This window comes from Lissotriton helveticus, chromosome 10, assembly GCF_964261635.1.
Source record: "Lissotriton helveticus chromosome 10, aLisHel1.1, whole genome shotgun sequence".
Classification (NCBI taxonomy): Eukaryota; Metazoa; Chordata; class Amphibia; order Caudata; family Salamandridae; genus Lissotriton; species Lissotriton helveticus.
This window is the reverse complement of record NC_136071.1, coordinates 1,158,390,646-1,159,544,078: the sequence shown is the minus strand read 5'-3', so window position 1 is coordinate 1,159,544,078 and position 1,153,433 is coordinate 1,158,390,646. Positions and strand designations below refer to the sequence as shown.

The 1,153,433-nt window shown below is 46.0% G+C and overlaps 2 protein-coding genes across 2 annotated transcripts; both read left to right on the top strand.

Moving 5' to 3' along the window:
- The first annotated feature begins 268,195 nt into the window (after positions 1 to 268,195).
- LOC144784891 (ubiquitin-conjugating enzyme E2 E2) lies at positions 268,196 to 1,006,626 on the top strand. The gene is made up of 6 exons (XM_078663985.1): positions 268,196 to 268,572; positions 403,850 to 404,063; positions 492,544 to 492,594; positions 848,989 to 849,121; positions 911,412 to 911,559; positions 1,005,839 to 1,006,626. The coding sequence occupies exons 2-6, from the start codon at positions 403,864 to 403,866 to the stop codon at positions 1,005,934 to 1,005,936; spliced, it is 630 nt and encodes a 209-aa protein (XP_078520111.1). The 5' UTR covers positions 268,196 to 268,572; positions 403,850 to 403,863; the 3' UTR covers positions 1,005,937 to 1,006,626.
- Positions 1,006,627 to 1,064,358: 57,732 nt separating this feature from the next.
- Positions 1,064,359 to 1,068,132, top strand: LOC144785655 (zinc finger BED domain-containing protein 4-like). The gene is made up of 2 exons (XM_078664453.1): positions 1,064,359 to 1,065,678; positions 1,067,941 to 1,068,132. Exon 1 carries the CDS (start codon positions 1,064,378 to 1,064,380, stop codon positions 1,065,671 to 1,065,673), a length of 1,296 nt encoding a protein of 431 aa, XP_078520579.1. The 5' UTR covers positions 1,064,359 to 1,064,377; the 3' UTR covers positions 1,065,674 to 1,065,678; positions 1,067,941 to 1,068,132.
- Positions 1,068,133 to 1,153,433: the final 85,301 nt, after the last annotated feature.

Below are 1,153,433 nucleotides of genomic sequence, written 5' to 3'. Positions count from 1 at the left end.
AATTGTGGGAGCTCTCCCAATCACCAATAGCTCAGTTTTATCGCCATTAAGGCGTAAACAGTTGTCATTCATCCATTCGGATACATCCTTGAGACAGGATGAGAAGTTTGCTGCTGCCTCATTCTGGCCTTGAGCTAAGGTGATCATCAATTGCGTGTCATCTGCGTATGTTACAATGTCCACTCCATAAGTGGATTGTTACCAATCAACAGTGTACTGGACTCTGTATGATGATAGGGGTACCTCTAAAGAGAAGTAATGATCAACCCTCTTCCTCAAGAAAAACAAACTACTTTTGGGCTGAGAGTGCATCTGGCTTACCCTGAAGGGTTTCTCTGATAGTCAAGGAGCTGCTGCAGGCCCACCATTGCCACAGTTTGGCTGGGGAGGCTAAATCATGTTTCACCTCAGTGGGGTTGTTGTTCTTTCTGGAAGCCTCATTGCTCTCTTTATGAAGCTTCAGTCCTCCATGACCCTATCAGAGGACAGGCCCTTGCTTGAGGGTTAGGTCTATCATGAACATGTCAAGCTGATTATGAAACTCAATATCACACCATGAAAACACCAGGGTCTGTGGTGCCAGCTCGGTTTTATTCTGAAGAAGCCCCTCAGCACGGGAGGTCATGTGGTCTGGTTACTTATGATCTAATTTAGGTCGGGGTAAATGTATAAAAAAAAATAAAACCATATATGTAAAGCACAAACTACTCACCCTTACGGGTCTCAAGGCGCTGGGGGCCATTGTGGAAATTAAGCGAGCTATTGCCCAGAGTCACATGGTGCTGAGCTGAGGTGCAGCCAGAGCCGGGGATCAAACCATGAACCCTGTGCTCTGAAGTCAGCTGCCCTGGCCGCTGCACCACACCACTCCACCAGACTTAGGGCTCGATTAGGATCGCGGTTTTCCCGCATCCTCCGGGCCGGCGGAAGCCACCGCCGGCCCGGAGGATGCGGGAAAACTGCTGCAGAGGCACAAATGACCCACCGCCAAATTAGGATGGCGATGGGTCTCAAAATCCGTCCGCAGCTTTTCCGCCGCGGTCGCCTTCTGACCACGGCGCAAAAGCTCTAACATGGCTGGCGGTGTCTATCAGACACCGCCAGCCATATTAGGATTGCGGAAATCATATGCTTTTCCACGGCGGCTTTTCCGCCGTGGAAAACATACGGACATTGACTTGCGGGCCCCCTTGGTGAAGGGAGGGTCGGGGGTGCACATGGGGGTACCTATGGTACCCCCTGCATTTGTATGCAGAAATCGGCAGGCACCGCACGGTGCCTGCCGCGTTCTGCATACAAATGCAATGTATGCATTTTTTACCATTGCGGCGGGTGCAGCTTGAAGCCGCACCCGCCGCAATGGTAAAAATAGAGGATGTGACCGCCAGGGTGGCGGTCACATCCTAATTGCACAGGAGGGAACTCCGCAGGCAATGCGGAGGTTCCCTCCTACTCTATGGTGGCGGACGGACTCAGGTCCGTCCGTCATCATAATCGGCCCCTTAATCTCCATCACTGCCTGCCTGGCTCTCAATCATAAACTGCGGCAAATCAACTGTGACGGTCTCAAGGCACTGGAAATGCTGGCTGCTTCATGGTGATCTGTTCATTCAAACAGCCAGGTCTTGAGTCCTTTCCTTAATTGCCTCTCACCACCACCCCCGCCGTTATCACCATGGATACATGTCCCATGGTGGGAGAATGGTGGGTCTGTCATGGACATCACGTTGCAGTGCAAGCGCTGCTGTGTGGATGTCCCTGTGCCGTGTGGCTGCACCGCAGGGGAATGGGCTGAACTTATAGCTACAGGTCGACCCGGGTCTTGGAGTGATATCTCGGGCACCGCTGTGCATAAATAATGCGCATTGTGCAGAGCCAATCGGCCCCTGGTCGGCTTTGGCATTGCCAATATTGCAGATGCACAAAGACACCCTTTTATGATGGCAATCCTGGGAATTCTCTTGCACACAATGCAATGGAACGCCTGCATTTGCATTTTGTTGGGCCGTGGTGTTGCTGCACCCCAAGTAAGGCAATGCTAAGGGTTTCAGGGAGATGAGAGCCCGCTTCGACTCCCCAAAGTTCAGGAAGTCCTAGGAGGTCCTCCAAGGCTTGTCATGGATGTGACGCGAGCCAGAATCCACTGGGGACTCCCAGAACCTAGGTGCATGAGAAATGAGGGCCCTCTGACAGCTTTGAGGGGAGACACATGCTAGCTTGAATACAATGGCACAGTGAGCACAGGACCCGCGTCTGGGCATACTCTTCCCCAAGTTCGGTCTGGACTGTTCCCATGGGGAGCAGGGTCAAGACTGATTTGCATATGGCTGGGTCCAAACTGGGGTGGCGTGGTGGGCAGCAAAGCGATGGATAAAACCCAGATCTGTGATTGGGGGTGAATGTTTGATTTCTTCAGCATTCCTTCCATCAGCTGTTCTTTTTGCTTTTGACCGCTCTGAAGGGGGCGATCATCACAATCTGCACGTTTCACCATCAATATGCCAAGATAGAATCCGTACGCGTCTTTAGTTCCATCTGTTTCTCTGTGTTTCTTTGTGGTAGATTCACTGTGTGATTCACAGTGTTTCAACCCCATGGTCCTCCATATGCCACGTGGATGGTTTGTAGCTGCTGTTCGTGATAATTGAAATACTCAGGGTATTTATTGACGAGGCTTGTTACAGGCATCTCATTTTACATAAATATCCTCATTCACAACCAATAGTATGTGGTGAAGGGATTTAAAATCATGTATTTGACCTTTTGGGTAAAGTATCTGACTTCAGGACAGAAGGCTAAAGATTCATCTCCCTTCATGGTCATTTGCTGCTTGCACATGTAAAGGCTTGTTTATTATAGAACTTACCACAATGGGCTACTTGAATCACAGGGGTCTCCAACCTTTTCTGTAATAAGAGCTACTTATGTTCAATGGAACTAATCGAGCGCTACTCATATTATTATTAGAACATTGGAATGTTGGGAGCTCCATCGAAAACAATGGAGTGCTCCGGGCTTATAATGGCTGGTAGAAGCCTGGAGCTCCAACATTCCAATGCTTCTTTGTTCACAGCTCTGGCAGTGAACAAAGGCTTCAGGGAACCTGAGGGGATTCCAATCCCCTCACGCTTCCAAAAGGCTTTGTTGTTTTTGTTAGAACATTCTGCCCTCTAGTGACAGAATGTTCTAATAGCCTTATAGCCCTTATAGCCCTTCGTAGGCTATTAAAGTCCCTCTCCCTTGTTAAAGGCCTTCGCCTTCGGCTCGGGGCCTTTAACGCTGGAGAGGGCCTTTAATAGCCGGTATAGCCCTCTACGGCGGGCTATAAGGCTATATTAGTGTTGTAATAGTGACTACATCAGACAAGATTTCATTAGTGGCCACCATATGCAAGATTACTAGCAGCGATCACCTCAGTGCCTTAGGCAAAGTCAGCAGTAATGTATAAAAGCCTTTATCAACATGGTTTGCTTCTACATGGGTAACACACAATAGCTGCAATGCCCCGGGAGCCAAGGTAATAACAGTTGTAAAAAGTCTTCCAATGCGGCATTATTTATCACTCAAATATCAGCTCTAATTTTATTTGGGAAATTCTGCCATTTTTATCCAAATATCGGATTATGAGTTCGGAAAATAAAACAAAAATTGTCTCTACTATACATTCTAAAGTTTGGTATATGTATATTAATTTAATCAAGTGAAAGCTTAAAGTTAGTAGTCCGGGCTGCACACAGGAGAGACACCGATACCTGGAGAGCTACTAGTACCTCATGAGCTACTCATTGGAGAAGGCTAGTCTATCATATTCAAATTAAATACTTTCTGTAGAAAGTATTTCAATATAAAGACTCAATCCATGAATACATAGACTGTAATTTACTCACTCATGTGAGTTAGAAGTAAGACACTCATCACTGACAGAGCATGCAGGTGTCGGGTTCAGATGGCCATTCATCCTTCTGGGGTGAAAACATAATGTATCGTTGAGCTGGAAGGAATATGATTGGCCTCCACCAGAGTGCTGTAAGTACCTAACATAGCTGGAGTTGGCAGACATGCACATAGGCTCGATGAGGCAGTCTCAGACCCCATTCAGACGCATACATAGCAGATAGAGGCAACTAGACGCTAACTGTGGTGGTTGAGGTTGTTTGCTACTTGGGTGGTCGTGGGGGATAGTGCTGCTATGAATCTGAAAACTGGGCCATGTATAACCCTTTCCATGCTTGACTTTCAAGGTAATGAGAGCGAGCAGTCACAGGCTTTTCATGAAGGTAGTGTGGGAGAAAAGTGGTCATAACTCAACAGTTAATCGACAAAATAACCTATAGTTCACTCCGTGGTCATCTTTTATGCAAAATAACATACTTTAATCACACAGTTAAGTAAGTACTACATAATTGAGTAGGAGGATAATACAGGGTTATACTCTAAGTCGCATTTCTCAGTGGAGTGATAAACCTCTCTTTCCCGAAATTCCTCTCTCCACTCTACGGGGCCCATTCACAGAACTAACTTAAGAAAAAATCCTAAACTTACTACTTTTGGAATTCACAGAAGTTAGGATTTTGTCTTAAGTTTGTCTTAAGACAAACTTAAGACAGGCTTAAGACAAACTTAAGACAAAATCCTAACTTAAGTCTGTCTTAAGTCTGTTTTAAGACAAACTTAAGACAAAATCCTAACTTCTGTGAATACCAAAAGTAGTAAGTTTAGGATTTTGTCTTAAGTTAGTTCTGTGAATCAGGCCCATTGGTCGGGACCAGACAACTAAAGTCCCCACCAAGCCAAGGGCATAGGCATCGATTAGGCAAATGGCATCAAATATTCTCACCAGTCAATTGAGCAACTCAGTTCAATGTTTTTAACATCTTGTTCTTGGTTTGGCAAAGGTCTAAAGTTTGGGTGGTAGACTCGTCTGAGTGAGCAAGTATCTGTTGCCAAGTTGTCAACCCCATGGTTACCTGCTAGTTATTGTTGCAGGCCTAGTGTGCCAACGCATGTAGTTCATACTTTAGCCAGCATGGTAGTGGCTCCTCTCCTGCTGGGGCTGTAGCAACATCCTTGCATTGGAGCAAAATCTGCAGGATGAAGTTGGAGACGCCGACCTGTGCAGCAACACTCGTCATCTGCAGCAGCGGCCTTCCCCGCCAGTTGCTGACGTGCTCAGATTCACCAGGTTTCCATCCAAGTCATCTGTGGTGGTGTGTCCTTGGCAGTTGTGGCCTCCAGGCCAATCAGGGCTTCCAGCTTTGGCAGCAACATGGCCAAGCAAACTGCAAGGTGACACAGTGGTACTTCATCTGGAGGAAGTCTTCATGCAGCTGGGTGTCATTAGTATAAAAATGCTGAATTTTTGTAATACATGTGCCAATGGGCAAAGATAAAGATTAAACTAGAAGGGGGAAGTGTTGATCCCTGTGGACGTTTTTGGCAAGTGAACTGTTGAACAATAACAGATTGAGAACTTCCACATAGGAGTTGTGTAAACTATTTAGGAGGATAGAGTAATCAATGTTATTGAAGGCGGCCGAGAGGTCTAAAAGAATCAATATGCTTCTTGCCTTGAGCATCCAATTTGAGATCTTCAACAGCAGAAACCACTACGAACTCCTTGGCTTGGCCAGTCCAAAGCTTGTATGGGGATCAGAATGCCTTGTGCCTCTGTAATGTTTTGGAGCGCGTAGTTTACCTTCTTCACCAGCAGTCTGGTTAAAAATGGCAGGAGGGAGGAGGGCCTAAATGTAGCTGATCACTATAATCCGGATAAGGCTTCTTCAGGACTAGGTGTTCCAAGGGATTTTAAAAACTATCCATGTGCTGTTCCACTCATTATGGAGTATCTTCGACAAAGGGGGCTGATAGCGCCTTTATCAATTTCCAACAAGGTCTGGGTAAGGGATCATTCGGTGCTCTAGAGGGATAAGCACTAGATAGCAAATTTTCACAGTTTTTGATAGAGTGGAGCTTGAAATCAGTGAACTGAGAATGAAAATAATATGATTGAGGTACTAAGGTGGCGGAGATTTGTTAAGTAGATAAGTCATCTTGAATGATCTTAATTTTGTCTGAGAAAAAAATTGCTAAGTTGTCCAATAAACTTTGTGAGAGGATAATTTAATTCCAGCAGAATGGAGGATTTTCTGGGAGTAATATTCTTTTCTACCTTTCCTTTTCAGGTGATTGTATTTACAAAGTTGCTTAATAAAAACATTGTGATCTTTGATAGGGTGTGACTTACACCAGATAGATTTTTTCCAGCTTCCTCAGTATATTTTTTTTCTGCTTATAGAGTTTGTGAGAGCCAATTGGCACTTGAGCTGGCACGTTGTTGCTTAGTTTTTTCTCATGTGGGGCCATACGAATCTAAAACATGATTAAGTATCTCTTTGAACGAGTTCACCAGATTGTTTGGGTTGGGTCGGAAGTTGGCTTTAGGGAAGGGAGTCCATGTTCAAGAATTTGGTTAGAAACATCATTTGGGGAAACTCTATTCCACAGGCATGAAATTATTATAGTTGCTCTTCCAGTTAGCTAATACGTTTTGAGAATGTTAAAGTCGGTAGGTTGGACCCGCTAATTTTTGTAGAATTCAGGTTCCAAATTATATTTGGGATTGAGAAGATTAGATCTAGTCATGCCTCGTGAGATGGTTGATTAACTAGTTGTGCTCAATTAAAAAGATACATGATATTAAAAACTGAGGGGCATATTATCAAGGCAGCCGAAATGAAATTATCGCTGCTTTTGCGGCCGTTTTTGGGCCGCAAAGCAGCGATAATTTCATTGCCCTATTAGCAAGCTGTCGCTAACATCAGTTAGCAACAGCTTTAAGGTGATAGCGAGCGGTTTGGGGCCGGCTGTGCATGTCAGCGATATTTATCACTAATGACATGCAAAGTTGGCCTACCCAAGCAGTCGCTAACGTCGCTATCGTCTATTATCAAGGCAGGCATAGCGATAAAAAAAATTGCGCTGAGCGCGAACATCGCTGAAAACTAACGCCTGCTCAGATCAGTTCTTACCTGTATATCCAATGGGAGGTGGGTATTCAGGTTAAGACCCTATTAGCGATAATGCCTGAATAGCGATGGATTCCCAGCGATATTCACGCATTTTGCCGCTATCGCTGGATATTTTATCACATTGAAGATAAACGTTGCTATTAGCACGTTATCACTGCGATAAAATCCGGCGATGCTTGGCGATAAAAAAAATGTCGCTAAGCTTCTTTAGCGATAAATATCGCTAGTTGTTGATAATATGCCCCTGGGTTCAAAAACAGTTTGCGGCTTGCTCTGGAAAACTACCTATATTTTGAAATCGCCAAGTACCATTAGCTTGTCGAACCGTATCTGGGCGAAAAAGATTTGCTCTTCTAACCAATTAAAGAAAATGCATGGATTGAGACAGACTTGCATTATTGAAAAGTAGCCTATGGCTTTATTTAGGCTAAATAAAAGAATATCTGCACTGTTGAGTTGGAGGCTGGATTAGAGCGCAACATCTGGATTGGCTTTGCATATTACAGTGGCCCCTCCTCCTTTTTTATGCGAAACCTATTGGCTTTGCCAGTGCTTGTTTTTTATCCTGGTGGTCAGCCCTAAGGGTTTTGTATCCGGATGGTTTTAGATCTTTCAATATAGAATTTCAATGAGAGGAGAACTAGGTCTCTGTAAGAAAAACAATTGGATATTATCATTCGTTACAGCAAGGTTAATGTTGTGTAGGCTTTTCACTGCAGACCTAACATTGCAAACGCATGCGCGCCGGTACAACATCTTATATCCCCGAGACATAAACACGTGAAGGCGTTTTACCCATAGCCTTGAAGAAGACTAAATGCTCCAATATCCAGTACAATTCTTACCAGGGTCTAGAAGCAGATCCATAATGCCTGCAACCACTCACTCCAAGTCAAAACGGACACTATTTCCATTCCAATGCTTCATTTGGCGACGAAATGTGTTCTGGGTTTTGTAGTGTAGGTTTGATTCCATTGATCTAATTACACTAACACCTAACAGCATAAACTGGCAGGATAGAAGGCCAGGGATGCAAACATTCACAACAGGCAGAACATGGCTCCCATCCTGCCACAGAAAACCCTGAACTGGAGTTGCAGAGCTCAGAAAGCAGAAAAAGTGACATGTCATGGTGGGGCAGGAAACCATATTACATCAACAATGTGTACTCACAGTCTGTAGAGTGTTGTACTAAAGTGGACATGGGCCTCCTGCAAACCACAGGGAACTAACCATCAAATTCCATAAAAATGAAATGATTGAAATAAACCACAAAGCATAGCCTCACTTTAACACCAATAAAACATCAATATGATGACATCACTCCTAATGTGTGGAACGGCCTCCCACTCCACACCAGTGCCTCCTCCTCTCTCCTTAAATTCCACAAGAAGCTGAAGACCTAGCTTTTCAATTAACCAACCAACTCTAGGCTGGCCTAGGCACACACACCTGCTCAGCGCCAGGATACCGTTGTGGGTGTGCTTTACACATAACATATGTGCCCATATTCTATACACAAATGTGTGTATGTTTTCTAATTTTCCTTTAGAGTTCCTGCCTTTTTGGGAGGAAGACGTATCACCTGCTTTTTCAGCAGGGCATCTTCCTATTGCACAGTGAAGCATGCCCATTCCAGCCTTTGAGTGGTAATACACATTTTGCACATATTTCAGCATGTCATATTCATAATACACAGATAATGTGCATGGTTCAACAGAGCATCTCTATGAGACAATAGCTATGCGTAGTGTCACATGCAGTGGTCAACCCAGCTGAAAGCATCCATGTACAACCCTGAGATACATCGGTGACTCCTCCGCTAAGGCAGAGGAGCGTCGTCCCACTGCCCGCGGAGCAGTGTAAACGAAAAAATAAAATGATAACATAAGTTATTATCATTTTATTTTTAGTATCGCCAGGTTAGGACGGGGCAGGGTGGGGCTTGGCTCCCATGAACATCCGGGAGGAGGAGTGGTTGCTGCACTCTAAAGGGCGTATTATGGTTTAGCTGGCCGCTTTGGCCTGGCCAACTGCCACGCACACTTTGCATGTTCTCATTACAACCTAGGTGGAGAACATGCCCAGGCTCCCATTCCCCGTCTGAGCGCCGAACCGTGGCACTCAGACCAATCACAATGTTGCATTGCAGCGTTGTGATTGGCTTAGGGTAGCCTTGGTGCTTCCTGGTTGAGGAGCGGAGGAGAGACGATGTGGGAAAGACGGAGAGACGCGGGGATCAGGTGAGTGAATTTTTTTTTGTTCCCTTCCCACCACCCCGTACTGTATCGGCCGCCACTGCTGGCATATAACAACAGTCCCATGAGCCTTATTACAACATATTTACAGGACAATTATTCAAACAGTGCAGCATCACGTCTACATTCTAAATTATTTGCACAGTTCAGGGTTTAACAGCGCATATTGTGTAGTGGAGTGGTGTGGCTCACTGGTTAGAGGGTGGAGTGGTGTGGCCCACTGGTTAGAGGCGGCAAACCCGGAAGCAGAGGACGGCCCGGGACCAGGGTTCAATTCCCGACGCGGAAGGGTCGATGACCAGGGTCAGCGGACTCGATAATTCTCGCCTCGGTGCCTACTCTAACCAGGGATCACACTCGGCAACTCTGGGCATTAGCTTGCCTCAACTCCACAACGGCACCCCACATACGCCGGGGATGCCTGGTTTCACCTTGGAGATACCCAGTAGGGGCCATCTCACAGGGAAAGCCAGGACGGGTTCCCCAGCGGTCTACAGCGCAGAGATACTCCTTCGGGAGTCGATTCTAGCGCTTTAGAAACCCACAATTAATTAATTAATTAATGTGATATAGGTGACTTGAAAAAAGCCTGGTCTACGATTGTTTTGGCTTCACTTGATCTGGGGTTGTGGGGTCTTCCTCAAAACAAATTTTGTAAGAGCAAAAAATGTCAGTCACCAAAAAAAAACAAATTCCATACATGGATAGATAACAATAAAATGCCCTCATAATGGGTATTTCCTTGTCCTTGGTGCATCATGAATTGTTTTTTGTGAACCTGCAGTGGGACCAGAAATTTAACCCCTTCTACGCGGGGCTAATTCCCCCGCGGTGCTAGAGGGAGGAAGGCCGCGCACGGCGCCGCGGTGCTCGCGACGAGCCCAGCTCGTCATGCTGCACAGTGGAGCTGTGCTCATGACGAGCTGAGCTTGTCACAACTCCACACACTCCCATGGAACGCCCGCACAGTAGCCCTGCGTGGGCATTCCGCGGCAGTTATGACGAGCTCAGCTGACATCTAGTGATTGTGACGGACATGAGCATTTAAACACAGCTGCCTGCTGTGAGAGTCAGAGACCTGGGACCAGTGGGGCCAGTGGGATTCACTCTGGGTGCCCCTGGTTTAGCAGGATGGCTGACCCCCGACAGTGGAAGGGTATTGCTTCCATACCTATGGCTTGAGGGTGGAGACCCAAACACTGAAGGGAAGGAGAACAGAGACAGGACTTCCTTTAGAAATGCAAAGAGGACTTGTTAGCAAAGAGAGGCTGATTACTTCTGCCCCAGCACTGGTGGGGGTGCAGAGTGTGATTGCAGTTCCTGTTGTTGAAGATGCAGACATTTCTAGGGATGGCTTGCCCTTTTGTCTATCTCTGATTACTACAGTAGGGTTCATGACAATAAGGTGCGGCGATCACACACTTCATTGTACCCATGTTGTAAATACTCCTGCTTGGAGCCGGCACATTTCTACTTCCTGTGAGAACCATCACATGGCACAAAGGATGAGTATAACAAGCAGCCTGAAAATGACACTTGAAAGGGACCTAAACCAATCCAGCTCTAAAATCTTAGAACATGGTTCCACACCATCTATCTGGAAAATGTGTATAAATGTGGGATCCAAACCAAACCACTGTGTTCCTGTCCCAGGTTCTTCTTGACAAAGGAAGTGATTGCTGCATTGTACTCAAAGAGCTGCTGTACACCCACAGAAAGCCAAATGTGACCCGTGTGATGAAGAGGTCTCCCCAGTTTCTCTGAGGGTTCTCTGTGTGAGCTGCATCAATTAAATCACTAATCTGTCAACTGAGCAGACCAAGAAAATTATCTGAGTTTAGTTCTCACTAATAGAAAAGATTGGTGACAAAAACTTTCTTAAAATAAATCCTTCTCAGACAGAGATTCTCCCACTCTTTAAGAAAACCTGTAAGCGGGACAACTCTTTATGGCCATTGTCCATGGGTAAATGTCCTGGCCCTGTTACAACTTTCTGCACCCTGGGCATCATTTAGCCATCACCAGAAAGCTTTTCAATTTAAAGAAAATAGATCATGTATTAGCTTTCAGACAACAAGTACAGTGGCTCCTAGACTCAAAGCACATCCAAATCAAAGGACCATGCATTATTCACAAAATCTACTCTGGTTCCTCACCACTTTCATCTCCCAGAAATTGTGAAACTAAAAACCCACATGTTCCCTTAGATTCACAAAGAAAGCTCAGCTTTATATCCCTATGGTCACATTTAAACAGAGGCTTCTGCACTCCAGGGCCAAGCTTCTGCAACTGCAAACAACATCTAATCTATCAATATAGTAGAGCCAACCCTGCCTCTTGCCCAGTAATAAACTAGGTCAGTTGTATGGAGCAATTTCATAAATGGTGCTTAGAAACCCTATTGATAGGTGATGGTGCGCTTTACAAATGTCTAAAAAATAAAATAGAAATTTATGTTCCTGCCAGATTAACCGCAGTTGTTTTGATTCTCTTATCTACCAAGAAAATGATGTCTTTGCCACTATCATATCTGTTCTGTTTTGGGGTGCTTTAGCTGTTCACCATCACTTCTGGTGCAGCAATAGCCTCTTAGTCTGCAGATTCAAGACCACAGCGTTCCTCTAGAGGGCAGTAGTCATCCTGTCAAATGGTGGCTCCTGGCCACACAGAATGATGGAGGCATTTGTCATGTGAAGTGGTGGATAAGTAACTTGGCTTTCACTTTTTCAATTCAGGTTAATTTAGAGGTGTGGCTTTTATGCTCTCTGTGCTATCCGTTTGGAGACCGCATATGGCTCTGCTTTTCAAGATTAATTGCCTTGCAGAGTTGCTGATTTTACAGTGCTGTACGTCATCATTTGCAATTAGTTGCTTAATTTTTTGAGTAATCGGCATAATATATCGATATAATTTTTTTTTCACTGAAAAAACTAAAGGTTAAAGGGAAGTTTGGTGGACTTTGCGATAATACCCAAACACATGTTAAAAAAAGACACAGAAATTTGCCTAAAAACACAGTTAAATTGCTGTTATGCTTATGAATTAAAACCGAAAAATACTGAAATTAGTTATGGTTAGGATCAAACTCTATAAGTCGGAAAACAGCTGACTAACACTCAAAAACAATATTTTTGGTTTTGAAAATATGGTCACCCTGTTCAAAATAATTGGTCTGGATAGCTCCCACCTGTCTCCACTCCATTGTCCGCTACACAGTGCTTAATTTGTGTGGGCACAGGCACCTAGGGCCAGATGTGTAAAGCTTATTTTAAATGTGCAAGTGGCCCGATTCACAGAATCAGGCTGTTTGCAAATGAAAAAAAGGTATTGTTCAATGTACAAAGGCCCAATTTGCGATTTGACAACCTATGAGGGACGTGTGTTTCGGGGGTACCTTCCAAATACCGAATCGCAGTGGTATGTGTGAATATTTTGCAACTGAAATGCGGTCGCAAAACATTTGTTTTTTACCACCTACTTCAAGTTTGCAAAAATATTTTTTTAAAGCAGGCAGTGGTTTCATGGGCCACTGCCTACTCTGAAAAAATAAAAATATTTTTTTTTCTATTTCTTTTTGAAACGCCTCCCATTTTTATTTAAGGAAAACAGGCCACATTTCCTAATGGGTCGCAAACAGAGACCAACCTCATGAATATTAATGAGGTAGGTCTATTTGTGACCCACTGGGAATCTCAAAGACACATTTGTACATTGCTGTTGGTGATTATCAAATAGCGAATCGCAAACATTTGCTCTTGGGGACATATGTATCAAAAAAACGTTTTGTGAGTCCTTAATAGTGAATTTTAGCGAATCGGTATTAAGGACTCGCAAAATGAAATGTATGTAGGGTTCGCAATATTAATTGCGATTCCTACATATTCCTTAATTGCGCATCGCAAATTGCGATTCGCAATTAAGGAATACCTTCCGATTCATTCCTATGGGCCTGTAGGGCCTATAGGAATGAATGGGAAGACATTCGCAATTTGCGAGTACCCAGTAGTTACTTGCAAATTGCGAATGCAATTTCAAGGGTGTCAAAAGAACACCCTGTTGCACCCCTGAAATATGCAAAAATGTGCATTTATCTAGGAAATCGCAAATTACCACCAACTTCAAGTTGGTGGTAATTTGCGATTTCGTAAGACATATTCGCACAACTTTGGTGCTTCCAGAATTGCATTTAAGGAATAGTAATTTGCGATTCCTTACATGCATTCGCAAAAAAGGGAATGACAAATTGCGATTCCCTATTTTGCGATGGCCTGTTGGGATGAAAAATCCCAAAAGGTTTTTTCCCATTCGCAAACAGGTCTATTCTGCGCCTTAATTCTTAGCATAGGCCCTTATTTATGACAGTCGCCCACATGGTGGCGCTGTCTGTCTAGTTTTAATCCAAGCACATCAATTAAAAAAATTGATTTTCAAAAAAATAAAATATAAACCAACAGTTCCAGCCATTCCTACAGCTGTGGGTGGCCTGGAATAGTCAAAATTGTCACACTTGTAGGTGCGTGGTTTTCACTGAATAGCTTTGGTGCTAGCATGTGGCAGCACTGGCAGGAGCAAAATGTCTGGTGGAGACTGCAGTGACCTCCTGAGAAAAACCTTGAACTCTGGCATTTATTGTTTCACAAATTAGGCAGGGTCTGTGCAGTGGTCTGTTACAAACTCAACATAAAGTAACATGAATTCGCCCTTGCAGACTGTCAGCCCTGATTTCCTGTGCTTGAAACTGTCAGAAGGTTGCGCCAGCGCTATAGACATACTCCACGCCAGTCTGTGTTTCGGTGGCCGTCTCCGCACACTGCTCCATGCAGCACTCTGTCTCAGCCCCGATGCCGGGTCTTTCCGCTCTAATCCATCTGCTTTACAAATGTAAACAGCGCGGGCTGCTAATGCTCTCCAGAAGCCCGGCCTCCCGGCTCATCGTGCCAGGCGGCGAGGGCTCCTGTTTCCTGCCCTTGGCAGTCGGTGCACACAGAGCTCATTGTCCTGGGAGGCGGAATGCGGAAGCAGAGGCAGCGGCCGCCTTCACGGAGAGCTCTGTCTGTGACAGGCCTGTCAGGATGTGCCGCAGATCACAGCTGCGTGCGCGGGCAGCGCCGCACATCACAGCTGCTTGCGCCGGCAGCGCGACTCTCCCTGAGCACGAGGGAGGCTCTCTCCTTGGCTAACAATGGGGCATATTATCAAGGGCCATTTAGCTGCTTTTTTGGCTTTAAAAGCCAAAAAAGCGGCGAAAATGACATCGCCCTATCTACAAGGGGATGCTAACATGCATTAGCGCATGTTAGCACACCTCGCTTTGCATCTCTAATTAGATGCAAAGTGGGCGTCACCGGGCAGTACAACCTTGTAAATTATCGCTGATGTGCACATCGCGATATTTACAAGGAGGCCCACGCATTTTTGCAGATGTTAGTTTTTGGCGAAAACTGCGTTTTTTGCTAAAAACTACCATCTGCAAAAATGCTGACTTAGCTATACTTACCATTGGGATTGGATTATGCTGATACGACCACAGGCTCATATCAGCAAGGTTTTCGCCGTTTTCCATGGAACATCGTTGAAAAAACAGCGATGTTCCATGGAAAACACCACTATCACTGGAAAAATATCGCCATTGCACTATGCACTGTTTATACAGCGATAGAATGGCGATAATTGCCAGCGATAGCCGGCGATGAATAATTTATCGCTAAGAGTGGCCAGCCATAATTATCGCTGACACTTGATAATATGCCCCAACCTCCTTGACGGCAAATGCGTTCTATGGAATGCAAGAGAGCTCTGTCTGTGACAGGCCTGTCAGGATGTGCCGCAGATCACAGCCGCGTTCGCGGGCAGCGCGAGTCTCCCTGAACACGAGGGAGGCTCCCTCCTTGGCTAACAACGTCCTCGACGCTAAACGCGTTCTCCACCTCTCTCAGATGCTGCTAGTTCTCCTTGACGGAGACACAATGGTCAGCAATGTGTGCAGAGTCCGTGCTTAGTTTACTGATGCGCGTGCCACCAGCACGGGCTCCTTTTGGGACTGTCTCCTGTTCAAACCTGTCTTTCCCTGCTCGGTTGAATGTTTTGTTGAGACACACCAACCTGGCTACAATGACATACTTACCAATTGAGATGGAGGAATGGAATTATTTTGCATATATATCCTCTGGGCTTCTGCTTCTGCTTCTTTCCTTGTTGGAGGGAGGTTCCTGTTCATATATATATATATATATATATATATATATATATGTATGTTCCCCTTTCCTCCAAGAAGACCAGGACGCTTCGGCGGCGGTGCGACTCGGGCTGGAGGCTCCCGATCCTTATGCAAATCCACATACTATACCAGTACCACGCACTCCACACAGGAAATTATGATTAGTACTCCGTCTGTATGGTCATATTAGGTTTTATTCATAAACCTTAAGCCAAAAAGAAACCCTTCTTTTTGGCTTAAGGTTTATGAATAAAACCTAATATGACCATACAGACGGAGTACTAATCATAATTTCCTGTGTGGAGTGCGTGGTACTGGTATAGTACGTGGATTTGCATATATATATATGTATATTACCTACTGGCGGTCGCCAGTAGGTATATATAGTTAGGATTTTTTCTCTATGGGATTTTTGAAAATTCTATGTCTAATAACTTTGGCGTTTGTGGACGGAATTGGCTGAAATTTTCAGGAAAATGGCACATTTTGTTTCTGAGCAGCCCCTGAAAATTGGGGGGGGGGGGTTCGTCCAGGGGGGGTCGAGAAAAAAGGTGGGTCCCAAAACGTGTTTTTAACATTGAGTTTTCCATAGGGCGGTTGGCCTCACTTTTAGCCCGAACGGCTGAATGGATTTGCACGAAACTTGGCAAAATTGTAGGGACTGGTAGCCCGATGTGCCTTTTGTAGGTCTCAATATATGTGCTACAGTGGATTTTGAGAAATTAACGTTTAAAAAAAGATATATATCTGTAACAGCGGACCGGGCAGCGCTCCAGTTCGCGTACTTTTCGCGCAACGGAGCTTTGTGAAGCGAAGCTGATTGGTTCTCCGGCGTCTGTAAACATTCCAAACAGTCCGTAGCGGCCGCCATCTTGTCTCTCGGTAGGATCGAGAGACAAGAGGAGGCCAAAGCAAAGGGGCAAATGACCATAAGGGGGCATAGTAGATCCTCCCTGACCTCTTAGGTTTGATGTACCATTTTGCCAAGTTTGGTGTAATTCCGTTCAGCCATTCAGGCTGTAGACGTATCTAAATGTCAATAATCGAACGGCTGAATGGATTTGCACAAAACTTGGCAAAATTTTAGGGACTGGTAGCCCGATGTGCCTTTGCTAGGTCTCAATATATGTGCTCCAGTGGATTTTGAGAAATTAACGTTCAAAAAAAGATATATATCTGTAACAGCGCTCCGCTTCGCGTACTTTTCGCGTTACGGAGCTTTGCGAAGCTGATTGGTTCTCCGGCGTCTGTCAACATTACAAACAGTCCGTAGCGGCCGCCATCTTGTCTCTCGGTAGGATCGAGAGACAAGAGGAGGCCAAAGCAAAGGGGCAAATGACCATAAGGGGGCATAGTAGATCCTTCCTGACCTCTTAGGTTTGATGTACCATTTTGCCAAGTTTGGTGTAATTCCGTTCAGCCATTCAGGCTGTAGACGTATGTAAATGTCCTATGGAAAATTGCATGGGGAAAACACATTTGAAAGTGTTGAAATTTAGAACCAATTAAAATGTTACTTTGGTTTTGTATTTGTGTGTGATGAAAGTTAATTGGTTATGTATATATCTCAAATGAGAGGAAACCACAGCCATTTTGTGATACTACTGTCTGAGGTACATTTGTGAGGAATTTTTGGTGCTCAATTTCTGGTGTTTGATTTACACAGTACTAACACTTCTCCTACTTTTAAAAAGGTGAGTTGTTAATTTGTAAGGGGAACTATGTTGTACACTTGAAGATAATTTGAAAAATGTTTTCTGTTATTTATTTGCAGTCCTTCTGTTATACTAAATACTTGATAAAGTTAGTTTTATATTATGTATTACTAAAAACGATAAATGAAAGTGATTAGTTTTTTCTGCAATTTACAGCAAGCAATTTCAAAATAAAATGGCTCACAATGAAGAGACCGTGGCAATTTCTTTTGCATTGTCCACTACATTGATTGAAATTGAGAGCACCAATAATGAAATATTGTCACAAGGAGGAGATGACTTGTATGATTTCATTAGATTGATTGAAATTGACAGCACCAATAATGAAATATTGTCACAAGGAGGAGATGACTTGAATGATTCCACTACATTGATTGAAATTGAGAGCACCAATAATGAAATATTGTCACGAGGAGATGACTTGAATGATTCCACTACATTGATTGAAATTGACAGCACCAATAATGAAATATTGTCACAAGGAGATGACTTGAATGATTCCACTACATTGATTGAAATTGACAGCACCAATAATGAAATATTGTCACAAGGAGGAGATGACTTGAATGATTTTTTTGATCAATCTGTTGATGGCGAATTTATCGAATGTTTGGAGACCATAGAGTTACAAGAATCATCATTGCAGACTTTTAATGAGGAGATTCCAGATGAGATGATTGAAGAGGAAATTGCTGATGAGGACATGTTACTAGTTCTTTCAAATTTAGAAAATTCAGAAGAATAAATTTATATTTAGAAATCAAAAATTGTTTGAGACATTATTCATTTTTATTTTTAATTTATGAGGTTGTAGCGAAGTGATTGTAGTATAAAATGAGACTTATAGTATAGAGTGCAACATTTTTATGTTACATGGTAAGTTTACTCATATTTACTTCCCTTCTCCCACTATATTATCTCCAATGTGTATTTGACATCTCTTCTTCATCTCCGGCCTCCTTTCTCTCACTGTGTGTCTCTGATGCATCTTATCGCTGCTATTTTGTGTAATTACAGAAGAGAGTAAAATAAAATAGTTCGGAACGTGAAAAGGGGGCAAAGTAGAGTACCCCTCACCCCCTAGGCCTTCTCAGGCGGTCCCAAAAGGATCAGTTTCTGCTTTCCTGAGAGATCATGGTATGAGTTCCATATACCACAATAATTTGCATTACAACATGCAAGATATATATCTCCTATTACCAACTTTTGGAGATATTCGCGCTAAGCGCGAATATCTCCAAAAAGTAACACCTGCCCTGAGCAGTTCTTAGCCATGTTATCCAATGGGAGGTGGATAACATGGCTAAGAGCATTAGCTCGGTAATGCATGAATATCGCGGACTTTTTAGCGATATTCATGCATTGCGGCCGTTTTTTATCGCATTTGCGATAAACCTTGATTATAGCAAGGTTTATCTTCGATAATTTCTGACGATGCTTAGCGGTAAAAAATTCGTTGGTAAGCATCGTTAGCGATAAATATCGCTTAACTTTGGTAATATGCACCAACGTCTGTTAACGTTCGATTCGAAGGAAATGAGGAAGTGTTGAAAAACATTGTTTGCGCCATCTTGCCTTTTTTGAAATGCCACACTTTTGTCGTGCACGGCAGCCATTTTAGATGCCTTGACCAGACCCACTCTCTGCACGCTGTCGATTTGTAGCATGGCTCCCCACCCTCGCAAGCATCTTCCCCAGGCACTGGTCACCCCCGCTCTCTGTCTTATGCATGGGCAATAAACCTCCCCCCATCTGCGCTGCTCTTCCCTGAGAATCACACTCTGTGCCCGCCCGACACCTCCCTTTCGCCCTATTCACTACCGCACCCTCTGACACTCCTCTTCCTCTGTGTCCGATTGTCCAGGCTATCAGCTAGCCCTGCAGATGTAGTTTATGGCTCCAGCTGTAAAGAATCACCCCTCTTCAAAGGAGTTATAGTAGATCAAGGCCCACACCCGATGAGATCCGTCACACCACACGTGTTCCTACTATCTGAAAACCATCCTGTATTGTGATTGGGGAGGGGACCGAGCCTGAAGCGGAAGATTCTAGGAATGACTCTTTGTACATCAAAGTTTTTACAATTATGTGTCACATTAAAAATATATAGCACTCCAACAAAGTAGTAGGAATATAAAACTTTAATAACATATAAATATATACAACAAAACAAAAACAGTAAAAACATTTAAACAACGAAGAGACCGTGGCAATTTCTTTTGAATTCCTGATGAGGACATGTTACTAGTTCTTTCAAATTATGAAAATTCAGAAGATGTTGCCTGGGGGTGGGTCGTCAGTAGCAGTCTGTTGTACGAATAGTTCCAAGGCAGCAGAACGCGCTGAAATCTAGATGGCACGAAAGTGATGTCTAGTAAGTTGCCGCCCAGCAAATAACGGCGTGGGGCGCCGCGGGGGTGAGTGAGTCCAGTAGGCACCACAGCTATTCTTACCGGCATTGCAGAATTACTGCTGGGGACAATGCCTGTGCTGTAGCAGGGTCACAGCAGAAACAAAAAGGATTCTGTTGAAGATGTTGTTGGTTTTCAATTTGAAAACAGTTCTGGTGTCAACTGCTATGGTAATGTAGTGGTTAATGTTTTGTTTTCTCTAGAAAATGTAAAAGAGGGGGAGGCAGTCCAAAGTTCCGTTAAAAGGGCAAAGGAAAGGATTGGTGGTTTGAACTATCACTTCAAAAGGGGAGGGGGTGCAACAATTTTTCCTACCGGGTCACACTGTGCTTTCACCGGAACTGAGGTCTGCAGGATTCTAGTAATTCAAAGTGAGGCTGGCGCCAGCATGGGAGCGCCGACGTCCCACGGATACAGTTTCGTCACTCCACGGGCGATCATGGCAGTCATTCCCCATCGGGGGTCGGAGACTCCCGCGGCTCCTGTAGAATCTTCAAGGTCGTGGAGGACTACGGTGGTGGAGTCAACCAGTGACCGGGCCATTTCTTCATGCTGGGCCCGCTCTTGCCAGGTCGATCGCCATTTTGAGAGTTCGGCAGCTACCGGCGATCGCGGGGTCACATGAGCGGACGGGCTCCACCCTGCCGGGCGAGACGTTGCAGCATCGCCACAGTGGACGAACCCTTTTCGGGGCGCCTGGAGCGCTGAGGGTGCAGCTGGGAAGCCTTCACCTGAGGAGGCGGGAGAGGCCTGTTCGCACCGTCTCTCCCTCCCAGTGCACCCCACGGTGCCCCGCTTGACATTTGTTATGGCCGGTGGCGATGAGGACGGGGGGGGGGGGTCGGAGGCATGTGCAAGACATCCCCCCCAGTGTTGTCAAAGCCATTTTTGAAAAAAGAAGTGGTGCCTGGCGTGTTGCCGCTGCTATTACGAAGGAGAAAAGAAAAAATGTCCCGTCCGTCTTTGGGCCGGGCTTCCGGTGGATGTCGGCCGGACGCCCCTGGCTCTGGCCCCATGAACGGGTTCCTTGGTTTATCGGCTGCAGCCGGATCCCGTCGGCCTCGGCCCCCCGACCGTTGGTGGCCGGACCGGAAGAGCATGTGGCGGGACTACCTGAAACTCTCAAGGGCCACCACGGCCGGACTGGGAGAGAGAGGGGAGGGTCGAGGAGACATTCCCCCCCTGCAACTCTTCAGCGTTGTAAAGGCAATCCCCTGGCCGGGTCCCGCTGGCCTCGGCCTCTCCTCCGGCTACACCCTACGTTAGGATCTCCTGGCCGAGGCGTGGCAGCAGGACCCGCCTTATATGGGCTGCTCCCGGCTGGGCGTAGCCGCAACCCTGCCCCACCTTGGAAGTTTCCAGAGTGGGGGCGGATGTTCTACTGACTTGCATTTTCCCTAGTCTATCGATTTTTTTGGCGTGGCAGGCGGTGGGACAGCGAGGGGTGATTTGGTTTCTCTTACTGTTTTTCTGGTCTCTCACCACTGGCATATTTCTAACGTTTTCTTGTTTCTAGGACATTAATAGGTTTTATCATTATGTTATGTTATCGTTTCTTTGTTCGTTGTTTAATAAAAGTTCATGTTCATCAGTGGCCTACTGATTTTCGTTTTCCTATTCTTTTCTTTCCAGGTTGTTTCATGCTAAAGTTTCTGTTAACAGGATACAGTGATCACTTCGTTATTATTGCATATGTCCTTTTCACTAGGGGTGCTCTCTGGTCGGGCCAGATGACGTATCTCTAGTAAATGGTCCGGGTGAAACAGGTGCATCAATCAGTGGGGAGTAGATAGGCATGACAGATTACAACTGGGGAGAAAGGTCCGCATTACGTACCCTTTCACTATTTGCAAAGATTTTCCTACGTATATTTGCAAACAGGGGATACCTCCAAAAAGAACCAATTCCCAAACAGTCAATGTTTGGGGAAACAATCAATCAATGAGGAACGAAATAGGCACGACGTGTTAAAGGTTTGCGTTACCTACCCTTCACTATCTGCAAAGGGAGAGAGAATATTTCTATTCTTCCTCGTTTGCAGGCAGAGAAGATTCTTAAGAAAACCAACTTCGAACAATTCAATGGTCGATTCAAACAATCAACAAGGGGTACTGTGAACACAAATGAACGCCGCTTATGTACATACACATTGGTATTATCAACAGGTTGTTCCTAATGTTTCTATTTTAGGGAGGTCAAAAAGAGATCCCATTAGTGGCCTACTGATTTTGCTCGATTCCTTTTGTTTTTTTACACGATTTTTCGCTATCTGCAAAGACTAAACAGAGTATTGCGACTCTGTGCTTGTTTGTAAATAGAGAATGAACCAAAGAGAACAATCAATCAAATGGAGAGAGAAGCAGGCACGACGGATTACAACGGGGGCAAAGGCCTGCGTTAACTACCCTTCACTATCTGCAAAGAGAGAGTACTCCTAATAGAAATGAGGGGTGGGGGGCAGCATTCAAAGCAGATCAGTGTGCATAAACACGAAAATGTTTTTACTTACCACGTACTTGACATTCGTCAGCTTATGATATTTGCTATTAAAAAACCATTGAAATTCACTGAAAAAACCATAGGTTATAGACCATATATAGTTAGGAATTAGCATTTACAAAACCTTGAAAATTCACTGAAAAAACCATAGGTTATAGAACATATATAGTTAGGAATTAGCATTTAAAAAACCTTATTTTACTCACACAAAACCATTGAAATTCCATATATACTGCTGATCATGTCACATATTACATCATTCATGACATGGTCAGTGACATCACTGATGACATCACTGATGACATCTCAAATGACATCACTGATGACATCACTGATGACGTCTCATTTGACATCATTCTTGTGCTAATACGATAAACCTCTTCAGACTCTAATATAACCTTAGATACACTCAGTGTATACAGACACTCACACACTGCCACTCATCCATGGAGTTACTCACACACCCAGTCAGTCATGCAAAGAAACAATCTCACCTCCATTTCTTCAACTATACAGTTATACACACCTTACTTATTGAAACATATACTAACACATATTTACTCTCTTGTACAATCCCTGATACAAGTTCACAATGATCGATACAACCACTCACTCATTCAGTGGCTCTCATGCACAGTTATTTATATATGCCAACTCTCACATGTACTGTGTTTTACATATGTACTTACTATGACATGTAGCATTGAGATAACCATTCACTCATCAATACACTCATGCACACAGTGCATGCACACAGTCAACTGCCCATGTAGCTGTTTCCACATGCACTCTTGAACTCATACACCTAGTGAATAAACTGCTCACACATCTATGCACAGAGTCACACACCTTCCAGCCACCCCCACACAAACTCAATCTCCCATAGAAATACTTGGGCAACCAATTAATAACACATATAGCCTCTCGTATAGCTAATGATCAACACATGCAGCAGTTTACATCACAACAGACATAATGATGCACAAATTAAGACAGTTTAGTCACTAACCCATGCATTCAGTGAGACACATTTAATCACTCACTCATACAGTCAGTCACGCACCTACTAAATCCCTCATCCAGACACTTATACATCCACTCATTCTTCAATATGTAAGACATATTTTAACTTTACAGAAACATACAGTCACTGGATGTTGTCATCAGTGATGTCATCAGTGATGTCATTTGAGATGTCATCAGTGATGTCATCAGTGATGTCACTGACCATGTCATGAATGATGTAATATGTGACATGATCAGCAGTGGATTGCGGGTGCGCGATATATAGTTAGTGCAACTAACTATATATGGAATTTCAATGGTTTTGTGTGAGTAAAATAAGGTTTTTTAAATGCTAATTCCTAACTATATATGTTCTATAACCTATGGTTTTTTCAGTGAATATATATATACATATGTATGCATGTATGTGTGTATGTATATATATATATATATATATACATACATATATAGGGCTTCATTTACTTTATGTTGACGCCCAGCAATGCAGCAAACCTTCCTGCTGCGCTGCTGTGTGCTAAAATAAAAGGCAGGAATGCACTGTATCTACAAGCTACGGCACATTCCTGTCCTCCCCTGCGCCACTGCACAAACAGCAGCTGTGCACCAGCGCAGACACCCTTGCGTCACCGTTGCAAGGGTGCTTCCGTTGCAGGCAGGATTGTTTTTGTGCAGGAAGGGACGCACCTTCCTGCACACAAACAATCATTAATGGTGTTTTGTTCTTTCTGTGTGCGCTTCAGAATGCAGCACACATAGAAAGAGCAAAAAACGAGAAGAAATAAAGGTATTTCCCCTTGTTGCGCCACTCCTATCCCTGCCCTGGATTCCGACGCATTTCCAGGTTAACGATTTCTCGTAAAACTGGGAATGTCAGGTTCCATGGATGTTGCGTGGGAACACCCACAGCAGCACCCATGGAGCGCCCCTTTCACGCAGCGTATTATTGTGTGAAAGGGGCCATATTTACAAGACCATGAAAAGTCATGCAGGGTGGCTTTACGTGACCTTGTAAATAACGGCAGGCGCCCTGCGCCACTGGAGTGTACAAAAAAGTGACGCTCTGGCGGCGCAAGAGGCCTCTTAAATAAGCCGCGTACTTTTACACAACACTGCACCCCACTGAGGCCACTTCACTTCAGAGCGCTGGAACCAGAAGAGAAAGTAATTTGAAAAGAGAAGTTCTGAGCACAAGAAGCGTTGGCGTTCAGACATATGCGTAGGCTAAACATATTTCTGTTAGTGGGTGGCTCCCATCTTGGTGCTGGGATCAGATGAATTAGTTCATCTCTGGCTGGAAGGCTGCCTAGACCTCGCCCTGGAGAGTCAACATTCACCCCGAGGATGTTTCTCTCGGGTGCCGACAGTACATACTGAGTGAACCTACGGCCGTACTCCCTGCTACCCTGCCAATACCTGGATTGCTGCTCCCAGCACTTAACTAGCTATTTCAAGCCGAGGAAAATGAAGCAGGTGAGGTTAATAGCGCAAAGGATACCTCTCTTCCCACCTGCCTCGGGTGGGTGATACCCCCCAGGGCCGGCTTTAGGGCAGTGCGACAGGTGGGGCCGTACTGGGCGCTGTCCTGTGTAGGGGGCGCTGTGACCTCAGGGGGGCACTGTGCTTAGCAATATCTTATGATTGGAGAGATGAGGGACACTTTTGTCCGGTGGTAGTGAGAGAATCCGAGGAGGCGTTCAAGGGACGTGGGGGCGCCAATAGTGATTGTCGCACCGGGTGCCACCAGCGCTAAAGCCGGCCCTGATACCCCCCGGGAGAAGCTTCCACCCTTCATCGGCCAGCCTCCCCTTCTTCTCCAGCCTTGCTGTTGAGAAGAACCGGCTCCAATAACTTGTACTCTACCTCAGCTCGGAGCTCCGTCACGCCTACACTCCTGCTCCAGCGCCTGGATACCCTCGCGAGTGATAAGTTGCGCCATACAAATCGACATAACATAATGAGAAGTTACTGTCCTTGACAGATTTGGACTGGCCTTTCTGGCACTCGGGCATTTCCCCAGTAATCGGCAGGTTGGGGATTACTTTCACAGGTGAATGGGTTGCCATAACCCAACCATGCGCCTACGGCACCCTTGCAGTCACAGCCTCCAACAATTGGAGACTGGTTTGAACTTTTTTGCCAAGGGTCATTTTGGTTTCATTACCTCCTTATCCATCTTCCTCATTCCATTGTACACAGGAGTAGGGTCGCTTCTCATGAGAGAATTACCCACTGTGACGTAGTTCAGAAGAAAGACTTTTACCTATCACTGAGGGACTCTGTCTTCCCTCTTGTTGCTGGCTGAGGACCTCACCCTTTCTTATTACCTGGGCAATGGTATCTCAGGAACACTAGACCGCTAACCAAGGCAGGGGTGGGAATGTTTTGGGTCAGAGTTTCACATCTGGGCTAAATTTCAGTAACTATTGTGCATACATGCTTCCTTGCCTGGCAACATATTGTGCTTGTATTTGCCTTCTACTTTCTCTCAGATCATACAATCAAGCTCACAGCCTATCACCTTCATTATTTTTCACCCTCCCAGTTCTCCTTGTGTTAACCTATCCCTTTCTCTTCCGTGTGCTGCCTTGTCGTGTTAGGTCACGTCTGGGCAGCGCATGCGCTGCTCTGCGAGGCATGCTGTATTCAGGTAGAGACTTAAAGCTCCGCCCACTCCCGCCTACATTTTTCATTGGCTTATGTCATTGTCCACTGTAAACTGTGGCTGTTCATTGGTCAAAAGGCGTAGTAGTCCCTCCTTTATACCGCCTTGTCACATTTTGTAACATCTCATGGCGACACCCCATTATGTGTGTTGTTGCTTGGTAGGCTTCAATTACAGCCTCCGAGCACTATTTCCTCAAATAGCTTTCACCTGCCTGCTCTTGCAGGCAAGACACGCTCTCTCCTAAAGCTTTTTAAAATTTTATAACATGTATTTGAAATGCAATAGATCTCGCATTTGCAAGAGTTTAAGCTATTGACATTGTAAATGATAATGCCTTTTATTTATCTGTTTTAAAAACACCACATAAATAAAAGGCATTGTCATTTACAATGCCAATGGCACAAACTTTCAAAAATGCATTGCAAATGCTTGTTTTTATGTTGTTTGTCCTCCTGCTCAGCTGCTGCTGTGCCGGGGGTTTCTGCTCCATGCTGTCCTGGGGATAGGAAGGGAACAGGGCCTACTAATGTCCCCTCACAGTTGTTTTTACCGATTTCCTTTCTGAGGGATGGACAAATGTAACCAAAATGTGCAACTTGGATTCAAGTTATTGTTTGTCAAACTCATGTTTGCACTGTAAGCCTCGTTTTCTGAAATCCGTAAAAGGTCGTGGAGGTTAATAAGTGATGGTGGACGTAAATTAGCAGCATGCTTATACATTCCTTTAGAGAGGAGTGAGGCACTTGACTCCGTACTCCTTAGCTTGGGGCAGAAAGGGAGCCACGGTCGCCCTGTCTGTGCAGTGGGGTTGGCTTGTGCTGCAGAGTCATGGCTGTAAGCCTGGGCCATCATGTTAAGTTATGTTATTTTATAGTTATGTTATCAGTAGCTGACCTTGTTTGGAACAAGTGGTGGGTGAGATGGTGAGGGGGGGAATAGTGGTCGCGAAGGGAGGGGGGAAAAATAAAAAAGAATAAAAAAATGAAAACTTTACCTTCAGCCGGCCGCATCCCTCGTCTTGGTCCTCTGCTTCAGGCTCAGGCTCCCAGAATGCCCTGCGGCCAATCCTGAAGCTGCTCTCATATGAGAGCAGCTTCAGGATTGGCCTGAGCGTCTTCTATAAGCGCTCCAGGACAGACTGGGAGTCTGTGCCTGCTTTCTCCAACCCCATCAGTGCAGCCGGGGCTGGAGAGAGGTTCACTGCGCATGATGGTTTGGCCAGCCTGAGACGGCCGGCCAAACCATCATGCGCAGTGAAGGGAGTGCATTCCCCTCAGTGCCATCACCCCCCCCTCCAGGCCCACCTCCAATACTCACCAGGAAAGGAGAAAAAGAAAAGTGTATTTTTTTTACCTTTCCTGACATTTTTTTGGGGGGGCGGGACGCTCCTCCGCCATAACATGCAAGGGGTTAAATTAAAGCTCAAACAGATAGAAATGTTTCTCAAATAAGTCGGCGCATGTACGTTTATGATGACCCTAAGTTGTTACTGGATGTTTAGTTTTTACATTCATGTGCATTGCAGAATGTCCACTTGGAAGGAAGTCTACCTAGCTCCATGGAGAAAAAAGTCTGGCATTCGCATTTCACTCTGTTAATATCCTGAGTCCGGGTATCAGTAAGAAACATAAACAGAACATACCTTAGGGCTTCTTAAGGCCTCTATACAAGCCTGTAATTGTCACCTGATTGATGTATCACCCTGCCAGAGCCATCTTCTGCTGAGCTCGTTTAGTACATTTGTGGTCCCTCCCCTTACACAATTCTAGACCTGGGTGTGTTGCTTCCCCCAAAATGTTAAGTCCTGACCTAGTTATAAGTGTCTGCAGGCGCTAGGCTCATGGCGGCCCTGGGCAGGGAGCATAGGTAAGGGGCCCCGGAAGAGGGGGTCCGGGCGGGGCGGGCGGAGCGCGGAGGCCAGTGAAGAGGGGGCGGTCTGGGTGTTTGGAAGTGGAACAGAGCCGGAGGCTGCCAAATCCCTGCCAGGGTCCGCCACGCAAAGATGTATCCATCCTCAGAGGATTATTATATTAAGGATATATATTGGCGTGGTGGCCCCTGAAGTTTGGTGGCCCTGTGCAGGTGCACAGCTTGCACATGCCTAAGGCCGCCCCTGGTATCTGGATGGTCTGTCCCAAAATGACTACTTTTTGTTCTGGGAGACAGGAAATCACCCTCACCATCCCTTCAAGCCGTAACTCTGCTCAGCAGCTAGAGGAACATTTGAACCAGAGGCAGGAAACCCTGCAGCCCTCTGACACTATCTGGTCCAAACTCCATGGACTGAGCGCCTTGCTGTTGCTAACTTGCTGTTACTGTGACCTGAAGGAGAATGAGGTAGGCTAAACAGTATGCTGAGATCCTGGCTAGAATCAGCCAATAAATAAGCTGTGATGTCCAGCTGCTGGTAATGCTGCCACATGGACAATTTCATTGGAGAAGAGTCTACTGGGGCATTACCACCGCTGCCCATTACAACCATCTGCAGAGTCTGAATCTCAGGAGTGGGCTATATTTCTTCCTGAAAGAGAAGTTGTTGCTGTTACCCTAAGCCACCAGGTACAAATGGGAACAGCTGAAAAGGTTTTCAGGTGCAATGAGGATTACCAGAGGTGCACATCCTTCCCTGCTTCCTCTTATTGTCTTGGGCATGGCTGTTGGGCTTTGCCCTCTCTGCACAGCCATCCCCAAACTTTCTGCCTTCAACTTTCTTTTTTCTGAAACCGTTTTTGTTGGTTTTAGGACTCTGCACACTTTACCACTGCTTACCAGTGTTAAATTGCTTGTGCTCTTTCCTCTAAACATGGTATAAGTGGTTTACACCCAACAGGCACAATTATTTGCTTGTAAGTCCCCAGTAAAGTGGTACTACATGTGCCCAGGGTCTGTAAATGAAATGCTACTAGTGGACCTGCAGGACTAATTGTGCCACCCACTTAACTTTAAACATGTCTCAGGCCTGCCATTGCGGCCTGTGCGTGCAGTTTAAACTGCTATTTCGACCTGGCATAATAGGCCTTTTGTCAGGCTCAACCCATCCTTTTTAATACATATAAGACCCTTGAGATAACCCCTAAACAGACCACAGGGCAGGGTGCAGTGTATTTAAAAAGTTGGATGTGTACTTTTAACTTTTACATGTCCTAGTAGACAAAAACTGTTAATTTGTTTTTCACTACTGCAAGGTCTGCCTCTCCCTTAGGATAGCATTGGGTTAACTTATAAAATTTAATCAGTGATAACTTTCAATTGGGAGCAGGTAGACATGTGTACTTTGGTCTCTAAAGAATTGTAATTTCGAACCCATGTTAATGGTAAATTTGAATTTTAAGTCACAGTTCTGAAAATGCCACTCGCAGCTACACTTTTAGAAAGTTTGCATTTTCTTGGACCAAACATTTGATGCCTGGTGCCTGTATCTCGGTCACATAACTAGGTGTAGCGGGCAGTTGGTCTTTGTGTATTGCTTCCAGACAGTGAGACAAGAGGAGATTAATTTTATGAATTTCTTGAGGGGGTGGTACTGTCACCTACCGTACTTGCTCACTCACAAAGGGTTTTACCTAATCCTTTGACAAGCTAAGCCCTGGGCAGGGAGGAAGGAAATTCGAAACGCCTCTAGGGCTGGAACCCTTTAGAATCTTCTCCTACTTCTCCTGCTACCAAAAATAAATATTGGACCCTCAGACCCAACTCCTCAGTACACCTCCGGCCTTTTGGAAGACTCAGAAGGAATGCTATGCTGCAAGAAGGGCTGCCACTCTGCTTCCCTGCCGTCCTGCTGCATAAATAAGAAGGACTAGGCCTGCATCCTGAACCCAAGACCCCCAAAGTGACATCAAGGGCTAGTTCTCTGGCCTTCGGGTCAGAGCCCAAGGGACAGAAAAGGCTCCAACACCTTGAACCCAGCACCTGGATTCTCTCTGCTTTGAGTCTTGTCCCCCAGGTGTTGCCACTTCAGTCCTGGACCCTTGGAAGTGGCCCTAAAGGTGATCTGCCTGCCCAGCTGTGATCTTTTGGGCAGAACCTACTGGAACCACCACTGCAAGATGTATGTCCAGGGCTAGACCTCTCATCGTAGCCTGTAGCTCATTGGAACCATCGATGAGAGATGCATCTCTGACACAGGACTTTGCAGTGCAAGCCTCCATCGACAGGCTCCCCTGATGCGAGGCTCCGTACCTCGCAAAGCAAGTCCTGTCAACAACTTGATCGGAACTGCCACTTGGCCACACATCTCTGATGCAGGACTTCAATAAGCAGGCCTTCATTGAAGACAACACAGGACTGTACATTGCAGCCTGCAGCTTCTTTGAAACCACTGCTGCATGATGCATCCTTTTGTGCCACGCTACCAGAGATTCAAGCACAGGTTGATTTAGGGTTTACGTGTGTTTCACCCTGACAGGAATTGTGGTTGTTGCTGTAGTAGGGTTTCACCACCCACGACCAGTAAACCAATTTCCTACAGTGGCTTAAGGGTTTAAACATTGCACTCCCCCCTGTAGTACCATTCAGATTCCCTACATCAGCAAGTTTTCAAAGCACCTTACATATTACATTCCCCTCCACTTGAACCCCGACATCCGCAGAGACCCCCCTAAGCCTTAGTAGCCACAAGTGTTTCTGATGCAGGGAGACTCAAGGAAGCCAGCTGCATCCCCTGTTCATGCAGCCTTCATCTGCCATCCAGCTGGCCCCAACCACAAGCGGCCGGAAGAGCGTCATCGCAGCCGAGCCAGAGTAAGCTTGAAGGCACTCAAAGTCTGAGATAACTTCCTGCACTTGCTTGACCAGACATGGCACTGCTTCTTAACCTCTCGCTGTTCTCTGTCACCGGTGTGTGACCCTGTCCAATGGCAACCCCTGATGAGTGGAGAAACTAACACTGCATGGATATACCAATTCAGAGAGGAATTAAACATTAATGTTAACACACTGGACATTTTATTTACTGAACAGAATTCACAAGCTGTGTGCATTTGAGTCACTAAACCCACACTCCCTCCAGGAGAAAGCCTTGACTGTTCACCCTAACCTTACAGTCACTGCCTTAAGAGGAGGCTCTTGGCATTCAGTGAGCTTGCAGTAGGTTCTGGTTTCTGAGTGTCCAGGGAAAACAGGCAGCACTTGTTACAAAGTCTGAGAAGCTGACCTTGGGCTCCTAGGGTCCACGAGAACTGGCTGGACCCCAACGACCAAGCAGGGCAAGAATGCCCCTGTTAATGATCGGGCTCACAGCCTTCCACTTTTGCGAAGAGGGTTTAAAAACGCTGTTATTCACTGCAGTGACATCACAGCGGTGAGAAACAGAGCTTGCTTTCCACTCTGTGGAAGTAGAGCAAGGCTCCTTCAGTCCATGGCTGTTTCTTTGTTTGAAATACCACAAGTTGAGAAGGCTCTTCCCAACAGAGGAGTTTGGAACCCCTATCTATATAAATAAAAATGTAAATGTTTGTTTGTTCAAAATCATAAATCTCCGAAAGTTCTTCACCGATTGCTTTGAAATTTTGACACAACGCTTGATTCAAATACGTGAGTGTTTTTATACACACAACGTTGTTTTCGAATACGTGCGTGATGAATACACGCATGTTTTCAATCGAAAGCCCCGACAGACACATAAAATTTTTAATATTAATTTGTTCAAAATCTTAAATCTCCGAAAGTTCTTCACCGATTGCTTTGAAATTTTGACACAACGTTGAATTTGATTAAGCGCGTGTTTATATATACATAATATTGGATTCGAATACGCTCGTGTCCAATACGTGCGTGTTTTTAATCAAAAGGCCGAACAGACCGTATCGATTTGGTTGCTGCGCAACAAATACAAGGGACGCATAGAGACAATAGTCTACATATATTAGGATGGACAGTTGGTGTCAGGATGGCAGACCGGGAAGTGGGTGGAGGCAGGGGGGAGGAGTTGGTTCACTTTGCAACATTAGCGCGTGTTTATATATACACAACGTTGGATTTGAATACACGCGTGTCCAATACGCGCGTGTTTTTAATCAAAAGGCGGAACAGACCCTATCGATTTGGTGGCTGCCCAACAAATACCAGGGATGCATAGAGACAATAGTCTACATATATTAGGATGGACAGTTAGTGTCAGGATGGCAGACCGGGAAGTGGGTGGAGGGAGGGGGGAGGAGTTGGTTCACTTTGCAACATTAAGAAAGGACGCATAGAGACAATAGTTTACATAGATTAGGATGGACAGTTGGTGTCAGTATGGCAGACCGGGAAGTGGGTGGAGGGAGGGGGGAGGAGTTGGGTCACTTTGCAACATTAGCGCGTGTTTATATATACACAACGTTGGATTCGAATATGCGCGTGTACAATACGCACGTATTTTTAATCGAAAGGTCGAACAGACCCTATCGATTTGCTTGCTGCGCAACAACTACAAGGGAAGCATACAGACAATAGTCACAAAAACATATTGTATACCCACAAGCATTGTGAAATTAAACATATTAGAAATGTGCGCTTACTCTTTTCTTTCTCTTCCATTTAACCAGACTGAGGCACAGCAACGCGTGGCCGGGTACAGCTAGTACAAAATAAAATTGTAAACATCTGTCTGTGAATAAAGGGTACGTTTGTCACCATGATGGTCTCAGTGACAATACAGCCAACTCGAGGTCTGCTCTCATCTCAGTCATGTCACTCAGAACCCTTCAGTGAAAAATATCACTATTGTTGAAGGTTAGCTATCAATAATTCTAATTTGTTTAATGGTGGCTAGTCAGGGTTTAGAATGTCCTTTTGATGGTGGCTCTCTCTGCCTAGTTCTGCATCACTGTCACTACCAACCATCACCTGGAATCAGTATTCGAGACTGTCCCTCTGATGATGGTTAGTTCTCTTCACCAAGTCCTGCATCACTAACCATCACCCAGAGGCCCCGGTGCTCCGGTTGGAAGAGACTGTTAGACGGGGACCTGGAGGGTCGGCCGAGCACAGTGATCGCACAGACAGGTAACTTCCCCCCCACAGATGGACACCACACAAAGCTTATGGTAACACCTTTTATAGGCACTTCGGGTAGTAGAGTGGTACGATACAGGGCGATCAGGACACGATGATCCTCTCAATTCTAGTCTCTAGTAAGGGAAGGGGGTAGCGGGACAGTCTTGGTACCCACGGGTACGGGTGTGTAACGGTGATAGCTCACAATCCTCGAGCTCGGTGTTCGGATGGGTCAGACCGCGGCAGCGCCGGCAGGTCCCGAAGAGGTCGTAGGGGGCACGGGCCGCGGCAGCGCCAGCAGGTCCCAACGAGGATGAAGGTTACAACGGGCCGCGGCAGCGCCAGCAGGTCCCACGAGAATGCAGGTTGCAACGGGCCGCGGCAGCGCCAGCAGGTCCCACGAGGATGAAGGTTACAACGGGCCGCGGCAGCGCCAGCAGGTCCCACGAGAATGCAGGTTGCAGAGGGCCGCGGCAGCGCCAGCAGGTCCCACGAGGATGAAGGTTGCAGAGGGCCGCGGCAGCGCCAGCAGGCAGGACAATAGTTCACAAGGCAGGGCTGTGGCAGCGCCAACAGTCCGTCAAGGATGAGTTCGTCGCGGTGTCTCTCGACTCCAGGATACAACTGCCTTCCTGTCCTGGGGCTGCCTCAGTTATAGGTCTGGCGCCCTTTGCTGTCCGGACCCTCGCTCTTGGAGGTCGGGAGGTCTGGGATGAGGGAGTCCAGACACCCAGCAGGGGGGTGGAGCCAGCGCCCGAGGAGGCTGGGGGTGCTCGGCACCTGGCGGGGGAGAGCCGTCGACATTTCGTACTCCCATTGACCTGCCAAGTGGGCCGTTCACCTCCTGGGTGGAGGGTGGTGCCGGGATGTCGGGGCCTGGCCAGGCCCAGGGTTGGGGTCGGGCTGAGGCCGCGCGGCCGCGTGGTGCCGTGTCCAAGATGGCGACTGGGCTGGGCAATGGTGCTGACGGTGGCCCGGGCCCTGTCCTGCGGGGAGGGAGCGAGCCCTTCATGTGGCCTGTCCAACATGCGTCCCCCCCAGCTGAAGGCGGGGAGAGTCACCCATCTTCTTGGGGACTTTCCTCGTCGAGGCGGAAAAAGCGGGACAGGCCATCCGCGTTGGCGTGGTCTTGGCCGGGTCGATGTTCCACAGTGAAGTCCATCCCCTGCAGGGAGATGGACCAACGTAGTAGTTTCGGGTTTTCCCCCCGCATCTGCATGAGCCACTGCAGGGGTCGATGATCGGTCTGGACCCGGAAGTGGGTGCCGAAGAGATAAGGCCGGAGCTTTTTGAGGGCCCACACCACGGCGAAGGCCTCCCTCTCGATGGTGCTCCAGCGTCGTTCTCGGGCCAGGAGCCGTCTGCTGATGAAAGCCACTGGCTGGTCAAGTCCTTCGGGGTTCAGCTGGGAAAGGACTGCCCCAACGCCATGGTCGGAGGCATCTGTTTGGACGATAAATTCCCGACTGTAGTCGGGGGCCTGGAGCACCGGGGCGGAGCACATGGCGGCCTTCAGCTTCTCGAAGGCCGCTTGACAGTCTGGGGTCCAGTTGACCTTCTTTGGTTGGTTTTTGGAGGTGAGTTCCGTGAGGGGCCCTACGATGCTGCCATAGTCCCTCACGAACCGTCGGTAGTAGCCCGTGAGTCCCAAGAAGGCGCGGACCTCGGTCTGGGTGATGGGGGACTGCCACGACTGGATGGCCGCGATCTTGAGTTGCAGAGGGGCCACCAGACCGCTTCCCACCTGGTGCCCGAGATAGGTCACGGACCCCTGGCCAATTTGGCATTTGCTGGCCTTGATCGTGAGGCCAGCTCGTTGGAGGGCCTGTAGCACCTCTCGGAGGTGGTGGAGGTGGTCGGACCAGTGGTGGCTGTACACAGCGATATCGTCCAGGTAGGCGGCGCTGAATCCTTCAAGTCCTGCCAGGACCTGGTTTACTAGCCGCTGAAAGGTTGCTGGGGCATTCTTCATGCCGAATGGCATGACCTTGAAGTGATAGTGGCCATCCGGGGTAGAGAATGCAGATCGTTCTTGGGCCCGGGGTGTGAGACCGATCTGCCAGTAGCCCGCTGTTAGGTCGAAGATGCTGAGGTAGCGGGCAGCTCCCATGCGGTCGATTAGTTCATCTGCTCGGGGGATGGGATGTGCGTCTGTTCTGGTGACCGCATTCAAGCCCCGGTAGTCGACGCAGAACCGGAGCTCCGGCGTGGCGCCGGGGGCGGCCGCTTTGGGGACCAGTACCACTGGGCTGGCCCAGGGGCTGTCTGAGGGCTCGATGATCCCGAGGGTGAGCATCTTGGCCACCTCCTCTTGGATGCAGGCCCGTACCCGATCTGGTACGCGGTAGGCCCGATGGCGGATAGGGGGACTGTCTCCCGTGTCCACGTCGTGTAAGCACCAGGGGGTGACCCCTGGGGTGAGGGAGAACAGGGTGGAGAACTGTAGCAGGAGGACTCGGCAGCCTTGGCGCTGTTCCAGGGTGAGGGCCTCCGAGAGTCGGACCCCGTCCACGGAGCCGTCCCTCTCCCGTGACCGTAGGAGGTCAGGGAGGGGTTCGGAGTCCTCCTCGGTTCCATTGTCGGTTGCCATCAGGAGGCTGAGTTCGGAGCGTACAAAGTGGGGTTTCAGTCTATTAGCGTGGAGGACCCGGAGAGGGTTTCGGGAAGATTCCATATCGATGAGATAGGTGACAGGGCTCTTGCGCTCGATTACTTTGAAGGGCCCCGTCCATTTGTCTTGCAGGGCGCATGGTTCGGTGGGAGACATTACCCACACTTGTTGACCGGGTTCAAATTCGATGGAGGATGCATTTCTATCGTACCACCTTTTCATGTCCTCCTGACTGGCCTCCAGGTTTGCTTTTGCCATCTCTCTGAACCTTCTGGTCTGGTTGCGGAGGGTTAGGAGGTACTTGAAAACATCTGGAGGGTTCTTTAGAGGGGGCATTTCCCAGCCTTCTTTGACTAGGCTGAGCGGGCCTCGCACCGGGTGTCCATACAAGAGTTCGAAAGGGCTGAAGCCGAGGGACTTCTGGGGGACTTCTCGGTAGGCAAAGAGAAGGCACGGTAGTAGCACATCCCACTGGCGACGGAGGGGCTCTTCCAACCCCCCAATCATCCCTTTGAGCGTGCGGTTGAACCGCTCAACCAGTCCGTTCCCTTGAGGGTGATAGGGGGTCGTGAATCGGTAGGTGACCCCACACTGTTGCCAGAGGGACTTCATGTATTTTGAGATAAAGTTCGTACCCCTGTCGCTGACGACTTCTCGGGGGAAGCCCACTCGAGAGAAGATCCCCATCAAGGCTCGACCCACTACTGGGGCTGTTATCGTACGAAGGGGGACCGCCTCAGGATAGCGGGTAGCGTGATCCACCAGGACCAGGATGAAGCGATGTCCCTGTGCTGTTCGGGGGTCCAGGGGCCCCACAATGTCTATTCCCACCCTTTCGAACGGGGTGGTCACCACGGGGAATGGTTGTAGGGGTGCCTTGAGTTTGCGGCCGCTCTTCCCACTGGCCTGGCAGGTCGGGCAGGACCGGCAATGGTTGGATACGTCGTTCCTCATTTTGGGCCAAAAAAAGTGAGTCACCAGGCGGTGGTAGGTCTTGTCTTGGCCCAGGTGCCCGGCCAGGGGGACATCGTGGGCTAGGTTCAACAGGAAGTCTCTGAAGTGGAGGGGCACCACCAGCACTCGCCCGGCCCCCAGTTCTGCGATTTTCTGTTCGCTGTACAAGAGATCATTGTCCCAATAAACCCAGTGGGCCCCGGTGGTGTCTCCTTGGCTCTGGGCGAGCGCTTGCTGTCGCAATCCCTCGAGGGAGGGGCAGGTCTTTTGCTCCTGCCGGAATTGTTCCTGGGTGGGCCCCCCTTCTTGACGCCACTGAGCCAGGTCGGGAAGCTCGGGGGGCTGTGTGGACCCCTCTGGGGTGGGGTCCGGGTGGTCGGTCTGGAGGAAGTCTTCTTCTGGAGTGATCGAGGGCGGAGGCGCTGCCCATTCTGGTTCTTCTGGTCTAGGGATGGTGCGGGTGGCCATGGACCGGGTGGTTACGCATGCCCAGTCCGGGAGACCCAACATCCCCAGATGCTCTCTTCTTTCCACAGCGGCCCACGGGGAGCTCTCGAGATCGTTCCCCAGGAGGCAGTCTACGGGGGCATCGTCACGGACAGTTACTTTCAGCATGCCGGACACTCCTCCCCATTCGAAGGGGACGCAGGCCATCCGACACAGGCTCTCCGAGTTGTCTGCCGATCGGACGGGGAAAAGTACGTTTGGTAGGATTTGTTCTGGGGTCACCAGGTGACAGCGGACGGCCGTCACACTGGCCCCGGTGTCACGCAGGGCCTCGGCCTTGCGCCCATTGATGCTCACCCATTGGCTGTACTTCCGAGTGTTGGCGGGCAGGGGAGTCCGCGGGACCATGTCTCTTCCTCCCAGGCATGCCAGGGTCATGGCGGCGGGTTCCCACTCGAACTGCTCCGACTCATAGGTCTCCGTGTCTTCGGAGATTTGTTCTTCTCCCAGGGCGGCGGCCGCCATCTGGCGGGGCCCGGGGACCTGGTTCTTCGGGCAGGTCGGGTCACTGGCATAGTGGCCGACTCGCTGGCATCGATGACACGTCACGTTAGCTCGGAACCCCGGGCGCATCGGGGGGTTTCCCCGGCCTGCTGGAGCCGGGGTGGCGTTAGTGGGTGCGGCCGGGGCGGCGTCTCTGCCCCGGCCCGGGCCTCCTCCTCCTCCTCGGGGACGATGGTGACCTTGGTTGGTTCTGTTCTGCTCATTCGGCCCACTCCGGGCCACTCGGGTGCTCTCCCACCGGTCAGCCTCGGTGGCGAGCTGCCGGGGTTCAGTCAATTTACTGTCGAGGAGGTGCTGCCTGAGCTCGACAAAGCAGTTGTTGGAGAGGTGCTCCCATACAATGAGATTGAAGAGTTGTTCGTAAGTGGTTACGTTGTTACCCTTGATCCACCCCTCGAAGGCTCGGCTGAAATAGTTTACGTATTCCAACCACGTCGTACCTGGGATCCGGGTGCAGTTGCGGAACCTCTGGCGGTACATTTCGGGTGTAAGTCCATATCGACTGAGGAGGGCGGCCTTCATATGGTCATAGGACGTCATTTGATGGTCCGGAAGCTGCAGCAGGGCATCACGACCCTCGTTGACGAATCTCCCCCATAGACCGGCTCCCCAGTCACTTCGAGCGACCCGGTGGGCGGTCATGGCAATCTCATAGGCTTTGAACCACTGCTGTATGTCGTCGTTCCGGTGATATTCTCGGACCACATCCTTGGGGATGTGGACCTTCTGCTCGGTAGGACCCGGGGAGTGCGGTTGCTCGGGCACCCCTAGGTTTTTGTTCAGTTTGCGTATTTCTATCTCCGCTAGTTTGCACTCGTGCTCGTATGCCAGTCTTTTTTCTTCGAGGTCTCTCTGTCTCTGTTTTTCCTCTCGCTCTTCTCTGAGCCGTAAGTGTTCTAAGTTTATTTTTTGTTCCGCCAGTTTCAATTCTCCGTCTAATCTGAGTCGTGCCAAGTCTAACTCGTGTAATCTATTTTTTTCCCGCTCCTGGATCTCTTCATGGGAGGGGCCTGGTCTCCGTTCCTTCGTCCGGGTGGTGTTGACTTCCGGGGCTGCGGGGTCCCGGGGGGTTGCGGTATTTGTCTCTGTCCAGGCCTCTAGGGCGTTTTTGAAGTCTTCTTTTGTGCTTAGCCCGGTGGTAGCAATGCCTAAGTCCATGCAAAATTGTTTGAGCTCTCGGTGGTTGTATTCTTCCAGCTTTTCCATCTGGAACTTCTCCGCCGATCCGCTCTCTTTGGTCGTCATTGTGGTTTTAGTCGTAGGGTGAGTTACTGTCTGTACGGTACGCGTTGGTTCGGATCGCGCCGCTAGCCACCAATGTTAGACGGGGACCTGGAGGGTCGGCCGAGCACAGTGATCGCACAGACAGGTAACTTCCCCCCCACAGATGGACACCACACAAAGCTTATGGTAACACCTTTTATAGGCACTTCGGGTAGTAGAGTGGTACGATACAGGGCGATCAGGACACGATGATCCTCTCAATTCTAGTCTCTAGTAAGGGAAGGGGGTAGCGGGACAGTCTTGGTACCCACGGGTACGGGTGTGTAACGGTGATAGCTCACAATCCTCGAGCTCGGTGTTCGGATGGGTCAGACCGCGGCAGCGCCGGCAGGTCCCGAAGAGGTCGTAGGGGGCACGGGCCGCGGCAGCGCCAGCAGGTCCCAACGAGGATGAAGGTTACAACGGGCCGCGGCAGCGCCAGCAGGTCCCACGAGAATGCAGGTTGCAACGGGCCGCGGCAGCGCCAGCAGGTCCCACGAGGATGAAGGTTACAACGGGCCGCGGCAGCGCCAGCAGGTCCCACGAGAATGCAGGTTGCAGAGGGCCGCGGCAGCGCCAGCAGGTCCCACGAGGATGAAGGTTGCAGAGGGCCGCGGCAGCGCCAGCAGGCAGGACAATAGTTCACAAGGCAGGGCTGTGGCAGCGCCAACAGTCCGTCAAGGATGAGTTCGTCGCGGTGTCTCTCGACTCCAGGATACAACTGCCTTCCTGTCCTGGGGCTGCCTCAGTTATAGGTCTGGCGCCCTTTGATGTCCGGACCCTCGCTCTTGGAGGTCGGGAGGTCTGGGATGAGGGAGTCCAGACACCCAGCAGGGGGGTGGAGCCAGCGCCCGAGGAGGCTGGGGGTGCTCGGCACCTGGCGGGGGAGAGCCGTCGACACTTCGTACTCCCATTGACCTGCCAAGTGGGCCGTTCACCTCCTGGGTGGAGGGTGGTGCCGGGATGTCGGGGCCTGGCCAGGCCCAGGGTTGGGGTCGGGCTGAGGCCGCGCGGCCGCGTGGTGCCGTGTCCAAGATGGCGGCTGGGCTGGGCAATGGTGCTGACGGTGGCCCGGGCCCTGTCCTGCGGGGAGGGAGCGAGCCCTTCATGTGGCCTGTCCAACAGAGACCATGTCCTACCGTGAGTGGCGTTGTGGCGGATGTGAGACCCTAGCGGACCTCTACCCGGATAACTCCTTCGTGTCCTTTGAACGTGCCATGGAGTCCTTTGAGCTCAGTGGGGGACAGTACCTCCACTACGCAAGCCTCTGGGACATAGCCAGAACAACCTGGCCCCAATACCCGGAAGCACCTTCACTCACCTATACTCTCGACATTATTTTATCCTGTGGGAGGGGAAAACGTCTGATCTCCCTGCTTTATTCGGCCATGCGTCGGGACTCGACCCCCCGATCGCACCGGCTTGGGCGGCCTGGGAGGCTGACTTAGGAACGGAGTTGGAACCTGAAAAACGAAAAAGGATCGGACTCTTGACCCGTAAGGTCTCCTGCAACGCCCGTTTTAAACTTATACATTTCAACTTTGTCCACCGCACCTATATGACCCCTGTATCCCTGAATCGCATATCAGCAGATAAACGACACAATTGTCCCAGGTGTGGGGAGCAAAGAGCGGTCTTTCTCCATCTCGCGTGGGAATGTCCCCTGGTCCATGACTTCTGGAGGGCAGTGGTGGCCCGCATTGCTCGAGCCGCTAACATCAGAATTCTCCTAGACCCGCTTCATTGTCTCCTAGCACTAGTGCCCAGGCCCAGAAAGAATAAGCTGTCTTATAAGTTCTTACAGCTGCTGCTAGTTTTGGCGAGGAGGCGCGTGGCTATCACCTGGATGGGTCAAAGGGCGCCCGAGATTTCCCTCTGGCTGAGGGATGCTAGAGAATGGGCACTGGCTGAGGAGACGCACATGCAGCACGCTCGTAAAGATGAGAAGCTACATGATGATCTGATTGCTTGGAGGATGTTGTGCATAGAGGGGTTGGCGGATGATGACTCGGATGCAACCAGCGCTGAATTATTCACTCCGGCGGACTCGGAGTCTGAGTGTACTGAGGTGGGAGTTGACTCGGGGACCTAGTGTGAGGGCCCTATGCAGCCGTGTACGTATTCCTTGATACACATAATTGTACTTAGCTGTGATCCCCATGGGTCTTTACTGTATCAAAATGACTGTGCCTCAGCTGGCCCTCACATAATTGACCTGTCTCGTTAAAATCTGTACTAATGATGCCATAGTTGGGGTAATTGGTTCTTGTTACACGTTAAATAGCATAATTGAACAGAAAAAGAAAATCTAGCGAATACAAGGATAGTTCCATATCCTTAGGGCACGGTTGAACTTTTTTCTCTTTACATGCTTTGTTCCTACGCCGCCCAGCCTCCGGGATGTGGGATGAATATGGCTGTGTATTGTTGTAGACACTGTATGTTATCGACCTTTGCATGGAAGTGGGTTGGATGACCGTGTACCCTGTGCTTTTTTCCAATTTCGCAATAAACATATTTTCAACAAAAAAACCATCACCCAGAGACAGTAGTCAAGACTGTCCCTCTGAGGATGGGTAGTTCTGTTCACCCAGTCTTGCATCACTAACCATCACCTGGAATCGGCATTAGAGACTGTCCCTCTGATGATGGTTAGTTCTCTTCACCAAGTCCCGAATCACTAACCATCACCCAGAGACAGTAGTCAAGACTGTCCCTCTGAGGATGGTTAGTTGTGTTCACCCAGTCTTGCATCACTAACCATCACCTGGAATCAGTATTAGAGACTGTCCTAGCGATGATGGCTAGTTCTCTTCACCAAGTCCTGAATCACTAACCATCACCCAGAGACAGTAGTCAAGACTGTCCCTCTGAGGATGGTTAGTTCTTTCACTAAGTCCTGAATCACTAACCATCACCCAGAGACAGTAGTCAAGACTGTCCCTCTGAGGATGGTTAGTTCTGTTCACCCAGTCTTGCATCACTAACCATCACCTGGAATCGGCATTAGAGACTGTACCTCTGATGATGGTTAGTTCTCTTCACCAAGTCCTGAATCACTAACCATCACCCAGAGACAGTAGTCAAGACTGTCCCTCTGAGGATGGTTAGTTCTGTTCACATAGTCCTGCATCACTAACCATCACCTTGAATCAATATTAGAGACTGTCCCTCTGATGATGGTAAGTTCTTTCACCAAGTCCTGAATCACTAACCATCACCCAGACAATGTAGTCAAGACTGTCCCTCTGAGGATGGTTAGTTCTGTTCACCCAGTCTTGCATCACTAACCATCACCTGGAATCGGCATTAGAGACTGTCCCTCTGATGATGGTTAGTTCTCTTCACCAAGTCCTGAATCACTAACCATCACCCAGAGACAGTCATCAAGACTGTCCCTCTGAGGATGGTTAGTTCTGTTCACCCAGTCTTGCATCACTAACCATCACCTGGAATCGGCATTAGAGACTGTCCCTCTGATGATGGTTTGTTCTCTTCACCAAGTCCTGAATCACTAACCATCACCCAGAGACAGTAGTCAAGACTGTCCCTCTGAGGATGGTTAGTTGTGTTCACCCAGTCTTGCATCACTAACCATCACCTGGAATCAGTATTAGAGACTGTCCTAGCGATGATGGTTAGTTCTCTTCACCAAGTCCAGAATCACTAACCATCACCCAGAGACAGTAGTCAAGACTGTCCCTCTGAGGATGGTTAGTTCTGTTTACCCAGTCTTGCATCACTAACCATCACCTGGAATCGGCATTAGAGACTGTCCCTCTGATGATGGTTAGTTCTCTTCACCAAGTCCTGAATCTCTAACCATCACCCAGAGACAGTAGTCAAGACTGTCCCTCTGAGGATGGTTAGTTGTGTTCACCCAGTCTTGCATCACTAACCATCACCTGGAATCAGTATTAGAGACTGTCCTAGCGATGATGGCTAGTTCTCTTCACCAAGTCCTGAATCACTAACCATCACCCAGAGACAGTAGTCAAGACTGTCCCTCTGAGGATGGTTAGTTCTTTCACTAAGTCCTGAATCACTAACCATCACCCAGAGACAGTAGTCAAGACTGTCCCTCTGAGGATGGTTAGTTCTGTTCACCCAGTCTTGCATCACTAACCATCACCTGGAATCGGCATTAGAGACTGTACCTCTGATGATGGTTAGGTCTCTTCACCAAGTCCTGAATCACTAACCATCACCCAGAGACAGTAGTCAAGACTGTCCCTCTGAGGATGGTTAGTTCTGTTCACATAGTCCTGCATCACTAACCATCACCTTGAATCAATATTAGAGACTGTCCCTCTGATGATGGTTAGTTCTTTCACCAAGTCCTGAATCACTAACCATCACCCAGACAATGTAGTCAAGACTGTCCCTCTGAGGATGGTTAGTTCTGTTCACCCAGTCTTGCATCACTAACCATCACCTGGAATCGGCATTAGAGACTGTCCCTCTGATGATGGTTAGTTCTCTTCACCAAGTCCTGAATCACTAACAATCACCCAGAGACAGTCGTCAAGACTGTCCCTCTGAGGATGGTTAGTTCTGTTCACCCAGTCTTGGATCACTAACCATCACCTGGAATCGGCATTAGAGACTGTCCCTCTGATGATGGTTAGTTCTCTTCACCAAGTCCTGAATCACTAACCATCACCCAGAGACAGTAGTCAAGACTGTCCCTCTGAGGATGGTTAGTTGTGTTCACCCAGTCTTGCATCACTAACCATCACCTGGAATCAGTATTAGAGACTGTCCTAGCGATGATGGTTAGTTCTCTTCACCAAGTCCAGAATCACTAACCATCACCCAGAGACAGTAGTCAAGACTGTCCCTCTGAGGATGGTTAGTTCTGTTCACCTAGTCTTGCATCACTAACCATCACCTTGAATCAATATTAGAGACTGTCCCTCTGATGATGGTTAGTTCTTTCACCAAGTCTTGCATCACTAACCATCACCCAGACACAGTAGTCAAGACTGTCCCTCTGAGGATAGTTAGTTCTGTTCACTAAGTCCTACATCACCAACCATCCCTCGGAATCAGCATCAGAAACTGTCCTAGCGATGATAGTTAGTTGTCTACGCCCAGTCATGCAGCATTAACCATCACCACTTGCCATCACCTGGAATCAGTATACGAGACTGTCCCTCCGATAGTGGTTAGTTCTCTTCGCCTAGTCCTCCATCAGTAACCATCACCACTTACCATCACCTGAAGTCAGTATTCAAGCCCGTCCCTCTGATGGCGGTCAGTTCTCTCTGCCCAGTCCTGCATCACTAATCATCACCATTAGCTCCTCGTTAGTCTTCCTCACCACATGACTTACAAAGTGAGCTTCAGCTCCACACCAGAACCCTCCAAAGCAAAAGAAAAGAGTCAGCCTCCCATGCCTCCCATCCCTTCCCAATATGGCCGACCCATCACACCCACGACCCCTATAAGAGGCGGGCCGGCCCAACCCATCAGCCTGTTTTTTTAGTTCTGTGCATCATTACTCTCCAGATGGTCTTCAGGTTTGTGAGTTTCCATGAAGCCGCTTCGCTTTGGCATGTGCTCACTTTGTAAGTCATATGGCGAGGAAGACTAACGAGGAGGTAATGCCCCGGTTACTTACCGGTAATCTTCATTACTCCGAGTATAGTCTTCCTCGGCACATGAGTTCCCATCCCTCCCTCCCTGTCTGGCTATCGGTTTCATGTTTATGCTTGGTAGTTTCAGGCTGATGGGTTGGGCCGGCCCACCTCTTATAGGGGTCGTGGGTGTGATGGGTCAGCCATATTGGGAAGGGATGGGAGGCATGGGAGGCTGACTCTTTTCTTTTGCTTTGGAGGGTTCTAGTGTGGAGCTGAAGCTCACTTTGTAAGTCATGTGGCGAGGAAGACTATACTCGGAGTAATGAAGATTACCGGTAAGTAACCGGGGCATTAACCAACACCTGGGATCAGTATTGGGGACTGCCCCTCCGATGGTGATCAGTTCTCTTGCATCACTAATAATCACCCACTTCTGGATGCCAGAACGTCCCTTTCCTTTAAAATGTTTGGTTCTGCTTTGAGCCCGGGTGTGACGTCACTCCCCAGGTGCCTTCTTTGATGCATAGAAGGGGGCGGGGCTGAGAAGGGCTGCCTGTGCTGGGAGCAAGCACTGCTGCCTGCGCCTCTGTCACACTGTGACACCGCCTGCCCCTCCCCGAGACCAGCGGCTGCCAGAAAGAAACCACTCAAGGACAGAACATTCCTAATTTACAACATTAAAAGCTTTATTGTCAGATTAAACACATTAGGTGCTGCCAGCTGTTCCGAACACTTCCTCCGAGCAGCAGCTCCCGTGTAATTGATGCTCGAGCTGAATGCGATACATCCTGTCGGTGTAATGAACCGTCGTGCACACATTGATAGTGACAGCAGTGCAAATGTTTACTCAGCCACAGAGCCCCGGCTGCCAAGCCATCACTCCAGAGCTGATACATCAAGAGAGCACAGCCTCACTTCTCAGTGAAGTCTCAGGTCATGGCGGCTCTCACTATCATATTATGTTGTACTGTAATGTATTGTATTGTAATTGCATTTATATAGCGTTACTACCCCTAACGAGGCGTCGAAGCGCTTTTTCGGCGAGTAGCACGCTACTCCGGGACCCATAGAGGATTAGTGTTGAATTAGTTTAGTGAAACACGCAAGTACATTTTAAGTGGTGGATAGGTTAGTCAGTTATTTGGATTTGGAAGGATAGCAGAAGGATAGAGGAGGAAAAAAGCTTTGTAATTATATAGCGCTTGTTACCCTATATGGGGTGTTGAAGCACGCTACTCCGGAAACCCATACAGGATTAGTGGTGAATTATTATGGTGAAATATGAAGTAATTTCAGTGGTGGCTATTAGTCAGTTACTTGGAGTGAGAAGTATAGCGGAGGGATAAAAGGGGAAGAAAGGTTTGCATTCATATAGCGCTTGTTACCCCTGATGGGCGTTAAAGAGCTTTTCTGGCGTGTAGCACGCCACTCCGGAACCCATAAAGGAATAGTGGTGAATTAGTATAGTTGAATATGGAATTTGAAAAGTGAACATGTTAGTCTGTTAATTTTGATTGGAAAGGATAGTGGAGGGATAAAAGAGTGAAATAAAAAATTTTTTTGCATTAGGAGGATGCTTTTGGATGAGTAGAAAGGAGTTTTGGAGGGGAGGATTCAGAGGGAAGAGTTTAGAAAGGTTTGTTTTGTTGTGTTGTGTGTTCTTATAGCTCCATTTGTATGGCCTCCTGGCGCTGTAGTGTGTCTGTGTATAATGGAATTTCCAATAGCAGCAGAACCGTCATCCAGGTGGTTCCTGAGAATGCATCTGAACTTTACTGTCGCGCTCTGTCAAAAATGACCGAGCCGTAGTGCAAAGTTTTCAAAGCTTTATTTTTTATTTTTAAAGACAAAACCCTAAAGTTTGTTTTCATTTTTGATAATAAAAGAAGAAATGTCCTCCTCGTTATGGGAGTTATCTTCAATGGCAAGGGGGTGATTTTTTGTTTTATACTGTTTCTTACCAGCAGGGTTTTCCTGTCGGTGACAGGTAGTAAAAAAACAGCTATATGTCCACCCATCCAAATTGCACGGGTGGACATATAGCCAATCACTGACGATCCTTACTACGTTAGGCCGTCAGAGAAGTTTGGTCACAGCGGCGATGGAGTAGACTCCGCCAAGGCTAAACAATGGTTTGGTCACTTCTAAATTCGGCAGACTGGGCCATTATGTTGACGGTAAGCATATTCTGTCACTCTTACGATGGAGTATGCTTACCACCAGCATATGAATCAAAATAAAAAAAGGGGTAACCCAGGGACCTGGGCTGGACAATCATTAAATAATAAATTGGTACCTAGGGGGGTAGTGTAGCCCTTGTAGCAATAGTGTTGCTTTAGGAAAAGAAGGAAATTCTCTCAAATAAGTACATTTCAGTTAAGCATTTAGTGCATTTATTTATACATATCTTATTAACTAATATATTAATTAATTCACACAGTATGATATAATACTGTGGTGCTCCTAAAGAGTGATAGCACAGTGAAAGTGAGATAAGGTGAACGAAAAGTGCATTTGTGCTATGTTCAACCTATATACATGGGGCTGATAGGGACAAAAGAATGTTTTGAATTCCACACCTGTGAAATGGGTGTTGACATCCACCATCAAAATTCTTAAAAACATAGAGGCATGTTTGCAAGAACCTCATTAAAATGATTGCCGTTTTAGCGGTAGGAAACTGCCGCTAAAATGGCGATATTGGGCTTGCTAATATGCATGATAGAACTCCAATAGAAGCCCAGGTTAGATGTGCAGGACATATAACCTGGGCTTCTATTGGAATGCTATAACGCATATTAGCAAGCCATTATCGCCGTTTTAGCGGCGGTTTCCTACCACTAAAACTGCAATCATTTTAACGAGGTTTTTGCTAATATGCCCCACAGTCCACATATGGTATTTGTAGACGTTTCGACCCCTTAACATAGGCATCTAGTGCAGGGTCATCATCAGGATGAAAATTAACTATAACTGAGACCCCAAAGGGTAGGGGCAGAATTTCTTCTGTCAAATAAATGTCAGTTTGTCCTCGACCAACTTCAAAGTAGGTTTTGGCTTACCCAGAATTTATGGCATTGAAAGTCCCTTAACTTCAAAAGTGGGTTTACGCACACAGAGTAATTAAACCCCTAAAACTAGGTGAGTCAGTACATCATGGTTGCACCTTCGATCGGGATGCATTTAGAAAAGCTCCAAATTGCTTCAAGAAAACCAGAACTGGATGGTGTAAGGACTGAATTTTTCAAAATAACATAAACCACGGCTGTATTAATCACCAAAAGTAAAGTCAGAGGCCTCCTTTCAAGGCAGGCGTTGCAGGTGCCCAGGGGTTGGGAATACAGGAGGCCGAGTTCAGGCAACATCTTGCCTTAGTGACCTTGAGTACTTCTTAGACAGATTGTTTTAAATACTGTTTTACTTTAAAAGATTTTTAATGTGGGTGATGTGTGAGACTCTATTACAGATATTTTGCAGAGAAATGTGTTTATGTTACATGCAACATCCATAAGAGAGGTTTTTTTTGATCAAAAGAATACATCAAATATGAAAAATGAGAGGGTGTCACAGAGGTTATTTACAGTAATGTTAGCGAGCTGCTGCTGTGTTACAATATTGTAACAAGCATTTACAATGCAATGGTTTCGCCTTTGGAAAAGTTAGAGCTATTGGCATTGTAAATGACAAAATTTGTATTTATGTTTTGGTTTTGAAAACAGATAAATAAATGGCATTGTCATTTACATTGCCATTAGCTTAATCTCTCGCAAATGTGAGACCTATTGTACCCTATGGACGAGCTCAGCAGACAGCAATTACTACCACACACACACACCCAGAGCCACACACACACACCCAGAGCGACACACACACACCCAGAGCCAGCCACACACACACACCCAGAGCCACACACACACCCAGAGCCACACACACACAAACACACACACCCAGAGCCACACACACACACACACCCAGAGCCACACACACACACCCAGAGCCACACACACACACACCCAGAGCCACACACACACTCAGGAGAGCAAGCACTGTGAGGGGGCAGGGAAGCAAGCACAGCGAGGGGGCAGGGAAGCAAGCACAGCGAGGGGGCAGGGAAGCAAGCACAGCGAGGGGGCAGGGAAGCAAGCACAGCGAGGGGGCAGGGAAGGAAGCACAGCGAGGGGGCAGGGAAGCAAGCACAGCGAGGGGGCAGGGAAGCAAGCACAGCCAGGTGGCAGGTAAGCAAGCACAGCCAGGTTGCAGGGGAGCAAGCACAGCCAGGGGAAGGGGAACCAGGGGGCGGGGGAGCAAGCACAGCCAGGGGGCGGGGGAGCAAGCACAGCCAGGGGCGGGGAAGCAAGCACAGCCAGGGGGCAGGGAAGCAAGCACGGGCAGGGAAGCAAGCACAGCCAGGGGGCAGGGAAGCAAGCACAGCCAGGGGTCAGGGAAGCAAGCACAGCCAGGGGGCAGGGAAGCAAGCACAGCCATGTTTCCAGTGCTTGGCTATTCTGAAAAAACGATTGGTATCCGGCCTGCCACTCAAGCGAAAACAACTCCCAGAATACCTTAAATAGCTAAATGAAACCTCAGAAGTAGAAACATTATGTCCTGACTACACGAGAGAGGCTGCAATTGTAACTGCGAGGGACAAATACCACTGAACTGGGAAGAAGATGGCGTACAACTATAGTGGAGGAATAACAACCTCGTACACTACTGCATACCACTGTGCTTTGGATCCAGGAACACCAATGGCCCAGGTTTGGACGCTACTTCAGAAATGCCACAGCACAGAAAGAATAACATTACCTAATGTACTTGTGTAATGTAGTTGGTGCTCATGTAAAGCACTCCAATACCTACTTTCGCGTTATTTAAAACTGCCCAAAAATAGAAGCGGGGTTGAAGTCCTGGCAACGTGTTACAAATGCAGTTCATTAAAAAGGTTTTTACTTGTTATTGAGGCTGCAGAAAAAGCCAGCCTCGAGGAGCAGCTTCAAGCATGGAGAGTAACTGTGATGGTGAGTAAGCTGTTTTCTGGGCTAGTTCTTTAGATGCTTACCGTGCCGCGAGAGCGGGGACGGGCATCGTGATAGGAGAATAAAGACTCTGCAATGGACAGAGGCTGGTAATCTATAAGAGCGGCATACGTGGCATTGTGTGAGGAGTTGGGCACGAGGTGACTGACTCGGTGAAGTCCGTGAAGGGAGCAGGACTTTGTGGCCATTTGAGGATTGGAAAAGCGAACGCCATAAGTGGACTGACTGGGTTGTAATAGAAGGCTTTCGGCACTACAAAGGGGAACCTACTCAACGGGGCATTGGGTTAAGGAGAAGTGGACTGTTCTATGAAGAAAGCGGGGTTGGGGAGTAGGTGAGACGAGGTTTTCAGGCTGTGGGCTCCCTGGGGCAATTGTTTGACGTTATCGTTAGCGAGAGTGGGACGGAGAAGAGCTGCGGGGAGGAGAGCTGCGGGCAGAGGGAAGGGGGGCCACGCACGACAACAAACCGAGACCACAGGACACCAAGATGACAAAAACAAAGACAACAGACACGAAGAACAGTACACAGAGACGACAGGACATGGACAAGACCTACAAAGTAAACAACCAGAAAACAAAGACAAGCCACGGACGTACAAAATGCCACTTACCTTCTAGCAAATCAAGGAAACTGAAATCGCGCAACCCACCCCTGCAAAACGCACGGCCAAAATGGCCAAAACATGCCGAGAAAAAAACCAAAAAGCATCCACCCACCGCCGCATGACGTTCTAAAAGGGGCGGAATGAGAACAAATCTACGGAACGCCCACGAATCTGCTCGGAGAATAACGGACAGATCTCTCTTCCAATGGCTAACCTCCATTTATGGAGCTAGCCAATGGAAGAGACAGGCGGGACAAAGCCCCGTACTGCTAAACAAAAGATTTCGCCTGCGCGAACACTGCTGCGCAGTGGATGCCAGGCGAAACCTAAACACCAGTGGCGTAGCAAGGGGGGTAGCACAAGGTTTCGGGGCGGCGGCCTCCCCCTCGCTCTTGCAGGAGACCGCCACGGGGTGGAAAACGCAGGGACCGCTACGGACAGCAAAAGGTCTAGCTATGCCACTGTTGAAAACACACCTCACTATCCCTTAATATTAGATGCAAACACATTTAGAATTTGCACTAGTGTGCCCATGCACTATTAGTGACCTGGCCAAAGGGGGCATGGAAGAGCTTAAACTGGATCATAAAATCAATGCTGTTCCAAACAAACAGAGGACCCCAAAATACTTTTGGCCCAGGGCCCCCAAAATCCGTAAAATGTCCCTGCTGCACTGAGAAGAGCCGCCCAGTCCCTGCCTCAAGGCAATGTGAGGGTTAAGAGTCTGACGTTTCTGCAGGTCTCTCCCTTCACCTCGCTTTTCTCTGGAACAATGAAATAGAAATTCAGAAGGGGTGACGTGACGTCATTCTTTTGTGAACATGTCAGATCTTGCACCCACAACGACCACGTTCTCTGATCTGCAGTAGGAACCTGTGAATTTTCATGTGACCGCCTGTGGTGAGCGTCATTTGCAATAAGCCTAGCATTTGACTGACTCTGCCCAGACCTGCTGGCGATTCAGAAGAAGCAGCCCCCTGGAATTATCCCAAAGTTGCACTAGCCCAGCCCATGGTTACATAACCCAGGACATGTGAAATGTAAGATGGGGGGGTGGTGAGGTGGGTGTCACAACAAACATACTGCTGACCTTCAAACCCAAGGTCCCTGTGCTTTCAAGCAATACTTTTAAAACCGCATCTGGCCCAGCTGTTTTCCATAAACAATGACGGTCATTGATTGGGCCAGCCAAAAACCTAAAGATGGGAGCCAGGTCCTTCAGTAATGTCTAGACGTGACGTCACATAATGAGGTAAGGTACCAGGGGAGCGCCTGGGACCAGCTCAACAGAGAACTAAAGCGCTCTGATACCTCCGGGTCTAGCCAGCGCTATTTAAAAATTCTTAAATAAATTAATAAACTACTTCATACATAAAAGTAAGCGAGACTGACACTGGTGTGTTCCGTTTTTAAATTTGTAAAGTTACATCACACTCAGGAAGCAAGAGGAGAGCTGGCATTAGACCTCAGGCGTCTTCCTCCACAGCCCACAACCTCAACACCAAACCACATTTACCACTGAGACCACAGCTCTGATGTTCATGTAACGGTTTGGCTTGAGAAAGATTAGTTAAAATCCTGGCTCTCCCCTCGACCACTCTGTGTCATCCTCGCCAAAAGAGGGGGATGACTGATCAATCCAGGGGAAATGAACCAGCAAGTGGCTGGATGACTGAGCACGTGGCTGAAGGGATGGAAACATGAGCAACTTAATGCACCAGGAAATGACTAAATCAATAATTCTGTAATAATATTGAACATATGCGCAGTAATGTGTAGATGAATGTATATGGAGTGAATGCTGACAGTGTTCGGAAGTGGTGACTCAGCATTTCTGCCTGTGTAAGTCTCCGGCTAAGACAGCATTCACGCCTTCCCCACCACCCACTACAGAGGCTGCCGAAAGTTACTCATTTCAGAGAAAAACCTTCCTAATGTACCCCATTGAAACGTTTATGGCATGATTAAATCATAGATGTTGCCAGCTGTTCAGAATACCTCATCTGGCGCAGTCACTCCCAAGTAATGAGTGCATGAAGTGTGTGCTCTGTCACTGTGTAAAGAACACTTTTACATGGTGACAGCAAAGCAAATGTTTACACTGCCAGGAGCATCCAGGCTGACAACCCCTCCCTGGAATGCTGAGCTAATGCTTGCATAAAGAAATTATACTTAAGCAAAATTAACAGCCACTGAAGCGTTCCAACTATCCGCTACAGGCCCTTCAAGGAAACCCAGCAGCAACCAAGCCTCCTCCACTATCCGCTAAAGGCCCTTCAAGGAAACCCGGCAGCAGCCAAGCATCCTCCACTATCCGCTAAAGGCCCTTTGAGGAAACCCAGCAGCAACCAAACCTCCTCCACTATCCGCTGAAGGCCCTTTGAGGAAACCCAGCAGCAACCAAGCCTCCTCCACTATCCGCTGAAGGCCCTTCAAGTAAACCCAGCAGCAACCAAGCCTGCTCCACTATCCGCTAAAGGCCCTTCAAGGAAACCCAGCAGCAACCAAACCTCCTCCACTATCCGCTGAAGGCCCTTCAAGTAAACCCAGCAGCAACCAAGCCTCCTCCACTATCTGCTGAATGCCCTTCAAGGAAACCCAGCAGCAACCAAGCCTCCTCCACTATCCGCTGAATGCCCTTCGAGGAAACCCAGCAGCAACCAAGCCTCCTCCACTATCCGCCAAAGGCCCTTCAAGTAAACCCAGCAGCAACCAAGCCTCCTCCACTATCCGCTGAATGTCCTTCAAGGAAACCCAGCAGCAACCAAGCCTCCTCCACTATCCGCTGAATGCCCTTCGAGGAAACCCAGCAGCAACCAAGCCTCCTCCACTATCCACTAAAGGCCCTTCAAGGAAACCCAGCAGCAACCAAACCTCCTCCACTATCCGCTGAAGGCCCTTCAAGTAAACCCAGCAGCAACCAAGCCTCCTCCACTATCCGCTGAATGCCCTTCAAGGAAACCCAGCAGCAACCAAGCCTCCTCCACTATCCGCTGAATGCCCTTCGAGGAAACCCAGCAGCAACCAAGCCTCCTCCACTATCCGCCAAAGGCCCTTCAAGGAAACCCAGCAGCTACCAAGCATCCTCCACTATCGGCTAAAGGCCCTTTTAAGAAACCTAGCAGCAACCAAGCATCCTTTCACTATCCGCTAAAGGCCCTTCAAGGAAACCCAGCAGCTACCAAGCATCCTCCACTATCAGCTAAAGGCCCTTTAAAGAAACCTAGCAGCAACCAAGCATCCTCCACTATCCGCTAAAGGCCCTTCAAGGAAACCCAGCAGCAACCAAGCCTCCTCCACTATCGGCTAAAGGCCCTTTAAAGAAACCTAGCAGCAACCAAGCATCCTCCAATATTCGCTGAAGGCCCTTCGAGGAAACCCAGCAGCAACCAAGCCTCCTCCAATATCCGCTGAAGGCCCTTCGAGGAAACCCAGCAGCAACCAAGCATCCTCCACTATCTGCTGAAGGCCCTTCAAGGAAACCCAGCAGCAACCAAGCATCCTCCACTATCCGCTAAAGGCCCTTCGAGGAAACCCAGCAGCAACCAAGCCTCCTCCACTATCCGCTAAAGGCCCTTCAGGGAAACCAAGCAGCAACCAAGCATCCTCCGCTATCAGCTAAAGGCCCTTCAAGGAAACCAAGCAGCAACCAAGTATCCTCCACTATCCACTAAAGGCCCTTCAAGCAAAACCAGCAGCAGCAAAGCACCCATCACTATCTGCCAAAGGTCCTTCAAGGAAACCAAGCAGCAACAAAGCATCCTCCGCTATCTGTGAAAGGTCCTTCATGGAAACCAAGCAGCAACCAAGCATCCTCCACTATCCGCTAAAGGCCCTTCACGGAAACCCAGCAAAAACAAAGCCTCCTCCACTATCTCCTGAAAGCCCACAACCAGCAGAAACCAAGCATCCATCACTATCTGCCAACGGTCCTTCAATCGAAACCCATCAGCAACAAAGCATCCTCCGCTATCTGCTAAAAGCCCTTCAAGCACAACCAGCAGGAACAAAGCATCCATCACTAGCCGCCAAAGGTCCTTCAAGAAAACCAAGCAGCAACAAAGCATCCTCCGCTATCTGCTAAAAGCCCTCCAAGCACAACCAGCAGAAACAATGCATCATCACTATCCGCTAAAGGTCCTTCAAGGAAACCCAGCAGCAACAAAGCATCCTCCGGTATATGCTAAAAGCCATTCAAGCTAAACCAGGAGCAACAAAGCATCCTTCTCTAACCTCTAAAGGCCCTTCAAGAAAACCCAGCAGAAACAAAGCATCCTCCACTATCTGCTAAAGGCCCTTCAAGCAAAAGAAGCAGCAAAAAAGCATCCTTCACTATTCGCTAAATGCCCTTCGAGGAAACCCAGCAGAAACAAAACATCCTCCACTATCCACTAAAGGCCTTTCAAGCAATAGCAGCAGAAACAAAGCATCCTCCGTTATCCATCAAAGGCCCTTCGAGGACACTCAGTAGCAACAAAGCATCCTCCACTATCCGCTAAATGCCCTTCAAGGAAGGAGATGATGGACAGAGCACTGAAACTTTTCAGACACTCACCCCAGTCACAGATCTGGGTTTATTCCATCATCATTCTTTAGCTCACAACGCCACCCCAGTTCAGACATGGCCATATGCAAATCAGGCTGACCCTGTGCCTCATGGGAACAGTCCAGCCCGAACTGCCAAGCCATGTCTTCCCTGGACCGGAAACAAGCAACCTGGGACCGGTTTCTGGCTAACAGCCGTCATCAGCTAGGCTAGCTTGAATCCAGTGGCAAAGTGAGCAAGGGACCCACGTCTGGGTATACCCTGCCAACTTAGGGTGAACAAAGCAAACACAAGGATATGATGGACGGAGCGATGAAACTTTTCAGACACTCACCCCCAGTCACCGAGGGAATCCTTCCAGCGCCTGCCTGACTCTAAGATGACGGCCGGAGGCGACTTTTGAATGGCGATCGCCACTTCCACTGGCTTGCCCCAACTTCTCCCCGGCCTCCTGCTAATCCGGCCCTCTCTTGGATTTTTGGCCTGCCTCCCGACCTGCTGCCAGTGTGGGGCCACTGCCAGTGCCGGAATGCCCTGGGGCCCTGCAACACGGGCCGGATCTCCAGACCACTGACCCTCCCCCTACCCCCCACAGGGCACCAGTGTTCTGAATGGACTCCACACTGCTTGCGGGTGAATCCACACACAACCCACCGGCAGCCGTGCAGCGCCCCATGGCCAACGCGTGACTGTACCAACAGCGTCAACATGGCCTTCACCACCTGGCGCACTCTCTCCCCCACCGAGACGGCTGACTGCAAGCTCTCCAAGATGGTGTCGCGCCTGCGGCTGGCCTCCAGCTTCATCTCCCACCTTCACTCCTGGACTTCTTGACTTTTTGCTTTGTCCTGACCATCACTTTGCTGCTGTTTTCGGACAGTTTCGATGGACTCTAGCCCTCCTCCCATTCCCTCGTCCATCAACCCTTTTCCCCGTGGATGATCCTCAACTGTTCCCTCCCTTTTCCGCTTCCCCTTCTCTCCATACCCTTGCATCCCTCCCACCCTCCCTTTGTTCTGTGACTGCATCCACACTTATGGAACTCTGCTCTTTGACTTATTGTAATAACTCTAATCAATGGTATTTGCTTTAGACCTTGCACCATATACCTTGCCTATGTGACTCTTTAGTATATCCAGTCTTATCCCCTCCCTATGTATATAGAGATAACTCTAATCACTAGTGTATGCAGTAGACCTTTGTACTCTCTACCATTCCTATGTGACCATTAGAGTATATCCGGTCTTATCCCTTCCTATGTATATAGAGATAACTCTAATGACTAGTCTCCTATGTGACTTTTAGAGTATATCCATGTGTATCCCTTCCCTATGTATATAGAGATAACTCTAATCACTGGAACATGCAGTAGTCCGCTTTGCTCTCTTCCATTCCTATGTGACTTTTAGAGTATATCCAGTCTTACCCCTTCCCTATGTATATAGAGATAACTCTAATCACTAGTTTATGCAGGAGTCCGCTGTGCTCTCTACCATTCCTATGTGACTCTTAGAGTATATCCATGTGTATCCCCTCCCTAAGTAGATAGAGATATCTCTAGTATATGCCTAGAGTTTATCCATTTGTATCTCCTCCTTGTGTGACTCTATCTCTTGTACATTTGCAATTTTTTCTGTTTGTACCTTTTTTTGTAACGCATGTAATCCTAAGTCCGTATGTTTTCAACTGGTTCTTATGTAAGTCAAAAATTTGCAAATCTGTTTTTCCGAATGTAACCATCAGTCCTTATGGTTGAAACTGGGTCCTATGTAAAGCGCTCTGACACCTTCGGGTAAAGTTCGCGCTATATAAAATCGCATAAATAAATAAATAAATAAATAAAATAAAGTCACAGATCTGGGTTTAATCCATCATCATGCTTTAGCTCACAACGCCACCCCAGTTCAGACATGGCCATATGCAAATCAGTCTGACCCAGTGCCTCATGGGAACAGTGCAGCCCGAACAGCCAAGCCATGTCTTCCCTGGACCGGAAACAAGCATCCTGGGACCGGTTTCTGGCTAACAGCAATCATTAACCAGTCTAGCTTGAATCCAGTGGCAAAGTGAGCAAGGGACCCACGTCTTGGCATACCCTGCCAATTTAGGGCGAACAAAGCAAACACAAGGAGATGATGGACTGAGCGCTGAAACTTTTCAGACACGCACCCCCAGTCACAGTTCTGGGTTTAATCCATCATCATTCTTTAGCTCACTCCTGCCACCCCAGTTCAGACATGGCCATATGCTAATCAGTCTGACCCTGTGTCTTATGGGAACAGTCCATCCCGAACTGCCAAGCCATGTCTTCCCTGGACCGGAAACAAGCATCCTAGGACCGGTTTCTGGCTAACAGCCGTCATCAGCCAGGCTAGCTTGAATCCAGTGGCAAAGTGAGCAAGGGACCCACATCTGGGCATATCCTGCCAACTTAGGGCGAAGAAAGCAAACACAAGGAGATGATGGACGGAGCGCTGAAACTTTTCAGACACTCACTCCCAGTCACAGATCTGGGTTTAATCCATCATCATTCTTTAGCTCACTCCGCCACCCCAGTTCAGACATGGCCATATGCAAATCAGTCTGACCCTGTGCCTCATGTGAACAGTCCAGCCCGAACTGCCAAGTCATGTCTTCCCTGGACTGGAAACAAGCATCCTGGGACCGGTTTCTGGCTAACAGCCGTCATCAGCCAGGCTAGCTTGAATCCAGTGGCAGGGTTTAAATTGGAATGGCATGGTGAGCAAAAAAACGATGGATTTAGGCCCAGTTCTCTGTACTGGGGCGAATGTATGACATTGTTCTGCATTCTGTCCATCAACTGTTGTTTTAGTATTTGTCACCCCGAGTGGGACGGGTATGCTCAGACGTGAGTCCCGTGCTCTCCATGTCACTGGAATCAAGCTATCCTGGCTAAGGAGGGGTGAAACCCCGAAACCGGTCCTAGAATGCTTGTTTCCAGTCCAGGGAGAACCTGGCTTGACAGTTTGGGCTGGACTGTTCCCATGAGGGACAGGGTCAAGACTAATTTGCATATGGCTGGGTTCAAACTGGAATGGCATGGTGAGCAAAAAAACGATGGATTTAGGCCCAGATTTAGGCCCAGGTCTCTGTACTGGGGTGAATGTATGACATTGTTCTGCATTCTGTTGTTTTTGCATCAAGGAAACCCAGCAGCAACAAAGCATCCTCCGCTATCTGCTAAAGACCCTTCATGGAAACCCAGCAGGAACAAAGCATCCTCCGCTATGCGCTAAAGAACCTTCAAAGAACCCCAGCAGCAACAAAACATTCTCCACTATTCACTAAAGGTCGTTCAAGGAGGTGCATAGACAGAATATCGAGGTTTAATATTGATATACAAAAATATTGAGTTGCGAACATCGTGATACAGGAATATCGACAGCAAGAATATCGTGGTCCAGAATATCAAATTTAAGGCAAGAAATATTGTTCTTTTAAATATCGGTCAGTAATATCGTTTGCAAAAATATAGTTGTTTATAATATCGTTTTTTAAATAATATATTTTAGTATGTATTTTAAAAGTATGTGATCTAATTTTTAAAAATAAGTATTGCTTTTGTTTTTAAATATATGTGTTAAATATTTAGCAGTGATTAATTTCATGTTAATTACATTTTGTGTTTTTTATTTCTGTAGTGGGTTGTGGGTTTATAGGGGAATAGGGTGGGAAGCAATTTAATTATAATAAATTAACTCATAATTTTTATTTATTAGTATTTCTTTAATTTAGATTTTATAGTGTTAATTGTGGTAATTAATTTAGTATTAATTCATTAATAATTGGTTTTTAATTTTTATTAAGTAATTAATTGACAATTATGTTAATTGTGTTCTTTTTTTAGGAGCGCGTTGTGGGTTTATAGGAGAATAGGGTGGGAAGTAATTTAATTATAATAAATTATTTAATATTTTTTATTAATCAGTCTTTAATTAATTTAGATTTTGTAGTGTTAATTGTGGGAATTCATTATTATTAATTAATTATTGTTTGTTAATTATTAATTATTTGGTAATTATGTTAATTGTGTCAATTTTGTAGGAGTTGGTTGTGTGTTTATAGGGAAATAGGGTGTGCAGTAATGTATTTAAAAATAATTAATAATTAATTGTTGATTAATGGTAATTAAATCATTAAAAAATAATTATGAAAATTGTGTAGTTAATTTGAGATGTGGGTTGTGGGGTTTATAGTACTAAATGGTGGAAAGCACATTATTTCACTTAATTTAACAGTTGTTGTTAATTGATAATAATTTAATAATGTAAAATTAGTTATGGAAATTGTGTAATTAATATTATGTGTGTGTTGTGGAGTTTGTTGGGGTAGAGGGTGGAAAGTATTTTACGTTTTAATAATTAATAATTATTTGATAATTATTATTAATTTATCAATTGATACATTTTTATGGTAATTGTTTATTTTAAATTGTGTGTGGATTTTGTTTTTTTAGGGGTAATGTTTGGTGAGTAAATTAATTTTTATATGTTTTAATTTAATTTTTAGTCAATAACATTTGTTTATTCAAACATTAATTATATTAGTTATGGAGGTACGGTTTTTTAGAAATGTAGATGTGTGTAGTGAAATGTGTGGTGTTATAGGGAAAATAATTAATTAATGTTTTTGATTAAAATTAATTTATATTGAATATAGTTATTTGTTTGTAAAATCTTTTTAAAATGTTTATAAAAGAATGTTTTAGGTAATTTTTAGTTTCTATTTTTTGTAATTTTTAATATTTTTATTTTTGTGTTATTAACAGTTTTTGTATTGTAGTTGATATTTTGTTTCTTTTTTATTTCAAATTGACTTTATTGGGAATTTTAATTTTAACCATCTGCTATCCAACATTTTCCCTGCTGTTGCACTCACTGGAGTGGAAATAGTAATTTTTACCCCTCCGCTATCCAACACTTTCCCCACTGTTGCACTCACTGGAGTGGGAATAGTCATTTTTTCTCCTCCGCTATCCAACACTTTCCCTACTTTTGAACTCACTGGAGCGGGAATAGTAAATTTTTCCCTACCGCTATCCAACACTTTATTTATTTATTTATCCATTTATGGAGCGCATGGTTACACCACTGGTGTTTCCATGCGCTAAAACAGACACTCTGAAGGGAGGTGGAGGGCATTCTTGCATCTCACACCTGGTCCGTAACATTGGCCAAGTGTGTTCTAATGTGCAGTTAGAAATACCCATCTCTTCAATTGTTTGCGAAATCTGGTTTCGCATGGTTTTGTTCTTAGGTCCATTGGTAAAGTGTTCCACGTTTTAGCCGCAAGGTCTCTGAAGGAGCGTGCCCCCGTTCTTGCTTTAAATATTCCTGGCACAGTCACCAATGCCCTACCCTTAGATCTTAGGTTCCAGCATGGTGTGTATTGTGTTAACAATTGTTGTAGGTACCGTGGGCCTTTTTTAGATAGAATTCGGTGACAATGGTTGAATATTTCGTTTCTTTTTTATTTCGAATTGACCTTGTTGGGAATAATAATTTTAAACCTTTGCTATCCAACACTTTCCCTACTGTTGCATTCACTGGAGTGGGAATAGTAATTTTTACCTCAATGTGGAAAAAGGGTCAGGCAGATCAGGTTGATTACCCCTTTTCAAGTTTTGCCCGGCGCTAGCCGCCTCTCACCCAACTCACGGTTACCAAATAAAGAGGCAGGCGCTGGAGACTGGAAGGCAGGAAACAGGAGTTTATTCCGACGGAGCAGAACACGTCAAATCAGACAACAGGGTATCTTTTCGAGGTGCTCTCCCAGCCTCTCTGAGGCCTGGCCTCTTATACACTGGTTTATGACATGTGAACATTCTTTATTGCAATAAAGACAGTTTGAAGTATGAAAAGACATCCCCGGAATCCCCGCTTCAGGCCCATTCCCACACATATCTACAGTAGAGGTCCCCACCCCACATACAATAGGAGATGGCTATCACACAGCTGGACATTCCGCCGATTCTTAGAATGTGTGCGCCTGATCGGATCTCAAGGGGGGGGGGGGGCCATGATCAATCGTAGCTCCTTTGAAGAGGGGCGATTCCATACAGTAAGGGGCAATAAACTGTATCCTCAGGCTAAGTGATGGCCTGGGATCCGTGCAGACAATTGGGCTCAGAGGTAGGGGTCATCAAAGGAGAGGTATTCATGAAAGGAAGGGAGGTGTTGGTCAGGCGCGGGGTGTGATTCCCAGGGGCAGAGTCGCGCAGAAGGAGAGGTCTTATGACCCGTGCATGAGGGAGCGGGGGCAGTCAGAGTGCGCGGGGGGAGGGGGGGTGCTTGCAGCGCCAGGGGAACGTGCTGGCGATCGATCGTGAGCAGGGAGACCATGGTGCCTAAAATGGCTGCCGTGCATATTTGTGCGTGAGTCTGAGGAAATGGACAAGATGGCGCAGATGATGTTCAGTTCACAAACTAGATTTCATCAGTCCTCCCTTTTAACATGTCTCGCCAACTTGTCAATTCGGATCTATCCCCATAAGGCCACGTATTTCTACCTCATAGAGGGGACTCATGTGCTCAGTTCCGAAGTCCAAAGTCTTAGGGCACATGCAGTTAGCAATGAGTGAACACAAAGGTGGCAAGCATTGAATACCTAGGCAACACCCACACAGTACCACGACCGGTATCAATATAAATGTAAACAACCTCCATCCCCAGTCCTTCAAAGTACCCCAAAACCAGCTCCCAAGCGACCATCCTTCCTGCTCCTGGTGAACCTCTGAGGAAAGTCTGTGGAGGTGCTCGATTGCTTTGTAGACTGAGGGCGAGTTATCTGGCACGTAGGTACAACAGCTGGATCCGATGATGCGGCATGCTCCTCCACGGTCAGCTAGAACCACATCTAGAACAAGGCGGTTCTGAAGAGCCACCAAGTGGACTGCCTGAAGCTCGGCCGTATTGTTAGTGAGGATGCCAGCCATGATGTTCATGGTCATTTCTACTGCCTGGGTCAGGTGTCGGATGGCGCGGCTGTTTGCCATTGGGCCCCACAGAGGAACAAGTCCCTTCACTGCATCCAGGAACTGTGCTCCGGTGGAGTCGGCTTGTTCAATGTCTCTTGCGCGCTTCTGCCGGTGATGGTTTGCTGGGGCCACGTACGTTGGCGGAGAATGAAGGCGATGTAGCAAGTACCCCCCCAACCTTTTGGAAGCCAAGTGTAAGCTTTGGTGCCACAAACAAAGTACATATTCGGAGAAGCAACAAAGAAGGGGGGATCAATTGAGTCCAATGTTCTGGTGATGTGGCAGGAACTGTGACCCACCAGCTGTGTTCCCAGGCCTTCGAGGCACACGAGGCCTGTGACATTGATAACAGACAGAGCCACAGTCAGAGTGGCAGCAGTTCGTTTCCGTAGGTAGGAGAAGGTGGGTCTGGCTGGATTATGGAACACCTGCATTTCAACTCGTTCCTTGGCAGGGATGTCCATATGGAAGGAGGAACCAGAGGTCAAAGGACAAAAGGGAGCAGATGTCCTTCCGGTTTTGTTCAGCCAGAACCCATGGTAGAAGTGTGACACTGTTTGATCAGAAGTGGCGTTGTCCTTGTAGCTCTCTTGCAAGAGGATCAACCAGGCAAGGCAGGAGCCGTGAACTGAGAAAGGGGAAGGGATGAAAGGGATGGAGTGTTCGGTGGCATGCGGGAGCAACCCGCAGATCCAGCAGTTTGTGGCGTTGGCGGGAAGGTTGAGTTGGTGCAACAGTTGTACGAAGGAATTGTTCCAGAACTCCTTACGCCTTTCTCGGAGCTGAGGCGAAAGGGAGATCAGGTGATGCTCTTTCATAGTGGTTGGCTGTGCAGTGGTCAGCAATATCTGATGTGCGGGTGCGCTCTCTTCCACGATCCAGAAGGAAGTCATGAGGAGGAGGCAAAAGAGGAGGACAATGAAAAGGGCAATTGTCTTCAATTTGTGCATACTGTCAGTCTTTGGGTTCCGGTAGTGGGTATTTCCGGTTGCTTCCATCATCTTCTTATCTGGCGCTTCCATCATCTTCGAGGTGCTCGGTAGTGGGCAGAACCGCAGACTTCGTTTAGCTTCTCTCCGGGTAACCCTTGGTTGTGTTTAGGCTACCGTTCTGAGATTCAGCTTAGTCCGTGGTCTACTTAGCCGAAGCTCCCTCCTTTCGACGCAGGAAATACCCTTCCCTGGATGGCACAGTGAGATCAGAGAATTTTGCAAGTTCGAGTGCCTCGGTATCAGGATAACAGTTCAGTGATGGCCGGTCTTTGTTCAGGAGCTCTTCTTGGGTGCTGACGTTTTCTGTCGTGGCCAGGGTCGAGGAGACCTTCTTACAGTGGTGTGCATGCAGCCAGTGCCGTTTCCCCTCCACTCGAAGAGCCGTCCGGGTGGTGATCAGTACTTGCCAGGGGCCCGTCCACCGAGGTTCCAGACTCTTCGCCCGTTGAAAATTTTCGGATCAGTACATAATCCCCCGGTTGGATATCATGACCCGGACCCCTGGAAGCATCGGGGATGGCCTGCTGCACCTGCTGATGAATGACTGACAACGTTTTAGTCAATTTGTAATCAGACAGTAGGACGTCCGGGACGTCGTGAATGGAGGTCGGTTTAGGGGCAGTCCAGAGGTTCATCGGTCGCCCAAATACAACCTCGTAGGGGGTCAAATGGTGCTTAGTGGGAGTGGAGCGCATCGATAGCAATGCCAGTGGGAGGGCATCTGGCCATTTAAGTCCTGGGGTGGCCACTATCTTCGACAGTTTTAGTTTCAGTGTGGCGTTGTGTCGCTCAACTAAGCCAGCAGATTGGGGGTGAAAGACTGCATGAAACCTCTGTTTTACACCCAACCCTTTCAAGATTAGTTGGATAACTTCAGCTATGAAGTGGGGGCCGCTGTCGCTCCGTAGAATTCGACAAAGACCGTAGCGAGGGAAAAACTCTTTCAGTAGTACCTTGGCAGTGGTCATGGCAGTGTTATCACGGGTTGGATAGGCTTCTACCCATTTGCTGAAGGCACACACAATGACTAATACATACTTCAGGCTTTGGCATCTTTCTAGTTGGATGTAGTCCATCTGGAGGACCTCAAAGGGATGGTCGGGGACCCCAAACCCTCCCCGGGGTACCACAGTTCCTTTCCCAGGGTTGGCTTGCAGGCAGATAAGGCATTGCTGGACCAGGCGTCTGGCTGAGTCGGGGATTTTGTCGTTGTGCCAGACCTTGGAGATGAGTTCGATCATGGGGGCAGATCCTATGTGTGCGGGGGAGTGTGCCATAGTCAGTATGGGAATCAGGTACGAGTCAGGCAGCAACCATTTGTTTGTGTCTTTTGTCCGCCAGCAGCCTTCATCGTCTTTTAAACCCACCCGTGCCCACTCAGTCAGTTCGTGAGGTGTGCTGGCCGACTGGATGTCCCTAATCGTTTCCCTAGCGTCAGTCCATTTTTCTGCTTGTGACTTGGTCACATACATGCGTGTCGTCGTCCTATTCTCAGCTGTGGTTCGGGCAGTGATGTCGGCCAGTGCGTTTCCCTGTCCGACTAAGTCTGTCACCTTCTTGTGTGCCTGGCATTTGATTACTGCTAATCGTTTGGGGAGGAGAACTGCTTCAATCAGGGCGGAGACTAGATCTCCGTGGACAATGGGCGTGCCGTGGGACGTCAGGAATACCCTTTCTCTCCACAAGAGTCCAAAATGGTGAACCCCTCCGAAAGCGTACTGGCTGTCCGTTTAAATGTTTGCCGTGGTCCCTGTCGCTATAATACATGCTCGTGTGAGGGCAATCAGTTCTGCCACCTGTGCGGATCGTTGTGTGATGCGGGCTGTCTCAATTACTGTTCGGGCTATCGTTACTGCATAGGCAGCTGAGGTGGTGCCGTCGGAGAGTTTGATGCAAGAGCCGTCTACCCATAGCTCTCCGTCAGGGTCTGTGAAAGCAGTGTCTCGGAGGTCAACTCTACTCCTAGTCTGTTCGTCCGTGCGGGTCACACAGTCGTGTATAGGGGACACATCGGGGTCGTTTTCAGGCAAGGGCAACAGTGTGGCGGGATTCAAAGTCGTACATCTTTCCAGAGTGATGTGGGGTGCAAGTAGTGTCAATTCGTACCCAGTCAGTCGTGCACTAGTCAGGTGTTGAGTCTTGGTCTGGTTCAAAAGGGTGTCGACCGCATGGGGTACTAACACAGTGAGGGAGTTCGATAGTGCGATTCCCTCGCTCTGACGGATAGAGACAGCAGCGGCAGCTACTGCTCGAAGGCAGGCAGGCAAAGCTCTGGCTACGGGGTCAAGAGTGGCAGAGAAGTAGGCACAAGGGCGTTGCTTAGGGCCGATAGGCTGAGTTAGAACAGACAACGCGCATCCCTTCCTTTCGTGAGTGAAGAGGGAGAAGGGCTTGGAGTAATCTGGTGTTCCTAGGACAGGTGCTGAACAAAGGGCATCTCGCAACTCTTTAAAGGACGCCTGGCATTCGGGGGTCCAAGGGAGCGGGAAGGGGACATCTTTAGCCAACAGGGAAAGTAGAGGTTTTACAATGAGACTGAAATTTGGCAACCACTACCGGCAGAAGGAGGTGAGGCCTACCAGGGAGCGGACTTGTTTCTGGGTCTTTGGGACAGGGGTTTCTAGAATGGCCTGAATTCGATCGGGTGTAAGCTTTCTCCCGTCTTTGGACAAGAGGTGGCCTAGGTAGGTGACCTGGGGTTGGCAGAATTGCAACTTCTTCTTGGAGACTTTGTGGCCATTTTCCGCAAGGAAGTGCAAGAGTTGGATGGTGGCTGTGACTGCAAGTGGAGTGGTGTCGGCCGCCAAAAGGATGTCATCGACATACTGTATCAACACCACTCCATCCGGTAGCTGAACGGCGTCCAGTTGTCGCTTGAGGGCCTGGCTATAGATGCTGGGACTTTCTGTGTAACCTTGGGGAGCTCTACAAAATCTATATGAGCGGGATTTTAACGTGAAGCTAAAAAGGTAGCGGCTGTCTGGGTGGATGGGGATGGAGAAGAAAGCGTTCTTGAGGTCTATTACAGTGAAGGTGGTGGCTGTGGAAGGAATCAGGGTCAGAATGGTGGTGATATCTGAGACTACGGGGTACTGAGGTATAACTACCTTGTTGACCTCTCGAAGGTCGATGATGAAGCGGGACGCTTTCTCATCTCCCTCACCCTGCTTCTTTACAATGGGTAGGATAGGGCTGTTGCAAATATTGCTGACTACTTCCTCTACCACTCCTGCCTCTACCAAGGACTGAATTATCTTTACCAATGCCTTCTCACTTTCGGGCGATATCCGATACTGTGGGAGTTTTGGGAGTATCGCATCTTGGCGAACAGTTATGTGCACAGGGTCAATCATTATGCGTCCTACGTCAGCGTCTGTTTTGGCCCACAGATACAGAGGTAGAGAGTCGAGTAAGGATGAGTCAGCGTCAGAGATGGAGAACATGTGTCGTAAGGGATAAGGTCTGAGCAGAGTCAGGTTATCGTACAGAATGACTCGAACTCCGTCCTGTGAACACCTAATAGTAGCTCGGAAATGCTTCAGTAAGTCAAGTCCCATAATGGCATCGGGGGTGTTGGTGGAAAGCAGAAACGTCGTGTCAGTGGGGTTACTGTCCAAGTCGAAGGAGATCGGCGCGGACAAGGGATTAGTGGAGGGCGTTCCATCAAAACCTATTGAAGTTATGTGTGAGCCAGACAAGGATGCCCTTGGAATCAGTCGTTTAGATAACGCATTACATGTCGCGCCAGTGTCTACCAGAAATGGAGACTTCGTACCTAGGACCTTAGCGGTGACATAAGGACCTTGCTGGTCAACATAGAGCTCGACTGGATCCCTCCCTTGCCCTTGGCAGTCCTATGCGAAGTCAGGGGCGTTCTCACAGTCAGATAGTTGATACTGGTTCTGTCGGGGACGGTCAAATGTGTTCGATCTACCTGGTCTGTCGTTGTTGGTGTCGTTTGTGTACCCTCGTCCCTGCCCTCTAGTCCTGGGGCCATTCGTCATGTCCCTCGTCTCTTTATTTTTAATCATTTCCAGAAGAACCGGACATTGAGACTTCCAATGGCCAAATCCTTTGCAAAACGCACACTGGTTCTCATCGAGGTCTGTTCGTGGAGCGCCGGGCGCGGGTGTGCGGTCTCTAGGGGGTGGATTCCTAGGAGCATTCGACTGGTAGTTTCCTCTATACTGTTCCCTTCCTATAGTCACCCCTTGCAACTGAGCGATCATCACCCTCTCTTTCAAGTCCTTTTTCTTTTTTTCAGTCGCTTGATCGTTCTCGTTCTTTTGTCGCTCATAGTATTGAGCCATCTGAAGGATAGCCGCGGGTTTGGAGGTAGCCCAACTACTTTCACTAGTCTGCAGTTTTTGCGAGACTTCTGGTGTCAGGCCTTTTACAAAGTTCTGGACGAACAAGTGATGTCCGGTCGCAGAGGTCATGTCCTGGCCACTGTAATCGGAGAACACCGGTTCGAACCGGGAGAAATATTCTGAGGCGTCTTCCTGTGGTTTCTGGCAGCAGGCCGTTACTATCGACCAGTCCACCTTCTTTTCTGGTACTATGGTTTTCAGTTTTAGTACTATTTTGTCTGGCAGGTCTAGAACGATTTCAAAGGTTTCTGTCCGGGCTCTCGCTGTTTGTCTATGCCATCGAGTTGTGACCAGGTATGTCCGAACAGCTCAAGGTGGTCGACTTTCTGGATTTGCTTCCACACATCAGCTGGCAGACAAGCCCGAAAAACAAGTCGATGTCCGCTAGGGTCATAATCGTCGAACCCAAGGCGGTACCTAATTCTGTGTAGAAGGCAGTGGGGTTCTTTCGTAGATCGGGCAAGGACTTTCGGAAAGTCAGGATGTCTTGCCGATCCCAGGGTTGGTAGACCCAGTTGTACACTACCCTCCCTCTCGCATCTTGGTGGTTAATATCGTCGTGTGTTCCCTGTCCTCGTGAGGGGACCCAATAAGGTGCCGCTTCTCTTATTGGCATCATGGTGTCAGTTCTCTCGGTTTGAGGTTCAGTCGCTACAGGGGTCGTGGTGTCGGCTTCTAATCTTTGTTCAGTGAGGTGGCGTAAGGCTTCAAGCGTGCGCATGAAGAGGTCCGTCACATCACCCTCGCCCTCGTCTCCAATGTCGACTTTTCTAAACAGAGTCGTTAGGCTTTCAGGACCTTTGTTCCGATACCGGTCTTCATAGGCGTTAAGGGTGTGGTAACAGAAACGTGCAACAAAGTGTCGTTTGTGGTTATCAGCATATGTATTGCATATATCTGTCACGTAATCTTCATTTTCTTTCCGTTCTACTAGCGTCTTTACGATCTTATCAATCCCTGCTCGTTCATTCTTACTCAATCGATTTAATCTAGCGGAGTCTTTCTTCTCAGTGTCGGGGTCATCTACTGTTGCTGCTTGCGCTGCGCAGAGTACAAGGGGCTCGGCCGGCGCGGAGGCCGTGAGGACCGAGGCTCTGGTACCGCTCTCATCTGTGCTTGGGGGTTGCGTGCGTTGCACTAGGGGTTGGGAAGGGGCGTATGGAGGGGGCATGTAGATGATCGGATGACCTAGCAGTAGATCATCGTTCGCTCGCTGCTTCGAAGGTAGCTCAGGGTAAAGCGTAGAGGGTGTTCTAACGGGACATTGGCTCAATGTCTCGGATTCTTGCTTCAGTCTAGCTCCCTCTCTTTCCTTTATCTCTTCTTTCAACTTGCTCGCGGCTAAATGAGCTGCTTTTCGCAATTCTTTCTCTAGTCTGACTTCGTTTCTTTTCTTTCGTTGTTCCGTCTCCTTGCGCCACATGCCGAAACTATCAAGCATAGTGGGCGTTGTTTTATTGTTACAAAGGGCTGTTTCCAGCACGCTTATTTTTGCTTCATCGAAGGATCCTATCAGTGGCCACTGACTTTCCCGATCCTTTTTGGTATATTTATGCCACAACTTACTATAAGCTACGGCGACTAGTCCATACTTCAAAAACATATCCTTATTAGGGGTGCCCTCCAGAGGAGCCGGATGATCCACCTCTAATAAGCGGTCCGGGCTGAACCAACTACTGAACAATGGGGAGAAGATAGGCATGACGGGTTACAATGGGGACAAAAGTCTGCACTACCTATCCTTCACTACTTTGCGAAGACTAGATAGAATATTTCTATTCTACAGTATTCGCAAATAGGGAATACCCAAAGAGAGAACCAATTCCAAACAGTCAATGTTCGGACAAACAATCAATCAATCAAATGAGGAATAAAATAGGCGCGACGGGTTACAACGGGGGCAAAAGCCTGCGCTACCTACCCTTCACTATCTGCAAAGAGAGAGGGAAATTCCTGTTCCTCCCTGTTTGTAGGCAGAGAAGATCCTTTCAGAGAACCAATTTCGAACAGTAAATGCTCCAACAAACAACCAATCAATGGAGAGGGAAGTAGGCGTGACGGGTTACAACGGGGGCAAAAGCCTGCGCTACCCACCCTTCACTATCTGCAAAGGGAGAATACTCCTATCCTTCCCCGTTTGTAGACAGAGAATCTCTCAGAACCAAACAATCAAATGCGTAATACTAGTATTTTCCAATGACAATCAAACAATCAATTAGCAATTCGTCGTGTTACACGACCTTACCCGGACCGCATGGACAGTTTCTCGTCTTCTGCTTCCAGCGCCCGATCGTCCTCTACTCTCTGTCGTTACTGCGGCACTCCTGATGGTTCCCAGTCAGGACCGTAGATCACTCGAGAGAGGTCTGCTCGGAACCAGTGAAGTTCGGATGATCGGCTGCCAGACGAGGGTCTATCGGGCAGGTGCACTTCCGATCGTTGCAGTCGTTCACTCTGTCGTCGGGACCTCTCCCACTGGATCCACGTGTCGCTGATGGGCCCCACGCTTGGGACGCCAATTGTGGAAAAAGGGTCAGGCAGATCAGGTCGATTACCCCTTTTCAAGGTTTGCCCGGCGCTAGCCGCCTCTCACCCAACTCACGGTTACCAAATAAAGAGGCAGGCGCTGGAGACTGGAAGGCAGGAAACAGGAGTTTATTCCGACGGAGCAGAACACGTCAAATCAGACAACAGGGTATCTTCTCGAGGTGCTCTCCCAGCCTCTCTGAGGCCTAGCCTCTTATACACTGGTTTATGACATGTGAACATTCTTTATTGCAATAAAGACACTTTGAAGTATGAAAAGACATCCCCGGAATCCCCGCTTCAGGCCCATTCCCACACATATCTACAGTAGAGGTCCCCACCCCACATACAATAGGAGATGGCTATTACACAGCTGGACATTCTGCCGATTCTTAGAATGTGTGCGCCTGATCGGATCTCAAGGGGGGGGGGGGCCATGATCAATCGTAGCTCCCTTGAAGAGGGGCGATTCCATACAGTAAGGGGCAATAAACTGTATCCTCAGGCTAAGTGATGGCCTGGGATCCGTGCAGACAATCGGGCTCAGAGGAAGGGGTCATCAAAGGAGAGGTATTCATGAAAGGAAGGGAGGTGTTGGTCAGGCGCGGGGTGTGATTCCCAGGGGCAGAGTCGCGCAGAAGGAGAGGTCTTATGACCCATGCATGAGGGAGCGGGGGCAGCCAGAGTGCGCGGGGGGAGGGGGGGTGCTTGCAGCGCCAGGGGAACGTGCTGGAGATCGATCGTGAGCAGGGAGACCATGGTGCCTAAAATGGCTGCCTGTGCATATTTGTGCGTGAGTCTGAGGAAATGGACAAGATGGCGCAGATGATGTTCAGTTCACAAACTAGATTTCAACAGTCCTCCCTTTTAACATGTCTCGCCAACTTGTCAATTCGGATCTATCCCCATAAGGCCACGTATTTCTACCTCATAGAGGGGACTCATGTGCTCAGTTCCGAAGTCCAAAGTCTTAGGGCACATGCAGTTAGCAATGAGTGAACAAAAAGGTGGCAAGCATTGAATACCTAGGCAACACCCACACAGTACCACGACCGGTATCAATATAAATGTAAACAACCTCCATCCCCAGTCCTTCAAAGTACCCCAAAACCAGCTCCCAAGCGACCATCTTTCCTGCTCCTGGTGAACCTCTGAGGAAAGTCTGTGGAGGTGCTCGATTGCTTTGTAGACTGAGGGCGAGTTATCTGGCACGTAGGTACAACAGCTGGATCCGATGATGCGGCATGCTCCTCCACGGTCAGCTAGAACCACATCTAGAACAAGGCGGTTCTGAAGAGCCACCAAGCGGACTGCCTGAAGCTCGGCCGTATTGTTAGTGAGGATGCCAGCCATGATGTTCATGGTCATTTCTACTGCCTGGGTCAGGTGTCGGATGGCGCGGCTGTTTGCCATTGGGCCCCACAGAGGAACAAGTCCCTTCACTGCATCCAGGAACTGTGCTCCGGTGGAGTCGGCTTGTTCAATGTCTCTTGCGCGCTTCTGCCGGTGATGGTTTGCTGGGGCCACGTACGTTGGAGGGAGAATGAAGGCGATGTAGCAAGTACCCCCCCAACCTTTTGGAAGCCAAGTGTAAGCTTTGGTGCCACAAACAAAGTACATATTCGGAGAAGCAACAAAGGAGGGGGGATCAATTGAGTCCAATGTTCTGGTGATGTGGCAGGAACTGTGACCCACCAGCTGTGTTCCCAGGCCTTCGAGGCACACGAGGCCCGTGACATTGATAACAGACAGAGCCACAGTCAGAGTGGCAGCAGTTCGTTTCCGTAGGTAGGAGAAGGTGGGTCTGGCTGGATTATGGAACACCTGCATTTCAACTCGTTCCTTGGCAGGGATGTCCATATGGAAGGAGGAACCAGAGGTCAAAGGACAAAAGGGAGCAGATGTCCTTCCGGTTTTGTTCAGCCAGAACCCATGGTAGAAGTGTGACACTGTTTGATCAGAAGTGGCGTTGTCCTTGTAGCTCTCTTGCAAGAGGATCAACCAGGCAAGGCAGGAGCCGTGAACTGAGAAAGGGGAAGGGATGAAAGGGATGGAGTGTCCGGTGGCATGCGGGAGCAACCCGCAGATACAGCAGTTTGTGGCGTTGGCGGCAAGGTTGTGTTGGTGCAACAGTTGTACGAAGGAATTGTTCCAGAACTCCTTACGCCTTTCTCGGAGCTGAGGCGAAAGGGAGATCAGGTGATGCTCTTTCATAGTGGTTGGCTGTGCAGTGGTCAGCAATATCTGATGTGCGGGTGCGCTCTCTTCCACGATCCAGAAGGAAGTCATGAGGAGGAGGCAAAAGAGGTGGACAATGAAAAGGGCAATTGTCTTCGATTTGTGCATACTGTCAGTCTTTGGGTTCCGGTAGTGGGTATTTCCGGTTGATTCCATCATCTTCTTATCTGGCGCTTCCATCATCTTCGAGGTGCTCGGTAGTGGGCAGAACCGCAGACTTCGTTTAGCTTCTCTCCGGGTAACCCTTGGTTGTGTTTAGGCTACCGTTCTGAGATTCAACTTAGTCCGTGGTCTACTTAGCCGATGTTCAGTTCACAAACTAGATTTCAACATCAACGCTATCCAACACTTTTCCTACTGTTGAAGTCAATGGAGTGCAAAATGTAAGTTTAAAAATTATTTAAAAAGTTAATAATGTAATTTATAATATAATGTTTTTTTTAAAGATTTTATGTTATCGGTGTATATATATATATATATATCAAAGTTAGCAAATGCGCTCCTGCGCTTCCAACAGGCACACTCAACGCCCCTCGTCATCCGACTATTTTCGCCTCTCATGCCTCTGAGAACCTCGTTTCCTCTCAATGTTAATCCATGTGCCCGACGCGTTTCGAGGCTCACCACCTCTTCTTCATGGGGCTTTCATAAAAAATTAGGCATTACACTCACCCTTCAGTTTCAAACTTTATTTCATTTGAAGGAACCGCCCTCAGTGGGTGTGGCTTGCTCATCCTCACCACCAGGAATGATGGTCATAGTAGTCCAGGGGAAAAGTGTCAATTTCACCTTAAGTAGGTTGCCTTATTATTTACAAATTCACCATATGTGTACTACCCATGAGTAGGGGGAGAATTTGAAGAGCCCAGGGCTAATATTACATCTTAGGAACGTTGAACCAACCAGCAAAGCAAGGTGCAACGCCGTGGCCTCTCTGCGCTGCGTATCGCTTCACTGCAGCCGGAGATGGTGCTCTGCCGCACAGCCAGGGGCAGTCGTGCATATTATCAGTTAGCATATGCGCGCCTGCGCTTCCAACAGGCACACTCAACGCCCCTCGTCATCCGACTATTTTCGCCTCTCATGACAGAGCTCATCATTCCTGGTGGTGAAGATGAGCAAGCCACGCCCACCAAGGGCGGTTCCTTCAAATGAAATAAAGTTTGAAACTGAAGGGTGAGTGTAATGCCTAATTTTTGATGAAAGCCCCACGAAGAAGAGGCGGTGAGCCTCGAAACGCGTCGGGCACATGGATTAACATTGAGAGGAAACGAGGTTCTCAGAGGCATGAGAGGCCAAAATAGTAGTTGAGTGTGCCTGTTGGAAGCGCAGGAGCGCATTTGCTAACTGATAATATACACGGCTGCCCCTGGCCTCAGTGGGCGTGGCTTGCTCATCTTCACCACCTGGAATGATGAGCTCTGTCATGAGAGGCGAAAATAGTCGGATGATGAGGGGCGTTGAGTGTGCCTGTTGGAAGCGCAGGAGCGCATTTGCTATATATATATATATATATATATATATAAAAACAAAACCCTTTCAGGCATAGAGTGACGCATAAATTATGCAAAAAAGAAGGAGAGAACTCTGGGTAGGTCTCAGTTTAGGTGGAAAGCAGCTCCTGTTAGAGCACTCTCAACACCAGCGACACTCTAGATCTGCTCACCTCAAATGTCTGTTTTTCTATCAAAGTTTTTAAGCATAGGATTAGACAGTGCTATCCATGCCGAGATAGAAAATGACAAAGTCTTTCGCCATTTAAACAGCAAAGTCTTTAAGCATAGGACTAGTACAGTGCAGTCCTTGCCGAGCTGTCAAATAACAAAAGCCATTTATCACTCCAGGCACAATATTACAGCTTTGAATTGGTAAAATACCAACTCAAGCCAACCTGAAATGAATAAAAGCAACCCCTGACACAGTGTTTCGCTCTAATTAGAGCTCTTCAGAGAGGTATAGCTTTGTCCAGACACAAGGGAGCACCCAGTATTAAGTCAAAACAAAACCCTTTCAGGCATAGAGTGACGCATAAATTATGCAAAAAAGAAGGAGAGAACTCTGGGTAGGTCTCAGTTTAGGTGGAAAGCAGCTCCTGTTAGAGCACTCTCAACACCAATTAATTAGAGCGAAACACTGTGTCAGGGGTTGCTTTTATTCATTTCAGATTGGCTTGAGTTGGTATTTTACCAATTCAAAGCTGTAATATTGTGCCTGGAGTGATAAATGGCTTTTGTTATTTGACAGCTCGGCAAGGACTGCACTGTACTAGTCCTATGCTTAAAGACTTTGCTGTTTAAATGGCGAAAGACTTTGTCATTTTCTATCTCGGCATGGATAGCACTGTCTAATCCTATGCTTAAAAACTTTGATAGAAAAACAGACATTTGAGGTGAGCAGATCTAGAGTGTCGCTGGTGTTGAGAGTGCTCTAACAGGAGCTGCTTTCCACCTAAACTGAGACCTACCCAGAGTTCTCTCCTTCTTTTTTGCATAATTTATGCGTCACTCTATGCCTGAAAGGGTTTTGTTTTGACTTAATACTGGGTGCTCCCTTGTGTCTGGACAAAGCTATACCTCTCTGAAGAGCTCTAATTAGAGCGAAACACTGTGTCAGGGGTTGCTTTTATTCATTTCAGGTTGGCTTGAGTTGGTATTTTACCAATTCAAAGCTGTAATATTGTGCCTGGAGTGATAAATGGCTTTTGTTATTTGACAGCTCGGCAAGGACTGCACTGTACTAGTCCTATGCTTAAAGACTTTGCTGTTTAAATGGCGAAAGACTTTGTCATTTTCTATCTCGGCATGGATAGCACTGTCTAATCCTATGCTTAAAAACTTTGATAGAAAAACAGACATTTGAGGTGAGCAGATCTAGAGTGTCGCTGGTGTTGAGAGTGCTCTAACAGGAGCTGCTTTCCACCTAAACTGAGACCTACCCAGAGTTCTCTCCTTCTTTTTTGCATAATTTATGCGTCACTCTATGCCTGAAAGGGTTTTGTTTTGACTTAATACTGGGTGCTCCCTTGTGTCTGGACAAAGCTATACCTCTCTGAAGAGCTCCAATTAGAGCGAAACACTGTGTCAGGGGTTGCTTTTATTCATTTCAGGTTGGCTTGAGTTGGTACTTTACCAATTCAAAGCTGTAATATTGTGCCTGGAGTGATAAATGGCTTTTGTTATTTGACAGCTCGGCAAGGACTGCACTGTACTAGTCCTATGCTTAAAGACTTTGCTGTTTAAATGGCGAAAGACTTTGTCATTTTCTATCTCGGCATGGATAGCACTGTCTAATCCTATGCTTAAAAACTTTGATAGAAAAACAGACATTTGAGGTGAGCAGATCTAGAGTGTCGCTGGTGTTGAGAGTGCTCTAACAGGAGCTGCTTTCCACCTAAACTGAGACCTACCCAGAGTTCTCTCCTTCTTTTTTGCATAATTTATGCGTCACTCTATGCCTGAAAGGGTTTTGTTTTGACTTAATACTGGGTGCTCCCTTGTGTCTGGACAAAGCTATACCTCTCTGAAGAGCTCTAATTAGAGCGAAACACTGTGTCAGGGGTTGCTTTTATTCATTTCAGGTTGGCTTGAGTTGGTATTTTACCAATTCAAAGCTGTAATATTGTGCCTGGAGTGATAAATGGCTTTTGTTATTTGACAGCTCGGCAAGGACTGCACTGTACTTGTCCTGTGCTTAAAGACTTTGCTGTTTAAATGGCGAAAGACTTTGTCATTTTCTATCTCGGCATGGATAGCACTGTCTAATCCTATGCTTAAAAACTTTGATAGAAAAACAGACATTTGAGGTGAGCAGATCTAGAGTGTCGCTGGTGTTGAGAGTGCTCTAACAGGAGCTGCTTTCCACCTAAACTGAGACCTACCCAGAGTTCTCTCCTTCTTTTTTGCATATATATATATATATATATATATATATATATATATATATATATATATTCACTGAAAAAAACCTAGGTTTTACAGACATTATAGTTATGAATTAGCATTTAGAAAACCATAGAATTTCATATAGGTTTCAGGGACATTATAGTTAGTTGGACATTTGACTCATATAAAACCAGAGAAATGTGCCCGTTATAGTTAGTTGAGCTAACTATAACTCGCGTGCCCGCAATGCACTGCTGATGACGTCACATATTACATCACTCATGACATGGTTAGTGATATCACTGATGACATCGCTGATGACATCTCAAATGAGATCACTCGGGTGACGGGAGACTCAGACACACTGGTGACGGGAGGTAAGCAGTGAGGGCTGGGTGCAGTAGGCTGATGCTCTATCTCCTCCTCCCTCTGTTCTTTTGACTCTCCCTCCCCTTCTCCGTTCCACCCACTCGCTCTCTGTCCCATTCTCACTTTCTTCCTTTCATTCTGACTACCTTTCTTTTTCTCTTTGACATGGCACACATACTTATGTTTCTTTTTTGTCTTGCAGGTTTTGTACGCTGCTTCCAGAGGAGTCCCACCCAGTTATTTCATGTTACACTGTTGTTTGTTCGAATAAAGTTGCGTTTCCATTTATTTTTTGTTTTAATAAGGGTTATTTTTTTACCAATAAATAAGTGAGTGTATGGGTTTTCTTTTTCTGATAAACACTTGTCTGTAGTTTAATGTGAAAATCGGCGGTTGATAGGAGGTTATGAGGGAAAACATTTGTAATTTTGCGGTGCACCTACCAAATATAAACCAACAGACTATTGCATAAATGAAGCCTGGGTAATTCTACAACTGCAAGGCTTCTATGAGTGTATCACTTTATAACACCATGAGTACTGCCTGTGTGATTACAGAACCAATACCGCACTGCATAGGGCCACCGAGGCTTCAGGGATTGGCGAGGCCCACCCTGTATATTTAAGTAAAGCCCCGGATGGTGGGGATCCCCGGACTTGAATTGGCCTTGAAGCCCCCGAACAATTCGTAAGCAATACCCGGGGATGTGGCAATCCCCTAGACTGTGAAACATCTCTGTGCCCTCCCGCGCCTAAATTACATGGGAGATTAAGGTCCCCAGTGCTGCAGAAACACCGCAATATAATAATAGGATTGGCCCGGAACATTTCCCATCAAGGGGCTCATTTAAATGAACGGGTGAGGCCCTGCTTCATTTTTTTTTCACAATTTTTACCATCCGGATCCACCCTATTGAAGCGATATGAGGTTTTCCTCCTCTCGCTTCAACTAGGCAAACAAGGATTTGCTATCATAGGGTGTAAGCCATGCACCCGCCCTGTAATTGCAAACATAAATGTCCTGCAGATGCACACCCCGGGACACTGTATGTGCTGCGCCTGAGAGGTGGCGCTCCCTAGGGCCATGATGCATTGGTTACTGCATAACTACAGAATTAGTATAAACGCAGACTAACACTACTTGCACACGTGTAGTACAGCGACCAGAGTGTAGTGAAGAGGCAGAGGAAGCCCAAAATCAAAAAATATAAATCCTACCAGAGGTCGGAAGACATAGTTCAATTGGCCGACCACCCTGGGATGAGTAGCAACAGTATCACGAAGAAAACGGGTCTTCAGCAGAATGCAAGGAAGCTCGAAATATTAGTGAGTGCTGCCTTCTTTTTACATTCTCCCGCTTGTCGCCAAATTTATGTAGTGAAGAGGTAGACAGCAGTGGATCCGATAAGTAGATTTATTGCAGGAAAACAAGACAGCTTAAACAGCCACCAACAGGAGCAGACAGCAAGGCAACCGTCTTCTCCAGCACCGTGTACAAACTCCCCAAGATTCCCCTCATGACAGCCTTACATTCTAGAAGCATTACATACTAACATTCTATCATGACTTACATTGCAATACTACACAGAGCAGATGACTTTACAGCAATGAGCTCAAGGCTTAATCCACAAATCTTGAGACCGGTAGGGGTGAGTAGTTCGCTTCCCACTCCCTGTATAGTATAAACGCATACTAACACTACTTACACAGTTATACTACAGTAGCCAGTATACTACAGCGCTCAGAGCCCATCATTTCACAGCAATCAGGTTGGTTTAATCCCCGAGTCTTCACACCGGTAGGCGTGAGTACTTCTCTTCCCACTTCCGGTATAGTATAAACGCACGGTAGGGGTCAGTAGTTCGCTTCCCACTCCCTCTATGGTATAAATGCCTACTAACACTACTTGCACATGTATGCTATAAAGACCAGAGCACATCACGTTACAGCAATGAGCTCACGGTTTAGGCTCTCAGTTTCATACCGAGTGTAGCAGCATCTCATCTCAGCACCATGTCACTCTGACCAACATCGCACTTTCAGACCGGTAGGAGTGACTACTTCGCTTCGCACTCCTCCAAAGAGGTTACAGTGCCACTACCCTCCTGTTTCCTACTCTTTTCGCCCTTTTTTCCCCTTCCTCATTTCAACGGAATCACAAAATGGCTGTCAACACTTCCTAGGTGCAACCGCTTGCACCGCTCGCAGCCAATAAGCAGCAAGCTCGTGCTCGTAACGCCTCAGCCAATCAGATGGCAGAATTCCCATATATCGATATCTGTACATTTCGATATTTCTCCAAAACTACTGAACGGATTTACACCAAATAAACAAAAGCGTGCTTTCTAGACCAAGACCCTTATCCCTGCTAAATTTGGGGTAATTTGGTTCACCCGTTCAACCTGCAGCCTTGTCTAAAGTTTCCTATGGAAATTAACATGGAGAAAACATGTTTTGGGACCCCCATTTTTTCTTGCCCCCCCCCCTTGACAAATCACTCCCAAACTTTCATCATAGGAGCTGACATGAACAAAGAATTAATTTGGAAACTTTCATGAAGATTCATCAAACGACGCCAAAGTTATAAGCAAAATAAAAAATGTTCTTCCTATGGAAACTTGGTCCTAACTATAACTACCTACTGTCGACCGCCAGTAATATATATATATATATGTGTGTATATATATAAATATATGTATATATATATATATATATATATATATATATATATATTCACTGAAAAAAACATAGGTTTCACACCAGTTATAGTTAGCTGAACATTTTACTCATAAAAAAACATTGAAATTCCCACGTTATAGTTAGTTGGACTCACTATAACTCGCGCGCCCGCAATCCACTGCTGATGATGTCACATATTACATCATTCATGACATGGTCAGTGACATCACTGATGACATCTCAAATGACATCACTGATGACATCACTGATGACATCTCAAATGACATCACTGATGACATCATCCAGTGAATGTGTGTTTCTGAAAATTAAAAATATGTTTTATATATTAAAAAATGAGTGGATGTATGAGTGTCTGGATGAAGGATTTAGTAGGTGTGTGACTGACTGTATGAGTGAGTGATTAAATGTGTCTTACTGAATGCATTGGTTAGTGACTAATCTGTTTGAATGTGTGCATCAGTATGTCTGTTGTTGTGTAAGCTGCTACATGTGTTGATCAGTAGCTATATGAGTGGCGATATGAGTTATTGATTGGTTGCTCAAGTATTTGTATGTGAGGGTGAGTGTGTGTGTGGGTGGCTGGGAGGTGTGTGACTCTGTGCATAGATGTGTGAGCAGTTGATTCACTTGGTATATGGGCTCAAGAGTGCATGTGAAAACAACTGTATAGGCGGTTGACTGTGTGCATGTGTGTGTTGGTGAGTGAATGGATATCTCAGTGCTACATGTGCAAGTAAGTACATATGTAAAATACAGTGCATGTGAGAGTTGGCATATATAAATGACTATACATGAGAGCCTGTGATTGCGTAAGTGACTGTATGGATCAATGTGTACTTGTATCAGTGATTGTAAAAGAGAGTAAGTATGTGTTAGTCTATGTTTGAATAAGTAAGGTTTTGTGTGTTTAACTGTATAGATGAGGAAATGGGAGTGTGATTGATTCTTTGCATGACTGACTAGGTGTGTGAATAACTCGATGAATGAGTGGCAGTGTGTGAGTGTCTGTATAGGTGTATGAGTGCATATAATAGTGTTGTATTGATGAGTGACTGTATGTATGAGTGATTCTATGGGTGAATGAGTGGATGTGTGGGTAGACTTAGGAATCAGTGAGTGAGTATGTAGTAACTGGTATTGGTGTGTCAATGGTTTCTAGAATGGTAGTCTGTATTTAACACTGGGTGTATCAAAGGTTACATTAGAGTGTGAGGAGGTGCATCGTATTATCACATCAATGATGTCATCAGTGATGTCATCAGTGATGTCATTTGAGATGTCATCAGTGATGTCATCAGTGATGTCATTTGAGATGTCATCAGTGATGTCACTGACCATGTCATGAATGATGTAATATGTGACATCATCAGCAGTGGATTGCGGGCGCGCGAGTTATAGTGAGTCCAACTAACTATAACGTGGGAATTTCAATGGTTTTGTATGAGTAAAATGTTCAGCTAACTATAACTGGTGTGAAACCTATGGTTTTTTCAGTGAATTTCAAAGGTTTTTTAAATGCTAATTCCTAACTATAACAAATGTGAAACCTATGGTTTTTTCAGTGAATTTCAAAGGTTTTTTAAATGATAATTCCTAACTATAATGATTGTGAAACCTCTGTTTTTTTCAGTGAATTTCAAAGGTTTTTTAAAAGCAAACTACTTTGTATATCGAGTTTGTAACCTACGATTTTTAGTGGTTTTTTTTATTAGCTGTTTTTTATAACTATTAATTTTTTTTTAAAATAAATTATTTGTTAAATGTATTTTTCTTTTTTTTTAATAATTTTTTCCTGGGGCGCTCAGGGTGCACGCACTGGTTAGCTTACCCGTATTATTTTGTCTTGGAGCGCTCAGGGAGCGCGCACCGGTAAGCTCTCCCGAGATCGCAGCGAGAGCGCTATTTCTGCGTTCGTAAAAAAAAATATGTATGAAAACTAAATAATAATGCAAGACATTCAGTACCATACTTATAAAAGTAGTATTTTTGATTTTCAGAATGGAAATGATTTTGCATTTCCGTAAAGCTAGCAAAACGTCATTTAGCCGCGCCGCGTAAGCACCCACGTAAGCGCCCACGTTCGTGCTGCGTAAGTGCCCTCGGAAGCGCTCCGGTGCACGCAGCGTAAGCGCGTCAAGTCAAGTGACCTTAAAATAACAATTTTCATTGGTTGCTAACAGTTTTTTTTACAAAGAATGAAAACCCCACCCATTTCCTTCACTTCTTCTTTCACTTTTGTGACTGCAAGACCTGTTTTTTTCTGCTGAACCTTATAGGGATTAAAATGGCTTCTAGACCCACCAGTAGCAGTGAGGACTCGGATGGGTTCATAGAGGAAGAGGCTCCTCAGCCCAGGGTAAAGGAGCACTTCATTTGGAAGTTTTTTTCCATACCAGCAGACAAAAAAAAAGGTGAATGCTCCAAAGGTGGAGTGCAGAATTTGCCATACTGTCCTTTCAAGGGGTGACCCTACAAGGAAATACGGTTTTGGCAATTCGACCATGATTCGGCACGTTCAGAGAAGGCACCCCCAGAACTATGCCCGGGAGAATGTCAGGGCTCTGGCACGAGATGCTCCAAGGGATGATGGTTCAACTTCGACTGGAGGACCAACTTCATCATCGGTGAGGGGGAGACCTGAACAGCTGATTCCTAATATTCAACCTGTTTTTGATGGCATCACCATCAAATGTAAAGACTGTGACGAACTACTTTGTTACGGTGAACAAAGTATTATGAACATTGTCCGAACAAGAGAAAACCACCGCTGCCGTCCCCACCCCTAATTTTTACTCTTTTTTTTTTGCTCCTGTTGAGCAGTTTGACATTCCCTGTTTTTGTTTTTGTTCACTAAGAAAACATGAAAAGAAGAAAAAAAACAGTTCTTTTAGAACTACCTCCAATTCTCCAAAAAGAGCTGTATTCTAAACAAATACAAATGGAGTGAGTGAAGTGGAGTGCAGTGAGAAAGGAAAGGAAAATGAGTGAGGGAGGAAAAAAAGGGACGAGAGGGGAAGGGAAGTGAAGTAGGGGTATTGAAAGACGGTGAGTGTGGGAGTATGGCTGATTTATAGGGTGTGAGCGTGACAGAAGAGAAGTGAGAGATTAAGGGGACGGAGCGAATGAGACTAACAGAGAGAGAATGAGGGAAGGGGAGTGTAGAACTAAGAGGACAGAGGGAGAAAGAGAAGGAGTTAGTGAAGTGGAGTAAAGAGAGTAAGGGAAGGGAAAAGTGTGAAGGAGCGAAAGAAATGAAGAGACAGGAAGGAAAGTAAAGGAGAAGGTTTGAAAGAAGGTGAGTGTGGGAGTGTAGCTGAGTTATAGGGAGAGAGTGTGACAGAAGAGGAGTGAGAGACTAAGGGGACGGAGAGAATGAGGCTAACAGAAAGAGAATGATGGAAGGGGAGTGTAGAACTAAGAGGACAGAGGGAGAAAGAGAAGGAGTTAGTGAAATGGAGTTAGGAGAGTAAGGAAAGGGAAAAGAGTGAAGGAGTGAAAGAAGGGAAGAGAGAGGAAGAAAAGTAAAGGAGAAGGTCTGAAAGAAGGTGAGTGTGGGAGTATGGCTGAGTTATAGGCAGTGAGCGTGATAGAAGAGGAGTGAGAGACTAAGAGGACAGAGACAATCAGGCTAACAGAGATAGAATGAGGGAAAGGGAGTGTACAACTAAGAGGACAGAGGCAGTAAGAGAAAGAGTTACTGTAGTGGAGTAAGGACAGTTAGAGAAGGGAAAAGAGTGAAGGAGTGAAAGAAGGGAAGAGAGAGAAAGGAAAGTGAAGGAGAAGGTCTGAAAGAAGTTGAGTGTGGGAGTATGTCTGAGTTATACGGAGTGAGTGTGACAGAAGAGGACTGAGAGACTAAGGGGACGGAAAGAATGAGGCTAACAGAGAGGGAATGAGGGAAGGGGAGTGTAGAACTAAAAGGACAGAGGGAGTAAGAGAAGGAGTTAGTGAAGTGGAGTAAGGAAAGTAAGGAAAGTAAGGAAAGGGAAAAGAGTGAAGGAGCGAAGGAAGGGAAGAGAGAGGAAGGGAAGTAAAGGAGAAGGTTTGAAAGAAGGTGACTGTGGGAGTATGGCTGAGTTATAGGGAGTGAGCGTGACAGAAGAGGAGTGAGAGACTAAAGGGACGGAGAGAATGAGGCTAACAGAGAGAGAATGACGGAAGGGCAGTGTAGAACTAAGAGGACAGTGGGAGAAAGAGAAGGAGTTAGTGAAATGGAGTTAGGAGAGTAAGGAAAGGGAAAAGAGTGAAGGAGCAAAAGAAGGGAAGAGACAGGATGGATAGTAAAGGAGAAGGTTTGAAAGAAGGTGCGTGGGAGTATGGCTGAATTATAGAGTGTGAGCGTGACAGAAGAGCAGTGAGAGACTAAGGGGATGGAGAGAATAAGGCTAACAGAGAGAGAATGAGGGAAGGGGAGTGTAGAACTTAGAGGACAGAGGGAGTAAAACAAGGAGTTAGTGAAGTGAAGTAAGGAGAGTAAGGGAAGGGAAAAGAGTGAAGGAGTGAAGGAAGGGAAGAGAGAGGAAGGAAAGTAAAGGAGAAGGTCTGAAAGAAGGTGAGTGTGGGAGTATGGCTCAGTTATAGGGAGTGAGTGTGATAGAAGAGGAGTGAGAGACTAAAGGGACGGAGAGAATGGAGGTAACAGAGAGAGAAGAGGGAAGGGGACTGTAGAAGTAAGAGGACAGAGGGAGTAAGAGAAGGAATTAGTGAAGTGGAGTAAGGGGAGTAAGGGAAGGGAAAAGAGTGAAGGAGCGAAGGATGGGAAGAGAGAGGAAGGAAAGTAAAGGAGAAGGTCTGAAAGAACGTGAGTGTGGGAGTATGGCTGAGTTATAGGGAGTGTGCGTGACAGAAGAGGAGTGAGAGACTAAGGGGACGGAGAGAATGAGGGTAACAGAGAGAGAATGAGAGAAGGGGAGTGTAGAACTAAGAGGACAGAGGGAGTAAGAGAAGGAGTTAGTAAAGTGGAGTAAGGAAAGTAAGGGAAGGGAAAAGAGTGAAGGAGTGAAAGAAGGGAAGAGAGGAAGAAAAGTAAAGGAGAAAGTCTGAAAGAAGGTGAGTGTGGGAGTATGGCTGAGTTCTAGGCAGTGAGCGTGATAGAAGAGGAGTGAGAGACTAAGAGGACAGAGACAATGAGACTAACAGAGAGAGAATGAGGGAAGGGGAGTGTAGAACTAAGAGGACAGAGGGAGTAAGAGAAGGAGTTACTGAAGTGGAGTAAGGAAAGTAACGAAAGGGAAAAGAGTGAAGGAGCGAAGGAAGGGAAGAGAGAGGAAGGGAAGTAAAGGAGAAGGTTTGAAAGAAGGTGACTGTGGGAGAATGGCTGAGTTATAGGGAGTGAGCGTGACAGAAGAGGAGTGAGAGACTAAAGGGACGGAGAGAATGAGGCTAACAGAGAGAGAATGAGGGAAGGGGAGTGTAGAAGTAAGAGGACAGAGGGAGTAAGAGAAGGAATTAGTGAAGTGGAGTAAGGAGAGTAAGGGAAGGGAAAACAGTGAAGGAGTGAAGGAAGGAAAGAGAGAGGAAAGAAAGTAAAGGAGAAGGTCTGAAAGAAGGTGAGTGTGGGAGTATGGCTCAGTTATAGGGAGTGAGTGTGATAGAAGAGGAGTGAGAGACTAAGAGGACGGAGAGAATGGGGGTAACAGAGAGAGAGTGAGAGAAGGGGAGTAAGTAAGTTAGAGGACAGAGGGATTGAGAGAAGGAGTTACTGAAGTGGAGTAAGGGGAGTAAGGGAAGGGAAAAGAGTGAAGGAGTGAAGGATGGGAAGAGAGACGAAGGAAAGTAAAGGAAAAGGTCAGAAAGAAGGTGAGTGTAGGAGTATGGCTGAGTTATAGGCAGTGAGCGTGACAGAAGAGGAGTGAGAGAATAAGGGGACGGAGAGAATGAGACTAACAGAGAGAGATTGAGGGAAGGGGAGTGTAGAACAAAGAGGACAGAGGAAGAAAGAGAAGGAGTTAATGAAGTGAAGTAAGAAACTGCATATTTTAATTGGTTGTACTTTTGAACACTTTGAAAGTCACATAACATTCACCCATCCCCCCAGTGCTCATTCCCCTGTTACCATGGTAACTCCCTCCTCACCCAGCACACAGTTCAGAAGTTCATCACACTATGTTGCAAAAAAATGCAGCAAGGGTGTTTGACCTCTCAATGTACCAGCTAATCATATGCATGCACCCTAATTTTCAGTGCTGAATTTTTAGAAAGCACCAATCATTTTTTGTTTTTCAAGTGCACTGAATCTCAACCACTTTTTTTACATAACTCCTACTTTCAAACTGCCATTTCATTTCCACATCTCATCTGAATACAAGCACATCTACCTTCAAGATGCCAAAAGTCTGGTTTGTGGGTCATAGCTTTGTCCACTGGAGTCAAAAATACGCAGATAACAGAGGTATTTACAGCCTTGATTTACCAAATGTGGACATTGTATGGATTAGACAGAGAGGATTAAGAAGTCACCAATTGATACCATTGGTAAAATCCTTTATGCATCTACCACACCCTGACCTCATAATTGTGCACTGTGGTGGCAATGACCTGGGCACTTTGACTGGGGTGGGTCTGGAAATGCTTTTAAAGGACATCTTTGGGCAATTGATGTCACTTTTTCCAAAAACTGCCTTGGTATTTTCTAATATATACCAAAGGCAAAAATGGAACTGGTCCAACCAATTTTGTCCACAGATTGAGAAAGCAAGGAAACATGTGAATAAATCTGTTTCTGCTTTCCTCAGAGACTATGGTATGGGTTCCATTTACCACAACAACTTGCGTTACAACATGCAAGACATCTATAGGAGAGATTGTGTGCATTTTACAGATGAGGGGAATAGAGTTTTCCTCTTGAATATAAGACTCTGCATTGGTACCTACTTGTAGGTACAAAAAACACCCACATAACACAACAGCTCTTTTCAGAGCTACCCTACCTCTAAGCACTCTAAATTATTTTTTTACTATCATTTTTTATACTGTTTTTCCCCGTGGTGCGCTTAGGGTGCGTGTACCGGAGAGCGCACCTGGGAACGCACCCAGCGCTTACCCCGCGAAAATTTCAACAACAAAAAAAAGTTTCTTTGCCCTTCAGGGTCCTTCCAGACCCCCCTCAGAAAACCTAGGGGGTCAGGGGGTGTCTACTCTGCCCCTTTTAATTATTTCCCCCTTTCTTTTTCACCTCTTGTGTCTCGATTCTACCGAGACACAAGATGGCGGACTCTCAGGACTGTTTAGAATATTGACAGACACCCGACAGCCAATCAGCTTTCCGCTCGTGCACTCCCATAGCGCGCCGGGTGCGCTCCCTGGTACGCGTACCGGTGAGCGCTCGGAGCGCGCCTATAGATATATATGTGTTTTTGAAGTTAATTTTCAAAAAAACGACTTAAGCAATTTTCACCAAATATAGCAAAGGCACATCTGCGTACCAGTCCCTACAATTTTGCCAAGTTTGGCGTAATTCCGTTCAGCGGTTCGGGCTGTAAACTTCTCAGACCGTCCTATGGAAATTAACATGGGGAAAACACGTTTTGGGACCCCCCTTTTTTCTCAGCCCCCACTTCACGAATCCCCCCGACACTTTCAGGGAAGGAGCAGAGCGGAGCTGGCCAAACTTTTGGTACATTATACGCAGATTCCTCAACCGGCGCCAGAGTTATTCCCAATAGAATGTTGCGGATTTCCTATGGTAGCTAGGTCCTAACTATAACTACCTACTGGCGACCGCCAGTAGGTAATATATATATATATATATATATATATATATATATATATATAGAGTACAGACGCTGAGTGACTGCCTACGTGAAACTCGGAGTACCGAGTTCCGAGATGCTCCCTTGTGCCTACCAGATGACTACAACCAATCGCAGTAAGCCAAACTGGTTTTAAGTGGACATTGGTCAGCATTCGTAATTTTAGGCATTTGAAAAAGTCTTCCGACGAAACGCGTCATGCCCTGAAAGCTGAATAAAACCGAGTTGGTCCTGTGTACCTGTGTGGCTCTTTCTTCCTGTGAGAGAGGAGGTTTTGGATTTGATGTTTAAGTGCGTGGCCACAGCGCACTTGGAGCCCCCTCCCCACAAGTTGTTCAGCGGTAAACAGTGGCAAGTGCTCATTTTGGATTATTCTCATGAACTGGGGAACCGCTGAACCACCGCTCGCTGCAACGGGTACTTACCAACAAGCTGGTCCGTGACTTCACGAGGGGACACCATGCACTGATGTGATGTTCCGATGACCAAGCTGCAGTGGGCGGGGGGTTGTAAGGTCAGGCCAGCAGGTTTTGCCACAAGTAACATCCAGGTACGAAGGGAACAGGAGGCAGACACCGCCCACTTGGGAGAGTACAGACGCTGAGTGACTGCCTACGTGAAACTCGGAGTACCGAGTTCCGAGATGCTCCCTTGTGCCTACCAGATGACTACAACCAATCGCAGTAAGCCAAATTGGTTTTAAGTGGACATTGGTCAGCATTCGTAATTTTAGGCATTTGAAAAAGTCTTCCGACGAAACGCGTCATGCCCTGAAAGCTGAATAAAACCGAGTTGGTCCTGTGTACCTGTGTGGCTCTTTCTTCCTGTGAGAGAGAAGGTTTTGGATTTGATGTTTAAGTGCGTGGCCACAGCGCACTTGGAGCCCCCTTCCCACAAGTTGTTCAGCGGTAAACAGTGGCAAGTGCTTGTTTTGGATTATTCTCATGAACTGGGGAACCGCTGAACCACCGCTCGCTGCAACCGGTACTTACCAACAAGCTGGTCCGTGACTTCACGAGGGGACACCATGCACTGATGTGATGTTCCGACGACCAAGCTGCAGTGGGCGGGGGGGTTGTAAGGTCAGGCCAGCAGGTTTTGCCACAAGTAACATCCAGGTACGAAGGGAACAGGAGGCAGACACCGCCCACTTGGGAGAGTACAGACGCTGAGTGACTGCCTACGTGAAACTCGGAGTACCGAGTTCCGAGATGCTCCCTTGTGCCTACCAGATGACTACAACCAATCGCAGTAAGCCAAACTGGTTCTAAGTGGATTTTAGGCATTTGAAAAAGTCTTCCGACGAAACGTATCATGCCCTGAAGGCTGAATAAAACCGAGTTGGTCCTGTGTACCTGTGTGGCTCTTTCTTCCTGTGAGAGAGGAGGTTTTGGATTTGATGTTTAAGTGCGTGGCCACAGCGCACTTGGAACCCCCTCCCCACAAGTTGTTCAGCGGTAAACAGTGGCAAGTGCTCGTTTTGGATTATTCTCATGAACTGGGGAACCGCTGAACCACCGCTCGGTGCAACCGGTACTCACCAACAAGCTGGTCCGTGACTTCATGAGGGGACACCATGCACTGATGTGATGTTCCGACGACCAAGCTGCAGTGGGCGGGGGGGTTGTAAGGTCAGGCCAGCAGGTTTTGCCACAAGTAACATCCAGGTACGAAGGGAACAGGAGGCAGACACCGCCCACTTGGGAGAGTACAGACGCTGAGTGACTGCCTACGTGAAACTCGGAGTACCGAGTTCCGAGATGCTCCCTTGTGCCTACCAGATGACTACAACCAATCGCAGTAAGCCAAACTGGTTTTAAGTGGACATTGGTCAGCATTCGTAATTTTAGGCATTTGAAAAAGTCTTCAGACGAAACGCGTCATGCCCTGAAAGCTGAATAAAACCGAGTTGGTCCTGTGTACCTGTGTGGCTCTTTCTTCCTGTGAGAGAGGAGGTTTTGGATTTGATATATATATATATATATATATATATATATATTACCTACTGGCGGTTGCCAGTAGGTAGTTATAGTTAGGACCTAGTTTCCATAGGAAATCCGCAACATTCTATTGGGAATAACTTTGGCGCCAGTGGACGACTTTTCGCGAATTTCTCAAATTAGATGGCCCGCTCCGCTCCTTCCCTGAAAGTTTGGGGGGGATTCGTTAAGCGGGGGCCGAGATAAAAGGGGGTCCCAAAACGTGTTTTCCCCATGTTAATTTCCATAGGGAGGTTGGACTCACTTGTAGCCTGAACTGCTGAATGGATTCCCACGAAACTTGGCCAAATTGTAGGGACTGGTAGCCCGATGTGCCTTTGCTATGTCTCAAGATATGTGCTCCAGAGGATTTTGAGTAATTTAGGTTCAAAAAAATATATATATCTATAAGCGCGCCCTGGTACGAGCACCGGGGAGCGCACCCGGCGCGTAACGCGAGTTCGCGCGCGGAAAGCTGATTGGCTCTCGGGTGTCTGTCAACATTCCAAACAGTCCGGAGCGGCCGCCATCTTGTGTCTCGGTAGGATCGAGACACAAGAGGTGGCAAAAACAAAGGCGGAAATGACCATAAGGGGGCAGGGTAGACCCCCCTGACCCCCTAGGTTTGATGTGGGGGCCATAAAAGGGCCCCGTGGGGCAAAAAAAAAAGAAGAGCGCCCGGTACGCGCACCGGGGAGCGTACCTGGGAGCGTACCAAGGGGAAAACCCAGTGCAACAGTAAAATAATAATTTAAGGTGCTTAGAGGTAGGGTAGCTTTGCATAGAGTTGTTGTGTTGTGTGGGTGATTTAAGTACCAGCATGTAGGTACCAATACAGAGTCTTAAATTGAATGTACACCGTCTCCTCTGTAGATATCTTGCATGTTGTTACAGAAGTTATTGTGGTATATGGAATCCATACCATAGTGTGTCAGGAAAGCAGAAACAGATCCTTTAAGCACTCCTTGAGAAAGCCTATAGGATCATGGGTAGTCTACCCTGCTCCCATATGATGTTTTCAAGTATTAAATTTTACTCTCTTCTGAATCTACACAAAATTGGCGGTGATATGGTGCATTAGAGACAGACAGTGAGAGAAAGGAGGCTGTAGATCAAAAAGAGATGTCAAATACACATTCAAGATAATATAGTAGGAGAAAGGAAGTAACTATGAGCAAACTTACTATGTAACACAAAAAAGTTGCACAGTATACTGTAAGTCTCACTTTATATTATAATCATTTTGGTACTACTTCATGAATTACATATAAAAATGAATCATGTCTCAAACAATTTTTAATTATTAAATATTAATTTATTATTCTGAATTTTCATAATTTAATAACACTTGCAACATTTCATTACCTGAAATCTCCTCCAAATTTGTACTGCATGATTCCATATTATCTAAACAGTCTATGAATTGTTGGTCAAGAGACTCATCCAGGAGGTCAAATAAATCTTCTTGAAGAATCTCTTCATCAGTTATTTCGAAATGAATCTGCTCATCAGTTATTTCGAAAGAAATATTGTTGGTCTGTGGTGTATCTTCCATTTTCTTGTTGTAAATTGCATAAAAAATAACTATATCAGTAGAGTTAGGGCACTGTTGGGTTTGAGTTCAGAGAGGTACTTCTGAGTTTTTAACAGTGAAGTTATCTTTGGGCAGTGTATGGTATGAGGCAGGAAGTAGAAATATAAAAAAGTGTATGTGAAGAAGCCTAAGTAAATTCATAATTATACCAGAGAAGCCTAACTGAATCTATAACTATAACAGAGAAGCCTATCTCAATCTATAACTATAACAGAGGGACAGTAAATAACTATCAGAAAACGTTTTTACAAATTAACTTAAAGTGCCCCTTACAAATTAACAACTTACCTTATAGAAAGGTGATGAAGATAAATGAGATAAGCCTTTAAAGATGTACCTCAGGTAGTTGTAGCCAAAATGGCTGTGTTTCCCTCTCATTTTTCATTTATATTCATGTACATAACCAATCAAATGTCAGAAAAAAAAGTAGAAAATGAAAGTAACATTTTAATTGGTTGTAAATTCTAACACTTCATATGTGTTTTTGTCATGTAATTTACCTCAGGATATTTAGACAGGGCTACAGCCCAAATGGCTCAATGGAATTCCATCAAATTTGGGAAAATGGTAGGGATTGGTATGTAGTAGGGCCTATTCTCTATTTGGTGAAAGTGTCTCCAGTGGTTTTTATGTAAATTAACTTTTACAAATTTTTGGGAGCGCTTACCGGTGCGCGCCCCGGTACACGTACCGGCAGCGCTACGGGAGTCCTCCATCTTGTGTTTTGGTAGATTTGAGACACAAGATGGAGGACAAACAACGTTGGGAATGGGTAAAAGGGGACACGGTAGACACCCCTTGACCCCCTAGGTTTTCTGAGGGGGGCTTAGGAGGCCCATATAGGCCAAAAAAAATCTATTTTTTTTTAATTTTTCGCGGGGGGAGCACCCGGTACGCGTACCGGGGAGCGTACCGGGGAGCGTACTTTGGTGAAAAACAGTGAAAAAAGTTAGAGTAAAATAATCATTTTGAGTGATCAGAGGTAGGGTAGCCCTGAAAAGAGCTTTTGGGTTCTGTGGCTGATTTAGGTACCTACAAGTAGGTTCCAATGCACAGTCTTAAATTCAGGAGGAATATTCTATTCCCCTCATCTGAGAAGTGCACACCATCTCCTCTGTAGATATCTTGCATGTTGTAACGCAAGTTATTGTTGTATATTGAACCCATTCCATAGTCTCTCATGTAAGCAGAAACAGATTTATTCACATGTTTCCGTGCTTTCTCTAATTGTGGACAAAATTGGTTGGACCACTTCCATTTCTGTCTTTGGTATATATTGGAAAATACCAAGGCAGTTTGAGGAAAAAGTGCCATCAATTGCTCAAAGGTGTCATTTAAAAGCATTTCCCGACCTACCCCGGTCAAAGTGACTAAGTCATTTCCACCACAGTGCAGAATTATGAGGTGAGGGTGTGGCAGATGCAAAAAGGTTTTCACCAATGGTATCAATTGATGACATCTCAATCCTCTCTGGCCAATCCACTTGATGTCCACATTTGGTAAATCAATGTTGTGAAAATTTCTGGTAGCTGCATATCTTTGAGCCCAGTGGATGTAGCTATGTCCAATAATCCAGACAGAATACATGGTAAGAGGAGGTTCTGGTGCAGTCAGATGAAGTGTGGGAATGAAATGGCAGTTGTAACAGTAGGAGTTTGCAAAAAAAAACTGTGGAGTTTCACTGCTCTTGAATCAGAAGCAATGATTGGTGGATTCAGATAGTTGAAAACAGAAAGTTAGGGTGCATGGTTCTGTTTTGTGAAAGAAGTAATTTGAATGGTTAAGAAAAAGTCATTTGAAGAAACATTGAACCGGATAAGCTGGTGTATTGAGAGGTCAAACATCCTTGCTAAGTTCATTTGCAACATTGTAGAATAAACTTTTAAACCTGAGAGCTCAGTGAGGAGGGAGTTGCTATGGTAACAGGTAGAAAGTGCTGAGGGGGGAAGGGTGTTGGTTTGAAAATAGAGAGGGAAGAGTTTTGATTGGTTACCATGAGGAATATGTGTGTAGAATTAGAGGTTTTCTGAGCCATTCATGGTTGCAGTGCTTGGAGTACATACCTTTTGCTCTGCTAAAGAAATATTGGTTTGTGTGTCTGACACTGTTTTCAATCTCCCAAAGCATTTGTAAAGGTGAGTAATGATTCATTTAATATAGATAGAGACTTGTATACTCTATGGAGAAGATTTGGAAGCAAATTGTGTTTTTTTAATGTTGCTTTGTGTCATGTTTTTTGATAATGCTTGGTAAAAGGTTTTTACTGCATAGAGGAATTGTATTTTGTAAAATTGTGAAGTTTCAGTAGTGACATGGAATGCTTGTACATAGGACCCGTGCTTTGTTTCTTAAATGTGATGTGAAAAACGATTTTGGGGGAAATGAATGGCTTTTACATTTTTGAGAAGGAATAAATAGTGTCTGCATGCTTAAAGAAATAAATTTGACCCTTTCACAATGATGTTACCTGTGTTAACTCAGAGTAGGAAGCAGATTGAGCTTCTTTCAACTTGGTTTGTGTCATGTTTTTTGATAATGCTTGGTATTAACATTTACAAGATAGAGGAATAGTATTTTGTGAAATAGTGACGTTTCAGTAGTGAAATTGAATGCCTGTACATAGGACCAGCGCTCTGTTTCTAAAATGTTATTTAAAAAACGATTTTGGGGCAAATGAATGAATTTTACATTTTTGAGAAGGAATAAATGGTGTCTGCATGATTAAATAAATATATTTCAACTTTTCACAATGATGTCACCTGTGTTACCTCCGATTAGGAAGCACATTGAGCTTCTTTGCTGTTGGTTTCTGTCATGTTTTTTGATAATGCTTGGTATCAACATTTGCACAGTAGAGGATTTGTATTCTGTGAAATAGTGAGGTTTCAGTAGTGAAATCGAATGCTTGTACATAGGACCTGCGCTATGTTTCTAAAATGTTATATATAAAACGATTTTGGGGCAAATCAATGGCTTTTACATTTTTGAGAAGGAATAAATAGTGTCTGCATGATTAAATAAATATATTTGAACCTTTCACAATGATGTCACCTGTGTTACCTCAGATTAGGAAGCACATTGAGCTTCTTTACTGTTGGTTTGTGTCATGTTTTTTGATAATGCTTGGTATTAACATTTGCAAAATAGAGAATTTGTATTTTGTGAAATAGTGAGGTTTCAGTAGTAAAATTGAATGCTTGTACATAGGACCTGCGCTCTGTTTCTAAAATGTTTTTAAAAAACGATTTGGGGGCAAATCAATGGCTTTTAGATTTTTGAGAAGGAATAAATAGTGTCTGCATGATTAAATAAATATATTTGAACCTTTCACAATGATGTCACCTGTGTTACCTCAGATTAGGAAGCACATTGAGCTTCTTTGCTGTTGGTTTTTTTTGGTTTTTTTTCAGAGTTTTATATAGCGCGAACTAGACCCGAACCGAATCAGGTATCAGAGCGCTTTACATAGCACCAGTTACGTTACATGAGGACGGACACACATTCATTTTAGGCACGGGGAGATTAAGTGATTTGCCCAGAATCACAGGAGGTTTTTGGCATCGTTACCGAGACTCGAACCCAGATCCCCAGGTTCGAGGTCGAGCGCCCTAGCCGTTAGGCCAACTCCTCTTTGTGTCATGTTTTTTGATAATGCTTGGTATCAACATTTGCAAGATAGAGGATTTGTATTTTGTGAAATAGTGAGGTTTCAGTAGTGAAATTGAATGCTTGTATATAGGACTTGCGCTCTGTTTCTAAAATGTTATTTGAAAAACGATTTTGGGGCAAATCAATGGCTTTTACATTTTTGAGAAGGAATAAATAGTGTCTGCATGATTAAAAAAAAATATTTGAACCTTTCACAATGATGTCACCTGTGTTACCTCAGATTAGGAAGCAGATTGAGCTTCTTTGCTGTTGGTTTGTGTCATGTTTTTGATAATGCTTGGTATCAACATTTGCAAGATAGAGGATTGTATTTTGTGAAATTGTGAAGTTTCAGTAGTAACATGGAATGCTTGTACATAGGACCTGTGCTGTGTTTCTTAAATGTGATGTGAAAAAACGATTTTGGGGGAAATGAATGGCTTTTACATTTTTGAGAAGGAATAAATAGTGTCTGCATGATTAAAGAAATACATTTGAACCTTTCACAATGATGTCACCTGTGTTACCTCATACTAGGAAGCACATTGAGCTTCTTTGCTGTTGGTTTGTGTCATGTTTTTTCATAATGCTTGGTATCAACATTTGCAAGATAGAGGATTTGTATTTTGTGAAATAGTGAGCTTTCAGTAGTGAAATTGAATGCTTGTAGATAGGACCTGTGCTCTGTTTCTAAAATGTTATTTGAAAATCGATTTTGGGGCAAATCAATGGCTTTTACATATTTGAGAAGGAATAAATAGTGTCTGCATGATTAAATAAATATATTTGAACCTTTCACAATGATGTCACCTGTGTTACCTCAGATTAGGAAGTAGATTGTGCAGATGAGGTGAGGCATGTCCAGAGGTACAGAGGAGGTGAGGCCTGTGTTCAAGACTGTAGTGGGAGAGAGGCATTTCCTGGGAAGCATAGGTGGTGACGCCTGTGTCTAAGAGTGCAGTGGACTAGACTTCATGAAGCCTATCCCCCACTGCACTCTTAGACACAGGCCTCACCTCCTTTGTACCCCTAGACAGACCTCTCTTCCACTACACTCTTCAATATAGGCCTCACCTCCTCTGCACCCCTGGACAATCCTCACCTCATATGCAACCCTGAACAGACCGCAACTCATCTGCACCCCTAGACAGGCCTCAGCTTATCTAAACCCTGGACATGCGTCACCTCATCTGCACCCAGTTACCATCAATTATACCTAATACATTGAGGCCTGTCCAGAGGACACAGATGAGGTAAGGCTTGTCCAAGGGTCAGAGGAGGTCAGTCCTCTCCAGTGCACTCATGGACACTGAATGCTTGTACATAGGACCTGCGCTCTGTGTCTAAAATGTTATTTAAAAAACGATTTTGGGGCAAATCAATGGCTTTTACATTTTTGAGAAGGAATAAATAGTGTCTGCATTATTAAATAAATATATTTGAACCTTTCACAATGATGTCACCTGTGTTACCTCAGATTAGGAAGCACATTGAGCTTCTTTACTGTTGGTTTGTGTCATGTTTTTTGATAATGCTTGGTATTAACATTTGCAAAATAGAGAATTTGTATTTTGTGAAATTGTGAGGTTTCAGTAGTAAAATTGAATGCTTGTACATAGGACCTGCGCTCTGTTTCTAAAATGTTTTTAAAAAACGATTTGGGGGCAAATCAATGGCTTTTAGATTTTTGAGAAGGAATAAATAGTGTCTGCATGATTAAATAAATATATTTGAACCTTTCACAATGATGTCACCTGTGTTACCTCAGATTAGGACGCACATTGAGCTTCTTTGCTGTTGTTTTTTTTTCAGAGTTTTATATAGCGCGAACTAGACCCGAACCAAATCAGGTATCAGAGCGCTTTACATAGCACCAGTTACGTTACATGAGGACGGACACACATTCATTTTAGGCACGGGGAGATTAAGTGATTTGCCCAGAATCACAGGAGGTTTTGGCGTCGTTACCGAGACTCGAACCCAGATCCCCAGGTTCGAGGTCGAGCGCCCTAGCCATTAGGCCAACTCCTCTTTGTGTCATGTTTTTTGATAATGCTTGGTATCAACATTTGCAAGATAGAGGATTTGTATTTTGTGAAATAGTGAGGTTTCAGTAGTGAAATTGAATGCTTGTATATAGGACTTGCGCTCTGTTTCTAAAATGTTATTTGAAAAACGATTTTGGGGCAAATCAATGGCTTTTACATTTTTGAGAAGGAATAAATAGTGTCTGCATGATTAAAAAAATATATTTGAACCTTTCACAATGATGTCACCTGTGTTACCTCAGATTAGGAAGCAGATTGAGCTTCTTTGCTGTTGGTTTGTGTCATGTTTTTGATAATGCTTGGTATCAACATTTGCAAGATAGAGGATTTGTATTTTGTGAAATAGTGAGGTTTCAGTAGTGAAATTGAATGCTTGTATATAGGACTTGCGCTCTGTTTCTAAAATGTTATTTGAAAAACGATTTTGGGGCAAATCAATGGCTTTTACATTTTTGAGAAGGAATAAATAGTGTCTGCATGATTAAAAAAATATATTTGAACCTTTCACAATGATGTCACCTGTGTTACCTCAGATTAGGAAGTAGATTGTGCAGATGAGGTGAGGCATGTCCAGAGGTACAGAGGAGGTGAGGCCTGTGTTCAAGACTGTAGTGGGAGAGAGGCCTTTCCTGGGGAGGTGGTGAGGCCTGTGTCTAAGAGTGCAGCGGACTAGACTTCATGAAGCCTATCCCCCACTGCACTCTTAGACACAGGCCTCACCTCCTTTGTACCCCTAGACAGACCTCTCTTCCACTACACTCTTCAATATAGGCCTCACCTCCTCTGCACCCCTGGACAATCCTCACCTCATATGCAACCCTGAACAGACCGCAACTCATCTGCAACCCTAGACAGGCCTCAGCTTATCTACACCCCTGAACATGCGTCAACTCATCTGCACCCAGTTACCATCAATTATACCTAATACATTGAGGCCTGTCCAGAGGACACAGATGAGGTAAGGCTTGTCCAAGGGTCAGAGGAGGTCAGTCCTCTCCAATGCACTCATGGACACTGAATGCTTGTACATAGGACCTGCGCTCTGTGTCTAAAATGTTATTTAAAAAACGATTTTGGGGCAAATCAATGGCTTTTACATTTTTGAGAAGGAATAAATAGTGTCTGCATGATTAAATAAATATATTTGAACCTTTCACAATGATGTCACCTGTGTTACCTCATACTAGGAAGCACATTGAGCTTCTTTGCTGTTGGTTTGTGTCATGTTTTTTGATAATGCTTGGTATGTACATTTGCAAGATAGAGGATTTGTATTTTGTGAAATAGTGAGGTTTCAGTAGTGAAATTGAATGCTTGTAGATAGGACCTGTGCTCTGTTTCTAAAATGTTATTTGAAAAACGATTTCGGGGCAAATCAATGGCTTTTACATATTTGAGAAGGAATAAATAGTGTCTGCATGATTAAATAAATATATTTGAACCTTTCACAATGATGTCACCTGTGTTACCTCAGATTAGGAAGTAGATTGTGCAGATGAGGTGACACATGTCCAGAGGTACAGAGGAGGTGAGGCCTGTGTTCAAGACTGTAGTGGGAGAGAGGCCTTTCCTGGGGAGGTGGTGAGGCCTGTGTCTAAGAGTGCAGCGGACTAGACTTCATGAAGCCTATCCCCCACTGCACTCTTAGACACAGGCCTCACCTCTTTTGTACCCCTGGACAGACCTCTCTTCCACTACACTCTTCAACACAGACCTCACCTCCTCTGCACCCCTGGACAATCCTCACCTCATCTGCAACCCTGAATAGACCTCAACTCATCTGCATCCATAGACAGGCCTCAGCTTATCTACACCCCTGGACATGCGTCACCTCATCTGCACCCAGTTACCATCAATTATACCCAATACATTGAGGCCTGTCCAGAGGACACAGATGAAGTAAGGCTTGTCCAAGGGTCACAGGAGGTCAGTACTTTCCACAGCACTCATGGACACAGGCCTCACCTCATCTGCACAATCTGCTTACTAATCTGAGGAAACACAGGTAACATGATTGTGAAATGTGTTAATATATTTTTTTAATCATGCAGATACTATCTAATCCTTGTAAATAATGTAAAACCAATTCATGTGCCTGAAATCTTTTTTTAAATAACATTTACAAGACAGAGCATAGGTCATATGTATAAGCATTTGATTACACTACTGAAACCTCACTCATTTAGACAATACAATTCCTTTATGCCCTAACATTTCTTTACCAAGGATTATTAACAATGTATTAGTCTCTATTATATTCTCTTCCTGACTTACTCTATTTTTCCACCTGTCCCCTTCTAACACCCTCTCTCTGACTTATTCCTTTTTACATCCTGACTCTGTGTTACACTCTGTTACACTCTTTCTTTGACTTACATTCTCTTACACCGTGTCTCTAATTTATTCCCTCTCTCTTTTTTACAGCAATTTGTAAGTCATACTTTCTCTTACATCCTCTTCCTGATTTACTCCGTCTTACAACCTTTTCTCTTTGTAACATTCTCTCCCAGAGTTACTCATTATTACATCATTTGTCTGTTTTATACCCTCTCTCCCTCTTTCTGACTTTTTTATTCTCTTCCTCTGTTTGTGTTACACCCTCTGTCTGACATACTCCTTGTTACATCCTCTCTCTGATTTACTCCCTCTTACACCCTCTCTCAAACTTACGCTCTCTCTCTCCCTTTTACAGCCTCTCTCTCTTTTACTCTCTTTTACATCCTCTCACCTTCTAACACCCTCTCTCTGTCTTACATTCTCTTACACCCTCTCTCTGTCTTCCACCCTGTTACACCGTTTTTCTGACTTACTCCCTTTATCCCTTTCTTTTACTTACTCCCTCTCCCTATTACATTCTTTCTCTGTCTTACAACATATTATACACTCTCTCTGTCTTACTCCTTCTCTATGTTTTACTCCCTCAACCTGTTTCTTTGTCTGAGTCTCTCTGTCTTTTTGTGTTAGTTCCTCTAGCTCTTTTTCTCTGTCTTACTCCTAGTTACATAGTTGCTGTGATATAAACTTAGATATGTTGTAAACTAGCGTTTATATCGTTTGCTTATTGTCATTGCTTTGTTGTTTGGTAATAGTAGTCTATAATGTGTTATTTTTTTCTTTACCACAGATTGAAATCAAGATTTCAATAGTAAGAAAATATGCCCTCAAGGCAGAGGAGAAGAAAAGATGCCAAGCGGAAAAAATCAAAAACAGCAACGGAATTACAGCACTCCTCTACAACAAATACTTCAAAAAACAGGAAAAAAGCTCCTAGTAAGACAACTAAGTCTTTCTTACGGAACATATGTAGATCAAAAAAAATGTTGGGCAGAATGTGGATAAAGAGAAGAAGAGAGCAAATTTGAAAAGGAAGAAGAGGCCCCCCAAAAATGTTACTACTGGAGCAGGAGAGAATAATATGTATAGGAATAGAAGGCAGAATCAATTTAGGGACATTCATAAACGAATGTTTCGCAATAGGGTGGTTTTAAATTTGTTAAAAAACATTAGGAAAGGTAAACAGAGAGCTGCTTTTTATAAGAAAAAGAAAAGTGTAGAGAAGATTGTTGATCAGGCTTTTGAAGTTAAGAAAAAATTATTAATTTTAATAATCAATAGAATTAGGACACTTAACAAGACAATTGATGTTTTCAAATCAAACAGTAGATGCAAAAGAGTAATTAATCGGACTAATTTTTGTAAAGTTTTTTCTGGAGAATGGATGCATAGTTCAAGTTGTGAGCCATTTTGTAATGAGGAGAGTTACTTCCAGGAGAATGATTTAGTGCATGCAGTTGACACCAGTGGTCGAGCATATGAGGTGAAAGACGGTTGTCCGATTGAAAAAGAGAAACTTGTGCCTAGAGAACCAGAAGAGGTGTTAACTGATGAAGTTTTAGGGAGACGTACTAAGGGTCCAGTGTACACTTGGAAGTGTAGTAGTATTTGTAGTGTGCGACAGGATTCAATCGATTTGTTTCGTAATTTCTTACGTACATATAGTAAGAAAAGTCTAAAACAGAAAATGAAGATGTTGCAAGACTTAGATCCTTGCAGAGTGAGAGAAAACACTGGTTTGCATTCACTGGCTTGTCTTTTTAGAAAAGTCTGTCAGAGTGTTTTTCATCATTTTAGGATGTTAGCAGTGCATCATAACAAAATGAGGAAATTAGTGAGAAGGTTGTATTATGCAAAAAGTCCAGCACTTAAGCTTAAACAATTAAACAGTGCTCTTTTGCATGGAACTGAATTAGATGTGAAGAAGATTTGTGAAGAAATTGAGATTTGTTATTTTGGGGAAAAAGAGGACAGTGTAGAAATTGACACAGAAATTCAAGGTAATGTGGAAGACAATGTACAGATTTCAAGTACAGAAAAGTTTGACCAGGAAATTACCAGGTTTAAGGTGAAATCAAGTGAAAGGCCTAATTTTACTTGTGTGTGTTGTCGACAAACTCATTATAAGCATCAAACTAGATTAGTTGATTTATACGTAAAAAGTGAAAAGATAAATAATTATGAGTGGAAGGATTTTGCAACTTATTTGTGGGTGGAGAATTCTTTTGATTTGAGTTCTGATCAGCGTATTTGTAAATATTGTTATAATAAATTAAATCAAAACAGAATGCCTGCTAGAGCTGTTCATAATAATCTTGATTGGGAAAACATTCCTCCTGAATTGATGGATTTAAATACATATGAGTCTATTTTGATTCAATGTGTCCATCCTTTTCAGGCAATTGTTCGCATGGAGCCTAAGATAGGGAAATTGCCTCCTTCAGATTTACAGAGAGGATTAAAGGGAAGAGTTGTTTATTTGCCTCTAGATTTCAAGAAAAATATTGATACAATTGGTGTAGAGAAAGTGGAAGAGGAACCTCTGGTTATTCTAGTTAATGGGGTTCCGACAAAGAGTAAGAAAATCTGGCAAGATTTAGTGGATGTTAGGAAAGTCAAAAAGGCAACGTTGTATTTGGTCAAAAACAATGAGTACTACAACCATGTATGTGTTGGAGCAGAGGAAACAGCTGCAGATGAAGACAGTGATTGTTCAGCTGGCCAAATTGAAAAAGTTGATGTGTCTAGAAGTGAAGAAATATATGAACATTATACTGTTCATCCTTTGCATTCCAAAGAAGTAATGGGGAGTGCAATTGACTTGTTTCAAATGAAAGCAGCAAAAGGAAGTCCCATTAGTGTATGGGAAGAAAGTTTGGAAGCTCGTTGTTTTCCACATTTATTTCCAACAGGTCGAGGTGGACGATATGACGATCGACCACTTCAAATTCCTGCATCTGAATATCGAACTTTAAGATTATATGCTGAAGATTCAAGGTTTCGTCAATGCATTGCATATTTGTTTAATCTACTGTATGAAAGTGACTTGTCTGGGCTTTCTTATGCAGTAAACCATATACTGAAAAGTGGAGCACATCTGCAAAATGTTTCGGCGAGGGACTTTATGGAGAAAGTCAATCTGCTAGATAATATTTTGGAATCTCATCTAATCAATCTCATGGCATGTCAGCGTGGTACAAATGAGTATTGGTACCGTCGTCATGGGGAATTGAAATGTATGCTAAGAAACTTAGGAACTCCTACATGGTTCCTCACTCTTAGCTGTGCTGAGTATGCATGGGACGACTTACTTCAATTTCTATGAGAGGCAAATGCAAATATACAAAATATAGAATTCAAAACTCCTGGAGAACTGTGTTCTTTGGATCCAGTGAATGTATGCAGATATTTCAATCATAGATTTGAAGCTATGATGTCTTTTATTACCAACAAAAAAAAATCCTCCCCTTGGAGAGGTTTTGGATTTCTTTTGGAGAAAGGAGTATCAAGCGAGAGGTGCTCCTCACATACATATGTTGTTGTGGATTAAAGATGCACCCAAATTTGGAACAGATTCGGATGAGACAGTGATGAGCTTCATTGGAGAGTATTCAACATGTGCAGTTCCGAAAACTACCGAAGAAAACAGTTTAAGGCAACAAGTTTTACGCTTTCAATCCCATCGTTGTGGAAAGTACTGTCGTAGAAAATTTAGAAACAAGGACAAGTTCTACACAAAATGTCGTTTCGGGTTTCCACGACCAGTGATTTCTAAAGGAAGAGTAAATAATTTGATGTCTTCTCTGCGACATACTGTGACGAGGAAATCACCCAAAAATACATACAATTTAAAAAGAAACGAAGAGTCCAAGTACATCAACGACTACAACCCAGTGATTTTGTCCATGTGGAATGCTAATATGGATATTCAGTTCGTTGCTGACAACTCTATTGCTGTGGCTCGATATGTGACGTCTTACATCACAAAAAAAGAAAAGACAGAACTGGAGGAAATGTGGGAGGACATTTCACATGAAAAGAGTATAAGTAAAAAAGTATACAGTTTCAGTCTGAAGATGTTGTCGCATCGAGAAATTGGAGCATATGAATGTTCTGATCGGTTATCATCAGCAAGTCTCTACGCCAAGTCTAGAACAATTATTTGGGCAAGTCTAGGTCTTGCTACAACACGAAACCGAGTTTTGAAATCTGTACAAGAAATTGAGTATTTGGCGGAGAAAGAACCAAACAGTACAGATATTTTGAAGACAAACATGTTGGATACATACTATCCAAATAGAAGTAGTCATCTTGAGAACAGTTGTTTGTATGAAGTTCTGCAAAACTATATTTATAAGAGGAACATCAGAGAAGATATCAATAATGGAATATATGCTGTCATTGGGTGTGAAGGATGTCTAGTGAAGCAGAGAAAAGGCCATTTGATTAATCATCAAAAATTGAGTTGCGAAAATCCAGAGAAAAGGGAATTTTACTATTTAGCTCTTTTGCAACTCTTTAAGCCATGGCGTACAGAAGAGGAACTACTTGGAGATTTTCTCTGTTGTGAAGATTCTTTTAATGCAACCAAGGATACCATAGAATGTCCTGTTTTTCCAAATTATCTGCAAATGTTGAATGAAGAAATAGAGCAAGAAGCCACAATTGTTGTAGAGATTGCTAGAGACAGTTCTCAAGACAGTCGGAGTTCTACTTCATTGAGTCAGGATCCACTAGGAGGACCAATTATCCAAAATGAAGCTGCCACTGCCATGGATGAGGTGGAAAGAGCTATGGAACAAGTTCAAGATGATGTAGTTAACTTAGAATATTTGGTGAAACAACTAAACCTTGAGCAGAAACAGATATATGACGAAGTCACAGAACAGATTGAACATGGATTCAGTCATGAGAAAAAAGAGTGCTCATGTACATCATTTAAGCCTGTCCAACTGTACGTGAGCGGAGAAGCGGGAACTGGAAAAAGTTTTCTGATTAAAGCAATTGCAACTTATCTGCAGAAAAGGACTGAATCACCGCTATCTTGTGTTGTTACCGCTCCAACTGGGCTGGCAGCATATAATATTAAAGAGATTACTTTACATCGTTTACTGATGCTACCAGTTGAGCATGATAACAAATTGCAATACCACAAACTATCTGGAGATGCGTGTTCCGAAGTTTCCAGAGTCCTGAAGAAAATGAAACTTCTTATCATTGATGAAGTAAGCATGGTCTCAAATCTAATGCTTGCTTTTGTGCATTTGAGAATGCAAGACATTTTTAGAACAGAGTATGATGTGTTATTTGGAGGGAAACACATTATTGTTTTTGGAGATCTACTGCAGTTGCCTTCAGTGAAAGGACAACCAGTGTTTAAAATGGTCACGCATGAAGATACCAGGAAGTGCCTAGGAAGCATTGGAAAAGTTAATATATGGTTAAATTTCAAATATGCAGAACTACTCCAAAATATGCGACAGGCAAAGGATGAAGATTATAAAAATATTCTACAAGATGTAAGAATCGGAAAAGTAAGTCAGCATGGGAAAGAAGCTTTACATGCACGATTAATTTCAAATTTGTACCCAAATGAAAACATTCTTCCAGAGAATATTTTTAAGAAAATTAATGAGAAGAAATCTGGGATATGTTTGATGCCAACTCTGCAAGAATGTTCCATCTTCAACAACAAAATGTTAAAGTTAGAAAATGAAGAGAGTGAAACTGGAAGCTAGAGATAAAATAGAGCATATGGGAGCAACAATTATTTTGTCTGAAAATTTGAAATCAAAATTGGATTCATTAGAGAAGACTATATCTAAAACTGCTGGTTTTGAAAAGACTCTGAATATGTGTTTAAATTGTCGTATCATTTTGAGAAGGAATTTAAATGTTGAAAGAGGTCTGGTAAATGGAGCAATGGGTCATGTTGTTGATTTTGTGAATTACAAAAATAGAGATGGAATTGAAATTTAAAAAATTAAATTTGATGGCATTGACGAAATAGAACAAATTTATCGTTGTTCAGCTAGATTTTTGCTTGTGAAAGACTTATATGTTCGCCGAAAACAGTTTCCTGTTTGTTTGGCATATGCGGTGACAATCCATAAATCTCAAGGTTTAAGTGTAGATAGCGCTTTGGTGAACATTGGAAGTTCTGTGTTTAAAGAGGGTATGGCATATGTGGCATTATCACGAGTCAGAACTTTATCAGGATTGTACTTGATTGAGTGTGATGAAACAAAGATTTGTGCAGATCTAGATTGTGTTAAAGAATACAATAGGTTAAGAAGAGAGTATGCTCAACATTTGCCTCAATATCCTCTGTTTGAAAAACGTGTGGTAGGCTGAAAAAGAAGAAATGAGAATAATTGCAGTGAGGTAGTAGCAAAAAGACAAAAAGTAGATGAAACTGTAATTGTAAGCAGAAAGAAAAAGGATTCTGTTGAAGATGTTGTTGGATTTCAGTTTGAAAACAGTTCTGGTGTCAACTGCTATGCTAATGTAGTGGTAATGTTTTTTTTTTTCTTCAAACTTTACAAGAACAGATTGCTGAAAATCGGGATCAAAGATTCTGTTGTTTGTTGAATTCTGTGTTTGAGAAATGTAGCAGTGATAGAGCAAAAATAGAAAGTGTTTCAGAAATTCAAAATCTTTTAGACATATGTTCTGGTCAAAAACAATTTTCACAGAATATTCAGCAAGATTGTCAGGAATTTTTAATGTATATGTTTGATGTATTGGAAGATGAAGGTGTAGATATAAGAAATCTTTTTAGCCTTTCTTATCAATGGTAGCATGACTGCGACAACTGTAGTTTATCAAGTACTACTACAATAGACACCAAAAGATTTATATATTTGACTTTACCAGACTGCAAATCAGTGCCTTTTAATAATCTAGTTAAAGCAGCTGATCACAATATGGTGTGTACCCAATGTAAGTCTGCAATGCTGTCCACATTATTTATACAAAATTATGGTCAGTATGTAATTTTAATGTTCCAACGATGTAGACCTGATGGAACTAAATTGACAACTTCTATTAAAAATTCCGTGGCTTCTCAGTTATCAATTTCAGGAAGAACTTTTGCAACTGTAGCTATTATTTATCATGACGGTCCTTCAACAACATCAGGGCATTATACAATTTATTTAAAATGTCGAAAAGGTTGGACTACTTGTAATGATATCATTTGACTTTCAAACAACGTTTGCCTTTTGACTTAAAAAATTCATACCTAGTGTTTTTAGAACCAACATTTAAGTAAAGGTAATTGGCCTATGAAGACGCTAGCAGTTAATAAAAGTTAGTCTGCTGTTTAAAATTATATTGTGAGTAAAAGTGTTCAAGATAATATAAAAATTCTAGTTGTCATATAGGTACTGTAAATGGATCTCATAGTATGTGATATCAGTATTATAGGAAATGTTGAATAACAGTGAGCCAGAGATGGAAATATGCATATTTAAACATTGTGAAAATGTTGAAGGAGCTTTTCTTTCAGAACGTTGGGAAAACGGTAATTTCCGACTTTGTTTTGAGTTATTTGAAAACATACTGATACATCTGACTATTTGGCCTTATGGAAAAGTGAAGGAATAAGCAAAGAGTCATGACTGAACACAAGAAGGAAATGAAAACATTGAAAAATATTTCACATGTTCTTGGAGCTTTTCTTATAGAAAGTCGATGAAATGGAAGTTTTACAGAACAGTAGAGTATTTTCCAACGAAAAGGACCTTCATGATGTACTATTTGGCTTAAAAGAAAAATAAGTGAATCAAAGATTAGTGTACATATGTGATTTGTAAGTTTAAATGTTTTTTTTTTAAACACAATCTTTCAGATTGTGTTTTTTTTTTGTCCCCGCTGTCATATGATGAGTAGTTTGAAGTCACAATTTTTAGTGAAATTCAATATATTCTGACAACAGCAAAAATAAACTATGTAACATGTTGTACAAGTTATTCTATAGTTTGTATTATGTAATTTAAATTCTCATTCTCTCTGTTCCGCTGCTTTAGTCCTCTTCCCCTCTCTTTCCTTCTTTTGCTCCCTTACTCATTTTCCTTTCCTCACTCATTGTACTCCACTTCACTCAGTCCTTCCCTTAGTCCCTCTGTCTACTAACTTTCTCACTCCTTTTCCCTCAATCCTTCTATATTATCCTCTCTCCCTTCATCCCTTCACTCTGTGACTCCCCTTCACTCACTCTCAGTCATCTTCCATTCCTCATTCTTGTAAATGCATCCTCAATCAGACTCCTTTCCCTCTCAGTCATTCCCTTTTTACTTACTCCTGTTTTCTGATTTAGTTTTGCTAACTCACATTCTTTTAGTATCTTTCTTACCTTCAGTTCATTTCTCTCTTCTTCTTTTCCTCTCTGCCACTAAATGTATCTGCCTTACTCTTAGTAATTTGCTCTCCTTCTATTTCTTTTTCCCTCTTTTTGTCCTTCTACATTACTTTATTTCCCTTTCTGTGTCCTTCACTCTTACTTTATTTCTTAGAACACATTTATGATTTTTAACCTCTTGACTTGTCTCTTCTATTTTAAAATATATATTTTACTAATTACAACTTATTTTTTTCTCTCTTTCACAGATACAAAGTGTAGTAAAAACATGTAATTAAATTTACATTAATTATATGGTAAGTGTGACTAAAAAAATATAGTTTGTCATCACCCTTTGCTTTAACCTCACTACTATTCTCTCACCCTACCTCACTCCTGTTTCCTTACTCTGCTTCCCTCACTTATTCTTATCCTCCATGTTTACTCCTCTTTCCCTTACTCTCCTACCGCATTAAACTTCTTTCAGTCCCCCTGCTTTACTTCCCTTACCCTCTGTTCCCTTCCCTCGCTCCCTCACTCATTCCCTTACTCATTTACTTCACTCCTCTCACTCCTTCTCTCAGTCTCTCTGTCCTCACAGTTCCTCACTTCCGTTCCCTCACTCTGTCTCTCTTACCGTCGCTGTCTCTGTCCCCTCACTCTGTCACTTCTCTTTCGTCATGCTCACTCCCTACAACTCACCCACACTTCTTTACTTACCTTTCTTTGCTGCTTCACTCAGACCCTTTCAGTCACTCCTTCCTTTACTCTCTCTGTCTTTTCTCTCTGTCACTCCCCATGTCTTACCCTTATTCACTTTTATCCACCCTCTTTCACCCCTCTTTACTTACACTCACTGTTCTTTTCTCACCCTACCTCACCGTTGTTCCTTTACTCCGGTTCCGTCACTACCCCTCTTTCCCTATCCTTTACTGTCCTTCCTTTTACTTTCAACACCCACTCACATTCTCCCAGTACTTCTGCTTTAGTCTTCTTCCTCTCTCTTCCCTTCTTTCGCTCCCTTATTCATTTTCCTTTTTTCTCTTACATCCTATAAAACCTTCTCTCTGTCTTACTATGTAATAAACAGTCCCTCTGTGTTGCTCACTCTAGCTCTCTTTCTCTTAACATCACTCTCTCTGAGTCTTTCTCTCATGCTCACTCCTTTATTTTTTTTTGTTTTAAATTTGGGTGCGCGCCCCGGTACGCGTACTGGTGCGCGTACCCTGGAAAAAAAAAGAATGACAGAGTTTTTTAAAAATGTAGTTTTTTTTTTATAAATTGGAAGTAGTTCTAAAAAGAACTGGTTTTTTTCATTCTTTTTGTTGTTTTATATTTTTTTATTGTTTTTCTGAACTTTTTTAACTTTTTTTGGCTTTTCTGAACACTTTTATATTTTTTTTGTATTTTTTATGGGGAGAAACAAAAAACAAGGAATTGTAAAGGGCTCAACTGGAGCAAAAACAAATCAGGAAAAAATGAAGGGTGCTTTGGGCACTTGTGGTTATCACCAGCAACGTTGATGAGATTTATACTTTGCTCACCGTAGCTAATTGTTCTACCACAATATTTACAAACAATTTAATATCTACAAAACTTGGTTTGAATGTTTGGTATCATCTCCCTTACCTCTGGACCTGATGGAGTGGGTTCTGTGCTTGTTGAGGCTCTAGAAGATGTTTGGGGAAGGTTGCTGCACAATTCCCTCACCTCTGCTGCAGAATAGTTATTGGGTTGCAATCGTTGCATGTGGCGAATCATTGTGTGATTGCCAAATTAATATTTTTTTGCAGGGTTCCCCCTGGATAGTACAGCGCCACAGATGAGACAGGTCACCTTTGCAGCGTTTACCTTCTTTGCACCCCTTGGTATTTTAAAAAACTCCCATATAAAGTGCTCCTTTGGTTAATATGGGGGATTGTCTTCCGGCAGGAACTGCCTTCTCTCATCCTCCTCCTCCTCCTCGTCCTCCTCTTCTTGTTCACCACCAATGTGATGTTGTGGTGGCCCTTGTGGTGGTGGTGGTGCAGATGCTCCAGCTGCTGCTGCTAATGTAGCCCTTTCTCTATGAATAGAAGCAGGTCTTCCTCACTCAAAGAACAAAGTGAGAATGAAGAAAAAAGGTGGGGGCTTTCATCATTTGGAAAACAAAACTGTTCTGAACCAATGAAAAGTGTTATTTTCAGGTCACATGACCCGGGCTTTCATCATTTGGAAACCAAAAGTGTTCTGAACCAATGAAAAGTGTTATTTTGAGGTCACATGATCAGACGCGCTTACGCTACGCACCCCGGTGCGCGCCCGGCGGCGCTTACGTTGTGCGATCGTATGCGCTCGGGCGCTTCCGGGTGCGCTGACGCCGTGCGTCATAAGACGCATCACGCGCCTACGCGATACGTCACGATGATGTTTCCGTTCGCGGCAATGGCGCTAACGGGACGCTCACTGGTACGTGCACCGGGGCGCGCCATAAAACTGCGCTTACCCGTGCGTTCACCGGTACGCGCACCGGGAGCGCACCAAGGCATAAAAATAAAAAATAAAAAAAATATTCATAAAAAAATAATATTACATAAATATACAATATAGGATTTATTATAAAAAATATTATATTTCATAGCTATAGAAATTAGCTATTAAAAAACCTATGAAATTGACTGAAAAAAACATAGGTTTGAGGCCCTATATATAGTTAGGAATTAGCATTTACAAAACCTATGAAATTCACTGAAAAAACCATAGGTTTCACACCAGTTATAGTTAAGAATTAGCATTTAAAAAACCTATCAAATTCACTGAAAAAACCATAGGTTTCACACCAGTTATAGTTAGCTGGAAATTTTACTCGCATAAAACCATTGAAATTCCCACGTTATAGTTAGTTGGACTCACTATAACTTGCGCGTGCAATGCACTGCTGATGACGTCACATATTACATCACTCATGACATGGTCAGTGACATCACTCATGACATCACTGATGACACCATCCTTGTGACAGACTGACAGACCTCCTTTCACTGTAATGTAACCTTCAAACACATATTCAAAAATAGAAACTAAAATTTTCAAAAAAATGGAGAAACCCATACCAGTTACAACAACCAATTCAATAATTCCACCATCTATATACACATCCACTCATTCACCAACAGTTCCATATAGTCACTCATACATATACTCACTCGTCATATGTAGTGATACACCTATACATCCTCTTGCACACCGAAAGTCATCCAAAAGATACTCTCACACATACTCACACATGCAAATAAACTATTGAACATCCATTTATTTGCATATACAGCTATACACACACTACCACTTTACTTCTAAGGAAACTTACACATACTTACTCTCTTAAACAATCACTTATAGAAACACATACTAATTTAAACAGGAACTCCTACAATCCCTCACTCTCACATATACTCACTTATATACATCAATATTCATATATACAAGATTAAAACATATGTAGTTACTGATAAAGACACTAGTGAGACAGTCATTCACTCACTAACACACACATATACACACTCATCCACCCATACAGTCCTGCACATATGCTGTCTTCAAAACACATACAAACAGAGAGTCAGTCATTCATGCATCTATGTGCTAAGTAATACCCCCACCAAACCATACACACACTCATACTGATACTAAAAAAAAACATCTAATAACCCATATATATACACATGTAGCTACTCACCAACCCATGCAGCCACTTATACACAAAGTGAAACACTAATACATATATTTAAATATTTAAACATTACTCACTAATATATGTATTCACTAAGATACACTTAATAAGCCAGTTAACCAATCAATTTTTTATAAAAAAAACATCCATGTAAACACTTATTTTAACATTTATTCTTCCATCAGATTTTACATATACATATGTAACACATATTTATTTTTCAGAAAGACACACATTCACTGGATGGTGTCATCAGTGATGTCATGAGTGATGTCACTGACCATGTCATGAGTGATGTATTATGTGAGGTCATCAGCAGTGCATTGCACGCGCAAGTTATAGTGAGTCCAACTAACTATAACGTGGGAATTTCAATGGTTTTATGCGAGTAAAATTTCCAGCTAACTATAACTGGTGTGAAACCTATGGTTTTTTCAGTGAATTTGATAGGTTTTTTAAATGCTAATTCCTAACTATAACTGGTGTGAAAACTATGGTTTTTTCAGTGAATATATATATATATGTATATATATATATATATATATATATCCATTCACCTCGCAACACCACCCGTTCCGTTCGGGTAAGAAACGAGTGCAGACCTTCAAATCATGCAGCAATTTCTTTATTTAGCCTCTGCCATAACGCGTTTCAGCCATACAAGTGGCCTTGATCACGTGACCTATGTATATATATATAAAGAAAGCCATACCGGACATCTTCGAGTACGTGCCTTCTTCTTTGTTGGAGTAGGATGGAGTATTAATATATATATGTATATACATATTTATACATATATATATATATATATGTACATTTTTATATATTTATAATATTTTAAAATAAAATAAATGTATTAGTTTATTAATTGTTTTACAGTAAATATACATTTATATATTACATTTTATATATTACATTTTATATATGTACTTTTACATTTTTTAAATTAAATGTATTTATTATATTTGTTCAAATGTACATTACATCTAAATAATTTTTGGGGAGTTAATTTTATTATTTAATTATTTAACATTATTTATTATATTATTTAATATATATAAAAAATGATATTTCACATCGATATTATTTTTTTATATTTTTGCATTTTACATATTTAAGATAGGATGTCGATATTTTGGATATCGATTTTTTTGTATCGATATTTGTGTATGGGGATATTCATGTACTCAATATTATGTCAGTAATCCGTTCAAGGAAACCCAGCAGTAACCAAGCATCCTCCACTATCTTCTAAAGGCCCTTCAAGGAAATCCATCAACAACAAAGCATCCTCCACTATCTGCAAAGGCCCTTCAAGGAAACCCAGCAGCAACAACGCATCCTCCGCTATCCACTAAAGGCACTTTGAGGACATCCACCAGCAACAAAGCATCCTCCCCTATTACCTAAATGCCCTTCAAGGAAATCCAGCAGAAACAAAGAAATATCTGCTATCTGCTAAAGGCCCTTAGAGGAAATCCAGCAGCAACAAAGCATTGTCCGCTATCCACTAAAGGCCATCCAATGAAACCTAGCAGCAACAAAACATCCATCCCCCACTATCTGCTAAAGGTCCTTCGAGGAAATCCAACAGCAAGAAAGTATCCTCCACTATCTGCTAAAGGCCATCCAAGCAAAAACAGCAGCACAAAGCATCCACCACTATATGCTAAAGTCCTTGAAGTAAAACCAGCACCAACATAGCATCCTCCTCTATCCACTAAAAGCTGTTTAAGCAAAACCAAAAGCAGTAACACATTCACTACTACCAGCGAAAGGACCCTTAAGCAAAACCAGCAGCAACAAAGCATCCACGACTATCCATTAATGGCTCTTCAAAGAAACCCAGCAGTAACAAAGCATCCTCCAAATCTGCTAAAGGTCCTACGAGGAAACCCAGCAGCAACAAAGCATCCTCCACTATCTTCTATAGCCACTTCGAGGAAATCAATAAGCAACTAAGCATCCTCCACAATCCATTAAAGGCCCATCAAGGAAACCCAGCAGCAACAAAGCATTCTCCACTATTGATTTATTTATTTATTTATTTAATTTCTTGTATAGCGCAGGAATCGACCCCGAACGGGGTATCTCCGCGCTTTGCTCGCCATGATGGTAAGGATGGACTTTACAGAAAGAACTAGGGTAACAGTGTCTAAACTAGGGCCTATTATTCCTCCAGGAACGAGTTGGTTTTAAGCATTTTCCTAAAGGATAGGTGGTTGGGGATTTGTCTGAGACTGAAAGGCAAGTTGTTCCACAGGGTCGGTCCCACCAGGGAGAGCGCACGCCCGCCTTGTCTGGTTTTTTTAATGAATGGGGGTTTTAATAGCAGTTGGTTGCTAGAGCGCAGAGATTGATCTGGCTTATAGAGTTGTAGCTTTTGGGTCAGATAATTGGGACCATTTCCAAACAGGCATTTGTGCACCGTGCAACAGATTTTAAATTTAACACGTTGCCGTATTGGGAGCCAGTGAAGTTCTCTCAGTAGGGGCCTTGAGGGAGTTCTTGTGGGAGCATTCAGAATCAGTCTTGTCGCTGTATTTTGGACTACCTGTAGCCGGTTTATGGCGTCTTCATTAGCTAATATCAGGAGCCCATTGCAGTAGTCTAATCGACTGATCACCAGGGCCTGTACCAGGGTCTTTCTGTGAGTGTCCGGCAGAAAAGGAAAGACTCTTCTCAGCAGACCAATAGTGCGGAAACACGCTCCAGCAGTCACATTTGCGTGTTCCCTTAAAGTTAGATTTTGGTCTAGCTTCACACCCAGATTTTTTACAGTTGATTTTGGGGAGGGCACCGGTCCTAAATCTAGAGGCCACCAGTCGGGAGACCATAGTATGGTGGCTTTTCCAAAGAGCATGACCTCCGTCTTCCCGACATTGCATTGGAGGCAGTTGGAAGCCATCCAATTTGAAACAGCCCTCATGCCTCCAGAAACATTTTCCCTGACATTAGAGTTAAGGGAATGGAAAGGGTAGAGAAGTTGGGTATCATCGGCGTAGGACACCGGTGTGAATCCATACTTCCTCACAATTTCAGCAAGGGGGGCCACATATACATTAAACAATGTGGGGCTTAGGCATGAGCCCTGTGGCACCCCCTTCGTGAGCGCCCTTGAAATGGAACGATAGGGGCCCAAGCTGACAGATTGTGAGCGCCCGAAGAGGAAACTCTCCAACCAAGATAGGGCCTGTCCTCCAATGCCCACTCCCTGCAAACGGCTCAGAAGAATTTTGTGGGACACAGTATCAAAAGCGGCCGACAGGTCTAACAGCACCAAAATCATCGAGCCTCCTCTATCCTGTGACATCTTGATGTTATCGGTCACGGAGAGGAGTGCTGATTCGGTGCTGTAGTTGGGCCTGAACCCAGATTGTGAGTGGTCCAGGCCCCCTGTCGCCTCTATGAAACTGGAAACCTGGGTGTTGACATGTTTCTCAGCCAGTTTACTTAGGAGGGGCAGAAGAGAGATAGGACGAAGATTGGAGAGTTCCGTCCAAGGGGAGGTGGAGTTTTTACGTATAGGGTTCACTACTGCCTCTTTCCATTGCTGAGGGAGTTTTCCTTCTTTAAATGAAAGATTCAAGATCTTACAGATGGTTGAGCACAGTGTCGGGCTCAGAGTATTCATCAATCTGGCAGGAAGAAGGTCAAGGGGGGAGCCAGTCTTCATATTATTTAATAGTGATATTATATCCCTTTCCGTGACTTCTAAGATATCAGAAAAGGTGTCTGTATGAGTCTTTATATTAGGGACACTAGAGTCCTCAGTATTATTGGAGTATTTAGCCATTTTTTTTTTTATAAATAGTGTCGATCTTATCCTCAAAGAATTGAGAAATGTTGTTACATAACTCTTGCGAGAATGTATCGGGGCTTTCACATACCAAAGGGTTGGTAAAAGATTGGAGGATTTTATATTATTCCCTGGTCGAGTTGCCAGCTTCATCTAGCTGAGATAATAGGCAGGTTTTTCTTGCCTTTTTTATGTTTTTATAGTAAGTAGATGTTGCCTGTTGGTAAAGTTCCTTACTAGCACTAGAGTGATTCTTCCTCCATAGTTTTTCCAACTTTCTGCACTTTTGTTTCTCTAATTTCAATGTTTCAGTGTACCATGTTTCTTTTTTTGTGGTCGAAGGTTGTTTAACTGTTTTTTGCGGGGCTAAAAGATTTATGGCCTCTAGCAGTGTATTGTTAAGTTTAGCTAACGCCGACTCAGTATTATCAGAGTCGGAGACAATTGGTTCTCTTCAGACTTGTTCGAACGTTTCCGGGGTAATTTTGTGCCATGGTCTCCGTTTAATGCTCAGAGTAGTAGGAGGATCAGGAGGTTTAGCTAGCTGTAGAAAAGAGAATTCCAGCATGCTGTGATCAGACCAGTTTATGGATTTGGGAGGGTGACAGTGTATTGAGGGGTTATTAGTGAAGATTAAATCCAAAGTGAGGCCTCCCCTATGGGTGGGGCCCTGGTTACACAGATGAAAGCCTAAGAGAGCAAGGTCAGCTAAGAGGAGCTTTGTGTCCGAGTCTTCTGATACATCAGCATGAAAATTAAAATCCCCAAGTAAAATAAAATTTTCTTTGGCTTTCATATGTAAGGCTAGTATTTCAGTTAGGGGTAGTGAAAATCCAGCATTAGGGCCAGGAGGCCGGTACACTAGAGCACCTTTCCAGTGATCCTTAGTTCCTGTATTAATTTTAAAGATCATTATTTCCATAGATGGTAGTATAGTTTGTTCAATCACTGTAATATGAAGGCTGTCTTTATATATGATGGCGATTCCGCCACCTGGTTTTATCGGGCGGTCCTGTCTCAAAATTTTAAATCCTAGGGGAATTCCCAGAGTTATAGCTGGGACAGTATGTGGCTTTAGCCAAGTTTCCGTAAGGAAACATACTTCCGGTTTAAGGCTCTGGATAGTGTCCCATATCTCGACGCAATGTCGCGGAAGGGATCTAACATTTAAAAGAAAGCTTCTCCAGCCTTTCATTTCTGGTTTTTGTGCCTTGGTGGTCCCAGTAATAATAGCATTGGGAGTCGCTTGAAATCTGCATAGTAGACAAGAAAAGGGACCCTCTGGACATGGCCAGATATTGCAGGGACACCTCAGCACTTCCTGAGGTCGAAGGGCTAATAGAGAGTGAGAGGTGTACCTGAGACGTGTGCCTTCTAGCGAAGCCATGATGATAAGGAGGAAGAGCAGAGTAAGTGGCACCTGGCCCCGTCCTGTCACGGACGGGCGCAGACGGGCCACTCTTTGGCTACTCTTCGGCGTAGCTTCGGCTCTCACTGCGCGCGATCGCTGAGCACTCACCAAGGGGCGAGGGCTAAATAGCCCCGAGAGACCCAGCTGCTAGAGCGCTAACCGCCAAGCAGTTCTAAACAGAAAGTGGTGTCCTCCCCCTTGCTAATCAGTGGGAAAACGAACAAGCAACCCGAGATGCGGTTACTGCACACCAGTCAGATGAGTGTGGCAAATTGGATCAGTGAGTGCAAGAAATGCGAAATGCAAATTTTAAAAACACAAATTATTCCGTTTCAATCACAGATTAAAAATTATGGCAAATCACAAAGCACATTTAGGTATGAGTGCAGGCTCAATACTGTAGCCTCTGGCGAGCTAGCGGGTCAGGAGGAACTGCCACTACCCCTTACCGCAGCGCGTAGATGTCAGGCTCAGCCTAAATAGCCCCGAGAGACCCAGCTGCTAGAGCGCTAACCGCCAAGCAGTTCTAAACAGGAAGTGGTGTCCTCCCCCTTGCTAATCAGAGGGAAAACGAACAAGCAACCCGAGATGCGGTTACTGCACACCAGTCAGATGAGTGTGGCAAATTGGATCAGTGAGTGCAAGAAATGCGAAATGCAAATTTTAAAAACACAAATTATTCCGTTTCAATCACAGATTAAAAATTATGGCAAATCACAAAGCACATTTAGGTATGAGTGCAGGCTCAATACTGTAGCCTCTGGTGAGCTAGCGGGTCAGGAGGAACTGCCACTACCCCTTACCGCAGCGCGTAGATGTCAGGCTCAGCCTAAATAGCCCCGAGAGACCCAGCTGCTAGAGCGCTAACTGCCAAGCAGTTCTAAACAGGAAGTGGTGTCCTCCCCCTTGCTAATCAGAGGGAAAACGAACAAGCAACCCGAGATGCGGTTACTGCACACCAGTCAGATGAGTGTGGCAAATTGGATCAGTGAGTGCAAGAAATGCGAAATGCAAATTTTAAAAACACAAATTATTCCGTTTCAATCACAGATTAAAAATTATGGCAAATCACAAATCACTATCTGCTAAAGGCCCTTCAAGCAAAACCAGCAGCACACAGCATCCACCACTATCTTCTAAAAGCCCTCCAAATAAAACCAGCAGCAGCAAAACAACCACTTCTATCAACTAAAGGACCTTTATGCCAAACCAGTAGCAACAAAGCATCCACCACTATCCGCTAATGGCTCTTCAAGCAAAACCAGCAGCAACCAAGCATCTGCCACTTTCCGCTAAAGGCCTTGCAAGCAAAACCAGCAGCAACAAAGCATCCGCTACTAACCACTAAACACACTTCAAGCGAAAACAGCAGTAACAAAGCATCCACCACTATCCACTAGATACCATATTAGATAAAGCAACAGCCAATGAAACACACACTTCTATCCACTAAAGACACTGCAAGTGAAATCAGCAGGAACAAAGCATAAGCTGAAGATCCTTTAATAAATAACAGCAGCCAATGAAACATCCACAACTATCCACTGAAGGCCCTTTAAGTAAAGTTAGCTACAACCAAGCATTTTTTCCTATCCGCTAAAGGCCCGTCAAGCAAAACCATCAGCAACAAAGCATCTGTCACTATCCGCTAAAGGGCCTTTTAGCAAAACCAGGAACAAACCATCCTCCACTATCCGCTAATGGCCCTTTAAGCAAAACTAGCAGCAACAAAGCATCCGCCACTATACGCTAGAGTCTCTTCAAGCAAAAAACCAGCAGCAACAAAGCATCTGTCACTATCCACTAAAGACACTTCAAGTGACAACATAAGTAACAAATGATCCACCACTTTCAGCTATAGGCCATTCATGGAAAACTATGAACAAGAAAGCCTCCTCACTATCCACTAAAGCTCCTTAAAAAAACAGCTGTAACAAAACATCCACTATTATTGCTAGAGGACCTTTAAACAAAACCAGCAGCAACAAAGCATCCACTAATATCCGCTAAAGGCTCTTCAAGCTAAACCAGCAGCAAAAAGCATCCGCCACTATCCATTAAAGACACTTCAAGCGAAAATAGCAGTAAAAAGCATCTCCCACTATCCGACCTGGTAAAAAAAAAAGCAGCAGCCACTGAAAAATCTACACCTATTCACTAAAAGCACTTCAAGCGAATACAGCAGTAAAAAAGACCCTTTCAGAAAAAGCAGAAGCCAATGAAACATCCACAACTATCCAATGAAGGCTATTTTTGCTTAAGGCCCTTGAAGCAAAACCAGCAGCACAAAGTATCTAGCACTATCGGCTAAAGGCCTTCAAGCAAAACTAGCAGCATTGAAGCTTCCATCACTATCCGCTAAAGGCCCATCAAGCAAAACTATCAGAATTGAAGCATCCGTCACTATCCGCTAAAGGCCCTTAAAGAAAAAGTCAGCAGCAACAAAGCACCCTCCACTATCTGCCAAAGGCTGTTTAAGATAAAACTAGCAGCAATAAAGCATTGTCCACTATCCGCTAAAGGACCTTTAAGATAAAACAAGCAGCAACCAAGCATCGGCCACTATCCGCTAAAGGAACTTTAAGATAAAATCAGCAGCAACAAAGCATCGTCCACTATCTGCCAAAGGCTGTTTAAGATAAAACCAGCAGCAACAAAGCATCGTCCACCATCCGCTAATGGACCTTTAGGATAAAACAAGCAGCAACCAAGCATCGGCCACTATCCGCTAAAGGAACTTTAAGATAAAACCAGCAGCAACAAAGCATCAGCCACTATCCGCTAAAGGAACTTTAAGATAAAACCAGCAGCAACAAAGCATCAGCCACTATCCGCTAAAGGACCTTTAAGATAAAACCAGCAGCAACCAAACATCGGCCACTATCCGCTAAAGGAACTTTAAGGTAAAACAAGCAGCAACCAAGCATCGTCCACTATCCGCTAAAGGACCTTTAAGATAAAACCAGCAGCAACCAAGCATTGGCCACTATCCGCTAAAGGACCGTTAAGATAAAACCAGCAGCAACCAATCATTAGCCAATATCCACTAAAGGAAGTTTAAGATAAAACCAGCAGCAGCAAAGCATCAGCCATGATCCACTAAAGGACCTTTAAGATAAAACCTGCAGCCACAGATAACTCCGCACTATCTGCTGAAGGCCAGACTCCACTTAGGCAGGTCTCTGGCACAGACAGAGGCTGCTGGTGGACTATGAGACCAGGCATACCCCTATAGGTGCTGGCAAGAGGCCTTTAAGAATGCCTTTTTATAGCCTCATTTTCTAAAAAATATGAAGTAATTTGAGTAATAGATATGTTATTCAGTTATTTGGGTAGTTTATTAGTATAGTTTAATATGGAATTTGAGAAATCAGTCCATCAGAAAACCGTGTGCTCGACAGAGACACATGGGCACAGCAAATACATATAGGGCCACTTCACTGAAGAAGTGTCTGTGATAGTCCTTCACTTCCACAATGGACATCATACTTCTTGTACAAACCAATCACATCTTAGTGAAGTCAGGTGGAGGTGTGGCCTAGTGGCTGGAGAAGTCGACTGTACAACCAGGGTACCAGGTCTGGATTCCCGGCGCTGTCTCAGCATCCCGTGACTCTGGGCAAGCGGTGTAATGACACTAAACAGAAAAAAATGTCTAAGGCGCTCTGATGCCCTTGGGATGGGTTCATGCTATAAAAAACTGACAAAATAAAAATACACCACTTGTAAATATTGTGTTTGTTAACACAGTGTGCTCATCACACCTGTGTCAGTCACAGCTTATCAAGCAATGAAACATAGTCCTAATGTCATGATATGCCAAGATCTGCCACGGTGTGCCAGACACTTCGGGATCTTGGCGGCCCCGGATGCTGCCAATAATATGATGCTCAAGGCGGCAGGTACCCAGGGATGCGGCTCCGATAAACCTGTTGGGAGGTGGTCCTTGGCAGGTGGGGGAGGGAGGGCGGTCCTGCAGGGATTGTGAAGCTGTACAACTCTACTGCTCCATAGCACACCAGACTCCAGACCTCTACTGCTCCAGATTACTGCTCCAGAGCACACCAGGCTCCAGACCTCTACTGCTCCAGAGCACACCAGGCTCCAGAACTCTACTGCCACAGAGCACACCAGGCTCCAGACCTCTACTGCTCTAGAGTACACCAGGCTCCAGAACTCTACTGCTCCTGAGCACACTGGGCTCCAGAACTCTACTGCTCCAGAGCACACCAGGCTCCAGAACTCTACTGTGAAAGAGCAAATCAGGCTCCAGAACTCTACTGTTCCAGAGCACACCAGGCTACAGAACTCTACTGCTCCAGAGCACACCAGGCTCCAAACCGCTCCTGCTCCAGTGCACACCAGGCTCCAGAACTCTACGTCACCATAGCACACCAGGCTCCAGACCTCTACTGCTCCAGAGCCCACCACGCTCCGACCTGTACTGCTCCAGAGCAAACCAGGCTCCAGACCTCTACTGCTCCACAGCACACCAGGCTCCAGAACTCTACTGCTCCAGAGCCCACGAGGCTCCAGAACTCTACTTCACCAGAGCATACGAGGCACCAGAACTCTACTGCTCCAGAGCACAATAGGCTCCAGACCTCTATTGCTCCAGAGCACACCAGGCTCCAGAACTCTACTGCTCCAGAGCACATCAGCCTCCAAAATGCTACTGCTTCAGAGCACACCACGCTCGAGAACTCTACTGCTCCAGAGCACACCAGGCTCTAGAACTCTACTGCTCCAGAGCACACCAGGCTCCAGATCTCTACTGCTCCAGAGCAAACCAGGCTCCAGAACTCTACTGCTCGAGAGCATACCAGGCTCCCGAATTCTACTGCTCCAGAGCACACCAGGCTCCAAAACTCTACTGCTCCAGAGCCCACAAGGCTCCAGAACTCTACTGTTCAAGAGCATACAAGGATCCAGAACTCTACTGCTCCAGAGCACACGAGGCTCTGGAACTCTACTGCTCCAGAGCACACTAGGCTCCAGAACTCTACTGCTCCAGAGCACACCAGAATCCAGACCTCTGCTGCTCCAGAGCACACCAGTCTCCAGAACTCCACTGCTCCAGAGCCCACTGGGCTCCAGAACTCTACTGCTCCAGAGCACATGAGGCTCCAGACCTCAACTGCTCCAGAGCACATGTGGCTCCAGACCTCTACTCCTTCTGATCACTCCACGCTCCAGAACGTTACTGCTCCAGAGCACACCAGGCTCCAGAATTCTACTGCTCCAGATCACACCAGGCTCCCGAATTCTACTGCTCCAGAGCACAACAGGCTCCAGACCTCTACTGCTCCAGAGCACACCAGGCTCCAGACCTGTACTGCTCCAGAGCACACCAGGCTCCAAACCTCTACTGATCGGGAGCACACCAGGCTCCAACTCTGCTGCTCCAGAGCACACCTGGTTCTAGAACTCTACTGACCAAGAGCACACCAGGCTCCATACCTCTACTGCTCCAGAGCACACCATGCTCCTGAACTCTACTTCTCCAGAGCACACCTGGATACAGAACTCTACAGCTCCAGAGCACACCAGGCTCCAGAACTGTACTGCTCCAGAGGACACCAGGCTCTACTGCTCCAGAGCACACCAGGCTCCAGAGCGCTACTGCTCCAGAGCACACCAGGCTCCAGACCTCTACTGCTCAAGGCCAATCCAGGCTCCAGAACTGTACCGCTCCAGAGCACACATGCTCCAGCCCTTAGCTGCTCCAGATGACACTACACTCTAGAACTGTACTGATCCAGAGCACACCAAGCTCCAGAACTCCACTGCTTCAGAGCACACCAAGCTCCAGAACTCCACTGCTCCAGAGCACACCAGGCTCCAGAACTCTACTGCGCCAGAGCTCCCCATGCTCCAGAACTCTACTGCTCCAAAGCACACCAGGCTCCAGACCTCTACTGCTTCAAAGCACACCAGGCTTCAGAGCTCTACTGCTCCAGAACACACCAGGCTCCAGAACTCTACTGCTCCAGAGCACACCACCAGGCTCCAGAACTCCACTGCTCCAAAGCACACCAGGCGCCAGAACTCTACTGCTCCAGAGCACACCAGGCTCCAGAACCCTTCTGCTCCAGAGCACACCAGGCTCCAGAACTCTACTGCTCAAGGGCACACCAGGCTCCAGACCTCTACTGCTCCAGAGCACACCAGTCTGTAGTACTCCACTGCTCCAGAGAACACCGGGCTCCAGAACTCTACTGCTCCAGAGCACACTGGCCTCCAGACCTCTACTGCTCCAGAGCACACTGGCCTCCAGACCTCTACTGCTCCAGAGCACACCAGTCTGTAGTACTCCACTGCTCCAGAGAACACCGGGCTCCAGAACTCTACTGCTCCAGAGCACACTGGCCTCCAGACCTCTACTGCTCCAGAGCACACCGGGCTCCAGAACTCTACTGCTCCAGACCACACCAGGCTCCAGAACACAACCTTCAAGCAGATGGGGCTGTCGCAGGGTAAAGGTCATGCAAATAAGACACCTATGGAAAGGCTGGGAGGGGGACACAGTGCCCCGGTGCTGCAGTAATATGATCACAGTCGGGGAACAGTCCAGTTCCATCTTTAAAGTGCTCCCTGTTGTTCCCCGTGAAACACAAATGATCCCTTGATCACGTGCAGCTCCCGAAAGAGACAGGGCCTCTTGGCCCCTGAATATATATTTGCTTAGTGTATCCATAGGTACTTAGGCCGCGCTTCCCGCCTCAGGACCCTCTTGCAGCTGGTGATGACGTTTTGTGCAGTGCTCACACACTGGGCGTTTGGTGACCTGCACCCACTTCATGTGGGTTCCAAAGGGCCTTTCTTTATCCAGGTGTGTGCCAGTGCACCTACAATTACCACATGAGCTGCGGCTGCCCTGTGCATGCATCACCATGGCTGCTCACGATATATTTGTTCCCCCTGTAGGTGACCCTGGCGTGAGCAAGTGGGTGCCTAGGTCCACTTTGTAGCCCCCCTTTCCTTGCCAGCTTTTCTCACAGCAGCTGGAGAAGGGAGCTGTGTGTCAGAGGACTCCAGTCCGGTCCTTGGCTTCTGAGAGTAATCTCACAGCTTTGTACTGCCTAATGTATAGGGGACCAGGGCTTTACGAGGGAAGTTCTAAAAAGTAGGTGCCGCCTGAAACGGGTCACTTTTGGTTCATTTTAAATGTCCTCACCCTCAGAGTGAAAAAAAAATCTTCATTTCTCAGCAGTACCACCCTTCACTGCCTTTCGTGTATCTTTAAAGAGACTCCTTACAATTCTTTCCCAGTCTCCTCAGTTCAGAACTGAAGCATTTTAACTATTTTATACAAAGATGCCATTTTTGTTGCTTAATTATCATATGCAACTAACAACCATTGACAAAGTCAATAATCCTGGCTTGCTGTAGTTGTAATGTTGCTTTTTATATTTATTATATATTTGGGTGCAAAGCCAGAAAGAAGCATTAAAGTATCAGCTGGGCGGCACATAATTCTAATCAGAGAGTTCTAATTTAGGGCATCATTAGGATGGTGGACGGACTTTGTCCGCCCGCCATCCTGACGGTAAAAGGGACCGCCCGCAATATGTGCGGGGGCCCCGTGGGTGACATTAGGATGTGCCCGCCACACTGGCGGGCGCATCCTGCATTTTTAACATTGCCGTGGGCGGTGCTCTCAGCAGCACCCGCTGCAATGCCAAAAATGCATGTCGTGCATGTGCATGCACAATATGGCAGGCACCGGGCATGCCTGCCATGTTGTGCATTCACATGTAGGGGGGGACCGTAAGTACCCCCCATGCCCCCCCAAACCCGACATCCTGGGGGCCCGCAACCGGCCCACAACCTCAAAAACTGCATGCCTTTCCGTGGCCACCATGGAAAGGCTCCCTCCCACCTGCATCTTGTGGAGAAGTGTGGCTCAAGGGTTAGAGGCGGCAGACCCGGAATCTGAGATCGGTCCTGGACCAGGGTTCAATTCCCCGCCCCGGCGGGTCTTGGGCTAAAAATTCCACGGACTCGACAATTCTCGCCCCGGTGCCTCCTCGACTCACGGGTTCACACTCTGCGACTCTGGGCAACAGCTTGCTTAATCTCCACAACGGCCCCTCGCGGAGGGATGCCTGACTTTCACCTTGTGGATACCCTGCTATCTCACAGGGGAATATCAGGAAGGGTTCCCTGAGCAAGCGCCGGGAAACCCACTGCGGGTAGCTGTGCGCTATATAAGCTCAACTACATTTACATTTACATCCTGATATGGATGGCAGTGTCTAGCAGACACCGCCACCATATGAAACCCTTGTCCCCCCGGTCCACTTGTTGACCAGGCGGAAAAGCAGCGGACGGTCTTCCAGTCCGCCGCGGTCCCCCGCCATACTAATATAGCAGGGGGAAATGGGTGGTGGGCAGGCTAGGATATAGGGCAGATCACCACCGCCATGCGGGCGGTGGCAATCCGCCCTACATCCTAGTGTTTTAAGCCACGCCCTTAATGATATCGGCCACGCCCCTCTGAGAGACCCCGCAGTTTTTTCATCCCACTTAAGGGGACTCTAACAGTGTCAGACTTCTGGTAAATGTGCTGTCCTCTCAAATTGCACAGTTTCACGTTGCCCATGTGAAGCAGACACTGCAATGCCAGTTCCTACGCCACACCCAGTTTAACTTCAGTGTGAGATAGCACATCTCCGTTTCCTCTTCTCGTCACGCTTGAGAGGACCACGCGCGGCACGTGACGCCCGCCCAAATAAACACCAATGACTTAAATAAACGCGGTACTATTACTCATGTCATTAACAGTTTCCGCTCTTTTTGTACACTGGTTTATTATTTGATAATGCCCGCTCTTCCATGCGTGAAAGTGAGCTCTTGTTTTCCACTTCTTAATCTCCGTCGTGCATCTAATTTCTTTGTGTTTTTTCTTATGTAAATAGACATCGTATTAGCGTACTTTCAGCCAAGTAACCAATGGTAACTCAAGCTCGTGCGCATGCGCGAATATGGCCTACAATGCTGTACTTACATATCAGAATCAACCAAAGGCACCTGGTTGGATCCCCTTCTACAGTGACATCCAGTTCCGACCTCCTGTGTATACATGGGTGGGGAAGTGAATGAGTGAGTGAGTGAGTGAGTGAGCAGACTATGTGAGTGTGTAAACAAGTGAGTGTGTTAGTGAGTTTGTGAACACATGAGTGAGTATGAGTGCATGAGTGAGTGAATGAGAGTGGATAAGTGGATGAGTGAATGAGCAGTGGGTGAGTGACTGACTGAGTTAGTTTATTGATTAATGGGTGAATGCTTGCAGGAGAGGATAGGTGAGCGTGAGTTAACAAATAGAAGAATGAGTGAATGAATTAGTCAACGAACACTTTGAGGAAGAGAGTAAATGCATGGCTGGTTGGCTGAATGGATGTGTGAATGAGTGATTGGATACCAGAATGTGCAGATGAATGAGTGATGAATAATTGAGTGGACGAGTGATGGTGTGAGAGAGTGATTATAAAAATAAAGGAATGAGCAAGTGGGTGCATGAGTGTGTGCGTTCGTGTACGAGAGAGACAATGAGTGAGTTACTGAAAAAGAGAGTAGATTCACAAATGGAGAAGTGAGTCAGTCAGTTTATTGATGAGTCATCAAGTGACTGTGTAGGTCTGTGTATATTTGAGTCACTCATTGAATGTGTACACGAGACAAAGGTCTTCAAATTGTGGCCGGCTCCCTGGGGGGTCTGTGGCTGTATTCCTAGGTGGTCCAAATACCTTTGCAAGTACTTGCAAAGGACGATGGCCTGCAAGCGTAACCTTGTTTATTTGTCTCGTTTCCAGCTGTCTTCCTTTACATGGTTGAAGACGTGCATAAAAAAGAATGAGAATTGTGCCATGAGGCGGGGGTCAGTGAGTGTGGTGGGAGGCCCAAGACATGGCTATATAGAACACAATACTGTGTACATATTTTGTAGTTTTTTCACCTTAAGGTCACTGGATGTAAAATAACAGACAGCACAAATGAAAATGATATGCTAGTTAAACTAATTGGCAGGTTTTACATTATGAAACCTCAGTTGGTTAATGGATCTGAACATGATCTTCTGATGGACCGTTTAAGGACCTGTGGGATCCAGAACAGAGCGTAGAAAGTTTTTCATTTGTTTCTTTCTGACCGAGTTCAAGCTGTGTCTCTGGGCAATTACCACTCTAAACCATTTGTGCTGCCTTGCAGAGTCCCACAGGGGTCTTTGCTTAGTCCAACGTTGTTCAATGTATACGTATCCTCACTAGCCCCAGTCATTAGTGCTTTTGGGTTTGATCTTACCTCGTACGCAGACGACACCCAAATTGTGGTGGATCTGCTTCCCGGTCAGGAGGTTGTGATGGAGAAATGTTTTCAGGATTGCATTGAAGCAGTAAGCAGCTGGATGGGGAAAATTGTCTAAAACGTAACTCTGGCAAAACAGAGGTAATTTTATTCGGTAATGACCCTAACTTCTGGACCCCCAACTGGTGGCCGTCGCCCATGGGTTCCCTTCCTTTACCTGCGAAGAAGGCGAAGAACCTAGGTGTAATTGTTGGTGACAAACTTAACTTTGGAGACCAAATAAATGCAGTTTTATCTAAAACCACATATGTTCTTAAAACAATAAAAAAAATTCTACCTTTTCTACCTTTGAGCAGTCGGCAGATGGTGGTTACCGCTTTGGTCCTATCAAAGTTTGAATATTGTAGCAGCTTGTACCTAAATATCCAGGAACGCTTCATGAATAAGCTGCAAATGCTGTAAAATGCTGCAGCTAGGCTTCTTACCGGCATACTGAAGTTTGCCTCAGTTTCTAGAGGAATAAAAAAACTGCATTGGCTCTCAGTAAGAAACAGAGTTCGCTTTAAGGCGCTGCGTACGGTGTAAAAAACCTTACATGGAACTGGACCTGCCTATTTGATTAAACAGTTCACATGGTATACACCAAAAAGGAATCTTCGCTCTTCTGGAGCCAAGTTGATTACAGTGCCAGCCATAAAAAAGCAACCTGGGGAGGCCGAAGCTTCATACTGCGGCAGCGAAAGCCTGGAACAACCTCCCTGAATAGCTCAGACATTCCACTGATTTAATATCTTTTAGGAAAAGTCTGAAAACATGGCTTTTGACAAATAGGGCTGTTAAGTAATGGCACTTTTGTCTCCCAGCACTTCCGCTGTCTGTTCAATGGAAAGGTAACTAGCGCCAGGACAACCCCGGGTAATCGTGCGCTATATAAGCTGCCATAACATAACATCACCACAGATGTCTGTGAGTGGCTGACCTGAGAGTCACAGAACTGGATCCTGGTTGGTGCAGTGGGGAACAGTGAATTCTGTATTTATAGCGCTATAAGCCGTGGATAATGTGCATAATGTGCAAAAGAATAAGCGCCGGTGCCCAACACTCTGCACCGGTGGTGCTATGAAAAATCGGCATGCTTACTACCAAGTTGCAAAGTGTTGAATGCACCTCATGCCCCTTCCACCACCACCAGACACTCCCTGTCCCACAACCTCATTCCAGCACGTACTTTTCTGTCCCTGATTTCTCCCTTTGTGCTCGTTTTCCCGCATTTTACTTCGTCCTTTGCTGTTTGTGTATTTTTCTCTCTCTTGTTCAAGAGCCATATCTGATGAGGAAAAATAAGTGCTGGTCTCCAAAAATGAGTGCCGGTGGCCCCACCATGAACCACCATCTCTAACTACTGGCGACGAGGTATCAGCCTGTGACAGACATCACTGTGAATATGTAGGTCACAATTTCATTTTTTTTTAATTTTTTTATTTTTTTTGTGTTCAAAGATTTTTATTAGGAGCTGTAAAGAGATACATCATAATTTTATAATAATAATAATTTTTTTAATTTAAAAAATAATTTTGCACACAGTAAAAAGATGGCTGCCGCAAAAGGATTTAGTGTTTAAGATTAAAAAAAGTGTGTTCAAAATGTAAATTTCTGTAATAGCAGCCTGTACCTAGTGCAAAATGTTAGGAGTGGTCATTAAAAAGATGTATTGCACATCTTAGTTGATAACCCCCTTGCATTACTTCTAAGAAAAAAAAACCTTTGTCACCATGAAGCTTCAAATGACTTAATCAATTAAAGTCCATATTGGCTCCCAAGCTGCATTTACATAACTGATTAACCAATTGCACACATTTACATTTCTTTCAGGTAGCAGGCACCCTGAGAAGGCCTGTTTCTTCAGCTCCATGTCCCTCTCCCTGCTTCACAGCAGAGGAGACCCCACATCCCCTTCACTTTCAGCCAAATGTACCTCAAAGTCCACATTATCTGTCCAGGGACGGCAGGTTTTTAACAGAAAATATAACAACTGTTTTTGTAAAATTAAAAAGGCATAGGCACACCTGTCACCATAGATTCCACCCATTTCAAATTCTATTTTCACACAGGTTTCCTTTCAGGCGCGTCGGGGGTGTAGCAGGAAGGAGGCCAGCATGGTCGCATTCAAATGCAGAGCTCTGATAGTCCTGACTCATGGGACCTCAAAGTAACGGCCAGGAGAAAGTGGAAAGGAGCAAGATCCAGGGATACCACCTAAAAGATGTCTCAGAGCTGGGGGTACTATAGAAATATAATTGATCTCGCCTAACACAGCACATGAGCTGTTTCTTGCGGTAGGGGGACAGTGGCAGTGTTTCCCGGACCCACTGGCTCGCCTGGGATTATCAGCCTGCATAACCAGCCTTGTGCGTGTTGCGACAAAAGCGATTTTAAATATAGGAAATTGTGGAAACTGTTTTTAAAAGTGACATCTGTGACATTAGAAATTTAAACGTGCACACACTCGCACATACACGCCGATATCACCTGTGGCATTAGCTTTCTAAGCGCTCGCTTCCCCGTGATTTTGCTACGGGGAGGGAGGACACCACTTCCGGCTTCGCTGAGCGGTTAGCGCTCTAGCGGCCAGGGCTGACGGGGCTATTTAGGCTGAGCATTTCTTTTCCGCGCTGCGGTAGGGGGACAGTGGCAGTGTTTCCCGGACCCGCTGGCTCGCCTGGGATTATCAGCCTGCATAACCAGCCTTGTGCGTGTTGCGACAAAAGCGATTTTAAATATAGGAAATTGTGGAAACTGTTTTTAAATGTGACATCTGTGACATTAGAAATTTAAACGTGCACACACTCGCACATACACGCCGAGATCACCTGTGGCATTAGCTTTCTAAGCGCTCGCTTCCCCGTGATTTTGCTACGGGGAGGGAGGACACCACTTCCGGCTTCGCTGAGCGGTTAGCGCTCTAGCGGCCAGGGCTGACGGGGCTATTTAGGCTGAGCATTTCTTTTCCGCGCTGCGGTAGGGGGACAGTGGCAGTGTTTCCCGGACCCGCTGGGTCGCCTGGGATTATCAGCCTGCATAACCAGCCTTGTGCGTGTTGCGACAAAACCGATTTTAAATATAGGAAATTGTGGAAACTGTTTTTAAATGTGACATCTGTGACATTAGAAATTTAAATGTGTACACACTCGCACATACACGCCGATATCACCTGTGGCATTAGCTTTCTAAGCGCTCGCTTCCCCGTGATTTTGCTACGGGGAGGGAGGACACCACTTCCGGCTTCACTGAGCGGTTAGCGCTCTAGCGGCCAGGGCTGACGGGGCTATTTAGCCTTCGCCCCCTCCTGAGCGCGCAGCGATCGCGCGCAGGAGAGCCGAAGACAACGCCGAAGACTAGCCAAAGAGTGGCCCGTCTGCGCCCGTCCGCGACTGGACGGGACCAGGGGCTAGCCACTCTGCCCCTACGCATCATGGACGGCCCTGTGACTGCTCCTAGTATCAGGTATTCACCTCATACCCTTCTTGCCCTACAACCCCAGGGCAAATATAGATGCACTAATAGAACACCAATATGTCCTGATGGCCCCTTCTCTTGCATCATATGCGGATTTCAAGCCACTCATTCCAACATCACTGCTGGATACCTCAGTGACAATATAGATACCCAGGGAGGCTGGAAAAGCTTTTTGTTAAATGTAAGAACCCTCCCAAAGCATTATATGCAACTTTGGGACTCTATACATAGCATTCAGCCTGAGATCTGTTTCTTAACTGAAACCTGGCTTAAACCCCATACTATCCCCACTATCATCTTAGGGATACCTATGGGGTATAAAATCCTTCGTCAAGATCGCCCTGAGAAAGTAGGAGGCGGGATCGCCATAATATATAAAGACACCCTGAATATTAGGGCCATAGAACAAGTAATGCGACCCACCATGGAAGTAGTGATCTTTCATTTAAAAATTAGCCCTAAGGTACACTGGAAAGGGGCATTAGTCTATCGCCCGCCTGGACCCAATACGGGGTTCTCCCTCGCTCTAACCGAACTTTTAGCCCCCTATATGAAAGCAAATGAAAACTTTATTTTACTTGGAGATTTAAATTTTCATATTGATATTGCTGATCACCCCGATACGAAAGCATTTTTGACAGATCTTGCTCTACTGGGCCTACATCTTCGAAATAGTGGACCCACCCACTCAGGGGGTCACACTCTGGATTTGATTTTCACTACCCATCCTAATGTTTATTGTCATCCCCCTAAACATATCTATTGGTCCGATCATAAAATGTTGGATTTTTCCCTGCTCCACTTACCCAAATCAACAAATTACGCTGCTACGCAGCCCATTAAGCGTAGACCATGGCATAAAGTCACTCCTGCCAGGTTTACACAGATCTGGAAAGAGCCAGCACTGTTAAACTCAGATAACATCAATTAACTCCACTCTGAGGACAGCCATTGACACTCTGGCTCCTCAGAAAATTGTCAAAAAAACTACCATAGCCAAAAGGGAAACATGGTATACTGAGGCCCTCAAAGTAGAAAAGCAGGGGTGTAGGAAGTTGGAGAAACTTTGGAGACGTACACGTAATGGGGAAGATAAAGACCGATATCTGGTGGCTATGACCGCCTATTATAAAAACATAAAAAAAGCGAGGAAAATAAGCCTTACCTCTCAAATTGCAGAGGCTGGCAATTCTACTAGAGAACTATTTAAAATCATACAGGCCTTCACCAATCCTGTGATATCTGAGAGTCCAGATATCTTCACTCAAGATCTCTGTAATGAAATATCTCAGTTTTTCGAGGATAAAATAGAAGGGATATATAAGAAAATCATCTCAGTCTCAGGTCCCTTGGATGTTGAGGTCTTTGAAATCTCCCCTATGGTGACTCCTGGGAAAACCCTTCATGCAATCCCTGAAATAACTATCAAAGATCTGACTGCACTTATCAACAAAATGAAGACCGGCTCCCCCACTGACCTGATTCCCGCTAAATTGGTTTCCCCCTTGAATGAGATATTAGGCCCCTCAATTCAAAAACTGTTGAATCTCTCCTTTGCCGAGGGACAACTCCCACAATCCTGGAAAGAAGCGGTAGTGAACCCTATACGCAAAAACTCCACCTTGCCCTGGTCAGAGCTCTCCAACCTTCGCCCTATCTCTCTCCTCCCTTTCATTAGCAAACTGGCAGAGAAACACGTTAACACCATCATCTCCAGCTTTATCGAGGCGACAGGGGGCCTGGACCAATCTCAATCTGGGTTCAGGCCCAACCACAGCACTGAGTCGGCCCTTCTCTCTGTGACTGATAAGATCAAAATGTCACAGGATAGGGGAGGCACCATGATTTTAGTGCTGTTGGACCTGTCCACGGCCTTTGATACCGTGTCTCATAACATCCTTCTCAGCCGTTTGCAGGGAGTAGGAATTGGAGGCTTAGCACTATCATGGTTGGAGAGCTTTCTCTCCGGGAGGTCACAATCCATCAGCTTGGGCCCCTATCGTTCCACCTCGAGGGCGCTCACGAAGGGGGTGCCACAAGGCTCATGCCTTAGCCCTACATTGTTCAATGTATATGTGGCCCCCCTTGCTGAGATTGTGCGGAAGTATGGGTTCACTCCCGTTTCCTATGCTGATGACACCCAGCTCCTCTACCCTTTCAGCTCCCTTGGCCCTAAAGTCAAGGAGAATTTTGCTGAGGGTATGAGGGCAGTGTCACATTGGATGGCTGTAAACTGCCTCCAATGTAATGTGGGAAAAACAGAGGTTATGCTCTTTGGCAAGGCGAGTCTCCTCTGGTCCCCAGACTGGTGGCCATTAGATCTGGGCCCAGCACCTTCCTTAAAACCTCATGTTAAAAATCTAGGGGTGAAGTTGGACCAAAAACTGACCTTAAAGGAACACACCAACTACATTGCAGGGCTGTGCTTCTACACTATCGGCCTTCTCAGACGTGTCTTCCCGTATCTTCCTGCCACCTATAGGAAGACACTTGTACAGGCCCTGGTTACTAGCCCTCTGGACTACTGCAACGGCCTGCTGACTCTAGCGAATGCAGACGCAGTGGGTCGTTTGCAGGTAGTCCAGAACACAGCGGCGAGATTGGTCATGAGTGTACCGGCCAGGACTCCCTCTAAGCCCTTGTTAGAAGAGCTGCATTGGCTCCCGATGCGGCAGCGTATCAATTTTAAGATATGCTGTACGGTCAACAAGTGCTTGTATGGGGTTAGCCCTAAATATCTATCACAATCTCTTGAGCTGTAACAACCTGGCCGATCACTCCGCTCAAGTAACCAAGCCCTCTTAAAACCACCTGTAACAAAAAAATCTAGACAAGGAGACCGTGCATTCTCCTCGGTTGGTCCTGCCTTATGGAATAAACTCCCTACTGATGTCAGAATGACCACCAACCACCTGTCTTTTAGAAAGGCACTAAAAACCCTTCTCTTCCAAGAAGCCTTTCGGTCCCTTTAATATCTTGTCTCGCATAACCTGATGATTCTATGGCTGGCAAAGCGCGGAGATACCCTTACGGGATTGATTCCAGCGCGATATAAGAAATTAAATAAAACATTTGATACCTTACTGTGGACTTAGAGGTTGCCTTTTGCATACCATTGATTGACTTCTTTGTCACTCTCATTTGCTTGGTTCCTTAGAATTCCCATCCTCTTCTTGTGTTTGTCCCTCCCCTGGAGCATGGACACATTACTTTGCTAAGGACTTTGCTCGCTTTTTCAGGCGTCACTTTTTAGGTCTCGCTGAGTTAGCGCGCATGCGCTGCTCGGAGAGACATTTAGTAGCGCCTTTTGGAAGTGCTCCCAAAGTGGCCACCAGCTTGCGCTCACGCGCACAAGCACGCGCGCTGCTGCACGCGCAACCCTTGCGTGCTTTAGCACGTCATCACGATCACTTTCGCTTTCACATCGATCGTGATCACAATCACTTTCTCTTTCACGGCCACGCAGCGTTACTATTACTGCCGCACGGCCAATGCTTGTTGCTACTTTTTATTTATTTAGATTCAAGTATGTGATGAATTGTACTTTTGAATGCACAGGCTAAGTCTTGAGGACGATTGTCAAATCGAAACTTGCAAACTTAGAGCTTGGCAAGGGGGCCACCTTGTGGATTACAAGTGACTGGCACAGAGTATGTATTTGAGAAGGCCAATCTGGTCACGGAATACAATTCTCATTCCGGATTTATAAAAAGTTTAGCATTTGGACGTACAAGCGAACTAAAGAGCACCCTTGGCTATCACCATTCGGCCACGGTGTTCCGGAATGACGTAGCCGAGCTGGCTTCACGCATGTCGCGGAAGCACCTCTTTGTACATGTCTGCCTTTGTGCGCCATGTTGTGTGTTGGCTTCAGTGCTAAGTGCTAAATAAAGATGCGCCCGGGGGAATGGGAATGGCGACGGCCCCATGGATTTTTTTCTGCAAGCAAATCTATTCTCTGTGTTCAAATGACTGCGATCTGTAGTTGAGCTGAAGTTATTTAGAGAGACGGTTATAAACAAGCACATTAAATTCTGACAAAACATTTATTTTTGCAATTTGGGGTATTTTTCACTGTCGATGAGCTTTTGTTCATTCTAGTAAATATTCAGAGTGGCAGTGATGCTGGTATCCTGGTGGTCCGCAGGACAACCCCCGAGGGGGAGCATGTCAGTTAGATTTTAGGCACATGTTAAATACATCGCGATAAATATGCGAACAATAGAGCGAGCAGACAGCTGCATGTCCACGGATTAACCCCCAAATCTGACTTGCTTACAACCTCATTCTACATTCTGTATTCTCAGATGAGGGTTTGACTCTTGTGGATTTTTAGATCACTTTTTGAAAATGTGTAAAATAAGTGATATACACAGAGAGATAAAATAAACACAGCTAACATGTGAGATACTACTTTAGCATGTGACGAACTGCCTGTCATCCCCGCCCCCTTGAATCAATCAATCAATCAATCATGCCATTTGTATAGCGCACTACTCACCCGGGAGGGTCTCAAGGCGCTTGGGGGGAGGGGTATGCTACTGCTCGAACAGCCAGGTCTTGAGTTGTTTCCTGAAGGCGAGATGGTCCTGGGTCAGCCGAAGGTGGATGGGGAGGGAGTTCCAAGTCTTGGCAGCCAGGTAAGAGAAGGATCTTCCTCCGGCGGTGGCTCTTCGGATGCGTGGTACGGCTGCGAGGGCGAGGCTGGTGGACCGTAGCTGGCGGGTGGGCGTGTAGAAGGTCAGGCGGTCGTTGAGGTACTTGGGGCCCAGGTCGTGGAGAGACTTGTGTGCATGGGGAGGAGCCGGAACGTGATCCTCTTGTCGACGGGGAGCCAGTGCAGGTTCCTCAGGTGGCTGGAGATGTGGCTGCGTCGGGGGACATCCAGGATGAGTCGGGCGGAGGCGTTCTGGATGCGCTGGAGTCTTTTCTGTAGCTTGGCTGTGGTTCCGGCGTAGAGGGCGTTTCCGTAGTCCAGTCGGCTGGTGACGAGTGCCTGGGTGACAGTCTTCCTGGTCTCGGTCGGGATCCAGCGGAAGATCTTGCGAAGCATACGCAGGGTGTTGAAGCACGATGAGGAGACGGCGTTGACTTGTCTGGTCATCGAGAGGGAGGGGTCCAGGATGAAGCCCAGGTTGCGTGCGTGGTCGGTTGGCTTGGGTGCGGTGCCCAGGGCTGGGGGCCACCAGGAGTCATCCCAGGCGGAGGGCGAAGATCCCAGGATGAGGACTTCCGTCTTGTCCGAGTTCAGTTTCAGGCGGCTGTCCTTCATCCACTCGGCGACGTCTTTCATCCCTTCGTGTAGGCAGGTTCTGGCGGTGTCGGGGTCTCTGGTGAGGGAGAGGATCAGCTGGGTGTCGTCGGCGTAAGAGATGATGTTGAGGTTGTGCTGGCGTGCGATGGCTGCGAGAGGTTTCATGTAGATGTGGAAGAGGGTGGGGCTGAGTGAAGATCCTTGCGGGACGCCGCAGATGACTTCGGTGGCCTCGGAGCGAAACGGGGGAGGCGGACTCTTTGTGTTCTTCCGGCGAGGAACAAGATGATCCACTCCAGTGCCTTCTCTTGGATACCGATGTTGCAGAGGCGCTGGACTAGGGTGCGGTGGCAGACCGTGTCGAACGCAGCGGAGTCATAGGAGGCGTGCGAGGTACGGCCCATTCTTTTCTGTCTCGTCTCTTTCCTTATCACCATGGCGCTCACTTGTGAAGTCTAAGGAAGTAAAGAGACAACAGGGTGACAGATTTACATCTCCTGGCTGGCGGGCCAGCTTCCGGTGTGACTTGCTGTCCACAGGGTACATTTACTGACGGCCAGCCTCTCACTGCCTCTGTGAGGGACTGCCTTGCAGGACCACATGCCCATTTATGCCATCATCGGTTGGCCATTATTGTATCGTGATTATTGTACCAGCAATTTTCTGTGACCTCTTTCAAGGACGGTGCATGTGTATTTTTCACCACTAGCTAGGGTGACCAGATTCCCAAAACAAACAAGCATTGGCATAGCCAATAGGTCTCGCTTTTGGGACCTTATAAGTATTTAGTTTTGCAGCACAATATCCTTGGTGCAACAACATTAAGTGTTGCATGGCTAAACACTTATAAGGTCCCAAAGGCGAGACCTATTGGCTATGCCAATGCTTGTTTCTTTTGTTAAAGCACTCAGTGGCAGTACATGTTTTCCAGCTGTCCCCATCATGTATTTCTTCACTACTCCGTATTCCTCATCCAGTTGCCTGCCAACCACCCTCCACTGCCCATGTTCTGACACAGCCCCTCCAGCCCAGCCTCCGGTATCCAAATAGCTTCCCTCAGTGTCTCCGCCTACCCCTGTCATGCAGATTTTATACCGACTACCCTCTGTTGTCTGTGTACTTCCTCCAGTCCCTCATGCCCACCTCCATTGTCTGTGTGCTTCCCCTCGCCCTGCCCACATACCCTCAGTTTCCCGTGGGTCTGCCTAGCCCCTCCCACACACTCTCTGTTGCCCATATGTTTGCCCTTGCACATCCTGCTCACCCTTCATTGTCCGTGTGCTTGCCCTAGCCTCTTCCTCCCATCCACTATTGTCTGTGTGCTCCTCCATCCAATCTCACCTGTCATCTCCCTTCACCCACGTCTTTCTCTCCTCCCTCCCTCCATCTGTATTGCCTCAACCCCAACTCACTCCCTCATTTGTTTGGGAAAGTGGGTTAGAGTATGTGGCAATACAGAAGGAGGGAGGGCGCGAGAGGAGACGTGGGTGGGAGTGTAGAATGGGTACAAATCATTGCCAATGCCAATAGCTCTCCAAGCAAGACCATTGACTTTGCCAATGCTTGTTTTTGATCTCATTAGACTGCCCATCCTGGGAAACATTTAGCAACTGTGAATAAAATACTATAAAACATATAGTTTTGAATTGGGGCAATATAGACAAGTAAAATTTGTAACTGGTATATAAGACAGACGTTTTTTTTTAAAACAAGAGTGCCAATGATACAGACGGCTGTTTTCAATAATGGCATACACACATCATCATGTTGCAGTGATTTGAAAGGCAGTTGTACTCAAGTCCTGACACATCTTTCCATTCTTTATGTTTGTCAAGGCCCTTATTGATAGAGTTCAGTCGCTTGATCCAACAACACTCACCTATTTAGAGATAGCCTACCACGCTCCCCCATGCCTCATTCTCACAAGGTATTCTGAAAGTTGTTCCATAATTCCGTCCTTAATTTTATTTGTGTGTAGTTTACTTCCAAAGGGCTAGTTGGAGGCATGAGGCGTTTGCGAGGTGTGCCACCAAACCAAGATGTAGAAAAGCGCCCAAACTAGTCCTCCAGCCGTAGCACACAGGCCTTCTGTAACAGCATACGTCAACATATCTCTAGAAGTATGGCTAGAGACTACCATTCTTTTAAATTTTTACTGTAATACAACTTTAAAGTTTTTAGTAAAGTGTTAATTCCCGATTCAAACCGCTTCCTTGAGCTAGGCCTACACTGCTCGACCACGCTACCCAGGAGACTGGAGAATTATGGGAAACATCGTTTACAATGCGGGAATAACATTGCGATGCTATTACATCGCGGTTTTCACAAAGCAAGTCGTTACAATGACTTGCGCTGGATGGCGCTCTAGGACAAGGAAAAGTATAATTTACTATCCAAAACCTTCCGTACTGTATGTAGACTGGAGTTGGAATAGTAAATTATACTACTCCTAAGTCCAGCGCCCTCCAACACAAGTCGTTGTAACGACTTGCGTTGTAAAAACCGCAATGTAATGTACCGCGATGTAAATGTATGCGTCATACATCCGAGAAGTATGGACGGGCCTACCAAAACCAGGTAGCTAGTCTCACAGTATTACAACAACACTCGGATGTAAATATTCCAAACTGTCTATCTTAATGGAGACAAGGGTTTGTTCAAACCCCACCACCTGCTGTAAAACCATAAGCATACACACACAGCATGTGAATGCCCACATTGGGGTTTTCAGCTGTCCAAGTGATATAAAAAGAATGCAAATTTGATGTCCCATTAGTATCTCTTTTGCATCCCAATTATGTTTTTTTACTACTAAAGCAGGAGAAGGGTGGCAACATTTTCGGATCACTGACATAATATCGACGTCAAAAATATCGAGATACCAAAATATCGAGGTTAAAATATCGAGGGACAAAATATCGACTGCCTATCTTCAAACAGGTAAGTACTAAAATATCGACTCCAAAATATCGACTTACAAAAATATAGACTGTCAAAATATCGATTTTTTTAAATGTCTTAAAAGTAAGTTAAAATTAATATATATAAATATATTTAATATAAACTTAGAAATAATTATTAAATAAATGTAATATTAATAAATAATTAATATAAATTTTAAAATTATATCACCAAAAATAATACATATATATATATATATAAACATATTATTAAATAAACATATTAATATAATATAATTTAATTTAATTTAATTTCATTAAATTATTTTAATTTAAATTTAATTTTACTTTATTTTTACACTGTACCCCTGTACCCAAAAAACCCAAAACTGACCCTGAACCCTAAAAATGCCCCTTTATCCAAAAACTAAAAACTGACCCTGAACCCTAAAAATACCCCTTTACCCAAAAACTAAAAACCTACCCTGAACCCTAAAAATACCCCTTTACCCAAAAACTGAAAACTGACCCTGAACCCTAAAAATACCCCTTTACCCAAAAACTAAAAACTGACCCTGAACCCTAAAAATACCCCTTTACCCAAAAACTAAAAACTGACCCTGAACCCTAAAAATACCCCTTTACCCAAAAACTAAAAACTGACCCTGAACCCTAAAAATACCCCTTTACCCAAAAACTGAAAACTGGCCCTGAACCCTAAAAATACCCCTTTACCCAAAAACTGAAAACTGACCCTGAACCCTAAAAATACCCCTTTACCCCAAAACTAAATACGGACCCTGAACCCTAAAAATACCCCTTTACCCAAAAACTAAAAACTGACCCTGAACCCTAAAAATACCCCTCTACCCAAAAACCCAAAACTGACCCTGAACCCTAAAAATACCCCTTTACCCAAAAACCCAAAACTTAAATTTAATTTCCAAAACCAATTACTTTTATTTACGAAGTAAATTTTATTTAATGGTCAATTATTAATTAATTAACAAATTTAATTAATTAACCTATTTAATTAGTTATTATTAAATTACTCCCCACCCTATCCCCCTATAAGCTCACAAACCACTACAGAAATTAATTTACTACTTATTATTTATGTATTCTTTAAATATTTATAATTACCAATTATATTGTAATTATTTACCAAATAATAATTAATTAACAATTATTATTAATTTACATATTTAATTAATTCAATTTAAATTACTTCCCACCCTATTCCCCTATAAACCCACCACCCGCTACAGAAAATAATTTAATCAAATTAACATATTTATCAATTAATCAATTATAATTAATTACCAATTATATTTTAATTAATTACCAATTAATAATTATTTAACAATTAATTCTAAAGAAATATCAATACATAAATTAACATATTTAATTAATTATAATTAAATTACTTCCCACCCTATTCCCCTATAAACCCACCACCCGCTACAGAAAATAATTTAATAAAATTAACATATTTATCAATTAATCAATTATAATTAATTACCAATTATATTTTAATTAATTACCAATTAATAATTATTTAACAATTAATTCTAAAGAAATATGAATACATAAATTAACATATTTAATTAATTATAATTAAATTACTTCCCACCCTATTCCCCTATAAACCCACCACCCGCTACAGAAAATAATTTAATAAAATTAACATATTTATCAATTAATCAATTATAATTAATTACCAATTATATTTTAATTAATTACCAATTAATAATTATTTAACAATTAAGTCTAAAGAAATATCAATACATAAATTAACATATTTAATTAATTATAATTAAATTACTTCCCACCCTATTCCCCTATAAACCCACAACCCGCTACAGAATAATATTACACAAAAAATTAAAAATATTATTAACTTACCTTAAATTCGATATTTTTGTTGTCTATATTATGTCTAGTCGATATTATGTCCATTCTATATTTTTGATTCGATATTATGTCCATTCTATTCGATGTAAAAAAATGTTAGTCGATATTTTTGTTGTCTATATTATGTCTAGTCGATATTATGTCCATTCTATATTTTTTACTCGATATTCTGTCCAGTCGAAATAAATGACTCGATATTATGACTGCACACCAACATTTTCATTGCTGGCATTAGGGCCCATGGCAGCCTTGTTACACCATTGTTGCAGCCACCCAGTTTGGTGGTTTATAGCTAAAATAAGCATTGGCAAAGTCTTCTTTTTTCTCACATTTTGCATGTGTACCCACTGAGTAGCTCCTTTTTTTGACTTGATGCAATGCAGTATCAAGGCGGGTCAAAAGCATTTTTAAGAGTGTCTTGAGCAGAGGCCCTCAGCTAAACAAGATCATTAGGTCAGCTCTGTCTTCCCTCGCCTTTTCTCAATCATGGCTTTAGTGAGTCACAGATGAACCTAAACTATACTTGTAATAAAAGATAGGTGAATAGTCTGTCAGAGCCAGGACCCTTGTGGGAATTTATGGCTCAGTCCACCAATCCAACTGATGTGTTGTAGGGTGCCAATTTTTAGAGTCAATGATAAACCAATGAAGAGGCTAAAAAAAGAGAGTTTGTCAGCAGTCCCAATCTGGTCAGGGTCACCAGTGGTTAGGAGAGTCTGGCTAATGTAAACCCTTATAACTTCATGAGTACTTTTCATCCACCCACCTTTCCACAACTTTAGGCCTGTCTTCTTTTCCATTGAAGTTTTAGTTCCGAACTCACAAGTCTATGGTTCTCTTCATTCTCAGCTACTTCCTATCATTTCAAGGTCATGCATTTGCTTTCCACCATACCTGCCTGGTCCGCCTGTGTCCGTTTTGATTCGGCTCTCCTTTTGTGGTGCTAGCTCCACAAAACTTAACACACCAAGGATTGGGGCATCTTTTTTTTTATAACATTCAATGGGCGTGGGGCTATCCCAGGCCTCTTAGTGATCTGTGAAAAACCAGGACTTTTCTCCATCAAACAGCTTTAATTTAGGTTGAAACGTCAGCATGCATTTTCAGGACAATCACATTATATTTGAGTTTTTCAAAGGTTTTAATTGTTTTTTGTAACATTGGGTATGTTCTGCCAATATTAATATGTCAGCATTTTTATATTTGGGGACTGACAGCTTGTGGAATGCTGTTGCGATCATTGTAGTTTAGTAGTCTGGAAGTTGCCATGGGACACCAGGTGGTTCGGCTGCTAATGCCCTGTTGGTCCTTTCAGTGGAGAAGCAGTGGGGGAGGCCTTTGGAAGCTTTTTTGTTTTTCAGCCAAACTGCAAGGTACTGTTCCAGTGATGGTACTCACACATTGTTAGGGAGTACTACCATCCAAATATTGTTCCTACAATAAAGGCCCCCTGCATTCTCAAATCTTATTTCTCTGTTTTGTGGGGGTTTTATGCTTGAAATATGTGTAGCAACCATTCCTGCATCTTTTCTTCCCAGTTCATTAACCTTTTATTTCGTGGTTTTCTGTGACATTTCAGAGGGTATAGCAAATAAGCTGATTTCAATACCCATTTTCACAATTTTGTTTTTCGCTGAGGTGAGCAAATATTTAGAGATTACAGTCATGTCTGGATTAATGGAGTTACCCTTCCACAGAGGAGCTAATAGCTGTGTAGTGTCAGAGGAGGTATCCAGAGTGTAAAAAGGGTAGGAAGGATGGGTGGGTGGCGCACAAAGAAAAATAACTGGTGCACACTGCAGGTGGATAAAATCAAAAGTTAGCAAAGGAGTCCCCAGGAAGTCAGTGTAGATCGATAGAAAAAAAAATTACGTTTCTGACTCGTATATCGCGCTTATGGCCAACATATAATGATGTCACATGCCATAATGATTTGACTTGCTTCAATTGTATTACTTCTATAGTGCAAAATATACCAAATGATTTCTTGGTACTAGATAACATTTAAAAATGCAGGATAACTCTTTAGAGATCAAATTCTTCAAACAGATATGGTTGTAAGAGCCCTTCTGCAGGTGTTGTATTGCTCAATCTCTCGCATACGAAGTGGTAACTGATTCCATAGTTTGGAACCAAGAAGCCTGAAAGAGAGTCCGCCAACTCTTGCTACTCAGGACAAAGGAAGGACACAGGAGGCAGGCTAACAGGGCTCTTCTGGTACTACACCAAGCAACATCACTTGAAATTAACTTTTTCGTCCACAGTCAAACAGTGGAGCTTAATGAGGACCTTGAAAAAGTTAACATATTTTTCAGATGACTGATCAGACATACCACGGGCTTCTGGAGTTTTGGAAGCTTCAGCAAGGCAGAAACTGGCAGTCCTAAGATTAAACTACTACAATAATCTCAAATTTCTTTCTTATACTCAAATGTATATGTCATATGTTTTTGCATTGCAGCTGGCATGGTTATATTAATTGCTCCTGCCTTTTTGTATGCTATTTATATGTAAATGTAAATGCAAATATCGACACTACAATATTAAAGACCACAATATAAAAAATACATTGATCGTAAGCAAAATACAATAATATCGAAAATAACAATATTGAATATAAAACATAGTAAGTTAAAAATATTAAGGCCACAAATATAGAAATATACAATATCAACACACATATCATTATAATGATACTCCATAAAAATATTGACATAACACAATATAGAAACATAAATAATTACCCACATAAAAAAGAAAATTACCTGCTCTATTACAACTAAAATAATTCTAAACAAATTAAAATTTTGGATACAGAGCAAAATATCCAAACATTAACACAATAATCCATATGATGCATGGATGGGACATATAAAACATTCCCATCACCTTTCTACCAACTTTATACTGCCCATCGGACAAATGCAAGAAAATAACATACCATTGTCATTTGTATTACTTCCTAATAAAAAAAACACCTGCTTAGCATTGTTCAATACAATAAACACAAAAATAATAATTAGGCACCCAATAAATTAATATCAGATATTGAATTTGCTATGATACGCACAATATGAAAAGTGTTCCCTGAACCCAGATACAAGGTTGCTATGTGCACTACAATAAAGCCATATCCCACCCCAAAAATAAATCACCTTAAGTATTGAATATTCTGCAAACAGTGCATTCCAATTTCAACTTAAAAAGTTATGTGCACTGGCATTGTACCACCTGAACACATAAGATATTATGACTTACTAATAGACTCAAAATGTTCAAAGACAACAAAGATAAATTAACTACAGTCCTAGACTGCATCAGGCACCTGGGGTGGCTGCCAATTAGGAAACTGATGTTAAGCCAAGTTCTACATTTACTGGTGGAATGCATATGAAAGCACCCTAAATAAAGAATCCAAAACTAACAATGGAGCGGAACAGTGGCACAATTCGATCCAAGCCACCCAAGGCAGACATCATTAACTCCTATAACAAGTTATTGAAATACTTAAAAAAGAAGACAGTTAAAATCCCTAAGAATTCAACAGTCCATAGACAAATTAGCCAAACAACTCCTACACATTCATGAAATCCTATGTCAGAAGGTAAAGCTATATACAGACTTAACACCCCTACAGTATCTAGACTCCATTGCTTACACACTACTATAAATTCTTAAACTACACCTAAAACACATACAAAAAATGCATAAACATAAAAATATTTCTGTTCAGTAAATAAAACAAATACTAATCAATAAAAATAGAAAAATAACAATTTAAATAGCATGTAAAAAATAAATTACAGAAATACTTCACACATTTCAATACAAATTAATTTAAACACAGCATTACAAAGTAAAAATACATACTGTTAAACAGTGTAGCCCACATATAAATACAATTACAAATATGACTTACAATTCTGTAACAGTGAAGTGCCTTACCTATTCAAATAAAGTGATAAATATCCACAAACAAAAGCACCAAAAAAATTCAAAAATTGTAAAGAAGAATAATAAAAAATATATATGCCACAGAAAATATGGCTTCATTCAGTAAATAAATCCAATAAAAGGGGACAAAAGAGTACAAAAACACAGACAACAATTTCAACCATCAATAAATGACCTTAAAAATTGAGCGATATTACAAAATATCTCTTACAATTATCTTAAAAAACACAGATCTAAAAATAAACTGCCTTGAAAGAAGTCTTCTGTGCTGCAAGGAAAGCACATACAACATCACAAACCACTATAACCCTAAACAACATGAAATGCAACCATAAAACAATGTACATATTCAAAACCTTATATAAACCATATAATATAAACATAAAGCCATAAAAAACATACCAGTTCTCAAACTATACAACTGTAAGCACATACACCTATATTCAAAATAACGCACTACTAACCTAAAACATACTATTTTTACACGCCTTTACATACTATTACACCTTTACTGCCTTTACACAAAACTAACCTAACATATCAGCATTCTAAATATACATTTTACACAAAACACATTGACACTATGGGCCCGATTACTATGTCAGGAGGAAAGTCTCCGACCAGCTGTAGGAGGCTTCAGGAATCATAGCTTTTAGTCTGACGGCCGTATTAGGATGACGGTAGTAGGAGTGAAACTTGCGGGGGATTTCCGATGCGCTTCAAACAGGCTCAAGAAGACAGTTGGAGTGTTGGAAGCCACCATAATCTCCTAATGACGGCGCAGGGATATTTGAAAACATCCATTTCCCAATGGCAGCTTGTGCTGCGGACCTTTTCCGCCCGCCACACAAGTGCCATTGCGGAATGGAGGTTTCTGACCACCCATAGAGCAGTCACATCCAAATCTGGCGGTCGTAACCAGCGACCTATGGTCGTTTGGTTCCAGATCGTAATGGTGTCGGGTGGACGCAAGCCCGAGCAACAACGTAATTAGGCCCTACATTGTTCTCAGAAACCAGCAACAAAATTTCCAGAAGTGAACAATGGGCCTGATTATGATTTGGTAGGACCGCCACCGACAAGCCGTCGGTGGTGGTCCCACTGATATCCAGCCTATCGGCCCAACCGCCGCATTAGCATGCATGCAGTAGGAGCTTGGCTGTCGGAAGGAAAGACGGCTGCCTCCGACAGGATCAAGGATTCTGTCGGGGCAGCAGTTGGATTCCTATCTCTACAATGAGGGCGGTGTCCCTTTCCGACAGCCTGCTCATGGCGGTCTGACCTCGCACAATTATGCTCCCTGTGCCAGGCACTCCATGGTGCATTATACACAGTGCATTAATGTGCACAGTGTGACTTTTTAAACAGCGGCTTGTACTGCGGCCCTTTTTCTGGGCCACAGCGCAAGCCGCTGTTGAAAAGGGCATTTGAGGACCGCCTGCACGCCAGCTCTTTTGTAATTGGGCATGTGGGACTGCTGAGACATTGTCGGGCAGTCACCTGCCCAAAACGATGGCGGTTGAAACGCTCGTCCGATCTCCATCATAATCAGGCCTTTTATAACAGTTTAAATATCAAAACTACAACTACACTATACTACCCACTAAACACTATCACTAAATATAATGTAGAAAAATAACATTTAAAAAGTCTTACTGTAACAAATAACATGCTAGGTTTAATGTTAAAAATATATTATATGTGGAATATGTAACCAAAAATATATGTATATTTTGTGAAATCATAAATGCAATATTATACAATGAAGAAAATGTTATGAAAAAATATATAATTTAAAAAATGTACTATTATGCAACAAATTGTTAAACATGTGAAAATATGTGGCGGAGAGGGCAACTTATCTTCATAGAGGCTGCCCCAAGAAATGGGAGCGGATATGGGGAAAATGGAATACGTTTCAAGGGAATATCTGTGAGATGCAATCTGACGAACCTGTATCAGATAGTAGTTAGGACTGAGCTGTAACAATGTTAATGCTCACCCAATAGTACTGTGTTTTGACTATATGCATACATGTTATGAATACTATGTGAATATATGCAAATATATAAGTACCCTGATTAATGTGATATTGTTATATATTATGTACCCAATAAAAAGATTTTTTTAAAAGAGAAAATATATTTTTAACAAAATGAAAAATATATGAATGATATAATAATGATTACAAATGTTTACATGAAAAGAAAATTCAAATGTTTTACAAATGTATACTTATATATTATGTAAAGCTTTAAAATACAATAAATGCATGTAAAAAACAATAAAAATGGAAATTAAAAAATGTGCTTTAAAAAATAAAAACATTTAAAAGAATGGATGCATATTGTTTGTAGTAAAAAAATAGATATATATTATATTTATATATATTAATAGCACTCATCCTCCTGGATCTATCAGCTGCCTTCAACACTGTCTGCCAACACACCCTACGCACACGCCTCCACAACGCAGGGTTCCGAGACAAGGCTCTGGATTGGAACCACCTCCTTCCTCTCCGGCAGAACCCAGAGCGTCCGCCTTCCCCCCTTCCGCTACGAAGCCTCCGAGATCATCTGCGGCGTACCCCAAGGATCATCCCTCAGCCCGACATTGTTCAACATCTACATGCCTCACTTACCCACGTCGCCAGACTGCGTAACCTCAACATCATCTCCTACACCAACGACACACAGCTGATCCTCTCCCTCACCAAGGACGCCCTCACCGCCAAAACCAACCTCCACGAAGGGATGAAAGCCCTTGCCGAATGAATGAAGAACAGCCGTCCTCAGCCTGGGACGACTCCTGGTGGCCGACCGCCCTGGGAGCTGCACCGACACCCATCGACCACACACGCAACCTGGGGTTCATCCTCGACTCAACGCTCTCCATGACAAAGCAAGTCAACGCCGTCTCCTCTTCCTGCTTCAACACCCTCCGCATGCTCCGCAAGATCTACAGGTGGATCCCCACCAACACAAGAAGAACGGTCTCCCAGGCCCTCGTCAGCAGCAGGCTGGACTAGGGAAACACACTCTATACGGGAACCCCGGCCAAGCTGCTGAAACGACTGCAACGCATACAGAACGCCTCCGCCCGCCTGATTCTTGACATCCCTTGACACAGCCACATCACACCCCACCTGAGAGACCTGCACTGGCTCTCGGTCAACAAGACGGTCACCTTCAGGCTCCTCACCCACGCACACAAAGCACTCCACGACACGGGACCAGCATACCTCAACAGTCGACTCACCTTCTACACCCCGGACCGACAGCTCCACTCCGCCGACCTTGCTCTCGCAACCGTACCCCGCAATCGAAGAACTCTTAGTGACGTGGGTAAGTGAGGCATGTAGATGTTGAACAATGTGGGGCTGAGGGATGATCCTTGGGGTACGCCGCAGATGTTGAGAAGTCCTGTGAGACTCTTCTGACGTTTCCTCTCAAGCTGCAAACTCCCAACTCCCTCAAGGATTAACCAACCCAATCAGGAATTCAACACTGACTGAGTCGACTTTCCCCCAAGGGGAAGGGGAAGTGGACAGAGAGACTAACAACAAGTAAACAAAACAAGATCTTCAGTTGTATCTCTCTCAAGAAAGTGTTCCAGGCCGTAGACCTTTTCTTTTACGATGCTCAGCGCTGGTTTCACGCTACTCTGTAGTACAATATTAATGGATAATTACCCAGCTGTTAACTTCTTTAACACAGGTTAATAATAAAACATTGCGCTTACTGACCATAAGTTTGGTTGGCCCTTGTTCACACTTTAACAGAAGTTTTTGCACAGACTCTGTCTCTTGACACCTTCAAATAAATATAACATGTCAAAAACGCTTGACCTTTAGCTGAATTAACAGGTTAATTAAGTTAATGGGGTTAATAAGAACTAAACTTGAATACTTCATGCAAGAGCATACCTGTGACTTCTATTATTATTCTGTTCTGAAAATTCTGCAGTTGGAAGACAAGAAATAGCAGCCTATATCTAAAGAACATTGCTATTTGTAAATATTCATTCCAAACTGACTTCCATGAAGAATAAACCTTCCTTACATAACTCTATTCGAGTTCCTTAATAACACAGAGAAAATATACATTGTAAGGTTTTCACCCCAAAGCCTCTTGCCTTTACCAAGGCTTGTTTTATCTCTTCAGTCAACTCAATGAGCGTTAAAACCTTTAACTTCGTAGGCCCTTAAATATCCTAGTGAGAATTTTCAGCTAAAAGTCATTTGCCTCTTCCAAGGCTTGTTTAACCAGTCTCAGTTTTGTCAAGCGCTTAATCCTTTTACTTGGTAACCTCTAAATTCAATTTCAAAGTCGTTTTCTCCTTGAAACACTAATGCCAAATAGTTCAATTGCTGCAGAAATAAGTTACGTCTTCCAGTCCTTGACAAGACGCGCTGCGCCGAACAGGAGACTCGAACAGCCGCAGAGAGGTGTTAAACAAACAAACCTCCCGGCTGTCACGAAGAAAGAAAGGGAGACCCGGTCCTTCGTCTTCGGCGAAGCTCGTTGATCAGCAGACGCTGTCAGCTGAGAATTTTGGGGCTCAACTAGGGTTTAGGAAATAGTTAGGTTTTTGAAAGGAAATATACTTATTGGGCAGGGAAACGGAAGATCCAATGGACCGAGGAAAACCTCCAGCGCGGATCAGAAGCTCTCGTCAGGCTCAACGAGAGACGAAGCGTCGAGCCGTTGACAGAAGCATCTATTTATAGCTTCTGCCACGAAAGCCAGCGCGAGCCCCTTACTAGTGATGACACAAGACACGAGGGCTGGCGCGAGCCTGTCTCTTAAAGAGCTCACAGTCTAATCAGTTAACCCACACATCAGATTGTCAATAAACAAGCATTGCCAAAAGCAATGTTCTATAGTCCATAACTAAATGGATTTAACTTATAATTTTACACTTCAAACACAATTCCAAAATGTACCTACTAACATTAATTGACTTTTCAGATTCTCAAGATGTAAACAGAATCTGTTTTAAGTCTGAATTTAAACAAGATGACCGGTAGCACCCCTAACAGTTCCTCCCCCCAAAGGTCGTCTTACTGGTCGAGGTTTGTCAGGATGCAAAGCATGAAAGGACCTAACAAGTCTAGGGGCATGAACATTTCTTTCAGGTTCCCAAGATCGCTCAGAAGGATCATAACCCTTCCAATCAACCAAATAGAACAAGGTACCCCGAACTCTTTTTGAATCTAAAATGGATTTAACCTCATATTCAATATGATCCCCAATAACCACAGGCGGTGGAGGATTATCAGGTCGAGTGGTAGGTTCAAAAGGTTTCAAAAGGGATACATGAAAAACAGGATGAATGTTATACTCATCAGGCAAGACTAATTTTACAGAAACAGGATTCAAAATTTTCTCAATTTGAAAAGGACCCAAATACCTAGGTTTCAACTTTCTTTGATCCTCTAATTGAATGTTTCTAGTAGACAACCAAACAAATTGACCTTCCTTGTACAGAGGGGAAGATTTACGATGGGAATCAGCAGTACGTTTCATAGTTAACTTACTTTTAATCCACTGCTTCCTAGCCCGCTCCTGAATATCCATCAAAGATGTCAACCTATCAGAAACTGCAGGCATGGACTGTTGTTCCTCAGGTAAAAGAACGGGAAGTGATCTAGGATGTTGACCAGTGAGGAAGTAAAAAGGAGAACAACCTAAGGCTGAATGCGTGGTGTTATTGTAAGAAAACTCCGCCCAGGGTAAAACTTCATCCCAATGACCCAAAGAAGTAGTTAACAAACATCGTAAACCTTGTTCAACATGTTGATTAACCCTTTCAGTTTGCCCATCAGTCTATGGATGAAAAGAAGAAGCCAAGGCTAACTCAATTCCAAGTTGTTTACTAAGCTGTGACCAGAATTTAGATATAAACTGAGGACCTCTATCCGAAATAATCTTAGATGGAAGCCCATGAAGTTTGACAATATTTGATAAAAACACAGTACTAAATTCTGCAGCAGTTGGAATTTCGTGTAAAGGAATAAAATGTCCCATCTTAGAAAGTAAATCAACCACCACAAGAACCGTAGTGTAACCATTAGAATTAGGAAGATCGGTTATGAAATCTAGAAAATTGTGTGCCAAGGTTGAGGAGGAATTGTCATTGGATGAAGTAAACCCATTGGAACTGCATGTAAAGCCTTTTATTGTGAACAAACTGGACAAGCCTTCACAAATTGCTCAATAGCAGAAATCATTTTTTCCCACCAAAAATGACGTTGACATAAATCCATAGTTTTATTAATGCCAGGATGAGCAGCAATAGCCAAATCATGGTTCCAAAGCATTACTTTATCCTGTAAACTTTTAGTGGGAATAAACAACTTACTATTGTGATAAAATAGACCTTCTCTGACTGAATTCCCTTTCTTGGATAACCACTCATGAATATTAATTTTTTTTAAATTCATGCTTAATTGAATCCAAGAAAATTTCAGAATGAATCTCTGCAGCTATTTTCTCCTTAGGCAAAACACTAGGTGGCTCTTTTACCGAAATAAATCTTTTTCACAAACTAATCGTGACAGTGTATCAGATATCAATTGCTTATTTCCGGGCCGATACGTAATTAAGAAATCAAATTCGCTAAAAAACTGTAACCATCTCATCTGTCTGGGAGTAAAAGCCTTTACCGTGGAATAAAATTGTAAATTTTTATTATCAGAAAATACTGTGATAGTATGTTTAGCCCCCAAAAGATGATGTCGCCATTCCTGAAAAACATCCTTAATAGCTAAAAGTTCCCGTTCAGCAATGGTGTAATTCTGCTCTGCCAACAAAAGCTTCCTAGAAAAAAAGCAACTGGATGTAAATGACCAGTATTTGAATCCTTTTGAAGCAACACACCACCAATAGCAGTCTGAGAAGCATCTGCCTCAACAAAAAATGGCCTGTCAGGATCTGGATGAACTAAAATTGGAGCAGAAGTAAAAGCTTTCTTTAATAAAGAAAAAGCTTGATCCGCTTCTTCAGTCCAAGAAAAAAAATTCCCCTTTTTCAACAACTGAGTAATGGGAGTAACAATTTCAGAAAATTTGGAAATGAAACGCCTATAAAAATTGGCAAATCCTAAAATTCTCTGAGTGTCCTTAATAGAAGCAGGAATTGGCCAAGTTAGAATTGCTTCAACCTTTTTAGGATCCATGTGAATTCCCTCAGGTGATAAACAATAGCCAAGAAATTCTACCTTAGAGGCATTAAATACACATTTTTCCAATTTTGCAAATAATGAGTGATCCCTTAACCTCTGCAAAACCGCTTGAACAAGTTGTATATGCTCCTCAGAATTTTTAGAATAAATCAAGATGTCATCAATATAAACTATACAACATACATCTAACAAATCATGCAAGACCTCGTTGATAAAATATTGAAAAGCTGCCGGAGCATTACAAAGACCAAATGGCATAACAGTATATTCAAAAAGACCAAATTTCGTACGAAAAGCGGTCTTCCAATCATCACCTTCCTTAACTCGAATTAAATGATATGCTCCTCTAAAATCCAGTTTGGTATAAATACTGGAGCCCTTAATTTGATTAAGACGTACAGGAATTAATGGTAGCGGATATCTGTTTTTAATTGTTGCTTTGTTTACAGCTCTATAATCAATACAAGCCCTCAAATCTCCAGACTTCTTCGCAACAAAGAAAAGTGGAGACGAAACTGGAGAAGTGGAGTGACGGATGAATCCAAGTTCCAAAAGTTCATCCAAATATTTCCTCAAATAATCATTTTCAGGTTCCGTTAAGGCATAAATTCTGCTGCAAGGCAGAACAGCTCCAGGAACCAAATCAATTCTACAATCATAAACTCTATGAGGTGGTAGTTTAGTTGCTTCAACTGGATCAAAAACTTTCGAAAAATTCTGATACTCAACAGGAAGTCTATTTACCTCAGAGTTCAAAGTAGCGCAAAAAAGAGGCATTACAGGATCTCTAGTTTCCTGATAACAATGCAATTTACAAAAAGAAGATTCTAAAGTAACCGTTCTCTTAATCCAATCTATTCTAGGATTGTGTAACGCCAACCAGGGAATACCCAAGATTACTCCAAAAGTTGGAGCATCAATCAGATCAAAAATCACCTTTTCAGTATGCCCATTGTCAGCCACTAAGTTCAAGGGCTCCGTGTTAAAACAAATCATTCCGGAAGACAAAACTGAACCATCCACAGCTCTCACAGGCTCAGGTTCCTTCTTGGCCACAAACTTCAAATTTAATTTATGAGCAAACTCAATATTGAAAAAATTCCCAGTGGCCCCTGAATCCAAAAGTACTGGAATACTATGTCTTTGTAGTGTGGTTAAAATAAAAACCATCCGAATTGTGAAATGTTTGGGAATAAGTGTTGTTACATTAGTGACAAACTGAGAGATCTTAGAAGAAGATTTACTCGAAGAAACGATCTCAACTTTCTTCGAGATTCCTAGTTTTCCGACTCGGTTGATAAAGGAGTCTCAACCACCAAGACTTTCTTTTCAGTAGGCTTAACTGTACAATCCTTAGCAAAATGCCCTGGCTTGCCACAATATAAACACATGTTACCCTTACGTCTTCGTTCCTTTTCCTCGGGAGTCAAGGGTCCCTTAAACCCTCCCAACTGGACTGGCTCAACCAAAGAATTCTTAACATCAGACTCCTTTTTCTCAACCTTAAATTGCGAACTTCTAAGGTCACTCCTTGTTCTCTCATTTCTACGTTCACTTAACCTATGTTCAAGTTTAACTACTAGATCCTGAAATTCCTTAAAATCCTCAGGCAGATTAACAATGTGTGCAAGAGAATCTTTTAAGTCATCTTTAAGACCTCTATAAAACAAAGAAATTCTTTTCTCTTCAGGCCAATGTGTCTCGGTCAAAAGTCTGTTAAAAGTTGTCATATATGAAATAAGATCCTTAGATCCCTGACGAAGGTTCAATAACTCATTATCCGAAGCCTGAACTAAAGTTTGTTTTGCAAATAATTTTGACATGGCCAATTTAACATTTTGTAGATTATGAAGCAATGGGTCATTATTATCAACTAAAGGCATTGCCCAGTTAGCAGCCACCCCTCCAAGATAAGAAGTTATAAAAGCTACTTTAGCAGTATCAGAAGAAAAAATTTGAGGTTTGCACATGAAATGTAGCTGGCATTGACTCAGAAAAGTGGCATATCTACCACTTTCACCTGTAAATCTTTCAGGATTAGCGAAAGGGACAGGAGCTGGAGTAACTACCGTGACTTGGACTGGTTGAGCTGTTGGCTGTTCTACAGAAGAATGTGTTAAATGAACATCAGAACCAAATCTAGTTTGCGCTAAAACTGGTTTTCGTTCTTTAGTAGGATCTCTCCAAACTGAAAACCCGGCCCTAGTTTCGTCTAACTCCTGACGGAGGGATTGATTCTCCAATCGCAAATTCTCCATCTCCACATTCATTTTCTGAACCAACTGTGTCAACTGAGAAACATCCATGAGGGTGAGTTTACCAACTCAAGAGGAAACGATTTTATTAAACTGGCTACGTCTACTGTTGAGAAGTCCTGTGAGACTCTTCTGACGTTTCCTCTCAAGCTGCAAACTCCCAACTCCCTCAAGGATTAACCAACCCAATCAGGAATTCAACACTGATTGAGTCGACTTTCCCCCAAGGGAAAGGGGAAGTGGACAGAGAGACTAACAACAAGTAAACAAAACAAGATCTTCAGTTGTATCTCTCTCAAGAAAGTGTTCCAGGCCGTAGACCTTTTCTTTTACGATGCTCAGCGCTGGTTTCACGCTACTCTGTAGTACAATATTAATGGATAATTACCCAGCTGTTAACTTCTTTAACACAGGTTAATAATAAAACATTGCGCTTACTGACCATAAGTTTGGTTGGCCCTTGTTCACACTTTAACAGAAGTTTTTGCACAGACTCTGTCTCTTGACACCTTCAAATAAATATAACATGTCAAAAACGCTTGACCTTTAGCTGAATTAACAGGTTAATTAAGTTAATGGGGTTAATAAGAACTAAACTTGAATACTTCATGCAAGAGCATACCTGTGACTTCTATTATTCTTCTGTTCTGGAAATTCTGCAGTTGGAAGACAAGAAATAGCAGCCTATATCTAAAGAACATTGCTATTTGTAAATATTCATTCCAAACTGACTTCCATGAAGAATAAACCTTCCTTACATAACTCTATTCGAGTTCCTTAATAACACAGAGAAAATATACATTGTAAGGTTTTCACCCCAAAGCCTCTTGCCTTTACCAAGGCTTGTTTATCTCTTCAGTCAACTCAATGAGCGTTAAAACCTTTAACTTCGTAGGCCCTTAAAATTCCTAGTGAGAATTTTCAGCTAAAAGTCATTTGCCTCTTCCAAGGCTTGTTTAACCACTCTCAGTTTTGTCAAGCTCTTAATCCTTTTACTTGGTAAGCTCTAAATTCAATTTCAAAGTCGTTTTCTCCTTGAAACACTAATGCCAAATAGTTCAATTGCTGCAGAAATAAATTACGTCTTACTGTCCTTGACAAGACGCGCTGCGCCGAACAGGAGACTCGAACAGCCGCAGAGAGGTGTTAAACAAACAAACCTCCCGGCTGTCACGAAGAAAGAAAGGGAGACCCGGTCCTTCGTCTTCGGCGAAGCTCGTTGATCAGCAGACGCTGTCAGCTGAGAATTTTGGGGCTCAACTAGGGTTTAGGAAATAGTTAGGTTTTTGAAAGGAAATATACTTATTGGGCAGGGAAACGGAAGATCCAATGGACCGAGGAAAACCTCCAGCGCGGATCAGAAGCTCTCGTCAGGCTCAACGAGAGACGAAGCGTCGAGCCGTTGACAGAAGCATCTATTTATAGCTTCTGCCACGAAAGCCAGCGCGAGCCCCTTACTAGTGATGACACAAGACACGAGGGCTGGCGCGAGCCTGTCTCTTAAAGAGCTCACACTCTAATCAGTTAACCCACACATCAGATTGTCAATATATAAGCATTGCCAAAAGCAATTTTCTATAGTCCATAACTAAATGGATTTAACTTATAATTTTACACTTCAAACACAATTCCAAAATGTACCTACTAACCTTAATTGACTTTTCAGATTCTCAAGATGTAAACAGAATCTGTTTTAAGTCTGAATTTAAACAAGACGACCGGTAGCACCCCTAACACTCCAGGGGCAGATCATTCTCTCACCTCGCCGCCAGGACCTGGAACATCCTCCTTCGGCAGACCCAGGACCTACTAACCTTCAGGAGGCTACTCAAGACCTGGCTATTCGAGCAATAGCAGCACCCTCTCCCCCCAGCGCCTTGAGACCCTCACGGGTGAGTAGTTCACTTTACAAATGCCATGATTGATTGATTGATTGATGATGTGTACATCATATTTTATTTCAAATATAATAAGATATACAAATGTATTAAAAATGCACATACCTACTGTACTAATCGTAGATAATGCACCATAATAGAAACTGTAAAAAAAGTACTATTATTATATACTAAATATGCAAAAAAAATATACAATATTACACTTTGTGTGGGTCAAAATACACTCTTACCACTTCAACCTAAGCCACATTGGAGCAAGTGTTGGACTTTGGAGGATACAAACATACTATTAATTCTCCAACCTAACACACTCTAGGGAAAGTGTTGAACTTTGAGAAGGGGAAATTACTATTCCCACACCAGTCTAAACCAGATTGGAGAAAGTTGTGGAATTTGAGGGGCACTAATATACTATTCCCAATCCAACCTAAAGGATATGAGGGAAACTGTTGGGATTTGTAGGGCGCAGATTTAATATTCCCACTTCAATCTCAGCTACACTGGGGAGAGTGATGGACTTGAGGGGTAGACATTTACTATTCCCACTCCATTCTAAGCCACAAAAGTGTTGGACTTTGCAGGGCATTGATTTACTAATCCAGCTCCAACCTAACGCATATTGGTTAAAGTGTGGGTCTTTCAGAGGTACAGAATTACTATTTGCGAAAATAATGTAAAACAATTGTAAACATAAACTTCAAAGGTGTCACATTTATTATTCCCACTCAAAATATAGCAAGATTTAACAAATACTTTCCAGAACAACTTTGAAAACAAAAAATACTACAAACAACATTATGAAATAATCTTCAGAAAGAGCTCAATTGTTCCAAAACAAATTAATGAAATAAATACATCATACAGAATGTAAATGTTTTGGTAATAAACAAATATTGTTTTTTTTAAACTATATACAATAAATATTCCATAATATTACTTAACATTAAATACAACATAATTTGAAATATTTTTAATGAAACTAATAATATTTACAATAACCACATTTGCATATTTAACTAAATTAATAGTAACATAAATTACTTTAAAATCAAAAATATATTTTATTACTGTCATGAAACATGAATTAAAAAAATTACAAATAGGAATTGTCTAAAATGTACAACCTTACAACATTTTTATGAGAAAATTAATCAAACAATTATCATAATTATGAATTTATTTTAAAAATAAGAACTTTATATTAAAAATATATAATTTTTTACCTCAAAAACATCACAAAATGAAATTGTAATTGCATTTATAATAATGTAATACATTTAAATAAGTTTCTGGCCATTCATAAATCATCAAATAGTATGTAAGCTAAAACAAATTAGTAATATATTACTTTTAAAATTAAAATATCTACACTAAATTCATACACATTATTTTAAAACGTTACCCACCCTAAACCCCTATAATTCCCAACAACCCACCAATAAACCAACACAATTATAAGATGTCTAAAAAAAGTAGTTTATAAAATGTTAATGTTTAATGTATTCAAATAAAAAGATTACAACAGAAACAAATTACATTTTTTTTAAACTGTATTCAAAATACTACCCATCCTAAACTCATTAATATACCACAAAACTGAAAAATAAAATCACACAAATACTATATTATTCTTTTTTTAATTGATCAAAAATGCAAATATTTCAATTGTTAAAAAAATTAAAATAAAACGAGCACAGAAATTATCACAATTCCATAAAAATGTTTCATTCAAATACTACCAACCCGAATATTCCAGTATACCAAACACATCAAAAGTTTTTTTTTAATTAACAATAAAACAATTGCAAAAATACATTATTAATAAGATGGTTACAGCTGGGGGGTGTCACACTTTCCTCCATTGCAAGTGATAGGGAGTCTTGCACTACGGAGATACAGACAGCACTGCAATATACAGCAAAAACAGGGGCGTAGATTCAGGGGTTTGTTTGGGTTGTGACACACCCCACATAAATGCATTCCTGGCTTGGTAATAGGGTCTGGGAGCCCTGAGTCGGGTCAGCTGTTTCTGATCATTTTTTCTGAAACCAGTGACCTTTGATGTAAAAAAAGAGGGAGAGGCAGAGATATACACCAAGTGGCTGAAATTCAAAATGTAAAACTAGTTAACCAGGAATCAATACTGGCTTCCCTGATTGTCCAAGCTGTGTGATTCTACGCAAAGATGTTATTTCACTTAGCCTCCTTTTTCTGGAAGGGTAGGCAGAGCCCTTTCCCCTCACTGCGCGGTGGGCCAGTATAAGTGCTTTGAATTCTGCCCTTTTTTGTATGGGCAGCCAGTGTAGTCTACGGCGATGTGGCGAGATGTGCTCACGCAGGGGAATGCCACCCACCAACCATACTGCAGCATTCTGAACTGTATGGAGTCGGTGGCAAAGACCAGAAGTCAGTCCAATGTACAGGCCATTGGCGTAGTCCAGATGGGAGGTAATCAGTGCCTGGACTATAGTCTTCCTGGTCTTATTAGGTAGGAAGTTTATGAATTGTTTCACCATCCTGATTTTAGAAAAACAGGCAGCAGATACGGTATGGACTTGGTGGAATGAGAGGTTAGAATCCCATCTAACCCCTAGATTTTTTACTGATTCTTTTGGCTGGGGGGGGGCACTCAATTCACGGGGCCACCAGATGTTGGGGTCCAGTGGGGATGGCTGATAGAAGAATAATACCTCAGTTTTCCCGGCATTAAGCCGGAGAAAATTGTTATCCATCCATTGGGCAATGATGCGGAGGCAATTTTTTAGTGAGTCGAAAGTAGATTGAGTGGGGCTGTCAAAAGTGAACAAGAGTTGGATATCATCTGCATAGGATGTTGCCTTTATTCCTGTTTGAGCGATGATTTCAGCTAGGGGCGAAAAATAAACATTGAACAGGAGAGGGCTCAGTGAGGAGCCCTGAGGGACTTCCCACCGAAGAGGTCGACTGTCCGAGGTATAGGGAGGAGCGAACACTGCTTGCGTCCAATTGGATAGGAAGGATGCAATCCATTTAAGGGCCTTACCCTGGATGCCTTTTGATCGGAGGCGGTCGAGGAGGAGGGGGTGGGAGACGGTGTTGAATGCTGCCGACAAGTCGAGCAGCACCAACACCGCTCTTGATCCCTCGTCCATCTTCCAACGTACGGCGTCGGCCATATTAATCGGTGCTGACTCAGTACTGTATCCCGGTCTAAAACCGTGTTGTGAGTCATGAAAAGCACCATGTGCTTCTAAAAAACCTGCTAGTTGTTGCTGTACAAGTTTCTCGAGCACTTTAGCAGGGGCTGGTATTAGGGAGATTGGCCTGTAGTTGGCAGGTTCACTAGGGTCGGCATTAGGTTTCTTCAGTATGGGGACTAATCTAGCATGCTTCCAGGAGTCTGGAAAGATACCTGTACGCAGGGAATCATTCCATATCCCATTTAAAATGGGGTTGAGAAGAGGTGCAAGAGATTTATATTGTTTAGCTGGCCAGGGATCCATAGGTGAGCCAGATCTGCATTTTGAGAGTTCTGTTAGAGATTGATCTATGGTAATCTCCTTGAAATTAGAGAAGGTACAGTCAGATTCCGTAGAGACTGTGCTAGTTACATGGCTATCTGGGTTGGTATTACAGGGGAAGGAGTCATATATAGTGGCGATTTTGTCTTCAAAGAAATCTGAGAGGCGATTGCAAAGTGTCTGAGACACCAGAGGGGGTCGTTTGAGAGCTAGTGGGTCTGTGAAAGTTCTGACTGTGTTAAATATTTCCCTGGACGATCCCTGTGCACGGTTTATTTTCTCTTCCAGATAGTTTCTTTTGTGCTCAGTTATCCTTTTCCTATACTCTTTGAGGGCAGATTTATACTTGATTTTACAGTCGGGGGAGTATAATAGTCTCCAACGTCTCTCAAGAAGCTTGCATGCCGACTTGCATTTACGGAGCACATCGGAGTACCAGGGGGCAGAAGGGCAGCACGGAAGGTTTTAATAGGCCTGATTGGAGCAAGATGGTCAATGGCGGAAGAAATCCAGCCGTTGAAGTTGGTCAATCTGGCATCCAAATCAGAAGCTATATCTGAGGGATTGATAGGAGTGAGGTGGGCAGCTAAGCTGTCAGGAGAGATCTTACTCCAATTTCTACCTAGTGTTTTGGACGGGAGTCTGGGTCGGTCTTGATGGTGCAGGGAAAAGGAAAACGGAATAAAAAAGTGATCGGACCAGATCACCGGAAGGGGTTCATTTGTGGAGATTCCATCCAGATTGGTACAAATCAGGTCCAGGGTATGTCCGGCCTTATGTGTTGGACTAGTAATAAGTTGGTTTAGCCCTCCGTCTGAAAATGTTGAGAGGAAGTTGAGAGTGATGGGATCCGAGGGATTATCAACATGAGGTTAAAATCCCCAAGGAGGGTAAAGTTTGCATAACGCGATGTTGCCTGCAAAACATAATCTAAAAAGGCCGGTCAATGGGATGTTTTAGAATTGGGGGGGGCGGTAGACCACAAGACCAGAGTAGGTGAGATTAGCAGCCATTTTGACGCAGAATGGAAGTGCTTCGATGCGTTCTAATTGTGTGTAGGGGAAGGAGGAGATAGTCCACTGAGATCTATATATAATGGCTACTCCTCCTCCTGAGCGTGAGCTCTGTCTATTAGCACACAATATGCTATAGCCAGGTGGTATGGCTAGGCATATGGCAGGGTTGGTTTCATCCCCTAACCAGGTCTCGGTTAGAAAGAGGAGATCCCACTTATTATCTTCCAGAGTTTGGGCAATATCAAGAGAGTGTTTCGCTAGTGAGCGACAGTTAATCAGGCCTGCCTTTATAGATAAGGTTTTACTAGCGGGAGGAGTAAGGACGGGGGTCCGTGGTATGGGACATTTATTCCTTGTGTTGTCTTCGATCTGTCCCAGACTGCAAGATGTAAATGGCAGATGAGAGGTGAGATCACGGGGGGAAACTAGCATCGAAGTACAGTGATTGGGTTTAAGGTTCATAAGCATATCCCGATCATAGGAAATGAGGCATGGTGAATTGCGACAGGTGACAGTACTTACGACCGCGGCCGCTTCCTGGTCATGGACGGGCGCAGACGGGCAGGACTCTGGCACGACATCGGTGCAGATCCGGCGCATCCCCTGATCGCGTCCGCTGCGCGGAGGCATGCCCTTCCCTTGTTATGCTGGTCAATCGAGTGCGTGCGAACACTGCCCCAAACTAAGATGGCCACTAAGGTTGTTCTGCCCGCCCGGGACTCAGCTATCTCAGCGCCAAAGTCGGCTGATGATGATCCAAGTGGCGAGGAAGTGCGGGGGAGAGTCAGTGAAATCGGAGGTAACGCTTATTAAATCAAGCGGGGGCAAGGGGAAAATAACCACCACTTTTAAATCAAGCGGGGGAAATCACACAAAATATTCATACAATTTTCAAAGCTTCGTGGTCAAGCTAAAAATGCAGGCAATGTTAAAAGCTGAAAGTACAGCAGGTTTTAAAATGTGCAAGAAATGAAATTGACTCTAACAAAATAAAACAGCTACCTCCCGGCTTCCGCCTCAGGAGGGGATTGAGCACACAGCGAATTAGAGAGCCTGGCCTGGGGTGCCCTTTTTATACTGGCCAATCGAGTGCATGCGAACGCTGCCCCAAACTAAGATGGCCGCTAAGGTTGTTCTGCCCGCCCGGGACTCAGCTATCTCAGCGCCAAAGTCGGCTGATGATGGTCCAAGTGGCGAGGAAGTGCGGGGGAAAGTCAGTGAAATCGGAGGTAACGCTTATTAAATCAAGCGGGGGGCAAGGGGAAAATAACCACCACTTTTAAATCAAGCGGGGGAAATCACACAAAATATTCGTACAATTTTCAAAGCTTCGTGGTCAAGCTAAAAATGCAGGCAATGTTAAAAGCTGAAAGTACAGCAGGTTTTAAAACGTGCAAGAAATTAAATTGACTCTAACAAAATAAAACAGCTACCTCACGGCTTCCGCCTCAGGAGGGGATTGAGCACACAGCGAATTAGAGAGCCTGGCCTGGGGTGCCCTTTTAATACTGGCCAATCGAGTGCATGCGAACGCTGCCCCAAACTAAGATGGCCGCTAAGGTTGTTCTGCCCGCCCTGGGCTCAGCTATCTCAGCGCCAAAGTCGGCTGATGATGGTCCAAGTGGCGAGGAAGTGCGGGGGAGAGTCAGTGAAATCGGAGGTAACGCTTATTAAATCAAGCGGGGGGCAAGGGGAAAATAACCACCACTTTTAAATCAAGCGGGGAAATCACACAAAATATTCGTACAATTTTCAAAGCTTCGTGGTCAAGCTAAAAATGCAGGCAATGTTAAAAGCTGAAAGTACAGCAGGTTTTAAAACGTGCAAGAAATTAAATTGACTCTAACAAAATAAAACAGCTACCTCCCGGCTTCCGCCTCAGGAGGGGATTGAGCACACAGTGAAAACTCTAGGCTTCTTGTAGCTTAGAGGAAGGAAAGTGCGTGCAGTGAAAATACATTTAAAATAAGGTACACAGAGGTGCTCCTACTCCGGATTTAATCAGGAGTGCTTGGGCCAGAGTACTGTGCTGAGGGGGCCCCCTGCAGCTCAGGCCCCCTTCCGCACCACTGGGCCTGTGTTATGCCACTGCAAATAAGTAATCCAAGGGCAGGGACTCAGTTGTGTTGTACTTGACCGTAGTCATGAGTTCCCAACAAGAACGTAACTCGCAGGTTGGATGTTCAAACACTGTTTAAAATTAAACGCCGATAAGTCAGAGGTCCTACTTTTCGGAGGAGCCCATACAATCTGGGACGACAGCTGGTGGCCTCAGGCCTTGGGCACCGCCCCTGTACCTAAGCAGTTTGCAAGAAACCTGGGAATCATCTTCGATGATGCCTTACCTATGCAAAGACAAGTCCACACGTTCTGTGGAAAGGTCTTCGCCACCCTAAAACTTCTCAGAAGACTTTTTCCTTGGATTCCCCTAAAATGTAGAAAGTTGGTGACTCAAGCTCTGTTTCTGAGCAGGGTGGATTCCGGAAATGCCCTTTATGTGGGCACGGCCGATTATCTGTTCTCCCGCCTTCAGGTGGTCCAGAACGCTGCTGCCGAGCTAATTTGCAAATAAAAGAAATTTAGCTCGGCTTCCAGCTGCCTAAAAGAGCTTCACTGGCTTCCAGTAAGACAAAGAGCTAGTTTCAAACTCCTGTGTTTTTGCACACAGAACACTGCATAAAAAAGGCCCTTACATCCTGCGTGATAGGATAGAATTCCATGTTCCTTCACGGAACCTAAGATCACGATATCAGGCCTTAGCCTCAGTCAAACGCACAAATAAGGTCAGAATGGGTGACAGATCTTTCTCTAAGCCAGCAGTGGCCCTATGGAACAACCTCCCACTCGATCTACGCCTTATGGACGATTATGCACTCTTCAGGAAAAAACTGGAAACCACTTTCTTTCCTAGATACTGAAACTACCTACAATTTAGACCAAGAGTAATCGTTTAGCATTGACAATTTTTTCCTAGCCCCGTGATGTCCCTTGGGATGATTGATGCTCTTTATAAGTACCAAAAATACAAATACAACTAGCAGGCCCAAGTGGGATGGGCAGGAGCGTCGCTTCAAGGGGGTGCTTGGGGTTTGACAACACCCAAAGGCATTCTTGGCTTGCTAGTCTAAGACGGGTTTTCTATGTCTGTGTCGGTTTTTCTCATTCTCATTTAGCTGAGAACATTCAACTTGTCCAGTGAGCAGAAAATTAAATATATATAGTGATTGGTCTACCAAAAAAATTGTAAATGTGCCCCTGCGGAGGTACTCCTAGAATTGGGGCAAATGTACTGCTTTTTGGACTTCACAAACATTTGTAGTAGTGGGCTTTTAAAGATGTGCAATGCTCAAATTTCCAGGCCTACTGCTGGCAATCAAACACCCAAAAGTAAAGGGATGAATGTTTGCAAATAGCACAAAATTAGAGTCAATACTTTCTTCCTCCATTCGTAGGCACCCTCAGCCTGCCATAATCCATATATAAGCGATTTCCCCTGCCTCGCTCCCTCCCCAGCACATTTTCTCTTCCCTCTCTCTGTAGCAGCACCTCCCTTGCTGACATCAAAGCACCTTCCCATTCTGCAGAGGCTATATTAGGTGCCAATGCAACCTCAGGGGTAGGGGGCCCAGGAGATGGGACTCTCCCTGGCAATCAGGAAGGGGTGACCAAGCACAAACTCACTGCTGTGGTCGTACCGATGGGGGCAGCTAAAAGTTGTGTGTTCCCCACACCGTCAGGCCTAGTGCACCACAAGCCAGAGAAGTTGTGTCGGAACGGGTTGTTGTGCATAAATGAGTGAGTCCCTTAGTGTGTGTGATGGGGCAAGGCCAGGTGACCCGGCGAGGCCACTTTTTCAGAACAAGTTTAAAGCAAAATTTGTTAAATCTCATAATGCACATGGTCGTACTTCTGTTATGCTTAATTGGTTGCAAACATTTTATGGTGTTAAGGCATCTGCAGAGGTGCCCAGCAAATATCAGGGAGGTCAAATGCTGGGTATGGTGGCTCAGTGGACTAATGCATCCACTGCAGGGGCCTGTGTTCGACCTCATGGTCACAGGTTTAAATCTCGGCAGGTTCACTCAGCCATTCATCCTTTTGAGGTCGATAAAGTGAGTACCATTGAGTTGGGTAACAATAAACATCTGTTATTCAGCGCCAAGATGCCCCGTTGCTGGGGTGAACGTGCGCTTTACAAATACACATGTTATGTTATGGTATAATAATTGGTGAGAACTCTGGAGATTAAAGTATTTGTTGGAGAGATCTCGGTTTTGTGTAGTCCCAGATCTGAATGAAAGCAGTTTTGAAGGTTAATGTGTCTCCTGCTAAGCACTTCATGTAATATGCAGATGACAGATTTATTTTTTAATGATAGCTAGGTTAGTGAGGTACTGCTTTGAACACAGATCCTTTTGTTACTTGCAATTCATAATTTGTAAGCCTTTTAATATTGCACAGTGAGCTATGTAGGATATGTGGCTGCTACATCTTTCCACCCTCACTGTGTTATGCAACACATCTTGTACAATGAATTACAAACTTGCATGATTTTTTGTCAATGTGTATGGTATGTAAAGCACTCTGACACCCTGCATTACGTTGAGTAGTGCTATAACAGAAATAAAAATTGACGGGCATATTACCAACAAGTAGCGATAATTATCGCTAAATAGGCTTATCGCTGGATATGTTAGCGGAGAAAACATTGTGCTAAAATATCCAGCGATAGCGGCGAAATGCGTGAATATCGCTGAGACTACAGCCATATTCACGCATTAGCGACAAAATGCTCTTATCCATGTTATCCACCTCCCATTGGATAACATGGTTAAGAACTGGTCTGAGCAGGCATTGGTTTTTGGCGATAGCGGGAATATTTCCATCGCTACGCCTGCCTTGCTAATAGGCGATAGCGACGTTAGCGACTGCTTTCAGTCGCTAACAGTTTGGGTATGCCCACTTTGCATGTCATTAGCGATAAATATCGCTGACATGCAAAGCGGGCCCCAAACCGCTCGCTATCGCCTAAAAGCTGTCGCTAACATCAGTTAGCGACAGCTTGCTAATAGAGCGATAGAATTATTGCCGCGGCCGCTAAACCGGTGATAATTGCCTATCGCCACCCTTGGTAATATGCCCCCAGGTTATTTAAATTCAGTGTAAATATTATATTTAAATTTTGTGTAAATACTTAGACAGACCAACACATCTGACATTCTTACCTTTCTCCCACTATTTGTATATTGAATAGAATGTATATTTGTCCTTAAAATTGTTTCTGATGACTATTTCTGCATAATTTGAGACTGCTACCTTCGGCTGGTTTTTGGGCTGAAACTGGTTGCGTTGGGTTTAATTTGGGTTTATACTTGAGCGGATTTGGGCTTGGGGTGGGTCTCAAAAGTGGCAACCTGTTTTCAGTATCCCTTCTATGTGCAGCTTTTGTCAAATAACAGCGTCCTTCTCAGTGCAGCTGTGTGCGCCCAGCTGCAGCGCGGGGCCCGGTGTCTGGCTTCGTGTGTGGGGTGCACTGCAATGTAATACCGCCTTTATTGCCCCCACAGCGGCTCGGTGACCTCCAGGTGAGATGTGCTTACATCTCTACACGGCCCCGTGCACAGTGAGGGCCGCCGGCCGCTTTATGCAGAGATGAGATTACACATTGAAGGTTCGCGCAGTCCAGATGTTGGAGAGATCCGCGAGCTGAAGCTCCCACTGGGGATATCCAAGTGACACATCTGTGTGCATTTCTCCTTCAAGGGGCTGCGCCGACCCACAGAGGACACAGTAATCTGGATAGCGCTGCGAGGCCTACAAAGGGGGTTATTTTTTTTAATGAGCCTGACCATGGAGGTCTAAATGTGCTGTTTTAGCGTCACTATTGGGGACATACAGCTAGATTCATCAAGCTCAATTGCGCTCGCAAAGGGCCAGATTCTGAGAATCTGGCCCTTTGCGAGTGCAATTTTTGCATTTGGGATTCATCATCCCAAATGCAAAATTCGCTAATAAAGAATTCGCACATTTGCGAGGAAATGCATTTAAGGAATCTCTATTTGAGATTCCTTAAATGCAATTCATTAACCATTTCTACATTGCGAATTCGCTATTTTTGGTCGCTATTTACCACGAAGTCTGACTTCGTGGTAAATAGCGAAAAAATAGAAAAAAGCACTTTAGTGCATTTTTCTCAATTGCATGTTACACACACACATGTCCTTTGGACATGTGTGTGCGCAACACCTGTGTAAATTTACATTTCAGGGGTGCTACAGGGTGTCCTTTGGACACCCATGGCACCCTTGAAATCGCAATCTTATTTGTGATTACTAATTGCTAATCGCAAATAAGGAATAACTCCCCATGCATTCCTATGGGCCTTTAGGCCCATAGGCATGCATGGGGAGGTATTCCTTATTCCTTATTCCTTATTCCTTATTCCTTATTTGCGATTAGCAATTAGCTAATCGCAAATAAGGAATCAGTGGGAATCGCAATAAATATTGCGATTCCTACATGAATCCCGTTTTGCGAGTCTGTAATAGCGGTTCCTTATGAATCGCTATTATAGACTCGCAAAACGGGTCTTTCATGAATCTAGCTGATATTTTCATATTTGTTGTGTTTTGGGCAGATACCAGTGTCTGTGAATGAACACCAGTCAGGGTTTTAGGGGAACTGTAATAAGGGGTGACAAGAAGACCCCGATGGTTGTCTGGGCCTGCACAGGGTGCAGAGGGCTGCACACAACACCCAGAATACGCGGTGAAATGCGTGAATGCACCCATGGCTGGTGAGTGAGTATATGAGAGTGAATTACAGGTTCTCAAAACATAAACATTGCTGCTTATGAATAATTCACTATTGATAAAACTCAATGGAGCATATTATCAAGAGAAATATCGCCGCTTTTTCGGCACATAGCGCCGAAAATGCGGCGATTTTTTGAATTCACTATTTACAAGGACTCGCTAACAAGCTTTAGTTGCCTTGAGTTAGCTGCCTTTTTCTTTCTACTTTGCATGTCAGCGATATTTATCGCTAATTACATGCAAAGTAGGCGTTCCTCACCTAATCCTCATGGAATCCGTCACCAACACAACATCGCCCTATTATCAATGCGGGTCAAGCGATACAAAAAGCTGCACTAACCTTGGTTATCGCCGGAATTTAACACCTGCTTCAACCTTGATTAAGCTATATTCACAATGGGAGGTGGATTGACATGTTAAGTCCACACTCCCCTATCAGCAAGGTTTTCCATAGCGCACTAACATTATCGCTGCTTTTCTCACGCAAATGCCGAATATCGCTGTCTATCATTGGGGTGCACATCGCCATTGTGCAAAGCGTTGCTAATACGCCGCTAACACAGCGATGTACTCCAGCGATAGACGGTCATAATGAAAATCGCGCTAAGCTCGATTTGCGATAATTATCGCATGTCTTTGATAATATGCCCCAATATCTTGCGGTCTGTATATTCGGCAAAAACAGTTGCAATGACGTTGTGGTTATGCAACAAAACCTAGAAACCACTGAAATTATCCATTGTTAGCTGAGCAAACCACAGCTCACCCCAATACACTCTTATGCTCTCATACTGACATCACAGATGACCTCATGACTGACATCATCAGTGAAACTATTGAAGGAGCTCAACCTTTGGCTGTACTCAGCAGGCCCAGGGGCGTATGGAGTACATACATGTATATGTACGCGTACACAGACACAGACATACAGTCTACAGACCAACAGGGATGCACGCTGGTGACCCACAGCTCTCAGTAATGGGCCTGTATTCTCACCACAGTCACATTCTCGACCAAGTCCACTGTCCTTAATGTAAGGAAAAGGCTTCCCTCATCTGTGTTAAGTATAGGCATATATGGTGAATGTATGTACAGCGAGGAATACAAGAAACTGGGCAGACTTCCTAAAAGCTCACACCCCTATAGCCAAGGACACTCGAATTATGCAGCAGGAGAAGGTCAAATTACGTGACAGGGTTGAATAAATTGTGTAATAAGAAAAGGCAAATTATGTGGCATTATGTAGCACATGTTGTGATAGAATTACTTCATTAGTTTGTTATTTTTAAGGTTTTTAATACTGTCTGGGCATTGGATGCAACTCTTTAGTACCAGTTTAACACCTGAATATAGCAATAAGCGGTAAACAGCGTTTACAACGCAACTTTTACAACGCAGTACCTTTACCACGCAAATTTTACAACGAAAGTCGTTACAATGACTTGCGCTGGGGGGCGCTCTAGGATAGGGAATAGTTAATTTACTATCTAAAGCCTTCCCTACTATCCACGGGGACTGGAGTTGGAATAGTAAATTAAACTATTCACTATCCAGCACCCCCAACGCAAGTCGTTGTAACGACTTGCGTTGTAAAAGTTGCGTGGTAAAGGTATGCGTTGTAAAAGCATGCGTGGTAATGACATACATTCGCAATAAGCTACAGAAAGGTGACCAGTCAAAGTGTGGAAAGGGCCTTCCTCTGCGCAGCAACATGTGGTGCAGAGTTTTTAGTAACTTTTGAACCGTTTAAGCTAGAAACAAAAATATTTTTGTTAAAATCTGCAGATTATGGATTATGTGGCAAATGCGGCAAATCTATAACTGTGCGAAAATTGCTGCGGACGCACAATTGCGTAATTCCAATGGCCCTGCCTATAGCACCTGTCAGGGACTGATACATTGGAATGTAATCAGCCGCGGGCCGTTGAGGGAGTTACGGTGGGGCAGGGAGGCGGGGAGGGGGAGGGGCGGGGTGGAGGGTGCTAAAAACAGGCATATGGATCAATGCAGGTAAGTACACAATTTAATTAATAAAACGAAATTCGTAGCGCGCACTGCATGGCAAAAAGCAATGCTGTGCGCGCTACGAATTTCGTTTTATTAATTAAATTGTGTACTTACCTGCAATGATCCATATGCCTGTTTTTAGCACCCTCCATCCCGCCCCTCCCCCTCCCCGCCTCCCTGCCCCACCGTAACTCCCTCCACGGCCCGCGGCTGAATGTAATTCAGAACTCTACACATTTCCCAGGATGTTTATCACTGTTATGTGATGGGATACCTCATCCCAGAGAGAGACAGGGAGCACAAAGCATGGATATTATTCTTAACCTGGTGTGCGTGGGCCCCTGGGGGTCTGCAACACTTGCTCAAGGGTTCTGCAAATGTATAGCCAAATACACTACAATAGCAGATTACAGAAGGGTGTATGCAAGTAAAAATGAACAACTGTAAGCTCTGTACATGTGAAAGAATTTGAAACTGAGGGCGAAAAATGTAATTTGTGTCCATAGCGTAATACATGGGAGCAACATGCGTTCATCAAACAGAATCAAGGATGGACGATTGGTGGCCTCAATTGAACCATTTGGTGTGTTATGACAAAAAGAAAACTTGAATAAGGGGCAAAAGAGACAAAGAGACATACTGTAGTCTAGAATATCTAATTATATTTTTGAAACAAATCCAAATTTTGAAACCCTCTAACATTTTCATTAAAATTTACATTTGTGTATATTTTCACTTTGTGAATTAAATAAAACATTTCATAAATTGTGTATTTGTTTTATGTATAGTTGTTTCTGTATTTTTCTATATATTAATTTGAGGGTCGAAATGTAGAAACTCCTCATGCCAGGGTTCCTGGCTACCAGTAGGGATTCAGTAGGGGTCGACACCGGTGGAAAGGTTAAGAACCGCCCACCTAGGCTAAGGTAAAATATATCAGGGTATGGTTGAGATCCCGATGAAAACACCAGGCCCACGCAGGCCATATAAGTGCCGAAACATGTTGATCTGATTGAAGGGTCTAGAATGATCCGCTGTAACAATCCATTTAGGTCATTCAAGGGGTTAATAAATTAGACTGTACTCCTGTACGCACTATTTGTATCATGGGAATCCTGGTAGTATTGTGTTTCCATCACAGTGATGAGGCTATGTAACATCAGAGCTCATCGGAAAATGTACAGCAGTAATAAAGGGAACATGGTATTCCAGATAGAATAGTAACATGTACTCAGCAGAGAACACTGATTGGGCTGTGGTAAAGCACTTACTGAGAGTTTTCCGGATGGTCAGCTATCTTTTTTTTGCCTAACTCAGAAGGTATGTCTGTGCGCATTCCTTTACCCCTGGTTCCTCTTTCTAGTCAGCTTCACCTGACCTCTTTATCAACCATGTCCGGAATTTGGGATTAACCCAAACTCCACAATTCGGCTACAGATAGATATCCGCTCCTTCTGTTTATGCCTTCATTCAAAAAAGAGCAGGGACGAAGAGGTGCACGTGTTCTATACTACGGAGTTGCAACAGAAGACCTGTAGTAAAGTTCATCATTCATTCATTCATCCATACATGAGACACATATCCCTAATTCCCTCCACGCAGGGGAGAGAGTCCTGCCTTCTTAACTTCTCTCCTGAAGCAGTGCTTTAAATGGAAAAAAATAAGTGCAGGTACTCATTAAATTGAGTTGGGGCGTGGCTAGTGGGCGGGGTGAGACATGATGATAGAAACACTTCTATTGAGTATTCATTTTGCCCTTGCATTGCCCTTGACAACTGTCTCAAACTTTCCAAATGTGCAGATTAACAGGTACATATGCTAATCAAGGGTGGTGTGAAGTACTTCTGGGAGCAATGCAAGGAGCTTCTAAACCCTGAATGCAGCCAAGCCATTAACAGTACTATTAGCTCTTCCAGGCTAAGAATCAATGTGCACTAGGACGAGAGACTGGCCTAGCATCATTAATAAGAAGCATTAGACGCATTTCTTTTCAAATAACTCATGGGTGTTCCGATTCTCTTCCTCTCTGATTTAGTTTCTCTCTCACACACAAACATACACACAACCAGGCAAACACACACAAACAAGCAAATACTCTCTATCAATTTTCACATCTCTAATCTCTCGATCCCTCTCCCACTCACTTCTCTCCCATTTTTATCCATTTATCTTGCTGTCCCACTCTCACTACCCCTAAGGCAGAGGTCTTCAAACGTTTGGATGCCGAGACCCCCCTGTCAACATTTTCAAGCGTAAGGACCCCCTCCTCTAGGTTATGAGGAAGGTGAGGACCAAATTATGTGACAGGCTTGACTAAATTGTGTGAGTAGAAAATGTAAATAATGTTCTGTGATGCTGCGTATTTTGGGGTAGCATTGCTTTATTATTTAGAATTTTTTTAAACACAGTAATACTGAGGAAAGATTTCACCCCATCAGTACCAGTTTATAACCAAAATCCAGCAATTAACATCAGAAAGATGTCTAGTCAACCTCTGTGAAGGGCCTCCCAATCCGCAGGAATATGCGCTGCCACATTAGAAGCTCACCTGACCATGGCCGGGAGCAGCAAGGGTGCATTCAAACCGTGGCGGTCTTGTGCAGAGTTAAGCAGGTTACCCATGCCCCTTTCCTCTCACCCCCTTCCTTCCATCCCTCTCTTCTCTCCTCTCCCAACCCCGGATCTCTCTCTCACATTGCAGGCAGATGGTTATTAGCCCCAGGACACCTTTTGGTAACAGTAGCGCACTACAAATGTAAATAATAGGCAGAAGCAGGGGATCCACTAGACCCGAACTTCGGGGGGCGGGGGGGTTAACACTCCCAGCCAGGGCTTGTCCAAGCACTGGTCGCACACGGTGCAACACTCTTTCCAACTTCTCCATGAATTCCCTCACTACCACTCACCAACAATACACCTCATCTCTCTATAGCACCTTTTTGACAAACATTTCATTTTTTTATAGCGCTACTCATAGTTTACTCACACTCAGTTCTGTGATCTGCATGGTACATCTTCTTTGTACCAGGCACTTTAACCTTCTGCACTGTGTGGGTGACAAGAGTGCCCATGTGACTGCACGGTGAGCGATGCAACAGTGTGAGAGTACGTTAAGAGGAGTGACTGCAGGGTGAGTGAGGTGACCATATGAATTTGGGTTCGGCTGTAAGTGCAGAGTGGGACGAATTAGTGCATGGTTAGTGATGACCCTGTTTGAGTGAGCTACAGATTGAGCAGTAAGGGGGGGACAGGTGAGTGAAGTGTCACATGAGTGCAGGGTGAGAAGTGTGCTCGTGTGACTGCAGGGTGAGGTACAGAGTGAACAATGCAAGCAAATTTTTAGTGCAGAGTCATCACTGTGAGAGCAGGGTGAGCGGGTGAATGATGTGAGTGCATTGTGATCAGTGTGAGTGCATTGTGATCACTGTGAGTGCAGGGTGAGCGGGTAAATGTTGTGAGTTCATGGCGATCAGTGTCAGTGCACTGTGATCAGTGTGAGTGCATTGTGATCACTGTGAGTGCAGGGTGAGCGGGTGAATGGTGTGAGTGCATGGTGATTGATGTGAGTGCATGGTGATCAGTGTGAGTGCATTGTGATCGCTATGAGTGCATGGTGATCAGTGTGAGTGCATGGTGATCAGTGTGAGTGCAGGGTGAGCGGGAGAATACTGTGAGTGCATGGTGAGCAGTGTGAGTGCATTGTGATCGCTATGAGTGCATGGTGATCGCTATGAGTGCATGGTGATCAGTGTGAGTGCATTGTGATCGCTATGAGTGCATGGTGATCAGTGTGAGTGCATGGTGATCAGTGTGAGTGCATGTGATCGCTGGGAGTGCAGGGTGAACGTGAAAGTGAAGGCGAGAATGAGAAGTGAGTAGTCTGAAAGCAGGGTGCATTCCCAGAAACTTGAAGCGTAGGGTTTCAGATATAAGTTAAACTATTGCTATAATGGCATTAATCAGGGTTCCAGGGTGGAGGAAATAAATAATGTGCTGATCCTGCTACACACTTCCAGTCTAATGATTAGGGTTACAAGCTCATTATTTTGATGGCCCAGAAATAAGCAGTCACGTACAGTTGTATTTTTTGCACTTATCTGTGAATACTTAGAACAGCAAATATAAATACAAAGCACTTTTAATTGTGTTCTAGGGATGCCTCACTGATCCATGACTAATAATTAAAGAGAATAAAGACAGAAAAGTCACATAACTAATTAATACATACTTTTTTATTTATAACTCAATTTAGTGTCAAGAGCAGGTCTCTGCAGGATCTTTAAACAACACATAGCAGGCATGTTTCTTTTGGCAACCCAACTTTATATTTCTTTTCATTAAATGCATTCTCACACTACAGCAGTAAGTGTAAAAATACAAATGTAAGGAATAGGCAGAGTGGGGGCCCAGGGGGTACTGGAACCATAAAAAAACTAAGCTTTGGTAATCAGTTAACAAAGGCATGTAAATATGCTAATGGTCTTTAAAGACCTCTGCCCAGCCGAGGCCCCAGGAGCGCGAGACACAGGATGGGGGAGGAGTGGGGCTGAAGCCCTGGAGGCCAGGCAAGAAGTGACACTGTGAAGGCGCGACCCCCTTTGCATCGCTCCACAGCCCCCCTGGGGGTCGCGCCCCACAGTTTGAAGACCCCTGGCCTAAGGTATCCTATAATCAGTGCTTTAAATGGAAAAAAATAAGTGCAGTTACTCTCCAAATTGAGATGTGGACTTGGGGGCGGGGCTTGGGGTGGGGATAGGGGCGGAGCTATGGGCAGCGCAAAGGGATCCGGCCAGGGGCCCATTTAAGCATAGATCCACGCGGACAGGGCATTCAGTACATGTATTGTAGAAACGCTTACATTCGCTGCTGCCCACATTAATAAAACTTGATTCCCACCTGCTGAGCTACAGCATTACTATTGCCACCTTCCTCCTCTGTCTAGTTGCAAACAAGTGCTGCTGTACTCTGCTATGCCAGCAGGAAGCCTTCTCTTCCATTTCACAAGAGTAACAAAATATGTCTGTTAGCAGGCCCTGCTCACACACGTACAGTTCTATGCACTCCACAGAGCCTAAGTGGACACTGTGCAGGCGCACAACGCCCATTGAGCTCAAAGGGCTTCAGCCGCCCCTCCCACCTCCACCCCCTTGTGTGAGGCAGCCCGTCCTAAGACAGCTTCCCGGGCACAGCCTCACGAAGAATGAATTAAAAACTGTAGATCTGTCATTCACCGGCTAGACAGAGCATGCCATGTATCTCCAGTGCTTAATTTGTGTTGGTGGTTTCCAGTGCTCGGCACTTAACTGTCAGTACCAGGACTTATGGGAGTCTGCCAATTGGTGGCACTGTTTTTCTGATTTAGAGATGAGCACAACTACAGTTGTTTATGAATTCAAAATACATAGAAATTACTCATGCCTGCCACCAAAGCCATTCTCGTAGTTTTCAGGATCTGGAGTAGTCTGAAATGTCACATTTGTAGGCGTGTGATGGTTAGTACTTGTGTTAGTACTGTCCTTGGCAGCACATGTGAGGGCAATGGGTAGGGCATGCTGCAGTAGCCTCCTGACCAGGGCCCTGGCACGTATTGTTTTACAAATTAAGCACTGTCCCTGATGAATCAAAGCCTGGCGGCTCCACCTCGCGCACACCCGTCTCCCCCTCTCTCCCCACCTGCTAATCCCTGCCCTCTCCCTCAATCCGCTCACCACTTCCGTCTGACGGAGGACTGGCTCACTGTGACCGCAGCTCAACGGGTTAGGCGCCCGCTGCTCGCGTGTGCACAGCCTTCAGTCCCTGGCGACTTGTCCTGTTATTTACAGCGCAATGAAACAAGTCAGCGGCGGTAGGTGCTAAGATATTCATTGCCATCCTTCCCCAGGCTTCCTCCCTTTACTTCATTCACCAAAGAAAGGCAGGCTCAGGAAGTTCGAGTTTTCGAGCCCGGGCTGAGACAGCTCCTGGGCGCACACACAGCCGCACCGCACCCGAGTACTTCACAGGTCTTTCGATAGGGTGACCAGGTGTCCCCGTTTTGCCAGGACGGTCCCTGTTTTTAACCAGCTGTCCCAGCAAATTTCAAGAAATTTAGCTCATGTCCCCGTTTTTGGAGAGGCTCGACTGAAAACGGTGGGAGGTGTTTTTTATGTTTTACAAAGCAGGGATAGTTAGCAGTTGTTTCAAGAAAGCAATTTAATTAACAGGCAAGCTACTGGGCTTAAAAATTGCATCTTATGTTTGTTCTAGCTGCCTGTTCTGTAATTCTCTGCTGAGGAAGGCTCTCATCGCTTGAAGTAAAATTGTAGTCCTTCTTCTATTTGTGTGAAATGTCCCGGTTTTTGGCTTTAAAATTCTGGTCACCCTATCTTTCGAAGACCATTTGCTTGCTACCGAGGCTTTGTTCTTTTTCTTCCCCTTTCTTAGAGCCCCTGCATCTCCACTCCCACTCTATTGCTGGGAGAATTAGCCAACACTCGCCCCCTCCACCTCCAGATCTGGCTGTAGTTGCGCCGCTGTCACTAATCACAGTGTGAGTTGGCCCCCTCCCAAACTTCCTGCCAGCACTGAATGAATGCCTTCTGAAGGCATCGACATTAGCACTTTGTAAAGCGAGATTAGCACTCGATCAGAGTGTCTCATGTAACCGGATCCACACTCCTTGTCAGTGTTGCACTTCTCTTTGAAAATGCTGATTTCACGGAGCTTGGCACATATCCCCATGAGTACCGGTACTCTCTTAAGACAAAGAGAAGTTCCAGTACTTAAGCGCCGAAAATTTAGAAGTGCTGGTACTCAGTACCGGTGAGTACCGGCCCATTTAAAGCACTGCCTATAATCCTCTACTATCACTCTTTCTATTTCTAATCTGCCATCTCCGTGCCTCTATTACACTTTCCTTAGCTGTCTCAATCTCTTCCCCATCTCTGTTTGCACTTACCCCTTCTGTTTGTATTTTTTCCCCCTTTAAACTTGCCTCTGCTCCTTCTATCTCTGCCCCCTCACTTTTTACCTTCTTTAACCCCATTCTCCTTCCTCTTCCCTCAACAGAAGGCCACAGGGCAGGAGAGCTTGAAGTGGTAGGCAGTGAGCACTGCAGGGCCGTGAGCATGTGCAGAGTCCAGTAGGGCAGAGGTCCGGGGAAGAACAATACTGGCCTCTGAGGGGCAGGTCAGTAGACCTCCTCCCTCCTCACCTGGGCTCCAGGCAGGCCACTTAGGCCATCTCCACCACCTCATCCCTGCCTATGTCCCAGCAGGTGGACAGGGATGGTGGTGGATTTGCAGGAGCAAGTGAGTCAGGCCTCAGCGGGAGGCCAAGCGTTTAATGGCACGGTCATTTATGCAGGCTCTCTTACCTCTGACCCAATCAGGCTGCACACATCGCTGTACCCCTGGCAGCCAATGTCCAATACACTAACAAGACGACCCAGCATGGCGGCCCAGCAAGGAGCGGCTGAGGAGGACAATCAGAGCTTCGGGAGCAGAGGCCCACTTACCCCTGCGGCAGGCGTCCAGCAGGTGCCAAAACGGCAAAGATGCTGCTAAATTAACGAGGCACAGCTGGCCCTCAGGCATCGGGCCAGTGCCCATCTGATCAATCTGAGTACCGGTACGCTCCTTGGCACTGGATAAGAGCCGGTACTCAGCTTGATAAAAACAAGAAGTGCCGGTACTCAGTACCTGTGAGTACCGGCCCATTTAAAGCACTGTCCTGAAGTGAAAAAGGGACTGTAAATAGGAGAGTGAGTAAGTAGGCACCGGCCAGAAGCTTGTGAGCAGTAACTCTACCTCACCGCCTCAGCACAAGTTGGATGAGGAGGCCTCTTGTTTGCATCCTGCTCCTGGGAATGGTGGTCTCTATGATCAAGAGACATACCATCTCAATAACTGGTTGACCAAATGATAATACTGATCACAAAGATAAGGTGATGGCTATCCAGACAACCTGGGCTGGATTTTACCACATATCACCATAACATTCTTTTCCAGTTGTAAGTTATTTTCTTCTTGGCTGTTTTGTAACTTAGGTACCACTTTACTCTTGCGAAAGTGCAGCTTACTTGCCTGAGTTCTGGCTTCTAGACCCCCGGTTTGTTGTGTTGTTTATAATTCAAATGGTGACATATATAGACCATGTGGGCCATGGATTCCTCATACTGGTGACACAATCTTCAAGTAGTAGCAACCTCTAATGTTTTCCAACGGTAGTACCATCAATCTCACTGACAGAATTGGCTATAAAATTAACGTATTCAGGGCAGAGTCAAGGTATGGCTAGCTCAGTTTATCGTGGAAGGAACTGGCTAATAGCCTGATGTTGCTGCTGGAGGACTCCAGTTCCTTCAGGTCCTCTTCCTTGGATAGCAATCTAACTTGTTTCTTTAGAATGTTTTTTAAGGTTCCAGGTTGATAAATAAAATCCTGCCAGTTGGACTAGTCTAGGTGCAATTCAGTGCAAGCAGTTAGAAGGCCGTTGCCCCTCGAGTTGTTACTTTTCACAAAGATTTCCTTCAAGATTGCCTTCATTGTGTTTTGGGGGCAGCACAAACCCCTCGGTAGTACCGAACAAATGATACCCAATGTTCATAGCGCTGTTTGTTTAGCCCAAATTCAAGGCGTACCAAGGTCTCTCTGTTACCAACCAGTGATCATTGTAGCAAAAACAAAAAGCCCTGTCCCCCAAAAAATTACATGGTACGATGAAGAATGTATGATGCTAAGCAAATGACAACTGCTTCAATGCAATGACAGGGTCAAAACTACACCGCTCACAAGCTGTCATCAGTGGCTTACTCGAGGAGGCTGCTATAGCGACAAAAATGCAAATGAAAAGCGGCAGCAAGTCCTAAACCATGCTAACAGTTATGGCTTAAACGCCTCATTTTGTAAATTCAGTTTTTGATCAATACTGGTATTGTCTGGCTGCAGCTCTAATACCTACAAAACCCTCATTAAAAAGAACAAGAGAGTGAGAATGGGAAAGGCAGAAAGGAGAAGGAATATTCTGATGATGCACACGGAGGGTGTGACAGCAGATGAGAATCTCGTGCATTTTGAGGACGGTCACCGCAAGATGTAAGATGCAAGAGGTAATGCTCTGTTGGTTAAGCTGCCTGCCATGACACACAGCAGACAGAGGATTCTTTATTCAATTAGACGCGATCTCACGTGTTTTTCGAACAGCTGCCGCACTGAACAGACATCAGTCCGAGGCTGTAAAGGCCTATTTATCGATCCACAGTCACCGAGTGCAGAGAATTTGTATAATTAACAGCTGTCACCAGAAGTTTGTACCCACCTTTCCGTGGACACCCCACTACAGGAGGCCGCAGTCCCTGCTGCATAACGCATTCTTAAAAAACCCCACCCCTCTCGCCCCTTCCATTCCTCATTTGTAAGCCACAGGCCAGCCCCTCACCAGGACCGTCACCGTCCAATCTCAGTGACATCGATGAAGTACAACATGTCCTCAAACACACACAAAGCTTTTGTTGCAGTTTTATGTAGAGCGGACTCGACCCACAGCCGGTCTTGGAGCGCTTTTTGTAGGCACTGAAGGGAGCAGGACAGCCAGGGGTTAAACTGGAAAAAACAATGTATGGGTGGACAGGCTTGGGGTCTCATGGTATTAAAGCCTTCCCTTGCATCACTATGCTGCAAGCACAAGCTTAATAATAATAACTCCACGACGGTCATGTACTGCATCGTCTCGTACTTTTGACACAGCTTTGAAGCGCTGCAAGTTAATAGCACTTGGTGTACCGACCTGGTAAGGATGAAAAGCCGAGCAGACCCCACAGCGATTGAAGTTCATGCTGGCCTGCAGTCACAGACAAACCTCGGCATTCAACCAAGCGATGCTCAGAAACTGAAATTAAGTGCCAGTATGCAAGACGACAAAAATAAGGCACATTTTACACGCAATCAAAAACAAACAGAGAAGAGAAAAAGCAGGCATTTTCAGAGGCCGTGGGTTGGTTATCTCAGCGTTCCGGTATACAAATGGTTCGTCCATTGAAAAAAGAAGAACAATAGGAGAGGAGGCTTTAACAAGCACGGCCGCGCGAAAGCTAACGAAAAAGCGCGGCATCGGGAAAGCTAAACGAAAAACAACCTTTGAAATCTGACCAGACACAGATGGCACACTGCCCGCTGCTGCTTGTAACCGCAAGCCGTAGGTCATGGGCGGATACATTTCCTGGGAAAGGTGGGAAATGCACCTGCCTTTGGCCAATTGCGTGCTGTCTTCGCATGCAAAACCCAATAGGAAAAATGCTAAAAAAAAACACACGCATGAGCGATTCCAAGAGGTCGTTTTCCTAGGGTAGCGCATGCGCGCTGCGCTAGGCTCGACCTAAAAAGTCAATTAAGGAGAAGGAATAAATGTTTCAATGGAAAACGACAGCGGCGGCTCGCAGGTTGGGGTAGTAGAGTCCGACATACGACGGACAGGAGTAAGGTAATTAAATAAATAAAACAATTTACTTTGCGCGCTCTGTATCAACAACTCGGCCCTGCAGCGTGCGCAGCATAAATTGTTGTATTTATTTAATTACTTACCTTACTCCTGTCTGTCGTATGTTGGACTCTACTACCCCCCAATCCTGCCACTCCCCTGCCCCGCCATGCCTCCCCACCCCGCAGCACTCACGCCACGAGCCGCCACTGGAAAACGACACCCACCCCTCCCTCCTCGCCCCATCTCACCAGATGACCACTATGTAAAGTTGATAAATATATAATAAAAGAAAGGAATCAATTTGAAGATAAATAGGAGGTGGGTGTATTAAAACCTCATCCTGTAACAGCCAACAGCAACTGCTCCAGGCAGAATATTTAATGCTTAACATTCTGGGTTCTAAGAACACCAGTGCAGACTCACGAGTCTTAAAGGAGAAGAGTAGAAAACATCACACATCTCCCTTCTATACATTTGAATAAAAAGAACACAATGAGAAAATAATTAAGTAGGCATACAAGACTTGAAACTAAGCCAACAAAGAACATTTAAGCAGAAAGGATCATGAAAACAATGAAACATGTTTAAACATAATCTTTTAAATAAATGGGAGCTCTACGGGTTCTTTGACTCCTTCTGAATGAAGACGAGGACCTGTCAAAGGAAGGGTTAGACAGAACATGAAAATTATCACGTGAATCACTAAAATGAGTAGAGTCCTTTTGAGAAGATAAATATGGATCAACAACAACTACACGACTTTTATTCCAGATTCTCCCATCATCAGTTTTAACAGCATTTTTGAAAATCTTGATAACGGCTCTAATGTCTGAGTATTTAGACCAAGGTCTGCGCCCCACAGGAGTCTTTATCTTTACAAAATCCCCCACTTTGACCTCATGAAAGCAGACATTTTTCTTTTTATCAAAGTAAGACTTGCGAGCATCAAGTTTGAGTAATTCATTAGCTCTCCAAGAACCAATACCATTGTCTACCAGCCCTTTATTCATACACATCCATCCAGGGCACAACAACGTGTTGGGAACTCTACCTTTGAAAAGCTCAAACGGAGACTTGCCAGTAGAAGAATGAGGGGCAAAGCGATAGGTGTTTATCCTGTCCTGAAGGGTGGACTTCCAATTCAGACTAGAAGAGCGAGCCAGCTGAATTGATTCTTTCAAAGTCTTATTAACCCTCTCAATGGCACCATTGATTTCGGGATGGTACAAAGAACACCTTTTATGAACTATCCCACATTTTTTTTTAAAATTAACAAAGACTGAGGAACAGAATTGGGGGCCATTGTCAGACAATAAGCTGTTAGGAAAGCTTTCCTTATTAAACAAGGGTTCTAAAAATTGTATGACAGCGTCAGAAGTGATATCTCTGACAGCAGAAACTTCAATCCATCTGGAGTAGAGATCGATTAGCACAAAAGGATAAGGAGTATCAGCGACACCAGATAGCGGACCTACAATGTAAATGGCAACTTCATCCCAAGGATGACTTGGTAAAACCCTTTTTACCATAGGCATATGTCTTGTTTTCAAGATCTTATCACTAGAACAACACTCGGGACATTCTCTGACCATTCTCTCAATTTCCAGGTCCATTCCAGGCCACCAAAATTGCATGCGAAGAATCTCTTTGGTTTTTACAATGCCCAAATGACCGCAATGGGCATGTACTAACAATTTTTTTCTTAAAGTGCTAGGAGGAACAAGTTTGGTCCCTCTAGTCAAAAGACCATTACTAACAGAAAGTTCATCTGAAACTAGTAACCAAGGCTTGATCAAACAAGTGTTATTCTTCAAGGACAGAATGACCTTAGAAATTTCTTCATCCTTCTCCAATTCTACCCTCCATTCAGATTCGTCAATGGCACCATCAGTCACCTCACACACATTTGTAAACTCTTCCCAGTCACCCGAATCATCAAGTTCAGAATTGTCAGAGTCAACTAACCTTGACAAGCAATCAGCTGATTTATTAGCTATACCAGGAATATACTCCACTTCGAACTCAAATTCTTGTAACGAAACAATCCATTTCCTGATCCTGGAAGATATGGCATCTAGTCCTTTTTTTGAAAACACTTCTTTCAAGGGTTTATGATCAGACAAAACACAAACTTTCGTGCCCCAGATCAAATTTTTAAATTTCCTCAAAGCCCAAAAGATTGCTAACGATTCCTTCTCTATTACTGAATAATTATACTCCGATCCTCTGAGACAACGAGAAGAACAGCAAATTATAGCATCTTTTCCATTCTTTTTTTGAACTAAAACTGCTCCTAGTCCCTTGTCACTTGCATCAGTAAACATGACAGTAGGTAAACCAGGAACAAAAGCATGAAGACAAGGTGCTTTTCTTAACTCATTCTTAATACACAAGAATTCTGCCTTACATTCACTCGTCCAGTCAAAGACAGCATTTTTCACAGTTAACCTCCTCAAATTGCATGTCTTGTTGGCAAAATTAAAGATAAATTTACCATAAAATTCTACCATGCCTAAAAATGAGAGAAGTTCATCTCTGCAAGTTGGTTCTTTTACTTTATCAATGGCTTCAACTAGCTCCTTCTTAGGAAAGACACCATTGCCAGTGATGCGATGACCTAAATAATTAACCTCTTGTACCCTGAATTTGCACTTAGACCTCTTCAAAGTCATGCCTGCACCATCCAATCGTTCTAGTACCAAGGAGACTCTAGTATCATGCTCGCCAACACTACTGCCATAGATCAACAAATCATCTTGGTAGCACTTAACGCCAATCAAACCCTTTAACATTTTTGCCATAATCCGTTGGAAAACAGAGGCCGCAGATACGAGGCCAAAAGGCATCCTCTTAAACTTGAAAGTCCCCATGGGTGTTACAAACGCAGTCAAATCTTGAGAAGAGTCATCTAGCTCTACCTGATGGTAAGCGGAAGCAAGATCAAGAGTGGAAAAATACTTGGCTCCCTCTAAAGTACAAATCATCTCATCTATGTTGGGAAGGGGAAATCTATCAACTACGACCTCCTTATTTAAAGATCTTAAATCGATACAAAGACGAATCTCGCCAGTGGGTTTTCTTGCTATCACTACTGGAGCAAGCCATTCAGTAGCTTCAACCGGTACAATAATGTTATTCTTAACAAGCTTATGTAACTCTTCCTGAACTTTAGGCTGCTCCATAAGGGGGGTCCTTCTAACTTTTGCTACAACGGGGAGAGCATTACTTTTCAATTTAATGTGATGCTTGTAACCACGCAAGCAACCTAAATCTTCTCTAAAGACATTAGGAAACTTCTTAGCTAAACTCAAAGACAGCTTTTCATCACTCAAGTTACATGGAGTACTAGATATCTCATGGATTTGAACTTGCGGAGACGCATTGGGATCAAGTGTAACACCCAACTGGCGTTGATGAAGCCAACCCAAGAGTGCGTCTCCTTTTCTTGATACATAAACTTTGCCCACAATAGTGTGTGAACCAAGTTCAATTTCAGCCATGAAATATCCCAACATAGAAATAGGCTTTTCACTATAACCTAATGGCAGAATATCACATTTAAACATTTTCACATTTCCTTTAAACAATTCATCAAACAGTTTTTCATCAATTAACGTTATCTTTGAACACGAATCAAATTTAAAATTCACCATTGACTTTTCTACCTTGACCATGAATGATGGATGATCTTGATTACCATCTTTTACCTCAAAACAAATAGATCTCACTTGTGGTTGAGACCATCTCCTCCTAGAGTTATCACCACTTTGTGTCTTTGTCCTGCAATATTTAGCATAATGTCCTTTTTTATTACATAAATTACAGATTACTTTCAAAGCAGGACAAGCAGGTGAATTAGCCAGATGCGTGAATTGACCACATCTAAACATGAAAACCTATTATTCGGTGGATTTGAAGATCTAATCAGCTTTTCTTCCGAATATACACCCTCAGTTCTTTTAACTTGACAGACAGTCTCATCCACCTTTACTTCATCCTTCGATTCAGATATAACAGGTTTATCTTTTTCCTTTCTAAGCTCTCTAACGCATTTTGTCATGTGTTCAACTTGTTTAGCAATTTCTAAGACTTCTTCAAGAGGCGGTTCGTCCTCCAACCAAAGTTCCTTTCTAATTTCATCATGAGCACATCTTAACACAAATTGATCACGAATCCTTTCATCAAGGGATTGACCAAAACGACAGGACGAAGCAAGTTTTCTTAAAGAAGATACATATTCCTCCACCGACTCATCTTTTTTTTGTTCTCTTAGGCCAAAATGGTATCTCTCCATTATAGTACTAAGTCGAGGTAAGTAATGCCTATCAAGTTGTACAATATCATCTCATACTCATTTAGATTTCTTTGTTCAGCAGCCGACAGGTCAGGTAAATGTTCAAGTACGTCTTGTCCTTCCCCTCCTAGACAATGTAATAAGAGGGAATGCTTTCTTTCAGCACTCAAGTTCGTTCCACAAACTCTTGCATAATTTGCAAAAATGTTCTTCCACTTCTTCCATTTTACGTTCGGCTCACCAGGACTCGTAAGAAAAAATGCCGGTTGAGTTACATTTTGCATTTTCTCCTGTTTTTTTTTTTTTTTTTTATTACCACTAAAAACTTTTTTTATGAGTCAGGTATTTAAGTTGTTTCACACTTCCCTATTTTTAAGAGAAAATGACAATGTCCCTTTAATGACACTGTTCCTTTTATGTAGGTAGACTCACATTTAAGCTATCTCTCACTTTTAAAATTTATTTCTTAAAGACTTTAGTTGTAAATTCCTTTTTTTTTTTTTACTCTGAAAGCAAATGAACAATATGTGTTCCTTTTCCTTTTTTTAGCGTTTAGAAGGCTTTAATAATGCAACAATCCAGGCCTGGAGACAAACAAAGCTGTATTACACGTGAAAACGTTCTGATTAGAACGAGAAATGTGAGAACTCTGAAGTGGCGCTGAACGACTGTGGAAGTATCCTGGAACGCAGCGCTCAGATTCCTTGAAACGCAGGGAAATCAAACGTCTGCGCACTGTGACGTACCTGTCGGCACAGGCTTGTCAGCGCGAGCAGATAGACTGCGCGAGACCGGTGATGTTGTTGCTCGCGAGCAGTCTAGCGAGGTGCAGAGCGCGAGAACAATGATGCGCTCGTTTTTCACAGAAATCGAGATTTCCCTTGATTCCTTGACTCCCTTTAAACTATTTTCCACATTAAACTATATTTCATTTTAAGCGCCACCCGCTCTCCTCACCAGACAATTACAGCCGCTGAGAAGACTTCGCTTCATTTCTTTACGAGCAGCCGCTGGAGGAGAGATCAGGTTAGTTCCCTTGCTGAGTTGTTCAGTTGAGGGGACTCCCGATCGTCGCCAATGTAAAGTTGATAAATATATAATAAAAGAAAGGAATCAATTTGAAGATAAATAGGAGGTGGGTTTATTAAAACCTCATCCTGTAACAGCCAACAGCAACTGCTCCAGGCAGAATATTTAATGCTTAACATTCTGGGTTCTAAGAACACCAGTGCAGACTCACGAGTCTTAAAGGAGAAGAGTAGAAAACATCACACACTAGCCCGTCCGACGGAAAACGGACGGGTGACTGAACGTCGTTTAAAATACTTAATAAACGCAAGCACTCATTAGAGAGGCGGGCGTGTTTCATTATGGTGACTGTTGTCCTTATGTGAGTGAAGAGTGAAGGCTGTCACTCACTGCTGTCAGATAAAGCGCCGCCCACAGACTGAGCCCGTAAGTTAGGCAGCTGCGGCTGATGAGGTAACCCAGTGGATTCATGCGCCTTCTGCAGAGGTCGGTGTGCAGCGCTGCTTGCCTTCCTTATTTATCTGTTTTTATTTTTGAAAGCACGCGGCTATCCAGAGTGTCCCGCGCTGAACAAGGCCCAAACCAAGGTACCAAGATCGGAAAAGACTAGAGGGAAACAAACAGATGGGTTATAAGGGGTTTCTGAGTTAGTGCTCACCTACGACTGTCCGAAGAGGAAAGGGAAGATGGTTCCATTCCGTTCCCTATGTGTTAAGACCAGTGGTTAATTTGTAAAACAGTAAGTGCCAGGGCCCTCGTCAGGAGGAAACTGCAGCTTGCACCATCCATTGCCCTTGACCAGCTGCCAATTACAGTCCTAACACGAGGACTAACTATCACACTCCTACAAGTGTGACATTTAATACTTTTCAAGGCCCCAAAGCTATAAGAATGTTCTGTGTAGCAGGTATTGGTGATTGTTAATGTATATTAAATTAAAAAACAACTGTTGTGGCACTCAAACCCAAATTTGGCAGACAGCATCACCTTGTGGCAGACTCACACAAGTGCTGGCGGTAAGAACTAAGAACCAGTCCCGAGCACCGGAAACCTCCAGCTCAAGTTAAGCACTGGTTAAGACAGAGACACAACTCCCTCCCGTATCACACGATGGAACATAGGTGTCACAGCTAAAAGAGAGGAAGCCGATCGTAGGCCACTACTTCAACGGTAATAGAACCACCCTGTTGAAAAGACAGGCATGCCAACATTTACAGAAACATGATGTATGAAGGGGTTGCACTCCTGTTTGCTCTTGTTCTCCAAGTTTACTCCAATTATGTTTTTTACTGCTCAACTTTCGCGTGCTCACCGGAAACGTGCTCAGCCCAACTGTCACGTATGAATCTAAGACACATCCAAAATGGGACACCACTGGGTCCCAAACCGATGTCACAGCCATATACTGCTATCTGCAGTCTGTAGTTTCTTGACTTTTTAACATTTCTTCATTTTGTCTCTCTTTTTTATAATCCCTTAGTTCTCCACTTTTTTTGAAACTCAATTACACTGTTCCAATCCACACACAAGGAAAAAGGCTATTTTCCAGGTTTCTTATGTTTAAGATGGGCTTTTCGTACCTTCTTCAAAAACACGTAATAAAGCCAAGTTCATAAAAGGCAGTTTATTCACACCCAATGCATTTCAAGCCAACCAGGCTCTTCGTCAGGGGTAACTGTAAATTACAATATACATCTGTATTAGTGTGACATCCATTTTATCATGCACATATTATTTCTGCATTTGTTTCTGTCGTTCTTATTTTTAAATTAATCAGGGACTATGTATGTATACATCTCCCTCGTTTGTCCTCCAAATACATTCATTGCATATTGCTCACCCACATCTATTTACTTTCCAATACCGGCATTTCTAGCACCCCTCTGATCTTCCCCGTTTATTCCACTCAAATGAATGTTACAACTTTCCTATGGTGCTTGTGATAATCGCCCTTAATATGACCGCATATTCGTTCAACTTTGTTATTTTCGAAACTCTCACATCAATCTCCTTCCTTCTCTTAATGCTGGCTGTTCTTACAGAAACCCTCCCGTTTTAATTCACCTCCACTGTGTTAGCACTCCCCTATTTATTTCTAGGATTCTCGCGTACCTGCTAGCAATCCTTCATTATGTTAAAACCGTCCGTTCTCCTTCTTGCTCGAAATCTAAACAATCCTACATAGCGCGGTTCACCTGATATTTAGATACTGGCTACGCCCCTCTTCACCCTTTACCTCCCACTCATTACCACATAATGGTCACCTGATCTTACGGTGCACCCTCTATCTGTTCGTGTACTCAAAAACCCATGATGCAACATTCCCTTCTCTTCTCTACCCGGTGCTTTAGTCCTTTGCATGATTTTCACAGTCTCAATGGCTTTGTGATAAAATCTGCTCCGATCATCTTAATCTTCACATTTGAATGAAAGTAAACATGCCCGATTCTGTGCAGTTCTGACTTTCTCCAAAACAAACTTGCTTTTCTGAACGTGGATTTTCCGCCCTGCATGTGGACTCCAATAATGACCTCATCATCATTTCTCTTGTGGCTCGTTTTTGGGTGCAATACCCCGGGGGGGGGGGGGGGGGGGGGGGTAGGGCTGATTATTTTGTGAAACATGATGTATGAAGGGGTTGCACTCCTGTTTGCTCTTGTTCTCCAAGTTTACTCCAATTATGTTTTTTACTGCTCAACTTTCGCGTGCTCACCGGAAACGTGCTCAGCCCAACTGTCACGTATGAATCTAAGACACATCCAAAATGGGACACCACTGGGTCCCAAACCGATGTCACAGCCATATACTGCTATCTGCAGTCTGTAGTTTCTTGACTTTTTAACATTTACATTTACAGAAAGCCTTGTGCAATAGCGACAGCACTTTGAAAAGAATCCTTATTTTGACCAGAAGCCAGTGGAGATCTTTCAGATGGAACTTCCCTGAATCACGCCTAGGAGTATCTAAAATGACGTGAGCCGCCAAGTTTTAAACAACTGGTAATCTGTAAGTCAAATTAAGAGGTCCATTAGGATGTTCGCCATCCTGTCGGGGGCCGGTCCCGTCCGCCACAAGGGCAAAGGAACCGTGCCCCCAATTAGGATGCATCCGCCACAGTGGCGGGTGCATCCCGCATTTTTTACAGTGCGGCGGACGGTGCTTGAAGCACCGGCCGCCGCAATGCAAAAAATGCACGTTGTACATTTCAATGCACAACATGACAGGCACTGCGCGGTGCCTGTCATGGTGTATATTGAAATGCTGGGGGGTACCATAGGTACCCCCCATGTGCACACCCCATCCCCCCCTTCACCCTGAGGTCCCGCAAAGGGCCCCCAAAGCAAAGACCGTATGGCTTTCCGTGGCGGTGGCTGGCGGTGTCTGATAGACACCACCACCAGATCAGGCCTTTTCCGCCGCAGTCCCAAGCCGACCGCGGCAGAAAAGCGGCGGACGGTCTTCCCCTCCGCCACGGTCCCCCCCGCCATCGTAATATGGCGGGGGGAAGAAAAGTGGCGGACGGGCAGGGATGGCGGACGGATCGCCACCGCCCACATGGCGGTGGCGATCCGTCCGCCATCCTAATGGACCCCTAAGTTGGGTAGCCGCAATCGAGTGCCTGACTCAGAGGTGTCCCTGACCTCGGCCTGCATGGGCTCACAATGGACCAGAGAGCCAGGGACCTCAGAGTGAGGACCAGGGGTCCCGAGGTCATGATGGGGTATGCACCTGCTGATGATGGACCCTTCAGATCAGCTTTTTTAATTCACATTTATATATTTCACAGACATTATTCTGCAACCTGTGAGCAGTGCTCTGTGGTCTTTCAGGGTTTAACGTAATCGACTGAAGACTGAACAATTGTACAACTGTGATAGTTACTGCAACGTGTCCTCTCTTGATGTGTGGCCCTTGTGCTGTAACAGATCAGGGCTTTGACTTCGGATCACAACATTGTGAGTTCAAATACCGTTGTCGTCCTGTGTTGTTTTTCCATTTATAGGTCTAGACCATTCCATGGGGAGGAGATCTGCCACCTCGCCTGACTGGCTAGCCCCTTTCAATCTGGAGGATCGACTAGGTCTGAGGTGATCACCCACCTATTTGAGCTTGGATATGTGATCAGGAGGATCCCTTATAGATCTTCTACTGCAGCTGGTGTTGGTACTTCCAGGACGTGAAGCTGATGCAGCCCGACTCCCCTTGGTTATCAATGCGGTATACTTTACTCAGTGTTCGGAATCTAGGGATCAATCGGGATCTAGGGATCGTTCAGGATCTAGGGATTGTTTGGGCTCTAGGGACTGTTTGAGATCTAGGGGCCATTTGGAATCTAGGGATCATTCGGGATCCAGGGATCATTCAGAATCTCGGAATCATTCGGGTTCTAGGCATTGTTTGGGATCTAGGGACTGTTTGGGATCTAGTGGCCATTTGGGATCTCAGGGCCGTTCGGGATCTAGCGTCTGTTCAGGATCTAGGGATCATTTGGGATCTAGGGATCATTCGGAATCTGAGATCATTCAGGATCTAGGGATTGTTTGGGATCTAGGGACCATTTGGGATCTAGGGACTGTTGGGGATCTAGGGATCGTATCGGATCTAGGGATCATTTGCGATCTAGGGATTGAGGGCATAGCCACCTTTGCTTTCTGTACATTAGGATATCATTCTCCCTCAGGTGTGAACGTTCATTACATATAATCACTCACTGGGTTGTGCAGCTTAGGTGATAATAACATGATACCCTGCCCTCCCGACTTCCCTTTCCACATAATTACTAAGTTCCTTCATTGTTTGAGAGTGTGGCCTCTTTATTTACAGCTGTCTCACTGTCACGGATAGAACACCTTTGATCTTTGTAGTGCAACATTTCCTGGTGTGCCAGAATACACCTCCTACCAATACCACTCCACTTCTTAGAATTGTACTCATGCGTTAAACCTCTGCATACCTGTCTGTCCTTTAGTTTTCATCCATTGCTGGATCCTATGTCACACTGGTTAACCCGGCAGGATGGGGCAACTAGCATCCCTTTGCTGGATAGGGAGTGATTTTATTCAATGGACTGCTTCTTGCACTGGTCTGAATATTGGGTCTACTAATACTACTTGTGTCTCGTTCTGCTTTTAGGTGCATTTATGGGACAACGTCTGTGTGCCTTTGTCCTCCAGTCCTGAAGAAATTGCCACAAATTCTTAGGCAATGAAACATGTCCACCTTGCCCTTACAAAGGTCTTTGCATGTGTATTAGATTTTCATCGGTACAGGGATGACACACGTATGAACTTTCCAACTTCGGTCTGATACATGGTTGTCCTACACTAGTAGGCTACACTGTACTACATTGAGGACATACATCGTTTGTCTATGACATAACTCCTTAACTTCTCTGGTGCTTAACTTGTAAAAATCATAAGTCCAGGGGCCCAAGGTGTTTCTCAGGAGTCCACTGCAGCTGGTACAACACACAGCCCCTGTCACTGCTGCAAAGACCAGGGCCAGCATCACCTTTATGACCATCACTCACACACAAGTTTGATATGTTTGATTTTTACAGGTCACCTCAAGCTGCAAGGGTGGCCTGGGAGTCCTAGTTGTATCAAATTCTTAAAGTATATTGATTATAATGTAACACTCTACTGATTGATGTGCTCTGCTCAAAAAGGGCAGACAGCGCCACCAGGGGGCGTTGATGAGTATGCACGAACGTTTAGAAATAACTGCAGAGAATCTGCAAACCCCAGCACAAGTTAAGCACTGATCTTCACGTTATGTACCCAGACTTATTTGAGTCGTTTATAGGCAGACCTACTCTGCTTACTTTCCAGTCTGATCCGATGGTAGAGGATGAAACCTGCACCCTCTTGCCCCAGTCCTCCCACTGTCCTTGGAGTAAGCAGCCATGATGAAGCCCAGGACACAATAAGTTTTGCATCTGTGGCCCTTGATGCTGCTGCATGCGGTGTCTCCTCTCATACATGTGCGGACACAGTTAGGTCCGCTAGTGACACACGCGAATTGCATCATTACACAGTTCGTTTGCCTGCGAAGAAGTCTCACTTCTAAAAGTTATAAAGTAGACTTCCACAGTAATGAGTATTTGTGCCTAAGGTTCTCAGATCTTAGGGGCTATTTCAGAAGCATTTTTTTTTAGATTGGGGTTTGGGGAGTATTGAGATCCTCATGGATGGAGACAATCCTGACGGCCCTGCTGCTGCTGACCCCCCAGCATTGAAGCCCCCACTCTGCCAAAGGAGTGCAGAGGCCTGGAACCACAGCCTTGAATCCGTCTCTATCTTTTATTAGGACATTGGAATGTTGGGAGCTCTATTGAAAACAATAATGGCTGGTATAAGCCCAGAGCTCTGGCTGTGAACAAAGGCTTCAGGGAGCCTGAGGGGATTCCAATCCGCTCACGCTCCCATAAGGCTTGTTCTTTTTTGTTAGAACATTCTGCCCTCTAATAGCCTTATAGCCCTTCGTAGCTGGGCTATACCGGCTATTAAAGTCCCCCTCCTTTGTTAAAGAGCCGAATGTGCAAGAGAGCTGAGAGATAACACCCTAGTGAGCATACTCCTTCCTGCAACAACCTCTACACTTATGTTCTCTTGACCCTGCAAGAATTCCCAGGCTACCTCTGCAAACAAGTAAGGTAATGGTCACCTGTGTGTCGGCCATGATTGATTCGAAAATGTCTGAATACATTGGGCTAAACAAAGCTTGTGTCTCCAAAGTATGTTTTCTTTTGGGATTTTATTTTTGATTTTTCAATCTTTATACATCTAGATGATGGTGCTTTGCAGTAGGCTTCTATTTTAGATAAATGAACTACACTCCTGTGCCTCATTTCTTTTTAAGGTTCTTCGTATAAAGACCACAGATGTAGCCAGCAGATATTTTTCACTAGATTTTGCCCGCCCTGTAGCTCTGCAAGAATTAAAACACCCACTTCTTTAACTATCTATCTTGTCTTTAATCTAAATATATTTGTGGTACTGTGCGTCTATCTAAAGATGCAATAATGCAGCTCTCAGGCATCCTTCAAAGCAGCTATTGTTCATTTAAAAAGCAAAGAAACATATCTCCTGTGCAGCCTTAACTTTGACAAGGGGTGTGTTGGGATATACAACAAAGTGGTATTGATATGACAACTTTTGGGACAACTGTTGCCAGGGAGGCCATGGCCTCGGACACTGTAACCAGGGGGACCCACTGCCTCAGCGACGGAGGTCCCGTGTAACCCCTTTTGGGGACTTACCCCGTGACCCCCCCTCTTTTCTCCACAGCAGCCTGAATGGAGACAGACCGTCGAACGGTGGTGTATTCCTGACGAGGAAGAGGAGTATGGCCCCTTTAACTGGTCCGAGCTGGGAGAATGGGCGGAGCAAGACGTGCCGTCAAAAGCCGACGACCACAAGGAACAGGGGTGCTTGTACACCGGAGGCGATTGGAGGCGAGGAGGAGAGAAGGCGTTTGTAGAACTGCAAGAGGAGGACGGTCCCTGACCCCCTAGGTATTCTCAGGGGGTCCAGTAAGGACCCCCAAGGCCCAAAAAAACCTTTATTTTTTTTCTAAAAAGTTGCGAGGTTCGCGCACCCCGTCTCAAAATGGCGTTTTACTCGATTTAAATAAAAGTTTTAAAACGTGAGAAGGAGGCTTGGTAGACAGTCCCTGACCCCCTAGGTATTCTCAGGGGGTCCATTAAGGACCCCCAAGGCCCAAAAAAATCTTTATTTTTTTTCTAAAAAGTTGCGAGGTGCGCGCACCCGGTCGCACACCTCGATTTACAAGACTGGTAAAAACTATAGCGGAGATCGTGGAAAGGGGGAAGGGTGGAGACTCCCTGACCCCCTAGGTTTTCTCAGGGGGTCCATTAAGGACCTCCAAAGCCAAAAAGAAAATTTTTTTTGTTTTCTCCTCGCAAAAAAGTTGCGAGGTGCGCGCACGGCGACAAAAAAAGTTTTAAAAAATGGAGTTAAATTACAAGTTTGAGTGTTTAGATGTTAGATGGCTCTAAAAAGAGCCGTTGTGTTTATTGGGTGTTTTTGGTACTTACAAGTAAGTACCGATGCAGAGTCTTATGTTACAGAGGAAGACTCTATTCCCCTCATCGGTGAAATGTACACCATCTCTCCTATAGATGCCTTGCATGTTGTAACGCAAGTTGTTGTGGTATATACTACCCTTTCCATAGTCTCTCATGTAAGCAGAAACAGATTTATTTACATGTTTCCTTGCTTTCTCAATCTGTGGACAAAATCGGTTGGACCAGTTCCATTTTTGCCTTTGGCATATATTAGAATATACCAAGGCAGTTTTGGGAAAAAGTGACATCAATTGCCCAAAGATGTCCTTTAAAAGCATTTCCAGACCTACACCAGTCAATGTGCATAAATCATTTCCACCACAGTGCACAATTATAAGGTCAGGGTGTGGAAGATGCATAAAGGATTTTACCAATGGTATCAATTGGTGACATCTCAATCCTCTCTGTCCATTCCATACAATGTCCACATTTGGTAAATCAAGGTTGTAATTACCTCTGTTAGCTGCGTATTTTTGACTCCAGTGGACAAAGCTATGACCCACAAACCAGACTTTTGGCATCTTGAAGGTAGATGTGGTTGTATTCAGATGAGTTGTGGAAATGAAATGGCAGTTTGAAAGTAGGAGTTATGAAACAAAACTGGTTGAGATTCAGTGCACTTGAAAAACAAGAAATGATTGGTGCTTTGTTAAAATTCAGCACTGAACATTAGGGTGCATGCTTTTGTTTTTAAAAGAAGTCATTTCAATGGTTGAGAAAAAGTCATTTCAAGAAACATTGCACATGATTAGCTGGTACATGGAGATGGCCAAACACCCATGATGGATTCTTTTGCAACATTGTATGATGAACTTCTGCACTGTGTGCTGGGTTAGGAGGGAGTTACCATGGTTACAGGGGAATGAGCACTGGGGGGATGGGTGAATGTTATGTGACTTTCAAAGTGTTCAAATGTACAACCAATTAAAATTTGCAGTTTGATTTTGAATTTTTGTGGGAAGAATTTTTATTGGCTATGTACAAGAATATGGGTCTGAAATGAAAAATAATCTGTGCCATTATTATCAGGCTCCAGTGTCAGAAGCATAATTCAGAGATTCTGCTTAAGAACATCTGTTGACTGTGATTGACACTGTTCTACATCTTCCAAAGCATTTTTAAAGGTGAGTAATTATTATTTTAATAAAGATAGACTGCTGTATGGACTATGGGGAAGATTAAGAAGCTTATTGTGCTTCTTTATTCTTGTATTTTGTGTCATGTTTTTTTGTAATGCTGTTTAAAAATAGAATGGTGCATATTGGAAATGTATTTTGAAAATGAGTTAGATTTCTGCTTTGTTTCTGTAGTGGTCATTTAAATGAGCTGTGCTTTGTGTGAAAAACAATTTAGTATGCAAAATGTTTTCTGGTACAAAGTCTGGTGTTTAAATTTTGGTCAAGGATTACTCTGAGTGTCTGTTTAAAGGCAGAAATTATATTTTTATAATTTTCAATAATGTCACATGTGCCTTGTAACAGTTTGCCTCTTTTAGCTTAAAGGGTATTCTGTGCCTGTGTCTCCTCTTACTCTGTGCCTGTGTGGTATCTGAAATATGATTCATTTAATGATGATACACTGCTGTATGCAGTATGGGGAAGATTAAGAAGCATATTGTGTTTTTTAATTTTAGCATTGTGTGTCATGTTGTTTTGTAATGCTGTTTAAAAATTGTATGGTGTATATTGGAAATGAATTTTGGAAATGAGTTAGGTTTCTGCTTTGCTTTGTAGAGGTCATTTAAATGGGCTGTCCTCTGTGTTAAAAACGATTTATTATGGAAAATGTTTTCTGGTAAACAGTCTGGTATATATATATGCTTATATATTGGTGGGCTGTTTTTGGCCAGTAGAGACAGTGAAATATTATGAGCAGAGACACACATACTGCTTGCAGAGACAGAGATGGTAAATTACTTGTAACATGCTGGTCATGTGTTTAAGATGACACTGTGAGTCAAGCTTGATTTTAAATGGATCTGGGTGAATAATATGCTTACTTGATGTCTTTAAAAATATGGAAGTACATGTTTTTTAAAGACATGGTAGATTACTTGTAACATTCTGGTCATCTGCCTAAGATCACACTGATGGGTGAATCAAGCTTCAGTCGCAGTGTGATCTTAGGCACATGAGCAGGATGTTACATGTAATGAGAAATTAATGTTATGTGTTGCTTATATATAGGTGGGCTGTTTTTGGCCAGTAGAGACAGTGATATATTATGAGCAGAGACACACATACTGCTTGCAGAGACAGAGATGGTAAATTACATGTAACATGCTGCTCATGTGTTTAAGATGACACTGTGAGTCAAGCTTGATTTTAAATGGACCTGGGTGAATAATAGGCTTACTTGATGTCTTTAAAAATATAGAAGTACATGTTTTTTAAAGACATGGTAGATTACATGTAACATTCTGGTCATCTGCCTAAGATCACACTAATGGGTGAATCAATCTTCAGTCACAGTGTGATCTTAGGCACATGAGCAGGATGTTACATGTAATGAGAAATTAATGTTATGTGTTGCTTATATATAGGTGGCCTTCCATATTTTTAAAGACATCAAGTAAGCATATTATTCACCCAGATCCATTTAAAATCAAGCTTGACTCACAGTGTCATCTTAAACACATGGCCAGCATGTTACATGTAATTTACCATCTCTGTCTCTGCAAGCAGTATGTGTGTCTCTGCTCATAATATTTCACTGTCTCTACTTGGCCAAAAACAGCCCACCTATATATAAGAAACACATAACATTAATTTCTCATTACATGTAACATCCTGCTCATGTGCCTAAGATCACACTGTGACTGAAGCTTGATTCACCCATCAGTGTGATCTTAGGCAGATGACCAGAATGTTACATGTAATCTACCATGTCTTTAAAAAACATGTACTTACATATTTTTAAAGACATCAAGTAAGCATATTATTCACTCAGATCCATTTAAAATCAAGGTTGACTCACAGTGTCATCTTAAACACATGACCAGCATGTTACATGTAATTTAAATGGATGTGGGTGAATAACATGCTTAGTTGATGTCTTTAAAAATATGGAAGTACATATTTTTAAAAGACATGGTAGATTATATGTAACATCCTGGTCATATGCCGAAGATCACACTGATGGGTGAATCAAGCTTCAGTCACAGTGAGATCTTAGGCACATGACCAGCATGTTACATGTAATGAGAAATGAATGTTATGTGTTGCTTATATATAGGTGGCCTGTTTTGACATGCTGCCTAAGATTCTGTAGCAGTATATATCATAAAGATTGTATGTAACATCCTGGTCATGTGTCTAAGATCACACTGTGAGTCAAGTTTGATTTTAAATGAATCTGAGTGAATAGTTTGCTTACTTGATGTGTTTAAAAATTATTTATTGAAGTCAGTTAGGCTTTATGATATGTACTGCTAGAGAATCTTAGGTAGTATGTCTGTTAGGCCTCTTACTTGCCAAAAAGGCTCTATGCTGTGTAATAAAGATGTGTTTAACATGGTAATAAAATTAATGTTTTTTTAATTTTTTTTAGTGTTTGCTGCTCAAATCCAAGAATCTAGAGTGTAATTGAGAGTGTTCTGAACCTTCAAAACCATTTTTAAAGGTGAGTTGCTAATTTGTAAAGGGGATCTATTTTTGTGTAGTTTAAAATAATAAGAAAAAATTCTCTCAATGTTTCCATCATTGGGTCTGTGTTGTACCATTTTATCTTTTATGTGTACCTTGTCTGTATCTGCTTGCACTATTTATGTATGTTCTCATACTATTTTACTGTCTCTCGGCACCATGTTTCTATGGGACTAATGCATGTGTTGTATTCTTTGCAGTCCTGCTTTATCTATCCTCTGCTTGTAACAGTTTACTGTATGCGTGCATTATTTCTAACTAAATCTGCATTATCTCTCTAACTCTGGCTGTACCATCTGTCTGCACTGGTTCTTGTGTATTTGCAGAGGCCTATTATGATATGACTGTTGGTGTGTGTTATGCAGGCCTACCAAGATAACTATTTTCCCTCTCTGTCTGTAGTTTTGCACTCTCTGGTTGTACTGTTTTCTCTATGTCTTCTGTATCTGCTCCTCTGTGTGCTTCTTGTAGCCTCTGGATGTAACATTTCAGTGTCTGTTTCTAGTATTTTTTTATTTATTATACTATTTTATCATCTGTGTCTACCATGTCTGAGTCTGGTTGCACTATCTGTGTCTGTTTTCATGCCATTTCACCGTCTCTACTGGCAAAAAACAGTCCATATACATGTAAGCTAGAAATAACATTCCTTTTTCATTTCAACAACACACCCTGGATCTTTATTGCACAACATAGAGCATTTTTAGCAAATAAGAGGCCTAACAGATATGCTACTTAAGATTCTCTAACAGTACATATCCTGAAGCCTAATTGTCTTCCAAACATGATTTTGAAACACATCAACTAAGCAAATTATTCACCCAGATTAATTTAAAATCAAATTTGACTCACAGTGTGATCTTAGACACATGACCAGCATGTTACATGCAATCTACTATGTCTGTCTCTGCCTGCACTATGTGTGTTTGTGCTCCTACCGTCTCACTGTGTCTCTACACCTTATTGTTTTGTAACTGCTGCATCTGTTCTTTTACTTGCAGCAGTGCACCATCTATTCTCTGACTGTAACAGTTTACTGTCTGCCTGCGTTATTTCATTTTTCGTCAGCACCATCTCTCTATATCTGTGCCTGTACCATCTCTCTACACCCTTTTATATGCATTTGCAGAGGTCTATTATGATATGATTGCTCATGCTTAGCATCAAATTTTGTACATGCTGTGCAATTTAGATGCTGAGTGTGCTGTTCAAAGGCAAAAGCAACTGTCTCTGTGGCAAGTAGTAATCTTTTTAGTGAATTTACATTTCTGCACTGTGAGTTCTTCCTTCAGTCTGTACACAGTTTAAACACCAGTTTATTGTGCTAAACTCAGAAAATCCACCCCTAGAAATAAATTATAAAGTATTTCAACAGTTCTACAGTCCAGAAAACCTTTAAACAAAATTCACAGTAAGACCCCCTTTCACTGCAGTAATTAAATTAAATAAATTGCAAGGGATAGTGTTATGTGTCTAGGATCACAGTATGAGTCAGTTTTCAAAAAAGAGGAAGGTGGCAGATTAATTTGTATAGTTAATGTGTTTAAAAGTATGGTAATGTATGTACTTATTAAATTGGTAAAGGTAGTTTTTAATTATCTATTTGTGAAAAAGATATAATTAAGTCTTTATATTTTTTTGGAAGGACCAGTAACATAATATTATTGATACAATGGAAGAACATCAAGAAAACGTTGCTTTGAATTTTAACATCTCAAGTGATTTATTAGAGGAAGTGAAAGATGGACTTTTTCCAGAGGAAAATGATACTGGAAAGGAAGATTTTTTGGATGAGAGTTTGGACAGTGCTTTTGTTGAAGTGGTAGAAGATTTTGAATTGGAAAATGAAAATTGTGTTTATGATGAAAATGAAATACCGGATGAAGTCTTGTTGCAAGTTTTATTGGACTATGAAATGTTTGACATTGACGAATACATTTTTAATTTATAATAAAACATTTTTCGAGTCAGTCTTCTTGCAGTATTGATCGTTCATGTTTTTAAATAATATGAGAATAAATGTTTTAATGAAGTGTGTTAGAGATTAGGGTCAAAAACATTAATTCCACTATGACCCCCTACACTGCCTGAAAACTACTGTACTAGTCTTAACCCTGAAATATTATTTTCAGCAAATACGTCTATAATGTTGAGACACCAATGCACTGCCATCAAGTCACAAACAGCACTCACTACATGATTTCCTACTCTGTTCAGAGACTGTTGCTATGCCTTAATTTTACTTATAAACTGAACCAGTGTTTACATTATTTAGTGGTTATAATTTCTATGTTATATGTTAGTAGAGGTCTATATTATTTTTTTTCTTTATTCATAACAGATTATAATTTTGAACAGAAAGAAAAATCAACATGCCGAACAAAAATGAAAAAAGAAAAAAACAAAAACAGACATACTATTCGAAGAGAAAACAATTAGAAGAATTACGTAATCAACAAAGGACGAACAAAAAAAAGAGTGCTGCTGGTAAGACAACCAAGGATTTTATAAACAAATTATGTCAAAGGAAAAAAAATTTGGATAAGAGGGAAAGGAAAAACATTTGGTAGTATCTACAAGGAGAAATCAGAGAAAAAAGAAAAATGTTTCCCAACTCTGCGGTGAACAAATTATTAGACGTACTAATCAGTTTGCGGAAATCAGGAAGCGTATGTTTTATAATAGAGTAGTTTCGAATTTATTAAAAAATGTAAAAATTTCTAAAAGGAAATCTGCTTTTTATAAGAAAAAAAAGTATATTGAGAATACTATTGAGACAAAAATAAAGTTATTTGTTTTAGTAATTAATAGAATAAACACACTGAATAAGGGAATCAAAGTTTTAAAAGCTAAGAGTAAATGGAAAAGAGTAATTAATCGGACTAATTTTTGTGATGTTTTTTCTGGAAAATGGATGCATAGTTCAAGTTGTGAGCCATTTTTTAATGAAGAGAGTTACTTTCAAACTAATGATTTGTTGCATGCAGTTGACACCAGTGGTCAAGCATATGAGGTGAAGGACGGTTGTCCTATTGAAAAAGAGAAAATTGTGCCTAGAAATACAGAGGATGTGATAGCTGATGAAGTTTTAGGGAGACGTCCTAAGGCTCCTGTCTACACTTGGAATTGTAGTAGTATTTGCAGTGTATGACAGGATTCAATTGATTTCTTTCGCAATTTCTTACGTAAGTATGCTAAGAAAAGTCAAACAAAAAGTTAAAATGTTGCAAGAATTAGACCCTTGCAGAGTGAGAGAAAAAACAGGTCTGCAAGGGCATTCTCTGGCTTGTCTTTCTAAAAAAGTATGCCAGAGTGTTTTTCACCATTTCAGGATGTTAGCAGTGCATCATACCGAAGTAAGGAAATTAGTGAGAAGGTTGTATTATGCAAAAAGTCCTGCACTTAAGCTCAAACTGTTAAATAGTGCTCTTTTGCATGGGTCTGAATTAGATGTTAAGAAGATATGTGAAGAAATTGAGGTTAGTTACTTTGGTCCAGAAGAAGACAGTGCAGAAACTGATACAGTAATAGAAGGAAATGTGGTAGAAAATGTTCGGAATTTTAATACTGAAAATTTTTAACAGGAAATAACAAAGTTTAAGGTTATTGCAGGTGAAAAACCAAATTTTCCTTGTGTGTGTTGTCGACACACTCATTACAAAAATCAACCCAGGTTAGTTAGTTGATTTATATTTAAAAAGTGAAGAGGAAAATAATAATGAGTGGAAAAATTTTGCAACTTATTTGTTGGTAGAAAATTGTTTTGATTTGGGTTCTGATAAACGTATTTGTAAATATTGTTATAATAAATTAAGTGATAAAAGAATGACTGCTAGAGCTGTACAAAATAATCTTGAGTTGGTGAGTATTCCATCTGAACTGAATTGTAATTCTGAAGCTTATAAAGCGCATGGTTACACTTACCAGTGTGTCCCCGCGCTGAATAAACCGCTGAGGAACCCGTCCTGGCCTGTTCCTGTGAGGCGCCCAACTCCTGGGCACCCCCCTGGTGAAGCCAGGCATCCTTAGCGATTAGGGCCGGTGTGGAGACTAAGCAAGCTATTGCCCAGAGTTGCAGCGTTGGACCCCATGATTAGAGTAGGCACCATGCTGAGAATTATCGGGTCCGCGGACATTTGAGCTCAAGACCCTGCCGCAACGGGAATTGACCCTGGTCCCGGGCCAGACCTCTGCATCAGGGTCTGCCGCTCTAATCAGTGAGACACACTCCTCCACTGAAGCATTTAAATACCCATGAGACTATTCTGATTCAATGTGAGCATCCATTTCAGGCTATTGTTCGTATGGAGCCTAAGACAGGGAAATTAAATCCTTCAGATTTACAAAGAGGATTAAAGGGAAGAGTTGTATATTTGCCTCTTGATTTGAAGAAAAACATTGAGACAATTGGTGTTGAAAATGTAGAAGAGGAAACTTTAGTTATTCTAGCTAATGGTGTGTGTTGGAATTAGGTAGCCTGGCCTAGGGCAAGACTAACATCTAGAGGCACAGTGTAAAGGTTGCAGACCACCCAAAAGTAACTTCACGCAATAGCACTCAAAAAGAAAAACACTACACCAAAATTATATGGAAATACGTGCTGCTTTATGTAAAAATAATATTCTCTTTGTTGTCAATTATTAGTAGCTCACATATAAATAGTTCAAAGCAGTTTAGATCACTTTCAGGGTCAACAATTACACTTTGTACGTTACTAGCAGATTGTCACTTTTTCAATTACTAACAGTCACTGTATTTCTGAAATCTTATCACACTTTTGCATTTGGAGAACCTGTACCTTAGAATCAATAATTACTTTAGAAGCTACTAAACAATTTATCAATAGAGTTTCTAAGGTGCATTACACTTTCCAATTAATCAATAATGACCCTTTCAATTATAACAAATCCACATTCAGCAGGATTAACAGTTTACCTCATCAAACACTGTGCTTATTTAATCTGTTAAATTATAGCTTCCTATGACTCCTCAACGAGATAATACCAGCACTTTACTTTAGAACAGGCTCTAGTATTCCAGATTTGTAGGTACAATCCCCTCTGCCACAGTTGAACCTCAACTCACTAAGAGGACATGCACCCTTTCCCTCTCCAGCAGGCACTTTCAGAGATATTAGGTTAATTTAACATTGATAGTGCAGTTAACTAATCTCCAGAGTCAAGGAGGGTTTCCTCAGGCTTCCCACCACTTTATAAATTGCAGTAGCTGAGAGGAGCAACAACCATTAACGGATTACCAGATGATCACAGGCTCTAGCGCCACCTTCCCCCTCCAGATGACCTCCTTACTGTCAGTTACGGCTCCTTCGAGGTCCCACCGGCCTCACTTCAAACCCTCCTGCCGAGCCAGCTGCCTTTTTAATGCTGGGGCAGAGAATCAGTGAAGCGCACACAGGAAGGCCCCCTTTCCGCTCGCGCTGGCTCCTTTCTGAAGCGCCTGAGCGAAGGGGGAAAACGAAGCCTCAAACTCCCTCGTCGGAGACGCGCTGATCACGGGGGGCATGCGCAATGCTTCTCGCTCCTCCGCAGTTGCTCCCGCCTTCCTCGATCCGGCTCCACCTCACGGAGCCCGGCGGCGCCACAGAGCATGCGCGAGAGATCAGCGTCTTGCCGCTGGAGGCCGCGCTGCACTTCCGATGCTGTTCTCTCCTCCCGGCTCACTCCTCACGCCGCCGAAGACTTCCCTGGCTCCGCTCCTCACCTCAGCCCTTGACACAGCTCCACAAGCGCGTCGCTCACTCGCACAGATGAAAGGACAGCACGGCCAACTGAACAACCGGTCCGGCTCCCTCAGCGTTTCCACACCGACCCAGGTGTAGAGCGACTCGTGGTCCTGCGGTCCCCGCTTCTCCAGCCCTGGTGGTCGCAGGTAGGGGTTTGGCACCAGGGGGGGCGCGATCTCAGCAGATAGGCAGCACTGGGGTACAAGCAGAACAAGGGGAGGGCACCAGGATCAGCCCTTCTCCGTAGGAGAGTCCTTCTTTTCAATCTTCTCCAGGGGTTTACAAAGTAGGGGTCAGTCTAGAACCATTTACCAGTCTCTGGACTCCCTATGCTGGGCAGAGGACTGCACACCGCAGCGCTGCAGTCTCCTTCTCCTGAAGCTGTCCCTGTATAATTTTAGACAAGGGGCTAGCTAGGCGCCCAGGGTCTCCAGTAACTTCCCACAGCGGGGCCAGGACAAGTAACCAACAGGGGAGTTGTGGGCTGGGCCAAATAGACAGCTTCCAAGTCCAGGAGGTCAATCCAAAGTCCAACCTTCTCCCACCCTTAGCCACCACCTGTCCTCCAGCTGACTTCCACAGGTAGACAAAATGGCTGCCCCGCATTCCGCCTTATATAGGCTGCCCTTCAGTGGTCCAGAATGGACCAGAAGGTTCTGGAATGCCCTATGTTGGTCTATAGCCAGGTTCTGTTGGTGACAGTTGGGGCAGTTGGTGGCCACCATTTTAGGTGGTGCCAACTTTCCTGTCAGAACAGGCCTCTGGACCTGAGGTAAAAAACTATGAGGGGGAGAGGGAACACCTATCCCCCTGGCCAACACCTATAAAAATCCAGTAGACACAAAAATTAATAAGGGTATGAGGGGCAAAAAGGGGACAAAATAAATAAAAATTAGGAGGGACTTCGCCAAAAAGTCAGACAGGTCTAACAGTGTGCCTACAAAGAGTAAGAAAATCTGGCAAGATTTAGTGGATGTTAGAAAAGTCAAAAAGGCAACGTTGTATTTGGTCAAAAACAGTAAATACTATAAAAATGTATGCGTAAGAGATGAAGAAATAAATGAAGAAGAGGATAATGATTTGTCTGCTGGACAAATTGAAAAAGTGGATGTGTCCAGAAGTGAAGAAATTTATGAACATTACAGTGTTCATCCACTGCATTCCAAAGAAGCAATTGGGAATGCTATTGAATTATTTCAGATGAAAAAAGCAGACGGAACTCCCATTAGTGTATGGGAAGAAAGCTTGGAAGCTCGTTGTTTTCCTCAGTTATTTCCAACAGGTCAAGGTGCACGATATGATGACCGACCTATGCAGATTCCTGCTTCTGAATACCGGACAACAAGATTATATGCAGAAGATCCGAGATTTCTTCAATGTATTCCATATTTGTTTCATCTTCTGTTAGAGAGTGATTTATCTGGACTTTCTTATGCAGTAAACCATATACTAAAAAGTGGAGTACATCTGCAAAATGTTTCAGCAAGGGAGTTTATGGATAAAGCCAACAGAAAGACACTGTTTTGGATTCTCACCTAATTAATCTAATGGCATGTCAGAGTGGTACTAATGAGTATTGGTACCGTCGTCATGGGGATTTGAAATGTATGCTAAGAAACTTAGGAGCACCTACATGGTTTCTAACTCTAAGCTGTGCTGAGTATGCTTGGGAAGATGTACTTGAATTTCTTCAAGAGGCAAATGCAAACATCAAAAATATAGAGTACAAGACACCTGGAGAACTGTGCTCTTTGGATCCAGTTAATGTTTGCAGATATTTTAATCATAGATTTGAAGCTATGATGTCTTTTATTACAAACAAAAAAAAACCTCCTTTTGGCGAAGTTCTGGATTTCTTTTGGAGAAAAGAGTATCAAGCGAGAGGTGCTCCTCATATTCATATGCTATTATGGATCAAAGATGCTCCCAAATTTGGAAAAGACTCAGATGACACTGTACTGTCTTTCATTGAAGAATATGCAACATGTTATATACCCAAAAGTACAATTGATAAGGACTTAAGAGGGAAAGTGTTACGATTTCAAAGCAATCGTTGTGGCAAATATTGTCGACGAAAATTCAAATCAAAAGATAAATCCTATACCAAATGTCGTTTTGGATTTCCACGACCAGTAATTTCAAAAGGAAGAGTGAACAATTTTATGTCATCTTTGCGACATACTGTCACAAGAAGATCACCAAAAAATACGTACAATTTAAGAAGAAATGAAGAGTCAAAATACATAAATGACTATAACCCAGTCATTTTGTCCATGTGGAATGCTAACATGGATATTCAATATGTTTCAGACAACTCTATTGCTGTGGCTCGATATGTAACGTCTTACATCACCAAATCTGAAAATACGGAACTAAAGGATATGTGGGAAGACATTTCTCATGAAAAGAGCCTAAGTAAGAAATTGTATACCGACAGTTTGAAGATGTTATCTCATCGAGAAATTGGAGCATATGAATGTTGTGATCGATTATCATCAGCAAGTCTTTATGCAAAATCTCGAACAATCATTTGGGTGAGTTTAGGTCTTGCAAGAACACGAAACCGAGTTTTGAAACCTGTTCAAGAAATTGAATATTTAGCAGAGAAAGAACCAAACAGTACAGACATTCTGAAGACAAACATGTTGGATACATACTATCCAAATAGAAGTAATCTGCTTGAAAACATTTGTCTGTATGAAATACTACAAAACTACACTTTTAAAAGGAATATTACAGAGGATATTGATAAAGGTGTATATGCTGTGATTGGATGTGAAGGATGTCTGGTGAAACAAAGAAAAGGATATATGATTACTCACCAAAAACTGAGTGGTGAAACTCCTGACAAAAGAGAATTTTACTATTTAGCTCTTTTGCAACTCTTTAAACCATGGCGTAAAGAAGAGGAACTACTTGGTGACTTTGACAGTTATGAAGATTCATTCAACGCATCTAAAAATAGTATAGAATGTCCTGTTTTGAGTAATTATCTGCAAATGTTGAAGGACGAAATAGAGCAAGAAGCAACAATAGCAGCGGAGATTGCTAGAGACAGTTCTCAAGATAGTCTGCTTCGTTGAGTCAAGATCCACTAGGACAACCAATTATCCAAAATGAATCAGCCACTGCTATGGATGAGGTGGAAAGAGCAATGGAACAAGTTCAAGAGGATGTAATAAACTTAGAAGAATTGGAAACGCAACTTAATCTTGAGCAAAAACAAATATATGATGAAGTGACAGAGCAGATTGAGCATGGTTTTTGTCATGAGAAAAAAGAATGCTCATGTATGTCATTTCAACCTGTCCGACTATATGTGAGTGGAGAAGCTGGAACTGGAAAAAGTTTTCTAATTAAAGGAATTGCCTCATATCTACAGCAAAGAACTGAGTCATCACTCTCTTGTGTTGTTACTGCTCCAACTGGGTTGGCAGCACACAACATTAAAGGGATTACTTTACATCGTTTATTGATGCTGCCAGTTGAACATGAAAATAAATTACAATATCACAAGCTATCTGGAGAAGCTTGTTGTGAAGTTTCTAGAGTCCTTAAAAAATGAAACTTCTCATTATTGATGAGGTAAGCATGGTATCAAATTTAATGCTTGCCTTTGTGCATTTAAGAATGCAACAGATTCTTAAAACAGAGTATGATGTGTTATTTGGAGGCAAACACGTCATAGTTTTTGGAGATCTACTGCAGCTAACTCCTGTAAAAGGACAACCTGTATTTAAAACTGTTACACATGAAGACAACAGAAAGTGCCTGGGAAGTATTGGAAATGTTAATATATGGTCACATTTCAAATATACTGAACTCATTCAAAATATGCGACAGGCAAAGGATACTAAATATGGAAATATTCTTCAAGATATAAGAATTGGAAAACTAAGTGAACATGCCAAAGAAACTTTACAAACACGATTACTTTCCAATTTGTTTCCAAATGAAAATAATGTGGCAGAGAAAATATATAGTAAAGAGGCAGAAGATAAGTCAGTTATATGCTTGATGCCAACTCTACAAGAATGTTCAATGTTCAATGAAAAAATGTTGAAGTTAGAAAATGAAGAAATTAAGAAACTGGAAGCTAAAGATAGAATAGAGCATGAAGGAAGTACTATTATTTTGTCAGAAAGGTTAAAGTTAAAATTGGATTCTTTAGAGAAATCAATATCTAAAACTGCTGGTTTAGAAAGGAATCTATATGTATGTTTAAAATGTCGGATTATTTTACAAAGAAATTTACATGTGGAAAGAGGTTTGGTGATTGGAGCAATGGGTAATGTTGTTGGTTTTGTGAATTATCCAAATAGAGATGAGATTGACTTTTTAAAAATAAAATTTGATGGAATTGAAGAGGTACAACAAGTCAGTCGTTGTTCAAATCGATTTTTGCTTGTAAAAGATTTATATGTCCGCCGAAAATAGTTTCCTGTTTGTTTGGCATATGCGGTGACTATTCATAAATCTCAAGGTTTAAGTGTAGATAGTGCTTTGATAAATATTGGAAGTACTGTGTTCAAAGAGGGTATGGCCTATGTTGCTTTATCTCGTGTTAGAACTTTATCTGGATTGTATCTGATTGATTTTGATGAGACAAAGATTAGTGCAGATCTAAATTGTGTGAAGGAGTATAACAGGTTAAGAAGAGAATATGCTCCAAGTTTACCTCAATATCCTTTAATTGAAAAGTGTGTGGTAGGTCGAAAAAGGACATATGAGGAAAAATGTACTGAAGTAGTAGAGAAACGAAAAAAATAGATGAACCTGTGATTGGTAGCAAAAAGCAAAAAGTTACTACTGAAGAGATTGTTGGATTTTAATTTGAAAACAGTTCTGGTGTCAAATGCTATGCAAATGTAGTGGTTAATGTTGTTTTTTTTCTTAAAAATTTACAGCAACAGATTGTTGAAAATCGGGACCAAACATTTTGTTGTTCATTAAATTCTGTGTTTCAGAAATGTAACAGGGATAATAGTCAAATAGCAAATGTTTCTCAACTTCGAAATGTTTTAGACATATGTGCTGGACTAAATCAATTTTCTCAGAATATTCAGCAAGATTGTCAAGAATGTATTATGTATATGCTTACAGTTTTACAAGATGAAGGCGTAGATATTGATAGTCTTTTTGGCCTTTCTTATAAATGGCAACATAACTGCGACAATTGTTCATTTTTAAGTTTTACTGACATACACACTGAAAGATTTATATATTTAACATTACCAGACTGTAAAGCAGTGTCTTTCAATAATCTAGTTAGAGATGCGCATCAAAACATGGTCTGTTCTCAATGTAACTCAGAAATGTTATCAACATTATTTATTCGAAGATATGGACAGTTTTTAATTTTAATGTTCCAACGGTGCAGGCCTGATGGAACAAAATTGACAACTTCAATTAAAAATGTTGTGGCTTCTCAACTATCTATTTCTGGAAGAACTTTTGTAACTGTAGCAATTATCTTCCATGATGGTCCTTCAACAACATCAGGACATTACACAGCTTATTTGAAATCTCCAACAGGCTGGACTCACTGTAATGATAGTCAATTGACTTTTAAAAAACGTTTGCCTTTTGACTTACCAAATTCTTATCTGGTGTTTTTGCAACCCAAATTTCAGTAAAATTACTTGGCGTAGAAAGATTACTACTGTTAAGAAAAGATACTCTGTTGTTCAAAAGTATCGTGCGAGTGAGGGTGATGAAATTTAAAAACTGAAACTTGTATTTGGCATAGTGAGAGTATCAGGTACAGGTTTAAGTAATGTTTCATGGTACAGAACACATTGGAACATTTTATTCTAAAGGTCGGGGAAAAGAATGGTTAAGAGTACAATTAAGTAATTTGCAAAATAAGGACTTTACTCATACTATTGGGCCGTGAGGAATAGTATCTGAGAACAAAATGACTACTTCAGATAAATGTTGGTAAAACATGCTTGTACGGAAGTTTATTGAGAGGTATTTAAAAATAAGTCATAATATTTTATTACTTTGTGATTGTTGAAGATGAAGCAAACTTATACAAGAAATTGCGATTTAGAGAAAAACATTTAAGACATGTTTTTTTCTCATATTTACATTATGTAATCAAATGTTGTCTGGGTTTTTTAAACACAATCATTTTGATAGGGTTTTTTTTCCCCGCTGTTATATGATGAGTAGTATTGAGCTCACTGTTTATAGTGAAAATCAATATATTCTGAGAACAGCAAAAATAAATCATATAACATATTGTACAAGTTATTTTGTATTTTGTATTCACAAATATTTATTATAACTGATTTGTTTATTCTCTTCCACAGATATTACATTTATAAGGTAAGTACGACTAATAAAAAATACTTTTTCATTCGTTTTTTATTTCTGTTTCTCCCTATACTTCCCTCACTCCCTCTCTCTTACCCTAACTCCCTTCATCTCCTCACTTTTTTCAGTCCCCTTCTCTCACGGTCACTCCCTTTAACTCATCTACATTTCGTCATTTACCTTTCTTTGCTCCTTCCCTGAGTCCCCTTCTGTCACTGTTTCATTCACTCCCTCTGTCTCTTTCCTTTCTCACTCCCCTTGTCTCATGCTCACTCGCCTTTATCCACCGTCTATCACCCCTGTTTCCTCAATCTCAATGCCCTTCTCTTACCCAACCTCACCCCTGTTCCCTTACTCTGCTTCCTTCACTTCTCCTCATTCACCATACTTCAATCCATACTTCAGTCCCCTTAGCCTACTCTATTTCCGTTTGTCCATCCCTTACACTCCTTCCCTGTCTCTACCCCATTCCCCTTCTCTCACTCACTCTTAACTCTATTTCTCTTAGTGCCCTAACACTCTTCTTAACTCACTCCTCTACCCTTAGTCCTTTTGTTTTACACATTGTTTCTCTCATCTTCCATTACTCATCACACTCTCCTTTCCTCCCTCACCATACTTTCCTTTCCACAGTCATTCCCTCAGTCCCTTCCTCTCTTTCACTCAGTCATCTTAGTCATTGATTTATACACTACCCATTCTGTCCCTCTCTCTCTCTCCCTTTCTCTTCCTTTGTTTCACTTTCTGTTTCCTGCACTCCTACTTTTTTTTGTTTTATGAAATGTATATTATAACTCTATTTTTTCATTTCTTCTACAGATAGTATATTTTTAAAAGAAATGTACTATTAGTTTGTTACTATTTCTAAGGTAAGTATGAGAAACAGAAATACTTTTTAATCACTCTCTTACTTCTCTATGTGTCTTGGTCATTGTTAAATCTATCTCTTATTCGCCTTCCTTAACTCTTTTTACTTTCCTTTTGTTTCTTTTACTTATTCCCATTATTTCCCTTCTTTCTTCTTTACAGTCTTTCTGTCATTATTAATACTGTTTTTTCAGCCTCACTCACCTTGTCTAACTACCTTTTTCTCTCTCTGTCCTTTACTTGTCTTTCCTATCTTCTACTATCACTACGTTTATCTTGCTTTTTTTCCATTACTCTTTTCCCCTCACTCTTATATCCCTTCCCTCACTATCACTGACCTTTACTGAATCTCACTCCTCTTCTCCCACTTCATGTTCTCTTCTCCAATTTCTTCAGTACCCCTCATTTATTTTCCTCACTTCATCTGTCAATCTTGCTCCCTAATTTCTTTTTCTCATTCCCTTGTGCTACCTCTTTTTCATTTACTCTCTCACTCATATTTTGAATATTTTTTCTCCCTCTTTTATTGTGTGTAACTCAGTCTAACTTCTCTTCCTGTCTGTATCTCACCCCTTTTCTCTTTTCCTCTCTCTTTCCATTACTCTCCCTCACACTCTTTCACTCATTAAATTCCTCAGGGGCAAATTTAGAAGCCCATTGCGCCTCTTTTATACCGCCTGTGCGTCACTTTTCTTACGCAGTGGCAGTGCAAAAGAAGTCAAGTCCGCTGGAATCTCCCTCTAGCAACAATGGACTTGAGAAACGGAAAGAAGATCCCCCAGGAACAGGCAGGGACATCAGCCTCGTGATAAACCTCAGTAAACATGTCCTTACTGATACTGAGGAATCAGTCCTTAATAAGGGACTTGGGTTTGTGAAAACCAACAGGGGTGACCCGTTTCTTGTACAAACTGAGATGGGGAAATTCTTTCGTAAAATCAGGCTTCATTACCTGTTTGCCAATAAACCAGGCGATACACAGAGGGAAGATACATTGAACACTGGACTCAAGAGACCTTCCACCTTCAACCCCACTACTATTGGGTTACCAGCCAAAGTCCTGACCTTCGAGGAGGCGGTAGACCATGATTTGAGACAGTTGTACCATCAACCAAATAAACATTTTGTTAACTTGTCTAAACAAGAACAGGAGGCGTTGAATACCTTGGCTAGCCTGGAGTCGGTGATAATCAAAACAGCCGACAAAGGCGGGGCAACTGTTTTGATGGATTCAGAAGCATACCGCGATGAATGTCTGCGCCAATTAAATAATACTAGGGCGTACTGTAAATTGGACAATGATCCTACAGAAAGACTTATTACGGTCATTGGCCATATTGTAGAGGAAGCTTTGGCCGAAGGGTGGATTACCCAGAAGGAATCCCAATATCTTTGTACAGCCAATCCCAAAATGCCGTACTTTTATATACTTCCAAAGGTACACAAGACACAACGCCCCCCACCTGGTAGACCGATTATATCGGGGATTGGTTCATTGTTTGAACCTTTGTCTACTTTCGTGGACTATTTTCTGCAGCCTATAGTGAGGGAGATGCCTACCTTCCTTAAGGACACTAAAGATGTCTTAAGGATCCTCCCTGACATTGAGTTCAATGTAGACCTTGATCTACTGGTGTCATTTGATGTGGAAAGTCTCTACACTTCAATCCCACAGACAGAGACTTTGGAGGCCATTGAAGAACTACTGACTAATAGAGACCTCAATTCCATCACACCGGTTAGATTCATTATGACCCTGGCCACGATGGCCATGACTGAGAACTATTTTCAGTATGAGGAGTCGATCTATCTACAGGTTAGCGGGACCAGTATGGGCAGTGTTTTTGCCCCGAGTCTCGCTAACCTGTATGTTCATAAATTTGAACAGACACACATACTCGTAGACACTAACCCTTATCTTCAGTGTCTGCGAGTGTGGAAAAGATACATAGACGACATCCTGGTAGTGTGGCGTGGCACGGCTGAAGAACTTCGTCAGTTCCACGGGTGGCTGAATGAAAGAAATCGTTTTCTTAAATTTACGATTGAATTTGACAAATACCAACTATCTTTTTTGGATCTTTTGATCTCGGCATCGCAAGGGGGGCTACAATCCGAATTATATCGGAAACCAATGGCCAGGAATTCCCTGCTTAACTACGAGAGTTTCCACCCTAAAGCACTTAGGGACAATTTGCCCTTTGGGCAATTCCTCCGTATTCAGTGGAATTGTTCCACTAAATCTGCTTTTCAAGAACATTCACAGGCCCTTGAAATAAATCTATTGGCCAAGAAATATCCTAAACATCTAGTTAGAAATGCAAAGAAGAGGGCTTCCAATAACAACAGGGAGGGTCTTCTTGAATTAATACCTCCTAAACTTCAACAGGAGAGAATCACCTGTGTTAATACATACTGCACATTTTCCAATCAGATCCAAAAAATTGTCAAGAAACATTGGAAGATCCTGAATACAGGCAGTGATATGATACCCCCCCCCCTCTGTTTGCATTTAAGAGAGGGCGGAACGTGAAGGATCAATTGGTACATACCAGACCTAAAACAGTGATTCCCTGAGCAGTCGGTACCCTGTGGGACTTGCCCGCAGTCACCGGACACCATCCCTGTGGTAACTGCGCGGCCTGTCCACAAACAACTAAAACACTCACTATTGATATAGGCACTGGCAAATCTTGGCAACTCAGACGATTCACAAATTGTAACAGTTCCAACTTAATTTACTTGATTACATGCCCTTGTAAACTGAACTATGTAGGGATGACTATAAGAAAAATAAAGTTGAGAATCTCTGAGCACAAAAGCTCGATTCGTTGTGGCAAACAAGCGACAAAGTTGACAAATCACTTCCTGCAAGTAGGCCATCAGCCCTCTGATATATTTTGGACGGTACTTGATCAACCATGGATCCCTTCAGGCATTACTGACGTCTCGAAATTTCTGTTTAAGTGTGAACAGAAATGGGTCTTTAGACTTAAAACGGACAAAACAGGGTTAAATGAAGAAATTCCCTGGATGTCGCTCTGAAGATTCAATATTTTGTCCTAGACGCCAGTATGGTTGTTAAATTTACTCTGAAGACTCAACACTTTGTCCTAGATGTCAGTATGGTTGTCAAATTTACCTCATAGGACAATGTATTAGGACTAACACCTTGACAATCATATCAATAATTGAGATTATTTTTTTCCAATATTCTTTCCAACATGATATCAACATGTACAGCGTGTATGTGCTTAGAGCGTTGTGGATATTATTTGCCGCGATTTAAGATTTGGGTATTCACAACAGCAGATATCAGCTTCAGGGTCTGCTATGCGTAATACTTAATTGCTGTGCCGAATATATTATTTGCCGCGACTTAAGAGTTGGATATTCATAAAAAGAAGATATTAATTTCAGGCTCTGCTATGCGTAATACTTTATTGCTGTGCCTAGTGAAATACTCGACGGGGATTCGAACCGCGGTACAAATGTGGCAAAAACGGGAACTACATTACCCAACAGCCATAATGCGTCATGACGTGATTACGCACTGGAGCATAGCACACGCCCAGCGCGGAAACGGGAGACGCTTTTATCCCCCGCCGGTACACCGAGTCGGTTCCTCCCCACGAAAGAGCTTCAGAGGGAAGACCGGTGTACCGACGGAGAGGTAGGCATTAGACCGAATGGCTGAGTGAGTGAGACTGAGCTGTGCGGGTTGTCCTGGCATTTCGAGTGTAAAAAGAGCTGAGTGACTAAACTTCAAAGCTTGATACAACAAACTGCAAACTCTCGACATTTGGAGCATGTGATCAGGCTGTGTTTTCTGAAACAAGAGGTTTTTGGATGTGATTAGTAAGAAAATACGGCGCCTATGAGGTGTGTGATAGACTAGACGGATGAGGAATGTGATTATTTGTACATATTTATGTACAAATACTGTCTCTCTTATATTTCAAATAATTTTTTCTGTAGTGCGTGCACCCACTACCTGAGCTGGTGCCGGGTGAGGTGGGGCTTTTCCTTCCCAACAAGTGGGTGAGTGAAATTAAAAATTGTGAATTGTGATAAACTACAATTGTCTAAACATTGGCCAATACTCTTCAATGGCCTTTGGAGTATTAATCATATAGTTCTACAACGTAGGCACAAGCGTGCTTGTTACTTATTGTATGATTTTTACACTGTTCTTGTACCCTTATATATTTTCTCTTTTTTCGGTCCAGGACGGGAAGACGAGTACACATACACTTATCAGGTGATATGGTCTTAATTTTTACATAGCAGTAGCACTAATGGTCCTGATGAAGCAGCAGGAGATCTAGAGGCTCCAGTGACTGCAGAAACATGTCGACCTTACATTCTTTCTTTAGCAGTTATTTGTTACACTGCTAATTGCACTGTTTTTATTGATTTAGGAGTGTGAGGGTGCATATTAAAGTTGTTCTTTTTCCTGATCACGACCTAATTTTAGAACCTTTTTCTCTATTTTTTGTCACTTACACCTTTTTTTCAAAGCACTGCTCTTCAGTTCCCCACTAGATACACCATTTTCACTTCTGTGGTACAGTATTCAGGACTCCCACTGACTTGGTTATATTATCTGCCAGATCAGCAGTGGTTTCCTTAATATCTTGATCTGTACAAGAGATCCCAGATGATGAAGGGCGGTCTCGATGGTGGACTGATGGGAACTCGTTTCAATTGTTAACTTTTCCCTTTTCTGTTGTTTATTTGGGTACATATTTAGAGTGGCTTTTATCCATACTCACTGCTAATTGTTGTTGGTGTCATTGATAGTCAGGGGGTTTAGCAGTTAGGGTCTTGAAACATTCCCCTGGGACCTTCTTCTGTGTTTAGTAGTGCAAAAGAAGTGCCATAGTGCAGGGAGATGCATCACGTTGTAAAACCCTGCACCACATGAAACCAGTCTCAGGTTTCATGTGGGCATTTCCACGCAGGGGTAGGCGTTCCATCACAAGAACCCCTTTGAAAAGCGATTCAGTGAAATCTACAAGATTTCACTGAGTCACTTCACCAACACTGATGTGTCAAAACATTGCATCTGTTGAAGCAGGTGTAAAGGTTGACATAGCACGTTACAGATAGAGGAAGTTGGAAAAGTGCTGGAATTGCGTCCTGCATGGAACAGAATTTCAATACTGTGCAAACTTTCAGCCCTAGATGTGATGTGCATCATGAGTGGTGCAAGGATTAATTTGTGTATCGCATCTTTCCTGGTGCATCTATTTTGCAGAGATGTGTTGGGTAACATAAATCTGTCCCTCTGTTCCATTCCCTTTCTATGCTTTCCTAAGTCCCTTCCTTCTCTTATTCAATTTTTTAATCACTAATTTCCCAATTCTCACTTTCACTTACCTCCCTTTTATCATCCTCAAATCCCCTTCCTTCATCATCTTTCCATTTCTTTTACCTTCACTCCCCTAACCCTACTCTATGTATCTCTCTTTGTCCCTTACTGTCCGTCCATATATTCATCCTCACTCCCCTTCTGTGAGTCCTGCACCTTTACTTTCTTTTCCATACTGTTCTTCCCATAATTTTTAATTTCCCTTAACTCACTACCCTACCTTTAAACATCTTGGGGCAGATTTACAAGCCCTTTACGCCTCTTTTGCGCCGCTGTTGCGTCACTTTTGTGACACAGCGGCGGTGCAAAAGATGCGCCATGGTGCGTGTTATTTACAACGTGACGCATCTGGGAGATGCGTCACGTTGTAAAGCCCTGTGCTTTTTGCTACTTTGCTTCTTCTCTTCTCCCTTCTGGTTTACCTTTTTTCCTTACTGACTATGTGATTTTTCGCTTTCCTGGCTTCGAATTATGATTCTGTTTGGCATAGTTAAAATGTATATGGCTTTAGCGGTTTTTACTTTCATTCCCTTAGTATATTTTTTAATTTAATTGATGGATGATTCATATACTTTAGGTACTATATTGATTACTCATTCTAACATATGACATGCCTTTACGATGTATTCCATGCATACCTAATTTATCTGCACTGTTTATTTCAAGTAACTTATGTTGATTGTCTGAATTTGCCAATGAAAAAAAAAAAAATTTAAATAAGTAAAGCCCTGTGCCTTAAGGAGGCGTTATGGTGCAGGGGGGGGACGTTCCTGCGCAGGAACGCCTGCTAAAAGTGGCTAAGTGAAATCTACAAGATTTCACTCAATCACTTTTAGGCCAATGCAATGTCAAAACCCTGCGCCTGATTGAAGCAGGCGTAAGGCTTGACGCAGCATTAGTTGAATGGGCCCCCCAGGAGCATTGCTGGAGCTGCATCGCGCATGCGACGCAACTCTAGCATTGCGACACCTTTACGGCACAGATGCGTCACGCATCTGTGCCGTTTTTGCCCCATGGTGTGCCATATTATAAATGTGGAACATCAGTGGTGGCGCACGGGTGGTTTTGCTTGTCGTAGGTTACTTGGCGCATCGCTGCTGATTGGCAGAGATGCACCATGTAACGTACATCTGCCTCCTTGTTTCAGTCACTCTTTTACTTCACTTTCTTCAGTCACTATACTTCCTTTACCTCACTCATTTGCTCAGTCCCTTACTCCATTTTTGTCATTCATTTCAGCTGGTCATTTATACACTACACATTCATTCAAAAGAAAGATGACACAGTGCATAAGAAATAGAGCTCATTTTGGAAAAATTAGTTAGTTCTGAAAAGAACTTTTTTTTGGTTTTGTAATTTTGTATTTTTTTTTTAACAAAGTTTTATATTTTTTGGGTTTTTTTTGAAACGCAAACTGAAATCCTGAACTTCAAAAGTGTTCAACAGGAACAACAAACAACTGAAATGAAAAAAATTATCGCCTTTTCGTGCACACATGCTCCATGATGCGCTTTTCAACAAGCACAAGGCTTTGTTCTGAGTACACAAGAATTTCGAAGCAGTTGTTGCACCTCATGTGCACCTTCTTTAAATATGGCCTCAGGTCCAGTTCAGCAGTTGAAGGAGATGGAGGTGTTGCCGAAGAAGTGCTGGCCACAGCTGGTGGCAGTTGTGTGGCCAGGTTTCTGGTGGATGCCTTCGCAAACTGTGTAGGATGAACTTGCCTCACATGCCTAATCATAGTATGGATGGAGAAGGAATATTTTTTGGAAGGGTTTCCCCTTGAAAGAACTGTGTCACAAAGGTTGCATGTGACCTTCGGCGTATTCACCTTTTTTGGTCCTCTGGATAGCGAAAAAATTGCCAAATGAAGGATTCTTTGACTCGCCGATGAGGAACACGATGTTGGTCATCAGATTCTGATGAAGATGAATCTTGTCTGGCAGCCATTTCAAGTTCTTGTCAGTGAAGCTGGAGAGGGTCCTTCTTCCACAAGACTGAAACAGATAGTGAGGGAAATGGGTGGGGTTCCTGAAGATTCTAGAGCTGAAACTACTATAAACCAATGAAAAGTGTTGTTTTCGTGTCACATGACTTAACGTGCGCGCTCGGGTGCGCGCACCCGGTCGCGCACGTCGCTTCAAAATGGCGTTTTACCCGATTTTCATAAAAGTTTCAAAACGTAAAAAGGAGGCAAGGTAGAGACACCCAGACCTCCTAGACCTTCTCAAGAGGTCCCAGAATGAATCTCGACGGGCCAAAAAAATGTTTTTTTTTGTTGAAAAATAGCGGGGTGCGCGCATGTCAGGTTAAAATGGCGTTTTACCCGATTTACATAAAAGTTTCAAAATGTGAAAAGGAGGAAAGATAGACAGTCCCTGACCCCCTAGAGCTTCTCAGGGGGTCCCTCAACAACTCCGACAGGCAAAAAACCCTTTTTTTTTTCTTAAAAATTTGCGGGGTGCGCGCACCTCACAATTCAATAAAAAAAAAAAGGTCAAGTCATGTGATTCGAAAACAACATTTTTCATTGGTTCATAGTAGTTTCAGATCTATAATCTTCAAAACCCCACCCATTTCTCTCACTATTTGCTTTATGCTCCTGGAAGAAGGACCCTTTTTGGAGCTGGAAGCAGAAAAAACAACAGGATGGCAGAAAGACAAGAAACAACATCTTCTTCTTCTGACTCCCACATGGAATATCGCCAGCAAGCCAAGAAGGGGAAATCTTCTTTTATTTGGAAGTTTTTACTTTTCCTGACGGACAAAAAAAGGTAAATGCCCCTAAAGTAACGTGTACCCTTTGTGGTACTGTTCTTTCATGGGGAAACCCTCTTAAAAAATACTCTTTTTCAATCCATACTATGATCAGACATGTAAAAAATGTCCACCCTGTGCAATATGCCCAAGCAGCCACAAGAGCTCTGGCCCAGCAGATTCCACCAGCTGTGGCCAGCACATCTACAGCTCCACCTCCATCGCCAGCAACAGCAGAAATGGACCTTAGGCCATATTTGGCACATGTGCATATGCGGTGCAACAAATGTTTTGATATTATTGTTTTTGGAGAACAGAGCCTGAATCTAATTGAATGCAGGATTCAGAATCATAAATGCTCTGAAAGAAGATCATTTTTTTTCTATTTTTCATTTATTTTGTTCGGGTTGAACAGTTTCCTTGTTGCAGTTCCTGAATTTTCTTAAAAAACAAAAAAAAATCTCAAACTTTAAAAAAAGGGAAAAAAATATATAAAACAACAAAAGAAAAAAAAACTGTTCTTTTCAGAACTCATTCAATTCTCTAAAAAGAGTTATATTCTTAATACACTGTGTCGTTCATTTTTTTGAATGAAAGTGTAGTGCATAAATGAGTGATTGAAATGACAGGGAAGGAAGGGACTGAGGGAAAGAGTGAGAAAAGGGGAGTATGGTGAGTGAAAAGAGGAGTCGAAGAGTAACTGAAAGAAGGGGACTAAGGGTAGGGGAGTGAGTTAAGGGGACTGAAAAACTAAGGGAAGGGCAATAAAGAAAGGAGAAAAAAACGAGTTTCAGTGTTTTGATGTTGTATTTAAATTCATAATAAAAAACAAAGAATTTTACACATTTTATTTAGGGGTTAGCATTTAAAAAACCTTGCAAATTCACTAAAAAAACATAGGTTTTACACACGTTATAGTTAGGAATTAGCATTTAAAAAACCTTGCAAATTCACTGAAAAAGCCATAGGTTTTACACACGTTATAGTTAGGAATTAGCATTTAAAAAACCTAGCAAATTCATTGGAAAAACCATAGGTTTTATATCAGTTATAGTTAGCTGGACAATTTACTCATACAAAACCATTGAAATTCCCACGTTATAGTTAGTTGTACTCACTATAACTGGCGCGCCCGCAAAGCACTGCTAATGACATCACATATTACATCACTCATGACATAGTCAGTGACATCACTCATGACATCACTGATGACATCTCAAAAGACATCACTGATGACATCACTGATGACATCATCCAGTGAATGTGTGTCTTTCTGGAGAAAAAAAAAACTGAGGAAGCCGTTTTACGGCGAAACGCGTTTGTCTTCTTATGGGGTAGGGGGTCTGCCAATAAATCCACCGAAATATCACCAGTTTGGAGTGCCGTCTGCTTTCTTTTGTAAAAGCGAGCGTGTATCGATATATATATATATATATATATATATATATATATATATTCGTTTACACTTCCTCCAATTTAACCGGGACGCCAAAACAGCGGTGCACCACAGGGTCAGAGGTTTCCCTGTCAAATATATCCAATTTCACCAAGCACAAAACGATTGCGCCAATGCACTCCAATCCAAGCGTAAATCACCACTTCAGTAAACTTCTTTGTAGTTCAAGGATTATTTATTTCAATTAATTTTCAGCATGTTAAATCATAGCAATGGAAAAAACAACCCAACACGTTTCAGCGATGAGCTCGCCTTGCTCACGGGTGATTTGTGCCTGGAGTAAGAATCCATAAATAAAGTTTTACAAACAACGTCTCGTGAAGTTCCCAGCGTATAAACACCAACATAGGACTAAACCCAAACAAACCTCTTTGGCGGCCATGTTGGAATAGTGTATTAGTTTGGAGCATGAATCTAATATTTGTTCCAATTAAACAATACACTTGGTATCGTAGCTTACATGTATCATATACCGTAATTTAGTATTACAATTCAATAGTTCTATCAATTTGGAACGATAATATCATCGATCTTCAAATCTAATCATGTAGCAGCATATCATAACGTTCCAATCGAATTACTTATAATAACTCAAGTTTTCACCGTGCCCATTGTTTAATGTAATATAACAATAACAGACTTAAACATATTCACTCTTATCAAACTACATTTGTACGCTTGATATACATGTGACTCTCGTCCTCTCACCCACGTGGGTGACTGATATTCAGTTATAAGCTGTCTGCTGTCTAAGTCTGCAATGATCCCAAGTGGGCATACGTTTCTTATGGCACAGGAAGAGTTCAAAATCATGTTCCATTTCCATCCCAAGTGGGAAGATAATCATACGTTTTCTTGTGCGCTGCTCCTTCATAACAATAAATACCTAAGTAGAAAGAGGAAAGTAGAGTCAGTCAGACTCCTACCACATTTAACACTTTAAGGCCAGGGTTTGTTTACACCATCCGTGCATCATAATACCAAACAAAGACAAAAAAACTTAAAAACAAATAGTTAAAAACATATGGAATTCATTGCAGGAGACTCAGATTATATATACCTCAAACTCAGTGGTTAGTGTCAGTTATAAAACAGTTGTCACTACTCATAAACCTTGAGAATATTTACTCCCCCAGATGCCATACTAATTCCTCTACAGAATTTAAACCCCCTGGGATACGGGTGTCCAAATCAATAATGTATCTACTCTCAAGTTGCCGCAACTTGCGAATTCTATCCCCGCCTCTCTTCATTGGTAGAATTCTGTCAATAACAAATTTTTAAAAAAGATTACGATTACTCTTGTGTAATTCTTCGAAATGCCGGGCAACCGGTGAAAGTTGATCTTTATTCTCAATTGCCCGCATGTGTTCAAGAATACGCTTTTTGGCGGGGAACATCGTACTTCCAACGTATTTCTTTGAACACGGACAAACAAGAACATATACACAATGATCAGATAGACATGTGAGATGTTTACCAATGCTTTTTTCTTTCTCTTCTATAGGATAATATACCTTCTTGACATAAGGGATAAATTTGCATGCCTTGCATGCCATGCAAGTAAAAAAGCCTTGTATATCATTGCTTCTAGGCTTGTTGGTACTTACTTCATTTTTGCTCAATTTGTCCCTTAATGAGTCTGTCTTTCGGTACGTGACACTTGGAGTGCAACCCAAACCGTCAACTAAAGTGGGTTCCGTTCTGAAAACATTCCAATGTCTTTTTAAGCTGTTCTGAACTTGCCACGATTTGGAATGGTAAGTAGAGATGAACCTTACCACTTCATTGTCTTTAACCTCGTGTTTATCTTTAGGGACCAGCAATGTCGCATGGCTTATCTTGCTGGCCTTCAGAAAAGCTTCCTGAATGACTTTTGGATGGTAACCTCTTTCTGTAAAACGTTATTTCATGCATTCACCCTCAACGTTGAAGTCAAAATCTGTACTACAGTTCCTCCGAGCCCGGAGGAACTCACCAAAAGGTATGCTGCGAATCAGGGATTTGGGGTGACCACTCTCTGCATGGAGCAGTGTGTTACCCGCGGTGGCTTTATGGTATAGTTTCATCACCAGTTTGTTGTTGGATACTACAATTAAGAGGTCCAGGAATTCCATAGTCTGGTTGCTAATTTTCCCTTCCAGACATAGATTCAGATCATTTTTGTTAAGATCTTTGATGAAAAGCTCAGCCAATTCTTGTGGACCGTCCCAGATGATAAATAGATCATCAATATACCGCAGCCACAATTTCACATGGCTTTGGTATAAGTCATGTGTCCTCGCCACCTGCTGCTCTCAGCCTGCCATAAACAAATTGGCGAAGCTGGGAGCAAAACAAGTTCCCATCGCGGTCCCTTGCTTTTGCTTGTAGTAAACATTATTGAAGACAAAAAAAATATTCTCAAGGCAAAAAGCCATCATCTTTAAGATCATCTCAGTATGATTCAAGTAAGAAATAGACCGGGTCTTTAAAAACTCACGACAAGCGTCAATTCCATCCACGTGTCTAATAGATGTGTAGAGACTACACACATCTAGGGTAATGAGTAAATAATTGTCATGCCATGTAAAGTCTTTCAGTTTGTTAATGAAATCCCTACTGTCCTTTAGGTAAGATGGTACTTTTTCTACAAGAGGACGTAGGAAAAAGTCGGTGTATTTAGATGTGTTCTCTAAAAGAGAACCCATCGAGGAGACAATCGGTCTTCCCGGAGGTTTAGTAGAGTTCTTATGGAGCTTAGGCAACAGATATAATATTGCTACTTTGGGATTCCTATTGATTAAAAAAGAATATTCATTCCACTCTATGATACCTCTAGCTTGCCACTCTTTTAACATGTCATAATACGTACAGCTAGTTTTCTCAATGACTTGCAGAGTGGTTACCTCATAACAGTCTAAACAGTTCAGCTGGCGCATGCCCTCCTGTATATAATCCTGTACATCCAATACAACCACATTTCCCCCTTTGTCCGACTGCCGGATAACTATCGAGGGAACACATTCCAGTGCCTTGATAGCAAGACGTTCTGATTTAGTTAGATTATCATTGGACCAGCATTTCTTTTTGGCCAAATTCCTAAAGTCATTAATAACAAGAGTCTCAAAAGTGTCAATCCTACAGGTGTGTAATGTAGGATTAAAAGTCGATGTGGGCTTGAAGGAATTAGGACAGTTCAAGTTAGTATTAAAGCCCAAAGATTCCGCATTGATTGAACTGTCTTCTGGAGAACCCAATTCCAATTCTTTTAGGGCAATAAGGGCCTGCACTTCACCAATAGACTCACAAGCGGGTTTGGTAATGATTATTTCCTTACCAATGTTTTTAACTTTCAGTTTATTCCACTTGTGCGGGTGCAATTTTCTTGTAAATTTAAAAAGATCAATGCGTTCTTGGGAATAGGAAAAGTTCGAAGTTGGACAAAAAGAAAGGCCAAATTGCAAGACATCATGTTCAATTTTAGAAAGTGAGCGAGAGGATAGATTTACCACATTTCTTTGATTTATTTTCCTCTTTTCTTTTGCCCCCGTGTTTCCACTCCCATTGGGGTTGCGTTCCCTTTTCCGCTTTTCACCCCTCCTGGTTTGTTGCTGGATTTGGTGGCCTCTTCTCCAGTTTTTCCTCTTCCTCTGCCTCTTCCTAGAAATCCCCTTCCTTTCCCCCGGCCTCGGTCTATCTGCCAGTGTTTACATTCATACATGCGCTCATACAAGCGCGAGTACAAGCGCGTGCTCTCGCGCTTGACTCGTGCTCACCTTCATTCCAGATACACAATGACTGTACGCTACTCGCGCTAATGTTTATCTATGAATACTCCTCGTGACATGTTATTACTTAAATGTATTGGTCTCGCTATGTTGTACAGTTGTAACATGTATTTTATAGTAATAACTGTTACTGTAGACAGTTACCGTTTACCATATGGAGCTTGCAGTTGTGCTCAGGGAATGCTCCTTACTTTACCAATAAACTTGGTGTTTTAAGCGTGATCCTTGTGGAGTATTACTCAACAATTTGGCGACGAGGACGGAGCATCCAGAACCTAATTAGGAGCATTTCCTGGTTGATTTATCAAAAAAAAAAAATCAAAAAAAAAAAAAAAAAATTTTCTTCTTATTCAGAAAATACCACGACGGCATATTTTACTATTGCTACAAATTGATTTGACCATTGAAACGAACGGAGTCTAAACGGACGGAGTCTAAAGATTCAAGCATTCGGAGCCGTTACCTTACGGAGTGCGTCTTGGCAGCTGTCTTCCTCTACGCCTGTGAGTAATCTGTTTGCGCAGCCGCGCATGAACGATTTTAGGCGGAAACAGTTATTCCGTTTCCTCTCAGACGCTACTCTCCGCCTCATGTGAAAATAAAGGAGGTGACTTCGAATTCCTTCATCTACTTCCTACAAATGGCAAAATAAACAGCAATACTTAGCTTGTCGAAGACGGTTTGGGGCATTGCAAAAGGTACTGTGAATAATATAGAGAAACGCTCGTTTTTCTTTTGAACTCGTTTGACAGCCCATTCATAAACCATACACTGTAATTTTAACTTTGATATAATTTTTTGAATATTTACCATCACTCTACCTATCTCATTACACCACTATGTGTGCCCAAGGTTATACCCTCTCACCACCACAAAGTTATTGGTCAGCTGGTGGCTCTCCATGTATGCCCTGGATTGAGTGGAAAGCTTACTTCTTAAACTATATTGAAACATTGGATGCAAATGGAAAAATGAAAGCCCCAGAGAAGAAAGGTATTTTTCTACACTGCCTGGGACCAGAAGGATTAAAAGCCTTCAATCAACTACCTGCATCACAAGCAAGTGGGGACATGAATGTTTTTGATAAAGCCATATATGATTTTGATAAATATTGCTCTCCCAAAGTATGCATAGGAATTTCTAGGTATAAATTCTTTCAAAGGAAACAGTTAAGTGAGGAATCTGTTGATAATTTCATTTCCTCTTTAAAAACTTTAGCGTTAGATTGTAAATTTGGTAATTTACAAGAGGATTTCATTAGAGATCAAGTTGTTATGCATTCCAGTAATGACACCATACAAGAAAGACTGTGGATAAATGGTGATGAAAACCTAGATTTTGTGGTATCCATAGTTAGGAAAGCGGAACTTTCCTGTAGGAGTGCGCAACAAGTTAAAGAAAAAAGCACTTCAATTAGTAGAGAAGTGGTTTCAAAAATTAATCACAAATATGATAATAAGAATAAAGATTTCCCTAAGAAGAAACAAACACTTTTCTCAAAAGGAAACTCTGAAGATCTCAAAGGTAATCTAAAATGTTTTAGGTGCAATAGTAAATCTCACCTTGCCAATAACAAAATGTGTCCAGGATTGAAACAGAAATGTGCAAATTGTGGCTTGGTGGGACATTTCACTTCTGCCTGCAGAAAAGGTCAAATTAATCAAAAAGTGAAGTGTATTGAAGTAAGTGACAACAGTGATGATGATGATTACACTGATGACTCTAACAAGTGTTCTTATATTTTGAACATAAAAGATTCCACAATTCTAAATGTAAATGACCCTATAAAGAAAAAACCTTTATGTGACATGGTTATTGGGGGTGTAAAAATCAACATGTATGCTGATTCCGGATCTCCTTATTCTATTGTATGTGAGTCAGTCTGGAATAAATTATTTGTACCTAGACTAAGCAGTCACTTAGAGAAGAGTGACATCAATCCTGAAGGGTATTCTGGTGGAAGAATAGATATACTAGGATTCAGAACCTTAGTGTTCAGATTTAAAAACAGGAAGTGTATCACCAAATTATATGTTTCAAAGAAAGGCCCTTCAGTGCTTAGTTGGTTTGACTGTGGTAAGCTTGACATCGTGCTGGATCCTAATAGTCCTAATCCAGTGATGTTAATTGATGAACAAAATGGAATATCTTCTCTAATGTTAAATACATTTTCCAATGTTTTTTCCAAGGGCATCGGGAAGTTAAACAATTTTAAGCATGAAATTCGTTTAAAAGAAAATGCTTGTCCGAAAATACACAAAGCTAGAAACATCCCTTTTGCTGTTAGGGATGAAGTTAAAAAAGAGCTAGATACTTTAGTAGAGCAAGGAATTATAGATAGAATTGAATCATCTGAATGGGTTTCGCCCATAGTAGTCGCTAGACGGGCCAATGGCAAAGTTAGGCTATGTATTGATCTTCGCCATCTCAACAATAATATTATAGTTGATCAATTCCCTCTTCCCCGCATCTCAGAAATGTTATCTGTTGTTGGTGGTTCAAAGTTCTTTTCTACTATTGACTTGTCTGCAGCGTATCATCAGATAGAACTGATTGATAAAAGTAAAGATTTGACTGCATTTATTACGCCTTTTGGGTGCTTCAGGTTCAATAGGATGCCATTCGGTTTAGCATCAGCGGCGGCAATCTTTCAAAGAGTTATGCAAGACATTTTAAAGAATTGCAAAAATGTCATATGTTTCCAGGATGACATTTTAATATTCAATGAGGACAAAGACAAACATATTGCTACTCTAGAGGAAGTTTTAGGTGCACTTAATTTACATGGTCTTACCATTAAGCACGAGAAATGTAAATTTGGTGTTCATTCAGTGAATTACCTAGGACATGAACTCTGTGAAGAAGGTATCAAGCCTAAACCATCGCTTTTGGAAGCCATTGAGTCAGCTCCTCACCCTCAGTCTAAAGATGATGTGAGGTCCTTTTTAGGTTTAGTCGAGTTTTACGCCAGATATGTACCAAATTTTTCATGTAGGACATATAATATCAGACAGTTGATTAAAAACAGAGTTACCTTTGAATGGACGGATGAGTGTGAAAAAGAATTTTGTGATGTGAAGAATGCTATCTGTTCTGCAAATGCACTCACTTGTTTTGATCCTTCCTTGCAAAACATCATAACCACTGATGCTAGCTCAAAAGGTTTGGGTGCTGTGTTTACTCAAAAGAACAATAAAGGAAAAGAAGTAATCGTTGCACACGCTTCCAGGGCACTTACAACTGCTGAAGAAAAATATTCCACTATAGAGAGAGAAACTTTAGCATGCGTTTGGGCTTTGGAACATTTCAGGGTGTTTGTGTGGGGTAAGGAATGTACTCTGAGAAGCGATCACAAACCTTTAGTACGACTTCTCACTACAGAAGGTATGCTACGAGCTTCAGCACGCATTGCACGCATGTCTATGCGTTTACAAGACTTTATTTATATTATACAATATCTACCTGGTAGAGACAATGTTTCTGCTGATTTTTTAACTAGAATGCCCTTACCCATTCAGGAAGATTTACATAATGAATGGGATGATTTTCAAATTGCCATGATTCATGATGAGGGTCCTATTTCTATTGATCAAGCTTTGTGGAAAGAGAAATTTGAAAATGATGAAACTTTAAAGAGTGTTGCAGATTATGTCTCTAGTACTTGGCCTGGAAAAAATTGTTTAAATTCAGAATTGAAAAGTTTCTGGGAAGTAAGATCAGAACTTTCATGTTATGAGAACATAGTTAAGAGAGGAGAACGCATTATTCCACCAGTTGAAGTGAGGAAAATTATAGTTTTACAGAGTCATGAAGGCCACAATGGTATGGTCAGAACCAAACAACAAGTCAAGCAATTATTTTGGTGGCCAGGTATGGACAAGTTCATTGAACGTATAGTTAGAAATTGCATTGTATGTGCGAATTCTGATAAATCGTTAGTTACACTTAAACCTAATATGGGTGCACATACCATTCCTAACAATCCTTGGGAAACCATCGCTATTGACATCATGGGTCCCATTGGTTGTGAATCTAAGTTTATCATTGCAGCTATTGATATTTTTTCCAAATGGCCAGTTATCAAAATTGTTCAGAAAATAGATACAGATTCAGTACTATGTTTTCTTGACAGAGTTTTCATTGAAGAAGGTTTACCGGTAAGAATCATCTCTGACAATGGTGTACAATTCAATTCAAAAAAGGCAAATGACTATTTTACAAGGCTTGGGATTACTCATTCCACTACTTCTTTATACAACCCTGGTGGGAATGGAGTGATAGAGAGATTCAATAGGGTTCTTAAAAGTGCTATACAACTTACTGATAATGACGACAAGAAGTGGGAAATTGAAATATTTAAGAAGGTTTGGATGTATAGAACAAACATGAATTCCATGACTGGGTATTCTCCTTTTGAAATCATGAGGGAAAGAGTTCCTAGAACTAAAGTGAACCCGTCATGGTTGGTCAATTCTACTTCTTCAAATGTTGACTTGAACAAAGTTAAGGAAAATCTTATTCACACTCATTGCATAAATAAAAAATATTTTGATGAGAAATTTGGTTCAAAAAAGGATCCAATAGTTAAAGTTGGTATGATGGTAAAAGTAAAGAAACCATGGAAAGTTAAGAAAGGAGAAAGTGTATTTATGGGTCCTTATAAAGTTTCAGAAGTATTAAAAAATTCTGTGAGATTATCAAATAACAAAGTGTGGAATCTCAGTAGAATTGCAATTCTAAAGGCTGATAAAAATGTGTACTATAAAGATTCTATACCTGAACTTCCTGATTCGTCATATTTGGATGAAGATTTAGATATAGGTATAACTAGTGATAATACAACTGTGGTTCCGTGTTGTTCAAATACTTGTAACACTGATCCTAACACTGACATTATACCTTGTTGCTCAAGCGATAACATTATCAGTCAAAGTACTGGTGTCCAACAAGATGTTTCTTTACCCAAGAGAATTACAAGAAAACCCAAATGGTTATCAGATTTTGTTGCTTATATAGTGAGCAAAGTTTAATTTTTTTTTTGTTTTTTTTTGTCTGTTTTTTTTTGTTGTTTTCAATCTATAAGGAGGGAAGGTGTGTAGTGTTTACATTTATACATGCGCTCATACAAGCGCGAGTACAAGCGCGTGCTCTCGCGCTTGACTCGTGCTCACCTTCATTCCAGATACACAATGACTGTACGCTACTCGCGCTAATGTTTATCTATGAATACTCCTCGTGACATGTTATTACTTAAATGTATTGGTCTCGCTATGTTGTACAGTTGTAACATGTATTTTATAGTAATAACTGTTACTGTAGACAGTTACCGTTTACCATATGGAGCTTGCAGTTGTGCTCAGGGAATGCTCCTTACTTTACCAATAAACTTGGTGTTTTAAGCGTGATCCTTGTGGAGTATTACTCAACACTCCACTTCACCAATAGACTCACAAGCGGGTTTGGTAATGATTATTTCCTTACCAATGTTTTTAACTTTCAGTTTATTCCACTTGTGCAGGCGCAATTTTCTTGTAAATTTAAAAAGATCAATGCGTTCTTGGGAATAGGAAAAGTTCGAAGTTGGACAAAAAGAAAGGCCAAATTGCAAGACATCATGTTCAATTTTAGAAAGTGAGCGAGAGGATAGATTTACCACATTTCTTTGATTTATTTTCCTCTTTTCTTCTGCCCCCGTGTTTCCACTCCCATTGGGGTTGCGTTCCCTTTTCCGCTTTTCACCCCTCCTGGTTTGTTGCTGGATTTGGTGGCCTCTTCTCCAGTTTTTCCTCTTCCTCTGCCTCTTCCTAGAAATCCCCTTCCTTTCCCCCGGCCTCGGTCTATCTGCCAGTTTTGGTGTTGTGCTGACTGATTCATCATTCGAAATTCCTCCCAAAAATTTGGAGGTTTGCACGGGTTTTTCATCACAGGCGTAGTACTATCTTCTGACACATCACTTTCATTGACTTCATCCTCAGACACGCCTCCAGTTTGGACTTTATCCAAGTTTGCTTGGACCCCTTTTCTTTTCATGTTATCATATTTGCGACTGAATGTAAATATCCGCCCAGATTGGTAATCAATTTTGTCCCTCAGGAATTTCCTCTCTTTTTTGGCCACAATTTCATCCTCATGTTTTGAAATTCTCTTTGTTATTTCTTCAATTTTCTTACTGAAATTCTCAGATGATTCATCTTTCGCTATCTCCTCTTTTAATTCAGCGATTTCTTTGAGTAATGCCAACCTGTCTTTCCATGCATGTTTGATCAATATTGACAACATTCTATTGGAACAGACCATTAGATTTTCTGCCCATTCTTCAGCCAATTCCATGTCAGGTTCCTCATAGGAGGGAGCTATCAGAATCCTCAAACCTCTTGGATCTCTTTTTTCTTCCTGGTATTTCTCGAGTGTTGTGGCTTCCCACCATTTTGATACCTCTTTACGGATTAGTTTTTCTACTTTTTGGTATTTTTGTTGTATAGATGTGGGTATAGTAGATATCTCCATACTGACTGGCTGATTCGTTGATTGTACAAACATTGATTGCGCTCTGAGTCTCCTGCGTGACTCCGTATCTTCATCCATTGCTAGGATTAAAGAGGGTTTAATACCTCTTTTGCATGCTTTCTGAGATAGATCTGATTACTTATTGCTTGAACATACACATTCAACGGTATTATTTAGTGGTGTGGGTTTGGAAGCCCTCGCTCACAGACCCCAGTCTTATTGTTGTACGCTGGTGGCCGTGCAAGAGAAAGTCGCGTTACTGCTTATGACGATATATCAGCTCATATGATACTTTGCGGCATGCTTTGCAAGTTAGAACAGTTCTCCAAATTCAATCACTGCTCTCTTTATCACTGGTACGTAAATGCACGAGCAAGTTTTGTTGATTAAAGGGACTTACCCTCGAGAAGCGGCTGCGTCATGCGAACGCTGATGGATCAGCACTCGTCCTTCCACCTCCGCTCACAGACGTAACGGTGACCCTTTCCCTGCTGTGCTGTGAAACGTCTGCGTCATAAATTAAGAATGTCCACAACGGTCGCCATGTAACGCGGTCAGGCCGGTTTTCCTTCAATAATCGTTTCCACTTCCTCCAATTTAACCGGGATGCCAAAACAGCGGTGCACCACAGGGTCAGAGGTTTCCCTGTCAAATATATACAATTTCACCAAGCACAAAACGATTGCGCCAATGCACTCCAATCCAAGCGTAAATCACCACTGCAGTAAACTTCTTTGTAGTTCAAGGATTATTTATTTCAATTCATTTCCAGCATGTTAAATCATAGCGATGGAAAAAACAACCCAACGCGTTTCAGCGATCAGCTCGCCTTGCTCACGGGTGATTTGTGCCTGGAGTAAGAATCCATAAATAAAGTTTTACAAACAACGTGGGCGGACATTTCCCAAAATGCAATGCAGACATTAAATCAATTATGCAGGCGCACCGGAAGCCTCTGAAGCACATAAATGCATGGATTGGGGGTGTGGTCAATCGTAAATTAACTATCTGGATGCACGGCCTCTGAAGAGAAGCGCTAATGCTTTGAAACGCGTCAGGCCAGGGACAAGATACGGGGGAGAGAAGCCAAATGCTGTTTTCTAATAAAGGCTGTTACCTACCTGCTTTGGAGTGCGGTCTCAAGTCTGGGGAAACTCGTGGAATGATATATATATATATATATATATATATATATATATAAATCACACAAACAAGGCGCTCCTCAGGAGGATCCCTCGTCTTTGTAGGGGTGGCTCGTTGCCGGTGGATCAACTGGTATTACATATCACAAGTTACACAGAGTTCCATCGAGCACTCAGGTCAAAATGTCACACAGGAACCCATCCTTTAAGTCAAAATATCCTGGTTTAGTAAAGTCATGAACCAAACGTGACCCGTTTCGCGCTTCCCAGAGCGCTTGTTCACAGAGTTTGGACAAATAAAGTTATTCCTTTTAACAACACTCGTATTGTTGCAAAACAATGGGAATAGAGAGCGGACTGATGTTTTTACAATGGGCGCCATCTTAGCCTGTACAGACTCAATGTGGTATAGGTGAATAATTCAATAATCACATATCAACCAGGTTATATACTAAGACATTCTGTACATGTGCAAACCTATAAAGGTTGTACATTGTCTGTATTAGAACTATTATCAATAGTAAAATTACAGCGGCAGGTGAGTGTGTATCAGCCGCAATGCATTTCGGTATAGGTAGTTCAAAGTCCATTATATCACAAGAAGAATCCGTTTCTACTTAATCATGACAGATCAAATTACATCCAAGAGAAGCGAGTATTATATACGTGCAGATACAATATATATGTGTCTAATTCATATTGCTCGGCTCATGACAAGAGAGATAATATAATACTCGGATCGAGTCAAATCATATTGGCTTGTTAGTGCCCTATCTCTGTGATGGCAGTCCACATCTTGTCATGCTACCGAAGGTAAAACAATATTAAACTGCACCTTACGGAGAACTAGATTGATACCCAAGAATTATGAAATTACACAGTGCACAACAAGTTGTGAATAATTAATCAAAGAAAAACAAGAAAGATAAAAATGGAGACGACGGTGAAAGGATTAGGGTGTCAGTGCCGCAGTCCTGAGGCATTGTCCCTCCCTTTGCACCTGTGATAGGAAAAAGAGAGAGAAAAAGAGAAGCGAGAGAACTATATTAATAATAGCATTACATGTAATTTACACTTTACAATTTTTTACAATTATTTACAATTTTTTACAATTATTATGCAATATAGTTCACAGTTCTATTGGATACGAATGGCGATAACACCTCATGTGACATCCTGTAGGTGTATGGCCATCTCCTCATCCATATTGTGCCCTTTCGGGTATCTCGTGCACATGCTAATTATGTGTCTAGATTCTTTTTGCCTGAGTTTCAGAGTGCGGTTCCCCCCACTTTGTTGCAAGGGCACCTGTTCTATGACGAAGTACTTCAGTTTACTGGAATCAGAGAAATGACATGCATCAAAGTGTCTGGCCACCCGATATTGTTGGTCTTTTTAGCTGATAGCTCTAATATGTTCTAAAATCCGTTTTTTGGCCATATGGGTAGTGTTGCCTACATACATGAGATTGCACGGGCAGACTAAGACATAAATCACAAATGTGGTGGTGCATGTGAGAAATTGTTTTATGGGTTTCATGCTGTTAGTTCTAGCGTTCCAGTATTCTTTAATCATTTGGCTATGGTTACAGGCTTTACAGTGGCCACATGGATAGAAACCCTGAAGATCAACCCCTCTGTTGTCACTTTCTTTGCCTATGTTGTTATGTACAAGGAGATCTCTAAGGTTGGGGCCCCGTCTGTATGTTATACTAGGTCGATCTGGTAATTCAGGACCAATTATGGGGTCTCCTTTCAATACATGCCAGTTTCTATTGATACATCAGCGTATCTGGTTGCTATTGCCAGTATAGTTGAGAATGATACGACTGCCTGGCCCCTCCGTTTTGGATTCATTTGTGTTTTCAGTGTTACTGAGCAAAGTTTTGCAATCAACCAATCTCACTTTCTCAACTGCCTTCTTAATTACCCAACTAGGGTAACCTCTTTGTGTGAATCTCTCAGTCATCATCTTTTGTTCTTTTAAAAAATCATCTTCTTGGCTACAATTACGTTTGGCCCTGAACAGCTCACCGTATGGAATGCTCCATTTGAGATTTTCCGGATGGCTGCTCAGGCCATGTAGCAGAGAATTGCCCGCTGTGCTCTTACGAAAAAGAACAGTCTGTAAGGCATTGTTCTTAATCTGCACTTTGGTGTCAAGGTATTCTACCTCTGTGTTACTGATGTTACTGCTTAAGACAATGTTCAGTTTGTTATTATTTAGTCTGGATATGAAGTCAAGAGCTTCATCTTTGGTTCCTTCCCAGACAATAAAAACATCGTCAATATAGCGGAGCCACGTTACGACTCTCGTAAAATCAGCTTTGAAAGCGTCACTGCCCCTGATGTCATTTTCCCAGGCACCCATAAATAGATTTGCGAAACTGGGCGCAAAACATGTTCCCATCGCTGTACCATGTCTTTGAACATAAATTTCATCATCGAAAAGAAAGAAATTATTCGTGAGACTAAACAAAATCATATCCAATATCATGCTAGTATGTTCTAAATAGCATACATTTCTTTGTCTCAAGTATCTGGCACATGCTTCTGTTCCTTTTTCGTGTTCAATTATTGTATAGAGGGAATTGACATCCATAGTTATAAGTAAAAAGTCATTCTTCCACTGAATGTCATCCATTTTTTCTAAGAAGTCTTTCGTGTCACGGACATACGAAGGTAATATTACAACAAATTCTCTTAGAAAATGGTCGACATAATAGATGTTTTCCAGGACACTTCTTTTGGATGAAATTATGGGTCTGCATGGAGGATCAATTTTGCATTTGTGGATTTTGGGTAGTAGATAGAGCAGGGGTAAAATTGGATGGTCATTTTTTAGGAAACAATACTCCTCCCATTCAGTAAGAGCCCTGTCTTTCCACTCCGAAAGTTTTTTCCATATTTTATGGATGCTGTCATTGTATTCCCTACGATTGGATATGTTATAGGTTTTCGTGTCATTGAGCTGTCGTTCAGCTTCTTTGATATACATCTCCCTTGGCATGATGATGATATTGCCTCCCTTGTCGGCAGGTCTAACCAAAATACTTTTATCTGCCGCAAGGTCTTGAAGAGCTTTTTTCTGGGATAGGGTGAGATTATGTTGGAATTTTTTCATCTGTTTCGACCAATGTTTACTCTGTAGGTTGAGCAAATCTTTACCCACTATCTCTTGAAAGGTGTCGATACTGTCATGGTTCATCTTGGGTACAAAGGTCGATTTCATTTTGAACTTAGTACAAGCAGCTAAGTCATGTTTAATTTCCATGGCATCTAAGGTGCGTAAGGTGTCAATACTTCAATTCATATCAGAATTTTCTTTACTTAATTCGTCAAATGCCACCAGTGCATCTATATCACCAATAATCATTTCATGTTCATGTTGGGCATTATCATCTGTATTTGTTATCCTATTTTTGTCAGGTTTCATTTTGTGCCACTTTTTTAGTTTTAGTTTCCTACAAAATTTAAAAATGTCAATTTTCTCATCAACGTAATTCATGGGTGTAGAGGGACAGAAAGTTAGACCAAGGCATAGAGTGTGTTTATCATTATTACTGATGTCTTTAGAGGAGAGATTAACTATTGTTAGGTTTACCTGTTCATCATCCATAATTATTTCTTCTTGTATTGAGCCTGTTTGTTTCCCACTTGCTCCTGCGCGTTGTTTGGCTTGTTTCCTCCTCTGTTTATGTTTCTTCTGCCTCTTGTTCTGGTACCCCTTGGTCTTCCTCTTGGATTCGATCCCGTGGAGTCTTTCATTTCCCTGATTCTGGAGGATGATCTGGTTGCTTGCCGGCTCTGTTTCATGAGCCGGTATTCGTCTAAAAAATTCCGAAGTCGCAATGCTCTTTCTCCTTCTGAATCAGATTTTTCTGATATGCTGGTTATTTCTGAATTTTCTGTATTGGTGTCACTGGTACTTCCAGTCTCCTCCTCCTGTTGTCTAGTTGGGCAATTTTTGCTTGTTCCAGTTGCCTCAGCTTCATAAAGATGATCATATTTGCGACTATGTGTTAGGATACGACCTGCCTCGTAGTCGCCACAGTCTCTATGTAATTTATATTGTTTCCTTTGTTTAATCTCTTCTTCCATTGTTTTAAGTCTTTTTCTCATATCTTCAATGAATTTGGTAATTGTTATATACGTTCAGATACAATATATATGTGTATATTTTTGTCTAATTCATATTGTTCGGCTCATGACAAGAGAGATAATATAATACTCGGATTGAGTCAAATCGAATCGAATCAAATACTTGAGACAAAGAAATGTATGCTATTTAGAACATACTAGCATGATATTGAATATGATTTTGTTTAGTCTCACGAATAATTTCTTTCTTTTCGATGATGAAATTTATGTTCAAAGACATGGTACAGCGATGGGAACATGTTTTGCGCCCAGTTTCGCAAATCTATTTATGGGTGCCTGGGAAAATGACATCAGGGGCAGTGACGCTTTCAAAGCTGATTTTACGAGAGTCGTAACGTGGCTCCGCTATATTGACGATGTTTTTATTGTCTGGGAAGGAACCAAAGATGAAGCTCTTGACTTCATATCCAGACTAAATAATAACAAACTGAACATTGTCTTAAGCAGTAACATCAGTAACACAGAGGTAGAATACCTTGACACCAAAGTGCAGATTAAGAACAATGCCTTACAGACTGTTCTTTTTCGTAAGAGCACAGCGGGCAATTCTCTGCTACATGGCCTGAGCAGCCATCCGGAAAATCTTAAATGGAGCATTCAATACGGTGAGCTACTCAGGGCCAAACGTAATTGTAGCCAAGAAGATGATTTTTTAAAAGAACAAAAGATGATGACTGAGAGATTCACACAAAGAGGTTACCCTAGTTGGGTAATTAAGAAGGCAGTTGAGAAAGTGAGATTGGTTGATCGCAAAACTTTGCTCAGTAACACTGAAAACACAAATGAATCCAAAACGGAGGGGCCAGGCAGTCGTATCATTCTCAACTATACTGGCAATAGCAACCAGATACGCTGATGTATCAATAGAAACTGGCATGTATTGAAAGGAGACCCCATAATTGGTCCTGAATTACCAGATCGACCTAGTATAACATACAGACGGGGCCGCAACCTTAGAGATCTCCTTGTACATAACAACATAGGCAAAGAAAGTGACAACAGAGGGGTTGATCTTCAGGGTTTCTATCCATGTGGCCACTGTAAAGCCTGTAACCATAGCCACATGATTAAAGAATACTGGAATGCTAGAACTAACAGCATGAAACCCATAAAATAATTTCTCACATGCACCACCACATTTGTGATTTATGTCTTAGTCTGCCCGTGCAATCTCATGTATGAAGGCAGCACTACCCATACGGCCAAAAAACGGATTTTAGAACACACTAGAGCTATCAGCTATAAAGACCAACAATATCTGGTGGCCAGACACTTTGAGGCATGTAATTTCTCTGATTCCAGTAAACTGAAGTACTTCGTCATAGAACAGGTGCCCTTGCAACAAAGAGGAGGGAACCGCACTCTGAAACTCAGGCAAAAAGAATCTAGACACATAATTAGCATGTGCACGAGATACCCGAAAGGGCACAATATGGATGAGGAGATGGCCATACACCTACAGGATGTCACATGAGGTGTTATCGCCATTCGTATCCAATAGAACTGTGAACTATATTGCATAATATTTGGAAAAAATTGTAAATAATTGTCAAAAATTGTAAAGTGTAAATTACATGTAATGCTATTATTAATATAGTTCTCTCGCTTCTCTTTTTCTCTCTCTTTTATCTATCACAGGATGCAAAGGGAGGGACAATGCCTCAGGACTGTGGCACTGACACCCTAATCCTTTCACCGTCGTCTCCATTTTTATCTTTCTTGTTTTTCTTTGATTAATTATTCACGACTTGTTGTGCACTGTGTCATTTCATAATTCTTGGGTATCAATCTAGGTCTCCGTAAGGTGCAGTTTAATATTGTTTTACCTTCGGTAGCATGACAAGATGTGGACTGCCATCACAGAGATAGGACACTAACAAGCCAATATGATTTGACTCGATCCGAGTATTATATTATCTCTCTTGTCATGAGCCGAGCAATATGAATTAGACACATATATATTGTATCTGCACGTATATAACACTCGCATCTCTTGGATGTAATTTGATCTGTCATGATTGAGTAGAAACGGACTCTTCTTGTGATATAATGGACTTTGAACTACCTATACCGAAATGCATTGCGGCTGATACACACTCACCTGCAGTTGTAATTTTACTATTGATAATAGTTCTAATACAGACAATGTACAACCTTTATAGATTTGCATATGTACAGAATGTCTTAGGTTGATATGTGATTATTGAATTATTCACCTATACCACATTGAGTCTGTACAGGCTAAGATGGCGCCCATTGTAAAAACACCAGTCCGCTCTCTATTCCCATTGTTTTGCAACAATACGAGTGTTGTTAAAAGGAGTAACTTTATTTGTCCAAACTGTGTGAACAAGCGCTCTGGGAAGCGCGAAACGCGTCACGTTTGGTTTATGACTTAAATAAACCAGGATATTTTGACTTAAAGGATGGGCTCCTGTGTGACATTTTGACCTGAGTGCTCGATGGAACTCCGTGTAACTTGTGATTCACATATATATATATATATATATATACTTCAAATCCTGCACTGCAGCCACGTATTCATTCACGCAAAGCCGTCAAAGCAGGACACGGACCCAAATTTCGTGCTCGTTGTTATTTTATTTGCCCAAGAGTCTGAGACGCGTTTCGCAGCGCGAACGCCGCTTGTTCACTCGACTATATATATATATATTTATATATACTCACTGAAAAAACAAAGGTTACAGGGACGTTATAGTTAGGGTCAGGTTTCACTTGTACAAAACCAGTGAAATTCAGCTACAGTTAGCTGACCTAATTATAACTTACGCCCCTGCAATGCACTGCTTATGACTTCACATATTACATCACTCATGACATAGTCAGTAACATCACTGATGGCATCTCAAATGCCATCACTGTTGACATCACTGATGACATCATTCAGTAAATGTGAGTGTATTCTTAAAGGTTATGAGTGTTATACATATATACCAAGGTGCTACATGAGTAAAAATGTTATTCTTTCTGTGCTACTAATGAGTGATGCATATATTATGTTAGTGGATGTGTGACAGTGTGTGTCTGTGTGTGAGTGAGTGTCTGAGTGCCTGTATGGGTGTGTGAGTGGATGTGTGTATCGTTGTATGGGTTATACGTAGGGGTGTGAGTAGCTGTGTGGGTGAGTGAGTAGCTGTATGTGTGACTGTATTGGTGAGTCAGTGGATGTGTCAGTAGCTGTATGGGTGAGTGGGTGGCTATGTGAGTCACTGTATGGGTGGGTGAGTGGATGTGTAAGGGACTGGGTGTGTGAGTGGGTGTCTGAATAGCTGTATGAGTGAGTGAATGGCTGTGTAAGTGGATGTATGAATGAGTGAGTGGCTGTTTGGTTAAGTGAGTTGGTGTGTGAGTGGTTGTATTTAAGGGTGTCAGTGTGAATGGATGTATGGGTGAGTGAGCGGATGTATGTGTGCTTGTATGGATCTGTGAATGGGTATGTAAGTGGTTGTGTGAGTGCTTGCATGCGTGAATGAGTGGCTGTGTTAGGAGGCTGCATGGGTGAGTGAGTGGGTGTGTGAGTAGCTGTATGGGTGAGTCTGTTGCTGTGTGAGTGGATGTAGGGGTAAGTGACTGGTTGTGTGAGTAGCTCTATGGATGAGTGAGTGGTTGTGTGAGTACTTGTATGGATCTATGAATGAGTATGTAAGTGGATGTGTGGGCATGTGAGTGGGTATATGAGAAGTTGTATAGGGGTGTGAGTGGGTGTGTGAGTGCTTCTGAGGATGGTGTCATCAGTGATGTAATTTGAGATGTCTTTGACCATGTGATGACTGGTGTAATATGTGAGGTCATAAGCAGTGCATTGTGCGGGCGTAACTATAACTGCTGATTTTCACTTTTTCTGTACAAAAGAAATCTGAGCCTAACTATAACGTCCATTGAAAATTTTGTTTTTCAGTGAAATTCTAAGGTTTTTTTAATGTTGTTTCCTAACTTTAATGTCCCTGTAACCTTTGTTTTTTTTTTAATGATTTTTTAAAGGTTTTTTTAAACTTTATTTCCTACATGTACTCAATACCCTTTGACATTGAGTGTGTGAGTGAGTGCATGAGTGTCTCAGTAATTCTGTGAGTGGGGGTGTGAATCTCTGAGTGGGTCTGTGAGTGGGAATGTGAGTGTCTGAGTGCTCTCTGTTTTGCCCCTTCTGCTCTGTTTTGCTTTTTCTGAGTGTTTTTCTGCTCACTGATTTGCTTTTCCTGCTTGCTTTTCAGCCTCTGTTTTGCCTTTCCTGCTAATTTTTTTGCCTTCTGTTTTGCCACTTTCTGCTGTTTGCTGGCCTTTATTTTGCCTCTTTCTGCTCGATTCTCACCTTTATTTTAACTCTTTCTGCTTGTTGCTGAGCTTTATTTTGCTTCTTTCTGCTCGTTGCTGACTTTTATTCTGTCTCATTCTGCTCACTTCTGACGTGTATTTAGCCTTTTTCTGCTTGTTTCTCACCTTTAATCTGTCCAGAATTGAGCGTGTTAGCACTCCTTAACGGACGCACAGCCCTTGAACAAACGATGACTCTGTTTAATCCAGTTTTATTTTGTGTTTATTTCCACGTTCCTCCAATGTTTAGAGCAATTTAGATGGGAATCGGCAATCACATGTGCGACACTCAAATGTCTTTCCAAATTTTCAAATGCTGCAGTTTGCCTATACAGGCCTTTTCTTCCTGCAACACGCCGGGTACATTTAAAAACATCCTCAATCCAATGCATTTTGAGCACTTTCTCTGCCCTTCGTCAGGGATTCACTGCAAATGTTTAAAACAACAACATTACCTCGTGAAACCCAATGTCACAGTTCATTGTACATTTAAATCATTTCAATCATTTCCTGTGCCTGGTTAACACCGGTCCCTATTAAACGTTCTCCCTCTACTCACGCAGCACTCTATTTAACGTTTTAACAAAAAGGCTTCTCACCCCTACCAAACCGTTAATCCATCTGTGACTCAGTACTAGTTAGTTCCGCTCATTCTATGTTATAACACAGCCCCTTAATCAACTCCTTTCTCCATACTTACATTTCTACATTCTCAAAATATCCCGCCATTATCCTTACTTCCTTACTCCGCTGCATATACCTTCTGACTTCATCCTCTCACGCTTTACGCTGTGCCGATGTACTCTCGCCCCCTAATTCTTCCAATCATTTAACTCCCTCGCATTACAAAACTACACATCCCAGAATGCCTCCCCACACTTCAATAATGCATTGATATTGACACGCTAAATCATACTGCTAATGCTTGAAAGTTAACAAGTCTAATTCTCCCCCCTCCCTTGGATGTATAATACACGTTCAATGTGACCCTCAGCAAGTTGCTTGATTACACAGCATAATGTTAAAACAACATCAATCAATGTACAATTCTGTAACATTAATCCAAGGATAATATACAAGAGTCTGTGTCCCTTTAAGACTCCCTTGCCTCCTGTGGGAGCCAGCATTGCTGCACAGAGGGAACTGCTGGAAAGATGCTCCCTCTGTGCGGGAGCAATATTTTCATCTCTTTCCCTGCCCGCATGTCTGTGGGCAGGGATAGAGATGAACTCTCTGGTTCCAGCAGGCGGAAGCACTTTGACAGCTCCTGCTGCGTTGTGAAGAGGAGTAAAAAGGGGTGTGGCCTCATTACACCTCTCTGCAAGGGAGCCCCCTGGCCCATACTGGAGGCTCCTGGTGGGCTAGTTGGCCCCCAGGGACCCCCAGTATGCAAGTGGAATTAGTTCCACCTCTGCAAACGCGCCAGGGGCGCATTTGCAGAGAGGTGCAGGGAGGGCGACGTGGCCTCCTCCCAATCCTGTTTTTTTACAAATACTTTTAAGAAGGGGGGCTGTGTAGCCCCCTTCTTTTTTTTGGGCCCTGGGCCCCCAGGGCCTGCCCCCAATTTTTATTTTTTATTTAAATCGGGAAGGGGGCCATACTCCGCACTGTGGACCCCATCCCCCGGGGCATGGGCCTTTCTTTCTTTTTTTAAATTAGGAGGGGGCTGCTTGGCCCCCCTCCTGTGGCCACCTTTGGCCCCGGGGACCCCAACCCCCGGGGCCGGCCTTCTAAAAAAAAAATGTTAAGATTTTGGGGAGGGTGGCCGCGTAGCCCCCATCCCGGGCCACTTCTGGCCCCGGGGACCCAATCCCCCGGGGCCAGGCCCTCCTCGTTGGTGGCCGTGGGGTGGTCCCCAAGCCCCCTACGGTCCCTGCCGGCTCCCCGCATCCTGCGGGAGCCGGCATTGCTTTTCTGCATGGGGAGCAGCTAACATGCTGCTCCCCATGCAGAAAAGCAATAGTCTTTGGTTTTTGGAAGAGAGAGCAGAACCAAAGACGTTTGCTATGGTAGGGCGGGATCCGCGAGGCTCCCGCCCTACCATACCAAACAGCAGTGTCCCGGGGGTAGGCACCCCGGGACACTGCAGGAGCCGGCCCTGGGGGGGTGGCAGTCCCCAGGGCCATCAAGGGCTCCAGGAGGGGGGCCGTGCGGTCCCCCTCCCAACAATTGTAAAGCCCCGGGGGGTGGTGGTCCCCGGGGCTGGGGGGGTCCATCACGGACCCTCCTATTTTAAATATTAGTGCCCCGGAGAGGTGGCGGTCCCCGGGGCGTGTGGGGGGAGCTTGAGCCCCCCACACAGGTTTAAAAAAAAAAATGTATTCGAAGCCCCAGGGTGTGGCGGTCCCCGGGGCTGCGGGGGGGGTCATGAGCCCCCCCGCATACTTAGTAATAAAGCCCCGGGGGTGGCTGTCCCCGGGGCTCGGGAGGCCTTAGAGGCCCCCATCATTAATTTGTAATTTGTAATTTGTAATTTGTAACTGAGTTTTGTATCGCGCCAACTCACCGACAGGTCTCAAAGCGCTTCTGACAAGTACAGCAACAAGAGAACAAAGTGGAGATAAAGATGTTAACTAGACTACGGGGATGTAAATGCATCCTTGAAGAGCAGAGTTTTCAGGGTTTTTCTAAACCTGAGAAGGTTAGCCTCTCTACGGAGCACCTCCGGTAGCTTATTCCAGATGGTGGGAGCTTGAACTGAAAAAGCTCTGCCTCCTTTTGTTGCCAATTTGAAGCGTGGGCAGGATAGCAGGAGGGAATCGGAGGATCTGAGGGCGCGCTTAGGTTCATAGATTCTGAGCCTATCTTTTATGTAGGCTGGCGCCTGACCGTGGATTGCTTTATGGCAGATGCACATGCTCTTGAATTCAACTCTTTGTTTCATAGGGAGCCAGTGCAGCCTATAAAGCAAAGGAGAGGCATGGGTCCGCCTAGGTACTCTGAATATCAGACGGGCTGCGTCGTTCAGGATGACCTGTAGACGATTGATGGAATTTTTAGGGAGGCCTAGGTATAGTGCGTTGCCGTAATCAATTCTCGACACAATAGTAGCTGAGACGATGGTTTGGAGCATGCTCCTTGAGAGTAGAGGGGCAAGCTTACGTAGCTGCCTGATCAGATTAGTGCATGAGCCAACGACAGCGGACACTTGGTTAGTCATTGATAATTCCTGGTCGATTTTCATCCCGAGGCTCTTTACATCAGAGCACGGTTTTGGGGTAGGTCCAAGTTCTTGTGGCCAAAATAAGTCATTGCAGGGGGAGGTAGAAGTAGAAACTACAAGAACCTCCGTTTTATCTGGATTTATTTTCAATAGGTTGGACGACATCCAGTTCACTGTGAACCGTAATATATCTTGGGCTAAGGACTGAGCCGATATGGTATTGTCGATACTCAGCAGTAGCTGAGTATCATCGGCATAATTAAAAACTTTACAGCCCATGTGTGCCAGGGATTCTATCAGTGGTTGTAGGTATAGGTTGAATAAGAGTGGAGAAAGCGCAGACCCTTGCGGGACTCCACAAACTAAAGTACCTACTTCGGAGACCTGATCTGCTAACTGGATCCTCTGTGTCCTCCCTGATTAATATCAAAGCCCCGGGGGTGGTGGTCCCCGGGGCTGCGGGGGGTCCGTGCACCCCCCGCTATCATAATTACTTTGCCCTGGGGGATGGCGGTCCCCGGAGCAGTGTGGGGGGATTGGGCCCCCCCCACACTTTTTTGCATTATGCCCCAGGATTTGGTCCCCCGGGGGCTAATTTGAAAAAAAGCAGACAGTTTTTTTTTTCTTTTCTTGGGGTACGTGTACCTACGCGTACCCCGTGATTTAAAAAAAATATATAATTTTGGAGGGCCTTGGGGGTCCAATCGTTTGGACTTACCCCCGAGAGTGCTTTTCTTTGTGCCTGTGGATTTGCGTGGAAGGTCGAGCAATTATAGATGCGGGTGCACCACCCGCGCAAAGCACCCACACGAGAGTGCACGGACGAGGTGGAACAAGGAGCAGTGAGATATATATTTGTATATAAAAACGAATGTATGTCTGTCTGTCTGTCTGAATGTCCTTCATGCATTACTACACCATTCATCCGATCGCCATGAAACTTTGAGAAGTTGTTGAGTACACTCCCGCAAAGGTTTCTGGCATAAATTTATTTTAAATATCGGCCCTCCAGGGCCCTCATAATCTTTTCAATGCTGATGTACGCACCAGACGGAAAAACAACAAATCGTGTATCCACAAGCACTCGAATAAATAAATAGAATTAAAACACCATTCATCCAATTGCCATGAAACTTTGGGAAATTGTTGAGTACACTCCCGCGAAGGTTTATGGCATAAAATTTATTTAAATATCGGCCCCCCAGGATCCTCATAATCTTTCGAATACTGATGTACGCACCAGACGGAAAAACAAAAAATCGTGTATCCACAAGCACTCGAATAAATAAATAGAATTAAAACGACACTTTGAAATGTTTTCCATACTAAAATGAATAAGTTTCAATAAAAATGACACAATGTAAATTGAATGTTATCATAAGGAGTTTCCTTGAATTTCCTTTCTTCGGAGATCGCAGCTACGCGTGACGGGTAAGCTAGTATATATATATATATATATATATACATATATATATATATATATACATATATATATATATATATATATATATATATATATATATATATATATATATATATATATATATATATATATTTGAATGTATTGGGGAGAGAGGAGAGCAGTATTACACTGCACAACCACAACTGCCACACCGCCCGCGCATTAAAGTCAGGCCCCGGTCACTTGAGAAGCACGTATGCATGATTGCCGTACTTGCTGGCCACTGTCGCAACATTATTATGTGTCTACACGGAGGTGACTGCTCCTCTCGTGTAAACTGCGTGCAAGAGGACATCATGCTATTAGGAACCACCCACACTCATGAGGGACATATTGGTGGAGGTATTTTACCAAGATTTTCGAGAGGGAGGACTGTAGTAAATGATGTCACAACTTACGGTGCAAATCGCTGTCCACAAGGGATGAGGACCACCTGGTGATGTCGTGTCCGGAATCAGGCACAGGCCATGGTGAATTGTCAGGACATGTCACAGGACGTAGTTGTGGCCGCAAGAGATGCCATCGAGCGGAAATTCAGTCCTCTGTCTATGACTGTTCCGCCTCACCAATGAGAAGACACTGTTCTGGTTTTTAAACCGGTGTGTGAGTTCCTGGTTATGAGCACCCACATTGAGGAAGGTTTACAAGACGAAATGTGTCTGTGAGGTCCATTTAACAAATGAGAGTGGAACTAATTTTCGCTTGAGTCTGGTGGTGTGACGAAGTGATTAGGCGGTGAGCCCGAGCTATGTCGGAGCCCGTCGCACAACAAGCGGGCTGTGTGGAGGATATATATATCACTTCAGCCAGCCCTCTTCATTCATTGGTCTGCTGTTGTGTCATTCACATTTTCTTTCAACCCACTACAACATAACGCAAAAGTGGCTTCTTTCCAGCCCACTTCAGTCATTGGCTAGCTTCACTGTGAGTAAGGCATTCAACTCATTCACTAGAGCACATCTGCAAACAAGGTAGATCCCTTAATGCCAGACAGAGGCTACTATAGCAATCTGTGCTTTTTGAGATTAAAAAAACCCTAATTTTGCTTTTAGGCAATTACCTTTTTAACATCGGCATGGGCCGGGCCGCTTCCTTGATAGCAACGTTTTATAAAAACAGTGACAAAACAAATCAAGTATTAGCAAAGCCAAAAGGATGGAAGACAACACCAGATCTATCAACTTTGCCAATGCTCGCTCTAAATAGGCTTCTTGACATTACAGATTTAAGTCTTGAAAGATAGCTATGCAAAAACCTGGCTTTAGTGTTTAACGAATGGCAGGAGGAGATAACCCCTGTGGTTATACTGCAAATGGTAAGAATGGTAAACCTGGGATCAAATCCTGGCTTCCATACTAGTCAAACTGTGTGATCCTGTACAAACCCGTTTGTAACCTCATTATGCCTTATACTGCTTAAGTGCAAAGTTTGGGTGCAATGTGAAACTATGAGTGAGCACTATGGAACCAAACTAATTCATGCATAGTTTAATAGACCATAAAAACTCTCCATATTCAATAATGTTATTAGTCATTTGTGTAGTGAAAGAAAAATGTAACCTTCTCATGGCTGACTCGTGGCAACATCGTCAAGGGAATTCTTTCTCTAGTCGTTCTAAGCATGCATAGAGATTATGAATTGCATGAAAGTCACTTAATGCAGCAAAGTACTGTATTGTGCTAAAGTGAAATGAAATGTCAAAAAAACAAAGAAGGATTTTTAGGTTTTAAAAGAATGACTGGGCGCACTTCAGGGATGATATCTTGATAATTTCTCACGTGCCTTGATTATTGCTTCAATCTAGTGAGTGCGCCATGAAGGATACTTCGAAGCACCGGCCAACACCTTGCAAAACTCAAATCTATGTGACACTGCGCCCCTTCATAAAACCTGGGTATGTAGAGATCCCCTATAGCAGGGTAACCTCCTCAAGCAGTAACTGCATTACTACAACCTTGAGCAGTTAGGTAGGGCTACGTCTTCCCAAGCAGTTTACAATGGTAAAAAGAGGTGGATGCCGCCACAAGCACGAGTATGAGCTTCGAAAAAGAGCAGAACGATGGCTAACGGTCTCCTATGCAGCTAATACGTGCTGCGTAGGCGAGACCTAAAAAAGGTGGATGACATCAGACCGACAGAGACAGCAGGGAAATGACTTGGAATCCATGCATCAACTGCACTGGTTCAGGGCAGAGATCTGCGGACAAGATTCTTGTGACCCCTTTTGCCATTTTCTCAGTTTTGTTCATTGCCTGACTTCGGGAAATGGTTTCCTATCCCAATGACCAAGCATCTATTGACGCAGAGACAGTACCAGTAAAACCAATATCTTAAGGCGTGGCACTCAGTATCACATGGTCAAAGGTGGCAAAGCCTACAGAAGATCTTATAAAGCCAGGGCAGTAGGACCATTGGCATCAAGAGAATAATAAATAATAAACATAATTGGCAGTGCTGGAACCTGGAAGGACAACGCGCCCATCCAAACTCAGAGGCACCTAGGGCAAGGCTGTTCTAAGGGAAGAACTGTGGAACAGTTTTTAGAAGCCAATGGTTTCTGTCCCAGCAAGGTAAATAGGCTGGAAAGTCAACTGACTGGACAGAAAACTACAGCCATTGGACCTCTAAAATAACTGGCACCCGGTGCAACTGCGCCCGGTGCACTACTGATTGCTACGCCCCTGTATGGAGTACAAGTCCAATGTGGTGTAAGGTGTGAAAATCTCATGTTCAAAAAGGAAATAGACAGGTTTTTACTAAAAGAAAATAAATATCTCTTTAGAGCACCGCTATCTTCTGATTATGTTAGAAATGTTAGCTAAAAAGCATCCCCATAAATGTTTTTTAAAAAACAGTGCACTCACAACAGTTGAGGGCAATTTTTGTTGTATTTAGTACAAACCTCGAAGTTGTTGCTATTTTTAAAACAACGACATAGCAAGTTTTAGTGATTTATAACTTTAGAAACACAATTCTAAAATGGATTTCTAAACTTGAATAAGACTATTCTGTTGACTTTTTATTATCTTGCTTTTGGGTAAAGTTTTGTGAATGAATGAATGAATCAATCAATCAATCAAGGAATTTGTAGAGCACGCTACTCACCCGTTAGGGTCTCAAGGGGGTGGGGGTGGTTGCTACTGCTCAAACAGCCAGGTCTTGAGTTGTTTCCTGAAGGCGAGGTGGTGCTGTGTCAGCCGGAGGTGGGTGGGGAGGGAGTTCCAGGTCTTGGCTGCCAGGTAGGAGAAGGATCTTCCTCCGGCGATGGCTTTGCGGATGCGTGGGACGGTGGCTAGGGCGAGGCTGGCGGAGCGGAGCTGGCGGGTTGGTGTGTGGAAGGCGAGGCGGTTGTTGAGGTACATGGGGCCCGCGTCGTGGAGAGCCTTGTGTGCGTGGGTGAGGAGACGGAATGTGATTCTCTTGCTGACGGGGAGCCAGTGCAGATTCTTCAGATGGGCGGAGATGTGGCTGTGGCGGGGGATGTCCAGGATGAGTCTTGCCGAGGCATTCTGTATGCGCTGTAGTCGTTTCTGGAGCTTGACTGTGGTTCCGGCATACAGGGTGTTTCCGTAGTCTAGGCGGCTGGTGACGAGGGCCTGGGTGACGGTCTTCTTGGTTGCAGTGGGGATCCAGCGGAAGATTTTTCGGAGCATGCGCAGGGTGTTGAAGCAGGACGAAGAGACAGCGTTGACTTGCTTGGTCATCGTGAGGGAGGAGTCCAGGATGAATCCCAGGTTGCGAGCGTGGTCTGTGGGTTTGGGGGCGGTGCCCAGGGCAGGAGGCCACCAGGAGTCGTTCCAGGTCGAGGGGGACGGTCCCAGGATGAGGACTTCCGTCTTGTCTGAGTTCAGTTTCAGGCGGCTGAGCTTCATCCATTCCCTGACGTCCTTCATTCCTTCCTGGAGGCTGGCTCTGGCGGTGTCCGGGTCGTTGGTGAGGGAGAGGATCGGTTGTGTGTCGTCGACGTAGGAGATGATGTTGAGGTTGTGTTTGCGTGCGATGGCCGCGAGGGGGCTCATGTAGACGTTGAAGAGGGTGGGGCTGAGCAAGGATCCTTGTGGGACGCCGCAGATGACTTCGGTAGCCGTGGACCGGAACCGGGGGAGGCGGACTCTCTGGGTTCTGCCGGCGAGGAACGAGATGATCCAATCCAAGGCCGCGCTTTGGATACCGGTGTCGCTGAGGCGTCGTATCAGGGTGTGGTGGTATACCGTGTCGAAGGCTGCTGAGAGATCCAGGAGGATGAGTGAGGTGGTTTCCCCGTTGTCAAGCATCGACCTGATGTCGTCGGTAGCTGCGATGAGGGCGGTCTCGGTGCTGTGGTTTGCTCGGAAACCGGACTGTGACGGGTCGAGGGATCCGTTAGTCTCGAGGAAGGCGGAGAGTTGTTGGTTGACGGTCTTCTCGATGACTTTGGCGGGAAACGGGAGGAGCGAGATGGGTCGGAAGTTCTTGAGGTCCGTGGGGTCCGCGGTGGGTTTTTTCAGGAGGGCGCTGAGTTCGGCATGCTTCCAGCTTTCCGGGAAGGTGGCTGATGCGAAGGAGCTGTTGATGATGTCGCGGAGTTGGGGTGCGATGATGGAGTCGGCTTTGTTGAAGATGTGGTGTGGGCAAGGGTCGGTGGGGGAGCCGGAGTGGATGGTGTTCGTCGTGCGGGCGGTGTCATCGGTGCTGACTGGGTTCCAGGTGCAGAGGGTGGCGGTTGGGTGCGCTGTTCGGTGGTTGGGTAGTTGGTCTGTGCGCCGAAGCTGTCGTGTATGACGGCGATCTTGCGGTGAAAGAATGAGGCGAGTGAGTCGCAGAGGTCTTGCGAGGGTGTGATGTCGTTGTTGCAGGCGCTGGGGTTGGAGAGCTCTTTAACGATGCTGAAGAGTTCCTTGCTGTTGTGGGTGTTGTTGTCCAGGCGCTGTTTGTAGGCAGTTCTCTTGGTGGTACGGATCATTTGGTGGTGCTTGCGGGTGGCGTTCTTGAGGGCTGTCATGTTCTCTGTTGTCTGGTTCTGGCGCCAGGTTTTCTCCAGGGAGCAGCAGGTTTTCTTTGAGTTTCTGAGGTTGTCCGTGAACCAAGGGGCTTTCTTGCTGTGGGGTCCGCTGGGTGGTTTCTTCAGTGGTGCGAGTTCATCTGCGCAGTCTGCGAGCCATTGTGCGAGGTTGTGGGCTGCTTTGTTGGGGTCCGTTGTGGTGGTGGGGGGGTTCTGGCTGAGAGAGGTGGTGAGCTGGTCGGTGGTGATCTTGCTCCAGCTTCTGCGGGGGGCCTGTTGTGGGTGGTGGTGGGTCGTGGTTTTCTTGAAGGAGAAGTGGACGCAGCTGTGGTCAGTCCAGTGGAGTCCGGTGGAGTGGCTGAAGAAGATGTGCTTGCATGAGGAGAAGACGGGGTCAAGCGTGTGGCCGGCGTAGTGGGTGGGGGTGTTCACCAGTTGCTTGAGTCCGAGGTTGGCAAGGTTGTCCAGCAGGGTGGTGGTGTTGCTGTCGTTGTTGTTCTCCAGGTGGAATTTGAGGTCTCCTAGGAGGATGTAGTCTGGGGAGGCGAGGGCGTGCGGGCTTACAAAGTCTGCGATGGTTTCGCTGAATTGAGTGTGTGGTCCCGGGGGTCTGTAGATGAGGGTGCCTCTGAGGGTGGTCCTGGGGTCGGTGTGTATCTGGAAGTGCAGGTGTTCGGCGGCTGTGAGGGTGTCTTCCGAGTTGGTCGTGATGCGGATGGTGTTTTTGTGGACGATGGCGATGCCTCCTCCGGTTTGGTTGGTGCTGTCACGATTCGCTCCCTGTGCTATCGTGCCCACCACCAGGGTGCTGAATTGTGGGGATTTCCAGTGTTCTAATATGCCTCCAGACACTCCCCTGTATGCATATCCTGACTTCCAGGCATTTGGACATCATTTAGGAATTGACATCCATTCCCAATCCATGCCAGGTTTTGTGAAAGCCAGCCTGCTTATACTTGAAGCCAGCCTACTCATGCCTGAAACTCCATTACCCAGAATTCCCTGCTCACTGCTTTGTCTCCACCCCTGCAGGCCAAGGATGGGTGGAGGAATTCAGCTCACCTGTGGCTTGCTGCTGCTAGCCTGCTCACACCTGATGCATATGATTACTGTGAGCTCTTTCAAGCCCCAGCTCCCTTCAGGCAAAGGTTGGTCATTGTAGCTGTTTACCAGTGAGACCGATCCTTGTTTCCAGTGTTTCCTGAGCTTTAATTATGCCTTGTTCCTGACCTGCTGCTGTTTTCCTTGTTCCTGAATTAGCACTGCCTGCAGTGCTACCCTGACCCCTGAGCCTTAGTATTCCTTGTTCCTGAACTGCAGCAGTTTCCCTTTTTCCTGAATTAGCACTGCTTTCAGTGCTACCTTGTTTCCTGAGTTCCTGAGCTATAGCTATTCCTTGTACCTGAATTAGCACTGCCTGCAGTGCTCTTGTTTCCTGAGTTCCTGAGCTCCTGAGCTATAGTTATTCTTTGTTCCTGGGCTTCAGCTAGTTCTTGTTCCTGATTTGCACTGCTTGCAGTGCTCTCTTGACTCCTTGTTTCCTGAGCTGTAGCTATTCCCTGTTTCCTTGAACTAGCACTGCCTGCAGTGCTACCTTGACTCCTGAACCTTTAGTAATTCCCTGATACTAATCCAGCACTGCCTGCAGTGCTACCTTGACTCCTGAACCTTTAGTAATTCCCTGATACTAATCCAGCACTGCCTGCAGTGCTACCTTGACTCCTGAACCTTTAGTAATTCCCTGATACTAATCCAGCACTGCCTGCAGTGCTACCTTGACTCCTGAACCTTTAGTAATTCCCTGATACTAATCCAGCACTGCCTGCAGTGCTACCTTGACTCCTGAACCTTAGCTCAATTCTTGTTCCTGCCCCAACTCTGCCTTCTATGCTACTTTGTTTTCTTGATTCTGTAACCTGCACTATTCTAGTATACCCTTGTAGTCTCCCCTTCTGTATATCTCTTTCCAGTCCCTGCCTTTCTTCCCAATTCCTTGGTTCCAGTTCCTAGTTTGCTGTCTTTCTATTCTGCTGTCTTGCTTCTGTTGCCTTGTATGTTTGTTACCTGCTTTCTGCCAAGTGTGACCTGTGATTTCCCTCCTTTCCTGTTAAGCACTCCTCCTTGCTAGCTCCGTCTCTATTGGGCTTGTGTTTAGTTCTACCCCTTGCTGTTACTGCCTTGCGAGTTCCTGTTTGATCACCAGGATCCGTGGGCTCAGCTGACTACCTAGGTGGTGTTTCTTGTTCACTGTGAGTTTTGTCTTCGAGTTACATTTATAACATCACCATAGGTATAAGCTCCACAGACCCTGCCTTTACATGCATAGCCTATATGTGGGTATTTGCAGTCAGTATCTGTAACAGCAATTGGGGGTAAGAAACTTACTGAGCTTCAGTCTTACCGTGTGGAGCTTCTGAGTGCTTTACCCCACACCCCCCTTTATTATTAATGTTGTTTCATATATATGGCTTGCACATTCGTCCTGGGTGTCGTCATTCTGAATGCTAAATTGCCTTGTGAGTGCCCTTCCTTTCTGAGTCTTACCCATCTTGTTCACTTGTGCAGGCTTCCCCTCTGGATCCCTTTTTCTCCTCTGACTCCCTGTGTGATCCTGGGCAGTGTTGTACTCCCCTTCCTGCGTACGTTTTCTACCCAGCTCTCAGTCCTTGCCCAAGTCCCTGACTGTGTTCCCCACATAGTCCCGGACAGTCCCTGACAGGTGCGGTCCTTCCGGGTGATCTTGTAGCCGTCCGGGATGGCTATGGCGATGTCGGGGGCTGAGGAGGTGTTCATCCAGGTTTCTCTGAGGAAGGCGACGTCCGGTGCTGTTGTGTCTAGGAGGTTCCAGAGTTCGACTGCGTGTCGGTGGACGGAGCGGGTGTTGAGCAGGATGCACTTGAGGTGGTTCTTGCTGGTGGTAGGCTTGGTGGGTGTTGGCCCGGGATGGATGCAGGTGAATTTGCAATCTTGGCAGGTGAAGGGTCCGTGGGTGCGGTTCGGGGTGGCCAGGTGGCAGGTTGGGCTCCGGCCGGTGTTGAGTGCGCGGAGGGTGGCGGCGTCGTAGGTTCGTCGGGTACGTTGGCATCGTCCGGATCCAGGGTTCCTGGCACTGGGCGCGGTCCAGGCGTGGACGGGCGTAGAAGGACTTGCCTTTGGTGCGCCTTTGGCGCGCAATCGGCGTGCCCGCTGCGCGTATGCGTGGACTCCGCCATATGTGGCGTAGTGGGAGGGAGGAGCAGCTGGGAGGCGGTAGCGGGGTGGCGAATAGGAGGGGGAGAGGGTACAGAAGGAAAAAAGGGGGGGTCGCGGGGAGCAGCGGCAGGGAGCGGGGGAACAACAGCGGGAACAGGCGGCAGAGAAGCACAAAAGTCGGAAAAATAAAGGGGCACAACGGTCAGACAAATAAGCAAAAATTAGGCACAGAAGCAGGAAATAAACACAACCAAGAGGTACCTACGCCCTGGGGGCAGCGGCGAACAGGCGACAGCAGCAGGGGGAACCGGCGCACTCGGGAGGAGCCATGCGGCGGGTGGAGCGACCGGCTCTGACAAGGTCAGGTCAGTTATAAATGTAAATACCTGAGATATGGAATAAAGTACCATCTGTCATCCATTATAAGGATATTTCAAGTCACAGGGAGTTCCTTTTCAGGTTAAGGAACTCTGCATTGATTTGCAGTATCCTTATCATGTGTGGCAGGGAGTACTTTATCCCTCATAGTACATGGTCACAACTTCACTTTTCCCCACAAACCACTTAAATCCTTGATGTGTAGTTCTTTCATATGAAAGAAAGTTCATGTTAGCAAGCATGAAGAATAAATATAGACTCTCTAGTGAAAAATCAAACACATAAAGAAACTGTTAGATATTTGTTGCAAAATATCAGACTGAGGTTAATTCAAGTCACTTTTATAAATAAAAAGGCACAGTAGAAACATGCAAAAATATTCGTACTTTTCTAATATTACCTAAGGAGTGTAAAAAATAAACATGTTGCCATAAATATCTACTTTCTGCTTGGCACTGTACAGCTGGAAAAACAGAGCAGCAGAAAGAAAAGCAACTTTTCGAAACAGCTGCTTTAATTATGCTCCACGACCTAGCCTGCCTTTACCCTTGCCTGACAAGTCGCCTATTATGAAGAAATTACATGCATGTTTTAATAAAGGGACTTCAGAAACCCACGTATTACAAAATCTTGAACATATTTGCAATACTTCGTTATTGATCATCATAGCTTGGTCAATTACTAAACCAAGTAAGATATGAAAAAACCCACGTGAAGATAAAAGGCACAGCTAACCAAGGCCCTGATGCATCAAAGGAAAATCTGATCGTAAAGGGGCAGATTCTCAAAATCTGCCCCTTTGCGACCGGAATTTTTGCATTTGGGATGCATCATCCCAAATGCAAAAATCGCAATTTAAGGAATCTCTAAATTGAGATTCCTTAAATGCAATGCAACAAAGTCTAAAAATGTGAGATTTTGCTAATAGGGGGAGCAAATTACCATGAAGTTGAACTTCATGGTAATTTGCAAAAACTTTGAAAAATGCACTTTTGTGCATTTTTCAAAGTTTCATGTTGCGCACACACATGCCCTTAGGGCATGTGTGTGCGCAACAAATGTGCACAGATTACTTTCAGGGGTGCAACAGGGTGTCCTTTGGACACCCCTGCACCCTTGAAATTGCATTCTCAATTTGCGATTCGCTAATTGCTAATCGCAAATTGAGAATGTCTTCCCATTCATTCCTATGGGCCTTTAGGCCCATAGGAATGAATGGGGAGGTATTCCTTAATTGCGACTCGCAATTTGCGAGTCGCAATTAAGGAATATTAAGAAATCGCAATTTTTTTAGCGATTTCTTCATGCATAGCATTTTGCTGTTCCTTATTAGCGAATCCTTATTTTTCGCTAATAAGGAATCGAAAAATGGATGCTTGATGAATCTATATGGGCATGTTTCGAGAAGTTGCATGAAGGCCCTGAAACCTCCTGGGTTTGTAGATTTACACAGCAATACTTCACTGTATTATTGAGAGGAATATGGGTTATAGGTTAGATAGACTTGTGGATTCAAATTAGAGACAAAAATTATTCTACTTAATTTAAATACTTGCGTATAATATAGGACTAGGGTGTTTTAAAAAGGGAGTGACTTTTTAAATGGATGTAGGGGGGGGAGGGGGTGTCCCTGGCAAGGAGAGAAACAGTACACATGCGAACATGCATTGATTAAAGCAAGGCCGCCATCCATCTTCAGGGCAGCTCTGCCAAAGATTGCCCGCATTGACAATGTTCTTGTGTTTATGTGTCATTTACATGTGATGTAATTAGAGGGCTGGGAGGGTGTAATGGAAGATAAACAAGGCTGTTTCAAAGGAGTGAGTGGGTTTCACATAAGTGAATTACTGAGCATAGAACATACATTGCTTCTGTTTAATAGAAAGCGCGTTGTTTCCTTGAAAGGGACACCCTGTTACCCGGGGATGCAAGTACTTAAAAGAGAAAGGCTGCGCAGCCCTCTGTGGCAGGCTGGAGAGGGGAAGGAAGAGATTGCTGCCTCCATTTCTTTGGTGACAGAACTCTTCATCTTTGCTAGTTTTTTTCAGCTCACGAGCTAGTAACAGATATAGCCAGTACTGGCTTACAGGCATAGTAACAATCACGAAAGGAGAAAAATGCTTTATCAAAAACAAAACTGGGAAACGGTTTTAAAATTGTCCAAATTACATATTTGCAAGATTGGGAAAAATAAGACTCCCATTTGCTGAAAATGTATTTTTTTTCTATAAGTACTTATAAATATCTAATTAAAAAGTAATAAAATGAGATGAGCAGAAAAAAATTAATTGACAAGCAAGATTATGAATGAATGAGTGATCGATTTTTAGGGCAACAGCTACTTCAAGAAGAAGTATACTATGGATAGCAAAGTCAATGTTTAAATGACAACAAATGGAAATGTATCATTAAGCTAAGGAACATATCGCGTAACGTGTATTTGTAAAGCTCATGTCCACCTGTGGGTACCTAGGGCCTGAATGACAGATGCGTATTGTGATCGAACTCATTTCTACCCATTTTATTGAACCTGGAAGGATGAAAGGCTAAGTGGGCCCAACAGTTCACACCTAATCCCTGCAGTGCACACATTAGTGCACTGAGCCATTACACCAGGTATATGTGATGGGAAATGTTCTACAAATAGCAGTTTTGATGATCAATCAACACACAAACAGATCCTCTCCTGGCACGCCCGACTCCTGTAATAGAACCTACCCTGGTCTTCCCAATAAACAAAGTGCCACGCGCTAAAGACTTCCGAACCAGGCAGCCAGGAGGTATCTCAACCTCCGTATGCGGGACCATGACAAGCTTGCTATTTCTTTCTGAAGAAACGAACTCCTCGCCATACCACAAACAAAGCACTCTGTTCATCTCATCAACCAATGACTGCACAAAAGGACACACGCCAGATCTCTGGGGACACAAATACCTATTTATTTATTTATTTATAAAGTTTTATATAGCGCGAACTTGATCCTGAAGGATATCAGAGCGCTTTACAATTTAACTCTGGTCAGGTCAGAACCCTACACAAGAGGTTCAGAACCTTTTGAAAACACATCTTTTCAGACTTGTCTATAACTGATCACAAAAAGGTGCCCCAGCGGAAGAATATAGGACACACCATCTCATCCTGTCCAACTGGGCTTGTTTCTCTCCTACTGCCCACCATCAGAATCCTTCTGTCAAGCACTCTGAGTTGACCAAAAGATGTCATGCAATGCTCTTGAAACTCCTAAAATAATAATTATAGTTCTTTTGCAATACTGAAAGATAAGAACGACAAAAAGACATCCTATTTGACAGATACCTGTAAAGGTTGATCTTCTAGACGTCATCTGAAGAACGTAAGAGCAGGCTTGGTCAGCAGGGAGAGAGCTCCAAAAACGAACAACTCGCTGCAGCTCCTGATGGTGTTGGGTTTGAGTAGTTCTGGATCTTAGTCCCATCTAGGTAGCAGGAGTTTCAGCTTCTTCCCTACTCTCTGCCCGAGAGGTTGAGGAGATTGGACGAATGTAAAGGCCTTTGCATGTGTAGGGCTCTGTAGACTAGGCACCCCACTCAAATTCTGACTCTTGATTCAATCTGCAACCAGTGCAGGCCGAAAAGGATTGGGACAGGATGGTTGAATTTTTCTTGCGGAAGATAAAAAGTCGTGCTGTGGAGTGACCTTGGATTAGGTGAGCAAGGATTGATGTACCATAGCCAAAATGGTCTTGCAAATGTCCAACAACCAAAGACCACAGAGATATGTAAACCTGTCCGCCCTGCTTCCTCACCCCTCCGATAGCAGTTGGTGTGGGGTCAGAGTGGTGGGGCGGGGAGGGACGACGGAGAGGTAGGGAGGAAGGGGTTAAAACAGACAACACACATAAAAAAAATAGAAAGAACTTATCTGCCGCCCGACGCTCATTTCCGGCTCCTCGCTGCTGCAGGCTCTGGATGCAGTCTCCTTGCTCCTGGCTCCCTCGGCTGACTCGGGCGGAAAGGGAGTTGGCGATGAAGCGAGCGCAAGGTAAATAGTTTGTCCGAGTCCACTATACCCCTCCCCCGCCCCACCGCCCGCAGCACTCTCTCGGCAAGCCACCACTGTATGCTTCATGATGTATGAGAAGGATCTCAACCTGACCACGAGAACCAGGAGAAAGGTCCAGCTAACTGAAGCGAGTGCGGTGGTCCTCTCCAGGATGTGAGTCTCCCTGGAACTATCAGAACCCCTCTGTACGGAAATGACAGAATCACATCTTGTACTGCAAGGACAGTGAGCCTGCGTCGTCTCCAACTCACCATGAGCCATATGTCACGTGCTAAGAGCCTTTCCTTCCTGACCACGGCCTAAGAGACAAAGAGGTCTTTCTCTTCAATCTAGGTCATAGTTTAATGTCCCAATGGACCTTCTAAATCCAGAATCATCTAAATGATATATTTAGCTCACATGGTTCCAAACATGTAATAAATTGACGATGGGTTTGGACCCTAGCCTTAGAACCCAGTTCAGGTGTGCCTGTGTATGTCTGTCTATCTTTTGAAATCTGCACGCTTGTTTGCGGCCATATTCTTTAAATGCTGAAGTTTTGTTCATAGAAGTTTGGTTTAGAGTTTTTGCCTCAGAAAACCAGGCAGGATGGACCTTCAAAAGCACACACACACAAAACACATACACACAACTACACAACTCCCCACCCCGTTTAAGAGCTTTATACTAAAAAATCACCAACTATGAGGCAGTGCTCCTAAAAACTTTAACAAAATTGCCATGTACTAGAAAAAACACAGTCCCAGTGAACCATTCCACTAAGGCAAGACACACAAGACCAGGGGCTCACTTTGTGGCAGACGCAATGAGAACAGTTCCCAAGGCCTTGTGTCTGTCCTTGCCTGAGCAAAGGTAATCCCCCATCATGGATTTCCTTGTGTTATCTGGATGACATAAAGATGGATTTAATTTTATAATCCTACTGTGTTCTGAGCTGTTTTTGAATTCCTCTAAGGAGCAGCTTGGGATCTATTATTATTGTGTCTGCTTCTAGGAGGAATCACATGGAAGGTGGAGGGCCAATGGTGCCTTGTGCAGAATGTACTCAACAAGGGTCTTCGAAGTGCTGGATTGGAGGGTGGTAAGATTGTTAGCAAGGTCTGTATGAAAGAAGATCCCGATAGAGGCACAAGTCATTGTGTTGCGTGAAGAGATGGGAAAATAGTGGTGGTTTGCTTTGTCCTGTGGATTTTCTGCTGGCTGAATGCCTGTTGGATGGCATTCAATTTCCCACTAGGGTGGTATCATGGAGTCTGGACTCAAACTGAGACAAAGCCTGGTGACTTCCAAGAGGAAGGCCAATAGTTGACTTGGTTTAGATGCCTTTGGCTGTGGTAATGAGGTTTCTGAGTGATGGGCAGAGAGATTTGGAGGTGGATTTTGTGCTGTGTCTTGCCTCGCGTGGCATGGTGCAGACAGCTTTGGTTTAATACGGAACCCGAGATTTTAGTCAGTTGTGGTTGCTCTGATATAGAGTTTCAAGAAGTCCATGACAAAGCAGCAACACTTGTCAATGTGACGTATGGAATATTGCTCTGTCTGGTACGTGTCTCACTCTCGTAAGTTGTCCTGTGTTGAATCAAGCTTTGTTGTTACCCATTTTCCTAGATGATTCACCAGATAAATGTCTGACAGTTGCTGTGAGAAACACCACTAACGTATCGTTTTACTGTGTTCTCTGTTGATGGCTCCTGCTTCAAAATGTTTTGGGATGGGAAGCTTGTGGTAGGTTATGCTGTGAGGTTTGTCCCCAGGTGTTCTCTGCTCTGGTGGCTGACCTAACTACCCTTAATAGAGTTTAATCCTAGGTTCCCTCCCATTTACTGGTGCAATGATCAAAACTTTTATAAACATACACACACACACAAAGACACACACACATATTCAGAGTCTTCTAGACGTTTTTCAGCCTTCGAAAGAAGTCGCTGAAGTAAAATGTGCTGCTCATCAGTCAATGCAAAATTAAGTGTTTCCTGCAAAACCCTTGCTGATTCAGCAGCTAAAAATGCAGCCTTGTCCTGTTTCTAGGATCACTATGTGCATCCCTTTCACCACTCGTCCCCTTCTTCCCACCCGGCTGGATCTTGTCATTCTACAGAACTAAGCACCAGAGACCAAGAAGAAGGTTTGTAGGGGGTATTTGTGCCTTCTGCAGGAGGATACACGGTGGAAATCAAGGGACTGTGGCGCGGTGCTTCCTGGAATGCTTTAGCCTAATGCTGGTAGTTTATGTCATGGGATCATACATGCAAGGAAGGTTGGGAGGAATCTTACTGCTAATGTTCATTGGCCTGCTCCTCGTTGCTCGTTTTCCTACTATAAACCAACAACTCTGTCCTTCATGTGCTCCCGCTCAGGTGTATAATGTTGGTAAGGTTGCAAAACTACCATCTGGCTCCATGATGCCCAAATTCTACAGGTTTAAATTAATTTCATTCAGGAGAACCAATGTTGTTTTTACCAATATATTTGGTTATTATTTGCATATTTTCTGGGTGGACTGGGACTTTTCCTTGTTTGAAGGCAGATGTTACTATTGATTAAGAGACTAGTCCAGGATCTTCAGAGATTCAGAATTCCTACAAATTGGAAGTGACAAGGGCAACAGCATTGTATTATCAGTGGTCCAGCAACTAGGCAAAGCCATCCGGCTACAACAACTCTTTTTTCTTACCACTCTGAATCCAGTGGTTGTGTTGAATGTCTCAACAGAACTCCGATAAATAAAATATCAAAATTGGGTCCTACAACTCAATTGAAATGGCCTAATGTCATACAGTTAGCCCAAATGTCAATGGCAGCCATCCCCAACCAAAGAAAAAAGTTGAGTGCTCATGAAATATTGATAAAAATGCTCAGGATTCTTCCTTCTGTACCTCAAGTGTCCCCTGATTTGCTAAATGTACACCTGTCTGATAATGTGTTGTACTACTGTAAGCAACTTATTCATGTCTCAACAGTTTTCCTTTTTAGCTCCAAAATGCTTTGTCAACAAACCTGACAAAAACATGCAACAATCTACAGCCTGGAGATTGGATACACATTAAAGCTTATCAGTGCACGCCATCACTTCATCCAGGGTGGTGTGGTTTGTTTTAGGTGATACATAGCACCAATACAAATGTAAAGCACGGAGAGCTGCCTTCCTGGATCAATACTTTAAAACAACCACAAAACCTGAAGATCTGAAGAAGGAGGCCCCTTCAAGAAGAAGCCATAATCCCAGCAGATGAATTGCAAGGAATTCAGAAAGTATGTATGTATGTATGTATACTTGTTAAGCGCAACTGCCACCCAAAGGGTATCCTGGCGCTGTCAGCCCTCTTTTCTGCAAACACAACAATGATGGACAGAATGTGGATCAATGTCACACATTCACCCCAGTCCAAAGATCTGGGCCCAAATCCATCGTTTTTCCACTCCACACCACCCTGGGTTAGACAATGGCGATATGCAAATCAGCGCTGACCCTGTGCCCCATGGGAACAGTCCAGTCCGAACTACAAAAGCCATGTCCTTCCCAGAACGGAAACAAGCATCCGAGGACCGGCCCGGTTTCGAGGTAACACCTCTCATCCGCCCGGCTATGTAGTTCGGACTGGACTGTTCCCATGGGGCACAGGGTCAGCGCTGATTTGCATATCGCCATTGTCTAACCCAGGGTGGTGTGGAGTGGAAAAACGATGGATTTGGGCCCAGATCTTTGGACTGGGGTGAATGTGTGACATTGATCCACATTCTGTCCATCATTGTTGTGTTTGCAGGTACCGCTCTAAGTGTACTGGGGATGCTCAGACGTGAGTCCCAGGCACTCCACACCACTGGAATCAAGCTAGCCGGGCTGATGAGAGGTGTTACCTCGAAACCGGGCCGGTCCTCGGATGCTTGTTTCCGTTCTGGGAAGGACATGGCTTTTGTAGTTCGGACTGGACTGTTCCCATGGGGCACAGGGTCAGCGCTGATTTGCATATCGCCATTGTCTAACCCAGGGTGGTGTGGAGTGGAAAAACGATGGATTTGGGCCCAGATCTTTGGACTGGGGTGAATGTGTGACATTGATCCACATTCTGTCCATCATTGTTGTGTTTGCAGGTACCGCTCTAAGTGTACTGGGGATGCTCAGACGTGAGTCCCAGGCACTCCACACCACTGGAATCAAGCTAGCCGGGCTGATGAGAGGTGTTACCTCGAAACCGGCCCGGTCCTCGGATGCTTGTTTCCGTTCTGGGAAGGACATGGCTTTTGTAGTTCGGACTGGACTGTTCCCATGGGGCACAGGGTCAGCGCTGATTTGCATATCACCATTGTCCAACCCAGGGTGGTGTGGAGTGGAAAAACGATGGATTTGGGCCCAGATCTTTGGACTGGGGTGAATGTGTGACATTGATCCACATTCTGTCCATCATTGTTGTGTTTGCAGGTACCGCTCTAAGTGTACTGGGGATGCTCAGACGTGAGTCCCAGGCACTCCACACCACTGGAATCAAGCTAGCCGGGCTGATGAGAGGTGTTACCTCGAAACCGGGCCGGTCCTCGGATGCTTGTTTCCGTTCTGGGAAGGACATGGCTTTTGTAGTTCGGACTGGACTGTTCCCATGGGGCACAGGGTCAGCGCTGATTTGCATATCGCCATTGTCTAACCCAGGGTGGTGTGGAGTGGAAAAACGATGGATTTGGGCCCAGATCTTTGGACTGGGGTGAATGTGTGACATTGATCCACATTCTGTCCATCATTGTTGTGTTTGCAGGTACCGCTCTAAGTGTACTGGGGATGCTCAGACGTGAGTCCCAGGCACTCCACACCACTGGAATCAAGCTAGCCGGGCTGATGAGAGGTGTTACCTCGAAACCGGGCCGGTCCTCGGATGCTTGTTTCCGTTCTGGGAAGGACATGGCTTTTGTAGTTCGGACTGGACTGTTCCCATGGGGCACAGGGTCAGCGCTGATTTGCATATCGCCATTGTCTAACCCAGGGTGGTGTGGAGTGGAAAAACGATGGATTTGGGCCCAGATCTTTGGACTGGGGTGAATGTGTGACATTGATCCACATTCTGTCCATCATTGTTGTGTTTGCAGGTACCGCTCTAAGTGTACTGGGGATGCTCAGACGTGAGTCCCAGGCACTCCACACCACTGGAATCAAGCTAGCCGGGCTGATGAGAGGTGTTACCTCGAAACCGGGCCGGTCCTCGGATGCTTGTTTCCGTTCTGGGAAGGACATGGCTTTTGTAGTTCGGACTGGACTGTTCCCATGGGGCACAGGGTCAGCGCTGATTTGCATATCGCCATTGTCTAACCCAGGGTGGTGTGGAGTGGAAAAACGATGGATTTGGGCCCAGATCTTTGGACTGGGGTGAATGTGTGACATTGATCCACATTCTGTCCATCATTGTTGTGTTTGCAGCCCTCTTTTCTGCCCACAACCACAATCCATAACCTGGATAGCAGGCGTTGCCCTGCCTACTTTGTTACTCAATGGGATTGTATTTCAAGAGGGACAGTAAACCAGGACGCTCTTCACTCACTCATTTCTAAGTTTTGTTGGTTTCCGACCTGTTTTGATTGGTTTCATATACTAAAATGACACATATGGGGGGTGTATGCCTAGATAGCAAAGCCTATCCCCCCCGAGAAAGAAATGGTGCGACTTTTCCTTACATTTCAAACTTGTATGTGTAATAGGTAACCAGGCCTTTGTATATTGACCCCAATTGGTCTGGCCAGCGCCCTTCACAGAAGGACAAATTTGTGGCCTCATCGTGTGGCTGTGCACTCAGGCGAGGGTATTTGGTGAACCAGAGGAGCACGTGAGACGCTGTCCGCCACCATCACGAGAAGTAGGAAGTTGACTTTTCAAGAAATCGCTTCCAACAGGTTCTTGATCAACACAAAAAGGACCTGAATGTGTCATCTTGTTGGCTTTGCTGTCACGTGCACATGGACTGACAAGGGAGGTGCCGATAGTTTCAATTCCATCCAACTGGAAGCATCAATGTGTCAACCTCCACCTCCATGGAAATTGTATTCCAGATTGTGGGGAAACTGTGACTCAGGTCACGTTGGATGACCTGAAATTGGCAATCCCTAATCAAAACATGCTGCCCCTACCATCCATCTAGCTGCTACTGTCAAGCGGCTGGTTTTCAAAGAAGAAAATTGCAGTATTTATATGGCCATTAGTGAATTTAATTTGTCTGTGGGTCAGTGAAGGAACCCATTCTTTCTCCCCATCTTTTCTCAAATAAATTTTACATACACCATCTTCCATTCACAAGTCCTTTTCACCTGAAGAAGTCAAGTGTTCACGTTGAGTGTTACTCTATATGTAGAAATAAGGTTTTGTATATTTGACTGCCTTATGCCTGGTATGGCTTTTAGTATCCTAGTATCCAACGTGTTACTCTATATGTAGAAATAAGGTTTTGTATATTTGACTGCCTTATGCCTGGTATGGCTCTTAGTATCCTAGGGACAAAGTGCCTGCCTCTAGGCACTCTATGTCCCTCTCACTGTCCTGCAGAAAGAAACAGAAAGACAATTTTCAGGCATTGTAAGATTTTTCACAATCCTATTCCCAAGTTATGAGCTTGGCCTCTCAGTAAAAGAGATCAGAAGGGAGGCTATCATCTTGGAGGAGATCGGTAACTCCACTGGTGATGCAGGTGAAACTATCAATAATGAACTGATAAGTCACAGAACACTCACTCAGCAGAATAATATGACTGTAGAGACTATGCGCGTGAAGCTAAATGAGTTGTTTGTACTAATATCTGAATAGCATGCTGTTTGTATGACATTAACAATTCTCAAGTTACGCACCAGCAAGTTGCTAATATTGATATTCAAATCAAAGAAATGCACGCTGGTGATGGCAATCAAGAATGACAAAATAACCAGTTATTGGCTGGCTTTCCCCCCCTGCTGGTGGAAATGGTCACTTCGACGACAATCTTACCTCGGACTTTGTTTCTGTGTTGTTTTGTTTAAAATATAAAATGTGAAACCTTTCTATTGTCCCCTTACAGCCGCCAGCCCTGATTATTGACGTGTAAACATTGCGATTGATTCTGGGCGTTGATGGGCCTTGTACTGTTTTCGATTGTGTTGCAGATTATTACTGACCGGCCCTGGGGGGTTGTAGGTCTGTATTTGTATGTCTTTTCTGACAATAAAGGTTTTAAAAAAAAAAAAAAAAAAAAAAGAATGACAAAATATTTAGTCAAGTCTACAAGTCTGGTTGGTAATTGGGAAATGTAGTTGTTGGGTCTTGGTCTTATGTTTAATGCTATGCTGAAAGTCAAGAGTAAGCTAGTTGTCGGACAACTCCCCTTTTGCCCTGGAGGTTTATCTGGGCTTGTCATGGCCAATACCCAAGCCCTGACATCTCAACTTATCCCGATAAAACCACCAGGTAGGCAAAGCCCAGCTTAAAGCCCATATTCACACTTACCAGGCGAATAATAATGGCTCAGTTAACTTTGCCCTGACATTGTGGGTGGTGACGAAGGCGACCATCAGGGGGAAGCTGATGAGGGATGCTGCTCTGCCCAACAAGCAGAGGGAGGCGTGTCAAAAGGCACTAGGGGAGGATGGAACCTTACTCATGCGTGCTTACATGGCCCACCCTTCGCTATTACCAGGAGCAGCCTTGGGAAGGCACGCATGGACCCCCAATACCCTCTTTACCTCCAAATCTGAGTGTACACTACAGAAGTTGAAGTACCAGCACTATGAACAGGGAGAGAAGGTGGGATGGCTACTGGTGAAGCAGCTCAAGCAGTGGGAGGTGGGAATGGCCATTCCTGCTATCATCACTGATTCTGGGGCGCTTGTCACTAAACCACAGGAAATTGCAGATGCATTTGCATTCTACTATCGGACCCTCTATTCCACAGAAATTGTCCAGGTAACACAGCAGATAAATGTCTTCTTGGATGGTATTCGCTTACTTTCTCAGAGGACAGCAGGCAGATGTTTCACGGTGAGATCACTGAGGAGGAGACAGAGCATGCCATCACGGATCCATCCTATCACAAAGCCTAAGGTGAGGATGGCTTCCCAGCAGAATTCTAAAAATGGACCAAATCTGAGGTGGTGGGTCCTCTCTATGAGGCCTTCACTGAGGCTGATTGCTTGGTCTCCTTGGGTTTATTGTCCAACAGGGCACTGATTGCGGTCCTCCCCAAACCAGGGAAGGGTCCTCTCCCTTGTGGCAACTATTTCTCCATATCCCTGCTCAATGGGAATGTCAAGATACTGGCAAACATTATCGCAGCCCTCCTTAAGTGAGTCCTCACCTCTCTTACTCATCATTCACAAGTGGGGCCTGTCCCAGGCCGCTCATCATGCAATCATCTCTGCACGTTAGCTCACGTGGTCTGGCTAGGAGCAGACCTTCTGGGTGAGGCCTTGGCACTGTCATTGGACACAGAGAAGGCCTTTGAGAGGATAGAATAGGACTATCTGCTTGCCACGCTGCAGACATTTGGGCCTGGTGAGGACTTCATCTTCAGAATGAGATGGCTATATGAGTCCCCCTTGACGCAGGTCAACTGTGGGGGCTCCCTCTCTGACCCCTTACTGGTCAGTAGGGGTATCCGTCGAGGTTGCCCGCTCTCCCCCGTGCTATTTCATCTTGAGATGGAGGCTTTAGCAGATTCCATGTGTGAATTATATCGGAGTATAATTATTCCTACACCCTGAAGTCCCTTGTAAATGTATTTGTATTTTATATAGCGCACTTCTACCCAGAGGTCTCGTAGTGCTGTATTCATACCGCTGTGGAACCCATCCTGGCTTTCCTGTGAAATGTCCACTCCTGGGCACCCCCAAGGTGAAGCCAGGCATCCAAGCCCTGCTGGGGCCATTGTGGAGATTAAGCAAGCTATTACCAAGAGTCACAGAGTGGGACCCATGATTAGGCACCGAGGCGAGAATTATCAGGTCAGGGGAAATTGAGTCCAAGAGCTGCTGAGGCGGGAATGGAACCCTGGTCCCAGGCCAGACCTCTGCATCAGGGTCTGCCGCTCTAACCATTGAGCCACGCTTCTCCACTTGACACTATATCTATACGCAGATGACATTTTACTTACCTTGTTGGCCTTGCCCTCTTCCAACCCTGTGGTGTTGGAGACTTTTGATGCATTTGAAGAAATATTCGGCTACATTGTGAATTGGTGAAAGAGCAAGACCTTGCCATTGTTGTGGTTCACCACCTGCACAATTGCCTATTACCCATTCCAGTGGAACAATTCCCACCTCAGGTATCTGAACATTCTCGTAAACAGGGGCCTGGAGCACATGGTGGTGGATAACTTGGATCCATTAATGGAGCAAATGAGATTGGACTTCACTAAGTGGTCCCACCTGAAACTCTCTCTCTGGGAAGGGACTCAATTGGTGAAATGGTTGCCCTGGCCTGAATTATGTACGTGTTAGGCATGCTTTCCCAATTAATACCCCTCTTGATCCTCCGTCAGATAGATAAGACCATTAAGGCCTTCTTCTGGGTTCAGCAAGACCTCGTCTGGCAATTCGGAAAGTTATTGCCCACAAATCAGCAGGGAGATTGAGCCTACCCCCTCTGAAACATTACTGCTTAGCCGTACATTTGGCACAAATGACGTACATGCATCCCCGGGTTCAATACTCTCTGTTGTGGGTCATGATCAAACATAGCCTCCAGAAGGCCTCGTTGGGATTACAGGGCCTCTATTTCCCTTGCCCCACTGCTGCTGAGTCCCTCAATCTCATGCTGAAAGCCATGTCCACTGCCTGGATGCGGTCTCACAGTCTTTTTTCTGTGGATGCGCATCTTCACGACAAAGCTCCCATCTAAACCAATACTGGCATTGGCATAGAGGGGACCGTCATACTTGATTGAGCCTTTGGAGCAGAGCTGGGATCCTGACTCACCTGCAACTGATCTCTGGCAGTGGACTCAAGTCCTTTGAGGTGCTATGGGATGAATTTGGCTTGTTGTGTACTCAACAATGGTGAAATACACAATTAGATCATTGTCTGCGGAGCAAATTGGGTCCCTAACCCTGGACCATTCCCTGTTCCCCAGTGCTCTCTTACCTCAATACTTGAGATCAGTTTAAAGGTGTGATGTCCGTATTTTCATCTTCTTATTCAGCATCTTTATTTCCAGCCACAATTACAGCCTTAGGATGACCTGGCAGACTCATCTGCAGGTGGAATATGATGAGGAAGAATGAAAGGAACTTTTGGAAGCCTAGAACAAGGAGTTTGTGAGGCACGGATGAAGCTCAGTCTTTTTAAGATACTTCAGGGCTGGCACTAGACCCCGGCACTTCTTCAAGTTGCAGGGTTGCTCCATCTCTCTGCCTGTTGGCAATGTGATCATGTGCCCTGTGAAATTGTTCATATCTTATTGGACTGTCCTGCCATTCGCCCCTTCTGGAAGGCAGTATGGTCTATGATCTGGCAATCTATGGATTTGCCATTGCCACTTTCAAACCCCTTAATTCAACTCCATGATTTATCAGATATTCCAGAGTTGAACAGCATGCTTATTGCTTGCTCCTCACTGCCCTTGTAGCTGCCAAAATCTGTATTTTTCAACATTGGCATTCTCCATAATTACCATTGTGTGGGTAATAGTTTTCAGAGATGTACAAGACTGCATCCTACGAAAAGTTCATTTACAATTTAATTAACAAAGCAGACATTTTTCTTCCAATATGGTCCCACTTTGTAAAGGGTGCCCCCCAATAAGTTGTTTGGACTCTTGATTCTTCCTCATCGTCAGCATTGTACCCCTTGCCCCTCCCTCCCCCTTCCCCATTTTCTTTCACCGGTATTACTGTACTTGGACATTATCTGACCATCCTCTCTTCCCTGCTTTGTAGTTCTGTCTTCCCTCCCTTCTTTTTTCTCTCTGTCCTTCGTCCCTTCCTCCGTTTACTTTCTTCCTTCTTTAGATTATTCTCTCACCCCTCTCTTCCTTTTGTCAACCTCTCTTCAATATTATATTAGTGTTATATAGTATTGCTTGTTATTGGTGCGTATATCACAACCAACATTTGTATCTCAATATGGGTGTAGGCTGGGCTTGCATGTCATTGTATGTGCTGTTATTTCTGAATTCTTAATTGTAACCAATAAAATAACTGATACACAAAAAAGAGTTAGCTAGAGTATTTTAAGTTATCTTCTGGAATTCATTAGTAAGGCAGGAGTACTACTACAAGAGTAAGTAACACCCATTTGTAGCTATTTTGCTGTGAGTGGTAGGGTGACCAATGTTTCCAGATTTCTCAGGACAGTCCAGGTTTTTCGAGGACTGTACCGCCTTCCTGACACACTTCAATAAATTAAAAACGCGGTTTTGATAGACAATTGTGTGCTCCACTCCTCTTAATTACTGTTGTGCTGTATAATGAGAGGATTCGGCACATCAGCAGAGTTAACTTCTGACTATTGTGATTCAGCAAGCGGGGCTGGTGGAAATGTGTGTGTGTACATTTTAACCAATGAACATGCTCAAAGTACCACCGATCCTACCTTGCACAATCATACTATAGACAGAAATTTACTCTGCTGGTCCACTGAGTCACCTCAATATGCAGCACAGCAGTATTAAAGAGGGGTGGGGAGCATAGATGGGGACCCATGGTCGAAACCCATGCTCAGGAGCCTTTCTCTGCACTTTATCGCAGCGTGGGTAATGGGGAAATAAGAGTGAGAGGTGTTATTTAATCATATTTTTTTGTAGCCTAAACATGCCTTGCACAATCATACTGGCTATATTAATACTGAAAAAGGGGTCCATGAATCTGTTTTGTTTAGTGAATTAAAGTAATTTCTAATGTATGTGTGCCTCAACACCACTGACACCACACAGAAATGCATGTTTGTTTAACCAGCCCAGTTTTAACATTTCTCTCTGGCACTTGTGGCTTTGTTGTTAATTAGTATAAATGAAAGGGTACAAGTTCCAGCATCCAAAACAAACCAATGTGCTCCCTACTGCTGTGAAGTAGAACAACTTCCATTATCCTTTCTATCTTCCATGAGCTAGACAAAAGTTTGAGAAATGGAACAAACTTCACAGACTATGATTATTGTCCGTGTAGTTCTCTGTCACTGAATCTTGTGAGTGAAGTCCCTTTGTTACCATGAATGACAACATACAGTCCTACTTCTATGACTGCTGCATGTCCCAGTTTTTGGTATTAAAAATCTGGTCACTCTAATGAATGAGGATCTTAGTATTCTAAACCTCAAGTAGGGTTGCCACTTTTCCACGAAAAAAAATACCATCCATTTGTTGCTCTTTTAATAATCTGCAAAGGCCAGACATGAAAGTAAATGGGTCTTTAAACAAAATAGTGTGTATTAATTCGTAACATTATTTTCTGCCTTTCTTTACTTTAATTATTAGGGATTATTAATGCAGCACTAGAATACATTTAAAGTGAATTATGTATATAGATCTATTGTTTGAAGTATGTACAGGGCTAAAAATACTGGCTTTAGGTGAATCTACTTATTTTTGCACCGGTGGGTCATTAAAATACAGGTTGTGCAAGTAGAACACCTGTTCAGGGGAAACCCTAACCTCACGCCATAGAATCACTTGACTTGTTGCTTTAGAGTAATGAAATCGATAATATTGCATATATGGGGAAGGAGATGCGGTCTAAGGGCTAGAGCTGCAGGATTTGGAACACCTCGGATTAGCAGATTGTGATTCTGGGCAAACCAAATCATTTAACTTCCCGGTGACTAAAAAATAGAAATGCAAGAAGTACTTGTCGAGTAAAACATCTGGTTCTCGTGTACAACACTATAAATGCACTTGGATCAAGTTCGAGCTATATAAAACTGCAAAAACAAATAAAGATCTCAGGCCCAATCACGTTTCCTAACTCCTCGCTGCGCACGTGCTACCAAACAAACGACGTACCCATCGCATTCTTTTAGGCCACGCCCCTCCCTATTGCTAAACCTGTCAGTCTGCGCACCACAGCGAGGCCCCGAGCGGTAGCAGAGAAATAAAGGCAGTGGGGCTCAGAGGAACGAAATAGGTTTAGAAAGTAAAACCGCGAGAGAATCCTGTTAACAGTCGTATCACATTTAGAGTAAAATTCATAATCATTTGTAAGTGAAAAAAAGAAAGTAAACAAAACGACATGATTTCAAATTTTCTAATTAGGTCAACTATTTTAGTTACTTTTTGTTAAGTACTCAATAAATAAATATATCAATTTGTAAAAATAGATCGTAATCTGAGAGTTACGCCTTTATCTTCAACCTTAAACATGAAGCGCTGGGCTTTTCAAAGATGGGCGTCTTGATCGTAGTACTAGTCAGTGGCCTTCGACGCTCAATACCCGAGAGTGTCCTTCTTTTGTGTCTAAGATTTCAGTTGGCTTGGGCTCGCGCTCGTGTGTCCTACCTCGGCGCTGGGCACCGTGTGTTGTGCGCGCGCTCTACTCCCCCTGGCTTCAGGTTCTTGTTCTGTGCGCGCGCCGCTGAGGCTGCTGCTGCTGCTGCTGTCCACGCGCCGGGGGCTGCCTCCGGGTGCGCGCGCCGCTGCTCTCTCTTGCTCAGTGTCTCGCGGCGGCGGGGGCGGTGCGCGCGCAGAGAGGCACTAGTGGCAAAGCAGGCGCCCTTCTTCGCACCCCGACCCGCAGGAGGAAGGCAAGGAAGGAACCTCAGCAGGGGGCGCTGCAGGAGCTTCCGCCCACAGCAGGGTCCCAAGCCCATGCACAGCCAGTGAAGGGAGCCTGAGCTGCAGCACCTCGAGGAGGGAACAGCACCGCCAGGTGAGCCTCTGGGCTGGACCCACTGGGAGTGCTGCTGGAGGGGTGCTGGGCTGGCAGCCCCCACAATGTACATCAGGAGTGTGTGTGACCCCTGGTGGGGTGTTTGCAGTGACCCCAGATCCGTCCAGGCTCCCCTTCATGCCATCTGCCCCCACTCCCTGCCTCTGTCCCATTCATGTCGTCTCAGGACCTCAAGTTTGATTCTTCTTTCATCTCACATTTCTTTCTCTGATAGTCCACTGCTTCCCATGACCCTACGTCCATCATATCTTATGCTCTTTCTACTCCTTTTCACTCCCTCTTCTCTCAATCCGATCACCTCATTATTTCCCTGCCCTCCAATATTTCCTCCCATTTATATATAGTCTGTCCCCTCTCCCTGCGTTCTGTCATTCCCTCCTCTGATTCCCTCCGGCATTATCTCCCCTACCACAGCCCCAGTAGGGGACTGTCCCACTTTAACTCTGGTACTAAGTTTGACACCTCCAGTTTTCAGTACACAGACTGCCATTGACAATCCCCAGTGTCCCATTCCGTTCACCTGGCAAGCGATATACGATCATTAGATTTCACACTATATTCTGACTTCCTACTGCCCCCTACTAGCAATAGTCCAAAGTCCCAATTCAGCAGTAAGAAATGATGTTTTATTCCTTCCACACAACACCCAATATAGAAAAAGTCCATCTGTGCGACTGTCAATTTATAGTCATCCCTTCCAAGCGACACTCAAAACATAACCATTCTTACAACGCAACACTCAAGACATGGCCATTCTTACCATGCAGTACTCGAGATGTGGTCATTCTTCCATGTGACACTCAAGACGTGGTCATTCTTCCATGCAACACTCAAGACATACCCATTCCTTCAATGCAACATCATGACATGGCCATTTCTCCCATGGGATACTCAACACATGGCCATTCCTTCCATGCAACGCTCACGACATGGCCATTCCTTCCATGGGCTACTGAAGACATGGCCATTCCTTCCATGCAACGCTCACGACATGGTCATTCCTTCCATGCAACACTCACAACATGGCCATTCCTTCCATGTGATACTGAAGACATGGCCATTTCTTCCATGTGACACTTGACATGACCATTCCCTCCATGTGATACTGAAGACATGACCATTCTTTTCATGTAACACTTGACATGGCCAATTCTTCCATGGAACACTCGAGACGTGCCCACTCCTTCAATGTAACATCATGACGTGGCCACTCCTTTCATGCAACACTCAAGACATGGACATTCCTTCCATGCGACACAGAAGACGTACCATTCCTTCTCAGGTGGCACTTGACATGGCCATTCCTTCCATGCAACACTCAAAACGTGGTCATTCCTTTCATGCAACACTTGAGACATGGCCACTCCTTCCATGCGACACTCAAAACTTGGTCATTCCTTTCATGCAACACTTGAGACATGGCCACTCCTTCCATGCGACACTCAAAACGTGGTCATTCCTTTCATGCAACACTTGAGACATGGCCACTCCTTCCATGCGACACTCAAGACGTGGTCATTCCTTCCATGTGACACTCAAGATGTAGCCATTCCTTCCATGCGACACTCAAGACGTAGCCATTCCTACCATGCGACAGTCAAGACGTGGTCATTCTTCCATGTGACACTCAAGACGTAGCCATTCCTTCCATGCGACACTCAAGACGTGGCAATTCCTTCCATGGACACTCATAACATACTCATTCTTTTCATGCAACACTTGAGACATGGCCACTCCTTCCATGCGACACTCAAGACGTGGTCATTCCTTCCATGTGACACTCAAGATGTAGCCATTCCTTCCATGCGACACTCAAGACGTAGCCATTCCTACCATGCGACAGTCAAGACGTGGTCATTCTTCCATGTGACACTCAAGACGTAGCCATTCCTTCCATGCGACACTCAAGACGTGGCAATTCCTTCCATGGACACTCATAACATACTCATTCTTTTCATGCAACACTTGAGACATGGCCACTCCTTCCATGCGACACTCAAGACGTGGTCATTCCTTCCATGTGACACTCAAGATGTAGCCATTCCTTCCATGCGACACTCAAGACGTAGCCATTCCTACCATGCGACAGTCAAGACGTGGTCATTCTTCCATGTGACACTCAAGACGTAGCCATTCCTTCCATGCGACACTCAAGACGTGGCAATTCCTTCCATGGACACTCATAACATACTCATTCCTTTCATGCAACACTTGAGACATGGCAACTCCTTCCATGCGAAACTCAAGATGTGGTCATTCCTTCCATGTGACACTCAAGATGTAGCCATTCCTTCCATGCGACACTCAAGACGTAGCCATTCCTACCATGCGACAGTCAAGACGTGGTCATTCTTCCATGTGACACTCAAGACGTAGCCATTCCTTCCATGCGACACTCAAGACGTGGCAATTCCTTCCATGGACACTCAAGACGTGTCAATTCCTTCCATGGACACTCATAACACACTCATTCTTTTCATGCAACATTTGAGACATGGCCACTCCTTCCATGCGAAACTCAAGATGTGGTCATTCCTTCCATGGGACACTCAAGACGTGGTCATTCCTTCCATGCGACATTCAAGACGTGGTCATTCCTTCCATGCAACATTTGAGACATGGCCACTCCTTCCATTCGACACTCAAGACATGGACATTCCTTTAATGCAACACACAACATGGCCTTTCCTTCCATGTGACACTTGACATAGCCAATCCTACCATGCAACACTCAAGACATGCCCATTCCTTCCATGCAACACTCAAGACATGCCCATTCCTTCCATGTGACACTGAAGAAATGGCCAATCCGTTCATGTGACACTGAAGACATGGCCATTCCGTTCAAGTGACACTCTACATGGCCATTCCTTCCATGTGACACTGAAAAGTAGCCATTCCATCAATGCGACACTATATACGTAGTCGTTCTGGCCTTAGTACAAGATTACATAGCCATTCCTTCGATAAAACACTCAATAAATAGCACTTCATTCATGCAACACTCCATACATAGCCATTTATGCCAACCAAAGAGCATCCATTTTATATTTCTAGCCTATTCTGTCCATGCAGTCGCTCCTGTCCGCAGTGGTGCAGGAAGGGTCCAATCCGAACCAGAAAAATGAGACCTCCTAACCCCTTATTGGGTTGCGAAACACAGACCTAACTCGGGTGCACTGGATCCATCAAACCACTGAGCCCTGGTGCAACTGCACCAGCTGTATTAATCATAGTTGCACCACTGGTTGAGAGACCTACACTAAGTGTACCTTGGGCATTCACTCCCAGACTAGTACTAAAAGTTGTGAAGTGGGTCAACTTTTTTTCCTTGTACAGCAGGGAGTCTCCTGTAAAAAAAAATCACAACCAAACCACCCTCTTATATCTGGCATATTTTCAAAGGCTCATGTTTGTTACTTAGGTGCACACCTGATCACTAACAGACCCTGAAGTGTGATGAATCAATGATCTGAATTGTACGCCAGTGGTGTAGAGACAGTCTCTGTCGTGTGTGAGTCGATGCTCCCTTTTCTTGAGATATAGCCATTTGCAGCTCTCTGGCCTAGTTAAGTCTTTTAATTTAGTATTCTAATGAAATGTTCTGACAAGGGTGTATTGATCACATTCAAAATGTCACAACTTATTTTTATTTAAAAAAGGTATTTATCACTAGGGACATTGGAATTGTGGTTGAGTGGTGGACTAAACTTCTGCACTATGGAAGAATACCGCAAGCACTAGTGAATTCTCGAGGTGTGCACCTCCTTCTCCTCTGAAGATGGTTCTCTTGGTTTCTTTGTTTGTACTGGGTACCCTAGACATGGTACTATGCCGTACGTGGAATGGCTCCATCCGGTCATGAGATAATTGGTATATTGCCTTGGAAATACTTGGGGGTGGCTTGGAGGGATTAGTCACTGGAAGCTTTTTTTCACTGAGAAATTGCTAATGAATCCAAGCCGATCATTTGCAAATTTTTCCCAAGTTGTGCTGTTTCTCCCATTCATTTCCTGAAGAGTAAACCTGTGCCCTACCTCACAATTGTACCTATGCGGCAGCACAAACCTGCTTCGTGTGGTCCGGGGCGTCTCCATCCGCCTGCAGTTTGTGGGAACCCGTGCATCTGATACTGGATAAGTTGTCCTTAATGACTTCCATCCCTGGACTAGAGGGACACCTGCGTGGTTTCATAAAATGCCCAGCCCATTGTGGTATATAAATAAATAATACCGGATCTATTTTTGGATGAATGAATGAATAACAGATAGCTCAATAAAATAAGAGTCAAGATTCGAGGTAGTAGGAGTTTCTGCAGGTTTATTACAGCATAAGGACAGGATCAGGACAACCTGCATAGAATGACCCAGCAGCTGCTGGGGCCGGGTCTGGGATGAGCGCGCTAACTTTTAATAACAATACATTGACTTATATACATAGCGCAAACACATAGCATTACATTGCAGTAGGCGTAGCAGTGGGTGGAGCAGAAGGCGTGACGCGTAGCAGTCGCGAAAGATAACAGTAAAAAGAGGTGTAACTGGGAGTATACATAGACATGTGATGCAAACGTAACAGAATATGTCATGAATGGGCGGAAACATAGGAGGGGGCTACCTAAGGAGCCGGGACCTTTAATCTAATGGTGCGCGAAAACTGGCAATGACGTATTACTAGGAGAAGCTGGGGGCTACGAACTCTGTGCTAGGAGCAGAGACTAGAGTCTGGAGGGTCGGAGCGACATGTACCTAAACCCTATCTGGTATCTAATGTTTAGGGAACATGTTGATATAAACTAGGAGTCATGAGGGGAAAAGCTAACTTGATTCTAAGACTGGACCATGCATTATTCTACATGTAGTGCGTGATGAAGAATATTAAATGACCATTAAATACAGTATTTCTCTAACGTGGAGACGAGAAGGCTAGACAATGACGGAAACTATTGATGCAGTTCAGTAGCTTAGGAATGCAGAGAAGAAGGACTGAACTGATAGCTGGAACTATAACATACTCTTGGCAGACTCAGAGGCAGAGCCGGGCTGCACCGGGCACTGCGAGGCAGGAAGTAAGTGAAAGGTCGAGGATACAGGTGGGGGCTGTATCGCTCCTCAGCGAGCTGAATCTGTGGTCCGGGCCCTTTTGAGGCCTGGAAACGGGGACTTTATAATGGAATAACGTGCACACTGGGAAACGTGGCAACATAACTTTACATAGGCCTAATATTCGTAGTATTCACGAGGACTGGAAACTGGCATACTAGAGGTGGACACAACTGTAATTGCGTCAGTAATCAGACATGGTGAATAACATATGCATATTGGTCATGCACACATAACATATGATGGATGAGGCGTAGGGACACAGAACATGGCAAAATTTACTTTTCCACATTCCCTCCTTGTCACTACGTTTCCATCAGGAAACATCAATTTTCATGATACCATCTATCATTTCATACAGTACCATTTGCTCGTCTCGAATTGTCTTGGAACGGGATTTAGAACGGGGCTTGGGACTAGGAATACAAGAGGTAGCACACATGCTGCAAATCGCAGGGCCACATTGTACACAGAGGCAGCAGCTAAATATGATCGCTACTGCAATACCTAGAAAGGACAGGACTTTCCATCCCCAGGCGGAAATTATATTCCAGAACCAACCTGACCATGTCCAGGTGCCTGGATCTTGGTGTAACAGATGGGCAATTGTATGGAGTCTGGTTATAGCTGAATAAACAGACGGCGCGTTATTTGGAATGAAAATGCAGCAACTAGATCCGATGACTCTACAGGCCCCGCCCCTATCGGCCAGTATGACGTCAAGGACGAGACGATTTTGCAAAACGACAAATCTCATAGCAGATTGTTCTTCGGTTAGGTTACCTAGAGCAGAGGCAGTCTCATTTACTACAGCTTCAAGGGTTCTTGTTAACCTACGGATCAGTTTACTATTCTGGACAGGTCCTACAAAGAAGAAGAAACCTTTATTGAAATCTGTATACTGTTCTAGAGTAGTTTCAGTATAATCGACAATTGGGGACTCCCTTCTATGTCTAATGTGTACTAGATGTGTGTTTCTGTGATAATCAGATGGGGCTAGGAAAACAGGTGGCAGTAGGAAGGCAATGTAACAGGTTCCCTCCCAATCGAGGGGCAGACGGACATATGCGGTCTGACCACAAATAAAATAAGAGTGACGTGAAGCTTTGAAAACAGATTTCCCACTGTCACTATACTGGATAACAGTAGTACATTCACTATGACCTACGTGTACAGAACCATAATTACGGACACATAATTCGCCTTTGACAGGTAGTACTGAAATAGCAGGTAAGTCTGGAGTAGTATCAGACTGAACATTCAGGACCATGAAATTCGACGAATAATTACCTAAATTATATACTTCATTTTCTAGATCTAAACCTATTCTATGGGGAAGACCTTGCTTGTCTGGGAAACATGTGCTGTTAAGAAAAGACATATCTGTTGAGGATGACGTTAACGTGGACCATGCTCCACACGAACCATTGTGTGAGAATGGATAAGGAAACAGTGGCAGAACTCCCTTCGGTGTCTGGAAAGGGGGGAGTCGACCACACACCCAACAATTAGTGGCATTGCTGGTCTGGTGTGAGTAATGTAACATACGGATAAATGAGTTGTTACGCATAGCGAGACGGTAAGAATATTCGTGAGGAGGCAGATCACTAAACGTGTGTTCTACTGTAGCATTAGCAGACATATTTACATGAGGAACTGGAAAATACAGATAGAACGCATAGCTGGTGCAGGAAATCATTATGCTGATGAATAATATGAAACTCAGAAAAACGATACATCTGATTGAACTTTGACTGACTCTCTCACTATGGGGGTCTATTTTATACATGTCAGAAACAGTCTAACCGTTTCACCTAGGGGAGGACTTATACAATCAAACTGACTGACTTATTTTACTAGACCTGAGCTTTAACTTATACTCCTGCTGCGGAGTTTTCTCTACCAAGGGAGGGGTTGTAATAATGTCTTGTGCGGGACAGTCCTTAAAAATAATGTCTTGACAGTTTTTCGAATCTTGGGAATCCTTGGAAATGTTTTTAGAAACTGGTTTCAATCCTTTAAAAAGTTTAACATGAGACAGGTGGATCCATCCTTTTCTGCCTTCTAACTTGACGGCAGTACGGGTGGTCAAGAGGACCTGACGTGGCTCCTTCCAACGTGGTTCCAGCGGACTTGATCTGTCGAAATTTCTGATCATCACCAAGGAGCCTGGAACGATCTCGTGCGGTGCCACCTCGGTATTGTCTGGAAATGCGGCAGCAACCTGTGAACGACATGAGTTGAGGGCAGACATCAAGGAAGCTAGGTAATCTGTCAGTATATTACATGAAACATCGGTAATACTTCGGGGTCTAGGAGTACCCCACATGTTAGGGGGGCGGCCGAATACGACCTCATACGGGGACAGACCTGATCTGGAATGTGCGACCATGCGCATATAAAACAAGGCGACTGGCAGAGCTACTAGCCAGTCCACACCTTTTTCTTTACAAATTTTGGCAATACGGATTTTCAGGGTCTGATTATGTCTCTCTACGAGACCGGCTGCTTCAGGATGGCGTACACAATGGAACTTCCACTGGTACCCTAACAAAAGGGAAACGTGCTTCATGAGTTCGGATGAGAATGGCTGACCGTTATCAGAATATACGACTCTAGGGAGTCCGTATCTAGGGAAGAATTCACGAACCAACTGCTTGGCAGTGGTCGCGGCTGTGTAATCGGGAACTTGATATGCTTCTGTCCACCTGGACAAAGCGCATACAACTACAAGGACATACTTGAAACCTCGACATCGCTCCATTTGAATATAATCCATCTGGAGGACCTCAAAAGGGTGGTCAGGGGGCTGGAAACCACCTTGTTCCACCGGGACACTTTTACCTGGATTAAACTGACAACATATCATACAGGTGCGGACTTTCTGCTTGGCTGCAGCTCGTAAATGCTTGTTGAACCAAATGTTCTGAATACTGTCTAACATAGCTTTTTCTCCTAAATGGGCTGGACTATGTGCGGTATTGATAATGACTTGAACCATAGAATCGGGGAGAAACCATGTGGCTCTACCCTTCGTTAACCATCCTTGATCTGTCTGGACCCCTCCTTGTTCAGACCATTTCTTGATTTCATCGGGAGTAGCATGTAACTGGATATCTATGACATCTTGAGTAGGGTCCTTAACTGTCATGCATATAGTCGGATCTGGAGTATGTGTCAGGTTAACTGGAATGTCTGGAGTCTGTGCTGTAAGCTTAGCTGTGCGGTCTGCTAGATCGTTACCTTGAGAAATAATGTCAGTAACTTTCGTATGTGCTTTGCATTTCATGATAGCAATGGATGTCGGTAAATGTATGGCATCTAACAGGGCTTGAATAAGGAGACCATGCTGAATCTTGGTTCCATGAGAAGTCATGAAACCTCTCTCCTGCCAGAGCACTCCGAAGTCGTGTACAACTCCGAATGCATAACGTGAATCTGTGTAAACATTAACTTTCAGGTTCTTGGCATGTATACAGGCTTGTGTCAGAGCGACTAGCTCTGCTGCTTGAGCGGACAGGGTATCAATACGGTGTGTTTCAATAACTTCAGTGTCAGTAGTCACTGCATACGCGGCGACTAGTTCTCCTGTACTAGTTCTCATACATGAACCATCCACATAAAGTGTCAAGTCGGGATCTGGTAACGGAATGTCTGTCAGGTCTTGTCTTGGCTTTGTCGTAATGTTGACTACTTCCACACAGTCATGTGGGTCAGGATTTGAATTAACTGATGGTAACAGTGTAGCAGGATTCAGGACGTTGCAGCGTCTAATTTCTATGTGTGGCTGGAACAGTGTCAATTCATAACCTGTTAAACGTGCAATTGTCAAGTGCTGTGTTTGTGTTCGATTTAAAAGAACTTCTACTGAATGTGGAACTTGTACTGTCAGGGAATGCCCTAAAACTATGGAATCACTTTGTCTGATAGCTAGTGCTGTGGCTGCAACTGACTTGAGGCACGCAGGCAACGCCTGGGCGACTGGATCTAATGTGCTCGAAAAATAAGCACAGGGCTTGTATTGTCCTGCTTGATCTTGTGTGAGAACAGATAATGCTGTACCTTCGCGTTCAGTAACGAAAAGTGTAAAAGGCTTACTGTAGTTCGGTGTAGCTAGAACTGGAGCTTGACATAGGGCTTTCTTTAACTCGTTGAAACTAAGTGTATGGTCAGATGTCCAAGGGAGGACAGTCGATACGGCTGCCTCCTGCGTCGTTAACTGTATCAGTGGCTTGGCTAGAAATGCATACTGAGGAATCCATTGTCTACAATAAGAAGTAAGGCCGATAAGGGCACGTACCTCCTTCTAGGTTCTGGGCTGGGGAAGATTCGCTATTAACTGGATACGGTCGGGTGTCAACTGCCTACCCCTCTTGGACAGCAAGTGTCCTAAGTATACCACTTGCTGGACACAGAATTGAAGCTTCGAAGGTGACACCTTGTGCCCCATCTCGGCTAGAAAATACAGGACTGTAAGGGATGCTCGCTCGCAGGCACGTTCAGAACGGGCTGTGATCAGTAGATCATCGACATACTGGAGCAGGGCAGTGTCAGTTGGCATGTGAATGTTGTCTAGTTGTCTCTTGAGTGCCTGACTGTAAATACTAGGACTTTCTGTGAAACCTTGAGGAGCGCGTGTAAACATATAGCTCCTTCCATTTAAACAAAATCCGAAAAGAAACTGGCTGTCTGGATGAATCGGAACACTAAAAAATGCATTCTTGAGGTCTATGACAGTGAAGAACATGGCTTCGGAATCAATGGCTGTTAACAGGGAAGAAATGTCTGGGACAACTGGGTACTGCGGAATAATACATTTATTAAGTTCTCGTAAATCAATCACTAATCGATATACTGGGGGTGCATTCGGATCAGTACGTTTCATGACTGGAATGATCGGAGAATTGCATACATTGGAGTCAGTTTCCACAACTACTCCTTGAGCCATGAGCTCGTCAATAATTTTGGATAAGGCTGCTACAGCCTCGGGTGGCAATCTGTACTGTCTGATTCGGGGTAACACTACACCTGGTTTGAGAGTCACACGATGGGGTGTGATTTGCATGTAACCTACATCAGTTGGACCTTGCGCCCATAAGTGCTGTGGAACATTAGACAATCTTGAATCAAAATCTCGTAATACATAGTGACCCTTAAAGTCACGTAGGAACAGACGTATTCCCTCTGGGGAACAGCAAATAACTGCACCTAATTCTTTCAGTGTCTTAATGCCTAATAGATTTTCTGGACATGACTTAGTAAGTAACAGATCAGTAGTGCGGGACAATGGACCTACTTCTAGAGTAACTGGCTTTGATATCTCATTAACTATTGGCTTTCCTGAAAATCCAAGGGAAACATTTCTTGAGCCTGAGAGCGGAGCCCCTGGAACTTCGGCATGATTAATTGTGGTCCTACTTGCCCCTGTATCGATCAAAAACTTTCTGTCTTTCCCTAATACTTGACTGTGAACATAGGGACCTTCTTGATCTACAGGTATCTCGATGAGAGGCAAGCCTACCTCCCTCTCTAGGCTGTTTCATGAATATGACTGGTACTCTGGATACTCAGACTGCGCATACTGGTACATCTGCGATGTAACGTGCTGTGTTGCAGCGATAGGCTGCGGTACTGTAACTGTCTGTTGTGCATTCTGTGACTGAGGAATCTGTGAAACTTGTTCTTGTCTAGGCGGACGTGGTCTTTCTTTAGTCTTACCAGTAGCTATGTTATGTTTCAGAACTGCACACTCGTTTATAAAATGACCTGGCTGTTTACAATAATTGCAGTTCCCTTTAACGGGAGCTGCAGGATGACTGGCTTGATTCGGACCCCTCTTCTGACTGTCTTGAGGAACAGATTGTGCAACTAGCACTTTCATTTTCGTGTCTTTCATACGTTTTCTTTCGTGTTCTTGCTCTTCTCTGATTCTATTCTGGTGGTACTGGAGCATCTGGAGCATCTGGGACGGGGTATTTGCTTGCCAGGTGCTTTCGACTTTCAAAACTCGATTTTTAATTTGTGGGCTTGAATTCTCGACTAATTTGGTAACGAAAAGATGAGGGTATGACTCACTACTTGTCTTGAGACCACTATTAATACTGAAACATTTCTCGAATCTAGAATAAAAATCACTAATATCTTCATCTTGTTTCTGTTTACAGGCTGAGATTGCATCCCAGTCTTCCTTCCTCGTTGTCAATAATCTGGGTAAAACTTGAATCAATAATTCTGGTAATTCTTTACATTTATCTCCAAGACCGGTACCTGGTACTCGTGCCTTGTCTTCAGCTTCTAGAGCTGTCCAATCGATCTTTTTCTCTCCCACCTCCCATTCTTTTTCTTTTAACTTTTCATATACCCCTGCGGGTAACAGGACCTTTAACATTTTAATGATATCTGGGTAAGTGTATTCTCCCATACGGAGCATATCTTTTAATTCTCTATGGAACCCTGCTGGATCTTTGTCATGACAAGGAATTAATTTCTTCATTTCAAGAAGTTCCATCTTTGATATTGGAGTGTATACAAACACTCGTTGCATTACGCCACCCGCCCCTTGGACTGGGTGGACTTCTCGTAACGGATTCTGTCTGTCTATGTAGAATGATTTACTTTCTGGGGGTGAGACATGAACAAAATGCGGGTTCAGAAACGTTCTATATTTGTGGCGCTGTTCTAGAATGACACTAATTAAATCGGTACCTAGACCTCTCCATCTATACTGGAGTAACTCGTTCAGGATATCGTGTAACGGACCTGGATCAGAATGTTGACCCTCATACAGAGTAATGAGGTGCTGGATCATATACATACCCACCAGTCGTTGCTCGGCTGGGGGCAGTTTCAGAAACATTTGTGCCACTATTTCGTCTGGAAAAGTGGTAGAATCAGTAATCCATCGGACTGCTGATCGGGCTAGTTCTTGTTCATGCATAGTACTTAATTCACTGTAACCGACTCGTGGTTTCAGAATGTGATCGGTAGCTTGAAATACTTGTTCTAGGGAACCTTGTTCTGGTGCTGGATGATGAAAAATAGACTTGTGTTCTAGGCGTAAATGGCGATCTGGAAATCTGGATTTTCCTACATACGCTATTCTGGCGGGATTCTCGTTCTCTTCCTCTTCCGGATCAGAGATACTTTCTTTCTCGCTTACTTGTGCTGCTTTACGCTGGTCGTGTAACCTTATTATTTCTTTACGAATTTTCTTGTACATACTCTCCATGGCACCGACGGTCTTGTGCTTACCCTCGGCTATATTATCACTCCACCTTGTCAGGATTCTCATTTCGGCGGAATCTTTAGACGGGTAATCTTGTTCTCTTATTAGACAATTGATCAGGAACTTTAATATCATGAGCTGGATCTCGGCTTTCCTTTGAGACATAGTCTCGCTAATACTTTCTGGATCATCCCCTGTACGGATGAAACGATATATTCTGTCTAGATCTTCTTTCATATTCGGCAAGGTGACCAGATACTCGGCCACCTTTCTTACGCGGAATGAATATAAAACCATATTATCCTCGCCTGGGACTGGATCATAGACACATTCGGCAAGGGATTTTCTTATTTCTGCAACAGACTGATATCTAGGCGTACGCTGTGACGCTTGTGCATGTAATTCGGCTAACGTTAAACGCTTGTGTGGCGGCGGGGTTTGAGGAAGACCTCCTCCCGCGGCCCCTAGACTGGAGTCGTCTACTGACATTCTTCGTCCTGGCAGGGTCGGTAATTGTAACGTGGGCTGGACTTGTATGGCGGGCTGGACCGGGGGAGCTGTTAAGGGCACCCCGGTGTCTGGAGGAGCATGAAGTGCCTGATTTACAGGGACTGGCGGAGCGCGAACAGGATTTGCATATTCGGGGACTGTGTCGTCCAGATAGGACGAAATAAAAATATCAGCTGCGGTCGGTTTGTGACGTAGCTTGGTCGGAACTAATGGTGGCGGGAAATTACTGGATGCCTCTGGGGTCGCTTTTGGCAAACCTTCGGCAAAAAGAGGATACATACCCTTGATGAGGGCATGCCTCTGTCTGTCTGACTGTTCGGCTTTGACTTGTTCACCTATCTCGATTAATTCTCTTTCTTGGGCTCGTTCTTGGGATTCTCTACTTAACTCTGACTTTCTGACTTCCTTTTCAGTTCTTCTATGCGCTTCTTTACGCCATAACTCGATGGCATCTTTCTGTGACTGTCTGGCTTTCTTTTTCCATAATGCTTCTTCTACTCGCATGATACATTCGGCATCCCATGTACCCGATACGGGCCAGCTATAGCTCAGCGGTTCCTTCTGCAGTTCACAGTTACCAAGTGGTCCAACCCTTCGGGGTTCGTGTCCCGCGGGCGCTCTCTAACCTTTTCTTCTAACTGTTTGGTATACTCTACCCATAAATCTAGATACAATATGGCGCTTATGCCATGTTTCTGATACATAAAGTGACCTGGACTGTCCCTAGGCGGAACAGGAACCGCTTCCTCTAACAGACCCTTTCTAGTTTTTAACTGTCGTAACTTGGAAAATATAGGCATGACTGAACTGTAATCTGGACACAATACAATACACAATAAAAACACGAAGTCACGTCGCACTCATACCACAACAGTAAAATACATGAAGAACATTATAAATAACAGTTCGAACAGAATATTACCTGAAATACTGAGAACAGAAACAGAACAGATTTTCTCGAGAACGGAACAGACTAGAGTTACTGGATGCACTGCTGTAACAGTACGGAACATACCGGTCCCATAAAGGGACGCATCAAGACCCGTATCCACCTAGGTGAACACTTCGTTTGTGAGTCTGGGCACCACCAACCCACGGACCAGGAGTCAATTTAGATTGGTCCTGTCTAGATACTACCCCAGCAATGGTACTCACCGGGCAGCACGGAACGGAAGGCCTCGGACGGGACTGGACTGCTACGACGACGAACTTCGGACTTCAGTTACAGGTGGGCCTCCGGATACCTCGGACCTTGGACTCTCGGCTTGGGCTCTGGTCGGGACTCGCCGCGTTCCTCCACCGTCTCGTTTGGATGCTGGACCGCCTCCTCCGTCTCCTCCGTGGGCCTGAGGGATACTTGAACAGAAATATCTGCCACTGCGCAGAAGAGTTCCGTCACGACTGCAGAGGGTCAGGGGGTCGGCGTGGCTTCACCGACGCGTGGGGAAAGGGCAAGTCCCTATTCGGGCGCCATTATGTGGTATATAAATAAATAATACCGGATCTATTTTTGGATGAATGAATGAATAACAGATAGCTCAATAAAATAAGAGTCAAGATTCGAGGTAGTAGGAGTTTCTGCAGGTTTATTACAGCATAAGGACAGGATCAGGACAACCTGCATAGAATGACCCAGCAGCTGCTGGGGCCGGGTCTGGGATGAGCGCGCTAACTTTTAATAACAATACATTGACTTATATACATAGCGCAAACACATAGCATTACATTGCAGTAGGCGTAGCAGTGGGTGGAGCAGAAGGCGTGACGCGTAGCAGTCGCGAAAGATAACAGTAAAAAGAGGTGTAACTGGGAGTATACATAGACATGTGATGCAAACGTAACAGAATATGTCATGAATGGGCGGAAACATAGGAGGGGGCTACCTAAGGAGCCGGGACCTTTAATCTAATGGTGCGCGAAAACTGGCAATGACGTATTACTAGGAGAAGCTGGGGGCTACGAACTCTGTGCTAGGAGCAGAGACTAGAGTCTGGAGGGTCGGAGCGACATGTACCTAAACCCTATCTGGTATCTAATGTTTAGGGAACATGTTGATATAAACTAGGAGTCATGAGGGGAAAAGCTAACTTGATTCTAAGACTGGACCATGCATTATTCTACATGTAGTGCGTGATGAAGAATATTAAATGACCATTAAATACAGTATTTCTCTAACGTGGAGACGAGAAGGCTAGACAATGACGGAAACTATTGATGCAGTTCAGTAGCTTAGGAATGCAGAGAAGAAGGACTGAACTGATAGCTGGAACTATAACATACTCTTGGCAGACTCAGAGGCAGAGCCGGGCTGCACCGGGCACTGCGAGGCAGGAAGTAAGTGAAAGGTCGAGGATACAGGTGGGGGCTGTATCGCTCCTCAGCGAGCTGAATCTGTGGTCCGGGCCCTTTTGAGGCCTGGAAACGGGGACTTTATAATGGAATAACGTGCACACTGGGAAACGTGGCAACATAACTTTACATAGGCCTAATATTCGTAGTATTCACGAGGACTGGAAACTGGCATACTAGAGGTGGACACAACTGTAATTGCGTCAGTAATCAGACATGGTGAATAACATATGCATATTGGTCATGCACACATAACATATGATGGATGAGGCGTAGGGACACAGAACATGGCAAAATTTACTTTTCCACACCATTAAATGTAGTTTATTGCTAGCCTGGAGAACATTGCACTGTAAGTGCCTGCATTGGCTTGGACAATCTATCTGTACCTCATGTTGAGTTCAGTGAACCCGAGGGAGAAGAGGTTGGAGAGATATCCTGTCCTCGCTTAATGGTGAGGGATGCAGTGTTCTATCTCTAAAAGTCCTTCACTAATAGTTTTCCTCCGTTTTGAGGCCCTTACATCAGGGCTATGGAGACATTTCTGTTTCTTTCCATTCCTTTTCGAGGCTGGCCAAGAACGCGGTTAGACAATCTTCCTGTGTGATACATCAGAGCCAGAAGCGAAAGTTCCCTGAAAAAGTTCCATTGGAACTAGGCCTGGGTGGTAAATTCCATAACACTCAAGGAATTTGGGTAATTTTGCATTCCGCGGAGAACGCGGAATTGCCGAAAATTCCGCGATTCGCGGCTTCACGGAATTTTTTGCTTGTTTGCGCTTTCAAAATGCGTGTTCGCAAGATATTTCTCACCGAGCACGCAAAACAGCGTTCACGGAAAGGAAAAAAGCATTGCGAACGGGCAGAACAAGCAATTCCACGTGTTCGCAGAACTTTTGCGTGCTCTCGGAATTTTTTTACAGTTTCGCGGGCATTTGCATAGCGCGACTACGCAAATTCCGCCCACCCCTAATTGGAACCCTATGGATGGTCTCCATTGCTCACAAGCGCCTTCCCGTCTAAAATGTGACACTTACACCACCGGGGTAGGTCCACCAATTGGGTCAGAATCAGAAGAAGAATGTGATAAATCCATGCTATATGTCAGGTTAAATAGTACAAAATGATTACACTTGCAGTCAGCGGGCACGCGGTGGCCTGTTTGGACGAGTGAGATCAAACTTGGGATAAAAAGGGGCATTTGATTTACGCTGTAGTCCTTTCACGACGACATGTGTCATTAATTCAGCGGTGAGTAACTTCTTACTCAACATTTAATGCCGCCTCGAGGGGGCTGGCGGTGATGAATAGGCCTGACTGAGCATTAGGCGGAAATGGGGGGAACAATCTCCTTCAGCTGTTCTCATTACCTCGCGCCTGGGCGGTGGGGGGTGGGAGGGATGCTGGAATCATGTGGGGGCCCTTTGTTGCTGTGCTTGTCTTGTCTAACAATTTGACATCTGCGCTGAAAACAAGCTACACGTTTATCACCGACAGGGAAAATAAAACGCATTATTTTTTTTTCTTCTTCCCTGCCTGTGAATAATATGCTTTTTTGAGCCTAAGTCCCTTTTATTATATCCGCGATAGAGTGTGGATTACTGAACGTTTAACCAGGCTCTTAAAACAGTCACCGGCAGAGCAAGGTAAATAAACACACGTTGATATTGTACTGAAAGGCTGAGAGGAAATCTGATTATTCAATGACAATGCGGGATGATGCGAGCACTTGTCATTGGATAGGCTCGTCTGGGATGGGGTCGTACATTCAGTGTAAATGTGAGATGATACTTTGTCTGGGGAGGGGGGAGGCGGGGGCGTTTGTGCCACTGGCAGGATTATGATGGAAGTGGTACCCTCGCATCACTTGATACCCACCGAGATGCTCTCGTATCCGCACGGATAACCGTGTTTTGAAACGGGAGAGGCTGCCCGACGCGGGGATGCGAGAGGGTGGATGCTGTTTCCATCTGTGCTGTAACACTTTTTTTTTATTATTTTAAGGCTGATCTGCGATTGTGGCCTTGGTGACTCCTGCGTTTCCATAGTTAAAGCACGCCTGCCTCTAGGCGCCAGCTGCTTGGCTGTCGCCAAAAATGTCACAGAGTGGGCGTCATAATGTTGCAGTGTATATCTCTTGACAATATACACTACATACATGTGTTGTGTAAATATGGAAGGACATGCCTGCAGACCTGTGTCCCATCAGAGGCTTTCACTTTCTCTTCTCGTTCTTCTCTGTGTTACCCTACAGTTTTTCCTTCTCTACTCCCTCGACCCCCCACTTCACGGGCCAATTGGCTCTTTGTCCTTTTCAGCCTTTCCAATGAAGCCTGTTGCTCAAACATAGCCGCATGGATGTGGCTCGCTAGAGCATCCTTGGGGAGAGCCCTTCTACTGGCGGCCTCTTCCTTCAATAATGTGTGTTTCACGCTCAGTGTTGCGTGTTGTGCTCTTCTCCGTTTGCAGGCTGTGTTGACCCAATTGTGTTTTCCTTGTTTGTGGAAGTTGAGGTCTGACCGAAAAACAAGACTCCATCACCTTGTGAGTTTTTGGGAGATCTTTGATGGTTCCCAAGGCCCTTTGAATGACGACCAACAGTGTTGACATAGCTTACTTTTGTGACAATTCCAAGAACACACATGGTGGCCTGTAAAGCGCTGAGAAGTGAAGGCTGCCTTAGCCTCGACACTCCTGATCAGGACCTTAGGATGGAAAGGAGACAGGAAAAAATGACCTGTCTCATTATTAGTAGTAGACTTAGGCGCTCATCTGTTTTAACACACAGATGTTGCATGCTGCTCTTGTGTGCTTAACTCTCGTCCCATCCTTAGAAATCCTTAAATCCTTTTGATCGACTCAACATCCTCTTTCACCATCCCAGGCTGGACTGATTCTTTCTCTGCAGGTGAACTTTCCAAGCTCTGTTCAGGACATGTCCTGGAATGTTTGCCAGCTATCGAGCTTCTGTCCCAATATTGCAGCAAGACCGGGCGTCTTCATGGACCCCTCAATATTTGTAATCTTGGATGAGCAAAAAATGAGGACACTAGAGACATTCCAGCTTGACTCGTCTAGCTCTAGAAGGTGTATTTTTTGTGGTTTCTCCAGCTCTGTTCAAGCAGGTCAGATCTATTTACTCTAAGATACACAGCTGTCTAGCTAGAGTAAGAGATGTCTACTGACTTCTGATGCAGAAGCAATCATCGCCCACCTGTGTTCCAAAACTGCAACTGCACCAGTGCAAAACTACAAGAAGTGGTGGTGATGCCACAGAGATGCACTACAGCAAGTGCATTGATGATATAAAAACAGACTCCTACACCACTGAAAATGGAAGAAGACCCGCCAGCACAATCCCTATGCACGCTGAGGAAAGTTACTGCAAATTTTGTTCTCTCCTGACTGCAAGAGGACCATCCTCTTATCTTTGGTGATTAGGAGTGTAGAAGGAGATCCAATGTGACCTGAAATCTGTCTTGTATCTGTTGCCTGAACTTCTTGGTCCCCTACACTCTTTCTTGATCCTTCTCTTAGCCCCATATGCGTACAATAGCCGGACCGGGTGGTATTGAGGAAGATTGGAACCTCAACTTGGGTCAATAGTTGGATTGGGACTTCTCGCTCCAGGATGTGTTTTGATTCTTTGACAGATTGTGCTTGTTTATTGCTTATTTCTGTTGTGGCAGTCTAACCATACCTTCTTGAGAGGCGAAGCCACTGCTTCTACAAAGGGGTAGTCAATAAAAATGTGCAATGGTGTTGCCACGGTTTTGAAAGTCTTTGAGACATAAAGAACATGGGACCCCAAACAAATGATCAGGTTCTCCTCTACCAAGAACTGAATGACGTCCTGGATAGAATTGTATCTGAAATTGCTTCAGGTCACACAACATGTGACTTGAAATTGACCGTGGGTTTAAATAAATTTACTGTTTGTTTGTGGGTGTGAGAAATCCTGTTCTCAAAGAACCAGTTCCATTCACCACTTCTCTTCCTTGAGTAACTAAAGCCGATCGAGGAGCGGCCGTGATGGAGGCTGTCCATTGTCTATAAGAGATCAACTGGTCGATTCTGTCACACTGTGATTCTCATGGTTACGAGCCGCACGCTTCATAGTGTCAATGCGCACTCAACGTGGACTTTTTATCCCTTACGCTACAGTCGTTCTGACCTCACATTGGGGTCTCATGGTAATCCGTCGACTGTCTCAAAAGTAAGTGACATTGGCATCTCCTGCAGGATTGTTTTCTCCTTGGGGTGCATTGAGGTTCAGGGTGTGTAATGTTTAGTAAAGATGCTTTCAGTGATATTCAGAACTAGACTGGCACTTTCTGCTAATGCTTGGTAAAGTCACACACCTTGGGATGGGTATTGTTTTACTCCATCGGGGCTGTGTGGACAACCAACGGAATGTATGTGGAGTGGTGTGGAACAGTGGTTCTTAACGTGTAGTAGGAGGGTCTCTGGGGGTCCGCAATGCCTATGCACGGGGTCCGCGACTGTTTATAAAAAATTAAATATTATTATTAGATTAACAAGGTGTATGTATATACATAAACATTTTGAGACAATGTAAATTTTGAAGGAATTTAAAATTGAGGCTAAAAATTAGGTTGGTGTCATCAGGTTGATTTGTGGGAGCAGTGCACAGAATATAGTATTGACTATGGGTGACCTCAATTGAATTTAGAAAAACTCCAACCTTTGCATTCAAATTTATATTTTCTTTATTTGTTTGCGAATTGAATAAAATATTTCATCCTTTTGTAATTTAAATCCGTGTTGCCGTATCTGTGTGTATTGTTCTGAGGTTCAAATCGTTAAAATTGCTCATGCCAGGGCCCCTGGGTTCCAATGTCTCAGTGGGGATGCCTGGATTCCAATAATAATTCATTGGGGGTCCCTGAATTCCAATAATGTTGCATTGGGGGTCCACAGAAGTCAAAAGGTTAAGACTAGCTGGTATGGACGGTAATGAAGAAATAGCTATTAAACATGTCCATGACTTTATAGTTTGTAGAGAAAGGGACAGTTTGACACAGAAAGTTTTGGGGTTTTGACAGCTGTTTGTTATAGTTGAGTCTTTCGCTCCCAATAGTCCTTGAAGAATGCAATCTTTTTGGTTTGAGAGATCATTTGTCACATCTGTGTTCTACACCACTTCTTTCTGCAATCATCCTATAGGCTGTTTATTCACACGCGTGTGAAGAAGCAGCAAGCTAAATGCATTCAGTCACAGCTTACACATCTGTTGCATGGGTGGTGACACGCCTGGGTTTTGTAGGCCCTGTTTGACCTCTTCTACAAACTGTTGTCCAATCAGGACGATTCGTCACATTAGGTGGATTACACCATACTGTTTCCTTGCACCAGAATATCTCAGGAAGTATCCATACTTGTGTCCTATGAAGTGTCAAAAATATGTAAAAGTTGTGACCGAGCGCACAGTTTACAAAAATAGAGCATTGGCAAAACCAATAAGTCTGACTTTAATATGCCAGCACAACTAGACATTTACAAATGCTGTGTGCATCCTTGCATGTACAAATGCAGTTTTCCAACCGTATTGGCTTTCAGTGCAGGGAAAATATGGCAAAAATGGATTGCCTACTGTATAACATGCATATAGTAGATACATTATTGAATGTGACAGACATTCTGATATGTGTACTTTTCAGCAGAGTTGGAGTGGGTTCAAAAATAGGCCCTGGCACCCTAAAATAAAAGTGGTCCACTTTTGCAGATTTTGCCTTTTCACAAAACACTGCTTCAGTGTTTTAAGTATAATGAAAAGAAGGAGGGGGTTCTCTAAAAGAGGCATTTCTTAACTTCACCAGGATAAAAATAAAATGCAAATGTTGCCAGGTCCTTTGTGCGCGGATTAGTTCACAGTGGTGAACCACACCTAAATATAAGTGAGAACACTTCTGCTGAGCCCCCCCCCCCCACTCACATTAATCGACTGGCCTAACGAGAGACTGGAAATGACACCTCCGCCCATTTGTAAAAAGGAGGTAATAGAGGCTTATCTGCCTCTGGAAAGGCCACTGGCGACATCTGAACAACACAGACACAGCCCAAATCGTCCACAACGCTGACCAGGATAGCGGCCTAAAGCTGCAACTCAGATACCGGCCCATCGCCCGCCTTACCAATCCGACTCTGCTTTTCATATGTAAAATAGTTCCTCAAGTGTCCCAATGGAAGCACTTCTTGGAATGTGGAATGATACACCAAACAGCTGTAGCATGTGGTGAGATAGGGCAATGCTCTCTGGGTGGAAGCAAAGCCCACTCTGGGCTTGTTTTATTTAATTGGTATCGCCAATCCTTGCTGTGCTGTCAAGTGAGACCTACATGTGAAAAGTTTCATGATTTTAGAAGAGCGAGACTTTCTAAATCTTAGAGCATTTGCACTCATACATTTTTAGAGTAGTTGATGGGGTTGGAGGTTAAACATAAGTATGTTTCTTTCCTAAAGGCCAGGTGCCACACCCTCCGTGGGGGAACCTTAAGGGGAACATTGTCACTGCGTTGCGTACAGTGCTCATTTGAGATTACTGCAAGAACAAAGTGATGGATGGAATGCTTACATTAATTTTAGCCTCTGGTGATTGCTCAGGCTGCATCCCAATACAAAAGGTAAACCAAAATCAAAGATTAGGGAGTGTAGAGGTAGTGCTCCTAAGAGTACTGTGGTGGATACATCCTCCAAACAAAATTTACTGAAACAAAAGGAACCACCTCAAAGGGGATAATTGTCTGCCTAGATATGTAAGGCATACACAATGTTTGTTAAAATACCCCTCACACACCAAAAGGGCCCTTGGTGTCATGCTTCATCATAGGGGACTTCCCGCCCCGCTGCGGGACGGGCGTGCTGCGACTTGGCGACTACGCTGGAGCACTGATATTTGTGAGTGCTATGTGAGGTGTATTTGTTGTGAGTGAAAAAAGGGTGGATGAAAAAGTAATGTTAAAAAATACCTGGCCTTATGGATTCAAAAAAACTTTAATTGGTCACAGGCTGGTATTGTTAAAATGTGTGGTCGGAGAGATCACGCTAGTAATGTGCGTATTCTCCTTTAGGTGTCAACATGTTTCGAAGCCAGGGAAGCTTCTTCGTCAGGACAAAGTACGATCCCTCAGTCACTCACTATGTTGCTATCAATATGTGAAGAAAATATATACAAGTGATGTTTAAAAATACGATACCCAATTGGTACAGGTATGACTTTTCTAGAGGTCTATCAGTATTTCTGAGTATAAGCTAGGAAAGTGGGGAGTCATTGCCCCATGAACCTCTGGGTCGAGAGATGAAATGAAAGTCTCATATATTGTCGTGAAGTCACTGCTTGCTCTCTTGCCAACCCTAAGTTTCCAATACATCCTTTTCAACCTGTATGCCACAATAGACCGAGAACTGACATATGCAAATCAGTTGTGGCCCTGCTCCAATAAGAGCAGTTCAGCCTGAACTGCCCTATCAGGTACCCTCCGTACGGGAGCTCAACAACACCAGACCAGTTTCCAGCTACTTAAATCTCGTCAGTGAGGTATAGCTTGATTCCTGTGGCACGGTGAGCAGGGGACCCAAGGCTGGGCAGTTCCCTTGCATGCGCTTTATTGCAACAAGAACAAAGTGATGGATGGAATGGTTGAATTAATCTCCGCTACTTGCAGTCGCTGGGGGCCTTGTTCCGTTCCATCATTTTTCGCCCTCTCTGCCGCTCAACGCTGAGATCGCTCATATACCATCAGTCATGGCCCTGCTGTTAAGGCATAACTTGCTTTCTCAGTGCAGTGTGTGAACGTTCATATTATTGAACTAAAATAAATTGGTCTTGAAGGATCAGTTGTCTGCTGCAGCCATATGTCTAGAATTTAAGGGAAGCAGACCCGTTTCCTATTTTAGAGTATTATTTTAATTTTTTTTATTTTTACGAATACAGTCTAATTTTTTTTTTACGAATACAATCTAACATTTTTTGGTCCATAAGAACGAATATAAGTAGCGGGCCCAAAAAAGGCCCCAGTGACACCGCTGCCTTACAGATAAGGGTTCTGCTAGTCGTTCGTCGGTGTAGAAAGGTCTGGAAGGTCCTTTGTAGTTGTTAAGCACAACATTCATCCCAAGGAGCATCGCAGCGCTAGAAAAGCGTTATTCTAATTTGAAAAGTGCTTGGTCCCAGGATGGTCAGAAAGTGGGGTCCACACATCTAGACAAACCTGAAACCTCCATTGCTGATACGTTTCAGCGTCATCCTAGCCATGTGCTGGTTTTATCCAGAATTTACAGCGTGCATGGGTAGTTCTTTTGTTCAGTCTTTTCTACAGCATTCCAGACTAGGGCCTAACAAGGGATGGGCAGTCCCAGTGTTCTTCTTTTGTAGAATTTACCTGCCCAGCCCACTGTGTTTTGCTACTTGTGGGTTTCTCAACACTTCTTTGGAAAAAAACGTGTACAACTAGCACTGACTTCTTTTTATGCTGAGCCGCTCTTTCTACCCCTGAACAAACTTCTGTGTCGCATCAGGACTGAATTTCTCACGTTCTTCTTAGTACTGGTTAAAGAGCTGAAGTTTTTGACGTGTTTAATTAGCCATGTTTTAGCTTTATATTTGAAATTCAATAACGCATTTTTGTGACACTAATTAAATTACACAGACGTGTTCAGTGGCCACATAAGGAGGTGTCTGCGTTGAACAAAAACATGTTTACAATCTGAGTCGAAAGAAATTGCAGTAAAACGAGGAATGCTGTTCCCACCCTGACTTAAATGCGGCCCCTACCTTACCTGCTACAGTAAGCAGAAAAGTAGTGAACCTGCCTTATGTACCCTAGCCTTGACTGGCATGCACGTGACTCGTACACTCCCGCACTACTGTTCTGCAATAATAGCGCCTTGTTACATAGTGCTTGCTGCCACGGGGCTTTGGTATGAGTCAAGTCGGTGACACTTGTGTTTTCGACCTCGGTAGGATGAAGGGCAATGCCAGGATTTGCTCTTTACAAGCAGATCTGTGCAGGTGGTGCTTGTTACTCCTGCTGACCTGTCGTATTCGAAGTAAATCACTCTGTGTTCCAGGTACGGACATTTTTTCAGCTGTTGAGTATATGTCCAGAGCAGTGCTTTAAATGGGCCGGTACTGTCAGGTACGGAGTACCGGCACTATTTTATTTTAAGAGCGAGAGTACCGGCACTTCGCAAGACAGGCGTAAAACTTTTAATTGGAGAGTATTGGCACTTCTCAAAAACAAGCAAGTACCTGCACTTCTATTTTCCCATTTCAAGCACTGGTCCTGAGGTCGGCTTCTCTGTGCTTTTCATTCTGTGTGGAAAGTAAGTAGCCATTTACGGGCTAGACACGAGCATATGCACCCGTCTTTATCATTTTTGACTCTTGTAAATTTTGCGTCTGTTTTTTTTAGTTCACACTTTTTGTTGAAGGGCAAATGTGTCATTTTTCTGAGCCTAATTAGTGTTATTACGTGCTGACTCTGGCATGAAACGCCACCCCAATTATTTCTATGTTAAGAGTTTACAGGCATGAAAAGAAACCATAAAATCACAATTTAACTGGGGTTTTACAGCGTTTCTGGTTTTTCTTTGAAGGTACTAGTTATTCTTTACGGCTCAATTTTTATTTTGCTGCAATTTTTTTACTTATCGCCAACCTTTTTACTGCAAATCGCGTTGCCTTTGGCGATTATTTAAGTATGTATGACTTTGTAAACATAATAGATTCAGTGAGTTAATTTTAGTAACTTTATTTTATGCAGGTGACTTGTGCAAGCAAAGACTTTTCTCCCCAAGCGTCTGAATGCGGAAACACGTGTGTTTTTTTTCTGTGCAGAATGTTTAGTAAGGCCGAGGAAGGCTGACATGTTTGAAAGTCGTTATTCGCACGCTCTTGCTGCCCGTCAGGCTTTCTTTGCTTGGAATAAATGATTTCCTGGCAGCTTTCCCGCTCCTCCTGCAGCAGGGATCTGTTGTGAGCAGTTAATTGATTTGTTTCCGGTGACAGCTTCAAATCATCACGGCTGATCTTCCCGATAACTGGAAATCAGTGGTAACGATGAACCATGTTGTGTCGGCATAGCGCTAGCCTGCTGTAGGCGCTATATTTCTTAGCCTAATCAATCACAAGTGTTTTAGTAGAAAGCTGGCGGCACTCATTTTACCCATCTCAGAAGAATGAAAGGCAGCGTCGGCCCTGCAAGTATCTTGACCCTGAGACCTGCACCATGCACACGTCTCCTCATCATGTGCTGATCCCAGCGAGCTATCCTGGGGAAATTAACCACGCGCAACTGATAATGTATGTTATTGCAACAAATGCATATCTTTTCCTCCCTTAACCCCTTGCGTGCGCATGACGGAACCACGCCGTCATGAGCCACGGGCAGCGTGTGCTCATGACTGCGTGGTTCCGCCATGCTGCCGCCGCTCCGCCCAGGTGGCATTAATTCCCCCCCTGTGCGGGCAAATTAATGAGTGGGCGGGCCATGACGGAACCACGCCGCCATGAGCACCAGCCGCTTGTGACTCATGACGGCGTATTTCCGTCATGAGCAAGGCGGCGCCGCAGCGAAATTCGCGATGCGGCCAAGGGGTTAAAGCAGATTTGGTTAACTTTAGAGGTTATCTAGTCAGGGATCAGAGATATAAGCATGTAAATAAATACTTAAATTACTTACCGGTAAGCTTCATTACTCCGAGTCGCGGCTTCCCTGTCGCAGCCTTACTCACTGAGCGAGAGTCTCCTTCTCTAGTTGTTCCTCATATAAGTAAAAACATGAATCACCCCTACCCAATATGGCCGACATGATTGCTTCCTGTGTCAGGCACATTCAGGGCAGAGTGAACCATTATGTTTCCTAAAAATACCAACACCTACTCACTTATCCAGAGTAGGCCATTTTATGCCTACACAACCCCGTAAGCAAGATGGTGACAGGGAAGACGATGGCTCAGAGTAATGAAGTTTATAGGTAGCAATCCGAGCGATACGCCCCACATCTGCAGTCCGTAATGGGATCTACAGGTATTAGGCGAAGGCCAAGCTGCTGCTGTGCAAATGTCTTCAACGAGGAATGTACCTCTGTAGATCCATGGTGGATCTGCCCTTTACAGAGGAAGGCAAATAAATGCTTGGTTAAGAACAGGTAGGCAGTTTTGTAGATTTAAGCCTCCTGCTGAAGCAAGAGGTACAAGGTTTGTGATTCTTGCTGGAAAGACCCAATATCACAAACAAGGAATCTGACTGTCTGAAGGATAAGGTTCTGTCAGATAAATGGAAAGAGCTCTGAGGATCAAGAAGACGCCATGTATCTTTCTGTGACGATGGAGAGGGACGAAATACTGGATGGACGAAATCCTGAGACGCATAAAAAGAGGATGCAATGCCTGGAAGAAATGAGGGGTCCCAGCTAAGAAGCGCTATATCCTCAAAAAATCTTATGAAGTGCCGCTCTTGGGATGGTAGGCCCCAATATCTCCCAACCTCAAGCCATAGGTGCTAGCTACCAAGGAGAAACCTTTGTATGTGAGGAAATTCAGAGGGATTGACTTTAGAGGTTTAAAATGACTTTTCCTTAAAAAATTAAGATCCAGTGGGAGATCTTGGATCAGAACCGGGCGTGAACATCTGACCTTCTCAAGGAAAACATTCTCAGTAGAATGTTTGCCGACAATGCTGAGGCATCAAAGGCACCTAAGTTGAAACCGCTAATGACTCTTGGTAGCAGGCCATTGGCTATGAATAGTAGAGATGGCAAGACCCATTAGAAAACCATCTCTAAAAAACTCCACAGCAGAGTTTCCATGACAATTAGCAGCAGACAGATTTCTCAAAATGCACCAGGAATTAAAATTCTGCCAGTGCCTCTAATAAACACTGAGCCTACTCCATTTAGTTAAATCCATTTTGGATGAATTTAAATAAATCTGGGAAGCAGCCTAATTCTATCAACCTCAGCCATCCAAATTCCAGGCCCTCAGACTGGGTACTGACTAACCCCCACTGACAGAATGAGAGATCGCAGAGGGGAGGAAGTCTGGAAAGACTAGAGGATTGAAGACTGCCAACTGCAAAAGTAGAGGAAACCAAGGTTGACCAGAGCACCCTAGGGCTCCAAGAATCGCCTCCACTTGTTCTGATATGATCTTTTGAAGTACTCTGCTGAGCATCACAAACTGAGGGAAAGCATATAAAAGTCCTCTGAGCCAGCTATGCACCTGGCATCCACCGCCTCCGAAGCTGGAAGAAAGGAGCACCGTTCTGGAAGTAGTGCATTCTCTGAAGAGGCAAAAAGGTCTAACCATATCATCTCAAACCTGTCCTGAAGGGCTTGGAAACTCCTGTGAGATAGACTCGGGTCTGCAAGCCCATTCTTCGTCCCCGAAAGATAGACTACTGACAGAGGGGCTAGCCTCATCTCTGCCCGCGTTCCTAGCTCTTTCACCAGATGAGCTGAATATGCATGGATGGGTCGTTTGAGCCTTCTAGATGGTTAATACAACATCGGGCAGCCAAATTATCTGCTGGGACCAGGTCTGATTGGCTCTGCAAATGAACAGCTAAGGCAACAAGAGCTTTGCGGACTTCCACTAACTTCTTCCAGATGGGGGGAAGCTAGCGCCTCCTGACCGAGCCACACTCTCTGAATGGAAAGTTTGTTCAATGCAGCACCCCAGCCCAGACTGCTGCCGTCTGTGGTCAAAATGTGCTGAGCAGACTGACATACGGATATTCCCTTGCACAGGTTGGCTGGGTTCAACCACCACTGCAGCGTTTGGGTTATGACCGGACTCACTGGAATCTGAGCCTCCAAGGATGGGTCCCAATAGGACAGGGATCAAGGGATACAGATGTAGACATGCCCTAGTGACCAGCTGCCATGCCCCCTTGAAGGTCAACCATAGTCATGCTGATGCTGACTGAAGCTGAAGAAGGGAGTGGAGACCTGACATCAGCTATTGCTCCCAGATCTGTCTGGAATAGACCCCTATGAGCCCCAGGGACTGGGCTGGATGGAGGTGGGGTTTTGTTTCCTGATCAGTAGAAAGCCTTGGTCCTCCAGGTATCTGCGTACCTGAGTGACTGTTTCCATCCCTTGGAAAAAGAAGAAGCACAAATTAGCCAGTCTTCCAGGTATGGGAAAAGCAAAATAACCAAAATACGTAAATTACCTACCAAAGGTGTTAAGGCCTTTGTGAAAATTCTGAGAGCTGAAGGTTGCCTGATAGAATGATCTTAGAACTGGTAGTGCTGATCTGCAACGAAAGACGCTAGAAGCATTAAGAGCCTGAATGCGTTGGGATCTGCAAGTGTGCATCCAGAAAGGTGAAAGAGGCCAGGAACCACCCTGGATGGGCTAGAGGAATGATGGGGTGAATGGTCACCATTTTAAATGCCCGGTAAGTCACAAAAGCATTTACTCTTTTTAAGTGCAGCATTAAACGAAGTCCCCTGAAGGCTTCTGGACCAGAAACATTATAGAGCAGCGACTCTGGCCCCTCTGTCCCTCTGTCCCTCTGCAATCATCTGATTGCTCACTTTGCAAGGAGACCTTGCACTCCCTGGGATAGAGGGTGATGCCGACAAGGGCACAAAGACTTCCCATAGTTGTCAACTCTCCAATCAACCAGAGATGACTTCTTTCTGAAATCACAGGTGAAGACGTGTCCGAGAGGAGCCTGATTTCTTTCTCTATCATGGAAAGTCTAGAGGTACAATCTTGTCCTAGCTGGATCTCCTCTGCAAGAGCCTGACCGTCATGGAGTAAGGTCTGCATCACGTAAGTGGCATAAGCTCCATCTCGCAGAGTGAAGTTGGATGCAGACTGTGCTCTCTGAGCTGCTGATCTCGCATTGGTACCGGTTGCATCAGATGGAGACGTGTCCTCCTCGGATATCATTGTACCCCTGATCCCAGACCTGCGATTAAGGAATCAACCTTGACTTGCCAAGGAAATTGTTTATGAAATCCCTCAAGAATGTACCTTCTTGATAGGGATTTTGGGAATGGCGTCTTATCCACATCTTCCCAATCTCTGGCCTGGTGGGCAGGTAGGGTATCCGAAACTTTGCGTCTATATTGTTCAAACAAATCTTCTTCACTGGCCTTGGCTGCAAACTCTGACAAGGATAGATTGGCACGAATATGCTGGATTAGGAAAGGAAGCTCAGTGCCCTGGACATATCTGCCCCTCTGGTCTGCCTCTTCCTCTGAGCCTTTAGTGTCTGGTGCTTGAGTGTAAAGCCTCTCTTTTGGAGAGGTGGATCCTCTCTCACCAAAGGTTGTCTCCGCAGCCGTATTTATCATTTCCTGTAGCAAGGACATCTCTTGCAGGTCAGCATTCACATTGATAGTAGAGGCTTTGCACTGCTGGTCAGTTCCAGAGGTATCCTCCTCGCCATGTGTCCTTAAACCCTCCATAGCTAAGGGTGTCCATTCAGGGAGTCAACACCCCTGAACCCACGCACATGTAGGAGCAGCAGCACCCTGGCACGGATATGGACGGCTTGGAGCCCACGGCGTACGCGCACCTGTGCATGAAAACCTCTTGCGAGGGGGCAGCATGGAGTGTCTCGTGCTCATCCTGGCACAGACATGGATAAAACAAATCCCAATGGGACATCTGCACTGGCGCACAAGAACCTCCACTCAACTGCCATTGGTAAAGAGTCAGCGTGGTGTCTCTCGAGGACACCCTGACCCAGATACAGCAAGCACAGGACCCACTGTGATACCTGCACCGGTGCACAAGAACCTCCCCCCGGTGTGTCTCATGTATACCCTTGGCACAGACACTGACAGTATGGACCCCTCTGTGAGGCCTAGACTTGTGCGCGAGACCCTCCACCCATCTACCTCTGTCGAGGGAAGCGGCTGGTGTGTCTCGTGAGTACCCTGGGACAGACACAGACAGTATGGACTCTAATTTGATACCTGCACCAGTGCACAAGAACCCTCCGTGCAGCTTTTATGGCAATGGTGTTGCGTGGGTGGCTCACAAGCACCCCTGCACAGATACAGAGAGCACAAAGGCCTCTGTGATACTTGCACCAGTGCACAAGCCCCTCCATCCAGCTGCCTACGGTGAGAGGGCGACATGGTGTGTCTGGTGGACACCTTAGCACAGACATTACCGGGATGGACCCCTTTTATCTTAAGTGTTTTTGTGTAGTGCACGGCTACCCGTTCGGGCCTCAAGCATTGAGTAAGGCACACCTGCTGGATCCGAGATAATTTCTAGGAAGTGAACATGGCACAGATCAGAAGAGATGAATCTTTGAGAATTTCCTGAAGGTGGATTCTTTAAGATCCATACTAATGTTGGTAGGGAGATCATTCCATAAGTTGTCAGTCAAGTGTGCAAAGGATTGTCCACCACATCTCGCCTTCCTGACCTTGCGTACTGTCAACAGCTTTAAGTTCTCCGATCGTAATGACCTTATAGGGGTATAAGGGCTGAGAAGTTGCTGAATGAGGGGATGACCCGTCCCGTGCATTGCATGATGGTCCATGCAGAGCACTTTGAAATAGATCCTTTTCTGCACCGGTAACCAGTGCAAGGCTGGGGCACTGAGTGATGGTTTGGGAGTCTGTGAAGGGTTCGTGCAGCTGTGTTCTCGATAACCTGTAGTCGTCTGATAAGAGACTTGGGACTTCCCAAGAAGAGGGAGTGTCCATAGTCGAGACAAGAGTTGACCAATCCATGTATGACCTCTCTTCTCGATGTTGATGGAACCATTGAATGACTTTCCTTAGAGCTCTCAAGAGTCAACATGTTGCTGACAACTTCTTGGCTTGGGTTTCCATTGATTATTTGCTGCACAGCCAGAAACCTAAACTTTTCACTGCATTGGAGGGTTCTAGACACTCTCCAAGGCATTCATGCCACACTAGTTCATTCCATCTTGACAGGTTATTGCCAGCAACCTGCACCTCCGGTTTCCCACCATTAAGCTTGAGGCTGCTGTCTGACATCCAGTCCATAACCTGCTTTAGGCGCGGGTTCAATTGACAGGATTTGTGCTCTGTTTGTGGAGTAAGAGCTGTGGTAAGCTGTGTGTCGCCAGCATCAGATACGAGTGGTAGGCCGTGTGCCTGCATTATCTCTGCCAGGGAGAGCACCTGTAAATAAAACAAGCATTTACAATGCAACGGTTTCGCCTTTGGAAAAGTTTGAGTTATTGGCATTGTAAATGACAACATTTGTATTTATGTGTTGGTTTTGAAAACAGATAAATAATTGCCATTGTCATTTACATTGCAAATACCTTTAACATTTCCAAAGGCGAAACCGTTGCATTGTAAATGCTTGTTTGGTAGGGAAGCTCACGTTGAATTCTTCTTTACATAGAGGCTGACTGGGCGCTGCTGTGCACTCTAGGCACTACTGAGCCATGTAAAAAAATAGACTGGGCACTGCTGTCCTGAGGGGGCGGAGGGCGCAGCGGCTCTGCTGCCTCTGCCATAACAAGCGACGCACACTGCCCCTTGCTCCGTACCTTGGCTGCTTTTTGTTACAACAGGACAATGGGCACTCCTGAACGGGATGTTACTCGCTGCTAACTTTGTCGTACCGGGGCGAGGTGGGGGCAGGGGGGTTGAGGGGTGCACAGTGTGCACTGCATTATTAGGAAGCAGACTCTGGCTTCTCCTTTTGGGAGGGATGCACGAGGGTAATTACTAAAATGGGGGCGGATACTGTAATGTGTACACGGAGTGCGCATAGTGTACTAACTTAACAGTGGCGCATATATGTGCAGCGGCACCGTGGACCACTTGTATACCAGGGATGTCTAAGCTCGTCATTTGCATACCGGTGGCAAACATAGGGAACTGCCATCCGCTGAAGAGCTCAGAGCTGTTTCGGAGATGGGTACCGGGCAGTGCTGTTTCACATAGTGCACACGGATTACTGCTAGAGGGCACACCTGGCGCTAATGAGGCACATTGCGTACCACATTAACAGGACGCATGTGCACAGTTAACAGTCCTAGCAAAACCCGTCTATTACTTGCCATGCTTCTTCTGGGAAGCTCACGTTGAATTCTTCTTTACATAGAGGCTGACTGGGCGCTGCTGTGCACTCTAGGCACTACTGACCCATGTAAAAAAATAGACTGGGCACTGCTGTCCTGAGGGGGCGGAGGGCGCAGCGGCTCTGCTGCCTCTGCCATAACAAGCGACGCACACTGCCCCTTGCAAAACCCGTCTATTACTTGCCATGCTTCTTCTTTCTTCCCCCCGGGCTGCGGGGGCGGGCACTTCCGGCCGGCCGCGCTGGGATTGGCCGGCCGGCCAACCACTTCCGGGTCGCTGCGGGCATCGCAGCGGCCCTTCTCCTTAGGTAGGCAGGCGGGGGCTGATTTTTACGGGCAAATGCCGGGTGGGCACCGGCTCTAGATAACATCAATCGGGGCGGGAGTGGACACGGACGGCGGGAGGGGGCGGGAGTGGACACGGACGGCGGGAGGGGGCGGGAGAGGACACGGACGGCGGGAGGGGGCGGGAGAGGACACGGACGGCGGGAGGGGGCGGGAGAGGACACGGACGGTGGGAAACGTGACAGCGCATCAGTGAAAGGGGAGGGAACGGGAGAAAACGTAACTCCGCCCTGGGAAAAAATCTCGGGAACGCCCCCGAATCTGGTCCGGCCTTGACGGACAGATCTCTGTTCCAATGGCTAGCCTCCATTTATGGAGCTAGCCAAAGGGACAGGGGGGCGTATTCCATTCTCCTTACTGGAAATCAAGAGATTTCTCTGGAGGCGGAGCTAAGAGCTCCGCCCTCCAGCGAAACCTAAAAAATGGGCTTAGGAAAGAGCCCTGTGGGACGCCTCAGCCAATGTAGTAAGTGGCAGAAAAGTAGGGTTCTTCCCAGACCTGGAAGCTTCTCTGTCCTAGAAAGGCTGCAAGCCAATAATAATGGGCGGCACCTGTGATACGGGCTTCACTCATCCTCTATGGTAGGCGGGCAACTAGAGCCAAATTTCAGTGGCCGAGGGGGGAGGGGGCGTGAAAGGGGCTAATTCTTCCAGCCATAGGCAGAGTGGCTCTAAGAAGGGGTGAAAATACAACAAAAGCCTCATTAACAAGCAAATGGTCTTTTAAAGATGTGAAGTACTCGGGTGCCGCTGCAATTAGAGGGTCGCCAGCCCGCGAAGCTGTCTCAGCCCGGGCTGACACACCCGACGGGGGGAGGGGCTGATGCCCAGTGAGCCCAATGGGTGTTGTGCTCCTGCTCTATGGTTATTTGTTCTGGTTCCCAAGACCCTTCACTCGGCTTCCTATGGCGAGGGTGTTGGCATGCTGTGTCTCGTTGACACTGCACAGCACACCCTGTGCGTGGGCACTGCCCTCGGAGAAAAGGCCAAGTAGCCACACTACAGGGTATCCACTGTCAAACATGGAATACTGCGTGGCCATGTGCATATGAGCTGAGCCAATCAGGTAATCCCAAGTTTGATTTAGGAACGCCCCTAAGCGAATCAAGACACGCCCCTTCATCACTGGTCCATGGCAACGGGTGTCACTTGTCACTCTTCCCTTCTGGTGCACCCGTAAGATGACCGCCTGTCTGTAATTTTCGGAAACCGTGCGTAATTTAGCCCTAAAGCCCATTGTCCATGACTGATGGTTTAATGAATGGCATTTGTCTGTAATTTTGGACTTTGATCTAAAGCAGAAGAGTTAATTCCAGCAATTTAAATTCCCCAGCTGAAGGGTAAGGGAGGAGTCTCCTGTGCTGTGATCTCAAGGGAGGGGCAGAGACATAAACAAGAAACCAGCCTTCTTGCCAGGGTGCCTGCTTCCCAAAAGACATGCAAATGTCACACAACTGGTAAATCTGCAAATGTAAAGGCTGCCTAGGGGCCAGTTTAGGCATTAATGGATGGATTCACTTGAAGCTTCCTGATGGCAAAGATATTTTCTTTTTGAGAGGTACTGTAATGATCTTAGCTGAGCAGTGAAGTGTGTGCTTTTAATGGACACTTAAAAGATGTTTGCAGGAGGTATAATCTGCATTTTATTGAAATGTACACTTTAGAAAGCCTTTTACCTTTAACCAAAATGTATGAGTATTTTTGTGACAGCCTAGACTGTGCTGTGCGTAATGCAGGTTTAAAATAATGACTAACACGTTCAGATTGCTTTCAGGGACATCATAACACTAAACATACAAAAGTCACTCTTCCTTTCTACAACAAACAGGGTTCAATTCGGTGAGACTCTGGTTGCACACACAGACTTTTTTAGTGATCGCATTAACCAATAGAGTATTCATAACATAAAATAGTGCATTTTCCAGTGATAAGTTAATTTTTTTTTTTCATTTAAGATGTGCGTTATTTTACATGTAGTTATTTGATGCTAATAGATCAACAAAATAGTTACAGGATATTTTATTCTTTTTAGATACGCCTTTGATTCCGCCACCTCGCTCACTGACCCTGTTCCCATTGAAGTGTCCATATGTTTTTAAATGCACTCCGTCCACTGCATTGAATACTTATGTAATGCCTGAAAAATCGAGTGATATTAGCATGTTGTCCTGCCTTTCCTTACCTTCATTATGTACCTTTTTCTTTTTTAGATTTTGTTGCAGATTAACTCGTAATCTGTATTTATTCAGCACACTATACTATTTATCTTATAGAATTTTACAAAAACACGGTCTTCTGGTTTTAAAAGGGATTGAGAAAAAGAAATTAACCTAGTCAGTGGCTTAAGTGCTCTATGTGTGACCCAGAAGCTTTGTTTAAAATCCCAGATTTCCTGCATGACTAAATTGTATGATATAATTCAAATCAATTTACTTTATGTCTAATTTACTTGATAGTGTAATTTTAAAGTACTGTTAAATAATTCAGGCCTAGATGTATCAAGCCTTTTGCGAATCGCAAAGGCCGAAATCGCAAACAGTCTTTTTGCATGTTTTGGCATGCATCAAAATTTCGCAAAATAAGGAATCGCAAAAATTTGCGATTCCTTATTTTGCCATAGCATTTAAGGAATCGCAATTTTTGCGATTCCTTAAATGCTATGTATGTAGCATTTTTAAATTGCGAATTATGGTTAAGAAATCGCAAATTAACACCAACTTGTAGTTGATGTTAATTTGCGAATTCTTTTAACAATGCACAATTTGGCATTTTTTAAGGTGGCATGTGACGCACACACATGCCCATAGGGCATGTATGTGTGCCATATGCACACACATGTACATTTCAGGGGTGCAGCAGGGTGTCTTTGAGACACCCCTGCACCCTTGAAATAATTCTCAATTTGCGATTAGCAAATTGCAAATTCGCAATTTGAGAATTATTTCACAATCATTCCTGTGGGCCTCCTGGCCCATAGGAATGCATGGGAAATTATTCCTTATTTGCGAATTCGCAAAATGCGAATTCGCAAATAAGGAAGATTAAGGAATCGCTAAAAATTAGCGATTTTCTACATACATTTCATTTTGCGAATTCTAAATAGCGATTCCTTAAAAATCGCTATTTAGGAATCGCAAAATGGAATCTTGATACATCTGCCCCTCAGTTTATTGGTTCACTTTGTTAACTTTAAATATTGTCAAGAGGAAGGATTTAACGTTCATGTTTAGAAACATTTACTTCAAATAAATGTCAATGCTATGTTGTGATCTAATGTACTATATTGAAACACTACTATGGGTTTCTTTATTTTATTGTTGTATGCCAAAAGAGGTTACATAGCATAATAGTTGCCAGGTATGTCGCAACCGATTCCATCATGCATTCACAGAAGGGCTACATACATATATAAAAAGTTAGCAAACAATTTTTAAATGTGTCTGTATAATAAGCTGACCCATAATAACCTGTCCCTCCCCGTCGCCCTGCACAGTTGATGATGCTGTAATTATCAGCAGAGGGAAGCAGAGCAATGGATGTTATGGTGTTCTAGTGGGTAAACCATGACAGTGTGTCAGAGATAGGTGCCCTTAGACCACTGCCTTGTGTAGATGCCTATATGTGTAAAGAACACGTCTTACATAGAAATTGAGAGTGTATGTGTCAGGGGGATTTACAAGGGGGAGATATCCTTGATACTGTCTTTAACCCCTTCCATGTGGCCGCGATTCTGCGCCTGTGCGGCAAAATCGCAAGTGGGCGGGTTTATAACGGCCCCCAGCCGTCATCAGCACACGAGCGCCGTAGTGCATGACGGCTGGGGGCCGTCATCAGCATGCAAGGGGTTAAAGCCTGCCACCAAAATAACTCACGTCTGTGCAATAAAATATTTTCTCCGACCGACTCACTTCTCCTCGTGAACCAGGCTGCTCTAAGATCGAAGCCAAGAGAGCAAGACTTTGGTCCAGTTTATGATAGTCGAAGGAAGTGAATCCTACCAGTGTAGTGTAATATTGTGTTTTGGTAGGAGAGGAGTTAATTTGAAGAATTTGGTGAAGGCTTTCTTGAGGGCGGGAATATGAGCATTTAGGACCACTTCTCTGGAATTTGTTAGTACACGGTCCATCGTGGCCGACACCACAGGGGTGTGGAATTCAATAAAATATCTACTTGTTTATGGGACAAGTTGCTTCATAAATCTTCTTGTCCTGAAACAAAATCCACAAGTACCTTTGGTGCCATGTAATACGCCGACAAATTATTGCAGCTATCTCATTATATAAGAGCTCTGATAATAGCCTTGCTGATTATGCCAGGGCTCATACTATGGTAGGATTTGAATACTAGCATTCCCTTATTTTGCCACCTTTCTGCAAATATACATACTGGGGCTGAAGGTAGCGGTAAGCAACAGTTCCAGAGTTGGAATGCCCTTTTGAGTCTGTGGTTTTGAACAGCTTTTCTCTAATCTTTTCCCATACTGCGTAAGCTTGGCAATTTCTTACTCACAAGGCAGAAGTACAATTTCTTCCTGGTATGGGAAAAAGTAGGTAGAGAGAAATTGAAATTGTAAATACGCAACAGATTTTCACAGGAGAAAATCTACACATAGACATTTGCTCGCGTTAAAATGCAGTTCACAAATATTTTTTAGGATTGCCATTTCCTGGTCTAATTCTGTAAATTCTTTGCATGGTAATTCATGAAAGCCGTAAATCTGTAGAAATGCAATGACATATACTGTGGGTGCACTTTTGTGACTTTCTTTAAGAATTTGGGCCCTAATTAGTCCTGGTGTTAACCAAGACCTTTTGTTTTCATTAAAATCCTGTCTCTGTCTCTCACTATCTTTCTATTGGCTGGCTTCACTTTGTGTATTGATTTATTAATTAAATCCATTACAACAGGCATTGGTACACTTAAAGAGCAATTAAAAAGACTGCTGTGTCTATTCAAAAGTACACACATTAAATACGTAGTCAGTGTTATAATAAAGCCTTATTGGAAGGAAAGGAATTATGGGATGTAACAGACAGTTAGGGCAAAAAGTGGTTGGTGCATTGGTGAAACTATGCCATAACGGGCTCAAGCTAAGGAGCTTGGTTGTAACAGTGGCAGCGTTAGCTAGGTGTTGGGCTAAAGCCGGACTTCATTACTGCCGTTTGCTGTTGTGATGTATTCCTATAGGTTCTGTATCGATCCCCCTATTCCTGACCCTGTTCTGGTTAACAATTAACTAGCAGCCATCCCATGATGCAAAAACCGTTATCTGATTAAGCCACACCACGGCACAGGAACGCGTTATCTGATTAGGTCATAACGCTTGCCATCTAATTAGGCAAGCAATATTCCTTCAGCCCCTGATAAGGCATACGGAGTTCTCAAAACAAATCAAACCTATGACAACCTGGGAAAATCCCTGCGGCCATTGTTTTGATTTCACCAAGAACTTCAGTAAAGAATGTGCTAACGACCAGTTCGTATGACCTCCTTATTGACGTATCTATGTCCATCCTTACGTCAATCTCGGCACCATACAGGTATAAATATTACCGATATTGCCTTAAGCAAACACACGCGGTGGTGACGAGATCGGAGCAGCGAGACTTGCCGAAGAGGCCAGCACAGAGCGGACCCCGCTGGCGCTGCCCCGCCTTCCTGACGCGCTGAGAACGAGACGCTGCTTTCTCCTGCCGAGAAATCCAGCTCCGGCGCTTCCAAGCAGCCCTTGCAGGCAGCCTGGAATATCGAGACCAAAGACGAGAGATACCAGCCCTCAACCATTCTAGATCTCAGGTACAGAACTGAATAACCCCTTACAGAGAATTCTTGAGTCAGTCACTTGGCAAAACAAACTTAACTTAAACTGCTACTTATCTACTCCCGCCCACGTATTAGGCTTAGGTCAGGTACACTGGGGTAGGCGTAGTTAGAAGCACCAGTTGAGTACGATTAGTCAAATGTATATATGTATGTATCTATTTTATCCATTTTAAACCACCATATGGCTTAGAAACCATATCAATGTTTTTACAGTATTATTTTATACTTCTGCTTTTATTGTATGCACTTTACTTAACCATAAGTATTGCAATAATATCGATTCATTTCTCTTGTACGAGAAAAGAGACTGATCAATAAATAACATCTTTTATTGAACACGCCAGTCTCTTCCTTTTCTCTACAATCTGGTGAAACTAAGAATGCACTGAACTGACTGAGTAAAATAAGTTGTCTTTTGTTTTCACACGACTCTAGAGATACACTCTTGATTAGGGGAGAGCAAAGTTGTCATGTTCTATGGTTGTCAGAAACTAAATCCCTTCTTGTCTATCCAGGGAGGTTCAACTCCTCCTTGTCTATTCGAGAAAGTTTCTAGTGAACTCTGAGCTAGCTGGCAAACCCAAAACTTTAAGTCTAATATCGTCAGTAGAAGACCTAGTTAACCTCCGTCCTAGGTCTATACTATTGAAGGTATTATTCCAATGCGCAGAGCCTATTGGGATAATAGGAACTACACTACATGGCGCCCAACGTTTGGAAAGGCGATAAAACTAACGCAAGACATTAGAGTAACTCAGTCGTGCTTTTTCACACAGAACCCTTTTTTCCCATAATACTCCAAAGACGTCTGGAGTGGGTGAAAGGTCATATCCGCCAAACCTCGCAGGAGGAGACTCCTATGTATGGTTCTTGGTTTAGTCAACGTTGAAGGATACACTGTTCCAAAATATTGTGCATCTAATCTTTGTTTCCATAAGAAACCTGATCTGCAAATAAACGGAATAACCTTCCTGTCGGTAAAATGGTAGACAGTGAAGAAGAAAGAGAGACAGCTAGAATAGCAGCTGAACTCGTAGCAGCTGATAATACTATGCAAGAAGCGGACCCGGATATAATACTCATCCCGGTCAACAAAAGGAGATCTGTAACTCTAAAACTTATAGAAAATGGACTGACACCGAGAGGTGGCACAGTCATATTCGTAATTGAGGCACACGAATATCGGCAGACAGAGGTATTCTATTCATGGATAAACTTTCCAGCAGCAAACGCTGTAACAAAGGACTTCCACTATTACAAAACAGAGGAACCTCCTAATGAGTACACTCCTTTCGAGGAGGTGGAAGTACCACTCAAATTCCAAGAGCACCTGCTCTTGTTTAATGGCGCCCTAAAACATAATAATCACATCACCAGGCTCGGTCCACTAGGTAGACCAGGAGCAACGTGGCCGGTCCTAGCCGGATACACACCACATCCAGACATCGACGGGATGTCTGCAGCAGCTCTTTTAGTACAACTAAAACAATTAATAAAATTACATAGACAATTAGTCCAATATGTAATGCGGACTTCAACAATCCAACCGGCAATCAAAATTCCACAGCTGACCCCTCATCAGGGGAACACAAATAAAATTACTCCACAGAACATACAGTCCTGTCTAGGTAAAGTACCCGCAAAACGGGAACAAATACCTTTCTGGCTAGCACAAAAAATCACTCAAATAGAGGCAGTGTTTCCGGACACCACTCCTCTTGAGAAACACAGGATTCTGACTATCTGTCTTCCAATGGGAGTCGCACCACACATAGAGGACTGTGACACTTGGGGTACAGTCTTTGCTTCCATCTACACAAAAACACATGGTGTACCATCCATGTCAGTAATACCAGATGTGCTAAAACAAATTCAAGATGAATATGGTCCAGAACCCGCTTTAACTCTTGGTATGAAATTACTGAAAGACTTCAAGCAGGTCTCGGCTATATTACTAGCCAACATAAAGGGAGAAGCAGCAAACGTGGCGATCCGCCAAAGGTTAAAAGAAACAGATATAGCAGACCAACCAGCTGAAATTGCCAGAATCATAGAAAAATCCTATGAAGAACTAGGAAGAGATAGTCTGGGTGGAATACCGGTGAAACCACAACTGATTGAAAGTCCTGAAAAAATATTTATTAAAAATAATTTAACAACACAAAAAAAGAGCTCGGAAGGAAATAAACAATCCTATCCTAAAGAAAAAAGATTCCAGACCAGAGGAAGGTCTCCTCGGCGGAGAGAAAGATCTCCTGACCAAGGACGCAAGTCTCCCCAAAGGGAGCCCTCTGTGAAAAAATACAACCTTAGAAATAGGGATAATATAAAGAAACCTGATCGATATCAAGATAATGATACACATCCTTCTCAATCTTTTCAGACTTCCTCGCAGAAATCGGAAAGAAGAGGATGATCAGAACACAGGGAAGAGCACGTCAAGTCCAAAGACAAGGAACCTGGTCATCCAAATAAAAAATTACAATTTCCAAAAAAGAAGGTAGCCAGCATTAAAGTAATCAATAATGCCGAGAATACTGAGGACACAACTGAAAAACGGAGAATGGGCTCAGACCATGCTAGACAGCGCAGCAGAAGTGAGCATAGCTCGCAAAGTCCTTATGAATCATCTGGAGACAGTGGACACGAATGAATATATTCAAGTGAAAACTGCAGACACCAGAGTTAGCAAACCTCACAAAATATATGAAATAACATTACGTATAGAGGGGGATAAGACTAGAAAAATAAGGGGACTATTTTGGGATAATCTCTCCCAGGGCTATGACATCCTTCTAGCTGAACGAGACTGGCCACCCGAGTTTGTCAGGGAGTGCCCTCATGGCGAAGAAATAATTATGCCTGCCTTCTCAAATCATATTCAAATTCATAAAAAATATACACTTGCAAGAAAGTGGGCAGTAGCTCTAGCTCCTGCTTCATATAAAAATCATGTAGGATGGGATAAGGACTCTCCTCCTCATAAAATCCAATTAAAATCACAACCTACTGCACAAAGGCAGTACCCAATTAAGCAAGAAGCTAAAAAACAGGTAAAAGAGATCCTAGATCATCTTGAATACCAGGGGGTGATTGAAACTTGCACCTCACAAATGAACAACCCTTTGTTTCCTGTCTCCAAACCAGACAACTCATATCGTCTAGTATTCCTATAGGTTCTGTATCGATCCCCCTATTCCTGACCCTGTTCTGGTTAACAATTAACTAGCAGCCATCCCATGATGCAAAAACCGTTATCTGATTAAGCCACACCACGGCACAGGAACGCGTTATCTGATTAGGTCATAATGCTTGCCATCTAATTAGGCAAGCAATATTCCTTCAGCCCCTGATAAGGCATACGGAGTTCTCAAAACAAATCAAACCTATGACAACCTGGGAAAATCCCTGCGGCCATTGTTTTGATTTCACCAAGAACTTCAGTAAAGAATGTGCTAACGACCAGTTCGTATGACATCCTTATTGACGTATCTATGTCCATCCTTACGTCAATCTCGGCACCTTACAGGTATAAATATTACCGATATTGCCTTAAGCAAACACACGCGGTGGTGACGAGATCGGAGCAGCGAGACTTGCCGAAGAGGCCAGCACAGAGCGGACCCCGCTGGCGCTGCCCCGCCTTCCTGACGCGCTGAGAACGAGACGCTGCTTTCTCCTGCCGAGAAATCCAGCTCCGGCGCTTCCAAGCAGCCCTTGCAGGCAGCCTGGAATATCGAGACCAAAGACGAGAGATACCAGCCCTCAACCATTCTAGATCTCAGGTACAGAACTGAATAACCCCTTACAGAGAATTCTTGAGTCAGTCACTTGGCAAAACAAACTTAACTTAAACTGCTACTTATCTACTTCCGCCCACGTATTAGGCTTAGGTCAGGTACACTGGGGTAGGCGTAGTTAGAAGCACCAGTTGAGTACGATTAGTCAAATGTATATATGTATGTATCTATTTTATCCATTTTAAACCACCATATGGCTTAGAAACCATATCAATGTTTTTACAGTATTATTTTATACTTCTGCTTTTATTGTATGCACTTTACTTAACCATAAATATTGCAATAATATCGATTCATTTCTCTTGTACGAGAAAAGAGACTGATCAATAAATAACATCTTTTATTGAACACGCCCGTCTCTTCCTTTTCTCTACAATCTGGTGAGACTAAGAATGCACTGAACTGACTGAGTAAAATAAGTTGTCTTTTGTTTTCACACGACTCTAGAGATACACTCTTGATTAGGGGAGAGCAAAGTTGTCATGTTCTATGGTTGTCAGAAACTAAATCCCTTCTTGTCTATCCAGGGAGGTTAAACTCCTCCTTGTCTATTCGAGAAAGTTTCTAGTGAACTCTGAGCTAGCTGGCAAACCCAAAACTTTAAGTCTAATATCGTCAGTAGAAGACCTAGTTAACCTCCGTCCTAGGTCTATACTATTGAAGGTATTATTCCAATGCGCAGAGCCTATTGGGATAATAGGAACTACACTACACTGTGAACGACCCTCGGTGTAGCAATTAGGAGTTCAAAATTAGAGCGGCACAGAGGATTGGTTGTTGTGCCCTTCCAGCATCTTGGAGGCGAGGGTGAGGAACCTCACAGCCTTACATGATGATTGCGCTGGGTTCCCTCTTATCAGGGCTATTACTGCTGGCCGACGAGATTGGACTTGTAGTGATCTTAACCCCTACACTGCGGGGGTTATTCCCCCGCTGTGCTGGGGGAGAGGGGGGTGCGCACAGCGCCCGCATGCTCATGACGAGCTCAGCTCGTCATGAGCTACGGCGCTCTGGTGCTCATGACGAGTTGAGCTCGTCACAGGTGCATTGGCTCCCGTGGAACGCTCAGCACAGCGGGGGAATGCTCCCCGCACCTGAGCGTTCCACGTCTCATGACGAGCTGAGCTCGTCATGAGCACCGGAGCGCTGTGGCTCATTACGAGCTCAGCTCGTCATGAGCACCAAAGGTGTTAAGGTTGGCCATGGAATATTGTGTCTATGCTGTAGCATGGCCAGACACACACATAGTAGATGGGGCAGGGTATACCCGCAGAGGTCGCACTGGTTTATGGTCCAGGACTGCTTCAAGGAAGGGACTAACTCCTTGGATAAATGTAAATCCAGTATTTGTAAAGCGTGAACAGTTACCCGGAGGCATCATGGCGCTGGGGGCCGTCCCCACAGCGCCAGATTAAGCAAGCTGTTGCCCAGAGTCACATGGTGCTGGGCTGACCTGCCGCCGGTGCCGGGGATCGAACTGTGGTCCCTAGATTCCAGCGTCAGTCGCCCTGGCCGCGTCGCCACACCTTTTCCCCTATGGAAAGACGCCAAGGCTGACAAGCCTTGGCGTCTTGTTTCTTGGCCGCAGTGAGCGGGCAAGTAGTGCCGACGGCCCCAAGCCACGTACTATGGCATGACTGTCCATGCATGCCGTTTGCATGAAAAGAGGCCTTATCGGAGGTGTTTGATGACCGCTTGACTGCTCTGTTGGTTGTTCGTTTGAAAGCGGTGTGTTCCATAGGGTATGCCAAGCGTCCTCTAATTGCAGCGTATTGATTACAAGCCAGATTTCCTAGTACCACAATTTCTGTTTTTTGCTCCCGCTTTTCAGTTTCCAACCAGCACTGTTGTGAGAGCGAGTTGACTTTGGCCATTCTCAGCCTCCAGTACAATTTGAATAAGGCCCCATTTCTTGCGAGGCTGAACTCGAGCCTAATTTGAGCTTGCGAGACGTGCTGTGGTATCGCAAAAAGTCTTCTGAAGAGGCTCATTTTAAGAGTGTTTAGAATTGCTGCATCCTCCCCTATCAGTAGTTCTGAGCCTTATGTTAATGAATGCATACATTTGCCACCCATGAACTGAAGGAGGTAGTGTGTCCATGTCTTTAGCAACAGGGTTTTGAAAGCAAACAAAAGTTTGTTTGCTATGGCTTGTCTGGATGCTAAATGCGTTTTAAAGGTAAAGTGAGAATCTAAGTGGACACTGAGATACTTAAAATAATTTCCCAGTTCTAGAATGTCGCCCTTGGCCCGCCATGCGAATTTGGGCTGCGATTTGTTTTGCCACAGAAAGTAGTTTTCCTTCAGTGCCAGGAACATCTGGGCTTTATTAGACCGAATATATGTTTGCTTACTGTCATTGTTTGTTATAGAAGTGAGGGCCCAGCAGCTCCCACAAAAATAACGTTATTCCAAACCCATGACAAAATAAGACACTCACTGACAAAACCAAAAGGGTGACGACCGATGTCGAACCCACTGGCTTTGCCAATGCTTGTTTATGTGCATGTTTCCCATAATCTTGTTGAAATTGGTTACCCTGATTTTCCCATTATGAATATTTTTGGGAAAGGCTAGCATGCATCATCATATTACTAAATGATAATTCAAAGAAATGGTATCTAAAATTTCAGAGCGGTGTAGCAAAACACTTTCTTTTTCTAGTTGCATTTTTTAGCTGAACTTTTTTTATTTTGAAAGCAAAGAATCCTCTATCTTGCTTTCACGCTTCTGCATATACTTGCATCTAATCATAGAGCATTCTGGGAGCATTATACATAGCCTCATATAGTTAAACTTTAAAAGTGTGTACACAAGTTTTCATACTGTAACTACTATCAGTAGAGCAGTCTGAGCTTACAACATTTCCTTAGAGCGGTCACACTAATAATAAAGACTTTGCATCAATAAATCATAAATATGAGTTCGATCAGCATTAACATATGGACACAAATATTACCTTAACTGCAGACAATGCCGTTACCTGATCCATCAGGTTGCACTGGAAACTGGCAGCCAAAGGGTCTGTGCTGTAGGAGGTTGGGCCTACTTGTCCCAAGGACAAAATAAATATAAAAACTTGCTGTCCTTGACCACAAACGATATGTCCTGGGCATTGGGCTAATGGAATTCCACACCCGTACACCACCTCAAGAACTTTTTGCTAGTATGAAAGGAGTGTGGGGCAAGACCAAAGCATATGAAGCAAATTAGCATCTAATTTTATACAGCGAGAACGTGCAGCTGCGGCTCCTGGGTATGTTTTTGTATTGGTGAAGGTGTGTATAGGATCAGTTCAGAATATTAAATTGAATATACTTAAAACAGCAGCCGTGGGATACTTTGTGGGGATAGCCCAATATTTTAGCCCAGTCCACATCGTACAGAGTCTGGCCATGACAGTCTCTCAGTTAGTCCAGAGAGAGGCCCGGGTGTGGTCCCCATGTTGCAGGAAAGTTCTGTACACCCATTTTAGTTTGTTGCCAGTCCCTGTGGTGCAGATCGTCTGGCACACCTCATGTGGGGTTGGTGCTAGGTGGTGGGCATGAAATAAGGCTTTTAATGATTGTTTAAGGAGTTTGTAAATAAGGAATTGACCCAGGTGAAGATTGTAGTCCACCGTAAGGGTTTGGAAATCTAGTATCTCACTGTCAACAAATAAGTTCCCCAATTTTGAGCGGCCTGCAGCACGCCACTGACTGAGTTGTCCTGAGTGAAGCTGTCCTGAAGAAGTTGGGAGGCCTAGCAAAAGGTAGTCCAGGAGAGTAAGGTTTCTTTTTGTTAGTGAGTTAAAGGGTTCTAATAAGGCAAGAAAAAGCTGTGCGGACTAACGCCGGGTGGTGATGGGTAACTTGGCCAGTAGGTATCAAGGAGTAGTGCAGTAAGTTCTCCTTAAAGTCTTTACGTGTAAACCCTGTGTCATACAGGGGGGTGGCCAGACAGCCAGTGAGGCACCCATTGGAACTGTGCAGCTGAATAATAGCGTTCTAAGTCCAGAAGGGTTGATTCTCCTAGTCACGGGTAGCTTTAGAGTGGACAGAGCTACCCAGCTGCGCCCCAGCCCTCAAGTCAGATGTGGGACATGTCTGAAGAAGGAACAAGCAATGAGCAGGGGAAGGCTTCCAAATAATACAATAACTGGGGTAGCACCACCATCTTCACTGGTCCCACGCGGCACATTACTGAAAGCAGAAGAGAAGACTAAAAAGCAAACTGGGCTCTGAGGGATTGTATCGCTCTGCCCAGATTTTCATCCTGCAAATCAGTGGGGGAATGGTAGATATTAATTCCTGGGTACCGAAAGGTAACTGGTTCCCAGTTCACTTTGGGATCTAACTGTGCATAAAGGAGAAACACTACCATATGTTAAAGAAACACTTCCTATATTTTAAAATATTTTTATTTTGTTTTAGTAATTTACATCCCAAATATTTTGAAGATTCTGCATGTACTTTGGCACTAAGGGATAAGGAAGATAGGGATGAGCCAGATCACTGATTCCGCCTTGGCTCAACTGCAGAACCATTTTAAGACATGGACGGTTGCCCAAAGCACAATTTTCCAAGGGGTCTGGGCTCTATTCTCCCTTCAGAAGCACGACCAGTAGACCACTGCACCAGAAAGTTTGCGAGGGTGGGTGGGTGCTGCTTGTTCAACCATTTGGCAGTGTCTCTTCTGCTTCTCTCCTGGCTGCTGAGACACCTCCCCACATACGCAATACTTTCTGATGCTCATGGCGGGCCAATCTTGTCCTATTTTAGGAATGTTGCCACCTTTTTCTTCTCTTCCTTATTTGTCAAGTTCTTAGAAATAACCTTTTGAATCAGTTGCTGTGGATCTGCCATCTGATATCGATTCCATCCTGCTCTTTAATTCTCTTTGATTGATAGTTCAGGCTCCCAGTTCTGAGATAAATGTAGAGTCCTGGACACACACTATAGTGCTCTGAGTCTACAGACAAGTTGTGGCTATCTTACATCCTGACATTAAGTGTGAGACTGTCGCTGATACCATCTGCTCAGTCTCATTAATGTTTTTTTTAGGTTTTAAGTCCACTGAAGGTTGAGGTGAGCCAGATGTTTTTGTTCAACTTGTTTAAACTAGCTGAGGGTGAAAAAGTCACGTACCTTAATGTTTCCACAGCTGTTTGCCATGAGTGTTAAAATGTTTAAATAGATAATCAAAATGTTGCAGTTGCTTTCTCCCCAGAAAGATTGAGTTAATTTGGATAGGGGTGATGACATTGACAAGTGCTCAAAGACGTTAATTTACTATTGAACAAGGACATAATCTGCCAGCTGAATGTGGCAAACCTAGAAGCTGTTGTAAAAAGACCATAGTGAATAAATAGTACTGTGCAGAAAACAGTAAATAAGAGCTCCGTAATGGGGTAATGCCTCTCTTTGGCTGTGTCCATAAAATTGACTTTTTTCCCGGAATGTTTATCCTGGTTTTTAACCCTTTGCTCTAAATTTTTGTCCTGAATTTTGACCCTTTGTCCTGAATTTTTACAGTCCTGTCCAGAATTTGCCTCCATGCCAGGTGGTCACCTTATGTACCAGACTGCCCTAGGCGTGGAAAAATCAGAGCAAACAGCCTACCCTGTTCTCCCTGACAAGCACAGCTGATGCACTATACCCCTAGTATGAGTAGCTCAATCCAGAGCACCATTACCCTTTCTAACTAAATGGAGAAATAAACCGACCCTGCCAAGCCTCAGAACCCACTCGTCACAGCAACAGGGACAAAAGATTCTACAGAAAAATAACAGCGCAGAACTTTACCAAAGATTATAGCTCAAAACAGAGTGGACACTGCTGACAAAGGAATCCATTTGAGTACCACTGTTGCACACACAATTGTTTGAAAACAAAAAAAAGACTAAGTAGATGGGAGTACTTGTTATGTTAAGGCCGTACTTTTAGAGCGCACGGCTACCCAAAAGGGCGTCCCGGCGCTTTGGCAAAGAGACCTGAAACCTAAAAACACAAAAGGCAGCAACACCACAGTCACAATGATTACGCGGAAAAGAGCATGGTCTTCAGCTCTTTCCTAAAAGCCAGGAGACTCGTGGCTTTGCGTAGGGAAAGAGGGAGCTCATTCCAGCAGCGAGCTGCCACAAACTGAAAGGACCGTTCTCCCATCCGGACACGTTTGGCCGTGGGCACCTCCAGTTTAGCCAAATCGGCAGATCGCAACACCCTCCGCGGCACATAGAAAGCAATCCGCTTTCTAATATAATTAGGACCGATAAAATGAAGGGCTTTGAAGGCCAGCGTGAGAATTTTAAATCTGATTCTTTTAGAAATAGGCAACCAATGCAACCTATTCAGAAGCAGTTGAGCGCTGGCTCTCCTAGGCAGGCCGAAGATGGCTCTGGCCGCCGAATTTTGGACAATTTGCAGTCTGGCCAGGAGATACCTGGGCAGACCCACAAAAAGCGCATTAGCGTAATCTAACCTAGATCCCACTAACGCCTGGACTACTGTCTTCCGATATTGTAGGGAAAGCAAAGGAAGAAACTTCCTCAACATCTTGAGGATGCCAAAACATTTCCCGGATATCCCCATGATATGGGGGCGGAAGGAGAGATCATCATCAAGCACCACTCCCAGATTTTTCACTTGGGAAGATGATTTCTCAGGGGGGAACATATCCTGGGGCCACCAGGACTTCCAGCCCGGGTCAGGGGCACAGCCAAAGAAAAGCAGCTCAGACTTATCCGAGTTGCATTTCAGGCTGTGCCGCTGAAACCACGCAAAGACTGCGCTCAAACAGCCCTTAATCCTGTCGCCGTCAAAAGCCTCACCTTTGCTGCATGTGAACAGAAGCTGGGTGTCATCAGCGTATGAGATGACCCGGGCCCCATAAGCCTCCGCTACAACCGCCAGAGGGGCCATATAGATATTAAATATGGTGGGGCTCAGAATGGACCCTTGAGGAACCCCAACCTCTAGAGGTTGTGATAGCTTACTCTTGGGAGGTGGTCCCTTGTTCAGGGTGCTTAGGCACACTTGACGCTGTGCTTAAATCTGGACCGGGCACTTGTAAGGGGGGAGATTTCTCCCAGGGCTTCTAAAGAACAGGCTTGTTTGGTACAGGGGGTTATGGCTCGGCAAGCCAAGCGAGGCTCAGCTGAAATATGTTTTTAGGTACTTTGGCGGACCTTACAGTAAAAAGTGTAAGGCAGTCCTATTCAACCATGTCCACTTGCTTAATGAGGGTGGCTTTAGCCTCTGTAGTGCTGCTGAGTGAAGGCCGTATGAAAATAACAGATATTGAATTGTGGCCAGAAAATAACCATGGGACAATCTATTTGTGTAGGGGGCCCTGTTCAGTGGACTTACCAATTTGCAGGCAATATTTCCAATCTTAATTGAAGATATATTGAATAGTTGTCTGTGCTGCTAATCTCCTCCTTTAAGAGAGAGTCAGCCTTTGGTCCAGGTAGCAGTGGGTGCATAGACATAGAGGGCCTGCCCGTGGTCCTGGTAGCGTGGGTGCTTGGATGTGGAGAGAGTGCGCTTTGGTCCTGGTAACGCTGGGTACATGGATGTGCAGGGTCCATGTCTTTGCTTCTGGTAGCGGTTGAGGCAGGGACGTGGAGAGAGTCTATGTTTGGTCTTGGTAGTGGTTGGTGCATGGGCGTTGAGAGGGTCTATCTTTGGTCCTGGTAGCGGTTGGTGCATGGATGTGGAGAGAGTCTATCTCTGGTCCTGGGAGTTGTTGGTGCATGGATGTGGAGAGAGTCTATCTCTGGTCCTGGGAGTGGTTGGTGCATGGGCGTGGAGAGGGTCTATCTTTGGTCCTGGTAGCTGTTGGTGCATGGATGTGGAGAGAGTCTATCTTTGGTCCTGGTAGAGGTTGATGTATGGACATGGAGAGGGTCTATCTTATGGTCCTGGTAGAGGTTGATGCATGGATGTGGAGAGAGTCTATCTTTGGTCCTGGTAGAGGTTGGTGCATGGATATGGAGAGGGTCTATCTTTGGCCCTGGTAGCGGTTGGTGCATGGACGTAGAGAGAGTCTATCTCTGGTTGTGGTAGTGGTTGGAGCATGGACAGGGTCTATCCTTGGTCCTGGTAGCGGTTGGTGCATGGATGTGGAGAGAGTCTATCTCTGGTCCTGGGAGTTGTTGGTGCATGGATGTGGAGAGAGTCTATCTCTGGTCCTGGGAGTGGTTGGTGCATGGGCGTGGAGAGGGTCTATCTTTGGTCCTGGTAGCTGTTGGTGCATGGATGTGGAGAGAGTCTATCTTTGGTCCTGGTAGCGTTTGGTGCATGGACGTGGAGAGAGTCTATCTTTGGTCCTGGTAGAGGTTGGTGCATGGACATGGAGAGGGTCTATCTTTGGTCCTGGTAGTGGTTGGTGCATGGACATGGAGAGAGTCTATCTTTGGTCCTGGTAGCTGTTGGTGCATGGACATGGAGAGAGTCTATCTTTGGTTCTGGTAGTGGTTGGAGCATGGACATGGAGAGGGTCTATCTTTGGTCCTGGTAGCTGTTGGTGCATGGACATGGAGAGAGTCTATCCTTGGTCCTGATAGCGGTTGGTGCATGGATGTGGAGAGGGTCTATCCTTGGTCCTGGTAGCGGTTGGTGCATGGATGTGGAGAGAGTCTATCTTTGGTCCTGGTAGCTGTTGATGCATGGACATGGAGAGGGTCTATCCTTGGTCCCGGTAGCGGTTGGTGCATGGATGTGGGGAGGGTCTATCCTTGGTCCTTGTCTCCGTTGGTGCATGGGCGTGGAGAGGGTCTATCTTTGGTCCTGGTAGCTGTTGGTGCATGGACATGGAGAGGGTCTATCTTTGGTTCTGGTAGTAGTTGGAGCATGGACATGGAGAGGGTCTATCCTTGGTCCTGATAGCGGTTGGTGCATGGATGTGGAGAGGGTCTATCCTTGGTCCTGGTAGCGGTTGGTGCATGGATGTGGAGAGAGTCTATCTTTGGTCCTGGTAGCTGTTGATGCATGGACATGGAGAGGGTCTATCCTTGGTCCCGGTAGCGGTTGGTGCATGGATGTGGAGAGGGTCTATCCTTGGTCCTTGTCTCCGTTGGTGCATGGGCGTGGAGAGGGTCTATCTTTGGTCCTGGTAGCTGTTGGTGCATGGACATGGAGAGAGTCTATCTTTGGTTCTGGTAGTGGTTGGAGCATGGACATGGAGAGGGTCTATCCTTGGTCCTGGTAGCGGTTGGTGCATGGATGTGGAGAGAGTCTATCTTTGGTCCTGGTAGAGGTTGGTGCATGGATATGGAGAGGGTCTATCTTTGGCCCTGGTAGCGGTTGGTGCATGGACGTAGAGAGAGTCTATCTCTGGTTGTGGTAGTGGTTGGAGCATGGACAGGGTCTATCCTTGGTCCTGGTAGCGGTTGGTGCATGGATGTGGAGAGAGTCTATCTCTGGTCCTGGTAGCTGTTGGTGCATGGATGTGGAGAGAGTCTATCTTTGGTCCTGGTAGCGTTTGGTGCATGGACGTGGAGAGAGTCTATCTTTGGTCCTGGTAGAGGTTGGTGCATGGACATGGAGAGGGTCTATCCTTGGTCCTGGTAGCGGTTGGTGCATGGATGTGGAGAGAGTCTATCTTTGGTCCTGGTAGAGGTTGGTGCATGGATATGGAGAGGGTCTATCTTTGGCCCTGGTAGCGGTTGGTGCATGGACGTAGAGAGAGTCTATCTCTGGTTGTGGTAGTGGTTGGAGCATGGACAGGGTCTATCCTTGGTCCTGGTAGCGGTTGGTGCATGGATGTGGAGAGAGTCTATCTTTGGTTCTGGTAGTGGTTGGAGCATGGACATGGAGAGGGTCTATCTTTGGTCCTGGTAGCTGTTGGTGCATGGACATGGAGAGAGTCTATCTTTGGTTCTGGTAGTGGTTGGAGCATGGACATGGAGAGGGTCTATCCTTGGTCCTGGTAGCGGTTGGTGCATGGATGTGGAGAGAGTCTATCTTTGGTCCTGGTAGAGGTTGGTGCATGGATATGGAGAGGGTCTATCTTTGGCCCTGGTAGCGGTTGGTGCATGGACGTAGAGAGAGTCTATCTCTGGTTGTGGTAGTGGTTGGAGCATGGACAGGGTCTATCCTTGGTCCTGGTAGCGGTTGGTGCATGGATGTGGAGAGAGTCTATCTCTGGTCCTGGTAGCGTTTGGTGCATGGACGTGGAGAGAGTCTATCTTTGGTCCTGGTAGAGGTTGGTGCATGGACATGGAGAGGGTCTATCTTTGGTCCTGGTAGTGGTTGGTGCATGGACATGGAGAGAGTCTATCTTTGGTCCTGGTAGCTGTTGGTGCATGGACATGGAGAGAGTCTATCTTTGGTTCTGGTAGTGGTTGGAGCATGGACATGGAGAGGGTCTATCTTTGGTCCTGGTAGCTGTTGGTGCATGGACATGGAGAGAGTCTATCCTTGGTCCTGATAGCGGTTGGTGCATGGATGTGGAGAGGGTCTATCCTTGGTCCTGGTAGCGGTTGGTGCATGGATGTGGAGAGAGTCTATCTTTGGTCCTGGTAGCTGTTGATGCATGGACATGGAGAGGGTCTATCCTTGGTCCCGGTAGCGGTTGGTGCATGGATGTGGAGAGGGTCTATCCTTGGTCCTTGTCTCCGTTGGTGCATGGGCGTGGAGAGGGTCTATCTTTGGTCCTGGTAGCTGTTGGTGCATGGACATGGAGAGAGTCTATCTTTGGTTCTGGTAGTAGTTGGAGCATGGACATGGAGAGGGTCTATCCTTGGTCCTGATAGCGGTTGGTGCATGGATGTGGAGAGGGTCTATCCTTGGTCCTGGTAGCGGTTGGTGCATGGATGTGGAGAGAGTCTATCTTTGGTCCTGGTAGCTGTTGATGCATGGACATGGAGAGGGTCTATCCTTGGTCCCGGTAGCGGTTGGTGCATGGATGTGGAGTGGGTCTATCCTTGGTCCTTGTCTCCGTTGGTGCATGGGCGTGGAGAGGGTCTATCTTTGGTCCTGGTAGCTGTTGGTGCATGGACATGGAGAGAGTCTATCTTTGGTTCTGGTAGTGGTTGGAGCATGGACATGGAGAGGGTCTATCCTTGGTCCTGGTAGCGGTTGGTGCATGGATGTGGAGAGGGTCTATCCTTGGTCCTGGTAGTGGTTGGTGATGGACATGGAGAGGGTCTATCTTTGGTCCTGGTAGAGGTTGATGCATGGATGTGGAGAGAGTCTATCTTTGGTCCTGGTAGCGGTTGGTGCATGGACGTAGAGAGAGTCTATCTCTGGTCGTGGTAGTGGTTGGTGCATGGACATGGAGAGGGTCTATCTTTGGTCCTGGTAGCTGTTGGTGCATGGACATGGAGAGGGTCTATCCTTGGTCCTGGTAGCGGTTGGTGCATGGATGTGGAGAGGGTCTATCCTTGGTCCTGGTAGCGGTTGGTGCATGGCTGTGGAGAGAGTCTATCTCTGGTCCTGGGAGTGGTTGGTGCATGGACATAGAGAGAGTCTATCTTTGGTTCTGGTAGTGGTTGGTGCATGGGCGTGGAGAGGGTCTATCTTTGGTCCTGGTAGAGGTTGGAGCATGCACATGGAGAGGGTCTATCCTTGGTCCTAGTAGCGGTTGTTGCATGGATGTGGAGAGGGTCTATCTCTGGTCGTGGTAGTGGTTGGTGCATGGACATGGAGAGGGTCTATCTTTGGTCCTGGTAGCTGTTGGAGCATGGACATGGAGAGAGTCTATCTTTGGTCCTGGTAGCTGTTGGTGCATGGATGTGGAGAGGGTCCATATTTGGTTCTGGTAGTGGTTGGAGCATGGACATGGAGAGGGTCTATCCTTGGTCCTGGTAGCGGTTGGTGCATGGATGTGGAGAGGGTCTATCCTTGGTCCTGGTAGCGGTTGATGCATGGGCGTGGATAGGGTATATTTTTGGTCCTGGTAGCGGTTGGTGCATGGACGTGGAGAGGGTCTATCTCTGGTCCTGGTAGCTGTGAGCTTTGTAGGATGCAGGAGATAGGTTTATTTCTTTTCCCAGGATCATTGTGAGGATGCAGGGGTAAATTATGTTTTTTCCTAGAGACTTCCTAGTGATACAGAAGGATAGGCAATTTTTCCATGATCACTGAAAGGATGCAAGTGAGACGATATGTCCTTTTCCAGGGATCTTTGTAAGGATGCCCGGGGAGGGTGGGTTATTCCTGGGTCCATTGTAAGGATGCCCGGGGAGGGTGGGTTATTCCTGGGTCCATTGTAAGGATGCCCGGGGAGGGTGGATTATTTCTGGGTCAATTGTAAGGATGCCCGGGAGGTAGGTTATTCCTGGGTCCATTGTAAGGATGCCCGGGAGGTAGGTTATTCCTGGGTCCATTGTAAGGATGCGCGGGGAGGTAGGTTATTCCTGGGTCCATTGTAAGGATGCCCGGGGAGGTAGGTTAGTCCTGGGTCCATTTTAAGGATGCCCGGGAGGTAGGTTATTCCTGGGTACATTGTAAGGATGCCTAGGGTGGTAGGTTATCCTGTTCCCAGGCCATTGTAGGGAGCCCTGGGCAGGTGGGATATTCCTGGGTTCATTGTAAGGATGCCCGGGGAGGCGGGGAGGGGGGGGGGAGTGGTTATTCCTGGGTCCATTGTAAGGATGCCCGGGGAGGTAGGTTGTCCTGTTCTCAGGCCATTGTAAGGATGCCCAGGGAGGTAGGTTATTCCTTTTCACAGGACTATTGTAAGGATACCAGGGGAGGTAGGTTATTACTTTCCTAAGAACATTTATGGGAAGGCCTGTTTACTAGTAAAATATATTAACGTTTTTTTAATAGAAGACTGCCCACCGCAGAGCCAGGAGTTACACTTTACTTGCCGGGTTTTTGTTCTTCTCCAGTCCTGTTTATTTCAGTGGACAACCTGAAAACCACAGCAAGCTTTAACCTGGATTTGATCTCAGAGCTGGAGTTGCAGTACTTGCTTTAGAGCAGGGGTCTTCCATCTTTTCTGTAACCAGAGCTGCTTATGTTCATTGAAAATGATCCTGAGCTGCTAGTGGTGACCATATCAGACAAGATTACATTAGTCGCTAGATTATCAGCCGTGACCGCCTCACTGCATCACGCAGGGTTGCCAGCAGCAACGAAAACAAGGCGTTGTCGATTTGGAATGTCTTTACATTCGTAATACACAAGTCATTTCTGAAATGCTCGAGGCACCAAGCTAATAATAACATTAGTAATAAGTTTCCTCTGCTCCATGTGATTTATCATTCAAATAGAAGCTTTAAAAATATTTTATAAACTCAACCATTTTATCTCCAAACATCATCTTATGAGTTCTGAAAATACACACATTTTGGTCTTGAATACACCATTTTAAATTTTGGTATAAAAATGTTAATCCGCAAGCGAAAGCTTCTAATTTAGCCTCTAAGATGCGTCGGACTTCCCCCGGCCGTCTGACGTTAAAGTGGGCATTTGCGGAGGACGACCGGGGGCCGTCCGAGCCTGCATGCGTGAGGTTAGTAGGCCAGATTGTACCCAGAGAGATACTCGCAGGTAGCTGAAGAGCTTGTTGGAGAAGCCTGTTTTAGGGTTAGGGTGATGTGGTCATCACCTGGCTTTTTAACACTGGTTAATTCCATAGACATCTGTATTTCTTCGTATCTCTAACCAGGGCCAAGAAACCTGTGGGTATTTGCGCGCTTTACAAGACTCATTAACATAACATAACATAACATACCTCCCTGGTTGGTAAACATGAGAATCAGTGGCATGCTGGTAAGGAGCAGCGTCCTGGTGGCTCAGCTGCTCTTCTAACCTGGAACACCCTCTCCCTCCACCTCCGGCAATCCACGTTGTTGACCCAATTCAGGAAGGATTTCAAGACCCGGCTCTTCGACTGAAACAACCACACCGAGACGGATCAGCACCTTCCCCCCCCCCACCCCCCCAACCCCCCTCTGCATGCACGTGTGTTCGTATAGTTCAAACCTAGCATCAAGGCAGCACCGCGCTGTGCAGAGGTAGGGTTGCAGGAGGGATTGTGAGATGCAGAAGTGGGTAGCGAAGAGGGACTTTTTTTGCTTCGATCCATAATCCACAGGGTTGCAGGTGAAGGCAGGGTTAGATGCAGAGGATCTTCAATCCCTAAGCAAATACCAAAGGGGATGATGGACGGAGTGTTGAACAATGCAAGCACTCACCCCCAGTCAACTGATCTGGGTTTAATCCATCACAAATCTTTAGCCCACTCTGCCACCCCAGTTCCGACATGGCCATATGCAAATCAGTCTGACCCTGTGCCTCATGGGAACAGTCCAGCCCGAACGGCCAAGCCATGTCTTCCCTGGACCGGAAACAAGCTTCCGGTTTCTGGCATTACAGCCGTCTTCAGCCAGGATAGCTTGACTCCAGTGGCGTAATGAGCACGGGACCCACATCTGGGCAGGCCCCTCCCACTTAGGGCGAACAAAGTAAATACCAAAGGGGATCTTCAGCTCCTCCTGGAGTGAAGAATGATGGAGCATGCTGGAGCTGAGTAGGAATTCCAGATATTTGGACCTTCCTGCATTTTGTTGTATCAAGCCTGATCACGTGGCTGCTCTGGGTATTCTCGTTCCCAATTGAGAGCTTTATCTCGCTTGCCAGTTTTTGTAGAGTGCTTGATTGCTTGGATTTGCAGGTGGTTAAGCAGGCAAGGTGCCCAGATAAAATCTTGGAAGTGAATAAAATGCATGAAAACAGTATGTTAACCGTGATCTGAGTGCAACAGATGTGAGGTCCATGAGGGCGGGGCCAGAGACATAGTTAAAAAAAAAAAGTTCTGCAATCATTTTGTTCATCTCACACTTTCAAGTAAATATATGTTGCACACACCTTATATTAAAAATAAATGCAAGTTCAAGTAATTGATGGGTAATTAACTCTTTTGCATTATAACAACTAAGTTGGTTGTGATCACAGTAGATGTCTGTGGGTGTATAACCAGACTTTTGCAGAACTGAATGCTGGTGGGCGCGGTGGGGAACAGTGAAATGTGTATTTTTAGTGCTGCACAGGCCCAGCTTGTGACTGAACGCACTGTGAATAAATATGCAAGTCATTATTTTAAAATTGGATTACAGACAGTATAAGATAGGGTACCTGGGGGCGAGTTGGAAGACGAAGCGGTCGGCGTTTCCCAGTAACACCGGGACTGGTGCGTTGATGGATCTATGATGATGCCCCCTGGGCGGATTAGGATACCTGAATCTCTTCGTACTTGCAGCGGTACCCGAGCAACCTTGGCCGATGCCCGGTGGAGCTGTCCCATGCAGCTATAGAGGAGTTGGGCTCTGGTTCGCCCCCGCGACCGGCACCTATCCAGCCAGACATCTGACATGGTTTTACTCGTCTCCCTGCTGTGTTTCCCCCCTCCCCCCTCCGTTTCCCAGTGTCTTGACTGTACTATACATCAATTTCCCTTATAATTGTGTAATCTCATGTTTTTATACTGGGCTCCTCTAAGTGATGTAATTTTGTAACTTGTAAACCGCGGATCCTCATGTAAAGCGCTCTGATACCTCCGGGTCTAGCCAGCGCTATATAAAACTTCTGAAATAAAAATAAATAAACCTCCAAAGGCAAAATGAGATTTACTGTTCAAGATAAAACAAGTGCGTGCGAAATATATATATGTAATAATATGTAATCGACTATACCTAGTGCAAAGATTTTTGTAGGCTTTCATTGGAAGGACACACTCCAGAACTCAGTTGGTAACACCCTCACAGTGCCTCTAAAAAAATATATATATATTTGTCACTGTGAAACCTCAAATGACTCCATCAGTTAAAGGCGTATACTGGCTCTCAAGCAGGCTGTAGATTGGCTGATCAACTAGTTGCACACCTTTGCATTTCTTTTAGGCGGCAGGCATCCTGGCAAGAGGGCACACTTCTTTTGCTGTCTGCCTCTCCCTTCTGGCTTCATGGTACAAGAAACTCCATCCTTTCACTTTCCTTCAGAGTCACCTCAAGGGCGGAAGGTTTATTTTTAACATAAGTAGGGGGAACTGTTTTTCAAAAAATGTAAACAGATTGGGGACATGCAGCCTGATTCATGTACATGCCGTTTTGCGTGTCCCTAATAGCGAATCATAGCGATTCGCTATTGAGGACACGCAAAACGGCATTCATGTAGGAATTGCTACTTAAATAGCGATTCCTACATGTTCTTTATTTGCGAGTAGCAAATACTACCCATTCATTCCTATGGGCCAAGAGGCCCATAGGAATGAATGGGGAATTGCGAGTAGCAATTTGCTACTCGCAACTAAGATAGCGATTTTAAGGGTGGCAGGGGTGTCCAAAGGACGCCCTGTAGCACCCCTAAAATGCACTTTTGGACAGGTGTTGCGCACACACATGTCCAAAGGACATGTGTGTGTGCTACATGCAACTTTGAAAAATGCTTTTAAAAGCATTTTTCTGAGTTTTTGCTATTTACCGACAGGTCTGACCTGTCGGTAAATAGCGGCCCCAAAAGTCCAAAATCGCTATTTTGTTTTGTGTCATGAATAGCATTTGAGGAATCTCTATTAGAGATTCCTTAAATGCCATTCCACGCAAATATGCGACTTCTTAAATAGCGATTTTTGCATTTGGTATCATGAATACCAAATGCAAAAATCGCACTCGCAATGGGCCAGATTCTCAGAATCTGGCCCTTTGCGAGTGCAATTTACCTACATGAATCAGGCTGTATGTTCCTAAGGGATCCTGGCCACTTTGACCACTGGGCACCAGGAGGCAGACATCTCGCAGACATCTCTCAGTCATCATCTCTCAGTTGGCTTGGTAGGACTGAAGTGATGGTCAGCCCTGCATTATTCATTTCCATGACTAATATGAAAACCTGATTCGGTTTGGACCAAAAAAAGAGCCAAAATGTAAAAGCCAAATTATCACATTATGCTCAGTTGGTTGTAACCCAGCCTCCAGTGATTCCCTTCTAGAACATACATGTTCTTGGTAATCAAATGGTATGTAAATTATTTCCATATAGATTCATCTCATGAGAACGTACCTTATTTTGTTTTTATAAAAATCTGGCACCCATTAAAGGCGCAAGTCGGACACTTTTTGTAGATGGATGGTGTAACCGAATAGAAGTTATGTTTATAAGTGTGTGTGTGTGTTTGTGTGTGTATATATGTATATATATATATATGTCTGTATATGTGTGTATGTATGTATGTATATATATATATATATATATATATATATATATATATATATATATACACAGAATGAATACAACTTTAAGATGTTCTAAACATACTGAGCGTTTCTTGTGCAGAACAAACATGTCAGGCAGCAATAAAGGTACGCGATTGCTTACGTCCTAGGCCAGTTCATCTATAAATAAGATTTACTTGTTCTGAGCCAGGCTGGTGTTCGGTTTACGGCAAGCCGGTCAAACATTTAGACCATTGGGTCAATGGTATAAAGTCTAATACGTTCCAGGCTTTGGTGTGTTTACATTTCTTGTAACATCTTTCAGGGCAAGAAGTCTCGTTAATATAGCAGACATGATATCCTGATAAGATGGATGGTTACCTACAGGGCTTATTGCTAGAAACTGACCTGTTCTAACTCTGCATCTCAGATCAGTTTAAGAATATTGTGGTGACACTGCCTTTTATAGCAACTTTGCAAGATATTCGTCGTGTTCATAAGAGGAACCACAGTCAACAAACTTTTGGTAACTAAAACACACGACACCAGAGTGTGCATGTTCACAGAAGCTATTTTAAAAGTTTTTGTGTGCTGGAAGTGTATGTTTGCGTTAGCTTTTGATTTGCATCTGGTGATAAAACAAGGCTGGAGTGGTGATAACGTGCAATGGGCCATGGCTAATCTCCTGACGTTAGATATTTTAAATGGTGGCCTCTTATCGGCTGCTGTCATTGGGACTTTAGAGCCTCCATTCGTTTGCATTTCTTGGGTTCGTACATTGAAACCAGTCGCTAGACTTCCGTCTCTCCAGCATCGAGAAGTTGGCAGATTTAGAAGAGTTTGGAGTTTCAGACACCTACGTTACTCAGCCAATACCTACACATGCCTTTTATTATAGCCTTATAGCCCGCCGTAGAGGGCTATACCGGCTATTAAAGGCCATCTCCAGCGTTTAACAAAGGAGAGGGACTTTAATAGCCCATCTACGAAGGGCTATAAGGCTATTAGAACCTTCTACCACTAGAGGGCAGAATGTTCTAACAAAAAAGAACAAAGTCTTATGGGAGCGCGAGGGGATTGGAATCCCCTCAGGCTCCCTGAAGCCTTTGTTCACAGCCAGAGCTGTGAACAAAGAAGCATTGGAATGTTGGAGCTCCAGGCTTCTACCAGCCATTATAAGCCCGGAGCACTCCATGGTTTTCAATGGAGCTCCCAACATTCCAATGTTCTAATAATGGTTGCAGTGCTGTAAGCCATATAACTTCTCCAATTGAGGTTGGGGAGGGCACTTGCTACTTAAAGCATCACATCTTGCCCTGTGCTATGTGAAATTACCAATCTTTGTTACCACGTGTCCTCGATATGCCAGCAGTGTCCCTTGCTGGCAGTGATTCAGCGCCTTGATGGCACCCCACTGGGTTGAGGTGTGAGGTGCAGAAAACTGGCGAGTGATCATGTGGAGAATATCACACTTAGGAAACTGGAAAACAAGGTGTGCTCTTACCACTTGTAGGTACTACCTAGCACACATATTGTATGCTTGGTGTGCAGGAGATTGTAGGGATTGAAGTGAGCTAGTTGGGATTCAAGTTCTCTGATCTGGTTCTAAGTTGGCACCGTGGTGCATCAAGAGGCCACGAGCTGCATGCTGGTAATTTCAGTTGGTAAGCAGTCGTGGGTCTGCGGAGAGATGCCAGCTTTCACCTCTTGGAGTCCTCCACTGCAGCTCTTGCTCTGGTGAGCACTACTATTTTTTTTCTCTATCACTCTTTTGTTAGGGTTCCCTTGAGCTATATTATGGTTATTCTTATTGTTTCTGCAAGATCAGCAAAGGAGTCTGTGCGGGGTAAATGTTCAGCTGAGGAAGATCCGTCTAGTCCGCAGCGTGTGCGCCTCCAGGGACTTCTGGGTAATAACCCTCAACACCACCTGGGTGCATAGAGATGTTATGTAGAGAAGAGGTGTGGCGCCGCGGCCAGGGCGACTGACGCTGGAATCTGGGGACCACGGTTCGATCCCCGGCACCGGTGGCAGATCAGCCCAGCACCATGTGACTCTGGGCAATAGCTGACTTAATCTTCCAGACGGCCCCCAGCGCCGGGATGCCTTCGGGTAGCTGTTTGCGCTTTACAAATACTGGATTTACATTTACATGTAATTACTCCGGAGGCTCATCTTGACACTCCATTTCACCTCTCTTGCGACAGTAAGATATATTTACCATGTTATTTTTGTATGGAGTCTTCATATTCCACATACCAATGGCTGCCAAGACACTGAAACCACAACGATTTCATACTGAAAGGCAGTCCTTTAGTAGATAGGTGCGGGAGGTAGAGCTAGAATTTCTTTTTTTGAAATTTGTATTTTTTAGTGTTCAACTTTTCTGTTTTCAGTCTCAACTAGTGATGTTAATAGTAATACAAAATTAATCTTTACTGGTAACGGTACAGAAACAACTGGTCTTAGTTTTTGTTTGATTGCAATTGTAACGCTGCCCAGAGGTTCCTGTAAGAGCAGATGATGAGGAGGAGTCTAAAAAAAGACGCTGGGAAGGAATTTAATAGAAGACCCTGGGGAGGAGCCTTGTAGACAAAGCTGAGGAGGAGCTTAATAGAAGACGCTAAGGAGGAGTCTAACAGAAGACGCTGGGGAAGAGCCTTATAGACAAAGCGGAGGAGGAGCTTAATAGAAGACGCTAAGGAGGAGTCTAACAGAAGACACTGGGGAGGAGCCTTATAGACAAAGTTGAGGAGGAGCTTAGTAGAAGAAGCTAAGGAGGAGTATAACAGAAGACGCTGGGGAGGAGCCTAATAGACAAAGTTGAGGAGGAGCTTAATAGAAGACGCAAAGGGGGAGTCTTAACAGAAGACGCTGGGGAGGAGCCTAATAGACAAACCGGAGGAGGAGCTTAGTAGAAGAAGCTAAGGAGGAGTCTAACAAAAGACTTGCGACGAATCTAATAGAAGACACTGAGGAGGAGTCGAACAGAAGACGCTGAGGTTGGTGGTGTTTCTACTTAAGAGTTAAAGAAAGTGTAGGGTCTTCTTTGTTTCCTTTTTAGAATCTACCACAACGTATATTTTTACCTTTTTTACGTCAATGTAAAAAAATGAATTGATGATTTTTGACTATATCGGCTGTGACCAGAATATCCTGGTTCATTTGAAGCCATTTAATTTTCCAGTCTCGCTATTATAAAGACCAATGTCTTAATGCTTGGTACTAAAACAGGGTGTGAAAGGAAGATCACTGTGGGACATTGCACAAATCTTTGCAAAGCAACATTTCACATGTGGTATTTTTTCCTTCATTAAGCACATGTTGTGAATATTGCAGATTATAGTCTGTGTTTCTCTTTACAAAGCAAGCAGTCTAAAAATCTGTGTGCATTGGCTTAGAGTGGCTTCGAATTGATTAGAGTGCAATGGCATGGGATGGTGTAGAGTTTAGTGACTTAGAGTGCAGTGGTGTAGAGTGGTGTAGAGAGCAAAGGCATAGAGTACGGTGGTGCAGAGTAGAATAGAGGGGCGTAGAGTGCAGTGACTTAATGTAATGATGTTTAGTGGCATAGCATGCAGTGGTGTAATGTTGTAGAGTGCAGTGGTGCAGAGTAGTTAGCGTAAAGTGCATTGGTTTTGAGTAAAGTGGTGTAGAGGGCAATGGTTTAGAGTAGAGTGAAGTAGAGCGCAGTGGTGTAGAGTGGAATGGCACAAAGTAGAGTAGAGTCGTGCAGCGTAGAGTGCAGTTGCGTGGAGTGGCGCAAATTACCAGGCCGTAGAGTAGATTGTTTCAGAGTAGAGTGAAGTGGTTTTGCATGGACTGGTTCAGGGTTGAGTGCAAAGGCATAGAGTAGTGGTGTAGAGTGCACTGGCATGGAGTGCTACAAAGTAAAGTGCGCTGGTGTAGAGTGCAGTGGCATAGAGTGGAGTGCTGTAAAGTGGAGTGGTATAGAGTAGAGGGGAGCGGCCTAGACTGGAGCAGTGTAAAGTGAAGTGGTGAAGAGTACAGTTATGCATGGTAGAGTATAGTGGCGTAGAGTGCATAGTGGCATAGAGTGCATAGTGGCATAGAATTCATATTGGCATAGAGTGTATTGGCATCGGGGGCAGTGTTGAGGAGTAAGGTTGCATAGAGTGGAGTGGTGTGAAGTGGTGAAGAGTGCCGGGGTGCAAAATAGAGTAGAGGAGTAGAGTGCATTTTCATAGATTAGACTGGTGTAGAGTAGGGGAGAGAGGCGTTGGGTGAAATGACATAGTGTGGAGTGGTGCAGAGTGGAGTATGCATGGTGTGGTAGTGCACTGCCAATACAGACAACACATCTTCAAATGAAATGACAATTACATTTTACAGACATCCAGTTTTACGGCACACAAATGGTAATGTGTCGATTGATCGTATGAAAATATTTGTTTCCACCACATTTCAGGATTACCAAAAAATATGCTTCATTTGTGCTTCCCTAATTCTGACATTTTCTTAAATATCTGCACAGTTCATTTACAGACATTACAATTTTGTTGTGTTCTAGAAACAAATAACATCCTCCAATCTTTTGTCCAGCACACCCCCCAGTAAACATCATCATTATCACATAAATCCCCTCACTTTGAAGTCAGAGAAGGAAAAGTAAACGCCAAGCTCCCTTGGAAGACAACGTGACAATTGACCTCTGTGTCTGACCGCACAGCAAATGTGAAAAGATAACAACCAGATTTAAAGGCTTGTTTACAGAAATCGAGCACTGGTGGAAGGATACCCCGAATAGGGTATGGGACACGGAAGGGACAAGCTTAAACTAGACAGCCTAAAACAAATAGAGCCAGAAAATAGAAAGCAAGCAAATGTGTGTTACAAACCACAGACCCAATGGTAAGCAATAAGCAGAATGCATTCCCAGGGAAGCTTTCCTAATGTCTCCAAGACGTCGTTAGCAAACCAGGCAGCATAAGCTTCAACCTACAAAAGACCAGCTCATGTTTTTTTATTTTATTCTTTTTATTGAAAACAAATTAACGCATAAAATAACACATTACAGACAATGTCCGGAATCATGCTGAAATCGACAATCATTAATTGTAAGGCCATACTCCCCGTCAGGGTGGACAGTGTCCCCGGAGATCGGTCGGGCAGCCATTACTCAATGTCCATAAGAGGCGGGCCATTCGGAGGTTCACAGATATCCCCCCTGTTGGGGTTCCATTTCTGCCATATTTGCGACCACTTTCCAGGGCAGCCTCGCGACATATATACAGTCTTTTCTGTGAACATACAATGGTCCATGTCATTTTCCCAAAGCCGCAGGGACTGTTTTTCTTGTGCTCCCCACAATTGTGCAATATTGCGTTTGGCGACCATCATACCCAGTGACACCCATACCTTATCCTTAACGTGCAAGTCTGTTGGGCCCCAGATATTTACAGCTCGTGGTTTTGTTGGTCTTGATTTAGTTGTCCTCTTGTGAATTTTGTACGAGGAGCCAGGGTTGTGCGACTTGTTCTGCATCCTTATTGTCCCCCGTCTATCGAGTGTGTGATTGGCTGGGGAAGTGAAGTCGCTGCTCAGCTAGCAGTCGTATGGTGACGAGAACTTAATATTGTATAAAACAGGCCTCCTGATTCTTGCTCAAGGCACGTCGACTTGTCAATGCTCACGTTGTAAAATTTTGAGTCAACTGGAGTGCAGCCAATTACTCCTCCCCTCAAAAGGTGTCTGTTCTTGCCAAGCCCGTCTAACCTGGGGGTGCCAGAAGCTGGTCAAGGCATGTGGAGCTGGAGTGAGTGTTTTGCTTCATAATGCCTGACTTTGTCTGAGCCAAAAGGAGTCCAACTCTAGTATAAAGTTTCCTGAGCAATACAGAGAGCCTTAATTATCATAATTCAATATTTATTTTATCACAGTATATCCTGCTAAATGTAATGCTACTGTAAAGTAATCTCTCTCTCTCTCTCTCTATATATATATATATATATATATATATATATATATATGTAATATGTGTGTATATATATATGTATATGTGTGTACATATATGTGTGTGTGTATGTGTGTGTATATATATATATATATATATATATATATATATATACATACATAGAAATAGCAATGTATTAGGCAGCATTCATGCAGCAATAAATACGTTTTTCCATTCAATATTTAATATTTAAAGGTGTAATTATGTACTATTTCATGCATTGTAAATACTTAAAACAGTCAGTACATTTGAATGGTATATTTATTCATTTTTTTTTATTTCTAAATGCATTCTCTTATCTAACTCATTGAACTATGACATTGTGCAATAAGATTGAATCCGTAATGATGTAATCTTCAAACTGCCTCTGCCTGCAAAGACAATATATTTAATAATACAGCATTTGGAGCAATACCAATGCCTGAATAGAAGAACTAGCGGATCAGAAAACAGACTATGTGAAAGTGTATAACATAGTATGCTGTTTATAGTCCATACTCACGAGACACGGGGGAACTGACACAATGGAGTATAAAAACTGTAGACGGATTGCGTTTCCGCATGTAATCAAGGGTACTCTGTTGCCTGAAATGCGTCATACGGCTTCGTTGAATAAAGATTTGTTTCTACCACGCATTTTTGGTGTCCGTGATGCTCCCTTCGCCTGCTGGAAGTGGGGCGGGCCAATACGTTGTTCGATATATACAAATATATATATATATATATATATATATGTGTGTGTGTGTGTATATATTTGTGTGTTTAACCAAGGAAAAAAGATGTTGCACTCCTGGGAATGTTGTGTCTCACAGCGATTTTATTCAAACAAACAATCGCATCTCAGCCACACGCCAACACGTTTCGGCTACAAGTCTTGCTCACTGTAAGCAAGCCCTTTTTCGAATACAACTTTTATACAGAAGCCCAGACCATTCTGCAGAGCTTAACTATTGCCAGTGCTACAATGATTCCACAGTATGGGGGACCAAAATTATGAAACACGATTATGTACATTATGCAACAAAAACTGCTAATTGATCTGGGATTTTTTCAGACAGTATTATTTTCATATATTAGATCAACATACAATAATCTTTAATTTTGAAATCTACAAATGATGTGGCAAATGTTGTCCTTCCATAATTATGTGGTAGACACAGAAGCCACAGATTTGCACAGATCCACTGGTCCTTCCAGGACCTTTTGTTTTATAAATTTGTTGTTCAAGAAAAACAGACCCTAAACATTCTGATTCCTGTACGTTAAACTAAAACACTTTTTCAAACTGTCCAACCCAAAGTAAATATATCATATTAAAAAGCTAATGGGTAGTATATGTAATATGGTCGTATATCTCGGCCTCGGTATCAATCGAGGTCCGTGTCTTGTACAAAGCACTTGACCTTCGACACTGTGGTTTATGATGTCACCATAATTCCCACGTGACATGATTAGACCATACTACACTGTTCCCCGTTATGTGTGTGCGGATATGTAGACCCATGTAATGTTTCCTTTGTTTGACACAGGTAGCTAATCTATAATCTACCTCTGTAGCCCATCCCACATTTTTTTAGATTCCTTTTTCTTTACTCCTTTTTCAGCTTATAATATAGCCTTTCTTATAATTCATAGATTTCCCGTTTAGAGGTTACCCCTGTCCTGAGGAAGGCCCCTGCTGAAAGTCTGTCAGTATGATTAAAATGTGTTTTGTGTGCAAAAAGCGGCACACTCGTGGATTTTTGGATATAATATTGGATGCATTTGCAATATATAAAGGGCACAAGACTGTTTCCAAAAGTACAAATCCTTCTCTTTTTGTTTTTCCTCTGAGATTTCAGTAATGCTTCTAAAACTTCACTGTTGATCATTACTACATCACGCTTTCTGAATTAAATATGTAACAGGATAGTAAATTAAATAACTGTGTGTGATAGTTGGACTGCATTGCGTCTGTAACACATCTCTGCTTTATATTTTAAAAAGTAATGGGATTTTAGAAGATTTAAACTTGTGTGCACTTTCTATTTTCACCTGTGTCTCACTTATGCAACTACCCTTTATTAAATTAATTGCCTCGGAGCCAATGCAGAGATTGAGGGCAGTGGTGACTTCGCATTTATTCTCTGAGCACATTAGTGTACAATTTTGTGAGGTGTGCAAGGAAGGTGTTATGCAGTTTTATACAGTACAAACCCGAAGTTATTAGAGCCCTTTACATGAACACCAGTTACATCACCCAAGGACACGTTTATTTTTGGTAGGCACGGTGAGATTAAGTAATTTGCCCAGAATCACAGGATGTTCAGCCGACGCCGAGACTCGAACCTGGTTCCACAGTTCCAAAATCGGCAGTTCTGGCTGTAATGCCACATCCTCTCCCCAGAAGCTCCCTGATAGGCCCAGCTGTTATCCGGTAGTGTGATCTAGCCATGGAAACAGTAATTCCATCATGCCAGAAGCCCTTTGAGACAAGACAGAAATGGGTAGCTTTTCGTTTATCAATTTAGAGGGTTGATAAAGTGCTGCTTGTTGCCTTGGGGGTACTTCGCAGCACTACCGTGTGAAGCAAGCCGGCTGTGTGACACAGATCATTCGGGTGTGGGGTGGACCCACATTCTTCATCCGTGACCTCTTCGGTGCTTGAGCATCAGTAGAAAACCATTGTGAATAGTTTGATTCTCAGGCGCTTACTGAAGTGTGTCTAGTGCTGCGTTGCCCTTGGAGTTGGGTTCAAGGCGATCTACAGGCATGGACCCTGCTTAGGAATCACAGATCATGAAGACAGGTATTTTCCACCACTAATTTTGGGCGGGCGAGTAGGGAAAACTCCTGGCCCGTTCTATCTTCCCAGATTCAAGGGTTGAACCCCGGAAGCTAAAAGCGGCCTCCTTCCAGGACTCACAAGTGAAACCAGCTTGTACATTTCTGATTTCTCTTTTTATAATGTGTACTCTCGGGTCAATAGATATTTTACTCTGAATCCCTGCTGGTTGGCCTGATTATTGTGCATAAGAGGGTGATACAAAGCAGTGCTTTCAAAAGGAAAATACTGTGGTACTCTATGCCAGAGTACCGGTTTGCTTCTGAGAAGTACTGGTGCTCTCTCTCCATTATAAGTATGGGGAAAGAATGTGGCCTAACGGCTAGGGCGGTCGACCTCGGAGCTGGGGAACAGGGTTGAGTCTCGGCAGGGACGCTCAACATCCTGTGATTCTGGGCAAATAACTTCATCTCCCTGTGCCTAACAACAATGAATGTGTCCGTCTATAACGCAACTGGTGCTCGTGTAAAGCGCTCTGAAACCTTGGGGTCAAGTTCGCGCTATATAAAACTCCAATAATAATAAGTATTGAATTAAAGTTGACAATTTAACAAGTTCAGGTCCTCAGCAACTGAGTGTTTTCTGGTGCCTCATTCCAGGTGCTGCGGGCTGAAGATATGCACCCCCTTCACTCACAGTGGAGTCGTGTGGCTCACTGGTTAGAGGCGGCAGACCCGAGAGCAGAAGTCAGTCCGGGACCAGGGTTCAATTCCCGACGCGGCAGGGTTGTGGACCTTGGCCAGCGGACTCGATAATTCTCGCTTCGGTGCTTACTCTAATCAGGGATCACACTCGGCAACTCTGGGCATTAGCTTGCCTAATCTCCACAACGACCCCACCAATTCCGGGGATGCCTGGCTCCACCTTGGGGACTCCCAGCAAGGGACCATCCCACAGGGAAAGCCAGGACGGGTTCCCCAGAGTTATACAGCGCCGGGACGCCCGGTTGCTGGGGCAGCTGTGCGCTTTACAAGTATACTACATTTACATTTACATTTACTAATATACAGGGCCCCAGGTCACTTACAAGGCTGGTGTTCTCTGCGGGCCCCTCTCCAGGAGCCTCTCGTAGGACATGTCCCTTGGGTAATCTCTGTGACTCCTTCCATTGGGCGTTTTTTGTCGGTGAAAATTATTGACCTTTTTCATGTAGCGCCTAACGGGTGAGTTGAACCTGCTGGCATCCGCAGGTTACACCTGTGTCTGCAGTGAGGATGCTAAACCCATATGGGTTGGACTAAGTTCAAGGTCTAAACGTTTCTGGTGACTGGCGAATAAAGAGTCGTGTTTACTCTATCCGTTCGGATTTCTAATAAATTGTGTTTGCTGTAAAAAATACAAATTTGGACATTTCTAGCTGTGCACTCTAACTGGTTGCATATGTTGCTGTTATGTTATTACTGTTGTTTCACAGCTGAGGTAGCTGGCTATCTAAACTGTGTTTACAAAGTGTTCTGCAAATGAGGTCTTAGGAATTTCTGACACCACATCACAGCCCTCTTAGCAGCCAAACCTCGTTAGAGTACATCAGCTGTTTCATCCAGATACGTGCCCCAGCGTAGCCAATTTATTTTGTAACAAGGATTATTAGGCCATGGCGCTAGCCAAGCACTTTAGATTTTACTGAAATTATGTGTACAGTATGTTTATTGAATAGAGGTGTTAAACTATCTGTCTTCATCCATTGGTCTTTTGGTGTGTCTTTCACATGTCATCTGCCCCCCACAGCATACAGCTTGGGGCAGTGGGTCAGCCTACTTCACCAATTGGCTAACTTCGCTGTGAGTGACAGCATACTGTGCGTTCACAAGGAGCCCATCTACAAATGAAGGAGTTACCTCACGTGCCAGGAACTACTATGGCAGTGTGTGCTTTTTGACACACAAACAATGTTTTTACTTTTAGTCTGTGTTTTCTTTTTGTGTAAATTGACACAACAACCCGTAAGTGTACCCAGCAATAAAGTTTTACAACGACAAACATTGGCAAAGCCAAAAAGCTGGCAGCAAACTTCAGACCTTTTGAGTTTGCAGTGCTGGTTCATGTGGCTTTTATCAGAGACAGACTTGTTTCTTGCTTGTTTTGCACATACCTGTAATATGGACTGGCACATTTTCTCTTGCTCCATATCTATGTACTGCTGGACTTTTGTTCAAAAACCCTGCACACAACATGCTTTGGAGGAAGTGACTTGGCACAGTGATGTAGTTTCAAGCATTGAAAGGACAATCATTTTGCACTTTTTGCAGAAGAATCTGTGCTTAAAAAAAATCGTTTTGGGGAGTTTCAATTCTTATCCGAATTAGAAACCTGCTTAAATTGTATACGGGCCTTAGTGCACAATTAAACTAAGTTGAGGAAGCACACCTGTAGGAAGAAGATTCAAAGATTAGATGGCAGATTAATTTCGGCCTGAATTCCCCTAAATTGCATCTAACTATTAGGGAAAAGGTTTGCCATCTCACTCTGTCTCTCTTTGTAAGTGCTCATAAAGTGCTCTGATTCCGCTGACAAGGTGCTGGGGACGAATACAAATATTCAAATACTAAAATTATGTGTTGCTTTACTGATCTTAAAGCCAGTTCCCCTGTTGCCTCTTTAGCTGCCATTCCCCAGACCTCACCACTTCCTTCTATGTTACTTGTAATTTACAAAAGCCATATGGAGGTACAGAGATGTAAATCTTGTACTGCTAGTCTGCTTATTCTCGTTAATACATTATGCATAAATGGGTGTTAAGTTAGCTTTGTTGCTTTAGCTGCAACTGGAAGGGAGACACTAGTCTCCTCCTTTTATCCTTCCTAGCTCAGTTAAATGAGTAATGTTTGGTTGAATCATTTCACCTGTTCTTTAAGTGCCTGGAAGCAGCCGTTTTTTAGGTCTCGCCTGTCGATGCGCATGCGCATCGAGCTTGCGAGACTATGGGGGCTTATCCACTCTTTATCCAACTTGCAAGGAATCGTGGCGATTCCTTGCAGTGCCCGTGACTTTTAAGCTCAATGCGCATGTGCATTGAGCTTAAAAGCGCGTGCACAGCCGCCCGCATTCCTCCGACACCTTTGAAGTGAAGCTTAGCTTCACTTCAAAGGCCCGGCTTCTTCACACCCACATGCCGCTCTGCCCCGCTCCGCCCCCTCCCCTGAGTCATCCTGCCTGCCCAGACTTCTCCTCCCCCCTACTTACATCCCGCTTTCACTTGTTAACTTTACCGCTGTCCGTGTGGTTCCATGTTATTTCTTTAACTACCTGCTCGTGACTGCCCGTCCTCGTGCTGGCACTGTGCTTTCCTCTGTGAACTTTAGGACTTCTCCATATAACTGTGGCATTCCAGAAATTCGTCATTGGAACGCAACGTGCAACGCATTGACCCGACGTTGCTCTTTGATTGCGCACCTAGAAACCTTGACGCGCAAACCAGCTTCATTCTCCTTGGCTGACACACCCAGCAGCCTTTACAGACGGACAACAGCGTGTACAACAGCTTTGTGCCAATACTAACGTGCACACCAGCTTTGTGTCCATTTTATGTACACAGCAGCTCCATGCTCTATCGCTCACGCGCACAGCGACGCTGTGTGCACTTTAATGCTCATTCGCTGGCACGCACAGCACATTTGTGCAAGTATTTGCATGTCTACCCTGCAATCCTTTCGCTGATACGCACAGCTTGATTTTAAAATTGTGTGTATAAGTTACAGTTCACTCGCTGATGCACACAGCAACTCCGCGGCGCTGACGCGCACAGTTGGATTTTAAATTGCGTGCCTACTTTACAGTTTACTCACTGATGCGCACAGCAGCTCCATGCTTTCTTGCAGACTCGCACAGCAGTGCCCAGTGCAGACTTTTACGTTCTTTCGCTGACACGCAGAGCACTTTTGTACAAGTATTTGGTCGTCTACCCTGCAATCTTTTCGCTGATACGCACATCTTGATTTTAAAACTGCGTGTCTAGTTTACAGTTCACTCGCTGATGCGCACAGCAACTCTGCTGACGCGTTTAGCTGGATTTTAAATTGCGTGCCTACAGTACAATCGCACAACACTTTAGTACAAGTATTGCGTGTCTACTCTGCAATCTTTTCGCTGATGCGCACAGCAACTCTGAGTGCAGTCTCTTTCAATCGCTGACACACACAGCACGTTCCCATCTAATTGTGTGTATACAGTACAACATATTATATCCTATGTCTTCATTAACAATATAGTGTATCTGTACTGAATATATATCCAGCATTTCAGACTGCATTTCAGAGCTTTTAGAAATGTTTATGGCTTTTTTTTTGTTGAAATTCTTTAGCATTGGCTACAGGAAACAAAAATGCTAAAGATTTACAAAAAAAACCCATAAACAATTCTAAAAGCACTAACTCTAATGCTGCGAGACCTATTGCATTTCCAATGCTTGTCTGAGCTATCTTGTTTTTATGCATGTATGTTAAGCCTTCTTTTTGCCCAGTTGCTTATGCTTGAATTCCTTTCACTGTCAAAATGCTGCTGACAATGGTGTTTTACTTTTAATGTGTACACAAACACATTTAAAAATTAGAATTTTATAAGGAGAAGTACAAAGTTAAATGCAAACATCAATCGAAAATGACATACAGATAGTTTCATAAAGAACTTTAAAGGGAATTCCCGCTCAGAGCCTGATTTTGTTTAAATCTTAAAAGTAATTTGTGGCACACTTATTAGAAGATACCTTAGATTCTATAGTTTAATATTTCAGAATACTGACGTGAATTGTGCACTTACTGTATCTGCAGTCTAAACCTTGTGTAGATGAAAACAACAGAATGATTGTATGTATGTGGGTGTTGAGCCTAGAAACAGCGTGCTCACATCTAGGCACTACGTATTGCTGCTTCCACCTCATGTTGTTCCAGAGGCGGCAGCTTTCTGACTGCCTGGATTTTCCCGGCTGCTTGCTGACCGTAGGTGCCTTGACCAAAGCGCCAAAGGCACGGGGAGGTGTTATTGTGTTTCTAGGCACTAAGCGCCGGATGACTCATGGATGGAGACGGGTCTGTCACGCGTGGACTGGTCCTTTATGGATTCGGTGATAAGGATTCGGCGGGCTTTGCTCAATGAAGAAATGCTTTCTCATACCACACGGTGCCACCGTGTGACACACGATACCGGCTCCCATCACACGGTTTCTCGGTGAGGAGCCGATATTACTCCGTGGCAGGAAAACGAGTGGAAAACCTCTGTAAATAATGGTTTTCCAGCTCGTTTTCCGATGCTTTGAACTGCTGACGTCCATTAGGGGGTGTGAAAACACCCCACGACATCGGCACCAGCAAGCTTTTTTTGGGGGGGCTGGTAGGCGGGGTGGGGCTCAAAAGTGCCTAGAAGGTACTTCCAGGTACAAGGCCACGCCCCCTCCTCACACATTGAGATTGTTCTTCAAGTTGGCAGTGTGCTTCCTTCAACATGGATAATTTAACCTCTTCTATGCTCATGATGAGCTGAGCTCGTCATGAGCCACGGCGCTCCGGTGCTCATGACGAGCTGAGCGCGTCATGAGTCACGGCGCTCCGGTGCTCATGATGAGCTCAGCTCGTCATGAGCCGTGGAACGCTCGCATGCGGGGATAATTCCCCCGCTGTGCTGAGCGTTCCACAGCAGGTAATGCACCTGTGACGAGCTGAACTCGTCATGAGCATGCGGGCGCCGTGCCAGCTCGTCATGAGCATGCGGGCGCCATGCGCGCCCCCCTCCCCCCAGTACAGCGGGAAATTAACCCCCGCAGCGAAGGGGTTAAGCTCTTGAGCACTGGCCGACCCCAGGTACTCTAGCAAGGAGCTCTGTCGTTGTGTTAGTTGTGTGTATAGTGCTTATTCTGCAATGATGGTGGCCTCGCAGCACTTATCGATTCTGGTTATCTTCCAAGTTTGCTCTGGTGGATTCCCTCGCAGACTGGAGTTTGTCTTGTGACGCCTGGTCATCAGTAGAGACTTGTCAGCCTTTGGCTGTTTGGAGTAATTGTGTCAGTCTGTCCAGACAGTTTACCGACTCGATTATCTGGTGTGCACGTTTTCCTTGTTACTGCTGTTTCTGTTTGTATGTCAAGTTCTAAAACTGATAAAAACTCGGGAAAATGGCCCGGCATGGTTCAGCTAGCACAAATCTGAGAGCCCTGAACTTTGCCAGTTATGAAGTGGAATGCACAATGCACCATAATCGAGCCCCTGCCATGCTTAGTATTCCCCCTAAGCTCATGACACTTACAACAAGCTTTTACAAAGCCAAAAGGTCTTGGCTATGCAGCAAGTGCTATTGGCTTTTTACCCATGTTGTCCACCAGCGTGGCTGCTATTCAGCATGACTAAAAGTTAGTGGCATAGAGCAGCATGGAGTGGAGTGATGTAGAGTGGAGTGGCATAGTGTGTCGTAGGGTGGAGAATCGTGGCATAGAGTGTAGTAGGGTGTCATGGAGTAGACCGGCATAGAGTACAGTAGAGGGGCGTAGAGTGAAGTGACATGGTGTGGTAGTGCACTGCCATTACATTTGCACGGATATACAGTTTTACTGATAAAACTATACAGCCCACAAACGATAATGTGTGGAAATGGCATCACCTAGTTATTGATTTGTTTTGATCGTGATCAAATATTTGTTTTAGCACACTTCAGAATTACAATAAAGTATGCATCATTTGTGCTTTCCTAATACTGATACATTCAGAAATATTTTCAGTTAATTTAAATACATTTAAAAGTTGTTGTGTGCTAGAAAAAAAAGCCTTTTCTTTCACAACCCCAGATTGACAGCTAAATCTTCTCACTTTGAAGTCCGAGAACGGAAAGTAAACACCAATCTCCCTGGAAGACAGAACCTGATGTGACCAACTTCTTTGAATACATAGCAAATGTGACTAGATAAATCAAAATGTAAAGCCCTGTTTATAGAAAGCGAGCACTCCTGGAAGAATACTGCAAACAGGCAATGCTTCACGGGAGGGACAAAGAAATGCTTAACAGCCCAAAACAAATAAAACCAGCAAATAGAAAGCAAGCAAATGTGAGTTACAAACCACAAAGCCACTAGTAAACAATAGGCGGAAAGCATTCTTAGGTCCATTTTTAGAACGTCCCCAAGAAGTCTTTAGCAACAAGACAGCTGTGCTTCTGTTAGGCTTCGATCTAAAAAGAAAAGGCTGTCACCAGAGAGCAAAGCATTGCAGCGGCATCAGTTGTGGTGTGCATTGTGAGTTGCACTTCACGAGGGCGAACTTCAAGGTATTCTGGTTTTGTGTTCTTTGAACCAGACCTGACCTGTAAATAAGGTTTTTCAGTTTATATTTTCGGGGCTACACTAAAGAATAACATAACATAACATGGGTATTTGTAAAGCGCACGTTCAACACTACGGGCATCTTGGCGCTGAAATAACAGATGTTTATTGTTACCCAACTCAATGGTACTCATTTTATCGACCCCAAATGGATGAAAGGCTGAGTGGACCCGCCGGGATTTGAACCTGTGACCATGAGGTCGAACACAGGCCCCTGCAGTAGACGCATTAGTCCACTGAGCCACCAGACCCGGCAGAATACAAACTAGTTTATTACTTATGTGTGCCCTCAGAATAAAGTTGAGCATATAGTATTTTGTTCTTCAAATTGAAATGGAACTAACACTTCTGTATTTATTTTGAGCTGGAATGCCGGTGCCTGGATTAACCCCTTCCATGCTTATGACAGCCCCCATCCGTCATGCATCACGGTGGGCGTGTGCTGATGACGGCTGGGGGCCATCATCAACCCGCCCACTCATTAAAACGGCCGCACAGGCGCAGAATCGCGGCCGCGCCCAAGGGGTTAAAGACACTTGCCTAGGTGTAACACTTGGCGCTATATTGGCCTGCCTCACAAGGCCTGCCTAGCTCTCCCGGCTGCTCCTACCCTGCCTGCTGTGATTCCTTCGACCATGGTCTCCAACTTTGTCTTTGTTTTCACTCTACGATTACTTCCCTCTGACCTTGCGTCTGCACAGGCCTCTTTGCTAATGCACTGCTCTACGCCTTCTAAAGTGCCTATCCTTTCTGCAAAGAGGTGCTAGGCTGCAGAGGTGAGTCTAAACTGCTTTATTAACATTACAGCCAGACAGACAGCGTTAAAGTCTAGGGAACAATACCTGTTGATGACCCCAGTCCTGGTCACTGGTCAGTCGGCTCAGGGCTGCATGCTATTGCGGTAGCATTTATAAGTGCTTCATACCTCTGCAGGGCCACAAGGCGCTTCTTGGTGGATGAGGAAGAGACTGTTTTCTTCCTAGGACTTGGTTGGCACAGTGTGGGTTTAGACTGTTGCCTGTGTGCCAAGAAGTTTTGGTGTGAGTGTGGGGTCGAGAGGAGGGTGTAGTTTGTTAACATATTGCCCTAAAAAAGAATGTCCTGCACCAAAGTCCAACCTGGATTCCAATGTTGATTTGTCAACATGACAGGCAACGGAGGCCGACCCAGGCTGGGTCCCAGAGATGGTTCGAAAACCTGAACTCAGTGTAATGGACTCTGGGCCAAATAGTTCCTCAGAATCTGATGCCCAGATATAATTACAAAACCAAAGGGGATGATGGACGGAGTGTTGAACATTGCAAGCACTCACCCCCAGTCAACTGATTTGGGTTTAATCCATCATCATTCTTTAGCTCACTGCGCCACCCCAGTTCAGACATGGCCATATGCAAATCAGTCAGACCCTGTGCCTCATGGGAGCAGTCCAGCCCGAACTGCCAAGCCATTTCTCCCCTGGACCGGAAACAAGCATCCTGGGACCGGTTTCTGGCTAATCAGTCGTCATCAGCCAGGCTAGCTTCAATCCAGTGGCAAAGTGAGCAAGGGACCCATGTCTGGGCATACTCTGCCAACTTAGGGCGAACAAAGCAAAACCAAAGGGGATGATGGATGGAGTGTTGAACATTGTAAGCGCTCACCCCATGTCAACTGATCTGGATTTAATCCATCATCATTCTTTAGCTTACTCCGTCACCTCAGTTCAGACTTGGCCATATGCAAATCAGTCAGACCCTGTGCCTCATGGGAGCAGTCCAGCCCGAACTGCCAAGCCATATCTTCCATGGACCGGAAACAAGCATCCTGGGACCGGTTTCTGGCTAATCAGCCGTCATCAGCCAGGCTAGCTTCAATCCAGTCGCAAAGTGAGCAAGGGACCATGTCTGGGCATACCCTGCCAACTGATTTGCATATGGCCATGTCTGAACTGGGGTGGTGGAGTGAGCTAAAGAATGGTGATGGATTAAACCCAGATCCGTTGACTGGGGGGCGAGTGTTTGATTTGCTCAAATGCTCCGTCCATCATCCCCTTTGGTATCAGATATAATTATAGGCCTTGAAAATAATAAAAATGTTACTAGACCTGCAAGTCCAGTGACTTAAATAATCTACCTGGCCTATTTGTAATGGTCTTAACCCATAAACTGGTTTCAAATAATGTGATTGTGGGCAAATAATTGAATTCATTGAGCCACCATTTTCTACAGTATCAAATATGAGAGCACCTTCAAATGTGCGAGTTCAGCATGTCTGCGGTACAAAAAAAACTATTTTGTTTGATTTAAGACATTGAAATGGCCACAAACATTGCCACTGACATGGCTTTACTGATACAATTATATAGTGATAAACAGTAATGTTTGGAAATGGAGTTTCTGCAAATGTGTCACTTGCACATCACCAAATAAAGTGTTTTGGTTTGTTTTGCTCCTATTTAATTCTTTGTTTGCATCACACTTTTTTAATGACAACAAAATATGCTTTCGTAATTCCTGATATATTTTGAAATATTAGTGATATTAATTTACAGGCTGTTTATTTAAATATTATGTATTCGAGAAAAATAACTGACATCTTCAGACAGCTCACTTGACAAAACAAGCATTTGCAATGCAATAGGTCTTGCGTTTTATTTATGTTTTGGGGTTTAAAACATAAATAAAAGGCATTGTAATTTCCAATAGTATAACACAAGGTTGGTCGCACGCCGTACATACTATAACAAGAAATGTCACGACATAACACTTCGTAGGAAGTATCATAACAAAGCATAATATAACAGAAGTCCAATATAACGAAGCATAGACTACAATGTCAGTAAACCCAGTGACACAATGCACATCACTCAGATACGTGTGTATCCTCCAGATTCCGATCTCCATGATGAAGCTCAGTGGGCTAATGCACCTAATAGAAGAGTTTGTTATGCTGGTCACAGGTTTCAGTCATAAAAAGATGATTCAGTTGGCTAATATACCTACTGCACAGACCCATGCATAACTTCTACGTCAGATCCTGTGTTTAAATTAAATATCCCAGTAGAACAGCTCCCTACCAGCAACACACTGACAGTGATTCTGTGGCCGGTGATTAAAAATTGCTGATGCGTTTCAACGACGGCTCCTCATGCGTTGCAAACAATTAAAACATGTTTGACTACCAGCTAAGTGTTTCGTTGCGGCAGGCGATTACCATGCAGTTAACTGCTGGTGAACGCACTCACTGACCCAGTCCCGGCTCCCTGTAGCCTCCATTGCACTCGGGATCACAGTTCCTGTGCTTTGCGTTATACACTACTAGTTCTACCACCGGGACGTAGTGGTAGAGTGTGAGGGAGGCAGGGGCGGGGCATGCGAACCGCCTTCTCAGGATGAAGGTAGCGCTGTTCTTATCAGCGCTAGACTCCAGGGACACCTGAACCCTGCACAGCAGAGTAGGGTCGGATTGGTAATGCGGGCACTCGGGAAATGGCCGTAGGGCCTGTAGCCGAGTTCCAGCTGTGGGCTGCTTTTTTGGGCAGCCTGGGGGCTGTCCATGCTGTTAGGATGCCGCCAGCGGCCCAATGGGTGCCTGAGGGGCCTTTCAAGAGGCAGATGGGCGGAGGTGTCACTCCCTTTCTCTCGCTGGGCCGGCCCATTAATGTATGCGGATTGAGCGGGGGCAGGGGGCCTGAGCAGACGTGGTCTCACTTGCATTCATGTGTGGCTCAGCAGCGTGAACAAATCTGTGCATTTAAAAAAAAATCTAACTGAAGTTAAAAAAAACACGCCCTTTCTTTTCATAAAACTTCGCTGAAGCAGTGTTTTGCAGAAAGGCAATACGCAAATGTGGGCCACTTTTTTTTGGTGTGCCAGAGCCGATTTTTTTTAAACCCAATCCAACCCTGCGGCAGAGCATGCTACAGGCGAGCCCTTCAGCACCCCAACCATAATACAAATAATACAATACAATGTGTGTGATGAGCGGTGGCCAGGCAGGAAAAGATGTCACTACCAACCTTATGTCTTTGAAAGGCCTGTAGAACTGGGACGGGAACAGTCGTGTCAGGCAAAGCTCATTTGTGGCTGCCTCGAGCTCATCCGTCCGGTTTATTCAGAGGCACATGACTGACTCCCCCTAACCCCACCGCCCGCTCATACTTGCCTGATTTCCCTGTAGGCAGCCTGCCCGCCGCAACAGTACAAGCATTTTAAATGCAATGAGTCTCGCTTTTGCGAGCATTTAAGTGATTGGCATTTTAAATGACAATGCCTTTTATTGATGTGTTTTAAACCAAACACATATATAAAAGGCATTGTTATTTTTAATGTCAATAGCTCAACCTCTCACAAATGCGAGATCACTTTAATGTTGGCCACGGCCATTTATTTAGACGCTGCTCACGGTATTTAGGTTACAGCGAGCAGCGTCTAAACAAAGAGGCACAGACAATATTAAAGTGAAAGCGCATATGGTGCGCTTTCACACAAAGTGAAAATATAATAATTAAGAAATTGTTGTAAGCGGCAGCTGAAGTGAAAGTGTCCTGCGCTATTAATGAATTAAATAAATAGGCACAGCTGCTAATATGAAAGCGGCCGCATGTAAAATAAATAATTAAATAAGCGAAGCTGCTAAACTAAAAGCGGACCGCGCCGTAAATTGAATAAGTGCGCCGTCTTTAGTTAAAGCGGACCGCGTAGTAATTTAAATAAATACAGTAGTAGGCGGGCTGCTATGTATTGTGTAGTATAGGGGAAGGGCATTAAGGAAAATAGGGCTCACTAACTTATAAAGCAGAACATCTAACACCACAACTAAAAGTTCAAGTCCTGATGGGCGGTAAGTAAAGGAGACAAGGTGGTACTAAGACGGGCTTAACAAGGCTCATAATGAATCAGAAGCAAGCATTCACGAAGGACAATGGACAATTCAATTGAAAATATGGGCGGAGAGTGGGCGGGGCTTCTATGCATGCCTCGCAGGGTGAGCAGTGCATGCGCGCTGCCGCTAGGCTTGACCTAAAAACTCTAACTCTAGTAAAAGAGAGAAAAATAAACCTCATTTTCTAAGCAGCTATTATTTAAAGGACAAACTGACATTTTACCTCTTTCCTTGTTGAGATAAAAACAAGATTTAATGGCATCTTTATTGCTCATTCACTTTCTGAATGAACAGAAGACCTGTTCCTTTCCAGCCTAAGTTTACTTACCCGATGGGACTAGTAGATGCTAAAAATAGCTCGACCTGATAAAATTGTACTGGGGCGAGTAGATTTTTCGAGGCCTGAATTAAGGACAAACGTAATGACCAGGAATTTTGGTGGGCCGGGTCCCTCTGGGTCTCAGACCTGGTAGTAATTAAAAACGGACTTTGTCGGGTCTTTCTAGGCCCTATATGTATGTCCTTAACTTTACTGCTAAATATTTATGTCCTTAACTTTACTGTCAAAATGCATTGATCGAGTTCCGAACAATGAATGTAAAAAAAATTATGGTGATCCATAGAGTTTTGTTTTATAGTTTTATAAAGCGCAAACTTGACCCAAAGGCATCGGAGCGCTGTACAAACTGAAAGAAACGCAAATTGGCTTTAGTACAGAGATCGATCAGTCAGTCCTTTGCTTGCCATATGGGCATTTTTACATCATAGAAAAAGCGCAGGAAAAACAAAATGTTCATGGACTTGAAACAGCGCCCCTTTTGACGGCGAGGCCGCGAAACCTATGAGCTAGTCTGAATAGTCAAGGGTGTCTTCAACTCAAGTGAGCCCCTGTAAAGTTAGTTTAAGAGTCTGGTTATCAGTATCTTCTTGACCCCAGTTTTTAACCCCTCCCATGCTCATGACGAGCTCAGCTTGTCATGAGCCACGGTGGACGTGTGCTATGACCCTTGCACCGCACCCACGTGGGGATAATTCCCCTGCTATGCTGGGCGTTCCATTGGAACAGGCATGGTCGTGACGAGCTCAGCTGGTCATGAGCACACGGCCTCCGGGGCGCTGCGTGCGCACCCCCTCCCCCAGCACAGTGGGGGAATTAGTCGCGCAGGCAAGGGGGTTAAAGGTGTTTGTCGTTGTTTTGACAGACTCTTCGATGGAAGCGAGTTCCATGTCAGTTGTTTAGTTTGTTTATATTTTACATGTTTAACATTCTTGCGAAGGCAAGATGAAGTAAGCTGTTTCCAGGATGATGTATTTTTTTGTATATTTTTCTGTGTTCCATTTTACTTCTGTAGAGTGCATTCTTTGAAGGGAATTACCAGTGTTGGGTCCAAACAGTTCACACTGGCTGTCAGTGAATCAGAAAGGTGTTTAGAACACATGTTCATCCAATCCTTGGCCTCTCTGCCGAGCGCACGGAGCAGGTTGACGGATTCCAGTTGCAATTGTGATTCTGTGCAAATGTGTGTGCACGAGGTACACAGTTGTCCAAATATTGAGGTAAAAGAAAATGCGGTGCTTACTGGTGAGTGGGTGCGTTGTGTTTTTGGGGGAGGTGAACTGAAGGAGATGCGAGGAGTGTATTCAGGGGAGAGTGAAAAGAGAGTGCTGAAGAGGAAAGGAATGAAGAGTAAGAAATGGAGATAGGCGAGCCATGGAGAGAAAAGGTGTGTAGATGTCTAACACAAAGTGAACATCACAGGAGTGATTGGGACACTCTGAAGACACTGCCCTTTCCACAGCCTCAGGAAAGGTTAATTCAGTCTCAGAAGTTCAGATTTCAAACATTTTAAATATTATCTACAACAAAGCCATTGTTGTTACTCATTTATTTTACACAGCTAACAACCATTGGCAAAGCCAATAGCCCTGGCTGGTTTCGTTGTATGTCAGTGAGTTGTTCTTTACATCTGGATGTAATAACAGACAGTGAGAAAGCAAAATACGAGTTGGGTGGCGCAGGAGAGAGAGAGAGAGAGAGAGAGAGAGAAAAATACTGCCTGGCGTTGAAGGGGGAGGGGGTATGCTGCCTTGTCAAAGGACTGGATGGATACCTCGTACATGTATTTGTGCGGTTTTTATTTATTTTAATTTTATTTATTTTTAAAGTTTTATATAGCGCTAGCTTAACCCGTAAGTATCAGAGCGCTTTACCTACACACAGTAAACAGCAGAATGGCATTACATTACATAGTAGGCCGGCAGTAAGGAAGCAAACCATAGATACAAAAAAGTACAGCATGTGTAAAAAATATGCACTGCAGTGGAGGAGAGAGCAATAAGATAAAAGGCGAGAGTTTACTATAGCGCAAACGTTACCACTTTACATGTGGGTGTGAGCTGGTTGTAGCGCTTAGACGCGATCTAGCGCTGCCCTGGGTTCTTAACGCTGCCTCTGTGTTTTGTGTTCGTCGTGGTTTCCACACTGGTCAGTCATCCGCACAGGGCCCCAGATGCCTCTCGTTCTCCAGAGAAACTCTCCTCACGCGAGATGGTTTTTTCTCTCAAATGTATGCGGAGGTCAAGGGTCATTCATAACCCCGGGCCCCGCTACAACCCGGGGGCTTATGTGCCTTATTACCGACAATAATTATACATCTTTTTGTGGTCCAGCCTCGGGGAGGTGCGGTTTGAAGCCCCCCCCCCAGCCTCGGGGAGGTGCGGTTTGAAGCCCCCCACCCAGCCTCGGGGAGGTGTGGTTTGAACCACATCCTTATTTCCCTGGTGCTTCCAGATGTGCAGTGTGCCACCTCTGACAGCTGTGGGTCTCGTTCAGCTCGCTTACTTACTTTCCTTTGTTTGGCTTCTGCGGAAATGCACAATGGGGCCTCTTCCGGTTGACCCCAGGCTGTGCACAGATTCGATGGCTGCCCCGAGGCGGTGCTGAATTAGAGGCGTCCCTCAGAAAGGCCTAATCGGTGACAGCCCCCTGCAGGAAAAGCCGAAGGGGTTCAGTGAAAGGGCGGTTTTTATTTTTTAGTTAAACAATTTTTAAATATTTAGAATGGTACTTATTCTATTCCTCCTGTCCCTACATTTTACTCTCCTTTTCCTCACTTCATTTCAATCAACTATTCTTTTTGTTCTTAGGAGTATATACTTTTCTTAAATATTTTTTAATCTTTTTTCTTTTTTTCTTACATGGCGGTTTTTATTTTTGTGCACGGATTTCTTTATTCATGTTCTTAAAAGTGTAGCAACTGATTCTTTTTGCTTTTCTGCTTGGGGACTGACAATCAAAGATGCCTTTCACGCCATTTATTTCCAAACGCTCTTCCTTTTTTTATTATTTTAAATCTGGGCTATAGAATGTGTTTGCATGAGTGGTTTTTCAGAGCATAATTGGTGTTTAGAAGGAGAGAGATGACGCACTGGGCACGCAGTAGTCATGCCTCCTACCTATGTCTCCCCACTCCAGCCTCATAATTGTGCCCTATTACTGCCAGACATTCACAGCAGGGTTCCGTGCCGGCGTGAGTGCATTTGTATTTGCGGGGGTCTCCGTCACCAGCTCAGGGTTCTCTTCACCCTTAAGCCCCACTCCAAGGGTGGGGAAAATGGATTTCTAAGGCGTATTTAACCTTTAAAGTTGGTGAGTGCCCACAAACATGGATATTTGTCAGCATTTAATCATTCAGTCAGGATTTATAAAGCGCTGCTAATCACCCAATAGGGTGTCCAGGCGCCTGCAGGTCCCGGAGGCTTATTCGAAGAGCCAGGTCTTAAGGGCCTTTCGGAATTCCGGGAGTGAGGTGATGGTCCGGAGGTGTGTGGGGAGGCTGTCCCACATGTTTGCTGCAATGTCGCAGAAGGTGTGTCCTCCACACCTGCTTTAGTGGATGTGGGGCGTGTGGGCAAGTGAAAGGGAGGCGGGACATAGTCTTCTCGACAGCTAGTAGAAGCTCAGGCGGTGGTTAATGTAGGCGGCTCCTTGGTTGTGTAGAGCCTTGTGTGCGTGGGTCAGCAGCTTGAACTGCCTTCTCTTCTGTACGGGAGCCAGTGGAGTTGGTGTGATGTGGGTTCGTCAAGGATGAGTCTGGCTGAGGCGTTCTGTATGGTCTTAAATCTCTGTAGGAGGTGCGCAGGGTTTCCTACGCAGAGAGCGTTGCCATAGTCCACTCAGCTGACGATGAGGGCCCGTGTCAGGGTGCGTCTCGTGTGCAGCGGTAGCCAAATGGAAGATCTTACGTAGCATGTGTAGAGTGAGGAAGCAGGCGGAGGAGACTGCATTGATTTGTGATTTCATGGTGAACTTGTCAGTGTTGATTCCGAGGTTTCTGGTGTGGTCGGAGGGAGTGAGTGCGGGTCTTCGGTCTGATGGCCACCAAGAGTTGTTCCATGTGTTGCTTCTGTTGTCGAAGACCAGTACTTCAGTCTTGTCTGTGTTCAGCTGCAGGCAGTTGTTCTTCATCCAGTCAGCAATGCGTGTCCTGATCTGTGGAAGTTGGCTCTGGTGGTGGTTGGATCATCGTTGGGTAAGAGGATGGGTTGGGTGTCGTCTGCGTAGGAAATTATGTTGAGACCGTGGTATCTGACAATGTTGGCTAGCGGGGTCATATATGTGTTGATGAGTGGGGGGCTGAGTGATGAGCCTTGGGGGACACCGCAGGCGTTCTCCTTGGGTTCGGAGGTGAACGGTGGGAGGTGGATCTTCTGGGTTCTTCCGATGAGGAAGAAGGTGATCCACCTGAGCGTGTCCCATTGGATGCCGATGTGCTGGAGTCTTTCGATCAGTGTGTGGTGGGCTACAGTGTTGAAGGCTGCAGAGAGGTCGAGGAGGATCAGAGCTGCTGTTTCTCCTCGATCGAGGAGAGTTCGGATGTCGTCGGTGGCTGCGATTAGGGCGGTCTCAGTGCTGTGATTGCTGCAGAAATTTGAATTGGAAGGCAGTGAGTAGCTAGTTCTGCTCCAGGTATATTATCAGTTGCTTGTTTATGATCCTTTCCAGTACATTTGCAGAGATTGGGTGCAGGGAGATTGGCTAGTAGTTTTTGAGTTTGCTCATTTCTTTTGAGTAATGGTCTAATTTTGGCATGCTTCCAGGTGCCGGCAAATGTTGCGGTGGTGACGGAGGTGTTGAGCAGGGTGGCGAGTTCCTGGCCGATCCTTTAATTTCCGAGATTGAAGATGGTGTGGCCAAGGTTCTATGGGAGCTCCCAAGTGGATTGATTTCATGGTGGAGGTGGTGTCCTGGTTGGAGAGGAGGTTCCAGGTGGTCAGTCTGTGGTTGGTGTTGATTGAGGTGGTGGTGCATCTGTTGAGGAAGTCTGTAGGTGTGGTTTGGGGTTCGTAGTTTCAATATATGGATGAGATTTTGTTTTGGAAAAAGTAGATAAAATTGTCGTTGTCACACAGCTCCTGTGAGGGTGTGATGTTGTTTTCGCTGGCAGCCGGGTTGTCAAATTCCTTAACGTTTTTGAAAAGTTCCTTGGTGGTGTTGGCACTGATTTTGATGCTTGCGGCTGGGGCTGTCTTTGTTGCCTTCAGCAGGCGGTGGAAAAGGTTGAAGGAGGTCTTGAAGGCTGCCCTGTCGGAGGTGTCCTTGTTGGCACACCAGCTTCTCTCCAGCTGTTTGCTCTCATGTTATGTTCTTCTGAGTTCTTTGCTGTACCAGCTAGCCTTTTTGGAGGATTTTTTCTGGATGCTGCTCTTGATGGAGATGATGCTGTTGTTGCAATTGGTGAGTTCTTAACTCCCTGTTTAAGGTTGGCGGCGGTAGTGGGTTTGGAAGTGTTGATGGCGTCCGTCCAGCTGGTCTCTGAAATTTTGTTCCACCTCCGGTGGGGGGGATGCTGGTCGTTCATGGGGATGGCAGTGCGGGGGCTGGAGATGCTGAATTGGATGATGGACTGATCGGTCCATGTGAGCGCTGGGATGTGACTAGATGTGACCCGGTTATTGGAGGTGAAGAGGGGGTACAGCATGTGCCCTGCGGTGTGTGTAGGGTCGTGGACAATCTGAGTCAATCCGAGGCCGCTCATACTGTCGAGGAGGTAAGCGGTGGACTCCTCTGCTCCTTATTCCATCCTCGAAAGAGTCAGATCTTTATTCTAGCCAAGTGGTGGTGGGGAATGGATCACCTCACATGTGGTGTCTGGGTAGAGGATTGGTCTCTCCAACGAAAAACACATCTTCGTTTCGATTAATAAAATAAACAAAAAATGTGCGTTGTTCAGTGGATCTCTCCTCCTCCCTAATACCCCACCACTGCCAACAGTTTGTGGAGTTTACAGCTATGTAAAAGGATCCTGCAGGGAATGTCACATGACCTTTCCAGGAGTATTCATGCAACCATGTGCCGGATTCATCTACACTGTCACTCAAGGGCTAATTTACTACTTTCTTTGTGAATCCGGGCCCCATAGGTTATGGACTGGATGGTAACTCCAGCTGAACGGGATGCATGGTCACCGTGCTTCCTGCCAGTACCGCCACACTCCCGCCTCATCACAAAGACCAAGTTTTTACTCTGCGCATTGATTTGTTGCTTAACATGGACAGGAAATGCAGGACACGGTGCATTCCTGCTTCCTGTCTGTCTCCCTACACTAGCCTCATCGCATAGTCCCTCGTGTTTGTAACGAGTACCTGTGCTCCGCCGCGGCTCCGTCTCACAGGAAAGGAGGCAGGAGCCTGCCACAGATTTTAGGTCATATCCGCTCCAAAGAGAGCCGTTTCCTACTAGAGGCGCCCCTGCTTCCTAGAGGTGCCCCAGCTTTCTAGAGGCGCCCCAGCTTTCAAGAGGCGCCGCAGCTTTCTAGAGGCGCCCCAGCTTTCTAGAGGCGCCCCAGCTTTCAAGAGGCACCCCAGCTTTATAGAGGTGCCCCAGCTTTCTAGAGGCACCCCAGCTTTCTAGAGGTGGCCTACCTTTCTAGAGGTGCCCCAGCTTTCTAGAGGCGCCCCAGCTTTCTAGAGGCGCCCCAGCTTTCTAGAGGCGCCCCAGCTTTCTAGAGGTGCCCCAGCTTTCTAGAGATGCCCCAGCTTTCTAGAGGCGCCCCAGCTTTCTAGAGACGCCCCATCTTTCAAGAGGCGCGAAGAGGTGCTCTAGCTTTCAAGAGGTGCCCCAGCTTTCAAGAGGTGCCCCAGCTTTCAAGGAGTGCCCCAGCTTTCTAGAGCACCCCAGCTTTCTAGAGGCGCCGCAGCTTTCAAGAGGCGCCGCAGCTTTCTAGAGGCGCCCCAGCTTTCTAGAGGCGCCCCAGCTTTCAAGAGGCACCCCAGCTTTATAGAGGTGCCCCAGCTTTCTAGAGGCACCCCAGCTTTCTAGAGACGCCCCATCTTTCAAGAGGCGCAAAGAGGTGCTCTAGCTTTCAAGAGGCGCCCCAGCTTTCAAGAGGTGCCCCAGCTTTCAAGGAGTGCCCCAGCTTTCTAGAGCACCCCAGCTTTCAAGAGGCACCCCAGCTTTCAAGAGGCGCCCCAGCTTTCAAGAGGTGCTCCAGCTTTCAAGAGGCGCCCCACCGTTCAAGTCGCCCCAGCTTTCAAGAGGCGCCCCAGCTTTCAAGAGGTGCTCCAGCTTTCTAGAGGCGCTCCAGCTTTCTAGAGGCGCTCCAGCTTTCTAGAGGCGCTCCAGCTTTCTAGAGGAGCCCTAGCTTTCTAGAGGCGCCCTAGCTTTCTAGAGGTGCCCCGGGTTTCTAGAGGCGCCCCAGCTTTCTGGTGGTGCTCCAATTTTCTAGAGGAGCCCCAGGTTTCTAGAGGCGCCCTAGCTTTCTAGAGGCGCCCCAGTTTTCTAGAGGCGCCCCAGCCTTCTAGAGGCCCCCCAGCCTTCTAGAGGCCCCCCAGCTTTCTAGAGGCACCCCATCTTTCTGGAGTCGCCCCAGCTTTCTACAGGCTCCCCAGCTTTCTAGAGACGCCCCAGCTTTCTAGAGGCGCTCCAGCTTTCTAGAGGCGCTCCAGCTTTCTAGAGGCGCTCCAGCTTTCTAGAGGCGCCCCAGCTTTCTAGAGGCACCCCAGCTTTCTAGAGGCACCCCAGCATTCTACAGGTGCCCCAGCATTCTACAGGTGCCCCAGCTTTCTACAGGGGCCTCAGCTTTCTACAGGGCCCCAGCTTTCTACAGGCACCCCAGCTTTCAAGAGGTGCTCCAGCTTTCAAGAGGTGCTCCAGCTGTCAAGAGGCGCCCCAGCTTTCAAGTCGCCCCAGCTTTCAAGAGGCACCCCAGCTTTCAAGAGGCACCCCAGCTTTCAAGAGGCGCCCCAGCTTTCTAGAGGCGCTCCAGCTTTCTAGAGGCGCCCCAGCTTTCTAGAGGCGCCCCAGCTTTCTAGAGGCGCCCCAGCTTTCTAGAGGCGCCCCAGCTTTCTAGAGGCGCCCCAGCTTTCTAGAGGTGCCCCAGCTTTCTAGAGGTGCCCCAGCTTTCTAGAGGCTCCCCAGCTTTCTAGAGGCGCGCCAGCTTTCTAGGGATGCCCCAGCTTTCAAGAGGCACCCCAGCTTTCTACAGGCCCCCCAGCTTTCTACAGGCTCCCCAGCTTTCTAGAGATGCCCCAGCTTTCTAGAGACACCCAGCTTTCTAGAGACGCCCCAGCTTTCTAGAGACGCCCCAGCTTTCTAGAGACGCCCCAGCTTTCTAGAGACGCCCCAGCTTTCTAGAGACGCCCCAGCTTTCTAGAGACGCCCCACCTTTCTAGAGGCGCCCCAGCTTTCTAGAGTCGCCCCAGCTTTCTACAGTCTCCCCAGCTTTCTAGAGGCGCCCCAGCTTTCTACAGTCTCCCCAGCTTTCTACAGGCTCCCCAGCTTTCTACAGGCTCCCCAGCTTTCTAGAGATGCCCCAGCTTTCTAGAGATGCCCCAGCTTTTTAGAGACGCCCCAGCTTTCTAGAGACGCCCCAGCTTTCTAGAGACGCCCCAGCTTTCTAGAGACGCCCCAGCTTTCTAGAGACGCCCCAGCTTTCTAGAGGTGCCCCAGCTTTCTAGAGGCGCCCTAGCTTTCAAGAGTCGCCCCAGCTTTCTACAGGTGCCCCAGCTTTCTAGATTCGCCCTAGCTTTCTAGAGGTGCCCCAGCTTTCTAGAGGTGCCCCAGCTTTCTAGAGGTGCCCCAGCTTTCTTGAGGTGCCCCAGCTTTCTTGAGGTGCCCCAGCTTACAAGAGGCGCTCCAGCTTACAAGAGGCGCCCCAGCTTTCAAGAGGCGCCCCAGCTTTCAAGAGGCGCCCCAGCTTTCAAGAGGCGCCCCAGCTTTCAAGAGGCGCCCCAGCTTTCAAGAGGCGCCCCAGCTTTCAAGAGGCGCCCCAGCTTTCAAGAGGTGCCCCAGCTTTCTAGAGGCGCCCCAGCTTTCTAGAGGCGCCCCAGCTTTCTAGAGGCGCCCCAGCTTTCTAGAGGCGCCCCAGCTTTCTAGAGACGCCCCAGCTTTCTAGAGGTGCCCCAGCTTTCTAGAGGTGCCCCAGCTTTCTAGAGGCGCCCCAGCTTTCTAGAGACGCCCCAGCTTTCTAGAGGCGCCCCAGCTTTCCAGAGGCGCCCCAGCTTTCCAGAGGCGCCCCAGCTTTCCAGAGGCGCCCCAGCTTTCTAGAGGTTCCCCAGCTTTCTAGAGGCGACCCAGCTTTCTAGAGGCGCCCCAGCTTTCAAGAGGCGCCCCAGCTTTCAAGAGGCGCCCCAGCTTTCTAGAGGCGTCCCAGCTTTCTAGAGGTTCCCCAGCTTTCTAGAGGTTCCCCAGCTTTCAAGAGGCGCCCCAGCTTTCAAGAGGCGCCCCAGCTTTCAAGAGGCGCCCCAGCTTTCTAGAGGCGCCCCAGCTTTCTAGAGGCGCCCCAGCTTCCTAGAGGCGCCCCAGCTTTCTAGAGGGGCCCCAGCTTTCTAGAGGCGCCCCAGCTTTCTAGAGACGCCCCAGCTTTCTAGAGGCGCCCCAGCTTTCTAGAGGCGCCCCAGCTTTCCAGAGGCGCCCCAGCTTTCCAGAGGCGCCCCAGCTTTCTAGAGGCGCCCCAGCTTTCTAGAGGCGCCCCAGCTTTCCAGAGGCGCCCCAGCTTTCCAGAGGCGCCCCAGCTTTCTAGAGGCGCCCCAGCTTTCTAGAGGCGCCCCAGCTTTCTAGAGGCGCCCCAGCTTTCCAGAGGCGCCCCAGCTTTCCAGAGGCGCCCCAGCTTTCCAGAGGCGCCCCAGCTTTCCAGAGGCGCCCCAGCTTTCCAGAGGCGCCCCAGCTTTCAAGAGGCGCCCCAGCTTTCAAGAGGCGTCCCAGCTTTCAAGAGGTGTCCCAGCTTTCTAGAGGTGTCCCAGCTTTCTAGAGGTTCCCCAGCTTTATAGAGGTGTCCCAGCTTTATAGAGGTGTCCCAGCTTTCAAGAGGTGTCCCAGCTTTGTAGAGGTTCCCCAGCTTTCTAGAGGCGCCCCAGCTTTCAAGTGCCGCCCTCCCTTCCTTCCCCAGAGCCCTGTCACCCTCTGAAGGTGCAGAGCATGAATGACGTCGTCAGTCGTTGAACCTGGAGTACAAAGTTCAAATGTCAGTGTGAGACACACAGACACACAATTGTGGGGTTCCAGGCAGATAGATCTCTTTGGCACCCTGTGCCTCAGATTATAAATATGTTTAATGTAAAGCAGTAAAAGCCAGAGGAACAGTATGCTTTTACAGACCACTGCCCTTCGCACTGTGGTTTCTGCTAGCTGGTCTCAGCAGCAACACACACAGTACTGTTGTACATACAGTACCGATGTTCAGGTGACCTTATCTAGCACTGAACTCCCGGCCTTAAAAGGCGCTGCTTCGAGTAAGAACTGTGTGGGTAGAATACAGGCGGCCGGCGCTCTGTGGCCTGAGGGCAGCAAAGAAACTGCCCATTAAAGAACAGGTTACCTCATAACATTTATTTTCTAACTTTCATATCCTAGTACGGCTCAACCCTGACTGTCGCCAATTTACCGCTCTGTTGCACCCCGGGTTCTCAGAAGTTCGAGTGCGATTCTATCTGTGCCCCGAGATTAAAACTCACCTCTTAGGAAGCACGCGGCAGTCCTAATATGGAAGTCTCCCAGGCCGCATTCCGTCCTAGTCTAACCTGAATCCCTTTAAAGGGGCATCGAGAGAAGGCCTACTCAGCCCTGCATCTGTAACAACCACCAATAGGCGTGCAGGAATCTTGCTTTACTTCATGACATTGGTTTAGGTTTTGACGTGTATTGTGACGTCATGCACTCTATGGCCTCTTTTAGCAAGTGTTCAGACCACACTTTTCCTAAATCTAGTTTTTCACAAACACCTGGTATTCCATACTATACAAGTGTGCTTACTCGGGCATTACACGCCACAAACATTTTTCACCCGGATTAGTTTGTTGCTGCTCGAACAGGTGCAGAGCAACGTCCAAGGCATCATGGCCGGTGGGTGGTGGGCGAGACCTGTCTGCATGCCATGGGACATGCTTGGAAGGCTTTGGCACATGGTGATTTTATTTATAAAGTTTTATATAGCGCGAACTTGATCCCGAAGGATATCAGAGCGCTTTACAATTTGAGGCAACGGTAATGTTGATCAAATATATGAAGATAATACTGTCTGAAAAAATCCCAGATCAATTAGCATTTTTTGTTGCATAACGTACATAATCATGTTTCATAATTTTGGTCCACCATACTGTGGAATCATTGTAGCACCGGCAATAGTTAAGCTCTGCAGAATGGTCTGGGCGTCTACAGTTGTGTATTAAATACAATAATACCTCCACCACACCCCTTTTAACAATACCAGCATGGAGGCCGAATAAAACTTTTTTAGACCTTACGTGCCAGGTATTTTTTAACACTCACACATTTATTCACTCCGGACCCCACTACTCACATAAATACCTCACACCATCACACACCACACATAGAGTTTACATCGGTGCTCCCGCGTAGTCGCTGGTTAGTAGCACGCCGCATTCCGTAGAGGAATGCAAAGACCACTATGATGAAGCATGACACCAAGGGTCCTTTTGGTGTGTGAGAGGTATTTAAAGAACACAGTGTGCTCCCCACCATTGTAGGGAACATACTTAAAAACCTCTCTGTGGATTCTCTTTGTTTATGTATATTGAGGTTAGGGAGACCAAATCCACTTTCTCTCCACTCCCTTTTTAGGGCTCGCAGAGCGAAAGCGATGCGAAAAGCTCTTTTACAGGTGTTTTAAAAATGGACCTGTAAATTCCACAAATTCCACACGCTCGTTGTTATTGTTTATGAGTGGTCAGAATTACCAGTTCAAAGTGCTGCTCTTCGGGGTCACCACCGCACCCCTAGTTTTTACCAAATGGTTTGCAGTTGTAGCCACACACCTGCGAAGACTGGGAATCCATATATTCCCCTCTCTGGGCCATTGGCTGATAAAGAGCGCAGTGCAACAGCAGTGCCGTGCATACACCCAAGTCACAATAGACCTCCTGCACAAACTGGGCTTCACCATCAACGCTGTAAAGTCCCATTTCCAACCCGTTCAAATCCAACCCTTTCTGGGACCCATCTTCAGTGCAGAGGTCAGCAATGCCTATCCCAGTCCGGCAAGAGTCCAGTCCTTCCAAGAGTTGCTGCCTCTTTTTCAGATAAATCAACTGGTCACAGTACGGACAGTCATGTGCCTCCTAGGCATGATGGCATCCTCCATTGCCATTGCACCCCACACAAGACTGCACGTGCTCCTGCTGCAGGAATGCTCATCGCATCAGTGGTCTTAGAAAGAGGGTTATTGGGAAGATTTAGTGCTGATCGGCCGATGCACTCATCACTTTCTGTAGTGGTGGAACATCAACAACTTGTTGCAGTGGTAGCCCTTTCTCAACCCAGTTCCGCAGATCACCGTCACAATGGCTGCATCCCTCAGTGAGGGTGGGGGGTGCGCCTACAAAACCTGACTGTCCAGGTCAGTGGGGTCCAAACAACAGGGAACTCCACTGCAACTATCTGGAGCTGCTAGCGGTCCTTCTGGCCCGTATGACCACATTCCCCTCATACAGGGCAAGGTAGTCCTCACGCAGACAGACAGCATGACTGCCATGGATTACATTCAGAAGCAGGGGGGCACTCGCTCCCCTCTGCATTCTCTGTTAGCTCTGTCCATCTGGCGGTAGGCCCCTCCACCACAGGGTCCACCTGTTGGCGGAATACCTCACGGGAGTGGATAACGACTTTGCTGACCCTCTTAGCAGGATGTGTCAACATGGCCAGTAGTGGGAACTCCACCTGGTGGTCCTCTTCGCTACCCACAGCAATGGGGCTTTCCAGACCTGCACCTCTTCTCCACACCAGAAAACACAAGATGCCCAAACTTCACCTCCAGATTCCCACAGTCCATGGGCAATGCACTATGGGTGAACTGGCCAGGGGTATTTGCTTACGCTTTTCCACCTCTCCCTCTCATTCAATTTGTGGTTCGAAATTTATCCTACTGGACCCCACGTGGGCCAGACAACCCTGTTTCACCCCTCTCCTTGAACTTTCTGTGGTTCTGCCTGGAGACTCCCCAAAAGGCTAAACCTTCTCTCACAGAACCATGGAGAAATTAGGCACCCAGACCCCATGTTTTAACCTTTCGATCTGCTTCCTGAAGTCTTCGACTTTGGTTATCTCAATCTACCTCCAGAATGCATCAATATTCTTAAGGACGTATGCATGCCAACTCCTCGGGCGCGCTATGCTGCCATATGAAAAGGTTTGTTTGTTCCTGCCTCTCAAACCACATTGACCCCTGGCAGCCACAGTTCAGAACATCGCTTGGTTCCTACTGCAACTTCAAACGTGTGGTTTAGCCTTCACTTCCATTCGGCTACACCTGGCGGCTGTGGCTGCTAATATATTCAAAATAGGCAACACATGTCACTCTTCAGGATTACAGTCATGAAAGCTTTCATGGAGGGGTTCAAAAAAGTAATTCCTCCCTGCATGCCGCCGGCCCAGGTGTGGAATCTTAATATTGTCCTCACAAGACTTATGGGTCCCCTGTTTGAGCTCCTCCAGTCAAATCCCTTACAATTTCTCTCTTGCAAAGTAACTTTCCCAGTCGCTATCACATCACTAAGGCGTGTTAGTGAGCTTTAGGAATTAACCTTGAAAGAACTTTTCTTTCAGATTCATAGAGATAGAGTGGTCCTTCGCGCCAATCCTAAATTTCTTCCTAAGGTGGTCTCCCCTGTCCACCTTAACCAGTCTATAGAACTTCAAGTTTATTTCCACAACCTGACTTAGGTGCAGGATGGGCATGTCAAACGAGCCTTAATGTACTACATACACAGAACATGGTGATTACTTAAAAGACAGCAATTGTTTGCTTTTTCTGAATCGCATATCAAGGCCATATCAAAAGAAGGCATAGCCAAATGGATAGTTACATCCATCCAAACCATTACTTTAGATGCTTGTTTGCATTGTTGTTAAGAGGGCTGTCAGTTCATGAAGCATTGACAAAGCTGTAGGAAGCTGGCTCTTTATACGATATATCAAAATGAGATATATCATGTAAATAGTCCAGGGGTTCCCTTATGAGTGGACAGGGGTCTCGCTCCAGCAGTCCCAAGGTGCTCTGTTAGGGGGTGGTACGGTCGAGCAGCCTTTGGCTTATCAGAGAGGAGTACAAGACATCTGAAAATGCACACAATGGTCAATAAATGAGACGCACAACTCAAGAAGGAGATCCACACCAATTTATAAAAATAGCAAATATATTTATATATGTTTAGGCATCTGAAGAAAATTGTTCAGGTAAATACTTTTTACAAATGAATTCTTGTTAGTTCAAAAAGTCGACACAATACAATTTCTGCAATGTTCTCCTATGGGAGGAATAGTCAATGTGGCAAGCAGCGACTTACGGGACCAACCTCCAGGAGTTAAGGTGAGTGGTGGGCAAGGTCCAAGACAGCACCAGCAGAACACCACCACCCGCAGCACTAGAGCAGCCTGATGCAGAGTTGCAAAACAGCATCGGGTGTCCAATGTTATTCTACGAAAGTGGTTGAGGTACAAATAGTCTGCAGGCTTTTACTGGGGGACCAGTCTGGCTGAACAAACCAGGGGCGTCAGGTCTCCCGCTGCTCTAGGACGTAGGGACACCTTGGTGTAATTCTCCACGGCCGAGAGAGACCGGTGTAGAGGTGGCTTTAGGCGTTTGGTTTACTTACCGGGAGCAGTCTCGGTGGCCTGCGTGTTGAGGCTGCAGGCGATGTTGGAAGGTCCACAAGGGTTGAAACCACAAAAGACTCGGGCTCTTGGGGGCCAGTGGGACCTCGATGGCACCATTGGCCCACTGCAACTTGGGCTTGTAGCGACGGGTGCAGGAGTGGCTTCAGGTGTTGTGTTTTGGCTGTTCTGGGAGTCCTCAGAGACCTTTTTTTGGAGATTGTGCAGAATGGAGGTGATATTTCCTCTGCTCACAAGAGGTCTTGGTTCTTTATTGAAGGCAGGTAGACCTCCCTGACTTTGGAGGCCCAACAGCCACAGAAAAAGACGTATTTGTGTTGTATGTTACTGCCTGGTCACAGGTAGCTATATGCTTGCACTGTACTATTCCTTTTAATGCTCGAGTTCTGGCCTTCTGCTACCGACTTAAGTACGTAATGTATCCTGCTTATACTACTGTATATTGGTGTTTTAATGCCCTAAAGATATGGCTAGTCAGACCCCTGCACTAACCAGGCTACCTTGCCAACTATGTATTAGATGTTAGCATCTGCTACTCTGCGACACATATTCATCAAATATGGTATGCCACTACTAGGCCATATGTTGTCATATGTCTGTACTGTAACACTACCTCTATTGTACTTGTATATGCCCTCGCTCTGAGTTCCTGCCTTGAGTATATAATGTGTCCGGCCTGTACTGCGACACACTGTGTGTTCTTATGTTCTGATTTAAAATCATTAAATAAAAAATAAAAGATGTCTCTGGTGAAGTTTTAATGGGGAACAGCAGTCAGGCTGTCAGGGCTGGTGCCAAGTCAGTTTGATCTCTTCAAGTCTTCAGCTTTTGCGGCTCTTCAATGTCCTTCTTCTTTGTAGGTTGTCAGGATTTGTTGTTCTGGTGCCAGGGGCTCCCCTAAATACTGAATTTAGGGGCGTTGGGGGAGTGAAGGGTAGTAGCCAATGGACCCTTGGGGTTACTATGCCCCCTATAATTTCCACTTTCTGTGGGAAGTGGGCAGAACCCTGTCCCAGAATTCCTAAGTATGCCATCACAAAAATGGCTACTTCTGAAAAGTCGTGTCCACCTCAGTTCAGCAGTTTAGCCCAACTATGGGTGGTACAAGCCTGGGGGTGGTATGCTTACCTGACCAGCTGATTTTCCCACCTGTCCAGGTGCTGAAACAGCTGACCTTTCAGAGGCAGCCTTCACTGATTTTGGAAATGAAAGGAAAGCATGCAATAATTATAGAACAAATTGGTGTAACCAAACTACTATATTTTATGCAAAAACCCAGCAGGAAAAAATGCACCCTGCTCGAGAGCTGGCTCTATGATGGAAACAGAAGGGTGTGTAGAGAAAGCATCATCCTTACAAACTCATTGTGGAAAGATGTTGAAAGGACCACCCTTTTGGACTGTTGTGGTTTTATGTTGTTTGACCCCCTCGCACTGGAAGTGAAAGCCCCGCAGCTTTAAATAAAGGTTTGCCATGGTGTGTTATGCTCATTCTGGTTTCTTTTAAGACTACGTTTCTGACATTCGCAAGAAAATTGCCCGAGGACACAATCTAATAAGTGGAGTAAACAGCAGCATTTGCTGCTACGACAAATGCTGTTAGGAGGCCATGTCGCATAGAGGACAGGAGAGCATTTACTCTTGGGGGTTAAGTTATGGACGTTCCTTGCTAAGAAGATCATTTTATTTCAGTGTGGCCCAAAATTGATATATGCAGTGTAAATATTTGTGAATATGCATGATGTAAACAAAAATCACTCTGCCTTGTTGTGCTGTTCCAATTACATCTTTTTATCCTGTCTCCTCATCACATTGTTGCCTCTGGATTCATCTAAAAAATTATCTTTTTCTCCCTCTCTGTTTCTCTCTCCTCCCCCTCTCCTCTGCCAACCCCCTCTTCTCTTGAATCTCTCTTTTCCCCATCCCTTTGCCTCTCAATCTCTCTCTCGTTCTTTTTCTGTCTCTCTTCTTCGCCTCCTCCCCTATCTTCATTCTCTGTTCTTTTATGTATTTCATCTTGTGTCTGAGATATCTCTTGTAAAAAGAGTGTTCTCTGTGTAACCATGTAGTGCTTTGGCGAGATCGCATTTTGCTACATCAAGTACCTAGAATAAAAATTAACTGCTGTGCCCACTTTGTCACTTAGGGCGCCCACACCTTTGTATATTTTTTTTAACCATTTTTTATTTAGATTTTCAACAACAAATGTAGAAAAGAATGTATACAGAATAGAGAGCTGATAATGGGCAAATGATGAATTCAAGGTCAGCACAATTACAAAAGTGACCCCAAGTCTCAGAACCAGGAGATCCTCAACTGGGACAAGACTGTCCAGAAATGCACCCGTGGATTTTTCACCGGCACCAAAACCCCTAGTTAGCTTTGCTGGGCTTTGCGTTGCTTCACGTCGGACTTGGCAGAAACTGAGCTGCAGAACCCGCTTCTGAGGCTCAGAACTTGGAGCGGGCCCTCAGGCAAGGGTAGGACTCACAGAAGGCAGAGTCTGGCAGTGTCAACAGAACTGCAGAAAGTCTTTTGTATCCCTGGGACTTAAGAAACAGGATGCCAGCTAACAAGCCCTTGGAGATCACTTTGGAGGGAAGGCAGAGTCCAACTCTCCGCTCCTTCCAGCAGAGTCAGAGAGCACCAGGCCGCAGGACTGCAGTCCTTCCAGAAAAACAGCCCAGTTGAATACTGTGAGCAGCATCACAGTTCTTCTGACAGAGATTCAGTGCAGGTCCAGAAGTGTTTGATTTGATGGGGCCAGAGACACAGTACTTATACCCAAATGAGCCATTGATGTGAGGGAAACTTCAAAGACTGGTTTTGAAGTGCACCATTATCCCTTTCAATCTCAGCCCTCACTCTAGACTACCAGTGTGGGGGTTAGCAGCCCTTTGTATGGGGGCAGGTTGCTACCCTTTGAAGGGTAAGAGTGAGCCCTTTCCTCCCATCTGCCCAGGAAGACCCTTCGGAATGCAGATGAATGCAGATGAGTGATAATTCACACTCACCCCTTTCCTGCTTCTGTCTAGAAGGAACGAACAAAGCCCAGACATGTATTAGAGACAGGCTGTGAGGCAGACCGAGCATTACGAGCAGGGAAATGTCTACTTTCTAAAAGTGGCATTTCTAAAATAGTAATGTTAAGTCTGTCTGGCTTTACGAGGAAATGGTATCATTCATTACCATTCCAAAGATAGGAAACATAATAAAGCTACTCCTTTCTGATCAGGAATTACAGCTTAAAGGTATTTTAAGGAATTCCCAATTCAAGCCGATGGGAGGAGTAGGCAATACAGCAGTGAAAAACGAATGTAGCTGTTTGTCCCTATCAGGACTTGCAAAACATAGAAGTACACGTCCTGCCTTTTACTTGCATGGCTCCCTGCCCTTTGGGTTACCAAGGGACTTCCTTAGGGGTGACTTATTCATAATAAAAAGGGAGTTTATGGCTTGGTAAGTTGCTTTAAATGCCAGGTCGAAGTGGCAGTAAACTGCACACACAGGCACTGCAGTGGCAGGCCTGGGACATGGCTAGAGGGCTACTTATGTGGGCGGCACAGGCAGTGCTGCAGACCCAATAGTGGCATTTAATTTATAGTCCCTGGTCACATGTAGTTCACTTTACTAGGGATCTTTCAGTACATTAAATATGGCAATTGGGTATGAGCCAAGGAAGAGAGCAGATGCTCTTTAGCTCTGGTTAGTAGTGGTAAAGTGTGCAGAGTCCTACAGCCAGCAAAAAAGAAGACTGAAAAAGATGAAGAGGAAGGCAAAGAGGAGGAGGACGGCAAAAAGTTTGGGGTGACCTTTCAGAGAGGTCCATTTTACAACAACCATCTTTTGGTTTCACCCCTGGCTTCCAATGGGAAAAGAACCATTGGGGAGGTTGATCTAAATGAACATCTGGAGCATTGATCACCAAAGAATTGAGCTACCTGCCCAAATTGCTCCACCAGCTCCTGATCCCTGCAATGCCCGGCCCCACAGCAGCTCCGGTCGCTTCTTCACCTCCAGTGGTTTGAACTCTGGGAGATCCATCGGGTCCTTCATTCCTTCCAAGATATCACCCACTGTGGAGATCCCAAGTCCCAAGCATTGGACCCAGTGCAAAGTCATTCGCATGAGCCTTCCTTCCCAACCTGTCCATTTCAGGGCCAGTGTTAACTACAGTGACCGTAGTGACGCCTACAATCATGGTCCCGTAGAGAAGGCCCAGAACCATGAACCTTCCTGTGCCTAGAGCTCCAGTCTATGCGCTAGATCTTCTGTACCCCCTAGAGCACACATCTGTTTTTTTCTGTTTTGGATTTCTTCACTCTCCCCAAAACGGCAGCATTATTTTCTCCATTTGTAGTTGTGCTTCTTAAATCGCTCCAGGGGTTCGCCCACTGTGCAAAGTCAAGGCAGCTTTGCATCCGGACCGGTGCACCATCACTCTTTGAAGGAGCCTGTGGGACTCCAGCGGCCATTGGGTTGCACAGTTGTTGCCCTTCTTCAGTCCAATAAAAGATATCAAAGTCTGCTGTATTTGATTGCTGAACGCAGGCAGCTCTTTCACGTGTGTTGTATAATGTGGGGAAGTGTGGCTCAGGGGTTAGAGGCAGCAGACCCGGAAGCTGAGATCGGTCCTGGACCAGGGTTCAATTCCCCGCCTCGGCAGGGTCTTGGGCTAAAAATTCCACGGACTCGATAATTCTCGCCCCGGTGCCTCCTCGACTCACGGGTTCACACTCTGCGACTCTGGGCAATAGCTTGCTTAATCTCCACAACGGCCCCTCGCGGCGGGATGCCTGACTTTCACCTTGTGGATACCCTGCTATCTCACAGGGGAATACCAGGAAGGGTTCCCTAAGCAAGCGCCGGGAAACCCACTGCGGGTAGCTGTGCGCTATATAAGCTCAACTACATTTACATTTACATTTACATAAGTTTACCTTTGCAAACGGTTTACCTGTTCTACTTTTTATGTTTGTGTGAATGTCCAGTTTACACCTTTGTTTCTTTTTTTGAAAGGTGTTTTATGCCGCAAGAAGTCTAGTTTTTAACTCCGGCCTACTAGACGGCACAAACCGTGGTTGCAAAAGACCTGTTGTGGGCTTACAAAGAACCTGCAGTAGATGACACACTGCCCAGTGCTTACCATTGGTTGGCGTTATTGTCACTTTGCTTGCTTCTCAATGAATTACTCTCTTTGGCCCATCATTTCCATCTTGTGTTTGTTCTTTACCTGGAGCAGAACCTCTTTACCATCTCTCTGATTGGCTGGCTTCTTTCCGTCTGCAGCTCTCCTTTTAGGGAAGAACTTTTTTCTTTTTGCCTAAGCACTCTATGAGAGTGCATGTGTTTTCCAGCTCCTTCCTTCATGTTATACTCCCCTACTAAATACCCACCCCTCTCTCTATATTGCTGTCTAGCTTGTGTTGCAAGCTCTCTTTTGTGGTTCTCCGCTGCTCTTTGTTGACTTCTCCCTTGTGTGCTTTTTCCCGCTCCCTATGTTGATCTCCATCTTTTACTGCATTTTTCCACCTCCCTCTGACTCCCTGTTGGTTCCCCTTAACATTGGTTCCACACCCACCGTATTTTCTTTTTTTTTGTGTTTACCTGATTTGCCTGACCAAAGAGAAAATTGCTTCAAGCTCTTAAACAAACCACATTGATTGATTGATTGATTGTGGGTTTCTAAAGCGCTAGAATCGACTCCCGAAGGAGTATCTCTGCGCTGTAGACCGCTGGGGAACCCGTCCTGGCTTTCCCTGTGAGATGGTCCCTACTGGGAATCTCCAAGGTGAAACCAGGCATCCCCGGCGTATGTGGGGGGCCGTTGTGGAGATGAGGCAAGCTTAATGCCCAGAGTTGCTGAGTGTGATCCCTAGTTAGAGTAGGCACCGAGGCGAGAATTATCGAGTCCGTTGACCCTGGTCCAAGACCCTGCCGCGTTGGGAATTGAACCCTGGTCCCGGGCCGTCCTCTGCTCCCGGGTCTGCCGTCTCTAACCAGTGAGCCACACCACTCCACTCTATTTTTTTTGCTTTCTTCATTTAATCTTGGCCATGCTGCACAACATCTTGACAATGCTATACCACATGCCAAAAGGCATTGGCAAAACCAGTAGACCCAAAAGGTGAGACCTATTACCTTTGCCAGTGTTTGTTTCCATTCCTTGCTGAGCACCGATTTGTACAGAGCAGGATCATTATGCCATGTTTGCAGCCATGTATGTTGAAGCTTAACATTCACTACTTGCATGAAGTCACTCTGTGTCAAATTTAATGCGACAACTGCACTAGCCCTACCTAGTTTATCCCTCTTTCGCAAACAGCTGACAACTTGGCTTCTCTCCCAGAACATCTGAATAGTCTGATTTGTTCTAGTTGCTCGTCTCCTTGTGCGACTAGTGCTAGGATGCTTTGTTGGGTCACAGTGCGCTTTATAACAGTATAATTAACCGTAGTATTCTTCAGTTTGGAGCTAATTGTAGTGTTTGTCTGTTCATTTATTTTGGGTGTTTTGACAGAGCTCCTTTCAACCACAGCCGTCCCAAACTGGGGCATCACCAGCAGGGGAGAGCGGTGAGGAGAGGACATCTTGGCAAGCAGGCTTGTTTTCAGATCTCTTCTGCACACAGCTTGAATCTCACTGTTGTGCACAATGCCCACCCTTGGAGAGGGCTTGGCCAGCCCATTGCTTACAATTGGTTGGAATTCTTGTCAATCTCATTTGTTTACTTCTTACTCAGTGTCTTCCCTTCCACTTCTTGTGTTTGTCCCTCCATGAAGCGTCGCATCTTTATCATTATTTTGATTGGATGACTCTTACCTTTCCACAGCTCCACATCAGGGAACCACTTTTTTTCTTCTACATCGCTACATAGAGGGGGTGCATATGTTTTTATGACACATTTTGAGTTTAAATTAAAAGGTTTTGGCATAACAGAAGAACAATATAACATCAGCAAAAGACATTACGCTTTGCTCCAAATACCCTACCACCACCACTGGCCTTGAATACCCTAGCATCCCCACCCCCCAAAGGGCCAGTAAGTGGCAACAGTGTGCCCTTCTCAGGGTTATATGCATTTAATGTACTTCAGCCTCCAGTGTCGCGGGATGGGAGCCTCCCTGATCAATGGTAATTCCCCGACAATCTGCCCATCGCTTACACATTTTTGTGTATTTTTTAGGGCATCATATACTGACTTTTCCATACTCCTACAGAGGTCTAGTCCCCTCTGCCACTCCTCAGTGGAGGGAGAGTTCACATCCCTCCATCAATGAGCAACATCCCTTTTAGCCTCCGTCAGACCCAACCAAAGCAATGTCAGTTTGTATCGGTCATCATCAAGCTCCATGTTAACATGCGGGAGGACCAGCGTGCAGACCAGCAGTACGGCCGACCCCAGCACCGGCCCCAAACAGGAGAGCTCCCATCTCCAGTAAGGCCCTAACTGGCCACAACTCCATATTCTATGCAAAAGGTCCCCATCCTGCGTCTAGCCGTGGAGGCTCTTGGTGGTCGCCCTGGGATCACCAACAGAACACGCACGCAACCTTGGCATCATACTGGACTCATCACTTACAGTGAACTGCCAAATCCACGAAGTCTCCTCATCCTGATTCCACACGCTCCCCCTGTTTCGAAAGGCATTCAGATGGATCCCCACAGAATCCAGAAAGACAGTTACCCATGCACTCATCACCAGCTGACTCGACTACGGCAACGCACTCTACACCGGCATCACCCAGAAACAGCTAAAGAAACTACAGGACGTCCAAAATGCTGCAGCCACACTGGTCCTCGACATCCCCTGCCGCAGCCACATCACGCAACACCTCCGACAACTCCAGTGGCTCCTAGTCAACAAGAGAATCACCTACAAGCTCCTCACACATGCCTGCAATGCTTTCTACGTGGAAGGACCAGCGTACCTGGACCACCGCTTCGCATTCCACGTGCCCTCCAGACAACTCCGATCTGCCCAGCTCACCCGTGCCTCCATCCCCCGGATCCACAAGACCAGAACCAGAGGAAGATCCTTCTTCTACCTCACCGTCAAGACCTGGAACATCCTGCCTCTCCACCTCAGGCAATCCACGTCGCTGACCCAATTCAAGAAGGACCTCAAGACCGGGCTTTTTGAATGATCCTACCCCAGAGGGATTAGCAGCCCACTCCCCCCAGTGCCTTGAGGCCCCCACGGGTGAGTAGTCGCGCATTATAAGCCTCTGATTGATTGATTGCTCTGTGCCTTTTTGTGGTGGGGGGGGGGGCAATGATGTTCTTAATAGGCAATAACCATTTAGCTTTTTCTAGCTCTTGAAGGTATACTGCATCGGTCAAAAGCATTGAAAAAGCCAAAAGGCAAAACCTATTTGCTTTACTGCTGCCTCTTTTACTAGTCTGTGGCAGGATGGCAGGAGCAAAGTATCGCTATGCTATAGCAGAAAAAATCCTTGGACCAGTCCTTACTTCCATCGCTCTGGACAACTGTGGCCGAGTGGAACAGAGGGTCCAGGGGAGCGGGTGCAGAAGAGATTGGAGACGCCTGGCCAAGGAAAGGAACTATTGGGATAGCAGGCAAGGGGGGGTCTCAGTGGAGGGAGGAAACTGAGATAGGACATCCTCCTTGCTCTCACTACAGTGAGGTCTCATGGCATGTGTCTTAAATGATGTTCCCTAAAAGAGTTAGATGTACGACCATTTTTTGTTGTCGCAAACGGGAAATTGGATGTTTACGACTGCAAAAAACAATGGTGGTATGTACAAATACTATTTTGAGAGTCGGTGACTCGCAAAATAGCGTTTGCGAGTTGCTATTAGGAAGGGGCGTGCCAAGGATTTCCCTTTTTAATAGCGAGTCCAAGTGGTACGTACCATTGTTTCGCGACCGCATTTGCGGTTGCAAAACACTTGCAGTGAGTGAAAAGCCACTCTCAAATGGGAAGGGTCCCCAGAAGACCCCGCCCGCCTTTTAAATGTATGCGAAAATATTTTTGATGAGCAAGCAGTGGTTCCATGGACCAGTGCTGTATTTATAAAAAAACTACTTTATTTAAAAAGCAGTCACAGACATGGTGGTCAGCTGACCCTAGCAGGCCACCATCCCTGTGAGTGCCAGCCATTCCCAATGGGGTCGCAAATTGCACCGGCCTCATGAATATTAATGAGGTAGCCAATTTGCGACCCCATTAGGAAACACTAACCGTGTCTGAAGCACTGTTGTACATTCCATTCTGCGGGTCGCAAATTGTGAGTCACAAAACTACGCAATTTGCGACTCGCAAATTGGAAGGGTCGTACATCTGGCCCTTAAACTTTTAGTGATCGCCGTGGCCCACTACCTGATATGAGATATAGTCATTTCTGATGTTGCCAGCCTAGAAAGGGCCTTCCCACTTCTTGGGTTCAACTGACAGCCTGGAATGTTTGCAGCATCCGAACTTGGCTCCTGGGGTCATGAACCGGGGTGCATAGGGGAATCCTATTGTACAGATAGCCATGTGGTGAGTGCATGAAACCATCAGGACCCCAGTTGGATGCAAATATGATCATTGCCTTGGAGCCAGTGAAGGGGTCTCCTAAACAGAGACACGTCGGATGTCTTCAAGGTGTGTATTAGTTGGACTGCTGCATTCAGTGCTCGTTGCAGGTGCAGAGTCTGACTGAAGGACCTGCATAAAGGCTGTTCAGTGAGTCTCTAGAACTGAATGGCCTCAGTTTGGGGAGCAGGAGAAGGAACTGTCTCTGTGAACAAACGGGGGGGGGGGGGTCTCAGGGCTCTAAACTATGTGCAGCATGCCTTCTGTAACTTGCATATGCCAAACACCACAGGAATAGGCCAGAAGCAAGGACTAACCTCTAGGGGGGTAGGGAAGGGAGTGTGTGAACTCTGCCTTCCTGTGAGTAGCCTTGTATGACAAGACCGTCTTTGTGTAGAAGCACGCCAGGTCTCACCCTCACTAGGAGGAAGCAGGGGCGGCCTTAGGCATGTGCAAGCTGTGCACCTGCACAGGGCCACCAAACCCCAGGGGCCTCCACGCCAATATTTATCCTTAGTATAATAATCCTCTGAGGATGGATACATATTTGCGTGGCGACCCCTGGCAGGGATTTGGCGGCCTCCGGCTCTGTTCCACTTCCTAGCACCCTGACCCCCCCCCCTGAGCTCCGGGGGGCTCTGCCCCACCTGGACCCCCTCTTCCGGGGCCGCCTACCTACGCTACCTGCCCAGGGCCACCATGAGCCTAGAGCCGCCCCTGGAGGAAGCGTCCTCATTGGCTGCCCCTCACCCCAAGATACCCGCATTCATCGGGGTGGGTTCCAGTATGCTGGTGGGGTCTTTTATTGGGTTATTGGGGAGGGCATGTGTGCACCTTTTTCAAGCCCTGTAGTTCTCTCATAGGATAAGCTACTGAAGTTTCATTAATGTACATCTCAAATACAACAAAAATATGTTGTGGAGAGACTCTAAGGGTGAAAATATGTAAGTTCGAATAAAGTTGTGTTTTATGATAGTCTCCCTGAGGCAATTTTAAAAACAGTGATCCTTTGTGTCTGTCAACATGTTTCATGCCCGTCTTAGTCCTAACTGGGTCTGCAGCAGGTCATTGTGCCTGGGGATCTCTTTCCCAACAGTTAACAGGTATACTGTGCCAATTTGTGTGTAGAATAAACGTGTGTGTCTGGGACTAAATTTAGGCCGTGTGTACTCATGTTCATTGGTTCCAGCCCCCCCCCCCCCCCGAATTTTGACTCTAGTTGCGCCTCTGGGTGTAGTTATGTTTCCCTTTTCCGGATACTCACAGATTACACCAGTCCCTCTTAGGCCTCACTAGAGGTATGAAAAGTGCAATATAAGGGCATTACTAGACCTGCTCCCCAGAGCACTGCTCGATAAGTGTAAACTTTACCGCGATGCGTGTTCGAGTGGTAATATTTTGCTGCTGGTGTTGTATCAGTGTCACGTGCACACGTCCCTTCCTTGTGCTGTGGGCGGGTTCAGCAGCACCGGGCGTCCCCCCTGAATGAGTAATGTCGAAGGCTCCCACGGAATGCAATAAACTGTTCCCTTCTGGGTCACAGCGCCTCCTGCTCAGAGGGCGGCTTCGATCCGCCGAAGGACCGCGCTCGCTCTCCAGCAGGTAATGTCCGAGGTGTAATAGGAAAGCTTGCTCAGGCTCGCATTACACAAACCCCTGCGCGCGAGGCCCAGCCTGGGGAGTAATAGAAGCGTGAAGGATCTCACTGCATCCGTCCCCGTCACGCCTTAATTAAACCTCGGATTAGAAGCGCAGAGAATAAACCCGGATTTTTCTCTCTGTTTGAAGATAGGATTGTATCACATTTTTGTCACAGCCGTCCTTTGCAGTGTGTCCAGCCATCAGCGCCGCCGCAGCCAGGAATGCCCCGGGGCCCTCTCACGCCGGGGCACCGTGACCTAAAAACCACTCAGCGTAAAATCAAATGGCGCATTCCTTGGAAGAAGGAAGGCTTTTCTATTTTTATTTCCAGTTTTATTGCGCGACCTGCACCCGAAGGTGTTGGAACGCTTTCCAGCAGCACCAGTTACATCATATAAGCTCACATTATGCTTTTAGGCACGGGGAGATTAAGTGATTTGCCTAGAATCACATTATGTTGAGCTGACACCGAGATGGGCCATGGTTCCCCAGTACAGACGCTGTCAGCTCTGGCCGTAACGCCACATCTGTCAGTTTGCAAATGTCCCAGGAGAGACTCGTGTTCTGGAGAGATGGCTCAGTGGACTGTAGGCCACGGTTCAATTTAAGGCAGGCTGATGCAGCATGTCATCCTTGGGCGGTCGATACAATGAGTGCGTTTTAGTTCGATCAACGAGACATCCGTTATGCAGTGGCCTACTTAGTATTCAGACCTTGACGTTTGATACATAAACAGTTCTTATTTCTTTGGGAAGCTTCACATTCTGAACTTTATTTCACACCGTTTGCAAGCGCGAGTGATCCGTTTGAAAAGTGCTACTTTTGTGTATCGATTAGAAAATCGAGGCAAATGGGAATTATTTGTTTGGGTGAACTTTGTGGATGCTTTATTCCAAGAGAAAGAGTTACCGAAAGTCATAGTAAGTGACAGTGGAGGACAGTTTATTGCTGAAACATTCCAGCAGTACAGGAGCAGGAGTGGGAAATCTGTCTACCACCCTGAAGAAAATGGGAGTGTCAAACGGTTTAACAGCGAAGATAAAGGGGGTTATTGAGTTGGCAAAAACAAATAAGTTGATATTGGGAGAAAGAAGTAAAACAAGCATTGGCAAAGCCAATAGGTCTCATAACGGGACAGTTAAATAGAAGATTTATGAAGCAGCCAGAGCGTTTCTTTTTACTTCTGTTAGTGGGAGGGGGAGAAAAATAGGGAAGGGAGGGCGGTGGGAGGGGATAGAAGAAACAGGATGGGGAGAGGTGGAGGGGAGAAGAAACAAGATGAGGGAAGGCGGAGGAAGGTTCAAATAGGCACACTGACATAGCCAGCGTTCATGGCGTCACGGTTAAAAAAAAATAAAAAATAGCACCTGAATCAGCGGATGGCCAGCGGAGGGACACTATTTAAAGTTAATCTGCGTTTGGTCCATCTGCTACTGAAAGAAAAGGAAGTGACGTGTGGCAATTATAAGGCGCTAGAGTCTCGCAAGCAAGAGTGCGAGCGCGTGCTCGTGCAAACGAAACGTACAAAGGATTATGACCTATTGGATCACACTGCATGAAAGTACAGAGTGGACCCATTAAACTTGAAGAGAAGCAATACGCCTCTTCCTAAAGACAATTTAGGATGGATGTCCAAGGCTGAGTGGTTGAGTGGTTACCAGAAACGATGAGGAATAACAATTAATCCAGCTAAAGTACTGTACACAAAGAGATTTGATGACATTAATAGAGTGAAATAAGTGGCCCTCAAGGTGTGAGACAAGGTCAGAGTAAAGAAGGGAGTGATAATAAGGAAGAGTTAGAGTACATTTTCGTCTTCACTTTTAGTGAGGGAAATCTTATGTAATGCTGCCATGTTGAGTGATGGTAGGAACTGCCATGCCTGTTGTTTACCCAAGTAAAGAGGCAAGAGAGAGAGCGAGTCCCTGTCCAACGTGAACAATTAGGACTGGTTGAATGGCAGAAGTAATGTTGCAGCTCAGGAGAGTAAAAAGAAACGCTTTTAAATGTAAGTCAGGTAGTAATATTCTGCAGAGTGCAACAGTGGAGAAAACAGAGGAAGATTTGGAAGGGCTCTTGCTAAACCAGAGAGATTCATAGGTTATATATGTAGTTGAATAATCATGTTATTATACTACCTGTTGTACTGATACACAGTGATATCTTCTCTATTGAATGTGACTTTAATTAATTTTGTATCCTTATTTGTTACCAAGTTTAAACTTGTGTTGTATTTTTATTTGTTACCAAGTTTAAACTTGTGTTGTATTTTTATTTGTTATTAAGGAGGGGAGACGTGTGGAGTGTTTAGTGGTGAGGACATGAGCTGGCTTGAGCATAGAAGGATGTCTCATAACCATCCCTGATCACAGCTCATCTAAAATGCTGGAATGTAATGTGAGGGAGGCAGTTGAGGAAGGGATGAAGTGGTGATTAATATATGTCTTTTAAACTAAGCAGAACATTTTTTTGGAAATCAGAATTTGTTGTACACAGAATTGAGATGTTAGATTTGCTGTTCTTAACTTGGGGTCCCTGGGCACCTTAGGCTTGAAAACACCTACCCAGGGGGTCTGTGAATGTTTAGAAAATGGATATATTAATTAAAAAAGCAGAACGTGAAATTAAAAAATATAAAACACTCTGTTAACATGAAGACATTTGAAACTGGAGGGTAGGAATGAAGTTGGTATCCTTAGCTTGGTTTGTGGGAGCAGCGTACAGTACAGCAAACAGACTCTAATATGGACAATTGGTGGCCTCAAACAAAGCATTGATTCTGTGCCCTCAAAAAGAGAGCATGATTTAAGAGAAGAAAAAGACAAAGCAATACGCTAGAATTAGGCAAATCGTTTCAGCTATTAGAAATAATAATTTATTTTGAAAAACTTCATCCTTCCCATTAAAATATCAATTTTTGTATTTTTCTGTTTGTGAATTAAATATGTTGTAATTTGTGTATTTATTTGTTGTATACCTGTTCCTGTATTTTTGTGTTCTGTTTTGAAGTGTCAATCATGGAAATTGCTCAGGCGGGGGTCTGCTGCCCCCAGTTGTGATTCATCTGGGTCCATAGAAGTCCAAAGTTTAAGAATCCCTGTGTTACATCATAACCGTGGCTGAATGTGACAATAAATGACACTACACGTCATTTACATTGCACATATTGACACTTTTTTTGTTTTTTACGTTACATATATTTACAATTTTAGGAACGGGGAAGTTTAATTGATCCACACTTGACCGAACATGTTGTGCAAACGTATTTGTGGGGAACAAAGACCAGACGCCAACTTATCTCCGGTCTTATGTCAGAATGGACTCTAGTTCCTGCATAATGACTAGCCCACCTGGGCCTGGAATAGCCACACCCGGGCCAGGACTAGTCACACTCGGGCCAGGACTAGCCCCACCCGAGCTAGGACTAGCCACACCCGAGCCATGACTAGCCACACCCGAGCCATGACTAGCCACACCCGAGCCATGACTAGCCACACCCGGGCCAGGACTAGCCACAACTGGGCCAGGACTAGCCACACCCGGCCAGGACTAGTCACACTCGGGCCAGCCACACCTGAGCCAGGACTAGCCACACCTGAGCCAGGACTAGCCACACCTGAGCCAGGACTAGCCATAACCGGGCCAGGACTAGCCACACCTGGGCTAGGATTAGCCATAACCGGGCCAGTACTAGCCACACCTGAGCCAGGACTAGCCATAACCGGGCCAGTACTAGCCACACCTGAGCCAGGACTAGCCATAACCGGGCCAGGACTAGCCACACCTGGGCTAGGATTAGCCACACCTGGTCCAGGACTAGCCACAACTGGGCCAGGACTAGCCACACCCGGGCCATAGCGCTGCCCTCTTCATGCACTTAGAGAAGGGGAAACACATAGGTCTGTGAAATGAATGCCATACAATATGCGCATGTATGGAATTTGAAATGTGTTTTCGCTTTCCACTGAAATTGTAATTTATAATAATGGGAGAACAATAAAGTGAAAACCTGTCCAAGAGGCTGGAGCAGTCTGACCTTCAGAATAGTCAATACAATTCATGAACTAATTTGAGAAAGTTGTATTATTTTCCCAAAATATTCTAAGACCGGTGTTAGAATAGTACATTTGCCTTCCCAGTGTACACAAAACCCTCTTCTGCCATGGCGGTACAATGGAAGGCGAGGAGCTCAAACATCTTGTTTATAACCATGGGGTTAGGGCGGTTCTACCTGTATTTTAACCTGTGGATACCTCTTGTTTTGATGGCCTCTATTCATACCTCTCAACCTTTCAGGGCAGCTTGAAGGCTGAAAGTCAGGCCACCAGAACTTTGACCCCCTCAACATCTCAATAAATTATATCACATGATTTTTGACACAGTGACATCACAGGAAGTGATATCACATTAAGCAAAATCACTTGTTTTTTTTTAACGTGTTAAGTTGCAGTCATTTTTTTCGACCCCAGAAGGATGATAGGCTGACAAGACCCGCTGGGATTTCACACCTGTGAGCGTGTGGTCACACGCAAATCTTCTGCCAAAACATTTCTGAGATCAACAATGGGGGCTGGCAAATCAGTGAGGAAAAAAAACCTAGAAGTGTACTTTACTCACGTGACTGTGCATTAGGACAGGACAGCTTTTCACTGATAGTTCTGAAAAGAAATGATCTTTGCTAATTAACAACAGGAAATTCAAAGGTGGCAGGCAGGACACAAGTCCTAAGAAGTGGGGGGACTGACCTAGTTTGGCAGAATGCAAGAGACATCAAGGCGCGCGACATCACGGCGCGCGACATCACGGCGCGCAACATCACAGATGGCATCACTGGAATTGACATCATAGAAAGTGGCATCACAAGCCACAACTTTACAGGAAGTGGCATCACAAGAAGTGAAATCAAATCGAAAGCCCTCACATATATGTTTAGCAGGTCTATCGTGTGTACTTTTGAGGGCATTGCATGGATAATAGCACAGTGAGCTATGGAAGATGATATGTGACTTCTACACCATGCAATGCCCCAGTTTTATGTAACGCATCCTGTACATTCTTTACAAACGTATATAATTTATTGTACATGTAATATGCACGTGTTGATGTAAAGCGCTCTGACACCCTGCATTGGAATGAGTAGGGCTATACAAGAAAAAATAGCGGTACTTAAATTATTTCAACGCCACCTCAGGGGAAGTAAGCTCTATATACATGCAATTTGCTTTGTGTAAATTCAGGGAAAGACCAACACGTGATATTCTTACAGTGCATGCATATCTCCTAAACGGGAGCTGAACAAAGTGAAAAACTGCCTCTCTTAAGAATGTGTGAAGTGCTAACAAGGTGTGAGCCTTTGTTTCCCCTCTGCTTGATTTGCATCAGCTGTGAGGCTCCTGACTGCACCCAGTCAAGAGACTGGAACAATAGGTGGCCTTTTGACCCCTTAAACATGACCCTTGTTATGGGCCCAGCAGGAGTCTTAAATAAGAAAGCCCCGTTCCGCCTGCACATTGTTGCTTTTTACAGATGGAAAGCAGACCACGTGTCCCAGTGTTTGGAAATTACACCAGGACGAGTTCAGCACATTATTCATAGTGGCCCAAATTCTTGGCAGGGTGGACGGCGTTCACCCTCTGAAAAAAGTGGGAGGATGCCATCCACCCGCGTGTATCCCCCGACTCGGGCCCTGGTGGCAGGTAATGCATTAGGCTCTTCAGTAGGCTAACAAAACCCGGATGGACAGTGGAACCTTCTTAACGTCCGCACCTAACCTACAATTACTCCAATAATAAAACCACTTCCGTCTCTATAGGGGTACGTGTGCACACCGAATAGCACCCACTGTCACAGTGCTTGTTCCTGCAGGAACTCAACAATTCAAACAAAAGCACGGGTGCACCACACCACAAAGCACAATTCAAAATAGAACAAATACAAGTCCAAATCCAAAAGATAACGAAAGCAAGGCTCCTCAATTTTGATCTCTTTTATTCCATTACCTGGTAGGGAAAACAGTACAGCCGACGCGTTTCGTCCCAGTGTGGGACTTCTTCAGGGCAATATTGAACTCATTCCTGATGTCTCCATGAGTAACGGAAGCTATACAACACGTGCAACTCGAAAAGTTATGAGATCGTCCATAAAGATATGTCAACGGTGATTAGGTGTCCTCTAATATGGAATCACAGATAATGGCACTAGGTCTAGTTTTCAGACCTCAAAGAAATTGTCACAACTTAAGTCCATGTAAGAGCTGCATAAATAATGCTCCCAATAATTTAGAGCGAAAATATATAGGCGTCCAACTTGGACTACCAGATGGTTCCACACAAAATATCACCGGAACCCCGAGAATGTGCTTCAAGAATGAAGACTGCGTAAAGTGAATGATGCAAGTTTCAATCTAAGTAGTATTACACATCTATCACAATATTCCTAGAAGAAAGGGCCCCATCAGGCACGATCAACAGAATCACAATGTAGTAGTCCTGATCGAAAACGCAGTATCCAGGGACGTCACAGCCACGGAAATTCTTCCAGCAACAAGTCAGTAGCTTCATCTACTTGGTGCTGATTTGTATGTGGAGATTTCTGTGTCTCTGTTGTCAAAGTGAAGGGGCACAATTATGGAGCTCCCTGGAAAGAACAGCAGACACATGTACCAAGAGGCTTTAGAGTTTAAACACACATTTCTTTGGACCCAGGTCAGCGGGAGACTGCTGCAGGGAGCTCCTACGCCCCTCTGGAGGTCGGCGCCCTGGGCTTAGGCCCAGCTAGCCCATGCTAAAGACGGCCCTGAGGGGAGGGGTTTAGAGGTGACCGGGCTGTAGGAAGCATAAAAGGGGTCAGTTAAAGATTGCCTCCCAGACCATCTGCAGGTCTCTGCACGCTGCAGAGTCTCTTTTCTTTCCCCTCCAGCCAGTTGCTTCATTTAGAGTTTTGTTGTGCAGTGCTTTATTAGGGCTTTGAATTGTGCTAGTTAAGCAAGTGTTGTACCTGGCTTTTAACCGCTTCAGTGCGGCGCGAATTTTCGCGCTGCGCTGAACGTTCCATTGAGCTTATGGAACCATGACGGAACGGTTCCGTCATGAGCACAGCTCAACCGACGCTCATGACGGAACCGTTCCGTCATGAGCATGGAAGGGGTTAACTCAAGTAATTTTGGGGGTTAAGTCGTCCGGATTTCTACATGTTGTTTTTTTTTTTTCCAGAACAAAATTTTATTGTTTTCTTGAGAGAGATTGCAAGTAAACCACAGTACTCTTAACACCGGAGGGGCTGTGAGCATATAATCAAAATGCACAGAGTTGCAATCAATACATTCGTTCAAAGAAGCATAATCACTACAACTCTCCCATCCCCCTGCCCCTTGTTATCTACCCCCACCCGGATCCCACCCTAGTCCCTTGCACGATGTCCTCATAGGTCCAAGAAAGAAAATAGTTATGTAACAGGTAATGCATACTCTCCTCCACCCAGGTTCTCCCAGCACCAGTCCTGCATCTACATCACGCTGTGCTGGCGGCTCCAGCCACAGTCCCCTGTACCCCGCCCATCTCTTCCATATTTTGTAGTGTTTCCTGGGGCAACCCCGGGCTTCAAACACTGGACGCTCCAGCCCCATACAGTAATCTAAACCCTTTTTCCACACTCCCACCGGGGGGGCCCTAGGGTCCTTCCAGGCGCGGTCAACATCCCTCTTGGCCACGGTAAGGCCAAGGAGCAGTAAGTGTCGTTTATAAAGGTTGCCACCGACTTGTTCCATGATGTGAAGAAGGCCCAGCTGCGGTGTACGGGGGAGCTCCCAACCCAATACTTCAGCCAAACAGTCCCAAACACCTGTCCAGAATCTCTCCAGTGCTCCACAGGACCATACCGTATGTAGGAAGGTGCCCACCTCCCGACCACATCTCAGACATTCAGGGGATGCAATCAAACCCGCTCGCCACAGCCTCTCTCTAGTACAGTAAGCTCTATGTAGATATTTAAATTGGATGAATCGTAATCGTAAGGCTACGGCCGCGCCCCTGGGGGCAGCAAGGGCCTCCCTCCAATCCTCTTCTTCTAATTCCCCCACATCACCCTCCCATGTAGTCCGCAGCTTATCAAGGGAGGAGGAACAATGTGTAACCAGTGATTGGTAGATGCGGGATATATTCTTATTCTCCAATTCACCCACGAATACCTTAACTTCCAGAGGGCTGAATTCAGGTAAAGAGTCTAGTCCCTCCAGTGCGGGGGAGATGGCATGTCGGAACTGCAAGTATTTAAAGAACTGGGTCTGGGCATACTATATTCGTCCCTGAGCTCTTGGAATGATTTTAGGGTCGTGCCTTTCATTACATGGCCCAACGCCGAAATCCCTATTGCGTCCCAGCCGCGGAACCCCCTGTAAGGACGCCAGAGCCGGTAAACGACCGTTCTGCCACAATGGAGTCTCCGCGGTCAGTCTGTTCCACCATCCCATACGGTGAAGCGCCCATCGCCAGATCTGGAAGACCACCTGTGTGACCACCGGGAGCCTCTTTCTTTCTCCCGCCGAGTACAATAAGGTATATAGGGTGTCTGGCTCCATCAGATATCTCTCCAGATCGTAGGCTGGTTCTCCCCGATCCCCATACCTCCACTCATTCAATACCAACAAGTGGGACGCCTGATAATAGGACAGGACATCCGAAGATGCCAAGCAGCCGCAATATGTGGAGAGTAAACAAGTACGGAGCGCCACTCTCACCGCACCCCCGGCCCAGAGGTACTGGCCTAGTGCCGAATTGACCTGGCGAAACCACTGCGGTGATATAGGGTAGGGGTAATTCTGTAATTGATAGAGTAAGCGTGGGAGGGCCACCATCTTGAAAATGGCCGAGCGGCCATAGAGGTTCAGGGGCATACGGGACCACGTTTTCATGTCACTGTTTTCGGTCCCAGACAGGAATGACATTGCGCTCCCACGAGACTCCAGGTATATTCGTCAGGAACACCCCAAGGTATTTAAGACCCCCCGTGGCCCCCTGCAAGGCCGACGCCCAGGCACCCGGCTCCGCATTGCCCCTCCCCCCCCACCACAGTGTGGACTTCCGCACATTCAGATTGAGCCTCGATACCTCCCCAAATACCCGCATAATTTCCAGGACCCTCGGTCCTGACCTATTCAGGTCCGTGAGGAAGAAAAGCACGTCATCGGTGTAGAGCGCGATCCTGTCCGATGGCCCGGCCTCCCATTCAAAGCCCCTCATCTGCGCGTCTATGCGCACCCACGCTGCCAATGGCTCCATGGCAAGGGCGAACAGGTACGGCGAGAGGGGACACCCCTGTCGGGTGCCCCGTCTGATGGGAAAGGCGCCAGACACGGCCCCAGCCACTCTCACCGAGGCTGTCAAGTCGGTGTATAGCAGCTGTATGTACGATAAAAACTGGGGTCCAAGATTTAGGTGAGGCAGGATTGCATGTAGGTAAACCCAACTCAACGAATCAAAGGCTCTATCAATGTCAGCCAGTAGAAGTGCCGCCTGGGTTCCTGTGGCCCGCATCATCTCCATTGCCACCTGAGCACACCTGATGTTGCGCCTCGTCGCTCTATGCGGCATAAATCCTGCCTGGTCTGGATGGACCAATTTAGTGATGTACGGAAGGAGGCGATTGGCAAGGGCCTTAGCCAATATCTTCGCCTCAACGTTGAGAAGCGATATGGGTCTATATGATTCGTGGCGTTCGGGGTGCCTCTCTGGTTTACAAAAGACCACTATTTCGGCATGCCTCCAATCCGCCGGTAAGCGGCCACACTCCCTGGCCGCATCCAGCGCCTTCTTATAATGCGCCCCCAGCTGGAGTTGGTATTTCCTAAAGAACACGCACAGGAACCCATTGGGTCCGGGGGCCTTCCCTGCATTCAATTCCCCAAGGGCCTTTCCTAATTCTTCTGCTGACAATGGAAGCTCGAGGCGATCTCGCTCCTCCTCCGATATTGCCCGTGGCGGGAGGTCTGCGAGAAATTTATCGATAGTGTCTTCCGGGAGAGATTCCCTGGGGACATACTGTGCTGCATAGTAGCGCGCAAAGCTGTTTGTAATCTCCCCAGGAGCTAACAAAGGATCTCTGGCCTCGTTTCTAAGAGCCCGCAGTGTCTGCGCCTGGAAGGTGCCTTGGCAGAGCCTATACAGCATCGTGCTGGACTTACCCCCCCATTGATAAATCCTGCTCTGCGTAGCAAGCCACATCTGGCGTGACTCCTCAAGATGTAGAGACGCAGAGTCCTGCTGCGCCTGTAGCAGACGTCTCACGTCTTCGTCATCCCCAGTCGCCGTGCACCGCTCTTCTAAGTCGCGGACCCGATCCGCCGCCTTCTCTAGTCCCTCCCTACGCGTCCTGCGGGCTGCCGCACACCAGGCTATATCCACTCCTCGGAGTGTGGGCTTCAGAGCCTCCCAGAGGGTAACGTCATCTGCCCCCGATCCCTCATTATCCTCCCAATAGTGGGCTATGGCCTCCCTCATGTGAGACTGGTAGTCGTCGTGTTGCAGGTGCCAAGTGGAGAGGCGCCATCGAAACGGCAGCCGCCTCTTGTCCAGGAGGATGTTATTAGTAATAGGGGAGTGGTCAGAGAGACCACGTGGCAGTATAGCCGTCGAGTCCACCCTGCCTACATGTTTATTTTTGTCTCCTCTTGTTACCATTATTTTTCGGTCTACACTCACAATAAAAGGACACTGCGCGTTGATGCCTGTAGGATTTTAGTGCCAAAGGCTGAGCTGTAGTAAAATGCACAAATCTAAAAACTTTAGCACTCGCACATATGCAGCTGTTTAAGCTTTGGTAGGAAATTATAACTTTTTTTTATCTCTGTGGTCGCTGGGAACACATGATGGAGTGTGGAGCGACACTCAAATGAATAAAGTCCTTTTTGTAAATAAATCGAGAAATGTAGGCACAGTTTGTTTTGTGCCTCAATTTATGTATGAAAATAAATAAATGGGAGGCTTTATTTGTGGGGCCCATTATAGAACTAGAAACGCTCACATGCCAGCTTACAAGTTGTCAAGAGATCACGTGGGATCTTAGTGTTTTTTTTATTTTTTATTTAGACTTTCCTGAGCTACTTATGTAGGTCTCTGTATTCATCTGTGATAATGTTCTATATCGATCTATGTGTTAGTGCACTCGTAATAGCCATTTATACAACCTACAAATCAACACTTAATAGGCATTTCGTACTACCCAACGGAAACCATAACCATTCATCAGCCTCTGTTATAGGGATTGTATTTAGTCTCCATTTTAGTTTTCCTATTTAACTTAGCATCTTCATAAGATGGTGTTTTTTAACATATTTTTCACTAACAAGAGAAAATGTTGCGAACACTTTTATTTTTAGTAGACTTTCTGTAGTCTGCACTGTCAGTTCAGGAGATAGATATATTAGAACATGATGTCCTTGCTTTATTATGTCATCGTAGGAGAGGACTCTTTCCCTCCAGACTAGGTAAAGTTGTTATTCTCTGTCTCTGAGAGAATGTGATAAGACTGGTGTTTTATTATTTAAACTGTGCCTGTGTTGTAGTTGGTGAGAGGCACTTTGCACTGGAGTTATCATCAATCAATCAGACATTTATAAAGCACAGCAACTCACCCATGAGGGTCGTGGAAGCTGCATAGAGCTGTGAATGAGATTCAGCCCCGCAGGCCCGGACGTTCATCCTAAGAAGGAAGATAGCGGCGCAAGCAGAGATCTGTGCATGCTTGCGCACTCAGACGGCGTGCATTCATTAATGCACTGAAGCCAGCTTACTAAGACATGTATGGGGTTAGATCATTCCAACCGGTTGTGGCAGATTGATAATTCCATCATGCTTTTGTTAGAGTAGGAGTATAATTAGTAGATAGGAGCAGCATTAGGAACAATTAAAATGGTTGAATTGGTTGTGTTTTTCATCATTCTAATAATGCTTATAACAATGATGCATTTCATCTGTCTAACAATCGCAGTTCATGTTTTACTTACAAGGATAAGATCTTTTCAATCAGCATTTGAAAATATATTAGTGTTTCTTTTCTTTTTTTTGGTTTAGATGTCTTTATTGATTTAATCCACAAAGAGAATAAATGAGCCACTGTGCTCTGCAATCATCGGGTTGCAACCCGGCACATCACTATTACATGCTCCAGGCCTGAACAACAACATAAGGGAAAACAAACCCACCCATTGCTTCTTTTTTTTTAATAAAACCCTGGGCATGCAAAAGTAATGAACGAAAGGGTTAGATATGTTTCCACGAATTCCTTGTGAATCAAAGTGGTCATGTTCAAGGTTACCAACAGCATCTACATCTCTGGAGGTTTAGGGGTTCAGATGCGATACTGTGAGCTAGCTGAACCAACATTTACTGATGACATGAATAGAGTTAGTTTCTATATTGTAAAATTGTGTTGACCTAATACACAGTCTTACTAAATTCGTAGGAACCTTATAACACCTCAGAAAAATACAAGTTTGAGCAAAAAGATGTATTGGTTCAAACCTGCAAGTTACCAAGGAGATGTTTGTAGAGGCTACATTACACACATCGCTATATTACCAGGATCGTAATGTGTGATCTGCTTGTATTACAATTTTGTCTGCAACATGGTCATTAATCCTTTAAGTTATCCTACACAAAAAGACATTTGCAACCCACACATGCTAAGCAGGCATATTAACTCTCCATACTAACTTTTGAGTCTGCAAACCTGTGATCAGAGATGGCACACATATCCAGGGCCGGACTGGCCGTTGCGGGCACCGGGCAATCCCCCAGTGCACCGCATGGGTGGGGGGCTGATTTGAGGCCCCTGGGGGCCGTGTTTGTTACAGGGCCGTTTTTGCAGCGCAAAATCGGCCCTGTAACAAAATCGGCCGAAAACCGGCCCGGTAAAGAGCTCGGCATCACCCACAACCCCCCGGGGGGGGGGGGGGGGGGGGGGGGGGTGGCAGCCGAGCACTTTGCCGGGGCCGGTTTTGGTTCCCAGTCCGGCCCTGCACATATCTCTGCAGCAAATGCATAAACCACCAGAGTTAACATATCACTAATATGCCCTAAAATTTGTTTTAATGCACAGAGCTCTGTGCAGCAGGTGTCTTGGCCCAGGTGTTTCGTTGTCCAGTTTCTGTCCACCATAAATAACTGAAAAAAACAAAACCCAGAATGAATGGCTTGGAGGTGGTACCTGGGTGACGGCGCCTGTAGAACCTGGACCAACAGGATGACTAGGACGAAGAGGGCAAGGACAAGGAGCATCAAAACCAAGAAGAACAAGATGCCAAGAAGATAAGAACTAGTGTGCCAAGGCCTGGAGGACCAAGAGGAGAAGGAACAGGGAACCAGGACAAGTAAGGCTGGGAGGGCAAGGGCCAGGCGGACCAGTGCCAGCAGGAACTGTACCAGGAGGACAGGGGTCATGGGGACCAGCACTGGGAGGTCTGGCATCCGGAGTAGGACCAGGAGAGACCGGAACATGACCAGGTCTGCTAGGTCCAGGGGTAGGACACTGGCCAGCAGGACCAAGAAACAGGCAGAGATCCAGAGGAGTGACATGGACTCGTGGAGTCAGACCTTGAAAACCAGGACCAGAGGAATTAAAGGGATTGTGAGGACAAGGACCAGGGGAGTACAGCCAGCAGGACCAAGATCTGGCAAACTAGGTCCAGAGGGAACAAGAAGACTAGATGGATAAGGGCCCAGCAAGACAAAAAACAGAGGAAGAAGACCAGTCATACCAGGGCCAGAACATCAGCAGAAGCGGAGGAATCGGGAATAGGGGGATCAGCCCAAGACAGATAACTAAAACCAAGATCAAAGGGCTGGGGGACCAGGTCCTGGGGGCTGGGAGGAGCAAGAACAGGAAGACCACCAACAGGAGAGGACCCTGGAGGATGAAAATGTCTCAAGGTCTAGAGCTGAGATCCCTAAAAGGAGCTGGACCAAGAAGGCCTGAAAGGCTAGGACCCAGGGGACCACGAGGCGAGCCAGCTCAACACCACACGTAGGCCAGGACGTGAGGCAGGAAGACTAGAAGGAGCAGGGCCGGCTCTAGGGCGGTGCGATCGGTGCCACCGCACCGGGGCTGACTTGAGGTGGGGGCACCTGTTGCCGCGTTCCTGGCCTCCTGCAATTTTTTTCAGGCATCAGTTAAAATGTCAAGATAACTCCTGTGATTAATCGTCTTCCTGGAAAGAGACCGGATGTTTGTCTTATGGAAGTTGTGATTCATCCTAAGGTAGCACAAGGGTTAAAATGCCTGCCCTAAGAACGTGTACCATGCAGACAACAAAGTGCATATAATGTAAATATGTAATCGGATTACTGCTTCTGTAAGAGAGCTCCTTTTGTTACTTGTTTTTTATAAGTCAAAATCCTAATATAGAACATTGAGCTATTCGTTGTCATCAAAGAGCTACATGCAAACGGCAAGGTATATGTAAGAGATATATGTTTTTTGCGCAATCTTTCATTATCCTAATCTTGCCAAAATGGTTCATTTGGGTAGGAAACAATTCTTATTATTAAAGAGAGCCCCTAAAAAATTATGTTATGTTTTAAATTCTGAATTTGTCCTTTTCCAAAATGAGGTCTCTTAAACTATATTGCCTACCAGTATCGCTAACATGTCACTCCTACACTACAACTTGGAGTCCTGTCCGATGTAACATTTCCTATACACCAATTACACACATATGATTGTCTCTGTGCAATGTGTGTGTGATGCAAAGCGCTCTGACACCTCACATTGGTATGAGTGGTGCTATAAAACTAAATCGATGTGAGAGACAGTGGTTGTGGAGACTTGAGGGGAACTGTTGAAGGGTGGTGGTGGTGAGGGAATCCGCGGTAGAGGTGGTCATTGGAGGGGGGGGGGGAGGGGTTAAACATTGTTGCACAGGGCGCCACCCGTGTTAAAGCCACCCTGAGGAGGAGGGCTACAAGGCATACTAGGAGGATGAAGAGCAGGCCCTGGGCCAGTAGGAGGAGGCCTGTGGGTTCTAAATCCATGTGTAGAAATATGTCCTGAGTTACAGGAGCCTCCCCGCTTATAAATGATCTTCAGCTTCTTCTGTGCCGCAGCCCCTTTAAAGAGTTCTGCTCCCCTGTTTTTTCAGCCCTTTTACAGGCTGGTTAACCCTCATTGAGATATTTAGAAGAAGCCTATTTGTGTCAGAATAAATAAACCGTAACAACTGCAGTGGCGGCTGCCTCGGGAACAGGGGTGGTGAGGCGGGGGAGGGGGGGTGGATAAAAAAAATTTACAAACGTACCTTCCCTATGCCGCAGCTGCCGCACGCTTCTCCTCCGTCCTCTTTGTCTACACTGGCAGCACCGGAAGCAGACTTTTCCCAGCCAATCACAACATTGCATGAGCAGCGTTGTGATTGGTCTGAGCGGCCTGTTGGGCCTCTCAGGCAGTGCCTGGGAGCCTGGGCATGTTCTCCATCGGGCTGTGCAACACAACCAGGTGGAGAGCATGCTAAGTGCGCATGCCTGTTTGGCCGGCCTGCAAGATCCGGTCAAAGAGTCATGCGCACTTAGGGAGTGCAAACCACTCATCACTCTGCTCTGGTGAGCTCAGCCTCGATAACGTCTAGTTTTTACCATTTTCTTGTACTTTTTGTGCTGCTCAAATAGTGGGACGATGCTCCTTCACCTTAGCAGAGGATCCGCCACTGAAAAACTGTACCATCACATTTTTTATGTATATAATTTTCCGGGGTGTGTACTTTTTTTGAAAAATTTACTTGTCCAAGGGACAAAATGCTCCAGAAATCTACATGTCCTGTTAAGAAACCCACTCGTCACGTGTACTCTTTATATATGCATTTGATGGACCACCATAGACGCATAATAACATGCATGTGCTCTAATAGTCATTTTTCATATATTTGTTCCTTTCTTTTTTTTTTTTTTTATATTTTTATTGGTATTCCCAGGTTGCAAATTTATTTTTACCCTGGCAATTGTGCTGCAATAGAATCCGTAAGCTCTACAGCTTCTTTGCCCAGGCACCCACACTCTCTGCAGACAGGCGGGAAGCCAGCAAATAAACAGAGTCTGCAGATTCAATGGCCTGGCTTGGGTCCAAGTGCAAGTGCCTGAGTTAATAGCAAACAAAATATTTGGCATGTAAAGCATACATCAAATGCCATGTGCACATATGATAAACTCTTCCATTTTTAAAAAAAAAATTCTATTCTTTTGACGCGTGGAAGTATTTCAATCTAGTATATTCGATGATATCACTGGATTGAGTGTCAGCTAGTAAAAATGATAGTTTCTAACCCTGAACGTGGAAACCTTCATGAAATGCTTCCCTCATACCATGACAAAGATAGCATTAGTGCAGTAAGGGGCAGCTCAGTTTTTATATGCCCTCCATATATGGCCTATGTTGTTGTTTATAGAGAGAACAACATTATAAAGAGAGCAACATTATAGTCTTTAGGGCATATACAAAAAGAGACGGTGACGGTGGGACAGTGAAGTAAAGTAATTGCCAAGAATCACACAGTTTGGTGAAATGGTGAAGCCGGGATTCAGCTCCAGTTTCCTGATTACATACTGTGGGATTCAGCCACTGAATGGATATCTCTCTCCTCTTTTACCATCAAAGCACAGTGCTTTGTGTCTAGTTTCTGGGAAGGCAAGTCAACATTCTGGTTAAATGTGTGCACAGTTTGCACGTTAAATAAAGCTGACACAAGAAGTCTTTCTAAAAACAGAGAACGTTTTGCAAGAGCGGCTTAACACGTCAGTGAAGGCAGTTGCACGAACTAGCAAATCAAAGCAACCTCAGCAAGTCTGTCGAAGTGCTCTTCCCTCTCTGAGCACTTCCACAGTTGCTGTATAATTTTCTTGTATAAACCCACCTCATACCCTGTCACACTACCCCCTTTTCAAGTCAGAGCGCCAAGCAGAAGCCACAATAAGGCTCGGCTCGTTTTCAGCTGCACTGGCCCAACCACTCTCTCTAATCGTGAGGGTGGAGAAATCTAAGGCCCTGTCCTGTCTGAGCGGAAACCATGACCGTGCTTAATTTGTAAAAAAAAAAAAAAAAAAGTGCCAGGGCTCTCGCCAGGAGGCCACTGCAGCTTGCACCACACATCGCCCCTGCCAGCGCTGCCAATGGTAGTAACAACACAACTACTAACCATCACACTCCTACAAGGGTGACAATTCAAACTATTCCAGCCCGCCAGAGCTATAAGAATGGCTTGGGCTTTAGGTAATAGTAATTTTTAATGTACATTGAATTAATAATTAGTGGTCATTGTTGTCATCTCTAAATTAGCCTGACAGCGCCACCTTGTGGCAGACTGTCACAACTGCCGGTGCTGACAATTAAGTGCTGGTGGCGAGCACCGGAAACCATCTGCTCAAATTAAGCACTGCCATGGAAGAAGCGGTTTCTCACTAATGAATCCCTGAAGGCAATAAAGCTGATTGTCCCCATCCGTGTAAATGAATGTATAGTGAGTAAATTGCACGTAACGAGACCAGTAGCATTACCTCCTTCCAGGGGTGTAACGCAGGCCCCTGCTTGGTAGGGGGGGGTCTAACCTTTAGGGGTGTTCATTTACGCCCAAGGCCAGTTAATAATAGTGAGTTTTGTGAGAATCAGGGGCCCCTCATCACATTCTGCGTCAGGCCCCTGGTGCCAGCGCTCTATACCTCATGTTAATTTCACCAAAGTCTGACCACCAAAAACCAGAGCTGACGTTTTAAAAACAGATGAGCTAGACGGCAGATTTGCAGAAAGTCCGGAATACATATTATTTACTTGTCAGCACGGATCAACACTAAGGAAACACATGGCAACGCGTCACTAAGGGAGCTGCGACTAAAGGCAACCTTTCATCACATTATCACCTGAGTTAAGTTATTTTTTGCGCATAAAAACGTGCCCCCTCAGTTAGTCGTCACTCTCTGAAAACCGAGACAATTTAATGACATTTTTAAGACAGGTTATTGGGAAAGCGAGACTTTCTGTGCTGTTAAGTCTGGGAGGTCTGGATTCCCTGCTCATAACACCAGATTATCCACATATCATGTGATGGGCAAGGGAGAAGCCCCCCCCCCCCCCCCCGCCCCCCTCTAAGCAATGTGCAGCCAAACGACAAAGGAAAGTGAGCGATCCCGACCCCTCCCTCTGAGCCAAAATCTAGCATTTTACAAAATGAATCTAAAGCCATGTAGCCACAAATTGCACATTTAACCGTATTGGCTTCTTCCACCTAGTTTATCCTTTTTTGCATCTTTTCTTTCCCTTTTTGCATCTTTTTTTTACTTTTATTCTGGTTTCCTTCTTTTTTTTTTTGGGACAATTTAAATGTCCTACTTTTCTTTATTCATACTTTACTGCTTTCCATTCTCATTTCATTCCTTCTTTCATTCTATAAATTCTTCTTTCCATCTTCAGTTTCATGTTTTTTCATTTTTTTATTGTTCCTCCCTTACTTCTTAACTTCCTCCTGTCCTTCCTCATCCCCCTTTTCCCACCAATTCTTCTTTTTATATTCCTGTCTGCAAATTCTTCCTTCCATTGTTTCATTTTATTTCCTGGCTTTGTTTCCTTCCTTTTTTTCTTTTCATCCCTTTGTTCTTTTGTTAGTGCTTACTTGAATATTAGTAGTCTTTCACCAAAGTTGATGCAGGTACTGCTGTTCATCTGTAGACACATTGGCTGTGAGGCAGTGTGCTCCCATCCCCCTTCTGTTTAAAAAGGCTCCCTTGAGCCAGAGAGCTGACAAGCTTTTGGAGATGTGCCTGTGAGAGCTACTGAAATCTGAGAGGACCGTGACAGCATTCTCAGAAATCCCTGATAGAACTTGTTTTTGATCTCTACTGATGAAGCATAAAATCCAGAAACACCTGTCTTGATATCAACAACACTACCTGCACCAAATTTGGTGATATATTCAAATAAGCGCTAATTGTGAACTGCATTTACCATAATGCAAATGGGTGAACTCTAATGGGATATGAGGTAGTGTGCTCCCACCCCCTTGAGATTTATAAATTGTTTAAGATTAACTGAATTCCTACATTTTGTTACGTGATAGATATGTTCGCTTTAAGTACATAACAAGCATAGGCAAGCTAGTAGGTGTGGCTACCTTCAACCCAGGCATGCCTCAAAGTCCATTTGTTCATGTTGCTTCAAAACATTTCACTTGGTTCCTCAAGTTTTGTGAGTTATAAAGGGACCTGACACAGTATGCACGGAGACGAGGCTCAAAATAGCCTTTGCATATTTGTGCACGTCTCTGTTGGCATTTGTTTGCTCAGTAAATAAAGCCAGACCTAATGGTTTTGCCAGTGCTTGCTAGTTTCAGCTGTGTAAGGTGCTATAAGGGTAAAAAGTATTTTCAGACATGGGGTTCCTGCTTGCTATGTTGTAAGACTAAATCTGTACCTCTGGTCTGCGGTTGTACATGTTCCTCTCTAGGAGTTTGGGCTTGGTTCCAATGGTTGCTGCCTGCACAGTAAAGAAAAAACACACTGCAGCCCAGAGGTTACGCATGATTAAAGCTTTTCCATATGTTGCCTTTTTCTTTTTCCTTGTGATTTCATCTGTAGTCGCTGGCTGATGTTATCTCGGTGGTGGTTGCTGTGTTTACAGGCGTTATTGCTGGTCTTCTGTATAAGCTGTGGTTGTTGCTATTGCAGCTGCTGTGGTTGCAGCTCTTGGCGATGATGTAGTCCGAGCGGTGTTGTTCAGTGTTCTGGTCTCTGCAGAGGTGACAGCTATGCCTCAAGCTTTCATTACAGCTGTGTCTCTGCTGTGCTTGCGGCTGTTGTTGCTGCTGTGATTGTGTCTGTTCTACCAGCTATCATGGTTGCTGCGCCCCCTGCAGTTGTCTGCACTGTGTTTCCTGCTTTTGTGGCTCATGTCCCTGATGTGATTGCAACTGTGGCCACTGCTGCCTTCCTTGCTTTGGTGGCCGCCGCTCTAGCTACGGTCTCTCCACCATGGCGTCCGCTGTTGCCACTGCTGCCATCCCTGCTTTGGTGGCCGCTGCTCTAGCTACGGTCTCTCCATCATGGCGTTCGCTGTGGCCACTGCTGCCGTCCCTGCTTTGGTGGCCGCCGCTCTAGCTACGGTCTCTCCATCATGGCGGACGCTGTGGCCACTGCTGCCGCCCCTGCTTTGGTGGCCGCAGCTCTAGCTACGGTCTCTCCACCGTGGCGGACGCTGTGGCCACTGCTGCCGTCCCTGCTTTGGTGGCCGCCGCTCTAGCTACGGTCTCTCCACCATGGCGTCCGCTGTGGCCACTGCTGCCGTCCCTGCTTTGGTGGCCGCAGCTCTAGCTACGGTCTCTCCATAATGGCGACCGCTGTGGCCACTGCTGCCGTCCCTGCTTTGGTGGCCGCCGCTCTAGCTACGGTCTCTCCACCCTGGCGTCCGCTGTGACCACTGCTGCTGTCCCTGCTTTGGTGGCCGCCGCTCTAGCTACGGTCTCTCCACCGTGGCAAACGCTGTGGCCACTGCTGCTGTCCCTGCTTTGGTGGCCGCCGCTCTAGCTACGGTCTCTCCACCGTGGCGTCCGCTGTGGCCACTGCTGCTGTCCCTGCTTTGGTGGCCGCAGCTCTAGCTACGGTCTCTCCATAATGGCGACCGCTGTGGCCACTGCTGCCGTCCCTGCTTTGGTGGCCGCCGCTCTAGCTACGGTCTCTCCACCGTGGCGTCCGCTGTGGCCACTGCTGCTGTCCCTGCTTTGGTGGCCGCAGCTCTTGCTACGGTCTCTCCATCATGGCGTCCGCTGTGGCCACTGCTGCTGTCCCTGCTTTGGTGGCCGCCGCTCTAGCTACGGTCTCTCCACCGTGGCGTCCGCTGTGGCCACTGCTGCTGTCCCTGCTTTGGTGGCCGCAGCTCTAGCTACGGTCTCTCCATAATGGCGACCGCTGTGGCCACTGCTGCCGTCCCTGCTTTGGTGGCCGCCGCTCTAGCTGCGGTCTCTCCACCATGGCGTCCGCTGTGGCCACTGCTGCCGTCCCTGCTTTGGTGGCCGCAGCTCTAGCTACGGTCTCTCCATCATGGCGTCCGCTGTGGCCACTGCTTTGGTGGCCGCAGCTCTAGCTACGGTCTCTCCATAATGGCGACCGCTGTGGCCACTGCTGCCGTCCCTGCTTTGGTGGCCGCCGCTCTAGCTACGGTCTCTCCACCGTGGCGTCCGCTGTGGCCACTGCTGCCGTCCCTGCTTTGGTGGCCGCCGCTCTAGCTACGGTCTCTCCACCGTGGCGTCCACTGTGGCCACTGCTGCCGTCCCTGCTTTGGTGGCCGCAGCTCTAGCTACGGTCTCTCCATCATGGCGTCCGCTGTGGCCACTGCTGCTGTCCCTGCTTTGGTGGCCGCAGCTCTAGCTACGGTCTCTCCATCATGGCATCCGCTGTGGCCACTGCTGCTGTCCCTGCTTTGGTGGCCGCAGCTCTAGCCACGGTCTCTCCACCGTGGCGAACGCTGTGGCCACTGCTGCCGTCCCTGCTTTGGTGACTGCTGCTGTAGCTATGGTCTCTCCATCATGGCGTCCACTGTGGCCACTGCTGCTGTCCCTGCTTTGGTGGCCGCCGCTCTAGCTACGGTCTCTCCACCGTGGCGAACGCTGTGGCCACTGCTGCCGTCCCTGCTTTGGTGGCCGCCGCTCTAGCTACGGTCTCTCCACCGTGGCGGACGCTGTGGCCACTGCTGCTGTCCCTGCTTTGGTGGCCGCCGCTCTAGCTACGGTCTCTCCACCGTGGCGTCCGCTGTGGCCACTGCTGCCGTCCCTGCTTTGGTGGCCGCCGCTCTAGCTACGGTCTCTCCACCGTGGCGGACGCTGTGGCCACTGCTGCCGTCCCTGCTTTGGTGGCCGCCGCTCTAGCTACGGTCTCTCCACCGTGGCGGACGCTGTGGCCACTGCTGCTGTCCCTGCTTTGGTGGCCGCCGCTCTAGCTATGGTCTCTCCACCATGGCGTCCGCTGTGGCCACTGCTGCCGTCCCTGCTTTGGTGGCCGCCGCTCTAGCTACGGTCTCTCCACCGTGGCGGACGCTGTGGCCACTGCTGCCGTCCCTGCTTTTGTGGCCGCCGCTCTAGCTACGGTCTCTCCACCGTGGCGGACGCTGTGGCCACTGCTGCCATCCCTGCTTTGGTGGCTGCCGCTCTAGCTACGGTCTCTCCATCATGGTGTCCGCTGTGGCCACTGCTGCCATCCCTGCTTTGGTGGCTGCCGCTCTAGCTACGGTCTCTCCATCATGGTGTCCGCTGTGGCCACTGCTGCTGTCCCTGCTTTGGTGGCCGCCGCTCTAGCTATGGTCTCTCCACCATGGCGTCCGCTGTGGCCACTGCTGCCGTCCCTGCTTTGGTGGCCACCGCTCTAGCTACGGTCTCTCCATCATGGCATCCGCTGTGGCCACTGCTGCCATCCCTGCTTTGGTGGCTGCCGCTCTAGCTACGGTCTCTCCATCATGGTGTCCGCTGTGGCCACTGCTGCTGTCCCTGCTTTGGTGGCCGCCGCTCTAGCTATGGTCTCTCCACCATGGCGTCCGCTGTGGCCACTGCTGCCGTCCCTGCTTTGGTGGCCACCGCTCTAGCTACGGTCTCTCCATCATGGCATCCGCTGTGGCCACTGCTGCCATCCCTGCTTTGGTGGCTGCCGCTCTAGCTACGGTCTCTCCATCATGGTGTCCGCTGTGGCCACTGCTGCTGTCCCTGCTTTGGTGGCCGCCGCTCTAGCTATGGTCTCTCCACCATGGCGTCCGCTGTGGCCACTGCTGCCGTCCCTGCTTTGGTGGCCGCCGCTCTAACTACGGTCTCTCCACCGTGGCGGACGCTGTGGCCAGTGCTGTGGCTGGTGTTGAGGTCACGGCAATGGTTGGAGCTGTTTCCCTGCTCCGCTGACCGTTGTTGTTTTTTCCCTGCCATGGTGGTAGGTGTGGTCGCATTCTTTGCTACACCCGTGGGTGCTCCTGTTATGACAGCTGCTGTTACTGCTGTGGTCTCTGGTCTAGATGTAGATGTGGTTGCTGCTGTAGTGATTGCACACCAACACCTTCGGGCAGCATGTGTGTCAGGAAGGCTGAGTTGTGTTGATAGCAGCATTTTTAGCTAAAACTCAACGCAAAGTGTATATTTGCCCAAATCAACATTGAAAGCCCCATTCTGTATTCTGGTATAACATTAGCACTGGCGTAGACTAAAGCTAACTCTTGCCAGACCCACAGATGAAATGGTGCATTCGCTGATGAATTAATAGAAGCCTAGGGTCAGAAAGAAGCACATTAGAAGCTGCCACTCAGCTCACTGAAACTCTGAACTGTAAGCTCCCCTTTTCGTCCCATTGCTGCGAAAGGTTCAATTCTTCGAGCACCTCTTTTTTAAGGTAAACATTCGGTGACACCTGTGCTCTGATTTCATTTTCTTATGGCCTTCCTTTTAAATTTTTTCTTCTGTCCTTTCTTTCCTGTTTCCAGAGAGTGCTCTCTGATGCTCTCCAGCTGCTATTCCAAGTCCAAACACCTGTACTTGTTGGGCATATTTTTCGTCAGTTGTTTCACCAGCAGTGTCTTTTAATATTTTCATGCATTCCCAGTGGTTTTGCATTTCTGCTTATTTACGTACTTTGTTTGCTTTTGTATTTCCCCGTCCTGTAAAACGTTCCTTCCCCGTAAAACGTTCCTTCCCCCTACGGGCCTTTTGTGCTGAACAAACCCGAATTTCTTCATTTCTTTAATTGGTGCGCCGGTGAGCTCCGAGGGCTGCAGTGGGTCCCTGCTGGAGAGGCTTTCCAAGCACTAAATCTTATAGCTCGGCGCTAGCGTTCCCTTAACTCGGTCCAAAGTTAAGTTACCCCTCCCCCTGCCAGCTTTATCTCATAATTACATGGTGGTGCTGGATGGAAGAAAGCAAACAAGTGCCCACTGAGCCCACTCCCTCCCAGTTACCCTTTGTGGGTGGGGGTGTGGTTAGTTATGATGTTGATGGGGCTTCCAACCAATGGGGTTGCTGACTGCGGCCACATGCTGCAGCTTGTATTCTTCTGGCCCAACAGGGCTCGAGCTCTGGAAATATACGAGAAAAGTGCACAGCACCCATGAGTTGGGGGGGGGGGGGGGGGGGGGTCATTTTTCCCCCCAATGTTTATGGAAATATATATTTTTTAAAACAACTTGTCTATCTATCTTACACGCAGCTTACAATTTTTCTGTGGCATTGATGTAAAATGCTGTTATTTTGGGGTTATATATATCCCTTCTTTCCTGCTTTGGGTTAGGTTTGGCACGGTTAACCAATGCCATGCCAGGCTGTTGTTCCTTCCCACCCATGCATGAGTAGATTGAGCTTACTAGTGAGAGCTTGCGCTGTCTCTTGGGAAGGCATATTGTGGCTTACCAATAACACAGAGGGGCTTAAAGCCTTACCATTGGTTGGTTTTCCTGTCACTCTCAATTGCATTCTTCTTACTTGTCCCAGCCTGCCAATCGTGTGTTGTCTCTCCCACGGAGCATTGCCTCTTTACCATCTCTTTGATTGGCTGACATTGCAGATTCCTCTGCTTGCTTTTCAAGCACTGCTTTTTAGGTTTCGACCTGGGCGTTGCAACTGCGTAGCAGTTGCTCCGCCCACGGCGAAACCTCATGATCCTACATATCGACTTTGGTTCAGCCTCTGTCTCTCATTGGCTAGCTCCATAAATGGAGGCTAGCCATTGGGAGACAGAGGCTGTCAATCACGCTTTCTGGTGAAAACGCGATTCGGGGCGTTTCTGGGACTTTTTTAAGTCCCGCCCCTTTGTCCCGGGCCGCGCTGTCATTGGCTGCCGGCCCGGGACACCCCCGTGATGTCATTCCCCAGGCCGCGCTGTGATTGGCTGGCCGGCCCGGGACCTGACTTGTTTTGATGTGTATGCAAATCAACGAAGCCATTATTACCACCATTTATACATTTTTCAAAGTTTAAAGCAGAAATCCATTAATGAACTCAATCCGGCCAGCCCTCTTTCGAAGACAGAATGAGCCCCGCGTGGTTTCTGCTGCTGCAGTGGGTGAGTGCCGACGTCGACTGTTGGGGGAACAGAAAGTGCTGGCCGCGGTTGTAGGTCGGGCTCAGTAAGATGTAGCACCCTGGCATGTGCTGACGAGCACTGACGAGCAGTCGAAAATTATTCGTTTAGATCTCACAGGCAGTGCGTTGTAGGGAAATGTTGGAAGTGTGCCGAAGTGCTGCATTGCTGTCTTCTGACAAAAAAAAACGATTGCAATACAACAATGTCTCTCCTTGCGCTGGGAATGCCAGCTCAGATGTGCTAGGTCTGTTGAATGTTGTTTATCGGCAAATCCAGCTTTACCACATAATCTAGGCTGGGATTGGGGGGTGGGGTATCAGCAAATAATGTCATTTCCGTCCTCGTGCCCCCGGATCGGAGGGTGACCTCTGCCACGGCCGGCACTTAGAGGTAATGCCGCCATTCGCAGCTCATGACCATAAAAGCGCACTTCCACCCTAGTCTGTTGCACATTAATATGACACTGATTCATGGCCAGAAAGCATCGGACACAAAAATAAACACTTTTCCCCCTTCATTATGATGGCGGGGGAGAATGAATTATGGCTCGTGAAAAACGAGGCTGAGAAGCGCTCAGCGCCTTTGAGTTACGGCCTGTAATAGCCGAGCAGCTTCCCTGCGTTTCCTTGCGCTCTTTATTTCATTTTACAAATACAGCACAGTGATTGCCAGGAAGAACTTTAGTTGCAGTACTTCTCACTTTTTCATCTCACCCCCACCCGAGTGGGTGAATGAAGATGCTACCGATCCAAGGTAAAAACTGCGGTGGCTCTCGGGTGGGGTGGGGGGGGGTTCGTTGAGATGGGGGTCGCCATAACTGGTGGTCTCATTACTCATGGCTCAATTCACACAAAATTACAGAGGGGAAAAAATACTTTTCGTCCTGTGGGTTCACACCTCTCTGGCTTGTTCCAGCGAGCCTGTATACGTCTCAGATTCACATGTGGAACAAGTTCTGCATAACAAATATAAAATACAAAACTTACACGTGCATATTATTTCTGTTTCTTAATGAAGAAAATATTTCTCATAGAAATCCCCTTACCGACCACCTCCATCAATTTTCGGGGTAGTGGCACCTCACTATTTCCACTCTAAATTACATCTTGCTGACAGGATTACATTCGGGAGAGATTTCTAGGTTGGATTTACCTGTTACCTCTATCTCAGTGGCACTCTCTTGGTCTCTTTTTTTTCTGTACCTCTGTTGCTGCACTTTCTTTGTCTCTCTCAGTTCTTCCCACTCTCTTTCACCTCACGGATGTATGGTGCTCTATCTCGGTGGTGCTTTCTTTTTCTCCTCCATTCTACTTTCTCTGTGTGTCTTTCTTTATCCCCCTTGCTTCTTCTTTACCTCTTGACTATCTATCTCTTTCTCACTCCACGTGACTGCGAGAATCTCCTTTCTCTACATCTATCCCGTTGCCTCTCTTTCTGTTTGGCTGACTGTCGCACTTGCTCTCTCACTGTCCCGTACCTGCCTTTCTGTGTCCCCCCCCCCCCCCTCACCGTCTCTTCTCTGACCTGCTCTCCCTTCTCCGACCTGCTCTCCCTTCTCCGTCGGTTGATCTCTTTTGCTCCTCTAGGAATGTGGCCATTCTTGTTTATTATAACTTTTCAACATGCTGCACAGCAACCACGCTGCTCTACTACATATCTTAAAAACAAATGCCAAGCCAAAACCTATGCAACGGTTTCACATTTGACAAAGTTGGAGCTATTGACATTGTAAATGGCAAAGCCATTTATTTATCTGTTTTAAAAACCAACACATAAATAAACAATTTGTCATTTACAATGCCAATAGCTCTAACTTTGTCAAAGGCGAAACCGTTGCATTGTAAATGCTTGTTTCTTTTGTTTAAGCACTCCATGAGAGTGCATGCCTTTTCGAGCTTCTCTCTTGTGTACGTCTGTCGTCCTGCCCAGGTGTTGCTGTCTGTCGCCCAAGTTTCTTTACGCAACCCCCTCCATGTGCTTCACACCATTGCCTCTCTGCTCCATCTGTGTTGCTTCCCCAATGACGCCCTCCTTCTTTTTCCCCATTGTGCCTTCCCTCCATCCTCTCCCTTCGTGTTGGTTTCCCCCACCCCTAGCGTTGCTCCCCGTCCCACACACCCGCTCCGTGTTGCCCGTGTTCGCCCTATCCTCCCCTGTGTTCCTTTGGTCCCCCAGTACTTCCTTTATCCTGCTTGCTTTAAGAGAAATAAAAAACTTTTGCACATTTTCTTTTCTATTCACTTACGGATCCAACACAGATTGGTAACGAAAAAACAAAGCTCCTTTGTCATTTTGGAGCTGTGCGCTTGGATGGTGCGTGCCTACTAAATGACGTGCGTGGCTGCGTCACTTTAAAAAAAAACAGCATTTTTTTTAAGGGCAGCCACGCTGCACTGCATTAAGGATGCTGTGCATCGTGGCTAAAACACATTGCCAAAACCGATAGGTTACAAAGGCGAGACCTATTGCCTTTGCCAATGCTTGTTTTTATAATTCCCTTGGCATTTCTGTATTCGTTTAGCAATAGTAACGCAGCAGAAAGGTTCTTTCAAAAAGTGCAGTGCAATGCAATGGTGTTGAGGGGGGGGGGGTGCCTGATAACCATTTCTTCCGGCAGTCACTTTATCTTATTGCTAGTTGTCCAGCAGTGGTGGGCTGACGTCAGTTCACGAGTCATGATGCGCTAACTCACCAGCAACAGTTTTGCTCAACATTTGTCTATTTTGGTGCAAACGAGTAAAACCCCTGTTATGGCACATACATTTTTGGTGGAAATGTAATGCACTGTGATGGTCTGTGAAAGCAGCGGGACTTTCACTCCATTTCAACCTCCCTAGTTTGTCATTATACATAATTCCAACTTTAGCAGATGCTAAACAGTGTGCATATTTAAGATTGTTTGGATGGACAGTCTAATTTAGCCTCCTGCCTCATCTTGTGAAGGCCCTACCAATTCATTTGGTATTTTTCTCTATTTTTACCCAAAGCTACATATTTTAGTGGTTTGAATGACATATTTACCCTAAAGCTGGCTCCCTGAACACAAGTAATGCAGGCGGGAGATGTTGAACATGCAAATGGTTGCCTTGATCGTGGGTCAGAATTTATCACTAAAGTACTGAAAGGGCTGAGTTTAATGTCACTTATCCCACGGGCTGCCAATTTTCTAGTGCATACAGTGGTGCGATTGTTAACCCCATGTTCACACCTCTATTGTATGGTGTTGCCTTCTTCATATTGAGTTGTACTGAAACGTTGCAATTTACACTGAGTGGCCACAAACAGGTAGAAACGTGTCTGTGGTTCTTTGAAATTATTGAGACATGTCTGTTTTGGTTGCCTTGTTTAAATTGAGGGACTTAATATTACATTATTAAACATTTTAGCCTGGATTGCTTGGTCGTATGCAGCATGTACCCTGATTCTAGGGTGAGAACCCTCAATATTAGGCTTAAGAATTATATCTAGTCCGCTACACTGTAAGATAAAGTCGTTTTTTGCATCCTGATTACAGTAATTGCTTCTATCCTAATAACACCCGGCTCTCTTCTTCCCTCCACCGTGCAGCCACTCAGCCCAGGATGTCCACTGAAGGGCAGCGAGTGGACGACAGCCCCAGCACCAGCGGCGGTAGCTCAGATGGTGACCAGCGGGACGGCGTCCAGCCGGAGCCGGAACGCGAGCAGGAACGGGAGGTGGAGCGGGAACAGGTGCAACCCAAGAAAAAGGAAGCAAAAATCTCCAGCAAGACGGCGGCCAAGCTGTCGACGAGCGCCAAGAGGTAAGCCCGCTCGACGAGTTCCGTATTCCCGCTCGACGAGTTCCGTATTCCCGCTCGTGCCCCTCTAGTAACGAACAACTGAGGAATCGTCGCTCAGTACAAGTGAAATTTAATTTTGTGTGCACAAGAGACGTCTGCTTTTGAGCAATTTACATATTTTTAGGGCTCGCCTGGCGTTGGAGCGCGAAGCGCTCCCGCCAGCGAGTTCTATAGTCACCTTCCTCCCTGTCAAGGGAGTAGCAGCTGTGAACGAGCCCGACACAGAGCTGGGAACGAGCCGACTCAGGTCCGTGAACGCGCGGGAACGTCAACGTGCACGTTCACGCGCGTCACGCTCCTGTCCTCCCGCTTCTCTGCCGAGGCGGCTCCAGGCCGGGTTGCGGTTGCGGTGTGCGTCACAGGGTGTTCCAGCGGCTGGAGGTAGGTAAGTGAGGGACGGGGGGCGGCGGGATTTGTTTGCTTTGTTGCTAGCTTGTTTAAATTGGCAGCATGAGCTCGACTATTTAGTGGTACACGTGTGTGGCGTGTTTATTAGTGGAGACTGATGATTGCATTCTCTGCTTTTAGAAAATGTCTTAAACTTGGTTATTGCAACAGTTGTGAAGTGTAAAATGTTTCCTATATGTAGCTTCAGCGCCAGGACACCCCGATCAGGGGTAGCAGTTCTCTGCAACTATGATTCATTTATTCATTCATTATCCAAAGCCTGGTGTCAGTAATTGTTCTATATGTTTACATATTTCTTTAGTCACATAATTGGCTCTAAGAATCGGTTATGGGTATATCAAGATTCCTTTTTAAAGTGAATATAATGTATTATTTTGCTTTGGATAACCTTCCTATTAAAACACAAGGTGAGGCTCCGATTTGTACGAGAAGACAGTTAAATGTTGAGATAAAGCAATACATTTGTGTTCATGGCGCCAGGTCTTTTTGTTGCGGTTGTTGTGTGTGTGTGTTTTTTTCCCCCAAGATCACAAGGCCTTGTTACATTTGCAGGTTGCGCCGCAGGCTGACTGCTAAGAGTGCTGCGGGGTGAAATTCTTGTTTGTAAAAGGGTGTGATGAGTGATAGTATTTCAATAGTGGATTGGAGCTTGGTCAGAAAGCATTTTATTTTCAAAGCACAGTGCGGTTGGATTGATAGTATGGGACGCACAGTCGTGTGCATGCACCAACGTTTCTTACACGTAAACAATGCAGTGTTAGGTAGTTCTCCTATTGTAAGCATTATGGAAATTATTACTTCGAGGTCTTATAGTTAGCAAAAATAACTGAAACATTTCGAATCTTTTGACAACCAGTAAGTCTGCTTTCATTACAGTAGTTGTCATTGTCGTTTTCTTTTGTGCTGACCGGATCACTTTATTTTCTTATTGGAGCTTTTCACCAAACCTTGGATATTGGTTAGTGTAAAGCCTTCATTAAACAGCCTGTACTATTATACTATTTTCAGAGATGGTTTATTAAAAAACAAAATCTTTAAAAAAAAATGCAACCCCTATTTATATTAAGTGAGCAAGCATACCTCAAGTTCACACTCTAAATGAGAAAAAAAACTACCAAGGACACATAATGGTGCAGTTTTCCAGCTGATAAAAACGAGCATTGGCAAAGCCAATAGGTTTCACCTTTCAGACCTATTGGTTTTGTCAATAGTTTTTTAACCATGCGGTGCTGCATGGGTAAATAAAAAAAAGGCCATCACTCGGCAGGCTGCGTTATTTTCTGATTGTCCACACTACACGTTTGTGCACCTTCAAATGAGATGCCCACTATTCTTTATCATTTTACTTGCCAATACCAGTTCAGCCAATAGGGAAAAAGTGTTGTAAAAAAAAAAAGTAAGGTCATGGAGGGAGCATTTTAGGTGGGGGGGGGGTTGGGAGGAAAAGGAACAGGCGGCAGAGAAGGAAGCCATGGGTGGGGGTGAAGAAACAGAGGGCGGGGTGACAGAAGCAACACAGTGGTGGTGGTAGGGATGTGAAGCAACAACCAAGAGAGCAACGAGGAGTGGGCAGTAAACAAGAGAAAGCACCACTTGGAAGAGGACAGGCTGAAGCTTAAGGGCAACACACAGATTGGAAGGGAATAGAAGTACACAATGGAGACAGCTGGAAAACGCATGCACTCTTGTGGAGTGCTTAACCAAAAAAAAGAAAGTAGTGCTGGGATTGCAAGCAGATATGGGGAGATGGGAGTTTCAAAAACAAGATTGATTAGCTGTGCCACAAGTAACCAGCATTAAAAATGCAATAGGTCTCTCCTTTCATTAAGTTAAAGCCATTTGCTTTGCTATAGAATACCATTAGCAAAGCAAATGCCTTTAACTTAATCAAAGGCGAGACCTGTTGCATTTTCAATGCTTGTTTTTGTTTGTTTACAGTTAAGTAAAATAAGCTTGATCCAGGCAGAGATATTTTATTCCCAGCAGACTCACATAGGGTGTCAATGTGGAGGAAGTTAAATCAAATTCAGAATAACTGAAGGAATTGTATATTTCATGCTGGAACATTCCACTTTCAAATTTATAATCCATAAAACCAGTTCTCCCACTCCAGTATTCAATCTATATCAAATCTTCCCCGTTAGGTTTGGCTTGACAAGTTCACTGTCTGCCAGCCCAATTCTTTGAAAAAGAGCAGTATTTGGCTACTACCAAAGGAGAATTATCTGTCACCTCATGCTATTGGCTGTTTGATGTATCAGTCCGTCCTCTAAGAAGTGCTTCCATTCGAATGCATGAGGGACTATTTTTCATCTGGAATATATCAGTTGTTGCGCAGTTAGTCACGTTCAAATCTTTATCACCTCTAGCCATTTACACTATAAACAATCTGTTTTGGTATTTTTTCTCCTAGCATTAGCAGAACCAATAGACCTGGCTCTGACATACTGAACAGCATTTGTGCATGCGACGCATGGAAACAGCATTCATGAATGCCTCTGTTTGCATGCTTAACGGCATTAAAGCTGAACGTCTTGGCTTTGCCAATGCTTGATTATCCTAGCTGGTGGGGGTTGGGATACCTCACCCGCTATTACTTTTCCTGGATGAGGGTGTAATATTTTGGTCTGCAGCCTCATGTAAATGTAATGTAAATGTTGTTGTACTTGTATAGCGCGTAGCTACCCGGACCGGGTCTCCCGGCGCTTGTACTCATACCGCTAAGGAACCCTTCCTGGTTTTCCTTGTGAAGTGTCCACTCCTGGGCACCCCCATGGTGAAACCAAACATCCTCGCACTGTTGGGGCCGTTGTGGAGATTAAGCAAGCTATTGCCCAGAGTTGCAGCGTGGGACCCATGATTAGAATAGGCACTGAGGCGAGAATATCCGATCAGAGGAATTTGAGCCCGAGACCCGCCGAGGCGGGGAATCGAACCCTGGTCCCGGGCCAGAGCTCTGCATCAAGGTCTGCCGCTCTAACCATTGAGCCACACTTCTCCTCATTAGCATGGCCTAGGGTGACAGACGCTGTTCTAGTCGGTTGCTTTCTTTATAGGTGGCTTTATGCTGTTGAGACACCTGCCCAGGTGAGAGTTAATATTTAATCATGCTGTAAGATCAAGTGAGGAGCACCTGCAGTGATCTGAGCATTTTAAATTCTCAGCATGAAAATAAGAACTCTGGTCAATACTGGGAACTGAGATGGATAACTATCCAGGATCAGATAGATGTCTATGTGCTAAATAATAAATCACATGGCACCACCGGAGGGTTGTGCCCCGCGTGCGTAGAGCACTTCGCATCCCTGCGCACTGCAGCGAGCGATGCAATCTGAATCGAATGTACAGCTGGTTTGATTAAGTGATGGGGCAGTGCATGTAGGAAAAAGGTCTGGGGACCAAGAAAGGGAATATGTTTACAGAGGAGAGGAAAGGAACAAAAACAAGCATTGGCAAAGCCAAGAGATCGCACCCATGCAAGAGCTATTGGCTTTGCCACTGGGGTTTAGCCATGTTGTACACCAGAGCTGCAGTTCAGCCTGGCTAAAAGTTTCTGGAAGAGAGTGGTGTAGAGTGGAGTGGAGTGGCGTAGAGTGGCATACAGTGTTGTTGAGTGGTGTACACTAGAGAGAAGTTTTGTGGATTAAAGTGGAGTGGTGTAGAGCAGAGGGGAGGGGCATAGAGTGAAGTAGAGGGGCATAAAGTGTAGTAAAGTGTCGTAGAGTAAAGGGGTGTAGAGTGGAGTGGCATAGAGCAGAGTGGAGTGGCGTATTCTGTTGTAGAGTGGCATAGAGGAGCATAGAGTGTTGTGGCATAGGTGTCGTGGAGTGGCATAGAGTGGAGTAGAGTGTTGTAGAGTGAAGTGTAGAGTGGCATTGAGTGGAGTGACATAGAGTTGCTTGGAGGGTCATAGGGCGGAGGGTCATAAGGTAGTGAGTCATGGAGTAGAATTGAGTGGAGTAGAACGTCTAGAGTGAAGTGTGGAGTGGCACTGAGTGGTGTGGCATAGTGACTTGCAGGGTCATTGAGTGGAGAGTCATGGAGTAAAGTCGAGTGGCATAGAATGTGCTAGAGTGTTGTGGAGTGTCATAGAGTGGAGTGACGTAGAGTGGCGTAGCATATAGTGTTGCAACGTGAAGTGGCGTAGCATAGAGTGGCGTAGCATAGAGTGGAGTGAAGTGGAGTAAAGTAGACGGTCTTAGAGTGGAGTGTTGGGAAGGGTCATAGAGTGGTTTAGAGTGAAGTGGCATAGAGTGGCGTAAAGTGGGGTGATAAAGAGTGGAGTGGAGTAGAGTGCAATAGAGTGGAGTATCATAGAATGGAGTGGGGTAGAGTGGAGATGTACGAGGGGCATGGAGAGGAGAGGAGAGGAGAGCGGAGCCGTAGATTAGAGTGAAGTGAAGTTCGATACAGTGGAGGACCTGGAGAGTGGTGTAGATAGAGAGGAGTACAGTGGAGTAGAGTACAGTGGAGTAGAGTACAGTGGAGTAGAGTACATTGGTGTGGAGTGTCATAGCGTGGAGTGGCGTAGAGTGTTGTAAAGTGTAGCGGAGCGTCGTGGTGTGGAGTAGAGAAGGTTTGCGTAGAGTGTAATGGAGTATGGTGTTAGAGTAGAGTGGAGTTTCATAGAGTAGCATAGTGTGGAGTATAGTTGCGTACAGTAGAGTGAATGAGAGTTAAGTGACTTAGAGTGGTGTTGAGTGCAGTGGCGTAGATTGGTGTGGAGTAGAGTGTGGTAGAGTGAAGTGGCGTGGGGTGTTGAGCAACGGAGGGGTGTAGAGTGGAGTAGAGCTTCATAGAAAGGAATGATGTATAGTGGAGGAAAGTGGCGTAGCATAGAGTGGAGTAGCTTAGAGTGGAGTGCCATAGAATGGAGTGTCCTAGACTGAAGTGGCCGGGAGTGACGTAGAGTGGATGGGCGTATGATGATATAAAACTGAGTAGAGTGGAGTAGAGTTTCGTAAAATGGAGCTGCGTAGAGTGGAGTACCAATGGTGTGGTAGCGCGCTGCCATTACAGACAACACATTTTAAATTGAAACAATATTGTGCGGAAATGGTGGATTGATTTGCTTTGATCATATGAACATGTTTGTACCGACCACACTTTAGAATTACAAAGAATGTGTTTCATATATGCTTTCCTAATTCTGATATATGCACAGTTCAATTACAGACGTTTACATTTTGTTGTGTACTAGAGAAAAATAACATCCTATAGTCTCTCCATTCACACTGGGGCCCAGCAGGATTGTCCCCTAAATTCTCTCTCTTTTAATTCAGAGAAATAAAAGTAAACACTAAGCTCCCTTTGGTGACAGAGCCTGCTTCTTGACCTCTGTCTTTGAATGTACAGCAAATGTGATGGGATAAGTAGATTTAAAGGCCTTTTTACAGAAAGCGAACAGTGGAAGACTACAGTAAACGGGCTATGCTCCATGGGAGGGACAAACTCAAGCTGGACAGCCTAAAACACATAAATCCAGCAAACAGAGAGCAAGCAAATGTGAGTTACAAAATACAAAGCCAATGGTAAGCAGGGAGCAAAATACTTCTCCAGGAGAGCTTTCAGAATGTCCCCAAGATGCCATTAGGAAACCAGACAGCTGCCCTAGCTGCCATGCTTTGACCTAAAAAGGTATCCTATCGAGTGTTAATGAAGATGCTTCAGTGGTAGGAGGCCAACCAAAAATGGTCCTGCTTGTTATATATGGACCATATTGTGGTATTCAACATGACTCCTAAAGTATGTTGAAAGACATTTTTTGAACATTAACACACTCAAAAGCAACATTCGAGTATTTAAGGGAAAACATCAGACAATAATGTAATACTTATGGCACTTGTGGAAGGAAGTACTCGAAGTTGTTAAATGTATATATACTTGGAAAAATGTTTTTGCCCGAGTCTAAATTAAAAGATATCCCTTTTGGTACGAAAAATGTTGACTTATACAATGGTTTAATATTTTTTTGTAATGCTCTTGGTAGTAGACCCTGTTTTTTGTTGTTATTGTTATATTGGTTAAAAAAAGTCTTTTGTATGCGCTAGAGACAATTGCTGTAAAAAAAAAAATTGGTCCTTTATGAACATTACTGATTGAAAAAATGAACGTAAATGATGTAACTTGAACACGTTAGCGGCAACATATGTGATACGCTTAGACCTTCTGGTCTGCCCGCTTTGACAGCAGTTCTTCGTTAGTGGTTGCGGCTAATCAACTCTGAAAAGAACTCCTCAGGAAAATATTGTTTTCTCTTTTCTTTGTCCAGAAGAGAGCAGACAGCATTTTCCACAGGAACTTCTTAGTTACCTTAGATTTATTTAAGTTACAAGAGGAAGAATTTGCTTCCATGTCAGATTTACAGCTAAAAATCTTTTTCTCAAGCTTGTTCAAAATTCATTATGGGGTCAGATACGGCTTTATGCCTTAATAAGGGCAAATATGATATTGGTACCTCTTACGGCAGGGTAAAAAGTCCTGAACCATGTTTGGAATAGAACCTGGATCATGGGGTTCCGCGATTGATTCTGCTACTAGAATGAACATATTACCTTGAAAGATTGTTACCAAGGCGTGGAAAACAATTTAAATCGAAGACAGATGATATGAGCTTTGTTATGAGGGCGTCGAAGGTTTTATCCAAGGCTTAGATCACGCTGCCTTTGTTTGTTCATCATTGTATTTTGTTGAATGTTTCCATCTGAAACTGCTTTTTAGTAGGTGTGATATATTCTCTGTAGAGTAGGCTTGTTTATTGTTAAATTCTTCAGGAGTGAACTATGTTAAGTTTTGAATTTTTAAAAAGTTTTTTTATATGTGTACTAATGAATGGATGTTTATATGATTGTAGTGTGGAATTGTGATATAAGAAAATGTGAACCTATTTGAAGGTTCAAATCTTTCTCAATTAAAAACTGAAACTGGAGCTAATAAAACAAAGAGCTTCAAAAGAAAGTATAAACATGTATTTGCACATTTTAGGAAGGATTTAATGGGTCCTCCGATGAATGATGTCAGAATAGTCCTCAAACCCAAGATGATGTCATCAAACAAGCAACATTCTAGAAGATCTATTGTTGCTGATTGTAAGTGATGCAGTAGTGGGCTAAGAAATGGCTCCTTTGACACTGCCCTGCAATTTGCTAATATTTTTGAGGGCTTCAGCAGAAATCCTAAAAAATATTTTTAAAGGTTTCAAATGGTCTTGACGCTGTGTCGTAGTGTTCTATTTGTAGTAAAATATATTTCCTCTGTCTATGGTGCCACATTTGTGTGCTTTAGAAGCTGCCTCTTGTATGTTCTTGCTTGGTGTTGTGTGCCTGAGTGTGCATTCACAAAGGTGTTGTAGTGCTTTGACAGACTGCTATGCTAGCGCCCAGAAGCAGGCTTCAACTCCTTCTGCCACGTGCTAATATTTTAGGAAATTAAAACCAAAACCTTTCATTACATTTTAAAAAATGAAATAAGAATCGATTTTGCAGTTTGCTACTTACCTTTTCGCTACCTTCTGTTATTAAAATTATTTTAGTTTTTGGTATTTCTATTATATTGTTTTTTTGTGTTCTGTTGGGAATATTTGTATAAGCTTTACTGTTTTCGTTTTTTCAGTAAGTACTATGAATATTCCTTTAGAGGGTATTATACTCTGGGTGAAGATTCAGAATGCATGAATTCTGGTACCCCAACAAGGGTGTTGGTCGAAGAGAGTTCTGGCTTGAAAGCTCTTGTGTAATAAATGTGCATCCAGAAGGCCTCGGGCACCAAGATCAATAGAACCCTGTTGTTATTCCATTCCCCCGTTTTTTATTTAATATAGCTCACTTGTCCGGAGCACATGGAAGGCAGTCGTATGGGTAACTGGGGGCTTCAACTCTCCCGCTCATGGATGCTAAGTTGATTACATTTACCTTTTTTTTAGACTTGTTTTTATTATCATTTCCCACATAAAATACAAAAACAGCAAATACAAATGGACAATGCAGCATTATCAGATATAAAGGCATATTCAATACCACATTGCATATGAGATGTCTCAAGAAGTCCTCACCAAAAAAAAAAAAAAAAGAGAAGTCCTCAGCAGGCGGCAAGGTTCACCCTAAGTTTAACATCATTACCTCACTGATTAATTTTCAGAAGGTCCAGCCCCGGACTTCCAGGCCCAACTCACGTATAACATAATAAGATGGGTATGCAGGTCCTATGCCAAACCGTGATGATATATGATGAGCAGGTCATTTAAGTTGTAGATAGTCAGCAGGGAGCGCAACTCCTTAGGAGCAAGAGCCTTCACACACCACAGTCCCCCGCATCCGAAGAGCGACCTCCGGCGGCAGATCGTTCTCCCACCTCGCCGCCAAGACATGGAACGCCCCTCCCCGTCCACCTGCATCAGACCCAAGACCTGCTGACCTTCAGAAGACTCCTTAAGACCTGGCTTTTCGAGCAATAGCAGCACCCCCGCCCCCCGCGCCTCGATACCCTCACGGGTTAGTAGTGCGCTTTACAAATATCTGATTGATTGATTAATTGATCGATAGGTGCCTTGCTTCATCATTGGGTCTGCTCCACGTTGGGCCGGCACTGCATGCCCGACGGGCACCCACAGGGGGGGCTCTTTAACGGAGATCTTCCCATTATGCAGTTTGTGGTGTTGAAGCCTGGTGTGGGGCTAGTTAGTGTAGATTGGGGTAAAGGATTTATCAGCTATGAATGAAAAGAAAGTGCTAATGCTGTTTCATTTATCACCGTCCCGACATGGAGTCATGCTTCGTGGTAACTACCTTGGACTTACCTGACCTGCTCATCATATTCTATCACTGTTTGGTATAGGAACTGCATACCCGTCTTATTATGTTAAAGTTCTATTCAGAGCACGTATGCTGTCAGTTCCCCCACCCCACAGGGGTAGGCACCCAAACTCGGTGACCGCATTCACCCATATCTAATGCATTTTCTGTGTCAAAGCAGTGGGAGGCCGTGGGGGTCCCTCATTCACAACATCCACCTCACCCAATCTCTCCACCATCCCTCCCCAAAGTTCCAGGTCCCATTTCGCATTGTTGTCTGTCTGCACTCGCCTCAAGCTATATTCCCTTTCCACAGACCACTCGTACCTTTACCTTTATGTACTAATATCAGTCCTACCAACTCGCACAATGCCACCGTGTGTCACACGATATCGGCTCTCTTCACATGGTAAAAAGCTTGCGGGTGTGCACAGCTGACCTTACAACTCGCACAGTGCCACTGTGAATCACACAATATTGGCACCCATCACACGGTCACCAGGTGAGGAGCCAATCTCACGCGGTGTGTATACAATGAAGTGGAAACCCCTGCAGTGGGCAGGTTTCTAGCTAATTCTTTCGAGGTTCTGATCGGCCAGGGTCCAATACGAGGTGTGAAACCTCCCAAGGACATGTCCGGCAGCCTCAAAAGCTGGAATGAGGGGGTGGGCGGAGGGCAATTTAAAAGTGCCTGTTGCTGTGATCGGCAACAAGCCCCACCCCCTTCAAGGCCCTGCCTCCCCCTAAAACCCTCCTTCCTCACACAGTGAAGAAGTTCCACAAATTGACAGGTCTGCCACCGTGTAAATCTATTACCGATTCTGCTTGCTGCCTCCACATAGGTCCATTGCACTTCTGTGCACCATAGCAGTGGCTGCGCTCGAGCCGCTCAAAGCTCCACCCCTTCAGGCCCGCCCCAAGTGTCTCTGTGGTGCTCAGGCTGTAATGGCCTGAAAGCTCCTCCTCTTTATAACCAGGCCCTCCCTCTCGCAGATGGAGTGCAGTTTTTCAAAGCTGGCAGGTGTACCTTATTATTTCAACTTGTATGTGTCTGCTGCACTCAAATGTTTGAGCCGCCAATGCAAGCATTATTTATATGTATTTCTAATGTCCTGCATGTGCAATTTAAAGCTGGCTTAATTGCTTTATGGGACAGATGAACAGAGCTACAAATGACTCCAATGCTAATTATTTGCTTTGTTGCCTGCATGATAATTACAATACAATGGCTGAGTATGTGCTCGGTACCCATGTGTATTTCCAAGAGGCAATGCTACAGTACATAACTATAGAGGAAAACGTAGGTTTAAAGCAAAAATAAGGCGACTAAAGATGTGGAAACTGCTGTACGTTCAGAGCTTCAGTTTGTTTCCGTAGATGAGGATTGGTTCAGCCCTTCATGCTGTGATTCTAAGATAATCATTACAAATTAATGGGGTAACCCGATAATCGCCACAGAACCTGGGTACAATGTAATATGAAAGAATTGGCCCTTGACTGGCCTTAGAAAAAACAATGAGGGAAACTTTATCATATGGGGGTTGCCATAACGGTCAACCACTGGTAATCAATACTACTTGATTGTAAATGCACACCCTAAAAAGAAAAGAGTTTCTCAAAATACACAATGTGTATATACAAACTGTGCCCACACTTCAGTTGAGTAAATTGATTTTTTATATATGTTTCAGACAATTGAATGCAAACATAAATTAGACGGTAAAGACATTACCACACATATGCAATGAAAGGTTGCTTGAAAAAAAGGGGAGAAGGTGCTTGTACTAGGGGAAAAAGGAGTGAGAATCACTTGATTCAGAGTTGCAGACTGTTCCTTATTCAAAGAAAAAACTGGTTTGTGAAGGAAAACAGTACAGTATAGCCTGTCCACGACATTTATTTACAAAACATTTTGCATTATTCTGTTAGTGCATGAATGTGGCATCCGACGATGGGGAAAGGGCATGGTACAGTCCCTTTGCTGGGGGGAATGCGTAGACGTTTCGGCCCGACTTGTGCGTAGAGGGCGGCTTGTAACCTCCGCTTGCAGGTCTTCTTCAGGACAGAAGGGTGGGCAACCTAGGGATTAAATTAATTTGTATTAATGGTGCAAACTCCAACCATGGAGGAGTATGTGAGAATATGTCTACCTACTGACCTAGTCCTGGTGCCAATGAAGGGCGTCCCAGGTTCTGGGTTGAATCCATCATCGTTCTTTAGCTCTCTTCGCCACCCCAGTTCAGACCCAGCCATATGCAAATCAGGCTTGACCCTGTACCTCATGGGAACAGTCCAGCCCAAAATGCCAAGGCAGGTCTTGCATCCTGAGACCAGTTTCGGGGTAACACCCCTCATCAGCCAGGCTAGCTTGCATCCAGTGCCAAAGTGAGCAAGGGACCCACGTCTGGACATACCCTGCCAACTTAGGACAAACAAATCAAACACAAGAAGTTGATGGCTGGAGCGCCGACATTTTCAGACACTCACCCCCAGTCACAGATCTGGGTTGAATCCATCATCGTTCTTTAGCCCACTTCCACACCCCAGTTCAGACCCAGCCATATGCAAATCAATCATGACCCTGTGTCTCATGGGAACAGTCCAGCCTTAACTACCAGGTCAGGTCTTCCCTGGACCGGAAACAAGCATCCTTGGACTGGTTTCGGGGTAACACCCTTCATCAGCCGGGCTAGCTTGACTTCAGTGCCAAAGTGAGCAAGGGACCCACGTCTGGGCATACCCTGCCAACTTAGGGCGAACAAAGCAAACACAAGGAGTTGATAAATGGAGCGCTGAATCTTTTCAGACACTCATCCCCAGTCTCTCTCCCATACACTGGTAGTTCGCTCTCTCTCTCTCTCTCTCTCCTTCTCCCTCTCTCTCCTTCTCCCTCTCTCTCCTCTCCTTCTCTCCTTCTCTTTCTCTCTTTCTCTCTTTCTCTCCTTCTCTCTCCTTCTCTCTCTCTCTCCTTCTCTCTCTCTCTCCTTCTCTCTCTCTCTCCTTCTCTCTCTCTCTCCTTCTCTCCTTCTCTCCTTCTCGCCTTCTCTTTCTCTCTTTCTCTCTTTCTCTCTTTCTCTCTTTCTCTCCTCTCCTTCTCTCTTTCTCTCCTCTTTCTCTCTTTCTCTCCTTCTCTTTCTCTTTCTCGCCTTCTCTTTCTCTCTTTCTCTCCTTCTCTCTTTCTCGCCTTCTCTTTCTCTCTCTTTCTCCCCTCTCTTTCTCTCTCTTTCTCCCCTCTCTCTCTTTCTCCCCCTCTCTTCTCCCCTCTCTTTCTCTTCTACCCTGGCAGTCTGCCCCCTCCCCACCCCCATCCTCCCTGCCCCGGCAGCTTCCTCTGCCCCACGGGTGACCGTGGGCGCCTGTTTGCCCGTGAAGCAGCGGCTGTCTCTTTCAGTTCAGCATTTGTTTTCCAAAGCCCCGCTGTATTTATTATTCTCTCCGGCTCCTGGGTGATCTTATCTAAGCTTGTTGTTTCGCGGACGGTAATCCCCAGGCTGGGTCTGTATTTAGGCTGAAGATGTCTGAGCGCGGCTCTGCGTCCTAAGCAGAATGACCTTTATGCGCCAATAAAGTGAATTGATTTTCATCCTGACGCGTTTTATTCCAGAGGAATCAAGAGGGTACGGAAAGCCGTTTCCGATATTACTTCTATAAATGTCGAAACTTCATTTTTAATGTTATCTACTTGCAGTGTTTATGCAGTCAAGGAAAAGGCCTGAGTGTGTCGGCATTCTGCGTTTTGGCTCCGGTCAGAAGCCGGTTGCCAAAGTCCACACGAGGCGTCTATATTTAGCAGAGATTGTGTTTCCGCTTGTGTTAGATACTAAAACATGTTTCCTGCCACAGAATCTTTACCGCACAGGCCTATCTGATGAAGCCTGTGAATTATCTCAGTTGGATAATGCACCTGCTAAGTGCGTGAGGGTAGCCTGCAGGTCAAGGGTTCAAGGCTTGGCGGGCCGCTCAGACGTTCATCCTTCCATCACAGATCTAAATATGTGCCATTGAGCTATTGTTTGGAAAATGTTACCGAAATCCTTAGCAGCAGTGGTCTTTTGGCGCCTAAAGTACAGCTGTGTCTTCCGCTAAGCCCTTTTTCGGTGATAAGAGCAAGTAACTGGTTGAAGAAAAGGTTTCCTGAGTCAAATGAAAGCCAGCCTGCTCCCTCCGGGGAATGACAGATGGGCACGTCACCCGCCTTGTATTGGTTTTTATCTGACGAGAAAGGATGAAAACACACGCTTAACATAAAAGGACACAGCTGAAATATAACACTACTGCCATCCGAGCATCTTTCGCATCAGTTGGGGCAGTCTTCTGAGAAGAAGCATTATCTGGCCACCCCGGAAGCATCCGAAGAGCCTTGAGCATACCTCAAAGATGGAAGTATCTTGGTACCAGTGACAATATCTGCTTCATCCCACGGCCCAGCCCATACATGTGGACTCCTCCCCTTCCGTGGGCTTGTCATCACCTCATGCCTCAACAACATTGCACAAATATGTGTACTGCCAACATAACACCATTTATAAAACATATATAACAAGCAGATCTTAACCTGCCCTGAGGAAGCCTGCATCGGGCGAAACGCGTTGGCTGTTTCTTGGCTGCTTTTGTGATCATCCTATGTTAAGAGTACTGACTGTCTAATGTTATCATCGTGTCAAGAAGACATATTAAAACTGGACTTTTTTTATATCGAAGGACATGTGTTGCGTTGTGATGTATTGATACATTATCATATCACTGTCATTGCTGCCTCTCTATCTGCTTTTTATTTATCTATTTTTGTACGGTCCCTGCTAGTGGACCTAAGAGGTGGGCAGCATTTATAAGAGACAACTACTCAAATTACTGTGTATAGTTAGGTGGTGTGGCAACAAATCCCTTACTGCCATCCTCTTGCTGTTTTGTTATAAAACATATATGTCTGTCTCTCACACTTCCTCGTCCATTACACCGACAAGTGCCGCGTTGTAACACGATGACTGCTCCGCGGTGGCCCTCACTCATGACATGGAAACACTTTCCACATAAGCCTAAATCAAACACAGCACACTTACAACCGCATAACCCACACGGTGTAGTGTGCTACTGTGCTACCTGCATGGATAAGCGCATCACCACACACAATACTGCAGCGGTCTAACCCTGATAGGCTAAAACAAAAAGTCTGCCTCCGTTTTTAGATATTGCTCGTGCCTGGTGACCAAAGCCTCCTGGTGAAAATGCAGCTTCTCGTGAATACCCCACGGTTCACTGGTGGCCCTTGAAGGTATCCCACCCACCGATCTCAGAGCCACCCTCTGCTAAAGGGGGCTCAGAAGGCCCTGGGGAGGGTTGATCACAGAAACCCTAGTAGATTACAGAAAAGCTTTAAACCAGGGATGCTCAAAGTACAGCCTAAGGGCCTTTTGGGATCCCCAGGTGTAAAGCAGCACTAGGATGCTGGTAAGAGAGTGTGCTGTAAAATTCAGAAAGATGTTAAACAAATGGGAAAGTATTTATTTATACCTTAACTAAAGTAACTGAAAAGAAGCCGAAAAGGTGTCCTGCCACTCTTATATTTAGGAAGATATTGTGCAACAAACATGTAAAAAATAGGATAAGTTCTATTCGAAAGTGATAGTATTCAAACATGAACTTAGAAACACCCCCTCCCCCCACTCCACTGTGACAACAATGCCATTAGTGAACAGAGGGAAGTCATTTGTCATATTTGTCAAGTGCAGGCCCTGGGTGACCTAACTTGCTATGATACATAGAACAACAATATTGTTTATTAAATCAAACACAAGAGAAGGTTTTGTACAGCGCACATATTGAACTCATGAATTTCAAGGTGCTCTCACGTGTGCTAAGGAGAAAGGTAAAAGAGGTAAAGTGAAATAAAACATTTGCAAAGGATCACACAGTTTGTTCAAGTGTGGAAGCCGGGATAAATCCCAAGTTTCACATTGTGCAATTCAGCCGCTAGAGGGGCATCCTTTCCCCCCCTCTCATTTTACATTAAAGGTGAAGGCTCTTTAATTCTTGTTGCTCGAGATTAGACTGTGGGTGGTGGACAGAAGCCACATGAAGGCTCGGCTCGAGGATTTTTAAGAGACCCTTAAGACGAGCCAGAGGGAGGAATCTTGAGCTCGAGCCTTGAGTGGCTCGCCCACCTCTACCACAGAATGGCAACAAGGGGACAAAGGCATAGGAAGGATATGATTTGACTATCCTTAATTCGGTGAAGCAGGAGTACCAACACCATAGGACAGGACTCCTTGTTTCAAGATTCATAACTTTCTCACTAAACCGTATTTCAGTAAGTGGACTGCCAGACTGGGTGTTCTCTTTCCCATGTGTAACAGGGGTGTTAGCTGTTGGATTACACTCCTGTTTTCTTATTGCATGCTTACTATCGGTGTTCAGTTTGTGTTTGCTATCTCTAATAAAAAAAGGAGCAGAGAAATATGTTCAGAAAGGGATTACCCAAGAGCGCACAATTTGTCAGAAATAGGCGCCAAGATTAATTTTTAAAAAACATGCCTTTAAGTTCCATAGTTTCCATCTTGCTGGTTACAAAGCAACTGGGGTGTGAGTGGTTCCAATGGTGAATCTATGGGACTACTCTCACCAAAGAAATGCCACTGTGCTGCGAAACCTGCCCAGACTTTAAATACAGAGTTCACAACCAGCATATTTTAGCAAAGTGTTAAAGCCTAGATTAAACATCCAGTCTTAATGCCATGGCAAAAACATTCCCACTGTCTCATTTCGGTGAAAGAGCTTAGGTGTTTGCGTCTGCCCACGTCAGTGAATTGCACGCCTTGTTGGGGGTCTTTGTGAAGGATTTTTATAGCACTTAGTACCTTAACTGAGCCCTTTTCTAACCATTCCCAAGGTTTACAGATAAGAGACTAGAGGAATACGAGGTTGGGAGGCCTCCGATTCTATTTATTTCAATGTATTAATCAAGTTACCTCCTTTGCACACTTGAGGCTTATCCCAGGGTGTGGTAGAAGGACATCGACACAGATACAGCATAGCACAGTATTGTCAAATCTGCAACTTTTCTAGAGACTAGGGGCATAATTTAGGGGATAGAATGGAATAAATCCCTTAAATAACTCCATGAGTCACTTTCCACACCACGTACATGCTCCGCTTACCTTATGCCCACCTTACAACCCCACACTGCTGATATCAGTGCAGCCATCTGTCATTCCACTGGCCATGTTACTTTTTGGCACCTTGGAAGATATTTGCGAGTGCCTATGCTTGAAGCCATGCCTGCACTGTGTAAAGGGGCGGAGTCACAGTCCGCTTCACCAGTGCTCTCCACACGCGCCAGCACCCACTGAAGCCTGACCACCGTAGAGACTGATCATCCGTGCTCAGTATTGAACAGATTTTTCTCGTCCATCTGTAATTTTCCCTATAACTAGGGCCACTGGAATTATGCGACATGGGAAAGATGAATTTTGTGGCAGGGATGAGTAAATTATGTGGCAAGAGCGGCAAATTATGCAGCACAATGCGACACATTTTATGGTAGTAATACTGCAGTAATTTGACATTTCTACACTTGTTAAAGATGTTTGGGCATTAGTTGCATCTCATTAGTACCAGTTTAACCCCTTCGACGCTCATGACGAGTTGAGCTCGTCATGAGCTACGCCTCTCATACGCTCATGACGAGCTGAGCTCGTCATGAACCGCGGGTTTTTAAAAAAGTCAGCGCACAGCGGGAAAATGCGCCACACGCATGGGGTTAACACCCAAATATAAGAATAAGCAACAGAAAGGTGAACAGTTAATATTGGCAAAAAGCCTTCCACTGCACAACAACACGCGGAGCTGCGTTCTTAGTAACTTTTGATCCGTTTCAGCTAGAAATCAAATTTATTTTTTGTTAAAACTTGCAGATTATGCAGTAGATGATGGATTATGTGCCAAATCTATAAATATGCATAATTCCGGTGGCCCTGCCTATAACTAAAAAGCTGAGCGACCGCTATATATTTATAAGTAAAGCTCCCAGTTTTCCATTTTTACTGATTTTTACAGGTAAATACACACAGAAAACAATGTGTTTCATGTCTGTTTTATTTTTAAAAGCTGAAAAATACGGAAAAGTATACTTCTTGTGGGTGGCTCTCCACGCCATCTTTTGTGCTTGCCAGGACCACAGCTGAGCAGATGCACAGAATGGGAAGTTAAAAAGCAGGTTCTGATTCCTCTGAATACAGGCATATGTTAACACATATCAACATTATAATGTGGATATTTACCTGTGGGTGTAATGTTTTACTATACTTGGCTGCTTAATTTGCCAAAACGCGAAAAGTAGCAAAGTATGAGTGCATGTTGATCAGTTAAATACATTTGGAAATATACAGTTTTACGACTATTTACTCTCGAAACACAAAATAAATATGGATAAATATCAATAAGATGGTCAAAAAATAAATATGGATAAATACAGATGCAAATGTTAAAAAAATAAATACCATAAAACCAGGACCCCTATTTATAAGAGACCCACGACAGGTCTATGGTGCCCAGGGGCCGGCTTATCCGGCAAGGACTCAAACACAGTCTCCCATCTCTGTACTCCACCTGGTGTCGAGAGCTCAGACTTGGAAGATACAAGTACTCTCAAACAATCCATTTGTGTTCTCAAGGATGCAGAGAACTGTACATTAAAATGATCTGTCACAGTGTGACCAAGGTGAATGCACACTGAAGGCAAAGTGGTGCTGACAGCCCATTGTGCAAGTTTGTGGGAGTGGGTGTCTGCAGTGTAGAGTGAAAAAACCCTGGCTGAATCCACTGAATGGAGCATCTGGGAGAGAAAACATTCACTGCTCAATTGGCTTCTAAAGATGAGAAAAACTTAGAAAGGGTTCAGTGTGTGGAATGATTCTTGTGTAAGATGCATCATAAAAGTACAATGAACGAGGAGGGTGCGTACTGAAGTCAGCTAGCGCCTCGAAGGAGGCGCCTCGTGTAAAATCCTGACTGCGAAACCCTCTCCAGTCCCTGTCACCGCCAGGTGCAGTATCTGCACTCCTCACTGCGCCTGCATTGGGAATTCCAGCCACCAGAAGGTCAGGACTGCTCCAAGGTGACCCGCCTCATCTGCATTCTTTCTGTTAACTCTGCGGAAGGCGGTAAACCTGCTGATTCCAGCAAGATTGTCAGCTGTCAGCAGTGACCCTCAGCTCTTCTATCATCGTCTTGGCGGGCTTTCATTTTTCAGGTCGAGCCTAGGCAGCACGCATGCGCTGTCTGCAAGACCTGTTGTTATCTCCTCTATCGGCTTTTGGCATGCCCATGAATTGCCATTTGTTCGTTGAGCATGCCCTGCCGGGTTCAAACATGTGACCGGCGGGTCACACACGCAGGCAGCCACAGTAAACTCGATTACCAGTCTCCTTCGAGCTGGCTCTGCTCCCTCCCCCCTGTCTTCAAGCTTGCAGCAGCCTGACTGAGGTTTTCTAGGCTCCTTGGCAATACAACATACATTTAAGAATTACAGTGGAGTTCTCCCCTTTTGCATGCACCGTTTGCTATCATTGGTGCATGGAAAGGTTAATGTCTTGCGTCACCCCTGCATCATCATTGACCTGAAAGCACTTTCCTGGCCAGAACAGTAAATATTTTTTTCCCTCTCAGCATGCACGCAAGCACCTTTATGTGGTGACTTTTGTGCTGGGCCACTGGAATTATGCGGCAGAGGAGGGCCAAATTATGCAGTAGGGTTAAGTAAATTATGCTGCAAGAGACAAATTATATGGCGTAATGCGGCACATTTTGCGATAGTATCACTTTGTTATTTTGTCATTTGTAAACTGTCTGGATCTCATTAATACCAATTTAACACAAATATAGCAATGAGCAAAAGACAGGTACCAGCCAACCTTTGCAAGAGGACTTCAACTGCGCAGCAACACGTGTCACTGCATTTTTTGTAACTTTTTGAACCGTTGGAACTAGAAACCATTTTTTTGTTAAAATCTGCTGATTATGCAGCAAATGATGGATTATGTGGCAAATACTTAAAATCTATAGTTATGTGAAAAAACGCCACGGCCGCAGCATTACATAATTCCAGCCAACTCTTGTTCTTTTCAGGTATTACCACTGTCCACTCTGGCACCTCGCCGTATGCTTCCTTGAGCCAGCTGTGTAGTTTGTTGGCGCGAGGGGGAGGTTGAAGCCTTGTTTCCCAGGGGCTCGGCTGAGTTCAGGCCCCTTCACGCTGTGAGAGTCCAGGGCACCCCCCCCCCCTTCCGCCCGGCATTTGAATACTTCCTGGCTGAGCAGGGAGCGGGCTCTGCCGGTAAGTCACATTTATTCTTCGACTCAGGCACCTCTGTACAGCTCTTCCTGGAACTGTGGGGGTTTCATCTGTTAGGAGCTGTTAGTAATCTTTCACCTGTACCTACATAGGCCATAATCCATCCTTCGTCTAGGCATTGTTTTCAGTACAATGTGGTCTTTGTGATGCTCCCAGGGGGTTTCTAACGCTTGTTTGAGCACTAGTCTGCCCCCAGCACCATTTTTGGCAGATGAAAGATCATTCCTCGTTGACTAATACTTGAGTGAGGAGAAAGGTTTGATTCATCTTTCTGCCCTGTAATGCCCCTTCATCCTCAGGCCTCTGAAGCTGAGGACATCAGGTGATAAGTGTATCAGACCTTTCCACGCATCCTTGCCTGAACCACAGAAGGTGCATGGAGCCCTCACGGTGAGTTGTACTGATCCAGTTTCCATTTGTCCACCTGCAGAAGTGCGTTTGGTCAGTTTCCCTCATCCACACCCCAGAAACCGCCCAGTGATCCCTGTGGTACCCACAGGGTCAGCCGTCTCCCCGTGGTGCTTTACCATACACAACAAAGGAGCTCTAGAGGGATAGAGATCAGGTCGCCCTTCTTTCATAAAATTCAATCCCCAAAAAAATGATCTAATATGGAACACACCTTATGAGCAAACCCCAAGATATATCTTGGCTAAAATATATAACTGCAGCTACTCACAATGCTGTCCATTTCTGGATGCTCTTGTCCATGTAGTATTTATAAAAAAAAGTTGTTCAGTGTCATTCCCCATTATAAACCACTAACGTGCATTTCAGGTGAAGATATGAAAAAAGGTGCATGGGTTAGGAGGCGCCTCACGGAAAACACCACCAAGGGAGCTACTGATTGGTTCTCACCAGTGTGCTCTGGTTCTCATCATTGGCAACTCCAAACCATAAATGAATATTGTGAAAAAAAGTGTCAAAATTAATTAGGTGTGTGAAAAAGGTAAAAACCCGCACATGGAGAAATCTCCGCATGCAGTCCTCTTCTGAACCCTTATTTAGAGAAGCAAAATTACCACTGACTTTCGCTACTCCAAACTAAAACGTAACTAAACGACTACTGGCAAACCAATACTTAAATCACTGCCGTGCGTCTGCTCAATTTAAAAACAAGACCACTGTTGCAAACCATCAAGTTTCAAGGAAGGCCAACATGTTTCATTCCGACAATTTCTTCAGGGCTAGGGGTTGGTCCTCGCCGCACTGTTAATTCAATTATTTACCAGGAAGTTGCCCCCTCCGGGCATACCGGCAACCCCTTCTCAATGGGGATGTGTACGCGTCCACACCACCCACATTTATTTTCACAGTTGTTGTATGTGCATGCTGCATCGCATTTGGCAATGCAGCGCGTGCAACGAAATTTGTTTTATTTATTTATTTGTATACTTACCACTGTTTGGCCATAATCCGGAGTTTACGACCCCACACCCTGCGCGTCATGCCCAGCAGCACTCCCCCCCAGGAGCCGCTACTGCAAATCCTGTATCGATATTAAAATCACGCTCATTGTACGCTGATTTTTTGATGGCCGTGTGCACATGGGTATGAGTTCTCCGTTCATGATGCGCCTCCCTGATAAGCCCCAAAAGGCAGAAACCAGTCTGGTTTCGCTTGTGTTCTCGTTACAGGGGGTGTGGCTGTGCAGTTTAGGTGTGACTCTTCCTCTTGTATAAGGAGCAACACTGATTTGTATCTGGTTACTTTCAGGCCAGAGTTCTACAGTGACCAAAAAACAGTGGACTGGAATGCAGCTCAGAGTAACTAATGGGATTCCGGCGGAGGGGAGATCAGTTACCGCTGTGACAGAGTAACCTGTCCTCCAAGATCTCAATCAGGTCCTCTGTGCCTACATTTTCCCCGAGAACAGCCATCAAGGTCTACTTGCTCATTACATTTTTTTTTTTTAAAGAACATTTCTGAAAGGAGAACACTGTTGGTCCTTTGTGGTTCCTACATCGTGGAACTCTGGTCTTGTTCCTCAGACAACGGGTCTCATCACCTGCAATTTTCTCACTCTCTTAAACCTCCCTTTTTAGGTTGAGCCTAGGCAGCGCGCATGCGCTGTCTGCAAAACCTGTTGTTATCTCCTGTATCTGCCTTTTGCGCATGCCCATGAATTGCCACTTGTTCGTTGTTGTGCCATTTAGAAATTATGGGGTTTTATTGGTGTATTGGGTCTGATTCTCCCGCCTTTGTGTGCTTGGGTCACGCCCAGGTGATTTCACTCATTGTTTGCTTGCAGTGGCCATCCCAGTACGTCCGCGGTTCCTCCCGGTCATCCTGACCTGCATTTTTATATTGTAGGTTAACAACATCGTTTTAGGCTTTCAGGTCGTTTCACGGAGCAATGCTCTCTTCGGCACCTGCAAAGTGGCAATTTCTGTCCGGTAGCTGTTGAGCAATGCCAATAGCTCTATCTCCAAAAAATGTGAGACCTATTGCATTTCTAATGCTTGTTTCTAAATATGCTTAATTTGTACTTATTGAGCAGGTGTGTTTTCATCTTTACACGACCAGTGCCAATACACCTTGACTCTGAGTGCTCAATAAGGGACTTATAACATCATCTGCAGCATCACGTGCAAAGCTTTAAAGACCACAGTACCACTGCAGTGATTGGAAAACGTTGAGCCTGATTTAGCATTTGGCGGACAGATACTCCAGCGCAAGCGTGATGGATGTTCCATCTGCAGAACTACAAGTTCCTTAGGGTATGATTCACTTGTAATGAGGTGGGCTGGATATTTGATGTGTTTGTGTCTCTAAAGCCGGCCCGTAGTATGTGGAGAGGTTTGTCTTGGTGTCTTATGTTGCAAAGTACATTGTCAAGCAGCACACCCAGGGTGTGGGTCTACATCTCACTGAACATCACTGTTGCTCCATCACCCCAAAAAATAAAAATCCACCCCATTGCTCGCACATCAATACCTCAAACCCACAGCATGAATTGGAGGGACACCTGTCGGGCTCACCTAGCCATCCGTACTCTAATCATTTTGTGCACATTTCAAAATTGGTCCTGCTCAGTGTTAAATTGCTTTCAGATAGGTTTGTGTTGTTTAAATACCTACACAAAGGTAGACCCAAAAAGTGTTTTAAAAATAAAATACTGTGGTCACCTCCTTGTGTCGTACCAGAGCGAAGCTAACTCCAGTTATGTGTTGTCCCTAATGTCTGTCTGTATGATTAGATGTCGGCTTAGACAGAATATCCTTTAATTCCTGCTATGTCTTGTTTCCCATATTTTGTAATTTATTATATTTAGTTTTTTTATGTTTTCTTTCTATAGTGTAGCTGATGTGGTGTTGGTTGTTGAAGTTGCACATTGTTTTGTGTGGTTTGTAGGGTTACCAGATTTGCAAACTCACACAGTGCCACTGTGTGCCACACGATATTGGCGCCTTTTGTATGGTCTTCTGGTGAGGAGCTGTTATCACATGGTGGCAGGGAAAATTAGTTGGAAACCACTGCAAAGAGGCGATTTCCAGCTCGTGCTTTGAGGCTTTTAACAGCCAGTGTCCCTTAAGAAGTATGAAAACACACTGGGACTTTGGCCCCAGCCTCAGCAAGCTTTTTGGGTAGGTCTTGCCTGATAGTGTGCGTGCACAGTTGCTGCGAGGGGTATTATATAAAGTTAAGGGCTTGGAGCCCGCCCATTACTTATCCTTTGTTGGTTTCATTGTCACTCTTCTTGGCTGCCTGATAATTAGCCAGCATATGCCGCAGAACCCCTTTATTTTATGTCTTTGGAGCATGGACCAAGTACTAATTGATTTAGTTTGATTAGTGTCCTTACTCTGCCCTTCCACTGCTTGCACTGTGAATCTGGTTACTTTATTTTTTTAATTTTTCTTTCCATCATTACCACCTCCATGCTACACTTTTGTGTTGCTTTTAACTCCCGTCATGTTCCTTGTATGAAGGCATTCCTTTTAAGACTTAGCTACAACCACACAAAAAGACAAAATATTGATTGTTGTTGCCTTCATTTGTTTTTTAATTTGGCACTTCTTTTTACAGCAGCAAATAAATGGCACGGGATATTAAAGCAGTCCCTGTGGCTGCATGTGCTTGCAGGCTGTGCCTCTCCTCTGCACATACAAAGTATGTGTCTGTTTAAAGCGCTTCGATTTTGTGCAGCGCAGCATCACCCAGATGTGGGTCTCTGAAAGCTGAGTGTCCACATCTGGAGGGCAGTGTGAGGCTGAGATAATTCAGCAATCTCAGACTGAAGATGTGCATACTCATGTCCTCTCTCCGGTGGTATTCTTGTTGCTAAAAATGCGAGGAAGAATGTCCGACATCCACCTCGCCACCACTGTGGCTTGTCAGTGGTGCACATGACCCCCCTCGCCCGCTGGAGCTCCTCAGCCCACTGAGCTGTCCTGCTCTGGTACATAACTCCTGCACGTCGAAGCCTGCACTCGCATGGCCATCCAACCGCTTTGATAGGTGCATTGCTCCAAACCTGAAATGCTAACTTTAATTCACTGGATGAGCTGGTTGAGGATGGTGCCTTTTGCAGAGAAGATAGGCCCCAGGGCTACTGATTAATGAAGGCAAAAACAAAATAATGCCACTCACATGGTGGAACGAAAGCTCAAATCCCCCGTATCATATTGTTTCACCCTCAATGGGTGGGAAATAAACTACACCCGCCTCAGGGAAATTAAGGAACTTTTTGCATTTTTGCGAAATTATCCAAATTCTGTTTATGTAGACTTGATAAAAAATGTGCCCTCCACTAACTGCAAACTTAAACACAGATAATGCTCCTTTCATGTTTCCTGTCAAGAATGACAGAACACTTTCTTTGACAAGCATTGGGAAAGCCAATAGGTGTCGCTAGTAATCGTTATTGGCTTTGGCACTGTTTTGCAGCCATGCTGTACACAGCAACGCAGATGCTTTGCACTTTGGCTAAGAATAATTTAAAAGTGCATTAGCATTAGATGCATCAAAATTATTTTTTTTATTAATATTTTTAGCCACAGTGCTATGTCTTACTACACAGCGTGAACAAAAAGGCCATGGTACAGACACTAGTATCAAAGGCAAGACCTGTTGGCTTTGCCAAGGCTTGTTTTTTTGTAGAAGGGGATTTGGTGGGGGCAGAAGTGCCTCTTACGTGCTTCTCGGCACGACTCCCCGCCCCTCTCACATGTTAAAGTTTTTATTTTGTTGGCAGGTCTAGGTCATTAACGTTTTTTAGGTCTAGCCTTTTCCATTCCGCAGGAATGGAAAATGGAGAGAATTCTAGTGGTCAAAATACTCGTCAAACCAAGGGTGTTTTGATGCGGTTTTCTTCGAGTTCATGTGGCCACAGGCACGAGCTTTTGGGCCATAAACTTTCACGGCCATCTGTTCCCCAGCTCCAGCACCTCCCCTCTCTCTCCCCGCACACAACCTTACTTGGATTTCTCCTCCCCCTCCCCAGCCAGCTTCCCCCAGGCCGTGTTCCCTCCCACCTTTCCTCCTCTCTGTCCCTTCTTTCATTCACAACTTGTTTTAGTTAGGGTCATTCTTTTCTTGTTTTCATTCGGTAATTTGATCACCTTTCTTACTTGCATACTCTATGTAATCACTAATGCACTTTAAACCCTTTTCTTACACTGTGCCCGCCATCGAGATTTTGCATGTATTCCTCATGATTCACTTTTTAAACTTGTGTCAATATTATTACCCCCGCCCCCTTTCCTATATTTCTTTTAATGACATGGATGGCCCCTCTTCCCGACAAGGCATACGTCACAGGAGAGTGCTGATATTCCTGCTCCTCTTCTGTTTAATTTGTCAATAATATGGAAGTCGATGTCTTCTTACAGTGGATATTTCAAAGTCTTGTATGCACTAATAAGTGTGAGAAATGCATAAAAGCCACGAAGTTATAACTGTGTGTGAGCTCAGTTTCACTCTTATGACATTGCCCTTTGAACTTTTACTGGGCACTTGTATAATATGTACATGCAATCATACCCATGGCACGAACTCACCTGATGTCACCTACCAGTAAAGTTCTACTAATTTTGCATGACTTAACCATACAGCATTTAGACATTTTTTTCACTTTGTGTATCTCTGCTACCTCACACGCGCCTTACACACATGTGCATTAGTGCAATGTTTTACGAATGGGGCTTAAAATGCATCTGAAGCTTCCCCCAGCGTGCGCTCTGCCTCAGGCTGGCATTTTTCCTCCCCTAATTATTCACTGCCCACGGCCGGCCGGCACATCAAAGGCTGCTGCTCCCCATGCGTCTCGTCACCCTTACTCTCCCCTATTCTTCCCTGATTGTACCTCCCAAACCTCTCCTTCACCTACCCTTAGCTCTTCTGCCGCTTCTCCTCCTCTCACCCTTCATTTTATTCATTTAGTCTTTCTCAATCCCTTTCACGCCTTTAATCGGTGTCCCTCTTTTTTCCTCCCCCCATCCGCATCATTTTCCGTATTCCGGTCATTCTCGTCTAGTTATCCTTCCCTTGGCCCTTTTTTCCTTCCCTCTGTCTCCGTCAGTTTTCTTCCTCGGTCCTTCTCTCTCCTTTCCTCCCATTAGCCTTCTGCCTTCTTTTCCTCTTCTCAGCCATTCACACTTCACTTCTTCCTATCAAGCTTTATTTCTGTCTTTCCCCCTTTCTTCCCTCTCAGTCCTATTTGCTAGTAACAGATCAACTGCCCACTCTGTTGTACTCAACACCACGCTGTGTTCATGTTTTCGTCTCTCCAGCTAGACACTACAGCCAGTGCCTCGCAGTTTGCACCTAGGGGTATATTTACTAAAGCACCCGCCAGCACCCACGCAATCCTTAGTAAATATATACCTCTTGAAGGCCCGGATTTTGCTCAGCATGACGAGGAACCTCCTTCCTGAGACACACAGAAGAAACATGGGACCGATGCTGTACCCCACTCACGCTGCCATGCAAGAGTCAGAAGGCGCAGCAGACACCCAGGACCAACGCTCACATAAATGTCTCCGATGTACTTTAATCCTGAGGAACATTAGGCAAAGCTGCGCTGATGCACCACACTCACATCGGCACTCGGTACACACAACGTGCTGCTATTGTGCACAACGTGCATTTATAAAGCACATATACATTGGAGCTGAATTACAGATGTTTATTGTTGTCAATGGCACTCATTTCATCGACCTCGGAACGATGAAAGGCTGTGTGGCACCACCATGACTTGAACCTGCGATCACGAGGGCGAGCACAGATTACTGCCATGGAGGGATTAATCCACAGGCCCCAGGTCCTGCACTTCACTCCTAACACAGCACTGATCTTTGCATCTGCCACTAGCCCCCCTCCCACCCCCCCCTCTCCCCTCCCTACACACACACACACACACACACACACACAGTTATTATAAAATCATGGGTGCCTCTTAAAACTTGTGCTGCTTCCTCGTGGCTGCTTGCAGGAATTTTATCGATGTTCATCAAACCATCCCACCCACAGGCTTCCCCAGCGTGCTCTCGGCCGGCCTCCCTTCTCCGCCCCCCTAATCACCACCCCCTCCCTCTCCATCACGGCCGCAGGCCGTGACTCGCATCTGCTTCTCCTGCCCACCCCCGTTGCGCTCTCCCCAGGCCCCCCTTGCCTACATAACATTTGGTCTTGTGCTGGAGTATCTGTCATCTCTTGCGGTATTCTTTAACCCTCTTCTCCTCCTTTATCTCAGCTCCCGTCTTTCTCGCTGATCTCCTTGTACTTTCTCACATGCCATCCCCTGTCTCACGTTTCTCACCGGTTCTGTCCCTTTTCACATGCTTTGCCCTGCTACTCCATAACCTGGTTTTCGACCCTGCTATGCCGAGTCTTGTGGTTCAGTGGACGAATGCAACCACTGTAGCGGCCTGTGTTCACCTCATGGTCACAGGTTCAAATATTGGTGGGTCCACTCAGCCTTTCATCCTTCTGAGGACTCCCTCTCCAATCCCTCTCTCTCTCCTCACTCACCCCTCTCCTCACTCTCTCCAGGCCTGACTCTCTCCTCCCCTCTCACCAAGGTATTTAGGAAAGTTTACAATATTGCCATTATACATTATAAATAACTTTTATTTCAATATTAATTAATTAACAAAAAAAAGACATTTATATTAGTAAGATATATACATCTAAGTCACGTAAATACAAAACATGTGGCCTTACAAATGCTATAAGTGTCACATTTGCTGAAGTTAAAAGTATTGGCATTGTAAATCACAAAACATAAATATAAAATTTTATTTACAAAACCAATAGCTCCAACTTTCCTACTGCGAGACCTATTGGCAACGCCAGTGCTTGTATTGTGTTGGTAGGTCTGGGTTACATATGACTCCATGTCACCGGGACTCACCAGTTGCAGTCCGGGTTTTCTTTTAACCACACGGTGGTTCCGGGGCGTCGTCTTCATGGTTCTTTCGAGCCAGTGATGTGTGTTCAGCAGCTGCGCGTCTTCCCAGGGTTTAATCCCCAATATTGATGCCGGTTCACAGGTCGAGGCGTCCCCCAGAGCTGCCCCTCTCTCTGCAGGGGGCCAAAACATGCTGCTCCCAACTCACACTCGCCCAGAGACCTCCAGAAGTAGGGCGAGGAGGAGCAGCTGTCAGTGGCCCCCGCCTGGGAAAGTTCAAATCTGCCCTGGATGATACAGTACCTAAATAGCCATTTTGATCAAGTACATTACACCATCAAAGTGCAATTGACATTTTTAAAGTTATTACATTGCAGTTTTATTTTAAAGATGGCCTCGAATGAATGACATATGTTTGGATTTAGAACTGATTTTGACATAAACCCATAAGCAGGATATTATGGACACTAATCGTATGTACTGTAGGGGCGGGTAACGAAAATCTATTTGTATAGCGCTTAATATAGCACCTGTGCCCTTTCTAGGTGCTGTAATTAAATTCTCCTGTTATATAATTTATTGGTTCTAAATTAACCATCTCGAAAGGATGGATGTCGCGTGCTGGAGCTCTGATCTCAGATAACCACACGTTACAGCGGCGCGCGTGTAAATCCCAGATATTCTGCCTGATTAAAGAGTGTTGCGTGTTTTCATTCCCACCCAGTGACCCCTCTTAAAGTGATTAAACAAATAATGTGACGCTGCCATTCCTAATGTTTCCAAATAAAAAGTTATAATAATCAAAATGTCTTTGTGGTGCTAGTAAATATGTAGCCTTTTGTGTTGTTAAAATGGGCTTTATGAGATCTCATAACTTTAAGATCGTCTGCATTCGTGGTCGGCATAATATCTGCCAATAATGTGTAGACCTGTTGGATTGTAAGCCATTCATGGTTCTCCAATGTAATGTAATTTAATTTGTTAAAGGGATGCGTGAGCCACTCTGTTTTATTTTATTTTTTAACAATAACCAGAGCAAGAATGTGTGATATCTTGGGTTCTAAATTATAGGACAAAACACTCTGTAGGTTGAGAGAGATAAAAATATATGTTGTGATTTGAGTGAGCTGTCACACTTATTTGGTTTGTGGTGTGTGTTTTAATAGAAAGACACACAAGTTCCACTGCCCCCTTTTGGTGCTACAGGTCACTGCTTGGACCGGTCTGCCCAACTAGCCGCAGAAGTTAGGTAGACTGCTGAATCTGCAAATTAGCCCAGTTGGGCCCTGAGTGGGTTCTTGTAGTTGTGTTGGGAGGTCGTCTTAAGGAGAAAGCGGTCTTAAAGTGCCTGGGATGTCAAACCTTTCGGGTACCATCTCATGCCAGGGTTGAAACCATCTCCGGATGTTAGTCTGGAGCCAGAGTTTTGAGTGTGACCCCCTTGGGCTGGAGCACACTCACTGAAGGAGGTGGGGTTTGGGGGGATTGGGGTGGAGCGCTAGATGCTTTGTAGATATTTGAAGTTAATCCCTTTGAATTGTGTCAGATCTCGTCCTGAAAGAATCTAGGCTGGGCTATTGCCTCTCTATGAGAAGGTCTGGTAGAAGCTAGTATGGGCTGTTCAATAGGTGAGGGATGGCTGAGTGATAGTTGCGCTGGGTTGTGACAAAATCTAGGATATCAATACAGAAAGCTCCAAGGATAAGGTGATTGCCTTCCACTATCAACCAAATGGGTAGTGAGAATACAATACCACATATAATTCAAATGCAAGAGATATGCTGAGCTAAGCAAGAGTCAATAAAGTTCTTCAATTAAATCACAAAGAAGATCAACTTCGTATCTTCGTTTATTATGATGATGTTCTTCTCCAAACAATCCAGCCGCCAACACGTGTTTCGTCTTTGGTGGTATAGACTACAGACTTCTTCAGGGCTATTGCTAGACTAATGAATTATGGTCGATTGGAAAGTAATACCGGTGTGTAAAAGGCGTAATATCAGGATTAAAAAGTTCTGGAGACTCCTCACTCAATCACTCGCGATTCAGAAGTAAAAATCCCAAACATTAAAATTTCAAAGTCACAGTGGAGCCCCAAGTGACCTCGGATGTAGTGTGATCCGACTCGGGAACCAGGAATGGGCTGTTGACTCCTGAAGAGAAGGTCTGATAGAAGCCAGGATGGACTCTTGTCGATAAGTAGGAGACAGGTCCCTGAGATTAGGAACATAGAGCTGGCTCTGTGTGATCTGCCAACAATCCAGCAAAGCTTTGAGTTTTGCTGACCTTTGGGGATTGTAGACTGTAGGCGGGTACCAGGTTGACACCAAACTCATCCCCTCCCCTAGAGTTTAGGCCCCCTTTGGCAGACCATGGCTTCCCTCGAGGTATGAATTGAGGTTCAGAGCCAGGAACACTCACATTGTGTTTAAAGTTAATGCCCCCAGGGCCACTATGGCGCTGGTTTCTACCTGCGTGGTAGGTACTGAGGAGTGGGTGGCATACGTCAGCCGCAGGTGATTGCTGCCAGGAGTGGGACTGTCCTGGTTCCGTCCAAAGGTATTCATAAATCATAAGGTGGGGAGAAGGAAAAAAGAGTTGGATCCAACCACTTTCCTTGGAACGTAATATTATAAATCAATTGTGGGGGGGGTTGGATCACTTGTCCTGCTAACCTGGGTTTTCAGGTTGCTGGGATGTCCCTTGGTAAAAAACCCTCATACACGTGAGTGGGTATTTTGGTAGAGGTATATCTTGGTTCTCCGCTATTGCACTCTCGTGTTTGCATAATCACGGGGTTAGTTGGTATGCATCCTCCGCCAGGAGGTAGTAACCCGAGGTTAAAAGCAGTAGTGTCCAGTGATAAGTGGTGAATGTGAAATTAAAATAACTCGGACAGCCAGGGTGAATATTTATTATTCCGGATTCGAGTTAGTGGTGAAAATATAGACAGATATGCGTAGGGAGAATTGTTAGGGTTCTCACGCTATCAATTTTAGTAAAGTTAAAAGGTCACCTAGTTTCAGGCCTAGTTGCCTGGGAGGTCGGTGGGCTTTCTTCAGGACCGGGTGATATATGTGTGGCAAAGCGACATATTAGTCCTTTGCTGGTTGAAGGTCAATGTTGTGCCTCTGCGGCAGAGTCAGCACAAGTTGTGCGGGAAGCGTGGAGCTACAGAAAGAGCCCTTTTCCCCCTGACTCCTGTTACCCGTGGAAGCTCAGAACGGAGTGAAATGTTTGTCATTTTAATACGGCCTATAAGGTTTGAGAAAGGCTGTAAAAAGGCTATCAATTTTGTATTTTCTCCGTGATGCTAGCTGGGGTTAGTTTAAATACCAAATTAGTGGAATTTTTCTTTTTTTTAGGAATCTGCTGTGGCTGGCGTCCCCGTCGCGCGATGCTTTATTTATGATACTTTACAGTGAGCGCGCGGCACGCGCAGCAGCGAGCTGTCTCTCTGGAGATTAAAACACACGACTGCACTGAATATTTCTGACGTTAAATAGCTGTTTATACGGTTATTTCCTTGAAGCATAATTGCCGTCGCAAATACAGCTCTGTGCCACAATATGTTTTGTTTCATTTTTCATGTAACTTACGAAAACAAAGCCAGTGTGTACTAACATGTCGACCGATACCTAACATAACATAACATGTGTATTTCTAAAGCACACGTTCACCCAGAAGGGTGTCTTGGCACTGAATAACATAGGTTTATTGTTACCCGAGTCATGATACTCATATCATCGGCCTCAGAAGGATGAAAGGCTGAGTGCACCCGCCGGGATTGGAAGCAGTGACCATGAGGCAGGACACAGGCCCCTACAGTGGACACATCAGTTCACTGAGCCACCAGACCGTTTACAGAGCCCCTCTGAAAGGGCTTCAGGTTCAAGGCTGGGGGCAAGGGGGTTTCACCAGTGACAGGTGGCGCAGAGAGGACAGGGTTCGGGGCAACAGCTTCCTGAACAGACTTGAACTGGCCCTCTGTTCCACCCGAGATTGAAGTTGTGACTTCATGTTCACCTATAGAAGGACAAAGATTGCCCTTCAGGAGAAACCGCAAAAGTGCTACCCAGGGCCGGACTGACCGTAGCGGGCATGGGCATTTCCCTGGTGGGCCACCAGGGTGGGGGCCGGTTTTGGGCTGCTGAGGGGCTGTTTTTGTTTTAAGGAAGTTTTTGCAGCATAGCTGCAAAATCGGCCCCTGTAACAAACTAGGGCAAATAGCTCGGCCGCACCCTCACCCCACCGCAGGGCAGGCCGAGCACTTTGCCAGGGTCGGTTTTGGTTCCCAGTCCAGCCCTGGCGCTACTGACCCTCGACCAGGCACTACATTTTCGGAACGTGGACCCGAGAGCTTGTCGTAATTCCACGATGCTCATTGCAGGGTAGTTTAACACCGGTTTTGAACTGCACGAAGATTTCTGTAATGTGACTGAAGATCGTAGTCGAAGTGCATTGAAAATAAAGTGCAGGATCCTGAGACCAATAGGGGCAGTGCGTGGGGCAGGATCAAAGAAAGGCATGGCTAAAAAGAACAAAATATTCTGTAACTCTTTTGTTGATCTTTCACATTCAAGTAACTGCCTTAAAGTCACCTTAAATGAAAAATGAATGTACATTAAACTAATCGGTGAGAGATGCACTTTTTTATGTTCGGAAACCTCTATTGGTTAATGCGATCACTGCTGAAATCTGTGTGTGTAGCCAGAAAGTCACAGAATTAAATTCTGGTTGGTGCAGTGTGCAGTAGTGACTTGTGTTTTTTTTTTTAAGCTTTACGAGCTCCCAGCTTGTGACAGAAAGCGCTGTGAATATGTACGGCTTTTACACACTAAAAGAAAAGAGCGGGCACAAATTGAAGAAAAAGATATAGGTTTAAGATAAAAAGTGTTTCCAAAATATAGATCTCAGTAATATGCAGACTGAACCTAGTGCAGGTTTTTTTTCTAACTGCCCATTAAAAGCATACACTCCACAGCTCACCAGGTCACCGTTCAATAACTCTCAAAAAGAATACTCTTCAAGTGACTCCATCAATTAAAGCCAATACTGACTTCCAAGCAGCCTTTATATGTGCAGGTTTACCAGCTGCACACAAATACATTTATTTTCAGCAACAGACACCCTGGCAAGAAGGCGTGTTTCTTATTCACCTATTTGCCCCTCCCTCAGCTTCTTAGCGTGCTTAATTTGATCTGCTGTTTCCAATGCTTGGCACCGTCACTTGTCAACATTTGCACTTATGACAGTCTGCCACATGGTGGCGCTGATTGTCTAATTTAGAGATGTGCGCAACAATAGTAGATTATTAATTCAGTATACAAGGAAAATGACTTACACCTTCCGGTTCAGCCATTCTTATAGCTTTGGGTGCCTAGAATAGTCTGAATTGTCACACTTGTAGGAGTGTGATGGTTAGTAGTTGTGTTTGTACTGTCATTGTCAGCACTGGCAGCGGCGATGTGTGGTGCAAGCTGCAGTGGTTAAGTGTTGAGGGCTTGGCACCTATTTTTTTATTTTACAAATTAAGCACTGGCTACACAGCACAGGATAATCTCTCTTCCATTTTAGCTGATGTTGCTATGTTAACATAAAGTAGGGAACTGTTTATTTTTCAAAAGGTAAAAGTGTGTATACGTTGTGCCCATCAGATCCCGCCCACTTTGACCTATTCTGTAGATAAGGCATAAGGAAAGCAACAGGGAATCATCTAAAGGTAATAGATCCAAGCCCTATATGCCCATGGGACCAACCTTCAACTGCGACTCTTTTAAATCTGTAATACATGATGTCCTTTCACACATACACCACTGGGAAAGAAGGTGTGACATGCGCATTGAAGCGTGACCAGAAAGCGACCATGATGCTTTCTCTCATCTCGAAATGCAATCACACCCACCTTCACCGCCATCGATTGCAATGTCCGTCAGGCTCACGCCTTCGTTGGAGGTTGGAGTGGCGTGAAGTTCTATCTCCAGCGCCTTACCATCGATATCCGCCGCTCGACAAGATGTTCTAGCCCAATAAGGAATCTCCCCTTCTAGCCCACAGCACATCCTGAATCGATAGCACATCATTGTAGCCGTCATAGGGCCACTACTATCTAGGCTAGCTTTGGGCAAGAAAAAACCCTTCCATTAATCGGAGCATTGGTTCGACAAAGATTGCAAACTGGCAACGACATCTCTAATACAGTCCACCAAGAAGGGTCACGTGGAGTGGTCATAGGAAAATATATCATTGCAAATCGTTGCTTATCATATCGAGATATCTTACATATATTTGCGACATGTGTCGCACTGGGTACAATACGCAGGGAAATATCCTCCTTTCTATCTAAAATCTTTAAATTACAATTTGAAATAACGACGGCAGAATTAATACTAGGTCTAGATGGAGATACCAGGCCAAAGGAAATTCAAGGGCTTATCTTTATTTCCGCGGCTGTACTTAGATTATGTTTGGCTTTGGCATGGCTAGACGATAACCCTCCGGATTTTGAACAATGGCGGGCTAGACTCCTGGCCACATATAATTTAGAAACGGCTATATACCGAAAGAAAGGTAGAAAGAAACAAAAGACGGGTTTGAAAATCTGGGACCCACTAACATATTGGATACAGAATCTGGGTTGATAAACTTTTTTTTTTTAATATAATTTAGTTTGTTTTAAACTATATATCCAGAAAATGCATATTATGGTTACTATAATTTGGACGCCAAAACAGTCAGGTTTTCAGTACCGTGTTCCTATTTTTGTTTTGTTTATGTATAAACTCAAACTTTGGGGGCGGGGTGGGGGGGGGGGTAGCGGGTATTAACAATAATTCTTTTTTGTTGTAAAATTATGGAGGGGATAAAATTATGAAAATGCTTCGATAAAGATTTTATTTAAAAAAAAAAAAGCAAATCGTTGCTTAGAGTCCAGAAATCTGAATGGGAAAACGTCAAGTGGAATAAACTGCTTGCCGCTGTAAGGAGCAAGAATCAGCAAACGTTCTAGAAAATCATGCCTCAGAACACAAAATGAAACTACTTTCCCAGAGTTATCTATAAGTGAGCACCAGTGGTACCCACATTTTTCTGAGCTATACTTTCCGGACTTCCGAATAATCGAACCGCCCGTCTCAAGGCGCAATTATGATGTGTCATGACCTAAGTCCTGTTTCACTGAAAGAGGTGACCGATCTTAAAACTAGCAAACGTCTAGAAAGGCCCCTCCTCGATAGGATCCCAGCCGACCTCTATAAATTGTTTTCCATTTGATCGGAGCGTTTCGTCACCCTCATTAGTAATGCCATTCCACATGGAGCTTCCATGGCCACCTCATTGGCTGGAGCTGAGACTAGGCCCATATTCAAGACAGGTGATAGGCTGGTTCCTGCCAACTATGGCCCCATCCGCCTGCTTGACAACATAGAAAGTATTCTCAAGCGTACCGCTTTCGAGCATTAAGGAACCAGATCCTGTCCAACTGCCAGGCCAACTTTAGGAAGAAAATGGGCCCAATAGATCAAGCCTTCAGGGTCCATCTCCTAATGTGTAAGTCTATGGTACTGAAAGAGCAGCCACGATGCGTGGTATTCGTAGATCTATCTTGTGCATTTGACAATGTTCCCCATCATTTACTGTGGACCACTCTATAGGACCCTGGCACGCCTCCTGGAATTATATCTTTACTAGTTTGTCTTCATGAAGGAAACTTTGCAAGTATCTGCTGGGGCACAGCCGGTGAATCCACAAGGCCATTCCCGGTGCTAACAGTGGTCCGACAGGTTTGCTCTTTCGCTCCCATACTGTTTTCACTTTACATCAGTGGAGCTGATGATGACGTTAAGTCCTGTATATGCGATGCACCAGGTCTTGATGGGACCACGTTGGAAGTGTTCTTGCTTGCTGACGATGCTCTCCTGGTCTCCAAAACCCCTGTTGATCTCCAGAATAGATTGTACTATTTTGCTGAATTCTTTTTTTTAAAGTTTCTTTCAATCAACAATACGTACACTAAATTAATCAGTAGCGGCCCCTCCCCCCCCCCCCCAGCGCCTTGAGACCCTCACGGGTATGTAGCGCGCTTTATAAATGCAGTGATTGATTGATTGATTAATGATGTGTCACTCAAATAACGTTAATAGGAGCAACTTTACCACTACCTCTTCTCCTCTTGATCAGGTGTCTTGCTTACCCTAATTGGGTATAAACCTTTCACATGATGTGAGGGTGAGGAAGCACCTGAGCCATTCCTGAAATCTTATGGCCCAGCGAACGGGATGTGCTCTCTATTTTACTCCTGAGGAAGGCGGCCATATGATCGAAGAGGCCGTAGAGGTGTACAGAACACAGAAAAAGCGCAGCCCTGGCACCATGCGGATTCTCCAACCTCTTTGACCTCAAGTGGTGTGAACTGTGATTTCTAAGACACCTATTAAAATAATACCAAAGCTCCTTGACCAAATGGCCATTGGATCAGTTGCCAAGATGAGACCTTTCAGTGCTTAATTTGAGCCGGTACTTTCCAGTGCTCAGCACTGGCACTTAATTGTTTTCTGGTGCTTGGCAGAAGCACTTAATTGTCAACGCCGCACTTAGGACAGTCTGCCACTTGGTGGTGCTGCTCATCTAATTTAGAGATGAGCAGAAAACGTTCTTTATGTATACACTATATATAAAAATACTACTACCTGCCTCCCGAGCTATTCCTTTTACTTCGGGGACCTGGAATAATCTGAACTGTCGCACTTGCAGGCGAGAGAGATGGCTAGTAGTTGTTTTGGCAGTGATGACGGGGCGATGGATGACGCAAGCTGCAGTGGCCTCCTGTTCAGGGCCCTGGCACTTCTTATTTTACAAATTAAGCACTGACTACTGTATTGGGCGAAAATGTGGTACACCACAGAGATAAAGAAGTTCAGGGTGTCCCTGGTTGATCTTTTTTACTTGGTTGATTTTTGGTCGGTGGGTTGGTTCAGACACATCCAGACGGAGGTGTCCTCTCTGGGTCTGTCTGAAGTGTTGAGCCCCCCTCATTCTTTCACTGCTGAACCTACAAACAGCATTAAACACAGTTAGAAGAAGTATTACACAACATTCCCCCGCGTGCACCGCCACTCTCTCTTCTTCTGTCCTTACTTCTCCTGTCCTTACCTCTCCTGCCCTAGGTCTAATTGGCTTAAATCTCTTCTAAAGCCTGTGGATGTGCAGGCAGCAGGGTCGGCTTTATCACTACTAAAATTCAATACCTCCCTTTCAGTAGTGCTTGTGTTAACACAATTGTTGCTTGCCCCTTGGAGGAATAGTTCTTATTCAGTTTCTGAAAGTAATGGGCTGAGTCCATGAGTGCCCTTGCTTGGAATGTTTTTATATTTTCCTGCTTTTATTGTCTAAACTATTGTCTTTATTATTTACATTTTTGAATACTTCAATTTTAAGGTTGATTTTTAAACTTACCTTGGCACTAAGGTTTTTACATGCCTGTGTTTTTATGGGGTTTGCTCTGAAAGAAACAGTTTTTGTTTATTGTGTGTTTAATTAAAGATTGTCCATTAGAGGCTTCCATACCTGTGTAATTGATCCAGTCTGATGTCTGCACACAAGAATGAGAGGTTGTAGAGCTGCTTTGCCCAGCAGTGTATTAATGGCACAGGGATGCTCTCTGAGCGAGGTTATTGCCCCGGTTCTCTATTGGAGCAGAACTTAGATTCCAGGAGTACGAATAGGGCTGGACTGGGAACAGGAACCAGCCTGGCAGATTCTCGCCCGGTCCTGGGAGAGACTGGGTGGGCGGGACAGAGGGGGAAGGGTTGGGCTGTGCTGGTGAGAAGCACCGCTCCCGCTTTTGTTACAGGGGGCCGATATTGCAACACTGCTGAAAAACACAGCAACAAAACCAGCCTCCACTGGTACAAAACTGGCCTCCACCCCTCCGGCCTACCGGGGAAACACCCGGTGCCCGCTGTGGCCAGACCGGCCCTGAGTACGAACAGCAAGGAAAGGGCCTGCAGAGTTCATCAGATGCAGGTGGTTTAAATTGCCTAGTGCAGGGGTCTCCAACCTTTTCTGTAGTGAGAGCCACTTTTGATCAGTGAAAATCATTGTGTGTTACTGAAGGCTGAGCAGCTAGCGCACTGTTACCAGACAACCCCCTGACCGGCTTCATTTACTTAATGCCTAATGTCCATAGATCGAGAAACTGTGGTTTGAACAAAATACTTTGACTAAGGGCACTATGATCGGGCTGCCATGTGTGTCAATGGAGTATGTGTGAACATGTGTGCATACGAGTGAGATACCTGTGTTTGGGTGGATGGGAACCTGAGTCATATGTACTTGTGGCACAGGAGATACTTTTTGCCATGCGTGGCACTGTTAAATGTATAACACAGACATACAACCGTTGTTAAATGGAGAGATTTAAAGTGCAGGAAAATATTCAGCAAAAATGTTCATAAAATGGAAACATTTTCTGCACTTTACATTTTTTTCACTTAAAATAATGGCTGGATTTTTCTGTTAAAAATATGGCACCGTGTCTACCCGCCACTAGGCTCAAGATGCCTGCTGTGTTTAAAGGTGACACTTTGAAATGGAAGAAAATGTAACTGAAGAGTTAACTTTGTTTATATGGGTTCCATAATACTCGTTATTTACATTTTCCTCCATTTCTAAGTGTCACATTTGCAAAACAGCCGGCATCTCACTCCTGGTGGCGTGTAGACACAGTGACATATTAATAACAGGAAGATAGAGCCATTTGTTTAAATGGTAGGCATCTAAAGTGAAGAAACATTTGTCATAACACATTAAGGCATAATTGTCTGAATTGAAAGTAGAGAAAAATATTAGACTTAATGTTCCATAGAAATATGTATCTTCACTGTAAATTTCTCTCATCGAAAAAAAAGAAAAGACTATTTTTCACTTATAAATATGGCGCAGTGTCTACTGGTCACTGGAAGCAAGAGGCGTGCTGTTTGTAAACTCAACACTTTGACATCAGAGAAAATTGAAATGAAAAGTTAACTTAATCATCAAGGTAACTTTTCATTTTAATTTTCTTCCCTGTGAAAGCACTCAGAAGCATCATTTTGTTCTCACACTTCAGTAAAAGTTGACAAGGACTTTTAATAGTGAAGTACCTCAGTGCTTCATTTCTTAGCCACTGTGCCCTACCCATCCTGGGGCATACTTTGACTGAGCACTGCTCATTATCAGGCCCTGCTATCTGGAGCCTGAGGATAATATCAAATAAACACTGTAAAAGGAAAATGTTACCCTGTGCTTATTTAAAAATGTGTTCAAGGCTGCGAGCTACTCTGAAGGTCTGTGAGCTACTGGTAGCTCGCGATCGGCTGGTTGGAGACGCCTGGACTAGTGCTTGCTGGTATTCCTGGCTCAATTAGTCACATGCAAGGGATGCGGGTTATGTGAGCGTGGAGCATGGGTCCGTAGCGCTGCGTCAGAGTCTTAAGAGTCAGTGTGGTGAGGGCTCAGCTCCCCTGGGGCTTCATAGGGTGCCCTGTGTCACATAGACCACATACGAAACAATGACAATGTATGAAGAGGAGTTGGCCTAACGGCTAGGGCGCTCGACCTTGGACCTGGGGATCTGGGTTCGAGTCTCGGTAACAACGCCAAAACCTCCTGTGATTCTGGGCAAATTACTTAATCTCCCCGTGCCTAAAATGAATGCGTGTCCTCATGCAATGTAACTGGTGCTATGTAAAGCGCTCTGATACCCGATTCGGTTCGGGTCTAGTTCGCGCTATATAAAACTGCAAAAAAAATGAATACACCAGCCAATTACTGCATTGAGCAAAGCAGCTCTGAGCCTGCTATTAGCGTGACGTAGGCCTGGGACAGGCTCAGCGGCATGAATTATTATGACTTGCACTGCTACAGCCCCCACTCTCTCTCACCAGCACCCTGCTGAGTCTGCTCTACATGTAACCCCATAGCGGAGCTAGAAGATAAGGTGGCTGAGGTGGGAAGAAATTAAATCTTGTCTGAAAATTGAATAGCTTCTCTTCTGGTTTTATTCTTTCCATTCTGGTACTTGCAGTAGTGTTACATTTACCATGGAAAATGCAGGGCGGCAATTCCCAGAATGCAAAAGTAAATAGTCGTGGAAGAGCGGCTCACCCCTGACAGTAATAGCAACGTATACTCTGCCTCATGAATTTTGATGGGCTTTGAACTCGAGGAGAGAAAGTGATATACATCATTTGCGATGGATACTTCTAACCGCAGATTTCTCACCTTTAGAATATCCCCAGGCGCCAGACTGGAGCCGGAAAATTCCGTGCCCCAAGGAAAATTCTATTTTCTTAAACACTGCCCATTATATAACCATTTACATATTTCTGTGTAATATTCTGATCTCAAAAAATGAAACAGCCATTGGACTGAGAATGGCATTTTTAGGTCTCGCCTAGACGAAAGCAAAAGCAAAAGCTTTTGCTGTCTAGGGCGAGACAACTTATGTAATCACTTTTGGGGGAATGTGGACAGCAGACTGTCACGAGCTTCTCCTGCCGGAGATTTGACCTCGTGAGCGCGCACGCCCAGCCCGGCGCCGTGCACGTCCCCTTCCACAGACACACACATAGGCAGGAAGGCCCACACACACACACACAGACACGCGCGCGCCCCCCCCCCCGCCGCATACATAGAAGCGCCCCCGGCCGCCGCATACATGAGGCCTCACGCCCCTCCTCTCTATTCGGGACTCACCGGGTCGGCTGGCGCTCGGCGGCAGGCCGGTCTCTCCTTCTCCAGCGGGGGCTCCCTCTTCTGCGCGGGGGCTCCCTCTTCTGCACGGGGCCCCCCCGCCATGGCTGGCACGGCATCTCCGGTCTCCCTCACGACTCGGGAGACCGGAGGACAACAGGCAAAGCTTCCGCAAGGCAGTCGAAGCGGACCCACCTCTTCCCGGCCCCGCCCACAACCAGGCGGCGGGCCGGACATCTGCTTCCGGTGTTTTCCTCCGGGCTGCGGCGGTGATTGTTCTTTCCTCTTCTAGGATATATCATTTTTCATTTAGGCATCACTTTCTGTTGTTTCGGAGTGGTCACAGTCTTTCCCTGCTTTTGCCCAATTTAGGTCTATATGTATCGGTGGATGCAGAAAGGAGGGTGTTTGCACACATCTGTGCATGGAGTGTCCTCCTGTCTGAAGGAGCAGAAACTGCCTCATAACCCGAATCTTTGACATTCTGCCTATCATTAATATGTCTCTTTCTTTTTATTTACATCCTAATACTCCTATTCAAATTTATATTTCTATACCTTCATTTTTAGGTCTCGCCTGTCGATGCGCATGCGCATCGAGCTTGCGAGCCTATTGCGGCCTAACCACGCTTTAACTAACAAGCAAGGAATCGTGGCGATTCCTTGCAGTGCCCGTGACTTTTAAGCTCAATGCGCATGTGCATTGAGCTTAAAAGCGCGTGCACAGCCGCCCGCATTCCTCCGACACCTTTGAAGTGAAGCTTAGCTTCACTTCAAAGGCCCGGCTTCTTCACACCCACATGCCGCTCTCGCTCTCCCCGCTCCGCCCCCTCCCCTGCCCGCCGTGTGACCTCGGCTTACACTCACCCCTCCTTTCTCCCCTTTAGGCTGCTTTCGGATGCTTTGTTCGCAGCTTGTTTTCTATCAGGGGGGCATACTTACACGATTAACTTCCGTTCTTGCTGCCCCTGGTACGCATGAAACCGGCCCCCACACCAAAGGACACATCTGCAACTCGGCTGGGCTTACTTTGTAAAAGCAAACCATAACTGCACGGGCCTAAAGCTTTAGAGGCCTGCCACATGCGCTGATGATTGTCAGGGTTGCTAAATTCAAAGGCTGCCTACCTAGTCTTGTTTCTATCTCTTCTACCTCACATCCACCACCGGCACAAAGGAAGCTGCCAGTTGAATGTAAGCATTTTGGGTGCAATCTCTCCACCCGTTCACGAGGCTATGCCCAAGATCCATCGTTCCTCTCTGACACTTTTTCTGCCTGTCCCTTCCCAAAATGAGCGCTTTGAGGCCCGGCTTCTTCACACCCACATGCCGCTCTCGCTCTCCCCGCTCCGCCCCCTCCCCTGCCCGCCGTGTGACCTCGGCTTACACTCACCCCTCCTTTCTCCCCTTTAGGCTGCTTTCGGATGCTTTGTTCGCAGCTTGTTCTCTATCAGGGGGCATACTTACACGATTAACTTCCGTTCTTGCTGCCCCTGGTACGCATGAAACCGGCCCCCACACCAAAGGACACATCTGCAACTCGGCTGGGCTTACTTTGTAAAAGCAAACCATAACTGCACGGGCCTAAAGCTTTAGAGGCCTGCCACATGCGCTGATGATTGTCAGGGTTGCTAAATTCAAAGGCTGCCTACCTAGTCTTGTTTCTATCTCTTCTACCTCACATCCACCACCGGCACAAAGGAAGCTGCCAGTTGAATGTAAGCATTTTGGGTGCGATCTCTCCACCCGTTCACGAGGCTATGCCCAAGATCCATCGTTCCTCTCTGACACTTTTTCTGCCTGTCCCTTCCCAAAATGAGCGCTTTGAGGCGACCTTAGCATTGCATTAACTTCTAGACTAAAAAAAGTCACAACACACTGTTTATTGAGGCGAGATTTAAAACAAGCACTGGCGTTGCCAATAGGTCTCGCAGTAGGAACGTTGTAGCTATTACAATTGCAAATAACAATGCCTTTTATTTTTGTTTTCATTTTAAAAACATAAAGGGCTTTGTCATTTACAAAACCAATAGCTCCAACTTTCCTACTGTGAGACCTATTGGCAACGCCAGTGCTTGTTCAGATTGCAGCTCCTTGTTTTATTTGTAAATTATTCATGGGTTTCACTCGTATAGCATGGCCTTCTTTGCGTGCATGAAACTTCCAAGGGTAAAAAGGCTAAAAATGAAACAACATGAAATGCGTCCAGCGCTATCTGTCCTTACTTCAGCTACCCTCCTGATGGATTCGTTAAATTAACTTAATTTAGCGATAGGCATATATCCCTATCTCCCAAAGACAGAGTTTTTCTGCAGCGCTCTTTTATCTCTCCATGGGTTTCAAAGCACTTGCTACACAAAAACCCCACCTAATGTGGCGCGTCTTATCAGAAGGGCCCATTCGCAATTACATACTCGTAACCGAGAAGTTGTTTCTGGTGAGTAACTGAATATTAGATATCAGTTTCCTTTTTGCAATCAGTTACAGCTCACGTGGTCCACACATACCTGCTGGAATGTGGGTGACAGGACGTAAACAAGCATTTGCAATGCAATAGGTCTCGTTTTTTCAAAAATGTTATTGTACTTTTTTTTTTTTTTTACAGCGAACACCAGGGCGAAGGACGGACCTGGGGAACCCGGTTCGAGTCTCGGTAATGTCGTAAACCTCCTGTGAATCTGGGCAACTCACTTTATCTTCCCGTGCCTAACAAAATGAATGTGTCCTGTGTAACGTAACTGGTGCTATGTACAGCGCTCTGATACCCGGTTCGGGTCAAGTTCGCGCTATATAAAAATGCACAAAAAAAAATTATATATATATATTAGGTGTAGTGCAAAATAGCTTACAAAATAGGAAAGAGCTGCAGATTTAAGGAACTATGGAACGAGGCTTCTGTCACAGTATCAACAAAGGAATGAGTGTGGGATTTCCGTAGTTTCGGGAGAGATCCCCCCCCCCCTTTCCCCCCAGGAATTCCTGTTTCAAAGTTTTGTATCTAAGAGCGTTGTAACTTCTAGTCATGGCTGAAATATCCCAGGAGGCAAAGCGCAGTCGCTTGAAAATGAGAACGAGTTCAAGGTGTCGTGTCACGCGTATATAGTAGTGACGCCATAGCTGCACCAGAGAGGCCCTGGGTGGGAGGATGTGGCGCTGCGCTGTCTACCTTGGAACTGTGGTCGCAGGTTCTAGTCCCGGGGTCCTGATCTGAGAAAATCGTGTCGAGTTCGCTCAAAATAAAAATGCAAATAAATAAATCAATAATGTAAGGACCTAGAGAGACCTGTATATGGTGAAACTGGCAGACACGGGAGGAAGCTGGAGAGCAGGGACAGTGGGAGCAACAGCAACTCACTGCAGCTTTGTGTACAGCACTAGTAGACTGTAAACAAAGCGATCGGTGCGCTATACTAGCACAAAGTGTGACTCGACCGCATCTAGTCACCCCTATACTAATCTCGCCCTCCTCCTTGAGCTGTAAGAGGACACCAATGGCGACGTCCAGCTGTGAGTTTAGGCAGTTTCGGGATCGTAAATGGTGGTTTCTATCGCCGGTGTTTGCATCACATTGTAAATTGGGGGTGGGTGAGGCAAGGAGGGGCCTGGGGAGATGCAGAGGCATGTGAAAGTCCACGGAGATTCACAGCCCCCCCCCACCGGGTTATTCGCGCAGGAGGGACAGGGGCGTGACATCGGTCTCTGCAGTGTGGGAGAGCCCGCCCCTCCGGCACTGTGCACGGGCCCCTTGACTGAGAGCTCTTGTGGGGGTCTCCCTTCATGTACTTTGCAGGCTCGCCCACAATACATTAGAAAACAATAATGGCGACATATTCATCATAGTGCCCCATGGAGAGGAAAGAAAGAGTAGCGTGAAAAAGGGAAAGGGAATGTGCAAAAAAATAATAATTAATGTGACCACAAGTTATTTCAAAATTGACATACAAAATAAATTGGCTTCAGAGCCCTGAGCCAAGAATTGGGATAACTAATTTCCAAAACGTCATCAGAAATCATGTATGTGACGCTGGTAATTAATATCCAACATAGGGGTGGCTTCAACTGATGTATGAGAAGGTAGCCGTAGCAATAGGTCACGCATTTGCGAGAGATTAAGCTATTGGCATTGTAAATGACAATGCCATTTATTTATCTGTTTTCAAAACTAATACATAAATAAAAAAATGTGTCATTTACAATGCCAATAGCTCTAACTTTTGCAAAGGCGAGACCGTTGCATTGTAAATGCTTGTTTGTAAAGCAGGCAAGAGAAAGTTTTCTGTCAAAATATAAATGGCAGGAAAAAGCTATTGTTCCAGTATTTAAACTCATACATTTCATGATGAGTGCGGATGCCAAGGCTCTGCAGAACCTTGCTGTGGTAGCAGGGCCGGACTGTCCATAGCAGGCTCCGGGCAATCCCCCGGTGCGCCACAAGGGTGGTGGCAGGTTTTGGGCCCCTGGGGGCCGTTTTTTTTACAGGGCCGTTTTGGCCCTGTACCAAAATCGGCCGAAAACCGGCCCCGGCAAAGAGCTCGGCAGCACAATAGTTAGTGGGGAGAGGGCGGGGGGGGGGGGCGAGCACTTTTCCCGGGGCCGGTTGTTGTTCCCAGTCCGGCTCTGTGTGGTAGATACAGAAGTCTACCTGGGTGAACAAAAATAACACATTTCCCAGAATGCTGTTCTAAGAAATTGGGTTATTCGTTGTGCAGGATGTGAGGCCTGCGCAAGTGAAAGGTTCAATATGTCTCCTTATGGGTAACCAAGTACCCCATTGTAGCACTCGACTCCCTCCGGGTAGCAAAGCAGAGCAGTCCAAGGCCTACTCAGGGAGGTGGTGTTGGCTATCGCTATTCGCTGGCACACAATAACACTCACTACATGATTTCCCAGTCAATACAATTTCTTTGAAAAAGTACATTTTACTACACACACACTACTTAATACTACACATTAATTTACAAATACATACAGTAGGCATCATCACTATCAAATATTGCTATTCGATCCTTGGAAAAAAAATCATAAAAGACCAAAATACAATTTAGAACATTAATATAATTAGAATTAAAATCATAGTTTCAGTGCAAAATGAACGACTGTAATAAAGTGTGTTAGCTTAGCAATATGCTACCTCCACTCCCGATTACAAAGATGCAATTCATCACGGATTCACAAGAACAGATCATAAAAAAGAACTGTAAAACATCAATACAAAATCATTCAGGTGCAGGAACTGCTGAATAAAGTGCATTCACTGAGTAATAAGCTACCTCTACTGCTGTTACCTCTCCATTGATTTCCTACCTCGTCTAGACATTTTAACAACAAACACTGAACCAGATATCGGGGCTGCCTAAAATCTAGATATAGAGTCAGTGCCTCCCTACATTTCTTAAAAGCGAATGATTTCAGTTTGTGGTTAACCCGTTTGCTGCTTCGAACGTTCAGCGCCAGTGGTGAACGTTCGAAGAAACGGGTGCGGCCGCGTCGACTGTTGGACGGGCACAGCACCAGGGACGTAGCTTGCGCGACGTCCAACGGCCGACGGCAGCAGCGAACGGGTTAAGACCGACATTAGGCAGATAGAAGTATCTTTGGTGACGTGAAATAACATTTGACCCCCAAAATCATAGTACCCCCACCCATGACAGGTAATATAGGCGGGAGTCATTTAAAATAAAAAGAGGCCTATAGGCTTTGTCAGGGGGTAACCACATCAATATATAAGGCAAGCCTTTTGGCTTTGTGAAGGGAGTCCCCGCAATATAATATCAAATAATAAAATGCAAATCACTGGTATCACTAAAAACAATCCGCAGAATAATTATTAACAATAAAAGCATAGCAATGTTGAACAAATATCCTTGTATCAGTATACTTTAAATACAGCATTAAACTGAAAATAACATGTGTTTGAGTCTTTCTTTTATGCACTCAGACCACATAATATGCAGCCATTGGACCAACCAGTAGGGGTCCCTGCGCTCCACAGCTGTAGAGCAACGGCTACAACCCAGGGAGTGCTTTAAAATTGTGACAATAGTTTCTGAATGTCATATTTCCTGGAGCCCAGGAGACATTAGGTGAATTTATCAAAACTACTCAAGAGGGGGCTGCTCTGCTTCTGCAGTCCCCAAGCACTTCCTCACAAATGTTGGTGCACCACAAGGCAGAATAGATTTACAACGTAATCCCCACCGAGCATTATGGGGCACTTCGAACTGGGAGCAATGAATATTGTATTAGCAAGTAGCGCATAATATTTTTAAAATCTTTTTGTCTTTTTTTAGAGAGATGCACTGGTTGCACCAGGTGCATCCACATCAGTACGTATAGTTGGGGAAGTTCAGGGAGCCCACCTCCACGCTGCCCCGCCAGCTCCACACCCGCCCGACACTCCCCATTTCCGCTAGCTGTCCCACGTCCTCGCGGGCAGGCTGCTTTGTGTACTGGCCTCCCTGCTCCCCCCAGTCATGGGCGTGGGAAGCAGAAGGCAATACCACACCATGGGAGAGTCCCGATGGCCCTACCCCCCGCCCCCCTCCTCAACACGCCTGGGATTGGGGTCTCACACATGCCACTCCCCCAAATATTTACCACGGGGTAAGAGCGGACCCCCGGGAATAATTCAGGAAAGTACAGCGATGCCCCACACTCTCCGTTTCTCAGAAAAGGTAAAAAGGTCAAAATTAAACTGCATAACCCTAGCCCTGGTGGTCCCAACTTATTTTGCTCCTGTGGTGAACCCTTGCCACCTGGAGCAGTTTCAGCTGGCCTTCTGACTTCCAAGAGGCCACACTCTGTGGGTAGCTAGTTTCACTGGCTCCCCGCATCAGCTTTTTTCCTTTGCCCGACTCCTGGTTCTCCTTTCTACATGCTGGGGCACTGAAGTCCAGATCATCTTCAAACTGCTCCCCAAGGGCTTTCAGGGGCAGCACAACTGGCCCTAGAGAGACCCATGTAATCCTGGAGGCCAGCTTGATTCCAAGGTCCTTAGTCCATCATGTAGGGCAGTCGGTGGCTTCTTCTTCCAGTTGTCCATGGTGTTGCTGCCGTTGCCCAGTCCAAGGTCTTGCTCTCCTTCAGGTTCTGGGGATTCCACTTTTATGCCTAGTGCCAGTCTATGGGTGGGGGGGGGGGGAACACCCCTTTGTCCAACCCTAGAGTGATTCTGGTTAGTTCCCCCCCCCATTCCCGTGGGTTTAGCTCCCGCCTGACTAGTGAAACAAAGGGAGGGGCAGGCCTGGTATCTGGTTCCTTTGTGTGTTCTTGAAGTGTACGGTGGTCAGGGACAGCCCCCCTGCCATCCTGCCATGAAGATCCACTCCCTCCACACCCAATCCTTCTTAGTCCACTGTCTGGGCCCAATACACATTTCCCAATGGTGGAGCCATTAACAGTCCAGGCAGCTGGCCACTCACAGAAAGGCCTCAGAAACTTGAGGCAGGGCAATGCCAACTTTCTAAAAGTGGCGTTTCGAAAATAATAATCTAAAATCTGACTTTGCCATTAAAGAGGGGTTTAAATTACAATTCACATGAGTGGAAGAAGAAGTATTTCTTTAGCTGCTGCCAATTCAAATTTAGCATTTAATAATGTAACAAAATAGCCCAATGATTCCCTTTTAAGCAGCCAGACTTGCTACATTGAAAATTGTTTTGAGAAATATGTCACTGTAATTACATGTTCAACATCAATTACTACATGTCGTACCTTTAAATAACGTACCCTGCTTTTATAGGCAATATGGCCAACATATGGGTGACATTAATATTTAAAGGAAAGCTTTAGGCCTGTCATAAGGAGTCATTTGGCAGGTCGAATTTGTAGTTAAAGCTGCCACTGGCAAGTTACTTGTGTACAGCTACCAGGCTGTGCACGATGTAGTCTCTCACCTGGAGCCTGCAACCGCGCGCAAGCCAGGGGCGGCTGGTGACATTTGAAAGTGGTGAGGCGTAAACTAATTTGCATATTGCACCGCAGCGAGCGAGCGTAGCGAGCGAGCCCGAACCACCTTGCATCCATCCATACATCATTCATGCTTCCACCCATCCATCCATCCACCCACCCACCCATCCTACATCCATACATCATTCATTCATGCATCCACCCATCCATCCATCATTCATTCATGCATCCACCCACCCATCCATCCTGCATCCATCATTCATTCATGCACCCACCCACCCACCAATTCTGCATCCATCCTGCATCCATCATTCATTCATGCATCCATCCACCCATCCATCCATCATCTATCATCCATCATTCATTCATGCATCCACCCATCCATCCATCCTGCATCCATCATTCATTCATGCATCCACCCATCCATCCTGCATCCATCATTCATTCATGCATCCACCCATCCTTCCATCCACCCATCCATCCACCCATCATCCATCCTGCATCCATTCATTCATCCACCCATCCATCCATCCATCCTGCATCCATCCTGCACCCATCCTGCATCCATCATTCATTCATGCATCCACCCATCCATCCACCCATCCTGCATCCATCATTCATTCATGCATCCACCCATCCACTGCACAAATACAAATGGACACTTCTGCAGGTGCCACACCGCCCACGGGGTCCCCCACTTCTTGCCACTGCACTTGCCAAGCAGAGAAAGAAGCTCGGCCACGCAGGGTAGACCAGACATCAATAAATTTTCTGGGCACCACATCCACAGGTGCACCGTCGCCCAGGGGACGCCACAATCTTGCTCTGCAACCTGCCGTGCCGCACACAGAAACAGAAAGGCACTGCAGTTCAACATCTCCAGGCCCCTCGGCGAGGAGCTGACAGGCAGTGCTCAGTCCGGAAGCATCCCCCTGGTGCCAACCTACGTGATAAGGGGTAGTGTCGCATGCGCAATGAAGAGAGGGAGAACCAGCATCAGCAGCGCAAAAGCACACCACTGGGGGAAAGACTCTCCAAACTTGTGTAACCTGCAACAATCATACACCTAGGGTCCACCACTCATGGGCCACAATAACAAAGCACCAAGCAAGAGTCGTACAGAAACGAAGAAATGTAATACCAAAGAACACTGCTGCAAAACACAATACAAAGCAGCAGAACATTAGATGGTTTTACTTAGCCACAAAGAAAAGGTTAAAGTGTGAAATAAAGCATATGCGTGACGGTCTGTGCACTTCCAAAAGTGTGCACACGCAACATCTTGTTATTTTGATAACAGGAGTCTGCACATAGGCGGGTGACGGGTGAGTCTGGTTTGTGACAAAGATTGTTGGAATTCTTACTTACACAGTATTTGGTGGTTTGCTCAAGAGTGACCCCAATGCTGGTGCTGTTGTATCATAACAATTTTCACCAGTCTTCCTAGATATTTATACTCTGGTCAACTACGCTGTCAGAATGGTGTCAAATGTGTCATTTTATTTGTCCAAAAGACCACCTTTCATTCTAAATCGGTGTCCTCTGCAATCCCCTTGGGAACCGCAAAAATGCGGTCTCCGTTGCTTATCAGCGCAGGATTGGCTGTGGAGCAGCGTAACTCCCTGCCCCATTCGGAGGCTGGAGGCTGCGGCATGAGGCAACCCTCGGTCTCCCAAGGGGGAGGCTACTGCGCATGTTCGGGCTGGTCAGAAAAATGACCAGCCCAAAGCAAACATGCGCGCCAGCGCCAGTAGCACTGCTGAGCAGCGTGAGCACGCACGCTCACAACAACCCGATCAAGTACAGCCCCATCCCCTTTCTCCCCTATAAGCTACATCTGGTGCGGCCGGTGACGTTTTAGATGGCGGTGCGCATTGGTTGGCGGGGCAACGCCCGAACGCCCCAATGGACGCACCGCCGCTGGCGCAAGCGTATGTGCACACGTGTAACCAGCCCAGTGCCCTTTACCCGAGCTGTGCCTCAGTGGTCTTATCTTATAACGCGGATGCTGGTAAACACGTGCAGTCCAATTGCCATGAGTGAGACCTGGGCAAGGAGACTCACACACAGTAAAGGCCCAAAAAACGGGTGATCAAAAAGCAAAAAATCCCAGCGTACTCAATGGACAAAACCCATCTGCAACAACAGGCATCTGAATTTGAGTCAGCAAAATACCAGCTGGAGGGTGTGCAAGGAGCTAGCAAGATATTGCCTCCCCCTTAGACATGGTGTTAGAGTGCCTGAGGAGTTTACAGTCCTGTAGTGGCGTACTCCTGCGTTGGGTGTCCTGTGGGCGCTAGTCATTGTACCCAGGCCTGGGGTGTCCCGGGCATGTGCCACATCCCTGTCAGCTCTTCCCAGCTCTAGGTCATGCATTTGATGACTAGGCCTGGGTGAAATGTTGTTTACGCCGCCATAATCTAATTACATTTCTGGAGTTTTGTGTTATGATTGTTATGTGACATGCGCAAAATTTCACCATACGACTCGTTGAGTACTTGAGAGTTCACTGTGATAAATATGCTATAAAAGAGAGAATGGGAAAATCGCAAATAAACAAACACAAGCAACGAGCTTCAGGGCACCTGGTATTGGCTCACCTGTGCACTGCTGTGAAAATGTTTTCTGATCCAGTCTGGCCCCTGGGGATTTTCTAAAGGTGAGGAATTCGCGGTAAGATAGAGAATCCACCAGAAAGAGAGTTACCGAAGGTATGTCATTCGATGCCTTGAGTCGATGACTGTGGAGGATCACAAGAAATATTTGATCGTAAAACTGTGATAGTGATAATACAGTTATTTAATAATTTTGGAAACTCCATTTTATCTTGTCAAAAATGTAGATTCCTGAGATTTGATGGGTTGTCTTAATGTTTAAAAAATCTGTTTTTATATATACGCAGGGTCTAAAACTCGCTTGCTGGCTAAGAGGCTTAAGTTCTTGCTGATGACATTTGCACATGTCTTGTAGATGTTGAGGTTGAAACTCAGCTGGGCAGTCTCAGCCTACCATTCCTCCAAAGTCAATAACTTGAGTATCATTAAAGTGATTTTACACCTGTTAGTAACCAATGCTTAATAATGGTCCAACAGTAAATTAAAGTCCTTCTTCTTATTTACAAAGCTTTTCTTTCCTCATTGAATTAGAAGTGGCCCAAGAGATACCATTTTTATAAGGTCACTTCCCCTTGGACAGCTGACCAGTGCATGATATTTGTGTAGCAACTGTGCTTGACAGGACAGCAGTTTGTGAGTTGATCCCACAGTTTTCTGTCCCCAGAGACAGGTGAACCAATAAACTGCAGTAGAAGGTCAGGCCTGTTTGTGATGAGGCTCTTAAGCGAGTAGATATTGACTGGCTGGAACCTAATCAAAAGAGGCAATATTTCTAGCCTATGATTTCCAATAGTTTTACTTACCTGATTTTGCCCTTAATCAATATATTGACTGCCAAAAGACTGTAAATCTGAGTCAGCTATGCTGGCATTCTGACCTGTGATATGCATATTGGATATTAATCCATGCTGCAGGTGCATTAACCTGCAGAGCTACCTTTAATGTGTTAAACTGAGGACAGGCAGGCCCATGTTTACATGTAGTGCAGTTCTGCTCTTCCTTACTGGTGCCTATCTTTTCTTGCCTGTCCACCCACACTCAAAAGCTTCATACTAATGTTTTGTAGGACTGGCCTTTGAGACGGCTTTAGCTGTCTCGCCACACTTATGGATTACCCCCACCCCCCCAAAAAAAATTTACATATATATTCACTGAAAAAAGCCAAAGGTTAAAGTGATGAAGGTGAAAATGTCACAGACAAGGTAATTTTTTTTAACTAAATTCACCTGTAATAGTTATGGCAAGTACCTATGATGTGCTCCCCCGCCATGCACAGTGTAGGTATCAGTTGTATCATTTTTAGATCTCATTAGATATGTTATCAATTCAGTCACTGAGCATGTCATGAGTGTTGTAATACGTGAGGGTATAAGCGATGAATGTTGAGGGCGCGAGTTGTAGTTACTTTAAGCAAGGTGTTCTAGTTACTTGAAATACCTATAACTGATGAATTTAAGTTCCGCAGCTGAAGCCGTGAATGTGAATTAGCGGCTACTCCACTGATTTCACTTTTCTGCTTTATAATGTTTGTTTTTATTTTGGACGGGGCATAGCCCTCCCTCCCGAGTCACTTAACAATGTATATGGCTGTGGTTTGTTGAGTTGATATTAAAAACACTTACTGCATGAAATTGTGGTCCGGGCTCCTGTCTTTCGAAGTCAACCGGAATGCGAGAGGATTTGCTGATATATGTATGTATGTATGTTTGTATGTATATATATCTTTTTTTTAATTTTATTTTATTATTAGCAGGAGGAGTGTGGGCAGGGATTAGGAATCCATCTCCCTGCTTGCACTCTCCCAGGCAGGAAACATGAATTTGCTCTTACCCTGCGGGAGCAGAAAGAAAATGTGTCCTGCTGAGCGGAAGCAAACCAATGCAGCCGACTCCCACCGCACCAGGGATGGTTGCCGGGTTGAGAGCCGGCAGCTGCCCTGGGGCTCCCCCCATGGCTCCAAGGCCTAGAATTACTGTGGGTGCCTCAGGTGGCACCCAAGGCTACTTTTTTTATTTATTGAGGTCCTGGGGGATGGGGTGTCAGGGGCCATGTAATGGCTCAAGAAATGGGCTGCTAGCACCCCTTTTCCTTAAATAAAAATGTGGTAACATCATTGACTCTGGCTCATCTCTAGAGGGGGTTTTTAAAATTGAATAGGGCAGCCTATTTTCTTCCAATTTTGCCAAAGATCCGTGGAATCTCCATCCTCACATATCCGCGATCCAGTTAAAAAAAGATCTGTTTTTGTCTCCAAGAGGGGGTCCATCTTGAACTCCTCATTTCCCCCTCCCCCCCCACGTGGCCACAGGGATCAGGGAATCCCTACCCTGCCTCCCCATATGCTATTTTTGTTGTTTTTTTTCAGGACAGGGGACTGAGTCTTCTAATCCTAAAATTGCTGCGAATCAGATTGTATCCAGGACCGGACTGGCCGTAGCCGACACCGGGCAATCCACCGGTGCGCTGCACGGGTGGGGGCGGTTTTGGGCCCCTGGGGGCCGTTTTTGTTACAGGGCCATTTTTGGAACATAGCTGCAAAATCGGCTCTGTACCAAAATCGGCCGAAAACCGGCCCGGCAAAGAGCTCGGCGGCACCTCCAACTGCCCGAGTGGGGAGGGGGGGCCGGGGGCAGGCCGAGCACTTTGCCAGGGCCGGATGAGGTTACCAGTCCGGCCCTGATTGTATCCTTTGATCTATTGGGTCTGAGGACCCTCTGTGGTGCGACATATACAGAGAACCATAAATTCTCAAAATATTGCTAAGTCTGGATCAAGACCTAGCTTTCTATCAAATTTGATGTAATTCCATTCAGCAGTTTTTATGGTATCATGTTCAATATTACTATTGGGGGAAAAAAGATGTGATGAAGGCATTCAGAGTCAATCCGATATGTTTTCAACTGACACACCAGATTTTAGTGCCAGGGGACTGAGATTAAGTTTATCCCTGCCTGGCTTTTCCAACCTGGCTTTTCCAGCAATAGCAAATGAACCGAGTGTTTCAGTTATATATAGTCAGTTGTCTGTCTCGAGGTCCTTCAGCGCCGGGAAACTCTTTTGAGTAGCTGCGCGCTCTATAAGTACCAATTGACATCACATTACATGCCAGTTCTTCCGTGCATGGAGACTGGGCCTGGGGGTGTCTGCTACCAAGTCACTGTGCATACAAGAAGTGTCTCAGATCAGCTTGTGTTTGTAAGGCGATATCAGTGCTGATGCTGCAGCACAGATAATGAGCTGTTAAATGCTGCTTTTAGGACAGTTTTATTTTTTATTTTTCTCGAGACCATTGAGAGGAATGTGAACACATGCAGTGGAGCTCGGCCCTTAATCAGCAGGGGAGTGCGAGCGGCTCCAATGCCTTGATGGGAGGCGGGCCAGTTTAATTTTCATTCCTTGATGAGTCTGTCTCCTTTTTTTGCATTTTTATATATAGTGAACCCGACCAAAGGTATTGGAGCTCTTTACATGAGCACCACTTACAATATACAGAGTCATGTTAATTTTTAGGTCTCGGCTAGCGTAGGCTGCGCACATGCGCTGTCTCGCTGGCGAGATTTTATATTTCTTAGTAGCGAGGGTTAACCCCGCCCCTCTTCTCCATTGGCTGGCTTCCTAAACAGCGGCCAGCCATTGGAGAATAGTTTTTTTTTCTATTTAAGCCCCGTCTTTTTCGGATTGAGGGGCATGTTTTTTAACGTTCTTTCTTCTCCATTGGCTGGAATGTAAAAACAACAGTCAAAAACACGCCTGTTGTTTACATTCCAGCCAATGGAGAAGAGGGGAGAAAGAAAAACACGCCCCCCCCAATCTGCAAAGGACGGGGCTTAGTGAAGAATGGCGAGCACGTGGAGCGCTAAGCAACTCTGAGAAAAGTTTCAGCCGTAACGATTTTCTGTCGTTTTTTATTCCCCTTCATCCATGTAACTGTAGAAGTTGTATTGGGAAGTTAGATGTTGCCCCACTTTCTGATGCAAAAGTTTATTTGTTTCAAATTTGGTCGGGCAGCCCTCGCCGGTACAACTGTGAAACACTTCTACACATGTGAGGGGTGTCAAGGGGCTTGACTGCGGGGATCGGGTTACAAGGAGCAGATGCCGGGCGGCTCAGAGGGGAAGTACGCAGAGGACCGCATCCCAGAGCAGGGGAAGAAGAACCCAAACCAAGCGACCTGGTCCTGGAGAGCCCAGGTACGGCTGCAGGTAAGGCCCGGTGCCGGGCTCCGGGGGCGCAACGCAGACCTCTTCTTTGTGTGTGGGACTCCCGTCCCTGGTGTCAGGGCCCGGCCTGAGCTGCCTAGTTGCCCCCGGGGCGCTGACGCGGTTCCTGCAGTGTTTGTTTTTCGTTGCTCGCAGTTGGGACAGGGCTGGGCTGCTCCCGCAGAGAGATTATTTCCACGGCTGTCTCTTGTCGGCTCTTTGCCCTACTCGAAGCACATCTGGAGAGGGCCGGTGAGATTACTTTGCATTGCGCGTGAGTCTCCGACTTGTACAGCGGACCTCAATGTGTGACCTGACGCGCAGCACTTTGCAGGGGGTGTCCCCTTTGTAGCATTTGATTTGTTACACTATACATCAGGACCAGGGAGAAGTGCTGCAAGGGGTGATGCTCAGCGAGGGTAACCTGGCTGTTGCATCATTCTGGTCTCCCCTGATTCTGCAAATTGTAATAAAGTAACTTTTGATTTTGGTGTGGTGTGGCCCTCACAGCAGGAGAAGGGCACTTGGGTTTACTATAAACACCACAGATTACGTCCTGGACGTGCCCCTTCCGTCTGTTTGGTGGGAGCGTCGGCTGCTGCCCGGGGCGTTACTTTCACCGGCTGCAGGGGGTCATCGGCAAGGGAGAGCACTGCGTGGGCTTACTATGCGGAGCAGATGCGGCGTCAATGACGTTTCACGTTCCAAGAGTGATGGATTCATTCCAGACGCGGTCCTTCGCCTCCCCGAGGCAGCCATACCTCAAAGGAGAGGGAGGGGGGTGTTTGTGTGGTGAGCGAGGGGGTAACATGCCCAGTCATGCGGTCATGTCCTTTAGCCACACTATCATCCTGCAGGCCCACAGTCTTCGAACTTTGCCAACGTATACCAGACTTGACTAACAGCATTTTTGGAGGGACATGGGAAAGTTTGATGGCCCTTGCAGATACCGCACTTTCCCCAAATGCCACGAAAATGCTCACATGCCTATGCTCTGACATGCATGCGTCTTTTTAAAAACAACTTTGAAAGCAGCATAATTCGTGGCAGGAGCGGGGTGCAGCAGGAGTGGGCGATGTTGTTTCTGCTCGGCCCGCTCATGTGTGTGCTTTTAATCCAGTCCTCCGGGTGCGAGTGTGTGTGTGTGACTCTGTGTGGCTCTGTCTGTGTGTGTGTGGCTCTGTCTGTGTGTGTGTGTGGCACTGTCTGTGTGTGTGTGTGGCTCTGTCTGTGTGTGTGGGTCTCTGTGTGTGTGTGGGTCTGTGTGTGTGTGTGTGGGTCTCTGTGTGTGTGTGTGTGTGTGTGGGTCTGTGTGTGTGTGTGTGTGGCTCTGTGTGTGTGTGTGGCTCTGTCTGTGTGTGTGGTTCTGTCTGTGTGTGTGTGTGTGTGTGTGGCTCTGTCTGTGTGGCTCTGTGTGTGTGTGTGGCTCTGTCTGCATTTGTGTGTGTGGCTCTGTTTGTGGCTCTGTCTGTGTGTGGCTCGGTCTGTGTGTGTGCGTGGCTCTGTGTGTGTGCGTGGCTCTGTGTGTGTGTGTGGCTCTGTCTGTGTGTCTGTGTGGCTCTGTCTGTGTGTGTGGGTCTCTGTGTGTGTGTGGGTCTGTGTGTGTGTGTGTGGGTCTCTGTGTGTGTGTGGGTCTGTGTGTGTGTGTGTGGGTCTGTGTGTGTGTGTGTGTGTGGCTCTGTGTGTGTGTGTGGCTCTGTCTGCGTGTGTGGCTCTGTCTGCGTGTGTGGCTCTGTCTGCATGTGTGGCTCTGTCTGCATGTGTGGCTCTGTCTGCATGTGTTGCTCTGTGTGTGTGTGGCTCTGTGTGTGGCTCTGTGTGTGTGTGTATGGTTCTGTCTGTGTGTGTGGTTCTGTCTGTGTGTGTGGTTCTGTCTGTGTGTGTGTGTGTGTGTGGCTCTGTGTGTGTGTGTGGCTCTGTCTGCATTTGTGTGTGTGGCTCTGTTTGTGGCTCTGTCTGTGTGTCTGTGTGTGTGTGTGTGTGTGGTTCTGTCTGTGTGGGTGTGTGGCTCTGTCTGTGTGTGTGTGTGTGGCTCTGTCTGTGTGTGTTTGGCTCTGTCTGTGTGTGTGTGTGGCTCTGTGTGTGTGTGGCTCTGTGTGTGTGTGGCTCTGTCTGTGTGTGCATGTGTGTTTGTGTGTGGCTGTGTGTGTGTGTGGCTGTGTGTGTGTGGCTGTGTGAGTAGCTCTGTGTGTGTGTGGCTCTGTGTGTGTGTGTGGCTCTGTGTGTGGTGTAGCTCTGTGTGTGTGTATGTGTAGCTCTGTGTGTGTGTGTGGCTCTGTGTGTGGGTGCAAATGCAAAAGGTCTCGCATTTGCGAGAGATTAAGCTATTGGCATTGTAAATGACAATGCCATTTATTTATATGTTTTAAAAACAAAAATAATGTCATGAGCAATGCCAATAGCTCTAACTTTAACAAAGACGAGACCATTGCATTGTAAATACTTGTTTTCTATGCACGGGGTGATGACGTTTTCTGCCCAGAATCACAGGATGTTGAACCAACGCGGAGACTCAAGCCTGGTTCCCTAGTTCTGGGCGCTGACCTATGGAGCGGGCGCCAACCTCAGGGGGGGGGAGGGGCGCTGAGTTCAGCAATAGCTTATGATTGGAGAGATGAGGGGCACTTTTGCGTGGTGGTAGTAAGAGAATCTGAGGAGGTGGTCATGGGGTGTAGGGGTGCTGAAAATGATTGTCGCACCGAGCGCCACCAGCAGTAAAACCGGCCCAGCCACAGCCCCATCCCCTGCCCCCCCACCCCCCCCCACCCCCCACACACACACACACATCTCTCCTTACAAAGCAAAAAGGCGGGTTGAGAGCACTGCAGGAATGGGATTTGTAAACTGCAGCACACAACAAAGAGCCTGGGCAGCTGTTCATCATGTAAAGGCTGCTGTATGTGCAGGAGCAGGGCTGGCACTGCTGCTTCTGCCCTGGGTCAGTCTTTCTGTGTAGATTGGATCTTGCTTTATTTAATTTTGCTCTGCTTGAACATGAGAAGGAGGAAACATCAAACACCTGATTTTTCCCACTTCTGAAATCTAGATGCATCCTGAATCTCTGAACTTTGTCATGCCTCCGGGAAATTATAATTAATCCAGGATCCAGGGCATGTTTTCTCTCTCTCTCTGATTTGAAGTGATTGTTCCAAGCTACGAAAAACAGGCGCAAACGTTAATAGTGTGTCTGTGTGCCAGTCAACAAGTAGGAGTAAAAGATGGAACTGAAGAAAATAAACTGTGGAGTGTGAGAGAAATAGAAATAGTGAACGCATAAGAAAACAAGCAAATATGAGTGTTACAAAGAGGAAAAGTGTATGAGAAGAGTGAGAACTAAGGAGAGCAAAGAGGGGAAATGCAGTGAGCAGGAGTGACCATGGATGTGTTTTTGTGGCTAGTAGCATGTTCTGGCATGTTACACCCAGTAATGTGCAGGCCTTCCATGGCACATATTATGTGGGCCAATAGCAGATAAACAGTGTGTTATGTTCGGAGTGATCTACGGTCACTTATTCTGTGGCAGTGACTATTAGACAAGCAAAGGTATGACTACACCGTTCTTTCTTGTACTGTTGATTACCTTATTTTGTTTCACAAGTATTTGAGATACATATTTTGATAATAAGTCTAGTTCCTGTCCCTGTTACCAAGATGCTAAGTTTTTTGGCTGGCATATAAATTCGGATGATCGATATTTTTGCTGTGGCACATTTTTACATGGGCATAGTTCCTCTAGTTGCACATTTTTTGTGTGCCTAGAAGTGATGTGTAGTTTCTTCACATATGAAAAACGAAGAATGCTCCAGACTTTCATATGGTTGTTTTTTGTTCCAGAAGAGTGATATGTACAGTTTCTATGACTGAAGTACTGGTCACTTTTTTGAGCTATCAGTCTCAACAGTATCTAAACCTAACATGTTTAAGTCAATATCACTGGGAAAATGTGCCAAAAAATGCGCACTTTAGAAAAGTGAAAAATAGTTTGAATGGGAAAAGGAGGTTTCGAAAAGAGGGGTTCCCTTCCTCTATACCTCCTTTTAATCAGTTCTTGGTTCACTTGCATAGTTGCACATCATATCAATCGGTTGTGCTCACAGCCAAGAAAAGTGTGCACACAAACATTCCGCTGCTGCACACGAGGAAGAATTATTAGAGGGACCATTAGTTAGGACCACCCTTTTTCTTGGCGCCCGCTTGAAAGATCACCCCGCTCGTGAAGATTCATGAAATCGCACCAAAATTAAATTGTCTTTCATGGTTAGTTTCTGTCCACCATAGGATCAGACAGTGATCGCTCCCACTTCAGCCATTGCTGCATCTGCACTGTGAGTGGCTGTACAAAGCCTATGCACCCTGTTCACATTCGCCATAAAGTAGTTCCTTTCTTTTCAGTAAAAAATCTAGCTCAAAGTCGGCTTTGTTTTGTATATTTTTCTATATAAACTGTAACTATCAGCTGTTTATTCTGCCTGCACCCTGAGGACCCAGTAAGATTTTGATGTATTTACTATCTCCTTTTTAAAGTGTGTTATAAAGTGTTTCAGTGGTATTGTAACATTGTATAAGCCCTCGAGGGCTTAGTTATGTGATGATTGTCTTCATGCACTAACACCTGTTAATTCCCCTTCCTTCATCGTGCAACCCAATAATTATCAGGCAATTAATCGTCATTTACTTTCTTTTGAAATGTTTGATAACCACTGTTAATGCCCTGAGATGACATCAGTAATTATGCTGTTTGCGCCTGTGAGAAATTGGGTTACTGGTTGAATGGGGTGAGAGGCCTGGTCAAGCGCAACCACAATTCTTGTCAGGGTGAGACATAAGCCAACCCTAAATGAGCCTGTGCTCAACTCTTTGGTAGCTTGACAAGGAGCAGTCAGGCTTAACTTGGAGGCAATGTGTAAAGTATGTCTGCAACACGTCAAACAGTGACAGTTTAGGCCTGCTGAAGTTTACCTTCTCAAAGTCCATGCCAAGAGTCTTGTTTGCATTGTAAGGGGCTGCAAGGAGCAGGGAGAGCATCGCAGGAGGCTGCCAACGTAGTGGGAAGAGCATGTCGGGCTTTGTTGGTGTTGCTGGAGCTTTGTTATAGTGGTCCTTGCGGTGGTGGATGCTGTAGTGCAAAGGGTCGGGTTGACAGAGCTTTGTGCTGAATCGCGGTGCGAGCAGCGAGGTCTTGGTGCAAATGGACCCGTTCGCAAAGAGCCCAAAAGCTTTATTTCAGCACACTGAGCCACAACAAGTGTCCACCACTTGGGGGACAGGAACTCACCGTTGCAGGCTACAGGGGCTGGTACAGGATGTTGAGGAGTCATTTATGTCCCTGAGGCTCAGATCAGGATGCCAGCAGACTAGCCCTTGGAGTCTCTTTGGTTTTTTGGGTTCGAGATGATGTTGCAGGTCCAGTTCTTCCTCCGGCAAAAGGGCAGCAGGCAGCTGGTCAACACAGCAGAGCAGCAGTTCCTCCAAAGTAGCAATCCTGCAGGGAGACAGTCCTTTCACCAGCACAGCAATCTTTCTTCCTGGCCGAGTATCCAGACGTACACTGAAAAGTTGGTGTCTGAGGAGCAGTATTTTTACACAGCTGTGACTTTGAAGTGGGGAGGAGGAAGTGTCTCGTGGCAGGCCTTTGAAGTGCACAAATGACCTGCCTCTCTGCCCTGTATCCAGGCTAACTATTGGGGGTATACAGCTCTTTCTGTGGAGACAGGACACACCCGATTCAGGTGTAAGTGGGACTGACTTCAGCTCCTCCCTTCTATCCTGCCAGTGATGGCCCATCCAGTCACACATGTGTGGCTGTCTAGGAGGAATACACATAGCCCAACTGTCAACTACATCCAGTCATGTAACCCAGAGACAGGCTACAGGTATTAAATGGCTGAGGTATGAAAATGCCAGCTTTCTAAAAGTGCCATTTTCAACGTTGAGCGAAAAATCTGATGTTGCCATTAAATCATTGCAATTCATAGACACCAAACATGATATATTCACCTAGTCCCAATTGGAAATTACAGTTTATTAAAGGTAGTAAGGAATCCCCAATGCTGTTCTATGGGAATGGCAGGCCTTGCTTTTGTGAAAAATGAATTTAAGAGTTCTTCACTACCGGGACATGTAAAACTTAAAAGTACATGTCCAACTTTTTAAATAGACTGCAACCTGCACTCTGGGTTATCCAGGGCCTACCCTAGGGATGATTAACGTGTATTAAAAAGGAAGGTTGGGCCTGGAAAAATTATTACTTTCCTAGTTCGAAGTGGCAGTGCAAAACTGCACACAAGCAAGCTGCAATGGTAGGCTTGAGACATGTTTAAAGATCTACTTAAGTGGGTGGCACAATCAGTGCTGCAGGCCCACTAGTTGCATTAAATGTATAGGCCCTGGGTACATTTAGTACCACTTTAGTAGGGACTTGTAAGTAAATTAAATATGCCAATTGGGTATAAGCAAATGTAACATCGTTTAAGCAGAGAGCACAAGCACTTTAGCACTGGTCAGCAGCGGTAAAGTGCACAGAGTCCTTATGTCAGCAAAATCGAATTCAGCAAAAAAAAAAGAGGGGGAAGGCAAAAAGACTGTGGGTGACCCTACAGAAAGGGCCAAGTCCAACAGCGCCAAAAGTCAATTCATATTGATAAATGTGCTGTATAAATGTTCTACTGCAGTTAAAAGTCAACATAGGTTTATTTCAGGTGTGTTAAACAAGGACAGTTGTATTCTCATTTGTAAATTTACACTGTGTAGACCGGAAGCCCGATGAGCAACACATCTAATTGCCTGTTGTAGGAAAGGAAAATATGAGGCAGTTTATGTAGGACCCAAATGAATTAAGTATTCTATTTATGTAGCCCCCTGAGGAAGGGTTGAGAGTGCTGCGGGGTTTATAGTCACAGAGAGGGAGAGTTCGGGATGTTGGCGGGGCTGACTGTTTCCACAGGCTAAAAATTACTCTTAGTTTCTTTGCCTCTATTGTCTTTCTTCCAAGAGTGGAGTTTTAATGCCTCCCTTGTGGGCACCCCTTAGGAAATTATGATACTCTACAAAACGAGTTGAAATGTTAACTGTTTCCCTCCTTTCTGCTCCTTGCTTTCCAAATTCGGGTTTACACCCAGTTGTAAAGTCTTTGAAAGCAGGTTAGGTGCAATTTACTGTAAACATTTGGCTGGTGAGCTGACTAGCTCCTTGACGACGCACCTGCGTGCCGGTTCGGGCATCGGGGCCTTTGACGGTTGCTTGGCGGCCTTCTCTTCCACCCCTAACTATTTTCTCTACTGATGAGGGAAGTTATCCCGAAACCCGAGCCATGTCTCGGGCGATATCCAAAAACCCGGGACATGTATCGGGTCTAGAGATCATCAGTTCAACAAGTACCTACTTGCACCCACTGGGGTGAACCACTCAAGAACTCCATGTACCAGAGTCCCTAGGGGCGATCAGGAGGAGGGGCTAGCGGTGTGCGATCCATTGCGATTGTTTCCACAATTTTGCTGGTGTGAGCTGGGGGTTCCTGTTCCTCTGATTGTTTTGGGGTCTGTTCTAGATATATTCAGGTTCTCTCACCTTCCCAGTGGGAGCAGAAGGAATAAAAAGTGAGTTAGGAAATCAAGGCCCCAAGTGGGCGAAATGCCAGACCACTAGCCTTTGTGCAGCTCTTGCACACAGCTACACCTTGACAAACACATTTGAAAAGTGGACGCCTGGGGCGTTCCAGCTGCTTCTGCAGGTAGGAACAAGGATGTCCTGTATACTCAGCAGAAAATGCTTCATAAGGGTGTTAACAAAGCGAGCCCAGTGAGAGGCTGCTTTACACACCCCTGTGTCAGTCACTGAGAGCACTCTTTCAGCTGTGTTCTGGGAGGGGAAACCAACAAGTGATTGGTGAAAAATAGTGTGTTCAAAACCAGGACCCTACTGAGGCATGGACCTATGTGTATGCTGGTCTTAAAGGATGGAAGGGCTCAGGTGGGGGGGAATAAGTGTGTGACAGTAAAGGGAACCACCAGAGTACCCTTAAAAACATCTTATTTATTTATTAAGTTTTATATAGCGCGAACTCGATCCCGAAGGATATCAGAGCGCTTTACAATTTGAGGCAAAGGTAACAAATCAGAACATTAGTCTAACATGGGGAATCTAATGCGCATTGAATCAACAAGTACAAACACGACACTTATAAGGTCCCAATGCTTGTTTGTGTTTATTTTTTAACTGGGGAAAGAAAATGCTGTGCAAAACTGTTTTCCACTCAAAAGGCAATCAACAAAAGGTTTTGTTGTGCTAAGATCACAATATATCCAGCTTTCAGGAACAAATAGTTTTTTTAATTGAAATTTTCCAGCTATAAAACCCTCCTCACCTCCCCACCCCCACCCTCCTCAGACCAGTACATTAGCAGGAAGAAAAAATGGTAAAAGGGGAAACAATAACATACAACGCCAAATAAAAATTATTGATATCAGATAAGACTTAGACTAGTGAATTAAATACGCAGGTGGCAGAAATGTTGACACCATTAGCAGGATCTTTTGATGGCACAGATGTAGGGGTCCTCGGCACAGCGCCTTGATCTGTCGCTTGGCGCAGGCCTGACGGAAGCACGCATTAGTGCATGAATTCTGAGTTCAGATCTCATTCCTTGTCCCTTGTTTGTTGGAAGTAGGCCTCTAGGCGCTCTGAAGCCATATACTGCGTCCAAGGTTCAGAACACCATCCCGGAAGACGCTTGGCGTGGAACCACTTTGCCCCCTTACACAAGGCGCTAGAAACACAGCTTTTGCCCCATGGTTTACATATCACGGTCCCAGATACCCCAAAACATTACATCTTATTAAAACATTTGACCTGGACCTTTCCGCTGCGTTCGACACGGTCTGCCACCGCACCCTAGTCCAGCGCCTCAGCAACATCGGTATCCAAGAGAAGGCACTGGAGTGGATCATCTCGTTCCTCGCCGGAAGAACACAAAGAGTCTGCCTCCCCCCGTTTCGCTCCGAGGCCACCGAAGTCATCTGCGGCGTCCCGCAAGGATCTTCACTCAGCCCCACCCTCTTCAACATCTACATGAAACCTCTCGCAGCCATCGCACGCCAGCACAACCTCAACATCATCTCTTACGCCGACGACACCCAGCTGATCCTCTCCCTCACCAGAGACCCCGACACCGCCAGAACCTGCCTACACGAAGGGATGAAAGACGTCGCTGAGTGGATGAAGGACAATCGCCTGAAACTGAACTCGGACAAGACGGAAGTCCTCATCCTGGGATCTTCGCCCTCCGCCTGGGACGACTCCTGGTGGCCCCCAGCCCTGGGCAACGCACCCAAGCCAACCGACCACGCACGCAACCTGGGCTTCATCCTGGACCCCTCCCTCTCGATGACCAGACAAGTCAACGCCGTCTCCTCATCGTGCTTCAACACCCTGTGTATGCTTCGCAAGATCTTCCGCTGGATCCCGACCAAGACCAGGAAGACTGTCACCCAGGCACTCGTCACCAGCCGACTGGACTACGGAAACGCCCTCTACGCCGGAACCACAGCCAAGCTACAGAAAAGACTCCAGCGCATCCAGAACGCCTCCGCCCGACTCATCCTGGATGTCCCCCGACGCAGCCACATCTCCAGCCACCCGAGGAACCTGCACTGGCTCCCCGTCGACAAGAGGATCACGTTCCGGCTCCTCACCCACGCTCACAAGTCTCTCCACGACCTGGGCCCTGTTGGACAGGCCACATGAAGGGCTCGCTCCCTCCCCGCAGGACAGGGCCCGGGCCACCGTCAGCACCATTGCCCGGCCCAGCCGCCATCTTGGACACGGCACCACGCGGCCGCGCGGCCTCAGCCCGACCCCAACCCTGGGCCTGGCCAGGCCCCGACATCCCGGCACCACCCTCCACCCAGGAGGTGAACGGACCACTTGGCAGGTCAATGGGAGTAAGAAGTGTCGATGGCTCTCCCCCGCCAGGTGCCGAGCACCCCCAGCCTCCTCGGGCGCTGGCTCCACCCCCCTGCTGGGTGTCTGGACTCCCTCATCCCAGACCTCCCGACCTCCAAGAGCGAGGGTCCGGACATCAAAGGGCGCCAGACCTATAACTGAGGCCGCCCCAGGACAGGAAGGCAGTTGTATCCTGGAGTCGAGAGACACCGCGACGAACTCATCCTTGACGGACTGCTGGCGCTGCCACAGCCCTGCCTTGTGAACTATTGTCCTGCCTGCTGGCGCTGCCGCGGCCCTCTGCAACCTTCATCCTCGTGGGACCTGCTGGCGCTGCCGCGGCCCTCTGCAACCTTCATCCTCGTGGGACCTGCTGGCGCTGCCGCGGCCCGTTGTAACCTTCATCCTCGTGGGACCTGCTGGCGCTGCCGCGGCCCGTTGCAACCTGCATTCTCGTGGGACCTGCTGGCGCTGCCGCGGCCCGTTGTAACCTTCATCCTCGTTGGGACCTGCTGGCGCTGCCGCGGCCCGTTGCCACCTACGACCTCTTCGGGACCTGCCGGCGCTGCCGCGGTCTGACCCATCCGAACACCGAGCTCGAGGATTGTGAGCTATCACCGTTACACCTCCGTACCCGTGGGTACCAAGACTGTCCCGCTACCCCCTTCCCTTACTAGAGACTAGAATTGAGAGGATCATCGTGTCCTGATCGCCTTGTATCGTACCACTCTACTACCAGAAGTGCCTATAAAAGGTGTTACCCTGATCTTTGTGTGGTGCCCATCTGTGGGGGGGAAGTTACCTGTCTGTGCGATCACTGTGCTCGGCCGACCCTCCAGGTCCCCGTCTAACAGGCCCCAAGTACCTCAACGACCGCCTGACCTTCTACACGCCCACCCGCCAGCTACGGTCCACCAGCCTCGCCCTCGCAGCCGTACCACGCATCCGAAGAGCCACCGCCGGAGGAAGATCCTTCTCTTACCTGGCTGCCAAGACTTGGAACTCCCTCCCCATCCACCTTCGGCTGACCCAGGACCATCTCGCCTTCAGGAAACAACTCAAGACCTGGCTGTTCGAGCAGTAGCATACCCCTCCCCCCAAGCGCCTTGAGACCCTCCCGGGTGAGTAGTGCGCTATACAAATGGCATGATTGATTGATTGATTGAGGGACTCACGTCTGAGCATGCCCTGCCAACTTATGGCGAACAAAGAAAAACCAAAGGAAATGATGGACGGAGCGTTGACAATACAAGCACTCACCCCCAGTCAACTGATCTGGGTTTAATCCATCACCATTCTTTAGCCCACTCTGCCACCCCAGTTCAGACATGGCCATATGCAAATCAGTCTGACCCTGTGCCTCATGGGAACAGTCCAGCCCGAACTGCCAAGCCATGCCTTCCCTGGACCGGAAACAAGCAACCATGGCTGAAGAAGGCCAAAATGCCAGAAACCGGTCCTCGGTAGCTTGTTTCCGGTCCAAAGAAGGCATGGCTTGGCAGTTCGGGCTGGACTGTTCCCTTGAGGCACAGGGTCAGACTGATTTGCATATGGCCATGTCTGAACTGGGGTGGCAGGGTGGGCTAAAGAACGGTGATGGATTAAACCCAGATCAGTTGACAGGGGGTGAGTGCTTGTATTGTCAACGCTCCGTCCATCATTTCCTTTGGTTTTTCTTTATTTTTAGGATCACCTGATTTTGTGAATAAGTTCCAAGTAAGTTCACTCTATAGAATTTTTTTTCACATGGATATTCTGAAAATGTGTCTGTAGTTTACTTTCGGGGAACCACCTTCTTCACATCTTGTTTAAGGACTTCAGATATGAACCCAGGCTCAGATCTGTGGTCCCCAACCTATCAGTACAGTGCAGCTGTCCTTGAACTAACATCTAACCACCACCTGTCCATTGTTTTTATTTTACAAGGATTGCCTCTCAAGCATCGGATCTAAGAAATCAGTGTTGGAGGTTGAGGCAGTACCCCGGTGGCTCAGAACTAACACCTTGAACAAGTCGACTATCTATTTAGGTATTTGTTGCGGGCGTGCACTAATACCCTGGAACCCGCGGGCCCTCCTGGGTCATAGACAGCGAAGGTGTAGAGAACCGTCCTAAAGTTGAGAGAGGTTCTCAGTACACTCCTCTATTTTGCTTGGCGATGTTCACTTGGTGGAAGCTGCAAGGTAGAGAGTTCCAGATATCAGGAGCTTGCACCAAGAGTTTGTTGTGAAAGTGTAAAGCCTTTGATTAAACTCTGGATTACATAAGCTTGGTTTATTTTTCAGAAACCTGGGGTGCAGGAGAGACTTCAGAGGCAGTTTTGTGTGCATGTATTCCTTCTGCGTTCTCTGCTCTGCAAACACGTCCTGACTTTGGGGTGGCCACCCCTTATCAAGGAGTTGTCTTTTTACATCATTCTTAGTGACTTTTCTCGTTTTACACGCTGTGGAGGATTGCTATTTGACTGCACGTTCAAACGATTGTTGATTAATAATTTCTAGACATCTGTGAATGTATTCAATAGATGTACACTCGACGAGCTAAACCATGACACAACTACATAATTTGTAGTTTTCTGTGATATACATCAGTAGCCCTGAGGAAGTCCTAGTCAAAGCCGAAACACGTGTTGGCTGTCCTGGCTGTGCTTGCACCTAACCATATTTTGTGGCTACATTCAGATTTTTTGGTATTGTGTTAAGGCCACGTTAGTTTACACTGTATATTGTCTGTTGGGCTCATTTTCTTTATGTGACATAATATTCCATAGTGCAGACTATATATGTACCATTTTTCTTTTCTATTTTGTTCAATAAAATGTTATTGCGAACAAAACTTTTTTGGACTACATAAAGTTGTGAGACTCTTAATGCAAATTGTATAGTGCTCCTGACATAGTCTGGATGTTATGTACGTCACTGCCTTTGGTAATATACTTGAGTGCACTTTCTTGCAGCAGGAGCGCTGTCTGTTGTAGCACATAAAACAATATTTACTTGCTGACCACGCTTTGAGGGAGGTCTAGTGCAGGTTGCATTATCCCACTGCTGGTTCTGTCTTGTGACATATATTGTGTGCATGTTTGGCATAAACACTGTTCTTTCATGGGAAGGGAGACTGTGCAGCTATCTAGGATACTAGGAGGTCAGACGCTGCCTTCTTGCATCCTCATCAGTCGGGTGTGTACACCAGACTGATGAGGACGAGGAGCACACCTGGGTGTAGTTCGCAGAGTTCTGCGTAGCAAAACTCTGCAGTTACAAAAAAACTCTGTGAAGTTCCACGAGTGGCGGAGTCCAGTGTGAACTGCAGTTTGTGCTGGTATTCCTGCTGCTCGGGTAGAAATTCTACCCAAACGGCAGCTCGTGCTCGTGAACCTACCGTTCGCGGTCGCGAGCGGGGAAAAAAGACTCCGCTGCACATCGCGAAGCAGAGTTTTCTGTACTCTGCGCGCTTTGCGGAGTGCAGAAAAAACTACAAACTCCACGAACGGAGCGAAGTTCACCGCCAAGGCCTAACGAGGAGCAGGCGTAGTCTGCATTGCAATCGTTGAAAAGACGGACAAGTTATGCTGCCCGGAGGTTCTCATGGAAGAAAGAAACCGGAGTCTGACCTGGAGACATTGACTCAACATCAGTAGGATGTTTCTGCCTCAGGCAGGAGGCCCTGGTGTATTTAATAAACACAAGGAGAAGTTTGTGTGTTAAGCCCTGTTTATGAGGGCGCCCTCCTCCTCCCCCACCCCCATCACAGCTCTAATATGAGGCTGAATGGTTCAAGCACGTGTCTCTGGAAACACTACCTTTTGGACGTTCTTGCTAATATCCCAGGGCCTTTGGCAGACTTGCCTCTGGAGAGTACTTTTATTTAATTTATAGATTGGGCTGGGGTCGGGTTTTTATTCTACAGTGCTTTGTAGACTTGTTTTTTCAGACACTTTCTTGGAAGTCTGCGGTCTTCTGCAGCTGTGGCTGCTCTGCTGCCTGCACACCGTGAGAGTGTTATGGATACAGGGCCAGATGTACGTAGACTTTCGGTTGCGATTTCCTAATAGTGAATTTTTACGATTCCCTATTAGGAAATCGCAAACAGCTACGTACAACTGTGTGTCTTACATTGTTTGCGATTCCCTGTGAGTCACAATTAACCTACATAATTAGTATTCATGACCTAGGTCTCGGTTTGTGACCCATTGGGAATCGCTAAAAGCACAGGGATGGTGGCCTGCTTGGGACAGCAGACCACCATGTCAGTGTTTTCTGTTAAATAAAGCAATTTTTTTTTTAAGCAACCTGTTCTCCTTAAAGCAAAAAGGAATGTGTTACAAAAACAAAAGTTTACTCCATCGCACCACTGCTCACTCTTAAAAAACGTTTTTGCATACGTTCACAAAGGCAAAGGGGTCCCCTAGGGGCCACTTCTGATTTGCGAATGGGTTGCCACATACTTGAAGTGGGTGGTAAAATGCGAATGTTTTGCAACCACGTAGCCAGAAAACACGCACCACTGCGAGTCGCTATTAGGAAGGGATGCCCATAACACGCCCCTTCTTAATACTGATTCGCTAACCTATTTTGTGATTTGGTGCTAGGTTACTGAATTGCAAAATTGGTTTGGTACATGTAAAAAGGCTTTTTGGCAGTTAGAATCGGAACGTTTGCGACATTAAAAAACCGATGCACATCTGGCCCGAAATGTGTACATATGTCCAGCTGTGAGGATTCCTTCGTAAGCCTTGTGGTCACTTTAGTTAAACATTTTTGTTATCATCTTTGGCAGTTCTTCATCTGCATCAGCCATTGACTCTCCTTCAAGGTGTCTCCTCCTGACGAGGTCTTCTCTTTCTAATCCTCTGTGTGGTCTACCTTCAGACTCCACGCGGACCCGCACTTCAGCATCTCCCAGCACACGTCACAACACAGACAGGCAGAGGCTTCACTAGTGCAAACCGGAGTTCATGATTTACTGAGTGTATTCATCTTGAATGGCCGGCCGTGCCTAGGAAGCAAAACAAATATTGCGTAAAGGAAGTGCACAGTGAGCCAAGTGCTCTGGAAAAGTTGTACAAAAGTGTACAACTTTTCCAAGAAGTGAAATTGAATAAACCACAGCCAATAAAGAAAAATTGTAGCTGTGCACAAATATGCTAGAGAACCGGAATAAATGAGGGCCCATTTCACTTATTCAGATCCATTGTGATCAAGTGAAGGGTTCACAAGTACAATAGCGATAGGCTGTGACGGGGATACTTATTGCGCCTGTGAGCCAGTCATTCACATAACATTCACAAATCATTCACATGACATGCACCAGTCATTCACACGACTTGCACAGTCATTCACACAGCAGTCATTCACACAACTTGCACAGTCATTCACACGACATGCACCAGTCATTCCCACGACTTGCACAGTCATTCACACGACATTCACCAGTCATTCACGCAACAATAACTAATCATTCACATGACATGCACCAGTCATTCACACGACTTGCACAGTCATTCACACGACTTGCATAGTCATTCACACGACTTGCATAGTCATTCACACGACTTGCATAGTCATTCACACGACATGCACCAGTAATTCACGCAACAATAACTAATCATTCACTCGACATGCACCAGTCGTTCACGCGACATGCACCAGTCATTCACGCGACATGCAATAGTCATTCACTCAACAATAACTAATCGTTCACGCGACATGCACCAGTCATTCACGCGACATGCACCAGTCATTCACACGACATGCACCAGTCATTCACACGACTTGCACAGTCATTCACACGAATTGCATAGTCATTCACACGACTTGCATAGTCATTCACACGACATGCACCAGTAATTCACGCAACAATAACTAATCATTCACTCGACATGCACCAGTCGTTCACGCGACATGCACCAGTCATTCACGCGACATGCAATAGTCATTCACTCAACAATAACTAATCGTTCACGCGACATGCACCAGTCATTCACGCGACATGCACCAGTCATTCACACGACATGCACCAGTCATTCACACGACTTGCACAGTCATTCACACGAATTGCATAGTCATTCACACGACTTGCATAGTCATTCACACGACATGCACCAGTAATTCACGCAACAATAACTAATCATTCACTCGACATGCACCAGTCGTTCACGCGACATGCACCAGTCATTCACGCGACATGCAATAGTCATTCACTCAACAATAACTAATCGTTCACGCGACATGCACCAGTCATTCACACGACTTGCACAGTCATTCACACGACATGCACCAGTCATTCACGCAACAATAACTAATCATTCACTCGACAAGAACCAGTCATTCACGCGACATGCACCAGTCGTTCACGCGACATGCACCAGTCATTCACGCGACATGCACCAGTCATTCACGCGACATGCACCAGTCATTCACGCGACATGCACCAGTCATTCACGCGACATGCACCAGTCATTCACGCGACATGCACCAGTCATACATGCGACATGCACTAGTCATTCACGCGACAAGAACCAGTCATTCAACAACATGCACCAATCCTTCACCATCATGCACCAGTCATTCACGCGCCATGCGCCAGTCATTCACGCGCCATGCGCTAGTCATTCACGCGCCATGCGCCAGTCATTCACCCGACATGCACCAGTCATTCACACGACATGCACCAGTCATTCACCCGACATGCACCAGTCATTCACCCGACATGCACCAGTCATTCACCCAATATGTACCAGTCATTCACACGACATGCACCAGTCATTCACACGACATGCACCAGTCATTCACAAGGCATGCACAAGTCGTTCACGCGACATGCACCAGTCATTCACCCAATATGTACCAGTCATTCACACGACATGCACCAGTCATTCACACGACATGCACCAGTCATTCACACGACATGCACCAGTCATTCACACGACATGCACCAGTCATTCACACGACATGCACCAGTCATTCACCCGACATGCTCTCTGGTTGACAAGTGCACCTATTGAATGACAACTCTATGTGAGAAAAACAGAATGAAACACCGACGAAATTATAGTATTTGCAAAGCATGAGCCACAAATGGAAATGCAAAAAGTGTATTGATTTTGGACATAAATCAATGCCAGTACTGTACCGAAAACAATGATAAAACGTATGTGGAAGACTAGAAGTCACAAGAAGTGTGGTGCTCTTAGGACAGAGGTGTTTATTTGAAGAGAATGAAATGAGCATAAAATTACAAGAATCTGTTTGTTTTAGAGACAAGACAAATCTTAAAACAAAAACATTGCTGGTTGTTCAAAGCTTAATGTGTGCAGAAGAAGGCGTGTGTTCTTGTGCATTCATAGTGCGAAATAAAGGCTTTCAGCCTTGGTGAGTAAAGCACAGTGAATCCCTCCTAGATTGTTGATCAGTTTAATCCCTACAGAAAATCTACAACCTGCTGGAGTGCTGGGGACAGAAAGTAAACTAGACCCCCTCATAAGTATGTACCATCTCCATAAAGATCTAAGAAGTGAATGGAAATGGCTAAACCAAGTGAAATGTTTGCGTGTTAGGTGCTGGGCTCTGTGGTGTTCACCAAATTCAGTTATGTAGCAAATAGTTTTCTCTTTGCGCCGGCGGAACCCTCGGTACTACTGAAAGTAACCCAGCAGGGTGCAGGGCTTTCTGTTGAGCCGGCCTCTGCAGAGGGTTCAAAACTTGCATCTTCTGTCTCCGGAGCCAGGATTCTAGGTGAAGAAACTTGTGAGTCTGGTGAAAAAATATGTGAAACTGCCCTGTTCACTGTCCTTTCGCTCTTTCCATATTACGCTAATCTTAGTTAATGTATGCGGGTGTACTCCACGTGCCAATGGACTTCAGCTACACTTTCCAGCCCTTGGGTACATGCCAGTTCTGGACTGACAAACCCTTTTCTAAAATGGACAGTAATCAGTGAGGCCATGATTGCACAGTGGAAGTTCACCTCTGAATTTTAACTTAAAAAACTGCACCTGCCTAAACCGATCATTTGCTGCGCTTCAAAGACAGAGGTCAAATGTCAGGCAACGTTTTTTTGACAAATTGCTGCTTCTGTTTTAAACATGGGGATTGGTTTTTACTCACTCTTCTCACTTTACAGTCAGAGAAAGAAAAGTTAATGGTGTGACAATCTTGCTGGGGTCCATGAAGTGTGAAAGGAAAGGCTTTTTTAGGTGTCATATTATGCAACACACAATAACATGTAATAAATACCTGCACAGGACCTGTACACAATCGGTAGATAGGAAAGCAAAAATTAGGCATTTTTTGTGTAATTCTGTAGTGTGATGGAAACAAAGATTTTGACAAGATCAAAATAAAACAAGACATTTTAGTTTGTGATGCACAAAAATAAATATTCACTGAAACCCGATTTTCACACATTATTCTTTGTATCTAATGTAGTTCTATCAGGAAACCTGTAAGTTCGAACAAATTTAGTGGCCATTTAATAGAAAATGTGCTGTCTGTTAATGACTGCGCTATCACACGATGCCTAGTTGTATTAAAAAATGCCCGCCTCCTGTCCATTAGCGGTGGTCAGACTGGAATGCTTTTCACAGCTTTTCTGTGTTCTGTTTTTAAGCTTTTACTTCCAGCCCTTTTATTGCCTTTGATTGCCCATTCCATCTCCTTGGGGCGTAGGAAAGCCATTCAGAGAGGCAGCGGGCAGCGGCTTAAACCACAATGGCCGCGCTACATGAGCTCATAAAGCGCACTGTGAACTGAATCGCCTCCAGGCGCTGTGCTAGCAGCTCGCTGGTGTATGAAGCCGCTCACAGCATGATACATTCTGCTTTACAACCCCATTCGTTGCAGTTCTGATTGCACCTTTGTAGATTATTTGTGTCTTTAGCCAGTGCTTTTGTGCAATAAGAAGCATTTCGCCTGCTGGACATGATCGCCTTTTATTTTCTTACATGTAGTAGTGTTATATAGTGCAGACATTCTCAAGAGGGCGTCAAGGCGCTTTACGTGTCCCATATTTGTCCGCGTTCTCAATCAAATGAACCTAGGCTGCCTGAATCTTTGTGTTAAGTGCAGGAGCAGTGAATGCAGCGTGTTTTTTACACACCCTGGATCGCTGGATCAGGAACACTAAGAACCTTGACCTTATGAAACTGGAGGCTTGCTGCAAATCTGCCCCCCCCTCGCATATACCTACGGTCAGTGACCTCAATGAACATTACTCGGCGTCTATATCGAACATTTTGGACGACCTTGCCCCTCTAAAACTAAAAAGAACACAAATTAAAGACAAAAACCCCTGGTTCACTGGTTCCCTCCACTTGGAGAGGAGATCCCTACGGCAATCTAAGAATCTGGAGACAACACCCCTCTGCAACGCATCTAAAACTTCTCCACCAGGCGAGAAACGCCTACAACAAGCACATCCTCAATTTAAAAAAATAATATTTCAGATCGGAATTGGGGAACGCCAAGAATAGACCCAGCAAACTCTTTGAACTGGTCAAACTCCAATCTAATAAACTAGCTAAAACACTGAAAGAATCCCCCAAATCTCTACTATCATCAGAGGATTTCTCCTCTTAATTCACTGATAAAATCACGGCATTAAGAATTGAACTCAGTACCGCCACTTACTCTCAACCCCTTCCGGACCTGCCATCCCCTTTCCGCACTACCCCCACTGGCCAAACTTAACAAGCATTGGAAATGCAATAGGTCTCGCATTAGAAAAGTGTGAGTTATTGGTCTTGTAAATGTAATAATTTTTAAATTTTTGTTTGTTTTTATAATTTCAAATGCATTAATTTTGTTATTATAAATGGGACTTTTTTTAGAAATTGCAAATGTGACACCTATAGCATTATTAAATATACATGATTAGTATTTACCTAACGTACATGTATTGATATGACAAATTGTAATGGGTTTTATTTTTTATAAATAATTAATAATTACATAATAATTTCACTAATTTATAATGGCACTAGCTTATTTTTTTTGTGATAATGTGTAGCGTATTATAATATTTGTAAAAATGAAGATTAAAAGTGTAATAAAAATTTTTTTGTTTCTACTTTTTGTAATAAATCTTTAAACATTGATACATTTAATTTTTGCTGAGAACTGGGACTTAAAAAAGGAAGTGCTGGAATAGATTTTCAGATTATGACGGGTGAAGAGAGGCAAGCATGTAATTATAGAAGGTGTTAGAGTGAGTGAGTGTCATCACATGCCCACACTTTGCCACGTACTTCACCAAATACACAAGTCACAGTCATGAGCCACATACTCTATCATATTCCAATAAACGCACACTTTAAAATGCACATGCGACCAAGATGTACATCATTACATGCACAAGTCCGTCAGAACATAGCATAACACACACAAAATACTGCCACAGATGTCATTTCGAATATGTCACACTGCCATGTAACAACTACATGCACGAGTTACCACAATAACAATATCACATGCACACATCACACCATAAGGAAAAAAAAATATGTTGCACTGCTGTAACCCAGGCAAAGTAAGCTGTGGCATTTTATGGGTTCTTAAGGGGGAATCGGGGAGGAGATAGTGGAAGGGAAAGAGAGGAAGAATGAAGTGGGTGGGCGGGGAGACAGTATAGGGGAAGGTAGACGGGAAAGAGAGGTAAGAGTAGCAAGAGAGAACAAGGGAGAGTGAGGGTGAAAGAGGAAGTGGAGGAGCAAGAACGAGCGGCCGAAACTAATTGAAAACGTGCTGGGAGGAGAGATGGGGGGTCTGGAGGCCTCGGAGCATGAGTGTGCGGGTTGGGGGAGGGGGAGCACAGAGAGGGGGGAGGAAACATGCTGTGGGAGCCTAATCATTACCGTGGTCGGTTGTTTAACAAGAATAAAGAAAGAAGGAAAAAACAATGACTCGTCTTTTACCAAGAGCCGGGCGGCCTTACCACGCAGCTTCATGGTTTGTTCGCCCTAACCAAAAACACACGTTCAGGAGCTTCGGATTAGACACAGAGCTGGTAACGCTAGCTAAGCTGCTGGCTCTACTCAACGGAGTGTGTGGAGAGCTGTGACGTGTCTGCAAGTTATAGAAACCGGCCGCGCAATTTGTTTCTTTCCATTGACTTCAAAAGTCACATTTGTTCGACGGAGATGTTATTTTTGGACGTCTGGGGGTGATAGGAAACAAGCAGTGCTTTAGCTAAGTAACTCCTCGCTGAGTAACATCTGATTGGAACATTGACCAAATAACCTGGGCCTATGATTTCTTTTTTCGAAAAATACACAAAAGAAAAAATGTTTAAGTGCCTGCAAGTAGTTTGCTGAGGAGTGGGTGGGAGGAGGCAACGCAACATGGGAAAGGAGCAGAGGGGAAAAGCATCACACACACACACACACACACACGAGAGAACAAGGGAGTGCGAGCAAACGAGCAAGAGTCACAGCAATCTTAAAACAAGCATTGGCAATATGAAATAATAACAAGCCTTTCACCGTAACACGGCGGGCATGCAAATGCTGGTGGAAAGCCAAAGCGGGAGGGAGAAGTTCACTGAAGAGCAAAGCCGCCATTGCTAATCAAAAAAAGCTCTCGGCATTGCGTGGCGGGAGGGGGCGGGGGGAACGTCGAGGGCAGGCAGGATGACTCAGGGGAGGGGGCGGAGCGGGGCAGAGCGGCATGTAGGTGTGAAGAAGCCGGGCCTTTGAAGTGAAGCTAAGCTTCACTTCAAAGGTGTCGGAGGAATGCGGGCGGCTGTGCACGCGCTTTTAAGCTCAATGCACATGCGCATTGAGCTTAAAAGTCACGGGCACTGCAAGGAATCGCCACGATTCCTTGCAAGTTAGATAAAGTGTGGATGAGCCCCTATAGTCTCGCTTGCTCGATGCGCATGCGCATCGACAGGCGAGACCTAAAAACCAAGCCCGCTGGAACTGACTTTGAATACTATGACGAAGACTCCATCTCCAAAATCCTCTCTACCTTAAACCCAAATAACCACTTTAATGACCCGCTACCATCCAACTGCCTCGCTGCTGCCTCCCAATCCATTGTTCCTTGCTGGACAGCAATAATCAACGCCTCTCTCCAGCAGGGATCGATTCCGGACCCCTTGAAAGCCGGCCAAGTCCTCCCTATTTAAAAAAAAACATCGCTGGATCCAGCCTCCCCTGACAATTTCAGACCTATCTCCAATATCCCTCTGTGAGCCAAAGTATTAGAGAAGTGTGTTCAACAGCAACTAACTCAGCACATCAACAATTTACACCTACTTGATGACTTCCAATCTGGATTCAGACTGGGGCACAGCACTGAAACTACTATGCTCCACATCTTGGACAACACCCTCCAAGCCCTAGACCAAGGCAAAACCTGCCTTCTAATCCTCTTAGATTTATCCTCCGCCTTCGATACGATACGGTCAACTATGAAAAACTACTCGAACGCCTCAAACTCAGGATGGATTTGGATGGCGTTGTCCTAGAATGGTTCAGGTCCTTCCTCCACAACGATCTCAGAGATTCCTCATTAATGGCAACCTATCAGCTCCCACCCCGGTCACGGTTGGTGTACCCCAAGGTTCAACACTGTCCCCCACCCTCTTTAATCTTTACTTGGAGTCACTCACCGAAGTTCTTTGTACCGCCAACATCTCCTACCATATGTACGCGGACGACACCCAAATATACATCAATATTGCATCTCTCGAGGAGATCCTCTCCCTGAACGAGACCCTGAAACTAACTGTCGATGGCTAGCCGCTAACCAACTCAAACTAAACGCAAAGAAAACTGAGTTTCTCCTAATCACTCCTTCAAAAAGCCAACCCGGTGATTCAGATGTGGATCAAGGCCATCACAGCCTTAAACTGCCCGCCGACCATTGTGGACTCTGCCAAATCTCTGGGCATAATCCTCGACTGCAACCTTAACATGCGGGACCACATCAACTTGATGGCTAAATCAGTCAGATTCCACCTGAGCTACCTGTGGAAGCTGAAACCTTTCATCGACGCGCCTGACTTAAAAATGGCAGTCCAAGAACTAGTCATCTCTAGACTGGAATATGGAGGTTCCCCCCTCACGGGATTACCCAAGATCTCCTTGACACCTCTAAAAGCCTCCCTCAACGCGGCCGCCAGACTACTCACCAGCACTAGGAAATTCGACCACATCTCTCCACATATGAAAGCGCTGAACTGTTTCCCTCTAGAGGTCAGAAAACAGCTGAAACTGGCATGCATTACACACAAGGCTCTATACGCAAACTCCCCTGCTTATCTGGCACAGAAACTAATGGTATCTGGAGGAAGCAGGAACTCCCGGTCCGCTAGAAACCTCTTGCTCCAACCTGCCCGTTTTCAGAAAAAAAGAACCTACAATAGGGCGTTTTCCGGGGCAGCACCAAGCATTTGGAACTCTTTCCCACCCACCATCAGAAGAATCCCTTCTCTAGCATGTTTCAAGAAGGAGGCCAAAACTTTCCTCATGGGTAAATTCCTCGTCTAAGGCCTGCCCTCAACAACCAAGGTGTCCCTGACGAATTTAAGACTATCGCTTCACCTTAGATCACCAATTCACCCCGCCGAGAAAATGTGGGGCTTTTGTTTTTACTGATTCTAATTATAACTGTAACCATACACTTGTGTCCCCTTTTTAGGTCAAAGCCTAGCGTAACACTGCGCACATGCGCAGTCTCGCTGGCGAGATTTAGTGATATTGGGTAGCTTGCACTAGCGGGCTTTAAGCCCCGCCCCTCTTTCCCATTGGCCATTTATTTATTTATGCTAAACGGTGGCCGGCCATTGGGAAAGAGCTTGCGGTGATGTACAGTTTTCTCTCTTTCTGCCGTACCACTTGGATGGACTGCCCTGACTTCCTGCTGGCATAAAAGGTTTGTTATCTACTTTATGGGTCCAAACAGATGGCCCCATAAAGAAGATAATAAACCTTTTACGCCAGCAGGAAGTCCGGCCGAGCCCGTCCAAGTGGGACGGCAGAAATAGAGAGAAAAGTCTACGTCGCAGTGGCTTGGTATTGGGTGATTAGTCTCGGGCATAAGCAAATACATCAAGACGTTTCTATTACATCGAAAAACATGCCCTATTTGTTCTGATCTTAATCAGCCCACAAATTGTCCATCTCTGAGTGAGATAACCCCTACCCTCCTGTTACTCGCAGTTTCCATCGTACGTCCACTCTCTCGACCAAGACAGGAACTTATTATTACAGGCACAAGCCGCTTCCCCCGTCTCACCGGGCGCCTGGATACAACCTCCTGGGCACAGACAGCTCGCGCAGGGCACGTCCTTCCGCAGATAGTGTTGCCGCACAATCCTCACTCTCCGGCCCCGTGGGGCCCGTACCAGCAACACTCGCTCAGTTCACAGCAACATTTTGGGACCGGAGAGTTCTCACGTGCCGCAACTACAAGACCAAAGCAAACGTACTTCCGGCTGCCGCCTCTCTCCCAGCCAATGACAGCACACTTCTGCGCTCGTCATTCTCTTGACCCAGAAGTGGTTGAACACCAGGCGTGTTTGTATACATAGCGTTGTTCATCGATTTCGTAGCGTTCTCGTTTTGAACGATTATGAGAAGGTACTAACAGGTTTTGTTTTTTGTTTTGCAGTGGCGTATCATAACGATTGTTTCGCTTGACAAGTATGTTTTTGTTACTGCCAAAGACAAGCATTTCATTTGTCACAGAGGAGTCGCAAATCATTGTTTCAGGTGTGTTTAGTTAATTGGATGTATTGAACTGAATGAGGACCGCAACTCGGAGAATGCATTTTGTAAAGTTTGTTAATACACCGATTAGGAGGTGTAATTCTTGGGCATGGTACTGGCAGGGAGCTGCTAGCGAACAATAACGGCAAGGGGAATGTGCGTGAGAACGTAAGCCAGCGAGCCGCACAGCAATAAAGGAGATATTTGAAAGGTGCGTAAGGAGGTTTTTGTAAAATAAGGATCCACAAGTAAAAGGTGATAAGTTCTGGTTTATTCAGAATAAAGATCCCATCCACAGGTGAACATCCAGCCAGCATCAAAGTATGGTTGTAACTGTCTGCTGAACAAAGCATAACATTCTAGGAGATGACATCAGCGCAGCGATGTCATGAAGCACAGACACACAGAACCAGGATGCCACACATCTCCCTTCTGACAAAAAGAACAAAATTACAAAAAAGAATGAGTTAAAATTACAGCATAAATTACACAGTCACGTAGTCCTTTAAATACTCAGGAGAATGAGAAACCCTTGCAGACTTGCGAGGAAGTGAGGTAGGTTTATCAACAGAAGTTTGAGAATGACGACTACAAGAAGCTTCTACAATATCATTTCTAACCACCACCACCCTGTTCAAATTCCAAACTCGATGGTCTGCAGTTTTGACGGCGTTCTTAAAAACTTTGATAACATGGATAGGCTTCTTAAAGGTAGCAGAAAGGGCCTTATTGTTTTTACAGGGGTTTTTAATAAGTACCCAATCGCCCACTTTGACATGAGTGACCTTCACAGAATTCCTTGCATCAAAAATTCTTTTTCTATTCTCAATCCTAGAAGATTCACGCACCATCCAATCATCACTGACATCATGAGGACATGGTTGTAAATCATTAACCCATGCGGGTACCACAAGTGTATTAGGAGTACGTGATCTAAAAAGTTCAAAGGGGGTCTTCCCAGTAACAGCATGGGGAGATATCCTGTAAACCTTAACTTTCTTAAAAACATCCGTCCTCCAATCTGTGCCAGCAGACTTAGCCATTCTGATGGTTTCTTTAAGAACACGGTTGAATCTCTCAACAGTACCGTTGGTTTCTGGGTGGTAAAGGGATGATTTTTTGTGTTTGATACCTTGTTCTAAGAGAAATTGTTCCATGTCTTTAGATACTAACTGAGGACCATTATCAGTGAGAATGGTGTTAGGAATGCCTTCCCTTGCAAAAAGTTTGGCCAAGAAGGCCACCACATTTTTTGTCTCAATGCCACGAGTAATGGCGATTTCTGGCCATCTGGAAAAGAAATCAACCAGAACAAGAACATACCACTCACAACCACCTGAGACAATGGGCCCCAAAATATCTAAACCAACCTCTTTCCAGGGTGCATTCGGTCTGTCCCTAATCACCATAGGCTGGACCTTAGGTTTCGCCACTCTCTCACTAAGAGCACAGTCAATGCAATCCCTAACTTTACGCTCCACTTCCAAATCCATATTTGGCCACCAATATGACCTCCTCAAAATCTCCTTGGTTTTTGAGATACCTAAATGTCCAATATGTGCTAAAGACATAAGCTCATCCCGAAGAGCTAGGGGTGGAACTAATCTAGTGCCCCTAAAAAGTAAGCCATCTTGTTCTGAGAGCTGATCTTTGACATGCCAAAATTTCTCAACCCCTTCATTAGACTTTGGTTTAACCTTCCACCCTGTCATTAAGAGTTTAAGTACTTCCACAAGAATCAAATCTTCTTGAACCATCCTCAACCACCTCTCTTTATCAATGACAGCCTCCTCAACAACACAAACCATTTCATCATCTTCATCAAAATCTTCCTTATTACTAGCTTCGGAAACAGGAACAAGGCGAGATAAAGCATCCGCCACCTTGTTTTCCACTCCAGGTAGGTATTTCACATCAAAATCATAATCTTGCAAACCTACAACCCATTTCGTGATCCTACCTGACACTGCATCAATACCCTTTTTCTTCAAAATTTCACAAAGTGGTTTGTGATCTGTCCTAACCTCAAAGGTGGTTCCCCATAATAAGTTTTTAAGCTTCTTGACTGACCAATAAACGGCGAGAGCTTCACGCTCAATCACAGAGTATCGAGTTTCAGCTCCTTTTAAACTCCTTGACAAAAAGAGGATGACCCTCTCAGTCCCCACACTTTTCTGTACAAGTACCGCACCCAAACCTTTCAAACTTGCATCAGTAATCAAAATGGATTTTTCAGAAGGATCAAAACTGCTTAATTTCGGGGCAGAGGCTAGCTTCTCCTTGATGACCTCAAATTCTTGCTGACATTTTTCTTCCCAAACGAATTCCACTCCTTTCTTCAACAAATACCTCATGTTGGAACACAAAGAGGCAAAATCCTTCACAAACTTGCTATAATATTCAGCAAGCCCCAAAAAACTCATCAATTCCTCCTTGTTCTGTGGGGGAGACATCTTAGAGATGGTGGAGATCAAATTCTCTTTGGGTAAAATTCCTCCTTCAGTGATTGTGTGACCTAGATAGTCAATGGAAGTTTTCCTAAACTTGCATTTCTCAATCTTGACAGTTAAACCTGCATCACACAGTCTTTCTAAGACACAAAAAAGCCTAAAATCATGTTGTGAATTATCTATGCCAAACACTAGAATATCGTCTTGATAGACTCTGACACCTTGTAAACCTTTTAAGACTTTTTCTAATGCCCTCTGAAAACCCGATGCGGCTGACACTAAGCCAAATGGTAGTCTGATGAACCTAAAAGTGCCATAAGGCGTCACAAAAGAGGTCAAATCCTTTGAATCTTCTTCCAATCTAATCTGATGGTATGCGGACCTTAGATCAATGGTGCTGCAAATTTTAGCACCCTTAAGTAGCATAAGCATGTCCGCAATCTTGGGTAAAGGATAATGATCTGTAACTACACACTTGTTGAGCTCTCTTAAATCAACACAGAGACGGAGAGAGTTGTCCGATTTCTTGGCTGCGACAATCGGGGCAACCCACTCCGTTCCCTCTACAGTTTCTATAATGCCTCCCTTGACAAGCTTGTCTAGTTCATCTTTAACTTGTTCTCTGACTGCTACAGGTACATTTCGTACCTTGCAGCAAACAGGTACAGCGTCCTTTTTCAAAATGATACGATGACAATAATCATTAAGACACCCTAAGTCTTCCGAAAAAACTTTAGGAAATTTCATTTTCAGTTCACTAGTGAAATCATGAGAAACCAGTGAAACAGTTTGAGACGTGCAGGGAAAAGGCTCTTTCAGAACAATAGGAGGTGTCGAGTTTGGATCAAGCATAACGCCTAAATTCTTGAGAGCGAACCAACTTATTATGCTATCTCCTTTTTGAGAAACATAAATTTTTGCTTTGGTCAACCTATTCTTATAATTAATGACTCCTTCAAAAACCCCAAGTAGTTTAATGGGTTGTCCAGCATAACCAAAAGGCCTTATATCAGGGCGAGACAGCTCAAGTTTTTGTCCCAACTTACTCAAGAAAAATTCTTTCGCTACAATAGTGATTTTTGCTCCAGAATCAAACAAAACTTTTGTGGGAAAACCTTCTACCAGAATTTCGTCACAAGGAGAATTCTTTGCTTCTTCAGCACTTACAGTCTGTATACAGATTTGACCACAATCTAGGTGCTCATCTAAATTACTTTCATTTTCAAAATCATAAAATATCTCATTCACTCTACCTTTGTAGTTTCCCCCTTTACAACATGAAGTAAAGTGTCCTTTTCTTTTGCACTTAGCACAATAGACCTTCCAACCTGGACATTGTCTATCCGTAGCAAAATGCCCCATTTTACCACACCTGTAACATTTTACTTGGGAGAAATCAAAACTGTTCTCCTTCTTTTTATAGGGTAATTTGCTTGGAACATTTTCATTTCCAGACTCTTTCTGGTGATTTTCCCCTACTCTAGGAGTAGATTTTACAACATTCACTGTTTCTTTAGAAGTTTTGTTCTCACCATTTTTTTTTATAACTTCCACACACTTGATAGAATGTTCTATCCTCTTTGCAATAGTAAGAACTTCCTCTAAAGAAGGTTCGTCCTTTTGCCACAATTCCTCCCTTACCTTTTCAATATAACATCCAAGCATGAACTGATCTCTTATATGTTCATCAAGACTTGCACCAAACTTACATGAGGAAGCAAGCTTCCTTAAAGCAGTAATATAGTTCTCAATTGTCTCTTCTTCTATTTGTGTTCTCCGACCAAAATGATATCTTTCTAAAATTGTACTGACTCTAGGAAGATAATGTTCATCCAGTTTTGCAATACATATTTCATACTCATTTAAATTACTATCATCAAGGTCAGGCAAATGATCGAATACCTCTTGTCCTTCTGCTCCCAAACAGTGTAAAAGTAAAGCTGTCTTTCTTTCAGCACTCAAGTTACATCCACATACCCTTGCATACCTTTCAAACACTTTACGCCATTTTTTCCACCTGATGGGTGGATCTCCAGGTGAGGACAAGAAGAAAGGGGGAGCAGTTACATTTTGCATGTTGTCAAAAAACAGGAGAACACGAGAAATAAAATACAAGGGAAATAGTAATAAAAATAACAATAATGAGAGTCAAATATGTGAGTGTGTCACAGTAGGTGTACACAAAGGAATGTGTGTGTGTCACAGTAGGTGCACACAAGGGAACTTCCAGCAAGAATGGAGGAAAAGTGTGTGTGTCACAGTAGCAGGACACACAAAAAAAACAGCTCAGTGGCGAATAATTGTTTGAATTCTTGACGAGTAAAATAAGGGTTAAAATAGTACTTTGTATGTCAGTTTAATATGTGATAATCCTTGAAGACTTCTGTTCAATAAAAATGTTAGTGGTGATCAGCGTGAAAAACGCAAAAACAAGCGTTTAGTCTTTGCCCTGAAGAGAAAAGCGGTAAGAGTGACCAATCCAAGATGGCGCTTACGTAAGCACGACTCCCAGAGTGCCTTGCGGCACGCTTACGTCCTTCCCAGCAAGCTTTGCAAACAGAGGTAGTCGAAGTAGTCGGTTTGTTTGTTTAGCGAGGCTTCGAAGTTCTGCTTGGTAATGGCGTTCTTCTTTGAGAAGGCAGCTCGCGAGAACGTTGAGCAGGTAGGAGCTTTTTAAAAGATGCAGATTGAGGGCGTCGTGTTGAACGAGCCCGAAAAATGTAAAGTTTGACGATCTTAAAGGTGCAAAAACAATGGTCAGCCGGTAAAGGTGTAAAAATAATGGTTACCCGGCTAAAAAGGGTCACACTGCTAAAATGAGCCAAAAGACTCTGTTTTTCCTTATTTTCTCTTACATTGAGAAAGATGAAATTGAAGTCTTTTCTTTTAATAGAATATCACCAAAATATGAGTAATGTTCTTGAGTTGAATGTCACTGCAGTACCTCATGAAAAATATTCCAAGTAAAGTCCATGGTTTTGTCCAAGTGAGGTTCCCTTATTTTTTAAAAAATATTTAGAGGTAGGTGTTGAGATCTTTTCTTCAGGTAAATCCCATCCTCGTCGCCAAATGTAAAATAAGGATCCACAAGTAAAAGGTGATAAGTTCTGGTTTATTCAGAATAAAGATCCCATCCACAGGTGAACATCCAGCCAGCATCAAAGTATGGTTGTAACTGTCTGCTGAACAAAGCATAACATTCTAGGAGATGACATCAGCGCAGCGATGTCATGAAGCACAGACACACAGAACCAGGATGCCACAGTTTTGAAAGGCCACACCCGACCACAGCGGGGTGGCAGAGCCGGCTACATACCTTTAGATGCCTCACTGCAGGGTAATAAATGCAAATAGAACAATTGATGGGCAGAATGCAGAACAATGTCGTACATTCACCCCAGTACAGAGATCTAGGCTTAAATCCCATCTTTTTTTTGCTCCGCCATGCCATTCCAGTTTGAATCTAGCCGTATGCAAATGAGTTTTGTCTCATTTCAGGATGACCACAAATGTTTTTTTGACAGTTGATACCAGTCTTACTGACCTTGGAGCTGTTTTGGGGCAGTGGGTAGCAGGTATGGGACACACCGTTGCTTTTACCTCCAGGACTCTCCAACCAGCAGAAACACGCTACAGTACCATAGAGCTTGAAGCTCTTGCGTGTGTGTGGGCCATACAGAATTTTAAGTAATACATTTGGGGTTGTGAGTTTGAGTTGCACAGTGATCACAAACCATTCATGCACATGAGGGGTGCGAACAAAGCTTCTGCCAGATTGATTTGTTTGTTATCCAAACTTCAAGAGTATCATTTTAGTATTAAGCAGGTACCTGACGGAAAGAATGTCAGGGCAGATTGTCTGTCAAGAATGGCACTGAATGAAAAACAGAATGAAACTGAAGATGATGATTTTGTGGTGGCAGCTGTGGATGCTGTGCTAGAATGTGCCCCTATTATGGAAAATGAATGGAATACTGCCAATGCTATTGATGTGACACTCTCAGGTCAAGTAATTTATTACAAGCAGCTGGCCTGAATGCAGAACTCTTTCTGCAGGGTTAAAGAACTTTGAAAACGTTGCTGATGAGGTGTCTGTCGTGCAGGATATGGTCATGCATCAAGACCTCTTTGTTGCTCCAGAGACCTTACGCAGCGCATTCATTCAGGCAGCTCAATCAATCAATCAATCATGGCAACTTGTATAGCGCGCTACTCACCCGGAGGGGTCTCAAGGCGCTTGGGGGAGGGGGGGCCGCTACTCCTCGAACAGCCAAGTCTTGAGTTGTCTCCTGAAGGCGAGGTGGTCCTGGGTCAGCCGAAGGTGGATGGGGAGGGAGTTCCATGTCTTGGCCGCCAGGTAGGAGAAGGATCTGCCTCCGGCGGTGGCTCTTCGGATGCGTGGTACGGCGGCGAGGGCGAGGCTAGCGGATCGTAGCTAGCGGGTGGGCGTGTGGAAGGTCAGGCGGTCGTTGAGGTACTTGGGGCCCAGGTTGTGGAGAGACTTGTGTGCGTGGGTGAGGAGTCTGAACGTGATCCTCTTGTTGACGGGGAGCCAGTGCAGGTTCCTCAGATGGACATTTAGGGGTTCCCAAAACTTGTCAACGTTTAAAGCAGTATTGTAGGTGGCCTTCCCTAGAATCTCAAGTTCGGTCTGTGATTGAAAAATTTCCAGAATGCTTGCTGTCAGATAAGCATTGGAGAACATTATCTACTTAACTTCATCCTGTTCCATTTCCTCAGAGTCCATGGGACAAAGTGGATTTTGATTGTTCTGGTCCATATGAAATCTTGCCATCTGATAACAAGTATTTGATCTTGCTTGTTGATTATTATACTAAACGGGTGTACTGTTGTTCTGGTGAGGGGGCGACTACTGATAATGTTATTAAATTCTTGAGCAAAGTGTTTGTCGTGGAAGGTTCTCCCAAGATCATCGTCACCGATAATGATACACATTTTGCATCAAAACCTATGTGTTCACACAACATGATATCCGTCATTTTAAGGTGGCATTATATTTACCCTCTTCCAATGGTTTGGTAGAGAAGGGAAACAGAATTGTGAAGGAGGGTATATAGACTGCAATCTCGTCTGGAACAAGACCCTTTAGAATTTATACGTATTGAAGTTTAGTCTTACAACACAACTCCGCATTTTAAAACAGGTGTTGAACCTTTTGCCCTTCTTAAAGGCAGGAAGGCACACACTTGTCCATTCCCTAACTGGTTGAGGGAGAAAGGTTAGCAAAATGTGGGCTGTTTGGACATACCTAGATCCCACGTACAGCAGAAGCAAGCAGGTATGAAAGCACATTTCGATACAGGAAAGGCAATGCTTGTTTGCAAAGGCCAGAAAAAATAGGGAATGTACCAGCCTTTGCAAACAAGCATTGAAAATGCAATAGGTCTCGCCTTTGATTAAGTTAAAGCCATTTGCTTTGCTAATGGTATTGTATAGCAAAGCAAATGGCTTTAATGTAATAAAAGGCGAGACCTATTGCATTTGTAATGCTTTTGTAATGCTTGTTTCCCTTATGTTCCCAGCACCCCTGCACCTCGCCAAACTTTTTGTATATTTCTGTACTTCAGACTTTTTGTTTGTTCACCTCTGTAAACCATGTAAAGCGCTCTGATACCCTCTCGGGTCACGTTTGCGTTCTATAAAACACTAAAATAAATAAATAAATAGTAGTCATGGCGTCGTCTCGTGAAAGATGAAAGGCGGAGCGGAGCGGTCCATTCTTGGATCCACCCTGTAACCTGCAGGTAGCACAGATCTCCGCAGCTGGCGCATTGACCCACCGAGTCATCTGGCTGGTTGTTAGAAGGTTTTGATCCCTGTGCCTGCCCACAGTTTGTGTAGTGTAATCATGCAGTGGGTCTCTGTGACACAACACTCTGTTCGTGCTCATGCGCGGCTGTAATGCAATGTTTGATCTCTGGCGGAAGCACTGTAGCGTCTAACATGTGTGCACTGTTCTGTATTTTAGGATTCAGAAAGAACTGGCTGAAATCACCCTGGACCCCCCACCGAACTGCAGGTAAGTCAAAGTCCGACTGCTGTGTGCTCCTCGGTGCCCCCTCTGTAAGGTGTGCCAGGGTCTCTCTGGTTTGTGTTCTTTGGTGATTGGCGAGGGCTCCCTGGTTGTGATAACTAATAATACTGGCAATTGATATATCCATCCGTAATGTGTTCACTATTCGTTTTAGCTCTATTCTTTCCAGATGTAGTTTTTTTTTAATAACTGTTATTGCTACGGATATTCTATTTAATGTCTGTTATCTGTCTTTTCATGTATTTGTGACATGTTGGCATTAATATTACTGCTGCCCGAGGCTGGCATTCTGCTATTTCGAGATTTCCTTCAATCTAAGCGCCAAGAAGCTTACCAGGTGGAATTATTTTTGAAGTCTTTATGAAAAGGTGGTTGAAATGCTGAGAGATCTGTGAACGTTGCGGCCTTCACTGTGAGACGAACAATAACTTCACCTGTCTCTTGCTGGGTTAAAAAAAGTGTTGAATTTCCTTCCTTTATTGGAGAGATTTATGTTTTCTATGTTTTTGGCCCGAGTGCCAGCATTGAGAAGGGTAATATCGCATGTAATTACCTTGTGCTTTTATATATTGTATAGGACTGCGTAATCGATGCCTGATCACTTTTTTTAATCTTTTAATGTCCCCCCGATTAACTAGACAAAGTACATACTAAGATAATGTGATCCTCTTGTGGCATTTGTCTGGTGTCACTTGTCTTTGTGGTGTTATACTGCCGGTTCTATTTATTTCTGCTTTTTATTTTGATCTTGGTGTTTATTTCTTGGAATCGCTCTTTGTTTTTTACAGTTCTCCTTTATCTCTAAGGACAGCCACTGTGGGCTTCCCTGACTCTCTGTCTCCCTCTGCTTTAAGCTCTGGTTTTAATGTTTGACCTTACTTTGTATTCCTCTTTTGAGTCCAGAGCCGTGCACCCAAAGGGCTGTAGGGGGCTGTGAGTTTATGAGCATTACATATTTTCCAGGACACACTGCCACCAGGGAGGCTTTTAACTCGTGTGTTTTCAAGTGCTCTGTGGTTGAGGTCCAAAGGCAGAAGGCAGTAAATGGAAGGTTTCTGTGCTTTGTTCATCTTTGATGCTGGTGGGTAGTAAAGTTGGGGGTCTGCGACGCCTCGCACAGCCCCGCAGTAGTACTTACTCTTTCTAGTATTTGATACTTTGGGGGGTTAGTGTGTCTTTTGTGAAGAAAAAACGTCCAATTTGTGATTTGCAGTGAAACTTAAAAACTATGAATTGGTTGTGTTTAGTGGCCACATTTTTGTTGAAATTTGGGACTCGAGGCTACCTTTTTTTCAAGGGGGGAGGGGATATGTGCGAGCGGGCAAGTGGAGAACCGAGCAGCACAAACAAGGTCTTTGAATTGCCCTGTGCCCCTTCCTTTCCCGAAGATTAGGTGCAGAGGGGAGACGAGATGTCCTCTGAGCTAGGTGCCACTGCGGGGAAGAGTCCTCCAGGCTCATGGAACATGTCCCTGGGTACAGGTGGAGCTGTGCTGGGGTACAGAACCCCCCGTGGAGCGCAGTACCCAGCCGTGGTCGGCAGTAGGAGATCCTACAGGGCGGTGACGTGGGGAGAGGCAGGGTGGGGGTAGTAATGTATGGATTACGGAGTTTAACAGGTAAGTAAACATATAAATAAATAAAACGAATTTCGTTTTGTGCACTGTATTCCCAAATGCGATGCAGTGTGCCCAACGAAATTCGTTTTACTCCTACTGCCCACCGCGGCTGGCAGTACCAACCCTGGCCCAGTGGAGTACAGTAAGGAGGACTGAAGTGAGATGTAAAAAGCAGTGTCTCTGGATGTTGAACAACTTGTCCCAGGAGCGCTCTTTGAGAGTGATGCTGGGAGGGCCGTGTGTCTGGCAGAGCCCGGGCAGAAGGAGGGTGCATTCTGAGCTGGTAAATGATGGGCACTCGGTCCTGGCTGTCGGTGGAGGGCTGGCATTAGGGTGACCAACCGTCCGTAAATTTCACGGACAGTCCGTAATTTTGGCCGTCTGTCCGTTGTCCGTGAAGGATTCTTTAACGGACGCCATTTGTCCGTAATTTTAACCAGGCACAGCTTCCATCCACCTCCCTTCTTGACACGGATGCTATTCCAAAGGTCAGATACCCCGCAGCATTGGAGCGGCACAGCGGGATGGCAACCCTCTCACCTTCAGCCCTTGATGAGCTGTTAAGAGGTGCTTGAAGGTGACTGAGAGGGAGGGGCTGCAGCTTCAGGGGCATCTATTCAGATGCAAACAGCCCTGAATGCCTCACGTCTCTGCTATTTAGAGGGGGGCTCACACATTCCATTTCTACCCAGGGCCCCAAACATCCTAGACTCGGCCAGATTACACAGAGGCAGCACGTGGTTCTCTCTCGTCACAGAGCTTAATTACTGCCACTAAATTGTAAGCAAATCTCGGTTCTTCAAACATGCAGTCTAATAAAATTAAGAAATGGCACAATCGCACCCACACTGATTAACAAAGGACAATCAGTTAAACCAGTTCTCTTAGAGTATCTCCTGTAAGTACTGTACATCACAGTGGGGGATGGCATTTTGGACAGAGAGCCTGTCATCTCGTTGTCTTGTGCAGGAGTGGGCGAGGAGCCCAAGATGATACTAGAATACTGCATGCCCACCCCTGTGCCCACCCTGGTGGATCCTGTTCCCTCTCCTGTGATGGCTCCTGCCCTCCCCTCAGTGATGGGTACTGTCCCCCCATGTTGTGGCTCCAGTCCACCCCCTCCTGTGATGGCTCCTGTCCACCCTCCCCTCTGCCTGTGATGGCTCCTGTCCCCCCCCCCGTGAATGCTTCTGTCCCCCCACTGTGGTGGATCCTGTCTCCGCCCTGGGTGGCTTCTGTCCCAGTCCTGGAACGGCTCCTGCAGCGAGGGTGAAGTTCTTGATGGGCCTCTTCTCAAAAGGGCTCAGCTCAAATTAATATGGAAAAGTGGGCGAGTAAGTAAGTGAAGGGATGGGTGGATGGCTGGATGAATTAGTGAAAGGGTGAATGGATAAATGAAAGATTGAATAAATGGATAATGAGGATTGATGGATTGATGAGTGAGGGGAAGGATGGATGAGAGAAAATGTAAATAGCTGGATGTATGGGTCGAAGGGTAGCTGGATGATGGATGAGGAGAACGATGGATGAGGGGAAGGAAGGATGGATGGATGAGGGGAAGGATGGAAGGATGAGGGGATGGATGGATGGAGGGGAAGGATGGATGGATAGATGGGTGAGGGGAAGGATGGATGAAAGGATGGATGGATAAGGGGAAGGATGGATGGGCGAGGGGAAGGATGGATGGATGAGTGGAAGGAAGGATGGATGGATGAGGGGAAGGATGAATGAGGGGAAGGATGGATGGATGAGGGGATGGATGGAGGGGAAGGATGGATGGGTGGGTGGGTGAAAGGATGGATGGATGGATGATGAGGGGAAGGATGGATGGATGGATGATGAGGGGGAGGATGGATGGATGATGAGGGGAAGGATGGATGGATGATGAGGGGATGGATGGATGATGAGGGAGTGGGTGAAAGGATGGATGGATGATGAGGGGGTGGGTGAAAGGATGGATGGATGGATGGATGGATGATGAGGGGAAGGATGGATGGATGGATGGATGATGAGGGGAAGGATGGATGGATGATGAGTGGGAGGGTGAAAGGATGGATGGATGGAGAGTGGGTGAAAGGATGGATGAGGAGGGGAAGGATTGATGGATGAGGAGGGGAAGGATTGATGGATGATGAGGGGGTGGGTGAAAGGATGGATGGATGATGAGGGGGTGGGTGAAAGGATGGATGGATGATGAGGGGGTGGGTGAAAGGATGGATGATGAGGGGAAGGATGGATGGATGATGAGGGGGTGGGTGAAAGGATGGATGGATGATGAGGGGGAGGATGGATGGATGATGAGGGGGTGGGTGAAAGGATGGATGGATGATGAGGGGAAGGATGGATGGATGAATGATGAGGGGAAGGATGGATAGATGGATGATGAGGGGGTGGGTGGATGGATGATGAGGGGATGGATGGATGGATGATGAGGGGATGGATGGATGGATGATGAGGGGATGGATGGATGGATGATGAGGGGGTGGGTGAAAGGATGGATGGATGATGAGGGGGTGGGTGAAAGGATGGATGGATGATGAGGGGGAGGATGGATGATGAGGGGGTGGGTGAAAGGATGGATGATGAGGGGAAGGATGGATGGATGATGAGGGGATGGATGGATGATGAGGGGATGGATGGATGAGGGGAAGGATGGATGATGAGGGGATGGATGGATGATGAGGGGATGGATGGATGATGAGGGGATGGATGGATGAGGGGATGGATGGATGATGAGGGGATGGATGGATGATGAGGGGATGGATGGATGATGAGGGGATGGATGGATGGATGATGAGGGGATGGATGGATGATGAGGGGGTGGGTGAAAGGATGGATGATGAGGGGAAGGATGGATGGATGATGAGGGGATGGATGGATGATGAGGGGATGGATGGATGATGAGGGGATGGATGGATGATGAGGGGGTGGGTGAAAGGATGGAGGAATGGGTGGGTGGATGGTGGGTGGGTGAAAGGATGGATGAGTGCATTGGATGTTGGGTGGGTGGATGGTTGGGTGGATGATGGGTGGGTGGGTGAAAGGATGGAGGGATGGATGAGTGGATGGATGGGTGGATGGTGGGTGGTTGAAAGGATGGGTGGGTGGATGGTGGGTGGGTGGATGGTTGGGTGGATGATGGGTGGGTTGGTGGATGAGTGAAATGATTGATGGATTGATAAGTGCAAGAGTGAATGAATGTACGTATGAGTGAAAGGGTGGATGTAAGGATGGATGAGTGAGTGAAAGGGAGGGTAGATGGACAAAAGGATGAATAGATGTGTGAAGGAGTGAAATGATAGATGGATGAGTGATAGGGTCAATGGATGGATTCATGAGTGGATGAGTAGATGGATGGGTGGGTGGGTGGATGGATGGAAGGAAGGAAGGAAGGATGGCTAAGTGAAAGGGTCGATGGAGAGAGAAAGGGAGGATGGATGGATGACTAAAAGAGTGGATGGGTGGAAGAATTAGCAAGTGAAAGGATGGCTGGATTGGTGAAAGGGTAAATGGCTGGATGGATGAGTGAATGGATGGATGGGATGAAGAGTGGATGGATAAGTGTACAGATGGATAGGGTGAAAGGGTGGATGGATGGATAATGGATGGATGAGTGAAAGGATGGATGAAGGGATGGATGAAGGGATGGATGAGTGAAATGATAGATGGAAGGATACATGATGGATAGGTTTGCAAATGGTTGAATATGTTTGGAAATGGCTAGGCTTAATTATATACTATTACGCGACCTCTGATGTGTCTGTAAAACTTACCTATTGTCCTGAAGTTTTGTCCTGAATTTTGACCTCCTGTCCTGAATTTGTGTCCTGAATTTTGACCCTTTGTCCTGAATTTTTACACTCACAGTCCTGAATTTGCACCAATGCCAGTTGGTCACCCTAGCTGGCATGAGAGAGAAGCTGTGCTCAGCAGCCCTCCTGTGCAGTCACAGTGGGGGGTACATGGCAAGACCAAGGCCATGGCTTCTGGTTGAGTGTGATGCTTACACCCCCTGTGCCTCTCCACCAGAGTTGGACAAGCCAAGCACTGCACAGGCCTGGCTCGGCCTAGATGTCTGGCCAGCGCGGCTCAGCTCTGGTGCCCAGGGGGTGGCAAGCCGACATGGAGCCCGGCCCAACCCCCCAGACACTGCCCCGTCTGTCCCAACGGAGCTGTGTTTAGAAACCATCCCTTCCAACGAGCATCACACGAGGCAGTCAGTCCAAAGTACTAAATTACACACGCTCTCAATTAATCAACTTTTTTCATCATTACAGCATTTTAAAGATGCTTATCCTCTGAATGCCAAGAGGGGGGGAGTGGGGGGGGGGGGACGGAATCTTCTGCCAGCATTTGCTGCCCGAGCTGAGCTCTGCCGCAATGATTGTTCAAGTGCCCCCAGGGGCTCGTCCGGCCTGTGATCTGCACTGCCAGACCCCTCTTCCGGGAAGGCCCCTTTCAAACTCCTTTGTACGGCCCGGAGGGCGCGCGGGCCTGGCTGCGCCGCACGCTGAGCTGTTTACACTGCAGTCGAGCCGATGCGGGGAAATGCACAAGGGGCCTCGCTTCCAGGGACTGCCCCCGCCCCCTCCTTCACTGCAGGCTGTGTGCACCGGAAATGTGAAAAATGCGCCTCTTCATCTATTTTTATTCAGATTTGCATGTGTCCCTCCTCCTACAGAGGGGCAGGGTTCGCATCAGAATTTCACGAGTTGTGCTCGGTCAGACGCCTGCTGCTCGGGGTGAAACTGGGCAGAAAAGATCAGACTAGTCCAGGGATAGACAGGATGGCATCTGCCACAGGAGAAAGGCTGCCTGGTGGCTCTGTGATCAGGCACTCAGTCAGGCCCGGACTGGCCGTTGTGCAGGGGCGTAGCTAGAGCTTGTGGCGCCCGGGGCTACCCCTCAGATTTCCGCCCCCTCCTTTGCTGGGGAAAAAGGACGGTGAGCACTTGAAAGATGTCCGAGTCTCCGAGAGACGCGTAGTATTGCTGCTAACAGTTACCTCGATCATGCAAGTTACATGCGCATACATGACACGGTCATTGGCAAAGCCAATAGCTCTGGCAAAATACATGACCTATTGGCTATGCCAATGGTTGTTTAGTTTTTTATAGGCACTGTGAGATCAAATGATTTGCCCAGAATCACAGGATGTTAATTGCAACCACTGGCAAGCTGCTAATATATCAAAGTGGTGGGGTTTCTATAGAATTCCAGGAGTGAAAATACCAGGAGAATGCAGCTCAGCAATTCAACTGCATCACGGAAAAACAGCAGCAGTGTAATTTACTAAAGGGAATGTTTTCTATCATCTACTATTTCCATCCATTTCCAATCAGTATGGCAATGGGTAACAGGGTTTACAGAACGAAGAGTGGGTCTAAGTGAGACTAGAGTAGCTGTAAGTGGAGAATATTCCCTAAATACTATTATCTGTACAACTAGGTGTTTTAAATGAAACTCCCAGACAGGAGGTAAGTTTCAAAATGTATTCCATAAGTACTTGCCAACGACAGGCAGCAGCCAGCCGGCTTGGATCCCAAGATGAATGGAATTGTTCAGTGGAATCATCGCCAGCCGCTCCATTTGCCTGCTTGGGCCTAAGTTGAGCAATAACATTATCACAAGCATTAGAGATGTAGCTCTAGCATGGTGGAGCACCAGCTGCACCATGCACAATTCACGGTCACCAGCTCATCTTCACTTGAATTATTTTATAGTTGCGAGCGTGCCGCTCACCACACAGACAAAAGAAAGCAGCAGGCTGGCTGGGCAAGAAGAATGGTGGTGGTCTCCATGCACTCCGACTCCAGTTCAGCTCGACACGACGAGGGGCGAGCGTAGGGGGCTGTGAGCGCGTAACGCGTCACACTGCTACGGTGCTGCGCCGGCGGCGAGGGCTGGCCAAAAATGTCCTTACAGGGCCGTCATTGGTTGCGCTCGCGCGCGCTACCACTGGATTGACGGCCCTGTAGGACTAGTGTGAGCGAGGCTGAGGGAGGGGCCCAACAACGGTCGTCACACAGACAGATTGGTGATGAGTTGACACTGATTTTCAAGCGAACGCCAAACCGATCTCAGTTACACTATTTATAACTTTATTGATATGCCATGCAAATTGCAATGCAAATGCAATCCCTAGAAATAAGAAATTGTCTGTGCTAGCTGCCAAGGTTTCAGATTGCTAGGTGTGACATTTTTATAATTTCAGTATAATTATGAGTGACATTATAGCCACTATGAGTGACAATTTCTCACGAGCAATAATCAAGCAATGAAGCATATAGGGAAACATATAAATATCAGAAATTACACCTATTTGAACAACAAGAAACTCTAAGAATTAATTGAACTAAAGTTCGCTAACAGGGGCCTGCGAACATCGCCGGCGAGCTGCTCTGCCAATCAATGGGCCTGTGCTGGGTGTGTGGAAAATTAGTACGGTCTGGTAAACACTATCTGCGCCATCTTGCCTTTTTCCCCTGATGCCACACTTTTTGTCGTGCGCACCCGCCATTTTAGGTGCCTCGATCAGAACAACCCCTTTGCATGCCACTGGCCCCCAGCATAGCCCTTCGCCCTCACAAAAGCCTGCACGCTGACAACCCCCGCTCGCACATGCCTTGGGTCATAAAACCCCCTTCAGCGCAGCTCTGCTTCAGAACCCCATCCTGTTCCCAGCGCGACACCTCCTTTCATTCCTTTCATGACCCCAGGCCCTTTTGATACAAACCCCCTTTTTCCTGTGTGCCCGTCTGTCTCCCCCGTTCCCAGGCCGACACCTAGCTCTGCCGATACTGTTTATTGCCCCTCCCCGTACAGTAGAAAGCTTCCCTCATCAAAGGACCCTCGAGTTGATCAAAGCCCCCACCCTATGAGAGCCGATCAAACCCCCCACATTCCATGAATCGGCGGAATGTCCAGCTGCGCGATAATCATCACCTGTTGTGATCGGGGTGGGGACTTCTGCTGTATATGTGTGTGGGAACGGGCTTGGAGCGGGGACTCCGAGAATCTCTTTCCGTGCATCAAAGCATTGCCAAGAATGTGTTGTATGTAATAAAGCAATAAACCTGTGTATAAGAGGCCAGGCCTCAGAGATGCAGTTAGAGCACCTCATGACGATACCTGCTGTCTGAACTGATGTGTTCTCCTCCGGAGAGAATAAACCTTGTTTCCTGCCTTCCCGTCCCCAGCGCCTGCCTCTTCATTGATAATAATTCGTGGGTTAAAGAGGCGATACCGCCGGGCAAATATCGATTGTCCCTTGACCTTAGATTTAACAATTGGCGTCCCAAGCGTGGGGCCCATCAGCGACTCGTGGATCCAGTGGGAGAGGTCCTGACGACAGAGTGAACGACTGCAACGATCGGGAGAGCTCTTGCCCAATAGACCCTCGTCTGGCAGCCGATCATCCGAACTTCACTGGTTCCGAACAGACCTCTCCCGAGTGATCTACGGTCCTGACTGGGAACCATCAGGAGTGCTGCGAGGAATACAAAGAAAAGAGGACGATCGGGCGCTGGATTCGGAAGACAAGAAACTGTCCACACGGTCCGGGTAAGGTCGTGTAAACACGACGAACTGCGAAATAATTGTTTAATTGTTCAGAAAATACTAGTATTACTCTTTGTTGACCTATTTGGAGATTCACTGTCTGCAAACGGAGAAACAGTAGGCTCTTTCTCCTTGCAAACAGTGAAGGATAGGTAACGCGGCCAGCGTGCCTATCTTTCTCCCCCACTGAATTGTTCATTTGTTCACGAATTGTTTTCGGGAGATTTCCCTCTCCCACACTGATTAACGTTTTTTTTTCACCCCGAACTACTGTTCGCGGATTGTTTTCTGGAGATTCTCTGTCTACAAACAGGAAAGAACAGGTTCCCCTTTGTAGATAGTGAAAGGGTAGAGGACGCAGACCTTTGCGGATCTACTTATTTTCCCCACTGGTCGTTATTTATTGTTTTGTTATTGGTTCATGAGGTATTCACTGCGTGCAAACAACGTAGAATAGAAATATTCTGTCTAGTCTTTGCACGCAGTGATAAGATAGGCAGTGCTGACTTTTTGTCCCTCGTTGTGAGCTGTCATGTCTGTCTTCTCCCCACTGGTCGATAGCTGGTTCAGCCCAGACCGTTTATTAGAGGTGGATCATCTAGCTCCGCTGGAAGGCACCCCTAATAAAGACATGTTCATAAATTATGGATTAGTTACCATAGCCTATAGTAAACTGTGGCACAGGTATACCAAAGAAAGTCAAGAGAAACAGTGGCCACTGATAGGATCCTTCGATCTTGATAAAATAGAAACGTTAGAAATAGCCCTTCGTGATAATAAGACAACGCCGATTATGCTCGACTGTCTCGGTATGTGGCGCAAAGAAGCAATGCAACGAAAGAATAGAGACGAGGACAGAGCAGGTAAAGGAACATATCGACAGGACGACCCCAGGACACAACGTCCCGAAAGTAATCCCCCGACACTACGCACAGGACGGCCAGACTTAGGGCAAAACCAATGTGCTTTTTGTAGATATGCCGGGCACTGGAAAGCCCAATGCCCGACTCTACTGAACGTGAGTAGGAGCAGAGGACCGACAGGAATAACAGGCCGACAGAAAGGGAAAAGGCGCGAGACAAAGATGAATCAGACTGACTTGGACAGGCCAGATAGAACCACCACGTTCGATTATGCCAGATGGCACAGATTTCGCCAAGCCGATTTCAGCGACATGTTCGAGTCCTCATAGATCAAACAACGATAAGACGGGAAAACCCAGTGTAGCTCTAAATTGACAGACGACAAACCCCGAAGAAACCAGAAAGAATAATGTACACACATGATCAAGCATCCTTAACGTTTAGCCAAGTAGGGAAAAGTTTAGGGTATTTCGAGGTAAGGGTTACACAAGTATCCTTCGCCGAGAGGACTAGGGATATTGCCAATGTCTGAAAACCTACTACCTCCTTCCGAACGCATCCTTATAGGCATATAACTAAAGCCTGCCCCATTGCTCTAACAAAAAGTATGCGCAGCATATAGAAATAAGATAATTATGGCCAATAACTGTTTTATGTTTGTCTTGGGTCTTTTTATATAATATTTGTACTGTCTCCCCGTCTGAGTTTGTGTGTACGTGATGCATGAATCTGCGTCATCCCTCTGCCTGTGTTACCGTGGTACTTAAACTTCTGTTAACAGAAGCTTTAGCATGGAACAACCTGGAAAGAAAGGAATGGGAAAAACAGTACGTAATGATAACACCTATTAATGCCCTAACAACAGAAAACGTTTGAAACAAGAATGGTAAACTAGAAAACGAAAGTCAGCAGAACATTCCCCCCCCATTCTGGAACCTTCCAAGGTAGGGCAGGGTTACGGCTACGCCCAACCGGCAGCAACCCATATAAGGCGGGTCCTGCTGCCAACAGTCGGCCAGGAAATCGTAACATAGGGTGGAGCCGGAGGAGAGACAAGGGCCAGCGGGACCCAGCCAGGGGATCACCTTGACCACACCGGAGAGTTGTAGGGAGGGGGAATGTCTATGTCCTCGACCCCCCCTCTCTCTCTCCCCCAGTCCGGCCACGGTGGCGCGTGGGAGTTTCAGGTAGTCCCGCCACATGTCTTCCCGGTCCGGCCACCAATGGCCAGGGACTGGGGCCAACTGGATCCGGCTGCAGCCGATGAGCCAAGAAACCCGTTCATGGGGCCAGAGCAAGGGGCGTCCGGCCGACATCCACCGGAAGCCCGGCCCAGAGAAGGACGGGACACTTCTTTCTTTTCCCCTCCGTAATGGCCGCAGCAGCACGCCAGGCGCCACTTGAATAATGGCTGCGACAACTCTGGGGGGGGAGGAATGTCTTGTACATACCTCCGCGAAAATTAGTCCAGGTCGGGCTGGGAGGGAGAGGCGACGCGGACGAGCCTCTCCCACCTCCACGGATAGGAGGTTTCCCAGCCCCCGGCCCAGCGCCGAACTCCTCCAGCCAGGCGGTGGTGCCAATACCTGCGTAGCACCGAACATACCATGGTGGCGCCCCAGTACTTGCGCAGCACCGAACATGCGCCGCAGGTAGCCATACTTCCGCAGCACTGGGCATGGGACTTGTGGAGCACGGGGTGTGGAGAGGCCATCGTGCATGCCCATGAAAGAGAGCGGCATGGAGTGCACCGGGAGAAGGAGACGGCGCAAACGAGTCTCCCTCGCCCCCCAGGTGGGGGCACCACAGCTGCACCCTAGCCGAACGTCCTGCTTCCACAACACGGAGTTCCATTCCCTATTTTTCCCCAGAAAGGTCTCTTCCACTCTTGCAGACTCGACGAGGGGGGCTGCTGCAGGGCCTCAAAATGGCGTCTGGGTCCGCTGGAAGGCAGGTCTCGGCCGCCAGAGTAACTTTGAACAGCAATGTAACTCGGGCGCTTGCCCACCGGGGCACGAGCCCCCACCTCCGACAGCACCCCCGCAGCCTTGAAGATTCTACAAAAGTCCCAGGAGCCCTCGGCCCCTGCAGGTTTCCGGTGAGGGACAACTGCCTTGATCACTAACGAAATAAGCTTGACATAGCCACTCCTTCTGTTAGCATGAATTCTCGAACTGCCGAAAAGGACTCTGGTCCAACCGCCGGTTGTATGAAACATTTTTTCCTTGATACTACTTCCGGACTAACCCGGCCCCGCCCAGAATGGCGCCGGTAACAATAGGAACTTACGAACGCCTCGTGGTGTTTTCTTTTGCTAAAAAGACTCGATGTTCTGAGATATGTTATGATCCTTTGTACACTTGACGGAAAAGAGGGAGGATTCACTCGACGAACATGTAAAAGGACCCCGTGAAAAATGTTTTTCAATGTACGATTCATTATGATATTATCATGTAACCTCGCTTATAACACACACCCATGGTATACCTATAGGAATTTGATTACAACTAGTCCAACTGTGTTTCCAAATATGAAATGAATGCCCCTTGGTCCCTCAACTATTCGATAGACGTTTTTAGTTCCCTGCAAATGAATGAATGAACCTTTTTAACATGTTTTTAATCCTACAAAATAGCCCCCCCCCCTACTGTACGCACTTTAGCCATTGCCGTATCCGGCCAACCCCGATCACACTGTCCTATCAACATGCTGAACGAGTGTGAAAATAAAGGTTTTCGAAACTATGAACGGGTATTGCATGCTTTATTTAAAATGTGGGATCGGCGGGAGAGTTTTTTTCTGTGCACCCTACTCTGCTCTCTCTTTAAGGTTAATAGAAGTGGTTGCCCAGCCCCGGACGGAGGATCGAATCTAAGACACGACACTCTGCCGTCAAATATGCGACTGACTCAGGGACTCGCGCATGGAGAAAGACCTCGATTTCTGGGGTTGGGTAAGGCGAAACGGTGTAAAAGATGGAATATAAAGGATGGGTAAAGTGAAACGATGTAAATGATAGAATATTATGAAAATACGACACTCAAAGGTACTAGGGAACAGAGTTGACCGAAGAGCTGATAAACCTTAGAACATCACAGCGTTGGAAGAGATTTAAGGACCCCGATAGCTAAATACACCTACCAACTAGAAACCTTGCGCTAAGTGCTTCTGATTCTCTAACGTTTTCCTACTCACAGCCTATAAGGACACACTGCCCCCCCCCCTGGCTCCAGAAACCACAACCCCAGGGATTTTATCCCGAGGAGATAAGACGAGTATGAGGTAAGTAAAAGACCTTCGTACCCGTGCTTTTGATATGCTCGAATGTTGTCCCCCTCCCCTCCCCTCTTTTTTCCCCCCCCCTGCAGGCCACATCGGAATCACGACCAAGGTATGGTGAAGATCTGAAGCCTCGCCATGTCTGATACACGAAGCGGACTAACACTGCCTGGTGGCACCTAAACACACCCACAAACTACTCTTGTACCAAAAGAGCCAATAAATTGTATGACATGATGAAAGCGATCACCCTTAATCCGTGTTGCTTGAATGGACACCTGTCACGTATGTCTGAAACTATGAGATGATGTTTGTGTATGACTGACGCGTTGACTTAACTGGTTAAAGGACCGAGAATGCAAGAAATGCGACACAATGGTGCCCTTTTTTACTCGATGCATGTCCCCTGTACCCGGCCTAATGCTCGTCCATCCCAAACTGCATGCTTTCAACATTCTAACACAGACCCGTAATGTCTTATGTTGTATAATGCGCTGAATAGCCTATCTTAATGCACGGCCACTCCCCATGTCGCACGTGTACTATTTAGCCTGTTGTGGCACATCTCTCTCTCTCTCTCTCTCTCTCTCTCTCTCTCTCTCTCTCTCTCTCTCTCTCTCTCTCTCTCTCTCTCTCTCTCTCTCTCTCTCTCACTCTCACTCTCACTCTCACTCTCACTCTCACTCTCGCTCTTCCGAACGACTAGCGCCTATATTGGCAAACCGCCACCCCTAGTGCACCATCAATTGGCTCCAAATACCACAAGTATTTGCTCAAAATTTATCCTAAATAAAAATCACCCTGACGCCGTGTCACTACCTCTCCTTTCTGCTAAAATTGATGAAACCGAGATTTGGCCATTAGGGAAAGGACAGGTAAGACGACTGAAGTTCCCTAATCTGACCCGAAATAAGGGAACTACATGTCAGCGGCTCCTGTGTTATAAAAAGATACCTCAGATAACGCGACCTTCCCCGTCCCGAATTGTCGCAATACCCAAACAGTAAAGGTGATCAAAACATCCTCATGTTCCCGGAACGCCCCCTGTTTCGTATCAGCTGCCCCAGACGAGAGTTATAAAACTGTCCCTCACCCCCGGTGGTAAGAGATGGGTCGATTTACGCCCTTACCACAGTTTTCTATGTCCCTAGTTGTTTCCCATAAGACCCCTGTCTTTTCTAATTAAGTAGTCAGGCCGTAAGAGGCTACGTAGGAACCAGAATGATGTTTTACAAAGTTAAAGATTAGACCGAAGCGAAGAAATCATTGCAATGAACCCTGTTGAAAGCGAAAATGTTTAGTTGAAAGGCAGGATGCATTGATAGAATGAAAAATGTTTAGCCTATGTTCGTCCCTCAGCAAGATACCTGTCAGACCATGGTGATAGCACACAGCACCCTTTTTAAATATAAAGCCCTGGAGAACGGTATAGCTTCGTAAGGCTCGTATTAAGAAGGTGGGTCTCCGTCAGAAGAACTGACGTAACTGTAATGCAATAAAAGGTGCCAGATCTCGTCCCACGACCAACAAACACCAAAGAAATAGCTGTGAAGGAAAGTTATAGTAAATCCAGCAGGCCCATCATCAATCATTTATATGTTAGTTGCGAACCCTAATATAACGGACGTTTCCACGACCAACAAACACCAAAGAAATAGCTGTGAAGGAAAGTTATAGTAAATCCAGCAGGCCCATCATCAATCATTTATATGTTAGTTGCGAACCCTAATATAACGGACGTTTCCATTTTTTGCCTGGAGCTGGGAGAGAAATAGACTTATGTGATTACCTTCCTCTGCCAATTCTCTAAAGACTGTCTTTTCAAACTCATTTAAGGGTACGACTGTCGGAGGAAAGAAGGACCGGATGTGGGAGCACGTGGCCTGACTACAGATCGTGGAACATCTGCGACATTGGCCAAGGCGAGACCGCGACAGAAAGGAGTTGCAGGACGAGGCACTGTTTCCGTCAAAGTGAGAGGAAAGGGCTGACCTGATGCCCCTGCTCAATGTACAACGTGTGCCGAAAAGTCCCCGCTCTCTGAATTCGGTCATGAGCCCGCCTACCTGAAATTTCCGCCCCCCTGATCTGTTCCCGATTTGGCCCAGCTCCATCCCCCCTTTTTTCTCCGACCTACCCTATGGACTACACACTCTTCTTCCATCTGAACCTTTTTTTGACAATCAACTCGAAGGACACAGGGCGAAAAGGGCCTTTTTGACCAGAAACGCGAGGAAAAGGTCGTGCCCTGCAACGCGGGACCTAGAATAGAGCTGGACCCGTAGCTCCACCGCCGGTGCTCCACAGCGCCAACAAAAGACGACAAAGAATGCTGAGAACTCATTAACTTCGAACATTGACACCCTCAATTATCGTTTCTACTACGTCTCATTTCTCCTCCAGCCACCATTGTATTAATTATGCTCCAACCAAACATGAACAGAACTCACAAATGTAATGACCTATCAATTTACATTCCGAACGACTATAAGTAGCTATGAAATGTACCCAATGCTCTCACTACAGAATCATCTTTGTCTGTTATTGCATTACTATGGCTTTCCTGCAAACGAGTTTTTTTATCGATAGACCCGCCTCCTAAGATGAAAGATTTTAAAATGTAATGTTCATAACTCCTTCACCTGGGTACTTACTTCTTTTCCTATGACCATCACAGTCGACATGAATTGGAAATAGGCCAGCAAGATGTCTGGATATGTTAAAGGGAGGACTGTGGAAAATTAGTACGGTCTGGTAAACACTATCTGCGCCATCTTGCCTTTTTCCCCTGATGCCACACTTTTTGTCGTGCGCACCCGCCATTTTAGGTGCCTCGATCAGAACAACCCCTTTGCATGCCACTGGCCCCCAGCATAGCCCTTCGCCCTCACAAAAGCCTGCACGCTGACAACCCCCGCTCGCACATGCCTTGGGTCATAAAACCCCCTTCAGCGCAGCTCTGCTTCAGAACCCCATCCTGTTCCCAGCGCGACACCTCCTTTCATTCCTTTCATGACCCCAGGCCCTTTTGATACAAACCCCCTTTTTCCTGTGTGCCCGTCTGTCTCCCCCGTTCCCAGGCTGACACCTAGCTCTGCCGATACTGTTTATTGCCCCTCCCCGTACAGTAGAAAGCTTCCCTCATCAAAGGACCCTCGAGTTGATCAAAGCCCCCACCCTATGAGATCCGATCAAACCCCCCACATTCCGTGAATCGGCGGAATGTCCAGCTGCGCGATAATCATCACCTGTTGTGATCGGGGTGGGGACTTCTGCTGTATATGTGTGTGGGAACGGGCTTGGAGCGGGGACTCCGAGAATGTCTTTCCGTGCATCAAAGCATTGCCAAGAATGTGTTGTATGTAATAAAGCAATAAACCTGTGTATAAGAGGCCAGGCCTCAGAGATGCAGTTAGAGCACCTCATGACGATACCTGCTGTCTGAACTGATGTGTTCTCCTCCGGAGAGAATAAACCTTGTTTCCTGCCTTCCCCTCGCCAGCGCCTGCCTCTTCATTGATAATAATTCGTGGGTTAAAGAGGCGATACCGCCGGGCAAATATCGATTGTCCCTTGACCTTAGATTTAACAAGTGGTGGCCTGAGTAAAAGCAACCATGACAACCAAAATTAAACCAAACATAAGCAAACGCTCGAATTACCATATGTTTAGAGATAAGATCCAATGTGGAAACCAGCATATTCACACCATGTGCCAATGTTGGCAGCTTAGCCATCCCTAAAACAAAGTTATCCACCAAGCAAACTGATAGCAAACTTGTGGTAACACAGGTGGAAACAATCCTTTTAAACACATGGCGTAGTTCATCTACAAACACGTAAACGAAAGTTGTGCCTAGAAATATAAGAAATACGTGACATTCTGCAGTGAATCATACTGTGCTCACTAACCATGCCTACTACGTGAAAATGATACCAAGCACTTCTCAGTCAATGCAAATGAATAGTGATAATCACAACAATTGTAAAAAGCACAAAATGCAGTGATTGCTGCCTAAATTAACAATAAACTAGACCTTAAACCCGATGATGCAGTTCAAGACGCCAAAGTTTCCATATAACAAAATAAAAGAGAAAAATGAATCAATGCTCCATGATTCTCCATTTGCTGTTGTATAAAGAAAATTCCTGCTGGTGCACAGTTAGAACTCAATTTTTCCAGGAGCCCCCCAATGTAATGTAATAAATATGTAAAAGCTATTTGAAACTCTCAAGGTGCAACATAACCAGGCCAGACAAAATAAGAATATCTGAATGAATTAATGATGGTCCAATGCATTCCATTATTTTCAAAAACTTTTTTTAGATCCTCGAAGGCAAGAATTTCACTGGATACGTGTGCCCCTGCCCCCTGGCCCCCGCCTGCGAGCCTCCAACAAATGAACAGATTATGTTAATGAACCGACAGGGGCGGACAAGTGCTCCCATCTTAACCAACATGATAATGTGTTGTCAAGTGAATGTTGCGAGTGTGGGTGGGCCACACGACTCCAAATTAAAACAAACCCGATTCCTACCTCATTGTCTTGTCCAGCAAAAGTCTGAGTGCGAGTCAACTCCAGCTCGGAAGTGAAGTATAAGCACTGCTCTGCCAACGGGCGCGCTCGGAAAAAAAAACTGCCGCCTGCCCCCTGAATGGCAGTGCCTTGCAGCCTAGGAGGCCACCGAATAATGTCCTTTATACTTCCAGGAATTGACTCCTTGCCCTCGACACGATGAGAGCGTAGCGGTGAGCGCGTAACGCGTCACTGCTACGTTCTGATCGCGAGGGGGGCAACAACGGTCGGAGCTAGGAGTACGTCTGACATCACTAACGCCGCGGGAGTGGGACTTGGGCCGCGCTGCACTGCAGCCTGCATTCCTGACCTGCGGTAACTGCAGCAGGCTGCAGGCAGGCACAGTGCAAACGCGGGACGCAATTAAATTGGCAAAAGTAAGTCCCGTGTCGGTGTGCACTGTGGGCAGCCTGCAGTTACCGAAGCAGGTCACGACGGTCAGACTCAGAACTTCTAAAGGCCGCCGCGGCCGCAACGGGCCTCCAGACAGTGCCATGCGGCGGCCGCCTCAAAAATCGTGCCGCCTGGGGCGGACCGCCCCCTCCCCCCCCCCCTGCACTCCTTTTGCTACGCCGGTGCCGTTGCGGGCACCGGGCAATCCCCCGGTGCGCCTCAAGGGTGGGGGCCGGTTTTGGGCCCTGGGGGCCGTTTTTGTTACAGGTCCGTTTTTGCAGAATCGGCCCTGTAACAAAATCGGCCGAAAACCGGCCCCGGCAAAGAGCTCGGTCGCACCCTCAGGGGGCCGGCCGAGCACTTTGCCAGGGCTGGTTTGGGTTCTCAGTCCGGCCCTGCACTCAATGTCCCCGTTCCTGACACTCACAACAGTCCAGTGAATTCTGGGAGCTGTAGTCCAGGTTCATCTCACTGCAACCATTTGGACTGAGTGAGGCTCAAGGTCCTACCAATTGGCATAAGGGAAAAGGCATATGGAAACTTATTTTTTTAAATTATGTATACATTTATAAAAACACTTCTCGTCTAGCTCACTGTAGAGGACTTGAGCAAAAAGGGCAAAACAGCAAAAAGTCATGCGCGTGCCAGAGTTATGGTCCAGCTGAATGCACACAGTGGACCTCTGTTTTTTTTGTTGCTTGGTTGACGTCCAGTTATTTGGTGAACTTAAATGGTGACATTGTCATTCACGCCATACATAAAAAATAGATTTGTGTTACTTTCAGTGCTGGGAATGGAAACAAGCATTGGCAGAGCCAATTGGTCTCGCATTTGGGAACTTCAACAGAAATACTTTATCTGCAGTCCAGGACACCTGTATTTTTACTGTGTGTGTGGAAATTAAATGCTTTGCCCAAAATCACACTCTATTGAGCAACATTTAAGAATGGAACGTGGATTCCGAGCTCGTACAGATAGAAGTTTTGTCCTTGAAACCACAATCACTTCCCATTAACACAAGTTGTGTGCTGCCTGTTAGGCAGGCTAAATAAAGAAGTATGTTGTCTGAAGTATTTGCCTAATAAAAGCCCCGGCAGTTGTAAGGTTACAAATTAGGCATTGGGAGTGCAACTGAAGACAGAAGTTTTGTCCTTTAAAGCACATCCCCATCATTTTTACACGGGTTGTGCGCAGTGTTTCAACAGTGAAACCAATATTGAATGTAGGTTACTGTGCTTTATATTATGTAGTGGTGTTTTAAACATAGGGAAAGTGTAGTACTAAATATGAGCTGGTGGTTTCTGATGCTCAACAGCAGCACCTAAAAATCAACAGAAATACTTTATCTGAAGTCCAGGACACCTGTATTTTTACTGTGTGTAGGGTAATTAAAAGCTTTGCCAAAAATCACACCCTATTGAGCAACATTTCAGAATGGAACCTGGTTTCCAAGCTCATACAGTTGGAAGTTGTCCTTCAAAACACACTCACTTCTCATTACCACATGTTCTGTGCTACCTACTAGGCAGGCTAAAAAAGAGAAGTATGTTGTCTGAAGCTGCTGCGTAATAAACTCCCCGGCAGTTACAAGATTACAAATTAAGCATTGGGAATGCAATGTGCGCTGCCTATTGGCAGGCAAAAAAAAGAAGTATGTTGTCTGAAGCTACTGCCTACTAAAAGCCCCGGCAGTTTTAAGGTTACAAATTAAGCATTGGGAGTGCGACTGAAACCAGAAGTTTTCTCCTTTAAAGCGCATTCCCTTCATATTTACACGAGTTGTGCGCTGCCTGTTAGGCAGGCTAAAGCACAGTAGCGAAAGTGAAAGCGACCGTGCTGGGTTAATGAGTAACCTAATCCAGGAATGCAGCTGGCACCCGGCGTGATGCTGCTCGCTCCCGAGACCCAAAGGCCATGGGAGTGAACGTTTAGAGAAAAGGCGGGACATGTATCTGCCTTTGGCCATTTGCGTACTTTCATTTTTGAAAGCCACACGCAAAGGCCAATAGAATGTGACAACCACACACACGAGCTTTAAGAAAGTCTGGCGTGTATCCAAGAGGCCCTCTCCTAGAGCAGCACATGCACGATACGGTAGGCTCGACCTAGAAAATAGTCCAGAAACCCAGTAATCAGGGGTCAGGGTGTGCCTGTGGATAGGGGATGGAGTTATTACACGCAGATGCAACTATCTATGTATGTATATTGCACTTCTATAACGCAAATTTAGCCAAAAGGCAACAAGGTGGAGTCTGAAGTAGATGATGGTCTGTCAACATCGGCCGACGAGACCGGCATACAGAAGCACACCCGGCATTACGCCCTGACTAGAGAATCCATAAGAACCACATAATTAATACGACGTTGACAGACCATAATCTACTTCAAACGTCCTGTGAAAGCCCCGGGCCTGATGGCCATGTAAGGGGTGAAACACGTGTTGGCTGTTTTTTCTTCTCACCCACTCTGGTGAACAGAATATACCTTCAAATACTCCGCATGCACAACTGGAATTTTTTCCAGGATAAATCATAAGTGAAAAGTATCCTGCCCTGACAAACCTGTTGCTACATTTATATATGTGTTGGGCTCTGAATAGCTCCCATTCTTTTGGCCTGAACTAAAGTAGGGCTGATGACCCTTAAAATCCGGCTTTTGTTTTTGGGCCAACGGGAAACGGAAATAAGAATCTCCCTCACACCTAAAGTGTGCTGCTCCCAGGCGCGCAACACCCATTGGACTCAAAGGGCTTCATGCTCGACTGTGGGACCCATGCTTTCCTCTGGCCCCAGTAATCTTGTCCTTTAGAACCTGTTGAAACCACAGGTCAAGCACCGTGGGGCGCCTGTCTCAGCGCAGCCCCAATTAACCCATACCTTAGAACACGACTTTGGGATGCTTGGTTCTTTTAAAACATACACAGACATTTTTTGGCGCACAGTAATAATTTATTGAGAATTGAATTTCGTTCCCTTTAAACCTCAGGAGGCTGGGGGGCGATGGAGCGTTTTTATTCCCTGGTACCCAGGTGAGCTGAGGCCCGTGGTTCGAGTGGTTTATTCCTGCTCTCAGCAAGCCCCAGGAGGGTCGGCTAGTTGTCGCCTGAACATTTTTTAAGACCTAGTATTCCTGAGGAATGAGGGTTAAATGATCGATCCTGGTTTCTTTCAAGCTTTATGAAACTCCTGCTGTAGATGACACTAAAGTTGCAGAACACAAAGACATTTTGCAGTGGAAAAATACATCATTTGTATATGGCTGTTTCATCTAGCTCTGTGCCGTTTCTTTCAGTTCTGCATTGTGCCAGGTGAATGGGCTTGTCTTTCGCCTTTTCTTTCAGCTCTCTTACCCTAAACCAAGTGTAAAAGCCAGGCTTTTGTAGTGTCCCACTCTGTCAGAAATCTGAGAGGGCTCTGAGTATTCTCAAGGGTCATCGTGTTAGTCACACTCGATAACTAACTAATTAACTTAACTCCTCCATTTATAGCCTGGCTCAGATCGAGGGTATCAGAGCACTTCACAGAGTTAGCAGCACATAAAACGCAATACATAAAATAAATACATAACATAAGGCCTTTTGCTTCAATGTCACATGTTTGATGTATTTGACTCAAGGGCTCTCTGCTTCTCTCTGGTGTCATGGATACGCCTGTTGTCTCTCTCTGGCACAGGCCTCCCCCGGGCCCCTGTGGAGCGGTGATGGTGAACGTGGCACTAGTGAGTTGTGCAACATTGTGCAGGCACAGGCAGGGCCACTGTAATTATGCGGCAAGGTAGGACCACATTAGGCGTCACGGTTAGCTACATTTTGCTGCAAGAAAAGGTCATTTATTCTGCATAATTCAGCACATTTTCTGACAGTATTAATGCCTTGTTTTATCTTATTTTTACACGTTCACACTGAATAGGCAAATGAGGTGCCTCGTTGGTTACAGCAAGGTGGGCAGTCAACTTTCAACCTTTGCGAAGGGCCTGCCACTGCGAAGCTACACGTCTTTGCTATTTTTTTTTAACTAACCTTTGATCCGTTTGAGCTAGAAGTATTTTTATAAAATCTGCAAATTATGCAGCAGAATATGTGGCAAATTCAACACATCCATAATTATAAGGGCTCCCTGTTGTCCGTTTTTACAGATTTTTACAGGTAAATACAGACAGAAAACATTTATTTTCTTGCCTGTATTTGTTTTTAAATGTGGATAAAAACGGACATTGGGTGCTTTTTGAGTAGTTCTAAATGCTGTCTGCCATGACTGCAAGGCCAATAGCTGTGTGAATTGATAGGTAAGGGGGTTAAAACAGAAAGGAATTTTAGTGAAGAGGCTTTAACACTAGTAGAAATGCACAAGGCTGATACTGAAATGTGCATATTTTCAAATAAGTGCATTGATTTATCTTCTGCGGGTGTTCACCTGGCAGGGATTTAAGCATGAGTGCATATTTAGGGGTTAAATGAATGTGGAACTTTACTAATTTCAGCTTAATTTTTCCACAAAACGCAAAATAAATATGGATAAATACAGATAAAATGAACAAAATATAAATATGGACAAATACAGACGGAAATGTCAAAAAAATAAATACCATAAAACCGGGAGCCCTAATAATTATGCAGCACATGCTGCGGCTGCAGAATTGCATAATTCCGGGTACCATGGGCTTAGTTAACCGCATAGTAAGTTTATAGGCAGCATAGAGCTAGTCAGCTCCGATGGTGTTTTTCTAAAGCTCACAGTGAACAGAGTTGCCAGTTCTCGAGCGCTGCTTCTGCAGTTTTGCAGTATTTTCCATTCTCAGGCTGCTGTGGGGTTTGCTTTGCTTGGGGCAGGCATTCACCATTTCCAAATAATTCTGCCATGGACAAAATTGTACTTCTTAAAAGAATTTCTGCGAATTAAAACATTTCTGTGCATCACTACAGATCACAAGCGTGTTGGAGAGATATTGTGTGGTATGGAGGTGAAAATAAAAGGACACAATAATTTCAAAATGAAAATGTGAGATCAGGTAGCAAAAAATAATTAAATTAGTCACTAGCAGATCCAGTGGTACCAGGTGTGGAAATAGTTTTGAGGCTAGTAGGGGTGGTTCCCTTGCAGAAGAGTCGAATAAGATGTGAACGAAGTTTGGGGCATACTACCAAGCAGGGCGATAGGCAATTATCGCCGCTTTAGCAGCCGTTTTCAGCTGCTAAGCAGCGATAATTCTATCGCTCTATTAGCAAGCTGTCGCTAACAGCAGTTAGCGACAGCTCTAGGCGATAGCGAGCGGTTTGGGTCCCGCTTTGCATGTCAGCCAAATTTATCGCTAATGACATGCAAAGTGGGCGTACCCAACATGTTAGTGACTGAAAGCAGTCGCTAACGTCGCTATCGCCTATTAGCAAGGCAGACGTAGCGATGGAAATATTCCCGCTATTGCCAAAAACTAACGCCTGCTCTGACCAGTTCTTAGCCATGTTATCCAATGGGAGGTGGATAACATGGCTATGAGCATTTTGTAGCTAATGCTTGAATATCGCGGTATTCTCAGCGATATTCACGCTATCGCCGGAAAAAGTATCGCTTTGGAGATAAACGTTGCTAATAGCACGTTAGCCCAGCCATAATTTCCGCCGATGCTTAGCGATAAAACATTTGTTGCTAAGCCTAGTTAGCGATAAATATAGCTAATCGTTGGTAATATGCCCCTTAATCTTTTGTCACACTCGTTGTGGTAGAATTGTGTACTAGAACACTTTCTCGAGAATAAACAGGACAAAACCCGATTCTCCAGGAGAAAAGAGGTGGTTGTACTGTAGACCAGAGCCTAGTTCAGAAAAGGATAAATGTTTAAGAATATTACATTGAAAGGGAGGAATGAAATGGAGTGGAGATTGGAAAGGTCCGTGGAATCAAATGAAAGGTTTCTTTTTTTTTGGAAGAGGGAGAACTGCATATTTACAGGAAGCATGAAATAAAATAGATAAAAGTGAATCATTCAAATCAAACTTTATTCAGATTTAACTAGTAATTCATAAAAGTACAGCAAACCAAAATGCATACAGTAAACACTCTCGCCCGTAGCCAGCGTAAAATATTACGATATCATAAAACACAATATAAAACAAAATTGACAAAAAAAATGCATATATATCATTCAATAATATGAAGACGTAAAGAACATGAAGGTAATACGTTTTTACAAGTTCCCTTATATTCACGGCCCGGTATATTCTCCTTGGCACTCGTTCAAGCACAGGTTTGTACCAATTTACCAGCTTGAGCAGCAGAAACAGGCAGGCTGTGGCCAACTTAACTCAACTTAACTCCCACAACTTACCTTAAGAGAACGCATATTGGGCAGCTATCAAATCATGCCAGAGACTGTCAGGAACACATTTTATTTTAGTGGCTCACTGGAACACTTTTACCCCGAAGTGTCCACACAGAAGAAATCCACACTATTATTTAAAATGGCTTTATTAAGATGTTAGAAACCTCTTTTACTGCAAAGCCAGGTGTAATAACAGATATTGTATTGTATTGTTATTGCATTTATATAGCGCTTACTACCTCTGACGAGGCGTGGAAGCGCTTTTTCAGCGAGTAGCATTATGGTGAGCAATATGAAGGCAATTGATGTAAATAATATAAAAATTGGGTACATAATTATTGACCTTCTTTTATGGGTTCTGTGATGGAGTCCCTATTCCCTGGTCCTAGCTAATGTCTAGATAATCACCAGATTTTTGCCAAACCATAGGAGCTTTCTAAACGGCGCACAAAAGGGCCTACTCCACACGAAAGCGCCTACTCCACACGAAGGGCCTACTCCACACGAAGGGCCTACTCCACACGAGAGGGCCTACTCCACAAGAAAGCGCCTACTCCACACGAAAGGGCCTACTCCACAAGAAAGGGCCTACTCCACAAGAAAGGGCCTACTCCACACGAAAGGGCCTACTCCACACGAAAGGGCCTATTCCACACGAAAGGGCCTACTCCACACGAAAGGGCCTACTCCACACGAAAGGGCCTATTCCACACGAAAGGGCCTATTCCACACGAAAGGGCCTACTCCACACGAAAGGGCCTACTCCACACGAAAGCGCCTACTCCACACGAAAGCGCCTACTCCACACAAAAGCGCCTACTCCACACGAAAGCGCCTACTCCACACGAAAGCGCCTACTCCACACGAAAGGGCCTACTCCACAAGAAAGGGCCTACTCCACAAGAAAGGGCCTACTCCACACGAAGGGCCTACTCCACACGAAAGGGCCTACTCCACACGAAAGGGCCTACTCCACACGAAAGGGCCTACTCCACACGAAAGGGCCTACTCCACACGAAAGGGCCTACTCCACACGAAAGGGCCTACTCCACACGAAAGGGCCTACTCCACACGAAAGGGCCTACTCCACACGAAAGGGCCTACTCCACACGAAAGGGCTACTCCACACGAAAGCACCTACTCCACACGAAAGCGCCTACTCCACACAAAAGGGCCTACTCCACACAAAAGGGCCTACTCCACACAAAAGGGCCTACTCCACAAGAAAGGGCCTACTCCACACGAAGGGCCTACTCCACACGAAGGGCCTACTCCACACGAAAGGGCCTACTCCACACGAAAGGGCCTACTCCACACGAAAGGGCCTACTCCACACGAAAGGGCCTACTCCACAAGAAAGGCCTACTCCACACGAAGGGCCTACTCCACACGAAGGGCCTACTCCACACGAAAGGGCCTACTCCACACGAAAGGGCCTACTCCACACGAAAGGGCCTACTCCACACGAAAGGGCCTACTCCACACGAAGGGCCTACTCTACACGAAAGGGCCTACTCCACACGAAAGGGCCTACTCCACACGAAAGGGCCTACTCCACACGAAAGGGCCTACTCCACACGAAAGGGCCTACTCCACACGAAAGGGCCTACTCCACACGAAAGGGCCTACTCCACACGAAAGCGCCTACTCCACACGAAAAGGCCTACTCCACACGAAAGCGCCTACTCCACACGAAAGCGCCTACTCCACACGAAAGCACCTACTCCACACGAAAGGGCCTACTCCGCACGAAAGGGCCTACTCCGCACGAAAGGGCCTACTCCGCACGAAAGGGCCTACTCCGCACGAAAGGGCCTACTCAACACGAAAGAGCCTACTCCACACGAAAGCGCCTACTCCACACGAAACGGCCTACTCCGCACGAAAGTGCCTACTCCGCACGAAAGGGCCTACTCCGCACGAAAGGGCCTACTCCGCACGAAAGGGCCTACTCCGCACGAAAGGGCCTACTCCGCACGAAAGGGCCTACTCCGCACGAAAGGGCCTACTCCGCACGAAAGGTCCTACTCCGCACGAAAGGTCCTACTCCGCACGGAAGGGCCTACTCCGCACGGAAGGGCCTACTCCGCACGAAAGGGCCTACTCCGCACGAAAGGGCCTGCTCCGCACGAAAGGGCCTGCTCCGCACGAAAGCGCCTACTCCACACGACAGGGCTTAGTCCACACGAAAGTGCCTACTCCACACGAAAGGGCCTACTCGTTGCTAGCAAATGTCCAGTCTCGCGCCCTCCCCATGTGCACGACAGTCTTCATCTTCTGTTTTGTTGATCCTCTCACAGCGTAGAGGCGCTGCCTTGGCACAGAATGTTTTTTTCCAGATGCTCTTCCTGTCTGAAACTCCCCTCTCCCTGGGAGACCCTCTCAAGAGCTTTATATAATATTCCTCAAAATTATTTTGTGAAATTTCTGTGATGTGTGGTGAGAACAATAATGTGTGAAAACATTTGTTCAGTGTGACTGGGCTTTTCTGTAAATGTCACAATTAATTACTATATATCTTATCTTACGAGCTAGAAATACACTATCCAAGAACAGCAAACATTGTTATGCCGTAAAAGCAAATGTGCATAAATTAAACCAGCCTAGCAGTTATTCATGTTAAAATAGATTTGCTGCCTGCGGCAACCATGAGCCTACAAAGCAAAAATGTGGTATGAGGGGGGCTTAAAGGCAGAAATAAGGCAAGGCAGACACTAAGGAAATGTGGAATACACCACAATATTTTAATATTACAATGCTCTTTAGTTGTTGGCTTTGCCAGTGCTTAATTTCTAAAATATCAAGTGCCAGGGCTCTGACCAGGAGGCCACTGCATCTTACACCACCCATCGCCCTTGTAATTGCTGCCAAAACCACTACTAACAATCTCTCTTGCATGTAAATGCGACAGTTCAGATTATTTCAGGTCCCCAAAGCTAAAAGAATGGCTGGGGAGCCAGGCATTAGCAATGTTTTAATGTATATTGTTTTCCTAAACAATTGTTACACTGCTCATCTCGACATTACATGAGCAGCGCCACCTTGTGGCAGACTGCCCTAAGTCTGGTGTTGACAATAGGTGCCGGTGCCGAGCACCGGAAACCTATTAAGTGCTGGTGCTCTGCACCGGGTCAAATTAAGCACTGGTTTCGATCCGGGCGAGTTAGAATCTCTTTTTCAGAAACTGAGTGAAAATAATCAAAGCAAGATGAAATCAGAGTTCTGGGAATTGGAAGTGGACTGTGGCATTCGCATCCAGAGCCCTTACAGAAATTGAAAGACGTTACTCAGTTACCAAAAAGGAGTTAATTGCATGTGTTTGAACTGTTGAGCATTTCTGTTATTTTATATGGGGCACGAGGTTTACTATTCAGACTGATCATAAACTGTTAGTAACCATTCTATCTCCAAAGGGTGGCGGAGCACCCTCAGCCTGTATTGCTAGATTAAGCTCACGTTTGCAAATGTATAACTTTGATGTGGTACACATTCCCGGGAAATGTAACCAACTCCCTGATTGCTTATCCAGATTGCCTTGTAAACTAGATGCATGTGGAAGTGTTACGAATGGAGAGGTGGGTGTGTAACCATGCATTGTAAATGTGTGTAATGTGAATGAGTGAAGAGTTTTGGTCCTCAGATGTAAGTAAATATTGAAAAGGGTTGGCCTGAGCTTAAATCCTTAGGGTGAAGTCTTCCTTTTTGCCATCAAGTATCCTCAGAGTTGTTCGTCGATAATGGGTTGGTGTTCCGTGGAGGCAAATGCATTCCACCTTGGGGAATGCGTAAAATTTTGATTAATCAAGCCCACCGTAGCCACTCAGGTATGCCTTGTCAGAAAAATGTATTAAGACAAATTTTCTGTTGGCCCTCATGGATGCTGAAATAGAACAGTGGGTGAGAGCGTGAGATCTGTTTCAACTCTGATAGCAGTTGCAAAGCAACACATGCTTTTATGTAGGTTGTAGCCTGACCTTCTCGTGCTTCGCAGAAGGACAACTAGACCTTGCTGGACCTTCAAATGCCTACCCAGCACCATGCGGTATGCTGTTGTTTTAATTGACTATCACTCTAAATGGCCTGAGGTTTTGATGACTGGGAATGTTACTACATTGGTGGTTTTACAATTTTTAATGGAAATGTTTAGTCTGAAGGGTTTCCCAGACGTAATTGTCACCGATAATCGAGGACAGTTTACATCCTTGGAACTATCCGAGTTTCCTGACACTCACACTATCACGCACATTTGGAAAGCACTCTATGATCCTCAGTGTAATGGACAGCTAGAGAGATTAAGTAAGTATCTGAAAGATATTCATTTGTCAACTGTCAGTATGATTTCTCCCGCCTTGGCCATTAGGAAGCGTTTATGGACCACCCACATTACACTACATTCTGTCACTGGCCTGACCCCATTTTTATTATGCCATTTGCCCATGGTGGCTCAAAAACAAATTCCCATTTTTCTAGTACTGGGGGGCGCCACAAATCACACAAACTGCTCGCTTGCGGGTAGAAAGATACCAGTGTAGATCCAAAGCCTATTAAGATGTTTCCCATAAGGTCAAAAGTCCAAACACAAAAAAGGAGACTTTGTCAGAACTAGTAAATTCAGGAGAGTGGATAAAGGTAGAAGCAGATTCCTTAGCCCTGTTAGAATGATAAAGATCAATAAAGGGAGTGTTATCATGTAAGACGAAAATTGTTGGAATCTTAAGGGGGTATTTAAATGTGTATATTCTGGTAACCTATTACAAGACTATAGTTTTTCTGATAATTGCAAAGAGGGTGTTGATGATTATGACCAGATGTTTCATTTAGGTAACTCTACTTCTCATGGGAAGGACATTGGTCCAGTTCTTGATGGAAAGGATAATACCACTAACCCAAGGGAAGAAGATCACAACACCATAAATGTTCCACAAGAGAACTCTGGGTCCTTTGCAGAAAGGGTTAGGAGTCCTCCTCGCACAAGGGTGCCCTATTGGAAATTCATGCAAGGATTTTAAAGTCTTGCTTTATTGAAGAAGAGAGAGGTGACATGTTTTGAACAGTGGAATTTAATAAGAAATGTTTATTTCTATACTTTTTTCCTTTCTCTTCCTTCTCATTCCGCTGTTTCCCCTCCCGCATGCAACTCTGGTGTGTTCCTAAAATGTTGTAGGGGCGGGGATTCGCGAGGAGGCCATTAATAGCATTCATGTTGGAATTGAGATTGGCGGCTGACAAACATAATAAAGGCTGCTTACTTTATATTAATTCAATTGAAAATGATAGATTACCTTGTGTACTTTCTAGCTCTCCTCTGGAGTATACACATGGCAGAAGTGTGCAAAAGCACAATAAATTAAAAAATATTCCATAAGGAAAATGTTTCCCCAGGGAAGAAACCTTTCTCTACTCTTGGGCAAGTACTCACCTTGCCCCATCCTTTGACTCTTACTCCAGCTTTCTCAGGAGTAAATGTATGTGCATTTCCAGTGTAGGAAAAGAGTTGCAAAATGTTTGTAAATATATGAGTTTGTGGTAGTTCGCCATATTTAGCATGCCCGCTGCACTTCCTGGTAATGCACACATTCCAGCACCTCCTGTGCTTATGGCTGTGGATACCTCGGTGTGAGAGGGACAGGGGCAGCAGGCCCCCCACACCGTGCCGCAAGAAATGCAACTAGATCACCGCCCGTGAGTGCAACAGCACCCTGAAGGGCGGGCTGAAAGCTAGAACCCCAGCTAAAGTGAGAAGATAATACTGTGCTTTTGTCCAACCCTAACCCGTCAACTTTTCTTAACACCTTGCGCGCTAGCGGTTTTCCCGCTGTGCGCTGACTTTTGCGGAAACCCGCGTTACATGACGAGCTCAGCTCGTCATGAGCGTACGAGAGGCGTAACTCATGACGAGCTAAGGGGTTAAAAAGCGACCTTGAGTGAATTTGTAACTTGTATATATGGCAGCTCTAGCCACTAGTATCTGTAGTAGACGCATGTTCTTACTACCATTCTTATGTGAGTCTGAGTCTAGAGTTTATCTGTTTGTATCTTTTATGTAATTCGTGTGCTCTGAAGTCCTTATGTAATGTAACTGGTTCTATCGTAAAGCGCTCTGACACCTTTGGGTAAAGTTTGCGCTATATGACACATAAATAAATAAATAATGGCCAGATTGTCTTCAGAAGTAAATTTCACATGTGCTTAAAGTCAAATTTCCGTATTCATTTTTTGTACAATGTAAGTTTCACAAGTGCCGAACTCTTAAATTGAATCTGTGGTGACGTCATGCACCGTCTGCCTCTCTTGTCTGCAAGTGAGCTAATACTAAACAGGAAGCATCCCTCGGGGACGTGGCTTTTTCTGTTGCTGCGGCGAAAACCTATGTTATGTTACAGATCTTTAAATAGCGCAAAAAACAGCTTACTCAGTACGGAGCCTCCCAGCGCTAGCAGGAGGCGGAGCTGTTCCTGGCACAGACCTTAGAACGCGTTGCAATATTTCTTGAGACAGGAGTCGTCCTTGATAGGTTTTTAGGAAGCTGCCAAAAACTCATTTATTTAACCACTAAACAACAATATTATGATGGTGTACCAGATGTATATACTTGTTTAATTACATAGGTACGTTCTACAGATCGAAATATTTGATTGATTATAGTACATCAACAAGAAAGACAGACATAAAAAGTACCGTAACTGTAAGAGTAAATGGACGTTCATTAATATAAGAAAAACAATATAAACTTACATAAAATTGTAAAAATTACTTAGGAGAAAAGAATAAACAAGACAAGGGCTACAAAGTTACATTGAGAAGAATTCAAAACCTTCTATATATTGATGTGTGGAGATTATTAATATAGTCGTCCAGAGCATGCCATATGTTATTGGTAAGCACGGGAGAGGTGGAAGCCGAGGATAATAAAGAGAAGTAGCCACGTCTAAGAAAAAGAATTCAGTCCCACCAAGCACGAGCAGAAAGTAAATTAGCATTCTCCAACTCGATGGAATTGATTTTACAGCTGAAGAGATTAGGAAATCAAACACTTTACAATTGTTAGCGGAAAATGCATAAGACTTACATACCCGGGTACTTTATAATGTCATGTTCATGAAATAAAACTTTGCTACACATACCCTATAACAACTGATCCTGGTTATGCGACAGCTATTAAAAAACACAATAAAACATTAAATACACCATTTCTTTTACATTACTAAATTCAATTGTAATCGTTCAATGAAAAAAAAATACATTGAAAGGAAACTTCAGCTCTGGTTTGGTTTTACATAAATTGTTTGGTTGCAGACAGACACAGCAGGGCTCGCACCAACCCAGCTAACCTTACTTGGTTGTAGAGCAGCCATTGTAGGATGGGAGTAGGAAGATCTCGTGTCCTGGTGTATACTTTCAGAATTCATCTCTTTAAAATTAAAGGGCCATCCAGTGAGTGACGTCACAGTAGGTCTCAAAGCCGCAGCTGAGGTCATCGGATACATGCTGCTTGTTAGTGACGCGGAACTGGGTAAATAGAACAGTTTCCCCACTGCCTGGCTTTTTATACAGTTCCCTCCTGTTTCAATTGGTTGCTAAAAAGCGCCAGCCTGGCGTTTTGCCGAAATTAAACCCCGAGGCGCTGTGATGTTCTCGCCTTTATAGTGCCAGCTGCAGTTGACTCGGGGTCACTGGTATTAAACGGAGCGGATTTACAAGAGGCCTTTGCGCGTCTTTACAGCTCGGTTTCCCTCTGAGCCTGAGCCGTGCTCCTAAACGCATTCTTAGTTTGAAGAGCTGGTTTTGTTCCTCTGCAGCCTATTTCAGTAACTGCAGGGGTGCGCGTGCTGGGGCCCAATTAAAACAGCTGGCTTCTTTGATTCCAATTAAACAGGTTGTAGTGCTCTCTGTCGTCTTGAGCGCATTGTGTGACCCTGGGCACATTCCTCCATTTCTCTATGCCTTGGTTCATTTTCGTGCCAAAAGAAGTTATGATGTCCGTGATTGGTTGTATAAACTAGGACTCAAGCATTTTTGGGAGGAACGTTCGGGACTGCCTATGGGCTCACAACGAAAACTGTTGAAATTAACCTTCTGGGCTTTTAACCAAGACACACAGTCCCATTGCTCAAAATTAGGCACATTTTCCACGCGGTTCCTCCTAATGAAATCTAACTGGAATTTTAGGTCTTTTTTAGACGAAAAACAACCACAGCTGGCTAAATCTCTCTATTTGAAATTTCGCTACGGTGTTTTGCAGATAAATGCAAAAACAGTCAAATGGGCCCGTAGCGATGGGGATATAAACGGGGGGTGTTGTGTTATATGCCATACAGGTGCAAGAGAAAATGAACTACATTTATTATTCTTCTGCCCAGCTTACACACACTGTAGGAGGAAATGGATCAAACCCATCTGTCAGCTTCTGGGCACTAGACCCTACCATGAGGCAGAAAGAATATTGTGATCAGATACTACACAAGCAGTGGTCTTTAGTGTCAGTTCATACCTCTTTGGAGTAAACGTTATAAGAAAGAGAGTGGGGCTGAAATTGTAGAAATTTTAGAAGCTTTGTGTGTGCTCTTTTTTCTTTTAAGTACATATGGAATCTATATTTAGGTCTTTGCCTTGTTGGTTTTGCATTATAGGGATCATGCTCTATTATGTATCATAATAGGTGCATGTTATGAAATGTGTATATTTTTAATAGATTTATTAATAGACTAGAATTGTTCATTCATAAAAGATGTACTAGTTTTATGAATATTCGAAATTAAATGCTGCTCAATGCCATTTTATCACCAAATGTATTTAATGATGGGATTTTATCTATATTTATTTGCCTTTTTAATGCCTAAGAAAGGTCTTGCATTGGGACATTGATTCCCAATAATTGCGTATTTGTCTGGCGAAGTGCCCTTCGAAATGCTTTAATATGATGTTTTACTGTGAAGTATGTGAATTGAATGTAATCTTTTATAGTTTTTTAAATCGAAATAAAGATCATTGGCTTGACTTGCCTTGACTCGCAGGTCACCTGATCTGAATTATTCTGGCCCAGTCAAGTCAACCTTTCATCAGTGAACGATCAGTCAAATAAGTAGACTGAGGAAGATGAATTGTAGGCGAGCGTCAAATCGTAAAGTATATGACACATTAATATCCCTCCAACATATGAATATGCGACATGTGTGTATATGTATGTGTGGGACACTTAGAAACTGACCTAGTTCAGTCTCAAACGTGCAAAAACACTGAAATTCATCATTAATGATACGCAGTTCGCACAACAATGCCATGTTGTTTTATGTGCCACTTTAAAAATGGGTATTTTTTGGTTTTCTGCTTGGTTGGCAACGTAAGTTATGGCGTGCATTGTTTATATTGCATAACATAACCAGTGAATTTCAGTGGTTTAGTGCTTTTGAGCCAGAACCATAACTCAGTTTCTACTTGTAGTTTTTTCAGTTAATTTCATGTTTTTAAATTTTTTTTTAAGGATGCATTTAAATTTAAATGTGGCCATTCGGTGTGCGCAGCGGGGGCTGGCTGCAGGCCTGCCCTGCAGTTATTCACTGACCCAAACCTCTGCTGACGGCCAACCCCTGCCGCGCACAGCCAGAGTCTCCTGATGTACTGTGGTTGGCTTACCCCAACTATACATGGCCTTTGGACATGTACCGCAGTGAATCGCTGCAAGATCTGGCCTGGAGCCAGGCCTTGAGACCAACCCACCGCGGACTGCCAACCCCTGCCCTGTCAACCCACCGCGGACTGCCAACCCCTTCTGGGCATGGCCTTCCATTGTCAATCTACACACTGCCCCTCCCCCCCCAGATACAGTGTTGTTACCAGTGCGTGAAATGCAAATATATTAAAGTGCTGGTACTCGCTATCCCAGAGTGCCTCTTTGCTGTTAAGAAGTGCCGGTGCTAGCCCATTAAAAGCACTGCACCCCTGTTGGAAGTGTTGGTACTCTCCCTTTAAATTTAAAAAACAAGTACAGGGACTGAGTACTTGTGAGCAGTGGCACAGCGTGGGGGGGGGACACAGGGGCGGTTGCCCTTGTGCAAAATTCTAACGGGGTGCAAAATGTAAAAGGAAAAAAGAATTGTACTACAATTTTTTTTTTCTTTTAAAATTTTGCACCAGGAAATGCTAACAGTCCATGGGTTTGTGGGCAGTACTTGCCTGGCCCCGGGTGCTGGCAACCCACGCTACGCCACTGCTTGCGAGTACCTGCCAATATAAAGGGCCTTTGGAATACTTGCAGCCTCACATTCTATGTTTGATAATATGCTATAATTCACTATTATACATGTATTTGTGTATAATTGTGTTCCTCTTTGCTAAATGACAGAATGATTTCCCAGGCGACAAGTGCTGATTTAGGGACTGGATGAAAACATGTCTGAAAACAGAAAGTCCTTGTTCCCCTCTTGAATCGTAGCCGAGCCGTCTATGCCGCAGATGTGGCGAGCCTTTAGGACGCATTTGTGTTGCAGTTATGCTGATTCAGTAACCCACACTTAAATGCCCCCTTGACACTGGTTCTATTTACAGGGCTTGGAAACAACTTGGTTATCCAGCAGAAAATAATCCTTCTTGTGTTCTTGCACCTGGTGAATGCTCCACAGACTTTTTGTTCTTCAGGTTTTAGCCTGTGATCCTGCAGAACTTGGAGTGTTTTGTTATTGTTTCAAATCATCTGCGTTGATTCAAATCATGTCTAAGTGATTCCATACTGTCTTGGCGCGCCGCCATTTTGGATCATCTCAATGGGAAACGATTTGGCATTGAGTCACAATTCTTTCATGGTCTGTTTATGCATGTTGTGTTTGTAAGCAGTGGCAGCCGACAGAGATAAAGACCGGTGGGGCAGGTGGAGGGAGGGAGAGAGGGGGCCATTGGGAAGCGAGCTGTGGGAGAGAGGGGCGGGTGGGGTTAATAATACATTTTTAAAAAACAAGACTTATCTGGTGTTACCGACCGCCCGCGCTCCTCTGTTCCTGGTCTCAGCTTTCCCTGGGACCGCCTTAGACTCCCTATCCAATCCACACTCCGCTCTCAAGGAAGAGAGCTGCGTAGGGATTGGCCTGAGCAGGCTGGATCAATGCTCACTCAGGCACAGGGAGTATGTTATGTGCTGTTTCTCCAACCCGGCTGTACAATACAGCCGGGTTGGAGACACCTAAGTGCACGTCAGTTTGGCCAGCCTGAAACGGCCGGCCAAACCGACATGCGCACTTAAAGATGCACACTTACCTCTCCTCTTCCCTCTCCCGTGGAACCGCCACCACAGGCTGGCCCAGAGCCAGCAGCTGAAAAATAAAGCAATAGTAAAATATTGTTTTATTTTTCAGCTTTATTTTTCGACCATCATGCTCCGGGGTCACACGCTGATGGGACGAGCAGTGTGTGACCTCATTTGGAAATACTATTTATACAGGCTCCCTTGAGCCGATGGAGGTGACGACCTCGAGATTCCGCACCTGCGCGCCAGAAGAGGTACCTGGACCTATGAATATTTTCGGCAGCCCGTGCAGCAACCCCGTGCACACGCCTAATCCCTGCTGACGAGCGTTAATGAACGCAAAACACGTGTCCAGGGATGGCAAGCACATCAGTGAACACCCTCAAGATTCAAGACTCGGGTAAAAGCGCACCCGCTGATACCTACTACATCGACCATCATGCTCCGGGGTCACACGCTGATGGGACGAGCAGTGTGCGACCTCATTTGGAAATACTATTTTTCAGCTGCTGGCTCGGAGCCAGGGGGCGACACTCCTCCACCCATTGCGGGGGAGCTGCCGCTGTTTGTAAGTAGGAAGAGCCCAGGGGATTTTTTGGAAAATGAGAACTGGGGAGTTGGGGAATGCCGAGTCGTAGCTGGGAAGGCAAAGAGGCCAGGGCAGGAGCTCTCTGCTGGTGGTTACCTCTCCAGATTCAGACTCAAATTAGTGTCTACTGTTATACAATCCAATTTAGTGGAATTTCAGCTTCCTGCAAAAAGTGCAACATTTTTCATTTTGAAATATTCTGCAAGGGTTATAGAAATGCTGCAAAAAAATGTAAAACGAACAAGGTGATGGATGGAATGCTTGAATAAATCTCAGCCACTGGCAATCGATCTGGGTCACATCCCAGTCCATCGTTTTTCGCCTACTATGCCACCTCAGTTTGGGTGCAGCCATTTATTCTAATCAATCTCGACCTTGCTCCACATGGGGGCAGTGCAGCCTGAATTGTCAAGCCAGGTCCTCCCTCATCCGGAAGTCAGCCAACCGAGGACAGGTTTTGCCCTAGTTGGGGATCTTCGGCCAGGTATAGCTTGGTTCCAATGGCCCTAAGTGGGACGGGTATGCCCAAGCGTGGTCCCGTGCACACTGTGTCACTAGAGCCAAGCTGTACCCGGCTGATGAGCCCATAACTGGGTCGAAACCGGTTTTGAATTGCTTGTGATCTGGTTCAGGGAAGACCTGGCTTGGCAGACCTAGGCTGGACTGTTCCTAATGGAGCAGGGTCAAGACTGATTTGCATATATCTGGGTTCAAACTGAGATGGCATGGTGTGCAAAATAACGATGGATTGGGACGCGGCCCTGAGTAATTACCGGTGGCTGAGATTAATTCAAACATTCCATCCATCACTGTTTTGCATGTACTTACGTAGTGAAAACAAGTGCACGCACCTACATTTTACCCTTTTGCTACACTTCATTAGTCTAAATCATAAACCAGTTGCATTTTTTGTTATCAGAAACCTTCTCATGCACCAGGTCTCACCCTTGCGCACCGGTCATTCTTATGAGCAACTTACTATGCAACAACTAGTGAAGAGGAATTATGCACCTTTGTCAGCAATATGTGCTCCTCAATTTCCTCTTTAACACCACAGCTTTTATATTTCAGTTGTCTGCAGGGCTGCAGTTCACAATCACACAGTAGATGTGATGGTCAGGCGGCCAGGGCTGGGGTTTACAGCAGAGTTTTGAGGACCCCTTGTCCCTAAAATCATTTTTTCCACAAGTGGGGCAAGTTCTTGTTGGCAACTCTTTATGGGTAGGGTGGGTTATGAGGACCACGACTGAATGTTTTAGTGTAAAATGTAAAAATGTCAGCAGAACTCACCTAGGAATTTGAAATGATATAAACTATGACCATTCAGCATTACTTTTGTGAAGTTTTGGGATGTGGCTTGTGTGCCAATGCTTGTTGTGTACCCCGCTTATGTGCTAACAGTGTGTTCAATGTTGAATTCAGGCCTTGTTTTCATGTGATGAGACAGGTTCCTTTTATCTGGAATGTATGACGTTAAAACGCCATCTATTACCCCGCGGTAGGTTACAACGCGGACGTTACATCGTCCGCGTTGTTACCACACATGGCTTTAAATCGCAAGTTGTTTCTACGACTTGCGCTAGATTGCGCGCTGGATTTGGAATAGTATAAATTACTATTCCTACTCCAGTTAGCGCAACAGCAGGGAATGTAATGGATTTCAAAACCAACACATTTCCTGGTGTGCGCGCCATCTAGCGCAAGTCGTTGAAACAACTTGCGATGTAATGCCACGCGTGGTAACGATGCGAACGATGTAACGTCCGTGTTATCTAACAGCGTGCTATTACCAGCGTTGTAAACACTGTTTCCCTTTTATCTGTTGTCATCCAGGGTTAGTGTGTACAATTCCAGGCCTTCGCTAGGGTGAGGAGTACTTACTCTTCATCCTTGTGCATTTTGTTCCTGTTTGTGATTCCAAATCTTCCAAGTGAAGTAATAACTTTCATAGTGAAGCCAGAAGTCTGTGCCCAGAAAAAGTGCTGTTGGACTAATTGAACATTGCGAATTTAGAATATTTCGCTTTTAGGTGCCTTCTCTGCCCAGGATGCGGCATAACAGCCAGAGCTGCCGAATATGGAACTGGGCAACCAGGTTTGAGTCTCGGCGCTAGCTCTGCATCCTGTGATTCTGAGCAAATCACCTAATATCCCAGTGCCTTTAAAAAACAAATGTGACCTTGTGTAATGTAACTAGTGTTCACATAAAGCGCTCCAGTATCTTCCAGTAGAGTTTCCGCTATATAAAAACTGCAGAAAAATGCACAAAAAGGTAAAAATAAAGTCTTTGCGTAAAAAACGAAAGACAAATAGATACACATATAGTGAGTGATTTATACAAAGTGAAACTTGAGATCTTTAAATGTGTGATCTTCGGCAAATATTTTATTTCCCCAAAACGCACTTTATCTTCATTATCGCCTTAGAAAGCACTTTCAAATATGTGAGTTCAGAGAACCAGTTGTACAAGACCATTCATGTTTGATTTAATAGACCATAATGTTGCTCTATAATAATCTGGGCCGCCTTTAGGGTTTACACGGCAACTGTCTTGCCTCGTAATTCACTAATGATTCATGTTTAAAAGCTCACTTTTACATAAGTACTTCTCAGTGCAGTGCTACAGTGTGATGTATTAATGTCAAAGCTTCATGAGTCAATACACTTTTTATGGTTTTGAAGAGGCTTTGCTATTTTTGCTTGGTTTACCTAGGAATCATTTTCAGGGCTCGGCTCGTGCACGGGCTCTGAGGGCCGAACCAGGCCCTTGGCTACGCTCCGGCTCGGCTCTCTCCCTTGGCTTGTTGGCTCGCTCATCTCTATCAAATCCTCAAACTTAGTTACCCCAAAAGCAAGTGAAACACACAACTAGGGGTGGGCGGAATTTGCGTAATTGCGTTATGCAAATCTCCGCAAAACGGGAAAAAAATCTCTGCGAACACGCAGAAAAAACACGCAGAATTGCTTGTTCGCGATGCTATTTTCCTGTTCACAATCGCTGTTTGCGTGCTCGGGGGGAAATATCTTGCAAACAAGCATTTTGAGAACGCGAACAAGCAAATAATTTCGCGGAATGCTAAATTTTGGGCAATCGCGAAATTACCTAAATTCTGCAAATTCGTCAAGCGGAACGGAATTTACAGCCCAGGCCTACACACAACACAGATGAGTGCGCACGCTTCATTGTGCCAAACTGCTTTGTTACTGCTGCACCACCCCCCATCACCAGCAGGGGGCCTTGTGCTGGGCCGAACAGAGGGTGGGGGTTATTTAAGAACAGCCATCTTTGAAAGGCCTCCTTCCAGATTGTGCGCTTGACCCTGGCTTTGACCCAGCTGCCCTGGCCCTTCCTGCTCTGAAGCGGAGTACCAGCTGACAGCTGGCGGGGTCGTTCAGCCAGCCCTAATGTGTCTGTTCACGCCCATGGCCGCGCACATGTCTAGAAGGCCAGGCTTCACAGGGTGATAAACTCAACCACATACGGGCGCGTGCATGGAGGCGCCATGAGGCGGCCATCTTGCGGCGCTGTGGTGACTCCGCCCTTTGTGACTTGTCTCTCCTGCAGGCTAGAGGTGTGCCATTCCATGTTTTATGTTGCATGTCTTGGCGCTAGCCTCCATACCCTGCAGGAGTTGTGCAGGCAGGGCTTTAAGTGGGCCGGGTCTCGCCGGTGCTGAGCACCAGCAGTTTTTTAAAGGGGAATTTGAAACTGTTCTGTATCAGGCTTTGTTTAGTGCCCTTTCACAGGCGGTCCGCATTTTTCCAGACTGCAGTGACCACAGGCAAATCGATGTGCGCTGCTCACACAGCTCACTTCTCACTAGTGGAGAAGTTACGGCATGACGTCATGCCAGGGGAACGTTGTGGGGGAAGGGAAATCCTTTGAAGAGTCATTTTCTCCCTGGATTTCCCTTTTCTTTTTAAAATTCAGGAGCAGCAACATTGTTGTGGTGTCACCAGGGCTGTACCTGGAAGTTTTTTCAGTATTATTTACAAGCCGTAGTTGCTGCTTATTTATCTTATGCAACTAACAACCATTGACAAAGCCAATAGTCCTGACTTGTTGTAGGTATGATGTTACTTGTTGTATCATATGTCTGGATGCAATGATAGAAATAGCAAAAAACAAGTCTGGCGGCACACTATGCTAAGCACAGATTTTTAGTTTAGTGTTTCTAAGCCACGCCCTTAATTACATTGACCACGCCCCCTTGAGAGACCCTCCAGTTTTTTCATCCCACTTAAAGCTGTGTGTGCAGGCGACCCGTTTTCTTGCAGTATTATTCTGGTGTTGGATGTTTCTATTCCCCCTTTCCTAATGCACACAGCGTTTGTTATCCACAACTCCTGCACCCACTCTCTACGCCTAAATGTTTTCCACGTTGGGCGTTAACATGAAAGTGCACGGGGTTAGACACTGTTTTGTGTGACACGTGTGTCAGCGTGTGTTTGCCACGACCACGAGTGCACTTTTACTAACCTGGGAAGTGGTAGATCCTTCTGTGATCACTATAATGTTTATTTTTATACACAAGGCTGTTTATTTGTCCTCACATTATTTTGCATATTGAGAAAACAGGTCGGTGAAGATTTGGCCAAGATCACACAGTTTCGTGAAGACGAATGGCCAGGATTGGAAGTGGGGTGCTTGTGCCCACAGTTCAGACACAGACCCACGTTGCAGCCCACTAGACTAATAAAGAAAGGAGGGCTGTGTAGAAGTAAGAGAGAGAGAAGTCGAAAAGCCAGCGCAGAGTTCACGTGTTCTGCCAGGGTGTTTTAAAATGATTATATCATTTGGTGTTAATTAATTGGGGTTAAAATGCCAGACCTCCTGCTTCCTGTGGAGTCGGCCTCGGTCCTGAAAGCGTGGTATATAATACTTCATTTGTTTATCAGATGTTATCGCCAGATGAAACCGTGTATGAGTGATGGCTTGTTCCGCAGCGCCTAGATTAGCGCCATCTGGCAGCGCTTAAGAGGGTACAGTAATCACTTGTTTTATGAGCCCGGGTCTGCACACGGCGGCTCTGTTTGCAGCCCGTGTGACCCGAGCAGCGGCCGTGTGATGGCAGCAAACAGGAGACGTCTGTGGGTAATCGATCGACACAGAACCTGGGCAGCCCCATTCAGCGGCTTTCGGCCTCTTGTTGCAGCCGGGTTTAATTTTAGCAAGAAGCAGTGCGCTGCTGACCGCATCGCGGCTTCGAGGCGCTGCACTCTTACACACAGGTTCACTAAACGCCCCATGATGGAGGGTGGACTCAAGTCCGTGGCTTCGGCTAAGGTCAGTCCCAAGGAAGACCCGAAACACCTTGACTTCCGCCAAGGACTGCCACGTCCTGGCATTGGATAACTGTGGCCGACCCTCTGCTTATCCACGTCCAGGCATTGGATAACTGTGGCTGAGCCTCTGCTTATCCACGTCCAGGCATTGAATAACTGTGGCCGACCCTCTGCTTATCCACGTCCAGGAATTGGATAACTGTGGCTGAGCCTCTGCTTATCCACGTCCAGGCATTGGATAACTGTGGCTGAGCCTCTGCTTATCCACGTCCAGGCATTGAATAACTGTGGCCGACCCTCTGCTTATCCACGTCCAGGAATTGGATAACTGTGGCTGAGCCTCTGCTTATCCACGTCCAGGCATTGAATAACTGTGGCTGAGCATCTGCTTATCCACGTCCAGGCATTGAATAACTGTGGCCGACCCTCTGCTTATCCACGTCCAGGAATTGGATAACTGTGGCTGAGCCTCTGCTTATCCACGTCCAGGCATTGAATAACTGTGGCTGAGCATCTGCTTATCCACGTCCAGGCGTTGGATAACTGTGGCCGACCCTCTGCTTATCCACGTCCAGGAATTGGATAACTGTGGCTGAGCCTCTGCTTATCCACGTCCAGGCATTGAATAACTGTGGCTGAGCATCTGCTTATCCACGTCCAGGCGTTGGATAACTGTGGCCGACCCTCTGCTTATCCACGTCCAGCCATTGGGTAACTATAGCTGCACATCTGCTTATCCACATCCTGGCATTGGATAACCGTGGCTGAGCATCTGCTTATCCACGTCCAGGCATTGGATAATTGTGGCTGAGCCTCTGCTTATCCACGTCCTAGCATTGGTTAATTGTGGCTGAGCATCTGCATTACCATGTCCAGGCGTTGGATAACTGTAGCTAAGCAACTGCTTATCCACGTCCAGGCATTGGATAACTGTGGCTAAGCCTCTGCTTATCCACGTCCAGGCATTGGATAACTGTGGCTAAGCCTCTGCTTATCCACGTCCAGGCATTGGATAACTGTGGCTAAGCATCTGCTTATCCACGTCCTGGCATTGGATAACCGTGGCTGAGCATCTGCTTATCCACGTCCAGGAATTGGATAACTGTGGCTGAGCATCTGCTTATCCAAGTCCAGGCATTGGATAACTGTAGCTGAGCATCTGCTTATCCACGTCCAGGAATTGGATAACTGTGGCTGAGCATCTGCTTATCCATGTCCAGTCATTGGATAACTGTGGCTGAGCATCTGCTTATCCACGTCCAGGCATTGGATAACTGTAGCTGAGCATCGGCTTATCCACGTCCAGGCATTGGATACCTTTGGCTAAGCACCTGCTTATCCACGTCCAGGCATTGGATAATTGTGGCTAAGCATCTGCTTATCCACGTCCAGGCATTGGATAATTGTGGCTAAGCATCTGCTTATCCACGTCCTGGCATTGGATAATTGTAGCCGAGCCTCTGCTTATCCACGTCAAGGCATTGGATAACTGTGGCCAAGCATCTGCTTATCCATGTCCAGGCATTGGATAACTGTAGCTGAGCAGCTGCTTATCCACGTCCTGGCATTGGATAATTGTGGCCGAGCCTCTGCTTATCCACGTCCTGGCATTGGATGACTGTGGCTGAGCACCTGCTTATCCACGTTCAGGTTTTGGATAACTGTGGCTGAGCATCTGCTTATCCACGTCCTGGCATATCCACGTCCTGGCATTGGATAACTGTATCCGAGCATCTGCTTATCCACTTCCAGGCATTGGATGACTGTGGCTGAGCATCTGCTTATCCACGTATAGGTTTTGGATAACTGTAGCTGAGCATCTGCTTATCCATGTCCAGGAATTGGATAACTGTGGCTAAGCATCTGCTTATCCACGTCCTGACATTGAATAACTGTGGCTGGGCATCTGCTTATCCACATCCTGGTATTGAATAACTGTGGCTGAGCATCTGCTTATCCACGTCCTGGCATTGAATAACTGTGGCGGGGCATCTGCTTATCCACGTCCTGGCATTGGATAATTGTGGCTAAGCATCTGCTTATCCACGTCCAGGCATTGGATAATTGTGGCTAAGCATCTGTTTATCCACGTCCAGGCATTGGATAATTGTGGCTAAGCATCTGCTTATCCACGTCCAGGCATTGGATAACTGTGGCCAAACCTCTGCTTATCCAGGTCCTGGCATTGGATAATTGTGGCCGAGCCTCTGCTTATCCACGCCAAGGCATTGGATAACTGTGGCCAAGCATCTGCTTATCCACGTCCAGGCATTGGATAGCTGTAGCTGAGCATCTGCTTATCCACGTCCTGGCATTGGATAACTGTATCTGAGCATCTGCTTATTCACTTCCAGGCATTGGATGACTGTGGCTGAGCATCTTCTTATCCACGTTCAGGTTTTGGATAACTGTGGCTGAGCATCTGCTTATCCACGTCCAGGCGTTGAATAACTGTAGCTGAGCATCTGCTTATCCATGTCCAGGAATTGGATAACTGTGGCTAAGCATCTGCTTATCCACGTCCTGACATTGAATAACTGTGGCTGGGCATCTGCTTATCCACGTCCTGGCATTGAATAACTGTGGCTGAGCATCTGCTTATCCACGTCCTGGCATTGAATAACTGTGGATGAGCATCTGCTTAACCACGTCCTGGCATTGAATAACTGTGGCTGAGTATCTGCTTATTAACATCCTGGCATTAGATAACTGTAGCTGAGCATCTGCTTATCCACGACCTGGCATATCCACGTCCTGGCATTGGATAACTGAAGTTGAGCATCTGCTTATCCATGTCCAGGAATTGGATAACTGTGGCTAAGCATCTGCTTATCCACGTCCTGGCATTGAATAACTGTGGCTGAATATCTGCTTATCCACGTCCTGGCATTGGATAACTGTGGCTGAGCATCTGCTTAGCCACGTCCTGGCATTGAATAACTGTGGCTGAACATCTGCTTATCCACGTCCAGGCATTGGATAACTGTAGTTGAGCATCAGCTTTTCCACGTCCTGGCATTGGATAACTGGCTGAGCATCTGCGTATCCACATCCTGGCATTGGATAACTGTAGCTGAGCATATGCATATCCGCATCCAGGCATTGGATAATTGTAGCTGAGCATCTGCTTATCCACGCCCTGGCATTAGATAACTGTGGCTGAGCATCTGCTTATCCACGTCCTGGCATTGAATAACTGTGGCTGAGTATCTGCTTATCCACGTCCTACCATTGTATAACTGTATCTAAGCATCTGCTTGTCCACGTCCAAGCATTGGATACCCGTAGCTAAGCAACCGCCTATCCACGTCCAGGCATTGGATAACTGTAGCTGAGCATCTGCTTATCCACATCCTGGCATTGGATAACTGTAGCTAAGCAACCGCCTATCTATGTCCAGGCATTGAATAACTGTAACTGAGCATCTGCTTATTCACGTCCTGGCATTAGATAACTGTAGCTGAACATCTGCTTATCCACGTCCTGGCATATCCACGTCCTGGCATTGGATAACTGTAGTTGAGCATCTGCTTATCCACGTCCTGGCATTGGATTACTGGCTGAGCCTCTACTTAGCCACATCCTGGCATTGGATAACTGTATCTGAGCATTTGCATATCCGCGTCCAGGCATTGGATAATTGTAGCTAAGCAACTGCCTATCCACGTCCAGGCATTGGATAACTGTAGCTGAGCATCTGCTTATCCACGTCCAGGAATTGGATAACTGTGGCTAAGCATCTGCTTATCCACGTCCTAGCACTGTATAACTGTATCTAAGCGGCCAGGCGTCTTCCTAGAGCAGCCAGGCGTCTTCCTAGGGCAGCCAGGCGTCTTCCTAGGGCAGCCAGGCGTCTTCCTAGGGCAGCCAGGCGTCTTCCTAGTGCAGCCAGGCGTCTTCCTAGGGCAGCCAGGCGTCTTCCTAGGGCAGCCAGGCGTCTTCCTAGTGCAGCCAGGTGTCTTCCTAGCGCAGCCAGGAGTCTTCCTAGCGCGGCCAGGCTTCTTACTAGCGCGGCCAGGCGTCTTCCTAGCGCGGCCAGGCGTCTTCTTATCATGGTCAGGAATCTCCCTATCATAACCAGGTATCTTCCTATCGCAGCCAGGTATCTTTCTGTCGCGACCAGGAATCTTTCTGTCGCGACCAGGAATCTTTCTGTCGCGACCGGGTATCTTCCTGTCGCGACCGGGTATCTTCCTGTCGCGACCAGGTATCTTCCTATCGCGACCAGGTATCTTCCTGTCGCGACCAGATATCTTCCTGTCGTGACCAGATATCTTCCTGTCCCGACCAGGTATCTTCCTGTCCCGACCAGGTATCTTCCTGTCCCGACCAGGTATCTTTCTGTCGCGACCAGGTATCTTTCTGTCATGACCAGGTATCTTTCTGTCATAACCAGGTAGCTCCCTATCGTGGCCAGTTGTGTTCCTATCGCGACCAGGTATCTACCTATCGCGGCCAGGTGCCTTCCTATCTTGGCCAGACGCCTTCCTTTCACGGCCAGGTGTGTTCCTATTGCGGCCAGGCATCTTCCAATCGTGGCAAGGTGTCTTACTATCGCAACCAGGTATCTTCCTTTCATGGCCAAGTATCTTTCTATCATGGTCAGGAATCTCCATATCATAACCAGGTATCTCCCTATCGCAGCCAGGTGTCTCCCTATCGCAGCCAGGTGTCTCCCTATCGCAGCCAGGTGTCTTCCTAGAGCGTCCAGGCATCTTCCTAGAGCGTCCAGGCATCTTCCTAAAGCACCCAGGCGTCTTCCTAGAGCGGCCAGGTGTCTTCCTAGCGCGACCAGGTGTCTTCCTAGCGCGACCAGGTGTCTTCCTAGCGCGGCCAGGTGTCTTCCTAGCGCGGCCAGGTGTCTTACAGTCGCTACCAGGTGTCTTACTGTCGCTGCCAGGTGTCTTACTGTCGCTGCCAGGTATCTCCCTATCACAGCCAGGTGTCTCCCTAGAGCGTCCAGGCGTCTTCCTAGAGCGTCCAGGCGTCTTCCTAGAGCGGCCAGGGAGCTTCCTAGAGCGGCCAGGCATCTTACTAGAGCGGCCAGGCGTCTTCCTAGCGCGGCCAGGCGTCTTCCTAGCGCGGCCAGGTGTCTTCCTAGCGCGACCAGGTGTCTTCCTAATGCGGCCAGGTATCTTCCTAGCGCGGCCAGGTGTCTTCCTAGCGCGGCCAGGTGTCTTCCTAGCGCGGCCAGGTGTCTTCCTAGCGCGTCCAGGTGTCTTACTCTCGCTGCCAGGTGTCTTACTGTCGCTGCCAGGTGTCTTCCTAGAGCGGGTAAATGTAAAATTCTATGGATGTAGGATCGTGCACAAAGACAACCTTGCAGACCGATAGTGTCAACCAAACAAAGTATTCATGAGCCAGTGGGAAAATATCTGGACAGATATCTTCAACCGCTAGTATTAAAAACCAGATCATATCTGAAAGATACCACAGACTTTCTTCTTAAACTATCAACCATCAACCCAGAAGAAGACATGATCATGGCAACGATCGATGTAAAAGCACTTTATACTTCGATACCGCATCAACAAGGATTGGAAGCTATCGAAAGGGCCCTTTTAGATAGCGACTATTCGCACGAACAACAACTACTCATATTAGAACTGATGCAATTCACGTTGCTACACAGCTATTTTGAGCAGGACAAAAAATGGCACATGCAACAAAGCGGAACGTCCATGGGAAATTGTGCCGCACCGGCATATGCTAATCTATTCATGGCATCATTCGAGGAAGAACATGTGTACCAAGACCCCACTTGGATGAACAATATCGTCATGTATGCACGGTTTATAGATGACATCTTCACCATATGGAAAGGCCCCAAAGCCTTATTAGAACAGCAACTACGAATTTTGGATTCAAGACTAGATCAAATAGGTTTCACATGGAACATCAATGAATTGAAAATTCAATACCTAGATGTTGAGATCACAAAACAGACCAATGTATTTTCCACGAACCTATATCGAAAAGATACAGACAGAAATAATCTGTTACAATTCAAAAGTCATCAGCCTCCGGCCCTTAAGAAACACCTGCCATACTCTCAGATGTTACGGGTGAAGAGAGTGGTTTCAGAGGCCTCACAATGCAGAGAACAAATGAGCGAAATGACTAAAAGATTCAAAGACAGGGGATATCCCTCAGATATCACCCAACAAGCTCTAACAAGAGCTCAACAAAAAACGAGACAAGAACTTCTGAGCAGGAAAGTAACCACATCCAGTAACCGCATCACGTGCGTGAGCAAGTTTTCCACTGTTAGCACACACTTTAAGCAGATAATTAACAAACATTGGCCAATGTTAAAAATGGAACCAGATTTCAAAGGTATTTTTTCTCAGGAACCAATTTTTGCACATACACGTGCCAAGAATATAGCAGATTTCTTAAAACCCACCAATGAAGTAACCATTAAAACGCCTTTTCGAGGAACAGTACCTTGTTACAACTGCAATACTTGCAACAACATTATCAAAGGCTCTACCATAACACACCCGCAAAAGGGGTACCCCATACAGTTGAAAGTGAATGCAACGTGCGATACAAGTAATTTAATCTACATGATCAAATGCCCTTGTGGGGACGTTTATGTGGGACATACTGAAAGAAAATTGAAAATACGAATAAATGAACACAAGAGTACCATAAGATTAAAAACTGAGAAAACCTCCATAGCTGAACACTTTACTAAAATGCAACACAATGTCAGCCAATTGAGAGTGTGTGTTTTAGAAACATTACCTAAAACAGAAGGTTCCTTGAACAAAACAAGGTTACTAAAGCAGGAAAACTACTGGATTTATAATCTGGGAAGCCTGAAGCCAGGCGGACTGAATGAACGTACAGAATTTCTTTGTTATTTGTAAAAATGTTATCTGCATTTATCACTAATGGTACTTAGATCTACAGCAAAAAGCGTATATTTTATCAGAATTGACCTAAGATGTGGTAGCGGTATTTATACAAGTGGCAGCGAGCACTGGGGCAGATCTATTTTACATTGTGATCGCAATAAAGTTAGAGACACCAAAAAAAAGGCAGTGAAAGCGTAAATAGAGCGCATGCGTGTATTCCGGTACACCGGAAGAGAGCAGCAGCAGAGAGCGGAGTAGTGAAGCGGCATGTAAGAAACGCCGAGGTGAGCAGCTAAACGATTTTAGTTTAGATCTATAAGCGCGTAAGAATAATCAGTCTCTTTGTAGAAAAAACGAAGCTTTATAGAATTCAGTCAGCGCTTCAGGCGTATTTCTTTAATTAAGCTAAGCCGTTAGTTAAACGGAAGACGCCGTAAATAACTACCGCTTTTGAGATTCATGCCGAGCCCCACCCTAGAGCAGAAACCGTTACGAGCAATCCTAACAAAGTTGGTGAATACTTGAGAGCAATGTTACGAAGTGTAAGATAACGATGCTAGGAAGTAATATTAACACATGTGATATGAATTTATTGATAAAACGAAGGTTAATGGGATGCATGTTTTCTTTGATTATTTGCAGATTAATTATTTCCCTGATGAAGGCAGCAAGCACTGCCGAAATGCATTGGAATTCATGGAGAATAAATGAAACACAATGAAATAACGGAGTAATCAATTTATTTGGAAAAAAAAGCATCATGTTTTAATCACTCAAAGTTGAAATTTGAATGAAATTCAGAGCTGGTAGACAGCACAAATCGGTGCCCAGGGGGACAGCTACACCCATTTAGGTATAGAGGCAACAGTTTGGTCTTCCTAGAGCGGCCAGGTGTCTTCCTAGATCGGCCAGGCTTCTTCCTAGAGCAGCCAGGCATCTTCCTAGCGCGGCGTCTTCCTAGCGCGGCCAGGCGTCTTCCTAGCGCGGCCAGGCGTCTTCCTAGCGCGGCCAGGCGTCTTCCTAGCGCGGCCAGGCGTCTTCCTAGCGCGGCCAGGTGTCTTCCTAGAGCAGCCAGGTGTCTTCCTAGAGCAGCCAGGCGTCGTCTTAGAGTGGCGCCTTCCTAGTGTGGCGTCTTCCTAGCGCGGCCAGGCGTCTTCCTAGCGCGGCCAGGCGTCTTCCTAGCGCGGCCAGGCTTCTTCCTAGAGCAGCCAGGCGTCTTCCTAGAGCGGCCAGGTGTCTTCCTAGAGCAGCCAGGTGTCTTCCTAGAGCGGCCAGGTGTCTTCCTAGAGCAGCCAGGTGTCTTCCTAGAGCAGCCAGGCGTCGTCTTAGAGTGGCGCCTTCCTAGTGTGGCGTCTACCTAGCACGGCCAGGTGTCTACCTAGCGCGGCCAGGCGTCTTCCTAGCGCGGCCAGGTGTCTTCCTAGAGCAGCCAGGCGTCTTCCTAGAGCGGCCAGGTGTCTTCCTAGAGCAGCCAGGTGTCTTCCTAGAGCGGCCAGGTGTCTTCCTAGAGCAGCCAGGTGTCTTCCTTGAGCAGCCAGGCGTCGTCTTAGAGTGGCGCCTTCCTAGTGTGGCGTCTTCCTAGCACGGCCAGGTGTCTACCTAGCGTGGCCAGGCGTCTTTCTAGAGAGGCCAGGCGTCTTCTTCGAGCGGCGTCTTCCTAGTGTGGCGTCTTCCTAGCGCGGCCAGGCGTCTTCCTAGAGCGCCAGGCGTCTTCCTAGAGCGGCCAGGCGTCTTCCTAGCGCGGCCAGGCGTCTTCCTAGCGCGGCCAGGCGTCTTCCTAGCGCGGCCAGGCGTCTTCCTAGCGCGGCCAGGCGTCGTCTTATTGTGGTCGGGTAGCTGCCTGTCGCAACCAGGTATCTCCAGGCCCCGCCGTGCGTCTACTTGTTCTTCTGCTCATTGACAACAAATAGTGCCTCGTGCACGTCAATAGAGTGGATGCTAGCCTGCTGCTGTGTGTTTCTTTTTTTTTTATAGGAAGTGGTACATAATGCAACAATAAATTAGGAATCTGTCCAGTCTTTCGGTCGAGGGGGAACAGTACCTGGCAACCTGTAACATAATAAGCATTGGTGCTGTCAGCACAGCTCTTAAGAGAACACCCAGCAATCAGAGAGGGGCTGCCCCCCGCCTCCCTCGGTGTTTATGTACATTAGCAGGAACGCAGGCCTCCCCGCAGGCACGACCCGTGCAATTAGTGTCTAATTTAAGGGCTATAATTACCCGTTCTTTCTATGGCGGCCTCCTCTTAACGCGTCAGGAGCTTTTAGACTTGTCCTGCTTCAAGATGTATGGCACTGCTGGACTGCACGCGGCCGGCGACCTCTGACCTCGATAGGCAAACGATGCAATCAATATCACATCTCTCCGAGGAGGCAGGACCCAAGAAAACTCATTAATATATGTTAGTGACACTTATCATGCTTAGTGCTGGGTGACTGAGCACCAGAGAGTGATGGTTGGGATGCAAACACCAAAATAAACAAGCTTTGGCAAAGCCACTAAACCTGCCAGGCTCTGTCAATAATTTTGTCTTTGTTTTGCCGTATGTTTTTTTATAAAACTTTATTCTTGGGGAATCTGCTGCCGACCCCCAAAAAATTGTCTGAAAGCTAAATGTATATTTTAGGTCTCAAAAAGCGCACGTTATCACAGTAGTTCCTGGCACTGAAGGGAACTACTTTTCGTCTGGATGCGCACTGTGAGTAAAAGCAGCATGCTGTCAATCACAATGAAGCTAGCCAATGGCAGACGTGGGCTGACCCACTACCCCATGCTGTGTGTTGTATTGGGCGGAATGAATATTTTGATGACACAACAGACCAATCGAAGGAAGGCTATATTTATGAACATGTTATGAAACGGCCCAAAAGTGACTAGAAACGCTGACACGTGTTGCTGCGCAGTGGCAGACCCTTTGCAAAGGTTAACTACTCACATTTGAGTTGCTAATTGCTGAAATTAGCTGTTAAACTAATAAGAATGAGGAGAAACATTTGCACATACATTGTTAACGTGTAAAAAAATATTGAGGTAACATTTCCCCAAAATGTGCTACATTATAGTGCATCATTTGCCCTTTCATGCTGCATAATGTTGTCAAACCTACCATATAATTTGGTCCTCCCCTGTTGCATAAGGCCTGGAACCCAGTAATATTAAGGGCCTCATCTGATTTACACTGCTGGGTTAACATTCATGCAAGTTTGCCTTATGTTGTTCAGAAGCAATAGAAATCCTTGTTTATTCTCCAAACTGATATTTTATTACACTTTCCAACCCTCCAAGGTCATCTTCTTCCCTCCACATTGTCTCTCTCCAGTTGTCTGTATCACCACTCTGCTCTTTCTCATCTCTTCCGCTAGCCCCTTTCCCTCTCTCCATCATATTTCCTCTACCCTTTAAATACACTTGTCTCTTCTACCTCTTTCCCTTTGATCAGCTTCTCTTCTCTCTCACCAGTTCAGTTCTATACTACTTTCTTGACATGGCGTCTTGGTTTACAGGCTCTTAGGTGCTACCATTTGAAATCGGAGGCTAAAGTTAGTGTCCTCACATTGATTTGTGGGAGAAGAGCAAATGCATCAAATAGAGCCCAGTATGGAGGGTGGGAGGCTACAGTTGAATTTAGAAACCCCCAACTTTCCCATTAAAATTAAATTTTGATTTTATATTTGTTTGTGAATTAAACATATTATTTCAGCATGTGTGTATTTGGTGAATGCTTGCTTCTGTATTTTGTGTATTGTTAAGAAGTTCAAATCTCGCAATTGCTTAATCCTGGATCCGCAGCTTTCTGTAATGACTCCGTGGGGGTCCCCAGATTCCAGTAATGATTAAGCGGGGGTCCACAGAAGATTAAGCCCCACTGCTGTAGAGTCTTGTGCTCTCAAGCCCTGTGTAGGGCATGCTTTTGAACCTCACACGAGTAAAAAACAATGTTTGGCTCTCTGTGTTTGGTGTCTTCATGGTGCATAGGTATTCAGCAGCTGTGTGGTGTTTGGTTGGTAGTTTGTACCGGTTCTCTTTGTTCAGTGCCTGTGTGTTGGCTTTTCTAGTGGATTGCATGTGTTGATTGCCTTCCTTTGATGACAGAGTTAGGTTCGGTGCTTCTGTTTTCTGCTGTTTGTTAGAGTGGTGTGCCTCTCCTCTTGTCTGTGAGGTTCCTCCTCCTCTACCAGGAGATGTTTCCTCCCTTAGTAGAGAGTATAGACCTCTGTCTGCAAGCATCTTCTTATATTTTTGGGATGTAGACAGAATGTTTTTGCTTGTGTTTATCAAGCAGTTGTGTGTTCTTTTGGTGGGAGCATTCCTGTGCACCTTCAGTACATTTTTCTCAGAAAGGCAGGGCCACTTTTATTGTTTTGTTAGATCCCCACTTGGTCTTCTCGTTGGACTTTGCAGTGCTCAGGCTTTCCCTCTGCTCTGGGGCATTGGTGGTGACTCCATCAAGTGTTGTTTTCTATAGTTTAACTGTGGGTTCCTTCTCTGGAGGTTTGCCTTCCTAGCTTAGATGCTTGCTTGGCCTTCTGGTGAAGGATTCCCACTTCTTGGGTGAAGATCCCAGAGCTCCTGATTGTTAAGCCCAGAGAGGGGTTGTGGCTATGGGTGAGATTTCCTCATGTCGCCGTGCGCTGGCATTGGTTGCTCTCACTTTCAGCTTCTTCCGCTAGGTGCAGGCTTTTGTTTTGTTTGTTTTTAGTTACAGTGTTTTTTGGTATGCTCAGGCTTTGTTGTAGTGTTTGTTTTATAGGAACGGGGGGGGGGGAGATGATACTCTGCATGCAGTAGGTATCTAATCTCGGTGTCTTCTGTAGTACTTCCAAGCATCAGTGGTTCTTCTTAAGTGATTGCTGTTCGGTATTTGTACCATTTAAACACCGCCGGGCTGGAGCTGCCTTCCTCTCTCGCCCTTTGTTTCTGTTTGACTTGTTCTTTTTACACTGCATGTGTTTTTTTGTGAGTACATTGCATACTTTCCCCTACCACTTCCTCGAAGCTTCAGAAATAGTCCTGTGTGCTGGTTGCCTCGAGTGTCTCTGTGGGTGTGCAGGAGCCCTGCCTTCTGTGCCCTGTGGACCTGTGTGTTCACCTGTCTGCTGTGCCCTCTGGACCTGTGTGTTCACCTGTCTTCTGTGCCCTCTGTAGCTGTTGGTTCACCTGTCTTCTGTGCCCTCTGGAGCTGTGGGTTCACTTGTCTTCTGTGCCCTCTGGAGCTGTGGGTTCACTTGCCTTCTGTGCCCTGTGGACCTGTGTGTTCACCTGTCTTCTGTGCCCTCTGGAGCTGTGGGTTCACTGGCCTTCTGTGCCCTGTGGGTTAATTGGTGCTTGAATATGTCTCTGATTGGTGAGGACATCAGCTTTGCAGGGTGTATGAGTCTGTAATGTTGGCCTGTGATCCAGGCAGTAGGGTGGGAGAGGACACGTTTGCCAGGTGGCTGCTGGGACAAATGCATGTATATTTATTATTGTGCAGGTGAAAACCCTCTTTCGATCAGAGGGATTTGTCCTGAGCAGAGTAGGCAGTGGGGGTTTCTCATGGCCGATTATAGTTTGGGCTGAAAGTGTACTGTATTTGAACATTTGTTAATTATTGTCTCTGGTCCGGGTTCTTAATTTGCCCAGTTGCAGAGTTACTTCCCATTCTGAACCTTTTCTTTCTTTCTTTCTTTCTTTCTTTCTTTCTTTCTTCTTTCCCTTTCTTTCATTATTTCTTTCTTTCTTTCTTCTTTCCCCCTCTTTCTTTCTTCTTTCCCTTTCTTTCTTTCTTTCTTTCTTTCTTTCTTTCTTTCTTCTTTCCCTTTCTTTCATTATTTCTTTTTCTTTCTTTCATCATTTCTTTTTCTTTCTTTCATCATTTTTTTCTTTCTTTCTTTCTTCTTTCCCTTTCTTTCTTTCTTCTTTCCCTTTCTTTCTTTCTTTCATCATTTCTTTTTCTTTCTTTCTTTCTTTCTTTCTTTCTTTCTTTCTTTCTTTCTTTCTTTCTTTCTTTCTTCCTTTCTTTCTTGTTTTGAATATTTCTTGTGCTTGCCTGGTATTCAGCCCTTAGGGTCTGTTTACTTGGTTCTGTTGTTAGTTCCACAGCTTCCTTGGTGCAGTCTGGAGAGCTCTGGGGCCAGCCCAGCTATTCCCCTGATTTATTGTCACAGTGGCAGTCTGGCAGCTCTCTTTAGGACGCTGTGACATTCAGAGGCGCGTTGTGCATTTGTATATATTTAAAGCTGGGAAAACTGCCTATTTTTTCGATGTGTTCGACATTCACACCTTGTTCCCATCTGCGCATGCTCTGTTTTACCATTTTTATTTATTTATTTGTTTGTGTTGTTATTTACTTGATTGATTTGTAAAACTAAAACTCTTTACCCCCTAACAGCTGCAATCTCCTACTCCCCCCTACCGGCGTTACTGACGTTCAATACTTAACTGACCACTATCTCAACGCCATGACCTCAATAATCAATGAGGCTGCACCGATGCAATTGAAAAGAGTCTCCACCAAGATCTCCAACCCTTGGTACGACGGGAGTCTCAATGACGATAGACGCGCCATGCGAATGGCAGAGCGCACCTGGAGATCTGCTCCCTCGGCACTGCACCTAAAAATACTGAAGAAAAAGAGAAACACATACTTCAGGAAAATAAAACGCTCAAAATCAGATTTCTTCAGCCTCCAGCTCGACCAAGCAAAAAACCGTCCAAGAAAACTGTTCGAGCTAATCCGAACACAATCCAAGGAACAACCCCAATCAGTCGACACTATGGGCAATGCACCTTCCTGTGAAGATTTCTCTGCTTTCTTTATCCAAAAAACTGACAACATAAGGAACGATCTCCTCATTGACGCAAGCCTTTACTCCAAACCCCACTGCATAACACCCACTGAACCAAAAAACAATGCTACATGGTCATCCTTTGGCACTTACTCTGAAGAGGAAATTGACAGACTACTCAGCACCTTGAAACCATCCAATCACCTCACTGACCCCCTTCCTGCTAACGCTGTAAAAGACTTCACCCCTTTGCTCCTCCCACTCTGGACTAAAATTATCAACAGCTCACTTCAACAAGGAACCATCCCTGACTCCCTCAAAGTTGGGCAAGTCACACCTTTACTAAAGAAACCAACAGCCGACCCCACTGATCTAAACAATTACCGTCCCATTACCAACATTCCCACTCTCGCCAAACTGTTGGAAAAATGCGTTCAACTGCAATTGACAAAGCACATAGAACAGCTTGATCTCCTCAACCCTCATTAATCAGGCTTCCGAGCAGGGCACAGTACCGAAACTGCTATGACTCACATAATTGACGACGCCCTCCAAATTTTAGATCAAAACGATACCTGCCTCCTCTCCTTCTTGATCTCTCTTCAGCATTCGACACAGTGAAACATGAGAACTTACTCGAACTCTTAAACACAAGAATGGGTCTTTCTGGGACTGTTCTCCAGTGGTTCACTTCCTTTCTACACAACCGGTCTCAGAAATTCAAGAGCAACAACTTGATGTCCTCTCCAGTACCTGTATCGTTAGGTGTCCCCCAAGGATCCTGCCTATCCCCAACTTTGTTTAACCTTGTTATGGAGCCTCTCACCACCTTGCTACAAGCATCCAATGTACACTTTCACATGTACGCCGATGACACCCAACTATATCTCAAACTACAATCCCCCAAAGACATTATGCTTCTGAACTCAACGATCAGAAGCACCCAATCCTGGCTTGCCGATAACCACCTCAAACTCAATGCTATGAAAACTGAGTTCCTTCTGATCTCACCTCCCGCGAAAATCTCTACCACTCAAACTTGGCTTAAGCACCTAACTGCACTCAATGTCCAACCGACCATCGTGGATTCAGCAAAATCTTTAGGCATAACACTTGACGCCAATCTCAACATGCAGCAGCATATCAGCAAGGCAACTAAGGGAGCGAACTACCAAATCAATACCCTGAGGAAACTTAAACCCTTCCTCCCAGCCAAAGACTTCCAAACTGCAGTACAAGCACTAGTCATCCCTCGCATAGACTACGACAGCATCGCCCTCTGCGGTCTCCCCCTAACTACAACTGCACCCCTAAGAGCTTCGCTAAACGCGTCAGCGAGACTCATCACTGGATCTAAAAAACACTCACATATCTCCCCTGACTTTAAATCCTTGAACTGGCTGCCTTTTGAAGCCAGAATACATCTGAAAATTGCCTGCATGACGCACAAGGCTATACACCTGAACTCACCCGGCTACCTCACTCAGAAGCTGACAATTTCCGGCGGCTCCAGAACCACCAGAAGCACAAACAATCTTCTGCTGAAGCCTCGAAGATTCCGGAAGGAAAAAACTTACAAACGCTCCTTCTCAGGAATGGCGCCTAGGATCTGGAACTCACTCCCTCCTGAAACCAGGCTCATCTCCTCCACTCTTCTTTTTAAGAAAGAAGTAAAAGCTATCCTCATGGCTAAATACACTTGAACTACTACTTTAGATCTTTTAAGACTCTGCGTCGATCTGTACTACTTGTTTGATCTCTTTGCACATTTGTATTGTATTATCGACTTACCTGATTGTCCATACTCCCTCTTATTTGTACTATTTGCATTGATGACCTACCTACCTAACCATGCTCCCTCGGGTACCTACCCTACCACTCACTTACCCCTTGCCTTTGTAAAGCGCTCTGTTATCTGCAAAGATCTTGTTCGCGCTATATAAAACTTTCAAAATAAAAATAAATAAATAAAAGCGCTTCTGGCAGCTGGTGGCCACTTCAGAGCACCTTGAGTGGAAGGACACAGAGACTGTGATCCGAAGAAGGGTGCTGTGGGTTTGATGGTAAAGTCTTGTGTGTGAGCCACCTTATGTAGGATCTGGCCTAAGGCTTCTGACCTCAGTAGGGTGCCAAGGGCAGTCTGGAAGGGTGCAGGGCTCAGGGAAAGGTCTCATCAAAGGCTCAGTGGTAGAAGCGTGCCTTGCTCCATTTCTGAACTTTAGAAAGTCTTTTACAGGTCTCCAGCGTGTTTAGCCACAGTCGGGGCCACTGGTGTTACGTGATTGTGCGGCTGCTTCGTTTTTCACGTTATTATAGATTTGCGACGTTTCCACTTAATCCATCATCTGCTACAGAATCTTCAAATGTTAACAAAAAAAATGTTTCTAGTTCAAAAGTTATTAAGAATGCAGCAACATGTGTTGCCTGCCAACCTAGGGCTAACAAAGCAAACACAAGGAGATGATGGACGGAGATCTCCTGACTGGGGGGGAATGTTTGATTTTTCTGCATTCCGTCCATCATTTCTGTGTCTTGTGCTTTCTCGCCAGAAGTTCATCGGGTATGCCCAGATGTGGGTCCCGGGCTCACTGTGTCACTGGATTCAAGCTATCCTGGCTGATGAGGGGTGATGTCCCGAAACCGGTCCTTGGATGCTTGTTTCTGGTCCAGGGAGGACCTGGCCTGGCCGTTCAAGCTGGACTGTTCCCATGAGGCACAGGGTGAAGACTGATTTGCATATGACTGAGTCTAAACTGGGGTGGCGGAGTGAACAAAAGAACGATAGATTTAACCCAGATCGCTTCACTGGGGGTGAATGTTTGATTTGATGAAAGGATGGGTGGGTGTAAAGATGGGTGGGTGTACGGATGGGTGGGTGAATGGATGGGTGGGTGTAAAGATGGGTGGATGAAAGGATGGGTGGGTGTAAGGATGGGTGGATGAAAGGATGCGTGAGTATAAGGATGAGTGGATGAAAGGACGGTGGGGTGTAATGGTGGGTGGATGGATGGGTGGGTGGAAGGATGGGTGGGTGGAAGGGTAGATGGGTGTATGTATGGGTGGGTGTAAGATGGGTGGATGAAAGTTTGGGTGGGTGTAAGGATGGGTGGGTGGAAGGATGGGTTGGTGTAAATATGGGTGGGTGTAAGAATGGGTAGATGAAATGGTTGGTGGGTGAAAGGATGCGTGGGTGTAAGGATGGGTGGGTATAGGGATGGGTGGGTGTAGGGATGGGTGGGTATAGGGATGGGTGGGTATAGGGATGGGTGGGTGTAGGGATGGGTGGGTGAAAGGATGGGTAGTGAAACAGCGGCAGAGTACATGGAAATCTAAGACAATGGATGGATCAGTTGATGGATGAAAGGCTTTAAAGATGTGATGGACGGTCTGACCAAGGATGGATTGAAGGATGGATATATGCATAAATGAAGGGGAACGGAATTGTGAATGAATGAATGATGGGAGAATTAATTTATGACCGAATATAAAGATGAAATGCTAGAGAATATCGGGAGGCTGGAAGGGGGAGGCATAAACGGATAGATGTTTGGGTGGAAGAGACAAGGTGTTTCTTCCAAGGATAGTCGGGCTCACTCTCTTCGGGGCCATCCGAGCATTGCTACAAAGTCCGGGGTATTTTTATTTTCTGGTTACACCCTGTCCACAAAACACCCATCACAATTCCTAGTACAAAATAAAACTTTTGGGCAGGTTAGCTGTAGTTCAAGGGCTGCTGTGTCGCCTGTACAAAACTAAGCCAAATCCACAAATATTGTGGGATTTCCCGAAACGGAAGGCTGGACCCATTCTGCCCAAATGTCTCCACGGTCATGTTTCGCACTTGTGTATCTCCCGCTGATGGGGAAATACTGGCACCCTCACAGGAGCATATGAATGAAACTCACCAGACATAGCAGGTTTGCTCAGAAACAGAGTGAAATGTATTTGATGGTACCAAAAGCATGCATCATTGCTAATTAGCAAGGAAGAAGTCAGGTCTCCTGCCTTAGGGGCTCTCAGACCGCTTCTTCCCAGAGTGACAGATTTCTAGGTGTTATATACCTTGAGTAATGCCATGTCAGTGGAACTAGAATAAGGCACTAAGCCAAATATGTCTGACATGGATGTGCAATGTCTGCACCATGCAAAACAGCCAGATATGGGCAGACCAGAAAGGCAGGCTCTGCACTGTGTAACACTTGCATATCATGTAGTCAAAGACAAGCAAAGTGACCTCTCAGGGGGTACAGAATAGCTTGTTGAAGCTTGTCCAGTCAGGGTCAGATAGGAAGCCCTTTTGAGCTCCAGGCCTCATGCTAATGTGATCTTATATAAGCAAGAAATCTTTGAAAGTACATACAAATGAATTTATATGGATATTAATATATATTTTGTAACACCCGCCACTGCCTGCAGTACGTACATTACCCCGCTCAGCTTGCTTGGTAGCCACAGACAGCCCCTGGACAGTGTGCGTCTCGGTGTCCACATGCTGAGAGCCCGGCCCGGCCCTGCTTGTGTCCAGCTCGCAGCAGAGCGCCCAGCGGGCCCAGGCTCTCCTAGGAGGCGGTGAAGGGAGATCTGAGCCGGTCCTTCCCGGAGCTGCCACATTTCACGGTCGCTGATGGGGTTTTACTGCGAACTGTGCTTTGGGTAATGCGCATAACCACGGTTTGATGAAGAGGGCCCCCCCGACTATATATTTAATCTTGTCATATTAAACATATTAGTGAGGCACTAGAATAACTCACGGCTACAGACTAACAGCATCGATGCATACCCAGAATGCACCGCGCATGGTTAGCAGCAGGCTGTGTGCTGGGGGAAGGGGGAGGAATCCATGTTCCTGCTGGTGTCCAATGAAGCCAGGGGTGGGCTATTCTATATCCGATTTTTAGAATAACTTGAATATAATAATTGAAACAATACCAAACTTGAGTGCATCTCCAAATACACATATCTAGGCATATGGCCGAATGATCGGGGAGGCCACAAAAATCAACTCCTACTCAGGAAAACAACTGCAAGAGCACTGAACACATCTTTCACTTTGTACAAGTTTCCGTAGTAAAGTTACACCCACCCTTACCTCTGGCCAAATAATATTTTATGCGAAGTGTGCAAAATGTCTAGAGTCTGCTGTGTCAGACATACAGGCGGCTTCTAAGATTACCAGACATCTCACTTCGAGCACACACAGAATTTAAATTTTTTAGGCAAGATTATATCTTGAAACCTTTCTAGATATCCTATTGTGTGAAACTCAGAGCAGCTCCAGAAGGGCCACTAAAATATTTACCTTATCAGTCATATCACCCTCGAACCCATGGAGCACTCATTCGAAAGATTCACTCTCTTGACTGCACTTTAGCGGAGTCTGGGATGTGATGTCACCACCCATTGAAAGAAAGAAACTGGTGACCAAAGAACTAAATTAGTCTCAACAACAGAGGGTTATTGCTAGTATGGAAAAAAGAAAAACAGCTGGATGATAATAAACAGTTATTAAAGTGAGGCTTGTCAAAGCTTCTGGGATAGCCTGTAAGTCCTAAGACAAGAGGTTGTTAGCCAGGATAAGGTTCTGCTCCAACACCTCAGGAGCCCATTTCAGACATTACAACCAGACGTGCGCCACACTAAGAATATTTATAATAGTTTTAAAGATTGACAATTGGCCAAGAAAAGTTGCATAAATCCATAAGTAATCCTCATTTATTGATGCCTCTTAGATACATTGCAAAAGCCAGCCAACACGTTGCGTCCAAAAGAAAGTGGACTTCTTCAGGGCTTCCATCACTACAATCATCTGGGTGACAGTAAAGACGCCACGTGCCGCCTGTGTAAAACAAACAGCCCATCACTACTTTGCATTATTTGTAAAAATGTTTTGGCTCAGAGGAGGCCCTCATGTTGTATCCTCTAGTCTTGGGCACTGCAAGCTTGCTTGAGAGTTGCAGTCCCTCAATTGAGTTGTAGATTAAAAAAAAAATTGGATAACATTATAATCAAGCTCACATGAAAATAACTGCCTAAATTAAATACTGTTGGTTTGCAGCATTAAGAAGGTCTTTTATTGTGTTACTTGTAGTGTTCAATTATACCTGCTAGCTGTCGTATATTTCAATGGGTTTACGTCATTGTGCAATACATTTTCAGTCACTCGCTGACATTGCAAATGAGTTCAGTTTCGATTCATTATATGTATATTCGTTATGCGGATTTCATGAAAATCTGCCATGGATCTAGGCCTCATAGACTGTGAAGCCCCTCTGCAGACCTCCCGCAAGAGGTTTCAATCCAGAATCAGTGCACCTGTACGCGATATCTCTGCACGTCATCACGCACTCACTACCTGTCACCGGTGATTCAGGTAAAACCGCACATTGTAATTGAGAACACCTACATAGCGCTCAGTGGTGCAGCGTAGTGCCTCGAGGCACTGTTGTTATCTAAGGGAAGTGTCCCATTTGTTTATTTATTTATTTATTTTTAGAGTTTTATATAGCGCGAACTTGAACCGATTAGGTTATCAGAGCGCTTTACATAGCACCAGTTCCGTTACATGTTATCAGAGCACTTTACATAGAATCAGTTACGTTACATAAGGAACACATTTCTTTTTGTTCTAGTGAATAGGGTTATCTCTTCACACGAGGGAAGGGATACACCTGGCTATACTCCAACAGTCACACAGGCGACTAGTCGTTAAAGCTATATCTCTAAACACAGGGAGGGGATACACATGAATACAATCTAAAAGTCACATAGGATACTAGTCATAGAGTTATCTTCTATCTACACAGGAGGGATATGACTGGAAGTACTCTAAGGGTCACATAGGAGTGGTAGAGAGTATAAAGGTCCACTGCAAACACTAGTGATAAGAGTCAACTACATACACATAGGAAGGGATATGACTGGTTAAACTCTAAGAGACGCATAGGGGTGGTATATGGTGTAAGGACTTCAGCGAATACCAAAGCTTAGCATTATTGCAATAGGTCCAAGATGCAGTCACAGTATAGAGGAATGGTGGGTGGGATGCAAGGTATGGAGGGAAGGGCTAGAGTCCAGCGAAAACTGTCCGAAAAACAGCAGCAAAGTGTCAATCAGGATAGCACGCAAGTCGAGAAGTCCCGGAGAGAAGGTGGGAACCCAGGGGGGAGATGGAGGCCAGCTGCAGTCGCATCGCCATCTTGGAGAGCTTGCGATCATCAGAGTTCACCAGAGGCACTGTCCTCACAGCGTACCGGACACAGCCACAGGCAGCAGAAGGTGGTGGATCGGCTCGGGAGACCTGTGCCCAGCAGAAGTAGTCGCTGGCGCTGCGGGGCGCGAGGGCCAGGGTCCCCTCGAGCAGGGCCCCCCCTCGGAAGTTGCTTTACCGCAACGCTGTTCGGGGCTGGAGGCAAGTATTGCTGGGTCCAGTCGGCAGAGTTGATGGAGCAAGGACCCACCCTGGGGGACAGCCTGGAATCAGGCGGAGAAATCGGGGCTAGACCAGAGGCCGGGGAGAGGCAGGGGTGAGCCAGAGGAAGCGGCGATCGACATTCTAAAGTCGCCGCCAGCCGCCATCTTGGAGTCAGGCAGGCGCTGGGATGATTCCCCCGGTGAGTGTCGCCGTCCCGGTAGGGCTAGATGGTGCCATCTCCCATCAGCAGCCGCCGCTACAGTCAGCGAGAGTCTGGCCAGGCCGGGGGAGCGCAGGTCTCAATCCTACCTCCCAACGGCGGCCGCAGTCGGCGGAGTCGAAGGCGAGGTGCCGGCCGCCATCTTGAGCGCCACCGTCCTCTCCTCATACTCATCCGGAGATCGGACCTGTCCGCTTATCTAGGGGCAATCGCCGATGCTCTGCAGAAGCCCCACTCGCTCCGCTTCACGTGTGGAGAAAAGGTGCGCACAGCAGAAGGGCCGTAGCAGCCCAGAGCCGGGGTTGAGCAGCTCGTGACCCGGGAGCCGAGACAATCCACGTCCGCTCGGCTCCCAGCTCCGCCCCTTCACTCATTTGACATCATATAATGAATATATACTCCATAACTGATTCATTCGCACAGGTCTTTAGTGTGTTTGAAAAAAACGTCTGAGCAGCATTTTCTCAGTTAATCTTTCGTTCTGTTGGGGTTTAACTTTTATCAACAATGCCACACTTTAGCTTAGTCTTGAGAGAGAGAGAATGCAGTGCAGATATCTTTGTGTATTGTTTATTATTTTGCTTCTGGGGGCCGGGGGGGGGGGAGGGGGTCAGGGGGCGGATTGATATAGCAGGTGAGGGGCCTACTGAACCCCGATTATTGTCATAATTATTAATGCAACCAGCAGCCAGGGGTTTCCTTCCTTGCACTAGGACCCAGTGACACACTGGCTGCCTCCTGCTGGTGACCTGTATTATTTGTTTTCTAGCAGATTGCACGGTTTTAAAAGAGAACTGATTGTTCACTATCACTCTCGTGAACAGAAGGGACACAGTCACGAGTTGATGCTTGTGAAAAATGCTCACTAATATTCTTTGCTTCTGATTGGTTTGGGGTTGCAGCCCCATGCTTTGCTCTCAAAAGGGACACACAGCATCCCTGGTCAGTCTGTTCTCGGGGTTCCCATAACATAGGAAACCCCAAAACTGTTGCTACAAAAGTAATGAGGATTCTCCTAAGAATAAAAAATCTGAAAGAGACACGTTAGTGATAGATTCCTTACCTTAGAATATCCCCAGGCGTCAGACTGGATCCGGAATTTTTTTGCGTAGCAGTACCCTTGCGCGTCGGTAGGCGTCGTCTGCGGCTCCGCGTCCGTCGTCGGCGTCGTGGGTGCCGTGATGACGTCGTCAGAGTACTTAGATGCAGCCTCCGCGTGCTGACGTCAGTTCTTCTTTTTTCCGCGCCAGCAGCGCAGATCCGGAAAAAGTGGTACCGTAGTCACTTTTTGACTAAACTTTTTTGATCTTTTGATCATCTTTTTTCGGAGTCTTTGACTCCGAACGGTGCCGGTAGGGATGCCAGGTTTTAAGCCCTGTGAGGATTGCGACCGGCTGATGTCGGTCACCGACCCTCACCGTCGGTGTCTCCACTGCCGCGGCGTCGATCACGACGACAAGACCTGTTCTGACTGTCGGGCCCTGACTTCGAAGGCTAGGCGGGAGCGGTCCCGTAAGCGGCTCGAACACCGGCAGTCGGCCCCGCGCCGAGAAAGGTCCCGGTCCGGACGGAGGTCGAGGGACAGGTCGCGGGAGAGGAGCCATCGGAGCTCCGGGAGTCGACATCACACCTCAGGGTTGAAGTCGTCAGGTAAGCACAAGAAGTCGAAGAGACGTCCTTGCTCTTCCGACTCCCCCCACGCAGCCGGGGGTTCAGGTGACACCGCCCACGCGGCTCCGTCGGAGTCGCAGGCGCCGCGTCCGGCCCCATACCCTCCGGTCCCTGGGCCTAACGTGGCGCCGGAGGAGATCGAGCGGTTCCTCGTGGCCATGTGGGCCCTCTCTCCTCCGACGGGCTCCGCGACGCCTTCGGGCCCAGTGGACCCGTCTGGGGGTCCTAGCGGGTCGGGAGCTTCGGCTCCGATGCCGTCGGGTGCTTAGGCTCTGACGCCGCCAGTGCCTTCGGACCTGGCGCCGCAGGGTCCCTCTGGATCCGGTTCCGGGTCGTCGCCGGTGGACTTAACGAGCTCCCCGGCGCCGACCCCTCAGGTGTCACCCCCGGTGCCGTCCTCAGGCGGCGCCGTCCCCGATGCCTCCCTCGACCCGGTTCCGGCGTCGTAGCGGCGCCACTTCAGACGCCGTTCGGAGAGTTCACTTTCCATGAACCGGCCCCATCATTTGCTAACCCTGAGTACCAGGAGATGGGTGATGAGGAGGATTGGGAGGGGTCTGAGGACCCTCTGGCACATGAATGCCAGTCTCTGGAGGATTGGGCAGGTGAACTTGGGGAGGCCAGTGGTATAGACACTTCGCCTAACACTGGCTTTGTCTCACCTCCTACCGTGGCTTCGGAGGAGGGGGCAACCTATAGTGTGGTGTTGATGAGGGCGGCCATGGCCTTGGGCCTTGAGCTCCCCGTCGCGGCCGTGAGGACTAACCTCCTCACTGAGGTCCTTAAGCCGCAGTCATGCTCAGCCGAGCCTCTGCTGCCGTTTAACGAGGCCTTAACTGACGTTCTTTTGGACACTTGGTCCAGGCCCGCTACAGGTTCGCCTGTAGATAGGAACGTTGCCAGACGCCACAGCCCGGCCCCGGGCGACCCTTGTTTCCTGTCCACCCACCCCACCCCTGAGAGCCTGGTCATCCAGGCCTCAAATTCCCAGACCGCATTCCCATCGGCGGCGCCTGACAGGGAATCCAAGAGGTACGAGCAATACGACAAGAAGATATTCTCCTCCCTGAGTCTGGGACTGCGGTCTTCCAACACCGTGTGCCTCTTGGGCCGTTACACCCACTCTCTGTGGGATACGGTCGCGGACGTGCTGCCAGAATGCCCGTTGGAGGTACGGGCTAAACTCGGCCAAGCCCTTGTGGAAGGCCGAGATGTGGCACGTTATTCGATCCGGTGTGGACTGGATACCACCGACTCTCTGGGCAGAGCGATGGCAACGACGGTGGCGATTCGTCGCCACGCCTGGTTGAGGTCCGCCAACTTCTCGGCTGATGTCCAGAATACACTCATGGACATGCCGTTTGATGGCCGTCGCCTTTTTGGCGACAAGGCAGACCATGCGCTTGAGCGCTTTAAGGACTCCAGGGCTACGGCCAAGTCCTTGGGCCTCTCGGCCCCGTGCCAGCAATCGGCTGCCTTTCACTCCTTTCGTGGCCACGGAAGGGGTGTACCCACACGTGCTGCCAGCCACGCGCCGCAGAGTAATACCCAACGCGGTGGTGGCCGTGGAAACCGCCATGGTGGCGGTCGGGGACAACGGCGAGGTCAGTCCACACCTTCCTCCGCAGCATCTGCCTCAAAACCCTCCTAGTCCGTGCTTTCAGGCCCATGTGATGCCAGTGGGGGGCAGGGTTCGCCATCACCTCCTCCACTGGCGCACTGTCACGTCGGACAGGTGGGTGCTGCAAATCGTCCAAAGGGGTTACTCCCTCCCCTTCGAGGCGACCCCTCCAGCCATGCCACCGCAGTACCACTGCGTATCGGGGGATAATTTGCGGCTTCTGCAGGAGGAAGTTACGGCTCTCTTCGCCAAGGGGGCCATCAAGCGCGTTCCTGGGCCAGAAGTAGGGTGAGGCCTCCGGGTAGCTACGCGCTATATAAGTGCAATTTTCATTTCATTTCATTTCACTCCCACTACTTTCTGGTACCCAAGAAGGGCAAAGGGGTCCTACGCCCTATCTTGGACCTGAGGAATGTCAACGGCTTCCTCCGGAAGGAGAAGTTCAAAATGCTGACACTGGCTCAGGTCTTAGCTGCCCAGGACCCAGGAGACTGGATGGTAGCGTTGGACTTGCAGGACGCTTATTTCCACATCCCCGTCCTGCCGGCCCACCGGCGCTACCTGCGGTTCACGGTTGGCCACGAGCACTTTCAGTATACCGTGCTCCCCTTCGGCCTTACCAGCGCCCCACGGGTGTTCACAAAGGTGATGGCGGTGGTCGCAGCTCATCTGCGCAGGTTAGGGGTTTCAGTCTTCCCCTACCTCGACGACTGGTTGTTGAAGGCGGGCTCGCCCCAGACAGTCGTCAGCCACCTTCAGACGACGGCAGACCTCCTGCACCAGCTGGGGTTCTCCCTCAATGTGCTGAAGTCACACCTGTGCCCTTCTCAGAAGCTCCTCTTCATCGGAGCGGTCTGGACTCAGCGCAGTTTCGGGTTTATCCTCCCGAACAGCGGGTTTGGGATATTCAGGCTCTGATTCCACTCTTTCAGCCTTTATCCCGGGTCTCGGTCAGGTTGACGCTACGGCTTCTGGGGCTGATGGCCTCCTGCATCCTTCTGGTGCATCACGCCAGGTGGCGGATGCGGGCTCTGCAGTGGGACCTGAAGTTTCAGTGGGCCCAGCATCAGGGCAACCTGTCCGACCACGTCCTGATCTCAGAGGGCACTGCAAGACAACTGCAGTGGTGGCTCACGGACCGCGATTGGGTCAGCGGCAGATCCCTCTCCCTTCCCCAACCGGAGCACGTAGTTGTGACGGATGCGTCCCTCCAGGGCTGGGGAGGCCACATGGGAGAGGCGGAGATCAGAGGCCTCTGGTCTCCGGCGGAGGCCCGGCTCCACATCAACCTTTTGGAGTTGCGGGCGATTCGTCTAGCACTGAAAGCATTCCTCCCCTCTGTCCGGGGGAGTGTAGTGCAGGTGTTCACGGACAACACCACCGCCATGTGGTACTGCAACAAACCGGGCGGGGTGGGGTCGTGGACCCTTTACCAGGTGGCTCTGCGCCTCTGGCAGTGGCTGGAACGCCAGGGCGTGACCCTGGTGGCTCAACACCTGGCAGGTTCTCTGAACGCCACGGCGGACGAGCTCAGCCGTCGGTGCATGATGGATCACGAATGGCGTCGGAACTCGGACGTGGCGCAAGGCCTCTTTCAGCGATGGGGAGAGCCTTGGTTTGATCTATTCGCCACCGAAGAGCGCAATGTCATCAGTTCTGCGCGTTGGAATTTCCAAGGCGGCACTCGCTCGGAGACGCCTTTCGTCGCGAGTGGAGTTGCGGTCTGTTGTACGCCTTTCCGCCTATACCACTTCTACCCAGAGTGCTGAAGAAGATCAAGCGCGACCGGGCACAAGTCATCCTTGTGGCTCCGGACTGGGTATGAAGGTACTGGTATCCAGAGCTACTCAGTATGTCAGTCGATCCCCCGGTTCGTCTGCCTCTTCAGGAGGACCTTCTGTCGCAGCATCAGGGGACGGTCCACCACCCGAACCTGTCCAGTCTCCACCTCCATGCTTGGAGATTGAGCGGCGACAGTTGAGGCCATTTGACTTGCCTCCTGAAGTCTGTAACGTCATTCTGGCAGCCAGGCGTCCCTCCACAAAGTCGGTATACGCCTGCAGGTGGAACAGATTTGTAGCATGGTGCACAGCAAAGGCTGTGGATGCTCTTGCTGCTCCTCTCTCTGAGGTTCTTCTCTTCCTTCTTTCTCTTGCCCAGCAGGGCTCTGCTCTGGACACTGTCAAGGGCTACCTTTCTGCCCTTTCAGCCTTTCTGAGGCTGCCTGATCAACCTTCTTTGTTCAAGTCCCCTATTGTAAATTGTTTTCTAAAGGGCATCACACACACGTTTCCTCCTGTTCCGTTTGTGATGCCTCAGTGGGACTTGAACCTTGTTCTTACATTTCTAATGTGCGCTCCCTTTGAGCCACTTCACAACTGTCACTCCGACTTCTTACATTGAAGACTGCTTTCCTGGTTGCCATCACCTCTGCCAGGAGAGTGATGAGCTCCAGGCCCTTTCTTGTACTCCTCCTTCCCTTTCTGCCCATCCGGACAAGGTTGTGTTGCGTACTAAGCCATATTTCCTGCCCAAGGTTGTCACAGCCTTCCATATCGGGCAGTCTATCACCTTGCCAACCTTCTTTCCGCCACCGCACCCCTCTAAAGAGGAAGAGTGGCTCCACCGTCTGGACCCAAAACGTGCGCTCTCATTCTACTTGGATCGCACACGCCAGTTCCGGGTGGATGACCAACTCTTTGTTGGTTACGTGGGCGCAAAGAAGGGGAATGCGGTGCACAAGCGGACCATCTGTCGGTGGATCATCTTGTGTATCCAGGCATGTTACTCCTTGGCTAGAAAGCAGCCCCCTGTTGGATTGCGGGCTCATTCTACCCGAGCCACGGCAACTACAACTGCCTTGGGCCGGGGAGTGCCCTTGCAGGACATTTGCCAGGCAGCTACGTGGGCACCGCTGCACACGTTTGCAAGACACTACTGTCTGGACAGTCAAGTCCGGAGGGATGGCTTCTTTGGCCGCTCTGTCCTCCAGAACTTTCTGGTGTGATTATTGGTTCGCAGACCCGCCACCGGGGTTGGTATTGCTGGGGTATCTATTCTAAGGTAAGGAATCTATCACTAACGTGTCTCTTTCAGATGCACAAGTTACTACTTGTGTAACGATATATCTGTAAGAGACATTAGTTAGTGATAGATTCCTTACCGGCCCACCCATCCTCCCCGTTCTGCGAACCGATATCTAAGGTTAGGGTGAACCCCTTTCAGGGCCCTAGTTTCAATGGCACCAGTGTTGATTTTTAACCTGGCTCAGCGCTTCTGGAGCGGAAAAGCTGTGTCTAAGAACTGACGTCAGCACGCGGAGGCGGCGTCTAAGTACTCAGACGACGTCATCACGGCGCCCACGATGCCGACGACTGACGCGGAGCCGCAGACGACGCCTACCGACGCGCAAGGGTACTGCTATGCAAAAATTTCCGGATCCAGTCTGACGCCTGGGGATATTCTAAGGTAAGGAATCTATCACTAACTAATGTCTCTTACAGATATATCGTTACACAAGTAGTAACTTGTGCGTCTGTGTGGTATTTTAAAAAAGCATGTTGAATTGGAGGCGTAAACAACAATGTAAATTCCTTATGCGCGTGTAGTTTACATGAATTGACATTATCCTATGGATGATGCTTAATTTACATATGTGGAGTCTGTAGATGTGTATGTATTGCATACTAATTTTTTTTTTTACACTTACAAATATATCATGTATGCAAATTCTAAAGGGCACGTGCAGCATTAGGACTTCTAGTTGCTGCCTGTGGTATTTTTTCTGTTGCAAAAGTAATGTACATACATCTCACAGCTTCCTACACAATCATTTTCTGCAAAAAAAGACTTCCCCGCCATTCTTCACTCGAATTTAACTTGGGTGTTTTGAAAAATATGTGAAATACCAGCGAGATGTTTGTTAATATGCACAATTTTTTCATTTCCTGGGTTTAAAACACATTTTGATATAATTTCCCTGGCGTGCCTACTGTTCAGATCCAGTCAAAACGTGCATTAGTATAATGTATACCCATTTTATTTGTTCTAACTATCCATAAATATCTCCCTCGCACATACATTCGATCACAGCATAATGTAAGTTTGATTGTTGTGTTATGTGCATTTGTAAGGCGTCAGTTTGCCATTAGTGTGGTCTGCTAGCGCTGCGAGCTCTTAATTTACCCATGTGAGAGATATTTTACAATTCTATGGCTGTTTGGAGCCGCAGCTTCTCTGCTAAGGCAGAGGAGCGTCGCCCTACAGGAAAAATAAAATGATAAAACACCATATTATTAACATTCTATTTTTCACTGCTTGCTCTGTAGGGTCGGGGCAGGGCTGGGCTGCCCACAGAGCAGGGGGAGTAGTGTTGGGCACTTTCTAAAGGAGCAGGACGGTTCGGCCTACGGTCTTGGGCCGGCCAAACAGTAATGCGAACTTATAATTTCTCCACCTGTCTGGATTGCACAGCCTGGGTGGAGAACATGCACAGCCTCCCACTTCCTGTCCGAGCGCCGAACCACGGCTCTCAGATCAATCCCAACGCTGCTGTCATACTGGTGAGAGCAACATCATGATTGGTTAGGGAAGTCTGGGTGTCACGATCGGCCTCCACAGGATCAGGGCGATGCTCAAAGGGGTCCACCTCCTGATTTCCCGAAACTCTGACTGAATAACCATATACAGAGCCTCTAGGTAATCAAGCAAGGGAAAGGTAAGGGAAGGGACTGGAACGGAAGGGACCACTGAAACGAGAAAAAACAAGGCACAAGGTTATAGCAATTATTTCTGACTACTCTCATTAATTTCTCACTGGTAGAACACCTACCCCAGTCAACTTTCTGGATGTCAACCCTTCTCTGGATTGTATGTAGATACGTCTCTAACCATACACCTATCAATCAGTCCCTTTTTCCCCAGAAAAACAATATATAAATATCTCTCTCCAGCAACCGGCAATGTTGAAGAATAAAGGAGGAATCACCACAGTCCTCAATGAAAATGCAAACCAAGGAAAATAAAGAAGACCGGCCAAAACAGATGAGGTCCAAAGAACTCCACACGGAAAGTCAATAATGGGTTACCATTATACACAATAGTTCAGCAACAGCATTTATAGGTTTGCACTAATTTTACCAGCAAGGAATAAAACAAAGGAAAAACCAAGTCACTTATCTGGCTACCGAACCAGCAACTCAGTTCAATGTCACCTCCTTGGATCGGTAGTGTAGTCCTAAGGTTAGCGTTGGATCCAGATAGCAGAAAACGCCAAAAGGTCGGACAGTGCTGCAGCCGCAGCAACGGAAAACTCCAGCTGTGACAGGGACCAACTCCGCCACAGAAGAACAGTAACGGAAACCGCCACAGCCGCAGACGGTGAAGAAACGAGCACCTTACCGAGTGAGACAGCCGTCCCCCTTCAGTGGCCGTTTCCGCGTCTCAGCCGAGAACGCTGCCAAGATCTTCCAGACTCGACCGCCGCAGCCGCAAACGGTACCTTGACGAATATGGGAATGCACCCAAGAAGGCAGCCGCCTCCTCCACCGTCTCCGCGTCTCAGCCGAGAACGCCGACAGGAAGATCAGAATATGACCGCCGCAGCCGCTGACGGTCACGATCAGGAAATGTACTAGTTCACAGAAGGCAGCCACCTACTCCGAGGAAACAGATTCAGCGTCTCAGCCGAGAACGCTAACCAGGAAGCTCAGGAACACTGAACACAGGAGTAAACACAGTTCCAGAGTAACAAATCACGTACAACGCGCGCCAGCACTGCAGAAGCCTTTAAGCCATAGGCTCCTCCCTTCTACAGGGCCTCCTGGGAGATGTAGTCCGTAGGCGCAACTTTGCAAACCGTGACACTGGGAGCCAGTGGGCTTCCTGTTTCCTGGCTTAACCAAAGAGGACGGTGGCTGTCAGTTACGTGAATTGTTCTTATAATATTTCAACCCCCTTCTCACACTGCTGCCCCGTTGCAGCCGCTAATGACTTTTTGCTTTGAATTTCTCTCTAGTTTATATCCCGAAAATGTGTTGTGAGTTGGTCCTAGTGCGATTAATTCCGAGCATGATTGGTCTGTGGTCCCCAGGCTTACCACGGCCACTGTGATAAGCCATGGCTCGAGATGCTTAGACACTCAGAACCGGCTTGTCCTGTGCTGAACTGGCAGTGGTGCAAGCGGATGGAATGTCCATTCTCGATATCGAATCCCATGGAGTGACTGGAGCGGCCATAGATACTTTGTGGTACAGGTCCAGTCCCATGCCTGGTGCGCTGGGCAGAGGCAGGGCTGGGTTCTTCTTTTCCTGAAACAACTAAAGAAGGATTTCCCGGGCGAGTGATAATTTCTATATAACAAATGGACGCGTAAGATGAGAACAAATGGAGAATTGGCCAATGGGCTTCTGTAGGAGTTTGCAAAGTTATGTTTACCTAGGGAAAGCTATGAATGTAGTTTGTTTATTGACCCACACATATTTTGTGGCGTTTCCCTCTTTTCTTCTTCTTACGCTCAGGTGTGTTTTTTTACACGGACTGGCGGCGGGTCGAGAGACGCGGCGTCTTACCGGGGCCATTAAAGAAGCGACTTTTCGATACATGAAGTGTCACATATCAAAGTGAACACCAGTGATTTGAGGACGTCACACAGTTCGAGGATTTTAAGTATTGAAAGCAACAGTGGACGTTCCGCCCAAAGTGTGTGTCGTTTTTGGTATTACTTGGGATAATTACTACTGGTACGGAGGCGAGGCCATTTTTCTAAACAAAGTTTATAATACAGTGACCTGTCATATTAGAGATCACCATAACATTGGTTGACTCAGTTCGATGCCCTGAGGAAGCCCCATTGGGGCGAAACATGTTGGCTGTATTGTTGCTGTTGTATTTGACCATCTTACATTGTGAATGTCACAAGGATTCATTAAAGAGATCCTATTTCACATCATTGAAGAAATTGGATACTGGTACCTATTTTGCATTTAAGCATTTTTGTAAAAAATGTATGTTGCATCTCTATGTGCTCTTTTGTATATTATATGTGTTTTTTTACGCGGACTAGCAGTGTTTCCGTTCGGCTGCAGTTTGGTGCTGGAAACGGATGTGCCTTTTTCGCTGAAGTTAACTTTCAAACCACTTTCTTTGGTACTTTGAAACAGGGTGGAGGTTGGAAATATTGTTTTGCCCGCTCAATACAACTTCAAAGGTACCTGAAACTCAAGATTATTAATTTCAAACCCACATGCTGAAACCTTTGCGAGCTACAGGTGGTACTCAGTGTTAGCTGTGTAAGTATGTGGTATTTCTACAGTATGAAGCTAGCCAGAAGGCAGCGAAGCACTGTACATGTCCAAAGACAAGCATAACGTCAACAAGTAATATACGAGGAAGCTGCGTTGAGCATGGTTAGTGCATTGTGATTCTTGTTGAATTATGGGAAGTTTGTGAGAATAAAACTTTACTGCTTCACAAATTCTTAGTTCAAGTGTGGATCCTGGCAAGGCTGTGGACGAGGGTTAGGACTCCGGTCTGGCGGCTACGAGGTGTTGCTTTTTTTTGGTTTTAGAGTTTTATATAGCACTAACTCAACCCGAAGATATCCGGTATCAGAGCGCTTTACATGAGCACCAGTTTTGTTACAGATGTACACAATCATTTTCTTAGGCACGGGGAGATTAAGGAACTTGCCCAGAACAACAGGATGTTGAGCGTCCCTGCCACGACTTGAACCCGGTTCCCGAGCTTCGAGATCGACCGCTCTAACCGTAAGGCTATATCCTCTCCCCTATAAAAAAAAATATATTGAATAAAAAAATAAGACAAGAGGCGTTTGGCAAAACAGAACAGCTGGTTTAATTAAACGCAGCGGCCGGGTGAGCAATCAACAGAGTCTGGGTCTGAAGACTGTCTCAAAGCACATTGGTTTCGGTTGTCTATATATATATTACATGAAGTGTCCTAAAGTAACTTGTATATTCCTTCAAAGACAGAAATCTGGGCCTAGTCACGGGCCATAAATCTGGTTGTTTGATAGGAAGCGCTGGTGGGTCTCGACCTGGCGTGGACCCAGTGTGGGGCCGGTGGATACGTGTCCAGATGTCCGGCATGGGGAGCCCGTGATCGCTGCGTGTAGTGTGCATCCTGTGTTCTTGTGGAAACAGTCTTTTCCTGACCGTCTTTACTCTGCTATTATTTCAATTCAGCTTCTACATTCTGATTGGCTGAGTGTTCCTAACTTAGAGTGGCATCTAACCTCATGGTGTTTTGGGACTGCATGCCCCTCTGGCTGAGCTATTTTTATTGGGGCCAATCTCCTAATACAATTGTGGTGTCACTGCCTATCTGTGGGACCGATCTGGAGTTTTCCTGTTTGCGCGTTTGTCACTCCACCTGTGATTGGTCCATCAGTTGCTTCAGGCAATGCTTGCCTGACCACGTAATTCTGACTCGGGCTTGAGGAGGAGGTCATATCCAGTGATTTCAACAAAGGTGATGCAAGCTCATTATTATATGTACATATATCATGACGTGCATCAATATCATATTTTTCAATATTAACACAGGCACTTGCCACCATGAAAAAAATATTTACCTGAAATCAAGGCTAGTGCAATAGAAACTCCCTAGTTTGAAGTAGAATATCACGCACGCTATTATTTATATTTCTGTGGTTAATTCAGCACTTGCTATAGGGACTTCTGGGAGCGCAGAAGTTGAACGTGTTTATATGCGAATATCTACTGCTTGTTGTCACCGCCTCCTCGTTTTTAGAAGGTATGCACTATTTTTTAACAGTGTGTCTTTCTGACCTCACTGTTTAATTCTTCGCACATCCAGGGAGTATAGTTCAGTTTAATGCGTGATAATGTTAGATACCTGGCCTAAGCTCTATCTTGCTTTGATCGTGCTGTTCCTTTCTTTTTACTTCTATTTTTCTTGGCTGTCACACTTGGCTGGGTCATTTTCCCTTTTCGTACATCCTGTGACAACACTGTTTAGCATGTTGAGTTGGGCACTGTTGGACTACCTATGTGTTTAAAAGGGTCCCACTGGTACATGGTAAATATGTGACTATTGGTCTGCGTATATGTACATGACACAGTAATGCATTGTTAATTTCTGTTTTTTGCAGTGATACCCCTGAGGAAGGGACAATAGTCCCAAAATGCATTGTGCTATGCTATTTGAATCTGTTATGTTTTGGATGTCATGGTACTGATTTAGTTTTGTTAATTGAGGAACTTTTATAATAACAGGACTATATTTGTATGTATATGTTTGTTGACATGTGATTTACGGGACTGATTCCCGAAGCTTGAAACTTTATGGTTCTAAGTTGTTTATGTCGAAATATTAAATTCTATTTCCGGAAATGATTATTGCATGGTTTCATAAGTGAAGGATTGTATAACATTTTGTTGTGCGCACCTGAGTCCAGCAGACAGGTTGGCTGCTGCCCCCCCCCCCACCCCCCCTGCTTAGTTTCAAAGCAGTGTGTCAGGTACACACTGTCAGATGCAGCACACTGATCATCATATTGAGAAATCTCAGGATTAATTTGATGTAATGGGAGTGCATAGTCCACACCACTAAATTAGTTTCCTCGTCTAGATTATGTCATAAAGATTTGATATTTCTGCTTGGTGAGCCTATACAACTTCAAGATGGCCAACTGTAATCTAAACCCTTTTCAAAAGTATAAATTCTGTATTTTAAATTAAGATTCGGGGCCAGATGTAGGTAATCCCAATTTACCTATTCTTAAATACCGAATTTTACCGATTCGGTATTTAAGAATAGGTAAATGGGATGTAGATAAATTTTCAGAAAAAATTATCGAATCGGTAAGATTTGGTATTTACCGAATCGGTATTTACCGATTCGGTAATTGCCATTCATTCGTATGGGCCTGGAGGCCCATAGGAATGAATGTCAATTACCGAATCGGTAAATACCGATTCGGTAAAATGGGGGAAACATTCAAGGGTGCCAGGGTGTCACTTTGACACCCTGTTGCACCCCTCAATTGTGCATGGGGGCAGATGTGGCACACATACAATGCCCTGAGGGCAAGTATGTCTGCCACATAGCACAGTTGAAAATGCACAGATTTGCATTTTCAAAGGTATTCCTTATTTACCACCAACTTATAGTTGGTGGTAAATAACGAATCCTAAAATGGGAAAAGCACTCATTTGAGTGCTCCCTACATTGCAAATTCGGTAATTTACCGAATTTGTAATTTAGGCCACCTACATGATCCAAATGCCCAATACCGGTCGTTAACGGCCGAAATTCGATAATTTCGTCCGTTACAGACCGGTATTGGGCCACCTACATCTGGCCCTCAATTTCTGCAAAGGACCTAGCCAGTTGTCTTAGATCTTCTATGGTAAAGACCAATCCCCCCAAAATACATTTACCATTTTATTTTATCCAGTCAGTTTGCCAAATTGACTTTCAGGGAGCCATGGATAACTTGTTTCAGTTTTCTATCTTGTTGAAGTGGTGCATGGCTCTTGTGCCTAGGGTACTAGTAGGCGTGGCTTGGTCTTAGATGTGTGCTAGTTAAGAGCACCATGATATCCACAGGTGCTGACTAGTCCTTTTCGCTCAGTAGTCAGTCAGGTGGGTCAGTCATTGCAGGATGCAACCATCGAGTGCCCAGTGTAATTACGTATGCAGCCTGGTATTCTAGGCACCTTATGCCCTATGTGAACATTACATACACTATATTAGGCAATGCTGTCATCGAGGCGCTATGGCCATAATGACGAGTACCCTCATAGACTGGATTTATAAACATGCTTCAGCTTGGCCTTTGTTTGTTTGGAGTCCTAATAAGTAAGAGATATACTTAACCCACCTCAATGGTATTTTTTTTCTCAACATCAGTAGGATGAAAGGCTGTCTCTGCCACACCAGAATTCAATCCAGTTCCCCATCATGCTCACAGGTCTCAGCGATTCAGTTTTGCAGAGCAGCTTTTCTCAGGAGCGTTTACTCTTAATTGATGAATATATGTAATGATGAGGGGGTTTATTGATTTATTTGCCTTTTAGTTTCGGGTCCGAAGGCTTCTTGAAAGATGGGGGTTGTTGAGACGCAGGGAGAGCAGGCCGAGATCTGCCCAAGATCACGCTGTTGTTTGCTTGTTTGAAGTCCGCACCCGCGAGGCTTCAAGGGAGTGCCTTGTCATGCATTTGTGGTCGTTATGCGTCAGATCTTGGCGCGCCAGAGTGCCCGGGCCCTGTTCAGGGTAAGACGTAACTAGCATTACATGGCACCGCAAACACAGCTGTCAGGGCTAATGGGGCCGCGGGATTTATGGGGTCTTTAAAAACATCAGTCCTGTGGTGAGGCGCACGGCGGCGGCTCATTGTGTTTACGGGAGATTTAAATCATGGTGGAGGGGTGCGGGGGCGGCCATAATGGGTTAGTACCAACACAATGCGGAGTGCTGGCACCGCGCTACCACAAATCATGGGCACGAAGGGGCAATCGCAGTGGGTTCAATCAAATCCGTCAAAAAGGGAAGTTGATGAAAAATGGTGATCATTTGCAAATGTTTTAAGTAAGTAAAATGTTTGACAGCTATATAAAAACCAAGCATTTACAATGCAAGAGGTCTCGGGATAATTACATTTGAGCTATTGGCATTGCTAAATATTGCAACACCAACTACAACAAAAGTCTATAAATTGTAGGCCAAAAAAATGTGTATTTATTTTTGTAGCAATGGTGGCATGCTGCGCTTTAGATGAATATGTTTAAGAGTAAAGTGCGCCATACTGCGATTGCTACAATAGTTAATTGTGGATGCGTTAACAATTGATGCGTGCACTGATGGCTGGTGGTGTGTGTGTCTGTAGAAATTGTGCACTGATGGCTGGTAGTGTGTGTGCCTGGTGGAAGTGTGCACTGATGGCTGGTGGTGTGTGTGGCTGTAGAAATCGTGCACTGATGGCTGGTAGTGTGTGTGCCTGTAGAAATTGTGCACTGATGGCTGGTGGTGTGTGTGCCTGGTGGAAGTGTGCACTGCCGGCTGGTGGTGTGTGTGCGCCTGGTGGAAGCGTGCACTGACGGCTGGTGGTGTGTGTGCCTGGTGAAAGCGTGCACTGACGGCTGGTGGTGTGCGTGCCTGGTGAAAGCGTGCACTGACGTCTGGTGGTGTTTGTGCCCGGTGAAATCGTGCACTGACGACTGGTGGAGTTTGTGCCCGGTGAAAGCATGCACTGACAACTGGTGGTGTGTATGTCTGGTGAAAGCGTGCAGTGACGGATAGTGGTGTGTGCCTGGTAAAAGTGTGCACTGAAAGCTGGAGGGGTGTGCCTGCTGAAAACGTGCACCGCCTACAGCACTACTCAACCCCCAACGCCTACATCACCACTCAATCCCCACCGCGTACAGCATCGCTCAACTCCCAACGCCTACAGCACCGCTCAACCTCCAACGCCTACATCACCACTCAAACCCACCGCGTACAGCACCACTCAATCCCCACCGCATACTGCACCACTCAACCTGCAACGCCTACATCACCACTCAACCCGCAACGCCTACAGCACCACTCAACCCGCAACGCCTACAGCACCACTCAACCCGCAACGCCTACAGCACCACTCACTCCCCACCGCGTAGAGCACCACCCAACCCGCAACGCATACATCACCACTCAACCTGCAACACCTACAGCACCACTCAATCCCCACCGCGTACAGCACCACTCAACCTGCAACGCCTACATCACCACTCAACCGGCAACACCTACAGCACCACTCAATCCCCACCGCGTACAGCACCACTCAACCTGCAACGCCTACAGCACCACTCAATCCCCACCGCGTACAGCACCACTCAACCCGCAACGCCTACATCACCACTCAACCTGCAACGCCTACAGCACCTCTCAATCCGCAATGCCTACAGCACCACTCAATCTGCACTGCGTACAGCACCACTCAACCCGCAATGGCTACATCACCACTCAACCTGCACCGCCTACATCACCACTCAACCCACAACGCCTACATCACAACGCCTACAGCATCACTCAATCCCCACCGCGTACAGCACCACTCAACCCGCAACGCCTACATCCGCATATGTCAGGAAATGTGTGTAACAAACACCAATAGGCCAGGGGCGGAGCTATGCGCCCGCCTCTGACCTATGGTATGCTCGCTTTAAAACACAAACACACGCAAAGGCCAATAGCAAACCGGAAAGGAAAAAACACACGCACAAGCGTGTGGAATTTACAGGTCCATTTTCAAAACGCGTACAATAGGACTCTGGCTGCGCGAACACTGCTGAACAGTGTACCGCTAGGCCGAGACCTAAAAACTGTAAAAAAGAGGATAAATGAAAGGGAGAGGTGTTAGTGTCTGTGAGCGCTGGGAAGAGACAATGAGTTAACTGATAGTGAACCTGATAGTGAACCTACAGGAAAGATACAGCTCTTAGGCGGGATACAGGAATGAGAGAGTCTTCAGTGTGTGGCAGCCACAATTAGAGACGGCTATCAGTGAGGACAGAAAAAGCCGTTAGAGTACACAGTACTGGAAAAGGAGAGCTCTAAACGAGGACGCAGAGAAGTGGGGGTGGGGGCGAAGGGCTTCCTGCAGGACGCAGAAAAGACAAAGCTGTCAATGTGGGCATGGCGGAAGAGACAGCTCTCTGTGAGGACACGAGAAAGAGACCGCTGATAGTGAAAGCATAAGAACACACATGCCGCTGTCAGTGAGGGAAGCTGTCATTGACAGCTTAGGAAGGGCAGCTCTCGCGGAGAAAGAAAAGAGAAAAGAAACGGAAAGAGTTTAGTGACAAAAAGTGCAGAGTGAGGGAATGAGACAACCGACCGGATGGCTACCTCGGGCGCAGCGCATTAACCGGGCTTAACATGGTTCTCCACTGCACCTGCCTCTTTGAAGTAGACCAGTAAAGTAGAAATTGGGAGACGTAAGCTGACATGGAAAGCTGTCCCCATCCTTAGGAGGGAGGTGCTGGTCACGTGAAACTTGGGGCTGTTTACCATTCAGGGTGTTTCTTTAACTAGCACTACAAATTTTAAAATAACGATGAGCATACTGTGCGAAATTTAATTTTCAGCAACTGTTTCTGGCGTAATCCTTTTTACATGACTATTAGTCCACACGACCCCCGTGAGCTCCTCAGAGTGTGAGTGTGAGTGTGTGTGTGTGTGTGTGTGTGTGTGGGAGGGGGGGGCAGGAGTACAGAGCTAGGGCATCTGAGCCTGTGACAGCTCCTCTGACTGGGGCCGCCTGGGCACGGGCCGCTCCATACACTGCTTCTCTGCTCCGCTCCTCGCCCCCCTCGGCCTGGTGCAGGCTCCGGTGGGCGGAAGCAGGCGGGGAAGTGTCAGAGGCTGCTGACTCAGGAGGGAGGGAGGGCAGGGACAACTCTGCACCTTTCCTGACATATGCTTTGAATTATCGCGCCCGTGTCTGGCCGCATAATTGAAAGCATATGTCAGGAAATGCGCGTAACAGACACCAATAGGCCAGGGGCGGAGCTATGCGCCCGCCTCTGACCTATGGTATGCTCGCTTTAAAACACAAACACACGCAAAGTCCAATAGCAGAACTGAAAGGAAAAAATACACGCACAAGCATGTGGAATGTACAGGTCCATTTCAAAATGCGTACAATAGGACTCTGGCTGCTGCGCAGTGTATCGCTAGGCCGAGACCTAATTACAGTGAGATTTCGGATACATTTACCGCTAAACTTTTTCCAACCAAAACTGACATCGTCGGGCTTTTAAATGGCAAACATGTGCATGTAATTTGACATCGTGGCGGTTGTGACCTTCTTGCAACATTATGTAAAAGTCACGTTTATAGGCATCGGGCGGGCGTTATTGACTCTCGTCGGGCCTTAACGGGGTCGTTCATGCTGCGAACCCCCGGGTGCGTGAGCAACACCGCACCTGTGTGAATCCCAGGCACACGCAGAGACTGTGGGGCAGAGAGACTGAAGCCACATTCCAGCTGACCTCTGACCGTGACCCCTTGTCTGCAGGTGGTGCCATGTGACCAAAGGTTTCAGATTGCCATGTGGGACATTTTCATAATTTCAGTGTACTTATGAGTGACATTCAATGGCTATAAGTGACACTTTCTCGCAAACAAAATCAAGCAATGAAGATGAGGGGAACCTGGAATAATCAGAAATTACACCCATTTGAGCTACGAGAAACTCTGAGAAGATCTGAAAACTGCTGCAAAACACCAGGAATGGAAGGGCACGAACTTCGCAGGAGTGAGGATTAAAAATGTAACGCAGTGATTGTGGTTGTCTGTACTAACAATATTGTGTTACCACCCAAAGGAGCCCTTCTTTGCAAACTTAGAAACACCATAAGGAACTAAACCTTTGACTTACAGGTTGCAGGCAGGTCCTTGGTGCCGGTAAATAGATCACAGCGCTATATTAGAAGGATTGAAACTTATGAACTGGAAGTAACAAAAAAATCGGTGTCCAAAGCTGTAGCCCACTTACCTATCAACATAAAATGCAAATCTGTGATATGTGTGTTACACAAGGTATTTTGCAGCAGGCACATCAACCCCCTGATGCTACTTTGAGTCAAAACCGAGGCTAAGCAAACCCAGACCACTTCTGGAAGTGCATTAACCACCAGAGTTATCTTACCATTATTATTATCCAATGAAATTTGCTGGCCACGCAAAGATTTGTACAGCGGATGCTTTCAGCCATAAGATATTTTAAAATGCTGCCTCTGTAATCAGTAAATTAAGCAGAACACATGTACTGGCACATTTGTCCTTCTTGACGATTTCTTTGCCAGAGAACTCTGTTAGCCCACGTGAAACGGAAGGCTCGAAGGCAGAATCCTCTGGGCGATCCCGTGCCAAAATATGGATCCTTGCTGAGTGGCTACATTGCTTGTCATTTTTTTTTTGTTGGTTATGATCTTTACATATCTTGTTGCTTTTTGAGTGATTCTTTATACATTTGTAAGGCACGGAATTCTAGTTCACTTGTTTTAGCTTCAGCCCTTATTTATATAGACAATGTTTCTGGTACCACAAAAACAAGAACCCTATCTCTGCTTCTTTGGCAGCACCTATTTTACAGTTTTTACAACCGCCCCCGCCCTCCCCTCCAAAAAACCCTTTTCATCCCATTTAACGCCCTGGAAAAGATCATGAAATGTGCTTAAGGAGACTTTTCTACATAGAAATTAACACTGACGTAAGGCGACAAAATGCCGGTTTCACTGTGACCAACTTGCAAACACAAAAGATTGAAGTGACGTGAAAGACTACAAGTCCCAGAATGCAATGTGTTCTCACTGTGCACTAAAATTTAAATAGTAGTAACGCCGAAGTGCCCTTGCTCGGCACAACCACACCTTCACTTAAATAACTGCTGGCTTTTATTTATTTATTTATTGTATTTTTATAAAGCACAGACTTTACCCGAAGGTGTCCGAACACTGTACAATAGAACCAGTTACGGTACATGAGAGAACCGTTGCAGGAATAAAACAAACAAAAATGGCAGGCTATAGAATCGGAGCCACGCAGGCAAAAGGCACACAATCTCAAGCACAGCATGAACAGATTGTACAAGCAAAAATAAGAATAAATATGACAAATTATACAATGACTAAAGAACTTCCTGGCGAACAATAGCAGGCCATAGAATCAAAACAACGCAGGCAAAAGGAACACAATATCAAACGCAGAAGCACAGGATGTAAAAATATTTATGACAAATTTACAATGACTAAAGATCTTCCTGGTGGGGTCTGAGAAGGAGGGAATTAGTTCTGAAAGTGTCTTTGGAATAAATGAGATTTGAGGTCCGCTTTGAAGATCTGGGTGGAGGTGATGGCACGGAGCGAAGGAGGAAGCGAGTTCCAGATTCTCACCGCATTACCTGAGAACGATTGTGCCAACAATTTTTCCCTTTTGAAGGAGGGGGTTCAAGAAGGAACTTTTCCGCATTCCGAGAAGGTCTTGAGCCTCCAGACCCAGCCCCAGCCCCTGTCCCTTCCTCCCTCTCACACCCATCTGTGCGCCCCCCTTGTGAGATACACCCACCCCCCTCCTTGTGCACTAATTGTCTCTCCTGCTCCACCCTCAGACGCCCTCAGCAGGCCGCAGCTGCAGCCTCAGGGGTTTCTCTGCTCCCTGGAGAACAGACTCTTGTATCCGTCTTAATGTGTCCCGGGAACCGGGCCAGGCCTGGCCCTCACCGGCGACAACTGCAAGCCAAAGTGCTGGTTTTACGGCTGTACAAGTGCAGCCTTCTGCCACTAGCAAGGGCGAAAAGAAAGCTCCTCGAAGCCAACGGGCTCTGTTGTGAGGCGCTTATAGGCGTTTTATGCAATTGGTGTTGTGTAAGTCTAGACAAATGTATTACATGGGGCAGAAAAAATAAAATAGTTGTATTGTAAAATAAATTTATAAAGCGCTTACTACCGCTGATGAGCGGTTAAAGTGCTTTGCGGTGAGTAGCTCAAGGCTAGAGGTGAACAGGTGCTAGATTAGTTAAATGTGCTTCCTTTTCATTGTAGGATTAGTTGTGTTAAGTTTGTGCTCTGGACATCTCCTCCATTTACTCCAGTGCTTTAAATAGACAGACATTAATTGAGGTGGATTAATAAAGGGCAGATGTGCAGTATTGTTGGGAGTGGTGGGTATCTGTGCCTTTTAGGGGGATGAACCGGATAGAACAGGGAAGAGTTTGGAAAGCATGTTAGGGAGTCCATGGTACAGAGAGAGGTTTGGGACGAGTCGGAGATTGGAGGAAAAAGGGAGAGGGGGAGAATTTTTTTTAAACTAAAAAATGATATATACATGCAAACAGATATAAGCACACACACAACTAAATACTTTTATGTAACCATACATGAAGACACACGTATTCACCCTACCTTGTTGTGTTTTGTAAATATACACATACATCCACATGTTCATCCATGTAATAATATTTACATGGCCAAGATCACACATGTATGGTGTGCATAAATACTCACACATTGTAGATAGTTTTTTCTTTTTCAATATATACACACGCCTATATATCCTTATAAACCGAAGCATGAAGCCATATACATTCACACGTGTTGCTCGGATATCAATTTGCCGTGAAAAAATGGAAAGACAAGTGGTGTTTGGCAAATTCGGAACAAGTTGGTTTAATTAAACGTAGTGGCAGGGAGAGAATCAACAGAGTAGTGTTTGAAGACCGTCTGAATGTACAGAGGTTTTGGCCGGCATTTTATACAGTTTTTTGAGGTACAATAAATCAAACATTTTTATAGAGCATATGGGTTCGGGGCTAGTCATAAATTATAAGTACAATCAACTGATAACAGGGACACACGTGGCTCTCGGCCTGGAGGAGAGTGAGTGTGGTCCAGTGTGCACGCTTCCAGATGACCGGCATGAGGAGTGCGTGATCACTACGTGTGGTGTCCATGCTGTGTCCTGATTAGCTGAGTGTTCCTACCTACATGTGGCATCTAACTTTGTGATATTTTGGGAATGTGAGCTTTTGGCTAAACGTGTTTTATTGAGGCCATTTCTCGGACCTGTTTGTGGTGTAGCTGCCTATCCATGGCATCGATCAAGGTTTTTCCTGGTTGCGTTTGTCTTCAGGCTGAATGTAACCCCACCTGTGACCTTTTAATCGGTAGGTTTAGGTTTGGGTCGCAGGGCCTGTCTGACCATGTATCTCTGACTCAGGGTTGATTGGGCGGTCATCTTGGGTGAATTCAGCAGCAACGATATTAACTCGTTGCTGCGTGTGGATAAAGCACGGCGGTCATTGAGATCCTATTTACCGACATTCTCAATATTGTGCGTACAGTTGTCATGGCGTACATAGACATTGCTTTTACTATTTTTGCCATTGTTATGCGTGCATAGTTTATGGCGTACATCGACATTGCATTAATGGGTATTGCAGCTGTTCGGCCTGCACATTTCATGGTGTACATTGACATCGTATATGAACCGATAGTAACACATGTATGTAAACAACCTCATCTACATAACCAGACAAATATGTTGTCATGTTTGAATTTACATCCAGTGATTTTTTTTTAAAGCTAAATATATTGTTATACCCTTATACAAAGAATGAAAACCGGTATATATAGGTGGAGATAGGTGCCTTATCATATTTACTTATATGTATTATCATACAAAGAAGATTAGAAACCCATTATACAGAGACTCATGGATATATATATATATATATATATATATATATATATGAAGCATAAATGTACATGTATTGTCATATATGACATATGATTATTTAACATTTTTATTTGTATATTTATCTGCCAAATGAGCCAAGTCCAGCTTTTTTCGCTCTGGGTACTGGGGCCGAGCAGTCAAATGGTTCTCATGAAGGTAGTGTGGGGGCAAGAACTCAGAAATCAACAGTCAAACAACAGACACAATAATATAATGTGCAGCTCAGTGCTTCTCTTTTACTTAAAAGGAAGTACGTCAATCATACAACAGAGCTGAATATTACGCACTCCAAAGGTGGTTCAGATATTTGGCTGCAAACTCCCTGCAAGGTGTAGTGAAATGCATAAACCCCCTATGGTACTCGCTTCTCCCCCTCCCCACCTCGCTCCGAAGTTCCCTCCGTGTCACGGCAACTTGCTCAAAGATGCGTGCATAAGCGTAGATCAGGCAGATGTGCAGAACACTATCAGTTACTCTAAATATTAGCCCGTAGGTCAGTTCAATAGCATTTTAGGTCAAAGAAGTTCGTATCGCCAAAGGTTAGCTTTATGGCATCAAACATCCACTTTGCGTGTATAATAATAATAATAATAATAATAATAATAATAATAATAATACAGCCATTTGTAGAGCGCGAACAGCTACCTCCAAAGAGGTGTCCCGGCACCGTCTCTCAGTTCGTGCATATGCAGCTCCGCGATCCCTGCTCAAACTTCATGGTGAATAACGGGCGAGTGCCAGTGCAGTCAGCGACTTAATACGCCAGGGCCTCAGCATCAGTGACCGCGGAGTTCACCAGCGTGCTTGGCCGGCGTGTTGTCAGTCGCGGCTGCTGGGCCTAGATAGGCAGTTACAGCCTCCAGGTCCATGTAGTGGCTCTTCACGGACGGGCGACGCTCACGGCAGCGGCAGCACCAAGCCTTCAGGGTCGGCAGCATAAATACTGGGCAGCACAATGAGGATCGGGTGCACAAATTCTTACATAGCTCAGGGCAGACACTGCACCAGGAGACTCAGTCCGGAACACACTGGGCTTCTACCCCGGCAGGGCCAGGCACTCTCCTTCACTCTCTGGGCAAGCAGACGGGATTCTGTGTGTTTAGGCAAACCCTCCGCTCAGGGCTTTAAGTGGGATGAAAAAACTGGCGGGTCTCTCAAAGGGGCGTGTCCAATGTAATTAAGGGCGTGGCTTAAAAACACTTAAGCTAAAAATCTGTGTTTAGCATAGTGTGCAACCCGACTTGTATTTTTGCTGTTTCTGTGATTCCATCCAGATATATGATACAAGAAACATCATACCTACAACAAGTAGTGGTTGTCAGTGGTTGTTAGTTGCATAAGATAAATAAGCAGCAACTATGGCTTGTATATAATATTGAAAAAGCTTCCACTTAAAGCTGTGGTGACACCAGACAATGTTGCTGCTTCTGAGTTTCAAAAAGAGAACGAAAATCCCGAGAGAAAATGACTCTCTTTAAAGGATTTCCCTTCCCCTACAACGCTTACCTGGCATGACGTCATGCCGTAACTTCTCCATTAGTGAGAAGTGAGCAGTGTGAACAGCACACATCCTGATGTTGAGGCCAGACTAGAGGGGGGCTGGTGCAGATGGTATCATATCTTAATAAGCCAGGGACCTAGGGGACGTCCGTCCAAAGCATTTGTAGCAGATGCAGGCGTGCGACTGGACTGCAGGGACCCCTCAGAAGGAGCCGGCTGCCGATGCGAACATTTTATTTTGAAGGTTTTATATAGCGCAAACAAGACCCTTGCGGGTATCAGAGCGCTTTACAAGGTAAGTATCGCAGATACATAGGCATATGGTAAATAACATATAGTTCCATAAAAATCACGGACAATAGAATCAACATATCGAAGATACATAAGCATATGGTAAATGATATGTAGTTCATACAAATCAAGCATAGTTTAATCACAGTAATGAAGATACATAGAGAAGTAGTAAATAATATATAGTTGGTGTAATAAACTAGTTTTTTTTAAAGCGATAGCACCAAGCTGGACTATCCTTCTTGAGTGCTATTATGGTATAATTGCGGTATGAGTCTCTACTCCACACACTACGGGCCCGATTCACAGAACTAACTTAAGACAAAATCCTAAACTTACTACCATTTTGGTATTCACAGAAGGCACTTACTCATTTTGGTATTTACAGAAGGCACTTACTCATTTTGGTATTCACAGAAGGCACCCACTCATTTCGGTATTCACAGAAGTTAGAAGTCCCAACATTAGGACTCCTAAATGCCTTCTGTGAATACTGAAAGATCTTAAAGTTAGGATTTTGTCTCAGTTTAGGAGTAGTAAAGTTAGGACTCCTAACTTTAGGACTCCTAAATGCCTTCTGTGAATACCGAAAGTCTTAAAGTTAGGATTTTTCTCAGTTTAGGAGCAGTAAAGTTAGAAGTCCTAACTTTAGGACTCCTAAATGCCTTCTGTGAATACCGAAAGCCCTAAAGTTAGGATTTTGTCTCAGTTTAGGAGTAGTAAAGTTAGGACTCCTAACTTTAGGACTCCTAAATGCCTTCTTGTGAATACCGAAAGTCTTAAAGTTAGGATTTTTCTCAGTGAGAAAAATCCTAACTTTACGACTTTCGGTATTCACAGAAGACATTTAGGAGTCCTAAAGTTAGGACTCCTAACTTCTGTGAATACCAAAATGAGTAAGTGCCTTCTGTGAATACCCAAATGGTAGTAAGTTTAGGATTTTGTCTTAAGTTAGTTCTGTGAATCGGGCCCTGTCTCCATGAGTAGCCTTGCGCTGCTCACCTCACTATTTTGAGAGTCAAGTGCTGAAAGGGTCCCTTGGTGTCCACTTTTCAGTCCCCAGAATATGCCAGGTCCAGGGGCATCACTGGGTAAAGGCTTCAACCACCTCACTTGTGGCACACTAACTCCTGCGTGCTCTGGTACCCCCAAAACAGTTCTGAGTGATCGCATTGGCAGTAATGGTTGCCATCCAACCACAATATTCATACAACACCAACCAGTGGGATTCAGTGACACAAAAACATGAAACCCTCCTGCAGGCTTGTTAAAAAAAGTTGGTCTTTTTTGGTAAGAGCTATTTCAGAAAAAATGTAGGTTTGTTGGCTTGGCACAGGTTCGAACCGAATAAACACTGATTATTTAGAGTGAAACCGAGCTGCTAATTCATTTTACTCCAGTAAACTTTGTCGTGGCAGGTAAATGGAAGTCAGTAAATATGTCACTTACTTTTATAATATAGTCTATTGCAATACTTTCTGTCGTGTGTAAATACACAAGCATCACCTTTAATATCTGGCACGCGCCCGCCGCTATGAAACCGGTCCAAGAGGCATGAAAGGTTTTCTTGACTTGAGTCCTTGGTGGCAGCGGAGTCAACAATTGTAAAACATTTCTATATGTTCCATGAAATTGAAGGCGACCCGGAAATGCATTTTAAAGGTGGTGAAGCTATATTGATGCTAGCATGGAAAACTGGACACTTCAAAAGCCCCTCTAAAGCACAGAATGACAAATCATAGACCTTGCCTCACTATCTTCCTGCAAAAAGTTTGACCTGTTGCTGGTGCCATGTCAGGCCCTAACCTATGAAGAGACTTGGACTGGAGACAGAATAGTAAATTTAGCCATTCTAAAAATTAATTGTAGATAGACTGTTTTGAAGGTGTTTTTTTAATGTAATGTGTTTGCGGGTTTATTTTTTAGTCTATTTTTGATATCTGTGGGTATAAGTCCGCAACAGAACCAAACTGCAGACATGTGAGGCTGTGTGTCGATAACGGCGAGCCACTAAAGCATACTCAGGGTGACGGATGGAACACCCGAATTAATCTCAGCCACTGGGAGTAGCTTGGGCCGCATCCCAGTCCATCATTATTTTGCGCACCAGGTCACCTCAGTTTAGACCCAGCCATATGCAAATCAGTCTTGACCCTGCTCCAATAGGAACAGTCCAGCCCGAACTGCCAGGCCAGGTCCTCCCTGAACCGGAAACAAACATCCAGGGACCGGTTTGCCCTAGTTAGATCTCATCCACCAGGAATAGCGTGGTTCCAGTCACAGCGTGCATGAGACCCACGTCTGGGCACACCCGCCCCACGGTGACCCAGCAGAAAAGCGGGTGTTTTCTTGCTCTTCCCTGCATTTGGGATCCTTCCATTTGGGAGCCTCATGGACTGCAGCCCGTGTGAGGTGGCACAGGCCTGCAGCAGAAGCATGGCACAGAGATGCAAGAGCTGCCTGGCATCTCTCCAGACTGGAGAGAGATGGATGCCAGCCTGGGGCACGTGTCCCTGCAGCTGGTGACTCAGCATTATTGCAGAGTGGCCAAGAGTAAACATGATCCTGGAGAGGTGTAAATGTACACCCAGGGTGATAAACGCAGAGATGCCTGGTCCTAGGGTGCCACTCTGCTCCCCCACCTTCCTGGAAGTTCGTCAGAGAATGGCCGATGGAGGCATGGGGCCAAAGATTCCAGCAGGACACGTGGGAGCAAAATCGAGTGTGGGGCGGGGGTGCAGAATCGGTCTTCAGAAGCCCTGGATCTGCTCCAGCCTTGTGCAGCTTGTGCTTGATGTAGGCCAGATAAGGCTTGCTTCGGCGATAGTCACAACAAAGCGCCTAGAAATACCTTTGTGCTTTGCAGGGGAGTTTTGGTTAGGGCGGGCAATCCAGCTCAACGCTGACAGGTTGTCTAGGCTGTGGATTCTCATACCTGCCCTGTGATCGCGTGTGCAGTGAACGGATCTGTTAGAGAGGCCATGACAACCTCTTTGCATTAACTAACGCAATTCATTGAAAAAAGACGCCAGTCAGAAGTGCGTCTGGTACACACCGCTCCAGCGCGCATGCGTGGGCTATGAGCAGCGCCATTGTAATAATGTGTGAGCGGGGTCCGAATTATGCAGGGGGGAGGGGGGGGTGACTTCATTGTGCGTCAGGGAAAGTCTGATTATGCTGCAAGGGGAGTTACATTACGGGGCTCATTATATGACTCAAAGCAAAACTGTGTCACATTTTTTGCATCATTATATTCTAGCCACACTCACAATTTGACACCCTAACACAAAAGGGATAAAAGTACTATATTTAATACAAAGGTTTATTAAGAAAAAAAATAGACATGGTCTGCAGTTTATACGGAAACATATTTTTCATTAATAATTTGGTTTGTCTGGAAGGAAAGGATTGTTGCCATCACAACACTTTCTTCTTTCAGGATCATAACTTAGACGCAAACATGGAATGCGCGCTTTTCATGAGAACATGTGTGCTGCATGCACAAGCATGCACGTATGCGCATTTCATGATGAAATGTGTGCTTCCTGCACAGGTTTGCGCTCTTCATGTTGAAATGTGTGCTTCTTGCACAAGCATGCAGTACACGCTTTTCATGATGAAATGTGTGCTTCCTGCACAAGCATGCAAGTACGCTCTTTTGATGATAAAATGTGTGCTACCTGCACAAGCATGCAAGTAAGCGCTTTTGATGATAAAATGTGCACTTCCTGCACAAACATGCAAGTACATGCTTTTCATGATGAAATGTGAACATACAAACCAGTCAGTGAATCAATCCGGGAATTGTAAGCGCGCTACTCACCTGTGAGGGTCTCAAGGCAAGGGGTGGGGGTCCACAGATCTGTTTAGCCAAAGAGCCAGGTCTTGAGGGTCTTCCTGAAGGTGTTCAGGGAGGTGGCGCGTCTGATGTCTGCCGGGAGCTCGTTCCAGGTCTTGGCCGCAATGTGAGAGAAGGATCTTCCGCCCATTCTGGCGGAAGATGCTGCACGCCACCCTCCAGCAACAACCAATCATATGCAGTGGCAAGACCACCTAGCGGCCATAGAGCTGAAGGTACAAATGTAATCTGTGTTCATTTGTAAAATGACCTTTCAGTTTTTGTTAACTTGTCAGTCAGGGATGATTAGCCAATAGGCGTTCTTGCCCACACTGGTGCACTCCCGGCATGCTGCAAGCAGAGCAATACATAACTATATCAGTCACGGAGATCCCCCCCCCCCCCCCCCTCTTGTGTACCCCCTGGCACACATCAACACACGAGCACAAAGACAGTGACCTGACGGGTCCCTCAATATAGGCACACATGATACATATACGGATAACAAAGGACAGCTTTTTATCTTTTTGTTCCTTGTTAATAAAGTTGGAGATAATATATACACGGCACAGAATACCAATATTGATGTACATTCAACGTAACTATGATTGCATCATGCTCTATCAATACTGCAGTCGCTTTTTATATGTCTCCCCTAATGTATGTGGTCACACATAACCTTGTCAAAATGTTGCAGTACGGGGGTATATGGAAAATTTATAAAGACAATCCAACAAAAAATAGCTGTATGTAGCTGCTCTTTTCCAGTCATGGGTGCCCAAGTTTTCGTTCTAGAGCTACTGGTTGGAGACCCCGTATATAGACAGTTCATGGTACGCTGTTAGAATGGACAAGCTCGTGTTAGCGCATGTAGGGTCACGTTTTGGTTTGCCGTCTGTATTTTTAGGTCTTACCTAAGACAGTGCCTGGTGACTGTCTCTTGCAATGCATATTTTTTTCTGATATTGAACTTAGAGGTTGCCCATTACTTTCCATTGGTTGGCTTCTCTGTCACTCTTGTTTACTTGCTCCTTATTGGTCAACTGCCACATGCTTCCTTCCTCTGTGCGAGTGTGTGTGTGTTCCTCTTCTGAAGCATGGACACATTACTTGTGTTCTGCCACTGGTCATTATTTTAGGTGCTACTTTTTTCTTTGTGTTTAAACGCTCTACCAGGGTGTGTCTTTTTCATTGTGCCCCTTATGTAGTTCTCCCCTCTCCCTATTCCTCCACTGGCCAGTCTTCCACTGTCCATCTTGTTAATCCTGCATGTTGACACAACAGCCGTTGTCCCTCAATTGCCCGTGTTGCCCCTCCCCGCTTCCTTTCCCCATTGATCGTATTTCCCCTGCCACCCGCCCTCTCTCTCGGTTGTCTGTGTTGCCCCAACCCTGCCTTTCTTCTCTTTGTTGTACCCCCATCCTCCAAAACAAAAGCTTTGAGGCTTGGACCACCTGCCCTCCCTCCGTTGTCCGTGTTGCCCCTCGCACCCGCTTTGCCCCCAGCAGCACTGCCCGCCCCATTGTTTGTGTTTTCCCTGCCACAGGCACTCCTGTTGTTGTGTATGCTGCCCCTACCACCCTACCTCCCTCCGTTGAAAGTCTTGCCCTTCCACTCTCCTGCTGCTGTCTGATTGCTCACTTTCCACAAGCCCTTGGGTACCACTAAATAATGCACTGCTGTATGCATACATGTCCATGCCAATAGACCCAATTCAGGCTGTCTCCCTCTTGAAATTGCCTTTGCTTCAAAAGGCGTTTCAAAAGAAATTTAAATTGTACAAATTGCTTGGGGGTCCCCGGCTTCCAGTAGTGATTCAGTGGGGGTCCTCAGGAGTCAAAAGTTTGGGAACCACTGTTATAGACTATTCCCCGCTGCCAAGATCTAAATTAGGCCCTAGGTTTTTGCTGGCCTTTGGGCTAGTGGAGGCTGATTACTATCAAAAGCACTATTCGACGAGGGTGTTAATATTGTAAAAAAGCATGATTGAGATCAATTACTGATGGACATTAGTAATAGCCTGGCAATTACCTGGAGTAATCACAGGTTCAGACCCCCAGTACTGTTCTCAGGAGGCATGTCGGTACAACCAAGGTTGCCCTACGCCCTTGCTAATAAACTGCAATAATGACCAGGGAATTCTCATAGGGTACCTCACAGTGTGTATTGTTGAAAGAAGCTGACACCGAGTTTTAATTATATTATCGATCTTGGAAGAATGAAGGGCTTTGTGGGCCCACTGGGATCCAAACCTCTGACCTTTTGAGGTCCCTGGTGCTTTTCAGCTTCAATGCGAGAACCTTCTGAGGTTCTTTGAGGGAAAAAGCTGAAACCCCTGAAGGGACCATACATGACACTTGATAACATTAGCAAACACCTTGTTAACTCCCCATAGACAAGGATGAAAAGTAAGTCCAGTCCTGCTTGTTCTCTCAGCAGCTCTCAAAACCATAGCACACCAGCATCTTCTGAGAAATTCAACAATGGGCTGGAGCATCTGGCACAGCCTTACCATGGGTCTTTGAACCAACAAGTGTGCATTGAACAACAGAATTATTGGCACAAAGAGTGCCATTCGGTGTCCCCTAAGGGATCCTCCGTCTCGCGACTACTGTTCCTTGTTTATATGCTCCCACTAACACACAACCAGCGCATCCTCACGTGCGCTTCCAAGTGATCGCCCGTAATATGCGTCAACTTTCTGATCATTCACTGATCTCTACAACTGATGCATTAGTTAGCGAGCTACCTCACCGGCTGTCACACTGCTGCTCTGATCATGCTGGATACTTGGGGTTTATGCTATTTTATAGCAAAAACATTTCTTAGAATAACAATTCTGAGGATCCATTTCATCAATATTTTTAGTGGAAATTTTTAAGATCGGTAGACTTTACTGTTCGGGAGAAACCAACTCATAGAGAAACATTTTTTCGATATTACTTTTCCAATGTTTGTTTTTAAATTTCTTTATTTTGAAAATCGATTCCCTGTTCGACTTTAAACTTTTCCAAAGGCCCTCTTTCCCTTCATCCATTGTCTTTCTTGCATCCTGTTTTTGAGTGGTGGTTTACTTTTTAAAAAATAACTCTTCTAAACTTTATCCCTCAACCTTCTTTCCTGCTTTTATTCCACACCTTTTTTCCTGCCTCCTGCATCTTCGTTGTCCTTCCTCAGTTCCCTCTTAGTTCCTTGGGGCAGCGGGGCATAATCCATCAGTCCCCCTCTTAAGATTATTTTATATTACCTTTCCCATGGTCCTTCTTTTTCCCCATTTATTTGAATGTCCTCTTCCATAGCAGCCTCTCTGTTCTGATTTTTTTCCCTACCCCGCATCACTCTACCTTTATATGCATCCCTCTTTTTCTCTTTAATATTTAATATCAAATCTATTTCCTGAAAAGATATTCCCATGGTGTTCAATTTTTTTCTTTTTTGTTGAATTTTAATACATTAATATGTTTGAACTATTTATGTACAAGTCACACTGGTTTTTGGTTAAATGGTTTCTTGGTAATGTGTTCCTGTTATTTTGTTTGCTCAACCCCAGGGCCTCTCCTCAACAATGCTTTGAAATAAAACAAAACATTTCAGGGTCACCGAGTGTGTGGTATCTTAAGTGAGGAGGATGCAAAAACCACATAAATCCATAGCTAAGTAGTATGTTTCCTCTGAAAACACCACAAATGCTCAGTTTTCTCATCCTCCTTCTGCACTAAAGACTGAAACGTGTGATCTTGTGGTTCCTGCCTTTTCCTTTCCAAGCAGCAGGCGAACCACACTTACCAATTTCAATAAAAAGTCCCTTTCCCCGTACACATTCTTTGTTACCTCAGACAACCTCATCATTATCACCACATGTGGCATGAGGAGGGACATACTTGGTGCAGCCCCCCCCCCCCTCTAATTACAGTTTTATCAGATGTTGAGCAAGTTTGTTCAACTCTTGAAGTTGTTTTCAATATTTTGCTGCTGTAGATTTCCTTTAAGTTAAAATTAACTTTTCTGATGGCTAACAATGCTGTATGTCAGACCAGAAGTCAACGCCATCACTAATCTAGATAACGGGAAAGGCGTCGGATACGCAAGAATCTTACAGTTTCAAGAGATTTGGGGGAAAAGAGGAATTTATTGAGACTGTTATTGATACAAAAGTGGAGACAAGGATGGTGCACAAGAGATAGAAGTCCAGAAATTTGTAGTTTGATGAAACATAGATCCTTTATTTATTCAGTCTTTAAAAGTCTGAGGCCTTTTAAAGATTGAATAAATAAAGGATCCATGTTTCATCAAACTACAAATTTCTGGACTTCTCTCTCTTGTGCACCATCCTTGTCTGCAAGATTTGGTATCTGTCGCTACAGTGGAGCTGTTGTGTGGCAAGCTCCGAATGTTTTGTGCACAAATTCAGTACTGACAAGCCTATTTTGAAACTGACGTGCTTGACCGTGGTCAGCCACATATTTCGTTTCTTACTATTGATACAACAGTGGGCATGCGGGGTTCTAGGATAATTTTAAGGATATGTCAGATCAGTGTCTGCTGTTTATATAACAGAATATACATTTTTAGGAAATACTTGGGCTGAAGTAATCTACCCTACTTCTTAAATTGTTCTACAGAGGCCCTTAGATTCCATTAAAGATATCTACATTTATATACGTAAAACATAAAAAATCAAAATTTTATTTTATTTTGGATAGTTGTAAAGAGCTACGCTAAACCTTTAGATCAAGCCCGTATATTTCTGACTCCATTGTTTGGTCCTGGGTGCTCTTTACTCCCATTGTGGATACTGACAAAAATGTTCAAGGCCCAATTGCAAGATGATGAGTTAAGTTAGGAGTGCAGCCAAGAGAAAGGTTCTCTTTCATAAATACTCTGGACTTGTAAAGTTGATAAATGTTTGCACAATGTTTTTTAGTTTTTACGGAGTTTTTTATAGTACAAACTTGACCCGGTATCGGGTATCAGAGCGCTTTACATAGCACCAGTTACGTTACATGAGGATTAAAAAAAATTTTTGTTAGGCACAAGGAGATTAAGTGATTTGCCCAAAATCACAGGATGTTCAGCAGCATTGGCGAGACTCTAACCCGGTTCCCCAGATTCAAGATCGACCGCCCTAGCCGTTAGGACAACTCCTCTCAAAGGATTACCTTTGTACTGAGGCTTAGAAAAATGCACTGGTACTGTGAGTTGTCGGAAGATACCTAAACCTCGGTGAATTTGTAAATTCTTAAACATGCCCGTGGTGAACTTTAACTTGCCGTTGATAAAGTGATTGCAAATCTTGGCCTAAGTAAGGGTGTTATAGATTGTAATGTAGGTTTTGCAGCAGTTCCTTTGTTGTGGCACGTTCTTTATCCTGTCTCATGTGCCCTTCTGAGTATCTTTCGGTTGCCTTATCGATGATTCACTGTATACCCAGTGTAGTATTGTAAATGTATGATTATTTAATTTCAACTGTTATCTGTCAAGTTTCTCGTTGCTTCATCTGTTAATCCGGTATATAAGGGTGTTTCGTAGAAAAACATAGATGGTGAAGAAGAAACTAAAAAGAAAAATGCAAGTTTTCCAAAGAAAATAATAATGGGATTAGATAAGGGATTAAAATTGATTTGTGTATTGGATCCTGTCCAGGGACTTATACCTGGTGTCGGGTCAACATCAAGACCTTTCCAGGTTCACTGCTTTAGCTACACTGAGGGAGAGCGTTAACTGGGTGGTGTCTGAGCAAAACATCTGGAGCTAGTTGCGCCTGCTCACTTCAGTTCCCCAGTACTCTTGCTGCTTTGTTACCCTGCCTACCGGGGTCTCCTTAAAGGGCCAGGAACTGCCACAATGCATCAGGGACATGTCGGCAAGCAAAGCGTGTCGCCGAATGTGCTGAAAGGTCAGCGGACGAGAGGGAGAGAAATGTCTAGCTTAACTGAACTCTCTTTAAACGTCCTTCAGTACAACAGATTATGTGACATATAAACTTTTAAATCTGTGTCTTCTAAGTATTGCCCGTACCGTCAAATACCAAGCATTTGCAATGCAGTAGGACTCACATTTTGTGAGAGTTTGAGCTATTGGCATTGTAAATGAGAATGTCTTTTACTTATGTGTTGTTTTTAGAACAGATGAATATAAAGCATTGTCATTTACAATGCCAATAGCTAAAACCCTCGCAAATATGAGATCTATTGCATTGCAAATGCGCTCGGCGGCGTGCTATTCAGGCAGGACAAAGCTATTTGAGAAAATAGTGCTCGGAGGCTGTAATTAAAGTCTACCGAGTAACAACACACGTAACCAGGGATGCTGCCATGGGAGGTTACAAAATTAGACTAGGAAAAACTAATGGGGGACTACTCAGACTATTGACCAATAAACAGCCTCAGTTTACAGTGCACAATGACAGAAGCCCCAAAAAATATGGGCCGAGCTTCAAGTCACTTCCTGAATACAGCAAGCCTTGCAGTTCAGCGCACGCGCTGCCCAGGCTCGACCTGAAAAGCTTGGCACTATCTTCTACAGATAATTGACCACCCTAAGACCGAACACTGACCGCTGGACAAGGACGTTTTATCAAGACAGTTTGTGCCTCCTGTGTAATGATGGGGTTCAGAACATAGAAGATGAACATTTTTAAAAGGATGTTAATCGATAAGAAACTGACCGCAGCAAAATAATCCTTGAGTTTTGTCAAGGTAACACTGACACACTGCTGTAGAGGTTTTTAAATGTTTTAATGTTTTACAGACTTTTTTTTAATACATGTTAATCCATTTGTAAAATGTTTTATGGGTCTTTCTTAAAATAGATGGTTAAAGAATGTGTATCTGCCGCATTGATTTTATTGTTTTTACTTTAATTGAAGGCCATTTCCAAAACTAATAAACATTGCACTATATTGTGTTGGTTGGGAATTCCTGAATCTACCACAACAATGGACAGTTTCACCGGGTACAATTAATTTCTGTTGATTTTAACACTATATATATATATATATATATATATATATATATATATATATATATATATATATATATATATATATATTACAAATTAAGCGCTGCGGGTGGTAATATGGTACTAAAGAGTAAACTCACCCAGTATGTCCAAGTGGGTGACCTTCTGGGTGCAGAGCAGGGTCTTGTTGACGAGTCGCTCTAGCGCCTCGATGGACTCGTCCCTCTCGCCCGCACCGTGGCTCCCACATCTTGTTGGGGAGCCCTCCCGGGTGCGCACAGGTGAGGCCAGGATGGGTCCCTGACGAGCCCAGGATGGGTGTCGGTGATGCAGGGTTTGCCGGGAGCAGCCCGACGTGTCCGTGATTGGCTAAGTGGTTCCACAGTGGACCCAGTGGGGGCCCCAGCATGTGCCTCAAGGATTGAGGGTGAGATGAATGAATCCAGGATGAGCAGCGCAGGTCCAGGAGGGACCACCGGGTCCTGGACAGAGCTGTAAGCTCCAGGAGGGCTCGGCAGATCCAGGTGGGAAAAGGCGGATCCCACACACCTCGGCTGGTTCCAATAACAGTCCAGTGGATTTGGAAGGAGCCTGAATGGGCCTGGTGGTTCCCCGATGGATTGGTCCAGGGTTCTCCAAACCGGTCCTGGAGGGCCGGATCCATGCCAGATTTTTTGCATATCCCCATTTAGATAAATGTAGTTATTTTAAAAATCTGGCGTGGATCCGGACCTCCAGGACCGGTTTGGGGAACCTTGGCTCTAGACGGTGGATGCGGCTCTGTCACGCAGGGCAGCTGGAGCACAGACATGCAGGCGCAGCCAGGGGCCCGGGCGTCGGGTGGGCAGAGTTGCCAGGCAATGGGCGGCTTTGTGTTTACCACAAACTCTAACACAGGCCCTGGGGGCGGGCAGCGCTGTCCTGGTACCAAAACATAGCACTGAGCGCTTTACCTGATCGAAGTCATGAGAGGCAGGTAGAGACGGAATATGCACCAAAACAAAGCCCTAGGTAGGAACCCCGGGCTCCTGCGTGAGGACGACTACTTAGCGCACATGCTGCAAAATGAATCGCCACTAGGCGCTTGGTCGAGTGTGTCTTTGTATCTGTGGGCGCTCGTTTCCAATTCCCTTAACCTCACGATTTTGTAAACATACCTGTGTGCCGTCACGTTTGTATTCTGTACACAAACAAATGTGTTCCAAGGGCCAGAGTTAAAAAGAAAAACAAGTATTTTCTGGGCCTGAGGAGGCTGCGGGCTGCGGCCGCCACTGTATCACTTTCAATTAAAACTAGCTGCTCTGCCAGCACGCCTTGATGTTTCGCCGCGGCGCCATGTCTCACATTTAAACTGAAATCGCAATGCAGAATGGAAAAAAATGTTCGTGCTTACAGACTAGTTAAAGGAAATCCTGCCAGTCCGGATGGGCGGAGCCAAAAGGAGACAGGGCGGTCACCAAAAAGCCTCACTTTCAATCAGAGGCTAGCGTTTACCATAAAGGATGACGCCGGCCAATAGAAAGTATGGGCGGAGCTTCCACTCCACTTCCGAAATCAACTCGACGACAATAAATCTTGCAGAGCGAGCAACACATGCACTGCGACGCTAGGCGAAAGCTAAAAAGGGAAGCTACAACTCTGGCTACACTGCATTTTGAAATCACGCTCTCATGCTGCATGACACTCTCAAGAACACACATTTAACAAAGAAAGACATTCACTCTTTTCCATGTCTTTTTTCTGTGCCTACTTGATCAACCACGCCTACTACGACAGCATGGAATATTGCATACACATGAATATTGATTAAAGATGTTTGCCAAATTCCAAACTCATAACAAGCTTTGGCAATGCCAGTAAGTCTAGTATTAGCTGGCAGTCTTTTGGCCTTGTAAATACTTGTTTTTATTTTTCATGTCATGTATGTTCTCTTATAATATGTTTGCAGCAGTTGTAGACACTGCAGTCAACGACACCGCCTCGCGTGCTGGTGTTATGTGTATTTGTAAAGCGCAATATTGCCCGTGGCGGTATCCTGGCGCTGACACCACTGTTAACACTACTCCGGATCATGCACGCTTCTCTAATAATGACTGACTTTATCAGGCTGATAAGACTGGTCAGATTTCGGGCAGCTGGCAGCCATGCTGGACGGGGAGTAGTAATGCAACAGGGAATTAAATCAGACGCCTTTAATAAGAGCATTAGACGCGGAGCTCAGAGCTAGGCCTTGAAAGGTACTTGGCAGCCGTGGAGCCATGAGACCTGGCTTCTAATCCTGACTTCACCACATTATGGTTCCCTGGAGTGTACGACTCCCTCCCCAGATTCGAGGGTCTAGAAACATTTCATATGGTTAAGAGTGATGTACTTTCCCCTTCAGGTGCTGTGGTTCCCTGGGAGGGTGGAAGGTACAGTCTAGGCATCTGTATATTGCCTCATTGCAGGTGAGTTTCCTGTGCACAGTTTGTTAATATGCCCAGGACTTTCAGACCTGAGGAGAAGACGGTGCTTAATTTGTGGCGGTGCTTGCAGATGGAGGCTACCAGCAGCTATCAATGGGACTAGGGCTATTTATTCGGGGACAACACTCACTTGCCATCATCACACCTTAACCAAGAGCTACAGAAAGAATGTGGGAGGGAAAAGGGCTAGAAAGGGACAGGAAGTGTTGGCAGTGGAAGAAAGAGGCACGAGGCAGAATCAGGACCAGCAGCATTGGTATTTGGCAACCACTGACGCCCTGCATCTGCACTTATTCATTTTATTATTTATTTATTATAAATTAACCAGTAGGAGAAAGCTACTTGTTGTCTGACATGTCAGATTGGTTAAGTGGGATTTGAAATTCGTCTGTGCACCTGATGTAAACATCTGTAACATCTGTCCTTGTATATTTTATTCTGTATTGGTTTATATGTGAAGCCGAGCTGTCTTGGCTTCATGCTGGCCAAACCCAGGTGCCCAATGGACCAAGCCCTTCCACCGCTCCTGGAAAAATCGAGGACTCTGGCACAAAGCATCACTCAATGGGGTGCATCAGTATACCTCACCCCAAGACGCACCCTAGAAAAGCCATCAGCACATTGCCAGCAGCCAGTAACCTCCCAGAAAGTGGGTGAAAGCAGAACGCCTACTAAAAAGCAGTTTACAAAAGGAACTTTTTGGGGTTCACCGCCCAGCTGCAGCCTATAGCACGGTTGGGGAGCACTGGCGTCAGCCAGCATCTTGGCATTCGGGGTCACATTATGAGTCAGCTGCTCAAACAGATGTGCACTGTCATTCCTACGTTGGGGAACCAGACTGTGGTGTATATTGGAAAATAGGGTGGGAAAATCAGCGAGACCCACATATTGACCTACTCCATACCTTTTTTTAAATCTTCAAAAGGGAGAGGGGTGCCGCTCGCATTGCTCACCTTCACTCACTGCTCTCTACAGAGGAATTGTGCTCCGTACACTGACGGTGAGGACTGCTCCGCTCTAAGGCGCTCTCTCTGGACTTGGGAGCCCGTGTGCTCCATCTCGGATCTTGTGTGACTGCTGAGGGAGAGAGGCGCTTAACTCAACCAGCGGGAGCGGGACTGCGAGGCCCAGAGGTGCTAGCGCTTGGTCATCGTGCGCACCTGGCGCCTCTTCCCGCCCCCTCCCTGAAGGCTTCTTCACATCTTCACATAAGGGAGAGGTGTGGCGCCGCGGCCAGGGCGACTGACGCTGGAATCTGGGGACCACGGTTCGATCCCCGGCTCCGGCGGCAGGTTAGCCCAGCACCATGTGACTCAGGGCAATAGCTCGCTTAATCTTCCCGACGGCCCCCAGCGCCTAGAGACCCTTACGGGTGATTGTGCGCTTTACAAATGTGGACTTTACTTTTACTTTACATCTCGCGGCCCCCGCTTCGCGGGTGCCGCTCGCATTGCTCACCTTCACTCACTGCTCTCTACAGAGGAATTGTGCTCCGTACACTGACGGTGAGGACTGCTCCGCTCTGAGGCGCTCTCTCTGGACTTGGGAGCCCGTGTGCTCCATTTCGGATCTTGTGTGACTGCTGAGGGAGAGAGGCGCTTAACTCAACCAGCGGGAGCGGGACTGCGAGGCCCAGAGGTGCTAGCGCTTGGTCATCGCGCGCACCTGGTGCCTCTTCCCGCCCCTCCTCCTCCTACTTAGCTCTGCTATCTAACGCGAACGCGGGACGCGCGCGGACAGAAGCGCAGACGAAGACCGGACAAAGAGCGGGCCCTCTGTGGCCCTCAGTGGCTGAAGTAGGCTGGGCTGGGCACACTTATTAACATTTGATTATTAGAATGTATTTTAATATGTAACCCATTCATCCTGTATAGACTTTGGCAATAGCTGCATTATTTGTGACTCAACATACGCGCACCATTGGCATTGTGATTTGATATTATTTGTCGAGCATATTTTTAACTTGATCACTGGCATTGTATATAGTTTTACGTCTCACAACTTGATATCGCCCGCAATATGACCGCAAAAAAGCTTAGATCTGGGAGACTGTTGGGGGGAAAATCGACGGCTAAGACCAGATCCAACCCCCTTCGAAACAAGAATGTCTCAACAATCCAATTGAAGGGCCAAAATCAGATATTTCAGCTTTGGGAGAAATCGGTGGATAAGGTGCCCCCGGAAAATACTGACTCCAATAAGGGTGCCTCCTTAATTCCATCGCATAACCCATCGCTCAATCAATTTTCGAAGGAGGTGGAATTGGGAAATTTTAATTTGAGTTCATATTCTACTTTGGGTGTTTTATCTTCTCCCTCTATATTTTCTGAGAATGACAATTGTTTAGCTTCTAATCCAGATAAGTCCCAAAAAACCAAGACTCCTTTAACATCTGTAAATGTCTCGCATAATGGCACATTATACCTCTCCAAGTTGAGGGAGGTTACTAACGAAGACCTACAGTCCCTGGATATTGACCCAGAGTTATGTGAACGTTATCTGGTAGATGAACCTAGGATATTGCTAGATGCTGTAAAGACCCCAATTGGCGCTACCCCTTCTGGTCTCCATCTCTATAGTAGTACCCCTTCCCCTAATTCCCAAGATCTTTCCTTCCAGACAAACATGTCGAAAAGTCCAATGCTCAATATAACGGGGATTGAGGTTATTAATGATCCTAGCGTAAAATCATCAGAGAAACCTATATCAGAATTCTTGCTTTCCTTGGAACATCTGTTATCCTCAATTCTAACGTTACTGAGTAAATTTGTGGGTAGTTCAGATTGTGTATTGGAATCTGTTACCCAAATTTTAAAGGCTTTAATATCAAAAACTTCAGAAAAGAGCTGCGGTTTAGATCCTCCTACTACAACACTTCCTCAAACAATTCCAGTTAATGCACCTTGTCTGTCAACTGAGAATATACTAGTTGTACCTGTGTTGAAGGAATTATGTCCTATTCTCAAAACTTCTGCCTATAATTGTATAAGTATAAGGTATTGTTTTAGAGGAAAATAGTGTTGTATTGCCAGATGCCAAAGCCGAAAAGGTATTATATCCTATTTTTGATCCAGATTTTAAGGGGCTGGAACTAGAGGAAAAAGTGGGAAAACAAGGAAAGCATAAAGGAAAAAAAAAGAGGAAGCCTCTCCGTAGATTTAAAAAGAGGAGGCAGAGACAAATACTCTTTGAGAATTCCCAAGTTTCTTATAATTCTTCCCCCGTTAAGGTTGAGATTGATAATGGATCTTCGAGGCATGACTCAATTATGTTGTCATCTGAATCTTTGGGGCCTTCTGCTATTACTGATGTAATTATTACTAGTTGTTCTAACCTAAATTCGAGAGAACAGGGCGTAGAAAAAGAAAGGCCCATGGTCCTCTTTCCAGCAGTGGAAGTAAGAAGTACTGTTCCTGTGGTATCTACCTCTCTTAACCCTACTGCCCCTTCTTTCCATACACTGGCAGAAAGGGTAGTCTCTGGTCAAAATTCTGTCTATAAGATGATGGAAACCCGTACTGATTCATTGATTTTGGATTTTGTCCCACTATTTGACCTTGATTTGGTACTGAATAGATCTTTCCTGCTGAAATGTTGTAAAGACATCGAGGGCCTAAAATTAATCAAATCAAGTGATATCGATCTTGTAACAATATTAGGAACAGGGTCCATGTCATTTATCAGGGTAAGGTTCTACTCAAACCTGATAGCGAATCTTATATTAAATAAAGCAGAAACCTTCCAGAGTCAGGGGATTGACGTGGTGCCTTCTACAGCCACATGTGCTGATAACCACAATGAGAATGGCTATTATAGGGGCCCGGGTCAAGTTGGTTCTTCTCAGCCTTTTGATGACTTAAAGATTTGTGTCTCAAAAACGAAAAGGATAGTTACACATGTTATCCCCCCCCCCAATAACAATAAACAGGGGTATAACTGAGAATGATCAGCAATGGAACTGGTTACCTGGTGCCTTGTCGTCCAAGGTGACAGACAACCCAAGATTGTTTTCTCACCTTTAGCAGTTTCTTTTCTGTTATTTCCTGGAATGCCGCGGGCATTAATAACAACCCTGAAAAATTACTGTATCTTTTTTCCTTGAATGCCAGCGTAATCTGCATCCATGAAACATGGTGTATTGACAAACTGAATGTAGGGAAAGATTATTTTGTATTGGAGGTGGCGGCAACCCCCTCTAGCAGAGGTCATGCAAAAGGGGGAATCGCTTGCTTATTGTCCAATAGAATAAAGTGGAGCTTCTCCCACTATGTAGACTCCAGTAACCTCTTCCAGGCAGTGACTCTCTCCAATTTAGATAAAACGGGAGAGAGACACCCCTTTGTGATAATAAATACCTATATACCGCCAGGCGATCCTTTTAATACCTTGTTGAAACAAGTTTTTATTTTTATTAGACAAATTAAAGAGACAGCTCCTTTCTCTAATTTCCTGTTAGTTAGTGACTTAAATTGCAAAGTCTCCAATTACAGTTTGGAGCTCTTCAGGAATAAAGTAAAAGAGGAGGTTATGTTGATTCCCAAAGCCCTTTTCCCAGACAATATAAAAACAAATAAACGGGGTAAAATGCTGCTGGAGGAATTGTACAGTACGGAGGGGCTTATAGTCAATGGTAGGCTTCCATCCGATGTTCCCGCAAACTATACACATAGTTCCCCCAACAGTAAATCAATTTTGGATTATATAATTGTTGACCACTGTACTTTTTCTCTTTTAAGGGATTTGGTTGTTGTAGAAACTACCCTCAGTGACCATAATGTTATTATGCTAACTCTTCTAGTAGATCCTCCCAACTCTGACACTTGGGTGCTTGACAGGGACGTGGTCACTTTTAAAAAAACAGGAAGATGTTTCTGGGATTATAAAGCTATGAAGGGTTTGGAACCTATCCTTGAAAAAACTTTATCCAACCTAAACAATTGGCAGGGGTTCGAACAGTCCTCTTTTGAGGCTTTTATGAAGGAGATCATTTCTGCTGTAAAAAAATCCAATTTAATTAGGAAAAAAAATGCCCTCCCTAAAGCAATTGTTTCCCTTAATAAGGAAATAAACAAATTGGTGAGGGAACAATATATATGTGGAGCAGCAGAAAGATCTCAGAAAATATCTCTCCTTAAAAGAAGGAGAAGTAGGATAAAGAAAAAAATGAAAAAAGAAAACGAGGACTTGTTATGGATTGGTTTGCGGGAAGCCGCTGCTCAAGGGAACTCCAGACAATTTTGGACTCTCATTGGGGAGGGATGCGGCTCAAGAGTGCGTCCCCTTCCAATTCCTATTCCAGAACAAACCTGGGTCAACCACATCCTAAGTCTTTATGCTAAGAATGACCTGCAAGTGGAACTTAGGGGAATTGGGGAAGATAGTAATTCCACAATTGAATGCCCCTCAGAATTATCCATAGAATCGGCTATTAGGGATATGCACCCATCAGGTGCTATGGGACCTGACGAACTCTCGATATCAGTCCTGAAACAAGATCCAGCATCCTGGAGTAAAATCTTATTCCCTCTTTTCAGGACTTGTTTTATTAAAAAATCTATTCCATCATCTTGGAAGGGGAGTATTCTGGTCCCTATGTTTAAAAAGGGGGATAGAAACTTACCTATTAACTATCGTCAAATAGCCCTCTTAGACGCAATCGGGAAGGTTTTTTCTAAATGTCTATTATCCCTAATTAACGATTGGGTGGTACTAAAACAAATTTTACCACTAGAACAAGTAGGCTTTCGTAAAGGCCATGGAACCCTGGATAATCTCTCCGCTCTTCAGACTATTACAGACAAATACATAAGGGTACGTGGCGGAAGAGTGTACGTGGCCTTTATAGATTTTTCCACAGCATTCGATAAGGTTGACCGCCCGTTGCTGTGGAGAAAGCTTTCCGCTTTGGGAATGCCGCCTCAATTGTTAGATATGATCCAGGCGCTACATACAGACACTTGATGTCAGGTCCTGCAAGGAGACAGGGGCCTTTCTAAGATTATCCCTTCACGTAATGGCCTTAAGCAAGGCTGTCTCCTTGCCCCGTTACTTTTTTCATTATATATTGCAGATTTACCTGCCTCACTTTCCTCCTGTGATGGCATAGCTCCAATTTTGGGCGGAAGGCACATTTCATGTATGTTATATGCGGATGATATCATAATAATGGATCTTATGCCTAAAGGTCTCGCTAAACGCCTCCATGCTCTACATCAGTATGCAGAATCTCATTATTTAAAAATTAATGCATCTAAGAGTAAAATTATGTGCATCTCAGGCCAGAAAAAACATAAATTTGCGAACTTTACCTGGTCTGTGGGAGATGACAAACTTGAGGTAGTAAAGAGTTATGTTTTCCTAGGAAAATTAATCTCTGATAATTTAAGTGCTAAACCCCATACCGATAACAGTGCCCGGAAGGCTTTATCCCAAGGGAGAAGCTTAAGTGCATTGTATTCGGCAATGGGAAGAAGGCATTTTTCTTTTTTATTGGAGGTCTTTAGGGCAAAAGTCCCTTCCACCCTTTTATATGGAATAGAATTAATTGATATTAAGCCTTGGGATTTTCTAAATACGGTGGAGGGAAAACTGTTAAGAAGCGTAACCTCTATTAGTTCTGCCTGCTCAGTGGCCGCTTGCAGACTTGAGTTTGGTTTGCGCAGCAGTTGGGTGCAGGGCCTGGCAGCTGTAGTACGTTGGGTCGCAAGCATAGCCAGAGGAGAAGAGGGGACTATGAGATTCCTCTTAAAGACGGAACTATTAGGAAGTTTAAGAGAACATTCCTTAATTGTCAATAACTTCAGAAAGGCTGTATCGCTCTTGCAGTTGGAAGAGAGTACTCTCTTTTCTCTACCCGCATCCCAGCTAAAGTCTGTCTTGAAAGAGGCTACTTGGGACCTTAGCTATAGACTAGACAGTACTTCAATCCTTGTTAAGAAGGGTGTTAATCCCCTCACTGATTCATTCGCAAGAAAATTTGTGCAACCTTACGCCACTTGGAATTTACCTCATGGTATCCGGAGATTCTGGTTTCTATTGAGGCAGGACTTATTACCTCTAAATAATCTTTTATTTAAATGGTACGGAGTTCCTGCAATTTGCAATTTTTGTCATCAGTCTATTCAAGACCGAACGCATGTACTCTTTATATGCCCAATGTTGCGCTCTTATCGCTGCAAATGGTTAAGACAAATATGTTTGCAAATGGGTATTGTAAATGCTAATTCTTTTATGTTCGCTTTATACAACCCCCCTAATGAGAGATTTTGCTTCAACATTTTTAATTTTTTTTAATGTTTTTTAGATATTTTCTGAAGAATGGCATGCGTATTAATGAGCTACTTTGTGTTGCAGTAATTGCTATAATTTGTCTTTTTTCATTATGATTGGTATCTTGTATCTGTGTTTTTCTCTTATGTGGACCTCTAAGGAGTTCCAAAACATAATAAAGATTGAACTTGAGAGATTAAGTATTTTAACTATGATTTGATTTCAAAGAAGACAGCTTCTAAAGTTCGGGACGAGCTCAAAGTTTATATTTAAAAAATGTTTTAAATGGCACCGATTCATTGAAGCTAGTAGAGCATGGAGTGCTACCTCAGCTTCACTTCCTATAGTACATCATGCCTGCTAACTATGTCCCGTGGGACAATTGACAGAGGCAAACGTCAGGTAGCTTACTTTTTTCTGCTCGGTTTCTTATTTGCGTCTTATATTTATTTTTTCTTAGCTTTTTGCTTTATTTGTCACATTGCTTAAGTTTTTCTCTTGAAGTATTTTTATTTTATTTCTTGTTGCAATTAATTTATTGTAACCTGCCTAGCGCATACTTCTTGTAATAAATTGCTTGCCTCTTCTATTAACCTGGCTAGCGCATACTTCTTGTAATAAATTGCTCGCCTCTTCTATTAACCTGGCTAGCGCATACTTCTTGTAATAAAATGCTCGCCTGTTCTATTAACCTGGCTAGCGCATACTTCTTGTAATAAAATGCTCGCCTCTTCTATTAACCTGGCTAGCGCATACTTCTTGTAATAAAATGCTCGCCTCTTCTATTAACCTAGCTAGCACATACTTCTTGTAATAAAATGCTCGCCTCTTCTATTAACCTGGCTAGCACATACTTCTTGTAATAAATTGCTCGCCTCTTCTATTAACCTGGCTAGCGCATACTTCTTGTAATAAAATGCTCGCCTGTTCTATTAACCTAGCTAGCACATACTTCTTGTAATAAGATGCTCGCTTCTTCTATTAACCTGGCTAGCGCATACTTCTTGTAATAAAATGCTCGCCTCTTCTATTAACCTAGCTAGCACATACTTCTTGTAATAAAATGCTCGCCTGTTCTATTAACCTAGCTAGCACATACTTCTTGTAATAAGATGCTCGCTTCTTCTAATGACCTGGCTAGCGCATACTTCTTGTAATAAAATGCTCGCCTGTTCTATTAACCTGGCTAGCGCATACTACTTGTAATAAAATGCTCGCCTGTTCTATTAACCAAGCTAGCGCATACTTCTTGTAATAAAATGCTCGCCTCTTCTATTAACCTAGCTAGCACATACTTCTTGTAATAAAATGCTCGCCTGTTCTATTAACCTAGCTAGCACATACTTCTTGTAATAAGATGCTCGCTTCTTCTATTAACCTGGCTAGCGCATACTTCTTGTAATAAAATGCTCGCCTGTTCTATTAACCTGGCTAGCGCATACTTCTTGTAATAAAATGCTCGCCTGTTCTATTAACCTGGATAGCGCATACTTCTTGCAATAAGATGCTCGCCTCTTCTATTAACCTGGCTAGCAAATGCTTCTTGTAATTAAATGTTCGCTTCTTCTGTTAACCTGGCTAGCGCATACTTCTTGCAAATAAGATGCTCGCCTCTTCTATTAACCTGGCTAGCGCATGCTTCTTCTAATAAATTGCTCGCCTCTTCTATTAACCTGGCTAGCACATACTTCTTGTAATAAAATGCTCGCCTCTTCTATTAACCTGGCTAGCGCGTACTTCTTGTAATAAAATGCTCGCCTCTTCTATTAACCTGGCTAGCGCGTACCCCTTGTAATAAAATGCTCGCCTCTTTTACAGCCAAGCAGAGGTTGAAATCCTGTCTCCTGCAGCTGAACGTCGTATTTATTCTATATGTACATTACTGGGCTTCCCAAGACTCGTGACATTAGACTTTAAGAGGAATACATACATTTGTGATATAAACAGGAATTAACAAAACTGAAAAATCCTTATGAGGACAGAGTAAATTATTCTTTTCATCATATTAGAAGTCGATTTTAAAATATTAGCTTTCTATTTTCTGCTGTAGACAAAACCAGCTCTTCCCTATTTATCCAATGGAGCTAGAAACACCATAGGGCAAATTTCTCTCCTTTTTAGTGCCCGAATAAAGTAATCAACCGGTGAAATGTTACCAGTTAATACCGCTATTTCATTGGCTCTTTATATTATACATTTTTACAAAAGGGTTTGTATAAATGTATGTATGCATAATATTACATACATTTTTTGGAACTAAAGTCTTCTGTGCCATCTCGTGCGCAGCATTTTTATTTTATTCTGTTAAAAGAAAATGCAATCTCTGCCAGCCGGTCCGACAGGCGGATTGGAATATTTCCCCAAAGGCCAGTGCTTCTGTAATTGTGAGAGTGAGCTCTGGAAGGCTTGTGTTGTATTGCACTCACTTGTAAAGTTCCAGCTTTGTATTACGTGAGATCAGGGTCAGGCGGAAGTGACAGTACACAAGAGCAGGATCAGGCGGAAGTGACAGTACACGATAGAAGGATCTGGCGTAAGTGACAATACATGATAGAAGGATCAGGCGGAAGTGACACTACATGATAGAAGGATCAGGCGGAAGTGTCAGTACATGATAGAAAGATCAGGCAGAAGTGACAATACATGATAGAAGGATCAGGCGTAAGTGACAATACATGATAGAAGGATCAGGCGGAAGTGACACTACATGATAGAAGGATCAGGCGGAAGTGACACTACATGATAGAAGGATCAGGCGGAAGTGTCAGTACATGATAGAAAGATCAGGCAGAAGTGACAGTACATTATAGAAGGATCTGGCGTAAGTGACAATACATGATAGAAGGATCAGGCGGAAGTGACAGTACATGATAGAAGGATCAGGCGGAAGTGACAATACATGATAGAAGGATAAGGTGGAAGGGACAGTACATGATAGAAGGATCAGGCGGAAGTGACAGTACATGATAGAAGGATCAGGTGGAAGTGACAATACATGATAGAAGGATAAGGTGGAAGGGACAGTACATGTTAGAAGGATCAGGCGGAAGTGACAGTACATGATAGAAGGATCAGGTGGAAGGGACAGTACATGATAGAAGGATCAGGTGGAAGTGACAGTAGATGATAGAAGGATCAGACGGAAGTGACAGTACATGATAGAAGGATCAGGCGGAAGTGACAATACATGATAGAAGGATCAGGCGGAAGTGACAGTACATGATAGAAGGATCAAGCGGAAGTGACAATACATGATAGAAGGATAAGGTGGAAGGGACAGTACATGATAGAAGGATCAGGCGGAAGTGACAGTACATGATAGAAGGATCTGGTGGAAGTGACAGTACATGATAGAAGGATCAGGTGGAAGTGACAGTACATGATAGAAGGATCAGGTGGAAGGGACAGTACATGATAGAAGGATCAGGTGGAAGTGACAGTAGATGATAGAAGGATCAGACGGAAGTGACAGTACATGATAGAAGGATCAGGTGGAAGTGACAGTACATGATAGAAGGATCTGGTGGAAGTGACAGTACATGATAGAAGGATCAGGTGGAAGGGACAGTACATGATAGAAGGATCAGGTGGAAGTGACAGTACATGATAGAAGGATCAGGTGGAAGTGACAGTACATAATAGAAGGATCTGGTGGAAGTGACAATACATGATAGAAGGATCAGGTGGAAGGGACAGTACATGATAGAAGGATTGGAAGGATCAGGCGGAAGTGACAGTACATGATAGAAGGATCAGGCGGAAGTGACAGCAGATGATAGAAGGATCTGGTGGAAGTGACAGTACAAGAGAGCAGGATCAGGCGGAAGTGAAAATAGATGAGAGCAGGGACAGGCGGAAGTGAAAATAGATGAGAGCAGGGACAGGCGGAAGTGAAAATAGATGAGAGCAGGGACAGGCGGAACGGAGATTACATTAGAGCAGATTCAGGTCAGCATTGCCCCATATATAAATGACCTTGTATAAGAGCAGGAGAAGGAAGAGCTGGCATCGTATGAGAACAGTCAGGCGGAAGTGACATCACTAGCGAGCATGATCACGTGGACATCACTCAAAATGAAAGTGAAAATACCTTGGTATGATGTAAAAGGGTCACATGGGAGCAGGGTCAAGTGGGCGTGACCCCCTGTCAGAGGTGGATCAGATTGCTGTAATATCTCATGGGCATGAAGGCATTCAGATACTAGGCCTTGCCTCCACTTGAGGGTGACCCACGAAACTGCTGAGTAAAAGTCAATCTCAAACAAAAAGACACTAATACCAACAAATTAAGCACAACTTTAAAATGGACTAGGTCAGAAAGAAATTAGAAAAGTTTTTTGTAAGTGTTTCAAACCGCAGAGCGTTTCTGTTGTATTCAAAGTGCACATTGCATCTTTGTAGGTCCTGCAACTGAGGTGAGTGGAGATTTATTTTATTTTATTTAATGCGCTTTTATATAGCGCGAACATTATCCAAAGGTGTCCGAGCGTTTTACAAAAGAACCAGTTGCGATACATTAGGACTTAGGATTACATGAGTTACATAAAAGATATAAACGGGGAAAAAAATGCAAATGTACAAGTTGTAAAGTCACACAGGGAAGAGATATAAATAGAAAAAATTGCAAATGAACAAGTTGTAAAGTCACTCAAGGAAGAGATACAAATGGATAAACTCTAAGAATAACATAGGAATGGTCGTGAGTACAAAGGTATACTACATATACTAGTGGTTAGAGTTATCTCTATATACATATATATACAAATAGTAGATTTTCTCAGGATTCCATTTTACCAGCGATTCGGCTTGGACAAGTATATATCACATATTTACAGAGTGAAAAGAGAAATAAATAAATAAATAATAATAATAATAAAAAGGAGTAGATAGCGGTATGTGGGGGAGAAGAGTTGGAGGCTGAGATTGGTGAGAGGAGAGAGAGGGACCTGATGGGGAGAAATAGATAAGGCAGTCCAGCGTAAGAGAAATGTCAGAAGGTCAGCAGGATGGAATCCAAGGGACCAAAGGAAAGGACAAGAATCAACAAAATGGCGGACCCGGGTCGTGGGCATCGATGGAAACCATCTCAACATGGCAAGATGCAACCAGGGCAAGAGCGACAACAGGAGAGGGTCCCAAAATGGCGGGTCGCACACGAGTTCCAGTCCAAAAGTTATGAGGCCAAGTCCAAAGAAAACCAGGGAGCCGACCCAACGGAGGAAGAACAAGAGGGGAAAAGGAGCTAGACAGTCAAAAGGAGGAGCATCTTCAGTATTTCCACCTCCTTTCACCACTGCTGCATACACATTATCCTTGGTCTAAATGCTCCCACGCTCCTGAGTGAGCTCGTGAGTTTTCCAAGATCACACATGGGAAGAATACGACCAGAGTCTCCTGGTTCGGTTCCACAAACAGACTGTTAGCCCCACCCCTTCCCTGTGGTGCGCCGCCTACCTATGAATGCACCCCTGTAAATGCAATGTAGACTCTGCCTCCGGCCACCTCCGGGGTCCCCACGCGTGACATGCTGTCTGCTTTGATCAGGGCGCATTGAGGGAACTGACAGTCACGCCGCCTCGAGGGCACGGGGTGGGGGCACCGTAGCAACCAGAGCTGTCCTTGTGCAGTCGAGGTGGGGTGCGGGGGGTGCAGAGGAGGAATCTGCACACTTGGAAATGAGAACAGAAATAACAAAGCTGCATGTTTAGGTAAGGGATTTGTTAGAGGGAAGTGAGCTTCAGGGGAGATTGCAGCAGACAGCCTTCTTCCCTTTAATCTTACAACACCCCCTGCAGAAAGGATTCCAGAATTCCCTTCCATTTCAGCATGTCTGGTTCAATTTTGAACGCCAGAATGGCCCTATCTTTATTTGGTTGTGTTTTTTCACCCAGAGTGTCACCTTGTTTGGTTGGGTTTTTGAATTCCAGAATGCCCCTTCCTATATTTGGTTGGGGTCTGATTACAGTGTCCCCTGGTTTGGTGGGGTTTTTGAATTCCAGAATGCACCTTTTTATATTTCATTGTGCCCTCTTGTTTGGTTACTTTTTAGACTCCAGAATGGCCCTTTCTATATTCGGTGGGTTTTTTCCACCCAGTCCCCTTGTTTCGTTCGGTTTTTGAATTCCAGAATGCCCCTTCCTATATCTGGTTGGGGTCTGATTCCAGAGTGTCCCCTGGTTTGGTGGGGTTTTTGAATTCCAGAATGCCCCTTCCTATATTTGGCTGGGGTCTGATTCCAGAGTGCCCCCTGGTTTGGTGGGGTTTTTGAATTCCAGAATGCCCCTATATTTGGTTTTGCCCTCTTGTTTGTTTGTTTTTTGGACTTCAGGTTTACGGCTGGGTTTGGGTTCCAGGTTGCTGCTCTCTTGGTTGTCTGAATCGTTTTTTCATTTTAGAATAATACACTATGTATTTTAGTCTTGTTTATCTTGCAGACCACCTTGTGCCATACACCCACCTGGCTTTAATTCTCTCTATAAGACTAAACCGCTACATTCTATAAAGTTTTTGCCAGTGCAGAAAACTTCTGCTGACACGATCAAAAATCCCTAAAGGTTTTGAGTTTTTTGATAACACAGGAAAAAATATTCACAGGCCGCAGCCGGTGAGAGATCAGAAGAGAATTTAAGGCCCGGCTGCATTTGAAGTCTGGAATACTAAACAGATTAAAAGGCTCTTAGGCCGAGATCCTGTGTGCCTGCGGTATGCGCCTCTGTATCGATCCCAGACAGGAATAGCTCCTCCGCCCTCCCTAGGAGGTGTTTCAGGCCCTGAAAGCACTTGAAAAGGCGAGATTGGTTGAACCTGCTGTGCTGGCACTTTGCCTTTCATGTCTGCTTTGTCTGATTCCCATTGAATGTCACTGTTTTAAAAGCTTGGCCACCTGGGTTGGGGAGCATTACACAAATGGTGTGCTTAAAGGAAATTAGAAAAAGGTGAATGTTTTTTGGTTTGGGGGGCGTTTTTATTATGTGTATAAAGGGAGTAGTTTGGTTGTGCAGTAAAAAGCTGTGCTAGATAGTTGGACAATCTGGCTCAAACCAACAAAAATAGAAACTTAGTTTTAACATATTTCTAAGAAATGACTCAATTTTTGTTATGAACCTCTAATTTTTTGCATTTCTAGATTTGCTTGTTTTAGAAATCCAGGCACTTTACCACCTCTAATCAACGGGAAAGTGCCTGTGCTTCCCCCTATAAAAGGTGCTGGAAATTGGAACTCCTCATGTGGTCTAATTATCTTTCCTAACGGGCCTTTGCAATTGGTTTCTAAAGTGCACTTATGGAATGGAAAGTTAAATCTCATATGTGGACTGCAGTGTGTATTTTACCCGCTAAATATATCCCAAATATATATTTCTGCCCGGAGCACCACTGTTCTGGCTACGCTTCAGTTTAAACCAATCACAGATCTGTCCAGCAGGATTAATACAGCTGGCTCACTAAGAGCCCATTAGGATATATTTGGCAAAATTGAGCTCACCATATTCTAGGACCAAAACACAGAATCAGCCGTGCGGCAGTCATAAACACAACATATTTTTATTTTCATTTTATTTATTTTTTTGTATTTAAATTTTGAATCACTGTTATAATTTTTTTGCTTTAGAAAAATACAATTAAAAAGTAATATCTAATACACAATAGAATTTCATAAAATCTCTAAACTAGCCCCTGGTACCAAGCTCCTCAAACATTCAAAGTCGATCATTCAATCAACGAACACATACACTCAAATAACAAGCTAAACATTCATCCAACATCCTCTATGTAGTTCCAGAGTGACAAGTGGAACCGGTCCTGTAGGGTCTTCTCAGCACAACACTGGAGAACCCAGTTAGTAGAGGCAGGACAGGAGATAATAACGCCAACGCGCGTTTCGGTGCCCGGCCAGATCTACTGCGCACCTTCATCAGGGCATTCACACGAGGACAATGGGGAGGGGCAAAAGATAATACGCAACGGCCAATCTCATTCGAGAACACACAGCAGTGTGGCCTTCTCAATGATAGAGAGTTTCTTTAAAGCTTCCAAGATCGATCACCACATCACAAAAGGGGGAGGGGGGGGGGGGGTTTAAAACGTTGTTTCTTTAGCTTCTCTCAGTCCATAAAGGCAAGATGCTTAGATCCACAAGTCCGTATTTAGAGAGATGGACGACAGAGTCAGCTTTTACACGAAAGGAATTCGGGTGGAAGAGGGCCTCATATACGGCGGTCTCTCCAGTAATCAAAAAAATTAAATGTGCACGAAGTCCACCTTTTTGATGCTTAATTATGTCCTTCGATACGCCTTCATCATACGGTCGGGGGACTGGATTCAAAAGCCTGCAGATTCCACAATTCCCTCTGCGTAAAAAACGCTGATATCTACGGGTGCGGCTGGATGCAGGCTCACGTCTCGGCAAGTATTTCCAAAGCTTCAGTTTAAATAGACTTGAGTGATACACGGCAGAGAGAACAATGATTCTGCCTTGTAAGAAAAGGCTAATTTATATATTTGTAAGTATAGTGTGCCTGACATGCCCACAGTGCAGAGTGCTAATATATAAAACTAGGGCACACTACATAATCAATAGATTTTGTAGAGCGCTTCTTGTCACCCATGAGGGTATCCAGGCGCTTGCGGTTAGTGTACCCTCGCAGTGATATAAGAGACAAAAGCTGAGCTCTCTGTGTATGCTAGGCTATACATTTCCTTAACAGGCATGGGAGGGATTAAAATCTTAATTTTACACCCCTTTTATGAAAGGGCTAGATAAATGCTTCAAAGTTATTTCCTTCCTTAATGGTGCAATGAGATTTCTCATAACTTCAAAAAAGCAACTTTGTGAAAATTGTTATTTGGACTGTCTGGCCCAGAACTGGCTTAAAACTAATTCTGACAACAATCACACCTTCAGAGCTGGAATGCACAGCCTTGGCTGGGAGAGTTAATGAGACTGGCTAAGAGGACAATGGCCTGCCTTTGTTACCTGGGTGTGGCCAATGGGTGTTAACGGATGGCCACTTAGTTGGGGATAGCTGTCTGGGAGAGGACAAGAAGAAGGTCAGCTTTAGCAACACCTCTTTTGACTTGGTGATGCTAAGTAAGACTTCTCTTATTCTTCCCCAGGACCGTCCTAGACACTGAGGCTCCAGCCGCAGTTGGAGGGAAATCCAGCTTTGACACTGACGATAGGTGAGTGGACAAGAAGCTTGAGACAGGCCTGCCTGGTGGCATCTGGGACCTAATATCGATGGATTGCGATGCAGCCCTGAGTAATTACCAGTGGCTGAGATTAATTCAAGCATTCCATCCATCAAATTTTTTTATACTTTACTGTGTCGCCCGAAGTGGGACAGGTATGCCCAGACATGGGTCCCGTGCACACTGTTTCAGTGGAGCCAAGCTGTACCCGGCTGATGAGTCCATAACTAGGGCGAAACCGGTCCTGGGTTGCTTGTGTTCCAGTTCAGGGAGGACCTGGCTTGGGAGTTTGGGCTGGACTTTTCTGATTGGAGCAGGGTCAAGTCTGATTTGCAAACAGCTGGGTCCAAACTGAGGTGACATGGTTTGCAAAATAATGATGGCTTGGGATGCAGCCCGAGTAATTACCTTTAGTTGAAATTAATTCAAGCATTTCATCCATCACTTTTGTGTATACTTTAGTGTGTCGCCCTATTTGGGACAAGTATGCCCAGACGTGGGTCCTGTGCACCCTGTCACTGGAACCAAGTTGTACCCGTCATTAGGGATAAACTGGTCCTGGGTTGTTCGTGTTCAGGTTCAGGAAGAATCTGGCCTGAAAGTGCGGGCTGGATGGTTCCGATTGAAACAGGGTCAAGACTGATTTGCATATAGCTGGGTTCAAACTAAGGTGGCATATTGTGGATAACAATGGATCGGGATGCTGCCCAAGTAATTAATTACTAGTGGCTGAGATTAATTCAGGCATTCCACCCATCACAGTTTTGTATACGTTAGTGCATCTGGGTCCTGTCATCTTAAAATGGGGGATTCTGAGTAATTTTACATTAAGGCAACGAGGAGGAGCTGCAAATGGAGGTTGAGGACTGAGAGAAAATTGTTATGATTGGCAGTACAATATCTCCCATCACTGGCTAGTGCATAGGATACTTCTGGCAGCTCCACCAGCTCGTCCTCAGAACATTCCTGAACCTGGAAAAACTCATCTGAAGAAGGCCTTTCCTGAAGAAGAATCCTGACTCCCGCTGGAAGAAGAGGACTCGCACAAGAACTCCTGAATCCTACTGGCACCCAGGGACAGGAGCTGCTCTCCAAGGGTCAAGTGGTTGACCTCCTGTTTACCTACTTCAGGGACACAAAAAGCAGGTTACTCCTGACTCTAATAGGGTCCAGCTGACTGAAGAGGAGTAGACCCCGCAGGAGACCTGGCTAGAGCGAGACGTACAGCCGTCCCGATCCCTCCCCTGCGGAGCAAGGGGCTCTAGGACTCCAGTAGTTGGAAACTAAGGGGCCCATTAGGATGGTGGGCGGATTGCCACTGCCAGCCTGGCGGGGCAATCCGCCCGCCATCCGCACCTGAATTCCCCCCTCCCATATTAGGATGGCGGGAGGACCGCGGCGGACGGAAAGACAGGCCGCCGCTTTTCCACCCCGGTCGCCTTGCGACCGGGCGGAAAAGGTTTAATATGGTGGCGGTGTCTAATAGACACCGCCAGCCATATTATGGTGGGCTTGTGTAGATGCCTTTCCGCAGCGGCGATGCTGCCACGGAAAGGCATGCGGTCTTCACTCTGGGGGCCCGCTGCGGGCCCCCTGAGTGAAGGAGAGGTGGGGGGGTGCACACAGCATTTGCATAAACAAAGCGGCAGGCACCGCGCCGCCACAATGCTAAAAAGCACCGCCCGCCACAATGCTAAAAATGCAGGATGTGCCCGCCACTGTGGCGGGCACATCCTAATACCCCCCATGGGACCTCCGCCCTTATGGCGGGCGGTCCCAAACCCCCACCCGTAATCCTAATAGGCCCCTAAGTCTGAAGGTAAAACCTGTGACATGGACAACCCACTGCTGCAATGCAGTTAGCCTGAAATTGATCCTAGATCGAGGTGTCAGACAAACTGTTGCTTTTCCACACCGCTTGACTTCTTCTAGTCACTGTTTATCTTGAAAAAAAAAGAAGTCATATCTCCCATCCCTGTTGCCCTTGTTTGAAGATTTTGGTTTCTTTTTGCTCACTACATTTGCCTTTTTTCCAGAGTGGTTTGGGAATTGTATTATGTTTCATACTTTAAAATGATTGTTACTGCTTGAACTGAGCACACGCTTCTCTGGGGATATCCTGCTGCTTGTGCCAGCTTCCAGGGTTTGAGTAGAGGGTTTATGTCAAGCCACTAACTAACTAAGACCAACATTATAAATAACCTCTTCATTGCCCCTGCTCACTGCAGCACCTTTAATAAATTTAGAACACTTCCACATTCTACAATACAATTAAAAGCATCAACAAGCAGCCATCTTTCTTCTTGTTTTGCTGCTGCTCACTAACAGATAAGTGGTGTGGTTGAAGAGTGGCACTTTTTAGGCAATCCATGTGAACTTGAGGTTTATGGATGTGAATTTTAGAACATTGCGATTACATCTTGGTTTTTATCAAGGATCTTCTTAAGAGTGTCTTTGGAGGTTATTTGGTTAGGTTTGAAAGTTTATGTTTCTGTGTTAGAGTACTGTTAGGCCAGATTGAGGTTTTTTGTTTGCAGTGCCTGTGTTTAACCTTTGATATAGTTTTTATAGGTAAATTAAACTGGCTTACTAACTCTGGCTGCAAAGATTGACTGAGTTGGTGACGCGTGTTTCGATTGCTGTGCGCCACTTGGTTTGATGTTTAGCATTTGCCCAAATGCCTGCAACGCGCGCTTGCAATACTGAAGTAGTTTTCAGGGTGGCTGACATTTTGTCAGTTTGGGAAGTGTTGTTGGAGTGTCAAGTCGTGGAATGGTATGACACGTGCTGTAGAAGTATTTTAGGATTTCTGGAATCTCAGGCTTGCTGTTTGCACTACGTTATGACGCGCATACCATGGCTATTTTTAATGGCTGGGATGGTGTTCATTTTAAATTATTAGAGGCACGTGGTTGTGGCCAAGCGGTTGATGCCGTTTAATGGCCATGTCTGTCAGTCGCCTCAAACTTTTATTATTGTTTTGGGAAAAACTGGTTGCCTAGTGGAAGTTGATTTTTGGGAATATTTAATAGTGCCTTAAATGCAATCGTTTTAATGCCAATATTGTTTGGTAGATATGGTGAATTTGGCAGATAAGGGCATAGAAGAAAAGACTGAGGACAGCATAAACAAGGTGGAAGAGAAAATATCTGCATAGATTGGAAGAAGAATAGTAAAAAAAATTGGAGAAATCATATGTTGTCAACCTGTGGGTATTGGTTTGGAGGCGGACCATTTGTGGTCAACGGGTGAGGCTGATATGAGTTAGAAGATTGGTGTAGGTGAGGCCACACAGAAGCGAAAGCACATTCAGGATCATTATGATACGGGTGAGGGAAAGGAAAAGGTTAGTACCTTGATGAGATGATAATGGATTGTATTGCGGGTGCACAAAACAGGGCAGCGAAGAAGCTCAAATAAAGAGCGACTCAACAGTGAAAATGTAATAAGAAGCACATGCTGATGCTTTGCAGGAAGAGCCTCAAGACCTGGCTCTTTGGCTGATCCAGAGCTGCGCGCCATTCTTCCCCCATCCCTCGCCTTGAGACCCTCACGGGCGAGTAGCACGCTTCACAAATGCTTGATTGATTAATTAATTGATTGCAGTGATGCTTCAGAGATGGCTGAAGTTGTGTTGAGTAGTTTCTGATTTTGATTCAGACTTTCGGGAAGATGTGGATCAGAAAATAGAGAGGACACATTTATCTAATATTAAGAAAAGGAATAGTGATATTTTGGTTTGATTATGTTTACAACTTCATTGATTAAACATCCATTGTTACCTGAATAGTTTCCTATATAATCAGTGGTCTGCTCTGTGAAATTTTGTCTTCGTAGACGGACACCTAAAGAAGTCAGGATTCGCTGGAGATCAGAGTGTCCCGGACCCACACTCGCAAGCAAAGTAGCATGTACCCCTGAACTGGATGTCAAGATTGTGGCTTACAAAGCTAAAAGTTTTGGATATGGGTTTATGAACCTGTCAGGAAGGCTTCTAGATGTCATTGGTCCTTTAACTAAGATGTTTCATATGATAGATTAAGCATATATCAATGGTGGTGAAATCGATCTGGAAGAGATGATGCAATGAATTCAGCATACTGTTTTTCTGCAAGAAAGGCTAATGCAACATTGGCTGTGGAGAGAAGGGAGAAGATTTGTTTGGGAATCATTCCAGAGCTGATGGGTTTCACTTCCAGCGAGGTCCTTCTTCCCAAGGAATGCTGTTTGGTGATTTCTTTATTAAGGAGCTGTCCAAAAACGTAGGATATTTAGTTCAATGCAGAAGTCACAAAGAGAGATTAAAAAACGTTTTAACAAGTATGTTATTGAATGGGCTGGGAGAATGAAGGTGGGTGTCTGGGCTGAAGAACATTTTCCAGAGTGGAAATTAAGGAGAGGCTTCTTTCTGCAAAGTCACAGGGGTCTAGGAAGATGAATATGTGGGGTGCGACGTACAAGAGGTACAGCAGATCTAGGCCTTTCAGTTATCCAGTCTGGATTGGGCAGCAGATTTGGTCTCTTTATTATCAAAAGTGGTTACGAGTAAATCAGGATCCTTCGGTGCTGGAGACAGTTCAGGATACAGGATAGAGTTGTTGGCAGATCCGATGCAGGAGAGTGTTTGTTGTGAGTTGAATTTTTCTTTGTAAGAAAGAAAGCTAGTGAATCCGGAGATTCAGGATTTGATATTAACGGGGCCTTTGTGGAAGCTTGGTTAGCAAGCACAGAATTTGAAATCATTTTATTTCTCTAAAAGAAGGACAAGGGCATCCTGTAATTAATTTGAGTTTTGAACAATTGGTTGTTTTTCCACCATTTCAAAATGGATTGTATACCTCCCCATACAGATGCGCCAGTGCACAAATTTATTAACCTTCAGAAAAGTTCTGAAAACTGAATTGTTCTAATCCTCCTCGGTATGGCCACAAGCAGTCTCAGCGCATAGATACCCCTTACGGGGTGATTCAGGCGCTATATAAGTCACAAAATACATTTAAAATAAAAAAAGGTATTATCTGTAAAAGACAGGTTGTAAAAAAAATTACCTGGCTAAAGAGTCTGGATTTGAAGGACTATTATTAGTCATTTCTCATTTGGGAACGAAACCAAAAGTTCCTCCAGTTTCTGTGGGTTGTTGAGGATGATTCGAAGGGAAATTCTAAAGATTTTAAGTCCAGACCAAAGTTCTTTGAGAAGGTTGGCGAAGATTTTAGGTTTTCTGTCACCTGAAATTCCAGCTTTTTTTTCCTGGATCTTTACATTATCGGTCGTTGCAAAGTTTTAAGGCAAGTCATTCAAGAATGGGTATCAGGTATTCAGAAGCGATCTATCCCACAGCCGAAGGAGGAGTTACAGTGGTGCTAAGCAGAAAAGCTTCGGCTGATATTTCAGACAAAGGTTGAAAATCCCCAAAAATAAAAAGAAGCAAAAACAAAAGATAAAATAACGAGAGGCTGAAAAGTAGAAATTGTGTGCATGTTTGCTAAGTGGTCTAACTACCACCTTTTCACACCAGGTTTCTAAAAAAAGTGATCAATAGAAAGCAGGCCAAACCTTTATAAACCAGTCCGGCTTTTGAGTTTACTGGAGTAGTGAACAGCGTTGTTCGATGTTTGATGAACAAGGGGGGACTAGTATTTGAGGGCATTTCTGATGTTGCTCGACCTCTTACTCTTCTTTGATATTAACTTCCAAGTAGTTCATGAGCCCAGTTGTAGTGTGTCATCGGGGCTTTCTGGCCGTGCCTGGAATTGTTTGTTCTTTCTCTCTGCCAGAACCTCCCAGGTGGTAAAGGATGTTTAATCACATCCTATGGTGGCATCTACATGTGGACTTCATTGGGGTTCTCCACAATACCAATTTCCCTTTTATTCTTCCCATGAGCCCCTTTTACAACTGGTTGGAAGCCCAGGAGCTAAGGGTAAGGGTTTTACATCTGTGCCAGTGGCACACAGCAAGTGATCCCCCATGGGTTGAAAGAGATTTCCCAGCATTTATTCAGCTGGTAGAAGAGATCCACAGGTGGATGAATGATAGGTGGTTTACACTCAGTACAAGTAACACCAAATTAGTGTTGACAGGCCCACCATCATTGGTCCCATAATTACGGAGCCCCCTAATCGCTGGTCTGTGGGCAACTATGCCTGCAAACTTTACAAAGATTGCATTGGTTATCAGCAGCCAGTTCTAGCAGATTTCCAATTCTTATAGTGCTTACTTCATTCGCCCATTCACTGTTATGAAAAAAGTGAAAAAAAAGCACACTTCCTTATCTTGGGGGTTTTATAAATTAAAGTGTAGCAAGAAGAGGAAAACTATCTTTACTTCATCTAGTACCGGGTGACTCACATATCAGATGTAAACAAGTGCACCGCATCGATGCAACTTCTGCAGAAGGGTTGTAAATTCTGAAAAAAGTGACCTTACCACTGCTCCCACCTATGTTAGGTGGAGAGGTCATTCATGACGTCTGAGGGGAGGAGAGTGGCTTGCTGTCAGAAAGACATCAAGTCGGAATTTTTTGACCTGCTCATTGGTGCAGTTACCTATCACAAATTCTGTTGCAACAAACGTGAATGTTGTATTACTTACACTAGGGTCTAGTAAACATATTAGAGGTTTCTTAAATAAACTGGAGAAAATGAACACTAAGAAAGGGGTCATGATAAATAGGGCCACACAATTTGGCAGTACGGACAAAATCCTGGCACAGTAGAACCTTGTGAGCCTCATTCAGCCCGCGGTGAACCCAGACACAAACCCAGCCTTCCATCGCTGAGCCCGGCCAGTGCTAAAGGCTCGCGGTCGGGTGCAGCTTGCCTTGGTTGAGTGGTGGCGATGAAGAAACGTTGAGATTGGAAACAAGCCTTCGCAAAGCCACTACGTCCTGACACTTGGATTGGTAGATAACAAAGTAAAGTTTTTTTGTGTAAATGTATATATTTTTTTTTTTTTAAAGAAGTAACGGAGGAGCACGTGGGGAGAAGAAAGGGGAAAAGCAGCCTTTGCAAGGTGGGGGGAGGGAGGGGCACACTGAGATGACACCATGGGAAACCTACTATCGAGGGCAACACAGAGGGCAGGGTCGGGTACGCACATGCGAGCGAGAGCAGCGCAGGATGGAAGAGAAGAAAACGGACGACAGAGAGCAACAGTGGAGGGGAGAGAGGCAGACAACGGAGATAGGTGCAATAATACATGCACTTATGGAGAGCTTGCTTAAAAAGAAATGAGAGAGAGCAGCACGAGGTGGAGGAAAGAAAACAGAGGAGACATAGCAATGTGGCGTGGAGAGAGTGAATCAGATGAGGGAGACAGCTGGAAAACACATGCACTCTGCTGGAGTGCTTGAGCAAAAAGAAATAAGTAGTTCCCTAAAAGTGAGCAGTAGGACACAAGTAAAGTCTATTCTCCAGGAAAGGAGCTGACATAAGATGTACAAGGCAAGACATTGAATAAGAAGCAAGCAAATTAAAGTGACAGTAATGCCAACCAGTGTAAGCAGTGGGCGGGGTTTAAGCCCACTGGAACATCTGGTAAGCTGACGGTAGATCTTTTGCAACCAGACAGATTGCGCTGCCCGAGAGGCTCGACCTACAAATGCGTGGAAGACGTGCCGCATTATACTCAGTTAAGTGGAAGAGAAGGCCTCTCACGTCCATATCACTGGTGCCCCCCGACTTAAACTATTTTAGGGGTGACCCAGGATGGCAGTTGACGGCGAATAATAAAACTAGCAGTGCTCAGAGGCCAGATATCCCTTAGATTCGGTTTCGGGGTTACAGGCTTTCAATGGGGCGCCCGCAAAACATAGCTGAGCTGCAGACTTTGACGGACTTGTTTCGTATTTAAACTGCAGTTTCAAGGGGAAGAGGTCATGATTTCAGATTTTATTTATACCCACATACAGTGTGATGGCACAGCATGTAACCGGTAGCTGCATTTTCTGTCTTTTAGAAACTGCATTTAGAAGGAAGGGCCAATCCCGGGGATGCTAACCCCCAGATTAATCAAAGTCCCGATTTGCGAGCCCTTAATAGCGATTATTAAGGAATCGCTATTAAAGACTCGCAAAATGGGATTCATGTAGAAATCGCAATAATTATAGCGATTTCTACTGCCTCTTTATTTGCGATTCGCTAATTGCTAATCGCAAATAAGGAATGGCTTTCCCATTCATTCCTATGGGCCTAAAGGCCCATAGGAATGAATGGGGAGTCATTCTTTAATAAGGAAGCGATTTCAAGGGTGCCAGGGTGTCCAAAGGACACCCTGTAGCACCCCTGAAATGCTCATGTACACTGGTGTTACGCACACACATGTCCAAAGGACATGTGTGTGTGTGTAACATACAACTTAGAAAAATGCGCGAAAGGGCATTTTTCTAAGTTTTCGCTATTTACCACGAAGTCAGACTTCGCGGTAAATAGCGGCCCCAGATTGCGAATTCGCAATTTTTAAATGGTTCATGAATTGCATTTAAGGAATCTCTAATTGAGATTCCTTAAATGCAATTCTTCGCAAATTTGCTATTTCTACAAATGCGATTTTTGCATTTGGGATGATGAATCCCAAATGCAAAAATAGCGCTCGCGAAGGGGCAGATTCGCAGAATCTGGCCCTTTGCGAGACGATTTTCCTTTGATGAATCTGGCTGTTAGATCCTTGGGACAAGGCGGACGGCAAATACCTCCACTTGTGCCTTCCAGGCTGCAGCTATGCTCTGCTCACCTACCTATGGCTGGTACGCTGTGTTGCATAGGAGAGGGGTGCACGCGCGCCAGGGGCAGCCTGTTGCATGGATACATGTTGGATGGCTGCCGTGGCATTTGGAGAGCCGCGTGCTTACGCAAGTCCTCAAATGCTGAACAGATGCGTCTTTGGTCGCAATCAGCTATTTGTAGCCCAATACTCACTCCCGCACAAGAACTGTTCCTTGAGCCCCCGGGGGCAGTGTCTGCATGAATCAGGCCGGCGTGTGTGTGTTTTGAGTCACAGGATGCCGGACGGACATTCATACCTACTGGTGCGTAAATTGAAGACACGTGGATGTGCACAGTGGGGAAATGTGTGCTTCTTTGTGCATGTTTGGATTTCACGGTAAGTTACAAACCGTCTGTGTGTGTTTTAACCTCATGATGCGATGTACAAGGCACTTTCTATTGAAGGAACTTTGCCCGAATTTGACGTAGGTTGTCCTGGGCATGACATTATTGTAGATAAATCCAGTCCTTGTTTACTTTTTTTCTCAAGCTCGCGGCTCGCTTTTAACCGTGTTTGAAGCGGCCCTTGTTCTCAGTGGCTCCTCTGTGCAGGTCACAGGGGATGAAATGTGATACTGTTATGAGCTGTTTCACTTGTGTTGTTTTGTGGACTTTTTTTTAGGTGCCCGGACCACCCACTGAGAAAAAAAGTTCCAGACAGTGAAATAACCAGGTCTGTCCAGTCTTTGTAGCTCTTAGGATAAAAAATAATATTGTGAGGCCCACTGGTCCTGGCTTATGTTTTTAGCGAGGTGTCAAAACCACCTGATCCAAAATGTAGTTGTAACTGTGTTTACATAGCGCTTACCACTCCTGATAAGGCTTTGAAGCGCTGTACCCCAAGTGATGCAGAATGAACCTTGTTTTTCAGGGATAGAGAGAATAGGCAGCGAGGGCGTCTCTTGTCGTCTAGTTGTATGAGACTGTACGCGCCCATCATTCACAAAGACAGGCCAGCTTGCTAAAAATAAATAAAATAACCTTTCAATTCATTCTGTGACTGGAATTCTGAGCCTGGGTCATGATGCCCCCGCTTTTTCCCTTTGAGACTCGCCTGGAAATAGTTTACTAATGTGAACCACAGATTTTTATGTTCAAGCACGTGTGAGCTCCAGGAAACTGTCTGACTTTTGGCACACTCAGTTAAAATATTGTCACAGTTGGTGGCCAAAGATAACTAGTACTTTGGCTTCCCTGTGGAGAGTGCAAAGAGTTAGTAATGCTGGCGTGAGCTTCGTGCATCTGTACGTTATACGCTGTATACATTTCCTTGTAAAAGTGAAAACGCATTAGAAAGCCCATGCATCTACAAGTACAAACATGCGTATGCTACTGTATGCTTGGATTCCATGTATTTATTTTTATAGCACAACGTTCACCAATTACTTGGCCTCTTGGCGCTTTGTGCAGACTTGGGTTGCAGCTGTGATTTTTAAGCACACATTTTCCCACTGGGTCCTTTTGTTTCCGAACCACAAAAAATGTGTGGAGCTTCAAAGATTTAGGACATCCTCACAGGGTGTTCAGCCTTTTTTGGGGGGTGGGGGGGTCTTTCTTTCTTCCATATATGACTGTATATAGAATGTGTGACTGACCCTTCCCCCCGCCCTTCTGCCCTTTCAGAAGCGCAGGCGTGTGGCGAGTCTCCCATTTCCGACCCGCCCCCTCTGCCAGGGGCGGCTCTAGGCTCATGGCGGCCCTGGGCAGGAAGCGTAGGTAGGGGGCCCCGGAAGAGGAGGAACACAGGCGCGGAGGCCAGTGAGGAGGGGGGGACCGGGGTCAGGGTGTTTGGAAGTGGAACAGAGCCGGAGGCCGCCAAATCCCTGCCAGGGGCCGCCACACAAATATGCATCCATCCTCAGAGGATTATTATATTAAGGATATATATTGGCCCCTGGGGGTTGGCAGCCCTGTGCAGGTGCACAGCTTGCACATGCCTAAGGCTGCCCCTGCCTCTGCCCCCAGGGGTGCTGCTGCCTTTATTCAGCACGGCCCGCGTCGTGCTGCCGCAGCCGGTGTATTCCCACCGGAAAGGGCTGAGCAGCACAGCAGCCGCACAGGCAGGGCCCGGCCCCAGGCATCACCCCCCTGCTTAAACCATCTGTCACTTTTTAGGCCTTAATTATGAACTCTGGCCCCTCCCTCCACCGCCCTTAAATTAATGCCTCCCCACTTCCCTCAAATGTCAGATTGAAGGATGGCCAAAAGCGAGAATTGTAAAGTCTGGCTAGGATGGGGGTTTCCTACCAATACCTCAGTGTGCTGCTAGTTCTGAGCAGACATGTGAAGGGGTTTTGGTAGCCATGACATCCACCCTATGAGCAGCAAGGCCTGCGTCATTGTGCACTTAAAATAGATGTTAAACATTTTTCTCTGCCTGGCTTTCACTTCCTAAAAAATACAGCAACATGCGTAGAACTATTACATGTTTGTGTCTCATCATGGTTCTGTATTCCTCATATTTCTGCCTCATGTACCTTTTCAGTGCAGTTCCTAGCTTGTGATATCCAAAGAGTTGCATGGCCAGAGGGGTGCATAAGCACTCTGAGGTGACCACATGGTGGTGCATAGCGCTTTATGAAATAAATAGTCTTCAGTGTCTGCCATTAGCCTGTGGTTTTTCAAACCAGTCACTGCCAGTTTTGTGGGTCAGATTTCAGAGGTGATATTTTGTTCCTAGGCGTCCTCCAGTGATTGGTCAAGTGAGGCCCTACGTGTCCCACAGTACTCCCCAGGTATGATCGTTTGCATGCCTACATTCTGTAAGGAGATGGCATTAAGAAGCCACGGAGACGTGGCCATGTGTGAGTCCATCCACATCTGAAGTGTGAGTAAAGTGTTTTAGTCAAGATCACACAGCGTATCAAGGGTCAGAGCTGGGATCAAATGGCATCTTGTGAACCAATATTCGTGCTACATGGTGCTAAAGAAAGAGAGTTTCTCGAGTATCGGAGGGGGTTTGCAGAATATGCAGAGAGGAGTTTAAGTAATCACTGGACAAAAAGGGGTTACTTGTGAAGAAGTGTATTCAACCCAGAGCACACCTGAAAGCACGTGCTCGTTGCACAGCCAATGCCCACGTCTGTCATGGTGCCCACTCACCATTCCAAACTGGGATTCAGAGTTCGCCAGGACTAATACAAAAGTAAATACTACACATCCGTCCTCCTTTAAAATGTTTAAAATGAAAGAAAAAAAGCAATAATACAACATAAATAGTTATGAATAACTGCATAAAATGCCTGGAAGCATGCACTCATTAACTCAAGAATTACAAGCTACACACAGAAAGATATCTCAAAACACAGCATACAATTAATCAAACAGTACCCTAAAAAATGGAGAATAATGGAAGTAAAGCATTGCAACACCAAGTTAACGCGAAGCGTTGCCATCCCTTCAAAAACATAATCAGACTTCCATGCAGGCTTGCTCCGAATCCTTTTGTCGTCTGGATTCTCCTCTTCCCTGTTATCCTCTACATTCCCTTCCTCAGAGTTACCTTTACTTTCTACAGAATCTCTTATTTCACTTCCCTGAACTCCTTCCTCACACTGAGAATCCTTGTCAATTTCGAAACCACTGTACTTGTTAGATCTTTCTTTGTTACTTACTTGTTGCTTCCATTTAAGAATGGCTCTTCTTTTCTGCTACACTTTCCCATCGCTTAATTTCACAGCATTTTAAAAACCTTTGTCACTTCAAAAGGTCCAGTAATTTGGCTCTCACCTTTTCTCACCCTCCAAGGTTTCTTGACCTTAACCCACATTCCGACAATAATGCTAGAAGCACTGAGTGATCCTTTTCTACAATCATACTTTGATTTGTAACTTCAATGGGTGACCTCAGTTTTCTTCCTTATCTCGTTCATATCCACATTCGTAGAGGTCGAGGGATACGTCCTGTCAGAACACTTCGGTTGCATGACGTTACAATGCATACTTTTACAACGCATGCCTTTACAACACATTTTTCACATCGCAAAATCCTTTACAACGCATTCCATTACAACTAATTTTCTAAAACTACCTTTACAACACATTCCATTACAACGCATACTACCTTTACAATGCATACCATTACAACGCATACCATTACATTGCGTGTATTGTAAGTATTGGATAATATAGGGGTAAAAATTACTATTCTAACTCCAGGGGGTGCAACAGTAGGGTAAGTGTTGGATAGTGTAGGGGTAAAAATCACTATTCTAACTCCAGGGGGTGTAACAGTAGGGAAAGTTTTGGATAGTGTAAGGGTACTATGCGTTGTAATGGTATGCATTGTAATGGTATGTGTTGTAATGACGCGTTGTATTGGTATGCGTTGTGTCATGTGATGTAATGGTTGCATTGTAATGGCATGCAATGTAAGAGATGTTGCAATGTAAGGACTGCGTTGTAATGGTAGTGCGTTGTAAAAGTTGCGTTGTAAAGGTTGTTTCCCGAACACTTCTATATGGTTACGCTCCAGTATGTTATTCTGCTTCTCCAGCTGGGCGTCTATGACCGTCTATGACTGCCCGATACCTGAAGGACGCTTATTTTCATATAAATAAATAAATACCAGTACAGCCGCCTTATCGCCGCTATCTCAGGTTTGTGGTGAGCCGCAAGCACTACCAATTCAAAGTAATTGCCTTTGTGGTTACTACAGCACCTCAGGTGTTCACCAGCTGCCTTGTGGTGGTAGCCTCACACCTGTGTCGACAGATGGTTCAGATCTTCCCTTATCTGGATGACTGGCTAATCGAAGGTTCCACCCGCCAGATTAGTTCTGAACACACGAATCAAGGTAGACCTGATCCACAGGTGAGGGTTTACCGTCACGCTTCGCCTAGAGCCTCCAATATGGGTTCGCCAGCCTTGTTTCACTAATCTGCTCGAACACTCTCTGGTTTCTCACGAGAGGCTTCCCAACAGGCCAGACCTTCTCACACAGAACCATGGAGAAATCAGGCACCCACATCCTGGGTCACTCAACCCTGCGATCTGGCTCCTGAAGTCATAGAATTTGGATACCTCAATTTTCCTTCGGAATACATGAGCATTTTTAAAGAGGCACGTAGACCTACCACCCTGGCCTGCTATGCAGCAAAGTGGAAAGGATTTGTTTTGAAGCCACAGTGCAAGACATTCCTTGTTACAGTCTACATCCGTAGGTTTCTGGTCTAGCTTTCACCTTCATACGTTTACACGTGTCTGCTGTGGCTGCCTACCTTCCAAATAGACCACTTCGCTCCAGTCGTTAAAGCTTTCATGGAGGGTTTTGTGTTTTTGTAAAATATTTTTCTCCCAGGCATTTCCACATTGGTCAGGATCCTTTGGATGCCGTGTTTGAAAGCCCAGGGCTTCTCCAATTACATTTGTCACTTTCCTCAGCTCCCTGGAGGCTTCAAGACAGAGAAAAAGTGAAGAAGGGAAGAGGACAGTAGAGAGAAAGCAATCCGAGTGTGAGAGGGGAGAGAAGGCGGCAGAAAGAATGGGTGGATGGAAAGAGGGAGCACGAGGAGACGAAGGGAGCGGGGAAGGTTGGAGCATTTTTCCCAAGGCTGCTTTTGGTTCCCCAGTTCAGAGCTGTCTGTAATCTGCATGTTGCTCACACTTCCTTGCAGGAAACACAGTATTATCCTGAGTCACTGCAGATAAGCTGACCTCATTCTTTTGGCAGGCCTGGCTACTGCACAGATTCTAAGGTTTGAGGAAGGTAAGCACCGCTTACATATTTAGAACACCAATCTTGTAATGTTAACTGCACCGTGCAGCAGTCAAGCAGTGTGTGCCAGTAGCGGACAGTAAATGTATATATTGAAACTTAGAGGGCGATAGCTTCTGAGATGACTGCAACATCCACCGCCTCCTGGTGGGCCAGTGGAGCTGCATCAATCAATCAATCGGGGAATTGTAAGCGGGCTACTCACCCGTGAGGGTCTCGCGGCGCTGATGGGGGTGGGGTGGGGTTGGGGGGGCCCGCAGATCTGTTTAGCCGAAGAGCCAGGTCTTACGGGTCTTCCTGATGGGGTTCAGGAAGGGGGCGCGTCTGATGTCTGCCGGGAGCTGTTCCAGGTCTTGGCTGCAATGTGGGAGAATGATCTTCCGCCTGCTCTGGCTCTGTGGATGCGCAGGGTTTCGGCCAGTGCGAGATTGGAAGATCGGAGGTTTCTTTTGGGTACGTGGAAGTTGATTCTGTCGTTGAGGTATTTGGGTCCGTTGTTGCATTTGTAGGCGTGAGTGAGGATTTTGAAAGTGACTCTCTTCTCCACGGGGAGCCAGTGGACACTTCGTAGGTGTTGGCTGATGTGTTTGTGTCGGGGGAGGCCGAGGACGCGTCTGGCGGCGGTGTTCTGTATTGTCTGGAGTTTGCCGAGTACGAACTTGTTGATGCCGGCTTAGAGTGCGTTTCCATAGTCCAGTCTGCTGGTGATGAATGCGTGGGTGACTGTCTTCCTTGGCTCAGGGGGGATCCACTTGAAGTTCTTGCGGAGGATGCTGAGGGTGTTGAAGCAGCAGAAGGTGACGACATTAACCTGTCGGTTCATGGTGAGTGATGAGTCGAGTACGATACCAAGGTTCATGGCGTGTTCTGAGGGTCGTGATGTGTGTGGCCGTCCTTCAATGAATGAATGAAAAATATTTAGAAAATACTGGTCTTGAGATTTTCCTAAACATGGAGTGCAAATAGGCAAGTTGCCCTGAGGCCATTCAGAAGCCTTTCAGGTGTGTCCTGAATATGTTGAAACAATAGTAAAAGTAGTTTGGGTAGCCCTTGGCAAAGAGAATTACAGCAGTCCAGTCTAGACACGAAGATTGTCTTGACTACAGTTTACCAACAGTCCTTTGAAAGATAGGGCCCGATCTTACGAAATTGTTTGAGGTGGCACTAACAGGACTAGAACACTTGTTGAGTTGCTTCACAAAGGAGAGGAACTGATCAAAGATCGGTCCTAAGTTCGAATCTGGTATAAGTGTGATGCGAAACTCCCGCTGCCACCAACCTGGAGACAAAATGGATGTCGGTCCACTAAACCATAAGGACCGCCATTTTGTCTCCACTCACAATGTTGTCCTCAATGGTTTTTATCCAGATGTCATAAGTGATGTCAGAGAAAATGTTATAAGTAAAGTAATATGTGAGGTTATAAGCAGTGCTTGGCGAGGGCGGGAGTTATATACTGTACTATATATACTATACAGTCCAAACCATAACTGCACGGTGGCTACCGCCACTTTGTAATGTATATATAGATACACTGAATGACTGAGATGCTTCTTGACTATATAGAATTGTTGTAATGAAAGGTATTGCTTCTATTATTTTTTTTTCAGTAATTAAATATATATGGTGTATGTGTATGTGTGCATTTGAGTGTGTGTGTGTGTGTGTATATATATTTTTCATACACACACATGTGTATATATATATATATATATATATATATATATATATATATATATATCCCAAACATCCTTCCAACTCCAGAGAGTAAGTGGCACGCACTCATGATCGGTATGAATAGGGCTAATTTATTTGTTCACGTCTCCCACGACCCCGCAAAGACAGAGAGACGCGTTTCGCCTGCGCAGCAGGCTTTATCAATCTCATGATATATATATACACACACACACACACATATATGTTGTATGACTGAGAGATACATCGTATTTAGGATGAAGAAATGTCACACAGAAGTATTAGTTTTACTGAAATATTTACATCTCTAATCGCTTCCTGCCACTAGTTACATGAAATATACAGCCTAAGGTGTCTTACAATATGTAAACATTTACCCCGTGGAGAGAGGTGTGTCTGATTGCCTATGCAAACATAGACATTAATTACTGATTCTCTTTCGCACTACATGAATGTATGAACTGAGATTAAAAGGCATGTACCCCGAGGAGACGGTGTGCCTCTTCCTGACGTTTAACATGCACAACATATGATGGTTTGCATACCACTTACTTAAAGTATATACCTGTGCAACACTTTTATTAGAAAACCTGTTTTCGCAGGTCTTTAATGTAACCGAGTTGTTTTGACTGCTGCCTTCCGAGGAGGTGGTGATGGAGCTTAAACATAGGGTGCTCTGAACCCAGACTTCCTACATTGAGAGGCTGCACAGCCGAGGAGCGTCACTCAAGAGAGTTTAATGAGCCCCAGCCTTCAAATACATCTTCTGCAACAGGGATTTAAAATAATCTCTCATGGGTTTTGTCCTTATCGCCCACTTGCATGTGTCCAGGGTGCGTCCATGAGAACCGGGCAACCCGATCAGACATCCTGGCAGTCGCTGCCATGTGTGGAGTGTGATGGGTGAGGAAACCTCCCTTCCCGATGCTCGACAGTCCACTGTGGAGCAGACCTTGAGTGGCCTTCCTTCATCATCTGACTCAATTTCCATCCTTGAGTAGCCTTCTTTCTGCATCTGGCTTAATCTCCACCACTATGCTCTTGTCCTTGAGTGCCCTTCCTTCGGCATCTGACTCAATCCCCATCACTGCGCTCTCGTCCTTGAGTGGCCTTCCTTCATCATGTGACTCAATCTTCATCTCTGTGCTCTCGTCCTTGAGTGGCCTTCCTTCATCATTTGACTCAATCTCCATCTCTGTGCTCTCTTCCTTGAGTGCCCTTCCTTCATCATCTTACTCCATCTCCATCACTGCGCTCTCATCCTTAAGTGGCCTTCCTTCAGCATCTGACTCAATCTCCATCTCTATGCTCTCATCCTTGAGTGGTCTTCCTTCAGCATCTGACTCAATCTCCATCTCTGTGCTCTCATCCTTGAGTGGCCTTCCTTCGGCATCTGATTCAAACTCCATCTCTGTGCTCTCATCCTTGAGTGGCCTTCCTTCATCATCTGACTCAATCTCCATCTCTGTGCTCTCATCCTTGAGTGCCCTTCCTTCATCATCTGACTCAATCTCCATCTCTGTGCTCTCATCCTTTAGTGGCCTTCCTTCATCATCTGACTCAAACTCCATCTCTGTGCTCTCGTCCTTGAGTAGCCTTCCTTCATCATCTGACTCAATCTCCATCTCTGTGCTCTCATCCTTGAGTGCCCTTCCTTCATCATCTGACTCAATCTCCTTCACTGTGCTCTCATCCTTGAGTGCCCTTCCTTCATCATCTGACTCAATCTCCATCTCTGTGCTCTCATCCTTGAGTGCTTTTCCTCCATCATCTGACTCAATCTCCATCTCTGTGCTCTCGTCCTTGAGTTGCCTTCCTTCATCATCTGACTCAATCTCCATCTCTGTGTTCTCATCCTTGAGTGCCCTTCCTTCATCATCTGACTCAATCTCCATCTCTGTGCTCTCATCCATGAGTGGCCTTCCTTCATCATCTGACTCTGTATCCATCTCTGTGCTCTCTCGTCCTTGAGTGCCCTTCCTCCATCATCTGACTCAATCTCCATCTCTGTGCTCTCGTCCTTGAGTTGCCTTCCTTCATCATCTGACTCAATCTCCATCTCTGCGCTCTCATCCTTGAGTGGCCTTCCTTCAGCATCTGACTCAATCTCCATCTCTGTGCTCTCGTCCTTGAGTAGCCTTCCTTCATCATCTGACTCAATCTCCATCTCTGTGCACTCGTCCTTGAGTGCCCTTCCTTCATCATCTGACTCAATCTCCATCTCTGCGCTCTCGTCCTTGAGTGCCCTTCCTTCATCATCTGACTCAATCTCCATCTCTGTGCTCTCTCGTCCTTGAGTGCCCTTCCTCCATCATCTGACTCAATCTCCATCTCTGTGCTCTCATCCTTGAGTGGCCTTCCTTCTGCATCTGACTCAATCTCCATCTCTGTGCTCTCATCCTTGAGTGCCCTTCCTTCATCATCTGACTCAATCTCCATCTCTGTGCTCTCGTCCTGGAGTGCCCTTCCTTCAGCATCTGACTCAATCTCCATCTCTGTGCTCTCGTCCTTGAGTAGCCTTCCTTCGGCATCTGACTCAATCTCCATCTCTGTGCTCTCACCCTTGAGTAGCCTTCCTTCAGCATCTGACTCAATCTCCATCTCTGTGCTCTCCTCCTTGAGTAGCCTTCCTTCGGCATCTGACTGAATCTCCATCTCTGTACTCTCGTCCTTGAGTGGCCTTGAATCTGACTCAATCTCCATCTCTGTGCTCTCTTCTTTGAGTGGCCTTCCTTTAGCATCTGACTCAATCTCCATCTCTGTACTCTCATCCTTGAGTGCCCTTCCTTTATCATCTGACTCAATCTCCATCTCTGTGCTCTCATCCTTGAGTGGCCTTCCTTCATCATCTGACTCAATCTTCATCACTGCGCTCTCATCCTTGAGTGGCCTTCCTTCGGCATCTGACTCAATCTCCATCTCTGTGCTCTCATCCTTGAGTGGCCTTCCTTCATCATCTGACTCAATCTTCATCACTGCGCTCTCATCCTTGAGTGGCCTTCCTTCAGCATCTGTCTCAATCTCCATCTCTGTGCTCTCATCCTTGAGTGGCCTTCCTTCATCATCTGACTCAATCTCCATCTCTGTGCTCTCATCCTTGAGTGGCCTTCCTTCAGCATCTGACTCAATCTCCATCTCTGTGCTCTCATCCTTGAGTGGCCTTCCTTCATCATCTGACTCTGTATCCATCTCTGTGCTCTCATCCTTGAGTGGCCTTCCTTCATCATCTGACTCAATCTCCATCTCTGTGCTCTCATCCTTGAGTGGCCTTCCTTCATCATCTGACTCTGTATCCATCTCTGTGCTCTCATCCTTGAGTGCCCTTCCTTCATCATCTGACTCAATCTTCATCTCTGTGCTCTCATCCTTAAGTGGCCTTCCTTCATCATCTGACTCAATCTCCATCTCTGTGCTCTCGGCCTTGAGTGGCCTTCCTTCATCATCTGACTCAATTTCCAACTCTGTGCTCTCATCCTTGAGTGGCCTTCCTTCATCATCTGACTCAATCTCCATCTCTGTGCTCTCATCCTTGAGTGGCCTTCCTTCATCATCTGACTCTGTATCCATCTCTGTGCTCTCATCCTTGAGTGCCCTTCCTTCATCATCTGACTCAATCTTCATCTCTGTGCTCTCATCCTTAAGTGGCCTTCCTTCATCATCTGACTCAATCTCCATCTCTGTGCTCTCGGCCTTGAGTGGCCTTCCTTCATCATCTGACTCAATTTCCAACTCTGTGCTCTCATCCTTGAGTGGCCTTCCTTCATCATCTGACTCAATCTCCATCTCTGTGCTCTCGTCCTTGAGTGGCCTTCCTTCAGCACCTGACTCAATCTCCATCTCTGTGCTCTCATCCTTGAGTGGCCTTCCTTCATCATCTGACTCAATCTCCATCTCTCTGCTCTCATCCTTGAGTGGCCTTCCTTCAGCATCTGACTCAATCTCCATCTCTGCGCTCTCATCCTTGAGTGCCCTTCCTTCATCATCTGACTCAATCTTCATCTCTGTGCTCTCATCCTTAAGTGGCCTTCCTTCATCATCTGACTCAATCTCCATCTCTGTGCTCTCGGCCTTGAGTGGCCTTCCTTCATCATCTGACTCAATTTCCATCTCTGTGCTCTCATCCTTGAGTGGCCTTCCTTCAGCACCTGACTCAATCTCCATCTCTGCGCTCTCATCCTTGAGTGGCCTTCCTTCATCATCTGACTCAATCTCCATCTCTGTGCTCTCGTCCTTGAGTGGCCTTGAATCTGACTCAATCTCCATCTCTGTGCTCTCGTCCTTGAGTGGCCTTGAATCTGACTCAATCTTCATCTCTGTGCTCTCGTCCTTGAGTGGCCTTGAATCTGACTCAATCTTCATCTCTGTGCTCTCATCCTTGAGTGGCCTTCCTTCAGCATCTGACTCAATCTCCATCACTGTGCTCTCATCCTTGAATGGCCTTGAATCTGACTCAATCTCCATCTCTGTGCTCTCTTCTTTGAGTGGCCTTCCTTCAGCATCTGACTCAATCTCCATCTCTGTGCTCTCATCCTTGAATGGCCTTCCTTCAGCATCTGACTCAAACTCCATCACTGTACTCTCATCCTTGAGTGGCCTTCCTTCATCATCTGACTCAATCTCCATCACTGTGCTCTCATCCTTGAGTGGCCTTCCTTCATCATCTGACTCCATATCCACCCCTGTGTTCGCATCTTGAGTGGCATTCCTTCGGCTTCTTGACTCGATCTCCATCACTCTGCTCCCGTCTGGAGGGACACATCCCTACGGAATCAGTCAGCGAAAGGAGCATTTACCAGTGTGAAGGTACAATTTCTGTCTTACTGTTATTTTTGTAAGCATCTCCATCTACAGGAGTGATGGAGTTCGGCTGAGGTGTGTAATCCTCTTCAACTCTTCTGCGGTGCCCGTGGAGACTGAGGCACATAAACTTGTGTGGACCTCTCTCGCCTCTCGAAGCGTTTTCTATCCTCTCGAAGCGCTCTCTCTTACGCAGTCACTCTTCCGCTGTGTCTGTCTCACTAGCTCTCTCACCTCTCTCTCTTTGTGCCACTTGGCTGCTGTTATTCCTGCAGTTTAAGGGAATTCTATAATTACTTAATATTGCTTATTGCAACCGTAGAGAAGCATATTTTTATAACGTAGCAAGAATTGGAACAGAGTCGATCTCCCCTCTTTGTTTTCTCTACTTCGAAACTCCACTCCCATCCTCTCTGACCTCTCATCCGACTCCCAAGCCAATGCCATTAATACCTGGCTGACTGGAGGTTGTGACTCAGTGGCTCCCCTGCGTCGCATCTCCATCCGGCGACCTAAGGATTCCAACAGGTGGTTTAACGACCACCTAAAAAAGTTAAAACTAGCCACCCGACAGGCAGAGAGGCAGTGGAGAAGAAGTTATCACCCCTCATTAAAAGCTCCTTACCTCACTGCTCTGGCCAAATATAAAACCGCAATTCTCTCCGCAAAAATTTCTCACTTCTCCACCAAAATAATGTCAGCCGAGAACAAACCTAAGGAAATATTCGGCATAGTCAATGACCTGGCTTATTCCGACAGAGCTTCACCCCAGAACCCTCCATCTCAGTCACTATGTGATCAACTCAATGCTTACTTCTTAGAGAAGATCGATACCATCAAAGCCAACATCCCCCCTCCTTCGCCCGCATTTGTGGATCCCTCCTCTCCTATTGTCCAATGTCTTCTCACCTCTATTCCCCCCCTCACTGAGGCAGGATTCCGGGAGAGGCTCCCTAAAGTAAAGTCGGGCTCTCCCGCAGACATCTGTCCGGCACGAATCCTGCAACAAATTTATTCTTCTTGCCCTGAGCCCCCTATTACTTTTCTCAACCACTCCCTTGCGCAGGGAGTAGTGACCCCTGCGCTCAAATCAGCCACCATAGTGCCCATCTTAAAAAGCCTGGCGCTGACCCGTCCATCTCAGCCAATTATCGCCCCATTTCCCTGCTGCCCTATTTGGGCAAGGTGCTGGAACGCCATGTCACCGCAGTTTTCAGCCCCCACGTAGAGGCTAATGGGGGATTGGCTCCCCGCCAGGCTGGCTTTCGCCCCAGGCACTCGACAGAATCAGTTGTGGTTGCGGTCCTGGACAACCTCAGGAAGGGTATGGATAATAACAAACATCAGGTGCTGGTACTCCTCGATCTCTCTGCCGCCTTTGACACGGTTGACCACACCATCCTATTGTCCCGTGTCAAGGCGGCTGGTATTGAGGGTTCAGCCCTGATCTGGCTGTCCTCCTTCCTGAGGGACCGCACCCAGGCGGTTCGGCTAGGAGACCTCACGACCACTTCACTCCCTGTCACCTGTGGTGTTCCCCAGGGTTCCTCTCTTTCCCCTCTACTCTTCAATCTGTACATCTCTCCTCTTATTTTTGCTCTTCAGCAGCTGGAGGTCACCGTGTACAATTACGCCGATGACCTCCAGCTCATCTTTGATCTGTCCTCTTCTTCCCTCTCTGTTTCTAACTTCCAGTCTTCTATGACATTTATCAGGGATTGGATGAACCACAACCATCTCAAATTGAACCCGGATAAAACCGAGTTGGTTCTCACCGGTGGTTCTTCCAGTCCCTGGAATTCTCTCTTTTGGCCCCCCACTCTTGGTCCCCCCCCCCATCCCCTCAACTTCGGTCAAAACACTGGGTGTTAAAGTGAACAACCAGCTCACCCTTCATTCACAAATCAGCTCTGTAGTTTCCTCCTGCTTCCTCACTCTCCGCACCATCCGCACTGTCTCCCGTTTTTTTTCCCCTCAGGCACTCAAGCAGATCATGGCCGCACTAGTGATATCGCGGCTGGATTATGCCAATGCCCTTTACAACGGCATTCCGGCATACAGCATGCCTTTATTTCCTCGCTAATAAAAGAATATGTTCCCACCAGAGAGCTCCGCTCTTCCTCCAAATCTCTCCTCCAAATCCCACGTTTCAAACGGAAAAAATGGGGCGGAACCAACTTTTCTACCTTAGCCCCTACATTTTGGAACTCCCTTCCTGATCACCTTCGCTTTGCCACCCACTATCTCTCTTTTCGGAAAGATCTTAAAACGTTTCTTTTTAAACAGGCCTTCCCCGTGTAATCTTCCTTTTTTTTTTTTTTTTCTTGACAGGTTGACTTTGCCTCTGTTGCCGACTCCCATACTAGCGCCAAGAAACCGTACGGTGCACGCTGCGCTTTATAAATGTTTTAAATTAGAAATTAGAAGATAAACATAAGTATATATTGCAATGTGGACTGCGGTCCAACAATGCCATTTCAGGGTTCTGGAGACATGTACAAGCCAATCCATTCCACAATTTCCAAGGGATGTTTGCAGAATCCACTTGATGGAGTTTTATAATCCTACATATTAGCAGGTTGGCTCTCTCGGCTCTAATGCTGAGCGTGAAACTGCACTGTCATAACAAATGCCTTCTGAGGGAAGCTCATCATTTTGACCTCGAACAACCAATTTTTTTATAGATAAGGATTTCCAGGAGGAGGTTCGGGATCTGAAGTGAGCGAGTTCCCCATGGGATGGTTAGAGTGTTGACCCGGTACTTACCTGAAGAGGACTGAAGGAGTTTGTGCACTACGCCCACAGCCTCAAATATCCTCCGGGCTTCAGTTCACAGCCGTTTGGGGTAGGTTGGCATCAGAGGGATATGGTCAGATACCTTGGTTCCTAATATTAATGAGATGGAGGGCCGTTTTGAGAAGTCCTGTATGGAGTTTGAGAATGTGGCTTGTTGGAAGCTGGAGTTCCAGTCCCGCACCGCTGTCACCAAATGCGAGACCCAGGACTCCTCACTCAACGTTAGGCCAAGTAAGGACACCATTTGAGACAGCCCTGCTCTCCCCCTTAGGGGCTTGGCATGAGCAGCCAGGCCTATTTCCAAGGCACGAGTGTTCAGTATGTGCAACCACACTCACAGCAACCCACCGGTGATACCACAAACACGAGTTTGATAAATCTTGGCAATGGAGAAATAATACAATGCATAACGATACACCCCAGTACCTTGCAATGGGAGAAATAATGTGATGCGTACGGCTACAATCATGTTCTGCGCAATGAAGGAATAATGCAATGCGTCACACCCCAATCACATACTTTGCAATGAAGAAATAATGCAATGCACACCGCTACAATTATGTACTTTGCAATTAAGGAATAATGCAATGCGTAGCTACAATCATGGACTTGGCAATGAAGGAATAATGCAATTCGTAGCGCTACGATCGTGTACTTTGTTATGCAGAAATAATGTCAGGCGTCATAAGACAGTCCGGCAGTTAGTTAGCAGCAATATTGGCAATGTGTATTACGACAATCAGCCTCTTCGATAACAGTTGCCCCCCCACACGTATCAATGATGACAAAGTACAGCTTCTCACTCGGGCCTCAGTACTGCCACTCCTTCGGTCAGTACGGGCCTCAATCTGAGCCGAAGCAAAGGCTCACATCGCCAGAGGAATGAGAGGCCTAGAGAGTGTCCCTCCGAGCCCGCACCCCGCCCCGTTAGTGATCCACGTTACCTGGGGGGCGCGACCCCACTCTCCTCTCCCTCCTTTAGCAAACTGGGTCTTCCTTGCAGAACATTCTCAATCGTGCTCAACTGCTCGGCTTGGCCGCTCAGCCCCTTCGGGACTGCAGGTCCGGGCTGCGACTGTTAGGAAGGTCTCAGGCGGCCGTAGGGCACACATACCCCATGCCTCTGAGATTACGATACTCCGGGTGCACATTCACCACTGCAACCTCCGGGTCTTTTCTGGCACGAAGCCACACACACAACGCTGATGGGACTTCACGTCGACTCCGAGTGCACTTTGACCTGGTACTCCTTCATGCGGTCTCAGTTGTCACCAAGGCACACACACACCGCTGCAGAGACTCACTTTCTTCCGGTGCACGCGATGATCAGTCGATCACCTCCACAGTCCCAGGTTGCACCAAAGCACGCACACTGCTTCACTGAGACTTACTCCAACTCCGGTACCTCGATATCCAGGCGCTCTTCACCAACGCCTTCGGCTGCACCACGATACGCTCACCGTGTCCGAGCCTCACTTCTCCTCCGGAGCACTCGATGACCAGGCGCTCTTCACCAACGCCTCTGGTGCACCCCGACACTCACTCCACTTCCGATGCACACGTTGGCCAGGCGCTCCTCACCAATGCCTCCTACGCACCACGACACGCACCCTGCGCGTCCGAGTCTCACTTCACCTCCGATGCACACACTGACCAGGCGCTCTTCACAAACGCCTACAGTGCACCACGACACGCACCCAGCGCGTCCGAGACTCACTTCACCTTCGTGTGTCCAAGATCACAGGGACAACTTCCGAGGGTCTGAAGCTGCCACAACACGCACCCACCGCGTCGCTTGAAACTTATCCAGAAACATTTATATTCCTGTGTTTCCAAACATGGAGCCATCTCACCTCGGGCCCTTGGGGTAACAAGACACAGCACAAAGCAGTCTTCGTCAAGCAGGGGGACCCAACACACAAAGCACAGTCCCAACAGCCTCTTCCTTGGTTAAAACAGCAAACTTCAGACCAGCCCCTGATCACGATGCAAGGGTCGGTCCTTCCCAGCAGTCTCTTCAATTGTTCCTTCCTTAGCAGAGGTTCCTCTTGACCCCGAAATGGGTCCAAGCCTTTTCAGTCTCAAACCATTTCCATTCCAAAGTTCAGGGGTCTCAGCTCTCATAGTTATACCCTTAAATGTCTTTGAAGTTTGTTGTGCTCAGGGGTCCCAAACCCCTCTCTAAATTAGTTATGGGTGTCTCCCTCCCAGTGTCACCTTTCTCCCTTTGATACTGGGGGTTTAGATCCTTAATCACTCAGCAGGAGATGGGTCAATTGTTTTATAGCAGCAACCCTGGCCTTTTCACCTCCCGGGCTTCTCCTCCCCATAATCTCCAGATGCAGGTTTGCCTGGTGCCATCTCAACCCCTCGCTGGGCCAAGACCTCCCCCAGCTCCTCTCACCTCTCACATCCAGACAGTCAATCCACATTCAGCAGAGACACACAGAAATGCTTAAAGCACAAAACTCAGCCACTTTCTAAAAGAGTGGTTTCTGAACACACAGTGACAAAACCACTGTCATAGAAAGATGTGTTATGGCACTGTAAGTTTATACATACTAAACTTCCTCTCCATTTTAAACCTATGGAAAACTAGGCTAACAAACACAATACCCGGCCTCCCCCATTCTGTCCTATGGGCAGGATGGCCTTTCACCAGTGAAAAGCTAAATGGAGTGTTTTCCTCTGTCAGGACATAGCACACACCTCAGTATATGTCCTGCCTTTTACTTACACTGCACCCTGCCCAGGGGTTACCCGGGACCTACCACATGGGTGCCCACTGTGTACGCAAAAGGGAAAGTAAGGTCTGACAAGTGGTTGCACTTGTCAGGACAACATGCTAACTTAGCAAACTGCGCACAGGCCCTACACTGCAGGCCTGAGTTCCCTTCTCTGCGCACCTTTGCATTGTTTAGCCCTGGCACACACAGTGCACATCACTAGGGACTTTACTAGTAAGGCAAACATACCAATCATGGCCAACCAATTACCATTGTACTTTACACAGGGAACCCTTGTACTATGACACTGATCAGCAGTGGCAAAGTACCCAAAGCATCTAAAATCAAAGGAGGTAGAGGCAAAAAGTCTGGGGTAATCACGCCAAGAAATGCCAGGTCTAACACCGATCAGTAGAGCGTTCACATATTCAGTCGCATAGAGGATTAGGGATTGGACCTCGGCTTTCAAGTCGTCTTCGAGGGGGAGGGGGGAAGGGGGGGGGGGGGAAATCAAGAATCTGATATGATGCTGAGAATTTCTTGCCAGACCAGTAATGCTCTTGAAAGCTGATCTTTATCCACATGTAATCCCCCCGCAGTTTGACAAAGCTGATAATGGTGGACTTGCAGGCTAAGATGTTACGTCTGTCAAGCCATGCGTGAAAGGGGTACATACAATACATGGTGGAGATAAGGTTGATTCTGTTGTCACAGAATTCCTTTTTAGGTGCTGTGCTGTCATCTCTGCTTCGAGAGCGGCAAGTTTCCTCTGCGCCAATGATACGGTCAGGGGAGGACACCCTAATGTCGTGAAGTCAAATCGAGCTATGTTCCCAAAGCTCACACCCAACCCGACTCGACCTGTTGCTGCAGTTGATTGATTATTTCAGCCGTCTACTATGTCTTTTACGCCATTACTTATGCTGTTCTGATGTCTGCATATTGTAACTTCCTCGACTGCCTAACGATTTTCTTTGTCTGTTTATATATATGTACTTCACTCAAACAATCTTGCATTATATGTAAAGTGCTCTGATACCTTCTGGTCTAGCTAGCGCTATATGAAACGTATACATAAATAAATCAGTTGATACAAGACACACAAAACCGAGAGCTGACCATCAGGAATCCACAGCAGGCGCTGCTTTCTGAGGAGAAGCGGCCCAGCTCTGGAACTCACTGCCAGCATTATGAAACATCCAGCAGCATACCTGAAAACATGGACGTTTCCAAGATAACTACACCATCCCATGTCCCTGGGGTCGAACCCAGAAAGGCCGTAGTTTCTTCAAGTTCAATCTTCAATCTTCCATCTTACGGCCTACAGGTAGAGAATAGCCCAACCAGCCCGCTACGCTCTGCGTGCTGTGGATTTGGGAGTCTTTTGGCAGACCACCAAAGGTGTCAGGGTCACCCTATAGTCCATGGGGGTCCGGAATACAAACTGAGACCAACGCTGGAGCCAGAGAGAAAGGATATTTATTACAATCTCATGAGATGGAGAGGCATCGACAACAGACACCCATAGCTGTCTGAGGAGGCAGTCTGCAGAATGGTCTTACTTTACAGCTTATATACACTATATTCTGCCCCAGGCATGTAAGGGAGTTGTACCAATAATACTTTATTGCATTCCTAAACAAATAGTCAATATGGGGAATCAGCAGGTGAGTAGCCTTTGGGGGTTATCGCAGGCTATGGGCAAAATATTATAATTACATAGTACATAGAGGTCACTCTGATTAATTGGTACTGCAGGGCATAGCATGATTACATGCAGGGCCGTTTCTACCATTAGGCAGGACTAGGCACTCGCCTAGGGCGGCAAAAAGGGGAGGGCGGCAAAAAACATGAGTTTGTGCTGACCCTATCCAACATTTCACAAGGCTGTACAGTGTCTGTCAATAAGGTGTTTATCTATATAAACAAACTGAGATGCCTTTCGAACCGTTGAATACGAATATATCTAAAGGACAAACCTTATTTAGCTATAGGCAAAAAATGAAGTTTTCTCTTTTATATGCAAAGAATAAGAACGGTACTAAAAGTTACTGATTTTCTGAGTATTGTGGTTATGTGCATATACTTGTTGCTGTTTTGTTGTGTACAATGGCAAGTTTTGTCATGCTTTACGAACATTTTGAACAGCGCTTACAGGTGGCGAGGTTTCGTATTCCAAGATACGCCCTTTCTTTCAGAGCATGTAGGTCCATCGGTCGCACCTGGGAGTCCTATGGGCTAGTTTTCAGACTAGGTCACACCGACGGAAGCATTTTCTTCAAATTCAGGAGCAAAGATAAGTTTTACATTAACCAACAGGCTACTTTGTCTGATGCTACAGCGGGAAACATTGTAAGTAGAACAAACATGCAGAAGTGGAAGATTAAGAGAGGTTAGTGCACACTAGAAATGTAATGCGTAACACATCAGAAAAATAGGCTTTTTTTATCTGTTTAGAGTCTTTGGCGAGGCCCAGCCAGTAAACTATGGCATTGTGCATGCTGACTGCGCAGGAGAGATTTATGTATAGGAAACAGGTTTAAGTGAAATATAAACAGAACTATGTGAGATGACAATAAGAAATACTAACCCCATAGATAAGATCTGGGGTGGTGTCATGAAGCCGTGTGTTACCGCAGGGCACTGATGTCTTCCTGTTTATGCGAGGCACTTTCTAAAGCGCATACAATAAACTCGGGTTGTTTTCAGGGTTAGAACATGTGCTGCAGAGTGCACCACTTGATAACAGTGGGAGGTACTGCCTGTCATTCTAGTCATGCTGCTTGCTGCACATCCTCTGAGAAATTCCAAGTTAAGTGTTTGTAATTTTTGCTGTTGTTGCAGTTTATATACCGCAAACTCGACCAGAAGGTATCAGTGCCCTTTACAGGAGCACCAGTTGCATTACAGATTTACATGAGGGCACATTCATTTTTGTTCTTTTCTAGACACAGGGAAATTAAGTGATTTGGCCAGAATCACAGGATGATGGAGCCTCCCGCCAAACTCCAACCTGGTCCCCAGCTTAAAAGTCACAATAAATTCACCTAAAAACAAACACACATCTGTGCCCTGCACGAACACGCACCCACATCAGAAGGGCCCTGTATTTGTAGTTCAATGAATGCCCATTCAATAGCAAAGTGCATTCCAGTTATTGTGGGTGAATTTGGTACACTATATCTGGGCTGCGTCACCTGCTTATCAGCATGCATAGAACCGGGGTGATGTACCTTTGCACCCATGAGCCTCACCTGTCAATGAATTCTGAAAGCCTGGATGATAGGGGGAGAGAGTAATGGCAGTAAAAGGGAGGGGGCGGCATTTTTCTATTCTCGCCCAGGGTGGCAAAGCACCTAGAAACGGCCCTGATTACATGCTAAACAAAGGTTAATCTGATAAGCACAGGTAACGGTGAGGCCCCTGCAAGGTGAAGGCGAAAAGCATGTTTATACAAATAGTCCATAAATATTTGTCGTTTGGACTACTGCAGGGCACAGGTGAGAGGTATGATTACACAGCAAGCAGAGATAAGTCTGATATGCCTGTTGAAGGACGCCTGCAGGGCGTAGTGTGCAGGGTGAGGACGATAAACATCTGGGAAACTCCCTGTCCGACTGGTTGAGCGTGGGCTGGTCAGTTTGTGGCAGGCCAAAGCATGAACAGAGTGTCCGTGCAGGAATGTAACAGGTCAAAAGTGGAGCTCCAGAGTGTTGGTGATACAGAGAGAAAGTCAGTCACAAGAGCACAGCACAAAATAGTGGAGTGAATCACAAAATGGCAGAGTGAATGCCAAGACAGTAGCCCCACTTTTCCACAGTGCAGGTGAGCTAAGAAGGGCTGACACCATGCTTCGCCTGGGTAACATATAGTTATGTCAATTTATATATAACATTTCTGGCCCATATAATGCTCAATGGTCACAGCCAGCTACAACTTTTCCCTGCCATGGGGCATATCTGCTGTGCCTTGTTTCGTGATGTACAGGTCCGCGGTTGCACCCTTGAGAGGTGGGATTCAGGACAGGACATGGAGACGTCCGGATCATTTGGAAGTGGCTGGGGAATTTTGCTCAAGGGATTCACTGAATGAGTTGACGTGGAGGTGGCTATAAGGCGGGTGTCAGTGTATTTGAACTTCAGGTGAATTCTGATTGGTCAGCATTAATCTGATGTGCCAAATCAAAATCAGATGCCTCTGTAGGAGGCGCGTGTCTGTCTGTCTCTCTGTTTGTCTTGGATTCAGTTTTTTAAGCAGGGCCGGCTCCAGGGCGGTGCGATTGGTGGCACCGCACCGGGTGCTGACTTGGGGTGGGGTCGTCAGTTTGAGAGTATTTCTTGTTTTTAAAAGCACCTGCTGCTGCGCTCCTGGCTTCCAGCAATATTCAGGTATCAATTAAAATGGCAAGATAACTCTGGTGAGTAATCCTCTTCCTGGAGAGAGACTAGAGTTTTGTGTAGGGGAAGTTTTGACTGCTTATAAGGTAATACAGGGGGTTAATGTGCCTGCTGCAAAGAACGTTTACCATGCAGATCAAAAAGTGCATATAATGTAAAATAGGTCAGTGGGTTACTGCTTCTGTCAGAGAGATCCTTTTGTTACTTGCAGTTTGTAAGTTAAATTCCTAGTATAGAACACTGAGCTATTAACTGTCACCAAAGAGCTGCATACAAACTGCAAGTTATATATTAGAGCTATCCGTTTTTTTGCCCAGTCTTTTATTATCCTAATCTTGCAAAAAGGGTTCATTTGGGTAGAAATCTATTCTTATTGGAGAGAACCCCTAACAATGGTGTTATGTTTTAAATTCTGAATTTGTACTTTTCCAGACTGAGGACTCTTAAACTACACTGCCTGCCATTATGGATGTCATGTGACTCCTCCTACACCTTGTAGTCCTGTCTGATGTAAAATTTCCTATACACTGATTTATACGCGTATGATTGTAATGTGTGTATGATGTAAAGCTCTCTGACGCCTCACACTGGTGTGAGTGGTGCTATAAAATTAAATCCTTCTGAGAAACAGTGGTTATGGAGGCTTGAGGGGCACTGTAAAAGGGTGGTAGCGAGGGACTCCGTGGCAGGGGTGGTCATTGGGGGGCGCCAACAAACAATGTTGCACCGACCGCCACCAGTGTTAAAGCCGGCCCTGCCTCAGCTACCAGGAGGAGTCATATTCCAGCTAAGTGTACTGCATTTTTTTATTACACTAATAATTAATATTATTATTCACTATTATTGTAAAAGCGATAGAAAACAAGGAAAGTGGAGCCCCAAGCAGCGTCCAGAAGGACGAGTCGCCCCTGTGTTCCTGCCACTGATTTTGCCACCTCTAGGCCAGGGGTCCCAATGAGCAAGTCGGGTTGCAGCTGCGACCCCTAAATGACGCTGATGGTTTTCATTTCGACTTTAGCTCTTGGTCCGACGGAGCGATCTTTAGAAGGTCACTTTACAGTCTTGTAGTGGTGCCGCAGTACCGATCTGGACAGCAGCCTCCTGAGTACTGGACGCTACAGAATAAAGGAACTGCTAGAGTCAGTTTTATGACATTACCCTGTAGCTTTTACCCCGCAAAATCTTTTACAACGTAGAGCTTTACAATATACAACGCATTCCCCATTACAACGCAATTACTATTCTAACTCCAGGGGGCGTTACTTTGTGGAATGTGTTGTAACAGTTTGCGGTGTAAAGCCCTGCGTTGTAAAAGTTTCTGCGGTGTAAAAAATGCGGGGTAAAGGCATGCAGAATAATGTATGCGTTGTAAAGGCTGTTTCCCGCAAGGGTCTTTGGTTGTTCAGGACGTGAGAGCCTCTGATCTGAGTGCCTTGCATGTGTGCACCGCAGACTTTGCATCCAGTTTTCTCGCTGCTCCATATTCAGGCTTCTGACAGCAAACCTTTATTTATTTATTTATTTATTTATTTTAACGACTTGTAGAGCGCCTGGTGACCCGAAGGCATCCCCGCGCTGTAATGATTTTGATATCCAGATGAGATGGAGGAGAAAAGGAAGAAAAAAGGGGGGGGACGTTATTTCGGAAATAGAAGAGTTTTCAATTTTTTTCTAAAAATAAGATAGCTGGGTTCCAGTCTGAGGGAACGGGGGAGTGAGTTCCATCTGGTGGAAGCTTTCACAGAGAAGCGTCGGCCACCAGTGCGTGTCTTTTTAAATTTGGGGATGATGGCTAGATGTTCATTCTCGGACCGCAGGGATCTGGGAGCTATATAAGGCGTTACCAGGTCGCTGAGAATCGGGGGGCCAGCTCCATTAATCAGTTTGTAAGCCGTGCACATGGCTTTGAATTCCACTCTTTGACGCACCGGGAGCCAGTGCAGGGCTTTGAGGGCAGGTTTAGCTGACACTCTGGAGGGAAGGTTCATGAGTAGTCGGGCTGCAGCGTTCTGTGTTCGTTGTATTTTAGCCAAGGTGACCTCAGGGGCACCCAGGTAAACCATGTTACTGTAGTCCAGCCGTGACAATATTAGCCCTTGGACTAGGAGTTTTCTGGAGGTGGGCGGGAGTAGGGGAAGAATCTTGCGGGTGGTGCGCATAAGCCCAAAACAGGTTCCTGCAGTTTTGGCCGCTTGTGTTTTCATTGATAGCTCGGGTTCTAGCCAGACTCCTAGGGTCTTAATTTCTTTTTTCGGGGTGGGAATTTCCCCGAACACGTCTGGCCAGGCTGATGGGGGGATGGTCACCCATTGCTTTCCCATGAGCATCACTTCGGTCTTCGACCCGTTTAATTTGAGTGAAGATTCACACATCCAGCTATAGATTTTCGTAAGGCAATTTGCCAAATTGTCTGGGTGATCGTCTAGTTGGGATAGGGAGACGACCAGCTGTGTGTCATCCGCGTAACTCACAATTTTGATGCCGAAGGGTGTCACCACGTCTTCAAGGGGGGCCATATAAGCATTAAAAAGCGTAGGGCTTAGAGATGATCCCTGGGGGACTCCGCTCGTGAGGGGGAGGGTGGACGAGTGGTGATTGCTGTCCCATACCTGGAACGTGCGCCCGTCAAGGAAGGACTCTATCCACCTGAGCGCCATCCCGGTGAGCCCTGCTGCCGCCAGCCGTTGGATGAGGACACGATGGTTGACTGTGTCGAAGGCTGCACTAAGATCCAGGAGGATCAGTGCCACTGACCCTCCTGAATCCAAAATGCGCCTTGCCTCCTCGATAACGGTCAGAAGGGCGGTGTCCGTGCCATGACCCGGGCGAAACCCAGTTTGGGATTGCCGTAAGATGTTATTTGCCTCGAGAAACTGAGACAATTGTCCGTTGACCAATTTCTCAGCTACCTTGCTGATGCCAGGGAGGAGTGAGATTGGCCGGTAGTTTGCCATGTCTGCTGGGTCTAGCTGGGGTTTTTTAAGGAGTGCTTTCACGACTGCGCTCTTCCAGCTATCGGGGACAGATCCTTGGGCAAGCGAGCTGTTAATAAGCTCTGTGATCGTGGGAATTATGACAGGGGCTACGGTTTTGAGGAATCTAATTGGTGCTGGATCCAGAGGTGATCCGCTTTTCATTTTGGCCAAGGTTGCATCTACCTCGTTGCAGGTTACTGCCCTAAATGTAGCTAGTTGGGGGCGCATGCTGCTTCCTGGTTGGCTGGAGGGTGATTCATTGTCCGTGTGACTAGAGGGACAGGGGGGGGGAAGGGATGTTGAGATTCGGGCAATTTTGTCATTAAAATAGGTGGCTAATTCGTTGCTTCGGTCAACAGGGGGGGCGTTGGAGGAAGGAGTGGTTGGTACTTTCAGTAGCTCTTTTACGATTAGGAAGGATTCCCTAGCTAAGTTGGTAGATTCTCTTATCCGAGTGTCGTAGTGGGAGGCTTTAGAGTGCTTAATGGAGGTTTTGTAAAATCTAACAGAGTTCTGGTAGGCTTCCTTGCTGGCGTGCTGCCAGTCTTTCCTCCATAGCCGTTCGGCTATCTTGCATTTTTTACGTAGTAATCGAAGTTCCGGGGTATACCACGGGGCGGAACCTGGTTTCCCGTTTTTGTCCTCCCGGGTTCTAAATGGGAGTACGGAATCACGTGTTAAAGCGCCTCGCGTGGCCCCGGAACAAGCAGCGCTCGGGCCTGGAGAGCGTCGAGCCTGTGTTGTTTGCATTACACGCGCATCAGACACCGGCAACCCGAGGCCTCCGAGGAGCTGGAAGGCAGCCAGGAGCAGGGCCTGGGCGCAGCTGGAGCAGGAAGCACTAATGCACCCGTGTGATCCTCGGCAGAGGTGACCGGCACGCCACAGAAATAGTCTGCTGAGATGATCCACAGAGGCAGAGCTGCTGGGAGAGGGGTGTACACCTTATATATCCGCACCAGGAGAGCCCCAGAGGAGAGGAAAGGAAAAGAAGCTTTCTTAGTAGACACTAGAACAAAACCGTGAGCGCGGGGAGGTTTCTAAATACATATTATGAGTAAAAAAAACGTAAAAAACATTAGTGGGTGGTGTTTTTATAGCCAGGGGGGGTGGTAGCACTGATTTTGCATGTTCCAACCAGTGCCAAATCTTCATCATCATATATACAGACACACGTGAGCTCGAGCCGTGAAGGGTGCACACATTTCTAACTGGAACGCTCTTAAAGTCTGGGGCTGTTGAATTGTCAATAATGTTTTTGCGTCTTCTTATTTTTGTCTTGTCCGCTCAATTCCGTGATATGCAACTTGTGGGGAGATATTTTGGTTGCAAATCTGGTAGGTGGCACGCACTTGTTTCGGCGGGGAAAGGGCATGAAGTTTAAAAAGGGCAGATTGTTTTGGCTTGGGAAGAACGTGGACAGGGCAGTTAATTTAGTAGGATGGGGCAGATTGTTTTGTCTTGGAAAGAAGGCGGGCAGGGCAGTGTAGGTAGTTTAGCGGGGCCGTGCAAAGAGAATACATGTCACTGTGCGGTAAGTCTGGCAGCTTGGTGGGGATTCCTGGAATTTAGCGCCTCGTGTTCTGAGTTCTTGCTGCCTTGTATTTTAGTGTCTCATCTGCCCAGAAGTGTAACTGCCTGCTTTTCCCGAAGGGTTCAGAGAACTGGTTTAATAAAGGCATTTTACAAGGACGGTGACAGGCTGGGGCCATCAGCAACCCTGCGCTCTATTCTCACTTCCACAGATTTAAAATAGCCCCTTAAGAATGATTTGAATCATTAAATCTCCGCTTCGACTCAGTGGCCTCCCTCCACAGCCAGTTCAGCAGTCAGTCAGGGCCCGCCATCTTCAGGGGCCCAAGAAACAGGCAAAGACCCCGGGACCCTTTCTGTTCCTTGTTGTGGGCTGGCAGCAAAACTGATGTTAGTGGTTTACGGGGTGCGCCCGAAGCAGGTGTGCCTAAGGCTTTTGAAATTCAAAATAACTCTTCTGTTAGTCAGGTATTTAAAAACAAGTCTAGCACTAGAATTGTTTTCATCAATGGGGTTAGTAGCATTTTTGGGTACACGACCGCTCTTACGGTGATTATCTGCGCTTTCAACTTTTCTGTTAAGATCTTTTTTTCCCCAGCAAAATATATTTTTTATACATTGAAGACGAACGTAGCTTTTCAGCAGTCATTGCAACTTTTACCTTTTCTTCATTTAGTTACTCAAGGCTTACACAAACGTGTGAGAGTGGAATTAAACCACAGGAGTGAGAGGGCTAACAATTGTCACCGCTTTTTGGTCTTTAAATGTTGTTGCATTTTGTGGGTCTGTTGAGCTACATTAGTCGACAACGGTCCATTACAGAGTTTGTGGTTTGCCTTTTGTACTAGAGAGTTACTATTATTTGAAAATAATAGTTTCCATCATTGGGGCACGTGTACACCCTCAGGGACCTGTTGTTCTAACTGACAAGATTCTATGATTGTGTTTTTAAAAAAAATATCATGTATTTGTAAGATGCATGGAGTTTGTGTGGACTGGAGGATATCACGTATGTTTCGGTTTGAGAATGTATTTTTTGCGTGACGTTACTAATCCAGGGAGCTACTGCATTGTTAGTCGCCAATGGAACATCGCATTGACAAGTGAACGCTGTATTAGCACTGTAACTTGCATTTCTCAGCATTTCACAATATGATTTTTTTTATTTTTAAGTTGCATGGCTGGGTGGTCCCACAGTGTACTCTGTCTGTGACAAAGAGAAGCCCCACCCACCTCCCCTGGCAATATGATGGTTGGTCTCAGATGTATCAATAGTTCGGGGGTAGAGGTTTCTTTACTACAACCCCCTATTCAGGATAAAACCTACCTCCCTCCCCCTCAGGTAAAACCCACTAAGTCCACTGTAAGTGTCTCACGTGTGTATGTCTGTCTGTCTGCCCCCCTAGCTCCAGTCTCTGTCCTTGGCCTCTTTCATCAGTTGTTTGCCGTTTGTTGAAAATTCTTGCATAAAATGCGGGCAGGATGTACCTATCTAATCTGTAAATTTATAATTCACCCCCCCTCCTACCGCCCCTCCCCCTCGTTTATTCTTAGGCCATTTTCATGCATTTAGATTTTTAAATCTCTCCCTTGTAAATGCATGCTGCAGGGTGGGGGGTTGGGGGGGGGGGGGTCACCCAGATGTGATGTGCTGGGGGAACCCGACTTAATTGTGACAGATGGGTATTTATTGGGTAAAAGCTTGATTGAATTATTTCATGATCAATACAGTAGGGAGTGAGTGTGATGCAGAAATGAGACGCAGAGTTCTGAATGGTGCCTATGGAGGAGGGGTTGGGAGGAACAGGTGCAGCTCTAATCCAGTTATCTAGAGACAAGTAAGTTTATGGTGTGCACTATAAGAATAAATGGTCCATGTTGTATGTATTAAGATTGACGAAGATGAAACGCTCGAATCCTCTAACCCGCTGCTTTCCATGGCATCTCTGTAACCTAATGCCCAAATGAGGAATATTACTGATGCATTACTACTCTCCCGGGATTCTTAAGTCAGTGAATTGTAGGTACCTTGTCCAGTCCCGTACCCCATCCCATAGCCCCCGCCCCGGCGCTCTGAGCGGAGGATAGCCAGCTCGCGGTCACCCCGGGTAGGTTTTCTGTGGTGTCAGCCTCACTCACCATGTGGGATACATAGGCACTTCAGGTCAATCAGTCAATCAGGGTTTTATAAAGCGCAGCTACTCACCCGTGAGGGTCTCAAGGCGCTGCGGGTGGCAGGTGGCAAACCATCCATAACTGTGGCTGGTCAGACACCCTTCTTGTAAAAGGCATCCGAGGAAGTGGGCAGGTGACCCTTGGAAGGCTCCTGAGAACCTGGCAGAAGTCTACACACTGAGAAGCCAGATTCACCAAAATGTCGAACAGAGCAGACGCCTCACCAGACACTTAGTTACCACCACTGGCTTGAGAGCATGTTCTGGTGGTCCGCTCTTAGACCCCCTGCTGCCTCCTCCTCACCTCTGAGGGCCCTGAGGAAGGACAAGGAGTAGACACTCCCGAGCCCTGCTGTCTTTGTACCTTTGTGACCCCCTGGCACCAGCGGTAGGCAGGAGTAACACCTGCTGCCCCTCAGTAACATCCATGATATTGCACCAAGAACCAGGCCTTTCAGTTTAGCTCTGTCTCGCATCCGTTTACTGTATCCTGTGTTGTATGGCTGAAGGGTTTTGTTGCTCAGTAGCACCAGACCCATGATTATTTATAAATTGCTCGAAAATAAATCCCAAAGCAGTAATGTTTAACATATCATTGAAGCAGATCTGCTATAAAAAAAACACTGTGAAACTACAACGTCCCACACTGTTCCCGAAGCAGGCTTTATTACAGTGACATTAATCAACATGTTTTAAATAGTAAAAGCTCCTTATTCCCGGTTCCTGCACCCAACAGGCAGCCCTTTGATAAAGCGAACAGGAGGCGGTGGAGCAAAGACACTCAGGCTATGGGTTTTAGATTATCTTTGTGTATTTTGTATGAACAGTTCACCATTATTAATCTTTGCACTAAATCCGGAGGGACTGTCTGAAAATGTCTGTGCGCATGCGCAAACAATGTTCGCTCAGATTTTGCTTGTGTCGTCAGTCCGTGATGGTGATAGCGAGATGCACTCGTACGGTTTTATCCACTTCGCATGCCTTGCTGATGACGGGTGACTGTTTAATTTAGGCAACAGTTTCTGGGAGGAAGGCAGTTTATGTGTAGTCTTATATCAAGGTGTTTGAGTTCCATGGTAATCCATTGTTTTGAACATTCTCCTTTGTTGCAAAGGTTCTCCATTGTTGTGAAGGTTCTCCATTGTTGTGAAGGTTCTCCATTGTTGTGAAGGTTCTCCATTGTTGTGAAGGTTCTCCATTGTTGTGAAGGTTCTAGATTGTTGTGAAGGTTCTACATTGTTGGGAAGGTTCTCCATTGTTGAGAAGGTTCTCCATTGTTGTGAAGGTTCTCCATTGTTGTGAAGGTTCTCCATTGTTGTGAAGGTTCTCCATTGTTGGGAAGGTTCTCCATTGTTGGGAAGGTTCTCCATTATTGTGAAGGTTCTAGATTGTTGTGAAGGTTCTCCATTGTTGGGAAGGTTCTCCATTGTTGGGAAGGTTCTCCATTGTTGTGAAGGTTCTACATTATTGTGAAGGTTCTACATTGTTGTGAAGGTTCTCAACTTTGCTGTGAAGGTTCTCCATTGTCATGAAGTTTCCCCATTATTTTGAAGATTCTCCACTGTTGTGAAGGTTCTTCACTGTTGTGAAGGTTCTCCATTGTTGTGAAGCTTCTTCATTGTTGTGAAGGTTCTCCATTGTTGTGAAGGTTCTCCATTGTTGTGAAGGTTCTCTTCATTGTTGTGAAGATTCTCCATTGTTGTGAAGTTTCTCTCCATTGTTGTGAACGTTCTCCATTGTTGTGAACATTCTCCATTGTTGTGAAGGTTCTCCATTGTTGTGAAGGTTGTTCATTGTTGTGAAGATACTCAACATTGTTGTGAAGGTTGTTCATTTTTGTGACGATACTCAACATTGTTGTGAAAATTCTCCATTGTAGTGAATGTTCTTGACACTGTTGGGAACGTTCTCCGTTGTTGTGAAGGTTCTCCATTATTGTGGTACGGTAAGGTAATTTTATTATGCATAGTTAATTAAAACCAGTGCAAACATTTTACAAAGAAGATTAAAATATCATAAGAAAATTGATTCATTAAAACATCATTAAAAAGAGCATACAATAAAAGTCCGATCTAATGTCCAGGTGTGTTACTTTTGAGGCAGAAAACATATATCATTGAGTTCTGGTTAGCGTCTATATGTTTCCTATGTCAGTGATCGGAGTGTTTTTTGACAGTTTTTGCTCAATTATCGCAAGGAACTTTACATACCTGCAGTTCAGTTTCGTATTTGCAGGGTTTAGGCAAGCCAGCACCGCTTGCCTTCTAGTGCGAGATCCTATCTGCTTGAGCTGGTCCTTTAAGAGCTGTTGGCGTGCTGGCCGTAGCTCTTGGCAGAGGCAAGTCATATGAAGTATATCGCCCTTCTCTGTGTTGCAAAAGATGCAGGCATCGTGGCCATTGCTCCTGAGCCATGGTGGAAAATGCTCTCTGATGGGCAAGACCCCATGTCTGTATTTCAAAAACTTCAGTTTTATTGTCTTGGAATAACCCTGACTGAAATATGGTTGTGGTGTCAGGGATTTATATGAGTTTATAATCATCCATGCATGATTTCTTTTAGCAAATGACTCCTTGTCCTCTGTTAGTGAAAGAATGTTTACGGTTTTCCAAACCAGTTTTTTGAACGCATTGTGGCCGAGTTGCATGTCCCAGATCGCTGATAGTTTAGTAGCCCCCAAGGCTGTCTTCAGGTAAGATCTTGCCTGAGATCCGTCCCTGCTTTGAATATCTTGCCATAGCAGAACATTTAAAGTGTTAGTAGTAGCAGAACGAAGTTTGTGGCAGCAGATAATATAAGCACCCTGTCTTGCAAGAGCTTGTTTTTGTAGTCCAAATTCCAGCCTAAGTTGGGCGGGCGATGTATAGGACGGGAGCGAAAACATTGTTCGGTAAGCTTTTATCTGGATTGTGTCCAGATTCTTGGAATCTCTCCCACGTAGAGCCTCACTGCCGTAGCAGATGGAAGGTAGTAGCTTAGCCTGGATGATTTTCAAATAGGGAGTCAAAATTGGTCCCGTTAGTTGGTTAGCTATGCTTTTTAGTGTGGCGGCAATGCAAGACCCTCTCCTTTTTGCTTCCAGCTTTTGCTGTGAGAATGAACCGTCTCGGTCAAAGATGACTCCCAGGTATTTATAGTCCGAGGCTGGCTCAATGTTTTGGCCACCCAGTGTCCAAGTCTTCCGAAGCTTTTTATGTATGTTTATCGACATAGTGCGAGTTTTGCTCCAATTTATTTTTAGTTTATTTTCCGTGGCGTACCTATGCATTTGATTTAGTAGTAGCTTGAGGACGATGTAGGTATGGCTCAGTAGCACGACATCATCTGCGTACAGAAGATTACTCAGAGATTTCCCTCCCAGCCTCGGGGAATGGGAATTGCATGTGTCGTATATGCCTGGTAGATCCGCCATGTACAAATTGAGCAGTATTGGGGCAAGCACGCACCCTTGCTTTAGTCCTTTGGTGGTACGGACTTTGGATGACAGATGTGTGCCGCCTCCTAGCTTCACCTGCACCCAGGTATCAGAATGGAGAAGCTTCAGCATACTTAAGGTAGAATGCGTTATACCCCATTGTCCCAGTTTCCCCCAGAGTCTGTCTCTCTCAATGTTATCAAACGCCGCACTGAAATCAATGTAGCACATGTGCAGCGGCAGTTTTCTTGTTTTTGCTGCATCAATCATTAGAGAGATAGCCAGAATGTTTGTAGCTGTTCCAGTATTTTTCCAGAAGCCGGTCTGGTTTAGTGGTATAATCCCATTTGAGTCTGCCCATGATACAATCTCCTCTAAGATAGTACCCGCAAAGTATTTTGCCTCATTATCGAGGAGGGCTACTAGACGTTAGTTGTTGGGATCCATTTTCTCGCCTTTTTTTTATAAGGGGACAATCGTCGACCCTCTCCAGGATTCTGGGATTTTGTTTAGGAGTCTGACTTCCCAGAATAACGGTTGCATAATAGTGGCCCATTCTATCCTCTTTTCCTTGAAAAGAGCTGGCGGTATGCCATTAGGACCTGGTGCGCCTTCTTTCCTGCCCTTGTGGATCTGTTTTGTTATTAGTGTTATTTGCTGAGTGGCTGATGCAACATTATGTTTTCGGGTAGGCCTTGCTCCCTCTTAATCAGGGACTCCGATGAGGGCGTTGTAGAGTCGGGCTATATGTTGTTGGATTCTTGAGCTCCTGGCTGTTCCAGGTGGTTGTTGAAGTGGCTGGAGAGATAGTTAATCCATGACTGTTCCATGATGTGCGAGCCTGGTTCTTTGTATTGTGGACGCAGAATCCTGTTCACCGATTGCCAAAAACGTGCGCTATTACTGCTTTTGGTATCATATAGCAGTTTTGCCCATGTTTCGTTTTCAGCCTCTTGTTTTATGTTCCATTTTATGCGTTTAAGTTCCGATCTTTGTTCCCTCAGCTCTATCCGAAGATTTGCATTCTCGGCGGATGATCTTAACTTCCGTAAGGTCGAGTTAATTACTTTTTTGTGTAGCCTTAGTTGTACTCTCTGTCCTCTTTTTAAGTTGGTTTTCATGCTCTCATTGTGAAGGTTGCTTTTTGGGCCCGGCTTGGTTGCCAGATCTCGTAGCAGAGATTCAGTGTATAGTTCCCAATGTTTGATATGCCCGGCCGCATTTGATTGTATTGTGTTATGCAATTGAAGGGCAGTTTCGGCCAAAGTTGTTAAATTGGTTGCCGTGCATTTGAGCCTTTTTTAATTAATCGAATGAATCACCCCTATCGTTTTGTCTGGCCTAAGTTCAGTGGGCTTCTTTGCTGTTAAGTGGCATTCCTGGGGGCGATGATCGCTTTCGCCCTTATCCCCCATTCTGAATCCCAGGATGTGGGGGAAATAGGGCCAAACTGGCAAATGTATAATCCAGGATGGAGCTCGCTGTTTGTGAGTAGAATGTTTCTACAGGCGGGGAGTCAGTGGGGAATCTTCCATTTAGTGCCCGAAGGTTGTGATGTTCTAGATCTTTGAGTAGCGCATTGTTTGGGTATTTTTCCTGCGTAGCGGGGAGCTTTGTGGAGGTATGGTGTAAATTTTATTTAAAGCCAGAGCCTCTTCTTCTGCTGATGAGCCAAGCATGTTTTGGTTAAAATCCCCAGTCAAGAGGAGGAGTGGTTTTTCCATTTGAGATACATACTCCGCTAGTTGGTTTGAAATTAAGTTGGAGTCCTTGACTCTATGTTTGGGGTGGACGTATGCGTTAACCAGGCATATCTCTTCTTCTTTGTTGCCGAGCTGTAATTTTATCTTTACTGATAAGGTTGTTGATGTAGACGATTTCATAAGAGCTGCCGATGAGATTGTTGTATTAGATATATATGTAGCCAACCCTCCATTATTGTGAAAGTTCTCCATTGTTGTGAAGGTTCTCAACATTGTTGTTAAATTTGTCCATTGTTGTGAAGTTTGTCCATTGTTGTGAAGTTTGTCCATTGTTGTGAAGTTTGTCCATTGTTGTGGTTTGTCCATTGTTGTGAAGGTTGTCCATTAATGTGCAGGTTCTTTACATTGTTGTGGAAGTTCTCCATTGTTGTGAAAGTTCTCCACTGTTGTGAAGGTTCTCCACTGTTGTGAAGGTTCTCCATTGTGTGAAGGTTCTCCATTGTTGTGAAGGTTCTCCATTGTTGTGAAGGTTCTCCATTGTTGGGAAGGTTCTTCATTGTTGTGAAGGTTCTCCATTGTTGTGAAGGTTCTCCATTGTTGTGGAGGTTCTCTATTGTTGTGAAGGTTCTTCATTGTTGTGAAGGTTTTTCATTGTTGTGAAGGTTCTTGCCATTGTTGTGAAGATTCTACATTGTTGTGAAGGTTCTCGACACTGTTGTGAAGGTTCTTGCCATTGTTGTGAATGTTCTGAAGGGCTCATCTGATCACAGAGAGCTTTTGTTATTTCACATATGTCTTTTCTGGAGACCACTAACAAGTGTATATCTTACAACCTTAATAACCACTAGAGAGGAGTTGTTGATTTGGGGGTCTTGTTAGTCCATGAGGTAGCAACGCTGACTCTCCATAGGAGAGCACCCAACAATGTGTTGTCTACAGTGTGGATTGGGAAATCAAAGAGATAGTTTTCTGGCAACGCTCCCAGGATGTGAAACGCTCTCCCTAGAGTCCTCAGATGCAACCCCTCCTACTCCTGTTTCAAAAGGGACCTGAAACTCCATCTCCTTAACAAATACTTTGCTGACCAACGTCAAGTAACCTAGACTTCAATATCTGAGTTGACTCCTCTTTCTTTTGACATTCAAGGATAGTTGGTGACCGGACTGTGTTAGCCACCTTCGTTTGTTTTCTCTCCCTCCCCTGCACTGTTTACCTATTTTTCATGTTGTATTTTTAGGTCGAGCAGACTACTCTCAATGCGTGAGCATTGAGAGTCTGCTACAGACCTAATGTGGCCCGTATTCAGGAGAGTGGACACGACTCAGACGCGCGCTTTTGCAGTCTCAGTTTTGACCGCGGGAGCGCGCGTCTGAGCCGCGCCTGCGCAGATGAACTCCCAGCCCCTACTTTCGCGTCGCTCTGCTCTCATGCATTAATGGCACAGACACAGCCAGCCCCCACCCCTCTGCATGCACACACATACAGGGGCGCGCACACATAGACAGACAGACACACGCAGACAGACACACACACGCAGACACACGCACACACACATACGCGCGCGCACCCCCTCCCCCCACACTTACCGGGGTCTTTTCGTGTGTCCCTGTCTCCCTCGGCAGCCTGCGGGTCAGTCTTGACAACAGGCGGGGCTCTCCACGACCACGGGAGCTCCGCTAGTTCACAGGCAAATCTTCCGGCTGACTACAGAAGCGCGGGGCTCCCGTCCGCTTCCTGTTTGCGGCCCCGCCCCCGTCCCAAAACAAGTTGCCTGGCTTCCGTTCTAATCCGGACTGCAGACATAAGCCCACAGGTAGGTCCCCGGGTTTCCTTTCACGGGTAATACCTTGTTAACATTTGCCAATGTGTGTTCCTTCTATAAAGTGCAACATGAAATAATACAACTTACATTTGTGCATAGTTCGCGAAAGAGCCTGGCAGTGACGAATGCTCAATTAAGTACCGGAAACGTATTTAAAAAGAAAAAAAAAAGCCCTGAGGCGGACGTTCCTACATGACGAATTTTCTATCTGAAGCAACGGGCAGAGAAAGTACCGAGTGCGTTTGTGTTAATGATGGTTGTTGCTCAGAAATTGGCTGACATAAATGCAAATCCACAACCGTTGCTGTCTGGGAGAATCAGCCCACGCGCCAAATCATCGTGGAAGTGACTCATCTGTCAGCGGATGTGTTTGCGTCATTAATTACACTGGCCAAGTGGCCCGGAAGTCTTCCTATCGGATGATTCAAATGCATAGAAAAGGTACAGTTAAGTAACAGATCTGGTCAGACGGCGTCCACATATTTGTATCTAATGTAGATGGTGGGCTGGTTGTTATAGAAGTCAACATGGAGACTCATGGGAGAATAGTAAAGCATGGCAATTAAACTCATTGTTTTGACAAATGAGATATCTTTATGTCGGCTTATAGGTTGACTGGCGAGTATCAAATGTGCACCGCTAGCAGCTAATAGTAGAGCTTATACACTTTTTTGTAATGATGTGTTGCTCTGTTTTATTATCTTTTATTGTGAAATGTATATATGACCTTGGCACCTTGTAACTAGGGCCACTGGAATTACACAGCGCAATGCAGCACATTTCTGAAAGTATTACTTCATTACTTTGTTATTTTTACTCATGTTATCACCGAACGGGCCCAGTGTTCACCTCATTATTACTGGTTTAACAGCAAACACAGCAATAAGCAACTGAAAGGGAACCAGTCAACCTTGGCGAAGGGCCTTCCACTGTTCAACAACAGTTGCTGTGCGTTTTAAGTAGCTTTTAAACTATTCAAACTACAAAAATTTTTTTCATCAAATCTACAGATTGGTCACACGATAATGGATTATGTTGCAAATGCGGCCAATCCATAATTATGTGTAAAACACTGCAAGCCACAGACTCACATAATTACAGTGGACCTGCTTATATAACCTACAACATGCTTTTTTTTTTTTTTTTTTTTTTTTTTTTTTTTTTCAAAAACCTTTATTGTGCATTTAAGAAGACAATATACGGGCCCACAACCAACCGGCTGGCCAAAAAAACGTGAAGGCACTTGCGCAGACAATATGGCGACACAGTAATATATCATAACTCCAAGCGAGCATCAAAGACCACAGCTTAGTTCAACATGATACCGTGACGAAGGAGCAATGAAGGTAGATTTTAAACATTTTTCGCAGCAACAATAAAGGTCAGCATTGCACTTGCAGATCAATAATATAAAATATAGAAGCAGAACGCTGAGTCCGTGTAGGCGTAACGGCAATAGATTGACAAATCAGTCTGACAGTCCTAGCCCAAAAGTCAAGCTTCCCCCGGCGGTACGGCGGCCAAGGTACGTGTAACTAAAGTAACAGCAGGAGCAATCGAATCATCGCATGCCGCCACCCGCCCGCATTAGTCCCACACACGGACCCAAAGAAAAGAAAAGAAAGACAAAAGGAAAAGGAAACAAAGGCACCATAGAAACTAAAACCCATAAACTAAGGACCCCACTCCCACCCCCCACCCTACACGCATGCGGAGGCTACGGCCTACCCCCCCCCCAGCAGTGTGTCTGTCGCCCAGCAATCCCGAAATGTAGAATAGGAAGAGAAGAAAGAAAAAGGAGAGGGTTAGGAAAGAACCTAAATTATGAGAGCAAGAAAGGAACATCCCGATCTAAAACTCCCATAGAGCACCGAAACCCGAAGGAGGGCCAGAACCAATTATTCCCAGACTCCACAGCCCGCACGAAAACTATACCCCACCCAAAAGGATCAACAACAGGACAAATTAATACAACCTGAGGTGGGGAAAAGAAACATTCAAAACAGCGCATTCAAACATAATAGAAAGCGTCCCAGTCCGAATCATCGCCCGTAGAACAAACAAAGACAATGAGAAGAAAACCTTCAGCCCTGGCCCGAACGTCGAAAGCCCATCAAACATGGCCACCGCTGGGAGCCCACCGAAGGCAGAACAAAAGGACAAGATGGCCGCCCCCAACGAAGAAGACGCAGGAGAAGATGAAGTGAAAGTCTCCATTTTACAATATGTCCAGTGTCCAAGAATACCATCGTCCCCTTATGCACAGGATAAAAAACAGTCCACCACCTTAGAGAAATGCCTTTAGAGGGAAAGGCGGCCAGGAGGGTCAGCAGCCGAGAAGGCGGTGATGAAGGCAATGGGGACAAAAGCAACGGCAGAGTCACAAGTCTCGAAGTGGGGGGAGACAATGTAACAGCAGCTCCATCAACCGACTGATACAATTCGTTGTTGCCAGGAATCATCCACTGTACCGGACAGGCATGTAGAAACATATTATCCATTTCAGGAGAGATCGGAAATAATAGGGAGCCGGATCGCGTCAGGCGCCCCGGGGCAGAAATGGCGTCGTTAATCTTCCAACCCAGCTGCTGGGTGCATCGAAGCCATGTGTCCCATAAGCCGGCGAGCGCTGCCAGGATATCGCCATGAGTCAAATCCCGCTGCGGCTCCAAGCGGTCCATGGCGTAGGTTGTTGCCGTCGGGCCGTCACCACTCTCAAGACCAGGCAGGATAGCACCCCCGGGAGATAAGGGGGCATTCATCAGCCCATCCCAAAAAACCAGCATCAGTACCTTATCGCCGATGAAACCCCAGTGAGAGGGGGAGGGCGACACAAACCCCGGGGGAAAGGTCGGGGTGCAGGTAGAGACACTGCTCGTAGCACGGAGTGGTGCTTCAGGCGAGGAGGGCGACCCTAGGCAGGAAGGATGTTCAAAAATGGAGGCAGCTCAGCTCGTCAGCAGAGGGACAATGGGAGGCATTACGAGAGGGGAATCCCACCTCGTCAGTGTACAATACAGCCCAGAGGGAATCCGCCACTTCCGCGAAGGATACACATCATCTCTTACTGCAGCCGGCAGCAGCACCGCAAACAACAGGGCATCCCCATATCGTCTCTCCGACGTCGGTGAGACAGCGTCCAGCGGCGGCGGCAGACAGAGGGTCCAGGGACAACCATGGAAGAAATGCGGCGTGTCCAGATCTCCGCAATAACAGCAGGCAGGGACTTCGGAGGAACGCGAGCGTTGTCAGCGCGTTTCAATCTCCGTTTTACCGCATCACAGGCATAGGAAAAGAGGCAGGATATCGATGCAGGAGTGAAAGGCTCGCGGAGCCGGGCGCTTACACGACCGTCCCGACGGCCATCTTGGCTCCTCCCACCAACCTACAACATGCTTGAATAACAAACAGGGTGCTGCATTTTGTTTTTAGGGCAGTAAACTGTGGAGTGGTGTAACAAAACTTGAGCCCCCCCCTCGCAAAGAATATGCAAGCCCCCCCATGCTCTAGACCCAGTCTGGAGATCTCAGGCCAGGGACCTGCCAGTGGCACAGGAGCCCCTGGAGCCCCAGAGCTTGATACGCCACTGAAATTGTGCGAGGGGTCTGTTTTTCTTCTTTTTAGGTCGAGCCTAGAGTCAGCGTGCATGCACTGCTCTGCAAGACTTATTGTAGTGGAGTAGGGAATAGAAGCCCCGCCCACTCTCTGCCCATATTTACCATTGGCTTGTGTCATTGTCCTTCCTAAATGCTGGCTTCTGATTCATAAATAGGGTTGTTAGTCCTTCCTTAGTACAGCCTTGTCTTCATTTGTAATCTCCCATGGTGACTTGCCCTTTTACTTCAGTTGTTACACGGTACGTGTTATTAGTCTGTAACCACTATTTTCTTTATCGAGTTTCTCTTACTGCAGGCACGATGTGCTTTGCATACATTCAGTCTGTGGTGTCATTGTCTGTGCCTTCTTTACCGCTCACCCTCCCTCCCTCCCATTGCCCGTGCCTTCTTTACCCCCCTCTGCCCTCTCTCCTCCCGTTGACCATGGTGCCTTCTTCAGCCCCCCATCCTTCCGTTGTCCGTTTTCCCTGTTGCCTAGTTATTGGCTATGACAATGCTTTTTAAAATTTGTATTGATATGGTAAATAAGGGGGTCGCGCATCTCGCTGCACGCAACTCACCCAACTTTAGTTTCTCTTTTTTTTTTATTTACATGCTAATGCATGAGGTTGCCCTTTGCATGATGTCCGCAGCAGCTTCAACCGTTTACCTAAATTGTGCAATACTCCCGATACAAACAACAGTCCATTTCAATGTTGATGCCCCCTTCTCTGTTTGCCAAAAGCTCTTTGATAATCCCCGCTCGAAGGTGGTCCCTATATTTACATGCTCCCAGGCATAGTGAGGATAGTCCTACTTTTGTTTTGTTAACCAGGAAGTACAAATGGTTTCGTAAGCTCCTCCCAGCTGTCGCCAGTGGGGAGGATTCCACAGTGTGGGCTGCGTCTTTTCAGTCTAAGTTTATTTGGGGACAATTTCCTTATATGCCCTCTGATATATGGGATAAGGGGCGCAAGGTGCTGCCAGCTAAGTCTGTCGCTCCCTTTGAACTGACCTGGACCATGTCATTTCCACCATCTACCCTGAGGCACAGATGGGGAGGCTGAAGTGAGACTCGCAGGACTGCAGTGATCCAGGAAGCCCCCTGGTGCACTGAAGGAGTCTGACCGGAGGCTCCCAGATCTCCAGCACAGTAAGGAGCCTGCATCAGGAACTTTCTAACAGCTAGCGAACCGTTAGCCAGATCGAGCATGACTCCCCACACCTTCTGCTGGTCAGGATCCGCTTCCTCCAGGACTGCTCACCTGCTTCTGAGGGGGGCAGCCCCTGCCCAAGGCTCTGTGCTATGTGCCCTCCGAGGTCCACTACAAGATCTGCAAGGATTCCTCCTCGCCCTCTTCTTCCTCGGCGAGCAGGGGCATCTTACTGCCGGTCTTTGCGACTCCATCCGACTGCAAGCAAAACCAGAAGAAACTGTCCCGGGGCAGCATTGAGTTGAAGGAAGGCGGGTGCATCCGTGCCACTGGGGATGCATACTGCAACAGCTATAGGCTCTGGGTCAAGCTGAATAAGGTACCCCATCAATTACTCCATGTTCTTAACAGCAAGTGCTCAGCATACCTGTCAACTTTTAATGTGAGAAAGGAGATACTTTGCAAACACTGTGTTGTTGCCTGTGTATCAGAAAGAGCTTGCGTGGAGCACATTTAAAACAAGTGGTGCACTTTACAGCCGTTGTCAGGATAGCGTGTAATTTCAAGTGTATCATTTCAAGAACACTCTTTACTAAAACTACTGGATGTTTTTACCATGCATAATTTTTAGAATTGGATCAATTGATGGGAGTCAGAAGTACAACTCACTACTCGTTGGAGACACCTCCTCTAGTGGAACTCGTAGAATAAGTTATGCATTCAAAATCCCGGACAAGAGGATGGGTTTTGGGCCTGCCAGTTTAATTTTAGAATTTTGTGAAGTGGTGCATTTCATAGTATTTCAGTTTATTTATTAACTGTTTAATTAATTAAAATCATTACAATAAAAGATATACAACTATTCCCCCCCCCCACCATCTCATGGATAGTAAGGATGTGGTGCCCAACCTCAGGCAAACCCATAAGGCAGCATGAGTTGCACTTGAAGTTGTTAAACTCAATGAGTGTGGATGCCAACTCTTCCATGTTATGGGCATAGTCTCATATGTAACTAACTATATGACCTAAAAGTAAATATATCACATCCTAAATCCAATAAATAAGCGAAGACTTAGAAGTCCATAATATTTTTTTCAAACAGAATATCAATTAAGGCCCTTGTCCCTTGTTTTTCTGCCCTTCTGCACACTGTTAGACTCGTTTTTTGTGCCTTTCTGCCCTCTGCATCACCACATCATCACTCTGCGCTACCCCAGCATCATTCAGCACCACCACATTATCTCTCAGCACCACCACAGCACCACTCAGCACCACCACATTATCACTCAGCACCACCACATTATCACTCAGCACCACCACATTATCACCACCACAGCACCACCACTCAGCACCACCACAACATCACTCAGCAGCACCACTCAGCACCACCACATTATCACTCAGCACCACCACATTTTCACTCAGCACCACCACAGCATCATTCAGCAGCACCACTCAGCACCACCACATTATCATTCAGCAGCACCACATTATCACTCAGCACCACCACAGCACCACTCAGCACCACCACAGCACCACTCAGCACCACCACAGCACCACTCAGCACCACCACAGCACCACTCAGCGCAACCACAGCATCACTCAGCACAACCACAGCATCACTCAGTGCAACCACAGCATCACTCAGTGCAACTACAGCATCACTCAGTGCAACCACAGCATCACTCAGTGCAACCACAGCATCACTCAGCGCAACCACAGCATCACTCAGCACCACCACAGCATCACTGGTTCAAATATGTTCTCTCAATGTTTCAAGCTTTATTACAAATGTCACAAAAAGATGTTAATATTTCACTTCTGTTCTTGGATTTTCGTCACAATAAAATACACTGATCATAATCTTCACAAAAGTTATTTACAAAAGTTTAAGCTATTGCCATTATAAATTACAATCACTTTTATTTAAGTATTAATTATTTAAAAAAATTAAAAGCCATTGTCATTTTGTAATATCAATACATCTACGTCACGTAAATACAAAACATGTTGCATTACAAATGCTATAGGTGTCACATTTGCGAAAGTTATAACTATTGGCATTGTAAATGACAAAGCTATTAATGTAGCTATTTTCAAAAACAACACATAAATAAAAAAAATTGTCATTTACAAGACCAATAGCTCAAACTTTCCTAATGCGAGACCTATTGCATTGTAAATGCTTGTTTTTATCTCTGTTTTGCTTCCTACTATGTCATGCAATTTCCTTCTGTTTTTACAGTGTGTATGTAAAGCGCTCTGATACCTACGGGTCAAGCTAGCGCTATATAAAACTTTTAAAATAAAAAATAGAGGAGGTAGGGTGCTGTGGAGTATGTTGCGGTCAAAAACACATCAACACTCTACCTTAGAAAACCAGGTGCGGTCTCCTCAGTGGCAGGACACATGGCAAAGACCCTAGAACTGGATGTTTTTGATTACTTCCTGAAGTCCAGGAAATGTGGTTAAAAGCACAAAAAAGTAAAAGGTGACCCATGAAGAAACGCTACGATAATGTTTATTCACCCTCCCCTTGTACATAGTGATTTTTAGGCCTCTAGGAAACGAGTCTTTGGTGAATACAATCCCCGGATTGGGCAGTAGTGCCTGACTGTGTTGACGGTACGTCTCTCGGCTCTGCCATAAGCACACACATGTCCCAAGACCTCGAGGCTGCCTGACCCTGAGCAGAAAACTCAAGGTTACCTCTGAGGTTGAGGGGGGCCACTCCCCGCTTCCTTACGATGACCATTGAGGGTGAAGCTTATGGTCAATAGGGAGGTCTGAGAATTGGTATCACCCAAGTGAAGGGAGTTTACGTAACATCCGACCAGAGTTGTCAATAGTGGTCAACTGATCGACCTTTAATGGAGACAAAGATGAAAGGCAAATGTTGGAGGCTTGAACCTGCCACCACATCTTTTTTTGAGTTCAAGCCAAGCCCTGGACTTTATACAATTGCACAAGTATGGATTAGAAATATGATGCAACATTGAACGCGCTCTTAGACCGTGGTACACAAGCCTCTGCCACTGGCCCGGGTGATGACCCGCTGGCTTTGATAACGTTTGGAGCCCTCCCGGACTCTGAGGTGATGGGGGGCTGTAGGAAGGACATGCGCCGGCCTCTCCTGGACACAAACGCATCCTCGGGTACTCCCCGGAGCAGCATCTTCCGTGCTCGGGTCACCTGGCTCCGGGAGAGCGTATTTTAGCAATACCACACGAGTCCGTGCAAAACATACCAGCTTGACAAGATCCCTGGATCTGGCGACCAGCAGCATTTCCCGTTGGTGTGTAAAGTAACCCTGGGCAGAGACCTCCGCTCTGCCCGTGGAGTCTCTGCGTTCCGAGAAGGCCAAGCTCTGCAGCGGAGCGGAGTTGCCCAGCCCCCGCCTCCTCTTCTTGCATGCGCAGGTCTCACAAGGATTAGCGAGACGGCGAAGAGGTTGGCAGCTCGAGGACGCCGCATGCCAGGTAAGTGGCCGTAAAATAATTTTTTTATAATATTTATTTCCTTTTATTAATGGAGGGGTGGAGGCGGGGGGCCAGGTGGAGTTCCACGGAGTTGGTTTTCAACTCCGTGGACCTCCACGTAGCCCTGCTTCGCACACCATGCCCGAGGTTAAAAGGTGACGTTACATCCTCGTAGGGTGTGACTGTCCGTAGAGTGGTGGGTGCCATGGTAGAAGAGGCACTCCTACCACGCGCTCACTGGGAACATTTTTTGTTCTGGCTGGTCTCAGCAGACACGTCCTCTGTGTTGTTCTAGGGGTGGGTGGAATTTGCGTAATCGGGTTATGCAAATCTCCACGAAATGGAAGGAATTCCGCGAGCATGTGGAATTGGTTGTTCGCAATGCTTTTTTCTGTTCGCAATCGCTGTTTGCGTGCTCGGGGGAAATATCTCGCGAACACGCATTTTGAGAACGCGAACAAGCAAAAAAAATTGCGAAGTCGCGGAACGCAGAATTTTGGGCAATTTCGCGTTCTCCGCGAAACGCGAAATGACCCAAATTCCGCGAGCGGAACGGAATTTACCGCCCAGGCCAAGTTGTTAGCAGGTTTAAGCTTCGCCCTGCTGCTGGCAGGCAGCGCCCCCTGGCTGGCACCATCGTCTCATCTCAGCTTCAGATGTCGGGCGTCGGGTTTCCCTCTCCTCAGCATTTCTGCTCCCGGATGGAGGTGACACAAAGGTCAGACTTGTTGCTCGGGCTGCGGAGAGGAATGCGGCCTGCGAAGCATCAGTTCGAATCCATTAGAAAGTGTTGGAGAGCCCGGAGCTGACAGCGGGGCCGGGGTGGGGTCACACTGCGGACAGCCCGGGCGAAACCAGGACACCCTTAGGTAACTGCAAACACAGCACTGAGTGTCACCCCTGTGACCTATGGGAGGAAGCACTACAGGTCATGTGCGTAACCTGTAAACACAGCACTGAATGTACCCTCTCTGCCCTATAGGAGGACAAGACCACAGGTCATGTGTATAACCTGTAAATACAGCACTAAAGCCACCCCTGTGACTTATGGAAGGAAGCACTACAGGTCATGTGCATAACCTGTAAACACAGCACTAAACGTACCCTCTCTGCCCTATAGGAGGACAAGACCACAGGTCATGTGTATAACCTGTAAATACAGCACTAAAGCCACCCCTGTGACTTATGGAAGGAAGCACTACAGGTCATGTGCATAACCTGTAAACACAGCACTAAACGTACCCTCTCTGCCCTATAGGAGGACAAGACCACAGGTCATGTGTATAACCTGCAAACACAGCACTGAGTGTCCCCCCTGTGACTTATGGAAGGAAGCACTACAGGTCATGTGCATAACTTGTAAACACAGCACTAAACGTACCCTCTCTGCCCTATAGGAGGACAAGACCACAGGTCATGTGTATAACCTGTATATACAGCACTAAAGTCACCCCTGTGACTTATGGGAGTAAGCACTACAGGTCATGTACATTACCTTTAAACACAGCACTACATGCCCCCACTCTGCCCTACAGGATGGAGCAGTACACAGTACATGTCATGTGCATAACCTGTAAACACAGCGCTACATGTCACCCCTATGACCTATGGGAGGAAGCGCTACAGGCCATGTGCTTAACCTGTAAACACAGCACTAAATGTCACCTCTGTGACCTATGGGAGGTCATGTGTCTAACCTCTAAACACTACACAGCACCTTATCACTATAAACACGGCACTACAGACCGGTTGTATAACCTGTAAACACTACAAAGCACGTTATCCCTACAGGAGGAAGCACTACAGGTTATGTGTATGACCTGTAAACACAGCAATAATTGTCTCCCCTTTGCCCTACAGGAGGAAACACCACAGGCCATGTGTACAACCTGTGAACACTACACTGCACCTTATCACTATACATACAGCACTACTCACAGCCTGTAACAGGCTGTGAGTATTACGTGTAAATATGACACAGCACGCTATCACTATAAACACAGCACTACAGGCCATGTGCATAATCTGTAAACACAGCACAAATTGTTACCCTTTGCCCTACAAGAGGAAGCACTAGAGGCCAAGTGTTGAAAGTGTAAACACTACTCAGCACTTTATCACTATAAACACAGCACTACAGGCCATGTGTTTGAATGTTTTTTTTCTGTACATTTTGTGTATTGTCTTGCAGTTCAGATCATCGATTATACTTAGGAGGGGGCCCTCGCTAGCAGTCATAACTCAGTGGGGGCTCCTCGGATTCCAATAATGATTGGGGGTGGGAGTCTCTGGGTTCCAGTAATGATTAATTGTAGGGGTGGGCGGAATTTGTGTAATCGCGTTACGCAAATCTCCACGAAACGGTAAAAAATCTCCGCGAACACGCGATTTGCTTGTTCGCGATGCATTTTTACTGTTTGCAATCGCTGTTTGCGTACTCGGGGAGAGATATCTTGCGAACACGCATTTGAGAACGCAAACATGCAAAAAATTTCGTGAAGTCGCGCAACGCGAAATTACCCAAATTCCGCGAGCGGGGCGGAATTTTACCGCTCAGGCCTAATTAATTGGGGGTCCCCAGAAGTCTAAACGTTGAGGACCGCTGCAGTATTCAAACTGCTGTAGTGAGTGATGGGTCTGGCTGCCTCTGTGCCTCACCTGCTGTTAATCTCCTCTGAGGCGTCAGCCTCCATGTTTGGGCTTTTAAATAGTGCTTCAGGAAAGCAGTTTACAAATCTGCTTTCAAGGTAATCAGCAAATGGATCTGCGCGCCTCTGAGAACCCGTTTTATGGCCAAATTTCAAGGAAGTGATGAATATGCGTTTCTGCTGCAGGCTGCGGAGCTGAAACTTGTCATTAACTAGATCAGGACGCCGAAGGATTGTCGGTAAAAGCAGCTTTAATTTTAAATGTCTTGTCTTTTTGTTGATCAGTTATTCATTATTCCTGGCCATCAAAGCTTCTGTGCACACTGTGCATACCTGGGATGAATCAGGAACTTTGAATGCAAGAAGCCTCGAGGTGAAATCTTGGCTCAGTCGCTTGGCGCTGTGTGATCTTTGGCAGCTATCTCTCCCCCTCTCCTTTGGGGATATGCTAATAGTCTGTAGATTGTAAAGGTCGCGCAGCGGGTTGCCACAGGGAAATTGTTTTAATTTGACGATCCAGCACTGGTGTAGGTATTTGGGGGTTGGAGGGGTCTGGCGCAGAGCTGCATTTGGTAGATTTTTCTTCTCCTGTAGAATTCCAAAACACAGCATCATATCTCTCCAGGAGTTAAGTCAATGGATGGCGAGAAGATCATGCTGTGTAAATATGTATTTTATATTTGTCCCACCCCAGCTTTAACTTTATCTAAAACTAGCAGCCCGTCCCGACCTTGTCCGGGTGCAACAGGCTTCCCCGACCCCTGCCTGCCCCGACATTGTGCAGCAGCCCGGGCCCCCGCCTGGGCCCGTCCCCCGCCTGCCCCGTCCCCCGCCTGCCCCGACCCCCGCCTGCCCCAACCCCCGCCTGCCCCGACATGGGTCCCCTTACCTGAGCCGCCGCTCCTCCCGCCTGTCCACTGCTCGCACCACCGCTGGCCTGTCCGCTGTGTCCGCTGCTCGCACCGCCGCTGGCCTGTCCGCTGCTCCTCACATTACCGCTCCTCCCCCGTGCCATGTCCGCCGCTCCTCGTCGCGCTCCTGGACGCCGCTCCTCCCCGCGCTCCTGACGTGAGCACGCACGTCGCGGCCGGCGCTACTTCGGAGGGACTACTTTTTAGGTTTCGTGACCTATCAATGCGCATGCGCATTGAGAGAAGCGAGACTATAGGGCTTTAAACAAAGCTTACCTAACTGTGGCGATTTGGTGCTGTGCCCGTGGCTTTTAGGTCAATGCGCAAGCGCATTGACCTAAAATGCGCGTGCACAGCACCAAATCGCCAGCCATCTGTTCCCCAGCTTGGATCTCCTGGCTGCTCCTCCCCTAATTATCCGCACATCAAAGGCTGCTCCCGCCCCCTGCTTCACACTTCAAACGAATGCTACCGAGAGCATTTCCCGGCCGGCCGCTTTTAATTTCATTTCGCAAGCAGTTCCCCCCTCCTCCCTCTCCTGACTTTCTCCTGCCTGCCACACCAATCCAAACTGAGGCGCTGCTGCTCCAGTCCCTGTATTACTCCCACTCATCTATGATTAGGAATAAAAGACTGTCGGTTAAAAACAGTTTCAAGATAAAAATGGTTTCCCATTACTTTTGCAGAATGTTCTGCATTTCTTTAACCGCCTCCAACTCTCCGACTTTCACATGCACATACCACTTTGCTGATACTGACCGAGACATGCGCTTTATAAGCAGGAAATAGAATTCTACAGGAAACAATACTACCGAAGACCATTCGAGGGTGTGAGCTCAATGCCACCGAAGAGTACGTACAATTATTATACTTAAAGTTCAGTCAACTACCCTTGATGCACGGACAACCTTTGAAGAAAGTGAAAAGCATGTACCCTCACCCTCACCCACCCTCAACCCCTCACCCTCACTCACCCTCAACCCCTCACCCTCAACCCCTCACCCTCACTCTCACCCTCACTCACCCTCAACCCCTCACCCTCACTCACCCTCAACCCCTCACCCACCCTCACCCTCACTCACCCTCAACCCCTCACCCTCACTCACCCTCACCCACCCTCACCCTCACCCTCCCTCACCCTCACTCACCCTCACTCACCCTCACCCTCACTCACCCTCACTCACCCTCACTCACCCTCACTCACCCTCACCCTCACTCACCCTCACCCTCACTCACCCCCAACCCCTCACCCTCACTCACCCTCACCCACCCTCAACCCCTCACCCTCACTCACCCTCAACCCCTCACTCACCCTCAACCCCTCATTCACCCTCACTCACCCTCAACCCCTCACCCTCACCCACCCTCACCCTCACTCACCCTCACTCACCCTCAACCCCTCACCCTCACCCACCCTCAACCCCTCACCCTCACCCTCACTCACCTCAACCCCTCACCCTCACTCACCCTCAACCCCTCACCCCCTCACCCTCACTCACCCTGACCCTCACCCTCACTCACCCTCACTCACCCTCACCCTCACTCACCCTCAACCCCTCACCCTCACTCACCCTCACTCACCCTCAACCCCTCACCCTCACTCACCCTCAACCCCTCACCCTCACTCACCCTCAACCCCTCACCCTCACTCACCCTCAACCCCTCACCCTCACTCACCCTCTACCCCTCACCCTCACCCTCACTCACCCTCTACCCCTCACCCTCAACCCCTCACTCACCCTCACTCTCACTCACCCTCACTTACCCTCAACCCCTCACCCTCACCCACCCTCACTCACCCTCACCCTCACTCACCCTCAACCCCTCACCCTCACTCACCCTCACCCTCACTCACCCTCAACCCCTCACCCTCACTCACCCTCACCCTCACTCACCCTCACCCTCACTCACCCTCAACCCCTCACCCTCACTCACCCTCAACCCCTCACCCTCACTCACCCTCAACCCCTCACCCTCACTCACCCTCAACCCCTCACCCTCACTCACCCTCACTCACCCTCACTCACCCTCACTCACCCTCACTCACCCTCACTCACCCTCACTCACCCTCACTCACCCTCACCCTCACTCACCCTCAACCCCTCACCCTCACTCACCCTCACTCACCCTCAACCCCTCACCCTCACTCACCCTCACCCACCCTCACCCTCACTCACCCTCAACCCCTCACCCTCACTCACCCTCAACCCCTCACCCTCACCCCCTCACCCTCACTCTCCCTCAACCCCTCACCCTCACTCACCCTCAACGCCTCACCCTCAACCCCTCACCCTCACCCACCCTCAACCCCTCACCCTCACTCACCCTCAACCCCTCACCCTCACTCTCAACCCTCACCCTCTCACCCTCACTCACCCTCACTCACCCCTCATCTCACCCCACTCACCCTCACCCTCACTCACCCTCACCCTCACTCACCCTCCACTCACCCTCACCCTCACTCACCCCCTCACCCTCACTCACCCTCACCCTCACTCACCCTCAACCCCTCACCCTCAACCCCTCACCCTCACCCACCCTCAACCCCTCACCCTCAACCCCTCACCCTCACCCACCCTCAACCCCTCACCCTCAACCCCTCACTCACCCTCACTCTCACTCATCCTCACTCACCCTCAACCCCTCACCCTCACTCACCCTCACCCTCACTCACCCACCCTCAACCCCTCACCCTAACTCACCCTCACTCACCCTCAACCCCTCACCCTCACTCACCCTCACCCACCCTCAACCCCTCACCCTCACTCACCCTCAACCCCTCACCCTCACTCACCCTCACCCTCACTCACCCTCACTCACCCTCACTCACCCTCACCCTCACCCACCCTCAACCCCTCACCCTCACTCACCCTCACCCTCACTCACCCTCAACCCCTCACCCTCACCCTCACTCACCCTCAACCCCTCACCCTCAACCCCTCACCCTCACTCACCCTCACTCACCCTCAACCCCTCACCCTCAACCCCTCACCCTCACTCTCCCTCACTCACCCTCAACCCCTCACCCCCTCACTCACCCTCACTCTCACACACCCTCACTCACCCTCACTCACCCTCACTCACCCTCACCCTCACCACCCTCACTCACCCTCAACCCCTCACCCTCACTCACCCTCAACCCCTCACCCTCAACCCCTCACCCCACTCTCCCTCAACCCCTCACCCTCACTCACCATCAACGCCTCACCCTCAACCCCTCACCCTCACCCACCCTCAACCCCTCACCCTCACTCACCCTCAACCCCTCACCCTCACTCACCCTCAACCCCTCACCCTCACTCACCCTCACTCACCCTCACTCACCCCCTCATCCTCACCCTCACTCACCCTCACCCTCACTCACCCTCACCCTCACTCACCCTCACTCACCCTCACCCTCACTCACCCCCTCACCCTCACTCACCCTCACCCTCACTCACCCTCACTCACCCTCAACCCCTCACCCTCAACCCCTCACCCTCACCCACCCTCAACCCCTCACCCTCAACCCCTCACCCTCACCCACCCTCAACCCCTCACCCTCAACCCCTCACTCACCCTCACTCTCACTCATCCTCACTCACCCTCAACCCCTCACCCTCACTCACCCTCACCCTCACTCACCCACCCTCAACCCCTCACCCTAACTCACCCTCACTCACCCTCAACCCCTCACCCACCCTCACCCACCCTCAACCCCTCACCCTCACTCACCCTCAACCCCTCACCCTCACTCACCCTCACCCTCACTCACCCTCACTCACCCTCACTCACCCTCACCCTCACCCACCCTCAACCCCTCACCCACCCTCACCCTCACTCACCCTCAACCCCTCACCCTCACTCACCCTCAACCCCTCACCCTCACCCTCAACCCCTCACCCTCACTCACCCTCACTCACCCTCAACCCCTCACCCTCAACCCCTCACCCTCACTCTCCCTCACTCACCCTCAACCCCTCACTTTCACTCACCCTCAACCCCTCACCCTCACTCACCCTCACCCACCCTCACCCTCACTCACCCTCAACCCCTCACCCTCACTCACACTCACTCACCCTCACTCACCCTCACTCACCCTCACTCACCCTCACCCTCACTCACCCTCACCCTCACTCACCCTCACCCTCACTCACCCTCACTCACCCTCACTCACCCTCACTCACCCTCACTCACCCTCACTCACCCTCACTCACCCTCACTCACCCTCACCCTCACTCACCCTCACCCTCACTCACCCTCAACCCCTCACCCTCAACCCCTCACCCTCACTCACCCTCAACCCCTCACTCACTCTCACTCACCCTCACTCACCCTCACTCACCCTCACCCTCACTCACCCTCAACCCCTCACCCTCACTCACCCTCAACCCCTCACCCTCACTCACCCTCAACCCCTCACCCTCACTCACCCTCACCCTCACTCACCCTCACTCACCCTCACCCTCACTCACCCTCACCCTCACCCTCACTCACCCTCAACCCCTCACCCTCACTCACCCTCAACCCCTCACCCTCACTCACCCTCAACCCCTCACCCCCTCACCCTCACTCACCCTCACCCTCACTCACCCTCACCCTCACTCACCCTCAACCCCTCACCCTCAACCCCTCACCCTCAACCCCTCACCCTCACTCACCCTCACAACACATATTGTGTTACAATAGGTGTCACATTTGCGAAAGATAAAACTATTGGCATTGTAAATAACAAAGCTATTAATTCGCTATTTTCAAAACAAGCACATAAATAAAAAATGTGTCCTTTACAATACCAATAGCTCAAACTTTCCTAATGCGAGACCTATTGCATTGCTGTGCTTCTCTCCCCTGCTGCACTCTCCTGCTCTCTAGAGATGTGGCCTAACGACCAGAGCTGCCATCTAAGTCACGTAAACACAAAACATGTTGCATTCCAAATGCTATAGGTGTCACATTCGCGAAAGTTATAACTATTGGCATTGTAAATGACAAAGCCATCAATTTAGCAATTTTAAAAACCAACAAATAAATAAAATATGTCATTTACAAGACCAATAACTCCAACTTTTCTAATGCGAGACCTATTGCATTTCCAATGCTTGTTTTTTTACTGTAAAGTTTTTGAATAACGTTTTTTTTTTTTAATTTATATAGCCTATAACCATCTACACACCCTGACGATTCCATCGGTGTATCGGGTGTGTGGATTGGCGCTGTGGTTCCCGGGTTTACCCGCCTCAAAGGCTGAAAGTTCTTCCTTTATTATAGTAGTATAGATGTAACCTTGAGTGAATTTTTAATTTGTATATATGTAACTCTAACCACTAGTATCTGTAGTAGACTTTTTGTACTTAATCTCATTCTTATGTAAATTTAGAGTTTTTCTGTTTGTATCTTTTATGTAATTTATGTACTCTGAAGTCCTTGAGTAATGTAACTGGTCCTTTTGCAAAGTGCTCTGACACCTTTGGGTAGAGTTTGCGCTATATAAAATCACATTAAATTAATAAATAAGGGCATCTAATATTTAAAAGCTCTCAAGTTTCTCAGTTCCATGGGAGTCGCTAATTGAGTTAAACTTTCCAAAGTGGCTCCCACCACGCACAGACTTTGACGGCCATCTTGGAATGGTCTAAGAACCATTTCAAGATGGCCTAGATGACCAATTTTGGAACAGGTGGTGCTTGAAGTTTGAAGGGTCTGTGGAGACAAGAGGGCGCTTGGTAGCCTCATATTTTAAAAAAGAGATTGGAAAGGACACAGGGGAACAGGAACATACATAGGGAGATAAAATAGTCGGCTATGTGCTGGGATGCGGGTCTGACGCAAGCAGTGGGATGATTCAACTCATCCAATCAAAACATGCTGAGATTGTAACGCTGTCCTGGACCAGGCCCTCTAGGATTTCACTATTTAGCGATATGCAAAAACAAAAAATGAAAATACTAAATTTGCAGTATCACAAAACGCATGCGGTTTTTACATAAAATGTCCTCGAAATCCATAGATGGCGACGCCCTCCTTTTATTTGCCCAGCACTGACTGCTGGGCTGAATATAATTAGGAACAGCAGAAAGGAGAGGGTTAGTTTATTTACTTCTCCCTTCCTGCCTGGACCAGTCGCGGATGCTGAGGAACATTGAGGAGAGGAGAATTGGACGGCACCGCCTCCGGTGCCTAAAGCACCATCGTATGTCCACTGGCCCTGCTCACCACCATTCTTGGGCACCTGCAAAATATGGAGTCTGTCTGGGTGGGCGAAGGTAAAAGTAGTAATCAGGTCCCCACGGTGTGCCCGACTCGGCTGCTGGAGTGAGTAATGGATCTGGCTGCCTCTGTGCCTCACCTGGAGTTTATCTCCTCTGAGGCATCAGGCTCCCTGTTTGGGCTTTTAAATAGTGCTTCAGGAAAGCAGTTTACAAATCTGCTTTCACGGTAATCAGCAAATGGATCTGCGCGCCTCTGAGAACCCGTTTTATGGCCACATTACAAGGAAGTGGTGTGGGCATGCAGCAGGCAGGGGACAAAAATAATAATCATAATTTAAAAAAAAAAGAAATGTGCAGAGGAGCGTGTGGGCGGGCCATGGGACCCATATCTTCTGAAAAGTAAATTAAGCCCGTGGAGGCAATTACAAAAAATAGAAAAGGCCCCATGATCAAAAAGAATAGATGACAGACGGAGTACTAACCAATGCAAACATTCACCCCCAGTCAAGAGATCTGGGTTAAATCCATTGTTCTATTGCCTACCACGCCACCCCAGTTTGGACCCAGCCATATGCAAATCAGACTCGACCCTGCTCCTCATAGGAACAGTCCAGACCGAACTGCTAGGCCAGGTCCTCCCTGGACTGGAAACAAGCATCCTGGGACTGGTTTGGGGTTAACACCCCTCATCAGCCAGGCCAGCTTGAATCCATTGGCCCACGTCTGGACATACCCTGTCTCTGCCCCATGTCCTGAAATTTCTCGTCCACTCCATTTATTTGAAAGTTTTATGTAGTGCTAACTTGACCCGTAGGTATCAGAGCGCTTTACATACACACTGTAAAAAATAGAAGGAAATTGCATTACATAGTAGGAAGGCAGTAAGGAAGCAAAATGGAGATTAAAAAAAAATACAGCATGAATTAAAAGTAAACAGTACAGCGGAGGGAGAGAAAAACAAACAAAGGTGGTTAACACAGTTCGATCACCAACAATCCTTGAATGTCAAGAGAGAGAGGAGTCAACTCGGATATTGAAGTCTAGGTTAGTTGACGTTGGTCAGGAAAGTATTTGTTGAGGAGATGGAGTTTGAGGTCCCTTTTGAAACGGGAGAAGGAGGGGTTGCATCTGAGGACTCTAGGGAGAGCGAACCATATCCTGGGAGCGTTGCCAGAAAACGATCGGTACTGAGTGGTTTTCTTTTTCAGTTTCGGAGGAATCAGAAGGAGTGAGTTGGAGCTTCTCCGTGTTCTGGATTGCCCTGCTCTTACCAGTTTGTTGTTTCGGTAGTTGGGGGCCGGGAGAGTGAAGGGTTTTGTGTGTGATGCAGGCCCTCTGTGCTACTGCCATTTTGCAGCGCCCCAGCGATGAAGGTTGGGACACCCCAACCCTCGGCTGAGATGGCAGATCTCTGGCCCTCATCTGCTAAGTGGGCTAGTAGTGTCATGTCAACGCTGCATTATTCTGCCGCATTTACCATATAATTGAGTCTTGCCATCCCTCATTGTTTCATTTACGCTGTCCATATAACATTACTAACTTAGTCGGCTTTGCATTTTATTTTATATCAATTGTCCATATTTGTGTTTTTTGTTAGTAGTACAGTGAATCTAGGCCAGCGCCTGTGAGCTGGACTCTGTTTGACTTTGAAGTCGCCCTTGGCTAATGAGTTTGGCCCCCTGCTCGTTCTCCGTGTCTTATTGCCTCCGCCCCCTTGTGTGATGTCTAATGGGTCCCTGCTTCTGTCTCACTTCACCGGCTTTGCCCCCAGCTGTCAGCCCCCCCTTTTAAGATTGACTTGACACGCATTCAGAGCGGGGCGGGAGGGCGCGTGAAGCGCATTGATAGATTATTGCTCGTGATTGGCAGTGGGTGATCGAGCATGGACCGCCCCGCCCCCTCTGTCCTGGCGAGCCCTGGCCCCAGGCCTGGTCTGTCAAACTTCCATCACTCTACCCTGCGGTGACGTCTTGTCAGCTAGCTGCTACCCCTAGGACTGACTGCCCCAGAGAGCTAGCCCCCTGCAGGGCTTTCATTATCATTGTTGGCGCTATCTTTTCTGCAGCGCCGAGAGACTTTTCTTCTAGGCTCCAGTGCGCACTCTGGGTGAGTTTTGAAAGATTTTTGATACAGTCCTTTCTTGAAGCAGTTGTCAGGGTTAACTTTGAGTTGGCGGGGGACTTTGGTTCAAGAATGGCTGGGTCACCATCTCTTTCCAGACTCAAGGCTTCAACCGCTTTCTGCCGCTAGGAGGCCATAGTGTTCCTTGGAGAGTAGTGAATATTTTACGGAAACGCCGTCCAGCGACGGGGTAAGGTATGAATTTGAATCCTGGTTCCCACCCAGGTAATGCCACACACGAGCAGTGGGCATGCGCCAGCAGCTCATCTGTGGACAGGTGCGCCTTGGTTCGCACTCTAAGCGCTACTGCCTCCCTGTGGTGTGACGTGTGAAAGCTCGAGAAGGTGCCACGTGAATCTGTGTGCCTGGAAAGCGGTGCTGACGAAGCCACCGAAACTTCTCTTTGGGAAGGTTCCCGCCAACTATTTCAAACTCTTTTCACTGTGCACTAATGTACATAGCTGCACCTAGTCAGAAGTGCACCAGTGTGTGAAAAGCAGGACACAAACTAACAGGCGTTACCAAGTGCATGCTAGCCATGCTCTGGGTAGTATAGCTCCTAGTCAGGAAATACTGAAAGTCGAGGAGCTTGTAAACAGACTCTAACAACAGAGTGTGGTGACATCTTTATGCAACAAACAATACTTTCGTCTCTATAGGTTGTTGAAGTGTCACCACTCACCTGTGTTGAAGTGCGGGAGGACACGGGCATTTAACGTTTTTCTCTGGGGAAACACCTTGTTTTTCCCAAGCTCCTGTATTCAGCTTTTCCAAGTGCTGTGGGAAGGAAAAATTATCAGGTGTAAGTCAGATGTCTCCAATCTCAAACAGTCCGGAACTCAGAAGCTTTGGGGCTGAAAGTGATAACAGCTCTCTGCGGAGGTGCCCAGGAGCACACTGTGTGCTGGTGCGTGTTTGAAGGGACCCAGCCTGGTGTTTCACTTGGTGGGGTGCCCTGTCCTAGCATACAGTGCAGTGCCCCAGTCCACGCATGCCCCAAATCAAAGCCACGCCCTCGTCATTGACCTTGCAGCTGAAGGAGTCACGTGTTCAGACACGTGACATTCCGATATAAGGCCCATTGAATGCCTTGCCTGCCCTGTGGGCACTCCCTCGAGGAACCCGGGCTCCTGGAGACGGTGGCATCGTTTGTGGAGTGGCTTTGGACGCCGCACGTTTAAAGATGTGTGCGACACTTAGGAGCATTGTTGTAAAGGAAATGAAGATCTCACGAACAGGTACTTGGAGAAACAGCTTTATTTGCAGCACAGATACAGGTAGGTCCATCCCTCATCTGACCAGAGCTCCAACTGCCAACAGGGCGAGGGAGAGCTCCAGAACTAGGAACACCCACAGTGATCTAGAGTGCTGGCCCAAGAACAGAGCTAAGCACTGTACAACATATCTTCCCCCCTTGCAAGAAGAGAAAACAAAAATAAAAGAAAAACAGAAAAATCAATGTACATAGTCATTCAAATAGATGGGTGGACGACGAGAGCGAGGGCTCCTCAACCTGGCTTCTAACGAGGAGGAAGAAGAAATGGTGGGAACAGAAGTAGTAGGGACAGAATCAACTACAGAACTACCATGCACACACAAAGAGGTAGAAGCATCCCCACTACCCACCTCCCCCCGTACAGTTGGTAGAAAGGTGGATGGAGGACTGCCACCAGAAGTCAACAAGTAGCCATCGCACCCCCCTGAACCATTATCAACTAAGCCATCAGAAGAAGAATCTTTTCTCTTTTGGTACAGTGCTACCCTCCTATAATTCCAACTTTCCCCATTGGCCAGAACAACAAAATGTGGAAAGACTTTCTTAACTCTATAGGGACCTCTAAATTTGCTAAGGCCCTTAGTGCACCTACCCGGCTTTACTTTAACGAAATCACCCACAGAGATAGGTAAGGAAACACTGGTTTGGGATGGGAGAACCTCATCATCTAAACACCTTAACCAACCAGGAGTCAATCTTGAGACAGGTGCACGCCCGCGCATCAACTCAAAAGGGGATTTTCCACCATTCTTATGAGGCGTTGACCGGTAAGCCCACACAAGCTCCTGTACCCGTTCATGCGAAAAACAACCACCCTCCACAAACATTTGGATCACCCCTTTCACAAGACGGTTTACCCTTTCGCAAAGACCATTTCCTTGGGGGTTGTAAAGGCTTGTCTTCTGATGCCTGATACCACAATCACGTATAAACGAAGCCATCTTTGAAGATGTCAATTGAGTGCCATTATCTGAGATAAGGACAGAAGGATATCCCTCATTCAAGAAAACACCCTTCAAAAAGTTAATGGTGGTATCAGTGTTTATCTCTTTAACAAACTGTACACACAGCCATTTCGAGTAACAATCAATTATAACAATAGCATAACGTTGGCCTAAGGGTAACTCACTCATGGGACCTATGAAATCCATACAGACACTGTGCCAAGGTATGTTTTCAAAGCTAATTTTCTGCGGTGACTGAGATCCCAGACTTTTCAGACGCTTCTCCCCTTCTTTGCAAAAACTACACCTCAGCACACAATCCACTGCATCACTATCCACAGAGGGCCACCAAAAGTTTTCCTTAACACGACGTTGGGTGAGACTTTGACCCAAATGGCCCTCATGGGCCAAGTCAAGAATCCTACTTCTTAATGAACTAGGAGGAACAAAGCGATCGCCCCGCATAAGAACATCGTTCCCTTCCAAAGAAAGTTCATCCAAGACTTTCAAAAACGGTCTAACTTGAGGGTCAACAGTGCTCTCCCTTCTTGCTCCTTTCGAGACAAGATTTATTACTGCTTTTAAACACTGATCCTCCTCCATACCTTTTGACCACTCATCATGGGAAAAGGAACCACCCCCCACAAACAAAACATCTTCAGCTATAGCAACTGCAAGGTCATCCAAGATATCCTTAGAGGGACTATCACAGCCAGTGGATCTCACGGGAAGGCGTGACAAGCAATCTGCTTGGATGTTTTTCCAGCCATGAACAAACTCAATTACACATTGGTAGTCCTGAAGACGAGAGGCCAATCTCGCCAACCTTGGAGACCCTTTCCCAGCGCCACCTGGAGCTAAAACATTTACAAGGGGTTTATGGTCTGTACGGAGAATAAATTTGTATCCCCACAAGTAGGTTCTAAAGTGACTCGTGCCCCATACAGCAGCAAGAGCCTCGCGCTCTATGACTGAATAATTTGACTCTGAGGCAGACAAAGGCCTGGAGGCAAATGCGATAGTCTTCTCTACTCCCCCATGCTTTTGCAGTAGAACCGCACCAAGACCTATAGCACTGGCGTCAACCATCAAGATAGAGGACCGAGCAGTATCAAAAGGGGTAAGGACATTAGCAGATTTAAGCTCCCCTTTGATCATATTGAAGCAAGATTCATGCTCAACGGTCCAATTAAATTTTACACCCTTTTTCAACAAGTATCTCAAAGAAGCAGTCTTTGAAGAGAAATCCCTCACGAATTTCGAGTAAAACTCGATCAGACCCATGAAGGACCGAAGTTGATCTTTATCAACGGGGGAGGGAGCTAGTTCAATGGCCTCTAATAAGTTCTTTTTAGGTTTAATGCCATTCTCAGACAGACAAAAACCTAAGTATTCTATTTCCTTTAACAGAAACGCACATTTCTCCCTTCTTAACGTCAGGCCAGCATCATTCACTCTTCGTAACACATTCTGCAAAATCCCATTGTGTTCTTCCAAAGAATCTCCATAGATCAAGATATCATCTTGAAAATACAATACCTTGTCAAGACCCTTAAAAACTTCAGAAAAAAGTGTCTGAAATACACTAGCGGCAGAGACAAGTCCGAAGGGTAATCTCGTGAATTGGAAGGTCCCTTCGCTGGTGATAAACGCAGTCATATGTTTGGATTTGTCATCTAAGCAAATTTGATGGTATGCATGCTTTAGGTCCAATTTACTAAAAAACTTGGCCCCTTTGAGTGTCGAGACTAACTCACCAATGTTAGGCAATGGGAAGATATCGGCAACTACACATTTATTCAATGACCGCAGGTCCACACAGAACCTAATTTTATTATCAGGTTTCCGTGAAATCACTACTGGTGAAACCCACGGGGATGCCTCAATAGGTTCGATGATGCCACCTTGAAGCATTTCCTCCAAAGTAGCCTTAACTTCATTCCGCAAAACAAAAGGGACTCTCCTCACTTTATGTTGGACCGGACAACTACCCTCCTTGAGAATTATGTGATGGGAATAGCCTATGAGTTCCCCCAATTGATCTCTAAAGACGTTTTTGAATTTATCTAGTATCTCATCCACAGATGAATTATCAACAATAGAAACTGGATTATCAGACCTAGGATCAACTACAATGTGCAGATCATACTGATGGTGACGACCTAAAATAGCTGGTCCATCAGTTGAAATGTATACTTTACCAGGTGCCGATTTATTTTTAAACTCAATCTTTGCTTAGAAATAGCCTAACATGTCAATTTTCTCGCCTTGATATCCAGACGGAAAAATATCACACTCCTTCAAAACTCTCTCACCCCACACACTCTTCATCAGGGAAAGTGGGATGATGGTCCACTTGGAACCTGTGTCAACCATGAGAGAGACAATCTTTCCATCAATCTTAAATTCAGCTTTAAAGGCATTTCCCCTTCGGTCCCTGCAAGAGCATACTGTATCAGACAGAACTAAAATTTTGTTCATATCACGTCTCAAATCGCCACACTCATTGACCACAGTCACTCTTGAGTTATTTCTATTTTTGCACATTTTTGCAAAGTGCCCCATCTTCCCACAACGTAGACACTCCTTGTTATTTGCAAAACAGAATTTCCCATCTGAGGTATGTGAAAAACTCCCACATTTTGAACACATTTTTTGATTATTCTTATTGCTTGATGATTGTTGCATATTCTTTTTTTGTAGAATATATCCCTTTTTCCTAACAATGGCAATAGCCATTGCTTCATCATCACTATTATCACTACCCACAGACTTATTGGAAACCTCCGCCACCTTTGTTTCCAAACCACCCTTCTGTAACTCTCTCATACATTTTTCACTCTCTTCTACAACTTTAGCTAACTCTATAGCAACTTTCAAAGTTGGATTCTTCGCTGCCCATAGTCGTTCTTGGACTTTTCTGTTGTTGGCTTGAACTATTAGTTGGTCCCTAATCAGTTCATCCGCCATCTGACCAAAATTACATTTTATTGACAGTTCACGTAATCTTGCGACAAATTCATCAATGCTCTCATCTGCTAACTGTTTGTTTTTATAGAATTTATATCTTTGTAGCACAAGGTTTTCCTCTTTACCAAATCTGGTTTCCAGTCTTGTTACCGCCTCTTTAAATTCGTCCATATCGGCTTGTGACCCAGAAGGTAATACCTGCGGTAAATATTTGAAGAGACGCTGTCCTTCTTTGCCTAATGTAGTCATTAATAGAGCTTTCTTTCGTTTAGGCGAAAAGTCTTCTCCATCTAGAGCCTCTATGTAATTATTAAACATGACTATCCAGTCCTCCCACGTTATAGACGGATTCCCTGGGTCAGTTAAAAATTGCGGTGGAAGGGCAACATTGATAGCTTGAGCCATGAGGTAGGTATAACACAGTCACGAATACAAGATGAGAATTATGATGTAAGAAGTACTTGTCACACGACAAAGTAAGGCAGAGCAAAATTTAAAGCAGAGGTAAAACTGTCCGCCTATTAATATGATTGTAACATCAAATAAATAAGCGCTTACTCCAAACAGGATAATGCAGATCCGCTGACTCTCCACACCGTTTCTGTCAACAACGGCGAAGTTCTTGGTGAATTGCGTCTCCTAGGCAACCACCGAGACACAGTGAAGAGAAAAGTTCAAAATGGCCGACCGCGTTGTGCGTGAGCTCCGTCACACGTCAGACGTTTGAGCTACAGCGTAGACAGGCGCGTACAAAGAGGTATGCGCTTCAGTGATGCAGTTTGCGTACAACGTGGTTGCTACGCGACTCACCAGATGACGTTGGATTCGCGCTCCGCTTCTATGAAGAGACGTTGGGAGGCGACGTCACTCACCCTGACGATACAGAGACCGGGAGGCGAAATTCTCTGGAAATCCTTAAGAGACTGCAATCACTTCTGTCACGGAATGGCTGTCAGACGCTGTACAACACACGGGGTTCGCGAGGGAGTAGGAACGCTACCGCACTGTAATATCTTCATGGGCTGCAGGTATCAACGAGGAAGCCGTGGCCAGATGCATCACCAGTCCAAGTCGCCAAATGTTGTAAATGAAATGAAGATCTCACGAACAGGTACTTGGAGAAACAGCTTTATTTGCAGCACAGATACAGGTAGGTCCATCCCTCATCTGACCAGAGCTCCAACTGCCAACAGGGCGAGGGAGAGCTCCAGAACTAGGAACACCCACAGTGATCTAGAGTGCTGGCCCAAGAACAGAGCTAAGCACTGTACAACAAGCATACATGCCAATAGACCCGATTCAGGCGGGAGAATACCGATTGTTCCAGCCAAAAATGGCTTTATTTTAGCTGTCTCCCGCCTGAAAGTGCACTTTCTACAATAAAAGTCCATGGGGAATTTTCATTCTCCCTATTTTTTATTTTAAATCTCCCACGTACGTCCCTGTCCTAAAATGATGGCATGTATGCTTAGGAGATGTTTTTGAAACGTCCTTCTGAGCTCATTTTTGCGTAGTTTGGGCCCCTCTGTTTGTGGGTGACCTCAATGTACATCATCAGTACAGTACCGGCCGGCTGTCAGTCAGTCCCAGCCACTCCCTGCCTCTCGGTGCTTCATTTGTAAATGATGAATACACGAGCCCAGAGCTCTGCTAGAGGCAAGCCTGCGGCCGACGCGAGTCGATGTCCGCCGCCCAGTCTTAGGGCCGTGCAGGCTACAATTCACCCAAGTACTTCCCTTTAATCCACTTTCAGACACTCTGCCCTTTTATCTCACAATTGCAGAAACATTTGTGTCTTTCTTTTCCTCCTGTGTGTGGTTTTCCTCTTTTTGCTGTCAGTAAATGTTTGATGAGAAAATATAGGCGTCGGTGCCCCCCACCGGCTGAAATTAAGCACTGCTGTTTCTATCTTAACCTACGCGTGTCTCTTGATCTGATGCTTGTTCCCACATCGTTGCATGTTCATCCTCCGGAGCAGAGTGATTCACCCTATTTGGGAGCTAAAACTCCCCCTCCTCCTTTCATCCGGCCTAGGAAGACACTTACTGATTCACATCCCTTTAGGAGCAGGGAGCCAGGCTGCGGCATGCACAGGGTCGGTAGGAACCCTTTCTGCCTTGAAAACCAGCATGGATTACTTGATGAATGAAGGATACGCTGCAGCCTACGCCCAACCGCCAGGCTGAGGTCTTCTCTTTTTAGGTCTGGCTGCAGATCGCTTCAACTGTGCTACCTCGCTCCAGCACACAGCACAAAGCAAACACATACAGAAAGAGGATTTGTGTTTCCCACATTTCCATTGGCTTTTCAGCCCTTGTCTTTCTAAAGTGAACGGATTTTACATGTCTTACCTCATAGGGTAACCAGAATTTTAAATCCAAAAACCGGGACATTTCACGAAAATAGAAGAAGGACTACAGTTTTATTTCAAGCGAGCGCACAGAATGCCAGCGCTCCTTAGCAGAGAATTACCGAACAGGCAGCTAGAACATACATAAAATGCTATTTTTAAACCCAGAAGCTTGCCTGTTAATTAGATTGCTTTCTTGAAACAACTGCTAACTATCCCTGCTTTGTAAAACATAAAAAACTCCTCCCACAGTTTTCAGTCGCCCCTCTCTAAAAACCCGGACAGGAGCTAAATTAGTAGAAACATGTATTTTTTAAGTTGAATTTGAACGGTCCTGTCATTTATTCATTCATACATGTACATGTCATTTGCTTCCTCTCAATGGCTCGCTCTATAGGTTTGAAAGCTTTTGCATCGCCAGCAAATATTTCCACCTTTGCATTGTGAAACTAGTCGAAGAAAGGCTGTCGCGGCTCTTCCCCCATACTCATACTTGATTTGATGACTCTTTGTTGTCTAAATGTTTGTAAAAATGCCACGATGCACAACTTCTGTTTCTGCGCACGTTGTCCCCCGTTTGCTCCCTTCTTGCATGGAATTCTTCTTGCACCCAATTAAATATTAGTGACTATTGTGGTTTTTGTGACCGTCCATTTTTTGGGTTTCGCCTGCCGAAGGCTGCGCTCTGCGCAGCTTTTCGGCGCAGGTGAAATCCTATGTTGACCATAAGGATTTCGGGAACGTCCCCCGGCTCTCATTGGCTAGCTCCATAAATGGAGGCTAGCCATTGAGTGCCGGATCTGTCCGTCAAGGCCGGACCAGATTCGGGGGCGTTCCCGAGATTTTTTCCCAGGGCGGAGTTACGTTTTTTCCCGTTCCCTCCCCTTTCCCGCCGTCCGTGTCCTCTCCCGCCCCCCTCCCGCCGTCCGTGTTCTCTCCCGCCCCCCTCCCGTCGTCCGTGTCCTCTCCCGCCCCCCTCCCGCCGTCCGTGTTCTCTCCCGCCCCCCTCCCGTCGTCCGTGTTCTCTCCCGCCCCCCTCCCGCCGTCCGTGTTCTCTCCCGCCCCCGAATCTGGTCCGGCATTGAGCCGGCACCCGCCTTCCTGCTCCGGCCGTCTTCTGCGTCTCTCCTCCCCCTTTCCCGCCCCCTCCCGCTTGTTTTCCTGATGCTGGCCTCGCAATGGCGCTGCGTCTCTCCTCCCCCTCCCGCTTGTTTCTTGTTTGTACTACAGGCTTACAGGGGAGTAACGGTTGAAAGAACGGGCTCTTCTGTGACGTTCATCAGTGTTTTCCCATTGTGTCATCGGGTAGGCCGGCAAGCACTATAGCGCACAATGAGACGCTGGAAAGGTGAGACTGTTTCACAGCATCGTGACACTGGATAATAGTAGCTGGTCTCTGTTTAAGAGCAGACAAAGCTGCAGTGCTGCTCCCAATGCAGAGAAGCACTTTGACTGGCACGCAGCCTTCTAATCCGTGCTTAATCTCACCTGGCACTTATTTTCCTCACAGATACTTTCTGTGTGCAAGAGAATCGGGGTTTGTATTCGGCGCGCTAACGTTTAATTGAATTGGCTGCAGGCATCTGAGCAGAACTTTAGACACCTCACAAATTAAGCACTACTTCTAACCATTGTCTCCGTCTCTGTGTGGAAAAGTAAATTTTGCCATGTTCTGTGTCCCTACGCGTCCTCCATCATATGTTATGTGTGCATGATTAATATGCATATGTATTCCCCATGTTTGATTAAAGACGCAATTACAGTTGTGTCCATCTCTAATATGCCAGTTACCAGTTCTCGTGAATACAACGAATGTTAGGCCTATGTAAAGTTATGTTGCCACGTTTCACAGTGTGCACGTTAATGCATCGTAAAGCCCCCGTTTCTAGGCCTCAAAAGGGCCCGGACACCAGATTCAGCTCCTGTCTCCTGAAGCCCTCGTTAAGGAGCGATACAGCCCCCACCTGTATCCTCGACCCTTCACTTACTTCCTGCCTCACAGTGCCCGGTTCAGCCTGGCTCTGCCTCTGAGTCTGCCAAGAGTTCTAGTTATCAGTCCAGCCCTCCTTCTCTGCATTCCTAAAGCTGCTGAATCGCATCAATAGTTTCCGTCATTGTCTAGCCTTTACGTCTCCATGTAAGAGAAATACTGTATTAATGGTCATTTAATATTCTTCATCACGCACTACATGTAGAATAATGCATGCTCCAGTCTTAGTGTCTGTTAGCCTTTCCCCTCTTGACTTCTAGTTTATATCAACATGTTCCCTAAACATCAGATACTAGATAGGGTTTAGGTACATGTCGCTCCGACCCTCCAGACTTCAGTCTCTGCTCCTAGCACCGAGTTCATAGCCCCCAGCTTCTCCTAGTAACACGTCATTGCCAGTTTGCGCGCACCATTAGGTTAGAGGTCCCGGCTCCTTAGGTAGCCCCCTCCATGGTTTCCGCCCCATCCATGACATATTCTGTTACGTTTGCATCACATGTCTATGTATACGCCCTGTCACACCCACTTTCACCCTTATCTTTCGCGACTGCTACGCGTCACACCCTTTACTCCACCCACTGCTCCGCCTATCATATGTACTGTAATGCAACTGTTTTACTATATATGCTTGTGTATTGTTATTAAATGTTACGCCAGTCCTTTCCCGACAGCGCGCTCATCCCAGATCCTGCCCCGGCAGCTGCCGGGCCCTGCCATCCTATTCCTATGCAGGTTGTCCTGTTCCTGTCCTTTATGCTGTATTAAAACCTGCAAAACTCCTACTACCTCGAATCTTGACTCTTATTTATTGAGCTATCTGTTATTGCTATATCCAGACAAACCTAGATCAGGTATTATTTATTTATATACCACATAATGGCGCCCGAATAGGGACTTGCCCTTTCCCCACGCGCCGGTGAAGCCACGCCGGCCCCCTGACCCTCTGCAGCCGTGACGGAACCATACCGTGCACGTGCAGATATTTCTGCTTCAAGTATCCCTCAGGCCCACGGAGGAGACGGAGGAGGCGGTCCAGCATCCAGACGAGGCGGTGGAGGAACGCGGCGAGTCCCGACCAGAGCCCAAGCCGAGAGTCCAAGGTCCGAGGTATCCGGAGGCCCACCTGTAACTGAAGTCCGAAGTTCGTCGTCCGTCGTCGTAGCAGTCCAGTCCAGTCAGAGGCCTTCCGTTCTTGCTGCCCGGTGAGTACCGTTGCTGGGGTGGTATCTAGACAGGGTCAATCTAATTGACTCTGGTCCGTAGGTTGGTGGTACACAGACCCACAAACGAAGTGTCCACTTCGGTGGATGCGGGTCCTGACGTGTCTCTTTACGAGACCGGTGAGTTTCGTACTGTTTCAGCAGTGCATCTAGTTTCTGTTCTAGTCAGTTCTGTTCTCGAGAAAATTCATGTATTCTGTGTTCCGTATTCCAGGTAGCATTCTGTTCGAACTGTTATTCTAAATGTTCTTCATGTATTTTAATGTCGTGGTATGAGTGTGAAGTAATTATCGTGTTTATTGTGCAATTACGTATTGTGTCTCAGTTACAGCTCAGTCATGCCCTTGTTTTCTAAGTTACGTCAGTTAAGAACTAGAAAGGGTCTGCTGGAAGCAGCAGTTCCAGTCCCGCCTAGGGACAGTCCAGGTCATTTTATGTATCAAAAGCATGGCATAAGTGCCATATTATATCTAGATTTATGGGTAGAGTATACCAAAGAGTTGGAAGAAAAGTATAGATGGCCCGTATCAGGTACGTGGGATGCCGAGTGCATCATGAGAGTAGAAGAGGCATTATGGAAAAAGAAAGCCAGACAGTCACAGAAAGATGCCATCGAGTTATGGCGCAAAGAATCTCATAAAAGAACCGAAAAAGAAATCAGAAAGTCAGAACTAAGTAGAGAATCCTTAGAGCGAGCCCAAGAAAAAGAATTAATCGAGATAGGTGAACGAGTCAAAACCGAACAGTCAGACAGACGGAGGAACGCCCTCATTAAGGGTATGTATCCTCTTCTTGCCGAGGGCTTGCCAAAAGCGACCCCGGAGGCATCCAGTAATTTTCCGCCACCGTTAGTTCCGACCAAGCTACGTCACAAACCGACAGCAGCTGATATTTTTATCTCGTCCTATTTGGACGACACAGTCCCAGAATATGCAAATCCCGCTCCGGCAGTCCCTGTAAATCAGGCAATTCCTGCTCCTCCAGACACCGGGGCACCCCTTGCAGTACCTGCTACGGTACCCCAGGTTCAGTCCGCATTTCAAATTCCCACTCCGCCAGCACGAAGAGTATCAGTCGACGATTCTAGTTTAGGAGCCGCGGGGGGAGGTCCTCCAGGAACCCCGCCGCCACATAAGCGTTTAACGTCAGTCGAATTACATGCTCAAGCGTCACAGCGTACGCCTAAATATCAGTCTGTTGCAGAAATAAGGAAAGCCCTTACCGAATGCGGCTATGATCCAGTCCCAGGCGAGGATAATATGGTTTTATATTCATTACGCGTAAGAAAGGTGACCGAGTATCTAGTCACCCTACCGAATATGAAGGAAGATCTAGACAGAATATATCGTTTCATCCGTACAGGGGATGATCCAGAAAGTATTGGCGAAGCCATGACTCAAAGGAAAGCTGAGATCCAGCTCATGATATTGAAGTTTCTGATCAATTGTTTAATAAGAGAACAAGATTACCCGTCCAAAGATCCGGCCGAAATGAGAATCTTGACATGGTGGAGTGATAATATAGCCGAGGGTAAGCACAAGACCATCAGTGGTATGGAGAGTATGTACAAGAAAATCCGTAAAGAAATAATAAGGTTACACGAACAACGTAAAGCAGCACAAGTAAGCGAGAAAGAAAGTAACTCTGATACTGAAGAGGTAGACGACGAGAATCCCGCCAGAATAGCGTATGTAGGAAAATCTAGATTTCCAGATCGCCATTTACGCCTAGAACACAAGTCAGTTCTTCATCATCCAGCACTAGAACAAGGTTCTCTAGAACAAGTATTTCAAGCTACCGATCACATTCTGAAATCACGAATCGGTTACAGTGAGTTAAGTACTATGCATGAACAAGAACTAGCCCGATCAGCAGTCCGATGGATTACTGATTCTACCACTTTTCCAGACGAAATAGTGGCACAAATGTTTCTGAAACTGCCCCCAGCCGAGCAGCGACTGGTGGGTATGTATATGATCCAGCACCTCATTACTCTGTATGAGGGTCAGCACTCTGATCCAGGTCCGTTACATGATATCCTGAACGAGTTACTCCAGTATAGATGGAAAGGTCTAGGTACCGATTTAATCAGTGTCATTCTAGAACAGCGCCACAAATATAGAACGTTTCTGAACCCGCATTTTGTTCATGTCTCACCCCCAGAAAGTAAACCCTTTTACATAGACAGACAGAATCCGTTACGAGAAGTCCAACCAGTTAGAGGAACGGGTGGCGAACTAGAACGAGTGTTTGTTTACACCCCGATTACAAAGATGGAACTCTTAGAGATGAAAAAATTAATTCCCTGTCATGATAAAGATCCAGCAGGGTTCCATAGAGAATTAAAAGACATGCTCCGTATGGGAGAATACACGTATCCAGATATAATTAAAATGCTAAAAGTCCTGTTGCCCGCAGGGGTGTATGAAAAGCTCAAGGAAAAAGAATGGGAGGTGGGAGAGAAAAAGATAGATTGGGCAGTTCTAGAAGCTGAAGATAAGGCACGAGTACCAGGTACCGGTCTTGGAGCGAAATGTAAAGAATTACCAGAATTATTGATTCAAGTTTTACCCAGATTGTTAACAACGAAAAAGGAAGACTGGGATGCAATCTCAGCCTGTAAACAGAAACAAGACGAAGACATTAGTGATTTTTATTCTAGATTTGAGAAATGCTTTAGCATCAATAGTGGCCTCAAGACAAGTAGCGAGTCATACCCTCATCTCTTTGTTACTAAATTAGTCGAGAATTCAAGTCCTCAAGTTAAAAATCGAGTTTTGAAAGTCGAAAGTACCTGGCAAGCCAATACCCCGTCCCAGATGCTACAGATGCTCCAGTACCACCAGAATAGAATCAGAGAAGAACAAGATCACGAAAGAAAACGTATGAAAGACACGAAAATGAAAGTACTAGTTGCACAATCTATTCCACAAGACAGCCAGAAGAGGGGTCTGAATCAAGCCAGTCATCCTGCAGCTCCTGTTAAAGGGAACTGCAATTATTGTAAACAGCCAGGTCATTTTATAAACGAGTGTGCAGTTCTGAAACACAACATAGCTACCGGTAAAACTAAGGAAAGACCACGTCCACCGAGACAAGAACAAGTTTCGCAGACTCCTCAGCCACAGAATGCACCACAGACAGTTACAGTACCGCAGCCTATTGCTGCAACACAGCATGTTACACAGCAGATGTACCAGTATGCACAGTCAGAATATCCAGAGTATCAGCCATATTCATGAAACAGCCTAGAGAGGGAGGTAGGCTTGCCTCTCATCGAGATACCTGTAGATCAAGAAGGTCCCTATGTTCACAGTCAGGTATTAGGGAAAGACAGAAAGTTTTTGATTGATACAGGGGCAAGTAGGACCACAATTAGTCACGCCGAAGTTCCAGGGGCTCCGCTCTCAGGCTCAAGAAATGTTTCCCTTGGATTTTCAGGAAAACCCATAGTAAATGAAATATCAAAGCCAGTTACTCTAGAGGTAGGTCCATTGTCCCGTACTACTGATCTGTTACTTACGAAGTCATGTCCAGAAAATCTATTAGGCATTAAAACACTGAAAGAGTTAGGTGCAGTCATATGCTGTTCCCCAGAGGGAATACGTCTGTTCCTACGTGACTTTAAGGGTCACTATGTATTACGAGATTTTGATCCAAGATTGTCTAATGTTCCGCAGCATTTATGGGCGCAAGGTCCAACTGATGTAGGTTACATGCAAATCACACCCCATCGTGTGACTCTCAAGCCAGGTGTAGTGTTACCACGAATCAGACAGTACAGATTGCCACCTGAGGCTGTAGCAGCCTTATCCAAAATTATTGACGAGCTCATCGCTCAAGGAGTAGTTGTAGAAACTGACTCCAATGTATGCAATTCTCCGATCATTCCAGTCATGAAACGTACAGATCCAAATGCACCTCCAGTATATCGATTAGTGATTGACCTACGAGAACTTAATAAATGTATTATTCCTCAGTACCCAGTTGTTCCGGACATCTCTTCCCTATTGACAGCCATTGATTCCGAAGCCACGTTCTTTACTGTAATCGACCTCAAAAATGCATTTTTCAGTGTTCCAATTCATCCAGACAGCCAGTTTCTTTTCGGATTTTGTTTAAATGGAAGGAGCTATATGTTCACACGAGCTCCTCAAGGTTTCACAGAAAGTCCTAGTATTTACAGTCAAGCACTTAAGAGACAACTTGATAATGTTCACATGCCAACTGACACTGCCCTGCTCCAGTATGTCGATGATCTACTGATCACAGCCCGTTCTGAACGTGACTGCGAGCGAGCATCACTGACAGTTTTGTATTTCCTAGCCGAGATGGGGCACAAGGTGTCCCCTTCGAAGCTTCAATTCTGTGTCCAGCAAGTGGTCTACTTAGGACACTTACTGTCCAAGAGGGGTAGGCAGTTGACACCAGACCGTATCCAGTTGATAGCGAGTCTTCCTCAGCCCAAGACCCAGAAGGAGGTACGTGCTTTTATCGGCCTTACTTCTTATTGTAGACAATGGATTCCTCAGTATGCATTTCTAGCCAAGCCACTGATACAGTTAACGACACAGGAGGCAGCCGTATCGACTGTTCTCCCTTGGACATCTGAACATACACTTAGCTTCAATGAGTTGAAGAAAGCTTTATGCCAAGCTCCAGTTCTAGCTACACCGAACTACAGTAAGCCTTTTACACTTTTCGTTACTGAACGTGAAGGTACAGCATTATCTGTTCTCACACAAGATCAAGCAGGACAATACAAGCCTTGTGCTTATTTTTCAAGCACATTAGATCCTGTAGCCCAGGCTCTGCCTGCGTGCCTCAAGTCAGTTGCAGCCACAGCACTAGCTATCAGACAAAGTGATTCCATAGTATTAGGACACTCCCTGACAGTAAAAGTTCCACACTCCGTGGAAGTTCTTTTAAACCGAACACAGACTCAGCACTTGACAATTGCACGTTTGACAGGTTACGAATTGACACTGTTCCAGCCACACACAGAAATCAGACGCTGCAACGTTCTCAATCCTGCTACACTGTTACCATCAGTTATTTCAAATCCTGCCACACACGACTGTGTGGAAGTAGTTAACATCATGACGAAACCAAGACAAGATCTGACCGATATTCCATTACCAGACCCTGACCTGACACTTTATGTGGATGGTTCATGCATAAGAACAAGTACAGGAGAGCTAGTAGCCGCGTATGCAGTGACTACTGACACTGAAGTTATAGAGACACACCGTATTGATACTCTGTCCGCTCAAGCAGCAGAGCTAGTTGCTCTGACACAAGCCTGCATACACGCTAAGAACCAGAAAGTTAATGTTTACACAGATTCACGCTACGCATTTGGAGTCGTACACGACTTTGGAGTGCTCTGGCAGGAGAGAGGTTTCATGACTTCTCATGGAACCAAGATTCAGCATGGTCTCCTTATTCAAGCTCTGTTAGATGCAATACATTTACCGACATCCATTGCCATCATGAAATGCAAAGCACATACGAAAGTTACTGACATTATTTCCCAGGGTAACGATCTAGCAGATCGCACAGCCAAGCTCACAGCTCAGACTCCAGACATTCCAGTTAACATGACACACACTCCAGATCCGACTACCTGTATGACAGTTAAGGACCCTACACAAGATGTCATAGACATACAGTTACATGCTACTCCCGATGAAATCAAGAAATGGTCCGAACAAGGAGGGGTCCAGACAGATCAAGGATGGTTAACGAAGGGTAGAGCCACATGGTTTCTCCCCGACTCTATGGTTCAAGTCATTATCAATACCGCACACAGTCCAGCACATTTAGGGGAAAAAGCTATGTTAGATAGTATCCAGAACATTTGGTTCAACAAGCATTTACGAGCTGCAGCCAAGCAGAAAGTCCGTACCTGTATGATATGTTGTCAGTTTAATCCAGGTAAAAGTGTCCCGGTGGAACAAGGGGGATTCCAGCCTCCTGACCACCCCTTTGAAGTCCTCCAGATGGATTATATTCAGATGGAGCGATGTCGAGGTTTCAAGTATGTCCTTGTAGTTGTATGCGCTTTGTCCAGGTGGACGGAGGCATATCCAGTTCCAGATTACACAGCCACGACCACTGCCAAGCAGTTGGTTCGTGAGTTCTTCCCCCGTTACGGACTCCCTAGGGTCGTATATTCTGATAACGGCCAGCCATTCTCATCTGAGTTGATGAAACACGTTTCCCTATTGTTAGGGTACCAGTGGAAGTTCCATTGTGTACGCCATCCTGAAGCAGCCGGTCTCGTAGAGAGACATAATCAGACCCTGAAAATTCGCATCGCCAAAGTATGTAAAGAGAAAGGTGTGGACTGGCTAGTAGCTCTGCCAGTCGCTTTGTTCTATATGCGCATGGTCGCACATTCCAGATCAGGTCTGTCCCCGTATGAGGTCGTTTTCGGCCGCCCCCCTAACATGTGGGGTACACCTAGACCCCGAAGTATTACCGATGTTTCAAGTAATATGCTGACAGATTACCTAGCTTCCTTGATGTCTGCCCTCAACTCTTGTCGTTCACAGGTTGCCGCCGCATTTCCAGACAATACCGAGGTGGCACCGCATGAAATCGTTCCCGGATCCATGGTCTTAGTGCGTAATTTTGATCGTTCAAGTCCGCTGGAGCCTCGCTGGAAGGAGCCCCGACAGGTCCTCCTGGCCACCCGTACAGCCGTGAAGTTGGAGGGACGCAAAGGCTGGGTGCATCTTTCGCACATCAAGAAATTTTATGGATTGAAGCCCGTTTCAAAGAACATTTCCCAGGATTTGAAAGACTGCCAAAGTACTATTCTTAAGGACTGTCCCGCAAAAGACACTGTTACTGCACCCTCCCTGTTAGAGAAAACTCCGCAGCAGGAGTATAAATTGAAACTCCGGTCTAGTAAAATAAGTCAGCCAGTTTGATTGTCTAAGTCCTCCCCTAGGTGAAACGGTTAGACTGTTTCTGACATGTATAAAATAGACCCCCATAGTGAGAGAGTTAGTCAAAACTCAATCCGATGTATCGTTTTTCTAAGTTTCGTTTTGTTTCTCAGCATTATGATTTCCTGCACCAGTTATGCATTTTACCTGTATTTTCCAGTTTCTCATGAAAATAAGTCTTCTAATGTTACGGTAGAGCACACGTTTAGTGATCTGCCTCCTCATGAACTCTCTTACCGCCTCGCTATGCGTAATAATTCTTTTATCCGCATGTTACATTATTCACACCAGACCAGCAATGCCACTAATTGTTGGGTGTGTGGTCGACTCCCCCCTTTCCAGACACCGAAGGGAGTTCTGCCACTCTTTCCTTATCCTTTTTCACATAATGGTTCGTGTGGAGCATGGTCCACGTTAACGTCATCCTCAACAGATATGTCTTTTCTTAACAGTACATGTTTCCCAGACAAGCAAGGTCTTCCCCACAGAACCGGATTAGATCTAGAGAATGAAGTTTACAATTTAGGTAATTATTCTTCGAATTTCATGGTCCTGAATGTTCAGTCTGATACTACTCCAGACTTACCTGCAATTTCAGTACTACCAGTCAAAGGCGAATTATGTGTCCGAAATAATGGTTCCGTACATGTAGGACACAGTGATTGTACTACTATTGTCAAGTATAGTGACAGTGGGAAATCTATTTTCAAAGCTTCACGTCATTCATATTTTATTTGTGGTCAGACCGCATATGTTCGTCTGCCCCTCGATTGGGAGGGTACATGTTACATTGCCTTCCTACTGCCACCAGTTTTTCTAGCCCCATCTGATTATCATAGAAACACACATCTAGTACACATTAGACATAGAAGGGAGATCGAGTCCCCAATTGTCGATTATACTGAAACTGCTTTAGAACAGTATACAGATTTCAATAGAGGTTTCTTCTTCTTTATAGGACCTATCCAGAATAGTAAACTAATCCGTAGGTTAACCAGAACCCTTGAAGCAGTAGTGAATGAGACTGCCTCTGCCCTAGGTAACTTAACCGAAGAGCAATCTGCTATGAGATTTGTAGTTTTGCAAAATCGTCTCGTCCTTGACGTCATACTGGCCGATAGGGGCGGGGCTTGTAGAGTCATCGGATCTAGTTGCTGCATTTTCATTCCAAATAACGCGCCGTCTGTTTATTCAGCTATAACCAGACTTCATAAAATTGCCCATATGTTACACCAGAATCCAGGCACCTGGACATGGTCCGGTTGGTTCTGGAGTATAATTTCCGCCTGGGGATGGAAAGTATTGTCATTTCTAGGTATAGCAGTAGCGATCATATTCGGTTGCTGCCTCTGTTTACAATGTGGCCCTGCGATTTGCGGCATTTGTGCTACATCTTGTATTCCTAGTCCCAAGTCCCGTTCTAAATCCCGTTCCAAGACAATTCGAGACGAGCAAATGATACTGTATGAAATGATAGATGGTATCATGAATATTGATGTTTCTTGATGGAAACGTAGTGACAAGGAGGGAATGTGGAAAAGTAAATTTTGCCATGTTCTGTGTCCCTACGCGTCCTCCATCATATGTTATGTGTGCATGATTAATATGCATATGTATTCCCCATGTTTGATTAAAGACGCAATTACAGTTGTGTCCATCTCTAATATGCCAGTTACCAGTTCTCGTGAATACAACGAATGTTAGGCCTATGTAAAGTTATGTTGCCACGTTTCACAGTGTGCACGTTAATGCATCGTAAAGCCCCCGTTTCTAGGCCTCAAAAGGGCCCGGACACCAGATTCAGCTCCTGTCTCCTGAAGCCCTCGTTAAGGAGCGATACAGCCCCCACCTGTATCCTCGACCCTTCACTTACTTCCTGCCTCACAGTGCCCGGTTCAGCCTGGCTCTGCCTCTGAGTCTGCCAAGAGTTCTAGTTATCAGTCCAGCCCTCCTTCTCTGCATTCCTAAAGCTGCTGAATCGCATCAATAGTTTCCGTCATTGTCTAGCCTTTACGTCTCCATGTAAGAGAAATACTGTATTAATGGTCATTTAATATTCTTCATCACGCACTACATGTAGAATAATGCATGCTCCAGTCTTAGTGTCTGTTAGCCTTTCCCCTCTTGACTTCTAGTTTATATCAACATGTTCCCTAAACATCAGATACTAGATAGGGTTTAGGTACATGTCGCTCCGACCCTCCAGACTTCAGTCTCTGCTCCTAGCACCGAGTTCATAGCCCCCAGCTTCTCCTAGTAACACGTCATTGCCAGTTTGCGCGCACCATTAGGTTAGAGGTCCCGGCTCCTTAGGTAGCCCCCTCCATGGTTTCCGCCCCATCCATGACATATTCTGTTACGTTTGCATCACATGTCTATGTATACGCCCTGTCACACCCACTTTCACCCTTATCTTTCGCGACTGCTACGCGTCACACCCTTTACTCCACCCACTGCTCCGCCTATCATATGTACTGTAATGCAACTGTTTTACTATATATGCTTGTGTATTGTTATTAAATGTTACGCCAGTCCTTTCCCGACAGCGCGCTCATCCCAGATCCTGCCCCGGCAGCTGCCGGGCCCTGCCATCCTATTCCTATGCAGGTTGTCCTGTTCCTGTCCTTTATGCTGTATTAAAACCTGCAAAACTCCTACTACCTCGAATCTTGACTCTTATTTATTGAGCTATCTGTTATTGCTATATCCAGACAAACCTAGATCAGGTATTATTTATTTATATACCACATCTGCACTCAAAGATGGTGCCAAGAGTTTTTGGTAACTTCTTCCTGTTTGTTTATGCAAACGATATGGAACACATACATCACAGTGGCCTCATCCTGCAGTGCTCCAGCCGTGGCGCTAGCTCTTGTATGCGCCTTGATTCGGGAGTGAAGCGCAGCTGCCGAGGGCTTTCATGTTAAGTGAGCCGCCTTCCGTCCGTGCTGGTGTTTTACCCAACATCAGCTTGCATTCTGGGACTTGGAGTTTGTATTTTAATATTGCAATCCGATGACCAACAATGTCAGCCATACAAAGTGCTGCTGAACGAAAGACCAGAAGTGCCTGAAGTTAAAAGAACATGTCGAGGTAGAGAGAAGCTCTCAGAGGTCGGTGAGGGAACATGGAAGCCGAGTTCACAAATGTTTTGGTGGGGTCTGCGTCACGTGACTCAAATCTGAATATAAATCGGGAGAAATTGCCGGTAGCGCCTAAATGTGTGGCGAGCTCATCCTCTTGTAAACTGTAAGGAATTGAATGATTAATATCTGCACACTGAGCCCAAATACACTGCCCTTTGTGTCACTTCCTTTAATCAGTGGTGGAGGGATCCTGATCCGCTCAGTCGCTCTGTCAGGATATGGTATAGGCTCTGAGGTGGGTGGAAGGCAGAGACAGGTGGTCCTTCTGAGCCTAAAGCGCCCACGTGAGCGCTGCTGACCCCACACTCTCTGCTTTCTAGCAGCAGCAACAGTGTTGTTCAGTCCCCCTCGTAGGCCGCGCACCTGCACTACAGGCCTGAAGTATTCAAGAACCCGAAACCACACCCTGAACTCGGCGCTCTGTCCCCACTTGTCCTCTCACTCACTGTTGCTCCTTGAAGGAATGCTCTGGCTTCTTTAGCCACTGGAGCTGTTGCTGTGAACAGCGAGGAAGGGTTTGTAAGTTTGTAAGGAATACATGTTATTCTCCTCAGGAGCCACGTGTCGCCAGACCTTTCTGGGGGACAGGAAAGGAAGTTAGGGTAAGAAGAAACAGGCTATGCCTGGGAGTGAATGAAAACCACCACAGGTGCCAACATTTTGGTGAATGTGTGAATTCCTGAGTGAAGACCAAACTGTAGGACTCCGTGTTGATGATGCCCCTCTAGAAGAACCAAGACGAGAAATCTCTGATGTTGGGCTGTCACCAGGATGCGCAAGAATGCATAAAGAAGCTCTACCATGCCAACAAAGTAGTCTGCTCTTACCAGTGGAGTAGCGTGCTTTAAAACATTCATTGTGAGCTAGAATGCATGATGTGATTCCTTGCCCCTCTCTCATTTCTCCCCCCTCCCTCCAAGCCTCTCCTCTGCTGCTCTCCTCTTCCTCCAGGCCTCTCCTCCCTCCTCTCCATCCAAGACTCTCCTCCCTCCTCTGCTGCTCTCTTCTCCCTCCAGGCCTCTCGTCCCTCCTCTCCCTCCAGGCCTCTCGTCCCTCCCCTCCCTCCAGGCCTCTCGTCCCTCCCCTCCCTCCAGGCCTCTCGTCCCTCCTCTCCCTCCAGGCCTCTCGTCCCTCCTCTCCCTCCAGGCCTCTCGTCCCTCCTCTCCCTCCAGGCCTCTCGTCCCTCCTCTCCCTCCAGGCCTCTCGTCCCTCCTCTCCCTCCAGGCCTCTCGTCCCTCCTCTCCCTCCAGGCCTCTTGTCCCTTCCCTCTCTCTCCAGGCCTCTCGTCCCTCCCCTCCCTCTCCAGGCCTCTCGTTCCTCCCCTCCCTCCAGGCCTCTCGTCCCTCCTCTCCCTCCAGGCCTCTCGTCCCTCCTCTCCCTCCAGGCCCTCTCGTCCCTCCTCTCCCTCCAGGCCTCTTATCCCTTCCCTCTCTCTCCAGGCCTCTCGTCCCTCCTCTCCCTCCAGGCCTCTCGTCCCTCCTCTCCCTCCAGGCCTCTCGTCCCTCCTCTCCCTCCAGGCCTCTCGTCCCTCCTCTCCCTCCAGGCCTCTCGTCCCTCCTCTCCCTCCAGGCCTCTCGTCCCTCCTCTCCCTCCAGGCCTCTTATCCCTTCCCTCTCTCTCCATGCTTCGAATCCCTTTCTCGTTGCTCCCCTCTCCCTCCAGGCTTCTCGCTCCTTCCTCGTTGCTCCCCTCTCCCTTCAGGATTCTCGCCCCTTCCTCGTTGCTCCCATCTCCCTCTGCTTAATTTGAGCCGGTGGTTGCAGCACTCAGAATAATGTGCTGCATGGATAAGTACTTATAAGGTCCCAAAGGCGAAACCGATTGCATTGCAAATGCTTGTTTCTTTTTGACATTTTGGTGATCCTTGTAATCAATCCCCTGTTGACGAGAAGACTGAGTTGTTTAATAAAGAACTGGCTTTTCCAATATGCAGAGTCTATTTATCACCAGCTGTTCTGTCCAATAATCATCAATCAGTCAATCGATTTGTAGAGCGCAGCTTGTCATCCGTGAGGGTATCCAAGCGCTAGATCATCACACGTTTTCCTATGTCCTCAGGTTTCCGAAGCTACATATGTTTTACCATCTCTTGAGAGAAGTGGGAATTATTTTGGGTTATAGTTAAGCGCTCAGTGCTTAATTTGTAAAACAATAGGTGCCGGGCTCTCGTTAGTAGGCCACTGCAGCTTGCACCACACATTGCCCCTGCCATGCTGCCAATGATAGTAGCAACACAATTACTAACCCTCACACTCCTACAAGTGTGACAATTTGGATTATTTCAGGCCCTCAAAGCTATAAGAATGGCTTTGGAGGCAGGTAATAGTCATTTTGAATGTACATTGAATTAATAATTGACTGTTGTTGAGGTCATATCTAAATTAGCCTGACAGCGCCACCTTGTGGCAGACTGTCACAAGCACCGGTGTTGGCAATTAAGTGCCGGTGTTGAGCACCGGAAACCACCGGATCAAATTAAACACTGGGTTTCAAAGATATTTGGTAAGACATCTGCTGCGTCACCTAAAAACAATTGACTTTTGGCTTCATCAAAGTCTTCCGAGATATGTCATCCTTGCAGGAAGATTATAAGTAGGGGGGTAGACCCAGTTAACGTTACGGGGACCTGGGTTGGCTATGCAGTGAAGAGAGAGGGGTCCCAGTCACAGTGAAAATGTAAACACAACCATGTAAAATAATCAAAGAAACATAACTTAAATCCACACTGTTTTACTTCACAATGGGAATACGCATTTGAATATGCAATTAGTATATACAATAACAAATCGGTAATTTACATGGTGCCCCAAGAGCGGGAGGGGAGGGAAGTGGTAGTGGTTGTGAGGAAGTGGTGAAGGACGAAGTGAGATTTCAAAATAGACAGTAAAATCAACAATTGTCAATCATTTAGTAATGTTACAGACACTGTACATTGAAATGAGACAAAAAAGTTCATGGGTTATTCAAAAAGAGCCATCCTCCAAAAAGTTCAATTAATGAAAGTAGTGGGGAGTGGAGTTGGCGATGAAAGGTAGACGTATGTCGACGTTTCGACCCTGTTCGAGGGTGCAGACATCAATGTTTGTCTTGCCGGAGGGTCTTCATCAGGACAGGAGGGGCACACACCCTATTTAGTATATAAATATATTTGGTAAGTACGGGACAATAGCCCCTGTAGGTGAATTAGTAAGCAAAAAGCAAAAAGGCACATCACCCCAAATAAGAAGGGGTATAGATCAAGGCACTCATTCAAGTCCTATGGAATATATCGGGACTATGAATACACTGAATTACAAGCATAGCAGTTGAATTGAAGATTGGTTAGTAATTAGCGTGAGGAGACAAGCCGTAGCGAACACGGTGGGCGGGTACGCACCACCTCTTGACAGTGATACCGCGTGGGTTGCGGGTGCAACGTGGTCTGAATGACCAAACAGGTAGGTAGTTGGTATTAAAATGACCTACTGGGTTCAGTGGAATAAAAGTGATTGTTAAAAAATAAAATAAAAATAATAATAAATAAAGAATGAACGAAAGAATCACTAAATGGCTGATATTGCGTATGTGGATGGTAATACTGATAAATGCAAAACTCACCGTGTGAGCAACAATAGATGTCAGGGCGTTAATGGTAGGGGTCCAGGTGAACCGTAGACCAGTAAGATAAAATCTACAAAAATATACAAAAATAGAATGCAGAGTTGTTTACGTAGGTAGAGGGGAAGGCGGGTCTGATGAGCAAACCGGAGGAATAAAGACTCACCAGATTGCCGTAATGAAAGAGCGTCCGGCTGGGGAACAGTCCGTGACGGTTTAGGATGTATCCACAGTAATTGAATCTAAACAAATAGAAGTGGCACATGTTGGGACAAACTCAAGCGGCTGAGGAGTAAAGACACGGGCACATAAGTAGGCAGCGAAGCCACTTACCCGAAAGAAGCCGTGCGGGTGCGTCCGGCTTAAAGACGAGTCCGTCGGGATCAGGCAGGGTCGTGCTCGGGCGGGGATCTAAGGAAGGTGAATCATACACATTTAAATAAATTGAAAGGACCAGTGGGGTGGTTACACGATAAGGATTCGCGGGAGCAAACCGCAGATCGGCTTACCGTTCACGGAGTGAATCCGAATGAGAACGCGGCCGGCTGTCAACGAGGGAGAGCCTAGTTCCGGGTATCGTGATGTAACCCTGGAAACCAGGACACGTGACAGATAGGGCGGAGATTGGGAGAAGCGAATGGTTGCATAGCGATATGGACGCCATCGACATAGTAAAATTACTGCCAAGGTGGTCGGAGTCCACGCAATCACACGCGTGAGCATGTCCAGATGTTAGACCCTTCAAGTAGCAGTAAAGTCTAACGTAGAGTGAATTAGCGCAAGGGGAGACACGAGGGGCGGACAACATCCTGCATGTCAAATAAATTGGCTAGGAGTAAAAAGAAACTCGCATAGCATATTAAAGGTGAAGTGCGGTAGATAGCAGAGGGAACACCAATCGGTACCTTTTCTGGGTAACCAGTGAACTAGCTAAGGGCATGTGCAGAATCAAATAGATCATTGGATGGAATTGAATAGCATATACATTTGGAAGCCAACAGAATGCGGAGTAAATAGCAGCAATAATTCAGATGCAGAGGTTCCTCTTACACAACCAGTCTATTACAGCATATTTACAAGAGTACAACAAAGTGAGATCACATACATAGTTGAAGGAGACCAGTGTACTTAGTTGCAAATAGCATATAAATGAAATGATGTACAATTTGACCATACGGGGCACAGACATGGTAACCTAATGGCCGAGGGCAGCCCACATATGATCAAGGCCGTTACGGGCGTACCTCACACATGCGGGTATAGGCCCTTGGCAATGGCAGTAAGATATCTAGGAGTGTTCGGGGCGTACCTCACGCATGTGGGTAAAGGCCACTGAACAATAGATATACTGCTCTGGTCAGGGTAGTTAATTGTGAGAAAGACTATGATACTGCTCAAGTCAAGGTAGCTAATTGTGAGAAGGAACTGTCCTGCTCGTTGAGCCCTGAATCAATGGAGTCAAAAGTGAACATCCACTTGAGTTCACGAATGTTGAGGATGCTAGAGATGTTGCCACCCCGTGGTCCCAAAGATGCTTTCTCAATGACAACCCATTTTAAACTCTCTGGTGAGTGACTTGCGGTGGAAAAATGGGCAACCAATGGTGCGGTTAGTACTTGGCAGCGAATTCTGCTCATGTGCTGAAGTATCCTTGTTTTCGCTTTCTGCTGCGTCTGTCCTATGTAGATCAAGTTGCATGGACAGACAATGGCATAAATTACGTTGGCCGTATTGCAATTGGTTTGACTCTTTAGCTGAATTTTGTGGTGGCGATAAGTGAACTGCTTAGTCTGTATTGTGCTGTCACAGGCTTTACAACCGCCACATCGGGAGTGTCCCAGAATAGGAGGGAGGTTCCACATGGTTCTGATGGTGGGTTCCTCTGGTGTCTTAAAGAGGGAGCGGACAACATGGTCTTTAATACTCCTCGCTTTCTTGAAAGCATGTAATGGCGGGTCTTTATGTTGGATGTCATCAGATATCAATTCCCAATGTTTGTTTATGATCCGTTTAATTTCATTGCTTCTAGTATTGAAGGTTGTGACACATACTATTCTGTGCTCTGTTTCATCTTTGTTGTTTTTGGGAGTGAGCAACTCCTCACGTGGATAAAACCAGGCCCTCTTCCTTGCTCGTTTGACCAATTGTTTGGGATAACCACGGCTCAGGAGTCTCTGCTTAAGTTCTTCAGATTCAATGAAGTATTGGTCCTTCATCGAGCAATTGCGGCGTAGGCGTAAAAATTGCCCGAAGGGCAGATTATCCCGCAATGCTCGAGGGTGGTGACTCCCGTAGTGTAGCAAAGAATTCCTTTCGGCTGGTTTGCGGTATAATTTGGTCAACAGATGGCCAGCGCTTTCAAAAATGGTAAGGTCCAAGAAGTTGATTTGATGTTTATCAGACTGGATTGTAAATTTTAGGAACTGGGATTGTACATTCAACCAGTCAAAAAACAAACTCAATTCTACAGAATTCCCATGCCATACCAATAGGATGTCATCTATATATCTCATCCAGAGACCAAGATGGTCTCTGAATGGATTGATGTGGTTTAATACCGTGTCCTGTTCGAAAGCCGCCATGTATAAGATGGCTACATCCGGGGCGAAGGGAGCTCCCATGGCAACTCCAGAAGTTTGCATATAGAATTTGTCCTTGAACATAAAGAAATTCTTAGTCATTGCAATGCGGAGTAGATCCACTATAAATTCAGTTGGTACTTGAAATGGAGTAGGTCGTTGGTTCAAACAGCGAGTGATAACCGTTAATGCTTCCTGTTGAGGAATGCATGTGTATAATGACACGACGTCGCATGTGGCCAAAAGTTGGTTATTAGTATCAAACGGTAACTCTTCAACAATATTTATAGTGTGCATCGTGTCACGCAAATAGGCAGGAGATGCCTCTGCAATGGGCTTTAGGAAGAAATCAATGTATTTGCCCAGGGGTTCTAACATAGAGCCACATCCAGAGACTATTGGTCGGCCGGGGGGGTCAACCATTGATTTGTGTATCTTAGGTATTGTATAGATAGTGGCTAAACGTGGGTGTGGTTTATTCAGAAAGTTAAACTCCAAATCTGATAGAAAACCTTGCTCCAGTCCAGCTTGTGTTGTTTCTAGAATTTCCAATGCAATCGCTTGGGAGGGGTCTGATCTTAATAGACGGTAGCTAGATTCATCATTCAATTGGCGTAGGATTTCTGACTCATATGAGCATGCCTCCTGAATCACAATAGCGCCACCCTTGTCAGCCGGCTTGATGACAAGTGTGTTGTTCTTAGACAAAGATTGCAGGGCCAATTTTTGATTTTTGCTGGTATTAAATCTGGTGTAGTTATTGGTTCCCAGAAGTTGTAATACATCACGTAGTACCACCGATTCGTAGGCCAAAATCTTATGCGACATCGCACTACTAAAAGGAACGAAGGTTGAGGGGGGTCGTAGACCGGTTACCGATGTTGGTGCACTGGGTGTTGAATTACGGAAGAAGTACTTTAACCTGATTTTCCGGAAGAGTTTGAACAATTCAGTGCGAATGATGAACGTATCCGGACGACTGGTAGGAACAAACGATAGTCCCTTTTCTAATATTCCGATTTCATCGTCATTTAGAGGTTGTTTTGATATATTCACAACCGGGCCTGATGTGCTTGGGGGAGCACCTCCAAGAAGTCTTAAACGAGGATTAGATGTTGCCTCCAGGTGAGTATCAAGTGCTACCATCTGTATGTTTTGTTGCGGGTGACACGTTCCCCATGTGGAGGTTCCGACTGGAAGTGGACTTGTTTTTGTTGTTGCTGGCCACGACCGCCATTCCAAGTGTTGGTGTTGTGCTGAGATCCACGTTGTTGGCCGCGGGGCCCAAAGTTGCCTCTGCCACGTGGTGGGCGCCATGGGCCCTGGCGTTGCCCTAAAAAAGGTTGGTGCTGGTATTGTTGCTGATATCCGGGATCTGGATAATTCTGTTGGTAGCTAGGACCGGGTTGCTCAGGCTCACCCTCCGAGCTATAGGAAGAGTCAGAGAATGTGTAATAGTTACGTCTGCCTCTCGGTGTTCCTCGGCCTCTATTGAGGAATCTACCTTGATGATCTTGTTTATAATAGTCCTCCTGAAGGTACGGGTAAGTTTTCTTCTTATCGTAGAGTCTAATGTCGCGTGCCAATTTCTCTAATTTGCGATTTTGGGTTGTGAGATCAAAATCTGAGAGTGTAGTATGGAGGTTGGTGATGGTTTCCTTGGCGCTTTCAAAGTTGGCGTCAGCCGTAATTTCAGCCTTTAAGGTGTTGATTTCAGCCGTGATTAGTTTAATTTGATCGGCAGCGGTTTCAATGCCCAGGACCATCCAATGGCGACTACAATTGTTGGAAACGTGGCTGAACCCCTCCCTAAACTTGGGTACCTCCACAAAGATAGCTGGTTCGATCTTTATTTGCAATCCAATCGGGATAGGTCATTTTAATACCAACTACCTACCTGTTTGGTCATTCAGACCACGTTGCACCCGCAACCCACGCGGTATCACTGTCACAACCCAAAATCGCAAATTAGAGAAATTGGCACGCGACATTAGACTCTACGATAAGAAGAAAACTTACCCGTACCTTCAGGAGGACTATTATAAACAAGATCATCAAGGTAGATTCCTCAATAGAGGCCGAGGAACACCGAGAGGCAGACGTAACTATTACACATTCTCTGACTCTTCCTATAGCTCGGAGGGTGAGCCTGAGCAACCCGGTCCTAGCTACCAACAGAATTATCCAGATCCCGGATATCAGCAACAATACCAGCACCAACCTTTTTTAGGGCAACGCCAGGGCCCATGGCGCCCACCACGTGGCAGAGGCAACTTTGGGCCCCGCGGCCAACAACGTGGATCTCAGCACAACACCAACACTTGGAATGGCGGTCGTGGCCAGCAACAACAAAAACAAGTCCACTTCCAGTCGGAACCTCCACATGGGGAACGTGTCACCCGCAACAAAACATACAGATGGTAGCACTTGATACTCACCTGGAGGCAACATCTAATCCTCGTTTAAGACTTCTTGGAGGTGCTCCCCCAAGCACATCAGGCCCGGTTGTGAATATATCAAAACAACCTCTAAATGACGATGAAATCGGAATATTAGAAAAGGGACTATCGTTTGTTCCTACCAGTCGTCCGGATACGTTCATCATTCGCACTGAATTGTTCAAACTCTTCCGGAAAATCAGGTTAAAGTACTTCTTCCGTAATTCAACACCCAGTGCACCAACATCGGTAACCGGTCTACGACCCCCCTCAACCTTCGTTCCTTTTAGTAGTGCGATGTCGCATAAGATTTTGGCCTACGAATCGGTGGTACTACGTGATGTATTACAACTTCTGGGAACCAATAACTACACCAGATTTAATACCAGCAAAAATCAAAAATTGGCCCTGCAATCTTTGTCTAAGAACAACACACTTGTCATCAAGCCGGCTGACAAGGGTGGCGCTATTGTGATTCAGGAGGCATGCTCATATGAGTCAGAAATCCTACGCCAATTGAATGATGAATCTAGCTACCGTCTATTAAGATCAGACCCCTCCCAAGCGATTGCATTGGAAATTCTAGAAACAACACAAGCTGGACTGGAGCAAGGTTTTCTATCAGATTTGGAGTTTAACTTTCTGAATAAACCACACCCACGTTTAGCCACTATCTATACAATACCTAAGATACACAAATCAATGGTTGACCCCCCCGGCCGACCAATAGTCTCTGGATGTGGCTCTATGTTAGAACCCCTGGGCAAATACATTGATTTCTTCCTAAAGCCCATTGCAGAGGCATCTCCTGCCTATTTGCGTGACACGATGCACACTATAAATATTGTTGAAGAGTTACCGTTTGATACTAATAACCAACTTTTGGCCACATGCGACGTCGTGCCATTATACACATGCATTCCTCAACAGGAAGCATTAACGGTTATCACTCGCTGTTTGAACCAACGACCTACTCCATTTCAAGTACCAACTGAATTTATAGTGGATCTACTCCGCATTGCAATGACTAAGAATTTCTTTATGTTCAAGGACAAATTCTATATGCAAACTTCTGGAGTTGCCATGGGAGCTCCCTTCGCCCCGGATGTAGCCATCTTATACATGGCGGCTTTCGAACAGGACACGGTATTAAACCACATCAATCCATTCAGAGACCATCTTGGTCTCTGGATGAGATATATAGATGACATCCTATTGGTATGGCATGGGAATTCTGTAGAATTGAGTTTGTTTTTTGACTGGTTGAATGTACAATCCCAGTTCCTAAAATTTACAATCCAGTCTGATAAACATCAAATCAACTTCTTGGACCTTACCATTTTTGAAAGCGCTGGCCATCTGTTGACCAAATTATACCGCAAACCAGCCGAAAGGAATTCTTTGCTACACTACGGGAGTCACCACCCTCGAGCATTGCGGGATAATCTGCCCTTCGGGCAATTTTTACGCCTACGCCGCAATTGCTCGATGAAGGACCAATACTTCATTGAATCTGAAGAACTTAAGCAGAGACTCCTGAGCCGTGGTTATCCCAAACAATTGGTCAAACGAGCAAGGAAGAGGGCCTGGTTTTATCCACGTGAGGAGTTGCTCACTCCCAAAAACAACAAAGATGAAACAGAGCACAGAATAGTATGTGTCACAACCTTCAATACTAGAAGCAATGAAATTAAACGGATCATAAACAAACATTGGGAATTGATATCTGATGACATCCAACATAAAGACCCGCCATTACATGCTTTCAAGAAAGCGAGGAGTATTAAAGACCATGTTGTCCGCTCCCTCTTTAAGACACCAGAGGAACCCACCATCAGAACCATGTGGAACCTCCCTCCTATTCTGGGACACTCCCGATGTGGCGGTTGTAAAGCCTGTGACAGCACAATACAGACTAAGCAGTTCACTTATCGCCACCACAAAATTCAGCTAAAGAGTCAAACCAATTGCAATACGGCCAACGTAATTTATGCCATTGTCTGTCCATGCAACTTGATCTACATAGGACAGACGCAGCAGAAAGCGAAAACAAGGATACTTCAGCACATGAGCAGAATTCGCTGCCAAGTACTAACCGCACCATTGGTTGCCCATTTTTCCACCGCAAGTCACTCACCAGAGAGTTTAAAATGGGTTGTCATTGAGAAAGCATCTTTGGGACCACGGGGTGGCAACATCTCTAGCATCCTCAACATTCGTGAACTCAAGTGGATGTTCACTTTTGACTCCATTGATTCAGGGCTCAACGAGCAGGACAGTTCCTTCTCACAATTAGCTACCTTGACTTGAGCAGTATCATAGTCTTTCTCACAATTAACTACCCTGACCAGAGCAGTATATCTATTGTTCAGTGGCCTTTACCCACATGCGTGAGGTACGCCCCGAACACTCCTAGATATCTTACTGCCATTGCCAAGGGCCTATACCCGCATGTGTGAGGTACGCCCGTAACGGCCTTGATCATATGTGGGCTGCCCTCGGCCATTAGGTTACCATGTCTGTGCCCCGTATGGTCAAATTGTACATCATTTCATTTATATGCTATTTGCAACTAAGTACACTGGTCTCCTTCAACTATGTATGTGATCTCACTTTGTTGTACTCTTGTAAATATGCTGTAATAGACTGGTTGTGTAAGAGGAACCTCTGCATCTGAATTATTGCTGCTATTTACTCCGCATTCTGTTGGCTTCCAAATGTATATGCTATTCAATTCCATCCAATGATCTATTTGATTCTGCACATGCCCTTAGCTAGTTCACTGGTTACCCAGAAAAGGTACCGATTGGTGTTCCCTCTGCTATCTACCGCACTTCACCTTTAATATGCTATGCGAGTTTCTTTTTACTCCTAGCCAATTTATTTGACATGCAGGATGTTGTCCGCCCCTCGTGTCTCCCCTTGCGCTAATTCACTCTACGTTAGACTTTACTGCTACTTGAAGGGTCTAACATCTGGACATGCTCACGCGTGTGATTGCGTGGACTCCGACCACCTTGGCAGTAATTTTACTATGTCGATGGCGTCCATATCGCTATGCAACCATTCGCTTCTCCCAATCTCCGCCCTATCTGTCACGTGTCCTGGTTTCCAGGGTTACATCACGATACCCGGAACTAGGCTCTCCCTCGTTGACAGCCGGCCGCGTTCTCATTCGGATTCACTCCGTGAACGGTAAGCCGATCTGCGGTTTGCTCCCGCGAATCCTTATCGTGTAACCACCCCACTGGTCCTTTCAATTTATTTAAATGTGTATGATTCACCTTCCTTAGATCCCCGCCCGAGCACGACCCTGCCTGATCCCGACGGACTCGTCTTTAAGCCGGACGCACCCGCACGGCTTCTTTCGGGTAAGTGGCTTCGCTGCCTACTTATGTGCCCGTGTCTTTACTCCTCAGCCGCTTGAGTTTGTCCCAACATGTGCCACTTCTATTTGTTTAGATTCAATTACTGTGGATACATCCTAAACCGTCACGGACTGTTCCCCAGCCGGACGCTCTTTCATTACGGCAATCTGGTGAGTCTTTATTCCTCCGGTTTGCTCATCAGACCCGCCTTCCCCTCTACCTACGTAAACAACTCTGCATTCTATTTTTGTATATTTTTGTAGATTTTATCTTACTGGTCTACGGTTCACCTGGACCCCTACCATTAACGCCCTGACATCTATTGTTGCTCACACGGTGAGTTTTGCATTTATCAGTATTACCATCCACATACGCAATATCAGCCATTTAGTGATTCTTTCGTTCATTCTTTATTTATTATTATTTTTATTTTATTTTTTAACAATCACTTTTATTCCACTGAACCCAGTAGGTCATTTTAATACCAACTACCTACCTGTTTGGTCATTCAGACCACGTTGCACCCGCAACCCACGCGGTATCACTGTCAAGAGGTGGTGCGTACCCGCCCACCGTGTTCGCTACGGCTTGTCTCCTCACGCTAATTACTAACCAATCTTCAATTCAACTGCTATGCTTGTAATTCAGTGTATTCATAGTCCCGATATATTCCATAGGACTTGAATGAGTGCCTTGATCTATACCCCTTCTTATTTGGGGTGATGTGCCTTTTTGCTTTTTGCTTACTAATTCACCTACAGGGGCTATTGTCCCGTACTTACCAAATATATTTATATACTAAATAGGGTGTGTGCCCCTCCTGTCCTGATGAAGACCCTCCGGCAAGACAAACATTGATGTCTGCACCCTCGAACAGGGTCGAAACGTCGACATACGTCTACCTTTCATCGCCAACTCCACTCCCCACTACTTTCATTAATTGAACTTTTTGGAGGATGGCTCTTTTTGAATAACCCATGAACTTTTTTGTCTCATTTCAATGTACAGTGTCTGTAACATTACTAAATGATTGACAATTGTTGATTTTACTGTCTATTTTGAAATCTCACTTCGTCCTTCACCACTTCCTCACAACCACTACCACTTCCCTCCCCTCCCGCTCTTGGGGCACCATGTAAATTACCGATTTGTTATTGTATATACTAATTGCATATTCAAATGCGTATTCCCATTGTGAAGTAAAACAGTGTGGATTTAAGTTATGTTTCTTTGATTATTTTACATGGTTGTGTTTACATTTTCACTGTGACTGGGACCCCTCTCTCTTCATCCTTGCAGGAAGTCCCTCCTCCGTGCCCGAGGCTTTGTTGACAAATATTGGTACCTGTTTCCAAATTCAAAACTTGCTACATTTCCAACTTACCCCATAACAATGACTAACTTTGTTATGTCAATTGAAGGTGTCAAATCCTGGAGTTCCTAAAAGGGTGTTGTTTTGCCAGGTGCCCTCAGAGTCCAGTTTCCCTCTCCGCTGTAAGATTTCTCAACCCAGGCATTGCAGTTAAGCTGGTCTTACAGATGCTGTAAAGTGCGCCGGTGGTTGTAGGCCAGGATGCATTTCTGGACTCATTACCTGTCCAGCCTCTTTGTTGCTGTGGTTCCCAGGGGCACCGGTTTCATTACTTCCAATCTACACCGCATGGATCTTCGATTTGTGGGGACACCTTCTAAGTAATCGTTTCTCTCCGCCTAGGACAGCGAGGGGGACATTGATGGAGCATCAGATAAATCAGCTCCGTTTTGTATCTAAGCTGTCCCTGTGCTCGGGGAGTTCCTGTATGCCGTAAAGATGGTAGTAGATTTGGTGTGACACAGGTTCGTCTTCTTGCTGCACTGAAGTCCATAAAATACCTGCTGTGGCTGTATGTCAGAACCACACTCAGGCATTTTTTACGAATGCCTATACAATGTGGTCCGAACCACGAACGTGTCTTTACAATTCGTTCCTTTACTTCGTAAGTCATTACACGACTTCCTTAGGGGAAGCATTGGAGTTGGAATAGTATAATTTATTAATTCTACTCCAGTTGTAGAAGCCATCTTTCTTGTATGATACCAAATGCTGTAAGCTTTTAGGCCCTGCTAAGTTGACAGAAAAAGCAGTGCACAAATGTTTGTACTTTTCCATTTGCTTCAGAGACACAGCTTTTGTAACACAAGGTTTGATCAAGAATAATACGTGACAGGGAAGATGCTCACGTAGACACAGACATTTCAGCATAGCACATTTTGCAAAATGTCTGGTCCTTTCTATTATGTTGCATTTATTAACTGGAAAAGCACCAGACTTATATGCAGCAATAGGAAAAGTTTTGGATTAAAGTCCAACATCAGTCCAACAACGCGTTCCTCAAGGTAAGTCGTTGTAACGGACTTGCGAGGTAAAGGAATGCGTTGTAAAGACGCATCCGTGGTTCAGACCACGTTGTTCAGGCGCAGCGTGGTTCGAGCCGCAGTATGAAGGCTGTTTCCCACCTGCTGCAGTTCTACTCGCTTCTGGAGTGGTGTAGTATGTTTTCGGCCTTTTCCCTTTGGTTTCTTCTCCTTTTGTTGTGTTTGTGGTAATACAGTCAGCACAAAAATTGTCAGTGGCACTAACTTTGACTTTTGTTTACTAAGGAACAAAGATACAGCTAATGCAGCAGTGCTAGCTTCAGTCGCCTGGAAGGGGCATGGCAGTAGTGCAGGCTTCTCCCACACAGTAGGAACATATCTTCATGCTTCCACACACACAAGTACCACAGGTACAACACACAACCCTTCCACACAGTGCATGCACAGTACAGGTCCTAGTAAAGGAGACCTCTCAGAGGGTAAACATCCTGTACAACGCATGCGTTACAACGCATGACATTACCCCGCATGTTTTACTCAGCAAAATCTTTTACAACGCAGGGCTTTACACCGCAAACCATTACAACGCAATCCCCAAAGTAACGCCCGGTGGAGTAAGAATAGTAAAGTGCGTTGTAATGTGGAATGCATTGTAATGGATTGCGTTGTAAAGCCCTGCATTGTAAATATTTTGCGGAGTAAATAATGCGGGCGAATGGCACGGCACGCGTTGTAAAGGCGTGCATGGTAAAGTGTCCTATTCTTCTCGGAGGACTGCACTTAGCAGAATGCTAGGAGTGATTATTGCATTTATTTAATCATGTATTACGTTAATGAAGATGATGGACACTCTCTTACCCTACATCCATGCCACCCTCCATACAGCTCCTCTACATAACTTCACAGAAGCAGATTGCTCTGGTTAAATTACTACACGTTAGTTTAAGGCAGATCACTCATGTTTTAACCAGTATCCGGTTGTAGAAGGAGATTAGAATGACTCCTTTATCCGGCATCAGATTACAGATTACTTTGACTACTTCATTACTTCACAGAAGCAGCTTGCTTTGATTAATTCCACACAATAGTTTAAAGAGGATTACTCGGATTACTTCAACCTAGGTTGGATTATAGAAAAGGATTACATAGGTAAATGTATCCTGCACCAGATTACATATGTTTATTTTCTTTCGTACCTTGCATTACTTCAGAGATCCCTGTTGCTGTTAGTAATTGCCCATGCATTTGTTAAATGAAGGAGGTTATGCTGATAACCCTACTTTGGATTACAGATGGAGATTACTATACTGCACTGAGTAATAATACTCCCTCACGTACACAACATTGGTTTACCATTGGCAGTACAAGCACAGCATATGCACGCTTGCAAACGTGCAGATATACACACACTAACAATCCCACCCACCCTGCTTTGGATTACAGAAGGAGATTACTATAATGCAGTTAGTAACACTACTCCCTCACATACACAACATTGGTTTACCATTGGCAGTACAAGCACAAAGCACAGCATATGCACGCTTGCAAACGTGCAGGTGTGTATATATATATATATATATATATATATATTCTCTCTCTCTCTCCCACCCACCCTGTTTTGGATTACAGAAGGAGATTACTATAATGCAGTTAGTAACAATACTCGCTCACTTACACAACATTGGTAGTACCAGCACAGCACATGCACGCTTGCATACGTGCCGCATTCTACATGCACACACACCTGAATAACCTGTGTGCGGATGTGGTGTAAGAGGTGTTAGAAACTAGTTATCTGGAAAATCAAAGAAAGTTCTGTCAATAAATGTACTTTTTGCCCATTATGTGTGAATCTCCATCTGGAGTGTGTGCACTTTTGTCAAGAATACGATAAGGTGAGCATCTTTTATGAAACACCGTTCTGAAGGTATCAGAACCGTAATTTCTACTATTTAACGCCTGCCACTCTGGGTGCAAGAATGCTGCAATCCTTGCATGTAATTTGCAGACACTGCCAATTTAAAGGAATGTTGCCCTTTTAAGATTGCTGCTGAGCTGACAGTAATTCCCCGCCCGGTGATGAGAGGGAACTCTGTCAATCAGCAAACACGAGCACCAGAGTCCGTCCTCTGTTTACAGCCATGGGCTCTGCAGCTTGTTGGACAACAAACCGAGCCTAGGGCAACATGTAAACACACTGTCTCCACGTGCCTTTAACATGACTCTGCAGTAGGTCTGAAGCGCCGATAGACCCTTGCCGTCAGTAGGTTTGAGAGTTCATCTAAGGCTCCACAGCAGCAAGTGGTATTTTAAACAGTTTATTCTGTTGAAGTCTTCTAACCCCTTCGCTGCGGGGGTAATTCCCCCGCTGTGCTGGGGGGGAGGGGGGCGCGCACATCGCTCACATGCTCATGATGAGCTGAGCTCGTCATGAGGCACGGCGCTCCTGTGCTCATATCGAGCTCAGCTCGTCACGGCCACACCTGTTCCCGTAGAACGCTCAGCACAGCAGGGGAATTATCCCCGCACCTGAGCGTTCCACGTCTCATGACAAGCTGAGCTCGTTATGAGCACCGGAGCGCCATGGCTCATGACGAGCTCAGCTCGTCATGAGCATTCAAGGGGTTAAATACAGGCTTCTGTTTTTAGGTCTCGCTAGCGTTGCAGTGCGAATGCGCTGCCATCGCTTTGTGAAGCATGCAGTATACACTATATTGTCGAAGTTTCGTGGAAGCTCCGCCCACTCTCTGGTCCATCTTCTTCATTGGCTTAGGTTATAAATGCTGCCTTCCGATTGTTCTTAAGGGTGTTAGTCCATCCCCATGACAGCCATGTCACTCGTTTGTATCCTTCCATGGCTACTGGTCCCTTCACTGCACAGATTACTTTTTTCCTGTCCCTCCCTACCCCTCCACCGCAGTCCGTGACTTCTTAGGACCCCACGCCCCCCTCCATTGTGCTCGTGCCTTCTCGCGTCCGCCTTTACTCCCGTTTTCAATGCAATAGGTCTTGTGTAAATGTGAGTCCTATTGCATTGCCAATGCTTGTTTTCTGTAGGTTTTGTGTTTAGTCACAGGGTTAAAAACACCCACCAAGACGAGGCTATGTTATGCTGATTTGTATGGAGCACCTTATCACTCTCGAGTGCGTCCAGGCGCTGGAGCGGAAGGTAGGCTGGGCGGAGCTCCTAGCTGAGCAGGCAGCTCTTCAGTTTCTCACGGAAATTGAAGAGAGAAGTAGATGTCCTGAAAAGGACACTACTTATAATAAGTAGTATTGGGTAATTAGATTATAATGGGCGCAATGTTTAATGGGCAGTGTTTGATGGGCGCAGTGTTTGATGGATGGTCTACTGGGAACTAATGGCCACACTGTTTTTTAGGGGAACAGTATTAAATGTAGTGTGCTCTTCTGACATGCACAGCATGCACTCCGCATTAATTCCCACGGGCACACTGTCTAATGGTCCATCACGGAGTCAGCCGCTCCGGCCTTCATCCTGGGTCCTCATGCTCCAAAGTCAGCCGCTCTGGCCTTCATCCTGGGTCTCTGTGCTCCAAAGTCAGCCGCTCTGGCCTTAATCCTGGGTCTCTCTGCTCCAAAGTCAGCCGCTCTGGCCTTCATCCTGGGTCTCCGTGCTCCAAAGTCAGCCGCTCTGGCCTTCATCCTGGGTCTCCATGCTCCAAAGTCAGCCGCTCTGGCCTTCATCCTGGGTCTCCGTGCTCCAGGGTCAGCCGCTCCGGCCTTCATCCTGGGTCCTCATGCTCCAAAGTCAGCCTCTCTGGCCTTCATCCTGGGTCTCTGTGCTCCAAAGTCAGCCGCTCTGGCCTTCATCCTGGGTCTCCATGCTCCAAAGTCAGCCGCTCTGGCCTTCATCCTGGGTCTCCATGCTCCAAAGTCAGCCGCTCTGGCCTTCATCCTGGGTCTCCGTGCTCCAAAGTCAGCCACTCTGGCCTTCATCCTGCGTCTCTGTGCTCCAAAGTCAGCCGCTCTGGCCTTCATCCTGGGTCTCCGTGCTCCAAAGTCAGCCGCCCTGGCCTTCATCCTGGGTCTCCGTGCTCCAAAGTCAGCCGCTCTGGCCTTCATTCTGGGTCTCCGTGCTCCATAGTCAGCCGCCCTGGCCTTCATCCTGGGTCTCCGTGCTCCAAAGTTAGCCGCTCTGGCCTTCATCCTGGGTCTCCATGCTCCAAAGTCAGCCGCTCTGGCCTTCATCCTGGGTCTCCATGCTCCAAAGTCAGCTGCTCTGGCCTTCATCCTGGGTCCTCATGCTCCAAAGTCAGCCGCTCTGGCCTTCATCCTGGGTCTCCATGCTCCAAAGTCAGCCGCTCTGGCCTTCATCCTGGGTCTCCGTGCTCCAAAGTCAGCCGCTCTGGCCTTCATCCTGGGTCTCTATGCTCCAAAGTCAGCCGCTCTGGCATTCATCCTGGGTCCCCGTGCTCCAAAGTCAGCTGCTCTGGCCTTTATCTTGGGTCTCCGCGCTCCAAAGTCAGCCGCCCTGGCCTTCATCCTTGGTCTCCGTGCTCCAAAGTCAGCCGCTCTGGCCTTCATCCTGGGTCTCCACGCTCCAAAGTCAGCCGCTCTTGCCTTCATCCTGGGTCTCCGTGCTCCAAAGTCAGCCACTCTGACCTTCATCCTGGGTCTCCATGCTCCAAAGTCAGCCGCTCTGGCCTTCATCCTGGGTCCTCAGGCTCCAAAGTCAGCCGCTCTGGCCTTTATCCTGGGTCTCCGTGCTCCAAAGTTAGCCGCTCTGGCCTTCATCCTGGGTCCTCATGCTCCAAAGTCAGCCGCTCTGGCCTTCATCCTGGGTCTCCGTGCTCCAAAGTCAGCCGCTCTTGCCTTCATCCTGGGTCTCCGTGCTCCAAAGTCAGCCACTCTGGCCTTCATCCTGGGTCTCCATGCTCCAAAGTCAGCCGCTCTGGCCTTCATCCTGGGTCCTCAGGTTCCAAAGTCAGCCGCTCTGGCCTTTATCCTGGGTCTCCGTGCTCCAAAGTTAGCCGCTCTGGCCTTCATCCTGGGTCCTCATGCTCCAAAGTCAGCCGCTCTGGCCTTCATCCTGGGTCTCCGTGCTCCAAAGTCACCCGCTCCGGCCTTCATCCTGGGTCTCCGTGCTCCAAAGTCAGCCGCTCTGGCCTTCATCATGGGTCTCCATGCTCCAAAGTCACCCGCTCTGGCCTTCATCCTGGGTCTCCATGCTCCAAAGTCAGCCGCTCTGGCCTTCATCCTGGGTCTCCATGCTCCAAAGTCAGCTGCTCTGGCCTTCATCCTGGGTCCTCATGCTCCAAAGTCAGCCGCTCTGGCCTTCATCCTGGGTCTCCATGCTCCAAAGTCAGCCGCTCTGGCCTTCATCCTGGGTCTCCGTGCTCCAAAGTCAGCCGCTCTGGCCTTCATCCTGGGTCTCTATGCTCCAAAGTCAGCCGCTCTGGCATTCATCCTGGGTCCCCGTGCTCCAAAGTCAGCCGCTCTTGCCTTCATCCTGGGTCTCCGTGCTCCAAAGTCAGCCGCTCAGGCCTTCATCCTGGGTCTCCGTGCTCCAAAGTCAGCCGCTCAGGCCTTCATCCTGGGTCCCCATGCTCCAAAGTCAGCCGCTCTGGCCTTCATCCTGGGTCTCCGTGCTCCAAAGTCAGCCGCTCAGGCCTTCATCCTGGGTCCCCGTGCTCCAAAGTCAGCCGCTCTGGCCTTCATCCTGGGTCTCTATGCTCCAAAGTCAGCCGCTCTGGCATTCATCCTGGGTCCCCGTGCTCCAAAGTCAGCCGCTCTTGCCTTCATCCTGGGTCTCCGTGCTCCAAAGTCAGCCGCTCAGGCCTTCATCCTGGGTCTCCGTGCTCCAAAGTCAGCCGCTCAGGCCTTCATCCTGGGTCCCCATGCTCCTAAGTCAGCCGCCCCGGACTCTAGGCACATCTCCTTTTACTGGACCTTCTCTGATGATCCCCTTTTTAGGGTGCTCATGCACACCGCACTGCTCTGCCCCTCTAGCTAGGTTTGTGCTGTGTAGACATGAGCAGCGGCGTAGTCGCCTCCTCCCGCCTCCACTCCCCCGCCGCAACTGCACAGCCTATAATACAGGCTACCCAGGCAGATCCCCGCCTCTCCCACTGCCTGTAAAATAATGGAAGCCATTAAATGCATCACAGGGCCTGTAGAATGAATTCAGTGGCATCGTTAGAAGTGATGTTTAATGAGGGCACCTGATGAGTGACAGATAAATCTGGTAGGGGCACAAACAACATGCAAGCAGAAGAAAGTGTGCACAAGAATAATATGTATAGGCCGGGTCTGGTGGCTCATTTGACTAATGCATCCACTGTAGGGACCTGTGTTTGACCTCAAAGTAAAGTAAAGTAAAGTCCACATTTGTAAAGCGCACAATCACCCGTAAGGGTCTCTAGGCGCTGGGGGCCGTCGGGAAGATTAAGTGAGCTATTGCCCAGAGTCACATGGTGCTGGGCTAACCTGCCGAGGGATCCGGGGAACGAACCGTGGTCCCCAGATTCCAGCGTCAGTCACCCTGGCCGCGGCGCCACACCTCTTCCTCAAGTCACAGGTTCAAATCCCAGCGGGTCCACTCAGCCTTTCATCCATCTGATGTCGATAAAAAGAGTACCATTGAGTTGGGTAACAATAAATATCTGTTGTTCAGCGCCAAGATGCCTACGGGTATACGTGCACCTTTACAAATGCACATGTCATGATATATGTACACACACACCCAATCCAAATAAATGATTCAAACTTCACTGACATCCAGATTTTGGGTGTCATTTTACTGCAGCGAGGTGGAACACACACACACACACACACACACACACACTCACACTCACAATCTCACACTCTCACACTCTCCTTTCACATAGAATCATAATTAAAATCAGAACACCTGACCATTGCTCGGTGCGCTCTGCAGAGAGGCCAAGGATGGGCTGGGCATGTAATCTGAACCTCTTGAAGGCCCACTGGCGGGCACTGTAAAAACATTCTCCGTGCCTTCAGTCTGAGCTGCACAGCACTCAACTGTGGCCCGTTATAAACACCCACCCACACCCTGAACTCGTACAGATACAGAGGTGACTCCTTTCACAATACACACTAAATGCAAGTTATATGTTGCAATGAGAAAATCAATCAATCAATCAATCAGGGGATTTGTAAAGCGCGCTACTTACCCGTGAGGCGAAGCTACTGTTCGAAGAGCCAGGTCTTGATGAGTTTTCTGAAGGCGAGTAGGTCTTCGGTCTGACGTAGGTGGGTCAGAAGAGTGTTCCCGGTCTTGGCGGCGAGGTAGGAGAAGGATCTGCCGCCGGAGGTAGTTCGTTGGATGCGGGGGACGGTGGCGAGGGCGAGGCTGGCGGAGCGGAGCTGGCGGGTGGGGGTGTGGAAGTTGAGTCGGCAATTCAGGTAGGCTGGTCCGGCGTTGTGGAGTGCTTTGTGTGCGTGGGTGAGGAGTTTGAAGGTGATCCTCTTGTCGACGTGGAGCCAGTGTAGGTTCCTCAGGTGGGGGGTGATGTGGCAGCGGCGGGGTGCGTTGACGATCAGTCGGCGGAGGCATTTTGGATGCGCTGGAGTCGTCGTAGGTGTTTGGCTGGGATTCCGGCGTAGAGTACGTTGCCGTAGTCCAGCCTGCTGCTGACGAGGGCCTGTGTCACCGTTCTTCTTGTTTCGGCCAGGATCCATTTGTAGATCCTGCGAAGGGTGCGGAGGGTGTTGTAGCAGGAGGAGGAGATGGCGTTAACCTGTTTGGACATGGAGAGTGTGGAGTCGAGGATGAATCCCAGGTTGCGTGCGTGGTCGGTGGGTGTCGGTGCTGTCCCCAGAGTGGTAGGCCACCAGGAGTCGTCCCAGGCCGAGGATGAGGACCACCGTCTTGTCCGAGTTCAGTTTCAGACGGCTGCTCCTCATCCAGTCGGCGATGGCCTTCATTCCGTTGTGGATGTTGGTTTTGGCGGTGCGTGGGTCCTTGGTGAGGGAGAGGATGAGCTGAGTATCGTTGGCGTAGGAGATGATGTTGAGGTTGTGGTGGCGGGCCACTTGTGCGAGGGGGCCCATGTAGATGTTGAACAGCGTCGGGCTGAGGGAGGAGCCCTGGGGGACGCCGCAGATGATGTCGGTGGCTTCGGATCGGAAAGGCGGGAGGCGGACGCTCTGGGATCTGCAGGAGAGGAAGGATGTGGTCCAGTCGGGGGCCTTCTCTTGGATACCGGCTTCATGGAGGCGAGTCTTTAGTGTGCGATGGCAGACCGTGTCGAAGGCGGCAGATAGGTCCAGGAGGATGAGGGCTGATGTTTCGGCGTTGTCTAATAGGCGCCTGATGTCGTCTGTGGCGGCGATGAGGGCTGTCTCAGTGCTGTGGTTTCGTCTGAATCCGGATTGGGATGGGTCCAGGATGTTGTTGTCTTCTAGGTGGCGGGTCAGTTGCATGTTGACGATTTTCTCAATGACCTTCGCCGGGAACGGGAGCAGGGAGATGGGCCGGAAGTTTTTGAGGTCCTTGGGGTCCGCCTTGGGCTTCTTGAGGAGGGCGGTGATTTCGGCGTGCTTCCAGCTTTCCGGGAAAGTCGCGGTTTCGAAGGAGATGTTGATGACCTTCCGTAGTTGGGGTGCGATGGCTGCGCCTGCCTTGTTGAATATGTGGTGCGGGCACGGGTCCGTCGGAGATCCTGAGTGGATGGAGTTCATGGCCTTGCGTGTCTCGTCATCGCAGACGTTGGACCAGGAGGTCAGGAGGTTGATGCTAATGGTGTTCTCAGGAGGGGTGGGGTCTGGTGCAGTCGGGTCGGTCGTGGCGTTGAAGCTGTTGTGGATGTCAGCGATCTTTCGGTGGAAGAAGTTGGCGAGGGAGTCGCACAGTTCCTGTGAGGGCAGGATTTCGTTGGCGTTGGCGCTGGGGTTGGAGAGTTCTTTTACGATGCGGAAGAGCTCTTTGCTGTTGTGTGCGTTGTTGTCCAGTCGGTCTTTGAAGGAGGACCTCTTGGCTGATCTGATGAGGTGGTGGTGTCTGCGGGTGGCGTCCTTGTGGGCTGCGTGGTTGTCTGGTGTGCGGGTGTGGAGCCATCTCTTCTCCAGTTTCCGGCATGCGCGCTTGGAGGCCAGGAGCTTGTCGGTGAACCAGGAGGCTCTCTTGCTGGCATGGTTGTTGGGGGGTTTTCTTGAGTGGGGCGAGGGTGTTGGCACAGTCTTCGATCCACTGTCGGAGGTTGCGGGCTGCGGCGTCCGGGTTGGTGGGCTCGGTGGGTTGGTTCAGGGAGAGGGTGGTGGTCATCTGGTCTTCGGTGATTTTGCTCCAGCAGCGGTGAGGCAGCTGTTGGGCGCGGTGGTGCGTGGCAGGTTTTTTGAAGGTGAAGTGAATGCAGCGGTGGTCTGTCCAGTGGGGTTCGGTGGTGTGGTTGAAGGAGACGTGGGTGCTTGTCGTGAAGACGGCGTCCAGCGTGTGGCCGGCGGTGTGGGTGGGTGTGGTGACGAGTTGTCTGAGGCCTAGGTTGGCGAGGTTGGCGATCAGTGTGGCGGAGTTGACGTCGTTGTTGTTCTCGAGGTGGAAGTTCAGATCCCCGAGGAGGATGTAGTCCGTGGAGGCGAGAGCGTGGGTGCTGGCAAGGTCGGCGATGGAGTCGCTGAACTGGGTCCAGGGTCGGGGGGGGGGGGGTCTGTAAACACCAGTAACACAACATCCTGAAAAAAGCAAACACTCTTGGGAGGCCCTGGACAAATACCTTGACACACATGACCCACCTTAAGCTATACCCACACAAATTAACCATGCTGCGCGCAACATACCCCCCACCCCAGGACCAAGTCAGTATCGAGAGATAGAAAACTTCTTGTATTCTTCATTTCCTTTTCTCTTGTTCTCTTTTTCTCTCCTCCCAAATTCTCACCCCTTCCCCTTCCCCACCTCCCCCTTTCTTCACGGGGGCAAATGGATAGGGGGACAGCCTAGCACGAATAATGTGTAATGTGGCGCCACTAAACTAGCGAGTTTTGGCTGAAAACCCTGTAACGAGAAAACCACGATGACTGTATGTTTTATGTTGTATGTAATGCTGTTTAAAAAAAAAAGACAATAAAAATGTGTTGAAATTAAAAAAGGAAGTGCAACTGTAAATAAAATGTGAACTGTAAACTGGAGCGACATCCCTGTACCCAGGCTCAGAGGGCAGTGTTTGTGTTTTTGCTGCTTGCATCCCGTGTCGCCAGTGGTGGGGGCACCTGGCCCCTCCCCCCTCTCCCTCAGCGAAAACAAATGTGCGCCTCCACACACTTCACAGCGAGAACAGCCCTCTGCACCCGCCCCTTTAGCAGCAGCAGTGAGGAAATGACAGCCATCCGCCATCAGAGGGCACGTCGCGCCTCCCTCCCCCGGGACCTCGGCGGCTGCTCGTTGGTATGCACTGAGCACGCTCCAGGGACAGGATGAGTGATTAGATCTGTGTCCTCTCTGTTTACCAACCATGCGCTAAGATCTGAAGCCACGTGATCACAGCAGGAATAACCTTTGAACACAGCCTTTGGTTCTTAATGCGCTCCTTCAAGGCTCAAGGCGCTAGGCATGTTTTAGTCCCGTCTCTCTCCCTCGCCTTGCTTTATTTGCGCGGGATTTAAAACTAGAGCATTGCTTCCGTCCGGCTCGATTTACAGCGCTCGGTGGCGGCCGCGGTGCTGGCCCGGTTCTGAGCACTGGCACTTTTCCAAACTTTCTTGCTGCTAGCTAACGCCTAACGGGTCCTGTATGCTGATTTTCTATGTAGGTTTCTGAGCACTGGCACTTTTCCATACTTTCTTGCTGCTAGGTAACGAGTACTGTATGCTGATCTCCAATGTATGTATCTGAGCACTTTCACTTTTCCAACATTTTTTGCTGCTAGCTATCGTGTACTGTAAGCTGAAAAGAAGTTTTTTTAACGTATCTGAGCATTTGCCCATTTCAAACCTTTTTTGCTGCTAGCTATTGAGTACCGTAAGCTGGAGAAAAACAATCTCTGAAGTTTTAAATATTTTTGCACCGTTATTAGGCTGCAGGTCATCTTGTACTTTATTGTGAATTGACAAATTCCCGCTCTCCACCACATGGTTACGCTGCTGGTTATCTTGTATTTTAATGCCAATTAACAAATCCCCACTTTTTATTCCATGGTTTTAATTTCGAAAGTTGTTATGATAGTTTAGATTATAAACTTCGTAAAAGTCCCCTAAGTACCCATCAATGGTAATCTGATTGATTATGGATCAATCCTCTTTGCACCTGAAAGTTTGACTGTTTCCCATATTCACGTTTTTCCTTGTTCTTGTATGATATACTATGATGAATTTAGTACTTTACTTTCTCTCTTTTTATGAAGTGCAATGTTGGTTTTTATATGCATCTTTTTCTTTTATGTGGAACTATTTGGAGTCCCAAATCATAATAAATAAACTGAGCTGTATAGCAGTGGAGGGTGGGCTATGTGGGCAAGGCTCACCCAGGGCCCTCCAGTACTGAGTTTTTTCATCCCACTTAAAGTCCTGACCATAGATATCTTGAAAACTGAATTATGATTCTGGGCTTGATGCATCATATTTTTTAATTTCAATGCTTTGCAAAGTAAAAAGCTGCCAACGTTTTTAAAAACAGAGGCCCTGTAGAGCAACATATGTTTTTTTGCTGCTGCACCTAACCAGTAGCATGTTGCATGTTTAAAGTTATGCATCTTAAAGTTATGACAAGCAGCGTCCCTCCCCCTGACTAGACCCAGAAGCACCTCAGAGAAAGCGAAGTATGTAACTCCTTGGGTGCTGTTTATTGTGCTAAAAATTTCAAACGCGGACAGATGCCGATATCTAAAATATCAGATCGATTAAATGCTTTGTTTCTTTTTGGCCTGCATTCAATCTTCTTCATGCCCCCCATGCTTCTCTACTGCCTTCCCAAAGAAAAAATCCTAGAGCCGGGTCTGCGGTTCTGTTTGACACTTGCGATGCTGTCAGACTTCAGATTTAAGAAACCGGTCCTAGGATGCTTGTTTCCCGTTCAGAGAAGACCTGGCTTGACAGTTCGGGCTGGACTGTTCCCATGAGGCACAGAGTCAAGACTGATTTGCATATGGCTGGGTTTGAAATGAGGTGGCGAAGTGAGCTTAAGAACGATGATGGATTCAACCCAGATCTGTGAGTGGGGGTGAGTGTCTGAAAAGTTTCAGTGATCCGTCCATCATCTCCTTGTTTTTAGGTCTAGCCTAGGGACTCAGTGCATGCGCTGCTCGACTTGATGAGACCTGTTGTCGTTGGTTCATTGCCGAAGGAGGACAGGAGATGTGCACGCGTACGGAGAGGAGATGTGCACTCCGTACGTGTGCACACCTCCTGTCCCCACGTAGGGCTGGCGTTTGAACCACAGCGCACATGGCGTGCTTTCACTTTCACTCCCCCCCCCCCCGTCCTCCTATTTAGTTTCACTGTTACGCGATTTCAGCTGGTACTTGTTACCTTCTACCGTTGGAGCGCAGTAACTTTTCATCTGGCGTACTGTCTCCCGCTCTGGGTCACGCTGGTTGTGCCTTTCATGCGGCGTTTGGTGCTATAGGGCCCGAGTCTTGTGCAATGGAGCGGGGGATTGCTGTACAATAAGACCAGCAGGGAAGGTGCTATGTTTAGAGCTAAGGGATCATTGTTGGGGCGACTGGAGGAAGAGAGGGGGGTAGTTTCAGAGAAAAATACAACACACAAGAAAGGAGGCCCTTTAACCCAGTGTCTTTTAATGAATGTCCATCTTTCCTCGCGCCGTCATCTACTACTCACTACTTGTCCCATCAACTCGCTATCCTCTCACTGGCAAACAACTGTTTGTCTTTGTCTGTCACCTGTGTGCACGTTTTTCCCACTCGCCTTCTCATCTTTGAAAGAGTATGCGATTGTGAAGAAACCACACACACAGGTCCACACACCCGGCCCCCCGTCACCAGTTCAATTAACTCATCAGCTGCCAGTGTCTGAAAGTGGTAAGCACATGACTAAAAAGTGTTACGGTGTGGTGTTGAACATCTTTGGCAGGCCCAATCCTTTATGACCTGGTTCTAAGTAGAAGCCGAAGGCATGTTTAAAGATAATTAATGACAAAAATGTTACTCACCTGCTATGGCGAATGTAACTCCGTGTCATCCGGTTGCCCAGGGAACAGAATAAAATGTTACGGTCCCACTTCCTCAGGACTTCTAAATACCCTAAAAGAAATAATGGGTTCTCTCTCAACATTAGTGATGCCGTCGTATTTCGGGAAATAGGGGCACAAAGGCTTCATTTTGTCTATCTATAGCAGCCCATCAGTTAATAATGGCTATTAATATCTGGTCCTAGCCAGAGACATCAAAAACATTTTTTTTCTTTCTTTGCCTTTCTCTGCCTACACAACATTGCACAAGATGAAACACTGACTACTGAGGCTACAGATTTGAAAGCACAGATCATGTTTTATGATTCTGCCTAATCTTTGTCAGTGATCTTTAAATGTTTATATTGCCGCCCTTTCGTCATCTAGGCCTTCATAAATATCAGGATGCAGCCGGCTATTATTTTGGCTGCTCAGGTCATCATCAATGTAGATTCCATCAGTTATTTGCTAATTGTTCCATAGATACTCCTTTTTAGCAATCTGATACCCTAAGAAATACTGGTTTATATTCTAAACAAGCATTTGTAATGCAGTATGTCTCACATTTGCCAGTTTGAGCGATTGGCATTCTAAATGACAATGCCTTTTATTTATTTGTTTTGAAAACCTGCAAACGGTGCTTAAAGAAGCAGTTTATAGTCAGTCCTCAATTACGAAAAAAAGGCAGACCGTTAGAGAGGCACAGTTACTGCAAGCCTTGGTTCTCGTAAGCAAGGACTAGAAGTACAAAGTGCGTATTTACACACCATTTGCAGGTTTTCAAAACACATAAATAAAAGGCATTGACATTCACAATACCAATAGATCAAGCTCTTGCAAATGCGAGACCTATTGCATTGCAAATGCTTGTTGCTAATGTGGATTGGGTGTCACCTGCCAGTGCAGCTCTGGGTGCCCAGGACTGACCCGGCAGATGTGCAGGTTTGAGTACTGCGGGCTGGGTGCCACTTGCCGGTGTAGCTCCAGGTGTTCATGATTGAACCAGGAGGTGTGCAGGGTGGGGTACTGTGGGTGGGTGCCACCTGCTAGTGCAGCTCTGGGTTTCTGGGGTTGACCCATGTGGTGTGCAGGTTTGTGCACTGAGGTTGGGTGCCACCTGTTCGTATAGCTCTGGGTGTCCGGCATTGACCCAGGAGGTGTGCAAGGTTGAGTACTGCAGGTTGGGTGCCACCTGCCGGTGCTGCTCCGGGTGTCCAGGATTCACCCAAGAGGGGTGCAGGGTTGAGTGCTGAGAATTTTCTGCCACTTGTAATATAGGTCTCACACTCCAGAATTTCACCAGGTTTGAGATTTGAGGATTGGCTCTTGTCCCTTCGCATAGGTTTGATTACCCTCGATTGATTGACGAAGTTTGCTGGTTTGAGTATTGAGGACTGTCCGCCGTGTGTTGGTATAGGTCTCACTCTCCGATACTTCTACAGGAGGGTTGTGCACGCTTGAGTATCGAGGATTGGCTGTCATCAGTTTGTGTAGGACTGAGTATCCAGGATCCATCCCTGAGGTTTACAGGTTTGAGTATTGAGGCATAAAACCCCATCTGCGGGTAAAGGTTGAGTAGTCTTGATTGATCCTGGAGATTTTCAGTTTTGAGAATTGAGTACAGGCCCCATCTGTTGGACAGGTCTCAGAGTCGAGGATTATCTTTGTCTATGGTGCTAAATTATCCCTAACTTGTTACATAAATGCCTGGGCCCAGCGCTGCTCATCGGCTTTTGTAGAGTTTTCAGCAGCGATGATTGTGGAGTGGTGTGGCTCACTGGTTAGAGGCGGCAGACCCGGAAGCAGAGAACGGCCCGGGACCAGGGTTCAATTCCCGACGCGGCAGGGTCGTGGACCAGGGTCAGTGGACTCGATAATTCTCGCCTCGGTGCCTACTCTAACCAGGGATCACACTCTGCAACTCTGGGCATTAGGTTGACTCATCTCTACAACGGCCCCCCACATTCGCCGGGGATGTGTGGTTTCACCTTGGAGATACCCAGTAGGGACCATCTCACAGGGATAGCCAGGACGGGTTCCTCAGCGGTCTACAGCGCCACGACGCCTCAGGGCAGCAGTGCGCTTTACAAGACACATACATTTACATTTACGAAGAGGTAAGTCGTAGCAGTGAGGATTATTTGTATGGGTGTGTGACTACTAGCTTTATTCACAACTCACAGGTTTATTCTCCCTTACCAACAATTGGTCAATTAACATAAACCTACTCAACCATATAGTACAGAAAATAGGCGTAAATCAGCAAGTTATCTGAAGACTGTGAGGTGTGTTGGAACCTGCACTCAATGTGTAATTGCCTGGGCACAATGTCTATGTGCTCAAAAGTTCCAAACAATGCACATTCATGTGTGTAAGCACTTCCTTTTTTTTCATGTCTGATTTAGTACCTTGGTATTTTTTCTGCTTTTGTATCTTTGGATCCTGAATTGGGTGCTTGCTAAAAAAGTATGACAAAGCCAGTTGTTTTGACTTTTTGCATAGTAAGAATTGTTTGGTTTTGCTCAAGCAAAACCTTGGGTTGCATCTGCTCTCAGCCTTTGTGAGGTCCCTTGTTGATGACGTATATGCCCAGTTTGAAAGTTACATTAAAATGCTGTGGCCTGCCCGAAGATTTAGTAAGCAAGTGTTCCCTTGATTCATAAAAAATGTTTATGAATTGAGGTTGTACCCTAAAGTGGCACAATATAGGAGCAGTGGTTCTGCCCCCTGAAAAAACGTAAACTTTTTTTATCCCCCTTTCCAGATTGGATTTACAACAAGTATTTACTAGAAGACAAAACATCAACATGAAACATGCTGAGGGTTGCATAACTAGTACCCTAAATTGGGGCTGTTTGAGTCCTCTGAATGGGGTTTTAGTACTGACTTAAGGCCCTGTTGGCTGTGCCAGCCCTCAGTAGTGGCCTCGCCTGGCACCTCAATATGCCATGGGGATGGTGGAAGGCTTGGGATGGGCAGAGGAGGGCTCAGGATGGGGGTTGGGGGCTAATGTCAGGAGTGGAGGAAGAGATGGAAGAGCAGGAGAGACGGGGAAGGGAAAGAGACAGGAGAGCGAAGCCAGAAGGAGGGTGTGAGATGAGAGAGAAGGGGGGAGATGCAAAAGGAATGATGGGACAAGAAGCAGAAGGTCTGGTGATGGAAGGAGGGGTGGGGAATAAATGGGTGAAGGCGGTGGTAGGAGAGCGGTAGTGAGTGAAAAGGAATAACTACCTGAACCTGTATTTTGTAGAGGGAACATGGCCCTGGTCTGCTCCACTGCGCCCCTTTCAACTGGGTGTGCCAGGTACAGACGCGGTCAGGGCCGGACTGGGAAACAAAACCGGCCCCGGCAAAGTGCTCGGCCGGCCCGCCCTCCCCACTCGGGGGGGAGGGAGGGTTGGGGGGGGGTGGGAGTGCCGCCGAGCTCTTTGACGGGGCCGGTTTTCGGCCGATTTTACAAAAACGGCCCCAGGGACCCAAAACCGACCCCACCCGTGCGGCGCACTGGGGGATTGCCCAGTGCCCGCTATGGCCAGTCCGGGCCTGGACGCGGTCATTGTGCCCTACTACAGTTAATGCACTGCTCCCAGGGCAGCAGCAAACGTGCGCTTGATCTGGCGATGAAGCAAATTAGTGAAAGGCCGACTAGCTGTTTGAAGCAGCCGACCGGTTGAGCGGCAGTGCGGCTTGCGATTCAAAACAGAGCAGAGACCCCCTACAGGTGGATGCGCTGCCATTGAGTGACAGAACCCGCTGCAAGAGGACGTATGAGGGGTCTGTGGGACCCCCACCCCGCTTTCAGGGGGCGGATTCAGTGTGCACCACCTCATATGTGGTGTCCAATCAGTGCATCCCCTGACAGCTCCTTCGCCTCAGACCCACATCTGTAATACGGCACACATGCAAAGGCAGCGTTCCCTCATTTGCATGAGGCCACACCCTGTTGGATCACACCCCGCTTCTAGTGGCACGCACACAAAGGCAGCGCTCCCTCATTTGCATGGGGCCACACCCCTTTGGATCACACCCGCGCTTCTAGTGGCACACGCACAAAGACAGCGCTCCCTCATTTGCATGAGGCCACACCCCGTTGGATCACGCCTGCGCTTCTAGTGGCACACGCACAAAGACAGCGCTCCCTCATTTGCATGAGGCCACACCCCGTTGGATCACGCCTGCGCTTCTAGTGGCACGCACACAAAGGCAGCGTTCCCTCATTTGCATGAGGCCACACCCCGTTGGATCACGCCTGCGCTTCTAGTGGCTCGCACACAAAGGCAGCGTTCCCTCATTTGCATGGGACCACACCCCGTTGCATCACGCTTGCGCTTCTAGTGGCACGCACACAAAGGCAGCGTTCCCTCATTTGCATGGGACCACACCCCGTTGCATCACGCTTGCGCTTCTAGTGGCACGCACACAAAGGCAGCGTTCCCTCATTTGCATGGGACCACACCCCGTTGCATCACGCTTGCGCTTCTAGTGGCACGCACACAAAGGCAGCGTTCCCTCATTTGCATGGGGCCACACCCCGTTGGATCACGCCTGCGCTTCTAGTGGCACGCACACAAAGGCAACGTTCCCTCATTTGCATGGGACCACACCCCGTTGCATCACGCTTGCGCTTCTAGTGGCACGCACACAAAGGCAGCGCTCCCTCATTTGCATGGGGCCACACCCCGTTGGATCACGCCTGCGCTTCTAGTGGCACGCACACAAAGGCAGCGTTCCCTCATTTGCATGGGGCCACACCCCTTTGCATCACGCCCGCGCTTCTAGTGGCACACACACAAAGGCAACGCTCCCTCATTTGCATGAGGCCACACCCTGTTGGATCACGCCTGCGCTTCTAGTGGCACGCACACAAAGGCAGCGTTCCCTCATTTGCATTGGGCCACACCCCGTTGGATCACGCCTGCGCTTCTAGTGGCACGCACACAAAGGCAGCGTTCCCTCATTTGCATGGGGCCACACCCCTTTGCATCACGCCCGCGCTTCTAGTGCACTGGTGCAACCTTTATTACAGAACGGGCTGTGCCAGCATCTGCGGCCCCTTCCGTGATACCAAAGGACCTTGGGGGCCACAGAAGTTGGGCCCACATATCATTAGAAGGGGGGACTTTCCAAAATATGACCTCAAAATGGGAGACAAATGAAGAGCGAGAATAGGTGTGATTTACAAAAAAAATAATCAACAGTTCAAGATCTGGTGTGAGGCAGGGCAGGAGTAAATGAAGGGAGCAAAACGAGGAAGCAGGAGAGACATTAGAAAATAGGAGGTGGAGAGAGAGCTGGCAAAAAGAGAAGACTGAAATAGAAACCGAAGTTGAGAAAAGTACACAGTATGAGAGCATTTAGAGATAGACCCGAGAAGGCGGCGAGGACCAGTAGACTGAATGGACCGACCCAAAATACGTGCACCAGTGGCAAGCGTAATATCACGTTCGTAATTACTGTGGGGAGTGGGGGTGTATTTCACCCGAGGCCATTCCCCATTTAAGTGGACTCATTACTTTGATATTATACGGCCCACTGGTGCACACGTGGCTAATGGCTGTAAAGATTGCAGCATCAGGGGCTGAGCTCTGCAAAAATTATGAATGACTCACTTCCCTCTTCCCACAGCAGCAGGGGGTGACTTTGTCAGAATGTTGTAGGTTCCTGTATTTAGGCGTTTAGATGACAGATTGTTTTCAGTTCCTAGATTTTCAGTTCAACATTAGGTGGAGGTTTTATTCCACGTAACCCCTTTAGTGCTGCCGTTGGCCAACGGTCGCCGCGAGCACTACTTTGCCAGTGCTGCGCACGTCCGTTGGCCAACGCGGCCGCACCCGTTTCTTCGAACGTTCAGCACTGGCGCAGAACGCTCGAAGCAACAAACGGGATAAAGTTGAAAAAAGAAAAATGATAATTTTTAGCATAAAGATTATTTATGTAATTTTCTACTTCTGCTGGTAAAGCAAAAATTAACCCTCTGGGGTTTCTTGTTTTTATCTCGATTACTCTTCTATGAAAACATACATATATATACATATCATAGCAAGCAAATAAATCCTGCATGTAGATCAGAAAATTGAAACAACGCGTGTCTTGGAGGGTAATCAGAGGTTGTTAGTTGGATGATGTTGGACCAGAACATTCATCCTGGGGACAACGGCCCAAAATGCTGCAAGGAAGATGCATAAACGGACACTATGTCCAGACCAATATCAGTTATGGAAGGACCTCAAAGTTTTTTTCTGTACACGTGTTGGGCCAGGAATATCCCCTGCTTGATAAACGGGCTTGGTCTCCTGCTCCGAGTGCCCGGCTGCATGTCAAACTGGTATTGTAACTTTTTGCTTCGCCCTTCATCCACACATGTCAAGTGTGGCCAGAGAGACTTAGACCTGTCCATGTTGGTAGGACAACCAGATCTTGTTCTGTAACCTATAACTGAGTAGGTATAGCTCGGACCACATTTCCATAGAAATGGTATTTTTTGGTTCGCTTATAACCTTGTCCACATCCGCTCCTTCCTGGAAAGTTTGCGGTGATCCGTCAAGCATGGGCAGTGAAAGAAAGGGTTTGTCGTCTAAGGTTATTCTCTGGTTTTTGGTGTGGGTGGTGGATGCGGGTTGTAGGTCTGCTGACCACCAGGAGGAGTCACATGGAAAGGTCTTCTTTCTGAAAAATCACAGGAGTAGATCCAGTTGGGGGCGGGTCATCGGATGCCAGTCTTGTGAAGTCTTACGATCAGGTGAAGTGGGAGACTGTGTCGAAGGCTGCTGAGAGGTCGAGCAGGATGAGGGACGCTGTTTTCCCCTCAGTCGAGGATCATCCTGATGTTGGCGGTTGCTGCGATGAGGGCTGTGTTTAGGTCTAAAACACTTGTGGCGGCTCCTCCGTTAAGGTGGAGGAGCATCGCCCCACTGCTTTATGCAGTGTAAAATAAGAAAAGATAAAATGATAATAAATTGAGGTTATTATCATTTCATTTTTTCCCGTTGCGGCGTCTTTGTGGGGCAAGGCTGCTCTCATACCAGGGGGGAGTGGTTTGCACTCCCTATTTGAGCATGAGTGATTGTCCGGCCCTCGGTGGCCGGCCAAACAGTCATGCGCACTTCCCCTGTTCTCCATGCAGGCTGAAATACAACCTGCTTGGAGAACATGCCCACCCCTCTAGCCCCTGGGTGAGTGCTGTCTCACGGCACTCAGACCATTCACAACGCTGCATTACAGTGTTGTGATTGGCTGCGGGGCGCGTATGAGCCCTGGTATTTCCTGTTTCCCCCAAGTAGTCAGGAAGAGGACGCAGGAGAGGCGGCGGCGAGTCAGCTGGCCAGGAGGTAAGCATTTTTTTTTTAACCCGACCCCTTCTCACCCACCAAGCCGCACAGCTGCTTCCAGGTAGCAGCCACCACTGCTAAAACCTCATTGAGAGGTGTCCAGTTAATTTTGTAAGAGAAAGGGGCCTCGCTGTTTTTCAGTTTCTCAGCTTGTAGGACATGAATGAATGAATGAATGAATGAAAATTGATTTGTATTGCTCGAACTTAGCCTAATGACATTGTCACCTTGGCCCTGTGTCCTTCCCAAGAATAATATCCTCCCACTTACATTCCTTGTGTGTTTCATGAAAGGGCATGCCCTTGAATGTGGGCCATGCCCCATGAATATGGGCCACACCCCGCGAATATGGGCCAAGCCGCACAAATGTGGGCCACGCCCTGCGAATGTGGGCCACTTTTTTCGTCAGTGCCTGGGCCTAATTGTGAGCCCAATCCGACCCTGATCCCCACCCCCTGTTCAACTCGGTATTGGCTGTTCCAGAATAAGAAGGGCTGCCCCCTTGCATGTCTCTAGGCTGCATGTGTGAGGGCCATGGGGGCTCGTGAGTTTGCAGAACTCTTGTGTTTATTTGTTGTGGTTTCAGATTTAGCTCTGTCTAGCGTTGCAGCACTGCAGAGCTGTACTGCAGGCTTCTAGACTGCCCTGGAGAGGTTTATAATTAATAATAAATGCATTCAGGAAGCAGAGAGCACAGCTGGGCCTGTGTGTGCCAGGATGACGTGTGTGGACTGCACCAGCCTGCTCTTCCAGCCGCTCTGTGTTTTTTGGAACAGGGAGGGCTGGTTTGGGAGTTTAGGGGAGTTTTTGCTAGTTCCCCTGGGGCACAGTCGGTCGAGTCATGCGGCAACGCCTCCGTAGAATATTCTAGTGGGTGTGGCGTTGCCTCTGCATGCGGCCAGGCTGACTGCTTGAAAAGTGAGTCTAGTAAGAAAGGCAGAGTGAGAAAGAAGGCGCTAATGTTGAATAAATGACCTGTGTTTTCCTTGTAAGTAGGCTTAGCGTCAATATTTTTATCGCCGCGATAACTTACTATCAGCAAGGTTTATCTCAAAAGCGATAAAAATCAGGCGAAATGCGTGAATATCGCTGAGAATACAGCGATATTCACGCATTAGCGACGAAATGCACTTAGCCATGTTATCCACCTCCGATTGGATAACATGGCTAAGAACTGGTCTGAGCAGGCGTTGGTTTTTGGCGATAGCGGGAATATTTCCATCGCTACGCCTGCCTTGCTAATAGGCGATAGCGACGTTAGCGTCTGCTTTCAGTCGCTAACAGGTTGGGTACGCCCACTTTGCATGTCATTAGCAATAAATATCGCTGACATGCAAAGCAGGCCCCTATCCGCTCGCTATCGCCTAAAAGCTATCGCTAACATCAGTTAGCGACAGCTGGCTAATAGAGCGATATAATTATCGCCGCTTAGCGATATTTGCCTATCGCCACCCTTGGTATTATGCCCCCAAATTATATGGCCGTGTTGACTAGATTATGCGGCAAGGAAAGGAAAATTAAGTGGCATAATGCAGCACTTTTTGTGATAGTATGTCATCATTATTTTATTTTTACTCGTGTGAACACTTTATAGGTAAAGGTTTAACCTCATTAATATCAGTTTAACCCCAACGCTCGTCTGTACGCAGATGAAACGTGACTGGTGTGTTGACGGGCAGTCAGTGTTGTCTTCCATGGAGCCGCAACACGTGCTGTGTTTTTAGTACGTTTTGATTCGTTTGAGCTAGAAACAATATTTTTTTGATAACATCTCCCTATTATGCAGCAAATTATAGGTTATGTGGCAAATGTTGTAAATCCATAATTATGCGAAAAATGCTACCTCTTCATAATCACATAATTCCAATGCCCTGCTAATAAGCAATTTCTAAGTAATGGTCTTTTTGACTGAAAAGGCAAAAGTGATGTTCAAAGATATTATATGCCCAGGATTGCACATTTATCTAAAGTGGCCACGACAAGGCAAGACTCCGCGTCTCCTCGTAATAAAGTGGCCATTTGTGCCTCAGACTATATTTCTGCATTGAGAAGTATTTATGAAAAGTGAGAGCTTTCAAACATGGACTGAGAAACATTCCTTATGACAGTGCTATCAGTGAACTAAGAGGGAAGTCAGTTGTAAAATATGTTGCATATGTGTCCTGAATTCTTCTTATAGCTGGAGCACCTGCATAGTCTATAAATCAAACAAGAGAGCTGCTTGCACGGTGCATATCAAGAACACACATTTGTAAAAATGCTCCCATATGTTTTAATAAATAAAGGTGGCTCAGAGAAGCAAAGTATTTGCCTAGGATCACACAATTTGGTCAGGCAGGAAAGCCAAGATTGATCTTGGGTTCTCTGGTTTCACACTGTGGAATCCAGACACTACACGTGCATCTGTTGCTCACTTCGAAGGTTAGTGATTTGTCTTTAATTCCAGGAGAATGAATTCTAGCCTGAGTGACAGATTAAATCCACATTGGATTTTAGGCAGGTTTACATAAGGTGAACCTTGCCCAAGGAGATAAAAGTGCTCACAACAGATAGAGATTATGTTAGACTTTTTTCCCAGGCCCAGGTGGATTTGCCAGGAATCCCAGGATGCTGAGACGAGGCCAGATTCAAACCTGCTTTCGCATGTTGTAGGGCCGGCAGCAGTAGGCGCTGGGCCACATCGCCTGCTGTGAAAACTCTGCTCGGGCTCGGCTTGAGGTTCCAGGGGGACCTCAAGCTGAGCCAGAGACACTTCTGAGTGGCTCCCCCACCTTGTTCTGGTATTTATGGAGCATTTTCCTACCCTAATGTAGCACTAGGGAGGTTTTCAAATCCTGGGCAAGGTTTTTGAAGTGTCCATTGGCACCAATAGAATTTAACTCTCAAAAATGCCTGCCGTTTCCACTTTCATATTTTTTTTTTTACAACACATTTTATTGAATTTTCCCCCCCAAAGGGGGGAGCCCCCCAACAAGTCATTTTCATACGTAGCAATGATCATAAGTACACTAGTTGTTGCCGAGGGTATCCTTCGAGAAGCTATAAAACACCCAACTGCCCCTGCCACCCACATCCCACCTCCCTGCACCGCCCAACCCGCATGAAAGACTAAACAGGCATAAATACATATGATCACATTTCCGCGCCGGCTAATCCACAAGTAGGAGTGGAGAGTCATGTGATCGTGAGTCCGTCTATGAGATCTTGATTCGTGGACGTGTTAAATATGGAAAGATCAATACCCCGATATTTGGCCCATGCAGCCCAGATTTTCCTGTGCTTCTGCGGGCAACCCCTGGCCTGAAACACCGCCACCTCGGCAGACATGCATTTTCTAATGCGAATTTCCAGGCCGCCACCCCAGGGGGAGAAGAAGACTTCCATTGCTGGGCTATGTCGCGCTTACCCAGTGTGAGCCCCAGGAAAAGGAGGTGTCTCTTCTAGATGTTTCCTCCAATATCATCAGTACTGTGAAGGAGGGTCAGGCGTGGATCTTCTGGGAGGTCCCACCCAAGTACCCGCCCCAGGCAGGACATTACCCCGAACAAAAATGGCGTAACACTGCGCGATCCCAGACTGTATGCAAAAAGGATCCGTCATCTGACTGGCACTTTCATTTTTAAAATTAGAGCAACCTCAGTGCTTCATTTGAGCTGGTGGTTGCTGATAGCACTCCTTTTTGGCGACCAGAACTTATTTTTAATCATCAGAGTGTGATTCTGAACGATAAGAGAGAAAGACAGAAAAGGGTGAAGGGAGGAGAAAGAGAAACACGGAAGACGACAAAGGGAGAAACAAGGAGAAATAAAAGACTGCAAAACAGAGTGAAAGGAGAACACGAGGCTGAGACACTGCAAGAGTCGGAGAAAGGTGCAGGGAGTCTCTGGTGGTGGATGCAAAAGGCATGAGGTGGAAGCAAGACTATGGAGTGATTGTATCCGGCGCCCCAGCTGCGAAGCTGTGGGATGTGGAGAAATCCTTTGGGTCCAGGCACTTATTCGTTTACAAAGAAATCGCTTTCCAAAACGTGTACCTTTTAACCCCTCCGCTGCGCCGAACATTCCGCGCTGGTGTGGAACGTTCTATTGCACGGGCGGGGCCGGAACGTTCAGCAGACGTGCGCAGCACTACCGGGGTAGTGCACGCGACGTCCGCTGAACGTGCGGCGCACTGAAGGGGTTAACACTCATTCTCCTTCCTAGTATCACAAAAAGAGTCTTTATGTCTTGCCATTCACCATAAGAACATATACGGGTTGACTTGTGAAAAAATTCACTTTTTAGGGTTTCTGCTAGGGAATGCAAACTGTATGTTTCTGCTGCATAGTTTATATCTTACGCCCCTCAGGAGGCATGCTAGAACCTCTCTTGGGGGGGGTCAAATTAATTCAGTGTAACCAGGGGCCCCTGGAATTAATCAATTCTGCAGGCTTTTCTGCGTAATTATGAATTTGCCACACTTGCCATCATCTACATAGTTTGTAGATTTTAAGAAAAAAAGTTTGCATCTCGGTCGGTTTCAAAGTGACTAAAAACGCTACCCCCATGTTGCCGAGCAGTGACAGACCATACATTGCGCAAAGGAAGGTCGCCTTTTATTTGCTGATTACTTTATTAAGGTGTTAAACTGATATTAATGCCCATAAACTGATATTTATGTGGTAAAACTTTCGCCCATACAGTTCTAGCATGTATTTTTAAAAAAAAAATTCAATGCAATAGGTCTTGAATTTTCAGGAGTTACAGCTATTAGCATTGTAAATGACAATGCCTATTTTTTTTACATTAAATAAAAGACATTATCATTTACAAATGCCAATCCCTTAAACTCGCGTAAATGCGAGACCTATTGCATTGCAAATACTTGTTTAAGTGTAAACTGAGCACGGCGCTGCTTTGAGGACAGCACGCTTAGTTTCTTTTTTTTTTTTTTTACTTTAACACTGAGCGCGGTGTCCTTGAAGCAGGCGCGCGCTCAGTTTTACAGTTAAAAAGAATACAAACGAAACAGAACGCGGTGTCCCAGAAGTGGACGCCGCGCTCAGTATTAAATTAAAATAAATAAATAAACTGAGCGCGTTGTCCCCAAAGCGGGCGCCAAGCTCAGGATACTCATACAAAAAAAAAAAGCAGCTGCCATTGTTCCTATAAGTGGCCATAAACAAAATAGTGCTCACCCCTAGATAATGCCTACCGTGTACGGAGCCTAGTAAAATATCCAGCTGTCATGGGCGGTCACAAATGGAGACAGTGCGGTTACAAGGAGGAACTAACAACCCTCATAATAAATCGGACGCAAGCATTTACCAAGGACAATGACACCAGCCAATCAAAAATATGGGCAGCGAGAAGGCGAGGCCGACACAGCATACTCGACTACTGTGTGCCTTGCAGAGCGAGCGGTACAAAAGGGGGTGGTGATGGACGGAGCATCTGAACCAATCAAACACTCACACCCAGTCAACAAATCTGGGTTTAATCCATCACCGTTCTTTAGACCACTCTGCCACCCCAGTTCAGACATGGCCATATGCAAATCAGTCTGGCCCTGAGCCTCATGGGAACAGTCCAGCCCGAACTGCCGAGCGAGCAGCGCATGTGCGCTGCCTCTATGCTCGACCTAAAAAATGGAATAGTTAACTAATCCCTGCTTCCAAATGTGCTGCATTACATTGCATAATTTGCCTCTTATTGATGCATAATTTGGCAACCCTGCTGGGCCATTTGTTTTCCACTGTTGCATAATTCCACTGGCCCGTATTTAACCTCAGCTGTAGTCAAGGGTAACTGCATAACATCATTCTTTATTGCCATTAAGAGCCCTTGGTGGCATCATAAACCATAAAAACGAAGGCCCAGTGACTTGTAAATATTACTAGATCCCCAAGGGTCATATTGCCTGTTACTTATTATCATGGCCCCTGGAAATATGCGGTGGGGGGGCACCAAATTATGCAAGATGTTTAAATAAATTATGTGGCATAATGCAGCACTTTTTTACTTCATTATTTTGTCATTTTAAAACATGGTAATACTGTCTGGGCAATAGATTTCACCTCATTAGGACCAGTTTAAGAATGAATACATAAATAAGCAACTGAAAGGTGACCAGCCAATCTCTGCAAAGAGCTTTTCCCTGCGTACAAACACACATCACCATGTTTTAGTAACTTTTGCTCAGTTTGAGCTAGAAACATGTTTTCAGTTAAAATCTATTGATTATGATTATGAAGCAGATGATGGACTGTGTGACAAATGCGGAAAATCCTTAATCATGCGGAAACATCTGCAGCCACAAAAGCGCAGAATTCCAGTGACCCTGCTTATTATGTATTTTTTTAGTGCATGTTTATTTTGGGACAATTAGATTCAAAAGAATGTTGTGTTTTCAAACGGGAATATTTATTGAAATCACTAAGGGAAATATTCAGCTATATTGTTTAGCTATCTGAAATAAATAGAAGGGGAACAAACGTATTTAAGAACCTAGCGTGGAACATTTGACGCTGGCCAGCCAATCAGAATGCTCCGTTTGGTGCTCTTTCTAATGTTCCAAGCCCCAAAAGGAGCATTCTCTGCTTGGCGGCTTCCAGTGTCCTTCCTCTGTGTGCTGTGGGCAAGTGCTGGTCCAATCAGGGAAAGCCTCTCACCTGAATGAATGGGTGAATAAGATGCTTCCTTTCTTGCAGCGCCCCCTCAGCCTGTCCCCAAACAGCCGGTTTCCATACGGCTGTCCAGACTTCTCACCTTTCTTTGCTGAGAGTGAGCAGTCAGCCAAAAAAAAAAAAGTTTGTTTACATTTTTCTCCTTTTCTTTGGCTATTTGACTTCCCATCTCCCCAGCTGTTTTCTGCAGGGAGCAGCGAATAGGACCCGGATCCCCCAGCATGCTCCCCGCTCCCACCCGATACCTGAGACCCCCATTAAATCATCAACAGAGATTTGCCTGGGTGTAAAACGGCCATGTTTATTCTTTGACACTTCATAAACATGACGATGCATTTCAAATTCATTATTCACAGTTATATCAACATAATTTTATTATTTATCAACATAATTTTATTCTTGACTTTTTCTCTCTTCTTCAGCAAGATTCTCATCCTCCAGCACTAAGGGGCCATCCAGCTCGCATCTTCCCTGCCGAGCATCCACGCAGGTGCATCCACGCACCTGCGCCCATGAGGATTGGGCCCCAAACCTCTGATCCTTGTCCGTTCTCACCAGGGGCCCGCCCTCCGACCACCAGGCTGCCCAGGGACCCAGGAGGCTCGTAACCTGTCGCCCTAGCCTCCCCAGCCGGGGTCATATTTTCCACCGGGGAGCTTACCGTCTCCCCCCCTCAGTGCTGACCTAGGGAGTACGCAAGGCGGACTTCCGTCCATTCCGTCGGTCAATTTTACTGTTACAAGGTCTTTCTACCGTAACACGCCCTCTAACTACTGAGCTGAAGGGACGGGTGGGTGGGAGTTAAATTAGAAAAGGCGGGAAGTGGGAGAGGACGCTTCCGCGACCAGCAACCGGTCCGGTGGAACAGAGGGCTAAGAGACAGAGGTCACTGCCCCCGGGCCCTAAATAGGTCCCCTGTCCCCGCCCTCTGTCCCACCGGAAACGCGTCACAGGATGCACCGGAAGGGCTTACGCGGCCGGCCACCCCATTGGGTGGACCAGCCGCCAGGAACTCTAGCCGAGGTAGGAGCGGGGGCCGGGGGGCCGGGTCCTAAGTGCGCGCTCGTTTAGGCTTGCGCTTGTCATAGGACCCGGATCCCCCAGCATGCTCCCCGCTCCCACCCGATACCTGAGACCCCCATTAAATCATCAACAGAGATTTGCCTGGGTGTAAAACGGCCATGTTTATTCTTTGACACTTCATAAACATGACGATGCATTTCAAATTCATTATTCACAGTTATATCAACATAATTTTATTATTTATCAACATAATTTTATTCTTGACTTTTTCTCTCTTCTTCAGCAAGATTCTCATCCTCCAGCACTAAGGGGCCATCCAGCTCGCATCTTCCCTGCCGAGCATCCACGCAGGTGCATCCACGCACCTGCGCCCATGAGGATTGGGCCCCAAACCTCTGATCCTTGTCCGTTCTCACCAGGGGCCCGCCCTCCGACCACCAGGCTGCCCAGGGACCCAGGAGGCTCGTAACCTGTCGCCCTAGCCTCCCCAGCCGGGGTCATATTTTCCACCGGGGAGCTTACCGTCTCCCCCCCTCAGTGCTGACCTAGGGAGTACGCAAGGCGGACTTCCGTCCATTCCGTCGGTCAATTTTACTGTTACAAGGTCTTTCTACCGCCACAAAGGTGACCAGGGCCCACAGGTCCGTCACCTTCCCCACCAGCGCTCCATGAAAGACCTACAGTCTCTAATCCCAGTATCCGTAGCAGTGTGTGCTAACTGTACTCCCTCTTTATGATACATCACCTCACCGTAAACCATTAGGTGTGGAATGTGCCGCGGGCGGCCCTTCACTGAGCACAACCCGGCCCATTCCCCCATTGAGCCGCCTCCCTCGAGACATTCCAGGCTCTTGGCCGCGCTCCGTGCCTTTCCTTGAGATCTCTCAACTCACCAAATTTCATCAATGTGACGCAAGTGGCCCTTCACTGAGCTCGACTTGGCCCATTGCAAGTGGGTCGGTTCACCGAAACCCTCCCGGCTCCTGGCTGCACCTGGGGCCCTCTGCCCTGCGTGGTGTCGCCCGACAGGCATACTCATTCAGCAGCGCCTCATTGGCCGCCAGGCTCTCCAGTGACTCTCCCCTCTCGACAGGGCACACTAATGCACAGGAGAAAAACAGCAAATTCAGACATAGTCATGACGAAATCGTAACCCTTGTGCACCCGTCACTCATGCTCGATATGTGGCAAAACAAACTGACCACCCGCATGCCTAGTAACAACATTGGGGCACCGTATTATCATCCAGCCTCAGGATCCCGCCAGGTACGGTGTGAGAAATACCACCCCCGCGTTCAGCCGGACACAGTATTGTGTTGGACTTATTACCATTATGAGTCATGACCCCCCCATGTCCCAACTAAAATTACAGCGGGATCCGTCAGGTAGTAATGAGATACATGTCTTTAACATGGTAACTATGACCTCACGGGTTCGGGCTGGCCCCGCCCAATCGTCACTACCTGCCAGTAGCATACAAAATGCGACCAGATAGTTCCGGTCAACCCACCAACATTGCACAGGGGCCTACCGACATACGAAATGGCATGCAGTCCTGCGTACATCTTGCTTGCATGGAGCACTGCCGAGCAAAGCCACGCGGTGCACGCACATCTCAGGGGATCTATTTGTAACGCTTTTATTGTGAGACAGGGGCTGTATTATTAAACACGACTCTCCTAACACTGGAATTCCCGGCCGTGCCATTTGTCGTCCCTAGAACCGCGAGTTTTGTTCCCCTATTCAGTTACTAAATACGAATAAGTATTATATTATGTTTGCGCGAAAAAATTCCTCGCGCATACCCAGGAGCTCAGAGAGCTGCTGCCCACTGTATTTAACACCAGTTCGATTTATAATGCCAACCCGGCGCTCTTCGAAGACTGAACACGATTTTATTTTCGAAGTTGTGTTTGTACTAAGGGTATACATGGGCCTATCACGCTACGGGAGTCTTGTTAAGGACTGTACACTGCGGCATTTATCCGTTATTAGTTTTAGGCCTAAAGTGGTGTTCGCACTAAGGATAACGCAAGGGCCTATGACGCTACGGGAGTCTTGTTAAGGACTATTCACTGGGTATTTATCCGGTTATCAATCTGGGAGGTGGACGACCATGTCCATGTTACACTTACCCCCCTGAATGTCACTCCCCTAGTTATAATTCTGTCTGAAGATTAAACCGGCCTTTTTCGGTCTGATAAGGATGGGGACTAGGGCCAGTATTGTTCGATTAAGTGGTCTCTGGTATGCCCTTTTGTTTACCATTAAACTTGCACCGGGCACTTTCTAACCGGCAAAAGGCTGTGTAATGGTGTCGTACCCTACCCCTTTTCATTTATCAAAACAGCTAAGCCTCGCGCCACAGTTCCGGCCTGTTGGCAGAGGCATAAGTTGCCAGCTTTCAAACCTTGCAAGTTCGCAAGTAAGTGAGTAGGGTAAGAGTGCCGAGCCGCCTTCGCCATTGTGCCTGAGTGTAACAGGCACTTCATTATCATTGCATACCAATATCTCATAACATTGGTGCATCGCATCACCAACACTACCTGTATGTACCACGGCCCCCCAACCCCCGAGTAGGCCACCAGTCCATGCTGGTTTAAGGTGCGCCATCAGCAACATCGATTCTGCATCAGCCTCGTGACTGTGCGCTGATGAGAGATTACATTTATTTAAGCCCCCAGAGCTTCAAGGGGCATAAAATGTGTGTATATTTAACTGTGGTTTTTAACACGTTTTAACTGTCTCAGATCACTCGGTTCATATCATAGTGGTGAGAAACGACCTCCTGAACTACATCACTAAATGTAAACGCAAAGCCCTTGAGGACGGTCGTGATGTATTAGCTTTCAGGTCCACTGTGTGTACGTTTTTCTTCAAACAAGACCGCTGCTTTGAAGGCTGTTGCCTAAGGGGTCCATCATATTCATTCGCATCTACCTAGCTAATGCCTTAAAGTCATTTAGTGAGCTAGGAGCAAGAACAAGTCGTTTGTGATTTGTGGAAGGTACTGCAACCCTACCGGGCTGGGCCCCCAATTAGAAATGTGAGGCTCGTTGTTGTCAGAGATATCTGTCTGAAAAAGGAAAACACTACTGAAGCATGTTTCCTTTAGCACAAGTTTTGTACAACGGGACAAAATCATAAATGCAGACACTTTTCTCTTATCACAAAACAAATACAGCACCCTTAAAATTGTGTAGTTTGCTCTCCATGCAGGTAAGAGCCTCAGTCTCCCCCAGGGGTAGTTAGCGCTATTGAAATATCTTCATAAAATACAAAAAACAACCACAGTACCATACTCTGTAATGAAAGTGCTTAAAACCAATTATTATGAGTGGCAACCAAAGTACGTGTCCCCCTTATTACCAGGTTTGTGCTGTGCTCATCCAACCTTGAAAATACAACCAGTGCCTGACCAGGTGATGCCGAGAAACGTGATTGATTAGGGAATTTCTCCTTAGCATGGATCTAGAAAGTCTATGAACCAATGGTGCCAGGCAGTGACTAGACCGCATCAAGTTGCACTATTGCAGTGTACTTCCCCTTGTGCGCCTCATTTAGACATGTTCTCCGCACCTCCCTCTTCAGATAAAGGAATTCATCCCCGCCCTACTTCTCCTTGTTTGGTAAGAGCCGCCACAGAATGTACACTCAACACACAGGCAGACACGGGGGAAATCGGGACACACAGAGCTTTAACACATTTGTTTTAAAACGCTACAATGGCTTTTTATTCCTGCTCAATGTTAGACTAGCCGACCCTAAAGGTCAACTGACAGCTGGTACCAGGCCCCTACAGATAACGTAAGCATGCGTATACCCCAGCGTACCTTCGGGCTGAACAACAGATGTCTAATCAAATGTAATGTTAAACGGTAAAGGCATGGGACGAAGAGGTAATAATTTTCCAGTGTACACAAGTAGCATTTGCACCGCCTAAATCTCGTCAACAGGCAATGCAAAGCTGTGCAGGGTTAAAAGGTTATCTTTCCCTCCATGCATGAAGATAGAGGGAAGTGGCTCAACCAATATCCGGACTAAAAATTACGTACTCATTATTCCATATGAAATAGGACGCATTTTCCGTGTCATAAATTCTAGAGCAGAGGTTAGGTAGCCGCTTTCGGTCGCCTATGACCAACAGTTCACCAAGTGTACCCTCGTCACCCAGATGGGCATGTGGGTGTCTTGCCTGTAACACCAGTCTTAATGTATGTGCCCCAAGACACCCTGCGTACACACCACTAACCAGCAACATTCCTCACACATTAAATCAATGTTTAAAAACGTCACACATAGCAATCTGAAACCCTGGCAGCTATGGTTTTAAATAGCGTGAAGCATGAATCCGAGCGCCTTACCTAGCATAAATTACATTACATAGGGACACCATCATTTGTTGGGAGATTAAATGTTTTGCCCAGACTCACAGGATGGTTAGCGTGGATTCCGAGGCTCGAACCCACATCCCCAGTTCGTATAGCGTGAACATGAATAATGAATCAGAGCGCCTTACATAGCACCAGTTACATTATATAGTAAACGGACCGGATTATCGAAAGTCTGGCTGATATTGACTTTCTTTACTCTGGCCTCAATTAAAAATTTTATACAAACAAAGGGAAGGGGATCCCCGCACCCGGTCCCCACCCCCGACCGTCCACGTCGCCCAGAAAGGAGCCCGTGAGCCCAGGGCCCTGCCGGCAGCCGCAGACCACCGAAGCAACCTAGTCCCCGCACTACCTACAGAAACTCCGCGGCTGCACCCAGGCCCCCGAGCACACCCGACTCCTCACCTGGCGAGATGAACGGCCTCCGACCTCGACGCTCTTTCCCTCATCGTCCCCCGCCATGGAACTGTTGTGCTGACTCGCTGCCACCCGAGGATCTGCCGACCTCCGCCTCGATTCGAATGGGGATTTAAATTAAGTTAAATTAGAAAAGGCGGGAAGTGGGAGAGGACGCTTCCGCGACCAGCAACCGGTCCGGTGGAACAGAGGGCTAAGAGACAGAGGTCACTGCCCCCGGGCCCTAAATAGGTCCCCTGTCCCCGCCCTCTGTCCCACCGGAAACGCGTCACAGGATGCACCGGAAGGGCTTACGCGGCCGGCCACCCCATTGGGTGGACCAGCCGCCAGGAACTCTAGCCGAGGTAGGAGCGGGGGCCGGGGGGCCGGGTCCTAAGTGCGCGCTCGTTTAGGCTTGCGCTTGTCATAGACTCTGATCTGAATTGGAATCTTCAGGTTTAGTTCACTTTTTTTTAAAATAATGTTGATTAAACAATAAAGCACCGCTGAGGTTTATGGGTCTCCTTACGACAATGAATCCTATATTTCACAGTAACCCATGAAATATTAAATATTTTCCAATTTCACGTGGACACACAATATGTTTTCTATATTCCAGGGGCGTATGTAAAACATGGGTGTTTATACCATTGCATTTTGCACAGTAGTCCTAACCAAACACACACGTAAGTAGTGTGTATGTGTGGAACAAAATAGGTTATACAAAAAAATCCTACATTTCTGGAAGTAATTCACTAGCATGTCCTCATTCCTATAAATTCGTTTTTTAATCCGTTTTTTCATACTGAAAATACCCAAACCTTTGTATGCGTAGAATATGCAGTCACAATGGACAATTCAGAAGCAATGCAAACATAAATAGAACTAGTATTGGCAAAGACAGTAGGTCGCACTGGATAACTGACTCTTCACATTGTCAATGCTTGTTGTTTTTGTTGGGAGTCTGACAGCCATCACCAATTAAAAAAAAAATTCTTTAGTTAAAATTAGGAGATAATGTTGGTCTCAATAAGCAAACATTTCCAGAGTGGTTCCTGGCACAGAAAGGAACATTATGGGCAGATGGGCTTTTTATGAAAAAGCAGAATTCTGTCACTCACAGTGACGCTGCTGACCTGGGCGATGACAACTTCGACTAGCATTGCTTCTGGCAATTAAAATCACAAGAAGTCTGTGTGTTCGCCCCTACCTTGGTTAAAAAGAGGAGGGGTGTTGAAAGAGGCGCGTCACTTTCCTGTAGGCAGAGGTTAACTTCGTGTTGTGCTTATAGCCACAAGGTGGCTTCGTAGCGCTATACAAAACTGCTATATTTATCCCTTGAGATGGACCGAGACAAGTGTGTAACTATCCAGAAATCCAGTCATCCTGCAGGCGTCTGCCCTCTAGCGGCTGCAGGTGGATGCGCAGCTGCCGCCCCTGCTCAGAGCGGTATCAGGGCTCGGTGTTCAGGGACGTCATCACTTGGAAGCAGCCAGATGTTCATCGGACAGCTGTGGTGTAAACACCCCGCTTTACGCCCCAGAATGCACGGACTCAAGACGAGGTGAGAAGCTCAGCGAAGGGAGAGCGCAAGTCACGTCTCTGGACCCAGGAATGACTCTGCCGTTCATCCTTCTCAAGTCGACGCCTCCGATTTGAATAAAAGTAGGCGAATGGTCTGATAGGATTCTTTTGAAGGTTTTCGGCTCATTGAAAGCGCATTTTTTTTTACTTTACGTAATTCGATCGAAATTACTGTGTGTACTAAATGTTTTTACTTCGAGCCTGGTGCTCTTATATTTTCTAGACGTGAAATGCAATTCATGCTTTACTTTTTCCCCGTTACAGTTGTCTTGTCGTATGTCACTCAGAGCTTCTATTTATGTTTTTTTGTTTATGCATTTTAATGAATTTTGAGAAAGTGAAGTGAATCCAATTGATGATACAGCCCATATCATATACATGGAATAGGACGGTATGTGTAAGTCAACACTTCCGGGGAAGTCAAAGGTTCCATAACATAAATATACCCGCCCCCTTGTGGACGTTTCTTGTGCATTGCGCCCCGCCTTCTCCACCCCAGGTCACTCCAGGGCCTTGTGCCTTAAATCTGCGGCTTCTTCTGAGGCACGTGAAAGTGGACGTTCACTGGATTCGTTTAGTGAATCAGCACTTTCACCTTGTAAACTCACTTGTTTCCTCTCCCTTTGCTCATACTGTCAGGCGGCGCTAACGCAACCCTGGGTGGAGCCAATCAGCTTGAGTTTAAAATCGTCCAAGATCACGCTGTGCAAGTAATCTTTCCACTGTATTGTTCTAGCTTGTATAGTTTAATATATATTCATATATATATATATATATATATATATATATATATATATATATATATATATATATATATATATATATATATATATATATATATATATATATATATACACGCACTGGGGTGGGCGGAATTTGCGTAGTTGCGTAACACAAAGCTCTGTGAAACTGTAAGTAATCTCCGTGAGCACGCAAAAGTTCTGCGAACACGCGGAATTGCTTGTTCCGCCTGTTCGCAATGCTTTTTTCCTTGTTTGCGAACGCTGTTTGCGTGCTCGGGAGAAATATCTTGGGAACACACATTTTGAAAGTGCGGACAAGCAAAAAATTCCTCGAAGCCGCATATTACGGAATTTTTGGCAATTCTGTGTTCTCCGCGGAATGCGAAATTCCACAAATTCCGCGAGCAGAACGGAATTTATCGCCCAGGCCTAAATAGATACATACACATATTCCAAAGATACCTCTCAAAACTCCAATATGAGAGAGAGCAGGCACTCGAAGTCAGGGGATTGGAGGAATGTGCCCCCCTCCCCCTCCCCAGGGGGTTAATCAGTGTCAAGAATGTGTAATAGTCAACATTGCGTTAAATCACCGCACATTTCCCTGTTGCCCTCCCAAGCCTGTGCGCGGTGCGCTTTTAATAACCGGGTAAGGCAGTATTATATACCAGCGAGGCCTTTGAAGGCTGCTGTTAGATTTAACTGCTTCCTGTTCACGGCAGACCCCCTGCCTGCTTTCACTGTACCTTTCATCACCGTATAATTCCCCAGCAGCGCGCGAGTCGTAATCTTTACGGCGCTGCATAAACCTTTATTGAAAACTGTCATTTAAATACTCCGGGCTCAAAGGGAGCCGGTGCCGCGTGCGTGTATCAAGTGGGCGTGAAATCTGCGTACATTAGGGGAGCGACAAAGTATTCAAGGCGGCTGCAAGCACAGCGCGTGACACTTGACCCTGAGTGGGTTCGGCCCCTGCTGCAGAGATAAAAGGTGCTCAGGTTTATGGGTTTGGAATCCGTGCTGGAATAACTCCACCTTTCATCCTTCGAGTTGAGTTGTAGTAATGGCTCTTATTTAACGAGTCAAGAGACAGTTTGCACTATTCACCATTGCCTTTATTATCACAAGAAAGCAGTGATATCACCTTTATGTAGCGGTTGAAGCGCATAAAAAGGATTGGAACTGTGCGCCAGAGTACAGTGAGGGCGGGGACTATATAAAGAACAAAATATTCTGCTAGTATTTTGTTCACCACTCACCAAATGGTGATTGCATCTTAAATGAAAAAAAGGGGCAATTCATATAATCTTGGGAGAATGCGTTGTTCTAGTAGGAAAGCTGAGTTGGTTTATGCACTCACTGCCATTTCAGATGTCTGTGTGTCTAACCGGAGGGTCACCGATTTGAATCCTAGGTGTTACACTGGTGAATAGTGACCTGTGTTTGTAGTGCCAGGAGGCGCCAGCCTGTGACAGAAAGCACTGTGAATATGGTATTCATCTGATTCAATACGTATCACACGTAGTAGAAGACAAGGCTGACACGTTTGCTAAAAAATGCAGCTCAGTATAGGATAGGTTACTGCAAAATCTGCAAAACTCACCAGTGTTTAAGTTCAAACCGTGCTTTCAAAAGTCATACATTTATCAATACGCAAAAAGACTGTATGTGATGCACACCTTTTTTTAAATCGATTTTTATAAAAAAAATACCTCCAGAGCTGGAGACATCCTTCCTCTAAAAAAATAAAATAACTCAGTCACCGTAATACTTCAGATAATTATATCAGTCAAAACCTATACTGCAGTGCTCAATTTGTAAAACAATAAAATAAAAAATAAGTGCCATGGCCCTCGTCAGAAGGCCACTGCAGCTTGAACCTCGCATTGCCACTGCCATGCTGCCACTACAAGTGTGACAGTTCGGACTATTCCAAACCCCCAAAATCAATAGAATGACTTAGAGGCAGGTCATTTTATAGCCTTATAGCCCGCCGTAGAGGGCTATACCGGCTATTAAAGGCCCTCTCCAGCGTTAAAGGCCCTGAGCCGAAGGCTAGGGCCTTTAACAAGGGAGAGGGACTTTAATAGCGGTATAGCCCAGCTACGAAGGGCTATAAGGCTATTGGAACATTCCGCCACTAGAGGGCAGAATGTTCTAACAAAAAAAACAAAGCCTTCAGGGAGCGTGAGGGGTTTGGAATCCTCTCAGGTTCCCTGAAGCCTTTGTTCACAGCCAGGGCTGTGAACAAAGAAGCATTGGAATGTTGGAGCTCCGGGCTTATACCAGCCATTGTAAGCCCGGAGCACTCCATTGTTTTCAATGGAGCTCCCAACATTCCAATGTTCTAATATAGCCTTATAGCCCGCCGTAGAGGGCTATACCGGCTATTAAAGGCCCTCTCTCGGCTCGAGCCTTTAACAAGGGAGAGAGACTTTAATAGCCGGTATAGTCCAGCTACGAAGGGCAATAAGGCTATTGGAACATTCTGCCACTAACAAAAAAAAACAAAGCCTATGGGAGCGCGAGGGGATTGGAATCCCCTCAGGCTCCCTGAAGCCTTTGTTTACAGCCAGAGCTGTGAACAAAGAAACATTGGAATGTTGGAGCTCCAGGCTTATACCAGCCATTATCAGCCCGGAGCACTCCATTGTTTTCAATGGAGCTCCCAACATTCCAATGTTCTAATTATCTTTAATGTGTACTTAAATATTAATTAATTAATTGTTGTGGTTTTCTCAGACAGTGCCACCTTGTGGTGTATTTCCACAAGCACTGGCTCAAATTAAGCACTGCTATACTGCCCCCCAAGAAGAGCCTTTTGTTTCCTGATTAACTAGTTGCACATATTTATTTACCTTTCGCACAGGTAGCAAGCACCCCAGAGAGGTGCTTTCTTTTTGTTTCTTTAGCTGTCTGTTCCTTCTCTTCCTACTCCCTATGGGAGACAGGACTTTAAGTGGGTCGGGTTCCCTCCGGATGCATACCCGATAGTAATTTAAGACAGACTTTGAAACTGGTCCCTTTCAGGCCCTGTATTCACGTCTTTAACTTTTCATGCAAAAACATTGATCGATTTCTGAACAATGAGTGTAAAAAACATTTCGGTAATCCATGGCCTTCCTGCTTATTTTTCACATGCTGTACTTAATCTTGCATTCCCAAAACAGATATTTAAAGTATACCTGGGATATAATAATCTTCTTATTCCAGAGTTATAGAGTATAGTTATAGGCGCTTTATTCTCCGCAAGACATATGATGATTCAATGATTACACAATCTTTGTTAGACAAAGGCAGCCGACACGTGTTTCGTCCAAAGTCTTCCTCAAGGCTGTGCCGATAAAGATGTTCCTGAGCCCATTACATTTTTGTTCATAAAGTTAAGCCATCTCTGTGAAAATACCACTCATCGTTGTGCCCTGGAAACAAGGTCATGGAAGAATTCCTGCGGGAGAGTAATGTTGCAGCGCGGTACCCTTATAAGTCTTGCAAACTGACGCATCCTCGTGAGGTCTGTGCCGGATAAGGGCTTCCATATATGTGTGTGGTTGTATCGCATTGCCACTGGTCCTTCATTTGATAATCGTGCATTCCCTATGAGTGTTTGCTTTTTCCAGGAGGAGGTGTTATGATTTTTTCAGGAGGTTGTGTTACGTTTCTTTTCAGGCACCATATTACTCCTGTCTAGTCAGAGGTGTGGAATTTAATAAAATATCTACTTGTCCATGGGGCGGGTTGCTTCATAAATTTACTTGTTATGTAACAAAATCCAGTTGTCCCTTTGGTGCCACATAGTGCAGTGATAAATTATGGCAGCACTCTCATTAGATAAGAGCCCTTATACAGCCTCTCTGATTATGCCAGGGCTCATACCATAGTAGTGTTTGAATACATGCAATCCCCTTATGTTGCCACGTTTCTGCCGATTTACATACTGGGGCTAAAGGTAGTGGGAACCAATAGTTCCACGGTTAGTATGCCCTTATGAGTCTGTGCAAACCTACTAACTTGCATTATTTAAGGTTTTGTAGCAGCTCTTCTCTAATCTTTTCACATACTGAGAAATGTTGGAAATTTACTCTTGACAATAGCAGACGTAAACCTTCTTCCAGAGGTGGAAAAAAGTGGTTGGAGGGAAAGTGATCTTGCAAACAGTCAGATTTTCGCATAAGCAAATCTACACATGCATATTAGTTCATGCTAAAATGCAGTTCACAGATATTTTCTAGGAGTACTATTTCTTGTCCTACGTCTGTAAATTCTTGGGAATTCACAAACGCTTTATATCTGCACTTAATGCAAGGACATATACCATGGGTGCACTTTTGAGACTTTCTTTAATAATGGGGCGTTTACCATGACCTTTTGTGTTTATTTAAATTCTGTCACTCTTTCTCTCTCTGTATCAGCTGGCTTCACTGTGAGTGACAGCATACTGCTCTTTCACAAGGAGCATATCGCCACACAAGGTAGTTTTGTTCAGTGCCAGTAACTTCTGTGGCAGTGTGCTTTCTGAGACCAAAAACTATTTTTGCTTTTGCCAATGTTTGTTATAATGGTGAGGGCCAGGCAGTTCCCACACCAATAAGATTTTACAAAAAACATGCCAAAACAGTTCACACATTGACAATACTAAAAAGCTGACCATCAATTTCAGACCTACTGGCTTTGCCAATGATTGTTTCCCATAAGCTTATTGAAACTGGTTACACTGATTTTCCATTATGAATATATTTGGGAAATACTAGCATGCATCAACAGATGTTACTAAATGATGCTGCAAAGAAATGGTATCTGACATTTTACAGTAGTTTAGCTAAAGGTTATTTTTCCTGCTTTCATTTTTTTATGAACATTTTATTTTGAAAGCAAAGAATCATCAATCTTGCTTTCAAGCTTTTGCAAATATTTGCATCCAATCAGAGAGCATTCTGGGAGCATTATACACAGCCTCGTATTGCTAAACTTTGAAAATGTGTGTTCAGATTTTATTCTAGAACCACTGTCAGTCAGAGCATACAACATTAATTAGAGCTCTCACCCTAATAATTTATTTTATTTATTTATTTAATACATTTGTCGAGCGCAGCTGTCACCTGGCAGGTATCCTGGCGCTGAGAGTTTTACACCTGAGTTGGAAGCAATGGGGGACTGTTAGGGAGATGAAAAGTGGCGGGAAAACTAGGGGAAGAGCCACGTTTTGATTCGCTTTCTGAAAGGTAGGAGCTGTGAAGTTTGACGAATGTCTGCGGGCAGACTGTTCCAAAGTTCAGCAGCAGCCCCTCTGAAGGATCTTCCCCCGGTCCTTACCTTGTTGAATCTAGGTACCGTCACAAGGCAGGCTGTAGCGGATCGTAAAGTTCTGGTGGGGGTGTACCAGAAAAACATTTGTTGTAGGGATCTGGGGCCTGATCCGTGTAAAGCCTTGAAGACCAGGCAGAGAGCCTTAAAAGCTATCCGTTGTTTCAGAGGAAGCCAGTGTAGCTCGGCTAAGGCTGCTGTGGCCGAAGATCTCCTAGTCCAGCCAAGGGCCAGTTTGGCTGCTGCCGATTGGACTCGTTGGAGTCTGTCCAATAGTACAGCTGGGGACTCGAGCAGGAGAGCATTACAGTAGTCAAGGCGACTAAGAATAGTACACCTGACTATCAGCGCTCTGGCCTGGGCGAGGAGTAGTGGCAGGATTTTGCGTAAAGAACGCATAAGGGCCGAGCAGGTGGAGACTGTTTTGGTTACCTGTGTTTCCATGCTTAGGTTATTGTTGAGCATAACGCCCAGATTGCGGACACTGGTAACCGGCTGTGGTTTATCAGAGTTTTCCGGGGGCCAGAATTCCACTGGAAAAGGGCGAGGGATTCGGCTCCTGGGACAGAACAAGACCTCGGTTTTCGAGGAATTGAATTGCAGGGAATTCAAATGCAGCCAGCCGGCTGTGTCTCTTAGGCAGTCATGGAATGCTTCCATGGGGATAGAGTCTTCTCCCTCCCAAGAAAGAATAAGCTGGGTATCGTCCGCGTAATTTACTGTTTTCATTCTGTGGCTTCTGATTAAAGTGACCAATGGTTTTAAATAAATATTAAAAAGGATCGGACTGATAGACGAACCCTGGGGTACACCGTGAGGGACTGGGGAGAAGGCGGATTGAAAAGGGGGAGGGATACAGCTTGTTTCCTATCTCTGAGATATGAATGGAACCAGAGCAGGACTGTGTCACCGACCCCTGCCTCTCGCAGCCTCTTTAGCAGAATCACGTGGTTAACCGTATCGAATGCGGCAGACAGGTCCAATAGGATTAAGGCCACTGCGTGGCCCCTGTCTGCACGCATACGAAGTTCTTCCATGGCTGTGAGCACTGCTGTTTCGGTGCCATGTGCTGGTCGAAATCCGAATTGGAAGTCGTCCAGAACGTGACTCTGCTCGAGATGTGTTGATAGGCAGGCGCTAACCCAGCGTTCCACCACTTTCGCTGGGAAGGGTAGAAGCGAAATAGGTCGAAAGTTGGAAAGACACTCTGGGTTCAAGGATGGTTTTTTCAGCAACGGGGTGATGAGTGCTCGCTTCCAGGGGGTGGGTTAATAATAAAGGCTTTCAATTAATGAAACATTAATACAAGTTTGAACAGCATTAACATATGGACAAAAATATTACCTCAACTGCAGACAGTGCACTTCCCTGATCCATAATGTGGTACTGCAAACTGGAAGCCAAAGGGTTTGCGCTGCAGGAGGTCGGGCCTACTTGTCCCAAGGACAAAATACACATGAAAACTTGTTGCCCTTGACTCCTCACAATATGTCCTGGGCGTCCGGCTATAGGAATTCCACATCCCTGCTAGTGCATGATTTGGATTGAGTGTCATTAAGGTGTTTGTATCGGGGCACAATTGAGTTGTGGCTGAAGGCAGTGCGAGTTTCTCTCCGTGCCTGTCAGTGGGGCAAAAAGGTTTTCAGAATACATGGCCATCCAATCATTGGCCTCTATGCAAAGTGCACAGAGCAATGGCCACGTACACCAGTCGCAGTTGTTGTTAAGTGCAAATGTGTGGGTACGATGGTACTCTACGCAAATTTGAGTGTATATGTTTGAGCCATGCCCTTATATAGGCCCGTCCTTGTCAAGGACCCCCCTCATCACACCTAAGTCCTGACTGGAGACCCCGCGTTCCTTTTCTGCCCGGAGCAACCACGGGTATTTCAATTTTGGGAATGTCATTCCTAGTAGGTCCCGCCCACTTCGATCTCTGATTTTATAATATTGTTTTGAAAGCTACGCCAATTAAAATTAAATGTAGAAGTCGCACCACTGTCTGAACACACTGGTATACTGTGAGCAGTTCGCCAGCCGCTGCCTCCGGCTCTGGGCCTAGTGCTCCAGAAGCAGCCACTGGCCGCAAGTCCCCATGTGCCCAAAGCAACTTTCAGCTTTGTCCGTTGCCCCAAAAGTGACCTCCGGATCTGGGCCCGGTGTCCAGGAGCGGTCTCCAGATCTGAGCCCAGTGCTCCAAAAGTGACCTCCGGATCTGGGCCCCTTGTACCAGGAGCATTCTCCAGATCTGGGCCCAGTGCTCCAGAAGCGACCTCCGGATCTGGGCCTGGTGCGCCAGAGCAGTCTCCAGATCAGGGCCTAGTGCTCCAGAAGTGACCTCCGGATCTGGGCCTGGTGCGCCAGGAGCGGTCTCCAGATCAGGGCCTAGTGCTCCAGAAGTGACCTCCGGATCTGGGCCTGGTGCGCCAGGAGCGGTCTCCAGATCAGGGCCTAGTGCTCCAGAAGTGACCTCCGGCTCTGGGCCTGGTGCACCAGGAGCCGTCTTCAGATCTGGGCCTGGTAGTGCGCAAATAGATCCTCCACCTTTTGGCCCAGTGCTCTAGGTGCGGCTTTTGGGAGTATTCCACCCATAATATTATGTCAAAAATATTGTGACGTCAGAGATATCCTGAGATAGAATATTTAAGGTAAGAATATATATATATATATGTGTATATATATATATATATATATATATATATATTTTTTTTTTTTTTATTATTATTTTTTTACTTTTGCCAGATTTTTTTAAAAATATAGTTGTGCATAATATCATATTTTTCGTGGTCTAGGAGTGGCCTCCAGGCAAGTGGCGGGGCGTTCCAGAAAAACGATCCCAGCATGGATGAGGTGATAGAAATCCAGAAGGGGAATCACAGTAGAGGCGAAACCTCAGGAATCGGAGAGTATTAGAGAAGAAACGTGGAATTAAAATATGCAAAAAATCTAAGAAGGAAAAATGCAAAAATATAGGACTTAAAATATGCAAAATTAATAAGAATTAAAATATGTCAAGATATAGGAATTAAAATATGCAAATAATATAGGAATTAAAATATGCAAAAAATATAAGAATTAAAATATACAAAAAATATAGGAATTAAAATATGCAAAATATATACGGTTTCAGCATGCAGAGAAGGCCTCGTCAACATTTTGCCGCTTTGTAATCCTTCTCACAGGAGGTTAATGTTCCATTCTACGGTACTTATTTTACTGATGTCTGGCTGATAAAAGGCGGAGCCTGCATTGCGTGGTTTAAAATCTGCAGGATTCGCGCAGGTCTTCGTAGCTAAAACTCACCCCTGTTGGCTACTTTACCAGATTCTAAATGGTACTCTTCTACCTGCCCCACCTACGTTTAAAAAAAATATTTTTTAAAGTGCTTAGTGTGTGTACCTTTTGTAAGCGGAGGAAAGACCGGCTCTTAACAGCGCTTCGAAGAATCATCCCTGTGTTACTAAGTGCTATGGAAATACTGCATCGATGCAGTTGAACGTTATTACTATCTATGCTCACTTACAATAATTGTTTCAAGTTTATTTATTTTTATTTGCTTTGGTACTCAACTGAGGACCACAAATATTTTAAGCATAAAATTCAGTTTTACACCATTTACAATAATTGTGATAACAGCAATATTTATTAATAAGGGTGAAGTAGTAAAATGTAAATATCGCTTCCAGGACTCGAGGCGCTGTCAGTCACAGGATGAAATGTGTTTGCGCTCCTTGCCTGAACCCCGATGGGACGAGGCTGCTCTTTATTCCGTATTGAACCTGCACTTTCATTCCCCTCTCTCTCTGACATGCTGTTATTTAACCAACACATCGGAGCCGTGAAACAATTTGCGGTGGCTTCGCCCCTCCCTCCCGCCCCAGCACAAACACACACGAGGCTTTTAGCGCTGTCACTGGGGATTGTGATCCCAGCGGCGCCGGCGCCGAGCCGTGTTCTCTGTGACAAATGACAGCCCGCTGTGATAATACCAGGGCGCTCGTGTGTGGGGGGTTGTGGCACCCCTCCTGCGGCTGGAGACAGGTACACTGCAGGGTGGGGGGAGGGGGGGGGGAGGTTGACAGGCTTGCAGACTCATTTGAAAGGGGGATGGGGAGGGGTGTTTCATCATTAGAGGGGGGCGGGCCCAGTTTGTGAAAGGATGGCAGAGAGGGGCTGTTTATGTGACACTGAGACATCTCTGACACACCAATCACAGCATCGGCTGTCCTTGGGGTGAGAGGTGTGGGGGTTCTACCGTACTATTTGGGGCACGTTGCAGACATCAGGCGGGTGGTTGGTGTGTTTTAGATTCGGTTTCCGTATTTCGGACGTGAACCCGCACATTCATTGGCTGCTGAGCCCAGGTGAGAGGTGGCAAGGGAAGGCCCGGCCATGTTGGGGTGTCCGAACCTAAACACACCTCTGCAGATGACATTTGGGCTGAAGCAACTATCTGAATGAAAACCAGAGGGTGACAGTCTGTCACCCCCTGTCGCCCCCTCTCAATATTCAGGACAATATTCAATATATTAATTAAAGATTTGAAACTCCCAGGAGGTCCACATAAAATGCATGCATATTATTACAAATAAAAGAAAAACACGTAACAAGCACAATCCACTAACCATGATAAAATTATCAAAAGCCTGCCTTAGATGAGCAAAATGTCTTTCTTTCTTTCTCTCCTGGCAGACGAGCCATCACTGGAGGGGAGCAACCCGGGCTGGTTACCCCAAGACCCCGCTCTTTCCAGCTCTCTCAACGCCCCCCCCCCACACCCTACCCCAAGACCCCGCTCTTTCCAGCTCTCTCAACCCCCCCACACCCTACCCCGCTACTGATAAATGTTAGTATTTTTCACACGAGTAGGCTTAGCATGGTTTGCTTCTGATATATATATATTATTCTCCCCAGAGTTTTATATGTAGCGCAAACGTCACCTGAAGGCATCAGAGCGCTTTACATGACCACCAGTTGCGTTACACAAGGACACATTCATTTTTATGGGACCTTGGGAGATTACGTGATTTGCCCAGAATCACAGGATTTTGAGAGGCCCTGCAAAGACTCGAACCTGGTTCCCCAGCTTTCCGCTCGATAAGGCAGATAACCTTAGCTTGAATTCAATGAGAATGAGATGCACACCATTTTATCCACTTTCTTCAACAATTTCAACAGAGCTAATCTTTCAAACAATTCTGGCGTGCAATGCTTTCTACACGCTTCGTCCCGTTGCACTGCAACCATAACTCCACCACGAAGGGAACCTGCATTGGTTCCACAAAGCTGCACAGACATTTAGTAGCTTTAATCCAATGAATTAAGTTAATTTGCTTTTTAATCTTTTCACAATTTTATCTGTTCATTTTTTGCTTCTTTTTTGTTCAATTCATTTTGTTCAATCCATTAATCCTCCATGTTCAATCAAAACTCATAAGCAGAGGGTGAATTTCATGCCATGATTTATTTTCATAAGCCCTGCCAACAAAGGTGGAAATTGATAAAGCCTGAGAGTCCTATTATCGGTGCAAATCAAAGTAAAGCACGGCAACCCATGTATCCAGTAAGTGTATATCTGGTCCTACAGTCTCATTATTAAAATAAAATGATAGACCTTATGACTAAAATTGAACAATATTTTTATACAGTACTTCGGATGACATAGACAATTGAAACTGAAGTTCTACGTCTAATGTGACCCCAGGGATACTCATCTGGTACCCAAAAAATCAAACTTATTAAGAAGTAAGATCTGTTTATGACCTTCAATTCTATCAGCCCACTAGATTGTTGATAATGACCAAAAATTGTGTAATGATATTAATTGTATGTATCTTTATTTAGAAAGAAGATTCTTTGTTTTTAAATGATTCGGTCCTGAGGAAGGTGCAGCTTAATAAACGAAGCACCGAAACGCGTCGACACACAGACTATTTTTATGTACAAAATTAGAAGGCAAAATGTTTCCATAGTTGTATATTGTGGAATAGGTAATTGTATGCAATGTTATTGTAAATAATGGATGTAATCGAAAATTTATTTTATTGTCTGACAAACAAATATGTATTGATTTTAAGTCTGTTTTAATATAAAATAAATGATTACTAAGATACACACATGCTTATGGTATGATCATATCTTTACATAGGGCTCCTTATTATTATGAAACAGGTCTAAACAAATGGTTTTTTGTAGTTAATTCACATATAAGAGTCTAAAAACACACAGAAAGGAATTCTTCCTTTTTTGCTGCAACCATAACTCCACCACGAAGGGAACCTGCATTGGTTCCACAAAGCTGCACAGACATTTAGTAGCTTGAATCCAATGAATTAAGTTCATATGCTTTTTAATCTTTTCACAATTTTATCCATTCGTTTTTTGCTTCTTTTTTGTTCAATTCATTTTATTCAATCCATTAATCCCCCAGGTTCAATCAAAACTCAAAAGCAGAGGGTGAATTTCATGCCATGATTTATTTTCATAAGCCCAATGCATTTCGGAAATAACATTCCTTTCGTCAGGGGGCATCTAGAAATACAAACAGAATATTTCATTTAATTACAATGTACCAAAATGCCCAAAAAGGTTTCTCGTGGTCACTTTGTCGAGCGCATGGTTATAAAAACCGTGTCTCTATATGAAACTCTCATGGTTAGTAACTATTACATTCCCGAATTTCATGTTCTGGCCTTATCTATTTATAAAAAGTAGCTCCGTGCTGCAAAAACAAGGTACGCCCCTTAACTCTGTGACTGATTGTACTAATCGTAGCCAAAAATAAACAACCGTCTGTAAAATTTCATGTGCTTTTTGGTACATTGTAATTAAATGAAATATTCTGTATTTTCTAGATGCCCCTGACGAAGGGAATGTTATTTCCGAAATGCATTGGGCTTATGAAAATAAATCATAGCATGAAATTCACCCTCTGCTTTTGAGTTTTGATTGAACATGGAGGATTAATGGATTGAATAAAATGAATTGAACAAAAAAGAAGCAAAAAATGAACGGATAAAATTGCCCTCGTCTCACATGTTGGGTCGTGTGTGCCGGGTACCACATTTCTAACACTGACCTCACATCCGCTTCTCCTGTTGGTTTCTGGTTCCTCAGGTCTTCTTGCCCAGCTTCGAGTTCTTGGACTCCACTGTAGGGTTCTCGCGCTAAGTCTCCCAGAATACGTCACGCTTACCGTGCCCTGTTCTACAGCAGCATAAGACAGTCACAGTATAAACCTTGATGAAAATATTAGAATTACAACGCTCTATGGTCAAATACAAATACCAAAGTTGTCAAAGGCCCGAGTTCTTTCATTTGAATCTGCCTTCGGCCACTTTCTCAAAAATATAATGCAAATTTAAGTTCATGCTTCGGTGGTGAAAGAGGTACAACACCAGCTCTTAGAAGCTATTGACACGGGCTTCTAACAGTGAACACAGCCTTTTTTACTACTTTTTGGCAGGGTTTAAAAAAAAATCATAGTTGTATTGAGCGCAAACTCGACCCGAAGGTATTGGAGCGCTTTACATGAGCACCAGTCGCATTACACTAGGACACATTAATTTTTGGTAGGCACGGGGAGATTAAGTGATTTGCCCAGAATCACAGGAATTTGAGCCATGACTCGAACCTAGTTCCCCAGTTCCAAAGTCTGCAGCTCTGGCTGTTACCCCACAACCTCTAAGCCCCGCCTGACCGCGGTGATTGGAGCTTCGTCTAATGAATCTCATGCTAGGAATGAAGCGGCGAGCAGAAGCCATGGCGGGCAAGCCCGGCGTCTCTAATGGCTATAAACCGCCTTGTTTATCAAGTCCTGATTCAGCATATGCTTTGCTAGTGCATAGATGAAGGCTTAATGGCGGCTTAATCGCTGTAAGAAATGCGCAACCATCTAAGGCAGTTCTGGGCATCTTGTGGCTTCCTCGTGAACCCCCACAGTGGCCACCATGCTGCTTTTCCCTCTTTTTGTAGGTCTGGCTTTTGGCACACCTCAAAATACTTTTTATTAAACTATTGTTTTTCCCCAAAAAATCCTGCATAAAGTTCACACAAAAAAGAGCTTTTGGTCAGTGGGCAGCACCCGTTGGTCTGTTAAATTGTCACCCACCCCTTGCTTCAGCCTACGTACAGCGTGAGGCCAGAGGAGCCGACTTTCAAATTTCTCTAGGGAGGCTAAGCTGAAAGACACAACCTCAAAACCTATGACATTTGCGAAGGTGACAACCACAGAAAATTGCTTTTATACGTATCGCGGAAGAAGCCACTGCAGAAACCGAAAACAGGTGGTTGAAGACCACAAGCGTTACACCAGAAGTTCCCTCAACACCTACTTAGCTACTCATAGACAAAATTGACACAAAAGGGCAAATTTGAAAGAGCATCTTTGAGTATGTAAGGTGGTACTATAGTAGTACTACTTTACGTACTCCTAAATGATATTCACTCACTTTGGGGCGGCGATTTCTGCCTGGAATTGGTAAACACCATCTGGGAAGAGATTTAATCACAGGTGTTGGCGGGAATATAGGTGAGTGAAAATCGCTGCTGTAGATTTCCAAATCGAGCCCGGTGTCTTTCAGCTGAGATGCGATAAGTTCAGTGTTTTAACTCATAAGAAGTGGTCAGGACGGATGAAAAGAAGCAGAGGTGAATACCTACCAACGACCTATCCCTGCCTGCTCGCTCTCAAAACATCTCCCTGCTCCACACCTCTCCCCTTTCTTCCGTGTTTGGTTCCTCTTTTCTTCCTTCACTCTCTCCATGACCCAATTTCTTTGTCAAAGTTCCTTGCTGATTTGCCAGTCATCTCCCCTATGCCCTGTCTAACTCTTCTTCATTTCTCCTTTTGCTTCTTTTCATCACAATGCTCTTTTCTTGTTCTCATCCTCTTTTACACTCTTTCTGGCGTGTCTCTATTTTCGTCATTGCCCTTCTCTCGTCATAAATGTGAGCTCCAAAGTAAGTGCAGACAGCCTTCATCAAAGACACCAAGATAGCTCAGTGAGTTGACACTCACCACTCACATCTCCTGTGGTCTGCAGATAAAAAGCCTACATCTCAGGATCGCCAACTTCCACCCATCCAAGGTCAGTTAAGTGAGTATGACTAACACTGGTATTCTCAACATATCTTTTAGAGATGTCAGCAGTGCGCCATGAACGACTATAGAAAAACAGGTTATTAATAGTTTTGGATAGAAATATGTAGGTGGTGCAGTGGGGACAGAGCTGGTGACAGTGTGGTAATCCGCTTCGCCAGAGAACGGGTGGTCAACCTTCACTACCTTCAAATATGATAAGCAAGAACAAATTGGGAAAGCAATTCCTTTCTTCTAGCTCTTCAAAGCCTTCCCATCTTAAAACCGGTGATTACATTTACATTACATTAGCCTAAAAATAGTTCTGTACTCTCCAGTGACCAAGCTTTTTCCGACGTATGCTTTATTTCATTTATTTTTTATATTACCTTAAAAAACAGGCTATCTATTTTGCCTGCACTTTGGGTGCCTATTTAATGGTGATCTATTTTCCTTCTCCTTTTTAAGGTTGCTGTAATTCAAACTTTTATTACATGTATATGGCAATGACAATTAGGTGGCTGCATGTTTTTTTCAATTTTATTTTGTGCCTTATGTCTTTATTAAAAAAAAAACATTGCTATATTTGACGATCGTCCAGAAACACCATTGAGTTTAATTCATGATTCATTTACCTAAGATGGGTACCTGAGCTAGGTAGAAAGGTTTTGTCCCAGGATTTAACAATCTGACACCCTATCAAGGTATTGCGAACATACATGTCCATCTTTGGCAGCTGTGGACTTGTGTTTGTGTTGTCATTTGTAAAGAGAAGACATCAGAATCATAATCCCAGCCCCATCACTTAAACAGTGTGACACTGCTCAAATCACTTTACGTCCTCTGCCACTTCCTCAGTTTAATTAGGTTCCTAATTTAAGAAGTGTGAACAACTTTGTCACTGGTCACTTAGAAGCTGCTCAGAATTGCTGGCCTAATTGCTGGCCTAACAAATATTAAACTCACACATATTTATCTTGACTGCAATATTCAAATGTAAAATGTGTTTCAATGTGTGTAGTTATAAAACATACATAGTAACAGTAACTGGTGTTTAGCAAATGAGGGATTTAAGATTTTGCCCAGATCACACCATGTGGTGCAGTGGTGATGCTGAGATTGTAACCCAGACCTCCCGAAAACAAAGCGGGCACACATTTCTGCTATGCAGGAGGTTGGTTTCCTCGGTTCTCAGCCAGTTAAAATGCTGTATTTTATTTCTTATTCCCGGAGTGCACTTTTCTTATGTGCACGGGGCTCTTTAAAGATATGCATGAAGTGGAAAATGATTACACTTTAATGGAAAATCCAATTAACTGTGGGCTGTTGTACGAGTGTGCAGTGGCCTCAGTGTCATTATCGGGCACTTGTCCTGTTGTTAAAGACGCTGTTATCAGAAGAGTCTTGAGTTAAGAGAGAAAGGCCCCTTTAAATGAGGCGGAACGCTTGTGGAGATTGTCTGAAGAGGGTATTACAGTGGCGACCTAGCTACCGGGTGAAAGGGCTAATGTGCTGCAAAGTCCTTATTTCTGCAGTTTAACATGCTTTATGGGCAGGGGTGTTCATTGCATAGCAGCTGTGCACGAGAATATATTTTTTGTAAACCTTTTTCCATTGGAGTAGATCAGTCGGCCATTAGTTTCATGAACGTTCCAAACGAGTGATTTGAAATATTTTTAAAAACAATAAAGTAACCTTGGTTGTGCTTTGTTGTTTTTTTTTTTTTTAGGTCGAAAGATCTCTTATATATATATATATATATTTGAATAAGCTCAATGATAATAGCTATTTCGGGATTTAACCTGTTATATTTTTCTAAATCATGAAAAGTTGTTTTAATCATGATTTTATACAAACACAATTATATTTCTATGTAAATGTATTTAATATTGATTCCGGGAACTGATATACTTAGGAATCAATGTGAGTCTTTCTTCATTGTTTATGCAAATGGTGACCCAATCAGGGATTAGCACTGTGCACTTTAAATATTCACCAGAAACGTTGATGCGCTGTCATGTGATCAAGGCTTTGTGCCGAAACGTTATGGCGACAGCTGAATAAAAAATAACAGCATCCGAATTACCTGGTCCGTGTCTGTTTCTGAAAAGCGGTGTCGTGGGAGGACGATCGCGCAAAGGAGACGGAGGACGTGCAGGAGCCCACTCACTTTCTGTGGCTTGGAGCATCTGGACCCAGTCTCGGCTGTTCCTGTTTCTTCATGGTAGTGAAAACCTCCAAGCTCGCCGGACGTCCAAGCGATTTGATGCGGCTTAATGAGACAATTTGCCTCCGCCGGGCGGGTTGCACTGTTCTCCCGCCCTTGCAACTTTGCTTCTTGGACTCCGGTTTGTGGGGTGGGGACGTGAGGCAGCACCTTCAACTTCTTGTGCATGTTTCATCCTGCTTTGACCCCAACCTTTGCTATTTTGAACATTTGCACCATCGTCCCTCAGCCACTCTTACCTGGGTACAACCAGTGCATCCTGGGTCACGTAGTCCGCGGACTTTCCCGGACCGGCTGAAAACTTTACCTGTGAGGGGCGGAGCTAATAACTTGCACCTATCAGAGTGCGGTTGGGTGTATTTCCTCTGCAGGACACTTGGGACTTCCTACTACACTCACTGCAGGCGCTGACGAAGGCCAATCCGGCCGAAATGCATTCGCCATCCTTCAAGAATAAAGGGTGTTGCCTTGTTAATCCCCTCTGAGGCTCTTGCTTCTTTCTTCGAGAGGAGATTTTTCTATATATATATATATATAGATATATATATATCTATATTCACTGAAAAAACCATAGGTTATAGACCATATATAGTTAGGAATTAGCATTTAAAAAACCTTATTTTACTCACACAAAACCATTGAAATTCCATATATAGTTAGTTGCACTAACTATATATTGCGCACCCGCAATCCACTGCTGATGATGTCACATATTACATCATTCATGACATGGTCAGTGACATCACTGATGACATCACTGATGACATCTCAAATGACATCACTGATGACATCACTGATGACAACATCCAGTGACTATGTTTCTGTAAAGTTAAAATATGTCTTACATATTGAAGAATGAGTGGATGTATAAGTGTCTGGACGAAGGATTTAGTAGGTGCATGACTGAATGTATGAGTGAGTGATTAAATGTGTCTCACTGAGTGCATGGGTTAGTGACTAAACTGTCTTAATTTGTGCATCATTATGTCTGTTGTTCTGTAAACTGCTGCATGTGTTGATCAGTAGCTATATGAGTAACTATATGGGTTATTGATTGATTGCCCAAGTATTTGCATGGGAGACTGAGTGTGTGTGTGGCTGGATGGGAGGTGTGTGACTCTGTACAGATCAATGTGTACTTGTATCAATGATTGTATAAGAGAGTAAGTATGTGTTAGTATATGGTTGAAAACGTAAGGTGCTCTATGTTTAACTGTATAGAGTAGAAAATGGAAGTGTGATTGATTCTTTACAGGACTGACTAGGTGTGTGAGTAACTCCATGGATGAGTGGCAGAGTGTGAGTGTCTGTATAGGTGTATGAGTGCATATGATTGTGTTGTAAACATGAGTGATTGTATGTATGAATGATTGTATGGGTGAATGAGTGAATGTGTGTGTAGACGTAGGAATCAGTGAGTACGTATGTAGTAACTAGTATTGGTGTGTCAATGGTTTCAAAAATTATACTCTGTTTTTAACACTGGGTGAAACAGAGGTTATATTAAAATGTGAGGAGATGCATTGTATTGTCACATGAATGATATCATCAGTGATGTGATCATTGATGTCAAGTGAGATGTCATCAGTGATGTCATTTGAGATGTCATCAGTGATGTCATCAGTGATGTCACTGACCATGTCATGAATGATGTAATATGTGACATCATCAGCAGTGGATTGCGGGTGCGCAATATATAGTTAGTGCAACTAACTATATATGGAATTTCAATGGTTTTGTGTGAGTAAAATAAGGTTTTTTAAATGCTAATTCCTAACTATATATGGTCTATAACCTATGGTTTTTTCAGTGAATTTTCAAGGTTTTGTAAATGCTAATTCCTAACTATATATGGTCTATAACCTATGGTTTTTTCAGTGAATTTCAATGGTTTTTTAATAGCAAATATCATAAGCTGTCGAATGTCAAGTACGTGGTAAGAATTTTTTTTTTCGTGTTTATGCACACTGATCTGCTTTGATTGCTGCCCCCCACCCCTCATTTCTATTAGGAGTACTCTCTCTTTGCAGATAGTGAAGGGTAGTTAACGCAGCCCTTTCCCCCTTTGTAATCCGTCGTGCCTGCTTCTCTCTCCATTTGATTGATTGTTCTCTTTGGTTCATTCTCTATTTACAAACAAGCACAGAGTCGCAATACTCTGTTTAGTCTTTGCAGATAGCGAAAAATCGTGTAAAAAAACAAAAGGAATCGAGCAAAATCAGTAGGCCACTAATGGGATCTCTTTTGACCTCGCTAAAATAGAAACATTAGGAACAACCTGTTGAAAATAGCAATGCGTATGTATATAAGCGGCGTTCATTTGTGTTCACAGTACCCCTTGTTGATTGTTTCAATCGAGCATTGAATTGTTCGAAGTTAATTCTCTTAACGATCTTCTCTACCTGCAAACGAGGAAGAATAGGAATATTCTATCTCCCTTTGCAGATAGTGAAGGGTAGGTAACGCAAGCCTTTAACACGTCGTACCTATTTCATTCCTCATTGATTGATTGATTGTCCGAACATTGACTGTTTGGGAATTAGTTCTTTTTGGAGGTATTCCCTGTTTGCAAATAAACGTAGGAAAATCTTTGCAAGTAGTGAAAGGGTACGTAATGCGGACCGTTCTCCCCCGTTGTAATCTGTCATGCCTATCTACTCCCCACTGATTAATGCACCTTTTTCACCCGGACCATTTACTAGAGATACGTCATCTGGCCCGACCAGAGAGCACCCCTAGTGAAAAGGACATATGCAATAATAACGAAGTGATCACTGTATCCTGTTAACAGAAACTTTACCATGAAACAACCTGGAAAGAAAAAAATAGGAAAACGAAAATCAGTAGGCCACTGATGAACATGAACTTTTATTAAACAACGAACAAAGAAACGATAACATAACGTAATGATAAAACCTATTAATGTCCTAGAAACAAGAAAACGTTAAAATATGCCAGTGGTGAGAGACCAGAAAAACAGTAAGAGAAACCAAATCACCCCTCGCTGTCCCACCGCCTGCCACGCCAAAAAAATCGATAGACTAGGGAAAATGCAAGTCAGTAGAACATCCACCCCCACTCTGGAAACTTCCAAGGTGGGGCAGGGTTCCGGCTACGCCCAGCCGGGAGCAGCCCATATAAGGCAGGTCCTGCTGCCACGCCTCGGCCAGGAGATCCTAACGTAGGGTGTAGCCGGAGGAGAGGCCGAGACCAGCGGGACCCGGCCAGGGGATTGCCTTTACAACGCTGAACAGTTGCAGGGGGGGGAATGTCTCCTCGACCCTCCCCTCTCTCTCCCAGTCCGGCCGCGGTGGCCCTTGAGAGTTGCAGGTAGTCCCGCCACATGCTCTTCCGGTCCGACCACCAACGGTCGGGGGGCCGAGGCCGACGGGATCCGGCTGCAGCCGATAAACCAAGAAACCCGTTCATGGGGCCAGAGCCAGGGGCGTCCGGCCGACATCCACCGGAAGCCCGGCCCGAAGACGGACGGGACACTTCTTTCTTTTATAATGGCTGCGACAACACTGGAGGGGGATGTCTTGCACATGCCTCCGACCCCCCCCTCGTCCTCATCGCCTGGTCCGGCCATAACAAATCTCAAGCGAGACGCCGTGGGGTGCACTGGGAGGGAGAGACGGTGCGAACAGGCCTCTCCCGCCTCCCCAGGTGGAGGCTTCCCAGCTGCACCCTCAGCGCTCCAGGCGGTGGCATCCTAACAACTACAGTGCTGCACAGTTTCGGAACGACCTAGATAACGGTTCTTCCACTGTGGCCATGCTGCAACGTCTCGCCCGGCAGGGTGGAGCCCGTCCGCTCATGTGACCCCGCGATCGCCGGTAGCTGCCGAACTCTCAAAATGGCGGTCGACCTGGCAAGAGCGGGCCCAACATAAAGAAATGGCCCGGTCACTGGTTGACTCCACCACCGTAGTCCTCCACGACCTTGAAGATTCTAGAGGAGCCGCGGGAGTCTCCGACCCCCGATGGGGAATGACTGCCATGATCGCCCGTGGAGTGACGAAACTGTATCCGCGGGACGTCGGCGCTCCCATGCTGGCGCCAGCCTCACTTTGAATTACTACAATCCTGCAGACCTTACTTCCGGTGAAAGCACAGTGTGACCCGGTAGGAAAAATTATTGCACCCCCTCCCCTTTTTGACTGATAGTTCAAACCACCGATCCTTTCCTTTGCCCTTTTAACGGAACTTTGGACTGCCTCCCCCTCTTTTACATTTTCTAGAGAAAACAAAACATTAACCACTACATTAGCATAGCAGTTGACACCAGAACTGTTTTCAAATTGAAAACCAACAACATCTTCAACAGAATCCTTTTTGTTTCTGCTGTGACCCTGCTACAGCACAGGCATTGTCCCCAGCAGTAATTCTGCAATGCCGGTAAGAATAGCTGTGGTGCCTACTGGACTCACTCACCCCCGCGGCGCCCCACGCCGTTTTTTGCTGGGCGGCAACTTACTAGACATCACTTTCGTGCCATCTAGATTTCAGCGCGTTCTGCTGCCTTGGAACTATTCGCACAACAGACCGCTACTGACAAGAATATTTCATTATTGGTGCTGTCAATTTCAATAAATCTATTGGATAATTAAAAAGAAATTGCCACGGTCTCTTCGTTGTTTAAATGTTTTTACTGTTTTTGTTTTGTTGTATATATTTATATGTTATTAAAGTTTTATATTCCTACTACTTTGTTGGAGTGCTATATATTTTTAATGTGACACATAATTGTAAAAACTTTGATGTACAAAGAGTCATTCCTGGAATCTTCCGCTTCAGGCTCGGTCCCCTCCCCAATCACAATACAGGATGGTTTTCAGATAGTAGGAACGCGTGTGCTGTGACGGATCACATCGGGTGTGGGCCTTGATCTACTATAACTCCTTTGAAGAGGGGTGATTCTTTACAGCTGGGGCCATAAACTACATCTGCAGGGCTAGCTGATAGCCTAGGACCGGCCTGGACATTCGGACACAGAGGAAGAGGAGTGTCAGAGGGTGCGGTAGTGAATAGGGCGAAAGGGAGGTGTCGGGCGGGCACAGAGTGTGATTCTCAGGGAAGAGCAGCGCAGATGGGGGAAGGTTTATTGCCCATGCATAAGACAGAGAGCGGTGGTGACCAGTGCCTGGGGGAGATGCTTACGAGGGTGAGGAGCCATGCTACGAATCGACAGCGTGCAGAGAGTGGGTCTGGTCAAGACATCTAAAATGGCTGCCGTGCACGACAAAAGTGTGGCATTTCAAAAAAGGCAAGATGGCGCAGACAATGTTTTTCAACACTTCCTCATTTCCTTCGAATCGAACGTTAACAGACGTTGGGGCATATTACCAAAGTTAAGCGATATTTATCGCTAACGATGCTTACCAACCAATTTTTTACCACTAAGCATCGTCAGAAATTATCGAAGATAAACCTTACTATTATCAAGGTTTATCGCAAATGCGATAATAAACGGCCGCAATGCATGAATATCGCTAAAAACTCAGCGATATTCATGCATTACCGAGCTAATACTCTTAGCCATGTTATCCACCTCCCATTGGATAACATGGCTAAGAACTGCTCAGGGCAGGTGTTACTTTTTGGAGATATTCGCGCTTAGCGCGAATATCTCCAAAAGTTGGTAATAGGAGATAGATATCTTGCATGTTGTAATGCAAGTTATTGTGGTATATGGAACTCATACCATAATCTCTCAGGAAAGCAGAAACTGATCCTTTTGGGACCGCCTAAAAAGGCCTAGGGGGTGAGGAGTACTCTACTTTGCCCCCTTTTCACGTTCCGAACTATTTTATTTTACTCTCTTCTGTAATTACACAAAATACCAGCGATAAGATGCATCGGAGACACACAGTGAGAGAAAGGAGGCCGGAGATGAAGAAGACATGTCAAATACACATTGGAGATAATATAGTGGCAGAAGGGAAGTAAATATGAGTAAACTTACCATGTAAAATAAAAATGTTGCACTCTATACTATAAGTCTCATTTTATACTACAATCACTTCGCTACAACCTCATAAATTAAAAATAAAAATAAATAATGTCTCAAACAATTTTTGATTTCTAAATATAAATTTATTCTTCAGAATTTTCTAAATTTGAAACAACTAGTAACATGTCCTCATCAGTAATTTCCTCTTCAATCATCTCATCTGGAATCTCCTCATTAAAAGTCTGCAATGATGATTCTTGTAACTCTATGGTCTCCAAACACTCGATAAATTCGCCATCAAGAGATTGATCAAAAAAATCATTCAAGTCATCTCCTCCTTCTGACAATATTTCATTATTGGTGCTGTCCATTTCAATCAATGTAGTGGAATCATTCAAGTCATCTCCTCGTGACAATATTTCATTATTGGTGCTCTCAATTTCAATCAATGTAGTGGAATCATTCAAGTCATCTCCTCCTTGTGACAATATTTCATTATTGGTGCTGTCCATTTCAATCAATCTAATGGAATCATACAAGCCATCTCCTCCTTGTGACAATATTTCATTATTGGTGCTCTCAATTTCAATCAATGTAGTGGAATCATTCAAGTCATCTCCTTGTGACAATATTTCATTCTTGGTGCTGTCCATTTCAATCAATCTAATGGAATCATACAAGTCATGTCCTCCTTGTGACAATATTTCATTATTGGTGCTCTCAATTTCAATCAATGTAGTGGACAATTCAAAAGAAATTGCCACGGTCTCTTCATTGTGAGCCATTTTATTTTGAAATTGCTTGCTGTAAATTGCAGAAAAAAATAATCACTTTCATTTATCGTTTTTAGTAATACATAATATAAAACTAACTTCATCAAGTATTTAGTATAACAGAAGGACTGCAAATAAATAACAGAAAACATTTTTCAAATTATCTTCAAGTGTACAACATAGTTCCCCTTACAAATTAACAACTCACCTTTTTAAAAGTAGCAGAAGTGTTAGTACTGTGTAAATCAAACACCAGAAATTCACCACCAAAAATTCCTCACAAATGTACCTCAGACAGTAGTATCACAAAATGGCTGTGGTTTCCTCTCATTTGACATATATACATAACCAATTAACTTTCATCACACACAAATACAAAACCAAAGTAACATTTTAATTGGTTCTAAATTTCAACACTTTCAAATGTGTTTTCCCCATGCAATTTTCCATAGGACATTTACATACGTCTACAGCCTGAATGGCTGAACGGAATTACACCAAACTTGGCAAAATGGTACATCAAACCTAAGAGGTCAGGAAGGATCTACTATGCCCCCTTATGGTCATTTCCCCCTTCGCTTTGGCCTCCTCTTGTCTCTCAATCCTACCGAGGGACAAGATGGCGGCCGCTACGGACTGTTTGGAATGTTGACAGACGCCGGAGAACCAATCAGCTTCGCAAAGCTCCGTAACGCGAAAAGTACGCGAAGCGGAGCGCTGTTACAGATATATATCTTTTTTTCAACGTTAATTTCTCAAAATCCACTGGAGCACATATATTGAGACCTAGCAAAGGCACATCGGGCTACCAGTCCCTAATATTTTGCCAAGTTTCGTGCAAATCCATTCAGCCGTTCGATTATTATTATTTTGTTTTTTTTTTGCCCCGCGGGGCCCTTTTAAAACCTCCACATCAAACCTAGGGGGTCAGCGAGGATCTACTATGCCCCCTTATAGTTATTTCCCCCTTTGTTTTGACCTCCTCTTGTCTCTCGATCCTACCGAGAGACAAGATGGCGGCCGCTACGGACTGTTTGGAATGTTGACAGACGCCGGAGAACCAATCAGCTTCGCTTCACAAAGCTCCGTTGCGCGAAAAGTCCGCGAACCAGAGCGCTAACCGGTCCGCTGTTACAGATATATATCTTTTTTTAAACGTTAATTTCTCAAAATCCACTGGAGCACATATATTGAGACCTACAAAAGGCACATCGGGCTACCAGTCCCTACAATTTTGCCAAGTTTCGTGCAAATCCATTCAGCCGTTCGGGCTAAAAGTGAGGCCAACCGCCCTATGGAAAACTCAATGTTAAAAACACGTTTTGGGACCCCCCTTTTTTCTCGGCCCCCACTGGACGAACCCCCCCCAAATTTTCAAGGGCTGCTCAGAAACAAAATGTGCCATTTTCCTGAAAATTTCAGCCGATTCCGTCCACAAACGCCAAAGTTATTAGACATAGAATTTTCAAAAAACCCATAGAGAAAAAATCCTAACTATATATACCTACTGGCGACCGCCAGTAGGTAATATATATATATATATATCTATATATATATATATATCTATATAATATATATATCTATATCTATATATATATATATCATATATATACTTACATATAGCTCGCACCTGCTTTAATTTCATTATCATTTGCTTGTTTCTTATTCAGTGGCTGTGCTTTCTCTTCTCATGTTTAATCCTCCCCTGGAGCACTGCTTTTTTTACCGTTGTTTGCATGATTTTTCCTTCCACTGCTCATAGTCAGGGAACTTTCTCTTTTCTTGGTTTGCTTTCGGCACTCTAAGAGTGCATGTGCTTTCTTGTGCGCTCCCTTGTGTGCTGTTATTCCCGCAAAGTCCTGTTCCATGTTTGCTTGCTCCCTCGTCTTCCCTTCCCAGCTCTTGAAATGCTTTTCCTAACTCTCTTTTTTTTTTATTTTTTATTTCCTTCTCCTCGATTTCTTTCCAGTTTACTTCCTGGTGCTCCTCTACCCACAGTTACTTTTCACTCATCTGTGTCTCCTTTCTTTAACATACAAAGTGGCGTCAACTATCTTGGAACTGGTGAATAAAAAAAAAAAAGGCGCCAAGCATCAAGCCATGTTTATGTGGGTGAAACCGCCAACGTGTCATGACATGTAAGCGTGCATTTGCATAGAGACGTCTTTGCTGGGCAGCACTGGTGAAAAGCATTTCATGCCTTTGCAAAAAGGCTTTGGTAAAGTTGATAGGTGAAATGGGCAAAATATTTTGGCTTTGCCAGTGCTTGTTGCATTTTCCATCTGAAAGCTTTTGGGCAATTGGGTCTTTTGACTCTTGTATTTTTTTGAACTCTTCTCTTTCCCCGCTCACAATGTTAGTCCCTCGGCAGGGCCACATTAAAGTAAATGAACCATGTAACTGATTTCTTGTGCTGGTCTAATAACTCGTTGATGGATTCAGGTTGTTTCCAATTGAAGACACCATCAAAACCATTCTCTCTGCCATCTCCACGCCATGTTCAGTATTTGCACAGTGTCACTTAGTGAGTTTTGCATCACACCAGAAATCGGTAAACGTATCTCATAGTTGTGTTGAGAAAGTTGTTCATCTACTCAACTACTTGTATGAATTTAAATCCAGATGTTGTCACATGCTGTAAAACTCAGTCCGCTGACCACAGAATGTCCTTATCGCTCCTCTTGTCCACACTTCCAGGCCTAGACGGCATTAGGACGGTCTTGACGGAATCTTAAGATGGTTGTCCTTCATCCTGGACAGCTGTAGACCGTTCACCGCCAGCAGCCAAAGCCACAGGTTACTCATCAACCTGGGCCTCCTTTTTTTTCCTTTTGAGTTCTTCGATCATCGCTTAGAAGTCTGAAAGCCTACAAGCCCAGCCTTTCCTAAATACAGCCCAAATAAATAGAGCTGTTCCTACTGGTGCAAACCCCCCCTCACCTTTGTCCTGATGAAGACCCCGTCCACAATGCGTGAAATTGGCTGTTCCGTTTAGGGGTCGAAACATTGACACTACTGTTTTTTTGACAAACATATACGACAGAGAATGTTGATCTGTAATTGTGTTATGACTTGACATGTAATGAATAGACAATAACACTGTCAGGATAGTTTGTAATTATCGTATTGTATATACTGTATTTTCTGGCATATAAGACAACTTTTTAACCCTTGAAAATCTTTTCAAAAGTTGGGGGTCGTCTTATACGCCGGTGTCATTTAATAAGCAAGCGCATATAGCCCAAACCCTATATTTTAAAAGGAAAACTAGGGGGTCGTCTTATACGCCCAGTCGTCTTATACGCCAGAAAATACGGTACGCACGCACTGTCCTTTTTCCACAATTCTTCCCATACACCTATCAATTCACTCCTCCGTGCTCCTGTTCTTTAAATAATATATCCATTTATGATTTGTTTTCGTATTTTATAAATGGATTAATACAAAATCAATGATGCATTTAAAGCATATCCATTGTTGGAAAGAATATATGGTGGTGTCTGACTTCGATTAGATACTATTGACTAATATGTTTCACTGATTTATCTGTTTTATTTGATCTCCACTGGGACATAATCCTATTGTACCTTCACCCTGGACGGCGAGCTATTTCTTGACCTAAATATTTAAAGCTATGTGAAAGAAACATCTCCTGGTTTGAGACTCCTGAGAAACATAAGGAAGTGCGATTCCCTACAGGGCCGTCACAGCGCGGTGCACCTTGGGTCGTATAGAGATTGAGATAAGGTAGCGCTATCACCGTGATCTTCTCAAAAAAACACTCAAGCGCTAAAGCAAACTGATCTAAGGCCTGTGAAGCTTCAAGCACAATTCCCCGCAACCCTACAGAAATCCCTAGTATTCTTAAAACAACATGCATTGCCCAGAGAGCTGTCTACCTCAGTGTGTCCAGGTAGTTTGCAGAGAAACGTTGTGCATTAGGAGCTTCTCAGGCGCAGCGAAGCAAGAAGGATATATGCTTGGAAAAGGCTTTTCAAGGCGCTTCAAGTCCAGGCCAATACCATCAGATCACAGAGGCGCTGCTCTGTGCTCCATCCCTTACCTCCTTTTGTGAAGAAGCGTGCACCTCTTTTCAGGTACTCCCCCAGATCTGAGGCTGCTGTTATCCTCAGGGCCAAGCTATCTACCCAGATGAGGTGATGAGTGTCATGTGATCCAATGAGCCGTCCGCAAAGGTGGCTTCTTCACCTACCTTCTTCAGAGTTCACTCCGCTTGCTCCTTCACGGGTCCACCCGCACGAGCCCCATGACAGACCCTGACCTGTTCTCAACATCTCCTGCGGTTGCTTTTGTAGAAATATTGTCTTGTCCATGTTTACCTGCCCGCTTTAATTTAACTGGCTGAATATACACCTTCCTGATGCTCACTTAGCTGCGGATCACGCATGGACCCCACGTCACCACTCTACAACATAACGTGTATTTGTAAAGCGCACGTTCACCCCTACTGGGGTATCATGGCGCTGAATAACAGATGTTTATTGTTACCCAACTCAATGGTACTCATTTTATCGACTTCAGATGGATGAAAGGCTGAGTGGACCCACCGGGATTTGAACCTGTGACCATGAGGTCGAACACAGACCCCTGCACTGGATGCATTAGTCCACTGAGCCACCAGACCCGGATTACAAGTACAGTATTATTTCCCCTCTCTGTCCTATGCAGCTCACTCCAGGGAGGCTGAGGACAGCATCCCCCGACACAGAACGTCTCTTTCGAGATGACCGGACACAGCCACTCCTAGAAACTAAGAAGTTTATTAGGCAGCGTACAATGACCCCTGTCACACCCCAGCTCCTCAGCAGCTGCCAGCTTCCCAAGCCTCCTGGATTCAAACACCCCAGAATCCAGCAGTGGAGGCAGCCAGTTGCCAGGATACAACACATCCCCCTTCCTTAATACAATAACACAACTATTAATAGCTGCTACAGTATCATTATTATATTCATACATCTAACTCAATAATAGAGCCTCTAAGCACTTCATAACTAACATAAAAAGTGTTGCAAATACAGTGAGTACTTGTTCAACATTCGGTGCACACTTCAAGTGCATACATTGACTTTAAACAGCAGCGGACTTCACCCACACGCCGGTGTCTCATTCTTCCTTACAGGTCTTTGCCTTACCCTCCACTCAACAGGGTCATTACTTAACTCCACAACTCTCCTCGGTTCAGACAACTTGGCACCACCTTTCATCACCCTGTTACCCGGACACACCCTCTCATGCGCACCGTCCTCCAATTTCTTTTGTTTCTTTTTATTCCTTTCATTATGTTTCCAAACATATAGACCTTGACACTTCCTCATCTACTTATTCAATTTCCCATAATGCAACTCTCGATCCCTGGACTTGACCCTTCTTGCTGGCCCACCACAGCGCAAAGCACTCTCCCTTTAAGTAAGCGTAGCGGAGACCAACCTGTCGTAGAGCGCGGAGTGGTCCTATAGATCTACAACACATCTTTAACCTGACCCCTCCAACAAAGCTCTATCGTCACCACCAACCTTAGGCTTTCTCTCAACATGCAGTTAAAGCACCCCATTACACTTTTACCCCCGGAATAGTATAACACGGTCCTACAATGCTTCATTCCTCTGATGTCCAAGAAAACTGTTTTGAAATTAATTGGGGACCGGTTTCGGTCTGGCCATTGCGAGAAACAAAACGATACCAAAGGGGATGATGGACGGAGCGTTTGGGCAAATCAAGCACTCACCCCCAGTCAACTGATCTGAGTTTAATCCATCACCATTCTTTAGCTCACTCCGCCACCCCAGTTCAGACATGGCCATATGCAAATCAGTCTTGACCCTGTGTCTCATGGGAACAGTCCAGCCCGAACTGCCAAGCTAGGTCTTCCCTGGACTGGAAACAAGGATCCTGGGACCGGTTTCGGGTTCATAACCCTCATTTGCGAGAAACAATCCATCATCACCACTACATACCTTTCACTCATACCCAAACAGTCAAAGCGTCTACATATTTCCAACACCACATTTTCCCAGGCTCGCTCAGGTAAGGCTGCAGTTGATATGGTCTTTATATCCACTTGTTTCGGGTGATTAGGGTTCAAAATCATGCCCAAAGCTCATTGTTCCTTCCACCCCAACAAAGATCTTCCCTTCTCAACCACATACATCTTTCGCATCGCATTCCCATCCCTAAACTCCACTACTACATGGAAATATCCTAAAACTGGCAATTTGTCCCCGCAATATTCTTTGGGTTCAACAACCGAGAAACACAATTCACACACATCCAATCCTTTCCATGTCAGTTTATGAATGATGGTAAACGGTGAGCATGAATCAGCCCAAACATATACCTCTTTGCCCATCACCTTTAATTTCACATTCAGGCGGGCAATACTCCTCACTTGTTGTCTGACCCGTAAGTTGTGGTTCCTTTTCACTCACCACTATCACGTCTGTCTCTCCCTCATCGCTCGATTCCAAATAATTTAATCGCAGAAATCTCAGAATTTACATGAAACGGTCAACCCTCTCAAAACTGCTACAAATTGCTCAATGGTTTCCCCCTGAAATTGCGCAGAGGAAAATAACTTGTGTCTTTCCACCGCAATGCTAGTTTTCCTGACAAAATTCTCTCCCGAAGCACTCATTGCAGTTTCGTACTCTTTATCCACCCCTCGTCTGCCTTTCTCCCTTCCAATACTGGTCTAGGGGCAGAGTCTTCAGAAACATTTTCTGTTTTCCAGCCTCTAACTATGGGGCCTATTAGGATGGCGGACAGACCTGCGTCCGTCCGCCACCCCCGAGGTGGAGGGACCGTCCGCAGGGGCAGCGGTGGTCTCTCCAGTGCAATTAGGATGTGATCGCCACCCTGTATCTTTAACCTTGCGGCGGGTGCTGCTTAAAGCAGCACCCACCGCAAGGTTAAAAATGCATGTTTAACATTTACATGCACAAAGCGGCAGGCACCGCGCGGTGCCTGCCGCTTTGTGCATGTAAATGCTGGGGGGGTACCTTAGGTACCCCCCATGTGCACCCCCAACCCCAACACGCTGGGGGCCTGCAACGGGCCCCCAAACGCCAAAGACCACATGCTTTTCCACGGCGGAAAACCCGCCGTGGAAAAGCATGTTTCCCCATGCATCGTAATATGGCTGGTGGTGTCTGATAGACACCACCACCATATTAGAGCATTTCCGCCGCGGGACTGCGACGGAAAAGCGGTGGACGGTCTCCCCGTCCGCAGATGACACCCCCTGCCATCCTAATCTGGCGGGGGGTCTTTTCTCTCACCGCAGTGGTGAATCCGCATCCTCCGGGCCGGCGGTGGCTTCCGCCGGCCCGGAGGATGCGGATTCACCGCAATCCTAATCGGGCCCTATTTTTCAAAATGGGCAATTTTCTTTTGGCAACTAAAACATCCTCCCCCTATAGCCACCATATAGGTTTCAAACGTTTCCTTCCAGTCGTCCCATCCCATACATGGACGCCCCGGATCTTGTAAAAAGACTGGGGGGGGGGGCAGGTATTGATCGAGTTGCCATGACTGAACACCCTTGTTAGTATTTTCCTTAGGCGAGAGATTCCACTCCCAGCTGAATACAACTTATACGTTTAAGGAAACAGTACGTAGAAGTTTGCAAAGAAAATGATGACGTATTAGCAAGTAGCCCAGCTGGGACCCCTATGATGAAGCATGCCCCCAACTAGGTTGGTGGGTGGAGGTTCTTTTAAAAAACCAAATGGTTTCCTAATATTCCTGTGAAATTTCACTGGGTCATTCTTCTACTTTGGATCCTTTACTGGGTTCGTCTACGTTGTTGTATATCAAGTATTTTTCAGGGAGACTGCATTCCTTCAGGGCCGGCGCTAGGCATGGGCAGCGTGGGCAGCTGCCCAGGGCCTCGCACTCAGCCCACCAGCATGGGGCCACGCACTGGTGATGTGTCCTGTCGGTTCCCTGGCGATCCATTTCAAAGAAAGGTGTCACCTTTCTTTGAAATGGAGGGGCCCCCCTCCCCGGGTCTCTCAGGGATGGTATCTGGATACATAAGGGAAGGAGACGCTCCCTTCAATTGAAAGGAGACCCATTCACAGACACTGTGGGAGGCCCATTGTCCATCATTTTGGCGCCCCCATAGTTTTAACTTTTAGCCCACAAGCAATTCTCACACCTGTCGGACTGAAGGTGTGAGAAATGCTTGTGGGCTCAAAGTTAAAACTATGGGGGGCGACAAAATGCTGGACAATAGGCATCCCACAATGTCTGTGAATGGTCTCCTTGCAAGGGGCCACTTATCTACAGTAGAGGGGCCTCGCACATTCCCTTTTAGCCCAGGGCCTCGCAAATCCTAGAACCGGCCCTGCACTCCTTACTCGCTTTTTGTTGCCATTTGTATTAGCAAGTACACACCAGCTCCTATGACGCATCGGTAAGCACACGCCAGCTTCCCCACCCGATATCTCCTCACCCCTGATTTCACAGGCATTTGCAAGTATTGAAGGTACTGTAAGTATTGTATTGTTGAGAAGACAACGGTTAACAAAGTTACACAAATGTACACAAGTATAATAATGTGGTGTGTATGCTACAATACAAGTATGACTGTATACTGCAATGAAGTATGCGGGACACAGGTATAATAATGCCCACTAAATCATGTTCATATTGCAATTTCTAATATGTTTCCACTTTGTTCAATACGATGGGGAAAGTTAATTTTTCTAACAAGTGCAAGCAATGCCTAGTCACGCGGCAAGCAATACTAATTAAAACTGCGCGCATCAGCGGCTTTTCTCCTTCAGCTGCGCGCATAAGCAACTTTTGCTTCCCACCTACCACAGCTGTGCGCATCAGCAACCGCCCAGCTTCACCTAGTGGCAGACGTTGGTAGTGTGTACAACAACTGGTCATATTGGTTAAAGGCTTATGCCAATACTCTTTCATAACCTTTCTAGCCCAAATTTGCAACACGTCCCACAGTCACCTGGGCCCACCGCATTCCTTTCCAATATCCTGCCCAATGCTCCTCGCGCAGCTCTCATGTGCAAACATTACAACCAGCCTTTCCTCATCGCCCACTTTCCTCACGCTGAATCACGTCTCACATAAACTCACCAGTCTGTCCCAATTTCTCCACGCCTGCCGCCTTCCTTTTGAAGGCCATTCCACAGTCTGACTGGATGTAGAATTCCTAAAAATATTTTTTGAGAGCAGCATGTTCTTCATAGCAAGACTCAGCCGTTCAACAGGTACCTCCTCCACTGTGTCCTCTCCTTAGCATCCCATCCTGGTCGCCACTTTTGAGATAACAGGACACAGCCACTTGTAGAAATTAGGAAATGTATACGGCAGCATACAATGACCCTCTGCCCCATCCCAGCTCCTCAGCATCTGCCAGCTTCCCAAGCCTCCTGGACTCAGACACTCCAGAATCCAGCAGTGGAGGGCAGGCGTCCAGTTGCTGGAATATAACAGTCTACCCCAAATCTATGGCGACGAGGAAGGAGCTCGGAGTTCAGATCACCATGAACAGTTGCCCCATGGTCTCCTGAGGCCCTTCCTCTCTCAGTGGCATCAAACGGAAGATGCGATCAGAGCAGAGTGGCAGCCTCCGGTGGCTGGGGGGCTTCGTGCTCCCGGAATAAACAGCACCTCGTGCCCTAGAACGCTGCTTTGCTGTGCTCGACTGTTCTATCCCAGATTAGTCTTGTCACAGAGGTTGTGTTGTCACTTTGTGCCTGATGTACAACCCCTTCATATCCCTTCACAATCTCCCCCCCCCCCCCCACACCCCCACATCACCCAATGCCCCACCCGGTTCGGCCTGGGAGGCTTGTTTCATTAGTTATTGGTCGATAATATTGCTATGATTCTACTTTTCGCCCCAGTCCCTCTCACCGCCCCTGGACGCCCCCCAGCGCCTGGTTCATGCTCTGAGGACTTCTACAGATTGGTTTTATGGCCGCCAGAGGGATTTCAAAATCAAGGAGAGTATAGGGTGGCTGAGATTTCGAAAGCACGAGTAGAAAGATTGTACTTAATGCTGCCAGTTTTCCAATTCAAGTGGTTTTTTTTTTTAAAGATAAAACAACAAATGTTTTGCTGCCTGCATTTATTTTTAAAAATGAAAAAAAACCATTAGGGCTTCATTTGTGAGGCTTAATGCTGCCTGTCATAACTGTAAGGACAAATAGGTGTGGAAAGTGACAGCTGGAACAAGCTAAAGAGAGACCTGTGCTTTCCTAGTGAAGCTTAGATACTGTAAATGTGCGTTTCTCCTATAAGGCTTCTTATAGCATATATAGGGGGTTGTATACGAAATCCTACAGGCATTCTCGGTTTGATGAATATTTGTCGCTTAAGAGATGTGCAATATACCAGACACAACTTTAGTTTTTACAAAACACAAAACAATTGTGTATGAACACAAATAAGTTACGAAAAAATATATATAAACGAAGAAATGCAGATAGAAGTGCAAAAAAAATCTAGTAAAGCTGGGAGCACAGGTTCAATAATAGTAATATTGATAGCTAGTATAGTGCAGTCCACAAACAGATTTGGAATGAATTCCCAACAGCCAACTCACTGACTCTCAGTAAGAGATGTACAATAAACCAATTTCATTTCTTTACAAAAAAAGTAATTTGCTCCAAAGCTATCAGGCAGAGTTGGAATAACTTACAAAACAAATACATATTATCATTGGATAGGAACGCTTGCGTTCCCTTTACATTGCCCAAGGGCCCTACTGTAAGCAGACTGTAATAGTAAAATGTGGCGTAACAATATTACCCTGCGTAAAACCAGGCTCGTAGCACATTCAGCTGCCTCAAATCACCTTTCCTTACAAATTAAAACCTAGTAAATCTCAAAAAAACATAATATAGTTGAGTACTGAGCTTCAGTTTCACAATTCTCAAGCATGGGTATTTTAAATGTTTGTTTTCTCAAATGTTTGTTATAAACAACCTATTCTACTGCACAACTGACATATTAAAGTCCATACAGAGCCACTGAGCAGCGCCAAGGAATACTAATAAGGCGCTAGCCTCGTCACGGTATAGACGTAGGGTGGTAGGGGTCTTAAAATCGCCAGAGCGAGGATTTGTTGATAGTTTGTTTATATTCTTACTGACTGTGGTATATTGACAAAAGGTGGCTTCAGGACGCATTTAGGATCACCACAAATGTGCTAGACTCAAATTTTATCATAAACAGTAATTAACTAAGCATATATACGCCACGTATCACAAAATAAATATATTGTACACACTTTGATTAGCTACATTAATGGCGATCAATTGAATTTCATTTCAAAGGCCACTAAGTAAAAAACTGCATTTTTTTTCTACACCAGGCACATTTTCAGAATTTCAGTAAATTGCAGAACTTTCTAAGACATTTACTGCTTGCTTAATTGATGATACTGTCTCCATCCCACTAATTTCACAGCAAAAACTCCAGCAAAAATGGAATATCTTGGAATATTTTTCACCGAATGGACGTATTCCAAACATTAGGAAACAACCGCTATTTTTTTTTTTTTAGGTTTTGTTTTTGTACATATGTGCACCATTTAGTTAGAAAGTTTAAAAGAGAATTTACTCTTATATTTGTGAAATGTTCACATGAAGTAAAACTATCTGATTAATTTAGGATTCAGCTTGATGTTATGTGAAAGAAAACCCGTAGTTCTATTTTCCCATAGAACCAGCACACTGGTAAAGTTTTTTCCCCTCAGATAGTTGGGTCTAAAAGTCCCTTAATAAGTCAACGTTGGTCACTGCATAGGCTTTAGATTTGTCACATCTCGAATAAACCCTCCCATTGATAGGAAATCCATCGGGGATTTTTTGGTATTGGGACTGGATTTTAGACTTGCCATAGGTTCGCTCCTTGTCGTTTGGGCCACCCTAAATTATTACGCAAGCATACCTCTAAAGTGTATAGTTACACCATGCGTATTTCTATGTTTGTAAGAGCTTTCCAGATTTGAAAGTACTGCTACAATTTTAGACAAGAGCCTTGCTGGTGTCACCAACTTAAGTTTTTCCACTACTTGCATGTCTTCCAGTCCAGGATTCGTCAAATGTTATTGGATGCAGACCGTATTACATCACAAGCTTGCCTCCCCCCATTGGGCAAGAATCTCCTTGAAATGGACAGAGAAAACCAATTGGTGAAACATTTTAAACTGAATACTTTTTTTTCATCGAATGCTTTTCTTTTTCTTTCTTTTTTTTTAATTTCAAAGTATTTTATTATTTTTTTATAAACAGTTACATTAGCATATCTGACACGGGGTTAGCCAAACGTAGTATGTATTGCAGTGATTACAGGTACTTGCGATATAAGTTTAGCTAATCCCCTCCACATTGACTTGCTGGGAAATTAGGCACAGGATGATACTTACCCTTTTGAGGAGTAAAAAAATATTTTCTATAAAAAATAAAGGCTGAGATGCAACTGAAGACTACAGACAGGATTGGTTCTGCAGCTCTTTTGCTTACTTCCACCCAACCGAGAGGAGTTTCAGGGCTGCTGCCTCACCCCATATTTAGGTCTAGTGTTAGGATAGCTTTAACTTTTTTGCCACAGCTCATGCAAAGATGAAAAAAATATATGCAATCGTGGCTTTGGGTCAGCCCCGTTCAGCCATTGCTTTGTTGGAAATTATATTCACATTTTGGATCAGCCCACCGGTCTGCCATTCGGTGTTAGGAATGTCAATCATCATGAGTGATGGCATTCTGGCTTTTTATGTCTGAGTGTGCATCCACAGTGGTGGGTTGCTTGACAGACACCAACATGCATTTTTGCAGAGTCTTTACCTCTGCCTGAGCTCTGTCACTTTCCAGTCTTTGAGGTGGGGAATATTTCCCTGTTTTGTAGACGCGCGGCTCATGCGGCCTCCCGCCAATAGTGCGTAAGGTTACATGGTCCCGCTTTGTGAGGCGGCCCACTGTGAATATGTAGTGAGTAAAAGGTTCGCTCAGCATCTGAATCCTAAAGTAAACTTCCTAAACATGCACCTTACTGCGTCACCCTACACTACAAACGCACAAAAGTAGCACCGAGTTTTAAACAAAACTACGCATGCAACGTGTGAAGAACAGAATGATACAACTGCAGCGAGAAGAAGAAAATAAAGAAACTGTCCAAGCTTCACCGGTGTCGGCTTCAGCTGGCGGTTGCATAGTTAAATGTTGTGAACTGAAGCTGAAAGGTATGGCTTACCAGTGTCTATGGTTTGTGAAGCGTCATTTCATCGGGCTCTATAGGGATAGTAGAAACAAAAAAGGACTAAAATGAACATCTCCAACCCCCCCAACATTAAAAACAAAAAAAAAACATCTTCCACCTTGTTGGGCCGCAGTCATGTTCAAACAGAAAGTCCCCTTGATGTTTTTTAAGCCATCAACACAAAGTGCCTGCAAGCATTCAAAATAAAAGACTGAAAAAAACAAAGGTTAAAGTACTGTTATAGTTGGGTGACAATGTCACCTAAAACAAAATGTTTTAAATAACTAAAAAACAAAAAATTGCCAGTTATAGTTGACTGAAGTAACTATAATTCATGCCCTTGCCATGCACTGCTTATGACCTCACATAGTACCTCTCTTGTGGTATATTCTATGACCCTCTGGGCCGATCTCCTTGTTCCCTAGGACGGGCCCCGTGTAGAGCTCATTAACGGAGTCAGAGATGCTCTTCATTAATGGATAGACGAGTGGTAGACCATCGGTCAACCATATCCCAAGTGACCTTCCAGATTCCTTCAACACCTTCGGTGCTCCTGACGAGCTGAGCTCGTCATGAGCGCAGCGGCGCTCCCACGCAGGGATAATTCCCCTGCTGTGCTGAGCGTTCTAAGAAACAGGCGTGGTCATGACGAGCTCAGCTCGTCATGAGCACAGTGCCACCATGCAGCGTGATGAGCCGAGCTCATCACGAGCACTGCGGCGGCGCGCGCGGCCCCCCTACCCCCGCACCGCGGGGAATTAGCCCCGCAGCAAAGGGGTTAATCTCTAGAGTGCAAGGGAAGGGGCCCACATTCAACTGCACTTGGTGGGCGCGCTCTGAATGAATGATGGAGTGAGTGATCCCCTTCCTAGTGACTGGGGCAGCTCATCCTCTGTTGCAATGACTTATATGGCCTCCCACCAGACCTGAGATCCCCTCCCCCACTCCTAGATAGGGTCCAATGACCCTGCACATGACTTTCACAGATGGAAGATGCCTGTTGTAGCCTGAGTCCTCCCCTGAGGGTTTGAAGCCGCTTCGGTTCAGAAGAAGTCTTGCATTAGTGTCGTCCTTCCACACCTTATATGGGGTTTACGCATCCTCGGCCTTTAAGTGTGCTTGCATCAACCATGTTGGTACGAAGGGTCTCCCAGACTCTCGTGCCGGATCCATGTTGTCCTGATCGTTCGACTGTTCACTTGACAATGATCCCTTCAGTGGGTTCCAACTAAGACGTGATCAGGAAATGACGGGCTCCCCAAACGCCTTGTGCATCCCACCCTCACGCCCCATTTTGAGAGCCCCTCTGGTTACCCCTAAAAGTGTAATGCAAGGATAATGCGTACGGGACTCCTGAACGCATAGTAGATGGTGACACAGCTCGCGTCACGAGGTAATGTTGTTCCCTTGACTGCCTTACTCAGGCGCGTTGCATGGATCGCGTGCATGGATCCCCCTCAGGTCATGCAGGTAGTCGCGGTGCATGCTTTCACAGCAGGGAGTGGGTCATTCGTGCCCAGGTCCGGTGCTGTGCCAGTGACTCACAAATTAAGTGTGTCTGTGCCGCAACCTTTTACTCTTCATAAAATAAAATAAATTCTGGACCCTCAGAGACATAGACCGAGGTAAGGGAGAAAACCGAGAAAGAAGGAAGAGGAGAAGCTAGGAAAACCGTGAAAAGGGAGGGGTGCAGAGATAGAAATAACCTACAATAGTGAGATAAGGAAGCAGAAGAGAAAGAGTTATGGATGGAATCAAGACTAGGTGGCCTTCGCTTTCTGCAAGAAAGGTTTTGGGTCAGCCAACAAGACTTCCCAAAATACTGAGGTCCAGGCAAAATTGACACAACCTTTCAATACACTTTAAGACCATAGACCTTGTTTTTGGAGGGGCGCCCTGGAGGAAGCGCCTGAGGGGACCCAGATGTGCAACAAACTCTCACTGATGTTTAGGATTCACAGAGATAATGCTGTTCCAAAAAAAACATGAACTTGTTCAAGATGACACAGTTGATTGGATTGGTGGAGCCGGGATCCGGCATCCTGCTTCCGTTGCCGGCACCTTAACCCCCGGCCTGTGATTGGAGGAGTTCATTGTAACGGGCATTCGGTGCCAATTGAGCCCCCCCTGGTTAAGACACGCACAGGGGGCTCACGGCCTAGTAACTCTCAAATGACGCACTGGTGTGCAGCGCTTCGAAGACCCCGTCGGTGCGCCTAGACTATTTTTAGAGAAGTGTCTGTCACTGGAGTTTACAGTTAATAGGAAACTTATAGATACTTTCCCGGAAAGTGATACTACACTCGGGGCATAGCAAGTGAGAGTGAAATGGAGGAAGGTTAAAAATAAACTGCTGGGCTGGCATCGTGCCCGGTTTGTTTCCGACCTGGCAAGGTTTAGCAATGGAATCTACACTCTGCACAGTGTAATTCTACTATGTTAGACCAGTGGGAGATTTCTTAAAAAAAATATATGAGCCATTCGAAAACAATTAAAAGACAAACATGTAAAATAAGTAAGAAAAATGTTTTATTGATGGATAATTAAAACTATGACAGTACACACAGTTGTAATCAAACAATACTTCTCATTTAAAAAAAAAAACGACCAAAATAAATCCTCATTTGGGAATCTTTGTGAGCATGAAAGGGGGGTTGTGGTGTATCCCCCCTTCTCAAGATGTCCGCTTCCCTCAGTTTAGCAGGAGTAGGTCAATTCTGGGTCTTTAAATATTGAGTAGTTTCTCCTTAAGTTGCCAACACCGACTGCTTCGCCTCTTGGTCACTTCCGGGTGTTTGTTCAGCCCTTGGCCCTGTGCCTGGCTTTAAAAAGCTGCCTGACCCCCTGCTCTCGACACAGACTTCCACGTGGCATCAGTTCACTCATTAGACTTTTGTTTTGAGCATTATTTTTCTCTGGTCTTCACTGATTTCAAACTTATTTTTGGTTTCCTTGCCCGCAGCACCCCAAATGCCTCTTTGTAGCTGCCTGTATGTTTTAGTCTCCTCAGAGCCCCTTCCACATTAGACTTCCTATATGTAGGAAACTGGGCTTTATTTGCAGTTGTCCCCCCACTTTTTACCCCCTTCTTAGCTACTGGATGCTGATTTTCGACTCTGACAGTGCACTCGGGCCTGCTAACCAGACCTCAGTGCCAGCGCTCCTTCCTTACATCAAAGTGATGCCTGATTGGCTCACAGCTGGCGAAGGACTTTAGCACCTCTGTAAGTCCCTATGATGGTACCCCAGGTACCTAGGGCAGGGGTACTAAAGAGGCTACAGCATTTCTTATGCCACCCTAAGGGACCCGCACACAAATTCCACCCACACTGTCACTGATGACAAGGTGGTTCCCCCTCTGTTCCTCCCTCCACCCGACACGCAAACCTATACAAGATGGAGATCCTTCCACCTGCAGCCCACACGGGATGTGAACTGGAAGCAGAAGAGGAACCATGAAACAGCATGGCACCTGCAGACTTCATTATAATTAAGGCTCCCTGTTTTCCGTTTTTACTGATTTTTACAGATAAATACAGACGGGAAACATTTATTTTCTTGTCTGTATTTATTTTAAAATGTGGATAAAAACGGAAATTTGGTTACTTTTTGAGTAATTCTAAATACTGTCTGCCATGACTGCCAGGCCAATAAACGTGTGGATTGATAGGTAAGGGGGCTAAAAAAGAAAGGAATTTTAGTAAAGAGGCTTTAAGAGCAGTAGATATGCACGCACAAGGTTGATACTGAAATTTGCATTTTTTCTTAAAAGAGCATTAATTTATCTACTGCAGGTGTTTACTGCATTGAAACCTAGTAGGCATTCAAGCATGACTGCATATTTGAGGGTTGAATAAATGTGATAATATACTAATTTCAGCTTCATTTTTCCACAAAATCCAAAATAAATATGGACAAATACAGATAAAATTAGCAAAAAATAAATATGAATAAATACAGACGGAAATGTCAGAAAAATAAATACCATAAAACCGGGAGTCCTAATTATAATGCCAGCTAATTACAATTCTAATTTCCTATCTCGTCTACCTTATATATCTCGCTGCCAGATGCTGTGCCCAACGATGAGGTAAGAGCATCTCTCTGGTCACTCATGCACAGCATCTAAACACTTCTCACATAGGTTAACAACAAATGCAACACCAGCCAACCACACACTCTTCCACTGTGTGGCGTGCTACCTGTTCAATAATGCGCTTTGGCAACTCACAACAAGGTTAGAAGCGCTATAAAATCCTTCAATACAGTACTATCTTGCTCTGTTTCTTATAGGTGAAGAACAAGCCCTTGTGGTCTCAAATTCATGTGCTAGGCCTTGTACTGAGCCTGTCAGGTGGTTTAAAGCTATCACAGCAGGAGAGGAGTAAAGTACAGGTGTAAGTTGGTGTTACTTAAGCTGCTGCCGTGGTCGTCTTCAGAGGGGGCTCGAATGGATGTCAAGGGACACGAGTCTCAGGGCAAATGGATGGTATTTCGCAAGGTAATATTGATTTTAAAGTTATATTTACACTTTAATGTTTTGGGGGTCAGAGGACTTTACAAAACACAGAACAGTGTTTAGCATTACCCGTTTGATGATTCCGAATCTAAATTAATAATTTTCCACTTTATATAATAGGAAAATGGTGTAATAAATTATGAAGTTATCCCGATTTTAAAAAATTTCCAGCTTGTTGAAATCATTTCCACTCAAAAATTGAGTTACAGAATTTTTTTCCTGCTGTTTTCAAAAAACAAATTTGCAAAAGTCATACATTTTGCAAAAAGTTCCCCAGAATGTAATCAAATCTGCAAGAGTAAAGTCCTAATGTTTGACTCCCTCCCAGTTTCAGGCTGATGCTTGTTCGTTCCTGCGCATGTTCCCAAAGCTTTTGAGGCGCGGGTGAGGCCTGTTAGTGACAGTGGATGTAGAGAAGTGGGCATCTGTCAGTCACAAAACTTACGTGAACCCACTTGCGATACAATGATAAACATGACCGACAATGTTTTTTTTAGATCGAGCCTTGGGCAGCGCATGCGTTGCTCTGCGGCATGCTGTATTGGAGTATGGAATAGAAGCCCTGCCCATATTTCTCATTGGCTTGTGTCATTGTCCTTCGTAAATGCTGGCTTCTGATTCGTTAATAGGCTTGTTAGTGCCCCCTTAGTACCACCTTGTCTTCATTTGTAACCTTCCATGCTAACAGGCTCTTTTACTTCGGTTGTTACACAGTATGTCTTTTTAGTCTGTAGGCACTATTTTCTTTAATGAGTTTCTCCTACTGCCGGCAAGACATGCTTTCCTGCAACATTCAGCGCACCATGCATGCTTTCTCTTTCCGAGCCGCTTGGGACAATTGCAGCCCCTCTTGGAATAGACCTCACATTTACAAGAGTTTGAGCTATTAGCATTGTATATGACAATGCCTTTTATTTATGTGTTAATTAGCAAACCAGATAAATAAAAGCATTGTCATTTACAATGCCAATTGCTTAAACTCTCGCAAATGCGAGACCTATTGCATTGCAAATGCTTGTTAAATTAGCATGTATATTTTTAGTTACCATTTTTAATCGGTTGTCATCTATTCTGTGTAGTAAATACTTAAAGGAGGAGGAGAAGAATTAATATATTTTAAATTCGAGTTCTCTGTTCTCCCAAGCAGTGCTTAGTAGCTGCTCCTAAACATCACTTATCTTTAAAGTTTCCATATTTTCTGGAGCTTGTCTTCCCTTCAGCTCATGTTTATAGTAACTCTGTCCAGTGTGACTGTGGTTCCCACCTCTTTATCCTGTCCTTTGTTTTACAGCTCCGTGCCAATTTCCAGATTCCTGTAATCAAAAGGGAAGGGGGCTTTTTAACCCACTGTATTGTAGGTAGGAGAATCGATCACAAATCCTAGAGTTGGGTTCCTGACATCTCTATCCCAAAATGTGAATCTTTCCTTTAACTGATAAAAGACAGATCGCTGTGGTGCAGCAATCTACTGAAGGTTAATTATTACATTTTTTGTGCCGTCCTCTGTGGTCATGGGAAGGTGGTAGTTGTAACCTTGGGGTACAGGTGGCCAAGAATTTGGACTTGGAGGAGGAATGTGTAATGTTCTCTTCACTACTGGAGGAAGAAACGCGTGCTGCGGACCTATCATTGGGCGTCCAGTGCTATGTTCATCGTGGGCCAGTGCTCCCTGCTCATCCACATCGCGGATGTCATTTTTGAGTCTGGCTACAGGCAGCTTTAGCTTTTTCGTGTGAGTGCTAATGTGATTAATACAGAACATGCAATATCATAGCTGGTTACTCTGTGACATTGACTTTACACATGACTTTGGGACTGTGACAAAGTACTTCCTTATTGCATGCTCTGCTAGTGCAGATATGAGTGGGGTGGAAGAAGTTCTCCAGTCTTGGCAGGTGGAGATCTGCATCAAGCAGTGAAGCCCCCGCTAGCTGCACTCACGTTTCCTAGGTAAAGACGCAAAGAACTTTTCCAGTCAAGGTTTTTCCATTGAAGGATTGGACCTGGGAAGTGTGAGCGCACCGGCAAACGCGTCATGTCACCAACACTTGAAAATATTTTTTTCCCTAGCAGGGAGAGAAGCAGCCTTTCAGCTCTTTTCTGTGTCTCCACCAGCCATGGAGACCAAAATATCATCTCCTGTCAAAATCATGTATATAAGAGCTACAGAGGCTATCAGTTACAGACACTTGAAATTCCACAAATGTGTCATAGATGAGTGGATGTGGGGGGGGTGGATGTAGGGGGGGGTGATACGTACATCCACCCCGTCCCCCCTGCTCTAGAGTGGACCCTGTGAGAGCGCGCCGCCTGCCGTGTTCGGGTACAGGATCTTGGCAGCGGTGAGTCGGTGAAGCATGCGCACTCTTGCATGGATGACGCGTAAGGTTTCCGCTCCACCTGCCCTGTGCTTGTCTCCATTATCGTGGGAGATTGAGCACCTGAGCCCCGACCAGTGACAAGCCAGCCATCTGAAACAACACCTGCGCGACGCGGTGATCGACAGCGCGCTCGCTTTCCCGCTCATGCAGTAAATCTGATAATGTATAGAATTATAGATGGGTGGTTATAGATAATGCATCATTGTGCAGAACAAGGGCGAAGCTGGAGTTGTCTGTGATGTCACTTGGAGCCTGAGGTCGGAAACAAATAATTGTTGATGAGACAGAGAGAGAGAGATGACTTAAGACAACATGTAGCCCTCCCTCCGAAACATCTAGCTTCCTGATACAATTCTCAGCCCCCAACCCCTCCCCAGGCACAATATTAGGGGCTGTGCCTGAGAAGTGGTTTGGGTCTGGGTTTTAAAAGCACAGCTGTCAAATTGATATATTACTTAAATATATGCAGTGGGCATGCAGTCATTGCCTTTCTTTGACCAGCCGCCTTCAGCCATTAGATTAGGACTTTGTCAGTCATGTCCTGGTTCAGTCCAGTGCTGTATTTGTTTCTCACCTGATGCTACTGTCTGTTTGGGCGCCCTCTTTCGCCTTCCCATCAGTTCTCGCCTCGAGGCACACGAGGAACTACTTTACAACCATAGCCCTCACTGTCTGATTCCTGCTGGCTCTAGACTCTGTGTTTTGCTCCAATATGCTAAAGGTAAGGGTGTTAGCCCATTAAACTCAGACCTGTTGTATTTGCCTTTGCTTGTTTGGTCTTTCTGAAATCCAGGCAAACCTGTGAATGAAAAGATGTTTAACTAATGGCTGCTGTCTGTTTGCACAAAGCTCTAGAACTCTACAACACAAAGAACACTGCACCCGTGCACACCCAGCACTGCACCTGTGCACACCCAGCACTGCACCCTTGCACACCCAACACTGCACCCTTGCACACCCACCACTGCACCCTTGCACACCCATCACTGCACCATTACACACCCAACACTGCACCATTGCACACCCATCACTGCACCATTGCACACCCATCACTGCACCATTGCACACCCATCACTGCACCATTACACACCCAACACTGCACCATTGCACACCCAACACTGCACCCTTGCACACCCATCACTGCACCATTACACACCCAACACTGCACCCATGGTCACCTGCACTGCACCCTTGCACACCCAACACTGCACCCTTGCACACCCAACACTGCACCCTTGCACACCCATCACTGCACCATTACACACCCAACACTGCACCATTGCACACCCAACACTGCACCCTTGCACACCCATCACTGCACCATTACACACCCAACACTGCACCCATGGTCACCTGCACTGCACCCTTGCACACCCAACACTGCACCCTTGCACACCCTGCACTGCACCCTTGCACACCCTGCACTGCACCCTTGCACACCCTGCACTGCACCCTTGCACACCCAACACTGCACCCTTGCACACCCAACACTGCACCCTTGCACACCCAACACTGCACCCTTGCACACCCAACACTGCACCCTTGCACACCCAACACTGCACCCTTGCACACCCATCACTGCACCATTGCACACCCAACACTGCACCCATGGTCACCTGCACTGCACCCTTGCACACCCAACACTGCACCCTTGCACACCCAACACTGCACCCTTGCACACCCAACACTGCACCATTGCACACCCAGCACTGCACCCTTGCACACCCAGCACTGCACCCTTGCACACCCAATACTGCACCCTTGCACACCCGGCACTGCACCCTTGCACACCCAGCACTGCACCCTTGCACACCCAACACTGCACCATTGCACACCCAACATTGCACCATTGCACACCCAACACTGCACCCATGGTCACCTGCACTGCACCCTTGCACACCCAACACTGCACCCTTGCACACCCAACACTGCACCACTGCACACCCAACACTGCACCCATGGCCACCTGCACTGCACCCTTGGTCACCTGCACTGCACCCTTGGTCACCTGCACTGCTCCCTTGCTCACACCAACACTGCACCCTTGCTCACACCAACACTGCACCCTTGCTCACACCAACACTGCACCCTTGCTCACACCGGGACTGCACCCTTGCTCACACCAACACTGCACCCTTGCTCACACCAACACTGCACCCTTGCTCACACCAACACTGCACCCTTGCTCACACCAACACTGCACCCTTGCTCACACCAGCACTGCACCCTTGCTCACACCGGGACTGCACCCTTGCTCACACCAACACTGCACCCTTGCTCACACCAACACTGCACCCTTGCTCACACCAACACTGCACCCTTGCTCACACCAACACTGCACCCTTGCTCACACCAACACTGCACCCTTGCTCACACCAGCACTGCACCCTTGCTCACACCGGGACTGCACCCCTGCTCACACCAACACTGCTCCCTTGCTCACACCAACACTGCACCCTTGCTCACACCAACACTGCACCCTTGCTCACACCAACACTGCACCCTTGCTCACACCAGCACTGCACCCTTGCTCACACCGGCACTGCACCCTTGCTCACACCGGGACTGCACCCTTGCTCACACCAACACTGCACCCTTGCTCACACCAACACTGCACCCTTGCTCACACCAACACTGCACCCTTGCTCACACCAACACTGCACCCTTGCCCACACCAACACTGCACCCTTGCTCACACCAACACTGCACCCTTGCTCACACCAACACTGCACCCTTGCCCACACCAACACTGCACCCTTGCTCACGCCAACACTGCACCCTTGCTCACGCCAACACTGCACCCTTGCTCACGCCAACACTGCACCCTTGCTCACGCCAACACTGCACCCTTGCTCACACCCACACTGCTCCCTTGCCCACACCAACACTGCACCCTTGCCCACACCAACACTGCACCCTTGCTGACCCAACACTACACCCTTGCCCGCACTAACACTGCACCCTTGCCCACACCAACACTGCACCCTTTCCCACATCAACACTGCACCCTTGCTGACCCAACACTACACCCTTGCCCACACCAACACTGCACCCTTGCTCACACCAACACTGCACCCTTGCCCACACCAACACTGCACCCTTGCCCACACCAACACTGCACCCTTGCCCACACCAACACTGCACCCTTGCTGACCCAACACTGCACCCTTGCTCACACCAACACTGCACCCTTGCTCACACCAACACTACACCCTTGCCCACACCAACACTGCACCCTTGCTGACCCAACACTGTTTCTAGCTCAAAAGGGTCAAAAGATAATAAAATGTGGAAAAGTGCTTCTGCGCAGAGGAAAACCCTTCACAAAGGTTGGCTGGTCACCCTTCAATTGTTTACTGCTGTCCTTTGGTCATTAAACAGGTGCAAATAGGATGAAATCATTGCACAGAAAGCCTTACTATGTGAACAAATGACAAAATAATGTACTAATACTATCCCAAATTGTGCCGCATGATGCCACATTATTTGTGTTTTATTGCCACATAATTTGCTTTTTCTTGCTACATAATTTGGTCCTTCCTGCTGCATAATTCCAGTAGCCCTTGTCTAACTGCGCGAGTCGGCCTCATCTGTACACTCCACGAGCTCTCCTAAATAGGACACCCTCCCTTTCGTATTGTTATTGACATGACTTCTGAGCACTGCTCTCATATTTAGGGGTGGGTGGAATTTAACTAATCGTGTTACGCAAATCTCCACGAAACAGTAAAAAATCTCCACGAACACGCGGAACTTCTTGTTCGCAATGCTTTTTTACTGTTCGCGAACGCTGTTGCGTGCTCGGGTAGAAATATCTCATGAACACGCATTTTGTGAACGCGAACAAGCAAAAAATTCCGCGAAGCCGCGGAACGCAGACTTTTGGGCAATTTCGCATTTTCCGCGGACCGCAAAATTACCCAAATTCCGCGAGCGGAGCGGAATTTGCCACCCAGGCCTACTCATATGAAATCTCTTTGCGGAATGCACTAATTATTTGAACATTGCATGTTGCATTTTTTCCATTGGGGTACAAAGGCAGAGATCACGTGCTTGTCGCCTTGCAATTGTGTTTTTTAACAATCGGTTTATAGTTTTACGTCACTCTCCGCACCTTAGATTGCCCAAGCCTCTGCCCAATTAAATCCCCCCCTTTTGTCCCCGGTCTGGCTTTTTCTCAAAGCTGGGGAAGGGGGTTTACATTATTCATGCGCCCGGATCCCGCCTCGCGGAGGCCTCAGCTGTGTTGTTATTTAAAGGTTAATGCAAACTGAAGAGGGGGTGCAGGAAACCTCTGTGGCAGGCGCTGTCTCCGTGCATTAAAGGCTTTTGTTTGAGGGGGTCATGTCAAGTGCCCCCCCCCCGCCCCCTTATTGGTTCATTTCATCTTCTGATAATCAGCTGTGAAAGATGCTGTTAATATGCAAATGGGCCAGGCCAGTGTGGTATGTAGACTTTATTCCTGGCATTTTCTAGAGTCTGAGACTTGTGCCACATAAAGGAATTAAAGATGTACGTCATATAGCCACGATCACACAATTTGGTGAAGTGCGAAAGCCGGGAGTGGAAAAAAGTCTGCTTCCCTGATTCATCAATTTGGACTGTACATCACGTCACTTCCGTAAACAGAAAAAAAAATATTTGTGCACCTTGTGTCGCTGGGTGACCACCCTGGAAAGATTTGTTTTACCCTCTGCAAACATCACGCAGTAAGGGCAGGTCACTCTCCCGCCACCGCTGCATTAAACAGTTTCTTTTTCCTGGAGCCCACGGGGTGTATTTCAATTTAATGCCTTTTGCTGGCGGAACAGCCTGGAAACATAATCGTAAAACACGCGCTTGCAAAAACCGTAACGCTTGCTGGCAAAGGTCGTATTACCGTTTTCCTTTTTTCTGCTAATCCTTTTATTGAATTGTGGAAATGTGATGTTACAGCTCAGCAGACCCCTGGCTTTAATTAAATAAATTGGAGCAGCTAACTGCCGAGCGAGGCCTTCATTCACAAGAAGGCTGCGATTTCACTTAATCTGTACCTGTCCAGAGCCGAACGTTTACTGCCTCGTTAATAGTTTAACTACTTTTATGGGGAAATTGCTTATGCCTTGCATACAGTTTGTGGGAAAAAAATGCCCCGACCCCCGGGATTGGCTTGTCTTCCGTCCAGATGTTTTCTTAAACTGTTTGCCTATTTATCTACAGTGTTATGAGGCGTTTATTCTGTCAAACATAAGCGGGTCAATAATTAATACCAATGGCAGTAATTAATGAACAAATAACATCTATTGATTGATTAAATAGACATAGGAGGCAGCGCATTCTTCCTGAATGATTGTCCTATGTTTAGGTCTCGCCTAAGGCAGCGTTTGCGCTGTCTCATTGAGATATGCTGTATACACTATAGTGTATATAAACTCCGCCCACTCCCAACCCATCATTTTCATTGGCTGGTGTCTTAAATGGTGCCTTCCGATTGGTTGTAGGCTTGTTAGTCCCTCCTTATGATGGACATGTCTTCATTTGTGTCCTTCCACTGCTATTGGCCCCTTTACTAAACAGACTACTTTCTTCAGATGCCTTCTCATACCCCCCTACTTTTGCATTGCCAATGCTTGTTATCTGTGTGTTGTGACTCCAGGGTTGAAGAACATTCTCTTCTGAACCAGGTTGGATCTTAATAACAGAATATGGGGCACCTCTGTATTTCATCCCATGGCGGTGGGGTGATGTTCAGCCCAAGACCAGAGTTGTGTAAATGTCTTTACTAAGGGCCAGCCGGCTGTCCAATAAAAAGACGGCACAGGTGCAAAATGCAGCTGTGGGATTGGTTTTCGACTAGTTTATAGAAGTGGCCCATGCCAGAATCCTCCAATGTTTGTTTAACAGATGTTAAACTAGGCCGTGGCGGAGGGTGTAGTAACCCTTAGATGTAGAGGGTTCACTATTTATTGCTATAGGCGACGCTGTCTGAATATTAACAAGTCACATGTATACTTACATCAATATATGCAATTCCATGGCACCTTGGTTTTTACTTGGTCAGCTCTTTCAGGTTTATGTTACTATGATCAGCAGCCCTGAGGAAGTCTTTTTTAGCCAAAACGTGTTGGCTGCACGGCTGTATTATCCATCAGATGTCACATAAGATATAATCAAGCATTGCCTAATGTGTATTTTCTTGTTTGAACCATCTTTGAAATTGCCCAGGACCTTGTATTTTTGCATTCATCTGCCAGGATTATGGGCTTATTTGACATGTTTGTAGGATTATTTTGTTCTGTTCTGCATTATTGAATGTGATCATTGTTTTCTAACATTTTTTAATAAGGATAACACTTTCATGCACTAAATGAAGGGAGTACATTTTGATATTTATCAAAGTTATTAAACTTTGGCTACTCCTAAACTATTGTTGTTGGTGGATTTGTTTTTGGTGGTGCACCCCAGTATAATATAGCATACTACACTTGTCAATTACATTGTGATTTCCATGTTTCACACTTTGATGCAGCAGGAATGTCATCTGTGTCACACCCACCTAATATTATCATTTGGTAATTAATACACGTAGAGGGTGGGTTGGGGCAGTTTGTCTTTTGCCGCTTCTGCAATCTGTAACACTTGGGTGCCGGGTTCATGTGCAATGTTTTCCTTTTCTTCTTGTTAGTTTTGGCTTGACAGTGCAGCTGTCTGCAAGATTAATTATTACCAATTCTGTAAAAATGACTTAAGATAGTCGTGGGCTGCACTCAAATGAGTATTACCTTCTCACCTCATGGTATTGGCTGCTTGGTGTACCACTCTGCCTCATTGCATGTCATTCCTTTGGGATGCTTGAGTGCCTGACAAGTAGGCCCAATCATCACACTCTTCATTGCATTCAATTCTTTATCTCCTATATGCATACAACACAGAATTCAGCACCTGGATACCCTCCCAGGTGACAAGCGGCGCTGTACAAATCCACGGCACATTGCATTAAAAGAGAACCCTTTTTTTCTACTCTTTCCTCCATATTGGCAAAGCAAATATGGAAGATGCTAATACTTCAAACATATGTGTAACATGTAAACAGCATTTGAGAGTTTCTTTTTTCTTTTTATTTTTTTTACAATCTTTGTTAAATTAAACCCAGACCTATTGGCTTTGCCAGTGCTTTTTATGTTTGTAGCAAATGATTTCAGGCAAAAGCAATTACAAATGGAAATGTTTGTTTCACTTAAATTCTTATGCATGGCAGCAGCCATCTTTAATTGTTCTTGTCTGCACTCGAGTGAAAGTGTCAGACCTCTTTGCTTTGCCAATGGTTATTTTAGAAAAGTGTGGGTGAGTGTGCACACACTCATTGGTGAAGGCCTGTGCCCCAGCAGGATGTACACTTGCAGGCTTGAATGGACAAAGCTTAGATCAGCAGTTATAGAATCAGTTTCTAGTTCCACCAGTAGGTGGCGAAGGTGCCCCGCTGGTTGATAATGGAAAAGAGAGAATACAGTAAAAGTTACAGTCATCGGGAAGTTGATTTATCATTATCCGTTTTCGCTGCTTCCTGAGCAGCTAAGAAGGCGGTAAAGGAAGGATGCAGGAAGTAAGTGAGAGGTGGCATGGGGTGTCAGTCTTGGGTGAATATATATATACATATAAAAGAAAACACCTCCTCCGTCATATATATATATATATGTGTGTATATATATATATATATGTATGTATGTATATATGTATGTATATATATATATATGTATGTGTGTATATATAAATATATTTATGGATATGTATGGATGTGTGTGTATATATATATATATATATATATATTTATATATATATATATATATCAATTCCAAACTCTGTATAGATCAATCAGCAATTGTCTTGTGTAATCAGAGACAACAATAAAGTGTATTTGTGCAACAGGAAGAGAGTATTTTATAACCGGAAGATCCTAGGGCAGAGCCTGGCAGTCATATTTTAAAAACTGGAAATCCCCTTTCTCTCTTCTGAAAAAGAGAGAGCCAAGCTTGGCTGAACTTGATGCCCTGCCTGGGAGGGAATGGGCCAAGGACTGGGTTTGAAGTGAACCCATAGTCAGAGGGGAGATAGGGGTCCCCCTCCACACAGGTGTAGGTTTCTGCCAAGGGCTGGCAGTGGGTCCACTGGAAGACTGCCTGCCCTGGGCATGAAGGCTCTGGGCACCTGGAAAGCATCACACAGCATTCGAGGCCATCTGTGTGAAGCACAAACATATCCAAGAAAGTATTCATGTAGTTCAGATAATCTTTTTGGTTTCTGTGAAGATAACTCAGGAGAGATGAGGGCCCTGTGGTGCAGCTACACATAATTACACCAAACAAGGCCTCAAGCTGGAGGCTCCTGTAACTCGCCCCAAGGACATGGCCGGGTTCCCTGCCTGGCACTCACTCACCTGGGCACAGAGCCTGACCGTTCCCACCTGGCCCAAGGGGCAGAGTTACAAGTACATCACAGGCAGGCGTCAAAGTAGATTATCTCAGAATCCCCCCAACATTACTGACAAAATGATTTTCAAAGGGAAACATATTTTTTTCAAGATCACTAACAAGCTGACATTAATAAAAATGTAGGTTACAGGGACAAAATGATTATGATCTAAAACCCACAGAGGTTTGCTCATTTTGGTGAGCAGTGCCCCCAGAACCGCGCAGTCCATTGTTCATTGGTTCAGGCATGATGTCACCATCCACGTCACTACTTTAAACGATGTGATCAAGGTAGAGAACTACTCAGGAGTGAGCTGCCCTTGCAAAGAATATTTAGAGATGACAGACTCATGGATTTAAACTCTTTAGAGGTAGGGTGACCTCCTGGCATGAAGGCAAACTCAGGTCAGGCCTGTAAAAAGTCAGGACAGAGGGTCAAAATTTAGGACAAAAATTCATAGCGAAAGGTCATTTTTACAGACACATCTAAGGAGCGGCCATATCCCTCTACTTTATTAATGCATTTATTTGTTTTATTTTCCTCTATGTATTCAGTGTACTCTGTATGAGATTGCCTCTAGGCATTCTGCATTCATATAGGGCATTATGTCTTGGTTCAATAGTAAATTGATGCCCTTGAGCACGGTGTCATATGCATCACCCCAACTCAATTCTACCTATTTTTTATTGGAGAGGAAGCAACAGTGCAGTTTGGGAAACATTAAGGTAAGTGACTTTTTCACCTTCTGCTAATTTAGACAAGTTGAACAAAAACATCAGGCTCACCTCACCCTCCCTTAGACATCAAACTTAAAAGAATAATGAGGCATGGCAGATGTTGTGGGCGACAGTCTCACACCTAATGCCAGGATGTGGGGTGCCCACCACTTGTCTTCAGTCGCACAGCACAAGAAAGGCCTGACCGCTGCATTAGAGTGCACATCAGGGAATCTACATTTATCTCAGAACTGGGACCCTGGACCACCAGACAGAGAGAATCAAAGAGCAGGATTACGTCTATCTTGGATGGGAGATCCGCATCAACTGATATAAAGAGTCATTGCTAAGAACCGGATAAAGAGTCATTGCTAAGAACCGGACGAATAAGAAAGAGAAGAACAAGGCGGGACAATTCCTAATATCAGACAAAGCATCCCGTACCTGGGGAGTAGTCTCAGCACAGAGGCCAGAAACAGAGGAGGCATTGGCAAGTGGTTTAATAAGCAGCACCTACCTACCCAGGCAAACTCTGCTGGTGCAATGGTCTGCTGGTTGTGCTTGTGGAGAGCAGGCAGGAACCTTGGAATGTTAGACCCTGAGCAATTGCCCACTCTGTCCAAGTCTTAAAATGTCTCTACAGCCGGGCCAAGATTGAACGAGCCGTTGTTTACATAAAGCTTTATTCGGAACATAAGGAACATGTCCATAAAAGCACACAAAATTACAAATACAGAACATTTCATCAATTTAGAAAAGGACACACATAATACATAATATGATTATCCAGAAGGGGATGGAATAAATAGTTTAAAAATCATTAAAAACACATACTTTTCCGGGCACCGATTGCTTTAAGTAAAAAGGTAGCTGTAAAGAAGCAGATGTCCGGATGATGCAAGTTAAAAAGCAGTTTCATAGAGTCAGTGATTGTTCTTACTCCAAATCTTCTCAACATTGGCTTTAAAAAGATTTTCCGTAACTCACTGTACAATTGGCATGACAAAAGAAAATGCGTAGTGCTCTGTTCTGTGTTATTGTCGCAAGCACAGGGTCCAGTAGGGCGCATTTTTATATTGGGACATGCGACCAGATGATGTACTGTTCCCATCCTCATCCTTGTCAGCACAAACTGGTGCGAAACTCTGGTCACCTGTGTCAAATATGGATGGAATCCAGTAAAATCATTCAAGCTATTATACAGCACACAAGTAGAAAGATTTGATTCCTCCAGAGCACGCCTCTCTGCACAATAGTTCAGAAAAATTGTTTTCATACTAGACTTGGAGATATTAGAGGCACAATATCGATCAATGGTCATATTTAACCCAAAAACTTTTTGAAAACAGTCAATAGTATATTTGATCCAAGGGATTTTTAAATGCTGGTCCATAGTGAGGCAATCCTCGATAATGGCTCTATTCAAAGAGGTACCATCGTTCAGCCATACCGAGCGCCACAATAATAGGGGTCTTAGCATAATCATGTCATTCAGGAAGTGAGTCCCTGTTTCCTTATGAACCAAGCTGTTGGAGGTAGTTTTGGGTAAGCACAGGAGCCTTTTCAGAAAGTTATTCTCCTCTACCTGTAGACTCCCGGCTGATGCCACACCCCAAACTCCAGCCCCATAAAGGGCCGCAGAAAGGCATCTAGATTGAAAGATTTTTAACATGTCTTTAATGCTTCTATTCCCCAACTTTTTGGCAAATACAAAAACCCCATTAGCACTCCTAGTCATCTTTGTTTTGACAGCTTTATGTTCAGTGTCCCAGCTACCATTTTTAGAAAATGTGATCCCCAGATAACAAAAATTATCAACTTTTTGGACTGTTTCGCCTTCTATGGAATAATGGAAATTAACTTTCGATTTAGCTCGTCCAGGCCTGCATTCCATCACATAAGTTTTTGACCTATTAATCACCAGTTTCCTACTTTTGATGAACATTACAAATTTGTCCATCAAACGTTGGAAACCCAGAGGGGTCCTTGACAGCAGCACAGCATCGTCCGCATAGAGCAACACAGGGATGTTAAGGTTGTTGACTCTTGGGGCGTCAGCCGGAACTGTCTGCAGGACAGAATCCACCTCATTAATGAAGAGTGTAAAGAGCAGGGGTGCTAAAACACACCCCTGCCTAATTCCCCTTCTGATCCTGAACTTATTAGTACACTCCCCATTAGGTCCATACCCGACACTGGTGCAAAGTTTTTCATACAGGCGTGCCAAAAAATAGACTATACCTTTGGGAGCTCCCATTTCAATTAGTTTAGTCCATAGTATTGCGTGGTCTACCATATCGAAAGCGCTGCTTAGGTCAGCAAAGCATAGATACATTGACCCTTTTTTGGCCTGGGTATATTTCCCTACCAAAAGTTCTAAATTCAAGCACTGTTCAATGGTACCCCGACCTTTTCTGAACCCAAACTGACTGTTAGTTAAAATCTCATTAGTCTCAGCCCATTCCTCTAGTCTGACTAAAAGGACCCGGCTCATAACTTTTACAGATGAGTCCAGTAAGGATATCGGCCGATAATTTTTAGCATTGCCCCGGTCACCTTTTTTATAGATCGGGACAATTATTGAATCTGCCCATGTTGACGGTATCTTGCAACTAACTGCTGCATTAAAGATCTTAACCAACAATGGGCCCCAGATCTCCGGGGCAGTCTTGTACACATCTATGGGTACCCCGTCAGGTCCCTGGGCCTTCCCTCCCTTACTGGCTTTTATACTATGCATGACCTCAGCTGTAGTAATATTTAAAAAAGCAATAGGCCAGCCATCTTCAGAGGAGACCAGTCTATTACCAGAATCAAAAATACTGGAAAAATGTTGAATCCATGATTCCATGCTTACATTAGATGTAAGCTCTGGCACCTTATCGTCCTTAAGGAATGGACTGTTCACGGTAGACCAAAACAGTGTACGGTTCTTCAGTTCAGCTGCTTTGCTAAGATTGTCCCACGCTTCCTGCTGGAGTTCGGCCTTTCTGCGTTTAAGGGTTAAATTATAATCCTGCCTAAGTTGAATCACCAGACTCTTGTCTCTAGGTTTAACTGCTAAGGCCTCTTTAAGGTCTCTCCGAGCAATAAAACAAGCATGGTCAAACCATCCCCTTTTTTGTCTACTCTTATGCCCAGCTGTTCTAGAAAACTTCCTGTTGATGATTGTGTTAATTCTATCAAAGTGATCAATACTGGCAGCCACGGTTTCATCCTGTTCAAGGATCGCCGTAATTTCCATCAAACAGTTATTAATGATGGAATCAGATGTTAATTCGGCTTTATCTTCTTTCCACCTCAACCTAGACCCATTTGGTCTATAAGGTTCGATATTACCTATAGTACCCAGATCTAGAGTGGAGACTTGTTTCCAAATCGTGGCTTCAGTAGTTAGGCAGTTATGGTCACTTAGCATGACATCAACCACCTTGGGCTCTCTGAGCACAAAGGGATTAGGTTAGAGGACATGCACATAAAATCAATAATAGTATTTTCCCCCGTCCCTTTAAACGTAGGTAAACTTTCTCCTAGATCATTCTTTTCATTTTCCATAATTTCCATATCATACTCTATTAGGAAATTGTTCAAAGTTTCACCATACAAATTATGAGGAAAATGAGCATCAGCATCCCCTGAACGGTTATAAACACCGCATAACTTTTGAAATGATAAGGGGCAAACTGAAATATTAAAATCCCCAACAAAAATAAATTCATAAACACCATTAAAATTATTCACAATGTTACTTAGTACATTTTCTAAGTCATTAATAACTGTGTGCCTAGTGTCATCAAATATATTATTATAGAAATTAATCAAAAGTATATTTCTACCCGCTTCTTGTGCTAGCCATAAAATCTGGGAGTGAGCCCCCACTGTTACATGCTTTTTCACAAGGATTGGCAGCTTGACCGAAATCAGGACCAACAGCCCTCCTTTTGCTCTGCCAGAGGGTGATGCCAAGGCAGGAAGTTCATAGGATGCAAAGCCATCACTGCCCTTAAAATTTTTGCACCAGGTTTCCTGTAGGCAGATGTCAAATAAGCTGATAAAATCTTTCCATCCTAACATTTCCTCCTTGGCCGTCAGGCCTGCAATATTCCAGCTAGCTATATAACAAGTTTCCTCTTTCCTAAGATGGCTAACAATAAGCGGTCCATCACTAAATACGGACACGTTCTCATCTGAATTCAAAAGCTCTATATTGTACATAAAATTCTCATCTTCTCCTCCGACAAGCATGCAATCTCCATTCACATTATTAACCAATTCATTTTCAGTCGTAGTAAACTCTCCAATATTATTTCTGTTTACATCCTTCCCGTTTTCCAGGACCATCTGACGTCAATCATTTTGGTCCAGGAAACTCAATGTCTGGTACCTATTCTGGATTGGGCCTTGATAGACCATCCCATTAGCAGGTGTGAAAAAACTATCGCAAGTTGGTGCTAGATTGGGGGTGTGTGGTATAAATATATTCCCGCCAGAGGCAGGGTTCAACATGTGCATCGGAAGAATGGATCTGCCGTCCTGAAAACCAGGGCAAAAGGTGGGTAACACAGGTCTATTTCCAGTAGATGGAAAATTGGAACTGTTTTTTGCCCCCTCCCTACAATTAGCAGAAAGCAACCTGTTAAGATGGTTATAAAAATAGCCCAATGGTCTTGCGACGACGTCTGTCTCAGACTGCGTAATTGCAGCAGCTCTGAGCAGAACCGTCGCAACGTGTTGCGGATGTTTAAAATTTATGATCACACAATCACCCCCACAGGTCTTCCTTGTATTACCAATCCAATTGACTCTCCTGATAGAGATAATTTGATCAGAGAAGCCAACCGGATAACCACAATGGCGGTTTAACCAAGAAATAGTTTTATTTTTTAGGGAATCCGCCGACTCCTGGGTATAAGGGGCCTGAGTTAGAGTCGGAACATTAGTTAGGACCACAGCATAGGGGACACATTCAGGGGGAAGATCTACTGGGCGCCTAGATGTCTTTACAGGTACCCCATCAATTCCCCTTATGGCATCAGACGTCGTTGACACGGCTGGTACCAAAATGGTGTTATCTCTGTTTGGTACAGCTTGTGTTCTTACATCAGAACGTGAACCACCCGTCACTACGCTTATTGACCCAACTGCCGGAACCTGCAACGGTCGGCCCGTATCCTGGACTACAGGGCGTGCCAATACAGGTAACTTTTTTGGCAGTTGTTTCCCTACACCAGCAGTGGGGGTGGCGCTGTCTGTATGACATACTTGTGCCCTATCCTGTTTAGGTGCTGCATGGGGGCACGCATTATTTTTAATATTTGATATGGATTTATCCAAATTAACTGCATGCTGATCCACCACCGCCCTCAGTCTCAATACTTCTGCCGACAGATCATCAATTTTACCTAACAAAGGCTCTACCGCCATTTTCAGTTTATTATCGATAGCACTCAATAACAAGTCAAATTGGGTGGTATTAAAGTAGGCACAACTGTCTTTAGATGATGCCCCTTTTTCCTCTATGTTCTCTTTGGGTATGGTGTCTTTTTTATGTGGTCTTGCAGAGTGGCTTCCCCGTTTAAGAGCTGTTTTTCTGCATGCTCTCATGAATTTTGTAGCCCTAGCGGACTGCTGGGGGGTACCTTCAATGGTCTCAGAAGTGCTTGATGTATCTTCCACCACAGTCAAGACATCCAGGGCCTCAGTAGAATCAACAATAATACCAATGTTATCAGTCTCAACTGCAATACCAGTCTCATTAGTGATGTTTATACCAGCATTATCGGGGACCAAGGATGAAGACAGAGGGAGGTCTGGTAAATTACATTTACCTAGCGATTTCCTTCTATCGCAATTAATTCTATTAACTACTTTCATTAGATAATTGTCTGGTAAGGTAGATTGGATAGACATTTTGGAGGTAGTTCAGAGATCACAATCAAAGTCTTGAATACAGTTTTCCGCTAACACAGCCAATCTGTATACGTACTCACAAATGAGGCCAAGGGGGGTGGCCCGTCCCGTCCCTGGTCGTCCCCGGACGGCCACAGACGGCCCGCCCTCTGCCCGGGCTCAGCCCGGCGCTGACCGCGCGCGTCCCGCGACGCGGAGGGAGCGTCCTGATTTTATAGCGCCTCCGGGCGCGCAGCGGCAGGAAGTGGCCGGAAGTGGACGCTAGGCTCTCTGGGAGCTGTAGTCTCCAGCCGCCGCCAGCCACGAGATGGAGTAGAGCGGCAGCGGCGAGACCACAGCGTCGGGGCCCCAGGAGCTGTGTGGCGCCCAGCAGGTAAGACTCCCAGTCCGGCGTGGCAAATGTGTCTGAGAAAATCGCCCCCCGCTCCACCGAGGGAGCGTCCTGATTTTATAGTGCCTCCGGGCGCGCTGCGGCAGGAAGTGGCCGGAAGTGGACGCTAGGCTCTCTGGGAGCTGTAGTCTCCAGCCGCCGCCAGCCACGAGATGGAGTAGAGCGGCAGCGGCGAGACCACAGCGTCGGGGCCCCAGGAGCTGTGTGGCGCCCAGCAGGTAAGACTCCCAGTCCGGCGTGGCAAATGTGTCTGAGAAAATCGCCCCCTGCTCCACCGAGGGAGCGTCCTGATTTTATAGCGCCTCCGGGTGCGCAGCGGCAGGAAGTGGCCGGAAGTGGACGCTAGGCTCTCTGGGAGCTGTAGTCTCCAGCCACCGCCAGCCACGAGATGGAGTAGAGCGGCAGCGGCGAGACCACATTGTCGGGGCCCCAGGAGCTGTGTGGCGCCCAGCAGGTAAGACTCCCAGTCCGGCGTGGCAAATGTGTCTGAGAAAATCGCCCCCCGCTCCACCGAGGGAGCGTCCTGATTTTATAGCGCCTCCGGGCGCGCAGCGGCAGGAAGTGGCCGGAAGTGGACGCTAGGCTCTCTGGGAGCTGTAGTCTCCAGCCGCTGCCAGCCACGAGATGGAGTAGAGGGGCAGCGGCGAGACCACAGCGTCGGGGCCCCAGGAGCTGTGTGGCGCCCAGCAGGTAAGACTCCCAGTCCGGCGTGGCAAATGTGTCTGAGAAAATCGCCCCCGATTGAACGAGCCAAAAAACATGCAGAACCGCCAAAATGTTTCGGATGCAAATTACACAACAAACAAAATGTAAGAACATGATAAAGACTTTAAAATGAAGAAACTGTTTCTTCAACATGGAGGGGTTTCCATTCAGTACATTAGATCGCAACATTGCGTTGACATATATTTGAAGGTAACGTTTCTAATCATGAAACTTAAAATACTAACTAACCCTCCCTTCTGACAGAGCCATGAGGAAACCAAGGGAACCAATTCTCTAGAGTCTCTTACTTCACTGCTAAAATTATTGTCATGGACGGTAGAACATTACAGCCCATTAAAGCCCATAGAAGTGCGGTGTTTCTACAGGATCCATCTTGAACTGAATAACTTGAAAGTGCTCTCAAATGTCACAATCAAGCAAATTAGACACATAAAGTAACTTGGTTTTACTTAGAACACCCAATGTGGTCATGCTGGAAGCTGGGATTTGAACCCAGGTTTCCTGGTCACGCAGAGTGCAATGAAGCTACTGATTAGATTAATGTATTTTTCTCAATTCCCTTTAACCGCATGCGTGCGGCATGATTCCCCCCGTACGCTGAGAATTTGTAAATCCCTTTATTCATGACGAGCTGGGCTCGTCATGAGCGTGCGAGGAGGCTACCTCATGACGAGCCCAGCTCGTCATGAGCGTCGAAGGGGTTAACACCGGGCTGTGTTTTGTATAATTCTTTCAGCTGGATAGTTTTCTGTGTCAAGTAAATATAGATCACAGGTTAATTTGAGAATATTGAAAATAAAGATACATAGGGAAGGTGAGGAACTCCAGAAAACCATATGCCAATATCACTGGCTTTCTCAGACTTTACAACGCTATTCAACGCAGCGTTTGCAGTGCAGTAAACAAAATATGGATACTGTTTATCCTGAGTCCAGTGGGGACGGGGTCAGTGAGCGAGGAAGCGGAATCAAAGATATGTAAATCCAGTATTTGTAAAGCGCGAACAGCTACCCGAAGGCATCCAGGCGCCGGGGGCCGTCGGGAAGATTAAGCGAGCTATTGCCCAGAGTCACATGGTGCTGGGCTGACCTGCCGCCGGTGCCGGGGATCGAACCGTGCGCCCCAGATTCCAGCGTCAGTCGCCCTGGCCGCGGCACCACACCTCTTCCAGATGTGACTAAATAGAACAACATATTCTGAAACTATTTTTTTATCTTTCACTATCACATAAGTGCATATAAAATAATGCACACCTTAAATGAACAATAAATAAAAGTTAAACTATCAGTGGGAAATGACCGATTTTGTGTTTAAAACCTCTGTTTGTTAATGTGATCACTGCAACTAGACGCACAAAGAATTGAATCTTGTTTTGTGCAGCAGGAAAAAGGGACTTGTGTATCTTTAGCACAAGGTGCTCCCTGCCTGTCACAGAAAGCACTGTGAATGTGTAAGTCATTGATTTAAACTTGCGTTACACACAGTATAAGGTAGGCTGCCACATAATGCGAAAATAAAAAGACAAAAATGTGTTTCCAAAGTGTAGATTTTAGTAATATGCAGGTTGTACCTAGTGCAAACAGTTTTTGTGCTCGTGACGAGCTCAGCTCCTCATGAGCCACGGTGGTCGTGTGCTCATGACGAGCTGAGCTCGTCACGGCCACACCCGTTTCTGTAGAACGCTCGCACAGCAGGGGAATTAGCCCCGCGTGTGACCGTTCTAACTGTCATGACAAGCTCGGCTCGTCATGAGCACACGAGAACTGTGGCTCATGACGAGCTGAGCTCGTCATGAGCATGGGAGGGGTTAAAATGATGCACTCTACAGCTTTGCTTGGTGCACTAATACAACACCTCTCAAAAAGAATACATCTGTGTCATCAGGAATCTTAAAGTGATTGCATCAATTGATGCCTATATGGAATCCAAGCAGATTTTACATTTGCAGATTAACCAGTTGCTCACATTTACATTTCATTGAGGCACCGGGCACCCTGGCAAGAAGACACGTCAGTTGTTTATCTGTCTGCCCCTCCCTCGGGATCCCAGGATTCCCTCCCTTCCACTGCAGCTGAGCCATCTCAACTGTCGGAATTAGCATTTTCTTTTAGCGCAAATCTAAAATGATGGACATATGCTGTCCGTGGAAAGTTAATTTTGGACAACGGACAAGAGACAAGTTGTCAGCCTATTCAGAGATAAATATCGCCTTATGCATTGATGGCATTTCAAGGGCTGCACTACCACTTTCAACATACAGATGGCGTCACAATGAATATCTATGGAAGCAAAGGTGTGGGTCCACTGTCTGCAAAGAGAGATGGAATATATATAGGCTTCCTTGTCAAATAACAGATGTGATGTCAATGTCAGTACTGAAGTGATATCACAGGTAATGTCCTCAATGCCATTTCTGATGTCATCACTGTGTATATCGAATTAAAGCTGCATGAACTACACGCACACACAAGTGACACATATGCTACAGGCGTTATTGGTAGGTGGCCAGCTGGAGCACCGCTGTTAACGAACCAGTGGGCACCCAGTAGACGTGGTCTGTACCAGTGATCTTCCACCAGACGCAGTGTGTACAAGCTGCCCCATTGCCCATTATGGCTCAACACCAGTCCAGCTGAGCACGCCCTGTAACAGAGATATATTGATAAAGTTCTACTCAGCTGATATTCTTTGAAGCTCAATTTGTGAACTATTTTTGAAATCAGGGTGTGGCTTGCAAATAAAATGAGAAGTGTGGAAACTGCCAGTGAGTGTCTTTACACGGGGACCTTTGATAAAGAGGCAGACAGCCTTGAAACGCGTCAGGTCAGTGGATTGTAACTGGGAGCAGCAACGAGTGATTTCCCATGTGAGAAAGCCTGATGGTTAATTAACTGCGAGTGCGCCCCTAAAAGCTCTTGGGCCTTTGGTGAACAATCTAAAATCACGGCAGCCCTGCCGTGGGGGGCAGCAACATCCTTTCAACTATGGAGGAGGCCGTGGGTCAGAACTGCATCGCGACCCGTATACGGCGCAGTTAATTGGGCTAATGTGAATCAACGCGCAGCTCTGGGGCCCACCTAGGGTATAAGAATGTGGATTAATGTGTCAGCTTCACAGGATCTACTAAAGGAAATGTATATTTGTTTTCCACAGGGACTACTAATCCCAGAAAGCAAGACGTGCACCAGCCCGGCCCACTGAGGGCGTGGCTTGCAAATAAAATGAGAAGTGTGGAAACTGTCTGTGGGTGTCTTTACACAGGGACCTTTGATAAAGAGGCAGACAGCCTTGAAACGCGTCAGGTCAGTGGATTGTAACCGGGAGCAGCAACAAGTGATTTCCCATGTGAGAAAGCCGGATGGTTAATTAACTACGAGTGCGCCCCTAAAATCTCTTGGGCCTTTGATGAAATATATATATATATATATTACCTACTGGCGGTCGCCAGTAGGTATATATAGTTAGGATTTTTTCTCTATGGGATTTTTGAAAATTCTATGTCAAATAACTTTGGCGTTTGTGGACGGAATTGGCTGAAATTTTCAGGAAAATGGCACATTTTGTTTCTGAGCAGCCCCTGAAAATTGGGGGGGGGGGTTCGTCCAGGGGGGGTCGAGAAAAAAGGGGGGTCCCAAAACGTGTTTTTAACATTGAGTTTTCCATAGGGCGGTTGGCCTCACTTTTAGCCCGAACGGCTGAATGGATTTGCACGAAACTTGGCAAAATTGTAGGGACTGGTAGCCCGATGTGCCTTTTGTAGGTCTCAATATATGTGCTACAGTGGATTTTGAGAAATTAACGTTTAAAAAAAGATATATATCTGTAACAGCGGACCGGGCGTCGCTCCAGTACGCGTACTTTTCGCGCAACGGAGCTTTGTGAAGCGAAGCTGATTGGTTCTCCGGCGTCTGTAAACATTCCAAACAGTCCGTAGCGGCCGCCATCTTGTCTCTCGGTAGGATCGAGAGACAAGAGGAGGCCAAAGCGAAGGGGCAAATGACCATAAGGGGGCATAGTAGATCCTCCTTGACCTCTTAGGTTTGATGTGGAGGTTTTAAAAGGGCCCCGCGAGGCAAAAAAAAAAATAATAATAATAATCGAACGGCTGAATGGATTTGCACGAAACTTGGCAAAATTGTAGGGACTGGTAGTCCGATGTGCCTTTGCTAGGTCTCAATATATGTGCTCCAGTGGATTTTGAGAAATTAACGTTCAAAAAAAGATATATATCTGTAACAGCGCTCCGCTTCGCGGAGATAAAATTATATCTGTATTACCTAGCTGTTGCTAACACCAGTTAGCGACGGCTAGTAGGAGATAGCGACCATCTTGGGCCCCACTTTGCATGTGAGTGATATTTATCACTAATGACATGCAAAGTGGGCATGCCAAGATGTTAGCGACTGGAAACAGTCGCTAACATCGCTATCTCCTATTATCAACTTTTGGAAATATTCGCGATAAGCGCGAATATCTCCAAAAGCTAGCACCTGCCCTGAGCAGTTCTAAGGCATGTTATCCAATGGGAGGTGGATAACATGGCTAAGAGCATTAGCTCGGTAATGCATGAATATCGCTGAGTTTTCAGCGATATTAATGCATTGCGGTCGTTTTTTATCGTATTTGCGATAAACCTTGATAATAGCAAGGTTTATCTGCGATAATTTCTGACGATGCTTAGCGGTAAAAAAATCGTTGCTAAGCATCGTTAGGGATAAATATCGCTTAACTTTGGTAATATGCCCCAACGTCTGTTAACGTTCGATTCGAAGGAAATCAGGAAGTGTTGAAAAACATTGTCTGCGCCATCTTGCCTTTTTTCAAATGCCACACTTTTGTCGTGCACGGCAGTCATTTTAGATGCCTTGACCAGACCCACTCTGTGCACGCTGTCGATCCTTAGCATGACTCCCCACCCTCGCAAGCATCTCCCCCAGGCAGTGGTCACCCCCGCTCTCTGTCTTATGCATGGGTAATAAACCACCCCCCATCTGCGCTGCTCTTCCCTGAGAATCACACCCTGTGCCCGCCCGACACCTCCCTTTCGCCCTATTCACTACCGCACCCTCTGACACTCCTTTTCCTCTGTGTCCGATTGTCCAGGCCGGTCCTAGGGTATCAGCTAGCCCTGCAGATGTAGTTTATGGCCCCAGCTGTAAAGAATCACCCCTCTTCAAAGGAGTTATAGTAGATCAAGGCCCACACTCGATGAGATCCGTCACAGCAGACGCGTTCCTATTATCTGAAAACCATCCTGTATTGTGATTGGGGAGGGGACCGAGCCTGAAGCGGAAGATTCCAGGGATGACTCTTTGTACATCAAAGTTTTTACAATTATGTGTCACATTAAAAATATATAGCACTCCAACAAAGTAGTAAGATTATAAAACTTTAATAACTTATAAATATATACAAGAAAACAAAAACAGTAATAACATATAAACATTTTTAGGGAAAAACAACGAAGTAGCGGTCGGCTGTGCGAATAGTCCCAACGAAGCACAACGTCCAGATTTCTGGCGTGGGGCGTCGCGGGGGGTGGGTCATCAGTAGCAAACTGTTGTGCGAATAGTTCCAAGGCAGCAGAACGATGGCACCAAGGTGATGTCCAGTAAGTTGCCGCACTGGTTTTGGTATCCTACAATGCTGCTCCGAATAACGGCGTGGGGCGCCCCGGGGGAGGCGGCGTGAACGGGCCTCTCCAGGTGGAGTGTCATCTGTTGTAGTGGGGCGCCCCTTTACCGTTTCAGTTGCCATTCCGTCCGTTTTTGGTCCACTGTGTCAAAAGCCGCAATTCAGCTGAGTTGCGCCCACTCTTGCGGTGCAGCGATAGGCGGCTGTCACAGGACTCTCAAAATGGCGGCAGGCTCTTTCCTTTTTGGGCCTGGTCCACTGAAATGGCCCTGGGACACCTTGGAAATCGGACGCTTGTCTGCTAGGTCTTGGACCCCATTCTCGAAAGCGTCCCCTCCTCCTTGAGGATTTATCAAAAGTTTTGGGGGCCCCCGACTCCTGTAGGCTTCTGGTGGGGAGCGGTTGCCATGATTGCTCGCGGAATGACCACGACGGAGCTACTAGATGGTGGTGCTCTCATGCTGAAGCCAGCTTCAGTCTGAAACATCCAGAAACAAGGTGGGGCTTTCATCGTTTGGGAAAAAAAAAAAGTTTTCATCCAATGAAAAGTGTTGTTTTTAGGTCATATGATCAAGCCTTCCATCATTAGGAAACCAAAAGTAAAATGAACCAATGAAAAGTTTTATAAACAAGTCACATGACCTGTTATGCGGCATAGGGTATAAAATGCGGAGAAAATACGTTGGCACGTGAGGCGGCGTCAGTAGCGGACCGATGTGCGAATAGGCCGAAGGCAATACAACGCGCCAAGATCCGGATGGCACCGAGGTGGTGTCCAGCAAGTTGCAGCACTGGTGTGGCCATCCTACAATGCTGAAAGTCGGCGTGGGGCGCCCCGTTGGCCTGTGAGTTTGCGTCAGTAGCGGACCGATGTGCGAATAGGCCGAAGGCAGCACAACGCGCCAAGATCCGGATGGCACCGAGGTGGTGTCTAGTAAGTTGCCGCACTGGTGTGGCCATCCTACAATGTTGAAAGTCGGCGTGGGGCGCCCCGTTGGCCTGTGAGATGGCGGCAGTAGCGGACCGATGTGCGAATGGGGCCAAAGGCAGCGCAACAATATTTTCGGAATAGAAGACACCACAAGGCGCTGAGATGCCAAGATCCGGATGGCACCGAGGTGGTGTCTAGCAAGTTGTGGCACTGGTGTGGCCATCCTACAATGGTAAAAGTCGGCGTGGGGCGCCCTGTTGGCCTGTGAGATGGTGTCAGTAGCGGACTGATGTGCGAATGGGGCCACAGGCAGCGCAACAATATTTTCTGACTGACACCACAAGGCGCTGAGATGCCAAGATCCGGATGGCACCGAGGTGATGTCTAAGTTGCGGACCGATGTGCGAATGGGGTCAAAGGCAGCGCAACAATATTTTCTGTATGGAAGATACCACTAGGCGTTGAGATGCCAAGATCCGGATGGCACCGAGGTGATGTCTAGCAAGTTGCTGTACTGGTGTGGTCATCCTACAATGCTGAAAGTCGGCGTGGGGCGCCCCATTAGCCTGTGAGATGGCGTCAGTAGCGGACCGATGTGCGAATAGGCCGAAGGCAGCACAATGCGCCAAGATCCGGATGTCACCGTGGTGGTTTCATAGTTGAGAGGCACTTCATCTGCAGTGGGGCGCCGAGATCCGGATGGCACCGAGGTGATGTCTAGCAAGTTGCTGTACTGGTGTGGTCATCCTACAATGCTGAAAGTCGGCGTGGGGCGCCCCATTAGCCTGTGAGATGGCGTCAGTAGCGGACCGATGTGCGAATAGGCCGAAGGCAGCACAACGCGCCAAGATCCGGATGTCACCGTGGTGGTTTCATAGTTGAGAGGCACTTCATCTGCAGTGGGGCGCCGAGATCCGGATGGCACCGAGGTGATGTCTAGCAAGTTGCTGTACTGGTGTGGTCATCCTACAATGCTGAAAGTCGGCGTGGGGCGCCCCATTAGCCTGTGAGATGGCGTCAGTAGCGGACCGATGTGCGAATGGGGCCAAAGGCAGCGCAACAATATTTTCTGAAGAGAAGACACCAAAAGGCGCTGAGATTCCAAGATCCGGATGGCACCGAGGTGGTGTCTAGCAAGCTATGCAGTTGAGTTGTGTGCGCACTTGCGGCGAATAGGTCGAAGGCAGCATAACAATGTTTTCTGAATAGAAGACACCACAAGGCGTTGAGATTCGGTTACCACCGAGGTGATGTCTAGCAAGTTGCCGCACTGGTGTGGCCATCCTACAATACTGCTCCGAATAACGACGTGGGGTGCCCGAAGGGGGGGGGGGGAGGCGGCGTGAACGGGCCTTCCTAGGTGGAGGCTCGTCTGCTGTAGTGGGGCGCCCCTTTACCGTTTCAGTTGCCATTCAGCTGAGTTTCAGCTGCTCTTGATGCTACAGCGACAGGCGGCTGCAACAGGACTCTCAAAATGGCGGCCTGTTCTTTGGATTTGGGCCTGGTCCACTAAAATGGCCCTGGGACACCTTAGAACTCGGACGCTCGATTTTTTTTTTCCTTTCCTGTACATGCAAAAAAAGGTAAATGCCCGGTACGTTACACGCTTCATCTGCCACGATGAACTCTCCAGAGGAACCGAAAAAAAATATAGTTATGGTAACTATACCATGCATCGTCATATGGAGAGGTGGCACCAATTAATTATAGTGCTGCATAAAAGAGAGATTTGGAGGAGAACCCCTGACCTGCTAGTACATTCATCAAAGAAGTGGCACTGACAGCATCAGAGGCAAGGGAAACGGTCCCAAATATTTAGAAGAACTTTGGAAAGATTAAAATGACATGTTTAGATTGTGGCAAATTAATTTCATGTGGACAGATGAGTGTTACTCTAATAAATACAGCATATGAACATCATCATAGTCGATGGTTGGTAGAGACATTTTGACTATATCCTGGACCTGCCCGTCCTCGCCCAAAATGGCGCCGGAATAAATGGGACTCGTAACTCCTTGTTGTGTACTGGTTGCAGAACCTTGAAATCACGAGATACGTATGCAGTTTTGAAGAACATGGCGGGCGGGGACGAGAATTGATTGAATATTTCGACATCCCTATTGATATTAAGTTCTGATGTGTTATTGATTACTGTACTATTGAAAGTTCGAATTAACGTCACCCATGGTACTTGCCCGCAAATGTATATCTAGATAATTTTATTGTAACTGGTCCTGTCGTATTTTAATTATAAAATGTACGTCCACCGATTCCGTAACTGTTAGACACCTTAGTTCTTGCAACCTAATGGCCCGCCCGTTACGTTCCTCTACAGTGTAAATGTCTACTCATCATATACGATTACAGTTTGCTCCGTGGCCGGCCCACGTGGTTATAGGCTCGTATTTGTATAATGAAATTTTCACAATAAAGGTTTTTAAAAGAAAACATGGTAGTAGTATATACATTGGCAAAGTTTTTAATAATAGTCACTGTTTTAGAATCAGTAAAAGGCAAGTGAAATAAAGCAGACCAATTACATGAAGGGTAAAAGGTATAATTCGAAGGAACGCAGTAAAGATAAATGGTCAAGGGCTGTTGTGTTTTCTACTCCTGCAACATAAAGTGATCGATAAGAATCTCATATTCAGGCGTATCGGCGACTAAGACAGCAGGTCGACCCTCTTTTGCTCAACGGCTCCGTCATGGGACGAAGAAACGCTCTTTTTCTCGAAAAAAGAATATATTTTACTTGCAGGACAGTTGTAAATTTTCCGGGAAAGTACATTAGCCTGGAACATTATAACATATATTTAAGAAAAAATAATGTTCGGAAGTAATAACAAGCATTGAAAATGCAATAGGTCTCGCAATAGAATAGTTACACATTTTTCATTTTGCAAATAGATGAGTGGTGTTGCGTGGATGAGTGGCGTTGCGTGGATGAGTGGCGTTGCGTGGATGAGTGGCGTGTGTGAGTGGCGTTGCGTGTGTGAGTGGCGTTGCGTGTGTGAGTGGCGTTGCGTGTGTGAGTGGCGTAGCGTGTGTGAGTGGCGTTGCGTGTGTGAGTGGCGTTGCGTGTGTGAGTGGCGTTGCGTGTGTGAGTGGCGTTGCGTGGATAAGTGGGGTTGGAATGCAATAGGTCTCGCATTAGAAAAGTTCTAGTTATTGGTCTTGTAAATGTCATAATTTATTTATTTTTGCGTTGTTAAAATAGCTATATTGATGGCTTTGTCATTTACAAAGCCAATAGTTATAACATTTGCAAATGTGACACCTATAGCATTTGGAATGCAACATGTTTTGTATTTACGTGACTTATATGGCAGCTCTTGTCGTTATGCTACATCTCTAGATAGTTTTATCTTCCGCAAATGTGACACCTATTGTAACACAATATGTGTTGTAAGGGTGAGTGAGGGTGAAGGGTTGAGGGTGAGGTGTTGAGGGTGAGGGGTTGAGGGTAAGTGAGGGTGAGGGTGAGTGAGGGTGAGGGGTTGAGGGTGAGGGGTTGAGGGTGAGTGAGGCTGAGGTGTTGAGGGTGAGTGAGGGTGAGGAGTTGAGGGTGAGTGAGGGTGAGGGTGAGTGAGTGTGAGGGGTTGAGGGTGAGTGAGGGTGAGGGGTTGAGGGTGAGTGAGGGTGAGGGTGAGTGAGGGTGAGGCTGAGGGGTTGAGGGTAAGTGAGGGTGAGTGAGAGTGAGGGTGAGTGAGGTGTTGAGGGTGAACGGTTGAGGGTGAGTGAGGGTGAGGGTGAGGTGTTGAGGGTGAGTGAGGGTGAGGCGTTGAGAGTGAGTGAGGGTGAGGCTTTGAGGGTGAGTGAGGGTGAGTGTGGGTGAGGGTGAGTGAGGGTGAGTGAGTGAGGGTGAGTGAGGGTGAGTGAGGGTGAGTCTGAGTGAGGGTGAGTGAGGGTGAGGGGTTGAGGGTGAGGGGTTGAGGGTGAGTGAGGGTGAGTGAGGGTGAGGGTGAGTGAGGGTTAGGGTGAGGGGTTGAGGGTGAGTGAGGGTGAGGGTGATTGAGGGTGAGGGGTTGAGGGTGAGTGAGGGTGAGGGTGAGTGAGGGTGAGGGTGATTGAGGGCGAGTGAGGGTGAGGGGTTGAGGGTGAGTGAGGGTGACTGAGGGTGAGTGAGGGTGGGGGTGAGTGAGGGTGGGTGAGTGAGTGTGAGTGAGGGTGAGTGAGGGTGAGGTGTTGAGGGTGGTTGAGGGGTTGAGGGTGAGTGAGGGTGAGGGGTTGAGGGTGAGGGGTTGAGGCTGAGTGAGGGTGAGGGGTTGAGGGTGAGTGATGGTGAGGGTGGGTGAGGGTGAGTGAGGGTGAGGGTGAGTGAGGGTGATTGAGGGTGAGTGAGGGTGAGGGTGGGTGAGGGTGAGTGAGGGTTAGGGTGAGGGGTTGAGGGTGATTGAGGGTGAGGGTGATTGAGGGTGAGGGGTTGAGGGTGGGTGAGGGTGAGTGAGGGTGAGGGTGATTGAGGGCGAGTGAGGGTGAGGGGTTGAGGGTGACTGAGGGTGAGTGAGGGTGAGTGAGTGTGAGTGAGGGTGAGGTGTTGAGGGTGGTTGAGGGGTTGAGGGTGAGTGAGGGTGAGGGGTTGAGGCTGAGTGAGGGTGAGGGGTTGAGGGTGAGTGATGGTGAGTGAGGGTGAGTGAGGGTGAGTGAGGGTGATTGAGGGTGAGGGTGGGTGAGGGTGAGTGAGGGTGAGTGAGGGTGAGGGGTTGAGGGTGAGTGAGGGTGAGGGTGAGTGAGGGTGAGTGAGTGTGAGTGAGGGTGGGGGTGAGTGAGGGTGAGGTGTTGAGGGTGGTTGAGGGTGAGTGAGGGTGAGGGGTTGAGGGTGAGTGAGGGTGAGGGGTTGAGGGTGAGTGATGGTGAGGGTGAGGGTGAGTGAGGGTGAGGGTGAGTGAGGGTGAGTGAGGGTGGGTGAGGGTGGGTGAGGGTGAGTGAGGGTGAGGGAGGGTGAGGGAGGGTGAGGGTGAGGGAGGGTGAGTGAGGGCAAGGGTGAGTGAGGGAGGGTGTGATGCGAAAGCACAACATCTGAATCCCTGAGCTTGTGTTTGAATAGAAGATTGGAATACATTCTGAATGGCGTGCACTGTTAAAGCTTACCAACGGCCGGTGCCATGCTCTGCTAATAAGAATTAAGCTGCAAAAGCGCCTCACTCATGAGCCTGCACACTTCATTTCAAAGCAATATAAAGATGACTTGTTCCCGAGAATGTTTTATGGCTGCCTCGTTGTCGCTCTTGTACTCATCCGACCTTATTAATGTGTCTGGTATTAACAAAATAATTTTCTTTTTGCCGATCTTGCTTTATTGCTTTCCAAATTTAGAAAAAAAAAAGAAACGATAACGAGCTGGCAAACAGGCTAACACACTCGTCAAGCCAAGTTGTTTTTATTGCTCATCACAAAGGAATCAAAATGCGCTCCGAGCACTTTCAATGCAGGTTTCCGTGATTGCCCGAGACAGCGTTTGCCCAACAATGTCACAGAGGTCAGCCGAGAAATAAAATATGATATGCTTTTTTCAAGAAAGCACAACATCTGAATGCAGTGTCCGCGGTGTAAGAAGAGCCCTGGGGGAGGGAGCGAAAGGGATGCACTTGCAGAACAAAGGCAGACCTTCTGCTAATTGACTGAAAAATTAGCCCGGCCCCCTGTGGGAAGCACGCAGGCCAGCAGCAGATGGAGACACTTCGGACACTGTTGCAAGCCAGGCTCCCCACAACCTGCTGTGAAGCTGCCCGCAATTAAGGGTCACAACACTTTCTTGTTTAACAGAACACAAGCAAGATGAGAAAAATAACAAGCATTGACCGCCAGTACCACTCATTTTTAGCCAGCAGCCCTTTTGTCATCAGACTTTCACCTTGAGCAGGAAAGAGGAAATCATTAAATAGAACAAGGGAGGAGAGAAGGAAAAGTGACAGAGAACTGCTGGAGGAGCAAAGAGGAGAAAAGAAATGCACACGGCGGGCAGGGGAGGGGGCGGAGCGGGGAGAGCGGCATGTGGGTGTGAAGAAGCCGGGGCCTTTGAAGTGAAGCTAAGCTTCACTTCAAAAGGAGTCGGAGGAATGCGGCTGAGGGAACAGACGGCGATTGCGGCTGAGGGAACTGATGTGCACGCGCTTTTAAGCTCAATGCACATGCGCATTGAGCTTAAAAGTCACGGGCACTGCAAGGAATCGCCACGATTCCTTGCAACTTGGTTAAAGACTGTTTAAGCCGCAATAGGCTCGCAAGCTCGATGCGCATGCGCATCGACAGGTGAGACCTAAAAAGCGTAATTTTTAGGTCATATGACCAAGCCTTTCATCATTAGAATAAGAAAAGTAAAATGAACCAATGAAAAGTTTTATTAACAAGTCACATGACTTGTTATGCTTACGTTACGCGCTGCGCGCCCCGGATGACTTCCGGATGCGCTAACGCGGCGCGTCATATGACGCATTACGCGACAACGCAGGTCCAGAATATAGTCAAAATGTCTCCACCAACCAGCGGTTGGAACACAACCCCTTTCAGCAGGCTAAATAGTTCTGTTAAATGACAACAGAAGGGACAGGCAACAAGAACCATCAGTCAAAGAGGGGAGGGCTAGTTCTTCTCTACCGAGTTACATTGGGGCGCTACCGGAACTGATCGAATTGGTAGTCTACAGTGTTTCTGGATATTCAGACTGAAGCTGGGGTTAGCATGAGAGCAGCACCATTTCGTAGCTCCGTCGTGGCCATTCCGCAACCAATCATGGCAGCCGCTCTTTATCGTTATTTTGGGCGGGGTGGGTGGCGGAGCCAAGCTGTTTTGCAGCCATCATTGTGTGGAGTTCAGTTCATCTCACTAGTTTTGTATTTGTCATGAGGGGTTGTTCCTAATGTTTCTATTTTAGCGAGGTCAAAAAGAGATCCCATTAGTGGCCTACTGATTTTGCTCGATTCCTTTTCTTTTTTTTTTACACGATTTTTCGTTATCTGTGAAGACTAAACAGAGTATTGCGACTCTGTGTTTGTTTGTAAATAGAGAATGAACCAAAGAGAACCAATTCTAAAACAGTAAATACTTGGATAACAATCAATCAAATGGAGAGAGAAGCAGGCACGACGTATTACAACGGGGGCAAAGGCCTGCGTTAACTACCCTTCACTATGTGCAAAGAGAGAGTACTCCTAATAGAAATGAGGGGGGGGGGGGCACCATTCAAAGCAGATCAGTGTGCATAAACACGAAAATGTTTTCACTTACCACGTACTTGACATTCGACAGCTTATGATATTTGCTATTAAAAAACCATTGAAATTCACTGAAAAAACCATAGGTTATAGACCATATATAGTTAGGAATTAGCATTTACAAAACCTTGAAAATTCACTGAAAAAAACATAGGTTATAGACCATATATAGTTAGGAATTCGCATTTAAAAAACCTTATTTTACTCACACAAAACCATTGAAATTCCATATATAGTTAGTTGCACTAACTATATATCGCACACCCGCAATCCACTGCTGATGATGTCACATATTACATCATTCATGACATGGTCAGTGACATCACTGATGACATCACTGATGACATCTCATTTGACATCAATGACCACATCACTGATGATATCATTCATGTGACAATACAATGCATCTCCTCACATTTTAATATAACCTCTGTTACACTCAGTGTTAAATACAGAGTATAATTTTTGAAACCATTGACACACCAATACTAGTTACTACATACGCACTCACTGATTCCTACGTCTACACACACATTCACTCATTCACCCATACAATCATTCAAACATACAATCAATCATCTTTACAACACTATCATATGCACTCATACACCTATACAGACACTCACACTCTGCCACTCATCCATGGAGTTACTCACACACCTAGTCAGTCCTGTAAAGAATGAATCACACTTCCATTTTCTAATCTATACAGTTAAACATAGAGCACCTTACGTTTTCAACCATATACTAACACATACTTAGTCTCTTATACAATCATTGATACAAGTACACATTGATCTGCACAGAGTCACACACCTCCCAGCCAGCCACACACACACTCAGTCTCCCATGCAAATACTTGGGCAATCAATCAATAACCCATATAGTTACTCATATAGCTACTGATCAACACATGCAGCAGTTTACAGAACAACAGACATAATGATGCACAAATTAAGACAGTTTAGTCACTAACCCATGCACTCAGTGAGACACATTTAATCACTCACTCATACAGTCAGTCATGCACCTACTAAATTCTTCGTCCAGACACTTATACTTCCACTCATTCTTCAATATGTAAGACATATTTTAACTTTACAGAAACACACAGTCACTGGATGATGTCATCAGTGATGTCATCCGTGATGTCATTTGAGATGTCATCAGTGATGTCATCAGTGATGTCACTGACCATGTCATGAATGATGTAATATGTGACATCATCAGCAGTGGATTGCGGGTGCGCGATATATAGTTAGTGCAACTAACTATATATGGAATTTCAATGGTTTTGTGTGAGTAAAATAAGGTTTTTTAAATGCTAATTCCTAACTATATATGGTCTATAACCTATGGTTTTTTCAGTGAATATATATATATACATACATACATACATACATACATACATACATACATACATACATATATACATACATATATATATATACTCGAAAATTCCCCCGGTACATCCACCACGGAAAATAAAGACTCGCACACCAGGGTCCGTGAAAGATAAGTGTATATTATTGGCGTCGCGTTTCAATCGAGCGGACTCTATCCAAATGGATTTACGAAGTTGGTAAGACTGCTATGGTAACCCAGGGGATTGTAACCGGGAGCAGCAACCAGTGATTTCCCATGTGAAAAAGCTGGATGGTTAATTAACTACGAGTGCGCCCCTAAAAGCTCTTGGGCCTTTGGTGAACAATATATATATATATATAGCAACAAAGTCCTATATATATATGTATGTATGTATATATATATATATATGTATGTATATGAATGTATGTATAATATATATATGTATATGTATGTATGTATTACTTTGTGTGAATGTGCTTGATTATAAATTTAGCCACTCGCACACACGCGTATATATCTATTTAAATAGCTCAATTTACATATGTGTATGTAACCACAGTAGTGTGGGTTCTTGGCATGGGGTGGCAGTGGGTTGTTTCTATGAAATCACCTTTGCCCCGGGGCCTTCTTACATCTCTGGTCCCTCGACAACCATCTTGCGTTCAAAGAGGTATCTCATAATATTTGCTCTGCTTAGTATGAACCACCACGCGGCGCCTAATTGCCTGAGAAAATCCTTTTATTTGGAAATTTGCAGCCTCCGGTGGATAATCTCTGAGAAAATGGTATTATCTCGGCGGGGTATTTTAATTGGAGCAGGGTGGGCTGCAGTTGTTATCAGTGCGTTCTGAGTATATTTGCAAAGAGGTACCTTAGAGCAGAGTTAATACAAGGGATGTGATAACATTATTCAGTTCTATTGAATGTGTCCATTATCTTCCCTGCCTGTGATGGCGGCTCTGCCCTCCGTGTCTGCGTCCTCGCCCCGTGTAACACCCAGGCGAATTCACCCCCGTGGCATTGGAGTGCGTGTCCCGGGTTCCCCAGAGCGCACCTGACCCTGTCCATGGCGACCCAAGGCGTCCCTATCAGGGCCGGACTGTCCGTAATGGGCATCGGGTGTCGCCCCGGGAGGCTGTAAGGGTGGGGGCCGGTTTTGCACCAGTGGGGGCCGGATTTGCACCAGTGGGGGCCGGTTTTGCACCAGTTGGGGGCCGGCTTTGCACCAGTGGGGGCCGGCTTTGCACCAGTGGGGGCTGGCTTTGCACCAGTGGGGGATGGTTTTGTTGCACTATCAGCCCCCAGTAACAAGAGCAGCAGTGCTTCAAACGTGCACGTCACCCCCAGAGCCACCCCCCATACCTCCCCGCTGGTCCGACAAAATTGCCAGGGCTTCTTTGGGTTCCCAGACCGGTTCTGTCCGCTATCCTGTCACCACGTGTTTTAGAAATCCCACTTGTGAAAGGGCAGGGTGCTGGGTGCTCAGGCGCGCAACACCCATTGGGCTAACGGGGCTCCAGCCCCCCCCCTCCCACCACCCACCCCCCGTCGTGCCTGTCAGCCAGGCTGACACAGCTTCGCGGGCTGGCGAGCATGTAATTGCAGCCGCACCCGAGTACTTAACAGGTCTTTAAAAGACCACTTAGTTGTAAATGAGGCTTTTGTTGTGTGGTCACCCCTTCTCACAGCCACTTTGTCCGTGGTTGGAAGAATTAGCCCCTCCCCGAAATATTTTCAGCCCCCGCCCCCCCTGAATTTGGCTCTAGTTGCCCGCCTGTGGGTGCTCACAGTCTGGTAAATGGGTGTGCCTTGGTGTTCCATTACCAGTTCTTTGGATAGAGAGCGGTTGTAGTTAGTTGTAGATTGCACAGAACCCATACTTCTCTGAGGGATCAGACACCATCACCTTTACGAGAGCAGCCATTTTAGAACTCTTACCTCTGCAACAGCATGGATATTAGAGGTTGGCGATGAATTCAGCTCCACCAGCGGAGTTTTGACGTAAGGCGGAATTCCGGCCAAATTCCGTTAGCCGCCGCGTGGCGGAGTGTTTTTTCACACATGGCTCGACAACAGTAAGTTAGAAAGCGCAAGCAAGAGTTGGCGTCTCCTAGCATGATTTTTGGTCGCTAGTAGGGCACCCAATGAGATTTCCCCTATCTGGGCGGTCTCGGACAGTCGTGACCATTCGCGATCAAAAAGCTGCCGTTCAAGTCGAAAATCTACTTGATCGGTAGGGATATCAACGCGAGAAGCAGCGATCTCTGGCATGGCGCGTGTTGATATTTTTACTGATTTGTCAGTACGGAATGAGCTCCGAGTGCTAAAAACCAGCGTGACGTGCATAATTCCGCCGTTTGCGGAACTCTGCTGACTCTTGTGGAGTTCTAGTGTGACTACGCGGAATTTCGCGGGGTGAAACTCCGTGAGTTCCGCCCACCCCTACCTACCTTGCAGCGCACACTCACCTCGCCCCCAGCAGACACTCTGCTCCACAGCAACACTCACCCATCTTCAAGCCACTACTCTCCTTCATGAGAGCACTCATGATCACCACTACTGTACTTGCTCGCCTCTAAAATGCACTCACTGTCCTTCACAACACCCCCATGTCCCACTGTCCCAGAGCAAGTACTCACCACTGCACCTGCTCACATGCACGACAGCTCTTGCTCACCTATGCAACAGCACCCCCTCTCATCCAGGGCAGTACTCGCTTTCTTCCGGAGCAGCACCTCCTTTCCTTCGGTAAAGGGCTCGCTTTCCACCAATGTAGCTTCTGTGCATCACTGTCTCTCTTAGACAACAGCACCCTCCACTGAAACAGCATTCACTCTGCTCTGTGACAGCACTCACTCTATTCCAGGAAAGTACCCACTCTTCTCAACAACAGCACTCACTCTTCTCTTGGGCACCGCTTGTTCTCTTCTAGAGAAGCACTCACTATCCAGCATGACAGCACTCACTACCCTCTGACCTCATTCACTCTCCTGCCAACAACGCTGGTCGTCCTCTTGTATATCACTTGCTCCCTTCCAGGGCAGCTCTCACTCTTCCCAACGACAGAATTTACTGTCCTAAGCTAGAGCACTCGCTCCCTTCAGGACAGCACTTTCTCTCCTCCGCTACATCACTCGCTCTCCTCTGCGACAGCACTCTCCCTCTTTTCGGATGGCACTTGCTCTCCTTCGGAGCATAACTCAGTCTTCGACAGGACATCACTCACTGTCCTCCACAACAGAACTTTTCTCTTCCAGGACAGCACTCGCTCTCCTCCAGGGTGGCACTTCTTCTCCTAAGTGACACTTCTCCAACTTCTGTGCAACAGCACTGTGCTTGCTTGCTTTCCACTATGACTGCTCTGATCCATCTCTGTGACAGCGCTTTCCCACCTCCATGACAGCACTTGCTCTCCTTTGTGACAGCACTCGCTCTCCTTTTTGACAGCACTCGCTCTCGTTTGGGGCAGCACTCGCTCTCGTTTGGGGCAGCACTTTCCCTCCATTGTGACAACACTCGCTCACCTTTGTGACAGCACTCGCTCTCCTTTATGACACCACTCGCTCACCTTTATGAGAGCACTCGCTCACCTTTATGAGAGCACTCACTCACCTTTGTGACTGCACTTGCTCACCTTTATGGCAGCACTCACTAACCTCTATGAGAGCACCCGCTCACCTTTATGGCAGCACTCGCTCACCTTTATGGCAGCACTCGCTCACCTTTATGACAGCACTCGCTCACCTTTATGACAGTACTCGCTCACCTTTAGGACAGCACTCGCTCACCTTTAGGACAGCACTCGCTCACCTTTGTGACAGCACTCGCTCTCCTTTGTGACAGCACTCGCTCTCCTTTATGACACCGCTTGCTCACCTTTATGAGAGTACTCGCTCATCTTTATGAGAGCACTCACTCACCTTTGTAACCCCACTCGCTCACCTTTATGGAGGCACTCGCTCACCTTTATGACAGCACTTGCTCTCCTTTATGGTAGCACTCGCTCTCCTATATGGCAGCACTTTCTCACCTTTATGACAGCACTCGCCCTCCGTTTGACAGCATTTACTCACCTTTGTGACTGCACTCGCTCACCTTTGTGACTGCACTCGCTCACCTTTGTGACTGCACTCGCTCACCTTTGTGACTGCACTCGCTCACCTTTGTGACTGCACTTGCTCACCTTTATGGCTGCACTCACTAACCTCTATGAGAGCACCCGCTCACCTTTATGGCAGCACTCGCTCACCTTTATGGCAGCACTCGCTCACCTTTATGGCAGCACTCACTCACCTTTATGACAGCACTCGCTCACCTTTAGGACAGCACTCGCTCACCTTTGTGACAGCACTCGCTCTCCTTTGTGACAGCACTCGCTCTCCTTTATGACACCGCTTGCTCACCCTTATGAGAGTACTCGCTCATCTTTATGAGAGCACTCACTCACCTTTGTAACTGCACTCGCTCACCTTTATGGAGGCACTCGCTCACCTTTACGACAGCACTTGCTCTCCTTTATGGTAGCACTCGCTCTCCTTTATGGCAGAACTTTCTCACCTTTATGACAGCACTCGCCCTCCGTTTGACAGCATTTAGTCACCTTTGTGACAGCACTCGCTCACCTTTGTGACTGCACTCGCTCACCTTTGTGACTGCACTCGCTCAACTTTGTGACTGCACTCGCTCACCTTTGTGACTGCACTCGCTCACCTTTATGACTGCACTCGCTCACCTTTGATAGCACTAGCTCATCTTTCTGGCAGCACTCCCTCACCTTTATGACAGGACTCGCTCATCTTTATGAGAGCACTCGCTCTCCTTTGACAGTACTCACTCACCTTTGTGACTGCACTCGCTCACCTTTGTGACTGCACTCGCTCACCTTTGTGACTGCACTCGCTCACCTTTATGACTGCACTCGCTCACCTTTATGACTGCACTCACTCACCTTCATGATAGCTCTAGCTCACCTTTATGGCAGCACTCACTAACCTCTATGAGAGCACCCGCTCACCTTTATGGCAACACTCGCTCACCTTTATGGCAGCACTCGCTCATCTTTATGAGAGCACTCGCTCTCCTTTGACAGCACTCACTCACCTTTGTGACTGCACTCGCTCACCTTTGTGACTGCACTCGCTCACCTTTATGACTGCACTCGCTCACCTTTATGACTGCACTCGCTCACCTTTATGACTGCACTCACTCACCTTTATGATAGCTCTAGCTCACCTTTATGGCAGCACTTGTTCACGTTCATTACAACATTTGGATCTGCCACATGACTGCCTCACCTTTACAACCACATTGGCTTGCCATCAATCTTGACAAAAAGCCTCCTCCACCAGTGACTGAACAGGAATCGTCACCCCCTGTTCAGCCTGACCATATCTTATACATAGATGCTAGAGGTGAGCAAACAAACAAATCAATGTAAACACTTTATTTATGGACTTTGTTTTCTGCACAGGTACAATACATCCCGCTGTAATAAAGTCGGCATTGTCATTATTTCCTAAGTATTCATTGCAATCATCATCCCCCCCCCTTCACCTATGCATCAAGCCTCTGTGCTTTGCACACCCCCCTCCCTCTATTCTCATGTGGCTGGTTATGGGTCATCTCTGTGTGGGGGCTCCTGGACCCCCGTGTGCTGGTGTGGAGACCAGCAGTGTGGATCATTTCAGGTGGGCGAGAGGCCAGAGGGTCTATCGCGCGGTGTCTTGACATATACGTTTCAAATTCTTTCCATGCTTTATTAAATGATGCTGGTGTGTCATCTATAATGGCCGAAAGTTTCTTCATAGTATAAATCAGGGGTCTTCAAACTAGGGGTGGGCCCCCCGGGGGGCCTCAAGTGATCCATGGGGGTACCAGGTTCTGGCTAAAAGAAGCATTATGCTGATAACAGAGCTTTGTTTTCAGCAGAAAAAAATCAGTAGCAGTAAGCCGCTCTGTAATGGGCCATCACTAAAATTGTTTCTTGTTTATATCCTGACTGGAAGAAGGTGTCAAAAGGGAGAGGAATGGGAGGAGGAGTGAAAAGGGAAGAGACTCCAAATATTCTTCAAGAGGAGAACTTAACTGCAATGTTTACATAAGTCTAGACATAGTTAAACATTGCCAGTTTAACCCTTTGGGCGTTTCTGGAATTCCCTCGTGGTGCGGGCAAAATCCATGCGTGCGCAAATCGGACGGCCCCCTGGCTGTCCGACGCACACGCCCACCGTGACGTCAGACTGCTGGGGGCGTCCGACACATGCAACGGGTTAAAATAATACATGTGAAAATTTTAGAGGGGGGGTCCCTATGATTTGTTTTTTTTCCCCACAGGGGGGTGGGGGCTGGCATGAAAAAGTTTGAAGACCACTGCCATAGATCCACAAACATCACTCCCCCAGAGGTGTATGTTGGTGTCATTCTCGCTGCCTGTAGGCGCTGTGAGATCAGTTTGCCCATCTGTGTCATTAGTGGGAATATAGCGGCTACGCCTGGGTCACTGAAGACCATCACAGGAGGATCAAGAGGCAGCTGGGCACCCCTAATATGGTGAATATGCGTTCAGATCTTCCCCTAGTATGTCAGTATGTGGGTGCAGGACCACCACGGGTATGAGGGTGCCCCTCTCTCCACAACCCTTCCAACAGAGCTCTGGGCTCCCGGTGATGGCGTGGGAGCTAGGCACCATCTCCTCAGCAGTTTAGAATATAGAATGTTTCATTAACTTTTAAAGATTTTTTATAGAAGCATTTATTAGAAGTGATGTTTCTACAGGTGAAATGAAAAAGCATTCACGGACTGTATCCTTGGCCCTAATGACATTGCCGTTAATGACCATAGAGGCTAGTCACTTATTATCAGGGCTACTGGAATTGTGCACTAGGGGAGCCCCGAAAGATGCAGCAGGGTTTCCTAAATTATGCAAATGATGTGGCATAATGCAGCACTTTTTTTGTAGTAATGCTTCATTATTATATCATTTTTGCACATCCTAATACTGTCTGGGGAAAGATTTCACCTAATTAGTACCAGTTTAACAACCAAGTACAGAAATATACAACTGAAAGATGACCAGTTAACCTTTAGGAAGGGCCTACCACCATGTGCGAGAACGTCACCACATTTTTAGTAACTTTTGATTCCCTTTGAGCTTGAAGCAATTTTTTTGTTGTTGAAATCTACTGATTAAGCGGCAGATTCGCATAATTCAAGTGGGCCTGGTTATTGTGTGCCACTTTTTTTTTGTAGAGTCACACTCTAAAATTAAATATTTGAAGGTGTTCTTAAATGTGGTGATCAAGGAAAATGACATAAAAAATGGCTTAAAATCATACAATATAGTAACCCTGGGCGTATTTCGCGTAGAGCGCTACGCGTAGCTACACTAAGTGCACTTCGCACTATGCGAGATACTCATAGCGCTACGCGAACTGCGTAGTGCGCTGTACGCGATGATTGCACAGTGCCGGATGCTTGTCCGCACTGTGCAATCATTGAAAACGGCATCTTGCACAGTGCGAGCTGTCGTTTTCTGCCGCTTAAGTAGATTTTTACTCGAGCGGCAGCTTTCTCAACGCGGACTGGTAGTTTCTCATTGGGAGCGGTCGCGAGCATACACGACCACTCGCAATGACAAACCTGACCTCCCCGCGTTGAGAATCGCTGGGAGGTTTATTTTCCACACTTGCGATCGCCAACTTGATGTTGCTGATCGCGAACGAGGAAAAAGTATTGCCGGGATGTCATTTTGCTCGCTCGCGGTCACCAACTTGACGTTGAGGACCGCGGGCGAGCAAAAAATGCCAGCTACGCTACGTGTTTTTGCACTGTGCTACGTGCAATTAGCGTAGCGCGAAGTAGCACAAACTGCGCGAGTGTAGCGTAGTTGTCCGCCCAGGGTTACAATATAGTCAAGTAGGGAAGCCGAGGTCGAGCTAAGGTTTCGTGGTTACACGTTGCCCTGTTTTGCCACAGGATACTTCTAGCCTCCTCTGTCCAGTTTTACACTAAATCCCAGTGTTTAGGTGTCGGGATCTTTGAAACTTGTTTATGTGAAATCAAGCTGACACAATCAGTCTTTCTAGGCAAATGTAAACTTACGAACAGGCAGGGCGCACTCTTTTATTTTTGATGATATTGTCCACTGAACCCTGACTTAATAAAGAAGCTGTTTTCAGGAGAGGCACAATGCCTCCTTGAAGGATATTAAAGGGACCATCAAAACAAAAGGCCCTCGGTGGCTCCACAGCGCCGCAGGTCTTAGGTGAAGTGCAGAGCTCGGCTGCAGACAGGCTCACCCAGAGCTCAGGCCATCGGATTTCTAGGGCTCGTCCTATTCCATTCCGCAAGGAATGAATAGGACGAGTCTATTGTGGTGAAACTAAGAGCTAAACTAAGCTCTCAAAAAGCGGTTTTCAACGAGTGCATGAGGTCTCGTGAACGCGCTTCAATTCGCCCGAGCTGCCTGCCTCCACATCAAAGCCATCTGTTGCTTTGCGCTCGGCCTCAGGCCGGCATTTCTCCTCCCCTAATTATTCACTGCATGGCCGGCCGGCCGGCACATCAAAGGCTGCTGCTCCCCATGCGTCTCGTCAGCCCCCCATTAAACAGCACAAGCGTCAATCCTGGTTTCCTCTATGCAGCGCTTCTTCCCCTCAACATGCCATGTTGACCAGACTACTCCAAAACCTTTCACCACTGCCTCCTCTCCTTATTTATTTGGGAGTGATGCCACAAATTATATTTTTAGGGCTCGTCCTTTCCTATTAAGCGCAAACTCGACCAACGTAATTGGAGTGCTTTACTTGTCCTAAAATGCCGTGTTGTCTGTCCCTCGAGCTTGCCGTTTTTTTTCTCCGGGTATCCTCCCTTGTTATAGTAGTGTAGCCACGCGTCTCTTCTTTAAGCAACTTCCGGGCCAGATCACATACATTTGGCACTGGTGCAAAAAATAGCGCACATGCTTGTTTGCACCCCTTAGCTGCTTATGTTATATAAATTGGAGCAAACGCACTCTGCAGTCCATATTACATAAAGGCTCCTGCTCGCCTTGCGCCGTTCTGGGTTCTCCATCCCCAACGTAACCTCACCCCTCCTCTTTTCGCCGTTCCATCTTTGCTCTGCCTCCATTTGCCCTTTCTCTGCCCTCTGCCTCTCCTTCCCCTCCAGTCCACTCCACCTCAGTCTCTCCTTTCATGTATCCTAAGCCCACCTCCTCTGTTTTTTTCCTAAAACCCCAGCGTGCGCTCGGCCACATGCCAGCATTTCTCCTCCCTTAATTATTCACTGCACGGCCGGACAGCACATCAAAGGCTGCTGCTCTCCGTGCGTCTCGTCGCCCGTCCTCCCTTGTAATTATTTACTTCACTTTACTTTAACAGTTCTTCTTCCTCATCTCTGGTACACGCAGTTGAGTTTCATTGACCTTTTTTCCTCTTAAACATTAGTATAGCGAGATAACAATCCCAGTGATTTTCAAAATGTGGGCACTTAATGTTTTGTTCTCGTCAAAAATCCCAATTTGTTTTTAGCTTTTACTGATCTAACAGTTGCTTGTTTTAGCTATAAAGCCAATAAAATGGGCTATCGTGGTAATAATTCCTGTTCTTTACATTATGCCACGGTTTTGGATTTGAGGTTTTCTACAGTGTGGTCCGTCGCATCTAGATGCCAGAACACTTAGTTTACACAGTTGTTTAACAAAAAAGTACAAGCAAAGTATAAAATCAGAGCCACACCAGTTATATTTACATTAAATTAATATTCTAGAACCCAGTTTATTGAACTTGGTGTATACCTTCATGTTTTAGTGAAGGAGGAAAGCGTTTTTTAAAGGTCTCGTGCTTTTCTTCCAATAGTTAAATAGTTTTTGTTTGATCTTGGGTTATATAATCAAGAACATTTCAGGAGTTAGATTATCCCTTTCAATGAAGGCAGCATATGATGTTCTGGGTCCTGAGGTAATGTTACCAATTCTCGAGGCTGCACCATAGTTTCACGTTTTGTTTCCTAAATGTAAGACTCTGCTGGAGGTCTCTCTATGACTGTCTGTCACCCCCCCCCTCGCGCGCTCTCTCCTCTGCAGCCCGTCTCTGCCCCGCTCCCCATGCCGCAGTCTCTCCCTTTATCTTTCATTTTTGGCCGAGGCGCCGCCAGCCAGAACCAAAACAAACCGCAGAAATATTTCCTGTTTCTGTCTCTCCTCCTCTTTCTCTCTCTTTCGCCGCTCTTTCTACTCTAATATATCTGCCTCTCTCGTGCCCTCTTTTCCACTGTCTATCGCTCTCTCTCTGTGTGCCTTTGCTTCTCTATCTTTTCCACTGAGCCTGTCTCTGCCTCTCTCTTTTCAGCTGTCGCTATCTGCCTCTCTCTGTGCCTCAGTCTGCGCCCCTCTCTTTTCCACTGTCATTCTTTGCTTCTCTCTATCTTTGCCCCTGAATGTCTCTGTCTTTTCAATTGTGTCTGTCTCTGTATCTATCTTTCCACAGTCCGCCTCTGCCTTGCTCTGTGTATCAGCCTCCCTGTCTCTGTGATTTCCACTGTGTCTGTCTCTGCCCCTCTATCGTTTCCCCTGTATTTCATTCCCTCTCTGATCCGCTCTCTGCTTCTGCTGCTTCTCTTTCTTTGTCAATGTGTCTGTCTCTGCCCCTCTTTCTCTCTTCCCTGCCTGTCCCTGCTTCTCTCTCCTCCACTGTCTGTACCAGCCTCTCTCTCTGACTGCCCGTCTCTTTCTGTCCCGCTGTCTCTCTCTTTTCTACTTTGCCTCTCTCACTTTTCCACGTTCTATCTCTGCCCGCTCTCTCTTTTTGACTTGCTCTCTCTGCCTGTTTCATTGTTTTCTTACCCTGTCTCACGCTTTCCCAGCACCACCACAGCACCACCCAGCACCACCACAGCATCACTCAGCACCACCACAGCATCACTCAGCACCACCACAGCATCACTCAGCACCACCAGAGTATCACTCAGCACCACCACAGTATCACTCAGCACCACCACAGCATCACTCAGCACCACCACAGCACCACTCAGCGCAACCACAGCATCACTCAGCATAACCACAGCATCACTCAGCACAACCACAGCATCACTCCGCGCAACCACTTCATCACTCAGCAACACCATATTATCACTCAGCACCACCACATTATAGCACCACCACATTATCACTCAGCACCACCACATTATCACTTAGCACCACCACAGCACCACTCTGCACCACCACAGCATCACTCAGCACCACTACAGCATCACTCAGCACCATCACAGCATCACTCAGCACCACCACAGCATCACTCAGCACTACCACAGCACCCCCACAGCACCACCACAGCACCACCCAGCACCACCACAGCACCACCCAGCACCACCACAGCATCACTCAGTGCCACCACAGCACCACTCGGCATCACCACATCACCACTCGGCATCACCACATCACCACTCGGCATCACCACATCATCACTCAGCACCACCACATTATCATTCAGCACCACCACAGCACCACTCAGCACCAACACAACATCACTCAGCACCAACACTCAGCACCACCACAGCACCACCACATTATCACTCAGCACCACCACATTATCACTGAGCACCACCACATTATCACTCAGCACCACCACAGCACCACTCTGCACCACCACATCATCATTCAGCACCACTCAGCACCACCACAGCACCACTCAGCACCACCACATTATCATTCAGCACCACCACATTATCACTCAGCACCACCACAGCACCACTCAGCACCACCACAGCACCACCACAGCACCACCACAGCACCACTCAGCACCACCACAGCACCACTCAGCACCACCGCATAACCACCACAGCACCACCCAGCACCACCACAGCATCACTCACCATCACCACATCATCACTCAGCATCACCCCAGCATCACTCAGCACCATCACAGCACCACTCAGCATCACCACATCATCACTCAGCGCCACCACAGCATCAATCTGTGCAAACATTCAACAACAACTCGTTCAAATATTTTCTAGCAATGTTTCAAGCTTTATTACAAATGTCATAAAAAAATGTTAAATGTTTTCACTTCTGTTCTTGTTAAAACATTGTGATTTGTAAGATCAATACATGTAAGACAGGGGAAAACAAAAGATGTACCTTTACTAATGCTATACATGTAACATTTGATAATTTCATAACTATTGCCATTTCTAATAACAAAATTAATACTTTTATATTTAAAAAAAACAAAAACTTCACAAAATATTTACATTTTCCACACCAAAAGCTCAAACTTTTCTATTGCGAGACCTATTGCATTTCCAATCACCAGGCATACACACCACCAGCCATCTGTGCACTCTTTCACCAGGCATACACAGCACCAGCCGTCAGTGCACACTTTCACCAGGCACAGACACCATCAGTCATCAGTGCACGCTTTCACCAGGCACAAACACCACCAGCCGTCTGTGCATGCTTTCACCAGGCACACACCACCAGATGTCAGTGCACACTTCCACCAAGCACAGACCACCAGACATCAGTGCACGCTTTCACCAAGCAGACACACACCACCAGACGTCAGTGCACGCTTTCACCAGGCACACACACCCTCAAACTCCAAATCCACCCTCCAAAGCCACCCTCCAACTCCACCCTCCAACTCCACCCTCCAAATCCAACTCCACCCTCCAAATCCAACTCCACCCTCCAACTCCACCCTCCAAATCCAACTCCACCCTCCAACTCCAACCTCCAATTCTAACTTCCAACTCCACCCTCCAACTCCAAATCCACCCTCCAACTCCAAATCCACCCTTCAACTCCACCCTCCGACTCCAAATCCACCCTCCAACTCCAAATCCACCCTCCAACTCCAAATCCACCCTCCAACTCCAAATCCACCCTCCAAATCCACCCTCCAACTCCACATCCACCCTCCAACTCCACCCTCCAAATCCACCCTCCCAATCCAACTCCACCCTCCAATTCCAAATCCACCCTCCAGCTCCACCCTCCAATACAACTCCACCCTCCAACTCCACCCTCCAGCTCCACCCTCCAACTCCACCCTCCAACTCCACCCTCCAACTCCACCCTCCAACTCCACCCTCCAACTCCACCCTCCAATCCAACTCCACCCTCCAACTCCACCCTCCAAATACACCCTCCAAATACACCCTCCAAATACACCCTCCAACTCCAAATACACCCTCCAACTCCAAATACACCCTCCAACTCCACCCTCCAACTCCACCCTTCAACTCCACCAGGCACACACACCACCAGCCGGCAGTGCACACTTCCACCTCAGCACCACCACAGCACCACTCAGCACCACTACAGCATCTCTCAGGGGCACCACAACATCACTATGCGCTACAACAGCATTACTGAACGCCACAGCATCACTTGTCCCCAAAACAACATCCCTCAGCGCCACCACAGCATCAATCTGTGCAACCATTCAACAACAACTGGTTAAAATATTTTCTGTCAATGTTTCAAGCTTTATTGCAAATGTCATAAAAAGATGTTAAATGTTTTCACTTCTGTTCTTGTTAAAACATTGCGATTTGCTGCTAACATAATCTTCCACAAAATGATTTGCTAATGTTTCAGCTATTGCCATTATATATGACAAATTATTGAATTTAACTACTAAATATTGGTAAAAAAAAGTCCTAATTTTAATATTAATACATCTAAGTCATGTAAAGACAACACATATTGCATTACAAATGCTATAGGTGTCACATTTCCACCAGTTAACACTATTAGCATTGTAAATGACAAAGTTATTAATTACCAAAATTTCAAAACAAAAACATAAATAAAAAATTTGTCATTTACAATAATAATCCCTCAAACTTTACTATTGCGAGCCCTATTGCATTGCAAATGCTTGTTTTACTTCCAGCTTTTTAGGTCGAGGTAATATCTAGTCTGCCGAAAGCAGAACCGGAAGTACAGAGATTTAATGTTGCTTAGTGTGGACTATTGGTCCCGCCTCTGTTTTTGCCTCTCTCCCATTGGCTGGCTTCCTAAATGGAGGCCAGCCATTGGAGGAGAGAGCTGTCCCTCCGAATAGGCTCCGTCTTTTTCGGATTTGGGGGCGTACATTTTGCTGTTCTTTCGCCAGTGACGTCACTCGTCACTCAGAACAACAAAACACACGCCCCCGAATGCGAAAATTACCATGCTTTCTCCGAGGCATTTCTGCTTTGCCTCGGAGAAAGACGGTGGTGGTTTCCAGAGCTGCTCTGCTCGTCCCCCCTCCCTCCGCAGCTCTCCTCTGTCCCGCTCCTCCCCCTCCCTCCTCCCGCAGCTCTCCTCTGTCCGGCTCCCCCCCCCCTCCCTCCGCAGCTCTCCTCTGTCCGGCTCCCCCCTCCCTCCGCCCGCAGCTCTCCTCTGTCCGGCTCCCCCCCCTCCCACCGCAGCTCTCCTCTGTCCGGCTCCCCCCCTCCCTCTGCAGCTCTCCTCTGTCTGGCTCCCCCCTCCCTCCCTCCGCCCGCAGCTCTCCTCTGTCGCGCTCCCCCCCCCCCCTCCGCCCGCAGCTCTCCTCCGTCCCGCTCCGGAGAGGGGTCGTTGGGTGACGATCTGCCGCTGTCCCTGGCTTTACCCCCCAGCCTCACACTCGCTCTTTTCATGTCGTATCTGCTGTATTTTGCTTTGTCATGTTGAGGGTCTGTGTGGCCCTAGGTCCCTCCAGGTGTCCCCTGTCAGGTGTGACAGTTACTAAACCTGCTCAGGTCACCATATGGTGGTAGCTGCAGTCCTTTATTCATAGGGAAATAATGGGTCGAGTGACACTACAAGTACCAGCATGCAACGCGAACAAAGATGTCCGGTCTATCAGAAGTTCCCGTTTCGAAACATTCCAGTCTGGGAGCACTGGGGTTAAGGGTGATACAAGAGGTGACTAGAAGGACAGACTGAAAACCAGGCTATAAAGATTGTGTGACCTGGCATACAATTAAAGACCATCACTCTAAATGTGACGTAATTACATAGTGGCAGATGTCTCTGAATGAAAGACTTAGCCCCTCCTGTTTCCAAAGCCTTTTATTTAAATTATTCCAATAAAAGGGATTAACATTTGAAGACTTAAGACCGGACCAACCCTGCCTGACGTACTTGACGCAGGGCACCCCTGGGGTTTGTAGTTCACCGTGTAATACGGCAGGCAGGTAAACGCCTTAGAAGTGAGACCGCACAGTTGGAAAGGGTGTGAGCTGAGACATTCTAAACCACCAGACCTGTAGGGTGGAATCTCGTCAAAGATTGGCTCCGCCTTTCATCACCGTGAGGTCATCGAAAGCAGCACTTTTATTTGCGTCAGTCGTGTTGTGAAACCCAGATATGTTCATGTCTGTTTCCTCCTGTTCTGAGGCCAGCTGTGCACGGGGCGAGGTTCAAGCAGCAGGACGTGCTGGCACCGTGTACGTCATGGGAGGATGGACACGGCTTCCTTTAACGTAACATGTGTATTTTGTAAATCGCACGCTCATTCAGAAGGGAATCTTGACGCTGATTAACAGATGTTTTATTGTTACCCAACTCTGTGGTACTCATTTCATCGGCCTCCGAAGGATGAAAGGCTGAGTGGACCCGCCGGGATTGAACCCACTCCCCTCCAGTGGACGCATGAGTCTCACTGAGCCACCAGGTCCGGCTCCCATAGGTGCGGCAGGTGCAGTGGCACCGGGGCCCAGAGGCAAACCCTGGTTATTATTGCATTTCACGATACAACCAGCGGCCGGGGCGCTTCCTTGCTCTGGGGCGCCGGACACACTGGCATTGCCCCTGCTTGGAACGGGCCTCCTTCGTACCACCTCGTCTGTCCGGCCCTGAAGTCCTCGCCTCGAGGATTCTGTCCACTTCTTGGCGCACGAGCCGAGCTAGATCTGATATGCAGTAGTGACAAAGTCGTACGCCCACTATCACAAGATGCGGCCTAGTCTGGGCGCTGGGATTTCAGAGCGGGTTTATCGGCCTCAAACTCTGCCGCTGAAGCCCCTCCAGGGTCTGGGGTTCAGGGTCAGACGGCGGGGCCTCTGTTTACACGCTGCTTTCACTGCCTCCCAGACGCCCTGCACACCCCCAGAGGCCGTGCGGGGAATACCAGGACGGTACAAGGTCACAGACGATGCCCTCGGGTACAGCCTGGCATGCGGACTGATGGCAATATCTTCATTTTACTGCTTTTGTTGCAGAAAAGTGTGTGTGGGGGGTGACTGATATTTTGGAATAGGGCAGCGCTCTCTTAGCTTCTGTGGATGCCTGCTCTGCCCTTCTGTGCTAACAATGAACCCCCAACGCCCTTCAGATGACCTCTGACCCCATCAGTACCCAGAGTACACAGGGCGGTCTAGCTTGTACCCAGTTACCTGATAATTCCTGGAAGGTTTGTTGGCTGTAATATGGCTCGGCAGACGGCTGTTACCGCACAAAACAAGGGGTTTGAGACACTTTCTTAACGGGGATGACGTTGTTGCTGTGAATTAGTGTTTTTTCTAAACATAAAAATGGCGAGATCGAAAATGTGGACTTATTTATGTGAGTGGATTATTAAGCGCCAAAAACCATGAGCAGGTACCTTCGTGGCGCCAAGACAAGGAGAAGAGGATAAGTAAGAATAGGCAAGGGTGGAAGTGGGGGTCTGTGACAGCCTGGTTCTAGATCGCTTCAGGTGGGCGGGGGCCTGTGGCCTGCCTATTTCTAGATCGCTTCAGTTGGCCTATGGAGGGTGTGTGTGATTCAGCTGGCCTTTGGGGGCGGGGGTCAGCTTGGTTCTGGATCGCTTCAGGTGGGTGGGAGCCTGTGTGCTGCCTGGTTCTAGATCGCTTCAGGTGGCGGGGGCCTGGTTCTAGATCGCTTCAGGTGGGCGGGGGCCTGTGGCCTGCCTATTTCTAGATCGCTTCAGTTGGCCTATGGAGGGTGTGTGTGATTCAGCTGGCCTTTGGGGGCGGGGGTCAGCTTGGTTCTGGATCGCTTCAGGTGGGTGGGAGCCTGTGTGCTGCCTGGTTCTAGATCGCTTCAGGTGGCGGGGGCCTGGTTCTAGATCGCTTCAGGTGGCCTATGGAGGGTGTGTGTGGGCTGCCTGGTTCTTTCACTCATTCATCCATCCACCCTTCATCCAGCCTTCCATCCTTTCACTCTTCCATTCCTCCGAACACCCTTTCACTCATTCACCCATCCTTTCATTCACCCATCCATTCTTTCACTTGTCAATAAATCCCGCCTTTCATCCATACATCCTCCCTTTCATTCATCCATCGACTCTCTCACTCATCCATTCTTACAGCCATTCTTTCACTCATCTATCTTTACACTAATCCTTTTAATCATCCATCCATCGATACTTTCAATCATCCACCCTTTCACTCAGTCCATCCATCCACCCATTCACTCTATCCATCAATCCATCTATCTGTCCATCTGCCGCTTCAACATATCCATTTTTACGTTCTTCCTCTCACCCTTTCATGCAGTCCATCCAGCCACCCTTTTACTCATCCAACAATTCCGTCACAGTGAGTGCAGAGTAGTGAGTGCAGAGTAGTGAGTGCAGAGTAGTGAGTGCAGAGTAGTGAGTGCAGAGTAGTGAGTGCAGAGTAGTGAGTGCAGAGTAGTGAGTGCAGAGTAGTGAGTGCAGAGTAGTGAGTGCAGAGTAGTGAGTGCAGAGTGCAGAGTAGTGAGTGCAGAGTAGTGAGTGCAGAGTAGTGAGTGCAGAGTGCTGTGTGCTGTTGAGTGCAGAGTGCTGTGTGCTGTTGAGTGCAGAGTGCTGTGTGCTGTTGAGTGCAGAGTGCTGTTGAGTGCAGAGTGCTGTGTATTGGCAATGTAAATGACAATGCCATTTATTTATCATTTAAAGAGAAAAAAAAAGAAATGTCATGAGCAATGCCAATAGCTCTACCTTTAATGATGCCGAGACCATTGCATTGTAAATGCTTGTCTTTACATTTCTTTCATTGACCCTTAATGTGAGGGGGGGTGAGGGGGACTTGAGGGACCCATTCTGAGGAATTCTGTGGAAGAGCTCAAAGAGGGGTGTAACTCTGCTGAATGTTTAGATAATCAACCACTCAAAAGACTGTTTGAAAACTCTCAGACTAACACCCCCTTCAGGCACTTTCAAAGCACCGAGGGGCATATGTACAAGCTCCTATCGTCACCACATGTCACTTTCAAAGAGGTTGTGGTGGTGATACTGGCTTTGCCTTATTTAGAAGGCAGTGTTAAGCCACTTAATGTGGCTTAACGCTGCCTTGTAAGTAAGACCCCCTTTCACGCTACACTTAGCGTGAAAGGAGAGGGCAATGGGTGTTGCTGTGGGAGTTCCAACGCAGCACCCATTGATTTTGACTCTGCATCCTGTTTACAAGGGTGGCGTGATTAGGAGGCAGTGCCAAAATTAAGACCAGGGAAAACCTGGTCTTAAACAGGCAAAGTGTGTTGTGCAGCACACATAGAAACAGCAAAACACCATTGATTGTTTATGTGCAGGAAGGGACACCTATCATTGAAAAAAGTGTATGTTTTGGAGCTTCTCTGTGTGCTGCAATGAGCAGCACACAAAGAAGTTTCAAGGCGCCATTACTAATTATTTTATGTGCAGGAAGCGACGCCTTCCTGCACATAAACAATAATTCCCCTGCAACACAGACACTTTTGCACTATGGTGCAAGGGTGCCTGTGTTGGCGCTGGGCAGTTAAATTAGCGCCAGTGCAGGGGGAAACACAGGGCTGCACCATATTCTTGCAAACTGGTGCAACCCCTTATTTCAGAAGTGGCGGAACATGGCGTTAAGCAGCCAGACCCTGCGCTGTTGATTAGGCATGAATGACCATTCAGCTGAAAGGACTTTAGCCCCCCCCATCCTCTGTCAGGTGTGTGAAATGGGCTGGGGCTGCCGGTCAGTATTCCAGTCCCATTTAGGGCGTTGCACTGGCCTTACTAAAGCGAGTGGCGTGCCACACAACGCTACACCCTTGCCAAAGCTGGTTTTCTTGTCATGTTTTTGTTCAGCACAGGAGCTGCTCCCCCTTGTGTGCCCCTCCAACACCAATGGCTGCATTTACATGATAACAGCGAGGGCTCCATGGGTGTGAAGGCAGCCCTGCCCAAAAAGCAATGAATAGTAGAGAACACTGCAGCATCCCAGGAATAACAACTGGCAATGGATCTGGTTGGGAAAAAAAATGAGATAAACGTAGAAAGAAGGGAGGGAGGAATGTAAAAAAGTGTGGTGACAGCTGAAGTTAGAATTTCCACGTTTTCCCGATAAAAATTTCAGATATTTGTTCAATTCTGAAATAGGTGCTTAGAAATGGTATTTTAACATAAGTTTGTGTAAAGTAAAAAATCTGCTGTATTTCTTGAAGTAACTGGTTTAACTATTGATGAACCACATGATATTTCAATCAAATTGCCTCTTTTAATGCGGGGAAGCAGTCTGATCAAGAGAAATGAAATAACCTTTAGCCTGAAATTTAATTTAAAACATTGCCTTGCAGAATTTACAGGCCCGCGATGGCGCATTCACACACGCCCAGGCACACACTTTCACAGCTTGCAAATACTTTTGAAGTGATTAAATGATTCATGCTTTTATTTACTGGAAAAATATCAATCCTGATTTAGCAAGGTCTTTTTAGGTCGAGCAGACGTACTCTCAATGCGTGAGCATTGAGAGAGTCTGCTTTCAGACCTAATGTTGCCCGTTATTGGGAATGTGGACACCAATCTGACACGAGCGTTTCCTTCGCAGTTTTCACCGCGGGAGCGCGCGTCTGACCTGCGCATGCGCAGAGTACCCGCGCATGCGCAGAGTAACTCGTAACTCACAGCCCTTGCTCACACAGACGCAGGCAGGCAGCCCCCACCCCTCTGCATGCACACACATACAGGCGCGCGCACACATAGACAGACAGACACACGCAGACAGACACACGCACACACACAGACACACGCACATACACATACGCGCGCGCACCCCCTCCCCCCACACTTACCGGGGTCTTTTCGTGTGTCCCTGTCTCCCTCGGCAGCCTGCGGGTCAGTCTTGACAACAGGTGGGGCTCTCCACGACCACGGGAGCTCCGCTAGTTCACAGGCAAATCTTCCGGCTGACTACAGGAGCGCGGGTTAGGCTCCCGTCCGCTTCCTGTTTGCGGCCCCGCCCCCGTCCCAAAACAAGTTGCCTGGCTTCCGGACTGCAGACATAAAGCTCACAGGTAGGTCCCCGGGTTTCCTTTCACGGGTAATACCTTGTCTTCTATTTTAATTTTTGCTGACTGCAAGATTGTAATAATAATATGTTGCCTTTCTCTAAAAGCTGACGTCCCAGCCTTAATTGTAGTGTGGTGCTTTGAGTGGCTGCAGTTTTGTATTCGGTGTTTCATGACAGTAATTCCAGTGCTGTGATTGCTAAAAAAAAAGACTGACTTTACTCAGATTGCAAAAAAAACAATAAAAACTTTGCATGCATAAAGTGTCTTGTCAGGAAGACCCCTGTCAGCGCTGGCTTCCGATATTTGTATGTGCTGCACGGGTCGGGATGCTTTTGTTGCTAAAGATTGCTGTCGTCAACTTGTTATGCACGCCTCCTGTGACATATGGCTGCCATTAATGTGCTCAGCGTCCATTGGTGATTTTGGAAATTTCAACACACACATGCCAGAGTTACGCAGAGGTGTTTTTGTCGGCACCTTTCCTGTTTAACTGTAAATGTAAATGTAAATGTACAGGAATTTATATAGCGCAAATCACCGAGCGGTTTCTAAGCGCTTGCTTAGGGAACCCGTCCTGGTATTCCCCTGTGAGATAACCCCGGCAGGGTATCCGCAAGGTGAAAGCCAGGCATCCCACCGCGAGGGGCTGTTGTGGAGATTAAGCAAGCTATTGCCCAGAGTCGCACAGTGTGAACCCGTGCCAATCGAGTTGGCATGGCACCGGAACGAGAATTGTCGAGTCCATGGACATTTTAGGACTCAAGACCCCGCCGAGCCGGGAATTGAACCCTGGTCCCGGGCTGACCTCTGCTTCCAGGTCTGCCTCCTCTAACCACACTTCTCCACCGTGAAATGCTTCATTTATTTACAGTATACAGATGGTCTGTGATTAAAGCTACTCGTTGATGGTAACCGTACTGGACAAACACCACAGAACCAACTATTAAAGCTCATTTGAAGTACTGAATTAAAAGCATTCGGAATTTACTCCTAAAAGGTGATTTATTTTAAATTAAACTTGTATGTGGAATGTTGAGAATCTGACCCCAAAGTTATTTTTTTTCTGACGTGCAGTGAAAAGCAGTTTCCTTGTTGTTGGCACGGCGGGAAAGCCTGCTCTCTTTTTGCGCAGTCATAACACAGCGAAGTGAAAGATAAGCTTTACAGGGCCTGATGTCACACACCGTCCTGTTGACAGAAGGCAGCAGTGTTCTGGTGCTGCTCTGCTGTCTGCAAACCAGGCTATTGCTGCTGCACCACTCAGCGTAGATATATTGTATGGCTAAGCATTACTTGAAAGAGGAAAACGTTAACATTATCTATTACCCTCACTACAAAAGTGCAAGGTAGCGTTCACCCTGTAATTATAGGGTTAGAAATAAATCCTAGCTCTCGGAGTTTGAAGTGTGCCAAATCTTTTATTTTCCGGGCTTTTAATTAGCAGTAGTCCGGGCATGCACATGCCAAGTATTCTGTGATTTGTCTGAAAGCCCTGTACTGAGGGCCAGAGTGCTTCTGCCTGTCGTGCAGTTCGTAATGAAACCAAAACCTACGTCCCTGTTAAGCGAAAACAAGTAGAGATGGGTGGATGCAGAATTCGTCTCAAACGCAGACTGTCATTATAGACATGGACCGACTGTAAGCAAATCAGACCGGCCCCGCTCCCAAAAGAAACTGTGCCCCCCAAACTTTACACAGTGTCCCCTCGGTATTGCCGCGAAGCAACCTCAGGCATGCTTCTTCCGCCTTGGCGAGCCTTATCGGTGAAGCGCAGCTTGAGACAAATGACTAACTGCTGTTTCTGTCAGAACTACGAGCAAGAGGGTCAGCCTGGGTTTGTGGAAAGATGGAATCACAGCAAGTCATCTTGTGGATAAACATCATTTTCAGAGCCTCTGTAATCCTGAAACCCAGCATTAACGTTGCAGATGCACAGTATAAAGGCATTCTTACTCATTGTCATTTTAAAGCCTAGTACTATTTTGTGAATCCTTCAGATCTGTTATATAGTTTTTTTATTTCATAGAAAAACTTAGTTTAAAACGGCCGTATTTCATTTAGAAATATACATAATTCCGATGACGTAACTGTCCTTAATTTGTGTGCCACACACCGTATCCTTCATATGTTTTTTTTTTACTCTAATCCGTTTCTCTAGGGCTTAGAATTGAAAAATCCAAGACACAGATCTCACTCTGTCCTGACATAAAGTGCAATCATTGACTCTAGGGTTGTAAAACAGTAGTAGATTGTTTCTCTTGACCTGTCTCAAGGGCCTTGGCTGTTAAGCAATGTTATTAGCAGATTAATCAATCAATCAATAATAACTTTTGTAAACCGCACTACTCACCTTGCAACTGGTGAGGGTGACTTTCCGTTCCAGTTCACTAACTGCTGGCCAAAATCTTGGCCTCAGCCTGTCTTACCCCTTAGAGCCTCTGAAAATGGAGCTTGTGTTGAAAGACCTGTAGCAGAAAATATTCAAGATGAAGGTTGTGAACTTGAAGCTCCAGTTCAGTTAAACAGTATATATCAATGAACCGTTGAAGGCAATGGATACCTTGAAGCTACCGGCTGTTGAGAGTTTGCTCAGAATGTGTTCCTTTTTTTGCAATGGTGAATGCCACCAAACTTCTCTTCTTATTGAACCACCAGTCATTTAGCAGGCACTCGAATACAGAGATTAATTGCATTGTGTAACTTCCTTAAACAAATCCCTACTAGTACTAGAGATCACTCAAAGACTGGCTTTATTCATTGTAAAACTCTTATACTTATTGCCCTGCATCAACACTGTCTTTAAGGACCCTAAGTTTGGGTCTGCCAGGCTCTATTGGACGGAGCCCTCCACAGGTCCCTGCACCATCATCTTCTCAAATTGTTTCTCCAGGAGAATACTTTCCTTGTAGGAGGGAGAATGTATTCTTATATCAATGGTCTCTGAACACAATAGATTGCAAGTTACTTTTCATAGTCGATGCAGTGGTGGGGAGTTTTGTCTTGAAGCTTTACCCAGAATCCTCCAGCTAGTCTGGGGGTAAGAGATTATTCACCCATTTTAATCATGGCACCCAGATTTCTTTATGTAGGAATGATAAAACCATATTCAAAGCCTCATTGTTATTTGTTATAATTAGTTGTCAAAAAAGGGTAATTAATATATACCCTGTTCTAAATCTAGGTAGCTTTAACTCATTTTTTCCTCTTTAAAAGTTCAAGTTACTGACACCATTTCTGTCCACAGTGCAACAGGCACAGTTGTTTTTAATTGATCGCTTTGTAGGTTAAATACTCTCACATCTCATTGATAACCAACAACAATTTATCTGACTAGTAATGGGAGAGGCATTTTTATCAGACCTAAAGAAAGGACTTTAAATTGTTTTCTGTAATAATCTTTACCAATATTCTAGCACTAGAAATTGCCTTATTTCTTTGTTAGAAAATTGTCATCTATCCACAGCTTTACAGAAAGCTGATCAGACCCATTCCACGGACCAGGCTTGGGAGTCCCCTCGCCTCCATCGCACGTCAACACAACCTCAACATCATCTCCTACGCCGACGACACCCAGCTAATCCTTTCCCTCACCAAAGACCCCAACACCGCCAAAAACAACCTTCACGAAGGGATGAAAGAAGTAGCCGAATGGATGAAACAGAGCCGCTTAAAACTCAACTCAGACAAAACGGAGGTGCTCATCCTTGGATCCTCCCCCTCAGCTTGGGACGACTCCTGGTGGCCTTCCGCTTTGGGATCAGCGCCCACACCCACAGACCATGCACGTAACCTTGGCTTCATTCTAGACTCCTCTCTCTCAATGTCCAGACAAGTCAACGCCGTATCGTCCTCCTGCTTCAACGTCCTTCGCATTCTCAAAAAGATCTTCCGCTGGATCCCCCTCGAAACAAGAAAGACTGTCACCCATGCACTGGTCACGAGTCGACTGGACTATGGCAACACACTCTACGCCGGAATTACAACAAAATTGCAGAAAAAGCTCCAGCGCATCCAAAACGCATCAGCGAGACTCATATTAGACATCCCGCGCCAAGAGCACATCACCGGTCACTTAAAAAACCTCCACTGGCTTCCCGTCAACAAAAGAATTACTTTCCGCCTTCTTACCCACGCACACAAGGCCCTTTATAATCTAGGACCCGAATGCCTCAACACCCGACTGTCCTTCTACTATCCCACCCGCCAACTAAGATCATCCAATCAAGCCCTCGCCGCAGTCCCGCGCATCCGAAAAACCACCATGGGTGGCAGATCCTTCTCCTTCCTGGCTGCCAAGACCTGGAACTCACTCCCCACCCACCTCCGCCTTACTCAGAATCACATCTCCTTCAGAAAAGAACTGAAAACTTGGCTATTCGATAAACAGTGAACCCCTCCCTCTAGCGCCTTGAGACCCTCTGGGTGAGTAGTGCGCTTTATAAATGCCTGAACTTGAACTTGGACAGTCTCAGTCTGGTATTATGTGTCCATATATCTTATTTGATTTTGCTCAACGCTAATATTACACTTGCTTTATTAATCACTTCCCTTCCTGCCAGCTTCCATTCTGAACTCCACCAATGAGACCATTTTTCATATATGTTGTGCCCTCCTTCTCACCATAATGCAGCTGTTTTCTGTCTGCCCTGCTGAACCTTAGTTTTTCCCTTCTACCTTTGTTCTGCCAACATGAATTGTTGACAACATTTGCACTATCCCCACTGCCCACAAATATTTTGGAAATTGTAACTCTCTGTAGCGTCTTGCCAGACACTTTAGCAGGGTTGCCCAACATCTCTCACACCCTCTGTAGTGTTATTTTAGTCACTGATTTTATCCACACCTAACACATCGTATACATAAAGCAATCAGTTCTCTGTTCAGGCAGAAGCATTTCCACTAAAACATTACAATTTTTCTGCTTTGCTCTCAAAAGAAGTTGTAGAGTCCATTTCTCAGGCATACTTAATAAAGGCTGTAATCCTTCAGTCAGGAGCCCCAATGAGATGACACACGGTGTCCAAATAAATGCGTCATCAAAGATATATCAGATGCTGACAAAATAACCTCCAGCTCCCTCCCCGACTTGAGGCATCCCCATAATACATGCATGAGCGTGCCACTCTTCTCATTGCCTTGAGCAGGCGTCTGGTACATTCCAGTTTCATTTATGTACCCTGTGTGGGGTTTCATTCCAACAAGTTAATATTTTGAATGAAAAGTCATTGTACACAATTCGAAAAGTACAGCTGGCTCCATTGACTGTCTCCCCCCCTTATTTTGCTTTCACTGGCTTACTGCGTTCCCTTTCCCAGGACAGTTTGTTAAATCCTGGCTTTTCCTCTGTAGCTTGTAAATGGCTAGCTCTAGTTTATTCAACATCTTTCTTCTAAGCTATTTTGTGAAGATTGTCAGTTGCCTTGTAGCTCCTTTCTTAATATACATGTGCAGTGTCCAGAAACTTAATTGGTAGTATTTATATTCTTCATGCTGTGGAACCCCCATTCTGCCTAAATCTATTCAAAAGGTTTAATTACTTCATTATAAAATCGGTCCCCTACTTTTGCCTTTTTTCTTCCATTACACATATCCTTGTCTTCCCTTGCCGTTGTTAACTTAGGATTGGAATCTTATGTCACAAACAAAAAAGGGAAAGTTTGTGAGGACGGCTGTCTGTTTCAACATGTCTTATCTGTAAGAAATTGGAGTTTTAGTTAAGGGGGTGAGAAAACACCTCAAACAATAACAATCGTTACAACAGCACTGTCCTTGCTTGCTACCAACAAGCATTGCCATAGCCAATAGGACTCGCATTAGGAAAGTGTAAGCTATTGGCTTTGTGAATAACAATGCTATTAATTTATATATTTTCAAAGCCACCACAACTCAGGGACACCACCACATCACTCGGGGACACCACCACATAATTCGGGGACACCACCACATCACTTGGGGACACCACCACATCACTCTGGGACACCACCACATCACTCGGGGACACCACCACATCACTCGGGGACACCACCACATCACTCGGGGACACCCCACATCACTCTGGGACACCACCACATCACTCGGGGACACCACCACATCACTCGGGGACACCAGGGGACACCACCACATCACTCAGGGACACCACCACATCACTCTGGGACACCACCACAACACTCTAATACACCACCACATCACTCTAATACACCACCACATCACTCAGCCCAACCACATCATCACTCAGCACCACAACAGCTTGCTTGCTACCAACAAGCATTGCCATAGCCAATAGGACTCGCATTAGGAAAGTGTAAGCTATTGGCTTTGTGAATAACAATGCTATTAATTTATATATTTTCAAAGTCAACACATATTAAAAAAAATTGTCATTTACAATACCAATAGCTCACACTTTCCTAATGCGAGACCTATTGCATTGCAAATGCTTGTTTTGTAAGGTTTTAATAAAAAACACAGGCCTCATCAATAAGCAGGTTCTATCAACACAAATAATTAAATATAGCACAAGAAAATACCGGCCAGGTGGCAAATTTTGAGAATGGGTATATCATGGAGTGAAGAAGAGGAGGCAAGTGAGGAAAAATCTGTGACAAAATGTAAGAGACTTGTGGAGAGAGTAAGCGAGAGGTGGGAGTGAAAGGGGCAGAACCACAGAGAGAAGGTTAGAGGCTGGGTAGGAATGAGAGGTGAATCGAGAACGGAGAGGAGCTGTGAATGTAAAGACACTGAACCAGCAAGAGATAGGAAGAGCCTAACCATAGTGAAAAGGGCAAAGATAGTATTTTAAATGGGACTATACTCACAGGTACTGAGTACCAGCACTTCTTACTTTTATAACTGTTAGTACTGGCACTTCGCTATTGGTAGGCTCATTGGCTGATAGGGCTGGTGAGCACTAGGCTGTCCGAGAAGAAGCTGCCTCTGACAGCAAAGGCGCTTGTGTATTGCTGACTATTCAGCATCGGCTCCTTTGCACGGAGGTATGCTTTTGTGTACTTCTGCTTGTTTGTTTCTTTGTGTGCACGCTTTCAAAATATATAGCATTGTGCCAAACAACATCAAATAACGGTATGACACTAAGAAGTTGCAATATTACAAAACAAGGAAATATTAACATATCCTGTTTTGTTTTCATTGTGTTTAACCTCTTGGACGCTCATGACGAGCTCAGTTCGTCATGAGCCACGGCGCGCCGGTGCTCATGACAAGCTCAGTTTGTCATGACCGCGCCCGTTAGATGGAACGCTCGCACGCTGGGCTGATTCCCCTGCTGTGCTGAATGTTCCATTGGAACGGGCGCGGTCATGACGAGCTCAGCTCGTCATGAGCACCGGAGCGCCGTGGCTCATGACGAGCTGACCTCGTCATGAGCATGGGGGGCGCTGTACGCTCCCCCGCCCCCCAGCACAGCGGGGGAATCCCGCCAGCGGCGATGGGGTTAATGATTTGACCTAGTTTTTACATTAATGCATTTTTGTTGTGTTTTGATATGTGCTGCAACTGGTATAGAAGTCATTAACCCATTTACTGCGGCGGAATGTCTGCCGCGGTGCGGGCGTTCCACGCAGTGGTTAGGGCTGCGTTTGCCGTTGGTCGTGCGCAGCACCCCAGAGGCACGCAAGTAGTTAAGTATTATTATGTCTTGCCCTTAGCCCCGCCCCTACCCCTGCCCACTTGCAACACCTCTAGCTCTTTTTAATGAGTATCTGCACTTATTTTTTCCCTTTTAAAGCACTAGCTAAAGGTAAACATATTCTGTAAGTGTAGAAAAACGACCTCAGCCCGCTTCGTGGATACCGGGGCGGCGCTTTTTATTTTTCCACACCTTGGTGTCGTTGGCGCAGTGCCCTGCGGCCTGCACTCTTTATCAAGGATGAGCGAACAGTCACGGTTTCCTAGGCCTGCATCTGGGGTCGCTGATCATAGCATCATGACTTTGAGCCAGATTGTAGTATTTTTTTTAATTTTATCCCACATGGGCCAGTTGACCTGTTTTTCATCTTTTCAAAGAAATAAAGTTGAAAAATAAACATCTGAAAGTGCTGCTACGAACCAGATGAGGGGAGCCTTTTCTCTCCCTTTCTCTCCCTCTTTCTGTCCCTCTCTTTGTGTTTTAACTGTAACAAGGAAAAAAATAATTTTAAAATGTTGTATTTTCGCTATCATCAACAAAGCAGTGTGATGTGAACCCGGGGAGGGGCCATCAAATGTTCATTTACATTTAATGTTGACAATCCTTCATAGTCGAGTCCTCGTCCTTGTATGCTTTATAAAGTATCATTAATTCCAACTTAGATCTTGATAGAAAATAAGAAATGTGAACTGTGGCTGCAATCACAGACAGCGGTGCACAGATGCTTCAGGTCAGGCTCTGCCAGAGAGCGTGAGGAACATAAAATACCCAAAAACACAACCTGGGAACAAGTGTTGATGTTTTATTTTTTTATTGTTACTAGCTTTAACCCCTTCCATGTGTGTGTTGGCCAACAGCCATCGCGAGCTCTACCTTCGTAGTATTGCACACGTCCGTTGGCCGATGCGGCCCCACTCACTCTATTAAACCGCCAAACCGCGACGGAATTGCTGCTGCGGTTAAGCGGTTAACATTTGTATGTTTTTATTGGCATAATTTTTATTGCTTTCGTTATTCTTACTATTATTATCATTGTTGATCTTTTTATTGCACTTAATATTGTTCTATTATGTTTACATTTTAATTTCTATTTACAAATTAATCATTTATTGGTGTATTAATGTAAGTAAGACAATCTTGGTTCAGGAAACATAAACATCTAAACACGTCGCCTAGAAGGAGGGGTGGGGCACATCCAACCCAATGTTGGTGGACCGAGTGTCAAACTTTTAGTAACATTAATACTGGTTGTAACTCCAAAATGGTACAAGTTTACGGAAACATGTGCTACACAAAAAGAAGTTATTTTTCATAAATGTATTTGTATGACGCTTCAGTGTTTTTTTTAGTGTGCATTTGTCAAGCCAGGCACATCTTGAATAACAGTTTTTGCTAAATACACATTCAAAGTATCAACTAAAACTATTGATACATAATGTTCTTTCTAAGTAAATGCAATTGTAGATGGAGTCGTTACGCTGGTGGCCAAGGGCGACCAATCAGAAGTTTGCTTTTCTAAACACAGAGTAATAATTGTGCGACACAAGCAAATTAGCGTGTACATTTCTTTGATTAACGTTGTCCTCCTTCTGTTTCTACAGTGCCGGTCCCAAGGGCGATAACATCTACGAATGGCGCTCCACGATCCTGGGGCCCCCGGGATCCGTCTACGAGGGCGGGGTCTTCTTCCTCGACATCGCCTTCTCCCCAGACTACCCCTTCAAGCCTCCAAAGGTCAGTGGACACCGGAAGTGTAGTAAATGAGGAGCCAATGGGATTTAAGTGATGAATAGTAGCTATCCCACCTTGTGCTCGGGAATGATGCCTGGGGATGGATCAGCACACACGTATAATGTTTGTATTTGTGTAAAATTAAGAACACGTTGGCAGATATAAATAGCACTTTATCAATGCCACTTGTAAAAGCCTGCTGAATATTCACAATCCATCACCAATATTTACTGTATTGGGAAAATGGACAGCAGATAATAATTTCTCCTTTGATGTTATGTGTTAAATGCTCCAGTCCTAGATTTTCTTTAAAATTGCAAATCTCTGAAAAAATATATATATATTAGCCTAGCACTGGAAGAGCTACTGGCATTGACTTGGATAACGTGACGTGTGCTTTCATTGTCTTTTAGAAATTGCCATGAAGTGTAGTTGAATAAAATTTCTATAAACGTGTAAAACTGTATGTTCAAGGCATGTGTGCTGTAGATACACAGGCTTTGCATACTCCTGCCATCTAGTGTTGGGTCCGAGTGTTTTCAAGTTGTTTTTCTTCAAAGAAGTATTTTCCAGTCACGAGGTAAGGTGACTCCTCCTTTCGGTTATGTTGCGCATGGGCATCAACTCCATTGTTAAATTGTTTTCTTTCCGCCATCTGGTTTGGGTGTAAATTGCGGCCCTCCGGTTCGAAACCATCCTTCTGGTTCCCCTCGATGCGTAATCCACTGTACCCTTGTCGGTATTGTTCTCGTATGAGTTTCACTATTCTCTGTGTATAAAATAGATAGACACCTCTCCATCTTCGATTGAGAAGACTTCGTGGGCGGCCTTCGGGCCAAACCACATCGGTTGACTTGTACTCCGTTCCGTATTAGCCAGTTTTCTGCTGATGGAACGGGCTCCGTTTCAATTCTGTCCTCAGTGCAACTTCAAGTATCGACCTGCATAAAGTCTGCAACTTGTGTCTCTCACCGGAGCACAAAGAAGAGGGTTGCGACGCTTGATGATCGTTCCGATCGGAAAAGACTTTGCAGGATCGTCAGGCTCGACAAAGGGACATGCAGAGATAAAACATTGAACACAATCCGTATATCTTCGGGGAAGTCACCGAACACAAACAGATGGAAGTGTCCGCTGCAGAAGAGGAGGAGGTCTTCTCTATCCAAGAATTGGACTCCGAGCTGGAAATTGAGTTAGAGTCCGATGACGTTCCACCAGGACAGGGTGCTGTGAGTAACAAAGCCCCTTTGCCCCTCAAACTCTCTTCAATTAAACAAAAGGCTTCAGCACCACCACTGAATTCTGGCCATAGTTGTTTGATGTCAGAAGAGCACTATTATACTATATTGAGAGGATAAAAGGTTTTTGTAAAACAAAGCAACTTTTTGTGGCCTTTGCTCCACCTCACAAAGGCAATCGTATCTCCAACTCCGGTATTTCTAGATGGATTGTTAAATGTATTCAAAATTGCTATGTTAAAGCTCAAATAACATTATCTATACCTCCTAGAGCATATTCCACTTGAAAAATAGGAGCATCTATGGAATTTTCAGGTAACATTCCCATAGCAGATATATGTAAAGCATCAACATGGTCTACACCACACACTTTTACTAAACATTATTGTGTGGATGTGATAGCACGTCAAAAAGCTAATGTAGGAGAAGCAGTGCTAAAAACAAATTTTCAAACAACTGCAACACCTAACGGTTAGCCACCGCTTTGGGCGAAAACGGCTTTACAATCTATGCAAAGCATATGCATCTACAACACACATGCCTCAGGTGGATTATGTTACTTACTTTGTAAGCATGTGTTCTTGGCATGTAGAGCTGTAGATTCACATGTGCCCTCCCACCTCCCTGGGCACCTGTAGTTGTAGCAGTTCTTATAATTTACATTACATACGCATGGACAGCTCTATTTTCACTTACTCCATCCTCACCCTCCTGCGGAAAACAATCTAACTATGGAGTCTATGCCCATGCGCAATATCACCAAAAGGAGGAGTCACCTACCTCGTGACTGGAAAAGACTTCTTAGAAGAAAAACAACTTGCAAACAGCCGGACCCAACACTAGATGGCAGGAGTATGCAAAGCATGTGAATCTACAGCTCTACACGCCAAGAACAGATGCTTAAAGGATAAGTAGCATAATCCTTCTTATCCCTTTAAATGTCCTGTCCTCTCCCATCCGTAGATAGCGACAGTTTAAGTGCCGATTCCTGTCTTGCTCCAGACTCCCGGTGGGCGTGGTTTGGGCTTTAGCACCAGCACAGTCAGCCGTCAGACCTTTAGTCCTGCAATTTCTTCGAATAGTTTGAGTGAGAATGTGTGTTATTGTATAGTTATTGCAGTATATCTCTGGCATGGTCGAAGAGGAGACAGTCACTTTCCTGTCAACAAAAGGGAAAACACTTTCAGCCAGTGCTTTGAAAGGAAATATAGAAGTGCTGGTACTCACTCTTTGAAGTACCCGTTTGCTCCTGAGAAGTGGCAGTAGTCTCCCGTTAAATGTATTGTAGGAGTGTTGAGAAGTGCAGGTACTTTCCATCTCAAATTAAAGAAGTGTAGGTACTCAGTACCAGACAGCACCTGCTCATTTAAAGCAGAAACCTGAGTACCAGCATGTTTGTGCGAAACCTCCACATTTACGTCCAATAGCAGCATTAGCCTTCCTCGCTGCGTTAGCTTGACGCACATGTTCTTTAAACCTCAGAGGATCACTGGATTACAGAACTACGGTAATTGGTTCCAAATCAGATATGGAGGAGAGTGTAAAAGAAGCCTATTTGCAAATGCTGCTACATCTTGCTGTCTGGGCACCAAGTCACACACGGATAAAGATTTGCAGAAGATCACACATCTGCCAGACTGGGAAACCAATGCCAGAACTCAGGGACTTTTGTATGGAAGAAATACCACCAAGTGTAATTTTACACTTCAGGTGGCCAGTCAGGATCTACTGGTGTATCTGTCGCTGGTGGTATGGCTCCACTGTTCACAATAAATACTCATGGTTGTAATGAATATGAGCGACACTTGTAATTTAATGGCACTCTTACCATTTCCAGTCGCCAGGGTGAGGGCGGATAGTAAATATTTATTGTCTGAAATTCTGTGCTTTTCACAGGCAGTGACAGGGGCCATGAGGCAAAAATATGTGTCTATCAAGCCCTGTGTGTTAGATCATCATAGCTACATGCTACTTCAAGTGGTGCAGCTGGGAGTTTCTGAAATGTTATTTAAATTATATTTACCCCAATTTCCCAGTGTCCTTCCACCAGTTACAGATTACATTCACTGGTCATGTGATTACCGCAGGCGGTGATCCTTTTATACCTGGCAAGCGTTTCACCGTTAGCAGTAACCTGGCTGGATGGACTTTACTTCCAGAGGTGTTTTTCCTCTTTTGGAACAAGAGGTGTTATTCCTGGTCTGCAATTTTGCCCTGTGTCTTCGGTGTCAAGGGTGATTACTAGGCCTGGGTGGTAAATTCCGTTCCGCTTGCGGAATTTGAGGAATTTGATTAATTTCACTTTCCGCGTAATTCTGCGATCGGCAGCTTCGCGGAATTTTTTGCTTGTTTGCGCTTTCAAAATGCGTGTTTGCAAAATATTTCTCCCCGAGCACACAAACAGAGATCGCGAACAGGAAAAAAGCATTGCGAACGGGCGGAACAAGCAATTCCGCGTGTTCACGGAACTTTTGCGTGCTCGCAGAGATTTTTTACCATTCCGCGGAGCTTTGCGTAGCGCGACTATGCAAATTCCGCCCACCACTAGCAATTACTTGGACGCGTGGATGCAGAACCGAGCTTCAGTCAAAATCAATGGCTGTTACCAATGAAAAATACTTAAATGCTGCGGGAGAAATATATTGAAAGATAGTAAAATTGAGTCATGAATTGGCTTTGGAAAGGGGGCGTGACCTTCGGTTGGTCAGAGCAGAAGAGTAAAGGTTAGGTGATGCTTGCCTCCACTCAAGGCTTTCTGTAAATCACAAATGTTGGTTCAACATTTACAGAAATGTATTTCACATCTATGCTTATTATATATATATATAGATGACATAGCACCCTGCATATCTAACGTGAATTACAAGCCTGATTATACATATGTTTCAAACACGCTTTACTGTAGTTGGCCCATTTTGCAAGCTGAACATTAGTTCCATTGAATACAATGGCAGTAGAGCAATGTTAAAAGTCCTTTGCCTAAAGGCTTAAAGAAATGTGCTAGATAATGTTTCGGCTGAAAGTGACTATGCAAAGCCTTCTTCAGGGCACATCGAAGTAAGTAGCTTTCTTTTTACAACTGTCCCATGGGTTTTCCTTTTACTCAATTCTTTTTCCTGACAAATAAGAAGCAAACATTTATACTGCACAGATATTTTATACATGTATTTACATAGCATGAACCTACCAGAGGCCTAACTGAGCAGCAGTGTCTGCTTTCAGGCAGCACACTGAGTTGTTTTAGCCACAGATCAGTTATACACAGGCTCTGTGAGTAATATGATCGTTAAAGGTCTGCGCTGGGCTTACTGATGTCAGATGTGAAGGCCAACAGGGCTGTAATTCACACAGAGTTGCAAACAATATTGTTTTATTGTGTATTGATTTCTGCTGGCTTCCATAGTTTTGGCGGTTATTTTTCATTTGAATGACCCACTGAATGAGTAAGATGGTTAATTGCCTGTTTTCTTACCAGGTTTGAAATGCTCCCTTTGTTCCTAATAAGAGTTGTTCTTGAACCACACCAACATTTGCAACAATAAAGTGAACAATTTATATAGTGCGCAGGTGTAACTTCTAACTTGGTGGTGCGCATTTCATCAACCTCCAAAGGATGACTAGCTTAGTTTGCCCTGTTGGGATTCAAACCTGTAAATGAAAGATTTCTAGCAGCAAGTGCCCTAGCAATTTCTTGCATGTGGAACAAAAATAGTTTTTCGTGTTCTGGGGGTCAGACGCCACTAGGAATACCTTTTCCCTAATGAAGGGTATGGTTGGTCTCACATGCACCCCAATACAAGCATTCTTAGTGTCATTTTGAAATGCATCTAATCAAATTTGCTCATAAATTGAGACTAAAGAAGATTTTTCTTGAATTTGCTTCGACATCGATGGTACTCTGAGGCCAGCTTCTGCAGGAGTCTGCGCTTTATTCAGGAGCCGGAAGCCCTGTGGACTCAGAATGATCTTTCGAATGAAGACGAATGGTCCTTGTTAATGGTCGTAATGAGATGAGAGGCTCTGACATCAATCCCAGTCCCACTGTTAACATTGCCCTGAAGCATTAAGCTATGTTCTCGCCAAGGTTTGATGAAAAGGATGCTCTGAAAAGGATCTGCAAATTATTTTTGAAACACCTTTGCTCTCTTAAAGCAAATATGATGTATCGCAAGAGTAATTGCAGTAAAGTGTAATTATTTTTCTACAGTAGGTTTATCAATTGTGATCCAACCTTCCGACAAGGGTGGAAAATTTGTTGTTAACGAAAAATGAGCAGTATTACAGGGAAATGCACGTAAATATTATTTTTCTGAAATGGCAACCAAGCTAGGGAGCATCCAAACAGCGTAGGCCAGAAGGAGTGTAGAAACTATGTCAGGGGAAGGGAATGGGGATCTCTGATCCTGTCCAGTGGGAAGCGAAGCAGGATTCCTGACGTAGGGCCAGAAGATGGTGGAGCTTGATGGTGACGCGTGGTCCTTATTGGTGGTTGAAAGGGCATCTTTGACGTGGTGTCTCTTTAATTACTGTTTGTAATGCAGGAGTAAAGGTGAGGTGCTGTTGTATTATTCACAGTGCATAGATGGAGACGACTTGAATGTTTTTCTCTTTCATCGACACTGTTGGGTTTGCAGCATTGCCGTACATTACCGTATATCACCTTCTAGTATTAAACTGGCTGTCTGAGGTCATACGTTTGTCGGTCGTGATTGCTGGTGCCCCAACTCTTGCTGCTGTGAAGTCGATGTGTTTGAGCTTGGAGGTGATGCAGGTGATGTGGCTTCTGGACGGCACCATCACTATCTTTATGAAGTTCAATATTGCTGAAGCTTATAGTAGGATCCCACCTTGGCTTTCGAGGATGAGGCGAATATTAAAATTTAATTATGGTTTGATCCCGGAGGAGAATCGTGTATATATGAGGTCACCAGAGCGCACAAATCAATGCGCAACCTCCATTGGAGACCCATTGTGGCCATCTGTGGTTACCTATAAAACCTTCCTCAGTACATTTTAATGATTTAACGTCTAAATTTGTGAACTCTGGGGGATGAGACTTAAGAGATTTTCCACAAAATTGAGATTAGTCTGCAGAAGCAAAGTTCACCCAGGCATCATTAGCAATCAGCATAATTCTGAATAATAGCTTTAAACTGAATTTATGAATGGCCCAGAGGTAGTGATGCACTTTCTAAATATGAAAGGGGGTGTAGAAACCCTTAATAAGGACACAGCTAGCAAGGTAATGAAATATAGTTTGTTTTTGATAGATGATGAAGCTTTCTTTGAGATCCTATAGATGCAAGGCATGTTTTAGGCACGCGCTTTGCACCATCATATGCCAACGTTTGTGTGTAGTGGTGGAAGAGCCGTAGCACTCGTAGTTCCTCCCTCAGAGGTTCCATAAACACGCCGGAGTCAACATCAGGTACACGGATGAAGCGTTAACCATCTAGTCCAGAACTTGCAACCTGTTTCATGAATGTGTCCTTGATCATATGTGGTAAAACCTCTTTCACATACTCCATAAATACAGTAGGCGTTGACTTTCTACATATAAATATTGTGTTATTTGATGGCTGCTGGAGAAACGTTTCATCTAGCCAAATACTTACTGCCCGCACCTTGTGTGCACCCTGCACAAATTAAATGACCCACTCCTCCAGTTAGGGGTTACTTTAGAGTTGAAGTAAAGCACTGTAACTTATTCAGAGTATAAAGTACAGAGAGAATACATGCTTTTTTTCTAAAAGAGAGGGGGCATACGTTATCCTGGACAAGATTGTGTCCAAAATAGATTCCTGACCACAGTAGAACATATGTGTGTGTAACATTTCTAAACAAGCACGAGTAAAGCCTGATTATACATATGTTTCTAACACGCTTTACTGTAGTTGGCCCATTTTGCAAGCTGAACATTAGTTCCATTGAATACAATGGCAGTCCAGCAATGTTAAAAGCCCTTTGCCTACAGGCTTAAAGAAATGTGCTAGATAATGTTTCGGCTGAAAGTGACTATGCAAAGCCTTCTTCAGGGCACATCGAAGTAAGTACCTCTGGTGACCTCAGAAATACACGATTCTCCTTCGGGATCAAACCTAAATCAAACCACAATTACATTTTAATATTCACATCCTCATGGGAGATATTGCTTGTGTCAATATGTTTAGCTGTGTTGTACAGCATCACGGCTGCTGTGCAGATTGGCTCTATTTATTTTTTTAAGCTTTTTTTTATTAATAGCAGAAGGGAGGTGAGATGCAACAAAGAGGGAGGGTGTGTGGGGGTGGGCGGACAGGCGGGAGGGGAAACATATAAATGAGACAGAGAGGTAACAAACAACGGAAGGAGGGTGAGTGTGGCAAGAAGAAACAACAAGCACAAAAGGAGGGACGGCAGGTTGATGCAAGAAGCAACAATAAACACAACTGAAGGGACGCAGGAGGGGGCAAGAAGCAACAACACACACAGTAGGATGGATGGTGGATGGGGCCGGAAGAAAAAACTCACTAAAATTGGAGGAATGGTGGGTGAGCGCAAAAAGCAACAACATGACGGAAGGATGGAGGGCGTAGGAACACAGAGGGGAGAAGTACATGAGGGAGACAGCTGGAAAAGGTGCGTTTGGTGAAGTGTTTAAACAAAGACAAAGGAATCCCCCTAACAAAATGAGTAGTGGATTGACAAAAGTAATGCGTCCATGCTCCAGGGGAGGATTCAACACACGAAAAGGAAGGAAGCCTGTGGTAGCTGTCCAATAAAAAGCAAGCAAATGTGAGTGACAGTGAAGGCAACCAATGGTAATCAATGGCAGTGTCTGAGCTCACTGTTAGAAAACAAAGGCTCTTGTAAGCACAGCACATGCACTCTCTTAGTTGAGGCCTAAAATGGGGCTTTTCATTGCCATATATGTAGCTTTCAAAAGTTCTAACTGCACATAATAGCGAAACATTAGGCAGTATAAAAGAAAACTGCAGAATGAACACAAAATATGGAGCACGTGTCATTAAAATGAAAGTTAGTCTATAAACCAATACTCTTAAAATTAAAGGGAGAACTTCACTTGAATGCTGCAGTTTCAGTAGGCATGATGCCAACAGCGGATTCTGGATGAATGTGTGACGTCGCGAGGGACTATGGAGCTAATTGTAGTACTAATTAGGGAAGCCGTCAAGGAGAGGTGACCCCTCTAAGCACTAAAATTCCATGAATGCTGTTTTCTAAATAAATAATTTTGTAGGAATGATTTGTTTGAGACAGGGTGTATATTATTGACTGGATCCCGGTCCTGAAGAAAGCCATTGACCTTTCATGGCATTTACGTTGCCTGAAACATGTTGACTATCTCTGCTGAGGGAATAATTATAGTTCACAGACATCACAATTGTTTTTAAACTTATTTGTGGAACCTACAATAAAGACAGACTTTCTTTTTATTCCCAGAGATAATTTTAAATATGTAGGGAATCTGTTACCATCCTACAATAATCTTATGAACTGTCTTGAGGCGGTCAAGCCCTCTCTGACGATCAGTCTCAGCATGTGGATCTGTTTCAAGTGATGAAGCATGCCACAAAATGAGGGTGAGAGTTCTTGTCCGTTAGCGTGATGCACCTAGGTGCGTGGGAAATAGACGCTCATCTATACAACATTGAAACAGTCTGCTATACCACCTTGTGTTCATTGCCACAGTGACCCAACCGGTTTCTGCCAATTTGTGATTAACCTTTCATAATGCCAGGACCATAAACACATACAAAACCAGAAGCTTCATAAATTGTAATACCACTTGATTTTGCACCTTTGGAGATGCAGGTGTGGTCTGAGCTCCATCGGTCGTGCTAGAGAGAAGGCCTTAAACTGTTAAGAAAATTGGGTCTCCTGCCAGTCTTTTCATTTTTAGGTCTCGTGGGCGTGGCAGCTCAAAGCGCTGCTCCGCCTCTGCGAGAGATATTGTATATGTAAGATTTGTAAAAGGGACTCTAAGCCCCACCCCTTTTTTCCTTTGGGTAGCGTCAGCGTTTATAGTAAACGCTGGCTTCCCAATGGAAAAGAGTGTTTTTGGGTGCCACCCTGTCACTTTTTCGGACAGCCCCTCCGGACACCATGGCCTGGTTTGCGGCTTTTTATCCTGGTCTGTACCTTTTTCCGCAGGGAACTGGGTATCTGTGAGTCAACTCGCACATGCTTTTGGTTTGCTGTTCCAGGCTGTGCGGGGCCAGTTTGCGCCCCATTACTGTACCCGATCCCCCATCACAAGTGTGGTCACTGTCTCGTCTCCAGACAGTGAAAGGAGTGGTGTCTGGTCGTGGTTTGCATTTCTTGAGCCCTGGGAGACGGTCTGCCAAGCCCATAGTGGAAGAGCCGGATTCCTGAACGTGTGTTGTAGTTTGTGGTTTGTATTATTGCTGGATCTGGACATGTTTTGGAGGCTGTGTGCTTTGTGCAAGACATAGTAATTGCAGTACACAATGGAGGCCCCCCCTCAAGCTGTCTTCATCCTGATGGAAGTGGGAGCCTGGGTGCAGTGTCCTTCTGGGGGCCATTGAGAGAATCCGCACCCACATCCAGCCCGGCCTGGAGATCTGAATCCGCACCCACATCCAGCGAGGCCTGGAGATCTGACTAATGCCGGTATCACTTCCTGCACACCGGCTGTAGATCTGCCCAACATTGCCTTCCACATGTTCTTGGTGTCTAGACTATGCCTACGTCAATGCATGCACCTATGGTCATCCGTGACCCCCTTTCCTTTTGCTGGGGAGACCCATGTCAGGAGCTGTCCTGGTCTACAGGACATAGAACATGGAAGAGTGGGTGGGATGCTTATGTTGGCGGAAAAGGTTTGTCACAGTCACAACAGCAGGGTGACTTCCGCGAGCAAGGGTGGCCATTGCCAGTGCTCTGATTCATCCAAAGGCAACTGAAATAAAGTTATTCAACACTTTGGGTGACACAGAGCCAGAAGCCATTTGCTCAGAAACCTGCATCAGAAATGTGTTTGCCCATGAGCATATAATAATTGAATGACGTTTCATGATATTTGATTTGTGGATATTATAAATGAAAAGTGATATTTTTGAGGTTGTGCATAATTTACTGCAGACAGAACGGCAGTGAGTAAGTTCAAGCGCAGGTGCTCCGCACAGCAGACCTCCTTATCCAACCCTCAGAAGAATGGTTGGGTGGTCGGTCGGTGCTTACCTCTCCGCGAGCATCACCCGTTGACTTTGGAGAGTCTTCTGAAGCCACGAGTTGTTGATCATTACAGAGGTCTACACCTGAGGATGACTTGACCCTAGAAGGCAGACACACACCTGAGTTCAATGAAACCTGCTGCAAAAACAGCTCAAAGAGGATCTGCAGACCAGCTGACCAGGCTCAGAACTGACCGTATCACGCAAAGGTCAGCGATGTTCAGGGACCATCAAAGTTCTGCATGTGTTGGCCCCCATGGCCTGCTCAACTTAGAGGGTCTGTGCGAGTTTTACCTCATTCCTGAAGAGCATTCGCTTCTTCCAAGGTCCCCGTCGGCTAAGACCTGCCACCATGAGTCCGGAGCTGGTTCCTGAGCCACCAAGGTTTGCAATGCCATCGAAGTAGTAGCGCAGGCTCCTTAGTTGCATGCCGGGCTCCATACTGTGCCTCTTGAGGTTGCCTGGCAGGGTAGGTGTGTGTCCAGTCTGTTTGGGTAGACGGGAGCAGGTCAGAACCTCTTTTGCTGTGTGCTGCACACAATCATGGAGGTAGGTGGTGCCCTGATCATATCTGTCTTCGGAGATCGCTCTGCAGTGTGCCTAGTGGCTTGTACCCTTCTCCTGCCCAAGTGGCTTTTATGTACCCGCCACCTGCCCAGTGACACTGCCATGGGGTATCACAGTGGAGAGTACGCATTTTTCTCCACCCACCCTTCATTTGCAGCCTCCGCCACTTTTCTCCCCTCAACTTGCTTCTTCTCTTCTCTTCCCTTAGATATAGCGTTTGTGCCACATTACCTCCACCTGCACAGCATACTCGAAGGGGGCACAGCGCCATGGCTGGGTATGTATGGAGGGCAGCTGGAAGTGTACAGGAGGGAGCTGAGGCGTGTGGACAGCGTAGACGGGCATGCACTCAGGGTGGCTCTGGGTGTGCAGAGCATCACTGGACATAGTTTTGTGTTCAGTGTGTGATGGGAATTTCTGAGGATGTGAAGGGGTGTAGTCTTGTGTGTAAAGGGCGTGGCTAAGGTTATGAACGGCACAAGTGTGTTGTATTGGGTGTAGAGGGCGTGGCCGGGGGTGTGAAGGGAGTGGCTCAGTAAATGAAGGGCGTGTCATTGGATGTGACAACCGTCGCTGTAGTTGGTGTGGAGTGAGTGAGAAGGTGCAGGGTGAATGGCTCCTCAATGCTGAAATAGGCTTCTAAATAGTTTTCTGAAAAGGCAGGAGTAAGGAGGCTTAGTGGCCTCCCACAAAATGTTCTTAATTTATTCACCTGGGTCTTGAGATGTGAAGTTCCCGTGGCAATGATTCCGAAGACCAGTGCTCCTTGCCTGTTCCCGGGCCCTTGGGTACCCTCAACGCCACTAAATTTCAGCAACAACCAACCACTTCCGAAGTAGTACCCCTTCAAACGCTTATCAAACGGCTAACACCACTTTCCCCATTCCCCCCGAAATATTGTCTCTTAACCAGCTTGACTGGGATTTGTGTCCTTGAACTGTATCTAATCTCCTCTTACCTTTGCTGCTGGGTCCTCTGTGTCCCTCCGCGCGGGTATAATCCTGGCTCTGCAAACTGCCCTCCAACAGGACCAATATTGTTCCCTCTCATCCTTTAACCCCTTGGCTGCGGCGGTATTACTGCCATGGCGCTAAGGGGGAGGGGAGGGGCGCGCGGCGCCGCCATGCTCGTGACGGAACCACTCCGTCACGAGCCGCGGTGGCACTGTGCTTGTGACGGAATGGTTCCGTCACGGCCACACCCGCCCAATAGAACCCTCAGCGCAGGCGCGAAATCAGCGCCGCACCTGCGCGGCGGCCGGGCCGTGACGGAACCATTCCGTCACCAGCACAGCCCCACCGTGGCTCGTGACGGAATGGTTCTGTCACGAGCATGCAAGGGGTTAAGGGACTGTTTGGTGAATGATGTCATAATATAGCCTTAGAGCCCGACCTAGCAGGCTTGACCTGCCTTTAAAGGCCCGCTCCTGCGTTAAAGGCCCGAGCTGAAGTCGAGGGCCTTTAAAAAGGGAACAAGCCTTTAATGACCGGTAGAGCCCTCTAGGATGGCTCTAAGGCTATTAGAACATTCCGCCCCTAGAGGGCAGAATATTCTAATTACTAAAAACAAAGGCCTCTCGGAGCCCAACAGGGTTTAAATCCCCTCGGGCTGCGAGAGGCCTTTGTTCAAAGCAGCTGTGAACAAAAACCACTTTGGAATGTTGCTCTGCGGGCTCTACCGGCCCTTAGAAGCCCGGAGCACTCCATTGAATTTAATGGAGCTCTCAACATTCCAATGTTCTAATAGGTCTTAAAGCCCAAGAAGACCTCGTCAAACAAAGGAACGTTCTGGAATGCGCATTGTTGAGGATTGAACCTATGAACCAGGGTGGACTCAACCATGTCCCAGGGAGCACCTCGGATATTTTCATAACGGGCTTGAAACAGATACAAATACCTAAGGGACACTCCAGTTTCTGTTTATTTTGGATGCCCATGGTAGGGTTCAGAAATAGGCTATGTGGATGTGTACGCATTTTATTGTCTGTACATCCCTTTCTGGGTCTGTATGGCAGGTGTGACATTTACAGGAAAGGCCCATAATTAAAATCTCAAACATCAAACAAACTTGGCCAGAATCAGCAGTTACAAATTCCGACATGCGGGCCAATGGGAGGGTGTATCTCTTCACCTGTGGCTCCGGTACCCGGAGGATTATGGCGGCTGTTCCTTCTACTTCCACATTTGTATCCAGTCCCCAGGCCACGAGCTCTCGTCTACCCGATTCGGGTGACACAGCCCAGATTTGCTGCGCTAGTGCTACATTACGATTTTCGGCCCGACACAGTTATGTATTTCACTAAAGTGTGAACATATGTCCCGAATTTGCTGAGTCAGCACTGGTTTGTACAGGTCTGTTCCAGTGCACTGAATGTTTTCACTAAATTCGATGCATGTCCCCGTTTTGATTTAAATATTTTCAAATGAGCGTGCACAATAGTGAAATTGTGTGCATTTCCGCCAGACATGTCTGGCTACAACACGTAGCAGACCGGATGTGATTGCTACAGACTGGGCCGTTGCACTCCTGTGCCTCGTTCATGCAGCTCAGCAGGCTTTAAAGATGGATGAAACAGCACCTGAGCCCGGGCTCTCCAGCCTTCCTCTGGGCTTTATCTCAGCATGGGGTAGGGGGGAGGGGTTACCTAATTGCCTTGTTTTGCTTTGTTTTTAGATTTTGGCTGAGACATGTGCTGTCGGTGAAATCTTTTGCAAATAAAAAAAAAAACTTGAAACCGACCTAGAGCTCGACAATTGCTTACCATTGCATGTCTGCCTTTGAGTTCCATGCGTGGGGGGTGAGGGGGTGAAAACAATTCCCTTTAAGAATCCACCACTGCATTAACAAGCATAGTAAAGCCTGGTTTTATTATTCGCTGTCTGACCCTTTGTCCAGAGTGGAACCCCCATCCATCGGGCGTGATTTGATCCGTGTCGGTTGCGGGAAGTAGGCCCACTGGCCCAGCCACACAAGTGAAGCAGTGGGCAGCCATGGGCCTTGTGCAGTATCTCACCGGAAGCTCGCGGCCCGTGCTTCCGGTATCAGACAAATGTCAGCGGAGCTGCAGCACGCACAGCTGATTCACTGGTGCGGCTGCAGCTCGCTGCATCTGTTTGTTGGAGATGCTACCTCCGATGGCCTCGGGGACTAATGCATCTCCTGCAGAAAGCTGCATTAGACCCCACGGTCACAGGTTCAGAATGATCCGTGTGTTTCGCTCAACCTTCCATCCTCTGTCGGTGCATAAAATCAGCACCCTGCATTGGGCAGCAATAGCCACGTCTTGCCCAACACCGGGATGCCCCATAGGCAGAGCCACTGGAATTATGCGGCAGGAGGGGGCCAAATTATGCAGCAGGGTTGAATAAATAATGCAGCACGTTTTGTGATAGTATTACTTCATCATTTCGTCATTTTTCAACTTGGTTACACTATCTGGACATAGGTTGCATTTCTTTAGTACCAATTTAAGACCCAGTTCTAGCAATAAGCAACAAAAAGTGACCAGTCCTGCTTCAAGGGCACTTCCATTGCGCAGCAACACATATTGCTGCTTTTTAAGTAAAAAAAAGTCTGCAGGTGATGAATTATGTGGCAAATGCGGCAAATCTATAATTTTGCCAAAGTCGTTGTGGCTGCACACTCGCCTAATTCCAGTGGCCCTGCCCATAGGGGAACGCGCGCTTTACAAGTGCTCATGTCGGTGTGTCAGTTTAATTGTATAGTGCACACCAGTTGTAATCGCCACATTTCTTACTCCCTTGCAGGCTGAGCTGTGCGCTACGCTCCCCCAAATACTATTTATTTATACTGTTTGCAAACTAGCCCAAGGGCTTTATGTGAGAACCACACACTACAAGACAAAGGGCAACTCTTCTGGTCCCACTTGACTCAGTCAATCATTGAAGTTTCATCTCTGCACTGCCTGCCTTCCTTAATGTCCTGTGAAGGAAGTGCTGGGTACCCCAGAAAACTCCCTCCACCGGAGCCAGCAGCAGTGCGCCCGGAAATCTGCTGTCAGCTCAGCCCTGGTAGGTGGGACCAGCCCCACTGCGCTCTTCAGAAATCAAGCAGTCACTCCCTAAATGTTGTGCTATGGTACCATGAAGGAGAATTATCTGGGCTTTAAGTGTGGCGGATCCTGCCAGAACTCAGATCCGGCAGTAATTAACCGCATGCGCGCTAGCGGTTTTCCCGCTGCGCGCTGCGATTTGAAAAAACCCGCGTTACATGACGAGCTCAGCTCGTCATCAGCGTAGGGCACGTTACGCTCATGACAAGCTGAGCTCGTCATGAGCGCCGAAGGGGTAAAACTGTGAAACACGTCCTGCAGGGCCCTATATTCAAGTCCTTATTTTGAAAAGCAAAAAACGTCGAATTCTGGGAAAATTGATGGCCAAAAATGTAAATAGGGAAACCTTTTTATATATATTATTTAAGAGTATTTGCTTTTTCCAGATGATGTTTGTGTAGGTTTTTTTTCATACAATATATAATTCCTGTGTGTAGTGCGTTGTGTGAATGAACCTCTCGGTGTCTGGGTGAGTTCAGGTTGTGTTTGGGTGGTCATCACGGGCCACCATTGCAACTTCTAGATTTAAAGCAGGAAGTGCAGGCAGTAGCGGCTGCTACCAGGCTCAGGTGGTGGGGTGGGGGCAAGGGGGCCGGGGGTGAGAAAAGAAAAAAAAAACACTTACCTGTGAAGGCTGGCCGGTCAGCCATCGCCTCTCCTCCTGCTTCTTCTCCTGACTCCGGTTCCAGCAGGAACCAGCGGGAAGCACCCGGCTCACCGATAACCAAACACAATGTTGCAATGGAGCGTTGTGATTGGTCGGAACACTGTGACACGGCGCTCAGCCAGGGGCTGGAGGGGTGGGCGTGTTCTCCCAGTAGGCTGTAATGCAGCCTGCATGTAGAATATGGGAAGTGCGCATGACTGTTTTGGGTGGCCCGAGAGGGCTGACCAAACAATCAGTGCACTTAGCAGTAGGCAAACCACTCCTCCCCTGCTGCTATGTTCTCGGAGCAACCCCGCCCAGAAAGCTGCCGCAGCAGAAGGAAAATTAAAATGAAAATAACATGAGTTATTATCTTTTTATGTTTCCTGCTGTGGAGCAGTGGGGCAACGCTCCTCCACCTTAGCTGAGGAGCCGCCACTGAGTGCAGGTTTCTCACTGTGCCTGTCAGTGGGTCATGAAAGTGTGTAGACCAGGCGCTCACCTAATCCTTTGCCTCTGTTTTATGTTCACGTATGTGACAACTGTAATTGCCTTTTTATGTGAAAGTGTGAAGGCGGTATACACAGCTGTTGAAATATTGACAACACCAAAGGAAAATAAAATGCTGCAATTGCAGGTGAGGAGAGAGAGAGATGCAAGAAATACACACAGAAAGACACGATAAATGGAACGTGATGAGATGATGTGTGAGGAATACAGACGGATGATTTCGGAAATGTGTTGGGAGAAAAAGGGTATAAAATATCCAACAGACTCAGAGGCTGCAGATGAAAGATGTGTAGGGGAGAACAAGAATGGCTGAGGCATTGCAAACTCCCCTACCACAGATCTTAGTAATGTTTAATGCATAGTCTCATATGTACAGAATTTAAATATTTGATATTCTAGTTATTCACAGCAAAATAATAGCTATTTATTTGGTACTGCTAACAAGCATTGGCAAAGGCATTGGGTCTGTCTAGTTGTAGGCCTATGTCCATTGTTGTGTGGATGCAATATCAGGAAACTCATAGAGAGACAGCCAAATACGGGTCAGATGGCACGCCGCCGTGTCAAACATATCATTTTAATTCAAGTGTGATAAGCCGTACCTTTAATTACATAGGTCCAGGACAGAAGTCCTAAAAAATGAAGTGGGGGACGCTGACGTCACGACAGGAAGTGGTGTTACAAAAGGTGGCTTGCACTCAGTTGCAGTTTATAGTTATCGAGCTACCGGTAAAATAAGTGGGGGACGCCGTCCACCCACGTGGTACCCGACTCTAGCCCTGCATAGGTCATACCTCTTAGGATTCCTAGGTGCGCTTCTTTGGCCACACCCCTTTTACACCGCCCACCCACTGTTTTCATCCCATTTAAAGCAATGGATAGTTTGTGTTGGGGGACAGCAGGCCTTCTCAAATGTAAATGTAAATGTAAATTGATACTTGTATAGTGCACTACTCACCCGCAAGGGTCTCAAGGCGCTTGTACGAATACCGCTGTGGAACCCATCCTGGCTTTCCCTGTGAGGTGTCCACTCCTGGGCACCCCCAAGGTGGAGGCCAGGCATCCTTAGCGTTGTGGGGGCGGTTGTGGAGATTAAGCAAGCTATTGCCCAGAGTTGCAGAGTGGGACTCCATGACTGGAATAGGCACAGAGGCGAGAATTATCAGGTCCGAGGAAATTGAGCCCACGACCCGCCGAGGCGGGAATTGAACCCTAGTCCCGGGCTAGACCTCTGCATCAGGGTCTGCCGCTCTAACCATTGAGCCACACGTCTCCACTTCTCCACTTCTCCACTTCTTACTTTTGCTCACTCGCTCTCATAATGCGTTTAGAACGGCGGCATGACCAGCACCGCGTCACAGGCTCGTTCGTGTTTCTTGGCCTGAACTGCGCCCTCAGCTGGATGCTGGAAGGTAAAAATACCCATTCTGACTCCAGTCATCGAATTTTTGGGGAAAGACCAACTTTCCCCCAAATATCCTAGGAGGCTTGTGTAGTGTCCCAACTCCTGTCCTGGAATGTTTTGGGGAAAGTTATAAATCCCGAAGTATTTTTAGGAATGGTTGAAAAGTAGTAATTTTGAATGACAGAAAGTGTGGTGAGGTCGCAGCTCAGGGCAGAAAACTAGTCCTACCGCGCCACAAAGGGCGCACTTCTGCTGTTGCTGAGTTCTCTGAAAAATCGTTTTTAGATTCAAAATATTTTTTCCTGCATGAATTAATTATCTGCAAAGAAATGTACCACAAAAATATTTTTTTTAAATTAGTAGTGTCTTCTAAATATAGTGCAACTAAAAATAAAAAATTGTGTTTTTAATCACAAAGGACCTTTTTATCTCATTTCCTAACTCAGGGGTGTGAGTAAAGACATCTATTTGCTTCCTTTATTCTGTCATTAAAATCTCTGTATTTTTAATCTTCTACGCATGCTTATACCCATATCTTCTATACAAAGTTGTAGGTTTTTCTCCCCTTGGCACGGATCCTACAGGAAGGGTTTTCTCGACTCTGTCATGGTAATAGAGTGCGTTTGAATCCTTTTAAAATATGAAACAGGAGCCTTACAAGTCAGCAGTATTATTGCAGTGCAGCCTGCCCTGCTGCCAAGGGGCCAGTTATGAAAAAGATCCCAGGCATAATTCATCCCCACAGTTTCCTCTTCCAGGAAGCCTGCAGCCTCTGACTGTGCTTGCTGCAGACCTGTTCCTCTTAATCAGAAATGTCACTTCCCTATTAATCTGGGTCTCAAGTTTGATAAATTTACTCATCGCTAAAGTACGTGGTGAAAGTAACTCATCCTGACGCACTCAAATCTTTAACCGGATAGGAGCTGCCTGTTTTAAATGTGTGAGTTTTGAGACCTGTGCTAATGTGTGCTGAAAAACCTATATTGGCTGAAGGAAAAGCACCCTTTTTCTGAGACCACCAGACCCCTTCCCAGGAGGGCCCTTTTCACCACCCACCTATCAACAGCCTTCCTGAAAGACATCTGCTTCAAGTCTATTTAAAATTGTTTTAGACCTATACTGAGATTAGCAATAGAACACATTATTAAAATGTATTGAACATGTAAAAAGATATTTTAAAAATCCACTTATTGTTCAGAAAGAAATGATCAAAAATAGACACATATGGATGTTCTAAAACATTGCCAAATACCTCCTAAAAATGTAAACATTTTATAACAAAAGTGCGCACTAGGAGGATTCATAATAAGTTGAATCAATTCATTGTGTGTTTTAGTATAACAATTAATGAATATTGAATTTAAATATGGTGTTCTGGAGTCCTTTAACTCCTTCCGTGCTCATGACGGCTCCCGGCCGTCATGAGTCACGGTAGGCGTGTGCTCATGACGGCCGGGAGCCGCCCGAACGTTGCCGCTCCGCCCATGAGCGAGTAATTCCCCGCCTGTGCGGACGGATTAATTAGTGGGCTTAGTTCGGACGGCTCCCGCCATCATGAGCACACGCCTACTGTGACTCATGACGGCCGGGAGCCGTCATGAGCACCGCGGCGCCACGCCCCCCTGCCACGGCGAAGGGGTTAAAGCTGGGCAGACTTTGAACACGTGGGGCGGATTTTGAGTTCCTGCTTGATGGGGACTAGGATATCTGTACCCAAAGGTGGAAGGGGACACACACAGTGGCTAGGAGGAGGGAGAGAGGTTGTGCCCTCATTGGGGCATGTGTTGGCCCGTAGAGTAGATCGCACCTGTTTTCAAAAAGAGGTCCCTAGCTAAGTCATGGCCTCCTCTGGCGGGTGTGAGTTCCTGGATAGTGAAGACATAATAGGCTCAAGTTCCTGTGGATTGGACTGGGCTGAACTGGTAGAGATTGAGTGAAGCGGGCGCGTGCGGGAGCGTGCCTAAGCACCAAAGTAGCAGCTGGAAAGCTTCGTCTCAAGCTCACGGTGCTAGGATGTGGGCGCCCCACAAACTGTATCCGCTTGGTGTAATAGTGGGGATAGGGCTGAATGTGAACTTTGCATTGGTTGCTTTAGGGTCACCTGCCAATGGAATGCTGCTTCCTTTCTTAAATCTGGTGGCCTACGTCGCACACGGGCGACAACGTGGGCCGGCAGCAGCTTAGAGCAGCATTCTCCTGCCAGGCTGGACACCTCACCATTTGCTTCACCACCCTCGTGGTGTGATGGGGGGGGCGGGAGGGCAAGGCTATACACCTCCAATTATGTCACTTCCGGGGTGGGGGTCTTTAAATACTCCATGAGTCCAAGGGTCATCCTCTCTGGGCGTTTCTCTAACGCGCCCCATTATTCCCACAGGCAGTTGTAAGCCTGAGCAACTGGGGGCTTGCCCGGTACCTCGGTGTTTGAGTTATTTTCTTGGACTATGGAATCCAGATGTGGGGTAGGCCCCCAAAGGTTCATTATCATCAGGGGTGTATCCTTATCCTCATTGGTTAATCTAGCGGGCAGCCAGCTTAGGTCATATAGACACTGGATGCCCTAGGATCGCCCGTAAGTTAACCTATTAACTTTCCAAATAAATCTGCAGCAAGACTTTAGCCAAACAAAACTGGTGTGGTCTCAGTCATTTTGCTTGTGGACTGTTTCTTTGCATGCAGGTATTCTGTGTAATCCAGTTTGGACGTATTTGCACCTGGCTATGGGATATCTGCGCTAAGGTCCTTTCTTTAACCCGCTGGAGCTTCAGAATTTGCTTGGCACTCAGAAAATTGTTTTTCTCACCATGCTTTATGGACATTTTCTTCTAAATGCCAAGGAAGCTCTGGAAGATTTTTGTTCCTACCCCTAACTGGGCCCATAGTTTATCCCACAACTGGGGAGGTCACAATCTAGGAGCTCGTGGTTATTTGAACCAGTTTCTTTTGGGAAGGGTTCCTGTGGGATGGCCTGATTCAAGAAGCGGTTGGATGAGAAAGATGAAAAGATCTTAAAACAGCAATGACCACATAAAACCAGCGCACGGTGGGGTGAACTCTTTAGAGGACACCGAGGATGGCCGTTGCTGGACCTCTCCACGGGCGGCAGGGTTGGGAACACAGACCAGACCAAAGGTTGCTGGAGGCCTTTGCTCACATCATGGTGGCCCTGGGATAGTCCCGCGTGATTGCACAGGGAAGTTGCCCTCACAAAAAAATACTTAGTTTGCACACCAAGATTTAGTCTGAAACTTGCAATATTGGTCCTAATGTGAAAGCTAAAATATCTTCCTTGAAGTTGATATGAATTAGCTACCAGTGAAAGGTGGTCTGTATTTCTTAATTTTGCTTGAGTGTTAGAAAGTTTTTAGGTCTCGCCTAGGCAGCGCTTGTGCTGTCTCTTCGAGACATGCTGTATTCAGTTATGGACGTGAAGGTCTGCCCATCTTTTCAATTGGCTCCTGTTTCTGTCCTTTGTAAATGGTGGCTTTTTATTTGTCAATAGGCTTAGTAGTCTCTCCTTTGTTACCTCCCATGAGTGCTGTCCCTCTTACGTGTGTTACTCTTTATGTTTTATGTACAGTCTGTGAGCGCTATTTTCTTAGATGACTTTCTCCTACTGCACCATGACATGCTTTCCTGCAATCGCTTGTTTTTGTTAAGCAGTGCGCCCGCGCTTTTTAGGTCTCGCGACCTGTCAATGCGCATGCGCATTGAGCGGAAGCGAGACTATAGGGCTTTAACCAGACTTTAACTAACTGGCGATTTGATGCTGTGCCCATGCGCTTTTAGGTCAATGCGCAAGCGCATTGACCTAAAATGCGCGTGCACATCATCAAATCGCCATCTGTTCCCTCAGCCGCACTCCTCCCACACCTTTGAAGTGAAGCTTAGCTTCACTTCAAAGGCCCCTGCTGCATCACTCCCTCATGCCGCTCTCCCCGCTCCGCCCCCTCCCGCCGTGTCGCATTTCTCCTCCCCACACATCTCCCCCTCCCTTCTCCCCCTTCCTTTTCGTTAGTTTCATTTGCCTGTACTTCTCACTAGACTCTTATTCCGAATCGCTATGACTCATGCTGCTCTGCTTGTTTTCTGGTAGTAGCCTGACACGGGCATTAACATACAATACAATTCTGAATTCAGCCGGCGCACACGTATAATTTGAGACCAGACACGCAATGAGCCGCTATGCTGCAGTCAGCCCTTGTAAATCATAAAACTCGTCAACCACAGATCACTCCCAACCTGCAAAGTGGCCAGCCACCCTCATAACCGTATTACTCAGAACATTGTCATTGAAAAAACGCTTCAGTGCATGATATCTGGTGAAATGCTACTTTCTTTTGTGACCAAAAGAGGGCTCCCAGGAAAAAATGATAAACATTCATTTTGATGTGAAAAGGCCTCTGCAATTGAATATTTCTTAGTTATTTATACGAAGGGAATGACTTTTTGAAGCAGTTTTTTTTGTACATTCGTCACATATTTTAAACATTACACAGTCTACTAGCTGAATGTCTCTCTCCTTCTCGGTCTTTTTCCTCTTTAATTCTCGCAGTAAACAGACAACAGGCGCCACTGGGCCTGTGGGCAGACAGAGCCATCCTGCTTGATTAATGGCTTTGCATTTCCATGTGTTTGCAGTAAACATGCCCAAGGCGCCAGCCGAGCACAAAGCACACGGTGACATCCTCCTTAATTGTTGTTTCCCCTCTGAGCTGAGCCACTTTATGCTCAACTGCATAAAAAAAGGTACTTTTTTAACAAAACTACCTTAAACAGTATTGTTAGCTGGGTCTAATTTTAACGAGACTATGGTGGGCTCATCTCAGCATTGTACAGTGTTTGCATTAGCTTATGGATTACAGCAGATTTGTTTATCTTCTACCATTCCATTCAACAACTTTAAATTAAGAATTAAAGGGTTGCAAGTTGCATGCAAACTGTGACTAGCCTTAGATATCTCACTAGTAGTTGTAAGTTAACTCTCTTTACCTGACCAGAAAAATAATCCATGCACTTCTATCTAACGTACATCTCAACATACAACACTCTGTAAATAACTGTCACTTCTCTATACCAACAAATACATTTCTTTCTAAAACCCTAATCCACCTTTATGTCCAATATCTCATTCCTTTACATAAACACTCCATTTTTAGAAATATATTTATACATGGCTAGGTACCCACCACACTATTGCTATAGCTTAAAAAAAATATCTGTACGTCACACCTCAATTTTAATAAACCTCAGTGCACCACAGCACTTACCTCTCATAAACTCAACGTACAACCTCACAGCGAACCTATTTCTAGATCTCTAACTCAGCTCTCTGACCCTATCTTCTCCTCAAATCTCCCTCTCACTCTCCCTCTTACTCTGCATCTCTCTCTCCCTCTTTCCCTCACTCTCTTTCACTCTCCCTCATCCTCTCCCTCTTTCCCTCACTCACTTTCCCTCTCTTTTTCCCTCTCTTTCCCTCACTCTCTTTCCCTCTCTCTCTTTCCCTCTCTCTTCTTTTCTCTCTTCGCTCTCTCCTCTCTCTTCTCTGCCCTCTCTCTCTCACCTCTATCCCCTCTCTCCCCTATCTCTCCTCTCTCTCCTCGCTCCTCTCTCCTCTATCCTCTCTCTCCTTAATCTTCTCTCTCTCCTCTCTCTCCTCTACTCTATCTCTCCTCTCTCTCTCCTTTCTCTCTCCTCTCGTTCCCCTCTCTCTCTCCTCTCTCCCCTCTCTCTCCTCTCTCTCCTCTCTCTCCTCTATCCTCTCTCTCTCCTCTCTCCTCCCTCTCTTACCTCTCTCCCCTCTCTCTCCTGTATCTCCTCTCTCCTCTCTCCTCTCTCTCCTCTCTATTCTCTCTCTCCTCTCTCTTCTCTCTCTCCTCTCCTCTCTCTCTCCTTTCTCTCTCCTCTCTCCTTTCTCTCTCCTCTCCTTTCTCTCTCCTCTCTCTCCTTTCTCTCTCCTCTCTCTCTCCTCTTCCCCTCCCTCTCCTCTATCTCCTCTCTCTCCTCTCTCCTCTGTATCTCCTCATCCCTCTCTCTCTCACCACATCCACTACATCCACCACATGCACCACCACCGCATCCACCACCACATCCACCACCACTTCCACCACCACCACATCCACCGCATCCACCACCACCATCACCTCCACATACACCTCCACATGCACCTCCACATGCACCTCCACATGCACCTCCACATGCACCTCCACATGCACCTCCACATGCACCTCCACATGCACCTCCACATCCACCACCACATCCACCACCACATCCACCACCACATCCACCATCACATCCACCACACCCACCACACCCACCCACCACCACTACATCCACCACCCCATCCACCACCACCACCACCCCATCCACCACCACATCCACCATCACCACATCCACCGCCACCACGTCCACCGCCACATCCACCACCACATCCACCATGACATCCACCGCCACATCCACCACCACATCCACCACCACATCCACCACCACATCCACCAACACATCCACCACCACCACCACCGCATCCACCACCACCACCGCATCCACCATCACCACATCCACCGCATCCACCACCACATCCACCATCACCACCACATCCACCATCACCTCCACATCCACATCCACCACCACATCCACCACATGCACCACCACCGCATCCACCACCGCATCCACCACCACATCCACCACCACATCCACCACCACATCCACCGCATCCACCACCACCACATCCACCACATCCACCACCACATCCAACACATCCACCACCACTTCCACCATCCACCACCACCACCGCATCCACCACCACCATATCTACCGCATCCACCACCACCACCACATCCACCGCATCCACCACCACATCCACCACCACCTCCACATCCACCATGACATCCACCGCCACATCCACCACCACATCCACCACAACCACATCCACCACATCCACCACATGCACCACCACCGCATCCACCACCACCACCACATCCACCACACCCACCCACCACAACCACCACCACCACATCCACCACACCCACCCACCACATCCACCGCATCCACCACCACCACATCCAACAAATCCACCACCACTTCCACCACCACCGCATGCACCACCACGCATCCACCACCACCACATCCACCACCACCACCACATCCACCACCACCACATACATCACCACCACATCCACCACCGCATCCACCACCACATCCACCACACCCACCATCACTTCCACCACTACATCCACCACCACTTTCACCACCATCACATCCACATCCACCACATCCACCACCTCCACCACATCCACCACCTCCACCCCCTCCACCACCACCACCACCTCCACCACCACCACATCCACCACATCCACCACCACATCCACCACCACATCCACCCCCACATCCACCACCACCACCACCACCACATCCACCATCACCACCACCACCACATCCACCCCCACATCCACATCCACCACCACATCCACCACCACATCCACCACATCCACCACCACCACATCTATATGTGTGTGTGTGTGTTTGGCTCTGTGTGTGTGTAGGTGCAAATGCAATGTTCTTGGATTTTCGTCACAATAAAATACACTGAACATAATCTTCACAAAAGTTATTTACAAACGTTTAAGCCATTTATTGCCATTATAAATTACAATAAATTTTATTTAAGTATTAATTATTTACAAAATTAAAAGCCATTGTTATTTGTAATATCAATACATCTAAGTTACGTAAATACAACACACATTGCATTACAAATGCTATAGGTGTCACATTTGCGAAAGTTAAAACTATTGACATTGTAACTGACAAAGCTATTAATTTTGCTATTTTCAAAACCAACACATAAATAAAAAAAGTGTCATTTACAATACCAATCGCTCAAACTTTCCTAATGCGAGACCTATTGCATTTCCAATGCTTGTTCTTATATTATGTTTTTAGCTTCAAGAATGGCTGCTGTGCCATTAATGCTGTTTACGCCATCATATATATATATTTTAAAGCATCACGATTTTAAGTACCTCTGTATGTTCTTTTCTCAAACGCGAGGAACGCGTCCGGTTCGTAAATGGTGGCCACACATTTCTTTTGTTATGCCAGGCTTGCCCAAATACAATTAACACACACTCATCACTGCCGCCCATGGCTTGCAGCCACTCATTCCCGTCCCGCCCACGGGCGCAGCGCTTTAAGTTTCAGGCTTCAGAACAAAACTTGGGGTCCAGATACTTATGTGTTTAACAGATTAAGCACTATACCCAGGTCAAGTTGAGTGAAGTCTTTAGCTCACTGGTGTAGAGCTGCAGTTTACCTTCACTGTTTGCTGCAGTTTGCTAAAAGCTTTGGGGTCTCTTTGTCCCTGTGGCACACTGCAGTCTGTGCACTAGGCTTTGAATCTGACCGTCCCTGGGACAAGCGCCCACCTGGGCACTCCACAAGAAATGTGGCAAACATTTGGAAGAAGTGAAAAGTGTCAGTAAGGGACAGCTGGCAGCCAGAACTGAGGGACCTGCGCCACACACCGACCTTCTCACAGCCATCAAGCGCAGGGTTCCTGTTCATGGAAAGTCACAAACATCCCAGTAGTGATCTGTTGACACTCTGACGTCACACTCGGTCACTGATTTCATGGGCACAGTGTAGTAAATCATCAGAAGTCTGTTGGGTGTTTTTAGGGTGTGGAGTTGGTAGTGGTGCAAGTACTGCTCATGTACTGATGTTGCATCTGATGTATTGTGTCCTGTCCAGGACCAAAGATACGACCTCTCCATCAGGCTCGGATTGGTAATGCGGGCACTCGGGAAATGGCCGAAGGGCCGGGAGCCGAGTTCCAGCTGTGGGCTGCTTTTTTGGGCAGCCTGGGGGCTGTCTGTGCTGTTCGGATGCCGCCAGTGGATGCCTGTGTGGCCTTTCTATAGGCAGATGGGCGGAGGTGTCACTCCGTTTCTCTCGCTGGGCCGGCCCATTGATGTATGCGGATTGAGCGGGTGCAGCGGGCCTGAGCAGACGCGGTCTCACTTGCATTCATGTGTGGCTCAGCAGTGTGAACTAATCTGTGCAATTTTTTTTATCTAGGTGAAGTTAATAAAACGTGCCCCCCCCAACCCCTTTCTTTTCATAAAACTTTGCTGAAGCAGTGTTTTGCGGAAAGACAATACACAAATGTGGGCCCATTTTTTTAGGTGTGCCCAGGACAATTTTTGATCCCAATCAATTAAAAATATTCTTTTGAGGTCCCACCGAAATGACAAACATAATCTTTCACAACTATACTACAAATAAAATCGTGTTAACTTGTCACATTTGCTCTGCTTTCAGAGTCAGAGGTCAAGTGCATTTCACTTAGGTCGAGGAGATTTTGTAGGTTACTTATTTTTTATGATTTTTCGAGCCCTGCTTAAGAATTCAAAAATGTAATTTGTGTTCAGTTATCCCTTTTAAAAATGCAATCAAATACATGAGTGGTGACATGCTGTGGGCAATCAAATACATGAGTGGTGACATGCTGTGGGCAATCAAATACATGAGTGGTGTGGGCAGCCCATCTCTTCATGTGTAAGGTATCCGCAGCGTGACCATTCGTCGGAAGTGGGCGGGAAGGACTTTTCATGGTCATTTGGAATCTGTAAGGCTAATACCGAGCCCAGACTTAAGTAATAACAGGTATTACTAATGGCCCAGGGCAGAGAGGCTCGCGGCCACTCTGTTGTTTATCACTAAAAACACATCTAAGACACTTCTGTTGGTCACTGCATGGGGCCCCCTGGGATCAGTGTAGCCCCCCTTCCCCCATTTTGAGGACCTCTCTTCTATATTGTGAGGGGAGCTCTGTGCTGCTGACTGGCATCTCTGCCAACAAGGGTTCCTTACTTTGTAGGTCTCGCCTGTCAATGCGCATGCGCATTGAGCAGAGCGAGACTATGGGGGCTTAAACAAAGCTTACCTACACTGGCGATTCACTGGCGATTTGATGAAGTGCATGTGCACTTTTAACTCAATGCGCAAGCGCAATTAGTTAAAATGCGCGTGCACAGCATCAAATCGTCAGCTTAGTGCCGCCAGCAGCTCTTCCCGCTCCGCCCCCTGCTGCATCAAAGGCTTGGCGCCCTGCCTCAGCCCAGCCATTCTCCTCCCCTAATTACCCCCTGCTGCATCAAAGGCTTTTTCACGGCCGGCCGGCCGTGCTTTCAGTTTCACGGCTGGCCGGCCGTGTCTCCTTTTCTTTTTTTTTTTTTGTTTTTTTAAATCCGATGTTGATAATAACGATATCTGCTTGCTTTGCTTTATAACACTAATTTTATTTGAGCTCATCGCAGTGTGTTCACACTTCTGTCGATGTTTCACAAAGTGTGATTTTGCAACTAAATGTAATTTTTGCACCTCTATGTGCTGGGGATGTCATACGAATACACATTTTTCACAACTCATTCATCATCAAACTAAATTTTCTCTCTATGCAGAGTGATTTTACACCTATAAGAAATGCCACACACTTGGTTACTTTGCTGCATTAGAGACTGTTCACCTAAGTTAGTTTTTAGGTCTCGCCTGTCGATGCGCATGCGCATCGAGCAAGCGAGACTATAGGGGCTCATCCAGACTTTATCTAACTTTCAAGGAATCGTGGCGATTCCTTGCAGTGCCCGTGACTTTTAAGCTCAATGCGCATGTGCATTGAGCTTAAAAGCGCGTGCACAGCCGCCCGCATTCCTCCGACACCTTTGAAGTGAAACTTAGCTTCACTTCAAAGGCCCGGCTTGTTCACACCCACATGCCGCTCTGCCCCGCTCCGCCCCCTCCCCTGAGTCATCCTGCCTGCCCCTTCCCGCCGTGTCGCATTTCTCCTCCCCCCTCCCCTCTCCCCTCTCCCCTCTCTTCCCTCCGTCTTGTTTTCTTTGATGCTGGTATTGCTGGCAGCGGCATTGCGCTTGGAGGGACAGCAACAACATAAAACTGACCATGAAGTTAATCACAGGACCCTGCAGCCGAAGGCTTCGTGCACTGAGCCCTCCCGGCATACACATAATTTTATCGCTCTCTTTCTCTCGCGCTCTCCCTACATCTATAGCTCCCCCTCCCTCTCTCCTGTCTTCCTCTGTCTCACTCTAACTGTGTTCCTCCCTCTGTCTCACTCCCCCTCTCTTTTTCCTCCTCTCTCCCTCCCTCTCCGTCTCGCAGCTTAGATTCACGTTTCTGCCTGTTTCACTCTCTCTTCCAACTCTCACCCCCCTCTCCATTTACTTACACAAATCTCGCAGATACCCCAAGCAGCGGTGCACGCAGTACCAATCCTTCTGTTATGCCACATCTCGCAGCTTAGATTCTTTCGCTCTTTCTTTTAACTCTCCACGTTTCTGCCTGTTTCACTCTCTCTTTTAACTCTCACCCCCCTCTCCATTTACTTACACAAATCTCGCAGATACCCCAAGCAGCGGTGCACGCAGTACCAATCCTTCTGTTATGCCACATCTCGCAGCTTAGATTCATTCGCTCTTTCTTTTAACTCTCCACGTTTCTTCCTGTTTCACTCTCTCTTTTAACTCTCACCCCCCTCTCCATTTACTTACACACGCAACGCCACTCAGCCACGCAACGCCACTCACCCACGCAACGCCACTCACCCACGCAATGCCACTCACCCACGCAACGCCACTCACCCACGCAACGCCACTCACCCACGCAACGCCACTCACCCACGCAACGCCACTCAGCCACGCAACGCCACTCAGCCACGCAACGCCACTCACCCATGCAACGCCACTCACCCACGCAACGCCACTCACCCACGCAACGCCACTCACCCACGCAACGCCACTCACCCACGCAACGCCACTCACCCACGCAACGCCACTCACCCACGCAACGCCACTCTGGCACGCAACGCCACTCTGGCACGCAACGCCACTCAGCCACGCAACGCCACTCAGCCACGCAACGCCACTCAGCCACGCAACGCCACTCAGCCACGCAACGCCACTCACCCACGCAACGCCACTCACCCACGCAACGCCACTCACCCACGCAACGCCACTCTGGCACGCAACGCCACTCTGGCACGCAACGCCACTCTGGCACGCAACGCCACTCTGGCACGCAACGCCACTCTGGCACGCAACGCCACTCACCCACGCAACGCCACTTCCCCACGCAACGCCACTCCCCCACGCAACGCCACTCACCCACGCAACGCCACTCAGCCACGCAACGCCACTCAGCCACGCAACGCCACTCAGCCACGCAACGCCACTCAGCCACGCAACGCCACTCACCCACGCAACGCCACTCACCCACGCAACGCCACTCACCCACGCAACGCCACTCACCCACGCAACGCCACTCACCCACGCAACGCCACTCACCCACGCAACGCCACTCACCCACGCAACGCCACTCTGGCACGCAACGCCACTCTGGCACGCAACGCCATTCTGGCACGCAACGCCACTCTGGCACGCAACGCCACTCTGGCACGCAACGCCACTCACCCACGCAACGCCACTCAGCCACGCAACGCCACTCAGCCACGCAACGCCACTCAGCCACGCAACGCCACTCACCCACGCAACGCCACTCACCCACGCAACGCCACTCACCCACGCAACGCCACTCACCCACGCAACGCCACTCACCCACGCAACGCCACTCTGGCACGCAACGCCACTCTGGCACGCAACGCCACTCTGGCACGCAACGCCACTCTGGCACGCAACGCCACTCTGGCACGCAACGCCACTCTGGCACGCAACGCCACTCTGGCACGCAACGCCACTCCGGCACGCAACGCCACTCCCCCACGCAACGCCACTCCCCCACGCAACGCCACTCAGCCACGCAACGCCACTCAGCCACGCAACGCCACTCAGCCATGCAACGCCACTCAGCCACGCAACGCCACTCACCCACGCAACGCCACTCACCCACTCAACGCCACTCACCCACGCAACGCCACTCTGGCACGCAACGCCACTCTGGCACGCAACGCCACTCTGGCACGCAACGCCACTCACCCACGCAATGCCACTCACCCACGCAATGCCACTCACCCACGCAACGCCACTCACCCACGCAACGCCACTCACCCACGCAACGCCACTCACCCACGCAACGCCACTCACCCACGCAACGCCACTCACCCACGCAACGCCACTCAGCCACGCAACGCCACTCACCCACGCAACGCCACTCACACACGCAACGCCACTCACACGCAACGCCACTCACACGCAACGCCACTCAGCCACGCAACGCCACTCAGCCACGCAACGCCACTCACCCACGCAACGCCACTCACCCACGCAACGCCACTCACCCACGCAACGCCACTCACCCACGCAACGCCACTCACCCACGCAACGCCACTCACCCACGCAACGCCACTCACCCACACAACGCCACTCAGCCACGCAACGCCACTCACCCACGCAACGCCACTCACCCACGCAACGCCACTCACCCACGCAACGCCACTCACTCACGCAACGCCACTCACCCACGCAACGCCACTCACCCACGCAACGCCACTCACCCACGCAACGCCACTCAGCCACGCAACGCCACTCACACACGCCACTCACACACGCAACGCCACGCACACATGCAACGCCACTCAGCCACGCACTGCCACTCTGCCACGCAACGCCACTCAGCCACGCAACGCCACTCAGCCACGCAACGCCACTCACACACGCAACGCCACTCACACGCAACGCCACTCACACACGCAACGCCACTCACCCACGCAACGCCACTCACCCACGCAACGCCACTCACCCACGCAACGCCACTCACCCACGCAATGCCACTCTGGCACGCAACGCCACTCTGGCACGCAACGCCACTCACCCACGCAACGCCACTCACCCACGCAACGCCACTCACCCACACAACGCCACTCACCCACGCAACGCCACTCACCCACGCAACGCCACTCAGCCACGCAACGCCACTCAGCCACGCAACGCCACTCAGCCACGCAACGCCACTCACCCACGCAACGCCACTCACACACGCAACGCCACTCACACGCAACGCCACTCACCCACGCAACGCCACTCAGCCACGCAACGCCACTCACCCACGCAACGCCACTCACCCACGCAACGCCACTCACCCACGCAACGCCACTCACCCACGCAACGCCACTCACCCACGCAACGCCACTCACCCACGCAACGCCACTCACCCACGCAACGCCACTCAGCCACGCAACGCCACTCACCCACGCAACGCCACTCACCCACGCAACGCCACTCACCCACGCAACGCCACTCACCCACGCAACGCCACTCACCCACGCAACGCCACTCACCCACGCAACGCCACTCACCCACGCAACGCCACTCAGCCACGCAACGCCACTCACACACGCCACTCACACACGCAACGCCACGCACACATGCAACGCCACTCAGCCACGCACTGCCACTCTGCCACGCAACGCCACTCACACACGCAACGCCACTCACACGCAACGCTACTCACCCACGCAACGCCACTCACCCACGCAACGCCACTCACCCACGCAACGCCACTCACCCACGCAACGCCACTCACCCACGCAACGCCACTCACCCAAGGAACGCCACTCAGCCACGCAACGCCGTTAGTATGTATAGCATTGCACCTAAAAAACAGTTAATATTACAACCCACAAACGCCAGCACCTCTCCCCTCTGTTCCCGTACACATCCAGGCTCGCAATTCAACTCCCCCTCCCCAGACGCCAGCACCTCCCCTCTCTGTCCCTGCACACAGCCAGGCTCTCAGAACACAAAAAGACTTGAAATTGAAATCGTCTACAAAATGAAATAATGACAGACGCATTACAAGCTACATGGCCTTGTACATTCCCTAATCAGCAGACCTACTATTCCCACCCCTCCCTCTACAGCCTGCTACGCCAAAAATAGCGCTTGTATCTATAGCATTGCACCTAAAAAACATGTAATATTTTGACATGTTTATAAACGGAATGAAACACACAGAGTCAGTTCAATTCAAACGTAAAGGGAATACATTGCGTAATACCCTTTACTAGAACAGAAAAACAAAAACTTTTAATTACATACACTACATATTTTTAGAAACGTATACACAAGCCAAGTGCGACCAAAAAACACGTACGGCAAAACGGAACACAATCCATGGCAACAAATACACCGAAATAGCAGCCATTGATAAAATAAAAATCAAATGCAAGAAGCCAGGCAGAAAGTACATGCGAGCAGAGAGACCTAATAAAATAATTACATTAGCTTTACAATAAGCAAATCAATAAACAAAAGTATAAAAGTCACAAAGACACGCTTTAATATTATGCAAATTAATTTGTCATTACCTGTCCATCGTAGCAGCTCATTCCCTGAAATAAAGAAAATATAAAAAAAAAAACACACAAAGAGAACATACACAGTGCATACATAAAACTTTTCACTACAACAATAAACAAACAAAAAAAAAAACTGTGCACGCACTACCAATCCTTCCGTTATGCCAGATCTCACAATCTTCCATCACACACGGAGCTGCTCCAGCACAGGCAACGGCAATGCAAGCTTCACTCAAACACGGAGCAGGTACAGCACAGGCAACAGCATTCCCTTACACATGGAACAGGTACAGCACCGAGAGCTGCAGTGCAATCTTCCCTCACACATACATCAGGTACAGCACAGCCGGCAGCAGTGCAAGCTTCCCTCACACACAGAGCAGGTACAGCACAGGCAGCAGCAGTGCAAGCTTCCCTCACACATAGATCAGGTACAGCACAGGCGGCAGCAGTGCAAGCTTCTCTTACACATGCAACAGGTACAGCACTGACAGCAGCAGTGCAAGCTTCCATCACACACGGAGCAGGTATAGCACAGGCAACGGCAATGCAAGCTTCACTCAAACACGGAGCAGGTACAGCACAGCCAACAGCAGTGCAAGCTTCCCTTACACATGGAACAGGTACAGCACCGACAGCAGCAGTGCAAGCTTCCCTCACACATAGATCAGGTACAGCACAGGCGGCAGCAGTGCAAGCTTCACTCGAAAACAAGGAGCAGGTACAGCACAGGCAACAGCAGTGCAAACTTCCCTTACACATGGAACAGGTACAGCACCGACAGCAGCAGTGCAAGCTTCCCTCACACATAGATCAGGTACAGCACAGGCGGCAGCAGTACAAGCTTCCCTCACACACAGAGCAGGTACAGCACAGGCAGCAGCAGTGCAAGCTTCCCTCACACATAGATCAGGTACAGCACAGGCGGCAGCAGTGCAAGCTTCCCTTACACATGCAACAGGTACAGCACCGACAGCAGCAGTGCAAGCTTCCATCACACACGGAGCAGGTATAGCACAGGCAACGGCAATGCAAGCTTCACTCAAACACGGAGCAGGTACAGCACAGGCAACAGCAGTGCAAGCTTCCCTTACACATGGAACAGGTACAGCACCGACAGCAGCAGTGCAAGCTTCCCTCACACATACATCAGGTACAGCACAGGCAGCTGCAGTGCAAGCTTCCATCACACACGGAGCAGGTATAGCACAGGCAACGGCAATGCAAGCTTCACTCAAACACGGAGCAGGTACAGCACAGGCAACAGCAGTGCAAGCTTCCCTTACACATGGAACAGGTACAGCACCGACAGCAGCAGTGCAAGCTTCCCTCACACATACATCAGGTACAGCACAGGCAGCTGCAGTGCAAGCTTCCATCACACACGGAGCAGGTACTGCACAGGCAACGGCAATGCAAGCTTCACTCAAACACGGAGCAGGTACAGCACAGCCAACAGCAGTGCAAGCTTCCCTTACACATGGAACAGGTACAGCACCGACAGCAGCAGTGCAAGCTTTCATCACACATACATCAGGTACAGCACAGGCGGCAACAGTGCAAGCTTCCCTCACACACGGAGCAGGTACAGCACAGCATACCCTCAGACCCTCACCCTCAACACCTCACCCTCAATAACTTCACCCTTATCACCTCACCCACAATTCCACACCCTCACTCACCCTCACCATCACTCACCCTCACTCACACTCAACACATCACCCTCATCTACACTCAACATCACCATCACTCACCCTCAACATCTCATCCTTAACACCTCACTCTTAACACCTCACTCACCCTCACTCATCCTCAACAAGTCACACTCACTCACCCTTAACACCTCACCCTCACCCTCAATACCATTCAACACCTCACCCTCACCTTCACTCAACATCACCCTCACTCACCCTCAACGACTCACCCTCAGTTACACACACTAACACTCAAAAACGCAACAGCACTCTGCCTCTCCATCATTCACACTCTATCCATCATTCACACACTATCCATCTTTCAGAAACTCTACATCATTCACCCACTCACCATCATTCACCCAATCTCCATCATTCACCCAATCTCCAGCATTCACCCAATCTACAGCATTCACCCAATCTACAGCATTCACCCAATAGACAGCATTCACCCAATAGACAGCATTCACCCAATCTGCAGCATTCACCCAATCTGCAGCATTCACCCAATCTGCAGCATTCACCCAATCTGCAGCATTCACCCAATCTGCAGCATTCACCCAATCTGCAGCATTCACCCAATCTGCAGCATTCACCCACTCTGCAGCATTCACCCACTCTGCAGCATTCACCCACTCTGCAGCATTCACCCACTCTGCAGCATTCACCCACTCTGCAGCATTCACCCACTCTGCAGCATTCACCCACTCTGCAGCATTCACCCACTCTGCAGCATTCACCCACTCTGCAGCATTCACCCACTCTGCAGCATTCACCCACTCTGCAGCATTCACCCACTCTGCAGCATTCACCCACTCTGCAGCATACACCCACTCTGCAGCATTCACCCACTCTGCAGCATTCACCCACTCTGCAGCATTCACCCACTCTGCAGCATTCACCCACTCTGCAATTTGAGGAATGTTAGGCCATTTTCTTACACATAAAGAAATTTCAGGACGGAAAACAAGGGGGTCGACGGAGTATAGCATCAGATACGTTAGACACAAAAAAAACTTAACATCATTGACCTAAAAGGATGCAAGGATGTTAATCAGTCTTCGGGCCAAAAAGTAAATTTAATTCGTACGATATTACAACAATATTACACAAAGGAAACAAATACAAATATGTGGCAGGAAGCGAGGACGAGGAGATACAAAGACACAAGTGAAACAGGCAACTTTTTCGCCGGGCAATAAACAAGCACTATTCATCCGGAGAATGGGACGGTTTAAAGACAGTAGTCAACAGTTACACAAAAAACCGGACGCATACAACAATAGCACTTCTTCTCACGGAATTCCGTCTAATATAAAGCAAATATGACGAAATAAACAAAAATTCAGAAACAATCAAATTTTTCAGAGGGAAATAAACAAGAACGATTCATCCGGAAAATGGGACGCATTGAATACAATAGTCGAGATTTACACAAAAAAAGAAACGCTTAACACAATAGCATTTATCCAGACGGAATTAGTTCAAATACAATAAAACATATTACGAACATAGAAAGAGTCAGTCACAAAAATCTAACGAAAAATACATTAGTTCACTGTACATGTCGTTCATACATTGCTAAAAATACTAGAGTCAGCAAAGACACAAAGTTTCATTTCATACTTCAAGTACGTCAATAACAAATTATCCGACTACTTCAGCATCACACAAAAAAATAATAAACAAGCATTGAAAATGCAATAGGTCTCGCAATAGAAGAGTTTGACATTTTTCGTTTTGCATATGGATGAGTGGCGTTGCGTGGATGAGTGGCGTTGCGTGGATGAGTGGCGTTGCGTGGGTGAGTGGCGTTGCGTGGGTGAGTGGCGTTGCGTGGGTGAGCGGCGTTGCGTGGGTGAGCGGCGTTGCGTGGATGAGCGGCGTTGCGTGGCTGAGCGGCGTTGCGTGGCTGAGTGGCGTTGCGTGGCTGAGTGGCGTTGCGTGGGTGAGTGGCGTTGCGTGGGTGAGTGGCGTTGCGTGGGTGAGTGGCGTTGCGTGGGTGAGTGGCGTTGCGTGGGTGAGTGGCGTTGCGTGGGTGAGTGGCGTTGCGTGTGTGTGTGGCGTTGCGTGTGTGTGTGGCGTTGCGTGTGTGTGTGGCGTTGCGTGTGTGAGTGGCGTTGCGTGTGTGAGTGGCGTTGCGTGTGTGAGTGGCGTTGCGTGTGTGAGTGGCGTTGCGTGTGTGAGTGGCGTTGCGTGGGTGAGTGGCGTTGCGTGGGTGAGTGGCGTTGCGTGGGTGAGTGGCGTTGCGTGGGTGAGTGGCGTTGCGTGTGTGAGTGGCGTTGCGTGTGTGAGTGGCGTTGCGTGTGTGAGTGGCGTTGCGTGTGTGAGTGGCGTTGCGTGTGTGAGTGGCGTTGCATGTGTGTGTGGCGTTGCGTGTGTGTGTGGCGTTGCGTGTGTGTGTGGCGTTGCGTGTGTGTGTGGCGTTGCGTGTGTGTGTGGCGTTGCGTGGCTGAGTGGCGTTGCGTGGGTGAGTGGCGTTGCGTGGGTGAGTGGCGTTGCGTGGGTGAGTGGCGTTGCGTGGGTGAGTGGCGTTGCGTGGGTGAGTGGCGTTGCGTGGGTGAGTGGCGTTGCGTGGGTGAGTGGCGTTGCGTGGTTGAGTGGCGTTGCGTGTGTGAGTGGCGTTGCATGTGTGAGTGGCGTTGCATGTGTGAGTGGCGTTGCATGTGTGAGTGGCGTTGCATGTGTGTGTGGCGTTGCGTGTGTGTGTGGCGTTGCGTGTGTGTGTGGCGTTGCGTGTGTGTGTGGCGTTGCGTGTGTGTGTGGCGTTGCGTGTGTGTGTGGCGTTGCGTGTGTGTGTGGCGTTGCGTGTGTGTGTGGCGTTGCGTGTGTGAGTGGCGTTGCGTGGCTGAGTGGCGTTGCGTGGCTGAGTGGCGTTGCGTGGCTGAGTGGCGTTGCGTGGCTGAGTGGCGTTGCGTGGTTGAGTGGCGTTGCGTGGTTGAGTGGCGTTGCGTGGTTGAGTGGCGTTGCATGTGTGAGTGGCGTTGCATGTGTGAGTGGCGTTGCATGTGTGAGTGGCGTTGCATGTGTGTGTGGCGTTGCATGTGTGTGTGGCGTTGCGTGTGTGTGTGGCGTTGCGTGTGTGGCGTTGCGTGTGTGAGTGGCGTTGCGTGTGTGAGTGGCGTTGCGTGGATGAGTGGCGTTGCGTGGGTGAGTGGCGTTGCGTGGGTGAGTGGCGTTGCGTGGGTGAGTGGCGTTGCGTGGGTGAGTGGCGTTGCATGTGTGTGTGGCGTTGCATGTGTGTGTGGCGTTGCGTGTGTGGCGTTGCGTGTGTGAGTGGCGTTGCGTGTGTGAGTGGCGTTGCGTGTGTGAGTGGCGTTGCGTGGATGAGTGGCGTTGCGTGGGTGAGTGGCGTTGCGTGGGTGAGTGGCGTTGCGTGGGTGAGTGGCGTTGCGTGGGTGAGCGGCGTTGCGTGGATGAGCGGCGTTGCGTGGCTGAGCGGCGTTGCGTGGCTGAGCGGCGTTGCGTGGGTGAGTGGCGTTGCGTGGGTGAGTGGCGTTGCGTGGGTGAGTGGCGTTGCGTGGGTGAGTGACGTTGCGTGGGTGAGTGGCGTTGCGTGTGTGTGTGGCGTTGCGTGTGTGTGTGGCGTTGCGTGTGTGTGTGGCGTTGCGTGTGTGTGTGGCGTTGCGTGTGTGTGTGGCGTTGCGTGTGTGAGTGGCGTTGCGTGGGTGAGTGGCGTTGCGTGGGTGAGTGGCGTTGCGTGGGTGAGTGGCGTTGCGTGGGTGAGTGGCGTTGCGTGGGTGAGTGGCGTTGCGTGGGTGAGTGGCGTTGCGTGGGTGAGTGGCGTTGCGTGTGTGAGTGGCGTTGCGTGTGTGAGTGGCGTTGCGTGTGTGAGTGGCGTTGCGTGTGTGAGTGGCGTTGCGTGTGTGAGTGGCGTTGCATGTGTGTGTGGCGTTGCGTGTGTGTGTGGCATTGCGTGTGTGTGTGGCGTTGCGTGTGTGTGTGGCGTTGCGTGTGTGAGTGGCGTTGCGTGGGTGAGTGGCGTTGCGTGGGTGAGTGGCGTTGCGTGGGTGAGTGGCGTTGCGTGGGTGAGTGGCGTTGCGTGGGTGAGTGGCGTTGCGTGGGTGAGTGGCGTTGCGTGGTTGAGTGGCGTTGCGTGTGTGAGTGGCGTTGCGTGTGTGAGTGGCGTTGCATGTGTGAGTGGCGTTGCATGTGTGAGTGGCGTTGCATGTGTGAGTGGCGTTGCGTGTGTGTGTGGCGTTGCGTGTGTGTGTGGCGTTGCGTGTGTGTGTGGCGTTGCGTGTGTGAGTGGCGTTGCGTGTGTGAGTGGCGTTGCGTGTGTGAGTGGCGTTGCGTGTGTGAGTGGCGTTGCGTGGCTGAGTGGCGTTGCGTGGCTGAGTGGCGTTGCGTGGCTGAGTGGCGTTGCGTGGTTGAGTGGCGTTGCGTGTGTGAGTGGCGTTGCGTGGTTGAGTGGCGTTGCATGTGTGAGTGGCGTTGCATGTGTGAGTGGCGTTGCATGTGTGAGTGGCGTTGCGTGTGTGTGTGGCGTTGCGTGTGTGTGTGGCGTTGCGTGTGAGGCGTTGCGTGTGTGAGTGGCGTTGCGTGTGTGAGTGGCGTTGCGTGTGTGAGTGGCGTTGCGTGTGTGAGTGGTGTTGCGTGGGTGAGTGGCGTTGCGTGGGTGAGTGGCGTTGCGTGGGTGAGTGGCGTTGCGTGGGTGAGTGGCGTTGCATGGGTGAGTGGCGTTGCGTGGGTGAGTGAATGGTTAGCTGTTGCTTATGCGACGTATAGCACTTAATACTAAAGTAGGCAGACCTTCTTAGCCTTTGTGAGAATAATAGCAAAATAAAAATAAAAACCAGATCAAGTCAAGGACGCAAACGGCACCATGCTATTGTTTATTTACTCAGATGATTTGCATAAAAATGTAACTTGTGAGCACGTTTCTCTAACTCTCCAATAATCCCATTACAACACTTTGTACAAATGAGATTGGGACTCATCCTTCCGAAGTCGAGAAAAATGTGCAACGCTGTGTTGAAGTTAATTTTTTTAATTAACAAAATGCAAATAATGTGGAGAGATTTCAAGTGATTCAGGAATGGGCGCCCTTGTAAAGAGAAAGTACGGCCGGCCTGGGCAGTGATAGGGGAGGAGGGAGGAGAAATGCGAGTCACGGCAGCAGCAGCCTTTGATGTGCCTGCCGGCCGGCCGTGAATAATTAGGGGGTGAGAAATGCGCTCGGAGGGCTGCCTTTGATGTGGTAATGCGAGGCAGGCAGGCAGGCGGCTGGTGGCATTGTGCACGCGCTTTTTAGGGCTTGCGCAAGCGCAATGACCTAAAAAGCACATGCACTTGAAGGAATCGCCAGTGGAATCGCCAGTGGATAAACACTGGATAAGCCCCTATAGAGCTTCGCCAGCTATGCGCTGAAGCGCATCAGCAGGCGAGCCCTAAAAAACAACTTACATCAATATATTACAACACATTTACCACTTCGAAATGAAACAAACCCCTTTTGTATGTCAAATTACCAAAAAAAGGACATTAATACATTACATTACAGTTTAACAAAACATATGCATTACACATCGCCAATAAAAAACACTACTTTATGTTACATTACAAACATTTACAAATATTACGAGTGAATTAAATAAATTTAGCAAGTATTTAAATTTTACATAGTATATATACTACATTACATTACATTAAAATAAACTTAGGAATACATTCTTACCTGTCAAACGACGCAGCAACACCACCGGGACAAGAACACGCCTTCCGCACACCAACATTCTCGATCAATGGGGAATTCAACGGTTGACGTATGCAAATCGGAACGCTACGTCAAAAACGTCGCGCTCCGATTGGCTAGAAAAATACGTAAACAAAAAACACACACAACTCAAAAATAAACTAGACCGCTAAACATAGCAGACGTCGACGTGACGCTATACGTCGGCCATTTTAAAAAAAAAATAAAAACGAGACTACACAAACATGTTACAAAACATACACATAGTTAGTACAATACATACACATTTAAAATTACATACTAATATACACATAATACACATACTCAATCACTCTCACCCTCACTCACCAGCAACACCTCACCCTCAACGCCTCACCCTCAAATCCTCACTCACCCTCACTCTCACTCATCCTCAATCACCCTCAACATCACACACTCACTCACCCTCACTCACCCTCAACACCTCACCCTCACTCACCCTCAACTCCTCACTCACCCTCATTCTCACTCATCCTCACTCAACCACCCTCAACTTCAATGACCCTCAACGCCTCACCCAACACCTCACCTTCACTCACCATCAACATCTCACCCTCACTCACCCACAAAACATCAGCCTCAACACCTCACCCTCAATCACTCACCCTCAACAATTCACCCACACTCACCCTCCCTCACCCTCAATTCCTCACCCACACCCTCAACACTTCACCCTAAACACGTCACTCATCCTCAACGCCTCCCCCTCCCCCTCACTCACCCTCACCCTCACTCACCCTCAACACCTCACCATCACTAACACTCAACACCTCACCCTCACTAACTCACACTCAATCACCCTCAACACCTCACCCTCAACACCTCACCCTCAACACCTCACCCTCAACACCTCACCTTCAAAACCTCAACCTCAACAACTCACCCTCAACACCTCACCCTCACTCACTCTCACTCACCCTCACTCACCCTCACTCACCCTCACTCACACTCACTTACACTCAGTCACCCTCACTCACCCTCACTCACCCTCACTCACCCTCACTCACCCTCAACTCCTCACTCACCCTCACTCATCCTCACTCACCCTCAACACCTCACCCTCACCATCACCCACCCTCAACCCCTCATCCTAACTCGCAATAACCCTCCCTCACCCTCACCCTCACTCACTCTCACTCTCACTCACCCTCAACACCTCACTCACCCTCAACACCTCACTCACACTCAACTCCTCACTCATCCCCACCCTCACTCACCCTCAACACCTCACCCTCACACAGTGCAATAGGTCTCGTAGGATTTTTAGTTACAGCTTTTACAATTGTTTATTGCTTTTTTGATTTGTAATTCTTTAGCATTGGCAAAAAAAAAAAAAAATGCAAAAGATTTACAACAAAAAACCCATAAACAATTCTAAATGCACTAACTCTAATGCTGCGAGACCTATTGCATTTCCAATGCTTGTTTGATTTTTGCTCCTACATGTGTTTTTGGAACGAAAAGTGATTCATGTTGATTTTGCACTAGGGATTGGACTAAATCTGACATGCCACACTAAGAAAAGGATTTCATGCAATGCAATTCACTGTCCACATGCGCTTAATTAAACATATGCTTGCTATCATAGTTTTGCCATTTCTAAGTTCTATCAATCACAGGCTTTATAACCGCATCCACCACCACATCCACCGCCACATCCACCACCACCACATCCACCACCACCACATCCACCACCACCACATCCACCACCACCACATCCACAACCACATCCACCACCACATCCACCACCACATCCACCACCACATTCACCACCACATCCACCACCACCACATCCACCACCACCACATCCACCACCACCACATCCACCACCACTACATCCACCACCACTACATCCACCACCACCACATCCACCACCACCACATCCACCACCACATCCACCGCCACATCCACCACCACCACATCCACCGCCACATCCACCACCGCATCCACCACCGCCACATCCACCACCGCATCCACCACCACTACATCCACCACCGCATCCACCACGACTACATCCACCACCGCATCCACCGCATCCACCATCACATCCACCATGACATCCACCGCATCCACCATGACATCCACCATGACATCCACCGCATCCACCATCACATCCACCATCACATCCACCGCCACATCCACCACCATCGCATCCACCACCACATCCACCACCATCGCATCCACCACCACATCCACCACCATCGTATCCACCACCATCGCATTCACCACCACATCCACATCCACCACCACCACCACATCCACCACCACCACATCCACCACCACTACATCCACCACCACTACATCCACCACCATCGCATCCACCACCATCGCATCCACCACCATCGCATCCACCACCATCGCATCCACCACCATCGCATTCACCACCACATCCACCACCACCACATCCACCACCACCACATCCACCACCACTACATCCACCACCACTACATCCACCACCACCTCATCCACCACCACATCCACCGCCACATCCACCACCACCACATCCACCGCCATATCCTCCACCACCGCATCCACCACCACTACATCCACCACCGCATCCACCACCACTACATCCACCACTGCATCCACCACCACCACATCCACCATCACATCCACCATGACATCCACCGCCACATCCACCGCATCCACCATCACATCCACCATGACATCCACCGCATCCACCATCACATCCACCATCACATCCACCGCCACATCCACCACCATTGCATCCACCACCATCGCATCCACCACCATCGCATCCACCACCATCGCATCCACCACCGCATCCACCACCACTACATCCACCACCGCATCCACCACCACTACATCCACCACCGCATCCACCACCACCACATCCAACGCATCCACCATCACATCCACCATGACATCCACCGCCACATCCACCATGACATCCACCATGACATCCATCATGACATCCACCATCACATCCACCATCACATCCACCATCACATCCACCGCCACATCCACCACCATCGCATCCACCACCATCGCATCCACCACCACATCCACCACCATCGCATCCACCACCATCGCATTCACCACCCCATCCACCACCACATCCACCACCACCACCACCACATCCACCACCACCACCACATCCACCACCACCACATCCACCACCACCACATCCACCACCACCACATCCACCACCACTACATCCACCACCACTACATCCACCACCACTGCATCCACCACCATCGCATCCACCACCATCGCATTCACCACCACATCCACCACCACATCCACCACCACCACATCCACCACCACCACATCCACCACCACCACATCCACCACCACCACATCCACCACCACCACATACACCACCACTACATCCACCACCACTACATCCACCACCACCACATCCACCACCACATCCACCGCCACATCCACCACCACATCCACCACCACCACATCCACCACCACCACATCCACCACCACTACATCCACCACCGCATCCACCACCACTACATCCACCACCGCATCCACCACCACTACATCCACCACCACTACATCCACCACCGCATCCACCACCACATCCACCATGACATCCGCCGCCACATCCACCGCCACATCCACTGCATCCACCATCACATCCACCATGACATCCACCGCATCCACCATCACATCCACCACCACATCCACCGCCACATCCACCACCATCGCATCCACCACCATCGCATCCACCACCATCGCATTCACCACCACATCCGCCACCACATCCACCTGACAAAGGTATTAACTTTGCTATTTTCAAAACCAACACATAAATAAAAAAAATAAAAAACTTTCCTAATGCGAGACCTATTGCATTTTCAATGCTTGTTTTTTTCAGTTTTCTATAGCGCGAACTTGACCCGGTATCGGGTATCAGAGTGCTTTAGATAGCACCAGTTACGTTACATGAGGACACACGTTCATTTGTGTTAGGCACGGGGAGATTAAATGATTGGACCAGAATCACAGGATGTTTTAGCGTCATGACCGAGACTCAAACCCGGTTTCCGAGGTCGAGCGCCCTAGCCGTTAGGCCAACTTCTGCTAGTTGGTGCCCCTGGCAGGATCTCCTGTGGACTCATTAAAAAGCATGGCGGCCTTGTGCCCACCCAGAGGGGAGGGGACATGGCGCACGAGCCTGCTGGGAAGAGAGAAATGCACTGATTGCTATTTTAAATAACAACCAATTTATTAAAAAAATAAGAAGGGGCGCAGCAGAGGGCTGCTTAGATGTACATGGCACATTGTGTTGTTTTATTAGAGGAAATACAACTAAAAACTGTTAAAATAAAATTGTAACATTGGCTTTGATGAGGAAAGCTGGATATGGAGCGATTGATCAGTCAGCGCAGTGTGTAGCGGGTTATATTTTCAGCATAACTGATGAATGTGAATTACCTCATTTTAATCCATATTATGCAAATGTATTGCATGAATATTCATAGCAGTGTCATAAGGTTGGCGTCTCCGAGCTGGCTCGGCATCCAGCTGTCTCAATGGAAGTAGTTTGGTTGGGGAGCCGTGCCGCCACGTGGCTCCACCTTCTGGAATGTTCCCTCGCGCGCGCGCAGACGAGAGCCCGCCTTTCTGAGGTCCGCTCAGTGTTCCGTCGCGACCTGTTCACACCACCCAGTAAAGCCAGGGTGCCAGCAGCGCTCCGACTGGAAACTAACAGCCTGATTCATCATTCTCCCGTTTTGCGAACCCCTAATAGCGATTCATAAGGAATCGCTATTAAGGACTTGCAAAACGGGATTCATGTAGGAATTGCAAAAAATATTGCGATTCCTACATGTTCCTTATTTGCGATTAGCAAATTGCTAATCGCAAATAAGGTATAACTCCCCATGCATTCCTATGGTCATACAGGCCCTTGTAGGCCCATAGGAATGCATGGGGAGTTATTCCTTATTTGCGATTAGCAATTAGCTAATCGCAAATAAGGATGCGATTTCAAGGGTGCAGGGGTGTCCAAAAGACACCCTGTAGCACCCCTGAAATGTAATCTACATTGGTGTTGCGCACACACATGTCCAAAGGACATGTGTGTGTGTAACATGCAACTTAGAAAAATGCATTTAAATGCATTTTTCCAAGTTTTTGCTATTTACCACGAGGTTTGACCTCTCGGTAAATAGCGGCCCAAAATTGCAATTTCGCAATTTTAAAATGATTCATGAATTGCATTTAAGGAATCTCAAATAGAGATTCCTTAAATGCAATTCTTCGCAAATGTGCGAATTCTTTAATACCGAATTTTGCATTTGGGATGATGAATCCCAAATGCAAAAATTGCACTCGCAAAAGGCAAGATTCTGAGAATCTTGCCCTTTGCAAGAGCAATTTAGCTTGATGAATCAGGCTGTTAAATCAGCCCTTTCAAAACCTTGAAACCAGTCCCACCAGTGGCGTAATGACATTTTAGACAAAAACACTTATCATGCCAGCATTTTTAAGCCCATCACTTTTAATGATAAGAATAAAAATACAGTAGAATGCTGCTGAAAGAATTTGAGGAGGATCGTCGCTGGGTATCATCTCTGACACCTCTGCCAGCCTGGCTTTTAACCAGGACCCATTTGCAGTCTGATTTCTACATGATATGAAGGGAAAATAACCCATTCTGGAACAAGTCAAAATACAATCCTAAAATGAAAGGGTTGGCTGAAAGTGTAACTAATAACACTGAGTGGCACTTGACAGATGTCTACTTGGACCAAGTGGTGCTGGGGTAGTGTGGTGACCGTATGTGCTGACATGGATGGGTAACCTGATGCAGTCCAGTTCCAGAAGCTATTGAGCCGAAACCAGATTCCAGGTGGCACCTGTGGATAGTCTCAGCTGAGTCCAAGCTTGCTGTGCAGACACCAGGACGCAACGTCGCCCATACACAGTCCGTGTGTTTGTCCTACGCAACAGCGTGCAGGGGGAGGAAGGCTCTTCTTTTTCTCTTCAGTGCAATGCAACTACAAAAGCATAACTTCTCTAAAATCAGTAATTCCTTTAGTCTACGTCGGCCTTCTGCTGGGAGCATTAGGAGGTCACAAGCATTGCCAAAGCCAATAGATCAAGCCGGATTTTAGCTGAGCATGTGTGTTCTTTCTAGAAAGAGAACAAAATAAAACAAGCATTGGCAATGCCAATAGGTCTCGCCTAAAAGAGATCTAGTGCCTTTGTCAATGTTTTTTTAAGCCTGCTGCACAGCCGTGCGGCAGCTGTGCACCAGGGCTGAAAATACCGAAAATGAAAGTGGTATGACGTAGTCCACACTTCCCACTTCATAGTGCTTATTTTTTTTTTTTACTTCCAGCCATGTTGCAGAGAGGCCACACTGCTATTCCAGCATGAATAAAAAATATAAACAAAGCATCTAGATCTTATATAGGCGAGACCTATTGACTTTGCCAATGCTTACATAGACAGACCCTCACCTCCAGCACTCTTTGACAAAACATACTGCATGTAGGCGGCAAATTTCTGAGTTTTAATTAAACTGGACCTGACCAGCCCATTCCAAAAGAAAAATAAGAAAACTCCCCCGAGGGGAGCCCTGCACGCGCCACAGCTGTTGTTACAGCTCCGGCAAGAGGTGAGCGCTTCTCGCTTCGGTGCTTTTATGCCCGTATGAGTCCGGCCGGGTCTCAGTCCTTGTGCAACTGAGCACACAACCTGTCACAATAACTTCTGCAAACTACGGAGCGCGACAGGGGACAAACTGTGCTTCAGAATGAGCGGCTGCGTGGGACAATGAACGGATTAAAATGCGCATTCATTACATAACTGCCCGTCAAATCTTAGCTTTTAAAAATATCCCCATGATGGATGAGGTGGGGGGGCACTCCTGCACGGCGGAGAACTTTTTTTTAAACATTTAGCGTGGTCTAGAAATACTCAGATAAATAGGGAGACAGACACAGGAATGCCTACTCACGTGCATCAAAGTCTGGATACCCAATGTTATGTTATGTTAAGATAGTTTATCAAGCGCGCAGCTGCCCCAGCAACGGGGCCTCCCAGCGCTGAGCAACAATAACACCAATACTGCAAGAAAATCCCACACAGATAAAAGAAACAAGGGGGCAGGGAACACAAGAGAGTGGAAGAGGAGGGTTTACTGCGAGAACAAATGGGTCTTTATCGCTTTCGGAAGGTCAAATAATTATCCATGCTCCGGATATCAGACGGAAGGTCATTCCAGAGCTTGGAAGCCAGAGCGCGAAACGAGCGGCTGCCAGCACGGGCCCTCTTCACACGTGGTATAGAAACCAAGTGTATACCAGCAGAGCGCAGATGACGCCGGGGAGTGTAAAACGAAAGCAGGCCAGATATTATGCCAAAAGTGGGAGTTTTCAAGATCTTAAACGCAAAGCAAAGAGATTTAAACTCCACCGTCCCTCCACTGGAAGCCAAAGTAGCCCCCGAATGGTGCTAGAGGTGGAGCAACGACTGGGCATAGCAAGAAGCGTCCTTGCGGCGACATTCTGGACCCTCTGAAGTCTTGAGGTCTGAGTCTTATTGACCCCAAGATAGAGCACACTGGCGTAATCCAATCTAGAAAGGACAGATGCTTGCACAATAGTCTGCCGAATAGAGGGATAAAAAAAAAACCAGCATGGGTCTAATGCAACGTAAAATGCCAAGACAGGTCGCCGCCACCCTCTTAGTTTCAGTTTGAAAGCTCAATGCTGAGCTCAATGCAACCCATGCTGTCCTGCTGACACGATTACGCATTAATAACAACCCTTATAAGACTGCCATGAATGAGTCAATGGTTCCACCCATCAGAGGAGAAACAGCCTTTGGTGGGCAGAGGGAATGCCACACTGAGGCACTGGGGTGTGGAAAAAACTATCAAAGAAGTGAAGGATGTTCAAATAAAGATACAAGCACTGCAGCTAAAAACAAGCTGGATTACAAGTTGCTAAAGTAGCTCAGTGGGTTGAGCTCTCAAAGCGCAGATTTCCTTAAGCAAGAGGCCAGATGTTTATCCAGACAAGACCACCCCAACCTGGAATCCTGCCACCTAGTAATAAAATGTAAAACTGAAGTTTCAAGAGGCAATCTGCACCATGTGAATAATCACTATTATTATAAACGTGTCATAAAGATGAATACATACTAATAACCGGTGATTATTTAAAAGTGCATTTCACGCTTTCGTTTTCGTGTCAAGGTGTACTCACACATTCATGATTTATGCGCTAAAAACACATTCAGAAAATAAGATATCAATAAAGAGTGTCTCAGATCTCATTTGGGACCGGCCTTAGCAGAAGTTAGTGCCCCTTGAGTCGACCCTACAGCTTGGGGCGTTTAGTGAACGTGTGTGTGTAGGAGTGCAGCTCCTAAAAGCAGTAACGCTGTAAGCAGCCATTACTTGGTGCCTAAGTTAAGCACCGCTGCAGTGAGACCCCAAGGGCGGCTGAATCGTGAAAGTGACTTCAGTGTGGCCCCATAAGCTGAAAGGAGTCTCAGTGGTGCGCAGCGTGATGAAACAGTGACAAAAGTGGTTAATAGGGAGCAGCAGGGAGTGGGAGAGGGGATGAAATAGTACCTTAATCACGTCGGGAGCGGCTGATGGGCACTGATAACGTGGAATCAACTGTGCTTGGTCCCTGCTCCACTTCAAGTATCGGCAGTGATGCTGCGATTGGATTGCCCAATTAGGGACGCTGAAATGAAGAGTGACGCTGAAGCGCACAAATGGCAATTAGGTGGTGTTGAAAATTAATCGACAGACATGAACATCGCCGGCGCCATCTTGCCTAGCGACAGCCACTGCGTGCGAGTAAGCAGCACCCATTTTAGACATCGCGGCCATTTCGTGCTCTGCCAGTCACCTATGTTTCACCCTGACCTCGCAATCATCCCCAGCGCCCTGACTAGGCATGACCAAACGTACTGGGGTTGTAAAACCTTGTCCTCGTGACAAGGCCGCGGAGCCACTTCCCGCCCTAAACCCGTTTGTCCTTTCATCCTTCACACACGAGCAAGCCCTTCTGATAACCCCTTGACTGCACCTGGCTGCTCAATCCGGTCCCAAGCATTAAACCAACCCTTGTGGACATAGTTTATTGCCCCCACCCGGCAGGACTTCTTGTATTAACAGAAATGCCTGATCTAATCAATAGCGCGAACCCTTAGATCTGACCGATCCCACGCATTTACAGATCCTGTCGGAATATCCAGCTACGAGATAGCGATCATTTGCTCGATCCGGGTGGGGGACGATAACTGTTGGGTCTGTGTGGGAACCTGCTGGGGGCGGGAATTCCGAGGATGTTTGACCACCAATAAACTGATGCAAATGTGTATGAAAGACCAAGTCACGGAGAAGTGGTTAGAACACCTCCCGAAGACATTCCGTGTGTCCGAATTGATGTGTTCTCCTCTGGACCAATAAACCTGTTCTTGCCTTCAGGTCCAGCGCCTGCCTCTTTATTTTGGTAACTAATATTGAAGTGAATTAGAGGCGACTTGCGCCGAGCAGCTTTGTTATTCGTTAAAGAGTGGCTGCTTTTCCACAGTGGAATCCCAGCCCTTTTTGTAAACAATAGTGTCTTGCAAGCGAGACGCATGCACTTGCGCATGCTCTCGCAGGCTCGACCCTAAAAAGGGAATCTCTTTGCTGAAGAGGAAGCTGCTGGCAGAAGAGGAGGTACCCTTTTGATGGGAAGTACGCCCCATAATCTCTCTCCTAAAAATCCTACTTCCAGAGTGCCCATAACTGCCTGAAGCCCCCCTCAATTCCCACTCCCACCAGATGCTCTCCTGCTTCGTTAGGACTTGCCCCAAGCCGGTTCCCTCTGTTTGGTTCTGCAAGATGCAAAGAAGGAACTCGGCAGCAGTGCTTAATTTGAGCCGGTGGTTTCCAGTGTTCGGCACCGGCACTTTATTGTCAACACCAGCACTTATGATAGTCTGCCACATGGTGGTGCTGTTTGTCTAATTTAGAAACAAGTACAACATTAGTTTATTAATTCAATATACATAAAAAATGTTAATAGCTGCCCAAGCCATTCTGATAGCTTTGGGGGTCTTGAATAGTGTGTATTGTCACACGTGTAGGAGTGTGATGGTTAGTAGTGGTTTCTGTACTGTCATTGGAGGTGCTGACTGCGGCAATGGGTTGTGCAAGCTACAATAGCCTACTGATGAGGGCCCTGGAACTTATTATTTTACCATCCAAGCACTGCTCAACAGGTGAAAGTAAGTATTAAAAATGCTCTTGTGAGTGAGTGAGCATCAGGGTGTTTGCACATCAGCATAATACCCACAGCCTGCCCTGGTAAAATACTGCCCTTGCACAATGGTAGTAATCCATTGCAACTTGTAGCAGAACTGTCAATATAGAACATATTTTCACCACCTGAGAGGCTGGGAAGGAGATTAGAGAGGGCAGGGCTTTGACGCAATCCCCACCTGGCCATCCACAAATGGGTGTGGCTTAAAGCCCAGCACTGCATGAGCAGACCATCATGCAAAGCACCAGCGAAGACTTCGGACGCTGACACCCAAGTCTTGGGTAAGTTGCAAAACCCATGATGGGCGTCACCTGTGCGTAGACTCCACCCATGAGCTGGAAACCCACCCGGCAGTGGATTCCATCGCACTCTCTGTTCCACCTTGTGATGTCAGCTCTGAGACTGTGTGAAGAGAACCGATTCCTTGTGGCACACAATGGCATTATGTGAGTTGGCATGTCTATGGTGGGCACCCAGGGCATAATTCCCACCTCTGGTACAATGCTGGTCTGGTGTAATGATGATAGTGGCTTTTATATCTTTGGTGATGTCCATCTCATGCGTAGTAAAGTGACAGTACTGACAGATGATGTCCCACCCCCCCAAAAAAAAAGGATAAATCCTTCACACTTTTATCCCTCCACTATCCTTTTCAATCAAAATAACAGACTAACGTCCACTTCTCAAATTACATATTTCACTATACTAATTCACCACTAATCTTTTATGGGTTCCAGAGAAGCGTGCTAATCGCCAAAATGGCGCTATATAATTGCAAGCCTTTTTTCCTTCTTCTATCCCTCCGCTATCCTTCACATTACAAATAACTGACTAATATCCACCACTCAAATTACTTTCATATTTCACTATACTTATTCACCACTAATCCTTTATGGGGTTTCCGGAGTAGCGAGCTACTCATCAAAAAAAAAAACGCTTCAACACTCCATCCGGGTAACAAGCGTTATATAAATGCAAACCTTTTTTCCCTCTTCGATGTTTCTGCTATCCTTCTGAATCCAAATAATTGACTAACCTATCCACCACTTAAATCACTTTCATATTTCTCTATACTAATTCAACACTAATCCTTTATGGGTTCCGGAGTAGAGTGCTACTCGCCGAAAAAGCGCTTCAATGCCTCGTCAGCGGTAGTAAGCTCTATATAAATGCAATTACAATACAATACAATTACAATACAATACATAGTGAATATTCATGGCATAATGCTTTCCTGTAGGATAGTTGTCAATTGTGGCCTGGCTGTTGTGGGCTTCTGTTGCCCATTGGTGCCCGGCCCTGGTATAAGGTTCCCCCATCACAGTGGTGATTTCTGGCACATTGTGATTGTTACCGTCAGTGGCACACTGGTGGTGCTGAAAACACAATGGCAATTATTGAGTCCAATATATTTGTGAGACCTCCGATATGTCGTCGTGGTATACAAAGGCTAAAAGAGAAATAGATTTAACTCTTTCAAATTGAATCCTCTCTTCTATGAACATAAAGTCACAAATGTATTATTATTGAATGAAGTTTATTTATTGAGTTTTCATAGAAGAGAATCCAGACTGTGGATGGCTGTTGATAGTTGCTCCTGACATAATTGGGTGTAAATAATCTTGAATACATTTAAGTTGAAGCAGGCTCAGAGAAAAAGAAACCGTGATTGTGAACATATGTAATGTGTACGATAGTTGAACAAACGAGCCTAACAGTGGAACCCTCTGATCAACAGCACCTGATACAGTCTTTTTCACACTGATACAGCCGACACGATGCTTTATGTAAACTACATTGGTCAATATTATTTAGGCTTATAACAGCCTTGTGTTGATGCTTGCTCAATCCGTGGACTCCTCGTTATACTCTTGGCAGATTCCTTTGACAACAAGGGACCTATACTCTTGGCTAATATTCAATCAGAGTACTTGTAAAGTGCGCTACTTACCCGTGAGGGTCTCAAGGCGCTGAGGGGAGGGGGGTGCCGCTACTGCTCGAAGAGCCAGGTCTTGAGGAGTCTTCTGAAGGCGAGTAGGTCTTGGGTCTGCCGTAGGTGGGTAGGGAGGGTGTTCCAGGTCTTGGCGGCGAGGTAGGAGAAGGATCTGCCGCCGGAGGTCGTTCATTGGATGCGGGGGACAGCGGCGAGGGCGAGGCTGGCGGATGAGACCCCGTTTTATACATCATTTTGGTTATCTGCGTCTTAGCATTGGACCTACCCGTTATCTTGGATTAGCAGATCCTCTTACCTCTTCATGGTTATGATGAATTCGGTGTACATATTTTATATTGAATAACCTGATGGGGAACGACTTATAGGCTACGGATCTGGTTACTCACTGGCTTCCTTCTTGATGAGATTGATCCATATAGTTTCTCAGTGACCTGAAGAAGTCCTGTATAAGGACGAAACGTGTCGGCTGTATCAGTGTGAAAAAGACTGTATCATTGTGAAAAATCATGTCTTTGACTTCGTTTTAAAACAACTGAAATTGGAATAAAAAGAAACAACTTTTTTCAAGAACATCAGTATTGGATACAGACTATATAATTGCTCTAGTTGTATTGAAATTGATGTGTGGTGCAGCTGTGCTTATGTGGTAAATGTGTACGATAGTGTAAATGAGTAGTCATTGTACAAAACTCGTGTGCAATTCTCATTGCCAGGTCTTTGCTAAGTGAGCCGAGCAAGGATAAAACGTTTGTAGTTTTTTTTGCATGGCGCTTTATATAGTACTTCTGACTCTTAAAAGTGTTGTAAACAAAAGGTGCCAGTATTTCTGAGTCTGGTTACTTTGTCTCCGCAGCAGCATGTGACGTGTCTGTAGGCGTGGTGCACCACAGCACCCCAAAACAACATTCTTTGGGAGTGGTAAAAGGAGAACTTTGAGGATAGGTCTAAACTATTCAATCCAACTAACAGACTCACATGTTCGTCGCTCAAATTAACTCGTACCTCCCTATACTAATACTGTACGCGTATGTCCCTTTACTAATCCACCATTAATCCTTTTGGGTTCTGTAGAAGTGTACTATTCGCTGAAAAGCGCTTCAATGCCTCATCAGGGGTAGTAACCGCTATAGAAATACAATTGCAATTTTACTGGAGGAGACGAGTGCATGAAGAGAAGTTTCTGCTGTGGTACAGACCCATCCGTGGTCCAGAAATGAGTGAGAATTTAAAAAGGGAGTGAAGAGAGAGAGTATCTAATTTCTTGCAGTATAAGAAAAAAGGTTTTGAGTGGTGCACATAATTTAACATAGTCTTTCAGCTGTAGTATAGTAGTTGCAGCGAGAGAAAACTTGGAGTTTTTTAAAATATAAAAAGTACCTCCAGTAAAAGGTGTAAAGTAAAACACAGACTATGGCTCCCAGATATCAGAACACTTTTCAGACATCAAGACCAGGGCACAAGTCCCAAAAAATAAATGGGGAGACTAACCAGGTTAGGCAGTATGCAAGCGAAATCATGACGTGTATGACCACAGCACATGATGTCACGGCGCATGACATTGCATGTGATATCACAGGCAGTGACCTCACTGGAAGTGACATCAGATATTAAGACCTCACACATATGATTATCCGGTATATCATGAGTACATTTAATTGCATTATGACATCTAACAAATCAGATTTGACTTTGTGGTTGTGCCAAAAAAGTGTCGCAATCCCGATGCAAAATCTTGGGCTCAACTAATACATTTTGTTTTTTAAGCACTGCCACAAAGAAAGCGGGAACAAGGAGAAGCCATAGCAGTAGATCTGTTATGCTTAATTGGTTGCAAACTCTACATTATAAAATATTTGATTGAGTTAAGGCATCTACTGTGAAGGTGTCCAGTAAATCTCCGGGAATAGTAATAATGGAGCGATAACTCTGGAGTTTAATGCATTTGTTGGAGTGATCTGTGTTTTGTGAAGTCCCAGATTTGAATTAAAGTAGTATACGGTTAATGTGTCTCCTGCAAAGTACATCACGTAACATGCAGATGACAGATTTTTATTTTATGTAGTTAGTAAAGTGGGTTACTGCTTTTAACACAGACATCCTTTTGTTTCCTGCAGTTCATAAATTACTTGTAATATAGCACAGTGAGCTATGAAGGACATGTGACTCCCACACCTTGTAACCCTGTCTCATGTAACTCATCTTGGACATTGAGTAATACATGTACATGACTTATTGTCAATGTATGATGTGTATGTTACATAAAGAGCTCTGACACCCTGCCTTGGGTAGCGCTATAAAAGAAATAAAATAGTGCTACTGAAATTATTTGTGTAAATACTGGGACAGACCAACACATCTGACATTCTTACAGTGCAAGCATCTCCTGGGGACTGAACAAAGGCAAAAGCATGCCTCTCTTAAGTACCTGTGAAGAGATAGCCAGCTGTGTGCCTTTGTTTGCTCTCCATGGCATTTACATTTAAGTGTGAGGTTCCAAGGCACCTCCAGTCAGGATATTCAAACAAAAGGAGGCCTGATGGCCCCTTATCTTCGGCCCAGCTGGAGAGGGGAAAAAAAGCTCCCTCCCGCCTGCACGTGCTGCTACGAATTACGGGATCTGCTGAGCGTGTCCCGGTGTCTTTCACCAGGGCAAGTTCAGCATAATTCTGTGGGTCCAGTGGTGGAAGTGGGGGGAAAAAAGTAGGGGAACTGTGGGCGGAGATCAGGGGGCGGGAATAACCCAAGGCTTGGTCAGTGGGCGGAGTCTGAGGTGTGGCCAGAAAGAGCAAATCATTCTACTTTTTAGTGTTAGTTTGGCATTTCACTACCTAGTTGCAACTTATTAAGTTAATTAATTCAACCAATGGATACACATGTATTTAAGGTTTAATGAGTTATTGACATTAAAATACATTCACAAAGTGGGATTCGTTTCCAATCACAGAATGTCCCAAATACGCTTAAAAGTGGAATAACATGCAATTTCTCTCTGAGCTATGGAGTTTCTGTCATCAGCAGATCTCCCTTTTTCCACAAGAGCAGTTCAAACATGAATGACAAACAATTATTCTACACATTTAAACAAAGCAATATGCATATATAGGTATATATCTATAGTACAAATAAATGCTTTTGTACAGAGGGATATGCTGTATATGTTTGTTTGCTTATGGTGGTTATGTGAGGAAGAGTCAATTCTTGTGTAGTTTTCTGAAGCGAAGGTGTCTGTCCATGGATCTTATGTTCCACTTGACAAAACTCCATCCCTCTCTAGGAAGAACATTAATCACCGGAGTAATGAGTACATTTTTATTGTTGCGGAAAATTGCTGGAGGCCAGGAAGGAGGCAGATTGTGATTTTAGAAAAAGAATATCCTTGCGAACATGACACCCCCACCCAGGTCAGTACCTCCAGGAATGGTGCATTTCTCCACCCTTGGAAAACAATCTTGTTCAAAGAAAGACGAGAAAACAAAAGTAGCGCTTCACTTTCAAACTCAGTAAAGTGCTGCTGATGTGTTTGGGTGAATAAAATCAATCTGGCCATTTTGACTCCACTCTAATTTTATTGTATTGTAATTGCATTTATATAGCATGTACTACCCCTGACGAGGTGTACAAGCACTTTTTAGGTGAGTAGCAAGCTACTCCGGAACCCATAAAGGATTAGTGGTGAATTAGTATAGTTAAATATGAAAGTAATTTGAGTAGTGGATATATTAGTCAGTTTTTTGGATTAAAAAGGATAGTGTAGGGATAGAAAAGGGAGAAAGGTTTGCATTTATATAGCGCTTGCTACCCCTGATGGGGTGTTAAAGCACTTTTTCGGCGAGTAGCATGCTACTCCAGAACCAATAAAGGATTAGTGGTGAATTAGTATAGTGAAAAATTAAATTAATTTGAGTGGTGGATATGTTAGTTGGTTATTTGGATTGAAAAGGATAGTGGAGGGATGGAAGAGGAAAGGATTTAGAAATCTTTTTTATTTTGTTTGGAGCTTGGAATGAGTAAAAGGGAGGTGTAGTGGGAAGAGTCAGAGGGAAGGGTTTAGAAAGGCTTGTTTTGGGGGATCGGAACAGTAAAAGAGGTATAAGATGATGCAAGGAGGAGTAATGCTGCCGAATCCCCTCCACGACTGACTGCCACACTCGTCGGGAGTAGGAAGCGCTATATAAATGCAGCTACAATTACAATTCTGAAAAGGCCCTGACAGGCCTATTCCTCAGCACTGTCTCCTGTGTGGCAGTCTAATTGATCCCCTAGATAGAGTGCATAATGTGAGAGCAGGCAGGGACGCGGCCATGCCTGATGATCGTGCAAGCCTTCCCTGATGCCAGTATCTATGCCGCTAGGAGCAAAAGCGTGTATTTCATTTTCATTTCATTTATAAAGTTTTATATAGCGCAAACTTGATCCCGAAGGATATCAGAGCGCTTTACAATTTGAGGCAAAGGTAACAAATCAGAACATTGAAAGTATTGACACACTAATACAAGTTTTTAAAAAGCCACTTAGTGATTCCTAGATCTACACACACATCTAAACACTGACTCTAAACACTGAAAATAAAGAAGAAGTCCTGTACAAGAGGTACAACTGCAGCAGATGGACAGAGGTCAGAGGTATGAAGAGGTATGAAGCTCTGTATAAATTAGACAATTCAAAGCAAAAATGTTAACGGAGCAAGAACTTGTAATAAGACACATTGGCAAAGTCAATAGGTGTATGTGTGGGTTCCAACTATAGCAGGACTGCGCTATGGAATGAAGGCTCTGTGGCCCTGGCATAGGCTGACCAGGCGTCCCAGACTTGCTGGCACAGCCTCGGTTTTTCAACAGCTGCCCCCATAGATTTCAGCAAATTTGGCTCATGTCCCGGTTTTTAGAGTGGGTCAACTGTAAACAGTGAGAATCACTTTTTTAGGGGGTCCAGAGCAGGGTTAGTTAGCATCTTTTATAAGTAAGTCATTTAATGAACAGGCATGATGCTGGTTTTAAAAATGACATTATATATGTCTTCTCAGTGCGTCTTCTGTGCTGCTGAGGGGCGGTCATTCTATGCCACTTTGCTGTTGTAGAATTGTAGACCTTCCTCTATTTTTGCGAAATCTCCCAGTTGTGGGGTCCTAAGATATGGTAACCCTACTCTGGCAGCATCTTACATCCCCCAGAAGACAACATCCCCTCTTCGACTGGAAGTGCAAACAGCGGTGAGGGGCAGTGCAGGACTAAAAGGCACAACAGCTGCTCTGCACCGTCCAGCATGCTGTGCCTCAAAGATTTAGCATGCTTCCTAGCAGGCTATTCTAACCCTTTGAGGCCCGCAGCAGGACGGAGCAGTCTGAAGGTATGTTTATATGTGTAGCCTGTGTTCGTGCAGATGTCACGTCCTCTCAATGTACATCCCTCCTCCCTCATCCCCATAACAAGGTGTTACTTACAGATCGGTAGAGTTTTCCTTTGTTGTTCATAGCCAGGAACAGACTGCTCTTGACGATCAGTACACAGACCACCTCCTTTCCACAGGAGAGATTTCTAGCAGACTATATCGGGGTTTTTTTTAGGTCTCGCCTGTCGATGCGCATGCGCATCGAGCTTGCGAGACTATTGGGGCTTAAACAGTCTTTAAACAACTTGCAAGGAATCGTGGCGATTCCTTGCAGTGCCCGTGAAATACAAGCTTAATGCGCATGCGCTTAAAAGCGCGTGCACATGCCCCCAGCCGCCTGCCTGCCCCTGCTGCTTTCACACCCTCTCGCCGTCTGTTCCCCCTGCTGCGTCATCAAAGGCTTTCACAGCCGGCCGGCCGTGCTTTCAGTTTCACTGCCGGCCGGCCGTGTAAAGTGCACTTCAAAGGCCGCTCTCCCTGCTCCGCCCCCTGTAAGTGCTCTTGTTTTACTCTTCAGCACACACTTTTAGAAAGTGCATGCCTCTGCTCTCAATCTCCTTCACCCCTGAAATCCCCGCTCCTCTGGTCTTTTAAACCTCCTTTCCACCGGTTTCCATTCTTTTTTCGAACATTGGAATGCCTCCCAAGCTGCCCCCCCCCGCCATTCAGACTCCCCGCCATCATCCGCTCCAGTTTAACAGCCACGCGGGATATTAGTTTCACTTTCACGGCTGTGTCATGCTTGTTGGGACTTTCATTTTGGTGAGTGAGTGAGCCTGCAGTCATCAGCCTTATTTAAGATTAATTGATTTTCTCAAAATAACAAGATGTTTGACCCTCTCCAGACTACTCGAACCCTGTTCCGCAGCTTCGAAGGCGAACTCTCTTGACGCGCCCTCACTTTGCTTTCACCGAGGCGCCATCTGGAGCATGATTACTTTCCCGCTTCAGTTTCCTATCAGGCGCCATCTGTCTTTCCTTAGTTTATGGCTTTCCTATACCACTCGCAGGCACCTACCCCCTCCCTTCTCTCCCTCCCTCTTCGTCCGCTCCAGTTTAACGGCCACGCGGGAAATTAGTTTCACTTTCATGGCCGTGTCATGCTTGTTGTTTCGGCCTTGTGTCTTGTCTTCATTTTTTCTTTGCTCTCTGACGATCACAGCAGACCAGCTAATGTCTCGCTCTACCCTCCCCACACCAACACTTTGTCGCTTTCAGCCCGTTCTTGCAGATCAGCTCAAGCCTTGCGATGCTCTCCCCACACCATAACTTCCTATCGCTGCTTGGTTTACTTCTCCAGTCACTTCGCTATAGCCGCCTGCTAAGTAAAACAGGTAACCGGAGGCTACTTCTCTGTGCTTCCGAATTGCTGGAGCACATCAAGCCTTAAGTCTTGGGCTTGCCCCGTGATGCAGCCCCGACAACCCCGTTCCGGCATCACTGCCCTGTTCATCCCACAGATGGCTGATCCTCCATTCCTATCGCACGCGGACAGTGCAGTCAGCAGCAGGTACATACCAAACAAAACAGGTAACCGGAGGCTGGATCTCCATGCTTCCCGGACTAACTCCAGTTCCGTAGCCTTTTTCTAATGTTAACGCATGTACTCACAATGCTAATAAACCTACCTAACCTTCCAGCGGAGCCACTTGAAGGAATGTAAACCGTGCAAAACATTTTCTTTCGGGTCACTGTGTTAAAAGTATGTGCTGCGAAGCTCATTAAACCAGTTGCTAAAAAGTGCTTGAGAAAGTATTCAACAAACACAGAGCCGGTTATTACTTAGCTCTCGCTTTCTTTTAATGAAGTCTTAGTCTGTTTCTCTCTAAGAACAAATTAAAACAAACTTCGGCGTCTCTACTCCTTTAATTATGTAGGCTGGCATCTTTCTGTGTGCAGCCACATTTGCTTCTTTCCACAGAACACTGTTAGAAACTCCTTATCAAAGGAGTTTTATTGCCTCCTTATTCAAACCGGAGTCGAAGTCAAAATTAGTGCATGGAAATGCTGCACAGAAGCAGGGTATTTAGAAAGTCAGCAGTCCATCTAACCTCCTTAGAATGCGATTTTGCTCCCGCATGCCCCATAATTATTCTTTCCTTACAATACTACGAGTACAACGTAGATTTACATAAAACATGTTTATTTACTACAAACAATACATAATTGTCATAAATTAACAAGCACTGGCGTTGCCAATAGGTCTCGCAGTAGGAAAGTTGGAGCTATTGGTTTTGTAAATGACAAAGCCCTTTATGTTTTTAAAATAAAAATACAAATAAAAGGCATTGTTATTTGCAATTGTAATAGCTCCAACTTTCCTACTGCGAGACCTATTGGCAACGCCAGTGCTTGTTTATTATTGTTAGGTTATTTCGTTATTTTCCACATTTTTAACCTTTAATTTCTCTCCTTCTCAAGGCTGCACTTTGGAATAGAAAAATGGCCCAAAAATACGACATTTCCAGATTCTTTTTTTTATCCATTTCACGGAGAAACAAATAAAGGAAAGAAGAGGAAAGAGGAAGTAATACCTGTTGTTTGAAGTCAATAAGAGAGAAGGAGCAAGACAGAAAGAGAGGGAGGCAGAGTAAGAAAGTGTGTGGAGGGCAGCTGCTGGGGGCGGTGGACAGCTGACAGCAGCAGAGCAGGAGAACTGGACATTGTCCTTGTCTTCTCTGGGCAGGAAGGCAGAAACTGAGTCCTTTTCCTTCTCTGCCTGTTCCGTCTCCCCGAACGGCCACGAACGCCAAGCCTTATCTATAGATCTTGGCTATTTCTTGCGTCCAGGGACGCACGTTTAAACTAAAAAAGTTGGGGAACTGAATCTGTTAAATGAGAGAAGTAGGGGCACGCCGTGCCCTGCCATTCCCGCCCACTTCTTTCACTGTGTGGGTCCCAACTTCTTGGCAGGGGGGGCAGCATTCACCCTGTGAAAATAGGTGGTGGACGCCGTGTGCCTGGGTGTACCCCCGACTCGTGCCTTGATCAAGACCCTCTTGATAGAACCACAAAGGTCTCAGTAAACTAGCACATCACTGTTCCCCTCTCCTTGAATCCTTGATTTAAAGATGCTTCCAATACTTGCTTGTTCCCAGAGTGGGAAAATAAGATGAAATATATTTATTAAAATGCCACTTGAAGGTTTGTGGCCAATGGGGGAGGCCTGATCTAGAGTATTGTGGCCGACCCGTTGTTGAGTCTGCTCTGTCAGAAAGTTACACACATGGAGACAGTCCATAGACTCTGGCTCATAAAGGTCCATCTTGGGAGGGGCCATTATTACCTGGATGCAGAAAAGTCATTTGATCGGGTGAACTGGAAATTTCTCATTTGTACGTTAGAACATACGCACTTTCCCTCCTAGTTCACTCAGTTACCAGCCACACTGTATTGTTGCTCAGGGACACGCGTATTCAGCAATGTGCAGTTGGGTCTAATGGGAGGGTATCTTATATATAACCACTCCCTTTTGTATTAGGTATAGTCTAGAACAATTGGTGATAATAAGAAAAGACGTGAGGATGGCATCACTAGCAAGTGATGCATGCATAACATTTCTACATTTATTTGTTTATTTATGCAATTTATAGAGCGCACAACTACCCGTGGGTGTTTCGGCACTTAAAATGATGTGCAGATGATGCATAGTTATTCCTAGTAGTGGATTAACAAACTTTAGTATCTGTGTAATTCAGCACTGTACTTCTGTGTGCTGCAGCAGTCACCCTTTCTCCTGGAATTGTGAAGGGATTAAATCTACGGTGTCCGAGTAACAGATAACGCGAATACTCTTGACAATGTCAGCTATTTACCGCTTTTATAGAAAATTCAAGGGTGCTGTACAAGTTGGTCATGTTACCCCTATCATTACTCAGGTCATAGAACTGTAAGAGGTCCATTTAACCACTTTAATTTTTTAAGTTCAAAATACATTCTATCATGTTCCAATTTATATTTCATCAGATAAAGGCATGTTGGTACTCTTTATCGCTAGCCTCGTCTGGAGATTAAACAACTATATTAAGTTATATGTCGTGTGTACTATGTTGCACGTTCATGAAATTAATCTTATGGGAGTTCTTAACCAGATTTTTTGTTGTCTGGCGAAAGATTTTTTAACAGTGTGGCACAAGTATTTTTATTTGAGCTTATTTCACAATAGGATCTTAATATTCGCTTTTTTATTATTATTCCATTTTCTATTGCCTGCCGGGGCCTGGCCGTAAGAGCTGCCATTCTGTGTCCTGCTGATTTCAAAGCTTTGACGTCAGTAACCCTTTCTCTTCTCCCCACAGGTCACGTTCCGGACGCGGATCTATCACTGTAACATCAACAGCCAGGGGGTGATCTGCCTGGACATCCTGAAGGACAACTGGAGCCCGGCGCTGACCATCTCCAAGGTGCTGCTGTCCATCTGCTCGCTGCTCACAGACTGCAACCCAGGTGAGGCGCTGGACGAGCAGGGTGCCGCAAGGCGTGCCCTGTGTGACGTAAAGCATAGGCCCTGTAGTGGTCAGTGGCCAGTGTTCGGGGTAAGAGGAGTAGATTCTCTGTGCTGCCAGTGCTCAGAGTAAGAGGCGTAGATTATCTGTACTGCCAGCGGTCGCGGTAAGAGGCGTAGATTCTCTGTACTGCCAGCAGTCACGGTAAGAGGCGTAGATTCTCTGTACTGCCAGCGGTCGCAGTAAGAGGCGTAGATTCTCTGTACTGCTATCGGTCACGGTAAGAGGCGTAGATTCTCTGTACTGCCAGCGGTCGGTGTGAGAGGCGTAGATTCTCTGTTCTGCCAGAGGTTGCGGTAAGAGGCGTAGATTCTCTGTTCTGCCAGCGGTCGGTGTAAGAGGCGTAGATTCTATGTTCTGCCAGAGGTTGCGGTAAGAGGCGTGGATTCTCTGTACTACCAGCAGTCGCGGTAAGAGGCGTGGATTCTCTGTACTGCCAGCGGTCGGTGTAAGAGGCGTAGATTCTCTGTTCTGCCAGAGGTTGCGGTAAGAGCTGTAGAGTCTCTGTGCTACCAGTGCTCAGTGTAAGAGGTGTAGATTCTCTGTACTGCCAGTGGTTGCGGTAAGAGCTGTAGAGTCTCTGCTGCCAGTGCTCAGAGTAAGAGGCGTAGATTCTCTGTTCTGCCAGAGGTTGCGCTAAGAGGCTTAGATTCTCTGTTCTGCCAGAGGTTGCGGTAAGAGGCGTGGATTCTCTGTACTACCAGCGGTCGCGGTAAGAGGGTAAACAGACATAATATCGATGCAAAAATATCGACTGGACATAATATCGAGGTAAAAATATAGACTAGACAAAATATCGACCAGACATAATATAGACTACAAAAATATCGAGTACTATCGATATTAATAGCCAAAATATCGAATCAAAAATATAGACTAGACATAATATCGACTAGATAGAATGTAGACAACAAAAATATCGAAAATAAGGTACGTTTTTAATAATTTGTAATAATTGTGTAATATAAATCTGTAGCGGGTTGTGGGTTTATAGGGGAATAGGGTGGGAAGTAATTTAATTATAATTAATTACATCTGTAATATAATTGTAATTGTTAATTAATTATTAATTGTTAATTAATTTATAATTGGTAATTAATAATAATTGATTGATCAATAATTAATTTTTCGTAAAATATTTTCTGTAGCGGGTTGTGGGTTTATAGGGGAATAGGGTGGGAAGTAATTTAAATATAATTAATTAATTATGTAAAATAATTATAATTGTTAAATAATTATTAATTGGTAAATAATTAAAATTTAATTGGTAATTAATTATATTTGAATAATTGATAAATCAATATTTTCTACAAAATTATTTATTGTAGCGGGTTGTGGGTTTATAGGGGAATAGGTTGGGAAGTAATTTATTTATAATTAATTAATTATGTAAATTAATAATAATTGTTAATTATATATTAATTGGTAATTAATTAAAATATATTTGGTAATTAATTATAAATATTTAATTGATAAATAATTAATATTTAGTAAATTATTTTCTGTAGTGGGTTGTGAGTCTATAGGGGGATAGGGTGGGAAGTAATTTAATAATAATTAATTAATTATGTTAATTAACTAAAATAGTTAATTAATTAATAATTGTCCATTAAATAAAATTTAATTGGTAAATAAAAGCAATTGGTATTGGAAATTAAATTTAATTGGTAATAATATTTCTATTAATTATATTTATTTATGAATTTTTTACTTTTGCTACTGTTGCACTCACTGGAGTGGGAATAGTATTTTTTACCCCTATGCTATCCATCGTTTTCCCTACTGTTGCACCCACTGGAGTGGGAATAGTAATTTTTACCCCTACGCTATCCAGCGCTTTCCCTACTGTTGCACCCACTGGAGTGGGAATAGTAATTTTAATCCCTACGCTATCCAACGCTTTTCCTACTGTTGCACCCACTGGAGTGGGAATAGTAATTTTTACCCCTACGCTATCCAGCGCTTTCCCTACTGTTGCACCCACTGGAGTGGAAATAATAATTTTTACCCCTACGCTATCCAACGCTTTCCCTACTGTTGCTCCCACTGGAGTGGGAATAGTAATTGTTACCCCTACGCTATCCAATGCTTTCCCTACTGTTGCACTCTTTTGAGTTAGAATAGTAATTTTTACCCCTAAGCTATCCAACGCTTTCCCTAGTGTTGCACCCACTGGAGTGGGAATAGTAAATTTTACCCCTACACTATCCAACGCTTTTGCTACTGTTGAACTCACAAGAGTTGTTACAATAAGTTTTAACCATTTTGCTATGCTACGGGAAAAATATTATATATGTTTATTTAATAATGTTTTTTTATATATATATATATATATATATATATATATATATATGTATTATATATTTTTTTATTTACAATAATTATTTATTAATATTACATTTATTTAATAATTTAACTACGTTTATATTAAATATATTTCTTAATATATTAGTTTTAAGTTCATTTAAAGACATTTAAAAAAATCGATATTTTGACAGTCTATATTTTTGTAACTCGATATTTTAGAGTCGATATTTTAGTACTTACCTGTTTGAAGATAGGCAGTCGATATTTTGTCCCTCGATGTTTTATCCTCGATATTAATGTATCTCGATATTTTTGTGGTCGATATAATGTCAGTGACCCGGTAAGAGGCGTGGATTCTCTGTACTGCCAGCGGTCGGTGTAAGAGGCGTAGATTCTCTGTTCTGCCAGAGGTTGCGGTAAGAGCTGTAGAGTCTCTGTGCTACCAGTGCTCAGTGTAAGAGGTGTAGATTCTCTGTACTGCCAGTGGTTGCGGTAAGAGCTGTAGAGTCCCTGCTGCCAGTGCTCAGAGTAAGAGGCTTAGATTCTCTGTTCTGCCAGAGGTTGCGGTAAGAGGCGTGGATTCTCTGTACTGCCAGCGGTCGGTGTAAGAGGCGTAGATTCTCTGTACTGCCAAAAGTTGCGGTAAGAGCTGTAGAGTCTCTGTGCTACCAGTGCTCAGTGTAAGAGGTGTAGAGTCTCTGTGCTACCAGTGCTCAGAGTAAGAGGTGTGAATTCTCTGTACTGCCAGCGGTCGGTGTAAGAGGCGTAGATTCTCTGTTCTGCCAAAGGTTGCGGTAAGAGCTGTAGAGTCTCTGTGCTACCAGTGCTCAGTGTAAGAGGTGTAGAGTCTCTGTGCTACCAGTGCTCAGAGTAAGAGGTGTGAATTCTCTGTACTGCCAGCGGTCGGTGTAAGAGGCGTAGATTCTCTGTTCTGCCAAAGGTTGCGGTAAGAGCTGTAGAGTCTCTGTGCTACCAGTGCTCAGTGTAAGAGGCGTAGATTCTCTGTTCTGCCACCGGTCGCAGTAAGAGCTGTAGAGTCTCTGTGCTGCCAGTACTCAGAGTAAGAGGCCTAGATTCTCTGTACTGCCAGCGGTCGGTGTAGGAGGCGTAGATTCTATACTGCCAGCGGTCGGTGTAAGAGGTATAGATTCTCTGTTCTGCCAGCGGTCGCGGTAAAAGCTGTAGAGTCTCTGTGTTGCCAGAGCTCAGAGTAAGAGCTGTAGAGTCTCAGTGCTGCCAGTCATCGTAAAAGGAGTGGTAGAACCAGTGCTTAATTTTCCCAAAACAAAGGGTCAGATGTACAGTTTGGCGGATGGGTTACTCTGTCACAAATGTGTTCCATATCCTATCTGCCTTACCACAAGCCCAGTATGTCCCACGGCACGTGTACAGCGGACAGGATACCCACTACGCTTGTCACGAATTACCCATGCGCCAACCTCGAAATCAGCCCAAATTGCCAAGGGTCAAGGTATTTCGCAGGAGTCTGCTGCAGCTGGTAACACCCACAGCTCCGGTCACTGCCGCTGAATGCCCGTGCCAGGACTACCTGTGTGGCAGTGTTATCCTTTCTTAAGATTGTCTTAAATAGTTAAATGTTCCATTCATTAACTCTGCTAAAAGAAAAAATAACAGAACAAAAGGCACACAGGTCCACAATATTGTCGACTCCTAAATATGTGCCAGAGTTTAGAAATAAGTGCCAGTGCCGAACACCGGCAAACACCACCACAAATTAAGCACTGTGGAATAGTGGCCTAGCGGCGTACTGTGGTTACAGTTGAAGTGCTACAGCAGGGGAAATGTCTTAGAGGCGGAGCAGAGTCGGAATTCCACCTCACCTGCACAGGTAGAGCATTTCCTACACCACCCCTCAACAAAGGATGTGCAGTGAGAATGTTACCCTACCACCCCGGCCTCCCTGCCTACTTACTTCAGTTTCACCCATCATTTGCCACTCCGTCTCCTTTCTTCCCAGAAGTACTTCTTTTAGCCACCTCAGAAAGCTGAAATGCTGAGTCAGCCCCACTGCAATTCCGGAGAGCACTTTAACCCACTAAGCCATCCATCTCCCCGCAGAAGCACCGCGTTCTGTAGGCCTGATTGACAGGGCCGCCCGTCACAACGCAGGGCTCCATCCTGCAGCTATTTGTTCCCATTGTTGGTTTAATTTCTGTTTAGTGCGCCTTCGGTTGTTTCTCATCGCCGTGAAGACCAGCAGAGCCGCAGCCAGGATGCATACACTCTTCCCTGGTAGGACAGGGCACACTCTCACTTTGGAAGGATGTTGAGATCTTTCAGAGCTTGGAAAAGAGCGCCCCTGTCTTTAAATAACCCTGTAATGGTGTCTGCAGTGCTCCTGTGGGTGTGAAACAGACACGCGCCACTCACACTTTTCACCAGGGTGGCCTCTGTCGTGAGAAGCACGGGGCAGAGCTGCAGCTCCCTGCACCCTCCTGACTGCACGTACTCCTGCACACTGGTCCAAACTTTCATAGCGCCCCATGTGAAAAAGTTTCATCTAGGCGCTCCAAAATGAAAAAACAGATGTGCTCGCATTTATTCCATAAAATGTTAAACTTTGTCAGCATTCTGAAGAAATGCCCTGAACTTGAGGGATCTTCCTATAACAAACATAGATAAAACTAAACTGGTTTGTAGTGGTGCTTTTTAGTTTGCCACAATAAATATATGCACAGGAAAACAAAGCGAGCAAGCCAAGCATTTAGGGCCAGATGTAGGTCGCCCACGATTCCTTAAAATACCGAATCGGTAAATTACCGAATTTGCAATGTAGTGAGCACTCAAATGAGTGCTTTTCCCATTTTAGGATTCGTTATTTACCACCAGCTATAAGTTGTTGGTAAATAACGAATACCTTTGAAAATGCAAATCTGTGCATTTTCAACTGTGCCATGTGTCAGACATGTATGTCTGCCACATCTGCACACAAGCACGAATCAGGGGTGCAACAGGGTGTCAAAGTGATACCCTGTCCCCCTTGAATGTGTCCCCCATTTTACCAGATCGGTATTTACCGATTCGGTAATTGACATTCATTCCTATGGGCCTCCAGGCCCATAGGAATGAATGGCAATTACCGAATCGGTAAATACTGATTTGGTAAATACCGAATCTTACTGATTCGGTAATGTTTACCGAATTTTTCCCTACATAGCATTTACCGATTCTAAAATACCGAATCGGTAAAATTCGGTATTTTAGAATCGGTAAATACTATTTACCTACATCTGGCCCTTAATTTTTAATCTCTGGTCGAAGGGGGGTATTTTAAAAATAGTCCAAAAGCATTGTTACTTTTTCTTGCAAGAACCCCCATATATCAAATTACAAATGAATCGTACCCATAGGACCCATCATTCCAGAGGGGATTCAGAGGACAGCCATACATGTTACCATACACAGATGTTCTTTCTTGCCTTTTATCTCTCACATAATGCCTAAATGGCGATTGACCCCATGTTATCTCTGCCGCCTTCAGCCTGTCGTGGCTTGTAGCCAAAAGCCCCTCGCCTGCTGGAACGGTGCTACGTGTTAAAATCTACAATTCGTCAAATAGCGTGTTCCCTTGGCTAAAATACCATTCATTAATGTCTTGCATGGGATATAGGGGCACTTGGCGACTATAAATGTGTTTCATATTTTGAACATGCCAGTTATGTTCACTTCAGCCCTTTTAAAAGCACACTCGAGCACGCGACTGCCAACAGTGTTATTGGCAGACCTAAAAATGCCCCCTCTGTGATCCCTTATCAGAATTGATGGGGCGAGGAGTTAGGGGTATTTTGAAGGGCATCCTTTGCCCACTGTTCTCAGCCAGGACATGACTAACCAAAAGCCTTCCTGATTGGCTATCGCAGAATGGCTCTGTTGTTTCTTTCACAGCATCACCTTTGTGTGACGTTTGTCTGCACTCTGCCCCTCTTGTGCCAGGTTCACAGCCATGCATGCATCCGCGGGGTGCCCGCCCCTCATTCTGAAGACCATTGCTGCACACATCCAACTCCAAAGGCCTCTTTAAATGTGAGGCATGAGAGGAACGTTTCTTCTGTAAACACGCCTTGGCAAAGCCAATAGGTTACACCTTTCGGGCTTCTTTGCTCTACAAAGAAAAGGCACAATGACACAGCCTCAGCAGTTACTACACATGCGAATGTCTACAAAATGACGTAGGTGATATTTTTTAGGTCGAGCTATTATAAAGAAGAAAAAAAAGCGCAAATGTGTGTTTTTTAAGGCCAAGGTGGACGGCAACAATTTGCTGTTTGGTTCTCCCAAAAAAGACTAAAGACATAAAAAGTTACATTTTAAAAAAAAAATACGTTGGGCTTGGAGCGCAGCAGAGCAGCAGGCAATGGGGGCAAATGGAGAGGCCCAAAGCCAGGTAAAAGCAGCAAACGAGGGTGAGCAACACAGGGGCGGGGGCAGAAACTCAAGCGAGAAAGCATCACAGGGCACTGGGGATGGAGGCAGGGGCAAAGCACAAGAGAGAGAGCTGCAGCACGAGGGAGACGGGACATGGAGCAGGTGAGCGCGGGGGTTTGGTGTGGGAGAAGCACACACGGGAGAGAGCTGCAACACGAGGGGGACAGCACATGGAGCATGTGAGCGCGGGGGTTTGGTGTGGGAGAAGCACACACGGGAGAGAGCTGCAACACGAGGGGGACAGCACATGGAGCATGTGAGCGCGGGGGTTTGGTGTGGGAGAAGCACACACGGGAGAGAGCTGCAACACGAGGGGGACAGCACATGGAGCATGTGAGCGCGGGGGTTTGGTGTGGGAGAAGCACACACGGGAGAGAGCTGCAACACGAGGGGGACAGCACATGGAGCATGTGAGCGCGGGGGTTTGGTGTGGGAGAAGCACACAAGGGAGAGAGCTGGGAAACGCAGTGCTTAAGCCAAAAGAAACAAGCCACGTTGTATAGCAGCGTGGCGTGGAGTAGAGTGAAGTGAAGTAGATTGGAGAGGCATAGAGTAGAGTTGAGTAGAGTGGATGGGATGGGATAGACTGGAGCGGTGTAGACTGGAGCGGCGTCAAGTATAGTAAAGTAGAGCGGTGTAGAGCAGAGTGACATTGGGTGGAGTGGGGTAGAATGACACTGAGGGCTGGCATGAAGTTGTGGTATAATGTGCACTGGCAGTAGAGTAGAGTGGTGTAGGGTGGCATAGACTGCAATAGTGTAGAGTGCAGTGGCATAGAGTGCTGCAGAGTAGAGTACAATGGTGTGTAATGCACTGGGATAGAGTACAATGAATTACAGTGGTGCAGAATACAGTGCAGTGGAATAGAGTCCAGTGATGTACAGTGGCGTAGAGCGCAGTCATTCGGAGAATCGTGCTGCGGAGTAGACTGGTGCAGAGTAGAATACAGTGGAGTAGAGCAGAGTGATGCACAGTAGAGTGCAATGGTGTAGAGTGGTGCAGAACAGGCTACAACGGGGGGAGTGTGCAGTAGCTTAGAGTAGTGTAGTGCAGAGTACATTAAACTGGCGTAAAGTGCAGTGGTGCAGAGTCGGGTGCACTGGCTTAGAGTAGAGTGGTGCAGAGTAGAGTGGCATAGAGTGCAGTGGCATAAAGTGGCATGACATGGTGCAGAGTAGAGTGCAGTGTCATAGAGTGGTGCAGAGCAGGCTACAATGGGGTAGTGTGCAGTAGCTTAGAGTAGTGTACTGCAGAGTACATTAAACTGGCGTAGAGTGCAGTGGTGCAGAGTAGGGTGCACTGGCTTGGAGTAGAGTGGCATAGAGTGCAGTGGCATAAAGTACAGTGGCGTGACATGGTGCAGAGTAGAGTGCAGTGGTCTAGAGTAGAGTGGTATAGAGTGGTGGCAAATGGTGTAGAGTGCAGAGAGGACCAGAGTGGCATAGAGTGCAGTGTTGTCAAGCAGAGTGGTGTAGAGAGAGTGCAGTGGTGTAGAGTAGAGTGCATTGACATATAGTGCAGCAGCATAGAGTAGAGTTTAGTGACATAGAGTGCAGGGTAGCGGGTGAGAGGGAAAAGAAGCAACATGGAAGGTGGACAGGTGGGAGGGAATAGAAACTACATGGACAGGGATATGGGAGACAAACTGGAAACACAAGAAAGTAGCTTCAAAAATGGGAGTAGTGGATGGACACAAGTACTTGGTCCATGCTCCAAGGGAGTGCCAATCACAAGAAGAGGACATGAGGCCCACATGCCATGACAAACGGGGATGAAGGAAATGAGTGACACTGAAGCTATGGTTGGGCTGCAAACCCATTAAATGTAAACAACATGTCTCGTACAGACAGCATATACGCTGTCTAAGCGAAACCTAAATACTAGTTCCCTAAAAGTGAACAGTGGAGGGCTGGAAGCCAGCCAATCAGAGAGCTAGAAAGGAGGCTATGCTCTAGAGGAAGGAAAAACTCAAGATGGCAAGCTGGGACAAGGAAAGGCAACAATTTATAGAAGCAAGCAACGTAGTCTGATGATAAAACCAACCATTGGTAAACAAGGACAGGCTGTAAACCCCTGTAAGATCTTGTCAGCACACAATTGGGCTTCTGCAACCACCAGCTTACACTCTTTAGTAGGTGAAACCTAAAACCAAAATATCGAAGCAGAATTTGATATAGTTTCCGTGCACTTCAGCAGGCTAGTTGAAGCATGGGTGTTTCTGTGTGTTTTTCTGGATGTATCTCAGTGTCTGCTCTAACCAGGAGACAGGGCTCCCATGGCAACATAACATTAAATACTTTATTGGATCTGCCTTCACCACTGTGACCTGTATTTTAAAATATACTTAGAGTGGGCTTTGGCTGCTCTCACAAGAGTATTTCTCTCTCACTTGATATTATTGGCAATTTGGTGTATCAGCCTGTCTCCTGTGGAGTACTTACATTACATTGCACGAGGGACTGCCTTTTATCTGAATCATCACACATTAAATTCTTTAACTCATAAATTCACTCTTTACAGAAAGTATTTTTTTGATATCTCTCTGCAGCATTCTTTTTCAAAGTTTTAGTTAGGACTCAGAATGCAAACCAGGCTTATTGGCTTTGCCAAGGCTCATTCGTGTCGGTCACAGAGGTGTTTCTATGCCAGGGTGGGCATCACAGTGGACTGATGCCTCCACCGTAGGAATTTGTGTTTCATGTTATAAGGTATTGGATTATTACTTAGGGTGGGGGACTGCTCACCTCAAGTCATAATCACAAGTCTTCTCAGGGTGAACCCTCTAATTAATTAAATTCACCTGAGCTCAAGTCCCCTAGCAGCTATGGCACAGAACAAACAGGTTCATCTTAGGACAATGCGTAAAGTACTTATTAAAAACTAAAATAGAAATAAAGTAAAAAAAGCAAAGAATAAAACTCCCAAACCAAATTAGAAAAATAGTGTCATTTAGAAATAGCTGCAAAAAACACAAAGTGCCAACAGAAGTCAAAAATTGCCGTAGACTGTGACCTAGGTGTGATTGGAGACTGATCGCGATGGAGCGCGGGTCAGATAGCAGGCTCATCCTGGTCAAGGATTTTACCTCCTGACTTAGGACCGCATTTAGAGTTTGCGGACGGGTTAGTCCATCACAGACGTGTGGGATATCCCATTCGTCGTATTACAAGTGCGTTATTTCCAGTGGCACTTGTATTACAGCGGACGGGATATCCAATATGTTTGTGACGGAGCTACCCATCTGCTAAGCTATAAATCAAGCCCTTCGTCCTTTAAGTCTGTACCAACCTAAAGAATACAATTCTAAGGCCCCCAGGACTTTTGGGGATATACTTAGCGAGTGTCAGGTGGAGGCCAACAGCAGGGTCCAGACCAGGTCCAGTTACCACTGGTCAGCTGAATTCTTCCAGATAAAGCTTGTTGTTTCCCTGTAGCCATATGGGAGGTCAGCCAACTAACCCCTGCAGTACACTTCTTTTCCTGGGTACAAAAGGGAGCGGGTCCAGACCTTTAGGGCTCCTCTCAGGTCACAGATAGCAGGTCAAATCCTCTTCTGATCACCTACAGGTGAATAAATTGTTCTGAAGCGTATGCCACATTTACGCCTAGCCCTAGCTATTTGGTGGGGGTGACTCCATTCCCCTCCCTCGCTAATGGGGTAAAAGTTCCCAGGCCCTGGCCTAACTACTTTCGCAGTAGTTCATGTTTGCCTTACTGAAAAAAGCTTAAAATGAATTGTGCCAGGGCAAATCTAAGATGTTGAAAGTCTTTGGCCACACTAAACTTGGGTCTGAGGTGCAGGAGATGTGAACTATGGTAATCTGAGTGTTCTCCCACATAAAGCCACTGTATCCACAACAAACCCAGAGACTGAAGTCTGGTAGGACAAAAGCAGCATCCTTCAGCAATCAGACTGGGGATTCACAAGGCTTGTCTTAGCATCATGTTCACTCCCTTTCAGGTGTGCCAGAGTGTTACATGTGACTCAACAGACCGGTCAAGCAGGATTTGACTCTGCTGTTAAAAGGAGGCCCACAGACCCTATCCTGCATATTCTGTTGAGCTTAGAGGAATCATCTCTGCCCAACCTAGTCAGCTTATTGTTTGCTGCAGGGTTGTATTTCACACCTCTTTCTCACCTACTCAAGACTAATAACTGGGTGCGGAAGAGTTAATTTAAGGTAGCCCCCATGAACTTCAGACAAGGAAAAGGTAACTTTCTAAAAGCTACTATTCCTTAATATTTTTTAAAAACCCGATTTCACCATTGAATTAAAAAAAAATATATGACAACTAGTTGTTTAATTATTTTTCAAGCCAGTCCCATTCCCAAGATACAGTATTCGTATTTTAATCTGTACTCTTATTTTCTACGCAAGACAGCTAGGCCTGCCACAGTCAAAATAGTTTTTTTGAGCCTTGTCACTGTAGGGATATGGTGCTGTTATTTTCTACATGTTCCACTTTTAAATACAATGCTCTCTATTGTGGGCTACCAGGCTTACATAAGGTGACTTACTAATATTTAAAGGGGAGGTTTTCCCTGTCAAACGGTTAATACAATGGGTCGCATTGCAGGGTTACACTACAGCAGTCAGGCTATGCAGGGTAGGCCTGAGCCATGTTTGCACTCCCACTGTAGCAGATGTCACAATAGATGTTTCAGTGCACAAGTGGCATTTTAACTTCCAGGCCCTGGTGCACTTTCTACGCCATACACTTGGGACTTATAGGCCACTTAAAGGTTCCAATTAGGAACACGACAAGCCAAATGTAAAGGGGGAGCACAGGCACTTTAATACTGGTTAGCAGGGTTAAAGTGCACAGTTTCAGATTCAAGCAGACCTCAAGGTGGCCGGTTCATGTCCTGGTGGGTTGCCTCGGCCTTTCCTGCTTATGAACTCTGTACCATTTGCATCATTTCATTGCTCGCAAGAAACAACCCCCATCGGCCTCTTTCTTTTATTCCTGGTGATGGAGAGCCGTTGCTCTAGCGCGGGCAATCCGGGTGGGAGGAGAGGTGCATGCTGCTTCTGTTGTAAGGGAGGGTGGAGCTGCATGCGTCGGTCTGTAGAGAGGGTCAACAGACTAACATGCACGCTTCTTTGTGTTTAACCCCTTCGACGCTCATGATGAGCTCAGCTCGTCATGAGGCACGGTGGAGCTTTGCTCATGACGAGCTGAGCTTGTCACGAGCAACGCGGCGCCGCGCGCTGCCCCCGCACCGCAGGGGAATTAGCCGCGTGTGGAAGGGGTTAAGGGAGGTGCACAGTGGCGTAGCTAGGGTGGGTTGGGGGGGCGGCACTGTTTCTGGGGGCAGCTGAGGTGAGCAGGTTGTGTCTGTCGACTATCACGATCCGCCCTGCTCCCCCTAACCCTCCCCTTACAAGTTGGCCGCCCAACCGCTCTTACCTGTGCACTGGGTGGCAAACTTAGGGTCCGCTCCGGGTGGCAGTAGGTCTGGCTACGCCACTGGAGGTGCAGGTTTGTCTTTGGCCGACTAGGTCAGAAGATGGAAGTGCAAGATTGCCTGCCATGGAAATGGCGGTGCATGTCTCTGTTGAGCGGGGGCTGGGAGGACAGGACATGCCTGCTTTCTGCTGCTGTGGGGTGCATGCTTGTTTTCCTCCAGCTGCATAGGAGGGTGGCGGTGCACGCTTATATTGGTTTTTGATTTTGAATATGAAAGTGCTACATCTGTGTATGTCGTTTAGTTGGAAGGATGAAAGTGCCTGCTCCTCTCTCCAGGGTAGGCAGGGTCGAGGAGCTTGATTGTTTCTCTTGTAAGGGAGGAGGGGGTCCATGCCTCTGTCATTGTCAGTCCCCTTTGATTCCAATTCCATTTGGAAGGAGGGGGGTGCAATGGACTTCCTGTTTGGAGGGATGGAGATTCTGTGTGTTGTGCTTACATATGCTTGTTTAAGGTTCTATATAGAGCCCCCATGTGTTGTCATGGTGTTGTGTGGTGCCAGTTCCAAGAACAATTAAGATACAGGAATACCTACAAGGGATTTCGTTTGACTCTTAATTTTATCAATCTTGCGAGTTAGTTACCAGAAATCTAACTCCAGTGTGTCCAGAGGACAACAAAGAAACTCTTTAGGAAGTAGGACAGTTAATCACAAACGTAGAACAAGGGAAAAAGCACACGAAAAGCTAATATTATCTAGAAAAGTATTGTATTGAATAAATCAACAAAATAATATACGGGGATACGGTGAGCTAGTGGAAAAGTGTGGCTCACTGGTTAGAGCAGGCAGACCCTGAAGCAGAGGTCAGACCCGGGACCAGGGTTCAATTCCCGACGCGGCAGGGTCTCGAGCTCAAATGTTGATAATTCTCGCTTCGGTGCCTGACCTAATCACGGGTTCACACTCTGCAACTCTGGGCATTAAGCTTTCTTAATCTCCACAACGGCCCCCCGCGGCGGGATGCCTGGCTTTCACCTTGGGGATGCCCTGTAGGGGCTATCTCACAGGGAAAAGCCAGGACGGGTTCCCAAGGCAAAGCGCTTAGAGACCCCTGGGTTATAAGCGCTATATAAATCCAAACATACATACATACAAATCAATGTCAGCAAACAATGTTGTGGACAGAAGTATACAAAAATCAACAGTTCAGGTCATAACAACTCATCAGCTCCTTAAATTAGTCAAAGGTAACCAAGTCCAAAAATATACGATGGTTAGCTCTTGTTGCAGATGAATTGCTTTGGGTTGATGATAGGGTCGACCCTATCATCAACTCCAAAGCAATTCATCTCCAAACGAAATCCCTTGTAGCTATTCCTGTATCTTAATCGCTCATTGCCCAAGCATACACGGGTCCATTGGGTTACCCATTTCTCTTTTAAGTTCCAAGAACAGTCAGTTGGTACCTCTCTTCTGTGCTGAGAGGAGCGGTGGATCGTACCCACGAATAAATACGACATCTTGTGGTATTATATTCTCCTGTAGGACACAACACAGTGCTTGTCTCAGACTGGGTGGGGAGTTGGAGGTGCGAGTTTGTCGGTCATATCGGATGGATGTTCACGCTTCTGTGTTTGTTGGTCAAGATGGAAGGAGGAAAGCGCATACATCAGTGAGGAGGAGGAAAGTGAGTACTTCTGCCTGGAGCTTCGAGTCATCAACACGTCTGACTAGCAGCAAGCAGGAGGTTCTCAGCCAGCCCAGGCAGAGTGTGAACGGTTTATAGTATGTACTCACCTGCGGGGGGAGGGGTGATACATAATAGGTATTGCTGTACATATGTAGAATGCATAACAAGTAATTATGCATTGTGGTGCAATAGGATGTATGTCGTTACAACGCATGCTTTTCCCACGCATGCCTTTACAACGCAGGTTTTACAACGCAAGTCATTACAACGACTTGCGTTGGGGGCGCTGGATAGTGAATAGTTTAATTTACTATTCCAACTCCAGTCCCCGTGGATAGTAGGGAAGGTTTTGGATAGTAAATTAAACTATTCCCTATCCTACAGCGCCCTCCAGCGCAAGTCGGTGTAACGACTTGCGTTGTAATTCCTGCGTTGTAAAGGTACTGCGTGGAAAAAGTTTCGTTGTAAAGGATGTCTACCGGTGCAATAATGCCTTGATTCAGTTTTGTTGACCTAATCAGTCACAAAAATGAGAAGTGTGGAAGTAAATTATTATCAGAACCCCAAGAAGGTGTTATTAGACTATAGTAAACATATTATGTTTTATTTACATTTTTGCATGTTTTTTGGTTTAGTTTGCATGAAAATGTGTTTCACGAAGCAAAATATATATTTGAATATCCTAATAAACACTGGGCTACGCTTTGTGTCTGCGTGTATCAGTAAGAATAGAAACGTAGCTGTTCAAATGGTGGAGTGTCAGTGAGGCATGTTTTGCTGTGCTAAGAAGCACATTCTGTCTGTAGTGGAAAGGTTTTTGAAGCTGCTGTCTCCGAGGTTCAGCCTGTTTTATTGCTCCAATTGTCTAAATCTATTGTCAGGTTAGAGATTAATTCACTGGTGAGGAGGCGATTCCAAAGAAACTGGTCCTCTCATTGGAAAAATCCATCTTTTACAGAAAGAATGTAATTCCCTGAAATAATTCATGAGGGTGTCTTCCTAGAGAAACTACTGCTCTTTCTGCGGTGACAGTGGCTTGCAAGACAAGTGCAGTAACTAACTCAGCAGGAGCCGTGAGCAACTAAGTGCTAGATGTACAAACGTTGGGAATACCGATTTCCTAATTGCAATTATCTCCGAATTGCAATTAGGAAATCGGTATTCCTAATATATGAAGTTCTTCGATTCCGATACAGTGATTCCTAGTAGGCTGCAAATTTACCTACCTCATGAATGTTAATGAGGTAGGTCGCAATTTGGGACCCATTAGCAATCACAGCCATCACAGAGATGGTGGCCTGCGGAGGTCAGCAAACCTGTGATTGCTTTTTAACAAGGCAATCTTTTTTTTTCCTTAAAGGAAAACGGGATGCGTTTAAAAAAAAAAAAATACAACTTTAAAGTTTCATGTGTTAAGACCAGGCAGTGGTCCCTCGGACTGCTGCCTACTCTTAAAAGATATTTGTTTCAGCATTCGAGACCCCTTTGCGAATGGTTACCACCACCCTTGAGATGTCGGTAAAATATTTGTGTTTTGCAACTGGAATTTGGTCATAAAACATTCATATACATCACTGCAATTCGGTATTAGGAAGGGACGCCCTAAACATACCCTTCCAAATATCGAATCGCAAAACATAAATTGCGATCCGGTAACATGTTACCGAATCGCAATTTGTGCTCTTTGCCTATGTAAATGCATTTTTGCGGTCGGAAACAGCCCGATATCGACCGCAAAAATGAATTTGTACATATGGCCCTGAGTGACTAAGAATACATCACTTCTAGTGTGTGCACTGGGAGCTGAATTATGTCCTAGCCCTCCCTGGATTTGGCTATTGGTTTAGGGTGTGTGGGTTTTCGGTGTTTTTGTGATGCTCAGGGCCTTGTGTGTTTTTTCTTCTTTTATTTTCAGGGAAATGGACTTTGAGTGTACTTTGGATGATGGGGTGCTGGAACAGTTGAAGAAAACAAGTAGACACTGCAGTTCAGGCCCTTCTTCCAGTCCTGGGCTGACTCTGGCCTTCATCCTCCACCCCTCAGACAAGCCCTGGGTGCTTCCTTTATTGGGTACCGAATCATCGTATCCACAGGGAGAGGAGTGTGACGGATGGACAGGGGGGCTCTTGGTCCCCTCCCCCATCAATTCCTTTTTTTTCATCCCTGATTGCATGGGCGGGACCCTGCCAGGAATAATGACGCCGAAGCAGCAAAGGAGCTGAGGTCCAGTCCTCGACAGTTCTGCTCTTTTCACCCTGGTAATAATCATTCGACTAGTTGTATCTCTCGGATGCTGAGGGATTCTTGTTGGCCCAGCTCCCGTGAATTGTCACAGCACACAGGCCCTGAAGACTGTGTTCACTCAGCAAGCATTCAGAGGCACAGCACACGTTTGTATCTATTGGAGGAGTGTCACCTTCTCACCTCATGCTATTGGCTGTTTGCTGTATCATTCCAGCTCCTTTGGTGTTCTTGCATTGCAATGCACGAGGGACTATTTGCAGTGCTTAATTTGTGTAAAAAATAAAATAACTGCCTGGGCCCTCATCAGGAGGTCACTGCAGCTTGCACCACCCCTTGCCAGGGCTGCCAATGTCAGTGCCAACACAACTACTAATCATCACACTGTTACAAGTGTGACAATTAAGAATGGTCGAAGCCCTACGGCTATATGAATGGGCTAGGGGAGCAGGTATTAGCCACTTTTAATGTAAACTGAATTAATAAACAACTGTTGTTCTGCTCCTCTTTTAATTGCACAAACAGCACCACCAAGTGGCAGCTGTCATAATTGCCGGTGTTACCAATTAGGGGCTGGCTCTGAGCACCGGAAACCACCTGCTCAAATAAACCACTGACTATTTCACATCTCAAAACTACACGGAATCATTTTTCTCATAGATGCAACCTATACTGGTAGCGATCATTTTTTGTTTTGAGTTTCCCCTGCAGAAATCGTGTTTTTCAGTATTTGAGTCAGGATTCCACTGACTTTGCTATTGGTTGACTATGAACATGCGAGCTCATGCCTGTTCTTGCAGACATTGTGATAGCTCATTAGGAGCACACAGTGCCACAGCATAATTCGCCTCCGATACCCCACCTGGAAAGATAGTCTTGGGTGGTTCTCAGCGAGGAGCCTTTTTCCCTGAACGCCCCTTAACTCTTGTCTAAGGGTGCCCCATTGCCCACCTTTGTGGCTCATGACAGCTTCAACCACTGCTCTGTTTATGGAACTGCAACACAGACACACACACACTCACACACACTAACACACACACTCTCTACAAAATTTCTAGCCACCCTTACTAATAAGGGACTGTGCCCACCTGAGTGCGGTTCGATTCCGCCAGGGTCCATTTTTGACCCCACACTGAATATCCTGTGCTTTGGTGCACGCTTCACCCTGGCAGTGGTTGGGTTTGCCCACAAGCTGCTGCCATAGCTGCTAACAGCGCCACCCAGTGGCAAGCCAGCACATTACAAAAATAAAGAGATACATGTAGACATGTTTTGGCTCACTCTTAGTGTACACACATCTTGGCTAAGTAAAACTATAGAGATTCCTGGTGTGGACTACTCTCGCTAATCCTAGCACAGCCACATTCTGGCTGTTTCTTGTCGCCTCCGTGCACGAATCCAGGCTCAATTATGCTGCGCTCGTGCCCTTCCTAATTCACAGTGCATGCAGCTTCCCGCTTACTCTATGGTACAGCTGTCCTTACTATCTCAAAGTATGAACTTTTCCAGGTTACTTGTGGCTGTTCATTCTGTTTAGCATACAATATCCTTCACAATTAGTGGTATGCATGCATCTTGGCTGCTGTGCCCACACATTAACTAAATGATGCTTTTCCCCAATCCTGGCTACATCATGCTATGTGTACATCCTACCTCTTGTACTGCGGTCACAAATCCTGGTTCAGTCTTGGTGGTTGCATTTCTTGCCCGGTTCACTCCAGACACGATATGTCTGTGAACTCATGATAAGCTGGTGCTAGATAACCCGTGCTCTCCAGTGCCCAGACAGTGTGTGTTAATGCACATCCCGACTAAAGCATTCTGTTCTCCAATCCAGGCAGGGCCACAGAATATGCCAAGCGCGGAGAATCGGGACGCGCGCACTTAGGATCCGGACCCCCTCCGGACCCCGCCTCTGGTCTCAGGTAGTTGGGCGGCCGGATGGCCCAATCGGCAGCCGGCCGCCTCCACTTCCGGGTCAGGGGGTGACGCGTATCCGGAGTGGTGGGGGGCGGAGACCTTTGGCCTATTTAGGGTCAACTCCATGTGACTTGGGTCTCTGTTTCCGCTACCACTCCAGGATACCTGACTTACACGCCGGCACCGAATCCCTCCCCGTGATCCAGGCCGGCCTTCTGGAACTCTTCCGCATCTCCCATTGGATTGTCGAGGGAGAGCGGGGCTGAGATCCGAGAGGTCCTCGACGCGGTGGGCTTCGGGAATTTGAGCGCTGCATCTCCCGTTGGATTGTCGAGGGAGTGCGGGCGAATCCAGTGGCGTGGGTGTTGGTTCCGGAAAGCGAGGCAGAGGAATCGGGCTCGACGTGCGTCGTCCACGTGGCCAGGTAAGGAGTCTGGTGCCTGGGGGGCTTCGTGGGCAGCCGTGAATCGCAGTGGGTGCTGGGGCGTGTAGTATTGTCGCTGCCTTACGGGGTATTTGCGGCTGTGCGCGGGGCTCCTTGGTGCGGGCTCCTGCCGGGCAACGTGGGCGGTGCTTGGGGAGGGAGCGGGGAAAATCTTGGCCGGAGATAAGTGTGAGGCAGGTGCGAGGGACTGAGGCGGCGCTGAGCGGGGAAAACGTTGCTAGGCGACAGCGACGCGAGACGCACAGCAGGCCTCACAAAGGAATTAGCGGGTGAAGAGGCAGACGTGCGCGGACATCAGGGCAAGTGAGAAACGGTGATACCGAGTTAGCGCGAGAGGGCAAGGCATAGTTAGCATGGCGCCCAAGAAAGGAGGACAGAAAAGGAAGGAATCAGACTCAGAATTGGCGCAAATTATGAAGTTACTGCTGGCCAAATTGAGCCAGGATGCTCCAGAGAGCGGCGAGGATAGTGATTCATCACAGGGAGAGCAGCCTGAGATAGTTGAGCGCCCTCGCAGGGAGGGGGTGCCACCGAGGGCTGCTTTTCCTCCACTGAAAAAGAAAACGAAAGCGCAGCCAAGGAAGAAGGGGGGGGCAAACAGAAGAAGAGTAGGCCTAGCCCAGACGTGGGAGAAGAGGACGAGGGATCAGTAGGTCCCGTCCCCCCACATCCAATCGAGGTAGAGGTTATAGTGGCCCCCCCACCCATTCCGGCGCCGGTAAAGACAGTGACACGGTGCAGATTCCCCTTCTGGGGCTGGGTTTCCTGGCGGGGCACCCGCGCCATCAGACCCAGTGGGATCAGTACTGACGGAGATTAGGGAAGCGCTGAAGGCATTAGCCCCTGGGGGCGGGGTGACCAAGACTGGAGACTCACCGGCCCCGCTCCCACCACAACCGGTGGCTGCAGCGGCGGTCGCGCAGGACCCGATGGAGGGCTTGCTGGCATCAGTGGCCACATTAGTAGGGCAACTATCTTCTCCAAGTAGGGAGGTGGGAAGAGAGTGCAGTGGCGGCAGCGCCTTGGGTCCCCGCGCAGGCGGCAGAGCAAGGGGCGTTGCAGGATATACAGAGACAACTGGCTCTGCTAGCAGAATCGCGCAAGGCAACCCCCAGCGTGGTGATTGGAGCGCATCCCCCCGCAGCGGCGCTAGCTACGGTACCTATCGGAGGTAAGCCAGGCGAAACAGCAGCCAAGAGCGGCGAGCTAGGGGGTGTGCATGGTGGAATGCAAGGGAATGTGTTGTCTCAGTCAGGGATGCTAGCAACACACGTGACTATGGAGGTGCGGGAAAAAATCTGGAAAGGCGCATATGTTGATATATTCTCCCTTATCAGGCCCAAGAGAAGGGACGTGGATTACAAAGAAAGGGATGGGAAAGAAGTATCCTTCAGGGATAGGAGACCGAGGGTTGAGGAGACAATAACGAACTGGCTGTTTGGTTTTCATGTGTATACCACAGTATTGTTAGAGAAAATGCCTGAGTTGGCTATTCCTTTGGTGTTCTACACTAACAAGATCGTGAAGGCACACTCCACACATGGGGGCACAGTTTGGTTGAATTATGATAGGGAGTTTTGTTGGGCGAAGGAAGAGAACCCAAGCATTGGTTGGGATCAGGTGGAGGTGAACGCTTGGTTGGAGAGTGTGAGCAGTAGGGAGCATCCCGCTAGGCAGCCTTTTCGGACTTCCCAAGGAGGGCCAGGGGAGAAGAGGGGGGCCTGCTGGGCATTCAATAGCAAAGGGTGCACCTGGCACGTTGGGCAATGCAGGTTCGAACACGCATGCGCCTAGTGTGGCCACTCCTCCCATCCTGAATCCAAGTGCAACAAGAAAGCCAAGGAGCGTGGGGGGGCAGCTCCCAGGGATGGCAAGCCCCCGCAGTCATAAACTGCCCACGCCGGTAGATATTGGAAGACTGATTTATTGGCTTAACTTGTACCCAGACAGGGCAGCAGCCGAGGTATTGTTTGACGGTTTTTTCTGAAGGTTTTCGCATCCCAGCGTTTCATGTGCCCCCCATTAGCCAGTGCAGCAACCTGTTATCAGCAAGAACACATCCCTCAGTAGTGGACAAAAAACTGGAGAAGGAGCGGGTCTTAGGCCGTGTAGCTGGCCCTTTTCCGGCTCCTCCATGGGAGAATTATGTATGTTCCCCACTCGGGGCGGTACCTAAAAAGGAGCCAGGGCAGTTCAGAATGATTCATAACCTCTCTGCCCCCAAAGGTTCGTCAGTGAATGATTCCATTTATCCGGCGCTATGTTCGGTGACGTACTCGTCCTTTGACGCCGCCGTTCAGAAGGTGAGGGACCTTGGTCGGGGTGCGTTGTTAGCTAAGACAGACATAGAGTCAGCCTTTCGCCTCTTGCCCGTTCACCCTGACGATTACCATTTACTGGGCTTCCAAGTGCATCATCAATTTTACTATGGCAAATGTATGCCAATGGGGTGCGCAGTATCTTGCAAGTACTTCGGCTTTAGCGCAATCTTGGGTACAGCCTGGTGTGGGGCTGAGTGGCCAGCGGCTTGGCACAAGGCAGGCCTGACTAAGAACATAGCCTTTTTGGAACTCTTCCCCATGTGGGTGGCGGTCACGATCTGGGCAGAGCGCTTCAGGGACAGGGCTGTGACTTTCTGGTCTGACAACATGGCAGTGGTACAAGCTATCAATAGGCAAGGGGCCACTTGCCAGCACGTGCTAAGGGTATTGAAGCTGTTAGTGCTGGCGTGCTTGAGATTGAATTTAACTTTCAAGGCTGCGCATATACCAGGTGTTGATAACCACGCTGCTGATGCTTTGTCTCGTTCCAAGTTGCAGGATTACCGGAGGTTCCACCCGCAGGCAGAAGAGCGCATGACTATCTTCCCTACGACACTGTGGACAATTGGAGCCCCGCTTTAGCGGGGCTGGTAGGTGCCGCCCTATGTGATCGCACCAAACAGACATACCAGCAGCATTTTAATTCTTACAGGTCATACGTGGAACAGGCAGGGACAGCTAAGATCTTTTCTCCAGAGACGATCTATGGTTTTTTGCAGGCGTTGAGGGACCAGGGCAGAGCAGTGGCATATGCTAGGGCCAATCTTTCGGCAATAGGCTTCTTTGCTAAACTAGCGGGGGAGCGGGACCCGGGGTTCTCCTTCGTAATCAGGAAGGCCTTGGCGGGATGGGCCAAACTTGAGGGGCCAAGGTGGGACTGTCGTAGGCCTCTGGATCTCCCGACCTTGCTTGACATTCATGGGGTGTTACCCTAAATTTGCGACTCACTGTTTGAAGGAGTCATGTTGGGGGCAGCCTTCTGCCTGGCTTTTTATGGGGCGTTCCGCCTGGGTGAGATAGTAGGGGCCTCCAGATCTGACCATGGGGGGGGGGGCCTGCAGTTCTGGGACACGATCCTTTCCCCGGGGGGTCTGGTGGTGCTGCTGAGACGTTCCAAGACAGATCAGGTGGGAAAGGGGGCCACCATTCGTTTGCAGCCCACGCCTGGAGTGGCGGCCTGCCCCATAACCCGGTTGCAGGCGTACTTGGCCCTGCGCCCTGCTAGGGGGGGGGGGGGGGGGCCCTGTTCATTCACGAGAATGGGGATTGCCTGTCTCAATACCAGTTTAAAGCTGTATTTGGGTTGGCACTGGGAAAACTGGGGTTAGGAGCAGCAGGGTACTCCTCTCATTCCTTTAGAATTGGCGCAGCCACTCTGGCCGCAAGGGCGGGCCTCAACCCCAGCGCCGTATAGGGCTCTGGACGTCGGAGTGCTACAAGAGATATGTGAGGCCAGAATTGTTATGACAAACTGTGGTGGAATCATGTTGGATGGTGGCTAACTGTTACATTTCTCTCCTTCTGATTAGTATGCCCGCAATGGTGGTATGGGTACTCAGGCACTCGTTTGTGCGTCGCGCGACGGTGCGCTTGCAGCAACGGCGGGTGGTGAGACCGGCAGGCTTGAGCGAGACCGAATTCCTGTGGAGTGGCGTCGGGGGGGATGCGAATCCGACACTTAAGGCGGCTCGTCGAGGAGCTCAGGGCGCAGGAAGGGCACACGTCTCCTGATCGGATTATCCTGCACTTGGGAGGCAACGACATGGTCGACAGAGGACGCTTGGCGGTCAAGGAGGCCTTACTTGCAGAATTTGCCTGGTTGGGGCATATTTTTCCATCAGCTAGGATTGTTTGGTCAGGCATGTTGTCACGCAGGGCATGCGGCCCGGGAGTACGTGCGAGATCTTTGAACGTTTCAGTAAGGCGACTAAATGGAGAACTGGCAAGGTTGTGCTCAGTGAAGGGCCGCTTGCGCTACATACAGCACCGGATGATTTCTGGAGAAGCGATGTACCATCAAGATGGGGTGTATTTGTCGGACTTAGGCACAGATACTTTTATTAAAGAACTTTGGACGTTTATTCTGAACGCAGGTGGGGAGGGTGTCAGACCTGAAAGCCTTGGCCACCCTTGTGGCGGAAAAGAGACCTGCGAGCAATAAACAGTGATTGATGGGAGGCCGCCTTGCGGACTCCATAGGCCAGCACTGAGGGGGGATATGGTGAGCTCTCCGCTGGGAGGAAGTGACCACCGGCTGGGGAGGCTAGGGCGACAGATTTCGAGCCTCCTGGGTCCCTGGGCAGCCTGGTGGTCGAGGGGTGGGCCCTGGTAATGCCGGACAAGGACCAGAGGTGGGGGCCCACCCTTCTAAGGGGCAGGTGCGCGGCACCTGGCGTAGGATACTCAGTTGCGAGATGCGAGCCAGATGGGGCTCCTCCCTTAGTGCAGGGAGCATGAGAAGAGCAATCATGAAAGCCGTTTGGAAAGTATGATTTTAAAGTGTGATTGTAAATATCAGATATGCATGTTATTTGCTTGTCATGTTTATACATTGTTGTGATTAAACATGGCCGTTTTTACCCACTCAAATCTCTTGGTGATTTCGATGTGGGGATCTTGCATGTCTATGTCAGATTAGGGGGAGGCGGGGGGCATAGCTGGGGGGTCCGTTCCTAATAATAATAAATAATCCACATTTGTAAAGCGCCAACAATCACCCGTTAGGGTCTCTAGGCGCTGGGGGCCGTTGGGAAGATTAAGCAAGCTATTGCCCAGAGTCACATGGTGCTGGGCTAACCTGCCGCCGGAGCCGGGGAGCGAACCGTGGTCCCCAGATTCCGAAGTCAGACACCCTGGCTGCAGTGCCACACCTCTTCAAACTGACCCCTGCAGTGTGCATGCCTTGGTCCATTAATCCGTGGTGGTCACTCCTCATGGCCGGCGGATGGCTTGTAAGCATCCCAGTTGTCAATCATGGCGTCTTTGTTGTATGCATGTGGTACGGCTTTATGTGTTGTAGGCAATTATTGCATTTTTAATGGTATGTACACATATGAATCAATGTGCATGCATCTCTCCTAATTTATAGCATTCACCATATTATGTTGACTGGTTCTTGCATAACGTGCATCTGCACAGGGGTGAACCATATGGTTTATCCCATCCCATGTGGACTCTTAGCCGGAACCTGATTCTTACATGGTGGTCTGTCCCGTATATCAACACTGCTTCTGTTTGCCATTTCTTGCTGCGGCGGTTGTGAGTCTGCTGTGTTCTTTGCGTTTTACATCCGTGTCTTTAGATGCATCTTTACAGCTGCGTTTTTGCATTTGTTGCTTTTCAGAGTGATATCGTGCCATGTGCGTCGCAGCATCCATTATTGTTGGTGACAGTTGCTTAGACTGCTCACTTGCAGTCATTCATATAGATCGGGCCACTGGAATTATGCAATTTTGCGGCAGCTGTGTTTTTCCGCATAGTCATACATTTTCTGCATAGTCATACATTTTCTGCATAGTCATACATTTTCTGCATAGTCATACATTTTCTGCATTTCTCACATAATCCATCATTTTTACACTATGTAATTGGTAATTTATAAAGTGCACGATCACTGGGTAGGTCTCTTGGCGCTAGGTAATGAAAAGTCAGGGATCCCTACTATTTATAAGCCTGTGTAAACAACCACGTCTTTAGTAGTTGCCTAAATTTGATGTAGACAGATGCCTGCCTCATTTCCAATGGAAGTGTGTTCCAGAGGCGAGGGGCTGCAATAGAGAACCTACGACCTCCAATCCTGAGTTTCTTGTATTTGGGGGTGACCAAGTAGTGAAGGTGACTTGATCTCAGTTCTCTCGTCGGACAGTATTCTACGATGCGAGCTTTCACAAAGCCCGGGCATCTCAAGTGCAGCGCCTTGAACACCGTGAAGCCTGTCTTAAATCTGCATCTCTGTGCCACCAGCAACCAATGTAGGTGCCTAGTCACCTGCGTGATAGAACCCCCTCTTGGAAGTTGAACTATGAGCCCAGCACCCTGGTTTTCAATTAACTGAAGCTTGCACAAGAGGGATTTCGGGAGGTCCAGATAGAGAGAGTTTGCGTAGTCCAGTCTGGACATAACCAGTGTCAGGATAACTTGGATCAAGGCCTCTCTTGTCAGGAATTTCCTACTTTTTTTATCCGGCCTAGTTGCAGCAAACAAGCCGGGGTTACTGCACTGACCTACTGTTTACATGATAGATCCTCGTCGATGATCACACCCAGGCTGATTTGCTGCCTAATCTCCTGCTTTTTTGCAAAAAAAAATGTTTTTAGAGGGAGAGAGAGAAAAATACTTTATTCGGCCATTACAGGCCATAAAAGCAAACATTTGATCGAAATTACAATAGTTAAAAAATCCCAAATATGCAGTTAAAAAACCAAAACACGCAGGGCAGTAGACTAAAAACCAGCAGTACACACAAATACAGTTAAAAAAAAAAAGTTAAAAAAAAAAGTCACAGAGCATTATGATAAGCATAAAATGCGACAAAGTGCATGAATAACTCAGTAGATAGACTAGGGAGATAATAGAATGGTCCCAGGGGTAAGGCATGTAAGCCCAAAGCACAGTTTACAGTTACAGCCTGACTACTTCAGAAACAACCTCTTCCTATGTCTTATTACCCCCGTTAAAAAGCTTGCAACCCCAAAGCAAACCATAGGAGAAGAAAGCATTTGAAGGTATGGTAGTGTAAGCTTTACGTGAACACAATGACAAATTCGAAGCAGGGGGAGTATAAACTGTTTGCGTAAGGAAACATAAAAATTGCAAAAAAAGATGAAGTGGAGAGTATCCTGCCCAGAGAAATTGTCACAGGAGCAGGGCTTTGGTGCTCCAGGTTTCGTATAGCCTTTGGAAACAGTTTAAGGAATTAAGGATTAGGATTTGGTGGAGTAGCCACAGGTATCCGTTACCCCCGCACTCTGCCATCTCACGGGGCGGTGCTTTTTGTGTTCATTCCTTGGTGTCTTCTCATCTAGACTGTTGCGGGTGTGGATTTCTCCTGTCGTGTAGTGGGTGTTCTGCACAGCCACAGACTAACCCTCCCATCTGCGTGGACTTTGGCATTGGACTGGTTGTGAGAACATATATTGTACCATCTAAGCTACTCTCCTATATCTGTCTCCAAGATTTTTATCCAAGAATCTTAAGGGATGTGCACATTCTAGAAAATTTTAAGAATGGTAAACCCCGGTGTAAGTGTTGAAGAAATATATATCAGGGGCCACCATGTAGTTCTAGATGGTCACTTAGTTGGGTCTCATATTTAGACAAGCGCTCTTCACGGATGCACGCTCATATGTCCAAGTGAGGCCTTCTCAGTCCTCAACAGGTGCCCTTTGGTCTCTGAGGCTGGGTGAAGGAGCTCTGTCCCTCTGATGATTCTGGAGGGGGTAGTGGGCTGGCCTGGTAGCTATTCTCTGATGCTGGGGATAGTGAGCTGGTAGCGCTTCTCTGATGCTGGAGGTACTGGGCTGGACTGTAAGCGCTTCTCTGATGCTGGGGGTAGTGGGCTGGCCTGGTAGCTCTTCTCTGATGCTGGGGGTAGTGGGCTGGACTGTAAGCGCTTCTCTGATGCCGGGGGTAGTGGGCTGGTCTGGTAGCGCTTCTCTGATGCTAGGGGTAGTGGCTGGCCTGGTAGCTCTTCTCTGATGCTGGGGGTAGTGGGCTGGACTGTAAGCGCTTCTCTGATGCCGGGGGTAGTGGGCTGGTCTGGTAGCGCTTCTCTGATGCTAGGGGTAGTGGCTGGCCTGGTAGCTCTTCTCTGATGCCGGGGGTAGTGGGCTGGTCTGGTAGCGCTTCTCTGATGCTGGGGGTAGTGGGTTGGCCTGGTAGCTCTTCTCTGATGCTGGGGGTAGTGGGCTGGACTGTAAGCGCTTCTCTGATGCTGGGGGTAGTGAGCTGGTCTGGTAACTATTCTCTGAAGCAGGGGGTAGGCAGCTGGCCTGGTAGCGCTTCTCTGATGCTCGACATCCTCTAGAACTCCTTTGAAGACTGCTGGGCATTACAAAGCCTCTGGAAGATGTCTGTTCCTTGCTCCTTGACCTTACCTCTGTGCTGACTGGCTTTGCATCCTTTGATGGCAGATTCTGGCTTGGAGTTGTAGGTAATCTCAATGTACCTATTCTTAAATACCGAATCATACAGATTCGGTATTTAAGAATAGGAAAATGGGATGTAGGTAATTTTTCGTTAAAAATTACTGAATCGGTAAGTTTTGGTAATTACCGAATCGGTAAAGACTGATTCGGTAAAAGGGGGAAAACATTGAAGGGTGGCAGGGTGTCCCTTTGACACCCTGTTGCACCCCTCAATTGTGTATCGGTGCACATGTGGCACACATACATGCCCCACTGTTGGAAAAGCAAAAAAATGCTTTTTCAAAGGTTTTCATTATTTACCACCAACTTGGTGGCTTCGCGGAATTTCTTGCTTGTTTGCGCTTTCAAAATGCTTATTCGCGAGACATTCCTCCCCAAGCACGCAAACAACCATCGCGAACAGGAAAAAAGCATTGCAAACGGGCGGAACAAGCAGTTCTGCGTGTTCGCGGTACTTTAGCGTGCTCGGAGCTTTGCCTAACGCGACTATGCAAATTCCGCCCACCCCTAGTATTAGCTGTGAGTTCCCAATGCACCCTGCCATGATTGTGCTGGCCCAGCGGAGAGGTGTGGCCCTGCAGGGGTGCTGAACTGATACTGCAATCTGAAGCTCTCCTGTTGCATATGTATCTAAATGTTTCCAAGGTGTGTAAATATGAGGTGATGCAAACCTCCCACACTTGCACATTCACACAAGCTTCACAAGCGACTGAGTCCTTGTCCTTTCACCATTCAGACTGGAAATCGGGCCTCGGTTACTCTGCAAAGGTTGCATCTCTGTCCCTCTAGACTGGAAATCAGGCCTCGTTTACACTGCGGGGCCTGCTCCTCTCTCTCTCCAGCTTGGAAATCAGGTCAAGGTTACTCTGCAAGGCCTGCATCTCGCTCCCTCCAGACTGGAAATCAGGCCTTGTTTACTCTGCAAGGCCTGCATCTCCCTCCAGACTGGAAATCAGGCCTTGTTTACTCTGCAACGCCTGCATCTTTCTATCTCCAGCTTGGAAATCAGGTCACGGTTCCCCTGCAAGGCCTCCATGTATGTAAATGTGCATTGGTAAAATGCCAAGATCTGTGTGAATGGCAGATAATGACTCCCCATGCTCCTTGTGGCTGTGAAGCTCAGCTGCCAGGAGGGCCTATTCTTCGGGCATGAGCCGGGAGAGTCTAAGGAGGGGGTGGGAAGAGGAAATCTACCCTCTTAGTATGAAAGTAATCTCCTAAGAGACTGGCGAGGACTCCTCGCCTTACCGCCAACCCTTTGTGCCATGAAGCCAAAGGCTGAAGCGCGGTTGTGTGTAGACAATGAAGGGCTTGGGTTGATGTCCTCCAAGACTCTTTGCACATGGGGTGAATCATGTCTCGCGATGGGAGTCACACGTGCCGTGCTTGTCGGCAGTGACTCTAAGGCAGGGGTCTCCAACCTTTTCACTCACAAGAGCTACTTATGTTCAATGGAAATCATCCCGAGTACTAATAATATTAGTGTTGTACACATCCGACAAGGTTACATCAGTGGCCACCGTATGCAAGGTTACCAGCCGTGATCACCTCAGTGCAGCATTGCCAGCAGTAATGTAAACAAGCATTGGAAATGCAATAGGTCTCGCATTAGAAAAGTTGTAGTTATTGGTCTTGTAAATGACATATTTTATTTATTTGTTGGTTTTTAAAATTGCTAAATTGATGGCTTTGTCATTTACAATGCCAATAGTTATAACTTTCGCGAATGTGACACCTATAGCATTTGGAATGCAACATGTTTTGTATTTACGTCACTTAGATGGCAGCTCTGGTCGTTAGGCCACATCTCTAGAGAGCAGGAGAGTGCAGCAGGGGAGAGAAGCACAGCAATGCAATAGGTCTCGCATTAGGAAAGTTTGAGCTATTGGTATTGTAAAGGACACATTTTTTATTTATGTGCTTGTTTTGAAAATAGCGAAATTAATAGCTTTGTTATTTACAATGGCAATAGTTTTATCTTTCGCAAATGTGACACCTATTGTAACACAATATGTGTTGTGAGGGTGAGTGAGGGTGAGGGGTTGAGGGTGAGTGAGGGTGAGGGGTTGAGGGTGAGGGGTTGAGGGTGAGTGAGGGTGAGGGTGAGTGAGGGGTTGAGGGTGAGGGGTTGAGGGTGAGTGAGGGCGAGGGGTTGAGGGTGAGGGGTTGAGGGTGAGGGGTTGAGGGTGAGTGAGGGTGAGGGGTTGAGGGTGAGTGAGAGTGAGGGTGAGTGAGGGGTTGAGGGTGAGTGAGGGGTTGAGGGTGAGTGGGGGTTGAGGGTGAGTGGGGGTTGAGGGTGAGTGAGGGTGAGGGGTTGAGGGTGAGTGAGGGGTTGAGGGTGAGTGAGGGTGAGGGGTTGAGGGTGAGTGAGGGTGAGTGAGGGTGAGTGAGGGTGAGGGTGAGTGAGGGTGAGGGTGGGTGAGAGTGAGTGAGGGTGAGTGAGGGTGAGTGAGGGGTTGAGGGTGAGTGAGGGGTTGAGGGTGAGTGAGGGTGAGGGGTTGAGGGTGAGTGAGGGTGAGGGGTTGAGGGTGAGGGGGTGAGGGTGAGTGAGGGTGAGGGGTTGAGGGTGAGTGAGGGTGAGGGTGAGTGAGGGTGAGTGAGGGGTTGAGGGTGAGGGGTTGAGGGTGAGTGAGAGGGTGAGGGGTTGAGGGTGAGGGGTTGAGGGTGAGTGAGGGTGAGGGGTTGAGGGTGAGTGAGGGTGAGGGTGAGTGAGGGTGAGGGGTTGAGGGTGAGTGAGGGTGAGTGAGGGTGGGTGAGGGTGAGTGAGGGTGAGGGTGAGTGAGGGTGAGGGTGAGTGAGGGTGAGGGGGTGAGGGGTTGAGGGTGAGTGAGGGGTTGAGGGTGAGGGGTTGAGGGTGAGTGAGGGTGAGGGGTTGAGGGTGAGTGAGGGGTTGAGGGTGAGTGAGGGGTTGAGGGTGAGGGTGAGTGAGGGTGAGTGAGGGTGAGTGAGGGGTTGAGGGTGAGTGAGGGGTTGAGGGTGAGGGGTTGAGGGTGAGTGAGGGTGAGGGTGAGTGAGGGTGAGGGGTTGAGGGTGAGTGAGGGGTTGAGGGTGAGTGAGGGTGAGGGGGTGAGGGTGAGGGGTTGAGGGAGGGTGAGGGGGTGAGGGTGGGGTTAAGGGTGAGTGAGGGTGAGGGGTTGAGGGTGAGGGGTTGAGGGTGAGACAGACAGAGCAGACGGCGCAAACACACACAGGAGGCTGCACGTACGGCAATCGCAGAAGGCTCACGCACACAGCGTGCATAAGGTATACCTACATAGCAGATGACGAAGTGAATGTACACACAAACTGTGCCTACAACAGTAAATGCATTCCTTTAGAGAACACACACTTAGAGTATACAAAACATGGCGCACGCCTGCGGGCATAGTCACAAATAGGCACCCATACAGTCTGCGAGTACAGCAGACGCATGCACACAGCAGAAGGCAGCCTGCATAGAAAGACACGAGTGGAGCGCACACGCAGGGACATTCACAGCGTCCACATGCACAGAGCGGGGTCACAGCTGACGCGGCGCTCGTGCAGGATACAACACACATGATTGAAGAGAGAGACAACTTGGAGGAATGCTTGTAGGTGTGTGTGTAGACGATGAGGGTGTGAAGCAGCAGGAATTTAATCTCCTATTTTTTTATATGAAATGTTGAGTTGCCCATAAAACCGTGTCTTGTTAAAAGGGTTATAAAAATAGTTATGATTAAAATCCGTGACTCGCTCAGTTTTCTGATTGACATTGTATCAGCTGGGATAGATAGTCAAAGCTGTCTAGTAGAAACTTCCAGTAAATTAGTATCGGGAGAGGCGGCATAACATGATTATTCGCTCTGCATAGGAGCTCTTTAGATGATGCAGTCTAATAAAAAAAATAGAGGTTTGCCAATGACATTTTGCTCCAAATTCAAAGATACAGCTAACTGCTGATTTACCTTAATCAGTGACACGGTGAAGCATGAACGCATGCGGTAATGACGGAGATGCAGTTCTTGACCCGAGTTACAGTTTCACGTTTCTTACTGGGGGTTGTTTTGCAACTTTACAGATTGGAATAATAATAATCCACTTTGCTGAACAATATAACATGTGAATTCACCACGAACCTATTGCAACTCGGTGTAAAAAGATAAAATCCCAAATCAAGACACAAGTATTGTTGCAAAAGGTGGTGTGAAGCAGCAGGAAAAGACAGCACCAACCCTAACGAAAACGAGTCAAAAGAAACACGAGAGACGGCGGAGGGCATTGCTGTGGGGAGGGGGGAGGAGAAATGCGACACGGCGGGCAGGGGAGGGGGCGGAGCGGGTAAAAAAAAAAACAAGACGGAGAGAAGGCAGAGAAGGGGAGGGGGGAGGAGAAATGCGACACGGCGGGCAGGGGAGGGGGCGGAGCGGGTAGAGCGGCATGTGGGTGTGAAGCAGCCGGGGCCTTTGAAGTGAAGCTAAGCTTCACTTCAAAAGGTGTGGGAGGAATGCGGCTGAGGGAACAGACGGCGATTTGGTGATGTGCACGCGCATTTTAGGTCAATGCGCAAGCGCATTGACCTAAAAGCCACGGGCACAGCACCAAATCGCCGCAGTTAGGTAAACTTTGTTTAAAGCCCTATAGTCTCGCTCTGCTCAATGCGCATGCGCATTGACAGGCGAGACCTAAAAAGGCTAAGACAATTTGGAATGCCTCTAAAAGGGCAATATATAACAGCGACAGAGCAAAGCCCCCTGGCACCAAGGTAATAATATTAGTAATAAGTCTCACATTTTATTTCGCATACTTATCATTCACATACCAGATTCACATACATTTTGGAAATTATGGGTTCTGAAAATACACACATTTTCATATAAAATACACATCTTTCAGTGTTGATAAACATATATTAATTCAACCAAACAAAGGCTTCTACTTTAGCAATCTGGACAGTAAGTAGCCGTAGAGCTGCCAGTAGCTCAAGAGCTGCTCGTTGGAGAAGCTGCTCTAATGCCTTCCTTCCACTGCCCCTGAGGAGAGAGTGTGTGTCTGTAACTCCCGCTTCTTACCATCCTTGGGATACAACTTCTTAAAGTCACTGACTATCCATCTGAGGATACTCAAAGTCTTATATTTTGTATAATAGAATGACACTACTTAAAGACATTATATTGTATTGCATGTTATACATCTGCTTTCTGAACTCCTCATCTCCTCATTGTGGCCCAATCACAATGAGGAACTCTGCTCTGGCTTCAGAGTTTATGAGAAAAGGCGCTTTGTTGTACAACGCCATCTTTTAAAGACTTATTTAAGCGCAAGTTTACGGAGAGGCAAATATCTCTCAAAGTTGTTTAACAATCACTGTTTTACACCACTCGGAGCTCTTCCACTGTAGATGAGCATTATTTAAGAGTAAGGCACCTGGAGGCGTCTAGTGCTGTACAATCCTGGCGTTGTATCGTCAGCAGAACGTCCACCATCGTGTGCGCTGAAAAGAAACGCAGTCCAGGCCCCCTGACCGCGACAGACGCAAACAGCGCGCACTGCAAATTGACCACAGTGGAGGAACTGAAGTTAAGTGTCGCAGGGGTGGGAAAGACGCCAGATCCATGGAACTGGCACGACCAAGCGTGGGGCCCAAGGAGTCTTAGCGCAAAGGATTAAGATGTTTGCCTAAGATCACACATTTGGCAGTGGCGTATGGGAGCCATAGCCCCGAAGGACATCGACACGGTCTGTGTCCCGTGGAGGGATCACAGGCCCTAATTGGAGCTAACATGGCCTCGACGCCACTGCACAATTGGTACCATTACCCATGACAGTTTGGCCTAATATTGAATATGGTATTTCATCCCAGGGTTTTTGGTAATAAAATCTGCAATTTAGGCAGAGCAGCTAACTTTTCTTGTTACTGTCTCTTTCTTCACGAAAGGAAAGGAATGTGTTCTACACATTTGTGCTGTGACAAGCAATTGTGTTTAAAATGTTCAATAAAACTGACTGGCAAAAGATGCCAATCAGGTTATAAATGTACCTTACACTGGAAAAGAATGAGTTACTAGATACACTGGAAGTAATTCAATCTTAATAGAGTATCTGCTAAACTCGTATAATATTTGGGAGGATGTAATGTCTGTATAAGCAGAGTTAAGCTGAATTCAGTAATAGTGTATTACAAGCGAGAAGTGACATCACTTGTTCCACCCTTGAGGGCAGCGCACAGCGGACGCCCATCCTGGCCTCAGAAAGGCCCAGCTGCCTGGACAGACTGCGGCAGAAGCGGGTAGAGCACAGGCGTGCACCGGGATCAGACGCTTATGCACCCTCCCCGGGTGTGTGTGGGGGAGGGGCGGAGGGGGATGCCTCAGCCCTCGGTGGCAGGGCCTCTCCCTGCCCTCAGGGGCGCACCTCACAGCAGGGAGTGGGAGTGTTGAAGCCCTGCCTCACAAGGGGAGACCGAACCAGGGCCGGTCATCAGCAAGTGCGAACTGGGCCCACGCCCAGGGCGCCGACCTTCAGAGGGGCGTTGCAGCTCCCTATGAATACGGTCCAAAGACAATTGTGTTTAAACACGTGCCGACACCCTTGTTTTGTTTTTGCCATGGTATTTCTTATTCTTGCCCCTCTCCCCTTCCTCACACCCCAAACACATTTTCATTAAATAGACACTTCAACAAGACAAATTTGGTTTCCCGGACAAAGGCCAGCGCTGACAGAAGTAGTCATACTCCCAGCGCCGATGCGGTTTGTAAGCAGCAGCGGCATCGGTTTCCCTGGCACAGGGAACCATTCCTTAAAACAGAGCATAGAGGGAAGCATAACTGCACGCGGGAGGACAGGGTGCTTCCGAAAGCAGTTAGTTGCTGTTTTTCGAAGCAGTATCCTTGTTTTCAACCTTAAACGAGCACCGTTTTCTAGCAAAGCAGATTTTATACATGCTTTACACACGGGGGCTTTCACTCTGCTTTCATCATCTGTTGGTGCGCTGTAGTGTCAGCCGCATGTTGCCTCTACCCTTCAGAGCACAGGGGTGCTAACGCGGGATTTCTGGTTACTAATTATCTTGCCAAATCCCTTCTTCCTGTCGACTGAATCGTTGGTACCTGTCTTGAGTAAAAGGTAATCTCGAGGTAAACAATCAATTTAAGAACTTACACCACTCTAAATGACCACTGACCAAAATTAAGTTTTAAAGATTTAATATAAAGTCAAAGATAACTGAAGATACAAACTTCTCAAAATGAGATTCAAAAGGTATATCGGAATCACTATGAACATGAACTTCTTGAATAGTCTGAGTCTGAAGAACAAAATAATAAGTACAAGTTCGAATACCATCAGGGTTGCTAAAATGGATACAAGTTGCAACCTCAAAGTCATTACAGAAAAGAAAATCAAAGTTAGTCTGTCCCTACACTATACTAAATGACATCCCTACTTAACAAGATCTTAACCCTCTAGGTGTCAGCCGTGGTGACTTCCTAAGAAGATCACGCACTTCTCTTTGTCTCTTCTCTGATGATGGGTCTCTCCTGATCAGCCTATCTGCCTACCCATCCGCTTCCTTAGGCTCCCAAAATCATCTGCTCTGCTCTCCTCCCGGGTCACTTTCCCTAATACCAAATCACATTTCCAATAGAAACGCCCCTTGGGACGCCCCTCACGTGGTACATCTTTCCGCGGCAAACTCCATGATGGTACTCTTGAAGACCCTCGTTAAAGTTGACCTTGGTTCCCGGGCTTCTTCTTCAGTGCGCTGATACCCCCTGAAATTCCTGGAAACTCCTACAGGCCTGCGCAAGGCGCCACTGAACAAAGTCCCTTTCATTCGAGCTGATTAGGACCCTCGCACCTGCATACAGCTCGTCCTACAGTGGGCCTCAAATTCCAGACTTCACCATATCTTAGGCCATAAAACACTCTCTGAGCTTCATACTGGACACCTCACGACCTCTCCTCTAACGAGCACATGACGATTTAAACTACATGACATTATCGGCTCTGGCCTACTTGATTTACATGCAGCAGGTTCCTGCACTCTTAAAACGTTAACTTGATTTAAACAGCAAACATTCTTAACTAGCATACGTTTCTAAAATAACACATCTATAAAGCATATACTTTTAACCCTAAGTTCAATAGTACATTTTGAAAGAACCATGTCAACCTTGTCTCACATTATTTTAGCAGCACGTTTAGATTTGCTTGTGAATTGCCATGAGGCCTACACAAAATACTGGGTTTTTGTTACATTCAACTCTTACATTATTCCTTTAACATGAGAACATGAGGTTTTCATATTCATCCCAAACATTTCTACATTAGTCTCACACAGTTATGATTATCGTTACTCTACTTTAAACATTCTATGCATTTCACCACTGAATATAAGACACTCGGTGTATTTCACTTCTAAATATAAACACTCTGGTGCAAAGTACATGTTAACTAACTACGTGCTTGTAAATATGGCGTACTTATACATTTTTTTCCAAACTTGTGCTCTCTCAGTCCCCCCTTTGATGACCTTCAGGGGTCATCATCACCATGACACAAAAATGTAGAACCTTTAAAGTGAAGTCAGGACAGTACCACTTCTTTTCATACTCTCTAATGCTTTCAGACTCTTATATTGAGTGTCCTGCATCGCTGTCAACTCTTCTTCCTGTTTCTTCATAGCTCTCTGTAACCTATTTGCTCTATACCATTGATACAAACGCACCAATCCCCACAAAGTGATTACACAAATCACTACTATGATGATAGGTTTCAATATGTACCAAACGATACCCTTTCCTAAGTTGGCAAACCAACTTCCAACTTTACCCATTCCATGGCCTACTTTTTCCCACACATTTACCTTTGCCAGGTCCTCAATTTCGTAGTGTATGGCAGTGATGTTTTGTATATACTTCTCTAGAGGCTTTGAATTGTCTGGAATGTAAGTACAACATTCCTGGACCTTCAAGGCCCTACAGACTCCTCCCTCTTTTGCTAACAGAACATCTAAAGCAAGTCGGTTCTGAAGAACCATTGCCCTAATCGATTGCATCTCTCCCTCTATCAGCATCAAGGATCTTGCAGTACTGGCAGACAGTCTATCTACGACTGTAGCTAACCTCCTGATCTTAATGTCATTCATTATCAATCCTAAGAAAGGGAATGCAGCACCTATTACATCTCCAATTACTTCTGCTGCACCCAGTCCTCGCTTCCATCTAGTTGATATTTCTTTCTTAGGCGTGTCTAAATTCTCAACATGATATATTTTAGGGAAGACAACAGCCAGATAGCATGATCCGTACCAATTATCTGGTAACTTCACATAGGCATATCTTCCACATACAAAATATACATTTGGTATTGCTTGCATCCCTTTCATGAAGTTCTTAGAGTAGTATTCCAATTGAAAAGCATGTTCGCAATTGACTTGTCCTACATAAACGTTTTCATAGTAGGAGTAACTCCTGTGAATGCACAGTTTCCCCCGTTTCTCCTTATCCAAAGCAATTGGACCAATACTACCTTTTCGTTGTTGTGCCCTTTCTTCCTTGGTCCAATCTGTTTCTCCTTGTCCTGATGCCTTCAATGCCTTCTGCTTTCTGTATCTAGTATCTACCTGAGCTATAAACTTTTTCTCAACTTCTGATATTTGACAAGTCAGATTGTTGTTTCGAGCATGTGAAGTATCTAACGTTCTCCATGGAATAAACCATTTGTGTAACCTGTCTTCGCTTTTGTAGTAGTCCCATTTGTTCAAATGCTTGAAATTCGGAACCTCTGGCAATGTCGAGTCGAAATTCGAGAAGTAATACTCAAATCCGTCTCGTCCATAAAACATACTTAACAATAAACTGCACGTTATTCCATATGTCAACGGGAGATGATGGTATTTGATACCCTCCTCCACCGAAATTGGTAACTGCATACATACATAGCAGTCCTTTACCTCCATGGCATCAACATATTCATAAAGCAACTTAGCATAAGCATTTGACTTGTAATTCCCCTGTGATTCATCCATGTGTAACCTTTTTACTTCTGTATCTAACAACGCTTTGTCTTTCTCATTGATGTTTCCCTTCTCCTTAACTGTGGTAGTTCTCGGTGTTGACACTCCCCTATCCTCCTTAACTGTGGTTCCATCCCCTTCGTGTCCCGCTAGGAATGAAACAGTTACCACTAAAATTATAAGAGAAACCACTACTCCTAAAAATGTAACAGCTATACATTTTGCCCTGCGGTTCGGGTTGCCAGCCTCCATGTTCTCAAACAGTGTAGTTTTCGACTATCTTCCAGCATTCACTTCCTCTTCTTTTCAAACAAAGTCTTTCTCTCTTGCAATGTCTTTCTTGAAACACTTGGAAGCTTGACAATTTGTTTCCGCAAAACAGTTCAAAGTCCAGTAGAAAATAGACAACCCTAGCCCTTCTCCATCCACTAAAATGAAACCCCTATCACTTTTCTTCTTCCACTCGGCGCTAGGTTATCTTGCAACAAGTTTACAATTTCTTTTCAAAAGTCTTATTTTCATCTGAAGTTATGTATGACTCAAGGAGTAACACTACTTCTTCATAAATGTCCATCCGAAGTATCATTCCCTCAGGTTCTGGACAATTCGTACCACACCATGGAAAGTCAACCTTTTCTAGGATTATTCTCCTTATTTCGCTCAAGACAAGTGGACGGACGAAATTGAGAGTTAGCGTTTTTTCAATTTCTAATCCTGGTACTATCAGTTCTATATCCACAATTACAAAGGGGTCCGTTCTAATCAAGATCACTTTCTTCACTTTTCCAGATCTGCACCCCCTTGAAGACATTCGCAATATGATCTTAGTCCACAACAATAAGCACTCCTAGCAATTCTACTACTCGTTCAAGCATTTCCAAACGAAGAAGAGTTCCCTCCAATATTGGATATCGTGAACAGCAAACTGGAAACTCAACTGTCTCTAAAAGCAATTTTCTTATTCCACTCAGGAGAGCAGGATGAACGATGTTGAGTGTCAGCAACCTTTCGGTCTCCGCTCCTGGCAGTAGAAACTTTATTTGCACTGTGATGATCGGGTCAGTTCTGATCAGTTCCACTTCCCTGATCCTCCCTGTTCTGTGTCTCCCAGACATCTGCAACAAGGTAGGTCCAGTCGGGAGTAGAGTATCTTCTGCTAGGCACTCGCACTCTACTTGATCTTCTAAGACCCTCCTCGGCTTGATCCTGGATATCTTCTTCTGGATCTGAGTCTTCGGATATAGGAGTAAGCGTTTCTTCTTGGGCCGACCTCAAACTTAGCCTTCTTCTTCTTGTTGGCCAAGTGGCAGCTCCAAGCCTTATTCTCCTATTCCTTGTCCTCCCACTTGGTTCTTGATCGCTCCGATACGGATCTGAGTCTGAGTCGTATTCACTTCTGCTCTCTCCTTCAGTTGCGTCTTCTGTCTCACTGCCGTCCTGCCTTCGCTCTTCTTCTGAATCCGATGCGTTCCCAACTTCTTCCGACACCTCCTCAGCTGCCTCAATCCCTTCTTGCGACTCTTCTTCCACTTCCGGGCTTTCGTCTGGGATGGGAGCTGTTCCTTCTAGAGGTGCTGGAACTCTTCTAGTATGGGATGCATGGATCCAATTTGGCAGCCCCCCGCACTTCACCGCAGTGTTCGTGATCAGGATTACCTGAAAGGGCCCACGCCAGCGAACATCTAGGCAGTTCTTCCGGACGTGTTTTTTAACCAGGACCCAGTCCCCTGGGTTCAGGTCATGACACAGGTTCCTCGCTGTTGGAACTTCAGCCGCATGCACCTGAAGGGACACAGAATGGATGGCGTCAGACAGTCCTTTACAATAATCCAAGATCAGATCATCTGTAATATTCAATAGAGCAGTAGTTGGAACTGTAGGAAGTCTCATGGCCCTCCCCATCAGGATCTCGTGGGGAGAAAGACCTGTCCTCCTATCAGGCGTGCTGCGCATGCTCATGAGCACCAATGGAAGAGCATCTGGCCAACTCAAAGATGTGGATGCCACTACTTTAGCCAATCTATTCTTCAAAGTGCCATTCACTTGTTCCACAATTCCTGAAGCCTCTGGTCGATAACTACAATGCAGCTTTTGATCGATATTCAGCGTGGAGCACAACATCTTCACTATTTCGCTGTTAAAATGTTTTCCTCTGTCCGATTCCAAAGAGGCAGGCACCCCGAAGCGCGGTATCAACTCCCTGAGCAACAATTTAGCCACTGTGAGTGTATCGCACCTACGTGTAGGGTATGCCTCAACCCATCTGGAAAATACGCATACAATCACCAACACATACCGAAGGCGATTGACTCTTGGCATTTCGATGAAGTCTAGTTGCATTCTATTGAAAGGCCCCCCTGACCTCCCAATGTGACTCAGTGTGACTGGTGTTCGTTTGCCTACGTTCAGTTGTTGGCAGGTAACACATCGCTTACATACTGATTCTGCTGCTATTCTGAATTTCGGGCAATACCAAGTCTGCCTAAAAACTCTCATCATAGCATCCCTTCCTAGATGTACTGGACCATGTATTTCTCTCGCCATGGGATTAGCTAATTCTTCCGGTAACACAGCTCTCCCATCTGCTGAAACCCAAAAATCCATTTCACTTCGCACACAGCCTGCTATTTCCCATGCCTTTTTCTCTTTTTCAGGTGCGTTCTCCTGCATTATTCTTAAATCCTCCCAAGTGTCTACAGTTTCTAACATCATACTTAATTCAGTCTTTTCTTCTGCACCTTCTATTTCCACCTTTGAGAAAGAATAACTTTGTTCCGCACAATAGCGTGCGACTTCATCAGCATATCTATTACCTTGTGACACAAAATCTGTATTCTTAGTATGAGCTACACACTTCACCACTGCAATATCAACAGGACCTTGTAATGCTTCTATCAGCAATCTCACAAATTCTCCATTTCGAATGGGCGAACCAGAGGAGGTCATGTAACCCCTCTGAGACCACAACTGCCCGAAATCATGAACCACATCGAAACCATATTGGCTGTCCGTGTAGATGGTGACTCTCTTTCCATTTCCTGCTATGCAGGCACGAGTTAGGGCAATAATCTCTGCTACCTGTGCGGAATGTACTCCTTCCAGGCAAGCGGCTTCCACAACTCCAGTAATGGTACAAACAGCATAAGCTGCTCTTAACCGACCAGTATCGTCTCTTAAACATGAGCCATCGACAAAGTAAATCTCATCAGGGTCAGACAATGGCTCATCCACTATATCTGGTCTGGGTTTCGTGCATAGTTCAGTCACATCAAGGCAATCGTGGTCTTCACATCCTTCGCCTTCTATTACAGTAGGTAATGGCATCAAAGTAGCAGGATTCAAGACAGAGCATCTCCTGAGAGTCACGTTTTCTGCGGCAAGTATAACTTGCTCATAACGCGTGAGCCTACTATTGGTCAGATGCTGCGTCTTCGTCCTGGTCATTAACAATTCAACTGAATGCGGTACATACACCACTACTGGATGTCCCATTACAATACTTTCGCTCCTTTCAATGCTGACACCCGTTGCAGCAACGGATTTGAGACATCCGGGCAACGCTGCGGCTACTGGATCTAATGTAGCCGAAAAATATGCAACTGGTCTACGGGCATTACCGTGGGTCTGTGCCAAGACTGACAAAGCACATCCCTCTCTCCCACAGCAATAGAGTGAAAACGACTTTTCATAATCTGGCATTCCCAGAGCCGGAGCACGACATAAATCGTCCCTCAGCTGTAAAAACGCCACCAGACATTCTTCATCCCATGGTACCGGATCACTCACCTCCTTGTGCGTCAGTTTCTGTAAGGGCTTTGCTTTCAGTGAAAAGTTAACTATCCACTGTCGGCAGTAACCCACCATCCCTAGGAACATTCTAACCTCTCTCTGAGTTGTAGGCGCATTCATTTTCATTATCGCCTCAATCCTCTCTGGGGACACCTTACGTTTCCCTTTTTCTAACCTGTGCCCTAGATACTGTACTTCTGTCAGACAATACTGTAACTTGCTCGGAGATACCTTATGTCCATTTTCAGCTAAATGATTCAGTAAGGCAATTGAATCTACTTTACAAGCTTCCTCTGTTTCTGACGCAACAAGTAGGTCATCTATGTACTGTACCAGAACCGAGTTCTGTGGCAGTACTAGATTCTCAAGATTCTTTTTCAACAACTGATTAAAGATGGATGGACTGTCTGTGAATCCTTGTGGAATTCGACACCATGTTAAAACGCGATCTTCCATTTTAAACGCAAAAAGGTACCTGCTCTCTTCATCCAATGGGATTGAAAAGAAAGCCTGGCAAAGATCTATCACTGTGAACCATTCTGCTTGACATGGTATTTGAAACAATATCACTGATGGATTCGGTACCACGGGACAACATGAAACGACTATGTTGTTAATCTTTCGTAAATCCTGAACTATCCTAAACTTCCCACTAGGTTTCTGCAAACCCATAATCGGGGAGTTACAAGGACTGCCCACGATTTCCTTCAGTATTCCCTGCTGTATCATTGACTCGATCACAGGCTTTATTCCTGCAATCGTTTCCTGGGACAATTTGTATTGAGGCGTTCTTGGAAACTCAACATTTGGTTTTACCAGAATTTTTACCGGTTCTACCCCTTTAATCAATCCTATATCTTCTCCTGTGAAATCCCACACCTCTGACGCCACTGCATCTCTTAAGTCTTGTGGAAGATCTTCTACAGTCAGAGTAGGATATAGTTCTACACAGAATTTTGAATTGGCCACCTTAAAGGTAGCATCATCGTCGGTAGTCTGTACCTCCACTCCTTGTGGGGTGCAGTATATGGTGCAATTCAATTTGCATAACAAATCCCTACCTAACAGACATACCGGACTCGAGTCACAAACCACAAACTGATGTTCGTTCATGTGGTTTCCAATTTTCACAGACACTGGTTCTGTCAAGGGACTAGTCATTCTTTTATTTGCGACTCCTACCACCTGAATTGTTTCCCCTGACATCGGCAAGTCTGGAACCACCGCTGATCTCAGAGTCGAACGAGTAGCCCCAGTGTCCACTAAGAACGTAGTGGGACACCCTGCCACTTCTGCCTCAACAAATGGCCCTCTCTGATCCACTTCTAGAACTGCCCCGAGGGTACAGTCTTCTTCACTGCTCACCCGTTGTCCTGTCAATGGATCAATGTAATAACATTTTTCTTCCTCGATAAACAGAGGCATTTGTTTAAAGACCTTTCCTCCAGCTGCTATCTTCGGTGGCTGTGGGAATTGGGCCCGTGGAGCCGAAGTCCCCCCTTTGGCCACCTTACTGCTTGGGACTGTCACTTTTTGCACTGTGTCTTCTTGGACCTGCTCTTCTACTTCTTGCTCTCCGTTTTCAGGGTTAAAGGGACACTCGCGTCGCCAATGCCCCACCTGGTGACACAGATGACACTTGGTCGTTTTCTTTAAAGTGGCAAAGTCTATCCTAGGTCTCTGCCCTTCTTCATTATCTTTGTTCTGACCATTTGGTTTCCGTCCCATCCCCTGCTTCTGCTGGCCACCCTTCCCAGCGGACTGCATTTGCACCACCATCAATTTCTCCTTTAGATTCTTGGCTTTAGAATCTATCTCGTCACTGCAGTACCTCGCATATCGTAAAATCTCATCTAGTGGTTTGTTCTGCCAACAGATTAAATGTTGCTGTATCATCAAACAAATATCAGGTCTCAACCCCAATACAAACTTTGACACGAACTGCCCTATGTCTTTGGGATCCATTACATCTAGTCCACTGTATTGCTTGAATGTTTTCAATAATCTTTCATAAAACTCGTGAACTGTCTCCTTGGGTTCCTGCCTTGTTCGGTCTATTTTTACCCAATCTATATCCTGTGGTGGTACCTTATCTTTCAGCCATGCTATTACCCTTTCATACTTTCGCATGACTATCTCAGATGGTCCATTTGTTCGAACATCTCTCAATGGTTCAGCATTTGGCCATTCGACACTAGTCTTGCACGGGGTCCACAAATCAGATGGGACCACGATGTCAAACAACGTGTTCAAATCTATCCACAATACTTTCGAAATTTTAACAAACCTCTCTACCTGCTTATACCACTCGACTGGGTTGTCCCGCAACTTCGGGAATGAGTTGGTAAATGCGGCTAAGTCTCCTCTACTCCAGGGCACATGTACATAATTTCCATTTGATATTTCTCGCAAAGGGAATGCCTCCATCTGCATTACCCTTCCCTCAGGGGTCATCACATTTGTACTTCGCCTAACTGTGCCCTTTTTCGACCACCTTTCTTCCCATTTATCCAGTTCTCTCCACACTCTTATCCCTGTTACCAGCTCTCTTATGTGTGTTTTTAATCCAGCAGTTCTCTTCTCATCTAGATCTTGGTCTGCGTACTGTAATCTGTGGTTACTCTGTAATGCCCTTGTCCTAGACAAATCCACGGCATACTTGTCTGCCAAATCGGTCAGTTTTTCATGAACCGCTCTAGCTTTCCTAGTAATATCCTTTGCCATGAACAATAACTCATCCTGTTCATACAATTCTATCCTCTCCAAAGGCAATGTTCCATCTATTATCTCATCTACATCTGACTTTAAACTGGTAACATCAAGCCTTTTTGCCTTTATTTCAGCTTTCAAGACACTCAATTTAGCTCCTCCATCCGCATCTCTCCCATCCCAGCTCCGAGATCTACGTTTAGGTATTGGTGAATTATAGGGAGTCCTCCCCTGTTCCCATCTCTCTAAGTCCCATGCCTTTCCGTCTTCTCGGGGTGGGTGGTGAAACACTCCTTCATGCCTCCCAGCCTCTCTCTCTCCATCCTGGCTAGTTTCACGGGATTGAGGATAAGAGGTTCTCTTACTCCCTCTTTCTTCCCTACTTCCCTGTGCTTCCTGAGTATTCGAGGCGTGGCGGGACCTATCGCTGTTCTCCTTTCTCCAATGTTGAACGTCTTCCCCAAGCGTATGGTGAAGGCACCTAAACCTATTCTGAAAATTCCGTACCGCCTCATCTCCTCCGTTCCCCCAAAGACGGGACATTTCCTCACATTCTACAATCCTAGTATTTTGTTCCGACTGTTCTCTCTGATTTGTAGGACCTGCATCCCCTCTATTCTCTTGACTTTGGCCTTCCCGGCCCTGACTGCTTTCGCTGGCCCCACAATGAGATACAGTCCCGTTACCCCTGCTTTCCCACTCTGGTTCCGTTCTTGTCCTGTTACTCGGAGATACTATGGACCCGTCCCATTCCCTCAAATCAGCTCTTAACTCTGAAAAAGATCTTGGCCGCGGTCCCCTTAGATCCATTGGTCCTCTCGGACCTCCCTGTTCTGAATTGGGACCGACAGTTGTGTCTAATGGGATGTTCCACGTTACCGAACCTGGTAATTGTTTCCATGCATTCGTCACATTATTCCTCCTTTCCATCTCAATCCTTTCCCTATCCAATTGCCTTTGTTGTTCCCCTCTATCTCTCTCAGAATTATAGATCGAAACTATGGGTCCTATGGTAACAGGCACTTGAAGAGCGTCTGGCAATCCCACAGACTCAACCCTTTCTGTGGTTGGCGTTTTCTGCACCACAAACCTTCCCACTACACTCTGTACAGTGTTGTTTGGAGGTGTTTCTCCGCCTTTGCTAGGTGTCCATTCCGATATAGGGAGTGGTGTATACCCCTCTATCTCATTCCCATCTTCCCTTGCGAGCCCTCTATCTTCTATCAATCCCACTCTCGGAGGTGGTCTATCCATTAACAATCTGTTTATCAGATTGTCCTCCGACTCGCTTTCCTCGTCTTCTTCCATGAGGTTTCCTCCTCCTGACACCTCCCTCATCGGATACATTTTCTCCACCTCAATAGTCTGTACCCTCCAACGCTTTTCCTCCTCATCCCATTTGGAATCTCGCACTGCCCTTACCGATCGCGTCAGCCTTTGTTGACGCCTGTTCAAATTTCGGTCGTGTGCAGCCTTAATCCATGCATTAAGAGCCTCAAACTGTGTTGGTCTAGGTGAAGGTTTCAATGAGGACATGGTTGCTTTTAGCCGATGTAACACCTCTAACTTAAACGTTCCATACTTTGGGAACTGCATTTCCTCATTTCCTTCCGTAAGCTTATTCCAAGCCCCAATCCATAATATCGTATGCAGCCCAACATTCGTTGCCATATAATGAGCTGGCGTACCCTCTGGGGGAGCCTCTTCCCCGTAATAATGTTCACTTCGTTTACGTTTAAAAATCCCTTTCAAACACTTAAAACACTTCATGATTTCTCTTTTCTCCGCGTTTGTTTACTTCCCGATGATATTCCACCAATCTCGGCGCCGTTCTCACTAACTGGCCTATCCGTACGCGGCTTTCCTCCGACGTCACTCTAGCCGCCCAACCAGAGCGCGGCTCTAGCTAACGTCACACCAACCGCTCAATCACAGCGCGGCTCTAGCCGACGTCACCCGTCCCCCTTCGCAGCAGTTCCCCTCCTTTCTCAGCTCGTCTCCTCGGTCATGCACGCATCCCATTCATACACTGAAAAATGATTACTTCCGTCCAAGCGATCACCTTTCTTTGACTGTACGCCCACAGTCTTTCTGTAGTTGTCACCCTAACTTGGCGAGATGTCTTTCCGTTTACTTCCAGACAATCGCCTTCTCCGATAGGTTACTCACACGCAGTAACTTTCGACCAGCGTCCGTTACTCATACACTCACTCTTACACTCCCCCTATCTTGGATCCACGGCGGTCAATGGTACCTCGTGACCTCCGTACTATGGTCGACAACTACCCTGGATGTTCGATACACCCAAAACCACTTAAGCTCTGGCCTGAACTTAAGATTTCACCAGTACACCCGTTTACCAGGTTACCAGTTTACCAGGTTGCGCGCGCTCACAACCTTCTCTCATTCACACTACAGGCATTCAACTCCGCAAGACATTACAATACAAATACAACACAAAACACCGCAATCTGTTCACGCATGACCCTTTTTATACTCACTCTCCGATACTGCTGCTTTTCTCGCACCGTCTGCACCTTTCGGCACACGATTCTTCCGCTGCTCGTCTCTCGACGTCTCGGGCCTTGGGGTAAACTAACCTCTCTAGATTACCTTCCTCAAGAAGATAACCATCCTCTGCTACCAACTGCTAACGCGGGATTTCTGGTTACTAATTATCTTGCCAAATCCCTTCTTCCTGTCGACTGAATCGTTGGTACCTGTCTTGAGTAAAAGGTAATCTCGAGGTAAACAATCAATTTAAGAACTTACACCACTCTAAATGACCACTGACCAAAATTAAGTTTTAAAGATTTAATATAAAGTCAAAGATAACTGAAGATACAAACTTCTCAAAATGAGATTCAAAAGGTATATCGGAATCACTATGAACATGAACTTCTTGAATAGTCTGAGTCTGAAGAACAAAATAATAAGTACAAGTTCGAATACCATCAGGGTTGCTAAAATGGATACAAGTTGCAACCTCAAAGTCATTACAGAAAAGAAAATCAAAGTTAGTCTGTCCCTACACTATACTAAATGACATCCCTACTTAACAAGATCTTAACCCTCTAGGTGTCAGCCGTGGTGACTTCCTAAGAAGATCACGCACTTCTCTTTGTCTCTTCTCTGATAATGGGTCTCTCCTGATCAGCCTATCTGCCTACCCATCCGCTTCCTTAGGCTCCCAAAATCATCTGCTCTGCTCTCCTCCCGGGTCACTTTCCCTAATACCAAATCACATTTCCAATAGAAACGCCCCTTGGGACGCCCCTCACGTGGTACATCTTTCCGCGGCAAACTCCATGATGGTACTCTTGAAGACCCTCGTTAAAGTTGACCTTGGTTCCCGGGCTTCTTCTTCAGTGCGCTGATACCCCCTGAAATTCCTGGAAACTCCTACAGGCCTGCGCAAGGCGCCACTGAACAAAGTCCCTTTCATTCGAGCTGATTAGGACCCTCGCACCTGCATACAGCTCGTCCTACAGTGGGCCTCAAATTCCAGACTTCACCATATCTTAGGCCATAAAACACTCTCTGAGCTTCATACTGGACACCTCACGACCTCTCCTCTAACGAGCACATGACGATTTAAACTACATGACATTATCGGCTCTGGCCTACTTGATTTACATGCAGCAGGTTCCTGCACTCTTAAAACGTTAACTTGATTTAAACAGCAAACATTCTTAACTAGCATACGTTTCTAAAATAACACATCTATAAAGCATATACTTTTAACCCTAAGTTCAATAGTACATTTTGAAAGAACCATGTCAACCTTGTCTCACATTATTTTAGCAGCACGTTTAGATTTGCTTGTGAATTGCCATGAGGCCTACACAAAATACTGGGTTTTTGTTACATTCAACTCTTACATTATTCCTTTAACATGAGAACATGAGGTTTTCATATTCATCCCAAACATTTCTACATTAGTCTCACACAGTTATGATTATCGTTACTCTACTTTAAACATTCTATGCATTTCACCACTGAATATAAGACACTCGGTGTATTTCACTTCTAAATATAAACACTCTGGTGCAAAGTACATGTTAACTAACTACGTGCTTGTAAATATGGCGTACTTATACATTTTTTTCCAAACTTGTGCTCTCTCAGGGGCACAGGGTCAGCCCTCTTCAGCCATTGGCTGTCCTGACTGTGAATGACAGCATCTGCTCTTGCTCAATGTGCACGTGCACACGATAAATACTTTCATTTGATGCCAGGGACACCTTCGCGCTTTTATATTGTAAATGCATTTATATAGCACTTGCTGCCCCAGACGTGGCGTCGATGCGCTTTTTCAGCGAGTAGCACACTACTCCGGAACCCAAAAAGGATCAGTGGAGGGATAGAAGGGGGAAAGGTTTGCATTTATATAGCGCTTGCTACCCCCAATGAGGTGTTGAAGCGCTTTTCGGCGGACAGCACGCTACTCCAGAACCCAAACAGGATTAGTGGGAATTATTAGTATAGGGAAATCTGAAATTCATTTGAGCGGTTGACATGTGAGTCTGTTAGCTGGATTGAAAAGGATAGTGGAGGGATAGAAGCGGGAAGGGTCTAGGAAGTGTTGGGATTTTTTGTAGCTCCTTTTTAGGTCGAGCGACCTATCTCAATGCGCATTGAGCGGGAGCGAGATATATAGGGCTTTAAACAGACTTTAACTAACTGGCGATTTGATGCTGTGCCCGTGCGCTTTTAGGTCAATGCGCAAGCGCATTGACCTAAAATGCGCGTGCACAGCATCAAATCGCCAGCCATCTGTTCCCCAGCTTGGCGCCTCCGCTCCTGCTCTCTCCTGGCTGCTCCTCCCCTAATTATTCACGGCCGGCCGGCCGGCCGTACTTTCACTTTCACGGCCGGCAGGACGTGAAACGGTTTTTTTTTTGCTTGTTTTTCCCTTTGTTTAGTTTTCAGTTAACCCGTGTTTCACTCGTACACCCTTGCACGTGGTGTTTCCCATCCACTCCACTGGCCGTACTTTCACTTTCACGTCCGGCAGGACGTGAAACGTTTTTTTTTGTTGCTTGTTTTGTTGGCCATCGCAACGCTTTTACGCTTCCTCCTGGCACAGCATGTGATGGCCCCTCCTCCCACTAGTGCATCGCAGCCTCAGGGTTCTTTCTGGTTTGTAATTGTCCTTCCTTTTCCCTACTTTGGGTGCTTGATTCACTCCCAGGCAATTTTATTGAATGAATCTTATCGATGACCATCGCACCACGTTCACCCTTCCTCCAGTTACAGCTGTACAGCAGTTACAGATGGCTACTCCTCCCATCTGAGCATCGCACCTACTGTCAAAACACAGTGTTTAGAAAGGCACCAGCGGTTTTGTTTGTTCTTGTGCCTCTGCTCGGGTATACTGAGCCACATTTCACTCCACGGATCGTGCTACACCACTGCTGTTGTTCGATACGGTTGTGCAAACAATTAATAACACACCACTGCTTTTATTATTAGTTACGTCTTTTAAAAAAAAACGCCACTACTTTTATTAGTTAACGATTTTAAAAAAAATTGTATTAGTGTGAATTACGACTAGAACGTGCTTGTCTTGCAGGTAATGTTCGGTAGAAAAAAAGTATATATTTTAAATGTTAAGGTTGTACAGAACTGGCATATTACATAAGAAAGGGGACTTCACGCTTTTATATTAGCAAATAAAAAATAGGAAAACATACTTTATTGACTTGTATTTAGTTTTATGGATTGTGGTCTAACCTTTAATAATTGACGTATTAGCAACATGACACTTCGCTTGTGAGCTTTAAGGGTTACAAACACATGCCTCAAAGTACACATTGTTTAGAAAGGCACAGAATGATTTGTTGCTTTTTGTCTATGCTCCGGCATACTTAATTTATCTTTCACAAGCCACCTTTCACTATACGGATCGGGTTTCCCCACTACTGGCATTAGCTATGGCTTTAAATAAACAACACACTTATTTCTGTGATTTACATCTAGAATGTCTTCCTTCTCTCTGTGTGTTCACTATGCGGCTCAGATAACACTCCATGTATGTTTTTTTTAAAACACAAAGGGCTAATCTGGTTTACTGGCTTACACCTGCTCATTTCAGTCAACATCGTTACACTGCATATTTTTCTATAAATGCCTTTTGTGTCACTGAGCAAGATCACTCACAGTTGTAACTCTTGTGCAATTTTGCTTTGATAAACACACAGAATACTTCCAGCAATTAGGGAATCTGGACAGTTTCTTTCACTTCCTTCTTGCCTCTGTCTCTTTTGCTCTCTCTCAATTTCTATCTCACTCTTGCTCTATGCCTCTCTCTTTTCTCTCAGTGACTTCTGTCAGTGTGCACACTCTGCCTTTCCCTTATCTCTCCAAGTATCTTTCCCTATCTTTTTATCCATCACTTTCCTTATCTTTTTCTTGCATGTTATGTCACTTTTTTCTCTCAATGTCTCACTGATTTTCCTCCTTTTTCTTTCTCATTCATAATGCCTTTCAGTTCTCTCCTGAAATATCTCTTGACTCGCTTACTCTACTCTCTCTCACTCTTTTTCTTCATTATTATACGTTGTCTCTTTCTCTTCAATTTACCTTTCCAATAGCAATTATATTTCCAAATGTTTTTTGCACTCTTTATACCATCTCGCTCTGTTTATTCTATATACTGCACATCCCTGCGTTTACTTTATATCTCTGTTCACTTGTCTTTGTTGGTCCTTAGCCTGTTTCTCAATTACCTCCATGCATTTTCTTCGGTATCCATTACTTTAAACTACACTTTTCTATGCCTGCTGTCCCTCAGCCCTCTGCGCTATGCCCCTTTCTCACAATAATCCTATATCTCCATGTCCCTATGCATCAAGGCTGTGTCTTTCTACGTTCTAGGTATGCTTTATTTACTTCGTGTTTACTGACTTTTTAAACGTTGGGCCAATTGTCATTGAATTTTGAAACGCAATCGTGCAATTGGTGGTGCTCTCTCAGGAAGGCTGACCTGCAGCATGCACAGAGATGCTATCATGTTGGGTTGTAAAAAACAGTTTCGCAAGCAAAACAAAAAGCATTTGCAATTCAATAGGTCTCGCATTTTAGAAACTTTGACCTATTAGTATTGTAAATGACAATGCCTTTAATTATTTCTGTTTTTTTTAAACAGGCATTGTAATTTACAATGCTAATAGCTCAAAATCTCAAAAATGGCGAGACCTATTGCATTGTAAATGCTTGTTTAAGAGGAGGTTTGGGGTGAATAAAGTGGAGGTGGCGGGGGAAGAGTCAGAGGGAAAGGTTTAGAAATGCTTGTTTGGGAGATCTGAATAGTAAAAGAGGTTTGAGATGATGGAAGGAGGGTAGAGGAGGGAAAAGTCTAGAAAGGGGTATTTTGGGGAGCACTGTAGCAGAATATAATAAAATATATTTTGGCTTTTAGACAATGCTTGTTTTACTTGGAGAGGGACCAGTAGTTACCCGAACAATGCTACATGGCTGCTCGTGTCTCGTCTTCATATTAAAAACACTCACAAACAAAATAAGCACTGACAAAGTCAAAAGGTTAGCAGGCAACATCCTATGTTTTGGCTTTGCCATTGCTTGTTTTTTTTTTTTTTTTTTGTACTCCACTCTTCATCAGCTGCAGAGGCCCCTATTAAATGTGAAACGTAAGCCTGCTATGTTGTTGTTACCAACAAGTTTTCAACGTTATATTCCGGAGCTGGTAGTTTAGGTTTTAAGATTATTGATTTATGATAAAAGAATCGGAGCTCTCAGTTAAAAGCCAGATGTGGCTCAAAGTTTAAGTATGATGTGTGTCCACTTCGAACTATCGCATTGATAGAGCTATTGGTGCTGAAAGGGATGTAAGGCCAGAGGGTCATATATTATAAGGAATAAAACACCCCCAAACGTACATAACAAACATTTACAATGCAATGGTTTCGCCTTTGGAAAAGTTAGAGCTATTGGCATTGTAAATGACAAAATTTGTATTTATGTGTTGGTTTTGAAAACAGATAAATAAATGGCATTGTCATTTACATTGCCATTAGCTTAATCTCTCACAAATGTGAGACCTATTGCATTTGCACCCACACATACACACAGAGCCACACACACAGAGCCAGCCGCACACACAGAGCCAGCCGCACACACAGAGCCAGCCACACACACACACACACACACACACACACAGACAGCCACACACAGACAGCCACACACACACAGAGCCAGCCGCGCACACACACACAGCCAGCCGCACACACACAGCCAGCCGCACACACACACACACACAGCCAGCCGCACACACACACAGCCAGCCGCACACACACACACAGCCAGCCGCACACACACACACAGAGCCAGCCACACACACACACACACACAGAGCCAGCCGCACACACACACACACACAGAGCCAGCCGCACACACACACACACACAGAGACAGCCGCACACACACACACACAGAGACAGCCGCACACACACACACACACAGCCAGCCGCACACACACAGCCAGCCGCACACACACACACACAGCCAGCCGCACACACACACAGCCAGCCGCACACACACACACAGCCAGCCGCACACACACACACAGAGCCAGCCGCACACACACACACAGAGCCAGCCACACACACACACACACACACACAGCCAGCCGCACACACACACACACACAGAGCCAGCCGCACACACACACACACACACAGAGACAGCCGCACACACACACACACAGAGACAGCCGCACACACACACACACACAGAGCCAGCCAAGGCTGCAAATAAGATAAAAAGTAACTGGGTAATCTAAAGGAGGTACAGGAATATGAGTAGTAGAGATTGAAAAAGTGTGTGGCACATGAAGAGGTCTGGCAACAGGTTATGAGGTAAAAAGGCTGAGTGGGTGTTAAGGAATGGGTGGGATCTGCAGAGTGGGAATGAAAGTTGTCAGGGGTGGAAGAAAGGAGCCCAGGCTGGGGTTCAGGATGAAGGGAAGAAAAGCAAGCGACACAGAAGGCAAGGAGCAGGATTAGCACTCCATGTGACCTCACGCTGGACAACCGGACAGAAACCGCAAGATTTCCAGCCCACAGATTTACATATTCTGCGCACTAATGCACCCATCACTGGAGAGACTAAATTGCATGCATCCTAGCATCAGAGCGCAGACAGCAATGGGGAGGGGCAAATGGAGCAAAGAGGCGGGAGATATTACCTGTAGCAATGGAGGAGGGGGCACAACTGGGTGCCCTGGGCCATTACCTAGAGCAAAATGCTTGATCTCAAAGAAAGTCCTGTGCACCAATTAAGCATTAAGGCTAGTTTAATCTGATTTAAAAAAATCAGCTTAGTCCGTTCCTCCTACCTCCTGGCTCCAACCTCAGGTCTGCACCCCTTCACCTCTTGCCTCTCCGACCTCTGCAGTCTGCAACCTGTGTGAAAGCTCCAGGCAGTTTTCTGGTAGCTTCACTCCAGGAGGTTTCAATGCGCCGTTTGTACTTCAATTGCCGGTACCTCACCAGCACCTCCAGCTGTTAGGATGCCGGTCCAAAGAAAGAACAGCCAGTGGTGAGATTCGGACACAACGCTGCGTATCAACTCATCAGCCGGCCATCAAAGGGCATCAAGGGGGCCACCATTAGGCACTCCGTAAACCAACACGGAGCTCCATGATTTCCGTGACGTGATCACTCAAGCACTGAGCGCCAAAACTCCATTGCAGGGGGCAGGGCTGCGCCACTTGTGGCTACTCGGAGGCATGGTTCTCCGTAGCCATCCCCAGCATGCAACCCGCAAACCGCTATTGTGCTATTCCGCTATTAGCGTAACAGAGAGCAAGGAACCATCGCACTGCTGAGAAGCAGCACCTTGGACACAATTAACAAGATGACGGGATTTTGACACGGAGAGGTAACCGCCCGAGCCACACGAAGGAGACCTGCCGGCAGGTACACTATAGCGGAGCTGCTGTTCAGGCGCTGTCAGACAATAGCCTGCATTGCTCCCTAATACTAAATTTGTTGGAGGTACCCACTAGGGGTGCCGGATGGCGCGGCTACGCGATGACAGCGGCAATAGCGGTGAAGGTAGGACTGCTACCAAGTGCTGTGACCGCTGGACACAAGCAGCAGAAACATTCGGTATAGGGCAGGTACACGAGCACTACCGGCGAATTAACTTGAGGGCTGCCGGCAGCCTGAAGCAATACCATCCAGTGCGGCCGACCGACGGCCATCCGGAGGCCGCTGCAGTGATCAAACACTTACCGGGGAGAGGCTTCAGAGTGCGCTGACCACAAGACCCCCAGCGCTAAGTTGTGTAAGATGACAGGGGCTTGATGCAGGATGGGCCCGCTACCCCAGCGTGGCTGATGAGCTTAGTGAGTACACAGGGAGCGGGCCTGCAACGTGGGAGGAGATGGATGACTGCTAAGCATTCTGCTGCCCAGGCGAGACTTTGAGATCCAATGTAAATGTGAGGCAGCGCTGGGGAAGAGATCTGCTGCATGCGGTTGCGTGGCTGTATGGAGGCCCAGGGCCTATGATAACATCTCTGTGGGGGCCATCTTGAGAATGGTTTGACTGTGGCTGCAAGTACAACAAGCACCTACGGGCACACGGACAGCGGGAGGGGGGGCGGGAACGGACAGCGGGAGGGGGGGCGAGAACGGGCACACGGACAGCGGGAGGGGGGGCAGGAACGGGCGCACGGACAGCGGGAGGGGGGCGGGCACACGGACAGCGGGAGGGGGGCGGGGTAACGGGCTCACGGACAGCGGGAGGGGGCGGGTGAACGGGCTCACGGACAGCGGTAGGGGGGGGCGGGTTAACGGGCACAAGGACAGCGGGAGGGGGGCGGGCAGGCACACGGACAGCGGGAGGGTGTTCAGGAAACAGCCAGCGGGACAGGGACAAGACGAACAATGAACACAAACATCGTTGTAAAAAAAAAAGGTACACGCCCACAGTGGCCACGTCTTCATGACGTTGCGGAGAGGGAAAGAATCGGCGGAACGCCCACCAATCGCCTCGGGAAATGACGGACAGTTCTCTCTTCCAATGGCTAGCCTCCATTTATGGAGCTAGCCAATGGAAGAGAGAGGCTGAACTAAAGCACACAGTGTAAGACATAAGATTTCGCTCTGCGCAAAAGTCTGCTGCGCAGCTTTCGGCGAGGCGAAACCTAAAAAGGACATTGAAAGTCACCTCTGAGTTCTGGACCCTATAGAGGCAGGAGTCTGTTAATGTGCCTATCAGTGACATGCAATATCCTTATAATGTATGTTTGGGGGTTTCTTATCCCATATACATTCCATGAGAGCCTACAGTCCCTACATAAAAGCCCCACTCTAATCTCTTTATTGTAGGTGACTTGAGATGTTTCTAGTCACCTGTGATAAATGATGTAGCTCCTCCACTGTAAAAACATATTACAGTTCAGTTCTGATGTCACAGTGCCTGCTGGCAGAGATAGCAGTCAGGGGGAATACCAGGTCAGGGATCATTAAGCTGCACTTTAAAAACAAAAAGTGTCACTTCCTTCTTCTGCTCTTTTTTCTAGATAAAGAGTGAGCAGCTAAAAGGAGATATTTAGGGCAGCATCATTATTGTTTCCATGATTTATGTCATTATATGAAAGATGGAAGGTTTCCTTAGGTTTCTACACATTCAGAGCTTTTTTTTAAACTGATTCTAATGTCTTTTTGCAACAAATACCTAAATGCTTTTTGGCGGGTTTAATTTTGCACTAGAGTTTAAAATTGTATTTCTCATGTTTACAAACATCCTATCTCCTTCATGTGAAAGAGCAATACACCAAGTATTTCAGTGGGGTAGGAATGGCGTGACAGTGTATTATGAGAAATAAAGTACCATCTGCCACACATTATAAGGATGTTTCAAGTCGCCTCGGAGTTCCATGACCTTATAAAGGAACTCAGCTTTTTGCATTGTTCCTCTAAATAGTCACGGAGTGCCTTATGATTTACAATATCCCTAGGATGTATGACAGAGGGTACTTTATCCCATATAATACGCTCCCAAAAACTACATATATTAAAAAAAATATGTTTATTCTCAATGGGACAAACGTATTTGCAAGAAAATTCTTCCACACTGATTATATAAATATCACTGTCTGTCCCTGACTTAATTCTCAAAATTATTTTCAAAGACGCCAACACAGTAATAGAGACAAGGAATGAATAACCTGGCATGGCGCTTGTGTTTTTTGGCTATTCAGACTGGCTATCAGGTGTGTTTGTCACAACATGTCTCTGGATGCAACCCAAAACTACACTACCCAGAATGCAGTATGTTTAATGCTCAGGACTGGAACCCGATTCAGTGATGACACCGGGTGAGGTAGCTACCCTAAACTTTCTAAATCATTGGGTTTCAGGGAAGTGGGCCCTGCTTTCCTCTTCCTTGAATTTGAAGAACCAGAGCACCGCTTCCTTGTACCAGAAAGCTCATGGAAGGGATTGGTTTGGCTGCTTACCTAACTCCTCAACTGCTCCCTGAATGCTGGTCAGTGCCAGCGTATACGTTATATTTAGGGGTCAGTGTAGAACAGAAATTCGACCAATTAATTTGTGGTAACATTGTGAAATCGCCATCTTGGGAACTTCTGACAAGTTCAACTGTGTCTAAAATTTCTTTCTCAAATTTGACCTTTTTTCAGTGGCCGAGACCCAGTCTGGTGAAAGTGACAGCGAGGTCCATCTCGGTGTAGGGCTCCCTCTGTGGAACCTTCTAGAACCACTTTTGAGAGCACGGTCCAAGTTCCTGCGCAAGGCAAAGCTGAAAACTACTCCTGCAAATAGCCGCGTGTGTAGTTGGCCACCGCCGCTCCCACAGTGTGCAGTGCATTTCTCTCTGATGCATCTCTTTATTAGTACCCCTGCATACTGTGCTGCATCCTTTCTTTGAAGTGGCCTGAATCCAGCCTACTTGATGCCTTGCACAACATTCACAGTGAAAACAGTGGCATAGTTGAAAATGTGGTGAAAGGCCCATTGGCTGCTTGGCACATGCAGTAACTTCCAGCAGAGGACCTTTCTGAACGACCATATCATTGCCATACAAGCACCCTGGGTAAGCACCTCCTAATTGATAACTCAGAGGTCTCACCTGTGTCCGCTTCTTGGTGTGGCGATCGGATGGGACGTGGCGAGGAACACTGAAGACACGCCAACAGCTAGACATCGGCAGACAGCGTGGAGGTGAGAACCAAGATGTGTTGTACGAATGAAGATGCTCCAAGTGAGTCAATAGGCCTCCTGCGACTGAGAACCTTTCTGCTCTTGCTCACTTACTGTACAGGCCACAAGAGTTCCTCATCCGGTATCTCCTTGCCTTGACAGCATCAGCTGCTGCATACGGTAGAGACCTGCCCCATAGAATATATTAACGTATAAGGAAGTTTCTCACATTAAAGCACCTTAATCCTCTATTTTCCTGTGGCTTTATAGAGGAATATTATCACCCTGAAGAATGAGTATTTTTGAATTTTGAATGCACTCAACTCACTGAGCGGTGCTGACTCCGCAAGGCAGGTGAGGTTTACAAGAATGGTACTGTGCTATTTTCAGTGCAGCAGTTAATAAATTACCTTGTGCTCATTTACACACGTTCTCCCTCAACCTGTCTTGCCTAATGATTTTTTTACACAGATTTAGGGCCGGTATTACACTAAGGCCATTGCAGCCATCTGTCTTAAGGCGCTACTGCAAATGGCCACAAGGGGGTAGCAGATTGCAATACATCTCCAAAGAAAAAAATCCTCTTTATGGGAGGAGGAGGAGGGTTGTGGAGGTGAGGAAGGAGGATGGAGAAAGACTCCAAATAGCAAAATATAAATTTGGCTAGGACTGGGAAAATCTTTGAAGCCTCGCTGTGAATTGTGCAGGCAAACAAAACTGCCTGCTACTCTCCTAGTATTTGTTTAAAAAAAAATATACAACATATACAGTCCAAATCCCACTCTGTTTAAGAACAGGTCCGACACAGCCAGGTGACCAAAAACAGACTTTAATGCCACAATAGCAGGCATGTGACATGGAGATGATGCGGTGGTGAAATGGTAAGCAGGCGCGTTTCAGCCTTGCGGCTTTCCTCAGTTCTAGTTTCACCTTAGCAAATAATTGTCCAGATGGAGTAAACCCAGATCTGTGACTGGGGGTGAATGTTTTGCCAATGTGCAACATTCCGTCCATCGTCTTGTGTGTTTTGCTGTTCCTACCTAGATGCCAGATTAAGTCAAGGAAGGTTCACTCCCATTGGAGTAAAGGTTAGCCCATCCTCCAAGCTCACAGGTTTGTGCTCCTCCCAAAGCTGATCCACGCTGTGTTTTGTGCCTCCCGCTGCGAGTGTGATTCAAGTAATTTCTAACACTCAAACGCGGTGGTCCTGGCTTTATCAGCATCAACAGTATGAATGCCTGAATCAGCCGTGCTTTGATTTGAACCGATGACCTGCAAATTATAGACAGATTTCTTTGTCTTACACTCTGTCACCATATGATAGTCAAAATTAGTAGCAGGCATAATTAAGTTTAGAAGAAAAGCTTTTTCTGTGGCTGGAAAGTTTTTATGGAAATATTTTTCTGCAAAAAACGTTTTTTGTGCCAGCATTTTCCCTAAAAATTGGGTTTTTTAATAGATTTTGTTTTATTGAATGTATAAAACGTGACTGATATGTAAATGTAATGTAAAAGGACACTTCTATAGCGCTTCTTTCACTCCATGGAGTATCTTGGCGCTCACCCCACCCAGATGGAAGGGTAGGAAAGAAAAAGGATGACTTGCACTCTACACCACATACTACACCAACGCCCTACATGCTGCATCGGACAGGGAAAAAACCCAGGTTTTTGGTGCCTTCCTGAAAAGGACTTCTTGGGACAGTGATCGTAAGAGGGGCGGGAGCTTATTCCAGGCCTTGGTGCCTAGTACAAAAAGGGATTTACCACCTTTTGTTACCAGCTTGAATCGGGGAATTGTAAGTAGATTCTGGCTGGCCGACCTCAGGCAGCGTGTTGGGTGGTATCTTTTAAAACCATTACATAGGTATTTTGGACCTCGCTGATGAAATGCCCTAAAGGTAATTATAAGAATCTTAAACAGGATTCTTTTACCTATTGGCAGCCAGTGAAGTGTGTTAAGTGCTGCTGAGGCCAACGTAATACAAGGCGGGCTGCTGCGTTTTGGACCATTTGCAACCTGTGGAGAACAGTTTTGTTAGCTCCGGCATAAAGGCAGTTACAGTAGTCTAACCTGGAATTTATTAAAGCCACTGCAACTGTTTTTCTGGCCGACAGCGGGAGAAGATCGAAAAACTTCCTCAGAGCTTTTATAATCTGGAAGCACGTCCCAGCTACTGCCACTGCTTGATGTTTAAAAGCCAGTTGGTCATCAAATTTGATGCCCAAGTTGCGAGCAGATGCAATTGTGTTGGGAGGGGATTCTGCATCCACAGGCCAGCACAATTTTGGGGAGAACAGGTTATGACTCCCAAATGGCAGGATTTCTGTTTTTCCAGCATTACATTTTAAATGATTGTTGGTCATCCATTTAAATGTTGCTGCTAGACATTCCCTAAGATTTTCCTCGGCACCCGGCCGATCCCCATCCAACACCAGGATGAGTTGGGTGTCGTCAGCATATGATATTGAGCTGATCTTGAATAATGCGATCAGTTCCACTAGGGGTACCATGTACAGGTTAAAAAGTACACGACTCAGGCTCGAGCCCTGAGGGACCCCTGTGTTGACGACCTTTGCTTCAGACTGTTATTGACCCAACACTGTGACTTGGCTTCTGTTGCTGAGGAAATTCCTAAGTAGGTTGCCCTGGTGCTGAGTGGGATGGGTATGCTCAGACGTGAGTCCCATGCTCTCCACACCACTGGAGTCAAGCTATCCGGGCTGATGACGGCTGATAGCCAGAAACCGGTCCTTGGATGCTTGATTCCGGTCCAGGAAAGACATGGCTTGGCAGTTCGGGCTGGACTGTTCCCATGAGGCACAGGGTCAAGGCTGATTTGCATATGGCCATGTCTGACCTGGGGTGGTGTGGAGTGCAAAAAAACGATGTATTTAGTCCCAGATCTCTGTACTGGGGTGAATGTATGACATTGTTCTGCATTCTGTCCATCAACTGTTATTTTTGCACGAGGTTTAAACCTGGGCACAGAGCAGGAATCAAGAGAACAGCCAAGTCTTGATATTTTTCCGGAAAGATAGCTAGTTAGGCTCCACTCAGAAACGGTCGCTCCCTCCCTCCTCTCCTCTCCTGGCTGGTATCGTATTTATTGAAGCTGAATTCTGCCTCGCATTTGTTTTTATTTTCATTATTTTCAGGAATTCAAAGCTGCGCTGCGCTTTGTCACACTGCTGTGCCTTGCTACCTAACAGAATTACATGTCGAGTGTGGTGATTAGTTATTAGCCCTGCATAGCGCTTTGTAACCTCACCTGATATAGCGCTTTCCTCTGCTGGCCTCAGATAGTCTTGCCCTGCATAGCGCTCCAATTTCAGTGTGGCTTTTGTTGGCTGAGACGCTCGTAACGTTTGTTTACCACACAGCCATTTTGTTGATTTGCTGACCGTCCCTGACCCTCCCTGGACCTCGCTCCCGCCTCCCTGCTGCCCCTCCCACCCACAGAGTTACAGGCTGCCCACATCCTCGTAGTGAACTGTGACCGCCCTGCTAACACCAGAAACGGTCGCTCCCTCCCTCCTCTCCTCTCCTGGCTGGTATCGTATTTATTGAAGCTGAATTCTGCCTCGCATTTGTTTTTATTTTCATTATTTTCAGGAATTCAAAGCTGCGCTGCGCTTTGTCACACTGCTGTGCCTTGCTGCCTAACAGAATTACATGTCGAGTGTGGTGATTAGTTATTAGCCCTGCATAGCGCTTTGTAACCTCACCTGATAGGGCGCTTTCCTCTGCTGGCCTCAGATAGTCTTGCCCTGCATAGCGCTCCAATTTCAGTGTGGCTTTTGTTGGCTGAGACGCTCGTAACGTTTGTTTACCACACAGCCATTTTGTTGATTTGCTGACCGTCCCTGACCCTCCCTGGACCTCGCTCCCGCCTCCCTGCTGCCCCTCCCACCCACAGAGTTACAGGCTGCCCACATCCTCGTAGTGAACTGTGACCGCCCTGCTAACACCAGAAACGGTCGCTCCCTCCCTCCTCTCCTCTCCTGGCTGGTATCGTATTTATTGAAGCTGAATTCTGCCTCGCATTTGTTTTTATTTTCATTATTTTCAGGAATTCAAAGCTGCGCTGCGCTTTGTCACACTGCTGTGCCTTGCTGCCTAACAGAATTACATGTCGAGTGTGGTGATTAGTTATTAGCCCTGCATAGCGCTTTGTAACCTCACCTGATATAGCGCTTTCCTCTGCTGGCCTCAGATAGTCTTGCCCTGCATAGCGCTCCAATTTCAGTGTGGCTTTTGTTGGCTGAGACGCTCGTAACGTTTGTTTACCACACAGCCATTTTGTTGATTTGCTGACCGTCCCTGACCCTCCCTGGACCTCGCTCCCGCCTCCCTGCTGCCCCTCCCACCCACAGAGTTACAGGCTGCCCACATCCTCGTAGTGAACTGTGACCGCCCTGCTAACACCAGAAACGGTCGCTCCCTCCCTCCTCTCCTCTCCTGGCTGGTATCGTATTTATTGAAGCTGAATTCTGCCTCGCATTTGTTTTTATTTTCATTATTTTCAGGAATTCAAAACTGCGCTGCGCTTTGTCACACTGCTGTGCCTTGCTGCCTAACAGAATTACATGTCGAGTGTGGTGATTAGTTATTAGCCCTGCATAGCGCTTTGTAACCTCACCTGATATAGCGCTTTCCTCTGCTGGCCTCAGATAGTCTTGCCCTGCATAGCGCTCCAATTTCAGTGTGGCTTTTGTTGGCTGAGACGCTCGTAACGTTTGTTTACCACACAGCCATTTTGTTGATTTGCTGACCGTCCCTGACCCTCCCTGGACCTCGCTCCCGCCTCCCTGCTGCCCCTCCCACCCACAGAGTTACAGGCTGCCCACATCCTCGTAGTGAACTGTGACCGCCCTGCTAACACCAGAAACGGTCGCTCCCTCCCTCCTCTCCTCTCCTGGCTGGTATCGTATTTATTGAAGCTGAATTCTGCCTCGCATTTGTTTTTATTTTCATTATTTTCAGGAATTCAAAGCTGCGCTGCGCTTTGTCACACTGCTGTGCCTTGCTGCCTAACAGAATTACATGTCGAGTGTGGTGATTAGTTATTAGCCCTGCATAGCGCTTTGTAACCTCACCTGATATAGCGCTTTCCTCTGCTGGCCTCAGATAGTCTTGCCCTGCATAGCGCTCCAATTTCAGTGTGGCTTTTGTTGGCTGAGACGCTCGTAACGTTTGTTTACCACACAGCCATTTTGTTGATTTGCTGACCGTCCCTGACCCTCCCTGGACCTCGCTCCCGCCTCCCTGCTGCCCCTCCCACCCACAGAGTTACAGGCTGCCCACATCCTCGTAGTGAACTGTGACCGCCCTGCTAACACCAGAAACGGTCGCTCCCTCCCTCCTCTCCTCTCCTGGCTGGTATCGTATTTATTGAAGCTGAATTCTGCCTCGCATTTGTTTTTATTTTCATTATTTTCAGGAATTCAAAGCTGTGCTGCGCTTTGTCACACTGCTGTGCCTTGCTGCCTAACAGAATTACATGTCGAGTGTGGTGATTAGTTATTAGCCCTGCATAGCGCTTTGTAACCTCACCTGATATAGCGCTTTCCTCTGCTGGCCTCAGATAGTCTTGCCCTGCATAGCGCTCCAATTTCAGTGTGGCTTTTGTTGGCTGAGACGCTCGTAACGTTTGTTTACCACACAGCCATTTTGTTGATTTGCTGACCGTCCCTGACCCTCCCTGGACCTCGCTCCCGCCTCCCTGCTGCCCCTCCCACCCACAGAGTTACAGGCTGCCCACATCCTCGTAGTGAACTGTGACCGCCCTGCTAACACCAGATACGGTCGCTCCCTCCCTCCTCTCCTCTCCTGGCTGGTATCGTATTTATTGAAGCTGAATTCTGCCTCGCATTTGTTTTTATTTTCATTATTTTCAGGAATTCAAAGCTGCGCTGCGCTTTGTCACACTGCTGTGCCTTGCTGCCTAACAGAATTACATGTCGAGTGTGGTGATTAGTTATTAGCCCTGCATAGCGCTTTGTAACCTCACCTGATATAGCGCTTTCCTCTGCTGGCCTCAGATAGTCTTGCCCTGCATAGCGCTCCAATTTCAGTGTGGCTTTTGTTGGCTGAGACGCTCGTAACGTTTGTTTACCACACAGCCATTTTGTTGATTTGCTGACCGTCCCTGACCCTCCCTGGACCTCGCTCCCGCCTCCCTGCTGCCCCTCCCACGCTCCGCCCCCTCCACCATCCATATATGACTAATGCATCAGCGCGCAGCGTTCACGCGCAGAGTTTCGCGCCCCATGCGCGCCGAAGGTGCGCCAAAGGTAAGCCCGTCTACGCCCGTCCGCGCCTGGACCGCGCCCAGAGCCCGTCCCCCTGCCCTATGCCGCTCCCAATCCCCCAGAGTAACTTATGATGCCGCTACTCTCCTCGCCCTCAACGCCGGACGCACCCCACTCTGCTGCCAAGCTACCCCAGGACGTACCCACGGCCCATTCTCCTGCCTCTCCTGTAAGTTCAACTGCGTCAGGACCCTCACCAAACACACTTCCTCCACACACAGCTCCGAACCCAACGACTTGAAATGCATCCTACTGAACACCCGCTCGGTCCACAGACATGCAACCGAACTCTGGGACCTAATCGACTCTACATCTCCTGACATCGCCTTCCTCACTGAAACATGGATGAATACATCTTCTGCCCCCGACATCGCCATAGCCATACCGGACACATACAAGATCATTCGAAAAGACCGCACCATTAACAAAACTGGAGGAGGCATAGCCATCGTCCATAGAAACACCATCAAAATTACAACCAGCTCCGACGACAATCTTGCAACCGCCGAACACCTCCACTTCCAGATCCACACCGACCCCAGGACCACACTCAGAGGAACCCTCATTTACAGACCCCCAGGCACCCGATCTCAATTCAGTGACGACATCACTGACTTCGTCAGCCCGCACGCAATCGCATCCGAGAACTACATTCTCCTAGGAGACCTCAACTACCACCTTGACAACACTCTCGACAACAACACCACCACCCTTCTGGACAACCTGTCCAATCTCGGACTCAAACAACTTGTTAACACCCCCACTCACACAGCCGGACACACGCTCGACCCTATCTTCACCTCCGGCAAGCACATCTCCTTCGATCACACTACAGCTCTCCACTGGACGGATCACAGCTGTGTTCACTTCAGCTACAAAACAACCCTGACCCACAACCGTCCACAACCCATTCCCCGAAGAAAATGGAACAATATCACCACCGACCAACTCCTCACATCACTCAGCCAAAACACTCCCACCCTAACAACGGACCCAGACCAAGCGGCCACAAACCTCAGGCAATGGATCACCAACAGTGCGGACGAACTAGCACCCCTGAAAAAACACCAGTTGAAATCATTCAGCAAAAGGGCTCCCTGGTTCAATGACGACCTTAAAAAATCCAAGAAGACATGCCGCACCCTGGAGAAGAACTGGAGAAAAGAACCAACCTCAGACAACATGGCCTCCCTCAAGACAGCCACCCGCAAACACCACCAACTGATTCGATCCGCCAAGAAATCAGCATTTAAGGACCGTCTCGACAACAACTCCCATAACAGCAAGGAACTCTTCAATATCGTCAAAGAATTCACCAACCCTCCCGCAGCATCCAACGACATCACTAACTCCCAGGACCTCTGCGATGCGCTATCCTCCTTCTTCTACAACAAAATCGCCGACATCCACAACAGCTTCATGAATACTCCCAATGACCAACTCACCCCACCCCCTTCTGTTCCCACCCCTCCAACTAACTACCTCAAGTCCTGGAACCCAATCACCACTGAAGATACCATTCGCCTCATGAACCCAATCCACTCTGGCTCACCCTCGGACCCCTGTCCCCACTACATCTTCAACAAAGCTGACTCCATCATCGCCCCCCAACTCCGCGATGTCATCAACTGCTCCTTCAACTCCGCCTCCTTTCCAGAAATATGGAAACACGCCGAACTCAGCGCCCTTCTGAAAAAACCAACAGCAGACCCCTCAGAACTGAAAAACTACCGACCCATTTCCCTCCTCCCTTTCCCGGCCAAAGTCATCGAGAAAGCCGTCAACAACCAACTCGCAGCCTTCCTCGAATCCAACAACTCCCTGGATCCCTCACAAAACGGCTTCCGAGCCAAACACAGCACCGAAACCGCCCTCATTGCGGCGACCGACGACATCCGAGCACTCCTGGACAACGGTGAAACAGTGGCCCTCATTCTACTCGACCTCTCCGCCGCCTTCGACACTGTCTGTCACAACACCCTCATACAACGCCTCTACAACATCGGCATACAAGGAAAAGCCTTGGACTGGATCATCTCGTTCCTAGCCGGAAGAACCCAGAGAGTCCGACTCCCCCCTTTCTACTCCGAGTCCACCGAAGTCATCTGCGGCGTACCTCAAGGCTCCTCACTCAGTCCCACCCTCTTCAACGTCTACATGAGTCCCCTCGCCTCCATCGCACGTCAACACAACCTCAACATCATCTCCTACGCCGACGACACCCAGCTAATCCTTTCCCTCACCAAAGACCCCAACACCGCCAAAAACAACCTTCACGAAGGTATGAAAGAAGTAGCCGAATGGATGAAACAGAGCCGCTTAAAACTCAACTCAGACAAAACGGAGGTGCTCATCCTTGGATCCTCCCCCTCAGCTTGGGACGACTCCTGGTGGCCTTCCGCTTTGGGATCAGCGCCCACACCCACAGACCATGCACGTAACCTTGGCTTCATTCTAGACTCCTCTCTCTCAATGTCCAGACAAGTCAACGCGGTATCGTCCTCCTGCTTCAACGTCCTTCGCATTCTCAAAAAGATCTTCCGCTGGATCCCCCTCGAAACAAGAAAGACTGTCACCCATGCACTGGTCACAAGTCGACTGGACTATGGCAACACACTCTACGCCGGAATTACAACAAAATTGCAGAAAAAGCTCCAGCGCATTCAAAACGCATCAGCGAGACTCATATTAGACATCCCACGCCAAGAACACATCACCGGTCACTTAAAAAACCTCCACTGGCTTCCCGTCAACAAAAGAATCACTTTCCGCCTTCTTACCCACGCACACAAGGCCCTTTATAATCTAGGACCCGAATGCCTCAACACCCGACTGTCCTTCTACTATCCCACCCGCCAACTAAGATCATTCAATCAAGCCCTCGCCGCAGTCCCGCGCATCCGAAAAACCACCATGGGTGGCAGATCCTTCTCCTTCCTGGCCGCCAAGACCTGGAACTCACTCCCCACCCACCTCCGCCTTACTCAGAATCACATCTCCTTCAGAAAAGAACTGAAAACTTGGCTATTCGATAAACAGTGATCCCCTCCCCCTAGCGCCTTGAGACCCTCTGGGTGAGTAGTGCGCTTTATAAATGCCTGAACTTGAACTTGAACATGCTCGGAGGGAGCTTCAGAGCACAAACACATTTGCTACCCAAATACCCTTACCCACCCTAAACCCTGAAAGTACCATTGCACACAAATACCATTACCCTCCCTAAAAACACCATTACCAACCAAATTCCCTTATCCACCCTAAAAATACCATTGCACCCAAATACCCTTACCCACCCTAAAAATTCCCTTGCCGCCCAATACCCTCGCCTACCCCTAAAATCCCATTGCCGCCCAATACCCTCACCTACCCCTAAACCATAAAAATGCCCTGCAAGTATTATATTCATATTAAACTCCTGGTTTAGTCCATAGCATAGCTCTATAATTCGCCCCACCAGGAGCAGCCTCCCTGCTGCTCAGCCCATACTCCACCTGACACTCTCAACCCACAGGCACCCAACATTCCATTGCATCAACCACTCCAGCATTCCACACAGCGCGTCCATACTGGCTGAGCAGCAAGGGCCAGAGTACCAGGGAAAATGCACAGCACAACACACTAGATATAACGAGAACGTACATCGATAACTTGTTCTAACAAGGTGCTGAGTATGGTGTAGGTTGTCACGGCTAGTGCTGCGGTAGCCGTGCCCACCCTGGAAGGATGAAAGTTTCTATTACACACGCTGGATAGAAATCTATGCTTCTCTAAAGTGCATCTCAGCAGCACATGCACTCGCCACGTAAGCTATTTAACATGGATTGTAACCTCTGACCCTGCCTGTATTTTGACTTTGGTTTAAAGCTATCAAATGCTCACTCCTGCTCCCCCCCCTTTCCCTCCCTCCCTGGCGTCCTCTGCATACCCCTCACTCCCTGTGCTTGGCCTGCTCTAACTTACTTGCCCTGCTTTTCTTTTTAGGTCGAGCCTAGCGTAAATCTGCGCACATGCGCAGTCTCGCTGACGAGATTTAATGATTTAGGGTCAGTGTCAGTATTGGGCTTTAAGCCCTGCCCCTCTTTCCCATTGGCTGGTGTCACTGCTTAAGCTAAACGGTGGCAAGCCATTGGGAAAGAGCATGCTCTGACCTACACTTTTCTCTTTTTTGTCCGTCCCACTTGGACCGACTGCCCTGACTTCCTTCTGCTGCAAATGGTTTGTTATCTTTATGGGGGCCGAACACATGGCCCCATAAAGATAATAATAAACCTTTTGCGGCAGAAGGAAAGCAGGCCGAGGCTGTCCAAGTGGGACGGCCAAAAAACAGAAAAGTGTACGTCGTGGTGAGCGCTTGTAAAGCGCGGGTGCCGCGATTATACCAAAATGAAAGAAATAGATGTTTTTTCTATTTCTTTACTTTTGGTATAATCGCGCCACCCGCGCATTACTTATAACATTTTGAAAGTAAATCGTGGGTGCCGCAATTATACCAAAAGTAAAGAAATAGAAAAAACATCTGTTTCTTTCATTTTAGTATAATCGCGGCAACCGTGCTTTACTTTTAAAATGTTATAAGTAAAAGCGCGGGTGCCGAGGCTGCCTGGCGAGCGCTTGTCCTTGAAGATTAAGGCCCAGGCAGCATCCTGCACCTCCTGCTGTCACTGTGCACGACTAGATCGTGCAGGTACTCCGGCAGTGTCACCCTAGACCAGCAGGAGCCAGCAGCAGTCAGAACATTGCTGTCCTGCCGTCACATCCTCTTTTCTCAATGTTCTCTGTGCGTCATGACGGGCATTGTAGTCCAACACACTCTTTCTATTAGGGCGCAGGTGTACTCCGTTCCGCCGTACCCTGCGATAGCTCTTGACTTGAGACACACGGGGTAGGTTTTTTATTCTGCACCTACAACATCGCATTTCCACCAAGTATAGCTAACTAGCCATTACCTCCTCGTTAGTCTTCCTCGCCACATGAATAACAAAGTGAGCCTTCCGTGGGTGAGGAGCAGTCTCTGCCGCACTTCCGTCTTTGGCTTGCACTGACCCTTGGGAATTGTAGTCTACTGGAGGTATTCCAGACGGTGGTTGCGCTTTGAGTGCAGTACTGGGAGTGCATTGGCTGGCGGGCGTCGGGAGCAGCTGCGGTGCTGACTTAGGATTCAGTTCCTGGACTCCAGGAGCCGCCGCTCTCCGTGCTTCTCTTTGAGAGAAAGCGACCCGAAGCTGGGGAAGGAGAGTCTTGCCGGCCCGGGACAGGTGGGGGTCACTGGGCGCCGTGGAGGCAGGCTGGCCAGGTGAGGGGTCTCTGTGCTTAGGGCCGGGGAAAGAACGGTGATTTGGATGCTGAAGGGAGGGGGTGAATTGAAGAGCCAGGTATGTGTCGGCACAGGAAGACAAGGGTCCGAGGGTGTGCACTGGATACCTGCCGTTGACCTTGGGGAGTTGTGGTCTTGTTTAATATGGACGTTCAGTTGTTCATAATGCTTTCTTGATCATATATATGGTAACAAAAATGCTTCTAGCACTTCTTTATTTCAATTTTGTTTTGGCGTGAGCCGGAAAGAGAGTTGTGTTTTTTTTTGGGGGGGGTTTTAAAATGTTTTTATTGGTATTTACAGATTAAATAGTACAATACAATATGACATTTAACACATAACTGTGTGCGGGCAACCGAGAAGTGGGTCTGGCCGTTATCTGCTATTCTGGTATTGGCGGGTATGATCTTTGGTTTACATGTGATAGCCCTTTCGATTCGCGCCTCTGCGACATATAACATTGAACAGCACGGGTACTTGCTAAGGAATGATTTGAAAACATATCAGCAAGTGCTTCTGCTGTGCATATTGTTTTTTAAAGAAAGGAATCGGGTGTTTTAGAACACGTATCTATTTTTCACTCTTTACAGTACCTTTTGTTACGTATTTGCTCGTTGTGTCCGAATGTTTGCTGGATAGGTTGTAGCACAGCTGAAGCAGAACGAGGTTCAAGACTGGCGGGAGGTTCAAGTCTCCCATGATTCTGGGAAAATCACTCAATCTCCCCTCCCCATGCCTAAAAAAATAATGTGCCCTTCTACAAAGCAGCTGGTGCCCATGTAAAGTGCGCTGATACAGTCGGGTCGACTCTACGCTATATAAAACAAAAAAATTTAAAATATTTCGTCGTCCACGGTTGGAACAGGCCACGTTTTAGGTCTCGCCTGTCGATGCGCATGCGCATCGAGCTTGCGAGACTATGGGGGCTTAACCACTCTTTAACTAACTTGCAAGGAATCGTGGCGATTCCTTGCAGTGCCCGTGACTTTTAAGCTCAATGCGCATGCGCTTAGAGCTTAAAAGCGCGTGCACATCTCACAGCCTCCCCCAGCTCCTCCCCCTCCTCTCCTGCCCGCCGTGTCGCATTTCTCCTCCCCCCACCCCTTCTCTCTCGTCCAGCCGTCGTGTTTATTTATTGTTTTACCCGCTCCGCCCCCTCCCCTGCCCGCCGTGTCGCATCGTCATGGCAGCTTTGAAAGTAGGGGCAGAAGAGCGCCACTCTCTCTCCCAGCACACCTCCCCCTCCCCCTCCAGCATCCACTCCCCCTTGTCTCTCTGTGCCCGCCCCCACCACTCCTAATGAGCTGCTTGTTTTCATTTGCAGTACACCATGTGCGCATTTACTTTCATAACAGTGGCTCACCGTTTTAACTTGTTTTAATTTCCCAATCTGACCAAAAGGTTTGCCGATGCCTGCCGTGCTACTGCTCCGCCCCCTCCCCTGCCCGCCGTGTCGCATCGTCATGGCAGCTTTGAAAGTAGGGGCAGAAGAGCGCCACTCTCTCTCCCAGCACACCTCCCCCTCCAGCATCCACTCCCCCCTTGTCTCTCTGTGCCCGCCCCCACCACTCCTAATGAGCTGCTTGTTTTCATTTGCAGTACACCATGTGCGCATTTACTTTCATAACGGTGGCTCACCGTTTTAACTTGTTTTAATTTCCCAATCTGACCAAAAGGTTTGCCGATGCCTGACGTGCTACTGACCTCTCCACAGCCATGCCTACCTAATGGAGTACATGCTTGAATATATGTATATAGCCAGGCAAATATAAAGTACAACAAAAAAAACATTTGTCGCATTTCTTCTCCCCCCTCCCCTGCCTTCCCTCCGTCTCTCTTTTTTTTTTTACCCAAAATATTTGTCGCATTTCTCCTCCCCCCCCTTCTCTGCCTTCCCTCTGTCCTTCAGTTGCTTCATGCCTTTGCTTGACCTCTTTTCCTTCATTCTTTTCGTAACCTCTACTCCTACTCCGCCTTTCAGCATCCTTTCATCCCCTTCCTCCTCCCCCTCACTTCAGCCCTCCCTTCTCGTTTCCTCTCTCTTCTAAACACGTCATTCGTCCCTGCCTTCAATATCCTCTCTTCTTTCCCTCATCCGACCCCCTCCATGTCCATATTTACCCTTGCCCCCTTCGCCCCCTTCCCTCCCTGCCCCTCCCCATCACTGTTGGCCACACCATTGAATTGAATTAATTCCGCCATGCTGTTCGCAACGGGCCCACCCCTGCAGCAGGCATTGCTTGAAATCAAAGGCGCTTGGAGGTCTCCACGGGGTTCTCTTTGTTTTCCGCCCAGGCGCTGCTTTGATCCGTGGCTGATTATTATGAGAACCCGGAGGGGCTCCTGGCCCCTAGCGTTAAGGGCTCCTCGCCTGCAATCGGATACTTTTAGAGTCTGCCCTTTAGTTTTCACAACAAAGCAAAGACAACCCTGAAAATGTCCATGAAGTATAAAACATCTTAATGTAAATTGTCCGGCAAATTCCCACTGAACACCACCACATCCACCATCACCACCACATCCACCACCACATCCACCGCATCCACCACCACCACCGCATCCACCACAACCACATCCACCGCATCCACCACCGCACCCACCACCACATCCACCACCACATCCACCACCACATCCAACATCACCACCACATCCACCACCACATCCACCACCATATCCACCATCACCTCCACATCCACCATGACATCCACCGCCACATCCACCACCCCATCCACCACCACCACATCCACCACCACCACTGCATCCACCACCACATCCACCGCCACCACATCCACCGCATCCACCACCGCATCCACCACATCCACCATCACCTCCACATCCACCATGACATCCACCACCACATCCACCACATGCACCACCATCACATCCACCACCACATCCACCGCATCCACCGCATCCACCACCACCACCGCATCCACCACCACATCCACCACATCCACCATCACCTCCACATCCACCATGACATCCACCGCCACATCCACCACCACATCCACCACCACCACATGCACCACCACCGCATCCACCACCACATCCACCACCACATCCACCACACCCACCACCACCACATCCACCACCAGGTGCAAATGCAATGTTCTTGGATTTTCGTCACAATAAAATACACTGAACATAATCTTCACAAAATTAATTTACAAACGTTTAAGCTATTGCCATTATAAATTACAATAAATGTTATTTAAGTATTAATTATTTACAAAATTAAAAGCCATTGTTATTTGCAATATCAATACATCTAAGTCACGTAAAGACAACACACATTGCATTACAAATGCTATAGGTGTCACATTTGCGAAAGTTCAAACTATTGACATTGTAACTGACAAAGCTATTACTTTTGCTATTTTCAAAACCAACACATAAATAAAAAAAGTGTCATTTACAATACCAATTGTTTAAACTTTCCTAATGCGAGACCTATTGCATTTCCAATGCTTGTTTTAAATGTGTTTATTTAAGGGTATTATGAAAAGGAATAGCAATGTCGAGGTTTCTTATTTTTTTCTCCAGAACTTTTGATCAGTTTTGCTAAAGGAAAGAATTTGAATTGGTGTTGAGACTGTGTGCGTGGAAACCTAAGTAATAACACCCAAAGATACTTAAATGAGTATCTAGCATGAATGAGTGACTCGTACAAATGCGGTCTTTAAAATTTTGGTCGGGTGGAGGTAGATTCAGAAATGTTTATGCAAAGTGTTTTTTCATGACTGATACTGGTGTGGAAGAAATCACTTGCATAATGGGTTTTTTGACAAACTAAAATGTGAAAATGTCCGCAAAGTTTAATGAAGCAGTTTCACAGCCAAGGGCGGTCTTAGGCATGTGCAAGCTGTGCACCTGCACAGGGCCACCAAACCCCAGGGGCCACCACGCCAATATATATCCTTAATATAATAATACTCTGAGGATGGATACATATTTGCATGGCGGCCCCTGGCAGGGATTTGGCGGCCTCCGGCTCTGTTCCACTTCCAAACATCCTGACCCCCACCCCCCCTCTTCACTGGCCTCCGCGCTCCGCCCCGCCCGGACCCCTTCTTCCGGGGCCCCCTCCATGAGCCTAGAGCCGCCCCCAGCTGCCTCGTTTTAAGGGAAGAAACAATCTAGGCTACAACTTAAGGGTTCTAAAAGCAGTCCTATGCAACTGCTGCCTGACTCCCAGCTGGCGGTCGTCCGAGACGGGGATGTGTCGAGTTGTTGTTATTGAAGTGGTGCGTGGGAGGAGGGAAAAGGGAATAGGTTTGGAGAGCAACATGAGAGATAGAGACAAACTGTGTAGAGCCAGGGACTCGGCGGAAAGTAAAACCAACAAGCATATGCAATGGGTCTCGTATTTATGAGAGTTTAAGCAATTGGCATTGTAAATGACTGCCTTTAATTTATGTTTTAATAACGATAACAAACATAAAAGGTATTGTTATTTACATTGTCAATAGCTCAGACTCGCATAAATGCGAGACCCATTGCATTGCAAATGCTTGTTCTACTATGAAGTTCTACAATTTGCCTCCCTTGCTTTCATAGATCACAGCCTCTCTCTCGTGCCTTAACCCAGTAACACTTCATCCGTTCCAGCCCTCTGTTCATCCCTCGAACCAGTTCCTTTGTGCCAGAAATTCTCAACTAATGTTGCCATCGAAATGTTAATCTCATTTACCATAAAGGAAACTGAAGTAAATGCACGGAACGCTTTCCTTCAGAGCAGAAGACTTAACCTAATAACCAATTAACCGCTGGATGTAACCGCTAACCCTTCTCTCTCTTCTAACCCTCTCTCTTTTCCTTCTGTATCTTTCTCTCTCTCCCCTCTCTCTTCTCCCCTCCCTCTCTCTTTCTTTCTCTTTCTCTCCTCTCTCTCGTTCTCCCCTCTCTCTGTCTCTTTCTCTCCTCTCCTCTCTCTTTATCTCCCCCTCTCTCTTCTCCCCTCCCTCTTCCCTCCCCTCCCTCTCTCTGTCTCTTTCTCTCTTCTCTCTTTCTTTCTTTCTCTCTCTTTCTCTCCCCCTCTCTCTTCTCCACTCCCTCTCTTTCTTTGTCTCTTTCTCTCCTCTCTCTCGTTCTCCCCTCTCTCTCTTTCTGTCTCTTTCTATCCCTCTCCCTCTCTCCTCTCTCTTTATCTCCCCCTCTCTCTTCTCCCCTCCCTCTCCCCTCCCCTCCCTCTCTCTGTCTCTTTCTCTCTTCTCTCTTTCTTTCTTTCTCTCTCTCCCCCTCTCTCTTCTCCACTCCCTCTCTTTCTTTGTCTCTTTCTCTCCTCTCTCTCGTTCTCCCCTCTCTCTCTTTCTGTCTCTTTCTCTCCCTCTCCCTCTCTCCTCTCTCTTTATCTCCCCCTCTCTCTTCTCCCCTCCCTCTCCCCTCCCCTCCCTCTCTCTGTCTCTTTTTCTCTTCTCTTTCTTTCTTTCTCTCTCTTTCTCTCCCCCTCTCTCTTCTCCCCTCCCTCTCTCTTTCTTTGTCTCTTTCTCTCCTCTCTCTGATTCTCCCCTCTCTCTCTTTCTGTCTCTTTCTCTCTCGCTCCCTCTCTCCTCTCTCCTCTCTCTTTATCTCCCCCTCTCTCCTCTCTCTTTATCTCCCCCTCTCTCTTCTCCCCTCCCTCTTCCCTCCCCTCCCTCTCTCTGTCTCTTTCTCTCTTCTCTCTTTCTTTCTTTCTCTCTCTTTCTCTCCCCCTCTCTCTTCTCCACTCCCTCTCTTTCTTTGTCTCTTTCTCTCCTCTCTCTCGTTCTCCCCTCTCTCTCTTTCTGTCTCTTTCTCTCCCTCTCCCTCTCTCCTCTCTCTTTATCTCCCCCTCTCTCTTCTCCCCTCCCTCTCCCCTCCCCTCCCTCTCTCTGTCTCTTTCTCTCTTCTCTCTTTCTTTCTTTCTCTCTCTTTCTCTCCCCCTCTCTCTTCTCCACTCCCTCTCTTTCTTTGTCTCTTTCTCTCCTCTCTCTCGTTCTCCCCTCTCTCTCTTTCTGTCTCTTTCTCTCCCTCTCCCTCTCTCCTCTCTCTTTATCTCCCCCTCTCTCTTCTCCCCTCCCTCTCCCCTCCCCTCCCTCTCTCTGTCTCTTTTTCTCTTCTCTTTCTTTCTTTCTCTCTCTTTCTCTCCCCCTCTCTCTTCTCCCCTCCCTCTCTCTTTCTTTGTCTCTTTCTCTCCTCTCTCTGATTCTCCCCTCTCTCTCTTTCTGTCTCTTTCTCTCTCGCTCCCTCTCTCCTCTCTCTTTATCTCCCCCTCTCTCCTCTCTCTTTATCTCCCCCTCTCTCTTCTCCCCTCCCTCTCTCTTTCTTTGTCTCTTTCTCTCCTCTCTCTCGTTCTCCCCTCTCTCTCTTTCTGTCTCTTTCTCTCCCTCTCCCTCTCTCCTCTCTCTTTATCTCCCCCTCTCTCTTCTCCCATCCCTCTTCCCTCCCCTACCTCTCTCTGTCTCTTTCTCTCTTCTCTCTTTCTTTCTTTCTCTCTCTTTCTCTCCCCCTCTCTCTTCTCCCCTCCCTTTCTCCTTCTTTGTCTCTTTCTCTCCTCTCTCTCGTTCTCCCCTCTCTCTCTTTCTGTCTTTCTCTCCCTCTCCCTCTCTCCTCTCTCTTTATCTCCCCCTCTCTCTTCTCCCCTCCCCTCCCCTCCCCCTCTCTCTTTTTCTCTTCTCTCTTTCTTTCTTTCTCTCTCTTTCTCTCCCCCTCTCTCTTCTCCCCTCCCTCTCTCTTTCTTTGTCTCTTTCTCTCCTCTCTCATTCTCCCCTCTCTCTCTTTCTGTCTCTTTCTCTCTCGCTCCCTCTCTCCTCTCTCTTTATCTCCCCCTCTCTCCTCTCTCTTTATCTCCCCCTCTCTCTTCTCCCCTCCCTCTCTCTTTGTCTCTTTCTTTCTTTCTCTCTCTTTCTCCTCCCCTCTCTCCTCCCCCCTCTCTCTCTCTCTTCTCAATCTCTCCTCTTTTCCCCCCTCCGACCCTTTATCCGCCTGAGGTCGGTAAGACTAGTATGGTTGAGTTCTGTAGTAGTAACTCCTGCTATTGAAAACGCTGCAAAGCTATTCAAAAATAATGCATAGAAAAATGTGTGTGCAGTGCACCACAACACTCCCAACACAAAGCCCTGCGAACACAGCTCTGTAAAGCTGTGCACGGGGCAGAAAGGATGCCCTCTTTCGCCCGACCACTTTACACCCCCTGAAGCCCCAGCTGCGCTCACGGATAGTGAGTGATCTATAATTCATAGCGCCGCGCTGCAGCTTCCGGGTGCGTGCACGTGAGTGCAGAGGCCGGGTTTGCTCTCACGAGGACGTCCGAGGGTGTTTACACTGCTGCTGAATGAATGGCCGCCTAAGCACAAGCTAGCGCCCTGAGGCCCTCGGTACGAGTGAAGGGCTACATTCGGGCAGGGCACAAGCCCAAAATAAGAAGTGGGGGGACTGTGGTAAATAAATAATTAATTACCGGTACTATTTTTTAATTACAGTGAATGAAACAGGTAGCTCAATAAATAAGAGTCAGGATTCGAGGTATCTTGAGTCTACAGGCTTTAATCAGGCATAAAGGACAGGAACAGGACAGCCTGTACGGGAATAGGATGAAGGCAGCTGCCGGGGAAATGGGAATCGGGGATTGGGGCCTTTCAGTAACAGTACACAGTATATATATTAAAACAATTGCATTACATTCAATACAGTAGGCGTAGCAGTAGGCGTGACTCGTAGCAGTCGCGAAAGATAAGGGCAAAATGATGTAACAAGAAGGCGTGTACAGGGCGTATACATAGACATGTGATGTAAACGTAACAGAAGTGTCATAAATGGGGCGGAAACATGGAGGGGGCTACCTGAGCAGCTGGGACCTCTAACCTAGTGGTGCGCGCAAACGGGCAATGACGTGTTACCAGAGAACTGGGGGCTATGACTTCTGCGCTAGAAGAGGAGACTAAAGTCTGGAGTGTCAGAGCGACATGTACCTAAGGCATATCTGGTATCTGGTGTTTGGAATACATATTGCTAGAATCCAAAAGTTATCAGGGCAGAGGCTACTAGACACTAAGACTGGTGCATGCATAATTCTACATGTATTGCGTGTGCTAGGAATATTCTATGAATATTAATACAGTATTTCTCTTACATGGAGACAGTAAGGCTAGACCATGACGGAAACTATTGATGCGATGCAGTAGCTTAGGAATGCAGAGAAGGAGGGCTGGACTGATAACTAGAAACATAACATACTCTTGGCAGACTGGGAGGCAGAGCCAGGCCGGGTCGGGCACTGCGAGGCATGAAGTAAGTGAAGGGTCAGGGATGCAGGTGGGGGCTGTATCGCTCCTCGGAGAGGGTTCAGGAGACAGGAGCTGAATCTGGTGTCAGGGCCCTTTTGAGGCCTAGAAACGGGGACAATTCAATGAGTTAACGTGCACACCGTAAAATGTGGCAACGTAAGTTTACATAGGCTTAATATTCGTTGCTTTCACGAGGACTGGAAACTGGCATACTAGAGATGGACACAACTGTAATTGCGTCTTCAATCGATCAGAGGGGTATACATGCATATCGATCATGCACATATAGCATAATATGGGGAACACGTAGGCACATACAACATGGCAAAATTTACTTTTCCACATTCCCTCCTTGTGCCCTACGTTTCCATCAGGAAACATCAATATTCATGATACCATTTATCATTTCATATAGCATCATTTGCTCGTCTCGAATAGTCTTGGAACAGGACTTAGAACTAGGAATACAAGAGGTAGCACACATGCCGCAAATCGCAGGGCCACATTGTATACAGAGGCAGCAACTGAATATGATCATTACTGCAATACCTAGGAATGACAATACTTTCCATCCCCAGGCAGATATAATACTCCAGAGCCAACCGGACCATGTCCAGGTGCCTGGATTCTGGTGTAACTGATGGGCAATTTTATGAAGTCTGGTTATAGCTGAATAAACAGACGGCGCGTTATTAGGAATGAAAATGCAGCAACTAGATCCAATGACTCTACATGCTCCTCCTCTATCGGCCAGTATGACGTCAAGAACGAGACGATTTTGGAGCACGACAAATCTCATAGCAGATTGCTCTTCAGTTAAGTTACCTAGAGCAGAAGTAGTCTCATTCACTACAGCTTCAAGGGTTCTGGTTAACCTACGTATTAACTTACTATTCTGGATAGGTCCTATAAAGAAAAAGAAACCTTTGTTGAAGTCTTGATACTGTTCTAGAGTAGTTTCAGTTTGATCGACAATCGGGGACTCGATCTCCCTTCTATGTCTAATGTGTACTAGATGTGTGTTTCTGTGATAATCAGATGGGGCTAGAAAAACTGGTGGCAGTAGGAAGGCAATATAACATGTTCCATCCCAATCGAGGGGCAGACGAACATATGCAGTCTGACCACAAACAAAATAAGAATGACGTGAGGCTTTGAAAATAGATTTCCCACTGTCACTATACTCGACAGTAGTAGTACAATCACTATGTCCTACATGTGCGGAACCATTCTTTCTGACACATAATTCGCCTTTGACTGGTAGTACTGAAATAGCAGGCAAATCTGGAGTAGTATCAGACTGAACATTCAGGACCATGAAATGCGAAAAATAATTACCTAAATCATATACTTCATTTTCTAGATCTAACCCTGTTCTATGGGAAAGACCTTGCTTGTCTGGAAAACATTTTCTATTCAGAAGGGACATATCAGTTGAGGATGACGTTAAAGTGGACCATGCTCCACATGAACCATTATGTGAAAACGGATAAGGAAAGAGTGGCAGAACTCCCTTCGGTGTCTGGAAAGGGGGGAGTCGACCACACACCCAACAATTGGTGGCATTGCTGGTCTGGTGTGAATAATGCAACATTCGAATGAATGTGTTATTTCGCATAGCAAGACGATAGGATAGCTCGTGAGGAGGCAGATCACTAAATGTGTGCTCTACTGTAGTATTAGAAAACATATGTACATGTGAAATTGGAAAACATAAATGTAAAGCATAACTTGTGCAGGTAACCATAAGACTCAAAAATAACAAGAAACTTAGAACAATAATACATATTTTAGAGTTTTGACTAACTCTCTCACTGTGGGGGTCTATCTCATACATGTCAGGAACCTGTCTAACCGTTTCACCCGAGAGGGACTTAGACAATTAAACTGGCTGACTTATTTTACTAGACCGGAGTTTCTCTTTATACTCCTGTTGCGGAGTTTTCTCTAACAGGGGAACTTTGAGTTCAGAGTCTGTTTTTAGGCAGTCTTTAGGAATAAGGCAGTCCTTAGCAAAAGTCTTTTCTCGTAATCCATGGAATTTCTTTATATGGCTCAGGTGGACCCACCCCTTCCTGCCCTCGAGTTTCACGGCGGTCCTTGTTGTTAGCAAGATCATGCGAGGCTCCTTCCAGCGGGGCTCCAGCGGACTTGAACGATCAAAATTTCGGACGAACACAAGATCACCGGGAACGACTTCATGCGGTTTCACCTCGGTGTTGTCTGGAAATGCGGCGGCAACCTGTGAACGACAAGAGTGTAGGGCAGTCATCAAGGAAGCTAGGTAATCTGTCAGCATATTACTGGAAACATCTGTAATACTGCGGGGTCTAGGTGTACCCCACATGTTTGGGGGGCGGCCGAATACGACCTCATACGGGGACAGACCTGATCTGGAATGTGCAACCATCCTCATATAAAATAAAGCAACTGGCAGGGCAACGAGCCAGTCTACACCTTTTTCTCTACATACTTTTGCAATGCGGATTTTCAAAGTCTGATTATGTCTCTCTACGAGAACCGGCTGCTTCAGGATGGCGCACACAATGGAACTTCCATTGGTACCCTAACAGAAGGGAAACATGTTTCATGAGCTCAGATGAGAATGGCTGGCCGTTATCAGAATACACGACCCTAGGGAGTCCATAGCGGGGAAAGAACTCACGAACCAACTGCCTGGCAGTGGTCGCAGCTGTGTAATCTGGAACTGGATATGCTTCTGTCCACCTGGACAAAGCACATACAACTACGAGGACATACTTGAAACCTCGACATCGCTCCATCTGAATATAATCCATCTGGAGGACTTCAAAAGGGTGGTCAGGAGGTTGGAATCCGCCTTGTTCCCCCGGGACACTTTTACCTGGATTGAACTGACAACATATCATACAGGTACGGACTTTCTGCTTGGCTGCAGCTCGTAAGTGCTTGTTGAACCAAAGGTTCTGAATACTGTCTAACATAGCTTTTTCTCCTAGATGTGCTGGACTATGTGCGGTATTAATAATGACTTGAACCATAGAGTCGGGGAGAAACCATGTGGCTTTTCCCTTCGTCAACCATCCTTGATCTGTCTGGACCCCTCCTTGTTCGGACCATTTCTTGATTTCTTCAGGAGTAGCATGTAACTGTATGTCTATGACATCTTGTGTAGGGTCCTTGACTGTCATACAAGTAGTCTGATCTGGAGTGAGTGTCTGTGTCGCGTTAACTGGAATGTCTGGAGTCTGAGCTGTAAGCTTGGCTGTTCGATCTGCTAGATCGTTACCTTGGGAAATGATGTCAGTGACTTTTGTATGTGCCTTGCACTTCATGATAGCGATAGCTGTCGGTAAATGTATTGCATCTAACAGAGCTTGAATGAGGAGACCATGCTGAATCTTGGCTCCATGAGAAGTCATGAAACCTCTCTCCTGCCAGAGCACTCCAAAGTCGTGTACAACTCCGAATGCGTAACGTGAATCTGTATATATGTTTACTTTCAGGTTCTTAGCACGTATGCAGGCATGGGTCAGAGCAACTAGCTCTGCTGCTTGAGCAGACAGGGTGTCAATACGATGTGTTTCTATAACTTCGGTTTCAGTAGTCACTGCATACGCGGCTACTAGTTCTCCTGTACTCGTTCTCATACATGAACCATCCACATAAAGTGTCAGGTCGGGATTAGGTAATGCAATGTCTGTCAGGTCTTGTCTTGGCTTTGTCATAGTGTTAACAATTTCCACACAGTCATGTGTGGCAGGATTTGAAGTAACTGACGGTAACAGTGTAGCAGGATTTAGAATGTTGCAGCGTCTGATTTCTATGTGTGGCTGGAACAGTGTCAGTTCATAACCTGTTAAACGTGCAATTGTCAAGTGCTGAGTCTGTGTTTGGTTTAAAAGAACTTCCACGGAGTGTGGAACTTGTACTGTCAGGGAGTGTCCTAACACTATGGAATCACTTTGTCTGATAGCTAGAGCTGTGGCTGCAACTGACTTGAGGCACGCAGGCAGAGCCTGGGCTACTGGATCTAATGTACTAGAAAAATAAGCACAGGGTTTGTACTGTCCCGCTTGATCTTGTGTGAGAACAGATAATGCAGTACCATCACGTTCTGTGACAAAAAGTGTAAAAGGCTTACTGTAGTTTGGTGTTGCTAGAACAGGTGCTTGGCATAAGGCTTTCTTTAATTCATTGAATACAAGTGTATGTTCCTGGGTCCAAGGGAGGACAGTCGATACGGCTGCCTCCTGTGTCGTTAACTGTATCAGTGGCTTGGCTAGAAATGCATACTGAGGAATCCATTGTCTGCAATAAGAAGTGAGGCCAATAAAAGCTCGTACCTCCTTCTGTGTTTTGGGCTGTGGAAGACTCACTATTAACTGGATACGGTCTGGTGTCAACTGCCTACCCCACTTGGACAGTAAGTGTCCTAAGTATACCACTTGCTGGACACAGAATTGTAATTTGGAAGGGGACACCTTGTGCCCCTGCTCGGCCAGGAAATACAGAACTGTGAGTGACGCTCGCTCGCAGTCACGTTCAGAACGGGCTGTGATCAGTAGATCATCGACATACTCGAGCAGGGCAGTATCAGTTGGCATGTGAATATTGTCTAGTTGTCTCTTAAGTGCTTGACTGTAAATACTAGGGCTTTCTGTGAAACCTTGAGGAGCTCGTGTGAATTTATAGCTCCTTCCATTTAAACAAAAACCGAAAAGGTACTGGCTGTCTGGATGAATGGGGACACTGAAAAATGCGTTCTTGAGATCGATAACTGTGAAAAATGTAGCTTCAGAATCAATGGCTGTCAAAAGGGATGAAATATCTGGGACTACTGGATACTGGGATATGATACATTTATTAAGCTCCCGAAGGTCAATCACTAATCGATATACTGGAGGTGCATTTGGATCAGTACGTTTCAAGACTGGAATGATAGGAGAATTACATACGTTGGAGTCAGTTTCTACAACCACTCCTTGAGCAATAAGTTCGTCAATAATTTTGGATAAGGCGGCTACAGCCTCAGGTGGCAATCTGTACTGTCTGATTCGTGGCAAAACTATACCTTGTTTGAGAGTCACACGATGGGGTGTGATATGCATACAACCTACATCAGTTGGACCTTGCGCCCATAAATGCTGTGGTACATTCAATAATCTTGGATCAAAATCACGTAATACATAATGACCTTTAAAGTCTCTCAGAAACAATCGGACCCCTTCTGGGGAGCAGCAAATTACTGCTCCTAATTCTTTTAGTGTCTTAATGCCTAACAAATTTTCTGGACATGATTTCGTGAGTAACAAATCAGTGGTTCGGGACAATGGACCAACTTCTAGAGTAACTGGTTTCGAAATTTCATTAACAATCGGCTTTCCTGAAAATCCAAGGGAAACATTTTTAGAGCCTGAGAGCGGAGCCCCTGGAACCTCGTCATGACTGATAGTAGTCCTACTTGCCCCTGGATCAATCAAAAACTTTCTGTCTTTCCCTAATATTTGACTGTGCACATAGGGACCCTCTTGATCTACAGGTATCTCGATGAGAGGCAAGCCTACCTCCCTCTCTAGGCTGTTTCATGAATATGGCTGATAATCTGGATACTCTGACTGTGCGTACTGGTACATCTGCTGTGTAACGTGTTGTGTTGCAGCTATAGGCTGCGGTACCGTGACTGTCTGTTGTGCATTCTGTGGTGGCTGAGAAGTCTGTGAAACTTGTTCTTGTCTAGGCGGACGTGGTCTCTCTTTAGTCTTACCAGTAGCTATGTTGTGTTTCAGAACTGCACACTCGTTTATAAAATGACCTGGCTGTTTACAATAATTGCAAGTCCCTTTAACGGGAGCTGCAGGATGACTGGCTTGATTCGGACCCCTCTTCTGACTGTCTTGTGGAACAGATTGTGCAACTAATACTTTCATTTTCGTGTCTTTCATACGTCTCCTTTCGTGTTCTTGCTCTTCCCTGATTCTATTCTGGTGATACTGGAGCATTTGTAACATTTGTGATGGAGTATTAGCTTGCCAACTACTTTCGACTTTCAATACTCGATTTTTAACTTGTGGACTTGAATTCTCGACTAGTTTGGTAACAAAAAGATGAGGGTACGATTCACTACTTGTTTTCAGACCACTGTTAATAATAAAACATTTTTCAAATCTAGAATAAAAATCACTAGTGTCTACATCCTGTTTTTGTTTACAAGCTGAGATTGCATCCCAGTCTTCCTTTTTCGTGGCTAGTTATCTGGGCAAAACCTGTATCAATAACTCGGGCAATTCTTTAACTTTACCCCCAAGACCGGTACCTGGTACTCGTGAATTATCTTCAGCTTCTAGAGCTGCCCAATCTATCTTTTTCTCTCCCACCTCCCATTCTTTTTCCTTGAGTTTTTCATATACCCCTACGGGCAACAGGACCTTTAACATTTTAATAATATCAGGATACGTGTATTCTCCCATACGGAGCATGTCTTTTAATTCTCGATGGAACCCTGCTGGATCTTTGTCGTGACAAGGAATTAACTTTTTCATCTCTAAGAGTTCCATCTTTGTGATAGGGGTATAAACAAATACTCGTTCTAGATCACCACCCGCTGTCCTAACTGGGTGTACTTCTCGTAACGGATGCTGTCTATCTATGTAAAATGATTTACTTTCTGGAGGTGAGACATGAACAAAATGCGGATTCAGAAACGTTCGATATTTGTGGCGCTGTTCTAGAATGATACTAATTAATCGGTACCTAGACCTCTCCATCTATACTGGAGTAACTCGTTCAAAACATCATGTAACGGACCTGGATCAGAATGCTGTCCCTCATACAGTGTAATGAGGTGCTGGATCATATACATACCCACCAGTCGCTGCTCGGCTGGGGGCAGTTTCAGAAACATTTGTGCCACTATTTCGTCTGGAAAAGTGGTAGAATCAGTAGTCCATCGGACTGCTGATCGGGCTAGTTCTTGTTCATGCATGGTACTAAGTTTACTATAACCTATTCGTGATTTCAGAATGTGATCGGTAGCTTGAAATACTTGCTCAAGAGAACCTTGTTCTGGTGCTGGAGGAGGGGAAACTTTCTTGTGTTCTAGGCGTGAATGTCGGTCGGGAAGTCTAGTTCTACCTACATACGCTATTCTGGAGGGATTCTCGTCGTCTACCTCTTCAGTAGAAGAGTTGTCTTCTTTCTCGGTTACTTGTGCTGCTTCTCGTTTCTCGTGTATCTTTATTATTTCCCTACGGATTTTCTTGTACATACTCTCTATACAGTTCTGTGTCTTGTGTCTTCCCTCGGCTATATGGTCACTCCATCTGGTCAGGACTTTCATTTCTTCCGGATCTTTATCCGGATAATCTTGTTCCCTTATTAAACAATTAATTAGAAACTTTAAAAGCATGAGCTGAATCTCGACTTTCCTTTGAACCATGGCATCGCCAATACTTCCTGGATCTACTCCTGTACGGATGAAACGATATATTCTGTCTAGATAACCTTTCATATTCGGTAGGGTGTCCAAATATTCGGTCACCCGTCTTACACGTAATGAATACAGGACCATATCATCATCGCCTGGGACTGGATCATAACGGCATTCGGTAAGTGCTCGCTTGATATCTGCGACTGACTGAAGTTTGGGCGAACGCTGTAACGCTCGTGCATGTAGCTCGAGTAGCGTGATACGTCTGGGTTGAGGCGGGGTTCCAGGAGGCCTACCCCCCGTGGCCCCTAGACTAGAATCGTCTACGGGTATCGTACGTGCTGGGAGAGTGACTGATGTAGCGGGTACATGTACTGTAGGCTGGACCGGGGGTGCCGTAACAGGTGCTGTAACGGGTGCCCCGGTGGCAGGAGGAACAGGAATTACATTATTTACAGGAGCAGGCGGGACAGGATTTGCATATTCTGGGACTGTGTCGTCCAAATAGGACGAGAGAAAAATATCAGCTGCAGTCGGTTTGTGACGTAGCTTAATCGGAACTAATGGCGGCGGAAAATTACATGGTGCTTCCGGGGTTGCTTTCGGCAAGCCCTCGGCAAGAAGAGGATACATACCCTTAATAAGGGCATTTCTCTGTCTGTCTGACTGTTCGGCTTTAACTCGTTCACCTACTTCGATTAATTCCCTTTCTTGGGCTCTTTCTGAGGATTCCCTACTTAATTCTGTTTTTCTGATTTCTTTTTCGGTTCTTCTATGAGATTCTTTGCGCCATAACTCGATGGCATCTTTCTGGGACTGTCTGGATTTCTTTTTCCATAATGCTTCTTCTACTCGCATGATGCACTCGGCATCCCACGTACCTGATGTGGGCCATCTATATTTCTCTTCTAATTCCTTGGTGTACTCCACCCATAAGTCTAGATATAATATGGCACTCAAGCCATGCTTATGATACATAAAATGACCTGGACTGTCCCTAGGCGGGACAGGAACTGCTTCCTCTAATAACCCTTTTCTGGTTTTTAACTGACGTAATTTCGAGAATAGAGGCATTGTCTAGGCTGGAATCTGGACACAATACAATACACGATAAACACAATAATAACTGGAAAAACAAATCACTCATACCACGACATTGAAAACACATGGAATAACATTTAAAATAACAGTTCGGACAGAACACATGAATTTCTCGAGAACAGAACTTACTAGAATGACTAGATGCACTGCTAAAACAGCACGAAACTTACCGGTCCCATAAAGAGACACGTCAGGACCCGCGTCCACCTAGGTGAACACTTCGTGTTGGATCTGCGTACCCAAACCCACGGACCAGAGACAAATTAATTGACCCTGTCTAGATACTACCCCAGCAACGGTACTCACCGGGCAGCAAGAACGGAAGGCCTCGGACTGGACTGGACTGGACTGTTACGACGACGGACTACGAACTTCGGACTTCAGTTACAGGTGGGCCTCCGGATACCTCGGACCTTGGACTCTCGGCTTGGGCTCTGGTCGGGACTCGCCGCGTTCCTCACCGCCTCGTCTGGATGCTGGACCGCAACCTCCGTCTCCTCCGTGGGCCTGAGGGATACTTGAAGCAGAAATATCTGCACGTGCAAGGTATGGTTCCGTCACGGCTGCAGAGGATCAGGGGGCCTGCGTGGCTTCACCGGCGCGTGGGGAAAGGGCAAGTCCCTGTTCGGGCACCATTATGTGGTAAATAAATAATTAATTACCTGTACTATTTTTTAATTACAGTGAATGAAACAGGTAGCTCAATAAATAAGAGTCAGGATTCGAGGTATCTTGAGTCTACAGGCTTTAATCAGGCATAAAGGACAGGAACAGGACAGCCTGTACGGGAATAGGATGAAGGCAGCTGCCGGGGAAATGGGAATCGGGGATTGGGGCCTTTCAGTAACAGTACACAGTATATATATTAAAACAATTGCATTACATTCAATACAGTAGGCGTAGCAGTAGGCGTGACTCGTAGCAGTCGCGAAAGATAAGGGCAAAATGATGTAACAAGAAGGCGTGTACAGGGCGTATACATAGACATGTGATGTAAACGTAACAGAAGTGTCATAAATGGGGCGGAAACATGGAGGGGGCTACCTGAGCAGCTGGGACCTCTAACCTAGTGGTGCGCGCAAACGGGCAATGACGTGTTACCAGAGAACTGGGGGCTATGACTTCTGCGCTAGAAGAGGAGACTAAAGTCTGGAGTGTCAGAGCGACATGTACCTAAGGCATATCTGGTATCTGGTGTTTGGAATACATATTGCTAGAATCCAAAAGTTATCAGGGCAGAGGCTACTAGACACTAAGACTGGTGCATGCATAATTCTACATGTATTGCGTGTGCTAGGAATATTCTATGAATATTAATACAGTATTTCTCTTACATGGAGACAGTAAGGCTAGACCATGACGGAAACTATTGATGCGATGCAGTAGCTTAGGAATGCAGAGAAGGAGGGCTGGACTGATAACTAGAAACATAACATACTCTTGGCAGACTGGGAGGCAGAGCCAGGCCGGGTCGGGCACTGCGAGGCATGAAGTAAGCGAAGGGTCAGGGATGCAGGTGGGGGCTGTATCGCTCCTCGGAGAGGGTTCAGGAGTGCAGGTGGGGGCTGTATCGCTCCTCGGAGAGGGTTCAGGAGACAGGAGCTGAATCTGGTGTCCGGGCCCTTTTGAGGCCTAGAAACGGGGACAATTCAATGAGTTAACGTGCACACCGTAAAATGTGGCAACGTAAGTTTACATAGGCTTAATATTCGTTGCTTTCACGAGGACTGGAAACTGGCATACTAGAGATGGACACAACTGTAATTGCGTCTTTAATCGATCAGAGGGGTATACATGCATATCGATCATGCACATATAGCATAATATGGGGAACACGTAGGCACATACAACATGGCAAAATTTACTTTTCCACAGGACTGACCTAGTTTGGCAGTATGCAAGTGACATCACGGTGCGCGACATCACACAGGGCATCACAGGAATTTAATTAATAGAAATTGGCATCACAAGCCACGACTTTACAGGAAGTGGCATCACAAGAAGTGACATCAGATCTAAAGCCCTCACATGTTTAGCAGGTCTATCATGTGTACGTTTGAGCGCATTGCAAGGATAATAACACTGAGCTATGGAAGATGATATGCGACTTCTACACCTTGCAATCTCCAAGTTTTATGTAACACATCCTGTACATTCTTGTACAAGTATATATAATGTATTGTACATGTAATATGCACGTGTTGATGTAAAGCGCTCTGACACCCTGCATTGGAATGAGTAGGGCTATACAAGAAAACATAGCGGTACTTAAATTATTTCAACGCCTCCTCCGGTGTAGTAAGCTCTATATAAATGCAATTTGCTTTGTGTAAATACTGGGAAAGACCAACACATCTGACATTCTTACAGTGAGTGCGTATGTACTAAACAGGGACTGAACACAGTAAAAAGCTGCCTCTCTTAAGTATGTGTGAAGTGCTAACAAGGTGCGAGCCTTTGTTTCCCCTCTGCTTGATTTGCATCAGGTGTGAGGCTCCTGACTGCTGCCAGCCAAGAGACTGGAACAAAAGGTGGCCTGATGACCCCTCACATTCTGCCTTTGTTATGCCCAGCAAGAGTCTACAGGGTGGTGCCTAGATGTGGGGCCCCTCTGAAATACGCGGAAACCGTCTGGTGCACGTCCCAGACACCAGGGCACGTTCAGCAGCAGCGCCTGCGTGTTGTCTGCTGTCCTTCTGAGCAGCAAAGTGCAGGCAGCCAGGGGGCTTATCTGATGCCAGCTAGGCCCATAACAAATGCCCAAGTCACGGGGCTATCAGGCCTCCTTCTCTTTAACCCCTTCGACGCTGATGACGAGCTCAGCTCGTCATGAGGTTCACCTCTCGTACGCTGATGACGAGCTGAGCTCGTCAACTGCGGGTTTTTCAAAAAGTCAGCGCACAGCGGGAAAATGCGCAGCGCCGATGGTGTTAAGCATCCTGCTGCCGGGTATCTGGAGGCTCACGCACACCAAAATGCACATGCATGAAGAGGAAAGAAAGACTCTCTCAGCTTGTTATTACTTCGTAAGTACTTAGAGGAGGCATGCTTTTGACTTTGTTCAGTCCCTGCATATAGGGGTCGCCATATGTTGGGGTTTTGAAACCCGGCATCCCCCTAAAATGCGTTTTTTGCCGAGTCATGGCCGTGCCCGGCTGCCCTGCGGGTCCTTGCACTTCTCCCAGCTGTAGCTCTCTAGTTCACATGTAGGGCCCGAGTTAGACACAGAGGTGACTCTGCGCTTGTAGTGGCCCCACGTACCACAGCGGATTCAGGTTTACTACGTTCTCTTATTCACAAGCGTTCCCAGCAGTGCACCTAGAATGCTAAGCCTTCTGCAGGTTTCTTGGCGCACCACTGTAGGTGCCATCTGACATTGTTTTACTATTTGTTATTTCCACAAATCTGACCTCTAAATCCAGAACAATTTTGTACTGGGAAGAGGCGGCCACAATGTTCAGTTGCATATTTTTAGGCCTTGGCGGTAAATTCCGTTCCGCTCGCGGAATTTGGGTAATTTCGCATTCCACAGAGAATGCGAATTTGGCCGAAATTCTGCGTTCTGCGACTTCGCAAAATTTTTTGCTTGTTCCCGTTCACACATTGCGTGTTCGTGAGATATTCCCCCCCTCCTTCCCCCCGAGCACACATACAGCGATTGTTGCGTACAGGAAAAAAGCTTCCCGAACAAGCAATTCTGTGTGTTCGTGGAATTTCTGCGTGTTCGTGGACATTTTTTACCGTTTCGCGGAGATTTGCGTAGCGCGATTATGCAAATTCCACCCACCCCTACATATTTTCTTCTTCTCCGCCTCCCCGTGGAGACTCCCCTTCCCTAAACCCAAACAAACTTTAGTAGTGTTTTTTTTTTATTTTATTTTTTTAGAGTTTTATATAGCGCGAACTAGAACCGAACCGAATCAGTTATCAGAGCGCTTTACATAGCACCAGTTACGTTACATGAGGACACACTTTCATATTTTTTTTTTTTTTTTTTTTTTTTATTTTTTTTTTAGGCACGGGGAGATTAAGTGATTTGCCCAGAATCACAGGGGGTTTTTGGCGTCGTTACCGAGACTCGAACCCAGATCCCCAGGTCCGAGGTCGAGCGCCTTAGCCGTTAGGCCAACCCCTCTCCCCTACCTTGAATGGGGTTTACTGCGCCTCTTTGCTGAGCACATCTCCGCCTCCATTGTGTGAAAGGGCCAGAGAAGAGTGTGTAGGCATCAGAAACTCTCCATACCAACCACACCTTATCCACCTCCTGCCACCCCTTGCATATTGTTTGCTACTGTGTAATCCTATAAAGTGTGAAATACAGTTATGCAGTAGTAAAAGCAGGTACCACTGCTAGGTATTCGCCAGTTTATCTAAAGGGCATACAAGGAGCCATTTTCAGTCACACACATAGGTTTATGGACAAAAATGGCTGTGAGAATCGGGTCCGTACACTCTGCGTTAATCCAGATAGTAGCGCACCAAATATAATCAGATGGGCTCAGGGCACAAATCGGGGTCTCCCTTCCTGCACATAAGCAATCCTGCCTGTAACATAAGCTCCCTTGCAGTATGGCACAAGGATACCTGCATGGTCGCCAGGCAGCAGTGCGCGCCGTGCTAGGCGAGACCAGAAGCGTGCCGTATCTTAGTAGACACGGTGCATTTCTGCTCTCTTCCACACAAGGCAACATTCATTAACTATTCATAAATCTTCAGCTTAATGTTTGTTTTAAAAAAGCACATTTGCATTTCTTATTAAAAGAAGCTTAAACATATAAGAAATAGAATCACCAAGATACACATCTATTTAAACAATATTCCCACTTTGTCATTTTCAAGCTTAGTTGCACATTAATAGGAAAAAATGCATGTGTTTTAAAAAAGTAAAACCAAAATGCTCTTTGTGATTATGTTACTTTGTCGCTTTTGTAAAATAGGCTCTTGGCCATTTAAGTGATGATGATTAAATGGGCATTGCACTGAGGTAGCCCTCCCTACTGCAACTGGGAAGAGTCCCCCGGGCTCCAAGAAAAAGTCCTTATATAAAGGTTTCCCAATAATTTTCAAAGAATAAATGCCAACTGTTCAATTTGAAAGTTTATTCATATATTTTTCCATCTTGTTGTATTCACAAGGGTATAATCCATTTATATTTGATCATTCCTTCAAATTCAAGTTATGCACTCTAGTAATCCCAATGCATTTCGGCATATTCATAATGCCTTCATCTGGGGATATATGTTCTGTTAATAGAAGAAAAACAGAATAGGTATACGAAGTAATGCGCAAAAGGTATTATTGAAAAAAAAAATTTTACTGAAAAAAATTGTGCTCATTTAACCGCAAGGGAAAAAGTGCTCGTTTACTAATACGGACTGGGTGAAACCGAATGGGTGCTACGAAGGAGCATGCATTATGTAGTCCTGTGAATGTTGTCAAAAGGTCGACCAGCAAGTGTTGAAACACCTAAGTTGCACTGTTGTATACTCAATAAAGGAACGTGCGAAGGTTGGTGTGCTCCGGACCGTGGTTGTAATCAAACAGCCGTGGTTAAGAGGTGACCGACTCAGGGTTAGTGAAATATCGTGAAAACAAACTAACACTTGTCGTGAAATTAACTGCAAGTGAAACATTCTCGGAGAAAAACGTTAAAAAGTGAAGCTTACCGTAGCGTGCAAACGCGGCTCGGTGAATAGAAGGTGTGGTTGTTCCCATGCCGGGATAGGGCGTGGCTAGACCCCGGAAGTGTTTATAAAGCGAGAACGTTGCTAGGTGACGCTTATTCGCCGTGTAGATGGAAAGGTGTACTACATATCTATCAAAAGTGAACTATATGTTAACCAAAATAATCAATGAGTTGAACAAAAGGTGGGTGGCGTCCTAGGAGTAATAATTAATAAAATTACAACAAAAAGCATGATTATTAGGTGGACAGCGAGATCGCCGAGAAAAATACTGAGATGTAGTCCTGCTTAAAGTTAGAGTGTAGAAAGGTGAATAAATGTCTAAAAAAGATATATGGGAAACGTGATAGTTAGAACGCATGGTGTGTGACAATCATATGGGTAACATCACTAATGTATACATACAAGAAATCTAATAATGGGGCATCCATTAGGCGCATACAGATAAGCAACAATATGTAAAACATTTCATAGGTAGCATGAATATTCCACGCGGTCATTAAGGCCGAGTGGTTTCATGCTTGATAAAGCAAAAATCCAATAGTTTTCTCTCCTTAAGAGTTTATTGTGATTGTCCTTGCCTTCTTCTTTGTTAATGGTTTCCAAAGCGCAAAAGCGCATTTGGCTGATGCCATGACCTGCTTCCAAAAAATGTTGGGCGACTGTGGATTTGATTTGCTTGGTTCTAATGTTAGACTTATGCTCATTGAGCCTTGTTTTGAGTTTTCTTTCTGTCTGTCCAACATAAATTTTGCCACAAGGGCACTTCAACATATAAACAACATTGGATGTATCACAGGTTGCCGTAGCTCTAATCTTGACTTGGTGTCCTTTCATGGGATGGTGGATTGTTTTTCCTTTTATCACGCTGTTGCAATGGTTGCAATTCCAGCACGGGGTTGTTCCTTTGAATTCAATGGAGGTACAATTGGTTTGTTTAATTAGTTCACCCAAGTTTTTTGCTCGTGTATAAGCAAAGATTGGTTCAGTGGTGAAGAGATTGTTGAAGTCAGGTTCAACTCTGAGGATATCCCAATGTCTTTTGATGATCTGTTTGTATTTTTTGCTGACTGTCGAATATTTTGAAACTATGGTAATAGCATCTTTTTTAGTTGGTGTTGTGTTGGTCAATAATTTGTTTCTTGTTTTAAGTGCACAACGTTGTTTGGCCTGCTCGAGGATCTGATGTGGGTACCCACGAGACTTAAACCGAATGGTCATATTCTGAATCTCTTGATTGAATTTATCGGTGTCAGATGTAATTCTTTTGGCTCTGATGAGTTGGCTGTATGGCAAATGATTTTTGAGAGGTTGCGGATGAAAACTTGAAAAATGTAACGTATTATTCCTGTCAGTTTCTTTCCTGAATAAACTGGTTTCAAATCCTGTGGAGGTGTTGGTAATCTTTACATCAAGAAAAGATATGGATGTGGATTGGATTTCATAAGTAAACTGTATTCGTTGGTCGATCGAATTAAGTAATGCAAGCTCAGTTTGTAATAAGTTTTGTGGGCCTTGCCATATTAGAAAAATATCATCAATGAACCTCACAAACATTCTGAGGTGGTTAATCCATGTGGTTTTACAGAGGATGTGATCCTCCTCAAATCTATGCATAAAGATATTCGCATAGGTAGGTGCTGCCGAATTTCCCATTGACGTTCCGGTCATTTGTTGATACCAGTCTTCTTTCCAGACAAAATAACTGTGAAATAGGGTAAATTCAAGTAGTTCCATTAGTAGGATTTTGAATTCATTGTCCAATTCCGTTCTTAGTAGACAATATTCTACTGCCTTAATGCCCATGGAGTGGGGTATGGATGTATAAAAAGATGTAACGTCTACTGTGCACAGTAGGAGATTACCCCGATCTTCCAGTTCTATACAGTTGAGTTTGTTGAGAAAATCTGTAGTGTCTCTTATGAACGTTGGTGTGGATGTAACAATGGGTTGAAAATATCTATCCAAAAATTTACCCACAGGGTCGTGGATGCTGCCGCATGTAGAAACTATGGGCCTGCATGGGGGTGCATGAAGATTTTTATGAATTTTTGGGACCAAGAAAAATTTGGGACTTTTTGGATATGGTGTAGTAAGGTATTTCTTAGTTTTGTCCGTGATAACTCCGTTTTCAAATGCTGAGTTCAAAATAGTGTCAAGTCTCTACTTGAATTGTATAGTGGGATTTGTTTGTAGCTTATGATATGTATTGGTATCCAAGAGGTGGAGGGATGCTTGGCTGTCATAATAGGAGGTATTGAGAATGACGATTGCACCGCCTTTATCAGCTTTTACGCATGTTATCTCTTTGTTGTTTGCGATGGATTTTAGAATGTTAATTTCTTTGTTGGTGAAATTTTTGTTCTTGGATCTTTGTTGACAGTTTAATTTGTTTAAGTAATTTTTGACTAAAGTTTCAAAGGTATCAAGGCTTTTATGTGAGATCGGTGGTAAAAATGTACTTTTAGGACGTAGTCCCCTAAGTTGATCTTGTTCAATGACTCCTGTGGTTTGTATTACATTGTCAAAAAAATGTCTCAAACGTAGTTTCCTCATCAGTTTGAAAAAGGAAATTTCCAATTCTAGTTTATTAGTTTGAGCCGTGGGTATGAATGAGGTACCTTTTTGTAAAGTCTTAATTTGTATCTTGCTGAAATGGAAGTCAGAAATGTTGATAACCAAATTCTCAGTTATTTCGCTTTGGTTTTTTCCTTCTTGCTTGTTACATTCCGCGTCTGTGGAGGCTCTTTTGTTTTTTCTTTTGGCCCTCCTGGGTCTTCGTGTTGGTCTTGGCCTAATTCTAAAAAAGACTCAGTGGATGTAGATGGAGTTTCAGAGGTGGCTGTATTGCTTTGAGTGATGTTGGTGGATTTTTGTGGCATGAACCGTCCTCTTCTTCCTTGTTGATTTGCTGTGTCACCCTCAGATGAGGATGTGTCAGTATTAGCAGTGTAGGGTTTGTTCTGACGTCGTTTAGCATAAATATCAGCTCACGTATAGACCTCTCCCATTTTGTAGTCTATAGTATCTCTCCTTAGTTTCCTGACTTTTCGCTCGCTGACTTCAGCGGAATGTTTAGTAAGTTGTTGATTGATGTCGTCTATAATTTTAGTTTTAGGGAGGGCTACCTCAGTTCATATTTATCACGCTCCCAGTCGGAGGGCGCTACCCCGGAGCACCAAACAGACTGTTAAACTTTATTTTTGAACATTGCAGTGCGTCCAGGAATACCCATTGTTAAATGGGCATTGCGCCACTTCTTGTGACATTGTAACATTACTTCCCATGACATCCTGATGGTATATAATTAGTCCCCCCCCACCATTTTTCCTTAGGACTTTAGCCCTGACCACCCTGTATAATCAATTCATCGTTCCACTGTTTCATCGATTAACTTTGACTATCACATATTCATCCGATCGCATTATCAATGTATGGGTATCTACCTATGTAGAGTACTCTTGCTTTGGTTTGGGGTTGGTACACCCTCTACAAAACCTTGGGAATAAAATCTGGATTTTCAGTACTTGTCTTAACTCTTGTCTCTTTCCTTTGTGCAGCGGACCCGCTGGTTGGGAGTATCGCGACACAGTACACGACGAACAGAGCCGAGCATGACCGAATGGCCAGGCAGTGGACCAAGAGATACGCCACATAGGAAGCGAATTAGACACGCTGGACCTGCGCAAGCACACTCACTAAGTGCATCCAGAGCCCTTCTTTAGTTTATTTTTATTTTTTTTATTTTTTTTCCTTCGAACGGTTGTGACACAAAGTTGTCATTTTCTTTAATAAATTTGATAACATAACTTGAACATATTTTTTCCCCACATTAAAGGGGACTTCTTCTTTGTTTGTTTGATGATGATGCGGAGAATGTTGAATCTGTTCTAGCCTAGGGCTTTGTCACAAAGCTTTGTAGCATTGTGTGTAATATTTTCTTACATGGTTATATTGTTTTTTGGGGGGGGAAGGAGGGTAAAGAATAAACAAATTCAGAATTGAATCTCATTTATACTTAAAGGTTGCATTAAGGGTTAATTTTTTTGTACTGAAGTTTATTCGTGGTTGGTGCGTGCATGCTGCCGGAAAACAGAATTTTTGTACAGAAACCTCTGATCGACAGTCACTACGCATTTACCCAAGACCGTAATAATCGGACACACCTTGCATCCCACCACAAGAGACTTCCCAGTTTGAACAAAGTAAATGTGTATTTTCACCTTCTGAATAACAAAGCCAAGTACTTGTACATTTCTTAAGCGATCTGCACCACCTTTGACTGTAGATCAGTTGTTGTTCACTTGTGTTTACTGAGAGCACGCAATAAAACACTGGCTGGTGAAAAGTTTCTTGTCTGACTCTTAGTATCACTGTGCCCTTTCTTCTTCCAGCACCATCAGGACTTCTGTACTTCTAGGCTTACAAATAATCTAACCACTGGCAAATGCTCAGGGTAGCATTCTGGCCCATCGTTTTGTGCACACGTTGCCATTCTAGACAAAGGCCCGCCTTATGCAAATCAGTACTGACCCTGCTCCTCATGAGCTGTCCATCATTCTAGAGCTGCCTCTAGAAGGAAACACAAGCATCTCCAGACCAGTTTAGTACTTATTGGGCCTCATCAGTGAGGTATACCTTGGATCCTATTGTAGAGTGAGCACGGGACCCTCGTCTGGGCACACCCATGGCCATCTAGGGCATTACATCCGTCACTCAAAGGATGATGGGAGGAATGCTTGTATGTAGAGTAACCAATGCTTCTCCCTTCACACCTTTCTTTCCTGCTCTTTGCCTTGCATGCTTTTAATTTCCAATCTCTCTTTTCCTTTCTTTTCCATCTTTCTCATTATCTTTCCCAACGTCTCTCTCTTGTGCACCTCTTTGACATACAGTTCTATCTCTTCGTAGTCTATTTGCGTTTTCTCGTTTCACCTTCATTTGCTTTTTCACCCTGTTCTCTTACCCTCTGTGCCCGCACTCTCTTCACACCTGCAGCGTCTTGCTCTCTTCTGTGCCTATTTAGTCTATTATACATTCCTATGTCACACACTTGTCGTTTTTCCAATTCTCTCCTCCCTGTGTTGCTCTAATACTTGCTCTCTTTTTTACTTGTCTCTACTACAATTTTGTGAGACAATTTTATTGACTGTATAATTAATTAAAATCATTACAGTAAAAGCAACAAAGAAGCAATTCTTGTATATAAAAGAATAGGTACATAAAAGGCTAAGATTAAAAACTAATGCTAAAATCAAGACTGTGATTACAGACTTCATTTGCCTGCATGAAATATTCTGCTCCACTGTCTGAGTCCCGCATGGTTGACCTTTCCCCAACTTGTGTGCCTTGGAGTTAGTCTATGTTGGTGAGCGCTTGAGCTGATCTCAATGGCCCTTTAAGTATCTTACTAGGGACATTTCTTTCTTAGAGGGGGGCATGCGAGTGGGACTCAGTCAATGATACTACGTGGATGGATCCCATCCGCTTTGGACCACAGCTTTTAAGGCCAACCTGATTTGGTGGATGAATTTCGCCAGTCTTGCCAAGATCATTGTGCTAGTAATAGACAGACATAAGGCTGATGCTTCGCTACAAGACTTTATGCTCTTACTGAGGCAAAGCGGGCGCATCAGACGCCGGCGGTCGTTGTTGAGGTTAGGACAGCAACAGAGAAGGTGCAACCAGGATTCCTTCTTGTAGGTGCACAATCTGCAAGTTATAGATTCCCCTCTTCGAGCCCAAGCGGGATTGAAATCCGCTATCCCCAGCATGGTCAGCCGCATGTATAAAATTTTGCTTCGGGTCTGTGTTGTGAGGGCCTCACTTAAGTAGGGTTGTGCTGTTCCTGCCATGTATGAATTATTTAGTGAGTCCAGGTGAAGGCTTCGGCGTAGAGTTTTGTAGTCGAGGTCGAAGGAAATTTCGCGCACTTGTCTATTAATGGCTTTCTTCCATGCGTTCAGGGGGATGTCCTGCCGCGACATGCATTCTTCCTCGATCTTCAATACTCGAATTGCCTTTCCCAGCCTAGTGTGCCATTCCGAGCCTGGCCACTCGAAGATAGATCTCAGGTGATTTTTTAAGGAGTTAGCCGGAGCCCTTAATGTTCTTAGATATAGCTTTATAATCTCCCCCTGACAGATCAGGTCTGGCCTTGCTAGGCCAAGCTCCAGTCTTAGCCTAGTTTTTCTTGCTGACCTTGGTATATGTAGCACCGACTTACATGCCTTGGCTTGGGCTAAATTAAGAAGAGTATCCAGTTTCCCGAGGAAGGCTAGGTGACCGTAGCTGATTGCTGGAAGGAGTTTTGCTCTAAGAGCTATCAGGATAGGGCTGGCGAATGGGCTAATCGTGTTCTGGCTTAGTTGTCTTAATGCCTGGGTAACCTTGTTGGCTTTAGAGCTCTGCTGGTTTATATGTACATTCGCCTTGGCCCGTTCCGTGAACCAGACCCCTAAGTAGTTGTATGAGGCCACCGAGTTAATTAGATCGTTTCCCAATTGCCACTGTGCGTTCTTTTTCCGTTGGTAGGACCCAAAAATGATAACCTTGGTTTTCCCTTGGTTAACTATCAGGTTGTTTGCGATGTTAAAGCTATTTAGAGCGTTTATTGCTCTTTGTAGTCCCACCTTCGTGTGGTCCAGTATGACTGTGTCGTCGGCATACTGTGGAACGGGATGCCTCACTCTTCCTAATCTTGGGGCTATTAAACTGGCTCCTTTTAGTGCCTCTCCCAGGTCCCCCGTGTATAAATTGAAGAGGGTGGGGGCCAGCACACACCCTTGCTTCAGCCCGGTCTCAGTGCTTATTTTGGGGGAGACTGTGCGGGCGCTTGTTTTGACCCTCACCCAGGTGTCCTCGTGTAATGACCTTATTGCCTTCAAAAGATTTGGAGGAATGCCCCACTTTTCTAGCTTCCACCATAATCGTTTTCTGACTACTTTATCGAAGGCAGTACTATAGTCCACGAAACAGCAAAAGAGCGGAGGGTGGTTCTTCAACGTTGCCTGGGCTGAGATGTGTGCTAGCGCCAAGACATTGTCCATTGTTGATGCCTGGGACCTGAAGCCAGTCTGGTACATGGGTATTATGTTTCTCTCTTCTACCCATTTTTCTAAATCATTCAATAACAGGCAAGCGTAAGCCTTGGCTTCCAGATCTAACAGGGCAATAAGCCTGTAGTTTGACGGCTTTAGGCGATCTCCTTTTTTGAAGATTGGGACAAGTATGGAACCCCTCCAGGACTCGGGAGTTGTTGCTGTCGAGAAGGTGTAAGTGAAGAGCGCAGTCAGGAGTGCGGCCCAGAACTCCGGTGCCTGTTTGAAAACCGGTGCTGGAATCCCGTTGGGCCCCGGGGCCCCGTCATTCCTCATGCTTTTGATGGTTTTTGATGACCTGTTGGGTATTTACCCAAGTTGGTAAGGTATCATCTGCGGCAGCCGGGGATCTATTACCCACGGGGGCCATGCCTGGGCTCGAAATTGAAACTCCGGGCTTTGTGCTAATCAGTTGCACCTGCTCTGCAAGCTCCGCCTTGTCACTTAGTGGGGCTTCCTCGGTGGAGGCTGTTACATATAGCTGCTTCACGTGTTGCATCCAGTCTTTTTCTGCAACCCCATTTTCTCATGGTGGGCCTCGGTTGCTCAGCTGGTTTATGTATCTCCAGAGTCGTGCTGAGTTCTTTTGTTTAAGCATGGAGAAGACTTTGAGCCACTTGCTTTCCATGTCGGCTTTTTTGTGTTCCCAAACCTTCTTCCTGAGGGATGCCCTCAGTGAGGCAATCGATGCTCCCTCTGTTTGGGAGCCTCCTCTTTTCTTATCTGCAAGAGATTTGCGCAACAGTCTTTTATGGTCTGGTATGTCCTGTGGACGGGTACTTCCTAATCTGTATGGCCCGTTTGTTCTGGAGTTTTGGAGTTTGAGGTTCCCAAGCTTAGTTTGTAGATCCTCTATTATATTATCCCATCCATTTATGGGTGAGAGCTCGCTCAATAAACTACCTTCCTGTGCCTGGTCCAGCCATATTTGAAGTGTGCTGTTGGTCTTTTCTGACCACTTAATCCTCCTCAGGACGCTAAGCTTCTCCTCCCCACTTGACTTCCCGATGGATTGGTAGATAATGGCAGGCGGTACATCCAGCTGAAATACTGCTCTTAGTGGCCTATGGTCGCTTTCCTTCCGGTCTTCAACTTCGAAATCATCCATTCTGGCCGCCAGCTCTCCACTAATCATGATGTAGTCTATTCTTGAGACATCCCGGAAAGTGGGCTTAGGCTGCCAGCCGGCCGAGCAGGCTTTTTTCAGTGCGTTGGTTGATATCAAGTTGTGATTGTTGAGAAAATCGTGCAGGGAAGCAGCCCTGCCTAAGCCCCGGGGAGATGTTTCGGTTTTGTCCAGATTTTTCAGATTGAAGTCCCCAGCTAGGATGACCTGGAATGTTTTGTGCTTGTTTAGCAGATCTTCTAGTTTTTGTGCCAGTGCCTCCAGCTGGTCTTTCTTTAAGGTCTGTGCGGGGTTGATGTAGCAGTTTATTACCAACAAACGCATTGGATGTTTATTGAGACTCAAACCTTTTATCTGTCCAGCTTGCAGACCGGGGAAGTTCGAGTTGATAGAGGTGACTGAAAGGGCGCACTCGTGTTTTATAAAGACTGATAGACCGCCGGCTGGACGACCGAAGATATTCCTTTTTACGGCTGGTATTTGATGTTCGTAGTACCCTGCCAGAGGAGTGGTGGACAAGGCCCACGTTTCTTGAAAACAAATTATGTCTCCGCTTTCCAGGAACTGCTTCAGGTTTTTATTTTTGCCGATTTTGCTGATCGCTTCTATGTTCCATGAAAATATGGTTAATTGCGGCTTTGACGTTGATCCGGGCTCGGCGTCTCCTCTGGCAGGCTGACTTTTGTCCTGGTTAGGAATACTGTATACTCCTTCTTGCGAGTCCTTTTTGGTCAGGGAGGGGGGAGGTGGTGCAAATAACCCGTTGGTGGTTTAGGCAGGAAATTCTAATGCCCATTTGATCCCTTTTACCCGTCTGGCTTCTATCTTGGGGACTCGGACTGTTTATCTCGTGCAGGACCGACCAAGTAGCCTTTCTCCCTACTTTCAGGGGCCAGAACATGTGGATATTTTGGCTTCGACAATATCTGAACTTCAATGCCCCACTCGGCAAATCGGGTGGTGTTGTTCACAACGGCTTGTTGTGTTGCTTTATTCTTCAGTCCCACCACTGAAGAGTCACCATGTGTGTCCCCCTTGATGCTCTGAAATTTCACCCATTCTATGTCCCCTGTGCCTGTCTTGTCTAGGGTGTCCAGGTGTTTAAACAGGCGTAAGATGTTACTCCGGTTCAGGATGTCGTGGTTTCCCGTGCTCGAGAATCTCGGAGTGAGGACCACCTCGTGGACAACTTCTGATGCAGCCGTGGTTTGTGCCCTTTCTCCCTTTTCTGTAGCAAACACTGCTGAGGTTGGCTCTTTATTAGAACTTCCTTGGTGGCTTAAAGGAAAGCTTTCTTGAGGCCATTTGTTTTGGCCGTTGTTCATCCAAGTGGCAGGCTAGAGCTGCGTGCTTGGGTTTGATTGATTTGAGGTAACCCCTTGCTGCGTCTTTGTTGCCGAAGTTATCTTGGATGTCGGTTCTATAGGAAGTGGATGTTTTCCGACCAATGAATGGATGTCAGTGAGGTGATTTTGCCTTGCTGGTGACTTTTGGCCCTTCACACTGGAGATACTTGGTGGTATTATTTGTTTGTGTTGAACTTCCGTTATCAAGGAGACCGGGGAGGCCCTGTTGCCCCAGTTTTTGTCTGTAAATATTGGATACAGCTGGGTTGCTCTTGTGCCCCCTTGTAAGGGCGGTTGATTGATTTTCGATAGCTGGGATTGTCTCACTTTTAGCCTTGTTTTTTTCTGTTGTTTCGTTAGCTTCTTTTTTGCTCTCCTTGATAATGAGGGTTCTTGCGTTACCGTTGTGCGTGAGATATGTTCCTGCAGGACTGTTCCAGTGTCGTTGCCGTCCCTAGGATTTGGGCTTTGTGGGTTTTTAGATGCTTTTGGACTACTGTCTAATTTGCAGTTCATGAGCTCTGCGCTTTTGCCATTGTCGGCTATGTTCTTCTGTCCGAGTGGAACCGCAGGTAGCTGTGTCTCCCTCGAGATGGAACTATTGTACTTCTCCCGGTCTTCTTTGTTGTTAGGAGTCGGAACCGCCATGCTCCCTTTCGCTAGTTCCACTATATCTGCTAGGACCTCGGGAAGGGAGGCCCATGGGGCTCCCTCAGCGCCCGACATCGCCATCGCCATCCCAGAGGGCTACAAGATCACCCGGAGGGACCGCACCGCCAACCAGACGGGAGGAGGCATCGCCATCATCCACAGGGACACCATCCGCATCACGACCAACACCGACGACACCCTAACCACCGCCGAACACCTGCACTTCCAGATCCACACCGACCCGAAGACCACCCTCAGAGGCACCCTGATCTACCGACCCCCGGGACCACGCACACGATTCAGCGAGGACATCGCCGACTTCATCAGCCCGCACGCCCTCCCCTCCGCCGACTACATCCTCCTGGGGGACCTCAACTTCCACCTGGAGAACAACAGCGACCGTAACACCATCACCCTGCTCGACAACCTCGCCAACCTCGGACTCAAACAGCTGGTGTCCACCCCCACCCACCTCGCCGGACACACACTCGACGCCGTCTTCTCATCCAGCAAAGACATCGCCTTCAGCCACGCAACAGGACTCCACTGGACGGACCACAGCTGTGTCCACTTCACCTTCAAAAGAACGACGATCCACCACCACCAGCAACAGGTTGCCCGAAGAAGCTGGAAAAAGATCACAGCTGACCAGCTCACCGCCTCCCTGAGCCAGCACCCTCCTGCCGGCTCAACGAACCCCAGCCAGGCCGCCGACAACCTCACGAAGTGGATCAGCAACTGCGCGGACGAACTCGCCCCTCTGAGGACCCCGCCCAGCAGACCCGGCAGCAGAAAAACCCCATGGTTCACCGACGAACTCATGAGCTCCAAGAAGAACTGCCGAGCCCTCGAGAAAGTATGGAGAAGGGAACCAACAATGAACAACATGTCCACCCTCAAGCTCGCCACCCGGAAACACCACCAACTGATCCGCGCCACCAAGAAAACTGCATACAAGGTCCGACTGGACAACAATGCACACAACTGCAAGGAACTCTTCAGCATCGTGAAAGAGCTCTCCAACCCCAACGCCGGAAACAACGACATCACCCCATCGCAAGACCTCTGCAACTCCCTCGCCTCCTACTTCCACAACAAGATCGCGGACATACACAATAGCTTCAGCATCCAACCAACGCACGCCACAACCGCAGCAACGCCACCCACCACCATCCTCCGCGCTTGGACTCCGATCAGCACCGAAGACACCATCCGCACGATGAACTCCATCCACTCCGGATCTCCGACCGACCCCTGCCCTCACCACGTCTTCAACAAGGCCGACGTTGTCATCGCACCCCACCTGCGGGACATTATCAACACCTCCTTCGACACCGCCACCTTCCCTGAGAGCTGGAAGCACGCCGAACTCAGCGCTCTACTCAAGAAACCTACAGCGGACCCCACCGAACTCAAGAATTACCGTCCCATCTCGCTCCTCCCGTTCCCGGCCAAAGTCATCGAAAAGACCGTCAACAAACAGCTGGCCGCCTTCCTCGAGACGAATGGATCCCTCGACCCCTCACAGTCTGGCTTCCGAGCCAACCACAGCACCGAGTCCGCGCTCATCGCTGCCACCGATGACATCCGAACCCTGATGGACAACGGAGAAACAGCGGCCCTCATCCTCCTGGACCTCTCCGCGGCATTCGACACTGTCTGCCACCGCACCCTAGTGCAGCGCCTTGGCGACATCGGAATCCAGGAGAAGGCACTGGAATGGATCACCTCCTTCCTCGACGGAAGAACACAGAGAGTCCGCCTACCACCGTACAAGTCAGAGGCCACCGAAGTCATCTGCGGCGTCCCTCAAGGATCCTCGTTGAGTCCCACCCTCTTCAACGTCTACATGAGCCCCCTCGCGGCCATCGCACGCCAACACAACCTCAACATAATCTCCTACGCCGACGACACCCAACTGATCCTCTCCCTGACCAACGACCCCGCCACCGCCAGAGCCAACCTGCACGAAGGGATGAGAGATGTAGCCGAGTGGATGACGACCAGCCGCCTGAAACTGAACTCAGACAAGACGGAGGTCCTCATCCTGGGCTCCTCGCCCTCTGCCTGGGACGACTCCTGGTGGCCCCCCGCCCTGGGCACCGCACCCAAACCAACGGACCACGCACGCAACCTGGGCTTCATCCTGGACTCCTCCCTCTCCATGACCAGACAAGTCAACGCCGTCTCCTCGTCGTGCTTCAACATCCTGCGCATGCTACGGAAGATCTTCTGGTGGATCCCCACCGAGACCAGGAAGACTGTCACCCAGGCCCTCGTCACCAGCCGACTGGACTACGGCAACGCCCTCTACGCCGGAACCACCGCCAAGCTCCAGAAGAGACTCCAGCGGATCCAGAACGCCTCAGCCAGACTCATCCTCGACATCCCACGAAACAGCCACATCTCCGGACACCTGAGAGACCTGCACTGGCTCCCCGTCAACAAAAGAATCACCTTCTGCCTCCTCACCCACGCACACAAAGCCCTACACGACCAAGGCCCGAGCTACCTCAACAACCGAATCAACTTCTACGCTCCCAAGCGCCACCTCAGATCAACCAGCCACACCCTCGCCGCCGTCCCCCGCATCCGAAGAGCGACAACAGGAGGAAGGTCCTTCTCCTACCTTGCCGCCAAGACCTGGAACTCCCTCACGACGACCCAAGACCACCTCTCCTTCAGGAAGAAGCTCAAGACCTGGCTGTTCGAGCAGTAAAGGCACCCCCCCTCCTAGCGCCTTGAGACCCTACGGGTGAGTAGTGCGCTCTATAAATGTATTGATTGATTGATTGATTGAACAGCAACAGGAGCAGTCGCCCCGTTTGAAGGCCGCAAGTTCGGAGATCTTATCGTCTAGGACCTCCACCTTGGAGCTGATATCGGCTAGACGCCCTGCAATTGCTTGTAGAAGATCTATTTGCACTTCCATCTTCGTTGATTGCCATAGGAGGGCTTTGTTAGTGGCACTGTTAGTCTCAGTCAGGAATGATTTCTCTGGAGTCATGTCCGCACTGCTGTTGCAAGCGAGATAGACCGTTTTAGTGTTGGGGGCCCATGGAGACGTCAATGGCCATGACAGGTTTGGAGTTAGGTCGAGGGTTCGTTCAATCTTTTGTTCAAGACTGTGGAGGAGTAAGATTGTGGACTCCCCTGCCGCTGGGGCCGGGAAGTCAGGCTGGGGGACCGTTGGTTTAGAGTGTTTGAATTCATCTTGGGGGTCACTTTTCACCGTTGTCTGAAGATGTGGGCCAAGGTCTTTGGTCTGATGGATTTGCGCTGTTGTCCTTACTGTAAGGCCTCCTGTGGGTGTTGCTGTTTCGATGGTTTTGCTGGTTGTAATAGCCTGCCCGTTTTCTGTGGGCAGAGGTAGACTTCCACCCCTAATTTGACCTGCAAATTGCATTAGATGAAGCTGCCTTTGGGCTTCGCTGGCCGTTTCCTGGTTGATCCTATGTATTTCACATGTGGCAGTCTCATTCTTAGATTTGCTGGCAGAGAAAGGCAAAAGTCTGCTGTAATTGTTAGTGCTGTTTTCTTGGGTTGGGCATGGAACATCAGGGGAAGCACCCCGGTTAGTGTCTTGGTTGCTACTTAGGGGGTCTATTTTCTTGAAAAATTTTCTGATCGAACCCCTTTGGTCAGCCTTTTGCGGTTTTTCATTTAGGCTATCTGTAAGTGATTTGCTCCTCGTGACTCTGGTTGATGGCGAGTTAGTCGGCGGATGCATCATGGGGCTTTTTTCCGGAGTCGTAAGCAATCGCCCCTTCTTTGAGGCCCATGTGGCAAGAGTCCTTCTGGGGTTTCGCTTCCCTCTAACGGGCAGCTGCTCTGAGTCAGAGACCCAGCCCCTGATGCCCTTCGTTGCCTGTTTATTTCTTGTCGGGCTCTCCGCTTTCTCCGCTCTTGCTTTGTGGAGGAAATGGGGTCTATCGATTCTCCTTTGGGGTGGTACTTGGGCAGGATAGCGAAAGTAGACGGATGCTCCCTGTCCCTCACCTGGGCCAGTGGGTTGGGGTGGGAGTGAAAGTAGTGGAGAGCTGGCGGATCTACGTGGGAGATGTATGGGCAAGCGTGACTCACAATACAGGACACCATGGCCTCCTGGCCGTGTCAGTCCTGTCTTGAACTCCAACTTTTTTCATTCAATATTGCTTTATTTCGATTTTGGTTGCAAATCATAAAAGCATACACAAATAGACATACATATGTGCATAAATAAATAAAGTCAAATAACCATGTATAGTACGATTTAAAATACAATATTTACAGATTAAAATATGAAACGTTTGGCAACCAACAAAATAAAATCATTTAAAATGTTGGCGTTGCTTATTACAGTGTTAGATTTCTGATTTAAGTGTTGTGCAGTGTACAGTCTAAGCTCATGCGAAGACGGACAAGACATTTAAGAAAGCTAGCCACTAAAAATACCAGCTGCTCACTGTTAGAACTGGCTATTTCTGGTAGGCTAAGGCTGATGCCAAAGCCAGGCAGAAACCACCATTCTAGTCAGGGCAAGGGAGTCACACGCCAAGATAACCCCTGCTCACCCCCTTGGTAGCTTGGCACGAGCAGTAAGGCTAAACTCGGAGGCAATGTGTAAAGCATTTGCGCCAGCACACAACAGCAACAACATACTAGGCACACCACAAAAGGAACTCCACACAAGGTTATATAAAAATAACTTCTGTATTGTCAAAACCACATCAGATAGAAATCACACATGTACATTGTGCCAACTGGCACGGGCAATATTCATAAAGGATTATTTACAAGACAGGGCCACATAGGCCACTGACATAATCAGCACTTAGTAGAAATAGAAATACTGTCAGAAATTAGAATAAAAGGATATAAAATCACTGTAGCACAAAAGAACAATTATAGATCACATCCAGTAACTACTGGGAACAGGTAAGTACACACTACGCAATACTAATAACCATAGGCCTAGATCACGCATGGACACATAACCTCTCTAGTATAACTATACTAGGCAAAACACAACCACCTACGAATAAAATACATTTAGGGGTAGGAGCAAGAACACATTACACATGATGCATCAAAAACACATTCAGCGGTGTAGGGAAAAAGGTAAACACATGATGCATAAAACATTCAGAGGTGTACGGAAAGAAAGAACACATGATACATAAAAATACATTCAGAGGTGCAGGGAAAGAAAACACATGATGCCTAAAACATTCAGCGGTGTAATAACAAGACACATGATGCATCAAAAACATTCAGAGGTGCCAGGAAGGAAAACACAACTCAATAGTGCAAAGACACATGATGCCTAAAACATTCAGAGGTGCAAGGAAAAACCACACAATTGCGCAAAACCTACATAAGCCACCACCTGTGGCAGTCCCTAGGCCAACTGGCCTTGTTGGGGCTAGGACGCCCTGTGTCTCAATGTCAGGGGCCTAAACGGTGCAGGTGCCCACTACTTGCTGGGCACCTGAGGACAATCCCAAGACCTAAACGGTGCAGCTGCCCACTAATTGCTGGGCAGCTGTGAATCAACCAAAAACTGTGCCAGGGCCCTTACTGGCCCTAGAACCAAAGCTGCACCAACTGGGAGCCACACAGGCTCTGGGCATATCACACATGCCCCATTGTGCAGAACGTTGGAGCCACACAGGCTCTGGAACACTCGTGTCCCCCAAGGGCCTCACTGGGCCCTAAACATCAGGTGGGCGGTGAGCCCCTCTAGACTCAAACAATAATGTGCCCCCCTAGAGCCTCCGTGGCTCTCGAAACAACTGGGGGAAGACAGGGGCCACTGACAGAACGTGGGGGCGGCCCACTGCCATCTGGGGCCGCCCGGAATATGCCCCTGCCGTGGCAGAGCTCTCAAGCTCCTAAAATCATGCCCCAAATGCTGGAGCGGCCCGCTGCCAAGTGGGGCCACTCTTCGCCGTCACTGTGCCTTCAACAGGCACCCACAGTGTCCCACACGGAGCCCCCCAGCCCTTCGACTCACCGGGCTCTCTCGTGCGGGGCTCCTCCGGGCGGCGGCTTCTCGGCTGGGCGGCGGCTCTCCTGCGCCGGCGCTTCCTACTTTCCCCGGTGCTCCCTCAGCACACGGGAGCCCCAGCAGCAGGCCACGCTTCTTCTCTCGGGGCTCCCTCTCGCTCACGGGAGCCCCGCAGCGGCCGCCGCCATCTTCCTCTCCTCAGCCGGCCGGACTGGCCAATCAGAGCGCGGCAGCAGGCGGGACTTCCTCCGGGAACCGGAAGTCCCGCCCCACATCAGGCACTACGGTGCCTGACTTCCTGGTCGCGGCGCGAGGGCCGCGGCGGTGATTAAAAGTGGCAAAACGAGGGGTGGGCACCCTCGGTTGGCAAAATAAGAATAGAAACGGGGTGAGCACCCGTTAGGCAATTACATAAATGGGGTGGCACCCGTACTTAAAAATATAAGCAGGGCTTAGCGCAGGGTGGCCACACAAAGGGCAGGAGCGCTTCCCACAGGGGAAAACCACAGCGCTCTGCCCAGTAAGGGAAACAAAGCGCTCTCAAGGCGCTGGGGGGGGCCCAGGCAGTACCTAAAGTCCCCTGAGATGACCCCTACAACAAGAAGGGTCCACAGAAGTCCCAGACCTCAAAAATAAAGGTCCTGGGGGCAAAGTCAAGCAAGGGGATCCCAAGAAAGAAAAGATCCTCCAACATCCATCAGGAATCCAGGGGCTGGGCAGGGGGGGGCCCAGGCAGTACCCTGGCAGATTCAAGTCCAAAAACAAGAACATTTTGGAAGGGGACACAGCCCCTTCTTATACAGAGAAAAGTCTTTGAAGTCTTTGTGCAGGCAGTGTGAGAACCAGCTAGAACTGGTTATAGGGAAGTCCTGTCAGTATCAGGGACAGAGGTGACAGTCGCCCAGCGGGGAGGTGGAGCCAGCATTATGGCAGGCAGGCACAGCCTCATTCACTCTTAGGTGCTATCTCCACCCACTTCCTTGGCAACAGATGCTGCCTTTCATACACGGGCTGACTCAGACAACCTCCTGGGGCTCTGCAGCCCCTGTCACCCTCAAACCAGACAGTCAATCCACAAGCAGGCCCAGGCACTCTGGGCCAGGCTCACCAGCCAATCGCACGCCAGGCACAAACTACACAAGTATGCCAACTTCTCAAAGTGGCACTTCTAGACTAGACACAACCATGCCGCATACACCATTATGCAGCATTCAATCTCACGAGTTCGCACATATCAAACTCGACCCTGCACTCCCCACACATCAGGAACTACCATGGGCATACATATTCCCCATTCATTCCTATGGGAGGGCAGGTCACTCACCACACATACACTGAAAGCACACGCACTTTACACTGTACCACAGTGAAAAAGTGCGCAAAGGCCTAAAATCACCAACACCAGGTTCTAGAAACAGGCTAGGAAAAAGCAAAAAGTTTCGGGGTGAACCTGCCAAAAGGGCCAGGTCCAACACTCACCCTGTAGCAATTGTAAAAAAAGCAAGGCTGGACGATGTTGTCTAAAGCCAGTACTCCTTAAAAGAGGTATAAGCCATTTTTTCCTGAGTTCACAATAAAATTTACAGAAAAGAATGGTGTGGAGAGTAGATTGGGAAGAAACACCATCACAAGGACAGGGCGACAGCACTTTTGCCCAGTTGTTTCTGGTAGGAAATGCAACCAATCTATAAAAAGAATTCATCCTGAACCTTACAAGGAGATAAAGCTCGTAACTCGCGGTGTTATAGGTGAGATACGGCTGTATAGTGGGTACCCGGCTGTATAGTGGGTACCGCTTGTATAAGCAAAGTGTGAATAACGGAAGGTTTGGTGATCTCACTCATCAGTCTCAGATCCTCTAGATGAGCCAAGCATTTCTTTTTTAAAACCTTTCTCGGCACCTCATGAATTAGGGAGGGGTTTAAATAATATTGATCCCACCCCAAATCATGAAAATACCTCGCTATATACCGCAGCCACCTAGAGTTATTAGCGTTATCCATTTTTAAACAGTCAGAGAGAATGGATTGGGTAAAGGTTGCCTTGTCTGAGGTCCAAATCCTATGCCACAATAACAGAGGTTCAGTTTTTGCTAGGTCCGTCGCATATGCGAGACCCAACTCAATGTGACAAGCAAAAGTGCCCGTGCTACCAGGCACTGTGAGAAGGAACCTCAAAAAGGAGTTTTCTACCCTCTGGATACTGTCAATGGCCACAAAGCCCCAAAGACCAGCCCCATACAAGGCCACAGATAGACATTTGGCTTTATATATCATGATAATTTCTGGGGGAGCTCTCTTTCCCAACTTTCTAGTGAAATTAGTCAGGGCTGCTGTGGTTCTTAAAAAAAGCAGTTTGCGTGTTTCCACAGCTGCTGTCCATGAGAGTTTGTGGTCTATTGTTATACCCAGGTAAGAGTATTTGTCAGTTATTGCTATTTTTTCCTTATTGAGGTAGATCCCCCTCATTTTGTTTTTACGACCTGAACTTGCCCTCATAACAAAGGTTTTACTGATGTTTATTTTCAGGTCCAGACCTGCCATAAACGTGGAGTATCTGTCCAGGTTCTTTTGGAGTTCAAGGGGGGTACGGGCTAGTATGACTGTGTCGTCAGCATAAAGGAGTGCAGGAATTGGGCTATTGTTCACCATTGGAAGATCCTGGCACCCCTTCAGCATCTCTCTTTCCAGCCCGTTCGTATATAATGTAAAGAGGAAGGGTACCAGGACACACCCTTGCCTCACCCCTCTTTCTACTGGAAACTCCGCCGTCAGCTCCCCCCATCCCATAGCGAACTTTTGCTGTGGCGTTTGAGTAAAGTTCTCTCAGAAATTTTACTTCATTCAATGGTGCCCCCATATCGATCAATAAAGACCAGAGTTTAGAATGGGAGACACAATCGAATGCGGACGATAGGTCCACATAGACCATATACAGGTCTCCTCCTTTAATGGAAACTTACTTATCGATCAGGAGTGAAATATTTAACGCCTGCTCAATGGTCCCTAAGCCTTGACGGAACCCGTTATTGTAGGTCTGAAATGATTCTGCCATCATCTGCCCAATCTTGTAGTAGTTCTAATATGACTCGACCAGCCACTTTACCAAGGGAGTCTAAAAGAGAGATTGGGCGATAGCAAGAAACCGACCCTCTATCCCCTTTTTAGGGCTCGGCCTACGCCCACGAAGTGGGTGGAGCTTCGAGCTCCTAATGCTAAAGAACAAAGAAAGGATCTCTAGGGCTCTGAACAGACACATTCCTTAGTGTATTCTGTCATCTGCCTAGTGATTCGTCTTCGCTGTGCTGTGTATGTAGTAGCGTTGACGTGGTAGGCTGTAAGTAATTTACGCGTGCCCGATGTGGCATATTGTGTGCGAGAACGAGCACGGCAGAGTGATTAATCTTAATTACGAGCTGTCAGAGTGCCCGTGTAATGCAATCCAGATGGTGCGAGCGCGTTCACCATTGCATGCAACAGAACAGTGACACGGTAAGCGAGCTAAGGACCCTTTGTGGGAGCGCTGAAAGATTCTTCAGTGAAAGATGCAAATGTATGCATAGGCCGCGACTTACATCTCCTGCCACCTCAAGGCGCACGGGGGCGAATTCCGGCATTGACAGCCGCTCCTGCGAGTAAATAACATTTTTCTTTAGTGTTACACTTTACGATTGCTAAATTTCGAGAACAGATTCAACCGAAGCGCAGCTATTTAAATGAGACGTTTTCTTCAAATAGGAAATGCCTCATCAATGGTTCGAGCCAATTAGGAAGTGAAATTCGAGTCCTCTTTAAAAATGGAGAGGTAAAAGGTTTGTGAGCGCTCGTTTAGCCGAGGGTATGGAAACTATAAAAAAAAATGTGACGATGAAAAGTAGGACCTTAAAGCATAATTCTGTGAACGGTATTCCTCTACCGTAGGCTTCTCTTCCGTTTATTAAAAATAATGATTTACCTACATGCCATTAATAAGTTAAAAAAAAATGTTTTCGAAATGCAAATAAAAGCCACAGTATGGCTTTTGCAACCACAAGGCGCTGCGGCTAACTGGAGATCTGACCTGCATCCCTCGGAAGCAATTAAAAAGCAGCTCTGTGGGGGCTTACCGAGCTTTAAATCAGCAGCCCGGGAGAAGTTTGACAATGTGCATGCACCCAAAAAAAGAATAATAATAACATTCCATTCTTTGGGCGTACGTGAAGAAAATGCCATGTGGAAGTGGTTTCGAGTCCTCTCCTGGGTCGCGATTCAGCTCACAATCTCGGCAATAGACTGGGATGTGAATAAAACTGCCAGAAATGTGAGGTGATTTGCCTGGATGTTTGAAACCTTCTTGCTCTGCTGAAAATATCTCTCTCTCTCTTATATAACATGCATTTACAGAGCGCCACTTTACCCCACAAGAGCTCGCGTGCTGCTGTTGACAGATAAAAGATGTTTACTGTTATCCGACTCGGTGGTACTCATTTTATCAACCTCAGAAGGATGAAAGGCTGAGTGGAGTCACACGTGCGACAGGCTAGTGAAGCCAATGCATATCTACAGGCTAGTGAAGCCAATGCATATCTACAGGCTAGCGATGACAGTGCATATCTACAGGCTAGCGATGACAGTGCATATCTACAGGCTAGCGATGATAATGCATATCTACAGGCTAGCGACGACAGCGCATATCTACAGGATAGCAATGACAGCGCATATCTACAGGCTAGCGATGACAGAGCATATCTACAGGCTAGCGATGACAGTGCATATCTACAGGCTAGTGAAGCCAATGCATATCTACAGGCTAGCGATGACAGTGCATATCTACAGCCTAGCGATGACAGTGCATATCTACAGGCTAGCGATGATAATGCATATCTACAGGCTAGCGATGACAGCGCATATCTACAGGATAGCAATGACAGCGCATATCTACAGGCTAGTGAAGCCAATGCATATCTACAGGCTAGCGATGACAGTGCATATCTACAGGCTAGCGATGACAGAGCATATCTACAGGCTAGCGATGACAGCGCATATCTACAGGCTAGCGATGACAGTGCATATCTACAGGCTAGCGATGATAATGCATATCTACAGGCTAGCGATGACAGCGCATATCTACAGGATAGTAATGACAGCGCATATCTACAGGCTACTGAAGCCAATGCATATCTACAGGCTAGCGATGACAGTGCATATCTACAGGCTAGTGAAGCCAATGCATATCTACAGGCTTGCGATGACAGTGCATATCTACAGGCTAGCGATGACCGTGCATATCTACAGGCTAGCGATGACGGTGCATATCTACAGGCTAGTGAAGCCAATTCATATCTACAGGCTAGCGATGACAGTGCATATCTACAGGCTAGTGAAGCCAATGCATATCTACAGGCTAGCGATGACAGTGCATATCTACAGGTTAGCGATGACAGAGCATATCTACAGGCTAGCGATGACAGAGCATATCTACAGGCTAGCGATGACAGTGCATATCTACAGGCTAGTGAAGCCAATGCATATCTACAGGCTAGCGATGACAGTGCATATCTACAGGCTAGCGATGATAATACATATCTACAGGCTAGCGACGACAGCGCATATCTACAGGATAGCAATGACAGCGCATATCTACAGGCTAGCGATGACAGAGCATATCTACAGGCTAGCGATGACAGTGCATATCTACAGGCTAGTGAAGCCAATGCATATCTACAGGCTAGCGATGACAGAGCATATCTACAGGCTAGCGATGACAGTGCATATCTACAGCCTAGCGATGACAGTGCATATCTACAGGCTAGCGATGATAATGCATATCTACAGGCTAGCGATGACAGCGCATATCTACAGGATAGCAATGACAGCGCATATCTACAGGCTAGTGAAGCCAATGCATATCTACAGGCTAGCGATGACAGTGCATATCTACAGGCTAGCGATGACAGAGCATATCTACAGGCTAGCGATGACAGTGCATATCTACAGGCTTGTGAAGCCAATGCATATCTACAGGCTAGCGATGACAGCGATGACAGTGCATATCTACAGGCTAGTGAAGCCAATGCATATCTACAGGCTAGCGATGACAGTGCATATCTACAGGCTAGCGATGACAGAGCATATCTACAGGCTAGCGATGACAGTGCATATCTACAGGCTAGCGATGATAATGCATATCTACAGGCTAGCGATGACAGCGCATATCTACAGGATAGCAATGACAGCGCATATCTACAGGCTAGTGAAGCCAATGCATATCTACAGGCTAGAGATGACAGTGCATATCTACAGGCTAGTGAAGCCAATGCATATCTACAAGCTAGCGATGACAGTGCATATCTACAGGCTAGCGATGACAGTGCATACACTCACAAGGAGACCACAGGCAGCTGAGGTGCAATCTTCTCCCACTCACAAGAACGACATCACAGGCAGCAGCAGTGCAAGCTTCTTACACTCACAAGGAGACCACAGGCAGCAGAGGTGCAAGCTTCTCACACTCACAAGAAGGACATCACAGGCAAGTGGTGCAATATTCTCACACTCACAAGGAGATCACTGGCGGTACACACCACATGAACACACTCCATAACACATAGCAACAATACATTGGCATTTACAATGCCATTAGCTCAAACTCAAATAAATCCGAGCCCGATTGCATTTCTAATGCTTGTTTAAAAATGGGAACTAACACGGACCTCGAACCAAGATTCCAATAGACCGACGTTGCAAGTTGCATTCAGAACTCTAGTTAGAAGGGGGTCCAAAGGTCCATTTGGGCTTTGAACAAGTCAATTGGAACACCATCGGGACCCGGTGCCTTCCCATTTTTACTAACTTTCAGAGCCTGTGCAATTTGCTTTGGTGTAAACTGTAGGTCAATAGGATAAGAGCTAACTGGGTCATTGAATTTGGAGTCCTGTGGATTTTGAGAATCCGAACTAAGAGAAAAGATCTTAGAGAAGTGTAGAACCCAATCTCTCTCCTCTATTGCTACCTCTAACTTTGGGAGCTTATTATTGTCAGTTAAAAACGGGGACTTGACCACTTGCCAGAAGGCGGCCGAATTGTTGTGAGTGCAGCTTTCGTGCAGTTGGTCCCATAATTGGTTTTTTAGTTCCTTTTTCCTAATTTTAAGTACAGAGTTGTATTTCTTCCTTAAGTCTTTTACCTCTTGTGGAATCCTAACTGGTTTCCTCAAGGCAATTTTTTAAATTAGAATAAGCAACTGTACAAGCGTGGTTAAACTAGCCCTTTTTCTGTGCGGATTTATGTTTTACTTCGACCCACAAAGCCTCATTAATCGCTTTTATAATTGTCTCAAAATTGGCAATGATTTCTTGATCTGTTGCATCCAAGGTGAGACATTTTATGAGGTGAGGGAAGGACCTTACTACCACTTGCTTTGTTATTTCTGTAGGGTCTACTTTCCCCCATTTCAATGTGTAACCATTTAATCTGTTTAGAGACAGATTGCTTTGTGCTAAAATGGAACTAAGGCCACTCCTTGGATTCTGGGACAATGGCATTGAGATACTAATTGGGGTATGGTCACTTAATGCAGTTTTGTGTGAGGTGAACACTGCTTCTACAGACATTTCTCCATTTGAGACCAAGATATAGTCTATGACTGTTTGGTGTCCCCTCCCATGAAATGTTGGATTAAGTAACAAATCTGCCTTGTTGAGATTGTTTGCTACAACTAAGTCTAGTTCAAACATTGTTTCATTAAGGAGGTTACCTAGGGTGGAATGCCTGAAGTGTGTGATTGGATTACTAGCTTCATCTAGGATGCCACAAATGTCATTTCTTCCAGAAATACATGGTCCCAGATTGAAATCCCCCCCCCCCCCCAGATAATTACCTCCTCCTTGACTGCCTTTCTCTTATGAGCTAATAGTATAGAGCGAATCAGGGATCCAACGTTCAATGCTTCAACATCTGACAAGTTGTTGTAGAAATTAACTACAAGGAAGTTATCCTTATTGTTGAGGCATAACCTTAAAATCTGAAAATTTGGATCTAATTTAATGGGCACAACTTCGATTGTGTTGAGGAGGTTTGCAACATAAATTGTTAAACCTCCTTTCGCTCTGCCTGAAGTAGATGGTTGGGCAGGTGAGAAGTAGGTCTTAAAACCCTCCATATGTATCACATCACATGCCCAGGTCTCCTGTAATGCTATAATGTCAAATTTGGGAATAAAGTCCACCCATTTGTCATTAGTCACTTTGGCCCGCTGCCCTGCCACATTCCAAAATAGAACTGTGACACGATGTTTTTTCTCAGCCCCTTTATATCCCCCATTATCTGATGTCAGTCTATTAGTAGTTTTAGGGATTGAGTCCTGTTCAGAGGTGAGAACTACGCAAGATTGGTTCTGACCCGCGGACATAGTCGCGGGATCAATCACTATATCCTGCGAACAAATTTGCTTTGGGAATTGGGCAAGTGAGATGCCATTAGAGGGTGGTTCTATATTCATAAACGACACCTCTTGTGAGCTGTCAAGAACATTGTTAGTTAATATCCTAGAATCGAGTCAGTCAACTCCCTCCATGCCCGAAAAAAACGGCATAACGGTTGTAAACGGGAATAGGATGACTAAATTGCTGATGGGAAAAGAACCTAGGACAACCTTCCAGATTTAGAGATGGAGACCTGAACCAATCATTCTGGTTTCGGAATGGGGGCCCTGTATAGTTACTATGGGGATGAAACAGGGGCCTGACGTTACTTACAGGGGCCATTAAACCTCTAGGATAGAAGTATGTCAGATCACGTGCAGTAATTACATTACTGCCATTTTGGGGAAGCCAATTAACTATGTGTCCAACGGCTCTATCATCTCTAAAGTTTATTATTATGACATCTCCCTTTATGTCTTTTTTTCTATGTCCCAACCAGGGAAGACGCCTGCCGTACAGAATTTTGCCGTTTATATTTGGTGGGAGTGGGCGATTCTGTCTTCACCAAAATATGACTTTGTTTCTCAGTTGGTATTCAGCTTCTGTACTACCCTCCTCTAAAGGTGGCACACCAGTGAGAACCACCACATATGGAACTGCTTCCGGCAGCAATTCCACTATGAGCCTTTTAGGTGGAATTTCCCTCGCAGCATTTTCTTGATCGTTCACTATTGGAACACTTCGAGGAAGATTAGATTTTCCACACACTTGGGCCTCCTTCCCTTTTCTTTTTATGTTTAGCTCTATTGTCTTAGGGGGGATTCGTTTTGTCAGTTTTGTTTTAGGTGGATTCACAGTTTTTGTTTCTTTTTGAATTGTGGTATTTGGAGCTGGAACAGAAGTTGGGTGGGCTGGTGTAAGCTTTTGTAGGTCCTTGGTGGCCCCTTTGATTTCCCCAATGGCTTGTTCCAACTTTCCCAATTGTCGGGCTATTCTTTTCAGCCTCATTGCTAGTGGCAATATGAGTGATCTAATTAAGTGTTCCATATTGCCCACTAGATCACTAGTGGATGAGTCTTTTATTGGAACATGTGGTTGTGTAACTGCTACAGGTGTTAGGGATGGATTATTTAAAAAGCTTTTGGTGTTCCCCACATTAATGTGGGTGGTCTTGTTTTTCTGTGAACCACTTCCCCTCTTTCTCCTTTTTTTCAGGGGCGGACCTTGGACTTGAGTGGTTTTGTGTGTCTTTTTTGCTTTTTGAATGGACTTTGCTTTAGGTGGAGGAGTATGTGACAAAACTTCGACCTCTGAAATCGGGTTAAGAGAAGATGTTGAGACGTTTATAGTCGGGTCGCTAATTTCAGCTAGTGTAGAGGATCTATCCTGGAAAAGTAGTGGGATACTGTCACTAAGGGATACTTCACTACCCTCCTTTTCGCAAATAGGACTTGAGACAGGCGAAATAGCTAGCTGCAACGTGCCCAGAGACGAACGCTTATTCTTAATAAGTTCCACTGAGCGGCGTCTCTCGGCCCGTCTCGCTGAAAGCACAGTTTCCCTGTCAGTTTCTGTGGCAACCCTGAAAATGTAGTTATCGAGTGTACCTCGATTGGTTCCTCCAGGCAATTGAGACTTTTCCTCCTGAAGGGACGGCATTATAAAGATCACTAGTGGCTGTGGGGGCCTAGTTGAAACACGCTACAACTCTAACAGTGATCTCAGACCAATCGCTAATAAAGCATTTTAATGCAAGGGACCAATTACGGTGGTTTAGGTGGGTCTGCTTTCTCAGTCATTGTAGTAGAAGTCTTTGTGCTGTAATGAACATCAATGTGCTAACGGAAAGGGAGGGGGCCCAGCCCGGCCTCTGAGGGCCTAAGAGGGCCCGCCCTTTGCCCGGGCTTCGCCGCTCCCGCGACGCGGGAGTAAATGACGATTATATGTCACGCCTGGTGCTGTGGGCGTGGTGGTGGTCCTGGCCAGGTGGGCTTGGCCGAAAGGAGACTTGGGACTTGCAGTCCCCGACAGGTAGGCAAAAAGAAGTTCCAGTGAAAGAAAGCGCCACTCGTGATCAGGGCGCTATACGGCTGCTATTTCTCCCAGACAGTCCTCACAGGGAAACAAGCAGGAACGCCGGTAGACGAAGGGTTCTCCTCGAGTTTACTCTCCTCTCCCAATCACGCCACAATCAGCTCGGCGCAGCGGCACCCCCACTTAATGCAGCAGGCGGCTGGAAGCCGCTGCGCTTGCTGTTGCGCCAGTCACCCCTCAAGGGAAGAAGGAGCGACCCCACTATGGAGGCCGCAGTGCCGTATCCGCTGGGGCAGCGTGCAGGCTGAAAGCAGGGGAGCAGAAGAGCCACGCTCCCACAGGGTCGCACACCCCCGGGGGTCAGCAGAGCGATAGCCACTGCCAGGCTTAGTCTTGGGCGGCTCAGGGGGATTGCAGCTCCTATCCCCCGCTCGGACTCACCCAGCTTCCGAATGCTGTGCTGCTCCTCTCCGCTCCGCACGGCAACCACCCTCCGCGGCTGCTGCGCCTGCTCGGTTTCAGCTTCGGCACGAAGGTTTCCCCGCAGATTCCTCCCAGGGCTGGACTGGCCATAGCGGGCACCGGGCAATCCCTGGTGCGCCGCACGGGTGGGCCGGTTTGGGCCCCTTTTTGTTACAGGGCGTTTTTGCAGCATAGCTGCAAAATCGGCCCTGTACCAAAATCGGCCAGGCAAAGAGCTCTGTGGCACCTCCAACCCCCCCAAGTGGGGAGGGGGGGCCGGCCGAGCACTTTGCCAGGGCCGGTTGTGGTTCCTCCTGGGTGGTTGTGCGGTCGTCCGCCTCCAGCACTCGCCGCACACCACCACCGCCGCCGCCACAGCCTTCCCCGTGAAGCCTTCTCCCGCACTTCGCCGCTACCGCCAAAACGTGGACGTGGACTTGTCTCTACTACTTTTATCTCCATCTGCCCCACCTAACGTCAACACAAGGATGCTTTGTTTTGACATACCTAGTTCAAGGTACATTTTTCTGTACCACCCACTCTAGCAAGGGTGCCACTTTTTCGGCTTACAATTCAAATATGCCCCCCCCCACTTGTGGCAGCCTTGGCATTCATCTACTCTCTTCCCCCAAAACATCCCCTCGTGTCTCATTCTGAGCTCTATTTTCACAGCAACGCTCTTAAACTCTTTTTCGAACATTCACCCCTTCCTTTTCCTACATGCATGAGCCCTACACTTTCTGTTCTCAACACTCCACCTCCCTTTCTCTATCTCACACACCATCCTCCCACACTTTTCATTCACGCACCAGTTTCTCTTCATCATCTGGTCCCCTTCTCTCTCTATCCTTGTTCACTATACGCACTACTCTTCCGGACATTAATTTCACTATTCTCTGACATATTCCTTTCACGTACCTTTTAGCTTCGCCCTTCTCTCAAAGACCCTCCTTTGTGTCTCACGCACTCCCCTTGCATCCAGTTTCCATTCTGACGCACTCACACCTTCACCTCTCACGTAAATCTTTCTCTCACAACCTCATGCGCACGCCCCATTCCCTCTTCCAATCCTCCCTTCCTTCGCAAAGCCTACTTCTCTTCTCATACACTCAACCTCTCTCACACTTAGCCTTCTTTTGCTTATGTTCTCAGCTCCTGTTTCTCACAAGTACTTTCACTTTTTCACTCTCTGTCTTAGACACACCCTCACAGATGGCTTTTTGAAAATTGCACTGGTGAAAGCAAAGCTGTGTACCGCAGTTTGGCCGTGCCGACTTATAGGCCATTCTGATAAGGTCTGAAGAAAAAATCCTGCAGCCCTGTCCACAGCGCAGAGATACCCCTCCGGGGGTCGATTCAGACGCTATATAAATAAATAAATAAACTATTGATCCTGTTTACTAGCTTTCCCTACATCCCTGTCCACAGCGCAGAGATACCCCTCGGGGGGTCGATTCAGGCGCTATATAAATAAATAAATAAAATATTGATCCTGTTTAGTTGCTTTCCCTGCATCCCTGTCCACAGCGCAGAGATACCCCTTCCGGGGGTCGATTCAGGCGCTATATAAATAAATAAACTATTGATCCTGTTTAGTTGCTTTTCCTGCAGCCCTGTCCACAGCACAGAGATACCCCTCCGGGGGACGATTCAGGTGCCATATAAATAAATAAATCCTTCCTTTGCAGGACTGTAAACTTCACACAACACATTGATGACTTCAAGATGAAACATGGATATTTAGTTGGAAAATTGTAGGAAAATGAAAATTTGGGGCAGTTCCAAATTAGTGGCGCATGTGTTGGCTCATTGGTTTTCCACATATTGAGAAGTAGGCGTTGCCTGATCGGCCATTCTTAGTTGGAACTGAACAGCCACAGCGTAAGGAACTATGGTCTAGACAGGCACACAGGTGCCAGGTGTTGGTACCTACGTGCCAGTCTAGAGCCTGGCGCACCATGCGCTGGTCAGTTCACAGGGCGCCAAGTGCTTTGCAATTCCAGCCTCCGTGCTGTATGTCTTCAAAATGTTGAGCTGCCAGCGATTGGGCTTTGCCTGTCAAGCACCCCTCAGTCACTTGGTGCCAACTTAAAACATAACCCTCCCATCCTGCTCCCGCCACTGAATAGTCCATGGCCCTCCCACTTGCCTCCCTTTTGGTATATCAGGATTGCTCTTAAGCTAGCCTGACCCTTCCCTGCTCTCTATAGCCACGCTGTGGCCAGTGGTTGCCCGGCACCCTCCCTGGTCCCAGGATTCACAGTGCCAGTCACCCTAGTGCCCAGCCCCTTTGTGCTGTGCTGTTGTGCAGCTGAGCCTCAGTCTATGCCCAGGCAGAGTCCACGCTGAGTTGCCTGGTTGTTCCCAGGGGCACACCAAGCTCTTGCCAGACCTGCCCCACACCTCACTTAGGTTTCAGAGGAGTCACTCATACGCGTAGCTATCAAGTGTGCAGCAGGTGCACTGTCACCGGTCCCAGGGGCCGGAGAGACCCCCTGAACCCTGATGATTGCTGTATTTTACTCCCCAAACACAGTTCAAGAGGGTCATATTTATTGCTTGCACCAGGACCCATAGAACCCTTGCAAGAGCACTTGCGTCTCTGTAATAATGAACCTACTAGCAGTGCCCTCGCACGTGGGCCTTGGGGTACTCCCACTTACGGTTGTAAGTGAAGCCAGGGTGGCACTGTCCTGTTGCTCCCCAGCACTTACATGTGGAATCGTCTGCGCCAACCTTTCTTTCCCTTTAGCCTTTTGAGATCCAGTTGTTGGGTACCATTTCTCCAGGCTTTCTAGCAGCTGGATTGTCACCATGCACGATTGGGGCAGTGGGCTGAGTGGTGGGCCTTTCTGCACATAGAGGTAAGTGATAGTAGGTAGGAACCAGGCAGCTCCCAGTAGTTCAAAGAATGGTCTGTGAGGTTGGTCTCTGCTCCACTAAGCTCGCCACTCTGAAGCGGGCACACGCTGTGCCCCGGTGGCAGTGATCATCCTGGGGCAGGGGGCTGTGGAGGTGGGTGGTGCTCCACCTGCCTCCAGGTAAGCTGTGCCCTGTTTCTCCAGGTGACCCCCACCCCCCCAAACTCTGAGCTGTGCTCCCACCCGTGGAATTGGAGAACCCTTCACATGTCAGGGGAGCACACCCCCTTCCAGCAGAGCGAGAGCAGCCCTGGGGATATTCCAAAGGCCACATGGCCAACCACACATACATTCTGTCAGCCTACAGAGGCTCCATTGCTGCAGAGTATTGCTCATGGACTGTGTTTAAATCGTATATTCCTAATGGTGGAGCAATTCATATGTAGGTTAATAACTAACTCTTAATTGTAATCACATTTATATAATGCTTACAGCCACGGCAAGGCGTTGAATCACTTTATGAAGGGTAGTATGCTACTTTGCACCCCAAAGCTAGTTGTTAACCCAGTGGTTAGTTTATATCTTAGTATTAAAATAAACTTTGAAAAGATTTTGAGCTTTGTTTTTCAGGATTTTAATCAAATGTTAGTATCAGATGAGTGGAAAAGTGAGAAAAAATGTCCACTGTACAGACTAACATCTGCTGGTTCTGCAAAATGTTTTCCTAGCCCAAATTTTAGTCCTTAAAACATGTAAATTGACCCTTGAAGAAGCCAAGCCAGATGAAGTGCTCAGCTTATGTTAGTAATTCACCTCTGGTGACTGGGGTGTAGCACGGAAAGTGACAGTGCAAGACCTGCTCTGCACGGTGAAACAAACATTTGTGGAACTGGTGAATGCTCCTTCCATTTCCTTGAGTGTGAGTGAAGAGGCAGGGGAAATGCACCTGCAAGGGAGACTTGTATAAAAGAATGAAATGTGTACTTGTAAAGCGCACTTATACCCCAACTGGGGTGTCCTGGCGCTGTACGCATACCGCTGTGGAACCCTTCCTGGCTTTTCCCTGTGAAATGTCCACTCCTGGGCACCCCCAAGGTGAAGTCAGGCATCCCAGGGCTGTTGGGGCCGATGTGGAGATTAAGCAAGCTATTGCCCAGAGTTGCAGAGTGGGACCCATGATTAGAATAGGCACCGAGGCGAGAATTATCAGGTCCGAGGAAATTGAGCCCAAGACCCGCCGAGGCAGGAATTGAACCCTGGTCCCAGCCAGACTACTGCATCAGGGTCTGCCGCTCTAACCATTTGAGCCACACTTCTCCAGAGAAGGTGGGTCGTGATCACTGTAAGACAAGCAACACTGCTATTACATACATGTTATTTGTGCGTCGGTAACCTGTGAGTGCACATGAGAACAAGCACTCAAAGCCACTGAAGGATCCTGCTGTTCTAGAGGAAATAAAGTATGTTATGTTATGACTATTTGTAGAACGCACTTCTCACCCGGGAGGGCATCCTTTTGCTGGATAAGAAGGGGACTGAGCTGGCCGAGTCTGAGGTCTAGGTAAAGAGCCATGTCTTCAGCTTCATGTGGAGATCAAGGACTGAGGATAAATAAGGCTTTGATGTGAATGGGGAGATCATTCATGCCGGGGGTAATGAGCTACAGGGAAGCACCTAGCATCTCCAGGCCTCTGCTACCTCCTTGCCTCCTCCGCTGAACCGCATTGTGGACTTCAGATTGGCCAGTTTCGTAAGCCAGCAGCTCTCCTCGTGCCACAATTTGTAGGCCCATACTACTGATATGAAATTTAAAACTACAAGTCCCAGAATCCAAAGTGTCAATGACTAAAAACACTGCTGGCTGAAGGTAACTCTGAGAACATGGGGGGCAATTGGCAGCTAGAGGTGGGCGAGCCACTGAAAGCTCGAGCCTGAATCCTGGCTCTGCTCGATATCCTGTGGATACCTCGAGCCCATAATGAGCCGAGCTTTTAGGTGGATTCTGCCTCCATTCACCTGGATGTGGTGTTACAGCCAGAGCTGCCGACTATGAAACTTACGAAACAGTTTAGAGTCTTTGCATCAGCTCAAAATCCTCTGATTTTAGGCAAATCTCTTAGGGGCTCATTTACGAGAGGCCTGCGCTGCGAAACGTCACCTTTTTTTGGCGTTCCAGTGGCGCAGGCCTCTCAGTTATATCAATGAGGCGACGCAAAGCGTCCCAGCGTGGTTCCGCATGGCCTTATAGATATGGAGTAAGGCAGCACAAAGCTGTGTTGTCTTATCCTGCATCAACGAGGCAATTCATGGGTATTGTTCCCCGGCAACACCCATGGATTTTGACACTTCCCCAGGTGTACAAAATCACATAAACCTGGTGCAGCGCCGAAGTCTTACACCTCCCCAGAGCAGGCGTAACAAGGAGAAATGTTTTCATTTCTACACATCATTTACTCTTTCCATGTGTTCTGCATTCTGCTGCACACATAGAACAAGGAAAGCAGGTCTCTGGATTGTTTTTGAGAGAAAGTGCTCCTTCCTGCACAAAAACAGTCCTGCCAACAACACGGAAACCTCCTGCGTTGGCGCTAGGCATCATATTGTGTCCTGGCGCTGGCTGAAAGGATAAGAATGCACTGTATCTCGTAAATGTGGTGCATTCGTGCCCTTTCATATTGGCATAGGGCAGCGCAGCACAAAGACTTGCGGCGTTGCCCTGCACCCATTTTTGGTTAAAAAGCCCCTTAATCTCCCTCTGAGGATCTGGATGCTATATGATATGCCAGTGTGGCCTTATCGTTGAATACACTCGCAAAACATGTATTGAGTTCAGTCAGGCCCTTTCGAACAACCTTAAGCTCAACCCTTGCTAGCTATGACTTTCAAGCAGCAAGACTTGAACACAGGAACTGAGTGCAAAGCATTTAACAGTACCTAACAATGAAATAACAAAGCCACACAACACATAAGAAACACAATACCAATAACCCGATCCCATAGATCGAGGGGGATCTGCGTGGTCAGATCACAGTGCCCTCACACGTGGTAAGGTGTTGTGCTTCATCATAGGGTGCTCTTCGTCAAGCTAACGTTGCAAAGCTTGACTGGACTGTGGGCTCTTTAGCGGAGATATTTTTATCAGTAAACGCGGTAAGATGAGTGCAAGTGAGGGTTCAACCCCTTCGACGCGGGGGTAATTCGCCCACGTCACGGGGGGAGGGGTGGGACTGCGGCGCCGCGGTGCTCGTGACAAGCCCAGCTCGTCATGAGGCACAGTGGAGCTGTGCTCATGACGAGCTGGGCTCGTCACAACTCCGCCCACTGATTGATTCTCCCGCACAGGTGGGGAATCAATTGCACATGGGAGTGCCGCGGCCATTATGACGAGCCCAGCTCGTCATGAGCACAGCTCCACTGTACCTCATGACGAGCTAGCATGGATGTGGTTAAGGATAGGGGTTGAAGGAAGTGATGAAAGTCTAAGGGAACCAAGTGAGTATGGGGGAATGGTCCCTTGGCACAGTAAAAACGACGACGCTATCTTGAGGTAACAATGTTATCTAATACCTTGCATGTGAAAAGAAGTGTGGGATCAAAATGTTTCATGCCTTGGTTGAAGGCCCATCTCTCCACAAACTCAACAACAGCAGGCCAGCAAGGCATAATGTGTTGATGGCTCTTCCAGGAAGATGGTGCCTTATACAATTCCTTCGTGTTACACAGGAGGGCAGCAAGGGTATTTGGAGGAGCCACGAGGCGCAAGATCAGCAGGGAACCTATGTGCAGATTGTGCTGTGAGGCTGAGGAGGTCGTGGTACATCCATACTAATATTATAACGAGAGAGCCCAAACCTTTGAGGAGGGTAATCTCAGTAACCACAGCACCAATCACAACACCCAATACAGCGTTGGAAAGGGCAGTTGCAGCAGAAGGACATAGGCTATGCAGACGGCCACCATATACATTTAAAAGGTAAAAGAACCGTGCCAGCAAAGTAGTCCCTTGTGGGCATGTCTGCGTTCTGCTGTGGGCGTGACAAACGCTGGGGGCGTGTGGTACGTTCCGCCCTTCATGCCATGTGAGTCGTAATTGCGCCGCATCAAGGGGCATGCTGGGGGCGTGACACGCTGGGGCCGTGACAAACGCTGTAGGTGTGTGTCCGCGCTGTGGGCATGTGTCCGCCCTTCATGCCATGTGAAGCGCCAATTACGCAACTGCGCCGCATCAAGGGGCACGCTGGGGGCGTGACTAACGCTGGGGGCGTGTGCTACGTTCCACACTTCATGCATCTGGGTCGTACATTAATCAGATCGTCTGCTGTGGCCGTGTGCTTGGGGCGTCACAAAGGCGTTCACCTCGAAGCGTGGTAAGTAACCATTCGCAAGACTCCCTTGGGGGACTGCCCGTTGTCTCACACATACTGGGGGTGCCGAATGCAGTCTGTGCCTTGGCCTGGGTGCGTCTGAAAGGGCCGAACGCAGTTTGTGGCTTGGCCTGGGTGCGTCTAAAAAGCACTTGGGGCCGAAGAGCGTCAGTGTGGGTCATAAAAAAATAAGAATAGCAGGAAACAATCATTCAAGACTCACACAATTATAATTGTTAGACGGTCGCCGCTGGCCCTCAAGCGGGGGAACAAGCGACTGAGCGTGTCTGCGGGGACAATTACTGCAGCCTCTCATGCGCGCTGTTACTGAACTATCACATTAAACCAAATTACACGCACCTGCTAACATCAGCCAGGTCTGTAGCCGGGCTCAGGCGGCGGATCACTACACTAATTACATGCGCCTGCTAACATGAACCAGGGCTGCAGCTGGGCCTCAAGCGGGGGGACACGCGCCTGCTAACATGAACCAGGGCTGCAGCTGGGCCTCAAGCGGGGGAACACCAGAATGACCGTATTTGAATACACACATTACACACATTCTATTTCATACCTGGACAAGGTCGGGACGGGCTGCTAGTTTTATATAAATTTGCAACTGAGCGAGGTTACTGGCCTAAACCTTCTTTGTGCTCTGGAACCTAAGATCATGCTTTAAAGCAGTAAACCTTTGTATTACTTGTGAAGCACCATGGGGACTTTTTAGGGATGTTTTTCAAAGATGCAGAGCAAAGACTAAGAGAAAATAAAGGCAAATGAGGGCAGGGAACACTACAAAGGACTCATTTTGTGGATTTATTCTTAAAATTGTGTTATTGTTTCATATGCTTGCCTGCTTTTCCTGACTAACTGTATTTTAGTTTCTGTAGTGTGTTAGGGCGGTGACTTGGGCTCCTAAATGTGATTTTATTGCAATGATAATTCAATCAAGCAATAACTATATTAAAATCAATGCCTCCTATCTGCTCCCAACTTTGGTTTTAGACTTCAGCATTTTTTATTATTTACGTCTCTTTAAATGTTTTCTTCTTTTTCTATTTTACCCCTCTTGTGCCACTGTTTACCCTTCGATACAACTAAGAGGTTTATTTATGAGCCCCAAGCGGTGCAGAGCATCACTTTTTCGGATGCTCCGGCAGCACAAACCTCTCAACCATATTCTATACGGCCTCGGAAAGCCCTTTGCGTGGTTTCATTGATATGGAGTAAGACAAAGCAGCACAAGTCGTTGCGTTGCATTACTCTGCATCAGGGAGGCGTTCCATGAGCATTGCAGTGGGTGTTCCTACGCAACACCCATTTCTCATTTCTCCTAATTTTTTTCTCTTTCCATGTGTGCTGCATTCTGCTGCACACGTGGGAAGAGGAAAATACCCCTTCTTGCACAAAAAAAATCTTGCCTGCAACAGAGGCACCCTTGCACCATGGTGCCTTGTTGGCACTAGGCTGCTAAATCAGCACCTGAACAGGCAGAAATGACAGGAATGCACTGTATTGCTTAAATACGGTGCATCTCAGCCCTTTCACTTCGGCGTAGGGCAGCCCAGGAAGGTACCTTGCTTCACTGCCCTATGCCAAAATGCAATATATGAGGTGCTAGTGATGCATAGTGATGGTGAATATTACTCCTACATTTGGCTGGGACTCAGAAGCAATCTGGCAATATTTGGGTGTTCTGCTTGGAATCCGCACATCATGGAAAACTTTGTTGAGGATTTGTCTGTCCCCCTGGGCCCTCGCGCATCACCACTTTCTACATTGAAATCAAAAGAGATCGAGTCATATTTTATACATATTGTGTCAAACTGCACATGGCTTTCATCTTACTGACACACATGCCAGATGGTCCACACACCAGTGGGCAGCCAAACTGAGGCTGTCAACGATCTGCCCTGTTCATTTCACTTTTTTGCTTTGATCAAATTTTTTATTTTGCAGTTCATTTCGAATCTCTGTGAATTGACAAGTAAGACTTTGTTGGTACCATTGTATATACAAAGGCAGAAATTGTAAATGGGATGGGGCTGAATGATCTAACGAGTGCAGGAATGTAAAACATAAGGTGTTAACCTATTCCTTTATGGCCAGAGATGTCAAAAGGAGAATTATACGAAGGGCCATTGGAATTATGCGGCTGCAGTGTATATTTTGCATCATTAAAGATTTGCCACATAATCCATCATCTGTTGTATACTTTGCAGTTCAACAACAACAAAATTCTAGCTGAAACGGATCAAAAGTTACAAAAAATGCAGCAACATGTGATGCCGTGCAATGGAAGGCCCCTCCCCAAGGGTTGATTGGTCACCTTTCAGTAGCTTATTACTGAATTTAAGTGTTAAAGTTGTATTGATGTGGTGAAACCTTTGCTAAGACAGTGTTAACGTGGGTGAAAATGCCAAAATAATGAAGTAATACTATCATAAAATATGCTGCTTGTAGTTTGGTTTGCCCTGTTCCCATCATGCACTGGGACAGGAACAGACTAATTTGCATATAGCCAGGTTCTGAACTGGGATGGTGCAGTGAGCTAAAAAACGGTGTTGGATCTAGCCCTGATCTCTTGACTGGGTGAGAGTATTCTGCTTAATTCAGAAACTCTGTCCATCACCACCCCTTGTTGTTAAATATTTTGTCCACCCTAAGCGTGGAAGGCTATACTCAGATGTGAGTCCCTTGCTCATTGCACCATCAGGATTCAAGCAAGCCGGGCCGACTGTAAAAACTAGGTCATGGACAATCAATATTTGCCCGGCGGTATCGCCTCTTTAACCCACAAAATATTAATCAATGAAGAGGCAGGCGCTGGAGACTGGAAGGCAGGAAACAAGGTTTATTTTCTCCGGAGGAGAACACATCAGTTCGGACAGCCAGTATCGTCACGAGGTGCTCTAACCGCATCTCTGAGGCCTGGCCTCTTATACACATTTTCATGATCTTTATTGCAGGTAACACATTCTTGTAATGCTTTGAAGTATGAAAGGACATCCTCTGAATCTCCCCTTCAGGCCCGTTCCCACACACATTTACAGTTGAAGTCCCCACCCCGGTCACAACAGGTGATGATTATCGCGCAGCTGGACATCCCGCCGATTCACGGGATGTGGGGGGTTTGATCAACTCGAGGGTCCTTTGATGAGGGAAGCTTCCTACTGTACGGGGGGGGCAATAAACAGTATCCGCAGAGCTAGGTGGCGGCCTGGGAACGAGGAAGACAAACGGGCACACAGGAAAGGGGGTTTTGTATCAACAAAAGGGCCTGGGACCATGAAAGGAATGAAGGGAGGTGTCGCGCTGGGAACAGGATGGGGTTCTGGGGCAGAGCTGCGCTGAAGAGGGGTTTATGACCCAAGGCATGCGAGAGCGGGGGGGTTGTCAGCGTGCGGGCTTTGCGAGGGCGAAGGGCTATGCTGGGGGTCAGTGGCGTGCAGAGGGTGGTTCTGATCGAGGCACCTAAAATGGCGGGTGCACACGACAAAAGTGTGGCATCAGGGAAAAAGGCAAGATGGCGCAGATAATGTTTACCAAACCGTACTAATTTTCCACAGTCCTCCCTTTAACATATCCAAGACATCTTGCTGGCCTATTTCCTATCCATGTCTACTGTGGCGGTCATAAGTAAAGAAGTAGGAACCCAGGTGAAGGAGCTATAAACATTACATTTAAAATCTTTCGTCTTAGGAGGCGGGTCTATCGATAAACTCGTTTGCAGGAAAGTCATAGTAATGCAATATCGGACAAAAACGATTCTGTAGTGAGAGCATGGAGTACATTTCATAGATACTTGTAGTCATTCGGAATGTGAACTGATAGGTTATTACATATGTAAGTTCTGTTCATTTTTGGTGGGAGCATAATCAATACAATGGTGGCTGGGAGAGAAATGAGACGTAGTAAAAAACAATAATCAGGGGTGTCATTGTTCGAAGGGGAGGTCCCATTGTCATGGACCATCATTAGCGAGTTCTCAGCATTCTTTGTCGTCTTCTGTTGGCACGGTGGAGCTATGGGTCCAGCTCTATTCTAGTTTCCGCGTTGCAGGGCATGACCTTTTCCTCGCTTTTCTGGTCAAAAAGGTCCTTTTCGCCCTGTGTCCCTTTGAGTCGATTGTCAAAAAGTTCAGGTGGAAGAAGTGCGTGTAAGTAGTCCTTAGGGTAGGTCGGAGAAAAAAGGGGGATGGAGCAGGGCCAGATCGGGAACAGACCAGGGGGACGGAAAATTTTAGGTAGGCGGGCTCATGACCGAGTTCAGAGAGCGGGGACTTTTCGGCACACGTTGAACATCGAGCAGGGGCATCAGGTCAGCCCTTTCCTCTTATTTTGTCGGAAACGGTGCCTCGTCCTGCGACTCCTTACTGTTGCGGTCTCGCCTTGGCCAGTGTCGCAGATGTTCCACGATCTGTAGTCAGGCCGCGTGCTCCCACATCCGGTCTCTCTCTCCTCCGACAGTGGTACCCTTAAATGAGTTTAAAAAGACAGTCTTTAGAGAATTGGCAGAGGAAGGTAATCACATAAGTCTATTTCTCTCCCAGCTCCAAGTGAATGAGAAACATCCGTTATTTTGGGGTTCACAACCAACATATAAATAATTGACGATGGGCTTGCTGGATTTATTATAACTTTCCTTCGTAACTATTTCTTTGGTGTTTGTTGGTGTTACATTCATTGTCGTGGTACGAGATCTGGTACCTATTCATTGCCTTTTGTTTATTACAATTACGTCAGTTCTTCTGGCAGAGACCCACTTTCCTAATACGAGCCTTACGAAGCTATACCGTTCTCCAGGGCTTTATATTTTACGAAAAAAGTGCAACGTGCTATCACCATGGTCTGATAGGTATCTTAATGAGGAACGAACATAGGCTAAACAATTTTCCATTCGATCAACGCATCCTACCTTTCAGCTAAACATTTTACTTCTAACAGGGTTTATTGCAACAATTTTTCTTCATTTTGGTCTAATCTTAACTTTTGCAAATATCCTTTTAATTCCTACATGGTCTCTTACAACCTGACTACTTCATTAAAAAACGAGGTCTTATGGAAGACAACTAGGAACATAGCAAACTGTGGTGAGGGACTATTGTCTTGCTTTGTGTCATGAGGGCGTTTATCTAGCAGAAGGCCACAGTTCAGTTGGTAAGCGTTCAGTGACATTTCTCGAATTCTAAACTCTGTAGCTTGCTCATCGACAAATCATTTCTAGGAACAACGGCTGGCCTGTGTTAGTCGTAAGACGACACATCTCTTACAACCGAGGGTGAGGGACATTAAAAACTCTCGCCTGGGGCAGCTGATACAAAACTGGGGGCGTTCTGGGAAGATGGGGATGTTTCGATCACCTTTACTGTTTGGGTATTGAGACAATTCGAGACGGGGAAGGTCACGTTATCTGAGGCATTTTTGTTTATCATAGAAGCCACTGACATGTAGTTCCCTTATTACGGGTCAGATTAGGGAACCTCAGTCGTCTTACCTGTCCTTTCCCTTTTGGCCAATTCTAGGTTTCATCAATTTTTAGCAGAAAGGAGAGGTAGTGACACAGCATCAGGGTGATTTTATTTAAGACAAATTTTGTGCAAATACTTGCGGTATTTGGAGCCAATTGGGTGGTGCACCAGGGGTGGCGGTTTGCCAATTAGGTGCTAATCGTTCGGAAGAGTGAGAGTGTGGAGGGGAGGGAGAGAGAGAGAGAGATGTGCAACAATAGGCTAAATAGTACACGTGCGACGTGGGGAGTGGCCGTGTATTAAGATAGGCTATTCAGCGCTTTACGCAACATAAGACATTTCGGGTCTGTGTTAGAATTTCGAAAGCATGCAGTTTGTGACGGACGAGCATTAGGCCGGGTACAGGGGACATGCATTGAGTAAAAGACTCCATTGTATCGCACTTCTCGCACTCTCGGTCCTTCGACCAGTCAAGTCAGCGCCTCAGTCGCACAAAAACATTTGCTCATAGTTTCAGACATACGTGACACGTGCCCATTCACGCAACACGGATTAGGGGTGACCGTGTGTCATCATATCATACAACTCATTGGCTCTTTCGTTACGAGAGCAGTTTGTGGGTGTGCTTAGGTGCCACCTTGCAGCGTTAGTCCGCTTCATGTATCAGACATAGCGAGGCTTCAGATCTTCACCGTACCTCGGTCGTGATTCCAATGTAACCTGTAGAGGGAGGAAAAAGAGGGGAAGGGAGAGGGACAACATTCGAGCATACCAAATGCATGGGCACGAAAGTCCTTTACTTACCTCATACTCGTCTTATCTCCTCGGGGTAGAATCCCTGGTGTCTTGGTTTCTGAAGCCAGGGGGGGGGGGGCAGTGTGTCCTTATAGGCCGTGTGTAGGGAAACGTTAAAAATCAGAAGCACTTAGTGCGAGGTATCTAGTTGGTAGGTGTATCTAGCTATCGGGGTCCTTAAATCTTTTCCAACGCTGTGATGTTCTAAGGTATATCAGTTCTTCGGCCAACTCTGCTCCCTAGTACCTTTTAGTGCCGTACCTTTATAACATTCTATTATTTACACCGCTTCACTTTACCCGTCCTCAGAAGCCGAGGTCCTTCTCCATGCGTTAGTTCCTAAGCCAGTCGCATACCTGGAGGCAGAGTATCGTGTTTTAGATTCGATCTTCCATCTGGGGCTGAGCAACCATCTTCTAATAACCTTAAAGAGAGAGCAAAGCAGGGTGCACAGAAAAACTCTCCCGCTGATCCCACATAAAAAAACATGCAATACCTGTTCATAATTTGGAAAACCTTTATTTGCACAATCGTTCAGCATGTAGATATGAGGGTGCAATCGTATTTGGCCGGACACGGCGATGGCTGAAGTACGTACAGTAAGGGGGGGGCTATTTTGCAGCATTTAAAACATTAAAAAGGGTTTATTTAGTCATCTGCAGGAAACTAAAAAGGTCTATAAATAGGTGAGGGATCAAGGGGCATTCATTTCATAATTGGAAGCACAGTCAGGCTAGTTGTAATCAAATTTCCTATATGCATACCGTGGGCGTGTGTCACAAGCGAGGTTACGTATTAGCTACAATAATATCATAATAAATCGTACATTGGAAACAACATTTTTAACGTGATCCTTTTACATGTTCGTCGAGTGAACCCTCCCTCTTTTTCGTCAAGTGTACAAAGGATCATATACATATCTCAGAACATCGAGTCTTTTTACCTAAAAACACCACGAGGTGTTCGTAAGTTCTCATTGATTCCGGTGCCATTTTGGGCGGGGCCGGGTTAGTCCGGAAGTAGCATCAGAAAAAATGTTTCCTACAACCGGCGGTTGGACCAGAGTCCTTTTCGGCAGTTCAAAAATTCATGTTAACAGAAGGGGTGGCTATGTCGTGGTTATTTCGTTAGCGACCAAGGAAGTTGTTCCTCACTGGAAGCCGGCAGGGGCCGAGGGCTCCGGGGACTTTTGTAGAATCTTCAAGGCCGTGGAGGTGCTGTCGGAGGTGGGGGCTCGTGCCCCGGTGGGCAAGCGTCCGAGTTACATTGCTGGTCAAAGTCACTCTAGCGGCCTAGACCCGCCTTCCAGGGGTCCAGACGCCATTTTGAGGCCCTGCAGCAGCCGCCCTTCGTCGAGTCTGCAAGAGTGGAAGAGACCTTTTGGGGTGAAAGAAATGGAACTCCGTGCCGTAGGAGCAGGACGTTCGGCTAGGGTGCAGCTGTGGCGCCCCCACCTGGGGGGGCGAGGGAGACTCGTTCGCGCCGTCTCCCTCTCCCAGTGCACCCCACGCCGCCCCTTCTCACAGGCATACATGATGGCCACTCCACATCCCGTGCTCCACATGTACTCTTGAGGGCCATCGTATGTCTTGTGCTGCGCAAGTATGGCCGCCGTTGTATGTCCGGTGCTGCGCAAGTATGGGCACCGTTGTATGTTCGGTGCTGCGCAAGTATGGGCGCCGCTGCATGTTCGGTGCTGCGCAAGTATGGGCACTGTTGCATGTTCGGTGCTGCGCAAGTATGGGCACCGTCCGACTGGAGGATTTCGGTACCGGGCCGGGGGCTGGGAAACCTCCTATCCGAGGAGGTGGGAGAGGCTCGTCCGCGTCGCCTCTCCCTCCCAGCCCAACCTGGACTAATTTCAGCGGAGGTATTTGTGATGGCCGGACTGGGGCTGGGAAGCCTCCTATCCGTGGAGGTGGGAGAGGCTCGTCCGCGTCGCCTCTCCCTCCCAGCCCACTCCGCGAAGAAGAGGATGGGACAGCCATTTCATGCCGGGCCCGTGGTGCCTCCTGGACATCCCACTGGCGATTCGATCGACGGTTGTCAGCAGGCCCCGCCCCACACGTGCTGTGTGGTTCACCTTCCGGATGGGCGTGACCGGTGACCTGCGGCATTTCGGGAACTTCCGGAGTGGGGGTAGGTATTTTGTTTGGACAGGCATGTCTGGGTAAATGGGGGTTGTCTATGCATGCCTGTAGTTGCTCCTTTCTTTTTACAGAGTGGGGGGGCAGCAGAGAGTAATCAGTCCCATTGCACTCGAAGTTTGCATTCATTAATGGAATGTATACTAATCTGTCCGAGACTACTCTGTGTATTGTTTCTATAGGTTCTCCGAAAAGGGTGGCTTTTTTTTTTTTTTGTTAGGGAACAGTAGTGGTAGTACGGGGTTCGTCGCCGGGTAATTTAGGGCTAGACTGGGTTTCCCGTCTTAGCGTTGTTTGATCTATGAGGACTCGAACATGTCGCTGAAATCGGCCTGGCGAAATCTGTGCCATCGGGCATAATCAAACGTGGTGGTTCTATCTGGCCTGTCCATGTCAGTCTGATTCATCTTTGTCTCGCGCCTTTTCCCTTTCTGCCGGCCTGTTATTCCTGTCGGCCCTCTGCTCCTACTCTCGTTCAGTAGAGTCGGGCATTGGACTTTCCAGTGCCCGGCATATTTACAAAAAGCACATTGGTTTTGCCCTAAGTCTGGTCGTCCTGTGCGTAGTGTCGGGGGATTACTTTCGGGTCGTTGTGTCCTGGGGTTGTCCTGTCGATATATTCCTTTACCTACTCTGTCCTCGTCTCTTTTCTTTCGTTGCATTGCTTCTTTGCGCCACATACCGAGACTGTCGAGCATAATAGGCGTTGTCTTATTATTACGAAGGGCTATTTCTAACGTTTCTATTTTATCAAGATCGAAGGATCCTATCAGTGGCCACTGTTTCTCTTGATTTTCTTTGGTATACCTGTGCCACAGCTTACTATAGGCTATGGTAACTAATCCATAGTTTATGAACATGTCTTTATTAGGGGTGCCTTCCAGTGGAGCTAGATGATCCACCTCTAATAAACGGTCCGGGCTGAACCAACTACCAACCAGTGGGGAGAAGACAGACATGACGGCTCGCAACGAGGACAAAAAGTCAGCACTGCCTATCTTATCACTGCGTGCAAAGACTAGACAGAATACTTCTATTCTACAATGTTTGCAGGCAGTGAATACCTCATGAACCAATATCAAAACAATTAATAAACAACCAGTGGGGAGAATAAGTAGGTCCGCAAAAGGTCTGCGTCCTCTACCCTTCCACTATCTGCAAAGGGGAACCTGTTCTTTCCTGTTTGCAGACAGAGAATCTCCAGAAAACAATCCGCGAACAGTAGCTCGGGGTCAAAAACAGTTAATCAGTGTGGGAGAGGGAATCTCCCGAAAACAATTCGTGAACAAATAATCAATCAGAGGGGGAGAAAGATAGGCACGCTGGCTGCGTTACCTATCCTTCACTGTTTGCAAAGAGAAAGAGCCTGTTGTTTCTCCGTGTGCAGACAGTGAATCTCCAAATAAGTCAACAAAGAGTAATACTAGTATTTTCCGAACCATTAAACAATCATTTCGCAATTCGTCGTGTTTACACGACCTTACCCGGACCGTATGGACAGTTTCTTGTCTTCCGAATCCAGCGCCCGATCGTCCTCTTTTCCTCGTATTCCTCGCAGTACTCCTGATGGTTCCCAGTCAGGACCGTAGATCACTCGAGAGAGGTCTGTTCGGAACTAGTGAAGTTCGGATGATCGGCTGCCAGACGAGGGTCTATTGGGCAAGAGCTCTCCCGATCGTTGCAGTCGTTCACTCTGTCGTCAGGACCTCTCCCACTGGATCCACGTGTCGCTGATGGGCCCCACGCTTGGGACGCCAATTGTAAAAACTAGGTCATGGACAATCAATATTTGCCCGGCGGTATCGCCTCTTTAACCCACAAAATATTAATCAATGAAGAGGCAGGCGCTGGAGACTGGAAGGCAGGAAACAAGGTTTATTTTCTCCGGAGGAGAACACATCAGTTCGGACAGCCAGTATCGTCACGAGGTGCTCTAACCGCATCTCTGAGGCCTGGCCTCTTATACACATTTTCATGATCTTTATTGCAGGTAACACATTCTTGTAATGCTTTGAAGTATGAAAGGACATCCTCTGAATCTCCCCTTCAGGCCCGTTCCCACACACATTTACAGTTGAAGTCCCCACCCCGGTCACAACAGGTGATGATTATCGCGCAGCTGGACATCCCGCCGATTCATGGGATGTGGGGGGTTGATCGGATCTCATAGGGTGGGGGCTTTGATCAACTCGAGGGTCCTTTGATGAGGGAAGCTTCCTACTGTACGGGGGGGGGCAATAAACAGTATCCGCAGAGCTAGGTGGCGGCCTGGGAACGAGGAAGACAAACGGGCACACAGGAAAGGGGGTTTTGTATCAACAAAAGGGCCTGGGACCATGAAAGGAATGAAGGGAGGTGTCGCGGTGGGAACAGGATGGGGTTCTGGGGCAGAGCTACGCTGAAGAGGGGTTTATGACCCAAGGCATGCGAGAGCGGGGGGGTTGTCAGCGTGCGGGCTTTGCGAGGGCGAAGGGCTATGCTGGGGGTCAGTGGCGTGCAGAGGGTGGTTCTGATCGAGGCACCTAAAATGGCGGGTGCACACGACAAAAGTGTGGCATCAGGGAAAAAGGCAAGATGGCGCAGATAATGTTTACCAAACCGTACTAATTTTCCACACGACGACGCCTGAAATGGCAGAAACCGGTCCCCGGAAGCTTGTTTCCTTCCCAGTGTAAGAATTGGCTTGGTAGTTTGGTTTGCCCTGTTCCCATCATGCACTGGGACAGGAACAGACTAATTTGCATATAGCCAGGTTCTGAACTGGGATGGTGCAGTGAGCTAAAAAACGGTGTTGGATCTAGCCCTGATCTCTTGACTGGGTGAGAGTATTCTGCTTAATTCAGAAACTCAGTCCATCACCACCCCTTGTTGTTAAATATTATATAAACAAAGGCACAAATTGTAAATCGGATTGGGCTGAATGATCTAACGAGTGCAGGAATGTAAAACATAAGGTGTTAACGTATTCCTTTATGGCCAGAGATGTCAAAAGGAGAATTATACGAAGGGCCATTGGAATTATGCGGCTACAGTGTATATTTTGCATCATTAAAGATTTGCCACATAATCCATCATCTGTTGTATACTTTGCAGTTCAACAACAACAAAATTCTAGCTGAAACGGATCAAAAGTTACAAAAAATGCAGCAACATGTGATGGCGTGCAATGGAGGCCCCCTCCCCAAAGGTTGATTGGTCACCTTTCAGTAGCTTATTACTGAATGTAAGTGTGAAAGTTGTATTGATGTGGTGAAACCTTTGCTAAGATAGTGTTAACATGGGCGAAAATGCCAAAATAATGAAGTAAAACTATCATGAAATATGCTGCATTACGCTGCATAATTATCTTTTTCTTACCACATAATTTTGTCAATTCTGGGACATAATTTGGTCCTCTCCTCCCAGGTAATTCCAGTGCTGCTAATTATAAGAACAGCCGACAAATGTTTTGCTTTTGGAAATGAGTCAAACCTACTCAACATCTAAGATACTGCCCTCAAAGCTGATAGCCTGGTAGAATCAATCAATCAATCAAGATTTATAAAACGCAGCCAATCACCCAGGAGGGTCTCAAGGCGCTGGAGTTGCTCGCTGCTTCGCGGGAGAATGCCCGCGCATCATTAGACTTTGACCTTGAAATGATGAGATTCAATTGTGTGTCCTTTCGAAGGCAGCAGGAGTCCATCTGGAATCAGCTGCCAGACCACCTTCGCAAAGAACCCACCCTCCTCGTATTCAGGAAACCACTAAAAACACTACTGTTCAAGGAAGCACTGATCACCATCTAAACCTTCCATCATTGTCGGATTTCCTGATCTGTCCACATTGTTTCAAGGCTCGCCTCCAAAAGCGCTTAGAGACCTGTCGGTGATTAGCGCTATACAAATACAAATCTCCTGGTTTGAGTTCTCCTGCACAGTGGGAAAGGGCCAGAGCTTTAAAAAGGACGGAAAAGGACTGTAACGACCACCTTAACCACGCTGCAGGTCTGACAGATTATGCGACACATCTAAGGTTTATAAACCTGTGCCCGTCTGCTCCTTCTAACTTTGTGCAGCAGTTTCTGCTATGTTTCAATGATCGTAGAGTGGGATTAGGGCACCCCGCTTTATGATATTTATTATTTTACATTTCCGTCTATATTTAACCATATTTATTTTTGGGCCATCTTATTGGTATTTATCCACATTTATTTTGTGTTTTGAGGGTAAATGAATTTGTCAAATAGTATATTTCCACAGGTATTTAACTGATAAACATACAGTCATACTTTGATGCATGTCACGTTGTAGCAAATTAAGCAGCCAGATATAACAAAAAACTACACCGTCGGGTAAATATTAGCATAATACACAAATATATGTGAACTAATGCCTGAATTTAAGAAAATCTCATCCTGTTTCTTAACTGTTCATAATGTCTATCTGCTCATCTTTTGGCCCGGAATTCATGAAGGACAGCTTGGAGAGTCACTCACATGAAGCACAATTTTCTGTATTTTTCCGCTTTTAAAAACACATTGTTTTATGTCTGTATTTATTGTAAAAATCAGTAAAAATGGAAAGCTAGGAGACTTAAGCATGTATTGACAGGATACCCTTGAACATCAACAGTGTTTATGTGGGTCGGTGTACGAACGTTGGACAGAGTATGTTTTGTATGTGGTGAAGGGTTCCACCACATAGCTCCTTTAACATTTCCATGTCAAGCACAGATAATTTTAGGAGGATAGGTTTTAATAGAATGTTCTTGGACAATAGGATAATAAATTTCAAAACAACCATCCCTGGGTGTGGTAACATTTTATAGGATTTTTCTTTTTTACAGATTTGCTAAAGGAAAGTTCTTGCACACTTCCACAGCCCCACAATCTAGCAGCACCATTCTGGCTATTGCTGGCACTTCTTGTCTGACTCAGTTTTCACATGCATTGCATGATTGATAGAAGGGGCTTGCACAGCGACCGATCTCCATGTGACTTTGCTAAATTAAGAGTGTGGGCAGGCAGTCGTGCTGCAGGTACTGGCTGTCACCGTCAGTGTTTGTGTGGAAGCGCGTCTCCCTGCCATTGGTTTGGCTGGAGGAGACGTCAAAGATACAGAGATGTCTAGGGCTGCCTTTGTCAATATGGTTAGAGCCTCTGAAGTGCATACTATGCTGGGCAGCACTTCAGTGAGCTACCTCCAGGGCACTGTAGAGATACATGTAGCTCTAGAACAACCTATTGGAAGCCCTGCCCAACACCTCAACTCCATCTTATCTCTGTATTCCTTCACACTCTCCCTCCTTCACTCCCACTGTCTCTTAAGATAACAGATGCTAGTTTTATCATACTCATATTTCCTAGACCTCCTATTTTTCCTACCACCCTCTTGGCTTTTACTATTTTCTGCTTAGCCTCATTGTACATAAATAATTACCATCACACCTCTCTTGCCCTTCCAATAACAACTGTTATATTACCTGACCTTTTTTGTTAATATCGCTTGCATGCCCTTAACTCTGCTTGTACCTTCTCTCTCATTTACCCTCTTGATATTGTGTTTATTACTAGCACTTTATGCTTATGATTCTTTTATCTTGTCTGTTTTCAAAGCGTTTTGATGTTCCCGTGTCCTTGTATGTTCTGCGCCAAGCTAAATAAATAGGGACATTAAAAATATGTGTCCATCACTCACTTATTCTGTGTCCAAGAAATACTCCAAACACAAGCCCTATCATTTAGCTGATTACGTAGCCAAATTGTTTAGCTGCCTCCGGTAGAGTTCTGTCTGTAATCTGCAGGTGATTTGGTTTGAACCTGGCAGGTCAGACTCAGCCATTTTGGCTGCAGCATCTGCCGCAATGTAAAAACGGGTCATGTAACATATCCCTACACTACGTGGAGGGCACCATGCGGGGCCTGCCAGATGGTACAGGGATATGTGAGGGGGCAACATAGGTCCCCCCCCAGTGCCCATATCTGGTGTACTGGGGAAAGGGAGACCCGCTACAGGCCCCCAAACTCACTTTCCATCTGCCTCTTCATGGCGGGTTACCCACCATGAAAAAAGCAGGAGAAAAGGGACATCATAATCCCTACGGCAGTGCCATGGCAGGCACCGCCACCATTGTAGGGATATGATTCCCTTCCGACGGTCTGACGGGCTCCTTGATCCCGTCGGAACCGCGTTGGTTGGTCTTTTCGACTACCAAAGACACGCCCACCATTGTAATGTGGCGGGCGTAAAGCCTGCTTACGATGGTCGTGAAACCGCCACCAGGCAGTCAGGGGTGGTTTCACCACCATCGTAATCAGGCCCTAAGTCTAAAATAACAATAACATGACCTTCATAGAGACAATGCGCATGTTGCAATAACGTTAAATAGATCAAGAGGAATTTAAACAAATCTTACAATCACTGACAAATATTTACAGAGTCTGCCTTGCATGACAAATGATTTACATTAGCTAATGTGATGTCTCTCTTTCGCAATATTGGTAAAAGATAGAGTATTTCAAAAGGTGCCAAAGCAAAGTTATATAGAACCAGGCATCATACCGCCTGATGGAGAGCCACATAAAGTACATGGTTATTCACCATTGCCCCTCCAATCGTTGATATAAATCTTCTAACTCTATTCTCTGGACTGGCTGCAGAGATATAGTAAAGATGGCATTCCTAGCGCCTAGCCTTCTGGCAGAGATTGTATTTGAAGTTCATACTTTTGCAAACTTCTGTAAGCATATCTTTAAGATGAGGTGGGCTTCCTTCGTTACAGCTTAGCATAGTTACACACCCAATTTAATAGCAGAAAAGTACTCTAGTTGGGAAAATAAATAACACTTATTTATATATCCACTTGAATTAAATTATGAATAGTGTTTGTGTTGGCGTGTAATGTCCCCCTCCCCTTTGTAGTCCTCCTTGTGTGGCCTGATTATTAAACCAGCATTGGTTCTTGTTTTAGCCACGCCCCCTTTCTCTGCTACTGGTACTAAAACAACAATCTAAGGTGCTGATAACGAGTTGAGACGTTATTTATCGCCTGTGATAGATATCGATACCACAGTGTACTTTATTTATTGGATGTGATAAATAACACCTATTATGAGTATATGGTGAAAAACATGGGGATGTGGGTATTTAGTACACCAAAATCTACATGATATTGTAAATGCCGCATGTTTTGGTCTGTTAAATTTAGGCAGGTTTGACCTACTGAAACGTAATAAATGTTTGGGTATTTAATGCATCCAATAATTATTAAATGTGGTAAATAAAACCAAACTCATAATTCCAACCTGTGAATAAACAGGGGTTTACACACGGCATGGAATTTAATGAGTCACTCATAATAAGAATGAGGGAGTTTTAGCATCCTCCAAACAAACTAATTTGAAGGAACACACATAAAACACATTTGTTGACGCTGTACCCCAGGGGTGTTTCTGAGACTGAACTGCTGAGGCCTCCAGACTGGACACATTGATATGTCCCGATTTAGAACAAATGCAAGAAAAAGTGTGGCTGTAGCACTTTACAAATTCCACACAAAATGTAATTTGCTATCTTATATCAGAGCAATATATTGACTGTCCGTTTTCATAAGTATGAGGTTTTCATGGTTTTGTAAACAACAAAAAAGGAAAACAATCTGCACAAAAATGTAATTATATATAACTCAGCAGACATATTGAGCATTTTACATGTATCATATTTCTGGTTTTGTATAAACCAACAGAATAAACAAAAATAGACATAGGCAAAGCCAAAAGATCCGGCTTGTAGTGTGAGCCTGACTAAAAGATTTTAAAAAGCACGTTACAGTGAAAAACAAAAACAAAAAAGCGGATTACTTTCTACATTTAATGCATGTATGTAATTATGCAACAATGCAGTGTACTTGTGAGATATAAAATGGCACCTCATGCATTGCAATTCAAGCACTCCATAGGAGGCAGAATGGTAAAAATAGCTAATAGCATGAGGTGAGATAGAAATTCACCTCCATCTTTTATTTTATAGAACTGGTGGTAATACATCTTGTAGATAGCTACACTGTCTAGCCAGACCAGAAAATCAGCACAAAGATGCATACAATATGGACACACGGGTAAGAAACAATAAACTAGAAAGTATTACCCGCGACAGAGTGGGCTGATGGATAATATCAATAACTCTATTTGTCTTCATAAAGGAATGCCGTCCAGAGGATAACCCCTCCATTGCACCTCCATTATGCAAATAGCCACAAAGTCTACATCAAAGAGTATCTTTACACTAGCTCTGGTCTCTGGAACTTTAGGGAGAATGCCAGTTCCTCCAGCTTCTCATAAGATGTCCACTCTCCGCTCTTCTGCAAATCAGGACCGTAATCTAGCCACCAAGAGTTCCTTCACAACAGTTATTCAGACTCTTAGAGTAGAGAGCACTTCTAAGTTCTCCTATTAATTTGATTTTGCACTCCATGTTAAAAGATCGAAAAAATGAATCTATGCATGTGCTGTTTATAACACATTGCCAGCTTTGTCAACAGAAAGGTACTATCAGCCAAAACATTAAGGCACTTTGGTGCCTCTACTCCTGAAATATTCAAGTCTAGCACAAATTGCATGTTTCACTTCAGAAATTATACATTTCGGCCTTGCGCACTTCGAGGCACACCTTACAGGTGATAGAGGAAGGCCTTAACATGTCCAAACCAGTTTGACATGTTAGCACTGCAGAACTGCTTGTCAACTCTCTGCTGTGTTTGGTAGATCCCACATGTGGAGATGTCAGCATTCGGGGCAAATATAGCCAGTATAGTGTGGTTGGGGGCTGGCAGCTTTGGAAAACAGGTCAGTGGAAACTCATGAGAACAGGAACACTAGACCGCTAACTGCATCAACTCACATACTACCTATTGTTAGGGTAAAGCCTGGGTCAACAGTGGCTCAGAATTTTCCCGTTTCTTACTTGCATTGTCTAGCTCTGTTTACCTATCAGTTTGCACTTGTATCCATCATACATGTTTGTTGTGGTTTTCTTGGTCACTTCCCTTGGTATTCTTTTTTAGATATCCTATAGTCCACTTTGCCTCACTATCTTTGTCGGTGAGTTTGTTCTTGTGAGTTACTATCCTCAACTGTGTGTTTGCAGCAACATCCACGTCAGAAACCGGTAAATTTGTATGTTTATTTGGGGATACAACTCCTCTCTGGCTTTGATATACCCACCTATCCTCTTTGTTTCCAGCGTTGTTAACCCCTTAGCTGTGGCGGCTATTCCGCCGCAGCGCTAAGGGGGAGGCGGGGCCGCGCTGCGCTCCTGTACTCGTGACAGAACCGCTCCGTCACGGCCCTTGGGTGAGCTGTGCTAGTGACGGAACGGTTCCGTCACGGCCCCGCCCGCTCATCAGAACGCTCAGCGCAGGCGCGGCGAGCGGGCCGTGACGGAACTGTTCAGTCACTAGCACAGCCCACCCGAGGCTCGTGACGGAACGGTTCCGTCACGAGCACGCAACGGGTTAAGTTACCTATCTCCGCAACATCAAAATTGCATGGTTTCATTCCCTGAATGAGACAATTCCATCTGGGTTTGAGCTTCAGTCCAGAGTTTCTCTCTCTCACTTTCCCTGTCTCAGTCCAGACTCCTAAATCCTATGCTAGCTGGCGTAAGTATGTAGGGATGATGAGGTTTTCGGCAGGTCTACATTACGACAAGAGGTTATGAAACCACATGGCAGCCCCATGGGACATTTGACATTTATATCATCTCTGCATGTTTGCCCATTTTTGTTGTGTGCTTACCTAAAAGCCACATTGGTCAGCTTGTGTTTGGAGATTAGATCCTATATTTTAAGGTGGGAATCAGGTTCAGTTAGAAGTATTTCGTGCACAATCACTGCGTAGAGGTCCCAAAACCAGCAATCCTGGTCTATAAAAAGTCTGTGGGGAGCCACAAAACACATATTTCTCCAACTTTATCATAGAGTCATGTATCCAGTTGACTCCATATCATCTGGGTTGTAGTGTTTCTGACACTTAAAGAGTCTGATGCATTCTTGGATTTGTAGTCTTAATTCAAGTTATTCCATGGTTCAAATTGACTTAATGCTGGCCGAGAGCAGGGAAAAAGCCAGATTCCCATTCTGGCGTCTGTTCTTATGCAGGCTCCCAAAACTGAGGCACAACGATAGCCAGGCATGTTCAGTGCGTGTGCCAAGCAGTGAGGCAGTTAGAGGAGGGCCTGGGATTGGAGGCTTTCCCCCATCAGCTCATCAGCTTCTACCTCCCACTGCCACATCTAAAGGCAATCAGTGATTCTTTTTGCCAGAGTTCACTCCTTGCTGGGCACAGGTCTTTTACTCCTGTCCATTGGACTCAGCAACCCACTAAGAGAAACAAATATACACTCCATTTCTTACTTCAAATAGTGCATTTCCAAGTGACAAGTATCTGTTTTCAGCTATTTCCACGCGATTGGAACATGTGACTCGCACATTAACCCAAAGACCCTGCAACAAATGCATTAATCCACTCAGCTATTTTATATAGATTACAAACATTTGCCCGGAAGGTTACATTGAAAGCTCTACTATTGTTTTTTAGGTCTCGCCTAGGCAGCGATTGCGCTGTCTCTACAAGACATGATGGGGGGTTTTCAGTAACCGCATCGCTTGTCATTCATTGGTTCGTGTGCCTTTCTAAATTCCTTACTTTTCATTGGTAAATCGTGTCCATTTGTCCCTCCTTTTGGTATGTTGTTCCCACCCAGGTCTACTTGCCCTATTACATGTTTTATTTCGCTTCTTGATGAAAGTGTTTAAAGGTGCACACCTATTGTGAACTACTCTCTAATCACCTAAATTATATGTCGCAATGGTGCTGTGGTACTGCTTCCGCTGTCAATATAGAAGCCGTGAACATGAAGAAAAGAAAACAGCAGGAGGAGCCACTGGTACAATGCACTATTCACCAGTTTTCTTTCCAAAACCCTTTACATTTAAATAAAGTAATCACAAAAACTGGTTATGTGTCATCTGTGTATTCATAATTACTTTTTCACAAATACACATTAAAAGAAACAACGAGACATCATTCTCAATATAGTAAATAAGAATACATATGCGCTAGAATGCAGTCAATCTGTGTGTTACACATGATATAAACAAAACAGACATATTACATAATGCAAAACAAATTTTTCTTGATTAGAGTGCTGCCCGATGCATTCCGGGACCACCAGGTCCCTTCCTCAGGGGCAAACCTACAACAATTGTAACACACAGATTGACTGCATTCTAGCGCAAATGTATTTTTGTTTACTATATTGAGAATGATGTCTCGTTGTTTCTTTTAATGTGTATTTTTGAAAAAGTAATTATGAATACACAGATTACACATAACCAGTTTTTGTGATTACTTTATTTAAATGTAAAGGGTTTTGGAAAGAAACCTGGTGAATAGTGCATTGTACCAGTGGCTCCTCCTGCAGTTTTCTTTTCTTATTTCGCTTCTTGCCATTTGAGTTGGTTACAGCGCACAACTTATTTTGATTGCCTCGGCTCATGTGTTTGGAATATTGTGTTTGTTGGCTTTCCGAGGCAAAAGCGTTTAGCTGATGATTTCAACCACCCTCTTTTTCTTTTTACTTTGAGAAACACACTAGTGACTATTGCAGCGATTCGCTGAATGTATTAGTTTTTTCAAACACACATGGCATTCAACGTTTTTAGGTCTCGCCTTGCGCTGCAGCGCGCAAACGCTGCTAGCGTAGCGATATTTATTTGGGTAAAGTATTTGTATAGTGGGACTTCTGTTACCGCCCATGCTTTCAATTGGGCATATTGATATTTATGTTAATTTTTTGTTTGTGATTGGTGTTCACCTGGTTTTTGGTACCGCCCTATATATTTTTTTGACACGCCCATGGGACAGCGAGTCTACGGCGTGTCTTGCTCATGCGGCCTGCACGCGCCACTTCGCTCTGTGATTGGTTGGCAACTTACAAATAAGCAGTGTGATTGGTGGACCTTGTAAACCAATCACAGAGCTTCTGGCGCTTTCAAATTGTGTGAGCAAGACACGCTGTAGATGCGCTGTCCCAAGGGCAGCACGGGCGCCTATTCTTTGTAAGTCTCGCAGCTTCCTTCCCCAGCTCCTCAGGAGAAACAGACGCTACGCACGTCTTCTGTTTCCCTCCGCCAAAAAAATTAAAGCTTGTCGGCCGCTAGTGGTATTTAAAGGAAAATCATTCCTTTCATCCTTTCTCTAAGCACTTCCTGGTAGCACAACAACCAATATCACGGCAGAATATAGGCTGAGTAGGCGGGACTTCTGTCAAGTATGGTGACAATGAATGTAGAATTGTAGTCATCTCAGCCAATCTAAGCCCGCCATACAAATTTAGAATTTTCGATTTGCTGTGGAGCCCGCACTTGCTTTTCCCGAGTCGTCCTTCTGCACTCGGTTGGCGCTGCCCAGTTTGGACCGCGCATCGGGCTGGACTTGATTGGACGTCCAATTGGGGTGAGTAACCATAAGTTAATCACAGACTGCTGCCATGTGCCGTTTTGGGTGGGAGAGAGTAAGGAAGCGCAGACTAGGGTCCTAGTTGTGAGAGTGAGTTGAATGTTAGCGATGCAATACCTGTTTACATTAGAGGTGGGCGGTGCAAAAAGTTCACAGGGAGAGCCGAGCCTTGTTTTTCTTGAAAGTGAAATAGTTTCTCTTTCTGCAGGCACAGCATACGCTTTACAGGCCATTACATACACAATAAATATGGGCGCCGCTTCCCGCCTCCGCTGGATTACAAGTCCCACTAGACATGCACTCACTGGTGCATATACATTGTCCACTCTTGTAAGATGGAAACAGAACATGCACAGGGTAAAGTGCTAAGTCGCCACCGCTCTATAAACAACCTGCTATCTAAATTAATAAACACATACCTGCCAATTTGAAGAAAAATCAACACTCATGTAAATGCAATGCAATAGATTTTGCATTTACAAAACTTTTGACTATTTGCATTTTAAATTTCAATGCCTTTTATTTATGCTTTACAAAAGAAAAACAATGTAATTTACAATGTTAATAGTGCAAAATAATGTCATTGCGAGACCTATTGCATTGTAAATGGTTGTTCTTTTTAGAAATAAATATACGCCAATGCTAAACCCGGCCAGTTATCACTGCCCAATGCCCAGGCATAGCAACCAGTGCAGCCCAAGCCATAGGAGCAGCAGTGCCAGCACTACAGAGCGTTCTGTATTTGGTTTTGATTCAGCATTGTTTTCTTTGTTCCAATCTGCATTTTGTTTGGAGTCGTGGGGAGAGCCGACGCCGAGATTCAAACCTGGTTCTTCAGTCCCAAAGTCGGCAGCCCTGTATGTTACGCCACATCCTCTTAAACTGCTAACTTGTTCTTTGTTTACAGGCTATGGCCACTAAAGACTGCATTGTGGTTAGGGAATGGATGAGATGTTTGTCCCCAGTTGTTCACAGGTTGTGACATTAGGTGCCTAGACTAACCCTGGGCGAAGAACTACGCTCCGTTCGCGGAGCTTGCGGAGTTTCGGCAGCTCCGCGTTCCGCGGAGAACGCGTAGCTGTCGATAACTCCGCGATCCAGTGCGTAGCGTAGTTCTCGCGCGCTGAATAACATTATCGCGTGCGCGGCAATGGCTTACCTTCGTTCTGCGTTCGTTTTTTCCTGGTCGCTTGTGCCACCATGTTTGGAAACACTCTCGCACAGTCCCGTGCGACTGTGCGAACGCGATAACGTCATTTTGATGCGAGATAGCGTCATAAGGATGCGCGAGGATGCTTTTTGGTAAGATCGAGTTGCCGAACACGCAGAAACTGCATTCTTGCACAGAATAACTCGCGAGCATGTTAAAACCATAATAAATTACCATTTTGGTTAGGAAAAAAAAGCAAAAAACCTTAAAGTTGTACCTTTGGCTTTATTTTTAGGGGGGAAGGACCCCTCTTTTTGTTTCTACTCTTGTTTTGCAGAGTAAGGAGGAAGGGCTCTTGAGTTTACAACTTCCTGTTCCTGTCCACCAGGCTCCTCCCAGTGCTTTGTCCATGTGGTGCTCACTTTCCTTTGGATTTTGAGCTGGAAGGATCACTTTCTGTCTGTGTTGGCTGCATTACTGATTTACCTTGGATTTAATGAGGACTTTTTGAATTGGAATTCTCTTTTTCAAGTAAGTTTGTGTAATGTATGAGTGATGTAGACTTGTGCTTGTTTGATTTGATTTTTTTTTTAACTACAGTATTCAATCCTGGAATGAAATTATTGATGTAGGCCTGTACTTTCATGAGGTCCCAAATTGTAATTTTTTTCTAACATTGCATTTTGTGGAATTTAAAATGTTTCTAATTTTTAAGCCAATATCTGACCCTAGTACCCCATGTAGTTAGTGTGTAGGCATGCATGAGTTCATTGTATTAACTTTCTGTGGTTGGCCTGGCCATGTGTTGGCGGCCATTTAATGTTTCCAGCCACTTTGCTCTTGCCATAGGCCTCCAAGCTTGTGGCCTACTCTGGCAGTAGGCCATAGGTACTACTCATAGGGTCATGAAAGTTAATCAACTGTTTTTGTGGTGTACCCTTAATGTGAAAATCATGGATGGCTTGGATTGATATAGAAAATCTTATTTTTATGTGTGGGGTATTTCTGGTTTTGGGTGTGTTTAAACTTTAAATACTCTGTCAATTTCTGCCATTAGGTAACCCTAGGAATACAGCTTGGGTAGTTTTGGTAACTTCGCACAGTGTGAGCACGTGAACTTACATTTTTTGTCTTGTTCGCGCACTCAATGTACTTGCTCGGGAACGCGAACACGACTTTTTATTCCGTTCGCGCTGCCGAACATGCCGATTTAGCATTCTCGCGGACAATATGTCCCGAGTTGCATAAAAGTTTCTCAAAAATGTTGCAGGTGTTTCTTGTGCACCTAAAAAGTCCTCATTTATGTTATGTTGTCATTTTGGTTGTAGTTTTCTCTTTTTGGAGCATGGACCACTTCCATTTTCTGTCCTCTATGTAATTTTTTTTTTTTTTTTGGGGTGGGGTGACCAATTTGGGCGGTGGTGTGGTGTGTCCATTTTCTGAAGCAAAGCATTGTCCCTTTGCCATAGGCATTATTGTCTGTCTTCTCTTTCTTGTCATGTTGTTGTTGGTGGCCAGGCCATGTGGTGGCGGCCATTTTGTGTATGCTTCCTTTGTGATTTATTTTGCCATGTTGTTGTTGGTGGCCAGGCCATGTGGTGGAGGCCATTTTGTAAAGTTGTCCATGTTGTTGTTGGTGGCCAGGCCCTATGGTGGTGATCTTTTTGTGTATGCTTCCTTTGTGATTTATTTTGCCATGTTGTTGTTGGTGGCCAGGCCATGTGGTGGAGGCCATTTTGTGTATACATCCTTTGTGATTTTGCCATGTTGTTGTTGGTGGCCAGGCCATGTGGTGGCGGCCATTTTGTGTATGCTTCCTTTGTGATTTATTTTGCCATGTTGTTGTTGGTGGCCAGGCCATGTGGTGGAGGCCATTTTGTGTATACATCCTTTGTGATTTTGCCATGTTGTTGTTGGTGGCCAGGCCATGTGGTGGCGGCCATTTTGTGTATGCTTCCTTTGTGATTTATTTTGCCATGTTGTTGTTGGTGGCCAGGCCATGTGGTGGAGGCCATTTTGTAAAGTTGTCCATGTTGTTGTTGGTGGCCAGGCCCTATGGTGGTGATCTTTTTGTGTATGCTTCCTTTGTGATTTATTTTGCCATGTTGTTGTTGGTGGCCAGGCCATGTGGTGGCGGCCATTTTGTGTATGCTTCCTTTGTGATTTATTTTGCCATGTTGTTGTTGGTGGCCAGGCCATGTGGTGGAGGCCATTTTGTAAAGTTGTCCATGTTGTTGTTGGTGGCCAGGCCCTATGGTGGTGATCTTTTTGTGTATGCTTCCTTTGTGATTTATTTTGCCATGTTGTTGTTGGTGGCCAGGCCATGTGGTGGAGGCCATTTTGTGTATACATCCTTTGTGATTTTGCCATGTTGTTGTTGGTGGCCAGGCCCTATGTCGGCGGCCATTTTGTGTGTCCTTCCTTTGTGCTTTTGCCATAGGCATAGGCCTCCAACCTTGTGGCCTACTCTGGCAGTAGGCCATAGGTACTACTCATAGTAGGGTCATGAAAGGTAATCAACTGTTTTTGTGGTGTACCCTTAATGTGAAAATCATGGATGTCTTGGATTGATATAGAAAATCTTATTTTTATGTGTGGGGTATTTCTGGTTTTGGGTGTGTTTAAACTTTAAATACTCTGTCAATTTCTGCCATTAGGTAACCCTAGGAATACAGCTTGGGTAGTTTTGGTAACTTCGCACAGTGTGAGCACGTGAACTTACATTTTTTGTCTTGTTCGCGCACTCAATGTACTTGCTCGGGAACGCGAACACGACTTTTTATTCCGTTCGCGCTGCCGAACATGCCGATTTAGCATTCTCGCGGACAATATGTCCCGAGTTGCATAAAAGTTTCTCAAAAATGTTGCAGGTCTTTCTTGTGCACCCAAAAAAACAGAATTTGTCATTTGGTTGTTGTTTTGGGAGCCTGGGCAGGGGTTTCTTTGTATGTGTTTTTGCGGTGTTAGGTTTACAACCTCTGTCTTAGCCATGGGCTATTTATTCCTTGCACATTAACCTGTCATGTCATGTGCAGCAGGCATCCTCGTTTTTCTGTCCATATTGGTATCTATAGGCCTGCTTGACTTTATTGGTTCTTTCTGGACTTCATGTGGCCTTTGAGCTGTGGTGCTGCTGGACTGGTATTATTAGTCTTCTGTTTTGTCTTTTATACATTGACCTGTGTGTCTTTCAATTGTTCATGTTGCCTTACTGCTTGTTTGACTGATGTTGTTCTGCCTTCTTTACTTGTAGGTGCACAAAAAAGACTGAGGAGGTGCTGGTTGTTTTTTCATCCATCGCTCGTTCTACTGCCAGACGGACGTCCTTCAGTTGTACGCCACGTGTGGTGTGTGACTCATCTGACCAGACATCTCTGCAATTTGTGCTGCTGTGAGCTGACTGACATCAGAAGAAGATGGGCCCTAAGAAAGCTACCAGGTCCTCCACCACAAAGAAAGTTGCTGCGAAGAAGGAACAGCAGAAGGAAGTGTCACTTAAGTCTGGTATGGACCCCAAAACCTTTTTTGGCACCCCAAAAGGTACGCCTGCAGCAGCGGGGTCTGGGGTGCAAGCTGGGACCAGCACATCTGCATTAGTGGGGGCAAGCCAGCATCCCAGGGCCAAGCACATGATGAGGGTCGAAGAGGTAGCCAGCCTTCTGCTTGCGAGCAGTGATACTGAGCCAGAACTAAACTTATCGCTGTCTCAAAGTAGTACACAATCCACGCAAGATGGAAGTGATCAACAACCACCGCCAGCAGTAGATGTTCAACAACCACAACCACCGCCCGCAATAGGAGTTGTTCACCCACAACCACAACCACTTCCCGCAACAGTTGTTGAACAACCACAACCACCGCCCGCAACAGTTGTTGTTGAAAAACCCCAGCCCGCAATAGTACTTCCTCAAGAACAACAACCACCATCTCCGCACCAAATAGTAGTAGTTGTTCCTCCCGAAGTCGGGGCAGTTCAGGAAGTAGAGCCTCCTTCCGAGCAAGAAGAAGAGGAAGCCACTTCTGTAGGTGATCTATTTCCTTTGAATTCACCAAGGGAAAGGAGGGTTAGTGCATCGAGTTCTTCACAAAGCATCCCTTCCGATGACCTTGATACGGATTGGCAGCCACAACTATCTGCGCATTCAAAGGAGAGACATCCCAAGAAGACCATGCTAGGAAAAAGGAAGTTTCCAGGCAGGCTTGAACTTATGGAGGTCGATGTAGGTGAGCAGGATACTGCTGGTGATAAAGACGGGTCTGACACTGTCATCATCACAATCGTTATTCCTGGTGCAGAGGATGTAGAGACCAACATTTTCACCCTATCCAGAAATGCTGCAATGACTGATGAGCAGGTACCACGCATAACTCCTACACACTCAACACCCACAGTAACACCAGCTCCAATTTTTTCAACAGCGAAGGCCCGGCAGCATCCGACATCCAGCAGAAGCGCCACTTCAACAGAAGGAGGTAGTGGCAGTACTAGGACTGAGCTGTCCCATAGTGAAATTCCACAATCCTCCAGTCCATCCGGCATTGGCAGTGGGTCCTCCTCTTCCTATGGCAGGAGACAAAAGTTTACCTCCCCAGTGTGGGACTTCTTTACGGTTCACCCAGTTCAGGAGAACATTGCTGTATGCACCATTTGTCATGTCAATGTTAGTCGTGGTAAGCTTGGTACAAACTATGGGACTGGAGGGCAAACGACCCATTTGAAAAAAACACACGTGATCAGGTGGGAGAACCACCTTGCAAGCTTAAAAAATGTTAGCACTCGTGTTGGTGGGGATACAGTGGTACAAGGTCCACTCATGGTTGACCAGGAGGTAGAAGAAGAGGGAGACGATGACCTTCTATCTAGGAGTGGTACACAATCGACCCCTGTCGCCAGCACTGGAGTGGTAAAGTCCACATCCTCCGCATCTGCAACTTCTCAGTGGCACCAGAGTCAGCTGGAAACACCAAGGAGTGCAAAGTCTGCGATGCAAGGTGGTCCGTCTAGCACAACTCAAAGACATGCAAAGCAGCTTACCATTCCTAGCATGTTAAGGCAGGAGGGAAAGTACGAGCGGAACCACCCAGTAGCACGTTTATACAATGCCAAACTTGCGAAAATGTTAGCACTGGACCTTCTCCCATTTTCATTTGTTGAGGCTGTTGGATTTCTGGAATTAGTGGCAACCCTCTGCCCAAAATGGAACGTTCCCAGTCGCTACTATTTTGCCCGAGTGGCTGTTCCAGCACTACACCACGATGTGCTGGAATTGATTGGGAAAGCCTTACAACAGAGTGTTGTCCATTGTATCCACCTGACAACAGACATGTGGAGCAGTTGCGATGCTACAGATTTCATGTGCATCACCGCACACTGGATCTCTTTTGCAGGTGTTAAAGACAAGTTAACTTCAGGCCTCCGTGACGTTGCTGGAATTTTTAATGATACGCGCAGACATGCAACTATAGCCATGTTTGGTATGGACAAAAGTCTACTGCTGAAAACATTTTGTCTGACTTTAACGACAAGGTCTTTGAATGGCTGAAACCAAGAGGCCTTAAGATTGGTTTTGTTTCCACCGACAATGGCAGTAATGTAGTGAAGGCAATGAGAGAAGGACATTATTTCAGGGTACCCTGTTTGGCACACTGCATAAACTTAGTCGTGCAAGACTTTCTGAAAAATGAAGCCAAAGTCAGCAAAATAATGGCCATCTGCAGAAGAATATGCACGCACTTTAACCATTCTTTCAAAGGACGGAAGCTGCTACGGGTCATTCAGCAAGAGCATAGGTTGCCAGTCAAAGCACTGATCCAGGAGGTCCCAACACGTTGGAACTCAACTTATTTCATGCTTGAGCGTCTCTTTGAGCAGTACATCCCACTGAATGCTTATGTCATGTCAAGAAGATTAGGGGATCCTACTGTTAATCTTAAAGCCCTGACCATTGAGATGTGGCAGTGGGACCTCATTAAATGCATCACAGAGATGCTACAACCCTTTGAGGTCTTCACACGTGCAGTTAGCAGGGAGGACTGTACTATGGGCCAAGCCATCCCATTGTTGTACATGCTTGAGCAACAGGTGAAGGAGGTCTGTGAAACATACGAAGGTGACGAACAAAAAGTTGATGCATATACCTTAGCCAAGGGCTTAGTCAACCGCTTGTGTGAAAATGTAAGGCTCAACAATATTGTGTCAGGTGAACATTACATAACTGCAACAATCTTGGATCCACGGTACAAATTATTTGTCAGCAGTAACGAAGTAATTCCATTTTCAGATGAGGATGTTGACAAGTACAAAACTTCCATAGCTGCGGAAGCTAATGAGTTAGAAACTGAACGGCTGTTACTTAAAGGCCTGCCACTGCCAGCCCAGGCCAGTCCAAGTACTCCTGACGCAAGTTCTTCACAGCGTGAGAGCAGTGCGTCTGCTTTCCAGCAGGCACCAACAGTACCAAAAGCAGCACCTACACGATCTGATTCAGCAGACCCAACCAAAAGCATAACTGCTTTTTTTCTACAGAAAGGGATGGGTAAGTCCGTTGCTGTTGCAAAGGGAAAAGAGGACCAGCAAAGCCGAGCACCAATGAACATTGAGCGGATGGTTCAGGCCTATCTGGATGACACAACAGAGGTGTTCATGGAGCAAAGCCCATTGGTCTATTGGTATGAAAGAAGGAGACAGTGGCCAGTGCTGAGCAGGCTGGCGATAAAGTATCTGGCTTGTCCTGTAGCCAGTGTCTCCTCTGAGCGGGTTTTCAGTGCTGCTGGTGCCATTGTCACATCGAAAAGGACTAGTCTCTCCCCCAAAAGCGTGGAGCGGCTGACAATGATAAAAATGAATCAACGCTTCATACCACCAGACTATCAAGTACGTGAATCACCGCCGGATGAAGAAAGCGAGTGTGAAGAAGACGTCCTCACTACTGGGTTACATGACCTACTTCTGTCTGAACGCACAGAGTTTGAGGACGAGCTCCTCTTCCCTGACAACTAGGACAGGTATATTAAAGGAATGATGCAATGCATTGCATAGGATTGTTTAGCCGACTCTGAGCAAATGTGCATGGAATTAAAGTATACTAGTAGTAACTTCAGACTCACGTGATGGGCAATTTTCCCATGTTATTTAATAATATAAATTATTTATGCACTTGTGACCCTACTACTACAGGTGCAGTCAGTACTTAATTTATCGTTCGTAGTTCATGTTCATGTTGCACAACGTACATTATTTGGTGAAACAGTCCCCCCTCCACCCCCCCAACAAACACAAATGAACTTCAAATGTTTTCTTGTGAAAATATCTTTGTTTTATTTTTATATTTTCATAATGATAATAGAAAAATAAAATATATAACAAATGTAACCCCCTGACCCAGAGCTGTCCCTACCCTCCCCTAACCCCAACCAAATTTCAACCCAAATGTACACCCCAACTCCCACATCCCACCCACCAACAAAAGGATTAAAAAAGGGGCAAAAAACAGGGTCCATTTCAAAGCCGGCGGGCTTTCAGGTGTTTGTCCACCATTATCTTCACACGCTCCTCTAGACCGGCCTCCAGCTTCTTCCGCTCCTCCTCCAACTTCGCTACCCGGCGGAGAATCTTTGCTTTGAAATCACGGCACCTACACTTGCATGCATGTTGTTGTTGTTGTGGGGGGGCCGCCGAAGATGTAACAATGCGGCGGCGGGCGGCTGCCTGACCACGGCGACGTAGTCCTGCAGGCTTGGGGCCCGGGGCATTGGAAGAGGCAGCAGCTGCTGCCGCCGCCTCCTCCTCCTCCTCCTCGGCCTGATCCACCAGCCGGCGGTAGGCCTCTACAATTGCCTGCAGTTTCCGCTGCCGGGCCCGGACTGCCAACTCCTTCCTTGTTGGTTTTTGGGAAGGAGTAACTATAAAGAAAGAAACAGAATTGTTGTAATCCAAACTCCCCGCAAATCAAGAACACAACATTGATTCAACACATAGTGGGCGGCACAGTAGCACTAGCAAGCAAGCTGAGTACCAGAAATTGTGTTGCGTCTATCTTGAACATTCTACAGCCTCTATTAATTTTTTGGACTTTTTGGCACGGCATTATGCCTGCCCTATTAGCATGGGTGTACTTCAACGGTCACACACATTAGAACGAACACCTGTCTTTTTCATATCTCCTTTTGTATTATATACTCTGATTCCGGGAAGGCGGGAACACTCTCAAAGTAACATTAATTAACAGGGGGCAGCTAGTAGCACATGTCTAGTAAAGACTATAATACTTTATACCGCGCAACAAACCTTATTTGGTTTGTGTTTCACCAGCAACGACCCATGCACCCAGTCGTCCCCTCCTTCCCTTGCCTTTGGGTTTGCCCAAAACACCGCTGCTGCTGAGACTATCCACTAACCACCGGTATTGGGTGTGTCTCCCAACCACGCTGGCAGCTGTGTTTTCCCCTTTACATGCTTTAACAACAACCCATGCATCCGACTGCTATCAGCCACTTGCATTACTGTAGTGGTAATGCTTAGCATGCTAATGACAAGTAAAGGTAACATCATATATTTTCCAGTAGAGTACAGTGAGAAAGTTTTCCCCTCCCACCAAGTAATGCAGATCACTATTGAATGTAACTTACCATCGCCCGCCGCTGTTGGCTCCCCCCCCACTGCTGCTGGTGTAGGTGCCTCTGTTCCTCCTGTCCCCGCCGGGATCGCTGAAGCTGCGCCGCTGTCCCCGTCGGCACTGGTCGATGGTAAGGGTTCTGCACCTATAAAAATAAGTACACCTTTTTAGATGGATGCACAGCCCCCTTTGTACTTGTTCACCAAGAATGGAGTTCTTCAAAACAGTTAAGTGCAAAGTACGTAATCAGTATGAGTCCACATTGCATAGTACAGCAGAGTCACTACACATATTAGCATTCATTGTTATGGTATGGTACCCAAGCTCATCTCATCTGTCCTGCTACTCTAGTCCTTGGAAATTGGAAGTGAACTATGTAACCTTTGTACATCAATGTATCCAGTTTTGCGCATGTTAACTCGCAGCTTGTTGCGCAGTACGAGAAGACGCTCTGGGGCAACACATCATTGTTCAATGCATACACCTGAAGAGGTGGGAAAGTAAAAGGGCCCGTATTTAAGTTTTCTATGTGGATTGTGGAATAGAGTTTGCTTACAGGTTACAACTTCTTTTTAGCATGGCTGCATAAAACTGGCATAAATGTATTTCATACTGTCTAACGTGCACCACTTTTGTCATTATTTTTCGGCAGGTGAGAAGATTGCCTTCTACGAAGCGGACATTTCCATAGCTTACAAAAAAAGAGGAATATCTGACCAGTATACGTTGGTGAGAGGTCTCCGATAGTTGCCACATTTCCCTATTGTGCACTAGTAGCTGTACAAATGTTGATTACTTTATTATGCCTGTTTTAACTCTGGATTTTTTCTGGTGGGCCCTTCAACGTATTTGACGGAACAACTTAAAAACATTGATGTTACTTACTTACTTCTAACAAAATAAAGCTTTTGAATGACCACTTTGACTCTGAAGTTTATTTTCAGTGTCTGTTGTCTTAGAGACTCACACGAGTGAGTGAGCAAAAGGGGGTTTCTTAGGTAACGGTTTGTGTCCTAAAAGCATTCGGCATCTTGGTATTGGGGTTCAGGAGTGTGAATTGAATAATTGACCAATGACTCAGGCCATATAGGCTGACGTTCAGTGAATTGTGCGTTCCTCAGAGTTCTGTGACTGAGGTGTAAGTAAGGTCCAACCTGCCTATCTGTACCAACAACATCCAATTTTCGTGTGCATAGTTACATAGTTGTGTAATATGTATATAACTCCATAGGAGATAGAAGAATACCCACAAGACTAGTAGTGGTATACTAACGTTTACAAAAATACTAGACAAACATCATTCTGGATGCATACTTGGTTGCTGTCAATTGACAAAGCACTGCAGACACATTACAGAGGAAAAAACAAGCACTGTTGGACTTACTGGGGACAGCAGCAGGATCCTCAGTAGAGGAGCTCTGTGTAACTGGTGGTTCACCCGCCGACTCGGTCCCTGTATTCTGCTTGCCCCTGGGTTCTGTGGTTCATGTAAAAATTAAAATAATAAACAAAGAGAAAAACATTGAGTGCTGTGAAACATAGACATCATTGCAAATAACACTGCTACAGTGGAACAGAGCCGGAGGCAACAAATCCATGCCAGGGGCCGCAACGCAAATATGTATCCATCCTTAGAGTATTATTAAATTAAGGATATCTATTGGTGCGGTGGCCCCTGAAGTTTGGTGCCCCTGTGCAGTTGCACAGCTTGCACATGCCCCCTAGAGCCGGCCCTGGCTGAGGTAAGAAGAACAAAGTAACGTTAGCATTCTTTGAAAGAAAAGGATTCGATTCATGCAGAAGAGAAGGCCGTGAAAAAAATGCTACAATATGCAAACAACGTACAATTATCCATCCACCGCTATTTCACTGACGGACAAAGGAAGGACAAGACTCTATTAATAGCATTAACTAACTTCAGTTCTCAACAATAAAGAAAATCTCACATCAATAAACAGCAACAGCTAGCGCCAAGTTGAAACAACACGCAAGAGCCAGTGAAGAAGAAGAACACTGTCATACAATGACAGTAGATATACCGGAATACATCGCAAATGTAACTAGGGGCAACAGTCATCGCGTTACTTATTCAGCCAATATTTACAAAGATACAATAACAATATTTATACAACTATATATATATATATATATATATATATATGTATATAACTATATATATATATATATATATATATATATATATATACACACTTTATTTTTGGGGTAGCCACTCACCAAGACCCACAACCTCCACACCAAGCAGGTCCAACAGGTCCTGCTCCCGGTCCAAAATGTCGGCCCAGCGGTGGGACAGCTGATGGTGGGTACGCCGGATACCGGAGCAGCGGAAGACTGCACGGCGCACCTTCGCCCACCGCCGGAGACGCTCTTCAATGCGCTGGTAGCCGGAGCCGGGCCTGCCGCCTGCTGCCAAAGTCAAGGGGAGGTGACGTTGGATAAAAAAGACCAGGGCGGCCACCTCCTCCTCCCCAAAAAGTTGGCGGGGCGTCACTCCTGCCGGGCGCATTCTGCCGCAAGGCAGCCGGGTTTTTTTAGGCACAGCCGCCTTGCCCTTTGAGCCGCCGATGCTGCTGGCACCCTTCACCATGGTTCTGGGTGGAGGGGAGAAGGAAAGTTGAAGACAAAAAGGTTAGGGGAAGAAAGAAGAAAGATAAAAGAAGGAAGTAATATAAAACAAGAGAAAAGTTGCAAAAAAAGTGGTAAAAGTAAAAATAAAATGAGAAATATAAACCTAGGCACAGACAGAAATAGGTAAGAAGTAAAGAAAGTTAGAAAAACTGAGGGAAAAGACCAGGATGGAAGAGATAGGAGTGAGATGCTAAAGTAGGCCCAAAACCATAGCCAGAGTGTGAAATCGAAGATGGCTCTGCCCGTCGCGACCGCCGCGGTAAGTTCGCGCGATATTTGACGCGATCACGCACTTTGGCAGTGCGAACGAGAAGATGAGTTCCCGAACATGTCTAACACAACGCGAACACGTTACTTTTGACCCGGAACCGGAAATAAGGGAACGCAAGCGGGCGGGACAAACCTCATTGAGTAACTTAGCGCGCTAGCTATTGCGAGCATGCAGGCAGCGCCCCGAACACGCGCACCGCGCTCCCGAAGACGAAAAACGGCGCGCGAACGGGTCTAGCAAGCTACTACGCATGTCCGCGGAGCTACGTGTAGCTCGCGGAGTGCAAGTGCGTCTTCGCGTAGCGTCGCGGAGTGCGGCTACGCGAACTACGCCCAGGGTTAGCCTAGACCGGCTTCATGCCTAGCGCCTAGCTGCTGCACGCCCCGCCTCCCCAGGGTGGGCGGCCTCCTGCTCTGGAGTGCCGAGATACTGACTCTGGTCTAAACAAGCCATCTTAATAGCCTGCCATATCTTTAAATCCTCTCGATTGCATAAACAGCGCTGGTCTTTTTAGTTTCATGCCATCATGATGGGTTACTTATGCACAATAGCTCCATCTCCTTCAGACATGCGGTACAGTTGATACGTCTCTTTATAATTATTTGTTTGGCTACGCACAGAGCCACGCGTGTGTGTGATTATTGTTATGGTGCGTGGCCTTTCTTCAACTTGGGAGCCTTTTATCATCTCTGGCTGGTTCTCTCGCTGTCATTCTGGAACCTGCAAGGGATGTCTCTAAAGCGAATTGTTTTTTCATGTAGAACACAGAGCTGTCGATGGACAACATTTAAGAACACAACATTGCTTTGATGGCAGTATAATGTAATTGTGTTGTTGTTTGAATGAGGTGATGCTTCTTCTAAATCGGGTGCTACTACAGTACGATTGCAGCACTTATCTCACAACACCTTTCCTCACACGGTTGCACGCGCACTCAACCATGAGGTTATCTACCAAGAACTCATGGCAGGAAACCTTGTGGTTCATTTAAGAACTATAATAGAAGTGGTCCGATTTCACCAAGGTTTGCTTAGAGATAACTTCTTCTTAAAATGATTTTTAGAAAGTTTTGTATACTCTTGACTCCAGAGCATGTTACAGAATGATGTTTGACAAAACAAAGTATAACTATATAAACACATAAAGTTTTTAAAAAGTGTGCCAGGCTTGTTATCATTATTCGAGTAGGGTGTGGTGGCATGGCAGAGGTGTAGAGGTAATGTGAAAATAAAGTTTAGGTAGAAGGCACTTTGCAAGAGTGTGCACTATCTGCATTATGCGACCAACGCACCCGACATATAGACTATAAATATTGCTCTATGTGTGTGAGATACTTAATGCAACCAGATCCAACACTGCTCTTTGCGTATCATACTCTTGCACAGCAATAACAATGGTGTACATGTTTCCCGAGGCAAGCATGTATTCCTGAATCACACTGCATGGCTCCCTGTGTAGTAATTGTGTAGCTCTTCAATCCCTGGCGGAACAGCACCCAGGATAGTGTGCTGCACGGCTAAACATTTATAAGGCCCCAAAGGCGAGACCTGTTGGCTATGCCAATGCTTGTTATGTTTTGTACTGATGAGCAAAGATTATACATTTATCTTTCTATCAAGTGGTTTAACCACCCAAGGTGTTGATCCAGCGTGAACCCAATAAAATGATCAGGGATAAATATTCAATGACATCACATACTTAGCCCATACCCATTCACCCAAATCCCTGATGCGCTGGGGTCAAGTCCATTTCCTTTTACTTACTCATGGCACTCTAACATAAATATGAATATCTGGAGCTTCTAAATTATTTAACAAATAATAATCGACTTTTCATCTATTTGGTCGATGGACCAATTAGTTGAAGAGTTGAAGATAATGGAAATTCTTAAACATCAATCATAGGAAAACGAACTAAATAATCACAGACTCTCTGTAAGATTTAATAATTTTATCTAGTAATAATAATTGATCATATCGACATCTTATAGAATTCAAATACCGGTAACCTCATGCGAGAGAGCAACAATCTAATCATAACCACGACAAAGTTATCAGTTCAAATATACGTTGCAAAGGAGTGGATAGATGAAGAGACAATAGATGCAAGTAAAAATATATCATTATTAATCAATAAATCGGAGGGATAGATAAAGAGACAAAAGGTACAAAAACAAGAATATAACTGCAAATCAAATTCTACAATGCTACTTTAGATCAAAATACAAACCCAAAAGGTCTGTAATGGAAAACCACCACCCAGGCCTAGGTAGCAGTGGGGAACCCCGAATCAAGAGACGGGGATCAAAGACTCAAGAATCAGGACAGGGACAGGAACGGCTAGGCCTCTCAGCAAAACGACTAACAGCGACGCACTCCTCTCTCGGACACCTTCAGCCTAAGCGACCTAAACCACACCCCTAAAGCACCTATTCTTATACCCTAAAAGTACATCGTCCATCCCACAAAAAGTTGCAAACCCATAATTTCTAGCTAAGGGATTGGTTAAATTCTAGGGGTGGGATGTTACATCATCATGATTTCATTCTGCTTTTTGACTACACCATTGTTCTAAATATTTGTTTATACAGTCATCAATATGGCTTCTCTCTCATGAGTACACATGTTACAATATTTTGTACAGTTTATTAAATTCAGCGACTACGGGTTCTGTTCCCACGATGACACTGGCTTTGGCTGGTTGTCAATGGTTTTGTCCTTCACCAGGTGAAGCTTTCTCCGCTGCGCTCAGCACTTCAGTTGCGTGGTCACATGATTCCTGCTCGCATGCAATTCAACCCGCCCTCATTTCGGGCAATTTAACAACATGGAAGACTCGTCCATTACTAAAAGAACGAGAAATAGACAATTATTAATGAAGTGACAATGTCATTCTCACTGTTTACCACCCACTTTAGCTCTAATTCATTATTAATGTTTAACCTAGCAGAGCACAACCTAGAAAATTGTGTTATTCATTAGGTTTAAAGCAACACACACCATGCATTTTACAGGGTTCACATGCGGCCCTGCCATGCAGACCATCACAATACGTTCACATCACATCGTTATTACATTTACGGTTATTTACACATTAATTGGAGTTAGTTCATACATACATTTGAAGCAAGCATCCCTCGTGCAATGTTTTGTGCACATTAGTACATCTATCACTACTTATTATTAGTACATGTTATAGGGGTACAAAATTGAGCGGGTTTCTTTTACAAAATCCTACTCAATAGGTCTCAACCTGTGAGTAATAATTTTGTTTGTCGTGTGAGAATTAGTTTCTACTTTTTGAGTAACGTTTGCAGTTCCCGTTTGTACCACTTTGTTGCTTGTACCAAACTGTACCCAAGTTGTACGGTCTCTTGGGTGACCCAATTATGTTGTAATGTAATGTAAAAAATATTTCTAAAGCGCAACTAACACCTGGCGGTTTCTTGGCGCTCGAGCAAAGGGGGAAGACAGTCCGCAGGGCAGAAAGGCGTTAGTAGTAAGCATTACAAAACAAGTGAGTTTTAAGAAAGGACCTAAAACGGGTATAGGTGAAAGCAGATCTTATACCTAGGGGGAGTGGGTTCCAAAAGGAAGGGGCAAGAAATGAGAATCTCAGTCCTCCGTGTTTCTTACGTTTGAAAACCGGGACTTTAAGTAGGGCCAGGTGGGAGGAGCGGAGATTACGGGAAGGGACATAAGGGTGTAGTAGTGAGGAAATAAAGGACGGACCCGTTCCAGCGAGGGACTTAAAAATAGTACAACCTAATTTGAATTTACAGCGCTCGGACACGGGAAGCCAGTGAAGGGATTTTAACAAAGGACTAACGTGTTGGTGCCTGGGTTGATGGTGAATGAGACGTGCGGCCTGATTCTGAACGAGTTGCAGCCTCTTCAGTAGGTAAGCCGGGATGCCAGCATAAAGGGAATTGGCATAGTCTATCCTCGAGATGACTAAGGCTAACAAGACTAGAGTAAGGACTTCAGTGGTCAGAAAGCGGGCAATCTTACGGACTTTCCGCAGCTGAAAAAAACTGGAAGAGACTACAGCATTGATCTGGGGCTTCATCGTAAGATCATTACTGATGATAACCCCCAGACATTTTGCTGAGTCAAAAATTTCAAAGCTTTATTCGATTATTTGATAAACAATCATAAAAGCATACAGCGATAAAAATAACAAGATAAAATACACAATAAAACATGAGTCTCATCAATGGGACAGCTCATTTGGAGACAAATATTAGACCCTAGGGGTGTTTTTACAGATAGATCATACATTAAAAAACCAGGCTTTTCCTGTGGGACACAGCTTTTAGGATAAAAGTAGCGTTAAAAAAACAGATATCCAAAGTGTCAAGTGCAAATAACAAATTCATGGCATGGGCAGTAGTGGATACAAAATATTTCTTAAATATAGGTTTAAGGTAACAAAGTCGAATGTGCAAGTATAGTGGGCAAATCAGCATAAAGTGCATTGTGCTTTTCTTGGTGGTACCATCACACGGGCAAGGACTTGAACTATGAATTTTCATCCGTGGAAATGCCACCAAGTTATGGACAATACCAAGTCTCGGCCTGGTGAGGACAAACTGGTGGGATTGTTTGGTAATTTCTTTTAGATACATAGGAATGTCGCTGCCAACCTCTTTGTTAGAATGGTAAAAAACATGGGTTGAAAAGTGGCTACATTGGATTCTATGCAAATTTGATTTGGCTCCTAAATAAGCTTTTTTAACCTCCTGCTTGGGAATGTTAGCAGCACTTGACGGGTCAACAAGGATGTCCTGATTAAAAGTTTCTTTATAGGACATAAGGACATATTTTAACCAGGGGATCTTACAGACATTATCCAACCGGAGACAATCTAGGATAATTCGCCTGGTGAATTCTAATTCCTCCTTTACCCAGATTGACCTCCAAACCATAAGTGGTCTCATGCTCGTTAGATCTGTCAGATAGTCTAACCCAACCTCATTATGTATCAGTTCGGTGGATGCCGAAGAGGGGAGACACAAGAGTCTCTTAAGGAACTGATTCTCGGTCACTAGCAGATCCCCGTGGTTACAGTGTCCCCATACACCTTAGCCATAGAGAGCAATAGAGGCGCATCTATGCTTATAAATATTTAACATGTCTGGAATGCGGCGACTGCCCAACTTTGTAGCAAAGCGAAATACTCCAGAGGAGCTTTTGCCCATCTTAGCTTTCACATTTAAAATCTCGGAAGCCCATGACCCACTACTATTAAAAGTTACGCCTAGATAGCAAAATGTATCCACAACCTCTATTCTGTGTTCTTTAAATTTAAATGGCCTGAGTTGTTTCATCTTTTTCCCACAGGCCATAATAAAAGTCTTGGAGTTATTAATTTTTAATTTTCTCCCCCTGGATAAAATCATAAAAGTGATTCATAAGGTTTTGGAGGCCGTTTGGGGTTCTTGGGAGAAGGACCGTATCATCGGCATATAACAATACCGGAACTGGGTGGCCATCAATCTGCGGTGAATCAGCTTGAACCCTTTTAAGTTCGGACTCCATAGAGTTTATAAAAAAGGAGAAAAGTAGCGGGGCCAGAACACAGCCCTGCCTTATGCCAGATTTGACCCTGATCTTATTGGTGCATTCCCCTGCCTGTCCAAAGCGGATCTGGGCTGAAAGCTTAGTATAAAGTCTGGCCAGGAAATAAATTATTGCAGTTGGGGCTCCCATTTCAAGTAGGGTGGACCATAACAGAGTGTGGTCCACCAGGTCAAATGCGCTTGAGAGATCAGTGAAACAGAGGAATAAAGAGCCCTGCTTCGCTTTGGTATATTTCCCTATGATAAGGTCAAGGTTGATGCACTGCTCTATGGTCCCAAGGCCCTTGCGGAAACCATATTGAGAATCCGCAAGGATCTTGTTGTCCTCTGCCCAATCCTCCAATCGCGCTAGTAAGACCCTGCTCATGATTTTAAGCGAGGAATCCAGAAGGCAGATAGGGCGGTAGTTCTTGGCCTCTCCGCTATCTCCCTTCTTGTAGATCGGCAGGATTATCGATTCACCCCATGTAGATGGTGTACTATCACTAACAGATGCGTTAAACACCTGGGTCAGGAGTGGACTCCAGAGTGCCTGGTTAGTTTTATATAGGTCAACCGGGACCCCATCCGGTCCCGGTGCCTTCCCACCTTTGCTCTTACTGATGGCAATTTCAACTTCTTGGATTGTTATCCCCAAAGGTAGCTTAGGATTAGTAGGGGTGGCAAAAAAGGTGTCATGGGCCCCCCTAACCGGGTCAAAAATTCCGGTAAAATATTGTACCCAGTTTTCCTCGCTAACTTGGGCTGTAAGTGTAGGAAAATCTTACTTAAGGAGGAAGGGGCTATTGACCTTGCTCCAAAAAAGCTTGCTATCACGCAAGGCTGCTGCTTTTGTCAGGTTATCCCAAGCTTGTTCCCTCAACTCTTTTTTTCTACAAGTAAGTTGTTTTTTGTAGGTCGACCTAAGTGCAATAACATCACTGTCTCTAGGATGTTTTGACAGTGCGTGCTTAAGTTCTTGAAGAGATTTGGTGCAAGCACTGTCAAACCATCCAGCCGTAGCCCTCTTTGATATGTCCTTTGCAATGGTGAGGGACCTTTTTATTATAGCACTCAATTCCTCAAAACCAGCGATGATGCACCGGGCGGTAGCATCATGGTCCAGACATTTAAATATCACTTCCGACCCTGCTTCCACAATTTTATGCAACAGTTTTTCCGAATTGTCTCCACACCATTTGATACGGATGCCGTTTTGCCTACTGGGGATTATGTCTTCAATTATCATGCGCCGATCACAAGGGGGGGGGCCCCAGATAGAGGTCGACATAGTGATGGCGTTATGGTCACTGTTGCCAAAGTCTACAACATTCGGAACTGAGCAAGATGAAGCGATATATGCAGATACCAATATGTGGTCAATAACGGATGGTGTATTCCTACCTACAAAGGTTGGGATGGTATTACCCTCGTTATCTGTAGCCGGGTAATGAATCAGTAAATCATATCTAAGCATAAGCGAATTAAGTGAGTCACCATAGGGCAAGTGGGTAAAGTGTGCCCGATTTTCCCCGTTATCCCCATCAAACCCACATACATTCGAAAAGGAATGAGGACAGGTACGGGTGTTAAAATCCCCCCACCCCAAATGATATTGTAAATCTTATGAGTATCTCTACACATTTTCCTCACTGCTGAATCGAGCTCATCCACAACAGAGGTGTTTGTAGCATCAAACATGTTATTATAATGATTAATCAACAATGTTTCATGACCCCTTTTATATTCCAAGATTAAAATTTGTGAATGAAAACCCACGGTCAGATGCAATTTCACACATATAGGAAAGTTCACAGAAAGTAAAATTACAAGCCCACCTTTAGCCCTGCCCATATTAGACCTTTCAGCAGGATTATTATAGGACACAAAACCATCATAGGAGATGTCAGTTGCTACCCAGGTCTCCTGTAAACATAAAACGTCGAACTGGGACAGGGATTCACTCCAGCCCAGCGACAACATTTGTCGGTTCCATCCTGCGATATTCCAACTAGCAAATTTAAAACCAGTGGGACACGTTGTATGATCGGTAAACTTGGGAGCGCTATTAGGCCCAGTAAACGGAATAGGTTCGTCGGGAGTAACCACTAGTGTAGGTGAGGGGTGGGTAGCATATGGATCTGGATCCCCGGGTACAGAATGGTTATCGGTAGGGTAAATTACAGAGACTGGGTCCTTTGACATGCCATTACCCATAGCCTCTAGTAAACTAAGACCAGAATCAGGGAGGAGAGGGCTTGAAACATGAGACACAGGTAGTCAGTCAACTCCATCTAAACCATCTAGACAACTGAACCGGTTATAGTCACAGAATGGGGTAGCCGGGGGCATCATAACCGGTCTTGCATTAAATCTTCTATAAGTGCCCCTCCGCTCAACCCTGGACCAGTCGTCTCTACCTCGGTCGTGGTACAGATGGTTAGGGGGAAAGAAAAAGGATACTGGTAACGTCTGGATGGTAGAATCAGAGGATCTGTTAGAGCCTGCACAGATATATGAGACAGTTCTGGGATCTCTGAAGCTGACCGTTATACAGTCCCCATTTATAGACTTCCTGGTTTTACCAAGCCAAGGTACCCTTCTAACCATGATAATTTCATTATGGAGGTGAGCCGGAAGGGGTCTGTTCCAGTTCAGCCATCTAACTACTTGGCTCTTGAGAGATTGATAACTCTCGGCTTCCCCAACTTCCAGCGGGGGTGCTCCAGCCAGGACTACCGTAAAGCGATTGGCCTCAGGCGGCAGATCAGGCCGTCGCGGTCTAGGGGCTATCTGATCAGGGGCTGAGGAGGCTGTTTGGCCATCAGCTTTAAACCCGTTAGCATTGGCCATAGAGTGTGCTGGGCCTGGGGGTAACAAGGGAGGTTTTTTTTTTAATATTGTGTTGGGTGGGGGTGGGAACTAAAAGACCTGTAGGAGGACATAGCAGGTTAGAGGCGTCTTTCGCTAGGGCGGAGTCTGGGATAATATGGGTGGATTGAGGGTTACACTGGGTATTGGACTTGGTGGATTTAGCCAAAGTGGCATCTATGCGTTTCTCTATATTAGCAAGTCGGAGTTCTATCCGTTCCAGTTTGGACTCTAGGGGGAACAAAATAGATTTAAAAAGAGCTCCCAAGTTATCGAGTGTTAACTCCGTTCTGGGTGATAGTTGAGTATGGCCTAATGTAGGGTAGGGGATATCGTGTATGTGCTTAGCTGTTTTGGTTTTTCTACACGCTTTAGCGTGGTAGGGTCTATTACGTTTGGTTGCGGCCCCTTTATTGACCACATTTGAGATATTACTACAATTGACTTCTGGCTCCGAGGAGACAGACATATTATTAACAAGAACAGAATCGATTACTGGGATTATTTCATTAACCAGGATATCCAAATCAAGAACCCCCGAATTAGCCTCCTTGAGTGTTAAAGTTTGGCCCGTCGCATCATTGTCAGTAATGTCAGTGGCAGTGGGCCTTTCAGGAGTTTTGGCGTTGGCTAATGTTCCAAGGGAGGATCTCTTTCTAGCCGTTAGTTCCTTAGATAAGCGCTTTTCCAGAAAATGTATTTCAGTGTCGGTTAGGGTATTGGCTCTGATCAAAATTTTTTCCATACCTCCGGCTAAATTGCCTCCAGCTGAAGACAACTTGCTTTTAGATTCACGGCAGGACATCTCCCCACGCTAAAATCACAGGGATGACAGATGCAAGAGGGGTGGCCCGGTCCGGTCAGGCCCGGTCACGAACGGGCACAAACGGGCCCGCCCTTGGCCCAGGCTTCGCCCGGCGACGCTCCCGCGCAGCGGGATGCTGGGCCCAATTAGTAGGGAGTGTTACGGGCTGTAGGCGGAGCAACAGGGAGAGCGGACCAGGTGATGGCTCTAGGTCAGGCAGGGACTCCTGGGAGATGGAGTCCCTGCAACAACGCTCGCAGCCCTGATGCGACCTTCCAACAAACAGCCACGGTCCTCAGCTCCTTCCAGCTGACCTGAGAGCCTCTGCCCCAAATCACGAAGCGGCACCCGCGGAGCGGGTGCGGCGAGGTGGGGAAAATAAATGCAGCAGCAGCAGTTGTCCCAGCACACAGAACTCCTCGCGGGCCCAAGTCATCCAGAGTAAACCCACAGAGAAAGCACAGGCTGGCAGTTGAAATCCTCTCGGGTGGGCTATAGGCGGAGCAACAGGGAGAGCGGACCAGGTGATGGCTCTAGGTCAGGCAGGGACTCCTGGGAGATGGAGTCCCTGCAACTACGCTCGCAGCCCTGATGCGACCTTCCAACAAACAGCCACGGTCCTCAGCTCCTTCCAGCTGACCTGAGAGCCTCTGCCCCAAATCACGAAGCGGCACCCGCGGAGCGGGTGCGGCGAGGTGGGGAAAGTAAATGCAGCAGCAGCAGTTGTCCCAGCACACAGAGCTCCTCGCGGGACCAAGTCATCCAGAGTAAACCCCTGAGTCGACTGGACTGGGGGGAGGACCCAACCTCGCAGGCCAGAAGATGGATTTCCATGGATTGGCAGCTCCCCCGACAAGGACCAGCTCTGTCTTGTCGGGGTTGAGCTTGAGGTGGTTAACCCCCATCCAGTCACTAATATGACAGAGGGTAGACTGAAAATTAAAAATGGACTGATCCGAGGCGTCGATATTAAAGATCAGCTGGATGTCATCCGCGTAATTGAACGCGGTGACATGGCTACCTCGCAAGGAACAGATAAGGGGGGTCAGGTATAAATTAAAAAGAAGGGGGGATAAGGAGGAACCCTGCGGGACGCCGCATGCCAGTCCGACCCTATCAGCAGTGAACTGAGAAAGCCGGACCGCCTGGTGGCGGTTACTCAAGAAGGAGCGAACCCAGTCAAGAGCAGTACCCCGAATGCCAGCCTCCCCGACACGATTGACCAGAATATCATGGTCGACCGTGTCAAAGGCGGCGACAAATCCAGGAGCACCAAGACCTGACTGATGTTAGAGTCCGCCCCTCTCCGCAGTTCCTCCATAACTGAAAGTATGACTGACTCCGTAGAGTGGGCGGGTCTAAAGCCGGCCTGTTGGGAGTCAAGATATTGGGAATGTTCAATAAATGAGCTCAAAGTGTTAGTAACATGAGACTCAAGAACTTTACTGAGGTAGGGAAGAAGGGAGATGGGGCGGAAGTTACTCATGACCGTAGGGTCCGCCGTAGGTTTTTTTTAAATGGGCACAACCTCGGCAACTTTGAATGAGCTGGGAACCAGGCCAGAGGAAAGAGACTTATTCAGGAGTCCCAAAGGGGGGAGCGGACAAGCTGTAAAGGCCTTGCGGAGGATCAGAGGGGGACAGCAATCAGTGGGGGACCCAGAAGCGACCAAAATTGGAGTGATCTGAGTCAATTGCTGAGGGTTGGGAGAGAACGAGGAAAAATCAAGCCTAGGGGAGGGAGGTAAACCCGCAAGTGAAATGCTATTTTTAATGTTAGCAATTTTGTCCACAAAAAACTGGTTGAGGGAATCGCAGAGCACCCTATCTGGGTGTGACAGTTCCTGCACAATGGAGAAGATATCTTTAGTTTTGGTGGCCGAGTCAACAATCTTTTTAGAAAAGTAGGAGGTCTTTGCAGATAGGACCGCTGTTTTATACTCTTTAAGCAGAGACATAAACCGCAACCTCGTATCAGCAGCATAGCCTCGTCACCAGCGGCGCTCAGCCTGCCTGAGTCCAAGCTTTAGGGCTTTAAGATCCTCGGTAAACCACCTTTGTGCGTCGTGAAGGCGCTTAAGCTTGATCTGTTTAAACGGGGCAACGACGTTGCTGGCTGATTCAAGCCAGCACGTTAGGGCAGAGGCTTGGGTGTCAATAAGATCAGAAGGGGGGGGGGGAGGGTGGAGGTTCTAAGTAGGTTGACAAATTCACTAAGGTCGACCCTATTCCAATTCCAGGCCAAGAAGTTGCCCTCCAAAGCCCTGCTAGAGTGGGAGGTGACCGTGAGAGAAAAGGAAATTATGGAATGGTCTGACCATAGGCAAGGGGAGATGAGGGGAACAGAAATATCCACGTTAGACGTCCAGACCTGGTCCAGAACGTGACCTTTAATGTGGGTCGCTACGATTATATGTTGACAACAGTTCATGCCAGATAAAAGATCCGAAAACGTAACAGAGCAAACGCTCTCCTTCTCATCAAGGGGCCAGTAATTGAAATCTCCTAGAACTAAGATTTTGGAATTATTGATAATTAATTGAGAAAGCATGCCGCCAAACATCGTCGGAAAGTTAGGCATGGGCTGAGGAGGGCGATATGCTAAAACACAAATGAGAGGTATCGCTGGGGATTCCAGTCTCAGCACAAGGTAGTCAACCGAAGGGATACTAACGGTAGTCAGAGTAGAAAATCTGATAGAATGTTTAATAATAGCTGCTACCCCACCTCCTGGCCTGCCAGAGGCTCGATTCGCTTGCAGAATATAATAGCCAGGGGGGATTGCGGCAAGAATATCTGGAGAAGACTCCTCGTTGAGCCAGGTCTCGGTCAACAGCAATATGTCAGGTTTCATGGAGTCTAGGTAATTAAAAATTTCCAACTGTTGTAGTGCTCAACCCCGGACAGCCATGGCCCACTTAGAGCACCGCGCCATTGTCATTTTAATTAATATCCCAGTAAGATCCTGAACTGAGGGGCGTTAGTGCTCCTGGGATCCTATGTGAATTCTGTCAAAGTTGTAAGTGTGAACGAATCCAGGGCACCAATGAGGCAGTGAAGGGTCGATTAGTATGTACTGCAGGTCACTCAGTCAATACAGCATGATCAAAATCCATTGGTAACATGACATATGCATGCACAGGTGACATGACGTATACATGCAAAGGCATCATGATGTATGTGCGAGTAGGCGTCATGATGCGTCCACACACACACGTGTAATGACACGGGCAACTTGGCAGCCTTGTTTTTATTGAACGATCTAAGATTAATCAATAACTAAAAGCTGAAACTCATAAGTGTGGCAGTGCTTTTACTTCCAAAGCAGAATGGCAGACAGCAATTTTTTTTTATTTTTTATTATTATTATTACTTTATTTCGGCCAATTTGGCCATAAAAGTCACATACATACATAGAAAATAAGTAATCAAGCAATATGCATGGCGACAATTAATTTAAGAAATGGTACTTGGGAGAAAAATAGTTTTTACATTTTCATTTTAAAAACATTTCATTTTAAAATTTGAAGGTTTTGTAAACATGTACACCTGTCCAGCTCAAAGTACCTGTCCTTGTTTCTTACGGATTATATAAACAGAATAGAGGAATTTACTTATGCTAAATACAATGTACTGGGTTGAATTACTTTTCATGATCCTATAGGCTAGAGAGCAGGATCTGGTCCCCAAGAGATTACACATTGGTTTGAGCCATTTCTTTCTAGCATTCATGTATGCACTACAAACAAAGAACATATGAACCTCGTTCTCTATGCAGGCATTGGAACACATAGGGCAACACCCCGTTTTAACATTCAATTCTCCCAGTCTTTTTTTTTGTGCCCATCGTTCTGTATTGTGGTTCAACATAAGTATCCCATATCTAAACTTTAAATAGAGGGTCTTTGCGATGGGTGGCTCTATTTCGTCCAGGAATGATTCAAAGTGGAACTCATCCTTAAATGATAAAAAAGCCTGAACTGCGGACCCAACACTACTTCCATCCACTATTTTTCCACTCATGTGAGTCCAGAAGGCTCGCTTAACTATTAGTTTAGAAGAGGTAGGCATTTTATCAGGAGTCTCCCACATTGAATATAAGCCCAGGAGTGTAAACCATTTTTTAATGTGCACTAGCCATTGTATGGAATTAAGAGAATCAAGAATCAACAGTTCTTGTAGACCATTTCTATATTCTATCAGCTCCGGGGTGGTCCAAAGCCTAACCCAAAATATTAGTGGTCTTAAAATAGCAAAATAATCTGTTCTCCTAAAATTCAGGTCAAGTTGAAGGGGTAAAAGAGGTGTACTATTTGGAACTCTTACAGTGGCACGCATGAACTTATTGTCCATACTCTGAAAACTATTTTTTGCCCAAGGGCCCCATATCTCTGCTCCATATAAGACAGCAGATTGAATTTTAAATTTAAAAAGTTCTAAAACAGGGGTTACACTTTTGCTTGTGCTGGCATTCATTTTGCATAGAATCGGTTTGACATTTTGGGCATATGATATCTTACTTTTCTCGATTTGGGCCTTCCAACTTAGTTTCGAATCGAGTACGACACCCAAATATGAAAAGTTTTCTACGGTACCTAGTTTTTGATTATTCAAGGTCAAAGGCCCTCTGTCTGGTATACTGGGATTTAATGACATGCATTTTGTTTTGTCAGCATTAATTTCCAAGCCCTTGGTCGAGCAGTAGCAGCTGAAGGAGTTAAGGAGTGCCTGGAGGCCCTTTTTTGTTTGAGATATAAGTATTGTGTCATCTGCAAAGAGCAACGCAGGCACCCTTTCTCCATTAAGCTGCGGGGAATCATTGACACAGGCATTCAAATGTTCAGGGACATCATTAATAAACAAAGAGAACAAGGTAGGGGCCAGGACGCACCCCTGGCGAACCCCACGTTCAATAGGAATATTGCGTGTCAGCTCACCATTAGGACCCCACCTAATGTTTGCAAAGTTGTCAGCATGCAGCTCAACTATTTGGGCTAAGAGACATCCCGGTAGACCAGCTTCGCTTAGAGTTTTCCAAAGCAGACTGCGCGGGACAAGATCGAATGCAGCCCTCAGGTCGACGAAGGCTACATACAGATGACCTTTTTTAATGTGCACATACTTCCAGATCAAACAACAAAATCGAAAAATTTGATCTATGGTGCTGGTCTTGCTCCTAAATCCAGCTTGGAATTTGGAGATTATGTTTGAATCTTCCAGCCAGTCGTTGATCCGAAATAGCAGGTGTTTGGCATACAGTTTTTGTAACGTGTCCATAAGACTGATTGGTCTATAGTTGGAAGGTATCAGTCTATCCCCCTTTTTAAATATTAGCACAACCTCCGCTGCACGCCAACTATCTGGAAAGCTACAGTTTGAAGATAAGACATTGAACAGGCGGTTCACATAAGGGGCCCAAACATCAACGTCGTGTTTGTATAGGTCCCCCGGTATTTTATCAGGACCAGGGGCTTTGGAGTTTTTAAGTTCGTTGATCGCCCTTACTGTCTCCTACAATGTAAAGTTAAGGGATTCAATAGGAGGAGGGGACCATATGTTCCTGGTGTTGTCACCATCGTATTGTTTGTAGAGAGATGTAAAGTGAGTTACCCAGGTCATCTCATCCAGGAATACATCTTTCACGACTCTCCCAGCATGCCCCCCATTTGCCACCAGCCTCCAAAAGCCAACATTATCATTTGTTTTTGCAGCAGCTAACATTTCAGCCCAAATCGATTCCTCCCAGAGTTTTTTAGATGTTTTTTGTACACATTTATATTCCACCCTTGCGAGTTTAACTTCTTCCTTTGCTTTGTTTTTGATGGCAAGCAATAAGTTTCTTTTAGCAATCCTGCATGAGTGGTCATACCATAATTTTCCGTGATTGGCCACTCTTGTGTTTTGTTGCTTTTTTCTTGGCATTTTTGACAGATATGTTTTTATTTCTTTAAAAAAGACATTGTGGAGTTCAATGAAATAATCAAAGTGCTCAGGTAAGAAGGCAAGGTCAACTATATGTGCAAATGTTTGCTCGAAAAGAGAGTACACCAACGCTAATGCCTTACCATCCGCCAAAACGCGGGGCCATTTTACTGCGCGTCTATTGTTGTTTATGTGGACGTCCTCACACATGCTTCCATGGGTGTTCTCAGCTGATGTTGGGATGGTGTCACTAACCATGTGCACAAGACAGCAATTTGCTGCATGGCCCTCCAAAAAAAAAACATTAAAAAAAGACTGGGTTGAGGGGCCAAGGAAGAGGGAGTCAGGGTGGCGGGTGGCAAGTAAGGGAAAAGAAGAGCACAAGAGAGGGAGCAATAAGAAGGACGCCGGGGATGCACAGAGGATGCAAACAATATGGGGGCAAAGGGAGAAGCACACTGGCCGGAGCTGGGGGAGGGGAAGCACCCAGGTGAGAGAGAGAAACACAGAGCCCTAGGAGAGAAGCATGAGAGGGAGCAACCCAGAGCTGGGGAAAGGGAAGCACACAGATGAGAGAGAGTAACACAGAGCCCTGGGAGAGAAGCACACAGATGAGAGAGAGCAACACAGAGCCCAGGGAGAGAAGCACACAGATGAGAGAGAGCAACACAGAGCCCTGGGAGAGAAGCACACAGATGAGAGAGAGAAACACAGAGCTGGGGAAGGGGAAGCACACGGAGAGAAACACAGAGCTGGGGAAGGGGAAGCACACAGATGAGAGAGAGTAACACAGAGCCCTGGGAGAGAAGCACACAGATGAGAGAGAGCAACACAGAGCCCAGGGAGAGAAGCACACAGATGAGAGAGAGCAACACAGAGCCCTGGGAGAGAAGCACACAGATGAGAGAGAGAAACACAGAGCTGGGGAAGGGGAAGCACACGGAGAGAAACACAGAGCTGGGGAAGGGGAAGCACACAGATGAGAGAGAGCAACACAGAGCCCTGGGAGAGAAGCACACAGATGAGAGAGAGAAACACAGAGACCTGGGAGAGAAGCACACAGATGAGAGAGAGCAATACAGAGACCTGGGAGAGAAGCACACAGATGAGAGAGAGAAACACAGAGCCCTAGGAGAGGAGCACACAGATGAGAGAGAGCAACACAGAGCCCGGGAGAGAAGAACACAGATGAGAGAGAGCAAACCAGAGCTGGGGAAGAGGAAGCACACAGATGAGAGAGAGCAACACAGAGCTGGGGGAGGGGAAGCACACAGATGAGAGAGAGTAACACAGAGCCCTAGAAGAGAAGCACAGAGATGAGAGAGAGAAACACAGAGCCCTGGGAGAGAAGCACACAGATGAGAGAGAAACACAGAGCCCTAGGAGAGAAGCACACAGATGAGAGAGAGCAACACAGAGCCCTAGGAGAGAAGCACACAGATGAGCAAGGACAACACGAGCACTGGGGGGGATAGGCACATGATGGAGAAAACTGGATAACATATGCACTCTTGTGGGGTGCTAAAGTAAAAAAGAGAACAGTGGTTTCCTAAATATGAGCAGTGTAAGTTCACATGTAAAGAGTCTGTGCTCCCAGGGAAGGACAAACACAAGATGGACAAGGCAAGCAATTGGATAAGAAGTCAGCAAATGAGAGTGACAACAAAGCCAACCAATGGCATTCCATGGGCAAGCTTAACGCCCACTGTAGGTTCTTGGTAAGATGATAGTAGGTTTTTTCGCAACCAGACAGCTTAATTGTTTGGTCGACTCGACCTAAAAAGAAGAAAGCAAAAGCATAGAACAATGATGTTGATATTGTAATTTTTGTGAAGTTAAAATCATCAGAATTGGGAAATAAATTTGGGGGAAAGGTGAGTAACATACTAAGCAACAATTGTGGGACAGTGGTAATCGTGAAACAAGCGCTACATTAAACAAGCATTGGCAAACCCCACCTTTCCCCTTTATAAAGTAAGTGCTTGTATAGTGGCTCTTCAAATGCTTGGTTGTGGAGCAATGTTTAAAAAAAGTAAAAGGAAAAAAAATCACAACACGGGAGGAAAAATAAGCACATATCTTAAGGTATTTCAAAACTATATTGAATTCAACATTTTCAATCTATGTAAACAGTGTGCTTAATTTTTCAAATACCTTTCATTGAAGAAACTCTGAACATAATGTAGAAAGAGAAAGTAAGTGTCAGAATTTAAATGGAAATGCTTGGCAAGACCTAAATTGTGTTTAGTCAGAACTGAAGCATGTTCAAGTGGTTCTCTGCAGTAGCCCAATAACAAATGTATTATCCTCCAAGAGAAGAGACAACCCTTGTCAGTCATGCTAAGTAAACCTTCTTTCTCAAATGCCAGCTGAGTGATTGCAGCAGCCAGCCCCTCCACCAGTGCTATAAGTCTCTTTGTGCCAAAACTTGTGCATTCATGCAATATATGGAAGACAGAAGATAAAACAAAACAGCCCTTAAAGTTTTCTCTTTAGTCATTCACTGGCAAAAATATAGCTATTGCTGTGCTTTTCCAAACAAGCTGGGAGGGGTTGAGACACCGAGGGCGTGGAGCAGTTATGGGAGGGTGGAATCAGTACACACAAGAGAGAAAAAAGGAAAACACACACTCTTTATGAGTGCTGAATGGAAACAAAAAAAGTAGTTCCCTGAATACAAGCATACAAGTCCTACACTAAAAAGAATGATAAAGAAACTATGCTCCAGGGAAGGGACAAACGAAGAGGAAGGAAAGCCAGTGAATAAGAAGATAAGAGTGACAAGAAAGTCCACCAATAGTAAGCAAGGAGCAGAATCTAACCGAGGATGTGACCTAATGGCTAGAGAGAGCAGTCGACCTTGAAACTGGGTTCGGGTCTCGACAGGGACGCCCAACATCCTGTGATTCAGGGCAACTCACTTAACCCCTTCGCAGTGGGGGTGATTCCCCCGCTGTGCTGGGGGGCGGGAGGGCGCGCACAGCATCCCCGTGCTCATGATGAGCTCAGCTTGTCTTGAGGCACAGTGCTCATGACGAGCTATGCTCGTCATGACCACACCCGTTTCCGTGGAGCGTTCAGCACAGCAGGGGAATTATCCCTGCATGTGAGCGTTCCACTGAGCTCGTCATGAGCACACGAGCACCGTGCCTAGCTCGTCATGAGCATAGAAGGTGTTAATCTCTCTGTGCCTAACAAAAAACAAACTGAATGTGTCTGTAACGCAACTGGTGCTCATGTATAGCGCTCTTTGGGTCAAGTTTGCTCTATATAAAACTCCCCCCCAAAAAAGCCCACTGTATGTTTTTGGTATGGTCCACAAAATGTCTTTTGACAGCATACAGCTAAAGGTTGTCTGTAAGGGACCCCTAAAAAGAACAGAAACAGCTGGTGTTAATGGGCGTGAGGGTCATCACCCTATCACCCAGTGGGAGAAACAAAATAGAATAGAAGAACCACTGAGCAGCTAGCAGTAAACTGTACTTACTGCTTGGTGAAAAAGCTGTCTAAATCTCTGATTTTGTTTGGGTGGGGGGGGGGTGGAGGAAGTGTGATGGCCTCTGGGCCCTGCTCATCTGTCAGCTGGGCAAGGAAAATCTCATCCTGGAAACGTAAGCCAGGGCAGTGACGACACACTGGTGGGCGTGGTGTGTGCTACTGTGAGGAACAGATTTTAATATTGGCTATTTTTTTTTACAAGGCCCAGGGCGGGGTTGGAAGACCTGGCGGGGGCGGGGCAGGCCTTGTGGGACAATGTAGGAGTGGGTGTGTCAGTGTCTTCTGCCTCCTTCACTTTCACTCAGCAACTCCTGTTGATTATCCTCAGATAGAAGGGCTGGGGAGGAGTCCTGCAGCTTCCTTTGAGGTTGAGTTACCTGTAGGGTCGGTGTGTGTGTGGGTGCGTGTCGGTGTAGTCCAGTCACCAATCCCTAGAGAGAATACGTTGGCGAGTCTAATTTATGCAGAAGTTGTATGTTTCTCAGTTTAGTTTCTTGTATTTATACATGGCCTACAGAAGCGTGTCTTGTCCGTGAGTGCTGACGGGGATCATTCATGCACAGCCGCACTTGGCCACATGTTTAATGCTCTCAGAGCACCTAGTTTCTCCCCTAGTTTTCTCCCATCTTGTTTTCTTTTCACTCGCTATCTCACTGTCTTCGTCCATCAGTCACTTTATTCTCTAACTCACTTGCTTACCCATATGTTTTTTAATTTTTTTTGCAGGTTTCTATAGCGCGAGCTCTGCCCGAAGGTGTTGGAGTGCTTTATATGAGCACTGGTTACATTTTCCTATTTTAACTGGTGGGGCCTGCTTCAGCACCAGCCGTCACCCGCAGAGCTTCATATTAGTATTACAGACTGATGTTTCCCTGGGTTTGGCCAGCATGCATGGCCCACTACAGCTAGCCCTGCCTCGGCATTGAGAGGGGAGAAATGTGCACCCCACAGTGAATATAATACACGTTACATATCAGAGTAAATGTAAGGTTTGTTACGTCTGCTGATTCTTTAAAATTCAGCCAGTGAATTCCAATGTCCTCAATACGGCCACCTCTAGTACGCTTACTGTCTTATGCAACAGATTACAGAATTCCTCACCCTTTTTAATATCATTGCAAGAAGTAGAAACACCCATCCAACACAGTGTAGTAATCACTGCAGGCTGGTTAAGATGTTTTAGGAGTATTTTTTGTAGATCAATAGTCCAGCAGTAAAACAACCCCACCAGGAGCAGCAGACAGCAAGGTGCTCAGCCCTTCTCCAACTGTGGATTCCGGAGACCACCATTCTATATTACCTCATTCCTACAGAGTTCCACTGGTGGAGCAATGGATGACACAAACTATAATATAGCTAGGATATAACACACGGCAAGGGCGGGAAAGCCCCAGGCCAAGATGGGGTACCTATGTATTACCAATACATTTAAATCTTGCTTAACAACTAATATCCCGCCTTCCTTGGCTACTGCAACGGTTATGCCAATATTAAACAAGCATTTGCAATGCAATCAGTCTCGCATTTGTGAGAGTTAGAGCTATTGGCATTGTAAATGAGAATGTATTTTACCTATGCATTTTGGTTTGGAGTGTAGTGGATGTATGATTAGAGACGCAGCTGCAGCACTGTTTAGAGGAGTAATGGTGAATTACCATATGGAAAACAGAATGGCAAACAGATAAGGGGCACAGAACTAAATTAAATTAGACAGGAAAGGAGAAAGGCAGGTTTAAACCAAGAAATGAAATAAATGAAGATTGGGAAAGGAAATGGGAAGGGGCAGTGACATTCATGCGGAGAGAAATCTAGAAGACGACAGCTGTGCAAGGAATGAAAAATGAATGGAGGTGGAAAAGAGGAAGGAGGGAAGCAAAGTGGAAAAAGAATATGGGAAAGTGATGTAAATACCTTCAAAAAGAAACACAGCATGTGCATGAGAGAGGAAGCTGTATGAGGGGGATTGAGTAAGTAAGAGCGATGGAGGGTATACAAGAAGAAAACCAGGGAGCCAGGGGAAAGGGAGGAGACCAGAGCCGCGAGAGAACAGAGTTTTCCCTTACATGAGTTCAGCATCAAAGATCTGATCTGAGCCAAGGTAAACAGAAAAACATTTTGTTGGTGCCAGCGCTGAAAAGTAGACCTGGTCAACTTTTTTACATCCAATTACTGTTTTCAGGGGAGAGTCTGCTTAAAAACATAAGTAATAGTATAGTGGCTGCTGCTGATGACCAGAAATCCAGTGAAAGAAAAAAGCTGATTGAGAAATGCAACTCCCTCTTTCATCTTTCTCTGTGTTTCCTGATCTGAAAAGTGCACCTGAAAGCTCTATTTTTACAGCCCAAATGTACCACTGCATGAGACAGCACTCGGATACCTAGAACAGAAATAAGAAACAGTGTAAACAAGCACAACAGTGTATTAAAAAGTCAAAATTTGGAGAGGGGGGGGGGGGTTTGCAGAGCTGCCCTGTGACCAAGCCATTGTAAAGCTCCCATGTGATAGATGCGCATGCACTGATTGGTATAAAAGGGCTCTTGATATGGGAGAGACATTCATCGGAACACATTAAACGTGCATGTTCTGAGGTATGTATTTGCTACTATCAACATTTTACGAATATTTTGATGGGTTTGTGCCATGGTACTGGGACCAAGTTATCAGTAGTGAGGGAATGTACAGGGCTTTGTTATGAGGATATGGTTCTGTTCAGCCATGCTCACAGGGTTTCATTCATTCATTGTTGCTGTTCCTGGTTTTGTTTTTTAAGTGCTTTCTCTACAGAGGGCAAAGCTGCGAAGTCTAGCAGCCTCCAAAGATATGTAAACGCCGCTCGTTACACCCTAACTTTTCAGAACACAAATGGTTACACATAACCAACCACGGTGCCTATCAAATACCTTAATTTACAAGCCCAGTGCAAAGGGCAGTTTATTAAGTTCACGCAGAAATATTGCAGCAAAGCTTTTAATTCACGTTAAATGTAATCAAACCAAACAGATCACAGATTACAAACACAAATCAATATGTTTCTGGCACAAATGAAGCTTTATACGAGAGAGTGTCTGCCGCACAAAGGAGAGCACGCAATGTTTTATTAATAGGAAGATGATCAGATAGAGAAGAGAATTTGGCGAGCAGTCAAGTGAAGAGTACAGAATGAGCCTGAATCCATGAAACGGTGCAGAGTTATTACAATCTTATAGGCACCAGCAGAGGACGCCTCGAGCATCATCAAGGAAGAGGGTGCACTTTGCTCTATACCTCCTCCCCCCTCCCCCCACAAATCCCCTATCTCCTTCCTCTCAAAAATGAAAGTAAAAAAATCTTTGCACAGCACCAAAACTGCGCAGGGTTACAACTCAAGTTTAGATACTGTCTCAAACGCAGCCCGGTGGCAAAAACAGAAAAATAATTGTACAACCTAAGAAGCATGTCACATGATAAATTGGGCAGAAAACAAATAGGAGCTTGTGCTGTGAAAGTGAAACCCAGGTGAGCACAGGCACACAGCAGCCCAGAGAGAAGCGAACTCAGAGCAGCATTGTGGGCACGCAGGAAACAATAAGCAACACTACTGCCCTCACTTCTGTTTCACTTAGAGCATTTGTCATTAATTATCAGCAGTCGCCTGTGAAGCCAATGAGCCAGCACGAGCTGTAAAGACTGCTCTGCCTCGTGCGCACCAGCAGCATGTGGGTCAGCGCGAGCGCCTCTCCCTGCAGCCTCCAGGGCTTCCGGAGCTGTGGCTGTTCCTCGCAACGAGAGCAAGCGCTGAAACACAAGCATGGCCGCGAAAGTTAACTATTAACTGAGAGGGGGAGCAGGATGTGAGCCTGCGAGTGGTGCACGAGCGCTTGGAAGAGCAATGGCTTATGGCCCTGAGAGGAAAACCAGATGGCGCCTGTGCGCGTTACTGTGCGTGTAACCGCAAGCTTTAGGCCACAAGCAAAAGCATGTGGTGAGCTTTTTGAAGCCCACTCACTAAAAGTCTTGCCAGATCAGCGCATGCGCTGGCTCAGGCAAGACCTAAAAAAGGTGACTGTATGTCCCCAAAGTGCTATCGTCCCATCTCGCTTATCGGCAGTACGATTAAAATTATTGGCAGAGTCATTTACGACTGTTTAGTTAAATGGGCAGCGGAGAAGGACATTCTACCCCCTTTTCAATTTGACTTCTGTTCAAACTTAGGCACCAACAAACAGTGTTTGAACCATATTTCGACAAATTCTAACTACACTAACGCTACATTGCCTCCCATCTATCTTTATTTAATGGACCTACCCACTGCCTTTGATTCAGTGAGCAGAACCAAGGTTTAGTTAATGTTGCTGGAGCAAGGAGTGGAGCCCCTATCTGTAAACTTTTTATAATCATTACATACAGGTCATTCTGCTAGAGTTCGCTTAAATTCGTATGGCGACCTTTCTTCTGATTTTCACTTGAAGAGTTGAGTATGACAGGGGTGCATATTGGCTCCCTATTGTATATTTTATATAAAAATAGTCTAACACATCGTTTAATCTCCTCCCCTTCAGATATACCTAGAATAGCAGGCACTCCGATTCTCGCTCTACGTTATGCTGATGACGCGGTATTGTTAGCCCTGACCCCGAATGCACTGCGGCACCAGGTGGACCTCTTTGCCTTTTGTATGCAAAACTTGAATTTAAAAACTAACTAAACCAAGTCTCCCATTTTGTCCTGTGGACCCGGTAAAATAAGAGTAAATAAAAACTGTCTCAATGGGCAAGAACTAACAAGTGTTGATAATATTTTGTACCTAGGACTAACATTTAGCAAAAAAATAACCTTGGCCAATATTTGTGCATTTTTTCGTATTATTCTTATATTGGTAAAAAGACAGAAAAAAATGGAACAGATGCTACTGCTACTCTAGCGGACTGGGACACGCCCTCTTCTTACCTCTTCAAAGTCATGTGTGCGCGTGCGCGGGGCGCGGCGGCCTGGGATTAGGGTAGCGCCTAATTAATTCCTCACTGAGGCTGTCACCCAGTCCTGGCTTTGGGACACAGCACTGGCAGGTGGGCGGCTGCAGTTGCCACAGATGCCTTTTACCCATTGATGTTTCAGAATTCCTTATGTTCCCAGCGGATAATACAAATGTCAAGATAACGGGGGTGATGGATGTATCTGCTGGAGGTTATCTGAGCTTTGTTTGGTGCCACTTTCTGCTCATCCTAAAGAGGTGAGGGGGTTAATGTGCCTCCTGCAAAACATGTAGCATGCATATCACAGAGTTGTTTTTGTGTAGATAGCTCAGTGGGTTACTATTTTTGCATTAGCGATTATTTTCTTACTTGCATCTTATAAGTAAGACTCCTGATATAGCACAGTGAGCTATGAGCCAGCAACAAACAGCTGCACGCAAATTGCAAGGCATAGATTTAAAACCTTATTGTTTTTCCCCACAATCTTTAGTTAGTCTAAGGTTGCTAAAAACAAAGCGTAATTTAAGATTATAATGAATTCTTATCAGTAAAGACATTTTGAAAGGACACATTAAAAAGCCAATACATCTTTATACACAGTTACGACATGCAGTGGATTCTTGCCCAGAGACCAGATTGGGCTTTAATTCTAAAATGTACCTTTTGACCTCTTTGATGGAAGCAGTTGACTGGGACACCTCTTCCAGACAAAGGAGTGGTATGTAGCACCTTATGCACAGAAGGGTGCATATAAGTTACGGCTCTGTGCCTCTATACACCGGCTCCCTTAACACACTTACACAGCCCTTGCTTAACCCCTTCACCGTGGGGCTAATTCCCCCGCTGTGCTGGGGGAGGAGGGGCACGCGCAGCTCCGCGGTGCTCGTCACGCAGCACGATGGCGATGTGCTCATGACGAGCTGAGCTCGTCATGACCACGCCCGTTTCTTAGAACGCCCAGCACAACAGGGGAATTATTCCCGCGTGGGTGCGGCGCAACGGTCATGACGAGCGCACATCTCAACCGTGAGCACGGATGAGGCTAAAGCTTCACTGGCTAGTCTTTAGCGTGCAACAAATAAATGTGTGCGCAAGTATCTTTTGTTATTCACTCACAAGAGCATTAATTTGCCAAGACTCCTGTTAATCAACGATATGCATGCATATCCCTATCCCAACAGTCAGAAGGAATATGGGGCAGTTCATCTCTGTTTGTGTGGTGAGAAAATCCAAATTGAGGGGCTCTTGAGTGTCTGAAAGGACAATTTCTGAGCTTAGTGATCCACGTTTGATCAGATCTTGTGGTAGTCCGACTCATTAAAATAAACAAATCTGTTCTGCACCTTTCTTGGACCCAAACATGCTGAGCTTACTTGGAAGTGGATGTGGCCGCACTACCATGCAGTGCTTCATTTGGGGAAAAAAAAATGCTAGGGCCCTTTATAGGAGCCACTGCAGTGTGTACCACCCACCGCCCATGCCAGCGCGGCCAATGTCATGCCAACACAAATACTGACCATCATACTCTTACAAGAGGACAATTAAAACTAAACCTTGCCCCAAAGCTATGAGAAGGATTGGGCAGAAGGTTTTATTCAGTGTAACACATATTTAGTTTATATAAATTGAGCTCATCTCTAAATTAGACAGACAGCGCCACCATGTGGCAGACTGTTCTAAGTGCTGGTGTTACAATTAAGTGCTGGTGCCGAGCAATGGAACTACTGGCTCAAATTAAACACTGCAACCATGTATCATGGGGAACCGGGTTCGGATCATCCTAGTCCCCGCACATCATCCTGGAAACCTCCTGGCACCGCAGGCTGTGTCTCTTGTCTTTAGAAGAGCTGTTACGCAGAATCCACATTTTATTTTGGAGTTTTACATAGCACAAACATTGCTCAAAGACATAAGGTATGTCCTGCCCAAAATTGTCAATAAATCATTTTTTTAAATTTGCTTTAAAATGCACCATTTGCCACTATTTTTCTTCAAATTTTGCTCGGGCACCACCTATGTTGGTTGAACTCACTCACTTTGCGCGCTACATAAAACTCATCCCCAACTTTTACACCCCACCAATTACAAATGTCACCAGCCGTCACTGGAAAAGAAGCAGGGAAAACATATGGTGAAGACCATAGATGAAAAGTGTGATGCAATTATGAGAGGGGATTCAAAAAGGGACAGTAGGGTGGGTGTACTCACTCATACTATTGAAACAGGGGTTAAAATTGCCCTCCCGCCAAGAAATACTGTAAAAATAATCAAGATTTGGGTTTGAGGTGTAATTGTTTTTTTATTTTTTTTATTTTTTTTATTTGTTTTCTTTTTCCACAATGACCCTCCATAAATGCTTTGTTTTTGTGTAAGAAACCAGTGTCCTGACATTACCAGGAAAGAAGCATTGACTGTTTAGATTTCTTTGCTGTGACCCAGATCTATCTTCGTCACGTGATGTCAGTTCCTGCTCCCCAGCCAGCTGTTCCTGCATTTCACCCTAACCAGCTGGTCCTGTCTCACCTTGTCTGTTTGAAAGGCAGAATACCCGTGTCACTGTCCTTGCCAGCCTGGGGAAGGGATGTGCCTTGTGTCCGTGAATTACAGCTAGTCAAGTTCACCTTTCATCCTCTCTCAGATCTGCCTCCCAGGCACCCCTCCCCCCTTCCTTCGTCCTTTCAGTGATTCCCTGCAGAGCCTGATGCCAGCAGCGAGGGATGCTCGCCTCAGCAGAACCGGCTGCAGGAAGACAGCAGCACAACAACACAAGGCCGCGTTTAATGCCGGGGCCTGGCTGGCGGGACAGGACAAGGCTGAAAGGCGCCTTAATGCAGATGTGGGGTGCAGATGTGGGGTGCCTGATCCCTTTACCGATGCCTGGCTCTCGTGGCCAGCTGTATGTTCACATACATTGTCTTCGGCCTTTTATTTATTTGAAAAATAAATAAGTGCAAACGCCTATTTTTCCTCCTAGAAGCCTGCCTTTTCCGTGCCAAATTCTGGGTTCGCTGAACACCAAGGTGGCCTTGTCTCTTCCACCTCATGCCTTTTCGCCCCATCTTGCCTCTTTAATTCACCCTTTTCTGCCTTTTTTTGGTCTTGTTCAAAACCTAATGATGAAAAATATGCCCTGGTCCACAAAAATTATTGCCAATGCCCACCATCTGCAACCAATGACATGTTATAATATAGCCCGCCATAGAGGGCTATACCGGCTATTAAAGGCCCTCTCCAGCGTTAAAGGCCCGAGAGGGACTTTAATAGCCGGTATAGCCCAGCTACGAAGGGCTATAAGGCTATTAGAACATTCTGCCACTAGAGGGTAGAATGTTCTAACAAAAAAGAACAAAGCCTTAGGGGAGCGTGAGGGGATTGGAATCCCCTCAGGCTCCCTGAAGCCTTTGTTCACAGCCAGAGCTGTGAACAAAGAATCATTGGAATGTTGGAGCTCTGGGCTTATACCAGCCATTGTAAGCCCGGAGCACCCCATTGTTTTCAATGGAGCTCCCAACATTCCAATGTTCTAATATAGCCTTATAGCCTGCCGTAGAGGGCTATTCCGGATTTTAAAGGCCCTCTCCAGCGTTAAAGGCCCGAGCCGACAGCTTTTAACAAGGGAGAGGGACTTTAATAGCCGGTATAGTCCAGCTACGAAGGGCTATAAGGCTATTAGAACATTCTGACACAACAGGGCAGAATGTTCTAACAAAAAAGAACAAAGCCCTATGGGAGCGCGAGGGGATTGGAATCCCTCAGGCTCCCTGAAGCCTTTGTTCACAGCCAGAGCTGTGAACAAAGAATCATTGGAATTTTGGAGCTCCGGGATTATACAAGCCATTATAAACCGTGAGCACTCCATTGTTTTCAATGGAGCGCCCAGCATTCCAATGTTCTAATAAAGGATACTTTTACAGATTACGGTAAATCCATGGGTATTCTTAGGGCCAAACAGCGAAGCTTTTTCATTAGCAGTTCTATCTAAGTATCATTTCACAGGTAAATTACACCTGACTCTCCAGACCTCATGCACGAAGCATTTCATGTGACTGCCTCCTGATTATCCATGAGAAAGATGCACTTGCTTTCCTAAAGTGTGGTTTTGTGCGTGTTAAAGCATATTTTCTGTCCGTTTGTCTTACTCCTAGAGGTACATGCGCATGTCGCTCCTAAACCTGAAGTTACACACAACTATTTGCTGGTGAACCTTTGCGAGTCAGGCCTGGGTGTTCAGATGTAATTCACAACTAAGATGAAAGTAAGTCACAATGTATGCTCCCTGCCTTTTGTGGCAAAGGTCTGACTATCCAAATACCACTTACATACAACCAACTCATAGAAAAACCTTTATGAAGAAAAGGATCATGGGAGCCTACACATCAACTGTACATACATACACCAGCAGTTGTTCTGTTCCTAGTACGACGTCATCATTGGCATTAGGGACTTGAACCGTTTAACTGAGGAAGTCGCTAGCCCGGCCAGCCCCAGCGGCAGGGACATCGATACGCGTCACCGCGCCTGGCTAGCCAACTATTGTTCTGGCCTCCGCTTACTCATACTGCGATGGCTTCATCTGAGCAAACGTGGTTGGAAACCTCATCCCGTGGTCCTGATATCACCACTATAAAAATGTGTTACTTTTATATGTCAACACTTTGTAATCCAGAAGTGAAGAGAAGTATCTGGTCAGAAGCAGTTAATACAGCTTCCAAGTAGTAAAACATGGTTGTGATTCACAGGATCAGATGACTTGTTACCTCTAAATGGCTCTGTTCTATTTACTAAGACTATTTTATGAGCTGGAAAAGCCTTTCTGACTTGCAAGAACGCATTTAGGAATCCAATTAGGAAGGGGCATGAAAGGGGACAGAGATGCAGTGGTGTTGTGGTCCCCTTGGGGCATCTTCCCCTTTGTGAATGCTGTCGAACGACCTCTGGAAGAGCAGGAAGTGGTCCATTGGGCCACTTCCTTCTCCTCCTGATGGAGTCCCAAATGGGAAATGTAAATAATAAAATTTAAATAAAGCAGTAAAAGTTATTTTAAGAAACACCGGCTGCTTTAAAATTCCAGTTGACAATGCAAGCTCAGAGATGATTGTCTGCTGTCTCGGATGTATGACGTTACAACGCATACTTTTACCATGCATGCCTTTACAACGCGGTATTTACAACGAATACCTTTACAACGCATAGTGCTTTTTGGCGCTGGATAGTGAATAGTTTAATTTAGTATTCCAACTCCAGTCCCCGTGGATAGTAGGGAAGGTGTTGGATAGTAAATTAAATCTATTCCCTATCCTAGAGCGCCCCCCAGCGCAATGCGTTGTAATGGTTTGCTTTGTAAAGGCACTGCGTGGTAAAAGTTGCGTTGTAAAGGATGTTTACCGCTGTCTCTTGCAGGCCACCATCCAGATGTTTGTAGCCAATCACAGGGCGTTCAATATAGTGACTTTTCTAATTAATATTCATTAGGCAGGTCTTCCTTTGCCTTCCTGCTACTGGAGAACTGTGATGCAAGCCATTTAGTATACAAATCCCATGACAAAATCAGAGACAAAAAGTCGGTCAGCAAGTTGTGATCACTTTATGCAACGTGTTTGTTAGTACATCGGGCCTATAGTATAGACTCCATAGTATGGACACCCATAGTCAGTAAAGAGATGTGCAGACAAGGGAGTTCTAAGACAGATTCAAAACTGCATTTGAGGTTGCAGAACACATGGAAGCTTTGTTATGAGGAGTTCATGTTGTGTTTTATTTGAAAGTCAAGTGATAGGAAACCTTTGTGAGAGTACTCTCAGTTCTGTGATTGTCGTCAACATTCCTGAATCCTCGGTTGAGCACAAGAACACCAAGACTTCTTCATTAAAGAAAGAGGTAGAAAGTAAGAACTTTGAACATTGTCGAAAGGTGATTCTCCCGCCAAGCTGTCACTCATTCTCGCCTGTTCCACGTCTTAATCACTTATCTCACTTTGGTCCTCCCGCCAAGTTGTTGCTCCTTCCCGTTGTCCCATGTCTGATACTCTTCTCTCCCTTTGGTTCTTCTGCCGAGCTGTTGCTCCTTCCCGCATGTTCCGTGTCTGATACACTTATCTTACTTTGGTTCTCCAGTCAAGCTGTTGCTCCTTCCCATTTTCCCATGTCTGATACTCTTCTCTCCCTTTGGTTCTCCCACAGAGCTGTTGCTCCTTCCCGTTGTCCCATGTCTGATACTCTTCTCTCACTTTGGTTCTTCTGCCGAGCTGTTGCTCCTTCCCATTTTCCCATGTCTGATACTCTTCTCTCCCTTTGGTTCTCCCACAGAGCTTTTGCTCCTTCCCGTTGTCCCATGTCTGATACTCTTCTCTCACTTTGGTTCTTCTGCCGAGCTGTGGCTCCTTCCTGTTGTCCCATGTCTGATACGCTTCTCTCCCTTTGGTTCTTCTGCCGAGCTGTTCCTCCTTCCCATTGTCCCATGTCTGATACTATTCTCTCCCTTTGGTTCTCCCACCAAGCTGTGTCTCCTTCCCGTTGTCCCATATCTGATACTCTTCTCTCACTTTGGTTCTTCTGCCGAGCTGTTGCTCCTTCCCATTTTCCCATGTCTGATACTCTTCTCTCCCTTTGGTTCTCCCACAGAGCTGTTGCTCCTTCCCGTTGTCCCATGCCTGATACTCTTCTCTAACTTTGGTTCTTCTGCCGAGCTGGTACTCCTTCCCATTGTCTCATGTCTGATACTCTTCTCTCCCTTTGGTTCTCCCACAGAGCTGTTGCTCCTTCCCCTTGTCCCGTTGTCCCATGTCTGATACTCTTCTCTCACTTTGGTTCTCCAACCAAGCTGTTGCTCCTTCCTATTGTCCCATGTCTGATACTATTCTCTCCCTTTGGTTCTCCCACCAAGCTCAAGCTGTGGCTCCTTCCGGTTGTCCCATGTCTGATACTCTTCTCTCCCTTTGGTTCTCCCACCAAGCTTTTTCTCCTTCCTGTTGTCCCATATCTGATACTCTTCTCTGACTTTGGTTGTCCCACAGAGCTGTTCCTCCTTCCTCTTGTCCCATGTCTGATACTCTTCTCTCACTTTGGTTCTTTAACCGAGCTGTTGCTCCTTCCTGTTGTCCCATTTCTGATACTCTACTCTCACTTTGGTTCTCCCAACAAATTGTCACTCCTTCCCATTTTCCCATGTCTGATACTCTTCACTTCCTTGGTTCACCAACCAAGCTGTGGCTCCTTCCTGTTGCCCATGCATGATACTATTCTCTCACTTTGGTTCTCCCCCAAGCTGTGGTTCCTTCCTGTTGTCCCAGGTCTGATACTCTTCTCTCCCTTTGGTTCTCCCTCCAAGCTGTTGCTTCTTCCTGATGTTCCATGTCTGATACTCTTTTCTCCCTTTTGTTCCTCCGCTGAGCTGTTCCTCCTTCCTCTTGTCCCATGTCTGATACTCTTCTCTCCCTTTGGTTCTCCCACCAAGCTGTTGCTCTTTCCCGTTGTCTCATGTCTGATACTCTTCTCTCCCTTTGGTTCTCCCGTCAAGCTGTTGCTCCTTCCCATTGTCCCATGTCTGATACTCTTCCCGCCCTTTGGTTCTCCCGTCAAGCTGTTGCTCCTTCCCATTGTCCCATGTCTGATACTCTTCTCTCCCTTTGGTTCTCCCGCCAATCTGTTTCTCCTTCCCGTTGTCTCATGTCTGATACTCTTCCCTCCTTCTGGTTCTCCTGCCAAGCTTTTGCTCCTTCCCGTTGTTTCATGTCTGATACTCTTCCCTCCCTTTAGTTCTCCCATCAAACTGTTGCTCAAGCTGTTGCTCCTTCCCGTTGTCCCATGCCTGATACTCTTCCCTCCCTTTAGTTCTCCCATCAAACTGTTGCTCAAGCTGTTGCTCCTTCCCGTTGTCCCATGCCTGATACTCTTCCCTCCCTTTGGTTCGCCCGTCAAGCTGTTGCTCCTTCCCATTGTCCCATGCCTGATACTCTTCCCTCCCTTTGGTTCGCCCGTCAAGCTGTTGCTCCTTCCCATTGTCCCATGTCGGACCCTATTCTCTCCCTTTGGTTCTCCCGCCAACCTGTTGCTCCTTCCCGTTGTCCCATGTCTGATACTCTTCTCTCCCTTTGGTTCTCCCTCCAAGCTGTTGCTTCTTCCTGATGTTCCATGTCTGATACTCTTTTCTCCCTTTTGTTCCCCCGCTGAGCTGTTCCTCCTTCCTCTTGTCCCATGTCTGATACTCTTCTCTCCCTTTGGTTCTCCCACCAAGCTGTTGCTCTTTCCCGTTGTCTCATGTCTGATACTCTTCTCTCCCTTTGGTTCTCCCGTCAAGCTGTTGCTCCTTCCCATTGTCCCATGTCTGATACTCTTCTCTCCCTTTGGTTCTCCCGCCAATCTGTTTCTCCTTCCCGTTGTCTCATGTCTGATACTCTTCCCTCCTTTTGGTTCTCCTGCCAAGCTTTTGCTCCTTCCCGTTGTTTCATGTCTGATACTCTTCCCTCCCTTTAGTTCTCCCATCAAACTGTTGCTCAAGCTGTTGCTCCTTCCCATTGTCTCATGTCTGATACTCTTCCCTCCCTTTGGTTCTCCCGTCAAGCTGTTGCTCCTTCCCATTGTCCCATGTCTGATACTCTTCTCTCCCTTTGGTTCTCCCACCAAGCTGTGGCTCCTTCCCGTTGTCCCATGTCTGATACTCTTCCCTCCCTTTGGTTCTCCCGTCAAGCTGTTGCTCCTTCCCATTGTCCCATGTCTGATAGTCTTCTCTCCCTTTGGTTCTCCCACCAAGCTGTTGCTCCTTCCCGTTGTCCCATGTCTGATACTCTTCTCTCCCTTTGGTTCTCCCACCAAGCTGTTGCTCCTTCCCGTTGTCTCATGTCTGATACTCTTCCCTCCCTTTGGTTCTCTCGTCAAGCTGTTGCTCCTTCCCATTGTCCCATGTCTGATACTCTTCTCTCCCTTTGGTTCTCCCGCCAAGCTGTTTCTCCTTCCTGTTGTCTCATGTCTGATGCTCTTCCCTCCCTTTGGTTCTCCTGCCAAGCTTTTGCTCCTTCCCGTTGTTTCATGTCTGATACTCTTCTCAGTCTTTGGTTCTCCCGCCAAGCTGTTGCTCCTTCCTGATGTTCAATGTCTCTTCTCTCCCTTTGGTTCTCCTGCCGAGCTGTCTCTACTTCCCGACAGTTCTTTGTCTAATAATTTTCTCTCCTTTAGATTGTTCATGTTTTTGCCACACCTCCATGGTTCTATAGGAATGTACCCACAAACATTGACCTTTTTTCCCGGATAGGGCAGTGGGCATTGGAGCTAGGTGAACTAAATGAATGTTGGGGCCCCAGTCACAGGAGCCCTGCCATGGGCTTCAGCACCAGGAGCACCAGCTGGTGCCACGGCCCGTGTGCGGGACGCCCTACGGAGGATACCTGGGAATGACTGCTCGATCCCAGGATCCTGAAGCATGTGTAAAGCACTTGTGTATTCATATGTTTCGGTCTAGGTTACAGAAGCTCTGTATTTGCAAACGACCCCTAGTGGACAATACTAAAAATGTACAATGGGCTTTGTGCCTGCCCACTGCTTGCCATGAGTTGGCTTTCTTGGCTTTCTCATTTGCATGATTCTCATTTGATGGCTTTCCTTCCTCTTCTTGTGTTTGGTCCTCCCATGGAGCTGGATTCTTTACCATACTATTAACTGGATGTTGAATGACTTGTGTTTGTCCACTGCGCTCATTCAGGGAACTACTTTTTTTCTTTTGCTGTCAGCATGCCATGTGAGTGCATGTGTTTTGTTCCTCTCTGTGTTTTCTTTTTGCGTTGCATAGCCCCCCTCAACCTGCCACCCTCCCTCCACATGCTCTTTGTTGCTCCATAATCCCTCCACCCTATGAATTGCTTCACATACTCAGTGTTTATATTTTTTCTCATTTATTTTCTTCCCTTTGGACCCAACGTCTTCCATTGCTCCCCCTACACACTCCCAGTTGCTTACCTCCACCTGCTTCTCCCAGGCTCCTCTATTGCTACTCCACACCTTCACTGTCCCTGAAATAAAATATTTTTTCAATATTTTTGGAGTGTCCTGCAGCTGCCACTCCCTTTTAAAAAAGGGCTTTCACACAAATAACAATGTATTTGTTTTATTTACCACCCCAAATAGCATCCACCAGCTTGGAACATTAAATTAAAAATAAAATAAAATGGTGCCCGCTTCTCTCTGTACGGTACAAAAGGGGGTGGTGATGGACTTTCTGTAGGCATGCATGGTGGCGCGAACACACCCTCAAACTCGTGCATGCGCTTGTGTACATTCAGGTCATCGGGCCTTTTATGTTTTTTGCCAATGCTGCATAGCATTCTTCTTTATGCTGATATTGCACAATATCAGCAAAAATCATTTGCAGAAGCGAACATGGAAAAATGGAAGACCTGCTGGCTTTGCCAATGCTTCTTTGTATACTTTAAACCAACTAGTGCCAAGCCCTTAAGCTGCCCTACCATCAAAGCCTTAAAGCAGGGATCAAATTCTAAAAAAGTAGTTGTATGTGAGGACCAGCTGGCACAGATATTGTGCAAATATGCCGTGTCATCCTAGGGAGTATCACCATCCTATCAGATTGTTGAATTTAATGCAAATGTGTCTCTATTCCAGACAAAAGTGATGTAAATTCTTTGCTATGTATTTTAAATCTACAAGTTGATGTATGTGAAATAACAGAAAAATGAAAACTGACAAACCCCATTTGAGGGAACCAAAATATAGAAAAACTATTTTAAAGACCCGCAATTTAAAGAAATGCATAAAGTCGAAAAAAATTAACATCAAAATAAATATTTTAAAAGAAAGATCATTTTAAGGTTAGGGAAAATCCAAAATGTCATTACATTGGGTGACGTTTAGGGGTAGTGCTGGCTTTTTGGGTTCAGGGATAGGTGATGTTTAGGGTTGATGAAGGGTTGTTAGGGGTCAGGAATGAGCGCAGTTCTGGTGTAGAAAATTATTTTTCGGGTTCTGGCAAAGGTGGAGTTTAGAGGAGGTGAGAGTTTTTAGGGATAAGGAATGGGTGTAGCTTAGGGTCATGAAGTATTTTTAAGGTTCACCGATGAGTGGAGTTTAGAGATGGTGTTTTTAAAAAAAATGTCCATGATGGGTAGAGTTTTGGGGTAGTGAAGGGTTAATAGAGTTCAGGAATGGTAAGCGTTTAACCTCTTCCGTGCTCATGACGAGCTCAGCTCGTCAAGAGGCATGGTGCTCGTGTGCTCATGACGAGCTGAGCTCGTCATGAGCCGCGCAACACTCGCACACGGGGCTAATTCCCCCGCTGTGCTGAACGTTCCGAAAAACGGGCGCGGTCATGACGAGCTCAGCTCATCATGAGCGCAGCGCCACCGTGCTGCGTGATGAGCTGAGCTCGTCACGAGCACCGGGCGCTGTGCGCGCCCCCCCAGCACAGCGGGGTAATTACCCTAGCTGCGAAGGGGTTAAGTGTGGGGAGGTGTTTTAGGGACCAGGGATGAGTGGAGTTGATGGCCAGAAGTAGTTCTAGGGTTCAGGAATTGGTGGAGTTTACAGTGGTTGATGGGTTTTAAGGGTTCAAGAATGTGTTGGGTTTAGGGTTGCAAGGGTTTTTAGGGTTCACGGATGAGTGGAGTTTAAGTGTAGAAAGGGCCTTTATGGATTAGGGGTGATGAGAGTTTTTAAGGGCTTTTTAGGGTTCAGGGATGGGTGGGGTGAAGGCAAGGAAAGGAGTTTTAGGAGAAAGTCCAGGAAAGTATGAAGTTTAGAAGTAGTAAGGGGTTTTAGAGTTCAAGAATAGGTGGAGTTTGGGGATGAAATCCTTTTTTGGGTTCAGGTTTGGGTGGAGTTTTTGGGTCAGGGATGGGTGTAGTTTTGCGTGATAAAGGGTGGTCTTTAGGATTCAGGGATGGGTGGAGTTCAGGGGTAGGCAGGGCTTTTAGAGTTAGGAATGGGTAGAGTTTAGGGGGCAAGGATGGGTGTAGTTTAGGCGTGGCGAGGTGGCAGGGATGTTGCTGTTTAGGGGTTATGAGGGGGCCAAGGATGGATGGTGTTTATGGGTGGTAATGGGTCGGCAAATTAAAAGCATCTGAATTAATTGTTTTACAATGTAACAGATATAAACCTGAAGTAATCTCACCTAAAGTAAAGCACTGAAAGAAACTCCCCTAACAAAAATGTTTCTATGAGTAATATCTGCAGCCATTGCATTTACACCTTAGAAAATAGCATACAAAAGCCAATGGTAAAAAAAAAGACATTCTATGAATTGGTTTCTATGAAATGGTTAATGCCATTCATCCTGAAACTTGCCATTAAACAGTTTAGGGGAAATGTGTTCTCAGTAATGGTAGTAAATTGAAATTGTTTTTTCAATGAAATCAAATACAACCGTTCAAGTAAATAAATGTATACAATATATGTGTTCGAGAATGCATCCACATTTCGGTTTAATAACCCTGGTGTGTTTATGCATTTATTCTCTAAATCTGTAAGCCATAATCACATCACATGCACTTTTTTATAGCGCCTTGGGGTACGTGAGCCATTTCACATCATTGCACGTGAGTGCAGTTTTCCACCCTGAAACCTGAGCGTTGTTATCCATTTATTTGTGCTTTGAATCAAATTTATTTTATTTTATTTTATTTGCTTCTTTTGTATAGTGCTCACACAGCCAGGAGGCTGTGTGAGCACTATACAAAAGAAGCAAATAAAATAGACCTTATCACAGGAGAAATGTGAAAAGAACATTTAAAAATAATTGTACCTATCACATGTGTTTGTCCAGATATAAAAAGGTAATTGAGCTTGTAAATGACTGAAAGGGATATCATGAGAGCTTGCTTGGCTCATGTAGATGGGTTGCTTTCACTGGCTAAATCAAACCTTCTAAGTGCATTTCTTTGGAATAATGAAGGCTGGAAGCTTTCCTCACTGACAAAAGTGATAATTGTCTCTCAATTGCAGACATAAATGTGTCTCCATAGCAGCCACTGGCATTGCTAAGTACCTTATTTAACCTCTCCTACAGTCCAGTTCTGCTGTAAGAGGCCCTAAACACGAATGCTGCTGTGGCCAGGGCCCTATAGACCAAGCAGTGTGATGACTGTGGCTGAACCTGAGCAGCGTCACCTCTTCCCCACCCTGTTTCAGACACTTACAGAAGTGTGAATATCTCTGAAACTACCAGACCCCTCAAAATATAGTAACTGTGTACCAATGTGTAATTTTATTAATTGTGCAAAGAAACGCAAATATATTGATAATAAAAACTATCTAAAAAGTCCTCAGTAACATGATATATAAAACATTGAGGGGCAGATTTACAAGCCCCTTACGACACATCAATCAATCAGAGAATTTGTAGAGCGTGCTACTTACCCGTGAGGGTCTCAAGGCGCTGAGGGGGGGGGGGGGGGGGGTGCTGCTACTGCTACTGCTCAAAGAGGTAGGTCTTGAGGAGCCTTCTGAGGGTGAGCAGGTCTTGTGTCTGCCGTAGGTGGGTAGGGAGGGTGTTCCAGGTCTTGGCGGCGAGGAAGGAGAAGGATCTGCCGCCGGAGGTTGTTCGTTGGATCCGTGGGACTGCGGCAAGGGCGAGGCTGGTGGAACAGAGCTGGCGGGCAGGGGTGTAGAAGTTGAGTCTGTCGTTAAGGTAGGCTGGTCCGGTGTTGTGGAGTGCTTTGTGTGCGTGGGTGAGGAGTTTGAAGGTGATCCTCTTGTTGTCGGGAAGCCAGTGCAGGTCTCTTAGGTGGGAGGTGATATGGCTGCGGGTGGGGGACGTTGAGGATCAGTCGGGCTGAGGCATTCTGAATGCGTTGTTATCGTCGCAGGTGTTTGGCCGGGGTTCCTGCGTAGGAATTGCCGTAGTCCAGTCTGCTGCTGACGAGGGTTGGGTCACGGTTCTTCTTGTTTCGGTCGGGATCCACTTGTAGATCTGCAGAGCATGCGGAGGGTGTTGTAGCAGGAGGATGAGATGGAGTTGACCTGCTTCGACATAGAGAGGGAGGAGTCGAGGATGAATCCTAGGTTGCGTGCGTGGTCCGTGGGTGCTGGGGCTGCTCCCAGTGTGGTCGGCCACCAGGAGTCGTCCCACGCCGAGGGGGTGGGACCTAGAATGAGGACCTCTGTTTTGTCCGAGTTCAGTTTCAGACGGCTGCTCCTCATCCTCTCGGCGACTGCCTTCATTCCCTCGTGGAGGTTGGGTTTGGCGGTGTGTGGGTTCTTGGTGAGGGAGAGAATGAGCTGGGTGTCGTCAGCGTAGGAGATGATGTTCAGGTCGTGCTGGCGGGCCACTTGTGCGAGGGGGGCCATGTAGACATTGAACAGGGTCAGGCTGAGGGATGAGCCTTGGGGTACGCCACAGATGATGTCGGTGGATTTAGATCGGAAGGGCAGGAGGCGGACTCTCTGGGTTCTGCCGGAGAGGAAGGACGTGGTCCAGTCCAGGGCCTTCTTCTGGATTCCGGCTTCTTGGAGGCGTGTTCATAGTGTGCGGTGGCAGACCGTGTCGAAAACGGCTGACAGGTCCAGGAGGATGAGGGCTGAGGTTTCGCCGTTGTCTAGATGGCGCCTGATGTCATCTGTGGTGGTGATAAGGGCAGTCTCGGTGGTGTGGTTGCGTCTGAATCAAGACTGGGATGGGTCTAGGATGTTGTTGTCCTCGAGGTGGCGGGTCAGCTGCATGTTGGCGATTTTCTCGGTGACCTTCGCCGGGAAGGTGAGCAGGGAGATGGGCCGGAAGTTCTTGAGGTCTTTGGGGTCCACCTTGGGCTTCTTGAGGAGGGCGTTGATTTTGGCGTGCTTCCAGCTTTCCGGGAATGTCGCTGAGTCGATGGAGATGTTGATGATCTTTCATAGCTGGTGTGCGATGTTTGCATTGGCTTTGTTGAAAACGTGGTGTGGGCAGGGGTATGATGGAGATCCTGAGTGGATGGAGTTCATGACCTTGCGAGTCTCTTCCTCGTTGACGTGGGAGCAGGAAGTCAGTTGATTGGTGCAGGTGGGGTTCGGGGCGTGGTCTGTTGCGGTCGGGGCGGGTGAGGAGTTGAAGCTATCATGAATGTCGGCGATCTTGCGATGGAAGAAGGTGGCCAGTGAGTTGCACAGTTCTTGCGAGGGCAGGATGTCGTTGGTGTTGGCGCTGGGGTTGGAGAGTTCCTTCACTATGTTGAAGAGTTCTTTGCTGTCGTGTGCGTTGTTTTCCAGTCGGGCTTTGAAGGACGATCTCTTGGCTGTTCTGATGAGGTGGTGATGTCTGCGAATGGCGTCCTTGTGGGCTGCGTGGCTGTCTCGTGTGCGGTCGTGGAGCCATTTCTTCTCCAGCTTCCGGCATGTTCGTTTGGAGTTCAGGAGATCTTCGGTTAACCAGGCGGCTTTCTTGCAGGGTTGGTTGATGGAGGGTTTCTTGATTGGGGCGAGGGTGTTGGCACAGTCTTTGATCCACTGTCCGAAGTTGCGGGGTTCTGGGCGAGGGTGAATGTCAGCTGGTCTTCGGTGAGTTTGATCCAGCAGCGGCGGGGCAGCTGTTGGGTGCGGTGGTGTGTGGTTGGTTTCTTGAAGGTGAAGAGGATGCATCGGTGGTCGGTCCAGTGGAGTTCGGTGGTGTGGTTGAAGGCGACGTGGGTGCTTGTGGAGAAGACGGGGTCGAGCGTGTGGCCGGCGGCGTGGGTGGGTTCGGTGACGAGTTGTCAGAGGCCGAGGTTGGCGATCAGGGCGCTGGAGTTGGCGTTGTTGTTGTTCTCGAGGTGGAAGTTCAGGTCCCCGAGGAGCATGTAGTCCATGGAGGTGAGTGCGTGGGTGCTGGGGAGGTCGGCGGTGGAGTCGCTGAAGAGGGTCCAGGCTCCAGGCGGTCTGTAGATGAGTGATCCTATGAGGGTGGTGTTGGGGTCGGTGTGGATCTGGAAGTGAAGGTGTTCGGCGGAGTTGAGTGAGTCGTCTGCGAGGGTGTGGACTTGGAGGGTGGACATGTGGATGATGGCTATTCCTCCTCCCATCCCGTTGGTGCGGTCTGTGCGGGAGATCTTGTAGCCATCCGGGATGGCTATGGCGATGTCGGGAGTCGAGGAGTCGTTCCACCAAGTCTCGGTCAGGAAGGCAACGTCTGGGGCGGAGGTGTCGAGCAGGTCCCAGAGCTCGACGGCGTGTTTACGTGCGTAGCGGGTGTTGAGGAGTATGCAGCTGAGGTGGTTCGGTCCGGTCATTGGAGGTTTGGTGGTTCTGTTGCATGTGAAGTTGCAGGTGTGGCAGGAGAAGTGTCCGTGGGTGTGTTTCGGGGTGGCCTGGAAGCAGCGGTGGTCTCGGCCGGTGTTGAGTGCGAGGAGGGTGCTGGCGTCATATCGCCGTCTGGCGGTGTGGGGTACGCGGGGTACAGGGGTTCTGGCTCTGGGCACGGTCCAGGTGTGGGCGCCTCCGTTGCATCACTTCTGTGACACAGCGGAGGCGTAAATCATGTGCCATGTTGCACCATATTTACAACGTGACGCATCTATGGAGATGCGTCACGTTGTAAACCCCTGCGCCATGTGAAACCTGCGTCAGGTTTCATGTGGGCGTTCCAGCCCAGGGTGGGCGTTTCCTCGTTGGTACGCCTCGTATAAGTGATGCAGTCAAATCTACAAGATTTCACAGAGTCACTATTACGGCCATGCTGCGTCAAAACCCTGCTCCTGCTTGAAGCAGGCGTAACGATTGACGCTTGCGACGAGACTCCAGCAATGTACCGCATTTCCGCCGGAGGATGCGACACGCATCTGCCCATCCGTGCGCCATGGCGCGCCGCATTGTAAATGCGACGCATCAGTGGTGGCGCACGAGTGGACAGATGCGTCGCAACTCTTCTGGCGCATCCCTGCTGATTAGCAGAGATGCGCCAGAAGTTGTAAATCTGCCCCCGAGTTTCTGTGATTAATTGCCCCCTGCAGCTCTCAGCAGACATCTCTCGCATCATCAAGTCGCTAGCGGCACCTTGTAGTGGGCCCTGCTCTGTGAAAATGAGCATCCGCAGGGCTTCTGCCTTAAGTCTGGGGGTAACCAATCAGGGCTTTCAGTGGGCTCCAAGAGGTGGGGGTGGAATGTAAAGGGACGTGGACAAAGAAGCAAGATTGTGAGCTATTTATTGGAGGCGTGGTCTTTTTAACTAAAGCCTGACCAGATCACTGTGGACTAAAATCCTCTGGTTGATAACTTTATATATAAACTCTATAAATTAAAGTGACAGAAATCAGCATCAACAATAGAAAGCCAAGCAGCAGTTTCTATAGCAACCTTATATGGGAGATTGGCAAAAATTAAAAAGATGGTTCCAAAAGAAACCTCTTTAGTTTCCAGTGGCATGCGTGAGTAGCTCAGTCAGTCTAGAAATGTTCTTGGAATGTTGGAACTTGTAGTTCTAGTTTTATGATCGGGAAAATAGGACTACAAATTCCAGTGCGGAAGCAACACTACTTAAGCCTGGTGAGCTACTCAGACGCTGAACTAGATAATGTGAGATCTCTGGTAAAACGCAGACAGTGCAGTACATGCAGTGCCGGAAAGCAGAGAGATCCCGCCGGACCTGGTTCCAGCAGCTATTTTTGGGCAGGATCTGAGATCCGGCCGATCATGGAAGCCAGGTCAGGGTTGGATTGGGGTTGAAAATCGGCCCGTGCACGCAAAAATAAAATCGGCCCACATTTGCATAATCACTCCTCAGTCAAATCACTGCTTTGGCGTAATCTTATAAAAAAAACTTTGGGGGGTGGTAAAAAAATGCACGCGTTAGTTTACAGTGGTGAAACAAGTGAGGCCACTTCTACTCAGGCCCCCTGCCCCCGCTCAGTAGGTGCAGACATTAATGGGCCGGCCAGCAAGACAAAGGAAGAGACACCTCTGCCTGAACGGAGGTAATGAGAGCCCATCTGCATCTAGAGAGGCCACTTAGACACCCACTGGGCGGATGGCTGGTCGAACAATAGAGACAGCGCCCAAGTGGCCCCCCAGACTGCTCAAAAAAGCAGCCCACAGCTTCTATAAGATTTAAGAAAACACGTATTTACGGGTGAAACCTTGCCGTATCAACTCTTAACGAAATAGTGCAAGACTCCAGAATCTTAGAGTACAACTTGAAGGCACTAATATCAGATCAGTAGGAGCAGAGACTTTTATCATGACCTGCTTTAATCGGCGTTGCAGCTACGTTTCATCAAATGTGTAACTTCAAACTGCAGAACGTTGAAAATAAGAAGTGGTTTTAAAAATTAGAACAAGAACACGTTAGGATCACCGCATTTAACAGAGGATTCGTTGAATTTTGCTTTGTGCTTTAAAGTGTTGAATATTGATATTTATCAGGATTGGATGTGTCCCCCTCAAAATGCGGCATACTTTGAAAAACGCACTATGAAAGGCGTACGAAGAAAAGATTAGCAATAAAGACGAAGTTCCCACCTTTACAAGTCAGACCTTTTTAAACGTCAGAAAATTCGCGTTTTCAAATCCAAAGAATTCTGATGAAATTGTCCTGATGAAGACACAATATATGTGTCGAAACGCGTTGACAGGAATCAGCCTCTCCAATTAATTTCGGGAATCATCAATGTTTTAATATCTCCCTGATCATTGTATATCAATTGGTTTGAAGAATTGTTTTTAAAATCTTTTTTAAAGAAATATTTGTATTATTGAATATGTTCATATCAACTTTTATAAGTATAATTAAATTCCTCATGTTATCATAATTTGTTTGAGTTCTATCTCCTTATGCTGTGTTTTCTTTTAACTATATCTTTTTTGCCAGTTAAGTTGTTTTAATTTGCCTGGGTTTTACCTTTGCATAACACTGTTTTACCCTGACCCAGGAAATGTATCCCATTCAGGGGGTCCTTGTTTATTTCCATACATAATTCCACAGTGGCCACACATTGTCTGCATTCTGTTGGGGACAGAAATCTGCAGGAGGCTTTCCCATTTTAGGTTCCACCTGCTGGACACAAAATAAAGGCCTGATTTAAAGGGCCATCAGCCCTCCTTTGGTTTATGTAGCATCCTGGATGGGAGCCATCTGGAATCTAACAACAAGTCCCCAGTGCGCAAGGAACAAAAGGATTCAAATGGAAGGAATGAAAGGCGCACAGCTTGTTATTACTTCCCAAGCAGGTTTTTGACTTTGTTCAACTCCCTTTGTAAGAGATGCAGCACTGTAAGAATGCAAGCTTTACCTGTCTGTATGAGTAATTACGCAAATATTATTCAAATGGCACAAATCATTTGTATATTTAATTCTTTTATAGTGCTATTCATCCCAGTTTGGGGTGTCAGAGCTCTTTACCTCTCATAGAGAGGCACAATGAATCATAAAGTGAATACATCCATTTACTGTAAATTTTACTTAAGAGAATGCAGGCTATAAGGTGTAGGAATCAATTATCGTCTATACTCCTAGACATTATGGCCCTTATTACGTTGGAAGGCGGTCGAACCGCCAACCACAATCGTTTTGGGCAGGTGACCATCCAACAATGTGTCGGCGGTAACACCTGCCTGATTAGGATCGGACCGCCGAGCAGGCGGGCGTAAAAGGAGTTTTTTTATTGTGGCTTGTGCTGCGGCCCAGGAAAACCGCTGCAGCACAAGCTGCAATAGAAAAAAGCACTTTGCACACATCCATGCACCGTGTGCCAGGCGCCATGTGGTGCCTGTCATACAGTGCATGGATTTGGGGGGGGCACTGTATGTGCAGCCACGTAGCAGTGGCTCACAGGGGGTGGGGGCCTTGCTTTGAGCCCTTAAAGTCTCTTTCCATCAGCTGGTTCATGGTGGTGGGACCGCCATGAACAGGCAGTCGGAAAGGAATATCCTAATTCCCACGGCGGTGCCTGCACAAGCACAGCCTCCATTAAAGGGTTAGGAATCCAACTGCTGTCCCAACGGGATCTTTGATCCTGTCAGAGGTGGCGGTCCTATCCTCCGATGTCTGTGGTCCAACTGTCTGCCTTGTAATGCAGCGATCGGACCGATGCCCTGGTTGGCGGTCAGTGGTGGTCCGTCAGCCATCGTAAAGAGGGCCTGAGTGTTGAGTGAAAGGTTGGGGGAAACACAAAGTCAGGATTTAAAATACAACACTGTGATTGTCTGTACTAACAAGACTCTATTACTTCCCAAAGATACCCTTTTTAGCAATCTTTGTATAAGAACAGATTGAGAAACAACAATAAGGAACTGAAGCCAAGACCTGCAGTTTTCATGCAGCTCCCTGATGCCGTTAAATAGGTCACTGAGCTATATTGGAAGGCTTGTATCTAATGAATGATAATTAACAAAATGATCTCAGGCTCAAAAGCAGCGCTTACTCACCTCTCCAAATAAAATACCAACCTGTGATCTACAAGTTACACAATGTGCAGGCACATTAACCCTCAATGCTACTTTATGAGTCAAAACTGTGACTGGAAAAAACACAGAACCCTCCAAAAACTGTGTTAACCACCAAAGATATCTTTTAGCTGTTATAATCCCCTCAGAATTGCTGGGCACACAAAGATCTCTGCAGCAGGTGTCTTTAACCTATGACCTATTTTAAAATGCAGCATCTTTGCGACCAATTAAGAAATCTAGAACAGATTTACAGCAACATATGTCCTTGGTGCCAATTTCTTTGCAGCAGATTTTTTTTAATGTATAAATCAGCTGTCAGACTCTTTTCAAGCTCTGCCCCTCGTAACTCCAAGAAAAACATAATGCCTTTAATTGGAGCATACCGTCACTTCTCAGAAACAAGCAGGTACTGTGTTACAGAGTACCTGAACTTCTATTTCCCCATTTCCATTTCAAGCACTGACAATATAAATTCATGCCTGTAATTTAAGAGTAAATAGTTGAGTGTTTCCAACATTGAATTACAACTGTGACTGTGTTGAACCATAAAAACAAGCATTTACAATGCAAATGGTCTCGCATTTACGAGAGTTTGAGCTATTAGCATTGTAAATGATAATGCCTTTTATTTACGTGTTGTTTTTAAAACAGATAAATAAAAGGCATTGTCATTTACAATGCCAATAGCTTAAATGTGTGCTATAAATTTTTTTACAAGCGTTAGGAGAGAGCGTGTCCTGCCTGCAACAGCAGGCAGGACAACAGTATTTGAGAAAATAGTACTCGGAGCCTGTAATTAAAGCCTACTGAGTAACAACACATGTAACAGGGTGTGTCGCCATAGGAGGTTACAAAATGAGACGAGGCGGTACTACTAACCTTCTGACTAGTAAACTGCCACAGTTTACAGTGGACAATGACACAAGCCAATGAAACATGTGGGCGGAGCTTCAAGTCCCTACCTCAATACAGCATGACTCGCAGAGTGTGCGCTGCCCAGGATCGACCTAAAAATGAAACAAGTGACCCAGAACGGATACTCACAACCAACAAAAGGGTGGGAGGCGGGAGGGAAGAAGCAAGGTGGACAACATCTGGGAAGACTGTGCGTGAATTAACGATTCCAGCTAGGTAAAATTGCAGGTGTTTCAGGGGGTCGATAAATCAGTATGCAGGTTATCCTTCTGTTATTTCTAGTTTCCAATCAGCAGAACAAGACATATGAAACCTGGAATGGGGTGCACTGGTAGGAAAGTGATTTTCAGGGAATTATAGTCCATAGTAAGATACAGCTTTGGGAAAGTTGTCAACTGGGCCAAAGATTAGGTTCTGCAAATTATCAGCGTCTCTTCCTACTGAAAGAGGTGGTCAGCATACAGCAGCTGTGTTTTCCGGTTTGGAGTAAATATTTGGCTACGGATGTCTGCATGAGGTCGTTATATAAAATACCTTACGACAAAAACACAGTAAATTAAAGGAAGGGCTTTGCCGTTTCAGTGCCAACTTTGCATGATATTGTGCAGATTGTCATGACTCGACTATCTGGACGAAGGGCTTTTAAGTTTAGTTTGATCGATGCTAGAAGTGTTTTATATAGTGCAAACTCGACCTGAAGGTATTGGAGAACTTTACATGAGCGCCACTTACATTACACAAGTACACATCCATTTGTATTCAGGCACAAGGAGATTAAGTGATCTGCCCAGAATCGCAGGGTGTTGAACCAAGGCCAAGACTCCAACCTGGTTCCAAAGTCCGCAGCTCTAGCCATAGCGCCACATCCTCTCCATTGCTTTGCTTCCGAGTTCACAGCAGACCGAGTGAAGATGACTCTGTCAAGACACACATGCAGAAGAACCAAACAGGGATACGCAGGGGATGGGTGGGGGATTAGAAAGAGCTTTCATATGTGTGAAAGAAGGCAAATTCATTGGTAGTAAACCAGTGGTGAAATGGGGTCCAGAGACGAGCAGCTAGTGCCAGTTGTTAGCAATGGGAACCTTGCTGAAGGCAGGAGGGAGGTGTGTGCAGCTGCGACACAGCTCCGGTTACCTGGAGGCGCAAACTCTACAGAGCACTGATGACCGCTGGACACCAACTGGGATTTTGTGTCAATAACACTTTTCACAACGGTTCTCGCTTTAAGTTGCAATTAATGTGCAACTGCGGCTTAAGTAAATACACTGATGACATTAGACTTTTGCTGCTCTACTGCGGTGCTGAGTTAATCGCAAACTCGCTCCTCCAGCAATGGTCTAGATGGCTATTTTGTTAACTATCTCACATTGTAATGTAAATGTAAATGTATGTATACTTGTAAAGCGCACTATCACCTTTCAGGCATCCTGGCGCTGTATACCGCTGTGGAACCCTTCCTGGCTTTCCCTGTGAGATGCCCCCTACTGGGCACCCCCAAGGTGAAGCCAGGCATCCTAGCGCTTTCGGGGCCGTTGTGGAGATTAAGCAAGCTATTGCCCAGAGTTGCAGATTGGGACCCATGATTAGAGTAGGCACCGAGGCGAGAATTATCGAGTCCGTGGACCTTGAGCCCAAGACCCTGCCGTGTCGGGAATTGAACCCTTGTCCCGGGCCAGACCTCTGCCTCAGGGTCTGCCGCTCTAATCGGTGAGCCACACTTCTCCGCGTTGCAGAAGAAAGTGTAGCCTAATGCAAATTTTAAAAACAATTAAAAAAAAGTGCTATGACACGGTCAGCGCTGGTCACGTCATATCTCTTGTTTTTTAAGCCATAAAAAAAGACGGGGTGCAGTGGGAAGCTACGCAAGGGGGAGGGAGGCAGCAATAACGGTCAGCGGGATTAGATGGTATAGAAGAAACAAAACGAGGAAGGTGCAGAGAATGTGTTAGGGGAAAGAAGAAATGGTACCTCAATCACATAGGGAGCAGCAGCGGACACTGATTAAGTTGAATCAAACCTGTGCTTGGTCCCAGCTGCACAGAAACAGAAATGACGTTGGGCCAGCACTGTCCAATTAGAAGACTGCAAAGAAGATTGGCACAGAAGCCAACAAATGGTAATGCTTAGGCGGGCTCAAAGCCCTTTATTGTAAACAATAAGTCTCACAAGCGATAGCGCACGCACTAGCGCTGCTCACACAGGCTCGACCTAAAAAGAAACTGTTCCTTTTCAGGCAGAGCAGACCATTTGCAAATTAAAGAGAGCACCGGGAAATTGAATAAAGACTGGCCTTTTTATTTTTAATAGTGACCGGTTTGCTCTTCTGTGAGGTCTGTTAAATGTCTTCCTGAACAAGAGTCTCTGCTTAGCAATTTAAAAACCCCTCTGCTCGCTCATTGCAGCTGGCGAGATGAGTAGGCTCTGGGTGGGTTTACAAGATCTATCATCTGCCTTCCATTTCTTTTCTAAGTTCCCATGTGACTTCCGTTCCAAGTCAGCAGGCATGTTCTTGGCTAAAATGTTTATCCTATGCTTTTTTTTATTCGTAGAGGCTGAGTTGAGTCCAGAAGTAAAGGGCCTTAAAGAGGCCAGTCTTGGTGTCTGTTTTTCCGTCCTGCTGATGAGCAGCACCGGCAGGACCCAGCTCACTTAAAGCCCTGACCAGAGGGCAGACACGGGCTTATAGCGTGATAGCGTAGATCACGTGATATTGGCACCTGGTAAAAATGTGTCATTGCACGGTAAAAACTAAGGTGAACTGAAAGCCCTTGCACAGGAGAGGTCTGCAGACCCTTCCCAGCCACTGCTGGTTAGGCAAACACCCCGGACATACACGGTGGCCCAGACACTTTGTTTCTGATGTTGGGTTGGGTTGGTGATGCTGCTCAGCACCACGGGTGCCCAAAAGCTCCACCCCTTTACAGTGCAATCCGCTCCAAAAGCACCGCTCTCTTCTACCATCACTCATTGAAACCTATTACAAGGTTGAAAGTTTAGGTATGTTTGGTACTCTGATCAGTATAGAGGGTTTTGTAAAACTACATAGCTAGAAAAAAATAACACAAGTGCAGTGATCTTCAAAATGAGGGGTTGGGATGTCCCATATCTGCAGAAGTGCGGTCCTTCTACTGAAAAAAGGCAGTTCTTCAGACCTTTTGTAGTAATTTGGTGCCACCACTAGGTGGCACTCCAAGGTTGTTGCTATATGAAAGTGCTATACCGACCAACAGATGTGCTATTTATTGGTCCCAAAATACTGTCCGCAATTTGCAACTATTATTTTTTAAACAATTAAATATTTTCATGAACTCACCTGCATACCACTAAGTTGTTTCGCAAAAAAAAAACAGAATAGATTGATTCACAATCCATCCTGCCTAATTAATATTCATTAGGTAAGCCACAAATTGTGATTGAATCTGATTGGCCACAATCAGGGTTATTGTTGCCTGTAAGTGTCAGCCGGCCAACATGTGTGATTGATTTTCAATAAAACAAAATCATTTAAAAGGTCTCGCCTAAGCCATCCCGTAGGGATGGTGGGCGAGATTATAGTAAGGCTTTCGCAAAGTCTTCCCAAAGTGCGGATTAGGTACAGTTCATGTGAGCTGGGCGCATGCACATCGCCAGCCAGCCTCGGCATCAGACTTCAAAGGATACCGCTCCCAGCCCCCCATCAGACTTCAAGGAATGTGCTCCCCCGCCCCCGCCATGCAATGCCGAGAGCTTGTTGGGGCATGAAGCTACTTCATTTCCCAGCATAATATATACTGAAAACAAGCCCGTGAGTGTATCTAAAAAGTTCATAATCATGGAGTCCTTCGATCTCCGTGTTTAATTTACACTGACCGTTATTGCCATCTACTGGGTGAATGTAGTAATGGCAGAGACCGTCTACTGTACATTATCAAACCAAGTTCACAGTTGCGTATGCAGGTCAAACACAGGCTTAACAATTGCTAAAATGGCCCAGTGTTCATTCAATTGAGACCTGTCATGTGTTGCTGCGTACAACTCGCCGCCTTGAGCCGCTAATGCCAAGTTTAGTTCTTGTGTATGTTGTTTAGCTTCTAAGCGTGGAACTCCTATTGGTGGCATTCTGTTCACACAATACATTTCAAGATTGCAGCAGTCTATAAATTGTTGCACTAAATATGTTCTATTGAGTTTGGATACCATGGATTCAAGATTTTCTTTATTTCATGCATGCTAGCACACGCCCGGTTCTTCATTCAGTGTAGAGAGGCACAAATCTGTACTTTTCCCACAATACATTCTGTTCATTATCATTAAAGCTGCTCTGCGGGAGTCACTGCTGATGTGGTAAAATACATGCCTGGGCACCTCACGCCTTTTGGCCAGTACACCTGTGACATTGTTCATTGATACGCTCCTGATTACTTTCGCGTACATAACCATATCATAACAGAGTCTCACGACCCAGAACAAAGGATGTTTAAGTGTTACACTTTGACTGTGATAATGCCTGCCTGGCAGATGCCGCATTTACAGGCATCTATGCCTTTCCACCTTGCTGCTTGGTAACGTAAGATTCTAAACTACGCATCTCGTCATCATCTGACTTGATGCCGGTTGAGCATCCAATGTCCTGGTTGGTCAGATCTTTTCTGCACTTTCCTGACACCAACATTTTCTCCAGTGGCCACAACCTCTGAATAACTTTTCTTTGCAGTTTAGGCCTTGGTTCCCCTTCATTGACATAACTTCGTAGATTGCACTTCAGTGAATGACTCTGGGGAGTTATGTCCCCGTCATGGAGTCCTTATTGGGTTTCTTCTTGTGGCCAGTCAGGATGCTGGTGTAGACACACGTCATTAGAGTGACACAGAAAAGTGACTGAACAAAGAGACATAGCTTTCATTAGTGAAGCAGGTATGGCAGCACTGGGGTATACAGTGCATATATTGAAAACAAGGGAAGAGCTGTAACTACCCACAAGACTCTGAGTGTGTCCAGTATGTATGAGGCTCCCACACATTATGACATTTTAGGCAAATATTTACCAAGTCCCCATGGTTCAATACCCAGCAACGTCACACTGTGTGCAGATATCAAGTATTTCTAGATAATGTACTCCACAGGTAAACTGTACTTTTTAGGTCTCGTGAGCCAACGCGCATGCTTTGTCTCCGAGACTTAATTAAAGGGGCTTTTAAAAATGCACCCAAAGGCTTTTCCAGGCAGATTGCCTACAGTGCATGTGTGCGGGCGCGTGCACATCGCATGCAGCCGGCATCAGACTTCAAACACTTCAAAGGAATCCGCTCCCCCGCCCCCCGCCGTTTCTGGCTCTGCTTCCTGCTTGTTTATCTCCAAGTCTCTCTTTCCTTCTCTTTCATTTCAGTGTGATTCCACAGTTGTGCACTAGCCCTACCAGAGCACAATTGCCGTTTTATTTTTTCTTTCTTTTCAGTGTGATTCCACTGACAACAGTTGTGCACTAGTCCTACCAGACCACAATTTCCGTCTTATTTTTTCTTTCTTTTCAGTGTGATTCCACTGACAGCAGTTGTGTACTAGTCTTACCCGACCACAATTGCCGTCTTATTTTTTCTTTCTTTTCAGTGTGATTCTGTCATGGACCCCAATGGTGCACTAACCTTGTGAGCGAGATCCAGCGGGAGCGATGACTAGTTCTCGAAGCCCCCCCCCACACTGTCCCACCGGAGAAGAAATAGACTCCTTACAGCGGAGCAGGGCCGGAGGGGCTGGGGAACGTAAACCGGGATTGTAGGAAAAAACAAGAAAAGACTGCCGTCACCTTCCTGATACTTCTCAGGAACGCGTCTCTAGTTTCTGCAGGTGGGGAGAAGCAACACAGGAGACAGGTAAGTGTCCGCTAACTCTTCGTCAGAGAGGACCCTCCCAGCAAACCCCTCCTGCCCACCCACAGTGGAACTCACGTGGGAATAGCGAGGCTCTTTTCCTGAGAGCGAGTTCTGCAGAACTGCCAATCCGAAATAACAGAGCAGAGTAAGGGCGTAGAGGCAACGGGACCTCGGGGAGCTGGGAATCCGTGAGCTTCCCCCGGTTCCTACCGTTAATCAGCCCTTGGTCGGTAGTGACTGTCGTAGTCTACAAAATGATAGCCAAATTCCCTTGAAAGTGTAGGGCGCTAAAGAAGAGCGGGACCTCGGGGAGCTGGGCATCCGTGAGCTTCCCACGGTTCCTACCGCGTTAGTACCAAGGCAGGGGACCCCTCTCAGTTAACAAAGTAAAGATAGAACCAAAGAAAGGAAATTGAATTGCAACGCCCCCTTCTGGCGCTTGTAACGGTACCTCGAGGCGCTTCCTTCAGCGGCCCGGGTTCCGTCCGTAGTCTCGCTGGAACATGCAGCAGCAGCGTCGCTTCACTTTCTCAGCAACGATGGTGCCGGCAGGCATTGGAGGCGCCGATACTTCGGGTGGCGTCAATGAAGGCAGGTAAGGCTGGAAGTACGGGAACCCGTACGCGAGGATCCGCCTTCAGCTCAGACTGGCGGAATCAGTGACAAGCACCGGATCCCCCTGGTGGCCGGCACTATATACCGCCCGACCCCCAGGCAGCAACCGGTGCTTGTCCGAGTGTTTGCTGGGAGACATAGTTCTCACAGCCTCATGAAGCACGTCGGACCGTGACAGATTCCACTGACAACAGTTGTGCACTAGTCCTACCAGACCACAATTGCCGTTTTATTTTTTCTTTCTTTTCAGTGTGATTCCACTGACAGCACATCTACCATTCTGCGCTTCCTGGCAATGGGTCAATGTGCTAGTTATACAGTACTTGTGTGTTCGTACCCACACCCACACACCCCACACCCCTCCCCCCACACACACAACCCCCCACACACACCACCCACACACACAAACCTACACACACAACCCCACACACACAAACCCACACAACTCCACACACACACACCCCCCCCACACACAACCCCACACACAAACACAACCCCACACCCCCCACACACCCCCACACACACCCCACACACACAACCCCCCCACACATCTCACACACACAACCAACCCCCCACACACACAACCCTACACATAAACCCCACACATACAACCCCACACACACCCAGACCCCCACACACACCCAGACCCCCACACACACAACCCCCCACACACACAACACCACACACACAACCCCACACACACAAACCCCCACACAACCCCACACTCAACCCCATACACACAACTCCACACACACACACACAACCCCACACACACACAACTCCACACACACAACCCCACACACACACAACCACCCACACACACAACCCCCCCACACACACACCCCCACACACACCCCGCACACACACACCCCGCACACACACACCCCACACACACACCCCACACACAAACCCCCCACACACACAACCCCACACATACACCCAGACCCCAACACACACACCCACACACACACACCCACACACACACACCCACACACACCCCAAACACACAAGACCCCCACACACACACACAACCCCACACACACACAACTCCACACACACAACCCCACACACACACAACCACCCACACACACAACCCCCCCACACACACACCCCCACACACACCCCGCACACACACACACACCACACACACCCCACACACAAACCCCCCACACACACAACCCCACACATGCACCCAGACCCCAACATACAACCCTACACACACACACCCACACACACACACCCACACACACCCCAAACACACAAGACCCCCACACACACAACACCCCCACACACACAACTCCCCCACACACACAACCCCCACTACACACACAACTATCTATCTATCCATCTATCTATCTATCTATCTATCTATGGCCCTCACTCTATCTATCTATGGCCCTCACTCTATCTATCTATGGCTCTCACTATATCTTTCTATCGCCCTCACTCTATCTATCTATCGCCCTCACTCTATTTATCTATCGCCCTTACTATATCTATCTATCGCCTTCACTCTATCTATCGCCCTCACTGAATCCATCTATCGCCCTCACACTGTCTTTCGCCCTCAGTCTATCTATCTATCTATCTATCTATCTATCTATCTATCTATCTATCTATCTATCTATCTATCTATCTATCTATCTATCTATCTATCTATCTATCTATCTATCTATCTATCTATCCATCTATCTATCTATCGCCCTCAGTCTATCTATCTATCTATCTATCGCCCTCACTCTATCTATCTATCTATCTATCTATCTATCTATCTATCTATCTATCTATCTATCTATCTATCTATCACCCTCACTCTATCTATCTATCGCCCTCACTCTATCCATCTATCGCACTCACTCTATCTATCTATCTATCTATCTATCTATCTATCTATCTATCTATCTGTCTATCTGTCGTCCTCACTCTATCTATCGCCCTCACTCTATCTATCTATTGCCCTCACTCTATCTAACTATCGCCCTCACTCTATTTATCGCCCTCGCCCTCACTCTATCTATCTATCACCCTCACTCTATCTATCGCCCTCACTCTATCCATCTATCGCCCTCACTCTATCTATCGCCCTCACTCTATCTATCACCCTCACTCTGTCTATCACCCTCACTCTATCTATCTATCGCCCTCACTCTATCTATCGCCCTCACTCTATCTATCTATCGCCTCACTCTATCTATCACCCTCACTCTATCTATCTATCGCCCTCACTCTATCCATTTATCGCCCTCACTCTATCTATCTATCACCCTCACTATATCTATCACCCTCACTCTATCTATCTATCGCCCTCACTCTATCTATCGCCCTATCAATCGCCCTCTATCTATCGCTCTCACTCTATCTATCTATCTATCTATCTATCTATCTATCTATCTATCTATCGCCCTCACTCTATCTATCTATCGCCCTCACTCTATCTGTCCATCTATCTATCGCCCTCACTCTATCTGTCTATCTATCGCACTCACTCTATCTATCGCCATCTATCTATCTATCTATCTATCTATCTATCTATCTATCTATCTATCTATCTATCAATCGATCACCCTCACTCTAACTGTCTATCTAACTATCGCCCTCACTCTATCTATCTATCTATCGCCCTCACTCAATCTATCTATCGCCCTCACTCTATCTATCGCACTCCCTCTATCTATCGCCCTCACTCTATCTATCTATCTCACTCACTCTATCTATCTATCGCATCACCACAGCATCACTCAGCACCACCACAGAATCACTCAGGGGCACCACAACATCACTCAGGGGCACCACAACATCACTATGCGCTACCACAACATCACTATGCGCTACCAGAGCATCACTGAATGCCACAGCATCACTCGTCGCCACCACAACATCACTCAGCGCCACCACAGCATCAATCTGTGCAACCATTCAACAACAACTGATTCAAATATGTTCTATCAATGTTTGAAGCTTTATTACAAATCTCACAAAAAGATGTTAATATTTCACTTCTGTTCTTGGATTTTCGTCACAATAAAATACACTGAACATAATCTTCACAAAAGTTATTTACAAAAGTTAAAGCTACTGCCAATATAAACTACAATAACTTTTATTTAAGTATTAATTATTAAAAAAAATTAAAAGCCATTGTTATTTGTAATATCAATACATCTAAGTCATGTAAATACAACACATATTGCATTACAAATGATATAGGTGTCACATTTGCGAAAGTTAAAACTATTGGCATTGTAAATGACAAAGCTATTTCGCTATTTTCAAAACCAACACATAAATAAAATATTTCTCATTTACAATACCAATAGCTCAAACTTTCCTAATGCGAGACCTATTGCATTGCAAATGCTTGTTTTTAATGCATCCACTTTTGCTTAAAAGAAAGGAAGCTGCATTTAAAAAACATTATTGTTTTTAAAAAAAGTTTAAGAGTTGTCAGTGGTCCCCTGTACCACAGCCGACTCATCAACAAAAGTTTATTTTTCATTCACAAAGGTGAAGGGGTGCTAAAGGGACCCCTTCACTTTTGCAAGTGGGCTACAACCTCGTTTGAGGTGTCAGTTAATTTTTAATGTTTTGCAACCAGATTTCGGTCACAAGACATTAATACATAACATACAAGTTTGGTATTTGGAAGGGACACATCCAGGTACCCAATCGGTATCCGTTTGGAATCCTATTTTAGAAGTACTCCTGAAATGGGATTAGTACATAAGAAAAAGCATTTTACCAGTCACAAATGCTGAATCGGAGCATTTGTGACTCTTTTTTTTTTTTATATATTTTTATTAATTATAACACAAGAGTAGCAATGTACATTTCAGGTATCGTTGGTAGAACATATTACAGTGGCGAAACGGGCAGATGAAATGGAGAAATACACTACAATTGTAGGCATCCGGAAAGTAACAATACAATACAATAAAATAATCATAAGCAAACATTATCAGAATCTGCCCACCAAGGATACAGGATATAAAAATGGACACTCGACACCCGAATATGCATAACATCAAGCTCAGGAGAATATGCCACATCTCTTGTGTAGAAGGGAAAAGGGAAAAAGATAGGTCATAGAACAAAATAAAGGAAAAAAAAACAAAAAAAAACCCTCAACCCCCCACCCTGCACCACTGCGGATGGCTACGACCTAACCCCACTAGCAGCGTGCCTGTCGCCCCCTAAACTACACCCCAAGGAAGGGAAAAGATGGAGGAGGAATGTCTTACGATACGATGCGGGCTCCCGGACTCCCCTCCCCCCCGCCGCGAGCAGATGTTCACTACCATGGTACTAAGCGAGGTAAAGCAGGCTTATAAGCAAACTGATAGGGAAGTCACAAAAAGAGAAAAGACCATCCCGCCCAAACCCAAAAAAGCAGAATCCCATCTGGCCCTCACTCCCACCAATACCACCCAGCAGTGTCAAAGGAAGTACCTGTACAGAATCAAAACAGTCAAGTTCAGCCCTGGCCTCTACGATCCATCACACAAACCCTTCTCGATAGGACCAGCATAACAGCAAAAGAGTCAAAACGTTGTAGAAAAGGGAGGAGATCAATATAGCATGAAAGGGTCAGAAGAGTCAAGTCTCGAAGTCTATCAGAAACACGAAAGTCAATCCAAAGAATATCGATGGAGGGCTCCGGAAACGAAGAAAGAAATAAGTCCTGTGCGGGCGATGACTTTGCCGAGCTTGCTGGCTGGTCAGGGGCTCCAGTCGCGGGCTGCTGTAGGTGCGCAGATACAATAGGCATCAGATTATAATGATGCTCGGGGTTCTCCTCTCGGATAAAATCAAGCTTCGCGGGGTCACAATATGTTGCGGGTCTGACTCTGGGCTAGGGTCCGGTCTCGAACAAAAAGTCTCGATGCGTACAGTCAAGTTGTGGAGAGCAGCCTCCATTTGCCAGTGAAGAGCCCCGATGGCGGCCATTACAGTCCCCAGTGTCGGCCCACACGTCGTCCGATCCATCTCCGCTTAATCGATGACAAAGCAGGTCATCAACCCCGGAGGCCGGGTACTCCGGGGAAACCAACTGGAGTGGGGTGGGCGAAGGCGACTGGCGACTTTCAGGCTTTGCGCTCTTTACACTGTTGCCGAGAACGGGGGCCCCCCCTGCGGACCCCGAGGGCTGCAGCAGGGTCCCAGGGTCCGGACCCCCACTCACCGCGGCATCCACGTCTCGTCGCCGTCTGGCCAGTATACGCAGGGACTCGAGACCACCACCAGGATCGAGAATTCGTGTCACTCCGATGAGACCGGACCCTGCCAGGTACCCGCGGCCGATGTTGTTCAACTGAAACCCGGCTGGGTCAGTACTCGAGGCCCCGGCTTATAATCTGGAGTAGGCCCGAAAATGAAAGACGGTGTAACTTCGTCAAAAAAGGTGATAAAGACTCCGAGATTGCGCCCCTGGACTCAGAGACGATTCAGACACACGGGAGTCTGGCGGGAGGTCAGGATTAAGTTCAGGATAGATCCGCCAGCGACGGAGGTCGACGGAGCCGGGAGCTTATGCGGCCATCTTGGTTGCTAGCGTAGCTCCTCCTCCGCATTTGTGACTCTTGAAATGCTTTGCCAAAGTTCTCAATTGAAATGTTTGGTTCACTTGTAATGGCTTATATGCATACACAATTCAGGCGGCAGACGATTTTAAAACTAGTCTCACACCTCCCGATCCCTGCATCCAAAAACCCGATTCCGCAGAGAGCTTCAGCCGGGACAGCAGGGGCGGCTCTAGGCTCATGGTGGCCCTGGGCAGAGAGTATAGGTAGGGGGCCCCGGAAGAGGGGGTCCAGGCGGGGCGGAGCACGGAGGCCAGTGAAGGGGGGGGTGGGGGGGGGGTCAGGATGTTTGGATGTGGAACAGAGCCAGAGGCCACCAAATCCCTGCCAGGGTTCGCCACAGAAATATGTATCCATCCTCAGAGGATTATTACATTAAGGATATATATTGGGGTGGAGTCCCCTGGAGTTTGGTGGCCCTGTGCAGGTGCACAGCTTGCACATGCCTAAGGCCGCCCCTGGGGACAGGTCTAGTGAGACTCGTTGTATTCACTGCCAGTAACCTGCTCCTGCGGGCCAGTATACAACATTTTTGTCACACACTGTCTGCCTGCCATAAGGCTTTCTCCATGCTCCCAACATGTCTGCATTTTTCGTATCCGATCTTGCAGCAGCACCCTTTCAAGTCTCATACTTGACAATCGACCCGATTCAGGCCTCGATAGAAGTCAATGAGAGACAAACAATCTCCTGATTATTTTTCTAAAATCTCCCACTTTCCTCTTCTAGAATGTTGGCATATATGGCATACATTCACTGTTGCCAACTAAAAAGCACCACTGAATATCCATTATTGTTTATATTTTCTAGAGTAAATGCTCTCAAGTTTCACCTTGCCCTGGATATTTTATATTTCACAAAATAATTGAGAGAACATATTATGTCATCATGGGGCACCCAACTAAATTATTTTATGCGAGGAGGCCAAGCATGAAAATGTTTAAAGACTACTTCACTAATGTGTTGTTTCTTCATATGTGTGCCACCTGCATGCAATAAATAGCATCTACATTGGTTCTGCAGTTGTGGAACAGGTTTCTTTAAAGCATGTATGTTTTAATATAAGAAATGGATAACAGGCCCTCCTGTTTGCTGGTTTGGAAGTAAAAGACATATATAATTGCAGTGTAATGGGACCCTCACACTTACCCCTGAGCCACGGTGCAACTGACACTGTTGCAGTGCTTAATTTGTGCCAGTGGTTTCCAGTGCTCGGCACTGGAAGTTAATTGTCAACACTGGCTCTTGTGACAGTCTGCCACAAGGTGGTGCTGTCTGGATAATTTAGAGACGACCACAACAACAGGTAATAATTAATTCAATATTCATTAAAAATGACTAATACCTGCCGCCCAAGTCCTTCTTATAGGTTTTGGAGCTTGAAATAGTCTGAATTGTCACACTTATCGGAGTGCAATGGTTAGTAGTTGTGTTGTTACTATCATTGGCAGCATGGACAGGGGCAATGTGTGGTGCAAGCAGCAGTGGCCTCCTGATGCGAGCCCTGGTTCTTATTTTTTTTTTTACAAATGAATCCCTGTAATGCTGCACCAATTATAGCCATGTCCCTGACAAACAGGGCCTTTTTTGCCTAAAAGGAGATATCTCGAAAAAAGAATCTGTGATAAGGAGTGGAATCCATGTGTTGGACTAAACTAGCAGAAAGAAGGCGCGCATCTCTTCCGCGTCTGCGTTTCGTGGCCGCCATGTTGAAGCGAAGAGGCTTGCGGGTGCAGGTGCAGGCCTGCCGCGGGAGGCTGGATGTATAATTCAGGAGCGGCTTGGCTGCTCCATTATTGATGAGGCCTTATTGACAGTTTGTGCAGGCAGATCAGGGTGAGGAGGAAGTGAAGGTCTTCCTGCTAATGAGGATGCAGTGATTGAGAGCCTTGGCCCCACCGAAGGCACCAGACTGGAAGCGACTGGAGGTGCGTGGTGAATGCATGAATCTAGGCGTACACCTGTCACGCGCCGAGGATGCTCACTACAGTTACACGTTGGCACACACAGTGAAGTCACCAAAATGTAAGAGCAAAGAGAAAGCTGAAGACGCATGGGCTCATTTACAAGCCCGTTGCGGCGCATTTGTGCAGCTGGAGCATCACTCTTGTGGTGCTCCGGAGGCACAGTGTGCAGACCCATATCTACAAGGCCACACAAGCACCTTTGCGTGTCTTTTTATGGCCTTGTAGATATGGGGTAAGGCAACGCACGGCAAGTCACTGCAGTGCATTACACTGCGTCAGGGAGGCTTTTCGTGGGCATTACAGTGGTTGTTCCAATGCAACACCCATGGATTTTGGCGCTGCCCTACATTTACAAAATCAGGTAAATCCAGGGGTAGCGCCAAAACCGTACACCTCCCCAGAGCAGGTGTAACGAGGAGAAATGTTTTCATATATCTTTGTTTTTTTCCTCTTTCCATCTGTGCCGCATTGTGCACCACACATATAAAGAGGAAAAATATTTCATGGATTGTTTTGCGCAGGTAGGTGCCCCTTCCTATGCAAAAAGAATCCTGCCAACAATGCAGACACCCTTGAACTATGGTGCAGCGGTGCCTGCGTTGGCGCTCCGCTGCAAAATGTGCACCGGTTGAAAGGACAGGAATGCGCCGTCCGTATCTTGTAAATACGTGCATTCCTGACATTTCTAATTGGTGTAGAGCAGCGCAGCAAAAAAACTTGCGGTTCTCCCGTACGGCAATTTTTTGTAAGCGAGGCCGTAAAGGTCTAATTTTAGATGTTGTGGTAAAGTTCGAGAAATGGTACATTCAGTGGCGACCCTACATTTTTTGATTTGTGTGTTTGTTTTGAAAGCAAAAACAACAGGTGATGGACAGAATGCAGAACAATGTCATACATTCACCCCAGTACAGTGATCTGGGCCCAAATCCATCGTTTTTTTGCTCACCATGCCTTTCCAGTTTGAGCCCAGCTATATGCAAATCAGTCTTGACCCTGTGCCCCATGGGAACAGTCCAGCCCGAACTGCCAAGCCAGGTCCTCCCTGGACTGGAAACAAGCATCCAAGGACCGTTTCGGGCTTTCTGCCCTCATCAGCCTGGATAGCTTTATTCCAGTGGCATGGAGAGCACGGGACTCACGTCTGAGCATACCCGTCCCACTCGGGGTGACAAAAGCAAAAACAACAGGTGATGGACAGAATGCAGAACAATGTCATACATTCACCCCAGTACAGTGATCTGGGCCCAAATCCATCATTTTTTTGCTCACCATGCCTTTCCAGTTTGAACCCAGCTATATGCAAATCAGTCTTGACCCTGTGCCCCTTGGGAACAGTCCAGCCCGAACTGCCAAGCCAGGTCCTCCCTGGACTGGAAACAAGCATCCAAGGACCGGTTTCGGGCTTTTAGCCCTCATCAGCCTGGATAGCTTGATTCCAGTGGCATGGAGAGCACGGGACTCACGTCTGAGCATACCCGTCCCACTCGGGATGACAAAAGCAAAAACAACAGGTGATGGACAGAATGCAGAACAATGTCATACATTCACCCCAGTACAGTGATCTGGGCCCAAATCCATAGTTTTTTTGCTCACCATGCCTTTCCAGTTTGACCCAGCTATATGCAAATCAGCCTTGACCCTGTGCCCCATGGGAACAGTCCAGCCCGAACTGCCAAGCCAGGTCCTCCCTGGACTGGAAACAAGCATCCAAGGACCGGTTTCGGGCTTTCACCCCTCATCAGCCTGGATAGCTTGATTCCAGTGGCATGGCGAGCACGGGACTCACGTTTGTTTTGCGCAGGTAGGTGCCCCTTCCTATGCAAAAAGAATCCTGCCAACAATGCAGACACCCTTGAACTATGGTGCAACGGTGCCTGCGTTGGCGCTCAGCTGCAAAATGTGCACCGGTTGAAAGGACAGGAATGCACCATCCGTATCTTGTAAATCCGCGCATTCCTGACATTTCAAATTGGTGTAGAGCAGCGCAGCAAAAAAACTTGCGGTTCTCCCTTACGGCAATTCTTTGTAAGCGAGGCCGTAAAGGTCTAATTTTAGATGTTGTGGTAAAGTTCTAGAAATGGTACATTCAGTGGCGACCCTACATTTTTTGATTTGTGTGTTTGTTTTGAAAGCAACATCTTATGCGCTGCTAATACTACATCATAACAGTGGGGGCAGGGAACAAGGGAGTCCAATGAGGGACCAGGAGAGAGGAAAGAAAGCAAGGAAAAAGAGAGGGAGAAAGAGAAGTGGGAGACCAGGGTATAACATTAATTGATTTTCCCAAATTCTTGTTTCTCACTGAATATTTTATTATTTATGATTGTTGGGTTTTTTTCCGAATTGAATACTTTTTGTTGAAGACTTGTTATGTATGAATAGGAGTAACAAGGAGAAGAACATTTGTTAGAGCTATTCATACTGTATGGACATTTGTGATGATTTTTAAATTGTATATTTTCTTGAATATATGCAAAGTGTACATTACCATGTGCATTTTGAATGACAATAATATTAAAAATATATATGTATACATTTTTAACCAAGGAGACAGAGTGATATAGTGTTTTGTGTACTGTTTTATGCATTACCAGTATTGATGACTATTGTGTCAAGTGCATTCTTTCAGGGTTATTGTGATATTTCTAGGGTTAAACCCGAAATTGTTTGGCACAAAAGGGAATCGTTTGTTTTATGGTATGAGCTACCTTGTTACTTTTGGACAGAAAGGGTGACTCTAGGATTTTACGTTTTTAATGCTATCACAATGTATGTTGATGTTTTTCAAGAGTTATTAGGGGCAGGAAATGAAAATGTATGTTAAATGGAAGGTGAATTTCTCTTCTATGAAGTGTTTCCTTCCAAGGTGAGAAATGATCAGGAGAGAGTGTCAGTGAAAGCCCCTTATTGAATCTTATACTACCATGTGGTACACCCGTAGCCACTAAAGCTGCCTATAGACTCATGGGTTGTGGCCTTTTCTGCATTCTTACAATATGTTTACTGCACCTGCCCTATATCTGCGATCTGCTGCATAATTGGCACATTTCAGCAAAAATTTATTTTCCATCTCAAAAAGATCAGAAATGAATGATAAACCACTGCATTGGGAGCAACACCGCACAACAGTGAAGTTTTCACCTCTCAGCAGTTGGCTGTTGTATTCAACCACAGGAGGTGGCAATGTTGTACATCCCCAATTGATGGCCTGGCGAAGTGCTTTAGTCTGCTGCAGGAAACAAAACTTCTTACGATTTAAAAATAATTCATACAAGGTGGAAAGTATGATTCCTTGTCAAGAAAATGTTTTTTTTCACAATACATGCATTCGTGCTTGTTTCACAGACACTGTTTTAAATTCAGCGGTATTTCACAACCACTTTTCTTAATTCTGTTCCAAGAGGCCACTCCGAGTTTAGAAGAATTCCAAACATTTGACATCTCTTTTAAGGTCTGATGTATACATTTTTGGAATCTTGAAGTCCTTCCTAGTAATAATCAGTGGCTGATGGTGCCAGTGTGGTGACCCTTCCTGATCCGTTCACTGCTTTTGACACCATCAGCAACCAGATATTAGTGCAGTGATTGGCCAGTTTCAGGCTAAGCAATGCAATACTACATTGGATCTACTCATTCCTGCAAGACACATCTCACTCAGGTGGTGCAGCTAGGCTCCATCGCCTTGGCGGACTAGTCGGCTCCATGGAGAATCACACATTCTGCTCACTCTCACCTGGTCCGTTCAGCATCTGCAAGACACCTCTGTCTAGTGGGGTGCATGAGTTTGGATTTCTTTTCCCATGTATGCAGAAGACATTCGTACTTTGTTGAGCTTAAAGCGGGGTGTAGATGTTGTGTGATTGCCATCCATGTGCTGTGGATTCTGTGTGCTTGTGGACGAGTAACAACTCTTGAAGTTGAGCACCTCGTAATTGGAGATTCTGGATACTCAAAATGTCCCAAACAACAGGGCGGGATATCTCAGACCTACTGCATGGGAATTCGTTTTACTCCTGCATTGGCAGTGAGAAATCTGAGAGTAGTAGGAGCTGCTAGTCTCTCATTGCTTAAGGATAATAATCTCTCATTACCCTAGAAAAATGATCTGTCATTGCCCATTGATGCTAATGTGTCATTGCCCAATGGTGCTAATCTCTCATTTTCCAAGGATGCTGATCTGTCATTGTCCAAGGATGCAAAGCATCTGTCATTACCCAAGGATGCTATTGTCTCTTTGCCTAAGTATGCTACTCTGTCATTGCCCATTGATGCTTATCTGTCATTTCCCAAGGATGCTAACCTCTAATTGTCCTAGTATGATAATCTCTCATTGTCCAATGATGCTAATCTCTCAATGCCCAAGGATGCTAACCTCTCATTGTGAAAGGATGCTAATCTGTCATTACCCAAGGATAACCATCTTTCATTTTCCTAGGATGCTAATCTGTCATTTCCCAATGATGCTAATCTTTCATTGCCCAGTGATGCTAATCTCTCATTGCCCAGTGATGCTAATCTCTCATTGCCCAAGGATGATAATCTCTCATTGCCCAGTGATGCTAATCTCTCATTGCCCAGTGATGCTAATCTTTCATCGCCCAGTGATGCTAATCGCTCATTGCTCAAGGATGCTAATTTCTCATTGTCCTAGGATGCTGATCTCTCATTGCTAAAGGATGACATTCTCTCATTGCCCAAGAATGTTAATCTGGGAGCAGTAGAGGATGCTAGTCTCTAATCGTTTAAGGATGATAATCTCTCATTGTCCAAGGATGCTAATCTTTCATTGTCCAAGGATGATAATCTCTCATTGCCCAAGGATGCTAATCTGTCATTGCCCAATGGTGCTAATCTCTCATTGTCCAAGGATGCTAACTTCTCATTGTCCAAGGATGCTAATCTGTCATTTCCCAAATATGATAATCTGTCATTGCCCAATGATGCTAATCTCTCATTTCCTAAGGATGCTAATCTCTCATTGCCCAAGTATACTAATCCCTAATTTCCCAATGATGCTAATCTCTCATTGCCCACGGATGATAATCTCTCATTGCCCAAGGATACTAATCTCTAATTTCTCAATGATGCTAATCTCTCATTGCCCACGGATGATAATCTCTCATTTCCCAAGAATGCTAATGTCACATTGTCCAAGAATGCAAATCTCACACTGTCCCGGGATGCTCATCTGTCATTGCCCACATATGCTAATCTCTCATTGCCCAAGAATGGTAAACATCCATCACAACGCGGTCAAAACATCGCGGTGCTATTACGACGCATCTTTTACAACGCAAGTCGATACCACGACTTGCGCTGGAGGGCGCTCTAGACTAAGGAATAGTAGATTTACTATTCCAACACCTTCCCTACTGTACGTAGGCTGGAGTTGGAATAGTAAATCTTACTATTCCTAAATCCAGCACTCTACAGCGCAAGTCTTGGTAACGACTTGCGTTGTAAAAGATGCGTTGTGATGTACCGCGATCATTTTGATCGCGTTGCAACATCATACAACCCCCAAGAATGCAAATCTCACATTGTCCAGGGATGCTCATCTGTCATTGTCCAAGAATGCAAACCTCACATTGTCCTAGGATGCTAATCTCTTATTGCCCACGGATGATAATCTCTCATTGTCCAAAAATGCTAATCTCTCATTGCTAAAGGATGATATTCTCTCATTGCCCAAGGATGCTAATCTGGGAGTAGTAGAGGATGCTAGTCTCTAATTGTTTAAGGATGATAATCTCTCATTGCCCTAGAACGATTATCTCTCATTGTCTAAGGATGCTAATCTCTCATTGACCAAGGATGCTAACCTCTCATTGTCCAAGTATGCTAATCTATTTTGCCCAATGGTACTAATCTCCATTATCCAAGGATGCTAATCTGTCATTGCCCAATGATGCTAATCTCTCATTTCCCAAATATGCTAATCTGTCATTGCCCAATGATTCTCATCTCTCATTGCCCACAATGCTAATCTCTCATTGCTCAAGAATGCAAATCTCACATTGTCCAGGGATGCTCACCTCTCATTGCCCAAGGATACTAATTTCTCGTTTGCCAATGATGCTAATCTCTCATTGCCCACAATGCTAATCTCTCATTGCCCAAGAATGCAAATCTTACATTGTCCAGGGATGCTCATCTATCATTGTTGGAGAATGCAAATCTCACATTGTCCTAGGATGCTAATCTCTCATTGCCCACGGATGATAATCTCTCATTGTCCACGGATGATAATCTCTCATTGTCCAAGGATGCTAACCTCTCATTGTTCAATGATGCTAGTTTCTCACTGGCCAAGGATGCTAATCTGTTATTGTTCAAGCATGATAATCTCTCATTACCCAAGTCCAACCGACCTGCAGCTGTTATGTACCGTTTCATGACTTTATTTTCTGTTACATAGATATATGTCTAGCTTTAGTTACATGTACGTTTTCACCACCTATGATGACAAAATGGTGCAAGTGATCCATTTAGCAACTGCTGTTTTCCTAAACTATGTTGACCACACCATCTTTAATGATTGCCATACCGTTGTCACATAGCAAAATCTATATAATAAGCATCGGCAAAGCCAATAGGTCTCGGCAAAGCAAGAGCTATTGCCGTTGTCAATGTGAATGTCTTTTAACCATGTTGTTTAGCAGCACACAAGCCGTTCAGCAGGGCTGAAAGTCATGGAAAAAAGCGTTATGATGTGGCCGGCGGTGGCCACATCATATCGCTTTTTTTGTCTGGCAGGAGGGGCGGACAATCAACAGAAGGGGGACTGGCAAGCAACAAAACATGGGAGGGGAGGAGAAGGTGGGGATAAGATTGTTTTTGTTTGAAGATGTGTAATTTTATGCTTGATATGCAAGAGACAATATCAGATTAATGTATTTACCAGAAACCAGTGTGAAATAATTTCCTTTTTTTTCTGTTTTAAAAGTAAATATTTTTCTCACAGTTTATGACTTACTAATCATGCATCAGCTATTGAATGGAATATGAAGCTTTTCCCCTATAGTGCTCGTATGGGAGCAAACAATGGCCAATAAGCATATGCCAAGACAAAATGAACACAGAAGGGGAAAGAGTGAGAAGCAGACGGACAGTGGAAAATCCCAACATGAACAGAGGGTTAGAGCAGAAATGGACGGAGCAGGGGGTTCAAGGGAAAAGAATCAACATGGATGGGGGTGGGTGGAAGGGGAAAGAAGAGATTAAAAACACAAGCACTCATATGGAATGAAAAAAGAAACTCCAGAAAATGGGACCAGTGGATGGACTGAAGAACTTGGTTCGTGCTCTAGGGGTTGGGCCAAACACAAGAAGAGGCATGTACGCCATGACAAAGAGGAACAAAGGAAATGAAAGCGATGCTGAAGCTAACAAATGGTAAGCTATGGACGGGTTGTAAGCCCACTGCATGTAAATATGTCTCAAAGAGACAGCACATTTGCCGTCTAGCCAAGACCTAAAAATGGATAAAACCCCCCCAAAAATATCTGCACACTTTAAGCTGAATCCTTCCCTTTCACCACGTTTCACCAGTCGTGGCTGCTGCCTGGAAGCAGCAGCGGGGTGGTGCGGGGCAAAGGGCGGGGGCAGTTCAATATAAAAGAAAAATCACTTACCTCCGGGCCGTCGCCTCTCCTGCGTCCTCTTCTTGGCTTCCTGTGAGAAATAGGGAGCAGGAAGCACCAGGGCCGCAACGCTCCCGCAGCCAATCACAACTCTGCAATGCAACGCTGTGATTGGTCTGAGCGCTGTGACACTGCGCTCAGCCAGGGGCTGTAGGGGTGGGCATGTTCCCCATGCAGGCTGTAATGTATGGAGAAGGGGAAAGTGTGCATGGCCGGTTTGGGCAACCATAGAGGGCCGACCAAACAGTCATTGTGCACTTAGGAGTGTTGCACCACTCCTCCCTTGCTCTTCAGCCCCGCCCCCTCACGCAAACTGCCGCAGCATGAGGACAAAATAAAACGATAATAGCATTAGTTATTAGCATTTTATTTTTTTCCTTTCTTACCCTGCTCCGAGGCAGTGGGTCGAAGCTCCTCCACCTTGGCGGAGGAGCCGCTACTGCATCTCACAATGAAATAGCACTGGAAGCATTTGTGCACGTACATTTGTACTTTCGCAACTAGCTTTATTTTGGGATACATACAGAATTATTAGCCTGGTTATCCCAAATGCTGCTGTCTGAGTCCAATTGTCCTTATAAACCTGACTCTGTCTCAAATCAACGAGACAAATCCATTGGCTCTCGCTGAGCTAAGGGATCATATTGAAATCCCTGTGCAGTATGCAGCAGATCAGTTTTACCTCTAGGCTTACCTGCCTTTTATCCAAGGTACATATTTATCATGCAGCGCGTAGCTCGCGCGCTCTCTGCACACTCTCTGCATTCCCTTTGTGAATCCTAAGGTTAAATCCGCCAACTATGGAAGCTGAGCTTACTGCATGCAGGAAAGAAAAGGGTGAAACTCTCTGTGCAGACCAGGTTATCAGCAGTTTAGACAGAACGTACTGAACCGAGGGCCATATGTAGGTAATCTCTATTTACCGATTCTTAAATACTGAATTTTACCGATTCGGTATTTCAGAATCTGTAAATAGTATGTAGGTAAAAATTCGGTAAATTTTACTGATTCGGTAATATTCGGTATTACTTCGGTAATTCCCATTCATTCCCATGGGCCTGGAGGCCCATAGGAATGAATGGGAAGCCATTCACTATTACCGATACGGTAAATACCGAATTGGTAATAGGGGGAACATATTCAAGGGTGGCAGGGTGTCAACCTGTTGCACCCCTGAATCGTGCATGTGCGCACATGTGGCGCACATACATGCCCTAAGGGCATGTATGTGCGCCACATGGCACTGAGAAAAAAGCAAAAAATTGCTTTTTCAAAGATATTCGGTATTTACCACCAACTTATAGTTGGTGGTGAATAACGAATCCTTAAGGCTAAAATGCACTCACTTGAGTGCTACCTACATAGGCTTTAGGAATCGGTAATTTGCGGATTCCTCAAAGTAAGGAATCTGTATTTTACCGATTCCTTAAAATAACGAATCGATAAATTACCGATTCCTTATTTGCAGCCTCCTACATCTCAAATCCCTAAATACTGGTCGGTTACGGTGAAATTTACCGAATTTCACCGTTACCGACCGGTATTACCCCACCTACATATGGCCCTGAATTCCTTCTAGGTGTCTGGGTGAGTTCAGGTTGTGGGAATCGGTGACAGGGCAGGCGTGAGAGCTATGGGGTCTAGGCAGGAGACAGCGCGAGGTTCTCACAGTGCCTGTCAGTGGGTCATAAGGGTATGCTGAACACATGCACATCCATTCCGTGGCCCCTCCGCAGAGCACACAGAGAGATGGTCGCATGTGCACAGTTGTAATTTTGGGAAGCCATGAGATATGCAGATAGAGGATTTCAGAAAGATATGGGGTCAGAAAGGGCGTCTATGTCTAAAAGAGTGAGAGACTGCAGGTGAAAGTGGTGTGTAGGGAGGGCGTGAGTCAACAAGACACCAGGGCCGGACTGGTGATTCTGGCAACCGGGCAATCCCCCGGTCGGCTGCATGGGGTGGGGGCCGGTTTTGTAACAGGGGCCGGTTTTGTTGCTGGGGCCGCAGGTCGTGGCTTTAATTACATTTTAGCACCAGTGTGTTACCGAATTAGCAAGATAATTGAAGCGTGCAATCTGCTGCTTGGGGCTGGGGGGTCTGACTCAGCGCCGGAGCGAGGTTTGTTTACAATCTAATGTTACATTCAGCACTGACGTCATGAGTCAGTCTGATTTTGCGCAATTACTTCTGCCCCGACGAGGGATAGTCACGTGACCTGCGGCGCGTGAGCAGTGCACAATTTAGGGTGACCAACCGTCCGTAAATTTCACGGACAGTCCGTAATTTTGGCCGTCTGTCCGTTGTCCGTGAAGGATTCTTTAACGGACGCCATTTGTCCGTAATTTTAACCAGGCACAGCTTCCACCCACCTCCCTTCTTGACACCGATACGGTTCCAAAGCTCACATACCCCGCAGCATTGGAGAGGCACAGCGGGATGGCAACCCGCACACCTCCAGCCCTTGACTTCAGCCCTTGATGAGCTGTTAAGAGGTGCTTGAAGGTGACTGAGAGGAGGGGCTGCAGCTTCAGGGGCATCTATTCAGATGCAAACAGCCCTGAATGCCTCACGTCTCTGCTATTTAGAGGGGGGCTCACACATTCCATTTCTACCAGGGCCCCAAACATCCTAGACTCGGCCAGATTACACAGAGGCAGCACCTGGTTCTCTCTCGTCACAGAGCTTAATTACTGCCACTAAATTGTAAGCAAATCTCGGTTCTTCAAACATGCAGTCTATAATGTAATAACATTAAGAAATGGCACAATCGCACCCACACTGATTAACAAAGGACAATCAGTTAAACCAGTTCTCTTAGAGTATCTCCTGTAAGTACTGTACATCACAGTGGGGTATGGCATTTTGGACAGAGAGCCTGTCATCTCGTTGTCTTGTGCAGGAGGGGGCGAGGAGCCCAAGATGAAACTAGAATACTGCATGCCCACCCCTGTGCCCACCCTGGTGGATCCTGTTCCCCCTCCTGTGGTGGCTCCTGTCCCCCCTCCCCTCCGCCTGTGATGGCTCCTGTCCCCCCCTGTGAATGCTTCTGTCACCCTCCTGTGGTGGATCCTGTCCCCCTCCCCCGCCCCTGCCTGTGATGGCTCCTGTCCCCTCCTGTGGTGGATCCTGTCCCCCCCTGTGATGGCTTCTGTCCCCCCACTGTGGTGGATCCTGTCCCCCCGCCCGCCTGTAATGGCTCCTGACCCCCCCTCCCCCCCCCCCGGCCTGTGATGGCTCCTGTCCCCCCCTGTGGTGGATCCTGTCTCCGCCCTGGGTGGCTTCTGTCCCAGCCCTGGAACGGCCCCTGCAGCGAGGGTGAAGTTCCTGATGGGCCTCTTCTCAAAAGGGCTCAGCTCACATTAATATGGAAAGGTGGGCGAGTAAGTAAGTAAAGGGATGGGTGGATGGCTGGATGAATTAGTGAAAGGGTGAATGGATGAATGAAAGATTGAATAAATGGATAATGAGAGGATAGATGGATTGATGAGTGAGGGGAAGGATGGATGAGAGAAAATGTAAATAGCTGGATGTATGGGTGGAAGGGTAGCTGGATGATGGATGAGGAGAACGATGGATGAGGGGAAGGATGGATGGATGAGGGGGAAGGATGGATGGATGAGTGGAAGGATGGATGGATGAGGGGAAGGAAGGATGGATGGATGAGGGGAAGGATGGATGAGGGGAATGATGGGTGGATGAGGGGATGGATGGAGGAGAAGGATGGATGGATAGTTGGGTGAGGGGAAGGATGGATGATGGATGAAAGGAAGGATGGATAAGGGGAAGGATGGATGGATGAGGGGAAGGATGGATGGATGAGTGGAAGGAAGGATGGATGAGGGGAAGGATGGATGAGGGGATGGATGGATGGATGAGGGGATGGATGGAGGGGAAGGATGGGTGGATGGATGGGTGGGTGGGTGAAAGGATAGATGGATGATGAGGGGAAGGATGGATGGATGGATGATGAGGGGGAGGATGCATGGATGATGAGGGGAAGGATGGATGGATGATGAGGGGGTGGGTGAAAGGATGGATGATGAGGGGAAGGATGGATGGATCATGAGGGGATGGATGGATGATGAGGGGGTGGGTGAAGGGATGGATGGATGGATGATGAGGGGGTGGGTGAAAGGATGGATGATGAGGGGAAGGATGGATGGATGATGAGGGGGTGGGTGAAATGATGGATGGATGGATGGATGGATGATGAGGGGAAGGATGGATGGATGGATGATGAGGGGGAGGATGGATGGATGATGAGGGGAAGGATGGATGGATGATGAGGGGGTGGGGGAAAGGATGGATGGATGGATGGATGGATGATGAGGGGGTGGGTGAAAAGATGGATGATGTGGGGAAGGATGGATGGATGATGAGGGGTGGGTGAAAGGATGGATGGATGGATGGATGGATGATGAGGGGAAGGATGGATGGATGATGAGGGGAAGGATGGATGGATGGATGGATGATGAGTGGGTGGGTGAAAGGATGGGTGGAGAGTGAGTGAAAGGATGGATGATGAGGGGAAGGATGGATGGATGATGAGGGGATGAATGGATGATGAGGGGGTGGGTGAATGGATGGATGGATGGATGGATGGATGATGAGGGGGTGGGTGAAAGGATGGATGGATGGATGATGAGGGGGAGGATGGATGGATGGATGATGAGGGGGTGGGTGAAAGGATGGATGATGAGGAGAAGGGTGGATGGATGGATGATGAGGGGATGGATGGATGATGAGGGGGTGGGTGAAAGGATGGATGGAAGGATGATGAGGGGAAGGATGGATGGATGATGAGTGGGTGGGTGAAAGGATGGATGAGTGGGTGAGTGGGTGGATGGTTGGGTGGATGATGGGTGGGTGGGTGGGTGGATGAGTGAAATGATGGATGGATTGATGGATTGATAAGTGCAAGGGTGAATGAATGTACGTATGAGTGAAAGGGTGGATGTAAGGATGGATGAGTGAGTGAAAGGGAGGGTAGATGGACAAAAGGATGAATAGATGTGTGAAGGAGTGAAATGATAGATGGATGAGTGATAGGGTCAATGGATTGATTCATGAGTGGATGAGTAGATGGATGGATGGGTGGGTGGGTGGATGGATGGATGGATGGATGGAAGGAAGGATGGCTAAGTGAAAGGGTCGATGGAGAGAGAAAGGGAAAATGGATGACTAAAAGAGTGGATGGGTGGAAGGATTAGTAAGTGAAAGGATGGCTGGATTGGTTAAAGTGTAAATGGCTGGATGGATGAGTGAATGGATGGATGGGATGAAGAGTGGATGGATAAGTGTACAGATGGATAGGGTGAAAGGGTGGATGGATGGATAATGGATGGATGAGTGAAAGGATGGATGAAGGGATGGATGAAGGGATGGATGAGTGAAATGATAGATGGAAGGATACATGATGTATAGGTTTGCAAATGGTTGAATATGTTTGGAAATGGCTGGGCTTAATTATATACTATTGCGCGACCTCTGATGTGTCTGTAAAACTTACCTATTGTCCTGAAGTTTTGTCCTGAATTTTAACCTCCTGTCCTGAATTTGTGTCCTGAATTTTGACCCTTTGTCCTGAATGTTTACACTCACCGTCCTGAATTTGCACCAATGCTAGTTGGTCACCCTAGTACAATTTAAAGTTTCAATTCAAACAGTGCAGGCAGCTGCTCCTGCTGGCGCCGTGCTGCTACATTATGGGTTCCTTTTCTGTCTTGGTAGAAACGGAAATGAAGCTGTCCACTCCTTATTTAACCCCATTGTGCCGTTAGCCTCCCCTTCCTGCCCCGTCAGTCTGGACAGCTCTGAAGTGCACCTAAGGCCGCTGCCCGGTTCCGCAGTCACAAGGCCTGGGACAGGAGGCCTATTTAATATGCATCCAGGGCCGGACTCGGAGTAGCGGTCCATCAACAGGCAGCCTTCGCCCTCCTCGCTCGATGGTGGGGGCCAGTGCTGAGCCCAGCCGTTGCAAGGGGTTAGTTAATATGGTCAAGAGTCAAAAATTAGAAACCGCAATACGGCAGAGGAGCCCCCCAAAACCCACCCAAGGAGGCGCACGGAGGGGCTGGGTGCAGTGCTGCATGAAGACACACCTAAGGCCACTACCCCTTCCACAGACCTTAGCAATGATAAACTCACAGTCACATATATTCAAGATGGAACCATTTACAATTCTAATTAGTCTAGGGAATATTATTGTTGTTAATTCATTATATGATACGGCCAACAAGCACTGGGAAAGTCAAAACTTCTGGTTTGTTTTAGGTACATATGTCTGTTGTGTGACATGTGTGTCACATGTGTGAGTGGCACCCAAATGCTAGTCAAGTGTAGCACATAATTTTAATTTACATGTTTTAAGCCGCACCTTTAATTACATTGGCCACGCCTCTTCGAGAAGATTTCTAGTTTATTTGGCCACGCCCCTTTTAGAGTCCACTCTTTTTCATTCCACAGAAAGCTCTGGATATAACTTAATAAATATGTGTAATACTTTTTGGCTGGCTGTTTCCAGAGAACCTATGTTAACTTACAATTAATGCAATACTCATTAAACATTTTAAATCATTACTGTGGTGTGTAGAATAAAGGAGGAGTTTTTGTTCCAAAAAGTGTGGAAGAGATGATTTGTTTTCTGTAACAGACAGTATTTTAGTGTAGAAGTTTGAAGTGAGCGTGTTCATAATATGGTGTCCTTGTGCTTCGATGCCCGTCTGTATCATTGGTAAATAATATATAGTATAAAATCTGTATATATTTTCTTTCTTATGTAACCTATGTAACTTGCATTTCTTTTTATTGAGATGGTCAAAATTTCCAATCATAACTTAGAGCACTTTTACCACCATAACATGTCACATTTCCCCCATGGACGGTACCTGCTGAGTCTAAAACTGATAGGTTAGGAAGCCATCTGTTGTCGTAATCATATGCATCAAACATTTTTCGCTGATTCATTGATCATCTTTTCCGATAAGGTCCCCATCCTTCTGGCGGGGTCTCAGTAGGCTGTAGTTACTCTGACCCCAAATTCTGAAAGGTTTATGTGGACGTGCCCTTGCTCTATGCACCGCTTCATCAGCAGTTCCGCCAACGTTTTTAGAGATGCAAGGGGAAGCGTCGGGAAAAAAGGTGCTAACATGCTATTATGCATGTTAGCACTAAGGGTGGGCGGACATTTCTGTTCCGCCCACGGATAAGGCGGAAATTTGCACTTTTCGCCTTCCGCAAAGGAGGCAGAAAAACGGGGCAAATTTCGGCCCATTCGTGGGCGGAACGGAAGTTGGCCGCCCGCCCACTTCCCGCTTCCCGCCGCCTGCCTCCAGCCTCCCGCCCGCCTTATTAAATTCAATAAAAGGCTAAATATAACTTTAAATCAAATTACCTTATTGCGCCGCAATCTTCCCCATCGCGGCTTCATCTTTGGAAACTGCGCATGTGCGGGAGCCTGTGCCTGCGCATTCCTGGCCAGTACTGCGCATGTGCAGGCTCCTGCGCAGTTTCCAAAGATGAAGCCGCGATGGGGAACATTGCGGCGCAATAAGGTACGTTTGATTTAAAGTTATATTTAGCCTTTTAATTTAATTTAATAAGGCGGGCGGGAGGCGGGCAGCGTGCGGGCGGCGGGCGGGCGGCCTCGCGAAAAGGAAATATCGCGGAGAGGCACGGAGATTGGTTAAATCTCCGTGCCTCTCCGCGACAGTCCCTTCCACAACTTCCGTCCACCCCTAGTTAGCACCCTCTTGTAAATAGGGTGATAGTTTTATCTCCGCTTATTGGGCTTTTAAAGCCAGGTGTATGCCTATGGGCTCATGGGGGAGGGGCACTGGCAAACGGATGGTGCATCGATCAGTAGTAGAGCGTCCTTTGAGATTAGAAGTGTGTGTGGAGAGCTGTTCCGTGAAAGGGAGATGGAGGGGATACAAGCTGTGAGGCCCAACAGTAAAGTCACCTATGGAAGTCACCCTTAGCCTCTCCACCTTCACCTTGGGGGCAAGGACTTGACCCGCTGTAAGCACAGGCCAATGGGGGGCGCTGGAGTTGGTAGAAGGATGGGACATCGGCCAGTAGGTCATTCTTTGAGAAGGTGGAAGGGAGCTGGGCCGGGTCGGTAGCAGGAGAAACAGCAGTCTGCTTCATTGGGGTACAGACCCAAAGGGGTTCACCACAGCAAAAGCTTGTAGAGAAGTTCGGCACAATGGTTAGAGCGGCAGACCCTGATGCAGAGGTCTGGCCCGGGACCAGGGTTCAATTCCCGCCTCGGTGGGTCTTGGGCTCAATTTCCTCGGACCTGATAATTCTCGCCTCGGTGCCTATTCCAATCATGGAGTCCCACTCTGCAACTCTGGGCAATAGCTTGCTTAATCTCCACAACGGCCCCTACAGCGCTGGGATGCCTGGCTCCACCTTGGGGGGAGTGGGCATTTCACAGGGAAAAGCCAGGAAGGGTTGTACAGCACCAGGACACCCCAGTTGGGGTATAAGTGCGCTTTACAAGTACAAATTTCATTTTCATTTTCATTTCATAAATGCTGGTGCGGCCCACATGGTTGTGTCATTTAAACAACCCATGTCCCCAGTCCTAATTATGCAGACGGAGCAATGTTTGGTAACGATGGCAGCAGGTTTGTGCACAGATGTTGTCACATTTGACAGGTGTGCACAGCTGTTCCGTGCCCACCTGAATGACCCATTTGACTTGACCGCAGTTTCAACCAAGGTCTTGCTGACTCAACCCTGCAGGCCACCCTTCTCACCGTTCAGTGGTAATATACCCACCTGCGTTTGCACATTTACTGGCCTTGGTGAGGGGCACTTACCACATGTCAGCCAATATCCAATGCCCAACTATGTGTCTGCCACATTCCAGTGGCACCAGACATTTATAGACCACAACAATGGGACTAACAGATAGGGCCAGCTCTAGAGTGGTGCGATCGGTGCCACCGCACCAGGCGCTGACTTCAGGGGGCGCTGTGTTGTCACATATATAGTGGATTTAAAAGAGTACGTGCTGCAGCGTTCCTTACCTCCAGAAACTTTCAGGCAACAAAAAAAATTGTCAAGAAAACACTGGTGATTAATAGACCTGCTGGTGATCGATGGAGTTTTGCCTACTGGACGTTTTGTCTCATAAAGTAGTACAGAGGGTTAATGTGCCTGCTGCAAAGCACCACCATTCAGATCACAGACATGAATATAATGTAAATAGTTCAGTGGGTTACTGCTTTTGTCAGAGAGATCTTTTTATCAGTTGCAATTTATAAATTAAAATCCTCATATAGAACAGTGAACTATTAACTGTCATCAAAGAGCTGCATGGGCACTGCAAGGTATTGGTTAAAGCGCTGATTTCACCTCCAGTCTTTCATATTACTAATGTTGCAAAAGGGGTTAATTTGGGGTAGAAATCAATTCTTATTAGTAAAGACAACCCCCAAACCTGGGGGTCATTTTATATTAATTCTGTGTTTGTGGTTCTCCAGATCAAGTACTCTTACACTATACCCAGTATGAATGACCTATGACTCATATACCTTGTAGTCTTCTTTCGTAAGTAACATTTCTATAGGTTTTTCTTTTGCAGTTTTATATAGAGCAAAGGTGGCCCGGTGACATTGTAGTGCTTTACATGAGCACAATAACATGTTACACGTATGTTTTAGGCATGGGATGATTAAGTAATTACCCAGAATCCCTGGACCTTGCACTGAGGCTGGGTATTTGAACCTGGTTCCCTCGGGTTGGCAGCTCTGGCCACAAGGTCACATCTCCTCCCCGCGTATATCCCCAATGCTTGCTACCAGGTACCTCTACTGCTGGAAGAAAACGCATCTACCAAGCTCTATCATGTAGATACATACATGTATATGTGTGTGATAAAACTCTAACCAAACTGTAGATCAGCAGAGCACAGCAGAGAGTATGGAGCTGCCTGCCTAGGTGAGCCACACACTCAGTCTCAGACTGCACAGTTCACTCATCTGACCTCTGCAGCATGTGCTTTAACCTTTTTAGGTCACTGCAGTTACTTTAGTTAGTTTACACAAGAGGCATGTTATTTTTCCAAAATGCAGTGGTTAACTTGTTTCTCAGAATTAATGTTATGTATGTTTGATGAATGATGTGTGGGGGTTTTCCAGCTGCTCCAGAGTCCAAAAGCCAAGCTGCCAGCTTCCCATGAAATATGATCTGGAGCTTCTCGATTTTAATACAGTCTCTGTAAATGTTTTGTGTGTAACCAGAGAGGAACTGAATTCAGTCCTGGTTGGTACAGTGGTGAATAGTGTATTATAGTGCTGTGAGGCGCCAGCCTGTGACAGAAAGCCCTATGAATATGCACATTGTTTTAAACTGCAATTGCATGCAGTTTAAGATGGGCTGGCACACAATGGGCAGAGATTTAGTGTTTATTATAAACCTAGTCTCAAACTTCCATTTCTGGGGTTTTGTAGCAGTTTCAAGTTGTTTTCAGAGCTTCTCATTTCTCAAAAGGGTGTAATTTCTGCTATTTACCTCTTTCCATGCACTTCATTGCTTGGTTTCATTTGTGAGAAAGTGTCATTCTACGTGTCACACATTTGGCAGTTAATTGTCCCTCATAAATGTACTGAAACCATGGAAATGTCACACATAAGCAATCTGAAAACCTGTCAGCTTTGAGTGTGACAGGGCCTGCCTGTTGCCGCGGCACCGGCTCGCCAAGCTCGCAAAGAAGTAAGGGGCATATTAGCAAGGCGGGCGATATGAAATTATCGCCACTTTTGCGGCCCTTTTCGGCCGAGAAGCGGCGGTAATTTCATCGCCCTATTAGCAAGCTATCGCTAACAGCAGTTAGCGACAGTTAGTAGGTGATAGCGAGCTGTTTGGGTACTTGCTTTGCATGTCAGCGATATTTATCGCTAATGACATGCAAAGTGGGCGTACCCAACCAGTTAGCGACTGAAAGCAGTCGCTAACATCGCTATCGCCCATTATCAACGCAGGCCTAGCGATGAAAAAATGTGCGCTAAGCGCGAATATCGCTGAAAACTAACGCCTGCTCAGACCACTTCTTAACCTGTATATCCAATGGGAGTTGGATATTCAGTTTAAGACCCTATTGGCATTAAGGCCTGAATATCGCTGCATTTCGAGTGATATTCACGCATTAAGCCGCTATTGCCGGATATTTTATCGCATTTGAGATAAACGTTGCCAATAGCACATTATCTCTGCAATAAAATCTGGCGATGCACGACGATAGAAAAATTGTCACTAAGCTTATTTAGCGATAAATATCGCTAGTTGTTGATAATATGCCCCTAAGTGCCTGAGACTGAGTGACGGTATAATCTCCTAGTTGCACTTGCAGTGCTATGCTGTAAAATGTGCTTTTCAGACTAGCGCGCGGTCATGAATGATCAGATCAATTAGATCATCTTCTGAGCACCTGCAGTGCCTCCTGCCCTCTGTTACTGAGAGCTACAGTCACGCAGTCTGTCTCCGGTTAGTGTGCCTTTCCTTCCTTTTCTGGTGCTTTGCCGCAGTTTTAAGATCTCACAGTTTCTCGTTGCTCACATGGGTGTCATTTCTGATATTTATAGCCTTCTCTCATCTAAATTGCTTGATTTTGCTCGCGAGACAGTGTCACTCATAGTTGTTGAAATGTCACTCATAATTACACTGAAATTATGAAAATGTCACTCATAGCAATCTGGAGCCTTGGCGGCTATGACAGTGTCATGGCCAAACCTGAAGCCTGGGCTTCCATCAGCCTGTCCTTCTAATGGAACACACAGGCAGGGCAGCCAAATTCATCTTATTATATTCATTATTGTATGTACAAGCCGAGGCCTCAAATCAATAAAAGTAAATATAATTAAAACAATAAGATCAATGATATACGTATTTTTAAATAGTCGCCCTACAAAATTCAAACCCTTTAAGATACATTACGCATTTTCTCAAGCAGAGTGGCATTTTCCATCTGTCCAACCAGTGCGATAGCATGTAAACCAGGATAAAAAACATATTTTAAGAACAAAATACAAAAAAAGTACCAGAGTAGAATTAAACATTCTGGGCATTCATGCAGAAGATGGAGGCTTGAAAAGTAGCAGTTAATTGAAGATATATGCATTTAATTAGTGTGGACTGCTTCCATCACTTAGGACATCCATATTTCACTTCCCACCCTTCTCTCTGTTTCAGAATATTTTCTTCCAATGGGGTTAGGTCTCAAATTGGCAAAAATTTAGGAACACACACACATGTTCCCGCAAACGTAAATTAAAAAGCTCACACCTGTACTCTAAATTACTTTATTAGAAATATGCAAAGAATTTCCAGGATCTCCCAAATCATTTCTTCACTCTGGCAGGGCAGAAGGCATGTTGGATGGTGATGGTGACAATGTAAGCTCTGGATACTCACATCTGCTTTTTTTGTACCAGTGTCGGTATTAACATTGTTAAATTTGGTCTCCCTACTTTTAGCTCCTTCCTCTGACTTTATGTCTCTTCCTGGTGACCTCACACAAAGTCTACCGCAAAAATGAACAGTGAACACAGAAGGCCTGGATTCACTAGTGATTAGTGAGAGAAGGAAGGACTGGGTTCACCAGTGATTATTGAAAAAAACAAGTTTTAGTAGGATTAAGTTCACCAGTGATCAGTGAAAGAAAGATGGACTGGGTTTACCAGTGTTCAGAGAAAGGAAGAAGGACTGGTTTCACCATTAATTTGTGAAAGAAACCAGGATTGGGTTCACCAGTGAAAGAAACAATGAGTGTGTTCACCAGTGTTCAGTTGAAAGGAAGAAGGACTGGGCACACCAGTAATTTGTGAAAGAATTCAGGATTTGGGTTCACCTGTGATTAGTGAAAGAAACAAGGAATGGGTTCACCAGTGATTAGTGAAAGAAAGAAGGACTGGGTTCCCCCATGCTTAGTGAAAAGAAGAAGTACTAGGTGCGGCAGTTATTTGTGAAAGAAACCAGCAGTAGGTTAATTACTGATTAGTGAACGAAACAATGATTGAGTGCACCAGTGATCAGTGAAACAGACAAGGATTGAGTTCACAAGTGATCTGTGAAAGAAACTGGGATTGAGTTCACCTGTGATTAGTGAAAGAAACCAGGATTGGGTTCACCTGTGATTAGTGAAAGAAACAAAGATTGGGTTCACCACTGATCAGTAAAAGAAACAAGAAATGGGTTCACCAGTGATTAGTGGAAGAAAGAAGGGCTGGGTACACCAGTGTTCAGTGAAAGTAAGACGTACTAGGTTCACCAGTAATTTGTGAAAGAAACCAGGATTGGGTTCACCAGTGATTAGTGAAAGAAACAAGGATTGTGTTTACCGGTGTTCAGTTGAAAGGAAGCAGGACTGGGTACACCAGTAATTTGTGAAATAATTCAGGATTGGGTTCACCTGTGATTAGTGAAAGAAACAAGGAATGGGTTCACCAGTGAGTAGTGAAAGAAATAAGAACTGGGTTCACCTATGTTTAGTGAAAGGAAGAAGTAATAGGTTCACCAGTAATTTGTGAAAGAAACCAGGATTGGGTTCACCAGTGATTAGTGAAAGAAACAAGGATTGAGTGCACCAGTAATCAGTGAAACAGACAAGGATTGAGTTCACAAGTGATCTGTGAAAGAAACTGGGATTGAGTTCACCGGTGATTAGTGAAAGATAACAGGATTTGGTTATATGTTATGTGATGTTAAAGTTTGTAGAGCGCTCACATCACCCTGGGGCATCACGGAGCTATCCAGGCGGACGTACACCTTTGGAGAAGGCATAGAATGTAGGCCAGCCAAATTTCTAGAAAAGGTAAGCTTTCAGCTGTTTCCTAAAGACGTTGTAACTTGTGATTTTCGTAATTCTTGTGGGAGTTGGTTCCAGTACCTTGACGCCAAGAATGAGAAGGCTCAGCCTCCCGTACGGACCAGCTGAATTCGGGGGATCTGTAGAAGGTCATGAGCCCTAGATCTAAGATTCCTACATGGAATGTATTTGTGTAATTTTTTCCGTAAGTACAGAGGGCCTCTTTCATTGACGGCCTTGTGTGTTAAACAGCAAATCTTGAAGAAGGATCTTTTCTTTACTGCCAGCCAATGCAGTTCCTTCAGGAGGGGAGCTGAAGGTGAACCTGCCGGTTGATTCAGGATCATTCTGGCTGCTGTGTTCTGCACTACCTGAAGTTTGGCCAGTTTCTCTCCAACTTCCGCCAATAAGGCGAACCCGTAATCCAGACGACTAGTAACCATTGCTTGTACTAGTGTTCTCCGATGTGAGACGGGTATATAACGTAAAAATTTTCCTCAAGAGTCGAAGGGCATAGTAACATGAGCTTGTGGTGGCCAAGACATGATCTTTCATATTCAGGGCTCGATCAAGCTTTAACCCCAAATTTTTTACTGTCCCTTTAGGAGATGGAGCGGATCCCAACTCAGTCGGCTATCAATTTCCTGACCAAACATCAGAGGTGTAGCTAGAGCTTGTGGCGCCCGGGGCTATCCCTCAGATTGCCGCCCCAGGGGAGGGGGCAAGGGGGCTCATGAAAAAGGACCGAGAGACACGTAGTATTGCCGCTAATAGTTACTTCGATCATGCAAGTTACATGCACATACATGACACGGTTCAAGGCTACACAGTTAAATACACTGGTGACCGGCAGTACAAAGGAAAACACACAGACTGCCACCATACTAACACTTATGTTTGTGACATTTAATTGTAGCTCTCTCCAGCACCTGCACCGCCACATATGCAGTGCAATTCTTAAATCAAATATTGTAGCGTGAAGAACAAACTGACGACTTAACGTTCACTATAAGACAACACATCTTTGCTAACATGGATTGTATGACTTGGATGCATTTCTCAGAATATGTATGTACAGATTGCAAAATGCTCTGACGTCATCCTGAAAATTTCTTTGTAAATATGTATGTTTATTATTTGGACTCATTTCTCACATTTTTTTGTAAAAAAATAACTGTAGAGTACTTTAACGTCGTCTGCGTGTGGTATACATTTTTAAATAAAGAAATAAAAACATAGAAATTACCAGCATTCGCAGGGTTCTATACTTTAGGGAATGTTCTCCGACACCCCACTGTACAACCGGTGGCCATGTCTACGTTTCTGATGTTGCAGGGCAATGCCAGCAATGTTCAGCTCATGGTTTGTGCACGTGGAGGGGCGCAGCTGGCACCGGAAGTACAGCTAACAACAGCAGGCCGGACATAACATAGCTGCCAAGGTTTCAGATTGCTGTGACATTTTTATAATGTCAGCATAATTATGAGTAACATTTCAACAACTATGAGTGACACTTTTTTTGCAACGAAGATGAGGGAAACATATAGGGGGAAGGCAGGCAGCTAGGAATGAAACAAATGTTAGCAGCCATAGCAAGTTACCAACATCAGACACACACTTACTTCAGTTCACACATCATGCAAACATTGTACATCAGGCCCAATCTCTTTCCTGCAATGCTTTCTTTGACAGATCAATTTACTAATGGTAAATGAGTAAATGTGCAGTTTAATTTGTCGTAAAAGTCATAACTTTCTAACAGAAATAAGAAGGTAGAAATATTTGTAGTTCTTGCCAAGATGTGAGGTTTTTAACAAACCTACACAAAGGCTCTGAAAAAATCTCTTTACATCTTCAGGCATGGCTGCATGGATCAGTATCACACATCACTGCCTGGCACATTCCTGCTTGACATGCCTCAGAACCTGTTAGTGACGCTTTGCGTTACATCGTATCCCAAAACTCCTTGAGAAAGGGCACCGCCCGAAATGCATCGGAGTTGCTAAATTTGATGGTTCCTCATTTGGAAATATATATGAACTTTTTTGATATGAACACAATATCAAACTTACTTTGATGAATAACTTCATTCTACAAATAAATACATTGAACGAACAATTTGAAGTTTGCCTTCATCTGGTGTGCCGCCTGTGGGGATGTATTAGCATTGCTTATGCATACACTACTTAGGCTCATTTTCTGGAGTGTTTCGGACGGAGACACAACCCACGAGTGCACCCAATAGACTTGTTACCCTAACCTATATTTGCTGAACAGCATCGCTGTGCATCACCTATTACCACATCGATTATACATTCCTGCTTGAAACAGGGCAGCAGGCCGCTGAAGACGATCAGAATGATCACGCTATTAATTTAAAAGAGAATGTTATTGAGCAGAGAGATATGATTAGGAACTCACTATTCAGTAACGGGCCGCCTCAAGGTCGCAGTGACTCCCGTGGAAAACACAGCAGTCTGGCATGCTTCTGGCTGGGGCTCAGCGTTAAAATGCTGTAGTGAGATCTGCTGCCATGGGGGGCATTCAGAGTTTGCCATAAGCCGGGGGGGTGAGGGGGGAGGGAGGATGGTCTTAGCGCAGCAGCGTCGCTATTTCCTGGTTCGGTAATGCATCGGAGGGTTATTTATATTTTAATGTTCTTTTGCAAGGGCCAGCCCTGCCCTACATGCTGTAGAAAGACTGACTGACTTCCGAGTGACGTGATTCGGTCGCAACTATAACCACCATGCGTGCAACGTGCCGCGCTTGCTGCCTCCAAAACAGTGCCGCCTGGGGCGGTCCGCCCGCCTCGCCCACCCCTAGCTACGCGGGTGCCAAACATCCGTTGCTTTTCCCAACAGCATCAACTCGGTTTTCTCCGGGTTCCACTGGAGACAGTTCGCTGTC

Excerpts from the sequence above, each read along its gene's own strand:
- LOC144784891 (XM_078663985.1), top strand. The coding sequence starts at position 403,864 with ATGTCCACTGAAGGGCAGCGAGTGGACGACAGCCCCAGCACCAGCGGC. Across the intron at positions 404,064-492,543 it reads CTGTCGACGAGCGCCAAGAG|GATTCAGAAAGAACTGGCTG; the intron begins GTAAGCCCGCTC and ends TCTGTATTTTAG. Across the intron at positions 911,560-1,005,838 it reads GCTCACAGACTGCAACCCAG|CGGACCCGCTGGTTGGGAGT; the intron begins GTGAGGCGCTGG and ends TCCTTTGTGCAG.
- LOC144785655 (XM_078664453.1), top strand. The coding sequence starts at position 1,064,378 with ATGGCCATCTGCAGAAGAATATGCACGCACTTTAACCATTCTTTCAAA.